The sequence below is a fragment of the Microcaecilia unicolor genome, chromosome 7 (assembly GCF_901765095.1).
Source record: "Microcaecilia unicolor chromosome 7, aMicUni1.1, whole genome shotgun sequence".
Classification (NCBI taxonomy): domain Eukaryota; kingdom Metazoa; phylum Chordata; class Amphibia; order Gymnophiona; family Siphonopidae; genus Microcaecilia; species Microcaecilia unicolor.
In genome coordinates this window covers 213,266,200-214,386,128 of record NC_044037.1, presented here as the reverse complement: position 1 = coordinate 214,386,128, position 1,119,929 = coordinate 213,266,200, and the positions used below count along the sequence as shown (strand labels likewise).

Here is a 1,119,929-nt window from a genome sequence, read left to right as displayed (position 1 = left end):
CCCGCTAGCATTTATATGTGTTAAGTGTACACTTACCTGTGAAAGTTTTAGATTCTGTAAATTTATGTGGGCCCAGTGATAGAATTACCCTTTACATGGATAGTTTATGCATTGTGTTTAGGACTACTTGAAGGCAAACCTAAACTGGCAGTGTTGGTCAGTGGAGGATACGTATCTTCAGTACCAGTAAATACATCTATTTAAATACTGCGACCAGCTGGGCTGCCGAGAGACTAGGCCAGGCCCGGGGCAAGGCTGCCCCGCCTCTGCCCCCCTGCCGCTGCTGCTCCCCATCGCTGCCGCCCCTGTTGCTCCCCCTGCCGCTGCAGTCCGCGGTCTCACCTGCCTGCCTTCACGGCTCTGGGCCCCCTGCATTCGAAGCGGCAGTCGCAGATCACCTCTCTTCTGGCCTTCCCTCCCTGTGTCCCGCCCTCGTCTGATGTAACTTCTGGTTTCCGCGAGGGCGGGACACAGGGTGGGAAGGCCCGAAGGGAGGCGATCTGTGACTGCCGCTTCGAATGCATGGGGCCCGGAGCTGATGAGGCAGGCAGGTGAGACGGGGACTGCAGCACCAGCGGCCTGACCCCGGTGCTGGGCCCCCTTGGAGGCCCGGGAAATTTTGCCCCCCCCCCCATTCGGCGGCCCTAGCGACCATGGTTTAAATATGCTGACCACCATCGCCGAAGATTACTCAGTATCTGTTCCAGTAGCCACATTCGTATGGTCAACTTTGCAATAAATTATAGGTGGAATCATGTAAGCAGTCTGTACATATGAAAACCCATAAACAAAAAGGGTAGAAGGCTTTGATTTTACTTACTAATGTGTAGATCACCGGGGAGGGGGGGGGACTAATTGCTTCACAGAAAGGCAGAGGTAATACATTGTGTTATCCTTTAGCATGGTTCTTAACTATGGATTTTCCTATGCTAATCTTACTCCTGATTTAATACGGGTTTTAGCAGAGAAACGTTTACAGTAAAGCTACTGCAGTAAAGGGTAGCAAGATCGGCATGCAAATCAGATGAATCAGAAATTGCTGCCAATGAAAAAAAATGCATGCAAATTTTGTCGCTTCTTTTTTAAAACTTTCCCTTTAGCCATGAATCTTTAATACAATCTTGCGCAAAAAGATCTTCTCAGATGACCCTGGTTGGAAAAGATCCTTGAACCAACTGGGCTTCCCAAAGCCACCTCACACCAATATATATATGTGTGTGTGTGTATATATATATATATACATATACACACATGAGTAATTATGCAACTATAATATCCTTAGAAAAGATTGCCAATGGCAGCAGAATTAGGCTATAACCACAGGTCTTGTTGTAACCAATCAGTTGAAGGCAAAGACCAGAGCTAACTTAACCCTGAGCCATAAGAAAAAAAGCCTGAATGTCACCCTTGAGGTTCCATAGGTTCAGAGTCCAAAGGAGCGATGAATTAATTCCTCCTGTTCAGGCTCCAGCAGATTTCCTGTGAACCCCTATAGATCAGGTGTTTGTCTAAAGTATTCTGTGCAGCTAGTTACTCAGTCTCTGGGGAAGCCACCAGCCTGTAGCTGAACTTGACCTTGTCAACTGTCAGCACAAGGAATCACAGTTCACAGGTGTTTGACAAATTAGTCCCTAGCTCCTCTGAGAGAGATCCATACATCATGCAATCTTCTCTTCTCCCCAAAACTCTTTTTCTCTCTCATGCCCAGCATTGGCATTCCTCTGGATCAGGTGACACATATAGACCAATCACCAACCGTGTATCACTGCCCAGCAGATTATTCACGGTCAAGGCAATGAGGCGTTGAGCTTCCAGCAAGAATATTTTATCAGTCACAAGCCTGATGGTAGCAAACTTCCCTCCATGGTTCACAGATGTACCGGAGACTCTGTCTCTGTGAAAACTGCTCTGTGCCTCCCAGGAGATAAGGGGATGGCTAGTGCACATAAACACATGTCCTTGGATGAAGCCAGGAGCACAATTATGCCAAGAAGTATTTTTCCTTGAAGAAAGATGGTTTCTGTTTTATTCAGGCCTGGAGTGGAGGAGTGGCCTAGTGGTTAGGGTGGTGGACTTTGGTCCTGAGGAACTGAGTTTGATTCCCGGCACAGGCAGCTCCTTGTGACTCTGGGCAAGTCACTTAACCCTCCATTGCCTGCCGCATTGAGCCTGCCATGAGTGGGAAAAAGCACAGGGTACAAATGTAACAAATAAAATATTAGATCAGGAAAAGATGGTTCATGCCTAACCAGCAAAGGTGGGACAGCAGGAAAAGACCCCTACAGCACTAAAGCTCAGTGCGCAATTGTAACTCACAGCTGCTTATACTGGCCCCAGTGTTCACTCTTCTCAGTCTTATGCTGCCTATGTCACTAATTCTAGTGCCACAGATTTTGCCAGTATAACTTATAGGGTCAATATTCAGCTGGTGATGGTGAGCATTTTTCAGCTGCCACTGGCATTATGCCCGGATATTTGATGCTGGGCACCATATCAGCATACAACGGAGAGGGTCAAGGTACACTACAGGACCAACAAAAAAGAACAGCACAAAGGGCTCTCAAAATTGAAACAAGTGGGCTTTATTAATGACCTGACAGGCCATATTTCGGCATTACAGCACCTGTGTCAGGAGTCAGTCTACAACACAAACAAAAAAATATATATACAGTCGGGGCTTTGTGCCAGTACAGCATACCAGCACCTTTTTTTCCTTGCCCACTCATCCCCCATCTCCAGCTTTTCTCCCACAGCTGTTGCTGCTTGTGCCAATGAGCAGCAGCGGCGGCGGGCAAAGCAAGGAGTAGCAGGTATGGGGCCTCAGTGCTCAGCTGCACGCTGTCAGCTCTGCTGGTACCCTGCCCCAGAACAGGAAGTTGATGTCAGAGGGGCTGGGGATCGGCAGCGCCATCAGTGCGCGTCTGAGCACTGTGGCCCTGGCCTGCTTCTCCATGATTTGCCCTGCTGTTGCTTGTTGAGAGAAATAGCAGCAGCTGCGGGAGAGAATGGAAGGGGGGGGGGAGAAATGATTGACAGAAGAATGCTGGATAAAAAGATGAGGAGAGGGGGGAGATGAAGGGGGAGAGAAAGAGGGAAGATTGGCTGGAAGGAGGGAGAGAGAAAGGGGGAGACAAAAGGAGGCACTAGAAGGATGGGGACAGAAAAAGGGGAGATGCTGGATGAAAGTTTAGAGGAGATAGATGGCAAATGCTGAATGGAAGTGAGGAGGAGAGGGACAGATGATGGAAGTGGGGAGGAGAGAGGAGCAGACGATGGAAGGGGAAGGAGAGAGAGCGGAAATGCTGGATGGAAGTGGGGAGGAGAGAGGGCCAAGCTGTAGGTAGACAGTCAAAAGAGGGAAATTCAAGATTGGATAGTAAGAAAGAATTAAATGTGGATAGAGGCAGAAAGGAAAAGGAGGCGATAAAAATGACAAATGAACAGGAAATCCTGGCAGTATATTACATTACATTGTAATATTGTATCCCGCGATACCCAACAAGTTCAGTGAGAATAACAGCCAAGACATTTGAAGAATTCTCCAGAGAATTTACAAATCAGCAGCTATATCTCACAATGGAACCCTATAAAACCTTATAAGTGACAATCATTGATTAGTAGTTCAAGAGGTATTTCCTGAAAAGAGAAGTCTTCAATAAATTTCTAAACTGATAATTCCCTAGTTGTCTAAGGGAAAAGGATAAAAGATTCCAATTAGATGCTGCTTGATATGACAGATGCTTTAAATAAATGTAAAGCCTCAATACTTCGCACAGAGGGAAATCCTAACAAATACAAATTTCTAGTGGATCTAAAATGACACCATTCCAAAAAGAAAATTGATCAATCAAATAATCTGGTAATGCATGGTTCGGGATAAGGTATCTTTCAAAGATATCACCAAAACAGGGAAGAGACCGTAGTAAATCAGGTGTCCTTACATAAAAATAAAAATCAGACAAAAGATTGCAAATTAATACTGTCAATTACTAAGCATCATGTAAATAGGAACAACAAACATACTTTGAAATGTCTATATGCGAATGCCAGGAGGCTAAGAAATAAGATGGGAGAGTTAGACTATATTGCACTAAATGAAAAATTAGATATAATAGGCATCTCTGAGACCTGGTGGAAGGAGGATAACCAGTGGGACACTGTCATACCGGGGGTACAAATTATATCGTAGTGATAGGGTGGATCGAATTGGTGGAAGGGTAGCATTGTATATTAACGAGAGCCTTGATCAAATAGATTGAAACTTCTGCAGGAAACAAAACACTTCTTGGAATCACTGTGGATTGAAATTCCATGTGTAAAGGGGAAAAGGATAGTGATAGGAGTGTACTACCATCCGCATGGCCAGGATGAACAGACGGATTGAGAAATGTTAAAGGAAATTAGGGATGCAAACAAACTGGGCAACACGATAATAATGGGTGATTTCAATTACCCCGATATTGACTGGGTAAATATAACATCGGGGCATGCTAGGGAGGTAAAATTCCTTGATGAAATCAAGGACAGCTTTATGGAGCAGCTGGTACAGGAGCCGACGAGAGAAGGAAAAATTCTAGACCTAGTCCTTAGTGGAGCGCATGATCTGGTGCATGAGGTAATGGTGCTGGGGCCACTTGATAACAGTGATCATAATATGATCGGATTTGATATTAGCTTTGAAGTAAGTATACATAGGAAATCAAATGCGTTAGCGTTTAACTTTAAAAAAGGAGACTATGATAAAATGAGAAGAACGGTGGAAAAAAAAACTTTAGAGGAGCGACTACGGGGGTCAAAAATTTACATCAGGCATGGATGCTGTTAAAAAACACCATCCTGGAAGCCCAGGCCAAATATATTCCGCGTATTAAAAAAAGGAGGATGGAAGACCAAACAACAGCCGGCGTGGTTAAAAAGTGAGGTGAAGGAAGCTATTAGAGCTAAACGAAAATCCTTCAGAAAATGGAAGAAGGAACCGACTGAAAATAATAAGAAACGGCATAAGGAATGTCAAGTCAAATGCAAAGCGCTGAAGGCTAAGAGGGACTTCGAAAAAAAGATTGTGTTGGAGGCAAGATTTGGGTGGGATACTGGTGCCGGAAATGGTATTTGAAGCTGATGGGTTGGAGAAACTTAATGAATTCTCTGTAAACCTGGAGGATGTAATGGGGCAGTTCTACAAACTGAAGAGTAGCAAATCTCCTGGACCAGATGGTATTCATCCCAGAGTACTGATAGAACTGAAAAATGAGCTTGCGGAGCTATTGTTAGAAATATGTAGTTTATCCTTAAAATCGAGCGTGGTACCGGAAGATTTGAGGGTGGCCAATGTAACGCTGATTTTTTTAAAAAGGTTCCAGAGGAGATCCGGGAAATTATAGACCGGTGAGTCTGACGTCGGTGCCGGGCAAAATGGTAGAGACTATTGTTAAGAACAAAATTACAGAGCATATTCAAAAGCATGGATTAATGAGACAACGTCTACATGGATTTAGTGAAGGGAAATCTTGCCTCACCAATCTACTACATTTCTTTGAAGGGGTGAACAAACTTGTGGATAAAGGTGAGCTGGTTGATATTGTGTATCTGGATTTTCAGAAGGCGATTGACGAAGTACCTCATGAAAGACTCCAGAGGAAATTGGAGAGTCATGGGATAGGAGGTAGTGTTCTATTGTGGATTAAAAACTGGTTAAAGATAGCAAACAGAGAGTAGAGTTAAATGGTCAGTATTCTCAATGGAGAAGGGTAGTTAGTGGGGTTCCCCAGGGGTCTGTGCTGGGACTGCTGCTTTTTAACATATTTATAAATGATCTAGAGATGGGAGTAGCTAATGAGGTAATTAAATTTGCTGATGACACAAAGTTATTCAAAGTCGTTAAATCACGACAGGATTGTGAAAAATTACAAGAGGACCTTACAAGACTGGGAGACTGGGCGTCTAAATGGCAGATGACGTTTAATGTGAGCAAGTGCAAAGTGATGCATGTGGGAAAGAGGAACCCGAGTTATAGCTACGTCATGCAAGGTTCCACGTTAGGAGTCACGGACCAAGAAAGGGATCTAGGTGTTGTCATTGATGATACGTTGAAACCTTCTGCTCAGTGTGCTGCTGCGACTAAGAAAGCAAATAGAATGTTAGATATTATTAGGAAAGGAATGGAAAACAAAAATGAGGATGTTATAATGCCTTTGTATCGCTCCATGGTGCGACCGCACCTTGAATATTGTGTTCAATTCTGGTCACCGCATCTCAAAAAAGATAGTGGAATTAGAAAAGGTGCAGATAAGGTCAATGAAAATGAAAAGGGGATGGGACGACTTCCCTATGAGGAAAGGCTAAAGCGGCTAGGGCTCTTCAGCTTGGAGAAAAGGCAGCTGAGGGGAGATATGATAGAGGTCTATAAAATAATGAGTGGAGCTGAACGGGTATATGTGAAACGTCTGTTTACGCTTTCTAAAAATACTAGGACTAGAGGGCATGCGATGAAGCTACAATGTAGTAAATTTAAAAAGAATCAGAGAAAATTTTTCTTCATTCTATGTGTAATTAAACTCTGGAATTCGTTGCCAGAGAATGTGTTAAAGGCGGTTAGCTTAGCGGAGTTTTAAAAAGGTTTGGACGGTTCCTAAAGGAAAAGTCCATAGACCATGATTAGATGGACTTGGGGAAAATTCACTATTTCAATGTTTTGTACTTTTTTGGGATCTTGCCAGGTATTTGTGACCTGGATTGGCCACTGTTGGAAACAGGATGCTGGGTTTGATGGACCTTTGGTCTTTCACAGTATGGCAATACTTATGTACTTATGAAGATGGCGGCAGATAAAGACCGGTACAGTCCATCCATTTTGCCCAACAAGATAAACTCATTACATATGGTATGAAGTGATAAATCATATGTATACCTGATCTTGTTTTATCCTTGCCTTTTTTATGGGCATAGATCATAGAAGTCTGGCCTTGTTCTAAATAAGCTGGAATGTCTCCATGAAGGGCCTTAAAAAACCAATATGGATACTTTAATTTGTAACCTAGCCTCTAGCAGTAAACAATAGGGCCTGATATTTTCTGTTTATTTTTGGAAAATACATGGTAAGGGATTCATGCACTGACAACCCAGTCCATAAATCTCTTTGGTTGTTACCTAAATAATGCAGTACATTGTCCTTGAATTAACAGTATTTAGTGTATAGCACTTGACCCATGAGACAGATGTTCTGCCATCTATCCACCCTGGTTTGTCCCTCAAACATGCATTCAATTCAAGGAAATATGAAAGCTTTTTATGAGGATAATTTTCTAACCAACTGCATAAGTGGATATGGGTGGTATATGCAGGAATAGTAACGGTTTTACAAAAGGAAAGTACAGTAGAGTCTCACTTATCCAAACTTTTCTTGTCTGAAGTTCTGGATTATTCGACATATCTCAGTGATGTCACAGCATTGAGATGCGCACAGGTTTCTCTTTCTAAGAACATAAGAACATAAGTGTTGCCGTACTGGGACAGAACGAAGGTCTGTCAAGCCCAGCATTCTGTTTCCAACAGTGGCCAATCCAGGTTACAAGTACCTGGCAAGATCCCAAGATGCTGCTTATCCAAGAAATAAACAGTAGATTTTCCCCAAGTCCATCTTTATAATGACTTATGGACTTTTCTTTTAGGAAGTTAACCACATCTTTTTTAAACCCCGCTAAGCTAACTGCTTTTACCACGGTCTCTGGCAACGAATTCCAGAGTTTAATTACATGTTGAGTGAAGAAATATCAGTGTTAAAAGGCAGCAGTGCTAATTAAGATTCTTGGGTATATGAAGTTTAAAATTCGTTTTTACTGTTTCCTCTTTTGAAACATGCATTAAAAATACTTTTATTTTATCCCTCATCCACTTTTTCTGTATTACCTGACCTGTTGATTATCCAACAACCTGCCAGTCCTGTTTACGTCAGATAATCAAGACTACTACTATATACATATGCATGTCTTGATGAAAATCACTGCTTGTACATGCAATCAGTGGCAAAAGCAAAACACATATTTGCAGGCACAAATTTTCACATTGATGTCTGCTGGTTATACAAGTATACTTTTGCAATTTTTAAAGTGTACATGTAAAATCAGCTCCAGAGAAGGCCCACTTTAAATATGCATAAAACTGGCGTATGATAGCTCCTGTGAGGGGCATAATCGAACGTGAATGCCCATCTCCATGGACATCTATCTCCAAGAACGTGAAGGGGCAGGACAGACCGTATTTTCGAAAAAGATGGGCGTCCATCTTTTTTTGGGATATTACGGTTTGTGCCGGGCATATGCATCAGATTTGTGCGGATTTGAGCTGGGCAATATCGTTTTTCAGCGATAATGGAAACCGGAGGCATCCAGCTCAAAAACGACCAAATCCAAGGCATTTGGTCGTGGGAGGGGCCAGGAATCATAGTGCACTGGTCCCCCTCACATGCCAGGACACCAACCGGGCATCCTAGGGGGCACTTGTAACAATTAAAAAAAATTAAAATACCTTCCAAGTCCATAGCTCCCTTCCCTTGTGTGCTGAGCCCCCCAAAACCCACTGCCCACAACTCTACACCATTACCATAGCACTTATGGCTGAAGGGGGGCACCTAGATGTGGGTACAGTGGGTTTTGGGGTGGTTTGGAGGGCTCCCATTTACCAGCACAAGTGTAACAGGTAGGGGGGATGGGCCTGGGTCCACCTGCCTGAAGTCCACTGCACCCACTAACAACTGCTCCAGGGACCTACATACTGCTGTGATGGAGCTGGGTATGACATTTGAGGCTGGCATACAGGCTGGAAAAAAAAGTTTTTAAGGGTCTTTTGTTTCGTGGGAGTGGGTTAGTGACCACTGGGGGAGTCAGGGGAGGTTATCCCCGATTCCCTCCGGTGGTCATCTGGTCATTTAGGGCACTTTTTTGAGACTTTGTGAAAAAAAGGGTCCAAAAAAAGTGACCTAAAGTCGCGCTAAAAATGCCCATTTTTTTTGATTATCAGCCGAAGGCGCCCATCTCTCCTCGGCCGATAACCACGCCCCAGTCTCGCCTTCACCACACCTCCGACACGCCCCGTCAACTTTGGCTGTTTCCACAACGGATTACAGTTGAAGGCGCCCAAAATCGGCTTTCGATTATACCGATTTTGGCGCCTTTGCGAGATGGGTGCCCATCCCCCGATTTGGGTCAAAATATGGGCGCCCATCACTTTCGAAAATAAGCTTTTGTGTGGACTTGTATATTATGTGTGTATGGCAGCAAATTATATGGAACTACATGATTTTTCATGTAGAAATCCTTGATAAAACGACCTTATAAGGCAATAGCTGAGCATGAACCTCATCTTAATGAAATGTTGGTGTGGGGATATGTATATTTGTAAATAACTGCATGCTCGTTATCATCATCCCTAACCAAAGTGTAAAAGAAGAGTAAGTACTGGTTTCTCTTACAAGTCTCATGAGGCTTATTCAACAGAGTTCAGTCTCTGGAGCCCAGCTTGCTGCAACGCTAATGCATTAGTCACTGGGAAGTACTGCATGGTAACACTGAGCAGCCACATTAGGATAAAGGCAAGATCATCCACCGTCATCAACAATCTTGCTGGACAATAGGTCTATCATAGCCCCTCCTGCTGTTAGACTGGGAATCATTTCTGACCCTGGATATATTATGAGACAGTGCTTTATATGGAAATCACTGAACCAGATTCAATAGTTGAATTCATATATAGAAAGAAACTTGATCTGATCGATAGAGTAAAGCTAGGAATAGAACTGAATTCATTTTCCTCCTTTAATAATTGATTAAGGAACTTGTCGTCATAATGCACTGCTTCGTGTTGTCTTCTTTGCTCACAAACTATCATGGGTCTGGGGAAAGGGGGGAAGCAACACACATGTAATAGCAAGGTGATAACGGTTTGGTAGGTAAGGAAATTAAATTATTCAAACCCTCCCCCCCCACACACACACATACACACACACATACAATGTTGAGCTTTTCCTGATTTGTGACCATCAATAATTAATGGCCCATCAGCAATACTCAGAGGGCGCTTGCATTGCACTTTTGAGCGGCCGGTTAGTAATGTACAAGATAGATCCTCTTTTTTTCAAATCCCAGGGCACCAGGCCATTCCAGGCTAGCAGTGCATTTTCAATTAGCCTCTGAGTGAATGCTTGGCATGTGTAGAAGTGAACTGGTACACAATTAGGTTATTGTTCCTTTCAGCTTTGCGTGGACAGGATCTGAAGGCCAGCAAGAGGCATTGTTGTGGATGTAGGATAAGGGAGGCGCTCAGGGTGTACAGCTTCACTTGCTAACCTACAGATTACAGGCGTTTGCAAGCAGTGCTCAGTGTGGCTTTACAGAGAAGGCTAGAGGATATTTGCAGAAACTATACTTCAGTTCCAACCATCCCAGGCTCTTTCTTGCTCTGATTACCATCATCGTTGTTATGGAGCCCAACAGTCCTAAAAAAATCCAGTTTGCTGTGCCATTGTTTCAGAGTCAGCTAGATCCTGAGGCATCGGAACAGGTAAGGCGATCAAGATTCTTAAAAGCCTGACATGATGCTTACAATCAGAGAGAGCTCCCAATCCAAAACTGGGAAGGTTGGTTGACAGCGAAGCGGCTCATAGCTGACTGCCTACATTTCTGTATGGATATGGTGGGTAGAATGAGTAGATCATCACTAAATACATTTCCACCACATGTTAAGAACCTTTTGAAAAGCATGTCACTTGGTGAAAAAGAAGTCTTACGTTGTTCTTAAAAATCAGAGATGCCATCAAACTTCCCAGTGTTATCAAAATCAGGCTGGAATAAAAAAAAATATTTACAAAACAACACTATAGCGTATTTTCATTCAGTGTCATTCAAGTTATACTGCATAGTTTATTCTCACAATTTGAAATTTTACTTCACTATAGTATATTTCTAGTTGCTACTCTGACTATTTTAAACCTCTGTTTATCTGATAGATACCAGCGGAATTAATGCTCTTCAGAGCAAGAAGAGGTGATGGAAATGGTCTGAAATATTTAAAATTCATAGGGAGAGGGTGTTATTTATACCTGTTTGATTAGAATTGTGTGTTCATTTATTTTTAGCTGCCCTGTTATGATATAGGTATAGTCATAAACAAATAAGGTCTGAGAAAACAATGGATCTTCATAGACGTGGAATCTATTTCTATTTGCTTCCTACCCTGACGCCAGCACAAGATGATCAAATTAACATAGTCCTTGTGTTTACGGGAAAGGCAAAAAAAAAAAAAAAAAATCTCTCTTCAAGTTTTGGCTAAAGGGAGTCAGGATGCAGGCATGCTCTGAACAAATCAGCTAAATAAATTTGATGTCCTTCCATTTGTTTTATTAGAAACATTATAAGAAATATACACAGCATGAAAATGTCGTTTGTTAACATTTACAGGCCTAGCTGGCCTTGTATTTGCTATCTGTGAATATACTATAGCTGTCTAGTAAATGAATGAAAATGACACAGCAAAAAGAGGGAACAGACCTTGTGAAGTGTCACTTTCACACGTTGGGGGGGGGGGGGGGGGGGGGGGGAGGTGTAGAATTATCCTCTAATAAAACTGTCTTTAAACCTTTTTCAGAAACTTTTGGTATGGGTACAATTTGATGCTACTGCACCTGCAAAAAAAATATAAAACTGCTGGGTCAGTTTTCAACATCCCACTGATTTGCTTAGGTCTACATTATCATTCATTTGAGTTTGCAAGTCTAGATTTGCAGCGTGCTTTAGTTGTTAGTGGCATCTGTCTGTCAGGAGACAGCGGGGCACACATGCATGTGTTAATTCACATGAACACTGAATCATTGGCCTCTTTGCCACATGGACTCCAAAGGCAGCACAGATTGGTGAGGTGTGGATGTGCATGTCAGTGTGCATCTGCCCCCCCCCCCCCCCAGGCCCCACCACACATAAATGCTTCTATTGGAGAGAGCTAGTTGAATCAAGCTTAGTGGAGGGCAACTGCTGAGCCTCCAGGGAATAGGCACAAGTGTCAACTAGTATATTATGAGCCTCATTTTACATAGAACATAGAGATAAGAATTGAATGTGCTTAATTCCGGTGCTATTTTAGAAATGGATCTGCCAGTACAGAGCCTTTTCTATAACACTTGCAGGAGTGCATGTGTATTCACCAGCCTATGTAATGGGAGCAGCCATTTTGCAAATCTACATGTTGAAAAAACGAACGGCATGGGCCCTGCAGCTTCTACATGGAGGTGTTGATTTCACAATGTCCACAAGCAAGTGGCTCCACTTCCACATGTAGCCACCACGTTTTACAAGACAACATGTGGAAATGTCACCAATTAAGGGGTGAGGCCACAGTTTTAACTTGTATTTTTTGTTTTGAATGTAGAAATAAACTACATGGAATTAAGAAGAATGACTCCCGTAATCCCTTGTTTAAAGACCTGGCCAAAATGAGAAATTTTGTACAACCTATACAACCTTTAAGCTGGTGTAAAATATGATGTGGATATTTTTCCCCATACGTGTATTTTCCTGTTATAAAAGGAACATTTTGCTATTCTTATGAGGGATGAGTATACAGAGGAATATGTATGTATTGTTATATTTGGATTCCATAATGTTTATATTTGGATGACTCCATAACAAAAGCTATCACAAATATGACCCTTGACGTAGGCGTTTAGCTGAAACACGGGCTATGTCAGGTCCTTCAATAAACTTTGCTTCTTCTGGTTTGAGGCTCCGCTGTCCTTCTTATCCCATCTGGGCTCACTACACTATATTCTTGTTTACCACCCTATGCCCAAACCATGCCCCCTTGAAATCTCTGCATATAAATACTGGCTTTCCGAAATTGGTATTTACATATGCATGCAATATGTCCATGTAAACAATGGCATTTACATATGAATATGTTTCTAAAATAATGGGCTATATCATTGCAATAGCACCAAAAACAGGAGCATTCAGCCTAGATGATGCTAGTATCCTCAGCTCTTCACAAATGATCACACAAACATAATAAAATAAGAAGTTAAAGAAAGTAGTATCTCTAGTATTGCTCCACAGAAAGGGTGGTGGGTGCATGGAACATCCTCCCAGTAGAGGTGATGGAGATGATGACTGAATTCAGGAAAGCATGAGAAAAGTACCGAGGATTTCTAAGGGACAGGAAGGGACTGAAGAGCTGAGCAGTTGCTATGGATGGGCAAACCGGACAGGCCGTAAGGTCTTTATCTGCCATCATTTTCTAAGCTTCTATGTTTAGAATTCACACATAGGATGCTCATTTCTACCAATTTATAATGTGACAGAAGGGAATATATGCACTAGCCTGACACATCTCCCTTGGATCAATAGTACCTCTGAGGCTAGCAGGATCCAGGAATTGACTGATATTTGTTATACAACTAGCAGTCAGAATAGCAATTTAGTTGATTTTGACATAATTTTTAGAACAGATATTGCAAGATTGAACATTTCTGCTGTCTGTGACAATGAGTTTGAGATATGTTTGAGTGAGGGACGGTTTTATTGATGATTGCCTGTCTTGGACTTTTTGCTCCCAGATCCGGAAGAGGAGGCCTACACCAGCATCGTTAGTTATCTTGAATGACCACTCATCTCCAGGTCAGTCTAACAATATATCTACCAAAATGGCAGGAACTGAGGGCCAGAGTTACTAAGATGCATTAATGGAACAATACCTGTTATTTGTCAAATAATACATCTTAATTGATAAAAACATATATTATTTGCTCGTAACAAGTGATTTTTCACCATAATGCAGGTTAATTAATATTGAGATGTAAAGCATGCAAATATATGCAAAGTCACTTATTATACTATATGAAAAATGCAGCCTATATGGAATCTCAGAAATGGTTTTATTCATGGAAAGAAAATACCACCTTAGGTGGTGGTGTTATCTTTCCTCCTTTAGGTGGGGGAGGAAGGGGAACCATTGACCCACTAATGTGCAGGCTTTTGCTCCCAGAGGACAATTCAGAGGGACCACAGCTGTAAAGATCTCCCACACCCAATCACCATGTGAAAGAACCTCCTACCCCTTACATCTCCAAGTATCTATTAGAGGTGTCCACTTTGAGTAGTGGTGGAAGGCCAGAAGCCAATGGAGTAAAAGCATCTGAGGAATGCTCCTCCCCCCACCCCACTATCTTTACATTGCTGTGTCTACAATATTTCTGGATGAAACAACATTAAAAAATATTTACCATGGGATTTATGGGTTTATGAATCTTGCAGTGCACAGATTAGGGATTCCTATGGTACATTTTCATCTACTAAAGGAGCAAATTTTACCACACCTTAGAAGGGCTGTAGTTAGCTTTGTTTCTGCGGCCAGTATGACTGCACAGGGTATAAAGGAGGTGGGAGTGTTAAAAATGCACCCCATCCATTGGCCTCTCGTGTTTGGCCGTGATGCCGTGGGCAGGATGGGAATGCCTATGTGTGCCCTACACAAGGTGCATTTCTGGGTCGCTATGTTCCTGCACTTTAGTAACTCTGGGCCTGAGTGGCTTAGGCCAAATTATTCATCATGACTTAGAAAACGTGCAATGCTGGCCACCATAGCGTGTCAAATTCTCATGGGTATTTGTATTGTTAGGCAGGCACAAGAAGCTCCTCCACTTGAAGGTTGCTCATACCACCTCCAGACTCTGTACATAGTTTCTTAATAATGTGCAACTAGAAAATATGGCAGTTGATAGTTTTTCTAAAGTATCAAATGTGCTGAAAGTCTTATCTATATGGCCTACCACTGAAGGCAAGTTAGAGCATGCAATAGGATTTTATTTCCATTATAGGATGAATTACCTGCTTGTCTGCGTTGAGCATGGTCTAATGTTAATTAAAATGATTGAATGATATTAAATCAGTTCTCCTTGCCTAGGGTTGCTGTCCTGGGGTTGTTTTGCTATGCTTAAATGTGTAGGCTTTATAGGTCCTATATTCAGTCTCCGGCATTAAACCTGAAAATTCATTGCCAGACCATGTCTGGGCACTGGCATTGAATTTCCGGGTTTCCAGAGCCAGCTGACATATATTCAGCACTTAATCGGCTATGGATTACCACATAAAGATAGGACTGACTTTTATGTGATCCTATTTATGTGGTTAACCTGGCTGGTTAAGTATTGAATATTGGTAGGGTTACCATATGTCCGGTTTTACCCAGACATGTGCTCTTTTTGAGGACATGGCCGGGCAATGAGGTGGGTTTTGCCATCCTGCCCATTTGTCCAGATTTCTGGACAAACGGGCAGGCTGGTGGGTGGGTGGGCCTAGTGGTGTCCTATCCTCTGCTCCCCTTACCTTACTATACTGCCCTGGTGGTCTAGTGACCTCTTTGGGGCAGAATGCCTGCATACTACTTCCTTGCTGATGGTCCCGGCACCAATTCAAAATGGCCACCGAGAGTTGAAGTCTCGTTAGGCCGCTTCAACTCTTGGCAGCCATTTTGGATCGGCTCCAGGACTGGAGTCAACAAGAAGCAGTATGCAGGCATTCCGGGCAGGAAAGAGGGGGCTTTTTCCTGCCCTGAAGAGGTCATTAGACCACCAGGGCAGTATAGTAAGGTAAGGGGAGGGGAGGATAGGACACCCTTAGGGGTGTGTGACGGGGGGGGTGTGGTGTGAAAGGGGTGGGGCAGTATGTGATAGGGGGCGGGGTGGAGGCATGGTGGGGGGCAGGGCATGTGTCCTCTTTTTGGGGGGAGCAAATATGATAACCCTAAATATTGGCACTTAACCAGCCTGTCCCCGCAACACCCCCAAAATAGATGGTTTTCAGTTCAGTGCTAACCAGTGATTTTCAGTGGCACTAACTGGTTACATGCCACTGAAAATTAACAATTTGCCCTGAACAGGCAATTTAACCGGTGAGAAGTGGTTTGTAGCCAGTTAAATGATGCTAAGGGACTGCAGGTATAGTACAGTGGTTAGGGCAACTCTTTCTGACCTCACCAACCTGGGTTTAGTTCCCCCTGGTGCTCTTTGTGTGTAATGACAACTCAGGTAACCCTGCTCTTGCTCAGTTTCCAATCATCAATATGTGTTGGTTTGGTTTACAAGACAGATGTAGATAGGCTGGAGTGAGCTTTGACAGCAACTCTGTTAGGAGGAACATAAGGACAGAAACAGGAAAGAAAGACTCATGATAAAGTATATAATATCACATTCATTGTTGATTTAATCATAAATTGATAAAGAGTATGACTGTTGGGCAGACTGGATGGACCATTCAGGTCTTTATCTGCCATCATTTATTATGTTACTAGTAAGAAAGGCCCGTTTCTGTTTTAAAGGAAACGGGCGCTAGCAAGGTTTTCCTCGGAGTGTGTATGTTTGAGAGAGTGTGTGTGTGAGAGTGACTGTGTGAGAGAGAGAGTGAATGTGCGAGTGTGTGTGTGTGTGTGTGTGACAGAGAGTGAGAGAGACTGGGTGCGAGTGTGTGTGTGAGAATGAGAGTATGTGCCAGGGTCCCCCCTCCCTCCAAGTTCAAGGGCCCCCCCCCAGGTCTGTCTCCCAATTGCAGGGGTTCCCCCCTCCCTCCCTTTTTCCCAGTTGCAGGGTCCCCCCTCCCTCCCAGTTGCTATCCAGTTGAAACAGCTTTAGACTTGTTTCAGATGGAACAATTTAAAAACGACAATGTGAAGCAGCAGTTCCTAGGTGTGTTTGTTTTTGAGTGTATACCAATGACGGCTGCGTAGGGGAGTGGAAACAGAGATTAACCAATGGGTTTTCTTGCTTACCGTAGAGTTGCTTTGCTCACTTCCACTCCTGTCTATGAAACGTCCTGCAGCATCTCATAGGTGTGCTTGCTTTGTTTTTATTTAACGGGGATGACGGCTGCGCTGGATTCGGACCCGCTGCTCTTTCCCTCCCCCCTCTTCCCAGTCGCCAGTGGACCCCGACCCCCGCCCTGAGCCCTCAGTCGCCTCCTCCACATTGGACACTCGCCATCTCGCCACCCTCCCTCTTCGTCCTCTCTGACAGTCCGAATCTGGACTTGGAGAGGGAGGGCAGCGGGGTTTTTTGAGGCTGGTTAGTGTTCGCAGGTGGATCGGGAGGTTGGCAGCCAGTGTCAAGCGATTCCTAGGCATGGGGGGGAGGAGTAGGGAAATACGCTCCGCGTGTTTCCGTACTCCTCCCCCTGCCTGGGTTGCTGTTTGCTGCTGGCTGGGTCATGGTGTGTTGCTTGGCGTCGGGCTGGTGACATAGGCAGGGGGAGGAGTATCCCTACTTCTCCCCATGCCTGGATCACTGTTTGCTGTTGGCTGGGTCGCGGTTGGTTGCTGTGCATCAGACTGGTGACGTCAATTTTATCTACTCCATGAACCAGACCACCTCCAAGGAAGCCACGGTTCCAGGCAGCCTCAGAACATTGGAGGTGAGAATTATTATATAGGATGTTATGTTATGTCACGTCACAGTGGTCTTTCAGTTTCATAGGCGGTGATCCAAGGTGAACTGTAACAAACTCTTGATACTCATTCTAATTTAATTCAATAACGATTTTTTCTATAAGTATATGGAAGGTAATTTTATAACAAGTCACTTATGTGTGAAGCTCAAGTAGGTACCTATTTTGAAGCTATTTAACAAAGACAACATATGGACCTATGTATCTTTGTAAAATAGCCTGACAAAACCTGCAGAAATCACTTCTAAAATGAATCTAAGTGCTCAGGAGTAGATGTAAATGTATAAATGTCAAGTATATGTGAATGCATGTATTGTATAACCTACATATACATTGTAACTTTGCTTTTGTTTCACCCAAATTACTCACCTGGAACATATGCACATGGGTCTCCTAAAAGCATGTAACTTCTTGTTATCACTTATACTTTAATGCTTGTGACTCACTGGGTAATTTTAGATTAGGTCTTTATAAATAAATTATCCTCATAATGGGGAAAAGTCCTTCATAAACAGAGCCCCATGGGAAGGCAAGCTAGCAAGATTTAAGGCCTTATTTACAAAGGCTTTCCCCAAGCTGTGTTTACAGAAAGCTTTATTGAATAAGACCATATGCTTTTTTAAATTATTTATTTACAGCTTGTCTGCCCTGATATTTTTTGTATATTGGCCTCTTGATATTTTATATTGCTTTTTTTTTTTTTTTTTTTTTTTACTATGAGAGACAAATGAAGTTGTTTTTTTTATCATTACTGAGAGGTAAAATATTTTAGCAGATCAGTAGATGTTTGTTTTTCAGTTTTTACACCCATGTATTTCATTTAACTTTAGGCTTTATTTATATATCCTCATGAGTAAATGTCCAAATGACATTGCTTCATAAAATATATGACCAATATATTTAGATCAAGGAGAGCATGGGAGGTCTTTTCAAACAGGCCGGTGGCTTCTGTGAACAAGTTTTGATGGCCACATTGCCGCAGGTATATTCCAGAATATAACTTTTTGCAATTATGGAACAGCCACTTTCCATACTCCAGAGAAAGAAGGGGACATATGGAGGGGCATTTTTGAAAGGACCTCCAAGTCAGTATAGTGACGTCCAAGTCAGAACATCCCAAATGGACGTCATCCATCTCACATGTATTTTTGTACAGGAAATAAGTCAAGATTTTCTGTTAGAAAATACATGAGATGAATATCCATACTCTGTGAATGTCCAGCATGAACATCAGTTTTACAAACTGGAGGGGGTGGGGGGTGGGGAATGGAACATGGACATCTGTATGGCAGCATTCTTTGAAAATGGTAACACAGACATCCGTGCGGAGCAGAGGGTCAACCTAGTGGTTAGTGCAGTGGACTTTGAACCAAGGGATCCAACTCCTTTTTTTTTTTTTTAAATTGTGAGCCCTTCCAGTACCTGAATGTACACCACTTCAATAGCCTTCAGGCTTGCAGGTATCTTATGTACTTAGGCACAGTATGTATTTTTCTGTTTCTGGAGGGCTCACGTTTAAAAAAAGAAAGGGAATTTTAACTTGGGTTACTTGGTTTCAAGTCCACTGCATTAACCATAAGGATACTGCTCAGATCTGTTTCTTATTCTGTTAAGAATACTCGTAATACCTGAATCTGTCATAGAACCTGGCATCCCCTTCTAGTTTCATTTTCAGGGGAGAGGGAGGGGGACAGCAACCAATGGAGGATTAAGGAGGTGCCATGCCTTAATCCCTTCAGTGGACAGCTGCTCAATCATAGCACCTTTCTGTAACTTGGACGTTCCTGAAACAGGTCTAAATAAGGGTATATTTTTAGATATAGACATTTCTTCCCCTTCTGTAATCACTGTTGCATGTCCCAATTTCAGACCATCCCTAGTCCCGCACAAAGCACGCCCCCTTGCTATTTGGACATACTGCAGGGTTGAATGACCCTATTCTGCCTTTGCAAAAATGAGATTTGGATATTTCAAACACATGGACATTCACTTCAGCCTTTTGAAATGTCCATATGTTTTGAAAATGAAATTATTATATATATATCTGTAAATAAAAATTATGAGGCCGATATTCAAAGCAATTAAATTCCTGCCTGCTAAAATAGCTTTCCGCTGCCTAACCAGGGATATTCAGCGGCACTTAACCAGACAGTGCTGTTGAATATCCCCTGAGACCACCAAACAAACAGTGAGCAGGTCAGGGGTGGCACTGGGGCAGCACTGGGGAGCAGCCCCTGGTTATGCGAGTGCCAGCATTATTCAGTGCCGGCACCTGCATAGCTAAGCAGTTTCATTTAAGACAGCTCAAGAGCTGTCCTAAATAAGCCGCTTAGCTATGCAGGTGCTGGCTCTGACTATCGGGCCAGCACCCACATAACTTAAAATTTGTTAAAATTTCTTTTTATTTCTCTAACTAAAGCCCCCTAGCCCCCTTAAGCCTCCTGCCAATGTTCTCTTTTTTCCCTCCTCCCTCCCAGCCCACATCAAGATCCCTTGCCTCCGGAGGACCCCTGTTCCCTCAGCCATGCAGGTAGTACCTCCCTCTGGGCCTATCTGTATCCCTGGTGGTCTAATAGGGTCATTGGGGCCTTAAGCACAGCCGCCTCACTCCTGCTCCTTGCGGTGCCAGTCTAAAATGGCTGCCGTGACCTCTCAAGGCAGCTTGCAGTACTTTGGTACCATGAGAACTTGTAGCAGCTATTTTAGACTGGTGCTGCAAGAGGTAGGAGCAAAAGGGATGTGGGCTGAGAGGGGGGAGGGAAAGAAGGGAACATTGGCAGGGGGGCTTGAGGAGAGGTTTAGTTAAAAAAAAAGATTTAAAAAAATGTATGTGGGCCAGCCCAATATTCAGCCAGGGCCGAATAACTTTTATGTGGCCCTGGATGAATATCGGCTGAGCCCGCATAAGTGCTGGGCGCTCAAAATAATCCCCGATATTCAGTGTCGTTGCCCAGCCATGGCCTGGCACTGAATAGCGGGGAATAAGTTAGCTGGTGATGATCAGCATTTTAAAAAACACTGACTGCCACCTGCTGAATATCGGGGAGAATGATTTTAGAACACGTTTAGATAGTATTGTACCATGTGTGATTTGGACATTACAAAATGATGAACTATGAGGAGAAAAGTTTGAAGGGAAAGGAAGGTCTGCTTTAAAACTTTGTATTTTTAATTATGCTACATCTCTGAAATGTTGGGCTGATGTATGTTAACGAAATGCTGCATTATTTGTCCTTCCCTGGAATTAATCAGGTTTACTAATGGATATCAACCTGAGTTCAGTTTGATACTGTGAACTACCTACATCTTGCACCCTTGCTGTGAGACTAGTTATGTTCATCAAGTATTACTGTAATGTATTATTACAATATTTTAAATGAAATGTATGGCAATGTTTTTATAAAATATTATTTATTTTAGTCTTGATTTACTTAGAACATAAGAATAGCCGTACTGGGTCAGACCAATGGTCCATTTAGCCCAGCATCCTGCTTCCAACAGTAGCCAATCCAGGTCAAAAGTACCTTGCAGAAACTCAATTAGTAACAAAATCCCATGCTACCAATTCCAGGGCAAGCAGTGGCTTCCCATGTCTATCTCAATAGCAGACTATGGACTTTTCCTCTAGGAAATTGTCCAAACCTTTTTTAAAACCCAGATAAACTAACTGCTGTTACTACATCCTCCGACAACAATCCTTTTTTAATTCATATTTGTTTAAATAAAGATTGTTTGGAAAATCATGCAAAATAGTAGCCTTCTTATACTTGATGTGGGGATGGGAAGGAAGGTTAGGTCAAGGTTTGTTGGCTATAAGATTATTATGGAAGAAGGCAGAGATACTCTTTGATTTAGCTAGTTCCCAAAGGGTCTTCACAACTATAGAAGTAAGATTAATATGAAAACATGCAAATGTGCGCACTTTGAGATCCTGCTCATATATTTTTCCATTTTTGTGATATGAACATATTCTACAACAATTCAGTGTCATTTAGTTGAATGGTAATTCCTAGTTTGAATGCATTTGAAAGAGTACATTTGCTCTTAGTGTATGTTAATGGACCTCAGGAAGAGAGCATTACACCTCATATCCTAATATAGAACAGAATCTATATCATAATCTAGTCCAGGGATGGGCAACCGTGGTCCTTGAGGGCCAAAACCCAGTTGGGTTTTCAAGATTTCCACAGGCATGACATTGATTTTCATGTACTGCTTCCGTTGTATGCATATTCATTGTGGAAATCTTGAAAACCTGACTGGGTTGTGGCCCTTGAAGATCATGATTGTCCACTTCTGGACTAAACCATAGAAACCAGCTCTATGGGCACCAGTGTGTAAAGCATCCCCACTTCTGAGCAAGTTCCTTCATTGTGTCCAGGGAGGGCGGGTAATTTGTAATGTGTTCAACATCCTAATCATTTTAAGTTATACTATCAGATCTCTACTCAGCATTTAGAATAATAGATGATGCCAAAATAGTTATCCAGAAATATTTAATAACACTGGAGATGCTTAGCACTCTACCAATCAAAGTAAGTAAAATCTTTCTTCCTTTGCTTATTTGATTATTTTATGTAGGGGCTGTGAAGGCCCATTTTATATAGAACGTAGAGATCAGAATTGAGACATCCAGGTCAGGACATGCGGTATTTTAGAAAAAAAAACTCTACCAAGGAAGAGCCCGTTCTAAAATACCGGCAAGAGGCCATGTGTATTTACCAGCATGCACAGCGGAAGCACCCATTTTAGAAGCATACAAGGCAATGAAATGAGCAGCATGAGTCTGGCAACTTCTACGTGTGAGTTGTACTGTTTCTCTATGTAGTTGTTCCATTTTTCACACCTCCCAGTTATAGAGTGAAGCCACAGTTATAAGTTGATTTCATTTTGGATGTGGAAATAAACAACATGGGATTAAGGTGAATGATTCCCTTAATCCCTTGTGTAAAGCCCTGGCCAAAACATTTTTTAAAAACCTGTGTGTGACTGTGAGCTGATGTAAAACTTGATGGGAATATTTTTCCCCATAGACATGATGTATTCCCTTTATGAAATGGCAATACATGTGTAGATTTTTGCCCTGCCCGCAGTGCATAGTGTGGATCTTCTCTTATAAATAGCGGCCTTCTGAAATCACCATTTATACATGAATTCTATCTACTTGTATAAGTGCCACAATTTATATATGGAAATGTTTCTAAAATAAGGGCCTTAATCTTAATTGGTGGGTAAATAATAATGTCCTCAGAGAGTGAAGTAGCAAGACAGTAACTGCCACCCCCTCCTCATATTGTGCAGGATCTCAGTCTCTCTGAAAGGTCTAGGAAGTGCAGGGTTGGTGCAACCCGGTAAGCATGGTAAGCATAGCAGGAGGGCACTGACCTCTGGAGGGCACCACAAGCCATGTTTACCGACAGCTCACAGTTCCAGCTCCAGCCACAGCCCTCAATCCCCACCTGCCCACCCTCAGCTCCTGCAACAGCCCCCTTTTTGTTCCTGCCGCCCTGCGTTTAAATCTCTTACCTTAAAGTGGCAGCGGGAGTGAAAGAAGCATGCTGCCTCAGGCCATCCCTCACTGTGTCGCACCCTCCTCTGATGTAATTTCCTGTTTCCGAGAGGGTGGAACACAGTGAGGGAAAGCCCAAGGTCAGCCTGCTTCTTTCATTGATGCTACAGTGTTGTGGTAAAAAATGCAGGGCGACAAGAACAAAAAGGGGCTGTTGCAGGAGCTGAGGGTGGGCAGGTGGGGGCTGGAACTGGAACTAGCAGCAGCAGCAGCTGAGAAGGGAGCTAAGGCTGGAACTCAGGGGCTGAAAAGGAGGGCAGGTAGGGGGCTGGGGCTAGAACTAGCAGTAGCAGCAGCAGCAGCTGAGAAGGGGGCTAAGGCTGGAACTTGGGAGCTGAAAAGAGGAGGAGGTGCGAGAAAGGGGTTGGGGCTGAAAATGGGGCAGATTAGAGAAGGGGGCTGGGGCAGGAACTGGAGCTGAAAAGAGGGGAGCAGATGTCTGGTAATGGAGGAGTTTGTGTTGCTCTCACTGAGGGAAGGGTGAGAGTGTTGGATGGGGAGGGGAGGGGTTGGGAGGAGAAAGGAGAAAGAGGAAATGCTGGATGGGTAGGGGGCACCAACTAATAGGCTGCAGGGGAAATGACCAGTACATGGCTCAGACATTAAAGCTAATCAAATAAACAAGTGGGAATTGGCATGGGGGATTGTGGGTTTTATGATTCCTCTCTGATCATTTTGGAAACATTTCTTCATGGGCCTCAAGGATTTGCATAGAGATTTCCATTTTATAAGCAGGAAGGACGTAGAACAGTTACCATCTACATATATCCATGAATTTCTTTTCTGATGTTACTACAAACTCTGATCTGCAAGAGCTAGAGCTTGGCATTTCTTATGAGACACAGCTCATTCAAAACAGCACCTAGCTTTTACTTACTCTTGGCATTGACCTCTGCAGTAACACTATTATTTTTCTCTCCTGTCTCCTCTTTTTACTATTACTTCCCTTTCCTATTGTAATTGGCATTCATTTCCCTCTTCCTTGTAAACTAATTTGTTTTAATTGTGCACCACCTTATCTCTCAGAGCAAAGGCTGTATATTATATTAAATTAAATAAACTATAAACTATCCAGGCAGAGGGACACTTCCTCTTCAGATCATGGAACCACGCTTTGTGCTGTAACGAGACCTTCTCATGATGGCAATGACACTGCTCTAGATAGAAACAGATGCCATTCTGCTAAGGATACCATCTTACCCCCAAGAAGGATAGTTTGATTGGAAATAAACATTCTCAACCCCTTACCCCAATACAAGAACATATCATCTTAGAGTAGAAAGTTGCATGTGGACAGAAATCTCACCCATCCCTGCCCATCCCCAATGGAATCTAACGGATACCCAACCATACCACTAAGATCCATTCTATCCCCACCCATTCCCACAATTAATCTCCTCCATCCTCACCCGCACCCGCAGCAGTCGATGCTATTATTTACTTGCTCACAGCCCTCTGTTTCTTCCCAACCCCAATAGCACCCTGTGATTTTTTAGATGGTGTTCACTATTCAACCAATGAGTGTTCTAAGTCTCAGTCTGGTCTTCCAGTTGCCACTTCGTATTCCAAGCCTCATTCTGTTGCTTCAACTGCCTCTTTCCATACATTCCAAGCCTTATTCTGGTGCTCCAATTGCCTCTTTCAGTGCAAATCCAAACCTCATTCTGGAGACTCCAGAGATTTTGACTACATTCCCATAGGGGAAATGGGACTTGGATATACTGCCTTTCTGTGGTTTTTGCAACTGCATTCAAAGTGGTTTACATGGTATATGCAGGTATTATTTGTACCTGGGGCAATGGAGGGTTCAGTGACTTGCTCAGAGTCACAAGGAGCTGCAGTGGGAATTGAACCCAGTTCCCCAGGATCAAAGTCCGCTGCACTAACCACAAGGCTACTCCTCCTTCTTCCATATCTGCAGGAATCCCATGAGTTCTGTGGGATTCCTGCAGTTCCTATTTCTGTGCAACTCTCTGTCTTAGAGCAGGGGTTCTCAACCCAGTCTTCAGGGCACACCAAGCCAGACTGGTTTTCAAGATATCCACAATGTACCTGTAATAGAGATTGTAAACCGCATAGTCGCCTCAGGGATCACTTGCGGTATATCAAGTGCTGAAATAAGTAAATAAGTAAGTAATATGCATGAGATTAATTTAAATGCACTCCCTCCATTGTATATCTCAGGCATATTCGTTATGGGCAGCCTGAAAACCTGACTGGCTTGGTGTCTCCCAAAGACTGTGCTGAGAACCCTAGTCTCATAGTTTACAAAGAATTGCTTAGTATCAGGATATTAGGTTTTGGGAGTAATTTCACCTGAGGATAGATGCTCAGAAATCATATGACCTGGGGATATACACACATAAATATAGACATTTAGGTGTTGATATTCAAAGTGATTTAAATGGCCAAGTGAGGCTTAAGCCGAAACTGATTATTTTGTAGATGGTCTGGGTGCAGAGTCGGCATGTATTTTATAATTTGTTTATTTATTAGGATTTATTTACTGCCTTTTTGAAGGAATTCAATCAAGGTGGTGTACAGCAAGAATAAGTCACACATAAGCAATAGAGAATTACAACAGTAAAAATATTCAAACAACAGTACAAAGTATGGCATAGTATGCTACATTACCACGTCAACACAATACACAATAAAACATTTTAATAGACAGCATAGGGTGTAAGTAAAGATGGAACATATAGAAAGGTAAGATAGAGTAACAGGAGTAAGAAAATAAGGGACTAGTTTAAAGAAGTTGCTTGAACATTATATTAGCTAATCGCTCCACTGCCTTACCTATCCCTATCCTTTTTCTCATACCTCTTCTATCCCATTTACTCCTTGTTCATTTGTCCTATCACATACCCTTTGTGATTTGTTACAATTGATTGTATTCTCTTGTTACTATGGTAAGCCGCATTGAGCCTGTGATGAGGGGAAAGCGCGGGGTACAAATGTAATAAATAAATAACATGTTCTGCTATAGTATGTTGAGCCGGTGTATTTCTTGCGTGTGTGTGTGACTAGCAAGTTAGTTACTTCTTCCATTAAAGGCTTGGTTGAAGAGTCAAGCTTTCACCTGCTTCCTGAAGTAGAAGATAGTCTTGTGTTAAGCAAAGCCTTTTAGGGAGTGCATTCCAGAGTGTGGGTGCTACTCCGAGAAGGCTTGCTTGCGGGTATCACATTGTGTGATGTCCTTTGGAGAGGGTGTTTTAGGGAAACTCCTTGGGAGGACCTTAGTGACCTTGAAGGTATCGTTGAGGGAGATCCTGTTCTTCAAGTATTCTGGGCAGTTAAATGCCAATATTCAGCACTTATCCATATTAGATGCCACATAAATAGAGCCATATAAAATAGAGTCCTACCTTTACGCAGTTCAACTTACATGGTTTAATGCTGAATATAGCACTTAACCATATATTGTGTTAACCAGCCACATATGCCGGATACTCAATGCTGGTGCCTGGACATGGCCCCAGACATTCAATATCTATGGATAAAACAGGCAGTGGCCAAAAAATGCTGACCACCTCTGGCTATATATTACCCTTAGGAAACAGATTGACCATTTTTCAACGGAGTTTATACAATACTGGTCACAATAAATGTATCATATAATTTCAATAATCCCCTTCTCAAATTATTGGTTTAACAGTTGACTTCAAACCACATCTTTCATATGTAACAATCCTTCAACAAAGGAAATTGGAGGAAAAGCCTCCAAAGAGCCCCCACTAATTGTGGCACAGCCTCCTTATCAGGGAGCATTCACTCTCATCATTGGCAAAAAAAACCTCCATCCTCCTTATAATTTTTCTATAATTTCTCTATACAAAAGTGTTTTTAATATATCAAAAGATAATTATTCTTTTTTCAAGCTGAGCTTTTTAGCTAAACTTATCTGTATGTGATGCCCAGTGTTATTCAAACACCACAGCCGACTACAGCCAGAGTTTTGAACCTTCTTCAGGGTCAGTGGCGGGTCTCATTCACTGTTCTGACGTCCGGCGTACTCCTGCAGCTCTCTAGTCCATAGAAGGAGGCACCGGATGCCAGAACAATGGTTGAGTCACCTATATCCTGAGATTCTGCTTTCAAAGTAAATAATGGGCAAAGACTTCACATGTAAATAAAAACAACAATCATCAGTAAAACCGACAACTTACATTCTATCGCCCTGCTTCACACACCCAAGATGGTCCTATCCACCCCAGTGGCGTAGCCACAGGTGGGCTTGGGTGGGCCAGGGCCCATCCATTTATGGCTCAGGCCCACCCAACAGTAGCACATGTTTAGTGGTAATTGGTGGGAATCCCAAGCTCCACCAGCTGAAGATTTTCCCCTGATGGTAACGAAAACGCTACTATCCATGACACCGGCACCTGTGCATGCCTGCTGCCAAGGAGGAGAAAGAAGTGTTAGTTCCCACCAGCTGAGATCATTTTTTTTTTTGGGGGGGGGGGGGGGGGGGAGAACACTTGGTGCCCACCCAATTCTTGCCTAGGCCACCCAAAATCTATTTTGGCTACGCCCCTGATCCACCCTAACTGCAACAGTCAGAGGCTCTAAAGCCAAAATTAAGCAGCAGCTGAGACAAGAGGGAAGGCTTCTGACAGGACCTGTTAACAAGCACCCGAGCATGTGGGGAGCTATACATAAGTCCCCCATGCAAAACCACACCAAAACTTAAAAATAAGGTCCACTTCTATCTGATCAAAGGCTTTCTCCAACATCCAATGACATGCACTACTAGCTCAGGCTGACTTGGGGCAAAAGAAAGAACATTCCAAAAAGTTTGCAAATAATCCATAGGGTACCTACCCTAGATAAAGCCACTATGATCCCGATGCACAGAACAGGACATATACCTATAGATCCTCATCTGCAAGATTTTGCATAAACCTTACAATCTGCATTGATTAGGGAAATGGGCCTATAATTCTCCACCCTAGAATGATCATGCCTTGGCTTGGGGAATACCACAATCCGCAACTCCCCAAAAGGTCTCCGCATCCCCAACCCCAGACAACCAAAGCCTGGGTAATACTGTCCCAATAAGGGACTAGCAAGTCTTAGAAGGCCAAATAAAACTGGAGGGCTTCCTGAATCTCATTCTCCCTGATAGGTGCCTGAAACTCTCCCCTCTGCTGCGCTGTGAGCACTGGATACATCAGCTGATTCAAAAATGAATCTACAGCCTCACCAGAAAAAGCAACTTCTGAGGCAACAACATCTCATAAAAGGCCCAAAGCTCAGAAAAAATATATCCACTTCACTAATATGCACCACCCCTCACTCATCCACCACCCAAGACACCCACACTTTACACCTCTGCCCCTTCAGATACTGTGCCCCACCTTTACTTAACTAGGTGCTAGGCCTATAAGCATATTTAGCCTTGTGCAGCTGAGCTTATGTGTCTTAGAAGATTTCACCACTTTATGCACAGTTTACATTATTTTCTTAAAAGGTGGCTGCTAGTAATGTTCTCTGTAAAAATATATATTAATCCAGTAAATTCTCTCTGCTAGAGAACAGTATATGAAGAACAGATGTTTCAAATGATCCATTACAAGCCAGTCAACCTTTTATGGCAAATGTTTACAATGATCATGTCTTGTAACAAACCTATGGTGTGGCTTAATATTTAGGCATGTAGCTTCATTTTGCTGTAAATAATCAGTGCTGAGATAGACATGGTGCCAGTGTTAACGTTAAGCTGGATGACATGAACCAAAGCTGTACTGTTGTGTGTTTAGCAATTTGACACAGAATAAATCTGTTTGAAAAGCTTTGGGTCTTGGCTCTTTTGATCATGCAGATTATTTTAAAAGCTGCTGTGGTAGAAGCAAATATCAGCTGTTTTCAATTGTAAAAGAGAGCTTCTAACTTGGAGGAGTAGTCTAGTGGTTAGAGCTGCAGGCTAAGCCCTAGGAAAAGAAACGAAATACTGGGAGTAACTCAATTCAAACTACTATACCTCCCCCTATTAAATTAACTATCCCTGGTACAGTTTGCCAATTATATACCTCTAATACTGATAAATAAATGATTAAATTACGTGAGAAATGTGCTCAGTTCATGCAAATACAACCACCACACTAGAGGCTGAACTAGAGGAACTGTGATCACGGCACGTTCTATGTTTCAATCTATATTCCAAACACAGCATCTAAAATGCTGTGAGAAAATCAAAGCTCTATTATAAGACACAACCTACCATTATCTCTCTATATAATAATTGGTCAATCTGCATCCCTGGATGGCTGGCTGGCTGGGTTCATAACCGTATGCTAATGAGCTTACATCAGCTCACCTCCAGCGTTCCCTTCCCTCTCAGTGTCCCGCCCTCGTGGAAAAACGAGGATCGCTGGACATGGATGAGATGGGATGGGAGGGCAGAGGAAGGGAGGGGAGAATCACTGGACATGGAGGGGAGGGGAGAGCAGGGGAGAATCGCTGGACAGGGAGGGGAGGGCAGGGGCGAGAGATGAGAAAACGCTTAGACAACAGCCTTCCAAGGGCCCTTTTCATTTGTTCCGAAACGGGCGTTTTTGCTTGTCAATAATAATTGCTGTACTTCTACTACTTATGTAACTGTATTAATGTTCTTTAAATCTTGCCCCATACAGGCTCCAAAGTACTTGTCTTGCAAATTGTCCTTGAAAGGGGAAAAATAACAGAAGTGGAGGTCCATTATAGTTGAAGATCTTATATGCATTCCAGTCCAGCAGCCATAAATTGTCTATATATGAAACCTGTGCGATAAAATCACACAATCCAAATACTTCCTTATTATTATTGATAATGGTGGGTTGTGCCTTATAATAGAGCTTTGATTTTCTCACAGTATTTTAGATGTTGGGTTTGGAATACAGAGTGAAACATAGAATGTGCCATGATGGTTCCTCCAGTTCAGCCTCTAGTGTGGTGGTTGTTATTTCGTGAACTGAACACATTTCTCACATAATTTAATTATTTATGAATATTAGATGTATCAATTGGCAAACCCTAGCAAAAACCAGAGTTTAGATCCCATTGATGCTCTACATGGTTTTGGACAAGTCCCTTCTTTGCTTCAGGTAGAACCTTAGAGGTCCTATTATTAAGGCACACTAAATCTGTTAGCGTACCTTAGTAAAAGGACCCCTTGGGAGGCTGTATTCAGTCAGCATTGGTCAGTGTTCCTATCTGTACACCAGCACTGAATATCCAGGTCTTTGCTAGCACCAGGAAGCTACCTGGATATGGCTGATATTCAGTGCCAAACCCACATATCTAATCAGGCATAGTCAGGACTATTTTTTATGATGATGATGATGGATACTTGTAGCCCCCTACTCTCCCGTAATCTAGGTTCAGAGTGGGTAAACAATATATTCAGTAAAACAACAGATATCAATAGCATACAATAGAATAATTCTTACATCAAAATCTAATATCAGAACAAAAATTCAGAGAACAAGTAAAATGTCAACTGTTTCCGGAAATGAGAATAAGATGAAAATATTCATATCTGTTGGAAGTGTATTTCAAAGTTTCACGATTTGAAATATCACAGACCATTCTTGAATACTTTTAAACTCTCTAAAAGAGGGAGCTTGCAACATAAGTATAATTAACTATGTTGCACTCTTCCTGATCCTAACAGAATAACAGTTGGAGTCAACTCCGATGGACAATAACCCTCTAATATTTTAAAAACGAAGCAACACACTATAAAAATTATTCTTGCTGTCAAAAGGAGCCAATGCAACTCAATCAGTAGTGGAGACACATGATCGTACTTAGATTTATGTGGTCCCAACATTTTCAATTAGCTATGCGGGCACCAGTACTGAGTAATATCGGTGCCCACATAACTCAGCTCTGCCACGACTCAATCTCCAGACTTCCTTGGCACTAATTGAAGAATGCTGTGGTGATCAGAGTGGATATTCAGTGTCACTGTCCAGTTAGGTGCCCCTGAATACCTGCTATTTATGGTTAAATTGCTTTGAATACTGACCCCTTAAGCCCTCTGGGAACTGGCAAATATTTCTATATTTGCATGTAACTTGCATTGAGAAAGCACTGAAGAAGCATGATCTTAATCCAAAAAGAAAACCAGTATTTTATTAGCAACAGCCATCTTATCCTTTTTGTTGTGGTGGGAGTTGCATATGTTCTTTTATTTTTCACTTTGATGTAACCATGCCATTCTGTTTGCATTTAGCTTTATTTTAAATACATATGCCATAGCTTATGCAGATGTCCAGACTTTCACAGAGCTGCTGATGTTTCAAGTAAGATGTAATAAAATGAGATTTTTTTTTTTGCCTTCCTACTAGCCTTGAAAGGATCTAAAGCCTCAGCTCTGCAATGAAAAGAAAAGTCAGAGAGTTAGTCAAAGCTGTTGGCACTACCCTTTTGCAAAGTTAGTAAAGGCAAAATACTGTAGGGTCCATTGTGGAGGGTGTTTTCACTCCAAAATCATTTTGTTGGAGGGAATAAAAAGGATTGGTTGTTTCAGATCATTCTGAAGGCCATAGTAATGCACATTAATATGAGTGTGGCAGTGTGACTTGCGGAAATACACTTCATGAGGCTGGCTCCTAGGCAGGCCCAAACACTGTGGTAACAAATGCTGTCTCAGGTCCCTTCTGAGTATATCCCAAACTTATAAACTTTAGAAATACACTGCAAGGTTCTCTCCTACCTTGGCAGTCTTCTATCCATGTATCATTAACTCTTGGAGGCTGACTTGACTGCTTACAGTTTCCGACCCCAGAGAAACAATTAACTCTGGCTACTTCTCTTCCCTGGCACTCTCCTCAGGTACTGTAGCCTCTTCCTAGAAACCTCTTCACTTGAGGCCTCTGTGAACTGTTCTGCTTTAGGGGATTTAACCTCCTCTCTGCCTGAGCTCCGCCCCTCTGATTCAGCCAGTTAGCACCAGCTGCCCGTAAGGTGGTTCAGCTTTCTGCCTTGGTAAGGGAATGATCCTATGGAAACCTAGCGAACAAACAGTGGGAAGTAGACCTTGCAATCCACCAGTTGTCTCTTCCATCTCCGGAGTACAAGGTCTACTTCCTTCTATTTGTTGCTTTGTACTTTATTTGTTTATTTCAGTGTTCCTCCGCTCTGGTGGGTTTTCACTGACCTATGGAAACCTAGCCATGTACCACCCACTCCCTCACAGTGAGTTAGGGGCATGTTTACTAAAGAGCATTAGGGTTTTGCACTTAATGTGAGTTAACAAGGAAAAGCAAAGTACTTTAACTGCAAAGGCTCTGCGACAACTGTTGGAGGTGTGTTCAGCAATCCCCTGCAGTTTCTGCACAGACAGTACTCTAAAGTGCCTTACTTTCAGACACTATGAGCATGGATGCACCTAACGCCACCTAATGAGGTAGCATTAGGTGAAGCTGTGTTAACTGCACATTTGACAGCTAGTGTGTGCTACCTACCATGTGCTGACTGCAACGTGCAGTTCACGCCCACTCTGAGTCCCTTATTCTTCCCACATTAAGCACTTAGCACCAGACTTTCAGCACATTGGCTGTTTTGAATGTTAGTGCAGGTTCACGCTAACAGTTAGCACGTGCTAAAACATGCACTAATTGCTTAGTGCACCTTAGTAAACATGTCCCTTAATTAGTAAATAGGCCCCACTGAGAATAAAGCAATGCTGCTCAGCAGTAAGAGGTGTTTTCTGTAGATAGCAGGATTGATAAGGCATACAAGTGGTTACGGTTGGATGATGTCACTCACTTGTGTGCCTGACTCAATCCTGCCTGTCAGTGGAAAATGGAGCATGTATTAAATAACATCCATTAAATCATAATATGCACGATGTGCATTGAGATTACTAAGTGAGGCCTTGAGTTTGATATATAACTGTCCTAAGTTAAAGAAAGTGAACTCAGATCTGAGAGGGTATACCTATGCCTGGCTTTCTGGACAGTCATAAATTAGTGCATGTAAATCTCTTGCATATTCATACCGCTGCTTTGCCATGCACAGATCCGGCACTACTGCCGAGCTATTGCAGGAGCCCGTCAGTAGTGCCTGTCCCAATGCGTACCATTTTCTGTGCTGAAAAAATGGTTTTATTTTATTTAGCATCAGGGGCTTACCCAGTGATAATCGGGCAGCCCAGCACAGTGCCCAATTACCGCCGGATTACTAAATAGAAGGCAGTAAGGGTTCCCCAAGGAAATAGCCATGCAGCAAGTGTTACACTTACCAGCAGGGGCGTAGCTACGGGGGGCACGGGGGCCTGGACCCCTGAAAATTTCATCTGGGCCCCTGGTATGGCTGGTGGGGTGAGGCGGTGGGGGGGGCGAGGAGGCGAAGCAAGGTAAGGCGGTGGGGGGTGAGGCAAGGCATGGCGGTGCCCCCAACCTTGGGCTCTGGCCCCATGAAACAAGCACCTTTTAAAATATTGTATTTGCTTCAGGGCAGGCACAGAATCCTATGGGGAAATCTGTATAAATACATGTGTGTTCTCGTTGTAAAATAGGAAATACAAGTATAGATTGTAGGACTGCCCAAAACACATGCAAAACATGTGCCCTTAAAATCTCTGCATTCCAGCCATCTCCACATGTAAATAGGTGTATTCAACCTACACCTGTAAATACTGCTGTGTACATGTGGAGATGCTTCTAACATGATCTCCAAAGTATGCTCAGCATATGTATAAGACGTTTAGTACAAAGTGTTCTAAAGCTCAGTGACATGATGGAGAAATGAAAACTCACCATTCAAAATGACCCTACACTTCCAACAGTAGAACTGGGAGACCAAAGAAGGAAAGATGTGAAAAAGGGAAAGGGGCATGGAAAAAAACAGAATGGAGGAGCCCTGTCTCGTCTGTGTTCAGTTCCAGGAAATTAGGTCACGTCAATGCACTAGCAACAGGGAAACAGATGAAGCCAAGTAAGGATACAGTCAGAAAAAGAAGGGAATGTTCAAAATCAAAGTGCTAACATCTCAACAATAGACATTATAGAATTTAATCGAATTGCAAAGTTGCACAGTGAAAACAAAGGAAAACTCCCCCAAATGGGAAAAGGGCTGAACCGCTCTTCATTTTAAAAAGTGTCCTTAACAGTGTCTGCTACAGTACCAGGAACCCTTTCCATTTACATGGAAACAAGGATATTGATTTCTGAAAATGAACCTTGTATTTTTTTTACTGTCTGACCCTAGTGAAGCTTTTCACAGAAGTCTGAGATAAAAACAACTGTGATTACAAGGGAAATAATTTGATGTCATTAGTTGTTATAAATTACCTTATATTACAGCTTCCCAGCTGCTTTATTATTTTGTGTCTAAGACAGATACATGAACAGACATTTTATTTCTGCTATTATCTAGGTGCTTATTAACTAGCAAAATGGAATTAACACTGAGCGTACAATAGATGCTGACAGAAATTGTTCCTTGAGGCAGTGGTGGCCCTAAGAGGGCTTTGCCTTATTATTCTCACTGTCTTTTAATCCAAAACACTCAACAGATACCTCATGCAATCTTCTATTCAAAAATGCAGCTACTACCAGATTCAGGACCCTGATTTACTAAGTTTCTACCCTTACAGACACACAGGGCATAATTTTATAAAGATTTTCCATGCATAAAGTCTATCTTATGCACGGAAAAGGTGTTTTATAAAATAACATGATAACATCTGCACGTTTAGGCATGCATGCCAATAAGATAAGGTGTACGCATTGTGAGCAGGTGTTTTTAGAGGTCTAGTTTAGGTAGAGCAAGGGCAGGGTTTTGTTGTACCTATGTATTTTTATAAAATATGTGAATGTACATGTAGAATATCTGTGTTCCCAAGTTGGTCCTGGAGTACCCCCTTGCCAGTTGGCATTTCAGGATATCCGGTTTTCAGGATATCCATAATGAATATGCATGAAAGAAATTTGTACACAATAGAGGCAGTGTATGCAAATCAACCTCATACATATTCATTGTGGATATCCTGAAAGCCTGACTGGTAAGGGGGTTCTCCACGACCGACTTGGGAAATACTGGAATATCTATATCTATATGGCATTGCTGGAACAGGTTTTTGAACATTTGTAAGTGCATTATCGTTTGTCTGTGTATGATGATCAGGATTTTTTTTTCCTATTATGGACTGGGGGGATGGGTTATCGGAACATCTGACACAACGCATGAGTGATGTGAGTGATTCGATGTGAGATAACAGGCTTGCACTGAATTAATTAAAGACTGAAATTATGATTGTGGGTAAACATGGGAATGTACTCTGGCCTGAAATTGTGTCGGCTAGAGATGCAGTTCTTCAGGTGAAGTTGTTAGGGGTGATGCTTCGTTCTCACCTCACTATGCAGAATTAAATAATTCAGCTGGTAAGATCCTCTTTCTTTCATCTCTGACTGTTAAGTAAATTGAAACCGATGTTATTGGAAGTTATTTTAAAAGTGCGGTGCAAAGTTTGGTACTATCAAGGGCAGGTTATTGCAGTCCCTTACATCTTTGTATTACGGCCTCAAGATATAAAGCATTGCAAGTCATTCAAATGCAAAAGCCAAGGTTGATAATGGGAGTTTCAAAATATGCACACAATACTCCAGTGTTAAAACACTGCTTGTGGGATTTCAGGGGCAATATAAAGTTTTGTCTTTAATTTATCAATAATTTATTCAATAACCCCCTGCTATTTATCTCAGGTCTTGGCAGTATATTGGCCAGGAAGGTGATTGTGATCAGAGGCAGCAATGCATTTGACAATTCACTCCATATGCTGAAACTTGAGTTGCTGTTTTTTTGGTTGCTGGAATCCATAACCAGGAGCACTGTGATTATGTAGTGATACAGCACAATTAAAAAAAAAAAATTTTAGGGCCAATTTGCTATGTGCCAAGCTGGCAATAGTCCTACCATACTTTAGTGAAAGGGTCCCTATGTATTTTTGTTTTATTGTTTTAAATATTATACTCTACCTAGGCACATTGCTGATATCTAATATTCCAATAAAATAAAATAAATATTAAATAGTTTTCTTCTTTTTAAATAAAATAAGGTCCAAAATGGAGGAAAACTTTCATAAATAAGGTTCTTACCATTCTATGCTCAAAATATTTTTAGTAAATTCTGGAAAACTTTTAACTGTACATGATAAAGCCATTAACAGCCTATGCAATAAGGGATCTGTATACTAAACTACTTTAAAGCATTTCAGTTAACATGCACTAACAGGAAACTTCTGCGAGAAGTCAAAAAGGTGCTTATTTTAAGCCTATTTTATCAAGAAAACACCTATGGGACTTCATAAAATGAACTCATAGATCCTACTGCAATAACACACAAATGACTGTGCTGTTCTGATGTAAATGTAAACTATGCAAATTACAGGAATATTTTAAAGATTGCAATTATTTATTGTTTACTGATACAAGTGAGTCAACAATGTGTATCTGGGTTTTACCTCATCAAAGACTTCTGAGGAAATTAGAAAGTCATGGGATGGGAGGTAATGTTCTATTGTGGATTAAAATTGGTTAAAAAGAAAACAGAGAGTAGGTTTAAATGGTCAGTAGTCTCAATGGAGCAGGGGTCTGTGCTGGGACTGCTGTTTTGTAACATATTTATAAATGATCTAGAGATGGAAATAAGGTAATTACATTTGATGACACAGAGTTATTCAAAGTTATTAAATTGCAAAAGGATTGTGAAAAATTAAAAGAGGACCTTACGAGACTGGAAGACTGAGCATTCAAATGGCAGATCACATTGAGGGCCCTTTTTACTAAGGTGCGCTAGTGTTTTTAGAATGTGCTAAAATTAGCATACGTTAAACATTAGAGACACCCATATATTCCTATGGGTACCTCTGGTGTTAGCGTGTGCTAAAAACGTTAGCGTGTCTGTAGCACGGCTTAGTAAACAGGGCACTTAATGTGAGCAAGTGCAAAGTGATGCATGTGTGAAAGAGGAACCTGAACATAGCTATGTGATGCAAGGTTCCACATTAGGAGTCACTGCCCAGGAAAAGAATCTAGGTGTCATCATTGATAATATGTTGAAACCCTCTGCTAAGTATGCAACAGTAGCTAAGAAAGCAAATAGAATGTTAGGAATTATTAGGAAAGGAATGGAAAACAAAAATGAGAATGTTATAATGCCTTCACTCCATGGTATGATTGCACCTCAAATACTGCGTGCAATTCTGATCACCACATCTCAAAAAATATATATATAAAAGAATTAGAAAAGGTACAGAGAAGGGGGATGGGATGACTTCCCTATGAGGAAAGGCTAAAGTGGCTAGGGCTCTTCAGCTTGGAGAAGAGATGGTGGAGGGAAGATATGATAGAGGTCTATAAAATACTAAATGGAGTGGAATGGGTAGACGTGAATCACTTGCTTACTCTTTCCAAAAATACTAGGACTAGGGGGCACACAATGAAACTGCTAAGTAGTACATTTAAATCAAACTGAAGAAAATATTTCTTCACTCCACATGCAATTAAACTCCAGAATTCATTGCCAGAGAATGTGGTAAAAGCAGATAATGTAGCAGGGATTAAAAAAGGTTTGGATAATTTCCTAAAAGAAAAATCCATAAATCATTATTAAGATGGACTAGGGAAAATCCACTGCTTATTTCTAGGATAAGCAGCATAAGATCTGTTTTACTGTTCTGGGATCTTGCCAGGTACTTATGACCTGGATTGGCCACTGTTGGAAATAGAATAGTGGGCTTGATGTACCTTCAGTCGACCCCAGTATGGCAACACCTATGTTTTTAAGGATCTAGTTCTGCTTGGTTCCGTTCTGCAATCAGAACCATGGGATTCCAACTGCATAAGAAGAAGAAATGGCAGCTCAGTGTGGTTCACTGACTCCCCATATTGGCTGGAGGAGATTGTGCACGTCAAAGAATGTTTGGGGAGGAAATAAGAAAAATTTCCAGTGGCAACAGTTTATGCTTAGTGATGAATTTCAGCTGCAGGTTTGGTCTTGGTCACCCTTTATATGCTGGCATTCAAATCTTTTACATACATATTTGGCATGGAAATGTTGGTGCCTACTTAATAAAATAACCCTCCATTGCTTCAGGTACAAACTTAGGGGTTCTTTTATCAAGCTGCTATAAAAGTTGACAGCGCGCCCTTACACAGGGTTTTCCCATGTGCTAAGACCATTTTCCCCACAGCCAGAAAATGGTCAATTTTCTATTTTCTCAATTAATAGCCATATGCTAATATTGCCATTAGTGTGCAGCCATTAAGAAAAATTAGCGCATGAACACTTACTGCTATCCATTTTGTAAAGTGGTAAGGGCTCACACGCTAATCCTGCATTAATCAGGGGGCACTGCAGTGGACTTCACATAAAAGCTCACAGGTACATATTTCACCATTACCTCCTTATATTGTATGGGGAGCCCTCCCAAACCCACCAAAAACATACTGTACCTAAATATACACCACTACAATAGCCCTTATATCTGCACGTGTCACCAATACAACAAAACTCTTCCTCTCTACGATTCCCAATTGTGTCTGTAACACATGAACCTTATTCTATCATAACATCACTTTCAGGCTCATTTTCGAAAGGGATCGCCGGCGATCTTCCGACACAAATCGATACAGCGCCAGCCAACCTTCAAGGGGGCGTTTTGGTAGGGTAGTGAAGGTAGGACGAGGAGCGGAGCTGGGGCGTGGGTTCGAGATGGCCAGTTTCACCTTATAATGGAAAAAAAGAGGCCGGCTTGAAAGAGCATTTCGCCGGCCAGACTTGGTCCATTTATTTTTAGGACCAGGTTTGGAAAAAGTGCCCCAACTGACCAGATGACCACTGGAGGGAAGCGGGGATCACCTCCCCTTACTCCCCCAGTGGTCACCAACCCCCTCCAACCCCCCCAAAAAACTAAAACTTTTTTTTGCCTCAGATGTCATACCCAGCTCCTTGACAGCAGTATACAGGTCCCTGGAGCAGTTTTTAGTGGGTACAGTGCACTTCAGGCAGGTGGACCCAGGCCCATCCCCCCTACCTGTTCCACTTGTGGTGGTTAATGTAGAGCCCTCCAAAAAAAACCAAAAACCCACTGTACCAACATGTAGGTGCCCCCCATTCACCCCTTAGGGCTATGGTAATGGTGTAGAGTTGTGGTGAGTGGTTTTTGGGGGGATTTGGGGGGGCACAGCACACAAGGTAAGGGTGCTATGCACCTGGAAGCTATTTTGGGTTGTTGTTTTTTTTTTAAGTGCCCCTTAGGATACACAGTTGGTGTCCTGGCATGTGAGGGGGGCCAGTGTACTATAAATGCTGGCTCCTCCCACACCCAAATGTCTTGCATTTCACCGGGTTTGAGATGGCAGGGCCCGGTTTCCATTATGGCTGAAAAACGAAGCCGGCCATCTCATATAAACCTGGTGATCCTTCTCTAAACCCAGCAAGTGATTTGGCCAGTGCCTTCTTACGGCGACGGCCCCGAAGATGGCCGGCCATCAATTTGGCCGGCGCCGTTCGATTATGCCCCTCTTTGCATTTGTTCTTTACCGGAATTGGCATATGCCTTACAGTACTATGTAGGCCACATTGAGCCTGCAAATAGGTGGGAAAATGTGGGATACAAATGTAACAAATAAATAAATATGTGGTACAGTAGATTTTGGTTGGTTTTTGGGGAAGTGACAATTTCTACCACAAGTGGAATTCCAGTTAGAGTGGATTATTGGCCTGGGCCCTCTTCTCTACAATGGACTGTTCTGACCACTAGGCTACTCCAGGGACCTGCTTGCTGCTCTAATAGGACTGACATAACATCTGAAGTTGTCACAGAGGCTGGTATGTACTGTTTCTTTCACTTCTTTCGGTGGTGGGAGGTGATCAGTGACATCTGGGGAAGTAAGGGGGAGTCATGCCTTAATCCCTCCAGTGGTCATTTAGGGCACCTTTCTATAACTTATTTGTGACTGAGGAAAACACAAGGAAGTAGGATGTATGATGGTCCTTCCAACCACAAAAAAAAAAAAAAAAACAGGAGGCGAGTGCAAAGCAAGGAGATTATTGTAGTAATTGCACCACTAAGACTCGACACTGTACCCTGTTTTGGCATTTCCGCCTGCGTCAGGAGACTGTGAACGTGCAGCCTAATAAAACAAGAGGCAATCAGAAACGTTTTTCCTTCGACAAAATGCATTCCTTGTGTTAAGGTATAAACATTGCCTTTACCTCTGAAGAGAATATTGATTTCCTATTGTTTTATTAGGCTGCACATTCACAGACTCCTGACGCAGGCGGAAATGCCGAAACAGGGCACAGTGTCGAGTGTTAGTGGTGCAACTGCTACAATAAACTACTTGTTTTGGACTCAAGCCTCCTGATTTCATGGTTGGAAGGGCCATCATACATCCCGCTTCTTTGTGTTTTCCTGTGACTGTCCATAGGGGTGTTCTTGTTCCTCCACCTTTGGGTGGTTCTTCCTCCCCTTAGTCATGATTGAAACAGCTCCAGACCAAAATGTCCAACATTTAGCCCTGGACATTTCTGCTTTGTTCCATCATGACAGAAAAACATCCAAGTTGTGGGAACACCCAAATTTTGCCGCCAAAATGAATGGGCTGTGGCGCATTTGCCGCATCAGGAATCACTAGCAAGGTTTAGTAAAAGAGGCCCTTAATTTGGATCTACATTCTCTATCCATGCAGTATATAAGAACTGCTCCTGGAATCAAGAATGCCTTTTGACATTATTTTGCTTTAGCTACTTCTGATTCCTTTGAAGCAGTTGGTACTGTGTATGTATGCTGTATACTTGTAAGGCTATCATTAACTATGTTGCAATTGCACTCAAGTTATTTTTCCCAAAGGGGAAATAGTTGGTAATTAAACAGTGCTATATACCTACAGCAGAGTAAAGAAAACAAATGATGAAATCTGCAGCCATCACATTCATTGAAATGTTCCAGAAAACATGGAATTTTCCTTTAAAAAAAAAATACTTAGGGGTCCTTTATAAAGCTGTGGTAAAAAGGGCCCTATGATAGCAGCAGGGGCCATTTTTGCTTCATGCTGGGGCCCTTTTTACTGCAGCGAGTAACAAGGCTGAAAAAAAGAGATGGCCACTCTTACCATGTGGCCATGTGGGGGGAGCCCTTACCACTACCCATTGAAGTGGCGGTATGGGCTCCCACGCTAATCGGCGTTACATTGGCCACCCTCCAATCTTTCGGTACCACGCTCGATTTTAAAGATAAATTACATATTACTAACAATAGCTTTGCAAGTTCATTTTTCAGTTCTATCAGTACTCTGGGATGAATACCATCCAGTCTAGGAGATTTGCTACTGTTCAGTTTGTAGAACTGTCCCATTACATCCTCCAGGTTTACAGAGAATTCATTAAGTTTCTCCGACTCGTCAGCTTTGAATACCATTTCTGGCACCGGTATTCCACCCAAATCTTCCTCGATGAAGACTGAAGCAAAGAATTCATTTAATCTCTCCGCTATGGCTTTGTCTTCCCTGATTGCCCCTTTTACTCCTTGGTCATCTAGCGGTCCAACCGATTCTTTTGCTGGCTTCCTGTTTTTAATATACCTAAAAAAAAATTTTACTATGTGTTTTGGCTTCCAACGCAATCTTTTTTTCAAACTCCATCTTAGCCTTCCTTATCAGCGCTTTGCATTTGACTTGACATTCCTTATGCTGTTTCTTATTATTTTCAGTCGATTCCTTCTTCCATTTTCTGAAGGATTTTCTTTTAGCTCTAAAAGCTTCCTTCACCTCACTTTTTAACCATGCCGGCTGTCGTTTGGTCTTCCAACCTCCTTTTTTAATACGCGGAATATATTTGGCCTGAGCTTCCAGGATGGTGTTTTTTAACAGCATCCACGCCTGATGTAAATTTTTGACCCTCGCAGCCACTCCTCTAAGTTTTTTTCACCATTCTTCTTATTTTATCATAGTCTCCTTTTTTAAAGTTAAACGCTAATGCATTTGATCTCCTATGTATACTTACTTCAAAGCTAATATCAAATCCGATCATATTATGATCACTTGTATCAAGTGGCCCCAGCACCATTACCTCCCGCACCAGATCATGCGCTCCACTAAGGACTAGGTCTAGAATTTTTCCTTCTCTCGTTGGCTCCTGTACCAGCTGCTCCATAAAGCAGTCCTTGATTTCATCAAGGAATTTTATGTCCCTAGCATAGGCGTAGACTGGGGGGGGGCGAGGGGGGGCAGTGCCCCCCAAACGACGCGAGGCGCTGCCGCGCCATTAGTTAAAAAAAAAAAAAAAAGTTAAAAAAAAAAAAAAAACACATGCAGGCACGTGCTCCTCTCCGTCCGATTGGCTTCCCTGCCCTCTCTATCTGCGTCCCGCCTTCCTCTGACGTCATTTCCTTTCGGGCGGGACGCAGACAGAGAGGGCAGGGAAGCCAAGCGGACGGAGAGGAGCGTCTCCGTCTACTCCTCTCTCTTCCTCCCTCCCTCCGGCGCAGGCAGCAGTCTTTTCCAGCGTTCCTGGCAGCGGTAGCATTGTACACGCTGCCTTTGGCTCTGCCCCGAAGCCTTCTCTTCAAGTTCCTGTTCCCGCATAGGTGGGAACAGGAACTTGAAGAGAAGGCTTCCGGGGCAGACCGAAGGCAGCGTGTATATCGCTACAGCTGCCAGGAACGCTGGAAAAGACTGCTGCCTGCGCCGGAGGGAGGGAGGGAGGGAGGGAGGAAGAGAGGGGGTAAACGGAGTCACCATCTTGGACCTCGCGCGGGGGGGAGGGGTGGGGAGATGGATAGTACTGGGAGGGGTGGGGAGCAGAGGGAAGGAGCAGGAGATGGATGGGACTGGGAGGGTGGGAAGCAGTGGGAAGGAGCAGGAGATGGATGGGACTGGGAGGGTGGGAAGCAGTGGGAAGGAGCAGGAGATGGATGGGACTGGGAGGGGTGGGAAGGAGCAAGAGATGGATGGGACTGGGAGGGGTGGGTGGGGAGCAGAGGGAAGGACCAGGAATTGGATTGGACTGGGAAAGGAGGTGAGCAGAGGGAAGGAGCAGGAGATGGATGGGACTGGGAGGGGTGGGGAGCAGCGGGAAGGAGCAAGAGATGGTTGGGACTGGGAGGGGTGGGGAGCAGAGGGAAGGAGCAAGAGATGGATGGGACTGCGAGGGGTGGGGAGCAGAGGGATGGACCAGGAGATGGATGGGATTTGGAGAGGTCAGGCACAGCAGAGGGAAGGAGCAAGAGATGGATGGGACGGAGGGATGGTGAGCAGAGGGAAGGAACAGAAGATGGATGGGACTGGGAAGGGTGGGGAGCAGAGGGAAGGAGCAAGAGATGGATGGGACTGGGAAGGGTGGGGAGCAGAGGGAAGCCTACTGGAAAGAAGACACTGCATAAAACAGAAGACACTGGGATCAAAGCGAATAGAAAAACTACATGATCAGACAACAAAGGTAAATAATAGTTTATTTTATTCATAATTTATTAATTGAAATGTCAGCTTTTTGAAATGTGCATCTGTGATATTTTGCCTGTAAATTTCATTTCCTTCCTCCATATTAGCATATTCATTTGCATATGTATATATGCAAATGATATGCTAATATGCTCCGCCCATTTTTTGCCCCCCCAAATGAAACAGTCAAACTACGCCTATGGTCCCTAGCGTGCTCTGTTGTTACATTTACTCGGTCCATATCGGGGTAATTGAAATCACCCATTATTATTGTGTTGCCCAGTTTGTTTGCATCCCTAATTTCCTTTAACATTTCTACATCTGTCTGTTCATCCTGGCCAGGCAAATGGTAGTACACTCCTATCACAATCCTTTTCCCCTTTACACATGGAGTTTGAATCCACAGTGATTCCAAGAAGTGTTTTGTTTCCTGCACAATTTTTAATCTATTTGATTCAAGGCTCTCTTTAATATACAGTGCTACCCCTCCACCAATTCGATCCAACTTATCACTACGATATAATTTGTACCCCAGTATGACAGTGTCCCACTGGTTATCCTCCCTCCACCAGGTCTCAGAGATGCCTATTATTATCTAATTTTTCATTTAGTGTAATATATTCTAACTCTCCCATCTTATTTCTTAGGCTCCTGGCATTCGCATATAGACATTTCAAACTATGTTTGTTCCTGTTTACATCATGCTCAGTACTTGACAGTATTAATTTGCAATCTTTTGTCTGTTTTATATTTTTATTTAAGGACACCTGATCTACTATGGTCTCTTTTGCAACCTCACTAACAGGATACCCTATCTTCCCTGTTTTGGTGATATCTTTGAAAGATACCTTATCCCGAACCATGCACTTTTGAGGTCCCCTTGTTTGTTAAGACCTTTTTAGACAATCTGACTTATGAAAAAATTTCTAGTGGATTAACTATCATGGTTGCAGTCTCTGGATATTGGGCGGCATAGTCAAGGATGACACGAATATACCACTTGACTCTGGTAGTGCTCTGAAAATATCCTACAAAATCCATACCAGCTCTCTCAAAGGGGAACTCCATGAAGGACATTAGCACTAAGGGGGCAGGTCAGAATTTATCATGCTTAATTAACTGGCACATAGGGCAGTGGAGGCAAAGCAATATGGCTGCCACACGAGAGCTGTAATAGGTGCGCTTTCTTCTGTTGCAGCAATGGAGGTGGTGAGTCCTATGGATAATTTTGTGCACCAAGATCAAGATCCAGCTGTTTCCTGAATTGGTTGGATGCTGGGAGACTTACAGCAGTCTAGAGAGGTGGAGTCTCCCTTGGCCCTAGAAACAGGGCATTGATCTTGCAGATTGAGGATGGTGAGGAAGGCAGAGGTGAGCATGACACCACCATGATCAGTTCATTACACCCTGTCTCTGTTCCTGAATTGGCTACAAGAGAGATTTCTGAAGGACAATATCGAGGAACAGGTCATATATCTGGGTGGAGGAGTGGCCTAGTGGTTAGGGTGGTGGACTTTGGTCCTGAGGAACTGAGTTCAATTCCCACTTCGGGCACAGGCAGCTCCTTGTGACTCTGAGCAAGTCACTTAACCCTCCATTGCCCCATGTAAGCCACATTGAGCCTGCCATGAGTGGGAAAGCACAGGGTACAAATGTAACAAAATAAAAATATATTCACTGGATACTTTATGTTGAGTGATTATTTTGAAGCTACTGGGCAAGTATTGCCAATACAGAAACTTCAGGTTGTGGCTTTAGAATTCATTTGATAACATGAGTAATCTTTTATCCATTGTTGTATAGTAACTAAGTAAATGTAACCAATTACTGTACTTAAGTAAAGGTTTTGTTACTTTTAATTATAAAGAAGTATAGGAAAGATTTGTTACTTTTACTTTTACTGAAGTAATAATTTCACCAACTTTTACTACTTTTACTCAGTTAATTGTTATGCTTGCAGTTAAAAGTAAAAAGTAAAAGCAGAAGTGAGACATAAATGATGATTCCTCAGTAAACCAAATGAAACAGCAAACCCTGCAACAGGATTTTGCTATTGTAAGCATCATCATGCAAACAGTTGATCATCTTATATTAAATCCTGCTGTTCAGAGAATACAGCCTACGAGAGCAGTGGAGTTGCCTGTGTTTGTTGAGCTGGCTACTGGTCTCCAGCCAAACAGATCAATGATGAGTTGGGTCACTTTGAAGTAGAGATGAAGCTGAAGCTGGTTGCAATTTGTGGTGAACAGACATATATCTCTACCACAACAGACTGCAGGATATCCCATGGAACGTTTTACATTGGGGTGACTGTCCACTGGATTGATACAGTCTTTAAAGAGAAAGTCTCTTGTCTAGCCTTATGAAGATTGAAAGGTTCCCACATATTTGGCATTTTTGCATCAGTTCTCAAAGATATTCAAACAGACTTTGCCATTAAATGGAACATTTTTAGAATAAGAACAGGCGATGATTCTAACTTTGTGAAAGACTACTTTGTAATTGGACAGCCTAATGATGATAACGAAGATGAAGATGCAAGTGATGAATTAGATGGAACTACTTTTAATGCAGATGATAATGTCAATGATGATGGCAAAGCATTCTTTGCTATAAGCCAGTCAAGTGTTTCAGAGATTCCCTTGATCTATACCTGCAGACCCAGTCAGAAGGTATCAGTAATATTGCAGCCTGGCCTGAATTGAAGGAACTCTTTATCATACTGAACACTCCACCTTCTGCTAGGGCAATTGTTGAAAACCTTTTCAGTTGTGCTGGAATTAATTATTCACAAGCAAATCTGCATGGGTTACAGCCATTTTCAAAATTTAGTTTTACTAGAAGCAAAGCAGATTGAATTGTAGAACAATAAAGTTGTTGGGATAAAAATGTTAACAATAGTTGCATTCATTGTAGTTGAGGTACTTTTACTTTCTACTCAAAAAGTATTATATTAGGCAATAACTTCTACTTTTACTTAAGTAAAATTTTTAATGTGTTCTTTACTCTGCAACACGTTTGTTCCAATAGAAAAATGCAAAGGAAACTTAGAAGGATCAAAGAAACTTAACAAGAGGAACTTGCTTTTCTTTCTGGATTTAATTTGAGTCTATGGTTTAAAATCCAGTCCTCAATAACCTGTACACAAATTCCCAACTCTTTCAGTGTGCTGCACCAATCCCCTGTTACGGGTAAAAGCAAGATGATATCATCTGTATAAACAAAAAATGGTATGTTTAGCCTTTCTAACACCAAACCCAGAGGCTGGAGCAGCACATTGAAAAGTGAAGGGGACAGCGGGGACCCCTGATGAACCCTGCAGTCTGGAATCCAACCCACAGATGTTACCTGGTTTTTGCATTCTGTAACTATGAGTAGTAAGAAATCCTCTGAACCAATACATTCTCACCTATCCCTATGCCACTCAACCTGGATAACAAGATATTATGGTTTGCCAGGCCGAATGCAGCGGACAGGTTGCATTTTGACCACGGCTCAGCAGTGCGTTACCGTTGGCAACAATGGAAGCTATCACTGTTTCCGTACTGTAATTCTTGCAAACATCTGACAGAGACAGATGTAAAATGCTGCTTTTATCCAAATATATATCTAACATTTTTGACACACATCCCTCCATTATCTTTACAAACAGTGGTATCAAGGCAATTGAGCGAATCTCCGCTAGGATTTTTCGGAATTGGTGTAAGTGCAATCTCCCTTCATTACGAAGGAAATTTACCATTTGAAAGACAGTCATTAACCCAGAATGTCAATGCCAATAGAAAGATATCATTTGTAGAATTCATTAAAAATGCTGCACATGGGTCTAGACTATAATTAGAGAACCCATGTAACAGCTGCTCTATCGACAGAGATTGGATTGGAAATTATTCCATATGCGATCTGCTGGAATGTTAACTTGCCAATCTTGTGTGATCCACTTGCTGCCTGTTGATTCTAGGGTCCTTGAATGACCTTTTCTTTCATAGCTTGGGATTCTTGAGCAATGTCTTCAAATGTGTTAATTTTGTACTTACCATGATAGTAATGAACCTTACTCCTAAACCATATTCAGTACAGCACCCGCATAGCTAAATGACCAAAGTTAAGACTGCTATTTATGTGGTCCTATTTGGCACCAGCACAGAATTGTGATGGCACTTGCATTGCTACCAGTTCCTCCCCAACCCTGCGTCTGGAATACCCCTCTCTGACTTACAAATCAGCCGGTCAGAGCTGATATTCAGCAGTACTGGCAGTTAAGTGGCCGGCCCACACAGTGTGATTATAAGTGACCAGGAGCATCTCCTGCCTGCTTAAATTACTTTGAATATCAACCGCTATGTCTTTATCTTCATTTAGGGATGAAGTTATCAAGCTGCGTTAGGACAATAACCCATGCTATTTGCTCCTTAACATGACTTAAAGGGCACTAACTCTGGTTGTTTTCCCTAATGCAGCATTATTTAAGTCAATGCTGGGTGTGTGGTAATCAGTTCCAAAACATGCCAAATGCATGTAAAGTGACTCATTACTAAGTAAATACTGTACTGCAGCTTGTGGTGTGCACCGGATGCTGCAGTATATCAGACAAAATAACTTCAGCTAAAAGCTGGGGTTATTTTACCATCTGGGAGCATCGGGCCACCAAATCACATGCAGAAGTGATGCCCTTATACAAAAACATGACCCCCTAATGGTAGTACTTTGGGACTACCTCTAGGGGTCAATAGTGTAATTTTGGATTATGGTGCAGGTAAGGGCAGGCATGACTGGGTATTACTTCTATCCAGGACATGAGACACCAGGATTAAATTATGGTAGGCCTGGGGAGGAGGGGGGACTCAGGAAGATAGTGGAGGGGTGTGGATGTTTCATGCCTTGGAGGTTTCCTGATGGGGAAGGGCACTTCCTGGTGAGTACCACTACTAAGGGGGAAGTCAGATTCAGAGGGGTTACTTTGGGGGAGGTGGCCTTTATGCTTTGGGGTGCCCTTTGACCACTTTTGTTTAGTCCAGACCAGATCCTTTACAATAATGCTCAGGAGAATCGGGCCATTGCATGGTAGCCTGATGCTCTTAGGTTAATGGACTAATGCTGCTTGTGAGGTGGCTTGGAGACAGTGTTATTCCTTTACCACAGGAGTCCGCAGATTGCAGTTCTGATATACCACAGGTTGATGACTCTCATGATATATCAAAGGGGCCCTTTTACTAAAGAATGTTAAGCCCATAATATGCAATTAGGGTGTCTTTTACTAAGCCTCGGTAGATTTTTAGCTCACCGTAGAAATCAGCTGACGGTAAATGCTGAGATGCCCATGGGTGTCTCAGTATTTACAGCCAGCTGATTTCTACTGCGAGCTAAAAACTCTACCGAGTCTTAGTAAAAGACCCCCTTAGAGCGCAAAAACAGGCTACCGCACAAACACATTAAAGCATTTTGCGGTATTTTTTCTGTTGCTGCAAGCTAAACCGTGTATTATTTAATTGTTAAAAATTTTTCTCTAAGGCATGTGCTAGACTAGCACGTTATGATTAGCTCCTGCTAACTGGCTAAGGTTGATTTAAATCAAGAGCACTTATCACCTCCTAAATAGGAGGCGGTAAGTGCTCCCTCCTTAATTTTCTGCAAGTGCTTCACGGGAACATTAGCACATGACCTGCATATAAACAAAAAGAAAAAGCCTTCAAAAAGTGCATAGCGTGCCGTAAAGTCCCACATTATAATGTGCTAAGCCCATATTTTACTGCAATTTAGCGGAAAGGCACACCTTGATAACTGGCATTCAAATACAGATTAAAATATGTCTTTTTTTATTAGCATTCAAAATCTCTTTTAAATGTTAGTGCCAACAACCAGGTTCTGCCCTGGTTAGGGTGGAGCCCATCATGTCTGAATAAGCTCCTCCTTTCTCAGAATGCTCCGCAGTTCCTAATAAATCTAAAGCACAAGTGGTGAGGTAAAGAAAAAAAAAATCCTTCCAAGCTATTTTGACACATACCTAGGTTTGTTTCTAGAACAGAAATCTCCTTCCATGTAATGGTAAGAAACAGTGAATTCTGCTGACAAGAATTTGTTGCAATAAAATCTCATGCCTAGGCATATATTTTCTGCAAGTCCAAACATGTCCCTTTCCAAAAAAAATTAACTCCTGCTAAAAGAACATTGTGTTCTGCTGTCTTAGATTAAGAGACAGAAATACACTGAACCTCATAATTGTGCCTGGAAAGCTTGTAGAAGCAGCCCAAGGGTGCAATGGAACAGTAAGTAGGAGAAAGAGGGTCTGGTTCAGAGATTACAATTTGTTGGCACCTGCCAGAGTCTGTGATGTGTACTGCTGATTGAATTCTGAGTTGTTTTGTAAAGCAGGCCTCAGTGTGACTTATTTCTTGAAGTAGAGACTAATAAACAGCCTTTTCAGTTGCCCTGCCTTACAGAGCACGCAAACCAGACCACAACTGACTCCCCTAACCAGTAACCACCAGAGGCACTCTGACCTTGAAGAAATCATTAGATTTCTCTATGCTTCAATTTAGACTGACAGAGGCTGTTCAAACCTGTTTTATATAATGCTAATTATAATAATAATAATAATTATTATTATTAATAGCATTTGTATAGCACTACCAGACGCACGAGTATTATTAGTTAGTTAATTTTAAAATTCCTTAATAAAATATTGCCAAAGTGTCCAGGATTTGAAGCTCAGTATGTAAGCCTGTTTGATGGCTCTGTATGAATGTACATTACACAAGCAGAATGACAAGTGTTACCTATTTGTTTTGATGTACAAAGTCACATTAACGTGAGAATGACCTTTCAGTGCATGTACTCTTAATATTCCGCTATTTAGCTGGCAGCGATCAGAGGTTTTTTAAGCGCTAAACATCGCTAGCTAAATTAGACTCAGATATTCAATTCCAGGCCAAGTCCGAGCACCATCATTGAATATCTAGCTTTCACCGGACATGTGCTAGCCTCCGGAACTTATGCGGGTCCTGGCTGATATTCAGTCAGGACTTGTAAAGTTACTTATATGAGTACTGGCTGAATATCAGGGGATCAGTAATCCCCCCCCCCCCCACCCACCGATTTGGATCCTCTATGATCCCACCCCAAAACAGATCCTGGCATGCCCCATCCCACCAAGGACTGACCCTCCTCCAAAAATAGTTCCCCCTCTCTGCACCTCTTGTGAAAATAGACCCCCCCCCTAACCCCCACCTGTAGTCAATCCCCTTATGCTCCTTGTTGGCCTAGTGGCGTGGGCCCATCAGGAGCAATCCTCACTCACTCCTACTGGATTGTATAACTGTTTACCATCATAAATGTAATTAGCATTATATAAAACAGGTTTGAACAGCACCTGTAAAATGGTTACCTGTGAAGTCAGAAGTCACCTATTTAGGGGTCACTGTGGATTCCAGTCTTACATGAAATTCTCATAATCCTAAACTGGTATATTCCTAACACTACTAACTGCAACTCCTTGGCAGATGAAAGTTTTTCATACAGTAGGACGGTTTTAGACCAATCATTTATTTATTTATTTTATTTGTTACATTTGTACCCCACATTTTCCCACCTATTTGCAGGCTCAATGTGGCTTACATAATACTGTAAGGCGTTAGTCGCCTTCAATGAAAAACAGATACAAAGTGATATTGTTATCAAAGAGGATCATGTGTTACAGATACATTAGGAGAATCGAAGAGAAGAAGAGTTATATAGTGTTCATTTTTGCATAGTTATTGCTTATTTAGATTACTGCAACACAATGTATCTGGGTCTCCCTGCCTTCTCTGTGAAAGGTGAAGGAGTGGAGTAAAGGGTCATGGATTTGATATACTACTTTTCTGTAGTACATTTATTATATGTAGGTACTTTCTATGTCCCTAGTGGACTCACCATCTAAGGCTTCTTCTTTTTTTTTTTGTACCTCAGGCAACAGAGGGTAGATGATAGAGAATTCTGCAGCTAGTATAGTTTTCAGTTTAAAAACATTTGACTGTATTTCACCTATTCTAGCTTTGTTGAATTGGTTGTCAACCTTATGTTTCAGTTTAAATCAGACATTGATTTTTAAAGCTGAGAATTTATCGCTACCATTCCCTACAAAGTAGATGTCTTTTTTATTTTCCTTCCTTGTAGCTTATAATCTCATTTTAACTTGTCTATGCATTCTTTTAATATTGCCCATAAAGCACATACTCATAACTGTATGCTATCTATAGCTGGTACTCACCTCTAGAATATCTAGCCAGTTGAAATTAAGATGGCATGTGGTTTAGGGGAGTAGCCTGATCAACAAGACACTTCCAAGCAAAACCAAGCAGACGAGAAATGGCAAAATATTCTTTAATAGTGAATAAGACTCGACACTGCACTGTGTTTCGGCGAACACCGCCTGCCTCAGGAGTCTACAGGTTCAAATCAAACACGTGATTACAAATACATAAAATAGTGTGAGGACAGAAAATATACCAGTAAATACATAAGAATCATAAGAATGCATAGATACAAAACATGAGAACAAGGTGTAAAAACCAGTATAAAAGAAAAAAAATCTGTGATAAAATCAATTGAAAAGAGAAAAATTTAAAGACATGTATATCCATCCAATAGCGAGTAAGGCACAACATATTGCTAACCTGTAGATGGTGATCAATTGTAGATGCAGCCAAATGGAGCAAGCATACCCAATCTGGATTTGGGTAGGCTGGAATGGGCTTTAATGGCAACTCTAGTAGGTAGAACATAAGGAAAGAGCCAGGAGGACTTCTACTGTCTATGTCCCAGAAACACCAAAGAAAGACTCATGATAAGCCATATAATATCACATTCATTGTTGATGTAATCAAGAATTGAAAATGAGTGTGACTGTTAGGCAGACTGGATGGACCGTTTAAGTCTATCTGCTATCACTTACTACGTTATTATGTTATTCTTTGGTTACTATACATCAATAACGTACTCTTGTTCAATATTCCCAATTCTTTTATTTAATAGAACATATCCCTGTCATTCATTCACATTTAAACCCATAATTCCTACTAAGAAACTCCCTCTTTCACACCTTTCACCTCGCCACAGAGCCATTTGATTTTTCGCTCATATCACCTTTATGTTTTAAACATTCATTCTTACTTGCAACAGTATCTTTTCCATGTTTTAAACATCATACAAATCAGTCTTTTACATAGTTCCACTTCTCAGCCTCCAAAACACTGACTGTACAGTCGGTGTTTTGGAGGCTGAGAAGTGGAGCTATGTAAAAGACTGATTTGTATCATGTTTAAAACATGGAAAAGATACTGTTGCAAGTAAGAATGAATGTTTAAAACATAAAGGTGATAAGAGCAAAAATCTATCGGCTCTGTGGCGAGGTGAAAGGTGTGAAAGAGGGAGTTCCTTAGTAGGAATTATGGGTTTAAGTGTGAATGAATGACAAGGATATGTTCTATTAAATAAAAGAATTGGAAATATTGAACAAGAGTACGTTATTGACGTATGATACAAGATAGTAGTCTAAGATATTGTAGTTTTCCCCTTTAGTAAATAGTATTCTTTGGTTACTACCATGAAATTTCAAGTTTCAAAGTTGTATTAAGATTTACTATCCTGCTCATCAGAATATGCCATTTGGGCAACTTACAATCTTAAAGCTAGAGAAGACATAGCAATCAAACAACAACAGGCAATAGGGATATGAGGTGGAAATACAATCATTGATAGGACAGAAGGTGGGGGAGAGAAACACAAAAGGCTAACATTCATGTATTCCATAGCCCTACAACTAGCTCTGTGCAGTCACTAGGGAGAAAAAAAAAAGAAATGAAAAACTTTAGGAGTAAGGATCCCGAAATACAAAGGTGTTAAGGTCAGCCTTGAACTGAGCTAAATATGTTTGCTGTCGTAAATGCTGAGGTAAAGAATTCCAAATTTCTGGGCCCTGTACCAAATAATGCAATGTCTAGTGTGTTTGTGAATAATTTCCCTGTTACTTGGTACATTGAGACGATTTTAATGAACAGATCTGTGAGACAGTGAAGAAAGATATGGTGCTATGTGACACACAAGATAGGCTGGTTCTTCACGGGTGTAGATCTTGAAAACCAGGAGTAGTGTCCTGTAAGTGATTTGGTGCTAAATGGGTAACCAGCAGGCGTTTCTAAGATGAGGCATGACATAGTCATATTTTTTGAGACGGTTGATAACTTTAATTGCTGTGTTTTGTATTATCTGCAGCCTATGAAGGTCTTTGATCCAGAGGCCCATGTATCAGGAATTACAGTAATCCAACTTGCTAATCACAAGGAAATGTATCAGAATGTTAAGTGCGGGAAGGTGTCATAGGGATCGGATAGATCTGATCAAAGTTTATAAAAAGAGAGTTGTATAACCAGAGATATTTGGTTTTGTGGTGTGAGTTTGTATCTAAGATAACACTTAGGAGATGTGTGGTTTGTATCTGTGTGACAGGGATATCATAGAGGAGAATAGAAGAAGTGAAAACTACTTGATCTTGGTCAGTGAAAAGAAGAGCCTTAGATTTGTTAGGATTCAAAACATGTTTGTTGTCTCAAAGCCAAGATGTGATAGATATTAGTTTTCTGTTGATGGAAGAGATATCCTGTTGGTCAGAGGGGTTTAATGGACAGAGAATCTGGATGTCATCAGCATACATGAACATAGTAAGGTCGAGGGACTGGGCTTTAGTGAGGAAGGGGCAAGAAAAACGTTAAGCAGTATTGTGGAAAGTATTGAACCTTGGGGTACTCCGGAAGCAAGCATGTATGAAGCAGATGATTGCTGTTGGAGTGAACTACATATTTCCTATCTGCCAAATATGATGAGAACCAATTATGCATATTATCGGTCAAGCCAATGTCGTATAAACGGTTAAGGAGAACTGTGTGGTTCCACAAGGCTGTGTCATCCTCGGTGATTACTAATCTCTACTTACCTTAATCCAGAGCTTTGGAACTGAATATTTTTGCATGTGAAAAATATATAGCTGGAATCAAATTATGGTAAAGATGCGGCTGCTGGTATGAGAAATCAAACGTAGAAAATTAAATTTGCTTAATTACAAGTTTCATTTGATAAATGTTATAATATTGCTTTTCACTATTTTCTTGGAAAACAGCATGCCTAGTCTCATAAGCTTATCTATCTATTGATGTACTTAATACAATCTTAATACAACTTTGAAACTTGAAATTTCATGGTAGTAACCAAAGAATACTATTTACTAAAGGGGAAAACTACAATATCTTAGACTAATATCTTGTATCATACATCAATAACGTACTCTTGTTCAATATTTCCAATTCCTTTATTTAATAGAACATATCCCTGTCATTCATTCACACTTAAACCCATAATTCCTACTAAGGAACTCCCTCTTTCACACCTTTCACCTCGCCACAGAGCCGATAGATTTTGCTAGCAGAAGTAGTCAAGGTACATTTTCATAGTTGGGTTGAAAAAAGGGTTATACAAGTTTCTGGAGGGAAAAAAATCCCCAAATAATTATCAGTCAGGTAGACTTGGAAAATTCACTGTTTAATCCTGGGAGTGAGCAACAAGAAACGGATCAGTTCTTTGGGATCCTGTCTCATATTTGTGACCTGGTTTATCCACTGACAAACACAGGGTGCTGGGCTGGTCTGTCTCACTATTGTACATACTTAGTTTCACTGACTGACAGATTTGCATGACCATCTTTTGGTCAAATAGAAGCAAGGTGGTTTACACTTCCAACATTGCAAGAGTGGAGGAGAGGGAGGGAAAGAAAGACCAGTTTGGCTACTGAGTGCACTTATGCTGGTATAACATTGACTATGGTAAGTTTAATTTCATCATTTTCTTTCCTTTTATGTCATACTTTCTTACTGTAGAACCAACAACAGCAAAATGGGATACTTTTCCTCTTTCATAAATCCCACCAGTATCCATGGTTCCATGACAGAGATCTATAAAAATGCAGACTGAGTGTAGCGAAAATTGAGTTGGGCCGGCAATGTAACAATTATCTAATTTTCTGTTCCAAACAATGGTTAGTGAAATAGAAAGGAAAAAAAAATCAATTTCAAAGCTCTTTGAGCCAGTGTGTCTACAGCCACAGGCATGTTTAGAGAATATTAACAAAGGATGGAACACAACTGGAATATTTTCTGCTTCCTCTTTTTCTAACTTTGTTCTTTTTTTTTCTCATACAGAAATAGATGAGAAGATAGTGATCAGCTCACAAGGAGAGGTACGTTACTGGGGATTCCCTTTTTTTTTTTTTTCTGGTGATCTTAAGAAGTTTCTCGCCTGCTCTGAAATGTAATGAAAATAAAATCCCTGCATCTACCCATGCTCAATTTCTTGGACAAAGCTTTCTGACTTGAATAAGCTCTACTGAAAAAGAACAGTAAGATGGATGCCTACCTTATTCAGTTATTTTCCTTTTTTAATCTGTTCAGCCTGTCCATCTCTATAGCATTCTTGGCTAAAGAATGCAAACAGCCCTCCTTGATATAGGTGAGGCTGTGTGTTGGAAAATTCTTTGCAAATGTAATGCCAGTATGAAGTTGAAAGCAAATACAACAATTTAAGGGGCCCTTTTACTAAACTGCGTAAGCATCTACACGCGCCAAACATGCACCAAAATGGAGCTACCACATGGCTCTTGTGGTAATTTCATTTTTAGTGTGTGTCCAAAAAAATGTTTTATTTTCTGCCGCGCATATCAGACGCGCGCCAAATGGCATTTGGCGTGCATAGGCCATTACCGCCCAGTTACTACATAACACTTTACCGCTAGGTCAATGGCTGGCGGTACGATCTCAGACCCAAAATGGATGCCCGGCAATTTTCATTTTGCCGCACATCCATTTTTGGCAAAAATAAAAAAAGGCCTTTTTTAAAGGTGCGCTGAAAATGATTCTGTGTGCACCCAAAACCCACGCCTACACTACCGCAGTCCATTTTTCAGTGCACCTTAATAAAAGGACCCCTAAATCTTTTCTCCTTCTTTGTTCCCCTAGATGTACATCTACATATTACTCTTTTGGTTAAGGCAATACCTGTTGCTATAAATATTCATGCATTGATTAATTTGGGCTGGGTTGTTTTCCAGAACTTACAGGTTAACATAGGCAGTTTTTGCCCAACTGCCCCACTCCTACCCTAAATCACACAAAACCAGATTGGGTTGGAGAATATGATCTGCAGGTTGCACATGAACTCAAATCTATCACTTCTTTTCATCATGATAATAAATCAGACATTACTATCAACATCCAGAAACAGAAAATTCCTAAATGGGACTGAGTCAGAATGTTTCAGCCCTTGATTGACATTTACTGGAATTGTACTAATATGCATGTCTGCTGGTGTTTATTATTGCTCTCATGAGGAGCTCATCCTGATGTGCAGGACTCAACCAGCTTTTATGAACCACTTGATGTGGCCAAGAATATTGATGATAGCCCAGGCGTGACTGATGCTTCCCATCTACCTTCTGTGGTCATAAAACTCATTTTTGCTTTGAGCTATTATAATTTTTTCATAGTGCTACCAGGTATATGATTGTAGCACTATAAAATAATTCTAGGGATGCACCACCCAACAAATTTCAGTTCCTGATATGCTGCCTTTTTGTGGTACAACCACAGCATTCAGTTTACTCAGTTTCAGATCACCATACCTTGATTTATTTGGATTCATTAATGTTCATGAAATAAGCAGTTCTCACCAGGCAGTTGCCAAGGCATTAATTATGAGTTGACTGGATGACAATTTGTATCAGCCTGTCTGGAGGCACTGAAGAAATGTATTCATGGTCTGCAGTTAGTGCAAAATTGTACAGATTATGCTTGATTCATAACGCATTGAACGATGATGCACCATTAATGCTGGCAATCTATCTTTGCTTCCACAGACTTTCCCACAGCTTATGCTTAACTGTTACTTAATATATCATCCTTTTTGTGATACTCTCAGGCTTATTTTCAAAAGAGAAAAACGTCCAAAAAGTGACATGTCTGCATTTGGACATTTATCTCACAAAAACATCCAAATCAGTATTTTCAAAACCTCTTTTTAGATGTTTTTCTCTGAAGTCCATCAGAAGGACATCTAAATCAAGGGGGCGTGATCAAGGAAGGACTTGGGCATTCCTAAGACTTGGACGTCTTTCAGCAATAATGGAACAAAACAAAGATGTCCAAGACTAAAACTTAGACATTTTTGAGATAGACCTGTTTTTATAACAAATAGCTGCAGTGGGATTTGAACTCACTTCCCCAGGATCAAGGTCTGCTGCACTAGCCACTAGGCTACTCCTCACAAGAGGTGCCCCAAATGACCAGATGACCCCTGGAGGGAATCGAGGATCACCTCCCCTTACTCCCCCAGTGGTCATAAGTACATATAAGTACATAAGTATTGCCATATTGGGACAGACCAAAGGTCCATCGAGCCCAGCATCCTGCTTCCAACAGTGGCCAATCCAGGTCACAAATACCTGGCAAGATCCCCAAAAAATACAAAACATTTTATAGTGCTTATCCCAGAAATAGTGGATTTTTCCCAAGTCCAATTTAATAATGGTCTATGGACTTTTCCTTTAGGAAGCCGTCCAAACCTTTTTAAAACTCTGCTAAGCTAACCGCCTTTACCACATTCTTTGGCAATGAATTACAGAGTTTAATTACACGTTGAGTGAAGAAAAATTTTCTCCAATTCGTTTTAAATTTATTACTTTGTAGCTTCATCGCATGCCCCTTAGTCCTAGTATTTTTGAACGCATAAACAGACGCTTCACATCTACCCATTCAACTCCACTCATTATTTTATAGACCTCTATCATATCTCCCCTCAGCCACCCTTTCTCCAAGCTGAAGAGCCCTAGCTGCTTTAGCCTTTCCTCATAGGGAAGTCGTCCCATCCCCTTTATCATTTTTGTCACCCTTCTCTGCACCTTTACTAATTCCACTAGATCTTTTTTGAGGTGCGGCGACCAGAATTGAACACAATATTCGAGGTGCAGTCGCACCATGGAGCGATACAAAGGCATTATAACATCCTCATTTTTGGTTTCCATTCCTTTCCTAATAATACCTAACATTCTATTTGCTTTCTTAGTCGCAGCAGCACACTGAGCAGAAGGTTTCAACGTATCATCAACGGCGACACCTAGATCCCTTTCTTGGTCCGTGACTCCTAACGTGGAACCTTGCATGACGTAGCTATAATTCGGGTTCCTCTTTCCCACATGCATCACTTTTCACTTGCTCACATTAAATGTCATCTGCCATTTTGACACCCAGTCTCAGAAGGTCCTCTTGTAATTCTTCACAATCCTCCCGCAATTTAACGACTTTGAATAACTTTGTATCATCAGTAAATTTATTACTTGACTAGTTACTCCCATCTCTAGGTCATTTATAAATATGTTGAAAAGCAGCGATCCAAGCACAGACCCCTGGGGAACCCCACTAATTACCCTTCTCCATTGAGAATACTGACCATTTAGCCCTACTCTCTGTTTTCTGTCTTTTAACCAGTTTTTAATCCACAATAGAACATTACCCCCCTCCAAGCCCCCAAAAATGTGATTAAAAATATTACTTGCCAGCCTCTATGCCAGCATCAGATGTTATACTCAGGTCAATTAGAATAGCATGCAGGTCCCTGGAGTAGTGTAGTAGTGGTGCAGTGCATTGCAGACAGGTGGACCCAGGCTTCTACCTCCCCGTTACTTGTTATAGCATTTTTGGAACACAAAAGAAAGACGTCTGTCTTTTTTGAAAATGGCCTTCTTTCCTGTTCAGAATTTGGATGTTTTTGTAAAATGTCCAAATTCTGATTTAGACGTTCTATAAAAAATGCCCCTCTATATGTTGAAGGAGCTGTGGAACACATTACCTTTTGATTTATGGACTATCCCAGTGTTATCACACTTGGAAACAATTGAAGATTTTTTTATTTACTCATTCTTTTGCAACATGATGTATACATTTTGGACTTGAAGTTTAAATCTGTCAAGAATATCATCAGCACTTGTCATTTTTAGACAATATAGGGTAACAGTCCTTTTATTTTAAATATCTATTGATTTATTTAGTTAGTATTGTTTATTTTATTGTGCATGTTTTCATTTTGTACCCTGCCTAGAATGGTTGGATAGTGTGAGACTGTGAGTAATAAGTATTTAAATAAATAAATGACAATCGTATCTATATTCTACTAGATCATGGTAGCCAGTGTTGCTCAATTAACAATGGAGTCACATGGTCAAAACAATTGGTGTTGTAAATCAACCTTACCACAGTATTCTGGAGTAGTGGTAAATGTCTCAAAGTGTATTAAGATAAACCAGTCAGGACAGAATTGAAATAGTCCAAATGGTTTAAAACCAAAACATGCATCAATGTGTTAAGAGCTGCATTGTCCAGGAATTATTTAATAGATCTGATCTGCTGAATTGCATAGAAAACTTCTAGTTCAAGAAATGAATAATGAGGAACAAAAGGCAAAGAGCTGTCAAAGATGACACTTTTGGGCTCATTTTTGAAAGAGAAGGACGCCCATCTTTCGACACAAATCGGAAGATGAGCGTCCTTCTCAAAGGGTTGTCCAAATCGGTATAATTGAAAGCCAATTTCGGACGTCCCCAACTGCTTTCCGTTGCAGGGACGGCCAAAGTTCAAGGGGGCGTATCGGAGGTGTAGTGAAGGTGGGACTTGGGCGTGCCTAACACATGGAGGTCCTCGACCCATAATGGAAAAATAAGGGTGTCCCTGACAAGCACTTGGATGACTTTACCTGGTCGTGTTTTTCTTACGACCAAGGCACAAAAAGGTGCCCAAAATGACCAGATGACCACCGGAGAGAATTGAGGATGACCTCCCTTTACTCCCCCAGTGGTCACTAACCCCCTCCCACCCTCAAAAAATATCTTTCAAAATATTGATTGCCAGCCTCTACGCCAGCCTCAGATGTCATACTCAGGTCCATGACAGCAGTATACAGGTCCCTGGAGCAGTTTTAGTGGGTGCAGTGCAATTCAGACAGGTGGACCCAGGCCCATCCCCCCCACCTGTTAAGTCTGTGGAGGAAACAGCGAGACCTCCAAAACCCACCACAAACTCACTGTACCCACATCTAGGTGCCCCCTTTCACCTGTAAGGGCTATGGTAGTGGTGTACAGTTGTGGATAGTGGGTTTTGGGGGGGTGGGGGGCTCAGCACACAAGGAAAGGGAGCTATGTTCCTGGGAGCAATTTATGAAGTCCACTGCAGTGCCCCCTAGGGTGCCCAGTTGGTGTCCTGGCATGTCAGGGGGACCAGTGCACTATACATGCTGGCTCCTCCTATGACCAAAGGGCTTGCATTTGGTTGTTTTTGAGATGGGCGTCCTTGGTTTCCAGTATAGCCGAAAATCAGAAACGACCAAGTCTAGGGACGACCATATCTAAGGATGACCAAAATTTCAAGATTTGGGCGTCCCCAACCGTATTATCAAAACGAAAGATGGACGTCTATCTTTTTCAAAAATACGGGTTTCCCCGCCCCTCCATCATTTTGCGAGGACGTCCTCAACAAAACTTGGGCGTCCCTTTTGATTATGCCCCTCTTTATGATCTAACTGTATTACAGAAGTTGATTAGAGTTAGATTTATTGATGGATGAAAACATGGTGAAGAATTGTTTTTAGGAAGTGATCTGGATGTCATGGAAGAGGAGGTAATGAAAGAGGCTTTTCCCTTTAAATGGGCTTGTATATATTTGGGACTGGATTATCCAACAATCTTTACAGGATCATTTGGATTACAATAGCATATATCTATCTTCAAAAAATTACCTGACAAAATTGTTACACTTGTCTTGGTTGGGCAGGGTTGCTGCAGTCAAGATGACTTTATTGCCCAGACTCTTATAATTATTTCTGACTCTGCCGGTTATGGTGCCTCTACATTCTTTAAGTTATTTTGGAAAGACATTTTTGATTACATCTGGCAGAGAAGACCTCCTATGGTATCAAGAGCAGCATTATTTCTTAGCAAAGAGCAAGGAGGATTAGCGGTATTTAATTTATGGCAATACTTTACAGTGCATTATGTTAGAGTGGTTGATTGGAAAGCAAGGATGTCTATGAAAATGTGGGTGTGATTTAAATAGGAATCTTTGAGGGACACACCACTATGGGAATATGTTGGCTTCCAAAGGATTTAAGATGGGAGGGCAAGACTATAAATCCTTGTATGTCCTAAACTCTATGGATCTGGAAAGGTGTAGGGAATATTTTATTCCAAGAGAAACAATATTTATGACTCATGCCTATTAGAGACAATAAGAAATACATTCCTGGGATTGAGGGACTATCTTATAAGAATTGGGAAAGCAAGCATCTGGGTAGATTAGGACAATTCATATGGACTGATGGTACCTTATACATTTTACAGATCTCAATGTTGAAGCCCATAGGAATTTTGAAGAATTATTTACCTATCTTCAATTAAAAATTCTATCATGAGGGAGAGAATATATTCAAAGCTTAAGGTACAGAGATCACAGTTTGAAGAGTTCTTTTTCAGTTTAAGAGTACTAGGAGAGTCTGTTCAATAATTTTTTCATTCTTTTTAGTGTGACCATCTGGAAAGGCAGCATATATGGCAGGGTGGGCGCAAAATCTTGGCAGAGTTATTACAGAGGAAGAATGGGGGAAGAGGCTTGATTTTTTTTTTTTTGGATTTGGGGAGTAGGGGTAGGGGTGCATTTTTCTACAAGAGTTTATGTTTGCTTGTGATGAAGTTGTAAACTTGTTCCTGTATAACAATGTAAAATGTTATTGGCAGGGCCTCGGAAGAGCAAATGAGACTCAGTCTTCTTTAATTTTATAAATAAGGAATTTCTTTAAAAAAGGAAGTTGATCACAAGTAAGAACTTTATATGTTAAAAATGTTTGTATGCCCAAGTGCAGACACAAACAGGTAGTAGGCCACTAAGACCAGTTGCCTTTTTTCAGGTATCTTTGAATCACAGTAATGATGTAGTATACTATCACACAAAGGAGCAATAAGTGATCTCTCAAACGTATCATGCTGCCTCTGACACTGAATAAAGTCCTTTTTTTTTCATTCACTGGATACAGAGTGTTATGCTACTGCATGGATGCAATCTCTCTTTCTCTAGTCTGTACCTTTGCTGTAACTATTAGTGCAGGTGTTTTCCTACTCTCAGTAGCAAAGCCAGGTCGTAGTTATTAGCACAATGTAAACTTGAGTGTCAAAGCAGAACACTTTCTCTCATACATTTACTAACTAGTAATGTTTAACTTTCCTATCATACTTGTGAATCTCTGTCTACTTTCTCTGAGACATAGCAAGAAAGGAATCTTGCTGAAAGTGCTTTTTCTTTCACTTTCAGCAAATTCCCTCCCTCCCTCCCCTCAATCCCAGATAACCATTGTGCCACCTCATCTGGCTTTGCTTCCCTCATCCACTTTAATGGGGCTGAGAAAACCATTATGCAAAATAAACAAGTGCTTAGGGCACCAAGGGAAGGGGGCAGCCACAGAGTATTTCCCCCAGCTTTCATGTCCTTAACTCTCTCACTGCCATCTGCCATCCATTATCCAACATGAATTTCAGTGTTTTTCTAATCATTATTAAATAGATATGATGTGTTGATTTGTACGATAATGATATTTTTCAGCACTTGAGTCTTTCTCCCGTGTTTACAAAGCCACGCTAATGCTGACACAGCCCATTCACTAGCACGGCTTTGTAAACAGGGGGGTTAATGTCTTGTTAGAGAAAAAATGGAAGGGCTGAGGGACACCATTTTTGGTGAGAGACAAGAAGGACAATCTTATGCTTAAGTGGATTTATTTATTTATTGGTCCTTTTCCCACTTTCTCCTTCGTCACATCATTTCATGTATGCCAAGTCTTAGGTATTATCTTCAGAGCTGCTAAGGGCCCAGATCTTTCAGAGGGAGATTATAAGCCATGTCCTCAACCCTACCCCATTTCACCCACCCAGTCATGCCCCAGCTCTACCCAGTTACACTCCCAGACCCTTCCATTCTACCTCCTGGCTCCACCCCCTAGCAGACCTCAGCCGTGGCACCAACAAGCTGCCTCTCTCTCAGGCAGCAGGAGATTCTTTAATAAAACATCACCTCCTGCCTTGGGACAGTCTCAAGATAAGAGCTGTGATACTTTGCAACTCTTTTCATGAGACTGGCCCTGTGGGAGCAGGAGATGGCATCTTCTTAATGCATCTCCTTCTGTCGATGGAAGGGGAGGCTGCTTAACGACAGCGGGCATGTGGGAGATGACTCATGAAAGTGGGAGTCTCCAGATGAATGCAGGAGACTTGGCAGGTCTGTATCGAACACAGTTGGAAGTTCTGTGACTCTGCTCTGAAAGTAAAAACTAAGAAAAAAATTCAGCTACGGAGATCAATAGGAATAAATCTGAAAACAGTCCATATTTATATTAATAGTATAGTGTGTATGTGTCTTTCTTCCTTCCTGTCCTTGGATGTGTGTGTGCATTTCCTTTGGGTATCTATTTCCCCTCCATCCTTACATATGAGATTCTGAATTGTGCATTTAATTTTATTGTGCTATTTCCCATTCCACTTTTGTAGGTAATGGTTATCCCATTGTTCTCTAACTTACATATGGTTCAAACCAGCTAAAAAGAAGTTACTGAAATCCTTCAGGAAATAATTGGAAAGAATAGAAAAGGAGTGCACATTCTATACGGAGGAACTTAGAGGCACATAAATTATTTATTTTAAGTAGAATTTTTGTTCTAGAATATAGTTCAACCTTAAAAACATACAGTTTTAATAGCAACAATCATTATATGAAGAGGATCATTTACAGAATAGTCACAGTCACATGCATGACACATATAAGGTCAATTAGAGATTATTATCCACAAGATCAAATTCTGCTGGATCTGCAGCAGAGAAACTGAAAGTTCACAAGTTATAAAATACTGGGTTATTGAGAAAAAGATAAAATACAAATCAAAATCCTCTCAGAAAACAATTATCCTCAGGTAGTTGTCTGACAAGGGGGATGGACATAGGGGAAACAACTGCTTGCCCCAGGAGTGGAGGGGTAGCCTAACGGTTAGTGCAGCAGACTTTGATCTTGACAACCTGGATTCAATTCCCACTGCAGCTCCTTGTGACCTTGGGCAAGTCACTTAGGGGCCTTTTACTAAGCTGCGTAAGTGTCTACATGCGCCAAAATGGAGTTACTGCTCTTGTGGTAATTTCATCTTTGGCACGCGTTTGAAATTTTTTTTTACTTTTGGACGCGCGTAACAGATGCACGCCAAGTGGCATTTGTCGATGTAGGTCATTACCACCTGGTTACCGTGTGAGTCTTTACCGCTAGGTCAATGGCTGGCAGTAAGGTCTCCGACCCTAAATGGACGCGTGGCAATTTTCATTTTGCTGCACATCGATTTTTGGCAAAAGAAAAAAAGGCCTTCATACAGAAGCGCTAAAAAACCCGTGCCTACACTACCGCAAGCCATTTTTCAGCGCACCTTTGTAAAAGGACCCCTAACCAGTGGCGTAGCAAGGGGGGGCGGGGGCGGTCCGCCCCAGGTGTCAGCTCAAGGGGGTGCTCCCTGCCAGCTCCCCCATGGGTGCAGCACGATGACACCCCCCCCTCGGCGCAATCAACACCCCCAGACCCAGTGCCTACCCTCAGCTCTGTCTAACCAGCTCCCGCACACCTACCTTTAAAGAAATCTCAGAAGCCTTGGCGAGGCAAGGCGCAGTGTCTCGCACCTGCATGTAAAAGAAGTGTGGATCGTCTCATCGAGCCTTCCCTCACTCTGTCCCACCCTCTGCTGACGCAACTTCCTATTTACACAAGGGCGGGACAGACAGAGTGAGGGAAGGCCCGATGAGACGACCCACACTTCTTTACATGCAGACGCGAGGTGTTTTTGCGCCTCGCCTCGCCACGGCTTTCTGAGATTTCTTTAAAGGTAGGGTGCGGGAGCTGGTTGGACGGAGTGAGGAGGGTAGGCACTGGGTCGGGGGGTGTTGATGTGCCGAAGGGGGAGATGTCATCGTGCTGCACCCAGGGGGGGGGGGGGTTCAACGGCGAACCGCCCTGGGTGGCAGCCCTCCTTGCTACACCACTGCCCCTAACCCTCCATTGCCCTAGGTACAAAAAAACTTAGATTGTGAGTCCCCTAGGGACAGAGAAAGAACCTGTATATAATGTGTACAGCACTGTGGAAGTCTAGTATGAACTACAGAAATGATCATTAGCAGTAGTAGTAGTGGATTGGTAGCATGGAATGTTGATACTAATTGGGTTTTTGCCAGGTACTTGTGACCAGGATTGGCCAGTGCTGGATTGGAAGTACTGGGCTAGATGGACCATTGGTCTGATCCAGTATGGCTATTCTTATGTTCTTACATATTGCAGTGTAAACCAACAGTGTTTGTTTAAGCATAATTCCTTTTTATTATTCTTAGTCACAGAATGCATCTCCTAAGCAAAGGAAGCAGAGTGTGTACACACCACCCTCCATGAAAGGTACTGTTCAGGTACTGTCTTATTCTGCTCAATTAATGCATGTCTCTGTCTCAACTAACTCTGTGCTCTCTTTAAAGACCAGCCTACAAGCGTAAATTGTGAATTGAACATGTTTGCTAATAGATAACAAACAAATTGCTAGAGTGTCTTTGGTTTGTTGGAATTCTCACCTCAAGCTTTTATTTAATTGAGAGCAAAACGCCCTTGAAATATCTTCTCGTATGAAGTGACCTGTAATTTCCCGATCTGCTCGGGTTGTATTTGTGGTAACAGACGATTCTGTTTTCACTTCAGAACATTGTTTTCTTCACTGCTTGCTTTGTGATAACACAAAGCCTTTGGCAAGATAGTTTTGTAGACAGAGCTACGGCACTAATTTTCAAAGCATGCTGAAGTTTTTCAACCGTTGGGATTTTCATTTTTAAAGAAAACAAACAATAAAAATAATACTTATTTCTCTGCTTTTCTCTCCTTGCAATACACAAAATTTTACTGTAAACTTAATCAACAATTATTATATAATGGCAGATGTGGTATGACATAAGTTTTTAATGTATTTAGGCTCAATACATGGAGCCCCATTTTACTTAGGGTCAGGACATTCTCAATTCCAGTGGTATTTTGGAAAAGAATCAGTTGACACAGAGTCTTTTCTAAAACACCTGCAGGAATGCATGTATATTTGCCAGCTTGTGCAGTGGAAGCAGCCATTTTCAAAGATACTAAAAAGAATGGTATGAACCCAGCTGTTCCACCTGGAGGCATTGGCATTTAGACATGGAAGAGATGCTTTTGCAACTTCCATATGTAAGTAGTGTCACTTTCATGTGTAACTGCTCCATTTTACAAACCTACATGTTTAAAGGGGGATGTTCTCACGGTGTGGTAAGAGATGGACTTTCACCTGCACATTGATTTTTCATAAGAATCACCAAACTGCAGTATCTCAGTACTGCGAGATTGCTCACTCATATGGTAAATGAATAATGCTGCTTGTAAGCCAGTTCACAAACAGTGTTGTTGATCATCCTGAGAGCATCAGGCAGCCAACCATGGCCTGATGCTCCCAGGCAGCATGTTAAAGGGGCAAGCACCATTAAGTGAAAGCAGTAGCCATAGAACCCAAACCAATTCTAACAACCCTTCCAAATCAAGTCCATCCCCATAGTATTGCACCATCCAGACACCTCCTAGCGTCTAATCCCCACCCTGAAACTTCCCTTCCTCCATGAGAAGACCCCCCACCCCCAAGACTTTCTCAACACCTTTCAGAAGGCCTCTAGTGTCTAGTGGACTGGACAGGAGTGATACTCAGATCCTCCTGCCCTTTCTGGTGCTACTCAAGATGGTTCCATCAGCTCGTAGTTGTAGTGTCTTTATATTATGATAGAGGTAATGCTTCCATATAAGGGCATTTTGGATGATGACACCTGCAAGGACAGAGTGACTGGGGAATCACTACTGCCCAGACCTCTAGATACCAAGGATTTGACTAAGGTAGGTCTGGAGGAAGGGGGCCTTTGAGAGGGTGGAAGGAAGGCCTTGGGGGTGGAGAATGCCTGGGGCAGGTCTTCTGGTGGGGACGGGGGAGCTTTAAGGTTGGGGCTGGTTGCTAGGGGGACCCTTCAGGTTGGAGGGATCACACTGGGCACTGCTTTTACTTAATGGTGTCAGCCACATTAATGTGCAGCCCTGGAGTATTGGACCACAGCTTGGACACGATGTATTTGGCAGTAAACTAACCTCAGCTTTTAGCAAGGGTTATTTTACCAGCTATAACCCGGTTTGCAGTGTGCATCCGGTGCACACCACAAACTGCATTATGGTATTCACATAGTCTTTAATTGCTTTACATGCATTTGCTTGTTTTCCATTTCATTACTATATAATATGGAATGACATAAACAATGTCAAATTAGAACACTGTGATAGAGCCCTTTAACACATGTTAAGGGGCAAATAACATGGGTTAGTGCCCTTATGATGCTTGATAACTACCCCTCATAAGTGCCAGTAATTATGTAGTAAGGCCACAATTTTCACTTGGTTTCATTTTAGATTTGAAACAGTGCAGAGAGGGTTCAAAGTACAAAACAAGGTTCAAAATTCAACAAAAAGCGCCAAGAGCCTTCAGAAATGGGACACAGTTCCTTTAATTGTCAAAATCAATATTCCAGTATAGACTCGACACGGGCCATGTTTCGGTGCACAGCGCCTGCGTCAGGGGTCAAGTATGATATATTATAAAGTGAATATTGTGACCAAACTTCTTTATGAAAATAAAATTCTGTCAGTAGAACTGTGTCCAAACCAGGTTGTAAGACATCCACTATCCCTCAACGATTCAATCACAAGGCCACTTTTGTTTCCACAGATTTCTCTCCTCCAGTATCCGTGAGCATTTTGACTGCTTTTAAACAGTCTCTAATATCTTCCAAAATAAGTCCTTGCAGCAGTCCTGTTATATAATCAAACTTAGAGAGCACTCATCCCTCCTGGTATTGGACAAAAGGCAAAAGACAGATACAGCGGGATCCTTGGGGTTTATTCAGTCCAGCACAGCTTCTTTCAGCAGAAGGGAAAACCTTTGCATTTCCTGTTTCTTGCTGGATCTAAAACACTAACCACTTTATACTGTCACAGTTCAAGTAACAAGGCTTCACACAGCTTTTGAACCTGCTTGAGTCAAATAAACTTCCAGCACAAGCCCCCATTGCATCCCCTCCCCTTCAGGGAACAAGTAGCTTGGATTTGTGTGAAGTCTAGCAAGACCCAAGGATTCAGTGAAGGTCCAGAGTGGTACAGATCAGGAAGAAGCAGAGAGGAGCAGAGAGAGTGGACTGAGAATGTTCCAGGGTTTTATAATTTCTTGTTGGACCATAGGTTGAAGTCAGGTGGGGTGTATTTGGTCCATTGAAAACTCAGGGGTAGGTTCCCTTTTGGTTTTTGAAAATAGAGCAGGGTAGCTGGTCACATATTTAATGATATCATAAGAGTTCCTGGCTGGCCATCTGCTGGTAGATACACACTCAGAGGGTATTTGACAGGATTAAAAGAGTTGTTGTCTGGAGTAGATGGACATTCTTTTGTTAGATTAGGTAGGTAGATAGGCTTTTCATTCTCTGAGTCATTGTCTGTGAGTTTCATCCAACTTTTTTGATTACTGTCAATATGCAGATTTTTGTTCTTTGGAAGTCTGGTGATTGACTTTTTAAGTATCCAGCCAGCTAGCCTTTGTTACAGACCAGTTTTTCTGATACTACTCCAAGATGTTTTTGCAATATATATATTTTATATATATATATATATTTGCATCTGATTCTAGCAAAATCAATAACTCTGAAAATTTCTCATATCATGCTACACCAGGTACTTGTGACCAGGACTGATCACTGTCAGAAATAGGTTGCTGGGATCTCTGGACTGACCTCGTATGGCATATTTGTTTTCAAGTTCAACTTCTTTATTGAATTTTATATAAAAATACAAACGTTTTATTTCAATACAAGCTGTATTTTCTATATAACAAATATTTGACTATTCAAGGAAAAAAACATAAAACATTTCTAGCAACTAAATTATCTATAGATGTCCAGATGTTAATGTATTTAGACAATGTTCCTTTCTTCTCAGCTGCAACCCTTTCATATTTCTGAGTAAAACAAACAATGTTCCACCACAAAGTTCATATTCAACTTTGTACTGTCTTTCCAATCCTTAAGTATTAATTAATTAATTTATTTATTTGTAACATTTGTATCCCACATTTTCCCACCCATTAGCAGGCTCAATGTGGCTTACATAATACCGTACAGGCGATCGCCAGATCCAGTAGATGTTAAACAAATACAGTATAAAATAAGGGTCAGGTAAGGTTAGGGTATACAAGTACAATAAGGGTCAAGGAAATAAGGAATATATAATGTCCAATACGATGTAAGGTTTTGATACATTGCAGAGTTGAGGCATTTAAGTTGGGTCAGTAGGGTAGACCTTGCAAAACAGATAGGTCCTTAATGATCGCCTGAAGTTTAGATGGTCATGGATTGTTTTCACACTCTTTGGTAGTGCATTCCACATGTCCAAATTTAAAACTAAGGATTACAATATACAATATTGGTTTAAGATGTTCCTTAGGTAAATCTATCTGCAGAGCAAGAGATTTCCAAATTACAATCCTATGCATTATTGTCTCTATTATATTCAGACTGGTACAAATCTGTCTCCTTATCAAGAACCAAAATGACTGTAAAAACACAGAATAAAAAACATATGGGAGAAAGTTCCATCAGCTTCTTTACAAGTACATTTCTTATCTCCATTTCTATCTAAAGGCCTTGTTTACTAAGGCACGCTAGCATTTTTAGCACGCGCAAAAATTAGCGTGCGCTAAATGCTAGAGACACCCATATATTCCTATGGATGTCTTTAGCGTTTAGCGCACGCTAAAAATGCTAGCATGCCCTTAGCATAGCTTAGTAAGCAGGGCCCTTACTTTGTTCTGTCCTGATAGGCTCTCTCTACTCAGGAGATTAGCATGCAGTTAACCAGAGTATAGAACATCACTGTGAAGAGTGAGAACTCTTGAACCAAAATCTTCTTTAATACAAATTCAAACAAAAGGAAATAACTTACAATTCTGGAGACAAGAGTCTCTTCCCTGCAGATTTCAGTCTGTCTCTACCAGCTCTCTCTCTCTCTCACTGCAGAGATAAACTGGGAGCTTTCAGCACTGGCTGAGGAGTGGATGTTGTAAATACTTTTAAACTGGTAAAAACTTAGTTATTTTACAGTAACTTGAAGGCAGAGTATGCAATAAGGCACAACAAGTCAGCTTACAAGTCTTAGAAAAGCTGCAGCAGGCACACTTTCAACCCCAATGGAGAGAGAAGGGGTGGGCTATGGCCCAGCGTACACAGGGACATGGGCCAGCCAATAGGAAAAATCTCATAAGGTAGAGGGAACTGGGACATGTGTTCAGGAAAAAGCCTATTACAGAGCACTGTTAGAAGACTAAGCTTTGTAGTCCAAGGCACTTCCTGCCTTTCTTAAGGGCACAAGCACTGTAAACTGCTACAGGCATTGCAATCTGATATAAAAACAATGTCCAATATATGGAGCCAGAACAAAATTTATTTATTTCAGAGGCATCTAGATTGCTGTATGCACAATGAAATAGGATGGCTGAATGACTGATGTAGACAGGGAAGACGATTTTTTTTCCAGAGCTTTTCCCACAATGCCTCTGGAATCTCATAATTTGAAAAATGTCTTCTTTGACAGAAGAGCCTGGACTAGAAGGTGCACCTAAATATCTAGGAGCAGAAGAAGATGTAATACTACAGAACAAATCATGAGAGATGCAGCAATGACTATTACAGAAAACTTAAACTGATATAACAGACCAGAATAAGATGCAAGCTATTAATCAACTGAGAATAAGTATAAGCTATCAATCTGTTTTTATCCTCATGGTCCCATACAGCATTGAATAATAGACTGGCTTCCTAAGAATGGATGTAAGAAAAGAAAACTCCCCCCTGCTCCATGGAAAGTTGTTAAAACATGGACAGGTTGTAAAGTGATGCAGGAAGACCTTGTGAGACTTGGAGACTGATTATCTAAACAATAGATTAAATATTATGTTAAGAGATGTACACAGGGGAAAATAATACTAACTAGAGTACACAATGCTGGATTTGCATATTGGGAACCATCATCCAAGGAAAGACCCTGGGAAACATTGTGGACCAATACTTCGAAATTCTGAGCTCAGATGCCTCATTGGTCAAAACAAGTAATTAGAATATTAATGGAGAATAATATGGAGAATATCATCGCTCTATGGTGCAGCTCTGATTGCCCCATCTAAAAAAAAAGATAGAATGGAGCTAAGGTATAGAGGAGAGTAACAAAATGATAAAGTGAAGGCTCCCCTATGAAGGAAACCAAACAGGTTAATACTCTTCAGCATGGGGAATTGTTGACTGAAAGGGGATATGATAGAGGTCCATAAAATCATATGTGGTGTGAAACAGGTATATAAAAATAGTTTACTTGTGAAACAAACATTGCAGTTTAAAAGAAATCAGGGAGTGGCCTAGTGGTTAGAGTGGTGGACTTTGGTCCTGGGGAACTGGGTTTCAATTCCCACTGCAGGCACAGGCAGCTCCCTTGTGATGCTGGGCAAGTCACTTAATCCTCCATTGCCCCAGGTACAAAATAAGTACCTAAGCTGCTTGAGCCTGCCAGAGTGGGGAAAAACGCGGGGTACAAATTAAAAAAAAAAATACACCAACTGAGTTATGGAATGTGTCAGTGGAGGGGGGGTGAAGCTAGTTAGTTTAGATGAGTAAAAAGAGGGTTAGACCAGCTCCTGGAGGAAACATCCAAAAAGCATTATGAGCCAGGTAGACTTGGAGAAAAGGCTACCCTGAGACTGAGGAATGGATCTACTCTATAGGATCAAGCCAGGTAGTATTGAACCGAATTAGCCACCTTTGGTCTAATCTTGAATGACATGTCTCATTTTCTTACATTCATTTTCCTTTGTGTGCCATATGTTTCAAAACATACTAAATAGAGACTGAATATGTCCCTATATAAAAGTAGATATTCAGGAAAACTACATAATTTCTTGCTATTCATTTTTTATTGTTAAGAAAATATAAATAGTACCTTTGGATAGTAACAATCCATAATAGAGGTTGTGGCTAAGTGAAAGGAGATTTAAAAAAAAAATCCAAACACATATTTCTTTAAGAAATAAAATTAACACAAAAATAAATAGAGGATCATAATAGTTTTGTTTCTTCAAACTGCTCTGTCAACTATTTAGTAATGTTTCTGGTGGTTAAACAGAAAACCAAAAAACTGTGGAATCTGAAAGTAGATATTTAACCTGTCCATTCACACCAACTACTTATATTCTATAGTCCCTTCCCCTGTCCTAGAGGTTCTTGAAATCATTCACTGTCCTCATTTCCACTGCCTCCACTCTTTCTATAAATAAATATACTCAATTTCTTCCGCCTGCTTTAAAATTTAAATGAAAATTGAAAAAAAAAAAACCACTTACAAAAGCATGTTTCAAGAGCCTATTATTTAAATATTGTTGGCTCTCCACTTTTCAGATATTTAATTTTGTTTTGTTACACCTCTCCTTCCACCATGTGAAATGTGAGTTCCCATTGGTTTAGTGGCAAACACAAAGAAGAAGTCCCGGGGATATTGAAATATACTGGATAAAATCAGGGGAAGAAGCAGGAGGTGACCAGAAAGAGAAAAATGATCTAAAATGAAATAAAAAAAAAAGTAGGAAAGAAAATAAATGCAAATTCTTCAAAGGATAAGGAAGACATTTAGCAGAGTAGTTATCAAGTTGCAATACAGCAATAAAGTATGTTATTTATTTTTCTTACATTTGTACCCCGCGCTTTCCCACCAGGGGCGTAGCCACGGGCGGGGCTGGATGGGCCTAGGCCCAGCCAGTTTCCCTCCAGGCCCGCCCAGCCAACGTCCGCCCCTGGTGTCAGCAGGTGGGGGGGGGGGGGGGGGGGTGCTCTGCTGGCACTGCAGTCCCCACCTGCCTACCAGCTCCATGATCGACGAGCAGACGACCCTCATCTTCCATCCAGCACCGAGCCTTTAAAAATAAACGGAGAAACGCCTCGCGTCTGCTGTGCGCTGCTGTAAAGCAAGCAGCAAATCGCTTCGTTGCGTCCGCCCTTCCTTCACTGTGTCCAACCCTCGCGAAAATAGGAAGTTACATCAGAGGGCGGGATACAGTGAAGGAAGGGCCGACGCAATGAAGCAATTTGCTGCTTGCTTTACAGCAGCACACAGCAGACATGAGGAGTTTCTCCGTTTTTTTTTTTTTAAAGGCTCGGTGCCAGGTGGAAGAAGAGGGTTGTCTGCTCGTCGATTATGGGAGCTGGTAGGCAGGTGGGGACTGGGTCTTGCAGGGGGGCTCAGATGGGATGTCGGGGGGGGGGGTGGAGAAGGGAAGAGGAAATGCATGCCCACCCAACCTACCCACTGAACCACCCAAAAATTACATTCTGGCTATGCCACTGTTTCCCACTCATAGCAGGGTCAATGCAGTTTACATATTATATACAGTTACTTATTTGTACCTGGGGCAATGGAGGGTTAAGTGACTTGCCCAGAGTCACAAGGAGCTGCCCGTGCCTGCAGTGGGAATTGAACCCAGTTCCCCAGGACCAAAGTCCACCACTGTAACCACTAGGCCACTCCTCCATTTGCCCCTTAACACACTTTAAAGGGCTCAACACAGGTTTTGTTGCCAAAACACAGGGATATGTACAGTAGGTTACCATAAGATGCATAGTAATGAGAAGCAAAGCAGGCAAATGCTTACAAAACACCTCATTCTTGCAGTGAACATTGCAAACCATATTACTATGCCGTCCCAGGAACACTTGGGCCACAAAGCTAAGGCCTGATGCTTCCAGGCTTCATCTTAAAGGGGCCACTGAAAGACAATGATGCCACATGAGGCCCACAGCCACCAACTGGAGTTCCTGAACCCCCTCTTCCGGTTTGTTTTCGGAGTAAACAAGTTTTCCTATATACCTGTTTCACATCACATATAATTTGATAGACCTCTAGCATATCCTCTTTCAGTCAACAATTTCCCAAGCTGAAGAGTTTTAACCTGTTTGGGTTTCCTTCATAGAGGAGGCTTCCCTTTATCATTCTGTTACTTTTTTTGTACCATTAGCTGTGTTTTATATATTTATATTTGTTTATTTATTTTTGAGAGTGAATTGAGAGGGTTTCAATACCAATCCCCTGAGGCAGGTAAAGTGGCCAAAACTGCACCATGGATCAGTGATATCCTCCATGTTATTCTCCATACATATTCTACTTGCTTTTTTTGTTTTTTTAAATCACTGCGGCAAACTGAGCTGAGCCTTTCAAAGTATTGTCCACAATGATTCACAGATCCATTCCTTAGTTCATGACTCCTAGCAGGGAGTCCAGCATTGTGTACTTTAGTTAGGATTACTTTTCCCTGTGTACATCTCTTAACATTAAGGGCCCTGTTTACTAAGGTGTGATAGCATTTTTAGCTAAGCTAAATGTTAGAGAAATCATATATTCCTATGGGTGTCTCTAGCATTAGCATGTGCTAATTTTTAGCGCACACTAAAAATGCTAGCATGCTGTGAAGAAACAGTGTGTTTTAAGTCTGTAAAATGTATTAGGTATTTTCCAGTTTTAATTATATCCTGAAGTGTATTTCTCCTATTTGGCCATCAGATGGTGTTTCTTTGTTGCAAAACTGTTATAGGGGACTGAGGAGGTCCTTTTACTAAGGTGCGCTAAAAAATGGGCTGCAGTAGTTGTAGGCATGTGCCAGTGTTGTGGACTCACACGGATCCTTTTTTCAGTGCACCTGTAAAAAAAGGCCTTTTTAAAATTGTTGCCAAAATTGGCGTGTGTCCATTTTGGGTCTGGGACCTTACCGCCAGCCATTGACATAGCAGTAAGGTCTCTCGCATTAACCTTGTGGTAATCACCTACGCACACCAAGTCGGAGTTACTACCCGATTTTCACTATGCGACTGAAAATAAAATATATTTTGTGGCGCACATAGCAGACGCGCATCAAAAATGAAATTACCGCATGGGCCACACGGTAGCTGGGCACTAACTCCAAATTGATGCATGTAGGGTGCGCATAGGCGCCTACGCGGCTTAGTAAAAGGGTCCCTGAATATTCTTTTTCTTTAACACAAACAGGAAGCAAGCAGCAGTATACATTTAAAACTTGTTGACTAGGCTCTGATTAGCCTGGAGTTTGAAAAATTAACCAGTAGTACTGGCTGTTGCTTCAGTCTTAGCCTGGGAGGAAAGAGAGACAGATTTCTTTGCTGAGGCTCGGTAAATTATATGTCCTGACTTTCCCAGGTACTGTTTAGACAGTATATAGATGTTTAGTTAGTGTTATAATTAATCCATATTTCAGTTACCTGTTATTGTTTGCTGATTGCTCATTTTTTGTTCATTGTTCCAGTGTGACAGCAAACCTGTATAGTTTGTTGACTCTGCTGTCTGGACTGATAAAGAATCCTGGTTGTTTGTGTGTTGGGTCTGTGAGTGCTTTCTGGGAACTGTGGGGCCACTGGGAGTGTGGCCCCAGTAACCTAGAAATCACGGGATAATTTGAGAGCAGGAGACTAGTCCAGTGGCGTTTGTGATCCAGTCAGTGGGAGGAGAGTACTAGTGTAGAGCACAAGTGGCAGGTGCAGGCTGACCTGAGCTGTGCTGGGGATAGACCCTCTAAGTGGCCGCGGGTTAACCCCAGGCAGGTGACTAGGCATTTCGTTACACATGCCTATAGTGTGGCTTAGTAAACAGGGCTCTAAATTTCATCTGTTATTTAGATGTCCAGTCCCAGTCTCACAAGGACTGCCTGCATTTCCTCACAATCTGCCCATATTTTAACAACTTTGAATAATTTAGGCCTATCTGCAAATCTGATCATCACACTCATTTCTCCATTTCTCTAATTACTTAAAAATATGTTGAGCATCATAGAACTCATTATAGACCACTGAGGTACCAGCCAAACACTGCACTCTAGAATGCCTACATGTGGCATGTATATAAGCATGTGCCAACATATTTCTATAAATATACTGCAGTACAATTTTGTAAAAAACCTTTTCTGCATATGAAACAGACTCTAAACATCGAAAAAACTTTTTAAAATTACCTTCTGCATGGCTAACTTATCTACGTAAAGTTATACCTGCTGTTTATGCAGTTCACTTAACCTCACAGAACTTATAGGGGCTGATATTCAGACCATGGGAGGGAGCCCGGCTAACTCCCATGGTCAGCCCGTATATTCAATGCCAGGCTGTTTCCGGTGAACAGCATTGAATATCCAGTTTATTTTTAAGCCGGGTTAAAGTTAACCAGCTAAATTAATAGTCAAAGACAGCCAGTTAACTTTAAACCAGCTAAACATATACCAGCTATCTGAGCAGTCTGATTTGGGGGCGGGGGGGGGGGGGGGGGGGGGGATAGAGAATAGCTAAATTTCACAATTCTCCATATAACATTTTAAGCTGCCCCAGCCCAACCCAAATCTCTCCCTCCCCCAATTTTAACCCCATTGTTTGGCTGCTTAATAACTCATATAGGTCAAATGTTATGTAATTCCTTGAGCTGGGGTTCTAAAAAAATGCCCCTGTGTGACCAGCATGTGATCCTTTCTGATATTGGCCCCATCATTTTTAACTTTACAGGAAGGGAAGGAATTTTGGATTTAACTCACACTTTTTTCAGTTGAATCTCAAAGTGAGTTTCATTCAGGTACAGTAGGCTTAATTTTCTGTACCAAGACGGTTTACAATCTAAGGGGCCATTTTACTAAAGAGCGTTAAGCCTTAATGCGCAGATAGTGTGCAAAAAAAGGTATATTATTTACATGTTATTTATTTATTTTTAAGATTTTTTGGAAGGGGGCATGCCATGGGTGTGGAAGAATTATTCAGATAATTTGCTACAAGTCCCATGTGGTAAAATAAAGATTAGTGCAGGACCTGCAAAAACAATTATTTAAAATGCCCAAAATACTACCACAGAAAATCTGGGCTTAATGTATGGGAAAGTCCCACATTAAAATGTATTAAACCCAGATCTTAAAGCATTTTAGTAAAAGGGCCCCTAAGATTGCCTCAGGTATAATAGAGGATTGTGAATTGCCCAAAATCACAAAGAATGACTGTAAGATATGAACCTGGTTTCCCTAGTTCTTAATCCACTGCTCAACCATTAATCTATGCTGCTAGTGATGGAATTCATTTCCAATGTTTTATTTCCAACCCGGTCTTGTAATGCTTCTATACAGTTGAACGCAATGCTGCCCCTGCACATGGGTTATATTTAGAGCTAAAGTGTTTTTGAAAATGATTATTTCAAAGAATTTATGGGTAAAAATCAAGAGATACTGATATGGTTATCATCCACAGAGAAATCAGAAGCCAATTGGATTAGAAAAGGACTTGCTTTTGGACATAATTTGAAAGAATAGTGTATTTGTAAACTGTACTTCAGTTTTGAGAGCCACACCATTCTACCAGCAATATAAAGGCTCTTATGAATTTCATTTAATGTAATTTTCATAAGCATGCCAAATATTTTCCTTAAACATCAGTACTTCCAGTTTTATTCTGTACTCATTTCTTCCACTACCAAAGAACTAATGCAATTTAATTATAGTGCAAAGGACAGTAAGCAACATTGGACTGCTTCTGTTTTCTGTTTTCTGCTTCTGTTGACATAGTAAATTTTAGCAATAGGTACAGGATATTACTTGCAAACTGGTTGTGATATTACACTATTATTAGCCATAGGGCAAACTGACTTGATATATTATGCTATGGATAAAGCTACCTAGCCTAGAAAGAAAAACATATTTTAAAAGGTCATGTTCATCCTTTCAGTTTGGAAGAATTAACTTTGTTCTTCAATTAGCAATTTGCTAAAGGCTACACACCGCTCATGAATGCTACTTTCCCAAGGCCTTTATTTATTAAAGTAAGCAAAATTTCTGCAGCTAACTTAAGAATGTTAAGGTGCATTAGGTGCAAAATCTATGTGGCAACTGTTGGGGGTATTCCCAGTACTTCTAGAGAGCTTCAGTTCAGATTAAAGCTGGTTATCCCATGTTAACTGCATGGCAGATAATACAGAACACAATTAACTACACCTCTAGAGGTGAAGCTAACTGCCTCATGTTTCTATCTTTATAGAAGATCACGTGTGCTAGTAACATTCATGATAACTGCAATTCGCAGTTTTCACCCATTCACTCCCTAAAATTGAGATTTTCATCTTAGTAGTTAAAAGTGGCAATTAGCTGTTAATGCAGTGCCATGCTGTTAGTGCATGACAATTCCCGTTTTAATTAGCTAACACAACTTAGCATAAAGAGACCTTAAGGGATTTTCAGGGGACGTAGACTTACAAAGTTATAGGGGCTCATTTTCAAAAGAGAAAAATGTTTTAAAAGTGGCATAAAGCAGCATTTGGACATTTTGCTTGCCAAAACATTCAAATCGCTATTTTCAAAACCTATTTTGCAGACATTTTATCTATGCAGTTCATCTGCAGTGCATCCAAATCAATAGGAGGTGTATCAAGAGTGTGTTGGGAGAGGGATTAGGGTGTTTCTAACACTTGGAAGTTTTTCCTGCCATAATGAAACAAAACCAAAATGTCCAGGACTAAAACTAAAATGTTTGAGCTAGACCTGTTTTAATAATGACCAAGCCACAAAATAGTGCCCCAAATGACCACTGGAGGAATAAAAGAATGGCCCTTCCTTACTCTCTTAGTGGTCACTGAACCCTCCCACCCACCCACCCACCCACCCCCAAAGACGTGAAAGAAACAGTCTACATGACAGCCTATATGACAACTTCAGATGTTAAGGCCAGTCCTATTAGAGCAGCAAGCAGGTCCCTGGAACAGCCTAGTGGTCGGTTCACTGCACTGTGAAGAAGAGAACCCAGGCCCATAATCTACTCTAACGGTTGCACTTGTGGTGGAATATGTCAGCCCCCACAAAACCCACCAAAAACCTACTGTACCCACATATACATGACACCTGCAGATATAAGGGCTATTCTAATGGTGTTGGGTACAGTAGATTTTTGTTGGGTTTTAGAGGACTTACCATACTATATAAGGGGGTGATGATGAGATGTGTACCTGGGATTTTTTATTTGAAGTCCAGTGCAGTGCCCCACTGCTCTGCTGGGATGTCTGTGTGGCCAGTCTACTATGAATGCTGGTTCCTCCTACATCCAAATAGATTGATTTTGTGTGTTTTTCACTTAGATGGCTTTTTTTTCAAAAATGGACCAAAAAGATAAACACATAGAGCACAAAAACATCTAGTAAGTGGTCATTTTTGAAAAAAACATTAGAGGTTTTTTTTGTTTTGAATATCGCTATATTCGCCATTTGGGTTATGGACATTTTGAGCAAACGTCCAAAGTTGGATTAGATTGTCATATTGAAAATGCCCCTCATAGTTACCCATGAACTCTGTAAGTTATGTGCTTAAAAATGAGCCTCTAAAGGAACTATCTGGTTTTCTAGAATGCTTCACAAATGTGTTACATTTTAGACTATATGAAATCTCTTCATGAATTCTCTAGCTGTATATCTAAAGTTTAGGAACTTTATGATTTAAATTTATTATTATATAGTTTTGCTGTGGCAACTTTAACCATATTTGTTAAATGGCAAATCAAATAAAAATGAAATTGGAACATTGTCCATATAGATCTAGAGCATAACTTGTTTTATTATTTTTTTTAACGCTGACTTACGTATTCATGGAATGGAAATGTATTTCCTTACTTGTGTACCTACACATACAATAATGCAGACATATTATGCTGCTTTTTGGTCCATAGTCAGGTTCTATTTTCTAGGTTTGATATTTTTGTTTTAAGCAGCAAAATCAAAATCTACCATTTTGAAATGATCTCTGTGACAGACACAATGAAGGGGGAGGGGGGTGTCAGATAAGACTTTCATTAGTAAGGCCAAGAAACTGACAATCACGTAAAGGACTTTGTCAAGTAGGAAATTGTTGGATCATTATTCAAAATGATTCATCTGCATGCCTTGAACTGTTAAATGGATAAATATGTTCCTTTCAAAATTTGGGGCTGCTGAACAGGTAACTTTTGGCCAGACATCCAGATAAGTGGAGGATGGTTAGAAGGCGTTTTGGGAGCATGATTAAAAGTTAACTAAACATACAGTAGCCAACATTTTTTTTCAATTAAAACATATTAAGTTTTAAATAATAATTACAAGAAAAAGTCTTGCACGGAAAATAAGGTAAAAGTTCATATCAGAATTGCAAAAACTGAAAGAAACATACACACACAAAATAGGAAAGGAGAGAAAAAAAAGATGACTTGAACCCTCTACCAAGCCTATGATATGAAGAGGAAGGAATGCTAAAGAAAAAATAAGGGAAGTTACATTAAGAAAAGAAAAACAAAAAAAGAAAGAAAGAAAATAAAGGCCAGATTCACTCATCTCCCAACCACATAGGCGTAGACTGGGGGGGGGGCGAGGGGGGGCAATGCCCCCCCAAACGACGATGAGGCGCCGCCGCGCCATTAGTTTAAAAAAAAAAAAAAAACACATGCACGCACGCGCTCCTCTCCGTCCGCTTCGCTTCCCTGCTCTCTGTCTGCGTCCCGCCTTCCTCTGACGTCAGAGGAAGGCGGGACGCAGACAGAGAGGGCAGGGAAGCCAAGCGGAGTAGCGGACGGAGAGGAGTGTGTCCGTCTACCCCTCTCTCTTCCTCCCTCCCTCCCTCCGCCGCAGGCAGCAGTCTTTTCCAGCGTTCCTGGCAGTGGTAGCGTTGTACACGCTGCCTTCGGTCTGCCCTGAAGCCTTCTCTTCAAGTTCCTGTTCCCGCATAGGTGGGAACAGGAACTTGAAGAGAAGACTTCTGGGGCAGACCGGAAGGCAGCGTGTACATCGCTACCGCTGCCAGGAACGCTGAAAAAGCTGAAGACTGTTGCCTGCACCGGAGGGAGGGAGGGAGGAAGAGAGGGGGTAAACGGAGTCACCATCTTGGACCTCGCGGGGGGGGGGGGGGGGAGCAGAGGGAAGATGGATGGGGACTGGGAGGAGTGGGGAGCAGAGGGAAGGAGCAACAGATGGATGGGACTGGGAGGGGTGGGACGCAGAGGGAAGGAGCAGGAGATGGATGGGGACTGGGAGGGGTGGGAAGCAGAGGGAAGGTGCAGGAGATGGATGGGACTGCGAGGGGTGGGGAGCAGAAGGAGGAGCAGAGATGGATGGGACTGCGAGGGGTGGGGAGCAGAGGGAAGCCTACTGGAAAGAAGACACTGAATAAAACAGAAGACACTGGGACCAAAGCGAATAGAAAAACTAAATGATCAGACAACAAAGGTAGATAAAAGTATTTTATTCATAATTTATTAATTGAAATGTGTCAGCTTTTGAAATGTGATCTGTGATATTTTGCCTGTAAATTCAATTCCTTCCTCCACATTAGCATATTCATTTGCATATGTATATATGCAAATGATATGCTAATATGCTCCGCCCATTCTTTGCCCCCCCAAATTAAACAGTCAAACTACGCCTATGCCCAACCATTCCATTATGAAGTAGCTACAGTCTTTCCAGTACCAGCCATTGCAACAGATTGTCCAGCAAATTTATTAAGCAGAAAGACTTTCAAGTGTTATGGGTCATTGCAAATATATCTCACATTTTCAATTTTAGTTAAACATTTAGAAGGTTATGTCAGAAAAAAACCCTCACCCGCAGAGCGATCTGCTGCTGCCTGCAGCGCTTTCACACGGAGGTGAGAGGCGCTGTCAGGTCAGTGCAGGGGGCCCGCCACGGAGGGGGGAGGGAGAGGCGGCGAGGAGGGTAGCTGGAAATCTCGCCCGTTTTAACAGGCTTAACGGCTAGTTCTCTATAAATTCCAACTTGCACAAAATTCACATGGTCTCTTCCAACTCTGGATGGAACCAGAGTAAAAAAAAAAAGGGTTTTTTGCCTATGATGAAAATATTTACATACATACAAACTCCACCCTTGTTATTAACCTATAACGATTGGGTTGGAGGTTGGGCTTGAATCAGAGGCTTTTTCCCTTACCCTTTCAAACAATACGAATGCACCTCACAGAGTTATAGTTGTGGTGCTCTTTTGAGAGTTTTCTTTGCCAATTACTTTGAGAGTTATATTTGTATGACTGGACTTTGGTACTCCTCTTCCCTTTCATTGGTGATCTCATTCAACTCTGAACATTTTAGACCAGTTGCTACTATTCCAAAATTTTAGAATTTGTTGTAAACTTCCAATTTGCCTCATTCTAGAAGAATTCTACATATTTACATTTCTGTCAGCATGGATTTTGTGCTATACACACTACTGAAACAATGCTTACAGTATTAACAACTGAGATAAAATGCTACTTGTCCAAGGGTGCAGATGTACTACTCTTACAATTCGATATATCAGTGACGTTTGATTCTGTTGATCATAAGTTATTGCTTTTCAGGACTGAGTGAAATGGGAATTGGAAGGTTGTACTTAAATGGTTTTCGTCTTTTTGAGTGCCATATATTATAGTGTCTGGAAGAATGGGAGATAATCTGATAGTTGGAAATTGGGTTGTGGAGTTCCTCAAGGATCTCCACTTCTTTTTAATGTTTATAGAGTCAATTGGGATGTTTTCACAGTCAGTGAATATTTTTTTGTCATATGCTAATGGTATTTTTGTTCTTATGTCCAGTTCTGAAACTTGGGAAAGTACTTCTCGCTGTTAAAACAATATAGAAAATTAGTAGATGACAGGGCCTAAATTTCCTTAAGCTTAATACACAGAAGACTAGATTAGTGTGGTTTGGAGACTCCAAAAGTTTCCTCTGAAATAATAAATCTGTCTTCAGATATTTCCTTAAAGATCAAGTCTAATCTAAAATACTTGGTATAATTCTGGACTCTAGACTTACTTATGAATATCAAATTAATGCACTTGTGAGAGAATTTTTCTTTCATGTTGTGATATCCCCCTTCTTACTCAGGGTGACCTGGTTCTCAATATGCAGATTATATGCAAATTAGTGTGCTACCCATTCTCGCTCAGGGTGACCTGGTTCCCACTAAGCAAATTAAACAGGTCTCACCACCTGCATCTTTCTCAGGTAACTCTTTATTCCAGCCCCTGGGCACACTTCTTCTAGCTTAATACTTAGGCTTTCATAGATCTTCACACTGAGCCTCCCCACACAGTACATGGGCTCAGTACTACACCAATACTTTGGGGACTCTCAACCCCAGGCTTTTGCAGCCGCCTCGCTCAGTACTTTGGACACACAGTCCTTTCTTCTTTGGCCACACAGTCCGGGACACACAGTCCCCTCTTTGAACCACACAGTTCTGGACCACACAGTCCATTCTTCTTTGGACACACAGTCCTGGACAACACAGTCCTTCCTTCTTTGGACACACAGTCCTTTCACTGAAACACACAGTTCCTATAAGTACTGACACACCAGTCAAACACTAATGCTTTAGGACTTCTTACCCCAGGATTTCCAGCCTGCTGATCTCCTTTGGACACACAGTCCACCACAAGTCCATAGGGTTAGCCAGTTCCTTCCAGGGGAATCTTCTTTCTTCTGCTGCTAGCTCACTTCTCTTCCTTTTACACTCGGTGGGGTATAAAGTGGTTAATTAGCTACACAGGACCCAGCCCATAACCTCCTACACCTGTAGCCACCCCCAGGACTCTCCTCGGTCCTACCAACCTCTTACTTCTCACAATATACACAAACTTTGAACAATTAAATCATCTCTGAGTTCATCTGGATTCCGAATAATTGTGCAAGCTACTTTAATTCCACTACTCGATTATTGTAATTCATTGTATTGTAATATTAACAAACATCAATTGTGCCCATCTTCAGCTTTTGCAAAATATTGCTGCTCGATTGATTTATGGTCTGGGAAAATTTAGCGGTTAGTCCTGTTTTGGAAAATTTATATTGGTTAAGAGTGGAATTTCATATTCAATTTAAAACTGCTTGGCATGAATTTGATAACGGTAGGGCATCTGATACCATCTTCAGCTTTAAGAGGACATTTGAGAAGTTCAAAAAATCTGACACTTGATATTCCGTCTACAAGGAAAATGAAATTGAAATCCATTTGGGAAGATTCTTTTTCATTCCAAGGTGCAAAAATATGGAATAGTATACCAGTATCTATTAGAGACTGATATCCAATTATGATCTCTTTTGTAAGGTCTTAAAATCTTATCTATATTTATTTATTTATGCACTCTTGTATCCCACTGTTTTCCAAAAACAAGTTGTGGTTCAAAGTTGCTTACAATTTACAGTTAGGTGAAGTTATAGTAATGTTGTCCAGTTAGAAAGTGATGTGGAGGGGCATAATCGAATGCGAACGCCTATCTCCATGGGCGTCTATGTCCGAAAACGGGTATGTGAAGAGGCGGGACAGACCGTATTTTCGAAAAAATGGACGTTTTTCAGCTGGGCGATTGGTTTTTTTTTAGTGATTATGGAAACTAAAAACGCCCAGATCAAAAACATCCTAATCTGAGCCATTTGGTCATGGGAGGGGCCAGGATTCATAGTACATTGGCCCCCCTGATATGCCAGGACACCAACTGGGCACCCTAGAGGTCAGTGCGGTGGACTTCAGAAAAAGTTCCCACATTTTATTTTCAAAATTTTGTTACATTTGTACCTCGCGCTTTCCCACTCATGGCAGGCTCAATGCGGCTTACATGGGGCAATGGAGGGTTAAGTGACTTGCGCAGAATCACAAGGAGCTGCCTGTGCCTGAAGTGGGAATCAAACTCAGTTCCTCAGTTCCCCAGGACCAAAGTCCACCACCCTAACCACTAGGTCACTCCTCCACTCAACACATGCATAGCTCCCTTACCACGGGTGCTGAACACCAAACCCCCTCCCCCAAAACCCACTACCCACAAATGTACAACACTACCATAGCTCTTAGGGGTGAAGGGGGCACCTACATGTGGGTACAGTGGGTTTTGGAGACCTCCCATTTACCAGCACAAATGTTATAGGTAGGGGGGATGGGCCTGGGTCCACCTGGCTGAAGTGGACTGCGGTACCCACTAAAAGTGCTCCAGGGACCTGCATACACGCAGGCCTCTAGGACTTGTTGCTGCTATATAACATTGGCACACCAGTTGACACCTGAAGACTCACAGTTAACTGCAGATCAGAGGTTGTGCCCCACTGGCAACGAGTCTCCCTGGTACTGAGATGAGCAGTAGGTCAGAGCTGGCAGGATGCTGTACAATGCCCTCTTTCAGCCACATTCAAGGGAAGAACTAAGTTCTGTAACGTGGCTAACACGTGAAAGGGATCTAAAACTGGCTTACAAAAATGGCCACTACCTCATGGACACCGGAAACAAAACAGGGCACACTCTGACCCAGTAAGCAGGGGGAAAAGCACCATGGGAGTAGAGCCTACCAACTACCAACATCGTGAGCATTTGCCACAAGCTAGTGGAATCACGGAGCCCAATACCCTACACCCACATAACAGAAAAGGTGTCACACTCACCCGAGAGCCACATCAGAACCAGGGAAAGGGTGTCACAGGATAGAATACATTCTGCTGTCATAGAGGTGGGTCCGGCATTTGAGGCTGGCATAGAGGCTGGAAAAAAAAGTTTTTTAAGTGTTTTTTTTGTGGGAGTGGGTTATTGACCACTGGGGGAGTCCGAGGAGGTCATCCCCAAATTCCCTCGCAGGGTGGTCATCTGGGCAGTTGGGGCACTTTTTTGGAGCCTGTTCATGAAAAAAAGGGTCCAAAAAAGTGACCCAAAATTGCGGTAAAACGCCTTTTTTCGCATTATCGCTAAAGATGCCCATCTCTCCTCGTCCGATAACCGCCCCAGTTCCGCCTTCACCAGCCGCCTCCGACACACCCCATCAACTATAGCGCGTTTCCGCGATGGATTGCAGTTGGAACGCCCAAAATTGCTTTCGATTATACTGATTTGGGTGCCCACAGGAGAAAGACGCCCATCTTCTGATTTGGGTCGCAAAATATAGGCGTTTTTCTCTTTCGATTATAAGCAGGATAGTATACTTTGTAGGCTTATTTTCTCAGAAATTTAAATTTGATTGAAAGCTATCAATCATATTTGATTGACATATTTATTCTTGTTGTAAACCGCTTTAAAATATATGGTAAATGCGGTATAAAAGCATTGGAATAGAATAGAATAGACACTGTGCCTTACCTGTTAGTGCAGAGGTAGTTAACATGCATTAACTGTTAACATGGCAGATAGCGTGCAGCAATGGTAAAGAGATTTCCTCTGCATTAACTGTTTGGGAAGATGCTGGGAACACCCCTAACAATTAATGCAATGCTTTATTGTTACTCTGCATTAATTTGGGCAATTAATGCACAGTAACAGCAGAACCTCATTACACTTTAGTAAACATAGCCCATAATACAAAAATAGAAAATCAAAATGTCTACAATAATAGGAAAATTATATATTACATATATTATTATTATTATTATTAGCATTTGTATAGCGCTACCAGTCGCACGCAGCACTGAACACCTGATATAAAGAGACAGTCCCTTCTCAAAAGAGCTTACAATCTAAATAATACAGACAGACAAGACAGTTACGGGTGAGGGAAGTAATGGGTGAGAAGGGAGGAAGGGACAAGGGGAGGACAATTGTGGCTAGAGCTAAAAGCAGCAGTGAAAAAGTGGGTTTTCAGCATAGATTTGAAAACAGGTAGAGATGGAGCTAGATGTACAGGGCCCAGGGAAGTCTATTCCAGGCATAAGGTGCCGCGAGAGAAAAGGAGCAAAGCCTGGAGTTAACAGTGGAGGAGAAGGAGGACCTATAGTCAACAATAAAGGATGAGTTTCATCGCAGAGGGCAGCTCGAGTGATTCTGTGATTATAAATTGTAAGGAATGAATAAATAAATAAATATGTCAGAGAATCAGATATAAAGGTAAATCAGAAATAAACAAGTTACTTGACAACAGACCTAGTCTTTATCAACATAACTCTGAGCCAGACATGCTCCAGGAGGATGTATGACAGCTCTACTGTCACTGGGGAATTTACATTGAAGAAATGGTTTCAGATCTCTTGGGTTAGTTAAGATAAATGTGCCTCCTTGATATTTAGTGATACAAATAAATGGGAATTTCAAGGAGGAAATACAGAAGGAATTTGCCAGAAAGGTGCATAGGAAAAATGTCTCTCTCATAGCATGAGTAGTTGGAGTTCAATTTAGAAAAACTGTTATTCTATGACCATATAACAAATAAGTACTATTTCTGTAAAAAAAAAAAAAAGCTGTAACACCAGAACTCTGTATGAAAAGTGGCCCTATTGACAGTCTCATCTTGGCATCTGCAGGTGCATTTGCTATGGGATTTGCATCAACTGAAAAAAACAAAAAACACAAAACAAAACAAAATCAAATCAAACCTATGTAGGCCATTGCTTTCATTTTTGTGCCTAGAAAACATTGCACACCTCCTCCTTCTATAATCTCGAATGAAAATTTATATGCCTTGAGCATGCATTTGCGTGCGCCAATTATAGAATTTTAGCAGCTACGCATGTAAGTTAATTAATTAGGTGTGTATTGGCACTAACAACCAATAATTGGCAACAATAGGAATTAATTGGCACAACTTAACACCAACTTGCAGTTATTTGTGTAGCTGCTCTTAGGTACTGTTCGACAATGCTATCACTTAAATTCTAGGGCATATAACTGTGAAGGAGTGTAGATGTGTAAGGAGCATGGGTGGGCACTTACCATGTACCATGATCTAGTTTGCATGTATAGGGTTGTACAACCTTGATCCTCGAGGGCCGTAATCCAGTCGGTTTTCAGGATTTCCTCAATTAATGTGCATGAGATCTATTTGCATGTGCTGTCTCCATTGTATGCAAATAATCTCATGCATATTCATTGGGAAAATCCTGAAAACCAGACCTGGCTTTAGTAAAAGGGGCCTAAAGTAAATCTGAGCAAACCAAACTATTCAAGTACATTACGGGCACTAATTTTCCTATCAATCACTTCATGAAGGTATCTGGTAATCTAAGCGTTTGATGAGAAAGACCTTTTTTTAACCACACTACCTCCTTAGAAAAGCAATGTTAGACCCATTGCAACAGTGACTACTGAATCTTATTTTCTGGAAGGCACCTGATGTTTCAACACTGGTTAACATTTAACATATCACAGTTGGCTGAAAGAAAGGGAAGAAAAGGGTATGATCCTGTCCCTATAACTCTGATGAGGCCCCTCTTGGTCAACTGTCCCACATATCCCTCATCCAACTAATTCTGAATGCATATTCCTTCCATTATTCTATGTAGGGATCTTATGAAGACCTCTACATTTTTGTACCATATTGTCCTTCATCCAGTTAATTTTGAAAACATCTGTCCAGGCTTTACTAAACACTATCAGTATATTGCTTTTAAAATATTGTATTGAACTTTTAACCTAAAACATCTCCAACACATCAAAAGTATTGATCTTTGAATCTATATAGCCATCAGTAGGGTATGGTATTGAGGATGAGCATGGAGGATCAGGTTAAAGATGTATGTTCATTATTCAGATCTCCTTATTATAGTATTGTAGGGTAGAATATGTGTGGGTATTAAGATAGTTTTATCATTTTCACAGTATGCCTCCACTAGTTCATTACAATTTTAACATATAATTTAGTAATATCTACTACTCTGCAATATAACCTTTTCTTTTGATAACTATTGTAGGGGCTTTTTTGTGCTTTGCTTCATTTTGATGTTTAACACTTTAGTTCTATTTTTCTGAAGGTAGATTTGCCAAATGACTATGTTACCTGGAGAGGCTCAGACGCTGCCAATTGTATCCCATTGCACTTACGGATATTTTACTAAGAAAATCAGGACTGCATGCTATTTATGCAGTTAGGCATTACCAAAATTCAGGCTGTCCGGATCAGTTGGTAAATCTGTTCAGCAGGTGATCATTTTGGGGACAATTCTATTTCTAAGTGCCAATATTTATGTGTGTGCTAACAAGCGTAAATTTTTAGAGTACTGGCATTTATGTGCACAGTTGTGCATGTATATGCTAGCATGCTGCCTATGCACCAATCTGCAAATATCCCCTTAATTTCTATAGTATGTATTTGCAAGGGAGCATACAAAGAGGTGGAGCATGGGCGGGGCAGAGGTAGGCCCCCCCACTTACATACAAAACTTACAGAGTGCTATAAGTTGTGTATGTCCCTGCATCAATTAGGTGCTAACACTAGGAGCATAGCCAGACCTGCCATTTTGGGTGGACCCTGAGTTAACCTGGGAGGATCCTTCCCACTCCCACACCTGTATGTACATACAGTTTTTAAAAAATTTTCCTTATGCCCCTGCTATTGTCATCTTTCTCCCCCTCCCCCCCCACCCCAACCCGGCATCTGCTGCTATCTCCCTCCCCATTCTACCTCCAAATTGTCACTGGCAGCGATTCCAATAAGCAACCTGCACCAGCCCTTCAGTTTCCTCTATTGCATCCCCACCTTTGATTAAACAGAAAGTGATGTTATCGATGGTGGGATGCAGTAGAGAGAAGCCTGCAGGACTGGTGCATATTGCTTACAGGAATCACTGCCTTAGACAGCTCAAAGTAGATGGGGACGGGGGGAGGGTTTCAGAGAGAGGCAGGCAGCTGCCATGAGAGAGAGGGACAGTTAGAGGAGTAAGGCACCACCAATGAGGTGCTTTGGGGGCCCCTAGATTGGGTGGGCCTGTGCTCTCCTAGGCCCACCCATAGCTATGCCACAAGCTAGCACACCAGCTCTATGGCTGGTGTAGTGTGCACATCTACATGCCAGGTACACATATAGAAACAGATTCAGTAAATGGGGCTCAAACACATGGTAGTGAAAAAAAAGAGATCCCCAGTATAAAGTAATACAGTGCACATCTTTAGTGAATGCCCTGACCTGCCCATGTCCCTCTTGTAGCCACACCACTGTAAGATTTGTGCATGGATCTTTATAGAATAGTGCTTAGCAAGATACGTATTCAGATCCAAAATGTTTCCAGTTAACACCAATAATTGATTATTATTACCCAATTACTGGCACTAATTGGCTCAAGATAGTGCCAATTTTGTGTGTGGAAATGTGGGCTCCATTTATAGAATCCGCCTCATACTGGGTTTATGCTAATATTCTCTAATGCAGGGGTACTCAATCCAGTCCTTGGGATACACCTAGCCAGTCAGGCTTTCAGAATACCCACAATGAATATGTATGAGATAGATTTGCATACAATGGAGGTAGTGCATGCAAATTTAACTCATGCATATTTATTGGTGATATCTTGAAAACATGACTGGCAAGGTGTGTCCCAAGGACTGGGTTGCGTACCCCTGCTGTAATGGAACTTAAATACCCAGGTTCCTTTATAGAATATGGCTCCTACTGTACAACTTTGAGGTGCCCAGTTATAGAATTACCCCCAAAATAAGAAATTCTTTTTCTTTCTAGATAAAAAAAAGTGTATTAGTTTATTTTCTTTGTTTTACTTTGTTACATCTACAGGCAGTGGACAGACAATTTCTATTAAATATAATGCTAATCAGCAGTCCTCAAGCACCATACAGCAGCAGACAGTAACAGAGGCAGATGATATGCCTAAGAAACCAAGGAGAAAAGACACTCCATTTCAGCACCAGGCTCCATTTGTTCCAGGTAGGGGACCCTTTAAGGCACATAGGAGGTGTCAGACCTTCAGATTCTATTCAGCTGGAATCATTTCTTCATGAGTAGGGTAGTAATGATATGAAGATGATGAAAATGAATTCACCGATGTACCTCATGTTGGGAATCACTTACTAACAGCGTGCCTCAGTTCTTTTAATGCACATTATTTGATTCTAGGCCCATGGCATACTTGAATTGATTGTTTACTCTTTCAAAAACCTAATGATGCAAATTCTAAGGACCTAAATAATTTATCTTCATGGAATTTTTTAAGACCGGACACAAAATCTTCCCACATTAAAGGTCTCCTATTAGACCTATTTGCCTTTAGATTTATCCATCCTAGCAATCACACAGTTAATAATCACCTGTGGTCCAAAATCCCATGGTCAGACCACTGTAAATTGACCTTCACCCTTAATTGGCGTGAAGTGAATACAATGACAAGAGTCTCAAACCCTCCCATCTTGTACAGAACAAGAGACAAAGTAGACACAGAGCTGTTCTGGTCCCAGTCACTAACAAAACATGCCATGTAATCCTGCAGATTTTATCACTTAATAGGACACCTAAGTAGACAAATTCTTGATGACATAGCACCTGAGAAAATTAAAACAAAATCCATAAAAAGGGTATCTCCCTGGTTTAACTTGAGCATCCAAATGGTGTAAAGACAGCAATGAGGTCAATAAGTAGGTTTGGAGAAAAGCTATAAATTAGCAATAAAAAAAGGCAAAGATCAAACATCATGAGTCATTCATAGGCAGTGGCCATACATCTTTAAAAAGGCTACATGATCTTGTCAATAACATGCAGTAATTTCAGATCACTATTTATTAGATTTGCTCATACCTTTTTCAGTAGTAGCTCAGGTGAGTTACATTCAACTACTACTACTACTATTTAGCATTTCTTAGTGCTACAAAGCGTATGCAGCGCTGCACAAACATAGAAGAAAGACAGTCCCTGCTCAAAAAGCTTACAATCTAGTAGACAAAAAAATAAAGCAAACAAATCAATGTGTAGAGGAAAGAGGAGAGGAGGGTAGGTGGAGGCGAGTGGATACAAGTGGTTACGAGTCAAAAGCAATGATAAACAGGTGGGCTTTCAATCTAGATTTAAAGATGGTCAAGGATGGGGCAAGACATAGGGGCTCAGGAAGTCTATTCCAAGCATAGGGCGCAGCAAGACAGAAGGAGCAAAGTCTGGAGTTGGCAGTAGCGGAGAAGGGAACAGATAAGAAGGATTTATCCAGGGAACGGAGTGCACGGGAAGGGGTGTAGGGAAGGATGAGTGTGCAGAGATACTGGGGAGCAGTAGAGTGAGTACATTTATAGGTTAGTAGAAGAAGTTTGAACAGGATGCGAAAACGGATAGGGAGCCAGTGAAGCGACTTGAGGAGAGGGGTAGTATGAGTAAAGCGACCCTGGCGAAAGATGAGACGGGCAGCAGAGTTTTGAAACTGACTGGACAGGGGAGAGGTGACTAAGTGGGAGGCCAGCAAGAAGCAGATTGCAGTAGTCCAAACAAGAGGTGACAAGGGTGTGGATGAGGGTTTTGGTAGAGTGCTCAGAAAGAAAGGGGCGGATTTTACGGATGTTGTAAAGAAAGAAACGACAGGTCTTGGCGATCTGCTGGATATGAGCAGAGAAGGAGAGAGAAGAGTCAAAGATAACCCCAAGGTTTCGAGCTGAGGAGACAGGGAGAATGAGAGAGCCATCAGCAGAAATAGAAAACGGGGGGGTGGGGGGGAGTGGGAAGGTGGGTTTGGGGGGGAAATGAGAAGCTGGTTTTGGGGCATATTTAATTTCAGGTGGTCATTGAGACATCCAGAACAGCAATGTCAGACAAGCACGCTGAAACTTTGGTTTGGATGCAAGGTGAGATATCAGGGGTAGAAAAGGTAGAGTTGGGAGTCATCAGCATAGAGATGGTAGGAAAAGCCATGGGATGAGATTAATGAACCAAGGGAAGAAGTGTAGATAGAAAAGAGGAGGGGACCAAGAACAGAACCCTGAGGTACACTGACAGACAGAGGGATAGAAGTAGAAGAGGATCCACCAGAGTGAACACTAAAGGTGTGGAGGGAGAGGTAGGAAGAGAACCAGGAAAGGACAGAGCATCGAGAAGTATGCTGTGATCGTCAGTGTCAAAAGCAGCGGAAAGATCAGAAGAATGAGGATGGAATAGAGACCTCTGGATTTAGCCAGTAATAGGTCATTGGAGACTTAGTAAGCACAGTTTCGGGTTGAGTGGAGAGGGCGAAAACCAGATTGTAGTGGGGTCAAGAATAGCATGTGAGGAGAGAAAATCAGGCAGCGGCGGTGAACAGCACGCTCAAGTAATTTGGAGAGAAAGGGAAGGAGGGAGATGGGTTGGTAATTAGAGGGACAAGTAGGGTCCAGTGAAGGCTTCTTAAGGAGAGGTGTGACTACAGCATGTTTAAAGGCAGCAGGGACAGTCGCAGTGGAAAGTGAGAGGTTGAGAATGTGACAGATAAAAGGAATAAGAGCAGGAGAGATGGCATTACGAAGGTGGGTGGGAATGGGTTCAGAGGAACAGGTGGTACATTTTGAGGAAGATAGGAGAAGTGTAGTTTCCTCAATAGTAACTTCAGGAAAGGAGGAAAAGGAATGAGGGGAAGGAGAGAGAGGGGAACGGACTAGTGGAGGGAGAGGTGGCGAGGTAGAGAATGCAAGGTTTATCTTTTGAACCTTGTTGTGAAAGAATTCAGCAAGGGTCTGAGGAGATAATGAAGGGGGAGTTGGGGGAGGGGGCACCTTGAGGAGAGAGTTCAATGTGGTGAAGAGAAGTCGAGGGTTAGAGCCAAGAGAGTTAGTCAGTTGGATATAATAATCCTGTTTGGCGCGTAAAAGAGCAGATTGGAAGGAGGTCAGCATGAACTTAAAGTGTAAGAAATCAGCAAGGGCCCGAGATTTCCACCAGAGGCATTCGGCGGAGCGGGTACAGAACATAGGTAGCGGATATTAGAAGTCAGCCAAGGTTGGGGTTTTGTACGCCTTATAGGGCGGGTTGTCAAAGGTGCAAGAGTGTCTAAGGCAGATGATAGAATATTGTTGTAAGACGAAACAGCCTCGTTGACAGACGTGGATGGTGCCACAGTCGAGAGGAGGTTTGAAACTTGGGAGGATAGAGATGAAGGGTCAATACCATGAATATTCCTAGAGGACGGGACTTGGAGTGAGGAGATTTAAGTGTGAAAGTTATAAGATGGTGATCAGAGAGGGGAAGATCAGAGGCAAGGAAACTAGAGGGTGAACAGTTGGAGGAGAAGATAAGATCAAGACAGTGACCATTTTGATGAATGGGGGAGGTGGAGCATAGTTGGAGCCAGGCATCAAAGTCACTGAGAAAGGATGAAAGGGACTTATCAGGGGCATGATAAATTACCGCTATTCAAAGAGGCAGAGGAGAGAAAAGGCGGAGAGAGTGGACTTCAAAGGAGGAAAAACAGTGAGATTGAGGTGGAAGAAGGGGTTGAAATCTGGAAGAGGGAGAGAGAAGTAATCCAACACCGCCCCCGCAGCCAGCAGGGCGAGGAGTATGTGAAAAAAGATAACCAACATTGCAGAAGGCTGCGACTGAAGCAGAGTCATCAGGACAGAGCCAGGTTTCTGTTATGGCGAGCAGATGGAGGTGACGTGAGATAAAGAGGTCATGAACATAGGGGAGTTTGTTGCAGATAGAGCGGGCATTCCAAAAGGCACATGAGAAGAGCAGAGAAGAGAAGGGGAGTAGAGGAATAGTGATGAGGTTAGAGAGGCCACGGTGAGATCTGTAGAGTTGGGATAATAGTTGGTGAGGAAGGCCAGGATTGGGATTGATGTCACCGGCTGAGAGTAAGAGAAGGAGTAAAAGAGAGCGGAGGAGAGTAGGAGAGGTGTGACCATCAAGGTGTTGAAGGCGAGAGGTATTTAGGTGGAATGGGGAAGGCAAAATGGAAGGAAGAAAGAGATGAAGATTAAAAGCTAAGAGGGAGGAAGAGGGTAGGAGAGAAGGTGAGGTGATGAAGTCGATGGATGGGCAGTGAGTTCCTGTAGTGGAGAGAAGTAGGGGGTGAGGGAAAAGATTAGGAAGGGACAGGGCAAGGAAGAGAATGTGTATGGGGCTATAGCGTGATTCAGAATTAGGTATAATTGGGTGAGGTCAGTAGTGACTGGGAGAAAATAGATGTAAAGAGAAAAATGCCCCATGCGCCGTTAGGCGTGCGGCACCAAGAGCGGAGGCCCTGAGCGGATCAGAATGGACCTGGGAGTCACCCCGGAGAAGGCTGTAAAGAATATGCAGATGAGCTGCAAGTCCTCCACAGCACCTGAAAAGCAGCCGGTGGTAGAGCTGGGCACCTCAGCTGAGGAAGGCTTACCAGGGGTTAGGCCGAAGCCAGCATTCCTCCCCCTGAGGGTCGCCTGAGAGACTAGGCCGGCCCCGGGGCAAGGCCACCCTACCTCCGCCGACGCTCCCCTGTCACTGCAGTCCGTGGTCTCACCTGCCTGCCTCCACGGCTCCGGGCCCCCTGCATTCAAGGCGGCAGTCGCAGATTGCTCTCTTCTGGCCTTCCCTCCTTGTGTCCCGCCCTCATCTGATGTAACTTCCGGTTTCCGTGAGGGCGGGACACAGGGAGGGAAGGCCCGAAGGGAGACGATCTGTGACTGCCACTTTGAATGCAGGGGGCCCTGAGCCAAGGAGGCAGGCAGGTGAGACCGGAAACTGCAGCGCCGGCGGCCTGACTCCGGCGCTGGGCCCCCCTTGGAGGCCCGGGCCCGGGGAATTTTGTCCCCCCTGCCCCCCTTCTCGGCAGCCCTGGTTACATTCATGTACACTGGAGTATTCTGTCCCTGGAAGGCAATGGAGGGTTAAGTGACTTGTGCAAGATCACAAGGGAGCAGCAGTGGGATTTGAAACAGCCACCTCAGGATGTCAAGACCAGTGCTCTAACCACTAGGCCACTCTTCCACTCTGAATAGTTCCATCTGTGGAGAATTTAGCAAAATCTTTCAAACAAAAGATTGCTAATATCAGAAGGGGACCCAGGCCCATATTCCACTCTATCTGGCACACTTGTGGTGGAAAGTGTGAGTCATCCAATATCCACCAAAAGTTTTACTATACCTACATATAGGTGACACCTGCAGGCATAAGGACTATTGTAGTGGTGTACAGTTGGGTACAGTAGGTTTTTCGTGGGTTTTGGAGAGCTCACCATACAATATAAAGGGATAACGGTGATATGTGTACCTGGGACCTTTATTGTGAAGTCCACTGCAGTGCCCCCTAGGGTGCCCTACTGCTCTGGTGGGATTTCTGTGCAGCCAGTCTACTAAAAATGCTGGCCACTCATAAATCCCAATGGCTTGTTTTTGTGAGTTTTTCCCTTGGACATTTTTTTTAAAAGGCCTTAAAAATAGATACACTGAGCACAAAAAACATCTAGGAAATTACCTTGTTTTTCTAGTTTGAAAATGGCCATGTTCACTACTGAATTTTTTGAAGTTTTTTGCAAAATGTCCAAAATTAGATTTAGACATATCAAAAATATCCCTCATAGCAAGGAACAGACACATACACTCATTCTGCAGCATTGCAGGATTATCCATTTGAGAAGTCACATAATAAGTTTTGCTATTTGAGAATATGAATAGACTGCACATGGAAGAACGGTATACAGTAATTGTTCTGCACCCCTGGCAGCCTTACACTAGTTTATAGTGTAGTCCTAAAATGTGTTTAATGCCTTTACTGTTATTCTCACTTCTAATGATTTTCACTGCTGCAGTCATAGTATAAATAAATAGTATATATACAAGCAATTGTGAAAGAAGCGCTTACACATTGGTCCCAATTCTACTTGTCTTTTTGGGGTCAACTGGATGACATTAAAATGATGCTAGTTTCAATGATTAAGTAAGTACTTAGTGTGTTGCTGATCTTGCGTCCTGTGGCAGTCTACAGGGGCCTTGAATGCCAACTTTCTTTTATTTATCTGGTGGAATGAACCACCCCATATTTCTCTAATGAAACTAAAGAGGGATGTGTGGGTTGGGGGCATCGGTTTTCCTGACCACTAGATAACACATTGCTTTTCCATTACACCAAGTGGGGTTGTGGTTTTGAGATGTAGTGGGGAGTGTTGTAACATAGTAGCATACTAACATAGTAAATGATGGCAGATAAAGACCTGTATGGTCCATTCAGTCTGCCCAACAATATAAACTCATTTTACATGTTATGCGATACTTTATATGTATACCTGAGTTTGATTTGTCCTTGCCATTCTCAGGGCGTAGACCGTAGAAATCTGCCCAGCACTCTTCTTGTACTAAAAGTTCTGAAGCTAATACTGAAGCCCCTTAAAATTTACACTCCAGGCCATCCTTATCTATTCAGTCACGATCAGGGCACAGACTGTAGAAGTCTGCCCGGCATTGGTTTTGCTTCTCAATTACCGGTGTTGCCACCCAATCTCCACTAAGATTCCGTGGATCCATGTCTTCTACACAGGATTCCTTTGTGTTTATCCCACAAATGTTTGAATCCCATTACCATTTTCATCTCCACCACCTTCTGTCGGAGGGCATTCCATGTATCCACCACCCTTTCCGTGAAAAAATACTTCCTGACATTACTCCTGAGTCTGCCCCAATTCAAACTCAATTCATGTCCTCTAGTTCTACCACCTTCTTGTCTCCGGAAAAGGTTTATTTGCAGATTAATACCTTTCAAATATTTGAACGACTGTTTCATGTCACCCCTGTTTCAACTTTCATCCAAGGTTGTACCACCTTAGCTGCAATTGGAAGAGTCCATGATTGCTCCTATGCTTCTTAATTTGTCTGGCATGCAGTTAGGAAAAAGAAGCACTGGAAGGTTCATGATGCAATGCAATCAGCTATTAATACTCTTTCCAGTAGGATGGATGGTTTGCTTGTATTCTTTAAGCGAATGTCTTTTCGATATAATGCTAAGATTTGTATTACAGATAAACCAATATTTGGCTCCTTTGGTTTTGTAGAGGTATTTGGGCTTTGGTCAAGTTGGGAGAGTTAAGACTTTTTATGAATTGTAGTCAGATTTTGGCCTGCCAGCTTCACAGCTTTTCAGGTGGTTTCAATTGAAACATTCTCTTCTTAGGAACAGTCTTTCCTTAGAGGATTAAGAGGACAAGTGGGATTTAGTAGTAATGATGCAGACAATAGTAACTCATCCTAATACTGGGGCAATGTTCTATAAAGTTCTTAGCCCAATTATCATCAGGATATGGGAGTCCAAATGTTGTGCATGGAAGAGTTTTTTTTCCCACCTTTACCCCAAAACAATGGTAGAAATATTGGACAAAAATGGTCCTAAGCTCCCTGTCTGCTTCACTGATGCAGTCTCTCTATATTTTTTTTTATATTTTTTTTACTCACAGGACCTACTTGATGCTGGTTGTTATGGCTAAATTTTCCAAAGCAGCGAGTATTTTGTGTTGGTCATTTACTGCAGGTATTGTAACCTTTCGCATGTGATATATTATCGTCCACTGGTTAATCATATTGGGCAAGGGTATAGGGCAGATTATCACAACTTTTATGACTGATGGATCAGATTTGTTATCGAATTGTTTGGAAATCCTTAGCCCTTAGTGCATTAGCTAAAGAAGATGCCCCTTACTATACTTCATGTTGACAATAACGTTTAAGTTGTTGATAAATCATCGGAAATGTTCTTCTGTGCTTGATGTAAACATCTGGTGGAATATGTTGTTCCTGTATAGGAAATATGAAGGGGTTGCTGCTCTAAAATGTGAGACATTATCTAAGAGAGTGGTGATCAAGGATTGATGATTGAAACCTCTGCCCGTTATAGCACAGACTGAGTGAGCAGCAATGTTTTCAGTTGCTGGACCCTGTCTCTGGAATGCACTCCCACCTAATCTGCTTAAGTTACGCTCTCATATGGAATTTAAGAAAGATCTCAAAACCCTCTTTTTCAGCAAATTTATGGATCTGTTTTTGATCCCTAGGTCTTAGTGGCCTCTTTTGTCATTCAGTTATGGAGCAACTTACATTTGATGCAGTGTCTGTTTGTTTGTTCCTTGTTTTGTTTTCTCTCCTACCTTTCTATTTCTGTCCTCTCAATTATTGTAGTTCTTTTATCACAGAGACTCTCGTTATTTATATTGTACACTGTTATGACGATACTCTCCTTAGCGGTATATCAAATAAAGGTAACCTGAAACCTGATAACACCAATGCATGAAGAACTGTCAATAAAGCTTTCCTGTCTAAATATGCAATCTCTGCAACTAATTTAGGGGCCCTTTTACTAAGGCATGCCCAAATGTGGCCTGCACTGGTGAAGGCATGTGTTTTGGACGTATGCAGGTCCATTTCCTGAGTGCACGTGGAAAAAAGGGAATTTTTTTATTGTGCCGCAAAATGGATATGTGGCAAAATGAAAACCAGCACGTGTCCATTTTCAGCCTGAGACCTTAATCCCATCCGTTGACAGTAAGGTCTCACACACTAACCGGGCAGTAAGTGTCCAGCATGCACCAACTGCCGATTACCGCCGGATAAGCGCCCTGTGGTAGAAAAATAGAAAATATTTTCTACCGCGTGTTTTGGACGTGCGCCAAAAATGGAATTACTGCCCAGGGCATGTGGTAGTGCCAATTTAACGCACATTGGATACATGTAGGCCCTACATGCCTTAGTAAAAGGGCCACATAATGCTAAAAAAATATCTACCATCTCTGTTCATAGATTGGAATACCATAACATTTACTGTCCTGGATTCTAAGACATCTTCCAGGTGAATAGTTTCTTCTTGGTATACTGAAAAGGTACAAGAACAAAAAAAAAAGTGAATGTCACAGACTAGAATTATCTTGGAGTAAATCATGTGACTTATCAATAAAAATTGAATGGAAGAACTTAATGAAATTGTACAAACAAGAGGTAGCTGATGCTGAGAGACTGTACTTTTCAGATCTGATTGGAACTTCCCAGCTGGATCAGAAAGTGCTATCTCAGATTGTATAAAGCCTTACTACAACATCTTACTCTTGTATTTCTTCTCAGGTTAAGCAACCAACAGCAAATGTACTTACTACTTTCTTTTCCAAAAAAGTAATGTTAATAATTCAGTCTTTATCCAAGTCATAACATTTTCCTCAGTTGTCTCAGATTCCATCTGTTGATACTGCAAATGAAGTCTACAGTGGTGGAAATAAGTATTTGATCCCTTGCTGATTTTGTAAGTTTGCCCACTGACAAAGACATGAGCAGCCCATAATTGAAGGGTAGGTTATTGGTAACAGTGAGAGATAGCACATCACAAATTAAATCCGGAAAATCACATTGTGGAAAGTATATGAATTTATTTGCATTCTGCAGAGGGAAATAAGTATTTAATCCCTCTGGCAAACAAGACCTAATACTTGGTGGCAAAACCCTTGTTGGCAAGCACAGCGGTCAGACGTCTTCTGTAGTTGATGATGAGGTTTGCACACATGTCAGGAGGAATTTTGGTCTACTCCTCTTTGCAGATCATCTCTAAATCATTAAGAGTTCTGGGCTGTCGCTTGGCAACTCGCAGCTTCAGCTCCCTCCATAAGTTTTCAATAGGATTAAGGTCTGGTGACTGGCTAGGCCACTCCATGACCCTAATGTGCTTCTTCCTGAGCCACTCCTTTGTTGCCTTGGCTGTATGTTTTGGGTCATTGTCGTGCTGGAAGACCCAGCCACGACCCATTTTTAAGGCCCTGGCGGAGGGAAGGAGGTTGTCACTCAGAATTGTACGGTACATGGCCCCATCCATTCTCCCATTGATGCGGTGAAGTAGTCCTGTGCCCTTAGCAGAGAAACACCCCCAAAACATAACATTTCCACCTCCATGCTTGACAGTGGGGATGGTGTTCTTTGGGTCATAGGCAGCATTTCTCTTCCTCCAAACACGGCGAGTTGAGTTCATGCCAAAGAGCTCAATTTTTGTCTCATCTGACCACAGCACCTTCTCCCAATCACTCTCGGCATCATCCAGGTGTTCACTGGCAAACTTCAGACGGGCCGTCACATGTGCCTTCCGGAGCAGGGGGACCTTGCGGGCACTGCAGGATTGCAATCCGTTATGTCGTAATGTGTTACCAATGGTTTTCGTGGTGACAGTGGTCCCAGCTGCCTTGAGATCATTGACAAGTTCCCCCCTTGTAGTTGTAGGCTGATTTCTAACCTTCCTCATGATCAAGGATACCCCACGAGGTGAGATTTTGCGTGGAGCCCCAGATCTTTGTCGATTGACAGTCATTTTGTACTTCTTCCATTTTCTTACTATGGCACCAACAGTTGTCTCCTTCTCGCCCAGCGTCTTACTGATGGTTTTGTAGCCCATTCCAGCCTTGTGCAGGTGTATGATCTTGTCCCTGACATCCTTAGACAGCTCCTTGCTCTTGGCCATTTTGTAGAGGTTAGAGTCTGACTGATTCACTGAGTCTGTGGACAGGTGTCTTTCATACAGATGACCATTGCCGACAGCTGTCTGTCATGCAGGTAACGAGTTGATTTGGAGCATCTACCTGGTCTGTAGGGGCCAGATCTCTTACTGGTTGGTGGGGGATCAAATACTTATTTCCCTCTGCAGAATGCAAATAAATTCATATACTTTCCACAATGTGATTTTCCGGATTTAATTTGTGATGTGCTATCTCTCACTGTTACCAATAACCTACCCTTCAATTATGGGCTGCTCATGTCTTTGTCAGTGGGCAAACTTACAAAATCAGCAAGGGATCAAATACTTATTTCCACCACTGTATGTTGATAAATTTTGGTCCATCATTTCTTGGGTTGAAAAGCAGGATATAACACCTCTTTTGCATAGGTGTTCTTCCTGTTAGACTCTCCTTAGGGATATGCCAAGATTTCCTTCTGTTACTAATGGGAGAAATTATTTTAGATTCTAAAGTCTGAAAGCATACATTTAACTAAAGCCATGAAGTTTATAGGCTAATAAACAATATTTCTTTCTTTACTAAGTTTATGGAGTCTCTGGAGGGGGTACAGTTCTCCAGATTGGGTTTAGGTGTTTACACAGTACAGCAGCTCTACTTATTACTTTGGTGGCAAATGTCAAAAACGTATTGTCAAGTATATAAAATTCTACATGGTTTATCCTCTGAATATTTAGCACATTTAATTGACTTGCTGCTTTCTATTCACATTTCTCATTTTGTTGATTGCTGATTACCAAAGGGTCCTTTTATTAAGTTGTGGTAAGTGCTAGCATGAGCTTACCATAGCTTAAACTTGCTTACTATGGGAACTTGGAGGAGAGGGAGGGAGGGGGGCCTTGAACTCAGAGGGAGGGGGCCTTGAACTCGGAGGAAGGTAGGCCTGGAACTCGGAGGAAGGGAGGGGGGCCTGGAGCTCAGAAGAAGGGAGGGGGCCTGGAACTCGAAGGAAGGGGGGCCTGGAACTCGGAGGAGAGGGAGAGGAGCCTGGAACTTAGAGGAGAGGGAGGGGGCCTGGAACTCAGAGGAGGGGGGGCTGAAAAGGGGCAGGTGGTGTTTCGGGCGAGTTACTGGACATGGAGGGGAAGGGAGGGAGGAGAAATCATTGGGCATGGAAGAGAAGGCAGGGGAGAGATGAGACTTGGACATGGATGGAGGGAGGGGAGGGCAGGGGAGAGAGGAGAATTCGCTGGACATGGATGAGAGGGGAGGGTAGGGGAGAGAGAGGAGAATTACTGGATATGAATGGAGGAGAGGGCAGGGGAGAGAGGAGGAGGGGAGAGGAGGGAGGGGGAGATGAGGGGGAGGAGTGGAGAGGGAATGCACCACCTGTAAAAAAAAATGTTCAGCACCCCAAATAATTTTGAAAAGTTGGCTCCTATGAGCCTTGGTTATTGGTACAGTCCTGCTTCCACCTTGCTGTGTGTGTTTTATTAACTTCTCTACTACAACCCATCCTTTCTCTACTTCCTAAATCCACCCTCTCTGTTTCCCATTTCTCACAGCTACACTTTTCCCTCCAATTCACCAACAATCTGTTCAATTTTCTGCTGAAATTGGAAATCAAGCATAATTAAAAAAACAAAGTTGTGTTTACATTTGTTGTAAAGGACTGTGCATGCTAATGGTTAAAAAAAATGTTACAGGTTGCCTAATGCTCTGGAGGAATAATGAAAACTGTTCAATAAGATTTTGAGCTATTGAAATCTCAATTACATAAGACACATGGGTTCTGGAGAATTTTGCACATTTGACTATACATTCCTAAAACCAATGAGGTTTCTTGGACACCAGTTTTTATTTGCACTTCTTTTTCTACTTCCTTTTCAAATCCATGTCTGGAGTGTTGAAGTTATCATTTCCTCTCTTGTTATAAAGGGTCTATTCAAAGCTTATCAGTCCTTGCAACTATTTATTTTCAGAATGGAAACTTAATCTTACAAATTATGGTTATTTATGAACTGAAAAGCATTTGGTTGACCCTTTTAAAATTTTATTAACAAAAAAATTCATGCTGTTGACTTTTAGAAATGAACCCTGACTTTGATGAATGTGACTTTAAATCTGGTCTCTGTCTTTTCAGGGGTTAAGCATCTGAGAAGTCAGAATGATTCAGCATTCCCAGAGGAAGAGGAGGAAGAAGAAATAATTGAAAGAGAAGAAGAGTGTGACCATTAGAAGTCACCAAGCTCCTGTGGGGAAGGTTATTTTGAATAAGAGAACTGCTGACCTTTCTGTAGATACTGAGGAAGTCCATAGCTTGACATTCTGAACCATTCTACATCTAGGCACTAAAAATACACCATAGGACAATTTCTGGGCGTACCCCTTGAATGGATGTTAGAGTAACTAAGAAACCTTTTCTGTATAATAACCAAAGAGTAAAGATTTATTTTACAATAATATTTTTTTTCTTTCTTAATAATTTGGAAGGAAAACTTGCAGTCACAATAGTGATCTCATTTTAATACTGCCGAAGCTTGAAAACTAAATACATTCTGTGATCTGCCTTCTCAGATCAATTGTAAATAGTTCAGATTTAAAGGCTAATAAAAACAAACTACATTTAGAGAAGACAGTGTGTCTTTACTGTGTCTGATTCTAATTTGTAAAATATGGTTGTCATCTAAAGGAATGCTTACTATAGAATTAAAGATCAGTCAACATTAGAGTGCAGGAAATAGTTTTGTTTCAGAAATGCAGAAGGCAATGCAATCATGATGGGTCAAATATCCATGCTTTTTTTTCATAATCTGCCGTCAGTTTGGTCAGCTTTCATAAAACATATCTAAATCGTATGCGAGTCAACATGAACTTCTGAATGATTACAACTACCAACTTCTCTAGCTATTCTTTCTGGCATGTGCAAAGCGAATGCTAGGCTGTTGGTTCTGAAAGCAGAACAGTACATTCACTTTCCCGAGTTAGATGACAGATCACAAGAAAAAATAAAAAAAATAAAAAAGAGAAAATTTGAAACCAAGTATTCTGCTCAGTCTGCAACACTACTGCTTTCCATTCTATTTTTTTTTTTTTTGTAATTGAAGTTTAACTTCGTATTACATCCAATAATACTGGATAAGAAAAGCAATTAACAGCAAGAAAAAAAATTACACATCAAGAAGAACATTCAGAATTACATGAAGGAGAAACAAAGATAGGAAAAAAAATAAACTAAATTTCACAAATCATCATCAAGCACCTTGCAGGATAATTCAAATAAACTGGAACCCGATATAACAGTTCTATACTCCAGCTTTAACCTTGATTTCTAACATCGGTTTATTAAACAAAAAAGTCTCCAGTTGAACAGGATCAAATAAAACATAATGGTTGTCCTTGGAGTCTACCAGGCACTAACAAGGAAATTTTAGGAAAAAGGAGGCTCCTATGACCAAAACCTTTGGTTTCAGCCGCAGGAAAGCCTTCCTAAGAAGTTGAGTAGGTCTGGAGGCATCAGGGAACAACTGAATCGCTTGACCACAAAAAACTAAATTCTTTGTAGAAAACTAAGCTTTAAGAATTTGTAACTTAAATTCCTCAGACTTTAAAACTGTTAACAACATCGCTCATTTGTTTATGGTATCCTGTGAAGACTCCAAAAACTTAGATAAGTCCAGACTGTCTGGGGAATTAATCAAATGTAACATACCTTCTTCGTTTGTCTCTTTGGAAACCCTAGGCAAATAATACATATTAACTATCTATACTGAATCACAATTTGGAAACTGCAAAACATCACACAAGTACATTTTAAAAAGTTCCAATGCTAATAGATAGTGTGTAGCTGGAACATTAAGCAATCTCAAATTACAGTCATTCTATTTAAAAACCTATTGACATCCCTTACTGTAATATACAAAGAAGGTCATATACTAACAGCGATTGAACACTGGGTATATAATTACTACTACTTAACATTTCTAGAGCGCTACTAGGGTTACGCAGCGCTGTACAATTTAACAAAGAGAGACAGTCCCTGCTCAAAGAGCTTACAATCTAATAGACAAGTGAACGTTTGGTCCGATAGGGGCAGTCAAATTGGGGCAGTCTGGATTCACTGAACGGTAAGGGTTAGGTGCCGAACGCAGCATTGAAGAGGTGGGCTTTAACTCATTTATACATATAATTCAGCTCTTTTATAGATAAAATCAGGCCATTTAACTCATTAAACTGCCAATTTTTATATGTATTAAAAAAAAGGCAGAGCCAGTGCTTATACATTTAGGGCTAGATCCTATATATGGTGACTGAAAATTCAGTGTGGAAAAAAATTATGCTTGGGTGTATTCTCTAAAGTACACCTAAATTTTATAGAATAGGCTTAAATTTCTACACAATATAAAGAATGTGCCGTGCACCTGTCCACGTCACCACCACTTACACTATGTTTTACTCGGCATGAATCCTAATGCCTAAATTAGACGCACAGCGGGTGCATTCTATAATAATGCATGTAGATTGTAGAAACACCCATGCCCAGCCCTAGGCCACACCCCCCCTTTTCAACTATGTGACTTAGAATTTAGGTGCACCACATTACAGAATATGTTTATGTGCGAATAAATCTTAATTAATGCCAATTAGTGCTGATAATTGCTTGCTAACATCCAATTGACAGTGCTGATTAGCTAATCAATTAAGTTATGCACATGCGGAAATTAAGGCACAATATATAGGGGTTAGGGGGGAATTCTATAAATTGCACTCTAAAATGGGCACCTAAAAAATTAACGCTAAGCGCCATTCTATAAAGGGCATGCGCTCTTTATAGCATAACACATACTGCTGATACTTGCACTTTACTTTGGGTGCCAGACTTTTACGCCTGCTAAAACCTGGTATGAATGTTGGCACCCAAGATAGGTACACTTACTCACTATTCTACAACTATGAGTGTAACTTTTCGGCAAGCTTCTGACACACCCATGCTCCATCCATGAACACGCCCCCTTTTGGATAAGCACTGTGGGAGTTAGGCTGCGCACTTATAGATTAGTGCACAGCCACATGAGCACACAAATTTTAATGAGTGCCATTTAACCTCAATAATTGGTTGTTGGCACCCAATTATTGATGGTTAAGAGCTCATTAACCAATTAATTTGCACTCACATCTTGGCACCACACCCAAATTTGGGTGCCATATATAGAATCCAGAGAACAGTGGAAATAATCCAGCTGTGAAGGGGTTATTCTATAAATAAGATGCAAACATTTACATGCACATAAACAATTAGAATACTGCCAAATACATATGTACAGGGTGTGTGCACATATAGGCATAATTGTCAAAAATCCAGCTAAGTGCTATCCTGTAAATATGCAGTATTCATATTATCCCAAACACTGTAGATCAAATTACTTTTACATTTAATCAATACTCTCACAGTGTGTCCATTAATAACTCTATCATATTGCGTGAACGGGGATCTTCAGAATTTATAACCGCATAAACCATCCAAAGAAACATTTTTCAGTTTTAGTGATGGTGCTGTTCACCTCGTCATAGATCAACCCACTTTCTCCCAATTTTTTTCTATTTTTTCTTTTTTTCAATATTTTCTTAATATATGGTCCCTTTAAATTAGACTATCCTGTAAATATGTGCATATCTTATATAGCATGTATTTTACAGGTAGGCATGCACATGAGTGTAGTCAGATGGTGTGTGGGCAGAAAGCACAGTTGTGTGTGTAAATGATAGAATACTATAATTTACATGCATATCTCCAGCGTTTAGAAGAGAGCATTTGTTCTAACTCTATTGCTGGAATTAATGTTTGCATCTAAATTATAGGCGCATGTGTTATCAGTTACATTATCTACTTTCCTTTATAGAATAGTCACTACATAGGCAGCCTGATAACACAAGATAGGAGCTGTCACGTAATGCCAGAGTGCTACCCCTAGCACCCACCTGGGGTAACCTGGTGGCCACCTTGAGGGTCCTACCCAGCACTGCCCAGGTCCACCTGCTCATTAGCACATGCGCCTATACTGGTATACTGGGTCCCGCTTGCCTCTGGGCGAGTCTCCTACCCGTTAGTTATTTCCCTGGTGGTGTTCTAGGGACACTAGGAGCTGCAATCCTGGGGCCCCACAGTTCCTAGAAAAACACTCACAGACTGAGAACACAAACTGCCAGGATTCTTAGTCAGTCCAAGATAACAGAGCTAACAAACTAATAGATTTATTATTGAAAAAAAAAAGTAGAATAGTGAATGGTAAAAGTTTTAAAGCAGCAAAGAGGAACAGGTAAAATAACAAGGATTTAATGTTAAATCTAACTAAACACTTGTCACTACCTAAGTAGTACCTGGGGAGGTCAGGAAAAGAAACTGCACACAGGGATTAAACAGGGTCTCAGTGCAGAGGTCTACTCCCTCCACACTTCCAACTGAGAGTGGGGAATACTAGCACATTCTGAGCTTCACATTCAGGGCCAATCAGGGCACAGATCATTAGCACCTAGGTTGTTAGGCCAATGGCACTGCAGGTTACTTTTCTCCTCAGGGATTTTCCTCTTTTCTTTAGGGAAAGTAAGCTATAAAGAAATCAGACCTCTGCTACAGCTGTAATGCATTGCAGAGGTCAGACACCACCTGCTGACCAATCAAAGGAAATACACTGAAACGAAGAAAAGTGTCATAGGGCAGCATTGCAAATCACAAAGCATGAAAGTCCCCAGTTTTGCCACACCTCCACCTTTCAAGAGAGACCCTATATTGCATCCCGTTTGGACTGCTGGTCGGTTCTTAACAGTCTAGTGTCAGGGCAGTCCTGGCTTTTCCTTCCTGGAGAGTCCATCAGCATTGCCATGTTCACTGCCCTTCCGGTGCTGTATGGTGAAGTTATACATCTGTAGGGAACAAACTCCTCCAAAGTAGCTTCCCATTCTCTCCTGAGACTCTTTTAAGCCAGACCAATGGATTGTGATCTGTGATGACAGTAAAGTTTTGCCCCTACAGATATAATTGCAGTTTATTAAGGGTCCACACTACAGCCAGGCATTCCTTCTCAATAGTGGCATATGCTACCTCTCTGTCCAGGAGCCTGGGGCTCAGATACACAATGTGGTGCTCTTCTCTTTTGCTATTCACTTAACTGAGCACAACCCCAATGCCATATGTTGAGGCATCAGTCTGTACCACAAATCTTTGCTGGTAGTCTGGCACAGCTAGCACTGAAGCAGTAGCTAATGCAGTATTAATGTTTGGAAGGTCTCTTTGTTATGGTACTATAGTGAAGTATAAACTTTCTGTAATACCCTGCTGTCCCGAGGAAGGCCAATACTTGTTTTTTGGTTTGGGGGGTGGGACAATTTTGTATAGCTTCTACCTCAGATGGCTCAGGCTTTAACTGTATAGGTGTTTAACATGTTTACATGAAAGGTATGCTGCTTTCTGTCTTGAGAGTCCATAGAGATAACATAGTTTGTGTCATTTAGGTACTGTATGACCTTGTAAGGTCTCATGCAGTTAGCCTGAAGTTTATTCTGACACACTGGAACTAAAACAAGAACCTGCTGGCCCTCAAAAAAACTCTCTGTTTTGAGATTTATGGTCATACCAGATATTTTTGCTTAGTCTGGGCTGCCTGCAAGTTAGCTCTAACAAAGCCCATGGGATCTTCTAATCAGTGCCACATATTGACCAATTATTCAATTACAGGGGGTCAGAGGTGTTAACCTTCCCTTCCCAATGTTCTCTTATTAGGTCAAAGGGTCCTCTCACCCTCTGGCCATAAAGCAGCTCGAATGGAGAGTATCCGGTAGACTCCTGGGATACTTCTCTATACGCAAACAGTATGTAGGGCAAATACCTTTCCCAGTACTGGTCTCCCAGCTCCACAAAAGTCTTTAGCATATGCTTTAATGTCCCATTAAGTCTCTCCACCAACCCATTAGTTTTGGGGTGATATGGGGTGGTATGGACAGTACTCCACAGTGTGTCCAAAGATTTTGGACCAGTTCAGACATAAACTCCGCCCCTTGATCTGAGAGTATTTCTCGTGGATATCCTACCTGGGAGAATATTTCTAGCAGAGCAATATCCTGCCAGTGGAATGTCATGTGCAATCTGCATGAATTGTCTCTATGCTTTTGGCACTATAAGCTGTCTATCTGCTGTCCAAGTCTGTTAGGGTCAATGGGATCAGTCTTTCTGTACAGCAAGCCCCCTTTCCATAGGATGTAATCTTTATGGGTCTCATCGGTTGGTTGTCCAGCCTTCTGCCGCAGGGCTTCCAAGTTAGGGTCCGAATGTGCTTCTTGGAAAACATGGTTCTGTCCTATATCAGCATCTTTAGCTGGAATGGACTCTGCTGGTAACTCTATCAAATCAGGGTCAAAAGTCTGATCATTATCCTGCTTATTTTCGAAAGAGAAAAACGCCTATAGTGCGACCTAAATCGGGAGATAGACGTTTATCTCGCAAAGGCACCCAAATCGGTATAATCGAAAGCCGATTTTGGCCGTTTCCAACTGCACTCCGTTGCGGAAACGAATAAAGTTGATGGGGGCGTGTCAGAGGCGTGGTGGAGGCAGAACTGGGGCATGGTTATCAGCCGAGGAGAGATGGGCGTCTTTAGCTGATAATCGGAAAAAAAAGGCGTTTTTACCGCGATTTTGGGTCACTTTTTTTGGACCCTTTTTTTTCACGAACAAGTCCCAAAAAAGTGCCCCAACTGCCCAGATGACCACTGGAGGGAATCGGGGATGACCTCCCCGGACTCCCCCAGTGGTCACTAACCCCCTCCCACCAAAAAAAACCCACTTTACAAATTTTTTTTCCAGCCTGTATGCCAGCTTCAAATGCCGTACCCACCTCCATGACAGCAGAATGTGTTTGATCCTCTCACAGCCTTTCCCTGGGTCAGATGTGGCTCTCGGGTGCAGTACAGGGTCATGGGCGTAGACTGGGGGGGGCGAGGGGGGGGCAATGCCCCCCCAAACGCAGGGCCGGCACCAGGCAGCTCTTCTTTCGCCCCGCCCTCTCCCCGTTCCTTCTCCTCCCTCCCTCCGGATCCGTCCCTCACTGACCTGATCTTCGAATCCTTTGTCTGCCCGGCACGCTAGCGCTCTCTCCCCTGCTGGTTCGCGCTTTAAAAATGGCCGCCGAGACTTCCAGAGGCGGCCTCGCGAGACTTAGTCTCGGCGGCCATTTTGAAGCGCGAACCGGCAGGGGAGAGTCAGCGCTAGCGGGCAGGCGAAGAATTCGAAGATCAAGTTGGTGAGGGATGGATCCGGAGGGAGGGAGGAGAACTGGCTCGCTGCGGGGGGGGGGGGGGGAGGGGGGGAGAAGGAACAGGGAGAGGGTGGGATGAAGAGAGGGCAGGGGAGAGGAGGGTCACTGCTGGACTGGGTGGATAGAGGGAAGGGGAAAGGAGGGCCACTGGGACTGGGTATGGGGACAGGGGAGAGGAGGGTCACTGCTGGACTAAGTGGATGGAGGGTAGGGGAAAGGAGGGCCACTGGGTATGGGGGCAGGGGAGAGGAGGGTCACTGCTGGACTGGGTGGATGGAGGGCAGGGGAAAGGAGGGCCACTGGGCATGGGGGCAGGGGAGAGGAGGGTCACTACTGGACTAAGTGGATGGAGGGTAGGGGAAAGGAGGGCCACTGGGCATGGGGGCAGGGGAGAGGAGGGTCACTGCTGGACTGAGTGGATGGAGGGCAGGGGAAAGGAGGGTCACTGCTGGACTGGGTGGATGGAGGGCAGGGGAAAGGAGGGCCACTGGGCATGGGTGCTTTCAGGGCAAAGGGAGAGAAGGGTCGCTGGACATGGGTGGATGGAGGGCAGGGGAGAGAAAAGAAATGCTGGACATGGATGGAGGGGAGGAAAGAGTGAGGAAGGAGATGAGGGGAAAGGAAGAGAGGAGAAAAACTGCACATGGATGAAGAAAATAGGCAGAAGCTGAGGACCAGAAATGAAGAAGAAAGGAGGAAAGGAAAGAAATAAATGGAAAGGAAGCACTGGAAACTGAGTTAAGAGGACAGATAGCAGAATCAGATACTGGACCAGCATGATCAGAAAAACAGTCACCAGACAACAAAGGTAGAAAAAAATTATTTTATTTTCATTATAGTGTTTGGAATATGTTCACTTTGAGAATCAGGTGCTCAACATTAAAAGTTTATATTTACTTATTTATACCCCCCCCCCCAGGCTCTCTCCCCGGCTAAAGCCAGCTCTGCAATTTGGGGGGGGGGGGGGGGGCGCAGAGGGGGACCGGGGGGGAGAGTCTGTTGTTAAACATTTACCAGCGCACCAATGCCTGCCACCAAACCCGCTGCCTCTCCGATTCAGTGGCTATCCATCGTCAAACGAACACTGGTTATTCCCAAAAAAGCCAGCTCTTGCTCCCTTCCTTCCTCCATATTAGCATAATTTGCATATACATATATGCAAATGAATATGCTAATATGCCCCGCCCCTTCCTTTGCCCCCCCAAATGAAACAGTCAAACTACGCCTATGTACAGGGTCACATTAGCATTGCATTGTGGTGGGTGTAGGGTATTGGGCTCCGTGATTTCATTAGCTTGTGTTACAGTCTCACGATGTTGGTAGTTGGTAGGCTCTTCTCCCATGGTGCTTTTCCCCCTAACTACTGGGTCAGAGTGTGCCCTGTTGTGTTTCCTGTTGTAGTCCATGCGGTAGTGGCCATTTTTGTAAGCCAGTTTTAGTTCCCTTTCCTGTGTTAGCCACGTTACAGAACTTAGTTCTTCCCTTGAATGTGGCTGAAAGAGGGCATTGTACAGCATTCTGCCAGCTCTGACCTACTGCTCATCTCAGTACCAGGGAGACTCGTTGCCAGTGGGGCACAACCTCTGATCTGCAGTTAACTGTGAGTGTGAGTAAAGGCGGTTATTCCAATAAAGGACGTTTTCGGAGAGATTAGTCTTCAGGTGTCAACTGTTATACAGCAGCAACAAGTCCTAGAGGCCTGCGTGTATGCAGGTCCCTGGAGCACTTTTAGTGGGTACCGCAGTGCACTTCAGCCAGGTGGCCCCAGGCCCATCCCCCCCACTTGTAACACTTGTGCTGGTAAATGGGAGGCCTCCAAAACCCACTGTACCCACATGTAGGTGCCCCCTTCACCCGTAAGAGCTATGGTAGTGTTGTACATTTGTGGGTAGTGGGTTTTGGGGGAGGGGGTTAGGAGCTCAGCACCCGTGGTAAGGGAGCTATGCATGTGGGAGCTTTTTCTGAAGTCCACCGCACTGACCTAGGGTGCCCAGTTGGTGTCCTGGCATATCAGGGGGGCCAGTGTACTACCAATCCTGGCCCCTCCCACGACCAAATGGCTCGGATTAGGACGTTTTTGAGCTGGGCGTTTTTAGTTTCCATTATCGCTAAAAAAAACAAACGCCCAGCTCAAAAATGTCCATTTTTTCGAAAATACGGTTCAGCCCGCCCCTTCACGGACCCATTCTCGGAGATAAACGCCCATGGAGATAGGCATTTCCATTCGATTATGCCCCTCCAAGTGTATCAAATAAGTCAGGCTGTCCCATACTCATGGTCCTGGTCTCCTCAGGAACTGGTTCTGCTGGAAGCACTAGAGCACTTCCTTCTGTTGCTTGGCCAGTTGGTTCCACCTGGACAGGCTCAGGATCTGGAACTGGAGAAGTGGTCTCTTCTGGTTCCGTTTGTTGGTCCGCCCATGTCTGACTTTGGGTCACCATGGTGGAAATGCTGACTCCGCTCTTAAGGGTAATGTTTGTTGGACCCACGTTGGTTTCATACAGCATTGGTACCAGCATGTCCTTAATTATTCTTACTTCTCTGTATCCAGGCTCAGTACCCCAATCCAGGTATACTTGAGCAATGGGTACAGTCTCTCTGGATCCATGGCTAACACTACATCTGCAGTGTGCCCTGAAAGAAAAGCATCTTCTAGTACCGTCTTTCGGTGTCTGATGACTGCTGTTAGTCACCGTCAGCACACAGCTAATCTCCCAACACTACTCAAAAAACTGGATAGGGAATGGGTCCCTGTTGCCATTGCACTCATTCACTGTGCTCTGTGTCTGGAGGTTGTAGGTAAACAAAACCTCTAATCCACTCAGTGGATGATGACTCTCGCCCCACGCACTGAGCCTGACAATCCCACCATGCTGTCACCAGAAAAGGGGGTCTGTCATGTAACACCTGAGCGCTACCCCTAGCACCCACACTTAATATTCTGAACATTTTACATTTGTAACACACACAGAAATGTTGTTGCCTAGGTTACAGAATTGCACCCTGCATAGGGGATAATTTTATAACTGTGTGCCTGGAGGATGTGTACATGGACCTATTTTGAAAAGGAAAGCAGATGCCTAATTATCTTTACAGATTACTAGCATAACTGGGTCTATGTGCATATGTGCTCAGGTATGAGCCCTTATGCCAGCTATACATCTGGAGTAAGTGTGCACTTTTAAATGCTAAAGATAAATGCACAACTTAGATTTAATGTTAACAAATGCAGGGTCATGCACTTGGGTTACAAAAATCCAAGGGAATGGTATAGTATAGGGAGCTAAGTACTTCTGTGTATGAAAGAAGAGCGGGACTTGGGGGTGATTTTGTCTGATGATCTTAAGGTAGACAAGGTGACCAGCAGGAAAAAAGAGGTGATAGTGCCCTTGTATAAATCTCTGACGAGGCCCCATGTTGAGTACGGTGTGCAATTCTGGAGACTGCAGCTATAGAAAGATATAAACAGGATGGAGTCGGTCCAGAGGGTGGCTACAAAATCGGTAAGCAGTCTCCATCATAAAACATATAGGGACAGGCTTATGAATGTCAACATGAATACACTGAAAGAGAAGCGGGAGAGAGGGGATATGATAGAGACATTTAAATAAATACCTGAGTGGCGTTAATGTACAGCAGGTGAACCTTTTTCAAATGAAGGAAAACTCTGCAATGAGAGGGCATAGGATGGAGCTAAAAGGAAATAGGCTTAGGAGGAATCTAAGAAAATACTCTTACACAGAAAGGGCTGCGGAGGTCATGGAGAAAAGGACTGTGTCAGAATTTAAGAAAGTGTAGGACAAGCACATGGGATATCTTAGGGAAATGAGGAGTTAGTGGTTACTAAGGATGGGTAGATTGGATGGGCCATTTGGCCCTTATCTGCTGTCATTTTTCTCTGTTTCTACAACTTATATTGTATGAAATACATGTATAAATGTGGGTTCTTCCCCCCCCCCCCCCACTCCTCAGTGAGAAGTGCGGATATCCCACCCCCTCTTAATATTGCAGGTTAAACTTATCTGGATATCTAATCCAGATCTTTGCAGTTCAGATACCTGAATAAAGTTATGTGCACAACAACTGAATATTGTTGCTATCCAGATGACCTTTTGCACAGCTACAGATCTCCCTTTGTCTCTTCTTTATTTATGTGGATAACTTTTTGCATGCTCACAGACCACTCTGTATGGATAATTGGGATAAGAAAAGCAGACTGGATAAAAATAATGAAGTTTAATGAAACAAAACCAGTGGTAAGTAAAACAATACCCGATGTGGCCACGTTTTGCCCTCAGGCTGCATCAGGGGTAAAACTAAAAACTAAAATACAATAGAATAAAAACATGAACATAAAAACATCATATACGAATCATATACATTTACATTAAAATGACCAAAAATTCAAAGCATAGTAATATCATCCTTAAAATAACTCAAGATAAAACATATGAATAAATAGTAGTCAAAATAATACTAATAAAAACAATAAATTCCAAAATCAATAAATTTAAATGCCATTAGAAGTGAAAAAATTGAAACAGAGAAATGTGGATCCATATAGAATAAGACTAACAGTAGAGATCAAAACATATAGAGGTGGATATCTTATAAATCAATTTATCAATTTTGCTGATCTCTACTGTTAGTCTTATTCTGTATGAATCCTCATTTCTCTGTTTCAGTTTTTTCACTTTTAATGGCATTTAAATGTATTGATTTTGGAATTTATTGTTTTTATTAGTATTATTTTGACTACTATTTATTCATATGTTTTATCTTGAGTTATTTTAAGGATGATATTACTATGCTTTGAATTTTTGGTCATTTTTAATGTAAATGTATTTGATTCGTATATGATGTTTTTATTTTCATGTTTTTATTCTATTGTATTTTATTTTTTAGTTTTACCCCTGACGCAGCCTGAGAAGGAAGACTAAGAAGAAGAGGTGGTGGACCTGGGAGGGAGGCAGAGATGGTGGACCCAGGGATGAAGAATGGAGGAGGCAGAGATGGTGGACCTGGGAGGGAGGCAGAAATGGTGAACCCAGGAGAGGAAGAGAAGGAAAGAAGGGAGATAGAGATGATTGACCCAGGAAGGAGGCAGAGATAGTGGTCTCAAGGGAAGGGAGGGAGGGAGGGAGAAAGAGATGTTGCATATGGGAGGATGAAGGGTGAGAAAGATGTTGGATTGGGAAGAGGGAGATGGAGAAGCATGTTGGCTCCAGGGGAGGATAGAGGGAGAAAGGGAGCAATATGGTACCTGGGGGAGGGGGAGGGATGGGGAGTGATGTGGGACCTAGGGGCAGAAAGAAGGGAGAGAAAAGGGGGAAATGTGGGACCCAGGGGTGGGGGAGAGAGAATGGGAGAGACGTGGGACCCAGGGGCAGAGGAGAGGGAGAGAGAAGGGGAAAGATGTGGGACCCAAGGCAGAGGGGATGGAGAGAGAAGGGGATGATGTTGGACCCAGGAGTGGCTGGGAGGGAAAGAGAGGGAGAGACAGAGAGAAGGGAGAGATGTGGGACCGACATGTGGGTGGGAGGGAAAGAGATGGGGAGAGATGTAGGACCCAGTGATGTATGGGATGGATAGAGAAGGAAAAGATGTGGGACCCAGAGGCAGAGGGAAGGGGGAGATAGAGAGCGAGAGAGAGAGAAGGGGGAGATGTGGGATCCAGGGCTGGATAGGATGGAGAGAGAAGGGGAAATATGTGGGACTCAGGGCAGAGAGTAAGGAGAGAGAGAGCGAGAGGAGAGAGGAGAGAGGAGAGAGAGAGAGAGAGAGAGAGAGAGAGAGACATGCTGGATCAAGGGAGAAACAGGAGAGAAGAAAGATGGGACAAGTGTGAAGCAGAAGGAATAGGAAGGTATCAGGTTAAAAGGCTGAGGGAGGAGAGATGAGGGAAAGAAGAAGGGGATGCTGTACTATAAGGGTGGAGGTAGGCAGAAGAAGGGGAGATAATGGGAATGGTGGAACCACAGGGAGTTCTCAAATTGATGAATGAGAGAAAGATACTGAGTATAGAGGGCAGAAATGTGGTAATAGTGTTGTTGAAAGACAGAGGGGAATAGGAGGCTGGGAAAGATATACAGTAAGGTGAGACATGGGAGAGCTAGATTGTGAGAGAAAATGGAAAGTTAATAGGTAGGTGAGAAGTAAAAAGGAGATGGAGAATTGCAAGGTGAGAAAGAGAGTAAAGTTTGAATGGACAGAGAAGCAGAAAAGAAAAAAAAGGGAAGAAAGAGCTAAAAGGAAATGTGTGTAAGAGGCAGATGTTGTGAAAGAATAGAATAAGATGGGAGGTGGGAGGAGAAATGACAAACCGACAATAGCCAATGGAAAAAGAGAAGACAGATAGGAAAGCAGAAAAGAGAAACTGGGACAGAATGATGGGAAAATAAAATGTCCAGACCAGGGGCGTATCTGCGTGGGGCCTCAGGGGCCTGGGCCCCCGCAGATTTCGCCCTGGACCCCCCTACCGCTGCCAACCCTCCCCCTCCGTTGCTCGCCTACCTTCGCTGGCGGGGGACCCCAACCCCCGCCAGCCGAGGTCCGCGTCCTCCTGCCGCTGCCGGCTGCCTTTGGTCCTTTAATTCTTCCATTGAAGCTGGCGCCGACGAAAGTTTCTTTTGAGTCTGACGTCGCTGCACGTTGTACGTGCAGGACGTCAGACTCAGAAATTGTTTCTGAGTCTGACGTCCTGCACGTACAACGTGCAACGTGCAGCGACGTCAGATTCAAAAGAAACTTTTTCGTCGGCGCCAGCTTCAATGGAAGAATGAAAGGACCAAAGGCAGCCGGCAGCGGCAGGAGGACGCGGACCTCGGCTGGCGGGGGTTGGGGTCCCCCGCCAGCGAAGGTAGGCGAGCAGCGGAGGGGGAGGGTTAGCAATGGCAGCGGCTGGGGGGAGGGGGATCGGCAATGGCGGCGGCGGCGGCGGCGGGGGGGGGGGGGGCTATAATGTGCCCCCCCTCTCTGGCCCTGGCCCCCCCTACCGCCGCAGTTCAGATACGCCCCTGGTCCAGACAACAAAGGTAGAAAAATAGTGTTTTATTTAAAATTTATTAGCTGAAATATGTTAACTTTGGGAAATGTGCATTGCAAATGGCTTTATATTATGTTCAGTATAAGAGGAAATATACATCTCTGTTTTCATTTCTTTGCTGTTGCAGTACACGCCAAGTTTGACTTCTTGGGGTTCCCAGTTCAATTTTTGTCTTCGTTTTTCTATTTCTGTTTTCTGATCACTTGTTCTGAATTTGGTGAGAGTGTGTCTGTGTTTCATATATTAGATTCAATCACACTTTTATTTTAATTTACAATAAGTGATCAGCAATACAAGACAAGTTCTGTCCTAATTTCCTAAATTTAAACTAGAAACTGTAGAGAGATTTATGTTGCTATTGCTCAGATGACAAGAGAATCAGAATATATATATATTTTTGTATGGTGACTTCCATGGAGAAATATCCTAGTTGTGATCTGCATCTGTTGTTGGGGGGAGTTTTGATTTGTGTGGATACAGAGCATGTTTACATATAATTCATAAGAATTGCTATGCTGTGTCAGTCCAAAGGACTGTGAGGGTCATGTACGCAGTGTGTCACTTGCGTAAGCATTGTCCATCAGGTGTGTCCCAACTGAAAAAAAAGGCTGAGAACAACTGCCCCAGAGCCTCAGGAGCATTTAGAAAGCACAACAACATGCAGATAATTCTAAATAAACGCCCCAGAAGCATTTCTAGATTTGATGACTTTGGGCCAATATTGAGACCACGGTACTGCAGGGGCGTAGCCAGACACCCAATTCTGGGTGGGCCTGGGCCCAAGATGGGTGGGCAGAAGAACCCCACCCCATCCCATAGGTGATTTGGTCTCTCCTCTCGCCTGCATGCCATATGGTCTCTCAAATATTCCTCCTCTCCTGCACACCTTTTAAATTTCAGATATTCAGTAAGGAGCAACTAATACACACTACTCATGTAAGCCCCACATCCTTCCCACTGATGTAGCTTCCTGTTTCCACATAGGCAGGAATACATCAGAGGGAAGGCTGTGGGGCCGGTGTAAACGGTATGTATCAGTCGCTGCTTCCTGCAGGCGAAGATCTGCTATTTATAAGGTATGCAGGAGGGACGGTTGTTGGGAGTTTTCAGCTTGGGAATCTCTGCCGGCCACATCATAGATGTGCTGCTACTTGTGGGCCTGAGTTCAAAGTGGGTGGGCCTGGGCCCACCCAAGCCCACACTTGGCTACTCCACTGGCCCCACCTAACTACACCACTGCTCCTCAGGTGCTGGTGCTTCCTCCATGTGCTCCTCCTCTTCGGGGATTGTGATCTCAGCAGTAGCTTGAGACAGTCGCTGATCAGTCCACTCCATGTCTGTCTCTGCATTTCCTGCTTCCTCCTTCATATTACCCTATGGAGACCCCTCCCCCTCCCAGCTGCTACCTATATCCAAATTATATTGCTTAGTCAGTCAGTCAGGGGGCCTGGGCTAAATCCTTATCCTGGTCTGTCTTTAGGGATTTTCCCTCATTGTTCACGGAAACTGTTTGTCTAGGATCTCCCTCCTTTTCTGGCCAGGCCAGGCTTTCCCTCTCGCCTGAAAACCTATGTTGTGGCCAGGAACAATACATATGGGAGCTTTCTTTACCACACCTGCCAGCTTTAGGTAAAACCCTCAAGTCATTACAATGCATATATGTGTGTACATGTGTGCATATATGCAATTATTCTAATGGCACATGTGTGTAATCAGCATTCGACTGCTCATACATGCTTTATAGAATTACCCTGTAGGTCTCTTGCACGAGTCAGAAGGTCCAGGTACATGAGTTTTAATATACTATTGTTATAGCAGCAAGATATCTATTAGAACCCTTTATAATAAGATAAAATAAAGTGGCACAAAACATGTTTAAAGAGTTTTTGTTCTCAAACCAGAAAAATACAGTCATTCTAACCACAGATGTATATAGTGTTTGTACTTTTAATGCCAATTAAAATAGACACATTTTCCATTTTCAAAAGTGTGACAATAAGTTCCAAAAAGAGGGATGAGACAGTAAACAGAAAAAAAGTCTTGATAAATAACAAACATCATGTGCATTGGAAAGTAAAATTTGTAAATAATCTGAACGCTGGGGTGTTGAATGTGGTTGTTTTTATCCCGCATTATTATCCCATTCACAGATATAAATCAACATGTTATAGTCACACTTGCCCAGTTTGCAGGTGTAAAAAAAAAGTCTGCCAAGAAGTGGAGAGGATGGATGCATGTTTTATCATCTGGCCACTCTTAAAACACCAGCAGATTAAATACATCCTCTTCCTTGTGGTGTTCAGCACGGTGCATCCTTCGCCTCTTGTAACTGGCCATGACAAAGCCTACTTGAATTCTTTAGTGAAAGACACAGTTTGGCGGTCGGTAGTGCCCGTACATCATAGAGCATTGCTGCTTAGACCCCCTCCCATGCTGTCTTCATTTTAGTGATGGGAGGATCTAGTTTTCCGCTCTGTAAAGAAAATCAAGTGACAGGTATGAGTTTGAGCTTTCCACAATGCACTGTTCACAGTTACGCACAATATAGATCATTCAGATCTGCTTGAATGTATGATAAAAACAATCTGTCTTCTCTTTTTTACCCATTTACAAGAACGTGAAAGGCTTGTTACATTTGAGCAGACCATAAGGAGCACAGGGCATTTTAGTCAGTATTTATTAGAAATAGATGTCTCCCTGGCTTTCAGGAAATAAAGCCTCACATTTAGATGACTTTCTTTGTTTTGAATGCCAGACGTAAGGACTTCAGCCACCTGGGTGTTGAATATGGAGCAATGGAGACATCCAGTGGCAACAAGGCATGGGAATAATTCTTGCTAGGTAGATTTAGCCCTAGAGGGAGAATCATTTTCCTATTTTCATACATCTTCATTTTTTTCATCTCCGTGTTAGGTATCTTGGCATCTGATATATATTAGATTTCCCTGTTAAATCACCAATGTATTAATTATTGGCTCCATAAAAGCATTTTACACGTAAATACTTCCCTTTTTAATTAATTACTAAATTCATTATATATTACATGGGAATCTTGTTTATTAAGTTCGACTTGGATTTTCTGTGAAATAGCAGTAAAAAAATTACCTTAGCTGCACTTATGCATAAATTAGTTATATGTTATATTTATATGTTAAATTGTACTTTTGTATTTAATTTTTAGACTATGCATTTTTAACTCAGAGATGTTCAATGTTTAATAAAACTTTCTATATACTGCCTTTTCTGATGAACAGGGTAAAGCAGTTTTCAATAGAAATAAAGGGGGAGATATTCAACCGGCGACAGTGAGCGCTTTTTTAGCCACTGCCAATCCTTATTCCCGGATATCCAATGCTGGCCCATGTCCAGGCACTGGCACAGAATATCCCGATTTATGCGTCCGGCTATCTCTTATGCAGTTAAGTGCAATAATCAGCCGGCTACCTCTTATGCAGTTAAGTGCATAAGTGGCACTGCATAAAGATAGGACTGACTTTTACGCAGTCCATTTTAACCGCTAAACTTAGGTGGTTAAAGGGCCCTTTTACTAAAGGGTTGCCAGGGGGCAACACAGAACTACTGCCAGCCCAACACAGGTGCCGGTGGTAATTCCACCTCAGCGCATGCCATTTCTGGCGCTAGCGGGTTACTCGGTGGTAATTGGGCAGCATCTGCCAGGTTAGCGTGGGAACCCTTACCGCCACCTCAATGGGTGCAAATTTACCGCAAGGCCATTTCTTTTTTTTGGCCCTAAGTGCTGACTCCACCTCCGGACCAACCTCAAAAGAGCCGGCTTTGAGTTTAACAGTGAGTTAAGTGCTGCTGAAAATTAGCGGATAGCCCGAAACAAGTGATTTAACTGGTCAGGAGCTGTTTCTGGCCAGTTAAATCGCTTTGAATATCAACCTCAAAATTTTTAATAAAAGAAAAAAAGTCCTATTATAAAAAGGGCACAGCTCTTTGGGGTAAAACTGGCTATCTCCAAGCTGACCTAAAAATCTTTTATTTCGTATGAGAAAAAAAGACACCAACTGAATATTGCTAGACCATTTGACATGTACGTGGCTCAGAAATTCTGCAGAATAGAGGGTTTTATACACTTCTGAGCCATTTATGTGAGTTTAGCTAGATAGGGTTCACTTCCCCAAATGCAGTACATTGTCCAGAAAATTATTCACTTACTTTGGAAACTAAAAATAATTGCATGGCATGTTTTCAATCATGAGACTCTTCTGGGTCATGTGTACCTTGTAAAACTTGAAAAAAAAATCCTTTTTAAATGGGTTTTCAGGCTGACCCTAGCTTAGAAACTTTTGCATTGAGCTGGTAAAGGTATTTGTAAAATATAAGAAAGATGTATTGTAACTCCAAAGTCTCATTATTCACTCTGGGGGTCTTTACAAAGGCAAGCTAGTGTTTTTAGCGCACACTAATGATTAGCACATGTTAAACGCTAGCGATGCCCATAAGAATATATGTCCATCTCTAGCGTTTTGGGCATGCTTATTTTTAATGCTAGCGCGTCTTTGTAAAAGGACCCCTCTATCCCTACTAGATTAGCATTAACTGATATCTAACCCGCAGGATTCAAAACACAATATTCAAACAGTGTCAGGGAACAAAAACATGGAAAAGATGTGGACATTTGGCTAGGAAGCTACAGCAATCCTTTAGTTAACAACTCATTGAGAAGCCCTTTGCACTTCTTGGCTGTCATGGACACAAAAGGCCTACCATCTCAACAAAAAGAAAGGAAAAATGTCAGTTGTAAAATTGTCCATCCTAGGAATGAAAATGGTCAAACATACATAGTAGAAGCAGCATCAGTATACAATAGCATTGCACATATAAATTGTTTTAATGCAATAGCTCACCCAGCATTTGATATGTAAAGATCTGAACTGATGATCAAACTAGAATTTGTATTAGAAAAAAAGCTCTGAAAGTACAGTAGAACCATTGTTGCTAAAATGCATTTTATTCTGTGGCATTGTGTTTTCTTTGGAGTACTTTTCAATAAATTACTATTCATGTCATACATATCTCAGTGTAAATGAGAAAAACAAATTGTTAAGGAAGGTCAGATATTCAAAAATCTAGTTTACTGGAGTGGGGCTTAAACTTTTAACACAAATAGGAGAAAATATTTTTTTCACTCAATTAATACTTAACCTCTGGAACTCGTTTCTGTAGGATGTGATAACAACAGTTAGTGTACCTGGGTGTTAAAAAAGGTTTGGACAAGCTCTTGGAGTAAAAGTTATTAAGCTGCTATTGAGGTAGACATGGAGAAAGCCACTGTTTATCCCTGGGGTTCGGTGACAACCAGGTCCACTCCGATCCACTCAGGGCCTCCGCTCTAGGGGCATTTTTCTCTTTATATCTAATCTTTTTCAGTTGCTAAAGTACCTCAATCGTTTATGGCCCTATTCACATTCTCTTCCTAGCTCTGTCCCTTCCTAATCTTTTCCCTCACCCCCTACCTCTCTCCGCTACAGGAACTCACTGCCCATCCATTGACTTCATCACCTCACCTTCTCTCCTACCCTCTTTCTCCCTCTTGGCTTTTAATCTCCGTCTCTTTCTTCCTTCCATTTTGCCTTCCCCATTCCACCTAAATGCCTCTCGCCTTCGACGCCTTCGTGGCCACACCTCTCCTACTCTCCTCCGCTCTCTTTTACTCCTTCTCTTACTCTCAGCTGGTGACATCAATCCCAATCCTGGCCCTCCTCACCAACTATTATCCCAACTCTACAGATCTCACCGTGACCTCTCTAACCTCATCTCTATTCTCTACTCCCCTCCTCTTCTCTGCCCTTCTCTTGCGCCCTATGGAATGCCCGCTCTATCTGTAACAAACTCCCCTATATCCAGGACCTCTTTATCTCGCGTCACCTCCATCTGCTTGCCATAACAGAAACCTGGCTCTGCCCTGATGACTCTGCTTCAGTCGCAGCCCTCTGCCATGGCGGTTATATTTTTTCACATACTCCTCGCCCTGCTGGTCACGGGGGCGGTGTTGGACTACTTCTCTCTCCCTCCTCCAGATTTCAACCCCTTCTTCCACCTCAGTCTCACTGTTTTTCCTTCTTTGAAGTCCACTCTATCCGCCTTTTCTCTCCTCTGCCTCTTCGAATAGCGGTCATTTATCGTCCCCCTGATAAGTCCCTTTCATCCTTTCTCAGTGACTTTGATGCCTGGCTTGCCTTCTTCCATGATCCTTCCTCCCCCTCTCTCATCCTTGGTGACTTTAATATTCCTGCTAATGATCCTTCAAACTCTTATATTTCCAAGTTACTCGCTTTAACATCCTCCTTTAATCTCCAACTATGCTCCACCTCCCCCACTCATCAAAATGGTCATTGTCTTGATCTCATCTTCTCCTCCAACTGTTCACCCTCTAGTTTCCTTGCCTCTGATCTTCCCCTCTCTGATCACCAACTTATAACTTTCACACTTAAATCTCCTCCCTCCCAGTCCCATCCTATCTTATCTAAATTATCTAGGAATCTTCACGATACTGACCCTTCATCTCTATCCTCCCATGTTTCAAACCTCCTCTCTACTGTGGCACCATCCACGTCTGTCAACGAAGCTGTTTCTTCTTACAACAATACTCTATCCTCTGCCTTAGACACTCTTGCACCTTTGATGACCCGCCCTATAAGGCGTACAAAACCCCAGCCTTGGCTGACTTCTAATATCTGCTACCTACGTTCCTGTACCCGCTCCGCCGAATGCCTCTGGCGGAAATCTCGGGCCCTTGCTGATTTCTTACACTTTAAGTTCATGCTGACCTCCTTCCAATCTGCTCTTTTATGCGCCAAACAGGATTATTATATCCAACTGACCAGCTCTCTTGGCTCCAACCCTCGACTTCTCTTCACCACATTGAACTCTCTCCTCAAGGTGCCCCCTCCCCCAACTCCCCCTTCATTATCTCCTCAGACCCTTGCTGAATTCTTTCCCGACAAGGTTCAAAAGCCTTCACTTGACCCTACTTGTCCCTCTAATTACCGACCCATCTCCCTCCTTCCCTTTCTCTCCAAATTACTTGAGCATGCTGTACACCGCTGCTGCCTTGATTTTCTGTCCTCACATGCTATTCTTGACCCACTACAATCTGGTTTTCGCCCTCCCCATGTAAGCCGCATTGAGCCATGAGTGGGAAAGCGCGGGGTACAAATGTAACAAAAAAAATAGCCACTGGGAGTTTATTCCAATTGAACAGGGACAAGAGAGAAGAGGCATGTGTGACTTGGGTGTCATTAAGTCCCTGTCCTCAGGATGAATTGGCATTGGGCAATTAAAAATCACCAGAACTATGGGCAACACTAAAAGGAGGGCATTTCTAGGAGAGGATTCTCTGACTCCTGCCACCCAAGACAGACTGAGCTCTAAACAGAAGAAAGCTACAGATCCTGTGAGGGTAGGACCTTTTGAGCCACAGAGGTAAAGGGACAAGGTACATAAGGGTTACCTTGAGCACTTTTAGGGCAGAAGAAGAAGGGGAGAGGGTCTGGACCCAAGATTTCAAAGCACTGGGAGAAACAGGATTCCCTTCTTCAGGACGGGAAATCCTGTTACCCAGTTTCTAGTGCGGAGTCCAGTTATGGGACTGGAACCAAACTGGAGGGTAGAACCAATGTGGAGTTAATGCAGCTCAGTAGAGAGGTGTCCTACAAAGTTGCTGAATAGATTTATTCTGTGTAGAAGTAAAGAGAGTGAACCATGGAACTAAACAAGCATAGAGGTGATTTGATAGCAACACCAGTAATTAAGAAGCAAAGCCAGTGCCGGACAAACTTCTACAGTCTGTGCCTCGATCATGGTTGGAGAGATTTGGATGGGCTGGAGTGGGCTTCAATGACAGCTTCAGTAGTTGGAGAACAAGGCCAGTGCCAAGCAGACTTTTACAGTCTGTGCCCTGAAAATGGCAAGGACAAATCAAGATCAACTATGCATATGTAGTATCACATCATACCTTATGCTTTGAGTTTATCATGTTGGGCAGACTGGATGAACCGTTCAGGTCCTTATCTACCGTCATCTACTATGTTACTTTGAGTGTTCTGTGTGAATGTGAAATGGAGCTGTGTATTTAAATTATCATTGCCTGAAGTGTCTTCCAAGAAGACATTACAATTAATTTGCCCTGAGATTTATTAGTAGAGCTGGAATTGCAGCTATACTTCATTGAATGCTGTGGACTTCTTAACCATTGCTTAATTAGTAGGGGAGTGATTGTGAAACATGGACAGTGAGCGGGTAGTCATGTAAAGCTTTGAGGGTGAGTCTCCCACCCCTACCCCATGCTTTCTGGACCCATCAAATATAATAATTGTATATGTACCCCCAGAATCTGCATCACCCAAAGAGAATTCGTAGGAGCCTGCCTTAAATCGCAAACCATCACATTCCCTCTTCTTGTTAGACTGACAATATCTTAAGAGTTTGATCATGTGTATGATGTTTAACTTTTGAATCAATAAAGATAGTTATTTAAAAAAAAGAAACAAACAAACAAAATGCAGGGTGCCTCCTGCAAATAGCTTAGGCCAGGTGTGAACAAAACTGTAACTGAGATTCCAAATGACCCCTTTTGCATGAAGCAGAGATGTAACAGGACTCCTTATCAATTAAAGACTTGTGTCCATGTAAACTTAGCAAATTCAAATGGCTTGCAGATGGTAACCCATCTCCTTAATAATAAAAAAAAAAAAAACAGCATTAAGCTATACTGAAGGCTTGTTAATGCCTGAGTCTGCTGAAGATTTGCAGTTTTTTTTAGGGCTCTTATGTTGATGTGCTGGTTTCCTATTACACTTTCCCTGCAGCATAAAGTCTGTTGATGCACTTCCTCAATGATGCTAATTGCATTGCCATATGTTCTTTTTTTTTTCTTTTATCCTAATGGGAGAAATATTTCTCTTATGAATATGTCATTTGTTTATTACATTTGTCAAGAGCTTTAATGCCACATACGCTAGGCCTTTTAATTGCTTTTTAAAGGGACCTAAGATTGTATTTGAAAACTCACCTGTGCGTTTCTTGTAAGAAGGGGTCACAAATCTGTGTTTTCTGATTCTCAGCCAGCAATAGTAAACTCACTTAAAGCTTAATTTAGTAAGTTCCCCCCCCCCCCCCCCCCCCCCCCCGTTGTCTGGCTGCTGTAATAAGAGCAGTCTTAATAATAATTGGAGCTGAGGATTAATACACATTTTAAATTTGTATGCTGAAAATGAATTTTACAATTGATGTAGTAAGCTAATAAGATGCATAGTTTATTGTACTTAAAATATGCCCTAAAAATCAAAAGTGCATTAAAAGCAGTAATAAAGTAAAAAAAAAACCCTCATTAAAACGGTAACTACAAAACTGCTTTGCAAAGGTAGTAAATAGTGCCACCTACAGGTAAAGTACTGAATTACCTAGTATTGGTTACACAGGAGTCTCATCCAGTCCATTTGTCTATGATTTGTCAGGTCTTTGGTGGAAGTGTTAGTACAACTGTCCTCTCAAGCACTGTTCCCTCTGAGTGGGAATTCTCCACCTACAGTCCTGCCAGTGGGGGGGCACTGTTTCACTATTACAATTTCAATAGTGAGGGGCAGGCAAGCTCTGTAGGATTCCAGGGAACCTGCCTGTCTCTAGCAATTGAAGACACAATAGAGTGGCGTAGGAAGGGCAGGGCAGTGGGGGCGGTCCACCCCGGGTGCACGCTGCTGGAGGGTGCAGAGAGCAGCCGCGCGCCTGTTGGCTCCGCTGGTTCTCTGCTCCCTCTGCCCCGGAACAGGTTACTTCCTGTTCCGGGGCAGAGGGAGTAGGAAGCCAGTGGAGCCGAGAGGCACGTGGCTGCTCTCTGCACCCTCCAGCAGCCAAGAATGCACCCCAGGGGGGAGGCTTGATGCGCCGGGGAGGGGGTGTCATTGTGCCAGGGGGAGCTTGATGCACCATGGAGGGGGTGTTGTACTGCACCCTGGGCGGACGGATGCCCCTGCACCCGGGGGGGGGGGGGGGGGGGGGGCACAGCGGCGATCCGCCCTGGGAGGCAGCCGACCTAGGATCACCACTGACACAATATTGAAGCTACTTCCTCCGCTGGCAGCAATGCAATTGGAGGACTCCTGCTCAACTTAGAGGGAACAGTGGTCTCAGGTCACTATGGAATGCACTACATAGAGACCTGAAAACAATCAATGAAACAACAAATCCCTCAAGACATATTTCTTCAACAAGCCTACAATGAAAACCCAGAACCTCACTAATCCACTTCTGAAAACCCACCGTCTACTATATCTAATAAATTCCTTCCTTCTTCTCTCTACTTTCTTCCCTTAATTAATCTCTGCACAACAATAATTGTACCTGACATCCAGGATTAACTGTGTTAACAAAACTATGTAAGCCACTTTGAGCCTGCAAATAGGTGGAAAAATGTGGGATACAAATGCAATAAATAAATAATAATCACTGACAAGGAATGGGACCTGCTTACTAAAGTGCCTTAAACAGTTAGGGTCTGAAAAACTGGGCACTATTCTAGTATTCTATAACAGCAGAGCAGGGGCAGACTGACCATTCGGGCAACTAGGCAGTGCCTGAGGACCCAGAGGCTCTAGGGGGCACAGAGGCTCTTGCTGTAGCTGCTGCCACACACTACAGCCTCCAGAGTCTCAGTGGGCTCTCCTCGTTCCTAACTTGAAGGACCCTGGTGGTCTAGTGGCTTCTGTAAGGGCAGGAAAGAACAACAACACTCTTTCCGGCCCACTGTCGCTATCCTGCCTGGTGCCACCATGTCTTAAAAATGGCTGCCGAAACTGCCTGCGGCAGCTCGCACAACTGTTGGGACCTGTGAGACTACTGTGGGAAGCCTCGGCACCCATTTTGCAATCATGGCAGCACCAGGCAGAATAGTGGTAGTGAGTAGGAATGAGTGGGATTCTTTTTTGTCCCCGAAGAAGCCACTAGACCACCAGGGCCCTTCAAGGTAGGACTGGGAAGGTCCCACTGTAGTGTGCTGGAGTGGGTGGCTGCTGCGGCAGTAGGGGGGGGGGCTGTAGTATGTTGGAGGAGGGTGGCAGCAGTACGGCGGTGGGGGGTGGGGGGCAGTGGCTGGGGGTGCCCAATGACCTTTACTGCCCAGAGGCCCCAATGACCTTTACTGCCCGGGGACCCAGTTCACTGTCAGTCCACCCCTGCAGCAGACCTATGCACCAAATCTGTTGCAGAATGCTAGTGTAAGTGAGAATCATGAAGGGGCCTGCAGTTAGGCGCCTCTTTGCACGTGTATATGTACAAAAAGGTAGTACTAACATGTGTTAGTGCCCTAAGGAGGGACTTCATCAAGTAGCATTATGATCTTAACGCACATTAAAGGAATTAGTGCATGCTATGGCCTTTTAGCATTTAGCACATGCTAATTCCCTTAATGTGCGTTAAGGTGCATTAAGGTCACAACGCTGCCTGATGAATTCCCCCCCTAAGCACTATTCTATAAGGGCAGAAGTATTATAGTGCCAAATGCAATGGGGCATATACTTGGGTAGAGCATAGGAGGGACATAGACATGTCTTCCACTTCTGTGCATAACTTCCATACACTTTTGCTAAGTAGCACCAGGTCTATGACTGATATAACTCTGAGAGACTAAATCTAAGGCCTGCCGATGCTGGGTTATGCTTGGCTTTTGTAACAGAAGCTACGTGCTCAGATGCCATTATAGAACAGGCTTTTATCACGCGGCATCAGAGCACCTAAAAGAAGACAGTCACTTATATCATTTCCACCCTACAGATTACTGACAGAGAACTATGGGCTCCAGATGGCCTTCAATCTGAAGTTGGAAAATTGGGCATGTTAAGGCAATACCTCCATAAAAATAACAGGCAGAGTTCTTGCTCAGGAAGGCAGCTTTTGAGGTCATAGTGATGTGGCTTCTCCATTACCCACCTGAACCAAAAAGGCAATGGCTGAAGAGGCAAAGAAAAGATCCCTTTATAAACAGCATAACATGCCCAGAAAGGTGGCACTTTATGTTTCAGTTCTATTCATCTCCTATTACTGCCCCACTAGCACTTTCTTCATATAATCACACTTTCCTTGCCGCTGTGTCTTGTCTTACCCACCAGCCTCTTGTTTTTAGGCCTTGTTTTCTCCTTGCACCTTTTCTATGGTACCAGTTTCTGCAGGACATACAGGGTGTTTGGTAACTTCAGCTTTTCAAGGCTAAATTAAAAATATTACTTATTCCATTTGGCTTTTTATTTCTCCGTCTGGACTTGAATTTTCATTTCATTTATATAGGCATCATAATTTACAGTTACTATTTAAATAGCACCAAGGAGCCAATTCTATAACAGGACACCATTTGGGTGCCATGGAGGGACATTTTCGAAAGGGACGTCCAAGTTGCAATTTGGACGTCCTTGCAAAACGGCAAAATCCAGGGGCGGGGAAACCCGTATTTTCAAAACAAGATGGATGCCCATCTTTCATTCCGAAAATACCGTCAGGGACGTCCAAATCCTTAAATTTGGACGTCCCTAGATTTGGTCGCCCCTAGACATGGATGTTTCTGACTTTCAGGAGGACTAATGCTCATTATGGGGTAGAGGACTGAAGGGTACATTATCAGACCTGCACAATGGAAAGTGGTTGTCAGTAAGGTGTGATAGGTCAGCTGTTATCACACATTACTGGCACTTTGTTTGCATTCAGGAGCAAGTTTAAATCCTAATGTTTTCCTGTCAGGATATATCCAGATGTCTCCTATATTAAATGAGGAACACATGTGTAGATGATATTCCTGTCCTAGTGTCATTCATTGAATGCTCACACCACACCTCCAGGCTATATACCCGTACATAGGATATATATACATGTATGAACAGATCTTTTTTAAATCGGCATTTGCCTCTATTCATCTGTTGACGTCCATGTCAAAAACGGCCAAATGCAAGCCATTTGGTTGTGGGAGGGTCATGAGCCCAATAGTGAGCCTATTCCAAAAATACATTTATGCATTAAAGAGTTGTATTGAAAAGTGTTTAGGAAAAACAATCGCCAAACCTAGACAGACATTTACCCAGCATAGCAATTCTCAGGATTCATGTGTCTAGGGAATGGTACTACAGAACACCAAACAGGTTTTGTTTCACACTGGGAGTACCCAGTGAAGAAATATGCCAAAGTTCTCCTCTCAATCAGAATCAGCTCTCCCTATCACAACCCCCTTGATCAGCAATTCCCCCCCCCCACACACACACATACATATACCATAATCAAAATCCTTTAGGCAACAGCTCCCTCCAATCTACCCTCAGACCTGAGCTGCAAATGCCTTCTCCAAGACCCTCTTCCATGTAGTAATATCTACCCCCTTCCACCCTCAGTACACCCTCCCCCTGAAGCCTGAGCCACCCTGGGACCTACATTGGCTGTTATCTGGTGGTTCAGTGGCCTCTCCACTCCTGCCCTGTCTGGCACTGAGTTTGAAAGTGGTGTCACTGATCCCTAGCATTAGTTTCATGCTAGTACAGCTAAGGGTCAACCTTCCATGTGAGGGCTTTATCTCGTTATATGGCAGGCTAAAGCCTAGCAGTTGTAGCACAAGGCTACAGGTAGGGGTCAGTGATAGAGGCTGACCAAATTTCAGTTTTGGTTAGGGTGCTGGTTTCAATTTCAACTGAAAGGTATTTTAATTTTCAGCCATGTTTTTGGTTTCAGGCGAAATTGACCATGTGTTTTCAGTTGAAGCTGAAAATTGGATTTTGATCCATTTGTCTCCTTCTCCCCCTGAACAGGAGCTGCCAATCCTTCTACACACCCCACCCTCAAGTGCCTTCCCCAAATCTGTAGGTCCCCCAGGCCTATCATACAATCCCTGGTGGTCTATGGGTGAAGTTAGGGTAGGAGTGATCCTGAGTTACTGCTACCCATTCCAGCTCTGCTGTCAAAATGGCTGCTAGAGCTGGGGTATTACTTAGTGGCTACCCTTTGTATTTTTTTATACTACATTTGCAAGTAATGCAGTTGTGATCTTACACAAAGTTGATATGGCAAATAGAGTACTCCAAATATACTACTACTACTACTATTTAACATTTTTAAAGCGCTAATAGGGTTACACAACGCTGTACAATTTAACATAGAGGGACAGACAAATATATGCTTTGGTTCACATTTGCACAACCTAACCTGAGTTTTTGGTTTTGGTTTCGGCAAAACCAGGTGATGAGTTACAGCTGCAGTTTCAGTTCTGGCCACAGAAATAGGTAACCAAGCATATAATATTGTATTTTTCATCCCAGTCTCCCAAGTAAAATATTTTTGCATCTAACCACTGAAGAATGTCGAGTCATTCTCTAATTCACAGCAAGTATTTTCTCAGAAGTGTGGTGATCCCCCAGCACATACCCAGTTGTAACCCTGAAACACAAGACAGAATCAGACTGGTGCTACTCTGCCACTAAGTTATGGATCCAGAGAATACTGTACATCCAAAGAAGAGGCTCTGAATCCAAGCTATCTGATCCAAGGTGATGCTGAAAGATAAAAGCTACAGAGCTAAGCTAGGAGAAAAGAAAAATGACTTCATGTAGGTTCCCTGCTGATACAAGCTAACATCAAAGAAACTGTAAGAATATTAAAACATAATTAACTGACTCAGGAACTTGGCTTCCAGTACAAACCTCAGAGCAATTTTAAGTAAATTAATGCAAGAAATTACAAGATATAGAGAGGAATTTTTGATATGATGTTAAAATGGTGACATAAATGTTTATCAGAAAATGTCCATAATGGAAGAAAAAACGACCCCCCCCCCCCTGTTTACAAAGCCATGCTAGCGGCTGCCAGTGCGCTAATGAGGACACAGTCCATTCACTGTGTGGCAGCTCAAGCACGACTTTATAAACAGCGGGGTAAATGTTTTCTGATATTCAAAAATACAAACACAAAAGAAAATTTTGAAAGAAGATATACTGAAAACGTCAAATTCATTAAGAGATAAATGTTTCCGCCAATCAGGGTCCATCTCTGCACATAAATGAACATTCCTCAGTGTGCGCAGCTGCGTCACTGCGCAGGGAGCCCAATTTCTCCTTGCAGGAGTCAGAGCTCCTGGTCCTCCTGTGCTAGACAAATCATGAAGCACCACCATTACCTGCCCCCACATAATGTCTTCATGAGGGCATAGAGATCAATAAGGAGCAGCTTGGAAAGGTGAGTGTGAAACATTGCCCCCCACCCCCCAGGATCACAGCACCACTCATGTGCAAGCACCATACATAGGCAGGTCACATACACTGAGGTCCCTTTGCTGTTACAAAACATGCTATTGCTTTTTCATGAGAAAGAAAAAAAAGCATAGATGAAATCAGAATGTACAGAATGACAATCAATTATGAGCACCCCCCTCTAACCATGCAATGCTAAAATGAGGAGCTGCACATATCTGGACCCCTCTTCTCCACCCCCCATATCCTGGCCCATGCCTACATGCTTGCTGGGAACGTTGGCAGCAGCTTACTAAAGTACATTAAGCCACTCAAAGATAAACGTGCTTTACCCCCCACCTTCCAGCAACAGTGCACATGCTCTACAGAAAGGTCACCATTCCACCCTCTGTTCCATGGCCAGTTCAGCTCTCACAGCACCTGTGCCTGTGTAATGCATACCCACCCCCCGAGCCCCCACCCCCCACACCCAATCTGTCTGTTGCCATCTGTCACAAGCTATGTGAGGAGCATTGCACAACATGTTGTGCAAAATAGTAATGTATGTGATGCCAAGATGGTCTATCATCTGAACCCTGTCTCCACCAACGTGTGTTTTGCAGACACTTCGGGATGCACCGGGACCTCGAGTTGCTCCAGTGCTAGTACAGGCATGTCCTGGGAGAAGAGCATGCTCTAATCTGGCGCATGAAGGACCGCCTCAGGGCCCAACATAAGTACCACAGACAGCACCCCTATAACAGCTCTGCCCCTGATCATAACCTGAGTATGCAGCTACTCTCATTACAGTTCCTCAGTGTGCGCAGCTGTGTCACTGCGCAGGGAGCCCAATTTCTCCATGCAGGAGTCATTACAGTGTGCCCACAACCCCCATATCTACTAGAATGTGTTGCAACAAACCCTCAACCTATGACAACCAGCATGGTTAAAAAAGTGAAGGAAGCTATTAGAGCTAAAAAAAAAAAAAAAAAATCCTTGAGAAAATGGAAGAAGGATCCGACTAAAAGCAATAGGAAATAGCATAGGGAATGGCAAGTCAAATGCAAAGCACTGATAAGAAGGCAAAAAGAGACTTTGAAAAGAAGCTTACATTGGAGGCAAAAATATAGTCAAAACATTTTTAGGTATTAGAGGTAAGAAACTTATAAAAGAATCAGTTGAATCGCTAGATGACTGAGGGATAAAGGAGGCACTCAGGGAAGATGAGGCCATAGCAGAGAGATTAAATGAATTCTTTGTTTGGTCTTCACCAAGGAAGATGTGGGGGGGGGGGGGGAGAAATGCCAGTGCCAGAAATGGTATTCAGTGCTGATCAGTCAGAGAAACTGAAACAAAGCTCTGTAATCCTGGAAGATGTAATGGGGCAATTTAATTAATTGAAGCGTAGCGAATCACCGGGACCAGATGGTACACATCCGGAAGTACTGATAAAACTGACAAATGAACTTGCAGATCTATTGTTAGCAATATATAATTTATCTTTAAAATCAAGCATGGTATCAGAAGATTGGAGGGTGGCCAATGTAACAGCAATTTTTTAAAACAGTTCCAGAGGAGATCCAGGAAATTATAGACTGGTGAGCCTGATGTTGGTGCAAAATAAAATGGTAGAGACTATTATACAGAACAAAATTACAAAGCATATACAAAGGTACAGATTAATGAGATCACCAAGAGACAGAGTTGGGCCTGGGGTAGTGCCGCCGCTGCAGCTGCTGCATCCTCCCCCCCTCTCGGGCCACAGCTGCCACCCTGTCCACTTGGGCTGCTGCCATCATCTCCCCACATGGGCTGCTGGAATGTTCTGACCCACCATTCCCCTTCTCTGTCCCCCTGGTGTACCGGGAATTTTATTTCTGCTTATATCTCACTCACACACACACACACACACACACACACACACACACACACACACACACACACACACACATCCCTCTCCAATTTCAAATCATTTATTCTATTTGGTTTTCACTCAATGCACAATTAAGCTCTGAAATTCACTGACAGAAGATTTGGTAAAAGCAAGGGTGGTCCAAGGGTATATGACTCAGTCTGTAGGCAAAGTTACAGCTATTTGCCACCCCAAGGCAGCTCAAGGCCCGACTCTCCAGCATCTCCCCTTCCCCTCCCTCTCCTCCCCCCAAGTATCCAGCTTTCCCCTCCCTTCTACTTCCTCTCTTTCCCCCTCCCTTCCCCTCCAGGTGACTAGAATCCTTTCCTTCCTCACTGTAGGGGTAAAAGTCCCTGCCACAAGATACCTAGTGTATTAAAAAACTTATGGGGTCCTTTTACAAAGCTGTGGCAAAAGGGGGCCTATGCTGGCATTAGTGCATGTTTTTGACATGCCCTGAGGCCCCCTTTAACCCAGCGGGTAAAAGGCAGGTCTTTGTTTTTTTTTTCCAAACCTCAAGAGTGATGCCAAAAAGACATTCCCATGTTTTTTCAACCCATAACATAAAGGACTCAGCCAATTACCTTCTGTCATTCTATCAGATCATTGGAGACACTGCTGCTATTAAAATGATAAGGCCATATGCAATGTAAAGAGATTAACATCACATCTCAGCTCAGCTCATTGACACATCTGCTGATCACCGTTGGAACACTTCCAAACGTCGAACCACCAGCAATAGCTGAAAGTTGAGCTAGCATTGCCTGTGTTGACCACCTGCAATTTCAGCTGTCCCCAAGGAGGAAGACATTGGCGTCGCTGACCAGGTCGTATAAGTCAAGCTCTATAATCTCTACTGGTTAGCAAACAGGTGGCACTAATTTTCTTTTGTCATGGAATGTGTGTTTATTCCAATACCTGATCAGTATTCATTATTGCATTTAAAATACTGTTTTTCTAATCTTATTCTGTCACTTTTTAAACATTTGTAAATAACTTTTATTTCCGTCTCCATTCCTGTAAGTACATTAATTTGCTATTATTATTCTTTTTGTAAATAAACTCTTGGTTATTGCTATTAGTTATGTGTTTGTAGTTGAGTAATATAAACAAATCTCAGAAGGAGTTTGAGCTTGGCATAGCTAATTGAGAAGCATGCTTTTAAATATACTGAGTTCTTTGTTTCATACATGTCTACAAAGTTATGATGAAATCCTTATAAAAACAGCCATAAAATATATCAAATATATATATATTTAATGACACCAGTTTCTATAAAATAAAATATTTACAAATCATGATGACATGGAACACATATATGCTCTAATGATGTCACACTCGTACAACTAATCAATTTCTTTTAAAATTGGACAATGCCAAATCATAACAAATCCTTCTAAAATTTGTCATAAACTTATTCAAACAAAAGGACTAAGAATCAAAGTTAAGGAAAGCCATATTTCCACAAAAAATACTGGTATCGGGGTTCCAAAATCAATATTAAATTAAAGGCTAAAATAATTACACAGACCTAATTACTAAATACATATCTAAAAAGGGCATATAAACATATTAAGGCTAAAACCATAAAAATAATTACATACTAAGGGGTATGTTTACTAAGGTGCGCTATAGGCACGTTAGCATTTTTAACGCATGTAAATGGTTGATGCACATTAAACACTAATGCACACATAGGAAATATATAGGCACATTAGTGTTTAGCGTGCCTTAACTTTAAAGGCGCGTTAAAAACGCTAACGCCTTAGTAAACATACCCCTAAATTTATAGCATACCATAAAATTCACATTGAAAGTAATAATAATATTACCACTAAGCTAAAACATACACACAAATCACGTCACTAATATAACATCAAAAATTAGATAATCATAATGTCAATCAACTCTGTGTTTTAAAAAAAATATTAAGGGCCCCTTTTACCAAGCTGAGGTAAAAGGGGTCCTGCGGTAGCATCGGCATGTGGATTTGCCATGCGCTGAGGCCCCTTTTACCATAGCGGGTAAAAGGCAAAAAAAAATGGAAATGGCCCTGTAGAAAGTGCACACTTGCCATGTGGCCTTTTCCTGGGCAGCTCTTACTGCCACTTATTTAGGAGGTAGTAAGTGCTTCCGCGCTAACCCGCAGTAACCAAGCAGTGATTACCACCAGGTGAGCCCCAGCATTAAAAAAAATTATGTCCTGTCATGCAGGAAATGGCACGTACTGGGGTGGCACTATGGCTGGCTCCTGTGGTAGGACAGTGGTAGTGTCCAGGGCCGTAGCCAGACTTCGGTGGGAGGGGGGTGTAGAGCCCGAGGTGAGGGGTCACATTTTAGCCCCCCCCCGGTGCCGGCACCCCTCCCCCATCCCTTTCGACCCCCTCCTCCTTCTGCTGCCAACTCTCCCCCGCCACCGCCAGGTACCTTTGCTGGCGAGGGTCCCGACCCCAACCCCCGCCAGCCGAAGTCCCCTTCAGCGCCGGTCTCCGAGTCCGGCGCATTTGCTAATCTGGATTCTGTTTCTTTGAGTCCTGACGTCCTGCACGTTCCTATTGCAGGACGTCAGGACTCACAGAAACAGAATCCAGATCAGCAACGCGCTGGAGACCGGCGCTGAAGAGGACTTCGGCTGGCGGGGATTGGGGACCCCCACCAGCAAAGGCACCTGACGGGGGCAGCGGGAGAAGGTTGGCAGCGGCAGGAGGGGGGGGGGTCGAATATGGCGGGGGAGGGTCGGCAGCAGGGGACCAGGGCTAAATCTGTGAGGGTCCATGCCCCCGTGGCCCCACCTAGCTACGGCCCTGGTAGTGCCAGATCGGCATGTGACAACACTGCGGTAGCTCTACTGCAGCATTGAAAAAGGGCACCTATATGAATTAATTAACTTACTTTCTCACAACATACAGAAATAAATAGAAATAAAAGTAGTAATAATGTTTTGTTTATAATACACAGTGAGTCCCTGATTAATATGACTAGGATGATTATAAACAGGCTACCGAGTCCAGTTCTTTATTAAGTCCATTAGGATACACAGTTCAAAGTTCAAAAATCAACTGTTGTTCAATCTTGATTAAAAGATTATTAATATCATGCCCTCTCCAGGGGAGCCTTGGTTTCTGTTTCACAAAAAAATCTAGGGGCCCTTTTACTAAGCCATGTAGATGCCTACACGCGCCTAATGCATGCCAAATTGAAGTTACCACCAAGTTACTGTGTGACACTTGCGGTAATTTCAATTTTGGTACGCGTCCGCTACTTGCGTCTGAAAATTATTTTTTATTTTCTGATGCACGGTAGGCGGTAGCTACATGCATCAAGTGGAATTTGGTGCACGTAGACCATTACCTCCCGTTACTGCGTGAGACCTTAGCGCTAGGTCAATGACTTGTGGTAAGGTCTCAGAACCAAAATGGACACGCGTCAATTTTCCTTTTGACGCACGTCCATTTTTGGCAAAAAAGGCATTTTTTGTAGGTGAACCAAAAAAATAAATCTGCGCGTGCCCAAAACACGCATCTAATATAATAATTTGCACCTCCAACATTCTGAAGCTGACTCCGTGGCAGTGTGGCAGTGAAGCCATGTAGTGTTTGTAGGGTTCGTAATCACCCCGCCCTCGAGGGAACTCTGTATAGTTGCCAGGGAAAGAAACCTGATGTCAGGAGGAGAAGGGACCAACCACAGGCCTTGCACTCGCTCTCAGTGCCCCGCCCTTGGAGGGAAGGGAAGGCTGCATATAATAATCAACCACCGGAAGTCCGTTTCCTCCCTCCGAGTTCCAGGGTCATCGTCCTTCCCCCCTCCCTCCCAGTTCCAGCGTCTCCCCTCCCTCCATCCCAATTCCAGGGTCCCCCCTCCCTCCCAGTTCCAGGGTCGTCGTCCCTCCCTCCCTCCCTCCCTTCTAGTTCCAGGCCCCCTCCCTCCAAATTTTAAAAGTCATTCTGACTTACCTCGCGTGGTAAAACGCATGCAGACTCGGCACTTACTTCAGTTTTCCCTTCTCTGTCTCTGAGCTCTGGTCCCGCCCTTGCGGAAACAGGAAATGAGGGCGGGACCAGAGCTGAGAGACAGAGAAGGGAAAACTGAAGTGAGTGCCGAGCCTGCATGCTTTTTACCGCTGCTGCCGGCCGCCGTAACCCCTACGAGGTAAGTCAGGATTACTTTTAAAATTCGGAGGGAGGGGGCCTGGAACTGGAAGGGAGAGAGGGAGGGACGATGACCCTGGAACTGGGAAGAAGGGAGGGGGGACCCTGGAACAGAGGGAGTGGGACCCTGGAATTGGGAGGGAGGGGGGATGCTGGAACTTCCCTTAAAAACAATAATGGCAGAAGGTGATTACCTTGCTAGCACCGGTTCATTTCAATGAGAAACGGGATTTTTTTTACTAGTATTCTATATATCACGCAGAAATTTAAGCTTATTCTATAAAGTATATCTAAATTAAGGTGTACTGTATAGAATGCGCTTAGGCAAATTTCATTTTGGTGCCAAATTTGTAAACGTGATATATAGAATGTAGGGGCCCTTTTACTAAGCTGCATCGGCGCCTACGCGCACCCAACATGGGCCAATTTGGAACTACTGCCCGGCTACCATGTGGCCTGGACAGTAATTTCATTTTTTACGTGCATCCACTAAGTGTGCCAGAAAATTTCCGGTGCACGGCGCTAACCAGGCAGTGATCGGCAGTGTACGTGTGCTGATGATTACCATCTGGTTAACATGTGAGACTTTACTGCTAAGTCAATGGGTGACGGTAAGGTCTCAGGCCAAAAACGGATGCGCTCCAATTTTTATTTTGCTGCATGTCCACTTTTGGCAAAAAAAGGCCTTTTTTACAGGTGTGCTGAAAAATGGACCTGCGTGCGTCCAATACATGCATCTACACCAGCGCAGGCCATTTTTTGGCGCGCCTTAGTAAAAGGACCCTCTAGTCTGTGGTGCCACTGAGTATCTGCTCTGACTACTGTGGTACTATATGGTTACTGCTATCAGAATCATGGAGGGGGGGGGGGGGGGTCCACCAAACTTATTCAGGCAGTAGCAATATTCAGTGCTGGTATCCAGATAGGGACTGGTACTGAAAACTGGGGCATATATCAGCCTGTGGCAGTCAGCATTTATGAAATCACTGACTTCTACAGGCTGAATAAGAAAGGATATGTAAAGTCTGTAGCATTAAGGTAGTCGAAAAACACTGGAATTGTGATCCTTACAGAATTACATAGAATGAAGAAGTAAATGTTTCCCCTCATAACTCCAAACAATAGGAAATGGGGTAGTAGTGAAGTGCCAAACAATCAATACAATAGTAATACCACAACTTGGCAATAGAAAATATATCTAAAAATAGGAGGAAAAGCCTCAGAACACCCAGGTATGCAACCTGTTATGGTGCTTACCAATAATACCAGCAGAAAACAGGAAAATGGGAGATCACCGTAAAATCACAATAAACAAAAAAAATCTCCCAATTCAATACAAAGAAAGTGTCCAAATTTATTCAATACGTTTCCACATGCTTATAGACAGAAAACTTTTTACAGGTTTTCTTCCTTGTCACAATCATTTAACGATTCAAAATCAGTTCTTAAAGCGCCTGTAATGTGGATATATTCAATAACATCAACAGAAATTGTCTGCTGCATAAAAAACCAACAGGACCCGTTTCACCGAAAAATGGCTTCTTCAGAGTCTTAAACAGTACAGACAACCAATTTTGCAGTTACTGTGTGTAGGGCAAAGACAATCTCACGCTTCCCGGCCTAGATGTGAGTTTGTCTTTTGTTATACACACAGCAACTGCAAAATTGGTTGTCTGTACTGTTTAAGACACTGAAGAAGCCATTCGGTGAAATGGGTCCAGTTGTTTTTTTATGCAGCAGACAATTTTTGTTGATGTTATTGAATATATCCACATTACAGGCGCTTTAAGAACTGATTTTGAATCGTTAAATGCTTACCAATAATAGTCATAAAAACCTCCAAAAACTCTATTTATTTCCTTTACAATAGTGTCCAAGTGAATTCAAAAATACTTATCTCAAATAGAAGGACCTGACATCCAAGCCCAACATCGGTCAGCATTTTGCTAATCTGCTTCAGGGACTTAGGAAACTCTGAAAACACTTGGGGCTAGATTCTATATATGGCAACTAAGAAACGGCGCTGAAATCAGTGCCAACTAAGGGGCCCTTTTATAAAGGTGTGCCAAAAAGTGGCCTGTGGTAGTGTGGGCACATGTATTGGATGCGCACTGGTCCTAAGAAACAAGATGGCAAGCGATCCGCAAAATCCAACATGGAGACAAACAAAGCAGATCAATCAGTGATATGGTTCAAAACTTTATTTTCAGAGATTCGCCCGACACAGACTGTGTTTCGCCCACAAGGGCTGCGTCAGGGGCTAATAGTCCAAGCAGGACATGAGATTGAAACGTAAAAAACCAGCAGGGTGCGTTCCTCAATCAAGATGAGGACATCAGCTCAATGCACAGGGAAAGTCTCTGGTCGCATCTCCAGTCTGTGTCGGGCGAATCTCTGAAAATAAAGTTTTGAACCATATCACTGATTGATCTGCTTTGTTTGTCTCCACGTTGGATGCGCACTGGACCATTTTTTCACCGCAACTTGAAAAAAAAGGGGGTGGTCGGGCTGGGAAATGGACGTGTAGCAAAATTAAAACCAATGCGTGCCTATTTACGGCCTGAGCCCTTAACGCCACCCATTGACTTAGCGGTAAGAGCTCATGCATTACCCACAGCGGTAAGCATCCAGCATGTGCCAACTGCCAATTACCACACAGAATGCCCCCGTGGTAGAAAATAGAAAATTAAAAGGGCCCCTAAGTGCATGCTATAATTGGCTACCCTACCTGGTTGTTGGATTACATACAATTAACTGCATAACTTATCTGGTTAACTTAGATGAGTATACTCGGTTGCCTGATTTAAATGGATAAAAGGGAAGACTATATTAGGGATGTGCATTCGTATGAAATGATACAGGAAACGTCAATGTATCCTACATTGTTTCAAATTGTTTTAGAATGAAACGATAGGTATGTCTTCAATGCTACATACTAATTTTATTTTATTAAAGATTTCAAAATTTACATTTCAGAATGTAGTCAAGCAAAGGGAATAATATGAAAGCAAGCAAACATGCTGGGGGAGGGAGGAGAGAAGCAGATTTCTGTTATTTCAGGGGTGCCAGAGAGAGATAGAAAAGGGACTAGAGCAGCACCCCTGAATGTGGAGCAGATTCTTGGTTCAAGAACCCATTCATGCAAAACATTGCTCTTTTTAGTGCAGAGAGTTCAATAGGGAGATACAAGCGAAACAGCTCATTATCCTCTATTTCCAAATGTTAAATACGTGACTGGGTTTATTTTGAATGCTCTCATGATCTAAAGTTGAAGGCAAATTTTCTGCGTAGACTAAAACACATCTGGTTGTTAACACTGGGGCAGTTCAGGGAATCAGGCCACTAATCTGTTGCAGGTCACATCTGAGGGAAAAGAAAGGCTGTATCTCTAAGTTTATATCATTTTTTTTCTATAATGAGTTTATTGTACATAGAGGGACATTTTCGAAAGAAACGTCTAAATCAGAATTTGGACGTTTTACATAGGCAGTCGGTGGCCCAACTGTTTGGGGAGGCTAAAGGGGGCGGGGTTAGGGGTGGGGCCAGGGGTGGAGCTTAAATCCATAATTGTCTGATAACACACAGAAAAAATAAATAAATAAAAATAAAAGTCACAATTAATATCTTTTATTAAATTTAGATATTAGATATGTATCATATGTCAAAGAATAAAGTGGTTGCTCAAAGCATATTCTAACCAAAGTCAATCAACTGCAAAACACTATGCACAACTTTGTGCAAAAACACACTCAGAACCTTACTGTACCATAAATATTACACTGGGCAGAACCTAATACACCAACATACCATGACCCATACGGAAAATGCAGACCGTCAACAATATGAAACAAGGGATCATAATATCACAATTCTCATGTAGAACCACAAAACATCCTAATTCATGTTTAATGTGGGATAAAATGCAATACATAAGTAAATAAATATAAACTTTTAATGTTGAGCACCTGATTCTCAAAGTGGACATATTCCAAACACCATAATGAAAATAAAATGATCTTTCAAATACTTTTAAAACTTATTTTTAGCACTTTTAAAATTTCAGGGGTCCGTGCAACTCTCTTTGGTATGAAGTGCTCATGTACAGGAATTCAGCCTAGTTAAATATTTCCATGGCAACCCAGGACAAGTCCAGCCAACCCCCCCTGCTCTGCTCTCCCAGCAGGTAATCAAATTACAACTGGTTACAAAAGGCTACAGACGGCTTTCACTGCAGCTGCTGCTATTTAAGATTGGACTCACCGGAGAACTACTACTACTACTACTACTATTTAGGATTTCTATAGAAACAGCTGATCCATCCTGCTGTGGCTGGGGAGGCGTAGCCTCCCCAAACCTCTTATACCGGGCGCCCATGACGTTTTACAAAGACGTCTAAATTCTGAACAGGAAAGAAGGTCATTTTCAAAAAAGATGGACGTCTATCTTTTGTGTTCGAAAATACTACGGATGTCCTGTGATTTGGATGTCTTTGTTTTTTGGCCATTTTCTGAAAAAAAAACCCATAACGTCCAAGTGTAAGATGTCCAAAATCAAGTCATTGGGACGTAGGAAGAGCCAGCATTTTTAGTAGACTGGTCCCCCTGATATCCCAGGACAGCAATAGGGTACCCTAGGGGGCACTGCAGTGGACTTCATAAAATGCTCCCAGGTACACATCTGACCATTGCTCCCTTACCTTGTGTGCTGAGCCCCCCAAAACCCACTACCCCCAACTGTACACCACTACCATAGCCCTTATGGGTGAAGGGGGCACCTATATGTGGGTACGGTAGGTTTCCGGTGAGTTTTGGAGGGCTTACAGTTTCCTCCACAAGTGAACAGATAGTGGGGGTATGGGCCTGGGTCCATCTGTCTGAAGTACACTGCACCTACTATTAAACTATTCCAGGGACCTGCATGCTGCTGTAATGGACCTGAGTATGACATCTGAGGCTGGCAAGTAATGTTCTTCAACACACTTTTTTGGGGTGAGATAGTGACCACTGGGGGAGTAAGGGGAGGCCATCCCTGATTCCCTCCAGTGGTCATCTGGTCATTTGGGGCAACTTTTTGTGTCTTATTCGTAATAAAAACAAGTCTAGTTCAAAACATCTAAGTTTTAGTGCTGGACATTTTTGCTTTGTTCCATTATGGCTGAAAGATGTCCAAGTCTTAGGAATGCCCAAGTCCCATCTTAAACACACTCCTGATACGCCCCCTTGAGATTTGGACATCCTTCTGACGGACTTCAGAGAAAGACGTCGAAAATTAGGTTTCAATCATACCGATTTGCACATTTCTGTGAGATAGATGTCCAAATGCCGACTTATATCACCTTTTGGACGTCTATCTCTTTTGAAAACAAGCCTGATAGTAGCCTAATATGACAAAAGAAGAAAAAGTACACAAACTTGGAATTGTGCTAAAGTTGCTGTTAACCTTGATCCCTGCAACCTTAAAGATGTCAAAGCAATCACAAAGCTATGATTGTAGCAATCCAGCGGCTCTACACCACAGCCTAATTGGGCTATAGCAGTTGATTAATGAATTGTTCTTAAAATTATTTGATTATCTGAATCTCTATTTAGAGAAGCACAGAAAAAATATCCAGCCTCAAATATCCTGAGTTTAAAAGCTTCTACAGTGGGTTTGACTCAGTTTTACCATGAGATAGCAATGCAGAAAGAGATTCTGTGCTGTTAACTCATGCGGAAACCCTTACTGCAATTGTATTTAAATGCTTGCTAATGCATTGCATTTGCTATCCTGTGGCATGCAAAATGTTTAAAAAAATCTTTGCCTACACAGTTACTATGGGAAAAATAACACCAAGGTCTGGGGTAGCATAAAAGGATTAGTCGAGAAGTGTGGGTGTCAACTTTCACCCCATCTCTCATCCCAACCTGACCACCCTGCCCCCGGATGCCTATATCAGTCCTCCTTATGGTCTAGCAGCCCCCCTCCTCAATAACCTGATTTGAACTGACCCCCCTCCCCCCCCCCCCGCACATTTCAAAAGATTTCCCTGGTAGTCTAGTAGCCTACACACTCACCCACATACACTTACATTTTCCTAGTAGTCTAGTGACCCACCCCCTCCCCCCGGGACCCAAACCCCTTTCCTCCAATTAAAAAAAAAAGTTAAATCCCTGGTGTCTAGTGGCACCCTCATACCCCTGATCCCTGTGAGGTATGTCTGGCAGGATCAGGTGGGCTGCGAGAGGGATCAGGGGTAGTAGGTGCCACTAGACACCACGGTTTTAATTTTCTTATTAAAGGTAAAGAGTTTAAGTCCTGGGGAGAGAGGGGGCGGGCCATTACACTACCTGGGAAATATTTTAATCATGGGTAGGGGGTCTCTACAAAGGGTTCAGGAGGGAGGGAGGGAGACACTGGCCTGTTTTTTTTTTTATGTCACCCTTCCTGTCAGTGCATGAGCCAATCAACCTCTCAGGCACTGACAGGAAAGGTGACATTAATCAATGAATTGCCCATTACTGCTATGAATTTAATGTAGCAGTAATTTACATACTCATTGATTATAGCATGCTGCAATATTTTTTGTGCGGCATTTTGTAGTAGAGTGTGGCAGTACCGTGAGGCTTATTGCATCTCCTCCTTAGTATAAGAAAAAAATGTAACCGTGTTGGATATCTCCAGGTGTTTTTCCATTCATGCAGATCAGGAATTCTGAAGAATTGAAGGCTATGTGAGAAGGGTTGCCACCACACCTCAGATCAACTGACCTGGTTGATGTAGCCTTAATTTTGCCACATTGAGTGCATGGATTTGTACCTCTGTTTTTCCTATTGATTTTTTCTAAGAAAAATCAGAACTCAAATCTGTGCATGCAGTGGGACAATCAGCCTGTCTGGTTGAGCAGGGGTGAGGTGGCAACACTACAGATGGGAAAAATGATAATTTCAGTGCACATAGACAGAAGTCACATTGGGTCCTGAAAGAAGATTACTGAAGACCAGGGATTCTCAACTCAGTCCTCCATATTGATGATATTAGTCTCAATCTTAGCCAAAAGACTGAGAAGCGTGGACTCACAACCAGTCAGGTTTTCAGGATATCCACAATGAATATTGTGATAAGTAAGAGGGTGTCCTATCCGGGGTAGGCCACTAGAGGGCACTGGTAGGAGAATAGGTGGAGGTCGCTAGGACCGGGGGGGGGGAGCCCTGGGATGTCCACAGGTGTAGGAGGTTATGGGCTGGGTCCTGTGGAGCTAATTAACCACTTTATACCCCACCTGAGTTGTGAAAGGAAGAGAAGTGAGCTAGCAGCAGAAGAAGAGAGATCCCCCTGGAAGATACTGGCTAACCCTATGGACTTGTGGTGGACTGTGTGTCCAAAGGAGATCAGCAAGCTGAAAATCCTGGGGTAAGAAGTCCCTAAAGCATTAGTGTTTGACTGTGTGTCCTCAGTACTTATAGGAACTGTGTGTTCAGTGAAAGGACTGTGTGTCCAAAGAAGAAAGGACTGTGTGTCCAGAACTGTGTGTCCAAAGAAGGAAGGACTGTGTGTCCAAAGAAGGGGGGGCTGTGTGTCCCAGTACTGAGAGAAGCAGGCTGCAAAGCCTGGGGTTAGAAGTCCCCAAAGTATTGAAGCTAGTACTGAGCCCATGTATCTGTGTGGGGAGGCTCAGTGTGAAGATCTATGAAAGCATAAAGTATTGAAGCTAGAAGTGTGCCCAGGGGCTGGAATAAAGAGTTGCCTGAGAAATATGCAGTTGGTGAGACCTGTTTAATTTGCTTAGTGGGAACCAGGTCACCCTGAGCATGAAGGGGTAGCCCACTAATTTGCATAGGATCTGCATATTGAGAACCAGGTCACCCTGAGTAAGAAGAGGGATATCACAATATGCATGAGATAAATGTTCATGCATCACATCTATTGTATGCAAATCTATCTCATGCATATTCATTGTGGGTATCCTAAAAACCTAGAAAAGGAAAAGTGGGAACTAAGACCATGGGTTCCAGAGATTGGAGCACACAATGTCTTGAATTAAAACAAGATTTTACTGAAAATCAAAAGCGACAACACAACGTTGTGTTTTGGCCATTTAGCACTGTTAAAAAAACAGCGGCCTTTCTAAAGACCATCTCTGTTTTCACTACGGCTCTCATGATTTTAATTGCCTGATGTTTTGACTCTGTTCTGCACGCAGACTCCTGATGCAGGCCCTCTGGCCGAAACACAACGTTGTGTTGAGTCGCTTTTGATTTTCATTTCAATAAAATCTTGTTTTAATTCAAGACATTGTGTGCTCCAATCTCTGGAACCCGTGGTCTTAGTTCCCACTTTTCCTTCTCCTTGAGACACTCTGTGGGATCTTTTGAGTTCTCCACATATGTGGATATCCCAAAAACCTGACTGACTAGGTGTATCCCAAGGACTGAATTGAGAACCCCTGCTGTAGATCAGTGCTTCTCAATCCATTCCTAGAGGTGCACTTAGCTGGGCTGTCCTATTATGTAACTGTATCTCATACATATTCACTGAATATGACCGCCTAGGTGAGCCTCCTGGAGAGGGTTGAGAAGCACTGCTAGAGACTCTGGCTGGCACCTATTGATAAATAATGCTGTGGCCAGTGATATTTTTGTATTGATATTTGCTAGACAACTCTTGAGACTCAGTGATAAGTCACAAACATCCCACCTATCTATTTCTTTCTGTTCTTTTCTTACCACGTATCTATTTCTAACATGGTTCTGGAACTACAGTAGGTAGAGATACAAAATATGAGTCTGAAATTGAATGGTACAAAAAGTTTTAATATTCAAACAGGAAAACAATGATGTTTGTATTACCTCTCATTCATAAAACACTGGAAGCCTTTAAGAGTAATCAGTTCTAATGGTCTATCACAGCATTCTTTTGTTCAGTAGTTTTATTTATATCTTCAGATTTCTTACAGAGTTCAGGCTCACCTGAAGAAAACAAAAATGGACACATCTTTGAATAAGTAAATTATGATGTAAAGCAGGTCAAGTAACAATATTTAGTCAGTAGTGCACAGTTAATGAGGACATGCATAATTAGCTAGAGCAACATATCAACTAGATGTGACGCTTCCCGCTAGTAAATTCTTCAACATGTCCAATTTTAGTAGGAAATATTGACTACAGTCACACACTGACAGAAGCATCCTGAGCTGGAAATGTGTCCTGTGTGACACACCCCCTAGTGCTCCTACCCTGCCTACTGTGTCATGGCCAAGCAGAGAAGGCAATGGTTGGGGCACAATTTTGGTGTCCCTGCCTCCCTTGCACTCCGTGTGACCATACAGCTCACACATAGTTCGCTATAGCCCTGTACATTGATAGAGTTCATATTAGTAATCAACCAGTTTATCACTTACTACAGAGGATTCCAGAAAGCATAAGGAAAAAATGCACATTGGGAGTCTGAGTGTTAATGTTAGTAAATAGGGTTGGGAAGAGGCTGGGCAAAGGAGGAGCTGTTTGTATTATACTAGATTTGGTTACATGTTCAGGGAGGGGAAAAAGGCATGTTTGTTAAACACTTTTCTGTCTATTGACATTTTTTGAACAAAAAACAGTTCAAACATAAATATATTTACAGAGTCATTATGATACCCGCATTGAACTAATATTTAACAAACTGAAGATAGAGACTGAATGGTGAGCTGACACCAAGGGTGTCATAGAACTTCTCAGTTCTTCTTTTTGGGGGGAGGGGAGAACGGGGCGATGATGAGGGTAAAGGGCATCAATGGTTCTCTCTAGGCCTTATGGGCATCAGTGGTCCTCTATAGGCCTTAAAGAGCCAGCTGTACAGGAACTAAGTTCTTTTATTGTTATGACAACAGCAGAGGATGTGGCAGCAGCAGCATGACTCCCATCTCCTCCTATCCTACAGTCCTGAAGTACCAGAGTGTATGAAAGTGGCAGCAATTCTTTTTGCAAGTCCCCACCAAAACAAGTGGATAAAAGCAAAAGTCAAGTCTTAGTACAGGAACAAGCAGTCTCACTGAGTGTTATGTACAGAAACAGCACCTGAAAAACGTTTTACACTCAGTAAAATCCTGGCAGTTCAATACTGCACTCAATAACACCTGGGATGACAAATTGGAAAACTTTGCTACTTGCCATAGGAGGGCTGGAAGTTAAAAGTGGAGAAGTCATTTGACAAGACTGAATATAATCATAGAACAACCTCTGATCCCATACACTCAAGTGGAGAGGGCACAATGAATTATTGTAATGAAAAGCATAAAATAAACAAAGAATGTTTCAGAAGCTGAAAACGATTGTGTTCGCTGTAAATTCTTTGCAATAGTGGATCAATATGGTCAAAGCAAGGTCTAACCTGGTGGCTCAGTGGCAGTGTTCAGCATTGCCACTTGGTGAGACTTTGGTTTAATCCCAAGGTCAGAACCTCTGCTCCCTGGGTTGGCTGTGGCTAGGGATGCCATAGAGCAGTGGTTCCCAAACCTGGTCCTGGAGGCACCCCTGTCAGTCACGTTTTCAAGATATCCACAATGAATATTCATGAGAGAGATTTGCATTGTGGATATCCTGAAAACCTGACACGCCTCCAACATGCCCCCGGGAACTTTGGTTGTCCCCGCGACGGAAAGCAGTTGGGGATGCCCAAATTGGCTTTCGATTATGCCGATTTGGGTGACCCTGAGAGAAGGACACCCATCTCCCGATTTGTGTCGAAAGATGGGCGCCCTTCTCTTTTAAAAATAAGCCTGATATTTATCAATTAGTCTATATATGAGCTTCCCAAAACTGCACTGGGGAACACTCCAAGAATGTCCAGATTGTGTGGGACATAAATAATGTAATAATAATAATAATCATCATCATCATCATAACCCATAGCCAATTGGGTTTTCAGCATATCCACACTGCATATGCATGAGATCGTATGTCCTGAAAACCCAACTAGCCATAAGGTCCGAAGAACAGTTCTGAGAAGCCCTGGTCTATAAGGTACTGCACATGGTCCTCAGTCTCATAGGGTCTTACATTCAATTGCTCAAAAATTCACTAAGAAGTTAAAGAAGAAAACATGGTAAAGAAAAGAGTTAGTAGGCAGTGTGAAGTGCGTGATGTAAATTCAGCAGTTCAATAAACAGCAAAGACAACCACAACTAGGGTATTATCCTCAGATAAAAGAAAAAAATAATTAGAATTGAACTTATAACTCCAAAAGTGTGTGACAACATTGACTACTAGACCCTTGGTACATTGAGAAGTGGTGGGTTGTAATACAGCTGGTCCCACAGCTCATTACAGCTTCCTCAAATGATGCTGTGAAATGTACTTCAGGCCTTTAATGAAGTGAATGTCTTTGCTGTGTGAAATTTTTTTTTTTAATTAAAGAATTCCCCTTCCTTTCTCCACTTGGAATACACCAGATGCTTGTATAGCTCTGTATGGCCATTAAAAAGAGCAGTCACTCTAATTCGGTGGATAATTTGCTGCAAAGAAGTGCACTTGGAGATAAAAATCAAGAGTTAAGCAGCAGAGAGAAGTGGCAGGCAGCACGGTGTGGTATCATTCATGGGCAAGCATCTTTATGGTCTATCAGGAAGTATTCAAAGCCGCAAAAACTACCTGAATGAAGAAGAGTCTTGCTGCAAATTTGTGGCATGGGTCCATGCTTTCCATGGACTGGGTAGAAAGCGCCCTTTGAATCTCATGGGACAGGTTGTTTCTCTTCTGGTCTCATTTCTGTCAAGGAACTAATGAATTCCTGCAACAGATTGTATCACAACCTCCCTAAACACATGAAGGCTAATAAAAGAATTGATGCTGATTGGATAACAGATACAGGCAGATTTTAGGTAGGAAGTGGAGAGGGGAATTCACACATCCAGATCCGGATGTAGAGAATTCCCACATTATTTCACAAAACACTAACACAGAGCATCTTGTAAAGCAGGTACAGGACTGTACATGGATGTCTCTGTGTGTTTAGAGAGAGCATGGATTTTTAAAAGCTGCACATTGTGAAACAAAAAAATATAAAACTAGCCCACGTGAGCTTGGGAACAGATTTTTTAAATTGCTGCTTCCTATCTGCCCACACAGCTCTATTCTGCAGACTCAGTCTCCCCCTCCCCCTTCCCCTCCCACACACACTGCCTGGCATTCTCCATAACTCTGTCATGCCAGCATGTTCCACTTAACCCTCTCTCCCCACTGCATCATCTGATCCAACCTTGGTAATGTAACCCCCCTTCACTATGATCTGCCTCAAGAACCCTCCCATGTAATGCCCCCTGGCTTAAGAAAAGTCCCCACCCCCTCACCCTTACCTTTGCTAGGGGTCCCTGGTATGTAGGGTGAGCAGAAGCAATCCACAGTTGAAGCTGCTGTGCATGGTCTGGGACCAAACTGATGACCATGATCCTTAACTATAATCTTGCAGTATCACCACTAGAGATCAGGCTGCAAAATAAGGGCACAATGCCTTGTGTAATACTGAGGGATTACAGCTAGAGATTATGGCTGCCATTTTAAAACTGGGACCATGACGAGCAGGATCGAACAGAGATTGCTCCTGTTCACTCTACACAACAGGGACCCCTGATAACACTGGGGTTTGGGAGGCTTATGGGGTGTCTTCTGGAGTGAGTAGGCATCAGGTGGGAGTGTTTTTGAGGGAGGATCAGAGTGAAGGATTTCCTTGTCAAGGGAATTGGATTGAATAGGGGGGGAGGGGATTTGCCATGTTGGGGGAAGAGGATCAGATAATGTGGATAATGCAGTGAAGTGGTTCAAAGGGGATCTGATATGGTGGGGAGACTGGGGAGGGAGAATGATGGTGGATGATAGGGAGGGGGACCAGACCTCAAACTTTATACCTGCTTCTTCAGGCAGGCTGATATTCATGCCTGGGATCTGATGTAAATACTGATGTCCAGATTTTACCCCATTGTAAGATGGGGAATCAACGTTGATGTGTTAGTCTGGTGCAAACCACTCCCTCTCCCTGCCCTTACCATGCCTCCCTGCAACTAAACATGGCAAGCATCGCCACCTATAAATAGCCTTGTTTTAAAATAGTATTTACAGGTGTATGGCATTCATGTAAATGCTGCTATTTATACATTGGGATACTTCTAAAATATGAGCAGTAGCAAATCTTCACAGATCATGCATGCCCAAAAACATATGAAACTATTCTATGTGAAGCACAGGGACAGACAGTTACTTTTTTCATGATGTAGATTACACAGATGTAAAAATAACAACAAAACAGCTGTAGAAAATTCAACTCGATGATATTATATTTAATGGCAAATGCTTGCTTAGTTGGGGAGAGAGAGTCTAGTATTTGATGAATGCAGAATTATTCTATGACACCTACTGATGATAGCATGACCTAAATTAAAACTAATATTTTCTTTATGTTTAGTGATTACGTGGACAGAATATTTTTATAGACCACCTTGACATTATCTGGATGGAGTCAGGGTAGTGCGGGGGCAGAGCTGGGACGAAGACCAGAGTTACTGGGAATTCTACATACTTGTTCCAAGCTTTCTTGAATTCAGAAAAAGTTGTCATAGAAACAAAGGAGAAAAAAAGACCTCTGAATATTGAACTATATAAAAAAAGTACATTCTGATCCTAAAGTGGTTTTTAAAAGATCGAAATTGAGAAAACAGTCAATATTTTATTTATCTAAAATAGGCCCTGATGCAGAAAACTCAAGCTAAGCTTTAGTAAAAGACATATCACTTTCAAAATCTGCACGACTGTTCACAAAATTATCTACAGCGAGGCACCGGGATACATGACAGACCTCATAGACTTGCCAACTAGAAACACCACAAAATCTGCATGATCATACCTAAATCTCCACTACCCAAGCAACAAAGGACTCAAATACAAATCCACCTATGCATCCAGTTTTTCATACTTAAGCGCACAACTGTGGAACATACTGTCAAAAACAGTAAAAACTACACTCGACCACCTAAATTTCCAGAAAGCACTAAAGACAGAACTGTTCAAAAGAGCACACCCCACCGACCCAACATAAAATACCTGGACACCTGCGACACAATGTAACCAAAGATCGTAATGGATATTACCTGACTCTTCCTCCTCTCTCCCTATCTAAGTTCCCCCTAACTGTACCTACCATATATGTACCTCGTTCTACCACAATATCGCTTTGAATTAATCCAAACCATGTATTTGTTCAGACCGGAATCGGCTAATGCCGTTTACGGTAATATGTAAGCCACATTGAGCCTGCAAAATGGTGGGAAAATGTGGGATACAAATGCAACAAATAATAATAATTAATTTACAAACAGTGGGAAAACCTAACATAGGGACCTTTTAATTAAGCCGCAGTAGGGCTACTGCATGGGTAGCATGTGCAAAATCGGCTCTACCACCGGGGTAGTGCGGGCACCTGGCAGTAATTCCAAAGTTTGAGTGTGCTGTTTCCTATGGTAGAAAATCATTTTCTATTTTCTACCACAGGGGGTGTTCCTGGTGATAATCAGCAGTGCAACCACATTGCCACACACTGCCTGATTACCACATGAGTAGCGCATGGGCCCTTGCCACCAAGTAAATAGGTGGTGTTAAGGGCTAAGGCAGTCTATAGCACTGCCCCATTAAAAAATGCCTTTTTCTCAGCCACAGTAAAAAATGGCCCAGCATGGGCCAATTTCACGTGCTCACATTAGCGCAGGTCATTTTTTACTGCAACTTAGTAAAAGGGCCCTATAAAGATTCCTAGTAGATTTATTATGATTTCTATTAAAGAAAACAAAATGTTCAGTTAGGTAACCTGGAGGGGCATAATCGAATGGGGATGACCATCTCTAAGGGTGCCCATCTGTAAGGACGTCCCGGCGAAGGGATGGGGAAACCGCTATTATCGAAATAAGATGGGCGTCTATCTTTTGTTTCGATAATACGGTCATGGACGCCCAAATCTCAATATTTAGGTCGACCTTAGAGATGGTCGACCTAAATGTTGAGATGGTCATCCCCGGTTTTCGGCGATAATGGAAACTGAGGACGCCAATCTCAAAAATGGCTAAATTCAAGCCATTTGGTCATGGGAGGAGCCAGCATTTGTAATGCACTGGTCCCCCTCACATGCCAGGACATCAACCGGGCACCCTAGGGGGCACTGTAGTGGCCTTCACAAATTGCTCCCAGGTACATAGCTCCCTTACCTTGGGTGCTGAGCCCCCCACAACCCACTCCCCACAACTGTACACCACTAGCATAGCCCTAAGGGGTGAAGGGGGGCACCTACATTTGGGTACAGTGGATTTCGGATGGGTTTTGAAGGGCTCACATTTACCAGCACAAGTGTAACAGGTAGGGGGGGATGGGCCTGGGTCTGCCTGCCTGAAGTGCACTGCAGTACCCACTAAAACTGCTCCAGGGACCTGCATACTGCTGTCAGGGAGCTGGATATTACATTTGAGGCTGGCAAATTTTTTTTTACATTTCTTTAGGGTGGGAGGGGGTTGATGACCACTGGAGGAGTAAGGGGAGGTCATCCCCGATTCCCTCTGGTGGTTATCTTGTCAGTTTGGGCACCTTTTTGAGGCTTGGTTATGAAAAAAAATGGACCAAGTAAAGTCAACCAAATGCTCGTCAGGGATGCCTTTCTTTTTTCCATTATCGGCCAAGGATGCCCATCTCTTAAGCACGCCCCAGTCCCGCCTTCGCTACACTTCCAACACGCCCCCGTGAACTTTGGTCATCCCCGCGATGGACTGCAGTTGAGGACACCCAAAATCAGCTTTCGATTATGCCGATTTGGGTGACCCTGAGAGAAGGGCACCCTTCTCTTTCGAAAATGACCCTGCTGGGGAGCCACTGTGAAAAGCTTTGTAAGTTAAGACCAATACTTTAAACTGCATCCTAGCATCTATGGGCAACCAATGCAACTGTAACATAAGAGGGAAAATAGAATCATATTTATTTGCCGCATATATTATTCTAACTGTGGCATTTTGTACTCTCTGCAGCTTTACTTTTAAAGATTCCGAACAAACTATATAGATAGGTTATAAATACCTGCACACAACTTTATGCATGAGAATTGGCTATGTTCTTTAAAGAGCATTCATCCCAGAGCACTCTTTATAGAAGAGTGCCTAGTACTGATTTTTTTTTTTTCCGGCAGCAATTGTCAAGCACAATTTACAGAATTCCCCCTATGTGCAAAGAGGGTGCAGTCTTAGTAAAAAGTATACACTATCTGCTGGAGTCTGTATAGGTCGCTCACAGTAGGGTGTGCAATTTGGGGTGCACATCACAGATCTGCGCATAAACTAATTAGCTAATTAGATAATCAATTATTGGAGTTAACAAGAACTGAATTGGAAGTAATTAGGAGTTATGCATGGATCTGCCCTATGCCTTATTCTATAACATGTGTGCTTAAATTTTACACAGCGCAACTCCAAAGGAGGGGGGGGGGGTTGGCCATGAGAGGGGCACAGGTGGGTCAGGAGCGTTCCCAGAAATTAGGCATGGTGTTATAGAATACTTGCCCACTTAACTACCATCAGTTAAGTGTGAGTATCTACACCAGTCTCTGGTAGATATAAATGTTCACGCCCAAAGTTAGGCGCAGATCCCAGGGATTCTATATATCGCGCCTAGTGTTCCACACTGTAATCCAAATGTATTCTATAAAACGCATGTAACTTAAAAGCAGCATTTTTAACAGCACTTAACAAGCCATAATGAGCACTAATTGGTAATAATTAGAGTTTACGTGCATAACTCACTAAGCGTATTTTGTAATGCAGAGCGTCTAAATTTTAATGCACAGAGCCAAAAGGGGCGTGGTTATGGGCGGAGAAATGTTCATTCCAAAATTTACACACGCTGTTATATAATATGCCCCTCTATGCCTAAATCTACGCGCCCGTATTTATGCCACGTTTCCCTTGGTGTAAATGGATGCACGTAGTTCTAGGTGTTGGTATATCAACTAAGTGTATTCTGTATACCGCACCCACATCTAGACACTTCTTTTCAGAATAGGCATAGGCATAAATTTATTCCGAGCAGATTTTTCGGGCGCCATTTATAGAATCTAGTCCAAAATGCACACTAAGCTAGTATTCTGTAAAGGTCGTGTGAGCATAATTTCGGTGCCTATCTTTGGGCATCATTTACAAAATACAGCCTTATATGTAAGCATTATCAGGGCCATAGTTTGAGCAGAGTGGAGAAAGGGTAGCAGTATACACATATATGGAAAACGTGTAGAATATGTCCATACATTTAAAACAGGTGTTAAAATGAGTGTCAGTATTTGTATGGTATTGAGGCTATTTCTAGGACCGTATTTTTATAATGGTACATTGGCGCCTATGTTGACTTTATAAAGTCAACTTAAATGAGGTGCCCTTTTGCTACCTAAACATAGGGATCCTTTTATAAAGTTATCTGAATATATTGACTTTGTTTCTGTTATCAAGGCTTGTTATGTTCATCAACTCTCTGCATGAGCTATAATTGGTGCTTCTGTTCAAAATTCTTACAAACATCTTTCACCAAAACAATTGGTCTGAATATATTCCTGAAAAAGTAAGAACTGATTGTCACTTGCATATTCAACCAATGAACAAAGGTTAGTACAATGTATTAGAATGGAAGCAGACAAGATTAATATTTCTGTTTTTCCCTATGGTTATGTTAAATTATTTACAAGACTATGCAGAAACTATATTTGAGGTCTTCTTTACTTATTTGTGTTCAGTCTATCTTTGACCTATTTATTGTATAGAAGCCCCTGGAGAAGACAATGGGTGCCTTTCATCAAATGAAGGTCAAAGGTGATAAAGAAAGGTCACCATGATGGACAAGGTTATTCTGTTAATGGCAGAGATGAAATGATAACTTTAATGGGGTCATCCGAGTCAGATCATTCAGAAGGATCTTGAAACTGAAGACCACCTGGCTTAAAATACCATACAAGTACTGGAAACCAACCATTTGATAATAGAAGCTTATTTCTCAGTAATATTTATCGTTATCATTGCCTCTATGGTGGTATATAATTTTTCTTTTAGAGTTCTCATTTATTACAATTTTTGAGTGTCTAAAGAATACCTAACTCTGTCTTATTCTTTGAGACCCTGTGGCTTTCTCAAGGTCCTTTAGGCCTCCATCTCAATTGAAACAAGAGCTGGAAACTGGCACAATGTGACTCAGCAACTACCTAGGGATTTTTCCCTTATTTGATAGCATCTCTCACTTCATCTTTCAGTCATCACTTTCTTGATAGTCCTTGTCCAGGGCTATATATTAGGGCTCCTTCCAGAGCCCTGCAGCATGAGTTCTAACTCCAGTCACCAGAGGACTTTTCTATAAAGGGCCACCAACATTTAGGCTCCTAGAGGCCCCTATTAAAACTAGGTGCCTACTTTCTCTCATAGAATACAAGCATAGCTAGGTATATATATACCAGTATGTGTTTACGCATGAGCACTTATACCAGCCATAGAGCTGATGTAAATGGCTGGGCCTAGTTTCAGGAGTATTCTATAAGTTATGTGCATTAGTGTGAATCCTGCCTTTTGCTTCACTCAGATTCCTCCCATGTCGAGAATCACCTGCAAATCATGCACTATTGAAGATACCAAAGATTACAGAATAGAGTGAAGCCAAATTATTGCTATTTACATCAGTATGTGTGCACATTCATGTGTAAATCACTAGATCAGTAGCTCTCAAACTTGTCCTGGGGGACCACCAGCCAGTTGGGGTTTCAGGATATTCATAATAAAATGCATGATTCAGATTTACATATTCATTAGGGCAGGGCCAGTCTTAGCAAGTGTGGGGCCCTGTGCAGACCAATTTGATGGGGCCCCATCCTAGCCCTGCCCCCACCCTAGCTACAGGGCTGGCCACCTCTCCCTCTGAGCTCCAGGGCGGCCACCCCTTCCTCTGAACTCCCTCCAAGCTCCCAGGCCATCCACTTCGAGCTCCAGGACCATCCCCCTCCCTCTGAGGCCCCCCTCCCTCCCAGCTCCAGGGCCTGTTCCCCCTCCAAGCTCCAGGGCCCCTCCCTCCTTCCCAGCTCCAAGGCCCTCCCTCCCAGCTCTAAGGTCCCCCTCCCTCTCTCCCAGCTCCAAGGCCCCCCTCCTTCCGAGGCCTCCCTCCCTCCGAGCTCCAGTCCCCCTCCCTCTGAATTTTAAAAGCTACCTCGTCAGGTTACAGGCAGCGGCAGGTAGCAGCAGTGAAAAGCGAGCTTGGCGCTTCAGGAGCCTTCCCTTCTCTCTCTCAGCTCTGGTCCCGCCCTCATGGAAACAGGAAATGAGGGCGGGACCAGAGCTGAGAGAGAGAAGGGAAGGCTCCTGAAGCGCCAATCAGCTTGCACGCTTTTCCCTGCTGCTGCCTGCCGCTGCCTGTAACCCGACGAGATAACTTTTAAAATTCAGAGGGAGGGGGACTGGAACTCGGGCGGTCGGGGCAGAGGCGCGCTGCGCGGGGCCCCCTTGAGCGCGAGGCCTCGCCCTAAGACCAGCCCTACATTAGGGATATCCTGGAAACCTGAGGCCTCGATGCTCAGAAGCCAACATGGGTGCTAGAGGGCATTAGCAACTTATATCAGCTCCTTATCTCTTGTGTAACTATACAAAGAATGTGCCTTGAGTTTAACTAACCATCAAATTATCCCAATTGATTCTGTACTACACATCTTGTTCCCCATCATATATCTGCTCTTGGTCCCTCAGCTATATGGTAAGCCATATTGTAGAAAATCTTTAGCATCATATTTGTGTTAGTTGAAAGTTCTAATGTATGCTTATTAGGTGTATCATTAGCATTATGCTAACATTGTATTATCTCTCTGGTATTTGAATTTCAGTGCTGTTAAATGTGTATATTTTTGATACTGTTTCACGCTAGTTCTATTCTTAAGTTTCAATTTACAGTTTTCAAGTTTACCTTATTTATTGTATTTATGTTTATTCTTGGTTATCTTACTACTGTTATGCTGTTAACAAAACTGTAAGTTTTATGTTAAACTGTACCTGCTGTACACCGCCTTGGGTAAATCTCTTCATAAAGGCGGTTAATAATTCCCAATAAATAAATAAATAGTGCAGGACTAGTGCCCACATTAGTGAGCATAGAATGCTCAGAGGCTTTAATGCGGGAAACGAGTGTGCCAAAGATGAGTGCAAATAGCATGCTAATGTAGTCAAATGGATGTTAATGCAGTTATTTTCTATTCCCTCCCAATGCTCAGAGAACAGCGCACAAAACAAACCTACCCTTACTGTTGAAAACAATAACACCAGCTCAGAGCAGGCATTAGGGTGTTGAAGAGAGGATTTCTCACAATTCTCTCTTTAAAATCTGAGTTTGCTTTAATTTTAAAGCAAAATGAAGCTTGTGCAAGCCCCTAAGCACCAGTAGTGCGAAACAAATGTGCGCAAGTCTACTACTAACTACTACTATTTAGCATTTCTATAGCACTACAAGGCATACGCAGCACTGCACAAACATAGAAGAAAGACAGTCCCTGCTCAAAAAGCTTACAATCTAATAGACAAAAAATAAAGTAAGCAAATCAAATCAATTAATGTGTACAGGAAGGAGGAAAGGAGGGTAGGTGGAGGCGAGTGGTTACGAGTCAAAAGCAATGTTAAAGAGGTGGGCTTTCAGTCTAGATTTAAAGGTGGCCAAGGATGGGGCAAGACGTAGGGGCTCAGGAAGTTTATTCCAGGCGTAGGGTGCAGCGAGACAGAAGGCGCGAAGTCTGGAGTTGGCAGTAGTGGAAAAGGGAACAGATAAGAAGAATTTATCCATGGAGCGGAGTGCACGGGAAGGGGTGTAGGGAAGGATGAGTGTGGAGACATACTGGGGAGTAGCAGAGTGAGTACATTTATAGGTTAGTAGAAGAAGTTTGAACAGGATACGAAAACGGATAGGGAGCCAGTGAAGCGACTTGAGGAGAGGGGTAGTATGAGTAAAGCGACCCTGGCAGAAGACGAGACGGGCAGCAGAGTTTTGAACCGATTGGAGAGGGGAGAGGTGACTAAGTGGGAAGCCAGCAAGAAGCAGATTGCAGTAGTCTAAACGAGAGGTGACAAGGGTGTAGATGAGAGTTTTGGTAGAGTGCTCAGAAAGAAAGGGGCGGATTTTACGGATGTTGTAAAGAAAGAAACGACGGGTTTTGGCGATCTGCTGGATATGATCAGAGAAGGAGAGAGAAGAGTCAAAGATGATCCCAAGGTTTTGAGCTGAGGAGACAGGGACAATGAGAAAGCCATCAACAGAAATAGAAAATGAGGGGAGCGGGGAGGTGGGTTTGGGGGGAAAAATGAGAAGCTCGGTTTTGGTCATGTTTAATTTCAGGTGGCGTTGAGACATCCAGACAGCAATGTCAGACAAGCACGCTGAAACTTTGGTTTGGATGCAAGGTGAGATATCAGGGGTAGAAAGGTAGATTTGGGAGTCATCAGCATAGAGATGGTAGGAAAAGCCATGGGATGAGATTAATGAACCAAGGGAAGAAGTGTAGATAGAAAAGAGGAGGGGACCAAGAACAGAACCCTGAGGTACACCGACAGGCAGAGGGATAGAAGTAGAAGAGGATCCACCAGAGTGAAAACTGAAGGTGCGGAGGGAGAGGTAGGAAGAGAACCAGGAAAGGACAGAGCCCTGGAATCCAAGTGAGGACAGGGTATCAAGGAGTATGCTGTGATCGACAGTGTCAAAAGCAGTGTAAAGATCAAGAAGAATGAGGATGGTATAGAGACCTCTGGATTTAGCCAGTAATAGGTCATTGGAGACTTTAGTAAGCACAGTTTCGGTTGAGTGGAGAAGGCGAAAACCAGATTGTAGTGGGTCAAGAATAGCATGTGAGGACAGAAAATCAAGGCAGCGGCAGTGAACAGCACGCTCAAGTAATTTGGAGAGAAAGGGAAGGAGGGAGATGGGTTGGTAATTAGAGGGACAAGTAGGGTCGAGTGAAGGCTTCTTAAGGAGAGGTGTGACCACAGCATGTTTAAAGGCAGCAGGGACAGTCGTAGTGGAAAGTGAGAGGTTGAGAATGTGACAGATAAAAGGAATAAGAGCAGGAGAGATGGCATTAAGAAGGTGGGTGGGAATGGGTTCAGAGGAACAGGTGGTACATTTTGAGGAAGATAGGAGAAGTGTAGTTTCCTCAATAGTAACTTCAGGAAAGGAGGAAAAGGAATGAGGGGAAGGAGAGAGAGGGGAACGGACTAGTGGAGGGAGAGGTGGCGAGGTAGAGAATGCAAGGTTTATCTTTTGAACTTTGTCGTGAAAGAATTCAGTAAGGGTCTGAGGAGATAATGAAGGGGGAGTTGGGGGAGGGGCACCTTGAGGAGAGAGTTCAATGTGGTGAAGAGTAGTCAAGGGTTAGAGCCAAGAGAGTTGGTCAGTTGGATATAATAATTCTGTTTGGCGCGTAAAAGAGCAGATTGGAAGGAGGTCAGCATGAACTTAAAGTGTAAGAAATCAGCAAGGGCCCGAGATTTCCGCCAGAGGCGTTCGGCGGAGCGGGTACAGGAACGTAGGTAGCAGATATTAGAAGTCAGCCAAGGCTGGGGTTTTGTACGCCTTATAGGGCGGGTCATCAAAGGTGCAAGAGTGTCTAAGGCAGAGGATAGAGTATTGTTGTAAGAAGAAACAGCCTCGTTGACAGACGTGGATGGTGCCACAGTAGAGAGGAGGTTTGAAACATGGGAGGATAGAGATGAAGGGTCAATATCGTGAAGATTCCTAGATAAATTAGATAAGATAGGACAGGACTGGGAGGGAGGAGATTTAAGTGTGAAAGTTATAAGATGGTGATCAGAGAGGGGAAGATCAGAGGCAAGGAAACTAGAGGGTGAACAGTTGGAGGAGAAGATGAGATCAAGACAGTGACCATTTTGATGAGTGGGGGAGGTGGAGCATAGTTGGAGATTAAAGGAGGATGTTAAAGCGAGTCCAAGCAAAACCGAAAGCACACATTGGCACTTTTTTCCTGTATTTAAATATAAGCCTTTCAAGTTAAAAAAAATATGAAATGCTTATATTTAAAGGCACAGACACCGATATATGTTTCACGTTCGGGTTTGCCTGATGCATGCACACGGGAGCTGGGCTTACCGTGAAACTCTTCTGCGCATGCACCAAGCACACCCCCCTCCTTGCTTTCACTTTAACACCGTGCATATAATTTGCATACCATTTCCTCTGAGCATTGGCGAGCTAATTTTCTGCGCTGTTCCAGCTGTATAGTTTCAGCGCTGTCGGCATACTGCAGGAGTTCTGAGCATTGGGGCCTGACTGGCTGGTTTTCCCCTAGGAGAGTAATTAGAACCACTGGACTGCATGCCACCTAACTTTAGGCAATGCCTTAATGAAGTACTTTCTAGGTGTCACAAATGTGTAATGATTATGACTCTGCCAACCTGAGGAGCTCTTACAGCTCTAATAAAATACAGTTTCTATCCAGTATTTTATATTACCTAATAATATGAAAAACTGAGACAAGGCCTCACTAAAAAATACCAATCACTGTTGAATATGTCTTAAAGTATTTTGTTTCCTGTTAGTATAACATTTTTAGTTTGCTTCCTTGGAATTGCTACATTTTTTCACTTTGTTTTTCTAAATATAAAGGTATTTTTCTCAGCAGGATACAGTGGCAGAACGTCCAAAGAATGTGATGAAATACCATTGCAAGAAACAAAGCATCACAGTCAATAAATAATCTTATATAACTGACTCATTTTGTAGAAATGCTTTAATGCTATCTTTCAGCATTAGCATAGAACCATTATTCTGACTTGATCCACAGGGCAGAATTACCACTATGGCCAAATCAGAAATTCTACTGGCACTTCCGATACTAGAATGACAAAATAATACATAATAATGACATAATAGGGTCCTCGTATCCCTGCTAGATGATCTTCACAGAAACCGAGACAAGGGATTTGCCTCGATGTTAGTACTGCGAGATTTCTCAGCAGCTTTTGACACTGTGTATCATGATATCTTGCTAGCACGACTGACAGAAACAGGTATCAATGGAACAGTACTTGCCTGGTTCAGATCCTATCAGACAGGCAACAATCCATAATGTTTGGCAACAACTCATCACCACCATGGACACTGACATGCGGGGTACCACAAGGATCGATACTGTCACCTATTCTGTTCAATATCTACCTCAAGCCACTAGCTGAACTGATTTGGTCAATGGACACTCAGTTCTACATCTATGCGGATGATGTGCAGCTACTCATACCCATTGAACCTGACTTACCTACAGCCTTGAATAAACTGATTACCTGTCTAACATCAATTCAAGAATGGGCTAAACTCAACAAAAACTTTGCCTGAACCCAAGTAAAACCGAGCTTCTCTGGGTCCATAACACAAGTGGATACATACCTGGCATCAAAATCCCTTTTGGGAAGTATGAACTCCCCCTCAAATCACAAGTCAGCAACCTTGGAATACAGCTAGATTCAACATTTACTCTGATTCCCCAAGCAACCTTCAAGAGCTGCTTCAACTATTTGCGACAGCTACGCTGCCTCTCTCCTTACATCGAGAAGGTAAATCTTATCCTAGTTGTGCATTCTATGGTATAATCAAGACTGGATTACTGCAATGCACTATACAATGGTCTGACTACAAAGGACCTGCACCAGCTCCAGTTCCAGTTGATTCAGAATGCAGCAGCAAGACTCATAGAAGGTTGCAAGCAAAGTGACCACATCACACCATTTTGCAAAAACTTCATTGGCTACCAGTACAATACAGGGCTAAATTTTAAACTCTATGTCTGATCTTCAAGTCCCTGAAAGAAAATGGCTCCGAGTATCTAAAGAATAGGATGATCCTCCACACACCGCCAAGGACACTAAGGTCCTCCCAAGGACTTTCACTAACTACACCCTCTCCAAAAGACATTACACCACGTGATACCCGCAAGCGAGCCTTCTCCAGAGTAGCCCCCACACTCTGGAATGCATTGCCTGAAAGGCTCCGCTTAACACAAGACTATCTCTACTTCAGGAAGCAGGTGAAAGCTTGGCTCTTCAACCAAGCCTTTAATGGAAGAAGTAACTAATTTGTTAGTCTCACTTACACACACAAGAAGTGACTCGGGCTGCACATACTGCAGCGGGACATGTTTATCCACTCCTCCATGTGTAACTTTCTTCAAATCAGTCACCTTACTTTCTAATTCTTCCTACTTTCTTACCCATCTATATGTTACAACTTTGCCTTACCCTTTACTACCAATTATAATGTTCTATTACGTATTGTGTTGACATTGCTAGTATACCATCAGGCTTATTTTCAAAAGAGAAGGGCGCCCATCTTCCGACACAAATCGGGAGATGGGCATCCTTCTCTCAGGGTCACCCAAATCGGCATAATTGAAAGCTGATTTTGGGCGCCCTCAACTGCTTTCCATTGCGGGATGACCAAAATTCACGGGGGGGGGGGGGGGGGGTGTCAGCAGCGTGGCAAAGCTGGGACTGGGGTGTGCTTAAGAGACGGGCATCCTCGGCCGATAATGGAAAAAAGAAGGGCGTCCCTGACGAGCATTTGGCCGACTTTACTTGGTCCATTTTTTTCTTGCGGCCAAGCCTCAAAAGGGTGCCTGAACTGACCAGATGACCACCAGAGGGAATCAGGGATGACCTCCCCTTACTCCCCCAGTGGTCTCCAACTTCCCCCCACCCTAAAAAATGTATTTTTTTTTTGTCAGCCTCAAATGTCATACCCAGCTCCATGACAGCAGTATGCAGGTCCCTGGAGCAGTTTTAGTGGGTGCAGTGCACTTCAGGCAGGCAGACCCAGGCCCACCCCCCTACCTGTTACACTTGTGGTGGTAAATGTGAGCCCTTCAAAACCCTCCAGAAACCCATAGTACCCACATGTAGGTGCCCCCCTTCACCCCTTAGGGCTATGGTACTGGTGTACAGTTGTGGGGAGTGGGTTCGGGGGGGTTGGGGGGCTCAGCACCCAAGGTAAGGGAGCTATGCACTTGGGAGCAATTTCTGAGGTCCACTACAGTGCCCCCTAGGGTGCCTGGTTGGTGTCCTGGCATATGATGGGGCCCAGTGCACTATGAATGCTGGCTCCTCCCACGACCAAATGTCTTGGATTTGGTTGCTTCTGAGATGGCCGTCCTCGGTTTCCATTATCACCGAAAACCGGGGACAACCATCTCTAAGGACGACCATCTCTAAGGTCGACCTAAATGTTGAGATTTGGGCGTCCCCGACTGTATTACCGAAACAAAAGATGGACGCCCATCTTGTTTCAATAATACGGGTTTCCCCGCCCCTTCACGGAGCCGTCTTGTGAGGATGACCCCAGGAAAACTTGGGCGCCCCATTGATTATGCCCCTCCACATCATACTTTGTATTGTTTTCAAATATTTTTACTGCTGTAATTGCCTATTGCTCATGTTTGATCTATTCTTACTGTACACCGCCTTGAGTGAACTCCTTCAAAAAGGCGGTAAATAAATCCTAATAAATAAATAATATTTGCAAGCAAATACTAAGAGAATTTTGACAGACATACTAATGTTTTCTGTTTTAACTAATGATAAACATAATTGATTGCAAGAAACGATCACAAAATGGCAGAAATCAGTATAGAGGCAAGAAGAATGATTTAAAAATGTCTAATAGTAAGTGACAGGAGTTCTGTGAATTATTTAGTAAACTGAGCAAATGTATGCTGCATTTTGCCATGGATCAATAATTTGAACAGAAAAAGAAACAAGGTTTGATGTTTAGAACTGAAATCCTAGAAATACTGCACAGAGGGGGTGTAATTTTCAAATTGGGTAAAGAAGTGCTCTCTCCCTGGAAATGGGTGTTTATAAAGTTACTCACCTTTTGCACAGGTAAAATCATGCATACACAGGCTATATGCACATAACTTTAGATCCCGTTTACACATGCATATGCAGGACAAATGGCCCAAAGAAGGACGCAGTAAAGCGTTTTGCATTAGTTTTGCCATTTGTGCATACAAAGGACTAGGTTCCTTTGTGCTCAAAATTCAGCACCCAAAAACACTGGCTTTAAGCGTAAGTCTTTAACGGGTGCGTGCACTTTATGGAATCGTACTTAGTGCCAATTCCATGCTGAACTTCTAGGTGTAAATGCAGGCACCGAACTTACTCACATTCAGGCCATATTCTGTAAATCTGCGTGTAAACGCCCTGATCATGCTCATTTTCAGATACATGCTATGAGAGGCGCCAAGCCTTATAGAATAACACACAGTCATATGTGCATGCCAATCCTTAATTGGAGCCAAGTAACTGCAATAATTGGTTGTTAGCACAGTTCCTTCTAAGCTGAGTGGGAGTCTTCCACCTGCAGTCCTGCCAGTGGGTGGTGCTGTTTCACTATTACATTTTCAATAGTGAGGGACAGGCAAGCTCTACAGGACTTCAGGGAACCTGCCTGTCCCTAGCAATTGAAAGCACAATAGTGATGTACCATCCCCCACTAGCAGCAATGTAGTTGGAAGACTCCCGCTCAGCTTAGAGGGACCAGTGGTTAATAGTGCCAATTATTGCTAATTAAGGGCTTGATACTCAATTAAGTCGGGCACACAACTTGGGGTGCCTTAGAATCTGAGGGTAACTGTGTGGTATTTTTTTGGAAGGGGCATTTCAGAGGCAAAGAATGGATGTGAAAGCACTTTTCAGTTAGGGTCCCTTTTACAAAGCAGCAGTAAGCCCAACACAGGCTTACCACTCGCTAAAAAGGAAGTACCGCTGGGCTACCACAGCAAGCCAGCAGTACTTAGATTGTAAGCTCTTTGAGCAGGGACTGTCCTTCTATGTTAAGATGTACAGCGCTGCATAACCCTAGTAGCGCTTTAGAAATGTTAAATAGTAATAGTAGTAGTAGTACTTCCCACCCCAGCGTGCCATCATATCCAGCGCTACAAAAATTATATTTATTTTTGTAGCACCGGTGTGTACCCGGCGGTAAGCGGCTCTGCCTGGTTACTACCAGGTTAGCGCTGGAGCCCTTACCGCCACCTCAATGGGTGGCAGTAAGGGCTTCCCCTAGAAATGGTCACGCGGCAAGTGCTTCACTTGCCACATGGCCATTTCTTAAAAAAAAAGAAAGTCCTACCTTTTACCAGCTGCGGTAAAAGGGGGCCTCAGCGCACGTCAAAAACACTCGCCGACGCCAGTGCAGGCCCCCTTTTGCTGCAGCTTTGTAAAAGGGGCCCTTAGTGCACAGACATTAGTACATACTAACTGAATAATGCTAACTTAACAGGGAACCATTAGCACCTCCAAAATAGGAGGTGGAAAGTGTACCCGAGTAAATTTTTTTTAGTGGTTGCCACTAATGCTAACATTAGCATATGGCCAGAAAAAGATATAATTGAAAAAAAGGCTGAAATTATGGCTGCACCTGAAATGGGCTTAGTGTGGAAAAGTCCTGCGTTAGGGCATGCTAAGCTCATTTACTAGCGCAGCTTACTAAAAGGGCCGCTTTATTTGTAAGTTGTGCAGATGTTCCCAGTGGTGGTTTTGAGCAGAGTTTGCTTTTTCACACGCACTTTTGAATTCTCAAACATAAATGCATAATCTACTTTAGAAGAACTCTGTACACCAAACAGCAGTAGAAATGTGGACACATAAGGCTTGATATTTTTTTAAAACTGATCTCTTAAACTTAAGCTTCTATATTTGGTTCCAAACTATGCCTAAAGTTAGATGTAGTTTACAGAGTATGTGCACATGCATATCTTGCGACTAAAATTAGGTGCAGATTGGGTATATTCCATAACAGTGTGCATAAGGTTTTTGAAATGCTCACAATCAGCCCATTCCATGCCCATGGCCATGCCCCCCTTTTCTACTGTTCGCATTAGAATTTACTCACACATTGCGTTATAGAATATACCTAGAAAGTTGTGCATGTAAATTCTAATTAAAGCCAAATAGTGCCACCAATTGATTGTTAAGTACCAATTATCAGAACTGATCGGCTTGTTAAATAAGTTGTACTTTCAATCTTGCCATGTAGCCAAATTAGAGCGCACAACTTAAGGCGCCATTTATAGAATTTGGGGGTCTGTAGATAGGCATTCCTGGGGTTGTAGTCTGGGTGGAACTCAGGCTGAATTACTATGTCCGAGATTATTTTATACAAAATGCATTGTAGGCACATATTTACACATTCTTCAGAGCAGGTGTAAATTTGTGCAGGAACATCTAGGTGCTACTTGGAGTCATTGTCCATGTCTAATTTATGGCACATAGGCACCTGTGTTGCCTCCATAAAATACCAAAAGGAACCAGCCTGTTTTCCAATGAATACCTTAAACTGTCACCATGCTTTTACTCTTTTAGAATGGCTGTAGAAGAGTAAGGCCCACTGCTCTTGACTGGAAGCACACTGAATTGTTATGGAGTTAAGTTCCCCTGTGGCAGAGCATTTGGCATTTGAAATACAATTGTGTCGCATAAAAGTGTACACCAATTGATTTTTTTAGTGGACTTTGAAGACAATTTTGAAGACATAGCACTGTTTGAAAATATGTTTATAAGTACATGTGTTGCCATACTGGGACAGACTGAAGGTCCATCAAGCCCAGAATCCTGTTTCCAACAGTGGCCAATCCAGGTTACAAGTACCTGGCAAGATCCCCAAACAGTACAATACATTTTATGCTGCTTATCTTAGAAATAAGAAGTGGATTTTCCTCAAGTCCATCTTAATAATGGCTGATGGACTTTTCTTTTTGGAAGCTAGCTAAGCCTTTTTGAAACCCCGGTAAGCTAACTGCTTTTATCACATTCTCTGGCAATGAATTCCAGAGTTTAGTTACATGTTAAGTGAAGAAATATTTTCTCCAATTTATTTTACATTTACTACTTTGTAGCTTCATTGTGTGCCCCCTAGTCTAGTATTTTTGGAAAGAGTAAACAAGTAATTCACATCTACTTTTTAGGAGTTCTGGACTGATGGTGAAAATACAGCAAAAGCTTGTGGTTGATTGATACTGTCAAAGATTTGCTTAAATTTAATGTTCCATATTCTCTTTGCAAAAGTTTCCTTTTTTGTTTATGGTATTTATTGGAAGTAGGTGGATTCCTTTTGGTATTTTGCACAGTATAGCTATCTTTCTGAAACCATTTTTGATTTGATATTGCCTTCATAAAACAAGCAGGTTTGGACGGCTTCCTAAAGGAAAAGTCCATAGACTTGGGGAAAATCCACTATTTCTGGGATAAGCACTATAAAATGTTTTGTACATTTTTGGGATCTTGCTGGGTATTTGTGACCTGGATTGGCCACTGTTGGAAACAGGATGCTGGGCTCGATGGACCTTTGGTCTTTCCCAGTATGGCAATACTTATGCACTTATGTAAGTTTGGACTTTTCATATAGGCAGTGCTTTTTTTGTAGGAAAAAAGGTGCCGGTACTCATTATGGGCGGGGTCACCACATATGGCTCCACCCCTATGATAGCCACACCCCCTATACCAGCCATGGCGCATATAAACAGACATCATTGAAAATATTACAGTACTATAGGAGAAAAAAATGTGATTTTTTTCATTATAAATAATCTCTGTAAGCTCTTACAGCTCCAGTATACCCAGTGCAAAATAAGACAGCCAATGTAAATTCTCAAATTGGACATATTACAAACACTAAAATGAAAATAAAATGATTTTTTTCTACCTTTGTTGTCTGGTGACTGTTTTTCTTTCCATATTGGTACCAGTCTGTGATTCTCCTTTCCTTTGTTTTCGCTTAACTCTTCTGTGCCATTTGTCATTTTTGTCTCCTTTTTCTTTGCTTTTTTCAATATTTTTCAGGCTCGCTCTCTGTCCAGATTTAATTCATTCTTACTATCCATTCTTTAATTTCCTTCATCTACCTGTGGCTTTTCATCTTTTCCTCACCCTTGTTCTCCCCATGCCCCTTCCTCTTATTCTCCAGTCTTTCTCTATTCCCCTTTTCCATCCAGCAGCTCTGCTTTCTCTCCCCATCCTTCCAGTGTCTCCCCTATTTCTTTCTGCATTCTTCCATCCAGCGTCTTCCCTCTTTCTCTCCCTATCCTTCCGTTTTCCCTCTCTCTCTCCCCATCCTTTCATCTGTTTTCCCTCTCTCTTTCCCCAATCCTTCCATCTGTGTTTTTCCCTCTCTCTCCCCATCCTTCCATCTGTTTTTCCCCTCTCTCCCCAATCCTTCCATCTGTTTTCCCCTCTCTCCCCAATCCTTCCATCTGTTTTTCCCTCTCTCTCCCCATCCTTCCATCTGTTTTCCCTCTCTCTCCCCAATCCTTCCATCTGTTTTCCCCTCTCTCTCCCCAATCCTTCCCTCTGTTGTTTTCCCTCTTTCTCTCTCTCCCCAATCCTTCCCTCTGTTGTTTTCCCTCTTTCTCCCCATCCTTCCATCTGTTTTCCCCTCTCTCTCCCCAATCCTTCCCTCTGTTGGTTTCCCTCTTTCTCTCTCTCCCCAATCCTTCCCTCTGTTGTTTTCCCTCTTTCTCTCTCTCCCCAATCCTTCCCTCTGTTGGTTTCCCTCTTTCTCTTTCTCCCCAATCCTTCCCTCTGTTGGTTTCCCTCTTTCTCTCTCTCCCTAATCCTTTCCTCTGTTGGTTTCCCTCTCCCTGCCAAGTTTCCTGCGAACGGCGTCAAGTCGCGACGCACGCGGCACCAGCCCCTATTTCCGGCCGCTGCTGCTTCTCCTGTTGAGCAGCAGCGGCCGCTACACAAAGAAAAAGAAGATTAAAAAAAAAATTGAAACCTGGCTGAAACGCGGCACCCCGGCACTGTAGACAGCCATTAGGCATTGGCTGTTGCCCCGCAGCCGCTCCTCCTCTTGCCTCTACGTCACTGCCCCTGGAGGAAGACCCCGGAGGAGCGTAGTGACGTAGAGGCAAGAGGAGGAGCGGCTGCGGGGCAACAGCCAATGCCTAATGGCTGTCTACAGTGCCGGGGTGCCGCGTTTCAGCCAGGTTTGAAGTTTTTTTTTTTTTAAATCTTTTTCTTTGTGTAGCACTAGCGGCCGCTGCTGCTCAACAGGAGAAGCAGCAGCGGCCGGAAATGGGGGCTGGCACTGCATGCGGGACATGGACTCACGGGGCGGGGGGAGCAAAAAAAAAAAGGTGCCGGTACGCCGTACCGTTGCGTACCGGCACAAAAAAAGCACTGCATATAGGTGCCCTGTTATAAGGTTAGCCATTATGAGGTAATTCTATTACAGGGCACCTCGGATAAGAGGTTGAGCAGGTGTGTATTTCAAGTCTATTCTATTAAGAAAAGTGGACATATATTTTTCTTTATAGAATACTAGTACAAGTGGCAGAAAATCTGCTTTTACATTTATGGATGATCACTTACACCAGCTGTATAGCTGCTGTAAAGCCTGTACCTAGATCAGCCATTCCCAACCACTGTTTCCTCTAAACTGAATAGGAGTCCTCCAACTGCATGCTGCCAGTGGGTGGTAGAGCTTCAATATTGTGTTTTCAATCACTAGGGACAGGCAGGTTCCCTGAAGTCATGCAGGCTTTGCCTGCCCTTTATTACTGAAAATGTGATAGTGAAACAACTCCCTCCCCCCTTCCCCCCCCCCCACTGGCAGGACTGTAGGTAAAGGACTCCCACTCAGCTTAGCTTAGAGGGAACAGAGTACCCCACCCAATCCTCAGGGCACACTTAGTCCCATTTGGCTATCAGGATATCCACAATGAATATGAATGAGTTAGATTTGCATGCAACTGAGGCAGTGCATGCAAATCTATCGCACGTATATCCATTGTGGATATCCTGAAAACTGGATGGGACTAGGTGTGCCCCAAAGATTGGATTGGGAATGGCTGACCTAGATAGTAAAATACAATAATTTACAAGTGTATTTGTGTGCACCACCCATTCTCTGGCCAACCTCTGTCCATGTGCACAACCTCTGAGAAAGTACGCACCATCAAAACAGAGCACATACTTTTTTTTCCCTTAGTTGGTATTCTATAAGAAGCCACTTATATAAATAAATGTGCTCCTGTAACCTAAAACTAGGTGGCTCCTTTTAGAATTACTCTCCATGTGTCTGTGTGGCTATTATGCATGTGTGTAGGCCCTGGGCCGTTTTATAAGAACCCATCTGAGCATATCAAATGCTGTTGTATGTGCTCAAGCTCTTTAAAATATTACCTCCTAAGACAGTGCTTCTCAAACTTCTATCCAATAGGTCCCTATTTTAATAACAGAAAATTCATGTGACCCCAGATGATGAGGAAAACAACAGAGCAGGTCTCCACTCTCCCTCTCCTCTCTCACCCACTCCCCCCCCCCCCCCCCATCCAAAACAGGAAAGTAGAAGCACTGGTGGCAACAGTGATAGCAGTCATCCGTGAGTCTGTGTGCGCTCACAGATCCCAACATACTGCCTACCAAGGAGGGGGCAGGGCCTTAAACATCCAATTGACTCACAGGTTCCACACTAATTGTCATAGGTCACAGTGAAGGGGGAGCAGTCCTGTTTCTGCGACCCCCGTCCACTCATGATGTGAGTGATCCCCATCTAGATCCTGACACACAGTTTGAGAACCACTGCCATAACAGGTTTTTCTAATACTTTTGAACTTAGTTAGAGGCCCTTTTGCAAAGGCACGCTGAAAAATGGCCTGCAGTAGTATAGACACGTGTTTTGGACGGGCGCAGAATCATTTTTCAGCTCACTAATATAGGCCTTTTTAAAAAAATTTCCGAAAATGGACATGCAGCAAAATGAAAATTGCCGCACATCCATTTTGGGTCTGAGATCTTACCGCCAGCCATTGACCTAGCAGTAAAGTGTCACATGGTAACCGGGTGGTAATTACCCACGTCAAATGCCTTTGGGCGCACATCCAATATGCGCGTTGAAAATAGTTTTTCAGACACGCATATTGGAAGTGCACCAAAAATGAAATTAGCGCAAGAGCCACGCAGTAGCCAGACAGTAACTCCATTTTGATGTGCGTTAGGCGCGAGTAGACGCTTATGCATCTTAGCAAAAGGGCCCTTTAACGAGGAGTGTATTGTTCGATTTCATGGATTTGAATATGCAAAATAAGTGAAAAATGTTCTAAATGAAAATCAAATTGCACCTATTACTGTTGACATGTTTTATTTTGGGTGAAATCCTTATGCAAAGGATAGCCTTCCTATGGTTTCTTCTCATTACCTCAGAACTCAGTTAGACAACTTGTACAAGCTCAGCCCTATTAGTGATGTAAAAGCCAGTAACATAGCTCCCCCTCGAGTCATTATGCTTAAATCTGATGCAGAAAGTACTGATGAATGGGTGGCTACAGAGATTAGCGACTGGTAAGTCTCAGTTGGCTCTATTATCTGTCTTGTGTTCTCTATCCTGTTGAATTCTTCTTGGTATGAAAGAGATGGTAAAGAGTTAATGTCTTTCTGATAAGGTAAGTCACTAAAAGAAGGTTGAGGGTTGGAAGCCTGGGAGAGTTCTATAGGCTGATTGCTTCCAGGACTAGATATCTTACACCATAAGGAGTTATCAACTTCCTTACAGCTAATACTGTTTGTCATTGGCAAACTTTCCTCTCCCTTTGCATCCCTGACTTGCCATCTTTTGATTATTTTCTCTTCACTTTCCTGATCACTGTCACTGTCCTGATCACTTTCAGTGTTCATTCGTTGTTCTGTGAAAAGGGAATAAAATGTTAATTAAACTTATACATGTGTTAGAATTTGATTCAAGTTTTGTGACTTGAAAAGCTTAAGAAGCAGATCTTTTTAAAAAAAATTTTTTTTAAATTTACATTTAGAATATATATCAATACAAATGTGACAAAAGAAAAAAGTCGAACTCACAAAGATTTAAGTACCTAAGTGAGGAGTTAATCCTAAATGAAGATTCCTTCTCCCTCCTCTGAATATTGCTAAATATCAGTGGTAACCGGATAACTTCCAGCTGCCACCTCATATCTACTTCAGTGGAATTCAGTTTTCTCTATTTCAAGCAGCACAATAATTGACCACCAATCTGACTTTCAAACTTTAGAATTCTAAGTGTAAGAGATTCCCACACATTCTCAGATAATGGTGCTTCAAAGTTTAGTCATTCATTTGCCTTTGGAAAACTCAGAGGGGCATAATCGAACGCGAATGCCCATCTCCATGGGCGTCTATCTCCGAGAACAGGTACATGAAGGGGCGGGCCAGACCGTATTTTCGAAAAAGATGGGTGTCCATCTTTTCTTTCGATAATACGGTTTGTGCTGGGCAAATGCATCAGATTTGGGTGGATTTGAGCTGGGTGTTATCGTTTTTCAGCGATAATGGAAACCGAAGGCGCTCAGTTCAAAAACGAACAAATCTGAGGCATTTGGTTGTGGAAGGGGCCAGGATTCATAGTGCACTGGTCCCCCTCACATGCCAGGACACCAACCGGGCACCCTAGGGGGCACTTGTAACAATTAAAAACATTTTTTAAATACCTCCCAAATCCATAGCTCCCTTCCCTTGGGTGCTGAGCCCCCTAAATCCCCCCCCCAAACTCACTGCCCACAACTCTACACCATTACCATAGCACTTATGGCTGAAGCGGGGCACCTAGATGTGGGTACAATGGGTTTTGGGGGCGGTTTGGAGGGCTCCCATTTACCAGCACAAGTGTAACAGGTAGGGGGATATGGGCCTGGGTCCACCTGGCTGAAGTCCACTGCACCCACTAACAACTGCTCCAGGGACCTGCATACTGCTGTGAAGAAGCTGGGTATGACATTTGAGGCTGGCATACAGGCTCAAAAAACCCCCGTTTTTTAAGTTTTTTTTTTTTGGGTGGGAGACGGTTAGTGACTACTGGGTGAGTGAGGGGCGGTCATCCCCGATTCCCTCCGGTGGTCATCTGGGCAGTTGGGGCAGTTTTTGGGGACTTGTTCGTGAGAAAAGGGTCCAGAAAAAGTGACCCAAATTCTCGCTTCTGGTGCCCTTCTTTTTTCCATTATTGGCTGATAAACACGCCCCAGTCCCGCCTTCACCACGCCTCCGACATGCCCCCGTCAACTTTGCCCGTTCCCGCGACAGATTGCAATTGGAGACGCCCAAAATCAGCTTTCGATTATACCGATTTGGGCGCTCACGGGAGAAAGGCGCCCATCTCCCGATTTGGGTTGAAATATGGGCATCTTTCTCTTTCGAAAATAAGCTGGTCAGGCTATTAAGATGCCTGAAGAGCTCTATTGGAGCTGAGGATTTTAGGACAGTCTTACAATCACTGGCACTTTTCTCAATTCATTTTTGCAGTGCGGTATTGGTGGATCTCCCTGCATTTCAGGGCCTTAAAAGCAATTCAGGACTTGGTTGCGATACTAGTGTTGGGTTGTAAACTTTAGGAGCATATTTTGTCCCATTTGAATTGTTTACTTTGGCTACCTGTGGCTTTTGCAGGTGAAATGTAAGGTGCTGATCTGGGTTTATAAGGCACTGCAGGGTGATGCCCCCTCCGCCATATCTGAAATTGGAATTTACAGCTTATATGATGAAGAGATGGTTAATGTCAGCTGCAGCAGCTTCACTCAAGATCACTAGAGAAAAGTTTTGTTGACTCAAACATGAAACAAGGCAGCCTCCTTTGCTGGGACAATGCTTTGGAATTTCCTCTCATTTGAGATATGGAAGGTTGACAGACTGATGGAATGCAGGAAGAGACAAAGCATATGATTTTGAGCAAGTTTTAGGACTTAATCTGCCCAATATTTAGCCCATGGCAGTATGCAGCGTCTGAGCCACTCACTGTTGCAGGCTGAACTGACCATGGCTTTTCAATGTCAGGGCACGTGCAGCTCCTGGCATTGAATATCCAGGTCTCAGTGATCACCCAGAAGTTAACCAGGCACCTACTGATATTCAGACCAGTTAACTAGTTAACTCTTATCACAAAAAGTTAGGATAGCCTTTTTGCTGCTAACCGGCTAAGAAGTTGCTCCACTCCCAACTTGCCCCTAACCTAGGGGCCCTTTTACTAAGCGCATAGGCGCCTACGCGCACCCAATGCATGCCAATTCGGAGTTACCGCCCGGCTACCATGTGTCCCATGCGGTAATTTCATTTTTTACGCGGGCTAGAAAATATATTTTATTTTCTGGTGCACAGCGAAAATCGGACGGTAACTCCGACTTGATGTACGTAGACGATTACCACACATTTAACGTGAGAGACCTTACCACTAACTCAATTGCTGGTGGTAAGGTCTCAGACCCAAAATGGACATGCAGCAATTTTTATTTTGCCGCATGTCCGTTTTTAGCAAAAAATTTTTAAAAAGACATTTTTTTTGCAGGTGTGATGAAAAATGGATCTGCGCATGCCCAAAACCTGCGCCTACACTACCACAGGACATATTTCAGTGCACCTTAGTAAAAGGACCCCCTTACCGGTTAGGAGATGGCCAGTTAGCAGTTAAGTACCACTGAATATCGTGTGCTGGATTGCTCAGTGGCTTTTAACTGGACAGGAGCCTCTCCTGACTGGTTAAACCTTTTTGAATATCGAGCGGAGTGTTTTAGGTGGATTGGACTGAAGATATTAAGATTTATGACAGTGGTGTTAGTGGTGGGCTTATTGCATATTAGAAGATATAGCTGATTCATTTTTATGATTTTATGTCCTGTATTTTAAATGGGTACCTATTAGAACAGGATAGGATGAGTCATTTAGCAATGTTTTAAGTAAAATAAATAAATAAAACAATTTTGATTATTGGCTAAAATTACCATTCCATTCTTCAGTGTCTTCCATAGTTTCATCTCTCGATTCAATATTATATACTATTGCTTCCAAAAGAGAAAAGGAAACATGTACATGTTTATTTTCATTATCAGCTGCCTGATCAGTAGAAGACGGAGTATGAGAATTGTGTGGTACTTTCAAGATGCTAACCAATGAATTGCTACAGAGGGTTCCAGGAGGGGATTTGATGTCACATATTTCACCATTGTCATTAGACGTCAGACTTTCATGTGGCAAATCATGCTGTGTTTCTTCTGAACTGTGAGCATCTTTATCTTCAGTCCAATACGTTTTTCTGCTTAATACTTCTGTAGAAATTAAAGTGAATATAAGAAGTAAATACAATACATCCTTTTTCATATTGATCTCATTTTGATCTTGTGGAAAGAACTATACATTCTATTCTGCAATAGAAGTGTGCAAAACCTTAAGAACATTTCAGATGTCTTAGGTACACTTTGCATCTATAAGGAGTGATTTTATTTCTATAAAGCAGTACTCAAAGGGGTCCACAGGCCAGTCGAGTTTTCAGGATGTCTCTAATAAATGTGCATCTTTCCTTCTTAATGAGTAAATTGATTTCACTCTAGTTACATGAATTAATACCTTCCCAAAAAAGTAACTGCATAAACTATTTTCTTATTCAACTTTATTTACTTTCAAACTATTTTTGAAAAATTCTCTAAGTGATGGATCAAATTATACTTCCCCTTGCTAATTATATCATATAAACTCATACACACTCACACTAACCATTCACTCTCCATACTAATACTAAAGTAATATCTCACTCGTTCTCCTGAAGTGATGATATATATACAAATGCAAGCTGCATTCAGTATATCCCTGAAAGATTTTCTTCTGCAACTCCACACCTTATCTTCTACTTTTCATATATAAACACCATTTATAAACCATCCACAATTGGCATAAATATGAATTACTAGATATAATAGCAAACAACATAGACATTGATGGTGACTGGCTTGTCCATATAAGAGTCCAGTAATCATCAGTAGTTGAGTGATATACTTATATCCATAAATTTGTGTCCATTGCTGTCATAATCCGACATTGAGCACTCTTTTTGGCTTCTGTTTTGAGTCTATCATTGATTAAAGCTGGAGTCAAACCCAACGCAGGCGCTGCGTTTCACCAAGTGCGTCATCAGGGGTTTAACTCATTGAAGATTCTAACATTATTTTGACTTCATAAGCAAAGCGGGACGCAAACTGGTACCAGGAACAATGGTGCTCTGCTCTCTATATCACACCTCAATTTCCGCGTGGAAATCGAAGTGTATTCTATAACAATGCATGTAACTTAGTTGGTTAACTAGCTAATCAGTGCTGTCAATTGGATGTTAACAAGCAATTATCAGTACTAATTGGCATTAAGATTTATGCACCCAACATGCTAAGCATATTCTGTCACATGGTACACTTAAACTCTAAGCCACATAGTTGAAAAGGGGGCATGGCTACGGGCGAAATGTGGGCATTTCTAAAATCTATGAGCGTTGTTATAGAATACACCCACTCTGCGCCTAATTTAGGCGTCGGGATTTATACCAAGTAAAACATGGCATAAATGACCGAGACTAAATTTGGTTGTGTGGAGAGGCGCATAGCATATTCTATATACTGTGCGGAATCTTAAGACTATTCTATAAAATTCTGGTGTACTTTAGAGAATACGCCTAGGTATAATTTTTTTCTGCGTGGAAGTTTTAGGCACCATATATAGGATCTAGCCCTATGTGTGGTGACAATAAGGAGAGTACTTTTACATGCTCCTTGTGTAGGCAATTTGAGTGTAGTTGGGTGGGGCATCTACATGACTCCACTCATGCCCCACCCAAGAGGAGTCATGAAGTATTTGTGTAGTTTATGAAATATACACCTGAAGAGGTACTTCATATATTTACAGAAGATGAAAGAATATAAGGTAAGTTCAAAAAGGCACCCTGTCAAAAGAAACCGGTCAAAAGAAACCAGACAAAAAAGTTCCAAACAAAAATAGTTTCCGACATAAAAGTCCCTGACAAAATAGACTCCTGACAAAACGGCCTGATGGAGGAGTGGCCTAGTGGTTAGGGTGGTGGACTTTGGTCCTGGGGAACTGAGTTCAATTCCCACTTCAGGCACAGGCAGCTCCTTGTAACTCTGGGCAAGTCACTTAACCCTCCATTGCCCCATGTAAGCCGCATTGAGCCTGCCATGAAGTGGGAAAGCGTGGGGTACAAATGTAACAAAAAAAATAGATTTACTGAGAAAGTCCATGGCTTGTCACTTGAAAGGTCCTGACACCTGCCTACGGCTTGACTTCACTATCCACACTTGGTATCTAGTGAGAATCATAAATCTGCTTGACAAGATAATCCAGCTCGATTAAGGAGGTTTCCCTGCCCTGTTTTGTGTAGAGTCCATTTTGTCTTGGGGTTTTTTTGGGAGGGTTTTTTGTGTCATGGTCTGTTTTGGTTTTACTCTGTTTTGTTGGGGTTTTTTGTCATGGTCTATTATGTCGGGGTTCCGTTCAAAAATGTAAAAATGTATTGCATTCACAAGTGTAATCATACTATGGAGTACAAGGCTTGTAGATGCCAAAGATTATCAATTAGTCTAAACATAACCCACTAAATTAATAAAGAAAGAATCTTACAGAAAAATCTTATTTTTATTTTTGCTAATAAGAAAAGTCCATTACAAATGTTCTCTAAATTGTTCGAAGTATTCAATGATATTTCGCTGTAGATAATCAAAAGATTAACCTAATGAAATAGAATCGCCAACATATTTAAATTAATATTTGGCTGATTAAGTCAAACTATATCTTATATATATCTCAGCAGTCTGATAATAATTCCAGCTTACCTTATAACACCTACTTGGGCCATGTTTCACCTGTGAAGGATTTATCATAGAGGACAGTCATACAATAAGGAGGGGGAAGTTATCAAGGTACAGCAGAAGGGAAGCTTTTACCACAACTTGATTTGCCATGGGAATCACCAACCTGAGGTATCTCAGTATTGCAGGCTGCTGACTACCACAGTGTATGAATAATGCTGGTTGCAAGCCACCTTGCAAACAGCATTATTTCAGCAGCCCAGAGCATCATGCCTCTTAAGGGGGCCATGGTGCTGTCTCACCACCCCTGATCAGCACCCCCACTCCATGATCAAGCCCCCACCCCCAATCACATCCTCAAACACCTCTCCTCATGTAAGGAAACATGACACCCCAGTGATAGTACCATGAGACTGCTGCTAGGGTTGCCATACTGGCAGATGGTCCCTGCAAAAACAGCGGCAACTCCTGCCCTGGGATCCACTAAACCATCAGATACATGCCAGTGTGTGGGGAAGCCTTTGGGGGTAGGGATTCAGATTAGGATGTGAGGGTCATGATCAGGGGTGGAGATGTGATTAGGGGGAGTGAAGATGTGATTGGGGTGGGCATTGTGGCCCCTTTAAGATACGGTCTAAGAGCATCGGGCCATATGAGTAACAATGATCCCAGGATACTAAAATAACCCCAGATTTTAGCTGGGCTTATTTGAGTTCTTCAGAGCAAAAGGGGGCCATGTCCACTTATTGCATTATTTCAGGTATACACTGATTCATACCCTCGAAGGCCTAAAGACTTAGAAGAAATATTGGGCCATGTCCATACCTAACCGCATTCTGCCATCTAGCAAGTTACTTTTTATCCATGTGCTACTTCCTTCACAGTCTTTGGAACAAGAATGGGCCATGTCCATGTGTTTATGTCTTACAGAGTTGAGATAGCACATGTGTGTATATTGCTGACAGATTAAAGCGAGTTCAGGCAATTCTTGTTCTTTTTACTGAAATTTTGTCATCGAGTGTTAAAAATATCTTGTGATTTTTCTAAAATAAAGATAAAGCTCTGCTTAGAAACGCAAAAAGCGGACATGGCCTGCGTTTGCTCTGAATGGCTCACTTTTCCACCTATAATGCGACTTGCGGTGTCCACTGCAAGTTGCATTATAGAATTTACATCGTAATAAGCTGCTTTATATATATACTAGCCGTTAAGCCCGTAAGAACGGGCTAGTTTTTTTGTTATCCTATGGCCTCCCCCCCCCCAACCCTGCTCTCTCCTCTGCCCTCCCCCCAGCGTCTGTTTCCCTCAGTTCCGCCCCCTCCTTCCCTCCCTGCTCCCTCCTCCTCCGATTTCCACCCCCATGTCCAAGCCCTCCTCCCTATTGGGCTGTACTGCTGGTGGAGGCGGGGCTTGGACTTCTACCCTCTCAGCGTTCCAACTCTTCTGCGCATTTGCAGGTGAGTCGGTCACTTGCCGTTTATATGTTTGATTTGAATGTTTTTCATCTCATTACTATGATCCCTGCAGTGACTTGGTTACTGTTGAATTACCGTAATCTAACTCATGCTAGTGCCATTTAACACAAGGGGCAAATATTGCAACTTAGAGTTCTAAATCAGCTTGATAGCTTCTCCCCTGACTCAATATTCTTGCAGAAAAAGCTCGACATCACCTTACTATCATAGAATGCAATGGCAGACAACTTCTGAGTCCACAGAAGTCATCTATGCTATTTTTTGTCCTTGCTATTTAATTGTTATTGAACAAATGCAACACAAAATCAGTATGAAATTTGATGAACATCTGAGTGCTTTTGGGACTAAACAATTTGAATTGTCTCTCATGGAACATTGGCTGAATCTGGGTCATGTTTTATTAGATTTGCAGTATGTAGTGTTGGAAACAGTATTATTGTGATATTATCAATGGCCCTTTTTTCAGAAGCTCTAATCAGGTCCCACCTGATTCCCATGGTAGTTTATTAACATGGCCCATTGCTTTTGACTTGTAACCACTTGTATCTCTCGCTTCTACCTACCCTCCTCTCCTCTTTCCTCTACACATTAATTGATTTGCTTACTTTATTATTTTTGTCTATTAGATTGTAAGCTCTTTGAGCAGGGACTGTCTTTCTTCTATGTTTGTGCAGTGCTGCGTACGCTTTGTAGCACTATATAAATGCTAAATAGTAGTAGTAGTAGTAGTAGTTTTTGATGTCTGAAAATTGACATTTAGACATCCATGTGGCATGGATGTCCAAATCCCAATTTTATAAAACCAGGATATGGACGACTAAAACTGTTGTTTGTCCTTATGGCAAGGGGCATACTCTGGTCGTGTTTTGGACAGGACTAGGGATGTGCTAAAATATGGATGTCCAACTCCGATTCCAGAAAGGGAAGGGACGTTCAAGTCAAAAAAGACCTGGTACTTGGCACATTCAGGTTATAGAAAGGTGCTCCGATTTAGCAGTTCTCTGCTGGAGGGAGTAAGGGAAGTCATAGTAGGTATTTTTCAGTCCCTGGAGAGTTCACAATTTAAAAATTAAAAAAAAAAAGAAAATTACAAACAGTTACAATGGAATTTGAACCTGCAGCCTCCAGATCTCTGCTCAGGTTTTCCGCTGGCTGCTCTAACCCTTAGGCTACTCCTCCAAATGAAGATGTGTGTGGTCATTTTAAAATATAGATGCCACACAGATATCCATGTCCCTTGTTCTGAAAAATGAATGTTCATGCTGGATTTAGCCAGCAGTTGGACATCCACTCCTCATGTATTTTAGAACAGGCTGTATGTCAGCAGATCCTGCTCTAATTTACATGAGAAACGGACGTCCGTATCTGATGCTTAGACTTGGACATCCTTTCTAAACTTCTGATCAGTGTCTCTCACATATTACTCAAGAAGGAATAACAGTTTATCAGTGGAATATTGTTCAACCTTTTAGAGTGTATCGTGAACTTGATTTGTTAGCCTGCATCAGGTGCCTACTGGTGTGTCGAAAGTAGCCAATTAGATGTGTCTCAATATATCTTGTGCTGGTGTACCTTTTTTTTTTTTGTTACTCCAGCAGATTATTGAGAGCAAATTGTGACTTTGAAAAATGTGTGGTAATGATAGTAAGGTAAATGCTAAACTAGATGGATATCTTGTGCCGAGTCCTAATTGGGCACTGGAACAGTATATCTGGGTCTTTGGCAGTGCATAGAAGTTAAGTGGATAAACACAATATTCAGTGCTGTATCTGTATAGCGAAATGGGCAAAGTTGGGAATGTCTTTCATGCAGTCTTACATGTCCAGTGAGCTATTCTGCTTCAGGCACTGAATATCATCAGAGCCCACACGAATCCTGGCTCCTCCTCGCTCCACCCCAGAACATCTTGGTACTAATTGGCGAGAGCTGCAGCAGTCAGAAGAAATTTTCAGTGTTATTATCCTGTTAAAGTGCCACTAAATATCAGCTCCTGGGCCAACCGGTGCGATTTAACGAGGCAGGGGCCTCTCCTGCCTGATTAAATTACATTGAATATTGACCCCTAATTTTGTAAGCATCATTTCACATGCATATACTTTCATATATACATGAAAATGCCATTATGAAGTTTCCTCCACAGTATGGAGGTGCCTGGAAGTATTGTTCAGAATCAAGAGGAGCAAACAGGATGCTAGCAATTATTAGGAAAGGGATGGTAGGTAGAAAAGACGAAGAATATTATAATGCCTCTGTATTGTTCTATGGTGCAACATCATCTTGAGTACTGTATGCAATTCTGGTCGCTGAATCTCAGAAAAGATATAGCAAAATTAGAAAAGGTTCAAAGAAGAGTGACCAAAATGATAAAGGGGATGGAACTCCTCTCATTATGGGGAAGGGCTAAAGAGATTATGGCTCTTCAGCTTGGAAAAGAGACAGCCGGTGTGTGTGTGGGGGGGGGGGGGGGGGGGGGGGGGGGGGAGGGTGGATATTAGAGGTCTGTAAAATCCTGAGTGGTGTAGAATGGATAAAAGTGAATCAAATTTTTACTCTTCACAAAGTACAAAAGCTAAGAGACACTCAATGAAATGACATGGTAATACTTTTAAAAGAAATAGGAGAAAATATGTTTTCATTCAGGGGCCCTTTTACTAAGCTGTGTAGGCGCCTATGCGCACCCAACACATGCCAATTTACAGTTACTGCCCGGCTACTGCGTGGCCCAGGCGGTAATTTCATTTTTGACGCATGCCTGCTATGTGCGTCCGAAAAATAATTTTTATTTTCTGACACGTGTCAGCTATGCGTGTCAATCGGCATTCTATGTGTGTAGGTCATTACTGCCCGGTTAACGCATGAGAACTTACCGCTAAGTCAATGACTGGCAGTAAGGTCTCAGACCCCAAATGAACGAGCGCCAATTTTTATTTTGCCACACGTCCATTTTCGGCAAAAATTTAAAAAGGCCTTTTTACAGGTGCGCTGTAAAATGGATCAGCATGCACCCAAAACCCGTGCCTACACTACCATAGGTCATTTTTCAGTGTACCTTAGTAAAAGGACCCCTCAAATAGTTAAACTCTAGGACGTGCCTTAGGGTGCTTGCCCTACTGACCGCTTTTGGATCAAATTCAATCGCCTGATACCCGACAAAGTAACTGCTGCTCTACGTAAATTCACAAATAAAAGTTGCAGATTAGATGTATGTCCGACTCATCTCCTAAAAGTCGCACCAAAATGTTACATTGAGGAACTGACTTGTTACCTTAACTATATGTTAAGCGCAGGATTTTTCCCGTCAGGTCATGGAAACATCCTTCTCACCCCAATCCCAAAAAATTTAAAGATCAAGCCAGATGTCATCTCTAACTATCGCCCAGTGGCTTCGATACCTCTAGTTATCAAGCTGATGGAGAGTCTGGTCAATGTTCAGCTCAATGACTTTTTGACTAATTTTGATATCCTCCATCATTCGCAATCAGGTTTTCGAGTTCATTACAGCACGGAGACTGTCCTGGTTACCCTCTTATCCAACTTTCGACAAGAATTATCTGTAGGACGGAAGATTCTCCTGCTACAATTTGACATGTCTAGTGCTTTTGACATGGTGGATCATGAACTCCTGCTCCATCTACTGGATTCTTTTGGTATAGGAGGGCCAGTTTTGCATTGGTTCAAGGGTTTCTTGACATCAAGGTCTTACCAGGTCATGGTGAATTCCCACACTTCTGAACCGTGGAATGCTTCCTGTGGGGTCCCTCAGGGCTCTCCCCTCTCACCTACCCTATTCAACATAATGATGATGCCTCTAGCCACAGCACTTGCAAATCTGGACCTCAACCCTTTCATCTACGCGGATGATATTACAGTCTACATCCCTTTTCAATCCACAGTATCAGAAGTTGCCAACCTCATAGATGCCTGTTTCTCCACTTTAGAACAATGGGCCAGGGTGTTCCGCTTCAGGCTGAACAGGGAAAAAACACATTGTCTCATCCTCTCGTCCACGCACGCTCACGTAACTGATACAATGCTTCCAGTCCTGGGCTCTGCCCTCCCGATTGCAAACAGCCTGAGACTTTTAGGAGTGCATTTGGATTCACATCTCCAGCTGGTTGATCATGTACACTTGGTCTCCAAAAAAATGTTCCAGGCCATGTGGAGGATTCGACGCATCAGATACCTCCTTCCCAGAGACTTGTTTCGTACCCTTGTCCATTGGCTCGTCCTATCCCACCTGGATTATTGTAGTGGTATTTATGTGGGCTGCCAGGCCTCCTTATTGAAAACTTTCCAAACGGCTCAGAACACTGCGGCGAGGCTCATCCTAAACGAAAGGAGATTCGCACACGCCGACCCCCTGCGATTTAAACTTCATTGGCTGCCTGTACAGGAGCGCATTGCTTTTAAGATCTGCTCCCTAACACATAAAATCGTCTATGGGGCTGCTCCGGAATACATGCTTCCCTTGATCGATCTTCCGCCTAGAAATGCCAACCCTGCTGCTCGGTCCTATCTCCACCTCCATTTTCCGAATTGTAAGGGAGTTAAGTATAAGAAAATCTTCGCCTCGTCTTTCCGTTATTGGAGTCCCAAATACTGGAACACGTTACCTCGTCACCTTAAAACTCAAGTGGACCATGCCCTTTTTAAGAAGTTGTTAAAGACATTCCTCTTTGCTAAGACTTACCCCTCAATTTACCATGTTGATTAAAGCATCCCTTGTTCCTTACCCTATCTAGTTCACTTTGTTAGTTTCTTCCCTCCTACTCACTTCTTTATGCTTGCCTAAACTGTTAAGTTTGTACTCTTATTTAATTCTCTGTAAGCCACATTGCGCCTGCATGTGTGGGAAAATGTGGGATATAAGTCACAAATAAATAAATAAATAAATAAAATTCATTGCCAAAGGATGCGGTTACAGTGGATAGCATTTAAGGCTTTAAAAAAGGTTTGGACAAGTTCCTGGGGGAAAAGTCCATAATCCTCTATTAAGATAGACATGGGGGAAGCCACTGCTTGCCTTGGGGTTGGCAGCATGGAATGTTGCTACTATTTGGATTTCTGCCTGGTACTTGTGACTTGGATTGGCCACTGTTGGAAGCAGGATACTGGGTAGATGGACCATTGGTCTGACCCAGTATGGCTATTCACATGTTCTTATGACAAATGACTTGCACAACTCACTTAGGCGGTCTGTTACTAAAGCTTAGCTCGAGTTATCTGCAGCAGGGCCCATAGGAATAAAATGGGCCCTGCTGCAGATAACTCAATCTAAGCTTTAGTAAAAGACCTCATTAGCGAGTAAGTGCAAGGGGGCATTCACAGGGGATGAGCATAGGCAAAGCCAACAATTTACTTGTGCAGCTTACAAAGTACTGTAAGTTACATGCTAAAGTGCCACATTTAGATACACACATTTATATCTGCTATTGACATGAGGTAAATGGGAGCACAGATGCCACTATAGAATTAGTGTAGGGGTAGGTGCCTAACTATAGGCACAGTGTTATAGAATTGCCCTTCACATGCCAGCCATTCATGAACTAACAGAGATACCCAAAAGGGGCTCCTGTCAAGTCATGCTCATATTCAGGGATGCCCGCCAGAAGTGCTACATAAAATATTTGGCTAGACAAACTTTTAGGTCCATCCTTATTAAATCAGGAATCTACAAAGTTATTTTCTTGAGTACAGGAACAGGTATCTACATGGCAGAGCTGGAGATCCCTTGAACTAGCCTGAGACCAATCTCCTTTGCTTGCTTTGCTTATTCAATCTCATTTTAAATGTATAATAGAATTCCTTCTTTAAGCTTAATTGTAAATTCTAATTAGTATTACTTTATTTTGAACATTTATTTTAAAACTAGCACTTTACCATTCTGTCAGCCAAGGTTATTAGGTCAGATACATATTTTACATTTCATTATGTCTCCTCAATTTTGGCTCGTGATGCGTAAAAACTTCATAAGCCATAAGTAATGGCAACATTTTATGTTCTAGTACTGTGCTAATTAGCATTGGCATCTGGAAACAATATTTTCAACAATTTTTTATTCCTGACTTTATGGTGTCCTGGCATGTGAGTGGGACCAGTGCACTACGAATGCTGGTTCCTCCCACGACCAAAGGGCTTGGATTTGCTCGTTTCTGAGATGGGCATCCTTGGGTTCCACTATCGCCGAAAAATCGGGGACGACCATCTCTAGTGACGACCATCTCTAAGGTCAACCTAAATGTGGAGATTTGGGCGTCCCCAACTGTATTATCGAAACGAAAGATGGCCACCCATCTTGTTTTGATAATACGGGTTTCCCTGTTCCTTCGCTGGGATGTCCTGCAAGGATGCCCTCAGGAAAACTTGGGCACCCCGTTCGATTATGCCCCTCTATGTGTCTTTTAAAGCACGAGCACAAATCCTGCATTAATTTGTAGCTATTATGAAGCTACAGACATCCTCAGCTACTTGGAAGCAGGAGTAAATAATCACAAGTACATGGAAACATGAATATTTTGCAAAGCACGTGTAAACTGTGGCTGCAACTGCTCCACCCAAAACCTTCTCTCAAACATATCTACACGCAGGTCATATACAAGTGTGTGAATTCTAGCCATCACATGTAGTTTTACGCATGTGTAAGGCATCTACCATCTCTGCACTGTCAGCTGCTGGCTCTTTTCTTGAGTAATCTCCTTGAAACAGGCAGTTACTCAAACTAAAAAAGAAGGTAGTCTTTTATACAAAAATAAAATAACAATATAAAAATTGTCCTTGAAGTAATCCAATGACCTTCAATAAATCCCACTCAGTTCTGAAGGGAGTCCCGAGATCTAAGGCTAGGTCTTCTCTTGATGACTTGAAAACTTCAAATTCCTTTTCACACAGTCACAGTTCAGGTTAAGAATAGTCCAAACCAGAGATTCCCTTTGAAATCTTCACGTTTTGGGATCCTTTTTTTAAGCAGCGGTAAGCACGAGTGCTTACCATGGGACACGCTGAGGCATCTCGTGGTAATTCTGCAATGTGTATGTGCAAACCACATGCTAAAAATAATTTTTTTTTCCACAGAGGGGGACGTGTCTGGTGGAACGGACAGTGGACGTTTCTACATTAATCATTTAGTACAACTACATTACCATGTGCTAACCGGTTAACACAGGTTAGCACATGAGTCCTTACAACTACAAAATAGGTGTCAGTAAGTGCTTACATGCTAATTTTTGTTAATGCCTGCGTGCTCAAGACAACATAAGCACATGGCTGTAATTATGAAAAATGGAAAACCGATCATTTTCCAGTTGCAGTAAAAAGACTTTAGTGTGCAGGAAAGACTTGCGCAAGGGCGCGCTAAGGCCACTTTTCCCCACAGCTTAGTAGGAGACGTGGAGGGGCATAATCAAACGGGTCGCCTACGTTTTCCTGAGGGCTTCCTCGCAGGACGTCCCTGCAAAGGGGGTGGGAAACCCGTATTATCGAAACAAGATAGGCGGTCATATTTTGTTTCGATAATACGGTCAGGGACGCCCAAATCTCCACATTTAGGTCGACCTTAGAGATGGTCATCCCCAGAGATGGTCATCCCCAATATTCAGCAATAATGGAACCCAAGGATGCCCATCTCAGAAATGAGCAAATCCAAGCCCTTTGGTTGTGGGAGGAGCCAGCATTCGTAGTGCACTGGTCCCCCTGACATGCCAGGACACCAACTGGGCACCCTAGGGAGCACTGCAGTGGACTTCAGAATAACCTCCCAGGTGCATAGCTCCCTTACCTTGTGTGCTGAGCCCCCCAAAACCCACTCCCCACAACTGTACACCACTTCCATAGCCCTTAGGGATGAAGGGGGGCACCTAGATGTGGGTACAGTGGGTTTGTGGTAGATTTTGGAGGGCTCACATTTACCACCACAAATTTAACAGTAGGGGGGGATGGGCATGGGTCTGCCTGCCTAAAGTGCCCTGCAGTACCCACTAACACTGCTCCAGGGACCTGCATACTGCTGTGATGGAACTGGGTATGATATTTGAGGCTGGCATAGAGGCTGGAAAAAGTAATTTAACATTTTTTTAGGGTGGGAGGGGGTTAGTGACCACTGGGGGAGTAGGGGGAGGTCATCCCCGATTCCCTCCAGTGGTCATCTGGTAATTTAGGGCACATTTTTGTGACTTGGTCGTAAAAAAAGGACCAAGTAAAGTCGGCCAAGTGTTCGTCAGGGACACCCTTCTTTTTTCCATTATCAGCCATGGACACCCATGTGTTAAGAGCGCCCCAGTCCCACCTTCGCTATGCTTCTGACACCCCCCCCCCCCAGGAACTTTGGTCATCCCAGCGATGGAAGCAGTTGAGGGCACCCAAAATCGGCTTTCGATTATGCCGATTTGGGCGACCCTGGGAGAAGGACGCCCATCTCCCGATTTGTGTCGAAAGATGGGCACCCTTCACTTTCAAAAATGACCCATTAGTAAACAATGTAAAATACACTAAATAAATTTAGGGTCAGACCATAAAGTGGCTTGCCCACCTGCCACTGGACTTGTAGCTTCAAACACCAGTCACCTCCTCCCACTGCAGGTAGACTACATGCAGGTCCAAAAGAAATAAAAAACACAAAAGTCAATATTCAAAGTGATTTAACTAGCCAGAAATGACTGCTGTTATTTTCAGGAGCATTTAACTGGTTAGTACTGCTGAAAATGTCCAGTTAGTGGCTAACTTAAAACCGGCTATTTGGGGGGGTGTTCTGAAGTGGAGTCAGCACTTAACTGGCCAAGGTCACTGCATAAATAGGACCGCCTAAATGTCAGTCCTATCCTTGGGGCCCTAAGCTGAGGTAGGGTAACGCTCAGGTAGTGTGTGCCAAATCGGCATTATTGCCAGGGTAGCAAGGGCAACCAGTGGTAATTCTGAGGTTGGTGCACACCATTTCCTGCGGTAGAAAATAATTTTCTATATTTTACCACGGGGAGTTTTTCCCAGTGATAATCAGCAGCACAGCCACATTGGCACGACGCATGATTACCACATGAGTAGCACGTGACCCCTTACCTCTAGGTCAATGGGTGGCAGTAAGGACTCAGGCAGTAGATAGCCACACGCTACTTTTAATTTTAGTGCATGGCTATTTACAGCCTCTATTTTTAAAAAAAAGCCATTTTTTCCCAGCCACTGTAAAAAAAAAATGGCCCAGTGTGCGCAAATTTCACACATCCACACTACTACAGGCCACTTTTTACCGCAGCTTAGTAAAAGGGCCCCTTAATGCGGTGCCCCATAGCCGGTTAAGTGCAATATTCTGCACTTAACTGGCTTACACAGAAAACAATTAAGTACAACTGAGTACAGATTTGAAGTGAAGACAGTGAAATACAACTAACAGATGATCTTTAACCATTATCTCGTGAACAGAATATTGCACTTAACCAGCTATGCATTAGCTGGCCCTGCAAACCCCTAATTCAATGCTGAAGCCCAAACATGGCCCAGCATTGAATTTCTGGGCATAATGCTGGCAGCGATCAGCAAAATGTTGAGCGTCGTCAGCTGAATATCAGGCCCATAGTCTTTTACCATGAACAGGTCTTAGTTCGGTCTGGTTTGCAGCTCTGCTCTCATCAGCCTCCCAGAGAGGAAGACCCAGCTGTGCTCTGGCTCCCCTCTTTTATAGTGATATAGACTCCTCCCCTGGGTCCTACTCCTGATCCTGGTTGGATGATCCTAATTGTCTGTCTAGCTGCTCAGCCCTTTCAAAATCTCTTGTCTTTCTTTCCAGGGATTGATTTTATGGCTAAGGTTTTCTCCTCTAGCTGCCCTTTAACTTTCTTCTCAGGGGCTGATTCTGTTTCTTCTTCTTACTGTTGCCTTTTCTGCAGCTGATTTCCAATACCCTGGTGATGGAACATGCAATCCTTCCCAGTGGGGTAATTTTACAAGTGCCATTTTACACATAAAAATGTCTTTATAAAATGATCTTATATACTAAAATTTGAATAATCCACAAAATTCAATGTATGAACACAAATCATCCACTGTGGAACTGTTGTAGAGTCAACATGCAACCATTTCAAACAACTAAAATAATGGAGGAAAAGACCTCAGAAGCACTTATTTTATAATGAAGATCCCAACGAGGACTGGTTTCACCCATGGCTTCATCAGGAGATCAATTAGTGTTTCAATTCTATCTGGTACTCCTTTTTCTGTGTTACAACCCCGCTAGCAAAAATAAGTGTTTACTTTCTCCTGCTCAAGATATAAAATTACATTGGATTATAGAAGATTATTTTTTGACTTTGTCACATTTTGCACAAACATTGCATGTGGAGGTTTGTGGCCAGTGATTGGTTTTGGTCTATGGAAGAGTGGCCTAGTGGTTAGAGCACTGGTCTTGCAATCCAGAGGTGGCCCGTTCAAATCCCACTGCTGCTCCTTGTGATCTTGAGCAAGTCACTTAATCCTCCGTTGCCTCAGGTACAAACTTAGATTGTGAGCTCTCCTGGGACAGAGAAATATCCAGTGTACCTGAATGTAACTCACCTTGAGCTACTACTGAAAAAGGTGTGAGCAAAATCTAAATAATAAAATACATAAATCCACCAAATAACTGGAAATTAAGTCATTGAGCCACAGGCTTCTGAGGTCTTCTCCTCCATTATTTTATTTGTTTGAAACAGCTGAATGTTGAGTCTCCAACAGTTTCACAGTAGATAGTTTGTGTTTATAAAATTACCCCCATGGTATTCATTACTTAGGGGCCCTTTTACTAAGCTGCATTAAAAAGGGGGCCTGTTCTAGTGTCTGCATGTGTTTTTGATGCACGCTGAGGCCCCCTTTTACCGCAGCAGGTAAAAGGCTGGCCATTTTGGGGGAAAAGAAATGGCTGTGCAGTAAGTGAACCACTTATTGTACGGCCGGTTCACTTACTACACAGCCATGTCGGTGGGCAGCCCTTACCACCACCCAAGAAATGGCGGTAAGGGCACCCATGCTAAGCCGGCGGTAACCGGGAAGTGTGCGGTGCTGCCCGATTACCGTTGGTCAAGTTCCGATGCTAGAAAAATCTAAAAAATTACAGTAGCGCTGGAAATGGTGCACACTGGGTGTGGGAAATACTGGTGGCAGTTCCGGATTGGCGCACGGCAAGCCCTTGCTGCGCACCAACCCTTTAGTAAAAGGGCCCCCCCTTAGTGAACTGGCAGCACAGAAAATAACTGGGCCAGTGACATTAATGCATGTCTTGCTAATATTAATGCAGGTTATTGTGTCTTATAGTTATTAATTTCTTTCTCAAAAAATTAATGTCAGGTAGTATTTTTTCACGGAGAGGGTGGTGGATATGTGGAATGCCCTCCCGCGGGAGGCGGTGGAGATGAAAACAGTAATGGAATTCAAACATGCGTGGGATAAACACAAAGGAATCCTGTTTAGAAGGAATGGTTCAGCGGAATCTTAGTGGAGATTGGATGGCGACGCCGGTAATTGGGAAACAAAATGGGAGCTGGGCAGACTTCTCCGGTCTATGCCCTGATTGTGACTGAATAGATAGGGATGGGCTGGAGTGTAAATTTTAAGGGGCTTCGATGTTAGCTCCAGAACTTAGTACAAGAACAGCACTCGGCAGACTTCTCCGGTCTATGCCCTGATCCTGACTGGATAGGGGTGGGCTGGAGTGTAAATTTTAAGGGGCTTCAACGTTAGCTCCAGAACTTAGTACATGAACAGTACTGGGCAGACTTCTACGGTCTGTGCCCTGCGAAAGGCAAGGACAAATTGAACTCGGGTATACATATAAAGCATCACATACCATATAAATGAGACTGGATGGACCGTAGAGGTCTTTATCTGCCGTCATTTACTATGTTACTATGTCTTACATGTTTTTTGGGCAGTATTAATTAAGTACTCCCCGTCTAAATAAACTATTCTAAATCTATGCTAATCTTGTCTCCATGTGTCAGTTGGCCTAGCATGGCAACTGTACTACTTTACTCAATATGTTAAGAAACTGAATTGTCTCAGCTCAACTTAAAATTGTTGTACTGCTGCAGCCATCTGGCCTAGATCTCAATTGATCTGTTAACAGCAATCAAACCTTGCTCACCATTTAACAGGACAGTATTGTAGCTGCTGATCTATGGGCAAAATGGAACAGCCCATATGAGCACTAAGTTGATCTGAACAAAGACAGTCAGGGCTCCATATTATTAATTAAGCATCATGACTCTGAAATTAGAGTCCCAGATGTTGATCATTATGGTAATACCCTGTTAAGTGCATTCCCCAAAGGCCATGGAACCTTCCCACTAATCCTTCAGTGATGAAAGGTTGCAGGTCTTTAGGCTATAAAACAATGAGCTTCTGTGTCATCAACTATACAGGATAGCCTTTTTAGTAATATCTTCTCATTCCTTGTGCTGATGCTGAGCCTTCTACTATGTAGAGTCTTGAACAGCTGTCTTAAGTGTGTTGTACGTAAACATTAGATATGCTAACATAGTGCCCTTATAAGAAAAAAATATTTTCCTGCCCATATAGTTTATTCAGAACACTTTCAATAATAAATTCAGTTAATAGTTGAAAGTGACTAAACTCGTAAGAAAGATGAGAGCAGGTTGCTCGTCTTATTTATTGAGATTTTATTTTAGAACTTGCTTGCACAGTTCTGTTTATATCGTAGCAACAGAAAAGGCAGTTTCCTTACACTTGGATTGCATGCACTAGTGTTATTTATAAGATATTGATATATACTGAATATCATTTCATAGGGATTGTAGGCACCATTTTGAACCTGTGACTCTGACAGAGCAGGAGTGACTAGGGATCGCTCCTGCTCCACATTGGACATTATGGAACCCTGGTAAGAGCTGGGGGTGGGATCAAGGGGTGGGTGGAGGGAGGGTCCAGAAAGGGGTATGTGACACTTATGGGAGGTTGTTGGGTTGGGTATGTGATACTGGGGGGGGGGGGGGTATCAGGAATGAATATGTGATGCCAAAGGAGGGAGGTGTTGGGTGCCTCAGGGTGGGTGTAAATGCTGACTTCTATAATTTTAATACCCACATATATTCCCCTTGTGAAATGAGGAATACATGCTGATAATTTTGGCTCACCCAAATCATTCCCTCTCCACGCCCTACCCATACTTCCTTGCAATTTCTGCATGGTGTGGATCACCACGTGTAAATAGCAGTTTTCGAAAAGTGCCATTGGCATGTGTAGGTAATCAACATACTTAAAAGCCACTGTTTATGCATGGGATGCTTCTAAAGTTGTGAGAAATCATTTTGGAAGGGATTTTTGTGCAAATGAGAACATAATCAGCAACATGCTGTGTGTGTATCCTACTGGATAAAATGGAGGATCATTTTCAGGTCATCGGCAGTGCTGGTAGACTCGAGAGTACTTTGAATAATGGCTGGCCAGTACTGCAGGTGCAATGTGTGCAAAGATAAATTAGATTTTTAAAGGGAGCTCCTGCTGTGAGTTTCACTTTACCAGGCAATATTTATCCTGCACTGGGCAGAGGTTTTTTTTAAATGCTGGACATTGAGGGCTGCTCTAGACCCAGAAATTCAGTGCCACCATATCTGGCTACTGGCACTGAATATTCAAGTCTTGGATGGCCACCAAAAGTTATCCGGGTACTGCCAATACTCAGATTGTGCTACTTGCCCAGATAGTTATCTGGTTACTGGTACTGAATATTGTCAGTGCAGAGATAATTTTTGGCTCCGCCTAGTCAGACATGTTATTAAATGGCATTATCCAGTTAGGTGTTGAATATCATATTGGGATCCAGTCGGCGGCAGTTAACCAGGCAAGAGCCACTCCTTCCCAGTTAACTCTCATTGAATATTGACCCCATAAAAATCAGTGAGCCAATTTCCAAACCAACTTATGCAATTGGAATCAGGTATAGACTGCCATAAGATTTTGTGCTGAAAATAAAATCCTGGTTAATGGCTAATATATGAGGAGAGTGGTTCTAGCCACCACTCTCCTATCATCACCGGTCTTCCTAGAATTTACTTTTTTGTTCTATTTTTGTTGTATTTTTTAATTGTACTTTTGTTAATTTTTCATTTTGTTGAACATTTCCAATATTCTTTATCTATAGATAAATAGCAGACGTGGAGGGGCATAATCGAACGTGAACACCCATCTCTTCGGGCGTCTATGTCCGAGAACGGGTACGTGAAGGGGTGGGACCAGGGGCGTATCTGCGTGGGGCCTGGGCCCCCACAGATTTCGCGCTGGCCCCCCTACCGCCGTCAACCCTCCCCTCCGTCGCTTACTTTTGCTGGCGGGGGGCCCCAACCCCCGCCAGCCGAGATCGCTTCCTCCTCCGAGTCCTACCTTTAAAAATATTTCTTCAGCTGGCGGGGGACTCCAATCCCCGCCAGCCGACCCGAGATCTTCTTTAACTTTCTTCTATCTTCGTCCTCTGCGTGGCCGACGTGTTGCTGCTGTTGTGCAAAGCTGAAATCCAGTTTCGGAGTCTGACGTCGCAGCACATTAGGATGTCAGTCAGACTCCGAAACTGGATTTCAGCTTTGCACAACAGCAGCAACACGTTGGCCATGCGAAGGACGAAGATAGAAGAAAGTTAAAGAAGATCTCGGGTCGGCTGGCGGGGGTTGGAGTCCCCCGCCAGCTGAAGAAATATTTTTTAAGTTAGGAATCGGAGGAGGAAGCGTATCTCGGCTGGCGGGGGTTGGGGTCCCCCCGCCAGCAAAAGTAAGCGACGGCGGGGAGCGAGGGTTGGCAGCGGGAAGGGAGGGGGGTGTCCGGCAATGGCGGGGAGGGGGCGGCGGGGGGGGGGGGGGGGCTAAAATGTGCCCCTTCCCTCTGGCCTTGGCCCCCCCTACTGCCGGAGTCCAGATACGCCCTTGGGTGGAACAGACCGTATTTTCGAAAAAAATGGGCGTCCATCTTTTTTTTCGATAATACGGTTTGTACCGGCAAAATGCATCGGATTTGGGCGGATTTGAGCTGGGCGGTTTCGTTTTTCAGCGATAATGGAAACCGAAGGCACCCAGCTCAAAAACAAACAAATCCAAGGCATTGGGTCGTGGGAGGGGCCAGGATTCATAGTGCACTGGACCCCCTCACATGCTAGGACACCAACTGGGCACCCTAGGGGGCACTTGTAACAATTAAAAAAACCAGTAAAATACCTCCCAAGTCCATAGCTCCCTTCCTTTGGGTGCCGAGCCCCTCAAATCCCCCCCCCCCCCAAACCCACTGCCCACAACTCTACACCATTACCATAGCCCTTATGGCTGAAGGGGGGCACCTAGATGTGGGTACAGTGGGTTTTGGGGGCGGTTTGGAGGTCTCCCATTTACCACCACGTGTAACAGGTAGGGGGGGGGATGGGCCTGGGTCCACCTGGGTGAAGTCCACTGCACCCACTAACAACTGCTCCAGGGACCTGCATACTGCTGTGATGGAGCTGGGTATGACATTTGAGGCTGGCATACAGGCTGGTAAAAAAGTTTTTAAAGTTTTTTTTTTTTGGTGGGAGGGGGTTAGTGACAACTGGGGGAGTCAGGGAAGGTCATCCCAATTCCCTTCAGTGGTCATCTGGGCAGTTGGGGCACTTTTTGGGGACTTGTTCATGAGAAAAAAGGGTCCAGAAAAAGTGACCCAACTTCTCGCTAAAAACGCTTTTCTTTTTTCCATTATCGGCCGAGGGCGCCCATCTCTGCTCGGCCGATAAACAAGTCCCAGTCCCAACTTCACCACGCCTCCAACACGCCCCCTTCAACTTTGTCCGTTCCCGCGACAGATTGCAGTTGGAGGCGCCCAAAATCGGCTTTTGATTATACCAATTTGGGCACCCACCGGAGAAAGACGCCCATCTCTCGATTTGGGTCGAAATATGGGCGTCTTTCTCTTTTGAAAATAAGCTGGTTAGCTTAAATATATTGCTTCCGAGGGGAATTTGCTGTCTGACATGACATCATATTTCACTGCTCGGCTGTTTCAAGGATATTGCCCCATATTGGCAGCGTATGGTTCTTGTACTGTCAGGTTCTCAGGTTCAGAGCCCGCGGGGCCGGGCTCTGGAGCAAACGTGAGCCCTTGGGCTGCTGACGAGGAGCGACAGCAGCAGGCAAAACCCACCAACCAACGCTGGGCAAGCACACCGGCAGGGACTGCAGGCACCGCCCAGCGAGCCGGAACACATGGACTGGAATCCCCCGGACTGGAGGACACAGGACTGGAACACTGGACTGGAGCACACCGGACTGGTCCACACAGCTTCACCTGCACTTAGCTACTAAGCCCCCCAGAAGTTGAGCTCCTGGGTTCGAGTAGCCGACAGGACTTACTGGATACCGGATGACATAGGGACCAGAACTGGAAACAGAAGTGCTCCTAAACCTAAACTGATCTACGTGCTCCCAAGCCCTAAACCAGCAGGAGTGTTCCTAACAGTAAACTGACAAAAGGACTTCCTAAGCCCTATACTAAACAGGAGCTCCTAAGCCCTGCTCAACAAAGGGACTTCCTAAGCCCTAAACTAACAGAGCAGGGAACTAAACACAAAGCTAACACAGGTGCCAAGCTACAAGCAGAGCTTTACACTAATAAGCTAAACACAGAACTAACCAGCTACCTAAGCACTGCTCTAGCAAGCTAGATACAACTAACAAGGTGCTTCCTAAGCACTACTCTGGCAAGCAACCAGAAGAGCTCCTAGCACTAAAAGGGAAGACAGGGGAGCCACAAGGAAAAAGCAGTGAAGCTAACACATAAGCCAAAAGTGCTTCTAAAACACCAAACACCAACAGCAAAGACTGCAATGCTCCCAATAGCACAAACCCAGAAGTACTTCTAACAGCAAACTCTGCAGTGTTCCTAACAACACCAAACCCTGAAGTACTTATATCAGCAACAGAGCTTCCAAAGCCCTACACATAGCAATGCTTCCAACACCAAGAGGGAACAGCAGGGGAACCAAAAGGGAAAACAGGGAAGTCAAATACACAAGACACAAGTGCACACTGACTGCACTAAACTAACCTGGACCTAAAGCAAGTAGCCAGAAGCAAACGTTGCGAAGGCCCTGAAGGAAAGAACCCACTTCCTTATCAAGCAGGGTTGCCAGGTGGAAAATTTTTTTCCCACCCAATCCCGCACAAGAAACAGCCCAAAACCCGCCCAAACACAAACCCCGCCCCTGACACCCCCACCCCCGCGTCATCACCCCCGCCCCCGCCGTCATCAACCCCGCCTCCCCCGTCACCGCCCCGCCTCCTCCGTCACCGGCCCCGCCTCCCACGTCATCGGCCCCGCCTCCCACGTCATCGGCCCCGCCCAAAACGTCACTAACCCCGCCCCCCGCGGCCGAAAAAAAACCCGCCCTGAAGCCCAAAAACCAGCCCAAAAAACCGCAACCCGCCGCGGGCAAAAATTTCCCGCGGCGGGTCGCGGAAAACCGCCCAATTGGGCGGTAAAACCGCCCACCTGGCAACACTGTTATCAAGGCCCTCCCTGATGATGTCACACTCCCTAGACCCAGGCAACAGCACACTGACCCAGAGAGCACACTGAAAACCATAGAGGCCCAACCCACACCAATGCAACACCGTGAAACACTTGAAGCCAGTACACCCAAAGAGAGTTAGAGCAACTCAGACTACACCCACAGCTGCAGTGAAATGAGACAATTAGCCCCATGCTGGCAGCAGCCGGCACAGAGAGAGAGAGAGCGCTAGCTCAAACAGGACAGAAAAACAGAACAGAAGCCAGCTAAAAAGCTGACCCCCAGGCAAAAGGTAAGTTTGAGAGGGGTTCTGACCCCAATCATAACATGTACACTGCTGATATGGGGAAATATCCTTAAAACAGCCGAGCAGTGAAACATGTCATCATGTCGGACAGCAAATTCCCCTTGGAAACAATATATTTAAGTGTGCTATTAGTTTATCTATAGATAAAAAATATTGGAAACGTTCAACAAAATGAAAAATTAACAAAAGTACAATGTAAAAATACAACAAATATAGAACAAAAAGGAAAATTCTAGGAAGACCGGTGATGATAGGAGAGTGGTGGCTAGAATCACAGTGTGCCCCACAACGCCGATGGACTGAGGTCTTCTAAACCAAAAAAATTAATAACTAGCACAAGCCTCATTGTTAGTTTTATGAATAATTGGTTTTGGTTTATGCAGATTATTGGAGTCTGGTGAACAGCTGTTTTAAAATATGAGGAGGTCATTTTAGAAGACATTTGCATCATTTTTATGTGTAAACAGAAGATTTGCAAATGTAAATGGCCTAACATTTCTAAGTAGCGATTTTAGTAAAGTCACTATTTACACTCACAGCATCCAATATTCAAAGCGATTTAACCTGCTAAGAGAGAATCATGCCCGGTTAAATCACCTGTGGTTGCCTAAGCTGCACTTAACCAGACAGTGCCACTGAATATCACCACAGACTGCCCCTGCATTGTCAAGTTAATGCTGACCCCAGCATTAACTCCATGTGTGGAGCTTGGGTGGAGCCTCAGAGGAGCCAGGACTTAACCAATTGGCAGCCATATTCAGACCCTTAACTGGTTAAGTAAGTGGCTAAAGTTAGGACAACAAAAAAGCTGTTGTTACTAATTTATAGAATGGCCACCTAAATGACTGGGATCTATTGTTTTGGCAGTGGCATACTGAGGGTGGGGCGGTGGGGGCGGTCCGCCCTGTGTGCATGCTGCAGGGAGGTGCAGGGAGCAGTTACGCAGTTGTCGGCTCCACCAGTTCCTTGCTCCCTCTGATGTTACTTCCTGTTCCGGGACAGGGAACCGGCGGAGCTGACAGCCAAGCGGCTGCTCCCAGCACCCCCAGGAGGTAAGAGCAATGCACGGGGGAAGGGGGCTTGGAGGTGATGCGCCGAGGGGGGAGACTGCAATCCACCCCGGGTGGCAGCCGACCAAGGAACACCACTGTGTTCTGGCATTAATAAAAGAGTGACATGATTAAAAAAAACATCTCTCCTCACTAATCACCTTAAGTGTTATGTTAAGTTGTAAATGTTTAAAGGTTGGAAATAGCAAATCATTGAGCAGGGTATTGGAGTAACTGAGTTTAGTAATGACTAGAGTGTGCAGAAGGAGCACCACATCAGACGTCAATACAGTTTCATTGTCCAAATTCAATAGCGTGCTGTGTTGGAGGAGCAAACCACTGCTGAAATCTGGTTCCTAAAGGAAAGGAAGATTCAAAAAGAACCCAATTCATGTAGGGATGACATTTACAAAAACAAAAGAGTTACAGTGGGATTCAAACCTGTGTCCCTTGGTTTATAGTCCAGTTCACTAACTAGTGGGCTACTCTTCTGCTCTGCAAGGATGTCTGTGTGGCTATTTTAATAAGAATGCTGCCAGACAGATGTTCCTGTGCCTTGTTTTCTCTGTTTATAATTTAATCCTTCCAGTTTGTAAAATGGTTGTTCTGGATGGATGTCTCCAGCGTAAGGATGTCCTTCTTGTGTCTTTTTGAACAGGAAATCTATACGTCTGTAGGAGATAATTTACGAAAAAATAATGCATGCAAATACTGGTTTTGTGTGCTATCGGCTATATAAATGACCCATAGGAATAAAATAAGTCCTGTGGCATGATAATGATTTTAGTGCTCGCTAACCAGTAGTAAACAACCTCCACGATAAAACAGATTTGCACATCTAGAATGAAGGGTCATTCTAAAATGGGAAAGGCTTACATATTTCTTGGAGTTTTTGTGTATTGAGGTAGTGTCATAATGCTCAAACAAGTTTGATTTCAGATACTAAGGAAGACCGAGTTCGAATTAATTAATAATCTGATAAGAGAGGACTCAGGTGAATACAAACTCAAGAAAGCAAAAGCATATCTTAAAATAAGCTTTAGGTTATGACATCCATATACAACAGTTTGACTTCTAACAGTTATACCATGAGAATACCAGTAGGGGTCACCACCACCATTATGAATTTAGGGGATCTTTTACAAAGGCGCGCTAGCGGTTTTAGTGCACGCTAATGATTAGCATGCGGTAAATGCTAGAGATGCCCATAGAAATATATGGGTGTCTCTAATGTTTAGCAAGTGCTTATTTTTAGCTTGCGCTAAAAACGCTAGCGTGCCTTTCTAAAAGGACCCCTTAGTGTCTTGTTTATTTTCTCTTCATTTTTTAAAATTGCAAACAAAATTGCATAGTTTGCTTTATACCCTCAGTTGTCTTGCTCAAGGTCTGTTTCTTGTCATTCATTGAGGGAGGGGTTTGGCCTGGCAGTTCTTCTTTTCTCCTTTATCAACTAGTTCACTTAGAATCAGTGCTGGAACCCTGGTATAATGAGCCTTCATTCAGAATTGTTCCTCTGTTTAAATAGCCTAACCCTCCTACTGTTCCTAGTCTGGTCATTGCAGCAAAAGTCATCAGGCTGGGACCCATGCACCAGAACTCTTACTAGAAATCTGTATCATGGGCTTTAAATCTGGTCAACAGGTGTCACTCTTAACAATGACCATAAATCCCTCAGTCTCCACATCCACAGACAGCCTAAATTGGAAGACCAGACTCTAGGGTTGAACCAGAAACCTTACCAGACTCTGAAACAGCCCAGAAATCCACAATTTAGTTGCCAGAATTAATCAGGTAGTGAGCCTACTGTAAAACGGCACTTACACATGTAATTGCTGTTATGGAATACTAGAATAAGTCAGCATCATATCTTCATTTAGGTGTTAATATTTATGACAGGTCTATGGGTCGTGTAATTGTTAGCACCTAGAGGTGACATTTATCTGCATAATTTACAGTATTCTGTAAGTTGTGCATAAATGTCAGAGTCACTTTTGCCCTGTCAATTCCCCTGTGAATGTCCCCTGACAAGTATGCGCTAAGTCATTTTATCATGTAATTAAAGAATTCCAGTTAGGTGCATTACTGCCATTTATGCATGTAGTACACAATTACCTGCATGAGCTGCAGTATTCAATCTGGCTGATATTCAGCAGGAGGCAGTCAGCATTTTTAAAATGCAATTTATCCTTAAAATCGAGCGTGGTACCGGAAGATTGGAGGGTGGCCAATGTAACGCCAATTTTTAAAAAAGGTTCCAGGGGAGATCTAGGAAATTATAGACCGGTGAGTCTGACGTCGGTGCCGGGCTATTATTAAAAACAAAATTACAAAGCACATCCGAGGACATGGATTACTAAGACCAAGCCAGCACGGCTTTTGTGTGGGGAAATCTTGCCTGACCAATTTACTTAAATTCTTTGAAGGAGTAAACAAACATGTGGACAAAGGGGAGCCGGTTGATATTGCGTATCTGGATTTTCAAAAGGCGTTTGACAAGGTACCTCATGAAAGGCTACAGAGGAAATTGGAAGGTCATGGGATTGGAGGAAAAGTCCTATTGTGGATTAAAAACTGGTTGAAGGATAGGAAACAGAGAGTGGGGTTAAATGGGCAGTATTCACAATGGAGAAGGGTAGTTAGTGGGGTTCCTCAGGGGTCTGTGCTAGGACCACTGCTTTTTAATATATTTATAAATGATTTAGAGATGGAGTAACTAGCGAGGTAATTAAATTTGCTGATGACACAAAGTTATTCAAAGTCGTTAACTCACGACAGGATTGTGAAAAATTACATAAGGACCTTACGAGACTGGGAGACTGGGCGGCTAAATGGCAGATGACGTTTAATGTGAGCAAGTGCAAGGTGATGCATGTGGGAAAAAAGAACCCGAATTATAGCTACGTCATGCAAGGTTCCACGTTAGGAGTTACAGACCAAGAAAGGGATCTGGGTGTCGTCGTCGATAATACACTGAAACCTTCTGCTCAGTGTGCTGCTGCGGGCTCGGAAAGCGAATAGAATGTTGGGTATTATTAGGAAAGGTATGGAAAACAGGTGTGAGGATGTTATAATGCCATTATATTGCTCCATGGTGCGACCGCACCTTGAGTATTGTGTCCAATTCTGGTCGCCGCATCTCAAGAAAGATATAGTAGAATTGGAAAAGGTGCAGCGAAGGGCGACTAAAATGATAGCGGGGATGGGACGACTTCCCTATGAAGAAAGACTAAGGAGGCTAGGGCTTTTCAGCTTGGAGAAGAGACGGTTGAGGGGAGACATGATAGAGGTATATAAAATAATGAGTGGAGTGGAGCAGGTGGATGTGAAGCGTCTGTTCATGCTTTCCAAAAATACTAGGACTAGGGGGCATGCGATGAAACTACAGTGTAGTAAATTTAAAACAAATCGGAGAAAATATTTCTTCACCTAACGCATAATTAAACTCTGGAATTCGTTGCCGGAGAACGTGGTGAAGGCGGTTAGCTTGGCAGAGTTTAAAAAGGGGTTAGACGGTTTCCTAAAGGTCAAGTCCATAAACCGCTACTAAATGGATTTGGGAAAAATCCACAATTCCATGAATAACATGTATAGAATGTTTATACGTTTTGGAAGCTTGCCAGGTGCCCTTGGCCTGGATTGGCCGCTGTCGTGGACAGGATGCTGGGCTCGATGGACCCTTGGTCTTTTCCCAGTGTGGCATTACTTATGTGCTTAAGTAATAAGGAACTGGTACTGAATATTAAGGCCTAAATGAAAGGTTCTGGCCACTGATGTTTATGCGGGTCCCGGTCAATATTCAGCTAGGGTCAGCATAAGACAGTTATGCAAGTCCTGGCTGAATATCAGCCAGGACCCACATAATTTTTTTTTTTTTTTTGGGGGGGGGGGGAGTATTTTTCCCCTCTGAGCCCCAAGCATGGAACAGTACAAATCCCCCTCCCTCCTTCTGAGCTGCCCTAGTTTGGCTGGGTTAGCTTTTCGACTCCCGAGACTAAATATTGCTGGTACCCCATAACCACTGGTTCCTCCCCAGTGCTGCCCCTTGTACTTCCCCAGAGCTGCCCACTTTTAACAAGGGCAGTTTGAGACGATATTCAGCGGCACTGCTCAGTTTAGTGTCGCAGAATATAAGCAGTTGAGCAGCTCACCGTTATTTAAGCAGGCCAGATTCTCTTCGGCCCACTTAAATCCCTTTGAATATCGGGCCCAATTAAGTTTAACCATGCAAAAGGCACTTAAAACTTACATAACCTGCTACGGAATGAGGGGATAATGCCCCATTTTATTTAGGGGCACTTTTACTAAGCCACATAGGCACCTATGTGTGCCCAACGCGTGTCAATTTGGAGTTACCGCCCGGCTACCACGTGGCCCTTGCAGTAATTTCATTTTTGACGTGTGTCCGCTACACGCGCCAGAAAATAATTTTTATTTTCTGGCGCATGGCAGAAACCGGGTGGTAATCGTCATTCTACGCACCTAGGTGATTACTGCACTGTTAACACGTGAGACCTTACTGCTAAGTCAATGGCTGGTGGCAAGGTCTCAGACCTAAAATGGACACGCGCCAATTTTGATTTTTGCCGTACGTCCATTTTCGGCAAAAAATTTAAAAAAAGGTCTTTTTTACAGGCGCCCTGAAAAAATGGATCTGCGTGCACACAAAACTTGCGCCTACACTAAAGCAGCCCATTTTTTGACACACCATAGTAAAAGGACCCCTTAGAGCCTCACAGATGGGCACAGTTAAGGAAGACAGAATGCCCAGAAACAAAATTCAAACAAACATTGGTCCTCTGAAGAAGAAGCACTACCAAGTTACTTATTTCAAATGTGACAACTGGCCCAGTTTCGTGCCATGTATTACCTTTAGTTAAACACACAAGTTTCATAAAAACTAGGGCTGAACCGAATATTCGTAATCAATTCAATTCGGCCTCAAATACATTATTCATATTCAGCTGAATAGTGATTTAAATTCAAATACGAATAATCTGGGGCTCTACTGTGCCAAATTCTACTGAAATAAACACTGGATCTCTGATTTCACATTTCTTCTTTTATTATTATTTATGTTAAAGCTCAATGCCCATTATTCATATTTGGTATTCGTATTCAGCCAAATAATATTTTTCATTATTTGTATTTGGTTGGATAGTAAAAAATGCTATTCAGCACAGCTCTAGTAAAAACAATGTAAAACATTAAGGGAGTCTTAAGGGGTGAAAGCATTTTTAGTGCGTGCTAATGATTAGTACGCATTAAGTGCTAGAGATGCCCATAGGAATATATGTCAATAATTTTCAAATCATCCCAAACACTAAACAATTATTATAAATGATCTTCTTGCAGTATATTCCTTATAAACTATTTCATATAGGAATATATGGGCATCTCTAGTGTTTAGCGCAAACTTATTTTTAGCTCGCGCTAAGAACCTTTGTAAAAAGACCCCCCAATGCATTAATTTGTAAGCACTATTTCAAAACCACTTGGGGGCAAGTAATGTAAGTCACATCAGATATATACACATTAAGAACATCAGAATATTCAAGAGACAACTACTTTGGTGTAAAAAAAATATCTTCATATTCAGTAATAACCCTGAAGTGGACACTTGAGTCCTGAAAGCAAAGATGGACAGATGGTGAGTGGAATTGATGGCATGACCCTTGTGCTACATAGAGAACTTTCAAAATAAAAGGCTGCTCAGGCTGAAAACAGTGTAAACTCAAAGTCTATTAATTCTCATACCCAGAGGCCCTAAAGTTAAGAGGTAGAAAAGAGAAAAATGTGATGAAACAGATACCAAAACTTGTCTGAAAACTGCCTTAGAGGAAGTGCAAATTGCTAACTACTAAATGCATTCAGAGCACTATATGGTGACATCTGTGCTACAAGGCCATCTGTGTAATAAACTGTGATAATATTAATCGATAGATTATTTTCCTGTAATTGATAAACAGAAATGAATTATTAATAGCTGTTCTGGTCAATGACACTACTTTGAAAATGAAGAAATGCTATGGCCACATTTAGAAGTGTTCACATTCTTCTGGAAGCTCATAACATTTTTTTCTGAAACAAAAACATTCTCCCACTACATTGCTTTTATGTTCTTCTTTTCTTTTGTCAGTTTTCACACAGTTTAAGAAGTAAAACTTGTCTCCTGTAATTTGGTGGGTTTAAGCAGTAATTTGGCCTCCAGGACAATAAAAGATTTAGGGGCCCTTTTTAGGCACCTACGCGTGCCCAACGTATGTCAATTTTGAGTTACCAACCAGCTACCGCGTCGCCCTTGTGGTAATTTCATTTTTGATGCACGTCGGCTACGCGCGCCGGAAAATAATTTTTATTTTCTGGCACGCAGCAGAAACCGGCCGGTAATTGTCATGCTATTCACGTAGACGATTACTGCATGGTTAACACGTGAGACCTTGACGCTAAATCAATGGCTAGCGGTAAGGTCTCAGACCCAACATGGATGCGTGCCAATTTTTATTTTGCTCAGCTCTTAAATTTTAAAGAGCAACAATGGATTTTTAGGTTAAATGCTTTAGCCCCGACCGGGCTGAATTCAGAGATTGACTGGTGGTCAATGATGTAATTGTATGAGCTGATATGTGATTGGTGGTTTAGTTGGGAGTTAGGATCCAATCAGAGAGAGCGTTTTGCGATCAGCTGTAGCGTATGTAAGGGCAGGGTTCGCGCTGAAATGCCGCGGCCATCTTTTGATACACAGGAGTAAAGCAGGATGTTAAGGTATGGACAGATATTTAAATAATTTGTTATATTAATATTGAGAAATTTGTTGGGGGTTGTGTTAATAAGAATATATATATGGTCTTTTGTTACAGAGAGCCTCTTCCTTGAAAAAGCGCTATGCGAAACCTGGCCATGTCGGCGGGGGTTCCCTGTTACTGCTAGATTGCCGTTTCACAGATAAGTGAATGATTGTAAAAACTATATGTGATGCTCTGGGCATACTTACACAGCCTTTGGGAGTGAAATATATATATATGCACAATCTTTAAGAACAAAATTTTGTATAAAAAATATGGATTGATGGGAGATATATGAGGATTTGCTACACACCATTTCGCCTGAGCGAAAGAATAAGACTATTCATATGGTTGTGATATGCAGCTAATCTGATTTTCCCAATAAAAAGAAAAAATTGTTGAGTTGTCCATATTTTACATCTGATATGAAATGTTTGGGACATAGATGAACATTGATAACTTTTTGGTCCCCACATTATATGAATAGGGTGAGTTATTCTTAAGAGTTTCTATTGATATTCACCAGAACTACAGCTTTAAACATGACTACAACAGGATTGGACATGTTTGGATACTCGGAGGAACAAATGTCTAAATTGGTTCAACGGGCTAACATAATAGGAAGTGACCCGTCTGTCCCTGGGGGAAACACTTGGTTTGATCTTGAATCATTGAATAAACGCCTTATACAGGCGGAATTGCATGGAGATACGATGGCGCAATATATTAAATGCCATATGATCCCAAGAGGTCTGAGAATGCAAAAAGCACCATCTCTTTTTACTTATGATGAAGGATTTGTTAAAAAGTGGAATGCTATTTTAAATAAATGCAGCAGAGATTTAATGCTACTAATTGTTGAGACGACAGCTACGGTAGAACAAGAACTTAAGCTTAAAGTAGCTACAATGACAGATCAACTTCAACAAATTACTCCGGTAGAGGAATATTCTAAATCTATGCTAGATTTAACTGCAAAATTAAAATTGGCCCGGGAATCTATTCGTCAATTTAAAATAAAAAAATTTAAAAGAGATGAAAGAGATTTTGCTTCGAATCAAGTATACTTCTGGATGTATAAGGATCGGCCTCTAAGAACTACGGCAGAAACAGTATTTACAGGGAACATTACTGATAGTGATTCGAGTGGAGACGATAGAAGACCTGGTCAGTCGGGGAGAAATGAAGGACCTATTGATAATCATCGCCCTTTTTACAGGGGGCGTCGAGGTCGACAGACACGTTTTCAAACGCAAGGAACTCAAGGGGACATTCAGGGCCCGGGCAGATTTTATCAAACCCGTGCTTGGACCAATCAAAATCAGTAGTTATTAATATTTCTTCCTTTGAGCTATCCAGAGTTCAAGATCAATTGATAAATTTGGGGTTGGGATTTGTCCCCACAACCAGATATGACCCATTTGCGATGCGGGTCTCTTTGTTTAGATTTTTTAGGAAGTTACATCTAAAAAAATTTTTTTTGGTAAATCCACCATTACCAGATAATTCTTTGGTTCGTCCGAAATCAACTTGGATGCCATTTGAAAATTTAGATCCATCTGTGATAGCGTTTCAGAAATGTATATTACATGATTTAGAACTAATGGAGAAACAACAAGATGACAGTTTTCAAACATGGAATCTTTCCAAGCAACAACATGAAGCATTGGTTCAATTACGTAAACAACAGGAAGTGTTGATTATAAGAGCAGATAAAGGAGGAGCAGTGGCTCTATGGGACATTAATAAATATATACAGGAAAGTCATAGGCAATTGGATGATGAACTGACCTATAAAAAACTGGTGGGCGACCCAGTCAAGGATCTTCAGAAATGTATTAAAGAAATGATTGAAGAAGGTATCTTAAGGGGGATATTGACCTCACGAGAGGCTAAATTTTTATATGTTGAACATCCTAAGACACCGTGGATTTATTTTCTCCCTAAAGTACATAAAGATATATTGAAACCACCGGGTCGTCCCATTGTGTCACTATGTAATACTGTATTGGAACCTTTATCAATTTTTCTAGATATTTTTTTAAAACCAGCTGCTCAACAGGTTAGATCATATTTAAAAGACACGACGGATTTTTTATGTGGTTTGCAAGATATCACACTTAAGGAAAGTTCTATATTTGTAACTGTGGATGTTTCATCCTTATATACGGTGATTCCACAGGATGAGGCTTTAAAGATTGTTAAGGATACTCTGGATCAAAGATTAGGCTCTCCCCGTATACCTACGGAGTTCCTCATGAAACTGGCTCACATAGTGATTGGAAGTAACTATTTTGTGTTCCAACAACAGTTTTATGAACAAAAAATAGGGATAGCTATGGGTGCAGCTTTAGCCCCTTCAGTTGCAACGCTATATTTGGCCAAATTTGAGGAACATTTAGTATACAATCTGGAGGAGTTTAAGAATATCTCCTATTGGAAGAGATATTTGGATGATATATTCCTGATATGGGAGGGCTCAGAGAATTCCCTTTTACAATTTATGTATAAATTAAATTCTCTTCAACATAATCTGAAATTTACTTTTCATTATCACTATCACAGTTTGGAATTTCTAGATGTATGGGTGTTTAGAACTTTGAATGGCATAAATACGACCTTATACCAGAAACCCACATCTAGAAACACTTTGTTGCATTTTTCGAGTTTTCACCCTTACCATCTCAAGAAGAGTTTACCTATCAGTCAATTTTTAAGAATTAGGAGAATCTGTTCTGATATAGATAGGTTTGAGGAGCAAGCCAAAAAGCTGACAATGAAATTTATGGAAAGAGGGTACCCAAGATCAGTGGTTAGAAAGGCATATTTAAGAGCGAAGTTTGCTAATAGGGAGTTGTTGTTACAGTATCAACCTCAGGAGCAAGAGGATAGATTGGTGGCTGTGCTTCCGTACTCATCTTTAAGTTCAAGGGTAATGACTAGTATTCATCAACATTGGCATGTTCTTCAAATTTTTGAATGCTTTCTTCAACATCCTATTGGAGCATATACCCGAGGTAAAACCTTGGGGGAACTCTTATCATATAGAAATATAGGGGGCAATATTGATAACATGGCTCTTACTGGCCACACAAAATGTGGATCATGCCAATGGTGTGAAACAACCGTTGAAGGAGTTACTTGGAGACATTCAGATAGATCTAAACCTTTATATGCTCAATCCAATACTAATTGCCTTTCGCAGAATGTGGTATATATTATAATCTGTCCCTGTAATAAAGTATATGTTGGTAGATCTAGTAGATCTATTAAGATACGATTAAATGAACATAAATCTCGTATCAAAAATGCAGTTTTGGCAGCGCCCTTGGTACAACATTGGTTAGAGAATGGGCATTTGCTTTCTGATGTCAGATGGAGAGTTATTGATCAAATAAGTATGGGATGGGAGGGTGGTAATATTGCTCAGCTCTTAAATTTTAAAGAGCAACAATGGATTTTTAGGTTAAATGCTTTAGCCCCGACCGGGCTGAATTCAGAGATTGACTGGTGGTCAATGATGTAATTGTATGAGCTGATATGTGATTGGTGGTTTAGTTGGGAGTTAGGATCCAATCAGAGAGAGCGTTTTGCGATCAGCTGTAGCGTATGTAAGGGCAGGGTTCGCGCTGAAATGCTGCGGCCATCTTTTGGTACACAGGAGTAAAGCAGGATGTTAAGGTATGGACAGATATTTAAATAATTTGTTATATTAATATTGAGAAATTTGTTGGGGGTTGTGTTAATAAGAATATATATATGGTCTTTTGTTACAGAGAGCCTCTTCCTTGAAAAAGCGCTATGCGAAACCTGGCCATGTCGGCGGGGGTTCCCTGTTACTGCTAGATTGCCGTTTCACAGATAAGTGAATGATTGTAAAAACTATATGTGATGCTCTGGGCATACTTACACAGCCTTTGGGAGTGAAATATATATATATGCACAATCTTTAAGAACAAAATTTTGTATAAAAAATATGGATTGATGGGAGATATATGAGGATTTGCTACACACCATTTCGCCTGAGCGAAAGAATAAGACTATTCATATGGTTGTGATATGCAGCTAATCTGATTTTCCCAATAAAAAGAAAAAATTGTTGAGTTGTCCATATTTTACATCTGATATGAAATGTTTGGGACATAGATGAACATTGAGAATTTTTATTTTGCTGCATATCCATTTTCAGCAACAATTTTTAAAAAGGCCTTTTCTACAGGCATGCTGAAAAATGGATCTGCGCGCGCCCAAAACACGCACCTACACTAGCGCAGCCCCTTTTTCGGTGCACCTTAGTAAAAGAGCCCCTTTGGGAATAAATGACCTGCTTCCGTGTATAGTCCCCAAGCAGATTGCATTTGCAGGCCTTGTAATTTTTAGAATGAAACATTGCTATGGTTGCTAAATACCTGCACATTTTTGCACCCATTTTCTTTTATGTACAGCTACAAATTTCAATGAAAAATATCACTTTAGATGTGAACAAATCTAGATGAATTATTTTCTGATCTTGCTCAAAACATGTCAGTCCTTCCCAGGACACCTCCCCTTAATCTAGTTAAAAGTATGTGAGTTATGGCACTGCATACCCATTCTTAAAGGGGCCCTTTTACTAAAGGATTGCCACACTGCAACCTGGAACTACTGTGGCCCAATGCAGGTGCCAGCAGTAGTTCCACCCATAGCGCTAGCCATTTCTGTCACTAGTGGAAATATTAAATATTTCTGCAGGGGACTGGCGGTGCCTGTTTACTGCCGGGTTATAGCACGGGAGCCCTTACCTCTACCTCAATGGGTGGCAGTAAGTGCCCCCTCCCAAAATAGCCACCCCTAGCACCCCTTTTACTGCAGCTTAGTAAAAAGGCCCCATAGATAGGAGAGAGGAGTGGCCTAATGGTTAGTGCAGCAGGCTTTAATCCTGGCATCCAGGGTTCAATTCCCACTGCAGCTCCTTGTGACCTTGGGCAAGTCACTTAACCCTCTATTGCCCTTAGATTGTGAGCCCTCTAGGGACAGAGAAAGTACCTGCATACAATGTGTACAGCACCACATACATCTAGTAGCACTATATAAATGATTAGTAGCAGTAGTAGGCTCTCATCATGCAGCATCAGGACACTTATAACGAAGTGTCCACTTACAGAATCACTCCATAGGTATAATTTTCTAAAGAGGACGTCAACATTTAGGGGTCCTTTTACTAAAAAGTGCTAATGGATTTAGCGTGCACTAATGATTAGCAAGTGCTAAATGATATGTCCATTATATTCCCATGGGCATCTTATCATTTAGCGCACGCTAAATCTGTTAGTGCACCTTAGTAAAAGGACCCCTTAGGAACCAAAAACATGTGTAAATGACCATAGCACTGGTATATACACATAAATGCCAATATTCCAGTGGAGGAGTGGCCTAGTGGTTAGAGCACCGGTCCTGCAATCCAGAGGTGGCCGGTTCAAATCCCACTGCTGCTCCTTGTGATCTTGGGCAAGTCACTTAACCCTCCATTGTCTCAGGTACAAACTTAGATTGTGAGCCCTCCTGGGACAGAGAAATATCCAGAGTACCTGAATGTAACTCACCTTGAGCTACTACTGAAAAAGGTGTGAGCAAAATGCAAACAAAATACTATTCTATACAATGGTACCTAATTACGTAGTTTGAAGGTGGGAGTGCATATGGGTGGACTTTGGGCAGACCAAACAAACCCCCCTGTTTACAAAGCTGTGTTAGCAGCTGCCGCACAGCATTGCCAACACAGCCCATTCAAAGTGGCTTTGTAAGCAGGGGCCAAAAAGTAGGAATAAAGGAGGCCTTCCACACCAGGGATGTTCCAAAGCAAAAATCCAAATTAATTTATTTATTTAGTGTTTTGGAAATAAATTTGGACTTTTACTTTGGAACATCCCTGGTGTGGAAGGCCTCCCTTATCCCTACTTTTTGTTTGGGCCTTTTTGGTTTAGGTAGGGATTTTTATTTGGTTTTTTTTCTCTGCTTGTTTCTTTTTTCATAGTCTGGGCAATGCACAGTTAAGTTTATAAATAATAGAATACTATAATTAACACATTGCTTTTTTAGTAGTTAGGCACAGACCTTTACAGCGATTCTATGGCTGGTGTAAGGGGTCAAGTCTTAATTATACATGTGTATTTGTGCTGCTATGCTAGTATTCTGTAACAGACAGTAGGTATTCTTTTCCTTTATAGAACAGGCACCCCTTCGTAGAACTGTTCTCATAGAAGGCAATTCTAAATGAGGCATTAACACTAATGCACTGAATACATGCATAAATAATTAGATTACTGCCATATATGCACTGTCACCAGGGAGAGCACTCCCGGTACAATCAAGAAACAAATGTCCACCAGCAACTTCAATCTTAAGGCTTTTATTCCATGCAGGTTTCTAGTAAACCTGATACACAGTTCCAACAGCAGCATTCACCTTCAATCTTAAGCACATGTAAGCCACCTGAAAGTGTGTGGCACATAGTCCCCTTTAAGCAGCAGGCTATCAGCACATATCAGGATTCAATAAAGGCTCACAGTCAGCTCCAGTCTGGGCTCTTTATCCAATGCACAATAAACAGTAGTTCAATTCCAAATAGAAGCAGTTCTTTCAGTTCATCATCACAGTTAAATCACAAAGCACCAGTTTCTACCTTCTACTCTCTTTACCTTCAGGAGAGTTCAATACTTTAGGGACTCCTCATACCCAAGGGATTTCACCCTGCATCAGCTTCACTGGTAAATTCAATACTTTAGAGACCTCCCTTACCCAAGGATTTTCAGCCTGCAAATACTTTTGGGACTTCCTCACACCCAAGGGATTTCAGCCTGCTTCAGTATTTTAGGGACCTCTCTTACCCAAGGGTTTTCAGCCTGCAACTGCTTCTCTCCCCTAGGACTCATTCCCACCTGCCTAATCAATCCCTGGCTTCTGCTCTCACAACCAATCATTCTCCTTCCATTAGCTTCCCCCACACCCATACCAGCTGAGTTAAGCATTAGACTAATGATGAGCTCCTGCACACAGGGTTTGCTAACTCTCTTTCCCCCTAATGGCAGCCCATCTACACGTCCTGCCAGCTTACACCCATGGGAGAAGACAGGAGTCCAGTCCGGGTTCCTCATCTCACCCCCTGGCTCCTTGCCTGCAATGCCTTCTGAGACTTATATTTCAGACTGAAACTGCCTTAACCCAACTATCCTGGATGTGACTTTATCACAGCATGAATGTAAACCGCTCAGATCTGCAGGCCAGAATAAGCAGTACAATAAGTCCTAATAAACATAAACATTGAAATGTTTAAATGCCTCAAATCCGTTTAAGTGCGCAGAACATCATCATCCCTGTCGCCACCAGCATAAGACTCCTTGGGGTCATTCTGGACCCTCACCTGACTCTTGAGCTCCAAGTTTTGGCCGTCATGAAGCGCATGTTCCTTTCCATGAGATCCCTTAAGCGTATCAAGCAGTACCTTCCTTTTGAACTGTTCAGGACACTAATCCACTCCCTCGTCTTAATTTATACTGGTTGCAAAGAGCACGTCCTTAAAAAAACTTCAAACTGCACAGAACATGGTGGTGCGACTACTATTTGGCAAATCTCGATTTGAGGCAGCGAAGCCCCTCCGTGAAAAGCTCCACTGGCTCCCAATCAAAGAACGAATTGAATTCAAAGTCTGTGTTCTCGTTCACAAGATTGTCTACGGGGAGGCCCAGCTTATATGTTTAGCCTTATCGACCTCCCGCACCTATCTGACTCTCCACTTTCCTAACTGCAGGAACTTACGGTATAAGCTGCTCTTTGCCTCGTTGTTCAGCTACACATGCCCCCGTTTCTGGAACGCCCTACCATCAACGTTAAAAGAGACAGCCGAACACAGTCTGTTCAAGAAATCTCTAAAGACTTACCTGTGTGATCGTTCTTACTCCACTCCTACTCGATCCCCTACACTTCCTCATTCCTCTCCCCTGTTGACCCCCTCTCTTCCTCTCCTCTACTCTCTACTTCATCTTGCATATGTATTATTATATTGTGCTCTTCCTACAATGTTGTAAGCCACATAGAGCCTGCCTTGGTGGGATTATATGGGATATAAATGTTCACAATAAATAAATAAATAAATAAATAAATGTATATACGCTTCTCTTACATAGCACATATTTAACAGGTGGGAATACCTATGGGTGGGACTGCCATGTATGAAGCTTTTAGAATACTATAAATCACATTCATGTCTCTAGCATTTAGGTGCAAGAATTTACACCAGCTCTATGGTTGATGTAATATAGTAACATAGTAGATAATGGCAGAAAAAGACCTGCCCGGTCCATCCAGTCTGCCCAACAAGATAAACTCATATGTGCTACTTTATGTGTATACCTGACCTTGATTTATTTCTGCCATTTTCAGGGCACAGACCGTAGAAGTCTACCCAGCACTAGGCCCACCTCCCAACCACCAGCCCTGCCTCCCCCCAATCTCGGCTATGCTTCTGAGGATCCATTCCTTCTGAACAAGATTCCTTTATGTTTATCCCACGCATTTTAATTCCATTACTGTTTTCATCTCCACCACCTCCCACAGGACGGCATTCCAAGTATCCACCACTCTCTCTGTGAAAAAATACTTCCTGACATTTTTCTTGAGTCTGCCCCCCTTCAATCTCATTTCATGTCCTCTAGTTCTACCGCCTTCCCATCTACAGAAAAGGTTTGTTTGCGGATTAATACCTTTCAAATATTTGAATGTCTGTATCATATCACCCCTGTTTCTCCTTTCCTCCAGGGTATACATGTTTAGGTCAGCAAGTCTCTCCTCATACGTCTTGTAACGCAAATCCCATACCATTCTCGTAGCTTTTCTTTGCACCGCTTCAATTCTTTTTACATCCTTAGCAAGATACGGCCTCTAAAACTGAACACAATACTCCAGGTGGGGCCTCACCAATGACTTATACAGGGGCATCAAAACCTCTTTTCTTCTGCTGGTCACACCTCTCTCTATACAGCCTAGCAACCTTCTAGCTACGGCCACCGCCTTGTCACACTGTTTCATCGCCTTCTGATCCTCAGCTACTATTACCCCAAGATCTGTCTCCCCATCCGTACATATCAGACTCTCCCCGCTTAACACATACTTCTCCCATGGATTTCTACACCTAAGTGCATCACTTTGCATTTCTTCGCATTGAATTTTAATTGCCAAACTCATGCCTACCCAAATAGGCACGATAGACGATTCTATAAAGGAACTTAGGTTCCTCCTTTCTATTGTAGAATAGGTTCCCAATTATTCCCAATTCCCACTGTTAGAGAATTGCCCCAGTAGTGAATGATAACGCCTAAGCTGATGATGGGAAGGAGACAAATGAAAGATTATCAACCTAGAGAATTACTGGACAACATATAAAGTATTAAGGGATGGAAATAAGATGCAAGTCAATTATAATAGATAATAGGATATCCTTTGGTTCAAGCACTAAGAGAGAGAGAGGGAGAGAGAGAGAGAGAGAGAGAGAGAGAGAGACCATTCAGAAAAGAGGGACTAAGAGATCTCTTCAGAAATATTATATTCTTGGTCAATGATACGCTATTTCAAAATTGTACAAACACCCTCATTTGTTTTCTTTCCTTGTTTTTTAATCAGACCTTAAATTTTTCTTTAGGCCTTTTATAAGAACACTAGTAAAAGAGGCCCATTTCGGACAGAAATGAAACAGGCGCTAGCAAGGTTCCACGCCCCCCTACCTACCTCCCTCCCTCTGTCTCCAGCCCCGCTCCCTTCCTAGTTCCATGCCCCTCCCCTCCCAGTTCCAGCACCCCCTCCCCTCCCAGTTCCAGGACTCCTCCCCATCAAGTTCCACGCCCCCACTCCTCCGAGTTCCAGATCCCCGCGCCTCCCTCTCTCGCTCTCTCTCCCCTCCGAGTGCAAGCACGACCTGTCCTCCGGCAGCCCCTCGCCTTCCTAAGTGCCGGCAGTAATTGAAAAATTCTTACCTCGGGGTCCGGCGTCAGCAGTGAAGGCGCACGGCGCTTCAGACTGCCTTCCCATCTGTCTCAGCTCTGCTTCTGGTCCCGCCCTCATTTCCTGTTTCCAGAAGGGCGGGACCAGAGGCAGAGCTGAGACAGATGGGAAGGCAGTGTGAAGCGCTGCTTGCCTTCACTGCTGATGCCGGACTCCGAGGTAAGAATTTTTAAATTACAGCCGGCACGCGGGAAGGTGAGGGGCTGCAGAGGACAGGTCATGCTTGCACTCGGAGGGGAGAGAGCGAGAGAGAGGGAGGGAGGCACAGGGGCGTGGAACTCGGAGGGAGGGATGGGGCTGCAACTAAAGGGGAGGGGGCGTCCTGCAACTGGAAGGGGAGGGGTGTCTGTAACTCGAACGGGAGGAGAGGGAGGGAGGGAGGTAGGGGGGCATGGAACTCGGAGGGGAGGGGGCTGGAACTCGGAGGGAGGACAGGGGGGAGGGGGGCGATTCTCTACTCACCTCCAATGTTCTGTGGCTGGCTGGTGCTGGCTTCCTTTCCCTCTCATTGATCCACCCTCTGACGTCACTGCCAGGTTGGACCAATGGGAAGTGTGTTACGAACCCAGGCATCCAGACAGAGGTGCAAATTATTATATAGGATAACGTAAGCCATTATGAGTTAGACCATTGATCCCAGTAACCTGTCTACAATAGTGGTCAAAGTTACAAATATCCAGCAAAAAGTAGGTTTATGTCTTATAACTCGTTTCTGGAGATAAATGATGGCTTTCCCAAATCTTCCTGGCTAATAATTGTTTATGAACTATTCCTCCAGGAACTTGCCCAAACCTTTTTTTGAACCCAACCATGAGGGTCTTTTACTAAAGTGCACTAGTGTTTTTAACTTGTGCTAAAAATCATCTGGCACTAAATGCTGAGATGCCCCATGGACGTCGATTTTTAGTGCAAGCTAAAAACTGTAGCGCTCCTTAGTAAAAGACCTTCTGAATTTGTCTGACCTTGTTCACCATATTCTTTCTGTAAGTCATATCTATATCAGGTATTTTAAATCCACGTGATTTTAATTGTATTTCTTTAAATAATGATAACAGCCCTATGTAGTGAGTAAATAACAGTTACTAAGTTATATTGTATACTTTATTCATTGAGATACAGCGGTCTATTAGTATTTACTGACACATATGAACTGCTAGCGCTGAAAGGATATAAGAAAATTGAAACTCAGATTTTCAATTGTAATAAATCTTTCAGCAGATCTGTACCAGCAAACAGCAGACAACTGAATAAATTCAAGGTTACCTGAGATAAAATCAATTATTTTGATATTTATCATAACATGGTAATGGAAAAGCTACGGATCCGAGTTCTCCACATTTACCAAATGACCTGTTGTCATACCTTGTAAAGCCAGCTCTTTCCACCTCTCTTTGTTCTGCTGAATGACATCCATCAAATTGAACTTGAACCTCTTCAGATCTACAGATGCTAAAGAACATTCTGGAGCATTCCCTCCATCAAATGCAGAACTTCTAACACAGGACCTTCTGTGGGAATCGATTGCACTGCCTACTTCCATAGAACCTTGGCTAGGGAGGGAACAACAGTATATAATTAGGAACCAGTATGACCAAGTGAATCAGTATATGTAAGGGCAAGCAGAACAAGAAAAATCTGACTGGGCCATGAGAGCTAAAAAACATGACTGATACCAAATCACATTATAAAACACTTAAAAAATGAAGACCATAATTAATTATAGCAAATATTCATGCATATATAAATTATAATTGTTTTCCAGTCTTTGAATTATTAGTAGTTTTTTCATTGTTCTTATTGTATTTGTATTTTACTTTAACATTTTTAGCTTGCATTTTAGATTTGATTCTCTCTCTCTCACTTTCTGGGTTCCCACAGTATTTTGATGTTGCTTCACTTTCTTTTCATCTCGAGTCATGTGTGTTCTTTTCTTGCTTAGGTTCGTCTGGTGCAGCTATATTTCATTCTCTGTTACACTAACTTATTTCACTACTATCTGTCACAATATGCGCCCTCTCCCCAAGGAAAGTGTTGCACGGGGACAGAAATTTCACCCATCCCTGCCTGTCTCCACTAGAATCTATCCCATTCCCATCCTTACCCGCTAAGATCCATTCCATCCCCACCCATACCTGCAGGTAATTCCAGCACTAAGAATGCAAAAAATAAAGCGATGGAGAATTTATTTTTAGAGCAGATTCAATTCTTCTTAAAGGCTCAAACCATTTCAGGTTAATCTTTTGGCATTGACAACTTGACAAGACCGCTTACAGCAAACCTGTGTATATTGGACCTGCAGAAGGGCAAAGCCTTGATTTCAAAGCAGCAGTGGAGCCAGTGCTCCAATAGTCTCTCTTAGTATCTTCCAAGCCTCATTTTGGGGCTCCATAACCTTCTCTAGTGTATTCCAGTCCTCATTCAGGTGCTCCAATAGCTTTTTTCAGTGCGTTCTGAGTCTCATTCTGGTGTCACCAGAGATTTGGTGTTCCGTTCTGCAGGAAACCCATGGCAACTTCTTCCATCCCCATAGGAAACCTGCAGTGACCTCTCCCATCGCCGCAGGATTCCTGTGGACCCAGAAAGAATACCCTGTTCCTGTGCAGCTCTCCATCCCTAAGTCTTTCTCTGTTGCAACACTTTTCCTCTCATTCCACTTCCTCGTGCTCTCATACTCTTCTCTCATTTGACCTTAACTCACACTCCTCTCTCTCTCCCTATCCATTCATTAAGTTTCACATGCTTCCCTTTTTTCTATTCTCATTTCCGGACCCTTTTGTCTTCCTGTTGATATATAATCAAGGTACTGCAACAGTGTTTTCCAAGGTAAAGTCAAGCTCTGGGAACTGCAGTACTGCCATAGCGCTGTCCAAGGCCGCTGAAAGGGGGGCGGGGGGGGGGCAAGATTCCCCTGGGCCTGGCCTCCAAGGGGAGCCAGGCGCTGCTGCTGTCTCTTTCCTGCTCCTGATGGGACTCAGGTGACCACATCTTGACAGGAGCAGGAGAGAGAAAACTCTGGTACTGAGCCACTTTTAGGGGCTGGAGAGGAGCAGGCACAGGTTTTCGGGGCCTCTGGTTTGACTGGCGGTGGTTCCCAATCCCCTCCAGCAAAAGCCTTCCTCCAGTGCTGTTCTCCACTGCTTTGACTGCCCTGCGGCTGCTTTTCCCCTCATTTGGGATCCGGCTCCCCCCTAATTTTTATAGTTTGGCTACATGGCTGTCTGGGGGGGGGGAGGGGTGGCAGCGGCGGCCCTGCCCCTTGCCTGGCTCAGTATCTTGGTGGCCCTGGTTCCATCTCCTCTGTAGCAGCTCCTGGCTCTCAGAATTGCTTTCTCCTTGCATTTATTATCAGGACATGAAAAACTGTAATGATGCCAAAAATGCTTTCACTTCAGTCGGTTTCAACTTTAGGTTGAAGTAGACAGATGTTAACAAGAAGCTTTGTGTATCCTGAATAACTGTTTGTCTGAGCTACCTGTCTGGTTTAAGTGGATAGAATTAATATTAAATTTGGAGGCACTTTTTATATGTGTTTTTTTCAAAATCAAAGTATGCTATCAGTAAAACCAATACTGAACGGAATCTGTATCACTGAAAAAAGGTTGATAAAGAATTTAAGAGTTTGGATGTATAATAAATTGGAGTTCAGGGATCAAATTACTTCAGTAGTTCAGGCTTGCTTTGCTAATCTAAGATTAATCAGATAACTAAAATCTTAATTAGATCAAAAGTATTTGGCAGTCTTGATTCATGCCTTTGTTACATCCAGATTAAGTTATTGTAATGGACTTTTTAGATTATTGAAATCACATTAAAAGACTGCAGTTAGTACAAACCACAACAGCAAATCTGCTAACGAATAAGTCTTTTGATCATGAGAGATTTAAATTGGTTCTCCATCGATTTTTGAGTGCATTTTAAACTCTTATGTCTGGTGTCCTGCGCCTTAGTCTTACAAGGTCCAACATATTTTAAAAGGTTGTTGACATTTTATGTACCATCTAGATTGTTACATTTTGCTTGTATTTTTGGATAGATGAGTCCTAAACTGTGGGATGAAATTCCTACAGATTTGAGACAAATTCAATGCTATTCTTCTTTTAAGAAACATTTGAAGACCTGGTATTTTCAAAAATGTTTTGTCGTCCAATATTCAAAAGTATTTAACCAGCAGGGAATGGCAGCTGGCCAGTTAAATACAATCAAGCTGGCTATCCACAGATATTCAGTGGGAAATAACTGGCTATCTCCTGCAGAATATCACGGTCAGCCGCTAGCCCGGTCACCGGCTATGTCATATGACATAGCCAGTTACTGCTGATTTTCGCTGGCTGACCGTTAGGTTAGGTTTAGTGGCCAGACAGACCCATGTAAATAGCAGGTCTATCTTTGGCCACTAGAACCTAGCCAGTCAGCTGATAAATATCAGCTTAACTGGCTATGTTTGTGGCACCAAAAACCCCTCTGGAAATTCAGGGGCCCTTTTACAGAGCGACAGTAAGCTCAACATGGGCTTACCGTATGCTAATCTGGAACTACTGCCGGCCAAACATGGGCACTGGTGGTAGTTCCAGCCCTGGTGCATGCCATTTGCTGTGCTGTGGAAAATTGTTAGATATTTTCCAGTGCAGCGCTAACCTAGAAGTAATCGTGCAGCACCGCAGGCTACCCAGTTACCGCTGGGTTAGCGTGGGAGCCCTTAATGCCACATCAATGGGTGGTTTTGTACTCTCCCCCTCCCCCACCCCCACATAGTCATGCAGTAAGTGAAATCTTATCGCATGGCCATGCTGTTTTTATTGCCTTTTTACCCACAGAGGTAAAAAGGGTAGCAGTGTGTGGCAAAAGGGGCCCCTGCTGCTAGCGTAGGGCCCTTTTTACTGCAGCTTGGTAAAAGGACCCCTCGATGCTGGTGGCTGGCATTGAATTTCCGGGTTTGCTGGTGACAAAGGGTGTTAGTCGGTCTAACTCCCGCTGTCTCAACATCAGGGACCTGGTGCTTAAGAGTACTGGAGGTTTTATTTAGGGGGCGGCGAGAATGTGTAAGTAAAGTTTATTTACTGTAATTTGTATCTTTGTTTTTATTATTATTCGACCCAATATTTAAAGGATTTATGCTCCTAACTTTGAGAGTTATGCTCATAAATTGGCCTATTTGAAAATTTACTAGGACTCAGTGCACAAATTTTTACTCAAAATTTCACTAAACAGAAATTTAGGAGAATAAAAAGTAGGTGGTAATGGGGGAGGGGGTATTTAGAATAGGGGCAAACGTTAGGAGCTTAGCACTGCTTTTCAGCACTAGGACCCAGATTCTACATATGGCGACTAAAGTTGCGTGAACAAATTTGGCAGTGCGACCAAATTACGCATGCAACTTAATCATTTAACAAGTCAATCAGCGCCGATAATTGGCCAATAACAAGCAATTATCAGCACTAATTGGCACTAATTAGAATTTACACGTGCAACTTTCTAAACGGAGCATCTTTCAGAAAATTAATTCTGTATAACAAGCAATGTGGGCCTCATGGTTCCATATGAAAGCAAAACCCTTATTCTCCTACATGGATAAACTGGGGAGAGAGTAAGGTTACAAGTAGGTATTCAAATAGTTGCTGCCAAAAGCATTAATATAACAGTGCAACACGTGCATTAAATAAATCGGAAGCAGCAACTATATGATATTACCACTAGAGGGCAATGTTGACTAGTCATTGCTACTTTCTCAGCACCTTAATTAAACTTGCTGATAAAGAAATAAAACTGGAGGAAAAACAAACTTTGAGGGAAAATGACAAACCTGGACTGGCCAAATGCTGTATTTTCAGATTTTGTAGCTTCCTCTATAAGAGGAGTAACTATTTTCTCCATAGAGTCCGTTAGAAGAGAAAATGTGGGCTCTACTATAAAATCAATGAAGCCTGAAAAGCAGAAAATAGGAGTTCTTAGTTTCAGAAGACAAAGCACCTAATTTCATATAATATATCTACAAAACATTCTTGGAGGTGCAGAATGGTTGGAGTGGGCACAGGATTGACACTGATGTTCCAATGCTTACTAGCACATGTATGACAAATTTCACCTACCTTGGAGCAGGCTAACTTTCAGGGAAGCTATTTTATATAGGTATGTGGAGGGGCATTTTCGAACGGGGGCGCCCATTTCTAAGGGCGTCCCCGAGAAGGGGCGGGGCATCCCATATTATCGAAACAAGATGGACGTCCATCTTTCGTTTCGATAATACGGTCGGGGACGCCCAAATGTCAACATTTAGGTCGACCTAAGAGATGGTCGACCTTAGAGATGGATGACCTCGGCTTTCGCCGATAATGGAAACCGAGGACGCCCATCTCAAAAATGACCAAATGCAAGCCCTTTAGTCGTGGGAGGAACCATCATTCGTAGTGCACTGGTCCCACTCACATGCCAGGACACCAACCGGGCACCCTAGGGGGCACTGCAGTGGACTTCACAAATTGCTCGCAGGTGCATAGCTCCCTTATCTTTGGTGCTGAGCCCCCCAACCCCCCAACCCAAAACCCACTCCCCACAACTGTACACCACTAACATATCCCTAAGAGGTGAAGGGGGGGCACCTACATGTGGGTACAGTGGGTTTCGGAGGGCTCACATTTACCACCAAAAGTGTAACAGGTAGGGGGGAATGGGCCTGGGTCCGCCTGCCTGAAGTGCACTTCACCCACTAAAAACTGCTCCAGGGACCTGCATACTGCTGTGATGGAGCTGGGTATGACATTTGAGGCTGGAAGAGAGGCTGGAAAAATGTTTTTTAATTTATTTTTTGGGTGGGAGGGGGTTGGTGACCACTGGGGGAGTAAGGGGAGGTCATCCCCCATTCCCTCCGGTGGTCATCTGGTCAGTTTGGGCACCTTTTCGAGGTTTGGTCGTGAAAAAATTGGACCAAGTAAAGTCGGTCAAATGCTCATCAGGGACGCCCGTCTTTTTTCCATTATCGGCCGAGGACGCCCATCTCTTAAGCATGCCCCTGTCCCGCCTTCTGTAAATTGCCGACACGCCCCCGTAAACTTTGGTTGTCCCCACGACGGAAAGCAGTTGAGGATGTCCAAAATCGGCTTTCGATTATGCCGATTTGGGCAACCCTGAGAGAAGGACGTGCATGTCCCGATTTGTGTCAAAAGATGGGCGTCCTCTTTCGATTATGCCGCTGATAGGGCGCTTTTACTAAGCCACGTAAGCTTCTACGTGTGCCCACCATGTGCGTGGCTCTTGTTGTAATTTCATTTTTGATGCATGTCCGATATGCGCGTCTGAAAAATATTTTTTAGGCATTTGACGCGCGTAGGTCATTACCGCCTGGATTCTTTACTGCTAGGTCAATGGCTGGCGGTAAGGTCTCAGACCCAAAATGGACGCGTGACAATTATGATTTTGCCGCACATCCATTTTTGGCAAAAAAAGGCCTTTTTTACATGCATGCTAAAAAATGGGTCGGCGCGCACCCAAAACCCTTGCCTACACTACCGCAAGCCATTTTTCAGCGCGCCTTTGTAAAAGGACCCCATAAGTACATAGTAGCCTTTTTATTAAAGGGTTGGTGCGTGGCAACAGGCTTGCCGCTCATCAATCCGGAACTATTGCCGAGCTACCTCAAGAGCCTGGCGATATTTGCCCCCCACCAGCGTGTGCCATTTCCAGCACCACAAAAATATTTTATGTCATTACCGCTGGATTAGCGCAGGAGACCTTACTGCCATCTCAATGGGTGGCGGTAAGTGCTCCCCTCCGAAATGGCCACGCAACAAATGGTTCACTTACCGCAAAACCATTTCTTTTACGAAAAAAAAGACAACCTTTTACCCACTGTGGTAAAAGGGGGCCTCAGCGCACGTCAAAAACACGTGCTGACACAAGCGCAGGCCCCCTTTTACCGCAGCTTAGTAAAAGGACCCCATTGTTTGCAAAATAAAATAGAAGCAACATATGCCCCAAGTGCTTTTTCTGCCTGCTTGCCCTGTTACAAAATTATCCTTATGGTTATTTTCAACATATGCATCACTTTCCATTTGTCCACATTAAATTTCATCCGCAATTTAGATGATCTGTCCCCTGGTCAAACAAAGTCCTTCTTCAGCTTCTCACAATCTGCTTGTGTTGTAATAACTGTCGGGCCTTTGTACTAAAGCTTAAGGGTGCCAACGGTTGGACATTAGTGCATGCGAAATGCTGCATGTCCTTTTTTATACCTATGAGCCAAGTGGCACTTAGCACAGGCTAAAAAGATGTCCTCAATGAGCAGATGACCACTGAAGGGATGGAAGTATGATCCCCTCTTACTCCCCCAGTGGTCACTGACACCCTCCCCCCACTCCCAAAGATGTGAAAGAAACCGTACATACCAGCCTCTATGACAGCGTCAAATGTTATGGTCAGTCCCATTAGGGCAGCAAACAGGTCCCTGGAGTAACATGCTGGTCAGTGCAGTGCACTATAGAGAAGGGGACCCAGGTCCATATCCCATTCTAACTGTTACACTTGTGGTGGAAAGTATGAGCCCTCCAAACCCCACCAAAAACCTACTGTACCCACATATAGGTGACTCCTGCAGTCATAAGGACTATTGCAGTGGAGTACAGTTGGTTTTTGGAGGGGTTTGGAGGGTTTGCCATATAATATAAGGGGGTAATGGTGAAATGTGTACCTGGGACTTTTTTATGTGAAGCCTACTGCAGTGTCCCCTAAAGTGCCACACTGCTCTGGGATGTCTGTGTGGCAAGTCTACTAAGAGTGCTGCCCTCCCCCCCCCCCCCCCCCCCCCCCCCCCCCCCAAGTCCCAATGGGTTGTTTTTGTGCATTTTTCTCTTGGACACTTGTTTTTTTGTTTGTTTGTTTTTTTAAATGGCCACATGGTCACAAAAGAAAAATGTGCTGAGCACAAAACATCTAAAAACATCTAGGAAATGGCCATTTTCGAAACAAAAAAGTAGACATTTTTCTGGTTCGAAAATCGCTATGTTCGCCACTTGAGTTTTGGACATTTTCAGCAAAATGTCCAAAATCAAATATGCCCTTTTTAGTGTACGCTAACAGAATTAGCATGCGCTAAATGCTAAGAATCCCACAAACACAAAATGGGCTTCTTAGCATTTAGTGTGCTCTAATTCCATTAACGCACACTAAGCTTTAGTAAAAGGGTCCCTGAATTATTTTGTCTCATCTGCAAATTGGATCGCCTCACTGTGTTTCCTATCTTCTAGTCAATTACCAGGCTACAGTAGGACTTTGCCTCCTATCCTATTACTTTTTATTTTCCTGAACCACTTCTCATGAAGGACATTATGAAAATTGTTTTCTGAAATTGCAGATATGCTGTATTGACCAGCTCACCCTTATCCATTTGCTTATCTACATCTTTTCAAAAAAAATCCTATTGATTGGTCAGGCTGAACGTCCTTTTGCTAAATCCATGTTGGTTCATCCCCATTAATCTATATCTATCCATAAGACCAGTAGTTCTGCTTTAAGAATAGTGCAGGGGCGGACTGAGAGTAATCTGGACTCTCGGGCAATGAGGACAATTGGGCCCCCCCTCTGGTCCTGCAGCCCCCTCCTCCGATCCTGCTGCCTCCCTCTCCCCTGCCACTGACCTTTTCCTTTGGTCCTGCAGCTAAATTGGCCATCTGCCGCAGCCTGCGCTTGTGGAAAAAGGAAGTGACGTCGGAAGAGGGAAGGCCGTGACAGACGAAAGTTCCAGCATCAGCAGCAGATGGCCAATTTAGCTTCTGTTGCCATCGCCTGCGAAGGAAGGGGGGGGGGAGTTGGGGACAGGAGCGCAGGAGGAGAAGGAGACGGGGCATCCTGGTTCCGTTTCTGGAGAGAGAAGGACGTTGCACTTTGGGCACGTGGGAGGGAAACACTAGCTCCCCCCTCCCACAGCCCTGGGCCCTCAGGCACTGCTTAGTTGCCCATATAGTCAGTCCACCCCTGGAATAGTGTCTACCTTTTTGCCTGGCACAGACATCAGGCTCACTGGTTTGTAGTACAGAGGATCACCCCTGGAACCCTTTTTAAAAATTTGTATTACATTGGCCTATAAGTCAACAGTTAACCTTGAAAGAGCAAAGTAAATGAAAGGCTCATAAAAAAGAAAAAAATGCCATAGCATTCTGTCTGGATCCTGCATGTTCATTCTTTCAAAATGCTGTTTATTAATGTGTAGATGTTAAGAGGTCCCCCCCCCCCCCAAGTGCGTGGGAGTAGTCAGTCAAGTGAGAGATGAAAACAGACATATCTCTCAGAGAAAGCTTCAGCCCAGCTTTGAGCCAGCACTGTTGAATAATGTTTCTAACATGTTAAAGTGCTCCTCAAGGTGTGCAGTAGCACAACGTGAGATAAACACATTACCCTCTACTTTGCATTGCTGATTTGAGACATAAATGAAATACAATGTAGAATTCTATCAGTTTTGACAATAACACGGAAGCTAATGTATATCAGGCTGTATAACTTGTGTTGTAAGTGTGCGCATATGTTACACTGATTCTCTAAGTGAACATTTATGCATACTTCCCCTTATCCACACATATTTACTAGGGAAGGGCTGTCATCTGCAACACCGTGGGAAATGTTGTTGCATGTCATTAATAAATGAAAGCCAGCAGAAAAAAAACACATTTTGTATTTTTCGTTCACTGATAATAGTGTGCACACTCTATCCTGATAGTGTACACATGCACGGTCCATAGTGCATCCTTTTCGAAACTAGTGCACGCTCTTTGCAAAGAAGGAGCACTATTTTTTTATGAGAGTGCACACTCTTAATGATATTGCTCCAAAACAAAAATGAAGGCTAAAAAAAATAAAAGTCAAAGCCAAGAAGCTGGGGTGGACCAAGAAGTCTCATCAGCCAAGGATTGATTGTAGTCACTTTATTTGCACAAAATACAAGTATGTGACCCGACACGGGACCGTGTTTCAACAGTTCTACCATCTGCCTCAGGGGTCAAAATACCACATGCAATTGTTCTATATGTGGGGGTTTCAGTATCCTGACCTATTGGTTACTGTTTAAAAAATTTTTTTTTAATAATTTTAAAAAATGCTGCAAACACACAGGAAATGAAACAAAATGAACATTTTTGGGCTACCTATCCCTAATATTTACATCTGCTGTTTAATGCACACTAATTTCTCTCTGGCTGATATTCAAAGTGATTTAACCAGCAGGAAATAGCTTGTTTGCGGCTATGCCGTGTGGGAAACAGACATGACTTGCATTCCTGCGGTGAGAACAAAAGAAGCGCAGACAGCCTCCAGGAACAAAACTGACTCACTACCCACCAAAATATAACATGAGGAACATTTCCCGGTCATCCTGCATCTCTTGATTAGAATCAGAGACACCTGACAAAAAGCACACTTAACTACAGATAAGCATCGTGTGCCACAGCAAGAAAAGTTTTTAATTGCTTCAGCTGGCACCACCATTAATACAGCTGTAAGGATAGACAAGAGTCACAAGAGGCCCCCAGGAAACTAGGTTAGCACCCTGAAGGAAATGGCTGTAGCCAGAGAGAAAGGCACAAACCCTGCTCTACTCATGTTCTCCCTCCCACACAGGTTTTACTTGACTAGCAGACATAGATTTTTTTTTTCAGCAGCACACAACTAGTAGGTAGCTCAGGAGGAGAGATGACCAGAGTAGGGGTAGGGGAAGAGGAGAATCCCAGAACACCAGGCATCTCTACATGAAGCAATGAGAACTGTTCAGAACTCCTAAGCTCAACTGGAGACTGGCCACAGACCGGACCAAGAGAGATCCTCAAGCCAAACCCAACTGGAGCTACACAGCAACTATCCACCACCTGCTGGAGATAGAAAAATACTGGATTGTGAGAGCTGCGTAATGTCCTTATGAGCTCAGCACAATTCTGTATTTTCTATCTCCACCTGCTGGTTGGTGGTCATAACTCACTCATTAAGGCTGATCTGGTAGTGATGAAAAAGAAGTGCCAACTAAGACACCACTTACACATGCAAGGCACATGTAATTCTATTCCCTATATTTATAAACCCACTATTATCCCTCTGGATAATAACAAATAATAACATTTGATATCAAACTTAAGATTTCTCAAATAATTCAGTTTTCAGAACCTTCCTGAATGATGCATAATCCATAATTGCACATAGTTGTAAAGAAAGCGAATTTCATATTTTAGCTGATAGATAAATGAACTATCAAAACAGTGTTTAAGTCGAGTCTTACTAACTGCAGAAAGAGCCAAGTTTAATGCATAATATTTATGTGTAGACCATAATGGATTAGGAAAAGAGATCAGAAAGACATGATCCGCTGGGCAACAACCGTATAAAATCTTATGGACCATGCAAATCAGCTTATAATGAACTCTTGTGTTCATCAATAACCAATGCAACTCCCTAAGCAGTGGTGTTATATGATCATACTTTTTTTTTAAACAAACATCAGTCTAGCTGCACAGGTTTGTAACATTTGAAGCCATAACTATGCATGTGCATAGTTATGGAATTGTCTTTAGAATCTATATAAGCCTCTATCTGTAACTCATCAGAATATAAGCATCCTCCCTCTGTGTCCTTATCCCTCACCTGGTGTCCAACAACTTTTCTCTGTGTCCCTGTCCCTCCCCTTGTCCAGGTTCTTCCCTTTTTCCTTCCTCCTGCATCTCCCAACCCGTGGGCCAGCAACTCTCTCTCCATTCCTCTATTGGTCTCTCCTCCTCTCTCTGGTCTAGTCCAGCCCATCTTTCTTTCTCTCTCTATTCCCCAGGCTTCCCCTTGCCCTCCCCCCCTGTCCAGCCCCCTCTCTCTATCCCCTCTTCATTTCTCCAGGTTTGTCTCTCTCTTCCCTCTGTTTCTCCCTGTCCAGGTCCAGCACCTCTTCCCATCTTTTCCCCTTCCCTCAGGATCTCTCTCTCTCTCTCTCTTTCATCTGCTTCTATTCCTCTTAATTCCGGGTCTCTCTCTCTCCTCTGCTTTGTCCCTCTTTCTCACAGCATCTCTCCACCATTTCTGCTATCCCCACCCCCTGCATGGGCTGGCATCTATCCAGCACTGCTTCCCCTCCTATGATCATCAGACGTGTGGTAGGCCATGGCAGAGGCAGCTGTGTTGCAGCCCGCCTCTCTAATACAACTTCCTGTAGACGAGCCACAGCACAGGAAAGGTTTCAGTGAGGCCAACCGGTAGGCAACCTATTTTCACAGCTGCCTCTGATGGGAACCGCTGCATATCTGGGGATTGCAGAATGGGTAGTGCTGGAGAGGCATTGGACCTGCACAAGGGGGAGGTACAGAGGAAGAGAGGGATGCTGGACTCATGTGGGGAGTGGGTAGAGGAATGGAGGGTCCGGAAGCTGGATTTGGAGGGTTCAGTTCCAGGTGGCCCCACCCACTGAGCAATCCTGGGCATTTTGCTGGTAGCTACACCTCTAGTTTTGAATCATAATAGCCGGGGGGGGGGGGGGGGGGGGGGCAAGGAACAAACTGAAAAAAATAGGCACAATAATAGATTCTTGTGGCACTCCACATTTCAAGTGAACCTGATAGTACAAAGTGTCACAAAATGTACAAAACTAATCCATTTGGAGACATTGAAATTTAGCCTGCCCGAAATCTAGATTGTCTTGAGTGCAAGGCATTTGCCTTTTCTGTATGTGCACGAGTTTAGGCACATATAATCCTTGAAATTTTACAAAACAATTTTTTCACATGTAAAACACATTGTTTTACCATGGAAATCCCTTTTAAAATAGCACCTTAAATTCCCAGTTACCTGGAGGTAAGCAGAGCTGTTTTACCCTACTGACTGAAGCCTGAAAATCTGAGCACTGTATGTTTTGGAGGAAGAGACATTACAGGGCACAGGAGCACTAGTATTACCAGTGAAAACATCACAGTTACAATGCGGCTGCAACAATTTATATCTCTTTCAGGCTCATTTTCGAAAGAGAAGGACGCCCATCTTTCGACACAAATCGGAAGATGGGTGTCCTTCTCACAGGGTCGCCCAAATCGGTATAATCGAAAGCCGATTTTAGGCGTCCCCAACTGCTTTCCGTTGTGGGGATGACCAGAGTTCATGGGGGCATGTCGGCGGCGTAGCGAAGGCGGGACTTGGGCGTGCCTAACACATGGATGTCCTCGACCCATAATGGAAAAAAAGGGCATCCCTGATGAGCACTTGGACGACTTTACCTGGTTCTGTTTTTCCTACGACCAAGGCACAAAAAGGTGCCAAAACTGACCAGATGACCACTGGAGAGAATCGGGATGACCTCCCCTTACACCCTATGTTTTCAAAAATACTCTCTCATATATTTAGCTGAAGTACTTAGACCAGCTTCAGAACAACTTGTGGAGTACAAAAAATTTTGAAATGGAAAACGCTTCGGTGCCCTCACCTCCACCAGTTCCAAAAAGCTTAGAAGGTGAAAAGGATTTTAACAAGGGTAAACACTTATCATAGGCATAAAAAAACCTTTCAAAAGAATTGTTTGAAACTCAACTTCTATACAATTTCTGGATCTGCAAACTTAAACGTGACAAAAGGAAGAAAAGTCTAGTGACAACTTTCAAAAGGCAGAAATTGGATTAAAGGCCAAACGCTAATTTTCCTATTAGCACATGGCCATTATTATGTGAGCGCCTACCCCCATCTATTTTGTAGGTCATAAGGGCATATGGGCTAACCACGTGCTAATCGGTTAGAATGCGGTGATGTAGCTGAGCTAACCTATTAGCACAGTGCACGCTCACTCTCCACCACCTGACCTAGCGCTAAAAATTAAAATCTTTTTTTTAGTGTATGGGAAGCGCGTACAGATGCCAAAATTACCATGGGTGCCTGAGCGCATTTTGCGGTAAGGCACTTTAAGCTGTGGTAAGCATGCATTAGTGCTTACCACAGCTTAGTAAAAGGACCTCATAGTTTTTGCTTGGAAAACTGCCCCCCCCCCCTCCAGGTGCAACTCTGTGCAAGTACTTATTGTGAGCAATGATCAAGAAGCAACACATTTGTACATTTTTTCTCGATTATCAGGGCACATCCCAAGGGAGAATAATACCCATGGGATTTGCTGAAATGGAAAGTTTATTTAAACCTTTGATACAATACTACATGGTACAAACAGGAACCATTTAACACTGTACATTAAAACTGAAAGAAAAATAATTACCTATTTGGGACTGAGCTACCATGGTAGCCTTCCGATCACAAAGCGGGGAAAAGGGAAGCCCTAATTCAACCTCCTTGTCACCCTACAAAGAAATTAGAAAAATCATAAGAACAGATGTGTCGGGTACATCTCCTTAGCAGCAATTATAAAAGTACGGTACAGTTCTGTTAGTGCTACGTTACTTCATTTGAATATGTAGAAATAAGGGTCAATGAAAAAGTAGTAGGTGATATTATTTTATCCAACTAAGTCAAAATATTGGTGACTAGCTTTTGAGAGCTGCCTTCACCAAGTTAAGGAGGAAATACTGCAATTACACCTGGGATTAAGCAATACAGAATTAGGCATGAAGTTCCTGCAAGGGAAAGTAGCCACTATAATTGTAATTACTTAGAAACTGCCAGGGATGGTCTGACATTACCCGAGGACCCAGAGGCTCTCTTCTTCTACCCTGCAAACTTCAGCTCCCCCCAGGTCCCCCCTTAAAGGGCCATGGTGGTCTAGTGACCTCTTCAGGGGTAAGAGAGATCCCCACTCTTTCCTGCCTGATGTCGCTATTCTGCCCAGCGCCACTGCATTTTTAAAATGGCTGCTGAGACTTCCCTGAGGCAGTCTCATGAAACTGCAGAGACTCTCGAGGCTACCGCTGGAAGTCTTGACAGCCATTTTTAAAACATGGTGTCGTCAGGCAGAACAGCAGTAGTGGGCAGGCAATAATGGGGATCTTTCCTGCCCCTGAAGAGGCCTTTAGACCACCAGGGTCCTTCAAGGTAGGGCTGGGGAGGGCACACTAGTGTGTGTGTGGGGGGGGGGGCAGTGTGTGTGTGGGGGGGGGCAGTGTGTGGATGGGGGGGGTGCACAGGCAGTGTGACCCTTACTGCCCAGGGGCCTAGAGTCTGCCCCTGTCACCTGCTGTAGATAAGTTCAAACAATTCAAGGTCATGCTAGAGCTAGGTGGATTTTGACTGGTTTGAGTTCAATGGGAAATACCAATGTCCCCTAATCCACTGGTAGCCTGAAAAATTTGCTTCAACTGTTCAGTAAAACCTGAAACAAATTTGGTCAGTTCAGCCATATGGATAAAATCCACTTAATTTTTTTCTCTAAAGAATCCAAATCAGATTTTCACTTCTGCTGTCGATTTTGTGCATTTCACTCGAAAGGACGTGTTGAATCAGCTTGATAAAGCAGCAGATTATAAATGGGTTATTCACACCGAGTAGCAAACCTTTTAACTCTGTTTGCAACTTTCAGGACTAAACAACAGGGAAGAATTTCTTCCCTTAAATGAGGAACTTCTGACAGGGATGCTTTAGCAGGGCACAGGGATTTTTATATTGATTTTTTCTGTTTAATAAATTGTACATTCAGCAAGTGGCTAGTGGTGCAGTCATCACTCCAAACAACAAGTTTGCTTGATTTACCCTCTATAACTTGACTGACCATGAATCTACCAGTGTTATAAAATAATTTTATGCAGGACTCCTTTGAAATCTGCACACTTTCGGGTTGCTTACATGCGAGTTTGGAGCCAAAGCAGTGTCGCTTGGATGTTATCAGCGAAATTGTACATGACATTTCCGATTTCACAAGTCCTCCATAGGATATTACACTCTATAATTACTTTCACAGATATATTTTGGATTCCTGATGTAGGCCATTAGGCCGAAACACGGCCCATGTCGTGTCCTTTGTCATTTTAAGTACAATTTTTAAAACTTCGATTGCACACTTCTTGGTTTGGACTTTGCGCCTATTCTCCACTTTGGATTTCGTTTGGACTCTTTCTGTGGAGATTTCATCTTCCTCCTTTGCTTGTGCACTCATCAGTCCAACAGCAAGTTTGTTTGATTTACTCTCTATAACTTGAGAGACTGTGAGACTCCCAGTGTTATGGAATAATTTTATGCAGGACTCCTTTGAAATACTGCCCCCTTTAGGGTACCCTAAATAGTGCTTCTCCTATGTACAATAAACAGAACCATTAGGTCATAGTGTGAAGCTCACTACAAAATTACAATTTATTTTTAAATTCATATCCACCCTCCTTCTTATTTACATATGCTATTAAGGGGGCCCATTTCAGTTTAAACATGACTAAGAAAGCTTTCTGTCACACGTGATCAAAGATGATCATAGGGCTGAATGAAGTACTAGGAATGCTTTGTGTGCTTCTGTAAGATGAAGGCACAAACTTCTAATCTTCGAATGAACAGGGGAACTTTATCATACTTCACTCATCTGGAAGTCAATGTATTAATCTGTGAAAATTTTTTGAAAGCAGGGCTTCGTGTGGAAAAGAGTATGCAAATGTCTGAAAATGAATAACCATGTCAAACTGGGGAAGTTTACCCATTTTCTGAATTAAGCACTGCTTATAAGAAAAATTTCAGCTTCTTAATGAACGATCCATTAGCACAAAACTTTACTTAAATTCTAATAAATTAAGGGGTCCTTTTACTAAGGTGCGCTGAAAAATGTCCAGCGGTAGTGTAGATGTGTGTTTTGGGTGCGCGCAGAATTATCTTTCAGTGCGCCTACAAAAAAATGCCTTTTTACAATTTTTGCCAAAAATGGACATGTGGCAAAATGAAAATTGCCACGTGTCCATTTTGGGTCTGAGACCTTACCGCAAGCCATTGACCTAGCGATAAAGTCTCACACGGTAACCGGGTGGTAATGACCTACACATGTCAAATAAACATTATTTTTCGGATGCGCAAATCAGACGCATGCTAAAAATGAAATTACTACAAGAGCCACGCAGTAGCTGGGTGGTAACTCCATTTTGGTGCATGTTGAACACGTGTAGGCGCTTAAGCGGCTTAGTAAAAGGGCCCCTAAATTTCTAATTAATGATCTGCTGCAATGCAAAAGTATGCAAACCAGTTAATTAATTTTGAATTTCACAAAAAAACTGTGTGGAAAAACGATGTGCAAGGTTTTGCAAAACGATGATTGTATCTCAGTAAGGTGACATTATCTTTTTAAGACCATTAAAGGTGTATGTGTGCAAACCAGGCCACTAACCCATTAGAAATCCCACGGGACGTAGTCTGCTTCCTTGTGTGCTACGAATTCTTATTTATCACTGTGGGCAGTGCTGTTTACTACAAATGGACAGCCAAAAAAATGTGTTATCTTTTTCTCTCTTTTTTCATTCTAGAATGAATGTTATTAAAGAGTGTGCACTATGGGGGAAATTCAGTAAGTGGCATCCAATGTTAGGGACCAGGAAGATTTGAAAAATACTAGCTTAGGGCTTCTTTTATCAAACTGCCTATTATCTTCTGGTGCAGTAATGCCAACAAAGCCCATTCACTTGAATGGGCTCCGTCGGCATGGCCGCATGGGAACCGCTAACGCGGCTTAATAAAAAAGGCACTTAGGTTGGATCTCATGCCTATTTTTGGGTACAAAGATTTACACCTGCTAAAACTTGATATAAATGCTGGCACACAACTAATGGCGGTTGGGCACGCAAATGACACTATTCTACAACATCACACCTAAATTCCAGGAACACCCCCATACCTGCTCATGCCCTTCCCATGGCCACACTCCCTTTTGACTTGTTACCATTAAATTTAGGCATGCATGTTATAGACTAGGCCAGGGCAGATCCGCCCATGATTTCAAATGAGTGCAATTAACACTAATTATTGATTTTTAATGACTAACTAATTAGTTTGCACATATTCATATTAGCGCACCCAACTTTGGGTGACCTATATAGAATCCAGGGATAAGTGCAAAGAAGGTGAACTCTTATTAAAAAGTATACACTATCCACTGCATTCTGTATAGGTCACCAAAGTTGGGCATGCAATTTGGGCATGGATCACAGATCCTCGCATAAACTAAATAACTATTAGGCAATACAATCAATTATTGGTGTTAACAAGCACTTAATTGACAGTAATTAGGACTTTCGTGTGGATCTGCCCTACACTCTATTTTATAACATGACTGCCTAAATTTCATAGCGTGCAATTCCAAAGGGGGGGGGGGTGGCCAGGAGAGGGGTATAGGTTGGTCAGGGACATTCCAGAATTTAGGTATGATGTTCTAGAATACCTGTGTGCAATTCTGGTCACCGCATCTCCAAGCGGCTAGGGCTCTTCAGCTTGGAGAAGAGACAGTTGAGGGGAGATATGATAAAGGTCTATAAAAGAATGAGTGAAATGGAATCGGTGGGCATGAATTGCTTGTTTACTCTTTCCAAAAGCACTAGGACTAGGGGACACGCAATGAATTTACAAAGTAATACATTTTAAACAAATCGGAGAAAATATTACTTCACTCAACGTGTAATTAAACTCTGGAATTTGTTGCCAGAGAATGTGGTAAAAGAAGTTAGCTTAGCAGAGTTTATAAAAGTTTTGGATAACTTCCTATAAGAAAAGTTCATAAGCCATTATTAAGATGGACTTGATGAAAATCCACTGCATATTTCTAAGATAAGCAGCATAAAAATCTATTTTACTGCTTTGGGATCTTGCCAGGTACTTGTAACCTGGATTGGCTACTATTGGAAACAAGGATACTGGGCTTGATGGACCTTTGGTCTGTCTCAGTGGCAACCAGCCTTTGGCAGGCGTAAATGCTTGTGCATAAAGTTATGCACTAAAAATGCACTAATCTAGTATTCTGTAAAGATCATTCTGTGCAGTCAGCCCTTTACAGAACACTAGCTTAGTACGGATCATCCCAGCGCCTAACTTTGGGCATCATTTATTGAATTTCTCCATGTGCAAAGAGTGAGCATTCTTTACTGATAGTGCACACATGCACAAACCACCACATATGTGTGAACAATTGTGCATGTGTGTTCATGCACACCCTATCAAAAAAGGGTACAACCTCTTTGCATATAGTGCACACTCTTTAAGAAGAGTGCACACAATTATCTCTGAATGACAGTTTGTTGCAAATGACAGCCCATCCTTACTTTCTACATCGTTGCATTGTAGCACATGCAAAGATATTTAAATGATGATATATCAAGTTCAATAGGGGGAATCAAATTATTAGACATTCCAGGCATAAACATTTTGGTACTTGTTATCAATAGTGATCTGTTAAGAAGGGCTGGCTCAAAACAAGAGCCAGGTCAGGCACTGACTCAAGAGGTTGAAGTTCTAAGGTGCCAAAAGCCTTTCTCACCGACTCAGCCTTCATAGTGGTAAGGGTGTGCTTTGCTCTCCTCAATGTGCTGCTTTATCTGCACAGCCAGCACCACTGTACATTTATACAAGAGAACAGCAGTCAAGTATTGAGAGGGGCACAGTGGTAACAGCAAAGCAACATATGTTTGCCACTGTAAATGAGCAACAAGAGTCAATGCTCCTAGGGGGGAGGGGGCATGGAGGGGCAGGTGCCAATGCAGTCAGGAGAGCACCAATGCATTGGGGGAATGGGCACCTAAGCAAATGAGGTGGGAGGAAACCAGAGCAAATTGGTCTCATGGTGCTACAACCCCTTGAGCCAAAACCTTTGTTAACTTACAAGGCCTGTGGTCTATTGTTCTAGCTAAAACAAAGAACTGACACAGCTCCAGCAATTATCTGTTCAGCCTAAGTAATGTATTTTGAAATTAGCACCTGTCGAAAAAACTCCTCCATCAATGCCATAGTCCAGCGGTGATGCAGGTCCCAGGATTTTGCTGGATGACTGATGTCTGCGGCATGTAGAATCAGAGACATGGCTTTTGCTTTGTCTATCCTGTCAAAGCAAGCATATGGAGAAATTAGGACTTACCAGATAATTTTCTTTTCTTTAGTCAGCGACACTGTTCTGCACAAATGGGTGTTATTCCTTCTTACCAGAAGGTGGAGGTAAAGAAAACTGAATTCTGCTAGTGACATCAGCAGCATAAGGGAAGATGCTCCTTGGAAAAATCTAGTATGCATCAACACAAGCGGCAGAAGGTCCCTTTGTAACGTACCCATGCCCATCAACCACAGCAGCTGCAATGATAATCAAGTGAGCAAAACACCACAGAATGGTACTCGCTACTATGCATATACCAGGATATATCCATATCACGGGAACCCTGTGTGGCTGCCAATCACAAAATTAATTTCTTTTTTTTTTTTCTTATTTCTTTTTGAAGCACTGAAAAGGAAGCACAGAGCACACCTAGAATCCCAGGCTGAGGTCTTCCAAGGGCTTGACTGCAGAACGGTGTCACTGACTAAAGAAAAGAAAATTATCCAGTAAGACATAATTTCTCATTTCTTAGTGTCAGCTTCATGTACTGCACAAATGGGATGTACCAAAGACGTCTATTGAGGGGGGTGGGGGGAGACAAGGCTCCCTCCAAATGATGGCTCTGCCAAAGTCCAAGAAGACTCTAGCCAACACATCCAACCTGTAGTACTTAGCAAAGGACTAGAGTGATGGACAAGTCACCAACCTGCAAATGTCCTCAGGGAGCAATGCCTGAGCCCTAGTAGAGTGGACCATTAGCCTTTGACACATCAGATGATTCTTGTCGATGTAGGCGGACTCAATAGGTGCCTTGATCCATCTCACAATGGAGGCCTAGAGGTTGCATGACCCTTCCAAGGGCCATGGAAAGCACAAAGAAGTGGACAGAGATGAAATTCATTTATCTCCCTCAGGTACCGGAGCAACATCCTCTGGACAGCTAGCTCATAGAGCTACTGATCCCCAGGAGTTGAACCTTCTGCAAAAAGGAGAGCAAGCAGACCACCTGATTAATATGGAATGCAGACACCAATTTCAGCAGAGAGGAAGGGACCGTAAACAGGGATCCCGAGTCCTCTGTGAAGGAAAGATGCGGGTCTTGGAAATATAGTGCCTGCAGCTTGGAGATTCTACAAGCAGAGGTGATAACGATCAGAAACACTGCCCTGATAGTAAGGTCCTTGGTGGAAACTGAGAACAGATGCTCAAATGGGGTCTTGGACATCACCCAAAGCATCATATCGAGGTTTCACAATGGGAAGGAAGGGCATGGTGGAGGGTATAGAGGAGCCACCTGTTTCAGGGACTGAGCCACCTCTATATGCAAAGCCAGAGAAATACCCTTCACCTTTCCATGCCTTCCCATGAAACCTGACTACAGCCATCACCTGGACCCTCAGGGAGCTCAGAGCCAGCCCCTGATCCAGACCTTGCAGCAAACCCCCTAAAATATTGGGAATCTGAGCCCTCCAGGGAGACAGGAAGTACTCTCCATACCAGGATTCAAGAACTCACAGATCCTGATTTAAACCAGGCTCCTAAAGGCCTTCCTGGAGTGTAGCAGCAAAGGGACCACTGTGAGGGAGACCCCACACATCTCTAAACGTTTCCACCCAATGGCCAAACCATAAGCCAGAAAGAATCTGAGGCGACCAGCCGGGGAGTCCCACTCCACCATCATCATGGGAAATGAGGGCCTTATGGAGTGGGAAATGCTTTGTGGCCCCAAAAGGCCTGCTGCAGGAGGCTTAAGCATAGCCAAGGCCCCTGTGACAAAAGAGCTAGAAAGCAACGGGACCGCTCTTTTACAGCCTCCTGACAGGAAAGGTCCTCGGGGGTGGAATCCATAGGGGATTGGGAACCCAAGAGGATCTCTGAGTCCTCCTTCACTCCCTCCAAAGAACCCAGATCTTCCAGAATGACAAGATCCATTCTATGGCACTGAGACCCCAAAATGGGGCCCCTGCCAATCCCTTTGGGGCCCCCACCATGAGGATGAGGGTTAGGTTTAGGGCTAGGACTAGGTTTAAGTTTGAAGAGGGGACCTGTGTAGGGCTTGCTTAACCATCTGGGTCAAGCTGTGGAGTCATAAAAACACTGGGACCTCTAGGGACCCGTACAGAGGGACCCAAGATGGGCAGGATTGAAAAAGCCCGTTACACAACCTGGGATTTGTTCTCCCTGTGTGTGAATTGAGAGAAAAGGGAGGATTCTAACTGCCAATGTGCCTTGGCAGGAACACTGTCAGAGGACAGTATCCATTTCAGCTTAAGGGGGTAGGGGAAGAGCACATGTAAAATGCTCACAGAGATAAGGCTGAATGAGTCACATTTACACACTATAAAATTAATCCATTATTCCTGCTCAACTGATGGCTCTGCAGACCATGCAGCTTGTGTTGGCCTGCATGCCTCACCACGTGGCAAACACACAAGGGCTTGCCTGGCTGCTTCAGCCTATCTCAGTCTGGGGTTCCAGCATGTTGTCCCCAGTTCTCTCTGGCTGCGCCTAGAGGAAAATTCCCTACTTAGTTCTTTACAATAGCACTAGCCCCTGACAAAGGGCATAAAGCTAACCAGACCAAATGATTTTTTTTTTTTTTTTTTGTACACGTGCTGCTGATGTGAGCACTTTTGGAAAGCCTGGAAGTTGCAGGGGGAGCCCATGGGGAGCACACCCAAACAGAGTGAACGGGCAAGAGGGGTGGGCAATGAGGACCCGCACCCCTAGGGTCGAGTCAAAGCCTCACACAATGGCACTATGAAGTACGACTGGGGCTGCGGAGCCAAGGTACTAGTTCAACTAGGTACAGTCCTGAGACTGTGACCTTGGAGCGGACATTAGGCTCAACCATGCTGCGCGGGGAGAGTGGGGAGAGTGGGGAGCTAGGCCAGGGACAGGAGCACTGTCAACATCATCTACCACCTGCTGAAAGCAGATAAAAATACTGGATTGTTCCAGGGAGTACCTCTGTTTATTCTGATGATGTCACTGGTACAATTTAATTTTCTCCACCACCACATGCTGGTAGGAAGGTGTCATGAAATGCCTAGCCACCCGCCTGGGGCTACCCTGTAGTCAATTAGAGGGTTTATTCCCAGCACAGCTCAGGTCCACCTGCACCTGCCACTTGTGCTCTACACTAGCACCCTCCTCCCACCAACTGGGTCACAATCACTTCTGGACGAGTCTCCCCCTCTCAAATTATCCCCAGTGATTTCTAGATTACTGGGACCACACTCCCAGTGGTCCCCCAGTTCCCAGAAAGCACTCACAGACCCAAAACACAAACCACCAGGATTCTTTATCAGTCCAGACAGGCAGAGTCAACAAACTAAACAGGTTTATTGTCACACTGGAACAATGAACAAAAAATGCACACTCAGCAAACAGTAACAGGTAGCTGAATTATGGATCAATTATAATGCTAACTAAACATCTGCATACTACCTAAACAAAACCTGGGAAGATCAGCACATATAATTCATCGGACCTCAGCAAAGAGATCTGTCTCTCTTTCCTCTCGGGCTAAGCCAGTACTACTGGGTAATTTTCAAACTCCAGGCCAATCAAAGCCTAGCCAACAAGTTTTAAAATTATACTACTGCTTGCTACCTGCTTGTGTTAAAAAAAAGAACATTCAATTCCTTATAACAGCTTTACAGGAAAGAACCACCACCTGCTGGCCAAATAGGAGCAATACAATTCAGGACATAATTAAAACAGGAAAATATCTAATACATTTTATAGGCTTAAAACACACTGTTTTTTTCACAGAAGGGATAACACCCATTTGTGCAGAATGGTGGAGCTGATACTAAGAAAGTTCTTATTATTGCAAAACAATAGGCAGCTCTTACAGACTTTCCTGAGAAGTGCTTCATTGAAAAAATAGCTTTGCATTGTTCAATAAAGGGCAGGATGGAGAATAACTCACCCCTCTGGCTGCTGCAAAATGCCTCGCATTGTTTTGATTTGCTGGAAGTGACATGACATGTCAGTAGACAAGACCATCTCAATGACCAGCGCGCGGAGATCCCTGCAAGCAAATCACCATTACTGTGCAAGAGAACATTGTGTTCAAATTACTCTGAATTTATATTTTAGGGGGCACTTCAAATATCTCTACAAACTGAATTTTCAATTGGCCCAGACAGGCTTCTGTAGCAGGACACGCTTCACAAACCAGCCCTGCAATTACTGTTTCAGAGCATGAGTCACGCTTGTTCACAATTCCGTTTCCCTGGCTCATAAACTGTAATTAAGAGCAATTTTAGCACTTGGTGCAGCTCTAACATTTATGTCTTCATTACTGTCAAGCCTGAAATGTTATTGTGATCACCAGTTTAAGATTCCAATTCACTATTGTCCCTCTCTCTTTCGCCTGGGCACCAGTCTATCAGATGTTCTGGTGGGGTACGATAGCAACAGCAAAGTGTTAGAGCACTTGTTATGTGGAATACACACACACTGGGACTAATTTGAACCTTTGAGATGACAAAGTAAAAACTGAATGTTTAATAGCACAAGTTAAGGCTGCTCCTTTGGTTAGTTGGGGAGTGATTGCAAGGTCATATATTTCCATTTACAAAGGCAAACTAACCAACGGTTCTGGAAAAAAAGGAGTGAAATATTTTGCAGTAATTGTGGAAACAGGAGTGCAAGAAGCATCACATGCATGATAGATGCTATAATTCTGTAAGGAAGGTGCCAATTTTTAAGTACCAAGAAGGCATGTAAATGACCAGAATAGCAACATATACATATGTATAGGCACATTCAAATGACAAAGATGCTATTCTGTAAAATGGTGCCTAAATATGATGGCACATAGTTAGAAGCTGGATGTACTTGTGACCAGTGATTGGGTGGGGTGCTCAGCTATGCAGGTGAAATACAGAAAACTATAATGTTTTTTTTTAACTTTCTAGTCACATGCATTTATTCCAGCTCTATGGCTACTGTAAATGGCCACATATAAATGAGACATGTATTTTCACCACTATTCTAATATTCTATAAAGGAAATTAGGCATGTATGAGGAGTTCCCAAGAAATTATAATTACTATTCCTACTTGTACCTGTTACTTCAAATGTAAGAAACAAAACAAAAACAAAAAAAAACCCCACCAAAATAAAAACAGTTCAGGGAATTAAAGAAGACCTGAATACAACCTCACAATGACTATTCTTCACATCTAGTTTTCTGTTAAAGCCTACCTGTGCCTCTTTGTCCTGTCCTGTTTGGTTGTCTTTTTCTCCCACCCTATGTCCAATATGTGACTTTACACCCCCCCACACAGAATTCCTGAGAGATTGTTACAAGTTATTTTGTTATGACACTTATACAGAGCTAGCGTGCCTCTGCCTATTTGCCCTACCTGTGAGGGGATATTTCCTCCCAACCCCACTATGCTCAGCGTATGGCTCTAGATCCACACCCAGACAGACAGCCTGAGTGATTTTCACAAGAATCTGTTGTGACAAAGAAACAACTTGCTGCTACTGACTCCCTGTTTCTTAAAAAGTTTATCTGTGCTATTATGATGCTTTCTCTATTTTTCAAGGTTTTGACTTGAACTGTTTTTCACGCTAGCGTCTTTTCTTCAAAAATGGTGCTGTGTTTTGCTTTTCTTTCACTTTATTAGTTAGGCTTCATTTTATTAGTCAGGTTTTGATAACATCACAAACCATGAGATTTATGAGAAGAGAAACAGGACTAGACTTGTTTGGCTACTAGTCAAAAAGTTTGAATATGATTTGTTAAATGCCTCATGCTTCCACTTTATTCTCCTCCTCTCAAAGTGGTTCCATTTTGTCTGATGAATGGATGAATGAGGATTTGGCTCAAATCAGCCCCTGACCTATTTGGTTTGTTAAAGTTACAGTATACAAAGCAAAAATGCCCTCATCTGTAGGATTTTACCATTCATCTAAAAATAAATGCACACCCCTAATAGCTTAGTCTTGTATTACCAGCTTTCTACCTAGGATCATTTGTATGTTCAGCAATAGAGATGGGATAGATAATTTTAAGAAACATTAAATAAGCGGTGAGCCATCATAGGGTAAATGGAAATTAAAGTCTTGTATTTGATCTTAATTCAATTTATGTATAAGACTGTAGAGATACAAGACTTACCTCCAATCGTCTTTGGACAAATTGACAAAAATGTTGGATTCTTCCTCTTGCATAATTCGATAAGCAGCACTCACATGATGATTTTCAAGAACAGAACGATCATTGTACAAAATTGCAACCTCAGACCTAGATTTAACAAAATAAATATCATCACCGAAATGTACACATAAATCAGTCACTCAGAATCATGCTTTTCCAGTGGCAGGAACCAGAATCTGAAATTCCTTTTCAGCCACAATCTGCCTGAAGACTGATATGTTGAAGTTCCACAAAAATGTGAACTCATTTTCATTTATCAGTTGTGTATCATGTCAGGACGGAGCTAGAAGAAAGCCTCTGAGAGTGACTGACAGTCAATGCTTTTATATGGCCTGATAGGTAGAATTTATGCATTTAATTTCATATATGTGATTTGCTTACATTCATGTAATGTTTATCTGAACAATTTATATGTTTATTGCAATCCACCGAGAACTGGTAGTAATCAGCAATATACATATATAACACATAACAGAAACTGTACATATAAATGTCCAAGTATTTTAAGCACACAGAAAAACTAATACTAAGGGGTCCTTTTACTGCAGCATAGCAAATGGAATTAGCGCATGCTAAATGCTAAGTAGCCCATTTTATACCTATGGGCTTTTTAGCAATTAGCCCGCGTTAAACTTTAGTTACAGGGCCCATATTCAGCTAGTGGCAGTTGGTGTTTTTTTTTTAAAACACTGACTGTTGCAGGCTAAAGAAGACCACGATATTTAGTGCTGGCATCTGTGTGGGTACTGGCACTGAATATCCAGGCTCTGACCAGGTTCTGGCCATATCCAGAACCTGGTCATAGCATCCAGGAGCTGTGTTTTGAATTCTTTGAATCTTCCACAAAAGGCCTGACAACAGATATTGAGCCTGCTATCCAGTTAGCTAATTGGATAGTGGGCTGAATATCAGGTATTCTTTTTCTGGTGGTGCTCCTCCCAAACCACCCCCAGATCATTCTCTTCCCTCCTGAGTACCCCACAAGAGCATTGCTCCCCTTTCGAACCCCCCCTCCCGAATAGTAGCTCCACCAAGATCAGACCCTCCAACATCTGCCTACTTATGGAACCCCCTCTGAAGGGCATTCCCCTACCTGAAACCCCTAGGAAGAACCCCTCCCAGGCCCCCGAATGTGCTTTAGGATCCTTGGTAGTTTAGAGGTACAGTATGGGCTAGGCAGGAGTGAACTCCAGTTGCTCCTGCCCATGCCAGCTTTGAGTGGAAAATAGCCATTTTGCTTCTAGATTTGGCATGGGCAGTAGCAACTACTGGAGTTCACTCTTGCCTGGCCACCTACACCCCTAAACCACCAGGAATACTAAGAGAGGCCAAGGGGCCTACAAGTTGTGGAAATTCAAGTGTGTGTGGGGCCTAAGAAGGGGTATGCTCCCAGGGGGGGATCAGGAAGTGGGCAGATCTTGGAGGGGCTAATTTCAGGACTGCTGGGGGGAGAGGGATTCTAAGGTTAAGGGGATTAGTGAGCAGGAATGCTGTTCAGGAAGTCAACAGGAAGAGAGAGCAAAAAACAATGTAAGCAGCTACCTGGGAGTTATGCAGATGCTAGCTGATATTCAGTGCGGGGCTTTGCACAACTAAATGAATAAAGTTAAGACACCATTTTATGTGGTACTATCTGGCACATAGTTATGCGGGCAGTGGCACTGAATATTTCTGGTACCAGCGTAACTCCTGACTCTGACCTCAGAACGCCCTTCCACTACCCGGATTTCACCTGAGTGAACAGACTCAGTATTTAGAGGCGCTGCCTGGTTAAGTACTGCCAGCTCAGTGAGACTGAACTGGGCAGGAACCTCTTCCTTCTTAACTCTTTTGAATATCGGGCCCTAAATCCTTAAGTTAAAGTCATGGGTTTCCCAAATACCAAAATAGCCGGTATCAGTTGACACAAAAATGTACATCCCTAATAAAATTTAGATCATATATCATTTTGTTTCACTATGCAATAATGTGTTTTATTTCATTTACTGCAAGCATAATGGCACGTACTTTTACTAGATAGCACACACTGGAGTTCATTTTCAAAACAGAAAAATGGCAAAAAAAATGGCAAAAAGCAGCAGATGAACATTTCTTTTCACAAAAACATCCAAATCACTATTTTCAAAGCTCATTTTAAGATGTTTTTCTATGTAGGTCATCTAAATCTGAAGGGGGGCATGTTGGAGGTGTGTTTTGGGTGGGACTAGGGTGGGCTTATGATGTGGACATTTTTCTGCAATAATGAAACATTCTAAAAATGTCCTGGCAAAAATAGGACATTTTTGACTGTACCTGTTTCAATAATAACTAAGAGCAAAAGAAGGTGCCCAAACTGACCAGACCAGCTCTATGATAGCTGCAATATAATGGCCATTCCTCTTAGAGTAGCAAGCAGGTCTCTGGAGCAGCCTATTGGTCGGTGCAATGGACGGTAGAGAAAGGAACCCAGGCCCATAATCTCATTCTAATTAGTACATTTGTGGTGGAAAGTGTGAGCACCCCAAAAACCATATAATACCTAATGAACCCACATATAGGTGACACCATCAGACATAAGGGCTATTGTGGTGGTGTACAGATGGGTACAGTACATTTTTTGCTATTCCTGGAGGGCTCACCATACGTCAGGGGTATATGATGTGATATGTACCTGGAACCTTTTGTGAAGTACTGCGGTGCCCCCTAGGCTGCCCCACTGCTCTGCTGGAATGTCTGTGTGGCCAGTCTAGCAAGACTGCTGATCCCAGACATCCCAATGGCTTGTTTTTGAGTGTGTTTCCCTTGGAAGGTTTTTGAATGAAAATGGCCCTCAAAGAAAGACGCACTGAGCACAAAAATGTCTAAAATAGGGTGATTTTCGAACCAAAAAGATAAAATATTTTTCTGATTTGAAAATGATCATTGCATTACATTACTTATATTCTGTATCTATCCACAGAGTTCAGTGCGGATCACAACAAGAAGCAAACAGGCAAACCCTGTGAATTAACAACAATCAATTAATTCATATAAATAAAGTTAACATAAATTAATTATAAACTTCTTAAAAAGGAAAGTTTTTAAAGTTTCCCTAAAAACAGAAAAGCTCTGAAGGGCTCTTTTATTAAGCCGTGTAGGTGCCTACACATGCACAATGAACATCAATCTGGAACTACCGCCCGGCTACTGCATGGCCCGAGCTGTAATTCCAATTTTTACGCGCATCCGCTACGTGTGTCCAAAAATATTTTTTATTTTTGAACATGTGGCGCTAACCGGGTGGTAATCAGCAGTGTATGTCTGTTGACAATTACCACCCGGTTAACGTGTGAGACCTTACCACTAAGTGAATGGGTGGTGTTAAGGTCTCAGACCCAAAATGGACGTGCGCCAATTTTTATTTTGCTGCACATCCATTTTCGGCAAAAAAAAGGCCTTTTTTACAGGCACGCTAAAAAATGGATCTGCAGACATCCAAAACAAGCGCCTACATTAGCACAGGCAATTTTTCAGTGCAGCTTTGTAAAAGGACCCATGAATTTTTTTCAATTGTGTAGGAAGAGAGTTCCATAACAAAGGGGCCTGATACATAAGGCTAGCAGAACAAATAGTCTTATTTTTCAATTTGCTAGGACTGAGATAGTGAAGTAGTAAGTTATCTTGGAGGCCTCTGTCTTTTTTTTGCCAGTTATACCCAAACACGCAAATATTCAGGAGTGTTTATCCCCAGGAATAAGGAGTGGATTTTCCCAAATTTACCTTGATAATGGTGTATGCATTTTTCCTGTGCACTGAGTAAAAAAAACAACAAATATTTTCTGATTTATTTTGTACTAATAAGTAATGTCACTGCATGCCTACTACTCTCTAGTACTTGTGTTTACCTGTTATACTCCATTCCTTGCTTTTTTTCCAGAGTAAATCAGATTTTAGTTGACAGGACACTAGTCGATCAAAAGTCAGCAGAGTGCACCAGAGGTAAGATAGGAAGCAGGTTATCTGCTTGTACACTAGCAATTTAGCTTATGCTCAGCTTTGTTCATGTTTCTTTTGCTGACAAGTTCTTAATCCCCCTCTGTTCTAAGATGGTGTTAGATTCCTTCTTTCTCTTTTTCTCTCCCACGTCTCCATCTTGCACTGTTTCCCAAGATAGTGACTGTGTATCCTAATGAGACATTTAGCATACTTGGACATTATCCAAGCTTCCTACAAACCAGAATAGCAGCAGCCCTCTCCTCTCTCTCACTTAGCTTTTCTACAACTTTTGTCAGGATAACAATGTAAAATGGTTGTTATGGCAATCATGTAATCAAAACGGTTTTAGAGTACACAAGTTAATGCTAAGAAGATTGTAGAACATTCTCAGATCCTAAGACAAACTGTCATGGTGACCAAAAACATCTCGGAACCAGAGCAAATTGTTTAGACTTTCTTGGCCTCAATTGAAGGCTTTTGGCCATTAGCATGATTTTGCTCTGGCCCATTCCATTTCTGCTTTTTCAATACTTTTCAGTTAAACTCAGTCAATCCTGCACAGGTTATGTGCCTGGGTTACCACAACTAGAAGGCAATGCCCTGTGATACCTCTTTTAGGAAAGTTATTTCAATTAATTGTCAGATAGCGAAGATACTTACCTGTAGCAGGTATTCTCCAAGGACAGCAGGTTGATTGTTCTCACATGTGGGTCGATGTCCGCGTCAGCCCAGGAATTGGATGGCATTTTGCAAGCAAAATATAAAAAAAAGTTTTGTCAGAGTCTTCTGGCGCACGTGCAGCGCGCACCGTGCATACGTGGACTGATTTCCCGCCCGTTGCGTGAACGCGTTCCCTCAGTTAAATTAAAAAGCATAAAAGGAAGCAAATAACAACTCCAAAGGGGAGGTGGGAGGATTTGTGAGAACAATCAGCCTGCTGTCCTTGGAGAATACCTGCTACATGTAAGTATCTTTGCTTTCTCCAAGGACAAGCAGGCTGCTTTTTCTCACATGTGGGGTATCCCTAGCAACCAGGCTCACTCAAAACAATGAACATTGGTCAATTGGGCCTCACAATGGTGAGAACATAACATAGATTGACCTGAAACCATAAACAATTAACTGAGAGTGCAGCCTGGAACAGAACAAAAATGGGTCTAGGGGGTGGAGTTGGATTCTAAACCCCGAACAGATTCTGCATCACTGACTGCTCAAACCTACTGTCTCGTCGGGTATCCTGCTGAAGGCAGTAGTGAGGTGTGAATGTGTGGACTGATGACCACGTTGCAGCCTTGCAAATCTCTTCAATGGAGGCTTTTAAGTGAGCCACTGATGCAGCCATGGCTCTAACATTATGAGCCGTGACATGGCCCTCTAGAGTCAGCCCAGCTTGGGCATAAGTGAAGGACATGCAATCTGCTAGCCAATTGGAGATTGTGCGTTTTCCGATGATGACTCCTCTCCTGTTGGGATTGAAAGAAACAAACAACTGGGTGGACTGTCTGAAGGGCTTTGTCCGCTGTCTTGCAGTCCAAGGAATGCAAACTGCTTTCGCCAGGGTGGGTATGAGGATGGGGAAAGAATGCTGGCAAGACAATTGACTGGAACAGATGGAACTTCAACACCACCTTTGGCAGGAACTTAGGGTGCGTGCGGAGGACTACTCTGTTGTGATGAAATTTGATATAAGGTGCATGTACTACCAAGGCCTGAAGCTCACTGACCCTATGAGCTGAAGTAACAGCCACCAAGAAAAGGTGGCTGTCAAGTACTTCAGATGGCAGGTATTCAGTGGCACAAAAGGAGCTTTCATCAGCTGAGTAAAAACAACGTTGCGATCCCATGACACTGGTGGATGTTGGAAAGGGGGCTTTGCCAAAAGAAAACCTCTCATGAAGTGAACAACTAAAGGCTGTCCAGATATGGGCTTACCCTCTACACGGCGATGAAAAGCACTAATCGCATAAAGGTGAACTCTTACTGAGTTGACCTTGAGACCAGACTCTGACAAGCATAGAAGATATTCAAGCAGGGTCTGTGTAGGACAAGAAAGAGGATCTAGGGCCTTGCTGTCACACCAGATGGCAAACTTCCTCCATTTGAAAGAGTAACACCTCTTGGTGGAATCGTTTCTGGAAGCAAACAAGACTCGGGAAACACCCTCTGAAAGACCCTTAGAGGTGAATTCTAAGCTCTCAACATCCAAGCCATGAAAGCCAGAGACTGGAGGTTGGGATGTAGAAGCGATTCCTTGTTCTGAGTGATGAGGGTTGAAAAACACTCCAATCTCCACGGTTCTTTGGAGGACAACTCCAGATGAAGAGGAAACCAAATCTGACGCGACCAGAAGGGTGCAATCAGGATCATTGTTCCGTGGTCTTGCTTGAGTTTCAGTAAAGTCTTCCCTACTAAATGTATGGGAGGATACGCATATAGAAGATCTGTCCCCCAATGTAGAAGAAAGGCATCTGATGCTAGTCTGTCATGGGCCTGAAGCCTGGAACAGAAATGAGGGACCTTGTGATTCATCTGAGTGGCAAAAAGATCCACCGAGGGGGTGCCCCATGCTCGGAAGATCTTGCGGACTATGCCCATGTTCAGTGACCACTCGTGAGGTTGCAATATCCTGCTCAACCTGTTGGCCAGACTGTTGTTTATGCCTGCCAGGTAAGTGGCTTGGAGAAATATGCAGTGATGGCAAGCCCAAAGCCACATCTGAACGGCTTCCTGACACAGAGGGTGAGATCCGGTGCCCCCCTGCTTGTTGGTGTAAAACATGGCAACCTGATTGTCTGTCTGAACTAAGATTGGATAGCCAATCTCTGAAAGCCTTTAGAGCATTCCAGATTGCTCTTAATTCCAGGAGGCTGATCTGCAGACTGTTTTCCTGAAAGGACCAGACTCCCTGAGTGTGGAGCCCATCTATATGAGCCCCCCACCCCAGGAGAGATGCATCTGTCGTCAGCACTTTTCGTGGCTGAGGAACTTGGAATGGTCACCCCAAAGTCAAATTGGATCGAATTGTCCACCACTGAAGAGAGTTCCGAAAGTCGGTGGACAGTTGGCTTACATCCTTCTAGACCCTCCGCAGCTTGAAACCACTGGAAAGCTAGAGTCCATTTAGCTGATCTCATATGTAGACGTGCCATGGGCGTTACATGAACTGTGGAGGCCATGTGCCCCAGAAGTCTCAACATCTGCCAAGCCGTGACCTGCTGAGAAGCTCGAACCATGGACACCAGGGACAGAAGGTTGTCCACCCTTGCCTCAGGGAGATAAGCTCGAGCTGTCTGAGTGTTCAGCAGAGCTCCAATGAATTCCAATTTTTGGACTGGAGTGAGATGGGACTTGGGATAATTTATGATGAACCCCAGTAGCTCCAGCACCTGAATAGTCATTCACATGGACTCCAGAGCACCCTCCTTCAAGGTGCTCTTCACCAGCCAATCGTCGCGATAAGGAAACACATGCAGTCCCAGTCTGCGTAGCGACGCTGCGACTACAGCTAGGCATTTTGTAAACACTCTGGGCACAAACACCAGGCCAAAAGGCAGTACACATTACTGAAAGTGCTGTGTTCCCAGCTGAAATCGAAGATACTTCCTGTGAGCTGGAAGTATCAAGATGTGTGTGTAAGCATCCTTTAAGTCCAGAGAGCATAGCCAATCATTTTCCTGAATCATGGGAAGAAGGGTGCCTAAGGAAACCATCCTGAACGTTTCTTGGATAAGAAATTTGTTCAGGGCTCTTAGGTCTAGGATGGGACGCATCCCTGTTTTCTTTTACACAAGGAAGTACCTGAAATAGAATCCCAGCCCTTCTTCCCCTGGTGGAACGGGTTCGACCGCTTGGGCCTGTAGAAGGGCGAAGAGTTCCTCTGCAAGTACCTGCTTGTGCTGGGAGCTGTAGGACTGAGCCTACGGTGGGCAATTTGGAGGCTTGGATTCCAGATTGAGGGTGTATCCAAACTGGACAATTTGAAGAACCCACTGGTCGGAGGTTATAAAAGGTCACCTTTGGTGAAAAAACATTAACCTCCCTCCAACCGACAAGTCGTCCAGTACGTCAAAAGCCCATCCCTTGTTTTTCATGGGGAGCCGCAGTGGCCTTAGGCGCACGCTGTTGATGAGAACGAGCGCACTGGGACTGAGCCTGGGCAGGCTGCAGAGAAGCAGGAGTGTACCTATGCCTAGCATAGGAATAGGGAACACTCCTCTTCCCTCCAAAAACAACTCTTAGATGAGGAGGTAGTATAAGATACCCGGCGGGAGAGAGAATCCATAGCATCATTGTGCTTTTTGAGTTGGTCAACCAGATCCTCTACTTTCTCACCAGAGGGAAGGACCAGTTTCGCATAAGGACTTCCTTCAGTACATTATGCAAAGGAGCCATTGCAGCCTCTCTAGGCGGAGAAGGATAATCCAGGACCTCGAGCATCTCAGGCCTGGGTTCATCCTCAACCTCCATAGGGAAGGGAATAGCCACAGCCATTTCCTGTACAAAGGAGGTAAAGGATAGACTCTCTGGAGGAGAAAGTCTCCTTTCTGGTGGAGGTGAAGGTTCAGAGGGAATCCTATAGGTCTCATCAGAAGAAAAGTACCTGGGATCTTCCTCTTTCTCCCATGGACGCTCATCTTCAGTATCGGACAAAACATCCCTCAGAGCAGTCCGAAGCTGAGCCTGCCTCGACGCCGAAGAACGACATCCTTGATGGCGGTGCCGAGAAGTCGACGCCCGCCTGGACACCGGTGAAGCTTCCTCCACTGATGTCGAAGGGGAGTTGACCAGGGTGACAGCAGACACCAATGCCATAGGTGGCACCGAGGTCGGAGACCTCACCACAGGCGAAGGGCCAGATGCTGCTGCAGCAGATGGTGCGTAAGGTGCAAGCACCCCCAACACTGAAGCAGACTGGCGCAGCAATCCTTCCAGAAGCTCTGGAAGCAGGGCCTTGATGCACTCGTCGAGAGCCACCATTGGACAAGGCTGCGGGGCCGGTAAAGGAGCCGGTGGCAGAATCTGTCGAGACTCGGGAGCAGGTACCAGGCTGCTAGACCGATGCATTGGCACATCCTGAATAGAGGGAGAGCGATCCTCTTGGCACCGACGCTTCTCGGGTGCCGAATCCCTCAACGCCCTGGAGCTCCCAGCACCATGTGTCGAAGGAGAATGATGACGGTGCTTCTTCGCCTTCACTCGACGCCCGTCATCGAGACTCCTCGGTACCGATGAGGACGTGAAATCCTCATGCCTCCTAGGGACCGGGTCCGACGAAGGTAGGTTCCGGGGGGCCCGCATAGCAGGAGGCCTCGAGGCAGGTGGAAACCCACTTGCCTCACTGCTCCCAGTGCGAATTGGTCTTTCAGCAGCCATTACCTCCGCTCCCGACGTCGATGCTTCCTTCGATGTCGATGTCGAAGGACCGGACCAAGCCCCAAAAAGCTTTTCTCATTGGGCTTCTCGAGACGCTCGGGTCCGTTTCTTCATACGAAGATACAGACTACAAGCGGCTGGGCTATGGTCGGGCCCAAGGCACTGGATACACCAGGCGTGGGTATTGGTACCTGAGATGGTCCGGTTGCACCGAGTACAACGTTTCAAGCCGCTGGGAGTCTTCGATGACATGGAAGGAAAAACAGCTTCGGCGAAATCAAAAGACGCAATTGTGCCTGTTAAAAGAAAAAGGCACAAAAATAAGGGAAAAAAAAGCCGGCCACGTCAAAAAAGAAAGGAAACTTCAAAAGGGAGAAAAACTAAGAAAAGTAAAGGAACTCTCTACTTTTTTTTTTTAGTTTTAGAAACAATACTAAAAGAAAAAAATCGAAAACAAAAAACGAAGACTCTCTCCTGGGCCTGTGAGGAACAGCGAAAACAACGCCGCACCTCAACGCGGAGAAAATCAACTGAGGGAACACGTTCACGTGATGGGCGGGAAAGTCCGCGCATGCACGGTGCACGCTGCATGCACACCAGAAAACTTTTTTTTTACGTTTTGCTTGCAAAATGCCGTCCAATTCCTGTGCTGACACGGACATCAACCCACATGTGAGAACAAGCAGCCTGCGTGTCCTCGGAGAAATCATAGTACTATCTTCCTTAAATTCATTTTCTTGTAATAGACTTATGAAATAAAAGAAAACAGACTACATTATCTGAAAAGTGAATTATTACTCATAAAAGGTCTTCGGCTGACAATCCTGATAACTGACATTATCCATTATAAATAAATGAAGTACTGAAGAGGCAGAAAGAGAGCTGTATTGTCCACATTTCCTCTCATGAGATGCCTAGAACTCATTCCACAAGAATTGCTTCTCTGCATGAAAGGACAATCGCTCTTACCAGGACCATTATATGCTTGGCCCTGTAGCTGAGACTGCCAAAGTACACTGTCAATTAATGTCAGTTATGCTGTTATATTTTAGGTAACAGTGCACTTTAATGCATAATGTGGTCACCTACTGCCATAAACAAATATTGTAAAACAAACACATATGAAAAGAAAGCTAGCACAGTATGTTGTCTTCGTTCCGGTACAATGTCTTTCAAAAATCGATGACTTTTTTTTCTCATGAATTAACTCTTTCATTAGAGTTCATAAAAACAGCCCTGCAGCTAATTCATCTACATTATTTTCAGAAAGCGAAAATTGGTTCTCTTGAGTTATATCTATCTTTCACAAAACTACAACCACCATTATCCACAGACAAAGTAGGCTCAAGTCATTGTAGTGCCCTCAACCAACTTTTCCTTCTGTGCCCCCATCTTGAGGTCAGTCTTGTAGTACGAACTGTTCACTTGTTAGGGCTCATGCCATGAGAATGGCCCAACATTACAAGGTACCTGTATTGTCTGATTAATTTATTTTTCTAATTGGTTTGGTCTTGGTTTCTGTTTACCATTTCCTCTTGTTGGTTTTCTCCTAAGAACCTTTACAGGATCTCATTTCCATTTTAACATAACATAAAAATGTATATTCCGCTAATACTGCAAAGTTCTAAGCACATCACTGTAAATTTAGGAATTAACAAACATATACATTTAATCTAAAAGCATTTCATGAAACAGAAAAGTTTTAACTAATCTTCAACAGCTTAGATAATCCAAAGTTAATTCTATATCTCTAGGGAGTTCTTGCCAAAAAATTCCATTACTGTTTCTTTGTGCTCCCTGTCTTCTTCCCTTCATCCTTTACATCCATCTCTGACATTAATTATTTTGTTTTTATCTTTTTTCTCTATTTCTCTCATTGGCGGTTTTATCTACCTTTAGCTAGATTTCATATCTCTTTGTCCCCCTTCCAGTCTTTTGTATCTCTCTTTTTATCTGTCACCTACTTAACAGCTTTCCATTTGCTACTTTTACTTCTAGTCTTCCCATTCACCAACTCTCTTTTTTTTATTCCATTCTCAGCCTCCTATTCCCACTTAAGGTTTACGGTTTGTTTGTTTATGTAATATATCACCTTTCCTCAAGGATAACAAACCAGTGTTCAATAAAAATTATGACATTAAATAATGGGAAAGGGCAGAAAGAATGAGTAGAGTGAAGGAACAGTAAAAGAAAAACAGAAACTGCAGGAGTTAGTGAACCCTTGGGCAGCTGGCATCAAGGTGTAAGCCAAAGGCTTTCTCAAATATATGTCTTCAGAGATGTTCTGAATTTTGGGTAGGAGAAGCTTGAGACAAAGAGAAGAGGGGAAGCAATTCCAGAAAGAAGGGGCAAGCCAAAAGGAGGCACAATTCCTTGACAATCATAGAGAGCTGACGTTATGGCAAGTATTTGAAGGTGCTAGTCATTGAGAAATCGAAGAACTCTAGGAGACGTGTAGAGGATGCAAGAGAAGAGAGATAGGGTAGGGTACCAGAGTGGAGTACTTACATAAGAACAAAAGAATATAAGAGTAGCCATACTGGGTCAGACCAATGGTCCATCTAGCCCAGTATCCTGTTTTCCAAAAAGTGACCAAGTCAGGTCACAAGTACCTAGCAGATAATCAATAGAAATCAAACAAAATAAAATATGGAAAAGAAAATAAGATGATACCTTTTTTATTGGACATAACTTAATACATTTCTTGATTAGCTTTCGAAGGTTGCCCTTCTTCTTCAGATCGGAAATAAGCAAATGTGGAAAATGACAGAATATATAAGGGAAACATCCAAGCATTTCATTGACAGTCTAACAGGGTGGGGGTGGGTAGGAGGTATGCATGGGAACATCAAAGCATTTCATTGATACTCTAACAGGATGGGTGTGGATAGATGAGGGAAGAGGGAGATAAACAGAGAAATACAACTTTATGGTTTATACTGGGCTAGAAAACCTAGCAGAAATCCAAGTCGTAGCAACACTTTATTGGTTAGGGTTAATAGTTTGTGCTGGATCCAAAAAATAACTGAAAGTAAATGACAGTGATTGAATAGAGGAGTAATATGATCAAACCTGGAAGCACGAGATAAGATTCGAATAGCTGTGTTCTGGATGGTCTGTAAAAGGGAGCTAAGTTTTTGCAGAAGACCAATAATCTAAGTGTAATATTACTAGTGTGTAAAACAGCTTCATCTGAGAATGTTCATCTAAGTAAGCCTTAACAGCTCTAAATTGGTGAAAAGAAAAAAAAAACCAGATCTTAATTAAAGAGGAGATTTGATGGACAAAGGAAAGTTCTTGATCTGGAATAACGCCAAGGTATCTAAAGTGGGAGACTAATCTAATAGGGGCACCAGAGAGCTTTGTGGCCAAAGGTGGTACAGAGGGGGTACCTATGATCTAGAATGCCGTGGTTTTGGCAGAATTAAGAATGAGATGATTAGTAGAATGCCAAGATGAAACTTTTATAAAGGAATAGCAGTAGTACGTACAGAAGTAAGCTGAGTTGCCTAATCCAAGATCTTGGCATCCAAGCTTTCTACTGTGTCACTGATATCATGCTTCATTACCATACTAATCTGTTCTATCCTAACCTATCAAAACTTGATACTGCTCTTATGGACGTCAGCTTACTTCTGTACGTACTACTGCTATTCCTTTATAAAAGTTTCATCTTGGCATTCTACTAATCATCCATTTTCGTCAAAAATATAATAAAGACATTTTTTACGGGTGCGCTGAAAAATGATTCTGTGCGCGCCCAAAACACGCATCTACACTACCGCAGGTAATTTTTCAGGGCACCTTAGTAAAAAGGCCCCTTACAAGCTCATTTTCAAAGCACTTAGCCTCCCAAAGTTCCATAGAAACCTATGGAACTTAGCCTCCCAAAGTGCTTTGAAAATATGCCTCTAGTCTCTCACAGGCAGCTGATCAAAAGCCTCCCGCTGCTCCAAACAGCGCTCTAAAATAGCGCTAGAACAGTGTGAGGCTTTACTGCACCAATGATCAGAGATAATTGCATGCAAATTAGAGATAATTGCACGCAAATTTCAGCATGGAATTATCTCTGATCATGGGGTAGAAGTATGGGAGAATTGTGCCTGAGCATTCACTCAGCACAATCCTCCTACACTTGTTTGACAGGTCTGGGCTGTCAAAAGCCCAAACCTGTCAAATACAGGGGCTAGAGGTCCATGGGACCACCAGGCCCCAACTACCCCTGCCCCAAGCAACGGGAGCTGGAGGTCCGGCGGACCTCCGGTCCCCCCCCCCAATGATCCCCCCCCCAGATTCAGGGAGGGCTGGAGATCTGGTGGGTCTACAGCCCCCCCTAATTCCCCTCAACAAACAGTCCCTTGTGGCCTAATGGGCGACCAACCAACCCCCCCTTCCAGCTACAGGGGGGCTGGAGGTCTGCTGGACCGCCGATCCCCCCTCCAGGTTCAGGGAGGGCTGGAAATCTGGTGGGTCTCCAGCCCCCCGTAGTCCCCCAGAGAAGGGTCCCTTCTGGTTCAGTCCCCCCTACCCCCTACCTTGTGGGTTGGAGGAGGGAGGGTAGCCTGCCTCCCTCCTCTTCCTGTGACACCGCAAAATGGCGGCACCCAGCCCTGCCCAGTGTATCCTGGGATGCTCTGGGCGGGGCTATACACCATATAAGGGAGAAACTCTTGGGGTAGGTTACAGACTTACCCAATTTACACAGATACAAGTGTAACTGCTGCCAATTAAGTACTGAGGCTGCCTCACTAACATAGAGGTGGACAAAATCTACATGGCCAAAACAAGCACTTTTTAAAACGTATACATGAGTCATTGAGTAGGTATAAAAGCTGACATGGAACTTTCCCCCCATAAATATGCATTCCCTTTGTGAAATGGGAAATATAAGGGCCCTTTTACAAAGAAGCGGTAAACTCAACGTGGGCTTACCACTTGCTCTTCTGGGACTACAGCCGGTCCAACGTGCCATTTCCAGGGGAAAAAGAAAACCCCTGGAAATGGTTTGAACGGTGATATCCTGGTGGTAATCAGGCAATGGGTGGTGGTAAGGGCTCCACGCTGCATGGCCATTCAGTAAGAGTTATCTCATCGCGAGGCCATTTTTTTTTTGGCCTTTACCAGCTGCGGAAAAAACAGCCCTGGCGTGGGAAAAACGGCCCCCACTGCTAACGCAGGGCCATTTTTCCTGCAGCTTGGTAAAATGACCCCTGAGTGTAGATTTTAGTCCTGTCCAAACCATGCCCCCATCACACACCCTCTAAAATCTTCATGTATCCTGGATCTCCACAGATAAATTGTGACTTTCTGAAACAGTTTGCAATATACATTTGTAAATGCTGGTATTTCCATGTGAAAATCACAACTAAGGTTTCTAAACTACACCGCCCTCCCAAAGTGTTTAAGGAATTTTTTAATGTTACTTGAATATACGCACTGACTCATTTAGATCATGCTTTCCTAGTGTTTTATATTTGAACAGGATCACAATATTGCGTACTGTGCTTCTTACCTTGTCTGAATATGAAAGTTGTTTGTGGTTCCTGTGTGCTCATAGTCATGGATTGCAGCTGCAAAGACCATCGCTAAAATTTCCAGTTCTGAAAGCCAGTGCTAATAAATAAAATGTGATCATTTGTTAATAATAATAATAATCTATATAAATAAAATCCCCCCTCAAACGTTCTGAAGCTCAAATCCCCCCTCAAACGTTCTGAACCTCGCTCCCTGACAGTGAAGCACTGAACTCCTGTACTGTTTGTAGGCTAGGCTATCACCCTCACTCATAGACCCGCCCTCAGCCACGCCCCATCTGCACATAAAAAGCAACCTCAACGTTCTAAGGCTCACTTTGTGGCTTCAGGGTTCGTAAGTTCGAAGCTCTGTAACCACTTTTAGTAACCATCTATCTGTGCCCCGCCCTCACATCACAACGTTATGACGTCGAGGGCAGGTCATAATGAACACAAGCTCTTTCCACTCCCCAACGCAGCCGTCATTCCCATACAGTACCTACGCGTCGCCCCCCCTCCAAAATCCAACCCCCCGTCTTACTCTCACAGATGCCCCTGCACGTCACCCCCCCTCCAAAAACGACAAACCACTCCCATCTGTCTCTCAGCCATCCCTCCACCCCCGCAACGGCACTCCCCTCCCCGACATAGGCCCCGCCCATCCCCCTTACGTGCACGGTCGCCCTCCCTCCAAAATCACTAGCCCCCATCTGCTACCCTCCCTTCCTCTTACCGGGGTCCCGGCGCAAGAACTGAGGGGCAAGGTAGCTCGCAAATTCTGCTGCCTTCCGTTGTCTTCGCTATGAGCTCTGTGCCCTGACTCTCTGGTCCCGCCCAACAGGAAATGAGGGCGGGACCAGACAGTCAGGACACAGAGCTCATAGCGAACACAACGGAAGGCAGCAGAATCTCCGAACTACCTTGCCCTTCAGTTCTGCCACTGTGGCTGGGACCCCGGTAAGAGGAGGGGAGGGTAGTAGGGGGGGGGGGGTTGCCGATTTTGGAATGGGGCCGCCGTGCACGTCCACGGGATGGGCGGGGCCTATGCCGGCCATCAGAGGACCTTGCTAGCGCCAGTTTCATTCCTGCCAGAAATGGGCCTTCATTACTAGTAATAATTAAAAAATAAGAAAACACACAATGAAACAAGGATGATAATGGTCAATAACCCTCTCATTCTATAATGTAAGCCCCTAAACGTAAACACTATTTGCATATTCAGATAGAATACTAGCGTTTATGTGCATGAATGTAACAGATCTGCATGCCTGTGCTAGTTAGGTGTTAACTCTTAAGCAGTATTTTATAATCTTAGAGCCAAATGCTATAAATGGCACCTTAAAAATCGGTGCCGAAAAATCACGCCTAAAGTTAGGAATAGTTTACAGAATATGCTTAGTGGTCATTCTTGTCAGTCACAAACAGAAGGCAAGTTGCTGTACTGAAGGAAAAATGCCAAGCATACAAAAGTAGAGCAAACGAACCTCTCACAGATGGAACTTTTTAATAAAGACTTTTCTGAACACCATCTGTAAGAGGTTCCTTTGCTCTACTTTTGTTTGCATAGTGCCCATTCTTGACGTTCAAATTTAGGTGCACCCATTTAGGTCACCTAAAACCAGGCCTAAATTCCTGCATCTAACTTAGGCGCAGATCAGGTGTATTCTATAATAGGGTGCATAGTTTTTTTGAAATGCCCATGACCCGCCTATTCCATGTCATGGACATGTTCCCTTTTCAGCTGCATGCATTATAATTTACATACACCACATCATAGAATAAGCATAGAAAGTTGTGCGCATAAATTCTAATTGAAGCCAATTAGTGCCGCTAATCATAGGAGCCGATTCTGTGGGTGATTGAGCACCCCTAATACTGAGAAAATTCCTTGTATGTGTCCAGGGATGGGTTATTTCCATTGTGCTAAGCACCCCCAATAATTTTGAAAAGTTGGCTCCTATGCCGCTAATTGGTAGTTAAGTACCAATAGTTGGCACTGATTGACTCGTTAATCAATTAGTTGTGCATGCAATTTGGCCGGGTGGCCAAATTAGCACACACAACTTAAGGCACCATTTATAGAATTTGGGTGTTAGTGCACTAATTGAATAGTGGGCATTTGTGTAGGTGGGACGTGGGTGGGCCATTGATGTCTCCCACAATTACACATACATGTTGAAGAACAGTCTCATTGATGTGCTAAAATGTCACATTTAGGCACGTGCATTTACGCCTGCTATAGACACGGCATAAGTGGGTGTGCCTAAATATTGGTGCATAATTTCTGACTTTATGCTAGTTTTCTAGGTGCCCAGATTTTGTTATAGAACTCACACTTAGCAACTGGCATTTTGGTGCCTACCTTTTGGTACACTTAACAATTGCCCACTAAATGCCATATGTTAGAATATACTATTGGGATGACAAGGCTCAAGAACTCCGTTCCTCCGTGGCATCCTTGAAGGACTGTAGAACTTCTATGACCTGAGTCATACTTGTCCAATTCTGATGCTCCAGGGAACTTTTGATAACAGTCTCAATGTAGAGAGACAACTAATAGAGGGCTACCCATTTCTCCTCTTAACAACTCTAGCATCAGATAAGTGAAATTCTAGAGATGCTGTTTCCTGCATGATTTGCACAGTATTATACGACAGGAGATCCATGTCTAATTTATGCACAAAGATTTAAACCTGGTTTCAGTTGGTGTAAATCATTTGGGTGTGGATCCTGACGCTGTTCTAGAAACGGCACCCAACTCGGCACACTGTTTATAGAACAGCACTCATTTTTTGGACGTCATTTAATGAATGTAGTGTCCCCTTTTACTAAGCCGCGTAGGTGCTTACGAATGTCCAACGCATGCCAAATTGGAGTTACTGCCCGGTTACCGCATGGCCCTTGTGGTAATTTCAATTTTGGCGCGCGACTGGCACCTGATGTGCGTAGGTCAGTACCGCCCAAATTCTTTACCGCTAGGTCTATGGCTAGCAGTAAGACACAAAATGGATGCACAGTCATTTTGATTTTGCCGCACACCCATTTTCGGCAAAAAAGTGGCATTTTTTAAGGCACACTGAAAAATGGATCTGGGCACACCCAAAACCCACGCCTACACTACTGCGAGCCATTTTTCAGCACTTTTGTAAAAGGACCCCTTAGTCCTTTGAGAGTAGGTGCACACATGTGTGCTTAGATGCAACATTCACACTATTCTGTTAAATGGTGCTCAAATGCGATGGCGTGTAGTTTGGAGGTGAGTGTCCATATGAATGGAGTTTGCATGGGCAGAGAGAAATTGATGCCTGTAGATTATAGAACTCTATAATCTATGCTCATTCATCAGTGATCTAGCTGTGATCATTTTTTACACCTGCTCAATGGCTGATGTAAGTGACTGCACCTAGAATATACTTGTGTTCTTGGCATTTTATGCTAGCTATCTAGAAAGAAAGTTAGGGGTCGACTTCTTTTTACAGAATAGGCTCCAAGTTGGTGTGTTGTAGGTGCCTAATTGTAGATGCTCCTTTATAAAAATTGTCCTATTATAGGCGTATTTATTAAGCTGTATTAGGTTCTTAATATGGGCTTTGATATGCACTGTCAACAGAAGGTAACCACTCCACTGAAGTTCAAACGCCAAGAGAAAAAAATGGAGCCAGAAAACCTCTCTCAGATGGTGTCCACAACAAAGACTTTATTCAAATCGGTAAAATCAGCAACCCGACACAAGTCGTGTTTCGGCCCTATCGGCCTGCCTCAACTAACTTTCCTGGCTGTAGCTGACTCCACGCCTTCCACTGATTGGTCACAATCAGTGGAAGGCGTGGAGTCAGCTACAGCCAAGAAAGTTAATTGACGATAACAAGATACGGGATGATGTCAAGATGTTGGAAGCCATTTTAAAACTATATGAGATAGGAATATATACTGTCTAACAATTTCTTTGATATGCACTAACATTTAGGGGTCCTTTTACTAAGGCGTGCTGATAAATGCCATGCGCTGGTGTAGGTGTGTGTAATAGTCCATTTTACAGCACACCTGGAAAAAAGGCCTTTTTTTGGTGGCCGAAAACGGATCTGTGGCAAAATTAAAACCAGCGCACGTCCAGTTTTGGCCTGAGACCTTACCCATTGACTTATCAGTAAGGTATCACGCATTAACTGGGTGGTAATCATCAGCATGTGTACACTGCAGATTACCGCCGGGTAAGTGCCACGCGGTAAAAAATAGAAAATAATTTCTACTGCGTGTTTTGGACGCATGTCAAAAATGGAATTACCACCCAGAGCACATGGTAGCCAGGTGGTAGTTCCAATTTGACTTGTGTTGGAGGTGCGTAGGCACCTATACACTTTAGTAAAAGGGCCCCTTAGTGCTTTGCTGCACATTAGATGTCATGAACACTAAACATTAGCTGTCTGAGTCAGGAATGTAGCGTTAAGGCCTTACCATGAATATGCAGGACTCAGGTGTACTACGATTATGCTTTATTTACAAGTTTAAATAGTGAGCTCCTCCATAGACTTTTTACTGTCTATTCCAGCTTGTATGCCTGACAAAGCACCAGGAAAAGTTTCCACTCACTATTGGTTTCCTTTCCACAACAAATACACTGTCCGCTCCACTGTCACTACTCCAGAACACTGACAGTTTCTGTATATCTTAAATATAAACGAGGAACAATATTCCAGTTCTTGCCTTATTTCAAGTTCTGACCAGTAAGCCTCAAGCATTTCCAACCTAATAGCTTCCTTCCTAAAACCATCCTTTTGGCTGGCTGGCTATCTTTCTTGAGCTCCTTTAGCCTGAAGTCTTCTCTGCTCATGTCCTGCCTGTCTGCAAATAGTCTGGCTTTTTATTGTAGCCACCCTTGGCCTGATCATTTGGGTACAGTTGCTTGATAACCTTCATTTATAGTCTGAGTCACTATTACTTTGTAACAACAGTTCCCAGACCGCTTGTCTCTGAGAGATTCTTTTCTTACAGAGTTCTATCCTATGTTCTTGAGTGCTCTCTAACATACCACCAGTGTAAACAGAGTGATGGGCTAGCTAGCGCTTACAATACCTAATCCAGAAATTCATATTGGGGGCACAGAATGATGAGAATGGGCAGGAAAGTGATTTTTCCAATGGCGTAGGGGGGGGCGGTGGGGCGGTCCGCCCCGGGTGCACACCGCTGGGGGGTGTCGGCGCCTCGCTGGTTCCTTGCTCTCTCTGCCCCATACATCTATGAGAACTGGCCCATAGAGGTCATTTTATCACGATTGTGTGGCATAGATAAATAGCAGGCATTTACCTGTGTAAAAAGCAAGCAAGTGTAAATGCCAGTTTTCAATACCACTGCTTACACATGTTGATGCTATGGGATGCATAGGAAACATGTTCTGGGCATGGTTTGGGCAGTCCAAAAAATATGTGTACATTTTAAAACATTTTTCCAATCAGTTTTTCCACTTCCTTCAATGCAAATTTCCATGTGCAAAACTGTGCACTATCCTGAAATGCACGTGCAACTAAATTGGCTAACAAACCAGTTAGTGCCAATAATTGGGTGCTAACAATTATTGGCATTAATTGGCAATGATTTGGATTTGCACGTGCATCTTGCTATGCACTATTCTATACAGATCCATGTGCAAATCTTATAGCTCACAACTCAAAAGGAGCATGGCCATGAGAAGGTCATGGGCGGGTCAGGGGTATTCACTAAAGATGTATGTAGTTATCGCATTCTCGAGGGCCTTTGCATTCTGTCAGGTCCTCGAGGAAGAACTGGGAATCGTGAGCCCTTGGACCCCTGCCGAGGAGCGGCAGAGGCAGGCAAGACCACCCTGGAACTGGACATATGGAAGGACAGGACTGGAACTCTGGATTGGAAGTAGGCAACTGGAACCGGCAGAACAGGAACTGCTTCACCTGCACTTAGCCACCGTTCCGCTGGAGTTGAGCTCCAGCGTGCGGGTGGCTGGCAGGGCTTGCAGGACAAGGCCGGAACTGGAGATCCAGAGGACCCACCCTGGGTCTAGGAAACACGAGGAGGCAATACTAAATGCTAGACTGCACTGAGCGCTGCTCGCAGCCGCTAAGCCAGAAACACAAGACAGACTATGAAGACAAGACATACAAAAGCTTAGGAGGAGTGAGGACTAGGGCATACATGCAAGCTAGGCAGAACGGGGATCCAGGAATACCCACAGGTAAACCCACTAGCTAGGTAGAGGCAGGATACAGGATAACCCCCAGGAAATACACACTAGCTAGACAGAGACAGGATTCAGGATATACTACTACTACTACTTAGCATTTCTATAGCGCTGCCAGGGTTACGCAGCGCTGTACAAGTTTAACACGGGGAAGGACCGTCCCTGCTCAAAAGAGCTTACAATCTATACGCTCAGGATATACAAGCAGGGTTCAGGATATACACTCAGGATATACGTTAGCTAGGCAGAGCAGGAAACCGGATAACACTAGCTAGGCAGAAACAGGATTCAGGATATACACTCAGGATATACAAGCAGTGTTCAGGATATACACTCAGGATATATGCTAGCTAGGCAGAGCGGGAAACCGGATAACACTAGCTAAGCAGAAACAGGCTTCAGGATAGACACTCAGGATATATGCTAGCTAGGCAGAGCAGGAAACCGGATAACACTAGCTAAGCAGAAACAGGCTTCAGGATAGACACTCAGGATATATGCTAGCTAGGCAGAGCAGGAAACCGGATAACACTAACTAAGCAGAAACAGGCTTAAGGGTTGACACACAAGCTGGGCAAAGCAGGGCTCAGGGTAAACACAGAAGCTGGGCAAAGCAGGGCTCAGGGAAAACATAGAAGCTGGGCAAAGCAGGGCTCAGGGTTAACATAGAAGCTGGGCAAAGCAGGGCTCAGGGTTAACATAAAAGCTGGGCAAAGCAGGGCTCAGGGTAAGAGAGAAAACCAGGAATAACAGGCCAAGGGTCTTGGGCTAAAGCTACAGCAGCTCCACACCCAGCCAGAGAAATAACCTCAGGCTGTAGCGGAGTATCTCCAAACCCAGGCTGAGAACAAACAAAGACTAAGGCTACAAACATTGAGGAAAGCACTAGAAAGACTAGCAGTCCCCAGACACACAAAAGAGAGGCAGAGCCCACCCAGAAGGACTAGCAGTCCACAGGTAAAGAAAGCAGATGGGTAGGAACCCAGAGACAGGCTTAGTAGCAGCGCAACAGAACTCTCACTAACCTGACCTTTAGGCATGACACCATGCAAAGGCCCTGAATGCACAGCACTTCCTTCTGAAGGCTCTCACTGATGAGTCACCACCAGCAGGACAGAAGCAGGAAGTACAATGACCCCAAAGAGAGGCTTGACACACATAGGAAGTGAGCCCACAGGAAAGACAAGCAAGAGCCATCTTGGAAGCTGGCATAGAGCCGGTGGCAGCCATCTTAGCTGCTGGCTCCCTAGATAGGCAGAGCCCACACAGGTGAGGTCTAGTGGAGCAATCAGCACACAAAGCCAGAGCCACACTAACACAAAGAGACAGTGTTGCCAGGTGGGCGGTTTTACCGCCCAATTGGGCGGTTTTCCGCGACCCGCCGCAGGAAATTTTTGCCCGCGGCGGGTTGCGGTTTTTTGGGCGGTTTTTTGGCCGGCTTTTCGGCCGCGGTGGGCGGGGTTAGTGACGTGGGAGGCGGGGTTAGTGACGTTGGGAGGCGGGGTTAGTGACGTGGGAGGCGGGGTTAGTGACGTGGGAGGCGGGGTTAGTGACGGGGGAGGCGGGGCCGATGACGGGGGAGGCGGGGCCGATGACGGGGGAGGCGGGGCCGATGACGGCGGGGGCGGGGTTGATGACGGCGGGGGCGGGGGTGATGACGCGGGGGCGGGGGTGTCAGGGGCGGGGTTTGAGTTTGGGCGGGTTTTGGGCTGGATTTTGGGCTCCTTTAGGCTGGAAAAAAATTTTCCACCTGGCAACCCTGCAAAGAGAGACAGAAGCCAGCAGAGCTGCTGACCCCCAGAAAGAAGGTAAGGCTGAGGGTGGTCATGGCCCCAGACGTGACAGTAGTATTACATACATTATGCACCAGGACTTATAAGAGGTTTCAGTTGATGTAAATTCTCACATCAAAGTTTGGCGTAGAAATCAGCTCTAAGCGCCATTTATAGAATAGCACTCCGCATGGATTTTTTCAGCACCATTTTTGAGCACCATTTACTGAATGTAATCTTTATTGCTTACTAATGACCTCCATGTTCATTGCAAGACATGGTCCTCACCATTCCCTGAATATATCACAGCCCTTAATAGGAACTTCCATATGTGAAGGGCAAGTCTATAAACTTGGCACTCACATTTATGTACCCATTGCACGTAAATGTTTAGAATACTAGGATATATGTGCACAGGGGCACACATAAGTGCGAATATACCAGTATGCTGCCTAAACTTTATGCTGCAAATACACAACTATTTTGCATATAGGGGTGAATTCTATATATGGTGTCGAAAAAAGCTCTATTCTATAAGCCACACTTAAAGTTAGGTGCGGTTTATAGAATACCATTTATGCCCAGGACTCATGTCTAACTTTAGGTGTAGCTATTTGCACCAACTGAAACCTGGTGCAATATACCCCGTATTCTATAACAATGTGTGTAAATACTAGGAATGCCCCATTTTGCCCATGACCCTCCCATTTCTGTGCCCCTTTTTTTTTACTTGCACATAAAATTTAAGTGCAGATCCTACACCTAAATGTACATGCATAAATTCCAATTAAATCTAGTTAGTGCTAATAATTGCCAATTATTGGCGCTATTTAGCTCATCATTCAATTAAATTGCATCCACCCAAATTTGTGCACACAGCTTTTGATGATTTTTATAGAAATAGGGAGACAACGTATTTGTGAAGGGGTTGTGCATATCGGTGGAGTATGAGTGGGATAAAGGCAGAAGCCCCCACTAATGTGTGTAACTTACACAATACTGTAAGTTGACCCCCCCAAAATTCTATAAATGGCGCCCAAAGTTAGGCACTGATTAGGTGTCCAACTTCCATCATAGAACCACATCCCAATGGATGCAAGGCACCGAAATTGGACTGAAATGGCAGATCACAAATGCACTGATGCATCCAGTTATAGGATAGCGCCTGTGTGTTCGCATGTAACTGCAAAGGGGGCATGGGCGGGTTGGGGTGTTCCAGAAAATTGCATACAGTGTTACAGAATACCATGAATGCGCGCCTAGCTTGCACGCCAGGATTTACACCAGATTTCAGCTGGTGTAAGTCCTCATGCCCAAAGTTGGGGGCAAAATTCGGCACCCAATGCTATTCCATAAAGAGTGCTCATCCCATGGCATAGTGAAAGTCTGTGCCATGAAATTTACATACTACTACTTATCATTTCTATAGTGCTACTAGACGTACGCAGTGCTGTACACTTGAACATGAAGAGACAGTCCCTGCTCGACAGAGCTTACAATCTAATTAGGACAGACAAACAGAACAAACAAGAGATAAGGGAATATTAAAGTGAGGATGACAAAATAAGGGTTCTGAACAAGTGAATAAGGGTTAGGAGTTAAAAGCAGCATCAAAAAGGTGGGCTTTTAGCCTAGATTTGAAGACGGCCAGAGATGGAGCTTGACGTACTGTCTCAGGAAGTCTGTTCCGGGCATATGGTGCAGCAAGATAAAAGGAATGGAGTCTGGAGTTAGCAGTGGAGGAGAAGGGTGCAGATAAGAGAGATTTATCCAGTGAATGGAGGAATGTAGGGAGAGAAGAGAGTGGAGAGCTACTGAGGAGCATTTTAGAAGGCATTTTATAAGATGGGATTCTCAACCCAGTCCTTATTGCACACCCAGCCGTCAGGTTTGCAGGATATCCACAATGAATATGCATGAGAAAGATTTGCATGCACTGCCTCCTTGGTATACAAATCTATCTCATGCATATTCATTATGGGTATCCCGAAGACCTGACTGGTTGGATGTGCCCCGAGGACAGGGTTGAGAAGCACTTCTATAAGAAGTCATTCACGTGCGTACTTGGCCATTTATATATATATATAAATGATTATAATACTGGTATTTACATGTGTTCCTGGCACCTAAACCTAGATGGCTCCTTATAAAAATTACCCCCTGAATGCTCTGCATTAACCTTTACCACAGTACTGTGCACTAAAAGCTATGGGGTCAATATTCAAAGCAAATTATATGGCTAGGAGAGGCTCCTGGCCATTTAAATTGTCTATCCGATCAGTGCCATTGAATATCCGTGGTTAGTGCCTAACCTTATACCAGCTAATTTGTGGATGGTTCAGGAGCAGAATCATCACTTATTTATGGTAACCACATAAACAGGATGGTAGAAAATGCAGTCCTGTCTTGAAGTGGTTCACCTTATGTGGTTAAGGGCTAAATACCGCATTTAACCACATAAGCACTAGCTGGCCAAGTATGCCCGAATATTCAATGCCAGTGCCCGGACATTAACCTGCATAGAATATCTGGGGATAACACTGGTGGCAGTCAAAAATCACTGGCCACCACCGAACGTTTACCCCTATGTTAAACACTTAGGGATCCTTTTACTAAGCTGCGTAAGCACTTCCGTGTGCCCAATGCGCATCAATTCCAAGTTACTGCCAGGCTACCATGTGGCCCGGGCAGTAATTTCATTTTTGACGCACGCCCACTACACGCGTCAGAAAATATTTTTATTTTCTGGCACACGAGCGGCAATCGAAATTTGAATGTGCATTGACCATTACTGCCCGGTTAATGTACGAGACCTTACCGCTAAGTCAATGGATTAATCGGTTAGCAAGTGGCAATGTAGCTGTGCTAACTGATTACCATAGAACACATTTACTCTCCGCTCCCAGACATGCCCCCAGCACTAAAAAAATTAATTCTATTTTTTAGCGCATGGAGTGTTCGCACATCAAAAAATTACTGTGAGATGCCTGAGGGCATCCTGCGGTAAGCCCTTTTTTGCTGCAGTAAGCACACGTTAAAGCTCACTGTATCTTAGTATAAAGACCCCCTGGTGAAGAAAATAGTATTGCCACTCTACTTTCACCTTCTCCCATCTAATGTCCAACATATTCTTAAGTTCTATTACAGAGATTTGAATTGGTCTTATAATTTAGACATATAAAATTAACATATAACCAATGAGACTAATACTTTTAAAAAAGACTTCCCAGAGTGAACTTTAATTAAATTGATTTCAATGTAATTTGCTGAGTATGAACACTGATAAACTTCAAATTAAATCTACACTAATAATGCTGTTGCAGTGTTGACTTGGATAGATTAAAATAATTGTCAATAAAGATGGTACTTTCCTTAATATCTTTGTGATTACCATTTTATGCCTTATTCATCAGGTCAGTACAAAATGAGATGCCCCAGTATAAGTACATTACAATTACGTTACAAAGCCAGTGTGATGGTGATAGTTTTCAAATCTGTGAAGTATTTTAAATTGAAAAGATAGAAAGGAAGTGATGAGCTGATGTGTTTTCAGATAAGTGAGAAAATTCAAAAAGGGGGGTATCAATTTTTTTTGGCTTTTACAAATTAAGGGGTCCTTTTACCAAGCTGTGGGAAAAAGGGCCCTGCGCTAGCGGTGGGGGCTGTTTTTCCCACATACAAGGGCCCTTTTTAAAAGCCCCCAGACAAACATGGCCATGCGGTAAGAGAACCTTTACTACGTGGTCATGTGGTGGGGAGCCCTTACTGCCACCCATTGAGGTGGCGATAAGGGCTCCCACAGCAACCGGGCAGCATATGGCGATGCCTGATTACATCTGGGTTACCACCTCACAAGCCATTTCTGGGGGTTTTCTTTTTATCCCCAGAAATGGCACGCGCTTGGGGCAGAGCTACCGCCAGCAGCCACGTTGGGACAGCGGTTGTCTCGATTTAGCATTCAGTAAGCCTGTGCTGGTCTTAACGACGGTTTGTAAAAGACCCTCTAAATTTAAAATGTAAAATAAAATCCCATCTTGGAATGAATTACTGCCTAAAGTCTCAGAAGAAAAAAAAATATCTTGCAATCTTATTTCTCTGAAATGTCTAACCCACACAAATTGCTAAGCTCAAATTCTTCAGCATTTCTTACCATGATACCTGTATGAAGCAATATGTAGTGTACAGTCTGCGTAACATCTGCTGCATGGACCAGATTGTGATATGGATTTTTGTACTTGCTGTAACCGACTTCCAAAGATTCCACAAATGAAACAAGACAGGAAACTGGGATCTGAGGAGTATCAGAGTACAGAAAAAAGGTTTATTTTTGAGAGTGTTGTCTCCAGTATGTTTCTTTTTTTAAATGTAACTATGTAAATCGCTTTGGTACCTTTTGGTGTAAGGCGGTATATAAAGTAAATAAATCAAATCAAATCAGTAGTTGCTGATTATTTTTTTTAGTTTACACACCTAGGTAGAAGGAGAAAAATAAAGAGAATAAAGAATGAAAGATTAAAAATGGAAAGCAAGAAAATATTAAAAGGGAAAGAAAAATGAAAAAGGAAAGGCAGGCAAAGATAAATAGAAACAAAACAGTAAAAAATTGGCACCAAAATGAAATACTCCTAAGCATATTCTATAAAGTACACCTTAATTTAGATGTACTTTATAGAATAAGTCTAAATTTCCACGTGATGTACAGAATGGGCCGAGCCCTTTTACATGGAAGTACCACCGGCATAATGTTGGGTTACCGCGGAAGCCCTTACTGCCACCACAGTGGGTAGAGGTAAGTGATTCCCCCTGCATGGCCATGAGGTAAGAACAATCTTACTGTATGGCTATTGAGCTTATTTTCGAAAGAGATCGCTGGCCATCTTCCGACACAAATCGGGAGATGGCCGGCGATCTCCTGATCCCGGCCAAATCGGTATAATCGAAAGCCGATTTTAGCCGGCCCCAACTGCTTTTCGTCGCGGAGCCAGCCAACCTTCAAGGGAGGGTACAGAAGGCGGGAAGGGGGGCAGGGTGGGGGCGGGACAGGGGCGTGGTACGAGATGGCTGGCTTCACCCGATAATGGAAAAAAGAAAGCTGGCCTTGACAAGCATTTCACCGGCTTCACTTGGTCCCTTTTTTTTTCCAGGACCAAGCCTCAAAAAGGTGCCTAAACTGACCAAATGACCACCGGAGGGAATCGGGGATGATCTCCCCTTACTCCCCCAGTGGTCACCAACCTCCTCCCACCCAAAAAAAAAAAAAAAAAGAAAAATATTTTTTTGCCAGCCTCTGCCAGCCTGAAATGTCATACCCAGCTCCCTGACAGCAGTATGCAGGTCCCTGGAGCAGTACTTAGTGGGTGCAGTGCACTTCAGGCAGGTGGACCCAGGCCCATCCCCCCCCACCTGTTCCACTTATGGAGGCTAATGTTGAGCCCTCCAAAAAACCCCAAAACCCACTGTACCCACATGTAGGTGCCCCACTTCACCCCTTAGGGCTATGGTAATGGTGTACAGTTGTGGGGAGTGGGATTTGGCGGGGATTTGGGGGGCTCAGTAAGGGAACTATGCACCTGGGAGCTTTTTTTTTTTTTTTAAATTTCTAGAAGTGCCCCCTAGGGTGCCCGGTTGGTATCCTGGCATGTGAGGGGGGCCAGTGCACTACAAATGCTGGCTCCTCCCATGACCAAATGCCTTGCATTTCGCTGGGTTTGGGATGGCCGGGCCCGGTTTCCATTATGGCTGAAAAACGAAGCCGGCCATCTCCTCTAAACCCGGCGATTGATTTAGCTGGCCCCAACCCTATTTCGAAAATACGGTTGGCTCCGCCCCTTGCAGAGCCGGCCCCAAAATGGCCGGCCATCTATTTGGCCGGCACCATTCGATTATGCCCGTCTATGTCTCTTTTAGGAGCTTTTTACCCGCTGAGGCAAAAATGGCCCCTGCCACTACACAGGGCCCTTTTTACCGCAGTATAGTAAATGGACCCCATAGAGCACAACTGCAGGGGGGGGGGGGCATTACTATGAGGTGGAGCATGGGTATGCCAGGGGTGTGTCACCAAGTGATGCGTGCAACTTATAGAATACTATCATTTGCGCACGCCATTTGGGCACTAGGCACACCAACTTACATCAGCCATTGACATGATGTAAGATGGTGTGACTAATTTTTGGCATGCCAAAGTGGCTTTGCGCTAGTATTCTATAATAGTTTAGGCATGCTTTTCAGCCATTATAGAATTGGTGTTAAGCGCACCCTTTCATGGCACCTATAATGAGGCACCAATTTATAGAGTTCTCCCCTTTGTGTCTTACCTTGAATCTCTATAGGATGTGATCAATTTTATTGGATGAAGAAAAAAGACATTATAGTAGATAATGTTTTTAGACTCTGCAGATACCTTTTTCTGATTTACTACCTAGGTGACCTCACAGGTTTATATAATGCACATCCTTTTTCTTCATCCAATAACAAGAATCACTATGAAGATTATAGTTTTCTCTGGATCAGTAGGACTACCTGAATTCCATAATCTTCATATTTCCTTTGTAAGCATATTGTTCAAGCCCAAGGTACCTTGTAGTCCATCTGGACTGCATACAAAACCATTTCTCATATCATAAACACAATTAAGCCATTATTATTTAATAAGGAAATCTGCAGACAGTTCATGCTGCTTTATTCCTATTGGCCTACAAACCCATTTTCAAAGGCTGCTTGAGCAAATAGGGTGTCATTCTCAACATGAACATTTGCACTTGCATAGAAGGAAGCAGAAATGTACCCAGAGGAACATATACATGTGGCTTTCAAAATGGAATCCCCTAACTTATCCCTTTCCCTTTCAAGTCACAGGTAAATGTGCCTCATTGTACCCATCATTCCCACATTGAAGGGGGATGCACAATTTTTAGTGGGTCTTTAACTTCTGGTAAACAGGTTTAGGAAAGCGAATAGAATGTTGGGTATTATTAGGAAAGGTATGGAAAACAGGTGTGAGGATGTTATAATGCCATGCGACTGCACCTTGAGTACTGTGTTCAATTCTGGTCGCCGCATCTCAAGAAAGATATAATAGAATTGGACAAGGTGCAGCAAAGGGCGACTAAAATGAAAGCGGGGATGGGACGACTTCCCTATGAAGAATGACTAAGGAGGCTAGGGCTTTTCAGCTTGGAGAAGAGATGGCTGAGGGGAGACATGATAGAGATATATAAAATAATGAGTGGAGTGGAACAGGTGGATGTGAAGCATCTGTTCACGCTTTCCAAAAATACTAGGACTAGGGAGCATGCGATGAAACTACAGTGTAGTAAATTTAAAACAAATCAGAGAAAAGTTTTCTTCACCCAACACGTAATTAAACTCTGGAATTCGTTGCCGGAGAACGTGGTGAAGGCGGTTAGCTTGGCAGAGTTTAAAAAGGGGTTAGACGGTTTCCTAAAGGACAAGTCCATAAACCACTACTAAATGGACTTGGGAAAAATCCACAATTCCAGGAATAACTTGTATAGAATGTTTGTACGTTTGGGAAGCTTGCCAGGTGCCCTTGACCTGGATTGGCCGCTGTCATGGACAGGATGCTGGGCTCGATGGACCCTTGGTCTTTTCCCAGTGTAGCATTACTTAAGTACTTATGTACTTACATTGTTTAAGTTTATTACATTTGCTATAACACTTTTCAACATAAGCAGCACGCTGGTTTACAAAAGAGTATAAATTATAGCTAGAAATATGAACAAAAATTTATTAGGACAAGAAAGGAGAAAACATAGTAACAAGGACAAAACAATCACACAATCCAGACAAGACATTAGGCCACTGTTATCAACTGCTACTTCTCCCACCCGCCATGGCTAGAGGGCTCCAAAGAATAATCAACTCCAAAAGCCAAAGTCAAGGTATGTTTTCAGATGGGTTGTAGACATTTTGAAGGAGGACTCTTTCCAAAGCAATACTGTAGGAGAGCTCTAGAAAGGTGGTGCAAGGAAGAAAAAAGCTGAATTTCAAAGTGAATGAAGATGAGCATGATAGACAGATGGGATAAGAGGTAGATTTTCAGACTGGGGTGGAGTAGGGTTACCATATGGCTCCAGAAAAAGGAGGACGGATTGAGCCAGCCGGGTTTTACTTCCATTGCTTTCAATGGAAGTAATTGTGCCAGCCGGGTTTTACTTCCATTGCTTTCAATGGAAAGCAATGGAAGTAAAACCCGGCTGGCTCAATCCGTCCTCCTTTTTCTGGAGCCATATGGTAACCCTAGGGTGGAGGCATGTGAGTGGGAGCATTGAGAATGAGAAGGATAGACAGATATAATAGCATGCCAATACAATAAGTCCTATGGGTAACTAATAGGATCATAAACTGTATACAATAAAAGACAGGGAGCCAATGATTTTTGATATGTAAATGTGTTACATGACCAAACGTGTGGACATGAGACAGGAACTTAATCGCAGGATTCTGGACAGTCTGAAGATGCTTAAGGTCAGTATTCCTAATACAAGCATAATAAGTTATATTGTAGTAGTGCAGGTGCAAAGGGGTAAATACAAGAAAGGTCACCTAAACTTAGGTACCGGAATGATCATTACAGAATACTAGCTTAGTCTGCATTCCCTGCCTAACTTTGGATGCAAGCATTTATGCCTGCCAAAGGCTGGTGTACATGCTTGCATCCAATTGATGACAGTTAGGTGCATAAATGCAGGTATTCTATAACATCATGCCTAATTTCTGGGAATGCCTCTGACCCACCCATGCCCCTTCCATGGCCTTGCCCCCTTTGGAGTTGTGCACTATTAAATTAGCTGTGCATGTTTGTTTATTTATTGGGATTTATTAACCACTTTTATGAAGAGACTCACCCAAAGCGGTGTACAGTAGGTATAATTTCACATAAAATTTATAATTTTGTTAACAGCATAACAATAGTAAAATAACTAAGAATAAACATAAATACAATAAATTAGGTAAACATGAAAACAGTAAATTGAAACCTAAAAATAGAACTACTGTGAAACAGTATCAAAACTATACACATTTAACAGCATTGGAATTCAAAAACCAGAGATATAATACAATGATAGCATAATACTAATGATATACCTAATAAGCGTGCAGTAGAATGTTTTAGAATAGGGCAGATCCATGTGTAACTCCTAATTACTGCCAAGTGCTTGTTAACCCCAATAACTAATTGTTATCACCTAATTAAGGGCTCCTTTTACCAAGCTGCAGCAAAAGGGGATCTGAGCTGGCGTTGGCGTGTGTTTTTTGATACGCACTGAGGTCCCCTTTTACCGCAGTGGGTAAAAGGTAGGTCTTGCTTTTCTGCAGGAAATGGCTATGTGGCAAGTAAAGCACTTGCTGCGTGGCCATTTTGGGGGGGAGCCCTTACCACCATCAATTGAGGCGGCGGTAATGGCTCCCGCGCTAACCCAGTGGTAACTGGGCAGCGCGCAGCACTGCCCGATTATTTTCAGGTACACACCAGCACTACAAAAATTAAAATATTTTTGTAGCACTGGATATGTTGGGCTTACTGTCACTTTGTAAAAGGGGCCCTAACTAATTAATTTATGCACGGATCTATGCCCAACTTTAGGCGACCTATATAATATCTAGTAGAAAGTGATTAAATGCATGGATCAGGGCCTGCAAGGCTGAGAGTTCCAGGCAATGCCTGACAGAGCAAATGGTTTATGGTTTATTTGAACTTTCTATACTGCCTTCACTGTCAAGCAGGTCAATGCGGTATACACACTTATGGAAAAGAATGCCAAAATTTCAATAAGACAGATCACACATTCAAAAAGCACACAGGAGTAAGAAATCTAAAATAGTCCATAACAATAACAATAGCTACAATCTTAAAAAAAAAAAAAAAGTTCCAAATCTACTAAAAGGGTAAATAGGATTTCTTTTGACTCTTAGGTGTGCTACCCAACTGCCTCTCCAAATGCCAATCTAAAAAGAAAAGATTTTTTTCTTTATTAAATTATATTTATTACTGTATGCATTTTATTTAATATCCTTTATTGCTATATTGCATGTTTGATTACAATTAATAAAAAAGAAAAAGAAGTCTTCAGGATCATTTTCAATTTAGGGAAAGAAAATTCAGCTTGAATAGAATAGGGAAGGGCATTTCATGTTGATGGTGCACAAAGGAAAAACACACAGTTTCGGGAGATTCAGGAAGAAGTAAGACAGGCCTAGGGACAACTAGCCAGAGGTCACTGAAAGAATGGAGTAGATGAGAAGAAGAGCAAGGGATGATTAAATTATTGAGCTAGGATGATACACCCACTGGCAGAACTCTGAAAGTGAGAACTGCTATCTTAAATTGTATCCTGAACTGAATAGGAAGCCAATGATGTCACCAGAGAAGGGGAGTCAGAGATCAAACCTCTAAGCATTTCACAAAAGATGAATAGCAATGTTTTGTAAAGTTTGCCTCAAAGAATAAAATGAGGACCTAATTATAGCTGACATTTGTTCTTCAAAGGTCAATTGAAATTCAAGGATTACTCCTACATATTTAAGAGTCAACCAGCAACACAGAGGACCTGAGGAGAACAGGAGTGGTGATTTAACAACAAGGCCTTTCTGTGATCCAGGAAGCTAGATTTTTACTAGGTTAAGATTTAAGGAATGATCCACAAGTCACAAACCCCCTCATTCTATAACATGGCACCTAAATTTATGTGCCAATTGTATAAATTAATGCCACATAAGTATTTAAATAGCTCTATCATATCTCCTCTCTCCTGCCTTTCCTCCAAAATATAGATATTGAGATCTTTAAGTCTGTCCCCATATCCTTTATGACGAAGATCACTGACTATTTTAGTAGCCACCCTCTGGACTGACTCCATCCTGTTTATATATATTTGAAGATGTGATCTTCAGAATTGTAAACAGTATTCTAAATTAGATCCCACCAGAGTCTTATACAGGGGCATAATCACCTTTTTGTTTCTACTGGCTATTCCTCTCCTTATGCACCAAAGCATCTTTCTAGCTTTCGTTGTCAACTTTTCTACCTGTTTAGCCACATTAAGAATATTAGCATAATAAGCACATGTGCGGGTTTGTGTTTAGGCACAGTCACTTACACCAGCCATAGAACTGGTGAAAATAATGATGCATAAGTGCTGGAGATGGGTACATATCTTAAAGTATTCTATAAGGTACATGCATAAATGTGGGACCCTCCTAGACTCTGCCCACATGTCTATGCCCACCTGTCAACTAAACATGATGCAAGATACATGCATAGTTACAGAAGAGAGCTTAGGAATTCTGGCATATGCATGAAAATAAGTTAGCATTCTAAACATTTACATGTGTAAGCCACGTTTAAACAACCCAGGAATGCCTACCCATAGATCAGCTAAAAGTAGATGCAATCTTGAAATGTGCCTACTTTTTTCAGGTGTGTACCCCTACACAGTTTTATAAGAGCCATTTGCCATGCATAAAACTTGCTTTAAAACATTACTCTCTAATGCAGTGGTTCCCAAACCCGGTTCCATTTTTAATGTCATTTATTATAGCGATTTCTGCTTCCAGTTCACTCAGGGGCCCTTTTACAAAGGCGGGTAAAGGCCTACGCATGAGCAGCACATGTACTGCCTCCACTGCATGCAAATCTGTCTCATGATTATTCATTGTGGATATCCTGAAAATCTGACTGGCTGGGGTGCCTCCAGGACCGGGTTTGGGAACCACTGCATTAGGGAGTAATGTTTTAAAGCAAGTTTTATGCATGGCAAATGGCTCTTATAAAACTGTGTAGGGGTACACACCTGAAAAAAGTAGGCACATTTCAAGATTGCATCTACTTTTAGCTGATCTATGGGTAGGATTCCTGGGTTGTTGCAATGCACATGTATATTTCATAAAATATATGGTACAGGAATAAAATAGGCACACATATTTACAGCTTCTTCGGGGTAGGCATATATTTTGTTTTTATTTTTGTTACATTTGTACCCCGCGCTTTCCCACTCATGGCAGGCTCAATGCGGCTTAAATGGGGCAATGGAGGGTTAAGTGACTTGCCCAGAGTCACAAGGAGCTGCCTGTGCCTGAAGTGGGAAACAAACTCAGTTCCACAGTTCTCCAGGACCAAAGTCCATCACCCTAACCACTAGGCCACTCCTCCACTCCACTCCATGTGTCTAAGAGCACTTGGGCATTAATGGTGATCCTTGTAGGAACCTGTTCTATAAAGCCATATTTTTATACAGCTAAATTTTGTAACCGGTTGCCTAGATGGGGGGGGGGGGGGGAGAGAAAACAACACAGAGAACAAAAGAACAGGAATCCTTGCAATCACAAAGATGCATCCAACACAGCGAAGGTGACAAACAGGATGGAAACTAGATGATGACCACAATATTAAAGGTTTATTAAAGGCTAGTACGTTTAGGGGGTCTTTTACAAAGGCACGCTAGCAGTTTTAATACACGCTAATGATTAGTGCACGCTAAACGCTATAGACGCCCATAGAAATATATGGGCATCTCTAACATTTAGTGCGTGCTTATTTTTAGCGCACGCTAGAAATGCTAGCATGCCTTTGTAAGAGGACCCCTTAGTGACATACCAGAGAAGACTCCTGAGGCATTCCCTTGTGGCCGAAACATGACTCATGTTGAGTCTTTGAATGTTTTAATAAACTTTTAATATTTTGGACATCATCTAGCTTCCATCCTGTTTGTCACTCTCACTGGGAGTGGGGGAGGGGAAAAGTCAGCAAATATATTATGAAGACACAAAGGTGCTTATGTGTATTTATAAAATTGTCCTAGAAAAGCTGCAGAAATCATGACTGAAATAAAGCAGCTCTACCCTAAACTCACAATCAAATAGCCTATACCTGAATCACATAGAAGAATACACATTCTTGTCATCACAAATACTTTTACATGAAGATAATTTTAGAAATGACATTTTATAGAAACAGAGAAAATTATGGCAGACAAAGACTATACACCAAACCAAAATGAGGATAGAGGTTTAAACATCCAATAATATCCAAATACCACTGTAATAATATGACAGGTATTATGATCTTCTTGACTGATCACAAATTCCTACCGTCCCTAAAGTATAACTTAATTAGGGTAGGAAAAAGCCTCAGAGAAAATGAGAAGCTTTTAACATCATAACGTGTTTTCTTGCTCTTTTCTTTTAAATCATTGGCTCAGAAACGCCTCCTTTTTATTTATCAAAAAACAACAACAATCTTTCATGCATAAAAAAAATTGTTCTAATGCCTATCACAGTCTATGGACATAAAATTTCATATCCAGCAAACTCAGAAATGCAGCTCAAAGCAATCAATTATCTTTTGAAATTCCATCGTTTCAAGTATCTTTCTTCTCTGATAGAATTATATAGCACACAAGATGTCCAAGAAAACATATCCGAAGCTGCCAGTGTTTCGCAGCTCTCCTACCACTGCTTCAGGGATTCTTCACACATGCTGCTAATGAGCTTTATAGCTCTAAACTCTCTTCATTCTTTCAAAGAAATGCTATATCCAGTCCTATCAGTCTGACTATCCATTCTAACTAAAAAAAACCCTCTACAATCCCTTCCTCTCCCTTAGAGATCTTCTGTGCTTGTCCCATGCATTCTTGAATTCAGTCTTTGTCTCTACCACCTCCACAGGGGGACCATCCCACAAATCTATCACCTTTTCCATGAAAAAATATTTCTTAGCGTCGCCTTGAGTCTGTCCTCTTTCACCTTTATTCTATGCCCCATTGTTCCAGAGCCCTGTCTCCTCTGCGTTTGTGCCACCGAGGCATTTAAATGTCTCTATCATATAACATGTATTGATTGATTGATGATTGATTGATTGTAGTTATTTATTAGAATTTATTAACCACCTTTATGAAGACATTCACCCAAGGCGGTATACATCAGGTATAGTCTAACATAAAACTTAAAATTTTCAAAAGCATAACAATAGTAAAATAACCAAATATAAGCATTAATATGATCAATGAAGTAAACTTGGAAATGGCAAATTGAATCACAGTAATAGGACTAACATGCTACAGTATCAGAAATACATACATTTAACAAGGCTGTAAAATAATTATATAATAATTATATAATAAATATTATATAATAAATATAATAAATGTCAGCAGAATACAAATGACACTATAATGGGTAGTATAGAAAAACATTCATATAACATAGATATCATAGAGGGGCATAATCGAATGGCGCCAGCCAAATAACTGGTCGGCCATCTCTGGGGTCGGCGCCTTAAGTGGGCGGAGCCAACCTTATTTTCAAAAAAGATGGCCGGCCATCTTCTTTTTCGCTAATATGGTTGGGCCCGGCCAAATGTCAGAGTTCGCCGGATTTGAGATGGCCAGCATCGGTTTTCGGCCATAATGGAAAATAATGCCAGCGATCTCAAACCCGGCCAAACCCAAGGCATTTGGTCATGGTAGGAGCCAGCATTTGTAGTGCACTGGTCCCCCTGACATGCCAGGACACCAACCGGGCACCCTAGGGGGCACTTCTAAAAATTAAAAAAATAAATAAATAAAAATAGGTTCCAGGTGCATAGTTCCCTTACCTCGGGTGCTGAGCCCCCCAAATCCCCCCAAAACCCACTCCCCACAACTCTACACCATTACCATAGCCCTTATGGATGAAGGGGGGCACTTACATATAGGTACAGTGGGTTTGGGGGTTTTTGGAGGGCTCCCACTTACCACCACAAGTGTAACAGGTAGGGGGGGATGGGCCTGGGTCCTCCTGTCTGAAGTGCACTGCACCCACTAAAAACTGCTCCAGGGACTTGCATACTGCTATCAGGGAGCTGAGTATGACATTTGAGGCTGGCATAGAGGCTGGCAAAAAAGTTTTTTTTTGGGTAGGAGGGGGTTGGTGATCACTGGGGGAGTAAGGGGAGGTCATCCCCGATTCCCTCCGGTAGTCATTTGGTGAGTTGGGGCTCCTTTTTGATGCTTGGTCGGAAAAAAAAGGGACCAAGTACAGCCGGCGAAATGCTCTACAAGCCTGCCTTTTTTTTCATTATTGGGCGAAGCCGGCATCTCGTGAGCATGCCCTTGTTCCTCCCCCGCTCCCCCATCCCGCCTTCACTACCCTACCGACACACCTCCTTGATATTTCGCCGGCTCCGCGATGGAAAGCAGTTGAACCCGGCCAAAATCGCCTTTCGATTACACCGATTTGGCCGGGTTTAGGAGATTGCCGGAAATCTCCCGATTTATGTCAAAGATGGCTGGCGATCATTTTCAAAAATGAGCTGGATAGTCACAATGGCCTTCTTTTACAAAGCCGCACTAGCGATTCCCGCACGGCAAATAAGAGGAAGCCCACAGGAATTGAATGAGCTTCCTCTCATTTGCCACACCGAGAATCGTTAGCATATCTTTGTAGAGGCCCGATGTCAGCACAATACAAATGAAACACTTACAGGCACGTGAGGGGGCAAGTGTAGTCAAGACATATAGACAGGACAACATGGTTAATACAAAGGCATTGGGATAAATAGATGGGTGACTAAACTGAAGTCAAATCATATGTACAGTTGAATAAGATATGAGGGACTGGTCTAAGTTATTTATTTATTATATTTGTATCCCACACTTTCTCACTAAAAGCAGGCTCAATGCGGCTTACATAGTAATAGGCCAGCTAGTCCAGATGCAAAACAAGTGGATAGTCAGTCACCACATGGGAGAAGAGCTAGACTTTCACATTCCTCCTGAAGTAGAGGTAGTCTTGTCACGTATGCATGAAAATGCCTATATAAAGCTACTTACAAGTGTGTAGCTAAAATCATCTTTAACGTATTTCATTGATAAGTAAAAAAAAAACAAAACATTTCTATATTAAATGAATTACATTTAAAATCCATCATTTTGGCAGTGGAAATGTTATTGCCCATCTTATTCTTTCGGTGTACACATTAATGAGACAATCTGAAAATGTAAAATAAAAGTTCATCCAAAGATGGCGGATATCTAACGGGCTAGCGAACCGTTAGCTCCTGATACCATCTTGGGGCTCACCGTCGTTCAGCTGCCTGTTGACTGTATGATGGCCCGATCTTGTTCATGCCGGTTCTCCTTGTTGCTGCGGCGTCTTGATTTCATCCTTTTTTGCCAGTTTCGGAGAACAAAATCATGGGGGAGCTTTGGCCAGCATAGCTTACTTCCAGCGGGTCGGTGGGCCGGCAGTCAGCCCGATCATGCCATCCCCCTGCCCTTGAGGCCTGTCCCGCTGTTCACGTGATCTCTCGGGTGATCCGTCGGCGCTTGTCCATTGATCACCTCCTCCTCGCCGGGCTTGAGCCTGTTTTAGCCTGGGGCACCGTAGTTCACTGCTTGTCTGCTGTGACTGCCTCTCCCTCGTTCTTCCTCCTTCCTGTTGGGAAGTCTGCTGCCTTCGTAGCCTTGGCCCAGGTGATCTTCAGGCAGGTGTGTTGGAGTCGCTCCCCTGCTGATATTGCCGGCTCTTCCTCTCCTGCCGGTCTGTTGGAGGAGCAGTGGCGGAGAACCTTGTCTAGGAGGACCCTGACGGTTGGTGCGGCACAGGAGGTCCATTTGAACCGCCACTTTGGATCCTGCCCATTATCTCTGGTGATCATTGCCGCAAGCTACTGCTGTCTCTTCAGTGCCTTGTCTGTGCTACCTGGACATCGCTGCAGTTCCCGTTTGGATCGCTTTGCTGGACCTGATCGAGCCACTCTGTTTCACCTGGTTCTTCATCATCCCTCTTGGCTCACCTGGATTTCTGCCATCCATCTTAGTTCCTTTCCTTTCTTACCCTGTTCCTTTGCTCTTCCTACTGTATTGTAACTGTACCTGACTTAACTATGCACTGTATTGTATTTATTTAATAGTTCATTGTAAGCCGCTTTGGGGCTGCAAAACTGTGGCAAAAGGTGGGGTATAAATGGCCTAAATAAATATGTAGAAATGGCTCTCTCTAAAATTGCCCAACATATATGCACTTAAATTTAAGAGCACAAAACTTGTATATGCATAAGTTTACCAGACCTGGGCAGAGGCATTCCCAGAGGCAGGGTAGGGGCAGGGTCTGAACTTGTTCAAATACCTTATAAAATATACAGATATGCATGCAAAATAAAATGGAAAGTTTCTGCAAGCTAAAGCCAGATACAAGGGTATACAGGTATTTCTGTGGGGTAATTTTCACAATGTAAAATATTTACATACTTTCCCTTTGAAAACTGGTACAATTTCCCCTGGATTCTGTATAGTGCGCCTAGAGATCCACCCTGTATTCCAGGCATATTCTACAACAATTGGCTTAACAATCTAATTAGCATTGATAACAGCTCTTAACAAGCAATGATGAGCACTAATTGGCAACAATTAGAATTTACACGAATAACTCGCTAAGCCCATTCTGTAATGCAAAGTGCCTAATTTCTAATGTGGACAGGCAAAAAGGGGCATAGTTATAGGTGGGGAAATGGCCGTTTTGTGGTCGTTCTGAAATTTACACATGTAGTTATACAATATGGACCAGTGCACCAAAATCCATGTGCTGGGTTTTATGACACATTTTCATTGGTGTAAATGGAGACATGTAGTTTTAGACCCAGAGATATCAACTAAGCATATTCTATATACTGTGCCTAAATCTAGGCGCTGCTTATAGAATACCTTAGTCAACATTCATTTCGACGGCAAATTTTTAGGTGCTATATAAAGAATCTCCCCCTTTATGTGCATACCTGTAGCACAAGTGAGGCAGCCTGTTATAAAATACCGGTAACCCTGTAGCAGCCTAAATAGTCAGCAGATTTCCTCTAATATATTCTGCAAATATTCGAAGTACTGACTTATACTAGAACACGTATTCTGCATTGCAGTTTTTGTGTAAATATCTGACCTTGAAGCGGTTGATAAGGTCATAACGGGTGAAGAGGTCATACACCATGAATTTCAGCGCATGCTCTCCACTTGCATCATTTAGGGCAAACACATCAAAGGACCATTTGTCGGCATCCTGTAGGGAGAAAATGAGAAGTAACAAAGGTGTCATATTTATGCAGGGTTCACCAATTAGTGTATTTTCACATGGATTCACCCTTGGTTGATCTTAATTGTTATATCTGATGCTTATTATTAAGTATGGTACTTTTAGTATTATTGTTATATTTTATTTGTATAGTTTATTTTACCACGGTGCTTATTTTCAAAGCATATGGATGTCCCAAAATGCTGAACTGCTGATTGGGCAATCCTTTTGGTTACATGTGCTTTCATGAACTCTAGGTTAGAAGGGTACTTTACAAATTGAAGAAATACATTTGTACATGGAATACTTTGTAATGGCTTTAACTTTATCATTCATGATACCAAACATAGCACAATCTATTTGAGTTGCATCAATTTTAGAACCAGTTGCGAAGTAGTTATAACCAAGATACGTGGAGAAAGGTAAAACACACATTCACTTTCTCTTCTAAAATCACCACCTATACTTGGAACCAACAGTGATAGGCACTGTGATAATTCTTATCTTTGAAAATAAATATTTTTCCTGATATGTCAAGGGATACTCAAAGGAAGAGAAAGGCGTTTCTCTTCCTTAGACCTGGAGTAGTGAAGTTGGGATCTTTATTTTTTTTTAATTGCTATGTAAACGTATCATTGAATATCAATCTGTGAAATATTTTCTTTGAGCCATTGCATTTGACTACTTTGTTGTCAACTAAATGTTTATGCTTGCTCTGGGGAAGTGGTATGCTGGTAGATTTTTAACAACAGGCTCTCTCCCCAGGTATAGCCAGCCCTGCAATTTGGGGGGGGGGGGGGCACGCAGAGGTGTACTGGGGGCCCCAGTCCAACTCTGCACCCCCCCCCCAAATTGCAGGGCTGAGAACCTGGTGGAGGCAATGCATTACTCTCTCCAGGAAAAACAAAAAAATATTTTACATGCTCCCAGGTTCCAATCTAATTCATGTTTAATGTGGGATAAAATGCCATAAATAAGTAAATAAATAGATACATAGAAACTCTGAATGTTGAACACCTGATTCTCATAACATGATATCTGTTTTAGTGGCCCTTTACCAAGAGAAAAAAAATCTCTCTATAAATATAACACATGCTGGGGTGTCCCTATAACCAGCCCCTCCAAATGACACACTGATTACGAAGTTCTTGAAGTTCTCTCAAAAATTAGCACTTTCAAAATCCTTCCTATTTTTCATATATAAGTATGGAGTATGTAAGACTGAACACAGTGTTTATAGTGAAGTATTACTGTTATTGGAGTCTGGAACATTAGGCCTACTTGAGCAGCGTCTGTAAGCAGGTTCAATGGTCGCTTCTTCAGGACTTGAAACTATCCTATGCCTGGAATTAAGACTTTCACCGCCGCAACCACTATGGGCCTTATTCTATAAAGGTTATGCTCCTAAATTTACGCTCATAAAATTAGGAGTGTCATTGAATATCAATCTGTGAAATGTTTTCTTTGATCCATTGCATTTGACTACTTTGTTGTCAACTAAATTGCCGATTAGTACTATTTCCCCTCCTAGTGGGGTACCTCGAGGGGGGGGGGGAGTTGTCTTAAATATTGGTAAGGATATCTATATTGCTTAGAATGAGCACATTTTGTCCTTTGTATTGTTAATGTAAGTTGTATTTAGTAATTTCTATCTCTCCTCCCCGCTATTACTGAGGACTTGAATGGAAGCAAATAAGTATTATTTTCCTAATAATTTATTTGGTGAATTAACCTGTAATTTTCTTTTTGCTTTTTGTTTGCTTCCTATTTCAGTACAAGAATTTTTATTGAATTGTAATCTTTAAGGATCCCTTTTATTAAGCTGCCTAAAAGTGGCCTGGGGTTTCAGTAGCACAGGGCTTTCTCATGCTCTGAGACCACTTTTAATGCAGCTGTAAAATGGCCGTCCAATTTTCTGTATTAATGGTCACATGCTAATTTCCCAATTAGTACATGGCCATTAGCATAGGAGCCCTTACTGAAACCTATTTTACGAGGCAGTAAGGGCTCTCACTCTAACCAGTTAGTGCACAGTGATGCAGCTGCACAAACCAATTAGCAAAGGGCATACCAACTCTCCGCCCCCAAACCCACCCACACAGTTAAAAAATATATTCTATTTTTTAGCACATGGGTAGTGTGCACCGAATACAAAACTAATGTGGGGCGCGAAATGGATTTTAACCTGCGGTAAAAATGCTATATAGTGCTTAGTGCAGATTAGTAAAAGGGCCCCTTAATTTGCTATAAATAAATACAAATTTAGCATAATTGCCCCCTGAATCATTGGTGGAGACTCCAGGTCCAAATGTTCATGCAGCTGGCACTTGTATGTGACTTGGAGCAGGTGCAAAACCCACCACATATGTTTTAAAATATATGTTAATTTTCATTTAAAATGGTGGAGTATGGTAGCTGTGTTAGTCCACTCTTAAGGTTATCAATAGAAATCAAACAAAATAAAACATGGAAAAGAAAATAAGATGATACCTTTTTTATTGGACATAACTTAATACATTTCTTGATTGAAGCAACTATTGCCAATGATTTCCGATCTGACGAAGAAGGGCAACCTTCGAAAACTAATCAAGAAATGTATTAAGTTATGTCCAATAAAAAAGGTATCATCTTATTTTCTTTTCCATGTTTTATTTTGTTTGATTTCTATTGATAACTTTTAAAATGGGAAATAAATATGCAATTTTTTGGCCTGCCCAAACCATACATCCTGGGGCATCTCTGTGTTTAAATAACTGCTTTTTGAAATCACCATTTGCAAGCTTATGTCATCTACCCATGTAAATGCTGCTCTTTCCAGGTGTAGATGCTTCAAAAGTGATGTCCTAAATTAGATTAAAGAGATGTGGCTGTGAAATCACAAAGTTGTAAATCATTGCTAAAAAAGAAAGGTTTGCAATAGTTGCTTGAATCAAATTTGTAGCCTTGTACAATTCTGAAAGCCCCTATCTCACGGATTCTATAATACCATGTGTAACTTAATTGGCTTAACAAGCTAATGAGTACTGATATCAGCAAGCAATAATGAGCACTAATTGACACTGATTAGAATTTTGGTACACAATTCGCTAAACATATTCTGTAATGATGTGCGCTAAATTTCTAGCGTGCGCAGGCATAAAGGGGCATGGTTTTGGATGGGGAAATGGACATTTAACGGGCATTCTGAAATTTAGATGCCTAGTTATAGAATATGGCCCAGTGCACCTAAATCTACACACCTGGATTTACACCATGTTTTAGTTGGTGTAAATGGATGCACGCAGATTTAGGAGCTGAAATATCAACTAAGCAATTGGCACCTAAATCTAGGTGACGATTATAGAATACTCTTAGGGGCCCTTTTACTAAGCCACGTAGGCACCTACGCATGCCCAACCCACACCAATTTTGAGTTACTGCCCGGCTACCATGTGGTCCTTGTGGTAATTTCATTTTTGACGCGCATCCACTACGGGTGCTAGAAAATATTTTTATTTTCTGGTGCACGGGTGGTAATCGGGCAGTAATCAGTATTTTACATGCGTAGACCATTACTGCCCAGTTACTGCGTGAAACCTTACTGCTAGGCCAATGGCTGGAGGTAAGGTCTCAGACTCAAAATGGACATGCGGCAATTTTCATTTTGCCACACCTTCATTTTTGGCAAAAAATTTTAAAACGGCATTTTTTTTACAGCTACACTGAAAAATGATTCTGCATGCGCCAAAAACACGTGTCTACATTACCACAGACCATTTTTAGCGTATCATTGTAAAAGGAACCCTCAGCACTGATTTCAGCGCCGATTTTTTTAGGCACCATATATAGAATCCCATCCTATATCCATTATTCTCTAGTTGTGGTCAGTGCTCTTCTAGAGTCCTCAATGGAAAGCCAGAGGAACTTGGAGATTCCAACTGCTGTAAGGAAATCCTGGTATCAATGAAAAAACGTACGTCCATGAGATAACATGAAAGTCTCAAATGCATCTTACTATGATCTTTGATATTTTCATAACTATTTCTCAAAAATGGCAAGATTTTGATAGGTAAAAACTAATGAGGCCTTATGGTAATTTTAGGTAGGATTGCATATCAAAGTATGTATCTATTTAATTTAGCCAAATGTTTAAACCACCTCGTGGCTTAGAAAAAAATATTTATAACTAAATATAACTGCAAATAAAGTTTAGATGAAAGCAATCACAAGATGTTGATGTGACAAAATTTAATCAAAAATATGGTGCCCATGTAAATAAATGAATGAAGCAGCAAAGACCAGCTGCTACCAAAATCACTGTCACCAAAAGCAGCATACAACAACCCTTCGGTGCATAACCTGTGAGTTTTTAATTATTGCATATTGTAATGAAATCTGGGAGCCCGGATTTTACAGAGCGGCTCTAATCCCAGCATGGGCTTACCGCTCGCTCTTCCATGACTACTGCCGATCCAATGTGGCCGCTGGCGGTAGTCCCACTCCATGCCTGGTTACTGCCAGGCATGGAGTGGGAGTACCGCCAGCGGCCACATTGGTTACCTCAATGGTTGGCGGTAAGGGCTCCCTACTGCATGGCTACTGGCTGCGGAAAAAAGGCCCCGGTGCAAGGGAAAAACGGCAAGTGCCACTACAACAGAGCCCTTTTTCATGCAGCTCGGTAAAAGGACCCCAAAGTTAACAACATCAAGAGTGCACAAGATCAGAAAGGATAATAATATCCTAAAATGTATAATAACAACAACTAACCAGTTCAGATATTAACCCAACTGCTTTAACACAATGGAATGCAGCAGTAGGACATACTCCTCTGTCATATTTCCCTGCCAGTATGATAATGATAATTAAAAAGCCCAACCTTATTCACACAGGAAACCATGATAACATTTATCAGAACCATGTTAATATTATTTATTGTGTTTTAATAGACATCCCCCAATTTGTGCATGTAATTTAATTGAATGAGCTAATTAGCACCAATAATTGTCTTTTTAAAAGGCAACTGAAGAAAATCAAGACCCATCTTTTCGCTCTGACTTTTAATATGTGTTAGTTCTGGTGAAGCTTTCAGCAACAGCAGTTAGCTATAGTTTTTATTTGTTAAGTTTTAGTCACCTCTGCTTTCCTCTGAAGTTTTCTAAAGTTAGTTTTGGGTGTGTCTGTTTTCTGGTGTACCTGGGATCCGTCCTGTCAATGGCGTTCTGTTTTCTTTTTATATATTTGTGAAATTTTGTAAATCAGGGCTTCTTTTGCAAAACTGCACCACTGATTCCCAGTGCAGCAAATGAGAGGAAGCCCATTCAATTCCTATGGGCTTCCTCTCATTTTCCGCGCAGGAATCACTAACGCGGCTTTGTATAAGAAGCCCTTAGATATGGGATTTCCTAGGATTTGGTGATTCATCAAATCATTAATAAACATAAACAATTATTGGCATTAATTAGATTTAGTTGACATTTACACGTGTAAATTTAGACGTGGGATCTACACCTAAAACTTACATGCAATCCCAAAAAGGGGCATGGAAATGATAGGGTCATGGGCGTAATGGGGGTGTTTCTAAAATTAACATGTATTGTTATAGAATAACAGGTATACGTGCCTAACGTAGGTGAGTATATTTGCACCACATTTCAGTTGGTGCAAATGGCTGTGCCTAAAGTTAGATTTGATTCCTGGGTGTAAGTGCTATTCTGTAAGCATTGCCTAATTTTAAGTGCTGCTTATAGAATAGTGCTTATCTCTGGAATCACATATTACTACTAATCTTTTCTATAGTGCTACTAGATGTATGCAGCGCTGTAAACATTAAAGAGGAGATTCTATATATGGTGCCTAAAAATTGGTGCTGAAATCAGTGCTGACTAAGCTTATTCTATAATTGGCGTCTAGATTTAGGTGCCAATTATAGGGGCCCTTTTAACTAAGCTGCGTAAGCGTCTACATGTGCCCAATGCATGCCAAAATGGAGTAATCGCCTGGCTACCACGTGGCTCTTGCTGGAATTTCATTTTTGGCACACGTCCGAGACGCGCGTCCGAAAAATAATTTTTATTTTTGGACATGCATATAGGGCACATGCCAAGTGGCATTTGATGCGCGTAGGTCATTACCGCCCGTTTACCATGTGAGACTTTACCACTAGGTCAATGGCTGGCGGTAAGGACTCAGATCCAACATGGATGCGCAGCGATTTTCATTTTGCCGCACATCCATTTTCAGCAAAAAATTTTAAAAAAGCAATTTTTGCAGGTGCGCTGAAAAATGATTCTATGCGCATCCAAGACACGCTATTTTTCAGCACACCTTAGTAAAAGGACCCATAGAATATGCTTAGTTGATATCTCAGCACCTAAAACTACACACATCCATTTACACCAACAAAAATATGGCATAAATCCCTGCACATAGATTTATGTGCACTGGCCATATTCTATAACTCAGTGTATAAATTTTGAAACATCCACAAAGTGCCCATTTCCCTGCCCCATTTTGCCTACATGTGTTAAGAAGTTCAGTGCACTTTGTTACAGAATATGCTTAGGGGGTCTTTACTAAAGTTTAGCACGAGTTATCTGCAGCAGGGCCCAGAGGAATAAAATGGGTCCTGCTGCAGATAACTCCAGCTAAGCTTTAGTAAACAACCCCCTTAGTGAGTTGTGTGCGTAAATTCTAATTAGTGCCAATTATTGCTTGTTAAGATCTGTTATCAATGCTTATTAAGTTAAGCCAACTAAGTTATATGCTTTGCTATAGAATCATACAGATCTGTAGGTGTGATATATAGATCTGGTATATGCAGGTACTTTCTCTGTCCCTAGAGGGCTCACCACCTAAATTTTTGTATCTAGGGCAATGGAGAGTTAAATGACCTCCCAAGGTCACAAAGAGCTGCAGTGGGAATTGAACCCACGTCCCCAGAACCAAAGCCTGCTGTGCTAATCATTAGGCTGCTCCTCCAATCTAGTTCTTTAGGCACTCGTTAAGGTGCCTATTTCAAGCCTATTCTATAAAGAAAAATAGGCAACTAGGTATACTAGCACAAGTCACCCAAAATGTTCTTATACGGCATGATCATTTACAGCAGCCTAGAGCTGATGTAAATACCCACACCTAGATGTATGAATGAATGCATACAAATTATATTCTATAACTTGCATGAATACATCAATTTGAGTGAATTCCTTAAAAAAGGCAGTAACTAAATACTAATAAATAAATAAAATGTGCACTTTGCCCACCTTCTGGCCACAGTCTGCCTATGCGCATACCCACTGACAAAGTGCATACCATCAAAAAATTGTGAATAATTTTCTGCCACTTTGTACTCAATGATTGGTTAATTACTTGTGTAAGTATACACTTACACAGAGAAATACTAAAATATCAGTATTTATGTTCCTTTCTACCAGCGAAAACTAGGTGAAGCCTTAAAGAATTACTCCCTAAATCACAATTACAGAGTATCAGATAACAGTATGTGGTAAACAACAATACTATTTGAAAATCTTTATTACAATTTAGCACATCTAACTGCTCTAACCGGAGCTACTATAAGTTTGGCAGGATTAGCACTTTTTGGGGGCCCTAGGCAAACATACATTTATGGGCTTCCCTACCATGGACTCCCCAATTTACTTATTTTCTCACCACTACCCCTGTTCCCTGAGATCTTTATTCATGGCCTCCCCTCATTATATAATTTTTTTTTACATCTCCAGAGAGAACAGGTACAAGTGCAGAGCCTAGCTGTGGGCATGTTGGCAATAATAGTTTGTGAATGAGGATGGGGAGTAGGCAAGTACACACTATGAATGGACTGGCTTATTAGCTGGAGCTAGAGAGTTGCCAAGTTACCCTATTCCAGGATGATTTAAGCTAGTCCTTAATTTTTGACAACCCTATCCTGGTGTATTATGGGACCAGGGCCGCCGAGATGGGGGGCAAAATTTCCTGGGCTCGGCCTACAAGGAGCACCTGGAGCCAGGCTTTCGGAGGGTGCCAACAATCACCACAGATACAGGAACAAAACGTTTCACTGCCCTGCAGAAACAGTAAAAAGTTTTGTTCCCGCAATAAAATCTCTCTCCCTCCTCTCAGGTTTCACCTACAGGATCCTGCAGCCAGCAGCAATTCAGTCAGGGGTCATCTCCGTGGTCTTCCTTCTGCTGCATCCCGCCCTTTTTACTGCAACTTCCTGTTTAGCCTCAAAACAGGAAGTTGCAGTAGAGAGGGTGGGATGCGGGAGAAGGAAGGCCACAGAGATGGCCTTTGACTGTAAATTGCTGCTGGCTGCAGGAAGCTGTAGGTAAGACCAGCGGGGAGGAGGAAGGGAGGGGAAAAAAGCAGCAGTGGCCAGGGGACAGCAGCGGTGGTGGTTTTAGCGATTGGGGGGGGGGGGGTAATAGCGATGGGGGGCAGCAGCAGTGGAGGGGCAGCAGGAGGCCCTGAAGATTTTTTGCCCCAGGTCCAGCTTTGCCTGTCAGCAACCCTGTGTGGAACTTGAAGTGCTAATTTCAATGGGTAGAATCAGGGACTACAAATAGCACACTGTAAAGGGTAGTTATCAAGGTGCAGTAAATGTTGGGCTTTTAAAGCACCTTCAATTACTTTGGGAGTCAGTACAGTAGGTTAGTAACTTCTGCAGTACATGAGTGGGCACTCTGTACCTTTGGAGGGGAGGGTCACACTATTTTATTTAGCTGCTATCATGGAGTCATGGCCATAAAAAGATTGACAAGCAATGCTTTAAGATACCACATGGAATAATGGGAGTGTAGGACTGAAAAATACTGTCAGCTTTTTGCTGGCAGTATTTTTCCAAGAATAAGGCTGCTTGTGGTGTTCATAATAAGCTGCATTATTAAATTTAGATAGCAATGAAAGATGAGAGTAAGTAGTAATGGAAGACTGTCCTTTTCTATCTGCTTATCTGCTCATTCAATCAGTACCACCTTCTGACAACTCTGCTAATCTAATCTAATTATTAATGAAATATTTATCAAACAGGTAAGTTTTTAAACATTTTCAGAATGAGAAGATGGTAGATTATTCCAAAAAAATACTGCTTGGTATGAAAAAGTCCCTCTAATAATTTCTTAAAGTGATCTCCTTTGAATGAAGGGAAGCCTAACTCTTTTTCTTGTAAATTAAATTTCAGAATAACATACCAAGCAAATTAATACTTGTACAGCAAAGTGATGAGAAATAAACAATAACAGCTTAAAGTATTACATAAAACAAAAGAATGCATCACTCAAGTCGATCCAAGATTTATACAAGGAGAATACAAGATAATAAATCAAAGTAAATATGGCAAAACTGACACAACCAGGAAGCTATACATTTCAATGAGAGCTAACACCAGACGGAAGGAAATCTAGCTCCCCAGATATATGCTTAGCGGCCCAAAAAGTTGCCAGATATGATGGATCAAAGAATACATCTTTAACTTACTGGTATCTGACAATAAATTTAAAGGGAAATCTGAAGAAGAAAGTTGCCCCAATCTGAAGGACCCCTGGTTTCATTAACAAAAATTGCTTGTGACGTCATTGTGTTTCCCTTGAAACATCTGGGAATAACTATATCTGAAATCCCATAAATGTCTTTGCTTTGTTCTTAAAAAAACAATCTCATCAACCAATCTTTACCTGGGGTTAAGACCACTGTGGCCTACAAAGTGGCTGCAGTAGCAGAGTCAGAGTCTGAAGATTCCAATATTGCAGAAATATCTAAATTAGGTGCATTAGATTCAATATCACGGTTTGCTTGCAGAGATTTAGATGGCAAATAAGACTTGTGAAAAAGGCGGTAAGCTAACAGAGAAGCCTAACTCTAGTTAAACCATTACTCGATTAGTTCTAGACCTAGATAGTATATGAATTAATTGAGTAATGTGGATAGAAGTTAGACCATGTAAGATATTAGGAACTCAAAAAGATCATCACGCACATTCCTCAATCTCCACTATCCTAACTGTAAAGGGCTAAAATATAAATCCACATGCGCGACCAGTTTCTCATACATCTGCACGCAGCTATGGAATGCACTACCGAAGGCCATAAAAACAACGCAAGACCTAACCATCTTCCGAAGGTTACCGAAAACAGATCTTTACAAGAAGGCATACCACAAACATCCATCTTAAATACTAAATAATAACATTATACACGAGCTATATAAAACCAAACTCTTATCACATGACTGACTTATCCTCTTTGCTATGAATGATCAAGCACTATCATTAGATGACCAAATGTACGTTACAATCCAATTATTACACAGTAACCTTCATGCAATACCTTAATGAACTCTTCCATATCATGTATGTATGCACATGGTATATATATATATATATTGTGATAAACACAGTGTCTGCCCTTACATGAGGAGACCGCCAGATGGCGCTCGCCTACCGAAAACCGGGAAAATGCCCATTCTGGCCAGTAGAGGGAGCTCCAGAGAGATAGCTGGAAGAGTGAGAAGAGTCTTCTAGGCCAGATCTTTCTGGAACCAGAGGGGCGAGGTCTAAAGAGGTGGGGAAGTTAATTGGACACCTCATAAATAGCTTCCTATCAGCAGAGGAAGGAGTTTTGCCCGAGGGAGAGAAGATGGGAGCCTGGAGGCCGGAAGCCTGGGCTGGGTGATCCCGGTGCTGAGGAGGAAGGACTGTGTGTCCAGGACTGTGTGTCTGACAAGGTAAAGCAGGCTGCAAAGCCTGGGGTTAGAAGTCCCCAAAATATTGTGGTTGGAACTGTGAAGGGTTTAAAAAGAACAAACAGCCGTGGGGTGGAGGATAGGACCATAAGGTTAAGGTGAATAAAGTGTGTCCTATCCAGGGGAGGTGGCTGTTATACCCTGAGACCCAGATGTCCCCAGTAAATGGTCTCAGGGGGGTGAATCGCAGTCAAAGAAGAGTTGGAAAGCCAGTTTTCCCAAAAGACTGTAACCAAGCTCTAATAAACTGAATTTACATGCAACCAGCTAATTTGCATATTTTTGCAAGCAGAGGAAGCTGTGCTATCTTCCAGAGAAGGGTGACCCAGGGGCCCACCAGAAGAACTGGTAAGGTGGGTTGGTTACCAGGAGATACAGCGGGGGGAGGCCGGGCCAGGACTGCAGGTTAATGAAGAGGTCACCCTGAGGGAAAGGGGAGGACCAAACCTAGAGGCCCGAGTCAACGCAGTCACAGAGAAGTCTGGTTTCAAGGTGGTCCCCTGAGGCAAAGGGCTGGTGAGGCTGGGCAGGAGCCACTAGACGGCCACTGCACACCAGAGAGCACCCCTGTGGGCTTACAATAGATATAGATATAGATACCATGAACTGTTCCATATATGCTATGTTCCATGTATGTTACCATGTATGTATGCACCTGAACACAATACCATTTCTAATTCTGTTAACCGGAAATGGCAATTGCCATTACGTCAAATGTAAGCCACATTGAGCCTGCAAATTGGTGGGGAAAATGTGGGATACAAATGCTACAAATAAAATAAATAAATAATAAAACAAGAAGATTCAAATAAAATGTGAGCTTTAAATGGTACCAATGAAGTTTTAACATTAAGGGCTCCGTTTAGTAAGCCGTGCTGTAGGTGGGCTAACTTTTTAGCATGCGCTAACGGTAGAGACACCCATTATATTCCTATGGGTATCTCTAGTGTTAGCGCACGCTAATGTTTTGCACACGCTAAAACGTTTGTGCGCCTACAGCGTGGCTTAGTAAACAGGGCCCTAAGGGTGATACATGGTCAAATTTATTTGATTTGAAAATTAAGCAAGGGGTCGTACTTTGTAGCAATTGAAATCTATTCTGTAGTTTTACTGAAATACCAAGATACAAAATATTGCAATAATCCAACTGAGATAAAATTAAGCTCAGAACAAACATGGAGAAATGACTCTCATGAAAATATGAATGGGCAGTCCTGAGTTATTTAAGTGTAAAGTAAACTTTTTTAAACAAATTATTTATGTGTAATTACAAGCACAGTGAAGAATCTAAGGGCTCCTTTTACTATAGTGTGCTAAAAGGAGCCCTAAAATTATACCAAGTACATTGGTTGAATTCTCCACTGTCAACTTATCACTTCCGCCTAATGAGATTATTTTTCGCAAAGATTCACAGAGGAGTCCTTTTACCAAACTGCAGGAAAAAGAGCTCTGCACTAGTGGCGGGGGCCGTTTTTCCCATGCACCTGAGCCCTTTTTACCGAAGCGGGTAAAAAAGTCCCCATCACACATGGCTATGTGGTAAGAGAACTATTAATGCATGGCCAAGCGGTGGGCAGCCCTTACCACCACCCACTCAGGTGATAAGGGCTTCCACGCTAACCAGGCGGTAACTTGGTAGCACGTGGTGATGCCCAATTACTGCTGGGTTATCACCGCGCAAGTCATTTCTGGGGCTTTTATTTTCCCCAGGATATGGCGCGCGCTTGGGGCAGGACTACCACCAGTGGAAGAGCCCGCTTTGGGGTTACCACCACTCTGTAAAAGGGCTCCACTGTTTGCTAAACCAGAATTCTTCAGTTTTACCTATGTTTAATTTTAACAAATGGGATAATGCGCAATCCTTGAGTTTAGTAATACAAGTAACTATTTTGGAAATGGAATATTCAAAATCTGATGAGACAGGAACTAAAATAAAAATGTCACCTGCTTAAGAAAGATTTCATCTGCTACTAAAGAAATAGAGTTAAGCGAGCTCATGAAAACATTGAATAGAAATGGTGATAGAGGCAACTCTGAGGGACTCCACATACACGTTTACAAGCATGAGAAAAAGCTCCCTTCATTTTAACCATATATTTTCTATTAACCAAGAATTTTCTGAACTAATTTAGGAGAAGACATGAAATTCCTATTGCTTCTATAAAGTTTGTTGCCAGTTCGTTTTCTCAGCATGCAGCAGACCCCGGGCCCTCACACCGTCCCTCATTCCTCTTAAATTCTTACTCTTCAACAAACGTTCCTTCCCCCCAGGACACATACAGGTTTCACTGGCTCTCTGCAAGGTCCAATGTAGAAGTTAGTCCCCAGAACAGCACTTATAGCTTAGCCCCTCTTTTTTATGACTAGAGCCACCTTCTCATTGGCTGTATCCTACCTATTACAGTCTCTGCAGTGGTAAGGAAAGACTGGAGAGCTATAGAAAGCTAAACCCTGAAAAACATCCCGAACTTTTGACCATCCTTCTGGCTTTGAGAGTTAATTTACAAATCTGTAGAATCCTAAAAAAAAAGCCAGACAGTTGGCAATCCTAACATCCTGATTCCAGAGCACATCTGATAGGTCTCCTCCCCTCCCCCCCTAAACTTTGGGACCTAGGCATGCCTTAACCCAGCTCTGGCTATATGTTCAAATGTGTTTTGCTTTTATTTTAAAACAAATGGAAGAATTTTTTTTTTTATCTCATGAATAGTTACTTGTGACTGGATTGGCCACTGTTGAAAGCAAGACGGCTATTCTTATGTTCCTCATTTTTTAAAACAGCGAATACAAGCATGTTTATCAGTCAAGTCAAAGTAACATGTCCTCCCTTTGAGGACTAACATGCTATGCTCCAACCAAATTATTCAGAATCTAACAAAACATATCTATTAATTTAAAAAAATAAATGTAAAATCTATTAAAAGTACTGACTTTGCAATTCCAGTAAACCAGTAGCTAATTAATGAGTTCCATGCTTGTTTATTGCTTCTCTATAAAATGGCTAGAGAGCATGTTTCTAATTAATGTTTCATTTCAGGTAACTGCAATAAAATGTGCAACTAATTCATGTTTGTCATAAAATATCACTTAGGGGTCCTTTTACATTTTTAGTGCTTGCTAATGATTAGTGGAACAGGTGGATGTGAAGCGTCTGTTCACACTTTCCAAAAATACTAGGACTAGGGGGCATGCGATGAAACTACAGTATAGTACATTTAAAACAAAATCAGAGAAAATTTTTCTTCACCCAATGCATAATTAAACTCTGGAATTTGTTGCCAGAGAACATGGTGAAGGCGGTTAGCTTAGAAGAGTTTAAAAAGGGGTTGGACGGTTTCCTAAGGGACAAGTCCAAAGACCGCTACTAATTGGACTTAGGAAAAATCCACAATTCCAGGAATAACATGTATAGAATGTTTGTACGTTTGGGAAGCTTGCCAGGTGCCCTTGGCCTGGATTGGCCGCTGTCGTGGACAGGATGCTGGGCTCGATGGACCCTTGGTCTTTTCCCAGTGTGGCATTACGTATGTACTTATGTACTTATATGCGTGCTAAATGCTAGATACCCCCATAGAAATATATGGGCATCTCTATCGTTAACCACATGCTTATTTTTAGGATGCACTAAAACACTACCACGCTTTTATAAAAGGACCCCTTAGATACTTGTGTCTCCAGTACTCTGTAAATCTGAAATAAAGGACAGCAACCCCTCATAGGCATTTTACTAAGGTGTGCTGAAAAATGGCCTACACTGTAGATGTGTGTATTGTGCCTGCAAAAAAGTCTTTTTTGCTGAAAATTGAATTGCGGCAAACTAAAAATCAGCGTGCATCCATTTTGGGGGTCTGAGACCTTACTGCCACCCATTGACTTAGCGGTAATGTCTCACATGTTAACCGGGCTGTATTCATCAGCGTGCGTACACTGCCGATTACCGCCCGGTTAGTGCCACACAGTAGAAAATAGAAATTATTTTCTGCTGTGCGTTTTGGAAGCATGTCAAAATTAGAATTACCGTCCAGGGCACGCGGTAGCCAGGTGGTAGTTCTAATTTGACGCGCACTGTACGTGCGTAGGTGCCTACATGTCTTAGTAAAAAGGCCCCTTACTGAGGAGGGTCAATTAAAAAAAAAACAGCAAAGACCAAATAATTAAAAATGATTGGGGGGGGGGGGGCGGGTAAATGGGGAGGGAGCACAGGAGCTGTCTGCCAAATGGGGAAAGAACAAGGCACACCCATTTAGGGGGGCCGCCCACAACCGGGCTGAAGGTCAGCCAAGACAGGAGGGGAGGGGAAAGGGGAGGAGGAAGAGAGGAGGAGTGAGAAGTGAGGGAGACAGGAGAGAGGCATTCCAAATCAGGAGACAGGAGAAGAGCAGAGTTGACTAGCAGCTCCTGAGCTGTCTGCCAAATGGGGAAAGGGGGGGGGGGGGGGGAACTGCTGTTAAAGCAGGGAATTGCAATCCACCCACTCCCCATCTCCTCAAGAGCAGAGGGGATAAAGAGAAAGGTGCAGATGCAGAGGATGAGATACAGTAGGTGCTAGGTGAGAGGGCTTTATTCCAAGGTTTTTTTTTTCATGTTTAAGATTCATCTTTCCATATGCTAGAAGGAAGTATAGCAAAAACATACAGCAGCACACAATGAACAACTGTTTGGAATAAAATTACATTCTGCACCTGCTAACATCTCTGCAGGTTTTTAAAGTCAATCCATTAAAAGGAGACTTGAAGTACTCTAGTGCAGCGGTAACACTTGCATAAAATACCAAAGCTAAGTACTTTTTATTCAACAATAGCAGCTATCTATCAACTTGACAGAGCTTAAAGAAAGCACCTGTCATTAACTCTGACATCTGTGTTTTCATAGTGAGGGTACTGAGCGGTAATCAAACTTTCCTATACTGGGGCAAACTCCATGGGGAATAATGAAAGGCAAATGATGTGGGTAATTATTCTTTGATTATTATTCCTGGATAAAGTATCCACAGATATTTGTACCTGCTGTTTCTATGGGTACTTTTTGTAGCCAAAACAATGTGCACAGATTTGAAAATCCTAAACTGTGGAGGCTTTTACTAAACATAGAGAAGAATAACCCATATTATAGCTACACATTGCTAGGATCCATATTACTAGTCACCATGCAGGGAAAGGATCTAGATAAGCATCACTGTGGACCATGAGTTGAACTGTGCTCAGTGTGCAGTGGTGGCCAATAAAATGAACAGAATATTGGGAATTATTATGAAAGGAATGTAGAAAAAGACAATAAAGAAATCATATTGCCTCTGCATTGCTCCTTGGCAGTCGCGTTCCTAGGCTGCCTGACACCCGGGACGGATCGCCGATGTGCCCCCCCCCCCCCCGGGTGCAGCGCAGCCCCCCCCCCCCATCGAAATTACACCCTCCCCCGGGTGCATTTTTACCTGCTGGGGGGTGCCGCGCGCCTGTTGGCCGAGTCCGCTCGTTCCCTCCCTGCTGCTCCCTCTGCCCCGGAACAGGAAGTAACCTGTTCCATGCAGAGGGAGCAGCAGGGAGGGAATGAGCGGACTCAGCCAACAGGCGCGCGGCACCCCCCCAGCGGCATGCACCCGGGGCGGACCCCCCTTGGTATGCCACTGCTCCTTGGTGTAACTACACTTTGAGTGTTGTCTGCAATTCTGGCAGCCACATCAACAAGATGTGGAACAAAATTTTAGAAAGGACATCCAACTCAGAATATGGATGTCCAACTCTGTACATCCCACATAAACATCTATTTCTCATGTATTTTAGAACAGGATTTGCGGACATACAGGCTTTTCTAAAATACATGCGAAATGGACATCCAAACACTGGCTACGTCCAGGATGCACATCCATTTTACAAAATGAAACGTCCAAACTATGATTCTAAGTGGTTTAAAACCGCACAAGAAATATTACAATCAAATATACATCTTTTACATATAAGGTACAAATCATACTATAGCATACTAGTAACGGGTCCTTCTACTAAAATGTACTAAAATTTGCAGTTACTGTGGCTTTAACATGGGATTGTACCATGAAATAACTGCAAATTTTTCACAAAACCTTTTGGAAGTGCTCCTAAAATATTTTACCAGCACAACACTCAATATTTGGCAAGAATTCTTAAATTTAGACTGGTCCAAAATCAAATATTTCACAAAAATTCCTGAAACCAGTCAATATCTTCCCACATTTCTTCTCAATGGATATATAAACTTCTATATTATCTCGACCAGTCCTTCAGCAGATTCATAGGTATAAAACATTCATACGCTCTTATGCCAAAGTGACCTCAGTGATGTTCACCACCCACCACCCTTGCAGGCTTTACTTGGCGATATGTACAAACATCAGCCTCTTCATAGGTACACTGTTGCTTTTATAGAAATTTTTATAAATTTTTAAAGATTTTAAACAAATCACTTATCTTGCTTAGTCTGTTGGACTCGGGGGTATTACTGTCCGACATGCATGTTTCGCTCGAACAAGCGAGCTATCTCAAGGACCTACCCCCCCCCCCCCCCCCCCCGTAGTCTTATTAGCGCCAGCTCTACCAAATGTTTCTTTACATATCATATCAAGTACACATCATTAAGATCTTTCTAAAATCTCTCCATTGTTATTGATATACTTATGACTTAATTTAGAAACATCTCTGAATGTAAATAGTGCATATATGTGTAAATGGCGATTTCAGAAAGCCACATGTTCATATGGTGATCTACACTATGCAGAGATTCAAGGAGGCATGGTTTGGGTATTGCTAGGAAAGGGCAAAAATCAACACATTTATGGAAAAAAAAAGTTACTGTTGAGTTTTGTATCTGCTCTTCAGCACTGCAATTTTTTTAAAATGTTTTTGTTTCAGCCTGGATTTTAGTACTGGGACAGAAACAGTGCTGCTTCCCTCCCTCCCTCCCTCTCTCTCACACACACACACTTTCTCTGAGCCCTATCTTAATCTCTGGATGATTTCTTTATGTTTAGACTTTTAGACTTTATCAAAATAATTTCCTGAAGTCACCAATATTTCTGCTACATTCTATTTGAATGCACGCGAGAAAGTGGTCCTAGATAGCTAGCGCTTGTTTCTCAGTTTCCTGCTCTACTAATGACATCATTAGCAATAGGTTTTTGGAGAAGTAAAGCAGGAGTAGGTTTGTCTGGCTGCTTCTCACAAGGTTTCAACATGATTGGTGAATTATTATGTGCTTCTTAGTTTTCCCCTTTGCGATTTGACTCCACTGTTTTTAGCCCTATCATTTATAACTGCAAATGAATTCCATGAATATGGATTTGGGTCATTCTCAGGCCTCAACTGTTTGGTTCGTGAAAGGAATATGAACCAAAAATAGCATTATCTGTTGCATTTTATCATTAGTTTTAAAATTAATTCACATCCCTAGTACTAGGGTCAACAGGATATAAGCACTAGACATTCTTAAGAGCATAACAGCTAGTAGTCTGGGTCAATCCCAAGGTCCATCAATTCCATTATCCTGTTTCCAACAGTCATCAATCCAGGTCATAAATACCAGGTAGGATTCTATAAAAGAGGTTCCATGTCACTTACACGTAGGGATAAGTAACATGCCTGCTTGGTCAATACTTGTTTATGGATTTTTAACTACAAGATCATCTCCAAACCCTTTTTAAAGCCCTATCTACACTAAGTTTCTTTACCCCATCCTCTGACAATGCCTTCCAGAGTTTAATTTAGATTTAAATTACTTGCCTTTTCCAAATCTGAGCTTATGGCACACGACAAGCAGGTACATAAGTTACTTCCTTGTCAGTTGGACTTTCAATGAAAGCAATGAAGGATGAAGTGACTTGGCCAAGGTCACAAGGGCCATCAATGAAAGATGCAAGATTTGAATCCTGGCTTTGTTGGTTTTCAGCATGGCGCTCTAACCACTGGACTACTTCTTCACTCAAGGAGAGGGAAAACATATTTTCTCTAATTTGTTTCAAATGTGCTACTTAGTAACTTCATTGGAATGACTCATACTCTGTGCTTTTTGAAATAATAAACAACTGATTCATGTTTACCCATTGTACTCTACCATTGACTTTTGTAGACCTTTTATCCTATCTCCTTTCAGCCATCTTTTATTCAAGCTGACAACCCCAATCTCTATAGCCTTTCCTTATAGGGAAGACATTCCATCCACCCACTAGAAGTATGGTACACAAACACCTTTTGTACTTTTTCTGTAGGCATTGTCAAGGATGCCCTCTGGGCAGAACATGGATGGATTAAAGAATATATAATCTATGAGCATACTTACAAACTCTGGGTCCCTTTTACAAAACGGTGGTAAGCCCAACGCAGGCTTAGCACTCGCTAAAAAGGAAGTACCGCCGAGCTAACGCAGCAGCCTGGTGGCACTTCCCATCCCCTGCGCACCATCATATCTGGCACTACAAAAATATATTTTTTTGTAGTGCCGGTGTGTGACTGGCAGTAATCAGGCAGTGCCACGTGCTGCCCAGTTACCACTGAGTTAGTGCTGGTGCCCTTACAGTCACCTCAATGGGTGGCGGTAAGAGCTTTCCCCTGAAATGACTGCATTGCAAATGCTTCCCTTGCCACATGGCCATTTCTTTAAAAAAAAAAAAGAAAGAAAAGAAAGACCTACCTTTTAGCAGCTGCTTGAAAAAGGGACCTCGCCGCGCATCAAAAACACGTGCCAACGCCATCACAGGCCCCCTTTTGCCGCAGCTTGGTAAAAGGGATCCTCTATCAGCTAACATTCGCACATGCTCTTGAAATGTAAATAAAGGGATATAATCTGCAAATGAGACTTTACTTTTTTGATTACAAATAATGTTCCTTTTATTGATCAGATATCCAAAATGACCATATTTTGCCCAGCCAAGAAGCTGCTCTAAGGCACTGCATCGTACTACTAATTTGAGTTCATCCTAAGGATCTTAGGCGGTATGCATCATCGACTGGCATGTGCCCAGCATTGTAAGTGAGATAGTTTGAGCATGTGTTGGGAAAGATATGGATGTTTTAGTTATTGAAATATTTGGACCTTGCTCACAACTTTTTCAGTAGTAGCTCAAGGTGAGCTATACTCACGTACACTGGGATATTTCCCTATCCCTAGATGGCTCACAGTCTAATTTTTTACCTGAGACAATAAAAGGTTGAGTGACTTGCCCAAGATCACACACAGCAGCAGCGGGAACTGAAGCAGGTACCTCCGGATGTCAAGACTGGTGCTGTAACCACTAGACTACTCTTCCACTCCACTGTTTACTGTGATGCAGGTGCTCACCAAAACACAACTGTGTTGGGTATCAAATCAATAAAAGTGTTTGTGTACCATACTGTTTACGGTTAGGTTTACTCATTGTCCAGTTTTTCTGCCTACTGCTCACTACAGTACTGTTGGACTATACCTTTACGTACTCTTCTTTTGCTGACCAAAATTTTATCATACAATGAAACAGAGACATGATACTCTCCATTTTATTCTCCATTCCTTTCCTAATAATTGCTAATATTCTAGTTTAAATTTTTGACTGCCGCCACCTGCTGAATTAAGGATTTCAACACATGGTCCTGTATTACGGTGCTGTAGTTTTATTTTTCCTTATGTGCTTCACAGTGTACTTGTTCATATTAAATTTCAAACCCATTTGTATGCTGAAAGGGAAACATGTACAATAGCAGAGTTACTTAAAGATGACAGCTATTCTCTTTCTCACTTCCCAGCTCTGGATTATTAAGTCAAAAATAAAATAAAAATAAAAAGACATAAAAAATGCAGGGCAAAGCAGAAAGAGTATAAGACCATCAGACTCCATAGTCCAAGTTTCAGTGATATATATTACATTCAACTAGTAGTCTGTAATTGAATCTTGATTAACTGTCTGATTTCATATTATTGATCCTGCATTTACCAAATCCATATTCTATTTCAAATGGTTACTTCAAGATGTAATCAATAAACGATAGGCTGTCTTCCTCTGTTTAGTGACTTTTCTCAATAGCAGCACCAATAGCATCCTCTTCTCCTAATTAGTAGTATCAGCTTTCCTTCCTAATAGTGTGAGCAAGATAATAGACCAGGTACATCTTAATGTGACAAGAGAAAAGAAAAGAGGTTCATGGCCCAGTCTCACACGTTTCAATTTTTATGGTTCCCTTATGGCAATCTGAATATTACAAAAACAATAAGTAGATCTCTTGTTCAGATCCTGCATAATTAAGAAAGAAACTACATTGAAAGCAAGATTGGGTTGCAACCCTTGAAGACTGGCGTTTGACCCCTTTGGCTTATCTATTCCCTACTGGGTGTTGTCTTGAATTGTGGAATATTTTTTTAGCATGCATTACTGTTTTGCTGTTTGTTTCCTTGCCTTTAGAGAAGTGTACAACTTGTAGGCTTTCACCAGTTAATTAATAGTTAGCTAAAATAGTCCAAGGGTCAAGACAAAGCTGAATGTATTTATTATATCCAGGCAGACATCAGCTTCCTAATTAAAGTCATACATAGCAGGCATTAATTCTAATTTTAAACCTCAGCCATTTTGCTACTTAAGTATTAACTTGCATGACCTCTTTCTGAATCACTAACTGCAGAAAAGGTATTTTAGAAGTTTTTGTGCTTATGCTAAGTCAAATAACTTTAAAAACGCTTGCTATTCAAAACCATTTAACCAGAAAGGAATGGCACCTGGCCAGTTTAAATGACACTGCACTGGCTATCTGGCAGTATTCAGCGGGTGATAGCCGGTTATCCCCTGCTGAATATTCCTAGTTAGCACCTATATATCGCATGATATAGCCGACTATCCTCAAATACTCAATCCATATCCAGCTATTGTAAGCGGACACATTGGGCCACTTAAATAGCTGGTATATTTTTAGCTGGTTTAAAGTTAACCAGTTATCTTTGAATATCAATGTAGCCGGTTAACTTTAAACTGGCTAAAAATAAACCAGATATTCAATGCCAGTCACCAGAAACAGCCCGACATTGAATATCTGGGCTGATCACCGACCGAGGGAGTTAGCCGGGCTCCCTCCCAAGGTCTGAATATTGACTCCTTTCTATAAAGGAATATATAGACAGACAGATAGATATAGGTATAGACAGATATCTGGAAATATTTGTCAGGATAACTGTTGTGAAAACCAGCATAATTTTAGTATTGCAGAGGCATGTGTGGAGAGGAAAGGGAGAGACTTAGAATCACCTTTTTCACTATCCCCACCTTAAGTAAGATCTAATATCTTCTGGCCACTACATATAATTCTGACTATGCAGAAAAACTCTGCAAACATACTAGTCAGAAACTGAGATATGAACTTATACAACAGCTCTACAAAAAGAAGGGGATGATAAAAACCCTGAGAGAAGAAACCATAAGAACTATGCAGAAACAAAATCCCTACCTTAGGAACCAACTGAAGAAAGAACAAATCCAAGTGGAAAAACAACACATTGCTATCTGAAAGAAGAAAAAGAAGCTGGATTCTCTCCACCTCAATCACAGAGAAAGCAACATCTCATCCCAGATGACCAGAATAACATCTGATGGAGCCAGTCTAAACAACCTGAACATACTTTTCAAGCCATCTAAGGAATATGAAAATCAAAATTCAAACACACAAGAGTCAGCAGGTCCCTGCAGGCAAATTTCCACTGACCTCACTGATGGAAGTGCAAATCAAATGGGGATAAAAATCCTCTCTAAATACCAATTAACACAGCATGAGATCTCAATACTATCTAAGCAAGTCTTTTCAACCCAGTCTTCAGTGCACAACGAGTCCCATTGGGTTTTCAGGATATCCACAATGAATATGCATGAGTTGGATTTGAATACCAAAGAGGAAGTGCATGCTGTATATTTGAAAGGCATTAATATAGAAACAAATATTTCCACAGAAGGAAAAATGGTAAAACTAGAATATATGAATTGAGGTTGTGGGGTGGTAGACTCAGGAGAGTAATGTCAGGATATTTTTTTCTTGGAGAGGGTGGTTGATGCATGGAATGTCCTCCCATGGAAGATGGTGGAGAAAATATGGTGATGGAATTTACAAAAGGTGTGGGATGAACATAGAGGATCTCTAATTAGAAAATGAATGGTATAAAACAAAAACCATAAATGGTTATATGTGTGTTTGCATGTTGAGTGGCACTTAGATGGCAATTCTGGCTGTGAAGAACTAAGGCCGGTGCTAGGCAAGCTTGTTTGGTCTGGGTCCTGTATATGGCAATCCGGTTTAGGATGGGCTGGAGGAGGCTTTGCTGGAAACTGCAGTAATTTGTACCATAAGAGCAGTGCTGGGCAAATTTTTATGGTCTGAGTCCTGCAAATTACAAGGTGGATTTGGATAGGCTGGAGTTGGCTTCGATGGCAACTTCAGTAGTTGGAACCAAAGGACAGGGCTGGCCGGACTTCTGCAGTCTATGTCCCAGAAATGCCAAAGATAAACAATGATCAAGTGTTACAGTGCTTTTTTTGTGCCGGTACGCAACGGTATGGCGTACCGGCACCTTTTTATGGCCGCCCCCCTCCCCCCCCCCCGGGCGAGTCCTGCACTTAGTTGTTTTTTTTTTAAGACTCAGAACGCGCGAACGATGCAGCCGGCAGCGATTGAAAGAGGCTGTCTGGGCTGGCGTCTGCATTGGAGCTTCCCTCACCCTCTGCGAGTCCCGCCTTCGTTGTTACAACTTCCTGTTTCGCGTGACTCGCAGAGGGTGAGGGAAGCTCCAATGCAGACGCCAGCCCAGACAGCCTCTTTCAATCGCTGCCGGCTGCATCGTTCGCACGTTCTGAGTCTTAAAAAAAAAACTAAGTGCAGGACTTGCCCGGAGTGTCGCGGGGGGGGGGGGGGGGAAAGGATTGGGGACAGAAAGGGGGAAACCAACAGAGGGAAGGATTGGGGAGAGAGGGAAAGAGGGAAACCAACAGAGGGAAGGATTGGGGAAAGAGGGAAACCAACAGAGGGAAGGATTGGGGAGAGAGGGAAAGAGGGAAACCAACAGAGGGAAGGATTGGGGAGAGAGAGAAAGAGGGAAACCAACAGAGGGAAGCATTGGGGAGAGAGGGAAAGAGGGACACCAACAGAGGGAAGGATTGGGGAGAGAGAGAAAGAGGGAAACCAACAGAGGGAAGGATTGGGGAGAGAGGGAAAGAGGGAAACCAACAGAGGGAAGGATTGGGGAGAGAGGGAAAGAGGGAAACCAACAGAGGGAAGGATTGGGGAGAGAGAGAAAGAGGGAAACCAACAGAGGGAAGGATTGGGGAGAGAGGGAAAGAGGGAAACCAACAGAGGGAAGCATTGGGGAGAGAGGGAAAGAGGGAAACCAACAGAGGGAAGCATTGGGGAGAGAGGGAAAGAGGGAAACCAACAGAGGGAAGGATTGGGGAGAGAGGGAAAGAGGGAAACCAACAGAGGGAAGGATTGGGGAGAGAGGGAAACCAACAGAGGGAAGGATTGGGGAGAGAGGGAAAGAGGGAAACCAACAGAGGGAAGGATTGGGGAGAGACAGAAAGAGGGAAACCAACAGAGGGAAGGATTGGGGAGAGAGGGAAACCAACAGAGGGAAGGATTGGGGAGAGAGGGAAACCAATAGAGGGAAGGATGGGGAGAGAGAGGGAAAAACAGATGGAAGCATTGGGGAGAGAGGGGAAAAACAGATGGAAGGATTGGGGAGAGGGGAAAACAGATGGAAGGATGGGGAGAGAGGGGAAAACAGATGGAAGGATGGGGAGAGAGAGGGAAAACACAGATGGAAGGATTGGGGAGAGAGGGAAAAACAGATGGAAGGATGGGGAGAGAGAGGGGGGAAAACAGATGGAAGGATGGGGAGAGAGAGGGGGGAAAACAGATGGAAGGATGGGGAGGGAGAGGGGGGAAAAGATGGAAGGATGGGGAGAGAGAGGGGGAAAAACAGATGGACGGATGGGGAGAGAGAGAGGGAAAACGGAAGGATGGGGAGAGAAAGAGGGAAGACGCTGGATGGAAGAATGCAGAAAGAAATAGGGGAGACACTGGAAGGATGTGGAGAGAAAGCAGAGCTGCTGGATGGAAAAGGGGAATAGAGAAAGACTGGAGAATAAGAGGAAGGGGCATGGGGAGAACAAGGGTGGGGAAAAGATGAAAAGCCACAGGTAGATGAAGGAAATTAATGAATGGATAGTAAGAATGAATTAAATCTGGACAGAGAGAGAGCCTGAAAAATATTGAAGAAAGCAATGAAAAAGGAGACAAAAATGACAAATGGCACAGAAGAGTTAAGCGAAAACAAAGGAAAGGAGAATCACAGACTGGGACCAATATGGAAAGAAAAACAGTCACCAGACAACAAAGGTAGAAAAAAATCATTTTATTTTCATTTTAGTGTTTGTAATATGTCCAATTTGAGAATTTACATTGGCTGTCTTATTTTGAACTGGGTATACTGGAGCTGTAAGAGCTTACAGAGATTATTTATCATGAAAAAAAATCACGTTATTTTTTTCTCCTATAGTACTGTAATATTTTCAATGATGTCTGTTTATATGCGCCATGGCTGGTATAGGGGGTGTGGTTAATGTGGGTGTGGCTATCATAGGGGTGGAGCCATATGTGGTGACCCCGCCCATAATGAGTACCGGCACCTTTTTTTCAACAAAAAAAGCACTGAGTATTTATATCACATTCATTGTTGGTTTAATTATGGCTTGATAATGAGTGTGACTGTTGGGCGGACTTGAAGGATCGTTTAGGTCTTTATCTGCCTTCATTTATACTATGTTACAATCTACCTCACACATATTCATGGTGGATATCCAGAAAACCCAATGAGACTTGGTATGCCCTGAGGACTGGGCTAAGAAGGCCTAAAGGACTCTCATTTTGCCCTTTCAGTAAACTAAACAAAATTCAACTATATTCAGATCTAGAAGAAATTTGCTTTAGGAAATTCCACCTGTAAGTACATTTCTACAAAACAGAGACCTTCAACAGACTGGAATACAATTTTAAGCAAAATAACACATATTTCATCATACAAGATAGAAAAAACAATAAATTAGACAACTACATAGAAAGTTTCAGACATAGAGTGAAATCACAACTTTCCAGCAAATGAATGAAAATTTTGTACAATCTCTTTCCACTAGAAAGAGTGGCCATAAAAAGCCTACAAAATAACCAAAACATTATCATCAAACCTGCTGTCAAAGGAGGCTCTATAGTGATTATGGACATACAAAAGTACAGACAGGTCACAAACAGTACATTCTAGGGATGTGCAGTGAAGAAATTTTGGTTTCCTTAGTTTCCTGTGCAGTGGGCTTCAATCCTGGTGACCTGGGATTGATCCCCACTGCAGCTCCTTGTGACCGTGGGCAAGTCACTTAAACCTCTATTGCCCCAGGTACAAAAACATATCCCCCTGTTTACTAAGCCGCATTAGCAGCTGCCGTGCAGCAATGCTGATGCAGCCCTTTCAAAGTGAAGTCTGTGTCGGCTGAGTGCACGGCAACTGCTAGGGCAGCTTAGTAAACAGGGGGCTGGATTGCAAGCCCCCTAGGGACAGACAAAATATCTGTCTATAATATGTACAGTGCTGCATACATTTAGTAGCACTATAAAAATGATTAATATAGATAGATAGACAGACAGACAGACATGATATACATGGTGTCTGGAAAAAACAGGACCCCCAAACATTTTTCCAAATAACCACAAAACAAATGCTCTATTATTAAAAAAATTATTACTGCAAGATGCAGTAAAAATTGAAAGATCCCTAATTTCAAAATGACATAATTTAGGAAGTGACCATTAAGATCCATTTTAGAAAAATGTTGAAGTTGTGATTAAATGTTTTGCAACAAAATATGGCATACGGCGCAAAGCATTTACTAAGGGAGTTTCCTAATAAAGGTTGGACTAATGTATTTTCAAAGTATTGGACAAGAAACACTGAAGCAACAGGGAACAAGTCCAGAGTTTGGGCAGAGGGCAGATATGCTCAAACCTATCCTGAGCTGGCTCCTGCTGGGCCAATCAGGAAACAGGAACTACGATTACCAGAACTACAAGACACAACTGGCTAGAGCAGCCTTTTGAAGCACAATAGCTCCTCCTGGAAGGTGGCTATCTATTAACCTCAAAAGCAAAGATTAAAGGCTGGCTGGTGTCTGACAGATATTAGCACTGGTGGGGAAAAAAGGCTGAAATTTAATGACAATAGAAACAAACCAGTCATTTTTGGGGGTGGGGGGATCCTGTCATTTCATTAGAAACCATATGAAATGAAAACCAAAATGTTTATATTTTCCATGTTCTTTCAAAAAAATTGCACATCCCTTTTACATATATAGGAGACTGATGGAGGGATCCGGACATGATTATGCAAAACAATTGAAAAATCTTATCAAGACATTTCCAAAGAATTTGCAGCTCCATGTAAAGAAAATACCCCTTCCCCCCCCCCCCCCCCCCCCCAAAAAAAAGCCTCATACCAAACCATCCCTTTCTGGGCACATTGTACATGCTACCTAAGACCCATCAATCTAGCAACCCTGGCAGACCAATCTTATCTGATTTTGCCATGCTCACAGAGGAAATCACTGGACTTATAGAGGGAATCCTTAAACTTTTAGTACACAAGCTTATACAAGACACTACAGACTTTCTGAACAAATTAAAAATCATCAGACAGCTATCACCTGCCACTCTCCTGGTTATAATTAATGTAGAATCACTACACAACAATATTCCCCACCAGCTGGCACAGCTGCATGTGATGAATTCCTAAAAACATCTTCCCTTGGCCACCAATACACATTGGAAACTATTAAAAATTACTCAAATTCATCCAAACCCACAATTATTTCTGCTTCAATAATTACATCTATCTACAAATCATGAATACTCATCAGATGAAACTCTTTAAATATTACTAGTATATTGATGAAATTATGATTTGCACTGAGGGAGACAATACTGAAACAATTTTGCAATTCTTTTAATTATTCTTGCTTTTCTGAACTAGGCTGTGAAAACTATAAGGCTGTTTATAGCTAGTCTGCATGATGTTTTAGATTCTTTAATTTGTAATTTTTCAATTTGTATTTTGTACTTCTTATTTTTTCATTACTTTTTATTCTTTAATTTTTTAGGGCTGCATTTCGATTAAAATTTGTAATCGCGACTAATTAATCAATTAAAGGTCTATTGTAGCTCCTTGTGACTCTGGGCAATGGAGGATTAAGTGACTTGCCCAAAGTCACATGGAACTGCAGTGGGGAACAGAAATAACATGCCTTTAATTGCATGATTAATCACAATTAAAATTTTAATCAAAATGGAGCTCTATTTTTAATGCATACCATCCTTCAGATTCCAAAAATGACTACTGCACAGAAAAAGTTAATTTGCTAGACAATACAATTTCTATCAAGGGTAGCTATATGCAACATTTATATATAAGAAACCAATTTACAGATGCAGCTACCTCCACAACTCTAGCTTTCACTCTTCACAAACAAAAAGATCCATTATACACAGTCATGTCACATGATACCATTATGTATGCTCTGACCCATGAGACAGCGATAAATATCTCAAAATCCTGTCTGAATTCTTTAAACAGAAAGGCTACAACCCCCAAATAATCTCCAGGAAGATTGCTTCTTCAATTAAAACACCCAGGTCCCAATGATTAAAGGCAAACGCAGGCGCTAGAGGCCATCAGCATCGGATGAGCGCCCAGGTTTGCCTGCGCCCTAGGATCAGAGCCGGTGGGCATATGTAACAATGAGCTCACTGGCTCTGAATGCTAATAGCATGGAAACGCATGCTAAACAGGGCCATTAACATTCCTCCCCAATGCTCAGTGGGCAGCGCGCCAAAGGGCACTGCTCCCATGACAAACCCTATGCCAACCCGGAGCTGGCATTAGGGTTTGTCAGGGTATTAAGAAGGAATGGGCCTGGAGGTTTGGGTTTTTTTGCCGCACCTTGTGTATTACTGGTTAGGAGTGAATGGGTTCCATACTGCTGTAGGCCCTCAGGCACTGACCTATTGAAATTCAATCCATCCCTAATTGTATATAACATAGGGGCTCATTTTCAAAAGAGAAAAACATCTAAAAAGTGGCATAAAGCAGCATTTAGACATTTTTCTCACAAAAACGTCCAAATTAGTATTTTCAAAACCTATTTTCAGAAGTTTTTCTATGCTGTTCATCCAGATCTCAAGGGGTGTATTAAGGGAGGGATTTGGGCATTCCTAAGACTTGGGCGTTGTTCAGCCATAATGAAACAAAACAAAACTGTCCAGGACTAAAACTAAGATGTTTTGAGCAACACCTGTTTTTAAGAACAAATAAGGCACAAAAAGGTGTCCTAACTGACCAGATGAGAACTAGAAGGAATCAGGGATGACTTCCCATTACTCCCTAAGTGGTCACTGACCCCCTCCCACTTACCCCCTCCCCACAAAAAATGAGATTAAAAACATTACTTACCAGTCTCTATGTCAGCCTCGGATGTTATACGCAGGTCAATTAGAGCAGCAGCCTGTGGAGTAGTCTAGTGGTGGATGCAGTGCACTGCAAACAGGTGGACCCAGGCCCATACCTCCCCCTACCTGTTCCACTTGTGGTGGAAACTGTGAACCCTCCAGAACTCACCAGGAACCCACTGTACCCACATATAGGTGCTCTCTTTACCAATAAGGGTTATTGTAGTGGTGTAAATTTGGGGGTAATTGGTTTTGGGTGGGTTTAGGGGGGCTCAGTTGACAAGTTAATGATGCATCGGTGAGATATATACCTAGGAGCATTTATTTGAAGCCCACTGCAGTGCCCCCGAGGGTGCCCCACTGTTCTCCTGGGATGTCTGTGTGGCCAGTCTACTAAAAGTTCTGGCTCCTCTTGCACCCCAATGGCTTGATTTTGAGTGTTTTTTACTTGGATTTTTTTTTTTCAAAAATGGACCAAACAGATAAATGTACGGGGCGCAAAAACATCTAGCAGATAGCCATTTTTGGGGGGGAAAAACCTCTTTTTTTTTGTTTTGAAAATGGTTATTTTCCACATTTGAATTTTGGGCATTTTTAGCAAAATGTTCAAAGTTGGACTTAGATGTCATATCAAAAATGCTCCTCATAATAATACAGTAGATGATGGCATATAAAGATCTGTATGGTCCATCGATTAAAACACCCAGAGAAAACCTACTGCAGTACAAAGAAAAGAAAACCTCAGAGTGTCCCTCCTACAGCGACATACAATCCAGAGCTGGAAAAACTGAATGCAGAAAAAGTGAAGAAGGGTGTAAGTGCACCACATATGTACGTAGATACTTGCTTATGCTAGCATTCTATAAAGGAAAGTAGGCACCTACTTTCCTTTATAAAGTATGCTCCTATCTGGGCCTATATATAGGCACACTATTATAGAATGACCCTCTCTATATATATAAACACTGGCACATAGTAATATAGTAATGACGGCAGTTAAAGACCTGTGTGGTCCATTCAGACTGCTCAACAAGATTATAAGGTATGATGTATATACTTGATCTTGATTTGTCCTTGCCATTTTCAGGGCACAGACCGTAGAAGTCTGCAAGGCACTGGCCTTGTTCTCCAGTTATGGAAGCTGAAACTGCCAAGTGATTCCAATCTTTTTTTAGGTAATCAATAGCAATAAAACATGGAAAAGAAAATAAGATGACACCTTTTTTATTGGACATAACTTAATACATTTCTTGATTAGCTTTCTTTTCCATGTTAGTCGAGATCGGGTGGCAGAGCCGGTGGTGGTAGGCGGGGCTGGTAGTTGGGAGGCAGGGATAGTGCTGGGCAAACTTATACGGTCTATGCCACAGCCGGTGGTGGGAGACGGGACTGGTGGTTGGGAGGTGGGGATAGTGCTGGGCAGACTTATACGGTCTGTGCCAGAGCCGGTGGTTGGGAGGCGGGGCTGGTGGTTGGGAGGTGGGGATAGTGCTGGGCAGACTTATACGGTCTGTGCCCCGAAGAGCACAGGTACAAATCAAAGTAGGGTATACACAAAAAATAGCACATATGAGTTATCTTGTTGGGCAGACTGGATGGACCGTGCAGGTCTTTTTCTGCCGTCATCTACTATGTTACTATCCTGCTTATAATCGAAAGAGAAAAACGCCTATATTCCGACCTAAATCGGGACATGGACATCTTTCTCATGCGGGTGCCCAAATCGGTATAATCGAAAGCCGATTTTGGGCGTTTCCAACTGCACTCCGTTGCGGGAACGAATAAAGTTGATGGGGTTGTGTTGGAGGTGTGGTGAAAGCGGGACTGAGGCGTGGTTATCAGCTGAGCAGAGATGTGCGTGCTCGGCCGATAATGGAAAAAAGAAAGGCGTTTTTAGAGAGAATTTAGGTCACTTTTGTTGGACCCGTTTTTTTCACGAACAGGTCCCAAAAAAGTGCCCTAAATGACCAGATGACCACCGGAGGGAACCGGGGATGACCTCCCCTGACTCCCCCAGTGGTCACTAACCCCCTCCCACCAAAAAAAAACGAACGTTAAACACTTTTTTTCCAACTTGTAAGCCAGCCTCAAATGTCACCCCCAGCTCCCGATGTCAGCTAAACGAGCTGTGATTGGCTGACAGAAACTTGGAGGGACTTAATGGAAAGGGAAGGACTTCTAAGCAACTGAATAATGTGATGCAGTGGCTAGAGCACTGAGCTTGTAATCAGAAGGTTGCTGGTTCAATTCTCCCTTTTACTATCGGTTTAATTTGGACGTCCCTGACTGCACTTGCTTGCTTGTTTTTTTTTTTTCTTCCGATTTTTCCTCTCTGCATGGGTCCCGCGCAGCACCAACTAAACTAAAATTACTCTGGGGACCTGCATACTGCTGTCATGGAGCTAGGTATGATATTTGAGCCTGGCATAGAGGCATCTCAGGGGGACCAGTGCACTACGAATGCTGGCCCCTCCCACGACCAAATGCCTTGGATTTGGTCGTTTTTGAGCTGGGCCGCTTCGGTTTCGATTATCGCTAAAAAACGAAACTGCCCAGCTCAAAAAAACGCCCTAATCCAATGTATTTTCGAAAAAAAAGATGGACGTCCATTTTTTTCGAAAATACAGTTCGGCCCGCCCCTTCACAGACCCGTTCTCAGAGATGGACATTCTTACACATAGGCGTTCACTTTTGATTATGCCCTTCTATGTTTTTTTAAAAAGTGGACTAACACGGCTACCACACCTCTCTACTCAATCTTTTTTAAAAATTAGTTAGTATTTTTACCAAATCGCTGCTCACGCTGTGTGCACCATCCCCTTTCTATGTATTTTAGCAAAGGCTACATGTTTGGCAGAGCTTTTGTAAAATACTCACAAAATGTGATTGTCCTGATCTTGGCATCCCATTTCTCATGTAGAGCCCCTAGGCAAAATGGGGATTTGAGGGCCCTGTTTACTAAGCAGTGTTATAGGCGCATTGACCATGTACATGCCTACAATATCCCCATAGGCACCTACATGGTTAGCGCGCTCACTAAGTGTAGGCACATTAAAAATACTAATGCACCTTAGTAAACAAGGCCCTTTGTGTTCTATGTTGTGGCTAATGCCAGATTTTATTGTAGAGGTTAAGGGGGAAGGTTATCAATGTGGACTACCATTAAGATGGATTATTTTATCAAAAGTCGTGCTATTTTAGCAGAGGGTCTCATTACATAAAATGGAACTGTGCTTAAATAGCATGACATGTGGTAAAATAACTTGTCTTAACGGTAGCCTACATTGATAACTTCCCCCTAACATTGTAAATGCATGCACATTCACTTTTTCTTAATGAAGGTAATGTCATTAGACAAAAATATTTGGCTAGACCAGTACAAAGTTAATATCTGCAGCCTGTTTGCTGGCTTACTTCTAGTCAAACATCGGCATTCACACTCCCCCCTCTCCCTTATCACATTGACAACCATTTTATCAAAATAAAAACTCCTGCATTTGGCAAAACAATGGCCACAGCTTTATTTAACATCAAAGAACACTCTACATACCACCCCAGCATTCCCCACATCCAAAACATCATGTCAAATTTATTTCCAAACATTATAACATACCATATTAAATTCCCTAAAAATTACCAGTTAGTCGGTACTAAACTAACTGCACTTTACAATACTGAAAACTCAAAATGGCAAGGTTTGCGGTAATGCTAAACCTTGCTGTTGTCCCCAAATAGCTCATGACGGTACCACACATGAACCCACTATTTTCCCCACAGATCCCCAATTCCAAAAATACTCCAAAATTCCCAAAATTATCGCACACACACATGAAATATCAGAAAATGACTGCTGTGATTAAAATAACCTCCCAAACCCATATCCCCAAGCAATGCAACCCATCCCCTATGTGATAGGGGAGAGGGAGGGTTGAAGTGGTCATACTCTCCGGCTCCTGAACCCAATTCCCTCAAAGCCCGCCATATCCTTAGATCAAAGTCCCTAACAGTCACCATCTAATTGGTGCAGGGATCTCAGCTCATGCACCAATCACCCCTTAGCTGTTACTTGTCTCTCTCAAGCTCATTTTCAAAAGAGATAGACGTCCAAAAAGTGACATAAGTCAGCATTTTGACGTTTATCTCCCAGAAACGTCCAAATTAGTATTATCAAAACCTCTTTTTGGACGTCTTTCTCTGAAGTCTGTCAGAAGGATGTCCAAATCTCAAGGGGGCGTGTTCAAGGTGGGACTTGGGTGTTCCTAAGACAAGGAAGTCTTTCAGCAATAATGAAAGAAAACAAAGACGTCCAAGACTAAAAATTAGATGTTTTGAGCTAGACCTGTTTTTATTATGAATAGCTGCAGTGGGACTTGAACCCATTTCCCCAGGATCAAAGTCTGCTGCACTAACCACTAGGCTACTCCTCTACTCCACACAAGAGGTGCCCCAAATGACCAGATGACCACTAGAGGGAATCGAGGATCATCTCCCCTTACTCCCCCAAATCACAAAACATTTTTCTGAACAGCATTTTCAAAAGGAAAAGATAGACTTTTTTTTGTAGAAAATGACCTTTCCTGTTCTGATTTTGGACGTTTTACAAAAAACGTCCAAATTCAGACTTAGACGTCATATCCAAAAATGCCCCTTGTGCAATTGACTTGCCCAAAGTCTCAAGGAGCAGCAGTGGAAATTGAACCCATGTTGCCAGGATAAAAGCCCACTGCACTAACCATTAAGCCACTCCTCCTCTGTTTTGGATGTCTTGGACGTTTTTTTTGTTCGAAAATGGACCAAAAAAAAGGACTTCCAAATCACAGGACGTCCTTGGGATTTTTGAAAGGAAGGATAGACGTCCATCTCTTTTCAAAAATGACCTTCTCCCCACCTCTGAATTTGGATGTCTTTGTAAAACGTCCAAACTCCGACAGACATTTCTTTTGAAAATACCACTCTTTGTTTCCTACTTTCCACCTACCTACCACCCCTCTTCCCTCCCCACTCCCACTATACCAACTGTGCTCCCAAGAATGATTAGGAAAAAGAGGGAGGGGTGAAAAAGGAGATGGGTTGGTTCTGTCATTTTATAAAACCCTCCCTTATTGAAAGGCTGCCAGCTTAATGGCAATATAGTGATAACATGACTTACTTTCATTGGCTATGGCATTTTATTTAATAAATGACTGTCTTCTACAATCTTGCTCATTATCTTAGAACCTCAGACTACTTTTAACAGTGGGAAGTTTCCAGAATAATGATTATAACTATCAGAAAGGGGATCAAGCATTTTGTTCTATATACTATCTAGCAAGACATATAGAGGGGCATAATCGAACGGGGTGCCCAAGTTTTCCTGAGGGCATCCTTAGAGATGGTTGTGCCCGGTTTTCAGCGATAATGGAAACTAATGGCGGCTATCTCAAACCCGGCCAAATCCAAGGCATTTGGTCGTGGGAGGAGCCAGCATTTGTAGTGCACTGGTCCCCCTCACATGCCAGGACACCAACCCGGGCACCCTAGAGGGCACTGCAGTGGACTTCATAAATTGCTCCCAGGTGCATAGTTCCCTTACCTTGTGTGCTGAGCCCCCCCAAGCCCACTCCCCATAACTGTACAACACTACCATAGCCCTAAGGGGTGTAGGGGGGCACCTAGATGTAGGTACAGTGGGTTTGTGGTGGGTTTTGAAGGGCTCACATTTACCACCACAAGTGTAACAGGTAGGGGGGATGGGCCTGGATCCGCCTGCCTTAAGTGCACTGCATTACCCACTAAAACTGCTCCAGGAGCAGCTGGCATAGAGGCTGGCAAAAAATATTTTAAAAGTTTTTTTTAGGATGGGAGGGGGTTGGTGACCACTGGGGAAGTAAGGGGAGGTGACCCCCGATTCCCTCCGGTGGTCATCTGGTCAGTTTGGGCACCTTTTTGAGGCTTGGTCGCAAGAAAAAATGGCCCAAGTAAAGTCGGCCAAGTGTTTGTCAGGGATGCCCTTCTTTTTTCCATTATCAGCCAAGGACGCCCATGTGTTAAGCATGCCTCAGTCCCGCCTTCGCTACGCTTCCGACATGCCACCGGGAACTTTGGTCATCCCCGTAATGGAAAGCAGTTGGAGACACCCAAAATCGGCTTTCAATTATGCCGATTTGGGTGACCCTGTGAGAAGGATGCCCATCTTCCGATTTGTGTTGAAAGATGGGCGTCCTTCTCTTTCAAAAATAAGCCTAATAGATAAACACAACTTAATGGGAATGAAATAGCAAGGGTTTAGCAATGGCAAATCTTGCCTTACCAATTTATTAGATATTTTAAAGGTATTAACAAAAAGGTCTAAAATATTAAGAGTCAAAACATGCACATAAACATTTTGGGCCCTGTTTACTAAGCCGCGCTAGCATTTTTAGAGCGCACTAAATGCTAGAGTCGCTCATATGTTCCCATGGGCAACCTAGCATTTAGTGCGTGCTAATCATTAGTGCACGCTATAAATGCTAACATGCCCTTAGCACTGCGTAGTAAACAGGCCCTTTATATTTTGGCATAAATATCTATATTCCAAAATACTAACATACACATTTATGTGGTTGAACATAAGTGTTTATATCAGCTATTTTAGAAATATATACATTTAAATTTCCCAACACTGCCACACAGTCTAATATCCTGTGGCAGTTTCATATTCATGGGCGACATCAACTACTGTGGGATTAAGGGGGAGACATCCTGTAATCCCTCCAGTGGAGCGCTGCTCCCTACAAGCACTTTTCTAAAACCAAGATGTCCCATATAGCAGAATTAAGTTAAAAAATTAATCTTTTTGAACATAGATATATGTTCCCCTTCTAAAATGGTAAAATACATGTTTCCCATCCAAAGCACATCCAGATCATGGTCCCTTGTCATCTGCATGTTTTTCAATTTTAGATATGTATATCCCAGCTTTATAAAATTGGGATTTAGACATCTATGCAATGCAAATATCTAAATGTCGGTTTCTGTACACAGGGCCGGTCTTAGCAAGTGCGGGGCCCTATGCAGACCAATTTGGTGGGGCCCCATCCTAACTCCGCCCCCACCACCCTAGCTCCGCCCCCACCCTAGCTCCACCTCATTGAAAAGATTATTCCATTTTTAGAAAATTTTATTTATGAAATTTCAAATAAAGACAAATGAAGCTAAACTTGCCTTTTCTGGTCTCTAGAGCACTCGAGACCTTTATCCATGCGTGATTTTAAACCACTTAGAGCCCTCTAGGGACAGAGAAAGTACCTGCTTATAATGTGTGATTGTCCTTTGCCTTGAACTTGATGGTTAAGCAGATTATAAATGCCAACATTAAATTAAATTACTGTAACTGTTTCAGATGGTGTTCCGCTTTATGTTTTAAGATGTATTCAACTGTTACAGAATACTGAGGTCAGATCATGCTACCCTTTTACTTACTGAACAGCACTGGTTCCTGATGACCAGTACGATTAAATTCAACATTTTTATGTTGGCCCTTCAACATTTTTATGTTGGCCCATCAGACCTCCTACACTTATCAGCCTCTTTACTTTCACGTATTACTTATTCCCTACTGTCGTCAATGTTTTTAAAGGAAAAGGGGACTTGATATACCGCCTTTCTGAGGTTTTTTTTAAACTACATTCAAAGCGGTTTGCATATATTCAGGTACTTATTTTGTACCGGGGCAAAGATCATTTCATACTAACATTGTGGTTGTTCCTTCTGCAAACTGAAAGAGCATGGACTGGACTTGTGGTGCTGTTTTTAATTGCCTTGTCTTTCCAATATTGATGTGGTTCTACTCATTCCCCACCCTTCTCTTTCTTGTATCATACATGCAATTTCTAGTTATGATTCTGTTATGCGTTTGTAGTTTGTTACTGTCCTTCTCTGTTCTGATGCTATAAATTGTTATGTCAATTGTTCTCAAATGTCAGTATATCAGTTGTTTTTATGAAATTTAGGGTTAGAATTACCAATACCAAAATGCATTATAGCATCAGCAAACACTAACACACATTTATTTACCAGAAGTTCTACATTATGCAATGGGCCCTATTTACTTTGGGGCACATTAGTAAATCTATCCCTTAGCTAATGCTGTTTAATTTTTAAAGTATTGGCAAATAGTTTAATTTATTTGCTTTGATCACCTTTCAGTTCAAAACAGCAAGGCAATGTACAAAAATTGCCTGGATTCACAGAGAACTGAAGGGTACAGGACAAGAAAATGTATATTCAGAGATAGGGCTAAGGGCCACAAATTCTCGATCACTACAAATTTGATTTGTATCCCCACCAATCCAAGAACACACACAATTCCTTGGTCACCCCCTGACCCATATAAGTTATATTGATACTGCATTCAGAAGCAACAGGAAAAATAAGACATTTTCTCTCTTGCACTAGAGTTGGACCCACTTAGGAGAGTTCAATATTAAAGAAATGCTACACTTCATGTTAGGAGCAAACTAGGCCAGGAAAATAGATAAATCAGAAAACAGTTCATCAGGTTACAATAAAAGAGTTTAAAATGGAATCTGAATCAATGACATCAAATTTGAACCACCATAGAGAAACTACATCGATGAGAAAGCACAGTTATTAAGAAGAATTCTTAGGGGCCTGTTTATTAAGAAAATTAGCTATTTAATATAGAGTTTAGCACACTAACTGCATAACATGCTATCTGTTAGCATACGCTAATTACTACATTACGCAGCTAATGTGGAAAATGCCATTTTGGGGCAGCCAGGAATGGATGGGGGACTTGCCTTACAGTTAATGCAATTGTCATTTTCTGTGTTAATAGCACCTCAGGAGGTGAAGCTAAGTGCATCACATATTAGCAGCTATTTTTTCTCTCTCTCTCTCTCTCTCTGAATTAATTGCACCACAACCCCTCGCAAAAAAAGCTGGGAACTCCTCCAAGTAACAGAGAGATTTTGATGTTACCACAGGATAATAGCAAAAGCTTAATACACTTTAGTAAACACAGCCCCTAAGGTAAAATTATGTATCATACCTGATAATTTTCTTTCCATTAATCATAGCTGATCAATCCATAGACTGGTGGGTCGTGTCCATCTACCAGCAGGTGGAGATAGAGAGCAATCCTTTTGCCTCCCTATATGTGGTCATGTGCTGCCGGAAACTCCTCAGTATGTCGATATCCAAGCTCCATCCGCAGGACTCAGCACTTAGAGAATTACACCCTCAAAGGGACACTCTGCCCAGCTCACCACTGCCGAAACGGGGGAGGGGAATTAACCCAGCTCATCCCCACACAATTGGGGGAGGGGAATCCGTCCAGCTCATCCCCGCGGAGCGGGGGAGGGACACCACACCCGCCGATGCGGGGGGATCTGGCTTATCCTGCAACCGCAATCGCGGGAGGAGCTGACTGACCCTAACACCGCCGAAGCGGGAGGGGTACAAAGCTGCCCTACAGCTGCATGAAGCGGGAGGGAGCGCCGGCAGAATTTATGTCTCAATCCAGCCCCGTAAAACGGAGGGGAGAGGAATGCAGCAGCTCACTGTAACACAAACTCGTCTCAACTCTTGAAGAATCCAATTGAAAAAACTTGAACACGAAGTCCTCCTGAACAGGAACTGAAGACTAAACTTGAACCTGAAATGCAACCAGAATATAAACAGTACAGATATCCGGGAGGGGCTATGGATTGATCAGCTATGATTAATGGAAAGAAAATTATCAGGTATGATACATAATTTTACCTTCCATATCATCATGCTGATCAATCCATAGACTGGTGGGATGTACCGAAGCAGTACTCACCCAGGGCGGGACATTGAAATCCCTGACCGCAACACTGAAGCTCCAAACCGGGCCTCCGCCCGAGCAGCCACAGTCAAGCGGTAATGCCTGGAGAAGGTATGGGCCGATGCCCAAGTTGCCGCCTTGCATATCTCTTCCAAGGAGACGGACCCGGCCTCTGCCATCGAGGCCGCCTGAGCTCTAGTGGAGTGAGCCTTCAGCTGAATAGGCGGCACCTTCCCCGCGGCAACATAAGCCGCTGCAATGGCTTCCTTGACCCATCTTGCCACTGTAGGCTTAGCAGCCTGCAGACCCTTACGAGGACCTGCAAACAGGACAAACAGATGATCCGACTTCCGGAAATCATTGGTCACTTCCAAGTATCTGATGATGACTCGTCTCACATCCAGATATTTGAGAGCAGAGTATTCCTCTGGGTAGTCCTCCCTACGAAAGGAAGGGAGACAGAGCTGCTGATTCACATGGAAGCGAGAAACAATCTTGGGCAGGAAGGAAGGCACTGTGCGAATAGTCACTCCTGCCTCAGTGAACTGCAGAAAAGGCTCTCGACATGAGAGTGCCTGGAGCTCGGAAACTCTTCTGGCTGAAGTGATAGCCACCAAAAAGACTGCTTTCAACGTCAGGTCTTTCAGAGATGCCCTCGACAAGGGTTCAAAAGGCGGCTTCTGCAAGGCTCTTAGCACCAGGTTGAGATTCCACACAGGCCCCACTGAGTGCAGAGGAGGGCGCAGGTGATTAACTCCCTTGAGAAAACGTACCACATCTGGCTGCGAAGCCAGGGAAGCACCCTTCAGGCAGCCCCTGAAGCAAGCCAGAGCTGCTACCTGGACTTTAAGGGAACTGAGCGACAGGCCTTTCTCCAGACCTTCTTGCAGGAACGCCAGCACTGAAGAAATTGGAGCAGTGAAGGGAGAAAGTGAGCCTGCTTCACACCACGCTGCAAAGGTACGCCAAACCCTGGCGTAAGCAGTAGAAGTAGAGCGCTTCCTCGCTCTCAGCATAGTGGCGATGACCTTGTCTGAGAAGCCCTTCTTCCTCAGACGCTGCCGCTCAATAGCCAGGCCGTAAGACCAAAGGGGGAGGGATCCTCCATCACCACGGGACCCTGATGCAACAGGCCCTGCTCCACTGGCAGCCGCAGAGGGTCGTCCACTGAGAGCCTGATCAAGTCCGCATACCAGGGACGTCTGGGCCAGTCCGGATCCACCAGGATTATCCGGCCCGGATGCTTTGCCACCCGGTCTAGTACCCTGCCCAACATGGGCCAGGGCGGGAACACATAGAGAAGCTCCTGTGTCGGCCACTGTTGGAGAAGAGCATCTACTCCCAGAGATCGAGGGTCCCGTCCTCTGCTGAAAAAAGCGCGGCACTTGGCAATTGGCCGATGACGCCATCAGATCTAGGCTCGGCTGGCCCCAGCGCTTCGTGATGTCCAAGAACGCCTGAGCCGATAACTGCCACTCTCCGGGATCCAAGGTATGGCGACTGAGAAAGTCCGCCTTGACATTCATGACTCCGGCAATGTGGGCCGCTGACAGCTGCTCCAGGCTCGCTTCCGCCCACTGGCATAGATTCATGGCCTCCTTGGCTAGAGGGGCGCTCTTGGTACCTCCCTGGCGGTTGACATAGGCCACAGCCGTGGCATTGTCCGACAGGACCCATACTGGCTTCAACGCCAGTAACGGGAGGAACTGCAATAGCGCCAACCGAATGGCTCTGAGTTCCAGGAGGTTGATAGACCACTTTGCCTCTGCAGGAGACCAGAGCCCCTGCGCTGTCCTTCCCAAACAGTGGGCTCCCCAGCCCGTCAAAGAGGCGTCCGTCGTGACGACAATCCACTCTGGGGTCACAAGAGGCATCCCTGCAGACAACTTGTCTGTCTTCAGCCACCAGCTCAGCGCCTTGCGCACTGCTGGGTCCAAGGGAAGGCGCACAGCATAATCCTCCGACACCGGAGTCCAGCGCTGCAGCAGAGAGTGTTGAAGTGGTCTCATATGAGCCCTGGCCCAGGGCACTACTTCCATCATGGCCGTCATAGAGCCCAACAGCTGCACATAGTCCCAAGCCCAAAGCGGAGAGGCTACTAGGAACTGGTCCACCTCAGCCTGACGTTTGACAATCCGATTGTCCGGCAGGAACACTCTGCCCACTTGGGTGGCGAATCGAACTCCCAGATACTCCAGGGACTGAGTCGGGCGCAGCTGGCTTTTCTCCCAGTTGATGATCCACCCCAGGGAGCTCAAAAGAGCAATCACCCAGTCCACAGCTTTGCCGCACTCTGCATAAGAGGGGGCTCGGATCAACCAGTCATCCAGATAAGGATGGACTTGTACTCCTTCCTTTCGCAGGAAGGCCGCGATGACCACCATTACTTTGGAGAAGGTCCGCGGAGCAGTAGCCAACCCGAACGGGAGGGCTCTGAACTGGAAGTGTCGGCCCAGGACTGCAAAACACAGAAAGTGTTAATGAGGAGGCCAGATGGGAATATGCAAGTACGCTTCCTTGATGTCCAAGGATGCCAGGAACTCCCCTTCCTTCACTGCCGCTATAACAGAGCGGAGAGTCTCCATGCGAAAGTGCCGAACTTTCAAGGCCCGATTGACCCCTTTGAGGTCGAGGATAGGCCGTACAGAACCTCCTTTCTTTGGTACCACAAAGTAAATGGAGTAACGTCCCTTGCCAAGCTGATTTTCTGGCACCAAAACGACCGCACCCAGGCGGATCAGATTGTCCAAGGTCTGCTGCACTGCCACAGCTTTGACCAGAGACTTGCAGGGAGAGAGTACAAACCCGTCTCTTAAGGGTCGGCAGAACTGTAGCTTGTAGCCGTCTCTGATGACTTCCAGCACCCAAGCGTCTGAAGTTACCCTGGTCCACTCGCCCAGAAACGAGGACAGGCGTCCTCCAATCTGCACTGGGCCATGGACCAGGACCCCGTCATTGGGTACGAGACCCTGGGGGAGGACCGGAGGGCGCACCTCCGGGACGGCGGTCTCTGCGAAAGGAATGCTGCTTGGGGGAGAAGTTCCTCTTGAAGGAAGAGGGGGCAGAGGAGCCTGACTTGCCCGGGCGGGTACTGACGGGCTTCCTGAAACCGTCCTCTGGAGTTACCGGGGCGAGCACTGGCCCGAGCCCTGACCTCTGGTAACCTCTTGCCCTTAGACGTGCCGAGATCGGTCACAATTTTGTCCAGCTCGACCCCAAAGAGCAGCTTGCCTTTAAAAGGCAACTTAGGCAGGCGGGACTTAGAGGCGTGGTCAGCAGACCAATGTTTCAGCCAAAGCCACCGCCGCGCAGAGACTGTCTGAGCCATACCTTTAGCCGAGGCTCTCAAGACATCATACAGTAAGTCTGCCAAATAAGCCAAGCCCGATTCCAGGGCCGGCCAATCAGCCCTCAAGGAAGGATCCGAGGGGGAAGCCCGCTGCACAATCGTCAGGCACGCCCTGGCCACATAGGAGCCGCAAACTGAGGCCTGCAAACTTAAGGCAGCCGCCTCGAAGGACGACCTTAAGGCCGCCTCCAATCTTCTGTCTTGGGTGTCCTTTAGGGCCATGCCACCTTCCACCGGCAACGCCGTTTTCTTAGTCACCGCAGTGATTAAAGAATCCACGGTAGGCCAAAGAAAGGCCTCACGTTCACTTTCAGGCAAAGGATAGAGGCGGGACATAGCCCTAGCCACTTTGAGGCTCGCTTCCGGGACATCCCATTGAGCCGAAATTAAGGTGTGCATGGCATCATGCACGTGGAAGGTTCTAGGCGGGCGCTTCGTCCCCAGCATAATGGCGGAGCCAACAGGGGCTGAAGGAGAGACGTCCTCTGGAGAGGAAATCTTCAAAATGCTCATGGCCTGCACTAACAGGTTGGGCAAATCCTCTGAGCAAAAGATCCGCGCTGCAGAGGGGTCATCCGCTCCATCCGAGCGGGAATCCGTCTCCTCCAAGGAATCCGCAAAGGACCGTTGGGAGAACTCAGATACGCTGCCCTCATCTACATCAGAGGAGACAAAGTCCTCTAAGGCCTGGGAATCCACCCGAGGGCGTTTACTTCCGGGGGCCTCAACCCCTTTATCGGACAAGGGAGAAGGGGCAGCGTTTTGCATAAGGAAGGCCTGATGCAGCAGCAAAATAAACTCGGGGGAGAAACCCCCCAGACTGTGCACTTCAGCAGCCTGGGCCACAGCCCTAGACGCACCCTCAACCGGCGCTCGCAAGAGCGGGGGAGAAACATGCTGCGCATCCAAGATGGCGTCCGGCGCGACACTCCGCGAAGGAGCCGCGCGGGAAGAACGGCGCTTAACTTTAGCCGCTTTTTTGCCGTCGCCCAAATCAAGGGCGGCCATGGCATTAACGTCTCCCAGCTCAAGGGCGGCCCAAGAAGAAGCCGTCCGAGCAGAGTGGCCGGCCAAGATGGCGGAGGCGAGCAGCGGGGGATGGGCGTTTATGGCGGGAAAAACCGCCGCACCGGAGGAAGACCCGGGACACTGACCGGCCTCCAAACTGACACCCAACAAGGGCGAAACAGACTTTAAGACCCCGCATCCCTGCTAGAGGCGCACACGCGGTCCGGGGAGCGATTCTTCGCGCCCTCGCCCTCCGACGCCATAGGCCAAGTGGAGATCGATCGGGGAATCCCCTGCCCGCTATGAAAAGGTAAAAATTACCTGCTTCTCGCTCCGAGCTGTAACGAACTGGTGTCTCAGTGAGTAACTGCAATAAACGTTTAAATAAACGTTGAAATAAACGTTGAAATAAACGCCCTTAAGGATGTCCAAATTTTTTTTTTTTTTAACGGAGCCAGCGGGAGGGGGGAGAAAAGGAGGGACCTGGCGCCACCAGGTTTGCACTTGCTCAAGAAGAGCCCTCAACCCCAGGTACTCAACAAAACCTAAAAATTAGGCTTGGAGACCTAGCCAGAGCTGCTGCTGTGTGTGACCACCACCTGCTGAGATAGAGAACATACTGAGGAGTTTCCGGCAGCACATGACCACATATAGGGAGGCAAAAGGATTGCTCTCTATCTCCACCTGCTGGTAGATGGACACAACCCACCAGTCTATGGATTGATCAGCATGATGATATGGAATGCCCTTTAGCCTGAACCCCCCTGGCAAGCAGAAAAAAAAAAATCAGTCTTCATCTGTTCATCATGTATAAAAAACCCTGACACAAGCCATAAATAACTTCGCAGTCAGCTCTTCAAAAGGAACTAAAAAGGTGGCAGCAGCATAAAGCAATCTCTCCAGGGAATTAATAATAATAACAAAATAGCAGACCGCAAATTGGACATCAACACAGATTTCTTTTTGCATAGGTTTAAGCCTCTTTCATGATACTGCCAGTGGGATGCTGAATAATAGAATACCAACTTCTATATTTAACAGCACCCTGTTCAAAGGTTAAAAAAAAAAATACCATTCTGACCCATAACTCAAATCCAAATATTGGTGCCCCATTTCATCTTAATTTAGCCAAAAGACCAACAAATTTCTTACGAAACTTTCTTCCACTTGTAGTCACCCCTTCCACCTTATAGAAAAAAAGCTAATAATCGTCATACCTGGCTGGCTTGCCTTTGAATGGCAGTGCAGGAGGCGTACAAACTTGCTCCAGCTGATCAGCTCCGTTCCACTTCACTTTATTTGAAGTTGACTCACTCGCACCAGGATGGCGATAGCTCACCTCCAGCCAGGCTCCATTTTTTCCCTTCCCGCTCAGGAAATACGTCATCAGAAGGAAGGCGGGACATTGAGCGGGAAGGGAAAAGCTGGGTGGCTGAGCCGTCGCTGCCTGCAACTCTGACTGTCGGGGGCCGGGGCCCGGGGCCGTCGCTCGCTGCAAGCCTGTAACTGTCTGTCGGGGTCCGGGGAGAGGCGGGAGCTGATGGCGGGCTCAGTGGTGGGTGGGCACCAGACTGCCTGACTGGTGGCAGAAGTGGAGCGGCCGAGCGGGAGCGGAATCAAATCATGATGCGGCGATGCGGTCCGAGCGGCGGGGGTCGGTCTGAGAGGCAGATCAGGCGCGCCGTGCGGGGCCCCCTTAAGCGCGGGGCCCTATGCGGCCGCCTCGGTCGCCTCTCCCTAAGGACCGGCCCTGTCTGTACATATTTTAAGGGGGCAGGGAAAAGTTGGACCAAAAGAATACGGGAACAGGGGCTCAATCAGGCAGGAGGTTACAGAAAGAGAAAGTTTCAGTATCATGTTCCCAGTACACCGAGGGTTCGCCCCCTAGTGGCTGAGAGACCAGCCCAAGTATTGAAGAGGGGGAGGAACTACCAGTCCCAGGAACCCTCTCTTCCTAAGCAAGTCACACAGGAGCTGGGAGGCGGGGATTGGGAAATGATTTCTGATGAAAGTGATGAGGAACAGATGGGAGAGCTAGGGAAGGAGGGGACTAGGGATTATGATAGAATGGAGGTAGCTGAGGAGCAAGGTATGGAGATTGCAGCTCTGGCTCAAACTAAGGAGAATGCAGTGAGAGGTTTCCTGGCGGCCACGCTGAGCCAATTGTGGAAGACTGGAGAAAGAAGGTTGAGGCAATGGGGAAAAACCCTATGGGAAAGATATGCCAGGTAATTTGCCTCAGAGAATAGAAAGGGGTGTTGCAGAGATTAAGCACCTGGAGTAGAAGAAATGAAAGAGATTTGTTTGTTTGATGAACTGTGACCATGGGGAGGAATATACTGATGTTGTAAAGGTGTAGAAGCACATTAACTGCTGAGAGTTTGAAAACAGTGTCTGAAAAGTAAAGGCACAGTAAAGCTTCCTCCAGCTGTGTGCAGGACTGAGGTGAGAAAGAAGTTCCACTGTGACGCTGTAAGCAGTACTGCTATGGTTTGCTCAAATAAACTTTCATTTATAAGAAGTCTTGCTGTTGGTGTGCATTTGTGGATAGAAAGAGCAGCAATACTGGCAGTAAGGACTGAAGCTGCATAAAGAGTTAAGACCAGAGCATGGTGGACCCGTCCAGTTGGCAGTGCATCTGAGGAAGCTAAGCAGGGCCAACCTAGGCTGGGCTGTGGATGAGGGACCGGCTGACAATATAAAACACAAATAGCCCTTATAAAATAAGCACATTTATGTATTTGGATTTTCAGAAGGCATTTGACAAAGTCCTTTATGTGAGACTCCTCAAGAAAATTAAAAAAAGTTATGGAATAAAAGCAATGTCCTATTTTGGATTGGAAACTGGCTAAAAGAGGAAGGAGAGATTTGGACTACATGATTAGTTTTCTAGATGGAAAAAGGTCAATAATGGAGTGCCCCAAGAGTCTCTACTCAGACCTGTGTTTAACATATTTGTACATGATCTTGAGAAAGGAGAATGAAGTGATTACATTTGCAAATGGCAAGAAATTATTCAGTCGTTGAAATGGCAGAAGATTATGAGGAATTGCAGAATGATTTTGTGTGACTAGAAGTCTGAGCACGTAAATTAAATATAATGTGGTTAAGTGCAATTGATGCCGATAGGGGAGAATAATCCCATACTACAAATACAAAATGTTGGGTTCTGAGTTAGGTGCCCCCAACTAAGAAAATGGTCTTGCTGTTACTGTAGACAGTTTGTTGAATTTTCAGCCCAGTGTGTCATCGGTGTCAGTACTTTGGTTTTTGAAGCAGCTGATTCAGTTTTATAAATCACCAAAACAAATGAGATCAGATATTGAAAGTAAGGTACTTGTGCCAGATGTGAATAAAATGCTTCATGTACTGACATCAACAAGCTCATTCTCTAATGCTGGACCACTTTTGTAGGGAATAGTTTGTCTGGATTTGTCAGTTTTTGCACTTCATTACAACAATGTAAGAAGGCACTAAAGACTTATCTCCCCCCCCCCCCCCCCCCCCACACACAATATTCAGTCAACATCAGGCTGCACAGTGACTGCTCCACGCAGGCGGTAAGACCGAATATTCAATTCCGGAACCATATCCGGTTACTGGCATTGAATATCCTATTTCATTTTTGACCACAGCAACTTAACTAGTTAAGCCGATATTCAGTTCTGACCGGTAAAGTCAGTTGCTCTCAAACCTGGTCCTAGAGGCACCCCAGCCAGTCAGGTTTTCAGGATACCCACAAAGAATATTCACGAGAGAGATTTGCATGCACTGCCTCCACTGCATACAAATCTATCTCATGAATATTCATTGTAGATGTCCTGAAAACCTGACTAGCTGGGGTGCCTCCAGGACCAGGTTTGGGAATCACTGGGTTAAGTGCTTAGCAGTTAAAGATAGACCTGCTATTTATGTGACCTATTTTAACCACTAAACATAGCTGGTTTGGTGCTGAATATCTGTGACTACCCTGCTATGTCATGCAATATAACTGGTTAGCAGCTAACTGCGAATATTCATCGAGAGATAACTAGTTATCTTCCACTGAATATCCCCAGTTCAGTGCTAAAACATTATTTAACCGGTCAGGAGCCACTCCTGGCTGGTTAAATAGTTTTGAATGTCGGCCAATTATTTATTTTTTTGTACAGGCATTCTCTGATATGCAATCTTCAGGCTTTGACAGGTAGATTGTACAGGCGCGCTCATATCTACAGCCTGATTTTCAGACTGCAGGTGATTGCCGGGCTGTCTCCTGTGGACCGCACTGAACCCGGATATTCAATGCTGGGCTGTGACCGGTGCCAGTGACCGGCATTGAATATCCAGTTTAGCTTTGGCTGATCCGACTTTAACCAGCCAAGCTGATATTTAGCGCTGGCCGCTTAAAGTCAGATCGGCCAAAGTTATTCCACTTATTGTGTCGGTCAAATATGGCAGCCAAACTTGGTCAGTTTGACTTTTAAAATTGGTGGATAGCCGGTTATATCACGCGATATAACCAGCTATTTTTAAGCCGCTTTGGGCTAGACTCTATATATGGCGCCTGAAAATTCCGCACGGAAAAAAAATACTCCTAGGTGTATTCTCTAAGTCTACATATTATAGAATAGGCTTAAATTTCCTTGTGGTATATAGAATACGCTGAGCGCCTTTCCATGTGATCAAATATAGTCACGGCCATTTACACCATTTTACTTGGCATAAATCCTGACGCCTAAATTAGGTGTAGCGCGGGTATATTCTATAACAACGTGCATAGATTTTAGAAATGCCCATGTCCATGGCCACACCCTCTTTTCAACTATGCAACTTAGAATTTAAGCACACCACATGACAGAATATGCTTAGCGAGTCGAACGTGTAAATCTTAATTAATGCCAATTAGTGCTGATAATTGCTTGTTAATATCCAATTAACAGCGCCAATCAGGTAACTAATTAAGTTACGTGCATTGTTATAGAATAGGCTTCGATTTCTGTGCAGAAATTAAGGTGCGACATATAGAATCTGGCAGTAACTGGTGATATTCAGTGCTGGAGAGTCACCTAAGTGCCGTTTTAGTGGCCATATCCTTCTTAATATCGACCTCGTAATCTTTAGGTTTTGACAATTAGATTACTAACAGTTTTGACAAGTAGATTATTCTGGGCAGTTTTTTTGTTAGAGATAAGGTTATATGATAATTTTTCTTCTTTGTATTATTTTGTATGTTTTATTGTAAGCTGCTTGGTTTCAGGAGGGGTATTAGGAGCTCTTTTACAAAGCGTTGCGCGTGGCAATCCAGAACTATCGCTGGTCCAATGCGGGTACCAGCAGTAGTTCCACCCCCAGCGTGCACCATTTCTGGCGCTAGGGGAAATATTGAAAAAATATTTCTGCAGGGGGTTATCCGGCGGGGGATTACTCAGCGGTAATTGGGCAGCACTGTCCAGTTACCACCAAGTTAGCACGGGTGCCCTTACCACCACCTCAATGGGTGCTGGCAAGTGTTCCCCCCGAAGGCCGCTTGGCAAGTGTGAACTTACCACATGGCCATTTCATTTTTGGCTATTTTCACCCGCTACTGTAAAAGGGGCCCTGGCACACAGCAAAAATGGCCGCTGCCCCTAGCACAGGGCCCCTTTTACCACAGGGTCCTTCAGTGTTTTAAATAAATAAAGCAAATGGAAAGCTAGGGATTATAAAACGGAGAAGAAAACTGAGAATATCATTATGCTTTTGTATAGGTCCACTGTACAACCACATCTTGAATATTGTATGCAGATCTAGTCCCCTGTTTCTCACTGTTTTCTATTACATATTATACAAGTGAATGACTTCATTCACTTACATACATACAAAAGGCTGTTTACTTGTCTTACTTATCCCATTCTTCTGGTAATCAGAACTGAAATTTGTCAGTCTTATGCTTTCAGACAATAAGTTGAATAGAAATGTTCAGTACCCAAGCAGTGTGCAGTCTTGCTGGAAATTATAGGAATGATACTACTCACTGGAATCTCAGCTGCTCTGAAGGATCTTGGTCTAAGGTTTTTTTTTTTTAAACTAAAGCTTAGCTCGAGTTATCTGCAGCAAGTCCCATTCCTATGAGCCTTGCTGCAGATAACTCGAGCTAAAGTCCCACCCATGTTAGTCCCAGCTACACTACAGGAAAGAAAAAACAAACGCGATCCTGTTTTTTAAATATGATTTTATTCATTTTTTTCTTCTTTTTAGATACTGTTTGAATGCTGTGATTTGTCTGTTTGGAGACACATGAATGTGTGAAGTGTACTGTCCTTTTGTTCACTTGCTTTATTTCATTACTAGTAAAAAAGGCCCATTTGTGACTGAAATGAAACGGGCGCTACCAAGTGTGTATGTTTGAGAGAGTGTTTGTAAGATTGACTGTGTGAGAGAGAGTGAATGTGCGAGTGTGTGTGTGAGAGAGAGAGTGAGACTGGGTGTGAGTGTGTGAGAATCAGAGTGTGTGCCAGGGGCCCCTCCCTCCTCCCTCCCAGTTCCAGGGTCCCCCCTCCATCCCTCCCTCCGAGTTCCAGGGTCATCCCCCCTCCCTCCGAGTTCCAGGGTCCCTTCCAGTTTCAGGATCCCCCCACCCTCCCAGTTCCAGGGTCACCTTCCCTCCCTCCCAGTTGCATAGTCCCCCTCCCGGTTGCATAGTCCCCCTACCAGTTCAAGGGTCCCTCCCCCTCCTTCTCAGTTCCACGGTCCTGTCCCCTCCCTGCTTGGTGGGGGGGGGGGGGGGGTTGCTATTTGCTGTCAACCTAAGGAGATACTGCTTCTGGCGCCCAGCAGCTTAGTCCTGTCGTGACAAACAGGCAGCTAGAACTCCCTCATACTCTTTCAGTGACACACATTAACAGGCAACGGCAGGGCTGACGCAGCCACGGGCACTTACCTGGATAAACTTTGTATTGTTGACAAATGTTTTGAAAATACAGAGTTTAAAATTGCTGTTTCTACCAGGTAGAATAATTTTTAAAGCTGTTTTAGTGATATTTAATTTAAATTTCATGATATTCATATATACAGATAGGTAACATAGTAGATGACGGCAGAAAAAGACCTGCACGGTCCACCCAGTCTGCCCAACAAGATAAACTCACATGTGCCATTTTTTGTGTATACCTTACCTTGATTTGTACCTGTCTTTTTCAGGGCACAGACCATATAAGTCTGCCCAGCACTATCCCCACCTCCCAACCACCAGCCCTGCCTCCCCAACACCGGCTAAGCTTCTGGGGATCCCTTCCTTCAGAGGAGAATTCCTTTATATTTATCCCATGCATGTTTGAATTCCGTTACCGTTTTCCTCTCCACCACCTCCCGCGGGAGGGCATTCCAAGCATCCACCACTCTCTCCGTGAAAAAATACTTCCTGACATTTTTCTTGTCTGCCCCCCCTTCAATCTCATTTCATGTCCTCTAGTTCTACCGCCTTCCCCTCTCCGGAAAAGGTAGCTTTAGTTTCAAATAAATTAAAAAGGTGTGCAGTAAGAAAACAAAACCAAAAACCTTTTGTCTTTTACCTGTTAAGGCGCAGTTTATCCAGGAGAAACAGCTTTAGACGTGTTTCATATGGAAGAAGGGGAAAAAAGCGACAATGTGGATCAGCAGCTCCTAGTTGTGCTTGGTTTTGAGTGTATGTGAATGACGGCCGTGTTGGGGAGTGGAAACAGAGATTAACCAATGGGCTTCCTTGCTTACATTGTAGTTGATTGGGTCACTTCCGCTCGTATGTACTAATCGTCCTGCGGCATGGCCAGAGTCTTAGAGGAGAGGGGGTGCGGCGGAATGTTGAGTAAGCCGCTGCAGGAGGGTGGGTGAGGGGGACTGTGGGCGGGGGGACGGGGTGCAGCGGTGATTTTGTTTGGTTTTGAGTGTACGGGAATGACGGCTGTGTTGTGGAATGGAAACAGAGATTAACCAATGGGCTTCCTTGATTCGTTGAGTGTCAGTGCTCCGCCCTCGACGTCATCATGTTCTGACGTGAGGGCGGGGCAGACACTCATGGGCAAAAGCGATCTACAGAGCTTCAACTTCCGGCTTCATTAGAACGTTGGAGGTGCATTTTATATACAAAGATATTTTGAATATATCTGCAGGATCGTCAAAGATTTGTGTTTTATTATTTAGTCTTCTCCCTGGAAGATTTGCCAGCCGGGTGGGGGTGGTGATGAATGCTATGCAGTATTGTAAAATTTTCTGCTAAGTTAGTTGGGTGGTCAGTAAAATCAGCTGGGTGTGCGCCCATTCAAAAACTGTCATTGAATGTCACACACATTTGTGCTGGAAATGTAAGGCCTAAGCAAGCATTCATCTTCTTTAAAGGTTTTCTTAAAGAAGTGCTTCCTTTTCATGATCATTCTCCTGCACAAGTCCAGGAAAATCATTATGGTTTACCCGTTGTATTGAAGGGGGGCCCGAAGTTCAGTCTTTTGTAAAATCTTTGTGACTTGTGGGTACCTCAGTACACATAAGTACAACAGATGGATATTTGATTCTCTGCACTAGACAAAATGGCTTTCAATGTACTTTGCCAATTTCAAATGGTCTTTTGAATTGGAGATTTAGCAGCTTGGGTAAAACGTTTCCATAAACTTCCACATCATATCTTGGCCTTCTGCACCCTCCTGCAGGCTGAGAATCTGTAGTCTGTTCCTTCTGTTAACAGTTGCTCCAGGCCCGACACCTCTGTACCTCTGAAATGGCACATTTTTGTAGTTTCTACTTTAACTTCTAAGTTATAAGTGCAAATCTGGACTGCTGCTCTTTAATGTCACAACTCTTCCAGCTCTTCCTTGATCTCCGTGAGTACCTCTTCATTTTCATTAAGTAGTTCTTTTATTTGTTGGATTTTGTTCATCAGGGCCTTCAGAGTGATATTCTTGTCTTTTTTTCCACTGTTTTCTGGGACAAGGGGAGATCTTTTTGCTCCCTGTGTAGCAGGTACTCCAAAGTTCAGCTTACCAATTTTATGTGCGGCCATTATCTATCTGGCAGTTTAAAAATCATTTCCATCTTGCATATGTTGAAGGCTATCTTTTAGATTTTAAGTTAGATGTCTCAGGAGCACAAACACCTCATCTGACCATCTCCAACCTTGCTCACCAGTGCCCTTCCTGGCCCCTATCTCACAAAGGAAAAAGCGGAACTTGGAAAGGTTCAGAAAAGGGTGACATAAACTGAAACACCTCCTTTTCTGAAAAAGGGAGAAACAAGTTAGAGCCCTTCAACTTGGAAATGAGACAACAAGGGGACATGACAGAAGTTTATACCAACATGAGTGGGGTAGAACAGCTAGACTATGCCGAGTTGTTTAATATTTCAAACAATACTACCACAGACACCCCATAAAATTAACAAGTAGCAGATTGCACACAATTCATAGAAAGTGTTTTTTTTTTTTCATGCAGTGCATAATTCAACCATGGATTCTGTTCTTGAGGACATGGTCAAGATGAATAACATGGATGCCAATGTAATAAGCTATGGGTTAGAGTGGTATGCTCAGTTTCAGTGCACTTCTTTCTAATATATGTCCTAAAAATCAATGACACACAAATTACTGACAGAATAAAAGGCTCACACTGCAGGGGTATTCTGGTACAGAATGCTGCATCAGGTATAAGTATCTGCCTTCCTGCCAGTGCGGTGATAACAAGGGAGACATTTACAATTTTTTTAAGAAACTGAGACTCTCTGATTGCTACCCTATACACTTACCTTAAAAAAAATTTCCTGGTGCTGTATTGGGACCTAGACCCCTCAACTCCTACCCCACAAACATTCATTTGTGGCTCGATGGGCCCAGCTCACTCAACCTCACCTTGAAAAAGATTCCCTGGTGGCTCAGAGGGCTCTGAACCCCTCAAATTTCTGGCCCCTCCACCTCCCTAAGGCTATGTGGTCCTTGGCATCCTAGGCCAAGAAACACCTGGGACACTGGTCTCCAATACTCTGGAATCCAGCATTCAGCATAGGGAGACCCTTGATCAGAGAGCTGATCCAGGGAGATGTCCAGTGGCATCCTTCTCTTCCCAAAAAAAGAATATATATCCCTAGTACCACACGTACAAGTAAAACAAAAAAGATACGGGAGGACCAATCTATACCAACACCTGTTCATATAAAAATTAATTTATTAAAAAAAATAAATTAAACAGACCTGACGCAGATCTGTGTTACGGCGTACAGGCACCTATCTCAGGAGTAAATGATATCCTTATAGATGGCCTTAAAATAGCAAAATCTTAAATGTCATATATAAAAACAACAAAATTATACAGTATATCTTAAAACTTAGTCAATATTTTCCTCAAAAGGTATGTAAAATGAAACATCTGACACTGCAACTGAGCTGAAATGAAGATTCTGCACTAGAGGAGAAATTTTTTAAAAGGCTTCAAAATGCAATTTTTTTTTACATCGGACAATTCCCAATTTGGTGGGTTTGCATGTGATTTGCATAATAACCATACTACCCTATAGCAAAATGGCTTTACTGTAGATTTTTCCTCATTAAAACCCTTACAACACCGAGATTATGGTTAATGCAGGAAAATCAAATGTAAACTGCTGTCAGCAATAAGGCAGCTTATTACAACAGCCCCATAGAGGGTTTCAAAAGATATTTGATGAGTTCCTGCAGTAAAACTTGATAAAAGGTAGACTTAGGAAAACCATCACTCATTCTGTGAGCAATTTTGATCCATTTTTTGGGACCCAGACTAGTCACTGTTGGAGACAATGCTGGGCTAGATTGGCCTTGGTTTCCTCAGTATGGCCTAGCTTACATTCTTATTATTATGTCCTTAATAAATAGTTATGATGATTCAAAATACTAGGGTCAGTACTTCTAAGACTGATGGCACAGCTGTGTTTGCCACTGTTAAGAATCATCTGCCAATCCAAATACAAATAACTAAAAATTGAAAATGAATTACCAAATATCCACTTTTAAATTTTTCTCAACGTTATTTGCTTTCTTCTCATTCAAAATGATGACAGTAGTGTGTTACTAGAAAGGTACCTTTATATCGACCAAGGAAAATGATTTATAAGCACAAAAAGGTTCAGTGACTAGAATGTTAAGTGCATTTCACCTTTAAGGATGTTATCACAGCAGATGGATAGATCAACCCGACCATATTAGCAGACTTTCGGTACATCCTAGGCAAAGAAACAAAATATTATTGATTTAACTTGTTCACATGAATGTTTCAGAAAACTCCAATTCAAATATTTATTTTTACTTCCAAAAACCATGTAAAATATCCATCCAAAATAAGGGGCCCTATTACTACGCTGGGCTAAAAAAGTGGCCTGCCCTTGATCTAGAAATTGGCATGTGGCGCATTTCCCATGTGCTGAGGACATTTTTAATGTGGCTGTAAAATGACTGCTTTTTCCATTTCCTCAATTCATGGCCATGTCCTAATTTCCCAATTAGTGTGTGGCCATTACCGCAGGAGCCCTTACCGACACCTATTTTCTAGGCAGTAAGGGCTCCCGCACTAACCACATGCTAATATGCAGTGATGTAGCTGCACTAACCAATTAGCACTGGGCATGCCCAGTGGCGATCCTTGGTCAGCTGCCACCTGGGGCAGATCGCCACTGCACCCCCCCCCCCCCACTGGGTGCAGTGGCATCCGTCTCTCTCCCCCCCCCCCCCCCAGGTGCATTCTTAACTGCTGGGAGCAGCCGATCGGCCGTCGGTTCCGCTGGTTCCCTGCTTCCTCTGCCCCGGAACAGGAAGTAACCTGTTCCGGGGCAGAGGGAGCAAGGAACCAGTGGAGCCGAGAGCCGCACGGCTGCTTTGTGCACCCCTCCAGCGGCATGCACCCAGGGCAGACCACCCCCACCGCCCCGCCCTCGGTACGCCACTGGGCACGACTACTCTCAGCATTATAAATGAAAATGATTTTTTAGTGCATGGGAAGCATGTGCCAATCCAAAAACTACCATGGGACGCCCGAGCGCACCGCGTGGTAGTGGATTTTAATGCAATAATGCTTACCGCAGGTTAGTACAAGGGCACCTAAAAGTGGTAACTTACTTCCAAATTCTTTTAAATTCTTTTACTATTATTTTGACTAGCAAATGCATGGGAAGTAGTTTAAAAATGGAATGCTTGGATTTATTTATGACTTTTAAAATATTTTGATATTTAAAACAGATTTCCTAATTATGATGCAGTTTATTATAAGTTCTGAAAGCAATGTCAGAGGGAAGTAACTTGATAAATTGCTCACTCCCATCTTACAAAGGAAGCTGGACCACTAATGATAACCATGCACTCATTCTTTTGGAGTTTGTACTTAAAACAAAAAAAGGATAGAAAAAAACTTGCCTTTAACAAAATATATGCCAGTCCCATGGCATAACAATATCAGCAAATGGATATGGGTGATATAATCAGGACCATCTTCAATGTTTCAGAAAAAGTTGGGCAAAAAGCCTGCATGCCAATTTTCAGAATTTTGAGAGGTGGCCAGACCAGCTCTGCAGCTGTTGAGATGAACATGGCACCAAGCCCATCACTTTGATGGTTTAATCTGGGTCCCATTGGATAGTGAGGGGGAACTGGATATCACATCTTTCAAGCAAGGATCAAAACACGCTGATTGGAAATTCTGGCACCCAATTAGTTAGGTAACACACACAGGAATGTTAAGTATATTCAGCAGGAAACAGAAATAAAAGGAGAACACGAATCGATAATCCTTTCTTTATGTCCCCATGGTTTTGGTAGCCCTCCCATCCACTCTCCTCTTTTTTTGATTGTCATATACTTTGTTTAATTTTCATTGTTTCTTGTATGTTATAGGCAAATTACTTGAACCATTGAGCTGGGTATTTCAATAGTGGTTAGATAGTACAAGAGAACACTCAGACCTATAAGGCCCTTTTGCTGATGCTTAGTATGATGTGGTGCAGGGGAGAGCAGTCACAGTGCAACCCTTCCACTTCTCCCCACTTTAGGCTATATAAAGCAGCCTTTGGTGGGATTTAGAGCTCAGGAGGGGACGAAACCCAGAGTGGAATCCCAAGGATTGACAGAGGTTTTGGTGTTCCCTAGGAAAGAGGGAAACCACCTAATGGGAGAAGCTTCACAGTTTCCCTAAACTCCTATCTGCCAATCAAGGGAAATAGGGACTCCAAACAGAGGAGGTTTGAGAAATCCTGCAGTAGAAAGAAGGGAGCTAAGAGGCAGAGAGAGAGAGAGAGAGAGAGAGAGAGGAGGAACCAGGGGGGAAAAGCCCCAGGGAGTGAAAGGAGCTCTGTCACAGATGGCCAGAAGGAGTAAATGGGCTACCCAACCCAGGCAAAGAGGACCCCCAAAGTTAATGGTGGACCCTGAAACCGAGGAAAGAAGTTATAGATGAAGACTCATAAATGGAACATGAGTTCTTTACTGTTTTATTTGATAACTTTTTTGTAACACTGTGAGGGAGGTGGCTGCCCAGCCTGTATGGCTAAGAACTAAAAAATAGCCATGGTTGTGTTTTCTTTTTGTTTGAACTGTACTGAGTTGAAGAAAATAGTGGACTGAACAGAGTGTTATGTTTGATGTTTGGAAAACTGCAGAGGAAATATATCTGCCAAAGCTAAGACTGTGGTTGATGTTTTAGAAACTATAATAAAGCGCTGTATGATTTAGAAAAAAAATGGCATACTCCCAAAAATTGCTCCTTTTTTGCACATGTCTGGTGGGGAGAAACAGAGGGAAAGGGAGCTAATCCATGCCAGATTCACCCTGCCCATGACGGTGCACAAATGGAATTAGCACATGCTGAATGCTAAGAAGTCCACTTTATATATATGGGCTTTTTAGCATTCAGTGTATGCTAATTCTGTTACCCCGTGCTAAGCTTTAATAAAAGGGCCCTTATGTTTGATGTTGATACGAATCGAGGACTGTTATACCAGAAGACAGTTGGGTGAGTGTGAAGAAGGACTGAGCATTCATACCTGCTGAAGGCCAAAGCTAGGCCATGGTGGAATCCTGCTTTGTGGCAGCAGTCCACCAAATTTGAAGCTGCTTATCAACTATCTGGTGCTTCTCTTGGATATAATTTTAAATATGAAACTCTCTCCTACTGCTTCCAGTAACAATTTAAGGGGCCCTTTTATAAAGTAAGTTACGTTTTCAGCTAATGCACTATAACACAAGATTTTAACGCACAGCAAGCCCAAAACTAATACGACATCACATTTAGGCTTTAATATTGCCATTAATGCATAGGACCAATACACTGTTAACACCTCCTATTTAGAAGCTGGTTAATGGCCCACATTAACTGTGCATTAGCCAGTTAGTGCACAGTAAGTGTAATGCACTATCTTGCTAAGGCTCCCATGCCCACTTTGCTCATGCCATGCCTTATCCTCTGAAAGACATGGTTTAATGCACAGAAACAGACAAAACTACAAAACACAGTTATGTGGTAGCCTGTTTGTGCATGTTAAGCACGCATTAAGTGCATAGCGTACTTAGTAGGGCTTCTAAGAGGCTCATTTTCAAAGCACTTAGCCTCCCAAAGTTCCATAGAAACCTATGGAACTTAGCCTCCCAAAGTGCTTTGAAAATATGCCTCCTAAGTTTCCTAATTATATCCTAAACCCACAAAAGTAACATGAACCCAGCTCTCTGCAGCCTTCAGCTACAGACCATTAGCACAAAAATAATTTGCTTCTAATTGCCAACAATTAGTACAAAGCATTAGAACTAATAGCAGGATTTCTAAATCTACCAGCTCCAAATTGTGAAATATCATGCCAGTATGGATAGCTTGACTTGGGCCAAAGTAGTTGTCAGACCTGTGAATTCTTGTACCAAGTAGAGCACTGCCGAGCCTGGTACTTGGACCAGGTTCTGCTTGGCAGCCGGACAACCCCAGGTTTCACCTTCGCTGACCGCCGTTCCCCAGAGGTTCAGCCCCTAGGTGCGGGTGGCCTGCAGGGCTTTTGAGATGGAGCAGAAGCGGGGTGATGAACGTGACGGCCAGACAGGCAGCAGACACAAGAGTAATCCAGGTACAGGCAAGGTCAGTAGGCAATCAGCAGACACAAGAGTAATCCAGATACAGGCAAGGTCAGTAGGCAGGCAGCAGACACAAGAGTAATCCAGGTACAGGCAAGGTCAGTAGGCAGGCAGCAGACACAAGAGTAATCCAGGTACAGGCAAGGTCAGTAGGCAGGCAGCAGACACAAGAGTAATCCAGGTGTAATCCAGGTACAGGCAGAGTCAACAACGAAGAACAAAGTAGAGGAGAAGCACACTACTGAGCAAGTAACACCTACCAAAGTAGAAGCTGAAGCAAGGAGTCTAGGGAGAGCTCAGCTGATAAAGTGCTAGCGTCTGACATCAGCAGGGAGAAGGGGCACAGCCATAGGACAAGAGCAGGGGAAGGAGGAACTGGAAGACCAATGGGAGAGAAGCAAGGGAAGCCAGGCAGAGGAAGAGCAGACCCAAGTGGGTGGAAGCAAAGCAATCAAGGAGCCTGGAAGCCAGGCAGAGAGAGAGCAGATCCAGGTACATGGAAGCAAAGCAATCAAGGAGCCTGCAGCCAGAGAAGAACTACACACACATGGCTCAGGGCTGTGCCAGTCAAGTGTGCGTGTCAACGGGACCCTGCGCAGCCCGAGGACGCCGCTTGTGTTGAGGTAGGGGACATGATAGCAGTCAACTTCAGAATAACATGTAGTCCATCATAAGTCTTCCACAAGTTTCATTTAATGTCTTAAAATGAGCTCGCGACAGACCATCTCCAAAATCAGCTTTATTAAAAAGCTTCTGCATCACAGAAGATCAGGGAAGTCTAGGCCATAGCAAAAATGGCAAACATCGGTGTGCTCATGTGGAAAATGGATCAAGAAAAAGGGGATTGAATGTAAGTCTTCTGTGTTTTCATACATGTGGCATTTATCAGGCCAGGAATTCCTAAAATATTGGGGCCCTTTTACCAAGCGGTGGTAAAAAGTGGCCTGCAATAGTGCTGGTACATGGAATTGCTGTGCATCGAGGCCACTTTTTACGATGGCGGGAAAAAGGTATTTTTGGTTTTGGCATCATTAATGGCCATGGGCTAATATCAAAATTAGTGTGTGGCCATTTACTGCCTTGAGCCCTTACCGCCACCTATTTAGCAGGTGGTAAGGGCCCACATGCTAACCCAGCGGTAATCGGGCAGCACATGGCAATGTGCCCAAGCTGCTCAATTACCGGCAGGAATGCCTACTCCCCACTCCCTGCGCTAGAAAATAACAAGCTCGGGAAATGGCACACTGCAAATTCAGAATTACTACCGGGCGCCTGTGCTCACCCAGCGGTAATGCTGTTTTGCCACGAACTACCAACGCAGTAGCCCTACCTCCGCTTGGTAAAAAGGCCCCACTGATTTGATGCTTTTAAACAGTAGAAATGCAATAGTGGATAATTTATGAAAATACTCTGAAAAATAGGGTATTGCCTGTATAGTGACAGCACCCTTTTGAAACATTACCTAAACATCTTTAATATGAAATACATACTATAATTTTTAATACGATATTCTAGAAATGGCGACAATTTTTTGAATAAACGCCATCCTTACCATTGAGCATAAATGAGCAAAAACATGCTGTTCTGATTTAATTGTATTACTCTCCTTTTTCAAAACAATGCAAGAAATGATAAAAGAAAACTTAATATTACCCACCTTTCTACAAAAATTCCAGCTTGTACTGCATGTACAATGCTTCGGAATTTTGGTTTTTCTTCAGGCCTCCTTCTCATCATTCCCATTTTCCGTGTAAATGTAGAAGCCAACCAATCTCGCACTTCTGAAGGAACAGAGTCTGACTGGATATCACTGAGCTCATCTTCAGTATCCAGTAGCCGTCTACATAATAGGAAGATAAAAGAAAAGGGAGTGCTGTAGAGAGCAAGCCAAAAGCCTCATTTACTGACATGTTTATTTGATCCAATGCATAAACGCAAGCCCAGATATAACTTAGTGTGGTCTATGTACTAACTATGCTCTTAACTCAACTTAATGCACATTGCTATGCATTAACACAGGTTGACTCATTAACATACATTTAGTAAACGAGGCCATAAGCTTGTCCACTAAATTTTCCATTAGAAACAAAGAAATTGTGAGCAGACATGGACTACTTGGTCCTTGAGGATTGCCTATTTTTCAGTTCTTAGTTCATGCGTTGCTGGTTCCACAATGAAAACTGTATTCAGCATTACCTGTTACTAGGCACTCATTACTGAAAGCTCCTGTTTTGTTATTTATCTTTGATCCTAATGCCCTAGAAAGTTTTCTCCATTTTCTGTCTATGCAGGAAAAATATTAGTACATCTGATCCAAATTCCTTAAGTTATGGTTTAGTTGGACATTTCTAGACAATTTTTATCCTCCAGAGGGGTTTTAGATAACTTACAATCTAAAAACAATACTATAACATATATTTCACTAATACAATAAGGGGCTCGTTTTCGAAACAGAAAAAGGTCCAAAAAACGGACACAAAGTGGCAGATGGACTTTTTTTGACAAAATGTTCAAATAGCTATTTTCGAAACACATGTTTAAGATGGTTTTCTATGCAGTTCATATACAATGCTTTCAAATCACGATGGGATATGTTGGGGGCAGGATTTGGGTATGCCCCAAACTTGGATGTTTTTCTGCCATAATGGAACAAAGCAAAAATAACCAGATCTAAAAGTTCGACAGTTTGATCTAGACCTGTTTCAATCACAACTAAGTCACAAAAAGGTGCCCTAAATGATGAGATGACCACTGGAGGGATTAAGGCATGACCCTCGCTTACTTTTTACTTTTTTCCTTGGAAAAGATATGTTTCTTGTGTATTAGTGCTTTTAAACTATTTAAAGGACCTTAAAGCCTTTTATTCTATCCAGTTTATTTCTGGTGCATGCCTCAAACCCAAGCTGAGCTCTGGCATACTGTGCCTATGGGAAAAAAAAATCTACAACACAGGAAGGTCATGCTCAACATTGCCCTGTTGATTATATTTCTTAAATGAGCATCTTCAGAAAGCTGGCGCTTATTTATAGAAATACAATCTGAACTCATTTAAAGTGCTCCTTGATTACAGAGCCAACATTGGTAATGTCTAATCAGTTGCAACGTAAGCCCCTTGCAATGCATATATACTTGTAGAAAAAATAAATAAACTGAACAAGTTGTTTTTGCTTATTGATTGGAAGAGGTACAGGATGATCTAGATTCTGTCCTGACTTTGTGTATCCATGCCTGGAAAAACCCTAATAATCCCAAGAGACTGTATTTTTGAACATCTGTTAGATTTCAGAAGATATAATCCCTTTACCATTAGTTTATTGGTCCCCTTCTTTTTTTTTTTTTGTTACATTTGTATCCCGCGTTTTCCCACTCATAGCAGGTTCAATGCGGCTTACATCTTATATAAAGGCACTTATTTGTACCTGGGGCAATGGAGGGTTAAGTGACTTGCCCAGAGTCACAAGGAGCTGCCTGTGCCTGCAGTGGGAATCGAACCCAGTTCCCCAGGACCAAAGTCCACCACGCTAACCACTAGGCCACTTTTAAGTAATTTTATAAATGTTTCATATTTCAGGGTTTGGTACTCAAAATGGTAGTACTCCAGCAATATGATATTGCAAAAATAACCCCAAATCATAAGGGAAAGAAATCATAAAATACATTGTCAAAAAAAGCCCTCTGTGGTTGCCAGGTACCCTGATGGCCAGTAAACCATGTTTATATACATTTTTATTATATTTAGATATATGGCCGAGTAGACAGAACAATACTTATAAAGGTAAATATAGAAAATAATTACATAATTTATCTGACATCCTTGATCCCATCATGTTCTTCCAATGCCTCCACTTAAATATAATAAAGTCACAATTCTACACAGTGTTAAAAATAAATAAAAACTGTAGAAAACTTGTTTTCTGCATAATTCTGTCAACACTTAAACAATTTCAATAAAATTTGGGATATATCATCATCAGTAAGGGGTATGGTTACTAAGGTGCATTAGCGTTTTTAACGTGCCTGTATATTTAAGGTGCATTAAACGCTAACACACCTATACATTTCTATGGGTGCGTTAGCGTTTAATGCACATACACCATTTACGTGCGTTAAAAATGTAAATGCGCACATAGCGCCGCTTAGTAAACATAACCCTAAATTTGCAATAAGCCTACACCCACACTGTCCACCTCACCTCAACAGCATCACTTTACTACCTGTTTTGATGTTTTCTTCAGTGCAAACTGATCGGGCCTTGCCGCTTCCTGACTGGCGATCAGTCAAGCCCATTTCTTGCAATTACTTCAAAACTCTTGCATCAGTCTATGAGAACCATAACGTTTCTCCAGATACAAATTTTTAATAAGGAACAGATCCTCCTGATGGAAAACCATGGTAACTGTTTATGTTTATAGCAAAATAGCATCTGCACGTATCATGATGATAATCGCTAGGTGGTGGCAACATCATTTAGGTGAAATGGCCAGCATGAGTGTAGGATGATATAGCCCAAATTTTATTAAAACTGGTCAAATTTTGAAAGTCATGCATGAAAAAAAACTTTGTATAGTTGTTTTTGAAACAGTGTATGTTTACAAAGATATTTGTAACTATCCTATGGTATACCGCCAGCCAGAACAATATCGAACTATAGTTATAACCTTTGCAAACTTCCCACTGGTGCCCAAACACTTCTTTACCACCAATGAGAGGAGAATTTGGGGTCCCTTCTATATATTGCCCCTTCATATTTATGTCCTGTGCGCAGGGGTGTGCTAGTAAATTTTTAACAACAGGTTCTTTCTCCGGACGTAGCCAGCTCTGCAGGGTGGCGGGGGAAGGGGTGGAGCAACACTTGCCTCTCTCTCCTCCCCCCCTTCGTGCGGGCACGCTAGGCATACCTTTGCTGGCAGTCAATAAATGGACTGCCTCCACTCCCAACGTCTTGCTCTGAGCAGCATGCTGGAACTTCTCTCACATGCTCAGAAGTCCCAGCCTGCTGCCCAGAGCTGGAAACAAGGAGCAGGGAGCAGCAGTAGTCTATTTACTTGGTTGGCAGGGCTCAGCATCCCCACCAGCAAAGTAAAAGAGAATTCAGCAGGGGGCCCAAGCACACATTTTGGAAGCCAGTTGTTAAAGTAGCCATGGAGGGCCCTACTTTAACAACCAGCTCCCAAAATTCTTAAAAACTTAACAACCGGCTCTTGCGAGCCTGTGAGAACCTGCTCCAGCACACCACTGCCTGTGCGCCATACTGCTCATACAGCTCTTAGTAGGTGCTGCCTCCAATCAAACATACATACATTAGTGCCATATCACTGCAAAATCTGAAGGCCCAGATAGGTTCAGCAAGTATTCCATTTGGAGCTAGCAAAACACCATTTCACACTGAGAATTATGGACAGGAAACCCCCTCCCCCCCCATACCCATACACCCAAAAGTAAGAAGGAAGGGTGATTAATCCATTATAGAAGGCAAAAGTAGAGACTAATAGACGATTCACCACTGGAGACGTGAGTCCAACAGTCTTTATTATATCAGAGATAGCGACCCGACACAGGCCGTGTTTTGACGCTAAAAAGCGTCTGCATCAGGGGTCAATAAATACACCAAGTAATGAATGCAAAACGAATGCTCTGATAGTTTGTATCCAGCATATTCTGTTTGGTGCTACGTGATCAGTGAGTTGACAACACATATACAAGTAGGACTCTTCGTTTTGCATTCATTACTTGGTGTATTTATTGACCCCTGATGCAGACGCTTTTTAGCGTTGAAACACGGCCTGTGTCGGGTCGCTATCTCTGATATAATAAAGACTGTTGGACTCACGTCTCCAGTGGTGAATCGTCTATTAGTCTCTACTTTTGCCTTCTGTGATTCGTCATCGTAGAGAACTTTTCCTGTTCTATATTTTGATTAATCCATTATAACAGGGCTTCCCATCTTGTTCTAGGGACCCCAGCTACTTGGGTTTTCTGCATATTCATGTGATAAATTTGCATGTTGGTTTCCAGTGCATGCAGATTATCACATGCATATTCATTTTAGAAATCCCAAAGAACCAATTGGTGGCTGTGTGTCCTAGACAGATTTAAGAAAACTAGTATTAGAGAGCAGAAGGTCCTTTATGTGAAAAGTTTGAAAATCACAGAAACCATCACTAGCTCTAGTCATGTTATTAAACACTTTTTAAATTAAGTCTGATGAGCTCCTCCATGATAATGACGTTGCTGTGTAATCAAATTGAATGAAACAATAATTGCTAAGTACTGTAATAGTCTTCTTGGAGTCAGTTCTTGCTTTTGCGCTTTCCCTTTTGCTAACTCTATGCTCCCTGACATTCAGGACTGCAAAACATCGGCCCCTTCAAATTGGGATTGCCTTACTTGGGTTCACTTTACTGCTGCTATATACTACCTAGAAGGCTTTCTTGTAGTATATTCTTTTTCTCCTTGTAAGAAATTACAATAGGTGCCCAATAAATATTGTAACTACATATTGGAGAGAGGTTTTTTTGTTTGTTTATTTTAACCTGGAATACAACTGGCATTCAAGAAATATTAAAAATTAAAAAAGAAAAAAAGAAAGTGATAAAAGATTACTAAAAAAACTTCCAAGATCAATTATCTGGAGATTTTTAGACCGGTGAGGAAGTTGGACCGGCAGTTCTGTGGAACTAACCACAATAATAAGCCGAGCATCTGAGGTCTTCTCCTCCTTTGATAAAATCACTTAAGGCTTCTTTTATTAAGCCGCGCAAGCAATTCTTAAGCGGCAAATAAGGGAAGCCTATAGGAATTGAATAGGCTTCCTCTCATTTACCGCACAGGAATCGCTAGCGCGGCTTTGTAAAAGAGGCCCTTAATGAAGTAAAATCAGGTATACTTGCTATTATGTTCATTTATATATTGAAACAAAATCTGGGGTCAATACACCAAGCATGCACACTAAATAATGGCAAAAATCAAAAAACAATTTAGGGCTCCACGCAAGAAGAAGTATTTTGTGCAAGCGTGCAAAAAATTAAAGGTTGACTGCAAAAAACCCCAAAACATGCTATGCAAATAGCTTTCATAGCACTAAGGCTGATGTTGTAGAAGCTACAGCTAGTGATGGATTAATTGTGGCTGTTAAAGAGGTGCTGTGGCATCAGCTTAGGAGCAGGAAATTGAAATATTTCAGAGTCTGAATTGGATGTCTCACCGCTTGCCAAGGTTTCTTGTATAATTATTTTTATAGAGAATATTATTATGTTTTAATTTCTGTCTGGCAGGTCATAAAAAATTTATGTAAACAATTAGTAGGGATGCGTAAGCTCTAAAGGGTTAAAGGTAAAGTTCAGAGTATGCACTAAAAGCTTGGGACAACACGTTACTGTTTGATGTCTTGTTACTTTTAATATCGAGAGAGCTACGAATTTAGTTCTTATAAGGTCATGGTGACCAAAGACAGTTTAGTTTAATTGCTATTAGAAGAATAAAGACTCTTCAGAACTAGACACATCACCGAAAGATCAAAGTGGTTAATCTGCCATTTGAAACAGAGGTTGTTAATCAAAAGTACTTATGTGGTTGGCAGCGGCATTGGCCACACAAATGGTTTCTAAAAATATCTTAGTGGTTGAACATAGCTGTGGCCAGTTTAGTCACAAAATGGCCAAAGTAATCTATTGTGTAAGGGGTGTGGCTTTGGATACAGCGCAGTAGGTGAAAAAATTACATGTTCAAGTGTAAAATTCAGCTGTTGAATATGTAACTTATACGTCCAAGCAGGGATCTGTAAATAGCAGGCTATTTTAACCATTTCTTTTGAATGTTTAAAATTATACGTAGATTTTGAAAGTCAGCATGGAAGAGGTTGGGAACTACAGGCTGGTTAGTCTGACTTCTGTGGTAAATAAATTAATGGAAATGCTTTAAAAACAGAAAACAATAAAACTTTTGGAATGCAATGGATTACAGGACCCAAAGAGGGGCATAATTGAACGGGGTGCCCGGCGAAGGGGTGGGGAAACCCTGCATTATCGAAACAAGATGGACGTCCAACTTTCGTTTCGATAATATGGTCGGAGACGCCCAAATCTCAACATTTAGGTCGACCTTAGAGATGGTCGTTTCTGGTTTTCGGTGATAATGGAAACCGAGAACGCTCATCTCAGAAACGACCAAATCCAAGTCCTTTGGTCGTGGGAGGAGCCAGCATTCATAGTGCACTGGTCCCCCTGACATGCCAGGACACAACCGGGCACCCTAGGGGGCATTGCAATGGACTTCAAAAATTGCTCCAAGGTGCATAGCTCCCTTAACTTGGGTGCTGAGTTCCCCAACCCCCCCCAAAATAAAACCCACTCCCCACAACTGTATAATACTACCATAGCCCTAAGGGGTGAAGGGGGCACCTACATGTGGGTACAGTGGGTTTCTGGTGGGTTTTGAAGGGCTCACATTTACCACCACAAGTGTAACAGGTAGGGGGGGATGGGCCAGGGTCCGCCTGCCTGAAGTGCACTGCACCCACTAAAACTGCTCCAGGGACCTGCATACTGCTGTCAGGGAGCTGGGTATGACATTTGAGGCTGGCAAAAAATATTTTTAAAGTTGTTTTTTAGGGTGGGAGGGGGGTTAGTGAGCACTGGGGGAGTAAGGGGAGGTGATCCACAATTCCCTCAGGTGGTCATCTGGTCAGTTCGGGCACCTTTTTGAGGCTTGGTCACACGCAAAAATGGACCAAGTAAAGTCGGCCAAGTGCTGATCAGGGATGCCCTTCTTTTTTCCATTATCTGCCCAGGACTCTTCTGACATGCCCCTGGGAACTTTGATTGTCCCCGCGACGGAAAGCAGTTGAGGGCGCCCAAAATTGGCTTTCGATTATGCCAATTTGGGCGACCCTGGGAGAAGGACGCCCATCTCCCGATTTGTGTCAAAAGATGGGCGCCCTTCTCTTTCGAAAATGAGCCTAATAGTGACATGTTTTCACTAGAGGCAGGTCTTGTCAGACAAATCTGATTAATTTCTTTGACAGGGTGACCAGAGAGTTGAATCGAGGGTAAGTGCTAGATATGGTGTATTTAGATTTTAGAAAAGCCTTTGATATGGTTCCTTATAGATAACTAATAAATAAACTGAGTGCCCTCAGTATGGGCTCTAAAGTGACTTACTGAGTTAGGAACTGGTTGAGTGGAAGGCAACAGAGGGAGTTCATTCTAAGGAAAAGGATATTACCAGTGGTGTGCCTCAAGGCTCAGTTCTTGGCCCGGTTCTTTATAACATTTTTGTAAACGATATTGCTGAAGGGCTATCTGGTAAGGTTTGCCTCTTTGTGGATGATACCAAAATCTGGAATAGGGTAGACATCCCTCTGATGGTGTAGATAACATGAGGGAGGACTTACTGAAGTTAGAAGCATGGTCTGGAATTTGGTAGCTTAGATTTAATGCTAAAAAATACAGGGTCATGCATTTGGGCTGCAAAACCCGAGGGAATGGTACAGTTTAGGGAGTGAAGAACATTTGTGCATGAAAGAGGAGAAGGACTTGAGTTTGATCGTATGTGATGAACTTAAGGTGGCCAAATAGGTATAAAAGGTGACGGCGAAAGTCAGAAGAATGCTTGGGTGTATAGGGAGAGGAATGGCCAGTAGGAAAAAGGAGGTGAGACCTCATTTAGAATATTGTCTACAGTTCTGGAAACCACACCTTCTAAAAGATACAAACAGGATGGGATCGATCCAGAGTGTGGCTACCAAAATGGTCAGTGGTCTTTGTCATGAAGCATATGGGGAGAGACTTAAAGATCTCAATATGTATAATTTGGAAGAAAGTCAGGGAGGGGAGATATGATAGAGACATTTCAATAACTATGCAGCATAAATGCACAGGAGGCGAGTCTCTTTCAATCAAAAGGAGGCTGTGGAATGAGGGGACATAGGATGAAGGTGAAAGGGGATAGAAACAGAAGTAACCGAAGGAAATACTTCTTCACAGAAAGGGTGGTGAGCTCATTGAACGGCCTTCTGGTGAAAGTGGTGGAGGCGAAAACAGTTTCTGCATTCAAGACAGCTTGGGACAAGAACATAGGATCTCTAAGGGAGTGATAGGAAGAGTAGATGACATGAATGGGCAGACTGGATAGGCTATATGGTTTTTATCTGCTTACATTTTTCTCTATTTCTGTGAATGGAAGACTACAAAAGTGTCAACTACAGCAAAAGAGCAAAATTAAACTGATGAGAACTTTCTTCAGCTCCTGGGTTTGGGCAGCCACTGGTAAAGTACTATCTTGTTATTATCTTACTCAACATTGCCAAAAGCCAAACATTCTAAGTGGAAAATTGCAGAGATTGTCCAAAATGCAAATAATATGGCTCTTGATTGATGGAGATATGCTGCTGTAAAGTTACAAGAAATGATGTGAAAAATGGAATTTCAGAGTTCTTGTCATCCTCACCATGAAGCAAGCATAGATGCAGACTTATCTGAACACCCTGGCCCTATGAAATGCAAGAAGCAATTTAGTCAACTGCTAGTAAGTATTACTTGCAAGGATATTTGGCAGAACCTTATTTTCTATTTGCAATTTCCTCCTGAGATCCTGAGATTGCAAATATCAACATTTCTGTAAAAAATATATGCTATAATCTGTTTTTTTTTAAATAAATTTTTGTCCTTGCATGCTTAAGCATTTTATTTGCCCTTTGGTTGAAATCCAATATTATTATTTCTGCCATACCCAAGAGCTGGAATCGATTATGCTTTAGAAATAAATGGCAAAGGAAACCTTCAGCCTTTCATCTTATCTGAAGTAATTGGGATTTCTCCCTAGGCCTCCAGTCTGGAATATTTAAGGAGTGGGTGACAAAGGCATTTATCATTTGTCTGATTTAAAATCTGAAAGCACAGGTTATGGATTCATTCTAAAACCCAAAACAGAAGTTTAGTTTACCCATTAAGGGTCTTCCACTTATCTACAAATATAATATTATCGAGTCAGTATTCAATGGCACTGGACACTTCCTTTTTTTATATGCCAGCCACAATATAATGTCTCGCATAACTCCTCATAATGTAATCCATAACTGAGTTGTAACAAATTGTATTTCCAGCTTTCATAACGTATTGTAAGCCACACTGAACCCGCAAAAAGTGGCCGACTCTAGACAGAGCTAGGTGAAGCACACATTAGCACATGTAACTTACAGAATTCTATAAGTTAATGGGGGAATTCTATAAATACATAGTAACATAGAGGGGCATAATCGAACAGGGCCGGCCATCTATATGGCCGGCCCCTTAAAGTGGCATCCCGACCGTATTATCGAAATAAGATAGCCGGCCATCTTTCGTTTCGATAATATGGTCGGAGTCGGCCAAATCTCAACATTTGGGCTGGCTTTAGAGATCGCCGGCATTGGTTGTCAGCGGTAATGGAACCTAATGGCGGCTATCTCAAACCCGGCCAAATCCAAGGCATTGGGAGGAGCCAGCATTTGTAGTGCACTGGTCCCCCTCACATGCCAGGACACCAACCGGGCACCCTAGGGGGCAATGCAGTGGACTTCAAAAATTGCTTCCAGGTACATATCTCCCTTACCTTGTGTGCTGAGCCCCCCAAATCCCCCCCAAAACCCACTCCCCACAACTGTACACCATTACCATAGCCCTTACGGATGAAGGGGGGCACCTACATGTGGGTACAGTGGGTTTTGGGGGGGGGGTTGGAGGGCTCACTGTTTCCTCCACAGATGTAACAGGTATATGGGCCTGGGTCCACCTGCTTGAAGTGCACTGCAACCACTAAATCTGCTCCAGGGACCTGCATACTGCTGTCATGGAGCTGGGTATGACATTTGAGGCTGGCATAGAGGCTGGCAAAAAAATGATTTTTATTTTTTGGGGGGTGGGAGGGGGTTGGTGACCACTGGGGGAGTAAGGGGAGGTGATCCCCGATTCTCTCTGGTGGTCATCTGGTCAGTTGGGGCACTTTTTGGAGGCTTGGTCCTAAAAATAAATGGACCAAGTGAAGCCGGCCAAGTGCTCGTCAGAGCCGGCCTTCTTTTTTCCATTATCGGCCAAAGCCGGTCATATCGTAACCACGCCCCCGTCCCGCCTTCCGCACCCTGCCGACAAGCCCCCTTTAACTTTGGCCGGCCCTGCGATGGAAAGTAGTTGAAGCCAGCCAAAATTGGCTTTCGATTATACCGATTTGGCCGGGTTTAGGAGATGGCCGGCCATGTCCCGATTTGTGTCGGAAGATGGCCGGCCATCTCCTTCGAAAATAAGCAGGCTAGTAACATAGTAGATGACGGCAGAAAAAGACCTGCACGGTCCATCCAGTCCGCCCAACAAGATAAACTCATATGTGTTACTTTTTGTGTATACCTGACCTTGATTTGTATCTGCCATTTTCAGGGCACACACCGTAGAAGTCTGTCCAGCACTAGCCCCGCCTCCCAACCACCAGCTCTGCCACCCAATCTTGGCTAAGCTTCTGAGGATCCATTCCTTCTGAACAGGATTCCTTTATGTTTATCCCACGCTTGTTTGAACTCCGTTACCGTTTTCATCTCTACCACCTCCCTCGGGAGGGCATTCCAAGTATCAACCACTCTCTCCGTGAAAAAATACTTCCTGACATTTTTCTTGAGTATGCCCCCTTCAATATCATTTCATGTCCTCTAGTTCTACCACCTTCCCACCTACGGAAAAGGTTCTTTTGCGGATTAATACCTTTCAAATATTTGAACGTCTGTATCATATCACCCCTGTTTCTCCTTTCCTCCAGGGTATACATGTTGAGGTCAGCAAGTCTCTCCTCATACGTCTTGTAACGCAAATCCCATACCATTTTCTTAGCTTTTCTTTGCACCGCTTCAATTCTTTTTACATCCTTAGAAAGATACGGCCTCCAAAACTGAACACAATACTCCAGGTGGGGCCTCACCAACGACTTATACAGGGGCATTTGTCAAGTATTGAAACAAAATTTTACATCTCTGAAAACTACTGCTGAGAATTCAGTGCTGAAGGAATTACAATTTACTTTGCTAAGTCTAGAGCCAAGCTCTTTAACTATTCCCTTCTTGTTTTGTGGAACAACTTGCTATGGTTTTTGTGTGTTTTGGATAATCTTATGGGATTTAGGCATGAATTAAGCTTGTTTGTTTCCTGCAGTCAATTGGAGGGCTTGAATATTTTTGTGGGGGAGGTTGGACTATATTGATTTTTTTTTTTTTGCTGCTTCATTATGCTGTTATTTGACCCTGGGCATTTTTGTAAGCAGAAGTAAAAATATCAAATAAATTAAATGAAATAAAATATAAATTTCTTTCGTGAATGTATATCCACAATCGATAGGTGTATAAATTAAGAATGACTGCTTCTGATAACTGTTGAAATGTAATATGGCAAGCTTGTACTTCATACACCTCTTCTGGTCCTGCTCAATTAAATGATGGATGTCGGCAAAGGTTTTCTTATATATGAGCAAAGCAGTCCAGTGTTTGCTAGTCATTTCAGCAGAACTTTGCTTGATTGGTGTTTCCCTGACCTCCCCTGAATAATTCTACATGGAGAATGTTGTATCATGAAGCATTCCTTTTAGTTAAAAAAAATAAATTTTAACATGTTGGATGTCTGATTTATGATTCACATTTATCCAATAGAGAAATATGTTACCTGATTAAACAGAAATGGAACAGGCTTTGGTTCAGCTATACTTTGACAAATTTTTGGCACTGTGGATTCTTATATGGAGTCCTTGCCAGTGAGACTAGAAGTATTTTTCTTAATGTTTAAATACCACTAGCAGTACCTCCTTGAGTCTAGATGTGATTTCAATTGTTTTATCTATGAAGTGTTGACTATGCAGATAAATGGCGGAATTGAATTTATTTGCTAATTATGTTGACTGAAGGAAAGGGAGGAGGTAGAGTGAAAGAGAAAAAAAGAAAACAAATAGTAGAAAATGATATGATATGCTGTCTGATGGAATCTGTATGTTCTAAGCACAAATGTGTTTTGTTAGTATTGAAAGCTAAACTTTAATAAAATATTATACTGTTCAGGTGGCTTTCTGATTTCCAATAATTATTTGGTTTTATTTGCCAGTATTATTTCTCATACTAACAAAAACAGAAAACCAAGTACTCCCACAAAAGTCAAAAATGAAAAGAAAAAAGGGGTGGGAATGACTAATGCGATGAGTCTGAATAAAATGAAAAGAGTCCTTTATTCATATGTACACCAGTGTTTGCTTAAAGATAGCATATAAAAGAAGAACATCTCTGTGGTTAAGTGACATTTTATTCTGTGCTTGGTAACTTAAAGATTAGGGTTCAAAAGAGGAATTATAGGATATTGATAACACAAAATTTAAAAAAAAGCAAGCAAACTTTATTAGCTGGTCTCCATACTCTTTTCCCATAGTTTTTAAAACTTGAATTTTCTGCTACAGCATTAACAGATAGTCTCTAGAAGGCACAGTAGGGCCCAGTTTAGTCATAGAAAACAAATGTAAGAGAGAGAGAAGCAAGCATTATTAACTAGTTTCCATGTTGTGCAATCCCTTTTCCCTATAGTTTTAAACTGAATCTTTCTCTGGAGGTAGAAATTTAACAGCAAGGCTTAAACTGTCCTAAATTAAAGTTATTTTAAAAAGAGGAATTGTACGACATTGATAGACACAGAATTAATGTTCTGCCACAGTATTAACAGATAGTCTCTAGAAGGCACAGTAGGGCCAAGTTCAGTCTTAGAAAACAAAAAAATAAGAGAGAGAGAAGCAAGCATTATTAACTAGTTTCCATGTTGTGCAATCCCTTTTCCCTATAGTTTTAAACTGAATCTTTCTCTGGAGGTAGAAATTTAACAGCAAGGCTTAAACTGTCCTAAATGAAAGTTATTTTAAAAAGAGGACTTGTAGGAAATTGATAAACACAGAATTAATTTTCTGCCACAGTATTAACAGATAGTCTCTAGAAGGCACAAAAGGGCCCAGTTCAGTCCTCATTCCCATCCAACCTCCCCAACTCCCACACACCCCTAGCTCAACTCTTCATTTATAGTCAATTATTCTAAGGACAACAAGAGGGGAGTTTTCATTAGAGTTTTAAATACATTTAATTAGTTTCTAAGATGCAACCCTAAATAAATTACACCAACCTTAAGGCTTATTATATTCATCTGATATCCCTAGTACCTCAAGAAGTTCTAATTAAACAACTCTATAATACTAAGAGACAGGCAGTATTCCAGTAGTGAGAGGGGTGCTATCTAGTCTTTTGCATTGAGTGTCATATGTATGATTATCTCCCAGTTGGTGAGATGTCATATGTGTATGCCCGAATCCATTCTCTTGAGGCTAGAGTAGCAGACTTGGAGGAGCTGAGGGAGACAGAGAGGTACATAGAGGAGGCATACAGGAACATTGTAGAGAAGTACCACCTCCAATCTGGCAGCCCCTGTACTGCCTTGGAGGAGGGAGGCCTTATAAAAGGAGATCACCACCCTGGTGCAGCTGTAAGTAATCTTGTAGACAGGACCAGCACACCAGGGAATGCGATATCCTCTCAAACCGAGGATATGTCTCCAGGAGCTAATACACAGATTGGAAAGGTTAGGATGGCTGTTGTAGTTGGTGGTTCGATTATTTGGCATGTAGATAACTGGGTGGCTGGTGGACGTGAGGATCGCCTGGTCACTTGCCTGGTACAAAGGTGGTGAACCTCACGCATCACTTAGATAGGATTTTAGATAGTGCTGGGGAGGAGCCGGCTGTCTTGGTGCATGTAGGTACCAATGACATAGGAAAATGTGGGAGATAGGTCCTGGAAGCCAAATTTAGGGTCTTAGGTAGAAAGCTTAAATCCAGAACCTCTAGGGTAGCATTTTCTGAAGTGCTACCCATTCCATGCACAGGGCCCAAGAGATAGGCAGAGCTCTGGAGTCTCATTGCGTGGCTGAGGCAGTGGTGCAGGGAGGAGGGTTTTAGATTTGAAAGGAACATGGGTGCACCAGTACTTTCTGTCACTGTAGGTAATGCGGTGTTGTGTTGTAAATGTCTGCTCTGAGTAGTAAATGCAGGGCAAATAGTGGCCTTACCCCCTGCATTTACCACATAGCCTTTGCATTTACCATGCATTTATGTTTGCTGTTAATATGTAGTAAGTGCAAAAAATTACTGCACTTTAGTAAAAGATCCCTTTAGTAAATATGATCCATAAACATTAAAAACCAAACATAAAAGCAACTCACAAAGCCCAGAAATAACATAATTAGACCACAATGCAAAGACAAAAGGTTAATTTCAAATTGGAACTCAGTGGGCCATGAATTCTACAAGTACATCCTGGCACTAGCTACTGTAAAGGCATGACAGCATAGCAAGACTTTCCAGCAGGTTTCTCTAATTTTGGAAAGGTTTAGTGAGGAGTCAGCTGACCTCAGTAGACCCTTAGTTACATCAAGAGGGGAGACAGGGTTCTCCAGCCAGCAATTCCTCTTTGGGCCAGCTGGGGTGGTAGGGCCCAGGGGTGAATCTTGCTGCTATAGGGGGGGGGGGGGGGGGGGGGGGGGAATCAGAAGTGGGGCCATTTTTTCAAGTTTCAAGGGTCAGAGAGGTAAGAGGAAACCCACAACCATAGATCCAGAAGCCTACATTCAAAGAGTGAGATGGGAGGATAAAAAGGTCAAGTTGCTGAGGGATCAGAGAGTCTGGGGAATTATTTTTAATAGAGGATATAGCTGGTTAGTGCCTTCTACATTGAACCAGTGACTTGGCCTAGTTATCTATATAAAAAGTACTAACTATTTTTCTATAAAAGTATTTGTTTTTAATTCAAATGTTTTATTACTTTTCTCAGGGCTTTTTTTGAGGGGGTACTTGGGGGAACTGAGTACCGGCACCTTTTCCATTGTCTGTTAAAATTGACCCATGGAACCAAAGTTTTAATGAAAGAGCTCAGGCACTACCCACCAATTCTACCTTGTCATAGATTCTGTGACTGGTTGCAGGGGACCTGGCTATTGTGGGGTGGGTCACTCAGTGATCACCCCACTCCTGAAGAGTGGCCTAGCATTTGAGTACCGGCACCTCTTTTGGTAGAATAAACGCACTGACTTTTCTTCTACCAGACATCATGCCTTGGAGTTGAATATAAAAAAATAAACAGTTGACAAAGTTCATAAATACAAAAGTTATTGAAAGTCACTACGGCTAAGAATGCAAAATCTATTAAATTTTATTCTTGCTTTTGCATTTAAAAGGATAATTAATAATGGCAAAAAGGGCAACTTTAATTTTTATGCCTTATTGTTTTATTTTTCCAATAAAGGATTTGTTGAACTATCAAGAATCTCTTCAAATGTTTTGCCATATATGAGCAAAATAGTGCAATGTGATGTAATTAAATTATAGGGAAAGGAACATAAGAGCATTATCTTCCACAGACAAGAATTTTCAGTAATTTGTCTAAATTCCATTGCAACAAAGACATCTTAAAAACGTGAACCTATGATGTACAAAGAAATACTGACTGGTTAAGAAAAATAACACTTTTCATCAATTCATAAAATTACAATTCCAAAACAGTTCAGAAATGATATTGAAAAGGCTTTATATGACCAGTATCCTATACTGGTGGCACAAGGAATTAAAAAAAAACAACAACACACAAATACCAGCATGGAGAATGCATAATGGCCTACCCTAACAATCAAACTAACTAAAGCATGCACACACGACTTTTACCAACGATTGTTATATATTGACCATGTTTTTCATAATCCTTATTGCTATCCCTAATCTTTTCCTCTCCATATATTCCTCTTCATCTTCCTATGCCTACCTCCCTATGCCCATTCCCTCTTACACCTAATTCCTCCATATTCAATGTAATTGTACACCCAATTCCTCCTTTGTTCAATTTACTTATTTGCTAACCCCATTATTATTACGTTTACTACAAATTGTATATTACATTTACTACTAATGTATATAATTCATATGACTTGTAAATTTTTTATTGTTGTTATGTAAGCCGCATTGAGCCTGCCATGTGTGGGAAAGCGCGGGGTACAAATGTAATAAATAAATAAATATAAACAAAAAGAAGAAGGGGTAGACCAATGTAGTTCCAACATGTGTAGTTTATTAATGGTTATAGAACTAGTGTAACTGCAACAATGACTCAACACAATCCTGCTTTTCAGTGACACATGCGCCTGCTTCAGGAGTCAAACCATGTTATCAATACATAGTTAATGAATAGAATTGATGATAATACCTGGTGGAAACAAATAACCAGAAAAACAGCATCAAAGTGTAATCTGGAAAGCCTCACTATGTGAAGGTTAATTTGCAAGTCTTGGTGGACAGGCAAGGTAAAAAATGCATGTGACAGACACGCATTCAAAACAGTATGTTTTAAACCTGTAAATTTGCCTTTATTAACTCTTGAATTGCATTTCTCTAGTGTGGCCAGCAGGTGGTGAATGTTTTATGTTAAAGATATTATAGAAAAGTGCATGCCCTCTTTTAGTTTCACTTAGTGAAGAAGTGAATCTACATTACTGTGAGCAGTATACTTTTAAAACTTGTTGATTGGGCTCTGATTGGCCTGGAGTTTGAAATTTACCCAGCAGTTCTTGCTGACTGTTGCTTCAGTCTTAGCCCAAGAGAAACGAGAGACAGATCTCTTTGCTGAGGCTTGGTGAATTATATGCCCTGGTCTTCCCAGGTACTGTTTAGATAGTATGCAAAAGTTTAGTTAGTGTAATAATTGATCTTTATTTCAGATATCTGTTATTGTTTGCTGATTGTATTTTGTTTGTTCCACTGTTCAATTTTTAAGACAGTAAACAATATTTAGTTTATCGCCTCTCTGTCTGGACTGATAAAGAATCCTGATGGTTTGTGTGTTGGGTCTGTGAGTGCTTTCTGGGAGCTGTGGAACCACTGGGAGTGTGGCTCCAGTAAACTAGAAATCACTGGGGATAATTGGAGAGCAGGAGATTCGCCCAGAGATGGTTGTGACTCAGTCAGTGGGAGGCGGGTGCTAGTGTAGAGCACAAGCGACAGGTGCAGGTAGACCTGAGCTGTGCTGGGGATAGTGTCACAACTGTCAGGAATGGCCTGGGAACAGGAGTGGGAGGCGACAGCAGTAGCAATTGAGGGGTGGGGGCGGAGCGCAGCAATCTTGGGGGGGGGGGGGCATGGCCTTGCCCCGGACCTGGCTCAGTCTCTCGGCGGCCCTGGTATCCATTACTGGTTACTAAAGATTTTGGAATACTTAACAGCACTTCCTTGAAACCTGTGGTCTTTGAACTTGTGGTACTGGTGACTTCCATCCCTTTTTGCTTTTGCTTGCTGATTCTTCGTGGAAGATTTTGGATTCTTCTTTTGCTTGTATGTATCACTTGGCAACACATGCCCATGCTCCAGCCACATTTATATCCCCATAACAGTTCCATAATAACCCCTGGATTCTATATATGGGGTCCAGAGTTGTGCACGTGCCCAAGATGTGTGCGCAATTTAATTGAGTAGCAATCCCTTAACTATCAATGATTGGGTGCTAACATCCAATTACTGACACTGATTGCTGCTCATTAAAATCTGCATGTGCATCTGGCTGTGCGCTATTCTATAAGGCATGGCATCTAGATCTACAGATGCATTACTCAAAAGGAGGTGTGGCCATGGCCGTATCAGGGGCATTCTGAAAAGTTGCACATATAATTATAGAATATGGCCTCAGTGCATCTAACTTCAGAGCCAGCATTTACAGCAGGTGCAATTTTGGCACCGAGAGCCCCTTTTACTAAGTGGCATTAAGCCCAATGCGGGCTTACCAGTCACTAAACAGGAAGTACCGCAAGGTTACCGCAGCAGCCTGGCAATATTTCCCATCCCTAGCGCACCATCATATCCGGCGCTGCAAAAATATATTTATTTTTGTAGCGCCAGAGTGTACAGTAACCTGCTGCCCGGTTACTGCCAGGTTAGCGTGGGAGCCCTTACCACCACCTTACCACGGCCATTCCTGCAGGAAAGAGAGACTTGGGTAAAAGGGGGCCTCGGCGCACGTGAAAAACATACGCTGATGCAAGTGAAGGCCCCCTTTTGTCTCAGTTTGGTAAAAGGGGTCCCTGGTTAGGTACGAGAATTGGCACTTTGCACGATTCTATAAAGGGTGCACACCCTTTTCTGGCACCAAATTTTGAGTGTCATCTATAGAATTCCCTCCTAAGTGATTTAGGTACTATTTGTAGTATAGCTCTTAGCACTTATGCGCATAACTAACTGCCAATGTATTGGTGCCAATTACTCATATAAGCGCTACCATTTCTATAAACTTATTGGTGCCTAACTTTATCACCAGCTTATAGAATTACCTTTTATATGTATTATTTCTGCCAATGGGAAAGTTACAAACACAATTTTTTTTACATGTTCAGATGAAAAATAATATAGATAGACAATTTGTCAGGTACATGAAGCATTCCTACAGATACTGTAATGCTTGAAAAGGCACACTATACCAGACAATCACCAAGAGATCAGTGTGTTAAGACATGTAAGACTTACATGATATTATTAGATAACAGTTTCTTTAAAGTTTTGTGGAAACTTCCTTTTGACTTTGCTTTCCTGCTTGCTTTATGAATGCCAGTTGTCTCTCCAGTCGTCTGTTGATGAGACATTACTTTTCTGGTCTAGTGTATTATTTAAACCAGTATCAATGTGGTACATCATGTGTGAACTTCAGTGGAACAGCCAAGGCCTTTGTTGAGTGCTTCATTGCTCTCAACTTGGACCACCTCTGATCAGAACACAGAAGAACTGAAATCTCCAGACTGAGAATGCAAATCCATTGTTATGTCATGTTGATGCAATCACTAATCTTTCATAGAAATTGTTTACATGAAAAGTGCAATTGTAAAACCAAAAGCTTCACATAGAAACACTTTTTTTCTCTCTAACAATATGTTAGTACCTGTGCGATTCTGAAATTCTCCTTGCTACAGAACATTGATTAACTGCCAAGCCATGTATGGATTCTCAGACCTCAACCCAGTCAGCCTAGAATTTGGTAAATTATTTTAGTGTGCACAGTTTGGAGTCTCTACTAATCCTTCTACCACTAATAATGACATTGGTGAATTATCAAATACAGGGATGGCTTCACTGGTATTTAAATACATGTCTTTGCGTGGAATCAATTTGAGCTAACTAGTGTCGATCAGACCATAGCCCTTATGGGTGAAGGGGGGCACCTAGATGTGGGTACAGTGGGTTTGTGGTGGGTTTTGGAGGGCTTACATTTACCACCACAAGTGTAACAGGTAGGGGGGGTGGGCCTGGGTCCACCTGCCTGAAGTGCACTGCACCCACTAAAACTGCTCCGGGGACCTGCATACTGCTGTGATGGACCCGAGTATGACATTTGAGGCTGGCATAGAGACTGGCACAAATATTTTTAAAGATTTTTTATGAGGGTGGGAAGGAGTTAGTGACCACTGGGGGAGTAAGGGGAGGTCATCCCCGATTCTCTCTGGTGGTCATCTGGTCAATTCTGGCACTTTTTTGTGCCTTGGTCGTAAGAAAAACAGGACCAGGTAAAGTCGTCCAAGTGCTCGTTAGGGACGCCCTTTTTTCCATTATGGATCGAGGACGTCCATGTGTTCGGCACGCCCAAGTCCTGCCTTCGCAAACACCTCCGACATGCCCCTGTGAACTTTGGCTGTCCCTGCTACAGAAAGCAGTTGGGGACGTCCAAAATCGGCTTTCGATCATACCGATTTGGACGACACTTTGAGAAGGACGCCCATCTTCCGATTTGTGTCAAATGTGTATTTAAACTCCAGAAGTTGTTGCCAGAGAATGTAATAAAAGCAGTTAGCTTAGCAGGGTTTAAAAAAGATTTGGATAAATTTCTAAAAAAAAGTCCATAAGTCATTATTACAATGGACTTGGGAAAATCGCTTGTTTCTAGGATAAGCAGCATAAAATCTGATTTGCTCCTTTAGGATCTTGCCAAATATTTGTGACCTGAATTGACTACTGTTGTAAACAGGATACTGGGTTTTATGAACCTTTGGTCTGTCCCAATAGGGCAACACCTACGTTCTTATGTTCTAGGGACATGTGTAATTTACAGTATTCTTCAAGTTATGCAAATAACTGGGAGCCCTGCTCTTGTCCCATCCATGCTCCATGTACAGTGGGGGAAATAAGTATTTGATCCCTTGCTGATTTTGTAAATTTGCCCACTGACAAAGACATGAGCAGCCCATAATTGAAGGGTAGGTTATTGGTAACAGTGAGAGATAGCACATCACAAATTAAATCCGGAAAATCACATTGAGGAAAGTATATGAATTTATTTGCATTCTGCAGAGGGAAATAAGTATTTGATCCCCCACCAACCAGTAAGAGATCTGGCCCCTACAGACCAGGTAGATGCTCCAAATCAACTCGTTACCTGCATGACAGACAGCTGTCGGCAATGGTCACCTGTATGAAAGACACCTGTCCACAGACTCAGTGAATCAGTCAGACTCTAACCTCTACAAAATGGCCAAGAGCAAGGAGCTGTCTAAGGATGTCAGGGACAAGATCATACACCTGCACAAGGCTGGAATGGGCTACAAAACCATCAGTAAGACGCTGGGCGAGAAGGAGACAACTGTTGGTGCCATAGTAAGAAAATGGAAGAAGTACAAAATGACTGTCAATCGACAAAGATCTGGGGCTCCACGCAAAATCTCACCTCGTGGGGTATCCTTGATCATGAGGAAGGTTAGAAATCAGCCTACAACTACAAGGGGGGAACTTGTCAATGATCTCAAGGCAGCTGGGACCACTGTCACCACGAAAACCATTGGTAACACATTACGACATAACGGATTGCAATCCTGCAGTGCCCGCAAGGTCCCCCTGCTCCGGAAGGCACATGTGACGGCCCGTCTGAAGTTTGCCAGTGAACACCTGGATGATGCCGAGAGTGATTGGGAGAAGGTGCTGTGGTCAGATGAGACAAAAATTGAGCTCTTTGGCATGAACTCAACTCGCCGTGTTTGGAGGAAGAGAAATGCTGCCTATGACCCAAAGAACACCGTCCCCACTGTCAAGCATGGAGGTGGAAATGTTATGTTTTGGGGGTGTTTCTCTGCTAAGGGCACAGGACTACTTCACACCGCATCAATGGGAGAATGGATGGGGCCATGTACCGTACAATTCTGAGTGACAACCTCCTTCCCTCCGCCAGGGCCTTAAAAATGGGTCGTGGCTGGGTCTTCCAGCACAACAATGACCCAAAACATACAGCCAAGGCAACAAAGGAGTGGCTCAGGAAGAAGCACATTAGGGTCATGGAGTGGCCTAGCCAGTCACCAGACCTTAATCCCATTGAAAACTTATGGAGGGAGCTGAAGCTGCGAGTTGCCAAGCGACAGCCCAGAACTCTTAATGATTTAGAGATGATCTGCAAAGAGGAGTGGACCAAAATTCCTCCTGACATGTGTGCAAACCTCATCATCAACTACAGAAGACGTCTGACCGCTGTGCTTGCCAACAAGGGTTTTGCCACCAAGTATTAGGTCTTGTTTGCCAGAGGGATTAAATACTTATTTCCCTCTGCAGAATGCAAATAAATTCATATACTTTCCACAATGTGATTTTCCGGATTTAATTTGTGATGTGCTATCTCTCACTGTTACCAATAACCTACCCTTCAATTATGGGCTGCTCATGTCTTTGTCAGTGGGCAAACTTACAAAATCAGCAAGGGATCAAATACTTATTTCCCCCACTGTATATGCACCTTGCATTTATGCACTATGGGCTCATTTTTGAAACAGAATAACGTCTAAAAAAAACAGCACAAAGCAGCAGAATTACTTTTTTTTTTGCTAATATGTCCAAATTGCTATTTTTTAAAACACATTTTAAGATGTTTTTCTATGCAGTTCACCTGCAGTGTGTCCAAATCAGGAGTGTGTTGGGGTATATTGGAGGTGGGATTTGAGCGTCCCCACGTTTTTCTGCCATAATGGAACAAAGCAAAAATGTCCAGGGCTGAAAGATGGATGTTTTGGCCTGAATCTATTTCAATAATGACTAAATCATTAAAAGTTGCCCTAAATGACAAGATGACCACTGGAGGGATTAAGGCATAACCCCCTTTCCCTCAGTGGTCACTGACCCCCCTCTCACCCCCCCCCCCCCCCCAAAGAGGTGAAAGAAACAGTACATATCAGCCTCTATGACAGCTTCAGATGTTGTGGCCAGTCCTAATAGAGCAGTAAACAGTGGAGAAGCCTAGTGTTCGATACAGTGTACTGTAGAAAAGGAAACCCAGGCCCATATCCCACTCTAACTGTTACACTTCTGGTGGAAAGTGTGAGCTGTCCAAAACCCAGTAAAAACCTACTGTACCCACATTTAATTCCTCTTACTCTTTCTTATACCCTACACTGTCTATCAAAGTGTTTTATTATGTATTGTGTTGACATTATAAGTAGTATACTATGCCATACTTTGTATTGTTATTTGAATATTTTTACTGCTGTAATTGTCTATTGCTTATGTTTGATTTATTTTTACTGTATACTGCCTTGAGTGAATTCTTTCAAAAAGGTGGTAAATAAATCCTAATAAATAAATAAATATAGGTGACACCTGCAGACATAAGGACTATTGTAGTGGTGTACAGTTGGGTGTAGTAACTTTTTGGTGGGCTTTTGAGGACTCCCCATACAATATAAGGAGGTAATGATGAGATATGTATTTGGGACCTTCTATGTGAAGTCTACTGGATCGCCTTTAGGGTGCACTGGTGCTCTGCTGGGATGTTTATGGTGCCAGTCTACTAAGAATGCCGGCACCCCCCCCCCCCCCCCCCCCCCCCCCCGATGTCCCAATGGCTTGTTGTTGTGCGTTTTTTTACTTGGATTTTTTTTTTTTTCAAAAGTGGTCACAAAAGAAAAATGCACTGAGCACAAAATGTCTAAAAACATCTGGAAAATGGCCAGTTTAAAAACAAAAACATATTTTTTCAGGTTCAAAAATGGCCATGTTCACCACTTGATTTTTGGACATTTTCAGCAAAACGTCCAAAGTTGGATTTAGACTCATATCGAAAATACCCCTTTTAGCCACTTAGGTGCACCATTACAGAAGTGCTTATGCAGAATATTGACAGTTATGCACATATATGCCTAATTTAAGCATCAATGTAAGTATTCTGAAGATTTACACATCTAATATACACCTAGCACACACCTAAATGTATGTACTCTAATGGTTACTGTAGCAGGCATTGACCCTGGCAACCTGGGTTTGATTCCCACTCCAGCTCCTTGTGACCTTGGGCAAGTCACTTAATCCTCCATTGCCCCAGGTACAAAAACTTAGATTCTGAACCCTCTAGGGATAAGGTACCTACATATAATGTATACAGTGCTGTGTATATGTAGTAGTGCTATAGAAATGATTAGTACTAGAATAGCCCTTTAACACACTTTTAGCACACTTTAGTAGACTTATTGAGTACATGTGAATACCAAACCAACCATATGCTGATACATTTAATATTTAAATAAAAGGAAATGAAGATTAGTACATATATGATCAAACACAGAGTATTACCTAATAATCTGTTATACAACTTTTGTTTCCAAGTATCACCTCGAAACTTCTGAGATATACATATTTCAAAATTGGAGAGAAATGACATGAAAATTGTCCTAACCTTCATTTACCAGAATGAGCAACAACACACTCTACAAGAAAATTATTATTCTTTCAGTTCACTGATGAAGCACTTGAACAGTTTCTTCTATATAACAAGCTATTAATAGTCATGACTCCCCATAGAAGTCATTCAAGAAACAAAGGGTTTGGGTGTGTGGTTCTGAAACTCAATTGAACTGGGAGCTGAGTAGAATTTAGGTTGGTAATTCCAAATCTACCAGCCATCAGATACAAGAATTCAGACTTGTTTGGCCATGATGCAGTGAAAATTTGGAAGTCAATGTTCAGTCAAACTGGCAAGTATCCAGCTGATTATTCAGCTGGTGGCAGACAGCATTTTTTTTGTCTGCTGCTGGAACAAAAACCAGAAATTCATTACTGGGCTCTGTGCTAAGTATTAATATTCAGATTTAACTGGCCATGGGTAAGCACATAAAGACAGAGCAGCTATTTATGCATCCTATTTCTGCACTAAACCTGGCCAGTTAGGTCTGAATAGCGGGACCTAACTGGCTATTCAGAATGCCCCAGGACATTGCCAATATAGTCAGCTTTAAGTTTGGTGCTAACCAGTCATTTTCAGCAAGGATGCCCGATTAAGTACCACTGAAAATGACTGGATAGCCATGACCAAGCACGTTAACTGGTTGGTAGCCGTTTCTGGCTGGTTAGCTTGCTTTGAATATTGGCTGATATATTTTTAAAATGCTGGCCAGGGACAGTCAAGGGCTGAATTGATCCCAGATATTCAATTTCAGGTCATGTGCAACTCCCGACATTGAATATTCGGGTATCAGTGGTCACCCAGAAGTTAACCAGACACCGGCCAATATTCAGTGTGGTGCCTGGTTAACTTTAATTTTAGCACAGAAAGTTAGGACAGCCTTTTGCTGTTCTAACTTTATGCGGTTACTTAGCCAGTTAGCAGACTGAAAATCGCCACTAACAGGCTAGTAGATGCTCTACACACACTCTGCCCCTGGCCTGCCGATAACCTAATGGGTTAGGAGATGCCTGGTTCGCTGCGATATTCAGTGGCACTAACCGGTTAAGTGCTGCTGAATTTCAGGTGCTGGGTTGCTCAGCATGGTTAACTGGGCAGGAGACTCTCCTACCTGGTTAAACCCTGTTACATATTGGGCGGAACTATATTCATATTTAGTGGCACTGAATATGTGTGGAGAGCAGTGTTTACCAAGGGCTGTGAGAGAGGTGCAACTGCACATGGTGTAAATATGGGGCATAAACATTACCAGCCTACCATATTGTTTCAATTGGACTCTTATAATTCTATTTATGCAGGTATTCTGGATATACTTGAGAAAAAGCTTAGGAAGTTGCAAAATATATCAGCTAGATTAATCTAGAGTGTTGCACGGGGACAGAAATGTCACCCATCCCTGCCTATCCCCAATGGAATAGAACCTATGCCCTTATATATCTGCTAATATCCATTCTATCCCCACCCATCTACACAATTAACCTCCTCCATCCCTGCCTGTACCTGCAGGAGTCAAAGTTATTATTTACTTGCTCACAGCCCTCTGTATCCTCCCAACCCCAACAGCCTACAGTGGTTTTTTGGATGGCATTCACTATTCAACCAATGAGTGTTCAACACCTCAGTCTGGTGTTATGGCTGTCTCTCTGGGCATTCCAAGCCTTATTCTGGCACTCCAACTGCCTCTCTCCGTATGTTCCATCCAAGCCTAATTCTGGAGTCACCATGGATTTTGACTACACTCCCACTGAAATCCCACAGCAACTTCTTCCATCCCTGTGGAAATCCCACAGTAACTTCTTCCATCTCCACAGGAATCCTGTGGAACTTCTTCTATACTCGTGGGAATTCCATGGGTTCCATGGGATTCCTGCAACCCCCATTCCTATGCAGCTCTCTAGACTAATCGTGAAAAGGAAAAAAGTTTGATCATGTATCCTCATTATTGACTGATCTTAAAACTTTATTGTCTAAGTCATAAACAGTCTAGATCCTGAATATTTGTCTTCTTTGATTTTTTTTTTCCTTGTAGTACACCTACTTTTAGATTAAGATGCTGCCAGTCCCTGAAGTGTACTTCTTTTAAATTGGTCTGTTATAGGAAAAAGTGAGAGTTCATCTTTTTCCTGCCAGGCAGTTCAGGTTTGGAACAATTTATCGCTATTGATTAATCAGTCCTGCTTTTATGAAATATTTCAAAGGTACCTAAAAATGAATTTGTTTCAAAAATCTTGATTAATTTTGGTAATTACTGAAATTACGACTCCTTACTGTTGATTCTATTTTAATTTTATTACTGTAAACTGCTTTGGGCTCTAGTTGCAGGGGAGAAGGCAGTCTATGAATGCTGAGATAAGATTAGATTAGTGGTAGTGAAACAGGCAGGGCAGAGATGTCAGTGGCAAGTCACACAGGGTGCAACCACAACTTACAGCCCTGGTAGTGAACACTCATCCCTAATGGTTACGGGCTTCATATTCAAAGTGATTTTACCAAACAGGGGAGACTCCTACCCAGTTAAATCATGCTGGGTGGCCCAACTTCTAATATTCAGTGGCACCTAATCAGGCAGTGCCACTGAATATTAGCACTGACTGCCACGTCACTATTCATTCAGTGCCAGGTCAGTATGGGAGACAGAGTTGGGGTAGACCTGGAAGCTATCCAGGTTTTGTATAGATGCAATTCCAGATAGCTAACTAATATAATAGCTAATATAGATAGATAGCTAATATAATGCAGTCCTAACTATGCTCAATTAACTGTCTGGGTATGACACTGAACATTGGTCGTACCCAGAAAACCTCTGGACACTGCTAAACACTTGGATATGCAGAGATAATACTCAGACAAGTTTTGGCACTGAAAATCAGGGCCTAACTCTGTCCATGTCAGTCAGTGCTGTCAAAAACACTGAGAGCCATGAGCTGAATACTTGGGGGGGGGGGGGGGGGGGAATACATATACAGTGGCAATATTAAAAATATAGAAATGTGGAGATACTACTTGTACTCAATAATGAAGTAAACACTGTGTAATAACAATGACCAAAGTATACTGTGGGGCTCATTTTCTTTCAAAGCAATTGGACTTACAAAGTTCCAGAGGTTTCTATGCAAGTTTGTAAGTCTAAGGGCCCTGTTTACTAAGGTGCGCTAGTGTTTTTAGTAGGTGCTGAAGCTAGAGACATCCGTAGGAATATATGGGTGTCTCTAGCGTTAGTGTGTGCTAATTTTTAGCGCATGCTAAAAACACTAGCGTGCCTACAGTATGGCTTAGTACATAGGGCTCTAAGTGCTTTGAAAATACACCTCTAAATAAGTGTAAATTTATATTATGTGTCTTTACTGGGGTTATGAATTATATTTTTTAAAAAACCTTGTTTAAATATAATCATCATATGTAATTATAATTTTTCAATTTCTTTTGCTCATAAACACCATTAAAAACTGCAACTGAGTTCATACAACATATCAAATTCAAATAATGAAAAGAAACACTTAACTTTCACCAAACAGTGGCACAGCCATTTCTCTTTGGTGGCTTCATCCACTTTGGTGGCATCATTAAGGGTTGTGTTTCAAAAAACAATTGTTGCACTGTTGAATGCAAAAAGCCTCTTAACTCATAGAGACATTATCTGCAATGTTGTTATTCACTCTTCAGGAATAACAAAGAATTATGACATGTGTATGTTATAAAACTTGTGCGTACATTGTGACTGCCTGCACTCTGCCCAAACTCCCTTGAGCGACAAACAGGTAATAAACAAAGTGCAGACCAGATGAGTTCAATGCACAGTTTATTTATAAAACCAAAGACGTTCTGTTGTTTTATAAATAAACTCTGTATTGGACTCATGTGGTTTACACTTTGTTTTTTTCCTGTTGTCGCTCTGGATTTTGTAGACCAATTGCCTTTTTGTTTCTTAGGACCAAACTCCCTTGAGTACACGTACACCAAAGTCATGTAAAAGTAAAAAAGCGTTTTTGTTATCATGCATAATTTATATGCCTGTGGTACTATTATAAGGACTTTTATGTATGGATGCATCAATGTTGCACACCTGTAACAAATGTTAAGAGTGCAGGATTGATGAACCACCCAAGTGAGTGACATCATCCAACAGTGATGGGCTTAGCTCTAGATCTCAAGACCTAGTGAAAGGTTCAGAGCATTTGCAGTCCAGCACCTCATTAGTATCAAAGCTTAATGCAAAACACTCTTGGGGAGGTGGAAAGGATTGTGTGCCATATTAATCTTGTTGTCTATGGAAAACACCTCTAACAAATGAGGAACATTGTTTTTTTCCATCATCAAGCAGGACTGAGACAAGCTTAGGGCTGCTCAAGATTAATATTGTCCTAGTCTTTAGAACAGTTCACATATATGACTGTGAGATCTGTTAGTTCATAGGAACAAACTGGCCAGCAACGCTTGACCAAATGTACTGTCCTGTGCTGAACCTGGTCCAAACAATGATGCATTGTAGAAGTTTGAAACAAGAACCATGTAGCTACTTTTCAGATGGTATTAAATGAGGCAACCTTTAAGAGGACCACCATCGCTACAGCACCTCTAATTTGATGACACTTGAGCTTGACGTTGAGAGGAACATCTGCTTTATCTCTGCAGAAATGAATATATGAAGTCAGCCTGTTTGCTAAAGACCTTTTCCAAAATGGTATGCCAGGTCTGTTTAGACTGAAGGAGATGGATAGATTTTCTAAGTGATTTAGATATTTTCAAGTAGCATGAAGAGCTAGTTTACAGTCTAGAGTATGGAGGTCAACAAGTCTCTCCTGATACATCTTGTGATGCAAACCCCATATCATTTTTGATGCTTTTCTCTGAACTGCTTCAAGTCTTTTTATGTCCTTAGCAAGATACGGCTTCCAAAACTGATCACAAAACTCCAAGTGGGGCCTCACCAATGACTTGTACAGGGGCATCAACCTCTCCTTTCTTCTGCTGGTTATTCCCCTCTCTATGCAGCCTAGCATCCTTCTGGCCATGGCCACCACCTTGTTCTGTCACCATGAGATCCTCGGACACCATCATCATAAGGTCCCTCCCCTGAGTTGTGCTTATCAGTCTCTCTCCTCTTATCTGGTATATCTCATTTGGATTTCTGCACCCCACGTGCATCACTGTGCACTTCTTGGCATTAAAATAACGGAAAGGAAAAAACTTATTGAAATGAAGATGAGAAAGATCAAAGCTACTGCACAATGTTAGATTCCCATCTTGAAAAAACATAAATATCATACAAAAACTATTGAATAATCTCATTCCCCCTTATACTTATAAATTTGTGTATAAGGACGTGCTCATATGTTTTCTTAGGATGATCACAGATGTCAAGATCTCCAAAAGTTGTCCAGACATTTAATCACATCTGCATTTCTGTTAAAAGTCTAAGGGACATTTTCACATGATTTAATGTTCCAAAGCTTTAGTGGCGGGTGTCTTGAAACAGCCTTGGCAAAACATAGCCCATGTCGAGACCCGTTATTGAACTGCAAAAGCTAAGTGAAAGCAATACATATTACTTTTTTGCACAGAAGCAACACTATAAAGGGTGGCACTTGGAGGCATCACTTTATATTCATAGAGATGAATATAAAGTGTCTGGACAACTTTTGGAGATCTTGACATCTCTGATTGTCCTATGAAAACATATGAGCATGTCCTTATACACAAATGTATAAGTATAAGGGGGAATGAGATTATTCATTAGTTTTTGTATGATATCATTTATGTTTTTTCAAGATGGGAATCTAACATTGTGCATTAAATTTTAACTGCCAGACATTTGACCATTCTTCTAATTTTTGGAGATCTCTTCTCATAGTTTCTACTCCCTCTGGGGTAGCCACTCAATTGGCTATCTTCGTGTCATCTGCAAAAAGGCAAACTTTTCCTTCTAATCCTTCAGCAATGTCTCTCACAAGTATATTAAACAGAATCAGCCCCAGTAGTGACCCCTGAGGTACTCCACTGTTCACTTTCCTTTCTTCTGAGCAGATTCCATTTACAACCACCCTCTGTCGCCTGTTGGTCAACCAGTTTCCAATCCAGTTTTCCACTTTGGATCCTAAGTTCAGTCCTCTCAGCTTATTCATGAGTCTTCTGTGAGGAACCATGTCAAAAGCTTTGCTGAATTACAAGTAGATTACATCTAGCACATGTCCTTTATTCCATTCTTTGGTCACACAGTTGAAGAAATCAATCAGATTTGTTTGGCAGGATTTTCTTTTGGTAAAGCCATGTTGCCTCGAATCCCGCAACCCTTTGGCTTCTAGAAAGTTAACTATCTTTTTCTTCAGCAGCAACTCCATTATTTTTCCTACCACCAACATGAGGCTTATTGGCCTGTAGTTTCCCACTTCTTTCCTGTCCCCGCTTTTGTGAAGAGAGACCACATCAGCTCGTCTCCAATCCTGCAGATCCTCTCTCATCTCTAAAGATCTATTAAAAGTAACAATAAACCAGTTATGATATATGAATGTCAAAAGTCAATCCAGCATCTAAAGGAACTCTCAAACTATGTAGTTGATTCTTTGCCACTATACTGGAACCTTCCCATAGCAAAGATGGATGGGGAAATGAACAACTACCTCTACAAATCCACAGGAATTCAGTCTTGTAACTTAAGAGATACAACTTCCAGATGTTCAAAAGTAGACTTCACAAGTGACATGAGTACCAAATGTAGGTCCCATGGAACAGGGAGCTTTTGCATTAGAGCCTTTACATTAAGCAGATCTTTCTAGAAATGAGCAACATTATCCACTGGATGACATGATAACATAAGAGGTATGTATGAAGACCAAAATGATATAAGTGTATAGATACTATGATAGTAGGAAGATATGTGATAGGGTTGTGTCTGTTTGTAGTGAAATCAGATTGAATATCTCTTCTTCTTGAAAGCATACGTATGTCACGGCTGTGGTTGTGCCCCCACTTTCAGACTCACCTTGTATTCTGGTGGTCAGCCTCAAAGATGGCTCCAGACTGTTTTTTTTCCCTGAATTGTTGCCTCTGCTACTACTTCTTCTGTTTCAAGCCTCACTCTGGTGTTCAGTATGTTTCAAGCCTCTTTTCTGAAGTCATTACATCATCATTGAAGGCTCTCATAAGGAACGTGAGAACATTCAAACTTGGCTTTTGAAACTTCAAAGGTCTCCAGGTTTTCCTGTGTTCTTGTTTAGCACTTCTGCCTTGTTCCTTGCTTTTGTGCTTTGTAGCACTTCTGCCTTGGTTCTTGTTTGTCAGTGTGCTTTGTAGCACTTCTGCCTTGGTTCTTGTTTGTTTGCTAGTGTGAGATCGGAGTTTGTGTGGGTTCCAGTGCAGCCTTGCTGCTTATGTGTGTTCTGCCTTCTTGTGTTTGTTCTTTTCTTTTTAGGCCTCTGCTGTGTGTACATGCCTTCACTTTTGCCTGCTGCCATTGTGCTTGGGTTCCAGTTCAGCCTTGTGACCCACATGAGAGGGCTCTGGTATGCATTCATTCCAGTTCGGCATTGCGGCCCGTTTGAGTGTCTTTCTTCTAGCTTTACTTGGCTCTATTACTGTGTACCCTGTTACTGCCTAGCTAATCTCTGCTCCTGTGTATCTTGTTCCTGCCTAGCCAAGTGCTGTTTCTTTGTACTTGCCTGTGTGCATTTGCACTTCTGGTCTGTTCCAGTCCAGTTTTCCAGTTCCAGTCCTTGTTTGGGTGATTCACCAGCTGCTGCATTCACTGGCAGCAGCCAAAGGGCTCACATTTCCCTGAGTTCATGACAACTTACATCTAGTGAAAGGTTTTCAAGCAGCTATAGACTGTGAAACACAGAGCAGAAACTAGATCAATTTCCAGGCTGTGAGTGCTAGAGACTAGATGAAGTCTAGATAAAGAATGCCACCAGTTTAGGGAACTGGAGCAGCTTGGGAGGAAGTAGAACTGTAGGGTTTTCGAGAGGACAGGATCAGTTCTATCAAGGCAAGTAAAGCACCATGAGAATCATGGGTGCTTTTGCTTTGTTTAATCTTGTGTAGTGCTGTCAGTATTTATTTATTTAAAACATTTCTTGTCACATATCCACAGTTCTTAGGGTACAATAAAAACATAAGTAAAAATAAAACATACACTAATAATAACCATGCACTCTCTTTAAAGTACTCACACACAGTTAGGTACCGAATGTTAGAGAAAACAAAATCTTTATTGCCTGTTTTCTGAAAGCGAGAAAATTCATCAGAGTCCTGACTACAGATAGCAAATCATTCCATTCAAATGGACTAAAAAGACTAAATGTCGTGTTCCTTGTCTCTGCCAAATGATATGAATTAGCAGCAGGTAACTGCAACATCTTTATGACACCTGATTGTAAAGTTCTAAGTGGTGTATAAAAACTAAGGGAGGCTGTGAAATTATAAGGTGCTTCATCCACAAAAACGTTATAGACAACTTAAATTTAACCCATCAAAGCACTGGCAATCAATGAAGGGTCACAAAAGCAGGGGTAATATGTTTGCAACAACAACAAAAAAATAGTTAACATTTGTGCAGCAGAGTTCTGGATTGCATGAAGAACTTAAATATAGAAGATGGTAGCCCCAATAACAAGGAATTACAATAATCTAGTGTTGTCAGGACCAAAGACTGAAGAACTGTACAAAAATCATTCGGGGACAAAATGAGTTTCAACTTTCAGTATAATCTAAGTATGAGAGGAATTGGAGGGTATGCATAGAGGAATGATCAAGTCTAAGAAGTTGCCAGGGCACCCAAAGGACCACAGTGAGTAAGGAAGAATAAACAATAGAAAAGATTTGCCATCTCTATTTGAGGAGTTCCACAATCCTGAAAGAGGGAACTCAGAAAAGCTGAATCTAGGAACAACTCGTAGGAAGAAAGCACTCTGCTGAGTTTGTTGACTATCTGATTTTGTAGACTGAAGGTGCAGGAAAACCAGTATCTGGATGTGATGGGCTACAGCAAAGTTCCAGATTATGGTTGCTTCTCAGCTAAGGTGCAGAGATCTTTGTGCCCTCTTGTTTGAATCAGTACAGAGACGTCATGAAGGCTGGGAAAAGAAAACTCATGGGGCATAAGAGATTGCTTGGAGTTCTGAATGCTCAGTATTAAGAGTGGTTTCAAATCTTGCCTGTATTCCCTGTGATTGTTGATTGTCAAGATGAGCTCCCTACCCTTAGTTTGAGGCATGCTTTCTTAGGACTAGTTGATACTGCCATGGTGCTAAGGGTATACCAACTGCTAGGATGGGTTTGTGAGTTTACCACGGTAACATAAGGTGCGGCTGAGTAGATACAGTATGGAGGAAAGAGGTTGGGAGTGCTAATCTGTAGGGAGGTGTGCAGTGCCCGGGAAAGATTTTACGCTTGCCCCAATCTCAGGTCCACACTATTCGCTGGCAATAAGAAGGCTGAAATGAAAATTTCATGCAAGCAATGATCTATTGTTGAAATAGTAAGGCAGCAAACAAAACATAAACTAGGAATGTTCCTTTGTAATAGTTTTGTATAAAAAAAATAGTTGCTTAACATTTTTTAAAACATTAAAACAAGAGGATGCTCCATAAAACTAACTGCCAGCAGATTGAAAACAAAAAAAAATTAAGCATAATTAAGTTGTGGAATTTGTTGCAAGAAGATGTGGTCAAGGTTTAAAAGAGATCTGGGCAAATTCCTAGAGGAAATGTCCATGACAAGTTATTAGCTAAGTAGACGTTGGAAAGCCATCATTAATTTCATGTAATAAACTATAAGAAACTGAAACTACTTTTGGGATCTGCTGGGTAATTGTGACTCAGACTGGCCACTGTCATAGCCAGGATGCTGAGCTTGATGAAAGTAGTAGTAGTAGTAGTAGTAGTTGATGAACCTTGGTAGTAGTTGATGAACCTTAGTCTGACTCTGCATGTTTAACTCATTTAGGGCCCTGTTTACTAAGCCGTGCTGTAGGTGAGTATCTCTAGCTTTAGTGTGCTAATTTTTAGCACGTTCTCAAAATGCTAGCGCACCTTAGTAAACAGGGCCCTTAAAGTTAAATGATGACTGTACTGCATATGGTGAATTTGAAGGGAAATATTGTTGTATTTGAATGCAATACATTATTCATTCAGGAAAATAAAATCATTAATTATCTGTGTCTGTTTTTCCAAATTAAGGGAGAGGAAATAGTCTTTAATTGAATATATTTTTGTTTAGTTCCTGAAATGAATATCTAAAGGTCAGAATTTCTAGAATCTGATAATTCATACTAATGTTCTAGTGTAACTTAAGATCATTCAGAAATTTCTTATATCTTTTGAGCATCTCAAGAAAAACATTTAGTCCTTAGCATAGAAGCATATAATATACCTTAAAATAAAGAACATAGAGCATAAAGGTTTATGTTTTGTTTTCTGTCTGGCTATTTCTACAGTAGATCATTACTTACATGAAATGTTCCTTTTAGCCTTCTTATTGCCAGCGAATAGTGCGGACCTGAGATTGGGGCAGGTGTAAACATTTCCTGGGCACTGAACACTTCCCTACAGATCAGTGCTCCCAACGTCTTTCCTCCATACTTTACCCAATTAGCTGCACCTTATATTAACAGTGGTAGACTCCTCAAGACCAGTGTGTATGGCTCAAAAATCAGTCAAAAAACACTTGTTTCAATGGAAACATTGTGCCCCTGATGCAGGCAGTCCACTTCCAAATCCACTTCAAATCCCACTGCTGCTCCTTGTGATCTTGGGCAAGTCATAACCGTCCATTGCCTCAGGTACAAACTTAGATTGTGAGCCCTCCTGGGACAGAGAAATATCCAGAGTACCTGAATGTAACTCACCTTGAGCTACCACTGAAAAAAAGTGTGAGCAAAATATAAATAAATAAAAAAAATGAGAACAGCCACCACATGTATTTGAAGTATTTCAAAGAGAACATCCATTGGGCCACATATACTAAAGCTTAGTGTACCTTGAGTACTTTATGGCCCGGCCCACAGGAATAAAATGGGCTGCACAGCACTTCGTATTCACTAAGCTTTAGCCCATTGTCACTAGTGGGAATGTGCAAACTTCACCAAAATTTGTGTGAAACTGGCAAAGAGTTGCAGATGACCCAGAAGCTTATCTGCATCCCTTAGTTATCTAGGAAAAATGTGTGGGTGCTTTTACTCACAAAGGAATAAAATAATTTTCAGCTCTCAACTTTACTTCTGTAGATCTAGCCCACAACAACTTTACTGTCAATGTAAAAATTAACAGTGTCTATTTGAATGCCCATTTATTGAGTATCATTTCTGCTATCTCTACTGCTAACACTGCTCTACATAATTCTAAACATGGAACAGAATGATTGGGTTGTGGAGCTAACTTGGCTTTGCCAAAGATGAAACCCACATGAGATTGCCCATCTGTGTCAGTAGCTCTCAAGTTGGCCACTGCTGTTATGGCCTTTTCAGAAAGGTCTGAGAAGATGCAGTGCAGAGTGCAGCAGGGATATAAGTGTGTGGGATGTGCAGTTGTTCAGTAGTCTTTAGAGAATCTTTCCACTTCTCCCTTCTTATTGCATTTCATCTGACAATGGAACATCCCACTCATTAGTACTTTGAGAAAGTTCCCTCAGTAGAATTCTTCCTTGAATGGTGACTGGAGCCACAAACCCCAGTGCATCATACAAACTGATGACTGTGGACAAGAAACCTCTGCTTGTATACTGTTTCTCTTGAGTGGAGATGTGAAAGGTAAAAATGTCTCTTTTTAGGTCCCTATCTGCCTTATTTTCGAAAGTGATGGGCGCACAGATTTTGACCCAAATTGGGAGATGGGCGCCTTTCTCCCGTGGGCGCCCAAATCGGTATAATCGAAAGCCGATTTTGGGCGTCTTCAACTGCAGTCTGTCATGGAAATGGGCAAAGTTGACGGGGGCATGTCGGAGGCGTGGTGAAGGTGGGACTGGGGCGTGGTTATCGGCTGAGGAGAGATGGACGCCCTCGGCTGATGATCAAAAAAAGAAAGGCGTTTTTACCGCGAATTTGGGTCATTTTTGGACCCTTTGTTTTCACAAACAAGTACCCTAAATGACCACATGACCACCGGAGGGAATCGGGGATGATCACCCCTGACTCCCCCAGTGGTCACTAACCCCTTCCCACCATAAAATAAACTTTAAGAACTTTTTTCCAGCCTGTATGGCACCCTCAAATGCCATACCCAGCTCTATCACAGCAGTATGCAGGTCCCTGGAGCAGTTGTTAAGTACATAAGTAATGCCATACTGGGAAAAGACCAAGGGTCCATCAAGCCCAGCATCCTGTCCACGACAGCGGCCAATCCAGGCCAAGGGCACCTGGCAAGCTTCCCAAACGTACAAACATTCTATACATGTTATTCCTGGAATTTTGGATTTTTCCAAGTCCGTTTAGTAGCGGTTTATGGACTTGTCCTTTAGGAAACCGTCCAACCCCTTTTTAAACTCTGCTAAGCTAACCGCCTTCACCACTTTCTCCGGCAACGAATTCCAGAGTTTAATTACACGTTGGGTGAAGAAACATTTTCTCCGATTTGTTTTAAATTTACTACACTGTAGTTTCATCGCATGCCCCCTAGTCCTAGTATTTTTGGAAAGCGTGAACAGAAGCTTCACATCCACCTGTTCCACTCCACTCATTATTTTATATACCTCTATCATGTCTCCCCTCAGCCGTCTCTTCTCCAAGCTGTATAGCCCTAGCCTCCTTAGTCTTTCTTCATAGGGAAGTCGTCCCATCCCCGCTATCATTTTAGTCGCCCTTCGCTGCACCTTTTCCAATTCTACTATATCTTTCTTGAGATGCGGCGACCAGAATTGAACACAATACTCAAGGTGCGGTCGCACCATGGAGCGATACAACGGCATTAGTGGGTGCAGTGCACTTCAGGCAGGTGGACCCAGGCCCATCCCCCCTTACCTGTTACACTTGTGCTGGTAAATGGAAGCCCTCCAAACCGCCCCAAAACCCACTGTACCCACATGTAACATAGTAACATAGTAGATGACGGCAGAAAAAGACCTGCACGGTCCATCCAGTCTGCCCAACAAGATAACTCATATGTGCTATTTTTTGTGTATACCCTACTTTGATTTGTACCTGTGCTCTTCAGGGTACAGACCATATAAGTCTGCCCAGCACTATCCCTGCCTAGGTGCCCCCCTTCAGCCATAAGGGCTATGGTAATGGTGTAGAGTTGTGGGCAGTGGGTTTTGTGGGGGATTTGAGGTGCTCAGCACCCAAGGGGTGGGAGCTATGGACTTGGGAAGTATTTAATTTTTTTTTTTAACTTTTTACAAGTGCCCCCTAGGGTGCCCAGTTGGTGTCCAGGCATGTGAGGGGGACCAGTGCACTACGAATCCTGGCCCCTCCCATGATCCAATGCCTTGGATTTGTTTGTTTTTGAGCTGGGCGCCTTCGGTTTCCATTATCGCTGGAAAACGAAACTGCCCAGCTCAAATCCGCACAAATCCGATGCATTTGCCGGCACAAACCGTATTATCGAAAAAAAAGATGGACACCCATTTTTTTTCGAAAATACGGTCTGTCCCGCCCCTTCACGTACCCATTCTCGGACATAGACGCCCATGGAGATAGGCGTTCGCGTTCGATTATGCCCCTCAATGTAACCCAAGGCTTCTCTGAAGTGGAGCGGTGTCTACTCTTAGATCTAAATCCTTTAAATCTTTGTCATAATCCTTTGCAGGAAATGCCCTCATTACTTCTGGACAATTGGAGGTGATTTTATGAAGTCTCTGACTGGCATCTGCCAATATTGCTTGTGTTCTCTTTAGCAAGTCAATAGCTTCACCTACAGTAGGTAAGAACTTCAAATCATCATCAACATAAAAATCTCTTTCTTTGAAGCATCTGACATCTTGGGCTGTCCTTCTAAGCTCTTAGGTTGCTTCTGCAGGTGATAGACTGTTCCCAAAGATGTGAACTTTCTTCCTATATTTTACAATATCCTTCTTGATGTCATTGTCACGGTACCACAGGAATCTCAAGTAATTTCTGTAGTCTGGTGTACAACAAAGCAATAGAACATTTTTTGGATATCGCTGTTATTGCAATGGGTTCCTTTCTGAAGCGAATCAAGACTGTTGATCATGTTGGGCCCAGAAAGCAGCAAATTGTTGATTGAGATTCTTTGAAACTGAGCATTGGAATCAAACACAATCCTTATCTGGCCTGTTTTTTGTGGGTGATACACCCCAAAGGTAGGTAAGTACCAATATTCTTCTTTGTCTTTTAATGGTGGAGCTGGCTCTGCATGGCCATAATCCAGCATGTTCTGCACCAATGTTATAAAGTGCTATTTTGTCTCTGGTTTCCTTTTTAGAGTCTTTTGCAATGAATTAAGTTGAGAGAAGGCTTACTCTCTGTTTATTTTAGGATACCAATATTTGTGTTTGCCTCTGAATTTTGTCTCCACTGTGTAGTGGTATGTTTGATCTTAGAATGTATGCTTCCTTTCCTGTTTTGTTTAGCTAAAGTTCCTTGCTTATTTTATGTTATGAATTTTATTTTGTAAACCACTGCAACCTTCCTGAGATGGCAGTATATCTAATTTACCAACAAACATAAACATATTAGGTAATCATGTTCTGAGTATCTGGAATAGTAACATAGTAGATGACGGCAGAAAAAGACCTGCAAGGTCCACCCAGTCTGCCCAACAAGATAAATTCACGTGTCATTTTTTGTGTATACCTTACCTTGATTTGTACCTGTCTTTTTCAGGGTACAGACTGTATAAGTCTGCCCAGCACTATCCCCACCGCCGGCTAAGCTTCTGGGGATCCCTTCCTTCTGAGGAGGATTCCTTTATGTTTATCCCACGCATGTTTGAATTCCGTTACCATTTTCCTCTCCACCACCTCCCGCGGGAGGGCATTCCAAGCATCTACCACTCTCTCCGTGAAAAAATACTTCCTGACATTTTTCTTGAGTCTGCCCCCCTTCAATCTCATTTCATGTCCTCTCGTTCTACCGCCTTCCCCTCTATGGAAAAGGTTTGTTTGCAGATTAATACCTTTCAAATATTTGAACGTCTGTATCATACCACCCGTTTCTCCTTTCCTCCAGGGTATACATGTTCAGGTCCGCAAGTCTCTCCTCATACGTCTTGTAATGCAAATCCCATACCATTCTCGTAGCTTTTCTTTGCACCCCTTCCATTTTTTTCACATCCTTCACAAGATACGGCCTCCAAAACTGAACACAATACTCCAGGTGGGGCCTCACCAATGTCTTATACAGGGGTATTAAAACCTCTTTTCTTCTGCTGGTCACATCTCTCTCTCTATACAGCCTAGCAATCTTCTAGCTACGGCCACCGCCTTGTCACACTGTTTCGTCGCCTTCAGGTCCTCAGATACTATCACCCCAAGATCCCTCTCCCCGTCTGTACCTATCAGACTCTCCCCACCTAACACATACGTCTCCCGTGGATTTCTACTCCCTAAGTGAATCACTTTGCATTTCTTCGCATTGAATTTTAATTGCCAAACGTTAGACCATTCTTCTATCTTCCGCAGATCTTTTTTCATGCTTTCCACTCCCTCTGGGTTGTCCACTCTGTTGCAAATCTTAGTGTCATCCGCAAAAAGGCAAACTTTACCTTCTAACCCTTCGGCAATATCACTCACAAATATATTGAATAGAATCAGCCCCAGCACCGATCCCTGAGGCACTCCACTACTCACCTTTCTCTCCTCCGAGCGAACTCCATTTACCACCACCCTCTGGCGTCTGCCCGTCAACCAGTTCCTAATCCAGTTCACCAGTTCGAGTCCTTCCTTCAGCCCTTCTAGTTTATTCAAGAGCCTCCTGTGGGAAACTGTGTCAAAAGCTTTGCTGAAATCTAAGTAGATTACGTCCATAGCACGTCCTTCATTTAATTCTCCGGTCACCCAGTCAAAAAATTCAATGAGATTCGTTTGGCACGATTTCCCTTTGGTAAAACCATGTTGTCTCGGATCTTGCAACTTATTTGCTTCCTGGAAATTCACTATCCTTTCCTTCAGCATGGCTTCCATTACTTTTCCAATAATCGAAGTGAGGCTTACCAGCCTGTAGTTTCCAGCTTCTTCCCTATCACCACTTTTGTGAAGAGGGTCCACCTCTGCCGTTCTCCAATCCCATGGAACCTGACACCGAGCTGTTTGACTCATTTTTGTAGAATTCCTTATCCAAGATTCTCAAGAACACTCTGTCTTCTACTGAAAGAGCTGGTTTGTCTTAACTTTAATTCCCCAGATGTTCTCCTAAATCTGGTGGAGAGATGTTCTGACAGATGGTTGAACTGGGGTCTGGTTCTTCCTAGCTGTAAACTTCCTTCACATGCAAATGGTTATGACAAGGCTTGAACAAGGTGGTGTGCACCTTCTCCAAGATATGTCTTCATTTGGTCTCCCTGGATGTCAAATAGGTCAAAGAATTCCATCCTTGCCAGGAACTGGTTACTCTGCTTATCTATGATGACCTACATCTTTACTGCCTTTTTCAGTTGCTCTTTTGGATATACTTTAGCTACCCAAATCTTAGTGCATGACCATTCACTGTGGCCTCCTCCGTGCACTTGTTACTCCACAGTTTACAGTAACGCTTGGTGGTGACGCTTGCTCTACCTCACTCTCCCCACTGTGGCTTCACTCTGAGGCTGAGGTTCCTGTAGAAGTAGGTTCACTCCTGTCAGGATTTAAGGTGCAGATATGCTGGTCACTATTGCACCTTACACACTTGATGGCTGCTTTACATTCTTTACCCTTGTGCTTGTATAGCAGCTTCTGTACCTTTTCAACAGATCTTTATGTTCTTTCAAGGGTTTCTCCCTAAACATGTCTTGATAAGATGAGGTTTCTTACATATAGGACACTGGCAGTCTGGATCCACCACTTTCCCTGTAGTACGGGGATGATCAGATGTTGGAGTTGCCATGGATGACACATCTGTCATCTGTACAGCTACAGGTTTCCTGCTGTTGCCATACTTTTTGACCGGCCTTTCATCCAAGAAGTAGCCTGCCTTGACTGCAAGTATATCATACTTGAAGCTGGGATCATTTCTCCTCTTTACCAAATCCTGGATAAACTTTACAAAGACTGTGAAAGGAGGAAACGTCTCTTGATGGTCCTCATTGTACTTGGCGTCTACTAATGACCATTTTTCTCTTATATTATATGGCAGCTTTGATATAATTTCATTTATGGCCCAAGCTGTATCCAATTAGTGCAGAGAACAGTATCATAAAGGAGGCTTTGCAGGTCTGCAGCAAACAGCAAGAAGTAGAACACAAAGCAGATCAAGAGTCCAAGAAATTCATTATTAAAAAAGACCCCACGTGGCCACGTGTCACCAAGATGGCTACATCAGGGGTTTGACATAAAACTAATAAATAAACATACAAACCAAAATGAGTAAAACTCAAATAAAATATTAAAAATATCATCAAATTTAAAATGGACATGCAGAAAACTTAAAAAATGACACCATACATATATGCAAACAAAATTTGAAGACACATAGTCCTGAGGTCCCAATCATATAATTATATAGAAACCAAAGAGTACAAGCAAGTGCAGTGACTGGACAACATAATGCAAAGTGGATGAAATAATATGTTTCACAAACAAATGTGAAAAACAGCATGCACATACGGTGTTTAAAGCATGGCATAATATGAGTGATAGAATGAAACAGGCAGTCTTCAAGACACATAGTTCCAAGAATTTAAAACCAGTCCAAAAGATGAGAGAAGAGTGCAGCCAAGGCAGTTAGATTGAGACAAGACACAGAATGACTTCAAAAAGCTGAAGCCAAGGAGGTTAGTCTCCCCTTCCCTCTTCCCTGCGCAGCTATCAATCTTATACACCCAAAACAAAGCAGAAAAACCTATGAGATGATGCATTCACGTTGTCATTCTTTATTGTTGGTAGCATTTTTATTTGACCTTACTTATATTTTCAAAAATGCCGACTTGTGCAGCATATGGATGTACACAGAGGAAGTATCGGTTTCAACAGTTTGAGTAGTAATTAGTTCTACATCATAATCATTAGTTTTCTTGAACAATCTCTTTGGTACTTGCTCTTACAATATACTACCACATAAACGCTAATGGGAGCAAGTTCTTACTCTATTCTAACAACTGCAATGCTATAACTGCAGCTGTTAGAATAGAGTAAGAACTTGCTCCCATTAGCGTTTATGTGGTATCATAATCATTAGGTAATTTGGAAGGGCTGGTTATAGGGACGCCCTATTTTCATGCAGAGATATTTTCACCTAGTATAGAGCTAGCAAAACAGACATACTATGGGAATCAGTTTATCATATACAGAGTGACCACTTTGACACTGGACAATGAAGAACCAGTTAAGGGGTAGTAAGCTACAGAAGGGTGATGCTGCTGGAAAAACTCAGCTCACTGACAAAGAGGTCATAACAAAAAGGAACTTTTGCACCTGGGGCTAGATGACCTGTTTTTCTGAAATATGAGATGTGACATTTGACAGTTGAGATGCCGAGGTGATAGAACAGTGTAATGGGTACAAGTATATAATAGAAGAGAGCATCCAATGGAAAATGTGAAGATAATATAGGTCTGATGGAAAAAATGGCTGGAGGTAGCAGTTAGGGGAACTCCAGAATAATGGTTGAACACCTGAACAGAAGTCATGTAAACACGTATTTCAGCCAGTCCCTAGCCTATATAAATATAACTTCAGCAGAAAAGGGGGGAGGGGGGCAAATTTCACTAACTGGTGAACCAGGTAGCGCAGGATCCCCCTCACCTGGCTTAGCTTTTTGGTTTCTAACCTGTTTTATTTCTTGCTCCAATCATAATAAACCAAGTAATTGCTTATCCCAGCTCTGTAGTATTTACTTTTTATTTCTAAGTTACTAAGTAATTTTGGTATAGTAATTTATAACTAAAATAGGTTTTAGCGTGTGAAGGAAAGAATTAGTGTACAGGCAATTGGGGGGATGCTTGAGGGAACGTATGAGAGAGTTGTGTGCTTGTTTTGAATGAGTGCTGGAAGTGTCTGTTGTGCTCTAAGATTTTGTTAGTTTTGTAAAATTGAAAAAGTTTCAATGGCCAGGTGTGGATGTAAAGTTTGCATCTGTTGCTGTTACCCATTGTCTGCCGGGGATTGTAGTGGATTTATGATACTACTGTTCCAGATCCTGTTCCATGTCTCTTGGGTTGTACTACCTTACTTCTTATGTTGTTACCACATCTGTTCATTGCAGTAAAATACATACTAATTAAAAAAAAAAAAAGAATAAACTTGGATTTTTTTTTTTACTCACCCCGAGTGTGAATGAACAGTAAAAGAGGAGCCTCCAAGCATCAAGCCTTGATTATTCAAGTTCCTCTATGGCTAAGGCCTGGAGAAGAGTCTCTTAAGTGCTACAATCTCCTTGTTCATGAGAGATCCTTCAGTGTGATAATATCTAAGCAAATGTATGCCCAACTTGCACATTCACAAACAAAACAGATTAACATACAAACCAGAGAACCACCCACATAAGTAGTCTGTATGTATAAAACACAGGCAAAACAGATATATGCACGCTCTGATTGTAAATTTGTTACCTGTAACATTCTCATCATATTGGATAGCACCCACTTAATCAATTTTTTACAAGTAGTTTTCTATACAGTTTACCATTGATATTATTTAAATATATATAAAATATCATATTAGAAAGGGTGTATAAATCAGAATTGAAATATCCAGGTTTGGAGGTCTCCAGTTACACTAGTATTTTAGAGCAGGATTCATCAACATAGAGCCTGCTTTAAAATGCTAGCAAATAAACATCCATTTCTCACTGTAAGTGCTGCAGAAGCATCCATTTTGAAAACATAAGCATCTAAAATATCAACCGGCACGTAAATGTTTATGTCAGCCATTGTAGAATTATAATCATATATTTTCCCAAAGCAGTCACAGAATTTAGTATCCCCTCCCAGTTTTCCTTTCTGGGGTGGGGGGCATCAATCACTGGGGGATTAAGGAGACGTTCTTCCCTAATCCCTCCTATAGAGTGCTGCTTAATAGAAGCACTGTTCTGAAACCTAAACCTCACAGGTAGCAGGTATACATCCCAAAATCAATCTTTAGGTACACAGTTGTGCATTTCCCTTCTGAAATGGCCCTGGCCCAACCACATCCCATTACCAGATGCATGCGCTTCACTTCAGATGTGTATATTCCAGCTTTGTAAAATCTGGAATTAGACATTTATGCAATATAAATATCTAAGGGGGAAGTTATCAACATGGGCAACCATTAAGGTGTGCTATTTTACTATTAAGCCCAGTTATTTGTAATTGGGTCTCACAGCATAAAATGGAACCTTTATTAAAATAGCACGAGTTAGTGGTAAAATAACACATCTTAATAGTAACCCACATTGATAATAACACCCTTATATGCTGATTTATGCATGTCTAAAACCTGAATAGCGCTTCTACAATATGCACCTTAATATATAATACAGTAAGCAAGATGGTCATAATGGAAGTAAGTGAATGCTACTAAACAATTCTCTTTAGTTTCCTTGTTTTGTAGCTTGTTGTACAGCACTGATGGCCACTGACCACCAACAAACAAACACAATCTGTTCATAAAACATTCCAAACCTATTTTAGTCTTGACTGCCAAAATTGCTGTAAAACAGATGCAGGATAATGAAACTCTAAATCTATTGCTTAATTTCTAATCACTGATACAAGGAATACTGTCCAAAAGTTTCATTTGAGCGGTGATGTATACAAGAAAGAAGTGACATATTTATTCAAGGTGCATGTGTTGCATATGCACCCCCTGTCAGACCTGCCCCCCCTACCCGTACCTTAACATAATCTCCGCTCCCACCAGGGTAGCAGCAGTAGCACTCATAGACTACCTGTGGCCTGCACTGGGACTTTCTTTTTTGAGTTGTCCCACCCCTTCATGTGCAACTTCCTGTGAAGGGCTGGATGGTTCAGAAAGAAAGCCCCGGTGCAGGCCGCAGGCAGCCTATGAATGCTGCTGCCGCTGCAAAGACTAGAGTGGAGATGATTTTAAGGCACCAAGGAAATGGGGGAGCACAGGGGATGCACCCCCTGTTAAAAAAATCCTGGCTATACCACTGCAAGATAAACATATTTGCATGCAACTGGTAGAAAATGTATTTTGCCTTCGGTCTAAATTACAATGCAGCAAAACATATATGGGTCAATTCAAGAAAGGTCACCTAAAGTTAGGCGTCTAAATTTTGTGACCTAAGCATGAATTCTATAACAGCAATTATGTGCATGATTGCATTATAAAATACTAGTGTGAGTCAGCATTTATGGCACAACCATTTATGTCATATCTATGGCAGTTGTCAATGAATGTGCCTAAATGCTGTACCTTGCGCACATAACTGATAATATTCTATAAAATGGCACTGGAATAGCAGAATGCTTTAAACTGCACAAACAAATTTGGGCATGGGTCCAATTTGCACAAGCATTTAATTGAATGAGCCAATTAGCACTGATAATTGGAATTTTAACAAATTATTACTGCTAATTGGCTTTAATTGAAATTTACGCATGTAAATTTAGGCATGGAATCTGCAAGTAAATTTTATGTGTGGGTCCAAAAAGGGAGCATGGTGATGGGAGGGTCAGGAGTGGATCAGGGTATGCCTTTAATTTAGGCATGTTATAGAATTTGCAGGATCTGCACCTAATTTAGGTGTGGAGATTTACACCAGGGTTTCATTGGTGTAAATGACCATGCTTAAAAGTAGTCACGGTTCCTGGCACTAAGCGCTATTCCATAAGCGGCACCTAACTTTGAATGCCATTTATAGAACAGAATTTAGTGCTTTTCTTGGCACTGATTTTGTTTAGGTGCCATTTATAGAATTTAGTTCTATATAATTTACATGTGCACTTGGTAATCTCTCATAAATCACATGCATAAATGCAAATTAGTGCCAATCAAATCTAGTTAAGGCCAGTTATTGATAGTTATTGCCACATAAGCACCAATCAAGGGCTTATTAAGCATTTAGTAATGTGCATAAGTGATACCATTCTATAACTGTGTGTATAATTGCGCGCCTAGCTGTACACGCCATTTATAGAATTAGATGGTTATCACTTATAGAATCCAAATGAAGCTCTACAACCACAATATTTATTAAATGATATCACAGGATTGCTCAATTGCCTGGATTTCCTAGACTAACAAAACATCAGCTTCCATTATCACAAAAAAATCTAACCAACTACAGCTGATGTATCATCAATAGGATACATAGGATCAGATCTAATTCATTCCCTCGTTCCTTTCAGCACAAAGCAATCAGAAACCATGGGGATCGATATTCAGCCAGCAGCACTTAGCATTTTGCTGCCCGCCACCAGCATTATGCCTTGAAATTCAATGCCAACCATGTCCGGGCTTTGGCACTGAATTTCCAGGTTTCTAGAGACGGCTATATCATCGCTGGTTGTGTAATATTCTTGTATTGCATATTATTGTAACTCTCTAACAATCAGTGACGTATCAAGAGGGGGCGGTGGGGGTGGTCCGCCCTGGGTGCACGCCGCTGGGGGGGTGCCACGCGCGCCTGTCCTTCGTTCGTTCCATGCTCCCTCTGCTCCGGAACAGGTTACTTCCTGTTCCGGGACAGAGGGAGAATGGAACGAACAAAGGACAGGCGTGCGCGCCCCCCCCCCCCTGCGGCGTGCACCCGGGGGGGTGTCCTTTCGCCGGGGGGGGGGGGGGTCGCACTGCACCTGGGGGGTGGGGCGCATCAGCGATCCGCCCCGGGTGTCAGCCCCCCCTAGGAACGCCACTGCTAACAATGAATCATGTAAACCACATTGAATCTCCTAAGGTCTTAGACTGGCTCAATACTCCCACGAGAAACCTCTACAGACTCTCGCTGTCTCTATCGAACTGTTACTCTCACTCGCTGTCTCTACCAAACTGTTAACCCCACTCTATACCTTGTAACCGCCCCCATTGTTCCATGTAAGCCACATTGAACCTACCAATAGGTAGGAAAATGTGGGATACAAATGCAATAAATAAAATAACAAATAAATAAACACTTAACTGGCTATGGAGAACCACATAGAGATAGGACTGGCTTTTATCTGGCCTATTTATGAAGTTACCTTGGCTGGTTAAGTGCTTAATATTGGCATTTTAACTGGCCAAGTGATGATTCCACCACTGGAACATCCCCCAAAATAGCCAGTTTTGCTTTAAGGAGTTAAGTGCCACTGAAAATGACTGATTAGCCCCAAACAGGCTATTTAACCACCCAGGAGCCATTTCTGGTCAGTTAAATTGCTTTGAATACCGACCCCTTCATCTTTAAGAGCTTCTTAGAAATGCTTGTCTCTCCAGAGAGAAAAGGAATGAGTTGGTTTGGCAAGTATCATTTGATTCCAGCTCATTCAGATGATAAATACTTTAGGTGGAACTGAACACAACTGACAATGAAGTATTTGCATAACATCACATTTGGATTCTCTTCAGAATGGCTCTGGTATTAGAAGTCACTATAACACACCACCAGTATAAAAAGCTGAAGATTCTTGTAATAGATGACAGCTTCAAACAATAGGATAACATTGTTTAACAATATCTCTGGAAGCATTCATTCAGATTGTCACAGTCCTTTATTATGCAGTAACTTAACATTTAAAAAAGGGAATTTTAAAACTTATGAACTGCACGACACAGACCACTCACATAAGGGAGGCCTATTTTATCAGAATCTACGTAAGTAAATAGTGGCTGCCTCCTGCTATGAGATCATTGACCTTTTGAGTTTCAGTAAGGCTGTAAAAACTTGTTTGATCTAATTTGAAAGCTGATGGACTGAACAAAGCTGGCATGATGTTTTAATTATTTTATTATGCTATATTGTATTATGTTACTTTATTATGAATGTAAGTGTGTAACCCGCTCTGGGCTATGTCAGGAGCATGGGCTATAAAACTGAATAAATACATTTTAGAAAGCTACTATTGACATATGTAGATTTCAAGGGGTTTTGGATTTGGTGGACCAAAAATATAAATGTGTGTTTCCCATTTTACAATGGGAATAGATGTATATTTAAACAATTTTAGTCATCGGATTTTGTACCAGCTCTCAGGGATAAATAGGTTTTAGAAAAGTGCTCCTTTCAGACCAGGATGTAAATGAAGAATTTAGGAACTAATTGTTTTTTAATCTCCTGTTTTTTTATTTCCACTTAAAATGTTTAAAAAAAATTTTTTTTGGGTAGCCTCACTAGTTGTTAATTGCTGCCACTTCTATGTACAGTTTTGTGAAATCGGGCAGCTCTGTGAATAAATGTTGGTACACACGCATAGAAATTGTGAAACTCACTTCTATATATAAGTGCTGACACTTCTACCTGCAAGCTGTCAAATGATGCTGCTCTCATTTTCTAAGCAGAGTCTTGCAAAATCACTTCTCCCGCTGTATATGCCAGTAAATACATATGTATTTGATGGCATCCTTACGTGTATTTTATAAAAGCCTTTGTATTTGCTAGTCTTTGTAAAATATCAGAGAAATGCGAACTTCCTGGCCTGTATTTTACATTTCCTACAATGAGCCCCTGTTCAAAATGGGACTTCACATGCATTAACTTTGATTACGACAATGGCATTAAAATTCCAAAAAATGATATTAACAATGTAGTCAAGCATAACAATAGCACACCATCATTCACTATCTAGCAAATGTTATCACTTTACCAGCTATGCAGAAAAAGAGAGGTTTTGAATTTAAAACATGTTGAGCCCAATATTCAAAAGGGCTCAATGGGGAGAGGCTCCTGCTCGGATAAACCTCACTGACCTAGTCATCTGCCTACATTCAGTTGCTCTTAAGCAGGTAGTGCCGCTGAATATTGCCTCTGACCAATGTGGCACAGTCCAGTTGGGGCTGGGGCGGTCCAGAGGCAAAGCCTAGGCAGAGCCAGCACTTAATCGGTTAGGCTGTCCTAACTTAATACCAGCCACAGGTCAAAATATTGGACGCTACCTGGTTAACTTCTGAGTGCCACACTTATCCTAATATTCAGTTCTGGAGCCAGAATTTGGCCCAGTTTTGAATATCCTAGCTTAATTCAGCCCACAGCTGTCAATGGCTTAAAAACCACAGGCTGAATATCAGGCACTTTGATTTCCAGTTCTAGAAGGATTTCTACTCTAAAATAATCACCAAAATGTCTTGAAAATAAGGCCACCCATATTTCCATAAACAGGCTCCCAGAAAACTTCAGCTTTAACTTACCTGGTTTCATCAATATAAACTGCTTCCAATACTGACGCAGCATACTCGATATTCTTTTTTAGGTCTGCTACGTTAACATCACCTCTCTCCAACTGCTTTACCAAACATCTTAGTCTAGAAAAAATAGAGCGAGACAACATGTTATACTCATTGAATGGAATAACTCCTGATTATACAGTATAGGCCCAATAATCAAAATAATTTAACCGGGCATATATATGTAGGCTCATGATATCTGCAGTTTGACCACTTATTTTCATGTATTATATAAGTTTTATGTACGTTTTATTGTAACCTGCTTAGATTGTGTGGATAATGCAAGATATAAATTTGGTAAATAAATAAATAAATCATTATATTCCTTATATGAGGCTGTATTCTTGCAATGACTTAACTTCAGAAATTAAATTCCAAACTGCTTTTGCAAACTTATAGTCTGTCTTTCGGATTATTATTTGTTTCTAAGATGCTATCAATTGTATTTCATTTTGAATGTTAAAATGTATTCAAAGTTATCTCTAATGTTATGCTTAATAAGCAACTTATACAATATATTCAAATGTACCAATGTACTAGTTGTTATTTCTACTTTTTATGGAAATGGTTCACATCTAATTAGTGAGAAACTTGGGGCCCTGTTTACTAAGCCATGTTGTAGGCGTGTAAACTTTTTAGCGCAGTGTGCTAACAGTAGAGACATCCATAGGAATATAATTTTTTGCATTCCTACAGTGTAGCTTAGTAAACAGGGTCCTTGGTTTTATAAAATATAGATATCAGTTTTGGGGGTAGATCCTGAAATCCTTGTAAGATCATATAATAGCTTAAGATCCTCAGTGCAGACAATTTTAAATAAACAAGTTTTACTTTGAGCAATAGTACACTTTCAGCAAATTAATTCTGCATGCCTGAATCTCATGTAAAAAAAAAAAAAAGAAATAATAACATTTTTTCCTACTGACAAAGAAAGACACTGAGCTAAATATTTAAAAGATACTTTCAACCAAAATCCTCTTTATTTGGAGAACAATCATAGCAATTAAATCCTTTGAGAAAATGATTTATTCATCACATCTTCTGTTATTCCACCAAAGCTGGTTAATCCATATATATCTATAAAGAGATTCAACCTAAAGGTCAAACAGCAACTGGGTGGACAGAAACATGGAAACAGAGAATCTAATGAAAGATGGTGCTATTAGAATAGTAGAAGAAATTTAACAGAAACATAGAGGATTCTTATGTATGTATCCTGTTATAAAATTACCACCAAACTATGTATTTGAGAATTTCAAGGCCATGGCATCAGTTTCATAAACTATAGACCACAGCTCGTGCCTGCCTCTATTGATTACTGTAATGTTATATTTAGGACATTCATCCTCTACCACAAACAGCCCTGCAACTGATTCCTTTTAACTAGTGATAGATGACAAGAACACACTTATCTATCACTAATCACATTTCATTAGCTTGCTGTGACAGTACAAGCAAAATGTTGCTTTGCTTTAAAAGCTCATTTAAGCTGCCATAGCTACATAAGAGCTAGTTGAATTAAGCAAATGCTGAGTTTTTTTTCTCCACTATGGTCCTGTTAAGTATATTGATAATCAAAGTGCAGTTTTTACCTCATTGGCTACTATAACAGAAACAATTTGTATTTATTGATTTTCTTTAATATATAGATGTTTCATACAGTCCAAGTTATTCAGATGTTTAAAATAAAAAGTATTTATGCAATCCACTCTGCCACCAACTGCATATATCCTCTTTGGAGTGATTTTTATATTTGTTTTACTGTACACTCATCCTACTCTCAATTTAAGAAAAATGTGAAAATCCACCTTTTTAACAGATTTGTTTAAATTTATATCAATGTCAGTTATTTGGGTATGTATTATTCTTACCAAATATTGTCTTCATTTTTTTTTTTTTTTTTTACTTATTGTAAACTGCTACTAAGCCAAGTGGTATCAGTGGCAAGACCTTTTTTGCTGCAATAAGCATGCATTAGTGCTTACTGTAGCTTAGAAAAAGGACCCTACAGCAGTGGCGTAGCCAGACCTCCCCGCCGCTGCTGCTGCCTCTTCATATACCTTGGCTAGCGGGGTCCCCAACCTCTGCCAGCCACACCAGGGGACCCAGAGCCAATTTGTGGGGCCCAGGTCCCTGTAGCCCCGGTAGCTATGCCACTGCCCTGTAGTACATATTTGCAAAAGAGAAGGGGGTGCATATGGGTTGAGCCTGAGCAGGGCTCGCACTTAACATGCATACCTTACAGAATACTGTAAGTTACATATGTGTCTCTAACACTTTTTTAAAGAATTGATGTCTTTGCTTTTGTTGTTTGTTTAAGAACAAGTGATCTTTTTAATTTCTTCTATTTCTACACTAGTCACATAAAGCTAATTTTTTTCATCTTGTGCAAAGCTTCCTTGGTTCTAGTCTACTTTCTATTCCTTCTCTTCCTGACCCACTCCTACTTTCTTCAAACAAAAGCCATAATATTACACACGCATCTTAGCAACCCCCCTTAACAACAAGACACATGCTGCTGGAAATATTAAGCTGCTTAGTGACAGTAAAATCTTCCAGGAGCAGAGAATAATTCTGAATTACATGGACAACATGTGTAAAGTTGAAAAAAAACCCTGCTTAGAATAATAAATTAACTATAATATTGCATGAAATGTAACTTTAGTGATTTTTTTTACCTAATGATTTTCACACATATTTTTAGGCATAAACATTGAAAAACCCTTATGCCATTATACAACAACTTAACCTCTAGTGATAGAATGACAAGATTACCTCTAATGGTCACCATCACCATTGTGAAACCAGTGTCAGCAGGGGCAGGAGCCACTGGGGATCACTCCTGGCCCAAAACAGGTAGGCCCAGGGGGGAGGGCCACAGGAGGGTTGGGTCTTTGGGGGGGGGGGTTACATGTGGTTGGGGTCTCTTTGAGAGGGAGTATGTGGTTGGGAGCTTCAGGAGGGGGGGCTTGTGTTTGGGGTCTCTTGAGGAAAAGGGAGAACAGATCCTTTGCCTACAATGGCCCCTTTAAGATGTGGTCCAGGAGCAGTGGAATGCATGCAGGTTAGAGGCCTGATACTCTCAGGCACTATGGATAACATATCTTGCAAGGTTGATTGCAAGCTACATTATTCATGTACCATAGGAGTCGCTAAAGTGCCATAATGAAATAGCACAGACTAGTGACTCCTGCACTTTAATAAACTACCCCTCTAATTTATGTTCCATCCACCCTGTTGGCTGTTTTTCCATAATTGTGTCAGATTAACTTCGGCTGCATTTGAAAAAGCCCTGGTTGACCAACAATTTTGAATCATGATCTGCCTGGAAGGGACATTCACCAGTGAGTACGGGCACTGCCAACACCACTTATCTTACAACAACAATGAAATAGTGTTATGTAGGGTTTTGAATGTCACTACCAAACTGTGGGTTTTCCCAAATAGGCAATCAATGCAACATCTGTAAGGTAGGGCGCACAGTCTCCTGTTAATCTCTGTCAAAAATCTAGCCATTATATTATATAACACTTGCAGCTTTCTAATGGCAAAATGTGGCCCACAGATCAAATATAGCCTGTATGACTATGTGTTGTGGCCCACTTGAGATTTTTAGCCATTTTTACCTTAATAGCTAGTACACATGATTTGGAAGCAAAGAATGCAGGATGGGTCATTAAAGGGTGATGTTATCAATACAGGCTTCCGTTAATATGGGTTATTTTACCACAAATAATGCTATTTTACCACAGATGGCATTTTATACAATGAAAACTAGTTACTAATAGCCCTGGTTAACAGTAAAATAAAATAAAAGTAACACTTGTAGACACACAGATGAATTAGTCACAACAAGGGTGACAAAAGAAAGTGCAGCAGACGATGTACAAACTAACGCCTTACAAAGGCCTTTTTAAAGACCACAACATTCTTTATTAAAGGACTCAATTTCAAAGAATCTTTTTGGACTCTTTCACCAAGATGTAGAATATCACCAGTATCATATTAAGCTCAGTCTAATATCAGCACACATCCACACAAAGACCCTTGTGGGCCAAAACACAACTCGTGTCAAGTCCTCGATGTCTTAATAAAGGCGTTAGTTTGTACATCGTCTGCTGTACTTTCTTTTGTCTCCCTTGATTTGACTGATTCGTTTAACAGTAAAATAACCCATCATAATGGTAGCCCTCATTGATAACTTCCCCCCTAAGTGTTACAGAAGGCCTTCTCCTTGTAGGACCTCCCTTGTAGGAAATGAAATTTGCTCCTCCTTATAGAGAGAGGCTACAGGGGAATTTGCTCCTCCTTATAGAGAGAGGCTACAGGTGGGTTTCTGGGGCTTCCCACCCACTCTATGATAAGCATATGTGATTTCCCACTCATCCTATGATTTGTTTCTAGGCAAAAATTAAATTACTAAAAGATACACCAATTAAAGTAAAATGATGAATCCTTATAGCTCCACTCAATTACTACTACTAATAGTTATCATTTCTATAGCGCTACAAGACGTATGCAGCGCTGTACACTTGAACATGAAGAGACAGTCCCTGCTTGACAGAGCTTACAATCTAATTAGGACAGACAAACAAGAGATAGGGGAATATTAAAGTGAGGATGATAAAATTAAAACTACCCCTTTCTCCCCACCTTGATGGTGTGTTTTCTGGAGTTCATGGGTGATGAGGTGGGGGGGGGCATGAATGCTATGGCACCCCCCAAACCTTTGCTAACCTTCCTCTTTCCCCATGAGGTCTTTCTTCTCTTACCTTGTATCTTGCATACTCAAGGCTGCCCGCTGGCCAGCCGGCTTCCGTCCCCTTCGAATAAGGGAAATCTGGAGGGGGTGGGAGCCAGTAGGCATTGTGAGAGTGGAGGAGTAGCCCAGTGGTTAGTGTAGCAGACCTTGATCTTGGGGAACTGGGTTTAATTCCCACTACAGCTCCTGTGACTCTGGGCAAGTTACTTACTCCTCCATTGCCCCAGGTACAAGTAAGTATCTGTATATAATATAAACTGCTTTGAATGTAGTGGCAAAAACCACAGAAAGGCAATATATCAAGCCCCATTCCCTTTCTTTAAGAATGGCCCTACAGAAAGATCTGTAAACTTCATCTGCATATATTGTTTTCCCCTTCTACCCTACACATAGTTTGGGAATACCTCTCTACAAACTGGCTAAAAGCACATATTCTAGGAAACCTTGAATCTATGTACTTTTAGATGGACTGAGTAAAAGCAATTTTCAAACATATTAACCTAGGTAAATGGCTTTGAAAATCTTGCTTCTGATACATTATATTGAAGCACAAGAATACATCAGTATAAAACAGATTATTCAGACCTCATTGCCTAACACTTGTGGTTTGATATAAAATTATAAAAGCAAGAGCTCTAATTATTCTGAACCTATCAATTGCAAATGGATTTCATTACACAGATTATAGACACATCATTTTTATTTTCTCATAGATACAAAATCACAATCTGTTTTCCCTTTTCTACTTGTGACTTTATCACATAAAATGCACATGCTTTATTATTAGTATATGTGGGTGGCTTAAGTATTTTCTGTAATATAGATGCTAAATTTGGCCTTTAAAGAAAAAAAATCCTAAGCATTTTGCCCCTAAAAGATGTATTGTACTTTGGGAATGGATATAATAGCTGAATCTAAGTGTAGTTAACCACTTTGCTTTTTAATGGTCTGAAGATAATTCTCTTCCATCTGTAATCACTGGAGCTCAAATAAGAGAAAAACAAAGATGTTTCCAAAAAGCAATTTTATCTTTTTAAAATTGATTAATTATCAGTCTGCCCCTTTGCACTCATTCAAGCAAGAATAATTAGCAATCTTAGCATAAACAACTATTTTGGTACAAGGAAAATTACTAAATGACTTCAAGGCTTTTTCATTGAAGTGTGATACCAAGAGGTAAATGCAAAGCCTCTGCGGTAACTGCTGGAGGTGTACCCAGTATCCGCCCAATGCATTAATAGATAGAACTTACCACCTCTTATTACGTTGACAATATACAGTACCGTCCCCCAAGCGCTCTGAAAGCAACTAGCATGCAAATGAATGCAAAACAGGGCTCTTAGCACAAGTAGCACGCAAATGCATGCTAAACTTATTCCTCCACAATGATCAGCAACCAGGGCACCAAATATTAGCCCGCTGGCCACAGCAAACCTTATGCCAGCTCAGAGCTTGCATTAGGGTTTGCAGACGATTGGGAAGGAATGGTGAACCCTGTCCAGCTTGCATTTGCATGCTAGCAGGCCCCCCATTCCTCCCAATGTAGCAGTCAGTCCCCCTGACACCCCATCACAGGTTTAGGGGGTACTGGAGATCCGGTGGGTCTCCGGCCCCACTAACCCCTCCTGGCATCCTCTCGCATGAATGGAGCCATGGTGGCCCAGTGGGCCACGAGTCGATCCCCTCCCCACCCCACCCCTGGTGGTCTTAGTGGCCCTTCCCCACCTCCTACCTTCAGTGAAGGAGGGAGGTGGCCTCCCTCCTCTTCCATTGGCACCGCCTCGAAAATGGCAGTGCCTGGATCGGTGCATCCTGGGATGTGCTGGGCAGGGCTTCACACCATATAATGGAGCTCACTTGACTCGGGGTGGAGGTACTTGGGGGTCCGGTGGTCCCATGGACATCCAGCCCCTGTGTTTTACAGGTCTGGGCTTTTGACAGCCTAGATCTGTCAAACAAGTATGGGAGGATTGTGCCCGAGTGCATGCTCAGGCAATATCCTCCCACACTTTTACCCTATGATCAGAGTGAAAAGCGTGATTAAATTTGCATGCTATTATCTCTGATCATAGGGGCAGTAAAGCCCCACACTGTTTCAGTGCTATGAAGTCTAATCCCAAAAGTAAACACCTCTCTGAAAGCAACCAGAAAAGCACTGGTATAATGGCTCATCAACAAAAACATTCATGAATGTTTGAAAATATCCCCAAACACCATCCACAATAAACACGTACCACAGACTGACATAGACATCATCAAATAGTCATGTCCGCCAATCGAAAATAACCCTTGGAAAATGTCTACGTGCGGAAGTGGTCCCATGCTGAGAAAAAGTTGTTTGCCAACATCAGGACGTCCCCTTCATCTATACCATGTCTATACTGGGTTCTGCATGTGGAAGCACATTTCCATACTGCCTCTACCATGTCCTTGAGAAGAGATCCAAACTTCTTGATGAGTCTCAGCTCCTGATGTACAGGAGGGAAATTATGAAGAGGCATCATCACCTGCCACCACAAAATGTTACCATGAGGGCCTGGAGGCTACTTAGGAGGATTCTGGCATGGTGAATTTTCTGCAGTGCTGCTAGGAACTCAGCATCAGCCACATGCAAGCACCACACTTTGCTAGGATCACATGCACCATGTTGGTGGGAAAGCCATCAGCCCCCCTCCCCTGCCCCACAACTCAGAAATGTGAAAATGCCAGAACATGTTCCACATGTCTAGAGCCCCCCTCCCAATCCAAGTCTGTAATAAGGGTCTGCACATCTCAGATATTCTCCCGCCTATGCAGAGATGCCAAGTTACCCAGTTCCAGGCTGAAGATTTTGGGCCAGTCCTAGATTTATCACCACCCCATCCTGGTGCATTATGGGACTTTTAGCACTGATTTCAAAGGGCAGGATCAGGCACTACAAATCTCACTCTGCTTTGGAATGTAAGTTCAGAACCATGGCTAGTTAAAAACTCTCCAGCCTGCAACTGGGTAATATTCCATCTCTGCCTATGCTCCAATCTGCCGGTCCATGCCTACAAACATATATGCTCAGTGGCAGCAGCTCACCAATGCACATCCTGGAACCCTAGGTCACATCTGCCATAGCTAACTGCCCATTACCACCTCTCTGCCCAAGTGCAGTTGTCCCCAAATCATCCACTATTCCCCTACCCACCTAACACCACACAGGACCTCTGGTTGTGCAGGGGTTACATACCCCTTATCAAGCCCCCAATCTGGCTCCCCTCAATTGTCACAGGCTATCTGAAGGGGCATATCAAAACATGTGCAACTACCAAAAGCCACCACCTGAACCCTATCTCCACTAACTGATGTTTTGTAGGTGATTGGGTATCCTCTGTGACTTGGAGGCACTCCAGCACCGGTACCTGCGGATCCGAAGGGAAGACAAGGTGCTGATTGGCACATGAGGGAGCACCTCAGAGCCCAACATGATTACCAACAACATAGCATCTTCATAGCAGTCATCTCCTCCAGCAAGGCCAGAGTATCCAACAGTCTACATAAAACCCCACATTCCCAACAAGTTGTTGCAGGCAACACCCCCCAAAATACCTGACATATCAAGGTGAGGAGAGGGGATAGGCAGTGCCACAACATCCCGCTGTGAGCCTGGCTGAAGTGCACTGCACCCACTAAAACTGCTCCAGGGACCTGCATACTGCTGTCATGGAGTTGGGTATGACATATGAGGCTGGCAAAAAAAAATTTTTAAGTCATTTTTTTTTTAGGGTGTGAGGGGGTTGGTGACCACTGGTGGTCATCTGGTCAGTTCGGGCACCTTTTTGATGCTTGGTCGCAAGAAAAATGGACCAAGTAAAGTCAGCCAAGTGCCAGGGATGCCCTTCTTTTTTCCATTATCAGTCGAGGACGCCCATCTCTTAATCATGCCCCAGTCCCGCCTTTGCTACGGTGCAGACACGCCCCCGTGAACTTTGGTCTTCCCTGTGACGGAAAGCAGATTATGCCGATTTGGACGACCTTAGGAGAAGGACGCCCATCTCCCAATTTGTGTCGGAAGATGGGCGCCCTTCTCTTTCGAAAATAAGCCTGTTTGGGAACTACCTGATCAACTTCTGACTTAATCTATACATTATGCTATTCTCATTTATACTCATGATGAGATGGCACGTTTGAAATATAATTTATCCTTTGGTGCTCTGTTGGTGTTACAGCAATATTTAATCTAGTATGGTAATGTCTAGCACTAACAATACAACCCTCAGAATGCAAATTCTTTTGCACGATTCAGAATGGTCTCTCAGGCTAGAATACAGCACTGTATATTGTTCTTTTGACCCCTTTTTTTTTTCAAGCCTGATATTTGATACCTGATTAGCAATCTCAACTCATAATGCTTCTTTTTGTCTATTTTTTTAGCACGTTCTGACTTGATACAATTTAGGACATTGTAATATATAGACATCTAAGACAAGGAGAAGGATTAACACCTTTGTGGGCTCATTTTTGAAAGAGGACGCCCATCTTTCGACATAAATCGGAAGATGGACGTCCTTCTTCCAGGGTCGTCCAAATTGGTGTAATCGAAAGTCGATTTTGGACATCCCCAACTGCTTTCCGTCGCAGGACCGGCCAAAGTTCAAGGGGGCGTGCCGGAGGCGGGACTTGGGCGTGCCTAACACTTGGACATCCTTGACCCATAATCGAAAGAAACAAGGACGTCCCTGATGAACACTTGGACGCTTTACCTGATCATATTTTTCTTACGACCAAGGCACAATAAAGGTGCCCGAAATGACCAGATGACCACCGGAGAGAATTGGGATGACCTCCTCTTACTCCTCCAGTGGTCCCTAACCCCCTCCCACCCTCAAAAAATATCTTTCAAAATATTGATTGCCAGCCTCTATGACAGCCTCAGATGTCATACTCAGGTCCATGACAGCAGTATGCAGGTCCCTGGAGCAGTTTTAGTTGGTGAAGTGCACTTCAGGCAGGCGTACCCAGGCCCATCTCCCCTTACCTGTTACATTTATGGAGGGAACAGTGAGCCCTCCAAAACCCACCAGAAACCCACTGTACCCACATCTAGGTTCCCCCCTTCACCCGTAAGGGCTATGGTAGTGGTGTACTGTTGTGTGTATGGGTTTTGGGGGGCTCAGTACACAAGGTAAGGGAGCTATGTACCTGGGAACAATTTATGAAGTCCACTGCAGTGCCCCTTAGGGTGCCCGGTTGGTGTCCTGGCATGTCAGGGGGATCAGTGCACTACAAATGCTGGATCCTCCCATGACCAAATGGCTTGCATTTGGTCATTTCTGAGATGGACGTCCTTGGTTTCGATTATCACCAAAAATCAGAAACGTCCATGTCTAGGGACGACCAAATCTAGGGATGACAAAATTTAAGGATTTGGACACCCCTGATGGTATTTTCGATATGAAAGATGGACGTTAATTAAAAATCAAGGGGTTAGACTGGGGAGGATGAAGACTTGTAAAGCAGTAATCCAAGAGAGTGAAAAATTGTCATGGTGGTAAAGGATATAATACCGCATACAAATCACCAGAAGCTGCTCATGGGATAGGAAAGGCTGATTGATACAACTATGTCTTAAGAGCCTTTTTAAATTTAGAGTGTGATATTTCAGCACATAAGTACTTTAGACTGGAAGGAAATTTCAAAGATAGAAGAAGACAGAAAAGGGAGTGTAAGAAGACCAAACTGAGAAGAATGGAGGCAGCAACAAAGTACATAAGGTATTAGAAATGATTAAAAGTAAGCTGGAACCTGGGTGTAATAAGACTTATGTACTATGATCAGTATCTTGAATTTCAAATGCATGGAGATGGGGAGTCAGTGTTCCTTTGGTAAGACATGGTCATACTAGTGAGTGTTATGAATAAGTTTCAGTGCTACAGACAGGATTTGACTGCATTGTTAAAATTTAAGAGGAAGACCATTGTATAAGGCATTGCAGCAATCCAAGCTTTTTAACTTGGTGTGGTCAGTAGGTGTGATCTGAAGTCAGTAGGTGTAATCTGAAGGTACCTCACTTTTGCACTGCTATTAGACTGGGTAAAAGGTATGTAGCAGTTTCCATTCCGCTCTGCCTCTTTTTCTTTCTCTCTTTCTCCATCTGTAGGTCTCTCACTATTTATTTTGTCAGCTAATGAGCTGGTATGTCATACAGAGGATGCCTAAAGTGATTAGCTGGGGTGACAGCAAACCAGCCTAGATACCAGATTGACGGAAAGATATTCAGGAAGCACAATTAACAAAATGACTGTGCCTTGAATCGAGCAGGAACAACTTAACTAATGAAAGGTGGGGGAGGGGGGGAGAAAGAACGTATAATCCTTGCACTGTAATCAAGCAATGGAAATCTGTTCTTCATTCAAAATATTGTTAGAAAGAATCTGATAAGACCGAGATAAGGTGTATCACAGTTAACATGAAATGTATTTATTAATAAAAATAAAAGAAGATACTACTTAGTTTCTGGCAAAGGTTTCATCAAATGAATTTTAAGTTTCCAAATTCATAAGTAGTAAGGCGGCAATTCTATAAATTGGTGCCTCATTTTAGGCAATGCAAAGGGGTGCGCTTAGTGCCAATTGTATAAGGGTTGAAGGGTGCGTCTAAGCCATTATAGAATAACTGTATAAAGCCACACTGACACACCAAAAATTACGCATGCCTACTTATAACAGTCAATGGCTGCTGTAGGTGGGCCCCTACCCACGAAGTATTTGCAACTGACAATATTCTTTACCTGTTGCTTATTGACACACTCATGACATGCCCATGCTCCTCCCACATCTACGTCCCCTGACAGTTGCACGCTAAGTGATTTAGGTACACTGGAGGAAATTCTATAAATGGCTCTCAAAAATGGGTACAAAAAATAGGTGTTAAACACTATTCTATAAAGGGTTCACACCTCTTACAGAATAGCACTTAGCACTGATTCCCATGCCTAACTGTAGACACCAGACTTACGCATTTTGAAATCTAGTGTAAATGCTGGCAACAGTATTCTGTAACTGCGTGTGCAACTTTTCAGAATATTCCTGACATGCCTCTGGACCGCCCTTTTTTTTTTTTTAGTTACGTGCTAGTAGACTTAGGTGCCATGCTTTATAGATGAAGGTGCAGCCATATGCATGTGCAAATTCTAATCAATGCTAATTAACTTCAATAATTGGTTGTTAGCACCCAATTATTGTTACTTAAGAACATCCTATATAATAATTCTCACCTCCAACGTTCTGACTTGCCTGGGACCGTGGCTCATTCTGAGTTGGTCTGCTAGGCTCCATAGATCAGGCTGACATCACCGTAGCCATTATGATGTCAACTTCAGAACCCGGGGGGAAAGAAAAACATGCCTCACAGCTGAACCATGTCCAGAGGAGGGTCGCTGGACATGGGTGGCTGGAGGGGGGGCAGGGGAGAGAGGAGGGTCACTGGACATGGGTGGCTGGAGGGGGGCAAGGGAGAGAGGAGGGTCGCTGGACATGGGTGGCTGGAGGGGGGGCAGGGGAGAGAGGAGGGTCGCTGGACATGGGTGGCCTGCAGGGGGGGGGGGGCAGGGGGGTCGCTGGAAATGGGTGGCTGCAGGGGAGAGAGGAGGGTCGCTGGACATGGGTGGCTGCAGGGGGGGCAGGGGAGAGAGGAGGTTCGCTGGACATGGGTGGCTGCAGTGGGTGCAGGGAGAGAGGAGGGTCGCTGGACATGGGTGGCTGCAGAGGAGCCGAAGAAAACCTTGCTAGCGCCCATTTCATTTGTGTCAGAAATGGGCCTTTTTTACTAGTAAAAACATAAGAATAGCCTTACTGGGTCAGACCAATGGTCCATCTAGCCCAGTATCCTGCTTCCAACAGTGGCCAATCCAGGACACAAGTACCTGGCAATCAACAGACATAAAACAAAATAAAACATGGAAATGATGATACCTTTTTTATTAGACATAACAGTGCATTTTTTGATTAGCTTTCGAAGGTAGCCCTTCTTCGTCAGATTGGAAACAAGCAAATGTTGGTAGATGACAGTATATACAAGTGAAACATCAAAGCATTTCAGTGACAGAAACCCAAATAGTAGCGACATTCCATGCTACCAATCCCAGGGCAAGCAGTAACTCCCCCATGCCCATCTCAATAACAGACTATGTAATTTTCCTCCAGGAACTTGTACAAACATATTTTAAATTCAGATATGCTAACCAGCTGTTACCATATCCTCTGGCAATGAGTTCCAGAGCTTAACTATTCTTTGAGTGAAAAAAAAAATGTCCTATTCATTTTAAAAGTATTTCTATGTAATTTCATTGCGTGTCCCCGATCTTTGTACTTTCTTAAAGAGTGAAAAAACAATTCACTTTTACCTGTTCTATGCCACTCAGGATTTTGTAGACCTCAATCATATCCCCCTCCCCCCAGCCATCTGTTTTCCAAGCTGAAGAGCCCTAACCTCTTTAGCCATTCCTCATGTGAGGGGAGTTCCATTCCCTTTATCATTTTGGTTGCTCCTGTTTGAACCTTTTCTAATTCTGCTATATCTTTTTTAAGATATGGTGACAAGTATTGAGCGCAATACTCAAGGTGAGATTGCATCATGGAGCGATACAGAGGCACTGTAATATTCTTTGTCTTATTTTGCAATCCTTTCCTAATAATTCCTAGCATTCTGTTTGCTTTTTTTGGCTGCTGTTGCAAAAGATTTCAGTTTCTACCACACCAAAAGAGAGGGGTGATAAACTTAGGAGTAATGTCAGAAAATTCTTTTTCATGGAGAGGGTGGTTGATGCCTGGAATGCCCTCCCGAGGGAGGTGGTGGAGAAGAGAACTGTGGCCGAATTCAAGGTGGTGTGGGATGAACATAGGGGATCTCTAATTAGAAAATGAGTGGTATAAAAAACAAAGCTTAAAGGTTTGCATACATGTTTGCATGTCAAGCAGTGCTTAAATGGCAACTCTGGCTATACCAACTAAGGTCGGTCCTGGGCTGGCTTGCACGACTTAAGATGGGCTGTAGAGAGTTTCTACAGAAGCTCCAGTAATTTGGAATGTGAGGACAGTGCTGGGCAGACTTTTATGGTCTGTGTCCCGCAAATGACAAGATGAATTCTTATAGGCTTTGATGGCAATTCCTGTATTTGGAACATAAGGATAGAGCCGTGAGGACTTCTATGGTCTATGTCCCTAAAACAACAAAAAAAAGACCATGATCAAGAACATAATATCATGTCCATTGTTGATTCAGTCTAGAATTGAGAATGAATGGACTGTTCATGTCTTTATCTGCCGTCACTTACTATGTTACTATGGAGTTCATTTTCAAAAGAGAAAAATGTCCAAAAAGTGGCATTAATCTGCATTTGGACATTTTTCTCACAAAAATGTCCAAATTAGTAATTTTCAAAACCAATTTTTAGACATTTTTCTATGAAGTCCATCAGAAGTGCATTCAAATTACAAGCCATGTAAGGGGCGTGCTAAGGGTTGGGATCTGGGTGTTCCTAATATTTGGACATTTTTCAGCCATAATGAACAAAACAAAACCGTCCAGGTCTAAAACTAATATGTTTTGAGCTAGACCTGTTTTTATAACAAATAAGACACAAAAAGGTGCCCTAAATAACCAGATGGCCACTGGAAGGAATCAGGGATGACCTCGCCTTACTCCCTCAATGATCACTAACCTCCTGCCACTCCAAAATAATGTGTTTTAAATCATAACTTGCCAGCCTCTATGCCAGCCTCAGATGTTATACTCGGGTCCATTAGATCAGCATGCAGGTCCCTGGAGTAGTTTAGTGGTGGATTCAGTGCACTGGAGACAGGTGGATACAGGCCCATACCTACTCCTACCTGTTACACTTGTGGAGGAAACTGAGTCCTCCAAAACTCACCAGAAACCCACTGTACCCACATATAGGTGCCCCCCTTCACCCGTAAGAGTTATCTTAGTGGTGTACAGTTGGGGGTAGTGGGTTTTAAGGGGGTAGGGGGCTGAACAGACAAGATAAGGGAGCAATGGTGAGATGTGTACCTGGGAAATTTTTATGAAGTCCACTGCAGTGCCCTCTAGGATGTCCTATTGCTTTCCTGGGATGTTTAGGGGATTAGTCTACAAAATGCTGGATCCTCCTACATCCCAATGGCTTGATTTTGTGCGTTTTGGACTTGAACATTTTTTTTTCAAAAATGGACCAAAAAACAAAACATCCAAATCACAAAACTTTGTTCAAAGCAGTATTTTCGAAAAAGAAAATAGGTGTTTTTCTTTTTTGAGAATGACCTTCTTTCCTATTCAGATTTTGGAGTCACATTTAGATGTCATATCGAAAATGCCTCTCCACGACATCTTGAGTGCTGATTCTTAAGTTGGATCCTAGCATCAGGTAACTATGATAAGGGCTCGTTGCTCAATGAACTTGTATGTGCATCTTTGGTGTGCACCCAAATTTGGGTGAGCAAATCTGGAAGTCATTTATAGAATCTGGGGGACTGCTTATAGAATGGTGCCTAGCTCTTACATGAGTAACTACTGTTCTACAGACTAGGCACACTATTGGTGCTTAAATCTAGGCCCCAGCTTTTCATATTAGGAACAAATATTGAGATTCTTGAAACCCTTGTATCAAGGGTCCTCTCAATCTAGCTGCTAATTCTCTCTGTACAAACAGTTTCCCCATATGGATGTGCATGTATTTGAAATGACATGGCAAATATCAAAATCTACCAATAATACCAAAACTGAGAGAATCCTCAGACACCAACCACACACTCTCAATATATTATAAGATCTCAATTAATATACATTTTTTTTTTTAGACATGGACCATCAGTACTGCTCAGAAATCTCTTCGTCTAATCATCAATTCTTTCAAAAGACCATTTCCTCTGTCATTTCAAGTCATTTTTAACCCCAAACGAGAAGGGAAACATGACATTTTATTTTTCTCCTGTGTCATTTACAGTACATACTATTAATGGCATTGCCTCCCGTCCTTAAAAAAAGGAATAAAATGAAATATCTTGTAAATGTCAAGAGAAACTAAGCAAAATGAACATTTTGGTTTGCATGCTTTTAGTTCCTCTGTAGTATACCAAAACCCAGAATTAAAACCATACAACTCAAGAAGCCAGGTTTCCAAAACAGAACAAATTTATCTACACAAGTCACTTTTCACAGGATCTATAAATGGCACAATTTCCCAGTTCAAGTGCAGCTCTGATGCTTAGGTTTTACAAGGGAGAAAGGATTTTGGATCTGGGCTTCATGTGTTCTAACATGGGACTTTCCCACACGCCTAGCCCAGATTTAGTGCAGCTCTTTTAAGAGCTTTTTATTTTTATTTTATTTGCAGGTCATTCGCTAATCTCAGCACACGAGACCTGCAAAAAATTAACTCGGGAGAACTTACTGCCTCCTATTTAGGAGGCACTAAGTGCTCCCACGTTGAAATTAAAACTGGCAAGGGATACAGCTTCAGGAACTATGGGTTTGTTTGTTTTTTTTTTACTAAGGAACGCTAACAGGTTTAGCGCATGCTAAATAATATAGATGCCTATAAGCATATAATGGGCTTTTTATCATTTATTTATTTGTTACATTTGTATCCCACATTTTCCCACCTATTTGCAGGCTCAATGTGGCTTACATAGTACCGTAAAGGCAGTCGCCAATTCCGGTATGAACAAATACAAAGTGATTCCCACTTCAGGCACAGACTACTCCTTGTGTCTCTGGGCAAGTCACTTAACCCTCCATTGCCCCATGTAAGCCGCATTGAGCCTGCCATGAGTGGGAAAGCGCGGGGTACAAATGTAACAAAAAAAATGTTGTGGTAATAAAAAGTTCATGTGGAACAGTCAACGGAAGAGTTGTGTTATGTCTATTACGTGCTATACTTTTGTTGTGTTGCAGGGATCAGGCATTTGGGTTCGGTCGGTGAGGTATGCCTTTTCAAACAGGTTAGTCTTTAGTAATTTCTGGAAGTTTAGGTGGTCGTACATTGTTTTCAAGGTTTTTGGTAATGCGCTCCACAGTTGCGTGCTTATGTAGGAAAAGCTGGATGCCTATGTTGATTTGTATTTAAGACCTTTGCAGCTTGGGTAGTGCAGATTTAGATATGTTCATGTTGATTTAGGTTGGTAGGTCAATAAGGTCTGTCATGTATCTACTCATGTATTTAGCGCATGCCAGAAGCATAGCCACAGGGCTGGTCTTAGGCAGAGGCGACCAAGGCAGCCGCATAGGGCCCCACGCCTAAGGGGGCCCCGCTCTGCCTCCGCTCTGACCTCCGCTCGCCTCATTCTTGATGATCCCGCGGCTCGGCCACTCCACTTCTGGGGAGGGGAGGTTTCATGATAGCATTGTGCTTATTATTTCAATCAGTTTTTTTTATACAAGTTTAGCTTCATTTGTCTTTATTTGAAATTTCATAAATAAAAAAAATTTCTAAAAATGGAATAATCTTATCAATGGGGTGGAGCTAGGGTGGGGGTGGAGCTAGGGCAGGGCTAGGATGGGGCCCCACCTAATTGGTCTGCACAGGGCCCCGCACTTGCTAAGACCGGCCCTGCATAGCCAGGTTGAAGACGCAGGGGGAGTGGAGAGCAAACTGCCACTAGCGCCGGCACATGTTTTAAACATGACAGATCACATAAAAAATATATACCACAAGAAGCCCATTTCGGGGTGTGGCTGTTCCCCTGGCACTCCCCCTAGCTATGCTGCTGGCACATGCTAATTATTAGCGTGTGTTAAATCCATAAGCACACCTTAGTAAAAGAACCCCTATGGATGTTCATGATACTATTTTTTTCAATTTCTTAAATACCACCTGCAAGTCTGAAGGCTATTGAAGCAGTGTACATAACAGGTAAAGTAGGTATTTTTCTGTTCCTGGAGGGCTCACAAAAAAAATTTACAATGAGATTTGAACTGAGGCTTCCTGCTTTCAGCCTCCTGTTCCAAACATTACTCCTCCATTCCACATGGATGTCTATGTTGCCATTTTATAACATGGATGCTCCTATACTGCCACAATGATTTCCATGTGAGGGGAAGGGATTTCCCCCTACAAGTTAACTTTCAGTTTGGGTGAGAGATGCTTCATGAGGGATTGGATCCAGGTGATTGGATTGAGTGAGAGGGGTTTGGTTTGGGAAGATCCAATCAGGTGGGGGATTCTAAGGAAGAATTGGCTCAGGTGGTGGGTTCATATTGGGAAGGGGGGGATCAGATCAGGTAGGGGAGTTCAAAAGAGGGATTAGGGTTTAAAGAGAGGATTGAATCAGTGGGGATTGTATTGGAGAGGTGGCTCGCCACACAGTATTTTCAGGATATCCACAATGAATATGTATGATATAGATTTGCATGCATTGGCTGCATCATATACAAGCTCTCTAAGGCATATTCATTGTAAGTATCCTCTGGCCTGTGGCCTGAGATCAGATGTGGTGGTATATAAAAATATAACAATCAATAAATGATAAACGATCCTGAAAACTCAACTAGCTGAGTATGTCCCAAGGAATGAGTTGAGAACCTCTGCATTATAAGTTACTTCTAGTCAGTTGACAAGTAATGTATCTGATGAATATCTATTAAATCATTTACATGCCCTGACCGAGTTCTATAGCTATCATTTTTATACCTGACTCTTATATTATACGGTAATGAACACACCCTAATAATACAGGAAATAATTGTCTATGCAAATTGAGCATCTATGACAGTGTTTTCCATGGTATATATATGCACATTAAAGTAGATATACAAAAATCATAGAAGCTACTTTTAAGTGTTATACCTGTAAACATTCTCTTGAACACCTCTGTTTATCCTGTACTTTTGAATGCTAGTGCATAACCAGTTCTCTTTTGTATAAAATAAATGTTCAAAATCACCCTATTAGATACAAAAAAGGAAGCCAATGTGACTATCTCTCAGGAGAGTCGGGGAATATATTAATAGGTATTCTGAGCTGGGAGACCATTAACAAAGTATGTACGCACCAAACACTTTCATAACTATGGAATACTGTACAGTATCTTTCTTATAATATACTGTACATGGGGCTGATTGGGGGCAATTGTATAACCAGGTATCTACATTAGGCACTTGGGACTAAATTCTATAAATGGCACTGAAAAATTGGAGCCCCCCAAAAATAGTGCTTAGTAATATTCTATAAATGGCGCTCAAAGTTAGGCACTGTTTATAGAAAAGCACTTATGGCTGGGATCTCTGACTATCTTTAGGTGCAAGCATTTACATCAACTGAATCCTGGTGTAAATTCTCACACCTAAATTAGGTGCAGATGCGCTTTATTCTCTAACAGTGTGCATAAATTGTGGGAACGCCCCTAATCTGCCCATTACCCTCCCATGGCCATGCCCCTTTTTAGATCTGCATGTAAACTTTATGCACAGATCCTTGATTCTTTGCTGATGTTGCATACTGGTAGAGTTAGAAAGTCTGCCACATAACCAGGGACTAGACCAAAAATAATTTTGTATGCTAGTGTACAAAGCTTGAAAGTTATTCGTGCTTTCACTGGAAGCCAATGTAAGGAATGGAGCAATGGGGTGGCTCTGTCAAAGTGAGATTTTCCATGAATCAATCGTGCGGCAGTGTTTTGTGCCATTTGTAGTTTTTTCAGGACCTTATCTTTTCTTGGGAAGCATCCTCTAATGTAATGTGTCTAAGTTTCCATATCGTTCAAAAAAGTTTTGTGACTACATTTGTTGTTTGTTGTTCGAAGGATAGGCTAGGCTTTGATCTAGTGTAATCTCTAGGACTTTCAAGCTGTCAGATATTAAGTGAGTAAACCCATTTAGAGTAATTCTGGAGAAGGTGTCCTTGCAGTAGATGGATGTGAGGATTAGAAATTGAGTTTTTTCTCTTTAATTTTAATTTGAATGCAGATGTCCAGAATTCTAGAATATTCACTCCTTGGTTTTGATTTCTTTCATGTCCTTGTCAAAGTAGATGTAGATGGATAAATCATCCTCGTAGATAAATGGATTGAAACCATTTCTTGATAGTGTGATGGCTAGTGGGGTCATGATCATGCTGAAGAGTATAGGGGAGCTTGATGATCCTTGCAGGATCCCAGGAGGGAGAGTGTGGTGCCTATTTTTACTTGGTAGGATCGAGAAGTTAAGAATCCTTTGAACCAATACCGATTTTGTCCATAAGTCTTATCAGAATCATGTGATTGACCATGTCAAAGGCGCTTGATAAGTCGATTTGTAGCAGTAAGATCTTCCTGCCTGTGCTCATCTTTCTTTTAAAGTTGGCTAGTAGTGCTATTAGTATTGTTTCTGGGTTGTGGTTTGGCCTGAATTCTGATTGAGATTCGTGGAGTATGGAGAACTTATTTAGGTATTCCATGATCTTGGTCATTAGCGGTGTGAATGCAACCAGTCTGCAGTTTTCAGTTTTACTTTTTTGCATATTCTTTGGGATTGGAGTTAGAACTATATTGGTCTTTTTTGTAGGAAATAAGACATTGAAAACCATGTATGATGTGTAAGACCGGATTTGGTCTATGAAATGTGCAAAGGCTTCTTTCATCAGGTAGTTAGGGCACTCGTCTAGCACACAGAATACCATTGAGAATTTTTTAATAGTTTGATTAATGATGTTGAATGTAGGAGGAGTGAATGATGTCCAGATTCTGTCCACTAATAGCCCCTTCATGTTGCATTACCATTTCCTCCATGTATGTGTCTAGGCTTCCATTATCTCATGTCAGCTCTTTTCTTAGGTCTGCGATTTTATTTTGAAGTATTTTGCTAGATTTTGGTCAGATAGGGTCATTTCATTCTGCAGTGTCATGGGATTTGTGTCAAGTAGGTTATGTACTATTTTGTATAGGTTCTTTGTGTTTCTATAGTCTGTTCCTAATTGTTTACTGTAATGGTTCCACTTAGCATGTTTTATGTTCATTTTGTAGGTTCTTTTTGCTTTCTAACATTCCAGCTTTGTTGTGTCAGTTTTGTGTTTGAGCCATATTTGTTCTAGTTTTCTGCAGTGACTTTTGAGTTTTTTTAAATCCTCATGGGGATGATTTAGGGCTGCATTTCATAGGCGCCCGGTATAAGAGGCTTGGCAGGCTAAGCCTCCCCTGCTGTGCTCTGAGGGGTTTAAATTGTTGATTTACCTCCATCCTCACAGCAGGAGCTGCAGTGAAAGCCCTCTAGCCTTGTGTGTAATCAGTTGTAGAAATTGGTTTATGGTTTGTTTACCTTACTGCTGGGAGAGTGGGGGAGGGGGGTTGGCTGGAGGTGTTCTGGGTTGCCAGGGAGATATTTAAGGAGGATGACTTCCTGACCTGCACTGAGGACAGATAGCAGCAGATACTGGGCCAGCATGATCAGAAAAAGTCACCAAACAAAGGTAGAAAAGATCATTTTATTTTCATTATAGTGTTTGGAATATGTCCACTTTGAGAATTTTAAAGTGTGCACTTACATTTAACCAGCATTGAACAATGGGGTATATGCACTAACAGCATGCCTACATTTTTGGAACTTCAAATTATGTGTATAGGGGGCTGATATTTAGACCGCAGGAGTTTGTCCAGCTAACGCCCACAGTTGGCGCTAATGCCGGGCCATTTCCGGTGATTGATATTGAATATTCAGTTTATTTTTGGTCAGTTTGAACTTAACCAGCCAAGCTGATATTCAGCACTGACCAGTGAAGTTCAAACTGGCCAAAGATATTCCAGTTATACACACGGCCAAAAATGACTGCCAAACCCACGCTACAAATTGGCAAATAGCTGGTTATATTGTGCAATATATCCGGCTAGTCGCTAACCAGTTATCTGCCACTGAATATTTTATTTATTTGTTGCATTTGTATCCCACATTTTCCCACCTATTTGCAGGCTCAGTGTGGCTTACAATGCTCTATCATGGCATTTGCCATTCCAGAGTAAAAGATACAATTGGTAATACATAAAGACATGGATGATATAATAGAATTAAACAATCAGGTATAGAGAGAAAACATATAGAATATCTGATGAGTGGTGATGTGATACAGTTTTTAATTATGGATCATTGTGGTATGCCTTGTTGAAGAAATAAGTCTTAAGTGATTTACGGAAGTTGAATAGGTCATATATTGTTTTCAGGTCCAGTGGCAATGCGTTCCACAGCTGTGTGCTCATGTAGGAAAAGCTGAACGCATGTGTTATTCTGTATTTTAGACCTTTACAGCTGGGGAAGTGAAGATTTAGGAATGTGCATGCTGATCTTTTAGCATTTCTGGGTGGCAAGTCAATAAGGTCTAGCATGTAGGCCGGGGCATCTCCATGAATGATTTTATGAACCAAAGTGCAGACCTTGAACGTGATACGTTCTTTAAGTGGAAGCCAGTGTAGCTTTTCTCTAAGAGGTTTGGCACTTTCTCCGGATAGCCATCTAAGTACCATTTAACTGGTGCTGTTCCTGGCCAGTTAAATGATTATGAATTTCGGGGGGGGGGGGGGGGGAATACTTTCCAAATCTATCCAGCAAACTCCTGCCAGGATAACGTTTTGTTTCATGAAACTAAAACATGTAACTGAAAATTCACTATTGCATAATCAGCTACCATAACACCACTTATTGCATGCACAGATCTTAACTAAGATTTTGAAAATATATCTTGTCAAATAACAAGGTAAAACGAGATATGTGAGAACATGTCATAACAAAACTATGTAAGCCACATTGAGCCTGCAAATAGGTGGGAAAATGTGGGATACAAATGCAATAAATAATAATAATAATAATATATGATCTCTTCACCAACTAGGAGGCATCTTTTAGTCTGTAGATGTTTTTTGCCCTCAGAAAAGTTTCTACCAGTAGAGGCCAAATAAGGTGCTCCTTATTTGGTAATCAGGTCTGTAGCAGTAATACTGTGAGGATCAGCTACAGCTCAACTCCTGCCTCATTCTCCCTGAAAGCCCTTGGAGTGAATTATGGTGCCAGAGGTGTATCAGAGGGATACGTCTGCCCCTTATATTGGGAGAGATACAGGGAGGGGTGATTTATGTTTTAACCACACAAAAGTACTGGGGGTAGGGAATATCAGGCTCATTGAGTTATCAGGAAACTATCGCCCCCTTGGGGGAAGGGGTCCAGGTGCCATGCAAAGAGAGGCATTTTTTTCCAGCTCTAGCAAAACTAACAGGCAGCCAAAAAGAGCACAAGGAGCCTTCAAAGGGTGGGGAGGGGGGGGGGGCATCACACCAGTACTTTATTGATAAAACCAGACACAGTCCATGTTTTGGTGAAACTGTCTACATCAGGGGTTTAGTAGAATTCTCACTTCTAGTGTATCAGTCAATCAACTGAGAGATACAGTCTTGCAAAATCTCAAAAACACACATAGACACCAACCATTGAGCGGGAACACAGTGCTGTTCCAAAAACGCTTTCCCGCACAAGTCTAGACTGCCATGGAGTGTGAACTGGCAGGGTAATACTCTTTTTGGCTGCTTGCTTTTGCTTGTGTGCTTCTCAGACTCCCTCTATTACGGACCCTGTCTAGCAAATATAACTCCAGCTCTTGAGCTGTAGGTAGCTTTTCTCTGAAAATAGATCTGTGAGGTCTTTTTCGCACTCTTGTTTTCACTTATACGCTGCTTTGCATGATTTTGCATTGCAGCAGCTCATTCATGCAAAATTTACATAAACTTTCATGCTAAGTATGCTTTGTGCAAAAGTTTAGTACCATGTAGTATACTTTTGTAAAGTTACTTCACAAAAGTGTACTTTGCATGAAAAGTAGCACAAAAAAACTGCACTTTGGCAGTCTTGTGTGTTTTCAGGTGTTTTACACTATTTTTTTGTGCAAAGTGCACTTTTGCAAATGATTTCATACTTTAGTACATAGGGCCATTGTTTCACTTATCTCTGATCAGGAGAGCCTTTGTTCTGCTACAAAGAACATAGCGAAGACTGCAAGAGGAACATTCATCAAGAAAAATGATTAGATGAAAAGAGAATTGAGAAGTTTAGCAAATGTAACAGTATTATTGTGTTTATCATACAGTGGAGCAGAACAGTTCTTTAAGTTGACTTTATTATCTCAATAGATTTGGAAGCAAAATTGGCAAAACTCTCGACAAACATTATTTCACCCTCTGTTAATCCTTCCACCATAATGAAGCTTGCTTTTCTACTTGTAACACACCAATGACTAAGGAAAAAAAGCCTGTATATTTGAAATCATTTTTCCTCATTTGGACTTTTGGCCTTTTCAGTGAAACCTATGAACCCACAGCTTTCACTGGGTACCTGATTCAAAGAAGTATATTCTTCCTTCCTGGAACCATTTGTGGAAAGGGAAAATAGAAAAGAATGTCTTTTTTTTTTAATCTGTCTTACATTTTCGGTTGCATCACTCAACTCTCTCTATCTCAAATAGAAATCATATCAAGTGAAATTGTTGTTCTTTTAAAGAAGGAATACCATTGCACAGGGCATGAACAAAGCAGGAATACTAAACAGGGTTGTTGGGTTTTATTTTTCTGTATCAGAATTCTCTGGCAAGATCACTAGCAATAGAAAAGTCAATAGGGGAAGTATTCTTTATTCTTTGAAGGAAATTTGCATAGTGAAGATAGTATGGGAATACATTTTAATAGTCAATAGAGAGACAGCAGCAGAAGCAGATATGATTCATCCTAACACACAAGGGAGACACAAAGATGCCATTGATATTTGAGGAATCAGTTGAAATGTGGCAGAAAATCAATGCATGGTAGATGTATCCATAATACAGTCTAAAGGCTGATAAACAGAGACCAGTGTGATTAACTCCTGCTCCAGCATGGATCCTAAAGCCAGCTACAAATGAACACAATCAGTCATCTAGATCAACAGGTTACAATCAATGGAAACCTGCAGGTTTTCAGTAGAAGTAAACAAACCAGCTTAGATTTAATCTAAATCATATCAGGATATGGGATAAGAGAAGAGCGTTCACTCTAGCTTGGAGGAAAATACAGGCACCTGTACCAGCTTCATTGTCCCTATTTATTTATTACACATTTTTCTATCTAGAGCAGGGGTTCCCAACCCAGTCCTCAGGACAGACCTAGCCAGTCAGGTTTCTGGGATATCCATAATGAATATGCATGAGTTAAATCTGCATGCACTACCATTCTATGCAAATCTATCTCATGCATATTCATTATGGGTATCTTGAAAACCTGACTGGTTAAGTGTGTCCTGAGGACTAGGTTGAGAACCCCTGACTTAGAGAGCTCACAGAATTAAAACAAATCCCCTTAATATGTAATACTTGGTAGCAATAATGAAACAGTGATTGAATATTCACATAGCAAGCAGCCTGAGCCAATAGATCTGTGAATGAACTTGGATGCTAATAGTGTGCTGAACTGGACAATGTTGGCACGTTTAGACTGACTCTGGACAGTTATGCATGAAGGAAACGCAGTAGCCGGGCAGTAACTCCAAATTGATATGCGTAGGACACGTGTATGCACCAACATGGCTTAGTAAAAGGGCCCCTTAATCTAAATATATATAGGCCAAAGATAACCACTTATATGTATAGATGGAAGATACACATATCCAATAATATGTTGGTTGGTCTGCTGAATATCAGAGCCAGTATGTTCAAAATGTTTAACACTGAGTACACTTTCCTTTTTTTATCTCTAACAGATTAAAATGCTGAATTTTCTCAATCTGCCTGTAACACATCATACAGCATAAATGTAAATGTATAACACATTGCCTGATTTATGAGGGCAAATAAGAACCTACTTAAATGCTATTTTGAAAATACACTTCATAACATACTAGCATAAATAAAGTGCTAGTGCCTACCTTGCAGTTGTGGACTGTTACACCTATGAAGCTTGTGTAAATGTCCACTCCTAGGGACCCTTTTACTAAGCTGCGTAGGCACCTATGCATGTCCTAGGTGCATCAATTTTGAACTACCGTCCAGCTACCACGTGGCCTGGGAGGTAATTTCATTTTTTACACGCATTCACTAAGCGAGCCAGAAATTTTCCAGCATATGGCAATAACCGGGCAGTAATCAGCATTGTATGTGCATAGACCATTACTGCCCGGTTAATGCGTGAGATTTACCACTAGGTCAATGGGTGATGGTAAGGTCTCAGGCCCAAAATGGACACGCACCAATTTCTATTTTCCCGCTCATCCATTTTCGTACAAAAATCAAAGCCTTTTTTGCAGGTGCGCTGAAAATTGGACCAGCACGCGTCCAATACACATATCTACACCAGTGCAGGCCATTTTTTAACGCACTTTAAAAGTCCCCCTAGATTTTATATGTGTATATTGTCTTTTATAATCTATAATATATAATTTTTTTTTAATTTTATTTTATTTAAACTATATACAAGTTGTAATAACATACTTGTGAAACACAGAGATCATATTACAAAAAGTAAAAATCCCTAAACCCTCAGGCTCATCACATAGTAATATAACAATCATATCTCTTCCTCAGACCACAAACACTTAGCAAAGGAGAAGGTGGTGAAAATCATATAGAAGAAATTACAAAAAAGAAACATTATCTATTAGTTAGTGGCTTTACTTCTGATGTTTCCTCGTCTAATTCTTTTTAATTATTCTCTATTCAAGCTTTTCCTATCAACAAAAATCTGTAGCTGTTCTGGATCATAAAAAATATACTTGTTATTCAAATATTTGACAATACATTTACAGGGATAAGCAAGCAGAAATGAAGCCCCCATCTCTCTCACTTTCTCCCTCAGTAACAGAACCTTTCTCCATCTTTCCTGAGTTATTCTAGTAACATCAGGATAGATCCATACTCTTTGACCATAAAATGGTTTCTGAAGATTCTTAAAGTATAATCTCATCAATGAGCTTAAGTCTTGCTCAAATATTAAGGAAACAATTAGCGTACCATGAGTTGTCACTTCAGTTATTGATTCTTCCAACATAGCCGTCAAATTCTGAAGATCTATTTCATTACCCTCCTGTCCAGGTGCGTTTTTCTTTGAAGGCATTTTTAAATAATAGATTTTATTACAAGGAGGAATGGCTTGAGATGGTAGATTCAGATTCTCAGTTAAGTATTTTTTGAATAAGTAATTTGAAGATATCCCAGATACTATAGAAAAATTTATTACCCTAAGAGTTAATCTTCGATTATAATTTTCTAACTGTTCCATTTTTCTATGCACCATCAATTTATCTTTTATCAATGAGTCTGCCGTAATCTTTATAGTTTTTATTTCCTCATAGTTCTGAGATATTTTTTCCATTGTTTCTGAATGTACCTTATCCAAGGATTCTGTTAGCAAAGTCATTTTGGTCCCAATTGAAGTAGTTTCTCGAACAGACTTGAAAACAACTTGTTTTAAATCCTGAAGAGCTTTCTGTATTTCTGTAGAAGCTGCTTCTTCCACGCTTTCTTCCGTTACAAATTCAGGAGAGGCACTGCCTGGCTGAGTGGTTCCGTCAACTCCTTCCATTGCTTCAAGCACTCCTTGCTCTATCCTTTGTGTAGCCGGGCATGGAGGTGGAATAATCCCCGGGGGCGATAAAAAGATGTCTAAACCCTGAGACGCCGGCGCTCCTACGTCGGCGTCTACAGCGGGTCTCGCCTCACCGGCTTCGTGAGGTTGATTCACTACGAAGCGCTCCAACGTTTGCTGCATCGGGGACGAAGTCCTGACTGCCGGCAGCTGGCCCTTGGTTGTCCCCTTTCTTTTGGTGTGTGGCATCGTGAGAAACCGTAAGTTTTAAGAAACCAAATTCAAAGGCAGCGGGAGCGTTTCGTCTGTGTGTTAGATCGCCATCTTGCCACCGGAAGTTCCCCCTATAATCTATAATTTTATCATCTATGTGGGTACCTGCAAACTCCACTCATGCTCCATACAAACTCTGCCCCTCCAGATACCTCCCAACAAAGAAGGTGCCATTATGTCACGCATGGATTCTCTGTTGTACCGCTAAGCCTTACAAGTTTTTTTGAAACATTAATTCATGTCGGGAGAGGTGGCTAAAATCAAGTTTGCTTTAAGGGAAGGTTTTGGTGAACTGACCTTTCGCATACATTTGTACATGTTTGATTTCAACTGTACAGAGTGACCACTGAGTGACAATTATAAGATTGGACAAAGAAGAACCAGCCTGGGGTTGTAAGCTACTATAGACAATATGAGAAGATTAACCCCCCTGATTACTAAGCCACACAGCAATGCCGACACAGCCCATTCAAAGTGAATGGGCTGTGTCAGTATTAGCGCATGGCAGCTGCTAGCGCAGCTTAGTAAACAGGAAGGTAAGAGACGAATTGAATTGAAACATAATTTTGTCATAAAAAGAAAGAAAAAATTGTCTGGATCAATAAGGAATCTGAGGATTCATTTGTGTTAAAATAAATATAGCTGAGGGGGCATTGTTTTATACTCATGAATGTGGCTGCGTACTCATAAAAATGACTTTATTAAATTATGTTTATATTTGTTTTTATTATTTATAGCCTGCCTTTATCCAAGGTGGGTAACAAATCAACATACACAGCAAAAAATACATTTAACAAACAACTGAGTGAACGCAAACGTACAGGAAGCAATAATGCCATTACCTCCCATATGCTGTGGATCTTTGCATACAATTTAGCTCTCTGAAGACATTTACTATTTGTATGTGAGAATGCAAAATATCTTATTGTTTTTTAAAACGTGTAAGTTAGAGTAGAAGACATATGTGTTTCTCATATTTTAAGACAGCTTGAATTAAATTTTAATTTAAAATATATATTTAAACAACACTAGCTGCTTAATGATAGGCCCTATGCAGGGTCTAGAGGTTGAAAGATGCATTAGAATCATGGACAGCACAGAAGGGTGAGAATCCACACTGTCAGCAACGATTGGAGCCATGGTGTCCTACCCTTTCAAAGGAAACCTGACAAAAGATCACTAAGGATTATGCTCACAAATCGATGATCTCACTACTATGCACCAAAAACAAAAGTCCCTCTCTCTGGACTCTAATCCTTCCATGATATCAAATATGACATAAAACACTGTTAATAGCAATTGGATTTTGCCCTAAAATTCCCAGTGAGGAAATAACTGTCAGATTGTTCAGAAATGTTGCAGCTGTACAGCAGATAAGGGCTGAAGCTTGGCTCCACTGAAAAATTCAACTGCACTTTAATTCCACACACACACACACACACACACACACACAAAAACAACAACTCCCAAACAGTATTGTCACTTGAGAGAATATACTATGGCCCTTATTTTAGAAGCTCTGTTCATGTTTTGGACATCTGAAAACGGGCATTTTGACGTCTATATTGCGTGAATGTCAAAATTCTGATTTTATAAAGCCAGGATATGGACATCTAAAACTGCAGTATGTCCATATGACAAGAAGTCATGGTCTGGGCGTGTTTTGGCTGGGACTAGGGAAGGGCCAAAATATGGACATCCACCTCTGATTTCAGAAGGGAAAGAGATGTATATGTCCAAAAAGATAGATGTTTATTTATTTATTTATGCGTTCACACTTTATACAGTGTCCAAATGCATCAGGTGCCACTAGGAGAGTTATAATACAGTACAAATGGGCCCTTTTACTAAGCTGCATAGGTGCCTATGGGCGCCCAATGCATGCCAAATTGGAATTACTGCCCGGTTACCATATGGCCTTTGCGGTAATTTAAATTTTGGCATACGTCCGCTATGCGCATCTGAAAAATATTTTTTTATTTTCTGGCGTGAGGCATTTGACACATGTAGACCACTACAGCATTACCGCCTGGTTACTGCATGAGACCTTACCGCTAGGTCAATAGCTTGTGGTAAGGTTTCAGACCAAAAATGGACGTGCGGCAATTTTCATTTTGCCTCACGTCCATTTTCGCCAAAAGAAAAAAGGCATTTTTTGTAGGTGCACACGCCCAAAACATGCGTCTACACTACAGCTGGCAATTTTTCAGCGCACCTTAGTAAAAGGACCCCAAAGCTAGAAAGAATATACTCTAAGGCAGCTTCAGGAACTATGAATGTTCATGGTACCAACATCTTTTTAAAATTAACTTCTTATAAACCTCTATCCAGAGTTGAGTAGTTGGTTAGTGCATTGGGCTGTGATCACAGGGTCAAAACTCACTTCAGCTCTTTGTGAAATTTTTTTTTAATTGGGAGCCCTTCAGAGAAAGAGCAATACTTATTATACCTGAATGTATAACAAACCTGCAAGCCTGAAGGCTATTGAACTACTATACATTCAGGTACACTATTTTTCTATCCCTTGAGGGCTCACTGTTAAAAAAAATCAAACAACTGGAGTGGGATTTCCTACGCTGTCACAAAGAGGCCCATATCCTTTGTTTTAGCCTATTCAAAATGTGACCATTTCAGGGGGGTCTTTTACAAAGCAGCGGTATGCCTAACGCGGGCTTACCACACACTAAAACGAAAACTACCGCTGGTCCAACATGGCCATTGGCAGTAGTTCCAGCTGGAGCATGCACCATTTCCGGCACGCCAGGAAATTTTTTTTCCATAGCATGGTGCTAACCTGGCAGTAATTGGGCATCGCTGCAAACTGTCTGGTTACCACTGGGTTATCGTAAGAGCCCTTACCGCCACCTCAATGGGCTGTGGTAAAAAGGGCTCTGGCGTGTGGGAAAAATGGCCCCCACTGCTATTGAGGGATCCTTTTACCCCCTTAGTAAAAGTCCCCTCAGTTTATAAAATGGATGTTCAACAGCACATGGATGTCCATTTCTCATGTATTTTAGAACAGGCTTTGTCATCAGATCCTGTTCTAAAATACATGAGAAATGGACAACAACGTAAAACACAAAGAGCCACTGATCTGCCAACAATCAATAAGAAAAGCATACAACGCAGATCAATTATCTACTCCTTTTATTTTCATTGAACGCCTTTCTATGCTCATCCATGTTTAACGTACAGACTTGGATGTCCATATTCTGAGTTGGATGTCCTTTCTAAAATGCCACTTAACATGTCAAGCAATATTCATACATCTTTTCATTATAGTTTTAAGATATTGTCACTAATATTTTCAATGGATGGTAAAAACTGAGGTGGTGCTGCTAGGTTAATTATACAAATGATTACATTTAGGATTGCTAAGGGGCCTTTTTACTAAGCTGCGCTAAAAAGTGACCTGCGCTAGTGTGGGCAGTGAAATTGGCACGCACTGGGACATTTTTTTACCATGGTGGGTAAAAAGGCCTCTTTTTAAATGGGGCAGTAAATGGCCGTGTGCCATTATTAAAAGTAGCATGAAGCTATCTACTGCCTGAGCCCTTACCGCTACCTATTTACTTGGCGGTAAGGGCTTACGCGCTACTTGTGCGTTAATAGGCAGAGCACGGCAATGTGGTCACACTGCTGATTACTGCCAGGAATGCCCTACCAGGGGAATTGTGCTGGCCAACTTCAGAATTAATGCCGGGCGCCTGCGCTACCCCAGCAGTAGGGTCGATTTAGCACACACTACCCACATGGTAGCACTACTGCGGTTTAGTAAAAGAGCCTCTAAGAGCTAATTGTTGACCAATTATTTTCAAGAATTCATACAGTGTATCTCCTTTAGCATAAAATCTGATGTTCCACAGATTCGCACTGCAAAATGTTGAGTCAGGCAAAATATTTCCACATCATTGCTATATTAAGAAGCAATTTTCATCCTTTTTTCCCCTTTGACAGGCATTTAACTAATATAAATCTCGGGCTAGAAATTCAGTGGTGATATACAGATGTCTGTTTGCAAAGGTATCTGATTGGCTGAATAATGCCTTTTAGCTAACTACAGAAAGGTCTTTGAAAATCCTCTCCTGCTGAGCTACCTAAGGGGCCCGTTTCTAAGCTGCATTATGCTCTAACACATACCTAATACAGCAAAAACTGGACTACTGTGGGGCACACTACAGCATCACGCAGTAGTTTTGGAAAGAGCATACCCAAACCGTGTACCAAGAAGCTTTCTTTTTCTTTTCAGGGAGTGTGGCAAAGGCGGAGAGTGGACGTTCTTACGCTACCCAGTTAGCACATCTACATTACCACTCCCTAACTGCATGGATAACACAGAAGCCCTTACCGCCTACATAATAAGACGAGGTACATGCTCCTGCAATCATTTTTTAAATGGCTGCATGCTAATGGCAACATTAGCACAGGGCCATTAGTGCAAAAAAACAGAAAATCAGCCATTTTACGGCTGCGGTAAAAATGGCCTCAGTGCGCAGGAAAGACCCTAAATTTATTTTATCTATAACAGCATTTATACCCCACATTTCCCAGAGTAAGTTGGTTCGATGTGGCTTACAAGGTTAGAATGGAAGAATTAACATATTGTTGATCATGGTTTATTTCTTTATTTAGAAGTTCTGATACTGGTTCTACTTTGAAAAATGATTTGGATATCAGGGCTACGCCTCCCCCTTTTTTCTTGTTTCTTGTCATATGCAAAACTTTATATCCTGGGGAACATATTTTGTTTAGGATGCGATCCTTTTTGAATCGTAATCATGTTTCAGTTATAAACAGGAACTCCTAATTTTTCTTCCTTCATCTACATTCTGGGCTGGTCTGGTCTAGGGCATGGCTAGGTCAGGGGCAGAAAGTTAGCACTGATTTTCAGTGCTACCACCTGAATTGGATGGTCAAATTAAGGGCCTGCCATATCTATTTTCCATTCTGCTAAATTTAAAACGTTGAGCTGGAGGGACTGGCATGGACACCAGCCATCTTCCTCCTTCCTGCTAATTTTAAAATGAAGATATAGTAGCAGATTGAGAGGTGCCCTACTTCTTCCTCCCTCTCAGCCATAGGCGTAGACTGGGGGGGGCGAGGGGGGGCAGTGCCCCCCCAAACGACGCGAGGCGCTGCCGCGCCATTAGTTAAAAAAAAAAAAAAGTTAAAAAAAAAAAAAAAACACATGCAGGCACGCGCTCCTCTCCGTCCGATTGGCTTCCCTGCCCTCTCTATTTGCGTCCCGCCTTCCTCTGACGTCATTTCCTTTCGGGCGGGACGCAGACAGAGGGGGCAGGGAAGCCAAGCGGACGGAGAGGAGCGTCTCCGTCTACTCCTCTCTCTTCCTCCCTCCCTCCGGCGCAGGCAGCAGTCTTTTCCAGCGTTCCTGGCAGCGGTAGCGTTGTACACGCTGCCTTTGGCTCTGCCCCGAAGCCTTCTCTTCAAGTTCCTGTTCCCGCATAGGTGGGAACAGGAACTTGAAGAGAAGGCTTCCGGGGCAGACCGAAGGCAGCGTGTATATCGCTACAGCTGCCAGGAACGCTGGAAAAGACTGCTGCCTGCGCCGGAGGGAGGGAGGGAGGAAGAGAGGGGGTAAACGAGTCACCATCTTGGACCTCGCGCGGGGGGGGGGAGGGGTGGGGAGCAGAGGGAAGATGGATAGTACTGGGAGGGGTGGGGAGCAGAGGGAAGGAGCAGGAGATGGATGGGACTGGGAGGGTGGGAAGCAGTGGGAAGGAGCAGGAGATGGATGGGACTGGGAGTGTGGGAAGCAGTGGGAAGGAGCAGGAGATGGATGGGACTGGGAGGGGTGGGAAGGAGCAAGAGATGGATGGGACTGGGAGGGGTGGGTGGGGAGCAGAGGGAAGGACCAGGAATTGGATTGGACTGGGAAAGGAGGTGAGCAGAGGGAAGGAGCAGGAGATGGATGGGACTGGGAGGGGTGGGGAGCAGCGGGAAGGAGCAAGAGATGGTTGGGACTGGGAGGGGTGGGGAGCAGAGGGAAGGAGCAAGAGATGGATGGGACTGCGAGGGGTGGGGAGCAGAGGGATGGACCAGGAGATGGATGGGATTTGGAGAGGTCAGGCACAGCAGAGGGAAGGAGCAAGAGATGGATGGGACGGAGGGATGGTGAGCAGAGGGAAGGAGCAAGAGATGGATGGGACTGGGAGGGTGGGGAGCAGAGGGAAGCCTACTGGAAAGAAGACACTGCATAAAACAGAAGACACTGGGATCAAAGCGAATAGAAAAACTACATGATCAGACAACAAAGGTAAATAAAAGTTTATTTTATTCATAATTTATTAATTGAAATGTCAGCTTTTTGAAATGTGCATCTGTGATATTTTGCCTGTAAATTTCATTTCCTTCCTCCATATTAGCATATTCATTTGCATATGTATATATGCAAATGATATGCTAATATGCTCCGCCCATTTTTTTGCCCCCCCAAATGAAACAGTCAAACTACGCCTATGCTCTCAGCCAAGACACAAGTCCATTAGGGAATTTGCTAGCATATGCCAAGCTTGTATGAGGAAATAAGGAGTATTCTGATTGTTTCTGACTGAGATACTGAGTTGTGTTGATGGGGGGGGGGGGGGAGTTGTAAGGAATGCAGGTGAAGAGAAATGGAGGCACATTTCCCATATGGGGAGAAAGAAGGGGATTTTAGAAAGAGGCCAATGGCTTCTCCATGGTGTTGTGCCTTCAGAGGGAATGAAGAGTTGCTGGGGTTATCTTTAGCTGCACTAAACCCACTGACTACTGATTTCATGAAGCTGACAATTTCTTCACATTTTGTCTTTTGGTGGTGTTATCATTCACACATTTCTTGACTGTAATGCTTGGGAAGATGATTAAGATTATAAGTCTGTAGCTGTCTGTGTGAGACAAGCTATGTATATCTGAAAATACAAACTTTATAAAGGGTGGCTTTGTTAGTCTGCTGTGACAAAATTGATTGACGTTGGCTCAGACCCATGAGGCCATGTACATATAGTACACTGGCATTTTTAAATAAGAGTTCCACCTTGGTTTGAAAATATTATTGGATCACTGACTGACATTAATATCCTCTGGAAGGATGATGGTTGTTAATTTTTTAAACAGGGCACTTAAACAAGAGGCGCCTTAATATTTATTCAACACCATGATTTATGTTATAGTAAAATTCTTTTCTTTGTGCGAGACCTTGCCACTGTGTTAGCATCAAGAAAATAAATGACACAGAGAGATATCTCCATTTCTGAATGCTTCATACATTTATTTCTAACCAATAATAGATATTTCTATTGTTTTAATAGCTTAAGTACTTTTGACTAATTATGAAGACAATTTCCAAAACAATTTGCCTAGGTTAGGTTTATGTACCAAGGTAAAATGAATTGGTTGAAAATTGCATTGTCTGTCACCAAATTTTGGCCAGGATAAAAATAAGCATTCATAGGGTGTTAGGTCAAAGAAGTAAAACTATACATGTAGGACCTGGTAGTCAAAAGATTTATGCTCCTAACTTTAATATTTATGCTCCTAAATTGGTCTCCTTGAAATTTTACCAGGGTTTAGGGGGAGATTCTATATATGGCGACTGGAAAATCCATGTAGAAATCATTTTCACCCAAGCGCATTCTATAAGATTTAATCACAGTATAGAATAAGCTTAGTTGATAGCTCAGCACCTAAAACTATGTGCATCCATTTACACCCATGATAACATGGCGTTAAATCCCTGCACGTAGATTTACACAGACTGGGCCATAATCTATAACAACACATGTAAATTTGGGAACACCCATAAAACGCCCATTTCCCAACCCATAACCACATCCCTTTTGGGATGTGCATATTAGAATTTAGGAGCAGTGAGTTACAGCATACGCTTAGCGAGTTATATGCGTAAATTTTAATTATTGCCAATTGGTGCTTATTATTGCTTGTTAAGTGCTGTTAATAACGCTGATTGGTTGGTTAAGCTGATTAAGTTACACACATTGTTATGGAATACGCTTAGATTTAGGCGCAGAACGCTAGGCACAATATATTGAATCCGGCAGCGAGTGTCTAAATTTGTGCTCATAAGTTTACAAAACTCCTAAACTTAGTAACATTAAAATGGGTGGCAACAGGTGCAGATTTAGGACAGGGGAAAAATCAGAAGCCTAGCATTGAATTTAAGCACTAGGCTGATATTTGGCTATCGGGCCTTTAACTTTTAAGCTTCTAAGTTAAGATGAATTATGTTCCAAAATTTGGTTGATAATAGGAAATAATTAGGAGCCCGAATTTTAAATATGCACAAAATTTTCCCCCTCTTGGCCATCCACACAAATAGTATGAATGATTTTAGTGTGTTTACTTTGATTCAGAATGCTGCAGCAAGACTAATAGAAGGTTGTAAGCGACGTAACCACATCAAACCAGTTTTGCAAAAACTTCACTGGCTACCAGTACAACACAGGACCAAATTTAAATCTAACATTTAACCAAATTTAAATCTCTGTGTTTGATCTTCAAGGCCGTACAGGAAATGGCCCAGAATACTTGAAGAATAGGATCTTCTTCTACACTCCTCCAAGGTCACCAGGGTCCTCCCAAGGACTATCTCTAACCACACCCTCTCCAAAGGACAAACCCACAAGTTAGCCTTCTCCAGAGTAGCCTATACATTCTGAAATGTACTCCCCAAAAGCTTTGCTTAACATAAAAGATTATCTCTTCTTCAGGAAGCAGGTGAAAGCTTGGCTCTTCAACCAGGCCTGCTCCCGAGCAAGTATAAATGTTAGTGCCCACAAGCTAAGCAATATTGTCACAAGAATCTGCAGTCTCCTGTGTGCCATTATAAAACCAGGTACTACATCAATTAATATTAAAGTGTTAATATTGCATATAGACTAACCTTACTGTTGAAATTCACAAAATATGGATGCAGAATAGTACAGTTGATGATCAATAAGCCTGGAGAGGACACAGAAAAGAAACTATTATGTGAACAAAAACTATAAGGGATGACAAAAATGGGAGATAGTGATTAAAGTCAAACTTGAACATTGCGAAAAATACTATTTTCTGAGAATATTTCATACATATGGAACACAACTCAAATTTAACTCACAAGAGTCAGAATACTCTTGTGCAATACAATGATCTCGAAGAACATGATGGATAAACAAAAAATGTCAAAACTCTTTAGAGAAAACAATCATGTACAACAAATTGCATAATGAAATCATTAGTAACTGTAGAACAAGGGGAACAAAAAAGGACTGCTCAGCACACATGGATCAAAAGGAGAGAAAAGTGACAAAAAATGAAAAGAAAAATAAAATTACTGTAATGACATCTGTGTGAAGCACTAAGAATATGTATATCAAAAAAGTGAAAAAAGTAAAAATGTGAATAAATATGTCTAATGCACGCAAACTTCCAAAAGTACAAAAGATCCTTAGCGATCATTGTATTCCACAAGTATTCTGACTCTTGTGAGTTAAATTTGAGTTGTGTTTCCTGTCTATGTACAAAATTTAGTCTCTTTCACAACGTTCAAGTTTGACTTTGATCACTATCCCCCATTTTTGGCATCCCTAATAGTTGTTGCTCACATATTAGTTTCTTTTCTGTTGTCTCTCCAGGCTTATTGATCATCAACTGTACTATTCTACACCCATATTTTATGATTTTCAACAGCAAGGTTAGTCTGTATGCAATATTAACACTTTAATATTAATTGATGTAGTACCTGGTTTTATAATGATACACAGGAGACTGCAGATTCTTGTGACAATATTGCTTAGCTTGTGGGCACTAACATTTATATTTGCTTGGGAGCAGGCCTATATGTTAGCACGTAAATTACGCACATTAGTGCATACTGTAAAAACTTCGCATATGAATCATGAATCTGCCCAAGCTTCTCTCTAAAGTACACCTATTCCAGAGGAGACCCAGGAAATTATAGACCGGTGAGTCTGATGTCGGCGCCGAGCAAAATGGTAGAGACTATAATCAAGAACAAAATTACAGAGCACGTTCAAAAGCATGGACTAATGGGACAAAGTCAACATGGATTTAGTGAAGGGAAGTCTTGCCTCACCAATCTGCTGCATTTCTTTGAATGGGTAAACAAACATGTGAACAAAGGTGAGCCAGTTGATATTGTGTATCTAGATTTTCAGAAGGCATTTGATAAGGTCCCTCATGAAAGACTATAGAGGAAATTAGAGGGATAGGGGATCGGAGATAGTGTCTTACTGTGGATTAAAAACTGGTTGAAAGATAGGAAACAGAGAGTAGGATTAAAAGTTAAATATTCGCAATGGAGAAGGGTGGTTAGCGGGGTCCCTCAGGGATCGGTGCTGGGACCTCTGCTTTTTAACATACTCATAAATGACCTAGAGATGGGGGTAACTAGTGAGGTAATCAAATTTGCCGATGACACAAAATTATTCAAAGTAGTCAAATTGCGGGAAGATTGTGAAAAACTACAAGAGGACCTTATGAGGCTGGGAGACTAGGCATATAAATGGCAGATGACGTTTAATGTGAACAAGTGCAAAGTGATGCATGTGGGAAAGAGGAACCCAAACTATAACTACGTCATGCAAGGTTCAGTGTTGGGAGTCATGGACCAAGAAAGGGATCTAGGTGTCCTCATTGATGAAACATTGAAAACTTCTGCTCAATGTGCTGCTGCGGCTAGGAAAGCAAATAGAATGTTGGATATCATTAGGAAAGGGATGGAAAACAAAAAATAAGGATATTATTCTGCTGTTGTATCGCTCCATGGTGCGACCGCACCTCGAGTATTGTGTTCAATTCTGGTCGCCGCACCTCAAAAAAGACATAGTGAAATTGGAAAAGGTGTAGAAAGGGCGACAAAGATGATACAGGGGATGGGATGGCTTCCCTATCAGGATAGGCTGAAGAGGCTGGGGCTCTTCAGCTTGGAGAATAGGCGGCTGAAGGGAGATATGATAGAGGACTATAAGATAATGAGTGGAATGGAACGGGTCGATGTGGAGCGTCTGTTTACGCTTTCCAAAAATACTAGGACAAGGGGGCATGCGATGAAGCTGCAGTGTGGTAAATTTAAAATGAATCGTAGATAATGTTTCTTCACTCAATGCGTAGTTAAACTCTGGAATTCGCTGCCGGAAAAGGTGGTTAAGGTGGTTAACTTAGCGGACTTCAAAAAAGGGTTGGATGGCTTCCTGGAGGAAAAGGCCATAGAATGTTATTGAATGGATGAGGGAATACAGTATTTCTAGGATGGGCGGGACAAATTGCTTGTTCTTTTGGCCGCTGTTGGTGACAGGGTGCTGGGCTCGATGGACCCTTGGTCTGTCCCAGCATGGCGATGCTTATGTACTTATGTACATGCTGGCTTGCATCATACATACTTTTAGGTGAGACCTGTTTTTATAATAAGTGTTTTATGCAGAATAAAGTTTATATGACTTACCCTTCACTACTCAATCCTATTGCATTTCTCTTAAAAAAAAAAAAGACAATAACAAAAAAGCCTGTTGTTTGTTTGTTCATTTTTTTTTTTGTTTTTTGTCTGGGTAAAACATTATTGTCCAGCATTCATAATGTAGACCAGTATTTCCCAAGTCCTGTCCTGGAGTACCCCCTTGCTTGTAGGGTTTTCAGGATATCCCCAATGACTATGCATGAACTTGATTTGTATACAGTCTCCATTATATGCAAATCTCTTTCATGCATAGTCATTGGGGATATCCTGAAAACATGACTGGCAAGGGGTACTCCAGGACCGGACTTGGGAAACACTGATGTAAGCTATCTTGGTTGAACCACAAAAAAGTGGTATATCAAATGCGTGCCCCACAGGTGGATTAAAAAAAAAAAACAAGTTGAAAATTTACTTGGTAATGACGAACATCAACTACAATTACAGTGATGTGAATGGCAGTGCTTTTGTTATGATTGTGGTCAGAACCCCTCTCAAACTTACCTTTTTCCTGGGGGTCAGCTTCTTGCTGTCTTCTGTTTCTTTTGTATGTTCTCTCTGAGCTAGCTCTCTCTTTCTGTGCTGGCACCTTCCAGCAGCATGTCTCTAATTGTTTCACTTTACCACAGCTGTGTGGGTGGATTGAGTTAGCTCTACCTCTCTTTGGGTGTACTGGCCTCAAGTGCTTCACGGTGCTGCATTGGTGTAGGTTGGGTCTCTCTGGGTCAGTGTGCTGTTGCCTGGGGCTAGGGAGTGTGACACCATCAGGGAGGGCCTTGATAAGGAAGTGGTGTTCTTTCCTTCAGAGTCTTTGCAACGGTGGTGTTTGCTTTAGGTAGGGTGGTGCAGTGTGCACTTCTGACTTGTGTCTAGTTTCCCTGCTTGCTTTTGCTAAGGTCCAGGTTAGTGTTAGTGCAGTGTGCACTGGTGTCTGAGTGTTTAGCTTTCCTGCTTTTCCCTTGTGGTTCCCCTGCTTTTCCCTCTTGGTTTTGGAAGCATTGCTGTGTGTAGGGCTTTGGAAGCTCTGTTACTGTTAGAAGTACTTCAGGGTTTGGTGTTGTTAGGAACAATACAGATTTTGCTGTTAGAAATACTTCTGGTGTTTGTGCTATTGGGAGCATTGCAGTCTTTGCTGTTTGGTTTTGGTGCTGTAGGAAGCACCTTGTTAGTTTGGTATCTAGCTTGCCAGAGTAGTGCTTAGGAAGCACCTTGTTAGTTTTGTGTCTAGCTTGCTAGGGTAGTGCTTAGGGAACTCCTTGTTAGTTTTGTATCTAGCTTGCTAGAGCAGTGCTTAGGAAGCTTGTTAGTTTTGTGTTTAGCTTGTTAGTATAGGGCTTAGGAAGTCCTTTTGTTAGTGTAGACCTAGGAGTGCCCTGGTTAGTCCAGTTCCTTGGTGCACTGCTGTCTGTTCTGTTTCCAGTCCTGGTCCCTGTGTCATCCGGTATCCGGTAAGTCCTGCCGGCCACTCGAACCCAAGGGCTCAACCCTTGGGGGGGGGGGGTAGTGGCCAAGCGCAGGTGAAGCTGTACTGACCAGTCCTGTGTGCTCCAGTCCAGTGTGTTCCGGTCCGGTGTGTGTTCCAGTCTGGTGCGCTCCAGTCCAGTGTGTGCCGGTCCGGTGTGTGTTCCAGTCCTGTATCCTCCAGTCCGGGGGATTGCAGTCCAGTGTTCCAGTCCTGTGTCCTCCAGTCCGGGGAATTCCAGTCCGTGTGTTCCGGCTTGCTGGGCAGTGCCTGCCGGTGCCGGTGCCGGTGTGTTTGCCCAGCATTGGTTGGTGGGTTTTGCCTGCTGCTGTCGCTCCTCGTCAGCAGCCCAAGGGCTCACGTTTGCTCCAGAGACCGGCCCCGTGGGCTCTGAACCTGAGAACCTGACAGCTTTCACTTGGTATTCAAAATAGCATACTCCTATATAGAGATCCTTGCTTAGAAACTTGTTAAAAGATAAGGGTGATCAAATTCCTAGGAACAGCTAAGTAATGCTGTATGTCACTCACACAGAGATGATATTGTCGACAGTGCAAACGTTTAATGTCACAATGATATATCTGCAAACCTCTGGAGTATGTTGTATTGTGCACAAGTCCTATGTCTGCTTTTATTCTTGATATATTCTAAATCACGGCAGTTATGATAAAAAGAAATATATATTTCTGAACGTACGCATCATTCAATATTATATCTACCTTGTGTTACTAAATACTAATGACCAGATCCCTGTGCTGATCTAAAAGAATCCATACCCATTAGCCAGCTGTATCTTTGAGAAAAATATATCTGCTTTCTATAACCTCACAGTTTACTCCAGAAACAAAAACTGAGCCAAAGAGTGGGAGAGAGTAACTTTCCTTCAGCTTTTCTCTTTTGCATTTATTCCTCAATAAAACTTACAAAGGTTTAAAAGATTAAACGAGTGTGACGCCTTCTTCCCAGTACAAAAAAATAATAGTACTATATTTGTCTCTGCTTTGGAGAAATTGCCACAAGTTTAATTTATGAGGTTGGAAACGGCTGCTGCCATGGTTTCAAAAGATGGAATGTTTTTGGCAGGAACTTTTCAAATCCAGTTTCAGCCACAAGGACATATTTAGTTTTTAAAAATAAATTAAATATAGGACTTTAGCCTGATGTCTCATTTGAAACACTGCACACTGCAAAGTGGGAAGCAGGTTCAAGACAAAAGTTGGTTTCTCCTTCTACAACGGGCTATAGCTGGTAGCAGTGTAGAGGCAGGAGCTTTGCATTCATTTTATTTAGTTTCTTGTGCTGTTTATAAGATTTTTCATTTGTTTTGTTTTTGAAAATTTTGATTTGTTTCATTCTGTTCTCATAAGTTTTTACTTACCCCAGAAGCTATTCCTCCTTTAAACAGAATTTATCATGTGCCAAAAGCCACTACAATTTCAGCAGATAAACAAGGGGAGCAACTGAATTTATCCAGATGAAATTAAGTCAACCCAAGAAAGTAGAAAAGATTTCTTGGCCATGAGGCAAGAGACTAAAAATATTGGAGCATCTTACCCGTGTAAATGTTTAGTTAAATTTGGTGGAAAAGAGTATGTGTTTTTTTTTTAGTCTTATCAGTTGAGGACTTCTTGATATAAAGCAGTTTCTAGAAAGGAAGATATAAGTTGGGAAGTTATAAGGTTAGCTGGTGTTAATTCACGCTCGGCCTTTGGTATAAATGAATGTTTACTAAATTTTAATATAGAATATTCTTGTCTTTCCTCCACTCCCCCCAATCTTTGGTGGACTAAGGAGGATTCAAATGTTTTCTTAAGTTTTGCTTCTTATTTTCTTGCCTAATGTTGCCTTGTTATATAAGAATGATGCTGGAGATCTTATAGTTGTTACTTTCCATTTCACTTAAACAAGTGGATACTTATGTAATCAATTTGTCTTGAAATAATAAATTTCAAATTTAAATCATTTTTAGGGCACAGCTGAACAAGAACAACAGGAAACAAACCCAAAGGTGGGGTAAAAATGCTCATGCCTGCCCTGAGCTGGATCCTACTGGACCAATCAGGAGAGAAGAAATAAGATTACCCCGAAATACAAACCACAGTTAGGTAAGGACTGGTTATAGAAGCTTCACAAAAGGCAGGATAGTTCTTCATAGAAAGTCACAGGTTCAAGACTGGCTTGTGCTTGTCAATTATTAAAACAGAAACAAATGCTGAAATTTAACACCACTGGGAAGAAACCTGTCATTTTTTCCTCTCCCTTTGGGTTAGTCTCAAATGTGCTAACATATTAATTTAAAGGATTGAGTCAATCTTCAGTACATTTAGGAGGTCTTTTACTAAAGATTAGCTTGAGTTATCTGCAGCAGGACCCATAGGAATAAATTGGGACCTGCTGCAGATAACTCGAGCCAAACTTTAGTAAAAGATCCCCTTACTTTGGCTGATTAATTCTGTCACAGAGAACCTAGCAGAACTCCTGAGGCTTGAATACTAGACTATAACAAGACAAGAACTAGGATTGCTCAAGGTATCATATTTCTTCTTGTTTCAGCCTAGTATTCATGCCTCAGGAGTATAATACTGAAGCAACAAGAAATGAGTCAAAGAAACTGAATGAAATCTCTATAAACTTGGAAGATGTAATGGCGCAAATTGACAAATTGAAGAGTAGAAAATCACCTGGAATGGATGGTATTAATCCCAGAGTACTGATAGAATTGATAAATGAACTTGCAGAATGGAACTGGAATATTAGAGGGTGGTCAATGTAATGCCGATTTTTAAAAAAAGGTTCCAGAGGTGATTCAGGAAATTATAGTCCAGTAAGCCGACATCGGTGCCGGGCAAAATGGTACAGACTATTATAAAGAACAAAATTACAGAGCATATTCAAAAGCATGAATTACTGAGACAAAGCCAATATGATTTAGTAAAGGAAAATCTTGCCTCACAAATCTATTACATTTGTTTGAAGGGGTGAACAAACATTTGGATAAAGGTGAACCGGTCGATTTTGTGTATCTGGATTTTCAAAAGGCATTTGACAAAGTACCTCATGAAAGACTCCAGAGGAAATTGGAGAGTCATGGGATAGGAGGTAGTGTTCTTGTGGATTAAAAACTGGTTAAAAGATAGAAAACAGAGAGTAGGGTTAAATGGTCAGTATTCTTAATGGAGAAGAGTAGATAGTGGGATTCCCCAGGGGCCTGTGCTGGGACTGTTGCTTTTAACATATTTATAAATGATCTAGAGATGGAAGTAACTAGTGAAGTAATTAAATTTGCTGACAACACAGAGTTATTCAGAGTTGTTAAATCGCAAGAGAATTGTAAAAAATTACAAGAGGACCTTACAAGACTGGGAGACTGGGCATCCAAATGGCAGAAGATATTTAATGTAAGCGAGTGCAAAGTGATACATGTGGGAAAGAGGAAACTGAACTATAGCTTTGTAATACAAGGTTCCACATTAGGAGCTACTGACCAGAAAAGGGATCTAGGTGTCATCATTGATGTTACATTGAAACCCTTTGCTCAATGTGTGGCAGCAGCTACAAAAGCAAATAGAATGTTAGGTATTATTAAAAAAGGAATGGAAAACAAAATAAGGACATTATAATACCTATGTATCACTCCATGGTGCGACCAGACCTCAACTATTGTGTACAATTTTGGTCACTGCATCTCAAACAATATATAGTAGAATTAGAAAAGGTACAGAGAAGGGCAATGAAAATGATAAAGGGAATGGGATGATTTCCCTATGAGGAAAGACTAAAATGGCTAGGGCTCTTCAGCTTGGAGAAAAGACAGCTGAGGGGAAATATGATAGAGATCTCTAAAATAATGAGTGGAGTAGAACGGGTAGACATGAATCGGTTGTTTACTCTTTCCAAAAATACTAGGACTAGGGGGCACACAATGAAGCTACAAAGTAGTAAATTTTAAATGAATCAGAGAAAATATTTCTTCACTCAACGTGTAATTAAACTCTGGAATTCTTTGCCAGAGAATGTAGTAAAAGCAGTTAGCTTAGCGGGGTTTTAAAAACGATTGGATGGCTTCCTAAAAGAAAAGTCTATAAGCCATTATTAAAATGGACTTGGGGAAAATCCACTGCTTATTTCTAGAATAAGCAGCATAAAATGTATTGTACTATTTTGGGATCTTGCCAGGTACTTGTAACCTGGATTGGCCACTGTTGGAAACAGGATGCTGGGCTTGATGAACCTTCAGTCTGTCCCAGTATGGCAATACTTATGTTCTTAAGCCAGAAACAGGGCAGAAATGTTTAAACCTGCCCTGATCTGGTTCTTGCTGAGCCAGTCAGTAAACAAGAACTAAGATTACCAGAAATAGACAGCTAAAAATGAGCTGGCTATAGCAAGCTTTCATAAGCCAAAGTAACTTCTCTTGGAGGGCAACTGTTCCCTAAACCAAGGGTCACAGGTTCAAGACCTGCTTGTATGTGATAGGTATTAAGAAAAAATGCTGAAATTTAATTGTCACTGGAATAAAACCTGACATTTTGGCTTTTTTCCTGTCCATTCAGGTTAGACTCAAATTTAGTTGAGTTCTTCTACCAACTTCCTTATTTAAGTCACTACGTCAACCTTTCACCACCATTGCTTTGGCTGATTCATTCTACCACAGATTCCCTAACAGTGACTCCTAAGATCTGAATACTAGACTACAAGAAGACTGGGACTAGGATTTTTCAAGGTAAGTCTTAATGTCATTATACTTCCAAGAAGTGCATCCAGCACAAAAGTGCACATAAGTATTACTGAAAGCAAAGAGCCAATCATAAAAGAGGAACTTAGGGCCCTGTTTACTAAGCCGTGCTAGTGTTTTTAGTGTGCACTAAAATTAGTGCATGCTAAACGCTAGAATTGCCCATATGTTCCTATGGACAACTTGGCATTTACATGTGCTAATCATTAGCGAGTGCTAAAAACGCTAATGCGCCCTTAGCGCTGCTTAGTAAACAGGGCCCTTAGAGTCCAATTAATGCATGGCCATTAGCACATGAGCCCCCTACCACAATTTATTTTGTAGGCTTGTGGCTACATTCTAAACCTGTACTAATCAGTTAGCGCATGGCAATAAATACTTGCAAATCGATTAGCACAGAACACGTCCACCCTCTGCCCCAGACCTGCCCCAGGACTATAAAATACATTTTATTTTTTAGCATATGGGTAGTGCACAGATCCCAAAATTAATATGGGACGCCTCAGCGCACCCTGCAGTAAGACATTTTTTGCTGCAGAAAGCATGCATTAGTACTTACCGCAGTTTTTAAAAAGGGCCCCTAAGCAAGTAGCACTTAGCACATGGCTGCCATTCACACATACATGACAGCATTCTATAAATGTAGGAATGCTAATGGTGACCTGTTTTAGAATAAGGGGTTAAAGTTCACCGCTAGCAGATTGGAGTTGTCAGATCTCAGGCTATTAGTTCAGACTTATATTCTTGTACTTAGTAAAATATTATTGAGCTGTTAGAGGAAAATTCACAGATGATAAAAAATATATATTATTCTCAATGGTACCAAACTCTTGAATTTCCTTCTCCAATTAATTCCTGCCTTTCTTTTCCAAAGGTCCAAAACTGTTAGCTGGAAAAAAGTTTTGACTCAAACTGACAAATGAGCACATTGCAGAATTACTTCTACATCAAAGACAAATATAATCACATAGATTCATGTTTTTTCAAAATTTCAACAGAATTGAAGCAAGGGACTTGCTATACCCAAATTGAGATAGATGATTTCCAGCTATAAGAATAGTCCTTTATAGGAGTGTTTCTATAGGCCAATACCTGATCTTGAATAATGTATTGCCAATTTCATTCTGATGTACATGATCATCGTGATCTTTTTTTTTCTCTTGGATATACTAAGGGGGTTGTTTACTAAAGCTTAGCTTGAGTTATCTGCAGCAGGGCCGATAGGAATAAAATGGACTCTGCTGCAGATAACTCAAGTTAAGTTTTAGTAAACAGGGGGATAACTATGTTATGTCATTGACATTTTAAGTTGGATTGAAGCATGCAGAGCTCACCTGTGCCATGACAGCTAAAAAAAAAAAAAAAGTTTCACACCAAAATAATTTACTGACACTTTATTCACTAGACTTCCTGTTATAGTGTACATTTGGTCAAAATATTTATATGGCCCAGTTCCATAAACATCAATGGAGAAAAGGAAGGAAAAAATGAAAATCAGGAATTACCTATCTTAATCCGAAGAAAGTGACAGAAAAATATTAAACGTGAATTAGGGAAGGCTAACACACGTGGAAATCAAAAAATATAAATAAAGGGGCCCCTTTACTAAACCATGCTAAGCACTTAGGACTAGATTCAGTAAATAGCACCCAAATTTGGGCACTGAAAAAAAATGAGCGCTGAGCATTATTCTATAAATGGCCCTGCCAGTTGGACATTGTTTATAGAATAACGCTTAGCGCCGGATCTGTGCCCAATTTGGGGCATGAGGATTTATACCAACTGAACCCTGGTGTAAATCCCTGTGCCTAAATTATACACAGATCTACTGGATTCCATAATACTGTGCGCATCTACAGTGAACGCCCCTGACCCACTCATACCCCCTTTTCTGTTGTGCACTAAAAAATTTACATGCGCATATTTATTGACTACCACCTAGCATGATACATGTGTAAATTCAAATTGTCGCCAATTAGTGCCATTAATTGATTAGCGGATAATTATTGGTATTAATTGGCTCGTTATTCAGTTACATTTCATGTGCAATTAGGCATGTGCCCCGATTAGTGTACCTCATAAAAACCAAAAAGTGTGCCTAAAATGCTATATATTATCTCCCTAATAACCTATATGTCCTCTAGTTAAACGAAATAAAGCCAATAACACAACTTTACATTTATACTCTAATGTGTTCATAGGTGCTCAGAACCTGTGCTTCTGTTTCAGCCGCAGGCTGAATGCAAAGATCTCAATCATCACACCAGTCCACTGACACTCTGTAGCATATAAGTTTTCTTTCCAAGTTTAAGTCAGTGGTTGCCAAACCTGGTCCTGAAGGCACCCCAGTCAGTTTTTCAGGATACCCACAATGGATATTCATGAGAGAGATTTGCATCACTACCTCCACTGCATGCAAATCTCTCTCATGAATATTCATTGTGGGTATCCTGCAAACCTGACTGGCTGGGGTGCCTCCAGGAACAGGTTTGGGAAGCACTGGTTTAAGTAATTTACTTCCACTTATCTGAAATCACTGGAACAACTGAAGTCACTGAAACCAGGTATGTTCCACTGGCATATCCAACAGGTTTGTGCCAAAACAGATATGTATCCATATTATTCCAATAGTGCTGATAAACAGGGTCTTTTGGAATAACACGGATGCATATCTGTTTCAGTGCAATGCTGTTGGATATGCCAGTAGAATGTACCTGGTTTCAGTGACTTCAGTGGTTCCAGTGATTTCAGATACGTGGAAGTTAATTATTTAAACTTTTCCTTGTTTTTAAGATTACAAATACTGGATCACGTCTATTTCTGTCACATCTTCTGACACCTTAAAGCCCTGCTCGTGCTCTTCGCTCCTCACAGCAACACCTATTGGTTATACCTTCATTTCAGCATATCAGATACAACACTACGCGGCACACTGTTTTCTCTCTTGTTGTGGGTCCTACTTTATGGAATGCCTTGCCCGTATATCTCAGGTCACAAACTTCCCTGGCAAAATATAAATCAGAAATGGGGGGAAGGCCGACAGTCGCTCAAAAGCGCATGGTTCGGGAAAAGGTATCTTGCAAAGATACCTCACAAACAGGGAAGATAGGGTTTCTGGATAGTGGTGCCCTTAAATACAACTAAAAATCAGACAAAAGATGTCAAATCAATAGTGTCAGGTACTAAGCATCATGCAAATAAGAACAACAAACATACTCTGAAATGTCTATATGCAAATGCTAGGAGTCTAAGAAATAAGATGGGAGAGTTGGAATATATTGCACTAAATGAAAAATTGGATATAATAGGCATTTCTGAGACCTGGTGGAAGGAGGATAACCAGTGGGACACTGTCATACCGGGGTACAAAGTATATCGTAATGATAGGGTAGACCGGACTGGTGGAGGGGTAGCATTGTATATTAAAGAAAGCCTTGACTCAGATAGATTACAAATTCAGCAGGACACAAATCACACCTTTGAATCACTGTGGGTTGAAATTCCATGTATAAAAGGGAAAAAAACGGTGATAGGAGTGTACTACCGTCCACCTCGCCAGGATGAGCAGGTAGACACAGAAATGATAAAAGAAATCAGAAACGCGAACAAAATGGGCAATGTGATAATAATGGGTGACTTCAATTATACAAATATAGACTGGGTAAATGTAACATCGGGACACGCTACAGAGATACAATTCCTTGATGAAATCAAGGACAGCTTTATGGAGCAACTGGTGCAGGAGCCGACGAGAGAAGGAAAAATTCTAGACTTGGTCCTTAGTGGAGCGCATGATCTGGTGAGGGACGTTATGCTACTGGGGCCGCTTGATAACAGTGATCATAATATGATCAGTTTTGACATCAACCTTGAAGTAACTGTACACAGAAAGTCAAATACATTAGCGTTTAACTTTAAAAAGGAGACTATGATAAAATGAGAAGAACGGTAAAAAAAACTTAGGGGGGCAACTGAGAGAATAAAACTGTACAACAGGCGTGGACGCTGTTCAAAAATACCATCCTGGAGGCCCAGGCATACATATTCTGCGAATTAGAAAAGAAAGATGGAAGTCCAAAAGACACCCGGCCTGGTTGAAAAGTGAGGTGAAAGAAGCTATTAGGGCTAAAAGAAACGCCTTCAGAAAATGGAAGAAGGAACCGTCTGAAAATAACAAGAAACAGCATAAGGAGTGTCAAAGCAAATGCAAGGCGCAGATTAAGAAAGGCCAAGAGGGAGTATGAAAAAAAGATAGCATTAGAGGCAAAAAAACATAGTAAAAATTTTTTTCGGTATATTAAAAGCAGGAAGCCGGCAAAAGAATCGGTTGGGCTGCTGGATGACCGAGGGGTAAAAGGGGCGATCAAGGAAGACAAAGACGTAGCGGAGAGACTGAATAAATTCTTTGCTTCGGTCTTCACCGAGGAAGATTTGGGTGGGATACCAGTGTCGGAAATGGTATTTCAAGCGGACGAGTTGGAGAAACTTACTGACTTCACGATAAACCTGGAGGACGTAATGGGGCAGTTCGGCAAACTGAAGAGTAGCAAATCTCCTGGACCAGATGGTATTCATCCTAGAGTACTGATAGAACTGAAAAACAGGCTTGCGGAGCTACTGCTAGTGATATGCAACTTATCCTTAAAATCGAGCGTGGTACCGGAAGATTGGAGGATGGCCAATGTAACGCCCATTTTTTAAAAAGGCTCCAGGGGAGATCCAGGAAATTATAGACCGGTGAGTCTGACGTCGGTGCCGAGGAAAATGGTAGAGGCTATTATCAAAAACAAAATTACAGAGCACATCCGAGGACATGGATTACTGAGTCAGCATGGCTTTTGTGTGGGGAAATCTTGCCTGACCAATTTACTTCAATTCTTTGAAGGAGTGAACAAACATGTGGACAAAGGGGAGTCGGTTGATATTGTGTATCTGGATTTTCAAAAGGCGTTTGACAAGGTACCTCATGAAAGGCTACAGAGGAAATTGGAGGGTCATGGGATAGGAGGAAATGTCCTATTGTGGATTAAAACTGGTTGAAGGATAGGAAACAGAGAGTGGGGTTAAATGGGCAGTATTCACAATGGAGAAGGGTAGTTAGTGGGGTTCCTCAGGGGTCCGTGCTAGGACCGCTGCTTTTTAATATATTTATAAATGATTTAGAGATGGGAGTAACTAGCGAGGTAATTAAATTTGCTGATGACACAAAGTTATTCAAAGTCGTTAAATCGCGACAGGATTGTGAAAAATTACAAGAGGACCTTACGAGACTGGGAGACTGGGCGGCTAAATGGCAGATGATGTTTAATGTGAGCAAGTGCAAGGTGATGCATGTGGGTAAAAGGACCCGAATTATAGCTACGTCATGCAAGGTTCCACGTTAGGAGTTACGGACCAAGAAAGGGATCTGGGTGTCGTCGTCAATAACATACTGAAACCTTCTGCTCAGTGTGCTGCTGCGGCTAAGAAAGCGAATAGAATGTTGGGTATTATCAGGAAAGGTATGGAAAACAGGTGTGAGGATGTTATAATGCCGTTGTATCGCTCCATGGTGCGACCGCACCTTGAGTATTTTGTTCAATTCTGGTCGCCGCATCTCAAGAAAGATATAGTAGAATTGGAAAAGGTGCAGCGAAGGGCGACAAATGATAGCGGGGATGGGACGACTTCCCTATGAAGAAAGACTAAGGAGGCTAGGGCTATACAGCTTGGAGAAGAGACGGCTGAGGGGAGACATGATAGAGGTATATAAAATAACGAGTGGAGTGGAACAGGTAGATGTGAAGCGTCTGTTCACGCTTTCCAAAAATACTAGGACTAGGGGGCATGCGATGAAACTACAGTGTAGTAAATTTAAAACAAATCGGAGAAATTTTTCTTCACCCAACGTGTAATTAAACTCTGGAATTCGTTGCCGGAGAAAGTGGTGAAGGCGGTTAGCTTAGCAGAGTTTAAAAAGGGGTTGGACGGTTTCCTAAAGGACAAGTCCATAAACCGCTACTAAACGGACTTGGAAAACTCCAAAATTCCAGGAATAACATGTATAGAATGTTTGTACGTTTGGGAATCTTGCCAGGTGCCCTTGGCATGGATTGGCCGCTGTCGTGGACAGGATGCTGGGCTCGATGGACCCTTGGTCTTTTCCCAGTATGGCATTACTTATGTACTTATGTACTTATGAAAACATTCCTTTTTGATGATGCTATTCTACACTCCTAAATTGCCCTTGGTATTGAACCCGCTGATCAGTTCTGCGATGCTTCCTTCCTTCTCTATCCCAGCTGTACACCATCTTTCCTGTCAATTAATGTAATTCTATTTCTCCCCTTTCTCTACTGCTTTACCCTGGCTTATGTTCCTTTTCTCTTCTTTTTTTTCTCCTCCTCTAATTTAGAATTGTAAGCTGCGCAGATATATATTGCTATGTGTGGGATAGCAAATCCTCAATAAACTTGGAAAGAAAAATTGTATGCTAAAGACTGTCACTGAACTGGTGTGATGATTGAAATCTTTGCACTCAGTCCGTGGCTGAAACAGAAGCACATGTTCTGAAGCACCTATAAACACAAAACTACATTGGCTCCCGATCAAACAACGGATTGCCTTCAAAATCTGTACTCTAGTGCATAAAATCATCTATGATAAGACCCTGGGATACATGACAGACCTCATTGACCTTCCAGCCAGAAACACCACAAGATCAACATGCACATACCTAAACCTACACCACCCAAGCTGCAAAAGAATTAAATACAAATAAAACTATGCAACCAGCTTCTCCTTTATAAGCATGCAACTATGGAACGCACTACCAAACACCTTGAAAACAACACACGACCTATCAAACATTCAGAAATCACTAAAAACTTACTTATTCAAAAAGGCATACCCTGATGACCCAACTTAAATACCTCGATCCCACAACACAACGAAACTAAGACTCGAATTGATCACAACTCAACCCTTCCTCCTTATTCCCTGATGTGTTTATCCTACACAAACCTTCTACATTGTCACTCTGTATCTGCTATACCGGAACTGGCAATCGCCATCACAGATACTATGTAAGCCACATTGAGCCTGCAAATAGGTGGGAAAATGTGGGATACAAATGCAATAAATAAATACATGTAATGTTGTTATTGGCTTTATCTCCTTTAAGCAGAAGACAAATTTGCGTCCACAATCTTGAGCCATGTATAGAATTTGGGGGTTAACACACAGTTTACTGAGTGGTAATTGCTAGTGCGTAATCGCATTAAGGGGTTTTGAGGTGGCTTTATAGTTACTGAGGGCAAACCACACATTTTGTGTTAGGTGCAAGTCATGAGCAGAGAACAGGTCTGGAAGGAAGTCTGTGTTTAGTGTACTGCAATCACTGAGCACTAATCAGCCCTTTTGCAGTTAGCATGGGACCACATACCACTTCCTAAATATGAGGTGCTAAGTGCTTCGCTTTAACTGCAAAGTATTGACCAGTAACTTTGAGAGTTATGCTCCTACGTTGACCTCTTTGAAAAGTTACCAGGGCTGAGGGTCAGATTCTATATATGGAGCCTAAAAAATCTGCACGGAAAACATTTCCACCTAAGCGTATTCTATAAGCGGCGCCCAGATTTTGGCGTGGTGTACAGAATACGCTGAGTTGATATCCTAGCGCCTATAAATACACGCCTCCATTTACACCAAGGAAAATGTGGCATCATTCCCAGCACGTAGATTTAGGCGCAGAGGGCCATATTCTACAACAGTGTGTGTAAATTTTGGCACGCCTATGAAACGTCCATTTCCCCTCCCATAACCATGCCGCTTTTTGCCCACGCGCATTAAAATTTAGATGTAGTGCATTACAGAATACGTTTAGCGAGCTGTGCATGTAAATTCTAATTATTGACAATTAGTGCTCATTATTGTATATAAGTGCTGTTAATGACGTTGATTAACTTGTTAAGCTAATTAATTTACACGCATTGTTATAGAATATACTTGAATTCTGGCATGGAATGCAAGGTGTGCTATATAGAATCTGGGGATGAATGCATGGGTTCATGTTCAAAATTTGACTAATGGGTGGTAACAGGGGCAGATTTAGGGTGAAGATAAAAAGTTAGGAGTTTAGCGCTATTTTAGCACTAGCCCCCTAATTCTATATAGTGTGCCAGAGGTTAGGAGTCAATTTGGCGCATAACGTTTGGAACTCAAATGAAAGTTAAGCACCAAAATGGAAGTAGACAGCAGCTAGATGTGTAACTGCACTTAGGCAATATTCTATAAGGTAGTGCCTAAGTGCTTTAGCACATAACTGACTGGAGGAGTGGCCTATTGGTCAGAGAACCCATCTTGCTATCCTGAGGTGTCTGGTTCAAATCCCACTGCTGTTCCTTGTGATCTTGAGCAAGTCACTTAACTCTCCATTGCCTCAGGTATAAATTTAGATTATGAGCCATAATAGAGAAATACCCAATATACCTCACCTTGAGCTACTACTGAAAAGATGTGAGCAAAATCCACATAAATAAATAAGCTGCAAGGGGGCATGCATGTAGGAGGGGCATGATCAGGTAGCACACTTATATGCAAAACTTATAGAATACTGTAAGACTGTCACTGAACTGAAAAGTGTTAACATTTATATCTGTCTTTTACATACATGGTTGCCTAGTTATATCTTTAAGAAGAGATTAAAGACAATGTTATTCTATAAATATGTGAAAAGGAAATAAGGGGTCCTTTTACTAAGGTACGCTGAAAAATGGCTTGCGGTAGTGTAGGCACATGTTTTGGGCGCACACAGAATCATTTTTCAGCGGACCTGCAAAATTGACTTTTTAAAATTTTGCCAAAAATGGACGTGCGGCAAAATGAAAATTTTTGCGCATCCACTTTGGGTCTGAGAGTCCTGATTACCAGCTATTGACCTAGCGGTAAAGTCTCATGCAGTAACTGTGCGGTAATTACCTACGCGTGTCAAATTCCACTCGGTGAGTGTCCGACACGTGCATCCAAAAATAAAAATTATTTGTTGGACGCACGTATCGGATGCATGCCAAAAATGAAATTACCGCAAGAGCCACACGGTAGCCGGGCGGTAACTATTTTGGCGCACGATGGGCACATGTAGACACTTACGTGGCTAACTTCGTAAAAGGACCCTTAATATACTGTAGTTATTTTAATGAAGATGGGTTCATGCAATGATTATTGATGATTGAGATACCAATATTTATGGCAACCTTAAATTAGTTTTGTTACATCCTAGATTTATTTTGACCTAGTATCTTAGTTGTAACCCAGTATGAACTATGTTATGGGTATTAGCGGACTACAAATGAACTGTAACTGTGTAAGAGACAGCGCCTAAATATTGGCATACAAATGCCAACTTATTCTTTATCCTATAACAAAATCTGGTAACCCAAATGCCATTATAGAATAGAATCCTAGCACACAGAGTTTTGGTGCCTAACTTTTAGAACCCTTTTGTAAACTTGTCCTCTAGGCACATAAAATTGGACTCATAAAGCTACGCAAATGAATGGCAGGCCTACGTTTCTAATGAAAGAAAATACAAAAGCACCAAGGGCCATTCAAGCATGGGATAGTCAAGAGTCCTTTATTAGTAGAACTAACACTGGCCATGTTTTGGCGTCAAGCACTCGTGTCAGAGGTCAATAAAATCAGTGTGTTAAAATAATAAAATAAGAGCTCATATACTCAGCAAACCGAGACTGATTCAAAGTAAGTCAACAACAAAGAGTAGAAAGTACATAATCGCACATTGGCATCCTCGAGTTGGAGTCAAATTTATAAGAATATTTTGAGCTCCTAAATTAAGAATTTTCTACTGAAAAAATTAGGCTGTTAAGGTTGGGTGAAAATAGGGCACCCATGGTAACCTGGTGGTAACTGAGCAGTGGGCAGCAATGCCTGATTACTGCCAGGTTGCTGCCGCACTAACATTTCCATGGGGTTCCCCCCCCCCCCCCCCCCGGAAATAGTGTGCGCTTGACCCGGAGCTACCACTGGTGGCTGCGATGAGCTGGTGGTAGTCCCAGAATAGTGAGCGGTAAGCCTGCTTTGGGTTTACCGCTGCTCTGTAAAAGGACCCCTAACTTAAAAGCCTACATTTAACTGCTCAGCTTTTTTTGACTATTGGTCCCCAAACTTTTAAATATTTGAGTTAATGTTTAAACTTCATTAGCCAGTATTTCTTTCCCATTGCAACCATGACATTTAAAGATATAGGTCTGGATTCTATAAATAGAATTCTAAATTAGGCACTGGAAAAAAATCAGTGCTAAGCACTATTCTGTAAAGGGTATGTGCCCTTTATAGAATAGCACTTAAAAGTGGATCTCGCACCTAGCTTTGGACACTGGACTTATGTCTTCTGAAACTTGGTGTAAATGCTGGCATCCAAGATAGCCATGCTTACGCAATATTCGGAACACCGCTGACACGCTCATGCACCACCCATGGCCATATTCCTTTTCAAGATTCACGCTATGGTAGTTAGGCACACTGCCTTTTAGAATAGCGCACAGCGAGATGCATGTGCAAATATTAACGAGTGCCACTTAACATCAATAATTGGTTGCTAGCGCCCAATTATTGTCATTAACCTTATTAAACAATTAATTTGCACAAGCATCTTGGGCATGTGAACAAATTTGGGAGTGCAAATCTGAGTGCCATATATAGAATCTGGGGAATACTGGATATTCAGCACCAGCTGAAATCTGGATATCAGCACCAAACATCTGGGTATTCCTTCAACCACCTCCATTTTCTGGAAGACAATAATATTCAGTGCCGGTATCCAGCATCTGGCTAGTTATCCTTAATTCCATCTCTGGTATATGTGTAGTGCTGTTGCATAGTAAATGTGTACATACTTTTGGGTCAAACAATCCTAATCCACAAAAGTGAATATTATGATTTTTTGTTTTGAAGTTTTTTAAACCCCGAGCTAAGTATGTTTATGAGTCAGACTTTTGTGGGTTTGAATTCTCGCACTGTTTTTTGGAATACTAATTTTGTTTTTGGCTGCAGACGCATGATGCAGTGAGGTCTCCAGAACAAGCCTGAAGTGAAATGGGTCCCCATTGGGATCACACTGTCTAGTCGATCAACACTACAGGATATTATGCTGCTGCATTCAACAACCTCATTACAGATTGTGGGACATCACGTTGTTTTTCACAATAAGGTAAATGTCATTATTGTAGCATGTTTCAATAGCATGAGGACAATTTGGGATTGCAATTTTTGAAGATTTTAGTTCTGGACACGTTTCACAATATGGATGTTTTTTTTTACCTATGATTACTTTTTTTTAACTGTGAGCATGATTGATCACTGATACAGTGATTTATTATATCAATTAAGATATATGCCACAGTTTTATGAGGTCTTTTCCTCCTTTAATTTTAATTTTTTATATTGAAGGTGTTTGAGGGTTTAAAAACTTTTTTAAAAATCATAATATTCACTTTTGTGGTTTAGGATTGTTTGACCTATATTTTTGAGTAAATTAGATTCTATTTTGTGCTTTATTACTACATACTTTTTGGGCCATCCAAAACATACCCAGAACGTGCCCCTTTCAAATCTGTGTATGATACGGGTATATACACACAAGCAGCTTTCTAAAATTGCTACCTACATGTGTAGGGACATTTACATGTGTAAATCCATTATTTACTCATGCAAATGCCAAAGCAATCCTTCTGGAATGATCTCTGTAGTTTCGTTTCTTTTTTTTTTTTAATTCCATGAACAGAGATACTATGGAATGACGTTTGCCTTAAATAAATATTCAGCTTGTCATATTATTTATAGTTGGCAAAACTGCTATAAAAAAAACCACAGGACCGTTTTTTTTTCCAGCCAGATATAGCTTCCGCCATAGGCGCCCGGTATAAGAGGCTTGGGGAGGCTAAGCCTCCCCAGCCAGCAGGAAAGGTTTGGGCGTCTGGGGGGGGTGGGGGTTTGGACAGGCGAGTGGCGCCGTGAGTGTCCCCGTCCCTCCCTTTCCATTAATTACTATCTGCCCCGCGCCATCTTTAATTTACCTCCGCACCATCCCCAGCGTCAACTCGGCGGCATCATTTCAAAGCCCGCCCTGCTGCCCGTCTCTATTCTCCCCTCGCTCCCTTCGCGATGTGATTCATTCTGCAAACAGAGTCCCGCCCTCAAGGAAATGATGTCAGAAGGCGGGACTCTGTCTGCGGAACGAATCACGTCGCGAAGGAAGCGAGGGGAGAATAGAGACGGGCAGCAGGGCGGGCTTTGAAATGATGCAGCCGTGTTGACGCTGGGGACGGAGCGGAGGTAAATTAAAGATGGCGCGGGGCAGATAGTAAGCAAGGTGAGGGAAAGGGGAGACTCAGGGCGCCGCTGGCCCAGATGGATGGAGGCAGGGGAGAGGAGAATCGGGCTAGGTATGGATGGAGGGGGGCAGGGGACAGAAGGGAATTGCTGGATGTGCATGGAGGGCAGGGGAGAGGAGGGTTGCTGGAATGGTGGATAGAGGGGATGGCAGGGGAGAGAGGAGGGTTGCTGGACGTGGGTGGATGGAGGGCAGGGGAGAGAACAGGGTTGCTGGACATGGGTGGGTGGCTAGAGGGGAGAGGAGGGTTGCTGGACATGGGTGGATGGAGGGGGGGCAGGGGAGAGAGAGGAGGGTTGCTGGACATGGGTGGCTAAAGGGGAGAAGAGGGTTGGTGGACATGGATGGATGGATGGACAGGGGAGAGAGGAGGGTTGCTGGACATGGATGGAGGGAAGGGAAGGCAGGAAGGAGATGCACATGAATGAAGGGGAGAAATTCTGGACATGCATGGAGAGGAGGGAAGACAGGAAGGAGATGCACATGGATGGAGGGGAAGAGAGAGAGAAAAAATGCTGGGCATGGATGGAGGGAGGGAAGAGAGAGGACGGAGATGAGGGAAAAGGGAGAAAACCTGCACATCCATGGAGAAAATAGGCAGAAGCTGGATCCACTGGACAGTCAAGTCTACAGAGGACCCAGCTTTTACTTACGGATGTAAGGCAAGAAATGAAGAAGAAAGGCGGAAAGTAAAGACATAAATGGAAAGGAAGCCCTGGAAATGGAGTTAAGAGGACAGATAGCAGCAGAATTGGATACTTGGCCAGCATGATCAGAAAAACAGTCACCAGACAACAAAGGTAGAAAAGTTCATTTTATTTTCATTATAGTGTTTGGAATATGTCCACTTTGAGAATCAGGTGCTCAACATTAAAACTTTATATTTATGTACTTATTTCTGGCATTTTATCTCACATTAAACATGAATTAGGGTGTTTTGTGGCTCTACATGAGAATTGTGATATTATGATCCCTTGTTTCATATTGTTGACGGTCTGCATTTTCCGTATGGGTGGTATATTGGTGTATTAGGTTCTGCCCAGTGTAACATTTATGGTACAGTAAGGTTCTGAGTGTGTTTTTGCACAAAGTTGTGCATAGTGTTTTGCAGTTGAGCAATTGTGGTTAGTATATGCTTTGAGCAACCACTTTATTCTTTGACATATGATACATAGCTAATATCTAAATTTAATAAAAAGTATTAATTGCGACTTTTTATTTATTTTTTTTTCTGTGTGTTATCACACAATTATGGATTTAAGCTACACCCCTAGCCCCACCCCCTAACCACGCCCCCTTTAGCCTCCCCAAACAGTTGGGCCACCGACCGCCTATGGCTTCCGCATACAGTTCAAGCTTCTCCTACTAACCTACAAATGCACTTGATCTACAGCCCCTCCTTACCTCTCTACCTTCATCTCCCCTTACGTTCCTACCCGTAACCTCCGCTCTCAAGACAAATCCCTCCTTTCAGTACCCTTCTCCACCACCGCCAACTCTAGGCTCTGCCCTTTCTGCCTCACCTCATCCCATGCTTGGAATAAACTCCCTGAGCCCATACGCCAGGCCCTCTCCTTGCCCATCTTCAAATCCTTACTCAAAGCCCACCTCTTCAATGTCGCCTTTGGCACCAAACCACTATACCTCTCATCAGGAAATCTAGACTGCCCCAACTTGACATTTCGTCCTTTAGATTGTAAGCTCCTTTGAGCAGGGACTGTCCTTCTTTGTTAAACTATACAGCACTGCGTAACCCTAGTAGCGCTCTAGAAATGTTAAGTAGTAGTAGCTGTATACCACTTTAATGTTCTAGGAAGAAGCCAGCAATTTGTCACATTGGCCTATCCATTAGTTATAGTTAGCTATTATACAAAATACTCATAAGCACAACCATCAAGCTCTAATATCTTTTCTAGTTTGTACTTTTAGAGGGGAATAGTTTTTTTGAGCGCTTAATAGTCAAACTCTGAGAAATTACATTTTATTTATAAATCATTTTCCTAGTCCAATTCTTTATATACTATTACAAATATAACATCATCCACAGTGCACAATATCTTAGATAAATGCATAACATCTCTTTATATGTAATACTAGCCACATTTCTTTGTTGGTCAGTCTATCTTAGGCTATAGAAAAACATATTTATGTCACATTTTCAGAAGATTTCGTGATTTTGTGTTTTTTTGTTTTGCTTTGTTTTCTTGTTTTTGTTTATATATATGTAGGGGCAGGGCCATGCCTAGTGTCTCTGGCGCCCCCCTGCAGACTATCAGTTGACACCCCCCCCATCTAGCATAAAATACCATAAATAAGTAAATAAATATAAACTTTTAACGTTGAGCACCTGATTATCAAAGTGGACATATTCCAAACACTATAATGAAAATAAAATGATTTTTTCTACCTTTGTTGTCTGGTGACTTTGTTTTTCTGATCATGCTGGCCCAGTACCTAATTCTGCTGCTATTTACAGTTTGTTGTCTCTGGTTTCTGCTTTCCTCATCTTTTCACTGTCTTCCTTCCATCCAGCATCTCTTTGTTCTCTCTCTGCCATCCAGTGTCTGCCCTCTCTGCTGTCCCCTCCATCCAATGTCTGCCCTCTCTCCCTGCCCCTTCCATCTACATCTGCCCTCTATCTTGCTAAGGATGTAAAAAGAATTGAAGCGGTGCAAAGAAAAGCTACGAGAATGGTACGGGATTTGCGTTACAAGACGTATGAGGAGAGACTTGCTGACCTGAACATGTATACCCTGGAGGAAAGGAGAAACAGGGGTGATATGATAGAGACGTTCAAATATCTGAAAGGTATTAATCCGCAAACAAACCTTTTCCGGGAAGGCGGTAGAACTAGAGGGCACTATACGAGACTGAAGGGGGGCAGACTCAAGAAAAATGTCAGGAAGTATTTTTTCACGGAGAGAGTGGTGGATGCTTGGAATGCTCTCCCACGGGAGGTGGTGGAGAGGAAAACGGTAACGGAATTCAAACATGCATGGAACATACATAAAGGAATCCTGTTCCGAGGGAATGGTTCCTCAGAAGCTTAGCTGAGATTAGGTGGCAGAGCCGGTGGTGGGAGGCAGGGCTGGTGGTTGGGAGGCGAGGATATTGCTGGGCAGACTTATACGTCTGTCCCAGAGCAGGTGGTTGGGAGGCAGGGATAGTGCTGGGCAGACTTATACGGTCTGTGCCCTGAAAATAGATACAAATCAAGGTAAGGTATACACAAAAAGTAGCACATATGAGTTTATCTTGTTGGGCAGACTGGATGGACCATGCAGGTCTTTTTCTGCCGTCATCTACTATGTTACTATCTCTGTCCCTTCCATCCACCATCTGCCCCTGTCTGCCCTCTCTCTCTCCCCCTTCCATTCATTGTCTGCCCTTTCTATCCCTTCCATCCACTGTCTGCCCTTTCTCTCTGCCCCTTCAATCCACCATTTGCCCTCCCTCTCCCATCCATCCAGGATCTGTCCCCTTTCTCTACCCCTTTTTTTTTTTCAGCCCCCAGTTCCAGTCCCACTATCCCACCAGTCCCCAGTTTCAGCCCCAGCCCTTTTCTCCCACCAGTCCCGAGCTTCAGCCCCCAGCCACTTCTCCCTGTCTCCTTTTCAGCCCCCAGTCCCCACAGTTTCATCCCCCAGTCCCAGTACTAGCCCCCTTATCCCACCTACCCTCCTTTTCAGCCCCCAGTTCCAACCCCCTTCATCCACATGCCTTGCATTAGGGCCCCCCTTTTCAGCCCAACCCATTCTCCCACCTGACCCAGGCATGCCCCATTTTCCCTCATGACCTTCTCAGACCCCAGTTCCAGCCCCCTTCTCCCATTTGAGAGCCCCCTCCCCACCCCCTTTCTCCCATCTGAGAACCCCCTCCCCACCCCAGTCCCCTGCTCCCATCTGAAACCCCCTCCCCATCTGAGAACCCCCCCCACAACACCCCTCTCCCATCTGAAAATCCCCCCTTCTCCCATCTGAGAACCCCTTCCACTCCCCATATGAGAACCCCCACAATATACTGCTGCTGAAAAGACTTAAGAATAAACCAGGGAATGGACCACCTTGTCTGTGTGAGTAATGAAAAAATATACAAACATTTTGGGGCTCCAAAAGAGTTATATTTCAATGCCAAAGAACATCTATTTATGTTGTACGAGGACGTATTTACAGCATTTGTTGACAAGCAGACTGAAGAAAAAAGGTTTAAGGGTATTGTGTTTAATGTCATCTCCGTCCCAGTTCTGTTTTTGAATTCCCAAACCAGTTTTCATCCCCACCCCCCATCTCATTCATATCAACTGCCTTCTCCCCCATGTCATCCTACGGGGGAGAAGGCAGTTGACTATCTCCTAGCGTTATTATTTCTGCTTTTCATTCTGTTACTCAGCAAAGATACCAAGAGACACGCACTCTGCTGCCCTCACATTCCGCGCACCCCTCCTCACACGCATTCAGGGACCAGTCTCCCCCCTCCCCTTAGTCTGCTTCCGCTCTCTTCCTGCGACCTGGCACCTTTCCCAACATTCTACTACCGTCAAACTCATACCTGAGGTCGCCTCGCGTCTGCCCTGCTTGTAAAACAAGTAAATCTCTTCTCCTCATCATCATCGGGCCTCACTGTGTCCCGCCCTCGTGGAAATAGGAAGTTACCTCAGAGGAGGGCGGGACACAGTGAGGCCCGACGATGACGAGGAGAAGAGATTTACTTGTTTTACAAGCAGCCGGGCAGACGCGAGGCGCTGCCTGCAACTTGGCTTCACAACATTTTTTTAAAGGTAGGTGGGAGGCGGGGCAGCACCACAGCAGCGCCCTTGAAGGCAGGCACCCCCCTGCGGTGCTTACCCCGCTTACCGTGTTGGCACGGCCCTGTGTAGGGGGGGCTCTCTACTCTTGATATTCTACCATAAATTGTCCTTTAACAACCATAATTAAACATAAGACAATGAAAATGATTTTCACATGGTATAAGTGTACCATGGCCAGCTCTAGTGGTGGGGTGGATGCACCTAGCTTGCTCATGATCACTTTCTTTCAGCATCCCTGTTGGATACTAATTCATTGTTTTCATGTGCAATTTCTGGTGGTAGTCCATTGGGATGCAGTTTTGCACAGCTCATGGGGGCTACAGATGTTTAAGGTCTGGGCCTCTCTCAAGGCCACATATGTAGAGACAACTCACCACTAGTTTATCTCCTCTCACTTCTCACCAACCGCTTTCATAAAAGACAATGCACTCCAGTAAAGGAGACCAGAGACTGTAGGGGCTGGGAGGGAGGATCAGAGACTGAGAAGTGTCAGGAAGGGGAATGAAGCCTGTGGGGGGGGGGGGGGGGTCTGGGGGAAGTTGAACAGGGGAGGAGACTGTTGGTGGGGTGTGCTGTAATGGCAGCTCTTTTCTTCTCTGTGGGCCTATTAGATATAAATGTTTTGCGTTATCTGCTACTGCAATTGCCATGTACTAGTTTCTCAAACTAACACACAATGGTGCTCATTTTTAAAATTCATAGACTTATAAAGTTAAATAGAAGGGCATTTTCGATATGATGTTTAAAACATCCAAAATTCAAGTGGGGAATATAGCCATTTTCAAAACAGAAAAACAGCTACCTTTTTTTTTTTTTTTTCCGAAAATGGCTATTTGCTAGATGTCTTTGTGCCTGTGCATTTATCTTTTTGGTCCATTTTTGAAAAAAAAAGAAAAAGGTCCAAGTGAAAAATGCACAAAATCAAGCCATTGGGATGTATGAGGAGCCAGCATTTTTAGTAGCCTGGCCACACAGACATCTCAGGAGAACAAATGGGCACCCTAGGGGGCACTGCTGTGAACTTCAAATAAATGCTCACAGGTACACATCTCACTGTTGCTCCCTTACCTTGTCTGCAGAGCCTCCCAAAACCCACCGAAAACCCACTACCCCCATCTTTACACCACTACAGTAGCCCTCATGGGTGAAGGGGGCACCTGTATGTGGGTACAGTAGGTTTCTGTACCCACTGTACAAACTGTGAGTTTTGGAGGGCTCACAGTTTTCACCATAAGTGGAACAGGTAGGGGGAGGTATGGGCCAGGGTCCACCTGTTCGCAGTGCACTGCACCCACCACTAGACTACTCCACATACCTGCATGCTGCTCTATTGGACCTGAGTATAAATTCTGAGACTGACATAGAGGCTGGTAAGTAATGTTTTTAATTATATTTTTTTGTGGGTAGGAGGGCATTAGTGACCACTGGGAGAGTAAGGGGAGGTCATCCCTGATTCTCTCCAGTAGTCATCTGGTCAGTTAGGGCACCTTTTTGTGTCTCATTCGTTCTAAAAACAGATCTATCTTAAACATCTTAGTTTTAGTCCTGGATGGTTTTGTTATGTTTCATTATGGCTGAAAAATATCTGAGTCTTAGGAATGCCCAAATCCCGCCCTTAACATGCCCCTTGAGATTTGGATGCACTGCATATGAACAGCATAGAAAAATGTCTGAAAAATAGGTATCAAAAAAATGATTTGGACGTTTTTGTGAGAAAAATGTCCAAATGCTGCTTTATGCCACTTTTTAGATATTTTTCACTTTCGAAAAGGAGCCCCATAATAACCTATGTAAATTTGCAAGTCTAAGTGTTTTGAAAATGAGCCCCGTGGAGGGGCATTTTCAAAACAAATGTCAATGTTGGAGTTTGGACGTCTTTGTAAAATGCCCAAATTCGTAGGAGGGGAAAAGCTCTTTTTCGATAAAAGATGGACGTCCACCTTTCGTTTTGAACATATCAAAGATGTCTTTGGATTTGGACGTCTTTGATTTTCGGCAACTTTCAAAACCAAAGACATCCATGTTAAAATGTCCAAATGCAAGCCATTTGGAAGTGGGAGTAGCCAGCATTTTTAGTAGACTGGCCCCCCTGACATGCCAGGACAGCAATCGGGCACCCTAGGGGGCACTGCAGTGGACTTCATAAAATTCTTTCAGGTACACAGCTTCCTTACCTTGTGTGCTGAGCCCCCCCCCAACCTCCCCCCAAAACCCACTACCCCCAACTGTACACCACTACCACAGCCCTTTCGGGTGAAGGGGGCACCTAGATGTGGGTATAGAAGGTTTCTGGTGGGTTTTGGAGGGCTCGCTGTGTCCTCCACAAATGTAACAGGTAGGGGGGGTATGGGCCTGGGTCCACCTGTCTGAAGTACACTGCACCCACTAAAACTGCTCCAGGAACCTGCATGTGCTGTCATGGACTCAAGTATGACATCTGAGGCTGGCATAGAGGCTGGCAAGTAATATTTTTAATAATGTTTTTTGAGGGTGGGAGGGGGTTAGTGACCACTGGGGGGGGGTAAGGGGAGGTCATCACCGATTCCCTCCAGTAGACATCTGGTCATTCTGGGCACCTTTTTGTGCCTTATTCATAATAAAAACAGGTCCGGGTGAAAATGTCCAAGTTGTAGTAATGGACGTCTCTGCTTTTTTCAATTATGGCTCAAAGACATACAAGTCTTAGGAATGCTCAAGTCCCGCCTTCACCACACCTCCGATAAGCCCCCTTGAGATCTGGACGTCCTTGCGACGGACTTCCACTACAGACTTCCAAAATCGGGTTTCGATTATACCGATTTGGACATCTCTGAGAGATGGATGTCCAAGTGCCGATTTATGTCAAAAGGTGGACATCCATCTCTTCCGAATGAGCCTGATAGTAACCTATGGAACTTTGTAAGTCCCAGTGCTTTGAACATGAGTCTCTATAGGAACAAAACCTTATCACATTTGTGTAAAAGGGCCCTAAATTCATACAGACACAATAATGAAAAAGAAGTTCTAGCTCCAAAAATACAAATATATAAAATTCAGAAGATAAATTTCATCCTAAGCTTAATTTATCTTTTAAAAAACAGCTATATACCAACAGAAAACGTTCTATTTTGCATAAGACATCTAAGTCTGAATTGGAATGTCCAGGTCAGCACAATAACAATTCTGTGAGTATTTTACAAAAGGCTTTGTTGAATATAGAGTTTTCTGTAAAATACATAGAAGGGCACAAACTAGCACACATACACTGTCTGACAAGGACAGCAAAAGCCTTGATGCCACAATGAAATACCTCTATGTGTAACTACCAATCTAGCAATATACATGTGCATTTACTGCCACTTACACATGTAACCACCAGATTTTATAAACCTACATGTACAAGAGGAGCCAATGAAGGAGATGAGTAGAATAAATATTTTGCCTAGGTGGTGTTAGATACCACAGAAGTAAGCATAATTGCCCCCTCGATCATCCCTCTATTCTGGCACTAAGGACTTTTGAATATTAGGACCTAAATATTTTTATTCATCAAGTCTGAATGAATAACCTCAGTCTCCTTCCTGATTTTAAAACTGGTCATCCACTTAGCAAATGTAACATCCATTCTCTGTATAATTTCATTGACACTGATATGACAAACTACTGACCAATTCAAAATGCATCTTTTCTATGGACTGTTCAGCTGGGCAACTTCAGAATTTTCCATTTTATAAAACCCCATCATACAGAGATATATGTGCATAGAACACAATATGTGAAGAAGGTCTTTATAAACTCTTTTCTGGGGCTAGTGCCAGATAATACCATTCTGCCCCATCTAACCTCACTCTCAATTCACTGCAGGCCACAAACTGATACAACTGTGATTACACAGCAAACACTGACTCATCAAACGCTATTGTAATGCATAACCAGAAAGAGGATTTTTCCATTGAAGGAATACATTACTTCACTCTGGGCTCCAGCTCTGCTTTATTTACAGCTCTGGACACGTTTGACTTCATTAGATAAATGACTTCAAGCTGGCAGTTTCAGACTGCATTTCTGTCTGCTGCAAAACACACTGTAAATCATTCCTATGTCTCTTATGTTCAGTCTGCTCAAGGTCTATCTATGATATGAGAGTTTCTTTCACTCATTTAGGGCCCCTTTTACTAAGCGGCGGTAAGCCCAATGCGTCATATCTGGCGCTACATAAATATATTTATTTTTGCAGCGCCGGAGTGTACCCGGCAGGTAATCGGGCAGTGCTGCATGCTGCCCAGTTACCGCTGGGTTAGCGCGAAAGCCCTTACCGCCACATCAATGGATGTCGGTAAGGGCTCCCCCCCCCCCCCCCCCCCGAAATGGCCATGTGGCAAGTGCTTTACTTGCCACACGGCCATTTCCTGCAGGACAGAGAGACTTCCCTTTTACCCACTGCGGTAAAAGGGGGCCTTGGTGTCCATGAAAAACATACACCGATGCCAGTGCAGGCCCCCTTTTGCCGCAGTTTGGTAAAAGGAGCCCTTAGTGCACTTTAAAAATACATATATTATACCCTAAAAAAAAAAAAGACAGCTTGTGAGTGATTTGTGAGTGAAAGGGTTTTTCCTATTTTGTATTTATCAGAAAATTATGCAGTACATAGGCTCCTGTGCTGCAGAAAAAGCTTTATTAATTTAACCTTTCAGGAGATGGATAGAGATAATTTTCATACAGATAGAATGAACATGAATCATTTTTTGTTTGCTTTAGAATCTGGCATGCTCATAGAATAAACTCAAATTATTTGCTTGTATGGACAATAAACTTACTTTTCATTCATGTGGTACACATTGATACATACGGAGGGGCATTTTCAATATGAAGTCTAAGTCCAACTTCGGATGTTTTGCTAAAAATATTCAAAATTTCAAGTGGGGAATATAGCCATTTTCAAAACAGAAAAACGTCTTTTTTTCAAAAATGGCTATTTGCTAGATGTATTTATCTGTGTATTTATCTTTTTGGTCCGTTTTTGAAAAAAAAAAAAGTTCATGGGAAAAATCCACAAAATCAAGCCATTGGGATGTAGGAGGAGCCAGCATTTGTAGTAGACTGGCTGCACAGACATCCCAGGAGAACAATGGGGCACTCTAGGGGGCATTGCTGTGGACTTTGAATAAATGCTCACAGGTAAACATCTCACTGTTGCTTCTTAATCTTGTCTGCTGAGCCCCCAGAATCCACTCAAAACCCACTACCTCCAAATGTATACCACTACAATGGCCCTTTTGGGTGAAGGGGGCACCTATATGTCAGTATGGTGACTTTCTGGTAAGTTTTGGAGGGCTCAAAGTTTCCACCAAAAGTGTAACAGGTAGGGGGGAGGTATAGGACTGGGTTCACCTGTCTGCAGTGCACTGAGCTCACCTCTAGACTACTTCAGAGACCTGAGTATAACATTTGGTCAGGGGTCAGCATGGAAGGAAGACAGAGGCTGTGTTCACATCAGCCTCCTACAAGTCAGGCTGAATATTATACTAATTGCCTATTTACTGCTCAAATTTTACATACTTCTGCTCAGTCTATGTTGAGGTACCAGTCTTGAGCTCTATTTTGAGTTTCCTTCCTTCACTTAGTTAATCTCATTTGTTCTGTTTGGATAAAAGCAACTTTTTGCCTCCCTGCACATTTCAAGTAAGCATTCTTTCTCTTTGCTTGTGATATTAGCTGGATCTACAACTAAACAAAAGCCTCCAGGGATCTCCATCAATTGGATCAAAGGACATCAGGATCAGAAACTGCAACTTGAAACCATCACTACAATTTGTGAGTTGAAGTTTCATATCTTTAATTTATATTATCTCTAAATTTCTGATTTCTTGCTGAATCATCTTCTGCTTTTAAATTTCCAAATAATTTCACAGGAGTGAAATACAGCCATCTGTTGTATGTATCTCGTGAACAGAAGTGCCTGTTAGATATTAGATACTGGACTTTAAAAACTATTTTACCTCGTTTCAAGATTTAAAAGCACGAAATATAGGTATAATTAGCTGACTGCATATCTCATTTTAAACAAGAAGTCTTTATTGAAGCAAACAACAGAGCTCTTCTTCCTAGGAAGCTGATACTTCAAAGAAACTCAGACCCTCATGGAGCACAGTCTGCCTAATTATACTCCTCTGTTAAATACATAAATATTGCCATACTGGGACAAACCGAAGATCCATCAAGCACAGCATCCTGTTTCCAACAGTGGCCAATGCAGGTCACAAGTACGTAGCAAGATCCCAAAACAGTACAATACATTTTATGTTGCTTATTCTAGAAATAAGCACTGGATTTTCCCCAAGTCCATTTTAATAATGGCTTATGGACTCTTCCTTTAGGAAGCTAGCCAAACCTTTTTTAACCCCCCACTAAGCTAACTGCTTTTACTACATTCTCTGGCAACAAATTCCAGAGTTTAATTACACATTGAGTGAAGAAATATTTTCTCTGATTTATTTTAAATTTACTTCTTTTGTAGCTTCATTGCGTGTCCTCTAGTCCTAGTATTTTTGGCAAGAGTAAACAATTGATTCACATCTACCCATTCCATTCCACTCATTATTTTATAGGACTCTATCATATCTCCCCTCAATCGTCTGTTTTCCAAGCTGAAAAGACCTAGCCGTTTTAGTCTTTTCTCATCCCGTTTATCATTTCCGTCGCCCTTCTCTATATCATTTCTAATTCTACCATATCTTTTTTGAGATTCAGAGACCAGAACTACACACAATATTTGAGGTGCGGACTCACCATGGAGCGATACAAAGGCATTATAAAGTCCTCATGTTTGTTTTCCATTCCTTTCCTAACAATACCTAACATTCTACTTGCTTTCTTAGCCAGTGTCGCACACTGAGCAGAGGGTTTCTACGTATCATCAATGATGACGCCTAGATCCCTTTCCTAGTCAGTGACTCCAGTGGCGTAGCTAGGGTAGTTGACCCCTGGGCCCCGTCATTTTTTAACACCCCCCTCCAAAATCCAGTACTAGGCATGCCGAGAATACAAAACACTCAGGACCTATAGAGCAATTCTACCATACCATAAGCAGTCATTTGTACGAGTCACACAAAGAAAAAGAAAGCATCTTAAACACTATGGTGAGCACTAGAACATCAATTCACCTATTGTAAAACGAAACCAGACAGAATAGTACAGATCGTCAATCCTGCACAGTCAATGCCAACTGAAAGTCATGTCTTTTTCACAAACACAGATACACCCTAATCCACTATAGAATAAGTAATAATAAACTTTCTATTTAGACAAAAATTAAACTGAACCCCCCAAGATGCCAGACTCTGCATACAATACAACACCACAGAAACAGAAAATGTCCCCTAGTACTGTGCAAAATATAAAGACAGCAGATGTAAATTTGAAAAAAACTAACAAGAACCAATCACCACTTTACAAATTAACAAATAGAAATAAAGTAAATATAGAAAATAAAATAATACCATTTTATTGGACTAATACATTTAGCTTTCAGAGGCCAAAACATCCTTCCTCAGGTCAATACAGTATAGTGCTGTTACAGTATCCTATCTTGACCTGAGAAAGGGGGTTTTGTTCTCCGAAAGTTAGCCAAAATGTATTAAAATTAGTCCAATAAAAAGATTACCTTGTTCTATTATAAACACATCTACAATACTACTTTATCCTAAAGCAAAAAAATAAAAATATATATTTTATTTACAGTTCTCTGTTTTTTGCTTTCTTCATCTTCTTTTCACTGTCTTCCACCCAGCATCTGTCTTTGTTCTCTCTCTGCCATCCAGTGTCTGCCCTCACTCCCTGCCCCTTTCATCTACATCTACCCTCTATCTCTGCCCCTTTCATCCACCATCTGCCCCTGTCTGCCCTCTCTCTCTCTCCCCCTTCCATTCACTGTCTGCCCTTTCTATCCCTTCCATCCAATGTCAGCCCTTTCTCTCTGCCCCTTCAATTCACCATTTGCCCTCCCTCTCCCATCCATCCAGGGTCTGCCCTCCCTCTCACTCCCCCTTCCATCCAGGATCTGTCCCCTCTCTATGCCCCTTTTTTTCAGCCCCCAGTTCCAGCCCCACTATCCCGCCAGTCCCCAGTTTCAGCCCCAGCCCTTTTCTCCCACCAGTCCTGAGCTTCAGTCCCCAGCCACTTCTCACTGTCCCCTTTTCAGTCCCCAGTTTCAACCCCAGCCATTTTCTCTCACCAGTCCCGAGCATCAGCCCCAGCCACTTCTCCCTGTCTCCTTTTCAGCCCCCAGTCCCCCCAGTTTCAGACCCTGCCCCTTTCATCCACATGCCTTGCATTAGGGCCCCCCCTTTTCAGCCCCAGACCCATTCTCCCACCTGACCCAGGCATGCCCCATTTTCCCACCAGCCCCAGGCATGGCCCCTTCTCAGACCCCAGTTCCAGCCCCCTTCTCCCATCTGAGAACCCCACCCCACTCAGTCCCCTTCTCCCATCTGGGAACCCCTTCTCCCATCCCCATCCCCCTCTCCCATCTGGGCTCCACTTTTCCCATCTGGGTTCCCCACCCCATCCCCTTCTCCCATCTGGGCTCCCCATCCCCTTCTCCCATCTGGGCACCCCATCCTCATCCCCCATCTGGGCCCCCCGACCTGACCCGCCTCGCCTACCAGCTCCGTCAAGACGACAGCCCTCTTCTCCTGCCACTACCCTGCCTTTAAAAAAAAAAATCTGTAAAGCGGCGTGGCAAGCAGTGCCTCGTGTCTGCCCTGCTTATAAAAGAAGTAGATCTCCTCGTCATCGTCGGGCCTTCCCTCACTGTGTCCCGCCCTCGCAGAAATAGGAAGTTACCTCAGAGGAGGGCGGGACACAGTGAGGGAAGGCCCGACGATGATGAGGAGATCTATTTCTTTTACAAGCAGGGCAGATGCAAGGCACTGCCTGCCACGCCGTTTCATTGACTTTTTATTAAAGGTAGGGTGGGAGCAGCGGGAGCGGAGCACCCCCCACCCGCTGACACCCGGGGCGGACTGCCCCCACCCTTGGTATGCCACTGAGTGATTCCTAATGTGCAACCTTGCATTATGTAGCTATAGTTTGGGTTCCTCTTTCCCACATGCATCACTGTACACTTGCTCACATTAAACATCATCTGTCATTTGGATGCTCAATCTCCCAGTCTTCTAAGATCCTCTTGTAATTTTTCACAATCCTCTTGCAATTTAACATCTTTGAATAACTATGTGTCGTTAGTAAATTTAATTACCTCACTAGTTATTCCCATCTCTAGATCATTTATAAATATGTTAAAAAGAAACAGACCCAGCACAGACCCCTGGGGAACCCACTATCAACCCTTCTCCATTGAGAATACTAATTAATCCTACTTTCTGTTTTCTCTCTTTTAACCAGTTTTTAATCCATAATAGTACACTACCTCCTATCCCATGCCAGTTTCCTCTGGAGTCTTTCATGAGGTACTTTGTCAAATACCTTTTGAAAATCCAGATATACAATATCGACTGGCTCACCTTTATCCACATGTTTGTTCACCCCTTCAAACAAATGTAATAGATTTGTGAGGCAAGATTTGCCTTCACTAAATCCATGTTGGTTTTTGTCTCATTAATTCATGCTTTTGAATATGCTCTGTAATTTTGTTCTTTATAATAGTCTCTACCATTTTGCCCAGCAGAGACGTCAGGCTCACCGGTCTATAATTTCCCGGATCACCTCTAGACCCTTTTTAAACAAATTGGCATTACATTGGCCACCCTCCAATCTTCCGGTACCATGCTTGATTTTAAAGATAAATTACATATTACTAACAGTAGTTCTGTAAGTTCATTTTTCAATTCTATCAGAACTCTGGATGAAACCATCCAGTGCAGGCAATAAACTGTTTTTTTGTTATACTGAATAGCTAGAGAGCTCTGTAATCTTAATTTATACAAGAATGTGCTTTGGTCTAGTAAACCAAAAATTTTCAGACATCCCAGTAATCTAAGGAAGAAGAAACAATAGATTCCCCCATCTGCCTAGAAGACACAAACCCAAGAGGCAAAACTCTTATCTAGCTACACCCATATGAATACCTGCCTATCACCATCAAGTGACCCTTTTAACTACAACTACGACCACAAACACACCAGTACTTGGAAACTTGGGCCTAGTATATGCCAAATCAGCCAATAAAATATTTCATATGATCCATGATGTCATCAATGAATACCACTTAGACATCTTTGTAATAACTGAGACCTGGCTGGATGAAAGCGGAGGAGTACCATTGGCTGAACTATGCTCCACAAGGTTCACTATCCTGCACCAACCAAGACAAGGGAAGAGGGGTGGAGGGGTAGCAATCATGATCTGACAGACATTCAAACTGCAAAGAGTCTCTATCCAAAACCTATCTGAGTCAGAATGCCTGCTAATCCAGCTGGCAGACAAGGAACCAATGTGGCTGCTCGTGGTCTACAGAACACCTCACAACATCACATTATCTGTGCAAGAACTGCTGAATTTGGTGACTGAGGTAAATTTGAGCTACCTTAAGTTACTGATCATGGGAGACTTTAACCTATACATGGAAACTCCAGACACCACTACTGCTGCCTTCCTTGATAGAATGGCAGCTCTAGGATTCATTCAGTTGATCAAATCTCTAACCAATGAAAAGAGCCATATGCTAGACTTGGTGTTCTGCAAAGGGGTCAGCATCTTGGAACACAAGGTTGGTGGCATAGAGTTAACACCCCTATCATGGACTGATCATTTTCTAATCAAATTTTCTATTAAGGACTACATAAAACAGATGGGCCCAATCAAAGCTTGGAAGGAATTCCGGGACATGAGAAATCTGACTGCTGAAAACTTCCTAGAGGCCTTGTCCTACCCCCATGTGGATGAAAAGACGATGACTGTGTCAGAACAGGTTAATATCTGGAATGTATGCTTAGCAATGGCATTAGAAAAAAACAGACCCTCTAAAGAAGGTCCAATGCTCCACAAAAAAATGTTCCCCGTCGTTCTCCCCAGAACTGTGGTCCTTAAACTTTAAGGTCATCAACTTGGAAGAAAATGGAGAAAATCTCATCTAGATGAAGATAGGCTCAAGACAGGCAATGTACCACCAGGCCGTAACAACAGCCAAAAAACAATATTTTTCTCAACACATAGAACAAGCTGCAAATTCAACCAAGCAGCTATTTAAAATAGTAAACAGCCTACTGCAAACCCCACAACAGAACCAGCCTTCTAAGTCACAACTAACCAGCTGTTATGTTTGGTAGTGAGCTCCTAGACAAAGGCCATGGCCTAGGTCATACAGAACCCACGCTAGCAAATGGAAACTAAAAGGCTACAAGGCCCAGCACACACAAAGAGACCAGAAAGCTTGACACTGGAGGAAAAGGCAAAACACTCATACGGGGCCGCAAAGCTGAACTGGAACCCATTGTAACAGAATACAGGCACACAGGCCACAATGCCAAACTAGAACCCAAACAATAAGGAAGAAAAGGAAAAAGAGTACAAGAAGTGGTCAGAAGCAAGCTCTATGCTAAAGGCAAGCACACACAGAGCCAGGCAGCAACATGCTGCATAGGCTCACTGACAAGGCACAAAACAAAGGGCATACCCACACAAACTCAACCAGCCACATACTGCCTAGGAATACTCAGTGAACACAAGGGTAATGGCGAACCCACACTGACACAAGCAGCACACGCTGTGCTGATAACTCACAAAAAGTCAAGAAGCAATGATTTTGTCACTTACTTTGCCAACAAAATTAAAGGTCTCCATCAGGACCTACAGACAATCCCATCAAAGCTCCTACCAACTAATGAAGAGAACACTCCCTCTTCCCCACTATGCACAGCCATCTGGCATTCATTCAACCAGGTCACAGAGGAAGCTCTTGAAGATATCCTGAACAGTCTATGGCCTACAACCTGCCCTCTTGATCTCTGCCCAGCAAAAACTGTACAACGAGTGAGCACATTGTTACCTCCTCTCTTTTGGAAGGGCAGATGCCAACAACACTAAAAAAAAAAGTTGTGGTGTACTCCCTACTGTAAAAGAGCTCACTGGACCAGGACAAGCTCGAAAATTACTGACCAGTTTCTAACATTCCTTTCCTACAGTCTGCAGTCAACTCAATGACTGGCTAACTGAAAGTAATTGGCTAGACAGGGGATCTTTCTCGATACTAGTGTTGCTCGATTTCTTGGCAGCCTTCAACACCGTGGATCATATCATCATGCTTACAAGACTGGCAGAAATAGGTATCAGTGGCACAGTATTTACTTGGTTCAAATATTATCTGTCAGATAGACAACAATCAGTTCTGTTTAGCAACAGCTCATCATTACATTGGGCACTGGACTGTGGGGTGCTACAGGGATCCATACTGTCTTCCCATTTTATTTAATATGTACCCTCAAGGCTCTGGATAAGCTGCTTCGGTCAATGGACACAAAATTCTACATCTATGCTGATGATGATGTGCAACTTCTGATACCTATTGAACCAGATCTATCCACAGCTCTTAGTAAACTGACTGCCTGCCTAACCGCAACTCAGAAATGGGTAAACAACAACAAACTTTGCCTGAACCCAAATAGAAAAGAGATTCTTTGGGTACCAAACAAAAGTGCACAAATACCCAACTTCAAAATACCTTTTGGGAAGTATGAACTCCCCTTAAAATCACAGTCAGGAATCTTGGGATACTGCTAGACTCATCACTCATTCTGATCCCACAAATTCAAACAACCTTCAAAAATGGTCTCTACCACCTACTGCTGCTACAAAATCTCTCTCTATATATTGAAAAGACAAGTCTGACCACGGTGGTCCATGCCATGATAACATCACAACTAGACTACTGTAAAGCCCGGTACACTGGCCAAACCAAAAAGAGTTTGTATCTGCTCCAATTAATTCAGAATACTGCAGCACAATTGATAGAAGACTGCAAGTGGCGTGACCACATCACACCCTTCCTGCAAAAGCTATACTGACTACCAGTACCTTACAGGGCTAAATTTAAAACTCTGTGTTTGATTTTCAAGGCCCTCGGACAGATGGGCCAGAGTACTTAAAGAATAAGTTAACTTTTTACACATCTTTAAGACCTCTAAGGTCCGCTCAAGAATCATCACTATCTGTACCCTCATCAAAAGAAATTGTACAATGTGATACCTGCCAGCGAGCCTTCTCAGGAGTAGCACTCACACACTGGAATTTACTCCCAGAGGGGCTACATAAAACTCAAGACTACCTCTACTTCAGGAAGCAAATGAAACTTGGCTCTTCTCCCATGCCTTTAATACGTAGGGTGACTGACTATACGTTCATTCTGCACTCGGACTAGCTTTCAACACATACTGTAACTCAGATCAGTTCCTTTTCTGTTGCTTAACTATACAAATAACTTGCCTTGATTATAGCTAACCATCAAATTATCCCAACTGACTCTGTACCATGCATCTTGTTCCCATCACATATCTGCTTTTGGTCCCTCAGATATATGGTAAGCCCTATTGTAGAAATTATTTAGCATCATATCTATGTTAGTTGAACGCTCTACTGCATGCTTAGTAGGTGTATCATTAGTATTATGCTGACATTGTATTATATCTCTCATATTTGAACTCCAGTGCTGATAAATGTGTATATTTTTTATACCGTTTCATGGTAGTTCTATTATTAGGTTTCAATTTACTGTTTTCAAGTTTATCTCATTTACTGTATTTATGTTTATTCTTGGTTATTTTACTATTGCTAAGCTATTAACAAAATTGTAAGTTTTATGTTAAACTGTACTTGCTGTACCCTACCTTGGGTGAATCTCTTCATAAAGGCGGTAATAAATCCCAATAAATAAATCTGAAGCTAGCATAGAGGCTGGTAAGTAATGTTTTTAATCAAATTTGTTTTTGGGGGGGGGGGGGTGGGAGGGAGTTAGTGACCACTGGGGGAGTAAGAGGAGGTCATCCCTGATTCCTTCCACTGGTCATCTGGTCATTTAGGGCACTTTTTATGACTTATTCATTAATAAAACAGATCTAGACCAAAATGTTCAACTTATAGCCCTGGATGTTTTTGTTTTGTTCCATTATGGCAGAAAAACATTCAATTGTTAGGAACGCCCAGATCCCATCCTTAACGTGCCCCTGACTCACCCCCTTGTGATTTGAACGCACTTCTGATGGACTTCATAGAAAAACATCTAAAAATTGGTTTTGAAAATATCAATTTGGACAATTTTGTGAGAAAAACATCCAAATGCAGATTTATGCCACTTTTTGGTCATTTTTCTCTGTTGAAAATGAGCCCCTTAGAATCCAGTTTTACATAGAATGTAGAGACTGGAATTGAGATATCTGGGTGAAGAGGTGCTCAGTTCCAGTGGTAATTTAGAAAAGAATCTGCTTGCACAGAGCCCTTTCTAAAATATCTACAGAAATGAGGAATCTGCAGCGAGAGTGGTCATTTTACAAAGATAGGCATTGAAAATGGAATAGCATAAACTTGGCAACATCCACATAGAGATCTCAGCATTTCACAGCTTCTACATGTAAGTGGTGCCACTTCCATGTGTAGCTGCCTTATTTTACAATCTGATACATTAAATGCCATTAATTAAGTAGTGAGGCCTTTTACCAAGCTGTGGGGAAAGGGCCATGTGCTAGCTTCGGGGGCCATTTTACTGGGTAAAAGTGGGTAAAAAAGCCCCCATCACACATGGCCATGAGGTAAGAGAATTCTTACTGCATGGCCATGCAGCAGGGAGCCCTTACCACTACCCACTGAGGTGGCAATAAGGGTTCCCACGCTAACCCGGCGGTAACCAGGCAGCACATGGCGATGCCCGATTACCGCCGGGTTATCGCCATGCAAGCCGTTTCCAGGGGTTTTCTTTTTCCCCCAGAAATGGCGTGCACTTAGGGTGGGACTACCATTGCAACGTGGAAATTTTCCCCCATACATGTGTATTTCCTTTGTAAAAAGAGAAATAGTGTGCAACTTTTGGTCTACCACAAACCATGGTCCCTTGAAATCTCTACGTTGTCTGGATCTCCATGTCTAAATAGCAATTTTCTGAAATTGGTATTTACACTTGTATGAAACATAAATGTGTAAATGTCGCTATTCTCATATGGATATGTTTCTAAACTAATGGTTTTAAATTATTTATTTACTAGGATTTATATGCCATGTTTTTGAAAAAAAATTCCCCAAGGTGGTATACAGCGAAGAATAAGTTGAACATAGGCAACACACAATTGAAGCAGTAAAAGTATTCAAATACATACTTTACAAAATGGTTGAGGAAAAGACAAGACATCAAATTGTCAGCCTCATGTGATTATCAAATGAATTAGTTTAATACACTATTAACCTCAGAAAGCACTAATTAATAGCAATAGTTTAACAATCATTTATGACATCCGGTTATGGTTATGGTTTATTTATATTTCCCTCATTCCAAATCAGATTACAAAACTGCATACATAATCAATTTCAAGCAAGCAATATGAAGACTGACAATAAGTCAGACTGCCAAACAATTAAAATAACTCATACCTATAAGAATATGATTAAAAATAATACAGGATTCAACATATCAAGTTTAAATAAGTCCATAAGCCAGACAAAACAAATGACTTTTCAACAGCCTCTTAAAACAAGATGCATCGATCTAAGTTAAGACGGCAGTCGATTCTATTCCCCGGGTCCTGCAATTGAGAAAGTACTGTTCCTGGTATTTTTTATAATGTACTGTTCTTAAAGAAGGAATGGAAAGAATGTTCCATCAGACTGCAGTGATCTGTTAGGATGATAAATCTTAAGAACAGAAGATAGATAAGAAGCGGCGTTATTCTGCAGTACTTTATGAAGTTAATTTCTAAACTTGATTCTTGATTATGCAGGCAATCAATGTAACTGAATGAGCCTAAGAGTAAGGTGTTGAAAACGAGGGGAGCCAATAAGAAGACTGGTATCCCGCTTTGTACAACCTGCAATAATAAACACAGTCCACTGAACCCTATAAGAGTGTAAAAGCTTTTTTTCATCTCTTAAAGGAAAATTTATGGATTTTTTTGGTCACTGGGGGAAGGGCCCAAGAGTCAGATTAGGTGATAAATTTCCCTTATCCTGTAGCTTTCCTGCTGTCTGGGTCCTGTGAATGGCAAGGTCAAATCAAGATCTAGACTATAGCAGAATTCGACAGCAACTCCAGTAGTTGGGAAGTAGAACCAGTGCAGGACTGTCTTCCACAGTCTGTGCCCCAAAATGGGGATATGTGGAGGGGCATTTTCGATCGTGGACACCCATCTCTAAGGGTGCCCATCTCCGAGGATGACGCCATGAAGGGGCGGGGCCAACCATATTTTTGAAACGAGATGGCCGGCCATCTTTCGTTTCAATAATACGGTTGGGGCCACCCAAATGTCAGAGATGGCCGGGTTTGAGATGGCCGGCATCGGGTTTTGCCCATAATGGAAACCGAGGCTGGCGATCTCAAACCTGGCCAAATCCAAGGCATTTGGTAGTGGGAGGAGCCAGCATTTGTAGTGCACTGGTTCCCCTGACATGCCAGGACACCAACCGGGCACCCTAGGGGGCACTTCTAAAAATTAAAAATAAAAATAGCTCCCAGGTGCATAGCTCCTTTACCTTGGGTGCTGAGCCCCCCAAATCCCATTCCCCACAACTATACACCATTACCATAGCCCTTATGGGTGAAGGGGGCACCTACATGTGGGTACAGTGGGTTTTTGGGGGGTTTGGAGGGCTCCCATTTACCACCACAAGTGTAACAGGTAGGGGGGGATGGCCTGGGTCTGCCTGCCTGAAGTCCACTGCACCAACTAAAACTGCTCCAGGGACCTGTATACTGCTGCGATTGGCCTGAGTATGATATTTGAAGGCTGGCATAGAGGCTGGCAAAAAAAGTTTTTAAAGTTGTTTTTTTGAGGGTTGGAAGGGGTTAGTGACCACTGGGGGAGTCAGGGGAGGTGATCCCCGATTCCCTCCAGTGGTCATCTGGTCACTTCGGGCACTTTTTTGGGACTTGAACCTGAAAAAAAGGGACCAAATAAAGTGGACCAAATTTTCGCCAGGGATGCCCTTCTTTTTTCCATTAGCGACCGAGGGCACCATCTCTTATGCACGCCCCTGTGTCGCCTTCACTACCCTTCCGACACGCCCCCGGGAACTTTGACCGGCTCTGCGATGGAAAGCAGTTGGAGCTGGCCAAAATCGGCTTTCGATTATACCGATTTGGCCGGCTTCAGGAGATGGCCGGCCATCCCCCAATTTGTGTCATTAGATGGCCGGCGATCTCCTTCGAAAATAAGCTGGATGATATACACATACTTAATCTTTCAGATTCAAAACATAGCCTATGATTGCAGGTGCTGTATTTCTATGAGGGTGGGGGGTAGAATCATAAAGTTGATATCAGTGAATAAATGATATTAGAGAGAGATTGGGGAGGGAGAGGCATTCTTATGGTTGAAAGTAACAGCATCGTGTATTATGCTCCAAGATTGCATCATATAACTGCCTATGTGAGGTTGACAAGGCAAGTCACCGTCTGCCCTGTTTATGGGCAGACTGTATGGACTGTGCGGGTCTATATCTGCTGACATTTACTTTGTTGCTATGTTATCAGATATTGTTTTCACAAATGGTACCACAGTACAACATTTTCCTCTACTGATGGCTTTCATGCTGATCCTCCATACCATTTTGTTTTTGTGGGTCTCTTCTCTGAATAATTCAGTGCTGTTGGGCTGGGGTAAAGGATTCATCGGCAGCCTAAAGACAGTGGTATCAGTCACAATCCTCTGAACTACCTGCATCAGCTAGTGGGCATTCTTGGTCTCAGCAGTATCAGTCATTACCTCTATGGCTGTTCATCGGTCATCAAGCTATTAACTGGCTTCTCCAAACCCTCCCCGGTTACCAGATTTTTAATAGGTTCCTGCTCTGAATCTTCAAATCCTTCAAGGCCCTTGAAGGAAATGTGCCAGAGTACTTGAAGAACAGGATCTCCCGCTACACAATTCCAAGGTCACTAAGGTCTTCCCAAGGAGTATCCCTAATCACACCCTCCGCAAAGGACATGACAAGATTTGAAACTCGTCAGTGAGCCTTCTCTGAAGTTCCCCCCCCCCCCCCCCCCCACACACTCTGGAATGCACTCTCTGAAAGGCTTCATTTAACTCAAGAGTGTCTCTACTTCAGGAAGCAGGTGAAAGCTTGGCTCTTCTCCCAGCCTTTAATGGAAGAAGTGAATAACTAGCTAGTCACACAGACAAGGACTGACACTGGCTCCATATACTGTAGCAGGACTTTCTTGTCCACTACAACTCTAGCTGAGATTCATTTATGCACCTTTCTGATTCCACATGCAACTTTCTTTAAATTAGTCCCCTCATTTTCTAACTCCTACTATTCCACCGTATTTGTCTCTGTGTTATGTCTATTCAAATGTTTTATTGCATATTGTGTTGACAAATTAAGTAGAATGCTATGCTATACTATGTATTATTGTTTGAATATTTTTAATGCTGGAATTGCCTGTTGCCTGTGCTCAACTTATTGTTGATGTACACTGCTTTGGATGATTTTTTTTCAAAAAGGTGGTATTATAAAATCCTACCTCTGAATCAGTAGATTCCTGAAAGATCTGCTGTAGACATTACTCAGGACAAGAAAGGGAACACTGTGTTACTTTCAATGACTGTCACCCTTAGTATGCAGCCTTCAGGCTCTGCACCATAACAACAGTGGATGTGGCGGAGTAGCCTAATGGTTAGTGCAGTGGGCTTTGATCCCCACTGCAGCTACTTGTGACCTTGGGCAAGTCACTTAACCCTCCATTGCCCCAGATACAAAAAAAACGTAGATTGTGAGTCCCCTAGGGACAGAGAAAGTACCTGTATATAATGTGTACAGCACTGCATACGTCTAGTAGCGCTATAGAAATAATTAGTAGTTGGAGGTAGGCTGATTTGCCTGCCTTTTAGTGAACCCTGCATGTTCAGCTGCTGGTGTTCAGTTCTTAACATTATCATGTTTCATTGCAGCAGGGCTACTACTGTTAATCCAATGGTTATCTTCAGCTTTGCTATTATTGTTAACACCAGCCATCTCAACACTTGCTGGCAGTGTCTTCCTTTCTGCTGGCATCCGTGCGCTCCCATTTCTACATATCCCTCTTCTAAAATAAACAGATCACCAGTGGGTGAGTGCCAAGTTTACATTGTAATGAAACATACACATGGTATAGTCAGTGAACATTACAGCATTAGTAGGTATTCACTGACTACTAGGTCAGGGCACTCTGAGTTTCTACTGCTCTGCTATTCTGTGTACCACAGTACCACCTTTACAGAGAGAGAGAGAGAACATGCTGTCATACTGCACATCAAAAACACAGATACAGTCTGTCAGTCTGCATACTCTTCCAAAAGATACACGCTCATAAAGTCTGTCTGGGCTTCTACCTGCCATCAGCAGTCTTACTGATACATTATGTTAGCCTAAACTAACAATGCTGCAAGCTAAGCTTAGAGCTCAAGGCTTACAGTTACTGGTAGTACTGCTCACTAATCAGTAGCAGCAACATAACAGTGCACTGAAACAGTGACAGAGTAATTTCCCAGATGCTTTATTTAAAATTTTGTCTCTCTCTTGAATCTCTAAGCACAAGAAATTCTCAACCCGCGTATTCATACAAAATGGTGGCTATGGTAGTTTCTGTTTTATTTGACACAAGTTGGGATTGGCTAGCTAGGTACCTGCTTGCATGGAATTGGTCCAGCTCTTCTCCATCCCCCTGAAGACTGCTCCCAAACATAATTCCCCTGAAGCCCCCCCCCCCAAAAAAAAAACACTTCCCTCCCTTCCAAAGGCCCCGATCACAACCCTCTTCCCAAAGGGTTCACAATGGTGCTGCCAACCCCCAGCAGCAGTCTCACAGTACTACCACTAACGGGCAAACTGCCTTACAAGGCACATATAAGACAACCCAACCTCTAGCAGTAGTGCTGCAAGGCTACTGTCAAGCATTGCCAGTTCCAATTTGAACCCAGATCCAGCAGAGGAAGGAGTACTTGGGGATCACTTCTGCCCCGGAATGCCTAGACACCAAAGATTTGAATAAATAGGCCTAGAGGGCCTAAGGAAAGGTGATGAGTCTTTGGGGGGGAAAGGAGGGCTCTTTGGGAAGAGGAGCTGTGATGTGGAGAAGGATCTTCAGCAGGGGGATGTGTTGGGTGGAGGGGGGGCTTTGGGAGGATGGTTGTATTCAGAGTGGACTTTGGAGGGAAGGGGAAGAATATTCTTTTAATGTCCAGCCCTTTTAAGATGAAGCCTGGGAGCACTGGGCTGCAGATTAGAGGCCCAACATTCCCTGGGCAGGAAAAATGTTAGATTTGAGCTGGAATTATTTTTCCCAAGAATAGGGCAGCTTGTGGTATTCACAACAAGCTGTACAACTCAATTTACATAATAATAATTATATGTTTTGCATGCACTGTATCTCACTATCATGTATTCCACAGTAACATTAATTAGCGTGTGTTACTGTGATAAAATGCACATTATTGCCATTTAGGGCTAGACTCAAATGGAATCCAAAGTTAGGGGCTAGGATGATCCGCACTAACATTGTTTTGCCGCTGGTACATGGATTTCGCTAGAGCCTGGAAAACAGACAGGGTGTCCACACACAAACAGTGGCTAAATAAATTATGGTATGTCTGTGGTGTGCTTATTGGCACACCGCAAGAAAGTTCTACACAAGTGAGAAAATATCTGGGGTCCTTTAGTTAAGTTGCAATCTAACTGATGTGTTATTCTTTGTGTTTTATTTTGTTTTTTTCTTTTTTGGCTATGATCCTGTTCTTGTGGTTTTGAGATTTTATTCCACTTCATTAGATGCATGTGCTACAGGAGAAAGGGAGGAGATTTGGAGGGGTAGCAAGGGGTTTTATTCCTTTTTTAACGGGTTATAAAATTCCTATTAAAATCAAAGTTGAAGATTTCTGTACTTAGCTTTAAAGATAGATTGTGGACTTTATTGTTTCACGCAACTTGTTTGCTTTGTTATCTGTTTGCTTTTCCTTGTACTCTTTTTGGTTTTAGTAAAATACTTTCATAAGTAAAAAAAAAAAACTAGTAGTCTGCAAAGGGCTCGTTCCTGGCTGCAACAGTATAGTGATAGTGGCCCAAAGTTGATCTTGCTATATTTTAAAGGAGCCTATGGGGTAGGAAGCTACCTCCATATCCCTTGTACACCCCACAGCAACTGCTGATCCTGCCATACAAGAACCTCCTACATCTGATCCCCCCCCAAGCAGGAATCACTCCCAAATATTAATCCTTCCATTCCCTGATTCCCCCTTCCCCCAACAAAAGCCAACCAATCAGGAATTTTACCAGCCCCAGATCCCCCTGACATCTACCAAGGGGTTTTGTGGTGGCTAGATGGAGCAGGAGGGACTCATGATTACTCATGCCCCATTGGCACCTGGGTTCAAAAAAAAAATGCTGACTAGCAGTATTCTTGCAGTGCTACCACAAGAGATCAAGCTGCTACAGGTTTCCTCTGTGATTAACAAGTCCTTTAAATCCCTTCTTTCCTTCTGATATCTTCAGGATACTAGTACAATCTCTAGTCCTAATTCAGTTTGATTATTGTAAAGGTATATATGTTGAATGTAAGGAGAGTGCCCTTAAAAGATTACAAATGGCCCAGAATACAGTGACTAGATTGATCCTTCAACTTTCACGCTTTGAAAGGGCTACTTCATTATTGTGTAAACTGCATGGGCTCCCTATTAAAGCTGGGGTAATCTTCAAGTTGTGTGCCCTAACTTTCCAAATAATATATGGCGTAATGCAAGATTATATGAAATTTTCTCCAACTTCATCTCCCTAGTTACAGGAAAAATCACTTATAAATTGGTTATTTCTGCTGATTTCTCTTCAAGGTACCAAATGGTGGAACTCTCTACCGAAAGCCATCAAATATCAAGACAATTATTTACTATTACGCAAATTGTTGAAGTCATTCCTCTTTAGGAAATTTTTTTCTTCAAGGAAACTTCACCAGGCTTAGTTTAGGATTATAGCTCCACACAAATTTGTTTCATCTTGTTTCCCTTATATGCTTGTTTTTTGTGCTTTCTAAGCCACATTGAACCTGAAGTTGCTTGGGATAATGTGGGGTATAAAATGTCATAAATAAATAATAATAAATAACAAAATGTTCTCTTACATGGCATCTCGACCCCTAGCAGTAGTACCATAAAAAACACTACTCAGTTTTGGGTGTCATTTCAAATCCAGGCACTAACAGGGTAAATAGGGTAGGAGTGATGGGAGATCGCACCTGCCCCATTCCACTAGCTAGCAAGGAAACTCCAGTAGATACCAAAGTGATCAGAGGGCTAGAAGGGTTCATGTTGGGGGAGAATTTCCTCTAGGAGGGAATGAGGAGGCTCCTTGAGGAGATGGTCAGGAGTGAGAAGGTTCATATTTTGGGAAGATCAGTAGGTATATGATGATAGAGGTAATCATGAGGAGGTAGAAGGGTTGTGTCTTGCTTTAGCAACCCAGGGGAAGAAAGATAGCACCGGCTCAAGGCTGGCATCATTGTTCCATGATAACGATGTGTGAGGTTAAACACAGCTTGTGTTATTTATTATGCATAAATAAGCTATTTGCATGTATTTACAAGTTTTGCATTTTATTATTACTTAACCTGCATTTTTCAAAAAAATGGGCAACTAACGTGATTTTATTTAATATGTGATATTGGGCAAAACCGTATACTATTCCCTCAACACATGTTAACCATCTCTCAAAGGGGGAAGGTTATCAATGTTACTACTAACTCATGCTATTTTAGCACAGGTCCCATTTTATGCAATGAGACCTAGGGCCTGTTTACTAAGGCACGTTAGCATTTTTAACATGCCTACAATTAACACGTGTGCTAACTGTATAGGTGCCTATAGGGATATTGTAGGTGCATACACGTTTAACGCGTGTACATGGTTAATGCGCGTTAAAAACACTAACATGCCTATAATACAGCTTAGTAAACAGGGCCCCTAGTTACTACTAATTTGGATTCACAGTAAAATAACACATCTTAACGGTAGCCCACATTGATAAACTTCCCTCCCTAGATGGTCATTAACTACTAAAATGATTAATACCAAGGATATTTTTTAACTGTTTATGCAGTAATTCTTTATTTAAGTCGTTGATTATTTATTTATTACCTTTTTTTTCCATGTGGAACTAGATATCTCCTTACAGATAAAGACCAATTTCCAGCACTCAGTTCATATTACTGAGAAACTATGATATAATACAATGTGATCTCCTGCCATAAAGTATCCTTTTTGCAATTCTTCAGTTATTATAAACGCCAGCAAGTACATGTATATTCACGTCATGTGAAATTTGTTTCATTGAGCTTTAAATTGAAATGTACTGTATTTGACTGCTCAGAACACTATAAAACTCTAGCTAACTTGAAATAGAGAATGCAATAATAAAAGGCATTTCCATTGGATAAAGCATTTTACGCATAGAAACGGGCTCTTTGGTTATTGCCAAACCTGAGTGCAATTAAAAAGTATTTCTGAACTTTCACCCATTGACTGTAGTAGTTCCAGGGCTGATATTGGATAATCACAACCACAAATATTGTTTCCAGGGGAAAACTTATGAGCAGAAAAAGAAGGCAGGCACTATCTCTGTGAATTATCTGCCTGATATTCAAAGCGATTTAATTGGGTAGGAGAGGATCCTGCCCGGTTAAATTGTTTGTGTCCACTCAAGTACTGATATTCAGTGACACTTAACCAGACATTACTGCTGAATATCACAACTAATTTCCCTGCACTGTCTGGTTCGTGTCGGGGAGGTTCATGGGCATAGCTTGGATAGAGACTGGGAGGAGCCAGTACTTAACTGGTTAGCAGCGATAGTCACACTGCTAACCAGTTAAATAAATGGTTAAAGTTAGAACAGCAAAAAGGCTGTCCTATTTTTAGCCATGGAGGTAATGGAGCACTGGTCTTAATAGAGGCCTGTGCCTGGTTAACCTCCCGACAGTGCCACAGGGATTCCAGCTGCCCGCCCATCCCAATTCCCCCTCCTCCTCTTCTGAAGCAATCATTAGTCCTGGGCTGATCCCCCGCCCCCATCTCTGTAAACCTACCTTGAAGCTCCCTAGTGGTCTAGGGGGGATATGGGATGGAATGATACCCACTTTCTCCTGCTCAGCAAGGTTGCCTCTTCAAAATGGCTGTCATGACCTCTAGGATTAAAAAAAAATGTTTCATAGGCCCTATGTAGTTTACAAAAATTGATTAGGCCTACGCTACATATTGGAATCGTTTACAGCATTATTACCCCCTGGTGTGATGACAGTCTCAACCATCATTCAGTGACACCTGGATTTAGAGTCCAGGTCAACTAAGTTCTGGAGGAGCTGCAGTTTGTGGCCACTAGACAAGTACTATTATTGCACTGGGAAGAGGATATATAAATTGAGAAGAGAGGTGTGGTAGCCATGTTAGTCCACTTTTAAAGGTAATCAATAGAAATAAAACAAAATAAAACACAGAAAGAAAATAAGATGATACCTTTTTTATTGGACATAACTTAATACATTTTTTGATCAGCTTTCGAAGGTTGCCCTTCTTCGTCAGATCGGAAATAAGCAAATGTTGGTAAATGACAGTATATATAACAATACAGAAAAAACACACTGTCTCATCCTCTCTTCCCAATACAATACGAACACACCCACAAACATAATCACCCCAGATTACACCCTCCCTATCTCAGATAACCTAAAAATCCTCGGTGTCAAAATCGACAGGAACCTTACTCTCAAGAACCAAATTAACTCTACAATCAAGAAAACGTTCCACTCAATGTGGAAACTTAAACGTGTGAAACTATTCTTACCGAGGGCAACATTCCGCAACCTGATACAATCAATGGTACTAAGCCATGCCGACTATTGCAACGGAATTTATGTGGGATGCAAAGAGCAACTCATAAAGAAGCTACAGACCGCTCAAAACACAGCAGCCAGGCTTATATTTGGAAAATCGCGATTCGAAAGCACCAAACCCCTGTGAGAAAAACTACATTGCCTCCCAATCAAAGAACATATTACTTTCAAAATCTGCACCCCGGTCCACAAAATTATCTATGGCGACGTCCCTGGATATATGATTGACCTCATAGACCCGCCAACCAGAAACTCAACCAAATCATCACGAACATACTCAAATCTTCACCACCCTTGCTGCAAAGGTCTCAAGTACAAATCAATTTATGGATCCAACTTCTCCTATATAAGCACGCAGCTCTGGAATGCACTACCAAAAGCCATAAAAACAACGTACGACCACCTCAACGTCCGGAAATCACTAAAGAACAACCTGTTCGAAATGGCATACCCTACTGACCCAACTTAAATACCTGAACCCAACAACACAAGGAAACCAAAACTTATAATGAACACTATGATCAGTATAAAACTCCCTTCTCTACGATTCCCTAATTTGTCTGTAACACATTTATCTTATTGGCAATTACATCACTTTGTATTTGTTTCATAACCGGAGGTGGCTAACGCCTCACGGTACTAAGTAAGCCACATTGAGCCTGCAAATAGGTGGAAAAATGTGGGGTACAAATGTAACAAATATTTATATATATATATATATATATATATATATATATATATATATATATATAATCACTATACAGCAACATTCCCCATGCGGATGGCATAGCTGCATGTGAGAAACTCCTAAAAACATCCACAATGGACCATCAATACTCACCAGAAACCATTACAAAACTAATCAAATTTATTTTAACTCACAACTATTTCCGCTTTAACAATGATATCTGTCTACAAATAATGGGCACTGCGATGGGCACCAGGACAGCACCCCAATATGCCAACCTCTTTATGGCTGAGCTGGAAGAGACAATTCTGAATACATACCAGACCAAACCCCTAAAATACAACCAGTACATCCCCCTCCCTGTCCGTCTTCAAGTCTTTGCTTAAAGCCCACCTCGTCAATGCTGCGTTCGGCACCTAACCCTTACCGTTCAGTGAATCCAGACTGCCCCAATTTGACTGCCCCTATCGGACCGACCGTTCACTTGTCTATTAGATTGTAAGCTCTTTGAGCAGGGACTGTCTCTCTTTGTTAAATTGTACAGTGCTGCGTAACCCTAGTAGCGCTCTAGAAATGTTAAGTAGTAGTAGTACATCAATGACATTTTTATGATTTGGACTGAGGGAGAAGAAACTCTAAAACAACTTTATAATTCCTTCGATACATACCATCCTACAATCAGATTCAAAATTGACTACTCCCCAGAAAAAGTCAATTTTTTGGACACCACAGTCTCAATCAGCGATGGATATATACAAACATCCATGTACAAGAAACCCATAGACAGATGCAGCTACCTCCACAACTCCAGCTTCCACCCTTCACATACAAAAAGATCTATTATTTACAGCCAAGCCACAAGATACCACCGTATCAGCTCTGACCCAGGGAACAGAGACAGACACCTTGAAACCTTGACTGCATCCTTCGAACAGAAAGGCTACAACCCCAAAATAATCTCCAAGAAAATTGCCTCCTCCCTCAAAACACCCAGGGAAAATCTGCTACAGTACAAAGAAAAAAAAGCCACAGACAGAATCCCCCTTATAGTGACATACAACCCAGAGCTGGAAACATTAAGAAAAATCATAAAAGATCTGCAGCCTCTACTCCAGGAGGATGAATTACTGAAAGAGATATTCCCAACCCCACCAATACTGGCCTTCCGACAGCCACCCAACTTAAAACACAAACTAGTTAGAAGTAAGCTCCCAACACAGACTCAAAAAGAAAAGAATGGCACACATCCTTGCAATATATCCAGCTGCAAACTATGCCAAAACATTTCACAGAACCCCACAGTCATTCACAAAGGAAAAATATTCAACATAAAGGAATCTTTCATGTGCTCATCTTCCAATGTGGTATAAATCATTCAGTGTAAAAAATGCAACGAAGGCTGCTACATTGGAGAAACCAGTCAGATGCTAAAGAAGAGATTTAATTTACATAGACACCATATGAAAAATGCCAGTACTAATAAAGATGTCATGCCTGTGGGGCAGCACACTTCAAAACCAGAACACTGTACCAGTGATTTCATGGTAAGAATCTTAAAAGGGAACTTTAAAACAATACAGGAACGTAAGACCTTTGAAGTCAGAATGATTAAATATTTTGACACCCACCAGACAGGACTTAACAAAGATCTGGGTTTTCTAGCCCATTATAAACCATAAAATTGTACTGCTTTGTCACCCTCCTGTCTCCATACATATCTCACCTGTCCCTCTTCCTGTCTCTCACCTATCCACCCCTATCCTGTTAGACTGTCACTGGAATGCTTTGATGTTTCACTTATATATACTGTCATTTACCAACATTTGCTTATTTCCGATCTGACGAAAAAGGACAACCTCCGAAAGCTAATCAAGAAATGTATTAAGTTATGTTCAATAAAAAAGGTATCATCTTATTTTCTTTTCCATGTTTTATTTTGTTTTATTTCTATAAATTGAGAAAAAAGCTCAGGTAATTGTCAGTTAAGATTCATGGTGCAATAGAGAATGGATCTGGTTAAGATGAAAAACCCAAAGGAGTAGGATGAATTGTCATACAGAAAATGAAAAATTCTCATAAAAATGTTGAATATTTTTTATGGATAGCTTCATGTAGTAATTGTATTGTATGCTTTCATGGGAATTGTTGCTAACTTTTAATATTATATTCAATAGATTCAGTATAGAACATTTGAATCTACATATTTTGTTATTTATCATGAGTATTAGAGACAAGTTAAAAATGAACTAAATATCAAAAATCAAATTGTATAGGCATGCTAACAGATTATTACTCGTTCCATATGTGACAGAAAATGAACAATATATTTCCTTAAAACAGTGTGACTAACCTGGTATAGCCTCTTTGCAAGCAGCAATGATCTACGTTTTTATGCTTGGTACAGAATGCATTTTATTTGGAAGCCAATAAGAAAAACATGTTTGTAAATAGAGTATTAAAAAGCAAATAAAAGGTAAATGGATTAATACAGGTGTGTTCCTAAGACATTGTGGGGGTAGTTTTCAAAGGGATTTTCACAAATAAACAGATATTTAAAAATCCCCTCCCACTATACAAGGACACATTGCAGAGCTGGGGTACAGCTAGGATGGCGGAAGCACTTGCTAGTTTTTGTTGTTGAAATTCTAGTTGTTGTTTTTTTTTAAATATTTATTCGATTTTCATTCTTACACAGGTAACAACTGTTACAGAAAAGAAAATCCAAAGAAAGTGACAACATCAGAAGGGGAAAAAGAAAGAAAAAAAAATGTTAAATATTCTATAATATCTCTGGTCTTCACTAGTCTTCAATACAGAGGGGGTACCAATACACTAATCAAAAAACAATAATTATGAAGAATGGATGGAATGCATTGACTATAAGTCCTACTACTAGCGGTTTATCAAGTCATCCTAAAGAGGAGAGCTTGTCACAGGAGTGGCACAAGTTTAAGGTGCCACAAACAGAGAGACTGAGGCCTACATTTCAAGATCTTAGCACTAATGAAAATAGCTAATTGATGCATATCATACAAAATATTAACGAGTGCCTTGAAATTTAATTAATCGCTCACAGGGGAATATCAGAAAGAATAGCCCTTCTAATTTCATAACAGCTGGCTTTAGAAGAAGAATTTGCTTTTTCCTGTGTGTCTTTGGCAACATCAGGAAACATACACATTTTAGAGTTCATAAAGTGTACTTTCCTGAAAACAAATCATCTTTAGGAGCCAGTCTCTATCTGGATCCAATGCACAGGTTATTAACATGGTGGTCATCACCAGTTTAGAGTCTGATCTCTGTAATAATTCAGTTAATTCCAAACTGTCCATTTCTACAGAAGAAAATTAACCATTAGTAGTGTTCTTTTTTGTCTGGGGAAGATAATAGGCTCTAGCCAGAGATGGTACTGATTCAGATGGTATTTTAAGTATAAAACTTATCTCCAAAGCTGAAACAGATGGTATGCAGCAGAAATTCAGAAGCCTCAAGTTACACTACCTATTTGCATTTTCTAAAGATTCAATTTTCTGATGTACATAATGTCAGTTTTTTTCTTTGAGATTCCTGAAGAGCATTCTCAGACTCTTGAACTTGTTTTTTTTTTTTTAATTTCCAAAGTTTCAGCCTGCATCATAGTCTGATGTTGAACTAGTTCCTCTATCTTCCCCATAAGAGTATGGATTTTCCTAGACAGTGATTGTTCCAAACACACAATTGCTTCCCAAAGACTTTCCAATGTTTATCAAAGGCATAATGGGAGTAGTTTTTGTTGAAGCCAATGGTGCCACAAATATCTTCTGAGGGAGTTTTTTCATAGATTCAATCTCTGGCTAAACTGCCTCTCCTAACTGTGAGGCCTGTATTTGCTGCTACTTAATCTTCTTCGATTCCTCCACCCCACAAAGCAGGGTGTGTGGTTCAGCCCTTTCCGCTGTTCTCCCCTATCCAGCTGTTCTTGGTCCTACCCACTGCTAAGGGCTCAAAGTAATTTCAACTCTGAGGGCATCACAAAGCTTCCTTCCACATGTGAACCCCCAAGCAAGCCATCCTGAGTTTATGAAGTCATTGCAGTGGTTCGGGAGTTGAAGTTGTCCATTGGACCAAGTTAGGAATTGCTGTCATCCTCGGCTCTTTTTACCCAGCAAGGTAGGTAATAATTTGAAGAAGACAGGCAGCTTATCAGCAGCTGCGTTTAAGAATCCGCCATTTGCAACCCTGCTTCTCCTAGTGGCAATAAGTGGTCCCACATTAACTCCTCTAGGGCCCCTTTTACCAAGCTGTGTTTTTGACATGCGCCGGGGTCCCCATTTACTGCAGCAGGTAAAAGGTAGGTCTTTCTTTTTTGAGGAAATGGCAGCGCGGCAAGTGAAGCACTTGCCATGCGGCCATTTTAAGAGGGAGCCCTCATCACCACCTATTGAGGTGGTGGTAAGGGCTCATTTGTTCACACAGTGGTAACCGAGCAGCACGCAGCACTGCCCGATTACCAACGGGTACACACCGGCGCTACAAAACTAAATATAGCCCAATATATTTTTGTAGTGCCAGATATGACGGCGCGCTGAGGATGGGAACCACTGCCAGGCTGCTGTGGTAGCCTGGAGGTACTTCCTTTTCAGTGAGCATTAAGCCCACGTTGGGCTTACCGCCACTTTGTAAAAGAGACCCTTAGTGTGTTCTTTATCAAATATCCTTGCACCTGCAAATTATGTAAGATAAGAGATCTCCATGGCTCTAGCTGCCCAGTGAATTTTGGAAGAGAAATTTGGAAGAGGGTTTGTTTGTCTTTTTAAATGTAGATAGGATAACTTTCAAAAGCTAGTCACAACTGTATTAAGTTAGTCCACTATCAACATATTGATGACAAGCTTATAAATTGGCACTAAGATTTAGGCATGGCAATGCTGTATGCTTAACAACAATTCTATATCTGCTTCTTGGTGTGAAGATTCCATTATAGAATACAAGCATAAGTTGGTATTGGTGCACCTAAAGTTAGGTGCTAACACTTATGCCAAGTCAATGCCAGCTGTAACTGTTGGCATCTAATTGTGCCTTGAAATGCGTGTAACTTCTACTATTCAAGAAGTTATGCACATATTCCAGAGACATACCCAAGATTCCATTATAGAATACAAACGTAAGTTGGCATCAGCACATCTGAAGTTTTGTGCCCAACAGTTATGCCAAGTCAATGGCAGCTGTAACTGTTGGCATCTGTGCCCTGAAGTGTGTAACTTCTAATATTCTAGAAGTTATGTGCAAATCCCAGAGACACACCCATGACCCACTCATACACCCCCTTCGCACTTAAGTGTTAAGCGATGTTGGCACATATGTTATAGAATAACGACCAACACTTATGTGTGGTGCCAATCACATGCATAAGTGCTATTATTCCATAACTTATATACATAACTGGTGTCTATCTTTAGGGGTCAATTTCTGGAATTGCCCTTATTGACTTACTTCTACACATCCATGTGGATTCACATGAAAATCATAATTCTTTGCTCATTAATGTTGAAAAATACTTAAAAAGCTATGATGAAAATTGGCATAATGAAAGCATCAGAGATGGCAGATCCTATTTTTACTGAATTATTTTTCTCATATAGAAAGCGAGCAAAGCTTCACAGAACAATTTCCAAATTACCAGTAAGAACAATAATTTACTAGCAGGAATTATATGTAAATAAATCCACTAGAAAATTAGTGCTTACGACTTTGAAACATATTTATATTTTTTGCTAAAACTAGGCTATCAATCAAGCTTTGCAAGTGGTTTTCCTGTTTTTATAGTTAATGAGTTGTTCTCAATGGTTTTGTACAGCAACTCAGCAACTACTAATATAAATACAATTTTGCATGAGTAAAACTACAATGTTAATCTTTGTGAAGGAAAATTTTGCAAACACTACTTTGCAAAATTTTCCCTCACAAAGATTAACGTTGTAGTTTTACTCATGCAAAATTGTATTTATATTAGTTCAAAATTACACTACTTCAAAATCAAGGGGACAATTTTACAAATAACTGTTTGTGTATACAGGCCCTTTTGTAAGCATAAAAGGGCATTTTCAAATTACCTCAGGGATTACACGTACAAAAGGGTGTGCAATGGTAAGAAAACATGTACTTTTACACAATGTGTATATAAGTGTACTCAGGGGCAGAGTCTGAACAGAGTGCAGGCATAGTTGGAATTAAATGTATTATATATAATAAATATGTAGAAGGCTGAATCCTAACAGTAGTACTCTGAGACTACCTCATGGAGTCATGGCGGCCATTTTAAAACCTGGAAGTGGACAGGGTAGGAGCGGAGGAATACCATTCCTACTCCAGTCCACTATACCACCAGTGATCACCTCTGGGTATGTCCCAGGGGTGATGGGGGGGGGGGACCATGGAGTGGAAAGAGGGTTGGGATGTGCATATATGGGTAGGGCTTTGCTTTGGAAGAAGGTCCTATCACCTGTACCTGTTCTGAGGGATTGGGGGTCACTAATATCTACTGTATGGTATAGTAAACTAACTGCTCACAATAGGCTAGAAATAAGTGCTTACTTCACCTCAAACATAAATAACCTGTTGTAATGTTACCTTCATAATGCCAAATAGTTCAGTGCCTCAAACCTCATGTCTCAATAAATTAGTCTATAACAATATTTCTCAATCTAGTCTTTAAGGCACTCACAAGCAGTCAAGTCTTTGGAATATCCACAATGAACATGCATAAAATTGATTTGCATACACTGCCACCTTGGTTTGCAAATTATATCATGCATATTCATTGCAGATCTCCTGAAACTCTACATAAGTACATAAGTATTACCATACTTGTAAAGACCAAAGGTCCATCAAGCCCAGCATCCTGTTTCCAAAGTGGCCAATCCAGGTCACACATACCTGGCAAGATCCCAAAAAAGTACAAAACATTCTATACTGCTTATCCCAGAAATAGTGGATTTTCCCCAAGTCCATTTAATAACGTTCTATGGACTTTTTCTTTAGGAAGCCGTCTAAACATTTTTAAAACTCCGCTAAGCTAACCGCACTTACCACATTCTCTGGCAACGAATTCCAGAGTGGAACTACATGTTGAGTGAAGAAAACTTTTCTCCGATTCATTTTAAATTTACTACATTGCAGCTTCATCACATGCCCCCTAGTCCTAGTATTTTTGGAAAGCATAAACAGATGCTTCACATCTACCCGTTCCACTCCACTCATTATTTTATAGACCTCTATCATATCTAAACTCAGCCGCCTTTTCTCCAATCTGAAGAACCCTAGCTGCTTTAGCCTTTCCTCATAGGGAAGTCATCCCATCCCCTTTATACTTTTTGTCGCCCTTCTCTGCACTTTTTCTAATTCCACTACATCTTTTTTTGAGATACGGCGACCAGAATTGAACACACTATTCGAGGTGCAGTCACACAATGGTGCGATACAAAGGCATTACAACATCCTCATTTTTGTTTTCCGTTCCTTTCCTAATAATATCTAACATTCTATTTGCTTTCTTAGCCACAGCAGCACACTGAGCAGAAGGTTTCAACATATCATCAATGACAACATCTAGATCCCTTTCTTGGTCCGTGACTCCTAACGTGGAACCTTGCATGACGTACAGTGGGGGAAATAAGTATTTGATCCCTTGCTGATTTTGTAAGTTTGCCCACTGACAAAGACATGAGCAGCCCATAATTGAAGGGTAGGTTATTGGTAACAGTGAGAGAAAGCACATCACAAATTAAATCCGGAAAATCACATTGTGGAAAGTATATGAATTTATTTGCATTCTGCAGAGGGAAATAAGTATTTGATCCCCCACCAACCAGTAAGAGATCTGGCCCCTACAGACCAGGTAGATGCTCCAAATCAACTCGTTACCTGCATGACAGACAGCTGTCGGCAATGGTCACCTGTATGAAAGACACCTGTCCACAGACTCAGTGAATCAGTCAGACTCTAACCTCTACAAAATGGCCAAGAGCAAGGAGCTGTCTAAGGATGTCAGGGACAAGATCATACACCTGCACAAGGCTGGAATGGGCTACAAAACCATCAGTAAGACGCTGGGCGAGAAGGAGACAACTGTTGGTGCCATAGTAAGAAAATGGAAGAAGTACAAAATGACTGTCAATCGACAAAGATCTGGGGCTCCACGCAAAATCTCACCTCGTGGGGTATCCTTGATCATGAGGAAGGTTAGAAATCAGCCTACAACTACAAGGGGGGAACTTCTCAATGATCTCAAGGCAGCTGGGACCACTGTCACCACGAAAACCATTGGTAACACATTACGACATAACGGATTGCAATCCTGCAGTGCCCGCAAGGTCCCCCTGCTCCGGAAGGCACATGTGACGGCCCGTCTGAAGTTTGCCAGTGAACACCTGGATGATGCCGAGAGTGATTGGGAGAAGGTGCTGTGGTCAGATGAGACAAAAATTGAGCTCTTTGGCATGAACTCAACTCGCCGTGTTTGGAGGAAGAGAAATGCTGCCTATGACCCAAAGAACACCGTCCCCACTGTCAAGCATGGAGGTGGAAATGTTATGTTTTGGGGGTGTTTCTCTGCTAAGGGCACAGGACTACTTCACCGCATCAATGGGAGAATGGATGGGGCCATGTACCGTACAATTCTGAGTGACAACCTCCTTCCCTCCGCCAGGGCCTTAAAAATGGGTCGTGGCTGGGTCTTCCAGCACGACAATGACCCAAAACATACAGCCAAGGCAACAAAGGAGTGGCTCAGGAAGAAGCACATTAGGGTCATGGAGTGGCCTAGCCAGTCACCAGACCTTAATCCCATTGAAAACTTATGGAGGGAGCTGAAGCTGCGAGTTGCCAAGCGACAGCCCAGAACTCTTAATGATTTAGAGATGATCTGCAAAGAGGAGTGGACCAAAATTCCTCCTGACATGTGTGCAAACCTCATCATCAACTACAGAAGACGTCTGACCGCTGTGCTTGCCAACAAGGGTTTTGCCACCAAGTATTAGGTCTTGTTTGCCAGAGGGATTAAATACTTATTTCCCTCTGCAGAATGCAAATAAATTCATATACTTTCCACAATGTGATTTTCCGGATTTAATTTGTGATGTGCTATCTCTCACTGTTACCAATAACCTACCCTTCAATTATGGGCTGCTCATGTCTTTGTCAGTGGGCAAACTTACAAAATCAGCAAGGGATCAAATACTTATTTCCCCCACTGTAGCTATAATTCGGGTTCTTCTTTCCCACATGCATCAGTTTGCACTTGTTCACATTAAACGTCATCTGCCATTTAGACGACCAGTCTCCCAGTCTCATAAGGTCCTCTTGTAATTTTTCACAATCCTCCCGCGATTTAACAACTTTGAATAATTTTGTGTTATCAGCAAATTAAATTACCTCACTAGTTACTCACATCTCTAGGTCATTTATAAATATGTTAAAAAGCAGCGATCCCAGCACAGACCCCTGGGGAACCCCACTATCTACCCTTCTCCATTGAGAATACTGACCATTTAACCCTACTCTCTGTTTTCTATCTTTTAACTAGTTTTTAATCCACAATAGAACACTACCTCCTATCCCATGACTCTCCAATTTACTCTGGAGTCTTTCATGAGGTACTTTGTCAAACACTTTCTGAAAATCCAGATACACAATATCAACCGGCTCACTCCTTCAAACAAATGTAGTAGATTGGTGAGGCAAGATTTGCCTTCACTAAATCCCATGTTGACTTTGTCTCATTAATCCATGCTTTTGAATATGCTCTGTAATTTTGTTCTTAATAATATTCTCTACCATTTTGCCCAGCACCGACGTCAGACTCACCGGTCTATAACTTCCCGGATCTCCTCTGGAACCTTTTTTAAAAAATCGGTATTACATTGGCCACCCTCCAATCTTCTGGTACCACGCTCGATTTTAAGGATAAATTACATATTACTAACAATAACTCCGCAAGTTCATTTTTCGGTTCTATCACTACTCTGGGATGATAACCATCCGGTCCAGGAGATTTGCTACTCTTCAGTTTGTAGAACTGCCCCATTACATTCTCCAGGTTTACAGAGAATTCATTAAGTTTCTCCGACTCGTCAGCTTCAAATACCATTTCCGGCACCGGTATTCCACCCAAATCTTCCTCGGTGAAGACCGAAGCAAAGAATTCATTTAATCTCTCCGCTACGGCTTTGTCTTCCCTGATCGCCCCCTTTACTCCTTGGTCATCTAGCGGTCCAACCGATTCTTTTGCCGGCTTCCTACTTTTAATATACCTAAAAAAAATTTTACTATGTGTTTTGGCCTCCAATGCAATTTTTCTTTCAAAGTCCCTCTTAGCCTTCCTTATCAGCACTTTGCATTTGACTTGACATTCCTTATGCTGTTTCTTATTATTTTCAGTCGGTTCTTTCTTCCATTTCCTGAAGGATTTTCTTTTAGCACTAATAGATTCCTTCACCTCACTTTTTAACCATGCCGGCTGTCGCTTGGTCTTCCGTCCTCCTTTTTTAACTTGGCCTGGGCTTCTAGGATGGTGTTTTTGAACAGCATCCACGCCTGATGTAAATTTTGACCCTCGCAGCTGCTCCTCTAAGTTTTTTTTCACTGTTCTTCTCATTTTATCATACTCTGACGTATTTGATTTCCAATGTATACTTACTTCAAAGCTAATATCAAATCCGATCATATTATGATCACTGTTATCAAGCGGCCCCGGCACCATTACCTCCCGCACCAGATCATGCGCTCCACTAAGGACTAGGTCTAGAATTTTTCCTCCTTTTATCGGCTCCTGTACCAGCTGCTTCATAAATCAGTCCTTGATTTCATCAAGGAATTTTACCACCCTAGCATGCCCTGATGTTACATTTACCCAGTCAATAGCGGGGTAATTGAAATAACCCATTATTATTGTGTTGCCCAGTTTGTTTACGTTTCTAATTTCCTTTAACATTTCTGCATCTGTCTGTTCATCCTGGCCAGACGGACGGTAGTACACTCCTATCACTATCCTTTTTCCCTTTACTCATGAAATTTCAATCCATAGTGATTCTGTTTATTTCCTGCAGAATTTTCAATCTATTTGATTCAAAGCTCTCGTTAATATACAGTGCTACCCCTCCACCAATTCGATCCACCCTATCGCTATGATATAATTTGTACCCAGGTATGACAGTGTCCCACTGGTTATCCTCCTTTCACCAGGTCTCAGAGATGCCTATTATATCTAATTTTTCATTTAGCGCAATATATTCTAACACTCCCATCTTATTTCTTAGGCTCCTGGCATTCGCATATAGACGTTTCAAACTATGTTTGTTTTTCCTATTTACATCATGCTCAGTACTTGACAGTATTAATTTGCAATCTTTTGTCTGTTTTTTTTTAAATTTTATTTAAGGACACCATCTACTATGGTCTCTTTTGGAATCTCACTATCAGGATACCCTATCTTCCCTGTTTTGGTGATATCTTTGAAAGATACCTTATCCCAAATCATACGCTTTTGAGCGACTGTCAGCCTTCCCCCCCCCCCCCCCCCCCCCCCCCCATTTCTAGTTTAAAAGCTGCTCTATCTCCCGTTTAAATACCGATGCCAGCAGCCTGGTCCCACCCTGGTTAAGGTGGAGCCCATCCTTTTGGAATAGGCTCCCCCTTCCCCAGAATGTTGCCCAGTTCCTAACAAATCTAAAACCCTCCTCCCTGCACCATCGTCTCATCCACCATCGTCTCATCCGGAGCTCTGCCTGTCTCTTGGGCCCTGTGCGTGGAACGGGTAGCATAGAGGTTCTGAACCTCTCTCCCATATTTTTCCTATGTCATTAGTACCCACATGTACCAAGACAGCCAACTCCTCACTAGCACTATCTAAAATCCTATCTAGGTGACTGGCTGAGTGTGCTGCAAGGACTGGGTTGAGATGCACCAGTCTGTGCCACCTGCCTCGGTCATTAAAGCAGTTGAACAGAATAATTTAACATGATTTTTCAATAACAGTAAAGTTTAAACAAATATGCACAAAGTATTGAAATTGTACTTGCCATTATACTGTTTTGAATTCTTTCTTCCCAGACCATTAATTTGGCGATCTTTTCTGCTGGTAGTTCAGTACAGTTCTGATTAATCTTCACACCCTTGTAATAATGTAGTACAAATTGACTGCACAGGTTTGTATTATATGCAATGACAAAGACGTATTTTCTGTACACTATGCACCACATTAACCATAACATTAACTTTTTTAAAATGCTTTTTTGTTTAAGAAAACCATAAGGAGCTCACAGCCAGCCAGTAAAGGCTGCACAAAAGAGAAACAGAACAATGCAAACAACTCCTGACAATGAAGATACGTGACTTTGAAACAAAGAATCTGTTAGGACACAAGGGTCCAACTGGGCTGCTATGAATAATGCTGTGAGCCCTACACCTAGCTGAAAAAGGTTAATATATTCTTTAATACATTGCTAAGGGGCCCTTTTACTAAGCTGCTTAGGCACTTATGGGCGCCCAATGTGCGTCAAATTGGAGTTACCGCCCAGTTACCGAGTAACCCTTGTGGTAATTTCAATTTTTGACACACGTCCTCTATGCGCATCCGAAAAAATATTTTTTATTTTCTGATGTGCGGCAGCTATGCGCGTCAAGTGGCTTTTGATACGCGTAGACCATTACCGCCCGATTACCACGCGAGACCTTACTGCTAGGTCAATGGCTTGTGGTAAGGTCTCAGACCCAAAATGGACGCGCAGCAATTTTCAATTTGCTGCATGTCCATTTTCAGCAAAAATGTTAAAAAGGCATTCTTTGTAGGTGCACTAAAATATAATTCTGTGCACACCCAAAGCACGTCTACACTATCACAGGCCATTCTTCAGCACAACTTAGTAAAAGGATTCCTAAGTTTTCTAGCACAGTCAAGTTATAGATCTAGCACTTCAAAGTGTCTAACTTGGGATCATCTTTTGAACTGGGTATAAGTCTTGCAGCAAAGATTAAGGGAAAAGTTATCAAGGTGCGGTAAAAGGTGAGTATCTCAGTACCACTGTTTGCTGACTCCCATGGCAAATGAATAATGCTGATTGTAAGCCACCTCGCAAGTCATGTTATTTCATGGGTCCAGGAGAATCGGTCCTCAAAGCCAAAGGCCGATGCTGCCAGGCTGCATTTTAGAGGGGCCAGTACCCTTTAATCAAAGCAGTGAGCAGAACATCCCCTTCCCAAAGCAAAATTCCCTCTTGGGCCTCTCCCAATTAAGCCTCTTCCTATAGTGCCAGCCGGATCATATTCCTCCCCAACCTGAAGACCCCCCTAGTGCTGCCCCCCACACCTGTGGCCTCCCATCTCAAAGGTTCCCCCCCCCCCCACCCACCTTGGGGCCTTCTTTTAGCTGAAATCCATGGGGATCTAGTGGCCTGGGAGGACTGATCCTCAGTAGCTACTGTCCTTTTGGCACCTTCCCCTAAAATGGCACTGGCAACCCCTAGCAGTAGTCTTGACCGGTAGGGGTCACGCTTCCATATAAGAGCATTAAAGTTACCTACAGGTTGATTTTTAAAAGGTTGAGATTTTTAGTGATCACCCTATTCTAGGTATTAACTGAACACACATTTCCTTCATACAACTAATGGCAGGGTCAATAACCAGAGAAATAAAGGTGTCAATATTTTTATTCATTTAAATAATTATTTCATTTCTTATATACTACCTGCAAGCCCAAAAGCTATTGAAGCGGTATACATTCAGGTGCAGTAAGTATTCTTCTGTACCTGGAGAGCTCACAATTTGCACTTGCTTTAGTTGAGATTTAACCAGCTAAAGTGTTAGTGCTGAACATTTTGGACCTGTGAATAGATAACTTTTGCCTGGACATCTTGATGTCTGGTCAGAAGGTATCCATTTAAAAATAAGGTGAGTTGGAGTCATGGAAAGGATGGATATGAACTTTAGCCAGACAGCAGCAACATTCACTCATTATCTACTCAAAGTTAATTGGGCAAAATACTTGGTTAAAGAAATCCAGATCTCTTTTAACTGTCTATGTCCAGTGGCACCAGCTTACCTGGTTAACTCACTGAATATCTGATTAAAGTTAACTTTAAGAAGAAAGGTTGCCACTGAATATTGCCCCAAAAGGTTTTATATATACAAAGAAAATATACGCGGCCTTGATAGGCATTCTACCATCTACTCAAGAAAATGGTTTCCCAAGGCAGCATGAATGTCGTGAGATGTTTTAACCTATTCATAACTCAAGAAGAACTCAAGAGCACAGCACCAAATCCAATATGGGGGTAATTTAATATACTTGTTCTGTACATAATATCCTGTTTTTGCACGTAAAAGGGCTTTTATGAAACTACATCAGGGGTTATGTATGTACTGAGGTGCCAAGAAGGCATGTCCTTTCATGTGATCTATGTGTTAGCATGTTCTGGAGCAGTGTATGTGCAGAGTGTGGGCAACGTTACAATTTATGAGCAGGTGTAAATGTATATGGCTACAATCTTCTGCCAGTTTACCGCACACTGCATTGGGATGCCAACATCTAAGTGCCACTTTATAGAATTGCAATCTTAGATTGTAAGTCCTTTGGCAGACTGGCCCATCTACTAGGCAGACTAGGCAATTTCCCTAAGGTTGTAGCACTGGCATTTGTTCTGAATTTCTCCTCCATCTCCTCCCTCCACCATGGTCTCCAGCATCCATTTCCTTCCTTCCCACACCCGGGAGGTATTCAGTGTTTTACCTCCTTTCTGCTGGAGAAGCAACGTGGTAGTCAGCATCTATAGAAGATGCACTGTGGCCAACTTGGGGACTTGAGCATCTGCACATATACCCCAAAACAGGAAGTTCAGAGGGTACAGGAGAAAGCAGAGTCCATGAGCATGGGCAGATGCTCAAGGACCCATACTAGCCACGACACATTTTCTATAGATATTGCCTGCCACATTGTAAACCTCACAGTGCAGGCAGCAGGTGGAGGGACGGAAGGGATGAAGACTAAGGGGGAAGAGAAGTGGGGGAAAGAAAAAGATGTTGGATACTGCAGGGGGAGGGTAAGGATATGAAGGATAGAGATGCTGGATACTGGTGGTGGGGGAGAAGAAGACAGATGCTAGACACCATAGGGAATAGGGAAAGGAAGGGGAAATATGCTGGATACTGCAGGAAGGGAGGGAAGGAAAGGGAAGGAGAAAGATACTGACCGGACACTACGGAAGGATGGGAGGGCCTTGAGCCGAAAGTCACCCCTTGGTTGGGGTATATACAACTAAAGGTTCTCCTAGGGTATCAGATACTCTTGGGCCATCCCTACCCTTTGGGGACAAGGAAATGCTTAATATACCTGAATATAACTCATTTTGAGCTACTACTAAAAAAGCATGAGCTAAATCCAAATAAGAAAAACATAAAATGAAAGGCTGGCCCAATGGCTGTGACATACAGAGGACCTAGGTCTTCTAATCCTTAGGAAAAAGCAACAGTTCAAAACCAGGCTAACATGTATACTGATACAATTAAACATCCCCAGCAAGTTGTTTAAACACAACTGAAATAAATAACAGAAAGAGTATATCACTTTTGGATTCTCAGCTTTATCTTCAGCCAATCTAGCTATGGACCTTGTTTGCATTGTTTTGTTATTATTGGCTATGTAGATGGAAGTTCTTTTTTAATATGGAATTTTTTTAGGGAGTATGTGGCATTGGCCAAAAAGCATTCAGGATGCTAGGATTTATTAGGAATGGATGCAAAATAAGACCAAGAATATTACAAAGCCTCTGAGTGTTGCATTCAATTCTGGTCACCATATCTCAAAAAAGATATAGCGGAATTAGAAAAGGTTCAAAAAAGAGCAGCCAAAATGATAAAGGGGATGAAACTCCTCCCATATGAGGAAAGGCTAAAGAGGTTAGGGCTCTTCAGTTAGGAAAAGAGATGGTTGAGGGGGGGATATGATTGAGGTCTATAAAATCCTGAGTGGTGTAGAATGGGTAAAAGTGAATCGATTTTTCATTCTTTGAAAAAGTACAAAGTTCAGCGGACATTCAATTAAATTACGTTGAAATACTTTTAAAACAAATAGGAGGAAATAGTTTTTCACTCAAAGAATAGTTAAGCTCTGGAACTCATTGCCAGAGGATGTGATAACAGTGGATAGCATATCTGTGTTTAAAAAAGGTTTGGACAAGTTCCTGGAGGAAAAATCTATAGTCTGTTATTGAGATAGACATGGGGGAAGCCACTGCTTGCCCCAGGGTTTGTAGCATGGAATGTTGCTACCAATTGAGTTTCTGCCAAGTACTTGTGACCTGGATTGGCCACTGTTGGAAGCAAGATACTGGGCTAGATGGACCACTGGTCTGACCCAGTATGGCTATAAAGTTTAATTTGGGGCTGCAGTAAGCACTAACGTGTGCCTACCACAGGTAAAAAAAAACACTACCGTGAGATGTGCCCAGTTGTCTCACGATAAATATGAGCTCAGTGCATGCTTCCCACATGCTAAAAAATAGAATTAATTTTTTAGTGGAGGTGGAGAGTAGGCATTTTCTACGCTAATTGTTTAGAAAATAGGTGTCGGTAAGTGCTTATTCTCTAACAGGGAAATTAGCACGTGGTCATTAATGGGAATACAGGAAAATGGGACCATTTTATAACTGTGCCAAAAGTGGCCTCAGAGCACAGGAAAGACCCATGATGGCGATAGCGCTGGTCACTTTTAAGCACAACTTAGTAAAAGGGACCCTATGTTTTAGAACCCGATCTATATTACACTAGACCAGTCGATCTCAACCCAGTCCGGTTTTCAGGATATTTACAATGATATACATAAGATAGTGCATGCAAATCTATCTCCATTCTATACAAATCTATCTCATGCATATTTGATGTGGACGTCCTGAAAACCTGACTGGCTAGGTGTGTCCCAAGAACTGGGTTGAGAACAGAGGCGTAGCCAGATTTTGATCTCAGGGGGAGCAGATTTTTACAAAATAGGCACCGGTTGGTGTTAGCTAGACAGCAGCGTCTGTGTTGTTGCTCAGGGGCTGTGGCGGGCAATGATTAATACAGGCTGTCTCTGTTGCGTCCTGCCTACAAGGAAACAGTAAGTTACATCAGTAGGCAGAAAGCAGAAGAGGTTCCTGAACTGGCCAGAGCAGGCAACCTGTCTTCTCAACTTCAAATAAAAATATTCAAATCATGACCATCATCTCAGGAATAGCACACCCAGTCCTTCCACTGCTAGACACCTTGTTTAAATCAGATGGGCTTTTGTTTGTGTGATGGCTCTATAGGATACGAAGAACACTAGTCTTGAGCAGTTTTATCTTGGGTGACCTTTGGTGGCCCTTGCCCCAGAGCCTACTTTCAAATAGGGCTAGACACTTTGTGAAATAACACAAACCCCTGCAAAAAGACACCCACAACCTATACTGAAAACTTACCACACCCAAACAGCCCTAACCCACCTATGAAAAGACAATGCTATAAATATTACGTGGGACCTAGAGAACTGATTCCCTAGGTGGTCCTGGATTACCCCCTTGCCATTCAGGTTTTCAGGCTATCCACAATGAATCTGCATGAAAAAGATTTGCATGTAATGGAGGCAGTATATGCAAATCAATGTCATGCATATTTATTGTGGATATCCTGAAAACCTGTCTGGCAAGGGGGTACTCCAGGACTGCCCTAGAACACAAAACTTACCACACCATAACAGCCCTAAACCACCTATCAGAAGACAGTGCTATATATATTACACTGGGCTCTGGAGCACCAATATACCTACTATTGGGAAACTGGAACAAGCTGCACTGTTACACATTCCTACCCAGATACTACATGCTGGCAGAATCCTTCACCTCAGTCACACATGCAGAACATGGACAGACCCTCATCTATATAAGAGTAGCCATACTGGGTCAGACCATTGGTCCATCTAGCCCAGTATCCTGTTTCCAATGTGGCCAACTCAGGTCACAAGCACCTGGCAGAAACCCAAATTGTGACAACATTCCATGCTACCAATCTAATGCAAAATAGGGAGCCACAACCCCGCCCCCCCCCCCAAAAAAAAAAAAAAAAAACCAATTGAAATAGAGACCCCCTGCCCAAGGAAGCCAGACTCTAAACAGTGCTATACTGGTAAAAAGAAAAAAAAGAGAAAGAAATGCATTTTCTCCTGTACTTTGCAAAATAAAAATATATAAAAATGTACATTTTACAAAGCAGGTACATCTCAGTGCTTACAAAGTATTAAATAAAAATAATTTTTTTCTACCTTTGTTGTCTGGGAATAGTCTTTTTTTTCCATGTTCCATGAGTCAGCCTTACAAATTCTTTTCCAGGTTGACCTTTCCATTTCTTCTCTCGCCTCTTTCTTCTTCCGTTCCTTCTCTACATCTGTCTCCAAGTGCACCATCATTTTTTCCTCTGCACCACTATTTGTCCTGTCCAGCATCTCCCTTCTGTGTCCCTTGTCCCTATCTTGCCCCCAAGTTCAGCATCTGCCCCTTTCTAGCATCTGCCGTCCTGGTGTCCCCACCTCTCACTTTTTCTAACATTGTCCTGTGTCCCCATCTTCCCCCTTTTCCAGCATTACCTCTTTGTCCCCATCTCACACCTTTTTTCACCATTGACCCCATATCCCCCTTCCAGTTGTGCTCCTCTGTGTCCCTATCTCCCCCTCCCCTTTTCAGTAGTGTCCCTATCTCCTCCCCTTTCCAGTAGTGCCTTCTCTGTGTCCCTATCTACTCCCCCCTTTCCAGTAGTGCCCCTCTGTGTCCCTATCTCCTTCCCCTTTCCAGTCACTACTGTGTCCCTATCTCTCCTCCCCTTTCCAGTAGTGCCCTCTTTGTGTCCCTATCTACTCCAACTCTATCCAATAGTGCCCCTGTGTCCCTAATCTCCTCCTCCCTCTTTCCAGTAGTGCCCTCTTTGTATCCCTATCTACTCCCCCCTTTCCAGTACTGCCCCTGTGTCCCTATCTCCTCCTCCCCTTTCCAGTAGTGCCCCTGTGTCCCTATCTCCTCCTCCCCTCTCCAGTAGTGCCCCTCTGTGTCCCTATCTCCTTCCCCTTTCCAGTAGTGCCCCTGTGTCCCTATCTCCTCCTCCCCTCTCCAGTAGTGCCCCTCTGTGTCCCTATCTCCTTCCCCTTTCCAGTAGTGCCCCTGTGTCCCTATCTCCTCCTCCCCTTTCCAGTAGTGCCCTCTTTGTGTCCCTATCTACTCCCCCCTTTCCAGTAGTGTCCCTCTGTGTCCCTATCTCCTTCCCCTTTCCAGTAGTGCCTTCTCTGTGTCCCTATCTCCTCCTCCCCTTTCCAGTAGTGCCCTCTTTGTGTCCCTATGTACTCCCCCCTTTCCAGTAGTGCCCCTGTGTCCCTATCTCCTCCTCCCCTTTCCAGTAGTGCCTTCTCTGTGTCCTTATCTACTCCCCCCTTTCCAGTAGTGCCTTCTCTGTGTCCTTATCTACTCCCCCCTTTCCAGTAGTGCCCCTCTGTGTCCCTATCTCCTTCCCCTTTCCAGTAGTGCCTTCTCTGTGTCCCTATCTCCTCCTCCCCTTTCCAGTAGTGCCTTCTCTGTGTCCCTATCTACTCCCCCCTTTCCAGTAGTGCCCCTCTGTGTCCCTATCTCCTTCCCCTTTCCAGTAGTACCCCTGTGTAGCTCCTCTTCCCTTTCCATTAATGCCCTCTTTGTGTCCCTATGTACTCCCCTTTTCCAGAGGTGCCCCCTATCTCCTTCCCCTTTCCAGTAGTGCCTTCTCTGTGTCCCTATCTCCTCCTCCCCTTTCCAGTAGTGCCCTCTCTGTGTCCCTATCTCCTCCTCCCCTTTCCAGTAATGCCCTCTTTGTGTCCCTATGTACTCCCCTCTTTCCAGTAGTGCCCCTGTGTCCCTACTGGAAACAGGCGGGGATGGCAGAGGCGGGGCTGGTGGTTGGGAGGCGGGGTTAGTGCTGGGCAGACTTATTTTATTTTTTTTATTTTTGTTACATTTGTACCCCACGCTTTCCCACTCATGGCAGGCTCAATGCGGCTTACATGGGGCAATGGAGGGTTAAGTGACTTGCCCAGAGTCACAAGGAGCTGCCTTTGCCTGAAGTGGGAATCGAACTCAGTTCCTCAGTTCCCCAGGAACAAAGTCCACCATCCCAACCACTAGGCCACTCCGCCACTCTTATACGGTCTGTGACCTGAAAAAGACAGATACAAATCAAGGAGCTGGTGGTTGGAAGGTGGGGCTAGTGCTGGGCAGACTTATACGGTCTGTGTCCTGAAAATGACAGATACAAATCAAGGGGCTGGTGGTTGGGAGGCGGGGCTAGTGCTGGGCAGACTTATACGGTCTGTGCCCTGAAAAAGACAGATACAAATCAAGGTAAGGTATACACAAAAAGTAGCATATATGAGTTATCTTGTTGGGCAGACTGAATGGACCGTGCAGGTCTTTTTCTGCCGTCATCTACTATGTTACTATCTCCTCCTCCCCTTTTCAGTAGTGCCTTCTCTGTGTCCCTATCTACTCCCCCCTTTCCAGTAGTGCCCCTCTGTGTCCCTATCTCCTTCCCCTTTCCAGTAATGCCTTCTCTGTGTCCCTATCTCCTCCTCCCCTTTCCAGTAGTGCCCTCTTTTGTGTCCCTATCTACTCCCCCCTTTCCAGTAGTGCCCATGTGTCCCTATCTCCTCCTCCTTGCTTGTTTTGAACCGAACAGTGCGCGGGGGGGGGGGGAGATTATGCAAATTGGCTTCACCCTCTCTTCTGCCTGTCTCTCCCATCCACATGGTCATTTTTTACTTCCTGAAGTGTTCTCCCTCCGGCACCGGCGATTCACAGTCAGCCTGCCAGCGTCGTTGCTTCTTCTCCTCAGGCGCGTCCCGCCTACTCTAAGCAACTTCCTGTTTTCCGCAGAGGTGGGACTCGCCTGAGGAGGAGGAGCCCCGACGCTGGCAGGCTGACTGTGAATCACCGGTGCCGGAGGGAGAACGCTTCGGGAAGTAAAAGTGACCTCGCGGACAGGAGAGCACAGGCAGAAGAGATAGGAAAGGATTACAGACTCGGGAGGGAGCAGAAAAATAAAATATTTATTGGGTTGAGGCACATAGGCGCCATTTTTTCTCAACAGCTGTTTAGGGGAGCGACCAATCCCCTGGCTACGCTTCTGGTTGAGAACCCCTGCACTAGACCAACATTTTGAACACCAGCCATAATGTTTGTACTACATTTTCATAACAGAAAATTCCAAATACTGGTTTGGAATGGAGTAGAAGTAAGATTCTTTTCATGGTTACTCCTTGTTATGCCCAGTTGATAGAACTGCATTACTACAACTTACAAAAATGTCCTAATTTGTAGATATATTTACAAAACAATGAGCAATGCCAAAAATGGGAAATGTATTCAGTCTGTTCATACTTTACTCAGTGTGAAGGCAGCAGGATATAAACAAAGTCTCCATAAGGAAAAGGGTGGGACTAAGGGTGTTTTCTACTGAGCAAGATTACTCCTCAGGCATGTAATTCTTTTATACTGCTGATCTGTAAAATGTAGAAATGTGCAAACAATCATGCAAACATGCAACTTTCCACAGGATGGAGATGATTGTTTGGGATGGCCCAAACATTCTTTCTGGCAGTATGAGAAAATATACCACGGGTTGAATATTTCCAGATATTTGGTCCTTTGTACAGTTTAGGTATAAAAAGAACTGAGACTCATGCCTACAGTTTAAACCTTGATTTTATTCATCCCCTTTCCTCATGTCTATACAGCCAAGAATTAAGAAGCCCTGTTAGTCAAAGCAGCTGTTGATCAGCATGACTAGAATTTACTCAGAACATTTTTAGCACCCATTTTGGAAAACCAACTCTCCGAGAAGAGAAACAAAAGAAAACACACATTTTCACATACAAAAAGATCCATTATTTACAGCCAAGCCACAAGATACCACTGTATCTGCTCTGACCCAAGGGACAGAGACAGACACCTTGAAATCCTGACTGCATCCTTCAAACAGAAAGGCTACAACCCCAAAATAATTGCCAAGAACGTTGCCTCCTTCCTCAAAACACCCAGGGAAAATCTGCTACAGTACAAAGAAAAAAAAAGCCACAGACAGAATCCCCCTTATAGTGACATACAACCCAGAGCTGGAAAAATTAAGAAAAATCATAAAAGATCTTCAGCCTCTACTCCAGGAGGATGAATTACTGAAAGACTCGAGATATTCCCATCCCCACCAGTGCTGACTTTCTGACAGCCACCCAACATAAAACACAAGCTAATCAGAAGTAAACTCCCAACACAGACTCAAAAAGAAGAGAATGGCACACATCCTTGCAATATATCCAGCTGCAAGCTATGTCAAAACATTTCAGAGGACCCCACAGTCATTCACAAAGGAAAAATATTCAACATAAAGGAATCCTTTACATGCTCATCTTCCAATGTGGTATACATCATTCAGTGTAAAAAATGTGACGAAGGATGCTTTATTGGAGAAACAAGTCAGATGCTAAAGATAAGATTTAATTTACATAGACATCACATGAAAAATGCTAGTGCCAGCCAGGATGCCACGCCTATGGGGCAGCACTTTACAAAACCAGAACACTGTACCAGTGATTTCATAGTAAGAATCCTAAAAGGTAACTTTAAAACAATACATGAATGTAAGACCTTTGAAGTCAGAATGATTAAATATTTTGACACCCACCAGATAGGGCTTAACAAAGATCTGGGTTTTCTAGCCCATTATAGACCATAAAGTTGTACTGCTCTGTTTGTCACCCTCCTGTCTCCATGCATATCTCACCTATCCACCCCCATCCTGTTAGACTGTCACTGAAATGCTTTGATGTTTCACTTATATATACTGTCATCTACCAACATTTGCTTATTTCCGATCTGACGAAGAAGGGCAATAAAATGTCCAATAAAAAAGGTATCATCTTATTTTCTTTTCCATGTTTTATTTTGTTTCTATTGATTACCTTTAAAAGTGGACTAACACGGCTACCACACCTCTCTACTCACTATTTTCTAAAATCATTTTTCAGGGTTAGTGCATGTAAAGAGCAACTGGAACCTTTCAAATCCCAGAAATGACAGTTTGCAGGTAATAATATAAATCTGAAAGTTTACAGATCACTAATGCTTCTCTTTTCTTTGAAACTGATGAGCCACAATTAGAATTACAAAATGAAATTGCAGATTCCAGTGCCTTTTCTGAAAATGAAGTTTGACATTTTCTTTTAAGGGTTAATCAGAGGCTTTGCTAGGTATATAAGGGGGTCTTTTACTAAAGCTAAGCTTGAGTTATCTGCAGTAGGGCTCATTTTATTCCTTTAGGCCCTGCTGCAGATAACTCAAGCTAAACTTAGTAAAAGACCCCTTAAAAGACTTAAAGTGTGGGTCTACAGTGTGCAGGTCAATATGGTTTCTCCTGTCCCAGTTCCCCCCGCCCCCACACATACACAGACTCAATCTAAGAATGATCTCGTAAAAACACAAGTATTACAGAGGTACTATTAATCTTAAGAGGACAATTTTCTCAAAATCAGAGTGGAGCAGCAAATATGGGAGTCCCAAAAGGTTATGTCATAGTGGTTGATTCTTACACAATCAGTGATGTGCTACCGATTTATTATCGAGGGCTCTCACTAGCTCTGTTTCACTTTCTGAGTAACTCCTTGTTTTCACAAAATTATTTAATCCTTCCCCACTCAATCATTATAAAATAAATTATATATAGACCATACAAAAATACTACAAATTGCATTCCATTTATGCGATTCTTAGTAGATCAGTATACAGCAGCGCTTCAGAAACATTTATCCAATACGACCCCATTTTAACATTTAAAAATTCAAGGGACTCCAGATGATGATAGAAACAAAAAGAGCAGATCCACACTCCTTTCCCTATTTCATTCTCTTCCCCCTCCTCTGACTCCTAGGTCCCAAGTTGACTGCCACTACAGGGCAGAGGTCACAGTGAAGGTCAAGAGGGAATGGAGCAGCCATGTTTTTCACTGTGACCCCGTCTACTAATGATGTGACCCCTCCTGGAAACGAGTAACTTGGAAGCTCTGGAACCTAGCTGTCATGAGGAGGTGAACATGAATACCTTGACATTGGAAATGGACCGATTCTGCCTTGTCATATTTGGTCTTGTTATATGGAAGTGCATCTGTTTTCATGCCCTGCAAAAATGTATAGTTTAGGCTTATATCCATGAAGGTAAAAACAGCGTGTGCATTTTTGTTAATCCTGCTGTCTTAAATGTTGTGTTAAACCAGCAAGAGAACTGTGGTCTTGGCACTTAGGTTAGGAACCTGACAGTATGGAGATTTTTTGGCAGTCATTGGAAGGTATGTTGCTATCTTGATCAGCTAGAGATTATGAGGTGATGCTCAGTGATAAATGTGGAGCAGTGTGGGAACCTCACCATTCAGAGTAGTAAAAGACATAAACAGAATATACTCAAAAAGTTACACTTTCCATTTCTCTTTGCCAAAAAATTAGGCTGCCAGCAAGCGTAAATAATTGAACTATTCAGGACAGCCTTAAAAAGTCTGAAATCAAAAATGACAGCAGAATTTTTTCTATATGGAAAAGGAAAAAATTCATTATTTTTTTGCTCTATTGTTGTCATCCTCGGACATCCCCAGGTGGATGGCTCTATTATTTTAAAAGGATTGATTAAGAGTTGAAAACAAAAGGTCTGGGAACTCCAAATTGTCAGACTTTTAGCAAGAGCATGTGGATTTCTTTAATGTCATTTCAGTATGTACAAAATAAATCATTGCTAAATAATACTACGTACTTGGTTTTTCTCCTTTAGCAAACTAAACCATGGAGCTGATGCACCGAACTGGTGCCACATCTCATAGTTGCTCTGAGTTATTCAAGGACTTATTTTTGTTATTTTTATTTATTTATTTTTGGTTACCTAATTACATCACTAGTGTCAAGGTAATGTGCAAGTGGTCAAAATGGATAAAATGATTTGATAGCAGGAACTCAAAACAGAGCCGTCAACATTTAGGAGGAAGTTAAAAAACTGGATATCTTTTTACTATGCTGTGGTAAATGGAGGCCTGCGCTAGCGTCAGCACATGCCTTTGACGTGCACTAATGCTCCCTTTTACAGCAGCGGGTAAAAGGCTGTCTTTTTTTCTTGACAAGTGAACCACTTACTGCGCAGCCATTTTGGGGGCAGCACTTACCGCCACTCACTGAGGTGGCCATAAGGGCTCCCATGCTAACCCGGCGGTAACCAGGCAGCATAATCACCAGTGCTACAAAAATAGAAAATATTTTTGTAGCACCATAAATGGCATATCCTAGAGGTGGGAACTACTGCTAGACTCCCAGCCCAGTGGTAGTTCCGGATTGGCGTGCGGCAAGCCCATTGCCGTGTGCCAACCCTTTAGTAAAAGGGCCCTGTGTTAGGGCACTAACCCATGTTACTTGCCCATCAATACATGTTAAGTTCTAACAATGGCTGTGGTGCCCTAATGCAGGAATAAATAGATGATCCTGTGATACATAGTAATGAGATGCAAAAAAATGCAAATGCATGTAAAGCAGCTCATTACTATGTAAATACTACAGCATGATTATTTAGTGGTCTTGTAATGTTTCATTTGCTCCTTCATCTCTTACTGTTTGATTGAATTAAGTTAATCATTTCCTTTCTACTTAACCTAAATAAAAATTTACAATGGATTACATCAGGGTTCTAACGAGTCTCCTCCCACTTTCTACAAAACCTCACACTCCGGTCCCTTGTTTTTCACGAGAGTTTGTATCAATTAATTTCTATTTGTAGGTCATTGGGGGGAATTCTATAAATGGCGCTCAAAATTTGGTGCTGGAAAAAATCAGCGCTAAGCATGATTGTATAAATAGAATCTCACTTAGGTGCATTAGCATTGTTAATGTGTATTAACCATGTACGTGCCTACAATATCCCTATGGGCACCTAAATGGTTAGCACACGTGCTGTGTAGGCGCGCTAAAAACACTAACGCACCTTAGTAAACAGGGCCTTAAAAGCCTTAACTATTTCTCCAGTCTTCATTTGGCAGTTTGCTGTTCCTACCATTGCAGATGCTTGACTCCATTTTAATCCCATATTTGATCATCTCTTCGAAAAGATGACTAAAATCACCAGGAAACAAAAATGAGGTTTCAATGAATTCTGTTACAGCAAACAATTTGTAATATAACAGTCCAAACCCCATCTTATTATGTGAAAACATTTTTAATGTAACTTTTTCAGATTGACATGAAAATGTAGCCATTTCTCAGTATTTTGGATCCGCTACTTTAGTCATATTTTCTCGGAGACGGTCACACATGTCTGCACATGTAGGTGTATATACCAATATTCTGCCTAAGCACTATTTGTAAAAACCCACGTATCTTGCATAGCACATATTTGCACAGAGGGCATAGACAGGAATGGAGCCTGGGCAGGGGCTCACACTGAAGTACCTCCATTCCTTCATAGAATAGGCTCCTGCCAGCCAGGGGTCCTCCAAATGCTGTAAGTGCCCTGTTATTGTGCATACTACAAAAAAAGTACAATAGTATGAATATTAGCACATAAAACTGTAGCTTCTCTGAGATCATAGTATCTGTGAAATGTTGTATGCACATAAACTTCAGCAAGTGCAGGTTTCGTCTCATAGATTAGGCCTCTTGCTTCAAACCCATATATCAGCAAGATTGGCAGATGAGTTGGGGTGCTCAGGCCAGACACCAGAAAACATCTGGACTCCAGGAGAGGATGTGAAAAATAAAGAAGAAATGTGAAAGGAAAACCCAGATCAAAAGCACATGCTTTACATGTCTGCTGAGGAGAAGAAATACTGGCAGTCAGCCCTGGTCCATTCAGTTGGAAACTGGGAAGAAAATCTGCCAGTCCTCAGTCAAGCAGATGCTAACATCTGATTATCACTGTCTATGAGAATCAATGCCACATTGTCACACTGTTCAATCTGAAGGCTTAGACCAGGGGTTCTCAACCTATTCCTTGGGGCACGCCCAGCGAATCAGGTTTTTAGGATTTCCACAATTAATAGGTATGATATTGATTTACGTACATTGAAGGCAGAGCATGTAGATTTCTCTCATGCATATTCATTGTGGATATCCTGAAAATCTGACTGGCCGGGTGTATTCCAAGGACTGAGCTGAGAACCCCTGCCTTCAACTAACCATAGCTAATACAGAAAGTCATTGCCATATGGCCAGCAAAAAAAGTTCATGTGACTGACATCATCACTATTCAGCTCATTTTCGAAAGAGATCGCCGGCCATCTTCCGACACAAATCGGTAAATGGCCGGCAATCTCCTGAACCCAGCCAAATCGGTATAATCGAAAGCCGATTTTGGCTGGCGCCAACTGCTTTCCGTCACGGAGCCGGCAAAACTTCAAGAGGGCGTGTCGGTAGGGCAGTGAAGGCGGGACGGGGGTGTGGTACGAGATGGCCAGCTTCGCCCGATAATGGAAAAAAGAAAGCCGGCCTTGACGAGCATTTCGCCGGCTTCACTTGGTCCCTTTTTTTTCAGGAACAAGCCTCAAAAGGTGCCCCAACTGACCAAATGACCACCGGAGGGAATCGGGGATGACCTCCCCTTACTCCCCCAGTGGTCACCAACCCCCTCCCACCAGAAAAAAATAAAAATAAAAATATTTTTTGCCAGCCTCTATGCCAGCCTGAAATGTCATACCCTGCTCCATCACAGCAGTATGCAGGTCCCTGGAGCAGTTTTTTGTGGGAGCAGTGCTCTTTAGGCAGGTGGACCCAGGCCCATCCCCACTACCTGTTACACTTGTGGTGGTAAATGGGAGCCCTCCAACGTCCCCCCCCAAAACCCACTGTACCCACATGTAGGTACCCCCTTCACCCATAAGGGCTATGGTAGTGGTGTAGAGTTGTGGGTAGTGAGTTTTGGGGGGCTCAGCACACAAGGTAAAGGAGGTATGTACCTGGGAGCAATTTTAGAAGTCCACTGCAGTGCCCCCTAGGGTGCCCGGTTGGTGTCCTGGCATGTCAGGGGGACCAGTGCACTACAAATGCTGGCTCCTCCCACGACCAAATGCCTTGGATTTGGCCGGGGTTGAGATCGTCAGCATTAGTTTCCATTATCGGCAAAAACCGATGTCGGCCATCTCAAACCCAGCCATCTCTGACATTTGGCCAGCCCCAACCGTATTATCGAAATGAAAGATGGCTGGCCACCTTTTTTGATAATATTTATTTATTTGTTTATTGCATTTGTATCCCACATTTTCCCACCTCTTTGCAGGCTCAATGTGGCTTACAATACATCAAGAATAGTGGAAATATATTAGAAAATAGACATTTAGTATTACAGAAGGATCTTGGGCAACATGATAATGATAAAACAAGATAATACGGTTCGGGACTGCTCTTTGCGGTGCCGCCAAATAGATGGCCGGCCATCTATTTGGCCGTCGCCATTCGATTATGCTCCTCCACGTGGTCCATCACTGAAAACTGGTCCCTTCCCACTTTTATTTATTTATTTGTTACATTTGTATCCCACATTTCACCACCTATTTCCAGGCTCAATGTGGCTTACATATTACCATAAGGCGTTCGCCAGTCCGGTAGAGAAACAAATACAAGGTGATGTTATGGTCGGGTGAGGTTCATGTGTTTCTGACACAATAGGGATAGAAGAGGAGGTGTTTCAGTTACAAAGGGATTGAAGAGGGAGGGTTATGTAGTGTCCATTGCGAGCTTTGCTTTGTTGTGTTGCAGGGTTCAGGCACTTATGTTGGGTCGGTGGGGTATGCCCTTTCAAACTCCTGTATGGCTTCCACTCCATCCAGGCCATACAGGAGCCATTGAGTCTGAGGCACCCATGGTTATCTAATGTACACGTTTCTGTAAAATGGAGATCTATATCTTGCAATTTATTATCCTAGAAAGCAGCTCCCAAGACTTGAGGGTAATTGATAGCAGTGCAACATTATCGCTGTGCAAACTGACTGATGTCGGTGGCTCTAGGGCAACCTATGAGGTGAAACCACATTTAGGTTCTCCCATAGAAAAAGGACAATAGTCCAAGGTGGAGCAAAGTACCAATTTGCCAGTTTATAAGCTGACCTCTGGATACTGGGCTGACCTGTAACAAAATTTCCAACCATCCTTTCAAACACTAAGGAGAATCAAAGGGAACAGATGCATGACTAAAAGGCTGGCAAAGTACAATAATACAAAGTCACAACTGTGAACATTTCTTCACCTCCTCTGACTATGAGTTGGTAAGAATGATTGAGGACATCCATTCAGTAGCATCAGTATTGGAGTCAGGGGCTTAGCCAGAAAACAGATTTTGGGTGGGCCTAGGCAAGAACTGGGTGGGCACCAAGTGTCCCCCCCCCCCCCCCCCACCAAAAAATATCTCAGCTGATGAGAAAACGCTTCTTTCCACCTTGGCAGTCTGCAGCAGGCATGCGCTGAAAACTGAGCATGTACAGATGCCGGTATCGTGGAGAGTAGTGTTTTTGTTACCATCAGGGGGAAGTCTTCAGCTGGTAAAGCTTGGGATCTCCACCAGCTACCACTAAATGTGTGCTACTGTTGGGTGGGCCTGAACCCTAAGTGGGTGGGCCCTGGCCCACCCAGGCCCACCTGTGGCTACGCCACTGATTGGAGTAACTCTCTGTGTATACTTTTTACCCACAGACTTGACACCAATTTTCAAAGAGAAAGCAGTATTTCAAATGGAAGTGCCTCCAGGGTCTTCACTGAGATGTGTGATGTTTAATATGTTTATCAATGACCTTGAGAAAGGAGCAAAGGGGGGGCGTGTCAAGATGGCGGTGTGACCGGACGGTTTGTGAGACGCTGCTACTCAGCTGGAATTAAAGAGTAATCCTTTACCTCTTAAAACTATGCCTCATACCAAACGGAAAGGGATGGTGAGGTTAGTGCCCCCGCCTTCCTCAACCTCGTCCCCGATCCAGTTGAGTTTGGAGCGCTTCTTCGCTGGGACCTCCCAGGTATTGAGGGGAGCGGATCCCATAGTAAGGAAATCTGGAGAAGCGGAGCCCTTACGGGGAGATGAGACATCCCTCTCCCCTCCTTTGACGTCGCAGATCCCTCCGTGCCCAGCGTTAGCAGCTTCACTAGAGGGAACCCGGAACGCCACCGGAAGTGTGAAGGAGGTGGAACCCAGCGGAGGACTAGCGTTGCTACAGAAATCGCTGAGGTCTGAGGCCCAAGAATCGCTTGGAGCGGCAGAGAAATTTCCGGAGGTTAATCTAGAAAGGATTTGGCTGATGTTAATCAAAATGGACTCAACCTTGCAGAATTCTTCAGGTGAAGTAAATGCTCTTTATACTAAATTTGAAGATTTAAAAAAATACAGTGGACTCAGTTAAAGAGGAATTAGCCATGCGAGTTACACAGCTGCAAAAAGATGTTGAACAGTTTCAAGAATTTAAAGCTACTATAGATAGCTAAGGATAATCTGGATATTCGTAGAAAAATTGAGCAGATAGAAATAAGGGACGCAGAAAATGTGAACTTTGATGTGAATAATATATCTGCAATACTGGAACAGTCTTTGGAAAATGTAACAGAGAGGGCTACACTCTTAGTTTCCTTTATTTTTGAACAGGATCTTAATTCTGTCCTGAGACTTTATTTTAAGAACACCAATTCTCAATTTGGAGGTGGGAAAATATGGATATACCCTGACGTAACAAAGTTGACCCAACAGAAGAGGAAAGCCTTTTTGGCTATGAAACTGAGGACGGTGGAAGTGGGGGGATCCTTTTTTCTCGCCTACCCTTGTAAATGTATTGTGCGGTTGGGTCAGATGAAATATGTTTTCTTTTCCCCTGATCAACTGAAATCCTTTCTAGATTTAGAACAACTAAAATAACGTCTGTTTAAATTGTGACGGAGGACTGCACGTAGCCTTAATTAAGTTATAATTATTTTTCTTTGTAATCTTCTCTAATTCATTAACACCCTCACTCAGTGTGTGGTCTAAGAAAGCGGAATAATTGTGGTTTAAAAGTGAACTAATATTCTTTGATTTTTTTTCTTGTGTACTCATCTTCATTTTACTTTTCTTATATCTTAATATTACCTTGCTGTATTTCAGTTGACAAGTGTACTCTTGTTAAAAGAATTTAAAATCAATAAATATAAAATAAAAAAAAGAGAGAGAAAGGAGCAACGAGTGAAATGATCCAATTTGCATACACAAAATCATAAAAAACTGCAGAGGATTGTGAGGAATTGCACAAGGATCTTGTGAGATAAAAAGACTGGGCATCTAAATGGCAGATATCATTTAATGTGGACTGATGTAAAGTGATGAATCAATGTAGGCAAATGTTGAAATTTTCAGCCCAGCGTGTCATGGCTGCTAATAAGGCAAATAGAATGTTAGTGATTATTGGAAAAGAAATGGACAACAAATCAGAATATTTTGCCTTTGTATAGTTACAGTTACAGGTTTTGTATTCCGCTTTTACCAAGTTTAGTTGTAAACAGATTACATACATCTAGGATCATGCAAGAGTACATTAGTTTTTAACAATACCCAAAACATATTTTTGAAATAAATGAGTTTGTATTGCTTTCTTGAAAAGGTCAAAACTAAAGATCTAATCATGACCAGAAATGATGACCAAAGGACAACTGCTCGATAGGAAAATACTGTCTGAAAAGTTTTCCAATACCGCATATCCTTAAGACTTGGAAAACTTAACATGTTAAAATGATGTATAAGATGAGATCTCTTAAATGTAGGCCTACATATCAATGATGATATATAACCTGGGATATCACCATGTAATATCTTTAACAATAAGCTACCAAGCTTGAACATAATACAAGCTTCAACTGGTAACCAATGAGTAATTTTGTAAAATGGTGCAATATGAGTAGAGATCGTTAAAGAGAAAATTAAATGGATTGCAGTATTTTGTATTGTTTGTAACCACTTCAAAAGGCTCTTTTACTATGATACAATAATTCAATTTGCTTAGAACTAATGACTGAACAACTAATTAGAACTGTTCCTATTCAAGATAGTATCTCATTCTACTTAGCTTTTGCATTACCCAGAAACATCCCTTTGTTAAATGATTTATCTGTTTCTCTATGGTTAGCCTACAGTCAATAGTAATATTTAATATTTTGATCGAACTTTCTAAAGTGTAGATTATATTATCAATTATGAATGTAGGCTTATCGTCAACTATAACATTCTTGCCAATCAGCAAGAATTTTGTCTTCTCTTTATTAAGGTGGAGAAAATTCTTCACCTAAGCTCTGAAAAGACATACACCGAGATACTTCTGGGAGAATATCCACTAAAGTATATTTAACTGAACATAAAATCATAATGTCATCACATCAAACATATAAATGGCGAGTAACCGTACTCACCCGCAAATGCGCAGTAGACACTTCCCTCTCTGTCCTGCCCCCGCGTCAATACGTGATGATGGGGGCAGGAGAGAGAGGGAAACTGCGCGAAGGGGAGGGAGGGAACCGCTGATGTCGCTACCGCTCCCCCCACCCGGAGTCACCGCCGCCCCCCTACCCGGCCCAAGCACTCTCTTCAGTATTGAACTTACATCGCCGACACGCAGCAGGCAGATCAGATGAGCTCCCATCAGCCTTCCTTCCCTGCCTGTGTCCAGCCCTCGCCGACGTTATGTCACATGAGGGCGGGACACAGGCAGAGAAGGAAGGCCGATGGGAGCTCTGCTGATCCTCGTGCTGCGTTTCGGCGACATAAGTTCAATAGCGAAGAGAGGGCATGGGCCGGGTGGAGGGGGGACCGGCAGTGGCGAGGGGAGGGGGCCTTGGAAAAACCCCATGCTAGCCCGTTTTAACGGGCTCAACGGCTAGTATATATATATAGGCCTGATGTCCAATTTTTTCAAGTGAATATCCAGGGATGATAGCAACACATTAAATAGGGGCGGTGATAGTGGGGAGCCCAGAGGGACCCCATAACCAGACGACTTTCTGAAATCACACCTTGCATCTTAACCAAATACGATCTATAAGAAAGAAAACCTTTGAACCAGTTCAATATCTTGCTGGATATTTCAATACTATCTAATTTTGTAGAAGCACATCATAACGAACCAAATCAAATGCACTTGACGGGTCTAATTGCATTATTAGAACATGATCACCATAGCTAATAATTTGTTTAACTTGTGTGATCAGTTTACAGAATAAGGTTTCCAAGCTATGTAAAGCATGAAAGCCTGACTAAGAAATATGCAAAATATTAAATTGGTCCAAATAATTGTCTAAATACTTAATAACTAGTCCTTCCATGATTTTAACAAAATATGATATGGAAGCGATTAGCCTGTAGTTGGTTACATCTGACGGTGAGATGGCTAAATTGTTCCTTTTAGGAGTAAGAACAATTTTACTAAAATCACTGGGGAATTCACCAGCTGCAAAATAAAATTGAAGCCACACTAATAAGCTATTCTTAAAGTCCCTTAGCTCAAATTTCATTAAATGCGTAGGACAAGTGTCCAATATACAGCGAGAGTTAGAGAATTTATGAACTAGTTTGTCAAGATCTTTATAACACCATTTTGGAACCACTGTCAAAATGTTTGGATGTTTTTTTAAAACCAGTGGCGACTCAAGTACCGTCGTATCTACAGGACACGACGGATTTCCTACGGTATTTACAGAATACAACTGTGTCGGAGACATCTATTTTTGTAACGGTAGACGTTATGTCCCTGTACACTGTAATTCCACAGTCAGAAGCCCTGCAAATAATAGCGATGACATTAGAGAGACGTCCTCCATCATAACGTATCCCGAATCATTTTTTGAAGCAGTTGGCACATTTGGTTATTGAAAAGAAATATTTCTTTTTTCAAAATGAATTTTTTGAACAAATTCAGGGGGTAGCGATGAGGGCTTCTTTAGCACCCTCCATTGCGACTTTATATTTAGCGAGATTTGAAGAGGTATTTGTGTATACATCAGTTGATTTTCAATATGTCACGTTATGGAAACGGTTCCTAAATGACATTTTTTTTCATCTGGAATGGAACAGCTCATCAATTAGAAAAATTTATGCTAAAATTAAATTCTTTTCAAGCAAATCTTAGATTTACTTCACATCAAAGTAAGCAGGAGATTGAATTTCTAGATGTATGGATATATAAAGCTGATGGACATGTACAAACCACACTGTTTCAGAAACCAACCACATGTAATACTTTATTGACAAGGCTCATTCATTAAAGAACTGCGTTCCATTTTTAAAGGCCCGTGGTGCTGTTTTTTTTTGTTTGGACTTTAGTTTGTACTTCGTTCTCTCTCTTTTGTTATATTACAGTATAAGCAACATCAGAATGAAGAGAAATTAATGGTAGTTCTACCTTACTCTTTTCTAAGTACTATGATTAATAACATTATGCACTGTAACTGGAAAATGCTGCAGATTCATGCTTGCTTTTATGACCATCCAATTTGTGCATTTAAACGTGGTAAAACTATAGGGGAATTGCTGACCTATAAACGTGCAGATTATACTACAGAAATTTCTGATAGGGTAGGCCATGAGAAATGTGCTGCCTGTCAATGGTGTATACACACGATAGAAGGAAGAAATTGGACACTGCCGAAATCTCCACGGTTGATTTCTTTGCGGTCCTCTACTAACTGTAATACCTGCAATGTAGTATATGTGATTGTCTGCCCGTGTCAATTGATATACATTGGGCGATCTAGTCGTCCCATTAAATATCATTTAAATGAGCATAAATCTAGGATCAAAAATCGCATACTTACTGCCCCACTAGTACAATGTTGGGTGGATTGTCAGCACCAACTGAAAGACATCAAATGGCGAATTATTGACCATGTTCAGCTAGGATGGGAGGGTGGGAATGCGGGATGTTTATTAAATTACAAAGAACAAAGATGGATTTTTCATTTGCAGACTTTACATCCGGGTGGTTTGAACTCAGAAATTGATTGGTGGTCGCTGATTTGATTGATGGTAGCTAAGGATATGCTGCCCTATCAGAAAAGAGAGCTCTGATCAGCTGTGAGATATTTAATTGAGATGTGCCACGTCAGATGCCGCAGCCATTTTTTCATAGATGCAGGAGCAAACTAGGAGACGGTATTTCACAGTCTACACAACAATTAGATAAACAAGTTATTTATGGAGATGTGAGCAGTTTATTAATGTTGTTTTTTCCCCAGTGAACCTCTTCCCTGAAGAAGGAATACGAAACCTGGCCATGTCAGCGGAGGTTTGACATGGGTGGAAAATCGCTGCCAAAGTTACAGTAAGTATGACTCATATGCATCTCAAAAGTTTAAAATACTCTTTTTTTATATAATAAGATTGATGAAGATTGAAAAAAAGAATTTAAAAAAATCGGGTGATCAATGAAGATGTGCACAGCGTCATAAGTATATGGGACGCTGTTCCCAAATGGGATATGCTGTTGATTACTCTGATGATCTCCGTTCCAAAAAAAACTCTTTATGGTAATTTAAAGATAAGAACTGTATGAATTAGGACTGTGTAGAACAAACGACTTGAAAGTGTTTGGGACAAATTGATTGGATATTTGAAATAGGTCCCCACACTTATACTGTGAGGTCTTCTTAATTTGATTTATAAATTTAGGATGGCATGCACAGACCTAAATTTATGACCCTAATATATGAGGCTGGTGCTGAAAATCAATGTTAAGGTCCTAATTTTGTTTTTGCTTACAATTAGCACGAGCTAAATGATGACACCCATGGGAATATAATGGGAATCCTAGCATTAAGCACGTGCTAAATCCATTAGCACACCTTAGTAAAAGGACCCCTAAATCTGCCTCTGTTGCCACACACTTTTTATGCTCCTAAATTTAGGAGTTGAGTGAAATTTTGAATATAAAGTTACATTTTAATAAAGGCAAATTTATGATTTTAACTCTCAATAGGGCCCTTTTACTGTGTCCTTGCCCAATAATTACTTGGTCTTAATTTACCAATTTGCAGTCTGAACAAAACTTTGACCCAGTTTTCTGTTCAGGGGAAAGGATCCCTGAACAAACTAACCACATCTGGATGGGCTGACTCCAATCCAGAGGAATAAAATCTAAATAGGTGTAAAATGTATAAAGGAGAATCAGGTCCGATGTTCCAAAAAATATTCAAATAAGCATCAGTTAAAGTGAAAAAAATTAAGCTAATTTATTTAATAAAAAGCATTTAAATAAAATCATTAAAAAAATTTCTAACTTGTATAGAGTGACAAAATCTTAGATTAAAATTTACTAAAACCTAACTGGATCCAGTGTTCTTGACAATACTAATCCCTAACCCATAGGCACCCCGTATAAGAGGCTTTAGCCCAATCGTGGACTTCCGTTTGCGATGCAGCCCGCCCCCCACCCCGCGCGTTTTGACCTTTTATTTCCGTGGCAGCGATGTCAATGAAGAAAAAGACTACAGGCTCTCCGCCAGCTTCACCCTTCTCTCTGCACACAGTGTCCTGCCTTCTGCAGTGATGCATTTCCTGTTTCCGCGAGGGCGGGACACTGTGTGCAGAGAGAAGGGAGAAGCTGGCGGCGAGCCTGTAGTGTCTTTTTCTTCATTGACGTCGCTGCCACGGAGCGTATGGAGGTAAGCTCCACCCCCTTTAGCCTCCCCAAACAGTTGGGCTACCGACCGTCTATGCCCTAACCTTTCTTTACAGATTTATAAATTTTCAAAATCTGTTTGAACGTTCACTATGTGATAGCAATCAGGTAAGTATTCTCAAGGGTCCTTTTACTAAGGTGTGCTGAAACATGGCCTGCAGTAGTATAGGTGCGGGTTTTGGGCGTGCACAGAATCATTTTTCAGTGCACCTGTAAAAAAGGCATTTTAAACATTTTGCCGAAAATGGACGGGCAGCAAAATCAAAATTGCCGCGCATCCATTTTGGGTCTGAGACGTTATCACCACCCATTGATCTAGCTATAAAGTCTCACACAGTAACCGGGCGGTAATGACCTACATGCACCAAATACCACTCGGTGTGTGTCTGATATGCGTGGCAGAAAATAAAAATTTTTCAGAAACGCGTATTGAATGTGCACCAAAAATGAAATTAACGCAAGAGCCATACAGTAGCCGTGTGGTAACTCCATTCTGGTGCACGTTGGGCACACGTAGACGCTTACCGCAGCTTAATAAAGGGCCCCTCAATTTTCTTTTTCTGCCAAATACAATTAGCCTTAAGAATACAAATTTGACTCTTTGGGCCCTGTTTACTGAGCTGTGCTGAAGGCACGCTAGCTTTTTTAGTGTGCACTAAAGACTAGAGACACCCGTATATTCCTATGGATGTCTCTAGCATTAGCGTGCGCTAATTTTTAGTGTGCACTAAAAACGCTAGCGCTCCTTAGTAAACAAGGCCCTTTGTGTAATGTGTTCTCTTTCTTTTCACAGGTACTCATGATTCAATTGGAATTACAAGTAAGTTTTATGTATGCTTGTTTCAATTTAAATTGTCTCGGTCCTAAATTCTTTTTTCTTCTTTCTTTACTTATCTGTGTTCAAACTCTCCTGTTTCATTGCTTCATCTGTATTGGTTTTCTTCTTGTTCATCTCCCTGTTATTTCTAACCTTAAATAAAAATAAATCTGCCTCCCTGTGTGTGGGTATTCTATTATGTTCCTGCCAGACAGGAATCCTTCAGCACTGTGGTTGCTTAAATATAAAAACTCAACAGAAATAAATTTCCCTGCATTATAAATCGTTTCTAAACTTATTTACTTAAACTCCCTATCCTGGCTAAATTGGAGATATATATATTTTTTCAGGATGCCTTTCACCTCTGCTTCTGTTCCAACAGGCTGTCTCACACAAGCACTCACAATATTCTGAGAAGAATTATTCTTTTAAAACTGAACTCCTGTTTTCCCACTATTTATATTCAGGAAAATGTATTATAAAAAATTCAGGGGTCCTTTTACAATGGTGCACTGAAAATGGCCTGCGTCGTGTAGGCGCGGGTTTGGGCACGCAAAGAATTATTTTTTAGCGCGCCTGTAAAAAAGGCCCTTTTGCCGAAAATAGACGTGCAGCAAAATCAAAATTGTCGCACAATCCATTTTCCGGTCTGATACCTTACCGCCAGCCATAGACCCTAGCGGTAAAGAATTTGGGTGGTAATGACCTACACACATCAGATGCATGCAGCAGACGCACGCCAAAAATGAAATTACCACAAGAGCCACGCGGTAGTCAGGAGGTAACTCCATTTTGGTGTGCGTTGGGCACGCATAGGCACCTATGCGGCTTAGTAAAAGGGGCCCTCAAACAGTTGCTTTTAACAAGAACCTAACTCCTAAATACAGAATTATGTTGATATTTTGTTTTTGCTTTCCTGTCTTTGGAGCCCTTTTAATAAGCTGCAGTAAAAAAAAACTCTGTGTTAGCAGCGGGGGCTGTTTTTACCGCATGCTGAGGCATTTTTTACCGTATCAGGTAAAAAGGTAAAAAAAAAGACATGGCTATGTGGTAAGATTGCTCTTACCATGTGGCCATGCAGGATGGGAGCACTTACCGCCACCCATTGAGGTGGTGGTTAGGGCTCCCGCACTAACCTAGTGGTAGCCAGGTAGCATGCCGTGCTGCCCGAGTAACCCCCTGCAGAAATATTTTTTGAATATTTCTGCTAGCACCAGAAATGTCATACGCTGGGGGTGGAATTATCACCAGTGCCCACGTTGGGCCAGCGGTAGCTCCAGATTGGTTAAAATTATAGAAAACAGCTGAACATATATCTATCACTTACACAGTACAGTTTAGGAGATGAAGAACTTTTGTGCATGAAAGCGGAGTGGGACTTGGGTGTGATCGTATGCAAAGATCTTAAGGTGTCCAAACACATAGAAAAGGCAATAGCGAAAGCTAGAGGAATGCTTGGGTGCACAGGGAGAGGAATAGCCAATAGGAAAAAAGAGGTGATGATGCCCCTTGTATAAGACTCTGGTGAAACCTCATTTATGGGTATGTTTACTATGGTGCATTAACAGTTTTAACGTGCCTGTAGATTTAAGACACGTTAAAGGCTAACGTGCCTATATATTTCTATGGGCGCATTAGCGTTTAACACACATAAACCATTTACGCACGTGGAAATTGCTAACATGCCCATAGCTCTGCTTAGTAAACATAGCCCCTAGCCCTTAGAATATTGTGTACAATTCTGGAAATCACTCATTCAAAAAGATATAAACAGGATGGAGTCTGCCCAGAGAGCAGCTACTAAATTGGTCAGTGGTCTTCTTCATAAAGCTTATGGGACAGACAAAGATCTCAATATGTATACTTTGGAAGAAAGGCAGGAAAGGGGAGATATAATGGAGACATTTAAATACCTACGTAGAACAAAAAGATGAATGCACAGAGCACAAAAACATCTGATACCCCTTTAGCATCCCCTCAACATCCAATCTTCTGCCATAAAGATCCCTTGATGGCCTCCAAGCAGACTCCCTACCCCCTACCCTGAACAAAAGAATTGCCACACTGGGTCAGACCAATAGTCCATCTAGCCGAGGGGCCCTTTTACTAAGCTGCGTAAGCATCTACACGCACCCAACGTGCACCAAAGTGGAGTCACCACCTGGCTACCGCGTGGCTCTTGCGGTAATTTGATTTTGCAGACCCAAAATGGATTCACGGCAATTTTGATTTTGCCACACATCCATTTTTGGCAAAAAATTCAAAAAGGCCTTTTTTATAGGCACACTGAAGAATGGATCAGAATGCACCCAAAACCCGCGCCTACACTACTACAGGCCATTTTTCAGCGCACCTTAGTAAAAGGACCCCCTAGTATCCTGCTTCCAACAGTAGCCAATCTAGGTTACAGGTACCTGGCAGAATCCCCTACTGGGGTTCCATGAACTCTCTAGTTTAGTTTGAGCAGGAGCAATGCCCATTCTCTCTTGCTTCTCCATGTCCTGGGTTTAAAAGGGCACCTGTGCCCCTTAACCCTAATGTTGTACTATTGCTACAGATCAGACTGCCAAATAAGAGCAAAATGCTCGTTTTATGTGAGAATCTAGCAGGTCTTAGTGTTGGAGATTGCAAGAAAGACATGCAGCGGCCCAGGGCAAAAACTGGGGATAGAGCCTCAAACCTCGTTTGCAGGCTGTGCCTCCCTCAACTTAAGGCAGACTTGGGGGTCACCTGTGGAATTGGAGCCCAGGGCAAGTGCTCTGTTTTCCAACCCCTAATATCAGCCCTGAGTGTTTTGTAGAGTCTCTGTTAACTACAGGGTAATCAATAGAAATAGAATAAAATAAAACATAGAAAAGAAAATAAGATGATATCCTTTTTATTGGACTAACAATACATTTTTTGATTAGTTAATCCAATAAAACAGGTATCATCTTATTTTCTTTTCCATGTTTTATTTTAATCTATTTCTATTGATTACCTTTAAAAGTGGACTAACAAAGCTACCACATCTCTCTGCTCAAGATAAAATGCAAGGGAAACTGTGCTCACCTCAACATAGATTTTTCAATTCCCATCTCCGTAAGCTTTCTAAAATCGGGCTCAATGTGTAGATTGCTCATATATTAACTTAAACATCCAACAAAAAGAGGAGAGGCAACCCTACATGTGAAGGCCAAATGGGGAAAGTAGGGATGCACAAAAAGCCTCCAATCCGAACACAGAGATGCAGATTATGCTGAATCAGTTTATTGATGATATCAATAACATGCAAGCAGACTCAACACAGACCCATGTTTTTTTTTTGTTACATTTGTACCCCACACTTTCCCACTCGTGGCAGGCTCAATGCGGCTTACATATTGTATACAGGTACTTATTTGTACCTGGGCAATGTGGGTTAAGTTGACTTGCCCAGAGTCACAAGGAGCTAGCTGCCTGTGTCTGAAGTGGGAATTGAACTCAGTTCTTCAGTTCCCCAGGACCAAAGTCCATCACCCTAACCACTAGGCCACTCCTCCCATGCAATTCAATGTTGTTCACATCAGTGGTCAGTTGCCAAGTCCATGACAGGACATTCTTGCTGCTGTTGCACCCTTGTGGTGCTTGTTTTAACAAATTTCAATACAGCAATTTTGGCACAAGATATATGACTCCTGAAGCAGGCAATGAGCTCTGAAACATGGGTCTATGTCGAGTCTGCTTTTATGTTTAGTGATTTCATCAATAAAACAGTTTCAGCCTAATCTATGTCTCTACGTTTGGACTGGAAGGCTTTTTGTGCATCCCTACTTTCCTCATTTTAACTTAAACATCATATGAACATAAGAATAGCCATACTAGAGTAGACCAATAGTCCATCTAGCCCAGAATCCTGTTTCCAACAGTGGCCAATCCAGGTCACAAGTACCTGGCAGAAACCCAAATAGTAGCAACATTCCATGCTACCAATCACAGGGCAAGCACTGGCTTCTCTTTGTCTGTCTCAATAGCAGACTACGGGCTTTTCCTCCAGGAACTTGTCCAAACCTTTTTTTTAAATCCAGATATGCTATCCACTACTACTACATCCTCTGGCAAAGAGTTCCAGAGCTTAACTATTCGTTCAGTGAAAAAGTATTTCTATGTAACTTCATGGAGTGCCCCTAGTATTTGTTCTTTTTTAAAGAGTATAAAATTGATTTGCTCCTACTCATTCTGCACCACTCAAGATTTTGTAGTATTCAATCATATCTCCCCTCAGCCATCTCTTTTCCTAGCTGAGCAAGCCCTAACCTCTTTAGCCTTTCCTCATACGAGAGCAGTTACATCCCCTTTATCGTTTTGGTCACTCTTCTTTGAACCTTTTCTAATTCTGCTATATTTTTCTTGTGATACAGCAACCAGAACTGAACGCAATACTCAAGGGGAGGTTCCACCATGGAATGATACAGAGGCATTATAGTGTTCTTGGTCTTATTTACCATCCCTTTCCTAATAATTCCTAGCATTCTGTTTGCTTTACACTGGTCAGAAGATTTCACTGTATTGTCTACAATGACAACTAGATCTTTTTCTTGGGTGCCGACCCCCAAATGTGGACCCTAGCATCAGGTAACTATGATTTTGATTGTTTTTCCTAATGTGCATCACTTTGCACTTGCTCACATTAAATTTCATCTACTATTTGGATGCCCAGTCTTCCAATTTCCCATGGTCTTCCTGCAATTTTTCACAGTTCACATGTGTTTTAACAACTTTGAATAGTTTTGTGTTGTCTGCAAATGTAATCTCCTCGCTTGTCATTCTGATTTCCAGATCATTCATAAATATGTTAAATAGCACAAGTCCCAGTACAGATCCCCACAGCACTCCGCTATTTACCCTCCTCCATTAAGAAAAATGGCCATGGAATCCTACCCTCTGTTTTCTGTCAAATAACCAGTTCCTAATCCAGAACAGACATTGCCGCCTATCCCATGACTTTAATTTTCTCAGGAGTCTCTCATGAGAAACTTTGCAAAAGCTTTCTGAAAATCTAGATACACTACATCAACTTGCTCACCTTTATCAACATGTTTATTCACGCCTTCAAAGAACTGAAACAAATTGGTAAGGCAAGATTTTCCTTGGCTGAAACCATGTTAACTCTGTCCCCTTAAACCATGTTTATCTGTGTGTTCTGTAATTTTATTCTTTATAATAGTTTCCACTATTTTACCTGGCATTGATGTCAGGATTACTGGTCTGTAATTTCCTAGATCACCCCGGAACGTTTTTAAAAATCAGCATTACATTTGCCACTCTCCAGTCTTCAGGTACTATGGATGATTTTAAAGACAGGTTACAGATGCCGGTCAGTATTCAACTTCGAGCCTTTGGGGGGTTCTGTAACAGGAGTGAAGGTCCAATATTGTTCTCTTCTCGGTAATAAGCATCTATCCCCTTCACAGTCCACAATATGATCTAAAGCAAAGCATTGTGGAGTGGAGGAGTGGCCTAGTGGTTAGAGCACTAGTCTTGCAATCCAGAGATGGCTGGTTCAAATCCCACTGCTGCTCCTTGTGATCTTGGGCAAGTCACTTAACCCTCCATTACCTCAGGTACAAACTTAGATTGTGAGCCCTCCTGGGACAGAGAAATATCCAGAGTACCTGAATGTAACTCACCTTGAGCTACTACTGAAAAAGGTGTGAGCAAAATCTAAATAAATAAATAACAGCAGATCAGCAAAGACATGCCATCTGGAAGAATTAAAGTCAGGAGGCAGATCATAAGCATCTATCCCCTTAATAAAGTAAAATGCTCCCAGGTAAATATTCGCCTGGCATAGCCATGTTTCGCCAACAGTACAGGCTGTGTCAGGGGAATGTGAACTAAAAATATATAAATTACTTTAAAAAACATCTCAGCTCAAAAAGGAATAAATACATAAATATGAACAGTGGCTTCTAAAAAACAGTATAAAACACGGAGGAATACAAAGCTGCATGTGTAAAAACCACAGCTACTAAAAACCATCTTAAAATAGAAAGAAAGAGCTCCAAAACTTGTCTAGCACTTTTTTGTTAGAAATTTTAATGTTTTATTTCTGTTTTATCCAGAACCTCTTAATTTTTTTGAAACAGATCACTTTTAAGATATTGGCACATTTTACATTTCCCACTTGGTTTTTAAGGTTTCTCACCTGGATTTTTGGCTTTTAAGGTTTTTAAAGCTTCTTTTTATTTATTGATTTACAGTAATTATGCATGCATGGCATCCACAATGTACATAAGCTAGGTTGTCATAGCAAGTTTGTTTTACACTGAATTACAAGCCTCCAGGTTCAAGAAACTGTATGGTTACCTCCTTTTGGAGCACTTTCTTTCTATTTTAAGATGGTTTATAATAGCTATGGCTTTTATACATGCAGCTTTGTTCACTTTGGGGCTCTTTTACTAAGCTGCGTAGGTGCCTATGTGCGCCCAACGCATGTCAATTTGGAGTTACCGCGAGGTCCGGATGGTAATTTCATTTTTTATGCGCATCTGCTATGCATGTCGGAAAATAATTTTTATTTTCCTGCATGCGGTGGAAACCGGGTGGTAATCATCATTCTACACGCATAGATGATTACTGCACAGTTACCGTGTGAGACCTTACCGCTAACTCAAGGGCTGGCGGTAAGGTCTCAGACCCAAAATGGACGTGCGCCAATTTTTATTTTGCCGCACATCCATTTTAAGCAAACATTTTAAAAAATACCTCTTTTACAGGCCCGCTGAAAAATGGATCTGCGCATGCCCAAAACACACGCCTACATTAGTGCAGCCTATCTTTCGGACCCCATTGTTTTTAACAGTGGCTATATCAATTTTAAGCAGGACCAGACTGGTGAAGTGTGCTATGTATACCAGATGGGTAAGCCTCTCTGATCCCCCTCCCCCATCCTCTTCACTCTTAGGAGATGGTTTTTATGTTCATTTTATAAAGATGGTTTGGTGTTTTAAACAATTTTAAACTAATAGATGCTTTTAGATGTATTCCTCCGTTTCACACTGTTTTTTTTAGACACCACTGTTCATATTTATGTATTTATTTCTTCTTGAGCAGAGATATTCTTTGTAAGTCATTTATATATTTATATGTTTTTAGTTCACATTGCCACTGATGCAGCCAGTACTGTTGTCGAAACATGGCCATGTCAGGCACAGATGACTATTGACCTGGGCGCATTTTACTTTATTAAAGACAACCGTTTTATATGATCTGCCTCCTGGTTTTAATTCTTCCACATTGGATTTGGCAGATTCTTTGTCTTGTTGTTTTCTGATGCATGCCATCAGGTCCAAGTGACTTACTATTCTTTAATTTGTTGATTTAGCTCAGTAGGTCTTTCAGGTTCACTGAGATTTCTTTCAGTTCCTCCACATCATCATCCTTGAAAACCATTTCTGGTACAGGTAGATCTCTTATATCTTCTTCCGTAAACACCAAAGCAAATAATTTATTCAGTTTCTCCACTATGGCCTTGTCCTCCCTGTCATCATCATCAATACCTAAAACTTGATCCAGAAACTCACTGGCAGCCAGTTTAACTCCATTAATCTAGGTGTAATGTATTTCTATCAAAATTTCTCTAGTATAACCTTGGAATCAATATTCTCAGAAAGTAGCAGTACATTTAAAGTAGAAGCTAATAACCCAGAAAACAATAACACTGCAAAAGTCAAAACATAGGGAAATTAATGACTGGAACACTGTACAAATTTTAGCCTGTGCCAACAATGACCGCACATGTCATAAAAGTTGCATCTTATAAAAACCATCTGAACTACCTTTTGTATATGCTTTTGAAAAGTCAGCTGTAAATCTAATGTAACTCCTAGATATCTGACCTCAGATTTTATTGAAATAACAAAATCATTCAACTGAATTGTAGAAAACCGAGTACCAATTACATCATGTGAAACCACCAAAGCCTCAACTTTCTTTAAATTAATGGCTAATCCATTTTGTGCCAACCACATAATCACCACTTGAAAATATGATGCAAATAAAGTACTGTCAATGCCAGCAAAAATGGAAAAAGTCACATAAATCAAGATATCATTGGCATAAAAATAATAAAAGACATCAACACAATTCTTGATATCATATAAAAGCTGCATGTATAAATTTAATGAAGCTGACAAGGCTGACCCTGTATTTAATCTCACTCCAGGCCAATGCTTGTGATCCCAATCTTATCCATTTAAAATTATGAGGATTTTTAGCAGTACTGTCCATCTAAGTAGCAATGCTGAAAATCCATATATTTTTCTTTTGATTCTATGATATATGGATTTAATCACTTTTCCGTATAAGCAGGTATTGCTTGGTTAATTATGTTTGTATTCATAATTATATAGCAATAAAAAAAATCCATGCATCATTTTAAAAGATTATTTATTGGTTTCAAGATATACCTGCTATTTTTGTGGTGCCACTTGGATGCATAAGTTAACCATTTAAGATCTGATATTCAAGCTGGTGGTGGGCAATGGGTTTGCTGTCCACCACAAGCGTTAAACCTGGATATTCAAGAATACCAGGCTGCTTCCGGTGACCGGCATTGAATATCCAGGTTTATTTTGGCCACTAAAAAGTTAACCGGCTATGCCGATATTCAGCGCTAACCAGTGAACGTTTTAACAAAGATAGGACTGCTATTGAAGCACCCTATTTTGATCACTCAACATAGCCGGTTTGATGCTGAATATCCATTCCTAACCAGTTATGTCGCTCAATATAGTTGGTTTAACAGCTAGCAGCTAACCAGGATATTCAGCGGGAGATAACCAGTTATCTCCCGCTGAATATCCGTGGTAAGGTGCTTAAATGCTATTTAACCAGCCAGGAGTCATTCCTAGCTGGTTAAATAGTTTTGAATATATAGGGGTTAGATCATCATGTTAGGGAGAAAGTATACGTGAGATGTTCATGTCTGTATGTGGAAACTGGAGTCATCATTTTGCAAAAGCAGCAGTCAACATGGGAACCAATCTTCTCCCTCCAACAATGATGTGGAAAACAAAACTCAAAGCAACATCATCTACTTGTACATATTTCAAAATTGTCAACACACACATATATGGTGCCCATGTTTAATAGGGAGATAGCACGTACAAACTGTTAGAAGATCAGCATACACAAGGATAGTGGCAGAGGACTAATTTGCATGTGGAAACGAAACCAAGGGTCTATAGTGGCATTCACATGCAAGTGGTGGTATTTTCTAATGGGTCCCTCTGCAGGTTACACATGGAAGTAGAACTGAGCCACCACTTGCACATGTCCTCTGCACTCCCCATGTGTATAGCCCGGCTTGCCCTGCTAAGCCATGATGACGTATTTCCTATCCTGCATTATACAGCAGCCTCTAGTGGGCCTTCATTAGAGAGCACCAACATGGCAGCTGGGAGGAAGATAAACTTCTCTGAGGCACAGAGCTACCTCCTAGCATGCCTGGTGTTTTCTAACAAAGGTCCAGTGTTCTGCCCAGGTGGAGAGAGACCAGACCGCAGAAGGTCTAGGAATCAATCCAGATGGCCCTTGCAAGGCAAGCAGAAATCATGTTCCCCATGCACCTACACAAAAAACCTACTAGTCTAGATATCCATATAAGAGAGGGATGCCACCTGTGAGAGTGGCACTTAAGCACTTAACAGCCAGAGATGCTCTGCCACCCTGCATTGGAGTGGAGGAGTGGCCTAATGGTTAGTCCAGCGGGCTTTGTCTCAGATACAAAAACCAAAATTGTAACTCCTCTAGGGACAGAGAAAGTACCTACTTATAATGTGTGATTGTTCTCAGCCTTGAACTTGATGGTTAAGTAGATTATAAATGCCAGAATTAAATTAAATTAAAATTAGATCCCACCACTAAAATTCAGTGCCATGATGTCTCTGGGTATTTAACACCTCAGGGTGCCCACACTTTATATGACACCTTATGGTTAATTAACAATATAAAAGGTACAAATACAATACAAAAGGTACAGTGGGATGCAAAATCCACACTGATGAATTCATCTGTCATGGCCCCCAAGGAAGGCAAGGCAGGCAAATAGAACACTCTCCCCCCCCCCCAATAAAATATTAAATCACACATGCCACAGTCAATCATGAACACACTGCTCAGCATTATATAATGTTAAACACGGGGACAATATATACCACATCTATATAGCCAATCATAAAATAAAGGCCTGACCATTTTCCCCACCAAATATTTCTTTTTAGTTGCTAGTGATATGATCAAGATTTGAACCATGGGTGTCAACATGCCACTGTTCTCATTTTACCAACTGCACCAACACCTGCCCTGTAAATGACTTTGCTTTAGCAAATAATGACTAAACCTGTTCTGAGCATGGCAGGGGTCAGTGAAGGTGAGGCAGACATTCACCTAACTTATATATTTTTCTCTTCTGGTCCAGAAGTTTCAAAGTCTGAGAGATCATGCAGCCCCTTAATACATGATTCTGGGCCAGGAGGATCCAGCCTGACCTGTGATAGTGTCTTGGGCAGGATCTGGCAGCTGAAGAAGAGATGTAGCAGCCTTAAATGTATCAGTCCTAGATAGTGATTGCCTCAGGTTTCAGCAATGGCAGCAAAGTGTTAAGACCTGTACTGGGCAGGACATTAGATGCATGCTCACATCATGCAGCTCGGACACTGAACCTTTATAAGGTGTACACACAGCCACAACCTTGCCTGTGGTTTTGATTCTTCCTTCCCTGGGCCTCTTTAACCTCAGTCTGGCCCTGCCTTTTATACTTCCTGGCTCCGACTCCACCTTTCCCAGCTCACTTCCTCCAGGGGTGGGACTAGTGTTCTTAAGGTGGCTCAGATTATCTGAGGGACTATTCTTATGGGTTAGGGGCAGTTAGGGGCGCTAATCGGGCGGTAATTGGCAGAAATCAGCAGTGTACGCGTGCTGATGATTACCAACCTGTTAACACATGAGACTTTACTGCTACGTTAATGGGTGGCGGTAAGGTCTCAAGGCCAAGATGGACGTACACCAATTTTTATTTTGCCACACGTCCATTTTCGGCCCAAAAAAAGGCCATTTTTGAAGGTGAACTGAAAAATGGACTTGTGCGCATCCAATACACATGCCTACACCAGCATAGGCCATTTTTCAGCACACCTTAGTTACTCAACCAACCAATTAATCAAATTTAATTGATATTTAAATTCAGGTGATTGAAAACAGCCAAGCTTGAATGCACTGATTTGGACGTCTCTGAGAGATGGACGTCCAAGTACCGATTTATGTCGGAAGATGGACGTCCATCTCTTTCGAAAATGAGCCTAATAGTAATATAGTAGTTGACGGCAGATAAAGGCTTGTATGGTCCATCCAGTCTGCTCAACAACATAAACTCATAGGATAAGGTATGATGCAATACTACATATGCATACTTGATCTTGATCTATCCTTGCCATCTTCAGGGCACAGACCATAGAAGTCTGCCCAGCATTGGTCTTGTTCCACAACTACTGAAGCTGCCATCAAAGCCCCACTCTAGCCCATCCAAATCTGTCCAGCCGTGATCTGAGCACAGACCATAAAGGTCTGCCTGGCACTGGCTGTTCTTCCCAATTACTGTTACTACTTCTCATTTCTATAGCACTACTAGACGTATGCAATCCCTGCTCGATAGAGCTTACAATCTAATCAAGACAGATAAACAGGACAAATAAGAGAATGATAAAACTGACATGGGTACAGAACAAATGAATAGGAGTTAGGAGTTAAAAGCAGCTCAAAATGGTGGGCTTTTAGCATAGAACTGAATACGGCCAGAGACAGAGCTTGATGGACTGAATCAGGAAGTCTATTCGACAGTATTTTTTTTTTTAATGGCCGCATGGTCATTAATACAAAATAAAGGCCATTTTTATCACTGCAATAAAAATGGCCTTAGCGTGTGAGAAAAACTGTGAAAGGGCACGCTAAGGATACTTTTTGCCTCAGCTTATTAAAGGGTCCCTATGTCCCTATAAAACTGGTGTGCAACTTGCATAATGTGTAACTGAAATTGGGCCAAACTGGTGGAGGGAGCATAGACATGTCGCCATGCGACACATACACTTACAGAAGAATACTGTTCTTCTGTAAGTGTATGTGTCGCATGGCGACATGTCTATGCTCCCTCCACCAGTTTGGCCCAATTTCAGTTACACATTATGCAAGTTGCACACCAGTTAGGTGTGCGCATCAGGAATGGCGACTTAAGTCAGCCATTCACCTGGCATAAGTGGTAGTGACTACATTTTGGCATTCCAAAGTTGCTATGGTCCAGATTCTATATATGGCGCCTAGAAAATCCATGCAGAAAACATTTCTGCCTAAATGGCACCTAGATTTAGGCTTGGTATATAGGACACACTTAGCTGAAATCACAGTGCCTAAAAGCTATGCACCTCCATTTACTCCAACAAAATCCCAACACGTAGATTTAGGTGCAGAGGGCCATGTTCTATAGCAACGCACCCATAAAATGCCCATTTCCCCACCCTTTTTGCCTGCATGCATTAAAACTTAGGCACAGTGTGTCACAGAATACGCTTAAGGATTTGTGCGTGTAAATTCTAATTATTGTCAAATAGTGCTCATTATTGCTTGTTAAGTGCTGTTAACAACACTGATTGGCTTAAGCCAATTAATTTACACACATCATTACAGAATACGCTTGGATTTTGGCACGGATCTCTAGGATCGCTATATAGAACCCAGGGGTTTGCATTTGTATTCTGAAGCAGGTTAGGCATGTCCAGAATCCAAGGAACTCACATAGATTGGGTTATCTTGGTGATTGTCTGCGGTCTCTTTTCCATATTTTTACATGCTGAAAGATGCATTTATATAGGCCTAATAATTTTTATAATATGCCTATTTTCTCCTGACTCACTAAAACAGCATCCTTTCATTTGCTCCATCCCTATCTTTCCTCAACCAAATGGAGTTCCTCCCCTAGTCTGCTGTTGTCTATATGCACACTCTATTATCTTTCGCTTTTTTTATTTTGAAATTGTAAGCCACCTAGATGGAATTCTAATCGGCAGATTAGTAAATCCTAATAAACATGAATCTTGATAGAGACTGTACAAAAGGATAGTGAGTGACAGAGCGTTGATGTTTTGAGTTTTCACTGGTGAATATACTCTTCCTTCTTTTTAATACTGAATATGCAAATAAGTCTCATAGCAATATATAATTGCAAAACAATATAGTACATGTTGCTGAGGCTGGGAACTTGTATGTTCTTAGCCATGGAAATTCATGTTCAAGAAAAAAATACTGACTCCCTTCTTGCTGCAGCAGCATGAAGAAAACTAAATAATTCAGGTTTGTTTGCTTTTTTTTTTTTAATGCACAGCAACCTTTTTCTAAAATAGATAATTGCAAGGAAACCCCCTCACTGAGATTATTGTTATTAACCAAAGTGTTTTCCACTTGATCCAAATGGTTTCCTGGGAGACTTCTTTAAATACTTAGTCTTCAGGCCAGGGTCTCTACTGCTTTCTATTAGTGTGCTGGAATGAGGCCAAGATTTGTTCCTTCCTCTACAAGTTTCCATGATGAGATGTGAGTGAACTTAACCCCGGGCAAATGGTAAATTTTAAGTTTCTGTTTAGATAATGTTAACTCCATAAAAATAGGTACTACTGTTAAAAAAAAGTATTCAATTTAATAAGTTAAGACAGCTAAATTGAAGCTTTTTCTCTACTTTCTGTACCTTAGACTCTTCCAGATAGATAGATAGATAGATAGATAGATAGATAGATTTTTTTTTCAGAATATCCAGGATTTGTGGTGTAGTCTTTTGATATATAACTTGTGTCATCTGTATATTGGTCACATTATCCAGCATGTTTAAAACTGCATCTTTGAGGGAAGCACAGTTGGGACTCCCACCAAGATGGCTGCATAGCACCTTTGGGCCTACCAAATGTAGCTAAAATTCCCCTGGTACTTTGTTAGTTTGTGAATTCCAGATTTATATTTACTACTTGCTAGATGCCCATGAGTAAAACCAACAAACTGAAACCGTGTTCATGGTAGTAACTGGCACTAAAAAGGGGAAAACAAGACCTGCTGACTCCTATTAAAATGGTGACCACTAAGGAACTCCACAAAGCAGTGAACCTATCTTGCAGGACTTATCTCCTATCAATTGTAGACAATTTACAAGAACTGAAAGTCGAGATAACAAACCTTGCTACACAGTTTAACACATTTCAAGAGGAGTGCATTTTGAATATAGAAAGTGTCATGCAGCAAACAAATCATGACAGGAAGGGCCTGACTGAATTACAAGCAGCATTTGAAAAGGTCAATAATAGTAATCAGCAAAATAAATTCTGGATCTGGGTTCTATTGGAAGGAATGAAGACAGCTTAGCCAATATCATTCATCAAAGATAGTCTGTCAAAATTATTAGGGATACAGTTCCATCAACATTTTGAGCTAGAGAGAGTAGACCTTGTGTGTTCAGTCACCACAAACCCAGATGCACAACATTCAGGCCATTTATCATAACAATTCTCCATTCCTTTCCTAGCAATTCCTACCATTTTGATTGCTTGTATAGATGCTGCCTCCACACATTACATTATTTCAACATATTGTCTAAATCATTTTCCATGGTGGTTACTCCTAGGGCCAAATTCAGTAAATGGCATACAAAGTTACGCCATTAAGATCCTCGCTAAGTGCCAGGGTGCTGATATTCAGACCACAGGAGCGAGCCCGGCTAACTCCCATGATCAGCCTGGATATTCAATGCTGTGTCATTTCCGGTAACCAGCATTGAATATCTGGTTTATTTTAGCCAGTTTAAAGTTAACCGGCTAAGTCAGTATTTGAAGATAGTTGGTTAACTTTAAAGTGAATAAAGATATACCAGCTATTTAATGCGGCTCAATGTGGCTTACAATAGTTGGATATGGATTGAATATTTGGAATAGCCATCTTTATTGAGCATATAGCCAGTTATCTCCTAGCGCTAACCATGAATATTCAGCGGGGATAACCAGCTATCCCCTGCTGAATATCCCAGATAGCCGTTAAGTGCCATTTAATTGCCAGGTGACATTTCTGGCCAGTTAAATGGTTTGGATATCGGGGGGGGGGGGGGGGAGGCAAGTCTATAAAGGTCACTTAGCTCTCAGCAACCATTATAGAATAGCATTTAGAATGGATTTCCGTGCCCAACTTTGGGTGTGAGGATTTATGCCTGCTGAAACGTGGTGTAAATCCTGGTGTCCAACTGAGTTGGGCATGGAAACCCAAGTAGAACATCATGCCAAACTTCTGGGAACATTCCAAATTTAACCATGCCCCTCCCGTGGCCATGCCCCCTGTTGAGTTGCATGCTATGAAAGTTAGGCACCCATGTCATAGAATAGGGCATAGGGCATATATGAATGTAACTCAAAAATATTGCTAATTAACTCCAATAATTGCTTGTTAACACCAATGTTCCCCCTCAGCTGAGCGTAGTCCTTCAACTGCATGGCTGCCAGTGAGGATTGGTACTCAATATTATGTTTTCAGTTGTTATGAACAGGCAGGTTCCCTGGAGTCCTATAGAACTTGCCTGTCTCTCACTATTGAAAATGTGATAGTGAAACAGCACCCCCCACTGGCAGGACTGTAGGTGGAGTTAGGACAGGTTGGGTCCAATGAAGGATTTTTGAGGAGTGCTGTAACTATGGCATGTTTTGAAGGCATCAGGAACAGTTGAAAGTCTAAAGTGAAAGATTGAGGTCTATGACAGATAGAAGGGATGACAGTAGGAGAGATAGTGCTAATAGATGCGTAAGAATAGGATCAGAGGAACAGGTAGTCAGTTTGGAGGAGGAAAGAAAATGTGTAATTTCCTATTCAGTGATTTCAGAAAAGGAAGAAAAGGAGGCAGAGGTTGAAGGGCAAGTTGAGAGAATGGACTGAGGGAAGGAGAGGTGGAGGTGACTTGGTTGAGAATTCCAGGTTAATCTTGTGAACCTTATCATGAAAGTGCTCAGCCAGAGTCTAGGGAGAAAGTGAAGGGGGAGCTGGAGGTGAAGGCACTTTGAGGAGAGAGTTCAGTGTGGCAAAGAGATGCTGAGAGTTTGAGCCAAGAGACTTTGTAAACTGGATAAGTACATAAGTACATAAGTAATGCCACACTGGGAAAAGACCAAGGGTTCATCGAGCCCAGCATTCTGTCCACGACAGTGGCCAATCCAGGCCAAGGGCACCTGGCAAGCTTCCCAAACGTATAAACATTCTATACATGTTATTCCCGGAATTGTGGATTTTTCCCAAGTCCATTTAGTAGCGGTTTATGGACTTGTCCTTTAGGAAACCGTCTAACCCCTTTTAAAATTCTGCCAAGCTAACCGCCTTCACCACGTTCTCCGGCAACGAATTCCAGAGTTTAATTACGCGTTGGGTGAAGAAATATTTTCTCCGATTTGTTTTAAGTTTACTACACTGTAGTTTCATCACATGCCCCCTAGTCCTAGTATTTTTGGAAAGCGTGAACAGACGCTTCACATCCACCTGTTCCACTTCACTCATTATTTTATATACCTCTATCATGTCTCAACTCATCCGTCTCTTCTCCAAGCTGATGTAGTAGTCCTATTTGGCAAGTGAAAGAGCAGACTGGAAGGAGGTCAGCAAGAATTTGAAATGAATGAAGACAGCATGGGCACGAGATTCAGCCAAAGGTTTCAGCAGGATCAGGCTCAGGAACGTTAGGTATGTGGATTCTAGAGGTCAACCAAGGCTGGGGTTTGCTACACCTTACAGAACAGGGAATTGGAGGAGTGACAGTATCCAGAGCAGAGTAGAGAATAGTATTATAGGAAGAGACAGCCTCATTGGCAGACTTGGATAACATGGAGGGGCATAATCGAAAGGCGCAGGCCAAATATCTGGCCAGCCATCTCCGACGCCGCAAGGGGGCAGAGCCAACCGTATTTTCGAAAAAGATGGCCGGCCATATTTTTCTTCGCTAATACGGTTGGGCCCAGCCAAATGTCAGAGTTCACGGGGGTTGAGATGGCCGGCCTCGGTTTTCGGCCATAATGGAAAATAATGTCGGCGATCTCAAACCCGGCGAAATCCAAGGCATTTGGTCATGGGAGGAGCCAGCATTTGTAGTGCACTGGCACCCCTCACCAACCGGGCATCCTAGGAGGCACTTCTAAAAATTAAAAAAAAAAAGCTCCCAGGTGCATAGTTCCCTTCCCTTGGTTCTTTAGCCCCCCCCCCAAAACCCACTCCCCACAACTCCACACCATTACCATAGACCTAAGGGGTGAAGGGGGCACCTAGATGTGGGTACAGTGGGTTTTGGAGGGCTCCCATTTACAACCACAAGGTAGGGGGGATGGGCCTGGGTCCACCTGTCTGAAGTGCACTGCACCCACTAAAATCTGCTCCAGGGACTTGCATACTGCTGTCAGGGAGCTGGGTATGACATTTGAGGCTGGCATAAAGGCTGGCAAAAAGTTTTGTTTTTGTTTTTTTTTGGGGGGGGGGGGGGGGGGGGTTGGTGACCACTGGGGGAGTAAGGGGAGGTCATCCCCGATTCCCTCCGATAGTCATTTGGTCAGTTGGGGCCCCTTTTTGAAGCTTGGTCGTGAAAAAAAAGGGACCAAGTAAAGCTGGCGAAATGCTCGTCACACCTGGCTTTTTTTTCCATTATTAGGCAAAGCCGGCCATCTCATGAGCATGCCCCCGTCCCGCCTTCACTACCCTACCGACGCGCCCCCTTGATGTTTCACCGGCTCCGCGACGGAAAGCAGTTGAACCCGGCCAAAATCGGCTTTTGATTATACCTATTTACCGGGTTCAGGAGATTGCCGGCCATCTCCCGATTTGTGTCGGAAGATGGCCGGTGATCACTTTCGAAAATGTAGTGGTTGACAAGAGGTTTGAAACACTGGAGGGCAGAGTAGAAGAGTCAATAGCCTGAAGATTCCTAAATGTGTTGGTGGAGATTGTACGGAACTGAGGTGGGGGTAGGGAGAAAGTGTAAAAGTTTTATCAAATGATGGTCAGAGAGGGGAAGAGTTGAGGTGCAGAAACTGGAGCATGAGCAGTTGGAGAAGAAGATAAGATCAAGACAGTGGCCACTCTGGTGAGTAGGGGTAGTGGAGCACTGTTGAAGATTGAAAGAACATGTTAAAGTGAGAAACTGAGAGGCAAAATAGTCAGAGGGATCATTAGCATGAATGTTAAAATCCCCAGGAATGAGGGAAGGAGATGAAGATTCAAGAAAAAAGGAAAGCCAGGAGTTAAAGTCAGTGAGAAAGGAAGAAAAGGATTTATCAGTGGGTCGATAAATGACATCTACTTCAGATATTTCCTTAAAAGACATTTGGCCTGTTGCCACCTGAATAAAGGAATTTTTTAAGTCTACTGCTCCTGAATTATGTACCTTTACATCTGAAATGGCTACTAAGTTCAAATCTCTTGATACTACTATTTCTTCTATTGGTACTCAGGATTGGTCTCTGGAGTCAAACATTTCCTCTGCAGAATACTTTGGTTTATGCTATAAAAGACTCCATGGTTTTGCACCATAAGATTGAATCCTTAGAAAATTCTCTTTTAGCTAGGAATCTACATTTTCTTAATTTTACTATTATTCATTATTTGTCTCCAAAGATAGTTCTGAGGAAATACTTTAAGGAGATTCTTGGTTTACCAAATAGTGAACACTTATCTTTGGTTAAATGTTACTATGCTCTCCTTATGTTTTATTTATGGTCATCAGGTTTTGAGACTTCTACATTCCTCAGATGCATTCTGTTCCTCTATACTGAAGACGCTGTGCATCTGATGCCCACTTGATAATGTCTGATTGGCTCTGCTAACATTGCTGAGCTGCAATCCAGCTAATCAGAGTCTGTTTCCAGAGTTCAGATAGATGCCTCTACACAGCACTGATAAAAGAACTATTAATTTGTAAGCAGAGAAAAAGATTGAGCTTTTTGCCTCACTTGACTTCCATGCCACTTTGTTTTTTTTTTACATTTTGCCTTCCTTGATATTTTGTCTCCCACGTTTGCCCAAGACATTAAAGGCAAGAATATCTTGTGCTGCCTTCCTAGGCAACACCAACAAAATTCACAGACTTGCCAGACACAAGACTTTTGCTTACCTATCCCTTGGATGCTGCATATATTTCTCACCATCTGAAAAGTGGCTAAAACTGCCATAAGAAGAATTGTGTCAGCTGCACTCTGCAGAAACCTTTCTGGGATGATTTCATCTGCCACAAAAAGTTGTATGACTTTTTAATATATTCTTCTTAGGGTAGATCAGGTAGATAAATTATTCTGTATTGAAAATGTGAGTCACAGTAAATGATATTTCAGTCTTTGTATCATTAGCAATTATAAGTTTTTTATAATAAGCTGTAGAATTTAGGAATGAAACTGCTGATAAGAGAACATTTCTGGATTTGTGTAATTAACTGTCTGCCAACTCTGTAATACATTTTTACTAGCAATACATTTTTCCTGTCAGTGTGCCTACTGCCAGCCTATCAGAGAGTGAATTCAGGACCTGGGATCTGTGTACTGCAGACTCTTGTTTTATCTCTGGGATAGAACCTTTCCCTATAAAATGGGCACCAACATTTAGACACAAAGCACACATGTAAATGACTAGAACTGTGACATGTACACTTGATGTTTTCTCTGAATAGCTGCACCACTCTTTGTCATTTACAAATAAGCTGGTTCATCTTTAGAGATCTTAAAAGAGCTTAGATGTTTTAGCTCCTCTCTGTTCACATTTTCCCGATGATTTTTTAAACACTTTCATTAGTCAAGTTATACATTGGAATCATAAGCTGAACTTTGCTTTGGTTACCCTAGCTCCTTTTTGCACAAGTAAGCATGTTCATCCACGATATCAGAGTAGGCTTTGCTGTGAGGCAAGAAAGGCTGAGAGAGTCTGGCAGAAATATAAGTCTGCCAATGTACTTGTTCATTGCAGGGAGCATGATTATCATTATATTATGAGTGCCAAGTATTTATTTTTTATTTATTTATTTGTTACATTTGTATCCCACATTTTCCCACCTATTTGCAGGCTCAATGTGGCTTACACGGTATCGCATCGGCTTTTCTGATTCCGGTATGAACAAATACAAGGTGATATTGTGGTAGAATAAGGTTCATGTGTGATAGACACATTGGGCATCTTAGAGAGGAAGAGTTAATTATCTCCTTTGCATTCTTTGGTTTTGTTGTGTTGCAGGTATTCAGGCTTTTATGTTGGGTCGGTGGGGTATGCTTTTTTGAACAGGTATGTTTTTAATGATTTCTGGAAGTTTAGGTGATCTTACATTGTTTTTACGGCTTTTGGCAGAATCTTCCATAGTTGTGCGCTTCGATAGGAGAAGCTGGATGCATACGTTGATTTGTATTTGAGTCCTTTGCAGTTTGGGTAGTGGAGATTTAGGTATGTTCGTGCTGATCTTGTTGTGTTTCTGGTTGGCAGGTCTATGAGGTTTGTCATGTATCCCAGGGCTTCGCCATAAATAATTTTGTGAACCAGGGTGCAGATTTTGAACGCAATACGTTCTTTGATTGGGAGCCAGTGCAGTTTTTCTCGGAGGGGTTTAGCACTTTCAAAACGCGTTTTTTCCAAATATAAGCCTGGCTGCTGTATTTTGAGCGGTCTGAAGTAGGCTTAAGAAGTCTTATTTCACTCATCTGATCTTTAGTAATTGAAATCATCCCAGGAAATTGTTTTCTATATTTTCTGAACTTACTTCTCAGAAACAGACTGTTACCACTGGTGTCAATATCCAGACCATCAACAGATCAATTTGCAAATTATATTGTGTCAAAGGTCTCTGATCTCTGAGTACCCTGCTGCTTTGGGGATCATTGATGGATCCTCTCTTTTCTGTTGCTGGTTCCCACACTCAGATAATATTTATTAGTTTCTACCTTTCAGTTAACCAAAGTGCTTACTACAGCAAGGCCTACTACTTGCATGCTTGATCCCATCCTTTTGAGATAGATCAGAGAACCTGTTCTTGACCTGCTTCTAATATATATGATTTCTAATTGTTCATGCTGCTATAAATTCTGAGAGCAACAACTACCACATATTGTAATGAGCTCTGGGAACCTATTACAGGCAACTATGTGTGGTTTTGTGTATTCCTTAAGGTGGGTTGTGTGCTTCGCATTCAGATCAACACATTGTCTAAATGCCCTTGACCCAGACACGGAGATGTCAAAACATGTTGGGCCACTGAATGGACATTAGGAGAGACTGAACGTCTGTGAAGTTAGTTGCTGTAACTTATAGTTTATTGAATAAATGTTTGTGACTATTGGTTTGTTGTCTGCTGCTTTTTAGTAGTAGCTATTTCCAATCTTAATAGTTATTAACCGTAGTTTATTCACTGTGTCTGTTTCTGAATTGCGGAAACAGGTTCAAGCTCATGGATACATTGCCAATCGGTAACCTCCTCAGTAGTTTAAAAATCGGTTTAAAGAAACAGAAAAAGTAAGGAATTACTAAAAAGTTACAAAAGCATTGAGGAAGAAATAGTACTAATAGAAAAAGTTATAAATTCATAGCTTCCCTTGGTGCCAGCTGTTCCCCTGCCACATCTGTGCAACTGTAAATGGTTAAAGAGGAGGAACGTCTTAGGTATCAAATGTCTGATGAAATAGGTATCTTTTGAAATTTCTTTTTAAAGCATGTGGATGAAGTATCTTGCCTAATGTATAATGGCAGAGGATTCCATAGTATAGGTCTAACTATACTAAAAATGGCCTGACACATTATATCCATTCTAACAATTCTAAAGGAAGATATTACTAGTAGGTTTTGATTAAGTGAGCAGAAGTTCCTCATTGGAATATGTTGGAGTTTTTAAAAAAATGTGCTAAGGAACATAGTTGCTCAGTGCAATAGGCCTCACAAACCAAACTGTATTTTAAATTTGATCCTGGCTGATATGGGTAGCCAGCACTGGCATAGCTAGAGGGGGGCACCAGGGGAGCGGCCGCTCCCCCAAATGGAGTTCTGCTGGCGCCGGCACCTATTTTTTTTCTCAATGTGTTGCATTGAAAATGTGCGCCTGCGGAAGTCCGCTCTCGAGCTGCTCTCGCTCTCCCCGCACCATCAACCTGGCTCCACTTCTGGTAGCCAGTGCTCACTACAAAGAAGTGAGGTGACATGATCAAATTATTTTGCATAGGTGATCATTTTAACTGCAATGTCACATCTCTTTAACCTGAAGTTTGCGAGATAACATTTTGCAATAATTTAAATGTGCGAGGATCAAAGCTATAGCTAGAATTCTATGTCCCCTGTGTAAATAAACCACAAATAGGTGAATCAATTTAGGTTTAAAGAAGCATTTTAGAACCATAGAAGTCAGATATGATGAAATGTTAACTCTGAACTTAAGATGACACCTAGTATCTGGATTGAAGGTACTAGTGGTTTATATATCAATCATAACAAAGGCATAGACTAATGTTGTGGATTCCTTATTATTGCTAGAGCAAAATATAGCTTTTGATTTGTCTGGATTAAGTTGTTATTTGTGTGATAGAATCAGTTAGATATAATTGTCAGTCTTTTATTTATGGTGTGTATATTTTGAAATGAGCTATTGTTCATTCATTTCTAAAGAAATATAATTTAGCCTCTTCGACATTATCTATCATTTAGTTTCTAACCTTCCTTTTTCTTCAAAACATATAGAAAATGTGGTGCTCTAGCAGCTAAGAGATTTTGCCCATAAATCTAATATTCTCCATCATCACCATTCAGGGTTTAGACCAGGACACAGCAAAGAAACTCTACTGACTGCCTTTCTCAGTGAGATCCACAGATTACTGGATGCAAGTAAGGTTGCCCTCATAGTCTCACTTGATCTTTCATCTGCATATGATTTCATTGATCACCTTCTTTGGCTATCTATCTTGCCAATATTTTTCTTGGGGGCCTGATCTACAGTGTTTTTCTCTTATCTTTCAGGGCATTCTTCATGTTTCCTCTGACTCTTCAATTTCAGTATCTCTCTTCTAAACTTATGGAGTACCGCAGGGATCAGTCCCTGCTTCCCTTCTTTTTAACAGTTTCCTTTCTCCACTCGCCAGTTTGGTCCAAGCTCTGGGAATAAGTGGCTATTATTACATTGACTATCGATTTTTAGTTGCTTACAGTATACTGAATTTTGTTCTCTTGGTCTAGGTACTATGAATACCTGCCTCAAATATGTGTTGAATTGGTTTTGAAATAATCGCTTGGTTCTTAATCCTGCTAAATCAGTACCAGTATGGCTTACTGGAAGACATTACCATCACTCAATGGCATGCATCCTATTTTATTATCAGATATATTTAAATATCTGGAAGTCATCATCGATTGCCAACTGAAGCTCAGGCATCTGCATCGGTGACGTGTTCTATTTGTGCTTTCTATCAGCTCCACTTCACAAAATCTTATCTAGATGCTCCAGCTTTACATTCCCTGTTTTTTTTTTAAACATCTTTATTAAGATCCAAGAACAGCACACTTCAAGGAGAACTGCTGCTTGCCATTACACTCAGAAGTTTCATAATTCCATAGCTTTAAACAGCGAACATCACATACGTCTGAGTCATTGATTAATCAGTTGCTAAACATACAAGATATTTTCTCAGAAGCCAAAACCAATGAAGCTAATATCCTGGCTTCCTTTTTCATCCAACTACAACCTAAAAGAACCTCCTCCCCTCACCCCATGCTTTAATTATTTCGCAGATTCATTATTGTAACTTCGTATATTCTAGGATTTCGGTACAGAACATAGCTATTAGGTTTCTTTGCAATTTCTCAAAATTTGATCATTTTACAGCCCTTCTTTTAGGCAATCACTAGTTGCCTGTTTCTTTTTGTATTCAGTTCAAGGTTCTTCTTTTGGTACATGGGGCATTTTATACCAGCAACTGTCTATTTATCTAGTCTCCTTACCCCTTATTCCCCTCCTCCTCTCTTCATTCTTACAATGATAATCTCCTTTGCCTACTTTCAACTGCAAGGAGTAGTTGGTTCTACTAGACAGTCTGCATTCTTTTGTTTAGGACCATCGTTTTGGAATTCTCTACCTAATTTTCTTCAGGAGTCTTGATATAAGAAACTTAGGGCCCCTTTTACTAAGCTGCGTAAGCGTCTACACATGCCCAATGTGCGCCAAAATGGACTTACCACCCGACTACTGCATGGCTCTTGCAGTAATATCATTTTGGTGCGTGTCCACTACTCTCACCTGAAAAATATTTTTTATTTTCTTGCGCGTGTAGCAGACGCGTGCCAAGTGGCATCTGACGCGCATAGGTCATTTACCGCACAAATTCTTTACCATTACTACTACTACTACTATTTAGCATTTCTATAGCGCTACAAGGCATACGCAGCGCTGCACAAACATAGAAGAAAGACAGTCCCTGCTCAAAGAGCTTACAATCTAATAGACAAAAAATAAATAAAGTAAGCAAATCAAATCAATTAATGTGAACGGGAAGGAAGAGAGGAGGGTAGGTGGAGGCGAGTGGTTACAAGTGGTTACTAGTCAAAAGCAATGTTAAAGAGGTGGGCTTTCAGTCTAGATTTAAAGGTGGCCAAGGATGGGGCAAGACGTAGGGGCTCAGGAAGTTTATTCCAGGCGTAGGGTGCAGCGAGACAGAAGGCGCGAAGTCTGGAGTTGGCAGTAGTGGAGAAGGGAACAGATAAGAAGGATTTATCCATGGAGCGGAGTGCACGGGAAGGGGTGTAGGGAAGGACGAGTGTGGAGAGATACTGGGGAGCAGCAGAGTGAATACATTTATAGGTTAGTAGAAGAAGTTTGAACAGGATGCGAAAACGGATAGGGAGACAGTGAAGGGTCTTGAGGAGAGGGGTAGTATGAGTAAAGCGACCCTGGCGGAAGATGAGACGGGCAGCAGAGTTTTGAACCGACTGGAGAGGGGAGAGGTGACTAAGTGGGAGGCCAGCAAGAAGCAGATTGCAGTAGTCTAAACGAGAGGTGACAAGGGTGTGGATGAGGGTTTTGGTAGAGTGCTCGGAAAGAAAGGGGCGGATTTTACGGATGTTGTAAAGAAAGAAACGACAGGTCTTGGCGGTCTGCTGGATATGAGCAGAGAAGGAGAGAGAAGAGTCAAAGATGACCCCAAGGTTTCGAGCTGAGGAGACAGGGAGAATGAGAGAGCCATCAACAGAAATAGAAAACGGGGGGAGCGGGGAGGTGGGTTTGGAGGGGAAAATGAGAAGCTCGGTTTTGGTCATATTTAATTTCAGGTGGCGTTGATACATCCAGACAGCAATGTCAGACAAGCACGCTGAAACTTTGGTTTGGATGCAAGGTGAGATATCAGGGGTAGAAAGGTAGATTTGGGAGTCATCAGCATAGAGATGGTAGGAAAAGCCATGGGATGAGATTAATGAACCAAGGGAAGAAGTGTAGATAGAAAAGAGGAGGGGACCAAGAACAGAACCCTGAGGTACGCCGACAGGCAGAGGGATAGAAGTAGAAGAGGATCCACCAGAGTGAACACTAAAGGTGCGGAGGGAGAGGTAGGAAGAGAACCAGGAAAGGACAGAGCCCTGGAATCCAAGTGAGGACAGGGTATCGAGAAGTATGCTGTGATCGACAGTGTCAAAAGCAGCGGAAAGATCAAGAAGAATGAGGATGGAATATTGACCTCTGGATATAGCCAGTAATAGGTCATTGGAGACTTTAGTAAGCGCAGTTTCGGTTGAGTGGAGAGGGCGAAAACCAGATTGTAATGGGTCAAGAATAGCATGTGAGGAGAGAAAATCAAGGCAGCGGCGGTGAACAGCACGCTCAAGTAATTTGGAGAGAAAAGGAAGGAGGGAGATGGGTCGGTAATTAGAGGGACAAGTAGGGTCAAGTGAAGGCTTCTTAAGAAGAGGTGTGACCACAGCATGTTTAAAGGCAGCAGGGACAGTTGCAGTGGAAAGTGAGAGGTTGAGAATGTGACAGATAAAAGGAATAAGAGTAGGAGAGATGGCATTAAGAAGGTGGGTAGGAATGGGATCAGAGGAACAGGTGGTACATTTTGAGGAAGAAAGGAGAAGTGTAGTTTCCTCAATAGTAACTTCAGGAAAGGAGGAAAGGGAATGAGGGGAAGGAGAGAGAGGGGGACGGACTAGTGGAGGGAGAGGTGGTGAGGTAGAGAAAGCAAGGTTTATCTTTTGAACCTTGTTGTGAAAGAATTCAGCAAGGGTCTGAGGAGATAATGAAGGGGGAGTTGGGGGAGGGGGCACCTTGAGGAGAGAGTTCAATGTGGTGAAGAGAAGTCGAGGATTAGAGCCAAGAGAGTTGGTCAGTTGGATATAATAATCCTGTTTGGCACGTAAAAGAGCAGATTGGAAGGAGGTCAGCATGAACTTAAAGTGTAAGAAATCAGCAAGGGCCCGAGATTTCCGCCAGAGGCGTTCGGCAGAGCAGGTACAGGAACGTAGGTAGCGGATATTAGAAGTCAGCCAAGGTTGGGGTTTTGTACACCTTACAGGGCGGGTCATCAAAGGTGCAAGAGTGTCTAAGGCAGAGGATAGAGTATTGTTGTAAGAAGAAACAGCCTCGTTGACAGACGTGGATGGTGCCACAGTAGAGAGGAGGTTAGAAACATGGGAGGATAGAGATGAAGGGTCAATATCATGAAGATTCCTAGATAAATTAGATAGGATAGGACGGAACTGGGAGGGGGGAGATTTAAGTGTGAAAGTTATAAGATGGTGATCAGAGGAGGGATGATCAGAGGCAAGGAAACTAGAAGGTGAACAGTTGGAGGAGAAGATGAGATCAAGACAGTGACCATTTTGATGAGTGGGGGAGGTGGAGCATAGTTGGAGATTAAAGGACGACGTTAAAGCGAGTAACTTGGAAATAGAAGAGTTGGAAGGATCATTAGCAGGAATATTAAAGTCACCAAGGATGAGAGAGGGGGAGGAAGGATCATGGAAGAAGGCAAGCCAGGCGTCAAAGTCACTGAGAAAGGATGAAAGGGACTTACCAGGGGGACGATAAATGACCGCTATTCGAAGAGGCAGAGGAGAGAAAAGGCGGATAGAGTGGACTTCAAAGGAGGAAAAACAGTGAGATTGAGGTGGAAGAAGGGGTTGAAATCTGGAGGAGGGAGAGAGAAGTAGTCCAACACCGCCCCCACGGCCAGCAGGGCGAGGAGTATGTGAAAATAGATAGGTCTATGGCTGGTGGTAAGGTCTGAGACCCAAAATGTATGCGCGGTAATTTTGATTTTGCCGCATGTCCATTTTCGGGGGGGGGGGGGGGGGGGGGGGGAAGAGGCCTTTTTTACAGGCACGCTGAAAATAATTCTGCGCACCCAGAACCCACACCTACACTACTGCATGCCACTTTTTACTGCGGCTTAGTAAAAGGACCCCTTAGAGCAGCCCGTAAGACACATTTCTTTGATCAGGATTTCTCTCATTAGTTGAAGCACAAGATCTTTGGACGTCATTGATGGGGGGGGAGGGGGGAAGAGAATGCGACTGATTCCAGTCTTTAGTTCTAGCTCTATTTTAGTTTATTTTCTTCACAGCATTCTGTTCTATACTATGAATTTTACAGTAAACCATTTTGTGGTATAGTAAAAGGCTGAATAAACAAAACCATAAAATGCTGTTCTACATGTGTTAATTGCTTATATTATACTCATGGGGATCTACTGCATGTGCTAAAGGCCATTATGAATGCAAGCAATACTTAGCATACTCACAAAATAGGGTGTATGCTAAACATATACCAAAAGACTGGTTCATGCACACTTAAGCTTATGTGTAAATGAAGGAACTTTCCATTTGTATTATGATTCATAGGAAATATTGTGGCATTCTGTGTTCTACCTACTATTAAAAACATGCTCACTAAGGCCTTGAACTTAGTGCTTTAGACCATGTGTTTTCTGCACTCACACTATTAAAAGGGCTTAGCTATTTTATTTATTTATTTTATTTGTTACATTTGTATCCACATTTTCCCACCTATTTGCAGCTCAATGTGGCTTACATAGTACCGGAGAGGCGTTTGCAAACTCCGTGTGAACAAATAACAATGTGATGTTGTGGTAAGATAAAGTTAATGTAGCATTGCCATATTAAGGAATTGTGCAATGGTAGAGTTGAGTATGTTCATACATACTTTAGTTTTGTTGTGGTTGCACTGTAGTTAAAAGATAAAGGAAATGGTGAAAGATGACATTATAAAAGTTTGCCCACAGGCTCTTCAGCTAGAATATATCTTCCCACACTTTTCTTTGGAAAAGATAAATACGCCAACAAAAACATCTACACACAGCCAGGAATCATAGTTATGAATGCAAAAAAGTTTAGGGATAGGATAAATCTCTACTTAATAGAGAATTATTTGGAAAGCTGCAAGAGTTTACAAAAGAGATCCATCAAACATTAGAAAGATTATTTTAAAGATTTCTCAAAAAATCAGTTTCAGCCTACTAAACTTTTAAACTTGGATTCAGCAAGTTCAATACAGTTTCCAGAAAAGTACTTTACCATAGTAAGTGCAGTTACATTTAGGAGATGGTAAGTGTATCCATACTATTTAACAGGTGCAATCAACACCCATTCCCCATCGTAACCTGTCCTTTTCATGCCCCACAACAAGCCATACAGTTAGAGCCAAATTCTATAAATGGTGCCTTAAAAATTGGTGCTGAAATGCACGATTCTATAAACTATGCCTAAATTTAGGCATAGTTTATAGAATATGCTTAGCAGCTGTGCTTGCGACTGCAATTTAAGCGAACCCATTTAGGCCACCTAAAACCAGGCCTAAAGGTCTGTGCCTAACTTAGGTGCAGATCGGGTGTATTCTATAACAGTGCACATAGATTTTGAAATGTCCACGACCTGCCCATTCCATGCCCATGCCCCCTTTTCAGCTACATGCATTAGAATTTACGCACACCATATTACAGAATACAACTAGAAAGTTGTACCTGTAAATTCTAATTAAAGCCAAATAGTGCCGGTAATTGGTTAAGTACCAATTATCAGCGCTGATTGGCTTGTTAATCAATTAAGTTGTGTGCGCAATTTGACTTTGTGGCCAAATTAGCGCACACAACTTAAGATACCATTTATAGAATTTGGAGGTTATCTTGTGAATTAGCACATGCTAACCATTATGCCAGCACAGTACATTAACTGCAGCCATGTGATAAGAAACATGCTCATTCACGCATAGTGGCACTTTAATAACAGGGCTCCTAAGATCAATAAAATTTACAAGTCTCTATGGGTTAAATACCTCCTAGAAGTGGTCTGGAAACTAATATTGTGAACAGTGTCACTGATGTATTTGATAGGAAATGAATTATCAGGTTTTTGTCAGATAGACTCTCCAGAATGAAGAGATGGTTTCAATTGTTAAAAGTGAACAAAAAGATTTGAATATCTCTTTAATGCTCCTTGACTTTCAGATCAGTTATGATGGATTTTTTTTTTTTGTTCTTGGATATTTTTGTTCTGTTTGTTTTAGGAGAGTATCAGCTTCAGAGCTCAGTAATGCTTATACCTCTACATATTTAGTATTATGTGGGCTAGATCTGATCCCTTTACTACTGTTTTATTGAAAATGCTATTCTTAACTTTGTATTTCAAATTACTATGTAAGCCGCATTGAGCCTGCATTGTGTGGAAAAGCGCGGGGTACAAAATGTAATAAATAATAATAATAATCTATAAGAAATTTGTATTAATGATCTAACTCCTTGTTTAGTTAAGATTGTTAATATGTTATTTTTCACTAAGATATATTTCTACAGTACTAAAGAAACAATTGTCATGCCTGGTTTGAGCAAAGATGTCTTGCTGCCATTCTTGGGGAAATTTAAATTTAAAAATTGGTTCATTGTTAGTTAAATGTTTTCTATCAGGGCCTGATGCTCAAAAGTCCCCACTATAAATCGCATGTGTTTAGATCCTTGGAAAAACTTACCGATTTGAAAATAGTGAGTGATGCTCAAAGAAAATTGCATGCAAATGAGCAGCACACAATTTCAGCAAGCAGCTTGGTAGGGAAAGTGCCTAGCACATGCACAGAACAGTCTCCCAGTAAGTGTACTTGTTCTGCACATGTGCCAGGGCTGGTGTACTCTTTCCTTTCTTCTGCAATACTTGCTGACTCCACTATCCCCTGTCTCCTTTCCCTTGCAGTGGTCTGGTGCTGGTTCCACCTTCCTCCTGCAGCTTACTTGTCTTCCCTCTGCCTCCCCCCCCCCCCCCCCCCCCAATGATTTTGCTTAGGAATCTCCTCCTTGCTGAAAACACCCCCCCCCCCCCCCCCAGAGGACATCATAGGGGGTTTCCCAAGCCGATTGGCTGTCTGCTTGTTTCTCTGGCCCCCCCCCCCCCCCCCAGCTGACATCATAGTTGACATTACAGTGGCTTTCCCCTGCCAATTGGCTGTCTTCTTTCCTATTCAGAGTTTGGATGATTTTTGCAAAACGAATATGCCCCACCATGTCACCTAAATGTGCACTTACAGAACATCTTTTAGATGCCCTGCTAGCACTTCCACATGGATGTGCTAGTATTCTGTAAATATACACATGCAAGGGGTGTGTGAAGGTAGATGCTCAGTTATGGAATTGTCTTTTGCAAGCATAAATTACATTTCCATCCGCAGTCCACTAGAACCTGCGTACATGTGGCTGCACAAAAACAGGTGCCATCCTGGCAAGGGTATGATACATACCTGTAGCAGTTGTTCTCCGAGGACAGCAGGCTGATTGTCTCACGACTGGGTGACGTCCGCGGCAGCCCCCACCAACCGGAAAGAAGCTTCGCGGGACGGTCGGCACGCAGGGCACGCCCACCGCGCATGCGCCGGCCGTCTTCCCGCCCGTGCGCGACCGCTCCCTGCCAGTTGAATGACTAGCAAAAGATGAAACACACAACTCCAAAGGGGAGGAGGGAGGGTAGGTGAGAACAATCAGCCTGCTGTCCTCGGAGAACAACTGCTACAGGTATGTATCATACCCTTTCTCCGAGGACAAGCAGGCTGCTTGTTCTCACGACTGGGGTATCCCTAGCTCTCAGGCTCACTCAAAACAAGAACCCAGGTCAATGAACCTCGCACGGCGAGGGTACAACAGAAATTGACCTACGAAGAACAACATAGTGAGAGTGCAGCCTGACCAGAATAAATTCGGGTCCTGGAGGGTGTGAGTTGGATTTACACCCCAAACAGATCCTGCAGCACCGACTGCCCGAACCGACTGTAAGCGTCGGGTATCCTGTCTGGAGGCAGTACTGAGATGTGAATGTGTGGACAGATGACCCACGTCGCAGCCTTGCAAATCTCTTCAATAGTGGCTGACTTCAAGTGGGCCACTGACGCTGCCATGGCTCTGACACTATGAGCCGTGACATGACCCTCAAGAGCCAGCCCAGCCTGGGCGTAAGTGAAGGAAATGCAATCTGCTAGCCAATTGGAGATGGTGCGTTTCCCGACAGCGACCCCTAGCCTGTTAGGGTCGAAAGAAATAAACAATTGGGCGGACTGTCTGTGGGGCTGTGTCCGCTCCAAGTAGAAGGCCAATGCTCTCTTGCAGTCCAATGTGTGCAACTGACGTTCAGCAGGGCGGGTATGCGGCCTGGGGAAGAATGTTGGCAAGACAATTGACTGGTTAAGATGGAACTCCGACACCACCTTCGGCAGGAACTTTGGGTGGGTGCGGAGCACTACTCTGTTGTGATGAAATTTGGTATATGGAGCATGAGCTACCAGGGCCTGAAGCTCACTGACCCTACGAGCTGAAGTAACTGCCACCAAGAAAATGACCTTCCAGGTCAAAGTACTTCAGATGGCAGGTATTCAGTGGCTCAAAAGGAGGTTTCATCAGCTGGGTGAGGACGATGTTGAGATCCCATGACACAGTAGGAGGCTTGATAGGGGGCTTTGACCAAAAGCAAACCTCTCATGATCGAACGACTAAGGCTCTCCAGAGATGGCTTTACCTTCCACACGATAATGGTAAGCACTAATCGCACTAAGGTGATTCCCTTACTGAGTTGGTCTTGAGGCCAGACTCTGATAAGTGCAGAAGGTATTCAAGCAGGTTCTGTGCAGGGCAAGAACGAGGTTCTAGGGCCTTGCTCTCACACCAAACGACAAACCTCCTCCACTTGAAAAAGTAACTCTTTTTAGTGGAATCCTTCCTAGAAGCAAGCAAGACCCGGGGGACACCCTCAGACAGACCCAACGCAGCGAAGTCTACGCCCTCAACATCCAGGCCGTGAGAGCCAGGGATTGAAGGTTGGGGTGCAGCAACGCTCCGTCGTTCTGCGAAATGAGAGTCGGAAACCACTCCAATCTCCACGGTTCTTCTGAGGACAACTCCAGAAGAAGAGGGAACCAGATCTGACGGGGCCAAAAGGGCGCTATCAGAATCATGGTGCCGCGGTCTTGCTTGAGCTTCAGTAAGGTCTTCCCCCACCAAAGGTATGGGAGGATAAGCATACAGGAGGCCGGTCCCCAATGAAGGAGAAAGGTGTCCGACGCTAGCCTGCCGTGTGCCTGAAGTCTGGAACAGAACAGAGGCAGCTTGTGGTTGGTCTGAGAGGCGAAAAGGTCCACCGAGGGGGTGCCCCACGCTCGGAAGATCTTGCGTACCACTCTGGCATGGAGAGACCACTCGTGCGGTTGCAATACTCTGCTCAGTCTGTCGGCCAGACTGTTGTTTACACCTGCCAGGTACGTGGCTTGGAGGAGCATGCCGAAGTGACACGCCCAGCGCCCATCCCGACGGCCTCCTGACACAGGGGGCGAGATCCGGTGCCCCCCTGCTTGTTGACGTAATACATTGCAACCTGATTGTCTGTCCGAATTTGGATAATTTGGCAGGACAGCCGATCTCTGAAAGCCTTCAGTGCGTTCCAGATCGCTCGGAGCCTCCAGGAGGTTGATCTGCAGATCCTTTTCCTGGAGGGACCACAGACCCTGGGTGTGAAGCCCATCGACGTGAGCTCCCCACCCCAGGCGAGATGCATCCGTCCGTCAGCACTTTCGAGGGCTGCGGAATTTTGGACATGGACGTCCCAGGGTCAAATTGGTCCGGATGGTCCACCAGAGCAGTGAAGTGCGGCAACTGGTGGAGAGGCGGATGACATCTTCTAGATTCCCGGTGGCTTGGAACCACTGGGAAGCTAGGGTCCATTGAGCAGATCTCATGTGAAGACGAGCCATGGGAGTCACATGAACTGTGGAGGCCATATGACCCAGAAGTCTCAACATCTGCCGAGCTGTGACCTGCTGAGACGCTCTGGTCCGCGAAGCCAGGGCCAGGAGAGTGGTGGCCCGCGCTTCGGGAAGGTAGGCCTGAGCCGTCTGGGTATTCAGCAGCGCTCCTATGAATTCCAGAGACTGGGATGGCTGGAGATGGGACTTTGGGTAATTTATCACAAACCCCAGCAGCTCCAGAAGTTGAATAGTGCACTGCATGGACCGGAGGGCTCCTGCCTCTGAGGTGTTCTTGACCAGCCAATCGTCGAGATATGGGAACACGTGCACTCCCAGCTTGCGTAGGTAGGCCGCTACCACCACGAGGCACTTGGTAAACACTCGTGGGGCAGAGGCGAGCCCAAAGGGCAGCACACAATACTGAAAGTGCCGTGTGCCCAGGCGGAATCTGAGATACTGTCTGTGAGCTGGCAGTATCGGTATGTGAGTATATGCGTCCTTTAAATCCAGGGAACATAGCCAATCGTTTTTCTGAATCATTGGCAGAAGGGTGCCCAAGGAAAGCATCCTGAACTTTTCTTTGACCAGGAATTTGTTCAGGCCTCTCAGGTCTAGGATGGGGCGCATCCCCCTGTTTTCTTTCCACAAGGAAGTACTGGAATAGAATCCCTGCCCTTCCTGCCCGGGTGGTACGGGCTCGACCGCATTGGCGCTGAGAAGGGCGGAGAGTTCCTCTGCAAGTACCTGCTTGTGATGGGAGCTGAAAGACTGAGCTCCCGGGGACCAATTTGGAGGCAGGGGAGGCCCAAATCAGGGCGTATCCGCACCGCACTATTTGGAGAACCCACTGGTCGGAGGTTATGAGAGGCCACCTTTGGTGAAAGAATTTTAACCTCCCTCCGACAAGCAGATCGTCCGGTACGGACACTTGTAGGGCGGCTATGTTCCCGTGGATCCAGTCAAAAGCCCGTCCCCGGCTTTTGCTGTGGAGGCGCAGGGGGCTGCTTAGGCGCACGCTGTTGACGAGAACGAGCGCGCTGGGCTGTCCCCTGTGCCTGACGAGGCCTTCGGGCCGGCTGGTTGTACCTACGCTTCGCAAAAGAATAGGGTGCAGCCTGCCGGGCCCGGGAAAAACGTCCCACCTGTGGAGGTGGATGCTGAAGGCGCCCGGTGGGAGAGCTTGTCGAGAGCGGTTTCCCGCTGATGCAGTTGGTCCACCATCTGCTCGACCTTCTCACCGAAAATGTTATCCCCCCGGCAAGGGACGTCAGCCAGTCTCTGCTGGGTGCGGTTGTCCAGGTCAGAGGCACGCAGCCATGAGAGCCTGCGCATCACTATACCTTGGGCCGCAGCACGAGATGCCACGTCACAGGTGTCAAAAATACCCCTGGACAGGAACTTTCTGCACGCCTTCAGCTGCCTGACCACCTCCTGATAAGGCCTGGACTGCTCCGGCGGGAGCTTCTCGACCAGGTCCGCCAGTTGTTGCACATAGGTCCGCATGTGAATGCTCTTATAGAGCAGGTATGACTGGATGCGGGTCACGAGCATGGAGGATTGGTAGGCCTTCCTCCCAAACGAGTCCAGAGTGCGAGACTCCCGCCCCGGGGGCGCCGAGGCGGTATCCCTCGAACTCCGTGCCCTCTTGAGAGCAGAATCCACGACCGCCGAGTCATGGGGCAATTGGGGCCGCATGAGCTCTGGGTCAGAGTGGATCCTGTACTGGGACTCTGCTATCTTGGGAATGGTGGGGTTAGTTAATGGTCGCACCCAGTTCCGAAGCAGTGTCTCCTTCAGGACATTGTGCAGCGGCACCGTGGAGGACTCTCTAGGTGGTGATGGATAGTCGAGGACCTCGAGCATCTCGGCCCTCGGCTCTTCCACAGAGACCACGGGGAAGGGAATGCTGATAGACATATCCCGCACAAAAGAGGCAAAGGAGAGACTCTCAGGAGGTGAGAGCTTCCTCTCCGGTGAAGGCGTGGGGTCCGAGGGAAGGCCCGTAGACTCCTCTGAGGAGAAATATCTAGGGTCCTCCTCTTCCCCCCACGAGTCCTCATCCTCGGTATCGGACATTAGCTCATGTAGCTGAGTCCTGTACCGGGCCCGGCTCGACGTCGAGGCACCGAGGTCTCGGTGTCGTCGAGCGGTGGACTCCCGCGCCGGCGGGGACGGAGCTCCCTCCATCGACGTCGACGGGGACTCCACCTGCGTGGCAGTCGAGACCGGCACCGCAAGCGGCGGCGGTGTCGACAGCCCCGGCGCCGGGCTAGAGCTCGCCGGCGCCACAGTCATCGGCGCCAAGGGCGCAAGCACCCCCGGCGCCGGCACAGCCTGGCGCATCAGCCCTTCCAGGATCCCCGGAAGGATGGCTCTGAGGCACTCGTCCAGGCCTGCTGCCGGGAAAGGCGGTGGGGCCGGTAAGGGTGTCGGTGCCGGAAGCTGCTGGGAGCCAGGAGACGGCACCGAGGTGCCGGAACCCCGACGCGTCGGTACCTCCACAACCGACGGAGACCTCTCCTCTCGACGATGACGCTTCGGCGTCGACTCCTCTTCGGGATGCACCGAGGGCGTCCGGTGACGACGCTTCTTATCCTTTTTTCGATGCACGTCACCGGCGCCGGAGGGCATGGAGGAGGAGGAGGTCGATCCCCCTCGGTCTCGAGGCACCGGGTCAGACAGGGGTCGGTCCCGTGGCTCACGAGCTGAGGGAGTGACCGGGGCCGACTGCCCACGCGGCCTCTCAACCCCACTCTCACCGGCGGACCGGCGGACCAACGGGACCTGTTCTCCTGGGGTCGCTGCCATCGGTGCCGATGTCTCGGGCATCGATACCGGTACCGAAGAACCGGCCTTCGATACCGATGCCGTCGAGGTCGACGTCGAGGGGCCGGCGCAAGTTCCAAAAAGACGGTCCCGCAGAACTTGCCTCGCAACCTGAGTCCGTTTCCGGAGACCGAGACACAAAGCACACGACTTGAGATTGTGCTCCGGCCCGAGGCACTGGAGGCACCAAGCGTGGGTGTCGGTCTGCGAGATCGGCCGGCCGCAGCGACCACACTTTTTAAATCCACTCGGGACCTTCGAGGACATCGACGGAAAAATCGCGTCGGCGAAGTCAAAGTCGTCAATGGTGGCTAAAATCACACCACGAAAAGATAAACGACCGAGCGACCACTAGGCCGCAATGTGGCGTCCCCGCTGGAAGCGAGGGAAAAGGGGAGCGCGTGCTCCACACGCGCAGAGATTTTTTTTTTTTTTTTTTTTTAAACAAACAAGAAAAAGGAAAACCGAACGGTAATCCGAGCGAAGCGACGATCCGCGTAAACGCGGTCGAAAAATCCGGCGGCTGAAACAGAGAGAGTGGCAGAAGCACAACTCTCTCCAGTCACGGAAAAAAAGGAACTGGCGGGAGCGGTCGCGCACGGGCGGGAAGACGGCCGCGCATGCGCGGTGGGCGTGCCCTGCGTGCCGACCGTCCCGCGAAGCTTCTTTCCGGTTGGTGGGGGCTGCCGCGGACGTCACCCAGTCGTGAGAACAAGCAGCCTGCTTGTCCTCGGAGAACCATGCATAATCCATGGGGTGATTTTATAAAATATGTTTTAAAACAGAGTATCTTTTTAGCGCAGGCCTCAAAAAGTCTACAGAATTACACTTCTCAAATTAAGTAGGATCAGAATTATTCACCTTCTAAGTCCTAGGATTGTGGTGTTCCACAAGGATTAATTTTGTCACCACATCTCTATATTCATCCCCTGGTGGCCATGACACAGCATCATAATATTGATTTGTCATCTACTTGCAGATAACATTCAGTTGACAATCTGGGTCAATGAGGCACAAGCCACTGAAAGACTGATAATAGTTTGGTTGAGGTTACAGGTGCATAAACTCAAGCAATATCCAGAAAAGTCTGAATGTCAACCACTGAATGGACACCCAGAATCCAAATAGTAGGGCTAATCTATTGAATTGTCTACCCAAGGAAAATGTAAAAGCGAATGATCTCCATAACTCACACAGAAATTCAAACTTTTGTGGATATTGCTTGAGTTAAAACTTGTTTCTATTGTCTGTATCAGATAAAACAGCTACACCCATGCTTGCCTCCCAAAACAATTGCATATGTTACTGCTGGTAACTGCTTGTTAATGGTAGTTAGTAATCAATCCTATTATCATGAGATTTCAGAATATATATTACCTAGGCTGCAAACTGTACAGAACCACCAAATTAATTGATTGTGGGATCGAAAGCATTTGATCATGCTTACTTACTTTAAAGGAAGGGCAAGGGAAAAGAAAGGAGGATGAGATTTGATACACTGCCTTTCTGTGCTTATACTCAAAGCAGTTTACATATTACATACAGGTAATTATTTTGTATCCCGGGTAATGGAGGGTTAAGTCACTTGCCCAGAGTTTTAGGGTGCTACAGTGGGAACTGAACCTGGTTCCCCTGATCTTAGGCCACTGCACTAACCATTAGGCTACTCCTCCCTTCCAAAAGATCTATATTGGCTTATAGTAGAATATCATGTTCAGGTTAAGGTTTTAACTTTAGTTTTTAGCTATTTACAACAGTTAGTCCCTGTATATTAAATGAATGCATTGAACCAATATACTACTATGCATAGATACAGCAGAGTTATTTAGTGATTCTTTCACTAAGGGATGCTAAATTATCTTCCACTAAAGGTCAAATTTCAGCTGTTTTGTAAACTTATTATAGAATCTTCTGCAACTATGCCAATTTTTAAGTGGCATAGTATTTTCTTCCTTTTCTTAATTTTATTGGTTCTAGGTCAGTTCCCACTGCACAGCTCCCACCCACCCACCACTTCTCTCCTAGGACAATTCCCACTGAACCAATCCCCACCGCACCAGAGAGGACAATTCCCACCCATAACCCAAAAAATACAAAGCACACAAAGCAAGTAATCTTCCTCCCTTTTCTCTTCCAGATCGTATCCCCTCATACCCCCCCCCCCCCCCCAACGTTATCTTTTACACATCACTTTCCCCTTCTCCTTTGTGTACATCCATATGCTGTTCTAACTTCCTTGTTCAGACCCAATACAAGAAAGAAGATTATGGTCGGTAGAAAAAAAAGGCTAGAGAGGGTGGGAATTGACCAGGGATGAAAGTTCTTGGTGGAAATTGTCCCCCTTAAGTGGTAATTATCCCAGGGGGAATTGTCCTAGGTGGGAATTGGTGGGTGGGAACTGTCCAGGTGGGAACTCTCTTTTTATTGTTGTAACTACAGGATTATGTTCTTTTCTATAGATCTTAGATATTTTATTGTATATTCTTTGGAATTCTCTCTCAAATAAATATTTATTTACACCATAAAAATATCTTTGGGAATAAATGGTTAATAGATTTGTTGTATATTCCATGATGTATAAAGTATAAAGTTCTGTCTCTAAAGCTTCTAGAGCCATATAGAATAACAGAATTAAGATGATCATTCCAGTTCTTAATAAGGTTAGTCAGTCCAAAATCCACTGCAGGAGTTTCATGGCCAGCTTACCCATTAGGGGGCACTCCACAGATCACTAATGAGAGATTTACAACCACTCTGTACCTTCCTTTTCCAGATGACTTTTATTGGTCTGAAAGTTGAAACGTCTCCCAGTATTTTCAGACTTCCAACACAGGAACCCTAACCTGCTGATATTCAGCCTGCAGCATTCAATGTTTGTTTGTTTTTTAAACATTGACCACTGCGGGCACCAGCATTGAATATCTTGGGCTAATAATGCCAAGTCTTGCTGCCAAAGCTTATGGATGTCCCAGCTGATATTCAGGCAGGACCTGCTTAAGCTAGGACCCGCATAAGACACTTATGCCACTTATGCCATTTACACATGGGGGTGCTTCTAAAATAAGAACCTTAATGTCTACCTTTTAGATTTATTTACGGTGGACTCTTTTTGTTCTCGGATATTTTCCTACACTCTACCTTAACGGTTGATGTAAGACACCATCGTGAGATTGTCCAAAAGAACGTGGACTGGCTTCCCATCCAGAAGAAACTGAAATGCAGAAGGATCCTACGAACTGCCCTCAGTTCCAGATGGTTTATAGGCAAAAGCGCTTCTGTCGCTTTTCAGCAACCCTGAGCCAACTGATGGAGAAAGTGAGCTCCCTATCCAGAAAATCTTGTGTTGGTTACTACCACCACTCAGGAAGGCACAGATGAAGATGATCCAGATGCAGCCACCAAGCATGCTGTACCTGGTCTGCTGGGTCCAAGATTTGTGAGAGTGAGCGGAAGCAGGATGGAAAAGCAAAGGGACAATGAATCACATGTTTTTGAGAAGGTAGTATGCAAGCAAGCAACCTGAGAGTCCAGTGAGCTCGCAGGTGAGATGGGAGGGAGTTGAAAAGAAAAAGGTGACAATGTGGACAGGTCAAGGTGATGATGGTAGGGTCTTCAGCAGAAACTGGCTTTAGAGACAGTGGGAACACCAGATGACAAAGTGATAGCAAAAGCTACTAAGAAATGGTCAGACCAAGAGAGGGGAAGAAAACAGTGAGTGGAAATGTCAACCAAGGGGTCAAGTTCTACCGCCTGCTGAGTCCAGCTGAGGAAAGCCCTAGCCACATTTATTTATTTGTAACATTTATATCCCACATTATCCAAAACAAGTTTGAATTTAATGTGGCTTACAATAAAAAAATATAGGATATATAACAAAGAATAATGCATAAGAAAGTAATTTGTTGTAAGAATCCAATTTTATAATACAGTATCACAAGCATACTAGGATAGCTATGGAAAAATCTATTATGAATGAGAAATTGTACATGAAGTAAAGAGAAAGGTAATGGAAAACAGAGTAATAACCAACTCAGGTAATAATTAATTGTTTGAGATATGGTTGTTCTTTGTGAGGGTTTGTTTGAATAGGAACGATTTGAGAATTGTGCGGAATCTAGTATATTCCTGTATATTTCTTATTTTGGTTGGTAAGGAGTTCCACCATTTGGTTCCTAGGTATAAAAACTGCAGATTGCTGCCTGCAGAGAAAGCATTAAGATCTTGAAGTACAGCTTCAAGGAAGATTCCAGCTTCCTATCCTGGACGTCCTTAAGAGCTATTTCACCCTCCACTGGCAGAGTAGTTTCTTTGGAACAAAAAAACAGCAGAAGTGCCCCCCTAATGACAGTCCACACCACAGACACAAAACCAAAGGAGGGGGCAGACCAATGTGATTACAAAACAAGTGGTTTAGTGAAGGATGACAATTAAAATGACTCAACACAGTCCTGCTTTTCGGCTCCACTCACACCTGCTTCAGGAATCAAACAATTTTGTTCAGCCACAGATGACAAATTGCAAATGTAAGGGTAAAAACATCCAATAATTCAAAACCCAAAGAGCTTATAGGCAAAATGACAAGACAAAAAGCCCCTCCTGTTGTTTTATTTTGGTGTAGGGTAATTTTCTTTGTCAACATGGCCACTAAGGTGTCCACATTAGGCAACCTGAAGCAGTCCTCCTCTGAGACAGGATACAGGTATGCCATAGCTCTCGCCACTCTCAGGCTGGTATCTGGAGTGGCTCACTGTGCTGAGATCAGCTCCTGCATGGTCTCATGCACTGGAAAAGCCTTTGGAGGCCTCTGTGCTAGCCTTCTTAGGATTAGATGCCGCCAGCAGCTACGAGTCAGGAGCCAAGGTATTCAGGACTGCAAGAGTTTTAGAGATGAATGAGAGCAACTCCTCCATATGAAAGACCTGGACTGCAGTGGGGTCATCAGACTAATCAGGCAACAACTCCCCCTCCTCCAGTTCCTCAGGAAAACCAGGAATCACAGATTCAGCCCCAGGTTCCCCTTCAGAAGGAGCAGGAGAAGAGGGAGACCTTGCCTCCAACTCCGAGACAGTGCCCACCCGTTTCCTTTTACATGACAAATCTGGTTGCTGATGCTGAGAAAGAAGAGGAGACTCTATGACTGGAAGAGACCTCTTCAGCAGAAATGCCTGATGAATCAGCAATCAAACTCAAGTGAAAAGGGCATCTGAGGAGCTGCCTGAGACCCAGTGGCAAGGGAAGCTGCTGTTAAAGTAAGCCTGCACCATGAAGAGCCCCATGAGCCTCCTGAGAGACATTTTCACCTGCAGAAACAGTGTCGCAGGGATCTGAAATGGCTGTGGGTGATAACAAAGATGAAGAACCTGAGGGTGCTGCCAGCGCTGTTTGCACCAACCCCCCCCCATGCGGGAACCCGATGACCCCTCATCTGGATTGGATTGAATTGGATTTAATAATGCAATATACCACCAAATATACTGGTTAACAATAAGATCACTGAAACTGGAAGCTCTGACACTGCTAGGCAAGTGTCACACTGCCCTGATGCTGCTCTGCACTTCCCACAGCACGAGCAGCGCATAGCAGCCTCTGCTGCCATCAGTCTCCCGGGAGAAACCCAAACCGTGATGTCGCTAATAACAATTTAAAAGCATACTCACAGTAAACCGAAGGTTGAACTAAACTGCTAGTTTCTCTGCCTTGAGGCTGCCCGCAGTGCCCAAAACATGTTCCTCCTGATACAGCCGCACTGCCAAGGTTCAGTTGTCCTCCCCAGAGACCACAGCCACTGAACTGCGGGTTTCTCTCCCTTTTTTGTTTTTTTTTCTTTTTAATGTGAGGAAGGAGAGGGGAATAAAAAACACAACAAGAGGGAGGACAAGGAGAGGGGATCTGGCACTACCAGGTGTACCCCTACAGAAGGCACTCCAAAAGCCTAATCACCCCCCAGCTCAACTGAACCAGCCTTGCCAGAAAAGGAGCAATGGCCCAGGATGATACCAGGAGCTTGTAAGAGACCGTCCACCATCTGCAGGAGATAGAGATATACTGAAGAACATACCATCCTATATGACAGAGTTCAGTGCTCTCTATCTCATCCTGCTGGTAGATGGTCATAACCCACATGTCACTGGATTCATCCACTGCTGATGAAAGAAAATAAATATTTATTTACGGAAAGGATGGTGGATGTATGGAGCAGCCTCTCCACAGAGGTGGTGGAGATAAAGATGGTATATGAACTCAAAAAAGCATGAGACTAGCACCGAGGATCTCTGAGGGAGAGGAAAACATTGTGTAGATTACTAGCTGGTGTGGATGGGTAGACTTGATAGTATATGATCTTTATCTACTGTCATTTTTGTTTTTGTGTTTAGACTGGTCCCTAAACCTTCAGGGCTTTAAAGGTTAAAAACAACACTTTCAATTTAGCTTGAAAAACAACAGGAATCCAGTTCAAGTTCTTCAAGACAGGATTAAAATGATCCTTAGGTAATAACCAGCAATAGAATGACAGATGAACTAGCAGGATCTTGTAAATGCTCCTTGTTGGTAAACCAGTATACACAGAATTGCAATATTCCTTCCTAGAAAACTTTAATGAACAGTAAAACACATCTGATGTCTGCAACATAGAAAAATGGCTTTAGCTGTCAAATCATACACAGCCTTAAAAAAAATCATTTCCAGCCACTATTTCTTACCCAAAGCAAATACATTTCCAAGCAAAAGTTAAAGGACAATATTTTGTTTTAATGTGATTCTACACAGCACAATTTATACAGTATGTTTTCATGGATTAAAGTAAACGGCCATCCCACAGCTAATTAGTCATTGCCATGATTGTGTAAAAATGTTTCCCTGCATGAGTTGATTGCCCTGCAGGGTCTCAGATGGTTATTGCAAGTCTAAAAAATAGCTGTTACAGTGTAAACAAGACTGAGACAGATGAGGAATAAATACCTCAGAGAAGGCATCAATGGGAAAATACGAGGAATGGAAAAGAGGCAACCTTATCTTAACAAAGCTTGGATAGCCCTCTTCAGCCTTTTTCACTTGTTCAGGACTCACCTGAGATGGCCATTCCTGTGAATCATGGAAAAATGGATGCAACTTATACAGACTCCTTCAGAAGTAGAAGTAATAGACAGAGATTTAATTGAAGATGTTCAGAAAACTGCTGGATGTTGATTGGAACATCCTGGCTGAGGTGTCATCCAAAAGTAAAGATATCCTGGATTATACATATGAAGAACTGTTTGGCTGCTGGTAATGGAATACACAAATGGAAAGAGCTTATCTGATTATCATGGGATCACCAGTATTAGAGCACAAGCAGTGATAGTTCGTTCAATAAATGGATACTAGGCTTCAGAAAACACTGAGGGCATCTTTTACTAAGGTGCGCTCACGTTTTTAGCGCACGCTAAAATTGTGGGTGCGCTAAACGCCCATAGGAATTCATTGGCATCTCTAATGTTTAGCGCGCCTACAATTTTTGGCTTGCCAAAAACACGAGCGTGCCTTAGCAAAAGACCCCCTTAACTTTTTAAGGGGTGAAACACATAATAGTGCTGTCAATTGGCTGATCTATCTTTGTTGCTGTTATTGCTATGGGTAGTCGGTCCATAAACATCTGCAGTCATTTAGAGGCTTCAGCATAACAGTTGCCATTGCTACCTCAACATTACAGGGTCCATATAGTTAGGGGGGGAGTGGAAATACTGACAGTGTTCTCTTGACTCAGGGCTGGCAGATTTCTCTCTTTAATGCCAATTAAAGTATTCCCAGGGGTTGAGGAGGTTTGACTTAATGAATGTACACCACTTTCTTCCTATCATTTTGACGGGCCCTCAATACTACTGTTCTAAAGAATCATATTATTAAAAGGGAAAGAAAATCTCAAAAATGCTAATAGCTGTAAACCACTTCATAAAAATACAATTATGATTTTGAGAGCATATTGGTTATGGGGCCAGGTACTTAGCACCAATTTCTTTTGACATGAAAATCAATTTTATGATCCAAAGTCTCAACATGGTGGCTGAAGCCAGTTACTGAATTACCATGTTGTGATAGTCTACCACTCTTCCAGCCTTGTTAATGGATTAGAAACCCTGAAATGTGAATTGCAGAAACTATGATTCACCCAGTGGTCAAGAAGCTTACCCTACTTTGGTTGTTTCAATAAAATACAAATTTTATTTTAAATGAAAAGACAGACCCACATGTTTATCAATCTGCTTATTATTCATTTCAGACAAGTAAAAGGTACAATTTTTTTTCTTGTGAAGCATAACTGGTATAATTTTGTGATGTATTTCAGAATATGTAATTACACGCTGAGGAAAAGATGATAATAACCACTGACTTCAAAGTGATGGACTATGGTTGACCTGAAGTGTGCAAATCTAGTGATGATGCTCTGACTCAGAGTGGACATCTCCTAGGAAAGTATCAACCCCTCCTACTGTATCAGCAAAGTGATATGACAGCTCAAATCTATACAGTGTAATTATTTTCACCCACAGATATTACTAAATGCCAACTTATGAATCCCGGTATGTGGGATATAAATAACATTGGTAATCCATGTTCTCTCTCTCTTTCTGTAATACAGAACGATAGCATATGCAAACTTTATCCAGTCCAAAATAGCGATAAAATTATCAAGAAAATCAACAGGGAAAAGGTTAGCAAATGCCATTTTCCCATGAGCTTGTTCCCTGAATTTTATAAACCTTCCCCTTCTGAGAAATCTCTCATATGGTCACATCCTAGCAAAATTACACAGTGAAATGGGGAATGGGTAATACCGTAACTCTGACAAGCACTGGCATGTTTACATAGGCCTGTACCCTGAGGACTGCAAAATTTAGCACAGCTCTACAGGCTGCTACAGCTCACAAAAAAAAAAAAAAAAAAAAAGTAAACTCTTCAAAGTCAACCCTTGTGAATATTAACCCTTTCAATACAGTTTTGATTTCCAGATTTCCATATGAGAAGTAGGCAGCATTTTGTTGAGATAATTTGTCCTTTACAGAATTCTTTCACTCATAGCGGAGAGCAGATATTGCACCCCTGCCTTTTCAAAATGCCACTATTATTATCATAACTTGAAGAGGTGAAAAAGCTCTTAGGTCTGAATTCAATAAAGAGCGTGCATCCCATGAGCTGCTAATAACCAATTATTGATGTTAATTGGCATTAAATAGGATTTACGCCTAGATCTGCCTGTGTGTTATTCTATAACACTGTGCACCTAAATTGTCTCGCATTCAACTCAAAAAGTGGCTTGGCCAGGAGAAGGGCATGGGTGGCTTAAGGGTGTTCCCAAAATTTAGGCACAGTGTTACAGAATAGGGTCATTTATGCATCCAACTGCCATTAGTTGTGTTCCAGAATTTAAGCGTAACCCCCTAGTGTTATAAAAGTTGCCAAAAATTGCGAGTGCAATTTAATTGAATAATGAGCCAATTAGGGCTGTGGCTTTTTAACAAGCAATTATTGACGCTAGTTAGATTTAATTGGATGGGATCTGCGCCTAAATTTTATGTGCAAGTTTTAAAAAAGGTTGCGGAAATGGGAGGGTTATGGGCAGAATGGGGGCATTCCTGGCATTTACGCTGATGTGGATACGCGCCTGCACCACATTTTAATTGGTACAAATGGCTACGCCTAAAGTTAGGTGCATGTCCTAGGTTTAAGCACTATTTTATAAACCACACCTAACTTTAATCATATGTTATACAATAACCTTTTGCAGCGCCATTTTTTAGGCGCCATACATAGAATCTAGCCCTAAGCAATCTTTATAGAACTGGCACTTGGCGCAGATCTTTCCTAGGTTCAAGTGCTAGTCTATAATCTGCGCCTAACTTTAAGCTTAGTTTATAGAATAGCGTTTTTTCAGTTCCATTTTTTTAAGTGCCATATACAGAATCTAGCCCTAAGTGACCTTTATAGAACTGGCACTTGGCGTAGATCTTAACAGTGCCTAACTTTGGGCACATTTACTGAATCCAGCCAATAGTGCCCATTATTTAAGAATAGAAATGTGCTTTTGTTTATTTTCTGGACCATCTGAAAAGACGTGTGCTTTGTATTTTAATGAAGAATTAAGCAGCAAACTGAAATGCAAAATCATTTATATTAAAGCCTTCTTCATACTGCCTTTCCACATTTGTTACTTATCACTGTTATTTGAAATTTATAATTACATTCTGTTTTGTGTTTTTGCTTTAACCAAAGCTTGCAATACACAACAAAGGAAAACAGGAAAATGCAGTCAAAGCTCCCCAAAGCCTTGTGATCAAATCAAAATAATATATAAGCATGAACCTCAAAGTACGAGATCAATAGAAGAATAGGAGAGGTAAGTAAGCTGTGATAGAATAATACATTTTACCACAGAGATACATATCAAAGAGCTTGACAGCAGATAAAGATCTACATGGTTCATTTAGTCTGCCCAACAAGATAAACTCGTGGCATATGAAATGTGAGATAACATATGCATATTGCAGGTTGGTGACTCCCACAGTAAATAAAAAGTGTGTGCTGCAGCTGGTACATTGTGTGTTTTTTGTGTGCACATGGCTTGGGCAGGAAAACAATCTACATATATATTCCCCAGTATACAAAGATAATACTTGTATATGGGAGAAAATATCCAAGTTGGGTTTTACAACAGCTTAAAAGCATGCATAAGTTTTAAAAAGGGCTCGTTTGAGCTAAGGCTTTGCATGAGGGATTGAGGGAGTCATTTTCCATAATCCAATGTAGATCATGTCTACCTATATAAAAAAAATCAAGTTAAAATTGCGACGTCACTAATTGGCACCACTTAGCATGTAGGTTTGAAAAAAATGGGGCAACTACAGGTAGATATGGTGCCACTTTATGGAAGTTCTGAAATCAATTGTTTCCATGTGTCAGTGCTACCACCTCCATGTGAAAGCTACTGGGTCTGTGCCATTCATTTTTTTCAATGTGTACATTTGTAAAATAGATGCTGCCACTGTATGTGCCAGAATATACTGGTGCACTCCTGCAGGCATTTTTGAGACAGCAGAACCTTTTCTAAAATACTACCGGAATTGTGCAGGCCCTGACCTGGATGTCTCAATACCGATCTCTATGTCCTGCATAACATGGGACTCCACATCTGTTTAATTTTATTTATCTGGCATATTGAAAGACACCTCTGCTTTTCAACAAATCACATCTTGTTAGCATAATGAGCAGATGACAGGGGCTACTTATTACAAGTCTTTTCCCATGTTGTATCTATAGGCAAAATATTTAGGGGCCCTTTTACTAAGCCGCGTAGGTGCCTACACGTGCACAACGCACTTCAATCTGGAACTACCACCTGGCTACCACATGGGTAATTCCAATCTTTATGCATGTCTGCTACGCGCGTCCAAAAATATTTTTTATTTTTGAACACGTAGCACTAACTGGGCGGTAATCAGCAGTGTTCGCTCGTTGATGATTACCACCCGAATAACATGTGAGACCTTACCGCTAAGTGAGTGGGTGGTGGCAATGTCTCAGACCCACAATGGACAAGCACCAATTTTTATTTTGCCGTACATCCATTTTCGGCCAAAAACAAAAAGGCTTTTTTTACAGGTGCGCTGAAAAATGGATCTGTGCATGTCCAAAACACACGTCTACATTAGCGCAGGCCATTTTTCAGCACACCTTTGTAAAAGGACCCCTTAGTCCACAGGCTCACAGGTCCCTTATTAGAGAGAGGCATAATCGAAAGGGACGTCCAAGTTTTGATGAGGACGTCCTCACAAAACGTCCCCATCCAGGGTCGGAGAAACCCATATTTTCCAATTTGATGAGGACGTCCATCTTTCGTTTCGATGATTCGATCAGGGACGCCAAAATCTTGAAATTTGGTCGTCCTTAGAGATGGTCGTCCCTAGATTTGGTCATTTCTGAATTTCGGCGATAATGGAAACCATGGACGTCCATCTCAGAACGACCAAATGCAAGCCATTTGGTCGTGGGAGGAGCCAGCATGCACTGGTCCCCCTGACATGCCAGGATACCAACCGGGCACCCTAGGGGGCACTGCAGTGGACTTCATTAATTGCTCCCAGGTATATAGCTCCCTTACCTTGTGTTCTGAGCCCCCCCCCCCCCCAAACCCACTACCCACAACTGTACACCACTACCATAGCCCTTACAGGTGAGGGGGCACCTAGATGTGGGTACAGTGGGTTTGTGGTGGGTTTTAGAGGGCTCGCTGTTTCCTCCACAAACGTAACAGGTAGGGGGGATGGGCCTGGGTCCGCCTGCCTGAAGTGCACTGCACCCACTAAAACTGCTCCAGGGACCTGCATACTGCTGTCATGGACCTGAGTATGACATCTGAGGCTGGCATGGAGGCTGGCAATCAGTATTTTTAAACATGTTTTTTGAGGATGGGAGGGGGCTAGTGACCACTGAGGGAGTAAGGGGAGGTCATCCCCGATTCTCTCCAATGGTCAACTGGTCATTTCGTGTACTTTTTTGTGCCTTGGTTATAAGAAAAACACGACCAGGTAAAGTCATCCAAGTGTTCGTCAGGGACGTCCTTGTTTCTTTCGATTATGGGTCGAGGATATCCTAGTGTTAGGTACGCCCAAGTTCCACCTTCGCTACGCCTCCAATACGCCCCCTTGAACTTTGGCCATCCCTGCGACAGAGTGCAGTTGGGGACGTCCAAAATTGACTTTTGATTATACCGATTTGGACGACCCTATGAGAAGAAATCCCATCTTCCAATTTATGTCAAAAGATGGGCGTCCTTCTCTTTCGAAAATGAGCCCATAAACCTGTTATTTTAAAATTCCATGGTTTACATGGCTTCAACTATAATCATTTTTTCTTTTCTAGTTATCATCAAAGATGAATAAAGACAGACTACTTTTAGCTCTAAGTTTTCTACTTTGAAAAGAAAAAAAAATGTATATATATAGTGCATTTCATTTACACATAGCTATGAATGAAGAAAAACCAGGTCTGGCTCAGTTTACATTCCCAAGACAGCAAAAACATTATCCGGTTGACATTTGGCCGGTGGTGGTCACCGTTTTTTAAACACTGGGCACTGCGGGCAGAATTAGGCCCCGCTATTCAGTGACAGACCATGTCCGGGCACCGGCATTAAGTATCATTGTCTGGCTAGATGGAGTCAGGCTGCCAGCTCTTCTGCCGGTCCTGGCTGCATATCAGCTGAGACCTGCATTAGTAGGATGTGCATGTCCCCCACTGACAATTGCCAGCGCCTCCATAACTCCCAGCTCCTCCCTGGCTCCACCTCCTGTAATGCCCCTGGCCTGCCCACTTGTGACATGGCCGGTGACTGCCAATATTCAGTGGTATTGTCCAGTTAAGTGCCACTTAATATCAGCAACTGGGCAGGCAGAAGCGATTTAAAAGGTTAGGAGAATATCCTGCTCTGTTAAATCACTTTGAATATGGACCCTTAAGTATTTTAGCAAGATTAGTGTTTCTATGCACCTAATCCCCTGGCTGGTGTTGATATTGAGGCTTGCAGTACAGTAGGCGTGGGTTTGGGGCAAGCCGATCCATTTTTCAGCGCGCCTTTAAAAAAATGGTTTTTTTTTATTTTTGCCAAAAATGGACATGCGGCAAAATGAAAATTGCCACGTGTCCATTTTGGGTCTGAGACCTTAACGCCAGCCATTGACTTAGTGGTAAAGACTCACGCAGTAACCAGGCAGCAATGACCTATGCATGCCAAAAGCCACTTGCTGCACATCCATTCCGCTCATCCGAAAATAAATAATATTTTTTAGATTCACATATTGGACATGAGCCAAAAATGAAATTACCACAAGAGCCACGCGGTTGCTGTGCAATAAACCCATTTTGGCGCACGTTGGGCGCGTAGATGCTTATGTGGCTTAGTATAAGGGCCCCTGAGTGACTAGTTGACTGGTAGCCAGAGATCTCATTGCAACAGATGGAATACTTATGGAAGACATATGGTTTAATTTTGCAGGTCTGCGATCAGAGTAGGGAATCCTCTCTACTCATGTTTTCATCTCCTTAACTGAAAACTCCATTTGTCTCAACCTCCTGGCAAAAACTGACAGAACAGCCAAAAATGCTTCTTTGTGCTTCCTCATCTCTTTCTAGCTCTTTCTTCCTCTATATAGTGCTAAGAAGCTACTGAAGCAAAGTGTCATTATGCAACAGAGTTCCCATGCAGACAGCTGTAACCTAGCCATTATATAAACATGGCAGTAACCAGAGGAGAAGCAATTACAACCACAGTACAATTGAAAATCCTATTTAGCTTTCCAAATTAGTAACAATAGTCTCACAAAAATACTTTAATGCCATTTTCTAGTATTATTGAACAGAATTCATTCTACCTTGTTCGAAGGATTGCTTTTGTGTTCCATTCTGTCTAAGATTTTACATAACAACCAAACTATTCTCGCTGGATTGTAATCTCAGTTCAAGCCTTTCTAGGATATTCACCAAGTAAAGTATTTCTCATAGGGGCCGATGCTCAATGCTTACCGGGCTTGTAGCATTCCATTTTGACCAGTTTCAGCCAGTTTTACGTGTACATTATTATGCGCCTAATGCTCAAAGGGTTTTTACACTGCTTTTACCTTTCATGAAAGCAGTGTCTGAAAACTAGATGCAAATGCAATAAAATGAACTAATTAGTATTAAAACGAGATTTCCATGAGATGCACAGGCATTTCCTGCAGTGCACAGAAGGGAGCGCCTACCTGTAATGTTCAAAATTTTCAAGCAGGTCCAAGGTTGTGTTGCATGTGAAAGGGCAGCTTCTCACTGGTCTGCATTTTTTAATAGTATCTGCACTTTTCATGTACGTGTATCATATGCATGTGTGTTCTGCCTGGAACAGTAGTGTAACCTTAAAAGAAAAGTGTTCTGGTTGCCATACACAAAATACAATAATTAAAAAAATAATAATAATAAAAAGACAACCAAAAAGAAAGTAACCAACAAGAATTGTCCATGAACATGCTCATATGATACATGCTCTTACGACAGGGTCCAAAGAGCAGTTGCTTCTATTTTTCAAGACAGGTTCTGTTTTTATTTTGTCTTGTTTTGTATTCTTCCCGTTTCTTTGGCCTGGGCATGCGCAGAACATCTAGCTTACCGTGAGACTATTCTGCGCAAGTGCCGGGTGCTCTCCCTACTGATCTTCATGCAGACTTGCAGTACATCTCATTTGCATGCAATTTCCTTTGAGCATCGATCACTATGCCTAGTTTGGTAAGTTCAGCTGCGGCTCTAAGCACGTTTAATGACGACTTTTGAGCATCGGCCCCATAGTTCTTTATAGTGTGCTCATCCCACTTTCTCACTGCCCAATTCAGGGCTGGCTCTGGATATTGCATATTTTATTACACTGATAAAAAAAACTGAGCTGCTTTTTTTTACAGCCAAAGGACTCTACTGCTAAGACAGCACAAAGGAAAATGATTAGAGGCATTGCAGCTGTACGGGAGAAGGTTCTGTCGTGTTCAAATCCTCATCTTAATTTGCCAACATAATACCCGTGTTTGCATAGACCCATGAAAAGTACTGGATACTGTCAAACTTTCAAAATAAAATGACCTGCATTCTTCACTTTGAATTTTATACACCCGGATTCTATATAGCGCAGCTAGAGATCTGCGCCAAAATTGGCGCAGATTCTATAACAATGCACAGAACTTAACAAGCTAATGAGTGCTGATGCCAGCACGTAACGAACAATTATGAGCACTAATTGGCACTGATTAGAATTTACCACACAACTTGCTAAGCATATTCTGTAATGAAGTGTGCCGAACTTCTAACATGCGCAGGCAAAAAGGGGCATGGTTATGGGTGGGGAAATGGGCGTTTCATGAAATTTATGCTCGTAGTTATAGAATATGTCCCAGTGAGCATGAATCAATGCACCGGGATTTACGCCACGTTTTTATTGGTGTAAATGGATCCACATAGGTTTAGGTGCTGGGATATCCACAATCTATATTATATATACCATGCCTAAATCTAGGCATGGTACACGTAATTATGGAATATACTTAGTCGGCACTGATTTCAGCTCCGATGTTTTGGGTGCCATATATAGAATCTCCCCTATAATTTACACTTCCTCTTTGGCACATACACATTTCCCAAGTTAATTTAAGTGCATACATGTGTGTGTGTTAATATTATAGTTTATAGGGTTTTTTTTTTAAATGTAATATACCGTTTATCCATAAAAGCAACCACAGAAGTTTACAATAATTAAAATTAAAAAGGAAAAAAAGGAAAAGAACATTAATTAAATAGGATAGCACAATCACACCAGACCATTCAATCTCACCTTAAAACTCATATTAAAAAGTTAAAACACAGAAGATTAAAAAAAACAAACACCTAAGCTATCTCCTCTGGAAGAGCAGCCTTCTCAACTCACCCTCTTAGAACACCTCCTCTCTGTCTAAATAAGCTTATGCAGATACATATTGCATGCAGGTAAGTTTACTGACACATTAAGTGGATAATATTACAAAATCTTGCTTCTGCACAATACACACTTTTTAAACTGAAGAAAATAGCTTTTAACAATTCTTGTCAAGAGAACAAATATGAAAGCAACCAACGCTGTCTGGACTGAGACTGAGGGTGAATTAGGATTTTTTTCTTTGGGCACAGAATGAGGAAAAGTTCCTTTTCCAATAAGGCCTAGACGCTAATACTGTTTTTCACATGCAGTCATTTCTGTTCTTAGGTTATTTCCATATTCATATCTTGATTAGTTAATCTGGTTTTGCTCCCAGACTAATTTAGTAGAAAATGATAGAAGGTCAGGAGTTGTGTTTTCCTAAGTGCCCACTGACCCCAAATATACGTATTTAGGAGATATTTTATTCTTTTCAGACATCTGCTCCCTAATTCTAGAAAGTTATTGACTAGGGGCCCTGTTTACTAATCCATGTTATAGGCTTGTTAGTGTCTTTAATGTGCATTAACCATGTATGCGTGTTAACCATGTATACACCTACAGTATCCCTATAGGTGCCTACTCAGTTAGTATGTGTGCTAATTGTAGGCATGTTAAAAACGCTAATGCACCTTAGTAAGCAGAGCCCTATAATTGGTGTTAATTAGCCTTAATTGGCACTAATTGGCAATTACATGCGTAATTGCTCTTAGTTGGTATTTGATACGTATTGTGTTTAAATTCTAGAGCATGCAACTTCAAAGGATACATGGACCTGAGAGGGGCATGGGCAGATCAGAGGTGTGTCAGGCAGTTACACGCACGGGTTATAGAATACTAGTATTTACACGCCTACCCCCCCCCCCCCCCGGATTCTATATAGTGCACCTAGAGATCCGAGCCAAAATCCAAGCATATTCTAACACAACATAAATAACAATTGGCTTAACACGCTAATCAGCGTTGATAATAGCTCTTAAGAAGCAATAATGAGCACTAATTGGCAATAATTAGAATTTACACACATAACTCACTAAGCATATTCTATAATGCAGTGCACCTAACTTCTAATGTGCTCAGGCAAGAAGAGCATGGTTATGGGCAGGGAAATGGGCATTTTCAGAGCGTTCCAAAAGGTATGCACGTAGTTATAGAATATGGCCCAATGCACCTAAATCTACGTGCCAGGATTTACGCGACATTTTCCATTGGTGTAAATGGAGTAGCGTAGTTTTAAGCCCTGAGATATCAACTAAGCATATTTTATATACCGCTCCTAAATCTAGGTGCCGCTTATAGAATACACTTAGTCAGCAGTTATTTCAATGCTGATTTTGTAGGCGTCATATATAGAATCTCCCCCTAATACTTACAGTTAGGCATGAGCATTTAAACCAGCCAATGAGCTAGCAGAAATGCTTGCATCTAAAGTTAAACAATAAACAGAGAGACTCTTCAGATCCACACCAAAAATGGATGCAAAAACAGAGCAAGTCCAGAAGTTATTCCCAATATAAATATTTTTATTATAAAGTCACCTGACATGGTCCACATTTTGCCCACACCTGGGCTGCTTCAGGTATACAGTACAGCTAAGGACAGTGTAAGAACTTAAGAACATAAGAGTAGCCATACTGGATCAGATCAAAGGTCCATCTAGTCCAGCATTCCGTTTTCCAAACAGTGTCCAAGTCAGGTTACAAGTACTGGCAAAACCCAAATTGTGGCAACACTCCATACTACAAATCCCAGATCAAGCAGTTGCTTTCCATGTCTGTCTCAATAGCAGACCATGGACTTTTCCTCCAGAAATTTGACCAAACCTTTTTTAAACCCAGATACTACTGGTAACCGCTGTTACCACTTCCTCCAGCACAGAGTTCCAGAGCTTAACTATTCCTCCTATATGTCCTCCTATTTGTTTTAAAAGTATTTCCATGTAATTTCCTCACATCCTCTAATCTTTGAAGAACTCTACTAGTAAGACAAATTTTGAAGCCTACTACTACTATTATTTAGCATTTCTATAGCGCTACAAGGCGTACGCAGCGCTGCACAAACATAGAAGAAAGACAGTCCCTGCTCAAAGAGCTTACAATCTAATAGACAAAAAATAAAGTAAGCAAATCAAATCAATTAATGTGAACGGGAAGGAAGAGAGGAGGGTAGGTGGAGGCGAGTGGTTACAAGTGGTTACGAGTCAAAAGCAATGTTAATGAGGTGGGCTTTCAGTCTAGATTTAAAGGTGGCCAAGGATGGGGCAAGACGTAGGGGCTCAGGAAGTTTATTCCAGGCATAGGGTGCAGCGAGACAGAAGGCGCGAAGTCTGAAGTTGGCAGTAGTGGAGAAGGGAACAGATAAGAAGGATTTATCCATGGAGCGGAGTGCACGGGAAGGGGTGTAGGGAAGGACGAGTGTGCAGAGATACTGGGGAGCAGCAGAGTGAGTACATTTATAGGTTAGTAGAAGAAGTTTGAACAGGATGCGAAAACGGATAGGGAGCCAGAGAAGGGTCTTGAGGAGAGGGGTAGTATGAGTAAAGCGACCCTGGCGGAAGAAGAGATGGGCAGCAGAGTTTTGAACCGACTGGAGAGGGGAGAGGTGACTAAGTGGGAGGCTAGCAAGAAGCAGATTGCAGTAGTCTAAACGAGAGGTGACAAGGGTGTGGATGAGGGTTTTGGTAGAGTGCTCGGAAAGAAAGGGGCGGATTTTACGGATGTTGTAAAGAAAGAAACGACAAGTCTTGGCAATCTGCTGGATATGAGCAGAGAAGGAGAGAGAAGAGTCAAAGATGACCCCAAGGTTCCGAGCTGAGGAGACAGGGAGAATGAGAGAGCCAAATAGAAAACGGGGGTGAGCGGGGAGGTGGGTTTGGGGGGGGGGGGAATGAGAAGCTCGGTTTTGGTCATATTTAATTTCAGGTGGCGTTGAGACATCCAGACAGCAATGTCAGACAAGCACGCTGAAACTTTGGTTTGGATGCAAAGTGAGATATCAGGGGTAGAAAGGTAGATTTGGGAGTCATCAGCATAGAGATGGTATGAAAAGCCATGGGATGAGATTAATGAACCAAGGGAAGAAGTGTAGATAGAAAAGAGGAGGGGACCAAGAACAGAACCCTGAGGTACGCCGACAGGCAGAGGGATAGAAGTAGAAGAGGATCCACCAGAGTGACCACTAAAGGTGCGGAGGGAGAGGTAGGAAGAGAACCAGGAAAGGACAGAGCCCTGGAATCCAAGTGAGGACAGGGTATCGAGAAGTATGCTGTGATCGACAGTGTCAAAAGCAGCAGAAAGATCAAGAAGAATGAGGATAGAATATTGACCTCTGGATTTAGCCAGTAATAGGTCATTGGAGACTTTAGTAAGCGCAGTTTCGGTTGAGTGGAGAGGGCGAAAACCAGATTGTAGTGGGTCAAGAATAGCATGTGAGGAGAGAAAATCAAGGCAGCGGCGGTGAACAGCACGCTCAAGTAATTTGGAGAGAAAAGGAAGGAGGGAGATGGGTCGGTAATTAGAGGGACAAGTAGGGTCGAGTGAAGGCTTTTTAAGGAGAGGTGTGACCACAGCATGTTTAAAGGCAGCAGGGACAGTCGCAGTGGAAAGTGAGAGGTTGAGAATGTGACAGATAAAAGGAATAAGAGCAGGAGAGATGGCATTAAGAAGGTGGGTGGGGAATGGGATCAGAGGAACAGGTGGTACATTTTGAGGAAGAAAGGAGAAGTGTAGTTTCCTCAATAGTAACTTCAGGAAAGGAGGAAAGGAATGAGGGGAAGCAGAGAGAGGGGAATGGACTAGTGGAGGGAGAGGTGGTGAGGTAGAGAAAGCAAGGTTTATCTTTTGAACCTTGTTGTGAAAGAATTCAGCAAGGGTCTGAGGAGATAATGAAGGGAGAGTTGGGGGAGGGGGCACCTTGAGGAGAGAGTTCAATGTGGTGAAGAGAAGTCGAGGGTTACAGCAAAGAGAGTTGGTCAGTTGGATATAATAATCCTGTTTGGCGCGTAAATGAGCAGATTGGAAGGAGGTCAGCATGAACTTAAAGTGTAAGAAATCAGCAAGGGCCCGAGATTTCCGCCAGAGGCGTTCAGCGGAGCGGGTACAGGAACGTAGGTAGCGGATATTAGAAGTCAGCCAAGGTTGGGGTTTTGTATGCCTTACAGGGCGGGTCATCAAAGGTGCAAGAGTGTCTAAGGCAGAGGATAGAGTATTGTTGTAAGAAGAAACAGCCTCCTTGACTGACGTGGGTGGTGCCACAGTACAGAGGAGGTTTGAAACATGGGAGGATAGAGATGAAGGGTCAATATCGTGAAGATTCCTAGATAAATTAGATAAGATAGGACGGGACTGGGAGGGAGGAGATTTAAGTGTGAAAGTTATAAGATGGTGATCAGAGGAGGGAAGATCAGAGGCAAGGAAACTAGAGGGTGAACAGTTGGAGGAGAAGATGAGATCAAGACAGTGACCATTTTGATGAGTGAGGGAGGTGGAGCATAGTTGAAGATTAAAGGAGGACATTAAAGCGAGTAACTTGGAAATATAAGAGTTGGAAGGATCATTAGCAGGAATATTAAAGTCACCAAGGATGAGAGAGGGGGAGGAAGGATCATGGAAGAAGGCAAGCCAGGCGTCAAAGTCACTGAGAAAGGATGAAAGGGACTTATCAGGGGGACGATAAATGACCGCTATTCGAAGAGGCAGAGGAGAGAAAAGGCGGATAGAGTGGACTTCAAAGGAGGAAAAACAGTGAGACTGAGGTGGAAGAAGGGGTTGAAATCTGGAGGAGGGAGAGAGAAGTAGTCCAACACCGCCCCCAAGGCCAGCAGGGCGAGGAGTATGTGAAAATAGATAACCGCCATGGCACAGGGCTGCGACTGAAGCAGAGTCATCAGGGCAGAGCCAGGTTTCTGTTATGGCGAGCAGATGGAGGTGACGCGAGATAAAGAGGTCCTGGATATAGGCGAGTTTGTTACAGATAGAGCGGGCATTCCATAGGGCGCAAGAGAAGGGCAGAGAAGAGGAGGGGAGTAGAGAAATAGAGATGAGGTTAGAGAGGTCGCGGTGAGATCTGTAGAGTTGGGATAATAGTTGGTGAGGGGGGCCAGGATTGGGATTGATGTCACCGGCTGAGAGTAAGAGAAGGAGTAAAAGAGAGCGGAGGAGAGTAGGAGAGGTGTGGCCACGAAGGCGTCGAAGGCGAGAGGTATTTAGGTGGAATGGGGAAGGCAAAATGGATGGAAGAAAGAGGCGGAGATTAAAAGCCAAGAGGGAGGAAGAGGGTAGGAGAGAAGGTGAGGTGATGAAGTCGATGGATGGGCAGTGAGTTCCTGTAGCGGAGAGAGGTAGGGGGTGAGGGAAAAGATTAGGAAGGGACAGGGCTAGGAAGAGAATGTGAATAGGGGCCATAAATGACTGAGGTACTTTAGCAACTGGGAAGAAGATTAGATGTAAAGAGAAAAATGCCTGCACCTAGAGCGGAGGCCCTGAGTGGATCGGAGTGGACCTGGGTGTCACCCCGGAGAAGGTTGTAAGGATATGCAGATGAGCTGCAAGTCCTCCACAGCACCTGAAAGGCAGCCGGTGGTAGAGCTGGGCACCTCTCAGCTGAGGAAAGGCTTACCAGGGGTTATGCCGAAGCCAGCATTCCTCCCCCTGAGGGTCGCCTGATCCTAGCCAAAAAGCACCTGGAAACTCTGTGCACTTGGAGCGAGGGCCCTGGGAAGATCGGGGTGGAACTGGAGTCACCCCGGATACAGCTGTGAGGAAATGCAGAAGGGCTGCAAGTCCTCCACAGCACATGGTGGGAGCGCTGGGCACCTAGAGCGGAGGCCCTGAGTGGATCGGAGTGGACCTGGGTGTCACCCCGGAGAAGGCTGTAAGGATATGCAGCCCCATAGTCAGCAGGATTTGAACCTGTGCGACCGCACCTGGAGTATTGTGTTCAGTACTGGTCTCCGTATCTCAAAAAAGATATAGTAGAATTGGAAAAGGTACAGCGAAGGGCGACGAAAATGATAGTGGGGATGGGACGACTTTCCTATGAAGAGAGGCTGAGAAGGCTAGGGCTTTTCAGCTTGGAGAAGAGACGGCTGAGGGGAGATATGATAGAAGTGTATAAAATAATGAGTGGAATGGATCGGGTGGATGTGAAGCGACTGTTCACGCTATCCAAAAATACTAGGACTAGAGGGCATGAGTTGAAGCTACAGTGTGGTAAATTTAAAACGAATCGGAGAAAAGTTTTCTTCACCCAACGTGTAATTAGACTCTGGAATTCGTTGCCGGAGAACGTGGTACGGGCGGTTAGCTTGACGGAGTTTAAAAAGGGGTTAGATAGACCGCTATTAAATGGACTTGGAAAAATTCCGCATTTTTAGGTATAACTTGTCTGGAATGTTTTTACGTTTGGGGAGCGTGCCAGGTGCCCTTGACCTGGATTGGCCACTGTCGGTGACAGGATGCTGGGCTAGATGGACCTTTGGTCTTTCCCAGTATGGCACTACTTATGTACTTATGTACTTATGACCTCAATAGATGTCTAGTCCATCGCCTTAACCACTCGGCCATGACTACCACTACAGTCCTTGTTAAAAACGGGGGGGAAAAGAAACTCTTCAGCACAGCATGGGAACTCCACCACACAAACTGTCTCAGCAATGGCGTTCTAAGTACTAGTCATGCAAATGTAGATGTAGTATTCTATACCGGCAGTTGCATGCAATATTGACATTACAGAATTCACGCTTAGTGCACATCATCCCAGCATGTAACTTTAGCTGAACTACAGAGAATTATACCCCCCCTCCCCCCAGTGCCTAAGCAACCTCCATTCTACAGCTTCACTCTCATGGATCCATTTTGCGTCTTTTAGAGACTAAAGAAATTTTAGCTTGCTTTTAATAATCCCTGATTACCTTTTTCTATGGGGGTGAGTTTTTATGTATGCTTTTTGTGTCATTTGAAAGTATTTAAGAAAAGACGAAAACCCAAACACTTCCACATAGTGCACCGCTGTAATTTGGAATTGTATACCTGTTACTTTTTTTATCTGAATAAAACTTTTTATTGACATCTGGTGTACAAATAAGTGGGAAACGGAGGAAGGCTAGACAAACCTCAGGATCAATTAGATTAAAATTTTGTTGCTGTGATATGTGAAACAATGCATAATAAAATAAAATCAAGTCTCAACACTCGACACGGCACCGTGTTTCGGCACAAAACATGCCTGCCTCGGGAGTCTGATGATATGGAGATAAAGGATAAGATTGTGCTGCTGGGTGAAAATGATGTAGTGGTCTTTAAAAAGACCAAGCATACATAAAACGATGCATTATACAAAAAGAATTGTAGCAAAACAAGGCCAGATACTCCATTAGAGTACAAAGTTATGGTAAAGCGTCGGGACTAGTCTCCTTTGCTCAGAGAAAAACATATCGGTACCAGCCATCATTTAAAGTAGCGTTCAGAGCGCAGGAAAAAATTGTGCATGCTTATCGGGCAGGTGGCTTTTCTATCCTGGAACAGTATTTTTGGTCACCCCCACCCTTTTTTTAACTCATCATTTAAAAGTGTGTGCCTTTCATATGGTTCTAGTAGTGGATTTGCTAGTGGTTACTCTCTTACTCTATGTTCTATATAGAATCTAATTGGAGATATATTTTTAATTAGATTGTAAAACCATTTGAGCAGATTCTAAGAAAACCTTGTTAAAAACTGAAATAAATATGTCACAGAGCAGGAGGTATCTTTCACTGCTGTCCTCTGAAACTCCCTTGGCCTTCCTCCACTTACCGCTATACTGTCTCTCTTCGGTTCCATTTATTTTAGACATGTTTTTTTACTGACCAGCACTGTTTCATATGCAAGCTCTGGTTGTGAATAGCCATGTGTTCTCTGTTTCACTAAAGAGTTCTAGCAGCAAGTGAAGAGGCCATCTTATTTTAAACAATGTGTTGTGCATGGAGCAATGCTGGGAGAGCCAGAGGAACTGAAGAGAGGTAGTATAGCGGTAAGTGGAGGAAAGTCAAGGGAGCTACAAAGGACAGCAGTTCCTGCTCTGTGACATACTTATTTCAGTTTTTACCAAAGAAGCTAAGTAGCAGAAGGAAAGCTGAAGGGAAAAGCCAGCAGTCGGGCCTGTTCCCATAAGTAAAGAGTTGAAAGAGGGGTTGAAGTGTGAAAACTGAACCCAGGGCACAACACCTTAAGGAGGAGAAAGGAGGGATCATCAGGGAGATCTAGTCCTACCATCAAAGAGAAGAGATGAGAAAAGCTAAAACCAGTTCCACATCCAAGTTCGAGAAAGGATTGGTTGGAACCTAGAAGCAGTGTGAGTGCATGCTAGAAGGACTGGTGCATCCTGTTTGCCCAAGCCAGAGGTTGAGCATAGGGAGGAAGTGATAAGGAATAAGGAGAGTGGCATCCCCAACAGGAGAAAAGGTACCTACCTAAGCAGTGGAAAGGAATGTGAGTGTCTGTAAGGAGTGAGAGAGACTGAGACCTGAGTATGTCCTATGCCCTAACAGCTGACAACATCTGAGCATATCTGGAAAGAGAAGATCGAGACAACAAAGATCCTGAAAGTTGAAAGGCACTTACAAAGTAGGAGGGAGGGTTCAAAGCCCATCTTCCAGTGAATGAGGCCAGAGAATAGATGAGAGAGCACACACAAATGAGAAACATATATGAAGATAAAATTGAAATAGAAAACCCAAGACACTCTGGGGGACTTTTACTAAGCCGCGGTAGTGTGGTTAGCGCGAGAAAAATGCTAGAGACACTCATACAAATATATGGGTTTCCCTAGCGTTTAGTGCATGCCTATTTTTAGCGTGCGCCAAAAAAAATCACTGTGGCTTAGTAAAAGGCCCTATCTATGAGCAATGGAGCAGTGAGCAGAAAGAAAAAGAAGTCCTTTTCCTCCTGTACTGAAAAATAGAAGAAATCCATATTTTCAAAGCTAATATATTTCATTCTCTAAATACTGAAAATAACTTTTGGTACATTTGTTGTTTGATCATTTCATTTTCCCAGTTGAGTTGGTCTTGATCTTGCTTTATCACTTTGTCTTGTTAGTTTTCTATTGAATCCATTTCAAGGTCTCCTTTCTATTTTCTGTTTCTTTACTCTCCCTGTCTTCTTCTCTTCCTCACTCTCCCTGTCTTCTTCTCTTCCTCTTTTAAATCTCTCTCTGATGTTGGAACTTCTATTTCATTTTTTTCTACATTTCTCCATTTATCTGACTATTGATAGATTTTATGCTTTATGTTTATATTTATGCTTATTTAGACTTGATATACCGCCTTTCACAACAAATCAAAGCGGTGTACAATAACAAAACACCAATAAGAAAAGTGCCAATTTTTAATAGGACAGAAGGGCACACTTCCCTGTAATTTATCCAGTTGCAAACTATGCCAAAACATTTCACAGGACCCCACAGTCATCCACAAAGGAAAGATATTCAACATAAAGGAATCTTTCACTTGCTCATCTTCCAATGTGGTATATATCATTCAGTGTAAAAAATGTAACGAAGGATGCTATATTGGAGAAACAGGCCAGATGCTTAAGACAAGATTCAATTTACATAGACATCACATGAACAATACTGGTGCCAGTAGGGCTCCCACCCCTGTTGGTCAGCATTTTACAGGACCAGGACACTGTACCAATGACTTCACAGTGAGAATCCTGAAAGGTAACTTTAAAACCATACAAGAACGTAAGACCTTTGAAGTCAGAATGATTGAATATTTTAACACCCAACAGAAAGGACTTAACAAAGATCTGAGGTTCCTAGCCCATTATAAACCATAAAGTTGTATTTCTCTGTTGATCACCCCACCCCTCACCTATCCACACCCATCCTGTTAGACTATCAATGATATGCTTCGAAGTCCCCATGCAGGCAAGGAGCCAGAGAGGGAGATGAAGAACCCGGACTGGACTCCTAGCTGCAATCGGGGAAGACATGGGTGTAAGCTGGCAGGTTGTGTAGAGTGGCTGCCACTAGGTGGAAAGAGAGTTGGGAAACCCTGTGTGCAGGAGCTCCTCATTAGGCTCATGCTCAACTCAGCTGGTATGGGTGTGGGGAAGCTAATGGAAGGAGAATGATTGGTTGTGGTAGCTGAAGCCAGGGATTGATTAGGCAGGTGGGAAGGAGTCCCAGCAGTTGAGTTCAGTTCAGGAGAGAGAAGCAGAAGGAAAGAAGTATTTGCAGGCTGAAAATCCTTGGGCAGGGAGGTCCCTTAAGTACAGAAGCAGGCTGAAATTCCTTGGGTGAGAGGAAGTCCCAAAAGTATTGAATTCACTGTGAAGCTGGTGCAGGGGAAAACCCTTGGATAGAAGGAGTCCCTAAAATATTGAACTCTCCTGAAGGTAAAGAGGATAGAAGGTAGAAAATGCTGCTTGGTGACTGAACTGTGATGATGAACTGAAAGAACTGTTTGTCTTGGGAATTGAATTACTGTTTATTGTGCACTGGATAAAGAGCCCAGACTGGAACCTGTAAGCCTGTATTGAATCCTGGTATGTGCTATGCTGCTGTTGGAACTGTGTACTAGAAACCTGCATGGAATAAAAGTCCTTAAGATTGAAGTTACTGGTGGACATCTATTTCTTCCTTGTACCGGGAGCCTGTGGCTGGAGGAGATTGTTCTATCCTTGGCTGCATAAGAGAGGTACCTGGTTACAACATGGATGGAGGGGAGGCGAGAGAGAAGAAATACTGAACATGGATGGGGAGGGCGGAGAAATACTGGACATGGATGAAGGGGAGGGAAGAGATAGGAAGGAGATGTACATGGAGGGGGGAATTACTGGACAAGGATGCAAAAGATGGGAGAGAGGAGAAATGCTAGACACGGATAGAGGGGATGGAAGACAAAAGAAGATGCACATGGATGATGAGGGAAAACGCATATGGATGGAGAAAGTAGGCAAAAGCTGGATCCACTCTATACCTCCTCCAGTCAAGTTCTCAGGGGACCCAGCTTTTACTTATGGATGTAGTGCAATAAATAAAGAAGAAAGGAGGAAAGTAAAGAAATAAATGGACAGGAAGCCCTGGAAAAAGAGTTAAGAGAACAGGTAGACAGCAGCAGAATCAAAGACAGGGACCAATATGATCAGAAAAACAAAGTCACCAGACAATGAAGGTAGAAAAAAAAACATTTTATTTTTATTCTAGTGTTTGGAATATGTCCAGTTTGATAATTTACATCTGCTGTCTCATTTTGCACTGTATAAGAAGAAACATGTTTCTTTCTGTTTTCAAAAAAAAGGAGAGAGTAATCCACCTAAGTGGATGAACACTAACTCCCACATAAATATAACAACACAGAGAGAGTGGGAAGTGGACCAATGACTCCAGGAGAACGGGAGATAAGATTTCAAAGAACCACTTTATTCAATGAATAAAGTGGTTCTTTGAAATCTTATCTCCCGTTCACTTCCCACTCTTTCTGTTTTCCTCATATTGTGCTGCATGCAGAGTCTAGCTTCTTAGGATTTCAGGTTAATTTTTGCCTGTAGAGGGGCTATCTCTGTTCTGCATGTGTGACTGCAAGGCCAAGTGTCTGAATAGGGATCTGTTTGTTAGGTTCTGAGATTTTGATAACATATTGTGTTTCAGATTTGGCAAGACTGTTCTCCCAATTCCTGGTCTGTATGTTAAATTGGTTTGTGTCATTTTGGGTATACTGGAGCTGTAACATCTTACAGAAATTATTTATAATGAAAAAAAAAATCACAAGTTATTTTTCTTCTCCTATACTGGTGTAATATTTTCAATGATGCCCGTTTATATGCGCCATGGCTGGTAAAAGGGAATGTGGTTAATGTGGGTGTGGCTAACAGGGGAGGAGCCATAGATAGTGACCCCCACCCCTATGGTTACCCATAATGAGTACCAGCACCTTTTCTCCTGTTAGAAAAAAGTACTGCTTAGAAGCCTTTTAGTGCAGTGTGTTAAGAAGTTTACACATGAATTGGCATTCATTTTACCACACAAGCACAGTAATTTTCTGTGGTGGCATGACAGCAGATGCTAATTCAAGCACTATTTATATGCTGTGTTAGAGACTGGGCTAGCCAGGTTACGGGCAGAAAATGGGTGTGAACTATACACTACAGATAATTTAGTTTATTTAGTTTAGTTTATTTAAATTTGATATTCCATCCTTCAGTACAATCAGAGCGGTGTACAATAAATCAGTAAAATAAGAAATACAGAAAGGAACTCCATAGCACAATAAAAGACAAGGAAGAAATGAGGGATCCAGGACAGTCAAGAGAACAGAATGTGTTCCAGGACAAACAACTCAGTCGAGAGAACAGAATGTGTTCCAGGACAAACAACTCCAACAACTCATCAAGGAGTAGAAAAAGAGGGGAAAGAGAACTGAAACAAGGGAAGGACTGTTCAGATTGAAAGCTTATAGGGAGGGTGTTCCAAAGGGAGGGGGCACCACATAAAATGCAGAATGATGGGTTAATTCTAAATGGAAGAACTGCAGAGGGGCGGGGCCAAGTGAGATGAAAGGCCAGAACTAAGGACCCTAGTGGGAGTGCATGGGGAAATAAAAGCTGAGAGATATGAAGGGATACATGAGTGAAGGACTTTATGTGCTAAGACTTTTGAACTGGATGCAGTGAGAGAGTGAGAGTCAATGATGGGCAGCAAACAGAGGGGTAACATGATCTGACTGGTGAGCATGTCAAAATGAACAGTTTGGAGACACTTAAGGGAAACCTTAGGGGGCACAGAATAGAGGACATTAAATAATCCAAGTGAGAGGACATTAAGGAGCAAAGGAGAGTCATACAGGAAGAGGTAGGTACAAATGGAGAAAATAAACTCGAGGAAAAAATTAGTGCAGGATACTTACTATACATTGTCATTTTTCCAGTTATCATGTTGCATTTACCACTTCTTCATGAGGAGCTGTAAGTGCATCCAGGCTCATTACAAACACATGTAAGAAACATTTTACTGCAGTAACTGCAGAGGATATGCTGGGTAACCCCCACCCTTACCATAAAACCTTTGCACTTACCATGCATTAAATTTGCTGTTAAAGTACAAACCTTACAACACTTTAGAAAAGAGCCCAATGACTAGAATAAGGAGAAATGTTGAATATTATAAAAGTTTTAATTCAGTCTATGTTAATATATTTCATTAAGTTTTATAGAATAATTGCTTCAATTGTTTTATGGTAATTTAATTCATATGCATATTAAATAGAAATTGGCAATTTAATTTATATGCATATAAATAGAAATCTACTGGAAAATACTCAGTGCATTTATTTTGTATGTGTTAGCATAACATTATAGCACTCAGACGTGAAGATAGGATGAAATGATTTCATACTACAGTAGCTGTGAGATCCACATTTTTAAAAATAATCATTATTTTTCACAACTATACACTCATATATATGGTACATGTGTAATACACTGTTATATTTGAGCCCTGTGTGGAAGGGATCCAGCATAGAGAGCATCATGAGTCCATCACACACTGGAGAATCTCCTGATTCATGGAGTACCAGTGTGGATTGGAGCTGATGAATTGCTATTTAAGGGAGGACAGTGCTTTGTAAACTTGTCCTTGGTTGCCTGTATCTAAGAAGTTCATTACCCTCACCAAGAGACCCGCTGGCGCTGAAGAGGGGTACCTGCCAAGAACCTTGAGAAAGGAGCAGGATTTAAGCTTTGCTGTTAATCGCTTGAGAAGTCAACCTGCGGGCTGGAGATTGGGGAGTCTCACCGCAACTCAGGCTTAAGGGTAGGATGCTGTCTGCCCGCAGCTGATGATTCCTTCCAAAGTGAAGCCCTGAAAGGCTTGGACAGTGAAAGTTGGATCCAGGTCTCCACTGATGGTGACTTATAGCTTGGGAAATTGATTATGGAATACCAATCGGTTTCAGGTCAGGCAAAAGGGGTTGTGTATGAGTGTATAGCCCAATAAGGAAAAACTAAGTGCTCTTGTGATTTTATAAGATCAGAGTTGAGTACCATCTGAGTTGTGTGCTGTGGATTTCCATAACCTTTGTTACAGAGTTCTTGTTCAATATAGTTCTGTTGTTTTCTTTGACTCTCCTGACTACTGTGTGGTTCCTGCGTGTGATCTGGAGGGACCCTGGTATAAGTAGTGCATCACTCAGTCTCCTCAACCCCAGGCTTCGCTCACAGAGTCCACTTCATGAGTGTGAAAACCTGCTTCTGAGTGAGAGGAGCGGGTTACACATGCAGGGCACTACATGGATCGACACTTTTGCCTATTCTGTTGATTCGGTCAATGGATACTAAGTTCTACATCTACATGGATGACATGCAGCTACTCTTACCCATCAAACCAGACTTACCTGCAGCCCTGAATAAACTGACTACCTGATTAACAGCAATTCAAAAATGGACTAAAAACAGCAAACTTTGCCTGAACACAAATAAAAGTGAGGTCCTGTGGGTCCGTAACAAAAACTGTTACCTGACATCAAAATCCCTTTTGGGAACGCCTCCTTAAATCATAGGTCAGGAACCTTAAGGTACAGCTTGACTGAACACTTATGCTGATTCCCCCAAATTCAAACTTTCAGGAGTTGCCTCTATCATCTGTGACAACTACACTGTGTCTTTCCATACATCAAGAAGGCAAATCTTGTCACAGTGGTTCATGCCATGATAACATCATGGATTACTGTAATGCACTCTAAAGGGTGCAAACCCTTTGTAGTAATTGTTACTACAAAGGGTTTACACCAGCTCCAATTAATACAGAATGCTGTAGCATAACCGAAAGAAGGTTGTAAGTGATGTGATCACATCACACTATTTCTTCAAAAACTTCACTGGTACCAGTACAATACAAGGCTAAATTTAATGTGCTCTGTCTGATATTCAAGGCCCTTAAAAGAAATGTGTCATAGTACTTGAAGAACAGACTCTCCCTCTACAGACCTCCAAGGCCAGTAAGATCCTACTAAGTAGTATCCCTAATTGCACCCTCTCCAAAGGACATCATATTATATGACACCCATCAATAAGCCTTCTCGAGAGTAGCCCCCTCAACGAAACGCTTCGCTCAAATCAAGATTATCTCTACTTCAGGAAACAGGTGAAAGCTTGCAAGCCTTTAATGGAAGAAGCAACTAACTAGTTAATCATGCACAATACGACTAACACTGGCTGCACATACCGTAGCAGGATTTGTTATCCATTCTAACTCAAGTTATGATCATTTTCTTGCACCTTTTCTCACTTCATGTGCCAGTTTCTCTCTCTTCTTTTCTGTATGACTTCAGTAATTCTATCTTTTTTTATGTACCTCTGCTGCTTACACCCTATGGGGCTTGTTTTCCAAAAACGACTAAAAAGTGGCATAAAGCAGCATTTAGACGTTTTTCTTACAAAAACTTCCAAATCAGTACTTTCAAAACCTGTTTTGCAGACATTTATCTATGCAATTCGTCTGTGGTTCATCCAAATCACAAGGGGGCATGTCAGGGGCGAGATTAGGCGTTCCTAACACTTGGACATTTTACAGCCCTAATGGAACAAAACAAAAATGTCTAGGGCCGAAACGTCAATGTTTTGGTCTAGATCTGTTTTTAGATCAAATAACGTACATAAAGGTGCACTACTCCCCCAGCGGTCACTGACCCCCCTCCTACACTCCCAAAAGTGTGAATAAAAATATGACTCACCAGCCTCTATGACAGCTTCAGATATTATGGACAGGTCTATTAGAGCAGCAAGCAGATCCCTGGAGTAGTCTAGTGATCGGTGCAGTTCACTGTAAGGTGGACCCAAGCCCATACCACCCCCTACCTGTTACACTTTGTGGTGGAAATCGTAAGCCCTCCCAAACTCACCAGAAACCAACTGTACTCACATATAGGTGACCCTTCACCAAAAGGGATATTGTAGTGGTGTACAGTTGAGGCATTGGGTTTTGGGGGGCTCAGCGGGCAAGATAAGAGAGCAATGGTGAGATGTGTACTTGGGAGCATTTACCACTATGCCGCCTAGGGTGCTCCATTGCTCTCCTGGGATGTCTGGGGGACCAGTCTACTAAAACTTCTGGCCCTTCCTATATTTATTTATTTATAGCATTTCTATCCCACATTTTCCCACCACGGGCAGGCCCAATGTGGCTTACATCAGTCTGAAAAGGCATACATCAATCCAGCACAAACAATCAAGTACATGGAAGTAGGAGAGATCAGTGAGTAATTACAGAGAAGGGGAAGGAGTAATAGAGTTGATGATGTTGTTAAGATAGTTATATCCCAATGGCTTGATTTTCTATGTTTTTCAGTTAGATTTTTTTTTTTTCAAAAATGGACCAAAAATATAAATGTTTTGAGCACAAAACATCTAGAAAAATGGCTATATTCCCCACTAGAGTTTTGGACATTTTGAGCAAAAGTTCAAAGTTGGACTTAGATGCCATATTGAAAATGCCTCTCCACATTGTCTCTTAAGCTGTTTCAAAGCAGATTGTTTTGAGATTGTAGACAACATACTGTGGCATACTATATAGTGACAATTGAATATTTTTACTGCTATAATTAGCAATATCTGGCTTATTCTTAATGTACTGTGGCTTAATTTTAATGTACTCTGGCTTGGGTGAACATTTTTTTCTCCTAAAGATGGTATAAAAACATAATTAATAGATATATAATTTTTTTGTAAAATGCAGCATATAAATATATATATAAGCTGTCACTGTTCAATGGCATGCCTGCTTTCCAGCTTTACGCTTCCAACTTACACAATTAAGAGGTAATTCTATAACTGTGCACCCAGAGGGCCCCTGGTAGGACCTTATTTTATAAAAGAACATAAATGCTTACTTAGGAGTGGAGGAGTAACCTAATGATTAAAGCAGTGAGCTGAAAACCTGGGAAAGTGGGGTCAATTCCTGCTACCTGGTTACCACCAGGTTAGCGCGGGAGCCCGTATCACCACCTCAATGGGTGGCAGTATGGGCTCCCCCATCGCATGGCCATGTGGTAAGAGTTCTCTTACTGCATGACCATGTGTGCTGGGGGCTTTTTTCCCCGCTGCGGTAAAAAGGGCCCTGGCACATGGGAAAAAGGGCCCCCACTGCCAGGACAAGGCCCTTTTTCCCACAGCTTGATAAAAGGCCTCTAAATTGCTTTGAATATTGAACCCATAATGTCTTATCATTAGGACCTTGCCTGTTCTGAACTGCATCATTATTTTCAATGCTGTTTCTAGCATGGACATTGCAAACAATTTGAGTTCAAACCTAAACCTGGCAGATCTCAGTCTTTTCCCAAACTCTGGTAGACAATCCATGCAAGTATTGCATACCAGATCCAACCATTTCCATTAACATTCTTAAAGATCGCAAGTGAATTTCTTTGGATCAGTCAATTCATGAGATTCACTTTGGGATTTTAAAGATGAAATATTATTGAACCAGCTTTGTAGTTTGCAAAGTTTTAAAAAAATAAGTTGGGTAGATACTGAAAGGGGTTTAAACAGGCAGGAGAGACTCCTGCCCTCTTAAACCTTAATTAGTGGGTCATCCATGAATAGTCAGTGGTATTTAATTTCACAGTACTGCTGAATATTCCCTCTGTGGCCTTACGTGATTAGTGCTGGGGCAGTCCATGAGTAGAGATGGGAAAAGTTGGCAGTTATATGGCACTGGACATGTTAAGTGCCAGTGCCACCAGCTAACCGGGAAAATAGGACTGTACAAAAGACAGTTCTGTCTTTGCCCAGTTAGCTATGTGGTTATCGGCACTTATATTGGTGGGCACCCACATAACTTCTGGTCTGCAGCTGACTGAATATTCAATGCCAGTGTCTGGACATAGCCCCAGTATTGAACATTTGGGTTAGATTCAGTTCACTGTGGCTCTAAAACCACTGTCTGCTGAATATTGAGGGGGGAGGTATTCCTTTTTCCCATTAACCCACTGAGCCCTTTTAAGATCCAGGGCATCAATCCTGTTTCAAAAGAGATTTTTACAACTGTATTTGGGAATCCAAAAGGCAAACATCTGTGAAATGTAACAGATTTTATAGTATGTAAATGTGATCCTGGGTCTTCACTATATCATTATCTACTGTATAGGAAGAATCAAGGCAGTGTCTTCTATCCATAAATTATTCAGGGTGAAACATCAATTTCAAATTCGACTTTCCAAGAGAGCTTATTTTGATTTTGAAGCAAAACTTGGTTAGTATTAATCCAATAATATGACAAATGCTAATTCAGGCAAATGCACGAAATGATTTGTTTCCAGATCCCTGCTTTTAGCACCATTTAAACCATATCTTTTCATAAACTGATATAGTGTAACCCATTCATAAACCTGTTGATGTTTCTGAATATATTTACAGTTCTATAAGAGATTTCCAAACTAAAAGGTATTAAAGATAAAATGACATACTGGATAAAAGTGCTGTTTAGGGATTAGGCTGGGAATTGAGAATCGGTAATTTTTATGTGAAGGATATTACTTATTGCTCTCCTGCTCTATAAACTTCTGCAAGTCACTGTGATTTCTTACGTTTCTCCTGGTGCAATATACTGTAATTGTGAAGGATATTGTGAAAAATGTCATATATTTTAAGAGACTGCCTCTGTCATATGTCTATGGGAATTCTCTGGAAACTGAACCCTGACATTTAAAATTGAAATGTGCATGTTTATTTATTTTGATTACTAATATTAGTACCAGTTGCACAGTGGATGAGCCACTCTCTGCGAGTCACAGGGCTGCCAATCAAATGCCAGGAAAGGAGGCAAAAATTCAGTAGAAGTCAAGAAGCTTGGTATTAATGGGCTACAATTTTTCAGAAGCCAACTGAGCTAATGCCAGCAGATCAGTGGTAGCCAGATACCATCCAACAGTATCATGGGTCCAAACTAACTTGGGGGTTCTTTTACTAAGGTGTGCTAACAATTTCTGCACGCTAAATACCATGCAGCCCATTGTATTCCTATGGGCTGCATGCCACTTAACGCATACTACACAACATGGCAAGGAAGCAAAAAGAAAGGCAAAGAAAACCAGGGGCGTAGCCAGACTTCGGCGGGAGGGGGGTCCAGAGCCCGAGGTGAGGGGGCACATTTTAGCCCCCCCACGTCACCATTGCCGATACCCCCTCCCACCGCCAGCACCACCACCACCAACTTTGACCCCCCCCCCCGCCGCCGACCCTCTCGACCCCCCCCCCCACCCGCTCGCCCGCTGACGCCTAACTTTGCTGGCGGGGGACCCCAACCCCTGCCAGCTGAAGACTTTTTCCTTCCTTTGGTTTCTGAGTCTGACGTCCTGCACTCACAGAAACAGAACAAAGCCATGTGATCTGCAGGACTTCGCTCTGTTTCTGTGAGTTTGACATCCTGCACGTTGTACGTGCAGGATGTCAGACTCAGAAACCAAATGAAGGAAGAAGACTTCGGCTAGCGGGGGTTGGGGTCCCCCGCCAGCAAAGGTAGCAGACAGTGACGGCGGGTTGGCGGCGGGAGGGGGGATTGAGAGGGTCATCGGCAGGTGGGTCCAGGGCGAAATCTACGGGGGCCCAGGCCCCCGTGGCCCCATAGTAGCTACGCTCCTGAAGAAAACTACCTTAGGTAAAACAATATCCTAGAAGCCATTCCCACCGATTTTGTCTTTACTAATGTATAGGGTTGGCGTTAGTAGTTGCGAGGTCCCGTGTGGACCAGTTTGATAGGGCCCCACCCCACCCAGGATTGACAACCTGCCTCATCGTGATACCCCCTCCCCATGATGGATCCCCCCAGCTGATACTCAGTTTTCATAAAACTGAGCATACATAGAGGATTTCTGCACTCCCACTCATGCTCAGTTTTTCACACAGGTGCGAAAACTAAGCATGTGCGGGTGGTGGGACTGGGACAGTGGCAGCAGCTCATGGGAAGCGCCACTGAACACCAGGCTGCAGATGCAGAAACACTTCCACAGGCAGGGTGCAGGGCCCCTTGGCCATGTGCAGCCACCCCATTGCCTCTTCTTAAGGCCAGCTCTGCTAATATAGACATGAATAATTAGGAAGATTGAATTAATTGGTCTTTTTTTGCCATCATCTACTACTCTATTACCATGCAAGGACTTTTTACTAAGCAACACTAAAAAGTGGCCAGTGCTATCCCCAGCATGGGTCTTTCCTGCCCGCTGAGGCCACTTTTAGCATGGCAGCAAAATGACCCCATTTTACAATTTTCCTATTAATGGCCACACACTAATTTCCCCATTAGCTCATGGCCATTAGCACAAGAGCCCTTACTGCCACTTATTTTGTAGGTGGTAAGGGCTCACACGCTAACCAAATGCTAATTGGTTAGCACACAACGATGTAGCTGCACTTACTGATTAACATGGAACATACCTATTCTCTACCCCAGACATGCCTCAGTGCATAAAAAATAAATCCTATTTTTTTAGTGCACACGCCAATCCCCAAACTACCATGGGATGCCTGAGCATTCTGTGCAGTAGTGCTTTTTAACCTGCGGTAAGCACACACTAGTGCTTACTGCAGCTTAGTAAAACGACCCCGTAGCGTGATAGCAGAACAAAGTGAAAGCTGCTCAGTGAAAAAGAGGAATGAGGAAATATATTTTTTCAGTTGTTAAATGAGAGGCTAATACTCAAACGCATATATGTTTTCAGTGGTGGCTCAGCAACCACATAAATTATTATTTTTTAAAATCTCTGAAAATACTGATGGAAAGTGTGACTCTTATACTGAGCTTGAATCTGACCTATTCCTAAGTAGACCACTGAAAAAATTCAAACCAAGTAAATACGTAGATTGTAGTAGAAGCATAACTGACCTGGATGTATCAATTTGTGGCTTGTTCCAGATAATATTCAACTTATCCAAACCCATCCTTGGGTTCTATAAAACATCTAGCTCTTCTTTTTCACAACAGAACAATCCCTCCTTAAGCACTACCATAACAATCTCAATGTATGATTCACTATCCAAACATTTCCAAGTTGATTTACATAACATGAGGAAATAATTGCACAAAAGATCAAGACCACGAAATACAAGTCTCTTTTACATATTACAGATCAACAGAACAAGTGTTTTCTGCCTTCAACAGCTTTGGGCAAGATATTCTACATCGTGGTGGTTAATGATTTAAGAACACTTGTTTAGCACAGAAATTTCATCTTTGTCTTTTGCCAAGAAATCAATCCTCGTAAAGGGCAGAACACAGGCAGGCCAGAATGTGCGCACATAAACCTTAAAATGTATTATTACCTATGGGAGGAGGGCATTTTTATGACTGGTCAGTTTACTGAAAGGTATACATGTATATTCATTTTGAAAATTATCCCAGGACAATTACGTGTGCACATTTACATTTGCTATTTGGTGAACATAATTTTTTCTCTTTATTTTTTTTCCATTTGCATTTTCAAATTTATTACATCAAAGAACACTTGAATTGAATAAAGAGTCATACAATAATTGTATCATAAAAAATAAAAATGAGATAAGAAAGAAAAATACAGACTATTATAGTCCACATTAGAAGGGGCAAGAATTCCACAATACCTAAGAATGAAGATCAAACAAGATTACAAAAGAAACCAGCAAACTAGCACCGGTGTCAGCTAAACGCGTTGTGATTGGCGGAGAGAGACCTGGAGGGGGGCATACATCAAAAGGGGCGTCCAGATAGTTTTTTTATTTGGACGTCCTCGCACATCCCGATGCCAGTGGTGGTAATTTGGTGCAACTCTCACCCCTCATCGCCCCAGAGCCGTGCGTTCCCAGGGAGAAGGGTCTACACAGTCAGCCGCAATCCACCTCCTTTCCAAGGAGTGGGGCGGGCAGGGATCACCGGCTGTACCAGCGGCTGCCAGCTTGCGCTCCAGCCTGCGGCTCTGACAAGTGCTCATCAGGGACATCCTTTGTTGACATCTTTGGCATGTGCAGACCAGCCAGCATAACACTTGGCTGCTCTGCGGCATGCTCGACTGGCCCGACTGGTTTCCGAGGGAATAGAGAATGCAAGTGATCTACAACGAGCAGCTCATTGCATTCTATTTCCTTGATGCATGGCCATTCCCTACCCGATTCGCTATGGAATCGGTAAGGGAACGGCACTTCCGAGGACTTTAGTTGCATCTAGCTCCGAGTGACAACCAATCAAATTGGCACAGCTTAATGGGTAACTAATTCTCCATTACCAGCAGAATCTTTGCCTTCTAAGAAAAACTGCAATTGAGAAGACTCAGAGAAAATATACATATGATTATCAAACAAACAACACATTTACAAGGATATCTAAATTGAAATTTAACTCCCAGATTGATGACTCGTTGAAGGCTGAGGAATTGTTTCCTCCAGGACTGCATAGTTATAAACCAAATCAGGAAATGTAGAACACTTTCGCACCAAGAAAATTCAGATCTTTCGTTTTAAAATAAAGTCTCATTAAAGCATCTTTGTCAAGGTGAAATACAAAAGTCACTAATAAGGTAATCCTTACAGTCACCTGTTCTGTAGATTTTTCAAGGATACCAGTCAGGCCCAGACCAACCGAAGAGACATTGTTTCCTCGGACTGGGAATATAATAAATCCTATGCAATGGAGGGAAACCTTCTTCAGTATATTTAGATACCTCTTCTAAGTATATAAAAAATAATTCTTTCATTTATTTATGAATTTAAATCCCACATTAGCCCGAGTAAAACTCAGGGTCAATATGGCTTACATAACAATTAAAAAAGCATGAACATGTTCAAAATATATTAACAGAAAGTAAAACATATCATATAATGTTAAACCAGTAAAACTTGAGTTAGGAACAGATGTAATTAAATACTATGGGACCCTTTTACAAAGATGCGTAAGGGCCTACCGCCTGGCTAGTGCATGCACCTGGAAGTAATTCTGAGTTTGATGTGCACCAAAACATGCGGTAGAAAATAATTTTCTATTTTCTACTGTGGGGGTGTTCCCGGTGGTAATTGGCAGTTGGCACAATGCTGAATGGTTACCAGCGCATGTAATGCGGGAGCCCTTACCGCTAAGACAATGGGTGGCGTTAAGGGCTCAGGCCTAAATAGATGTGCACTGGTTTTCATTTTGCCACATGTCCATTTCCCGGCCCATAAAACACCCCTTTTTTTCCAGAAGAGCTGGAGAAATGATCCAGCGCGCATCCAATACACACACCCACACTACCGCAGGCCACTTTTTGGTGTGACTTTGTAAAAGGGGCCCCTTTAGTGATTTAAGCCAGATAATTGAGATATGGCGGAAAAAGGGTAAGGGCTAGGATTAGCTGGGATAGACAGGAATAGTGGGAGGTGGAATGAGGTAAAATATTAATGCCATGATTTTATTTGAGAAGAGTGCTTATTTCCTTAAAGGCTAGACTGAAGAAATAAGTTTTCAATTATCGGTGCATTTGATGCTTTTAGGAAAGGATTTCCAAATTTTAGTGTTTTGATATGAAAAGTTCAGGAAATGTAGGATAATATATTCTCTAGATGATTCAGAGGCATTACATAACGATAATTCAATTAGGTTGTTCATGTATATTGAGGCGAACCATATAAAATTTTGTGAATGAAGGTACACAGCTTGAATGATATTCTATCTTTTATTGGCAGCCAATGCAAATCGTACAGAAGGAGGGTTGCTTTAGCGAAGTGTGGTAGTCTGAATTGAGACATGCGGTAGGGTTTTGAGTGGTTTGTAGTTTTTTGAGGAGATTCACTTTGGGTGTTGATGTCAATAACTGAGGAAAAATTAACAGAGGTTCAACTGGTTAGTACAGTTCACAAAGTTTTCTTTCTTTGAAAAAGAATTTTATCTTTGTGTAAGGTATTGTTTTGGTCTCCTCCACTGTTTTTGTGCTTATTTAATATTTTACATGTTGATTTTTTTAATTGCAAACTTGTTATTATATAACAGAATATGCTAAAAAAAAAGGAATATAATCAATAAGAACACAAAAATTGACAACATACTAGCCCACATTATGGAGAACCAAAGGCTAAACAAAAAGTCTCAATTATAAACCCCTTTATACATTAGCAGGCCTGTGAAAAAACAAAACTATAATCCTTATTAACCTGGAAAGAAAACAATTACCAAATAATCGAAAAACAAAACAAAAAAAATCCCTTATTTCCTTTCTTTTTCTTACAAGAAATTTTCCAATGAGTAGGCTCCACAAAGGTATATGAGTTAGTCCCTGATGTTACCAGACATTTGTAGAGAAATTTCAGAAAGAAAAAGGCTCCCACAGCTAAAACACAAGGTTTAAGTTGCTAGAAAGCTTTTTGATGCAACTGGGTAGGTCGAGCAACATCAGGGAACTTCATAATATTCTGTCCAAGCCTTTAGAGTAGATATTTTACAATCTTCTGTATGCAAAGGTACCAATAAAGTTGCTCTCTTAGAAATGGGTTCTTGTGAAGAGTCTAGAAATTTAGATATATCCAGTCTGATCAGTGAATTTAGAACATCACAAGCGCCTTCCTTTTCACTGAGCTTTTCAGATCATTAAGTAAATAAAGTTAGCCACTGTTGAATCTTCATAAACAAGTTGCAATACAGCCTTCACATACATTTTAAAGAGTTCTAATGGTGAAAGGAAATGTGTCACAGGAAAATTTAGAAGCCCCAGGTTCCGAGCTCTCAATGTGTTTTCAAGAAATTCCAGTTGAAGGTGCATAGATAATCTATCCTTAACCATAGCAGCAATTACAGAATTACTTAAGCTTGTCTGTACCTCAACTTTCCCATGCCATTGATCTAAGTTAACATTCTAGTCTCTTGATCACGAAGCTTAGTTACAGATTCCTCCATAAATTTATTAAAATTATTTAAAATATCTTTCAAAGATTTTTCAAGTCTATTAATAGCCATCAAAACATCCTTTAAAAAGACTTCTTGCAGGATATCTGAAACTGGAGAAACAGGTTGCTGAAAATGAAAGAGAGACAGGAGATGGCATCTTTACTACATTGTCAATAAATCTCTCAACTGGAATAGAAGAACTGGAGAGGGAATGCCTGCTGGGATAACTCCCACAGGCTATGTTTGTCGGTAGCAGGCAGTGAGGAGGACACCTTGGAGCATTGTCATCCAGAGAAAGGCCCCCTGGGTTATAACTTGGCATCTTTGCCACAACTTTCTGAGATCCATCAGGCTACATTTGTAGGTAGCAGACAGTGAGGAGAATGCCTTGGAACATCATCATCTGGAGAGAGGCACCTGGGATATAACCTGGAGTCCCTGACACAGCCCATGGCCCATGGCATATGCCCGTGGTCACATGCCTGAAGGGATAAGACCCAAAGGGCAGGCCTCATTTCTTTGGCGAACTGGGGAGTGAGGAGTGTGTCCCTCTGGTCCTCAGAGGGAAGTGTAAAGGAATGAAGAGGAAAACTGCACAGCTTGCTAGTATCAGGGGACTTATGGATTTTCACCTGCAGCAGGCTATGGCACTTCAACCTTCAACGACTATGAGTACACCACCTTCTTCAGAGCTTCTCGCTCTTCCAGGGGTCCTACCCCTCCTTCCACAATTTGGGTTGCTATTATTTTCCATGTTGTAAGTTAATGTAAATAATAGACATTCCTTCTATGTTTCAAGCTTTATAGTAAAATACTTATGGAGTACAGAAATGTAAGATCCTGAACTTAAATCCTCTTTCTTTCTTTGCTAGCAATGTTAAATTTGAACTGCTTTTGAGTACAGCAGAATCATTTCACCAGGATATTACCAATGAACAAAAGACCTCATTGCTTTAATTCCATTTTTTTTTTTTTGCATAATAGCAGCTTCAAGCAGAAAATTGTAGGCTTATGTTGATTTTCAGTGACAAAATATAAAGAAAGGCATCTCTTTAATATGCACTAATCCTGCAACAAAAAGGTCATGGCAGTGAGTTTGTGTTAAATGTTATACTTGTCTATCAATCAAATTACTTAGATTCCACAATGTTCAATTCAAATACCCTTCTTATCTTACCCACAGGAAAGTATTAATGCCCTTTATTTCATAAAGAGTAGCCTTGCTAGTTGTTTCCAGATATTTCAAGCTCATTTTGTTGGAGATGGGTATGTTCGATGTCCTCAGGTTACACATTCTACAAAAGCCTGAAGTGCAAATTATCTGTAAAATGAACTATTTAATACACTAAGGATTCTTCTTAGTTTTCTTGACAGATCAGTTTTATGGCTATTGAAAATATCATTTTAAAGAAACGTATATTAAGACATCCCTATATAAAATGTTTTCAATATGTATCTGTAGGACCATCAGAATGTAGGCTTAGATTGTCCTTGTATATTTATGTATCATAACATAAATAGGCTTCCATACCTATTTTCCTCATCAGTCCAATTTTACTTTTATTCTTTTGTGAATTTTTCAATGTCCAACAATCACAATTATTTCAGTGTCTAACTCAAAAATATCTTCAATATATCCCACAATTTGACAAGTACTTATCATCAAAAGCCTGTTAAAATAAATTGGACAACAATAACTTACAAAGATTCTCCCACTAGTCCAATATAATGCCACGTTTCGCCATTCCAGCTGCATCAGGGACTTTCTAATACTGTGGTAAAAATAATAAATTCAAAAATTCTACAAGGTAACTTTATACCATATATAACTGATCCTATATTCCCATACTTAAAGTATCTCTTCAGCAAATTTCTTCACAGTTCGCTACCATTACAAAATGGTGGTGGCGTTCAAAGCAAGCAGTGAAATATCAGCTGTTTCATAATCAACCAATCAGGCTAGCGAGAACTGATCCAGTTCTTCATTTAATTCATTCAGTATGACAGATTGCAGATCTTAAATCCATCTCTGTTCCTTATTATTCAAAATTCTCTCCAAATTGCCACCCTTCCCTCCTTCATCGGTAATCATATCTAAAATCCACCATTTCAAATCTTGAACAGTTTGCTTCATTAAAAGCCAATGACTTATGATCAGAGCAGTTAATTGCTTTGTCAAAATTCTTGACTTATGTTCATTAAGACAAATCTTTATTTTTCTGCTTGTCCTACCTATATATATTTTATCACAGAGACATTGCAACACATAGACCGCCTGACTAGAGTTGCAAGAAAATTACTTTGAGCTCGGATACTCCATTGAGAGCCCAGCAGTGACCAGGCTTGTCCCTCTATCATAGAGGAGCACCACTGACAGGAACCACAGGCCCTATGCTGAAACTGTTTGTCCTTATACTATTGAGTGTTTGAAGCCTTCAGAAGTTCCCCAATAGTTCTCCCTCTATGTAAGGCCATCACCAGGGGTTCCACTGTAGTTAATAATGAAATAATAATGTACCATAGTTTATGGATAAGACTCGCAATCCCTGATGAGTCTGGAATATGGCAGCATACCAGTGACGTAGCCACAGGTGGGCTCGGGACCACCCATTTCCATCCAAGGCCCACCCAAAAATAGTGGATCTTCTTTTCCATCCCTCACCCCTGCCGTGAAGTGTCTAGGTTAAATTAAGGGTGCCGGCCAGCAGCGATTCACAGAGAACCACTCTGGAGCTTTTCTTCTGCAATGATCCGCCCTCTCGGAAACAGGAAGCTGCATCAGAGAGAGCGGATCATGGCAGAGGGAAGCTCCCGGAGCAGGCCTCTGTGAATCACTGCCGGTTGGTGCCCTTAATTTAAACTAGAAACAGCACAGCGATAGTGAGGGAAGAAAAAGAACCGAATAATGCTGATCCATGGGGCAGGCTGGAAGTGAGTGGCTGTACCTGCAGGGTGGGAGAGGGGTGGCTGGGAGACAGTGGCTACTAGACGTACGCAGCGCTGTGGAAAGGCTGGAAGGAAGGGAGAGAGGTGCTGGACCTGTGGGGGGGGGGGGGCTAGAGGCTGGAGGGAAGGGCTGCAAGGGAGGCTCGAGGGAAGGGAGAGAGGTGCTGTACCAGGGGGAGAGATTAGAGGGAAGGGAGAGAGATGCCAGATCAAGGGGATGAAGGAAGAGTGGAGACAAATGTTTAACCCACAGTGGGATAAAGAGCCAAAATCTGGAAGAGAGAAGGAGAGAAGCTGGATAGGTGGGATCGGAGAGGAGAGAGAGACATTGGTGTGGGTGAAGGAGAAAGGGGAGATACAGAAACAGACGTGAGATGCTGTATGGGGATGGCATATGAACTCAGAGGGGCAATGCCTGACAGAAAGGGGGTGAATATGAGAATAGAGAGGCTATGTTGGAAACTGGGAGGGAGGGGTATATGGACACAGGGGAGAAATACTAGACATAGGGGAGAATAAAAACTCAGAAGGAAAATACCAAACATGGGAGGGCATAGGGACACAAAGGATAATGCTAGACACCAGGGTAGGGGATAGAAGGGTGATGATGGATGGAAAAATTTGAACATAGTGGAGGTACTGGACAAGGAACTATAGGGACACAGAGAAGGGAGATGGATGGTGGACATGGAGAGAGAACCCCTGGTAAGCCTTTCCTCAGCTGAGAGGTGCCCACCTCTACCACCGGCTGCCTTTCAGGTGCTGTGGAGGACTTGCAGCTCATCTGCATATCCTTACAGCCTTCTCCGGGGTGACACCCAGGTCCACCCCGATCCACTCAGGGCCTCCGCTCTAGGTGCGGGCATTTTTCTCTTTACATCTAATCTTTTTCCAGTTGCTAAAGTACCTTAATCATTTATGGCCCCTATTCACATTCTCTTCCTAGCTCTGTCCCTTCCTAATCTTTTCCCTCACCCCCTACCTCTCTCCGCTACAGGAACTCACTTCCCATCCATTGACTTCATCACCTCACCTTCTCTCCTACCCTCTTCCTCCCTCTTGGCTTTTAATCTCCGTCTCTTTCTTCCCTCCATTTTGCCTTCCCCATTCCACCTAAATACCTCTCGCCTTCGACGCCTTCGTGGCCACACCTCTCCTACTCTCCTCCGCTCTCTTTTACTCCTTCTCTTACTCTCAGCTGGTGACATCAATCCCAATCCTGGCCCTCCTCACCAACTATTATCCAAACTCTACAGATCTCACCGTGACCTCTCTAACCTCATCTCTATTCCTCTACTCCCCTCCTCTTCTCTGCCCTTCTCTTGCGCCCTATGGAATGCCCGCTCTATCTGTAACAAACTCGCCTATATCCAGGACCTCTTTATCTCGCGTCACCTCCATCTGCTCGCCATAACAGAACCTGGCTCTGCCCTGATGACTCTGCTTCAGTCGCAGCCCTGTGCCATGGCGGTTATCTATTTTCACATACTCCTCGCCCTGCTGGCCGTGGGGGCGGTGTTGGACTACTTCTCTCTCCCTCCTCCAGATTTCAACCCCTTCTTCCACCTCAATCTCACTGTTTTTCCTCCTTTGAAGTCCACTCTATCCGCCTTTTCTCTCCTCTGCCTCTTCGTATAGCGGTCATTTATCGTCCCCCTAATAAGTCCCTTTCATCCTTTCTCAGTGACTTTGACGCCTGGCTTGCCTTCTTCCATGATCCTTCCTCCCCCTCTCTCATCCTTGGTGACTTTAATATTCCTGCTAATGATCCTTCCAACTCTTATATTTCCAAGTTACTCACTTTAACGTCGTCCTTTAATCTCCAACTATGCTCCACCTCCCCCACTCATCAAAATGGTCACTGTCTTGATCTCATCTTCTCCTCCAACTGTTCACCTTCTAGTTTCCTTGCCTCTGATCATCCCTCCTCTGATCACCATCTTATAACTTTCACACTTAAATCTCCTCCCTCCTAGTCCCGTCCTATCCTATCTAATTTATCTAGGAATCTTCACGATATTGACCCTTCATCTCTATCCTCCCATGTTTCAAACCTCCTCTCTACTGTGGCACCATCCACGTCTGTCAAGACTGTTTCTTCTTACAACAATACTCTATCCTCTGCCTTAGACACTCTTGCACCTTTGATGACCCGCCCTGTAAGGCGTACAAAACCCCAACCTTGGCTGACTTCTAATATCCGCGACCTACGTTCCTGTACCCGCTCCGCCGAACGCCTCTGGCGGAAATCTCGGGCCCTTGCTGATTTCTTACACTTTAAGTTCATGCTGACCTCCTTCCAATCTGCTCTTTTACGTGCCAAACAGGATTATTATATCCAACTGACCAACTCTCTTGGCTCTAATCCTCGACTTCTCTTCACCACATTGAACTCTCTCCTCAAGGTGCCCCCTCCCCCAACTCACCCTTCATTATCTCCTCAGACCCTTGCTGAATTCTTTCACAACAAGGTTCAAAAGATAAACCTTGAATTCTCTACCTCGCCACCTCTCTCCCTCCACTAGTCCGTTCCCCTCTCTCTCCTTCCCCTCATTCCCTTTCCTCCTTTCCTGAAGTTACTATTGAGGAAACTACACTTCTCCTTTCTTCCTCAAATGTACCACCTGTTCCTCTGATCCCATTCCCACCCACCTTCTTAATGCCATCTCTCCTACTCTTATTCCTTTTATCTGTCACATTCTCAACCTCTCACTTTCCACTGCGACTGTCCCTGCTGCCTTTAAACATGCTGTGGTCACACCTCTCCTTAAGAAGCCTTCACTTGACCCTACTTGTCCCTCTAATTACCGACCCATCTCCCTCCTTCCTTTTCTCTCCAAATTACTTGAGCGTGCTGTTCACCGCCGCTGCCTTGATTTTCTCTCCTCACATGCTATTCTTGACCCATTACAATCTGGTTTTCGCCCTCTCCACTCAACCGAAACTGCGCTTACTAAAGTCTCCAATGACCTATTACTGGCTAAATCCAGAGGTCAATATTCCATCCTCATTCTTCTTGATCTTTCCGCTGCTTTTGACACTGTCGATCACAGCATACTTCTCGATACCCTGTCCTCACTTGGATTCCAGGGCTCTGTCCTTTCCTGGTTCTCTTCCTACCTCTCCCTCCGCACCTTTAGTGTTCACTCTGGTGGATCCTCTTCTACTTCTATCCCTCTGCCTGTCGGCGTACCTCAGGGTTCTGTTCTTGGTCCCCTCCTCTTTTCTATCTACACTTCTTCCCTTGGTTCATTAATCTCATCCCATGGCTTTTCCTACCATCTCTATGCTGATGACTCCCAAATCTACCTTTCTACCCCTGATATCTCACCTTGCATCCAAACCAAAGTTTCAGCGTGCTTGTCTGACATTGCTGCCTGGATGTCTCAACGCCACCTGAAATTAAATATGACCAAAACCGAGCTTCTCATTTTCCCCCCCAAACCCACCTCCCCGCTCCCCCCGTTTTCTATTTCTGTTGATGGCTCTCTCATTCTCCCTGTCTCCTCAGCTCGAAACCTTGGGGTCATCTTTGACTCTTCTCTCTCCTTCTCTGCTCATATCCAGCAGACCACCAAAACCTGTCGTTTCTTTCTTTACAACATCCGTAAAATCCGCCCCTTTCTTTCCGAGCACTCTACCAAAACCCTCATCCACACCCTTGTCACCTCTCGTTTAGAGTACTGCAATCAGAATCTTGCTGGCCTCCCACTTAGTCACCTCTCCCCTCTCCAGTCGGTTCAAAACTCTGCTGCCCGTCTCATCTTCTGCCAGGGTCGCTTTACTCATACTACCCCTCTCCTCAAGACCCTTCACTGGCTCCCTATCCATTTTCGCATCCTGTTCAAACTTCTTCTACTAACCTATAAATGTATTCACTCTGCTGCTCCCCAGTATCTCTCCACACTCGTCCTTCCCTACACCCCTTCCCGTGCACTCCGCTCCATGGATAAATCCTTCTTATCTGTTCCCTTCTCCACTACTGCCAACTCCAGACTTCGCGCCTTCTGTCTCGCTGCACCCTACGCCTGGAATAAACTTCCTGAGCCCCTACGTCTTGCCCCTTCCTTGGCCACCTTTAAATCTAGACTGAAAGCCCACCTCTTTAACATTGCTTTTGACTCGTAACCACTTGTAACCACTCGCCTCCACCTACCCTCCTCTCTTCCTTCCCGTTCACATTAATTGATTTGCTTACTTTATTTATTTTTTGTCTATTAGATTGTAAGCTCTTTGAGCAGGGCCTGTCTTTCTTCTATGTTTGTGCAGTGCTGCGTATGCCTTGTAGTGCTATAGAGATGCTAAATAGTAGTAGTAGTAGTAGTAGAGAAGAAATGACAAATAGAGAAGAGAACCTGGTGTGTGAATTAAGAGAAGACATAGGACAACAGACACCAGAGACTAGGACCAAGCTGATTTGAAAAATAAAATAGCCAGACAACACAAGGTAGAAAAATAATTTTCTATTTTGTGATTAGAATATGTCAGATTTGGAATGCACATCTTGCCAGCGCTGGTGTTAGACATGGCTGGAGCCCAGGCCATAAATTTGGGAGGGAACCCCAAAGCCCATCACCATGCTGCACTGCCTTCATCTTCCATCATGCTTGTGGCTCTCTCTGGCCAGGGGACCAAGAGCAATTGCTCTAGTTGCACTCCTCTAACACCATCCCTGGCACGTACTATCTTTATATTTTGCACAGAAGGAAATGCATTTCTTTCTGTTTCTCTGGTATTGTATTACATGTAAGGTCTGGCTTCTTGGGGTTTTGGTTATATTTATGTTTATAATTTGTAGTCAATTATTCTATATTTGGCCTTTTTGTTCTGTGTGTGGGACCAAGGTATTTTGTTAGCATGAATTTTCTATGTAGCCTTTTGTAGTAATTTTGGTTTATTCAGTTTTCCCAGTAGATGTATTGATATTTTAGGGCCCCACTTTAATATGTAGGGCAATGCCTTTTTCATAGATAGGATCCTTGTTTTGGAAGTTAGTGCTGACATCATATATATTTGCTCTAGGTTCTGAGTGACATTTTGTTTTAAAGATTTTTTTATTTACTATATAGTGGCTGTTGAGATTTTGGTGAGTTTTATGGGGAAATGTCCTAACTCTGCTCTGCACCCATTGGGGGAGGGCCAGGGGCATAGGCGTAGTTTGACTGTTTCATTTGGGGGGGCAAAGAATGGGCGGAGCATATTAGCATATCATTTGCATATATACATATGCAAATGAATATGCTAATGTGGAGGAAGGAATTGAAATTTACAGGCAAAATATCACAGATGCACATTTCAAAAAGCTGACACATTTCAATTAATAAATTATGAATAAAATACTTTTATCTACCTTTGTTGTCTGATCATTTAGTTTTTCTATTCGCTTTGGTCCCAGTGTCTTCTGTTTTATGCAGTGTCTTCTTTCCAGTAGGCTTCCCTCTGCTCCCCACCCTCCCAGTCCCATCCATCTCTTGCTCCTTCCCTCTGCTGTGCCTGACCTCTCCCAATCCCATCCATCTCCTGGTCCATCCCTCTGCTCCCCATTCCTCGCAGTCCCATCCATCTCTTGCTCCTTCCCTCTGCTCCCCACCCCTCGCAGTCCCATCCATCTCTTGCTCCTTCCTTCTGCTCCCCACCCCTCCCAGTCCCATCCATCTCTTGCTCCTTCCTTCTGCTCCCCACCCCTCCCAGTCCCATCCATCTCTTGCTCCTTCCCTCTGCTGTGCCTGACCTCTCCCAATCCCATCCATCTCCTGGTCCATCCCTCTGCTCCCCACCCCTCTCAGTCCCATCCATCTCTTGCTCCTTCCTTCTGCTCCCCACCCCTCCCAGTCCCATCCATCTTCTGTTCCTTCCCTCTGCTCACCATCCCTTGGTCCCATCCATCTTCTGCTCCTTCCCTCTGCTGTGCCTGACCTCTCCCAATCCCATCCATCTCCTGGTCCATCCCTCTGCTCCCCACCCCTCACAGTCCCATCCATCTCTTGCTCCTTCCCTCTGCTCCCCACCCCTCCCAGTCCCATCCATCTCTTGCTCCTTCCCTCTGCTCCCCACCCCTCCCAGTACCATCCATCTTCCCTCTGCTCCCCCCCCCCCCGCGAGGTCCAAGATGGTGACTCCGTTTACCCCCTCTCTTTCTCCCTCCCTCCGGCGCAGGCAACAGTCTTCAGCTTTTTCAGCGTTCCTGGCAGTGGTAGCGATGTACATGCTGCCTTCGGTCTGCCCCGGAAGCCTTCTCTTCAAGTTCCTGTTCCCCACCTATGCGAGAACAGGAACTTGAAGAGAAGGCTTCAGGGCAGAGCCGAAGGCAGCGTGTACAACGCTACCGCTGCCAGGAACGCTGGAAAAGACTGCTGCCTGCGGTGGAGGGAGGGAGGGAGGAAGAGAGAGGGGTAAACGGACACGCTCCTCTCCGTCCGCTACTCCGCTTGGCTTCCCTGCCCTCTCTGTCTGCGTCCCGCCTTCCTCTGACGTCAGAGGAAGGCAGGACGCAGACAGAGAGAGCAGGGAAGCCAAGCGGATGGAGAGGAGCGCGTGCGTGCATGTGTTTTTGTTTTTTTTTTAACTAATGGCGCGGCGGCGCCTCGTCGTCATAGGGGGGGGCATTGCCCCCCCCATGCCCCCCCCCCCAGTCTACGCCTATGGCCAGGGGGTTCTGTGGATGCAGAATTTATTTGCCTTTAATACTAGACTATACTTTCTAGGATCATTTCTATAGCGTGTAACTGGAGAGATGTGTTGAAAAGTGTTTGGTGTTGCTATATAGGCTACGTATGTGTGTTAGGGGACAGAGGCTCAATGGAGGTTGAAGAGTGGGAATTCTTTGAGGATTAGGCTGAATCTCCAAAGTCTCCTGTATAATCTGCAAAGCTCCATCTTGAGGGACTTTAATATAACAGGGAAACAACATCTATCGTCACCAACCAATATTCTGGCAATACATTTTCAATTTCCTGGATCACATGCAGAAGTGTCTTGTAGATATGATTTAACTTTCTGAGCTTCTGGTTTCAAAAAAACATCTAAAAACGTTGACAATGGTTCTAAAATTGATTGTTTAGTACATACAATGGGGTGTCCTATGGGTGCTGTCAAGCTTTTATGAATTTTCAGAAGAAAATAAATGTAAAGACGTTCCTTAGATATCAAAAATCCTTGAAATCCAAAATATCAGAGACCAAACACATAAGAGTGCCAGTCGGATCCATCTCCATCTCCTCTGCTCACCCATGTCACGCTCAAATCCCATCACACATTAAGCAACTAACAGAGGTTTTGTACCATGCTGGCTGCTGTAATAGTGCAGAAGACATTAGCGTGGGTCTGTGCAGTAAAACCCATGTTAACTGCAGCTTAGTTATAGAGCCCCTAAGAATTTCTATACTATTTTATTTATTTTTGTTACATTTGTACCCCGCGCTTTCCCACTCATGGCAGGCTCAATGTGGCTTACATGGGGCAATGGAGGTTAAGTGACTTGCCCAGGGTCATAAAGAGCTGCCTGTGCCTGAAGTGGGAATTGAACTCAGTTCCTCAGGACCAAAGTCCACCACCCTAACCACTAGGCCACTCCTCCACTAAAATGGTTTATAAAGTCAGACTGAGTTGGTTTGAACTTTGATGGTTCTACCTTAAGCAGCTATCAAATACACAGAAACCTGAACCTTGATAAAGCAGTCAAAGTTTCTAAAATGTCCTCTAACTGTAATAAAACAAGTACCTCCAAAAGCTTTGTCAACAGTGGTATATTTCAAAGGGCCTAAAACTTGTTGGTAGAGCCAGGGCTAGATTACTTGCTTTCAGAACTGGGGGGGGGGGGGGGGGGGGGGAATTATATCTTCCAAAGAACAAGGACATGTACCTGGCCTAAATGCACAATTCAATAACATAGTAATCCACTGCATAACTTCAATAGAGGGATTAACCAACAATGAAGAGTGACAACTATCTAAAATACAATAATAGGAGGAAAATTTATGCAGTGAAGAAGAAAATTTAGATTATGAAGGGTATGTCACTGCAGGCAGTTGATGTTGGTAGTCCAAGCCAGGAGAAGGGTTCTTACTCTGACCTGTGCAATGCCTAAATTTATTGTCTGTAATTAAGGTAAGAAACCCTTCATATTTCCTGTTCTACAAAAGGAATTGTGCTTGGGGTTGCTTGTAATTGTTCATGAGGAAAATCCATTTCAGTTATCAACATTTTGTTTGTGCCAGCTACATATCCTACAATGCATTCATTCGCAAACTTTAGCCATTGCAGAGAATAGAGCAAGAACCCTCCTCCTGGCTTGGACATTGTTTTCATTGTGAAAATTCTTAGGGTTTATTTAGTTGACTCATTATCTTTAAACACCAGACTGGCCCTGCTTAGGATGGATGACCACAAGCTGGTGTTGGCTAAGGGGCACACTCACAAGACTAACCCAAAAGATAGTTGAGCACGTATATAAATGGGCATACACAAGGATACTAGCAAGAAATAGGTTAAGGAAAGGGGTTGGGGGATAGGTAATAGTAGGGAAGGTGCACAGGAGGGTGGAAAAAGAGGAACATGGGCTGCTGACCTTACCAAGACCTCATCTGCTGAGGTGGTGGGGCAGTCTCTGGAGAAATCACTGGGGTAGGCTGAAAGAGGAGGGAGGCACTTGACTGGGCTAGCACCATTTTGCTCCCTCTCAGCCCACCTTTGTGTCCTCCACAATCAAAGACCAGGATCTCTTCTTCCAGCATCAGGTGGGACCGAAGAGCACACAGCCATGATGTATATGATACATGTAGGAGATCAAGATATTAGGGGACTTTTCTCCTGTACATATTGCACTGTTGTGGAGGGAAGGCATGCCTATGTTTATTTATCCTATTTATTTATTTAAAATTTTCTATGCCGTCCACAACTAGGTGGCTCACAATAAAACATACACAATTAAATCACGCACAAAACCACAAAAATCTAAGAATGGGGGACCAAAACTCATTTACAACTGAAATTTCGGAAACTATAGACTACCCAACTTTGATTGAAAAGGTCAGAAGTATGACAGTTAAAGACAGTGAGAAGATCAACCATTGTGGAGTGGTGCTTTGATGGCAACTCCCAGTTTGAGCGCAAGTAAAAGGTTATCCTTTATTTTTATGCTCTGTATTAAATATACGCTTGTTATCTGACTCATATATATTGTGTTTGGAACTGTGGGACTCTAAGGCAGGTTGGATTTTCAGGATTGCCACAATGAATATTCATGAGATTTTAGATTGTGAGCCCACTAGGGACAGAGAAAGTACCTGCACACATAATATGTAAACCACTTTGGTTGTGCCAGAGAAGGCGGTATATCAATGGGCTCTTTTACTAAGGCATGCTGAAAAATGGCCTGCGGTAGACGCGTGTTTTGGGTGCACACAGAATCATTTTTCAGTGCACCTGTGAAAAATGGCTTTTTAAAATTTTTGCTGAAAATGGACATGTGGCAAAATAAAAATTGCCACGCGTCCATTTTGAGTCTGAGACCTTACCACCAGCCATTGACCTAGCAGTAAGGTATCACATGGTAACCACGCAATAATGGTCTACGGATGTAAAATGCCAATTACCGCCCACATGCCAGAATATAAAAATATTTTCTGGTGTATGTAGTGGGAATACGTAAAAAATGAAATTACCACAGAAGCCATGTGATATCCGGATGGTAACTCAGAATTACCACACATTGGGCACATGTAGGCGCTTACGCGGCTTAGTAAAAGGACCCCTTAAATGCTTTAATCTTACCTTTCTTTTAACCTTACCCGTACAGATTATAATGGGGTATATTACACTGTTGTCTTATTGTACTATGAAATTGTGTGGATTTTTATGGGAATGAACTGGAGAAGAGAGTTGCTTGAGATCAGCACATTACATCAATTACTGCTAAAATTGTTTTGACAGATTTGCCATGAGTTTCACTTGGAGGATTTACAGTGGTAGACTATTGTAATATCCTCTTTGTAGATTGCCACACAATTGTATGAAGAAGCTCTAGCATATCCAGAATGCAGTCAGATGATTAGTGATGGACTTGGACTATTGGGATCATGTCACTCCATTATTTAAACATATGCCTTGGTTTTCAGCAGAATACTGAAGCCAATTCAAAATGCTTCTTCTGGCTTTTATAGCTAAATTTGGAGTTGGCACCATTACATATTCAAGAACAGCTGCAGCCTTACATGCCCTTTTGAAATCTGAATTCATTGCAGGAGGGTTTATTGCATGTGTCATCCTTTACTTCTGTTTGCTTTTTGATAACAAGCAATCAAGCTTTTTCAATTGCATTTCCACCTTTGTGGAATTTGCTATCAGTTGACATAAGGCAAGAATTAGACTTGAGATTTTGAAAGGCTATAAAGACTTGGATTTTCAAGTGTGATTTCGGTAGACATTAAATTGTCTATTAATTGCTTTATATTTTAGAATTATATTTATTGTTTTGAATATTTTATTAACTGCTGCATTTTGTGCTATATTTGATTGATTGCCATATACCACTTCTAAATTAGAAAAAGTATGTATAAATACAATGAGATTGTCATAATATCTACTCAGTGTAATTTTGGGAATGAAGGAAAGCAGAGAAATTGCATTGGGCCCAGCATTACAAGGGGCCCCCTTGGCAAAGCTGAGTGATATCAGAGCTTCAGTGTACATGGCACTAGCTGGTTCCATTTTTCAGTTTCTTCTCTTGGCCCCAATGTGTCTAATGTTGGCTTAATACCTACTTTAGAATAAAGTTTTAAAAGACTGGTAGTGAACACTGGCTCCCTATTTCATCCCACCTAAAATTTAAAATTCATTGTTTCTTCTTTAAAGGTTTTTCACTACATTCCTCCAGTTATTTGGATGTTCTCCTTCTTCACAATCAGCACCCCTTCCTCTACCTCTTCCTCTATCTTCCCATCTTCAACTTGATATTTACAAGGACACTGTGTTCTGTTACCATGGTCCTCATTTACAGAAATCCCTTCTCCTTGCTATTCAAATGGAACCCTCCTTTTCCAAATTCAGGAAATCAGTTAAGACCCGGCTCTTCCACCTTACTTTTGGTTGACCACTTCTGTCTTGCTTGTTTCAGCACTGTGCTCGTGGCAATTCCCTCTCCCCTCTACTTGCCTCCACCTCTCGTCCCCCTCATTCCCTGCCTCTTTCCACCTCCCTTCAGTGCATTCTCCTCTTTCCCCCCCTCTTTTCCATCTTTTCAGTGTATTGTCTTTTTCTTTCTTTTCTTATACTTTTTATTATTATTATTATTATTGATTGTAAACCACCTAGAAACACCCTAGTGTGATTGGTGGAATATTAAGCATTTGACACCCCCCTCCCCACACACAAAAGTAGGGGTGTTTGAGAAACAGAAGGAAAGGAAGAAATCTATGGTTGAAATGATGTTGGAAGACTTATTCTCTCTGTCAGAGGTAAATTACTTGAGAGAGAAGGAGAGCTTTATAACTGACATTTTATGCTCTGGCAAGCAGTCTGAACACAAGAATAGACATATTGGGTCAGACCAGTGGTCCATCTAGCCAAGTATCCTGTTTCTAGCAATGGCCATTTCAGGTCATAAGTACCTGACAGAATTCCCAAATAGTAACAAGATTCATGCTACTGATCCTAGGGACAAGCAATAGCTTTCCCATGTCTATCTCAATAGCAGTCTATAGACTTTTCCTACAGGAACTTGTCCAAACCTTTTTTAAACCCAGATACACTAAACACTGATATCACATCCTCTGGCAATGAGTTCCACAGCTGAACTATTCAGTGAGTGAAAAAAATATTTCCTCCTGCTAGTTTTAAAAGTAGTACCATGTAACTTCCATGAGTGTCCCCTAATCGTTATACTTTTTGAAAGAGTAAAGATCTATTTACGTTTGCCCGTTCTACAACATTATGAATTGTGTAGACCTCTATCATATCCCCCTCAGCCATCTCTTTTCCAAGTCAAAGACCCCTAACCTCTTAAGCCTTTCTTCATACTTGAGGAGTTCCATCCCCTTAATCATTTTGGTTACACTTTTTTGAACCTTTCCTAATTTTGCAATATCTTTTTTAAGATACGGCGACCAGAATCACACACAATAGTCAAGGTGTGGTTGCAACATGGAATGATTCAAAGGCATTATAATATTCTTTGTCTTATTTTCCATCCCTTTCCTAATAATTCCTAGCATTCTCTTTGCTTTTGTGGCCACTGCCACATACTGACCAGAGGTTTTCAGCATATTGTCTACGATGACACCTAAATCTTTTTCTTGGGTGCTGACTCCTAAGGTGGATCTTAGCATCAAATAGTTATGATTTGGATTATCCTTCCCAATGTGCATTATTTTGCATTTGTCCACATCAAATTTCATCCGTCATTCGGATGCCCAGTCTTCCAACTTCCTAAAGTCTTCCTGCAATTTTTCACAATCCCAATGTGTTCTAACAGCTCTGAATAGTTTTGTGTCATCTGAAAATTTAAGCACCTTACTCATCGTTCCCATTTCCAGATCATTAATAAGTATATTTAATAGCACCAGTCCCACTCCACTATTCACACTCCTCCAGAGGCATAAGCAGGTTCTGATCTCAGGGGGAGCAGACTTTTATAAAATAGGTGCTGGTTGGCATCAGCTAGACAGCAGTGTCTGTTTTATTGCTCAGGTGCTATGGTGGGCAATGATTAATACAGGCTGTCTCTGTTGCGTCCAGCCTACAAGGAAACAGTAAGTTACATCAGGAGGCAGGACGCAGAAGAGGTCTCTGGACTGGCCAGAGCAGGCAACCTGTCTTAACTACAAAGTAAAAAAGTTCAAGAATAGCACACACATTCCTTCCACTGCTAGACACCTTGATTAAATCAGATGGGCTTTTGTTTGAGTGGTGACTGGTAAGAGGGTACTCCAGGACTGCCCTAGAACACAAAACGTATCACACCATAACAGCCCTAACCCACCTATCAGAAGAAAGTGCTATATACAATACACTGGACTGTGGAGCACCAATATACCTACTATTGGGAAACTGGAACAAATTGCACTGTTACACATTCCTACACAGAGACTACATGCTAGTAGAATCCTTCACCTCAGTCACACATGCAGAACATGGACAGACCCTCATCTATATAAACATAAGATTAGCCAAACTGAGTCAGACAAATGGTCCATCTAGCCCAGTATTCTGTGTCCAACAGTGGCCAACCCAGGTCACAAGCACCTGGCAGAAACCCAAACTGTGACAACATTCCATTCTACCGATCTAATACAGAATAGGGAGCCACAAAAAAACAACAAAATTGAAATAGACACCCCCACTCTCTGTCCAAGGAAGCCAGACTCTATAAACAGTGCAATACTGGTAAAAAAAAAAAAAAAAAAGAGACAGAAATGCATTTTCTCCTGTACATTTTTACAAAGCAGGTACATCTCAGTCCTTACAAAGTATTAAATAAAAATTTCTACCTTTGTTGTCTGGGAATTTGGCTGGTCCCAGTCTTTTTTTCCATATTCCATGAGTCAGTCTTACAAATTCTTTTCCAGGTTGGCCTTTCCATTTCTTCTCTCTCTCTTCGCCTTCTTCCTTTCCTTCTCTAATCTGTTTGGCACTGATCTTGCATTTTACGTCCCCACTATCAATTAGCTGTGTATAGATCTGCCACGTGATCCAGTTCCAGAAGGGAGATTTTTCAACCAGTCCTAGTGTGAACTCACATCCCAAATTCATATGGGATTTGCAATCCCTGATTCTACCCATCAAAATCTGTGCTGCAATACATCCAAAATGACTTAAGAAAATGCTCTCGGACCCCTCTACTGTTTGAACAATTTTCTCATTTGCTTTGGTCCCGCTGTCTCTTTTCTGTTTTTCTCCATTTCTTCTGCCTTTACAGGGTCTTTTGCCCATCTGACATTTCTTCTGTCTCCAAGTGCACCATCCTTCTTTCCTCTGCACCATTATTTGTTCTGTCCAGCATCTCCCTTCTGTGTCCCTTGTCCCTACCCTACCCCCAAGTTCAGCATCTGCCATTTGTGTGTCCCCATCTCCCCCCCTTTTTTTTCAACACAAGCCTACCTGGTCTCCTCATCTCCCCCTTTTCTAGCATCTGCCATCCAGGTGTCCCCATCTCTCCCTTTTTCCAGCACTACCATCTTCTCCCTTTTCCAGCATTACCTCTTTGTCCCCATCTCACCTCTTTTTCACCATTGTCCCCATATCGCCATTCCCCCTTCCAGTGGTGCCCCTCTGTGTCCCTATCTCCTCCTCCCCTTTTCAGTAATGCCCATTTATGCCCCATCCCCCTCATTTTCAGTAGAGACCCTATCTCCCCCCCCTTTCAGTAGTGCCCCTGTGTCCCCATTTCTTCATTTTCCAGCACTGCCTCTTTGCGTTCCAATGCCCCTCTCCTCTCCCTGTCCAGTATTGATTCTGTGTCCTTCTCCCTCCCTGTCCAGCATTTACCCTTCTCTCTCCCCATGTTAACCTTCTTCCCCGTCTCTTTCAGCGCTCCCCATTCTCCTTGGGGCCACATATTTCCCTGGCCTGCTCTCAAGGTCCATCCTCTGGCAGCTCCAAGGAGGTTTAATAGACAGGAGACCAAGTGGCATCAAAATGTTGAAACCAATTAGGCCAATCTCACTTTCCCCTTCCCCACACAGCTGTCATTGCTGTACTTTCAAAACAAAGCAAGCAAACCTATGAGCTGCTGCATCCACGTTGTCAGTCTTTATTGTTAAAAATAAAATCCTTTATCCTCCACCTTTTAAGACACTACCTATCCTGCTGGACAGTGATGGCACAAGGAAAGCAAGTTTAGTCCAGTGAAGACTAACTCAAAATAATCTGTTTCTTAGCTTGGCCCTAGTATTACCATATTAAAAATGCAACCATACCATGCCTCTGTGGCTATGTTCCACTAATGTTAAACAATTAACTGGATTTCTTGAAAGGAATATATAAACGTAGGATGCATGACGACAAGGAGCACAAACATACACTTATTTATTCAATATCACAATTCCTCATGTAGAGCCACAAAACAACTTTTCAGGGCAGATAGTGTTTCTTTGATTATTGACCAGAGAGACAGAGAGAGAGAAAAGAGTTTTCAGTTTTGGCACAATATAAGTCATCATCACAAGAACAAAATATAAGAAAACCAGTGGACTGAATTAGGGGCTTATAGCCCATTTATGTTTAAACAAAAGAGATCTGCATGAAACAAAATATTTATTTTTATTTTGACTTATAAAACTACTTGCCCCTGAAACACGTTCAAAACACAATAATCCCTTTGTGTATCTAAAATGTAAACGTCTACAAAACAGATGAAGATGTGATTCCATGTGCCCCAATGAAAGGAGAGTTTAATTCTACTTCCATTTAATTTCAGTATATTCTATCATCTTTATAACACCAGGCTTCCAAAGGCAGATTACAACTACAGTTAAGATGAACCCATCAGGAAACAGGATAGCCTCACTGAAATCTGGACATCTATATATAAGAAGTGAAGAAAAATGAGCACAAACTACAGAGTTTATAATTGCAATTTCTACCAGCTACAATAATTTTAGAAGCTGTTTTAGTGATATTCAATTGTTATTTCTTTTCTCCTCCACCTTTTAAGATGGACCAACAATAAAGAATGACAAGGTGGATGCAGCATCTCATAAGTTTGCTCGCTTTGTTTTGCGTGAACTGAAATGACGGCTGTGTGGTGGAGGAGGGGGGTGGAAAGTGGAAACAGATTAACCAAATTGGCTTCTTTGCTTACAGTGGAGTGCTAGTAGATAGGCTCACTTCCACTCTGGTCTTCGGCAGCGCTTTCTCCCTTCTCCATCTCTCCCCCCCCCCCCCCCCCCGACTTTTACCTCCCTGAGGCGTTCTCCCTTCGGCATCGGCGATTCACAGTCAGCCTTCTGCCACCATCGAGGCCTCTCCTCAGGCACGTACCACCTCTGCACAAAATAGGAAATTGCATTAGAGTAGGCGGGACACACCTGAGAGGCCCCAACGCTGGCAGAAGGCTGACTGTGAATCGCCGGTGCCGGAGGGAGAACGGTGCTTCAGGGCAGTAAAAGTGACTGACCATGCGGACGGAGAGAGCAGGCAGAGGAAAAGATTGGAGACTCGGGAGGGAGGGGACAAAACAAAATATTGGCAAGAGACGCATAGGTGCCATTTTTTCTAGAAACCTGTTTGGGGGAGCGACCGCTCCCCCTGCGCCCCCCTAGCTAAGCCACTGCCCTCCTCCACTGAGAGAATTGGCTATTTAACCCTACCCTCTGTTCTCTATCCATCAACCAATTCCTAATCCACAACAGAACATTGCCTCCTATCTCATGAATCTCATGACTCTCTAATTTTCTTAGGAGTCTCACATGGGGGACTTTATTTGTCAAACACTTTCTGAAATCTAGATGTACTATGTTGACCGGCTCACCTTTATCCACACGTTTATTCATGCATTCAAAGAAATGAAGCAAATTCGTGAGGCAAGACTTCCCTTGGCTGAATCCATGTTGACTCTCTCATTAAACCATGAGTGAAATATAAGTATCTGAAGATTTTTACATCACTGAGCTACAGGAGAGGTGAACAGCACAGTGGGCTGGATATGTAAATTACTCACTATAAGGAAAGGCAGTCTAATAATCAATATTTACACAATTTGGGGATGATTATCTATAAAGTGGGTGAATAAAATTGGGGTTAATAAAGCACACACACTAAGTAAATGTTAGGGATCAGGGAAAAGTCCTCACCTGAATATAATTGGGAAGACTAGTTATAACCTCTCTGGAATTCTGAACCTTCAGTCAATATCTTAAATATGCAAATATTCTGTCCAGGATTTCTGGTCTCTTGGTCTTTTGGCTGAGGGGAGAGGCTTCCTTCGAGAACACTGAACACTAAAGGGTTAAGGAAAACCTGGAACTGCAGGCCACAGGCTCTAAATAGCTCAATCAGCGAGCTAGGCTCACAAAAGAGCCAAGAGCTGTAGACCTAACAGGAAGGGACCCCTGGAGGCTTCTCCTGAAGAAAGTGAACTGGCCCACAATGAAGAAGTGGGGACTCAGTGGCAAAGCACCCCTTGGGAGCAAGCTCAGAGCAGGGAAGCCCATGGGAGCAAGCTCAGGGCAAGGCATAATTTTGGGAGGAGTGCAATTTGGTATCCGAGGCTCACTGGCAGAAAGGCTCTTGAAAGCGCAACTGGAGCTCGGAGTCCAGGTAGGTGGAGGTTCCTGGGAGGGCAACTGGTACTTAGATCCCAGTAGAGACTCCTGGGAGTACAATCATTGCTTGGAAACTGGCAGCAGTGACTGGCTAAGCCTGACTGCCTCACCCCCTCATTGGATGTCCAGGAGCCACCAGTCCAGAGCCCTCCAGCAGGAGGGTGAGATATGGGGGATATAGTAGGAATAGACAGGAGAAAAGACTCTTTAAGGAGCAAGAGCATATAGGTAATACTACCACTCTAATAAAATGTCTAATGAAGGTACAGGGGGATAGGTTTACAGTTGCCAAATTGGTAGAAAGACTGACTGGTTCCAAGAGCACTTTTAAAGGTTGTTTAGTAGATTGCTTATTGAACACCATTCACTCAGAAGACTTGTACATAGGTTAATAAACTCTAACAGCTCAGCCAGCCTTGTACACAGGGGTATTTTTTGAGTTTCTTGTGGGGAAATCTCACCCATCAACACCTTTCCTCCCCAGATGGAGGCACCAGGTGCCAATCATTCCAGGACCTGACAGAGCCTGCCCATGGGAGACTCCTGTCAGGTCGGTCCTGGACCCAGGGATGCTCACAAGAAGGCATTACACATATGTAAATAAATACATTAAAATAAAATGGTTGTTAGAAATCATTAATTAGAATCACCGGGGCCAATCTACTTCCTCAGAGGCTTGGTTATTGATCTAAGCGTTAGAATAAGTCCTCCCCTGTAGTGAGGATTTGGCCCAAGGACAGAAGTGTAATCAGTCCCCTTGAGCATGGAATACATAGAATATCATGGGATAATCTACAAAATGAGGTACCATTATTAACATTTTTTAAAAAATTTCAAGAACATGATCATACTATATATCTCAAAACAAGGATTGTTACCCTTAACTTGTACTATTTTAGCAGAGGTCCCATTTTATGCAATAAGACCTAGTTATTAATAACCCGGGTTAACAGTAAAATAGCCCTTCTTAACAGTAGTCCATGTTGATAACTTCCCCCCTAAATCTGATCTGTGCACATATGTTTTTCAGTCTAAAAAAATCAATGCAACTAGGCAAATTCAAATATCACTCTGGATTCAATAACTTTTATAACCTCTGGAGCATTTCACTAACTTGTCAAAGACAAAATCAAAAATTTTTTCATCAGCCAGACTTGAACACAAACAGAAAACCTATATTTCCTTGTTTTCTAAAAGTTATATAATGCCAGCCGCATGCAAGATTAGTATTCTTCTTGACCTCAGAGTATTTATAGAATGTGAGCATAAGACAAAACATCTGAAAAAAAAAAAAAGTAAATTACATCTGTTCTTTAGAAAATAATCCAAAGAAAGACATTCAGAGAATGATGGCATAATTAATCTTTGGTGTTAGGTGTCTGAAGTGAAATGTTCAAATTACAATCTGCCTCTCTTGTCAAAATCCAAGTATATATTTTAAGATAAAGTATATGGATTATTGATTCTATTACATGCATTTCAGTCTAGTAACTCTATTCATGATAATTTTGGGTTTTGAGTATGAATGTAAGTGCTAGGAATTGTACACTGAAAAACTGTTTGTTATTTTTGGGTGGGTGGGTGTTTTTTGTTTCATTTATTTTAAATTAAGAATGAAAACATGGGGTCTTCCACTCATCCACCCAACCTATGACTGTAAATTCACTTGGCCTTTCAAACCTTTCTAGGGATAGCTCCTACCTTGGTCCCTGTGGTGTTGCTATGGAGTAAGGTGTAGGCAGTGAAAGATGCAGGTAAGCTTGGAATGGGGAGGGTTTTATCTTTAAGTTCTGAGGCAGTAGCAGGATGGAGGCAAGGGATGCTGGACAAGGACCACATCAATGCGAAAGGGAAGAGTATTTTCACGTTGTCCTAGGCTCAGCAAAAAGAAAAGTGATTTGGGGTAGCCACTGGTGAGAGAGGTGTTGCCCTGGGTTGGAACCAGATTGAGACTGACCCACAGAGCCAGGAAGCCTGCATGCGCAAGGGAGCTGGAATTCCACAGTTGGATTCAGGAGAGGACACTATGGAGGACAGTATCTGTAGAGGTGCTAGTGGAAAAGAGTAAAGGAGCTAAGATAGTGTCAAGGCATCTGATCCCTAACAGAAAAAGAAGTAAGACATCCCCTCGTTATGGAGTGTATAGGAAACTGCTGGACCCCCCTTAAGCATATCTTTAGCTGTAGAGTGCTCAGCAGGGAGGCCATAATTCAGCCAGGAAAGAGAACACCACGAGCAGTGACAAGCCAGAAAGGCCCACAGCAGGAAGAAGCAGACCTCCAGAATAGTCCTATAAAACATATATTTGAAGGACCGGAGGGTAGCAGTGGAAAGTAGGAAAAGCCTTGTGATACTTGAAACTCAGGTTATCACAACCCCCCCCCCCCCCCTGAACTGAGCGCCAGAGAGACTGAAAAGGAACTTATCCATTCCATATTCCAATAGGAGGGGTAGTTACAGAGAAGAGGAAAGAGGATTTCTGAAGGAGAGTCCAGATCAACCTGAGAAATCAGCAGGAAGGTTTTTAATCAATACCATGAGAATCCTGAAAGGAATTAGGCAACTTTTAGTTTTCCAGGCTCTCTTACTGACAATGAATCAACAGTTGAACTTTGGAGAAGTGAAGTGAGGAAACATTGGAAAAATAAGAGAAAGGAAGCAGAACTGATGAGAGAAGTCAGAGAGAGGAGGTATGAAACACCAAAAAGTAATAGAGTGACGAGATGGATTTCAGCATAAGACAGGGCAATGCTGGAGAGTGTGCCAAGGTTAGAAGGACAGAAAAGGAGCTGGAAATTTATGTCTACAGGAGAGAGATGACGCTAGAATTCTGCACTGTCTGAGGCACACAACTGTAATAAGTGTTGAATGATTAGAAATACATGTACTATTACTCACCCTGGTTCTCTTTAGTTAACACGACTTCTATAAATACAACATCCTAGATTTTTCTTTTACTTTTCCGTGTTAAAATATTTAGACAAACAAAATTATATTTAGAACTCTAAGAACACTTTGAGGCATATTTTCAAAGCACTTTGGGAGGCTAAGTTCCATAGGTTTCTATGGAACTTTGGGAGGCTAAGTGCTTTGAAAATAAGCCTCTAAAGGGCCTATCTGCTATGCTGTATTTGCTATGTAATGAGGGAACTAACACATGCTAACAGTCGAACTCTATGTTAACAGTTGAGACAGCAGTTAAGTGGTAGAAAAACCGCACTATTCCCTCTAAACTGAGTGGGAGTCCTCTACCTACAGTCCTGCCAGTGGGGGGTGCTGTTTCACTATCACATTTTCAAAAGTGAGGGACGGCAAGCTCTTCTGAACGCCAGGGTACCTGCCTGTGTTTAGTGATAGGAAACACAATACTGAAGCACCAGCCCCCCCACCACCACCACACGCAGCAATTCAGTTGAAGACCCCCACTCACCTTAGGGAACAGAGTTAAACAGCTAACATGGAACTCACCATTAGGGGACATAAAATGGATGGGGAATGTGCAGGGTCTATGCTTTACAGTTAATGCAGAATGCAGCCAGGGGCTCTTTTACTAAGTCATGGTAGCATGACTCTTATAGTAGAAATCATCTGTCAGTAAATGCTGAAACACCCATAGGAATATAATGGGTGTCTCAGCATTTACCGCCAACTGATTTCTACCATGATCTAAAAATGCTACTGCAACCTAGTAAAAGGCCCCTTCAATGTGGTATAGCTAACTAAATTGTAAGGGGAGGGGGTTGGGACTCTTATACGGATCCTGGCTGATAGTCACATGCCAGTGCCCGAGCATGGTTCAGCATTGAATATCTGGGTCAAATTCTGCCTGCAGTAACGCTACCATGGCCTGCATATTGACTGGTATATGGGGGAAAATTCTATATATGATGCTCAAAAATCATCACCAAAAAATATGCTATTCTATAATGGGCACTCATTATAGAACAGCACTGAGCGCCAATTTAGTACCCAAATTTAGGCACCAGGACTTATGTCAGCTGAAACCAGGTGTAATTCCAGGCACCCAATCTGGGCACACATTCCATGTATTCTAGAACACTGTATGGAAATTTTAGGAACACCCCTGACCTACCCATGCAACTCCCATGGCCACAGCCCCTTTTGTGTTGCACGCTATGAGATTTAGATGCACATTGTCATAGAATATTGCACAGCAAAATATGTACCCAATTCCAAATTGGTGCTGATTAGTACCAATTAGTACCCAATTTTTGGGACTAATTGGCTCCTTAACCTATTAAATTGGACACACATCTTGGATCGGCACCATATATAGAATATGAGAGATGGAGTATAGATAGATAAATATAGATATAGATATTCAACTCTCTGGGTCTGTCAAACTGCCATAAGAACATAAGTACATAAGTGTTGCCATACTGGGACAGACCAAAAGTCCATTAAGCCCAGTATCCTGTTTCTAATAGTGCCCAATGCAGGTCACAAGTACCTGGCAAGATCCCAGAACAGTAAAGCAGATTTTATGCTGCTTATCCTAGGAATAAGCAGTGGATTTTCCCCAAGTCCACCCTAATAATGTTTTAAACCCTGCTAAGCTAACTGCTTTTTACCACATTCTCTGGCAACTAATTCCAGAGTTTAATTACACATTGAGTGAAGAAATATTTTCTCTGGTTTGTTTTAAATTTACTACTTAGTAGCTTCATTGCATTCCTCCTAGTCCTAGTATTTTTGGAAAGAGTAAAGAAGCAATTTAGGTCTACCTGTTCCATTCCACTCAGTAATGTATAGACCTCTATCACATCTCCCCTCAGCTGTCTCTTCTTCAAACTGAAGAGTCCGAGCTGATTTAGCCTTTCTTCATAAGGAAGCCATCCCATCCCCTTTATCATTTTCATTGCCCTTCTCTGTACCTTTTCTAATTCCTCTGTGTCTTTTTTGAGATACGGTGACCACAATTGCCTTCCTTCTTCCTTTTTTAATACATAGAATGTATGTAGTCTGGACGTCCAGGATGTTATTTTTGAACAGCATCCACACCTGATGTTGTGACCTTGTGAGGTCATTAGTCCCATTAGTTTTATTTCCTCACCTAGTTCCCATACTGTCCCTTGCAATCACCCTTTCCTCTTACTCTAGCATAAAACTGAAATAATAGTATCTACGTAATGCCTTTTTTTTTGCTCCACAATTTAATTTGAGCAAATTAAATTACATGTCAAGTTTCCAGTGCATGTGTATGAATTCTGTGTTCACATTAAGGCCTTATGTATATGCGAAATCAGTCAAGTGGCACGGACTTTGCTGCCATCAGTATGCTAATGATACACACAGAATGGGTACAGCTGGTTCAAGCTTGATACCAACATGAAGCGAGCACTGTCTGTAGACTACTACAGCAGTGTATTAAGTGACTAAAAGCAAATGCTGCAACTGTGATACACTATGATATATCATATAATATGAAAGAAACTCAGGGGATCTGATTTTCAAGAGTTGCACCATACATACAGAACATGAATAACATGTTAAGACCATATTACAGTAAGCTCAATAAAAAGCTGCCATTTGCTGTTATTGCATAATAAATCCTTACCTAATCTTTAGCAACAAGTTATTTTGCAAGGAAAATATGTGATAAAGCATAAGACATTGTGACATTCACAGAAAACCTGAGAATGCGCCACTTTACTATAGTTGTAAAGAAGATAGCATTATTTTCCATTTTTTAGTAGAGAAGGTCCAGTTTGAGATCAGGTGACTGGGATTTAAGGAGAGAAAAGAAGCAAAACTGCTCTTGGGTAATATTTCCCAAGAAATGCGGGTCAACATCACATCGAGTACTTGATTAGATTAGCCTGATTTTTTCTAGTTTGGAAAAGCAAGTATAAATTGTGATTCTAAAAAGCTCACATCTTAGGGAATACTTGGAGGGGGATCTGTTGGGGTCATATCATAGACAGCTGGAAGAGGATCTTGGGGCTCTTTAAACTGTTTTATGAAAATAAAGAAAATCTCACCAGTTGATGGAGAGGTGGTGAGTTCTTCTTGCTAAGAAATTAAGGGCACATAATTTTGTTTCTCTTTCTGGATTGCTGTTTCCATGATACAAAAATGTTGACTCCATGTATAACTTGAAATGGATATCCTTTCTGTTTAAGGTTATGCCCTTCTATTAGACCAACTCAGCTTTGACAGATAAATTACCTAGAAGATGAGCATCACTACTTAAATGGATAACTTTTGGGCACCAACACTGTCTTTGAATAAATGTCCTAATTTTGTCAGTATATCCCCTCATTCTACAATAGATTGAACACTTAGGGCCCTGTTTACTAAGGTACATTAGTGTTTTTAGAACGCCTACACTTAGCGCACGCACTAACCATGTAGGCGCATATAGGAATATTGTAGGCACGTACATGATTAACGTGCATACATGGTTAATGTGCGTTAAAAACATTAATGCTGCTGCTTAGTAAACAGGGTCCTTAAATTTATAGAATACTGCAAGTTACACAAGTACATATTACATTTAGGTGCTATCATTTACATGAGCCATAGACCTGTGGTAAATATTCACGATAAAATTTTGTTGTGTGATGCGGCTTTATGCTAGTATTCTATAAAGATACATACAATAGATCACTACCTGTAGTACTATCCTGCTTATTTTCGAAGGAGAAGGGCAGCCATCTTCCGACACAAATCGGGAGATGGCCGGCCTTCTCCTAAGGCCAGCCAAATCGGTATAATTGAAAGCCGATTTTGGCCGGCTTCAACTGCTTTCCGTCGCAGGGCCGGCCTAAGTTCAAGGGGGCGTGCCGGCAGTGTACTGAAGGCGGGACGGGGGCGTGGTTAAGAGATGGCCGTCCTCGGCCGATAATGGAAAAAAGAAGGCCAGCCCTGACGAGCATTTAGCCGACTTTACTTGGTCCCTTTTTGTTCACAACCAAGCCTTGAAAAGGTGCCCGAACTGACCAGATAACCACCGGAGGGAATCGGAGATCACCTCCCCTTACTCCATCAGTGGTCACCAACCCCCTCCCACCCCAAAAAAAAAAATTAAAAAACATTTATTTGCCAGCCTCTATGCCAGACTCAAATGTCATACCCAGCTCCATCACAGCACTATGCAGGTCCCTGGAGCAGTTTTTAGTGGGTACTGCAGTGTACTTCAGGCAGACAGACCCAGGCCCATCCCCCCCCCTACCTGTTACACTTATGGTGGTAAATGGGAGCCCTCCAAAACCCACCTGAAACCCACTGTACCCACATCTAGGTGCCCCCCTTACCCTTTAAGGGCTATGGTAATGTTGTACAGTTGTGGGTAGTGGGGTTTGGGGGGGTTGGGGGGCTCAGCACACAAGGTAAGGGAACTATGCACCTGGGATCAATTTGTGAAGTCCACTGCAGTGCCCCCCTAGGGTGCCCAAATGGTGTCCTGGCATGTGAGGGGGACCAGTGCACTACAAATGATGGCTCCTCCCTTGACCCAATGGCTTGGATTTGGCCGGTTTTGAGATTGCCGGTCATTAGTTTCCATTATCGGTGAAAACCAATGGCGGCCTAAATGTAAAGATTTGGCTGGCCCGACCGTATTATCGAAACGAAAGATGGCCGCCCATCTTGTTTTGATAATATGGTCAGTTACGCCGCTTTACAGGGCCGTCATTAGAGATGGGCACCCCCGTTCAATTATGCCCCTCTATGCTACCTAATGGTGGCTCTCTGTTATAGAATTGCCTCCATGTAGCCATTCCTAGGTAGGGATGAGCTGTCATTTGCAACAACAATAATAGTATGTACTCTTTGGATCTAGTGCACAATATACAGAAATAATGCTCAGTTAGTAGAAATAGTGAAATCACCACTCATGCATAAACCATTGTGCATGCACAAGCATGAAAAAAGTGTGTGCTCTCTTTCCACATAGCTATACGTGCTTTTGAATATTGGGCTGCTCGTGTCTCTATATATATGAGCAGTAATGCAAGAGAAGGCCTCAGGTGGCTACAGTATATATCCTCATCCACTCTTAGGTAAGTATTTTATGAAATTTATTGAGAGAAAATGATGGCTACTTGTGAGATGGTGGAGCTTTCATGCTATTAATATGCAAATTAGTTTGGCACTTCCCCCTTCCTCATGTATCTCCCTCCCCCACTTTACTGCCAATCATTGTATTTCAACCCTTTTCCCCTCTCTGTCCTGCTTATGACCTTCTATTTGTCTCTCTCTTTTATTTCTCTCCTTGCTCGCATTATGTAAGCCGCCTAGACAACATGTTTGATGGGCAGGGTAGAAACCCTGAATAAACTTGGTAATATTTGTGGTATCACAAAATTGGAAATCAAGGCTGTGACTGCCATAGTTGTAATAAATAATATTTGAAAGACTGAAAAAAAAGTCAATATTTACTCACTACTCCTACTTTCATGGAAATTATTTAACATGGATAAAATATATTCCCTTTGTCAGTCATCTTTACTGTACAAAAATTATTTATAAAACAAAGGATGGTTAGACGCTTTGAAGAAAATGGAGCATCTGAGCAGGGAGAAGTGAAAAAGTATGGAAAGGATGTGCTAAGTAAAAGGCTCATCTTCTAGGCTTCATATTTTTATAACCAATAAAACCCCAGTTTTGATGGCATTCATTATCATGTTTGATTGAGAAAAACCAGTGGAGGTAGAGGAGATAGGCAATATTGCAGAAAGTCACAGGATGGCTGATTTGGTCATTATTCACCATCATATTCCATGTTTCTATATTCTAACAAAGCACTGTAAATAGAGAAGATACCTTCATAAGGATAACAAATATAACTGGCATAACTACTCAGATTGGTTCCTCAGATAATGAACCAGAAAGGCAACTAAGTTCCTTTTAGTATTTTTCAAAAACAAGTTTACGGCAGGAACAATTTATTTGTACGGTATTAGTTGATAGAACACGATAGTTTACCTACTATCTTCTAATTTGTCCAGGGGTGAACTATTCTGGGTCCCCGGGCACTGAGGGTACTCTAGGCCCCGCTGCCATGCTAGCTAGTGCCACCCCCACCCCGTTATGCTGCTGCTGTCCCCCCCCCCCACCATGCTGCTGCTGCTGTCACCAGTACCCCCACCCCTGCCGTGCTGCCTCCTTCCATGTTGCAGCTGTCCCCCCCTACCTTGAAGGGCACTGGGGTCTAATGGCTGTGACTTCTTCCTGGACAGGAAATAAATCCCCTCTTTTCTGCCCACCCGCTGCCTCTACTCTGCCCAGTGCAGCACCATGTTTACAAAATAGCTGCCTAGACTTCCAATGGTAGCCACTCGCGAGACTACCCTGAGAGTCTTGGCAGCCATTTTGTAAACACAGCGGTGCCATGCAACCAGGGAGAATAGTGGCAGCAGCCACTAGACCATCAGGGTCCTGTGGGGGCAGTAGAGTGTGACGGTGGGCAACCGGGCAGAGCCTCTGGCCTCCCTAGAACCTCTGGGCCCTCAGGCACTGCCTGGTTACCCGAATGGTCAGTCCACCCCTGAATTTGTCAAACTTGTTTATGTCAAGCCCATTATCTCCCTAATTCTATAAATGCGGAAGACAATTTTGCGACTTGTGCACACAATTGCTCACGTAAATTATAAAATAATGCCTAACTTACCTCCCTTTTACAAAGCCACATGACAATGCCGACACAGCCCATTCACTTTGAATGGGTTATGTCAGCATTACCGCACCGGAAGCCACTAGCACGGCTTTGTAAAAGGGGGAGTTAATTTTTTAAGTGGGTGGCACATTTGTTCCTATGGGCTCCCCCTTTCTAATCCTCCCTCTCCCCTCAAAAAAACTATCAGGAAGCCCGAGCCCCCCCCTCCCCCGGACCTACCTTTGCTGGTCCCTGGAGGTCCAGGGGGAAACAGGAAGAAGCAACGCACACTCACTCCTGTTTGCCACTGGCTGCTCTTCAAAATGGCTACTGCAACCTCTATTGGCAGCCTCATGGTACTTCATGAGCATGATAACTGTTACTGTGCTTGTATGACAGTGCAGAGTAATTCATGCACAATGGGAGTAACTCTATAAAACAGGTGGCAACATTTATGCACTTGTTACATGTGTAAATATTTAGGATAGAAGCCATGGGTGTAGATTGGGGGGGGCGAGGGGGGGCATTGCCCCCCCAAATGATGACGACTTAATGTTCTTGCCCGTAGCGGTAAACTGGTGGGCGGGGCACCACTCCAGTAGTAAAAGCTGCAAGCAGCCAGGCTCGACTCCGTCCTTCGCTTCCTGCCCTGTCAGCGCCCCTCCCACCCGAAAGAAAATGACATCAGAGGAAGGTGGGATGCTGAGAGGGCAGGAAGTGAAGGACGGAGTGAAGCCTGGGTGCTTGCTGCTTTTACGCCCACCCACCCACCGCTGCAACTTCGGGAGTGGAGTGGAAGTGAGCCAGCCTATCTAGTCCACTGTAAGGAAGGAATCCATTTGGTAAATCTGTTTCCACTCCCCCGCGCAACCGTCGCCGTTCACTCAAAACACAGCAAGCAAACCTGTGAGCTGCTGCATCTATGTTGTCGTTCTTTATTGAGAGAGAGAGAGAGAGGGGAGGTGCTGCGAAGGGGGAGAGAGGGGGGAGGTGCTGGATAGAATGGGGAATGGGATGGAAAGAAACAGGATGGGTAGAGGAGAGAGGAGAATTGCTGGACAACAGGGATTGAAGGAGGGACAAGGGAGAGAGGAAATTTGCTGGAGATGGATGGAGGAGAAGGCACTAGGCAGGGGAGAATGGAGAGTTGCTGGACATGGAGTGGAGGGCAGGGTACGGAGGAGAATTTCTGGACATGGATGGATGGAGGGGAAAGGGGAGAGAGGAAATTTGCTGGATATGGATGGATGGTGGAGAGGGCAGGGGAGAATGGAGAGTTGCTGGAAATGGAGCGGAGGGCAGGGGAAGGAGGGGAATTGCTGGACATGGATGGATGGAGGGGAAAGGGGAGAGAGGAAATTTGCTGGATATGGATGGATGGAGGAGAGGGCAGGGGAGAATGGAGAGTTGTTGGACATGGATGGATGGAGAGGGCAGGAGAGAGAGGAGAATTGCTGGACGGATGGATGGAGGGAGGGGAGAGAAGTCAGGGAGGAGATGCACATGGATGAAGGGGAGGGAAGAGAGGAGAAATGCTGGACATGGATGGAGTAGACGGCATGGAAGAGAGGAGAAATGTTGGACAAGGATGGAGGGAAGGAAAGACAAAGGAAGGAGATGCACATGGATGGAGGGGAAAGGAGAGAGGAGAAATGCTGGACATGGATGGAGGGGAGGGAAGACAGAGGAAGTAGATGCACATGGATGGTGGAGAGTGAGGAGAAATGCTGGATATGGATGGAGGGGGAAACTGCTGAGTTTAAGGGCTGGTTTGGAACACGTTGAGGGCAGATACTGAAACTTGAGGAAGGTTAGAGACAGGGCTACAGATGGTAGACAGGACGCATAAGGACACAGGAGGATGGTGGACATGGTGAGAGAAAAAATATCAAATGGAAAGAAGACACTGCATAAAACAGAAGACACTGGGATCAAAGTATAGAAAAACTAAATGATCAGACAACAAAGGTAGAAAAAAGTATTTTATTCAGAATTTATTAATTGGAATATGTCAGCTTTTGGAAATGTGCATCTGTGATATTTTGCATGCAAGTTTCAATTTTTCTGGTATTGCTGCATGCAGAGTCTCTGACTTCTTGAGTTAACTTTCCAGTTCAATATTTTGCTTTCATATTTTTTGATTTCTAGTTCCTTGTGTCATGTCTGTTGTGTCATGTGTTTTTCATGTGTGATCAAGGTGCAGTATTCTGCTAGCATGTAGTATTTGCAGCCCTTTTTGTTTTGCTTTTTTTTCACAAGGTAGTGTATTGGTGTTTTAGAGCCTGGTGTAATTACAGTTCTGCCTTTTCACGCATAAGGTTGTAGCTCGTCCTGTCGTTGGAATTAGTGCTGTTATGGTTTAGTAAGGATATCAGTGTGTTTTTGCACAAGTTTGTGTATAGCGTTTTGCAGTGGAGAGATTGTGTGTTGGCCTTACTGAAGTGGTACCAAAACATCAGAAAGGGTGTAGAGCCTAAATCATGACACACATTACCTCTTGAAGGATCTACATATAGAGCCTATACATTTCTAAGGTCAACACTGGCATGGTATGGGAAAGGGGGTGGGGAAATACTACTGGAGAGGAAGAGGGAGTGCTGGGTAAGGAGGAAAGGATGAAGGAAGGGAGAAAGAGCTGGCTTGATATCTCATACATATTCATTATGGTTATTCCCAAAAAAAAGCCAGCTCTTTTTCCCTTCGTTCCTTCCTTCCTCCATATTAGCATATTCATTTGTATATATATATATATATATGCAAATGAATATGCTAATATGCTCCGCCCCATCCTTTGCCCCCCCCCCCCCAAATGAAACAGTCAAACTACGCCCATGGATAGAAGCAAATACACACATATGGAGGCAACTGCCGCTTACATTCACTGCTGCCAAGAAAAATTGGTAGTTAGGTACATAACTATGCTAAGCGCCATTCTATAATCAAAACTGCTTCAGTGTCCTAAGTGTTAGGAGGCATGCCAATGGATGGAGCATGGGTAAAGCACCAACTGATGAACAAACCTTACGGAATTCTGTAAATGATGGGTGCCCTTATCACACTAATGCATCAACAGTTACACCCTGACTATGGCAGGCATGACTAATGGCACATTACAGTTTTGGCGCACCAATGGTGGCTTGTGGTAGTATTCTATAATGGAATCTTGGCACCAAGATCCTGGTGTAGATTGGGCCCTCAGTGTGCACCAATGGAGTATCAAAATTGGTGCACAAATTTATAGAATTACTCCCATATATGTGCAACAACCATATACATACCAGATATGCGTCTAAGTGTAGCTTGCAGGTGGATATACACAAGGGTGGGGCACAAAGTTATACACATAACTGATAGAATATGCACATATCTACATATGTATCTCTGTAACATAGTATACACACTTAACGCCACCTCCATGGCTGGTAAGTACTTGTGCATCTACCTAGTTATACTAGTAATATATAAAGGATTAGGGGTCCTTTTACTAAAGGGTTGCTGCGCAGCAGCCTGGAACTATCGCCAACCCAATGCGGCCTCCAGCGGTAGTTCTGCCTCGAACATGTACCATTTCCGTCACAACGAAAAATATTTTTGCAGTTTTTACCGTGGCACTAACTCAGCGGTAATTACCAGCAAGCAGGGCCGCTGAGAGGGAGGGCAGAGGGGCAAAATTCCCCGGGCCTGGGTCTCCAAGGGGGCCTGGCGCTGGGGTCAGGCCTCCGGCGCTGCAGTCCCCAGTCTCACCTGCCTGCCTCCTCAGCTCCGGGCCCCCCTGCATTCAAAGCAGCAGTCACAGATCACGTCTCTTCTGGCCTTCCCTGTGTCCCGCCCTCGCAGAAACCGGAAGATACATCAGATGAGGGCGGGACACAGGGAGGGCAGGCCAGAAGTGACGTGATCTGCGACTGCCGCTTTGAATGAAGGGGGCCCAGAGCCGTGGAGGCAAGCAGGTGAGACCACGGACTGCAGCGGCGGGGGGAGCGACGGGAGGCAGCAGCAGCGGGTGGGGGGGGCGGAGGTGGGGCTGCCTTGCCCCGGACCCGGCCTTGTCTCTCAGCGGCCCTGCCAGCGAGTTACCACAGGAGCCCTTACCGTGGCGGTATGTGCTTCCCACCACATGGCCATGCAGTAAGAGTAAACCCATGGCAGAAAAAAGGGCGCTGGTGCGCAGGAAAAATGGCCCCTGCTGCTACCACAGGACCCTTTTTACCACAGCTTGCTAAAAGGACTCCTAGATGCCTACTTTTCTTTATAGAGTGAGCTCAATAAGATTTCTCTGAGTGCCTTTATATAACATGTTATGGGGCAGGTTATGAGTGGGCAACGGGCATGGACTGTGTGGTAAGTACATTTGCACAGTCTGTGAATACCCTTAACTCACATTTTGCAGTAACTGTATCGGAACATGCTAGGAATGTAGATGCACAGGTTTTGCACTTACTGTGGTTACATTTTTGCATTTAGGGCTTCTTTTACTAAGGCACAATAGCGTTTTTAGCTCATGCTAATATTTAGTGCGCTAAACATTAGCAAATATTAGCGCATGCTAAAAACACTAGCGCGCCTTAGTAAGATAAATAAATAAATAAAAGACCCCTGAGTGGAGGAGTAGCCTAGTGGTTAGTGCTGCAGACTTTGATCCTGGGGAACTGGGTTCAATTCCCACTGCAGCCCACTGTGACTCTGGGCAAGTCACTTAACCCTCCATTGCCCCAGGTACAAATATGTTATCTTGATATACTATGTAAACCACTTTGAATGTAGTTGCAAAAACCACAGAAAGGTGGTATATCAAGTCCCATTCCCTTTAATGTGCAGTACAGGCCCAATTTTAGTAAACAGGCCCCTTAAGTTTTTTGCTTATCTTGGAATTTTCACAACTGTTGCCCTAACAGAAGAGACTGCAGCATTTTGATTCCCAGCCATAAACCATTACTAATGTTAAAGAATGCCATCTAACCTGATGCCTAAAACCACAAACCGGTAAGAGGAGATGTATCAGTGTAAATAATGTAAACAGTTTTGTGCACATACACAGATACAGCGGAGTACTTTAATTTTGCAACCAGAATAAAAGATGATAAAATCAGAAATCATTTTTGTATGAGAACGTAAAACTATTTCCAAGTTATGCTGAAAATGTGACCTAAGGAAACTTGACAAAGTTCTCTTCCCATGCCTTATTTTCATCAGGCAAACACTTTAGAGCTATTTAACTGCCATCATAAAACCTGAAAATTAACCAAATCAAGCCTTTAGTAGCATGAGTTTGATAGTGCCTACATCGTCTGTATCCAAAATTATTTTTCAGGCCCCAATATTCAAGGATTTACGCCTCTTTGAAAATTTATGAGGGTCATGTGCCTAACTTTATAGTCAAAGGGCCCGATATTCAGCCAATGGTAATCAGTGTTTTGCTGACCACTGTCAGTGTTAAACCCAGAAATTCAATGCCAGGCCAATATTCAAGAATTCATGCTCCTAACTTTGGCCTCTTTGAAAATTTATGAGGGCCAAGTGCCGAACTAAAAACGTTAGCACACCTTAGTAAAAGACCTCCTTTATAGTCAAAGGGACTGATATTCAGTCGGCGATGATCAGTGTTTTGCTGACCACTATCAGCATTAAACCCAGAAATTCAATGCCAGGCCATTTCCAGACACTAGCATTGAATTTCTGGGTTTCTGGAGCTGGCAAACGCATAGCCAGTTAAGTGTGATATGGGTTACTGCATAAAGATAGGGCTAACTTTTATGTGGCCCTGTTTATATGGGTAACCTGGCTGGTTGAGTGCTGAATATCAGCTCTTAACCAGACAACTGCTGACTTCATCCCCAGAACACCCTCCCCCCCCCCCCCCCAAAAAAAAGCTGGTTTTCAGTGCGGCGCTAATCGGACATTTTCAGCAGCACTACCCAGTTGGGGGGGGGGCGGGCTTTTACAAAGGCATGCTAGCATTTTTAGCATGTGCTAAATGCTAGAGATGCCCATAGAAATATATGTGCATGCTTATTTTTAGCACACGTTAAAAACGCAAGTGAAAGAACCCCTAAGTGCTGCTGAAAATTAGCAATTACCCCTGAGCAGACAATTTATCCAGCCAGGAACTGTTTCTGGTTGGTTAAATCACTTTGCTACTGACCCCAAAATTTCACTAAATTTAGAAGCATAAAAAGTGAGAGGATTTAGGGTGGAGAAAGAAAGATAGAAGCTTAGCTCTGATTTTCAGCACTAGCCTCATAAATTAACTCATAATTCTAAGAAAACGAAGGCCACAGGTTGAAATTTGTAAGCACAACTTAAAGCTCCTAAAGTAAGATGTGTTTTCTGCAACTGGGCCTTGCAATATCAATAAAGATATGTCCCCCAATATACAAAACTATTTAACCAGTCAGGAACGGCTCCTAGCCGGTTAAATAAGGTTTAAGCGCTTAAATGCAGATATTCAGCAGGCGATAACCAGTTATCGCCTGCTGAATATTCCAGTTAGCAGCTAGACGCTAACTAGCTATATCGTGCGACATAGACAGACACAGATATTCAGTGCCAAACCAGTTATATTAAGCAGTCAAAATAGGCTGTTTAAATATGAGGCCTATCTTTGACCGCTAAAAAGTTAACCAGTTAGCACTGAATATCAGCATAGCCGGTTAACTTTTTAGCAGACACAATAAACCGAGATATTCAATGCCGGTCTCCAGATACGGACTGGCATTGAATATCTGGGTTTAAAAGCAAATGAGCTGCATGCTGCCAACTGAATATTGAGCCCATAGGTTTTATTAAAATTTATTTTGTCAGAAAATAGGGCACAAATTTATGAGCATAATTTATGAACATAAATGTAAGAGCTCTGCTTTTTTTGGGGTATCAGGCCCTTAGAATTTATACATTGATTTTACTTATTTAAACAAGATAAAATATGACATCGTTCTTGACTTTAGGCATGCTTCTTGAAATATCTCTGCAGTAACTGTATTTCCCATGCCAGAAAAGCTATTAAAAGACAATGAACTGTTTAGTTTAAGCTGTACCAACGTGGAGTGTTAACTTCATCTTTCTGTGTGTTTCCAATGCATTAGGTTTCTTTTGTGTTTGGATTTTTTTTATTTCTGTCTTGGAGCTGCCAGGAACTGCAATTCACTAATGTGCTCTTCAAGCATGTTTATTTATCACAACAGCCTCACAGATCTGAAACACTGCAGATGTCATCAAATGTTGTCCAAAGAGAAACTGTATTGCGGCTTAATTATCCCCTTGCCATAAACAGAACTGGGGTTTTACTTTGCACATACAGAATCCTTGTTATCAGCGGTACAAATTAATCATTTGCATATGAGCACAATAACTAATTTATAAAAGTATTGATAGTAATTGCAGGACAATGGGAGTTATCCCCCTTTTCATATGCAAAGAAATAAATACATATTAGAGGTGAAGGTGTCCATGGTCATGCATATAAGATTTTACACATGCCATTTTGACAATAAAAAAGCAGTCCATAAATGACTATAAGGTCCTTTTACTGACCTTAGCACACCCTTGCACAGGTTTTTCCACACGCAAAGTCCATTTTTGCTGCAGCCAATTTTCAATTTTTTGTATTCATGGCCATGTGCCCTTTTTGCATATAGGACTAGATTATATAAATGGCACCTGAAATAATGGCTTAGCACTATTCTATTACTCATGCTTACAGTTAGGCATGGTTTATAGAATAGCACTGGAAACTGCGACTACATTTAAGTATTTTATTTATTTACTGCATTTATACCCCACATTTTCCCACCTATTTGCAGGCTCAATGTGGCTTACATAGTACCGTCAAAGGCGTTTGCCCAGTCGGTGGATAACAAATACAAAGTTGTATAGTGATTGTATGAGGTATAAGTGCAGGGTCGGAATGGATGAAGATTGCGTGATGTCCTGTTCGATCATAGTCATGCTGTGTTGGTAGGTGAAGATGGTTATGTGCGGTCATTGACCATTTACATCAATGAAAACCTAAATTAGGCGCGGATTCCGCTAATTCTATAACACGTATACATTTTCAGAATGCCCTCAGCCCGCCCATGTTCCTCCCAAGGCCACATCCCCTCTTTAGATCTGCACACTAGAATTTATGCACCTCATTATAGAATACGTCTAAAAAGATGCGGTGTAAATTCTAATTATTACCAATAGTGCCAATAATTGCTTATTACCCAATTATCGGCACTGATTGCTTCGTTACTCAATTAAGCTGCGCACACAAATTGGATGCAGTCCAGATTTGCATGTACAACTCAAAGCATCATATACAGAATTCGGGGGATAGGGGGAAATTCAATAAAGGGTGCTAAATGTTAGGTGCCCAAAATTTGTGCACTACGATAGTATTCTGCAATAACATCTGGGTGCTCAGATTTTGGTATAAAATAAAGGTAAGTTGGCATTTGGGCATGAACATTTAGGAGCCCTTTTACAACCGTGGGCTTACTGCATGGCAATTCGGAACTACCGCCGGCCCAACATGGACACCAGCAGTAGTTCTACCCCTAGCACGTAGCATTTCCAGCACTAGCAGAAATATCTGAAAATATTTCCACAGGGGGTTACCCTGCAGTAAATCGGGCAGTGTCACACGCTGGTCAGTTACCACCAGATTAGCTCAGGAGCCCTTACCGCCATCTCAACGGGTGGCGGTCAGTGCTCCCCCCCCCCCCCTGCATGGCCACGCAGTAAGAGCAATCTTACCACATGACCATTTCTTCTTTCAGCCTTTTTACCCAGTGCAGTAAAAAGCGCCTCAGCTCACAGCAAAAACAGCTGCCGCTGCTAGTGCAGGACCTCTTTAACCGCAGCTTAGTAAAAGGTACCAGCACTCAAACCACGTAAAAGGCAGGTGTAAAAATGTTAGCGCCTAAATGTTGGCACCTAGCATGCAACTTACAACATTCTGTGACCCGCCCACGTGCGCACCTCCTGTGCAATTAGGCACTAAAGCACTTAGATGCGCTCTTACAGAATAGCACCTAAATGCAATTAGATGGCTACCTGCCATTTACTCCCTGTTTGAGCACCTAACTTTCATTTGCTGTTATCAGTGAACAAAAACCCACAAATTTCTAAAAGTCACTAAAAATTGTGTGTGTAAATTTGGGTACATGTCCAACATGCAATTTAATTAAACAACAAACTAAGAACCAATTATAGGCTTGTTAACAAGCAATTATTGCACTAATTCATTTTAATTGGAATATACAGTACATGCATAAATTTAGGCGCAGATCTTATGCACGAGTTCAAAATGGGGTGCGGAAATGGAAGGGTCATGGGCAGAATGGGAACATTCCTAAAGTTAGAATATGTTATAGAATAAGGGAGAAATGTGCATAATTTAGGCACAAAGATTTGCACCGCATTTCAGTTGGTGCAAATGCATGCGCCTAAAGTTAGGCACGATTCCTGGGCAGAAGTGATATTCTATAAATTGCGCCTAACTTTAAGCACAGCTTATGGAATAGTACTTTTTTCAGTGCTGATTTTTTCCAGCACCATATATAGAATTCACCCTAAATGTACTTTTTCTGCACGATCTCATTTGACAATGACATGGGACATGTCGTTGCAAATGACCACCCATCCTTATATTTTAGCATGTAAATCACATCTCATAGACTGTGCAGAGATAGTGTTGTAAAAAGGAATGAAGATCCAAACATTAAAAAGTCCAGCTCCCTAATATAGCCATTGTAGTGAATAAGAGCAACATACAACTATATGTTTAAAGATGGTCTTCATAATTATAGACCACAATGATGGCATGCAGAACTTTTCTATGTGCAAGTCCTGCAGGGCAAATCTGACAGAGTAATCCAATTCAAACGGACAGAGAGCAGACAAATTTTGAAGAAGACCCTTCATTGAACTGGTGAAGAAAATAAACTAAAAAGAAGAGGTGGGGGGGGGGGGTAGCTTTTATGCAAAAAACTTTTCTCAGGCAATCTAATAGAGCTGTTAAAAGCAGACCATTTCTGAATGGCAGTCCATCTAAAAGCATTGTCTTTTGTCCGAATAAAATTGGACAGCTGATCATGTTTCATAAAAAAGCTTTTCATGCATCCAATAAAAAAAGAAAAGAAAGAAAAGAAAAGGGAAAATCCCATCCCCACAGCATGCATCTCACTTAATTTTCTGCATACTATGCCAACAAAGTTTAGAAAACTTAGAAGAAAAGGAAAATCCTTTCTTTGTTAAGTGACTAAAGGCTTCAGGGAATGTTTTATAGAAATTGTTAATGCAAATATGATATTTTGCTGACAGGAAGTTAACTTTAAACTAGATGCATTCCATTTCAATGATCTGTTACCTTTCTTCACATGAGGAAATATGACAATTTACAGCCAAACCTAAAACTGTGTTACTTACCTGAAGATAGGTCTCTGAAGGTGCTTTCTCTTAACTGTTATACAGTCACCCATTTAAAATGGGGAGAAAGTTTACTTTATCCGGGAAACGGCTCTTGAAGTGTCCCTGAGTGCAATCTGGAAACGTGTCCTTTGCTACTGTACTATGAAGAGCACAGAGGTTGTATTTCTGTGTTGCCGAAGGTTCCCGCTATTTGACAGCTGGGCAAAAAAAAAAAAAAAAAAGGGCCATAGAGGCCACATAAGACACACAGGTCTGTGCAACACCAAGCGGCACTGGCCGTGCTAAAGCATCACAACCAGACTGACTGAGTCAGAAGTCGAGTACAAGACTCCCATAAACTCCACAAGGAAAAAGTGAAACTTTGCCAAGTGGAACTCAGGTAAAAAAAAAAAAAAAAAGCATTAGCTCCTTAAAGCCACAGGAACACTACTTGAGCATACTGACCGAACTCCTAAGTGAATCATTACAAAGGATCCTAAATCCCCCAACTTTTTACTTTTTCAAAATAAAAGTTGTGCAGCTGTTTAAGCATTCCCGTGTGAGAGGCTTCAGAAAGCTTGGGCTGTTAAAAGAACTGTATACGAATTAATGAAGATAGATGAATCGAGTCTGTGTGCTGGCTGCACTTCAAGAGATTGTAATTATTTTACAATCTGGCTTTTATTCACTGTGCATGATGTGTAGATGTAACTATGCAAATTAAAACACTACGCATCATTGTTGGCATTCATAACCTATTAACCTACAGTTTGTGTAGCCAGAGCATATTTGTAACTGGTGGAAACTATACCAACATTAAGCAGACCAAAGTTGTAAAGTTAGAAAAATAAGTATTGTCTAATTTGAAAAATTATTTAATGAATTACATTAAAACTGGGTATTAAGGCCTAGTTATAATGTGGGTTACTCTCCCACGTATTTGTGCAGTGCTGCGTACGCCTTGTAGCACTACAGAAATGCTAAATAGTAGTAGTAGTAGTAGTGAAGGGCCCTTTTACTAAGCTGTGCTAAGAAATGGACTTAGTGTGTCCTTATTCGGGCCTTTCATCATTCTAAGCCCATTTCTAGTATGTCTGTCAGTACCAGCAGGGATAAGGCTCTCTCTGTATAAGAACCCACTGGAGAGGGGAGAACTGCATAAAATAGTTCAATATCAGGCTTGTTTTCGAAAGAGAAGGGTGCCCATCTTTCGACACAAATTGGGAGATGGGCGTCCTTCTCTCAGGGTCACCCAAATCGGAATAATTGAAAGCCGATTTTGGCCGTCCCCAACTGCTTTCTGTCGCGGAGATGACCAAAGGTCCCAGGGGCGTGTCGGAGACATAGCAAAGGCGGGACTGGAGCATGCCTAACGGATGGGCGTCCTCGAGCGATAATGGAAAAAAGAAGGGCAACTTTAGTTGGTCCATTTTTTTCTTACGACCAAGCTTCAAAAAGTTGCCCGAACTGACCAGATGACCACTGGAGGGAATCGGGGATGACCTCCCCTGACTCCCCCAGTGGTCACTAACCCCCTCCCACCCTTTTTTTGCCAGCCTGAAATGTCATACTCAGGTCCATTGCAGCAGTGTGCAGGTCCCTGGGGGGGGGGGGGGCAGGTATGTGTGTGTAAGCGGAGGCATAGCGAAGGCGTGGACGTCCTTCTTTCAAACATTTTGGACATCCTGAACTCCCCCCTTCCCCTACAGGGATGGCCAAATTTCAAGGGAGTGGAGTGGAGGAGTGGCCTAGTGGTTAGAGCACTGGTCTTGCAATCCAGAGGTGGCTGGTTCAAATCCCACTGCTGCCATTTGTGATCCAAAATCCAAATAAATAAAGGGAGTGTCAGAGGCATAGCAAAGGCATGGACGTCCTTCTCACAGAAATATCCACATTTTGGACGTCCTCAACTGCCGTCGCAGGGACGGAGGCATAGCGAAGGACGTCCTTCACCCATATTCTAAAAAAAAAAAAAGACGTCCCTGACGAGCACCTGGACTTGTATTTTTCTAAGGTTGTACATGGCAATTTATTTAAGGTTGTAGACGGCTATTATACAGCTTGTCTGCATGTATGAAGCCGTCTTTGGCATGCACTGGCTTCCCCTTCTTAGGAAGGAAATCGTGTGCAAATGAGTTAAGTGAGCAGCTCATTTGCATGCGATTTCCTTCATGCATGCCCATTCCTTTCCGAATCGCTAAGGGATCGGTAAGGGAAGGGCTTTTTCTGTTCAGTTAGTCCACTGCAGTGCCCCCTAGGGTGCCCAATTGGTGTCCTGGCATGTCAGGAGGACCAGTGCACTATGAATGCTGGCTCCTCCCATGACCAAATGAGTTGGATTTGGTCATCTTTGAGATGGGCGTCCTCGGTTTCCATTATCGCCGAAAACCGGGGACGAGCATCCCAACATTTATGTTGACCATTTCTAAAGTCAACCTAAATGTTGAGATTTGGGCGTCCCCAACCGTATTATCAAAACGAAAGATGGCCATCCATCTTGTTTCGATAATACAGGTTTCCCCACCCCTTCGCAGAGACGTCCTGCGAGGACGCCCTCAGGAAAACTTGGGCGCCCCGTTCGATTATGCTCCTCCACGGGACCCATTTACTACCGGTAAGCTGTGGTAAGCCCACTGCAGGCTTACTGTGCGCCAAACAGGAACTATCGCCTGAGCTATTGCAACAGCCAGGTGTTAGTTCCCACCCCCAGCACAAGCCATTTCCACCATTTTCTATTTTTCTAGTGCCAGTGTTTACCTAGCGGTAACTGGGCAGTGCTGTGTGCTGCCCGATTACCACCGGGTTAGCGCAGGAGTCCTTACTGCCAACTCAATGGGTGGCGGTAAGTGCTCTCCCCTGAAATGGCCGCACAGTAAGTGGTTCACTTACCGCACAGCCATTTCTTCTAAAAAAAAAAAAAAAAAAAAGAGAGACAGCCTTTTACCCATTGTGGTAAAAGGCGGTAAAAGGGGGCCTCAGTGTGCATCAAAAACACACGCTGATGCTAGCGCAGGCCCCCTTTTACCTCAGCTTAGTATATGGACCGTTATATTCTTTTTTATGTCCTTTGTGTGTTGAAATTGTCAGTTGTTTTAATTGCACTATTTGGCCATTTCAAGAAAAAAATTAACCCCAGAGCACTTACTGCCTCTTATTTAGAAGGCAGTAAAGGCTCAGCATTATGGATGCACTAACCAGTTAATATGGCGATAAAGTCAGTGCACTAGATGATTAATGCATCCATACTCATTCTCCAATTTTGACAAGGCCCCTCCCAAAAAATACAAAAAATAAATAAATACCGCAAGCTTAGCATGTACAGATGGCACAACTAATGTAGAACGCATTAGTGTGGCCTGCGTTAAACCAATTTTGCTGCATTAGGCATGCATTAGCACCCACCACAGCTTAGTAAAAGGACCCCTGAGATACTGCAGTTTAGTGCATATCACAACTGTTCGTTTCCCTAAACAGGAGTACACAAATGTTACCACCAGCAGTAATGTTCAAGCATTTCAGCCCATGGGAACAAGCAATCTCACCAGCTTCCCCCACTAATGCTTAAAGAAGCATGAAGACCTCACTTTCAGTACTCCCTTCCCAGCATGCTCCCATGAAGTGTAAAATTATAAAGCCTCCTCCCACACAAAATCTGGCCTCGTTGTGCTGCCAGCTGCCCCAAGGGTGCTTGGACCCTTCCTCCCATCCCAGGGTTAATGGTGCAGCAGCTATTCTCAGTTGTCCTGTTGGTGCTCTAGTCCAACAAGACAACAGCTGACCCATGGTTCCCCTTTGTCCCTCAGGTGAAAGGGGATATTCTGGTTGGCTTGGTAAATGGAAACCATAGTTGCTTATTCTGTACTATCACAGCTGGCAAATATTTATCGTTTGGCCAAAAGCCTATACTACATTTCCATTTATTCGAAAAATAAGGATAACTTTTATTAACAAACCAATTTAGATTACTCATAATATTTTTAGGACAATTTCCTTGAGTAAGTAGGTATGCTTGTAGATAGTCTGCCCTGCTGGTGAATTATTCTCTTCCCCCTCCCCCTTCTAATGGGTAAAAGTATGTATAGGGACTCTTTGGCCCTACCATAGAGTAAAATTACCATAGCAAGTACTAAGCACGTTCCCTTGAATATAGAATATTGCAGTACCCTGCAAATGTTTTGTGTTTCACCAATAGAGGGAGCAAAGACAAGTTTACAAGGAATAAAATTGCCAACTGCCTATATATAGAGAGGAGCAAATTTGGGAAGCTCTCTCCTAGAAAAGGGGAATATGAGAAATGAGTTTGGAATCTGTCCTGGAAAAAGAAAACTGATGTGAATTCTTCAGAGGAAAGAAAGGGGTGAAAAGACCCACAGAGGTGGGGGGAGGGGGGGGGAGTATCCCATGAAGTAGTATGTAGTGGAGACCAGAGTTAGAGCTTATTTATTTCGATATTATTCATAAACAGAAAAGCAGTTTCAGTCTGATTGTTCCCCTGGTTTAGGAGGGAAACTAAACCTGAAGAGAAAATCCTTGTAGATTGGATCTTCCAGAGGACAAAAAAAAGTAAAACCCATGACGGATGAAGTTGTGTATCAGTTTTTAAGCCTACATAGATCTCTTTAGATGTGAATAAAGGACCTATTCCCTTTATTACAACCTATTCCAAACTTGAAGCTCTTTCTGAAAGTTGTGGGGAAGTTTTTATACTCTGATGTATGCATTTGTTGCTTCTTGCATTTTCAATGAAACCTAAGAAAATCCTAACAAACACTGAAAAGTTCTGCTAACTTGCAACCCCTACCCTTATATGAGAACACTAAGGCCACCACTTTAACATTACCTTCAACAATATAAATAGCAGAATCATTGCTAAAGTGTAATAACTCCATCAAATAAGCTACACAGCTAGTGTTAGTGCCTACGCACTAATTCTGTGCACACACAACAAACTCTAGTGCACCTTAGTAATCATGGGCCCTTAATGTAATTACCCTTGAGTAACAACTTATAGAATTCCCTTTCATAACACCTCCAAGTTAGAAAATTCTTATATTGCCTTCCATACTGCATTGAAGACTAATTTGTTCGAAACTACTTTTGCTACTATCTAACCCTCAACTTAGGGTAGGGAGAAGGACGGTGAGTCCACAGTCTCTGAGTGTCTGAATAGATTAATGTATTTTATGTACCTCTCAGTCAATTGTCCTTTTCCTATCATACTATGGAGTTCTGCTTTTTTAAAATGTCCTTTTTACTGATTTTACTGTATACCGCTCTGACTTGTCCTTCAATAAGAGCAGTATATTAAATTCAATAAATGACAAACTGAAAAAGGCATGAGACAAATCCAACTCCAAATAAATAAAAAAATACAAGTATATTGAATCTCCCTTCTTCTACTAAGACATCATCCTATTTTTTTCTAAACAAGCTGTAAGTCACCTGATATATTCCCTGATCCCTAATTAATCCATGTTATACACTGTACAACCATTTTTATTGTACATTATAGTTACTTCATATATGTAAATATATTTACTGTTCTATTATGCACCATTATGGTTGTGGTTAACATATGTGCTGTAATGAAACACAGTGGCAAACTCTGTGTGTCTGAATAAAAAGTATGCTTAAGTCCCTTTCCCAAGGTCTGAAGGAGCCACAGTGGAGTTTGAACTGGGCTTCCCTGGTTCTCAGCCTGCTGAACTAACCATTAGGCTGTAAAGAAAGACATGACTCTGGGATCTATTATGTTATTTCAGTTTGGGGATACATACGTCAAACCTAGTTGGTATGTGTTGGTTTTAGGCCAGTACAGTATTGTTATTGGCTGCCGTGCAGAGAATTATTATGTACACTGTAATTCATCATAATTGTTTTGCCATGTGTTTTCTCAGTACATACATAATTGACTGAATGGTAGGACACAGTCTTTTTTTGTGTGTGTATGATGAACAATCAAATCTTATATTTATGATTTTAATAGGGCCACCCAACTTCAAAAGGAAAGCTACCATGTGACTGGCAGAATATTGGCATTTATGCATACATGGGTAAACATACATGTGCATATGTCATTATTCTGGCCATTTATATATGTTCCTGACTCCTAAATATTGGTGCTTTCCTTATTGAATTGTTTTCCCCCTCCCACCCCATCTCCCAGTGCTGCCTGCAGCAGCAATATATATGCAGATGGCCTTGCAACCAATCAGTGGCCATAGTTAGAGGCAGCCTGAAGATCCAGTCTCCTGGTTGGACACATCCTTGCAGTTGTTGGATTTGAGTACAGAGGAAAACAGAAACTAATGTAACGCAAAACAGTAGAATGGCAAAACTTAAAAAAGAGGTTTTAGCATGGTCCAAAATTTGAAACAAGCTTTCCTATCTTTAAAACAAGCTGTCTGTCACAAAGCTGTTTTTCTGAGCCGGCTTCATTACATTCTGAAAGTAATGACAGCCTCAACTATATGACATTTTTTCCCTTATTAGGGAGGAATCTAGAGACTGTTGGTGAAGATTTATTGATATTTTTAAAAATCAAAATATTAATTTACATCTGTGTGGTGGCTTAAGGGATGAGGAATATGTTTAGAGCAAAACTATACTTATTCTTTAAGAAGGGGAAATGGTCAATTCTCTAAGTCATAAGCAACATAAATTATCTAGCAGAGTCTTTCTGAAAGGAAAAGGAAGTTTAAATATTTGGGTATTCAAAAATGATTTCAGGACTCTCGCAATGAATATTCTGTTTACTTCAGAGCTTCTTACTAGTGGGAAAATATAACACAGAGGCAGAAAGAATGCTAGGCTTAAAGCAGACAAACTTGTGTTTCACATGCCCTGAATTCTGTGGGTCTCCCGTGAGATTTGTAATTCTAAAAGGGATTATAGCCTCTCCTTCCACTGTGAACTGTAATAAAAATTGAAACTTTGCTTCCATTCCTAAAAACTTGACCCTAAGATTTGTATTTTTCCTACCAAATTAAGCAAACACTGTTTTTGAGAATGTAAACATTTTTATTTACTTGCCTTAGGAATTACATTTAAGAGATAATTCTATAGAATAGGCACAAAAATTTATGTGCAGATTACTTGCATAAATGTTTAGATCAAGGGTTCTCAACCCAGTACTCGAGGCACTCCTAGCCAGTCAGGTTTTCAGGATACCCACAATGAATATGCATGAGATAGATTTCCATGCAATGGAAGCAGTGCATGCAAATCTATTTCATGCATTTTCAGTATGGACATCTTGAAAACCAGAATGGCTACTAGATGTGTCCCGAAGACTGGGATGAGAACCCCTAGTTTAGAATAATGGCATTTGCAACTGCACACAGTTCTGCCAAAATGCTATTCTGTAAATGCCCATTTAACTTTCATACTGTGCATTAGCAAGGGGGTGTACATGTGGGTGGGGGGATCAAACTCTGAAACACTGAATGCTGTAAATTAAGTACACAGTAAATGTTAAAAGAGCAATTCAATAACTGGGCATCTGAATTTACACACCACTTGCATGCATAAATGTACAGAATAGTAGTACTTTCACAGATAAGGTACACTTATGTGCATAAGTGGAAGCAAAACAGCTAAGCATCATTCGGTAAGGGCGCTGTTCTGACCTCTGCAAAGCATTCCTTGCAATGTATATTCAGATAGTTAAACCCAGTATTTTCTTATTACCAGAGAGAAGGCTCCAATTCTTAATCCAAATTCTTCCTTTAATGCAGTTGTGATGTGCTTCCTTAAGAATCCTGTCCCTTACAGAATTCAATTAGCCCCTCTCTCTGGGAGGATGAACTGGCATAGGCTGGTAATACACAAATACTTATCAGGTGAAAAACACCATGGATTCCTGAGGGCCTGAGAGGCAGGGCCAGTCAAACCCGGTAAGCGGGGTAAGCGCCGCAGGGGGGCGCCTGCCTTCAAGGGTGCCGCTGCGGCACCATACCACGCTGCCCTTGGTGCTTTAAATCTTTAATTTACCTCCGTTCCAGCAGCCGCGTCATTTAAAAGCCTTGCCCTGTCTCTAGCCTTCCCTCCCTTCGTGAGTTCATTCCGCAGTCCCGCCTTCTGACATCATTTCCTCGAGGGCGGGACTGCAGAACGAACTCATGAAGGGATGGAAGGCTAGAGACGGGGCAAGGCTTTCAAATGACGCGGCTGCTGGAACGGAGGTAAAGCACCAAGGGAGGCAGGGGATGGGGGCAAAGGAGAATCACTGGACAGGGGCAGGGTGGGAGAAGACAGAAAGGAGATGCTGGGGGGGGGGGGTTGCACGGGTGCCGGAGGGGGGGGGGCACGTGGGCACCAACTGATAGTCTGCAGGGGGGCACCAGAGACCCTAGGACCAGCCCTGCTGAGAGGACAAGCAGCAGTAGCACTGCCTCAGCATGCAGAGCTTTACAAGCATCTCAACACACTGCCTCTCTCACTCAAGGGCAGCTCTTGCAGCATGCTATCTTCTTTTTCTTTCACAGTCAGGCAGGCATTCAGAAGGCGGGGGAACCTGCTCCTCTCAGCAGGCATAGGGCCTGTGAAGCTAACAAGAAAGAAGAACCCACAAGGCACTGGGAATAGAGCTCAGATGCTCAGAAAGGGCTCATAATGTAAGGACTACAAAACTATAGGAACTTGTAGTTATATATATATATAGTAAGCCACATTGAGCCTGCAAATAAGTGGGAAAATGTGGGATACAAATGCAACAAATAAATATATATATATATATATATATATATATATATATATATATATATATATATATATATATACAGTGCAATCCGCTTAAGTGCAAGGGTCTGGGACCAAAGAAATACATGCAGTTAACCAGTGCGTGCACTTAACCATTGTGACCCAAAAAAGCTTGACATCTGATCAGTGGTGTGCTGGAGCCGGCTCGCAAGAGCCGCTTGTTAAATTTTGACAGCTCTTGCGAGCCGGTTGTTGTTGGGGGCGAGCCGGCTCCATTGCAGGAGGTAAGCATGGCAGGAGGGTGCCATCACAGGCCATGCTTACCTCCCCTGCCGCTTCGAAACATGTCCAAAGATGTCCTTCGCTCCCACCCTCCCCTCCCGCTCCCCTCCGTCTTTTTTTAATTACCTCCGTCGAAACTCGCGCGCCATTTAAAGCCCTGCTGCGTGCTGGCCGTCTCCAGGCTTCCCCTGCTTGATTCGGATAATGTTCATGCCTTAGTCCCGCCTTCATTCTGACATATTTTCCTTTTTTCGCGAAGGTGGGACTAAGGCACGAACATCATCCGAATCAAGCAGGGGAAGCCTGGAGACGGCCAGCACGCAACATGGCTTTAAATGGCGCGCGCTTCGACGGAGGTAATTAAAAAAAGACGGAGGGGAGCGGGAGGGGAGGGTGGGAGCGAAGGACATCTTTGGACATGCTTTGGAGCGGCAGGGGAGGGAGGAGAATCGCTGGATGGGTAGAGGGGGGCAGGGGAGAGACTTGCTGAGCATGGGTGGGTAGGGGGGGCAGGGAAGAGACCTGCTGGGCATGGGTGGGTAGAGGGGGGGCAGGGGAGAGACCTGCTGGGCATGGGTGGGCAGAGGGAGGCAGGGGAGAGACTTGCTGGGCATGGGTGGGCAGAGGGAGGCAGGGGAGAGACTTGCTGGCCATGGATGGGCAGAGGGAAGCAGGGGAGAGATTTGCTGGCCATGGACGGGCAGAGGGGGCAGGGGAGATAATTGCTGGGCATGGATGGGCAGAGGGGGGCAGGGGAGAGAATTGCTGGGCACGGATGGGCAGGGGAGAGAATTGCTGGGCATGGATGGGCAGAGGGGGGCAGGGGAGAGATTTGCTGGGCATGGATGGGCAGAGGGAAGCAGGGGAGAGATTTGCTGGCCATGGATGGGCAGAGGGAAGCAGGGGAGAGGATTGCTGGGCATGGATGGGCAGAGGAGAGAATTGCTGGGCAGAGGGGGCAGGGGAGAGAAGAGAATTGCTGGGTATGGATGGATAGAGAGGGGCAGGGGAGAGAGGAGAGTTTCAGGACATGGATGGCGAGAAGAGCAAGAGAAATTCTGGACATGGATGGAGGGCAGGGAAGGGAGAGAGAAGAAATGCTGGACATGGAGGGAAGATAGAGGAAGGAGATTAGATGAGGGAAAAGGAAGTGAGGAGAGAAATTGCACATGGATGGAGAAAATAGGCAGAAGCTGGATCCACTGTACAGTCAAGTATGCGGAGGACCAGAAATGAAGAAGAAAGGAGGAAAGAAAAGAAATAAATGGAAAGGAAGCCCTGGAAACGGAGTCAAGGGAACAGATAGAGAGCAGCAGAATCAGATACTGGACCAGCATGATCAGAGAAACAAAGTCACCAGACAACAAAGGTAGAAAAAAAATAATTTTATTTTCATTATAGTGTTTGGAATATGTCCACTTTGAGAATCAGGTGCTGAACGTTAAAAGTTTATGTTTATTTACTTATTTATGGCATTTTATCCCATATTAACATGAATTAGATTGGAACCTGGGATCATTTAATTTTTTTTTCCTGGAGAGAGTAATGTGTTGGCCGCTGTCCCCCCCCCCCCCCCCCCCCCCAGGTATAGCCAGCTCTGCAATTTTTTTTGGCGGGGGGGAGCGCAGAGGTGGGTGGGGGGCGCCGAGGTGGACGGGGGGGGGGGCCTGTTGTTAAAAATTTACCAGCACACCACTGCATCTGATATAAACATATGCACAGTACTGTTTATTATACGTAAAGTATAAAGTCTCCGTTAACTGATGTTAGGCTTACTTGAAGTAATCAGTCATAGTCCTCTGTACACTCTTATGTCTGTGAGTTCCATAGACTATGTCTGCCAGATGGTAAAAACTGTCGTAGCACTGACATCCAGTGGCCTCCAGATAGGCCCGCACGGTGTTGAAACTCTCCAGCGCTCTTGCAAAAGTGACAGGAGGTTGTTGAATTTCGTCAGCATGTGCCTCGCTGCTCATGTCATCATCTGTTTCATCATCAGCCGTTGCCTGCATGTAGGCGCATATCTCTACATCAGTGCTGTCGTCAGCTGTTTGTAGATCGTAATCAACAGCTACGTAGTGATGAAACTCCTCTTTAGTAACACCAGCTGGGATGTCAAAAGCCTGTTCATCTGACACATTTGCAACAGCTGCATCTGTTTCGATCCTCTCCACATCCTTAATAAAGCCTGTGTAACATGATTCCAGGCTTCTTTCTGCATATGTAGGGAATCCAACAGTGATAGGTTATGAGCCAGTTCAACAGCACGTTTATCCTTGTCAGTCTGGTCATCCATAACGCTCATCAGACGACGTAGCACAAGAGCCCGATAATGTTTTTTGAAATTGGCTATTATGCCCTGATCCATAGGTTGGATCAGAGAGGTAGAGTTTGGTGGCAGGAAGACCACCTTGACGTTAGACAGCCTGACATCATCACTGTCTGCAGTACAATTATCACAGAGCAACAAAATCTGATGCTTTTGTGCCCGCATTCTAGTGTCTAACTTTTTTAGCCACTGCTTCCAAATTTCCCCAGTCATCCATGAATTTGTGTTAGCCTCCTATGACACAGGAAGTCGCTTAACATTCTTGAAGCAACGGGGCTGTTTGCTCTTTCCAATGACAAGTGGTTCCAACTTCTCACTCCCATCCATATTGCAGCAAAGGAGGATCGTCAGTCGGTCCTTCGACAATTTACTTCCTGTAGTTTCGGCTTGTTTGAATGCAAGTGTTCCATCAGGAATCGCTAGCCAGTAGAGATAGTTTTCATCAGCATTGAAAATGTCACGATGGTAGGAAGATGGTAGGAAGAACTGAAACAACTCAATTTTCAGTACCAAAGTCATCAGCGTCTTGTTTCTCACCATGCTGTTTCTTTAATTTTATGTTGTTCCTCTCCTTCCATTTTCCCAACCATCCAACAGTGGCTTTGAATTCAGTTAGTCCAAGACTTTCAGCTAGCTGATTAGCTTTCTCCATAAGCAGTGGACCACTGACAGGAAACTGTCTGCTCCTGACTTGAGAAAACCACCGAAGAAGAGCATCTTCTACATCCTCAGCTTTTCCCGCCCGTTTTAGTTTCCTGTGTGGATTTGTATCGTTTTGCCAGTCTTCCAGAAGCTGATCTTTCTGCTTCAAGATACGTGAAATTTGACTGGGATTGACACCATATTCTTTAGCAATAGATGCTTGACTGTTTTCTAATTTTTTAAGAACTTCTATTCGTTCAGCCAGTGTTAAAGTCTTACAGTTGCATGATGACAACGATGACTCCTGTGTACACTCTAACAACTTTCTTTCGCTTATTCTGCCTGTGGCAGTTAACCAACAAGATTTCAAATTTACCGCCCCTTTGTCACGTGCCAATCGGCTTCCATATTCTGTGCGTGCGCTTATGCAGAGTCTTTCCTGCAGAGGAGCGATCTTAAACCATGCATATAAGCAAATCTTGCACTTATCAGTGGTGCGCTAAACCGAAGTTTGTCCCCATAGAAACTGATGGCGCCAAAAACGGGACCGAAGTATGGCATGCAGTTAAACAGAGCATGCGCTTATCTGACATGCACTTAAATGGAGTGCACTGTATATATATAAGGAGGTCCAGGGAGGGAAACCATGAATGCCCACTGTATGCTGCTGAAGCGCCCTTTCCATAATCGTGACCTGGCTGAGGTAAGCCATTGTTTCTATTGAACTGAACTGTGCAAGTTTTGCTTTGAGGTCTGGCTGGAGTCAGACCTGGATCTCGGAGGTTGTGTTTGGGGCGTGGCAACCCCATCAGCTGTGGACTGTTTGGCCTGCTGCCAGACATCTGCCTAAGACCATGGATGCTGAACCACAGAGGGCTTTTCACCCCATTTCTCAGGACCTGTGAACAAACAGACCTGAGAACCTCTTTAAATAAAATACTTATTTTGTGTTTCCTCCTTTTGCCAACAGTATTATTTGACCAGCCACAGCCAACCCCCACTCAGGGTATCACATGTTGTGACAGTGATGGAATCCTGAGCTTGTTCTACCTAAGGCAGCTGGATCCATGACCTCCGGGCCTATTGAAAAGACAACACGGGGACATTGATCAAATGGGGTTAGCCCTGCCCTGGTTAAGGGGGGGGGGGGGGGGACATATAGCTGGTGCCTGACAGGCAGTCTTTTTTTTTTCTGATGTACTGAGCAATCTTAATTGCTGGCAGTAAAACATGGGAAGGTTACTACAAGCCTTAGTAGGGGGCCAGCAGCAACAGCAGGAGATCCTGCAAAAGCAGCAACAGCAACAATTTATGAAGGCACATTTCGAGCAGTGGTAGTAGCAACAGCAGCAAGTGTTATAGAAGCACATAAAGCTACAACAGGGTTCTCAGGCTCCAGTAGGGATAGCTGCCCAGGCACCCAGCCTGTCAACGACCCCTCCAGTTTCAGTGTTAAAGAAAATGGTGCCGGAAGATAACCCCAACTATTTTATGGCCAATTTTGAGAAGACCGTCTGTTTTGCTGGTTGGCCAGAGACTGCTGGTTGGCCTGAGGCAAGTAAGATATTAGGGAGGTTTATTTTTTAGCAAGGGAAAGGATAAAAACAAAATGTGTTCTACATCCAGTCAGTAGGTGTCACTGTTGACAATTGAGACCCCCCCACCACCATCCACAGGGACTGTGGCCTCTGATTCCATGGAATCCCCAGTCCCAAGCCAGCTTGTGAATCAAAAAATGATCCAGGGAGTTGAACCCAAGCCTCCTGTAGGGCTATATGAAGCACTTTCACTGAACTTCCAGGCCAGCCCAAAACGCTTTCAACTCTTAACTACCAACTACATGTATTAAGGAAACTTGCATGTATTTATTCTCAGATTTACTTTCCAAAGATTTATTTTCTACGTCTGGTAATACTTTTAGAAATGTCAGTTGATATGACAGTAGATTTGTTGTTACCCATGCAGAGTAGTGAGTTGATGGATAGCAAAATGCATGCTGATGGATCATTTAAGTAGACATCACCATGATGTCCCTGATTATACGAATAACCTTATTGTCTGTCAATTTCCGCAGAACGTGAACTGCATGTAAAACTAAATGATACCCATCCATTTGTGTAACCATTGCAACAGATTCATTTAATCTATCAGTATCAGTGAGGAAAAAATGAAAATAAAATTTTGTAATTAATAGAATGATTGACAGTATAATTCATAGCCACTGGGATTTTTTTTAAATAGAACACTCACAAAAATATGCATTAACACACAAATTTATTGGTACCATTTTTCTTTATTCCAAGGAAGTATAAAAATAACAAATAAAAATATAGGATTCCTTTTACAAAGTGGTGCTACTGATTAGTGAGTGCTGAATGCGAAGAAACTAATGGGATTTGAATGGGCTTCACATTGAGGACACACTAATCGGTAGCAACACTTTGTAAAAGGAGCCCATAGTGAGACAACCCAACCTCAAAGGGCAAATCTATCAGGAATCTTCCTTTTTATGCTTTACTGTCTCCAACAATTTCATAATAAATGTTTACGCCAATGTGTCTCCCCCAGGGAATAATTTAATTAACAATCTCAAATACTGTCAATACCGATGATACTGCTTTCATCAGGGCATGAGGTGCTGTTTTGATTTATATTTGGTCTGCTTTATCTATCTTTCACTCAATTCCTGTGTTGTCATAATACCTTAAAGTGAGAGAGCATCGATGATTTGGGAGCCACAACAGTAACTGTAAAACTGAAAACACAATTATGTATATTCAGTGCTGCTATACATTTGGGAGGAATTCTATAAGTCGAGCTCAAAATTCAGCACCATAAAAAATCAGTGATAAGTACAATTCTATAAAGGGCATGCACACAGGGGTTTTTCAAGCCTGTGAACTGTATTAACATTTTCATGTTGTGTATTTCTCTTGTTTGACCAGCAGGTGGTGTTTGTTTTCTGTTTTAAAGCTGTTGCAGAGAAAACTTCTTTTCTTTTCAGTTTAGCCCTGTGGAAAGGCAACCTGCAGTGCCATTGGCCAGATACTTTCAAAATTGGTGCTCTGGGCTCTGGTTGGGCCCTGGAGTTCAAATCCAGCCAGGAGATACTGGATTTTCCCCAGACTCAGATAGGGAGTGCAGAGGGTAAACATCTCTGCCCTGAAACCCTGTTCAAGAACTGTAAGTAGTTATTTTCCTGAAACTCCCCAGGTACTGACAAAGTGTTTAGATAGTATTAATATTGATCCTTATTCAGTTACCTGTTATTGCTTGTTGTGTTTTCACCTGTTTTATATAATTCACTGTTCTATTTCTGTGATGATAAACTCCTTAGTTTATTAGCTCTGATGTCTCGGACTAAGAATCCTGGTGGTTTGTGTTTTGGGTCCCTGAGTGCTTTGTAGGAACTGTGGGACCCCATACAGAAGCTGAAATTCACCATTGTGAGGGCAGTTGTTTAACAGGGCACTTGGTAGGAGTGGCCTAGTGGTTAGGGTGGTGGACTTTGGTCCTGGGGAACTGAGGAACTGAGTTCGATTCCCACTTCAGTCACAGGCAGCTCCTTGTGACTCTGGGCAAGTCACTTAACCCTCCATTGCCCCATGTAAGCCACATTGAGCCTGCCATGAGTGGGAAAGCGCGGGGTACAAATGTAACAAAAAAAAACTATTTTATAAAGGAGCCCAGGCATCTACATTCCTTTATAAAACACTACCCTAACTAGGTATATCTGCACTTAATATTTAGGCTCAAATTTTTATGCCAGCCATACAGCTGGTGTAGGTTTTAGCACTTAAGGGGGGGCATTATCAACATGGGCTATAGTTAAGATGTTTTAGGGGGGAATTCAGTAACTAGTGCCCAAATTTAGTCATGTTGTGACTGGAGGAATGTGAGCCCTTGTGCCCCGACTGAGCACAGCTAGGATGGAGTGACACCACACTCGGTCAGGCAGCCAGACAACCCCTGGCTTCACCTGGGGAGCGACCGCCGTTCCCTGGGAGTTGAGCCCCAGGTTCGGGCAGCCACCAGGAGTTCTGGAATTGGCGGGGTTGCACGACCAGACAGGCAGGCAAACAGACACAGTCCAAAAGCCAGGTAAATCCGTAGAGCAAAGAGTAGTCAAAAACAGTCCAAGGTCAAGGCAGGCAGCAAAACAAGCGAAGTCCGGGAAACAAGCCGAGGTCTGGAACACTGGAACTGAAGATAAGGAGCACCGGAGTGGACCTCAAACACAATTGAGGCCGAAGCAACGAAGGACTGGAGGCAGGGCTTTAAATAGTGTTGAAATCACTCTCAAACATGTGTAGCTGATTCAAGATGGCTGCCCCCATCAGCAGAGATGCCTACGTCCAGAAATAGGAAACAGAACAGACCCTCCTGCCTTCCTTAAGCTAACCAGCACTAAGATGGCCGGCTATCTTCGCCGGACCACGACTCGCCGGCGAATCGGCCGCAACAGGCCTGGCACCAGGTGAGGAATGTAACAAATCATCGGGAAGACCCATGCTAAACTAGTGTTTTGCAAAAGGCACTCTGTGCCCAGAATATTAGCTTAGCATGGATCTTGGATCTTACTATGGGGGTCTTTTACAATGGCGCACTAGTGTTTTTAGCGCACCCTAAATGCTAGAGATGCCCATACAAACATATGTCACCAACATACCCAGCTCCCTACATACTACTCATTCATAATAGTAGCAGAAGATTGTTCTTGGATCTGTCAGAATCGCATGCTGCCACCACATTGGCATTATACTTAGGCCACATCACTGATCTGGGTGGGCATGTAATCGTCATCAATCCAATTTTGCAGTTTTATATATATTTTTTTTGTATAAAATTTTTGCGTGACGAAGAGAACTTATGTGGTGACGGACCTTGATACAGCCCTCCGCAAAACATGAATTTGGCAAGACAAGACAACTCTCCATGTTAATTGGATAAGAAAAGATTCCCAATGGATTGTAGATTATCAAATGGAACACGGGGGTGAAAAAAGATAACCTATATGGAGGTAAGTATTTTTGTTTCTCCATATATGGAATCAAGCACATATATATGGAAAATTTTATACAAAAAAATATATATAAAACTACGATTACATGCCCACCCAGATCAGTGATTTGGCCTAAGTATAATGCCAATGTGGTGGCAGCATGCGATTCTGGCAGATCTAACAACAATCTTCTGCTACTATTACAAACAAGTAGTACATAGGGAGCTGGGTATGTTGGTGTGATATATATTTACCCTCTCCTGTTTGAATTTATTAGGATGCTGAAAATATTGACATAGAAATATATGGGCATCTCTAACATTTAGGGTACGCTTATTTTTAGCATGCGCTAAAAAAACGCTAGCGAGCCTTTGTAAAAACAAGCAGAAACAAGAGAAGGAGATCCGATTTCCTCACAACTATGCAACAGCAAACCAAAGAAAGCGAAGCAACAAAAAATGAGGCTTCCAAAGATGTAGTATAGCATCTTTCATAACAAATCCAATTTACTACTGTGTCAGACTTGACACAGCCATGTTTTGGCGTGTGTGCTTGCGTCAGGAGTTGAAAAAGTCTGTCACATCCAGTGATGCAGAAATGTGTAAAACATATGCAGTAGGAGATATAAAGCATCCAGGGGGTCTTTTACAAAGGCGCGCTAGCATTTTTAGTGCATGCTAAAAATAAGCGTGCCCTAAATGTTAGGAATATATGGGCATCTCTAGCATATGCATATTTAACGTACATGCTAAAAACACTAGCACGTCTTTGTAAAAAGACCCCTCTGTGCTTAAAAAAAGCTTGTACAGAAAACCAGTGGGGTGCCGCATGCAAAATAAAACTGACTAGGCAATTAGATTTGTTATTTTTTTCTTTGCCTCACTTTCTGTGGTTTGCTGTTTTACGAAAGCAACCAAAAGGTGTAAAATAGCACGTGCATTTTTGAAAATGTGATGTACACTTGTTAGTTTCCTACCCTAACCTAAACACTCCTCCAAGAATACCAGAAGACCACATGCACATACTGTTCATTGAGACAGTGAAGGGCAACTTTTCAGAGAGGACAATGTTGGAATATTAATTCACTTTTACATAAAGGGGCGTTTTCAAAAGAAACATCTAAGTCAGAATTTGGACATTTTACAAAGACGTCCAAATTCCGTAGCGGGGAGAAAGTAATTTTCGAAAAACATGGACGTCCATCTTTTGTGTTTGAAAATACCATGGATGTCCTTGGATTTGGACGTTTTGCGATTTGGACGTCTTTGATTTTCGGCCATTTTCAAAAAAAAAAAAAAAAAGAAAATCCAAGTCTAAAACGTCCAAAATCAAGCCATTTGGACATGGGAGGAGCCAGCATTTTTAGCAGACTGGTCCCCCTGACATGCCAGGACAGCAACCGGATGCCCTGGGGGGGGGGGGGGGGGGCACTGCAGTGGACTTCATAAAATGCTCCCAGGTACACAGCTCCCTTACCTTGTGTGCTGAGCCCCCCAAACCCCCCTAAAACCCGCTACCCACAACTGTACACCACTACCATAGCCCTTACAGGTAAAGGGGCACCTATATATGGGTACAGTGGGTTTCTGGTAGGATTTGGAGGGCTCACAGTTTCCTGCACAAGTGTAACAGGTAGTGGGGGTATGGGCCTAGGTCCACCTGTCTGAAGTACACTGAACTACTCCAGGGACCTGCATGCTGCTGTCTTGGACCTGAGTATGACATCTGAGGCTGGTATAGAGGCTGCCAAGTAATGTTCTTCAACACACTTTTGGGGGGTGGGAGGGGGTTACTGATCACTGGGGGAGTAAGGGGAGGTCATCCCTGATTGCCTCCAGTGGTCATCTGGTCATTTGGGGCACCTTTTTGTGCCTTATTCATAACAAAAACAGGTCTAGCTCAAAACATCCAAGTTTTAGTGCTGGACGTTTTTGCTTTGTTCCACTATGGCTCAAAGACATCCAAGTCTTAGGAACGCCCAAGTCCTGCCTTGAACACGCCTCCGATACGCCCCCTTGAGATTTGAACGTCCATTCCTTTCCTTTCTGAGAAAGACGTCCAAAATGCAGTTTTGATTATACCGATTTGGACGTTTCTGTGAGATGGACGTCCAAATGCCGATTTATGTCACTTCTTGGACGTCCATCTTTTTCGAAAATGAGCCTGATAGTCACATTGCTTCAAAACTTATCCTCCAGAGATATAGTAATGATTAAGAAGCAAACAATATCTATGGGAAAGGAAGTTCTAGAATAATTTGCTCATAACTCCTACCCTAGCTGAGATAATATTTAACCATTTCTCTCACCTCGTGTGCAACTTTCTTTAAATCAGCCACCTTACTTTCTAACTTTTCTTACTCTCTTACCTGTCTATATGTTACATCTTTGCTTTACCCCTCACTATCAATTAAAATGTTCTATTATGTAGTGTGTTGTCATTGCAAGTAGTATACTATGCCATACTTTGCATTGTTATTTGAATATTTTTACTGCTGTAATTGCCTATTGCTCATGTTTGTTCTATTCTTTTTGTACACCGCCTTCAGTTAATTCCTTCAAAAAGGCAGTAAATAAATCCTAATTAATAAATAACTGGATGGTAAAATAGGATAGACTCCAAAGTAATTCTTCAGAGAAAGGACAGTGGTTATTTGGAAGACTACCCTCACTGAATAGGCAAAACAACAGAATGCAAGGCAAGTATGGATTGGATCCAAGGAAGTATGGGTTAAGCCTTGGACTGGGTATGATCTGCAGTGTTGCATCAGAAATAGGCAGATTGGCTGTGTTTTGCGGTCTTTATAACTCACTGTTTTCTCTGTTGGTTTGCTTAATAGAAAGAAAATCAAGGCTGTGGCATTTGTAATCCATTTTTCACTCAATTATTCCTATTGCAAATCAACTAAAATGTCAAGAATGGCATGTCAAGTCTACCTCTGTGTGAAATAACATAGCGCAACGTCAATGAAATGAAAAGCCAACATCAAATGTATTGTCATAATAAGTGGAACAAGGAGAGATTCAAGGGCATAACTATAATAATTCAGTTTCAGAAAGTGAAAGAACATGTCAAGAATTTTATCACCACATACATTTTCTATTCAGGGCTTGATTACTGCAATATAGTCTATGCTGTCTTCCTCAATACATAATAAAAAGGCTTCAAACTATACAAAATACAGCCATAAGACTTATCTCTAATGCAAATGGTCATGATCACATTAACCTTCTTTTGAAAAAAGATCACTGACTTCCTGTACCCTTTCGTGTCCGCTGTAAGATTCTCACATTGACATATAAGGAACCTGATTCTATATATGGTGCTGAAAAAAATGTGCTTAGCGCTATTCTATATATCTCACCTTAAGTTAGGTGCAGTTTATGGAATAAATGTAGTGCCAATTCCCACAGCTAAAATTTAGGTGCAACCATTTACATCAACTAAAACCTGGTATAAATGCCTGTGCTTAATGGATTGGGCATATTCTATAACAGTGTGCAAAGTTTTTAGGAATGCCCAAGACCTGTCCATGCCCCTCCCATAGCCACACCGCCTTTTGAGATCCATGCATTAGAATTTACGTGCACCACTTTACAGAATAAGCTTAGAAAGTTGAACATGTAAATTCTAATTAGTGCCAATAATTGCTTGCTAGTAGCCAATTATCTGTGCTAATTAGTTTGTTAAATAATTAAGTTGCATGTGCAACTTTAGTCACCATATATAGAATCCAGGGGAAGGTGCTTCACAATGGCACTGCTTATCTGGCCTCTCCTGTCACTCTTCATACTCAGCCTAGGACATTACGTAATCTTTATGATGGTCGATTTCATATCCTTCCTGTTTGCCTTGCCTACCTACAGTCTATATGTCAATGCACCTTCTTCTTTGTTGCTCCAACGCTCTGGAATGCCTTGCCCCTGTGCAGAAGCTTCATTTCTAAAATTCAAAACTGCCCTAAAAGACTTGCTTATTTATGCAGGCCATTGCTACTTAGATTTGGCACAGCAGAAGATTTTATTTATTTGTAGTATTTGTATCCCACATTTTCCCACCAGTTTGCAGGCTCAATGTGGCTTACATTTGCCATAATGGCGGTTGCCATTTCCAGGTAACAGAATTACAAATGGTATTACGTTAAGGTGCATACATACATGGTAACATACATGGAACATAGCATATATGGAACAGATCATGGTGTGTGTGTGTATATATATATATATATATATATATATATATATACACACACCATGTGTATACATACATGGTAGAGGAGAATACATTTTGGTAATGCATAAAGGTTTCTCTGGTTATCAGAAGGGCCATGGGATGGGAAGAATGGTCTTTCTACTGTTTCTCTGGCTGTCCTATTTGATATGGTATTTTTTTCTTATTTCCTAATATACTGTATTTTAATTTTTGTAAATCATTGTATTATGTCCTCATAAAGAGTGGTATATTAAGCCAAATAAACCATAAACAGTACAATAAAAGAATCATTTCAGAACCACTCTATTTAGTTATATTTTAAGTCCAGTTGTTATAAAATTCCCTCCACAATCAACAGTACATAGAAACAGCCGAAATAAAGGTTCTCACATTCACTTCTTGTTGCAGGATAACAGACTCTTCTTGAATTTTCATTTTATTTTCCTTTCCCTACCTCTCAGGATTTGTCCCATCCTGTCAAATCTCAGCAGTGTTGTAGGTTTTGTAGGTTTCCACCATCTCCATTGAGATACTGTGCCATGCATCTAGCACCCATATTTCTTTATGTTCCTCCCGAGTCTATTTGCTTTCTGCCTAAGACAAATATTCCTTGTTCTAGAGCATTGTAGAACTTTTCCCACCATTCCTTCTACATTGGAAATGTGAAACTTGACACTTGTTCTCTCCTTTTTCTGATATGGCCTCCTGAATACGATTCAGTATTGCAGGTGAACTTTGTCACCTCTTTATTAGATGGATCTTTGCTTTTAAGACCCTTCGCTCTATGGGGTTAAACTCTGAGCTAGAATGATGGTCATTGATCTGATTGGATAACTCAGGTTTAGTTAGACAACATATCAGAATGGGTCTTTTGACAGTCAGCTGAGCTGTATTTAATCGTGTTGCAGCTAGAAATGTAAGTTGCTATTTATCAGAAGGGTTTCTGTAGTAAAGAGTTTTAATGCTGCATTGTATATTGTAAGGGACTACTCCTTAACTGGTTATGCTTACTTGCAAAGAAACCAAAATTATTAGCAGAGAGACCAAAATGGAGCACTGACTCTACAAATGTCATACATTAAAATGTGTTATAAGATATCACAAAAAAAAATCACCAATTGATGCCCTTATTCAATCCATTGTGTTTTCTCTGTTAATAATTTTGAGACGCAGTGACCAGAATTGTACTCAGTATTTGAGATGCAGTCGCACCATGGAGCAATACAAAGGCATTGTAACATTCTCATTTTCCATTCCTTTCCTAATAATTCCTAACATTGTATTTGTTTTCTTAGCTGCCATTGCACACTGAGCAGAGGGTTTCAACATATCATAAACGATGACACCTAGATCCTTTTCCTGAGCGGTGACTACTAATGTGGAACCTTGCATCACGTAGCTATAGTTTGGGTTCCTCTTTCCCACACGCATCACTTTGCAGTTGCTCACATTAAACGTCATTTGCTATTGGTCTGACCTAACATAGCACTTCTTTACTGTCAAAAATTTCAAAAACCTTCCCTGCCAAAAGTGGAAGAATCTTTGGGACCTTGTTACTAAAGCTTAGTGTGCACTAATGGACATTGCTAATTTTCTGCATGTCCTATTTTATACCAATGGGCAACGTGGCACTTAGCTCACGTTAATGTCCGTTAGCACCTGCTAAGCTTTAGAAAACAAGGCCCCTTTATGAGAAAACAGATATTAAAATCAGACTGCAAACAGTACCATTAACATCTATAAACCTGCATTCAACATTAGTCAAAATATGTAGATGCATAAAATGGCTAAAATAAACAAAACTGTAAAATGACTTGTTCTAAAACTGCAACAGATCATCAGATATCTAAATGCATACTGTTCTTTTAATTTTCTTTCAGTGCATCTGTTGGTAAACCCAATAAGCCTTTGCATTTTCTCTTAAGATGTACTACGGCTGTTAGGTATTACTGTACTTCATCATAATAAGGCATTCTCCTATAAACATCATAATTTGCACTAAGTGAAGGCATTATATCAAATCCTAGAAAATCAGGTTTTATGCACAGATACTTTCAATTTGTTAACTGGAACAAATTTGTGGCTTTCAAAGTTAGTTAACTCACGTCTATATCTAAACAGACCTCTCAATTGGTGGGTTCAATGAATAGCGATCATTTTGTTAAGTGCCTTATGTTCTGATCCTCTGTGTTGCTGCCTATAGGGAGGAATTCTATATACAGTACCTAAAAAATCAGCACCGAAAAAAAGCACTATTCTATAAGCCACATTTAAAGTTAGGCGCAACTTATAGGTGTTATGATCCTGTTGTGACTTGGGCAGTGAGCTCTTGTGCCCCGACTGAGCACGGTGTGTAGAGTCGCACAGCGCTTGGTCAGGCAGCCGGACAACCCCTAGCTTCACCTGGGAAGCGACCACAGTTCCCCAAGTGTTGAGCCCCCAGGTGCAGGTGGCCACCAGGACTTCGGGAACCGGACGGGGTTGGGCCGCCCAGACCAGGCTAGAAGCAAGGCAGGCGAAAACTCACAGGGAGAGCCAATACAGTCCAGGGATCAGGGCAGGCAGCAAGCAACAAGTATCAGATCCAGTCCAAGGGTCAGGGCAGGCAGCAAAAAAAGAAGTATCAGGTCTAATCCAAGGGTCAGGTAACGATAGGCAAGTCAAGCAATGGAGCGCACGAGATGAGAACCAAACCTCTATAAGCATAGAAGCCAAAGCAAGGTATGCAAGGAACTGCTGGCCTTAAGTAGTCCTTGCATCAGCAGTAACCACGGACAGCTGCCGCGAACGCTCCAGATTGGTGCCTGAAAGGGAAAGGGTGGATCCTCGAGAAAGGCACCCAATCCCGTGCAACCAGGCCATGCAAGCTACCCGCACCGGAAACTGGCGTGGCTTCTGGAACACTGCCAAACCACGTGGCCAGCCTGGCCGGCCAACGCACGATGGCCGTCCAATCAGCTGGACCAACGCCCACAGCCGAAGCTATTCTTATGACATTTGTTGGGTCAAATTATTGAAATTGTGACTAAAATTTTAATTGTGATTAATCACATGATTAAGGGTATGTTATCCCCCCTCCCCCCACTGCAGGTCCTTGTGACTATGGGCAAGTTATTTTAATCCTCCATTGCCCAGTCCCAAGGAGCTGCAGTGCAAAGAAAAATACATAAATAACATATCTTTAATCATGCGATTAATCACAATTACAAATTTTAGTCAAAATGTAGCCCTAAGAAATTAGAGAATAAAAGCAATGAAAAGACACAAAATACAAATTGAAACATAACAAATTAAGGGCCATGTTTACTAAGGTGCGCTAACGTTTTTAGTACATGCTAACAGTAGAGGCACCCATAGATATATATGTGTGTGTCTCTAGCATTAGCATTCACTAGTTTTTAACGCACACTAAAAACGCTAGCGCTCCTACAGCGTGGCTTAGTAAACAGGGCCCTAAACATTCTAAAACAGCCTGCAGAATAGCTATAAACAGCTTTACAGTTTTCACAGCCTACTTCAGAAAAGCAAGCCTAGCAAGAAATGATTTGAACTTTTCATAATAAAACACATAAGTTTGAGGAAGGCCAGCATCGACCACTTTGAGGCCAGGATTGAGTATGCAACTACCATTTCCACTTCATCCCTTTACACCGATACTTGTATTCTGCTACAACCTTACAGTTCAGTGCGGATCACATATAACAAGAGTTCAGACAAAATCTGAAGAATCAGTAAAACAATTCAAAAAAGGATACCTTATTAACTTCACATAATTGTATGAAAAATATTCTAAACAGATAAAAGGTATTTCTTAAAAAGATACATTTTTAAAACATTTTTTTCTAAAAATCAAATAATCTGAAATAGTACAGCAGAAGCGTTGCCAGGTTGATGGCGCAGGGGGAGCGAGCGTGTACTTCCGCCGGCGCACATTTTCAGTGCTACAGAACGAAAAAATAGGCACCGGCGCCAGAAGAACTCTGTTTGGGGGAGCGGCCGCTCCCCTGGCGCCCCACCTAGCTAAGCCACTGTAGTACAGATCTCAACTGGAAGAGAAAAAGAGTATTGTAACCATAGAAGTAGAATGTGGATCTCATGTCAGCCTGCCCTTCTGTTGGAGAGACAGGCAGATATGGAGTCATAACAAAGATATGTGTAGCAAGAGAATACTGTAATGTAAGAGGGAAAATTTGCTGTTGACCATGGAAGCAGATAATGAAGGAGACATAACTTTAGTTGCTGGGAAGATGGTTTTTGCAAAGTAGGATAACCTTACTGACCTTACTTATTATAAACAAATATGTTATGAAGAACTTTGCTTCTGTAAAGATAGAATTTGCTAGAATGGGCTGGAATATGTGAGAAATGCTGATTTTGTACTTCCAATACTAGCCTATGAGAGAAAAGAGTATAAAAGGAGAATTATGGAGAGAGGCAACCAGAGAGCTAATGTCAGAGGTCATATTTGTGTCCCGGTTGCTGTCTCATATGAGAATTAATTAATTATATTACATAGTCTAATTGTATTCCTGATTGGTAAGTGTAATAAACAAATTACTGATTATTCTCATATTACAATAGCCTTCTGTGTCTTTCTGTCTCTCCACCTGGTGGTGTTAGGACCATATTCCCTGAAGTTACAGGTAACTAGTACCTTTATACCTGGGAGAGCACAGAAAGATAAACACTGGGTTACTATATATTGAAAAGTAGTAGAACAAAAGCTGCTGATAACACATTCCTTGTGGTCTAGGAGTATTCTTTAAATTCCTTTGGCCAATACTGTATCCCAGGTCATGCATTTCCATTGTCACTAGCATACATTTAGGGACCCTTTTACTAAGCTGCGCAGGCACCTACATGCACCCAACGCACGTCAATTTTGAATTACCGCCAGGCTACCATGTGGCACATGCGGTAATTTCATTTTTTACATGTGTCCACTATGCGCATTGGAAAATAATTTTTATTTTCCAGCACGCAGCGCTAACCGGGCGGTAAAAGGCATTCTACATGCATTGACCATTACTGCCTGGTTAACACGCGAGACCTTACCGGTAAGTGAATGGGTAGTGGTAAGGTCTCAGACCCAAAATGGACACGCACCAATTTTCAGTTTGCCACACGTCCATTTTTGCCCCCCCCCCCCCCCCCCAAGAAAAGGCATTTTTTACAGGTGCACTGAAAAATGGATCTGCACACATCTAAAACATGCGCCTACACTAGCGCAAGCCATTTTTTTAGTGTACCTTAGTAAAAGGACCCCTTAGCTAGACCGACCATGAACTCAGCTTTCAAAAGTAACTAGAGAATGTTTCCTAGGTTCCACATGTTTGTATTCCAGTCTTTGTTGTATACAACAAGATCTTCCAAACACAACATTGTATACTGTTGGTGTTACCCTGTATATGACAATATTCTATAAACTGAAGCACTCAAAAGTCATTTAAATTTAGTCAACCTCTCACAGAGTGAGGGGGATAATGTGTAATTCTATAACTGAGCGCCGGCATTTATGCAGCACTTGTGATCGTAAATGTACAGAATCCTAGCATTTTCGCAGTTTATCCCCCTAATTCTCTAAAGGTCACCAAAAACTGCATCCTCAATTTAATTGAATAACGAGCCAAATAGTGGCAATAATTGTCTTTTTAACAAGCAATTATTGGCGCTACTTAAAATCAATATGTACATGCGCAAATTTAAGCGCATAAGCCATGCCTAAATTTTACACGTGTCAGAAAAGGGGGCACAGAAGTGGGTATTTCAGGGCAGAGCGTAGGTGTGGATTTCAGTTATAAAATAAAGATGTTCCACACATAAATTTAGGTGGGGGCATTTGCACCACATTTTTGTTGGTGCGAATGGACATACCTAAATTTACATGTGACTCCTGCACTTAAGCGCTATTCTGTAAACCGCACCTAACTTTAGGCACAGCTCATAGAATAGCACTTGTGTGGGAGTTCTTGGCGCTTATTTTTTTAGGTGCAATTTATAGAATTCACCCCTAAGTGTACACTAACACATGTAAGCGGCAGCAAAGTGACTAGGCACTATTCATTAAGGGTGCTCAAAGTACCATAGCATGTAAATGCAAGGGGGGAGGGGGGATTCACATGGGTGGAGCATGAGCAGTGCTGCAACTTCTGTAGGCAATTTACAGACCATTGTAAGTCAGGCATCCTCTTGCCATATTTCAGCGCCCACTAATTTAAATATGGGTGCATAAATGGATGGTGTGGAGATACCGGTCTACCTAAGCACGCTGTAGTGTAATCCAGGTGCCTAGATTCCATATTAGAATAAGTTCTCACATGCCTTTCATTTTATGTAATTAGACCTTTAAAGACACTGAACTAAATTCCTAAATGCCTAATCAGGAAAAATGCAGGTAAAGATGATGTTTATGCAACTTGAATGGCTGCATATTCCTAACTGGATTTTCTGCCCTTAAAATTACACTTGTGATCTTATAACATGTGTACTTTTGCCAAAATAAAAAGAAGTTGAAGCAACTCCAGGAAAGTAACACTTTTTTGGAAAAATCTGACTCAGATTATTGAGCATCACTATCCTGCTCCATCAGACCGTCAATCTACAGTCTCAAGTTTCGGTAGTTTATGCCAATCCCTTAGGGGTCCAAAATCTGCATTTAAAACCGTACAAACTCATGCAACTGTCAAAACCTAATATATGTTCTGGCCTTACCTCCACTTGGGAAAATGAATTAAATGTCTCGCTGTCCAGTAAGGAGTGGGATCTTTTTTGGACAAAAACTATGCGTTCCTCTCTTTCAGCTGCCCTCCTACAGTCTACCTATTACATTGTTCATAAATCCTACTGGACGCCTGTAAAGCTTGCTAAAGTATACCCAAGTGTTTCAAATCTATGTTGGTCTTGTCAGTCTGGTGTGGGTACCCTAGAACATTTGCTTCTCTCTTGTTGTAACCTACAGTCATACTGGAGTTCGGTTTGGGACACTACCCAGAAAATATTTACAATCCAAGACTATCTGACTTTTAAAATATTAATCCTTAAGGCTTTGACTCCTGGCTTGTCCATTCCTCAAAAATATGCCAAACTGTTTAACTTAATGATTTCTCTCGCTCTTCATCTGATTGCATTGCATTGGAAAAATAATCAGCTTGTTTCCTTTCATGAATGGTGGAATCTGCTGTGTTCCTATAGGCGATATGAGGAACTGGCTGCCATGAGATTAGGTCACTTCTCATCTTTCCACAAAGCATGGTCGGTGCTAGACGACTATGTATCTTGTGAAAAGGAATTAATTCTCTAAAGTATGTTGCATATACTGTTCTGTTTTACTCATATCAGCCCACTGACTTTTTTTTAAATTTTATTCTATTCCATATTATATGTTGCTGTATGTTTTCATAAATATTATGTTGTTTTAAAATTAATAAAGTTTAAAAGAAAAAACAATAATTTCTCACCATGCAGCATCAGACCACCTGAAAGGATGTGCTCACTTAGGGGTCCTTTGTTAAGCTGCAGTAACCACTAGCCTGCACTTACCGCGGGATGTCCTGCCATAAGTCTGAGAGGGGGCGTGTTTGGGGGGGGGGGGAGTGGGAGTGCCAGCATTGATCAATTAGCACACTGCGTGCTAACTGATTAGTGCATGATTAACATGCGAGTCCTTACCACCTACAAAACAGTTGTCGCCAAGTGCTCCCACGCTAATTTGTTTTAATGGCCATGCATTAAGTGGCCATTAATTTTAAAAAATGAGAAATCTTCCATTTTACTGTTGTGGTAGAAAGTGGCCTTATCAGCTGGGGCAAGGCAACGCTAAGACTACTTTTTCCTGCACCTTTGAACATAAGTACATAAGTATTGCCGTTCTGGGAAAGACCAAAGGTCCATCGAGCCCAGAATCCTGTTTCTAACAGTGGCCAATCCAGGTCACAAATACCCAGCAAGATCCCAAAAATGTACAAAACATTTTATACTGCTTATCCCAGAGCCCTTATAGAATTGCCCCCAAAGAAGCTGATCATGGCCATATGTAGAGCTACCAGTAGTCACTGTTATACCCTTATATTAGTATTGTTGACTACACATATAATGGCACTGAACATATGTATTTGTTTGTAAACATTCGGCCGGATTCGATATACGATACTTAAGAAATATACAGGGAAAACATTTCTGCCTAAGCGTATTCTGTAAGAGTTAGGCGTGGTATAGAATATGCCTAGCTGATATTCCAGCGCCTAAAGCTACATGCCTCCATTTACACCAACAAAAATGTGGTGTAAATCCCTGCACGTAGATTTACAAACACTGGGCCATAATCAATAAAGATGCGCGTAAATTTGGGAATGCCCATGAAACGCCCATTTCTCCACCCATGACCACACCCCTTTTGAACTACATACATTAGAATTTAGGTGCAGTTCATTCCAGAATCAGCTTAGCGAGTTATGCATGTAAATTCTAATTATTGCCAATACGTTCTCATTATTGCTTGTTAGGTGCTGTTATCAATGCTGATTAGCTTGTTAAGCCAATTAAGTTACACACGTTGCTATGGAATACACTTAGATTTCAGCGCAGAACACTAGGCACGCTATATAGAATCCGACAGATTGCACCTGACATTTAAAAAAAGAAAAATGCTGATCACTGAGTCTCAGTATTGACCTATCCATATTTATGCTTTGAATGCTAACAGCACACACTTAATGCTATATCTACTTTTACAGAACATGCTGAGCAAAACCATTAAGCACAACTTTAATCCTTTAAATCTATTTTATATTTCTGCATCAGAATTTCTACTAATGGAATGACTCCTTTTTGTTATGCAAATTAATTTTTGAAAGTAATTCCAGAAAATTATCAATGCATGCTCTTATTAAAATTACCTTTTCACATGCCTTTCATTTTATGTAATTAGACCTTTAAAGACACTGAACTAAATTCCTAAATGCCTAATCAGGAAAAAATGCAGGTAAAGATGATGTTTATGCAACTTGAATGGCTGCATATTCCTAACTGGATTTTCTGCCCTTAAAATTACACTTGTGATCTTATAACATGTGTACTTTTGCCAAAATAAAAAGATGAGGCAACTCCAGGAAAATAAGTTAGGAGAAAATGACACGCATTCTTGAAGTTTCAAAAATGTATAGATGTAGCAGACACTCATACTTAATAATATCTTTTCAAACTACTCAGAGTTGGGATATGCGTGTGTTAGTGCTGAGGCAAGATATTCAGCACAGAGGCCAATTGAATTTTGGTTTCAGCACCGAAACCAGCCCGAAATCTGTTTTTGGCCTTGTTTCAGTTTCAGCTGAAAATGCTAGTGCCACGACTGAGAGAATAAATCAGGTGGGTTATAAGGAGGATTAGTTAAAGAAGGGAAGTTTTAATTAAATAACACTTTTTAAGAATCTGTATATACTGAGAGAACCCAATGACTTCTAGATTACTTAACACTTAAAGCTGGCTTAATGCACTTCTCAACAATTCCAAGCAATTTACCAGAGACAAGAGAACAAAGGATAAGATATGAAGGCTCAATAGTGAGTTAATTTGTGAGATTTAATGGAGGGCAGGGAGCACTGCAATAGGACAAACTGGAAGTGTTTTGGTCATTTGGTCATTTGGTCATAAGTTCATCTACAACACAAAAACAAAACAAGAAACAGAATATGAGCTGGCTAGTTGAGGGATAGCTGGGAGGGATTACAAGTAGGGGCGCTCTGACCCTATGATTCTGCCTCCACCATGTAGCCATTTTTAAACCAAGTTAAATATTTCCCCAGCACAGTAAGCAATGGACTTCCTTTAAAAATCCAATGGGCCGATGATCAGTAGCAAATGCAGGCGTTAGAGGCTGTTAACGCCATACTAGCGCCTGCGTTTGCTACCGCTCCATGAGGCTTCTTCCTTTGGACTTACAGGTGATAAAGCTCTGCCCCTAAAGAGAAATGCCCATCCTCCACCGTGCCCCACCTCCTTTTCACAGAATGCTAATCTCTTAATGATCATGACGTATATGAACATAAAAATAGCCATACTGGCTCAGACCAATGGGCCACCTAGTCCAGTATCCTGTTTCCAAAAGTGGCCAATTCAGAGTACCCGGCAGAAACCCAAATAGTAGCAACATTCCATGCTTCAACATGCTTTATGAAGAATATAATAAAAATGTAGAATGGTTCAAAAAGGAAGTTAAGCACAGTAAATATGAGAAACTTAGACGGGATGAATTAGATTATAAGAATGGAACAGTTTATCCATGGCATAAAAATGGATTTATCAGATGCAACAGGTCCCCTTTAACAATAAGGATAGATCAAAAAGATAGTTTAGTAAAGATAGAATTCAGAGAAAGGATGATCATTCAAATTACCTAGATAGGATTTTAGATAGTGCTGGGGAGGAGCCGGCTGTCTTGGTACATGTGGGTACCAATGACATAGGAAAATGTGGGACAGAGGTTCTGGAAGCCAAATTTAGGCTCTTATGTAGAAAGCTCAAATCCAGAACCTCAAGGGTAGCATTTTCCAAAGTGCTACCTGTTCCACGCGCAGGACCCAAGGGACAGGCAAAGCTCCAGAGTCTCAATGCATGAATGAGGCGATGGAGCTGGTAGGAGGGTTTTAGATTTGTAAGGAACTGGGCAACATTCTGGGGTAGTGGAGCCCATCCTTCTGGAATAGGCTCCACATTAACCAGGGTGGGACCAGGCTGCTGGCATCAGCATTTAATAAGGAGATAGAACCTGGGGAAAGGACGACAGTCATTCAAAAACGCATGGTTTGGAACAAGGTATCTTTCAAAGATATCACCAAAACAGGGAAGATAGGGTATCCCGATAGCGAGGTTGCAAAAGAGACCATAATAGGTCAGGTGTCATTAAATAAAAATCAGACAAAAGATTGCAAATTAACACTGTCAACTACTGAGCAAGATGTAAATAGGAACAACAAAAGTAGTTTGAAATGTCTATATGTGAATGCCAGAAGCCTAAGAAATAAGATGGGATAGTTAGAATATATTGTACTAAATGAAAAATTAGATATAATAGGCATCTCTGAGACCTGGTGAAAGGACGATAACCAGTGGGATACTGCCATACCAGGGTACAAATTACTTCGTAGTGATAGGGTGGATCAAATTGGTGTAGGGGTAGCATTTTATGTTAAGGAGGGCCAGCATTTTATGTTAAGGAGGGCCTTGAATCAAATAGATTGAAAATTCTGCATGAAACAAACACATCTTGGAATCCCTATGGAATGAAATTCCATGTGTAAAGGGAAAAAGGATAGCGATAGGAGTGTACTACCGTGCACCTGGCCAGGATGAACAGACGGGTGTATAAATGTAATCAGAAATTAGGGAGGCTAACAAACTGGGCAACACAATAATAATGGGTGATTTCAATTACCCCAATATTGACTAGGTAAATGTAACATCAGGGCATGCTAGAGAGGTAAAGTTCCTTGACAAAACCAAGAACTGCTTTATGGAGCAGCTGGTACAGAAGCCAACAAGAGAAGGAAAAATTCTAGACCTAGTCCTTAGTGGAGTGAATGATCTGGTGCAGGAGGTAATGGTGCTGGGGCCGTTTGATAACAGTGATCATAATATGATCAGATTTGATATCAGCTTTGGAGTAAGTACACATAGGAAATCCAATACGTTAGCAAACGACAGCTGGTATGGTTAAAATGTGAGGTGAAGGAAGCTATTAGAGCTAAAAGAAAATCCTTCAGAAATGGAAGGATCTGACTGAAAATAATAGAAAACAGCATAACGAACGCCAAGTCAAATGCAAAGCGCTGATAAGGAAGGCAAAGAGGGACTTTAAAAAAAAAAAAGATTGTGTTGTTGGCAAAAACACAGAGTAAAAATATTTTAGGTATATTAAAATCAAGAAGCTGGCAAAATAATCAGTTGGACCGCTACATGGGTTAAAAGGGGCACTTAGGAAAGACAAAGCCATAATGGAGAGATTAAATTAATTCTTTTCTTTGGTCTTCAGCGAAGAAAATTTGGAAGAGAGATACCAGTGCCAGAAATGGCATTTAAAGCTGGCAAGTCTGAGAAACTGAATAAATCTCTATAAACCTGGAGGATGTAATGGTGCAATTTGACAAATTGAAGAATAGCAAATCTCCTGGACTGGATAGTACTCATCCTAGAATACTGATTGAACTGAAAAATGAACTTGCAGAACTATTGTTAGTAATATGTAATTTATCTTTAAAATCAAGCATGGTACTGGAAGATTGGAGGGTGGCCAATGTAACGCCGATTTTTTAAAAAGGTTCCAAAGGAGAACTTGGAAAATATAGACTGGCATTTGACAAAGTACCTCATGAAAGACTCCAGAGGAAATTGGAGAGTAATGGAATAGGAGGTAGTGTCCTATTGTGGATTAAAAACTGGTTAAAAGATAGAAAACAGAGAGTAGGGTTAAATGGTCAGTATTCTCAATGGAGAAGGGTAGATAGTGGGGTTCCCCAGGGGTCCCCTGCTAGGACTGCTGCTTTTAAACTTATTTATAAATGATCTAGAGATGGAAGTAACTAGTGAAGTAATTAAATTTGCAGACGACACCAAGTTATTCAAAGTTGTTAAATCGCAAGAGGATTGTGAAAAATTACAAGAGGACCTTACAAGACTGGGAGACTGGGCATCTAAATGGCAGATGATGTTTAATATGAACAAGTGCAAAGGGATGCATGTGAGAAAGAGGAACCCAAATTATAGCTACATAATGCAAGGTTTCACATTAGGAGTCACCGACCAGGAAAGAGATCTAGGTGTCATCGTGGATGATATGTTGAAACCCTCTGTTCAGAGTGAGGTGACTAAGAAAGAAATAGAATGTTAGGTTTTATTAAGAGAGGAATGGAAAACAAAAATGAGGATGTTATAATGCCTTTGTATTGCTCCATGGTGTGACCACACTTCAAATATTGTGTTCAATTCTGGTCATGGCATCTCAAAAAAGATGATAGTGAAATTAGAAAATGTACAGAGAAGGGCAGTGAAAATGATAAAAAGGATGAGACAACTTCTCTATGAGGAAAGGCGAAAGCGGCTAGAGCTCTTCAGCTTGGAGAAAAGATGGCTGAGGGGAGATATGATAGAGGTCTACAAAATAATGAGTGGAGTGGAATGGATAGACATGAATCGCTTGTTTACTCTTTCCAAAAATAGTAGGACTAGGGGGCACGCAATGGAGCTACAAAGTAGTACATTTTAAAATGAATTGGAGAAAATATTTCTTCACTCAACGTGTAATTAAACTCTGGAATTCTTTGCTAGAGAATGTAGTAAAAGCAGTTAGCTTAGCAGGGTTTAAAAAAAAGGTTTGGATAGCTTCCTAAAAGAAAAGTCCATAGACCATTATTAAAATAGACTTAGGGAAAATCCACTGCTTATTTCTAGGATACACAACTAAATGGTGGATGGGGCTTAATCAGCTGTGTGTCTCATACAGTCACTGAAGCACCATTATAGTGTGCTATATCAAAGCATATGCTTATGTGACATTTTCTAATCATAGCCAACCTCCAACCTCCGATAGTGCAAACAATTGCTTAATCAGTGTCCTCAAAAACTTAATCCAAATAAAAAACCGATTAAGTAATTGTTTGCACTATCGGAGGTTGGAGGTTGTCTATGATTAGAAAATGTCACATAAGCATATGCTTTGATATAGCACACTATAATGGTGCTTCAGTGACTGTATGAGACACACAGCTGATTAAGCCCCATCCACCATTTAGTTGTGTATCCTAGAAATAAGCAGTGGATTTTCCCTAAGTCTATTTTAATAATGGTCTATGGACTTTTCTTTTAGGAAGCTATCCAAACCTTTTTTTTAAACCCTGCTAAGCTAACTGCTTTTACTACATTCTCTAGCAAAGAATTCCAGAGTTTAATTACACGTTGAGTGAAGAAATATTTTCTCACCACTATAATGGTGCTTCAGTGACTGTATGAGACACTTCCTTCTAATTTTATAATGATACATACAGCTGATTAAGCCCCCTCCACCATTTAGTTGTGTATGTTTCAATAGAATTTGGCTGGTGCGGTGCCATTTCTTTATACTTTTGATATTTCTAGGATAAGCAGCATAAAATGTACAGTACTATTTTGGGATCTTGCCAGGTACTTGTGACCTGGATTAGCCACTGTTGGGAAAAGAATGCTGGGCTTGATGGACCTTCAGTCTGTCCCAGTATGGCAATACTTATGTACTTATGTTCCACAAAGATAACATTAATTCAGAACATGAAAAAAAGAAGCAGGGGTGATTCTGATGAGGCCTTTGATCCATCTCTCTCTTTACATACTACACCTCCAAAGACCAATGTTGCACAACAGATTTTTAAGATAAACCATCTCTGGAGAAAAAAAATTGATAACAGACAGCATCCATAATATACCAAGAAACATGACATACTAGTTTTCACAGAGAGGGAGAGGAAGGGAATGAGGCAGAACAGTGTCAAACAGTTTTCATAACAGATATCAAGTACTAGAACCCGCAGACTTCTAGATAAGTTTTGCAACTTATCAGAGAAATAAACAAAAGAAATGTCTGTCCTTAATAAAGGACTATCATTTGTTTCTACTGCTAAATATAATGCCCTCAACACTAGAATTGATCTTTTCAGATTCATTAGAAAACTATTTTGCCAGTGACACCACACGTTCAACAGACACCTCCATTGTCAAGAGAGATAGCAGATGGCAACCACCTGGTGACATCGGTCCATGTATTCAAGCTTATGAGAATTTGGTCTTACATGACATCATTGCTCTTGAACAGAAAAACAAGAAACCTTATTACACTCTCAGTAAGAAGAAATAATTAGCAATACAATCCTTCCATAATGACACATCTATAGTAATTAAAGAGGCGGACAAAGGAGGAGATGTGTCGAGGGGCAATTTCGATATGTCCGTGCTTAAATCCATGCTAAACTAATATCTTTGTTATCTTGAGATAACAGAGATATGTTTGTTTAGCACAGATTTAAGAACAGACTACACGGGATTTTGCCTATGGGATGCCAGCAACACTCTCACACCGGATACCTACCTACCTAAAGATAAGTGGTTTGCAATCAGTGACATATTGCCTAAAATCTGTATGACTTTTGAACTCGTATACAAAGTGAACATCACTTCTTATAATTGGATAATATAGATAGGGTAGGGACCCGGTGCTATGATGGTATGAACTGGAAGAGTTATAGTCTGGCACCGAGGCAAGCGGTAAAATATTACTTCCTATACACTGAGCACCAAAAAAAGTTTATAATAAATTGTAATCACTACTGTGCAATAGTACAAACTGGTATTAATGGAAGAACTTGATAGAAAGATTTAAGGCCATAGATTACCTAAATACAACTGGTTAAACTCATTATTACCAACTGGTTACACTCATTATTACATTTTAACAATCTTTGATTCTCCACAGAAAGGGTGGTAAATTCATAGAATGGCCTTCCAGTGGAAGTGGTGCAGACAAAAACAGTATCTGAATTCAAGAGAGCTTGGGACAAGTACGTAGAATCTCTAAGGAAGTGATAGGGAGAGTAGATGCATGAATGGACAGACTGGATAGGCCATATGTTCATTATCTGTCTACATTTTTCTCTGTTTCTATATGATAGCACCATTTTGCAGATGGGATCAAACAGCCAACTGAACAAAGTGCCAAATTAAGCTAAACGTTGTGCTTACCTGCTAAGATTAGGCAAATGCAAATAGTGGAGGTCTTGGCAGCCATTTTATTTATTTGTTACATATGTACCCCACATTTCCCCACCTATTTGCAGGCTCAATGTGGCTTACATAGTATCGTGAGGCGTTAGCCACCTCCAGTGATGAAACAAATACAGAGTGGTGTTATTGTCAATGAGATAAATGTTAGGGGACACATTATAGGATCATAGACACATTAGGGGATCATAGAGGAGTTATATAGTGTTCATAGTGTTCATTTCAAGTATTGGTTTCTTAGTGTTGCTGGGTTCAGGCATTAAGTTGGGTTAGTAGGGTATGCCTTTTCAAACAGGTTGGTCTTTAGTGATTTCCTGAAGTTGAGGTGGTCATACGTTGTTTTTATGGCTTTTGGTAGTGCATTCCAGAGTTGCATGCTTATATAGGAGAAGTTGGATCCATAAATTGATAAATCCATAATTGTACTTGAGACCTTTGCAGCTAGGGTGGTGAAGATTTAGGTATGTTCGTGATGATCTGGTTGAGTTTCTGGTTGGCAGGTCTATGAGGTCAGTCATATATCCCGGGGCATTGCCATAGATCATTTTGTGGACCAGGGTGCAGATTTTGAAAGTAATACATTCCTTGATTGGGAGCCAATGTAGTTTTTCTCAAAGGGGTTTGGCGCTTTCGAATCGCAATTTTCCAAATATAAGCCTGGCTGCCGTGTTCCAAGCTGTCTGTAGCTTCTTTATGCGTTGTTCTTTGCATCCCGCATAAATTCTGTTTCAGTAGTCAGCATGGCTTAGTACCATTGACTGTATCAGGTTGCAAAATTTTGAGATTGAAGGCTAGTATGGGCAGGGGCAACTGCAAATCACTCCTGCCCAACTAGGCCACTAGACTACCAGAGCTTCTGAGATAGGCCCGAGATTGGCTTATGGGTGGTTGGAGGATGGCACTTATGGTCAAGGGGGAACAGAGAGTGGTTGCCGCTTTTGGTTGCGGGAGGCCATGCCATACCAGTTTTAATTTCAGCTTTGGTTGTGGCTGAACTATGTAGCAAATTTTGGCAGCAGATTTGGTTTTGGCCAAAACTAAAAAACTCAGTTTTGATTGCCCTCTACTCCTCCAGACCCAATTCATGCCATGATGCTGCATCTGCTACCACAAAGCTGGAAATTCTGACCCCTCTCCCCCAATTCTTAGACAGCCCAGTATATCCATTCACCCCATCAAGTTAACTTTTTTTTTTTCATTTAACCCCTAGGTTTATATGTGTAAAGGCTTTTAGTATACTTTGAGCCTGCTGAATGTGTAGACTGATGGTCCTTTTCATTCTACAGTAGTGGGCTTATTCCTAAATCTGTACCTGGGGGTTTAGATCTTCCTGAAACTTGTGTGTATTGTAGGGCTGTACCAAATATCCGTATTTGATTTAATTCGGCACCAAATTCATTATTTGTATTCAGCTGAATAGTAATTTAAATTTGAATATGAATAATCCAGGGCTGTACTGTGCTAAATCCTACTGAAACAAACACTTGATCTCTGATTTCACGTTGCTTATTTTATTACTTGTTATGTTAAAACTGAAAGCCTATTATTTGTATTCGGCTGAATAATATTATTCATTATTCATATTTGGCTGAATAGCAAAATATGGTATTCAATACAGCTCTAAGTAATGTGCAGAAACGAAACAGCTATTCTCAAACTGGGAAGTATGGAGCTTGAAGTAAGCAGTCCCCAAAGGAATGTCCAGGGAGACCAGGAAAACAAACACCAGGCAGAGATAAAGACATATATTCTTGTTTTCTGGCTATATCGTACACCTCAATCAAGTAGAAAAGCAAAAAAGTATCACATACTTCTATCAATCAAAGTTCATGAGGTACTATCAAAAATTCAAAAATTATAGTTGTGAACAATAGCTTGGAGTACAAATTGCCTGCACAACTAAGTGGCTTGAAACTCATGAATTTCTCATTCAGAACCAGCTACTGTTTCTTGAAATTTTGATTTTTTTTTTTTTGTGCACAACCAGTGAACACAAAAATAGTTGGTTTATTCCTAAATCTGGGCCTGGTTGCCTGGATCTTGTGTGTATTATGCAAAGTAAAATAAAAGAGCTAAAATATTGGACAATAATACTATTTATTAAAAGAAATGATCTTATGAGGTGCATATTTATTTGAATATCCTAGTATTCCTCCTTTTAATCATCAGATGCAGCTTTACATGTGTCCATAAAGAGGGTAAATTTCTAACAGAGCACTCAACTTGTGCACATAAATGCCCTTGTATATATATATGCATATATATATACTATGTATTATTTATTTATTGCATTTGTATCCCACATTTTCCCACCTATTTGCAGGCTCAGTGTGGCATAAATAATAACCGTGATGGTGATCGCCAGTTCCGGTACTGCAGATACAGAGTGACAATGTAGAAGTTTTGTGATAAACACATCAGGAAACAAGGAGGAAGGGTTGAGTTGTGATCAACTGGAGTCTTAGTTTCGTTGTGTTGTGGGATCGAGATATTTAAGTTGGGTCATCAGGGTATGCCTTTTTGAATAAGTAAGTTTTTAGTGATTTACGAAAGTTTGATAGGTCGTGCGTTGTTTTCAAGGTGTTGGGTAGTGCATTCCATAGTTGCGTGCTTATAAAGGAGAAGCTGGATGCATAGGTTGATTTGTATTTAGTTCTTTTGCAGCTTGGGTGGTGTAGGTTTAGGTATGTGTGTGTTGATCTTGTGGTGTTTCTGGCTGGAAGGTCAATGAGGTCTGCAATGTATCCCGGGGTCTCGCCATAGATGATTTTATGCACTAGCGTACAGATTTTGAAGGCAATCCGTTCTTTGATTGGGAGCCAATGTAGTTTTTCGCGTAGGGGTTTGGCGCTTTTGTATTTCGTTTTTCCAAAAATCAGTCTGGCTGCGGTGTTTTGCGCGGTTTGGAATTTCTTTATGATTTGTTCTTTACATCCCGCGTAGATTGCATTACAATACTGATTGTACCAAGTTGCGGAATATTGCCCTGTAGTCTGGGGTGTTAATATTGTTGGGTTTGTTGGTATTGTATTGGGATGTAACTAAGGATGATACAGTGTGTTTTCTCTGCGTTTAGTTTCAGTTGGAATGCATCTGCTCATATGTTCATGATTTGCAGGCTGAGTTTGGTTTTGTTGATGATTTCTATTGGGTCATGTTTAAAGGGGATGTATATCATGACATCATCTGCGTTATATATGATATGATATATATATATATATATATATATGCATTTATCAAATAACCCTTCATAAAAGAGGAACTCACACCAGCTCTCAAGCTAACTCAAATATGTAAGTCCTTATTTCACTCAGACTCCACCCCAGAGAACACTTATGTTAATTCTGACTAAAAGTATAGACATCTTTTAGGGAATGTGCCCTGGGAAACTAAACCACGGTAAAATTTGTAGTTACTGTGGCTTAAAGCAGGACTATATGGCATGTTAGTTACAAATTTTACATAGCACCCAGTAGGCGTGGAACCAGCCTTTTCTATTGCTGGTCCCTGATTAGAGTGGCAATTAGCTTTAATGCTGGAGAACATATCACCTTATTTAGGAGGTAATGCACAGTTTAATGAATGGAAATAGGCAAACTACTGCAACACCCTTTAACAAGATACCGTTGTAACCTGTTTCTGCACATTAACCACATGTTGAGTGCTTAACACACTTTAGTAAAAGAGCCCCTTAGTTAGTTCTCAATGTATTTAAAATTATCTGTATCCTGCTTATCTAATGTTCTCAGCAGGTTCCATTAAAATATAAATACTTGCGAAATACACATAACAAATATAAATAATCTAATAATAAACATAACAAATTATTGCAGACGTCAGGATCATATAAGTACCAAATAAATCTAAACAAACATAAACATAAGCCAATGATATAAAATATAGGTCATGCATATTGTATAATAACTAGCAGGTCCACTAAGTTCATTAAGTTCAAAGCTGCCTTCAAAAAGAAAGATTTAACCTCCTTCCTAAATTCCAGAAGATCTTTCAGCCTCCAAAACGTGGCAGGGAAAGAATTCCCCATCATAGGACCAGCAAAAAAAAAATAAAGTTCTACTACATGCCAATGCCTTCTGAGCCCAGGCCAAGGGGACAGTTATAAAAGCTAGTGGTCCTGGGATCTGAATGACCTAGTAGACTGATACACTGTCAAAACATAAATCAATATCAGAGGGAACCCAACTGAATCTTCAATAAACCGCCCAGATGGCTCTAAGCTTTATGCCATGAGAGGTCAGCTAATGCTATCCATCTCAAATTAGCTTCCTGTCACTGGTTTCCAAAGAATTATACTCTGTAAAAAAATAGTAAAGAAAAACTCCCTACAAAAAAAAAACCCAAGGAAGAAAAGATTGCTTCCAAGAAAACGAGCATAACAAAAAATACTTAATGGCTCAAACATCAAAGTTCTCTCAATTAACAATCTCAATAAAAAAAGAGCATTAAACTGTGCACAGCTAAAATAAAAACGGGACACTTTATCTGAGCATAGATTCACTTCATTACTCTTCCTGTAATACAAAGTCAAAATTCAAGAATATAATATGTCCAAGTCGTAGTCCTTGTTGCTGTAGCCACATCAAAAAAATCCTTGACAAGTAATAAGGATTCCCCTTGTTTCGCTTCACTGCATCAGGAGGATAAATCATCTCACATATAACCTGGTCCAAGATGGTGCACATCTTCATAAAGATGCCAAAAAATTAAGGGTCCCTTTTACTAAGCGGTGGTAAGCCCAAGGCGGGCTTACCGCTCACTAAACAGGAAGAACCGCCGGGCTACCACAGCAGCCTGGCAGTACTTCCCACCCCCAGAACGCCATCATATCTGGCATTACTAAAAGATATTTACTTTTGTAGCACCAAGGTGTTACTGCCAGGCTAGTGCGGTGGCCCTTAGTGCCCCCTCAATGGGTGGCGGTAAAGGCTCCCCCTGAAATGGCAGCGTGGCAAGTGCTTTGCTTGCTGCTTGGCCATTTTCTGAAGGAAAGACTTCCCTTTTACCAGCTGCAGTAAAAGGGGGCCTCAACGCACGTGAAAAACACGCACTGACACCAGCGCAGGCCCCCTTTTGCTGCAACTTGGTAAAAGGGGCCTTCAATCCCTCCCATTCAGGATAACAAATCACTAAAGCTAATAAAACACCTCCCACTCAATCGGGCCATTAAGGCCTAGGGGCTCACAGTAGATAGAATATATCCACCTTTCTTCCTGTTGATGAAGGAGTTTGGAAAGATCACCTCGCCTACCATTGTCCCTAATGTGGTCGATAACCTTACATTTAAATTCATAAAATTTATGTCAAACAACAGGAGCTTCAGTTTTCGCAGCAGTGATACAATGCTTGTACTCTGTAAGTCTTGTTTTCAACATCCTCTTGGTCTGTCGATTTATATCAAATTACAGGGATTTAAGATCATACAAACCACTGCATTAGAGACACAAGAGGTAGAACATTTCAGAAAAATCATACGTTGTGTTGTACTCCAAAAATGAGTATCTTCAATCATGATAGAACACATAATACATTTACCACAATATATGTAGCCCCTAATATCAGAAATTTGTACTGTCCAAATATATATATTGTCCTATATTAGTGCACAACTGTGGAATGGTCTACCTAAATTTGTGAAAGTCATCCCTGATCATCCAACCTTCAAAAGTTACGTTAAGACCTACTTATTCAGAAAGGCTTACGCTCTTGACCCGCCCCGCACCGCTACCTATTGAATTCTATTTTCTATCCATATTTTCCCACTCCTGCTATTACTCACTTGTCCCTTTCCCTACAATGCCGTTCACTGTTTGTTGAAGATTTGAGGTATGCTTTTGTAAATTACTGTAAGCCACATTGGGCCTCCCCATGGGTGGGAAAATGTGGGATATAAATGCTGTAAAATAAATAAATAAATAAATCATAATGACATAAAATGTCAGCCAAATTTGTATTACAAGAATATGACATCATAAAGTGAGATTTTTCAAAAATATCATGTACTACAAGAATGCTTCAATGCTTCCTAATAATTTTGGCAATTTTAGTGGATAAAACAGTGAGGAGTCCTTTTACTAAACTGGGAGGGAAAAGGCCCTGTGCTAGCGGCAGGAGCCTTTCTGCCCCACACGTCAGGGCCCTTTTTCCCGCAGCTGGTAAAAGCCACCCAAACAAAATGGCCGCACAGTGAGATAACTTTTACCACATGTTCATGCAGCAGGGAGCCCTTACTGCCACCTACTGAATTGGCAATAAGGGCTCCCATGCTAACCCAGTGGTAACCAGGCAGTGCGCCAATAACTGCTGGGTTAGCACCACTTATGCCATTTCCGGGATTTTCTCTTTCCCCAAAAAATGGCGCTCACTCGGGGAGGGACTACTGCCGGCGACCATGTTGGGTCGGCAGTAGTCCCGAAAGATCAAACGGTAAGCCCACATTGGACTTACCACCGCTCTGTACAAGTGCCCCTATATTTCAAAATATGAGACATTAGAATTTTGACTCTCTTTTTGTCTCTTGTAGTAACAAGTCCCGATTATTATAGAAGGCACATTTGTATGCCTGCTTCATAGTTTTCTCTGGATACCCTCTATCATAGAGTATGTCCTTCAACCGAACGGATGTCTATTTATATATCTGTGTCAAGTCACAAATGCGCCTGTAATGAAGAAATTGCGCAAAAGGAAGTTTTCTTAATATGATACAAATGCCAATAAAGTGTTATGATGTTTAGAAAAAACACTAGTTGTAATTTTTCCTTCCTTTATTTTAATCTTTACAACCAAAAAACACATTTCAGAATGATGATGAGTACATTGAAACTTCACAGTAGGATGGCATCTGTTCAGTTCCAACACAGAAGACTGCAAAGCAGATTCTCACTCTTGCCATATAACAAAAATGTCATAAATATATCGCCATCAGCACATAGCATCTCAGAATGCCTCCAAAGTATACATTTTTTCTGCCAGACATGCCATAAATAAATCAGCCACTGAAGAGGTAAACGAAGCTCCCATGGCAATGCCTGAACGTTGTAAAAAAAATGTCCCCATTAAAGAGAAAATGATTGTTAGTTAAGGCCAAATATGTCAATTTCATAATAAAATCTGTAGGGTCCTGTTGAGGTATAACCGTATACAGGGATTGCACATCCAAAGTGACCAATAATGCTCCCTTCGGTAAACTTTGTAACTCTTGTAATTTATTCAAAGACTGAATCATGTGTTTCAAATAAGAAGGAATCAAAAGAACTAAGGAGCCAAGAAAGAGTCAACATACTTACAAGCCCGCTCTAGTATAGAATCACAGGCCGATACCGTGGGGCACCCAAGCGAGCATACCAAAGTTTTGTGAATTTTAGGTAATGTAAAAAATATAGGTTACTTTAGTCTTCTCAATGTTCTTAATTTGTTAGATGCAGTTTTTATGACCCATTTAACATGAGTTTTGAATCTAAGCTTAGATAAAACTCTTAAGTAACTGCTTCTTGTGGAACATAAATTCATTATCCAGCTATGTCCACCTGATCAGGAATGTTAATTGTCAGATTCCTGTGGACTATCAACAGAACTATATATTTTCTCTAAATTCAGGTTTAAGTAACTGTTTTGGACAGCCAGGAGCAGATTTTCATGATAACAGTCCCCATACTGCTGATAATCACATTCCAATCTAATTTAACAGGGAATATATCATAATATTACCTGCATGTACTCTATAGTATATTCAATACCTAGAGATGTGAAAACATCACAAAACTTAAACAATATTGCAGATAAGGCGAACCGTGTGGAATGCCCTTTGTCATCACCAGAAATCTTGAATTCTGGGTCACCCTCTTAGTGTATTGTTTTCTATCACTCAGTTAAGAAGTACACCATGTCAAAACTATTAATGTATAATTTCCAGCAAAATATTGCCATGAAGTGGAAACTCTATTAATGTCCATCAGCATGGGTTGATTTTGTTGGAGGTGATGGGCTTTAGGAGGCTATGCGGCATGCCACTTCATGTTTGTTTGCTAAATCCTAAAATGCATATGATGATATCTCATTTATTTATTTTATTTAGATTTTGCTCACACCTTTTTCAGTAGTAGCTCAAGGTGAGTTACATTCAGGTACTCTGGATATTTCTGTGTCCCGGGAGGGCTCACAATCTAAGTTTGTACCTGAGACAATGGAGGGTTAAGTGACTTGCCCAAGATCACAAGGAGCAACAGTGGGATTTGAACTGGCAACCTCTGGATTGCAACACAGGTGTTCTAACCACTAGGCCACTCCTCCATGCCATTTAAAAGTGAACAGAAGGGGAACTGGCTTAACAAGCCTTAAAGGCAATTCTAGAAATGGTGCCGAGTAGGTACTTTCAAAATGCGCATGTAAGAAAGTGCCTATATTGGTAGCTTTGCATGCTAATGCTCTTTGCACTGTTTTATAAGATAGCAGATCAGTTCCTTAATGAGCACCTACAAAATAGACATACACATGCAAGCGTTGAGTGGTGCATATAGGTGCACCCACTTATGCCTACCATTGACTTGGTGTAAACAGGTATAACTTCCTTTTGGGTGCATTGATGGGAAGTGTTAGGAAGTGCAGAGGTTAGATAAGGATGTTTTGGGAATGCGAGTGTGACAATGAGTTGGGTCAGGCAGTACGGGGGTGACACTTCTGCTTATTTTCGAAGGAGATCACCGGCCATCTTCTGACACAAATCGGGAGATGGCCGGCCATCTCCTTAACCTGGCCAAATCGGTATAATCGAAAGCCAATTTTGGCCGGCTCCAACTGCTTTCCGTTGCAGAGCTGGCCAAAGTTAAAAGGGGCGTTTCCACAGGGTATGGAAAGCGGGACGGGGGCGTGGTTATGAGATGGCCAGCTTCAGCCGATAATGGAAAAAAGAAGGCTGGCTCTGACGAGCATTTCGCCGGCTTCACTTGGTCCATTTATTTTTAGGACCAAGCCTCAAAAAAGTGCCCCAACTGAGCAGATGACCACCGGAGGGAATCGGGGATGACCTCCCCTTACTCCCCCAGTGGTCACCAACCTCCTCCCACCCAAAAATAAAAATTAAAAATCATTTTTTGCCAGCCTCTATGCCAGCCTGAAATGTCATACCCAGCTCCATGACAGCAGTATGCAGGTCCCTGGAGCAATTTTTAGTGGGTGCACTTCAGGCAGGTGGACCCAGGCCATCCCCCCCCTACCTGTTACACTTGTGGTGGTAAATGGGAGCCCTCCAACCCCCCCCCCCAAACCCACTGTACCCACATGTAGGTGCCCCTCCTTCACCCCTTAGGGCTACGGTAGTGTTGTACAGTTGTGGTGAGTGTGTTTTGGGGGGGGATTTGGGGGGCTCAGCACACAAGGTAAGGGAGGTATGCACCTGGGAGCAATTTTTGAAGTCCACTGCAGTGCCTCCTAGGGTGCCGGCCCCAACCGTATTATCGAAACGAAAGATGGCCGGCCATCTTTTTCGATAATACGGTTCGGGACCGCTGTTTGCGGTTATGCCCCTCACTGACACCATCTCATCCCGACGAGGACGAACTGAGAAGTGCTGACATTAGAATGCTTTATCTGCCTCCCAATGTCACATCATTGTGTTAGGCAATGGACCAGGGTGTACTAGAAGCCTTAAAGAAAAATTATTACTATAAGCTTCTCACAACGCTTGTTTGTGCACTAGATAAAGGAAAGGAATGAATGAAATTTTAAAGAAAGTGAACATCAAAGATGTTATCTACTGAATCGCTCAGTCATGGGATGAAATTGAACCTCCAACCCTTGAAAAATCATGGAGGATGTTAATTCCTGAGAATGAAAATGAACAAGGACATGACACTGAACACAGAATAACAAGAAAAGCCAGGATGAGAGAATGCTTGTGGGGATGACATACAAGAATGGATGCAGACAGACAAGCAAGAAGAGTTAACTGACAATGAAATGATTGCTCTGATTATCACCATCATCTTCATTCCCATTCAAGATGCTTCAAGTGAGGCTGAATCGAGAATTGTAAAAGTCAGTCATAAAGAAGGCATCAAGGCAATTGAGGTTGCATTGGCATATGTGGAACAACAAGAGGAAGTGACAGCTGATATAATGTTATTGAGACACTGGAGTGACCTTGCAGCAAGGAAGAAAAGTCAAATGGGAAAACAAACATTAATCACAAAATTTTACAATTGTATAATTTATGTTTACCAGTTGCGTTGCTACAAGGTATACAGTACAGTACTGTACTCTTTATGATTGTATTTTTACAGTTCTGTATTGCTCTTACAGTGATTACAGTATGTTTTAGCACTCCAATCATGCTGCATAATGTGCTACAGTACTGTTAATAAACAATTCTTGAAAATCAGGAACTCTATGCCTTTATGTATTGCAGGGGCATAGCCAGACTTCGGCGGAAGAGGGGTCCAGAGCCCGAGGTGAGGGGGCACATTTTAGTCCCCCCCGGCGCCGATGACCCCCACCATTGCCGACCCCCCCGCCACCGCCACCAACTTTGACCCCCTTCTGCCTACGACCCTCTTGACCCCCCTCCCGCCGATGACCGGCCACCGCCGTCGCCTACCTTTGCTGGCGGGGGACCCCAACCCCCACCAGCCAAGGTTCTCTTCTTCCGGCGCAAGGCTTCGTTCTGTTTCTGTGAGTCTGACGTCTCACAGCAACAGAACAAAGCCTTGCAGATCAGCCAGAAATGCGGCCGTTGGCTGATCTGCAAGGCTTCATTCTGTTTCTGTGATTCTGACGTCCTGCACGTTGTACATGCAGGACGTCAGACTCACAGAAACAGAATGAAGCCTTGCGCCAGAAGAAGAGGACCTCGGCTTGTGGGGGTTGGGGTCCCCCACCTGCAAAGGTAGGCGACGGCAGTGGGGGTTGGCGGCGGGAGGGGAGGGGTCGAGAGGGTCATCAGCAGGGGGGTCCAGGGCCAAATCTATGGGGGCCCAGGCCCCCGTGGCCCCACTTAGCTTCGCCACTGATGTATTGTCTGAGGGGTTACCATTGTTTTCCATATTATCTGGCTTTTCACTTATCCGACAACAGGTCAGTCCTGTTTATGTTGGATAAGGACTGTACTGTATTTCTAAATCTGAATTACGGAGACTTCAAACATATAGAGTACAGCAGCTAGAGTGTTTTGCTATGCCAAATGTAGAGACCATGTCACCCCACTGCGTAAGAAGCTACATTGGTTGCCAGTAGAGTATAGAATTTGATTTAAGATCCTCTCACTAACATATAAAAAACACTCCACATTGGAACTCCAGACTACCTAGCCTCCTTGACGATCCCAAATGTTCCAGTTTGTCAGCTTCGATCACTAAGGGGCCCTTTTACAAAGCTGCAGTAAGCCCAATGCGGGCTTCCCGCATGCTAATCTGGAGCTACGGTGGGCCCAACGAGGGCACCCGCAGTAGTTCCAGCTCCAGCGCGTACCATTTCCTGTACTAGGAAAAATTGGCCCGCATTTTTTAGTACGGTCCTAACCCGGCAGTAATTGGATAGCGGTGTGCGCTACCCGGTTACCGTCGGGTTAGTTTGGGAGCCCTTACCACCACTTCAGTGGGTGGTGGTAAGTGCTCCCCCCTGCATGGCCACACAGTAAGAGCAATCTTACCGCATGGTCATGGCTATTTTCATCTTTTTATACCCGCTATGGTAAAAAGGTCCATAGCTCCAGGGCTTTTTTTATTTAATTTATTTATTTTGCTGCATTTATATCCCACATTTTCCCATCTATTTGCAGGCTCAATATGGCTTACAATATAATACAACTACAATCACATTGATGGAATAGAAAATCAGAGTAAATATAACAGATAAGGTGTACAGGAATATTATGGCAGTCATATTAACAGAAAAGAATTTCAGAATTGTTGCTATTCAGGGGGTACTTGGGGGTACTGAATACCGGCACCTTTTCCATTGTTGCTAAATTTGACCCCTGGTCTCCAAGTTTTAATGAAAAACCTCAGGCTCTACACACCAATTCTGCCTTGTCATAGATTCTGTAAGTGGTTGCAGGGGGCCTGGCTATTGTGGGGAGGGTACCTCAGTGATCACCCCACCCCTGAAGGGTAGCCTGGCATTTGAGTACCGGCACCTTTCTCGCTAGATAAAATGCACTGCAGAGTTCATGGCTAAAACAGCCCCCCACTGCAAGCGCAGGGCCCTTTTTACCAAAGCTTGGTAAAAGGACTCCTAAATGACCGTCGTCTTGCTCTTCCTAGTCCTTCATTTGCTTACTGGGAGTCAATCAGAAGAAGAGCTCTTTTTTTTTTGGCCCCTTTTCTTTGGCATGCCCTGCCCCTTTCTCTGCATTCGGAACATCTTTTAAAAATTTAAGTTTGGTCTAAAAACATTGTTCTTCGATCAAGCCTTCAATGCTTTTTAGAGTCCCCGTCAGTGTTACTTGGTTATTTGAATGTTGTCTCTGTATGCTTGAGTTTCTTTCCTTTTGTAATGGAATTCCTTTTTTTCACTTTTCTCTTTTGGTCTGCTTGTACATTGCCTAGATTTGCTTTTGTTAAAAAGGCAGTTTTTTGCAAATACAAATAAACATAAGCATAAACAAACTATTGCCATTTTACAAGGGACTGAAAATTGCTTCCTATATCATTAAATTCTTTATATCAGGAGAGAATATTTTCCCACTAGATTGTGTCATCAGCATTACAGAGATACTGTATAGTATCATACACAATAAAATAATAATCTGTATCCATTCCATTATATGTAGCTTTTTATAATATAATCAAAATTACCCTTGGAAAAGAGATTAAGTGGAAATTAAAAATGTATCCAAAGAACCTGTGGCACCAAATGCCCCTTCTCCTTCCACATAATTGGAATTTTATTACCCAGTCCTCATGGACACACCTAGCCAGTCACGTTTTCAGGATACCCACAATGCATTTGCAAGTACTACTTCCACTGTATGCAAATTTATCTCATGCATATTCATTGTGGGTATCCTGAAAACCTGACTGGCTATTTGTGTCCCAAGGAATGGGTTGAGAACCCCTGCTCTGAACCAAGGGTAGGTAACTCCAGTCCTTGAATACCAGTCCATTATATATGAAAGTTCATTTCATGCATGTTACTTGTGTAACTCTAAATCTAGACAAACACCACTGACTTGTGGCACTTCATAACAAGGATTGCCTACCACTGCGCTAAACTGCGAGGACAGTGGCTAAATTTCAGAAAATGTTTATTCTATTAGGAAGGTCATTATAACAGAGTTCCAGACTTACTTCTGCAGCAGAAACATTTTATTCAGAAGCTCAAAATCATGATTATTATCCCTGCAAATGTTTTCACTAACATTCATATTTTATGAGCAGCCTGATGTGTTGGTCATTTACCTACTGATTCAAGAAAAGACTTGTAAAGCAATTATGGCAACAGAAAAGGTTAACCCAGGAAGAGCAGAGTATCACAATGAGATATAACAATTACTGATTTATGGGAAGTATAGCCGCATGTGGTGTAGACAACACTGTAATTATGTTTTGCTAATTAATCCGCGTGCAGTAATCCTCCACTGTAAATGCATGACAAAAAGATCAATAATTAAATAAGCATGCAAAGAAAGCAAAATGTAAACAGATAGAATTATTGCAATTCTAAGACAAAAGACTAAGAATATGAATACATTTTGGGGCCCTTTTACTAAAACGCGTTAAGGCACAGTGAGTGCAAAATTTAACTTGAAAAACAATGGGGTCCTTTTATTAAGGTGCTCTGAAAAATGGCCTGCACTTTTGTAGGTGCGTGTATTGGACATGCACAGGTCCATTTTTCAGTGTGCCTGCAAAAAAGGCCATTCTTTGACCAAAAATGGATGTGCAGCAAAATAAAAATTGTCATGCATCTATTTTGGGCCTGAGACCTTACCGCCATCCATTGACTTAGCATTAACAGGGCAGTAATCATCAGTGCGCATACACTGCCAATTACCACCCGGTTAACGCCATACAGTAGAAAATAAAAATTATTTTTGGACGTGCAAAATGGAATTACCACTCGGGTCACCCAGTAGCCAGGCGGTAGTTCCAAATTGATGCATGCTGGACGCACGTAGGCGCCTACACGCCTTAATAAAAAAGCCTTAATGTGTGGTAAGAGCAAAGGCAGAGGTGCAGCTTGGGGAAGTATCCTGCAGGTCCTCTGCCATTCCTACACAGAAATGTTCATTAGCGCATGTTAACTCTGGCCATAATTAGTGCAGATGTACTTAAAACCTCCTATTAAGGAGGCACTGAGAAGCCAATGCACAAAGCTTACCAAGCTTGCAACATTTGCTTTAAACCGACTGTAGCCAGTATACAGCAAACATTATTTAGTACCTAATGCACAAAGAGGTTCTTTGTCCCGTTTACTATTCGTTGAAACAGCTACCGATAGCTCTATGCAAATGTATTATAACAAGCTCATCAGTATTAAAACGAGCATTCCATGTGATGCACAAAGAGCAGCACCTACCTTTAATATGCTAGATTATATGGCAGGTCAGGAGCTGTCAGAGAGGAGCCCTCCTCTTCTATGTTGGCAAATCCGGGGCTGACCTGCTGTCCAGTTCCCTTTTTCCTTCAGATTCTGCCTCCCGATCTCACCCTGGCTTGGTACAGGGAGCCCTCCCCTCCTTCCGGTGCTCTGTTGACCTTGTTCAGCTTCAGCTTCATGCACCCAAGTCCCTGTCACCATCTTTACAAAGTGGCTAGGCACAGGGCCGCTGAGGGCTGTTCTTCCTGGCTGTTCCTGATGCTCCTGTCCTAGTCGTCGCTGCCCTGAAGTGATTAAATCTAAAAGCAAGCTAGAATCTCCTGGAATCCTGACTTCCCAAGCTGGACATCACATCCACCTGAAAGAAACGGCTTCAAGCAGGGCCGTGCCTAGAGTCTCCGGTGCCCCCCTGCAGACGATCAGTTGGCGCCCCCCCCCCCCCCCCATGTGACACAAGATGCTAAGGAAATAGGAGCTGAAAGATGGAGTGCATCTTTGTGGGATTGCTGAACAAATAGAGGGTTTACAACCACTTAGCTTTTCGTGCTTTCATGTTAACGAAATTAGTAATTAAATCTTTGATGTCTAACTGGGCACATATATCATTCTCAATAGCAATCATGGCAAGGCTTACAAGCCTTTCTTGCAAAATACTTGATCGCAAATAATCCTATATAATAATTCTCACCTCCAACAGGATGTGCCTGGGACCGTGCCTCCCTCGGAGGTGGTCTGCTAGGCAGGCACGCACTGACATCAGTGACGTCAGTGACAGCTGATACCAAAGCAAGGGGAGGAGTAGGGAAACACGACCCAGTCGACCCCCCTTCTCGGCGAAAACCATCCCCCGCCGCCGTCCAGTACCTGTGCTGATGGGGGACCCCAACCCCCATCAGCCGAAGTCCTGTGCTGGCCTTCACGCCGTTGCATCTTCAGTGATCTTCGGTTCAAGCTGCTCTGCGTGCGTCTGATGCCAGATGCACGCAGAGCAACTTGGACACAAAATCATTGAAGAAGCAACGCCTTGAAGGCCAGCACAGGTCTTCTGCTGACGGGGGTTGGGGTCCCCCGTCAGCACAGATACTGGATGGCGGCGGGGGATGGTTTTCGCCAAGAAGGGGGGTCGACTGGGTCGCGGAAAGGGGGGGTGAAAACAGAGGGACGGCAGAGTCTGGAACAGCGAGGGAGGGAGGGTGGGGGTGGCCTTGCTAGCGCCCGTTTCCTTCCCTTTTGAAATGGGCATTTTTTTACTAGTTTTTTATGATTTTTAACCGTGAAAATGATCGCTCACCACTTGCCACATTGACAGGAATTGTCAGCAATATTCTTAGAAACAAATTACTATACATTGCAAAATAAGATAGCAGATGTAAATTCTCAAAGTGGACATATTCCAAACACTAAAATGAAAATAAAATGATTTTTCTCTACCTTTGTTGTCTGGTGACTTTCTTTTTCTGATCATTGATAAGTCTCTGACTCTAAAGTTTAGCAATTTCATTAAAGCAAAATATATTTCACATATCACAGACTCTTCCTATCCAAGGAGAATCTTTTATATAAAAACAAACACCAAAAAAAAAAACAATCAGATTTTCACTTACCAGCTCTTCTACACTACACGTCAACTAAAAGCTTCCTCTGAAATTACTGTTGGAACCATCAGCCAATGAAATGGCTTTTAGCTGTAGCTATCAGTTACCTATAATTATGCAAACATCATTGCAGTCATGCCCTCCTCTGGTGTACAAGCTCAGAGAAAAAAAAACAAAAACTTTGACCCACTTACAGATTTTAACAATTACACTATTTAGTTTTTATTTCTCTCCAGTCTCACTTGCACACTTCCCTCCAAACCTGGCTGTTCTCTTTAATTTGAATGTTGTTCAAGCTCACCGTGAATGAGGTGTTCGTCCCACACCAAAGACATAAATAGCACTGGTTGTATTCTTTCAAACAACTTCAGCAGAGTCTGCCTGCCTCAGTGAGCACTGTGGTTGAAGAGGGGAGGACAGGGGAGAGAGGAGAATCACAGCTTCAGGTAAAACATTTTGCAAGTGAGCTGACCTCAGGAAACGGTAGGCGCCCTCCAGAGGTTGACGCCCCCCTGCGTTGCTTACCCCTCTTATTGTGTTGGCACGGCCCTGGCTTCAAGCTCCATCAGACAGCAAATCTACAAAGAAACTTCCTGTTTTAGCAAGGATCTCCTACATCACTCTCCATAGCAGCCTCCATCAATGTGAGTTATCCAGCTTCATTTACAATCAAACCTGTTATTTTGTAGCATACTTCCATTGGTAAAAGATCCTCTCTAAAATTGCCTCTCTATTGTAAAAAAAAAAAAAGAAATAAACATTTTCTTTTATTGGGAAAAGCACATGTCCTCACATGTGCAAGCTCCAAATGCTTTAAGCACATGTTCCTAAACGTACAATGCAGGTTAATGTAATTAATTCAAATTTAGTGTATTTACTTCCCCTTTTCCTTACATATGCTTATCTTATTACCTTATAGGTAATTGGGGGATAATAAAACAGAATAGAATCAAAATATATCTTAAAACTTAGAAATACAGCACATGTTGCGACCACATGCTCTGAGCGATCCCCTCTATTCTTAAATATCATTTTGGAACTGTAACATTTCCTATAACATGGGAGGGCAGGGGGGACAAAATTCCCCAGGCCTCCAAGGGGGACCCGGCACCACAGTCCCACCCGCCCGCAGCTCCGTCGACCATCCGCCACCTGGCCGGGCCCCCTCCATTTAAATCACAGCACCTCACCACCTTGCTCCGTGTGAAAGCGCAGCAGCGGCATTCTGCAGATCACCTCCCTTCGGGCCTTCCCTCCCTGTGTCCCGTCCTCATGGAAGTTACGTCAGACGAGGGCGGGACACAGGGAGGGAATGGCTAACACAGGAGTTTACCGTGGCTATCCTTCTCGACAGGATCGGTTGGCTCAGATGTTTTTATCAATCCATTCTCAGAGGCATTGGACATTTATACATTTTGTATAATTTACAACCAAATTCTGACCCCTGAGGCAGGTGTTAATGCTGAAACATGACCCGTGTCAGGTCATTTTTCAATAAAATACTCCTGTTGACCCAGCCTTGAAGGCCGTGTTGCTTTTTTTGTTTGTATACTTTCTATGTATGCTGTATACCTTCTGTTTGTTTTAAACAAAATGTATGCAAATTTAAATAAAATTCTAGCTTCTATTGGCAACCAGTGCAATTGTAAATAGAACTAAGTACATGATCATGTTTTCTTAAAGAGAAAATTAGTCTCACTACTGTATTTTGTACAGATTACAATCTACGCAATTGACATATCAGAGCCCCCAACAGCAGAAGATTGCAATAATCCAGCTTAGATAAAACTAAACACTGCACCAGCAACCTAAATTGAGAAATCTCAAAAAATCTCCTAAGGTGTCTCAATTTCTATAATATACAAAAAGAACTCTTTAATAAAAACAAAATTTGAAAATCCAATGTTAATGCCTGATCAACATACCAGCTTATTTTTGAAAGTGATCGCCGGCCATTTCCCAACATAAATCGGGAGATGGCCGGTGATTTCGGAAAAGCAGCGAAATCGGTATAATGGAAAGAGGCATTTTTAACAGCATCGCCACTTTCCCGTTGCTTCGCCGGCGAAAGTTCAAGGGGGTGTGTCAGTAGATAAGCGAAGGCGGGGCTTGGGCGGGCATGGGCGTGGCTACCAGATGGCCTGGAAAAAAAAAAGCAGCATTAAGCAGTATTTCGCCGGCTTTACTTGGTCCTTTTATTTTCACGACCAAGCCTCAAAAGGTGCCCCAACTGACCAAATGACCACTGGAGGGAATCGGGGATGACCTCCCCATACTCCCCCAGTGGTCACCAACCCCCTTCCAAACTAAAAAAAATAAAACTAAAAACCTTTTTTGCCAGCCTCAAATGCCGTACCCACCTCCATGACAGCAGAATGTGTTGTATCCTCCGACAGCCTTTCCCTGGTTGCGATGTGGCTCTTGGGTGAGTATGACACCTTTTCTGTTAGGTGCCCTGCAGAGTCATATTACCAATGCATTGTGTTGGGTGTAGGGTACTGGGCTCTACTCCCATGGTGCGTTTCCCCCCTGCCAACCAGGTCAGAGTGTGCCCTGTTTTGTTTCCTGTTGTAGTCCATGCGGTAGTGGCCATTTTTGTAAGCCAGTTTTAGTTCCCTTTCCTGTGTTACCCACGTTAGAGAATGTAGTTCTTACCTTGCATGGTGCTGAAAGAGGGCATTGTACACCATTGTGCCAGCTCTGACCTACTGCTAATCTTAGTACCAGGGGACTCTTTGCCAGTGGAGCATAACCTCTGATCTGCAGTTAACTGTGAGTAAACTTGCTTATTTCAAGAAAGGACTTTTTCAGAGAGATTAGTCTTCAGGTGTGAACTGGTGTGCCAAAGTTATACAGCAGCAATAAGTCCTAGAGGCTGTATGCAGGTCCCTGGAGCAATTTTAGTGTGTGCAGTACATTTGTGGGTAGTGGGGTTGGGGGGGGGTTGGGGGGGCTCAGCTCCCAAAGTAAGGGAGCAATGCACGAGGGAGCTTTTCTGAAGTCCACCACAGTGACCCCTAGGCTGGTTGGTGTCCTGGCATGTCAGGGGGGCCAGTGCACTAAAAATGCTGGCTCCTCCCACGGCCAAATGCCTTGGATTTGGCCGGGGTTTGAGATGGCCGACATAACTTTCCATTATCGCTAAAAAATGAAGCCGGCCATCTCAAACCCCGGCCAAATCCAAGGCATTTGGCTGGCAGCAACCGTATTGTCAAAACAAAAGATGGCCGGCCATCTTTTTTGAAAATACAGGTCTGGCCAGTTGTTTACGGCGCCGCCAAAATACATCGCCAGCCATGTATTTCGCCGGCACCGTTCGATTATGCCCCTCATAGACACCTAGGGACCTGTTTGCTTAGTCGTGCTAGAGGTGCGTTAGCATTTTCAGCATGTGCTAACCGTGTAGATTCCCATAATATTCCTATGGGCATCTACATGGTTAGCATGCATAAATTTTTAGCATGTGCTAAAAACGCTAGTGCACCTTAGTAAACAGGGCCCCTAATAATTTAATAGGGGATACAAAGTACCTCCAACCACCACATGGGTCTCCATAGGATCAGGTTTATAATCCAATAATATAAATGTGGTCTTCTCTGCATTGTTTAAGCTTATACCTCTTCATCCGGGCTCCAATAACCTCTAAACAATTATTAACCATTATTGACACCTGTTGTAAGGAAGAGTTACACTATAATATGGAGCAGATATAGTAAATGGTGCTCAAAAATCAGCACCAGAAAAAAAAACTTAATTAAACAAGCTAATTGACGCCAATAATCGGCTTTTAGCAAGTATTAGCAGTAATTAAATTTAATTGAACTTTACATGCGTAAATTTAGGCATGAGATCCGCACCTAAAATTTACACACAATTTGAAAAGGGGGCACAGAAATGGGAGGCTCATGGGTGGAATGAAGGTGTTTCCGCTGGTACAAATGGCCGCACCTAAAGTTAAGCATGATTCCCGGGCATAAGCACTATTCTACAAACTGTGCCTTATTTTAAGTGTGGTTTATAGAATAGCGCTTTTTCTGCACTGATTATTTTGGTGCTTCTTATCATTTAGCACATGCTAATCATTAGTGCATGCTAAATCCATTTAGTGCACCTTAGTAAAAGGACCCCTTACAAATCATTGAAGCCAATGCATTAAAGTTTGCTGAATTTCATGCAAATTTAGCACTCTTTTGCTGTAGTCAAATAAACCACTAGCAGAACAGCTAACTTGCTCGTAGAATCTTAATATGCACCTCACTGAATTATAGGGCTTCTTTTTTTTGTTTGTTTTAGAAATCATGTTTGCAAAGTGGTTTCTGCACATGATTTATCCATATACTCATAGTTAATCAGCTGCTTTGATAAGTTTGCATCACAGTCATTTTTCAGCAATAAAATTGCACTAAAATTGCAGATAAAAGAAAAACTGTTAGAAAATAAGCTATTTCCGTGGCAAGATGGCGACGGAGAGGAAGTTCTGAGGGACGCTCCAGACCACGTACCTTACAAATTCCAAAACAAAAACGAGTTTCCTCTATACTTTATTATGCCTAAAAGGAGGGGAAGACAGAGAACCAGACTCGCGGTTTCTGCCTCGCCGGTACCTGGTGCTTTGGATCGTTTCCTGGTTCCGGGAGTGATGTCGGGAGCGGCAGCTCTGCAGATGGGGAGTGCGGAGAGAGGAGAACAGCATCCCCGCCAAGAGTTGGACACCACGTTAAGCCCCGAACGGAGGATGCCTCCTCCCATGCCGGCAGACACGCCGAGAAGGGACCGGGAAACCCCAAGTTCCCAAGCGGCGATAGGGTCTCCCGGAACGGGACCCAACCCGGAAGTAAATCTGCCGATGGAAACTGCACAGTTTGTGCAGGAGTTGGTTGAAGGAGATGCCTTGACCGAGGATCAACGGACGAGGAAAGCAGGAGGGAAATTCTCAAGTGGATTTACCAAGTAAGTCTGCATTAGGAGAAAAGCCAGATAATATTACTTTAGAAATTATATGGGAAGCTCTGAAGAGCCTGGAGCATTCTTTATCCCACAGAATTTCTTCTATGTATGAACAATCTCAGATCTCTTTAAATAAAATACCAGTATTGGAAACAAAAATCCAAACTTTGGAAACTTTAACGGAAAACATCTCAAAGGAAACACAAACTATCCAACAAATTCAAGCTAACCTGATAAAAGAAAATTCATATTTCCAGATTAAGATAGAAAATTTGGAAAACGCTCAGCGAGCTAATACGCTAAGACTGATAAATTTTCCAAAGCAACCTATGATTGCACCTGCAATAACTTTTAAAAAATATATGATTGAAATTTTGGAAATACCAGAAAAAGCATACCCTCCAATATCTAAAATTTATTATTTACTACCTTATAAGAAAAGAGAACAAGTACAAGTGGAGGGTCAAAGACCTGAAACATCTTTTGATGTTCTGGATTTGAATTTAACACAAACGCTGGAAGATGATAATATAGGCTTAGTACCAATGACTTTAATTGTTTCCTTTGTGTTACAACCGGATAGAGATTGGATCCTTAAACAGTTTTTTCCTCGTCGAGATCACCTTTTCATGAACTATAAGATAAGAATGTTTCCGGATGTTTCTAAGGCAACCCAAAGAAGGCGTAAAGAATTTCTTAAGTTATGTTCCAAGGCTTCTCAACTAGGTGCACTTTATTGGTTAAATTTCCCATGTAAATGTGTGCTAAAATTGAATACCATTAAATATGTTTTCTTTGATCCAACACAACTTAACTCTTTTTTGGACTCAAAAATAGCCTTGTTGCCCTCAGTCCAGTCAAGACCAAAAATAACATCTACTCCGTGAAGTAATTAGAAACTCCTGGAACTTCCTCTCTTGTCCCTATTTCAAGTTCAATTTTCTTTTCAAATATAATGTTTATTATAATTAAATGTTGAGACAGGCCCCCACTGTAGTGGACTATAGATGGTTAAATGTAGAATTTCTTTACGTTCTATACTGTAAAATTGAAATATTAATCTTGATTTCCTTATTGACATATAGATAACAATGTAGGATTTAAATTGTGATGTTAAGTTTTTTTTTTAACTTTTGGAAATCATCTTTTCTCTGTCAAGATGTATCTTGAAATTATTGTAAAAATTAAAAAATAAAATAAAATTAAAAAAAAAAAAAAGAAAATAAGCTATTTCCAGTAAAATAGTAAGATTAGAGGCAAAGGGCTGATTACACATGCTATTTTCCTTTTATTTTTTATTTTCGTTTGAAATCATATTTTGTGAAACATAATGAACTTCAGTACATTGGCCTCTAGATGTCATACTATTGCCTAGCAACACCAGGCCATGCATCTTTCTCCTCTCTATGGTGACTATACAGTATACAATAAACTAACCATGTCTAAGAAAAATATATCATGTGCCTCTTTCATAATCAACACATTGCACAGCTCACTTGCATCAACACTGCACTATTAGCCTACACTGTTTTATATCGAATAAGCACACAAATATCAAACAAAATTTCCCTAAACCCGAACAATTCAATTTTAAAAAAAAGAAGTTCAAGCTTTTTACAGTGGAGAGAAAAAGAGAAACTTTTGTGCTAGGACATAAATATATTCAACCTTTCAGAAAGGAGAGACATAAATAATATGTCTCAGTGGAAAGATCTGGAACAAGAAGTAATGGTTTGAGACTCAAAGAGGGTAAACTCAGGAGTAATATTAGATAATATATCTTCAAAGAAAGAGTGGTGAAATGATGGAATGGCCTCCTATGGAAGTGACAGAAGCAACACAGAGAATTCAAGAAAACACAGGCTAAACACAGAGGATCTCTATTTGGAAGGACGCAAAGGGAAAAACAAAGAACAGGGATCTCTGATATGCACTGGGGAGACTACCTGAGCTTTACAGTCCTTATATGTTGTCGTGTTCTTTATTTTTATATTACAAAAACACAGTGAAATTCTCAAAATTCAAACAATATTGTAACCAATGAGGATAATTTTCCATGGGATTTATCCAGGGAACTAAGAAGTTACCTATCGTCCATTTAAAATAACATGCGGGATTTCACAACTATCGCACATTTAACCAGATTAAAATTAAATATTCCCAGGGGCAGTGTTAACTTGACAATCAATGCACATAGATTTGGATATTTCTAAGTATATGATGGCTTTTGCCCCATTCCACTGAAACTATCTGAGCCACCTTTGTGCTCGAGTATAAGAGAAACTTATCTGAGCTTTCTTTTGCAAACTGACAACAAGGTCTGTAGGTACAAAAGGACTCATACAATTCACATCAATGGCTGCAACTAAAAATTGTTTCAGTGTCTAAGAGACCTGGAAATCAGCAGTTAAAATGAAAATGTGAATTTCCCCCAAATTTTTATCTTGTAGAATTCTTGGGCTCACTGGAATGCTGACAAGAACCACTGGCTTGTTTTTATATCACAAAATCAAGAGATGTTCATTTGCTCAGACATTAAAATCCTGGTCCTCATTAGAGTCACTAATCTAAACATGAAAAACTACTACACATTTACATCCCAGCAGGAATCCTCTGAACCATCCAGCCTTGCTTCTTTTCCCTTCCCACAACAATAAACATGCCAAGCTTTTTGATAGCTAAATTATTGTCAACTTACCTTTCTGATGTTGTTCTGTACTTTTGCCTAAAAATAGCAGGAAACATAAGTCAAATAATGCATAGATAAACATTTCAGCAAGTACATACTGACAAGAACTTTGCATCAGTAAATATAGAAATTATGCTTATGATTACTGAGTTACTTGCATTACTCTTCATAAAATAACAACACAGTAGTTTACAATAAATGAAATAACATTAAAAAACAAAATAGGATACCTAGGAGTTAACACAGATTTTAGCATGTGTTAACTGCAAATCTAACGCATTTCCTTTTGAGGGTATGTTTTATGCAGCTTGTGCACTAAGGGCCCCTTTTACAAAGGTACACTAGCATTTTCAGCGTGCACTAAAAATTAGTGGCCACTAACTGTGTAGATGCTCATAGTGATATTATGGGCGTCTACATGTTTAGCACGTGCTAATTTTTAGTGTGAGCTAAAAATGCTAGTGCACCTTTGTAAAACACCTCCTAATATACTCATTAATGTGCAGTAATCACTAAAGGGTCCTTTTTCTAAGCTGCGGTAAAAAGCGGCCATAGTGTGTGCTTACGCGTGTCATTCCCAATTTTTCTATTTCCAGCATTAATGGCCACGCGCTAATTTTCCCATTATTTTGTAGGGGGCAAGGGCTTATTATGTGGGAAAAAACTGCTAAATGACCATCAAGCACTAAAATCTTGTTGATCTCAGTACTGATGACCTTCAGGGTTATTTTTTAGAAGATCAGATGCAATGTATATCTTTTTGGATCTAAACACCAGGGGTAGGCAACTAAGGTCATTGAGGGCAGTTCATAATGCAGTCGGATTTTCAGGATTTCCCAATGCATACTCACAAGATCTACTTGCACTGCCTTCATTGTGTACAAATAGATCTCATGTTTATTCATTGGGGAAATCCTGAAAACCCAACTGGGCTGCAGCCCTCGAGAACCAAGGTTGGCACTCCTGATCTAAACATTGCATTCAATATAATAGAACAGTCATTCTTTCAAAAGTTGTGATAAGACCTCTTGATTGGTTTTTAACCAATAGAACAGAGAGGGACCTGTTCTGCCCCCACATGAGTATATGAATGTTCACATTCTCTTTATATTTGTAGTTTCAGCATGTACTCAGGACGGGAAAATTAGGTTCTTACCGTGATAATTTTCTTTCCTTTAGTCATAGCAGATGCAGCCATTACAGATGGGTTGTGTCCATCAACCAGCAGAGGGAGATAGACAGCACACTTTTTTCAGTGCCTCATACCAGCTTGCTCCACTGCCTCTCCTCAGTATTTGAAGCTTCCAAAGCAGTATGGCAAACCGCTATGGGAATAACATGAGCTTTCCTCACAGCGAACGATGGCCCTACAACAAAGGGCATTAACTCAGAATGGAGGGAATGAAACATCCTCCCGGAGGGCATAAACTCATCCTCCACTGAGACATAACTGGAGGGAATAAACTCATCCTCCACTGAGACATAACTGGAGGGAATAAACTTATCCTCCCGGAGGGAATAAACTCATCCTCCAAAACATGAAACTGGAGGGAATTAAGTCATCCTCCTTTAATTGAACAAGAATCCTGAAGACTGTTTTCCGACTTTCTCCCAAGGACGGAATCTCCAGGAAACACGAACAGAACCTGAAATAGATTTACAGCACATAGCATCAGACAGGGAGGGATCATGGCTGCATCTGCTATGACTAAAGGAAAGAAAATTATCACGGTAAGAACCTAATTTTCCCTTCCTTGTCATCAAGCAGATGCAGCCATTACAGATGGGATGTATCAAAGCAATCCCTAGATAGGGTGGGAACAAGCCACACCACGCGCCAGCACTTGCGCTCCAAAATGTGCGTCCCTCCTGGCAGCCACATCCAGCCTGTAATGTCGGGCAAAAAAGAGCTTAGAAGCCCATGTTGCTGCACTACAAATCTCTTGAAGAGAGAGTGCTCCAGTTTCAGCCCAAGAAGAGGAAATTCCTCTAGTGGAATGCACCTTAAAGGCATCAGGCGGAGGCCGGCCGGCAAGCAAATAAGCTGAAAAGATAGATTCTTTAAGCCAGCGGGCAATAGAGGCTTTAGGTGCTGGAGACCCTCTGCGAGGACCTGATAGCAAAACAAACAGATGATCAGCGGTCCTGAAAGAGTTAGTAACTCGCAGATACTGCAGCAGAGTCCTGCGCACGTCCAACAGGTGCAATTGCCCAAAAGATTCTGGAAACTCCTCCTCGACAAAGGAGGGCAAGAAAATAGGTTGGTTTAGGTGAAACGCTGAAACCACCTTAGGCAAGAAGGAAGGCACGGTCCGAAACGTGACCCCGGACTCTGAAAACTGCCGAAAAGGGTCTCTACAGGACAGCGCCTGGAGCTCTGACATCCGTCTTGCCGAAGTAATGGCCACTAACAAGACGGCCTTCAGTGTCAAATCTTTCTCTGAAGCACGCCGAAGCGGTTCAAAGGGAGCACCCTGAAGGGCCTTCAGCACTAGCCCCAGGTTCCAAGCTGGACAAGGTGCACGCACGGGAGGACGGAGCCGAAGCACCTCTCTAAGAAACCGTGCCACATCCGGATGAGCAGCTAAAGACACACCTTCAACCTTGCCACGCAGGGAGGCCAACGTTGCCACTTGCACCCGCAGGGAATTATAGGCCAAGCCTTTTTGTACACCACCCTGCAAAAAGTCCAGAATCGGCGAGACAGGAGGGGTGTGATCTCTCTGGAAGCACACCAGACTTCAAACTGGCGCCAAATCCTGGCATAAGCCATGGAAGTGGCGCTTGCGGGCTTGCAGGAGAGTGGTAATTACTTTATTGGAATAGCCTCTGCCTCTCAATTGCGCCCTCTCAATCACCAGGCCATAAGACCAAATCGTCCGGCATCCTCCATGGTCACAGGACCCTGTGACAACAGGTTGGGAACCAGAGGTAACTGAAGGGGATCCTCTACGAGCATCTGTCGGAGGTCCGCATACCAAAGCCTCCTGGGCCAATCTGGGGCGACGAGAACCACTTCTCCTGGATGCAGCCGAATCCGCAGGAGCACTCGCCCTATCAAGGGCCACGGAGGGAACACATATAGTAGGCCCGGAGGCCAGGATTGAGCCAAGGCATCCAACCCCGCCGCGCGAGGATCTCTCCGTCTGCTGAAGAAGCACGGGACTTTGGCATTGGAGCTTGTCACCATTAGATCAAATCACGGGCTTGCCCCACTTGGCACATATCTGCAGGAACACTTCGTCTGCAAGTTCCCACTCCGCTGGATCGATCTGATGCCTGCTTAGATAATCGGCTTGCACGTTGCTCTGACCTGCAATGTGAGCTGCCGACAGAAACTGTAGATGTAGCTCGGCCCAGTGGCAAATTTGTTCAGCCTGCGCGGCTAGAGCTCTGCACTGAGTACCGCCTTGTCGATTTATGTAGGCCACTGCTGTCGTGTTGTCCGACATCACTCTGACAGCCAATTACAGGGTCACTTGAAAGGCCAGAAGCGCCTGAAACATCACTTTCAACTCTAGGCGGTTGATGGACCACTCTGACTCCTCGGGTGTCCATAGACCCTGGGCATGCTTCCCCTTGCAATGTGCGCCCCAGCCTTTCAGACTGGCATCTGTCACCACTAGGCACCAATCGGGGAGCGCCAGCGGCATTCCTCGCCGCAGCATGCTGTCTGAGAGCCACCACTCCATGCTGAGTCAGGCCGCAGGGAGCCAAGAGAGTCTGCATTGGTAATCCTGAGATACTGGAGACCATCTTTGGAGTAGAGCATACTGTAGAGGTCTCAGGTGCGCTCTCGCCCAGGGCACCAGTTCCATGTTGGCCGTCATCGATCCAAGCAGCTGGACAATGTCCCAAGCTCGCGGGCGGGACATCCTCAGGAGCAGACGGACCTGATTCTGAAGCTTGCACCGCCTTTGCTCGGGTAGGTACATATACCCCGAGGCTGTGTCGAACCTGGCCCCCAAATATTCTAGAGACTGCGAGGGGGTCAGGTGACTTTGGCCAAATTGACGACCCAGCCCAGAGATTGAAGTACTGAGACCACTCTGGCTGTTACATGCTGACTCTCTGCAGCAGAGTTTGCTCGAATGAGCCAGTCGTCCAGGTACGGGTGAGCCCGAATACCCTCTCGCCTTAGAAAGGCAGCTACTACCACCATAACCTTCGAAAAGGTGCGGGGAGCTGTGGTGAGGCCAAAAGGCAAGGCCCAGAACTGGAAATGCTTTCCCATCACCGCAAACCTCAGAAACTTCTGGTGCGGGGGCCAAATTGGAATGTGCAAGTAAGCTTCTTTCAGGTCCAGAGACGTGAGAAACTCTCCTGGCTGTACCGCCGCAATGACGGAGTGCAGGGTTTCCATGTGAAAATGCTGCACTCTCAGGGACTTGTTTAATTCTTTTAAGTCCAGAATAGGGCGAAAAGACCCTCCTTTTCGCGGCACCACAAAGTAGATGGAGTAGCGGCCGCAGCCGTGTTCGGCAGGAGGTACCGGGGACACGGCCCCTATCTGAATCAGACCTTGTAAAGTCTCCTCTACCGCCGCCCATTTGGCGGCAGAACCGCATCAGGACTCCACAAACACATCTCTTACAGGGGCATTGAATTCTATTCTGTAACCGTCTCTGATCAGGTCCAAGACCCACTGATCTGAAGAAATGTTGGCCCACTCCTCGGCAAAGAGGGAAAGACGTCCTCCGATGACAGGACTCGAGGAGAGGGCCGGTGCACCATCATTGAGAGGGTCGCCCCTGAACTCCAGGCCTTGAGCCAGTGGCTGTGGAACGTTTGTCCGAGCGAAAGGAGTTCCTCTGCTGAAAACAGACACGAGAAGTGAACCCAGCAGAATGCCCCGGGCGGTACCTTCGAGCTTCACGGAAGCGAGGTCTGTAAGAGGAGTGGACTGCCGCACCCTTAGAGGAAGGCTGAGGCCTATCTTCGGGCAAGCGCTGGGGTTTAGCCTCACCAGGCCCTTCACAATTTTCTCCAACTCCTCACCAAACAGGAGAAGGCCTTGAAAAGCCAACTTCACCAACCTTTGCTTAGAGGCCATGTCTGCCGCCCAATGCCGTAGCCAAAGACGACGGCGAGCCGCCACTGCTACTGCCATGTGTTTTGCCGAAGCTCTGACAATATCATAAAGGGCGTCAGCAAGAAAGGACAAGGCCAACTCCATCCGCGGAGCCACATCTGAAAAGGGCTCCGCTCCATCACCAGGCTGTTCCACTGCCTGTTGCAACCAAGCCAGGCAGGCTCTAGCAGCATAACAACTGCATGCAGACGCCCGAATAGTGAGACCTGCAATTTCAAATGACCGTTTAAGTGCTGATTCCAGTCTACGGTCTTGAATATCCTTCAGGGCAACACCTCCTTCAACAGGGAGGGTAGTTCTCTTTGTCACAGCTGTGACTAGGGCATCCACTTTAGGCATAGCAAAGCGAGCCATATGCTCCTCACTCAGAGGGTATAATTGCCCCATAGCCCTGGAAACTTTCAAAGGTCCCTCGGGGTCAGCCCATTGAGCCAAAATAAGCTCTTGGATGGAGTCATGCAAAGGAAAGGCTCGAGCAGGCTTTTTGGTACTAGCCATCCTAGGATTCACAGAGGAGGCCGTGCCACTGGCAGGGTCCTCAATACAGAGAGCCTGCAGGGCATCAGAAATAAGTGCTGGCAGCTCATCACGGTGGAAAATCCTCACCACGGAGGGATCGTCCAGATCCTGAGTCACTTCTGCACCAGACTCTGGCTCCTCAGACCATGAAGGCCTGCCAGAGTCCTCCGAATCCTCGCAGCCCGACCACGGGGGGGAAAATGGAGGTGCAGCACTCTCTAAAGGGGAATGAGCCCTTCTGCGCTTCATATTCTGCCAATTATCAGGGAATAACGCCTCAGAGGGCATACCCAGGCTAGAATCCACCGGGGGGGCATTAGAAGAGGCCCATCCCGGGCTTTGTGGGAGAGCTCTTTTAAGCATGTATGCTTTATGCATTAATAAGACAAAATCAGGGGAGAAAAACTCACCCTGGGCACCCGGATCTCTGCCGGGGCTAGTAGCTCCCATATCAGCCTCACTCCGAGGCCTCCCCCCGGGCTCAGGACTCTCCGTCTCAGCGGAGGTCGCGCCATGCAGTAAATTCAAAATGGCGCCTGCTGCCAGCTCAGAGTGCGAAGAATCGTCGCTTGCCATGCTCGGGCCGGCTCTAAAGTCTGTACAGCACGATTTACAGAGCCCTGCTGCTGATCTGCGCTTGCCACACTTGGAACAGCGCTTTACTGTCTCCGCAGCCATCGCCGAAAACGGCGGTAAAATTCAAAATCGCCCCAATCGCGGGCCCACCCCGGAGGAGTCAGAAAACACTCTTACCTCACTGGACCGAGTATCACAGCTCTGGTCCCTCAGAAAAAGGCAAGGAAAAACCTCTGTTCCAGCGTCTAAGCGCTTTTTTTTTTTTTTTTTTTAACGCTGTGAGGAAAGCAGAGGTAAATAGAACTCCGGAGGCTCAGGTGAGTGGGAAAGGCAGGGAAAGGGCGAACCTATGTGCCTACATCCACTGTTGGTGGGGAAGGACAGGGAAAGCTAAGCAATGTGTCCATATCCACGGAGGTATGGGTAAGGCAGGGAAAGGGCGAACCTATGTGCCTTTAAAGTGAAGCTGCTATAGCCTCCAACACCCCTGCTAACAACTGGCAAAAGCACAGGAGCAACCTCCAGGCAGATTTTAGACGGAGCTCAAAGAAGCTGCAGCCACTGTGCTAGGGGAGATAGAGAATACTGAAGAGAGGCAGTGGAGCAAGCTGGTATGAGACACTGAAAAAAAAGTGTGGTCTCTATCTCCCTCTGCTGGTTGATGGACACAACCCATCTGTAATGGCTGCATCTGCTTGATGACAAGGAATGCAATGATTTCCTGCTTGGGTTGCAACCTTCTGTCTCATAGGTCAGCTCCCTGCATGTGAGCAAAGTCCATGACAGATACGTTTACCTTTAGGCTCTTGTACTGACCCTATTGGTCTGTTCTACAGCCCCCTAGCTGTGTGGGTGGTTTCTTGTCTCTCCTCCCCGTAAGTCTCTATTTTGGCTAGAGCATGCTGCTCTACCCCTCTCCTCCAGGACAACAGACTCTCTTTTCACACTGTAGTAGCCTGGCGCCTTGAAAAACGCAGCCATACAGAGGTTTAAAAGTGAAATAAACCACTTTAAGACCAGAAAAATGAGTAACCCAGTTCCTCTCATAGGTCAGAAGAAAATAAACACACCAAAAAAAAAAAAAAGTAGTTCTTTTGTTCAAAAAGTACTCTTCCATGGCCAGCTCCTGCAGGACCATGGCATGCTCTAATATGTCTCTCACAAGGCAGCACAAACAGCTTGCTTACAGCCTGGAGTCTCCGAGTTATACTTCTGTCTTTCAAAAATGCAGTACAATTGGCCAGGCTTGGCGCTCGATTCAAAAGTTACAATTTCAGCAGGGTTCCAAGGTAAACTTGGCCTACCTGAGTAGAGAATCTACAGTTTACACTTCTTTGGAGGCATAGGTTGAAGGCTTTTCTTCTCTCCTCAGGCCTCTCTGATTGATCTATGCTGAGGGTTTTTATCCTGCCTTGACCACACCCTACCTGCTCTGCACTTGCTGAGTCATCTCTTCCCTGCCTAATAAAGTGGTTCTATAACTGTGAGGGAATGCTGTTAAGAGGGAGAGATAATTTCCTATAGACTCCCTCACACACACCCTTTTTAAGTCCAACATCTTCTTTTACGCCCCAGCTTCTCAACTTCCTCATTTTATTCTCTACATCATCCCATCTCTGCAATAAATTAACCCATTCTTAGCATTCCATACATCCACATCTCAGCAGTTTCCAGCTGGTCAGCAACTGTTCACCACCCAGTTCAAAGACTCATGCCCTGAAGCAGAACTTTCAGATTTCAGCTTCTGCATCTAGTAAACAAATTGTTGTGCACCAGCAATTAAAATGGTGCTTTAACAGAACATGGCAATTTCCATGTTAAACAACTATACTATCAAGAAAAAGGACATAGAAGGCTAAATTCAATAAATGGCACCCAAAGTTAGGCACCAGGATGATCTGTGCTAAGTTAATATTTTGTAAAGGGCGATCTGGGCAAAGCATACTTTATTGAATACTAGGCAAAAAAGGTCCGTTTCGCAAAAAAAATGAAACAGGCGCTAGCAAGACTATCATGTGAACCGTGATTCTCCCTCACCTCCCATCCATAACCACCGATTCTCGCGATTGTTCCCTCACCTCCCATCCCATCGATATCCAGCGATTTGCTTGTACCCTGCTCTCCCATCCCATCCATGTGCAGCGATTCTCCTGTGCCCTGCCCTCCCATCCCATCCATGTCCAGCAATTGATGTACAGTACGTTGGAGTGTCCCTCTGGTTCTCCTCTCTCCTCTGCCCTCCCCTCCATGTACAGCGATTCTTCCCTCCCCTCCCATTCCTTCCCATCCCATCTTTGTCCAGTGATTCTCCGCTGCCCTTCCCTCCCCTCCGTGTCACGCGATTTTGGGCTCCCCTCCATGTCCAGCGATTCTTCCCTCTCCTCCCCTCCCATCCATATCCAGCGATTCTCCTCTGCCCTGCCCTGCCCTCCCCTCCGTGTCCAGTGATTTTAGCCTCCCCTCCATGTCCAGTGATTCTCCTCTGCCCTGCCCTGCCCTCCCATCCCGTGTCCCGTGATTGTCCCCTTGCCTCCCATTCCATCGATATCCAGCAATTCACTTCTGCCCTGCCCGCCAATCCCATCCACGTGCAGCGATTGTGCTGTGCCCTACCCCTCCCATCCCATCCATATCCAGTGATTCTCCCCTCCCTTCCCATCCCCTCCCATCCCATCTATGTCCAGCGATTCTCCTCTGCCCTGCCCTCCGTGTCCCGTGATTTTGGCCTCCCCTCCATGTCCAGTGATTCCCCTCTGCCCTGCCCTCCCCTTCCATCCGTGTCCCGCGATTGTCCCCATGCCTCCCATCCCATCGATATCCAGCGATTTGCTTCTGCCCTGCCCTCCCATCCCATTCCATCCATGTGCAGCGATTGTCCTGTGCCCTGCCCTGCCCTCCCATCCATGTCCAGCGATTCTCCCCTCCCCTCCATGGTCAGTGACTCTGTCCTTCCTGCCACCGTGCCTGTAAGCCGTCCATCTTACCTCAGGTCGGAGCGGCGGCAGGCAGGCTGGGCTTGCGTCACCTCCAGCGTTCCCTTGCCTTCCTTCTCAGTGTCCCGCCCTCCTCTGACATCATTTCATATTTACGCGAGGGCGGGACAGTGAGAGGGAAGGGAATGCAGGAGGTGAGCTGACGTCAGCATGTTACAAACGCAGACAGCCAGACAGTCAGAGAACCTTGAGGTACAAATTATTATATAGATTAGCTTAGTGCTCATTTTCCTGTGATTCTATATATCGCACCTTAATTTCAACATGGAATCGAAGCATATTCTATAACAGTGTATGTAACTTAATTGGTTAACTAGATAATCAGCACTGTCAATTGGGTGTTAACAAGCAATTATCAATAACTGGCATTAAGATTTACATGCACAACTCGCTAAGGGGTCCTTTTACTAAGCTGCGGTAAAAAGGGCCCTACGGTAGTGGCAGGAGCCGGTTTTGCCATGTGGCAGGGCCCCTTTAACCGCAGTGGATAAAAAACTCCTAAAAAAAGACATGGCCATACGATGAGATTGACACATCTGCTCCCATGGCCATGCCCACTTTTCAGCTACACGCTTTGAAATTTACATACGCCTCTTTTTAGAATACGTCTAAAAAGATGTGCATGTAAATTCCAATTATTGCCAATTAGTGATAATTGGTTATCCAATTATCATGACTAATTTGCTTGTTACTCGGTTGAGTAGCATGTGTAAATTGGCCCTGCGCAGAATTTAATGCGCATTACTGACCTCGCTCTATATAGAATCTGGCCCTCACTACTAACATGGCAAATAATGTGGAACTGTTAATGCAACTTCAAGAGGTATCATGTTATCTGCAAGCAGTTAACCCATGGTAAAGACATTTTCTCTGCATTACCCGAATAGGAAAATGTTGGCAAAACCCCCAAACAGTTAACACAGAGATTTTGTAGTTACTGACTGTTGATTTTGCAAAATTAACTGCAAAACCTTACCGCATTTTACTAAACTGGCCCCAAGGTATGTGCTTTGGATGAGTAAGATCTATCTAGTACTATTTGGAGTCATTCAGGGGTCCCTCCTTTTATTGTTCAGTTTTTACCTATAGCTGTGGATAAAGTTGATTTAGAGATCTGGGGTATTTCTTTTCTAATGCTGATGACTTTCAGCTTTATGTACCACTAGTAAAAAAGGCCCGTTTCTGACACAAATGAAACGGGCGCTAGCAAGGTTTTCCTCGGAGTGTGTATGTTTGGGAGAGTGTATGTGAGAGTGACTGTTTGAGAGTCAGAGTGAAAGTGTGAGTGTGTGAGAGAGAGAGTGAGTCTGGGTGTGAGTGTGTTTGTGAGAATGAGAGTGTGTGCAAGTGTGTATGTGAGACACAGTGTGAGAGAGAGTGTGTGTGTGTGGGCGAGAGAGAGAGTGTGTGTGAGACACAGATTCTCTGTGAGAGTGAGTGTATGAGACCAAGCGAGTGTATGAGTGACTGTGTGGCACATAGAGAGTGAATGTGATACAGTGTGAGACAGAGAGTGTGAGAGTGAGAGTCAGAAAGACATTGTATATGAGAGAGAGAGTGTGAGCCCTGCCCTCCCAATCCATGCCCATCTGTCCCCTGCCCCCTCCATTCATCCTTTTCCAGCATTCCCCTCTCTCCCTGAGCCCTGCCCTCCCAATCCATGCCCATCCATGCTCCTTTGTCACCTGTCCCCTCCATTCATCCCTATCCAGCAAATTCCCCTCTCTCCCTGAGGCCTGCCCTGCAATCCATATCCATCCATGCCCATCTGTCCCCTCCATTCATCCCTATCCAGCAATTCCCCTCTCATCCCTGAGCCCTGCCCTCCAATCCATGCCCATCCATGCTCATTCTGTCCCCTGCCCCCTCCCTTCATCCCTATCCAGCCATTCCCCTCTCTCCCTGAGCCCTGCCCTCCCAATCCATGCCCATCCATGCTCCTCTGTCCCCTGCCCCCTCCATTCATCCCTATCCAGCATTCCCCTCTCTCCCTGAGGCCTGCCCTGCAATCCATATCCATCCATGCCCATCTGTCCCCTCCATTCATCCTATCCAGCAATTCCCCTCTCCCTGAGCCCTGCCCTCCCAATCCATGCCCATCCATGCTCCTCTGTCCTCTGCCCCCTCCATTCATTCCCTTTCCAGCAATTCCCCTCTCTCCCTGAGCCCTGCCCTCCCCAATCCATGCCCATCCATGTTCCTCTGTCACCTGCCCCCTCCATTCATCCCTATCCAGCAATTCCCCTCTCTCCCTGAGCCCTGCCCTGCAATCCATATCCATCCATGCCCATCTGTCCCCCTCCATTCCTCCCTATCCAGCAATTCCCCTCTCCCTGAGCCCTGCCCTCCCAATCCATGCCCATCCATGGTCCTCTGTCATCTGGCCCCTCCATTCATCCCTATCCAGCAATTCCCTCTCTCCCTGAGCCCTGCCCTGCAATCCATATCCATCCATGCCCATCTGTCCCCTCCATTCATCCTATCCAGCAATTCCCCTCTCCCTGAGCCCTGCCCTCCCAATCCATGCCATCCATGCTCCTCTGTCCCCTGCCACCTCCATTCATCCTATCCAGCAATTCCCCTCTCTCCCTGAGCCCTGCCCTCCCAATCCATGCCCATCCATGCTCCTCTGTCCCCTGCCGCCTCCATTCATTCTTTTCCAGCAAGTCCCCTCTCTCCCTTCCATGACCCCCCCTCGCATTCCAGGCTCCTCTCTCTCCCATGTCCCAGCCTGGCCCCCCTTTTCTCCCCCCCCCCCCCCCTTCGCATCCATGCTGTCGTTTCTCCCCTGCCCTCCCGCTCCCATTGTTCTATTTTACTGGCCACCCTCTTCTCTCCCCCCAACATCCCTTTTTGTTTTTTTTTCTTCTTTTTAAATTTACCTCCGTGGCGGTTCCGGCAGTGAAGCGTCAGGGAAGGAGGCGGTGCTCCCGACGCTAGCTTTCCCTTCGCTGTGTTCCGCCTTCTTTTGACGTCATCCTTGACGTCAGAAGAAGGCGGAACACAGCGAAGGGAAGGCTAGACATCGGGAGCGCCGGCCTCCTTCCCTGATGCTTCGCTACCGGATTTGTTTGTTTGTTTTTTTCCGCCCTCAACGTCATGACGTTTGACGCGAGGGCGGGGCAGAGACGGCTGGCTGGCTGGCTTGAAGGCTTCACACCACGAATCCACGAACCCTTCAGCCTGGGAGTGATGTCAGGTGGCTTCAGAACGTTGTCCTCAGAACGTTGAGGGTGCGTTTTATTATATTAGATTAGGTAAATATCAGGTTATATGGCTAGAGAGGCTAGGTAAGTGTCAAGATGCAATGGGAAGGTGGATGAATAGTAATTATTTATATTCCAGCCCCCTTGGTAATAGAAGGCTGCAATATAAATAATTAGTTTTTAAAGATTGTGTAATTAGTCTAGGAGTGATAATGGACTGACAATGGAAATGCAAGCAGCTTAAGTAGTCAAAAGCTGCCATTTTCAGTAAAGATTGTGCTATCAGGAATTAATTTCCACATTCTCTTATTTCAAAAACTGACCAAGAAATTATTAGACTACAAGTAGCCCAAAATATAGCAGCTCAGATAACTGGATAGAGATTTGGGGAACTTATTTCCCCTGCATATTTTGAGTGGTCTCCATTAGTTAAGAAAGGAAGAAAGAAAGCATTTAGAACAGAATTTAATGAGATATGAACCAAAGAGGAATTTATCCTCCCAGGATGCTGTTATTTTGGAACTCCTGAGGTGACGATTATGAAGATGTCAGAGGTGAAACATATTTTTTTCATTAATCATGTCAACTGTTTGGAATGCAGCCCTTAACCATATCCAGAAAATGGAATGCTTCCTGGGGTTCAGACAATCAATAAAGGGGAAACTGTTAGAAGAGAATTGCCTTGACTAAGTGCTGGAGAATAAGTAATGTTTTACATTGTAGACTGGTTTTAATTGGGAAAATGGGCAAAGGCAGCTAGAGAGGGAGTATATTTCAGTTTTAAATTGTGTTTTTGAATGTTGTAAACCACTTTTGTCATTTATTTGAAAAGCAGCATGTAATTGCTGAAAAATAAATAAATGGTTGCACATCCTCAGGGAATATGAACTGCGGTTATAATGGCCCCTATTCCAACAGTGGCCAGTCCAGGTCACAGCTGGTAGAGTCCCAAAAAGTAGCACGATTAAAGGCTACTAAATCCCAGGGATAAGCAGTGGCTTTCCCCAGGTCTGCCTTAATAATTATTGATGAACGTTTCCACCAGGAATTTTGTCCAAACCTTTTTTAAACTCAGCTACATTAACTGCTTTTACCAGTTGCTCCAGCAATGAGTTCCAGAGATTAATGGTACACTGAATGAAAAATATATTTTCTCCTATTGGTTTTAAATGTGTTACTATACAACTTCATTGGAGTGTCCCCTAGTCTTTGTACTTTTTGAAAGAGTAAACAATCAATTAAGGAATTTAAAAACCTCTCTCCTATCTCTCAGCTGTCTCTTCTCCAGGCTGAAGAGACCTAACTTCTTCAGCCTTTTCTCATGTATAAGAGTCTTTCCACCCCTTACTCATTTGGTTGCTCTTCTCTGTACCTTTTCCAGTTCCACTATATCTTTTTGAGATATGGAGAGCAGAATTGCACACAATAATCAAGGAGAAGGTCTCGCCATGGAGTGATTGATATTTTGTTAAATCTCTCTTCCTTTCCTAGTAATTCCTAGCATTTGTTTGCTTTTTAGCCTCTATTGCAAACTGAACAGAAGATTTGAACATACTGTCCACGGTGATCCCTAAATCCTTTCTTCTGTGGCGACTCCTAATATGGAACCTAGAATCATGTAGCTATAATTTGGGTTATTTTTTCCAATGCACATCACTTTGCACTTCACATTAAATTTCATCTGCCATTTGGATGCCCAGTCTTTTATCTTTCTAAGGTCTTCCTGCAATTTTACACAGTCTGATGCAATTGAACAACTCTGAATAGTTTTGTTTCATCTGCAAATTTGATCACTTCACTCATCATTCCCATTTCCAGATCATGTTATAAATATGTTTTTTAAAAAAACACCATTCCCAGGGCACATCCTGAATTGGCCTTTTAGGCCCTACTGTCTGTTTCTATCTTTTAACCAGATCACAATCCACAAAAGAACACTGACATGAGAGACTCCTGAGAAAATTCAAAAGCCATGGGATATGAGGCAAACACTTTCTGAGACTCTACAAACACTACATCAACTGACTCAACTTTATCCACATGCTTATTCACATCTTTAAAAAAATACAGAAAAATAGTGAGCAAGATTTCCCTTGGCTGAATCCATGTTGACTCTGTCCCATTAAACCATATTTGTCTATGTATTCAGTAATTTTGCTCTTTATAATAGTTTCCACCATTTTGCCCACCACAGACATAAATCTGTAGTTTCCCAGATCACTTTTGGAAACCTTTTTAAAAATTGGCATTATGTTGGCCACCTGCCAATCTTCAAGTACTATGGACAATTTTAAGTCCAAATTACAGAGATAGATCTGCAGTTTCATTTTTGAGTTCTTTAAGTACCCTGGGGTATATATACCTTCAGGTCTAGGTGATTTGCTGTTCTTTAACTTGTTGATCTGGCTTTTTACATCTTCCAGATCCTCTGAGATTTATTTCAGTTCCTCCATATCCTCATCCTTAAATACCATTTCTCATACAGGTTGCATACATAATCCTCCTTAGTAAAGACCAAAGCAAAGAATTAATTTAGAATCCCCACTACGGTCTTGTCCTCCCCGATGACTTCTTTACTCCTTGAGGATCTAACAGTTCAACTGACTCCTAAGTTCCACTGATCAAACAGTTCAACTGAATTCTAAGTTTCTAATGTACCTGAAGAATTTTGTTATGAGTTTTGTCTGTACCACAAGCTTTTCAAATTCTCTTTTTAGTCTTCTTTATCTAATTTGCCAGTGCAGGCTTCCTGTTTTCTTCATTCAGATCCTACTCCTAATTTTTGAATGATGTTTTTGGCTCTAATAGCCTCTTTCTTCTCACCTTTTAACCATGCTAGCTCTCATTTGGCCTTCTTGCCACCTTTTAGGATAAATAGAATACATCTGGTTTGGGCTTCCAAGACGGTATTTTTAAGCAATGTCTATGACTGATTTAGGGAGGAAGTTATCAATGTGGGCCACTGTTAAGACATGTTGCTTTAACCCAGTTATTATAACTAGGTGTCACTGCATAAAATGGTACCTGTGCTAAAATGGCAGGAATCAGTGGTAAGATAATACATCTTAATGGTAGCCCAAGGTGATAACTACACCCCTTAAATTCAAGCTTTGCAGCTGCTCCTTCTAGCTTTTTTAAACCGTTTTCCTCATTTTATCATAATTGCCCTTTTGAAAGTTAAATGCTGTTTCAGAAGATTTCCTTACTCCCCTTCCCCCCATTTACAAAAACTGTGCTAGCAGCTGCTGGTGCGATAATGCCAACACAACCCATTCAGGGCATATCTGCATGGGGCCATGGGGGCCTGGGCCCCCGCAGATTTCGCCCTGGACCCCCTGCCGCCACACCTACCTTTGCTGGGGGGGGGGGACCCCAACCCCCACCAGCTGAGGTCCCTTCCTCCTGCCGCTGCCTTTAAAAATATTCCTTCGGCTGGCAGGGGATCCCAACCCCCCCCCCCCCCCCCCCCCGCCAGCCGAGCCAAGTTCTGTTCGTCCTCCGGAGTCCGTGCTGTTTCAAAGCTGCTCCTTTCGGAGTCTGATGTCCGCTGCACGTTGTACGCGCCAGCTGAAGGAATATTTTTAAAGGCAGCGGCAGGAGGAAGCGGACCCTCGGGCTGGCAGGGGTTGGGGTCCCCCGCCGGCAAAGGTAGTGACAGCGGTGGACGGCGATGAACGGCGGCGGGGGGCGGGCTATAATGTGCCCCCTCACTCTGGCCTTGGCCCCCCCTACCGCCCGCATTTCAGATACGCCTCTGAACCCATTGAAAATGAATGGGCTGTGTAGGCATTACCATATGTCTCTGTAAAAGGGGGGGGGGGTTAGTATCTTCATTCCAGTTATTATCTCAAATTTGATCATGTTAGGGGTGACCATTGCCAAGCAGCCCCAAAATCATTTCCTCTCATTATTATTATTATATAGAACTTATAGCCCGCAAATACCAAGAGAGTTCAATGTGGGTTACAATAGTATAAAAGAGTGAACACAATGTTCAGATAATACACTTTTAGCAAAAACAGCTATACAAACTAATATCCTCTAAATAAATACAAATACTGAATCAATAGTCTGAATTAAGAGCAGGTACTACATATTTCCTAAATAAAAAGGTCTTAAGCGACCTCCTAAAAATTTTCATAATTGCTAATTACTAATCATTCTAAGTTCTAAAGGCATATTGGAAACATGAGGGGGGGGGGGGGGACAAACTGACAAACCTTCTTATCTGGGTCCTGACTGATATTCAGCCAAGTCCTGGATAAGTCTCTTATTCAGGTCCTGGCTAAATATTGGCCTGGACCAGCATAAGTTCTGGTACTCACTTCCTAGCTAGTCATGCCTAAAGTTTCAGTGCTGGTGCAGGCAACGATGTTAAAAAGAAAATTCACCACCACTGGCTGAATACTGTCCGGTTTGTTTTGAGAAGTGCTAATTCTGGGCATTCTTTTCACTATTAGCATGCTCCACTCTGCTTAAGACAGGGTCTTCTTCCATTGTGAATGCTATGTAAGAATAGTGTGCACTATTGAAAATAACAACATCCCTGGAATTTGGGGGGGGGGGGAGGGGGTTCTAGTCTATTCTAAAAACTACATGAAATCATACAGGATATGGCACTGACATTTCCTATATCATTTTAAATGACCAAACAGCCCTATTAAGTGCTGTATGAAAAACTCAATTTCCAATTTATTATGAGAGCAATTTTGAAACTTTAGGTTCAAAGTCTGTACTGTGGAACACATGGAGGGATATCAAAATGAAATCCCTGTGTGTTCCTTGTTGGGCCCAACCTTCCTCCACCCCCACCACTTTGCTGTGCAAAAGAGGGAGAAATTTTTAGCCTACAATTTTACCTGGATATCTGTTCATTCTTTTTCTTCTATATTCCTTAATAATTGACATACAAAGAAACAAAGGGAAAAAAGTCTAACCTAAAGACCATTTTGATATGTGTGGAGCACTTCAACCTCATACGGGCATTTGGCTAGGTCAAACTGTTCTCCAGTATTATATAATATTAATACATTGTGTTACATACCCTCGTCTCCAGAAAATCACATTTTTTATGTAATGCTATTTGCTCTGTAATTTGAAGTTTATGGGTATCTATAAAGCTCAAGATTTCTTTTCAGCATATCCTTTTACGATTATTGATTTCCTTCATTTCTTGTGCTAGACGTGGTGTATTTACAATTGTACAATTGTATGTAAACTGCCTCAACTAATACTCAAAAGAGGCAATATATCAAAATTAATAAATGATAAACGATTATACTAAAATCTAAGTATTTCAAAACTCAAATTGAAAAAAAAACTATCCAATAGTTCTTTAATCTAATTCCATCCCAAATAGACTCAGATGAAGGGTAGTGAAGAGCAGCCATTAAAAAGCAAGCATTATGAAACTATGAGGTTTATGTGTTTACCCCAGGATTCTATATATGGTGACTAAATTTGTACACACAAATCAGCATGCATTGACAATTTGTGCGTGCAAATTAATTGAATAATGAGCAATCAGAACCAATAATTGGCTAACAACCAATTATTGGCATTAATTGGCCTTAATTGGGATTTACACTGCATCATATTCTATAACAATGTGCACAGAAATCCTACTGCTGATAAATTCAAAGGGGCATGGCCAGGACATTCCAGAAGGGCGTTCCCAGAATTTATGTGCATTGTTATAGAATAGATTCAATCGGCGAATAACTTAAGGCAGTGACATTTGCACCTGCTTTCTGCAGACATAATTGTTGGTGACTTAAGCTAGGCATTGTTTATGCACTTAGCCACTATTCAGCAATTGATAAATTGGAAGTTGTCCCTAGAAAAAGCAAATACAACCTTACTTCCTCAGAAATGAAAGTGATTTCTTCTTTACGTTCGGATTCCTCTATAGTTATCTGCCATGCGGATAAAGGTGGAGCCATAGTTAAACATGAGGATGCATGAGGAAGCTAACCATCAACTGTCTGTTGTTACTTTTTATAAAGAAATATCTATAGATCCCATGCCATATTTAAAAGACTATATACAGCAAACATTATTGGAGGCACTGGAATCTCATGTCATCACAGATAAAGAGCTTCAATTTTTGTTTCAATTACACTCGGTTATCTACTTTGTTCTCAAGATTCACAAATCTCTTCAGACACCTCCGGGGTACCTGATTGTATCGGGAATAGGTTCAGTATTGGAGCCATTGTCCAATTTCATTGATTTTACATTATAAACAGAAATCTCAAAAAGTAGATCATATGTATAAAATACTACCGATATGATTACGTATTTACAATCATGTGCCTTGGTGCAAGAAGAAGCACTCCTGGCTACTCTGGATATTACAGCTTTGTATACTAATATCCCCCAAGAGGAGGCAGTGCAGACTATTTGTGAGCATCTACAGAAATTGTCCATATCTGATGCTTTGGAGCAGTTTTTGATGGCCATTGCATTTATAGCCCTAAGTAGGAATTATTTCAAATTTAGAGAGTATTTCTATATGCAAGGTAGAGGCACAGCCATGAGAGCTACAATGCCCCCCCCCCCCCCCCCCCCCCCCACACACACACACACAGTGGCCTGTCTGTATGTTTCACAGTTTGAAGAGTTACATCTTTTTCCTTCTGACATGTTTAGGAATGCATGGACATGGAAATGTTACATAGATGATATTTTTATGGTGTGGACCAATACAATGAGTGACTTTGATGACTTTCATCAGTGATTGAATTCATGTAGTTTAAACCTTTAGTTTTCAGCAGTTACGAATAATCATGAATTACCTTTTTTGGACATTTTGAATAAGGTTCAGCAGTCATCTTTTGTCACTACACTTTATAGGAAGGACACTGATTGGAATACTTTGCACTATTCAAGCCACCGACCTAAACATCTGAGAGATAATCTACCAATGGAGCAATTCCTTAGATTAAAGCGCTTATGCACAAACATTAATGATTTTAATGAGAAAGCAGGAGGTTTAACAAAAAGATTTTTGGATCGTGGATATCCTTCTAAGGTTATCCGTAATGCTTACACACAGGCTTTGTATGATAAAAGAGATTTATTGTTGCAACTGTCACCAAAGACCCTAGATTCAAGTTTGGTATGTGTTCTTCCATATTCAGAATTGACATTTGATATCAAATATATTATTAAAGAAAACTGGCATATTTTACATTGCCATGCAGCATTTCAAGAGTGTCTTTGATTTGCATTTTCTCAAGAATAACATTTGAAGGACCATTTGATCAGCTCCTTATTTGTATCTCCTGAAGAATGGAACATCTCCTCTCAACGGGGCCACACTAATTGTGGCCACTGCATTGTATATAAGTTCCCATCACAATTTACAAAGTACAACATCCAACCCATGATTTGAAAAAGACATTGAAAAAGCAATACGGATTGCTCCTCTAAGGGAGCTGTTTATATGATCCGTTACCTGTGTTCAAGACTTTACATTGGGCATGCTATGAGATCTATTTGGGTATGTATTACTGAACATGTGAGCCAGATTAAAAATGCAGTGGTTGCGCTTAAACCACCTAGAAGCTCCTAGGTTGGCAAGAAGAGGAGATTTGAAGAAGGTTTTATAGAAAAGAGAGCAGAAGTAGATTTTTGAATGGAACACTAAGGAACCTGAAGAGCTGAATCATGAGGTTGAATGGAGGGTGTTTTGGCATTGATAGCAATTTGAATTTTTCAGTCTCCAATAGTGTGGCTGCTGATTTGTCACATGCCCTGGTGAGATGATAAAATTGGGACCATGCTACTTCTGGTTTGCCTGGCGTTTGTGCAAGTTTGAAGAGTGCGCTGTGAGATATTATCCTGCTATGATTCCCACTAGAAGTAGATATCAAGATTAATAATATTTGTTCTATAGTGTTTGATGCAGTTTTGACACTAATGAAGATTTTATTTAGGAAAACTGCACAGCCAGAGCAAATGTAATTAGGTTCTTTGAGACAGCAACAACGCAAAATATGGTCCAAGTCAGGACCCAAGAAGATGTGCAAGTTATGGGAGTCTTTTACTGAAGTTTAGCTCGAGTTATCTACAGCAGGTCCCATTTTATTCCTATAGGCACTACTGCAGATAACTCGAGCTAATCTTTAGTAAAAGACCCCCTAAGTGATTTTGCACTTTACATTTTATACACTGCTGGTGATAAATGTTGAAAACTTTAAGAGACAAAAATAGTTAAAAGTGTTTTTCTAAAAAAAAATATGTGTGACGATTGGAAAAATAGACAGAGATCTGTCATAGTCCTTCATTGAAGTTTATGAGCACATAACAAAAACATTTTCAGGGAATATAAAGGTCTAATTATTCTGTGTGATTTCTCGTTGTGTTACCTATTCTACAAGGGGCACGGATCCTTTATAGAATAGAGCTCAGTGCGTAAATATTTTATGCCAATTTCTCAGCACCATTTATAGAATCTAGTCCTTAATAACTGTGAAGTTTCTCATCTTCTATTTTGCCTTTATTATTATAAATCTATGCCCCCTCATTCTAGAGCTTCCTTTCAATTGAAAAAGACTCACCTCTTGTGCACTTATGCCACATTGGTATTTAAATGTCTCTCTCAGCTTTTATCCAAACAGTGGCATAGCTATGTGTGGACATGGGAGCCTTCAGCACAATCTGTGCTGCCGCTACCTCATCAGGAGGTTGGTGACACCCTCCTGCGGTCTCTGTGTTCCAGCCATTTCTGTAAGGCACCCCCCCCCCCCCCCCCCCCCCCCCCCCCCCCACTGTCTGATCCTGAAGCAATGGCCGGACATGGCAGTTTATGTGGCATCAGGGGTGACAATGATGTTTCAAGCACAAGAGAAGCAAGCATTCCCATGCCTGTTTCTGCAGCCAGGTGTCCTTCCCAGAATATTCCAGATAGTCTAGCTGTGAAGTGGTCTATCCTCTGTTTTCCAGGACAGATCACTTGGGCTCCAGAGTAAGCTGCCTTTGCGGAACACTTCCAATTGGTGTGAGGCATATCAAAGTAGGCAAAAGATCAATCAGGATAGAACAACTTGCTCACTGCTCCTCTGCTTCATACACACTATTTTATAAGGGCACGTATTTGCCTGTTTGTCTTTCATAAAATACTAGCGTATCTTGCACAGAACTCACCTTGAATATAGACATAATCACTTATACATGCTTGAGAGATACATCAAGGGATATACTGTACTGAAATAGAAGCAAAAATATTAAAAACACTCATGCATAAGAACCACATATATAAATTAATTCATGAATTGTAGACTTATACTGTATATCTGATGCAAAGGAACATAGAATATACCACAACAGCACATAAACTGCAATATGGAATTGATCAATTAGAATTCATGTATTTGGCTATCGAAATCTCATCAAGCAAGTTTCAATGGTCTAAAACAAAATTGTCAATTTCCATATGGTTTATAATGGGAAACAGAAAACACCATTTCCAGATATTTAGGAACTTCAAGATAAATCAACTGTTTTACTTGTGTCAGAAATCTGCACCCACAGCTCAAAGTCCATGCACAAAAAAACTTTAATGTTTTAAACCAATGAAACTTGCTTGTAGAAAAGACAGAATTTGTAATGGTAAAATGATTGCTTTAGTTTAAAAGTTGAAGATGTAGGGTGGTGTCATTAGAACAGGGAGCAATAGTGCTTTGATTTATTAATGAAATTTTAAATTTAATTATAAAAGATGTGTGTTGTAATATTTTCTATATCCCTTTGAATAAGGTATGTAATTCACTTCTGCACATAAGTGTTTTTAATATTATTATTTTTATTTCAGAAAAGTATATCCCCTGATGTAGACTGGCTGGGTGCGTCCCAAGGACTGATTTGAGAATCACTGTTCTAAAATATTTGATTTACTAGATTTACTAGATTATAAGGAAGATACCAATGTTAACTTTCATGCAAAAATTATTCAGTCCATTACACCATAGTTTTTTTCCACAATCTTCCAAAAGGAGAAACTATGCAAACTTCAGTTTTCAAATAAATCTGCTAGTTAAAATAGCATGCAGGAGAACAATTATTTCATGCTCAGCCAGTTTACTTTCTGGCAGGAGGGAAAACAGCAGGAGGTGTCAATAACATTTCAATAAGTGACACAACATTCGCAGATGACATTTTTAAAGGGGACGTACTCATCAGCATTGATGCAGATTCATTGTAGCAGTCAAGCACAACTTTGTAAATAGTGTATTCTATTTCAAATTGCTTTCAACTGTGCAGTGTTCTATGAAATACTCAGTAGATCAACACACTTACCGTAAGTGATGCTCAGTGTTTTAATAATATGAAAATGTATGTATATATGCATCAGCAGCATGCATTTCTATAGGTACTATGTATTGTGGAATTACAAGCTAATTTTGAAAGGGAAGTTCTGACAGACATTGCTCCTGGTTAACTGCAAATCCAAAGGATATACCTAGTTAATAGCTGGGTTATAAGCAGGGGCATAGCCAGACACCCAATTTTGGGTGGGCCTGTACCTAAGATGGGTGGGCAGAAGAACCCCGTCCCATCCCACAGGTGATTTGGTCTTTCCTTCTCTCGCCTGCATGCCATATGGTCTCTCAAACTTCCTCCCTCTCCCGCATACCTTTTAAATAGCAGATTTTCACCGGCAGCAAGCAACAACTAATACACACTGGTCATGTTGGCCCCACAGCCTTCCCTCTGATGCATCTTCCTGTTTCCGCATAGGTGGGAATACATCAGAAGGAAGGCTGTGGGGCGGGTGCGAGCACTATGTATCAGTTGCTGCAAGATCTGCTATTTACAAGGTATGCAGGAGGGACAGTTGTTGAGAGTTTTCAGCTGGTGGGGCTTGGGAATCCCTGCCAGCCACATCATAGGTGTGCTGCTACTAGGTGGGCCTGAGCCCAAAGTGGGTGGGCCTGGGCCCACCCTTGGCTACGCCACTGTTTATAAGTGCTGGAATAAATGATATATAATGGAATTAGAAAAGGTACAGAGAAAGGTGACAAAAATGATAAAGGGGATGGGACGACTTCCCTATGAGGAAAGGCTGAAATGGCTTGGGCTCTTCAGCTTGGAGAAAAGGTGGCTTGGGGGAGATATGAAAGAGGTATATAAAATACTGAGTGGAGTGGAGTGGGAAGACGTGAATCGCTAGTTTACTCTTTCCAAAAATAGTAGGACTAGGGGGCACGCAATGAAACTACAAAGTAGTAAATTTAAAATATTACTTCACTCAGCGTGTAATTAAACTTTGGAATTTGTTGCCAGAGAATGCGGTAAAAGCAGTTAGCTTAGCGGGGGTTTTAAAAAGGTTGGCTATCTTCCTAAAAGAAAAATCCATAAGCCATTATTAAAATGGACTTGAGAAAATCCACTGCTTATTTCTGGGATAAGAAGCATAAAATGTATTGTACTGTTTTGGGATCTTGCCAGGTACTTGTGACCTGGATTGGCCACTGTTGGAAACAGGATACTGGGCTTTATGGATCTTTGGTCTGTCCTAGTATGGCAACACTTATGTACTTATGCGACGGGGAGCCCTTACTGCCACCCATTGAAGTGGCGATAAGGGCTCCCATGCTAACCTGGCAGTAACTGGGCAGCACATGGCGATTCCCTGGAAATCGGGCTTTTCTTTTTCCCCAGAAATGGCACACGCTCAGGGCGAGGCTACCACCGGCAGCCACGTTGGGCTGGTGGTAGTCTGGGAAGAGCGAGCGGTAAGCTCGCATTGGGCTTAACATCGCACTATAAAAGGGCCCCTCAACGCCAATGCCTGGATATGGTCCAGTATTGAATTTCCAAGTTTAATGCTGGCAGTGGTCAGCAAAATGCTGATCACCACTGGGTGAATATCGAGTCCTATGAATTTAGTAAAATTTTGAGTATAAGTTTAGGCACTCAGCCACAGTAAATTTAGGAGGATTACTTTCAAAGTTAGGAACAAATAGCCTTTGAATATTGGGCTCTATCTCCCAGATTCTATATATGACGCCTGAAAATCCATGTGGAAACTAAAGCATATTCTATAACAATGCGCATAACTTCATTGGTTAACTAGCTAGTCAGTGCTGTTAATTGGATGTTAACAAGCAATTATCAGCATTGTCATTGAGATTTCCGCAAACAACTCGCTAAGTGTACTCAATAATATGGTACATCTAAATTCTAAGCCGCGTAATTAAAAGGGGGGCATGACCATGGCAGGCGTGGGCGTTTCTAAAATCTATGCGCACTATTATAGAATACACCCAATCTGTATCTAATTTAGGCGCTGGGATTTACACCAAGTAAAATGTGACCTAAATGGACTCGACCAAATTTGGTCTTGTGGGGAGCTGCTCAGTGTATTCTATATACGATGTGGAAATTTAAGTCTGTTCTATAAAATGTAGGCGTACTTTAGAGAATATGCCTAGGCGTAATTTTTTTCCATCCAGATTTTTCATGCACTATATATAGAATCAGCCCTATGTGCCTGATATTGAAAGCAATTTAAGCGGGCAAGAGAGGCTCCTGCCTGGTTAAATAGCACTCAGAGGACTGGCTGTCAATATTCAGCAGCACTTAACCAGGCAAATCTGAACAGAAGGTGAAGTGCATTCTGGATGGAGTAGGGGAGCCAGGAGTTATGCAGATGCCTGCAATATTCAGACTACTGCTAAAAGTGCTGTCATTTTTAGACCTGGAACCAACTGGGCAGGAATGGAAAGGGGAATTGCTCCAGCCCCGTATCATTAGACACCAGGGAGCTTCCCTGGGTAAATCCTGGGAGTGAAGAGGAGTTCTTTGGATGTCCAGAAGGCGGGGAGGAGTGGATCTTCAATCTGTAGAGGGGATTCTGATTTAAAGACAATTGGGGGAAGGTGATCAGGGATCAGAGGAGGGGGTCATGGTAAAGGGATGGGTGGGATCTGACTGGCACTGATTTTCAGCCAGGACCCCCATAAAATTCCTATATGGATCCTGGCTGTATATCGGCCGGGACCTGCATAAGTTAGGGCAGCACATTCTTGGCTGTTCATGCCCCAATATTCAGTGCCTGTGCCTAGACATGACCCATCACTTAATATCAGGGTCTAATTCTGTCCGCGGAAGTTAGCATGTAAAAACACGCTGACTGCCACTGGCTAAATACTGACCATTCGAATCATCCATTTTGAGTGCCTACAACATATAGAAGTGATATGAATATGTCCCCAGATACATTTCCAGTCATCCAAAAACACTGGTTTCTTTTTTATTGTTATTATAATTATGTTTAATTATTCAAGTGTAAATATTACAAACAAGAAAACACTTGCTAATATCCTGAACTGGGTGTGTTTTCGGATAGTCTATCTGCCACTCTGGCTCAAGGTTCATACTTGGGACATTTCTATCTACAGAGAGAGAACAAGGAGGTTGATATTCAAAGCAAATTACCAGCCAGAAATGGCTCCTGGCCAGTTAAATCGTTTATTCAGGACTAACTAGTCATATTCAGTGGCACTGAAAAGGATAGTGCTCCTGAAAATATCTGGTTAGCACCCAATGCAAAACTGGCTGCTTTGGGGGCATTCAAGGCAATGGCGTACCAAGGGGGGGGCGGTGGGGGCGGTCCGCCCCAAGTGCACGCCGCTGGGGGGGTGCCGTGGCGCGCGCCTGGCTCCAAGTTCGCTATCTTTGCTCGTTTGCTGCAGCTCCCTCTGCCCCGGAACAGGTTACTTCCTGTTCCAGGGCAGAGGGAGCTGCAGCAAACGAGCGAAGTTAGCAAACTTTTCGGAGCCGACAGGCACGCACCGCGGCACCCCCCCCCCCCCCAGCGGCGTGCACCCGGGAGGTGTCATTTCGCCGGGGGGGCGCGCTGCACCCAGGGGGGGTGCATCGGCGATCTGCCCCGGGTGCCATCCTGGCTAGGAACGCCACTGATTCTACGGGAGGAGTCGGCACTTGACCGGCCAAGATAACTTCATAAATAGGACAGCATAAAAGTCAGTCCTACCTTTGTGTGGTGCGCCATAGCTGGTTAAGTGCTTGATTGCACTTTGGGACCCTTTTTCTAAGCGGCGGTAAGCGCAACGTGGACTTACCGCTCGGCAATCCGGATCTACTACCGGCCCAATGCAGGCACCAGCAGTAGCTCCAATCCCAATGTGCAGCACTTCCGGCAACTAGCAGAAATATTTGAAAAATATTTCCACAGGGGGTTACCACCAGGTGGTTAGCGTGGGAGCCCTTACCACCACCTCAATGGGTGACGGTAAGTGCTCTCCACATGTGGTCACACGGTTACTACATACCCAATATTTTGTTTTCCACCCCTTCTTTTTGATTTTTTTTTTTGGGGGGGGGGTGATTTTTGGTTTTGGTCCTACAAGTATTTTTGAGGGACCTCATTTTATTTTGTTCCCTTTCCTACTTTTTTCAGGTTCACCATACACACTTTAAGAAATGTCAACATTTGTAAACCACAGGTAATGTAAATAAGACACATATTTTTTTAGTAGTGTTCTCAAAGTACCTTGGTTCTAGACCTTTTTCTACTGTAGACATTTATTCACCCATTACATTTATGATTATTTCCATATTTGGTTTTTGTTGCTTTTTACCACTACATCACACTTCATTAAAAGGTTGCCCATATGTATATGTGTACTCCCAGTTTTGGAACTGAAGATATTCATGCAAAGGCCATCTATTGTTTCTGATATATCCTTAAAGTGAGCTTATGTTTATCAGATTTTTGTTTTTCTTTATAAATGCACTATGTAGATAATCATACTCCTTTATTTCTCTCCCTATTTAAAGCTTATATTATGTTTCTCATACTTATATATCCACATGAATTTGTTTTTAAATGCTTTTATATGATTATGATTGTTTTTATATGATTAAGCTTATCCTTTTGTTTTTAAATGTTTATATTATTCACATATAATTTGTTTTTATATGATTATGATTGGTTTTATATGATTAATTTTATGCACATTTTATAACTGTTATCAATTGTTTTGTTACCTTTTGACTTATGTTGATTTATTGATAGTTATTTATTTGATTATATATTTGCATTGTTTAGGGACTCTTGAGGCAGGCCTCTGTGGCTGTAACATGATTCGTGTCAAGTCTAGTACTTATTGTGGAATAAACTTCTGATGTAAACTCTTAAAGTCCGTTGGTTGTTTTCCATCACCTTTTGTGTCTCCTTCGCTGTTTTGCCTGCTTGCATCTTCATCATATCCAAGCCAGAATATATATAATAATCTAAATAATGAAAGACTATATTTTACCTCCAAGCAAAATAGCCTCTGCACACATGGACCTCAGCTAATGAAAACCAAAACAAAAAACCACAGTTCTTTTACAATGGCTGACTTTGTGCCACATTTGGAGTGACAGCTGATGTCATATCGCCACAGACAGGCTAATTCCTAAGGAGCTTATCATCCCAAATTTACGGATTTAAATTCCTGCTACATTTTTGTATCAAAAGCATTTATTTGGAACACTCTATTTACCATATAAACTACTATCAAGACCATAACTGCATTACTTGCAATTGCAATACACATAAAAAAAATCTCCCCCCACACTTGCGGTCTAGTGGTATAGTCAGGACAGGAGTAATCCCCATGTCAGCTGTACTCTCAAAATGGCTGCCGTGACTTCTTGCAGAAGTCTTATGAGATTGCTACTAAAGGTAATGGTAGTCATTTTGAGAACAGAGCCAGCATGGCAAAAGCACCTGGGGAATCACTCCTGTCCCAACTACACCACTAGACTACCAGGGATTGTAAGATAGGCCTGAGAGGACACCCACAGGCAGACAGGGAGGAAAGGCAACTCCTGTTCGGAAGCGACAGGAACGAAGGGAGACAGTCAGGACAAAGCACAAATTTTCAGCCACCAAAAACACACGGTCAGTTTCAGCCAAAATCAAAATCATGGCCATAGCCTTTTGACCGAAACCAAGCAGAAAAAGGATTTTAGGCCCCATAACCAAAGCTGAAACCGAAATTTGCTCGGGCTCTACTTTATACCCTCCCCCATCCTCCCCTCCCCTCTCCTTTCCCCCTCCTTAAATCCCTCCTAATCCAATATGCTGTATAGGTTCCACAGGGGAAAATTATATATTTAGATTGTTAAAAACCCTGCCCTGCACTCTAGAAGACAAGCTCTGAATATATTCTTCCCAGGTGGGCCAGAAGCAGAAAAACTTTGTCAACTAAATTAAAAGAAGCAATGGTGCCAGAAAAAGGGATGAGACACCCCCCCCCCCCCAAAAAAAAAAAAAAGGAGGGAGTAAACCCAGTCGAAGCCAAGGCCCAAAAACGGCCTTATGATGAAGAAAAATCAAGAAAATGCAGATGGTGAAAAAAAGTACACCCTCTCCTCACTGCAGTGAAAAAGCAACTGAGGCAACCGCATTCGCTCGGCAAGGCACTCGCTCATGCACGACTGAACACATCCCGCGCTCCACAAAGCTCCCCCCACACCGGTCACAAGAACCAGACCGGGCAACGCAGCCACGCCACGTACCCATGAGAACAGTACTTCTTCTATTTTGCTGTCAATCTCGTTTCTCTAGCCTCCAATTCCATAAGAGAGAGAAAAGCATTTTTCCAATGCCAATAGGATAGGGCAGTGCTTTGTATCCAACACTGCAAAAGGCTGTAAAATTTAGGCACACATTTTATTGATAGGGTGCAGGGCAGATCCATGCATAAACCCAAATGACTAGCAATTAACACCAATTATTGATTGTTAGCAGCTTGTTAACTAATCACTTTAAGTGCAGATCTGGAATCTGTACACCTAACTTTGGGTGACCTATATAGAACTCGGAGGAAAGCATCTGTGTCCCTACTTTATTCCCCTGTTGGTCTCCAGCATCTCCCTCTACTATGTGTATGTTGATTTATAGGTTAACATGCATTGAAATAATTTTGTGCAGTATATTTTTTTTCTATTTTTATTTATACGATTTTAACGAAACACAATCCAAGAGCACCTTGTACAGAAACAGAGCAATCAAAAAGAAAAGAAATTTCCACAAAAGAAAAATTATACAAATAAACCCTTCAAAATAATATACATACTAACATAGGTCATCCCAAAAATATAGGGCCTCTTACCAAACCACACTGATTCCCACACAGCAATGCCAACGAAGCCTATTCAAAGTGAATGAGATTCGTCAGCATTGCCGCATGGGAATTGCTAGCGAGGTTTGGTAAAAGAGGCCCATACTGGACAGCTCAAGAAAAAAACAAAAAGTTATCTAAATAAAACAACAACAAAATAGGAAAAATAGCCTAACAAGCTGCATCCCAAAGACCAGCATCATACCATATGACTCTGTTGCATATGTTCTCCAAAACATTTTTCAATAAACATACAGAAAACAAGAAAAACAAGGTTAATTACTATGGACTACGGATAAGGATCACTCACATCCCTCAGCCAACCTCTTGACAGTAAGAAAAGCAGAAAGCTGTAAAGAAGCAAAGAAAACATATTTCTGAGAGGAATATTTAACCATGCATGGAAATTAAAGAAAAAACAAAGCTTCCAACTGTAGAATTCCCAGTCTCAATAGCAGAAACTGCCCACGCTTCCTTTGAGTCTCTTTTGAAATGTCTAATAAAACCCAGACTTTCATATTCAAAAACAACTTCTGGCAATGACAAAAGTAAGCTTTCAATACAAAATCTCTTTCTGCTACAGACAAAAAAAATTAGCAATAATGAGGCAGGCACAATAGAATCTATAACCAAGCTTTCATCGTTCTTCAAAGTAGGTCCTCGGGCTACCATTCCATCAGTTGCAACCTCCACCAAAGAGTCAGACTGCTGTCATGCAGATAACAAGTAGTATGCTTTAATCTAAATAGGTGTCTTCTCAGCTGGCATTTCTAATTTCTCAATCATATATTTACATAACATTGCATTCATATTCACTGCTGTAGCCTTGGGGGATTTCAGAAAATGCAAATTTCCACACCAAAAATTGTTCTTCAAAATTTCCACCGAAGCATGTAGATTACTCAGATCTTTAACCATAGTATCATGAAGTTGTTTAGATGATTCAAAACTTATCTCCAGATTTCTACATGAGCCACAATCTGCTGAAGTTGTCCATGAAATCTCCATGAAATATAGAAAATATAGAAAATTCTTTAGCTAAATCATTCACATAAGGAACCTTTACTTTTGTTAAGTCTATATTGCTTGCCAAATTGTCTCCAAGTTATTCACAAGTGGCACTGTCAGGGTAACTGAAGCCCCTTCAATGGGAGCCATATATATCCCAGCTAAAAGTTCTCCCCACAGACAAGGGCACCTGTGTGGTGCCTAGGCCACCTCCATGTCTCACGGTCGCAACGGAGGTCTTGAGAAATGACATCATGCCCTATGGAAATTGAAGGGTTTTACACGTCCTGACTCATTTCAGGTGGGGACTCCACAGATCTATCTTGTTGCTGTATCACAGCATGAACCACAAAGGTATCAATATGCCCTGAGATTGGAGTGCCACTCAACCGGGAGCTGTGCACCTGGTGTTTTCCCTTCCTCATTAAGGGGTCCTTTTACAAAGTGGTGGTAAACCCAAAGTGGTCTTACCACATGCCAATTTAGAGCAATTGTCAGTCCAACCAGTGGTAATTCGAACTCCAGCACACCCCATTTCCCGACTTGGGGAAAATAGGGCTCAATTTTTTTGTGTGGCAGTTACCCAGTGGTAATCAGGCAGTGCCGCACACTAAATTTAGTACTCCACCCCCCCCCCCCCCCCCCCCCCCCCACATGGCTACATGGTAAGAGTAATCTTACTGTATGGCCATGTATTTTTGCAGCCTTGTTGCCTACTGTAGTAAAAAGGGCCTCAGAACACGGCAACAGCAGCCACTGCTGCTACCTCAGGGCCCTTTTTACTGCAGCTTGGTAAAAGGGCCCTTAAACAATATTAAGGCAAAAAGAAAGAAAAAACATGTTGTTTGCAGCCGCCATCTTGGAATCTGTGCATTACATTATTTAAGATGCACTAAAAACTTAATGCATATCCTCTCTTAAGAAGGTGTAAATGGGTGCATGTATTATATGCATGTATACGTATACTGTGTAAAATACATGCATACATCTAGCTTTTGCCTAGCCATACCCAAACTATGGCCCCTGAAAGCCTGAATGCAGATCAAGTAAGAGCATGCATGCTCTTCTAAGCACACATTACATAAGTAATGCCACACTGGGAAAAGACCAAGGGTCCATCGAGCCCAGCATCCTGTCCACAACAGCGGCCAATCCAGACCAAGGGCACCTGGCAAGCTTCCCAAACATACAAAAATTCTATACATGTTATTCCTGGAATTGTGGATTTTTCCCAAGTCCATTTAGTAGCGGTTTATGGACTTGTCCTTTAGGAAACCGTCTAACCCCTTTTTAAACTCTGCCAAGCTAACCGTCTTCACCACGTTCTCCGGCAACAAATTCCAGAGTTTAATTACGCGTTGGGTGAAGAAACATTTTCTCCGATTTGTTTTAAATTTACTACACTGTAGTTTCATCGCATGCCCCTTAGTCCTAGTATTTTTGGAAAGCGTGAACAGACGTTTCACATCCACCTGTTCCACTCCACTCATTATTTTATATACCTCTATCATGTCTCCCCTCAGCCGTCTCTTCTCCAAGCTGAAAAGCCCTAGCCTCCTTAGTCTTTCTTCATAGGGAAGTCGTCCCATTCCCGCTATCATTTTAGTCGCCCTTCGCTGCACCTTTTCCAATTCCAGTATATCTTTCTTGAGATGTGGCAACCAGAATTGAACACAATACTCAAGGTGTGGTCGCACCATGGAGTGATATAACGGCATTATAACATCCTCACACCTGTTTTCCATACCTTTCCTAATAATACCCAACATTCTATTCGCTTTCCTAGTCGCAGCAGCACACTGAGCAGGTTTCAGCGTATTATCGACGACGACATCCAGATCCCTTTCTTGGTCCGTAACTCCTAACATGGAACCTTGCATGACGTAGCTATAATTCGGGTTCTTTTTTCCCACATGCATCACCTTGCACTTGCTCACATTAAACGTCATCTGCCATTTAGCAGCCCAGTCTCCCAGTCTCATAAGGTCCTTCTGTAATTTTTCACAATCCTGTCGCGAGTTAACGACTTTGAATAACTTTGTGTCATCAGCAAATTTAATTACCTCGCTAGTTACTCCCATCTCTAAATCATTTATAAATATATTAAAAAGCAGCGGTCCTAGCACAGACCCCTGAGGAACCCCACTAACTACCCTTTCTCCATTGTGAATACTGCCCATTTAACCCCACTCTCTGTTTCCTATCCTTCAACCAGTTTTTAATCCACAATAGGACTTTTCCTCCTATCCCATGACCCTCCAATTTCCTCTGTAGCCTTTCATGAGGTACCTTGTCAAACGCCTTTTGAAAATCCAGATACACAATATCAACCGGCTCCCCGTTGTCCACATGTTATGCATGTATACCCACATGCAATTTTATAATAACTATTTATGCATTTTTTATTATTATTTTTTATTTATAACCGTATTTATATCCCACATTTTACAAACAAGTTTGGTTCAATGTGGGTTACAAATCTAGTTAGTACAGATAGAGAATTAGATTTTAGTAGAATGGAAGGGAGAGTGTAGGGACAAGAGCATGATTTTCATATGGAATATGCATTATAAAATTATCCCAAAGAGTAAGGCAAAATTAATAAAAATGGTAAGTTGAACCAAAATGGCAGTAATCCTCTGACTAGGCTCCACATTATCTCCACATCCTGAGTTTGTTTTTGCCTTTGATTCTTTCATCATGGTCTAAAGGGGAAATACAGGGTTTTTGCTCAGAGGCCCTACCTTCTGGTCAGACTTCTATTCTTTAGTATGCTTGTCCCTCCAGGGTGCCTATAAAGTTGGGGAACATCCTCATTGTTAGAGCAGAAAGGGGAAATTTGCCTCATCTGGAGGAGGAAGCATCTTTAAAACCCACTATTCTTACACCTCCACAGGCTCTTGAAGTTGGCACCTCAGTCATGTCTCTGGGAATGCTTCAGGGCCTGGATATGGCGTTTTTACATATAGTCAAATAGTGTATTTGGAAAGTCAGTCAGAAACATCCCTTTTGGACAGGAACTGGGGGGATCTATATAGTGGTGACTCCAGCAACTATAACTACTTCCCCAGATGGACTTCAGAAGATTAGCTAAACTCAGCATACTGGTTATTCTGCAATTGCAAGTTAGATATTGCAGAGAAGCCTGACATTGGACTCTGTCAGGCAATAGTTCACCTGGAAGTAATTGTAGCAAGATGTGTTGAAGAGGATTTCTTGGAGAAGTTAAGACATATAACTAATGTGGAGCGTAAAGTGAGGGACCACACTGGCAAAAAAGAGAAGCACTGGAGAATAAGTGGGACTCCCTGCAGATATCTAGCTCCAAAATATTGTAAACTAGAGCATACAAAGAACTGCCTGAGACACTTTGACATTAGAGTGCTCAACTTTTTCCAAAGTTCCCTCCATAGGCCCAAGACAGCTGTTTAAGAAACATCTGCTTGAGATGTTTAAGACCCATGGAGGGGCATAATCAAATGGGCGCCCAAGGTTTCATGAGGACGGCCCTGCAAAGGGGCAGGGAAACCCGTATTATCGAAACAAGATGGGCGTCCATCTTTCGTTTCAATAATACGGTCAGGGACGCCCAAATCTTAACATTTGGGTTGACCTTAGAGATGGTCGACCTAAATGTTGAGATAGTCGACCATAGAGATGGTCGTCCCCGGTTTTCAGCAATAATGGAAACCGAGGACGCCCAGCTCAAAAACGAGCAAATCCAAGCCCTTTGGTCATGGGAGGAGCCAGAATTCGTGTTGCACTGGTCCCCCTCACATACCAGGACACCAACCGGGCACCCTAGGAGGCACTGCAGTGGACTTCACAAATTGCTCCCAGGTGCATAGCTCCCTTACCTTGGGTGCTCATCCCCCACCCCCCCAAAAAAAAACCCACTCCCCACAACTGTACACAACTACCATAGCCCTAAGGGGTGAAGGGGGGCACCTAGATGTGGGTACAGTGGGTTTTGGGTGGGTTTTGAGGGCTCACATTTACCACCATAAGGGTAACAGGTAGGGGGGGATGGGCCTGGGTCCACCTGCCTGAAGTGCACTGCACCCACTAAAACTGCTCCAGGGACCTGCATACTGCTGTCATGGAGCTGGGTATGACATTTGAGGCTAGCATAGTCCACTTTGCTTTTAGTAAAACTAAATTTTAAAAATAACTGTCACTCGTGTGGCTGTGCTTGTCAGTCATTAATCCAGCACAGCTAAAAAGGTGTTTAACAGCTGCACTGGCAGGAAGTGGATTGTTCAATCTGATTAAAAAAAAACATTCCTTCAAATCAGGTCAGGCTGCAGTACTACCTATGTGTTCTGACTAAAGGTCTGCATGTACTGATTAAAGGAATTTCTATCTGAAACCCTTGATGTCCTTATAGAAAAAAATGTTTTTATTATCATCATTGTCATTATCATCTGCATTAGAAGTAATGCTGTCTAAACCATCAGTTGCATCTTCATTATGATGTCCAATTACAGAGATGACTTTCACAAAGTTGGAGTCACTGTCTGTTGTTGCTCTAACAAATTTTGGGTCTGATGGCAGATTCCCTATGAATGTTAAGAACTGATGAAGAGTGTCAAATGTGTGCAAACCCTTCAATCTTCTTCAGGACAGACAAGGAGACTTCTTGTCGAAGGACTATCCAGTGGACAGTCACCCTCAATGTAAAATTTTCTATGGGATAACTATTAGTCTGTTATGGCAGAGAACTGTGTCTGTGCATCAAGAATTGCCACCAGCTTCAGCTTCCTCTCTGCTTCAAAGTGACCAAACTCATCAGTGTACTGTTTGGCTGGAAGTAACCAGCTCACCACACACAGACAATTCCACTGTTGTCCGTGAACAGCAAAATTTAAGATGAGACGATTCAGTGTTTGCGTGACAAGGCTTGCATTAGCAAAATCCTGTTCCACTTTTTACTACGAAAAATAAAAAAGGTGGGAATATAAGCCAGGCTATCCAAAGAATGGAACCAAATTATCTTTAAAAAAACAAAATTTAATAATTTTCAAACAAATAATAATATAACAATCACACATTAAAAATGACTCGACACAACGTTGTGTTTTGGCCGGATAGGCCTACATCAGGAGTCTTATTAATCAAGGTGAAATTGAATATAACACATCAAAGGAATCTCAAAATGCAGATAAAAGATTCCAAGGATAAAAGATCTGCAGTTAAGATAAAAAATGGTCTTTCCCCAGGCGGGCGATCAGACTCAGCCACTTTCAGTTGAGTCCCTTTCCTCCTTTCCCTACCACTCTTGGGTGCCTTGTGCTAAAAGGTGGCTTCCAAAAGTTTTCTTGTGGATTCTCTTTAGACTATACCACTTTTTACTACTTCATTTGGGGGCCCTTTTAAAAAAAGCACGCTGAAAAATGGCCTGCGGAAGTATGAACACATGTTTTGGGCACGCACAGAATCATTTTTCAGTGCACCTGTAAAAAAGGCCTTTTTTTATTTTTGCCAAAAATGGGCATGCGGCAAAATAAAAATTGTTGCGCGTCCATTTTGGGTCTGAGTCCTTACCACCAGCCATTGGCCAAGCAGTAAAGACTCACACGGGAACTGGGCAGTAATGACCTATGCACGTCCAATGCCATTTGGCGCACGCCCAATACGCGCGTTAGAAAATAATAACATCTAAAAAAAAATGGCATAAAGCAGCACCAAAATGTCCAAATTGGTATTTTTGAAACCTCTCCCACCCCCCAAAAAACGTAAAAGAAACAGTACATATCAGCCTCTATGACAGCCTCAGATATTATAATCATTCCTATTAGAGCAGCAAGCAGGTCCTTGGAGTAGCCTTGTGGTCAGTACAGTGCACTATAGAGAAGGGGACTCAGGCCCATAATCCACTTTGTTACACTTGTGGTGAAAAGTGTAAGCCATCCAAAACCCATCAAAAACCTACTGTACCAACATATAGGTGACACCTGCAGCCATAGGGACAATTGTAGTGGTGTACAGTTGGGCACAGTAGGTGTTTGGTGGGTTTTGGAGGGCTCACTATATAAGGGAGCAACGGTGAGATATGTATTTGGGAGCTTTTACATAAAATCACTGCAGTGCCCCCTAGGATGCCCCACTGCTCTGTTGCGATGTCTGTGTGGCCAGTCTACTAAGAATTCTGGCTCCTCCTACATCCCAATGGCTTGATTTTGTATGTTTTTGACTTTGGCATTTTTATTTTTGAAAATGAAACAAAAAGATAAAAATGTACGGAGCACAAATACATCTAGCAAGTGACCATTTTCAAAAAAAAAAAAAAAAAAAAGATGGACGTTTTGTTGTTTCAAAAATGGCTATATTTGCTATTCGGATTCTGAATGTTTTGAGCAAAACGTCCAAAGTTGGGCTTAGATGAAATATCGAAAATGCCCCTCAAGGTCTCCATAAATCGTCAAAAGAAACAAAACAGTGGAAAACAAAACAAAACACACAGTGAAGTGTGTTTTCAAAACAATCTTTTATTAAAAAAAAAAAAAATGAAGGACCCGACATGGGCTGTATTTTGGGTCCTTAGTCTTTTTTTTTTAATGAAAAGATTGTTTTGATTGCACACTTCACTGTGGAGGTGACAGTAATAACAGATCTTCATTATCTACAGTAACTACTAACTTCTCTTAGAAGTTTGAGAAAAAACATAACTGACTTCATTCTGTTCTCTCTCTTGATGTACCTTTCTGAAGGCTATGATCCACTATGTCCTTGACTACGTCCAGTGTCCCTGTACCGTACAGGAGAAGCAGGCGATCCAAAGGAGCTTCTATGAATTAACAGATTTTTCCTAATGTGATATGAGTTAACTCTATGGTACTTGCATGGGTTTAATGCCTCCAAGAAGCCAAGAATCCATCTAACAAAACTTTAACCATTATTACAGTCTAACCACTAAGATATTATAGGAACTTCAGTGTCTGCTGATGGATGTAATAGCAACATTTCCTGGATCCTGTCATAGTTCCACTATATTAAGGCAGATGTTTTATGTCTTGGCATGGAAGTTGTGAGCAGATAAGGTATAATTTTACATTATCCCGAACTTTATGGTGGGTTTGGCCTCAATTAAATCTTTTTGAGTTTTCTGAATAGTCTAACACTGTGAAAGTTGAATGCTGCTTTTTTAGTGTAAGAGAAAGTGGTATTTTGCTTTCTCAGCTGCAAGTAATTTACCTTTATGGGCAAGAGGAGAGTTAATTAATTAGGAAGACAGATGACATGGATAACGTAGAATATTTTTTGCCTTTGGCTACATGCTTCCACAACTACAGTTCAGTATGCATTTCCCCACTGGTTTTGATGGAGCTGTGTTGCTTTAATATTTCTGAAGACATTATATTCAACATTAAACTATGCCTGGACATGCATTTTTTTACTTTTTTCTCTTAGACCACACCAATATCACCCTGTAAACATGCTCACTGAATTTCTTGTCCCTAGTATCAAATGTTGCTGGCATCATTACAGAGAAAGTCCTTGTATGATAAGGAATAATGAGCCTCATGTATATAATCTAACCAGAGATAGTAGTGTACGCTTCTAACTATATCCTTCATCATGACAGGATACCACTCATGCTTTTCCTCTAATTCAGTATACAGTATTCAATACAGACAATGTGAAGAAGGATGCTACATTGGTGAAACATATAAGCACATAATCATTGCCATATTGAGACAAACCGAAGGTCCATCAAGTCCAGTATTGTGATTCCAACAATGGCCAATCTAGGTCACAAGTACCTGGCAAGATCCCAAAACAGTAAAACAGAGTTTATGCTGCTTATCCTAGAATTAAGCAGTGGATTCCCCCAAGTCCATTTTAATAATGGCTTACAAACTTTGAACTTTTCTTTTAGGAAGATATCCAAACCTTTTTAAAACCCTGCTAAGTGAACTGCTTTTCCCACATTCTGTGGCAATGAATTCCAGAGTTTAATTACATGTTGAGTGAAGAAAGATTTTCTATGATTCGTTTTAAATTTACTACTTTGTAGCTTCATTGCATGCCCCCTAGTCCTAGTATTTTTGGAAAAACCAAACAAACGATTCGCATCTACCTATTCCACTCCACTCATTATTTTATATACCTCTATCATATCTCCCCTCGGCCGTCTTTTCTCCAAGCTGAAGAGTCCTAGCCACTTCAGCCTTTCCTTATAGGGAAGTCGTCCTATCCCCTTTAGCATTTTTGTCACCCTTCTCTGTACCTTTTCTAATTCAGCACAGCAGACAACTCCAGAGATATGTGGGCTAAGACCATATACCAGCAGGTGCAGATAGAGAGCACTGAATGGAACTCTGTCTTATTGAATGGTTAGCTCCTGGGACATTCAGTATTTCTCATAATAAAGCACAGGAGTCAAAAGTGAGAACATATCTCCTTCCCCACAGACCCCCCCAAACATTCATGCAAACAGTAGTCTTTAAATTACCAAAGAAAACTAGCACAATCAACCAAACAAACCGCAGCAAAAAACCTCTGCACATATCAGACTCCACCAATGAACAACCTCATTAGACTCAGGGTGGGACTCTGGATTCATCTGCTACAACTAAAGGAAAAAAAATTAACAGGTAAGAAAATTGCTTTGTTCCTTAGCATTATCAGCAGATGAATCCAGACACATGTGGGATGTAACAAAGCAGTATCTAAATAGGGTAGGGAGCTGAAACCCCTGCAGCAATCACTGATGCTCCAAACACCGCATACACACAAGCCACCACATCTACATCATAATGTTTGACGAAAGTGTGCGCAGAAGCCCAAGTTGCCGCCCTACATATCTCTTCAAGACTAACAAGCTGAGATTTCACCCAGGACGACACCATCTTCTGTGTAGAATGCACACAAAGATACACCGGTGCGTGCAATCCGCCAGGAGATAAGCCAAGGAGATAGTCTCCTTAACCCAATGTGCAACTGTCACCTTGGAAGCTGCTTCACCCTTGCAGAGACCCACAAAAAGGTGATCCAAATGATGGAAATCATTTCTAGCCGCCAAATATCACATGAGGACGCGCCGCACATCCAGCAAGTGCAAACGAGGGAAGTCCTCCGGATACTGGTTTCTCTGAAAGGATGGAAAAAACAATGGCTGGTGCAGATGAAAAGCCGAGACCACCCTAGGAATCGGGCCAGACTGGTTTCCACCTCCAGAAATTCCGATGAGGACTAAACCCCCACTTCCAACAAAGAGTCCACAGCCTGCTGCACCCAGGACAGACAAGCCCAGGCTGCATAAGAGCTGCACACAACTGCTCCCAAAGCTAGGGCCTAGATCTCAAATGAAATCTTCAAGGCAGACTCCAGCTTGTGGTCTTGTACATCCTTGAGCGCCACGCCTCCCTCAAGTGGCAACGTAGTCTTTTTCATGATCGTCGCCACCAAGGAATCGATCTTAGGCAGCGCAAAATGATCCAGCTCTTCCTGAGCCACAGGTTAGAGATGGGACATTGCCTTAGCTAAATGGAGGCTGGCATCCGGAGTAGTCTACTGAGTCGAAATAAGTTTCTGCATAGCCTCATGCACCGGGATAACCATCAGAGGTCTCCAGGTGCTAGTCACCTTGGGATTAAAAACCGCCGAAGCAGGCACCTCAGGGACCGAAATATTTAACACCTGCAAGGCTTTAGAAATAAAGGCCGGCAGCTCCTCCTTATGGAAAACCTGGACTGCCATGGGATCATCTGACTCCTAAGCCAGAACCTCCCCCTCCTCCAGGTCTTACAACCTGTGTGATCACAGAGAGGGAGCAGCCAATTCTCCCTCAGAGGGGACATAGGGGCAGGAGATCCCAAATCCAACCCCGAACCCAAATGCTGCTGTTTGCTCCCAAAAGCAGGCTGGAGTGGCTGAACCCCTGAAGAGGGACCAGGAAATCCCAATTCAGACTCTGCACTCTCTTCAACAAATAAGCCCTATGCAACAGCAAAACAAATTTGGGGAAGAATGGTTCTGCTGTCTTCCCCCTCCCACTGCATCCCCCTGGAGATGCACTACACACACACCCTGAAGCTGAGGACCGTCCTGCCTCCACTGCTGAAAGTGGTAAAAGACTCCCCGACACTGCAGTTGTCAAAACTGCCCTGGCCTGAGGGGAAGAAGGACATGCATCCTGAACGTGGGAATCTATGTCAAAATCAGGGGCCACTGCACTCACAGGCTCAGGGCCCAAACAGCCTCCCGGAAATGTTCCCGATGCTGCTCTCTGCTTCCCACAGCAGGATCTTCGCTTGACTAATTCAGCCGCCATGCACCCGCACTCGCAATGCATATGCTACAGGAGCCTGACACAGCAGGGAAAATTTAAAGTAATACTCACCCTTAGCTGAACAGAGAAACAATGTCCAGGGAAGGCAGTGCTGCGTGTAGGCCAAGTCCCACCTCAGTCTCCCACATGGAGTCCTCCAGAACAAAAAGTGCAATTGCCTGATTTTTGTTTTGGTAGGATCTGTGAGGAAGGAGATGGTGGCAATGGGCTGGAGAGGAACCCAGGGGGGAGGAGGGACCTGGCATCACCAGGTGTACCCCCTAAAGCTGGCACCGCTTAGCCAAAGCACCCCCAAGCTACACTGAACCAGAAAACTGGAACAGCAGCTGCATTCAGAAAAACCCAGGAGCTGGGAGAAGACCGTCCATCTGCCTGCTGGAGACAGAGAATACTGAATGTCCCAGGAGCAACCCATCCAATAAGACAGAGTTCGATTCAGTACTCTCTATCTCCACCTGCTGGTAGATGGTCACAACCCACATGTCTCTGGATTCATTTGCTGCTGACGCTAAGGAACCTTTATTCCTCATGTGTATTGTAATGTAGCCAATAATGTATTACATGCCAGAGAATGGTGGCAGGCCTATAAACCAGGGTAAAGGATGTTTATTCAGGATTGCTGAGATGCACTATCTCAGGCATTGAATAAATATTTGCAGAGGTGAATAGAGAGGAGAGAAACCACTAAACTGAATCTTAGTAAAACAGCAAATTTAAATAACTGATTCCAGGAAAAGCAGCTTTAGGGAACAGAGTAGTATGTTTTCTGCAAGCTGCTTCAAGACTGACAGTGTAGAACAGAGCTGTGAACTTTGAAAGTTCAGCTTGATTTCCCAATCTGCCACTTACTGTATGTCCCAGAGAAAGTCACGTCTCCTTCTTGTGTTTAAATTTAGATTGTAAGCCTCTGGAGATAGGAATTTATAATCCTGTGAATTATCTTGTTGTTGTACAGACAGGTATTGATGTATAAATAGGAAACATCATTTTGTTTGCAGAACTTATCTCTCTGGGCTCACCTGAAATGGTCCATTTTCAGCACCTCTAAAATTCACATCCTGGCATGTTTCATATAACAGCAGGATTTCTTGAAGAACATAAAGTTCTTCCAAGTCAAAAATCATCTTAAATAACCCTTAGGATAAAAATCAGTTACCTATATTATATTTATAATATAAATTTTATAATATAACTAATATATTTTATAACTGGGGCAACTTTCTGTATAAACAAATCAATACCTACAACAAATATATCAAGTAATTGTTTATCATTTTCAGTCTTGGTATTTTCTTTAATATGCAACACTGAGACACTCATTGGAGTACCAATCCGTTTAGAATAGAACTTCAGAGCAGTTCATGGGGTTTATGCAGGAAGGAGAAAAAGGGTAGGACCTTTGGCTAGAATTAAGTTTTACAAGAAAAAATGTAAACTAGATGAATTCATTATTCAAATCAGTAACATAGCCCCGTAGGCATGACATTCAGAAATGTTCTAAAGAGCTCTTATTAAGATAGTGAACCACACAGCGCTGCTTCTGGGCTTCTTGTATTTTGCTGCTCGTCACTCTCCCACCAAGTCAATTCCTATGTTGCTACAAACTGTCTAAGCCACAAAATCCCATTTTGGTCGGGCTGTTGGGTTTGAGCTCTATGTTTCTCATTTGTTTTTATTCCCTATCTCATTTTTCTCCTCATTCCCTTCTCTGTCTTTTTTTTTTTTTTAACTTTATCTTCATTTTCATCTTCTGCTCATTCCCATTTTTAACCCAGGGATCAGCTTTGAGGTGGAATCAGATGGGAAGTAAGGGAGGGAGATTGGATAGAGATAACTTTATGGAGTGGGATCAGATGCAGCAGGGCAGGGGGTAAGCTCATTGAGGGATTGGACAATTAAGCTATTTGAAAGGTATCATAAAGGGATGGTTGGGTGGGTGTGCCATCATGGGCCTTCATTTTGATTTCTTTCCTTCGGTGTGATATACATGCTTTGACAGACAAAGAAGGTGCTCCCATGCTCTCTCCCTCAAACCAAGTAATGCTGTGCCTGTGCAGTAAAGGGCAAATTCTACAACAGGGCACCTCCATTTAAACACCCGATAATGCTGGGTGAGAGCCTATTCTGCATCTACACAAAGGCCCTAATTTACATCTGCCATAGAGCTGGCATAAATGGAGGCACCTAGGCACCTTCTCTCCTTCAGACAGCTCTCTGAATTCCCTCCAAAGTTATAAGGATCTTCCTCACTGTTCATTGGGGGGGGGGGGAGTTATCAACGTGGGCTACCCTTAAGACAGCTTATTTTACTGTTAAACCAGGTTATTAGTAACTCATTGAATAAAATGGAGCCTGTACTAAAATAACTAATTTTAATGGTAGCCCATGTTGATAAATTCTCCCCTAAGCTAGGTATAAGGGGGTTTCTGAGTTATACTGTAGGAAATGTTCTGCCCCAACAGCTATGTGGCCAACAAAAAGGCAAATCGATGGTGCAAAGAAGGGTCCAAGTTTAGTCACCATGTTTAAAAAAAAAAAGCATAAATAAATAAAAGCCCAACATGGCCATGTTTTGCTCTTTCCAAGGGCTTCATCAGAGGCTATAAAAACCAAGAGGTGTTTCTTCAAAGTATCATCTAATGGTAAAATCTTCACTCCAAAGTAGCAGCAAGTCAGGGTAAAACATGGCCATGTCAAGCTTTTAATTATTTATTTATGTTTTAACATGGTGAAAAAACTTGGACCTTTCTTTGCATCATCGATCTGCTGTTTTGTTGTCCACCTTGGATTTTGTGGATCGCTTGCCCATCTGTTTTCTGGGACCCACAGCAATGTGTGCATGTTTATATAAGCTTGTATTGTACTGACAGCCTATAGCTAATAAAAGATACTTCTTACTTGATACTCTAACCACGTCTAACTAGGTCAAATGTTGAATGTGACCCCTTCTCTCCAGTCTCCTTGAGATCTGCTTTGTTCATACCTCATCCAGGTGTACCATTTGACCCTTTTGGTCAATTCTAAAGCCCCTGGCACCTTGGATAGTCCTCTGTATCCCTTCCCCTGGGAAGAAAAACTCCATCTTGGTTCTAGTATGGCAATTCACGGTCTTACAAGCCTCCCCCCTCTCTTCCCCTTTGTAAATTCATCATCTTTTCACCAGTTGGCCATTCATCAGCTGCAGCATTTATTTCCATCCATTCCTACAGAGGACATTCAATCTTAATTAGCAGCCCATCCTGTCAGTATGGCTGCAGAACTGAAACAATTAATTCGGACTGATTCTGCCTCACTCTAGTTTCCACAGTCTTCATGCAACAAGTTTCTTGTTTTTACTTATCTGTATTAAACAGTTGGAAACTAAGGGCCCTGTTTAATAAGCCGCATTTTAGGTACATTAGCGTCTTTAACGCACGTTAAACATGTACACGCATTAACCGTGTAGGCACCTACAATATCCCTATAAGTGCCTATATGAGTAATGCGCATGCTAATTGTAGGCACGTTAAAAATGCTAATGCACCTTAGTAAACAGGGCCCTACGAGTTTGAGTCTTCTCTATGAATGCTACACTGGTTTAGCTGTTTAATATTGCACTGGAAAAATGCAGTATAAAAAGAAAAAAAAGGAAAAATAAGAGACCATAGGAAATACCCATACATATGGTTTTAGAATCTTATTCATATATGGTTTATGTCACGAGAAAAATATATGAAGGGTCATAAGACTCTTTGACAAAACTAGTTCTCATGAGTAAACCTCAAATTTACAAGTATTAAGAAAGATATGACAAAATAGCAGTATTTATGAAACTAGAGTAAAAGATAATCCATCTGATAGCCTATGGTGGTCATCAGTTCTAAAGCTGATTACCACCGTGGGCTGAATCGAACCCAGATATTCCAAGCTGAGACCACGTTCGATCAACGGTATGGAATATCAGATCAGCTACTGAACCGGAAAGTATGTGGCAACTGGCTAATATTCAGTCCAGCCTCTGCATAGCTAAGCAAGCAAAAATAGGACCTTGTATGAAAGCTGTAAGTAGTTTTTTTATTTCAAGCTTTTGATCTGCCACAGCTGGGGGGAGGGGGAAAGATTTTCCACAATCCCTCACACCACAGAGCTCCGACTTCCTTTCGCTGACTTTGTTCATGGGATCTGCCTCCCGATCCCGATGACCCCAGAAAGCTGCTTTCTATGACTCCAGCAAAGAACTGTTACTGCAGTGGGAGAAGGGTTAAAATAGTGAAAGAAACTAGGGTAGTTGCAAATGAAAGCTCAAAGTGTTGCAGCCCCAGCAGAGGCCAGCTCTGACGTGCCACAATAATGTCCTTGAAAGTTTGCAAGCATAAAGCAACTCCTGAACCCACCATAGCACAGATCTGAAGTGACTGCACAGGCTGCTCCAACGGCTGTTCTAGACTTCCTGTAAATTTTCTATCAATAAAGGTAGGCATTCCTTTAAGTGCATCGCTTGGAAACAGCTGTGCATCCCTCAGAATGCACATTTGAATACAGATAAGCCCATTTAAATAAATTCCACTTGTAACCAAATCCCATATATCACTCAATTATCCATATGTTTTAGCTTAAAATTATAAATAATTGCTTTATTTATATATTTTTATGTGCTCATAAAGTGCTCTTAAGGACTGCCAAAGGCCAAACTATGTCTATAATATGTCCACAAGCTGTTGATCATCACACATAATCTTTTCCTTATATCACTTATGCTTTCCTTTAAATCAACACTATTTTTAGATCAAATTATGGCACATAACTATATGGGTCCTGAGTCCTGACATGGACATGTTTCACTGTAATGCTGTCTCAATAGACCCAATTTTAATAATCTCTCTATGGTTATGGCTGTCCCTGTAAGCGTTTTCACAAACTGACAAACAGACGTCATGGCACTGAAGTCAGGCTTACCGGTCTGTAATTTCCCAGATCACCTCTGGAACCCTTTTTAAAAATCAGTATTACATTGGCCACACTCCAATCTTCAGGTTCTACAGACAATTTTAACGATAGGTTACAGATCACTAACATCAGCAATTTCAAGTTTGAGTTTCTTTCAGTACCCTAGGGTGCATGACATCCAGTCCAGGTGATTTACTACTCTTTAGTTTGTCAGTTTGGCTCAGTATGTCTTATAGGATCACCAAGATTTCTTCAGTTCCTCCGTACTGTCACCCTTGAAAATCATTTCTGGTACAGTTAGATCTCTTACATCTTATTCCATAAAGACCGAAGCAGTCTCTCCGCTATGTCCGTGTCCTCCCTAAGTGCCCCTTTTGCTCCTTGTGATCTAACAGTCCAAGGATTCCCTCATAGGTTTTCTTCTTCTGATGTACCTGAAAAAGTTATTACTATGAGTTTTTGCCTCTGCAGGAAGTTTCTCTTCATATTCTCGTTTAGCCTTCTTTATTAATGCTTTGCATCTAACTTACCAGTGCTTATGCTGCTTCTTATTTTCTTCATTCAGGTCCTTTTTCCATTCTTTGAAGGATGTTGTTTTGGCTCTAATAGCCTCTTTCACTTCACCTTTTAATCATATTGATGTTTGCTCTTCTTTCCAAAAATGCTAATCCGGAGGATCTGGATTTCATCTTTCTATCTAAAAGCCTAAATTTGGATTCCAGTATGTCCCTCCCACATTTTCCTATGTCATTACTACCCACATGTACCAAGACAGCTGGATCCTCCCCAAATCCTAGCTTGGTGATGCGCGAGGTCCACCATCTTTGCACTAGGCAAGCAAGTAACCAGGTGATCCTCATATCCATCATGCACCCAGCTATCTACATGCCTAATGATCGAATCACCAACTACAACAGCTAAACCTTCCCTCCTGGGCGGAAGCTCCTGGAGACACATCCTTGGTGCGAGAGGATATTGCATCCCCTGGTGGGCAGGTTCTGGCTACAGGATTGCTCCCTATTTCACCAGGGATGCTCTCATTTTAGGAGACCTCCCTCCTCCAAGGCAGCACAGAGACTGCCAGACTGGAGGTGTGACTTCTCAACAATGACCCTGTAGGTTTCTTTTATGTACTTTTCTGTCTCCCTCAACTCCTCCAAGTCTGCTACTCTAACCTCATGGGAACGGACTTGTTCTTGGACAGCTAGGAGCGCTTTGCATCAAGCACACACACATAACCTCCCACCACCTGGGAGATAATCATACATGTTGTGAGAATCAGAGAAGCCACAGAGCTCAGAATGCAGGGGGGAAGAGAGAAAAGCCAGAGTGGAAAAACTACAGATCCCAGAATGCATTGCGGGAGGGGAGGAGGCAGGAGCATAGAGAACACAGATTTCAGACTGCCTGGAAGAATAGGAGAGAGGAGGACAAACGAGTACCTGAGCCACAGGAGAGGAAAGGAGAGCTGGCTGATTGGGAGATGGAATCAGCTGAGGAGAGGGTGGAACACCTGAGGGAGGGGGTGGAGAATGAGGGGATGGAATGGGAGGAGTTGGAGCAGGTAGGAGGAGAAGGTGTGGAAGAGGAAATGGAGGTGGGAGAGGAAGTGGCTGGGGAAGAAGAGTGACTTCTAGAGGAGCCCAAAAGTATCAGAGAAGAATAATAGTCAGGAGAGATCCGGCGGGTGGTTGTCAAGAGGTAAAGTGTTGACAAGTGAGGGTGGTGGATCTTTAAAAGCCTGGCTAAGCTGTGCTGGGGAAAAAAGCCTAGCTAAGTTGAACTGTATTTAAAGCCTGACTAGCTGAACTTTGTTGGAAGGCCGGGCTAGCCGAACTGTGTTTGAAGCCTGGCTAGCAGAACTGGGTTTAAAGTCTGACTAGCTGAACTTTGTTGGAAGGCCGGGCTAGCCGAACTGTGTTTGAAGTCTGGCTAGCAGAACTGTGTTTAATGTCTAACTAGCTGAACTTTGTTTAAAAGACTGGCAAGCTGAACTGTGTTGCACCGCCTTGCTAGCAGAACTGTGTGGCAGTGAGAGCGAACTGCACGGACGAGTGTGGAGTCGGAAGCGGACAGCACGGATAAGTGAGAGAGACAATTACGCGGCCGGGAGGAGCGGCTGACAATGTGACACTCAATGCAAAATACTGGATAGCATCCCTCTCACTGCTGGGTAGCTGTCTTTCATCTTATTATTATTGAGTTGTTTAATTAATTAAAACTTGTTAAGATACTAGGGATTTTAGACTAATATAAAGATCCTTAAGATTATATGCTATATTGTGTGATTAATTTAGTATTTGCTTCTCAGAGAGTAATTTAATGTTATTAAAACTCTTTAATGAAAACTCATCTTTTGTTATCCTAATTATAATAATTTATTATAAATTAAGACAATATATGAAAAGATGTGCTGGGGTGGATGGGAGCTGGGGAGGGTGGGCAGGTATGAAGACTGAACTAGGCACTGCTGTGCCTCCTAGAGGCTGTTAATGCTGTAGGCTGTGACAGTTAAGTTTTTACCTCTGGCAGAAAATAGTTAAGTATGGAGCACCATGTCAGGTCTACTTAACAGTCCTGCTTTGGTTTACTATGGTTTGTTAAATAGGCTGCCACCTGGATCTTACTATGTTTCAGGACAAGTTGTGGGAAACAGTGTTTGTAGTCATGGCCAACTCAGGAACCCAACTCTGACCATGAGTAGAGCAGTACAAATTACTAGCCCTTTGAGGAAATTAAACTAGATTTCAGGATTTTTCTTTAAAAAGACTAGTCACACATAAAGATAACAGTTCTTTTGTTCAGAAATTCAGATGTAATTGTGTGCAACCCATTTCAATTCTTAACAATGGTGGTAAGTTTGTATCTATCTTTTCGGCAAACAGTGACAACAACACAATAAAGCCACAGAAAGTTAACTCAGCAATGCTACTAAGGGAGGTAGAATCAGATAAGTATTAGTGTACCCTTTGAATCCACTTCCTATGAAGAAAGACTAAGGAGGCTAGGGCTTTTCAGCTTGGAGAAGAGACGGCTGAGGGGAGACATGATAGAGGTATATAAAATAATGAGTGGAGTGGAACAGGTGGCTGTGAAGCGTCTGTTCACGCTTTCCAAAAATACTAGGACTAGGGGGCATGCGATGAAACTACAGTGTAGTAAATTTAAAACAAAATCTGAGAAAATTTTTCTTCACCCAACGCGTAATTAAACTCTGGAATTTGTTGCCGGAGAACGTGGTGAAGGCGGTTAGTTCGGCAGAGTTTAAAAAGGGGCTAGACGGTTTCTTAAAGGACAAGTCCATAAACCACTACTAAATGGACTTGGGAAAAATCCACAATTCCAGGAATAACGTGTATAGAACGTCTGTACGTTTGGGAAGCTTGCCAGGTGCCCTTGGCCTGGATTGGCCGCTGTCATGGATAGGATGCTGGGCTCGATGGACCCTTGGTCTTTTCCCAGTGTGGCATTTCTTATGGACTTAACTATGTTTCCATCTTCCACCCTTCCCAAAGAATTGATTCTTTGCGTTACTCTTATTTTACATGTACCCCCCCCCCCCCCCCCCCCAGATTCAGAAGAAACTTCAGGATACTCAGGTAAGTGTTCATCCCCAGTATACCCGTTCCTCTTTCTTTCCCCTTTTTAGTCCCCTACTAAGAATCTCTTTATCCAATTAGCTCTGCAGTGGCGGCTTCTCCTTGATTGGCTGAATTTTGGTCTTGCTTGAACAGTGGGGCCTCGCAGCAACTCCAGCGAGTTCAGTGACACAACGTCCGCAGCCTCCAGGAAAATGCTACCTCCCTAACCTTAAAACTCAAAAAAAGCAAGACCTGACTACCTCAAGTCTCAGGATTAACTATTTTAGCTGGGACTTAAATTACTAGACTCTGTGGACCTTCTAACTACATTAGAGGAAAGGCTAATTGAATTTCCTATCTACTTAGGACTATTCTGTATACTGGCCCTACACTAGAGAGCTGTTTGTGCAAGCGCAACAACTATCCCAGCATAGCATTCACATAAACCTTTGTAGCTACTTAAGCCAGATTTTCAATTAGAGCTCTGTCACATTCACCACCGCTGTCAATGTTTCCAAGTTTCATCTTACCCTTTCACAATCAAGTCCAGGGTCACACAGTACTCAGGCTCAACCATCTAAGGCCTGGAGCTTTGACACAGGTTTTTTTTTTAAGGAGAACTTCTCGCAGCACACACTAAAGTGTTAAAATTCTCCCACAGTAGGCTGTCTTTTAACACCTCATGCATGTTCCACCATCAAACTGTTTCAGTTTAAAGGAAAAATTAGTTTTTTCCTCAAAATTTACTCTGCACCTGTTGGGCTAGTCACTCTCACTCAGCAGTGACACAGTGACTATCACAATATTACATTTTTTGAGGGAAATTCTTTGTCATCACACAGACACACACAATGTGGAATGCTCACCTGCAGGAGGTGGTGGAGATGAAAACAGTAATGGAATTCAAACATGCGTGGGATAAACACAAAGGAATCCTGTTTAGAAGGAATGGTTCCGCGGAATCTTAGCAGAGATTGGGTGGCGACACCGGTAATTGGGAAACAAAACAGGAGCTGGGCAGACTTCTACAGTCTATGCCTTAATCGTGACTGAATAGATAGGGATGGGCTGGAGTGTAAATTTTAAGGGGCTTCGATGTTAGCTTCAGAACTTAGTACAAGAACAGTTCTGGGCAGACTTCTATGGTCTGTGCCCTGAGAAAGGCAAGGAGAAATCAAACTCAGGTATACATATAAAGTATCACATACCATGTCAAATGAGTTTATCTTGTTGGGCAGACTGGATAGACCATACAGGTCTTTATCTGCCGTCATTTACTATGTCATCTGTGCTTCCTTACTCTCTCAGGGTCACAGCTCTTCTGAGCAACTGCCACCCAAGCCATTGCCAGGGTGACAGTAACTCTGATGACATCAAAGTGCCCACCCAAGGCCTCAGACACCAATCAGAAGCATGCATTCAAATACATTCTAAACCTTTTGCATGCAAACAGTTTCATTCTGCAACCTCAATCTCCAATTTGAAAGTGTAAACTCCCACTGAAATGAATAGGAAAATAAACTTTTAAGTGAAATACCACAAAAAATAATTGCCTATTTTAATAAAAACTGTATCAACGTCTCCAAATTGGCACAGGTGTTTCTGAGCCTTTGGGGAAATCTTCAGCTGATGGGGGCTTGGGGATCCCCACCAATTTAAGCACTTTTAATTTTTTTTTAAGCTTTGAGTCTGGAGTCTGGGAGTGCCTTGAGGTGATCGGGGCAGGGGTGGGAGTGCAGGTGGAGAGCACATTTATTATCCACCCATTTTCCCCTTAGACCCACCCCAAATCCACTCTGGCTACACTACTGGAATGCACACTCAATGACTTTGCCCTCAAAATGAAAAAAAAATGGACTACAAGAATGATCAAAACAAATATTCCTGGAATATTGGACATGACACGAAACAAAAATGTTCTGGCTGCTCATCCCTGTTTATCTCTTCCCCAGCAGTCTTTAAATCTTAGCTCTCCTCCTATGGAATTAATTTCTATGCTATCTCTGTTTCAAAAACTCAGTAGCAAAACTTAAAGCTGGTCTGTTTTTTTTCTCAGGCCTCCGACTCAGTGGCGTTCCTAGCCTGGATGGCACCCGGGGCGGATCGCTGATGCGCCCCTCCCCCCCCCCCCCCGGGTGCAGCACACACCCCCCTGGCGAAATGACACCCCCCCGGGTGCACGCTGCTGGGGGGGGGGAGGTGCCGCGGCGCGCGCCTGTGGGCTCCGATTTTGCTAACTTCGCTCGTTCACTGCAGCTCCCTCTGCCCCGGAACAGGAAGTAACCTGTTCCAGGGCAGAGGGAGCTGCAGCAAACGAGCGAAGTTAGCAAAGTCGGAGCCCACAGGCGCGCGCCAAGGCACCCCCCAGCAGCGTGCACCCGGGGCGGACTGCCCCCCCCCCCTTGGTACACCACTGCTCCTATAACAGATGTGTTTCAGCACCTGGAGTGGCTCTGCATACAGCTTTCCACTTTACTCCTGTCTTCTCCCTATGCTATTAAAGGGTCTTGCCATTCCTGTTTTCTTATTCTTTCCCTGAACATTTTTTAATATGTTCATTACTATATAATCTACTCTGACGTCCCTGCAATACATTTTTAACTTGCATTAGAACTTCATATAGTAATTCTTGTTAATCGATTGCACATGAGCTAGTTCATAGACTGATGTATATTAAATATATTTACCATATATTTAGGGGGCAATTCTACAAGAGGAATCCTGTTTAGAAGGAATGGATCCACGGAATCTTAACGGAGATTGGGCAGCAACACCGGGAACTGGGAAGCAAAGCCAGTGCTGGGCAGACTTCTACGGTCTGTGCCCTGAAAATGGCAAGGATATATCAAGACAAATATACATATGAAATATCACATCCCATATGTACTACTACTATTTAGCATTTCTATAGCGCTACAAGGCGTACGCAGCGCTGCACAAACAGAAGAAAGACAGTCCCTGCTCAAAGAGCTTACAATCTAATAGACAAAAAATAAAGTAAGCAAATCAAATCAATTAATGTGTACAGGAAGGAGGAGAGGAGGGTAGGTGGAGGCGAGTGGTTACAAGTGGTTACGATTACGAGTCAAAAGCAATGTTGGACAGACTGGATGGACCACACAGGTCTTTATCTGCATTCATAGACTATGTTACTATATACATGTTAGGATGCCAACAATTAGGCACCCAGAGGGTGTGCAACAGGCACCTACTTTCCTTTATAGAATACCAACGTAACCGGGTAAATAAATGGTTAACATTTAGGCACAAGCACATAGGTCAGCCTAAGTGCAGCACATATCCGCATAACTTACATTATTCTGTATGTTATGTGTATAAGTGGGAATCACTCCTTTGTGTATGCCACCTTGCAAATACTCACTATGTAAGTTTAGGATCAGATTCTATAAATGACACCTAAAAGAATCTGTACGGCAAACATTTCTGCCTAAGCGTATTCTACAATAGTATGAGACAGTTTGTTGATTAGAAATTATATAGACACAAGTTGGGTTTTTAAAAATATTTCTAGGTAATAGTTTGTGCTAAATTCCCAAATGTCCGAAACTGTTCTGACAGAAAATTATACACCAACTTTGGTGAGTAAAAGTATGCAAATCCTCAGAAGAACCGTCAGTCTCAGGAAAAAAGAAATAAATGCTGATCCACTGATTCAATTTGGGGTTATATAATATATTATCAGCATCATTAAAATATGCATAGCCCTCACCCTTTTCCTGCTATGTGGATTTGAAGAAATGTTAGCATCAGCATCTGGTAACATGTGCTTTCAATATAAGATGCCAAAGTCTAATGTCCAGATTGTGCATGACATCTAAGAGACAGACCACGGCAATCAGTTGACATTTCAGCAAGGCAAGCTTTCATGGCCCCAACAGAAATTTCTGAATACTTGTCCTTGGGCATGACTAATTGAATAGCATTAGCATAAATATAGCTGTAAAGGAGAGGGGGGAGAGTGAAGCTCCCTGCAGTGTTCACTCCTCAGTTCTCCTAGTGGCTAACAAAACTTCATTTCTCCCCACTGAAAAGATTCTGTCAGTCAAGAAGGTAGAAATCAATTTAATAACTGTATGCACCAAGCTAATTGCCTAATATTTCTTCAAAAGTACTGGATGACTTACTATGTCAAAAGCACAGAATAATATAGTGTGACAGCATGGACTATGATATCTGGCCTGGCATTCATCTGCACTCTTCTAGTCCTTCAAAAATGCCTTGGTCTGTGAAGTCACTGTCCTTTCAATTACTTTAACAAAAAAAGAAATGTTAGCATTGAGCTAATACATGGAGGCACAGGACCAAGTCTAAGGTGTACTTTTTTTGGAAGGGGGGGAATAAGCCACCTGATATTCAAAGGGATTCAAGCTGCTACCCACTTACATCACATTCAGTGGGCTGGGCACTGATATCCAGCAGCACTTAACCAGGCAGTGCTGCTGAATATTGGGTCTGAACGGCCATGTGTTAGGTAGGCCAGAGAGGAGCCATCCTGTGGCAGAGATGAGGAGTAGCTGGAAGCTATGTGATTGCCAGCACCCACATAGCTAAGCAACCACATAGGCCCGCATAAAAAGCACTGTTAAACTTTGGTCATTTAGCTTTGCGGGTGCTGACACTGAATATCGGCTAGCACCCACATAGCTATCAATGGTGTCTTGCCTGCCACAAAATGCCTCCCTCACTCCCCCACAACGTGACTGGCCCACCCTCCAAACCCTGCCATCATTATAAATGCCCTCCCTAATACTGCACCCCCCTCGATTCTAATCCCTCCCGATACCCAGACCCACTCCCCATGTGGCAGTAGGGCCCCCCCTCCAGGCCTAACGTTACCTCCCTGGTGACTGAGTGGGTCTTCAGGGCAGGAGTGAACCCCACTCGCTCCTACCCCTAGCAGCAGCTTTAAAACAGTAGGTAGTTTTGCGATACTACTGCTAGAGGTCAGCCTTCAAAACGGGAGAGGGCTTGATATCAGTGGGATCAGAATCAGGGAAGGGGATCAGTACTTGGTAGAGTGAAAGGGGGAGAAGGGCTGAGAGGAAGACTGATCAGCACATGGCCATTACCACGTGGGCCCTTACTGCCACCCATAGGAGCCAGCTCTGTGGGTGCTGTGGGTGCTTGAGCACCCCAATATTGAGAAAATTCCTTGTATGTGTTCAGGAAGGAGTTATTTCCATTGGGCTTAGCACCCCCAATAATTTTGAAAAGTTGGCTCCTAGGCTGCCACCCATTTTGAGGGGTAGGGGCTCACTCACTAAGCATGTGTGAATCAGCGCTTGGCAATGTGGCTGCACTAACTAATTAATACAGACAGTCTCACTCTCCACCCCTAGACATGGCCCCTGTGGGAAAAAATACATTTTCATTTTTAGTGAGCCGGTAGTGCATGCATGTCTCAAGTGCCATGGGAACCATTTTAAGCTGCGATACTAATGGGCCCTTATACCAAACTGTGGTAAACACTAACATGTGCTTACTGCTGTAAAAAATGGCATACTGTGAGGTGCGCTGAGGTGTCCCATGGCAATTTCAAGATGTGCGCACAATACCCATGCACTAAAAAATAAAATTAATTTTTTCACGGTAGGGGCATATTGGAATGGAGAGTGGACGTGATCTGTGCTAATTGGTTAGTGCAGCTACATTGCCGATTAGAGCATGAACCCTTACTGCCTATAAAAATGGGTGGTGGTAAGGGTTCACGTGCTAATCTATTTTAATGGCCACTAATTAATACAAAAAATAGGAAATTCTGCCATTGTACCACAGTGGTAAAAATGAACAGCATGTGGGGAAGACCTGCATAAGGACAAGTAAAGGCCACTTTTTACTGCCATTGAGTAAAAGAGCCCTTAAGAAAATGAGTAACCACCCTAAAAAGCTATTTAGTTATTACTGTCTCTCTCTCTCTCCCTCTCTCCAGTTTTATTTCTAAAAACAGTTTTGGTTTTTATGCTTAAAGAACAATATTTATTGGCCACGGTCTTCCAATTTGTGGCAAGTTGCCAGCTGCCCTGTTTGCAATGCCAGTATTTAATCAGGAAGGACTAACTGCATGGAATGGCAAGTGTGGCTCTTGCCACCTTGTTGGGCAGATTGGATGGACCATGCAGTGGCACTCAGGACCCTTGACTGACTCCTCGCCCCTCTCCCCCATGGTCCAGTGAGTAACAGTGACTTTGTAAACCCTCTGCTGAAACATCATCGAGGACTCTCTCTCTTTGATTGGAGGGTTGGCAAGGGAGAGGGCAGAGCTACTCTTATAGCAAGGAACTGGCTCAAACAGGCCACATGGCTAGAGTTATTCCTTCTTTCTGTCCTACACCCAAGATTGCTCCCCCCCACCCCGAATTTTTTTACATTTTTTATTTATAAGCATTTAACATAAATTACATAAGCATCCACTTGTTACCAGAAATACAGATAAGAAAAAAGCAAGGAAACAAAATAACCGAAGAGGGAAAAATACAATATTCTCCTTAGATCACAATAATGAGGGGAGTGAACGGCTACAATTAGATCAAAAGGAAAACTTAATTAATCCCAACATTATTACTAAACTTAGCTCACATCTAAGTCTTTTTTTCTTTTTTAGTTCCAGGAAAGATCTCAGTTGTCCTGGGGTGAAAAAAAAAACATATTTAGATCCACCAAACGTAACCATACAGTTCATGGGAAGGCCAAAAGAAAAGTTGTTCCAAGAGTTAAATGTCTCCTATAGCAAAGCAAGAAAGGTCTTCCTTCTTTCTTGAGTGTTCTTTGTTACATCAAGATAAATCTATACTCTTTGACCATGGAACAAAACTTACATATTACAATAATACATTATCATGATTGCATTAACATCCTGTTCAAAAACAAGGTTCACAATCAGTGTTTATCCACTCCTACCTTAGCTGAGATAATATTTAACCACCTCTCTGACCTCATGTGCAACTTTCTTTAAATTAGTCACCTTATATATATATATATATATATATATATATATATATATATATATATATATATATATTCCATCTTTACTTATACCCTTCACTATCAATTAAAATGTTCTATTAAATATTGTGTTGACATTGTAAGTAGTATACTATGCCATACTTTGTATTGTTATTTGAATATTTTTACTACTGTAATTGCCTATTTCTCATGTTTGATCTAGTCTTACTGTACACCACCTTGAGTGAATTTCTTCAAAAAGGCAGTAAATAAATCCTAATAAATAAACAAATGTTGTTCTCTGAGGTTCAGATATGGATTTCTCTAAAATCACAGAAAGATTTTGTACATCAATGCAATTATGCTGATCCCTTTCAAAACACAGGCTCCTGGGTAATCTTTGATGGAATTGGTCTATAAAATATCTTCTTAATAGGAGGAATATTAGTCATGGAAAATTTAAGTATGTCAGTTAGATATTGTTTCAATAAATCTAGAGGGGTAATACCCAGGGCCTCAGAGAAATCAATATACAGAGGTTAAACCACCTGTTGAAAATTTCCAGCAGTTAAATCTTTCTAAGAAGCAACATCTTGTCATTAACAACTTCATGCTTAAAACTCTGGAGCGATTCCACCTCACCTTGCAGTTGCTGGGACGTAGTTGATGAATCATTCTTCACTCAGTCCAGCATCTTAGCCAAATCTTTCACTTTACTCATCAGAGAAATGACTTGCTCTGTAGATTTGTGGACATTAGAGTTCAAGTCCTGAAGCACTTTCCAAACTAAATCAAATCACTGCTGGAGTAGATAGCGAAACTGCTTCTGTTCCACATTGTTCACCAAGGTCAGAGACTTCCAGTGTGTCACCCCAACTAGCAGCAGCTAACGCCATGTCTTCCAGTTTCCACTGCTCCACCGACTTTACCACTGCTTCAGTGATGGGCTGATCTCCGGAGATAAGGTGGTTTTCACACTCAAAGGGACTAGTGCTCCTCCATCTAGCCCTATTGCCAGGCCACACTCTCTGGATTTCTGAATGAGAACTCGGCATAACGGTCTATTCGCTGATGCACAGGGGAGGATGCACAGGCCAGTGAGGGAACGGCCCTTACCACCCCTTTCCTCTTTACATGAGACATTAGAAAAAGAGGTAAAAATTTGGGATAAAGGGCACAGCAAAGAAGGAGCAATCACTTCAGCTCAGCAGAGTAGGGTTGCCATCTTGGCCACTCCCCTGCACCCCCTCCCTCCCAATAACTGTTATTGCTTTATGTTTCCCAAACTGTTATGCGCACTGAGGCCATATTCTATCATTCCACATGCAATGTTTCAGAACACCCTTGCCACACCCATGGCAATGCCCCCTTTTGAATTACACGCTAGTAGAGTTAGGCATCAAGCCATATAGAATAGCACACAACCAGATGTATGAAAATTTTAATGAATGCCATTAAATCATCAATTGGTTGATAGCACCCAATTATTGATATTTGGCTCGTTAAATTCCATACACATCTTGGGCAAATTATGTGCTAAGCCTTAAGTGATGCCTCTCTTCTACAAAATAGTAGGGAATGTTTGAATGCATGGGTTTAGGCGCACCATGCATAGTTATCCTTATCATCTGACTGACATCTCAGAGGGAATACACTGGTACTTCTTAACTCCTCTTACACTACAGGTTAAGGATGGGCACCCAGGAAATTTTCATGTCATTTTCATTTGGAATTATTTTTGTTTCCAATGAACGTCATTAATACTGCATTTCTTCTTAAAGAGAATGCACACTGTCCCTCTGATTCTACGTAAGTCGCCCAAAGTTGGGCACCCAAATTTGGGTGCAGAGCCCAGATGAGCGTGTAAGCTAATTACTCAATTGGGTGCTAACAACCAATTATTGGTGATAACTGGATTTAATTGGCACTTAAATTAGCTCTAATTTGCAGTTAAGTGCGTATCTGCCTACTCACTATTCTATAAGGGAAAATAACTTGAGAATGATAAATTTACCTATATTATCCTATATATTAGCTATTGAATTCTTGAAGAAATATTGCTCTGATACTTTGCTAATACCTTTTGATAGCCACCTTTTGGTGACTAAAATTATATTTCCTTTAAAATCTTCTTTCAGAGAAAAGAGATGTGTTGAACTGGCATTTTGGAAAATTCAGAAGTTATAGATAGAGTTATATTATTAGTGACTTTCGTCTTTGATTAAATAGGAACAACGTTTTGAAATTGTATTTCCGATATATGGTTGATAGTTTTTTGGGTTTAAAGATGAATATATTTCCTGACACATCAAGGGAATCGCAGACTGGGAGGTGTGAAGTCTAGGCTTTTCAGCCAGGAATCATTGCCCCAGGTGGGGCCTTCCTAGCAAGATTCCCTTGTAAGTGTTTTATTTTCTTTAGTACTTATTTGTTTGAACCTAAGAAATTATAGAGTTTGTGGAAACAGATGAAGAATATTCTGCAGCAACTTCCTTCAGTTACCACTGTACCAGCTGCAATAACCGATTAACCTTCCTCCCTCAGAAAATGTGAAGTGTAAGATTAACCATTTTGAGTTTTTCTTATTTTCTTTAAGATTGTTTTCCTGATCTTGGATCTTCCAATTGTGGACAATTATGTAAACATATATTGTTGAGAGAATGTTTTCCTTTTTATATTAATTTCTGTATTTCCTTACATTTATGTGATAAATGTGAATGTAATTAAGTAAAATGATAAATAAAATAATAATAAAAAAAATCTCTCACATGCAACCCAAAAGGGGGCATGGCCATGGGAAGGTCAGGGGTGTTCCAAACATTAAGGCACAGTGTTATAGATACTGGGGTTACACACCCAACTTGTGCACCAGGATTTACACCAGGTTTTAGCAAGGTTAGTCCTTGCACTCAAAGTTTGGCACCCAATGGCTGGTGTAAGTCAGTGCACACAAGACTACCCTGTCCATGGCCCACCAATACTCCACCCACATAAATGCCCCCTTGCAGTTATGTCTATAAACAGTGCCCAAAGTTACTTCTGTGTAGAGTACCTCATTCTCCAAAGGGTACTCTGCACAGAATGCAGAATACTGGCTTAACGCAGGTCTTGTGCCTAACGTTGGACATGGCACTTGCGCCTACTGAAACTTGGTATAAATGCTGGGAATGCACTGGATCCACCTATGCCCCTCCCATGCCATGCTCCCTTTTGAGTTGCACGCTATAAATTTTAGGCTCACATTTTATAGACTATGGCCAGGGCAGCTCTGTGTGTAAACCCAAATGATTTGCAATTATTGAGTGTTAATTTCTCATTAACTAATTAGGGGGTCCTTTTACAAAGGCGTGCTGAAAAATGGCTTGCAGTAGTGTAGGCATGTGTTTGGGCACATGCCGATTCATTTTTTAGCGCACCTGTAAAAAATGTCTTTTTAAAATTTTTGCCGAAAATTGCCACGCATCCATTTTGGGTCCAAGACGTTGCCACCAGCCATTGACCTAGAGGTAAAGACTCACGCAATAACCAGGCGATAATGACCTACACGTGCCAAATGCCACTTGGCGCACATCTGTTCCGCGTGTCCGAAAATAAAAAATATTTTTCAGACACGTGTATTAGACTTGCACCAAAAATGAAATTACCACAACAGCCATGCAGTAGCCGTGCAGTAACTGCATTCTGGCGCACAATGGACGCACGTAGACGCTTTTGCGGCTTAGTAAAAGGGCCCCTAGTTTACACGTAGATCTGAGATCTGTGCCCGCACACCCAAGTTTGTGTGGCATGGAGGAGTAGCCTAGTGGTTAGAGCACCAGTCTTGACATCCCAAGGTGGTCAGTTCAAATCCTGCTGCTGCTCCTTGTGATCTTAGGCAAGTCACTTAACCCTCCCTTCTTTCAGGTACAAAATTAGATTGGGAGTCCTCCAGGTACAGGGAAATAACCAGTGTACCTGAATGTAACTTATGTTGCTAATTAGCACCAATAATCGATTCCTAGTGCTCAGTTATTGGCACTAATTTGCTCGTCACTCAATTAGATGTACAAATTGGGCGTGCACCCATATTTGTGCATACAATTTTGATCGCCATTTATAGAATTTAGGGTATGTATATAACTGGGAGACACGTCCAACAATAAACAGACAACCAAAGAGTCCCACAAAAGTTGAGATGGGGCATGGGAATGACCAATGCGATAAGTCAAGATAAAATTGCAAATCCTTTATTCTTATATGCACCAACATTTTGCTTGAAGACAGCACATTACAAGAGAACAATAAACGCCATCTAAGATCGACTTATCACAGTCCATGTTTTGGTCTAAGCCTTCATCAGGAGTCCTTGAGAACATAACAACAAATATAATTGAGAAAAAAGAAGAAAAATATGAGCAAATAAAATATCAGGACAACTATTCCTAAACTGACAAATGTTTCTTTAAAAAAAAAAGGGGGGGGGAGCAAAAAACAAGACAACCAATATAAAGAATGTGGAATATGCAAAGTGACATAAAAGTGAAAAAGCAACTCTACTAAAAAAGCTTCTACTCGAAAGTACTGTGCTAAAAAGATATAAAAACGTGTTTGCATGAAAATGTGTGTAAAAAGAATATGAAGACACGCCTGTGTAAAATATACTGCAAGTACATGAATGACACACGTACTAAAAACTAGTGAAATCTAAATATGAAATATAAAATGTGATCCCACAACCAAGATTCCAATTAAGATGAGTACAAAATTAGTGCTGCAAAGCAACAAAGTGGCACTAGGGTCCTAATAAATAAATAATGTATGAATAAAAATCTGAATAAGATGTCACTTATCATAAACAGATATACTTTTTAATACTTTCTAAGAGCATGAAAACTATGTATATGTGTATGACGCTGCATTTTAAAACCCATCGGAGTGCTTACATAGTAGCGCTTTACAAATATTCTCTTTAGTTGAATGGTTTTACTATGTTTATTTTGGTTGACACAGATATTATACACATATTTTTGGTTATGAACTATTGAATATACCAGTGATGGCCATACCGTATAGTTCAATTTTCCCAAGATTATTTTCAGCTCCATACATATATTTTAATTACACATCAAGTAAGGATATTTATATCTTTTCATATGTGTAGATCCCTATTTATACACTGCCTTTTAAATGCCGGTTCTTCAAATCAGTGATGCAATTTATAGTTGCGTTTTAAGGTGAGCCTCAATATAAGCTGAAACGAGGATTGTAATAGAATACCCTGTGAGTCCTCTTATGGTTTTATTATATTTCAATCATTTTTATATATTTTTATTGTTAATGATTTTATGTACCATAGATGAATTGCCATTGGGGTCTCTTATAAGCTTTTATTTATCGCTGACAAATGGCAAGGCTTATGATGGGATTTTCAATAAAGTATCATTTGGTTTGATATAATAGTCCATTGACTTTATATTTTGATGCTCCTCACACTCATCAAGAAGGTATTAAAAAGTATAATTGTTTATGATAAATGACATCTTATTCAGATTTTATTCATACATTATTTATTAGGGCCTTAGCATCGCTTGTTTCTTTTCAGCACTATTTTTGTACTCATCTTAATTGTTGGTGATAATTGGAGTTAAGTGGCATTTTATTGGCACTACTTTGCAGTTAGGTGTGCATCTGCCTAGTCGCTATTCTATAACACTGCATGCTCAAATGTTTTGCATGCAATCCAAAAGGGGGCGTGACCATCAGAGGGGCATGGGCAGGTCAGGGGCATTCCAAACATTAAGCGGCAGTGTTATAGAACTTGAGATTACACACCCAACTTGTATGCTAGGATTTACATGGGGATTCAGCGTCCTTGACCCAGGGGCATAGCCAGACAACATATTTTGGGTGGGCCTAGGCAAGAAGTGGGTGGGCACCAAGTGTTCTCCCCTCCCCCCCTGCACCACCACCAAAAAAAAAAAAAAAAATATATATATATATATATATATATATATATATATCTCAGCTGGCGAAAAAACGCTTCTTTCCACCTTGGCAGTCTGCAGCAGGCATGCGCTGAAGACTAAGCATGCGCAGGTGCCAGTATCAAGGAGAGTAGCGTTTTCATTACCATCAGGAGGAGGTCTTCAGCTGGTGGAGCTAGGGATCCCCACCAGCTACCACTAAACGTGTGCTACTGTTAGGTGGGCCTGAACCCTAAGTGGGTGGGCCCTGGCCCACCCAGGCCCACCTGTGGCTACGCCACTGCCTTGACCCCAAAGTTAGACGCAGGAACCTGCTCTAAGGGGGTCTTCTACAAAGGTGCCCTAGCATTTTTAGCGCATGCTAAAAATTAGCGCACGCTAACCGTGTAGATGCTCATAATATTCCTAAGGACATTTTCATGGTTAGTGCATGCTAAAAATTAGCATGCACTAAAAATGCTAGTGCACCTTTGTAAAAGGGGCCCTAAGTGCTATTCTATAAAGGGACTTCCCTCTATAGCAGAGTGCTTAGTGCCAATTTTTCCTGGTGCTTACATTTGAGCACCATTTATAGAATTTACCCCTATGTGCACATACCCCAAATTTTATAAATGATGCATACTAATTTGGCTGCACAGCGAATCAGTGACGATAATTGGTACTTAACATTAATTGGCTTTAATTAGAATTTACGTGCACATCTTTCTAGGTGTATTCAATAGCACAGTGCATGTAAATTCTAATGTGTGTAGCCATGGGTGTGGAATGGGTGGTTCGTGGGCGTTTCAAAAAAACTATGCGCACTATTATGGAATGCACCCAATCTGCGCCTAAGTTAGATGCAGACCTTTAGGCCTAAATGGATGCACCTAAATTTTAGTCACAAGAATGGCCACTAAGCATATTCTATAAATTAAGCCTAACTTTAGGCGTCGTTTATAGAATCACGCTAAGCACTTGGTTTGTTGGTAACAATTTTTAAGGTACCATTTATAGAATTTGGCTCATAGTGAACCCTCTTTGTATATAGTGCACACTTTTTCGGAGAAAGGGTGTATGTTATATGCAAAGAGGGCACACTATGGACCAGATTCTATATATCACGCTGAGATTTCCACAGGGAAATCGAAGCTTATGTTGTAAAGTATGCTCTAATTTAGGTGTACTTTATAAAATACACCGAGTGCTGGTCCACACAAATAATTTTAGTCACGGTCAATTACGCCAACTAAAACCTGGTGTAAATCCCGACACCTAAATTAGGCATGGAGTGGCTGTGTTCTATAACAACATGCATAGATTTTAGAAATGCCCACAACTCTCCCATTTCATGCCCATAACTATGCCCACTGATGCAACTTAGAATTCAAGCGCACCATGTTACAGAATATGCTTAGCAAGAAGTGCGTGTAAATTCAAATTAATGGCAATTAATGCTAATTGCTTCTTAACATCTACTTATCAGCCATGATTAGCTTGTTAACTAAGTTATGCGCATTGTTATAAAATATGCTTTGATGTTTGCACAAAAATCTCAACGCAAATATAGAATCCCGGGGTACATGCACATTCAGGCTGATTGTATAGGTTGCCAAATGTTATGCATCAAAATTTGGGGTGCAGGGCAATTGCACGTATAAATTAATTAGTTAACAGGGCATTAATCAATAATTGGAGTCAACTGGCAACAATTTGGATTTGCATATGCATCTGCCCTACTCGCTATTCTATAACAACCACAGCTAAATTTCCTAGTGTGTAACTCAAATGGGACAAGGCTATGGGAGGAACACAGGCAGGGCGGGGTGTTCCCAGCAGTTGGATGCAATGTTATAGAATACTATCACTTGCACTCCCAATTGTCAGAAATTAGATGCCATCATTTACACCAGGTTTTAGCAGGTGTAAATGCTGGCACCCAAAGTTAGTCACGATAGTCGCAGTAAACTAGTATTCTATTAAGGGTGTTCAGCATGGAGCACCCTTTGCTTGTTTAGCGTGGATCTTTCCAGCGCTTATCTTTGGGAGGCATTTGTAGAATTCAACCCATAGTGCACAAACAGTAAGAAGAAAGCACACTATTAACGGCAGATTGTAATCATTCGAATGACAGCCCATTCCTACAGCAGGGATTACTGGGTTAGAAAGCTTTTCATCTAATATGGAAGCAATATTTTAGGATACAAAGAGATGATAAATGCCAAGTTCATCTTCCATTTCCATCAGTCAGTAACCAAACAGCTATGAAATGTCTGTTTTTACAAAAGCACTCATTTGTGTTTTTTCTGTCACGTTACAGACATAGGCGCCCCGTATAAGAGGCTTGGGGAGGCTAAGCCTCCGCAGCCCAGCTGTGGCCTTCCCTGCCTTTCTCCTCCAATGTGGCCCCGCCGATACAGCCAAGAACAAATTGTATCTTCCGCCTCCTCCCCCCACCCCCACGACTGAGCCTGCCCTCAACTCCGACATGCCTTCCATTTCGTTCCCGACGCAGCCGCTCTGCGTTTAAACCTGTTATTTTAAGTCACAGCGGCAGCTCGAGTCCAGTCTTTCCCTTCCCGCTCAGTGTCCCGCCTTCCTCTGATGAGGTATTTCCTGTTGCCGCGAGGGCGGGACATTGAGCGCGAAGGGAAAGGCTGGAGGCGAGCTGCCACTGCGACTTAAAATAGGTTTAAATGCAGGGCGGCTGCATCAGGAACAGAATGATGGACTGTCGGGGAGCTGAGGACAGGCAGGTGGGGCTGGGCTACACCTCGAACTGGGGGGCTGTAAAAGAGGGCTGGGGCAAGTCACCAGACATGGATGGGAGGGGAGGACAGGGCAGGGGCAGAGGAGAATCGCTGGACAAGGGAGAGAGAAGAAATCACTGGACATGGAGGGGAGGACAGGGGCAAAGGAGAATGGCTAGATATGGATGGACGGAGGAGCCAGGGGAGAGAGAAGAGTTGCTGGACATGGATGGATGAATGGAGGGGGACAGGGGAGAAAGGAGAGTTGCTGGGCATGGGTGGATGGAGGGGAGAGAAGAGAGGAAGGAGATGCACATGGATGGAGGGGAGGAAAGAGAGAAGAAATCTGGGTATGGATGGAGTGGAGGGCAGAGAAGAGAGGAGAAATGCTGGACATGGAAGGAGGGGAGGGAAGACAGAGGAAGTAAATGTACATGAATGGAGGGGAGGGGAGTGAGGAGAAATGCTGAATATGGATGGAGGGGAAACTGCTGAATTTAAGGACTGGATCAGAACACTTTGAGGGCAGATGCTGCAACTGAAGGAAGGATAGGGACAGGGCTACAGATGGTAGACAGAACGCATAAGGACACAGGAGGATGGTGGACATGGAGGCATATTTTCAAAGCACTTAGCCTCCCAAAGTTCCATAGAAACCTATGGAACTTAGCCTCCCAAAGTGCTTTGAAAATATGCCTCATGGTGAGTGAAAAAATATCAAATGGAAAGAAGACAGTGCATAAAACAGAAGACACTGGGACCAAAGCGAATAGAAAAAAACAAATGATCAGACAACAAAGGTAGAAAAAAGTATTTTATTCAGAATGTATTAATTGGAATATGTCAGCTTTTGGAAATGTGCATCTGTGATATTTTGCATGTAAGTTTCAATTTTTCTAGTATTGCTGCATGCCGAGTCTGACTTCTTGAGGTATCTTTCCAGTTCAGTATTTTGCCTTCATATCTTTTGATTTCTAGTTCCTTGTGTCATATCTGTTGTCATGTGTTTTTCATGTGTGATCAAGGTGCAGTATTCTGCTAGCGTGTACTATTTGCAGCCCTTTTGGTTTTGTTTCTTTCACTAGGTAGTGTATTGGTGTTTTAGAGCCTGGTGTAATTACAGTGCTGCCTTCTCATGCATAAGGTTGTAGCTCGTCCTGTCCTTGGAATTAGTGCTGTTATGGTTTGGTAAGGTTCTGAGTGTGTTCTTGCACAAGTTTGTGTATAGTGTTTTGCAGTTAAAGGTATTAATTGTGACTATTTTACTTTTATTTATTTTTCTGTGTGTTGTCAGACAATTATGGATGTAAGCCCCACCCCTGGCACCACCCATAACCCCGCCCCATTTAACCTCCCCAAACAGTTGGGCCACCGACCACCTATGCTTACAGAGGACAAACAGAATTTGGGTGCATCATGCTTCCAATTTCCCTCAAGTAAGAAGAGTAAAAGCAGGGGTGGGTGGGAGTACAGGCAGCTGTATGGGATGGGCCAGAGGGTCCAGGTCCCAACCAATATTTTGCCCAATGTCAGTAGCCAGAGATTACTTTGCTTGGCTCTTCCAACCAAAAAGATGTCCCGCTTCCCCTGTGTCACTTTTGTGAAAAAAGATGGCATCACTTTACCAAGAGGAAGAATAAAAAGTTGTAATCTAAGAATGGCAATCTAGGACTATAAATAGAGAAAAGAGCTCAAAAATGGGCAAACTGATATTCAGAGGCACAGACTAGATGGCATTGCTGTTTTAAGAAAACAGGTTACCCCAGCAACCTACCCTTCCATATCTAAGCTATCTGAGTCACTTTGTTAACATAACAGGAGCTGTAAAACACTACAATTTACTTTGATTTCTGATTCCTGGAACTACATTTGATGTAAAATGCTGCTAATAAATAGTACGACAAGTAGCCAGATGATAAATGTGTGGTTTTTAATATGCTCTGATAGATAGATAGATAGATAGATAGATAGATAGATAGATAGATAGATAGATAACAGAATCACCTGCTGCACTGGACCACAGAGATAATAAAGTGCCACGAAAGAGTTTCCATTAGCTTAATGGGGAGATAATGATACGGTGCAAATTATAGACCGTAACTGTGCAATTGCAGAATATTTTGTGGAGGGGAGAGAGTTAGATCACTGATAAGGGGGTAATTTTATAAAGCTTTTTCCATGCGTAAAGCCTGTTTTATCGGCACAAAAGAGCTTTTCTAAAATTGTGTGACAGCATATATGCAGAAAAATCATATGCCTACTGTTATACAGTCTGTAAGTCATTCCTGGGGCAGATTGGTGATGTATACGCGTATTTTATAGAATATGAATTAGTTTAGTTTATTATTTATAACCCACCTATATCTATAGGAGGAGTACAAAAAAACACTGAAAAATCTAATTTAAAAGAAATAAAAGCACACAATCTGAGAATCCATCAATACAAATTAATACTAACCAATCTTCAAACATATACATCTCATCCCATCCCCAAACAAAAACACATCATTCCACAAACTATTACATAAAAATTATGTAAAGTGAACACGCACATTTCTTTTTTGGAGCAGGTGTGAATTTGTGCTTGAGGCTTGGTGTACTGATGGGGCTGGATCTGGGAGTCTTTTTCATAAAGACCCACAAACATCTGTGTAGCCTTATAAATAAGCTTAAAATAAGTACCTTCTTGGACTCCTCTAATAAAATCAGGTCCTTAAGAGGGTAGTTTTCTAAAGCCGCACATATTTCATGTGCGTTTTCATGTATCTATTTTACACCTATTTTATAAAGTTAAGTACATGCCTACTTGACTGGGGCTCATTTAGAAGATGGTCATTTTTCTTCCAAAAAATTCAAATTGCTTTTTCAAAACACATTTTAAATACATTTTTCTATCCAGTACATCTGCAGTGCATCCAAATCACAAGGGGGCATGTCAGGGCGTGCTGAGAGCAAGATTTGGGAGTTCCCACCAGGGCCAGTCCTAGGGTCTCTGGTGCCCCCTTGCAGACTATGAGTTGGTGCCCCCCCCCAGCATCTCCTTTCTCTCTTATCCCACCCTGCCCCTGTCCAGTGATTCTCCTTCGCACCATCCTCCTCCCATTTATGGCCACCTGCCCGCCCTCTTCTCCCCCCCAACATCCCCCTTTTTCTTCTTGCCACCCTGTGTGGTTTAAGTCTTTTAATGTACCTCCGTCCCAGCGGCCGCGTCATTTCAAAGCCCTGCCCATCTCTAGCCTTCCCTCCCTTCATGAGTTCGTCCCCTCAGAGTCCTGCCCTCGAGGAAATGATATCAGAAGGCGGGACTCTACGGAACAAACTCACAAAGGGAGGGAAGGCTAGAGATGGGCAGGGCTTTGAAATGACAAGGCTGCTGGGATAGAGGTAAATTAAAGAATTAAACCCCCAAGGGTGGCGCGGTATGGCGGCCCTGGTTCCCACAATGTGGACATTTATTTTTTTTCAAAAATGGTCACAAAAGAAAAACACACTGAGCACAAAACATCTGAAAATGTCTAGGAAACATTTTTTCAGTTTCAAGAAAATGGCAACAGTCACCATTTGATTTTTGGATGTTTTCAGCAAAACATCCAAAGTAGGCTTTAGACATCATATCGAAAATGCCCCTCTTTATAAAACTACTGGCACAAGTGCAAAGGAACACACATATTTCTAGATGTTAGCACTCAAGAGCTACTGTAAAAGTTGACACACTCATGTACACGCATTTTATACTTTGCATGCATAAGTGCAGACTCCACCTGTGCGCCATCCAAACATGCCCAAGTAAAAGTACATGCCATGAAATTTAGGAGATCGTTTATGAGCATTCTTAACTCCTAAAACTAGGCACTTCCTTATAAAACTAACCCCAAAAGGGCTCATTTCTATTCAAAAAAGTTGGTAAGCATTTGATGAATTAAACCTCTTTCATTAAACATCTACAGGAAAAGAGTTTCCAACATAAACTAAATATAGCTATCTCATAATAAGTGCCATCTTCTTCCTGCAGTGTTGCAAAGGCATATGATTTATATATTCTACAATATGTCTGTAGTGTGCCACAGAATACATCTTTCTCTGGGACTGACTATTTTACTTATCTCTTGTAGCCTCTAGGACACATGGTGGTAAATTTATCCCTTTAAGATGCTCATACACTTGAAAACCCAGGGGAGTTTGGAATAAATGTAAGAATGTCAATTATCCTTCCTTGAGGCATTTTAGCCAACCTAAATAGGGAAGTTTGTGGTTTCAAATACAACAAACAGGCATACTTAACATTTAGCTATCTACATAATTGTTTTATCAATGGCATCTTTTCTTTTGCAGAACTAAAATTACCTAGGCTTTGTTGTCATCTAAACAAATGGCTAATGTAAGGAAGATACAAATACTGTGGATTTCTCTTCAAAGATGTGTTGTTCCTCTATGTAAATGCTTGCCAAACCCGGTATCACGAAGAATGAATTCCTTATAAATAAGTATATATAAACATTCAAGAGAAAATTCCTGAATAGACCAGCATACAGATGCTTTTGCAGCACTGCAAAATTTCAGTTTACTTTTGCTTTAAGATCATCTCCAGAAGTATCACTTTCCAGACACGGCATAGCGCCTTACTCCCAGGAAAGAGATTACAACCGAGGGTGAAAAGAGTTAGGAAGACAATCGATCTACTGATAAAGCAAGTATTTTAATGTCTGCACCTTGCCAGCGCAAAGTGTCATCTTCAGGAAGTTATGGCCACTGGCATTTATAAAACAACATTTTGGGACTAGAAACTCTCATTTTGAAACTATGGGCACCTGTCATACATCATGCTCTGCATTCACAGGTCGTTGTAGTCATCAAAATGTCTTTGGTACGAAAGAGCAAGCAAATAAGGAGAGGCTACTTACATTCCTTTCAACCGCTGCCACATTTTTTCCGTTTGTTCTCCTTTTAGATACTTTAAAGAGGTATTTTCACATTCCTCGTTTTCGGGAGCTGTAGACCCCATGGTAATTCTCCTACGGCAATACAGTTAGAACCAGGATCAAACAGCACACAGAGCATTCCCCAGTCCTCTAGAAACCTGAGCTGATCGACACATTAAACAGCAGCTGTCATCTACCCCAAAACACCTCAGATTTACAAAGCGGAGAGAAAAAGAAAACAAAAAAAAAGCGTTTGCTACAATTGCCAGTTACTTAAATGGGCGAGCCCTGCAGTTCCCCCCACCCCCACCTCAGCTTAAAGAAGAGATGCTCTGACTGACCTACGGTAACAAGCCTGATTCCCACATGTGAGGCAGCTGCTGTACTACCGCCCGCCTGAACGCTCAAGCTCTTCCCACTTGCAGCTCATTCTCTTTAGTTGTTGTTGTGTTCCGTGACTGCAGCACTGAAGCGCTCTTGCAATCTCCCGGAATTCACTGCCGTGTAAACTGAGGGCGAATCACTTTGAGCGCACTCCCTGATTTGTGCTAGGCAATTTGCAGGCGCAGGACTGAAATATCAGCAGATAGAAATATCACTGCTCTTAGTCTCTCTAACTGGTCTACACTAAAGCCTTAAAAAAAAATAAACAAAAAAAAAAAGCAATGTTTTATTTGATTGAAAGGCCCGAGAGCTTGTCTCGACGGGCCCAGTTAAACGAGGGCTGGGCCCGTTCGAGAAGGCTCTGAGGGCAGTGGGGTGAAGAGCATGTGGTTATGGGGGGGGTGGGGGGTCGTGTTCGGCTGGTGAGCACGTGGGCAGCTGGGATTGGTCAGATCAACAGAAGCTGACAGCACAGAAGCAACACAGGCAGCTGATTGGAGGATAGGTTGCTGGGGGGGCGGGGCTGTGGGAAGGGAAGAGGGGATCTGCTTCCTCCGAGGCTCAGGGCGTTGTCTGATCCTCGGAGGCAGTTTTGCAAAGGAGCTGTGCAGCAGTGTTGCCAGGTGGGCGGTTTTACCGCCCAATTGGGCGGTTTTCCGCGACCCGCCGCGAGAAATTTTTGCCCGCGGCGGGTTGCGGTTTTTTGGGCGGTTTTTAGGGCTTCCGGGCGGCTTTTTGGGCGGCTTTTTGATTTTTTTCGGCCGCGGGGGGCGGGGTTAGTGACGTTTTTGGGCGGGGTTAGTGACGTTTTGGGCGGGGCCGATGACGTGGGAGGCGGGGCCGATGACGTGGGAGGCGGGGCCGATGATGGGGAGGCGGGGCTGATGACGGGGAGGCGGGCCCGATGACGTGGGAGGCGGGGCCGGTGACGGCGGGGGCGGGGCCGGTGATGGCGGGGGCGGGGCCGGTGACGCGGGGGTGGGGGTGTCAGGGGCGGGGTTTGTGTTTGGGCGGGTTTTGGGCTGGTTTCTGGCCTGGATTGGGCTGGAAAAAAAATTTCTACCTGGCAACCCTGCTGTGCAGCTTTTCAAGAATGATTGAGGCTTTAAGAGATAGAAAACTTACAGACTAACAGCTGCAGTGGCTTGGAGGAAAGGTTCCTGCCTTCACAGAGAGATTAGAAACTTTGTGGGATCGAGTTCAGCTTCAGGAGGTCAAAAGGACAAAGTTCCCAGGCAGGCAGGAAGGAACTGGGGAGACCTGCACCATGGTGTTGGGAGCAGGCAGAGGAGAATCAAGGTGTGGAGCTCATTTTGCTCCAGTGACTCCAGGCAGCCCAGCACATGTGAGTACGGGGGGGGGGGGGGAGGCAGATCTAAGGAGCTCGGCGGGGGTCACAGAAAAAGGGGCAGGGGAGTTGCTAGTGGAGGCATCGACCTTCACTAATAGGCTGGAGCTGGCGGTGAGTGAGAAAGGGTCAGAGTAGGGGGGCTGGTGCAGGGAATCAGTGAGAGATTCCTACCCCCTCTCTGCTGCTTGCATGGCAGAGGTGGCAACGGCTGGGGTTTTAAGGGAGCACACATGGCCTGGGCAGAGTGCCTTTGGAGGGGGGGTCTGCTGCCTGCGGGTAGACGGCGGGTGGAGAGAGCAGCGGCGGTTGGTGGGCACGCACAGCCTTCTGGTCCTGTATCGAGGAGCTATGGGGGAGGGTTTCCTACAAACATAGGCGACTCTTCGACAGGCTGGGGTCCATACCCATGGGTTTTGGGTCTCCCTGCTCTATGCCCCTATGGGCAGCGGCCATGGCTCTTCCCCAGGTGGTCACATGGGCTGGGATACCTCCGAGGGCGGATATGCATTGGGCATTTCCGGGGTTCCATGGGGTCTTGCCGGAAGGGTCCTGGGGGGGGGGGCTGGGGCAAGTGTGGGAGTCCGAGGGGGCTGGTTTTGCTGCCGCTTCCTTTTGTCATTACAGGTGCAGAGTGCAACGGAGGGAGTGGAGCCGGCGACTGGCGGGTCCAGCCAGATCGAGCAGGGGACGGCGGAACGCCCTTCTACAGTGCAGCAGGAGGAACCAGTGGTGAGACAGAGACAGGGCAGGAGAGGACCCCGTTCATCCAGGACACGGCAGAGCAGCTGGACTGGGCGTCAGGACACAGCCCTGCTGCAGTCTCGGGATCGTCCATGGCAGGTGCTGGAGCTTCTGGATCGGGTAATGGGTCGTCCTCTAAGCGAGCACAGGGGGGAGTGGGTGACGAAAAGGGAGGGGCAGGGGAGAAGCGGATTAGGGCTTCCTCTTATTCCTCTTCCGCATCCTCCTCTTCTTCTTCTCGGTCAGTGGGCGTCTCCAGGGCGGCAGAATTGGCAAAGGGTGCTGGAGAGAGGACGAGGGGCCCGCCTGCCAGGGTAGCCCTGTCTGGGAGTGGGTCCTGCGCTCGTTACGTAGGAAGATCAGGCGGAGAAAGTGCATAGCTATATTTTAGTAGCGGGAGGCTGGGGGGCGCCGGAAGGTTGCGAAGGAGAAGACATAGGCAGAGGGTACGAGGGAGCGTAAGAGCGCCAAACCGGTGGTAATTCGGTTCGGTCTTGTCTGCGCATGACAGTGAATGGGGGCGTTGCCGACACAGGATCAATTTATGGTGGTTCACATGGCTCCCAGGGCAGCACTGGTAGAGGTTGGGGGATGGGTAAATGGGGGTTGGCCCGGGCGGCTCTGGGTCGGTCCTTCGGGACATGATTGCGGGTGGGGGGGCGGTGTCCCGGGAGCCGGATCTGGGTCATACTCCGAGGTCTATTGGTGGTTCAGTAGAGCTTCCTGTCCATTTATGGACTGCAAGTTGCGACGCATCCGTTCCGCCTGCGGCCAGAGGCATGTAGCGGCAGAATGTCAGGAAGGGACCGGGGGGACCGTCCGCAGCGAAGCCATAATTGATTAGCCGTGCCCTTACACCGGTGAGGGTCGATGCGATGCTGCCATGGCTCCATCGATATCCGGTCAGGGACGCTGCAGAGGCATTAGGGTGGGATCTCGTGGAGGGGGTTGTCATTCCGTTTCAAGGTCAGCTGGGCAGTAATTGGGGGCAGAACTTGGGTCCACCGAGTGGCTGCGGGAGGTGGTGAGGAATAAGTTGACGGAGGGGATTGCGTTCGGCAGGATTGCCGGTCCATTTCCGTCCTTTGCGATATCTCCTGGTGCGGTTATACCTATAAGACAGCGCTGGGGTAATTCCAGCTCAGGCGCAACGTCTCGGACCCAGTGGGTGGGTACGTAAATGAGAGCATTCCCAGAGACTTCTGCTCAGTGCAGTACACGTCATTTGACGGTGTGGTACGGTTGACATGCCCGGGGGGGTAGGGGCGCAGATGGCTGCGGTCGATATTGAGGCGGCGTTCAGGCTGTTACCTGTTCACCCTTCTGCGTTTCTGTTGCTGGGCTTCCACTTTGAAGGGTCTTTTTTACGGGGGCTGGAATGCCGATGGGTGGTTCAGTCGCCTGTACGTACGGGGAACAGTCAGCTCATACGTACACTGGGTGATGGGCAGGGGGCCAGGCTCGAAAGTATAGTGCGCTATTTAGACAATTTCTCTCTATTGGGGCAGTTGAGGTCGGGGACCGTGGGCATATGCTGAGAGTCTTTAGGGCGGTTGCGGAGGACTTTGGCATCCCCTGGGCTACCGACAAAATGGAGGGCCCAGCCGCGGTCATCACAGACCTCGGCACTGAAATTGACACAATACGGACAGTTTACCCGTTTGCTGCGGGAGAAGGTGATTCAGTCGGAAGAGCAGATTTTGGCAGTGTTACAGGCCCGTAAGGCTACATTGTGTACCATTTCAGTCCCGGGTGCGGAGCCTTAATTTGGCATGTCACGTCATCCCGACGGCTCGGGCCTTGTCTTGGCGGTTGGCATTTGCGACGTCAGGGGTCACGGAGCCTTTTCATCATGTGTGCTTGTCAGCGGGAGTTCGTTGCGATGTGGTTGGAGTTTTGTGTGCGTGTAAAGGTGCATTAGCGTGGCAGAGCACGGTGGTGTCTAATGCGGATCTCGACTTCTGTACGGATGCAGCAGAGGGCTTGGGTTCAGGGTGTACTGTGAGGGCGCGTGGTGCACTGAACCGTGGCCGGACAGCTGGATAGCGGCGGGAGTTACAAAGACCTTTACCTTCAGGGAGCTGTTCCCATTTGTAGGGGCATGCGAGGGGCAGCCAGGGAAGTGGCAAAGTACAAGCATCCTGGTGTGGTGCGACAATCCGGGGGTGGTAGAGGTGGTGAATAAGGAGGTTGCACGTGCTTGCTGGTGAGCTCCGTGATCAGGGAATTGGTCCTGCGCTGTGTGCAACTAAATGTGCACGTACGGGCTAGGCACATGCCGGGGAATGTCCAATCGTATGGATGATGCACTTTCTCGTTTCAATTTCAGACTTTCCGGGCTTTGGCACAGGCGGCAGAGCAGGGGCATAGCCAGACACCCAGTTTTGGGTGGGCCTGGGCCCAAGATGGGTGGGCAGAAGAACCTCGTCCCGTCCCACACGTGATTTGGTCTCTCCTTCTCTCGCCTGCATGCCATATGGTCTCTCAAACATCCCCCCTCTCCCGTATACCTTTTAAATAGCAGATTTTCACCAGCAGCGAGGAGCAACTAATACACACTGCTCATGTTGGCCCCACACCCTTCCCTCTGATGCAACTTCCTGTTTCTGCCTAGGCAGAAATACATCAGAGGGAACGCTGTGGGGCCGGTGCAAGCAGTATGTATGTCACTGCTCACTGCAGGCAAAGATCTGCTACTTACAAGGTATGCAGGAGGGACACTTGTTGGGAGTTTTTGGCTGGTGGGGCTTGGGGATCCCTGCCAGCCACATCATAGGTATGCTGCTACTGGGTGGGCCTGAACCCAAAGTGGGTGGGCCTGGGCCCACCCAAGCCCACCCTTGGCTACGCCACTGCGGCAGAGGCGGAAGGGCAGCCAATGCCAGGGCATTTTTGGCGGCTAGGAGGCCTGAGGTGTGGGAGCGGCCGAGAATCTCGATTGCACCTGCCACACGGTCAGCGTATACCTGTGGATAGGACAGAGTGACTAGTTAGTTTCGGGACTAAGGCTGGACAGCGAGTCGGGCATCAGGTGAGCTGTTAGCAGCCTACATTGTTCTCACACAGGCATGGGGTATTTCTCTAAATGCAGCCGCGCATCATCTGGCTGGGTTCTCCTTTTCCAGCAACGTGCGTGGGTGAGGCCTGCCGAGCTTTAGTTTTTGGGTGAGCAGTGCCTTGAATGGTCAGAGCCGCTCATCTTCCTTGGTGCTGGACGCGCGCTGGAGGATTACTGACGACTTTGGGTGTGCTTTTTGCGGGCTGTTGAGTGTGCGACTTATCCAACATTCAAGATACGCCTCTTCCGAGTGGCCTCCGCATTGGCATCTTATGGGACCTTTTGGGTAGGCGAGCTTGTAGCGAGCCGCAGGTCGGTTGCTGTGTTATTTGGGTTGTTACGGGAGACTGTTGGTATCCGACTGGAGTATGGCGCAGTAAGATCTTGCGCACAAAAAACGGAGTTCCGGGCAGGATCTCATACCCAGTGTCCTTGTTGGAGGCCTACCTGGGTGGTCCGCCCACATGGCCCTCTTTCCTTATTAGTACTTGCGAATGGCGCCAGCAGGTGGTCTTCCGGGGCGTACCGTGGGTATATTAGGCTCTCCTGAGGGAGCCTAGTACAGGGCCGGTACATAATGGTGGGGTGTGCTCTGTCGTGGTTATTTCTATGCTTTAGCCGGTGGCCTGATATGCCAGCGGTTTAGTTTATTGAAGGGGCTGCCGATGTGGGTGCTCGCTTTCCCCGTGTGTGGTTGCCCCTTCCCCTTTGAAATGCTGTTGGTTCGATCTACTCAGTCTGGATGGGTAGACACGCCTTCATTCATTGGGCTGGTAGCAGAGCAGCGAGACATCCTGGGGGGATTCACCGGGGATTGGCGCGGCGCGGGGCCTAGATAGCCTGGCTAGGAGAGTGGGGCATGCTGAGGAGTCAACGAGGGCCACTGTTGTATCGGCTGCGCAACAGACCGCGACACCTTCAGGGGTTACTGGTTCGGGGTGGGGGAACGAGGTGGATGGTTGGACGGGTAAGAGACTCAGTGACACTAAAAAGGGGGAGACTCACGATTGGTATTGGCCTGGTTTCCTGGTACAAAATTGGTGGTCGGATATTATACCCAGACCTGCCCGCCTACTGGTGCGCAAGGGGCACAGGGGTTGCGCAAGGTCAATCGGCAGGTCACAGTATGGGTAAGAACGATGGGAGGTTTCCAACTTCAACACAACTGGGTGGCTGCTCAGTGAGCGGGGCTTTTGCACGGGTCAAGGTACACCTGTCTGATGGGGGTCTGGATCTATTCTAAAATGATGTGCAGGTATTCTTGGAGCAGCATGGTATTGCGGGGTCTCAGTAGGCCGCAGCTTGCTTTGGGGGGGGGTGGGAGGGGCCTTTGCAGGTGCATGGACCCCTCCCCCCCTGTGGCAAAAAACCCGAGCTACAGAAGCAATGGCTCATGGGGGGGCTGAGCCAGGTCATTAAGATGGGTCAGGTGACCCGGAATAATGTGTGGAGGTCCACACGGGCCAGGCCTCTTGCTGTGAAGGCGGAGTCGAAAGGGTGAAGAGTTGCGGTGACAGCCGGAAGTGGAAGTTGCTGCTTTGCTATCATGGCGAGCGGCGGAGGGGGCAACTGTGGGTGCTTTTGTTATGACAACTGTAGCTCGGGGGTGGGGGTTATCCTATACGGATGTTAATTGGAAGTTTAAATGTTAATAAATCAAGCTGCGGCCTATGGTTATTCCACAATTGTGTGCAGAGAGTTATTGAGTGAAAGCGTATGGGGGGGGGGGGGGGGGATGTGGGGACATGCCTGGTAGAACGGGTCCCAGCTCCAAGATTTAAAACTAACGAGAAACCCCGAGGCGGCCCTTAAAAGGGTATAGAAATCCCTGCCGATGAGAGAGATTTTAGAGCTCTACAGGTTGTTGAAGAAAGAGAAGCCTCGGCTGATCTGCTGTGGTCATGATTATTCACCTTCTCCTAGCAACTCCACACTGTAGGAAACTGCCAATTTAACCAGTGGAAAATTCAGATGCACCACAGGCTTCCTCCTCCCGATTCCTTAGGAGCTTGTGTGTATCAGAATCTGAAAATGAACTGTCAGGGCATTGTAGTTTAAAACAAAAAACGTGTACAGGCGGAAATTAATCTGAACTAGGTGGTCTATTAGCTGGGTCTTACAGGCACAGAGTCAGGCATCGGGTTACACCTACAAGCAGGAAATTCTGTTCAGTGGTAGTGCAGCAGGTAGCCCCTTGCATAATCAGTGGTGTATGTGGATTTTAAAATAATTTAAACATCAGCCCAGCTTCTTACTGTACCTTTGGTTCCTGGTTGAGTGGTGCAGAAAACAAAAAAGATATTTCACTGAGAGATCCATTCAGATACCAGGAAAGCTTCTGTGCTTTCATGCACTTTTTTGTATACCTATTCCAAACTCTTTAACAGTACGTTGACAAATGCTTGTCCTACGCAGGTAGCACAAATTCTAGAGGCCCTTTTACTAAGCTGCGTAAGCGCGTACGCGTGTCCTACGTGTGTCAATTTGGAGTTACCGTCCGGCTACCGCGTGGCCCGGGCGGTAATTTCATTTTTTACATGTGTCCGCTACATGTGGCGGAAAATAATTTTTATTTTCCTGTACGCAGCAGAAACCGGGCAGTAATCGTCATTCCACGGGCCCGGGTAATTTTGTCTGCGGCCCTGCTCCTCCCCCTCAAATTTGCCATTCCACAAGTGCCTCCAACCTCAGCTTCTTGCTCCACAGACATGACACATGCCCAGCACACACACAACACAAAACATACAGATAGACAGATACAGATATTTGCCTTCCCCTCTCCTGATCACAGATACATATTGCCTGATATTCGTAGAGTTTTAAATGTGCAGGAGAGGTTACTTCCCACTTAAATTACTTGGAGCCGCCCAACCACCGACATTCAGTGGCACTTAGTTGGGCAGTGCCCCTCAATATTGACTCTGACCTCTCATGTAGAAGGTGGGCAGGTCAGGGGCAGTATTGTGGAGGAGCCGGAAGTCAAGCCTATCAAGCGGAAGTAGTAGGGATCACCTCTCCAGTTCCAGATCATGAGCCAGTCCAGGTGGAACCAGCTGACCAAGCGACAGGAGGAGGTGCTCTAGTGCTTCCAGCAGCACCAATTCCAGAGATGACCGGGGCCGTGAGTATAGAACAATCTGATTTAACTGACACACTTATTGATCAGACTGTTGACCCTGATTTGTCAGAGTCACCAGTGGAAACCCTTCCAGATATGGATACTGATATAGGACAGAGACATGCTTTTCAGGACGCACAGCGCTCTGACCCTGACCTGGAAACCCTGAGGCAGAAGGCTGGTCAATCAATCAGTGAGACTTGTAAAGATTGTATCCAATGGAAAGGGGGCTTGTTGTACAGAGAGACTGATCCTGATGGTCCTTATAGGCCCTGGACGGCAGGCAAGCAGCTTACAGTGCCCAGGGCATACAGGGAACAACTCCTACAGATTGCACTTGATATTCCACTAGCAGGACATCAGGGGGTTACACGCACATGCACTAGATTGACCCAGAACTTCTATTGGCCGGGAGTATCTTGGACCATAGCTGACTATTGTCGAACCTGTGATGTGTGCCAAAGAGTGGGTAAGACCCAAGATCACCCCCGAGCTCCCCTGAAATCTTTATCCATTATCAGTAAGCCCTTTGAGAGGATAGCTGTGGATATAGTGGGACCTCTAGCTGTCCCTAGCTGGACTGGGAAAAGGTTTATATTGACAGTGGTAGACTTTGCTACCAGATATCCTGAAGCGATAGCCTTATCCTCCATAGAATCAGAGAAAATTGTCACTGCCCTGCTAGAAATATTTTCCCAGGTAGGATATCCACGAGAAATACTCTCAGACCAAGAGACACAGTTTATGTCTGAGTTAATCTAGAATCTATAGGCACACTGTGGAGTGAAATCTGTACGTACCACTTCATATCATCCTGAAACTAATGGGTTGGTGGAGAGATTTAATGGGACATTAAAGCATATGTTAAAGACTTTCGTGGAAACAGGAGACCAGGACTGGGAAAATATGCTACCTACTGTTTGCATACAGAGAAGTACCTCAGGAGTCTACAGGGTTCTCCCCATTTGAGCTGCTTTATGGATGGAGTGTTAGAGGCCCCCTTGACCTAATAAGAGAACATTGGGAGTGGAAAGTTGATACCTCTGACACCCCTGTACTTGAATATGTAGTTAATTTGCAGCAGAGATTAGAAGAACTTGTGGGCTTTGTCAGAGACAACTTGCAGGCAGCCCAAACTAAACAAAAGATTTGATATGATCATAAGGCCCAAAATAGAGAGTTTTATGAGGGCCAGCAGGTACTTGATTTAGTCATAGTTCATCAGAATAAACTTTGGTGTGACGTTAAAAGTTCATAAGGTGCCTGAATGATACAAACTATGTTATATCTATCCACTCTCAAGATAGAAAGCAGAATACCTTTCAAGTAATATGTTAAAGGCCTATGCAAACCGCACAGCCATGGTACTAGCATTGTGTAGCCCACCAGAAGAGTGTCAGGATAGTGAACCCATTCCTGACCTCCTAGCAGAGACATTACCAGAAGGATCTAACACTGAAGGGAGACTATTTTAATGTACAGACTGTGAAAATCCCTTCAGTCAAAAGGGAAAACTAGAACAGGAAACATGTAAAAGAGACACATTTTACATACTAAAGAGAAAGATTTCAGTATGAAAAAAGAGCTAATGCAGTACCTAAAAAATAATAAAGAAACTGGAATATGTACAAGTAGAGAATATGGGGAAAGCTGTATCAATAAAGCAAACATTACAGAATGTCAGAAAAACACCGATAGTAGAATATCTTCATGTCCTGGTTATGACAGTAACTTCAACCAGGAAGAAAGCTCCACAAGAAATGCAAACTTTTACCCAGGAGAAAGACCATTTTCAAGTACGGAATGTAAGAAAATTTCATTTGAAGGAAATTATTGTCGAAGCAGCATAGAATCTATTCAGGAATGAAACCGTTTACATGCACTGAATGTAGGAAAAGCTTATTCATAAATCAAAACTAGCAAAGCAGCAGAGAATCCACACAGGGGTAAAACCATTCAAATGTTCTGAGTGTGGTAAAAGCTTCTCTCAGAAGATACTTCTCACTATTCACAAAATGAAACAACCAGGATTAAAACTGTTAGCATGTACTGAGTATGGTAAAAGCGTCAGTTATAAGCACCAGAAAGGCAGTGAACATGGTAACACTGATGGCCTCTCCAGAAAGGAAGAGCCAGAACTATCCTGACACTGGACTATTGAGACCCAATCAGTAGTCTGCAGAGGCCGCAGCCCGGGGTCTCTCCCTTGAGGAGGGAGGTGTGACAGAACAGTGTTTTTAAAGCCAATACGGCTGTCTTAATTATTCCCTGAAGTATATTTCTTTTAGTGGCCAGCAGGTGGTGCATGTTTTATGTTAAAGCTGTTATAGAGAAATGAATGCTGCCTGTTTAGTTTCGCTCGGTAAGGAAGTGATCTACAGTACCGTGAGCAGTATACTTTTAAAACTTGTTGTTCTGGACTCTGATTGGCCCAGGAGCTCAATTTCATTTGGATTTTACTAGCTTTTTCCCCAAGTCTTAGCCAGGAAGAAAAGAGAGTAGGATTTATTTGCTGTGACTCGGTGAACAGTTATATGTCCTGATCTTCCCCAGTACTTTTTAGAAAGTAAATAAATGTTTAGTTAGTTTTATAATTGATCCATATATTTCAGTTACCTGTTATTGTTTGCTGATTGCACTTTTTCTGTTCCACTGTTCAATATTTTTTATGAGAACAAAAATAATTGTTTCTTTGCCCTGCTTGTCTGGACTGATTAAGAATCCTGGTGGTTTGTGTGTTGGGCCTGTGGGTGCTTTCTGGGAACTGTGGGACCACTGAGAGTGTGGTCTCCAGTAACCTAGAAATCACTGGGGATAATTTGAGAGCAGGAGACTTGCCCAGAGGTGGTTGTGACCCAGTGATTGGGAGGAGGGTGCTATTGTACAGCACAAGCATCAGGTGCAGGCAGACCTGAGCTGTGCTGAGGATAGATCCTTTAAGTGGCTGCGGAGTAGCCCCAGGTGGGTGGCTAGGCATTTCATGACACCCACTTTTGGTACCTTTTCACTCAGCAAAAGACATATTTGAACTGCAAAAGGTTTCTGACATACAAAACACTGCAATTAGTACCAAAAAAGGTTCTGGAATGCCAGCAGAGCTTATGCAAAACCTAACCTCGAATAAACAACCTTGACTGGACAACAATTTCAACAAGACAGGACAAGATCCGGTCCCAGCTGACTATCATTGGTATATAAAAAGCAGAATAGACCAAAAGAATGCTCAATTTGACAAAAGGGTTTCAGAAAGATATTAAAAAAAATAAATAAATAAGGCAGAGCACTGTGATGACAACTCAAAGTTGCACTTAACCCAGAAAGTCCTGTCAGCTAGAAATAAACTGATTCAATCTATTATCATTATTTTATTTATTACTTGTTACATTTGTATCCCATATTTTCCCACCAATTTGCAGGCTCAATGTGGCTTACATTATGCCTTAGTTGCGATCTCCATTTCCGGATAGAAAATTACAAATGGTATTGCATTAAGGCATATAAATAGTAAAGTAGAATACAAAGTGGTATTGCAATGAAGTTCCTGAATGATAGAGTGAATTATAGAATAAGTTAGATAGTCAACTATAGAAAGTTCATTTCCGACATGAGAAATAAAGTGACAGTGCGTATTGCGTAGCTTTCATTCGTGGCAGCGAAGGTTATCAGTCTAGTGTAAAGAGTTTGGTTGTATAGTTGTCTAGTATTTAGGATGGATCATTATGGTATGCCTTCTTGAACAGGTTGGTTTTCAGTAGTTTTCGGAAGATTGTTAGGTTGTGCATTGTTTTTATGGCCTTTGGTAGTGTGTTCCATAGTTGCGCGCTTATGTAAGAGAAGCTGGATGCATATGTGGATTTATATTTAAGTCCTTTGCAGCTGGGGTAGTGGAGATTCAAGAATGTGTGTGCTGATCTTTTTGTGTTTCTACTTGGCAGGTCTATGAGGTCTGACATATAGATCGGGGCTTCACCGTAAACAATTTTGTGGGCCAGGGTGCAAACTTTGAACGCAATTCATTCTTTTAGTGGGAGCCAGTGTAGTTTTTCTCTTAGGGATTTGGCGCTTTCATATTTCGTTTTTCCAAATATTAGTCTGGCTGCTGTGTTTTGAGCAGTTTGGAGTTTCTTAATGATTTGTTCTTTGCATCCGGCATAGATGGCATTGCAGTAATCTAGGTGGCTTAGCACCATTGATTGTACCAGGCTGCGGAATATTTCCCTTGGGAAGAAAGGTTTAAAATTCTTTTGAGTTTCCACATTGAGTAGAACATTTTCTTTGCTGTATTTTTCGCATGGCTTTCGAGTGTGAGATTTCGGTCAATTGTAACTCCAAGAATTTTCAGACTGTCTGAAACAGGAAGTATGTAGTCTGGGGTGTTTATGGTGGTGGGTTTGTTCATGTCATATTGTGAGGAGAGAATGAGACATTGTGTCTTTTCTGCGTTGAGCTTTAGTTGGAATTCATCTACCCATGAATTCATTATTTGGAGGCTATGTTTGATTTCATTTGTGATTTCAGTTAGATCGCGTTTGAAGTGAACGGGATGTAGATCGTGACATCGTCTGCGTAGATGTAAGGGTTAAGTCATTGGTTGGATAGCAATCAAGCCAAGTTGACGGCACCTAGATAATGTAATATCACATAGAACCAAATCAAAAATACTTCATAGAACCAGTGTTACAAACAGGAATACACTATCCACACAGGAATACACTTTCCCCCTAATTCTGTAAAAGTCACCAAAAATTACACACATAAATTTGGGCACATGCCTAATTTGCATGCACAACTTAATTAACTAACATAGTAGATGACGGCAGAAAAAGACCTGCACGGTCCACCCAGTCTGCCCAACAAGACAAACTCACATGTGCCATTTTTTGTGTATACCTTACCTTGATTTGTACCTGTCCTTTCCAGGGCACAGACCGTATAAGTCTGCCCAGCACTATCCCCGCCTCCCAACCACCAGCCACGCCTCCCACCACCGGCTCTGGCACAGACCGTACAGGTCTGCCCAGCACTATCCCCACCTCCCAACCACCAGCCCTGCCTCCCACCACCGGCTAAGCCTCTGGGGATCCCTTCCCTCTGAGCAGGATTCCTTTATGTTTATCCCACGCATGTTTGAATTCCGTTACCGTTTTCCTCTCTACCACCTCCCGCGGGAGGGCATTCCAAGCATCCACCACTCTCTCCGTGAAAAAAATACTTCCTGACATTTTTCTTGAGTCTGCCCCCCTTCAACCTCATTTCATGTCCTCTCGTTCTACCGCCTTCCCAACAAGCTAATTAGTGCAAATAATTAGTGCAAATAATTGGCTTTTAACAATTAGCACTAATAAAATTTAATTGAACTTTATCCTCTGGATTCTATATAGCACACCTAGTGATCCGAGCTGAAACCTAAGTGTATTCTGTAACAATACACGTAACTTAATTAGCTTAACATGCCAATTAATATTGTTAACAGCACTTAACAAGCATTAATGAGCACTAATTGGCATTAATTAGATTTTACATGCACAACTCCCTAAGCATATTCTATAATGCACTGCACCTAAATTTTAATGCGCACAGGCAAAAGGGGTGTGGTTATAGGCAGGGAAATGGGTGTTTCAAAATTTATGCATGTTGTTATAGAACATAACCCTCTGCTCCTAAATCTATGTGCCAAAATTTATGCCACATTTTCACTGGTGTAAATGGAGGCGCGTAGCTTTAGGCACTGTGATATCAACTAAGTGTTTTCTATATACCACACCTAAATCTAGGCACCGCTTAGAGAATACACTTAAGTGGAAATATTTTCTGCACAGATTTTCTAGGTGCCATTTATAGAATCTGGCCCTATATGTGTAAATTTAGGCATAGAACCCATGCCTAAAATTTACACATAATCTGAAAAAGGGGGCATGGAAATGGGAGGTTCATGGGCATAATGGGGAGCTTTCCTACCATTAACACACGTTCTTATAGAATAATGGGGATATGCACCTAATGTAGGCACGATCATTTGCACCACATTTCAGTTGGTGCAAATGACCACCCTAAAGTTAGGATCAGTTCCCGGGCATGAGTCTATTCTATAAACCATGCCTAACTTTAAGCACTGCTTATAGAACAGCATTTTTTTCAGTGCCTTTTGGCACCATATATAAAATCTAGCCCTATGGGTGTAATTCTTGAAAAAGCTGTCTAGTTATAGGCAGCAAGAGCATGAATAAATGGTGATATTCTAGTCATTTAGGTGTGTAAGTGGGTACTTATGCAAGTAAAATGAGGACGTTATAATGCCCTTGTATTGCTCCATGGTGCGACCGCACCTCGAATATTGTGTTCAGTTCTGGTTGCCATATCTCAAAAAAGATATAGTGGAATTAGAAAAGGTGCAGAGAAGGGCGACGAAAATGATAAAGAGGATGGGATGACTTCCCTATGAGGAAAGGCTAAAGCGGCTAGGGCTCTTCAGCTTGGAGAAAAGGCGACTCAGGGGAGATATGATAGAGGTCTATAAAATAATGAGTGGAGCTGAATGGGTAGATGTGAAGCATCTGTTTACGCTTTCCAAAAATACTAGGACTAGGGGGCGTACGATTTTAAAATGAATCAGAGAAAACGTTTCTTCACGCAACATGTAATTAAACTCTGGAATTCGTTGCCATAGAATGTGGTAAAGGTGGTTAGCTTAGCAGAGTTTTAAAAAGGTTTGGATGGCTTCCTAAAGGAAAAGTCCATAGACCGTTATTAAATTGGACTTCTGAGAAATCCACTATTTCTGGGATAAGCAGTATAAAATATTTTATACTTTTTGGGGATCTTGCCAGGTATTTGTGACCTGGATTGGCCACTGTTGGAAACAGGATGCTGGGCTTGATGGACCTTTGGTCTGTCCCAGTATGACAATACTTATGTACTTATGTAAATGGCCTCTTAGAGACTACTGAAAAAATATGCACCATGCCATTAATTAAATTAATTATTTAATTAATGTCATGCACTTTGCCAGTGGGCTTGCACATGGGCAGAGTTTGAGTGTGGCATGGATGGAACAGACATTATAGAATACTTTCTGTCACTCACCTTGAGCTACAACTGGAAAAGCATGAGCCAGATCCAAATAACTGAACATAATTTACATATGTTTATGCATACAACTGTGTGCAGGCATTTATACCAGTTACAGGGCTGGTGTAAATGGTTGTGCCTAGATGTACAAGATCAATGTGTAACATGCCATGACTGGACTATGGAACCTTTAGGTAATCTTTAATCATCATATTTACCCCCCTCCCCCCTTCCATCAGAGCATCTATCGCAAATAAAAGATCCCTGGGTGATCAGTCAACTGGAATATACCCACAGTACTAAGCATAGTTTGAAATACTTTTTCTCCCTTTCAACACTTTTTCAAACTTTCTTTTACAATTCTCATAACCACAAAACACTTAAAACCACACTCCTGCATAAAATTTAATTCCATCAAACCATCAATATATCATTCAGTGTAAAAAATGCAACTAAGGCTGCTACATTGGAGAAACAAGTCAGATGCTAAAGAAGAGATTTAATTTACATAGACACCATATGAAAAATGCTAGTACCAATAAGGATGTCACCTCTGTGGGGCAGCACTTTACAAAACCAGAACACTGTACCAGTGATTTCATGGTAAGAATCCTGAAAGGGAACTTTAAAACAATGCAGGAACGTAAGACCTTTGAAGTCAGAATGATTAAATATTTTGACACCCACCAGACAGGACTTAATAAAGATCTGGGTTTTCTGGTCCATTATAAACTATAAAATTGTACTGTTTTGTCACCCTCCTATCTACATGCATATCTCCCTGTCCCTCATCCACCCGACTCTTCCTGTCTCTCACCTATCCACCCCCATCCTGTTAGACTGTCACTGAAATGCTTTGATGGTTCACCTATATATACTGTCATCTACCAACATTTGCTTATTTCCGATCTGACGAAGAAGGGCAACCTTCGAAAGCTAATAAAGAAATGTATTAAGTTATGTCCAATAAAAAAGGTATCATCTTATTTTCTTTTCCATGTTTTATTTTGTTTTATTTCTATTGATTACCTTTAAAAGTGGACTAACACGGCTACCACACCTCTCTAATCAAACCATCCCAAATTTCTATTTGTAGTGCAGGGGGAGTATAGACCAATAGGATTTCAATTCAATATAACAAGCAGACAACAAGCTTCTCGGCTTTCTAACTGCAATTGCATAATAGAAGGTCTCAGATTAAAAACCACAACCACAACCTTTGTTCCCTAGCAACACAAAGACACGGATATACTGCAGGGTATAATTGCATTACTATGGGGTCCTCTGACACAGTATCAAATAGACTAACAAGCTTATGATGCACAATCAAATTATGAAGAATGAGCTGTTTGGTACAGACTGACCAGGCTTTTGTCAGAAAACAAGACAAAACTTCTGTGATTTCCAAATAAACAGAGTAAAGTGGTGTGGTAGTCATGTTAGTCCATGTTAGGGGGAAAAATTGAAAATAAAATAAGATAATACCCTTTTTATCGGACTAACTTAATACATTTTTGATTAGCTTTTGAAGGTAACCCTTCTTCTTCAGATCAGAAATGAGCAAATGTTGACAAATATCAGAATATATAAGTGAAACACAAAAGCACTTTGTCACTCTCTTATCACTCACCTAGCTCTACCTGTTTCTCACCTAAGCCACCCCACCCCACCCTCTTCCTGTGAGACTGTGATTGGAATGCTTTTGTGTTTCACATATATTCTGATATTTGTCAACATTTGCTCATTTCTGATCTGAAGAACTGTTACCTTCAAAAGCTAATCAAAAATGTATTGTTAGTCCAATAAAAATGGTATCTTTTATTTTATTTTCTATGTTTTGTTTTATTTCTATTTATTACCAAATGAATTCCTGAACATTAGGAGTCACTGACCAGGAAAGGAATCTAGGCATCCTCATTGATAATGCGTTGAAACCCTCTGATCAGTGTGCAGCGGCAGCTAAGAAAGCAAATAGAATATTAGGTATTAACTGGAAAGGAATGGAAAACAAAAATTAGGACATTATAATGCCCAGGGCTGTGCCAACACGGTAAGCGAGGTAAACATGGCAGGAGGGCGCCATCCTCTGGGGGACGCCCCGCCGCACCATGCTTACATCACCCTCTTCTCCCCAGATCCTTTTCCTTTTTTTTTTGTTTAAATTTACCTCTGTCCGGTGGCAGCGTAGCGTTAGTGAGGAGGCGGTGCTCCCCCGCCCCGACGTGTCAGTCTTCCCTTCGCTCAGTTTCGCCTTCTTCTGACATCAGAAATGATGTCAGAAGAAGGCGGGACACTGAGCGAAGGGAAGACTGACACGTCGGGGCGGGGGAGCGCCGCCTCCTTCTCACTAACGCTACGCTGCCGCCGGACAGAGGTAAATTTAAACAAAAAAAAAAAGGAAATATGGATTGTCACGCACCCAAAACCCGCACCTACACTACCGCAAGCCATTTTTCAGCGCACCTTTGTAAAAGGACCCCTAAATCTCTTATTAGGCAAGAGGAAAAAAAGGGCAATGTATAACCACTGTGCAAACATAAAATGCCACACAGCATAAGAATATGATTTTCTTGAAGAAGAAGCAAGAAAATAAAACTAAATATAATCTGTATTGATTATAGAGCAAAGGGTTTTTCCTTCCAGTGCCCGGAAGCCTCAGCATTTATCATCAAAAAAGTAGGCTATAATTTTTCCCCTTGTTTCTCTCTTTCATTTCCCACTAACTTTAATTAAGCTCTCCTAAGACTCAATAGTTCTTAGCAAAATAGGCTTAAAAAATCTCTCATCAGTTCCTTTTCAAGGTGTAAGTAGTAATCTATTTAAAGGCAAAATTATAATGAATCTTCTATAATTTACTGCAAAGTGGATGCATATAGGACAAAGATGACTGAAGGCATGAAAAATGCTGAAAAGAGAACATTTAACAATATTCTTATACACTGGAGAAAGCAAATTTTTAAGGAGAAAAAAAAGGCTGAAATTCAAAAGTTCTAGGCTCCAGACTTAGGGGTCCTTTTACTAAGCAGCGGTAAAAAGTGACCTGCGGTAATGTGGACGCATGACATTGGCATGCGCTAGGCCACTTTTTACCACGGCTGGAGGGTGTGGATAGCTTGAGAAAGGATCTGACGAAGCTTGAAGAATGGTCCAAAAATTGACAACTAAGATTTAATGCTAAGAAATGCAGGTTCATGCACTTGGGTCACAAAAACCCAAGGGAATGGTACAGTATAGGGGGTGAAGAGCTTCTGTGTATGAAAGAAGAGCAGGACTTGGGGGGTGATTGTGTCTGATGACCTTAAGGTGGCCAAACAGGTAGAAAAAGCAACACTCAAAGCTAGAAGGATGCTTGGGTGCATAAGGAGATGGATGACCAGTAGGAAAAAAAGAGGTGATAGTGCCCTTGTACAAGTCTCTGGTGAGGCCCCATTTAGAATACTGTGTGCAATTCTGGAGGCCGCACTTACAGAAAGATATAAACAGGATGGAGTCGGTCCACAGGGCAGCTACAAACTTGGTCAGCGGTCTTGGTCATAAAACATATAAGGACAGGCTCATGAACTTCAACATGTATATGCTGGAAGAAAGGCGGGAGAGAGAGGATATGATAAAGACGTTTAAATACCTCAGTGGCATTAATGTACAGGAGGAAAGCCTTTTTCAAATGAAGGAAACCTCTAGAATGAGAGGGTATAAGATGAAGTTAAGAGGAAATACTCTTTCACGGAAAGGGTGGTGGATGCATGGAATGGCCTCCCGGTCGAAGTCTTGGAGATGAAGACTGTGTCAGAGTTTAAGAAGGCGTGGGACAGACATGTGGGATCTCTTAGGAAAAGGAGGAGTTAGTGGTTACTGAGGATGGACAGACTGGATGGGCCACATGGCCCTTGTTGCTGTAAATGGACGCATGTAGTTTTAGGCACTGGGATATCAACTGTGTATTCTATATACCATGCCTAAATCTAGGCGCCGCTTATAGAATACGCTTAGGTGGAAAAGTTTTTCATGTGGATTTTTTTAGGTGCCATATATAGAATCTCCCCCTTTGTGCAAATAGTATGCTCTCTTTAGGAACAGCGTACACTATGTGCATATACCCTTGGATTGTATATATGGCACCCAAATTTGTACATGTGCCCAAGATGCATATGCAAGTTAATTTATTTGTTACATTTGTATCCCACATTTTCCCACCTATTTGCATGCTCAATGTGGCTTACATAGTACCGTAAAGGCATTTGCCGAGTCCGGTAGAGGAACAAATACAATGTGATGTTAGGGTCGAATAAGGTAGGTATGTTTCAGGCACATTAGGGGTCGAAGGTAGGGAAGAGCTAGCTAGAAGGGGTGCTGGTATATCTAGAGTAAAATAATAAGCTGTTTGTCCAGTTAACAATTCACAGCCAACTGCTCAAAAACATCAGGTCTAGTTTTAACAATGAGGCTGCCTAGGGAGCTGCCTAGAGTGGCATCTTCTAAAGGGCAGCAAAGAGCTGCCACAGTCAAGGCAGAACCCTAGGTCATGACCTCTACATAAACTTGATCTTTTAGCTGCAGGGAGGGTGAGCACTTTTCAAATGCCTTTTAGAAATTGGCCTTATGTATGTATCTCTGGAAGAAAAGTTTAATATTAAAAGTATGATTTCCAATTATGTGCTTTTACAGGATTGTTGTGTAAAGCAGTGGGTTTTAAACCTGTCCCGAGGAACCACCAGTCAGTCCGGCCTCCAGGCCATCCCCAATCAACATGCATGAGACAGATTTGCGTGCCAGTCATCTCAATTGTATGCAAATCTTCCATGCATATCCACTAGGGATAATTGAGTAACAACCCCTTAAATATCAATAATCAGGGTGCTAACAATCAAATATTGACGTTAATTGGCACCCATTAAAGTTTGTGCATGAATCTGGCTGCACACTATTCTATAAGGTATAGTGCCTAACTGTACTAGCACGTAACTACAAATTTCTTAAATAAAAAAGTTTTCAACATTTTACGAAAGCTATTGAAATTCCTTGGTAACCTTATTTGTGGTGGAAGAGAATTCCACTTTGTCGCTAAATATGCAGAGCTGGAAGTATAAATGGATTTATATATCACAAGATGGAAAATGCAACATTAAGAAATCAGTCAAGCTCCTCACAGAACTTGGTGATAAACCATACAAAAAATGATATGTTTGTTGGATTATTTGTAGTAAATAATTAGCAGATTTTAGTACACACAGCTTCAGCTTTAGAAATGTTAATTTCTTTCTTCATCTCTCTCTCATTCACCCCTGAATAATTCACTGCTGAGTCACTTTAAAGTTGAAGTAACAAAACATCTGTTTACTCACAGTTTGTAGTTAGATTATAATCAGACAGGCTTATATATACATATTACTATACATTTGTATTATCAGCTCCTTCCATGTGCTTAGATGGTAATGGATGCTCACACCACCATAGATCCTCTCAGGTTAGGAGAGATCATGAGCTCCATGTGCTCCATGTGCTGTGTCTGCTGCATCTAACCCCCAACAGGAAGTTGCATAGCTGTGTGACCTCTCTAAGTAATTCACATCAGAGGTCACAGAGTAATCACAGAGAAATAATAGGTGACAGGCAATGCATGTAAAAATACAATTACATTCCAACAAACCCCTTCTCATGCATAACTGTCATGCAATTATTTATTCATACAAAGTCCAAGCTTTATACGCAGATTCACAAAATGTTCTCTGGGTAACGGTTTGGTCATGATGTCAGCTGTCATCTCACTGGTGTGACAATAGTGTAGACTGATGACCCCTTCTTTCGCCAACTCTCGCACGTTGTGGTATTTCGTTGCGATGTGCTTGGTGCGTGACTGAACCTTGTCATTCTGTGACAGTCGGATGCAGCTCTGATTATCTTCCATTATCTGGATTGGTCTCTTTTCAGCTATTCCGAAATCCAGCATAAGTTTTTCAATCCACATCAGTTCTCTGCACGCTTCCGATACAGCCACGTATTCAGCTTCTGTAGAAGACAGACTCACAATACTTTGTTTATGACTGGCCCATGAAATTTGTACATTTCCATACATAAACACATATCCACTTGTGGATTTATAATCAGAATGATCCCCTGCCCAATCTGAATCACAGTAACATATTAGTTTTGGATTACTATTGGCTGAAATCTTTAATTTACAATCAATGGTACCCTTTAAATACCTTACCATCCTTTTAACTGCAGTCCAATCTGATTTGGTAGGTGAGCTGACCCTTCTGCTCAAAATTCCTACTGCATTTGCTATATCAGCCCTGTATGTGGTAGCTAGATATAAAAGCTTACCTATGGCTGATCTATATTGGATGTTATCTGGTAAAGGTTCTCTTACTGTTTCATCCTTCAGAAAATCAGTGATCATGGGAGTGCTTACAACTTGGGCATCTTGCATACCTAAACTTTCAATAAGCTCATTTATTTTCTGCTTCTGGCTTAGAAGATAAGAACCATCATTTTGTTTCTCAATTTCTATACCAAGATAGTATGACACATTACCAAGTTCTTTTATCTCAACATTGTGGTTTAAACACTTTACAATGCCCTTGTACTCTTGCTCACTTTTGCTTGCAATGAGCAGATCATCAACAAAAGCTAAAATGTATGCATATTGTCCATTTGTGCACCTAGTGTACAAGCATTTATCTGCTTCACCTTGCTTAAATCCTAAATTTGTCAATATTTCATGCAATTTATCATTCCAACATTTTGCACTTTGCTTTAATCCATAAAGACCTTTGTTTAATTTACACACTAGCTGTCTTTGTTTTGTATTTATGAAACCTGTTGGCTGTTCCATGTACAAGTCTTCAGTTATATCTCCGTGAAGAAACGCTGTTTTCACATCAATGTGGTTGACTTGCATGCCTTTTGAGACTGCAATGCTCAGAAGTGTTCTGATTGTCGTGTGTTTCACTACAGGTGCAAACACTTCATCAAAATCTTCTCCATATTTTTGAAGATATCCCTTTGCGACTAATCTGGCTTTATACCTTTCCACTTTTCCTTGTGCATTCCTTTTTAACTTGAATACCCATTTGCATCCTATAGCTTTCTTGCCAGGAGGTAATTTTGTAAGAATCCAAGTATTATTTTTATCCAATGCATCAATTTCTTCCTGTGCAGCTTTATGCCATTCAGCAGCTTCTTCTGCTGACATTTTCTCAATCTCATCCCATGTTAAGGGCTCTTGAGCTTCTGCTGACTTTGTTAAGTAAGACAGTCTTGGGGGTGGAACACCTTTGTTTTCCCTGGATGAGCGTCTGACAACAGGTTGGTCTGACCTTTCCGCATCCTCTAAATCTGAGAGTCCTTCTCCAATTGATTCCCCTTCTCCAACTGTACTGTCTTCTTCAATGATCCTTTCTGTGTCTGCTTCCTCTGCCTGTTCCTCGTTAGATACAGATGAGTTGCTTTCAGACATCTGTCTTGGTATGGCATTTATATACACTGGCATGTCTATTATGGTTCTAGTTTCATATTCTGGATGATAAGGCTCATCTGGGATAATCCAGCCTTTATCAACCCTTTTGTTTTCATCAAAATATGTAACATGTCTTATGCCAACAATGCCAGTTTTCAGATTCAAAATTCTATATCCTTTGTGTCCTGGAGTATAGCCAACTAAAATGCCCCTTTCTGTTGTGGAATCCAGCTTATGCCTTCTTTGCTTTGGTACATGAGCATATGCTGTACTTCCAAATGTTCTTATGTGTGACAGGTTTGGCTTCCTACCATGCCATGTCTCATGTGGTGTGCGCTCAGCGCCTTTAGTTGGCATTCTGTTTTGTAGGTACACTGCTGTGAGAATTGCTTCCCCCCATAGTCTTTTAGGGAGATTGCTATCTGACAGCATACATCTGGTCATTTCCACAAGTGACCTAAATTTTCTCTCTGCAACAGAATTTTGCTCTGGTGTATAAGCTACTGTTGTGATATGCTGAATGCCTTCTTGTTCTAGAAATGTGCGCATGCTTTGTGAAGTGAACTCACCACCATTGTCGGTCTGAAGAACCTTTGGTTTTCTTTCAAATTTATTTCTCACCATGGCTACGTATTTCTTCAGCATGTCTGTGACTTGACTTTTCTCTTTCAGCAAATAGGCCACACAATATCTAGAGAAATCATCCAAGAATATTAGCACAAATCTGTTATTTCCCAATGATGGGATATTAAACGGTCCACATAAGTCACTGTGTATTAAGTCCAGCACTTTATTACTCCTATTTCCTGTGTATGCAGGAAATGAGGGTCTCACACCTTTTTGAGTAACACAGTCTATGCATTTCTCCATATTACCAGCATCTGCACTTATCTGAATGCCGGTGGCCAGTTGCTTACTGTAAAGATCCTGGATCACCTTAGAATCACGATGTCCCAGGCGGCGGTGCCAGATTTCCAGACTACATTTACCATCATTCTTCCTTACTTGCACCATATGTGAGGCTTCACCTGAAATGCTCAGTTTATAAACATCATTATGCATAAAAGCTTCAGCATACACTTCATCATTTTTAGAGATTGTGCACTTACTGTTTTCAAAATGAATCACAAATCCCTTCTTATCTAATGTAGATACACTAAGCATATTGCAAACTGCTTGGGGAATATACAAGACATCACTTACAGGAATTTCTTTAACTTCATTAGACACTTTGCATTTTAAGAATCCAATACCTTTTGCTTGGATCTTAGCAGTCCCTGCGTTTGCAGTTTTAAGAATACCTTCCTCTGGACACATTTCCTGAAAGAAATCCTTACAATTGGTTAAATGGCATGTGCTCCCCGAATCCAAAATCCAAGTACTTTCATTTGAATTATTATTTACCATAGTCAAAGATTTTTCTGCCATTAGAAAGCCCTTGTGTTTATCTTTGTCCTTCATACATTTCCTGGTTTGAAAATTCTTTAGTTCCATTGGCTTAGGTGAGCTAGAGGGAGTGTTTTGTGTTTCCTTACACCATTTAGATACATGTCCCTCCTTTCCACATGAGTAGCAAATCAGCTTGCCCTTGGGTGGAGTTTTCCCATAGCTCCGCCTTCCTCTGTTCTTTGCCAAGAAATTTGTTTCATTTCTCTCTGACTGACTTTGAGAACACATCTCCTCAGAATCATTTATTATGCATTCCTGCCTTAGTTTTGATGTTGCCTGTTCAAAAGATTGCCCTTCAATGGCCTCATTTACAGACCTAAAAACATCAAACTTCTTTGATAGTGAGGTAAAAAGAAATGCTCTTTTCAATGCATCACACATGGGAATTCCAGAAAGTTCTAACTTTTGAAATGAAGACATAAGATGCATAATGTGATCATTACATTTACTTTTATCCCTTAATTTGGTTTCATTCAACTCTGCCAGCCAAATTGGTTGCTGCTTTGCATATGTAGTTGCATACATAGTTCTCAGTTTATATAAAATGTCCTTTGGTGTATCTTTTCCCTCCACTAATATGGCTTGTTTCTCTGAGAGAGCTTCCAAAAGCATGCACTTCACATAATAGTTTGCATTGTCCCATTCAGCCATATTTTCAGCTGTTCTGTCTTGATCTAAGCATATATTTAATCTTTTTGCTCGAAGGAGACATATGAATCTTAATTCCCACTGCCGATAATTAAACTCAGTTAATTTAGGCACCTTGAGAGAATAGAACAATGGTGAATTTCTTCCCTCAGCCATTTTCTTAGCCTTCTGTCTGCTGTGTGGGGGGAGAGAGAGACAGACTGAATCTTTCCTTTAAAACTTAAGAGAAAAATGTGGCCTTTTTTTTCTGCCTGGTAATATTTCTCTTCTTTTTCAATTCCTGGACCCTGGGCCCATAACCCTTTTGTTGGATTATTTGTAGTAAATAATTAGCAGATTTTAGTACACACAGCTTCAGCTTTAGAAATGTTAATTTCTTTCTTCATCTCTCTCTCATTCACCCCTGAATAATTCACTGCTGAGTCACTTTAAAGTTGAAGTAACAAAACATCTGTTTACTCACAGTTTGTAGTTAGATTATAATCAGACAGGCTTATATATACATATTACTATACATTTGTATTATCAGCTCCTTCCATGTGCTTAGATGGTAATGGATGCTCACACCACCATAGATCCTCTCAGGTTAGGAGAGATCATGAGCTCCATGTGCTCCATGTGCTGTGTCTGCTGCATCTAACCCCCAACAGGAAGTTGCATAGCTGTGTGACCTCTCTAAGTAATTCACATCAGAGGTCACAGAGTAATCACAGAGAAATAATAGGTGACAGGCAATGCATGTAAAAATACAATTACATTCCAACAATGTTAACACACATAACTTAAAAATAGAACAGGGTGCTACCGGTAACCAGTGAAGTCTCAATAAAATTGGAGTTACATGCTCATATTTAGATATCACAAGTGGGCCGCAGTATTCTGGGCTGATTGAAAATGACGTAACACTTCTGATTTACAACCAACATAGACAATATTACAATAGTCTTTATAAAACAGAATCAGTGTTTGAACCACCAAATGAAATGTCTCAGGGGCAAAATCATCACGAATCCTACGCAGTCTCTACATAGTTTTTAAAACCTTAGCTATAACAAATCAAATAAATCAAACATGGGCTCCAGCATTTACACCAGGTTTCAGCAAGCATAAGTCTGGCACCCAAAGTTAGGCATGGAAATTTGCGCTAACCCCAATTCTATAAAGGGTGCACACCCTTCATAGAATCGTGCTTCATGCTGATTTTTTTCCTGCGCCTAATTTTGAACTTACCCCCATAGTGTGCACTCTTACCAAAAAATGATAGTTGTTTAAAGCAACAGCCCATACCTAATAGGATTAGGGTAATAAGTATCTTTTCTTTCTAGTATTCTAATTTGTATGAGCTTTACTTTTGAAGAGACTGTCCTGGGCTTTTTGCTGTACCTCACCGTGTCTAGTATTGTGGTCAGAGATTGCACATGATGATTTCTTTTGTGATATGTTTTTCTTTTCTATTGTTATTATGGTTTTCATCTTCAAGTGTTGTACTTAATAGATGATTAAATGCAAATAAATAACAAGAGTTATGTGGGTAAGAAGAAGGGGAAATGGGTAGAGAGGACAGAGTGAGGGGCAGAGGCCACCAGCAAACACACATAACTGGAGGTGAAGATTTTTTTTTTAATATTTTTATTAACAAGAGAAATATTTTTAGTAACTTTTATCTGCCCAAGTTACCTGCTGTCCCAAATAATGTGCCTCTTGTATTTAGAGTTCTAGTATATGTCTTTTTTGGTCTTTTCTCAATAAACATAGTTTGGGGTAGGTATGGAGGAAACAAATATTGCAGATGTTAATACTGAATTTGTCCCCCTACCTCTTCTGTCAATATTCCCCACTCCATGAAAGTAAGCAGGCAAAATACACTGACACTTTTCTTCTTTTCAGCCTTTCATCTTCAATCCCTCATCCCTCTTCACATGGCATCACCAGGTGGCTAGTGTAGCCCTTATGAGCTCAGGATTAGTGCACTGGCTCTCCTCAGTGCTGCTCATTGGCCAACAGGGCTGAAACAATACTGGCAGGGCTCCTCCCTCCCCAGCCCTAGATGTACCACCACTGCAGAAAATCTAAGACTGACCTGACAAGATAGGTAATCTGAATCTGAATTCACCACACATATCCACCAGCTGTTCCGACATATTTTTATACTACTTACTTATTTATAGCCCTATGCTATCAGGTTTCTCAATTGTTTGTGGAGTCTGACATTGTTATTATAAGTGATTACCCTGGAGAAGTATGCTGGAAATGTTGTCTATGCTATGCATTTGTAGTCATGTAATCAGATGTCTAATACCGTATTTCCTTGATTCTAAGAAGCACTTTTTTGCTGCTTTCGATGTGTGTGGAAAGTAGGTGCAGCTTACATTCGATGTCGTCTTAGAATTGCATGGCATAATTCTTTATTCTCTCCATATAGCCACCAGCAGCTTTGAGGAACTCCCCCCCCCCCCCCCCCAAAAAAAAAAAAAAAAAAAATCGGTATGTTGAAGGGCTGGCAGGGAACAGAACTGCGCAGTACACTTTTCACATTCGGACTCATGCTGCCACACGCGTTTCTGGCTGATCCAGAGCCCTTGCCTTTCCCCTCTTTCTTTTTTTGCCCACCATGCCTCTCTGGTCTTGCTATGCCTTCCCTGGGGTATGTGGTCTTCATGCGACATCCCAGTACTGCCCCAGCAAAGAAGTTTGCGGCCTCCATCCCAGCCCAACAACACTGGCACTTCTTGCCCATGCTCAATTCACGCATGAACTGAGTATGCATGAGGAGCGCTAGCATGGACTGCTGGGAAAGAGGTCACCAGCCTCCCCACTGAGGTAGCACTGGTATTCAACCACTCGAAGACCACATACTCCAGGGCATTCTTTCCAACAACAGTAAAATTACCAGTATTAATAGGGTTGACGGGAGAGGGGAGTAGAGAGAAAAGCATTACCTACTCCTGGGCCTTCCCAGAAGTGAATCCTGACTACGCCCCTGCCTACAGGGCTTCTGTTTTCCTGGAGTACCAGTGACTGCTGGTAAGCATCACCAGTGATCAAAGAAGTTGCAAGGTATACATTTTGCTGGGCATTTTAAGAATACTGGTAGAAACAGATGTAAAGAAGGCTTGTCCCATTACATATGGTAATGCTGTACTTTGAACCTTGAACTGCGAACATTTGCTAAACCCACAAAGACCTTTAAAATATCTGCAAGAAGAGTGCATTATGATGCAGCAATAAAAAGAAAGGTACTTTTATATGCTGAGCAGAATGGGAATAGGGCTGTGGAGAAAAAATTTGGTATTAGTGAAGCAAATATTCGCCAATGGCGAAAATCTGAAAATTTCATTTTTGCATTTAAAGCTGCAACAAAATGCCTTACAACCCAAAAAAAGGGAAGACATCCCAAAATTGATGAAGTAGATTTACAGTTCGTAACTGATGCATGATCCAAAGGTCAGTCACGCGCCAAATTATTCATCTTAAGGCAATGGAAGCCACAAATTCACTTGGAATATTAAAGCTTCAAGAAGCTGGTGTGATTGATTTATACCTAGGGAAGGATTTGCATTAAGGCGACGAACAACAATCTGCCAAAACTTCATGCAGGTTTTGTAGAAAAACTTACAAGCTTTCAGAGTTACATTATCCCATTACAAACAAAAGAAAGATACAAATTCAGTCAAATAGATAGTGCTGATGAAACTGCTGTGTTTTTTGATGTGCCACGTCATTATACCATTAATCCAAGAGGTTCTAAAGAAGTCAAAATAAAAACTACAGGTTACTAAAAACAGCATATCACTGTTATGTATAACAATTGATGTCCGAAAGCTTCCTCCTTATTTGATTCTTAACAGTTCCAAAAACTGAAAATTTCCCAACAGATTTAATTGTACATGCACAAAAAAAATGCTTGGATGCCAGCTGAAATGATTGAAGATAGAGTGAATGTTGTCTGGAATAGGTGGCCAAGGGCTCTTCACACCACATAGCATGCCTGTTGTGAATGCATTCAGAGGACACCTGTCTGAAAGAATAAAGAACAGCCTGAGACAAAACAATTGTGATTTAGTAATTATTCCAAGTGGTATGACAAGCCAGGTTCAGCCACTTGATGTTTCAGTGAACAAGTCATTTAAAGACTTTTTAAGAGAAGAATATGAGACCTGATTATTTTCTGACAACCTTCCTTTGACGTCTTCCGGGAACATCAAGAGAGCACCTTCTTCAAACAAATTGCAAAGTAGGTGTCAGCTGCATGGAAAAAAATTCCAGAAAATATAGTGCAACACTCATTTAAGAAGTGTTGTATAACAAACACACTTGATGGTGCAAAAGATGATCTGATAGGGGAAGACACTGACTTTGTGATTCCAAGAGTAATGAGTCACCAAGCTCTGATAGTGATGATTCAACTTGTGAGGAATCGGTTGGTCCTAATGATAGTGATTAGAAGGATATACAGTGAACTGTTTTTAAAGATTTAATTTAGATAAATGAAAAAAGAGGGAGGAAAAGAATCAGGATTCAACCCGGGACCCACTTGTCCTCACAGTTCCAAACTAGTCCTCTCATAAGCATAAAAACTTCCCTAATCTTCACTACAGTTTAAAGCTTTGCTTTAAAAGTATAAACAGTATATTAAATTAAAAGATTAGGGAGGTTGTTTAGGTGCAAGTATTTACACCAGGTTTTCAGTGGCCGGTTAAATAGCACTTAGTTTGCTAACCACTAATATTCAGCACAATATAGACGGTTATCTCCACTGAATATTAGTGCTTAGTGGGTCCCAGGTTGAGTACTGAGGCTTTTCCTCCCTCTTTTTTCATTTTTCTAAATTAAATCTTCAACACTTTATTACATATTGATATTTGAATGACATGCTGTATATGTTCTGTCATTCCAGACTCACTGAAATAATCGTTTAAGTCTAGTATATTTCTTAGATGTTTTTCATGTCTTATTATTGACTTTTGGCACTAGTGGATTTCTTAGAGTGTCTCAAGTGACCTCAGCTTCTTAATTCTCTCCAGTAGTGTTTCCCAATCAGTGAATACATACAATGTTGCAGACCAAGGATATCCAAACTATGCATCCCAATGGTTTACTTGTCAGTAAAGCAGATTATAAATGTCAAATTAAATTAAATTAAAATGCAGAAATTGTCCACTCACAATCTCTCTTCCTCTGTAATACACAACTATTGTTAAAAAGAGAAGGAAAAGACCTCAGCCGTCCAGATATGGGCAGACTAGAATGCAGTCTCAATTCAAGACATAAAGTATTAGCCCCTTCCATAATTGGAAGTACAATTGAAAGTTGAGCACATTAACACTCCTGAAGAAGCCAAGAGGTGAAACAGCAGCCCCATTGAGTTTTATGATAAGCGTTTACAGTCTTGAAATCACTGGTGCCAATTAGGTTGGCTTATGATTTGTATTAAAAATTTCAAAAGTGAAAGAATACTTAATAAATAAAGCAATTTTTGAGGAGGTTTTTGGCCAATAACATTTTGACAAGGATGATTGCACACTAGTATCCCTTCAAACCTGATCAAGCGTGTCATGGAAAATGTCACAACTAGGGGTGTGAAGTCTGAAAAATTTCCTTCTGTGTCATTTCATTTCCTATGTCATTTATGACAATTTTAGTTTTATTGGGGGGGGGGGGTTATTTGTTTTATTACAGGAGCAATATAATTAAAATTGTGTGCTCTGTTGAAAAAAATGTGTAGTCTTTCAAAAGTGTGTGCACTTTTTGCAAATAGTATGCACTATTTTCAAAGAGGGTGCACTCTTTCAGAAAGAATGTGCACTCTTTTCTTATAGTACATGCATGCATGTATAATTTGCACATGTGAAATGGTTTATGCATGCACACACTATTAGGAAAAAGAATTAATTCTTTACAAATAGTGTGCACACTTCACAAATACGGCTAGATTCTATATTTTGCACTAAGAAAATCAGCGCCAAAAAGTGCTATTCTATAAACTGTGCTTAAAGTTAAGCACAGTTTATAGAATAGCGTTTATGCCCAGGGTTGCACATAAATTTAGGCACCGCCATTTACACCAATGAAAATGCCTAAATTTTCGCACGGAACCCCATATTCTATAATTACATTCATAACTCATAACCATGCCCCCATTCTGCCCTGAAACACCCATGACCCTCCCAATTCTGAATCCCCTTTTTGGGGCCACACATAAAATTCTGACATGGATCCTGTGCCTAAAATTATGTGCGCAAGTTCTAATTAAATCTAATTAGTGCCAATCATTGCTTATTAAATAGCCAATTATTGGTACTAATTGGCTCATTATGTAATTAAATTGCACACACAAATTTGGCATGTGCCCAAATTTGTATGTGCAATTTTTATAGAAGTCAGGGCATAGTGTGTACTCTGCAAAACTGTGTACTATTAATGGCACATGAAAAACCCCAAAATTGGGGGGAATCCTGTCATTTCAGAAAAAAATAACAACTCAGAGGGGAGGGAGAGCTTTCTTCCTAGCTTTCCTTTTAACCATATCAGTCCTCTCTAATGTCTAGATTGCCTGTTCCATTGAATTTGTATGTTCTGAAAGAAACTGAACTAATTAAATCTGTCCAAATAAAACAAGACACACAATCCCAAAAGAGCACAAGAGCAAAACAACAGTTTGCTGTTCTCTGATAGCTGCATTGCTGCACGTTTTTGTCAGCTATCGTTGTCTAGGGTTGGTCCCGGGGTCCACTTCACAGAGGCAGTGGGTTCCCAAAGAATACGCAATCCACACAGATTTGGATATATAAAGTATATTCTATTTGCATATATGTATTGGCTCACAGCACTTAGTACAAGAAAAAGGGTACAAGCTGTCTTGGGGTGTGTATTTAGAGGGAGGGAGAAAGAAAGGATAGGGTGTTTGTTCATAGGAAGAAAGAAACCTTGGACTAGGGCTTGTCTGAGAAGGGGGGGAGCAGAGCCAGGTGCTCTGGTGGCTAAAGATGGAGGTGTGCAGAGAAAGAAGAAGAAACAAAGACAGCCCAGCAGAGTCCCGTGCCCTCTGCTGCAGGGAGAAAGAAAGAGGGAGACCTAGTGCCCTGGACACAGAGAAGTACCCGGGGACAGAGAGAGGGGGGGCAGTAGACCCCAAGCTGAGCTCTGTGCTCTGCTGCACCGAGAAAGACAGAGCTCCAGAGAGCCCTAGTGAGCTCTGCTTTATACCTAATAAGAACTGAGAGGGAACAGGAGCAGAGAGAGATCAAAAACTTATCTTTCCCAGTTATTTCCTTTACAGAACTCCAGATACTTTCTGAAGTCAGGAAAGGTGACAACTTTGACAGGTTGTCCTGGAGCCACACTGTCTAGCTTTGGTTGCTCTGAAGCCCTGCTCCCCCATGGAACAAAAGGTATGTTAATCAAGAGTAATTGAGAAACCAAAGGGCTATCAGGCCTCTCTGAGCACCATTTGGCCCATTTCATCCTCAATGGTTCCTGCAGGAGAGGGGGGAGAGTTTATCAGAGGTCAGAAGGTGGTTTAATATTGTCAAACTGATTTCATATTAATATAAGTATGTCCAGCAATAATTTTGACCTCCTGCAATCCTGACATCTCCACACCTCTTTTTTCTTTCTTTCTTTCTTTTTTTTTTTTTTTGGGAGGCAAGATGGAAGCAAACCTGGGTACCTGATCTGTCACTGTAGTGACAGACTATTCCTGTTCTCATACCTCCAGTTATATTTGTTCCTGCTCATTCATATCTCCACAGCAGTGAGATGTTTAAATCCCAATATGAGTCCAAACCTCATGTCTTAGGTTGGGCAGTCCTTAATATGCCACCTTACCCGTCTTAGAGCAGAATGGACAGTGCATAAGGGATGCAGGCATTTGGGAGGTTAAGGCCTACTGGTACCAGGATGCCCGGTATACAAAGCTCAAATTAACCTGCCAGACTAGAGTGGCTCCAAAGTAGATGATGGGACTGTTAAAAAAGAAAACCAAATTACCATGCCAGATTAAAAATGTAAATGCTGGGAAGGAAGTAGTTTAAAAAAAAAATCAGATGGGAAGGAAAGTAGTGTATATGTGTGTTTGTGTGTGTATAGCTGCCTTATAGGGGTGAGGGTATTTTATAGGTTAAACTTTGCTCAGAGTTGTACATATGTCTAAGTTTACAACACATGAAAATCATAACAATGCATAGCAATACTTGTACACTAGTTAAAATAATGATAGGGTGAATTAAAACATTAAAGACATGATCAGCAGTAGGTGAATATCCAAATAATAGTTCCCATACTGAGACATGGGAGTCTTGTACCAAATTTTGAACAGTTTGTCTAATTTGCCCATTCTCATAAGTGATGGTATGATTCACTTCTGTGGAGGTTGTTTTCAAATGGTCCATATAGGCATGGAGTTCAGTAAAGTTCAGTATTTTGTGGAAAGTCTCTTCTCCCTTGCCCAGAGGGAGTGGATGTACAGCGTATGGAATAAAATCTGGAATGTCAATAGAGTCATTGGTAACCAGAGGTGCAGAATATGTTGTCTCATTAATGGTGATGGACACCAGGGGTGTATGACTGCACCAAGTATTGTTCTGTAAATAGTTCGAACTGTACAGCACAGTGTTCTTAGGGAGGCGGATGTCATGTACTTGGGGAGCAATGGAAAAAGAAATATTTTGAGGAAAGAACAGATTAAAACAAAAGTGTCCAGCTCCAAGGTAGTACACCCTATGTGAGACAGTGGGTGAATACAAAAGTTCAGCAGTCAGAGTACAGGAGGATGAATTGTTCCAGCAGGAGCTGTCACTCTCTTTAAACTGATGAGGTTCACACTGGAAATGAAAGGGTGTCCGCTGGCACAGGCTAGGGTCCATTGGTCTGAATGATGTCCAGTCATTGCCCAGGGGCTGCACCCATGCGAGATGGTCCAGAGGATACATTATCACATTATTAATCTGCACACCAATATTAACTACCGGGTAAATAACTGTATGTTGTCCTGACCATGGGACCAAAGTACAGATAGAGCATCCTTGTTGTGAACAGATTGGAACACTAACCGTCCACCAATCAAGGTGAGCTATAGCAAATTCTGGTAATTTGGTGCTAGCCATCTGAACAAGAGATGGTGGCCAGTGGCCTAACTTAGACGTGATTAGAATTTCCTTTAAGATAGTAATAAGCTCGATCTGTATTTGATCACAGGCCATAGCCCATGAAATATTCTTTCCCAACCTGTATTCTTCATGTGCTAGAGTCACAATTTTCTGTTCTATAATGGGTGATATAAGAGCAAATGTATCTACAATTACATTAGATAGTTTAGCTGAAGCCTCATTAATAATATGTTGTGATGTAAACCCTTCAGAAGCATGTTGTGCTGTGGATCCCCTCTGATTCCGGAGCACTTCCATATCAATTGTATTAAGGGCTCCCAGTACAGTTCCTGTGCCCCCTAAAATAGTGTCCAATAATTCCCGCTTGTATCTAGAGGGATTGACTGGGGGTGTGGCTGACTGCATATCCAACCATGTATTAAGCATATGTATGTGGTTGGCAACAAATTGAGAGCAGTTTGGATATTTGGTAGTGACTAGAAATACTTTAGGATACAGATGCCAAGTAAGAAAGTGGTATTCTACATCATATAAAACATCATGGGGTGCATTGTATTTAATCTGAAATGGTTTCCCCTCCTGGAACAAATTAATATCTGAGAGGTACAGAATAGGAGGAACTGGAGTGGTAGGGGAGGTGGGGGGAGGAGTGGTAGGTAAACAAAGTACATCAAAAAAGAAAGAAGTCTCAGTAATGTGCTGTTGATTACTTTGAATCCACATATAAGTGATCTGCCAAGTCCCTTTATCCTGACAGGAGATATTGTATAGAATCAAGGCAGGAGGACCTAGAAAGTATTTATCTGGGGGTGCAATCAATTCTTGTGTTCTGTCTAGGGAAGTAGAAATTGGTGGAGTCCACTTCGCGTGCGTGATGTTCAGGGAATAGTAGACTGGTCTGTCTTGCACCGAGCAGAAACTCAGGATAACCAGGTCTTTTCCTTCAGGGAATGGTGGGGGTATTTCTTGATAGCGATATACCCCATCTGTGCAATTGGTCCAACCAATTGTGCATATTCGGACGATAGTTCCTGTAATGAGACTTGGGTAAAGGAGAACACATACCACACTAAACAGAAAATGGGCCCTACTAGAAGCACACTGATTATTAAAGTATACTAACTAACTTACTTACTTATGTTTACTAATGTTTACTAAGTATTATTATCACTATTGAATGCTTGTATATACTATACATTATGAGTGGCTATTATAGTTACCACTCTTCAAACATCTTTTGTTCAGAGGGCAGCGACTGTGCTGTTTTCAGGAGTCAGTCATCTGTGCTGTTTTCAGGAATCAGTCGTCTGTGCTGTTTTCAGGAATCAGTCGTCTGTGCTGTTTTCAGGTGGAATCTGAGAACAAAACTGGTAACCCCTAATTATCCATAAGGTTTCAACTGAGTGATGTGTTTCCAACATCGCTGGTTGTCTGGCCTTAGGATCTGATATAAGCTTGGGCCTAGTGCATCTGTAACCAAGTATGGTCCATCCCACTTTGCTGTGCCAAAGGGGAGGTTTGGTCTAGGGTTTAGGAGCATGACCTTACTCCCCACTTTGAGTGGTCGCAAATCAGAATCTTTGGCATGCCCCTCCTGCAGATAATCCCTAGACTTTTCTGTGTTTGCCAGCACAGTGGTCTGGATTTCTTTTAGGTGTTCTTGCAGGGATTTCATCCACTCATTTGCAAGAACTACAGTCTGATCCTCCGGGAGAAAAGGGTGTAACAGGTTTTCCCATCGAGGCATTGGCCTTCCCATTAAGGCTTCATATGGGGCAAAACCTGTGGACTTACAGACATTGGCTCTGATACGCATAAGGACCAAAGGGAGGGCCTGATCCCAATTTTTCCCTGTCAGATTCAGCATAGGGCTGAGATGTGATTTGATTGTTTGATTCATACGTTCTACCTGCCCCGCTGCTTGGGGATGGTATGAAATGTGCAATTGCTGTTCTATGCCTAGAAAATCAAACAATTCCTTGACTAGCTGAGAAACAAAAGCAGGACCATTATCAGATTCAATAGTCTTAGGAATTCCCCAACGTGTAAAAAATTGCATAGTTAGTACCTCAGCTGTGGTTCTAGCAGTTTGATCTGATACAGGAAAAGCTTCTACCCAGTGGGAAAAGGAGTCCACTACTGTTAGTAAAAATCTGTTTTTCCTAGCTGTTAAAGGGAGAGGGCCCACATGATCTATCTGTAGTCTCTCAAATGGTCCCCGTGGTGGCGCTCTCATCAGCTGTCCCCTTTTCTTTTTAGGTTGTCTCCCAAATGAAGCACAAATCACATAGGAGGCCACATGATCCTGTATATCATGTTTCATTTCTGGCCACCAGACCAACATATTTAGAGTTGCCAACATCTCTTCAGTTTTAGGGTGCCCCATGGGACCTGCTCCATGAACCCAATGCATCCAATCTTTCCCTTGCGCTCTGGGGATAGCTATAACCAATCCTTCCTCCTTCTTCACACACAGCATGTCTTTCTGTATAGTGAGTGTGAGAAAGGGTGTATGCTGGTAAGTGTTATCTGGGGTTTGTTGCACTAGCTGCTTCAGATTGGAAAGCTCTGCGTCATTCTCCTGCAGTGTACTGAAATAATCTGGTGGTACCACCTGATCATAATCAGTGGACCGTGTGGCCGTGGCTACCATCCGTGTCTGTTCATACCAGGGCCATATAGGGCCTACATGACATGCTTCCTTCGCTAGTGAATCCGCTAGAGTGTTTCCTTTCACTAAAGGGCCTTTCTTTCTGTGTGCTTTCACCTTCACTAAATGAACTTTCTGAAATTTTTCACTGAGTTCTTGTGCCATAGCCCATAGTGTTGAATGTTTTACCATGGACCCATCTGTGGATTTAAAGTTGTGGCTTAACCACCATGGCAGCAATGCAATGGCACTTCTGAATACATAATCTGAATCTAAGATTATCTGTATTTCAGGGTGAGAGTCTTGATAATGCTGCAAACAGGCCACAAAGGCAGCCAGTTCACAGTATTGTGCTGAGGCTGACCCACAGGAGTACTGCCTTTGCAGGATTACTTTGTTATCTGGGCCCAGTTGTACAATTGCAAACCCTGCTAATCTCCTTCCTCCCTCACATTGGCTACTGCCATCAATATATACTGTAGGAAGAAAAGGGGATATTCTATCCAGTACTAGTTCTTTAAATATCAAATGATTGGGGGTACTGGGTGAAGACTGACAGTCATGAGGCTGTCCCTCCAGTAAGATCCCTGCAACCTGCACCTTAGGCTCTTTCAGTAATTCAAATTTCACATTCTGTGCCTGCAACATCAGGGTCCAATGGACTATTCTCTCTGTCCTAATTCTACTACAAGCCAACTTGCCCTCCACAATTAATTTAAGGGGGGTGTGGTGGCTACATATGTAAGTAGTTTGAGCTCCAATAATGTATGTAAACTTTTGCATAGCAGCATATGCAGCCAGAACATGTTTTTCACAGGTTCCCATTTTAAGTTCTGGAGAAGTGAGAACTCTGGAAAAGAAAGCAATTGGCCTGTCTGTCCCTCCTAAGCGCTGTGTTAGGGCAGCTCCTATACTGTTCTCACCAACCACTGGGTATAGGAAAAAATTTTGCTTGTGATCTGGGGGAGCAAGGACAGGAGCAGAAGTCAAAGTCTGCTTGAGTTTAGTCACTGCCTCTGTGTGTTCTGCCTCCCAAACATATTCTTTACGTTTAAGCAGGGAGTATAGTGGAGCAGCCACTTCAGCATAGTTGTGCATAAAATCCCGGCAGAACCCTGTAAGCCCTAGAAATGATTGGAGGGATTTCTGGTCTGTAGGCAAAGGTAATTTCTGTATGAGATCTATTCTCTGAGAATCTATGGATTTCCCTTCCTGGCCAATAGTGACTCCTAGAAAGGAAACCTGTGGTTTACACAGCTGAGCTTTGGCCGGATTTACTTTAAGTCCAGCTTTCAAAAGAGCTTTTAAAATCTCTCTTACATGGGCCCAGTGGTCAGATTCAGTTTCAGATTGAATTAAAATGTCATCAACATATTGGATTATATTGTCTCTACAAGACACCTGAGCTAGGGCTTCCTGCATGTATTTGTGGAAAATGGATGGAGAATCCTTATAACCCTGGGGTAACACAGTCCATGCGTACTGTTTATTTAGCCACTGGAATGCTGTTTTGTACTGGCATTCTGGGGCCAGGGGCAGGCTCCAAAACCCATTTGAAATGTCTAGGACAGAAAAAAATTTACAGTTGGGGTTTAATTTAGAGATCATTTCCGGGTATGAGGCTACAACCGGTACCACAGATTTTGATACTTGATTTAGGGCGCGGAAATCTATGGTCAGTCTAAAGGAGCCTCCTGGTTTAACTATTGGCCATGCTGGAGAGTTGCATGTAGAAGAGATCGGTCTAATTATGCCCCTCTCTTCCAGTACCTGTATAATCTTAGCTACGGGGTCTATTGCCTGATGAGGTACTGGATATTGCTTTGTGGCGGAGGATCCTCCCCTTCTAACAGGATTTCTGTGGACATTCTGCCACATTCTAGTTTGTCTTGGGCCCAGACAGGGATGTCTATAACCTCTGTGGGAATTACACTCAGATCATACTGTTGGTCAGCTTTTGTGCATTGTGTGGCCAAATGCATGGGAATTGCTTCGTGCACCAAAACTGTAGACATTTTTGGAGATCCAATACATTGCCACAAGGTAAGATTAGCCATATCCACTACCAAATTTAACTGGTTGAGGACATCAATTCCAATTATTTCCTTTTCTGTGCTTACTATAGTGACTGCATTGGTTTCTAAAATTTCATCATCATGTTCCCTCTGCATCTGCACCGGGATACCCCATTTAACTGGGATAGCCACACAGTTGGTAACTGTGTCATTGACCCCTTGGATTTTATATGTTTGCACATTTTCCTGGTCTGAAGTGGGAGAAACCCTGCTTGTAAAACTGATTCCAGCCCCTGTGTCAATCAACGCTAATTTATCCTGACCCCCTATCCTGCTGTTCACATTGGGGCATCCACACGTGTCCAAAATCAAGGGTGCCACAAACTTTAATTTATATTCTGAATCTGTCTCCTTTCCCCTCTCCTGAGGTGCTGGAAGTGCATGCTCAGGTAAGTGAAAGGAGTCAGGCTGGGCACAAAATACTTCAGATTGTTTGATATTTGGACACTGGAGATCAGGACATCCCTATTCCTTTTTTTCTTGCTTATCCTGGGCAGCTATTAATTCACTTTTTATTCTGTCTAATTCTAGCTGCATGGTATATTTATCTTGTTCCCATTTAATTTGTTGCTGTTTCAACTGGTCTGTCTGTGCTTTAAGTTCATGAAATGGGATGTAGCCTGAGGAATTTCTAAAATTACCTCTGCTCTGCCCTCTCCATGGGGCCTGTCCTGAGTTTCCTGACCTATTGCTGTGGGAGGGCCTTTCTGCTTGCCATTTCTTTGCTTCTGACACAGTAATTACCTGGGATGGCTGAGTTTTCCATACAGATGCAATCCTAAGCATTAGTGTGTCAAAAGGAGTTTCTTTGGGGTCCTCAGCAAACAATCTGAGATGTTTAGTAATCTCGGGGGATAGGATTTCCAACAAAAATTCTTTATGATGTGTCTGACCATAATCTTCTATTTTGGGCCAACCCTCCTGGTCTCGAAATGCTGCTTCCAGCACCCACAATCTGTGCGCAAATTCTTCTAGTGTGTCATTTGGCAGGGGTGTAAGTGTTCTAAATGCTTGCATTTGAGTACAGCGAAATAATTGCTCAAGACCCTTTTTCAACAACTGGAATGGGTGGGTGAGAGAGCCTACTTTAAAATAGTGGGGTCCTAAAGCTACGTGCATAAGTCTGTCAAAGTCAGACGTTTTCCTCTTATACTTTCCTAGGCCCCAGTGAATCAGAATATCAGTGGCCCATTTGCACCATTCATTCATATTAAAAGGCATAGGGCCGACCTTCTGTGTTATCCTTTCAATGTCACTATCTTTTAATGAGTCATACAGTACCAAGTTTACTGGTGTTCTGGGGTGTGTACTGGACTCAGTTTCTGTGTCTGCAGAATCCTCCCTGTCCCTCAGGTTAGTGCTTGTGCCTGGGGTTTCCTCATCTAAGCATGTTTGAGTGCTTAAGTCAGTGTTTTCAGTCTTAGATTTGCCCCCACTTCTCAAATCCACTACACACACTTCTGTGTGCTTTTGTGGTTCTATGAATTGAAAACCTGGCTTGTAGGGTGTTTCATAGGCTGGCGGTGCTGAGGGAGAAATACTTGGGGTCTGCCAGTGCACAGAGTTAATCTGGTCCTTTGAGGCACATTTACTTTTTAAATGTTTTAATTCTGTTTTAGCCTCGTCCAATTGTTCATTTACATGTAAGAAGGAATTTGTTGCTTGCACAACTTGTGCTCGTTGCATCGAGATGCATGCCTGCGCATCCTCAAGGTCCCTGGTTAACTGAGTGCACTGAGTGGTCAGATCTGCCTTTTGCTGTTTCAAAGTAATTAGTCCCCTACACAGGCCTTGCATAAAAAGTCATTTCCGTTTATTAGTTTTCTTTTTGAACTCTTGGGAATGGTGTACCATTTGTTTTTGAATATCATACCAGGAATCCTCTGGGAATTCTCCTTCAAATGGGCCTCCCTTTTTGTTACAATAAGTCTGTACCATAACTTTTAGTTCTTTAAGATCAAAAGCGTCCATGGTTGAGGCTGCTGAAAAATACTTAAATTGGTACCGGGACCTGGCTAGTTTCTTAATAGATATACATATATGGAACTAGCTCTGTGTAGCTCTTGAATTTGGAAAGGCCCTCTTTATGAAGTAGAGGGGCTGGAGGGATAGTTTAGAATGAATATAGATTAAGCAAGGCAGGTGTTAAATTAGATATGCCAACTGTCAGTTCCCTGTCAGGCAGAGCTGACTTTTCACCAAGACAGAGACTGGCTGGTAGAGAAATAGTTCAAAGTGACAGGAAATTAAGTGATTACCAAAGACAGATATATAGTGTTTACAAATGTGGGACTGTTTCACTTGGTACCCCTTCCAATAAAGTTGGAAGATCTATCAGTTTTTCTGAGCAGCCCCAAACACAGCATTAAATTACTTCAACTTTCCATCCCCCTTAACAAGCCTAGAAGTACATATGCAAACATGCAGAAAGCAAAACAATGTCTTACTTACCCAGCTGGAGATCCTCTTTTTGAAACCGAGACGAGCTCCCCAGATGTCAGCTATCGTTGTCTAGGGTTGGTCCCGGGGTCCACTTCACAGAGGCAGTGGGTTCCCAAAGAATACGCAATCCACACAGATTTGGATATATAAAGTATATTCTATTTGCATATATGTATTGGCTCACAGCACTTAGTACAAGAAAAAGGGTACAAGCTTTCTTGGGGTGTGTATTTAGAGGGAGGGAGAAAGAAAGGATAGGGTGTTTGTTCATAGGAAGAAAGAAACCTTGGACTAGGGCTTGTCTGAGAAGGGGGGGAGCAGAGCCAGGTGCTCTGGTGGCTAAAGATGGAGGTGTGCAGAGAAAGAAGAAGAAACAAAGACAGCCCAGCAGAGTCCCGTGCCCTCTGCTGCAGGGAGAAAGAAAGAGGGAGACCTAGTGCCCTGGACACAGAGAAGTACCCGGGGACAGAGAGAGGGGGGGCAGTAGACCCCAAGCTGAGCTCTGTGCTCTGCTGCACCGAGAAAGACAGAGCTCCAGAGAGCCCTAGTGAGCTCTGCTTTATACCTAATAAGAACTGAGAGGGAACAGGAGCAGAGAGAGATCAAAAACTTATCTTTCCCAGTTATTTCCTTTACAGAACTCCAGATACTTTCTGAAGTCAGGAAAGGTGACAACTTTGACAGGTTGTCCTGGAGCCACACTGTCTAGCTTTGGTTGCTCTGAAGCCCTGCTCCCCCATGGAACAAAAGGTATGTTAATCAAGAGTAATTGAGAAACCAAAGGGCTATCAGGCCTCTCTGAGCACCATTTGGCCCATTTCATCCTCAATGGTTCCTGCAGGAGAGGGGGGAGAGTTTATCAGAGGTCAGAAGGTGGTTTAATATTGTCAAACTGATTTCATATTAATATAAGTATGTCCAGCAATAATTTTAACCTCCTGCAATCCTGACAGTTTTCAAGCTTGATGTTGTTACACTGATTTTTGTGCTCCCATAAATTTTGGATTCTTCTTCTTCAGGGATGCAGTGCTTTAACTGTCGCCAAGGAATAAAAATGGCAACAGTCAGTTAAAGCACTGCATCCCTGAAGAAGCCTGAGGGTGAAACGGGCCCTGTTGGGAACAGATAAGTGTGCTGCATGCCACACATAATGTTTATGTTGAAGATTTTGAATAGGTTTATATGATCACATGTTAAAATAATAATAATAAAAATTGTTGAAAATGTTTTTTGGCCAATGATTGATCAAGGTCCAGTGGATACAGCCTATGCTGAGCTCTAATTGAGCACTATGTGAGCGTTCCACGGGCCGGTCTGTAGGTTGTTGTATTATCACGGACTTCTGAGGCCTTTTCCATTTCTTTGATAAAGTAATATAATTCGTGGTTCGGTATTAGTTTTAATATCCACTTTGGTTTGTGGTTTGATCTTATATAAAGGGAGGACGAAGAGGACAAACAGTTCACTATATATCATCAGGTGTTGCTGTTTGAGAGTGATAAGCTATATGTGTGCCTCCTTTCTATCTTCTTGCTGTCACTAGGGAACCTATTAACTCAACTCTGCCTTGCCTCACCTCAATTAAATTAAGCCATCCATGACAGAATCAGCCAGACATTGTGACGGTTATAAAGCCTTTCTTGCAGAGAGACAGAACAAAGAATATTTGCAGAGATGGATATATTAAGAACAGATAAGCTGCTCTGGATCATTCTGAACCCTCTTCTAACTGGAGGGCTTGGGTCAAATTATGTGAGCAACTAATCCTGATCTGGCATTACTCTGAGCATCTGCAAGATATGGTTCCCCAAAACGGGATTCAATGCTGATTTGCTTTGCTTCCCACTTCGCAGACCACTCATTGAATCAGGAGGATAACTCATATTTCAATGCTTGCTAGATGTCTACATAGTAACATAGTAAATGATGGCAGATAAAGACCTGAATGGTCCATCCAATCTGCCCAAGTTACATTCATTACCAATTCATGATTAAACTATTTTACTAGCTGAATTCAACTATTCAACTTTAAAATGCCCCCCCCCCCCCCCCCACGCACACACATTCATAGTTTATGATGGAGCTCATTTTTGAAACAAAACGTCCAAATCACAAAAACTTGTTCAAAACAATATTTTCGAGAATAAAAATAGACGTTTTTCTTTTTTGAAAATGACCATCTTTTCTATTCAGATTTTGGACATTTTTTGCAAAACATCCAAAGTTGGACTTAGACGTCATATCGAAAATTTCCCTCCACATAAATTAGAAAAAGAAATAACGTGGAAAGATAGCATCACATGGAATAATGCTCTATTAATGAAAATAATATAAATATATTTTTTGAAAAGTATCAGTGTTAAATCATTAATTAATAAGCAAGGGTTATAAGGCTGTAGCACCAACAGCCCCCACAAACTGCTCAAACTTCAATATAACACCATCAAGTGCTTTTCATTTGTGTTAATATTAAGAGGTCCTTTTACTAAGGTGTGCTAACAGATTTAGAGGAGCATTTCCAATATGACACCTAAGTCCAACTTTGGACGTTTTGCTCAAAACATCCAAAATTCAAGTGGGGAGTACAGCCATTTTCAAAACAGAAAAACATCTATCTTTTTTTCTGAAAATGGCTGTTTTCTAGATGTTTTATGCTGAAAACATTTATCTTTTTGGTCTGTTACTGGGGAAAAAAAAGTCCAAGTGAAAAACACAGAAAATTAATCCATTGGGACAAAGGAGGAGCCAACTTTCTTAGTAGACTGGGCATAAAGGCATCCCAGCAGAGCAGTGGGCACCCTAGGAGACACTGCAGTGGACTTCACATAAAAGGTCCTAGGTACACATCTCACCATTACTCCCTTATAATGTATGGTGAGCTCTTCAAAACCCAAGAAAAACCTACTGTATCCAACTATACACCACTACAATAGCCCTTATGGCTACAGGTGTCACCTATATGTGGGTACAATAGGTTTTTTTTGGGGGGGGGGTTGGGGGCTGACACATTCCACCACAAGTATAATAGAGTGGATTGGTCACCTTCTGTACAGTGCACTGCACTGACCACTAGGCTATTCCAGGAACCTGCTTGCTGCTCTAATAGGACTGGGCAAAATATCTGAAGCTGTTATAGAGGCTGGTATGTACTGTTTCATTTACATCTTTGAGGGGTGGGAGGGAGCCAGTGACTACTGAAGGAGTACGGGGGTGTCATTCCTTTATTCCTACAGTGGTCGTCTGGTCATTCTTTTTGTGGCTTATTTGTTAAAAAAAAAACAGGTCAAGACCAAAACTTCCAACTTATAGCCCTGAATGTTTTTGTTTTGTTCCATTATGGCAGAAAAACATCCAAGTAAGGAATGCCCAGATCCCGCCCTTGCCCTGACATGCCCCTTGTGATTTGAATGCACTTCTGACTGACTTCATAGAAAAACATCTAACTATTGGTTTTGAAAATACAAATTTGGACATTTTTGTGAGAAAAACATCCAAATGCTGATTTATGCTACTTTTTGGATGTTTTTCTTTTTTGAAAATGAGCCCCTTAGCGCACACTAAATGATAAGATGCCTATAAGAATATAATGGGCATCTTATCATTTAGTGCCCGTCTGCGCAAATAAAGTCATGGGCAGTTACGCCAAGTAAAACTTGGTGTAAATTCTGACGTCTAACTTATGCACGGACCAGTTGTAATCTATAGTGTGGCGCATAGATTTTAGAAATGCCCACAACCAGCCCTTTCCACGCCCATGGCCATGCCCCCTTTTCAACTATGCAACTTAGAATTTACATACAACATAATATAGAATATGCTTATAGACAGTTGTGCGCATAAATTCTGATTTATTTATTTATTGCATTTATATCCCACATTTTCCCACCTATTGGTAGTTTCAATGTGGTTTATAGTTGAATTAGTAGAAAACAGGTTACATATTAGAACCATTGTGGTGTGATCAGAATAGTTCAGTCGGGGTAGTCCATGCAAAATCACAGGTTAAATATTAGAAGCAGTGTGGTGTGATCCAAATAGCTCAGTCAGAATAGTCCATGTAAGATCAGTTCAAGTACGTGTGTAAGGAGAGATGGTCTGTTTACTGTTAGGCTAACGTGTTGCATGTAGGAGAAGTGTTTTGAAGAGGTGTGCTTTCAGGTGTCTTCTGAATTGTAGGTAGTTGTTTACAGATTTTAGGTTTTTCGGTAAGGAGTTCCAGATTTTGGTGCAGACGTAATAGAACTTTGTTGTGTATGTGGTTTTGTATTTCAGGCCTTGATATTTGGGGAAGTGGAGGGTTAAGTAGGATCTCATGCTGTTGGTTGTGTTGCGTAGTGGTAAGGTAATTAAGTCAGACATGTAGGCTAGTGTATGGCCAAAGATTATTCTGTAGGCCAAGGTACAGATCTTGAAGGATATGCGTGATTTAATAGGTAACCAGTATAGGTTTTGGAGCAGAGGTCTTGGCTTTCAAATTGATTTTTGCCATAGATAAGTCTTGCTGCGGGATTTAAAATTATGCTATTTCCTGATGTCTCGAAAGAGACAAGACGACGGAGGAAACAATTTTTGCTCCTCAAGCCCGAAGTTTTACACTTGGGGGGTACCTTTTTTCTTAGATACCCCTGCAAGTGCATAATAAGGCTGGGGAGCAAGAAGTATATGTTTACTGAACCTGCTCATGTATCATCGCTTTTAGCCTCAGTTAAATTGGAGAGGCAACACTAGAAGGTGCACAATTTCTTAGCAGAGAATAATTTCCTTAATTATTTCCTTTGTTATATTTCTCCCCTAGATTTCCTAAAATCTGGGATCTCCATTTATGGACTTGAGTGTCTTAGAATTTTGAAAGTGTAATGATGTAATTGCTCTTTTTTTTCTTTATTTTCCTGTGTAAAAGATTTCTATTTGATTGACACTTTCCTAAGCAAGATGTTTCTTGTAAATTTTGATTAAATGAATAAATAATAAATAAATAAATAAATAAAGATAAATCTTGCTGCACTACTGCAGTATTTTGTGCAGTTTGTAACTTCTTTAAAATCTGTTCCTTTCATCCTGTGTAGATTCCATTACAGTAGTCTGCATGTGCAAGGCCCATAGTTTGGATGAGGGAGTAAAAGATGTCTCGTGGAAAATAGTTTTTTATATATTTGAGTTTCAACATTGTCTGAAACATTTTCTTTGTATTGTTTGTGACCTCTTTGTAGAATGATAGTTCATGATCTATGGTGATTCCTAGGATCTTCAGATCTTCTGCTATGGGAATAGTTGTTCCCATAGCATTGATGGTTATAAAGTGCTCGGTATTGTATGGTGATGTAAGTATCAAGCAGAGATTTTTTTTCCCTATTTAGTTTCAATTTGAAAGTTGATGCCCAAAGTTCCATGAGATTTATGCTGTCTGTGATTTTGGTAGTAATATTGAATATGTCTTTTATGAAGGGGATAAAGATGGAAACATTGTCTGTGTATATGAAGGGGTTAAACCCTTCATTGGACAGGAATCTTGCAAGGCAATCATCATTAGGTTGAATAATAATGGAAAGAGTGGTGAACCCTGAGGTATTCTGCATTCCACTTTCCAAGGGTTGGAGATCGTGTTTACTTTCACTTGGTAGGATCGGGTAGTCAGGAATCCATTGAACCATTGAAGTACTTTCCCTCCTATTCATATTTTGCCAAGGATTCTTTGTAGGATGGTGTGATCAACCATGTCAAATGCACTGGACATGTCGAATTGTAGTAAGAGGATATTGTTCCCAGTTGCATGGACCAGTTGCAATTTAAGTTTGAATTTTGCTAAAAGTGTGATTAGTACCGTTTCTCTGCTGTGGTGGGTCCTGAAGCCTGATTGGGATTCATGTAGAAAAGAAAATTTTTTTGAGATATTCAGTTAACTGCTTGGCTATGATGCCTTCCATTATTTTAGTCGTTAAAGGTATGGATGCTACTGGTCTGTAGTTTGAGGTATCATTGATATTTTTTCTGGTGTCCTTTGGGATTGGCAAGAGAAGTATGTTGCCCTTTTCCTTTGGGAACTGGCCTTCTGGGAACATGAAGTTTAGATAGGTTAGTTGGTCAGTTGGAGAGGCATTCATAATATAGTTGGGGCAGGTATCAAGTGTGCAGTGTGTGGTCAAGGATTTTCTTATCGCTTGTATTATTATCTCACTAGTAAAAAAGGCCCGTTTCCGAAACCAATGAAACGGGCGCTAGCATGTGGTTTTTTTTATGTGTGTGTGTATGTGTCACAGAGTTATTTTTTGTGTGTGTGAGGGTGCGGTGTGTGTGCAGGTTGTTGATGATGGAGGTGGTGCGTCGGTGTGTGGTTGTTTTGTTAGATTGGCAGCCAGTCTCTAGCGATTCCTAGGCAGGGAAGGAGTACTCCTCCCCTTCCTTGGTCGCTGTTTGCTGCTGGCTGGGTCGCGGGTAATCGTTCCAGCTGGGCTGCAGCTTGTCCTGTTCGCCCAAGTCCCAGATGGTGACGGGCATGTTGTTTTCCGGCTCCTCTGACTCCATGTCAAGCGATCCCAAATATAGTCTGTGCTATAGGCCCTCTGGCACTCTTCAGTACTGGCATTAGGCATTTAAAAATTTCTCCCCCCCCCCCCCCCTCCCCTGGTCTATTTTTGCACATACCCACAGCAGGAATATTCTTCTCTCGTTCCAGCGGTGGTTCTGTGCTCTCCATGCTGCACAGATAATGAGCCATTCTGCTGGGGAATGCTCCTCCCTTATTGTCACGTAGTTTCCTCTGATTGGTCCGTCTTACGTTGCCTAGTGTTGCCTGGGAATGGTGTTGTGATGGTCCTTTGTGTTTCAGAATGTTGAGGGTGTTTTTTCTGATTGGTCCGTCATGCGAGGGCGGGGCAGAGAAACATGGTCAGTGTTCACCACCATGAATCCATGAACCCTTCAGTGAGTGACTGAGTGACTTCAGAACGTTGTCTTCAGAACGTTGAGGGTGAGTTTTATTATAGCAGATTGGTTAGTTAGGTGAAGGTCATCCAAGTTCTGTCTGCTGGTGATTCCTCTGGAGGGTAGTCGAGTTCATCTATTAGTTTTGCGAGATTGGTGTTAGTCTGTGGAAGACTCTTCTTTAGGTTGATGATTTTCTCTTCAAAATATTTGGCCATTTCATGTGCTGATGGTGGGTCAACTTTCCCTGTAATAAGAGGTTTAGTATGTAATAGATTGTTTACAAGTTTATAGAGTTTCTTCGTATCTTTGGTAGAGGAGTGTGGTAGCCGTGTTAGTCCACTCTTAAGGTTATCAATAGAAATCAAACAAAATAAAACATGGAAAAGAAAATAAGATGATACCTTTTTTATTGGACATAACTTAATACATTTCTTGATTAGCTTTCGAAGGTTGCCCTTCTTCGTCAGATCGGAAATAAGCAAATGTGCTAGCTGACAGTGTATATAAGTGAAAACATTCAAGCATTACTATGACAGTCTGACAGGGTGGGAGGATGGGGGTGGGTAGGAGGTATGCATGGGGACATCAAAGCATATCATTGATATTCTAACAGGATGGGTGTGGATAGGTGAGGGGTGGGGTGATCAACAGAGACATACAGCTTTATGGTTTATAATGGGCTAGGAACCCCAGATCCTTGTTAAGTCCTTTCTGTTTGGTGTTAAAATATTCAATCATTCTGACTTCAAAGGTCTTACGTTCTTGTATGGTTTTAAAGTTACCTTTCAGGATTCTCACTGTGAAGTCACTGGTACAGTGTCCTGGTCCTGTAAAATGCTGACCAACAGGTGTGGGAACCCTACTGGCACCAGTATTGTTCATGTGATGTCTATGTAAATTGAATCTTGTCTTAAGCATCTGGCCTGTTTCTCCAATATAGCATCCTTCGTTACATTTTTTACACTGAATGATATATACCACATTAGAAGATGAGCAAGTGAAAGATCCCTTTATGTTGAATATCTTTCCTTTGTGGATGACTTTGGGGTCCTGTGAAATATTTTGGCATAGTTTGCAACTGGATAAATTACAGGGAAGTGTGCCCTTCTGTTCCTTTTCAGTCTGTGATGGAAGTTTACTTCTGATTAGCTTGTGTTTTAAGTTGGGTGGCTGTCGGAAGGCCAGTACTGGTGGGGATGGGAATATCTCTTTCAGTAATTCATCCTGCTGGAGTATAGGTTGTAGATCTCTTATGATTTTCCTCAGTTTTTCCAGCTCTGGATTGTATGTCACTACAAGGGGGATTCTGTCTGTGGATTTTTTTCTCGTACTGTAGCAGGTTCTCCCTGGGTGTTTTGAGGGAGGAGGCAATATTCTTGGAGATTATTTTGGGGTTATAGCCTTTCTGTTTGAAGGATGCAGTCAGGCTTTTAAGGTGTCTGTCTCTGTCCCCTGGGTCAGAGCAGATACGGTGGTATCTTGTGGCTTGGCTGTAAATGATGGATCTTTGTAATCTGAGCCTACTTGTTCTTTATAGGATTTCCTCTTAGCCTGTCTGATTCAATTCTTGCACCTTTTTCATGACTCCCTCCAGGCTGTAATGATGTATTCATTTTTTGTTTTCTTCCAGGTTCATTCTTGTCTTCTGCATTGGATTTTTAACTCTTTCAGTGTATCGTCATACCATGGAACCAGTTTTCTTTCCCATATGCTTTCGGATTTCATGGGAGCTATCTCATTTAGTACGGTGGTACATCTTTTGTCCCAAACTGTTATGAAATCCGTGGAGCCCGTTTGAGGTGACCAGTGATCATCGTAGATGGTGGACCAGAATTTAGTTGCATCAACATTTCCTCGTGTGTTATAAATGGTTAGTGCTTGTGTTGGGGTGATCCCTATTTCTTTCCAATACAGGGTCCAGTTTAGTTTGAAATGGTCAAACCATGGAATTTCTAGTTTTGGTTTTGTATGGTAAAGTCCTTGGTAGGTGAGAACCTGTATGCTATTAGGTCTAACACATGTCCTTTGGTATGCATGGAGGGTACTGGTGACCATTGGAAGTGCAGTCCCTAGTGCTTTCAGTATTCTGATTTTCTAAGTGTAGGTTAATGTCTCCTATTATCAGTACATCGTAACTGGTTGTGCAGATGTTAGAGATAAAGTCCAAAAAGTTTGTTTGGGCTGTTTTCCAGTTTCCCGGAGGCCTGTAGAAAAGTACGCAACTTAGGTGGTTGTGTAAGGCTTTCTCTTATTCTGAGGCAACTTCTAGTTGTGGTGTTATGGATTCTGTAGGGGGGTCCACTGTGAAGAAGAATCTGTAGGTGAGTGCTATGCCCCCCCCCCTTTTTCCCAGTTCCAGTCCAATTCAAAATTTTCTATCCAGGAGGGCATAGGGCTAGGATTATGGGGTCATGTTTATCGTGAATCTACGTTTCATTTAGGAAGATTAGTCCCAGGTCTTTGTCCAGTATCCAGTCTTTGATTGTTTTGGTTTTGTTGACCGCTGATCTAGTTTTGATGTAACCCACTGGTATTGGGAGATAATTGTCTTTGGTTAGCATGACTTTAAAGATTTTCACTAATTGATGTCTGATTGGGTTTCGAGTTTAGTTAGTTTCCTTTTTGGTCAGTTGTTGTGTTTGGGATGCTATAGGGTGTGTCTCTTCTGTTGTTTGTGTGGTTGTGGCTTTCTAAATGTTAAAGTGAGGTCTACCTTGATGGAAGGTGGAGTAGCTAGTGGGGTGATTCCAGCTATGGAGTATTGGTATTATGTTGTCATCCTGTGTGATGGCTACTAATGGTGGATAGTAGCGTAAGGATGGATATGCTTAGTAGAAATGTTGTGACATTCATTTTGCCTTTGTCTGTGTTGCTAGGAGCTGGAAATTTTAATTTGGTTCTGGGGGGGGGGGGGGGTAGGACACAGTGTTGTGCTGTTGTGTTTCTAGTTTTTGCCTAATTGAGTGTATACCAGATAGGCTTACACTACGGGTTGAATAGTTATGGATTAGCTAGGTATAACAGTGGGATGGGTTACCTAGTAGAGTGACCATGTGATTGTTGGAACATTGACTCCCTCATCTTCACCTGTGGGGCAGCTCTCCCCCTCGTTTCCTCCCTGCAATCATTAAGGTTTTGTCCATTGGGTGGGTGTTGTTCTCTGATGTCGTCTCGGTATATCTATACCAGAGGACAGGAGAAGTGATAGTATGTGCTGTTTCTGTCGGTGCAAGGTTGTCTTTCACCCAGTGAGGTGCTGTCAGGGAGCAAGGAGGAGTAGCAGGGTGAGATTGCTCCTTCAAGATAAAAGGCTGGGGGATAAGGGCGCTGGCAGGGTGAAGTTCCGGGCAAGTCTCATTCTCCCTCTGTGCATGTGGTGCCTTTCAGATGCCTCACGGAATGAACCACTTCTGTTGATGCAGTGTTATCTTTCTCCCGGTGAGGTGCAATCAGAGAATGGGGGGGGGGGGGAAATAGTGAGGTTAACTCACTTCTTGCCCATATAGGGCTGTGGGATAAGGGCGCCAGCAGGGTGAACTGTCTGCAATCCTCAGCAGCAGGATGTCTGCTCTCTCTCTCTCTGTGCATGGCATCCTTCAGTCTCCGCATGGGACCTACCAATTCACCCTCTCCATTTGAGTCAGATCCACTGTTGTCCTGCAGGAAAACTCACCAGCCTCCATCGGCCCGCTGGAAGGCTGATCCTCCCTGCCTTCTCCTTTCCATGAGCTCAGCCCCATTGTAACCCAGGCGGCTGTGCCCACCCCATTCACTTCTCCTCATCACACTGAGACTCGGGTTGAGAGGGCCATCGGTCAAAGGCAGAGTGTCTTAGCAACAGACCACCTTCATGTTGCAGTGGCCAAGAATTTCCCAGGGTGCTGATGTAGAATTCATTCTGCGGTGTAGTGAGTCATCCTGAGTTTCACATGGGAACCCGGTGGTTTTCTGTCTCATTCAGCTGCGGTGCACTTGAAGAGCCGGCCTCACCAATATTTCAGCTCCATCGGTCCAGAGGACAGGGAGTCGCAGCTCCAGCAGCGGTCATGCTGGCAGGCACCAAGAATTTCCTCAAGTGCTGCTATAGGATTCCTCCTGAGTTGTGGTCAGTTGTTCTGTGGGTTTCACTTGAATGCCCAGAGGATTCTGCCTCATTCAGTTGCTGATCACTCCAGGAGCCAGCCTCACCAGTGCTTTGGCTCCGTTGGTCTGGAGGATGGGAGAGGCGTAGTTCCAGCAGCGGTCGTGCTGGCAGGCACCAAGAATTTCCTCAAGTGCTGCTACAGGATTCCTCCTGTGATGTGGTGATCACAACTGGTGGAGTAAATAATCAGTTCTCACTTTGGGCACAGAAGTGGAAAATTCTAAACAAATTCAACACAAATTACATGAAATCATAAATCATATAAACCAAAACAAAAAAGCTATAACAATATACATTTATTCAAAATATAACCCCCCAAAAACTACAATAAAAGCAACTCACATGGTCAAGATTTTATGTTTTAGTTTACAGCTCAAACATTTTTATTGAGATAGGTGCAATGCAAAATAAATAAATAAAGTTTCCTCCAAAATAGTCAAAACGGAGCAGTGCATGCAAATTAATATAATATCAAGATAAATGGTGCATAACAATCCACACTTGATACCTTTGATCCCAGTAACTACAGGCCTATTTCTCATGTCCCTTTCCTTTTGAAGATTTTAGAAAGGATTGTTCTTAGGCAACTAACGGATCATACTGAATCATCTAATATGTGGTCGTGCTGGTGGGCACCAAGAATTTCCTCGAGTGCTGCTACAGGATTCCTCCTGAGTTGTGGTGAGTTGTTCTGTGGGTTTCACTTGGGTATCCAGAGGATTCTGCCTCATTCAGTCACTGATCACTCCAGGAGCCGGCCTCAGCAGTGCTTCAGCTCCGTTGGTCTGGAGAACGGGGGAGGCGCATTTCCAGCAATGGTCATGCTGGCAGGCTGCTTAGTGCTACAGTTAGGGTTACCATTTTGTGTCCTCTGAAAAAGAGGACACATGTCACGCCCCCTACCCCGCCCCCGCCACGCCTCATACCCCGCCCCCGCCACGCCCCCTTCGGGTCCTCGTTCCGCCCCTCTATTCCCCGCCCCCCGTCACATGGTTCCCCCCCTCACTTACTATCTAGCCCTGGTGGTCTAGTAGGGTCTTCTCTTCGGGGCAGGAAAGAGCCCCCTCTTTCCTGCCCGGAGCGCTGCCTGTCCTTGCCTGCTGCATCCTCCTCGGTCTGGCTGGAGATTCAAAATGGCCACCGAGAGTTGAAGTGGCCTCGCGAGAGTTCAACTCTCGGCGGCCATTTTGAATCCCCAGCCAGACCGAGGAGGATGATAGACAGGGGAGGCAGCGCTCCAGGCAGGAAAGAGGGGGCTCTTTCCTGCCTCGAAGACGTCACTAGACCACCAGGGAACATGGTAAGGAAGGGGAGGGGACGGGAGTAGGGTTACCACGGCGCCGATCGCCCGCCCACACGCACGCGCCTGCCCGCACCCGCACCGACGTTTGTCCAGAAATCCGGACAAACGTGGGTGCAGGCAAAATCCGCCAGACGCCCCGGACATGCCCTCAAAAAGAGGACATGTCCGGGGAAATCCGGACGAATGGTAACCCTAGCTACAGTCCTTGGCTTTGCAGGGTCCCTGCACCTTGGCTGCAGTCCTATTCCGAGGTTTAGGTCTGGATAGATGCGGTCGCCTGGGAGCACCTTACAGAAGCTCCCGTTTGGTGGCCATCTTAGGAGCAGAGACAGAGTGCTTATAATTGCCAATTAGTGTCGATTGGCAATTATCAGCACTGTTTAGCTTGTTAACTAAGTTGTGCATGCAAATACAGAATATGACTGGATTTGCGCATGCAACTTAAGTCACCATATATAGAATCCTGGGGTTAATGCGAGGCTTACTGAGCAGTAACTGCTAGCACACAACTGCAATAAGGGGCTTAGCAATATTTTTGCAGTTATGGAGAATGGGAAGGTAACGGGCAAGGAAGGCATCTGATTGACACATTTGCAATTAGCACAGGATCATTTAGCACCTCCTAAATAAGAGGTGCTAAGTGCTTCCACACTAATTCCAAGTGGTAGCTACAAATTTAATATGGCATGAATCAATTGTTTATTTTTTCAAAAAGTAATAAGACTAGGGGACACTCAATGAAAATACATAGTACTATTTTTATAACAAATAAGAGGACATTTTTTTCACTCAACAGTTAGTTAAGCTGTGGAACTCCTTACCAGAGGATATGGTAACAGCGGTTAGCATATGTGAGTTTAAACAATGTTTGGACAAGTTTCTGGAGGAAAAGTCCATAGTCTGTTATTACGGTAGAAATGTGGAAAACCACTTATGTCCCTGAGATCAGTAGCATGGTATCTTGTTACTATTTGGTATTCTACCAGGTACTTGTGACCTAGATTACTCACTGTTAGAAGTAGGATGCTGGACTAGATAGACTATTGGTCTGCCCTGGTATGGCTATTCTTATCTTCTGAGTGGAGGAGTAGCCTAATAGTTAGTGCAGTGGACTCTGATCCTGGGGAACTGAGTTTAATTCCCAATGCAGCTCCTTGTAACTCTGTGCAAGTCACCTAACCCTCCATTGCCCCTGGTTCAAAAATAAGTACCTGAATATATGTAAACTGCTTTGAATGTATTTTATTTATTTATTTGTTGCATTTATATTCCACATTTTCCCACCTATTTGCAGGCTCAATGTGGCTTACAGTGTTCCGTTACGGCATTCGCCATTCCAGAGTGAAAGATAACAATTGGTTTTACATAGAGAACATGGATGATATAATAGAATTAGGCAGACAGAAAAAGGAAGAAACAATTCAGAATATAAGGTACAGTGGTGATGTATTACATTTACAGTAATCGATCGTTGTGGTATGCCTTGTTGAAGAGATAGGTTTTCAGAGATTTACGAAAGCTGGTTAGTTCGTAAGTTGTTTTTAGGTTGGTGGTAGTGCATTCCAGAACTGCTTGCTCATATAGGAAAAGCTGGATGCATGTGTTTGTTTGTATTTTAATCCTTTACAGCTGGGGAAGTGAAGATTAAGGAATGTGCGGGATGATCTTTTAGCGTTCCTGGCTGGCAAGTCAACCAGGTCTATCATGTAGGCCGGGGCATCTCCGTGAATGATTTTATGAACTAGTGTGCATACTTTGAACGTGATGCGTTCTTTAAGTGGAAGCCAGTGTAGCTTTTCTCTTAGGGTTTTGCACTTTCATAGTTTGTTGTTCTGGCTGCAGTGTTCTGGGCTGTTTGAAGTTTCTTGATGATTTGTTCCTTACAACCAGCGAAGAGTGCATTGCAATAATCTAGGTGACTCAGCACCATTGATTGTACTAGGTTGCGGAAGATGTACTTTGGGAAGAAAGGTTTTACTCTTTTAAGTTTCCACATTGCATGGAACATCTTCTTAGTTGTGTTCTTCACATGGCTTTCAAGTGTAAGATTTCTGTCAATGGTGACTCCAAGAATTTTCAGGGTGTCTGAAACGGAGAGGGAAAAGTTTGGTGTGGTTATGGTGGTGAATTTTCTTGTGTTATGTTGTGAAGTAAGTATAAGACATTGAGTTTTTTCTGCATTAAGTTTCAGCTGAAATGCATCCGCCTATGAATGCATGATTTGGAAGCATTGGTTGATGTCATTGGTAATTTCCTTTAAATCATGTTTGAACGGGATGTAGATTGTGATGTCATCTGCGTATATGTATGGATTGAGGTTTTGATTGGATAGTAATCTGGCTAATGGTGTCAACATTAGGTTGAATAGGGTCGGCGAGAGAGAAGATCCTTGAGGGACTCCACATTCAGGTATCCAAGGGGTTGATGTACTGTATTTGAGTTAGCTATCACTTGGTATGATCTTGAGGTCAGGAAGCCTCTAAACCAGTTAAGAACGTTACCTGCAACTCCGAAGTATTCCAGGATGTGTAGTAATATTCCATGGTCGACCATGTCGAAGGCACTGGACATGTCGAATTGTAGAAGTATGTTGTCGCCGGTTGCAATAGCTTGTTTAAATTTAGTCAGGAGAGTGACTAGTACTGTTTCGGTGCTGTGGTTAGACTGAAATCCTGATTGGGAGTCGTGAAGTATTGAAAATGTATTTAAGTAGTTAGTGAACTGCTTGGTCACCATACCTTCCATTAGTTTGGTTATCAGAGGGATAGGTGCTACTGGGCGATAGTTGGTTACGTCACTTGTGCTCTTCTTTGCGTCTTTAGGTATAGGGGTGAGTAGAATATTTCCTTTGTCCTTTGGGAAGAGTCCATTTTGTAGCATATAGTTTAGGTGCTTCGTGAGGTCTGATATGAGTTGTATAGGGGCGAATTTTATAAGGTTATTAGGGCATATGTCTAGATTGCATTGGGATTTGGCATATTTTTTGAGTGCTTGGGAAATGGTATCCTCAGAGAGTGTGTTGAAGTTAGTCCAGGTTCTGTCAGCTGGGTATTCACCAGGGATTGGGTCTAGACAGTCGAGGAGTTTTACGTGATCGATGGTATTGACAGGTATTGTGAGGCGTAGTTTTATAATTTTCTCTTTGAAGTATTTCGCAAGATTGTCTGCTGTTGGTGAGTCTGTGCTGTTAGAAGTAACCGGTGTGGTATTTAGTAATTTGTTCACGAGTTGGAAAAGTTTGTAAGTATCCATGTAATTTGTAGTTGTAAAAACCTCAGAAAGGCGGTATATCAAGTCCCATTTCCCTTTCCCTTTCTAACACCAAATACTGGGAATGCCCCCAATAGTTACAGCCCTAAATTTGTTGCCACTGTGTGGTAAAGTTCTGTGTTAAGCCAAGGTAACTGCAAATTTTACTGCAGTTTAGTAAAAGAGTCTCTAAATTGGACAATCAGTAAATAAGAGGTAACAGCAACAGACCTTTCTTTTAAAATGTTGTAAAGTAATAATTCATATATAAATCAATATACACAGAAAGAAGTTCTTTTTTTCCAGTTTCCTTCAGACTCACGTTCTTCTTCCTGTGTTGCAAGGGAGCTGTCTTCAATCATTCAGACTGGAGAGAAACATTGTGAGCCATTCGGGAGCACAGAAAGCTTCGGTGCTGAAGGCAGTGAGAATACTATACATGATATTCACAGTTGGGTTCTACCACTTTATTGCCAGCTTGATTGTTTTATTTGCACTTCATCACAAATCAGTAGACAAATCCCACATGCAATGTCAAAAGTATCACAAATCAGTAGACAAATCCCACATGCATTGTCAAAAGTATAACAGACTATATAATCTGGAAAATAAAAGACTGAAAGCATTCAATCTCTTCTGTCTTAAAAGATTTATCTGGTTTATTTTAAAAATAAATGTTACGAGCAAGATTACATCTGTTTTAAGTTCCTACCATCTGACAAAATAGCAATAGCAAGACATATAGGAGGAAAAGTGGAAGAACATAAGAGTTGCCCTACTGGGTCAGCCCAATAATGTTTCCAAGAGTGGCCAATCCAGATCACAAGTACCTGGCAGTGACAGTTCATGTTTATGATTACTTGCTATTCCACCTTTAGTAGTAAAACATGAAAGTGGTTTACAAAAGTACAATTACAAAGTAAACAACACAACACAAAGGAACTCCAAGTAAAAGGAAGCAGAGTGATAGAACAGCAATTACTCAAATTCTAGTACAGAGATAAAAAAAGACCACTATCAAGCCTGTGAGCAATGACCAGAAAGGCTCAGTCCAAACATGCCACTAATGTCCAGTTCAAAGAAGTGTCTTCAGAGCAGTTTTAAATTTCTTATAGGAGACTCACTGTGGATGAAGATAGGCAATGAGTTCCACAAAGAAAGAACCACATTAAAAAAAAAAAAAGGCTGAACAGTGGGTACTATAAAATCTAATCTGGAACTGGAAACTGGTGAAGTAAATAATCAGTTCTCACTTTGGGCACAAAAGTGGAAAATTCTAAATAATTCAACAAAAATTATATGAAATCATAAATCATACAAACCAAAATAATAAAGCTATGACAATATACATTTCTTCAAAATACAAACCCCAAAAAACTAAGATTAAAAGCAACTCACATGGTCATGATTTTGTGTTTTAGTTTACAGCTCAAACATTTTTATTGAGATAGGTGCAAAGCAAAAAAAAATAAAGTTTCCTCCAAAATAGTGAAAACAGAGCAGTGTATGCAAATTAATATAATATCAAGATAATTGGTGCCTAACAATCCACACTTGATGCCCTTTATCCCAGTAACTACAGGCCTATTTAGCATTTCCCTTTCCTTTTGAAGATTTTAGAAAGGATTGTTCTTAGGCAACTAACGGATCATACTGAATCGTCTAATATGCTACATCCTATGCAATTGGGCTTCCGGGCTGGACATTCTACTGAAACTATCTTGACTTCCCTCCTTAATGATATTCACACAGCTTTTGATAATAGTAAAATTGTTTTCTTGATATCACTTGACCTCACTGCAGCCTTTGATCTGGTTAACCACAATTTGCTACTACCGTGTTTCCCCGAAAATAAGACACTGTCTTATATTAAATTTTGCTCCCCAAGACCTGCTAGGTCTTATTTTCAGGGGAGGCCTTATTTTTCGGGGAAACATCGGGGTCACCCCCCCACCCGAGATCGCCGGCTCCCCCCCTCGATCGCCGGCTCCCCCTGCCCTCAGTCGCTCCCGGAACTAACCTCTTAAATGCTTCCTTTCACCATTCATCTTCGCACTCGCCGCAAGCAGCAGGGCAGGCCACTCCTTCATTCCGTGTCCCGCCCTCGCCTGACGTAACGTAACGTCAGGCGAGGGCGGGACACGGAAGGAAGGAGTGGCCAAACCTGCTGCTTGCGGCGAGTGCGAAGGTGAAAGGAAGCGGTTAAGAGGTTAGTTCCGGGAGCGACTGAGGGCGGGGGGAGCCGCTGATCGAGGGGGGGAGCCGGCGATCTCAGGTGGGGGGGGGTGACCCCGATGTTTCCCCGAAAAATAAGGCCTCCCCTGCTAGGTCTTATTTTCGGGGGAGGCCTTATATTTTCAAATTTCAGCAAGACCTCTACTAGGTCTTACTTTCGGAGGATGTCCTATTTTCGGGGAAACACGGTACTACTTAACATTTCTAAAGCACTATTAGGGTTACGCAGCGCTATACAGTTTAACATAGAAGGACAGTCCCTGCTCAAGGAGCTTACAATCTAAAGGACAAATATACAGTCAGTCAAATAGGGCAGTCAAATTGGGGCAGTCTAGATTTCCTGAATAGATATAAAGGTTAGGTGCCGAAGGCAACATTGAAGAGGTGGGCTTTGAGCAAGGATTTGAAGATGGGTAGGGAGGGGGCTTGGCACAAAGGCTCAGGAAGTTTATTCCAAGCATAGGGTGAGACGAGGCAGAAAGGGTGGAGCCTGGAGTTGGCGGTGGTGGAGAAGGGTACTGAGAGGAGGGATTTGTCCTGTGAGCGGAGGTTTTGGGTGGGAACGTAAGGGGAGATGAGGGTAGAGAGGTAATGAGGGGCTGCAGACTGAGTGCATTTGTAGGTAAGAAGGAGAAGCTTGAACTGTATGCAGTATCTGATCGGAAGCCAGTGAAGTGACTTGAGGAGAGGGGTGATATGAGCATATCAGTCCAGGAGGAATATAAGATGTGCAGCAGAGTTCTGAACGAATTGAAGGGGGATAGATGGTTAAGTGGGAGGCCAGTGAGGAGTAGGTTGCAGTAGTCAAGGCAAGAGGTAATGAGAGAGTGGATGAGAGTTCGGGTGGTGTGCTCAGAGAGGAAAGGGCGAATTTTGCTGATGTTAAAGAGAAAGAAGCGACAGGTCTTGGCTATCTGCTGGATATGCGCAGAGAAGGAGAGGGAGGAGTCAAAGATGACACCGAGGTTGCAGGCAGATGAGACGGGGAGGATGAGGGTGTTATCAACTGAGATAGAGAGTGGGGGAAGAGGAGAAGTGGGTTTAGGTGGAAAGACGATAAGTTCGGTCTTGGCCATGTTCAGTTTCAGGTGGCGGTTGGACATCCAGGCAGCAATGTTAGATAAGCAGGCCGATACTTTGGCCTGGGTTTCCACAGTGATGTCTGGTGTGGAGAGATAAAGCTGGGTGTCATCAGCATAAAGATGATATTGGAAACCATGAGATGAGAGCAGCGAGTCCAGGGAAGAGGTATAGATTGAAAAAAGAAGGGGTCCAAGGTCAGATCCCTGGGGAACTACAACAGAGAGCAGGATGGGGGTGGAGGAAGATCCATGAGAATGTACTCTGAAGGTACAGTGGGAGAGATAAGAGGAGAACCAGGAGAGGACAGAGCCCTGAAACCCAAATGAGGACAGTGTGGCAAGAAGTATATCATGATTAACAGTGTCAAAAGCGGCGGATAGGTCGAGGAGGATGAGGATGAAGTAATGACCTTTGGATTTGGCAAGGAACAGGTCATTACAGACTTTAGAGAGCGCCGTTTCTGTCGAGTGTAGAGGGCGAAAACCAGATTGAAGCGGATCAAGGATGGCATGAGAGGAGAGAAAATCAAGGTAGCAGCTGTGAATGGCGGCGCGCTCAAGTATCTTGGAGAGGAAGGGTAGGAGGGAGATGGGGCGGTAGTTGGAGGGACAGGTAGGGTCTAGTGATGGTTTTTTGAGGAATGGTGTGACTATGGCGTGCTTGAAGATGTCAGGGACAGTTGCAGTGGAGAGAGAGAGGTTGAGGATATGACAGATGGCGGGGTGACAGTAGGAGAGATGGTGTTAAGTAAGTTTGTGGGGATGGGATCAGAGGAACAAGTGGTGCATTTCGAGGAGGAAAGAAGGTGGGTGGTTTCCTCTTCAGTGATATCAGGAAAAGAGGAGAAGGAGGCCTGGGTTGGTTGGTTGAGGGAGTGGGTTGAAGGGTGAAGAGGAGGAGGTTGCTTGGTAGTGAACTCAAGGTTGATCTTTTGCACCTTGTCACGGAAGTAGTCAACCAGTGATTGAGGAGAGAGTGAGGGGGTGGGAGCGGAGGGCACTTTGAGGAGGGAGTTAAGGGTGGCGAAGAGACGATGAGGGTTAGAGCTGAGAGAATTAGTCAATTGGGTGTAATAGTCCTGTTTGGCAAGGAATAGGGAGGACTGGAAGGAGGATAGCATGAATTTGTAATGAAGGAAATCAGTATGGGTGCGAGATTTCCTCCAGAGCTCGTTCAGTAGATCGGGCACAGGAGCGAAGGTATCGGATGCAAGGGGTCAGCCAGGGCTGGGGATTAGTATGTCTTGTGGGACGGGGGATGGATGGTGCGAGGGTGTCCAGAGCAGAGGAGAGAGTGGCATTGTAAGCGGAGACAGCCTTGTCGACAGACTCGGAGGACATGATGGAGGGGAGGAGATTCGAAATACTGATACTGTTCTCTCCTGGTTTTCATCTTTTCTTGCTGGTCATAAGTACATTGTTCCATTATCTCAGGATTCTACTGCTCACTCTTTGTTGTGGGGTTCCTCATGGTTCTATACTTTCCCCCATCTGTTTAATATCTTTCTATCCCCACTAGTACTTCTTATTCAAAATGCAGGTATAAGGTTCTACATATATGCGGACAATATACTCTTGGTTTCAACTCATAATCCAACTTCGCCCGATCTTCAGTACCTACAGTCCTGTCTTGATATTGATCTTTGGCTCACTACCAATCAATTAGTTCTTAACCCTTCTAAAACCACAGCTCTTTGGATAACTGGTATGGCTCTATGGCCTTCTGCTACACTTTCTATCAGTAATTTTCCACTCCAAGTAGTTGATTCTCTTAAGTATCTAGGTATTATTCTGGATCCTTAGTTTTCTTTCTCACCTCAAATCACTGCAGTAATGGTCTTGGGGGCGTGTCAAAATGGCGGCCGTGAGTGTTTGCTAACGGTCCAATTTTAGCTGCTGGTGTTTCTTTATCGTTTTCCTAATGCCACATACTAAAAGAAAGGGACTGGTGAAAGTCCGACTGCCATCGGACAGAACCTCCTCCCCGGTCCAGCAGACGCTGGACCGATATGCAACACCCCGTTCTCTTACCAGAGTGGAGATCCCCGCTGAAGGGTCCGAAAAAGGAGACTCGGCCCTCCTGGGGAATGAAACATCTTTGTCTCCTCCGACTCCCAACCCTCCACCACGTCCCGCCTACTCAGGAGGCGAGGCGGGAAGCATAACAGATTCGGACGTCGATGCTGTTTTAGCTTCCGCTGGCAGGGCCTCTAATCCAAACATGGAGGAGAAGAAAATGGAAGCAAAGATTGCTCCCGTGGTGATCACTTTGGAATCCATTTGAGGAGCTTTGCAACGTTTAACTACTGTGACTACTTCTACTGCTCAAGATATGACTCAACTGGTTAACAAGGTAGATATTCTGACGGCTTCAATAGATGAAATAAAAAAAGGAAACAACGCAGCAAGTGGCACAAATACAACTTGAGGTAAAGACTTTAAATTCCTCTACCAATGCTATCATATCAGATGTGACTTTGATTCGTAGAAGGTTGGAGCAAATTGAAAATTACAATCATCTTTAAATCTTAGAATTTTAAATTTCTCGATGGTTCCTGCTCTTAACCCGATGGAGCTCTTTAAAAAATATCTAATGGAGATATTATGTTTTCCTGAGGCTGCAGTTCCCCCTTTGAATAAAAATTTACTACTTGCCTTTACCTAAGCGAAATCGAGAAGAACAGGGGACCCCCGGGCATATGATACAAACTCAACAAGATGATCAGACTTTAAATGATATCTCTGCCTTGCTAGAAGATTCGTTAAATGAAGTTACTTTGAGAAGAACATTAATGGCTTCCTTTGCAGGGGCGTAGCCATGGGTGGGCCTGGATGGGCCTAGGCCCACCCAGTTTGGGTTCAGGCCCACCCAGAAGCGGAGCGGAGGGAGCAGGCAGCACTGATCCTGCAACTGCCTCCTCTCTGACGGCAGCGCTTTCCAGACGCTGCCTACCGCCGCCACGATCTACTTCCTCCCTCTGTCTCACTCTCAGTCTCAACAGCAGCGGTAGCATCGCGATTCAAACATGCTGCCTCCTGCTTCTAACCTGGAAGTGTCTCCTCTTCCGGGTTAGAAGCAGGAGGCAGCGTGTTTGAATCGCTACCGCTGCTGTTGAGAGTGAGACAGAGGGAGGACTCGGAGGTAGATCGTGGCGGCAGTAGGCAGCGTCTGGGAAGCACTGCCGTCAGAGAGAGGGCGGGCAGGTGGAATGGGAGGGAAGGATGCATGGGGGTGAAGGAGAATCGCTGGACACATGGATGGGAGAGAGGAGAGTCACGGGATGGAGGTGGGAGTCAGGGGAGAGAGGAGAATTGCTGGGGATGATGGATGGATGGATGGAGGTGGGGGGCAGGGGAGAGAGGAGAATTGCTGGGGATGATGGATGGAGGTGGGGGGCAAGGGAGAGAGGAGAATTGCTGGGGATGATGGATGGAGGTGGGGGCAAGGGAGAGAGGAGAATTTCTGAGGATGGATGGATGGATGGATGGATGGAGGTGGAGGTCAGGAGATAGAGGAGAATTGCTGGGGATGATGGATGGATGGATGGATGGAGGTGGGGGTCAGGGGAGAGAGGAGAATTGCTGGCGATGGATGGATGGATGGAGGTGGGGGCAGGGGAGAGAGGAGAATTGCTGGGGATGGATGGATGGAGTGGGGCAGGGGAGAGAGGAGAATTGCTGGGGATGGATGGATGGAGTGGGGGGCAGGGGAGAGAGGAGAATTGCTGGGGATGATGGATGGATGGAGGTGGGGGGCAGGGGAGAGAGGAGAATTTCTGGGGATGGATGGATGGATGGAGGTGGGGGGCAGGGGAGAGGAGAATTGCTGGGAATGGATGGAGGGAACAGGAGAAGAACAGAATTGCTGAGGATGGATGGATAGTGGCAGGGGAGAAAAGAGAATTGCTGGGGATGGATGGAGGGGAGAGGAGAGTTGCTGGACATGGGTGGATGGAGGGGAGGGAAGAGGAGAGATGAAGGTTGCTGGACATGGGTGGATGGAGGGGAGGGCAGGGGGCAGAGGAGGGTTGCTGGACATGGATGGATGGAGGGAAGGGCAGGAGAGAGGAGGCTGCTGGATATGGATGGAGGATAGGGAAGGGAGAGAGAAGGAATGCTGGACATGGATGGAGGGAAGGGAAGAGTGAGGAAGGAGATGAGATGAGGGAAAAGGAAGAGAGGAGAAAATTGCACATGGATGAAGAAAATAGGCAGAAGCTGGATCCACTGGACAGTCAAGTCTGCGGAGGACCCAGAGCAAGAAATGAAGAAGAAAGGCGGAAAGTAAAGAAATAAATGGAAAGGAAGCCCTGGAAACGGAGTAAAGAGGACAGATAGCAGCAGAATCAGATACTGGGCCAGTATGATCAGAAAAACAAAGTCACCAGACAGCAAAGGTAGAAAAAAAATCATTTTATTTTCATTATAATGATTGGAACATGTCCACTTTGAGAATCAGGTGCTCAACATTAAAAGTTTATATTTATTTATTTACTTATTTATGGCATTTTATCCCACATTAAACATGAATGAGATTGGAACCTGGGATCATTTAATGTTTTTTTTCCTGGAGAGAGTAATGCATTGCCTCCCCCACCCCCCAGGCTCTCTCCCCGGCTATAGCCAGCTCTGCAATTTTGAGGGGAGGTGCACAGGTGGACGGGGGGGGGGGGGGGGCGCAGAGGTGGTCCAGGGAGAGAGCCTGTTGTTAAACATTTACCAGCACACCACTGTCTAGTGCCCACCCATCCAACCTGTTGGCCCACCCAAAAATTGACTTCTGGCTACGCCACTGTTCCTTTGTATTTGAGCAGGACTTAAATTCTGTATTAAAGTTGTACTTTAAAAACTGTACTAAAACTTTTTGTGGACACAGAATTTGGATCTATCCAGATGTCATAAAATCTACTCAGGACAGAAGGAGGAAATTTCTGGCTCTTCGAGAAGAAACAAATTCGATAGGAGCGAAGTTTCTATTAACATTTCCTTGTAAATGTATAATAAGATATCTGGATAATAAATATATTTTTTGGGAGCCGGAACAACTTAAAGCTTTCTTAGATTCAAAAAGTATACCCAGTGGACCTAAGAAGTGAGAGAAGTTGGAAAATATAAATGAGAGAATTAAATGGTCAGGCCAGTTTCTGATAATTAGTTATTTGTGATAGGTTCTCCTTAACCTTTTTGGAATACGCTCCCTATGTTTCTCCCTTAGATTTATGGTTCTAATCAAGAGATGTAAAAATTTTGTTGTATTGATATTCATTTGATACTTTTTCCTCTCTGTGTTTCAATTTTGCAAGTGAATTTTGTGTAACTTGTAAAGCATAAATAAAGAAAAAATAAATTAAAAAAAAAATCACTGCAGTAATACAATCTTGTTTCTGTTCACTTTATTGTATTCGAGCTATTTGCCGTTTCCTTGACCTGGATGCTTGCTCTATACTGTATATAATTCTGCGTGTTCCCCCACCTATTCTGACCTCATCCTCCCCCAGACTGCTCTTACACAGTCCAGGAATTAACAAACTCCATAATCAGAAGGACTCACTGGGATATAAGAAGATAGTTTATTTCAATCTTACCAATAGCAATACAGGCACATCAGGTATTCGTTTGGTTTTTGAACAGCAGTTCACGGCATGTCTGTCACCCTCCTTCTCTTGTAGCCTTCCTTCTGTTGTCTCCTCTAATACCCTTCTGACTCCCATTTTTATACTATTCTCACCCTATTCATTTCAATGGACCCTAGCTTTGTCACCAGGGTTCTTGGACCTTATCAGTTGATCGAAATGACTTCACATACTATCAAGCTCTAAGTATAAACAAGATATGCTCAGAGTGCATCTTATTAGATGACTTTGCAGTTTCCCCAAACTCTCCCTTAGCCCCCTCCTTTGGATGTTCTCACCTGGGGTGCAGCTGACCCAGTACTATCTCTACATAACCATGGCAATCTTGCTCATGACGTCTTGTAGATTCCAGTATCAGGGAGCAAAGCCCCCCTCCCTTGCCAGTTCAGCACTTGCTACAGTGAAATGTAACTGTGTCAAAGGTGATCACTGATTTTTACAAGTTAGCTCTCTTTTGTATCAGAGGTGATTTTGATTTTAAGAAGCCTAGCTCTTATTATGAGCTATTGGCCTGTATTTTACTGAGAGCAAGGGCTAGCATAACTCTTCAATACTTCTTCATGCCCTAGTAATATCTAATTTAGACTACTGCAACACTTCTTATGCTGGTCTCTTTTCTGCTCTCCTTAAAAAAACTTCAGAACACTATGATTCATCTTTTAGCAGGGACACATCACTTCGACCACATTACACCCTTTCTCAAACAGTTTAATTGGTTACCCATTTCATTTTGCATCCAATATAAGATTCTGTCTCTGACTCATAAGGTTCTTTTTTCTCAGATTCCATTGTATTTGTCTACTTTGATTGTCCCTTGTACCCCTTTGTGTATTTTGCATTCTTCCAGTAGTTATCAACTGGCTATCCCCACACTTGCTCATTCCAGACTTCAGTCAACCCGTCATTCTGCCTTCATTTATCTTAGCCCCTCTCTTTGGAACTCTCTCCGTTTACATTCCATTTTGAGCATTCTTACCAACATTTTAAGAGGGACCTGAAAACTCTCCTGTTTATTAAGGCCTTTTCTGATATTTCTTAGTGGCATGGGCATCCTGTTTTCAACCCAGTGTAGTTGGATCTCCACAGCTGTCCCTTTACTCCTCTTTAGTTCCTTCCTTTTCTATCTTTCTCTTTCCTTATTGGTTGTAGTTCCTTTCCAGTTAAGTTATGTTATTATTGCACTAGGAATGTTATAATGCCTTTCTATACCTCCATGGTGTGACCGCACCTCGAATACTGTGTGCAGTTCTGGTCACCGCATCTGAAAAAAAGATATAGTGGAATTATAAAAGGTACAGAGAAGGGCAATGAAAATGATAAAGGGGATGGGATGATTTCCCTATGAAAAAAAAAGACTAAAGTGGCTAGGGATCTTCAGCTTGGAGAAGAGATGGCTGAGGGAAGATATGACAGAGGTTTATAAAATACTGAGTGGAACAGGTAGATGTGAATCTCTTGTTTACTCTTTTCAAAAATACTAGGATAGGGGGCACACAATGAAGCTACTAAGTAGTACATTTAAAATGAATCAGAGAAAATATTTCATCAATCAATGAATAATTAATTTCTGGAATTCGTTGCTACAGAATGTGGTAAAAGCAGTTAGTTTGGCAGGGTTTAAAAAAGGTTTGGAAATGACCTAAAAGAAAAATTTAAGCCATTATTAAGATGCACTTGGGAAAATTCACTGCATATTCTAGGATAAGATGCTTAATGCCGCATAAAATCTGTTTTGATTTTCTGGGATCTTGCCAGGTACTTGTGACCTGGATTGGCCACTGTTGTAAACAGGATACTGGGCATGATGGACCTTCGGTCTGTCCCAGTATGGCAATGCATATGTTCTTATGTTCACCTTGTCTATTGTAAAGGCGGTATATTAAATTTTAATAAACTAAAATAAAATGATAAAGTTTTTATTGGTGCCCAGATCGATATATATATATATATAGGTTAAGCGCAATTCTTTTTCAGGTAAAATTGACTCATACTTGGATGAGACAAAATTCAACCCCGGAAAAGTCAGCACTAAGCATTATTCTATAAAGAGCATGCACTTATTATAGAATTGTGCTTCGCATTGATTCCTGCGCCTATCTTTAGGCGACAACATTTGCGCCTGCTGATAACTCATAGAAATGCTGGCACCCAAGTTGGGCACATTATTCTGTAACTATGTGTGCAACTTTTTGGAATGCCCCTGACATGCCCATGGCCACACCCCTTTTTCAGTTAAGCACTAGTAGAGTTATAGAACAGAACGCAGCCAATTGACTTCAATAATTGGTTATTAGCACCCAATTATTGATAGTTAAGTGTTTATTACTCAATTAATTTGTGCATGCATCTTGGGCGCTCATCCAAATTTGGGTGCAAAAATCTGGGTGCCATATATAGATTCTGGGTGATACGTTAGATGAAAAGTAGCTGAACTTTTGCATTTCTCCTTTTAAATTTTAACTCACAGGGTCTCTTTTTGATGCTTTAGCTCTCTGCATCAGGGCTGAGGAGGGAGGCTGCATGCACCAGGACACAAAGGCCCCTGGGGGCACTGGAAAGTTTCTAATTTGGCCCAGAAGGGCCCTTTAAATAGCAGCAACCATTAAGCAAAGTGCTACTTTTTTATTCTAGCAGCTCTAAAAACAATTGCTACACCTGTAAAAGTAGCTAACTTTTTGCAATCATGGACCCACAGAGCTGTTTGATGCACTTGTTTTGATTTTTGGCATTAATGAGCCACTTTGCACAATTTTGCATTACAGCAAATCACCACTGGCAAATTCTAAATAAACTTTCAGGCGAAGTGGACATTGCATGAAGAAATAGCCATCATGTGAAAAATAACAAGAAACACCTCAAATTTGGCTTTTTTGGGGGTTTTCAGTCATTTTGAGTTATTTTCACATGACTTATATAGCTAGTGTTATCCCTATAAGGGGGGAAGTTATCAACATGGGCTATTGTAAAGTCAGGTTACTTTAGGTTTATGTTTTTTTTTTAATCTTGATATGTCACCTGGGCCGATGAGCAGATCACAGCAGTGTACAAAATAAAAGATAATATATAAAAGAATAATAGAAAGGAACTACAATGTTAATAGGAAAGATCCATTCAGAACAATAAAGAATAATGAGAGCTGCACACTGCAAGTCCAGCACCCACTGGATACCCTATGACCCCATCAGATTGCTATAGGCCATGATGAAAAAATTAGTTTTCATTAGGGCTTTAAATCTCTTAAACGATGACTCCATGCAAATTGTAGGTGGTAGCTCATTCCAAAGTTGTGAGGCAAGAAAAACGAAGGCTGCGTAATGGGTAGACTCATAATGAGTTTATTTCCACAAGTCAGGTTGTTTTACCACAAGTTGTGTAAAATGGGGCCTTGTTTTAAAAAACCCCAGCCTAACTTCCCCAACTTACCCTGGGATTTTATATATCACACCTCGATTTCCGCATGGAAATCGAAGCGAATTCCATAACAATGCGCATAACTAAATTAGTTAACAAGCTAATCAGCACTGATAACTGGATGTTAAATAGCAATTAGCACTAATTGGCATTAATTAGAATTTATGCACACTACTTGCTAAACGTATTCTGTAACGTGGTGCATGTAAATTCTAAGGGGCCCTTTTACTGAAGGGTTGCTACATGGCAACGGGCTTGCCGTGCAGCAACCCAGAACTACCGCTAGCCGAACTTGGGTGCCGAAGGTAGTTCCACCCCCAGAGAGCACCATTTCCAGCGCTATAAAAAATCAGACCTGATATTCTAGTTCTGGGGCTACCTAGTGGTAATCGGGCAGTGCCATGCGCTGCCCGGTTACCGCCGGGCTATTGCAGGAGCCCTTACCATCACCTCAATGGGTAAGTGCTCCCACAGCAAGTGTGAACGTACTGCATGGCCATTTCTTTTTTTGGCCTTTTTACCTGCTGAGGTAAAAGGGGCCCTGTCATGTGGCAAAAATGACTGTTGCCACTAGTGCAGGGCTCCTTTAACCGCAGCGTAGTAAAAGGGTCCCTAAGTCGCATAGTTGAAAAGTAGTCATGGTTATATATGTGGAAAGGGTGGGTTGTGGACATTTCTAAAATCTATGCACATTGTTATGGAATACACCCACTCCTCGCATAATTTAGGCATCGGGATTTAAACCAGGTTTTAGTTGGTCAATTTACCAGGTGTAATTGACCGCGACTAAATTTAGTCACGCAGAGCAGCACTCAGCACATTCTATAAATTATGCCTAAATTAAAGTGTCATTTATAGAATACGCTTTGATTTCCACACAGAAATTGAGTTGCGATATATAGAATCTAGTCCTGCGTGCAAGAGATTTTCTTTTTAAAGTACCTATGTTTTTAGCACCTCTTGCTGACCACATAATACCTTAGGAATATCATGCTCTGTGTTTTTGAAAAACAAATTACCAAACCTTTTGAGTAATGTGAAGCAATGTGATCAAAATGCTCACCAGATGTTCATTAAGGGATCCTTTTACTAAGCTGGAGTAAATAGTGACCTTGGCATACCCTTACACAGATTTTCCAGTATGCTAAGGCCATCTTAACTGTAGCAGTAAAATAGTTGATTTTCCAATTGTTTTATTACTGGCCATGCACTATGTTCCTATTAGCACACAGCCATTAAAAAAAATAATTAGCACATGTGCACTTACCAATACCTGTTTCATAGGTGGTAAGGGCTCACGTGCTAATCCTGCACTAACCAGTTAGCTGCACTGAGTCGCGTAGGAATGCCCCCTCTCCGTCCCCAGATGTGCCCCCTTCTACAAATATTAGATATTTTCTAGCACATGGTTAACGTGCACCAATTTGTAACTTACTGTGGGATGCCTGAATGTGTCCTTCGGTAAGCCATTTTAAGATGCAGTAAGCATGCGCTAGTGCGTATTGCAGCTTAGTAAAAGGACCCCTAAGAAGAAAGGGACATGGCACCCATGTTGAATTATATAAGAACTAGTAAAACAGGCCCGTTTCTGACACAAATGAAATGGGCGCTAGCAAGGTTTTCCTCGGAGTGTATATGTTTGAGAGAGTATGTGTGAGATTGACTGTGTGTGAGAGACAGAGAGTGAATGTGCGAGTGTGTGTGTGTGACACAGAGAGAGTGAGACTGCTGGGTGCGAGTGTGTCTCCTCTGTCCCCCCTCCAGCCACTCAGCGATTCTCCTCTCTCCCCTGCTCCCCCTCCAGCCACCCAGCGATTCTACTTTTTCCCTTGCCCCCCTCCAGCTACCCACCAATGCTGTCTCCTCTGTTCCCTGCCCCCCTCCAGCCACCCAGCGATTCTCCTCTCTCCCCTGCCCCCCCTCCAGCCACCCAGCGATTGTCCTATCTCCCCTGCCCCCCCTCCAGCCACTCCTCCACTTTAATCAGCATATATTAAATTCCCCCCATGTGCTACAAAGCACCGAGCACATCCTATATAATAAAACGCACCTACAACGTTCTGAAGCCGAGAAAGTGAAGCCTTCAAGCCTTGAAGCATTCGTGCGCTCTGTAAAGCTCCATCTCCTCAAATGACGACATGTAGTTCCGGAACGTTGCAGGAATGCTTCAAGGCTTGAAGGCTTCACTTTCTCGGCTTCAGAACGTTGGAGGTGTGTTTTATTATATACTGTAGGATACAATTTCAATATTAATTCTAAAAAGATTTTTAAAATGAAAACATTCTCATAGATAAAAAAAAGTGCTGTATAAACAAGAACAGTGTAGTGGGATCACAAATCCCTTAATGATAAGCTTTAAGCATGATGTTTTTGTAGTCTCTCTCTTCCATGGATTTTAACATAAGTTACTTGTGAACATAAACCCCTAATCCAGGCACGATGCCGAAAATGACCATGTCAGGTATTTTTTAATTGTATGTTTTTGCGTTTGTACTTGCAAATTTGCATTTTCATGATTTTTTTTCAGTTTATATATAATTTCTTATTTGTTATATTTTTGAATTTCTATTTAATATTTTGTCCTTATGCATAACTTTCTTCTTTAATCTATCATCTGGCATCATTCCTGGGCATTGATTCAGTCTGGAAATTTAATTTTAATCAGTCTGTAGTTCAAGTAATGTCTTCAGAAGCATTCCACTGCCATTAACCACAGACAACAATAAAATGTAGCTTATTCAGATAGGTTATTAAATGTAATTTGCTTTTCTCTGCAGCTGTGCTTACATTCCATGCAATATAAATTTGTATGGTAATTAAAACAGATTTATTAAATTTCTTCCAGCACATTTCCTGCAATTTTATACCAAGTTACCTTACGCCCTTCCTAATGAGGATGGAAGAACATGTTTCAAATTCCAGTATATCCAGACTGTCTAAAATTATTCCATGTGAAAAGGGTATACCATGTGGATATCAGGAAATTCAGATTTATAAGGATTACTAAATTCTTTTAAGACTGAAATCAGCTCCTCGGGCTGCTTTTAGAATGGATGGCATTTATTTTGGGCTAAACAAATGTTAGGAATTTGATCTACATCATATTAAGAGCTTAGTGCATGAGTATTTTCTCTATTCCTTCATAGCAAAGAGAAGATCTTCATGGAGAAGCAACATATTTACAGCCTTATTCAAAAATAACTTTTTTTTCTCATTCTGTTTCTATGGAAACCATTTTTATTGAATAGGGTCCTTACGCTGACACAGGTGAATTCCACCATTCTAATCAGAGGACAAGTTTTTTCAACTCTTGTCCTTGAAAACTACAAGCGGGTGTGGTTTTCAGGGCAGTCAAACACTGCAAATTAGACTTGGTTAGTTCCTTTGTGTTCATATAAACCCAATGACTATTTGTGGTGAGTGTAAGACCTGTTTGTAGCCATTGCTGAGAACATTTGTCAGCATATCATCGCTCGTTCATATGCATTAGATTGAGTAATATGGAATTAAATTCTGCTAGAATACTGGTATTCACCGGTACAACAATTTTCTCTCTTCTTTAAACACAAAAGTCAGAAAGAAAACATATTCCAACAAACCTCCCTTGAGGGGTTGTTCCTGGATAAATGCACTGCAGATCTACACTCTGAAGGAAAAAGGTGAAAAAAAAATCTGTAAATCCCGAAAATAAATTGTACTTTCAAAAATGTATCCCAAGAGATAACTGTCCTTGCCAGTCGTTAATTAGGCAAAATAAAAATAACTTTTATAGCACCCACTAATGTCAAAGTCAAAACAGAGGGGTGGTGGAAACCCTAGGTCGGGGGTAGGCAACTCCGGTCCTCGAGAGCCGCAGGCAGGTCAGGTTTTCAGGATATCCACAATGAATATGCAGGAGATAGATTTGCAAGCACTGCCTCCAAGGTATGCAAATCTATCTCATGCATATTCATTGTGGATATCCTGAAAACCTGACCTGCCTGCGGCTCTCGACGACCGGAGTTGCCTACCCCTGCCCTAGGTGAACTAGTGAGCTACAGGGAGCACTATTTCTTGGAAGCAGTCATGTCAGGACCAGCTTCTTCCACCAGATGCGGCATATGTAGTGTCCCTAGGATGGAGTATAGATACCAGATAAATAATTATGGGGCCCATTGACTAAACTGTGTAAGTGTCTACACGTGCCCAACGCATGCCAAAATGCAGTTACTGCACGGCTACTGCATGGCTTTTGTGGTAATTTCATTTTTGGAGCGTGTCCACTACGCGCACCCAAAAACTATTTTTTATTTTCTGGTGTGCGTCAGCTAAGCGCGCCAAGTGGCATTTGGCACACGTAGGTCATTACCACCCAGTTACCACGTGAGACTTTACCGCTAGATCAGTGGCTGGCGGTAAGGTCTCAGACCCAAAATGGACGTGCAGCAATTTTCATTTTGCCGCATGTCCATTTTTGGCAAAAATAAAAAAGAGCTTTTTTACAGGTGTGCTGAAAAATGGATTGGCGCCTACACTACCGCAAGCCATTTTTCAGCGCACTTAGTAAAAGGACCCCTATGTTTCATGAGCTGGGATGATGAGAGGACCTGAGGCTTGGTAAGGGGAAGAGAAAGATAAAGGAATGTTCCTGAGACTGGATGGAGAAAGAAAGAGAGAGAAGAATGTTCCAGGAGCTGGGTAGGAAGAAAGAGAGGGGAATCCACTTGGGACCAGAGTACTGCATCAATGACTTTATGGTCAGAATACTAACTAGAAAATGAAAAACAATCCAGGAATGTGAAACCTTTAAAGTTAAAATGTTGAAATAATATGACACTCACCAGACAGGAAGAAGTTACAATTGTTGCTTATTTTTAAGCTAGGAAAATTCTATAAGGCTACTATGCTCCTGAATAAATTACACTGGCTTAAGATAAGTCCCACTTTTATTTTAAAGTAGTGTATTGACTATAAACGTTTTTATGGTTTAAGTCCAAAAATAGTAGGACAGTTTTTTGACACTTCCAGTAAACAGGTCCAACTTGAGAAGTGGGAAAAGATTAACTTTGGACTTCCCTTCCATGAAAAACATGTCAAAAATTGCTGTGGAAATGATCTTTTGTTTATCAAAGTGTAAAAATCTGGAATGAAATTCCTGTTCAGCTTTTTCTATTTACTTTATGTCTTCTTTTCCAAAAGGCACTTAAGACAAATGTTTTTAAACCAAAGATCGTAGTCTATTGGATCTGTTTAACTTAAAGTTTTGTATTTTAGACAATATGTTAGATATGGTAATACTATTGTAAATTCCTTCTAATGTGAAGTTATCTCTTATATGTAATCCATCTTGCATCCTTTTGGTTAAAGACGGAATAAAAGCCACACAATACAATACTTAACAAGGATCTGGGTTTCCTATCATATTATAAACCAGCTCTGATTACCCATCTCTCGTTCCCTGTTTCTCAGCCTTCGCCCCCACCCCTCCACCACCACAAACATACATATAAGTACATAAGTAATGCCATACTGGGAAAAGACCAAGGGTCCATCGAGCCCAGCATCCTGTCCACGACAGCGGCCAATCCAGGCCAAGGGCACCTGGCAAGCTTCCCAAACGTACAAACATTCTATACATGTTATTCCTGGAATTTTGGAGTTTTCCAAGTCCATTTAGTAGCGGTTTATGGACTTGTCCTTTAGGAAACCGTCCAACCCCTTTTTAAACTCTGCTAAGCTAACCGCCTTCACCACTTTCTCCGGCAACGAATTCCAGAGTTTAATTACACGTTGGGCGAAGAAAACTTTTCTCCGATTTGTTTTAAATTTACTACACTGTAGTTTCATCGCATGCCCCCTAGTCCTAGTATTTTTGGAAAGCGTGAACAGACGCTTCACATCCACCTGTTCCACTCCACTCATTATTTTATATACCTCTATCATGTCCTCTATCGGCTCCTCAGCCGTCTCTTCTCCAAGCTGTATAGCCCTAGCCTCCTTAGTCTTTCTTCATAGGGAAGTCGTCCCATCCCCGCTATCATTTTAGTCGCCCTTCACTGCACCTTTTCCAATTCTACTATATCTTTCTTGAGATGCGGCGACCAGAATTGAACTCAATACTCAAGGTGCGGTCGCACCATGGAGCGATACAACGGCATTATAACATCCTCACACCTGTTTTCCATACCTTTCCTGATAATACCCAACATTATATTCGCTTTCTTAGCCGCAGCAGCACACTGAGCAGAAGGTTTCAGTGTGTTATCGACGACGACACCCAGATCCCTTTCTTGGTTCGTAACTCCTAACGTGGAACCTTGCATGACGTAGCTATAATTCGGGTTCTTTTTTCCCACATGCATCACCTTGCACTTGCTCACATTAAACATCATCTGCCATTTAGCCACCCAGTCTCCCAGTCTCGTAAGGTCCTCTTGTAATTTTTCACAATCCTGTCGTGATTTAACGACTTTGAATAACTTTGTGTCATCAGCAAATTTAATTACCTCGCTAGTTTCTCCCATCTCTAAATCATTTATAAATATATTAAAAAGCAGCGGTCCTAGCACGGACCCCTGAGGAACCCCACTAACTACCCTTCTCCATTGTGAATACTGCCCATTTAACCCCACTCTCTGTTTCCTATCCTTCAACCAGTTTTTAATCCACAATAGGACATTTCCTCCTATCCCATGACCCTCCAATTTCCTCTGTAGCCTTTCATGAGGTACCTTGTCAAATGCCTTTTGAAAATCCAGATACACAATATCAACCGACTCCCCTTTGTCCACGTTTGTTCACTCCTTCTAAGAATTGAAGTAAATTGGTCAGGCAAGATTTCCCCACACAAAAGCCATGCTGACTTGGTCTCAGTAATCCATGTCCTCGGATGTGCTCTGTAATTTTGTTTTTGATAATACACCTTCCTTTCCCTGTGAGACCGGCATTGGGTTGTTTTTATGTTTCGCTTATATATATTCTGATATTTGTAATCTTTTGCTCATCGCTGACCTGAAGAAGAAGGAATTGCCTTTGAAAGCTAGTCAAAAATAGTATTGTTAGTCTAATAAAAATGGCATTATTTCTTACCTTAATTTCTAATTTATTGCCTAGGAATAAAGAAAACTCTGAAAAAGTCTAAAACTGAATGCAACATTTCTTAAACACATACCTACTTGATAGTCTTTGGGTTTCATAAGTTATTGTCTAGTTCCCTGAATGCCTCCTTACGCTTTCCTCCTCCAATTTTCCTCCTGCATAGCCCAAAACTTCAAAAGCTCACAACCACTTTGAAATATCTAATTTAGGACAGGGTATACCTGCACCTTAAACTGTTCCACACCTTCCTAATTAAGATATAATGTATAAAGATTTTCAATCCTATTAAAACTAGAAGCCACACTTTTAATAGGAGCTAGCAATGGTTAACCTCTTTAAATTCTAGCTTTGAAATTCAACAACAGAACCCTTTATTTATTTTTTTTTTTTACATTTGTACCCTGCACTTTCCCACTCATGGTAGGCTCAATGCGGCTTACATGGGGCAATGGAGAGTTAAGTGACTTGCCCAGAGTCACAAGGAGCTGCTTGTGCTGGGAATTGAACTCAGTTCCTCAGGACCAAAGTCCACCACCCTAACCACTAGGCCACTCCTCCACTCCTTTTATAAATATAGATTGATCAAATGATTGAACATAGTAGAAGTGAAAATTTAAGCAGCTTTACATTTCATGATACCCCAGCTAGTACCTTTCTCTATAAATCAGGGTTTCCCAAACTGTGACTCATGAAACCCCATTTGGGGTTGTGACCTAAGCAGGTTGTCCAAGCAATAACCCAGACTCACATGTTTTCTGTAGCCACAATAATTGAGTCTTGGCCACAGAAAGTTCAATAAGTGCTGTTCTACAAGATCTCACTCTACTCTTAACAGCAGCTCCTCTCTATATAAAAATTTTTACGATTCATAATGGAATCAAAATTACCCTAGACAACTTGGAAGAGGACAGTTAGCAGTGTTAGCAACAGAACTGCTAACAAAAGTATGAGATCTGTTTTAGTGTGCTAAGAGAAAACAACAGGGTCGTACAGAGGGAAAATCATACCATTTTACTGATTGTAATTTCAGTTGGTTTTGGTGTTCACAATTTCATGTTAGCACAAAACAAAATCACATCACTAGAAAGAAAAAGTGATTGATACGTTGCTAGAAGGCCTTGTAACAATGCAGTCCTCCTGATCTTGAAGTTTCTGCCCAACGTTAAATTTATGCCTGGTTTGAAGCATTCAATTCTTAGCCTTATGCAACACAAGGAAATTAGAATTTGTTTTTTGTTGCTCCCGCAGTTAAACCCCTGGGCAGCTCAAGAACCCCGCCAGTCCTAAGAGATAGATAGAAGTCTCCTCTGAAACTGTTCCTTAGCATAATTCTACGCCTGAATCTGCTGCACTGGATTGCATGGCACTATGGCCCAAGGCATGGAACTGGCTCTAGAAATTACACTTTTGGTTTCTCTTTCTTTTTCCCTTCCTTCCTTTCTAAATAGTGTTTGGGATGGAAATTTTCTGAATATTCACACACACACACACATGCACACACAAAACAAGCATACAGTACCAGCACTAGTTTGTTTGTTTCTTTGCTTTTGAATCTCAAGAAAAAAAAATAGAGTCAAAGTATATTTTTTAAGAACTGGGTCTAATATAACTTCATAATCATTTTACATTCAATCTATATGATGTGATAAAATCACCATAAATTTAACAAAGGTATTAGTCTTAAAATGTATGCTTAGAGAGACCATGAGAAATATTTTTCACAACCTTGCCAATCCAGATTGTTTTGGGATCATGCCTTTCAAATTTAATCAGGTCCACAAAGCAACCACATTAAAAGAGTACTTTTCACGTTTTCCATTCCCCTCCTAGCCTGTTCCTATTTCACTTATCAGATCTGGACAGCCATGTTAATTGCCTTTTAGTCACCTCCATGGGGTTTTCCTTTTTTCTGTTACCACCTCTGCTTCACCATGGTGATTACCAATTACCCAACAAAAAGCAGTCTTTTGTACGTGGTTTTTTTTTTTTTTTGCATCATTATAAAAGGATTAACTCATCCTCTGTAAGGTGCAACTAAAATAACCTGCCATTGATATCGACCAAATAAAGGGGCCCTTTTACTAAGCTGCGGTAAGCACTAATTACTGCAGGCTAAAATCCACTACAGTGGGGTGCGCTCAGACACCCCACGGTAGTTTTGGATCAGCGCACACTTCCCACATGCTAAAAATACTCTTTATTTTTTAGCATGGGGGAATATCTGGGGGCAGAGAGTAGGCATACCCAGCACTAATCAGATAGCGCAGTTATATTGGCACGCACCAACCAATTAGTTCAGCAGACCTTACCACCTAGAAAATGGGTGATGGCTCCTATGCTAATAGTCACGCACTAATTGGAAAATTAGCCCATAGCCATTAATGGGAAAAATAGGAAATGCAGCTCGGAGCTGGCATTAGGTGACTGGTACCTGACAACAGCAAACCAGCAGCTGTCTCAGCAGCAACACCCCCTCCTTTTTAAAATAAAGACAATAATAATACTATAGAGATCTTAGAAGGAGCTAATCTTGCACTCCAACAACGTCTGTTTATTTGAAGAAATGTAAATGTGACAGCGGAGATGGGGAGGGGGAAAGAGAGGCAAGAAAGGCTGCATGAGGCGAGAAGGCTGTGAGGCAGCAAGAAAAGCAGGAGAGGTTGCCCAGGGGATGTTTGGTGGATTCACCTCCCCCCCCCCCCCTCAGGACCCCCTTTCCCTGCACCCTCTTCCTCTTGCTCTGCCATCCTCACTCCCCTTCCACAATATAAAGTCTCCTCCAATCATAAACCCTATCTCTGCCTGTAGCCAATCATCTGCGCAGTACGGAGGAAGAGGGTGCACATGAAAAGAATTTGCTCTGGTCCTGTGCACATGCCCAGCAGAGAGAGTTCTTGTGTGCATGCACCACATACAATCCTCCCCTTTACCTTCCTAATGCTCAACGCTAACAGCGTGTCTATATTTGCATACCATTAGCATTGAGCATTAGGAAGTTGTTTTGCTGCGCTGTTCCGGCACTATTTTTCCAGTGCTATTTTGTACAGCACTGGAGTTTTGAGCATTGGGGCCTCAGTCCCTCAAATCAGGGGGTTTTAACCCAGTCTTTGAGACACACTCAGCTACTCAGGTTGTCAGGAGACCCACAATGAATATCTATGAAGTAGGTTTCCATACAATGGAGGCAGTGCATGCAAATTAGCTCATGTACATGCATTGTGGATATCTTGAAAACAGACCTAGATTTTTAAAATCCTTCTTTTTCGACTTGGATGTTTCTTCCCTTTCTGTTATCGCTAAAAGATGTCCTAATTTTGGGCCCACCTTAGTCCTGCCCAAAACACACCTCCAACATGCCCTCTTGCTATTTGGATGCCCTGCAGTGTAAAACATCCAAATTCTGTCTTTTTTTCCAAAATGGGAATGAGAGGGGTGTGGATTTCCCCAGTGGATTACTAAACTTAGTGAAGAGAACTCTCCAGATTCACTGGGGGGAGGGACAGTGTGAGTGGGAGGGTGAAGAACCCAAGGAGGTTTGATGAACAGGAGATGGCGTGACTTCACAAAGCTGCAGCTGGTCCACCCAAGGAGGTTTTACTTCTCTATAATGCAGCCATCGATTTTCTGGTACACCCAAAACAATGTAATTGATAGGGTAGCAAGCTCCACCTACTGGCTTCAACCCAGATAATAGGCCAAGCACGCTTTTGCAATCTCCTGTTCATCAAACCTCCTTGGAAGAACCCAGCCCAGAGGGAGGTTTTGGGAGATAAGTGACAAGGGATGTCATCTGAGGGCTGGAGTTAAATGTTATAAAAGTTGTTGAGAACACAGGGTCTTTGGTTGCTTTTACCATTTCCAGGACCCGTGAGGAGAGGGGGGGTGGGATCCTGATCAGGTCCAATAAACTAAGGCTGAACCAAGTAGTAGTTTCTGCTAACAAGAGCAGTAACTGTGAGGAGAGCTCTAGGTGGATAGAAAGGGCTAATCCCCCGGGAACAGAGCGCACAACTCCCTTGCTCATCCAAAGGCAATGATTAAAAGAAAGTGTCACTGTTTATCCAACACGGGTCCAGGTTTCAAACTCAAAGTTCTACTTTGGGGACTTTCATTACTCCTTACAAAGACACATACATGAGTTTCCAGTCCCCTGTATGTCCCCATAATAAGGTAAACATTTTTACAATATACCAGAATGGGGCATAAAGCACTAGTAAATTAGGTCTTTAAACACTCACTTAGAGGCCTAAATATTAGGGGGTAATATTCAGCCGGTGCAGGAACTTTATAAAATGCTGCCTGCCACTGGCAGACTTTGACCCACAAAATTCTCCACTCTGCTTGCCCTTCTTACCTTGCATTCATTATCACTTTGTATGTACCTAAACAAGCCCTCCGTTCTTCCTTGCAACATCGCCTTATCGTGCCCTCTATTTATTGCTCAAGTCTTGAATCTGTCATTCGACATTTTTCTGTATTGCTCCTCACCTATGGTATTCCCTAGCTGAAGATATTCATTCCAAGCAGTCATACATGAGATTTAGATTGTCTTTGAAGACCTACCTTTTCACTAGAGCCTTTTTGGAAGGATAACAGTGTGGCGCGGTCCATGGACTGATGTGGCCCACTCTCAGAACAGCAACAGCTTTGAACTTGCCTCTTTGTCTCACCCTATGCTTGGAACAACCTTCCCGAGGCCTTATGCCAAGTCCCCTCCCTGCTCATCTTCAAGTCTTTGCTTAAAGCCCACCTCTTCAATGCTGCGTTCGGCACCTAACTCTTACCTTTCAGGAAATCCAGACTGCCTCAATTTGACTGCCCCTATCTGACTGACTGTTCACGTGTCCTTTAGATTGTAAGCTCTTTGAGCAGGGACTGTCCTTCTATGTTAAATTGTACAGCACTTTAGAAATGTTAAATAGTAGTAGTAGTAGTAGTAGTTGTCTCGTTCTCCTGTTTTTAACTAGTGTGTAGCTCTTTTCTAATTTCTGTAATTTTTATGTTTTTTATTGTAAACCGCTTTGATGTTAATTGGAAAGGCAGTATATCAAGCCATAATAAACATAAACAAACTGATTATCCAGGCACAAGGTGGCTGCCAGGATTTACCCAAGTACCACCAATATTCAATGATACTACCAGGATATCTACCCAATTAATTTAAAACAGTCTTTTTGCTGTCTTAATGTTATCCCTGTGCTGCTGCTAAATATCGATGATACCCAGGAAACTCCCAGCCCTCTCAGATTCCACCCCCAGACTGCCAAGGTCACTAACTGGATAGTGCCTCTAACAACTGCCCAGATGTTCAGCAGCATTATCAGGTTATGTGCCACTGAAAATCATGGTACAACCCCGTCAGAGCCTCACCTATCCAGTTAATTAGAGCTGTATACTGGGCCCTAGATGCCTACATTTAGGAAATTTTCGGCTGAAAAATTTGAGTTGCTCAAGTTCAACTGGAAATTTCCTAAATATAGATTCCTAAGTCTAGGAACAAAATAAAGCACTATTTTTTTTGAATAATGACCCAATTGTGTGCTTTAAGCTGATTAGATCTTTTACGTGTTGTGCATGAAGAAGAAAATACTGTATCCTTTCCTATACAATGCAATGATCTTATGTTAAACTTAAGGATGTTCTAATTGTTCCTGCCATGATTAGTAAAGGCAAAAAAACATTTTTTTTTGCACTAAGGTCTTACGAATAGACCTATTTCCTAGTTATTTTTACTTAGTTGTCATGGATGCAAAGAAGACATATATACACTTAAACTGCAGTAACTCCTTCTGTTCCTTCCTATCCATATTACCAAGGTTTTGTTAGGCTGTGCAATATTAACACTGTCAGTACCTGCATCTTACCAGTGGTAATGTTGACTTACAGTATTGTTCTAACTTCAAAAAAGTATGGTATTAGTTACTGACCTTTATATAAGGGTGCAGTTTAATGATATTGCCTCTTTAAAGTAGATCCAATTTTCAAAAAATATTTCCTATAGAAAGCATTTGGAAGATTGACTTTTGCGTGTTTGCTTCAGCAATTTTTGCGCTGATGCTACTTCCAAAAGGAACATAGCCTTAGAATGAGCTAATCACTAGTGAAATTTATATACTGTGCTTAGAAAAGGTTTGTGAACCTTCTATGATGGTTTGTTTTTTTTAGCACAATTTATACTTAAATTATGATTAGCTCTTAATCCAAACCCTGAGAAGAAAAAAGAATAACCCCTGAGAATGAACAACTAGACAAAACAATATATTTTGATAAATTATTCAACATAGAAATTCAATAATTTTTCAACGTGCTTCAATTATTGGAATGCAGATTGAGGAATTCAACTATCCATATTCTATTTATGTACTTGATATTCAATTTATGAGAGTTTTCTCAACAGGTGTGAGGACAGAAAAATGTTTTGTTTGAATATCTGGATGACTCATTCGTTAAAGGCTGATCCAGAAAAAAACAAACTTCCATGGTCAGGGGGTAAAAGAAGGAAATTTCTGGAGGAAACAGCTATGCTGATTGGGTTTTAGTTCCAATCTCAACTAAAACAAACTCTGGGGTAATTCTGTATTCAGCATTACCTATTAGTGGTGTGCAGTCCAAAAATGTCTGTTTTATTTATTTTCCCCCTTCCTTCTTATGCACCTCTCATCACACCTACCCCTTGCAATGTTTCCCTTATCATAACCCCCCCCCCCCTCCACCTACTCTCCCTTTCCAAAAAAGATTTGTACTTTCCCATAGACCTTTCCCACAGGCCTACCTTGAGAAATCCCCAGAGTCAATGGAGCTATGAGGCAGGAGCAACCTTCAGTTCCTCCTACCGCTGCTGGCACCAGGTTCAAAATGACACCAGCAACTCCTAGTGGTAGTCCTGCAAAACGTATACACAAGATTGTAAGCTCTTTGAGCAGGGACTGTCTTTTTGTGTATTGTGTACAGCGCTGTGTATGTCTTGTAATGCTATAGAAATGATAAGTAGTAGTAGGAAGAGATTCGGTCTCCAAAAGTTTTGTAACAGTCCTATGTTTCCCCAACTTTGTGTTTCTATCTGCAAGTGGCTACCTCTCTGTGTCTCCCTCCTTCCGTCTCTGTCTGGCTGTTGTTTCAGCTGTGTGACTTTCAAACTCTGTGTCCCTGTCTATGTCTTTCTCCCTCTGTATGTGTGGTTTTTTTTCTCTATCTCTGTGTATGTCTGTCTATCCTTTTATCTGTGTGTGCATGTGTCTGTGTTTCTCTCTGCCTGTGTCAATCTCTGATTGTGAGCTCCTCCCCAACATCTATGTCTATATTTGCCTGTGTCTCTTCATCTGTTATCTCCTGTATCTTATGTCTCCTGTATCTGTATGGGTATCTCTCTCTTTCAATCTATTCTCTGTGTGTCTCTCCCCTTCCTATTAGTTGAAATTCCTTTGAAAAGTGCCTCATATTGCTTCCACTCTCCTTTCCTAGGTGACAAAGGAAGCTAAATATCATTTTGTGTTGTGTCTTTCATTTGGAAAGCAACATGACACCAAAGTATATATCTTTCTAGATTCATACAGTACCTGAAAAAAATCTCATTCTTTGAGTTGGTCTAACTAGAGACTGGAGTGCCAGACCGTGGTTTTGTTCTAGCCAGGATTAGAGGGAGGTTTGTGGTATAAGTCAGAACTGATTTCAATCAGTGTAGGAGGCAGCATTAGGGTGTCAGCCAGAATTTTTATGCAGAGGAAGAGGAGGCATTAAGAAAGGAAATTTGGGGTGGTTGATAGGCTTGCTTTTAAGCAAGATGGAATGGAGGATAATGCACCAGATAATTTTGAGGGATTTTTTTTTTTTTTAATGTTCAGAGGGAGGGTGGTCAGGTAGATTTAGATCAGCTGTTCCAATGCTAGATTTGCTTGGCCAAGTTCATTGGAAAGCACTGAAAATCAGTCTTTCCTACCTACCTTTGCACCTTACTGAATTAATCCCAGCTAGGGAGTGCTATTTTTTTTTGAACCAGCTAAATATTTTCTTTAGAGATTTATGGGGATAGTTATTAAGGTGCATTATGGCTATCATGCATGTTATTTGACCCTTAATGCATAATAAGTGGCAATAACGTCCTTCTTCAGCTCAACTCTCCGTCCTCCCTTTGGTGCCTTAGAAAAGTATTTCTAAGCTCAACTACCCAATTCCCACCCCTCCAAGCTAATTGGTTCCAGAGCCACCAAGAAGGGGGGAGGGCTGGGGGGGGGGCAAGATTCCCTGGGCTCGGCTTCCAAGGAGGGCCCGTCACCAGCGGTCAAAAGAGACTGCTCTGCCAGCCACAGGTCCTTCTTCCTGCTGTGTCCTGTCTATGCGGAAACAGGAAGTTACTTCACAGGAGGCAGGACATGGCAGGAAGGACCTAAAGCCAGCAAAGCACTCTCATTCACTGCTGTAGAAGGGAGGCGGCAGTGGCGGCGGGGGAAGCAACGGGGGAGCGGCAGTGGAGGTGGGGGTGTGGTGGCAGGGCCCTGAAGATTGTTTGCCATGGGCCCAACATGTCTCATAGGCCCTGATTGGTTCACAAGAGCTGAGTGAACCATTGAGCTACTGGAAGCAGAAGATAAACTGAAGTATGCTCAGATTTATTCCTTCTGGTGGAATCACCTGATCTTTCTCTTCATAGACTTTTGTCTCATCATAGCAATGATCAGGTTCAGTATACCAGCACTGAGTCACCAATGCACAAGAGAAGGGACTCACTACATGAGAAAGTGAAGTAGCCTTCAATTAGGGCTGCCAACTGTGTGGTTTTCAGCTAGCCTAGCCGGTATTTCAACAGCCAGGCTGGCTGTCGGCAGACCTTCAAAGCTGGCAATAGAAAAGCTGTTTTTTTGTCCATGTCCCAGAACTGTCAGCATCTCTCCCTCTACCTCCATTCCTCGGGTCCATTTGGTGTCTCATCTGCTGCCTCCCCCTCACTTTCCCGGGTCTATCCAGCATCTCTGCCTTTCCCTCCCCCTTCCTCCCATGCTGACTAGCTCCAGGACTATCCTTTCCCTCAGCAGCATTCTGCCTCCTATCATATAACTTCCTGTTGCCACGCAGGCAAGGACACAGCCAAGGGAAGAAAAGCTCTAGAGTCATCAGATGCCGCCTACTTGAATCACTGCAGCTGCTGAATGTAAGGCATTGTTTCAGGGTAAGGGAGGGAAGAGGCAGAGATGCTGGATGAACCCAAGGGAGTGAGAGAGAGAGAGAGAGAGAGAGAGAGAGAGAGAGGCAGGCAGGCAGCAGGAGAGATAGATGGAGAGAGAGAGGGGCTTAAGAAACTCTTGTATGGGTGGGGAGGAGAGAAGAGGATGGAGAGAGAGAGAAAAAAATGCTGGATCAACCTAGGGAGAAGAACAAATGCTGGATCTTCCCAAATGGAGGGAGAAGGAAAGATGTTGGATCTGCTGGGGGGGGGGGGGGGGGAAGAAGCAGAGATGCTGGATGGATTGAGCAAAGTGAAAGAGAGGCAGTGGGAGCTGGATTGACCTGGGGGAGTGAGAGAAAGAGGCAGCAGGAAAGAAGTTGGATGGACCTGGGAGACGGAGGGGCTTAAGAAACTCAGGGGTGGGGTGGGGGAATAGGGAGAGAGAGAGAAATGTTGGAAAGGGTGAAACAGTAGGTGTTGCAAGAGACTTAGGGTGGAGCAAGAGTGGGGCAAAGGGAGAGGCATGAGGTGGGGCAGGTGTCGGGTTTTTCTGTTAAAAAGTTGGCAACCCCAACCTTCAACTGTGTGTGAATCATGCTTATTTGAGTCAGATTTGGCATCTTTGAGATCTCTGTTGCTCCCCCTCTGCACCCCCAGACCTGGAGTCCATGCTATGCCTTTTTTTCCTCTTATTTTTTCTCTGCACCTTCATGGAATAGGTTTGTTGGTGGTGAATGTACCAAGAGGCAGATGCAGCAACCAAACGTAAAAAAATCTAAATCGTTAAAGTCCCTAACGATTTTAAAATAACGAAAAATGCACCAAAAAAAAAAGTCACACATGCTGAGATCGGTATTGAAACGTACAATGTATCAAAGAATCACAATACACATCGTTAATCGGCCCCCAAATCATGCGCAGAGCAGCCAAGCGTTATGTTAGCTGCTCTGCGCATGTCACAAACAGTCAAAACACAGTCAAATCACAAGCACATGGCTCCCAAATCAAAACAAAAATTTTAAAAAAGGGTCGGGAGGGGGCAAGGGCACTCATCAGAAGCGTCCTGTACAGACGGCCTTGCCCCCCCCCCCCGCTGCTCCCCACTTTCCGCCGCTCCCCCCACCCCGAAAAAGCAAAATTCTAGCAGCCCCTGCCCCCCTCCCTTCCTCACTACTCTCTCACCTCAGCTCCGCCTCCCGACATCCTCCGCCCTGTGCCCCGCCCCCTTTTGGGGTCGTCGCAGCCATTCCCCTCCTCCATCGGGCCCCCCTCCCTCTTACCGGGCCCGTGCAGCGCCTCTCTCCTCTGTCCGAAGGCGCTGCACGGGCAAGAAGAAAGCTGATGCCTGCCTTCGCCCAGCTTCTGTCGCGCATCTCTCTCCTCCTGGGCCCGCCCCTGTCTGACGTCGGTAACCTACGTAGGTTACTGACGTCAGACAGGGGCGGGCGCAGCAGGAGAAAGACGCGCGACAGAAGCTGGGCGAAGGCAGGCATCAGCTTTCTTCTTGCCCATGCAGCGCCTTCGGACAGAGGAGAGAGGCGCTGCACGGGCCCGGTAAGAGGGAGGGGGGCCCGATGGAGGAGGGGAATGGCTGCGACGACCCCAAAAGGGGGTGGGGCACAGGGCGGAGGATGTCGGGAGGCGGAGCTGAGGTGAGAGAGTAGTGAGGAAGGGAGGGGGGCAGGGGCTGCTCGAATTTTGCTTTTTTGGGGTGGGGGAGCGGCGGAAAGTGGGGAGCAGCGGGGGGGGGGCAAGGCCATCCGTACAGGACGCTCCTGATGAGCGCCCTTGCCTCCTCCCGATCCTTTTTTTATTTTTATTTTTTTATGTGTTTTCTGACGTCCTTTGGACCAATCACAGCGCTTTTAGCTCTGCTAATGCGCTGGGATTGGCTCAAAGTTTGTTTATTTTTTCACTTAATGATTTTTCCTGGCACAGAGCTGTCCTAACGAGAGGTCCAGACCTCTCGTTAGATTTCCTGCCTTTTTCCTGCGTAAAGGCAATCGGAAAAGGTTAGTGCATGTCGTTTCAATGGGGTTTTCACACTAATTGCTCATCTCCATTCCGTTTTCGTTAGCTGCTGGCTTCCTCGGTAAAAGCCCTTTGATGCATGCAACGGATCAAATTTTCCTCGTTGGAGAGTCATTAACGGCTCATTTAGCTTTAGTGCATCTGCCTCCAAGTCAGAATAATCTTTGTAACACAGCAGGTCATAACAAGTAAGTTCTTGCTGCATAGATAAAACCAAAACATAAACATCAACTCTTGAAACAGATATTAACAGAGAATCCCATTTACATTTTTTTACTACAGGGAGACTAGAAGGGAAAGAGATATGACCACATGGACAACGGCTATAAGAAGACCACAAGGAAAGAGGATGGGACAGTGGCATAGCCAGACCTGACATTTTGGGTGGGCCCAGAACTAATATGGGTGGGCACTAGGTGTGAGTAGTGTTTCTTGGGATACTCCTTAATAATGCCTTAGAGTGCACTTGATGATAGATTTCTAAGTAAACAGTCTGTGCAACTGCTCTCCTGCATTAACACAAACCAGAAACCTGGTTCATGGAACACCGACGTTTTTTAATATAGTGATTTTATCCTATATCTTAAACTTGACCAAATATGACTGCTATAAGGCAAACATGTCAATGGCACATATCCTTCAAACTTTGCTTTGTAACAAATGCAAATGCCTGATTAAGCTGTATTCATAAAAGAGGTAAATTCTGAAACTAACATTCCCATTTAAAAAGCCAGAGAAGTCAGACTCATATAGATCCCCACACGAACGACATGCACACAGAATCTTTTACATCATCGGTCACATGCAGAACACAGACCACTCCTTACCAACTGCAGAATAAAACACAAAAAATTAGAAATCATAGAGATGGCAAATTACCCAGTTCCAGGCTTTTGTGCAGTCCTGATTTAGACTTTGAAACAAGCTCATTTTCAAAGCACTTAGCCTCCCAAAGTTCCATAGAAACCTATGGAACTTAGCCTCCCAAAGTGCTTTGAAAATATGCCTCATCATAACCCAAATCAGTGTGGGATTTGCAGTGCCTGATTCTGCCTATGGAAATCAGTGCTGCAAGTCCTATAACAATGGGGTGGTCAGAAATGCAGGACTGTCCCAAAATCTCCAGCCTGGAACTGTAGCCCGGCATCAACCCTGCCCTTCCCCCTCCCCCACAGTTTGTCATCAGCCGCGGGAGAAAAGGCAGCATAAGCGATCAAAGCAGTGGCGTACCTAGGGTAGTTGACACCCAGGGCTGGTAATTTTTTAACACCCCCTTCCAAAATCCAGTACTAGGCATACCGAAAATACAAAACACTCAGGACCTATAGAGCAATTCTAGCATACCATAAGCAGTAATTTCTACAAGTCACACAAGGAAAAGGAAAGCATCTTAAACACTACAGTGAGCACTAGAACATTTATTTATTTATTGCATTTGTATCCCACATTCCCCCACCTATTTGCAGGCTCAATGTGGCTTACACAGATTTGTTAATATTGTCATTTCAGGATATCAGATACAGTTAATAATGTGTAGCTATTAAAGAAGGGAAAAAGAAGAAGGAAGAGATTGGTTAGGGTCAGGGCCGTGCTGATGCAGTAAGCAAGGTAAGCGCCGCAGGGGGGCGCTTGCCTTCGAGGGGCGCCATAGGCGCCCCGTATAAGAGGCTTGGGGAGGCTAAGCCTCCCCAGCCCAGCTCTGACCTTCCCCGCGGCCCTGCCGAGACTCCTGACAAAATCTTCTGCTCCTGCTGCCGCCGCTTCTATTGAGCAGCGCAGCGGCAGCCAGGAACGACATCTATGCAGCTGAACCGCTGCCGCCGCTTCTCTCGGAGCCAGCATAAGAAGAAAAAGAAGCGCGGGACCGCAGCAGCATTCAGACATGCGCTGTCGGCTCTGCCGGTCTCTGCCCCGTGACGTCAATTTCCCGTTCCGGGGGCAGAGGACCGGCAGAGGACCGGCAGAGCCAACAGCGCATGTCTGAACGCTGCTGCGGTCCCGCGCTTCTTTTTCTTCTTCTGTCAGCTAAAGAGGCCCGGGCCGGAGGGAAAGAAGGGAACGTGGCCACTGGCTGGAAAAGGTAGGCGGAGAGAGAAGAAAAGCAGGGGAGAGCCAGGGGATATGGCCAGCGCAGTGGAGAGCCAGAGAGCAATAGGGAGAGAAAGAGGGGACATGGAAAAAAGCAGGGGAGAGCCAGGGACATGGAAAAAAAGCAGGGGAGAGCCAGAAAGAGATGGGGAGAGGAAGAGGGGCCATAGAAAAGAGCAGATGAGAGCCAGGGACATGGAAAAAAAGCAGGGGAGAGCCAGAAAGAGATGGGGAGAGAAAGAGGGGCCATAGAAAAGAGCAGAGGAGAGCCAGGGATATGGAAAAAAAAAGCAGGGGAGAGCCAGAAAGAGATGGGGAGAGAAAGAAGGGCCATAGAAAAGAGCAGAGGAGAGCCAGGGACATGGAAAAAAAGCAGGGGAGAGCCAGAACGAGATGGGGAGAGAAAGAGGGGCCATAGAAAAGAGCAGAGGAGAGCCAGGGACATGGAAAAAAAGCAGGGGAGAGCCAGAACGAGATGGGGAGAGAAAGAGGGGCCATAGAAAAGAGCAGAGGAGAGCCAGGGACATGGAAAAAAAGCAGGGGAGAGCCAGAAAGAGATGGGGAGAGAAAGAGGGGCCATGGAAAAGAGCAGGGGAGAGCCAGGGACATGGAAAAAAGCAGGGGAGAGCCAGAAAGAGATGGAGAGAGAAAGAGGGGACATGGGCAGGAGAGAGAGAGAGAGAGAGAAGCTGCTGGGGAGAAACTGGGGGAGACCCTAGCTGTCAGACTGAAAAATGCTGCCTGGATGAAAGGAGGGAGAAAGAGGAAAAATGCTGGAAGGAGGGAAGAAACTGGTAGGGAGGGAAAGAGGAAAGACACTGGAAGGATGGGGTGAGAGAGGACATGCTGAATGGAAGAGAGATAACTGTCTAGAAGGAAGGGGAGATAGAGGAAGACAATGGACAGAAGGATTGGGAGAGGATAATGGGTGGAAGGATGGAGAGAGAAAGAAAGAGGGATGACACTGGATCGAATGGTAGGAGAGAAAGAGGGAAGGTGCTGGACATGGATGGAGGGGAGGAAAGTATATGCACATGGATGGAGGAGAGTGAGGAGAAATGCTGGATATGGATGGAGGGAAAACTGTTGAATTAAAGAGCTGGATCGGGATACTGAAGGATAGGGACAGGGCTACAGATGGTAGACAGGAGGCATAAGGACACAGGAGGATGGTGGACATGGTGAGAGAAAAAAATATCAAATGGAAAGAAGACACTGCATAAAATAGAAGACACTGGGACCAAAGCAAATAGAAAAACCAAATGATCAGACAACAAAGGTAGAAAAAAGTATTTTATTCAGAATTTATTAATTGGAATATGTCAGCTTTTGGAAATGTGCATCTGTGATATTTTGCATGTAAGTTTCAATTTTTCTAGTATTGCTGCATGCTGACTCTGACTTCTTGAGGTAACTTTCCAGTTCAGTATTTTGCCTTCGTATCTGTTGTCATGTGTTTTTCATGCGTGATCAAGGTGCAGTATCCTGCTAGCGTGTAGCATTTCCAGCCCTTTTTGTCTTGTTTTTTTTATGAGGTAAAAATAAGTTTTAAAAGTATTTGCCTTAAATCTAATTGCAGAATTCAGGTGCTGGGAGTCTGTACTTGGTTGTCATATGCTCAGATTTGTTTAAATCATATGCAAATTAGTCCGGTGTTTTTCACTAAACATTCCCATGAGTGTCTGTATTTTAATCTGCATTCAAATAGAGCTCTCTGATTGGATGATCAGCTTCTGTTAAGAAATCTGCCCGGGAAGTGAACAGAGTGAGAGCTGTCCTTTGCCAAGAGAGACATCCAGCTGTGACTTCCTGTGTTTGTTGACTAAAGTTATAAAAGAGTGCCTGATTGTGGTAAATGAGAAAATATAAGTGAAAAGAGATTGGTGGCGATTGAAGTTTCTCTAGTGAGAAAAGGATCTGAATATTTCAGGATTACTTGAAGTTTATGAAGAATAGAAAAGGGTGAATTTCAGTTTAAGAGTGTTTAAATCCTATAAGCTATATAAAGGCTAGGTAGATTTAAGTGACTGTAAGCAAGGAAACCTTAATATTTGATCTGAAATAAATATTTTATCTGAGATAATTGATCAGAGATAAATGTTTGATCTGAATTATATCCTTTGGTGCAAAGGAGATTAGAATGCAATAGAGTATTTCTTTCTGTTTACCAGTACAGTCAAATAATTCCATTCCACTTAAATAATTTTTTGTTATATATATGAGGGAGTAGTATCTGGATTTATTGTAAATCAAATTGATTCCATTCACAGGAATTCATATTCACCTTCATGCATTCATCCGATATTATCTTTTAAGGATGAAGTTTTATTTTATGTTCACTCTGTCTCTTGTGAGCTGAGCACAGTTAGTTTCCTCGGCTGGCACAACTACATATTAGAGGTATTTTGATACTGTGTGAAGTTTTACCACAGACGGGTGACATATATAAAACATTCTCCTTGGATAGGATGTGATATGTGAAAATACATTTTGCTTTAATGAAATTGCTAAACTTTAGAGTCAGAGACTTATCAATGAGGGATACATACAATACAGTGCTATTTTTTCCTGAGGTCCGGCTTACTTGCCTGCTCCCTTCTGTTCCTGCTCTGCTGGACAGGGGGGGGGGGCGCCAACCGATAGTCTGCAGGGGGGCACCAGAGACCCTAGGCACGGCCCTGGTTAGGGTAGATATAGGGGTTGGTTGTTCATAATTGAGTGGGTTGGCGAGGTGACTTAGTGAGGCTGTAGGTTCTCATTGTAAAATGAAACCAGACCGAATAGTACAGATCGTCGATCCTGCATAGTCAATGCCAACTGAAAGCCATGTCTTTTTCAAAAACACAGATACACCCTAATCCACTATAGAATAAGTAATCATAAACTTTCTATTTAGACAAAAATTAAACTGAACCCCCGATGCCAGACTCTGCATACAATGCAACACCACAGAAACCGAAAATGTCCCCTAGTACTGTAGATGTAAATTTGAAAAAAAACTAACAAATACCAATCACCACTTTACAAATTAACAAATAGAAATAAAACAAATATAGAAAATAAAATAATACCATTTTATTGGACTAATACATTTAGCTTTCTGAGGCCAAAACCTCCGTCCTCAGGTCAATACAGTATAGTGCTGTTACAGTATCCTATCCTGATCTGAGGAAGGGGGTTTTGTTCTCCGAAAATTAGTCAAAATGTATTAAAATTAGTCCAATAAAAAGATTACCTTATTTACATGTTCTATTTATAAACATTTATTAACACATCTACAATACTACTTTATCCTAAAGCAAAAAAATAAAAATATATATTTTATGTACAGTTTGTTGTCTATGGTTCCTGCTTTCCTCATCTTCTTTTCACAGTCTTCCTTCCATCCAGCATTTGTCTTCGCTCTCTCTCTGCCATCCAGTGTCTACCCTCTCTGCCGTCCCTTCCATCCACTGTCTGCCCTTTCTTTCTGCCCCTTCAATCCACCATTTGCCCTCCCTCTCCCATCCATCCAGGGTCTGCCCTCTCTCTCGCTGCCCCTTCTTTTCTGCCCCCAGTTCCAGTCCCATTATCCCACCTGCCCCTAGTTCCAGCCCCAGCACACATCTCCCACCTGCCGCTCCTTTTCAGCCCCCAGTTTCAGCCCCACTATCCCACCAGTCCCCAGTTTCAGCCCCAGCTCTTTTCTCCCACCATTCCGTTGCTTTAGCCCCCAGCCACTTCTCCCTGTCCCCTTTTCAGCCCCCAGTTCCCAGTTTCAACCCAGCCCTTTTCTCCCACCAGTCCTGAGCTTCAGCCCCAGCCACTTCTCCCTGTCCCCTTTTCAGCCCCCAGTCCACACAGTTTCAGCCCCTGCCCCTTTTCAGCCCCCAGTTCCAGTACTAGCCCCCTTATCACACCTACCCTCCTTTTCAGCCCCCAGTTCCCTTCATCCACATGCCTTGCATGAGGGCTCCCCTTTTCAGCCCCAGACCTATTCTCCCACCTGCCCTAGGCATGGACTCATTCTCCCGCCTGCCCCCTTCTCAGACCCCAGACCCGTCCCCTTCTCCCATCTGAGCTCCTCCCCTCCCCACCCAGATCCCGTCCCCTTCTCCCATCTGAGCCTCTCCCCACCCAGACCCCATCCCCTTCTCCCATCTGAGCCGCACCCCACCCAGATCCTGTCCCCGTCCCCTTCTCCCATCTGAGTCCGTCCCTTCCCCTCCCCTCCCAGACCCAGTTCCCGTACCCTTCAACCATCTGAGTCCCTCCTCTCTCCTCTCTCCTCCCCACCCCACCCCCTTCTCCCATCTGAGCCCCCCTCCCCGACCCAGTCCCCACCTGCCTACCAGCTCCGTCGACGGACGGAGAGATGACCCTCTTCTGCCACCCGGAACTCAGCCTTAAAAAAGAAAACCGAAGAAGCGCCTTGCGTCTGCTCTGCTCTGCTAAGGCAAGCAAATCGCCTCGTTGCGTCGGCCCTTCAATCACTGTGTCCCACCCTCGCGTAAATAGGAAGTTACATCAGAGGGCGGGACACAGTGATTGAAGGTACTGTGGCGCCAGCGGCGCACCCCCCCCCCCCCCCCCCACACCTGCTGATACCCGGGGCGGGGCGGACGTTGGTTGGGCGAGCCTGGAGGGAAAGTGGATGGGCCTGGGCCCATCCAGGCCCGCCCGTGGCTACGCTCCTGGGATGGGAGAGTTGACCTGCAGAGAATATTTTTTTTTAATATTTGTGATAATGGGAGGGAATCTCAGCAGGACCTGGTGATTTGCTTTTATATTAGTGTACATGAAACAATGTATATACTTTTTACCAACATTCAGGACACAATTTTTTTAAAAACATTAAAACTATACTTCTCATGCCTTGAGTAGACATTATGATACTGTATAGCTCGTGAGTTATAATTGAATTCTTTTTCACTATCATCATATGTCTTCTTATTTTGATTTAAGTAAACCTTAGAGCATGATGTTTCATGGAGATGCTATTTACATTTATTCAGTGTGTTTTTTCCAGCGAAAAAGGTGCCGCTACTCAAATGCCAGGCCACCTTTCAAGGGTGGGGTGATCAATGAGGGACCCACCCCACAATAGCCAGGACCCCTAGAACCAGTCACAGAATCTATGACAAAGCAGGATTTGTGTGTAGAGCCTGAGATCTTTCATTAAAACTCGGGGACCATGGATCAATTTTAGCAGACAATGGAAAAGGTGCCGGTACTAAGTATCCCCAAGTACCCCCTCAAAAAAAGCCTTGCATTTATTCAGAACCATTTGTGCTGTACTTATAGATCACAGCTATTCAATTCCAGTCCTCGAGGTCCACAGGCAGGCCAGGTTTTCAGGATATCCACAATGAATATGCATGAGAGAGATTTGCATGCTCTGCCTTCTTAGTATGCAAATCTCTCTCATGCATATTCATTGTGGATATCCTGAAAACCTGACCTGCCTGTGGCTCTTGAGGACCGGAATTGAGTAGCCTTGTTGTAGATGAATTAAATTAATGATGTTTTCACTGTGATGACTATTTTCACAGTGATAACTAATAAACTGATATTTTAATACTTTGTACCTCTGATTGAATGTTTTCCCGTCTTTCTTGCTCTCTTAGGGGTATCATTTTTGATCACATACTTCATATAGTCATTGGAAACAGTACCATATTCTCTCATCTATTGGCATATGATGTGACAGATTGTTTTATGCTGTACTGGACATTGAAACTCTGCTGTGTAAATGGCCAAATGAATGGTAATACCTTAACATCTCAGTTTGATCCTATTATGATCAACCAGGCATTCATATTCAGAAAATTAAAAACAGCATGCAATCTTAAAGTATGCCCATTTAAAACAAAATACAATACCTAATTTAATCCATTAGAATTCTATTTCTTTATGTAATAACATCCAATTTATTCATGATATCTATCCTATCCCTTAAGAAAGAATTCAAACCACTATCATTCTAAATTGATAATCTAAAATTGTGATATTTTATATGTTCATAAATTAATATAAACTATCTCTGGATATTACTTTTGTTCTAATGTAGTTTTAGTAATAATTAAATTGTTGGTAATTTTTGATTCAATGCTAGTTAAACACTCACTGTCACTCAATAGCCCTTTTCTGCAGAAAAAAGAAAAAAAAATAGCCAGTAGTGTATTATTTTCTATGCTCTCCACTGTGTTTCTAATATCATTGTCTCATTATATCACCACTTTATTCTGATTTTTCTGTTTGATAATTATTACTGAAGGGATATTTCTATCTGTTACATATCAATGGCACATTTTCATTATACAATAGTGAGGATCTTTTTAATTATGCATAGGGTTTGCAGTCCCATGGGCTTATGATACCTAGGGCCTTCAAGCACATTTTCAAAGACAAACTCCCTGTTTATTTATTTATTTATTTACATATTTTTATTAATTTATTTATTTGTTGCATTTGTATCCCACATTTTCCCACCTATTTGCAGGCTCAATATTCAGACTTAGCTCAAATCTTTTTATATAGTAGCTCAAGATGAGTTATATTCAGGTACACTAGGTATTTTCCTGTCCTCAGAGGGCATACAATCTAATTTTGCCTAGCTCTACTTGGAAGGTGGCTGCCTCTGCATCTGAGAGTCCCAGGTTCAAGTCTAGCTGGACCACAAATGGAAAGCAAACTGAACCCAAACATTTGATGGTTGTATTTTTATATGGAAATACTTTTAAAATAAATAGGAGGAAATATTTTTTCACTCAACGAATAGTTAAGTTCTGGAACTCATTGCCAGAGGATGTGGTAACAGTGGTTATTGTATCTGGGTGTAAAAAAGGTTTGGACAAGTACCTGGTGGAAAAGTCCATAGTCTGCTACTGAGATTGACATGGGGAAGCTACTGCTTGCCCTGAGATTGGTAGCATGGAATATTATTACTATTTGAGTTTCTGCCAGGTACTTGTAACCTGGATTGGCCACTGTTGGAAGCAGGATACTGGGCTAGATGAGCCATTGGTCTGACCTAGTATGGCTATTCTTAAGCAAGCGGACAGTTATGAGGACAATTCTATAAGTGGGTTCCTCCTATTTAGGTGCCCTGATGCTGCCTGATGAGATCTTATTCTGTTATAGAAGACTACCGTAACCTGGCATTAGTGCACCTTACAAGTACGTGTCCACAGATATACCAGCTCAGTTGCAGGTACCTAAATGTGGTAAGAGTGTGTGCAACTTAGAGTATTCTATAAGTTATGTGCATAAGTGGCAGCACTGCCTATGCCCCTCCCATGCTCCATCCATGGGAACCCCTGTCCCCCTTTGCATTTATGCATACCCTAACAGAATAGTGCTTAGTCACTAATTGCAAAAGTGCTGGGACTCAGTACATTTACTTGTGCATGTGGTATATAAATGCAGGTGCCCAGTTCTAAAACTGCCCTTCACACTAACTTGCCCAAGATCACAAGGAGCAGCAGTGGGATTTGAACTAGGCTTCTGGTTGTCAGCCCAGGGATGTAAACATTAGACTAGGGTAGGTGGGGTTGAGAGGTGCAGGAACCATGGTGGATCTGAAAGCTTCGAGGGACCGAAGCAGTCCATGTCAAGTCCTTAACTAACAAAAAGACCCCAGAGTGTTGTCCTGGTCTCTTGAGCCAGTGGTCCACTTGCCACTTCCTTTTCGCATATCACCTGTTCTGAGATACTAACACAAACACTTTTACATAAAAACATAAGCATTGCCATACTGGGACAGATCGAAGGTCCATCAAGCCCATCCAGTATCCTGTTTCCAACAGTGGCCAATCCAGGTCATAAGTAGTACCTGGCAAGATCCCAGAACACCAAAATACATTTTATGCTGCTTACCCTAGAAATAAGCAGTGGATTTTCCCAAGTCCATTTTAATATTTCACAAAGCAGTTTGGACACCATGCAAACTGGCCAAAGTTGGGAGAGACACTAGTGCTAAAATGTGTTGGTTTTCTGATATTGAAACTGGAATGTTATCACATATGTTATGCCATTGTCCAAGTTTACTAGGGAAAAGTTTGGGACACTACTTATACATTACTTGGCATTAATGAACCACTGTCTTAAGGTGTTATCATTTTGAGATCTCTAATTATCACATAGTCTATACTGAAACATAATTCCTATTTATTATATACAATAGTAGCATTAGTAGTAAAAGTAATACTGTTGAATTGGAAAACTATCTCACAGACAGAGCATAATAGCTGGTGGAATGTAGTCTGCCTAATGGCTATGTTCAAACATGTAGTGCTGGAGAAACATAATAGTCTAAGAACCTTTGAAAAAAATATATGAATCCCTTAATATTCAAGCATGATGTATGGTAAATATTTTGGTTATTGCAGACTTTGTATAACGTAAGAATGAATTTTCCTGAACATTGGAAGTTTTGTATTGATATCTATTTTTATATGTTGATTTGTTTATTAATCAATAAAGAGATTTGAACAAAAAATAAATAAAATTTCATGCTTTCATTGTTATAACACAGATGTGATCAGATCAGCTAGCACAGTGGCATCTACACAATTTCAAACAAGCTTTTTCATTATTACTTTTTTTCATTATTTGTTAATTTTTGCTGTATACATTCCGTAGATACAGAACTGACTTTGTTCCTGTTACCATAGATACACTGTACGTCTGATTATTAATTAGTGATACTATAACCTCTACCCTACAAAGGAAGTCATATAGCACTTATCCTTCTTTACAACCTATTCCCATTTTCATTCTTTCTGCAACTGGGAATTAGTTTTCCTTAAACAAAGGCCAATTCAGTAAGAGAATTTTTTAAACTTTAGGCTTAGTCAAGGTTAACATTCTTTAAAGATAATGAAAAGCTGCCATTGGTGCCTAATGTACACTAAAATGTAAACAGGATGTTACATTGTACATGTTAACACTACAGCATTTAATCTTGATAAGTGGGTAGCAATCGAATTGGTCTTAGATGACTGTCAGGCTTATTTTCGAAAGTGATCGCCGGCCATCTTCCGACATAAATCGGGAGATGGCCGGCGAGCTCGCAAAAGCGGCGAAATTGATATAATCGAAAGTGGCATTTTTGACACCATTGCTGCTTTCCCATCGCCGTGCCGACGAAAGTTCAAGGGGGCGTGTCGGTGGCAAAGTGAAGGCAGGACATGGACGGGCATGGGAGTGGCTACCAGATGGCCAGCTTTCGCGGATAATGGAAAAAAAAGCAGCGTTAAGCAGTATTTCGCTGGGTTTACTTGGTCCTTTTATTTTCATGACCAAGCCTCAAAAAGGTGCCCCAATTGACCAGATGACCACCAGAGGGAATGGGGGATGACCTCCCCATACTCCCCCAGTGGCCACCAACACCCTCCCACACTAAAAAAATTAAAATAAAACACTTTTTTGCCAGCCTCTATGTCAGCCTATGCAAGTCCCTGGAGCAGTTTTTAATGGGTGCAGTGCACTTCAGGCAGGCAGACCCAGGTCCATCCCCCCCCTACCTGTTACACATGTGGTGCTAAGTGTTGAGCCCTCCAAACCCCCCCCCCCAAAAACCCACTGTACCCACATGTAGGTGCCCCCCTTCACCCATAAAGGCTATGGTAATGGTGTTGAGTTGTGGGGAGTGGGTTTGGGGGGGATTTGGGGGGCTCAGCACCTAAGGTAAGGGAGCTATGCACCTGGGAGCTATTTGTGTATTTTTTAAACATTTTTAGAAGTGCCCCCTAGGGTGCCCGGTTGGTGTCCTGGCATGTCAGGGGGACCAGTGCACTACAAATGCTGGCTCCTCCCATGACCAAATACCTTGGATTTCACCAGGTTTGAGATAGCCGGCAGTTTTTTCCATTATCGCTGAAAAACAAAACCGGCGATCTCAAACCCGGCGAACTCTGGCATTAAGCCGGGCTAAACCGTATTATCGAAAAAAAAGATGGCTGGCCATCTTTTTCGAAAATATGGTTCCGGCCAGCTGTTGCGCCACCGCCAAAATAGATCGCCGGCGACCTATTTCGCCGGCGACGTTCGATTATGCCCCTCTGTGTCATTTTGAAATAGTTTCTGATCAAGTGGTTTGAATCTGAAGAGACAGACTATTTTTCAGCCAGTAGGGTGAACAGCTACTTGTTTAGTATGTAAAAGTGTTTGCAAAAAAGACAACAGATAAACCCTCTTGTAAAAACAATGACTCTTGACTGTGGCCACTGAAGAGGAGTGGGGCTACGGGAGGGCAGAGGAGAGACCCAGCCAGGGAGCAGAGCCAGGGAGTGTCCATCCCGAGACCAGGGTGAATCCAAAATGGGGGGTCACCGTTGGAGGGAGGTCAGGCCACAGGGGGTCTGGACTTGTGAAACTGAAAGGAGCACAGCTTTTGGGACACTATTCTCTGGGATAGGCATGGACAGGAATCTGTAAAAAGTGTACATAGTCCTGCTGGAAAGTATCTGTATTTTCACAGGAAGAGAGTATAGGAGTTCCCTTGGGGAATACCAGAAGGACTGTGTTTTAAAAAACTTGCATTCAATGTTGGAGAGTTGAAATGAATTGATGTTCCTGCTTTTGCTCAGTTGAAGAATAAACAGTTTGAATTTTTCATAAGATGCTGACTCCAGCATGACCTTTGAACTCCTGAACCCACAGAGCACCATCCTGAAGCTCGAACACCCACCCCAGCCCAACCTGTGGGATTTGATGGCCAGTCTTGTTCACAGCAGTTTCCCTTTGTATTTGGGTTTCTTTGGGGTTTCCTGGGGGAGAAAAGGGTAATCCCAGCACTGTCAGATTATATTTACCGGCTCAGAGACATACAAGTATATTGTTGAATATTTTCATAAAGCTATCTGAATAACTTATCCAGATATCTTTAAGCAGATGCGGGCCCACTAAGTATTGAGCCCTCTACTTTAAATATTTCAGGGTATATCATAGGATATTTAAGGGCTGTGATAGAGGTGGTTTTCTATGGATTCATACATATGTGCTGATCGCAGATGCGCTTATGTACACGCTTGCTGGAAAGTTTGGGGAGGATCTTCTTGTTTCAAATATTACTTAATGGGACTCTAACAAAGTAGATGGGCAGCTGTGATACTTTAATAAATATACATGCTTAAATATTTGAGCTTTTAAGAACTACTAATGCTCCTTCTTCAAGCAGCATCACAGTAAACTCAGAGATAAATAATACAGAGAAGTTAAATATCTTTATATCTGGAAAAAAAAGCTTGGAGGAACAGGCAGAAGCCTGTTCTTTGAGCTTTTGTGATTTGTATTAAGTTAGGGCATTTTCAGAGGACAGATGTTTCTATAGTAACCTAGTACAATAGAAATGCTGGTGTTTAAGTTGTTAGGCAACACAATACTATTGACTCACAATTTTGCTTATGTGCATTGAAAGGAATTATATTACAACCTGCTTTGGGTTTCCAAATAGATATTTGAACAAACACTTGCCCTTGTGAAAAAAAAAAAACAATAAAGTAACAATAAAACTTGAAGGAGAGACCAAATGATGATTGTAAACAGATGAACAGCAAGGAACAAATCTGTATCTATGTAATTTCAGATTATCAGCAACAAAAGCATGAAAACTGTAATTATTTGCATCTACTATCATCAATAAAATAAATATTTATAGAAAGAGAAAAGATTGAAAAAAAATGAGATTTCCAATAGTTAATAAAAATTGTTGAATAGTTTTTACCAATAATGAAAGTTCACAATCCTATTGTAGCTTGAAAAATGAATGTGATTAAATAATAGTACTGAACTGAGGAGGTGGGGACCATGGTTCCCAGGCAGTGAATAAAGGGGGGTTGCCATCACACAGAAGCTTGGGAAAAAATTGAGAAGTAGCTGGGACAGGAAAGACATCACTCTGGAGCATTGTCGCTGCTGGCACGATTGCTACCAAACATGTTCAAAGCTTGTATTTCTGGACTTCCATTATGCTTATTGCAGTTCTCTGGGTCTTGCTGCATCGGAGTAAGTGGAACTGACATTTCAGCCATCATTCTCTGGCTTTCTCCAGAGTATGCTGTGAGGTCTGCAGTTTGTTTTTATGTAGTGGGTTCTCAAACCTGATTGGTTGGGGTTTGAGCTTTGTGGCTTCCTCATGAAGGCAAGGGACTTTGGTGGGAAATTAAGGCAGGAAAGTCCATTGGTTACAAATTTGAATTTTGTCAGGAAAGTTCGTTGGTCACAACTTTTAGATTTTGGCAGGAAGATAATGTTGGAAATCCATTGGAACAGCTCTGACTGTGGAGGGGGAAATTCTAAGGCCACATTCTGAAACTTGAGGGGGAGGAGAGATGTTCATCCTCAGTGCTAGTTCTTTTTCCACTCTTCTTTTAAATAAGCAGTTGTCATGCTTTGTGTAAGATGATCCCTTTGTCTCCATTAAGGTTACACAGGTGTCTTGCTGTCTCCACTGCCTGTTTGATTCTTCTTGGCTACAGGTATCACATCATGTAATACCTTTTAGAGAGGGTGTGATTAGTGAAAGTCCTTGAGAGGACCTTACTGTCCTTGGAGGTGTGTAGATGATCATCCTATTCTTCAGGAACTATTTCTTTAAGGGCCTTGAAGATCAGGTATAGAGTTTAAAATTTAGCCCTATATTGTAGTGGTAGCCAGTGAAGTTTTTGCAAAAATGGTGTGATGTGGTCACGTCACTTGCAACCTTCTGTGAGTCTTGCTGCTGCATTCTGAATCAACTGGCGCTGGTGCAGGCCCTTTGTAGTCAGACCATTGTAGAGTGCATTACAGTAATCCAGTCTTGATGTTAACATTCAAATAACAAAGATATGATGCTAATGCTTTTCTACAATACAGCTTACCATGTAGCCGAGGGGCCAAATGGAGATATATAGATGGAGGCTGTTCTGTCCTTGCAAAGTATTCCTAACACTATGCGTGACATTCACTTTAAATCAGAGTAAAGAACATCACTATTAGAAGACTCAGAACTCTTGAACCAAAATCTTCTTTAATGCAGTAATAAAACAAGGAAAATAACTTATCTCCCCTTTACCGAAGCCGTGCTAGCAGCTGCCTCACAGCAATGCCAACATAGCCCATTCACTTTGAATGGGCTGTGTCAGCAGTACTGCACTGGCAGCCACAAGTGCAGCTTTGTGAAAGGGGAGTTACAGTTCATATGTGCAGGACAAGAGTCTGGGAGATTTTCAGCAACACGCTGAGTAGAAATGCTGTTTATACTCTATATTGGTGAAATCTTGATAGAGTCACAGTATCTTGAAGGGATCAAACAACAGAATACTACATAAGGAGATTCAGTTCACATTGGAAACATGCTGCAGATTGACTTTTGCACACCTGATGGAGAGAGAAACTTGCACAGCATGCACAGAGAACAAGGCAAGCCAATAGAAAGGGTCCCCTCAGACACAGGGAATTGGACATGTGCTCTGAAAGAGTCTATTACAGGGAACTACAGGATTACAAGGATTTGTGGTTCAAGGGCACAACCCAATTCCCTGCTTCCATGCAAATGGGGGGGGGGGGAGGCAGGCAGAACAGGGACAAGATGGGTGACACAGAATCAGTTGGGATAAATAGATGAGTGGCTAAACTCAAGGCAAGTCCTTTGTACAGTTAAACAAAATGTATGGAACTGGTCTAAGTTGCAGTGTGTAGAGCTAGCTAGTCCAGGTACAGAATGAGTGTATAGTCAGTCACCATCTCCCAGATTCTATATATAATGCTTTGAGCTGCATATGCAAATTTGGACATGTGTCCAATTTGTGCACCCAACTTGATTAATGAGCCAATCAGCACCAATAACTGGGCAATAACAAGCAATTATGGGTACTAATTGGCAATAGTTAGAATTTAGGTGTGCATCTTTTTAGGCATATACTATAAAGAGGTGCATGTACATTCTAGTGTGTGGATCCAAAAATGGGACATGGCCATGGGAGGGGCACAGGTGTGTCAGGGCATTCCTAAAATTTATCGTGGGTATTTACACCAGGTTTTCAAAATGGCACTGTTATTCTATAAACCAATCCTAACTGTAAACGTGGTTTATAGAATAGTGCTGATTTTTTTTTAGGCACTATTTATAGAAATCTAGTCCCATATGTACTAAAGGCTTAGGAGAAAAGCCAAACTTTCACCTGCTTCCTGACGTAGATGTAATCTTGAGTTAGATGTAGCTCCTCTGGAAGTAAATTCCAGAGCATGGCGGCTACTTCTGAGAGGTTCGCTGGTGGGTATCACATTGTACAATTTCTTTTGATGAAGGTACAGAGATTGATGATACTTGAGAGGATCTTAGAGATCGCAAAGGTGTGTAAAGGGCTAACTTATTCTTTAAGTACTCTGGCCCATTTTGTCTGAGGACCTTGAAAATCAGAGTCTTAAATTTAGCCCTGTAAGGTACTGGTAGCCAGTGCAGCTTTTGCAGGAAGGGTGTGATGTGGTCATGCCTCTTGCAGCCTTCTAACAGTTGTGCTTTAGCAGTCTGAATTAGTTGGAGCTGATGCAAATTCTTTTTGGTTTGACCACTGTACAAGGTATTACAGTAGTCTAGTCGTAATGTTATCATGGCATTGACCACTGTGGTCAAGCTTGTATTTCAATATATGGAGAGAGATTTCATAGCTGCTGCAGGTGATAGAGACAATTTTTAAAGGTTGTTTGAATTTGCAAGATCAGAGTGAGTGATGAGTCTAGCAGTATCCCAAGATTCCCGACCTGTGATTTTAGGGGGACTTCATACTCCCCAAAAGATATTTTGAAGTCAGGTATTTGTCCACTTGTGTTAAGTACCCAAAGAATCTCTGTTTTGCGAGGGTTCAGGCAGAGTTTGTTGTTTCAAAATATGCAGTGACTCTAGGAAGCAAAGCTTCAAAATAATGTGCTTAGAAGTGGAGAAAACCCTCAGAAACCTGGGACAGACAGTCGCAGGTTTAGAGCGAGGTTACTAATATCAAAAGTAACACCCGCCCAGATTCTATCATTGGGTGTAAAAACTCCACTGTTTGCTTATTAGAATTTTTTCAAGATTTTATCAAACATTTTGACTCTATCTAAAGGTATGATTCTTAATTGCTGAACTATTAAACTTCCAGCATTACTTCGCTTAATAACAAAAGTAAAGCACTCTTATCTTTATGTTCGACGGGGGCCACCTCCGTTTCACCCCAACATCAAGGCTTCATCAGGAACAGAGCGCTAGATCATGATGCTGAAAATCTACAAAAATAATCAAATTAAAAATTAAACTTAAGCAGAAAAGAATCAAAAAATACAAAAAGTGCACACTGGCACAGTCACACTTGGATCCGCTTACAGCTTAACGGAGCACCATGCATTTCAAAATGGCGTCTCAGCGTCATCTATGGGTCATCTGATAATTATAGAGTTCTAAATTGACTTGCAATCATAATTGACTGATGAGCTAATAAAAAACATGCCAGTCAATAGAACTGTTGAGGCCATTAGGTTCTAATGAATCTAAATCAAAGATCCACCGAGCCTCTCGTCTCTGCAATTTTAACTTACGATCACCACCTCTATTTGATGCATCAATTCTATCAATTACATAGCATTGAAGATCTTCAAATTTATGGTTTTTCTCAATGCAATGTTCTACCATGGGCTCTTTTACAGCTTGTCTACGAATGTTTGATCGATGTTCCAGTATTCTAACTTTTAGCATTCTAGTAGTCATTCCCACATACGATTTCTCACAGGGACAACTGATTACATAGACGACGTAATCTGACAAGCAGTTAGTAAAATGGCGCAGGGCATGATGTTTTTTTGTCTTTGGATTATATATTCGTTTGACTTGCTTGGTAATGGAACAAATTTGACAAAGGCCACATTTAAAGTGACCATACAGTTGTTTTGCATCTTGTTTTCTCACAGTTCTAAGGTCTGCCGGACTAATCATCTCTTTCATATTATTACACCTTGCATATGCAATGGACCTTAACTATAGCAATTATTGTATTGCTGTATCACAACATTTTCACTGCTCCTGTTTTCAATATTGATAAATAATGAATTATTTTATCAGTGAATTTCAACAAACAAGGTGAAAAATTCCAAACCTTAAAAATATGCTTGTATAATTTCAAAAAGATCATAGTATCCTATGCCACTTTCAAAAACAAAACAGCAAAAGCAATTCCTGCAAGAAACTTTTCTCTTCAAAATTACATGCCAAAATGCTATCAAATACTGAAGCTTCGTGCCATATTGTGTTTGTCTTCTCACTTCTATTTTTTCACATATGATCTCTGAGGAGCTTGATGATATTTCTTCTTCCAAATGGCAATCAATCCAAAATCTGAGACACCAGCTGAAAAGTCCAAGATGATTATACTGTAGGTAACTTACAAATTACTAATACAAAGAAACTAATCTATATCAAAGCTACCTACACAGGACTGGCAGACTTGCTTTATGAGGTGCTGCACCAATACAAACCACACTTTTTGAGCTTTATATTCAAGCACAAGATTCCTTTGACCTATCTCATGCCGTTCTGAATGCTGAAACAGTTTTTGCTCCTATAAACCTTCACCAATTCCATGCAAACAATACTCTTCCTATGCAGAAATTATCCCACATATTATGCTAGAAGTCTTCCACCCCAACGTATGACTCTCTGTTTATTCTAAAACTTTCATTTAAAAAAAACCCAAAACATTGTTTCCCTCGTGTGTACTGCCTATATTGTTGCAGTTTGAATAGCTTCATTACATTCCCTTGTTTCTACTGAGAGATATATATTTGGGTCCTTATTTCTCCTTTGATAGAACATATGGGACAGACTGAACCATTTTGAAGCTTTCCTTTTAATTTCTTCTACTCTACATCCCTCAATTTGATTGTTTCAACTGTAGCCTGTTTTATCATACAAAACACTGTTGAAGTGGATAACATCAAGTTCACAGTAAGGGGCCCCTCTTACTAAAGTGCAATAAAGTTTTAAATACAAACGTGAGATTCCGCTGTTATGAGAAGAACATTGGTTGCCTATATCACACAGAATTCCTCTTAAGTTCCTGACTTTGGTGCACAAAGAGGGGCATAATCGAACATTGCCAGCCAAATAGATCGGCGGCAATCTATGTTGGCGGCGGCGCTACAGCTGGCCGGAACCATATTATCGAAAAAGATGGCTGGCCATCTTTTTTTTCGATAATACGGTTTAGCCCGGCCAAACGCCTTGGAGTTCGCCGGGTTTGAGATGGCCGGGTTTGTTTTTCAGCAATAATGGAAAAAACTGCCAGTCATCTCCAACCCGTCGAAATCCAAGGCATTAGGTCATGGGAGGAGCCAGCATTTGTAGCGCACTGGTCCCCCTGACATGCCCGGACACCAGCTGGGCACCCTAGGGGTCAGTGCGGTGGACTTCAGAAAAAGCTCCCACATGCATAGCTCCCTTACTTTGGGTGCTGAGCCCCCCAACCCCCCCAATCCCCCCCCCAAACCCACTACCCACAAATGTACAACACTACCAAAACTCTTAGCGGTGAAGGGGGCAACTACATGTGGGTACAGTGGGTTTTGGAGGGCTTCCATTACCAGCACAAGTGTTACAGGTAGGGGAGGATGGGCCTGGGTCCGCCTGCCTTAAGTGCACTGCGGTACCCACTAAAAGTGCTCCAGGAACCTGCATACATGCAGGCCTCTAGGACTTGTTGCTGCTGTATAACCTTGGCACACCAGTTGACACCTGAAGACTAATCTCTTTGAAAAAGCCCTTTATTTGAATAAGCACGTTTACTCACAGTTAACTGCAGATCAGAGGTTGTGCCCCACTGGCAAAGAGTCTCCCTGGTACTGAGATTAGCAGTAGGTCAGAGCTGGCAGAATGGTGTACAATGCCTTCTTTCAGCCACATTCAAGGTAATAAGGTTCTCTAACTTGGGTGACACATGAAAAGGATCTAAAACTGGCTTACAAAAATGGCCACTACCTCATGGACTACCGGAAACAAAACAGGGCACACTCTGAACCCAGTTAGCAGGGGGGAAAAGCACCATGGGAGTAGATCCCACTACCCTACACCCACCACAATGCATTGCTGATGTGACTCTGTAGGGCACCTAACAGAAAAGCCACATTGCAACCAGGGAAAGGCTGTCGGAGGATACAACACATTCTGCTGTCATGGAGGTGGGTACGGCATTTGAGGCTGGCATACAGGCTGGCAAAAAAGGTTTTTAGTTTTATTTGTTTAGTATGGGAGGGGGTTGGTGACCACTGGGGGAGTATGGGCAGGTCATCCCCCATTCCCTCCAGTGGTCATCTAGTGCACCTTTTTGAGGCTTGGTCATGAACATAAAAGGACCAAGTAAACCCGGTGATATACTGCTTATCGCCGGGGTTTTTTTCCATTATCACCGAAAGCCAGCCATCTGGTAGCCACACCCATGCCCGCCCATGTCCTGCCTTTGCTTTGCCGCCGACACGCCCCTTTGAACTTTGGCTGGCGACGCGACGGGAAAGTGGCGATGTTGCCAAAAAAGCGGCTTTCGATTACCCCGATTTGGCCGCTTTTCCAAGATCGCTGGCCATCTCCCGATTTATGTCGGAAAATGTCCGGCGATCACTTTCGAAAATGAGCTAGAAAGTCTACTACTCTGTTTTCTTTCCCTTATCTTTCTCGGTTTTTCATACTAAGCATTCCATTTATGACTCTTAGGTTATCACAACATAATTGTCTCACAATTCCCTCCCTCAGACAGATCTGTTTTGACTAGACTAGACACAGAATTTTCAGTGTCATCACCCCACCTTTATGGAATGCGCTCCCCCTTCATCTTCACTTGAAACAAAATTTCAATAGATTTAAAGCAGGATTAAAAACATTTCTTTGTATAGGTGGATTCCTGATTAGATTTCCAAACCTTGCTACTCTAAGGCTGTCAAACTGGATTAAGGATGGTGAACTGCGCACTGTTTCTGCTCTGCAATGTCCACTCTGCTGTTGTCCTATCCAGAAATGGATTTCTCTCTTCTCTTCTCCTGATTATTTGATTATTTTAACTTTTGTTGTAAACCGCTCAGAAAGGATCCCCCCATATGTGGTATACCAAATTTTAATTGAGCTTGGAAACTTAAAGAAATTTTTGCATTTACTATGTGGTGAGTGACCAAATTAACATGAGGTAAGTGAATACTTTATTTTCGAACAATGGTCAATGTGAACATCAAAAAATAATATAGCTGAACAAGGTACAACTATACTGTGAATCAAATGCCAGTTAATACAGTGATAACAAGGGTTCTCATGAAACATCCAGAGCTCGTGTGGCACAGATCCCCCAAATCTGACCATTGAAACAATTTTTATATTTTACCCCATCACTCAGTCTACTAACAATCACACCAAACAGTCCATGCACACTCCCCCCCAAACCATACCATACACCCAGACCCCCATCCCTGCATAGCATCCCCCCAATCCATTCATGCAGCTAAGTAGACAAAAGACAGACTTACGAGTTTGTAAGGAATGTATCTAAAAATAATTTCCACACGGCTACGTGGAGGGGCATAATCGAACGGGACACCCAAGTTTTCCTAAGGGTGTCCTCACAGGATGTCCTCGCGAAGGGGCGGGGAAACCACTATTATCGAAACAAGATGGGCGTCCATCTTTTGTTTCGATAATACGGTCGGGGATGCCCAAATCTCAACATTTAGGTCAATCTTAGAGATGGTCATCCTTAGAGATGCTCGTCCCCGTTTTTCAGCGATAATGGAAAATCTAGGACGCCCATCTCAGAAACGACCAAATCCAAGTCATTTGGTCATGGGAGGAGCCAGCATTCGTAGTGCACTGGTCCCCCTCACATGCCAGGACACCAACCGGGCACCCTAGGAGGCACTGCAGTGGATTTCACAAATTGCTCCCAGGTGCATAGCTCCCTTACCTTCAGTGCTGAGCCCCCCCAACTCCCCCCAAAACCAACTCCCCACTACTGTACAACACTACCATAGCCTTAAGGGGTGAAGGGGGCACATACATGTGGGTACAGTGGGTTTCGGGTGCGTTTTGAAGGGCTCACATTTACCAGCACAAGTGTAACAATTAGGGGGGGATGGGCCTGGGTCCGCCTGCCTGAAGTGCACTGCACCCACTAAAACTGCTCCATGGACCTGCATACTGCTGTCATGGAGCTGGGTATGACATTTGAAGCTGGCATAGAGGCTGGCAAAAAAATTAAAAAAACATTTTTTTAGGGTGGAAGGGGGTTGGTGACCACTAGAGGAGAAAGGGGAGGTCATCCCCGATTCCCTCCAATGGTCATCTGGTCAGTTTATGCACCTTTTTGAGGCTTGGTTGTGAAAAAAAATGGACCAAGTAAAGTCAACCAAATGCTGGTCAGGGACGCCCTTCTTTTTTCAATTATCGGCTGAGGGCACCCATCTCTTAAGCACGCCCCAGTCCTGCCTTCGCTATGCCTCTGACATGCCCCCGTGAACTTTGGTCGCCCCCGCGACAGACTGCAGTTGAGGGTGCCCAAAATCGGCTTTTGATTATGCCGATTTGGGCGACCCTGAGAGAAGGACGCCCATCTCCCGATTTGTGTCGGAAGATGGGCACCCTTCTCTTTCAAAAATGCCCCTGATAGTGTACAGGGCATGCACCCACCACAGAAAAGATCCTTGTAAACCACAGCGCTCCAGGACCCAAAATAGATATCCCATGATATACTGTCAAATGTTTTTTCCATATCTAATCCAGCAATAGTTGATGTGCCACCCTTCTCCTTATGATCATGAATGGCTGTTAAAACCTTTATAAGACTCATAGAGGCATACCATCCTGGTAGAAAACCCACCTGGTCAGGGTGAATGATAGTTGGCAAAAATGTGTTAAGACATCTTGCTAGAGTGGATGCCAGGATCTTCATGTCTTGGTTTAAGAGCAAGATGGGTCTATAAGAGGCTACCAGCATCTCATCCTTCCCTGGCTTGGGAAGCAGGACCACATGAGTCACATTATTTCTAACTTGACCATTATCTGTGGCGATTGCATTGCTCTTATCCCCCAGTAGACCAACCACCAGATCCTGCAAAATATGGTACTATTTAGGGCTGAATCCATCTGGCCCCGGCGCTTTAGTTAATTTAAGATGTTTAATGTAATATGCATGCTCAGCCTTGGTCAATGGACCATTCAGAATGCTCAACTGCTCATTGGTAAAACTTGGTAAGTTGAGCCCTCTAAAGAAGTGTTCCAGCATGCTTCGATCTAGGTCCCACTTCTCAGAAAAGGTCCTATAAAACAGAACAAACTGTTCTACAATCTGCTGCTCATGGGTATAAAAGGTCCCCCCAGCATCTTTTATAGAACGGATTACCTGTCTCTTTTTTGGGGTCCTCACCAGGTTAGCCAATAGTTTCCCCGCCTTACCTCCCCAACGGTGGAGCCTATACCGCTGGTAATACAATGTTTGTTCTGCCCATTTGTGGAAGATTACACCTTCCACCATATCTTTCCTACCACTATATACCTTCTGGTTCAATGCAGATCACAATAAAAAGACTTGTCATTTCCAGGAAATACATAAACGATTGATACAAAACAGACCTATTAAACCTTAATAAATCAAGGATGACTCAATACAAATTTCTTAAACAAGTAGGTTTTTCTCTGTTTTCGAAATTGTCTATAATTAATCATGGAAGATAATATGCTTTGGACAGATTTGTCTAAACAAGTTGCCTGATAGGAAAAGAAAGTATTTAAAAGTTTAGTCCTTTTCTTTAAATATTGTATTGATAAGCAAATAAAGCTAATGATCTAGTAACCCAAGATTTCTGCAACAAAACAAAATGATGCATAAGATATGAAGGCGCAAGACCGTATAAAATCTTGTACAGTAAACAGTAAAATTTAAATCTCAATCTGGCCTGTAAAGGGAGCCAGTGCAATTTTCTATAGTACTGAGAAACTGAGTTATATTTTGATAGTGAATAAATGAGGTGCAACACCACATTTTGAACAGCCTGTAATTTCTTCAAACTTTGTTTAGATGTTCCTAAATAAATGATGTTGCAATAATCTAAGGAGCTCAAAATCAAAGATTATATTATAAGCTGAAAGTGTTTTTGATCAAAATATTTTCTTACACGTCGTAAATTTCACATCAACAAAAATGTTCTTTGTATTAGTTTAGAAATCGGCGAATCTAATGACAACCTATTATACAGCTGAACTCCCAGAATTCATATAGAAGAAAAATGTTTTCCTGAAAATGGACGTGCGGCAAAATCAAAATTGCCACGCATCCATTTTGGGTCTCTGACCTTACCACCAGCCATAGACCTGGCAGTAAACAATTTGGGCAGTAAGGACCTACGCGCATCAGATGCACTTGGCATGCATCCGCTACACGCATCTGAAAATAGAAATTATTTTTCAGACACGCGTAGCGGACTCGCACCAAAAATGAAATTACCACAAGAGCCACGCGGTAGTCCGGTGGTAAGTCCAATTTGACGTGTGTTGGGCGCGCATAGGCACCTACGCAGCTTTGTAAAAGGGGCCCTAAATTTGCAAGATGCCAATTTCATAACATATGGTGGACAAAAATCTAAGCTGCAAAATGTTGATATATATATTTTGAAAATAAAGTCTCTACCATATCCCAAGATACAGCAGAAAAATCTTTCCATATTTTATCCACTGGGGAGAAGTTCAATTCAGAAACCGAGAAGTCTTGTATTGGATAGCTGTTATCAAAAAGATTTCTTATTGTGCTGATCTTATCTCTAAAATATTCTGCCAATCGGACAGCTGGTGGTTTATTATCTACTGTTAAAGTAGTATAAGTTTCAGTATTGGTAAGACTATGAAGAATATTAAAGACCTTAGAATCTACTGGATGTCCTGTAATCAATTTTGAATAATAATCTTTCCTTTTTAGTTTCAGCTTTTTCTTATATTCCTTATTGTCTATTCTCCACAGCATCTTATTATCCTTTGAAGGAGATTTGTGCCATCTTCTTTCTAATTTTCTACTTTTATGCTTCAAGTTCTATAAGCTCAAAATCAAACCATCTATCTGAAGGTCTAACTAGTTTTACCTTAGTTTTCAATGGAGCTAAAATATCTAATAATTACTTACTGAATCTATGCCATTCTGAAGCAAAATTAAAAGGTTCTGAAGATAAATAATTATCATCAAATTTTGTCCAGAAAATAGTAGGATCAATGGTTCCCCTTGATACCTTTGATGATTTCATAACCTTAGACCTTTTTTTCGAGCTGTTTCTAATAGATGTTAAATTGAAATAATAAATGGTCAGATCAAGGGACTTCTTTCCAAAAAACCTCCTGAACAGTAAGTATCCTCACCAGCTGTAAAACCTGGAGATGCAACTGGATCCAGTTGATGCCCTTTAATATGAGTAGTTCTAGGGGTTAAAATATAGTAATTCAAAGCTCTTAGAGAGAAACTCTAAAATATTTTATTGAGTATATCTGCCTCTTCCAAATTCAAATTCACATCCCCTATCAGCAAGTTATACTTAGAATTTAGGGGCCGTTTTACTAAGCCATGTAGGTGCCTACGTGCGTCCTACACATGTCAGTTTTGAACTACCGTCCGCTACCGCGTGGCCCCAGCATTAATTTCATTTTTGACACACGTCCACTACGCGCACCAGAAAATATTTTTTATTTGCTGGCATGTGGCGCTAACCGGGTGTAATCAGCATTGTAAGCGCCCTAATGATTACTGTCTGGTTAATGCGAGAGACCTTACTGCTAAGTCAATGGGTGGCAGTAAGGTGTCAGGCCCAAAATGGACACGCGCCAATTTTCATTTTTCCACAGGTCTATTTTCGGCCCCCAAAAAAGGCCTTTTTTTTTCAGGCACGCTAAAAAATGGACATATGTGTCTACACCAGTGCAGGTCATTTTGTGGCGCACCTTAGTAAAAGGACCCCTTAATGAATTCTTATAAACAAAATTATTGAATAAGTCACTGACCTTTGATCATTTACCTGGTGCTATTATAACATAACTACTAAAAAAGGCCCGTTTCTGACACAAATGAAACGGGCGCTAGCAAGGTTTTCCTTGGAGTGTGTATGTTTGGGAGAGTGTATGTGAGAGTGACTGTTTGAGAGTCAGAGTGAAAGTGTGAGTGTGTGAGAGAGAGAGTGAGTCTGGGTGTGAGTGTGTTTGTGAGAGAGTGTGTGTGTGAGAATGAGAGTGTGTGCAAGTGTGTATGTGAGACACAGTGTGAGAGAGAGTGTGTGTATGAGACCAAGCGAGTGTGTGAGTGACTGTGTGGCACATAGAGAGTTAATGTGATACAGTGTGAGACAGAGTGTGTGTATGAGACCAAGCGAGTGTGTGAGTGACTGTGTGGCACATAGAGAGTTAATGTGATACGGGGTCCCGCAGGGGTCTGTGCTGGGTCCGTTGCTTTTTAATGTATTTATAAATGACCTAGAGATGGGAATAACTAGTGAGGTAATTAAATTCGCCGATGACACAAAATTATTCAGGGTCGTCAAGTCGCAGGAGGAATGTGAACGATTACAGGAGGACCTTGCGAGACTGGGAGAATGGGCGTGCAAGTGGCAGATGAAGTTCAATGTTGACAAGTGCAAAGTGATGCATGTGGGTAAGAGGAACCCGAATTATAGCTACGTCTTGCAAGGTTCCGCGTTAGGAGTTACGGATCAAGAAAGGGATCTGGGTGTCGTCGTCGATGATACGCTGAAACCTTCTGCTCAGTGTGCTGCTCGGCTAGGAAAGCGAATAGAATGTTGGGTGTTATTAGGAAGGGTATGGAGTCCAGGTGTGCGGATGTTATAATGCCGTTGTATCGCTCCATGGTGCGACCGCACCTGGAGTATTGTGTTCAGTACTGGTCTCCGTATCTCAAAAAAGATATAGTAGAATTGGAAAAGGTACAGCGAAGGGCGACGAAAATGATAGTGGGGATGGGACGACTTTCCTATGAAGAGAGGCTGAGAAGGCTAGGGCTTTTCAGCTTGGAGAAGAGACGGCTAAGGGGAGATATGATAGAAGTGTATAAAATAATGAGTGGAATGGATCGGGTGGATGTGAAGCGACTGTTCACGCTGTCCAAAAATACTAGGACTAGAGGGCATGAGTTGAAGCTACAGTGTGGTAAATTTAAAATGAATCGGAGAAAATTTTTCTTCACCCAACGTGTAATTAGACTCTGGAATTCGTTGCCGGAGAACGTGGTACGGGCGGTTAGCTTGACGGAGTTTAAAAAGGGGTTAGATAGATTCCTAAAGGACAAGTCCATAGACCGCTATTAAATGGACTTGGAAAAATTCCGCATTTTTAGGTATAACTTGTCTGGAATGTTTTTACGTTTGGGGAGCGTGCCAGGTGCCCTTGACCTGGATTGGCCACTGTCGGTGACAGGATGCTGGGCTAGATGGACCTTTGGTCTTTCCCAGTATGGCACTACTTATGTACTTATGTACTTATGTAGAGTGTGTGAGAGTGAGAGTCAGAAAGACATTGTATATGAGAGAGAGAGTGTGAGCCGTGCCCTCCCAATCCATGGCCATCTGTCCCCTGCCCCCTCCATTCATCCTTTTCCAGCAATTCCCCTCTCTCCCTGAGCCCTGCCCTCCCAATCCATGGCCATAAATGTTTCTCTGTCACCTGCCCCCTCCATTCATTCCTATCCAGCATTTCCCCTCTCTGCCTGAGGCCTGCCCTGCAATCCATATCCATCCATGCCCATCTGTCCCCTCCATTCATCCCTATCCAGCAATTCCCCTCTCCCTGAGTCCTGCTCTTCCAATCCATGCCCATCCATGCTCCTCTGTCACCTGGCCCCTCCATTTTTCCCTATCCAGCATTCCCCTCTCTGCCTGAGGCCTGCCCTGCAATCCATATCCATCCATGCCCATCTGTCCCCTCCATTCATCCCTATCCAGCAATTCCCCTCTCCCTGAGTCCTGCCCTTCCAATCCATGCTCCTCTGTCACCTGGCCCCTCCATTTTTCCCTATCCAGCATTTCCCCTCTCTGCCTGAGGCCTGTCCTGCAATCCATATCCATCCATGCCCATCTGTCCCTTCCATTCATCCCTATCCAGCAATTCCCCTCTCCCTGAGTCCTGCCCTTCCAATCCATGCCCATCCATGCTCCTGTCACCTGGCCCCTCCATTTTTCCCTATCCAGCATTTCTCCTCTCTGCCTGAGGCCTGCCCTGCAATCCATATCCATCCATGCCCATCTGTCCCCTCCATTCATCCCTATCCAGCAATTTCCCTCTCCCTGAGTCCTGCCCTTCCAATCCATGCTCATCTGTCACCTGGCCCCTCCATTTTTCCCTATCCAGCAATTGCCCTCTCTACCTGAGGCCTGCCCTGCAATCCATATCCATCCATGCCCATCTGTCCCCTCTATTCATCCCTATCCAGCAAATTCCCTCTCTCCCTTAGTCCTGCCCTCCCAATCCATGCCCATCCATGCTCCTCTGTCCCCTGCCCCCTCCATTCATCCATTTCCAGTAATTCCCCTCTCTCCCTGAGCCCTGCCCTCCCAATCCATGCCCATCCATGCTCCTCTGTCCCCTGCCGCCTCCATTCATCCTTTTCCAGCAAGTCCCCTCTCTCCCTTCCATGACCCCCCCCTCGCATCCATGCTCCTCTCTCTCCCATGTCCCAGCCTGGCCCGCCCTCTTCTTCCCCCCCCTTCGCATCCATGCCCCCCCCCCCCCCCGTTCGCATCCATGCCCCCCCCCCCCGTTCGCATCCATGCATCCCTTTTTTTTTTTCTTCTTTGTTTTAACTTTACCTCCGTGGCGGTTCGTGCAGCGAAGCGTCAGGGAAGGAGGCGGCGCTCCCGACGTCTAGCTTTCCCTTCGCTGTGTTCCGCCTTCTTTTGAAGGCGGAACACAGCGAAGGGAAGGCTAGACGTCGGGAGCGCTGCCTCCTTCCCTGACGCTTCGCTTCCAGATTTGTTTGGTTTGAGGCGAGGGCGGGGCAGAGACGGTTGGCTGGCTTGAAGGCTTCACACCACGAATCTACGAACCCTTCAGCCTGGGAGTGACGTCAGATGGCTTCAAGGCTTCAAGGCTTCAGGGCTTCACGGCTTCAGGGCTTCACAGAACGTTGTCCTCAGAACGTTGAGGGTGCGTTTTATTATATTAGATATACTGGTGAGGGTATTTTTCAAAGAATTATCCTTCGCCTGATAGGCTACCATTTCTAGATCTGAGGTAACAGAAGAATCCAAAGTATGTACTTCTAGAAAATCCTTTAAAATGAAAGCAGTACCTCCTCCTCTCTTCTTTTCTCTACATGTTATCTTAATAGTATACCCTGGAGGGTAAATTTCTTTAATTAAAGGATCCACTGCAGATGTTAACCAAGCCTCTGTCAACATGCTGTTCAACAATCAGTTCTTTGATTATATGTGCCTTATTACCTACAGATCTCATATTAATATATGCACAAGAAAGAGGTACGCATGCCGGAGTATGATTGTACCATGTATCTGGTTTCAAACTAGACAAGGTTCTCTGCAGGGTGTTAACATATCTATTATTCCAATAGAACGTTCATTGCCCTATTTGACTAATATAAATTAGAATTGGAGTTCATTGTACAGTTGTTCTTTCTGCTGTGATCTACTAATATACTCTCATGAAACCTCATTTCACATCAGTTGGTGCTGCCGGCTGCGTGTGCAGTTTGCACAGAGGAAACGTGCTTCGTTTGGTCCATTGCATATTACATCCCTAGAGAACGCTGATGCTACTCTTTGTGATTTGTTAAATTATTCAGACCTGTCTCTGAAAGACAAAAGTTCATGACTTATTACTATCCTTGAAGCTTTTCAATTATATAAAACACATCATGTGCCAGTTTGAGTCAGGCTTACACATTTTCCTGTCAATTAAAATCAAAGTGATGTCATGGCAAAACACCGTCATAGTTGCTTGCTGGCCAACTATACTTAAATTATTTTCCTTGCAGCAGTATCTGCTGTGTTTTAAGTTAGTGTGATCTCATTTAAGAGAGTTAACCACACATTGCTCAATATTGAAATAAGAAGTTTATTGAGCAAATGCTGCTTTCAAGGAATCCTGCACTATTTATAATATTCTATATTAGATTGGTGCAGCAGGGAAAAAAATCTGTAGCAAGTCAAGGCCAGCAGAGGGCTCCACTTTTCATGCCAGCAACACAAAAGGAAAGGAAACAAATTCAGGGGTCCTTTTACTAAGATGCGCTGAAAGGTGACCTGCGCTAGTGTAGGCACGTGTTTTGGACGTGCACAGATCCATTTTTAGCGCACCTGTAAAAAAAATGGTTTTGGAGGGGGGCCGAAAATGGACGTGTGGCAAAATGAAAATTGGTGAGCGTCCATTTTGGGTCTGATACCTTACTGCCACCCATTCACTTAGCGGTAAGGTCTCATGCGTTAACTGAGCAGTAATGGCCAACGCGCATTCAAATGCCGATTACCACCTGCGTGCCAGAAAATAAATTTATTTTCCGGAGCGCATAGTGGACAAGCGTAAAAAATGAAATTACTGCCCGGGACACACAGTAGCCAGGTGGTAATTCCAAATTGATGCGCATTGTGCGTGCATAGGTGCTTATGCAGCTTAGTAAAAGGGCTCTAGGTTGATGAGAAAGGTTGCAGGTTGGTGATCTGGAATGGCCTAGTATCCCCCCATCCCACCACACTAGGAAAAATCATTACAAGGAATATTTACTAATGGCATACACTAGTGCTTTTTACACACATTATTTAGCACAGGGCCTATTTTATTCAATGAGTCTTGCAGTAAATAACATGCATTAGCTCATTAACTGTTGGTAACTCACTGACTAAATGCAATAAAGGATAAAACTAAAATGGAGATACAGAGGACCTGATGAATATATAACAGAAACAAAAGTACAGAAAGCATCTCTGTACATCAATGATGCTTTTAAACACCTATTTAAGCCCATTAGCTACCCTCATTCAATCATTTAACATTAAGGGTTTTTTTTAATGCTGATATTTTACTTATGTCATAAAATGAGTAGCCACTCGCCTGGGGCTATCCCATGGCCACTTAGAGGGTCTATCCCCAGCACAACTCAGGTCCGCCTGCACCTGCCGCTTGTGCTCTACACTAGCACCCCACCGACTGGGTCACAACTTCCTCTGGGTGAGTCTCCAGCTCTCAAATTTTCCCCAGTGATTTCTAGGTTACTGGAGGCCACACTCCCAGTGGTCCCACTGTTCCCAGAAAGCACTCACAGACCCAACACACAAACCACCAGGATTCTTAGTCAGTCCAGACAAGCAGAAGCAATAAACTGAAAAATGCTTATTGTCATGCAAACAATTAGAACAATGAACAGAAAAGGTGCAATCAGCATGATAGCAAAATGCATCATTATGATAGCGAAAAAAGAAGTACTGTGGTAGAACCAGGGGCAATGAAAATAGCACAACCCCAGAAACATCCCCCAACTAATGACAGAATTGTGAAAAGCAGAAAATCATTACTGCTTGAAGTTTCCATTATCAGAGGCATTAACTTAGGAGCACATGTCTTCCAGGATCTTCAGCTACAAGATGTACAGACCAAATACTGAAAGTGATCCGAGAAGAGTGTGAGGCGTCTAACGCTGATGTTGTAATTCTCCTGGGGACAAATGACCTGGCCAACAATAGCAAGTTTACTGCACAGAGAGCGTTCCAGAAGTTTGGGGAGGGATTGAAATCTTTGGTTCGGACTGTGGCTTTTTCTGAAGTAATTCCTACATTGGGGAGGGGAGAGGAAAGACTATGCAAAACAGAGGAATTCAATAAGTGGCTTGAGCCTTGGTGTAAAGAAGAAGGTTTTAGATACATAGGAGAATGGGGTAATATGTGGAAAAATAACAGGCTTTACTGTAATGATGGGCTACATCTTTCTGTGATGGGAAAAAGGATCCATGGGGAGAAATTCTGACAGTATGTTTCTAGACATTTAAACTAGAGAGTGGGGGTGACAAAAGGAAACAGGGGATTTCGGAAAGTCACCCACAGAATAAACATGATGACAGAGGGAAAGGTCATGTAAATATAAAAAACAACCCAAACTCACTAAGCACATGGAAAGCTATGTGCACAAATGCTCGTAGTCTAAGTAAAAAGGTTCAAGACTTGCAAGCCCTGATGTTTGAAGAAAACTTGGATATTGTTGCTATTACGGAGACATGGTTCAGCGATTCTCGTGAATGGGATGTGACCGTACCGGGCTATAATCTTTTTAGGAAAGATAGAGAGGGCCGAAGAGGTGGAGGAGTGGCTCTGTATGTGAGAGAGAATATCAGAGCGGCTGAAATGCAGGGAACCTGGGTAAAAGAAGAAGCTTTACGGATCGCCCTGGAAAGAGAAGACGGAACTGTATCCACACGGGAGTTATCTACAGACCTCCTGCGCAAACGGAGAAGTTAAACAAGGATCTGATAGAAGATATTCAAAAGATTGGTATGAAAGAGGAGGTGCCTTTGTTGGGAGATTTCAATTTGTCTGATGTGGATTGGAACGTCCCGTCTGCGGAATCGGAAAGAAGTAGGGAGATTGTGGATGCCTGTCAAAGTGCCTTGCTCAGACAAATGGTGACGGAACCCACAAGGGAAGGGTTGATGCTGGATCTAGTGCTCACTAATGGAGGCAGTGTTTCCGATATCCAGGTGGGTGCCCACCTATGTAGTAGTGATCATCACACCGTATGGTTTGATATAAGGGAAAAGGTGGAGTACGGATGCACAAAACTCAAAGTACTGGATTTCAGATGTACTGATTTTGATAAAATGGGGGAATACCTGAAGAAGGAGCTGTTGGCGTGGGAAGGCATAGGAGAAGTGGAAAAACAGTGGTCCAAGCTAAAGGCTGCTATAAATATGGCGATTGATCTTTTTGTGAGGAAAGTAAACAAAAACAAGGGAAGCAGGAAGCCTATATGGTTCTCCAAACAAGTAGCTGAAAAAATCAGAGCAAAAGAGGCTTTGCTCAAGAAATACAAAAGAACGCAATGAGAGGATCATGAGAGTGAGGAGCAGTAAGACCAGGAATGTTATGTCACCCAGACATCCTTTGAGTAGCTGAGAACGAAATGGCGAGTATTGCCGGATGAGTTTGGGAGGCAAATCCCATACAATAGTCTGAGGAAGGGAAAGCGGGGAATGAGCTGCAATTAAGCACCACACCTCTGGCATCCATCCTTTACACCTGGTGGAATATTTCACCGAGAATGATCAGTGACAGCCTGTGTTGTGTTCTAGATCCCCACCCCCCTTAAACAATACTAAGAGGTTTGCTAAACGTAAACATTGATTTTGTGGATCCCTGTAATTTTAACATTCCCAGTGCTTGGAAACAGCAATCCTCACCGTTCCCTAAGGTGAAAAGTGGCGCAACCCAGTCCAGGAGACACACTTAAGCCGGTCAGGTTGTCTGGATAATCACGATGACTGTGCATGAGAGACTTGTGCAGACACTGCATCTCAAAAGTCAACAGATATATCTCGTACATATTTCAATGCATAGTTTGAAACGCAGCTCAATTAGAAAACATTGCAATGCACATCAACACTCGTATTCATGAGCAGCGAACACGAAAGCCATACGTACACATTCATTTCATTCTAAGTAACTGTCAGCTCTGCCTGTGCTTTTTAACTCCATCACAGGGGTCATTTAATAACTGTGGAGCACTTTTACTTAAGGGTATCAAGCCCTAATGTACACTTAGCTCGTGAAAATCAGGTTACTGCGAAATGGGTCTTAAATATTTTGCAGTATTTTGCCTGTTAAGTTCACACTAACTCACTCATTAGCTATTTTCTAAAAATATTTTTTGGAGGGGGTGTGTCATGCGGATAGAAGCATTAACTAGCTGGCGCGTTGCGCATGCTAACTGGCTAATGATGGCTTAGCGTCCCCCTAAATCGGCACCTAACCACTACACCTCTATTCAGGAAATCTTGACTGCCCCAACTTGACATTTCGTCCTTTAGATTGTAAGCTCTTTCGAGCAGGGACTGTCCTTCTTTGTTAAACTGTACAGCGCTGCGTAACCCTAGTAGCGCTCTAGAAATGTTAAGTAGTAGTAGTAGTAGGATCATGGAAAAGATCATTGGATTAAACTGAAAGAAGCGAAGAGGGAAATACGGCTAGCGAAAGCGCGAGTGGAAGAAAAAATGGCTAAAGATGTAAACAGAGATGACAAGACTTTTTTCAGATATATTGGAGAAAGGAGAATTGCGAGACTGAAAGATAATGAGAATGGCTATGTGGAGAGTGATGAAGATAAAGTGAACGTGCTAAACAATTATTTCTCTTCGGTGTTCACGGAGGAAAATCCTGGAGAAGGACCGCGGTTGGTTGCCGAGGGAACATCTGGGAATGGAGCGGATATTGCGCCGTTTACGGAAGAAAGAGTTTATAAACAGCTGGAGACTATGAAGATGAACAAAGCTATGGGGCTGGATGGGATACATCCCAGGATACTGAAGGAGCTCAGAGAGGTCCTGGCGGGACCTCTTAAAGATTTATTTAATAGATCTATAGAGACGGGAGAGGTTCTGCGAGATTGGAGATGAGCGGATGTGGTCCCTCTTCACAAAAGTGGAAACAGGGAAGAAGTGGGAAACTACAGACCAGTAAGTCTCACGTCGGTGGTAGGAAAAATAATGGCGTCGCTGCTGAAAGAAAAGATAGTTAACTTTCTAGAAACCGATGGGTTACAGGACCCGAGGCAACATGGCTTTACCAAAGGAAAATCCTGCCAAACGAATCTTATTGACTTTTTTGATTGGGTGACCAAAGAACTGGATGAGGGACATATGCTAGATGTAATCTACTTGGACTTCAGCAAAGCCTTTGATACGGTCCCCCACGGAAGACTCATGAATAAGCTGAAAGGGTTGAACTTAGGATCGAAAGTGGTAAACTGGATAAGAAACTGGTTGACCGACAGGTGGCAGAGGGTGGTGGTAAATGGAATCCGCTTGTAGGAAAGGAAGTTGAGCAGTGGAGTTCCTCAGGGGTCGGTGCTGGAGCCTATTCTGTTTAATATATTTGTGGGAGATATTTGTGGGGGAAGGGTTGGAAGGAAAGGTGTGCCTTTTTGCGGATGACACGAAAATAGCCAATAGAGTGGATACCTTGGAGGGAGTAGAAACGATGAGAAGGGATCTCCGAACGTTAGAAGAATGGTTGAGGGTCTGGCAGTTAAAATTTAATCAAATACACTCCTCCGGGGTGACTAAATACTGTCCGGTTTCTACCAGCTTGTTCCTAAGACCTATATCAAGAAACCTCTTAGCACTAAACCTGACTATACCTTATACCAGTGCACTGTGAATAACTAATTTTTTATTTTTTAATATGCTGTGCTCAGTGGAGGGGGTGTTGTCCACAGGACTTGCATGCAGTATTTACTTCTTTAACCCCTTGTTGAACATCACTGCACACCTCCTTCCTACCCTACTCTCTTGCTGTCTATAATGTACAACATGTAATTAATGTAGCTAAGACATCCAACGCATATATAGTTTTATAGGATAGATGTTACTACTTAGCTTGATCCGGAGCAATCGCTGCTCAGATCTGTTGATGTCCTGTGGGGATCCCCATCCTTGGCGAAGTTAAAATCAAAATCATAGTTCACTACTCCCTTAGTGCGGGACTCTCTCTCAAAACCGATGTTCCTGGTTCCCTATATGCGCGGCATGTTTCGCATTCCGGGTCCTCAGGGGAACACCACAGGTTCGACAGTTGGTTTGTAAAGTGGCTAGGTACCACCACAGCTCATATGGTGTTCCCCTGAGGACGCAGAATGCGAAAAATGCCGAGCGTATAGGGAACCAGGAACATCGGCTTTGAGAGAGAGTCCCGTACTAAGGGAGTAGTGAACTATGATTTTGATTTTAACTTCACCAAGGATGCGGATCATTTAAGAGGTTTAAAGTCTTGCTTAAAACACAGTTTTTTGACAGAGCTGTTTGTGCCTGAGTACTGGGCTCAGTTCGTTTGACCAGACATCGATTATCCTGATTGCAAGTTTTGCATGTTTTGTGTGGCTGTGTGCATTTCTTTCATATTTTACTTTGACATTCTTTTCTCAAATTGCTTATTTTAGACTGTACACTGCTTAGACCTGTTCGTCAGATTAGGTGGTATAGCAATTTCGAAACAAACCATAAACCATCTTTAGGTTCTTATTAAGTCCTATAAAAACCTTTGACAAACAAAACTTATTTTATTGTTTTACCATAAAATAATGGTTACTGCTAGGAGAGGAGGAGTAGCCTAGTGGTTAGAACATCGGTCTTGACATCTAGAGGTACCCAGTTTAAATACAACTGTTGCTCCTTGTGATCAGTGGCGTACCAAGGGGGGGGCGGTGGAGGCGGTCCGCCCCGGGTGCACTCCGCTGGGGGGTGCCACGGCACGCGCCTGTCGGCTCCGAGTTCGCTAACTTCGCTCGTTCGCTGCAGCTCCCTCCGCCCCGGCACCCCCCCTCCAGCGGCGTGCATCCGGGGGGGTGTCATTTCGCCAGGGGGAAGGTGTCATTTCACAGGGGGGGGCGCGCTGCAAACGGGGGTGGGGGCGCATCGGCGATCCGCCCCGGGTGTCATCCAGGCTAGGAACGCCACTGCTTGTGATCTTGGACAAGTCACTCCAGGGACAGGGAAATACCCCAGTATACCTGAATATAACTCACCTTGAGCTACTACTGAAAAACGTGTGAGCAAAATCAAAATAAATAAATTACTTTCTTGGATGGCAAACAATGAAACTGGCACAAGCCTTGGTCAGCTGGCACCATTCTAGAATAGGTACCAGAGGGGTAGGTGTAACTGTAGATGGTACCTGCCCCTGTTTCAAGCACAGATTAAGACGACTCTGGAGAAAGGTGGGGAGCAATGGACAGAAGGCCCAGGGGATAGTTTTGATTTTGATGAAGGATGTTCTAGTTTATTTTGCATTTTTTTTTTTAAATATCATTATCTCATTTGAAAAACCCTGGTATATTTCTCTGTCTTTTGTTTGTTTATGTGAGAATATCCCTCTATTCTACACTTCTGGGTTTAACTGGTCACAATTAGTGCAAAAGGCAAGTTCAGTGTGATATATGTTATGTTAGCAGATAGGTGACACACGTTAACTACTTAGTGTCACCCTCGTTAGACAGTGTTAAACATCTCTGGGCAATTATGCATTACAGCTCACCCTGATGTTAATGTATTCTGACACACGTAATTTCAGTCTAGCAGCTCTAAACATGTTTTACTTTTAACAGTTTAAATGAGTTTAAGCAGCAGCTAGTTTGATACATTATTGCTTGGAATTTTCCTCTTATTATGTAACCAATAAGCACACACTGGGATGTGTATTGAAGCAACTCCACAAACTCCCTGGGCACAATATGAAACACAATGCTAAGGGCACAGTGCCTTCGAAACCCACAAAGTCCATCAAGTTCCTTTCGTGCACCCCCTGCTGCTATTGCATTTACAAAACGTTCTCTAAACAAAGAACGTGATTTTGGGTATTAAAATAAAAAGACAACTTTTACTCCATTTTTACTTTTACAAAAATGTTAGACAATTGGACCCTCCCACTCCCCCTACCCCCACAGGAGGGTCCAACTGCCTGTTAACATTTTTTGTAAGGAGCCTGAAGTGCTGTTACACAAAACATATTGTAATGTTTTATGCTTTATCTTTCTGTTCCATTGTTTTTACTCACAGAGCACTTCAGTGTATGTTGGCCACATTCTTCTTGCTTCTGCAAGTCAGAAGCAAAGCATTAATAAAGAAAGCTAAAAGAGAATATGAAGAGAAACTTGTCACAGAGGCTAAAACTCATAGTAACAACTTTTTCAGGTACATCAGGAGCAGAAAGCCTGTTAGTGAATCTGTGGAACTGTTAGATCATAAAGGAGCAAAAGGGGTGCTCAGGGAGGACAAGACCATAGAGAAGAAACTGAATAAATTCTTTGCTTCTGTCTTTGGAAGAAGATGTAAGAGACCTGCCTGCACCGGAAATGGTTTTCAAAGATGATGAAGAGGAACTGCAAGAAATCTCGGTGAACCTGTAAGATGTACTGAGCCAATTTGACAAATTAAAGAGTAGTAAATCACCTGGATTGGATGGCATACATCCAAGGGTACTCAAAGAACTCAAGCATGAAATTGCTGATTAGTAATATGTAACATGTCGTTAAAATCGTCCATAGTACCTGAAGATTGGAATGTGGCCAATGTGACGCCGATTTCTAAAAAGGGTTCTAGGGGTGATCTGGGAAATTATAGACTGGTAAGCCTGACATAAGTGCCAGGAATAACAGTGGAAACTTTTATAAAGAATAAAATTACAGAACACATTGACAAACATGGCTTAATGGGACAGAGTCAGTATGGTTCAGCTGAGAGAAGTCTTGCATCACCAATTTGTTCATTTCTTTGAATGCGTGAATAAACATGTGGATAAAGGTGAGCCGGTTGATGTAGTGTGTCTAGATTTTCGTTATGAGAAACTCCTGAGAAAATTAAAGAGTCATGGGATAGGAGGCAAGGTTCTGGTGTGGATTAGGAATTGGTTATTGGACAGAAAACAGAGAGCAGGGTTAATTGGTCATTTCTCTCAATGGAGGAGGGTGAACAGTGGAGTGCCACAGGGATCTGTATTGGGACCAGTACTATTTAACATATTTATAAATGATATTGAAATCAGAACAGCGAGTGAGGTGATTAAATTTGCAGATGATAAAAACTATTCAAGGTTGTTAAAACACGTGCGGACTGTGAAATATTGTAGGAAGACCTTAGGAAATTGGAAGACTGGGCATCCAAATGGCAGATGAAATTTAATGTGGACAAATGCAAGGTGATGCACATTGGAAAGAATAATCCAAATCATAGTTTCCTGATGCTAGGGTCTATCTTGGGGGGTCAGCACTCAAGAAAAAGATCTAGGTGTTGTTGTAGATAATACGCTGAAATCTTATGCTCAGTGTGCGGCAGCAGCCAAAAAAGCAAACAGGATGCTAAGAATTATTAGGAAAGGAATGGTGAATAAGACTGAAAATACTATAATACCTTTGTATCGTCTTGAGTATTGCATTGAATTCTGGTCACCCTATCTCAAAAAGGATATAGCGGAATTAGAAAAGGTTCAAAGAAGAGTAACCAGAATGATAAAGAGGATGGAACTCCTCTCGTATGAAGAAAAGCTAAAGAGGTTAGTGCTCTTCAGCTTGGAAAAGAGATGGATGAGGGGAGATATGATTGAGGTCTACAAAATCCTGAGTGGTGTAGTAGAAGTAAATCGATTTTTTTTACTTGTTAAAAAAGTACAAAGACTAGGGGACACTCGAAGAATTTACATGAAAATACTTTAAAAACAAATAGAAGGAAATATTTTTTCACTCAACAAATAGTTAAGCTCTGGAACTCTTTGTCAGAAGATGTAGGAACAGCGGTTAGACTATCTAGGTGGATTAGTAGCATGGAATGTTGCTGCTAATTGGGTTTCTGCCAGGTATTTGTGACCTGGCTTGGCCACTGTTAGGAAAACAGGATATTAGGCTAGATGGACCATTGGTCTGACCCAGTATGGCTACTCTTATGTTCAAAAAATTGCTGCTATGCATGATTTTGTGCACATAATTTTCTTACTATATAATTGCTAATGAGCTGATCTGCATGATTTTTCAGTTGATTTGCAATTTTGTGAAAGTTTATGAATAGCTTAATTAATTCAAAATTACACATGGAAACTTGGATACTAGCTGACAAATCTGTTCCTTATTTTTATTACTGAAAATTCAATAAAAAATCATTAAAAAAATTTTTTTCAATTATTTTTTATTGAATTTTCAGTAATAAAAATTTGCCAACACAAATGTGTCGTTTTTTCTCCACATACTTGCATTTGCAAAGCCTATCACACACATTAGTACTTCAGTTTCTATAGATCTGCCATCTATGTGCAAACTCAGGGTGTCCAAGTTTTTTAAACAGTGGGCTGCATGATCAGAAGTCCATGTGTGTTCATGGAGTGAAGGAATAGCCTATTAGAACAGTGAGCTGGGAACCAGGGAAACCCAGTTCAAATCCCACTGTGGCTCCTATCTTAACTTCACTTGCAAAAGAGAAAACTGCAGAGGCAGTAGTGTTGTGGTAGACTATTCTTCAAGACTGCAACTCATTCAGTCCCATTCCCAACCACCTTTAGAATCTTTACACTTCAGACTTAATACTTTGTCTCTCCAACTTCCTTCTTGTGTATCACCTGCCCCCTCTCTCTCTTTACATTCCTTTCAACTCCTTATGGATCTGTTAATTGACTACTGCATTAATTCTTCACATCCGATTACACTAGGTGATTTCAACATACATCTAGACCAGGTCAGGTTTTCAAGGGCAAAAGCCAAGAAAATATCAAAACATTATTATAATACCAAATAAATCATAGAAAAGAGGCACTAGGGACCCAATAAGTTTAGTCACATGACATGAGAGTCCACAGAGAGGCAAAAACAATTTTTTAAAAACTCAGAAAATTGATACAATACACCTGGTACTTTTAATCTTATCTATTTTCAACAGTTTGCTTTTTAAAAATGACCTCCAATAAACCCAACAAATCAGAACAGCAATTTGCTGTGTCATCAGGTTTAAAACAGTACAAAACAGATCTGCCAACCCCTGAAAAGATGGTGGCTTGGAGCCATCCTTCTCCATCAGACCCACTGCTGTGGAATTCAAGCCATCCAAGACCTAACAGTCTCTCAACTAGAGACCACAAAGCAAATTCAAACCTACCTTGAAAATTTCTAGGCTCAACTTTTGGCCTTTTAGAATCATCTTGAAGTCCTGGAAGAGCAAACGAAATGTGTATAACAAAAGGTTCCCCCTGATCCAAAGTCTATATGGGATAGATCTTGTTTTCCCTTGTGCTTAGGCATAATTGGAAATAAAAAAGAAAGAACCAAGCAAAAATGCAAAGGAAAAGTTGCACAGCTCAATACAAATCAACACATAACTGCCATCTTTGCTTCTCTCCCAAAGTCACCTTTAATCTGCATTTTTAAAACACAAGGATATTTGCATTCTTGCTTCAGGTGTGTTTAAATATTTGCAAATATATATATTTATTTATTTATTACATTTGTACCCCGAGCTTTCCCACTCAAAGCAGGTTCAATGCGGCTTACATAGTAATTGGGATTACAAAGTATTGGTGGAGAGAAATAAGTTGAGTATTATTGGAGTATTAAAAGAAATAGGAATGTAGAAATGCAGGGATGAGGGGAGGAGAAGTATGAGCAAGGGTAAGTGAGCAATTGGAGGGTAGATGAGACGGAGGGGAATGCTTTATTTGTGGTACTAATATGACTTTAAGAAGTGAACCAAGTGAAGAATGCATAATATTTTGTACTTAGAATTAGGTATGGGCGTAACTGGAAATGGGAGATGGACCTGCCACCTGGTTCTATGTCTCTACATTAAAATGAATTGGGGCACAGTGCTTTGCTTCCATAATGGAGCAGACTATTTACAGTTGAAATAACACAGCCCTAAGAATAGCCATAGTGGGTCAGACCAGTAGTCTATCTAGCCCAGTATCCTGCTTCCAACAGTGGCCAATCCAGGTCACAAGTACCCATATAATACACACCCCTCTCTCCATCTCCCCCAATCCCAACATCGGTCCTTCTATCTCCCTCACTCACCGCAAACTGATTTCCCCTTTTCCTTCCAGACCTGCAGGAGCAAGGAAAAGTACCTGGCCCAGCACCAGCAGTTAACTTCTGCATGTGGGTCATCAAGATACCTCAGCACTGTAGTCCCCTCTATTTCCTTTCCCTCCATCCACTTGCCGCAGTTCTCTTCTTTCTTTTCTCTTCCTCACCATCCGTGTGCCACAGTTCCCCTCTCTCTCTTCCCTATTATTCATGTGCTTCACCCTCTTCTCTTCCTCACTCTCGCAGCTCTCCCTCACATCCAATATCATCCCTCTATCTCCCTCTCCCCTGATGCCAACATCACCTCTCTCCTTTGATCACCGTAAGCAGATCTCTCCTCTCCCCTCCGGTCCTGCGGGACTGAAAAAGGCACCAGACCGTGCCCAGCACCAATGATTAAGTTCAGTACAGAGGAGCCTTGGGGTCCTCATTCGCAAAGGCCCTGTTGGTCCTGTTGGAATGTAATTGTATTTTTACATGCATTGCCTGTCACCTATTATTTCTCTGTGATTACTCTGTGACCTCTGATGTGAATTACTTAGAGAGGTCACACAGCTATGCAACTTCCAGTGGGGGTTAGATGCAGCAGATGCAGCACATGGAGCACATGGAGATCATGATCTCTCCTAACCTGAGAGGATCTATGGTGGTGTGAGCATCCATTACCATCTAAGCACATGGAAGGAGCTGATAATACAAATGTATAATAATATGTATATATAAGCCTGTCTGATTATAATCTAACTACAAACTGTGAGTAAACAGATGTTTTGTTACTTCAACTTTAAAGTGACTCAGCAGTGAATTATTCAGGGGTGAATGAGAGAGAGATGAAGAAAGAAATTAACATTTCTAAAGCTGAAGCTGTGTGTACTAAAATCTGCTAATTATTTACTACAAATAATCCAACAAAAGGGTTATGGGCCCAGGGCTCAGGAATTGAAAAAGAAGAGAAATATTACCAGGCAGAAAAAAAAGGCCACATTTTTCTCTTAAGTTTTAAAGGAAAGATTCAGTCTGTCTCTCTCTCCCCCCACACAGCAGACAGAAGGCTAAGAAAATGGCTGAGGGAAGAAATTCACCATTTTTCTATTCTCTCAAGGTGCCTAGATTAACTGAGTTTAATTATCGGCAGTGGGAACTAAGATTCATATGTCTCCTTCGAGCAAAAAGATTAAATATATGCTTAGACCAAGACAGAACAGCTGAAAATATGGCTGAATGGGACAATGCAAACTATTATGTGAAGTGCATGCTTTTGGAAGCTCTCTCAGAGAAACAAGCCATATTAGTGGAGGGAAAAGATACACTAAAGGACATTTTATATAAACTGAGAACTATGTATGCAACTACATATGCAAAGCAGCAACCAATTTGGCTGGCAGAGTTGAATGAAACCAAATTAAGGGATAAAAGTAAATGTAATGATCACATTATGCATCTTATGTCTTCATTTCAAAAGTTAGAACTTTCTGGAATTCCCATGTGTGATGCATTGAAAAGAGCATTTCTTTTTACCTCACTATCAAAGAAGTTTGATGTTTTTAGGTCTGTAAATGAGGCCATTGAAGGGCAATCTTTTGAACAGGCAACATCAAAACTAAGGCAGGAATGCATAATAAATGATTCTGAGGAGATGTGTTCTCAAAGTCAGTCAGAGAGAAATGAAACAAATTTCTTGGCAAAGAACAGAGGAAGGCGGAGCTATGGGAAAACTCCACCCAAGGGCAAGCTGATTTGCTACTCATGTGGAAAGGAGGGACATGTATCTAAATGGTGTAAGGAAACACAAAACACTCCCTCTAGCTCACCTAAGCCAATGGAACTAAAGAATTTTCAAACCAGGAAATGTATGAAGGACAAAGATAAACACAAGGGCTTTCTAATGGCAGAAAAATCTTTGACTATGGTAAATAATAATTCAAATGAAAGTACTTGGATTTTGGATTCAGGGAGTACATGCCATTTAACCAATTGTAAGGATTTCTTTCAGGAAATGTGTCCAGAGGAAGGTATTCTTAAAACTGCAAACGCAGGGACTGCTAAGATCCAAGCAAAAGGGATTGGATTCTTAAAATGCAAGGTGTCTAATGAAGTTAAAGAAATTCCTGTAAGTGATGTCTTGTATATTCCCCAAGCAGTTTGCAATATGCTTAGTGTATCTACATTAGATAAGAAGGGATTTGTGATTCATTTTGAAAACAGTAAGTGCACAATCTCTAAAAATGATGAAGTGTATGCTGAAGCTTTTATGCATAATGATGTTTATAAACTGAGCATTTCAGGTGAAGCCTCACATCTGGCGCAAGTAAGGAAGAATGATGGTAAATGTAGTCTGGAAATCTGGCACCGCCGCCTGGGACATCGTGATTCTAAGGTGATCCAGGATCTTTACAGTAAGCAACTGGCCACCGGCATTCAGATAAGTGCAGATGCTGGTAAAATGGAGAAATGCATAGACTGTGTTACTCAAAAGGTGTGAGACCCTCATTTCCTGCATACACAGGAAATAGGAGTAATAAAGTGCTGGACTTAATACACAGTGACTTATGTGGACCGTTTAATATCCCATCATTGGGAAATAACAGATTTGTGCTAATATTCTTGGATGATTTCTCTAGATATTGTGTGGCCTATTTGCTGAAAGAAAAAAGTCAAGTCACAGACATGCTGAAGAAATACGTAGCCATGGTGAACAATAAATTTGAAAGAAAACCAAAGGTTCTTCAGACCGACAATGGTGGTGAGTTCATTTCACAAAGCATGCGCACATTTCTAGAACAAGAAGGCATTCAGCATATCACAACAGTAGCTTATACACCAGAGCAAAATTCTGTTGCAGAGAGAAAATTTAGGTCAATTGTGGAAATGACCAGATGTATGCTGTCAGATAGCAATCTCCCTAAAAGACTATGGGGGGAAGCCATTCTCACAGCAGTGTACCTACAAAACAGAATGCCAACTAAAGGCGCTGAGCGCACACCACATGAGACATGGCATGGTAGGAAGCCAAACCTGTCACACATAAGAACATTTGGAAGTACAGCATATGCTCATGTACCAAAGCAAAGAAGGCATAAGCTGGATTCCACAACAGAAAGGGGCATTTTAGTTGGCTATGCTCCAGGACACAAAGGATATAGAATTTTGAATCTGAAAACTGGCATTGTTGGCATAAGACATGTTACATATTTTGATGAAAACAAAAGGGTTGATAAAGGCTGGATTATCCCAGATGAGCCTTATCATCCAGAATATGAAACTAGAACCATAATAGACATGCCAGTGTATATAAATGCCATACCAAGGCAGATGTCTGAAAGCAACTCATCTGTATCTAACGAGGAACAGGCAGAGGAAGCAGACACAGAAAGGATCATTGAAGAAGACAGTACAGTTGGAGAAGGGGAATCAATTGGAGAAGAACTCTCAGATTTAGAGGATGCGGAAAGGTCAGACCAACCTGTTGTCAGACGCTCATCCAGGGAAAACAAAGGTGTTCCACCCCCAAGACTGTCTTACCTAACAAAGTCAGCAGAAGCTCAAGAGCCCTTAACATGGGATGAGATTGAGAAAATGCCAGCAGAAGAAGCTGCTGAATGGCATAAAGCTGCACAAGAAGAAATTGATGCATTGGATAAAAATAATACTTGGATTCTTACAAAATTACCTCCTGGCAAGAAAGCTATAGGATGCAAATGGGTATTCAAGTTAAAAAGGAATGCACAAGGAAAAGTGAAAAGGTATAAAGCCAGATTAGTGGCAAAGGGATATCTTCAAAAATATGGAGAAGATTTTGATGAAGTGTTTGCACCTGTAGTGAAACACACGACAATTAGAACACTTCTGAGCATTGCAGTCTCAAAAGGCATGCAAGTCAACCACATTGATGTGAAAACAGCGTTTCTTCACGGAGATATAACTGAAGACTTGTACATGGAACAGCCAACAGGTTTCATAAATACAAAACAAAGACAGCTAGTGTGTAAATTAAACAAAGGTCTTTATGGATTAAAGCAAAGTGCAAAATGTTGGAATGATAAATTGCATGAAATATTGACAAATTTAGGATTTAAGCAAGGTGAAGCAGATAAATGTTTGTACACTAGGTGCAGAAATGGACAATATGCATACATTTTAGCTTTTGTTGATGATCTGCTCATTGCAAGCAAAAGTGAGCAAGAGTACAAGGACATTGTAAAGTGTTTAAACCTCAATGTTGAGATAAAAGAACTTGGTAATGTGTCATACTATCTTGGTATAGAAATTGAGAAACAAAATGATGGTTCTTATCTTCTAAGCCAGAAGCAGAAAATAAATGAGCTTATTGAAAGTTTAGGTATGCAAGATGCCCAAGTTGTAAGCACTCCCATGATCACTGATTTTCTGAAGGATGAAACAGTAAGAGAACCTTTACCAGATAACATCCAATATAGATCAGCCATAGGTAAGCTTTTATATCTAGCTACCACATACAGGGCTGATATAGCAAATGCAGTAGGAATTTTGAGCAGAAGGGTCAGCTCACCTACCAAATCAGATTGGACTGCAGTTAAAAGGATGGTAAGGTATTTAAAGGGTACCATTGATTGTAAATTAAAGGTTTCAGCCAATAGTAATCCAAAACTAATATGTTACTGTGATTCAGATTGGGCAGGGGATCATTCTGACTATAAATCCACAAGTGGATATGTGTTTATGTATGGAAATGTACACATTTCATGGGCCAGTCATAAACAAAGTATTGTGAGTTTGTCTTCTACAGAAGCTGAATACGTGGCCGTATCGGAAGCGTGCAGAGAACTGATGTGGATTGAAAAACTTTTGCTGGATTTCGGAATAGCTGAAAAGAGACCAATCCAGATAATGGAAGATAATCAGAGCTGCATCCGACTGTCACAGAATGACAAGGTTCAGTCACGCACCAAGCACATCGCAACGAAATACCACAACGTGCGAGAGTTGGCGAAAGAAGGGGTCATCAGTCTACACTATTGTCACACCAGTGAGATGACAGCTGACATCATGACCAAACCGTTACCCAGAGAACATTTTGTGAATCTGCGTATAAAGCTTGGACTTTGTATGAATAAATAATTGCATGACAGTTATGCATGAGAAGGGGTTTGTTGGAATGTAATTGTATTTTTACATGCATTGCCTGTCACCTATTATTTCTCTGTGATTACTCTGTGACCTCTGATGTGAATTACTTAGAGAGGTCACACAGCTATGCAACTTCCAGTGGGGGTTAGATGCAGCAGATGCAGCACATGGAGCACATGGAGATCATGATCTCTCCTAACCTGAGAGGATCTATGGTGGTGTGAGCATCCATTACCATCTAAGCACATGGAAGGAGCTGATAATACAAATGTATAATAATATGTATATATAAGCCTGTCTGATTATAATCTAACTACAAACTGTGAGTAAACAGATGTTTTGTTACTTCAACTTTAAAGTGACTCAGCAGTGAATTATTCAGGGGTGAATGAGAGAGAGATGAAGAAAGAAATTAACATTTCTAAAGCTGAAGCTGTGTGTACTAAAATCTGCTAATTATTTACTACAAATAATCCAACAGGTCCCACCCCCACTAATGCATAAGTAACTTGTATGCAACACATTGCGTGAAGGCCCTGCTGGTCCCGCCCACTTATGTGGGTGCCAAGGCTTCTCCGCACCAAAGTCACATGTAGCATTTGAAGCAAGGCTATGCTATACTATACATATACCCCTGGATTCTATATAGAGCATCTGGAGTTGCGCACGCAACTTAATTATCTTAACAAGCCAATCAGCGCTGATAATTGCCACATCACTGCGCATAAATTCTAAGACAGAACCGAAAAGGGGGAATGGCCATGGGTGTTTCTAAAATCTATGGGGCCCTTTTCAATTTGGAGCTATCGTCCGGCTATCACGTGGCCCGTGTGGTAATTTCATTTTTTACGTGCGCCAGAAAATATATTTTATTTTCTGATGCGCGGTGAAAATCGGGCAGTAACTCCAACTTGACGCACGTAGGTGATTATCGTATGGTTAACATGAGAGACCTTACCGCTAAGTCAATGGCTGGTGGTAAGGTCTCAGACCAAAAATGGACACGCGCCAATTTTTATTTAGTTGCATGTCCATTTTCAGCTAAAATTTTTTAAAGCCTTTTTTACAGACGCGCTGAAAATGGATCATGCGCCCAAAACACGCGCCTACACTAGCGCAGCCCATTTTTCAGTAAAAGGACACCTATATGCACTGATATAGAATGCACCAACTGTGCACCTCAGTCACCGGCATTTACACCAAGTTTTACTTGGCGTAAATATGTGTGACTAAATTTAGTCACATGGACGGACACTAGGCGCATTCTATAAACCACACCTAACTTTAGGTGTAGTTTATAGAATACTTCTAGGTGTATTTTTTCAGTGCTAGGTATTGAATCTAGACCGTAGACCGTAAGTGTAAACTAATTGCTGCAAAAATACTTCACCGTGTATTATGCTTGTGCATTTTAAGCTGCCCACTGCAAAGTGTTTGTGTTGCAGTAATTTTGGTACTGCAGCTGTCACTATTATTGAGTACCATGTAAATGACTCTAATTGCTAATAAAGTTCTATCTCACGTTTTAAAAAATCTGCTAACCTTTTCTAATTAGAGTCCTCCTGTTTTTTGGGGTTTATTTTTCACTTTCTAATCAAAGGATTACAGTAAGGGAAGAACGCCAAAATTAATGTTGATTGAGCAAGACGGAGCATATTCTGTACCACAGCTGTGGGAAGTTGAAATCTTGCTTTTGACTTGAATGCAAGGTGCATGTATGTATTTTATTTGAGAGGTGATTCATGCTTTAATTAACAAGGAGTCTAAATTATTCACAATGATGTGAGGCACCTCCAGGGAGAATACAAATATTGGTGAATAATGCAATAAGCCTAGGTAACCTAACCTTAAACATCATACAGCAATAAATTGCATCCCTACTCACAAAGGAAATAATTTCTAGCCAGGTTATTCAAAACCATTCAATCTGTTCAGATGATGACAGAAGAGACAGACATTTCATTTCATTCTAGAGTGTCTTCATTCAGCAGGAAGGTCAGATACTGTCCACACCATTATGATACCATATTACCATGTTAGTCTAGAGTATTGAAATGTTTTATTCAAGTTGCCATATACAACATGGAAGCAATTAGGGGTGATTGGGTCACACATGTCAACCTGGGATGAAGACACTGGTGCTCATTTCCAAAGCACATAGACTTACAAAGTTCCATAATATGTAACTTTGTAAGTCTATGTGCTTTGAAAATGAGCTCCACTGCAAGTTAAGGAGATCCTGAATATCACAGGGAGGTGTTTGTTGGTGGTACTTGTTTTAACTACATTTTGATTTTAGTTGTGTTTAGATTGTGGGGTCCTTTTTACAAAGGCACGCTGAAAAATGGCTTGCGGTAGTGTAGGTGCGGGTTTTGGGCACGCGACGATCCATTTTTTTAGCACCCCTGTAAAAAAGGCCTTTTCTGCTGAAAATGGACGTGCAGCAAAAAGAAAATTGCTGCACATCCATTTTGGGTCTGACACCTTACCACCAGCCATTCACCTAGTGGTAAAGACTCATGCGGTAACCGGGCAGTAATGACCTACGTGTGCCAAATGCCACTTGGCGTGCGTCTGTTACACACACCAGAAAATAAAAAATATTTTTCAGATGCGCTTAGTGGATGCATGCCAAAAATGAAATTACTGCAAGAGCCATGCTGTAGTCAGGTGGTAACTCCATTATGGCACGCGTTGGGCATGCGTAGATGCATACGCGGCTTAGTAAAAGGACCCCTGTATTTGTTGTAATTAAAAAATGTTTGTTGTTAGAATTGGTAAATCAGTTGAGACTCTTCTTTTTTGAGAGTACAGCATGAGTCTTAGTAGGATGTTGGGCCCCTATTAATGCTTTGTATGATTTTGCTATTATGACCTGTTTTGAATTGTTTTCATGGTTTGTATTTGGGGTGCAATTCAGTAAATGGCACCCAAAGTTAGATGCCGGAAAGATCTGTGCTAACATAGTATTTGGCAAAGGGCACTCCAAGCAGAGCTTAGTGCAGACCTCGTACCTAACTTTGGGTGCTGCACTTACACCTGCTGAAACCTGGTGTAATGCTGACTCACAACTAATAGCAACTGGATGCATAAATGACATTATTCCAGGGCTTTTTTTGAAAGGGTACTTGGGGGTACTGAGTACCGGCACCTTTTCCATTGTCTGCTAAAATTGAGCCATGGTCCCCAAGTTTTAATGAAAGAGCTCAGGCTCTACACACCAATTCTGCCTTGTCATAGATTCTGTGACTGGTTGCAGGGGGCCTGGCTATTGTGGGGTGGGTCCCTCAGTGATCACCCCACCCCTGAAGGGTGGCCTGGCATTTGAGTACCGGCACCTTTTTTGCTAGAAAAAACACACTGCATTATTCTATAACATCGTGCCTAATTTCTGGGAATGCTCCAACCCGCAAATGCCCCTCCTATGGCCACGCCCCCTTTTGAGTTGTACGCTATGAAATTTAATCACACCGTCATAGAACTAGGCATGGAGATCTACACGCAACTCCTAATTTTTGCCAATTCACTGCTTGTTAACTCTACTTATTGATTTCTAACGCCTAATTAACTGGGATCTGGGACCCACGTCCAAATTTGGGCAACCTATGTAGCATTCAGGGTGAATGTATATTTATGAATTGTATTTTAATTGTGATAGTCACATCCAGGATAGTTGGGTTAAGGCAGTTTCAGTTTGAAATACAAGTCCCAGAAAGCATTACAGGCAAGGAGCCAGGGGGTGAGATGAAGAACCCGGACTGGACTCCTAGCTGCAATCGAGGAAGACATGGGTGTAAGCTGGCAGGATGTGTAGAGTGGCTGCCACTAGGGGGAAAGAGAGATAGGAAACCCTGTGTGCAGGAGCTCATCATTAGTCTAATGCTTAACTCAGCTGGTATGGGTGTGGGGGAAGCTAGTGGAAGAAGAATGATTGGTTGTGGTAGCAGAAGCCAGGGATTGATTAGGCAGGTGGGAAGGAGTCTCAGGAGTTCAGTTCAGGAGGAGAGAAGAAGTGAGAGAGAAGCAGTTGCAGTGAAAATCCCTTGGGTGTGAGAAGTCCCTAAAGTATTGAAACCTCCTGAAGGTAAAGGCTGCTTTGTGATTTAACTGGGATGATGAACTGAATGAACTGTTTGTCTTGGGAATTGAACTACTGTTTACTGTACACTGGATAAAGAGCCCAGACTGGAGCTGACTGAGCCTGTATTGAATCCTGATATGTGCTGATAGCCTACTGCTTAAAGGGGACCATTTGCCACCCACTTTCAGGTGGCTTATATGTGCTTAAGATTGAAGGTGAATGCGAACTGTGTATCAGGTCTACTAGAAACCTGCATGGAATAAAAGCCTTAAGATTGAAGTTGCTGGTGGACATTTGTTTCTTGATGATACCAGGAGCGCTCTCCCTGGTGACATAATATATTGCATTAATTTGTTATGAATATGTATATTCAATGTGTTGTAAGCTGCTTTGAATAGTCCTATGACTCCAATAAAAAATAGAATAGTAAATAAAGAAATGGATAATAGAAACAAAAAAGAACAGCAGATAAAGATCACATGGCCTATTTAATCTGCCTATCCACCATAATTACTAAACCCTACGATCCCTTATCTAGTCCATCCCTTCTTCTGTGCTTTTCTTATGCCTTGTCTTCACCATCTCCACTAGGAGGCTGTTCCATGTATCCTCCACTCTTTCTGTAGACACATTTCCTTAAATTATTCCGGAGTCTACCAATTTTCATCCTCATCTTATGACTTCTCGTTCCAGAATGTTCTTTCCATTGAAAGAGGTCCACTTCCTGTACATTTATACCTTGGAGATATTTCAATGTCTCTATCATATCTCAACTGTCACATCTTTCTTTCAAAGTATGTATATATATTTAGATCTTTAAGTGTATCATCATATAATTCATGATGAAGATATGCGAAGTAAATAACCACAGAAAACTTATTTCAGAATGGAAAGAAAAAACCCCCAAAATGGTCGTTTATTACAAACATTATCAAGAATCTACAGCCTAAGCCTATTTCAACTGAAATATAGAAAAGTGTGTTTTTGTTTTATTCATTTATGTAGTTTCCCACATTGTGCAGAGAGGAGTAGCCTAATGGTTACTGCAGCAGGCTCTGATCCTGGCAACCTGGGTTCAATTCCAACTGCAGCTCCTTGTGACCTTAAGCAGGTCACGTAGGGGTCCTTTTACAAAAGCACACTAGTGATTTTAGTGCGAGCTAATGATTAGCGCATGCTAATATTTTAGTGCCCACTAAAAACACTAGTGCACCTTTTAAAAAGGACCCCTTAACCCTCCATTGCCCCAGGTACAAAAACTAAGGGTCCTTTTACAAAGCCGCTGTAAGAAGTGGCCTGCGGTAGTGTGGGCGCATCTTTTAGGCGCACGCTGGCCACTTTTAACGCCAACTGGGGAAAAGGCATTTTTTTATGGGCCTGCACTTATATTACAACTAGAGTGTGCCTATTTATGGCGGTAAGGGTTCACACACTACCCACGTGGTAACCATGCAGCACATGCCAACATGGGCGCGCTACCAGTTACCGACGGAAACGCCCCCATGGTGGAAAATAGAAAATTATTTTCTACCATAGGATTCGGCATGCACAAAAATTGGAATTATCAACGGGCACAAGCGCTACCCCAGCGGTAGTGCCGATTGGGCACATGCTACCCATGTGATAGCCCTTTGTAAAAGGGTCCCTTAGATTGTGAACCCTGTAGGGACAGAGAAAGTACCTATATATAGGACTAGATTCTATATATGGAACCTAGAAAATCAACATCAAAAATATTTCCGCCTAGGCGTATTCTGTAAACCACATGGCACGATTTATAGAATATGGCTAGCCAGTTTATAGAATACGCCTAGCAGCCATGCCTGTGCCAGGCTACAGGCAGTGCAAATGAAGACGTGTAAGTGTACTTGCATGGGGATACCTCACATTTTTTTCTCATGGCGCCTACATGTGGAACCTGCTGTCCAGTTTCTATGTGCACGTGCTTTTCTCTGGCAGAATAAATATTGTACTATCCGTATTTCCCTTTTATTTCTCTGTAATTTAGGGCTCCTTTTACAAAGCTGCAGTAATGATTACGCACACTGAATGCAACTATGCCCATAGGAATTGAATGGGCTTTGTTGCATGTGGCATACCGCTAATCGCTAGCGCGGCTTTGTAAAAGGAGCCCTTAATGTCATAGGTAGAACATTGCCTTGCTATACGCTTCCTCTCCTTCCTGTTTCCATCGAGCATTTTTATTATTATTACTATTTTAATATGTTTGTAGTTTGCACTTTGTCATTTGAATTTTGTCTATTTGTTTTGATTTATATTTTATATTGTAAACCACACTGATATGTCTAATGGAATGTCTAATGTTTTTGTGAGTCTGACATCCTGCACGTTGTACGTGCAGGACGTCAGACTGAGAAACCAAACGAAGGAAGAAGACTTCGGCTGGCGGGGGTTGGGGTCTCCCGCCAGCAAAGGTAGGTGACGGTGGGCGGGGGGGTCGAGAGGGTCGTCGGCAGGGGGGGGGGTCAAAGTTGTTGGAGGTGTCGGCAATAGCGGAGGGGGTGTTGGCAATGGCGGCGGGGGGGCTAAAATGTACCCCCTCACCTCGGCTCTGGACCCCCCTACCGCTGAAGTCTGGCTACACCCCTGATTTTTAGGTGTACACATACACCCAGATTCTATATATAGTGCCCAGATCTGAGCACCCAAATTTGTGCACATGCCCGAGATGCACACACAATTTAATTGCTTAGGGGTCCTTTTACCAAGCAGCAGTAAAAAGGGCCCTGTGGTAGCATCAGCACTTGGATTTGCCATGCCGAGGCCCCCTTTTAACACAGTGAGTAAAAGCCTTTTTTTCTTTTAAAAAGGGAAATGACCATGCGGTAAGTTAAACACTTGCCATGTAGCCATTTTCTAGGGGAGTCTAAGTCTGGCGCCCAAAGTTAGGCATGGGAATTGGTGCTACGTGCTATTCTATAGCGGGTAAGCACTCTATAGAATACCGCTTAGCACCAATTTTTTTCAGCACCCATTTTTGAGTGCCATTTATAGGATTTCCCCCTAAATACATATCTCTGGTTCTATGGTGGGCATTAACTCCCAATTCTATAAAAGTCGCTAAAAATTGCGTGCACAAATTTGAGCATACAATTTAATTCAATGAGCTAATTCGTGCAGATAACTGGCTCTTGACACTAGATTTAATTAAAATATATCTGCATAAATTTAGGCATAGGATCTGCACCTAAATTTTATGTGTGGGTTCAAAAAGGGGGCAAGGAAATGGGAGGATCATGGGCAGAATGGGGGCATTCCTAAAATTTAGATTTGCACCACGTTTCAGTTGGTGCAAATGGATGTGTCTAAAATTAGATGCAATTTTCGGGCATAAGTGCCACTCTACAAACTGCGTCTAACCTTAAAGCGGTTTAAACTTTTTCCACGTCAATGTATTTGGCATCATATATAGAATTTACCCCTTTCCTTTTCTTGATGTTTTGTAGTCTGCCCGTCAGTAATAGCTGTACTAATGTACAACCTAATGTACTTCCACCTGTTTTTCAGCATAATCCATGGACTTTTTTACTATCTTTTTTTTATCAGTTGTTGTGTTATATGATACCAATATGCTAATAACCTACTACTACAATGTTTAATTATACTTTCTGAACCGTAGCATACCCTGCGGTTTTGTGTAAGCCACATTGAGCCTGCAACTGGTGGGAAAATGTGGGGTATAAATGTATTAAATAAATAAATAATAAACTATAAGTTGTCATGCCTTAATACTACATGCATATATAACTAGTTAGGGTAGTATTCTAGAAAGGAAAGTAGGTGCCTACTTTCCTTTACAAAATAGGCTCTTGCCAGGTGCCCTCTGGGCACTGAATTGTAGGCACTATATTATAGAATTGCACTGTCAGTGTGTTTCTATAGGCTAAATTACACATGAATAATTACAAAGCTTTATTTTTACCAATTTTTCCCATTCTTTGTCAATAAGAAAGCCTTTTCTATATAAATTATAAAAGCTTTTCTCAGCAAATATTAGCAGGAAGCATAGCACGTCAAAGTTTCTAGATTTACTGTGATGATAATATGTTGTTCTCTTGCTCAAGTACAAAAAGGCCCTAGGTGACTTTACAGCAACCATTGCAATTTCTTTGTGTAAAAATAATACTGAAAACAAGCGCATGTAATTTGTCTTCATAATAAGAGATGAAATGCAAAAAAGCATTGTAATGTGGTTAATTAAATTGACATTTTTTTTTCTTTTTCATTATTGGTAATGATTAAATATTTTTCATTTTTTGTAAATGTGAGTTTTCTTTAACATAAGAACATAACATCAGAACTTAAGTGTTGCCATACTGGGGCAGACCAAAGATCCATCAAACACAGTATCCTGTTTCCAACAAAACAAAAGAAATCCTTGATAATTAAACCTGAGTTCATAAATCATACCCCATCTGAACCTATTCAAAACCAGGCTTAAGGGCCATCTTTTTGAGCCTGTTTAATGCCCATGTTGTTTTAATCATTCCCATAATAAATGAAACTCCCCAATCCCTTATTTGTCCTGTTTGTGTCTTGAATAGATTATAAGCTTTGTTGAGCAGGAACTATCTCATGTGTTTGTGTACAGCATTGCAAATGTCTAGTAGTGCTAGGGCCACCAAGATACACAGCTGAGCCCAGGGCAGGGCAGGACTAGGCCGCTGCATGCTGCCCTCCCCAGGGACACCACCGCCTACGCCTGTACCCATACCTTCCTGTTTCGTCACTGCTGTGCTGATCCCTCGCTCTGCCCCTCCTGCTTCAGTGCTCCTGTGTGCCAGGAGTCAGGACCCGGATGATTGCAGTAACGCAATATCGTGTGCAGGTCCTGGGCAGCACGCAGGAGCAGGAGAAGACAGACCCAGATACAGGCAGGAAGAAGCTTGCTGGTGCCAGGCCTGAGCTCGGAGGTCAGGCCAGGGAAATATTGACCCCCCCCCACACCCCCCTCTCGGCAGTCCTGAGTAGTGCTACAGAAATGATAGTTTTAGTAGTTGTAGAATGCCTGTTCTGCAATCTAAGATATTCTTGCATAAATACAGATGAAGTATCACTGTTGAGAATACATAGGTGAAGAGCAGATTGATTTAGAATTTCTAGTGAAAATTATAGATGACTTTCATCGATTTCAACCTGAATCAGCTGGAAAGTAGAAAAATCTGTTGTCTTCAGTTTTTGCCTTTTTAAATTATCATATGAGCTCCTTTTGACACAGGTCTGCCAAGCTGGTGCAAAGTATAGGTTTCTCAGCATAGCACTGATGTTGAAAAGTCACCCGAGACCATCTGAAATTAATTTCTAATTATTTCCGAGATTGGCCCTGTCCAAGCACAATGCCATTAAACTACTTTTCAAAAGATGCAAGGAACTAGCACTCCATTAAAGTGTTTCGGGATTAGACTGATATACATTTACTGGATCTCAGAGATAAGTGAAAGCTTTATCTTACTTCACTAATAGAAAAATTAGCTTTTTTGATCATTTCCATTGATCCTCTCTTCTTTGCCCTTTGCACATGAATAATTGGTCTGTTAATTTGCTTTTTGTTTTAGTACAGATTATCATCAGTCGACACTTAATAGTTAAGCAAAATTATTTATTCAATGCTCAAATGACAAATCTCTATGCATTAAAATATCATGAGAGACTGTGGCAATCTCTGTCTCTCCCTCCATTATTTCTGCCATCTCTTCAGTCTCCAAAACTGTTATAATCCCTCGGATTCTATATATTGTGACAAGGCTACATCCCCGATGTATAGAGTGAAGCAGCAAAACCATGAACTACATATCCCAGAGTGCATTTCCAGTCCTAGCAGTGAGATCCCAGGGATAGGCAAGCTGGCCATATACCGTCTCTGACCACAAGAGGGAGGGTGAATGAAGGAGCCAGTTCCCGGGACCAGCAATCAGTATATCATGGTGCCCACCTGTAATAGGGAGGTGTGGGCTGAGAAGCAGGAGGAGGATTGGATGGAAGAGGGAATTAATCAGCCTGAGCAGGGGAAGAAAGCAGAATGGAATGGGAGCTGAGGAAGACCGCCCCTGAAGGTTTGGAAACCTACATGGTTTTGGAATTTATTTTGGTTTAAACCCTGCTTAAGTAGAGAAGCCTGTTTTTCTTTTGGTGAAACCTGATTATTTTGAGAATCTCTGAAGTTGGAAGGCTTGTTTATGAAAGAGGGCTGTCTGGTGGGAAGAGGGGTTCAGTTCAGGAGGAGAGGAGCAGTGCAGGCTGAAATACCTTGGGTTGAGGAAGTCCCAAAAGTATTGCACCTCCTGGAAGTAAAGGCTGCTTGGTGATTACCTGTCTTGAGGGGAAATCCTGCTTGTGGGACAAGTACTATTTGTTTGTTACTGGCTGGGACAAAAAAGCAGGGATTTCCAAAGGGCTCTTGCAGTCCCCTCAGGGAAGGGGGCAAAGGCTTTGTGTAATTGGCTGATGTACTAAGCAAGGCAGAACAGCCCTGCCTGAGAAGCAAGTCTCTACTCTGGAGTGAAGTTTTGTTTATGAATCTGGAAAATAAAGGAATGTTTTTGAAGTATTTCCTGGTGGCAGTTTTGTGAAGTTCTGGCTATTCATGGGAGGCAGCTTCCTCCCCCATACTGGAGCAGCGGGCCCGTTTACAATATGGCACCCAAAGTTGCATGCGCAATAAAGGGGGTCCTTTTACTAAGCTGTGTAAGAACCTAAACATGCCCAATGTGCGTCATTTCAGAGTTACTGCCCTGATACTGCGTGGCCCCAGCGGTAATTTCAGTTTTTTACATGCATCCTCTACGTGTGTCAGAAAATATATTTTTTATTTTCCAGCGTGTTGCAAAAAAAATGGGTGGTAATTGGCATGGTAAGCACATTGATGTCTACCACATGGTTAATGTGTGAGACCTTACCGCTAAGAGAATGGGTGGCGCTAAGGTCTCAGACCCAAAATGGACGAGCACCAATTTTCGGTCCCCTCCCCCCCCAAAGCCATTTTTTAAAGGCGTGCTGAAAAATGGATCTGAGTTCATCCAAAACATGCACCTACAATAGCACAGCTCATTTTTCAGCGCATTTTAGTAAAAGGACCCCTTATTTATTTATTTTAAAACTTTGTACACACCTACCTCCTAGGCTGTTTCCAAGTCAACATACATAATAAAAACAATAAAATTACAAACAGCAAAAATACATTCACATTTAAAATAAATCAAAACTGCTCCTTTTTCCCCAGATCTAAAGTCATTCAACATTAAAAAGAAAAAAAATGCTGTTACAAAAAGCTGTCTCTTCTATAGCTAGGATAATGAGCTCTGAACGATCAATAATTGGATGCTAACAACCAATTACTGATGTTAAGTAGGACTCATTAAAATTTGTGCATGCATCTGGATACACGCTATTCTGTAAGGTACGGTGCCTAACTCCCACGGTGTATATCTCAGAAAAGGACATGGCAGTGGGCATGTTGGTGGTTTTCAAAAAAGTGGAGCGTAGAATTACAGAATACTGCCTAACCACGCCTAACTTGGGCAATCGGCATTTCCACCAGGTAGTTGTGTCCAAAAGTTAGGCACGTGCTATTCTATATAAGGTGCATGCCCTTTATATAATACCATTTAGGGCCCAATTATATATATGGTGCCTAAAATTAATGCATGAGCATATTCTAAATACTGTGCATAAATCTACACATGGTATTTAGAATATGCTTAGGCGTAGTTAATGCAACTGAATCTGTGTTCATCCATTTACACCAATGAAAAGCTGGTGTAAATCCCTGCACATAGATTTACGCGCACTGGCCCATATTTTATAACAACACGCGTAGATTTTGGAATGCCCACTTACTGCCTGATAATAGGAGGCGTTAGTGCATATGTGCTAACAGCAAATACAGTTACCATACGTTAATAACCTTTTTATGTGGTAATATGGTAACATGCTGGGAATTCTCCAAAACCACACAGGCTTTATGTTAATTTTGCATCTAGTATGCAGTAAGTGCTAAATAGGGGGGAAGAAAGGGAAGGGAATGGGATTTGATATACCACCTTTCTGTGGTTACTAAGTGGATTTTTTTATATATTATATATAAATACTCATTTTTTATCTGGGACAATAGAGGGTTAAGAGCCCTGTTTACTAAGCAGCATTACAGGCGCATTAACGTTTTTACATGTTAACCATGTACGTGCCTACAATATCCCTATAGGCGACTATATGGTTAGCGCGCGTGCTAAGTGAAGGTGCGCTAAAAACACTAACGCACCTTAGTAAACAGGGCCCTAAGGGGGTATTTTATTTAGGTGCACTGGTGTTTTTAGTACACACTAAAAATAGGCATGCGCTAAATGCTAAACACACCCATAGGAATCCATTGGCATCTTTAGCATTTAACGTGCGCTAAAAATGCCAGCATGTCTAAGTAAAAGACCCCCTAAATGACTTACCCAGAGTCAGAGGGAGTTGAATTGGGAATTGAACCCAGTTCCCCAGGTTGTCAGGCCACTGCACTAAGCATTAGACTACTTCTCCAGTCCAATTTAATACATCAACCTTTTAATACATCCACACTTTCTTATTATTTATTTACTACACTTTTATCCCACCTTTATCCAAGGCGGATAACAATATCCACACAGTCTTGAACACATAACAATCAACAAGCATATTAGCAACATCCACATACATAGTCTTGAATGTGTAACAGTCGCTAGGTTTAAACGTAATCAGTAACCTGGTCTTAACATACAAACAAACAAAAAGCAAAGAAAGAAAAAAAAATCCTGTAAGAGTCAATTAGATCAGTCTTTTTGTAGCCAAAAAGGCTTTGACAAACAGATGCGTTTTTAGCAGCCGCTTGAATTGATGAATGTCTTCACATGATCTCAGGTATTTGGGTAGGGCATTCCACAAAGATGGGGCAGTGATAGAGAAGGTTCACAGTTTTGTCTCTACTTAATTATATGATTTACGGAAGGTAAACAGAGCTGATGAGATGTCTCAGATCTTTGTGCTCATTTTGGCTTGTATGAGTGCAGGATATTTTGAAAATAGGTTGGAACCCAAATATATGTTGATGAGTCAAAACAAGGGTCTTGAATTGAACTCTATGTCACAGGAAGCCAGTGCAATTTTTTTTATGTGATAGTAATGTGTTCCGACCTTGTGATTCCAGTGATCAGTCGTTCAGCTGCATTTTGGATGACCTGCAGAGCTTGGATTCAGGATGATATTCCCAGAAATAAGAAGTTGCAATAATTAATCTTTCTCCATATCAAGTTCTGTACAATTGACCGAAAATCATATGGTGTTACCATACCTTTCAGCTTGCTCAACACGTGAAGTTAAAAGAAAGAGGCAGAAATCACATGGTCTATATGTTTTTGCATTGTCAGACTGGTATCTAGGAAACTCCCTAAACTATAGATAAAGAGCTTCATAATCACTTTTTCACCCTGATATTCAAACATTGCTGGTAAAGATGAGTCCAGAGTTTTACCTGTCTTTGCAACATTTAATGACATTTCAGCCTGTCCCATCCACTCAACAATTTTGTCAAACACATTCTTTAGTTACATAAGTACATAAGTATTGCCATACTGGGAAAGACCAAAGGTCCATCAAGGCCAGCATCCTGTTTCCAACAGTGGACAATCCAGGTCACAAATACCTGGCAAGATCCCAAAAGTCTGCCTCTCTCTGACCTCCTTCTCCCCCCCCCCCCCCCCCCCACACTCTCTGACTCCCATGTTGTACCTTATATGGTATCCAAGAGAAAACAAAAAGGAGGAAACCCTCACGTGCAGCAAAGGCAATAAAATAAAAAAGTGAGGACAGCTGAAGGAAGATGTCAGGAAGGCTTTAATAAAACAGCTAAAAAAACGACCCAACACGGCCGTGTTTTGGCTCCAAGGCCTGCATCAAGGGTCTATGAAATGTTGTACAGATAGATCCTGGTCCTGTTTATTAACAGGGATAATGAATTGTACATCATCTGCGTATATTCTATACAATATGTGTAGATCTTGGAAAACATCACCTGGGGATGCCATAAATAAGTTAAACAGTATTGCTGAGAGGGCTGAACTTTGCGGTACACCACACGCGATTGAAAAGCTAGTGGAAACTGTGTCTTGTATTTTAACATGGAACCTTCTTCTCTGTAATTACGAGAGAAACCAGGATAGGACTTGCATACCAATGCCAAAGTCTGACAATTTGTTGAGCAGGAGTTGATGGTCAATAATGTCAAGTGCTGATGCAATATCAAGTGTGATAACGAAGAAATTGGTGTTCTGGTCCATTCCAATCCTTAATCCATCCAGCATTGATAGCAGCAAAGGTTCCATACTATGGTTCAGTCTAACGCCATATTGAAAGTCATTTAACAAACGATATTACTTCAACAAACTCCATTAGTTGGTGCAATACACTTTTCTCGATAATTTTGCTAGGAACGGTATAATGAGATTGGTCTCTAGTTATTCATTATACCTCCATTAAGTGATGATTTTTTTTAGTAATGGTTCAACAGTTACTTCTTTAAGCAAGTCTACCAGTACACCTTCCTGCAGCAATTTATTCACTAGATGTTTTAAGAAAGGAGCAATTATCTCTGGCATTGATCTAAATATTATCAAGAGCAGGAGTCTACCTGAGCTCTGGTGGGCTATAGGCTCGTCACCAATTTTTGTATCTTGTTGTTATCTACCATGTGAGATGAATTCCAAGCATTATCCGCTACTTCTTTCCTTGATGTGGGCAGAACTAGAGCAACAGATTCTGAGGTTGAATTTTTCGTGTTAAGTTTCTGATATAGCCAAATTGCATAATCCTGAGGATCAACATATTGTGCTGACTCTTCTTTCCTTCCCTCAATTAAGTAGTTCACTATCAGGGACATTTTTGAAAGAGAAGGGTGCCCATCTTTAGACACAAATCAGGAGATGGGCATCCTTTTCTCAGGGTCGCCCAAATCGGCATAATCGAAAGCCAATTTTGGGCATCCTCAACTGCTTTCCATCACGGGGATGACCAAAGTTCCCGGGGGCATGTCGGCAGTGTACCAAAGGCGGGACGGGGGCATGCTTAAGAGATGGGCGTCCTCGGCCGATAATGGAAAAAAGAAGGGCATCCCTGACGAGCATTTGTCCGACTTTACTTGGTCCCTTTTTTTCATGACCAAGCCTCGAAAAGGTGCCCAAACTGACTAGATGACCACCGGAGGGAATCGGGGATGACCTCACCTTACTCCCCCAGTGGTCACTAACCCTCTCCCACCCCCCCAAAAAAATTAAAAAACATTTTTTCCAACCTCTATGCCAGCCTCAAATGTCATACCCAGCTCCATCACAGCAGTATGCAGGTCCCTGGAGCAGTTTTTAGTGGGTGCAGTGCACTTCGGGCAGGCAGACCCAGGCCCATCCCCCCCCCCCACCTGTTACACTTGTGGTGGTAAATGTGAGCCCACTAAAACCCACCCGAAACCCACTGTACCCACATGTAGGTGCCCCCTTCACCCATAAGGACTTTGGTAGTGTTGTACAGTTGTGGGGAGTGGGTTTTGGGGGGCTCAGCACCCAAGGTAAGGGAGCTATGCACCTGGGAGCAATTTGTGAAGTCCACTGCAGTGCCCCCTAGGGTGCCCAGTTGGTGTCCTGGCATGTGAGGGGGACCAGTGCACTACAAATGCTGGCTCCTCCTATGACCAAATGGCTTGGATTTGGTCATTTTTGAGATGGGCATCCTCGGTTTCCATTATTGGTGAAAACCGAGGTCGCCCATCTCTATGGTCAACCATCTCAACATTTAGGTCGACCATCTCTTAGGTCGACCTAAATGTTGAGATTTGGGCGTCCCCGACCGTATTATCGAAACGAAAGATGGACGCCCATCTTGTTTCGATAATATGGGATGCCCCGCCCCTTCACGGGGACGTCCTCAGAGATGGGCGCCCTTAGAGATGGTCGTCCCTGTTCGGTTATCCCCCTCCATGTGAGGAATAGTTCTCTGGATTTATTTAGGGAAGCTTTAATCTTAACCTTTAAGTATGTATTCCTTTCTTCTTCCTATGATCGTTTATATTAAGCCATTTTAAACATATATCTCCAAGTTATCGTTGGTCTTTGGGTTTTTTTTTTTCCATATTCTCTCTACAGCTCTTAGATCTTTTTTTTCATTGTTTTACTGCAGGTGTAAGCCAACACCAGGTCTCTCCTGAGCTCTTCAGTTTTACTGTCTTTTTTGGTGCTACCTGATCTAAGGCATCTGTTACTGATTTAGTCCAGTGACCAACCATATCATTTTAACTCTTGTCCATATTGACTGAGATTTTATCTGCTAGATAAGCTTTTAGATCTGCCAGATCAAATTTGGACCTTGTTCTTGCTAACAGACTAGGGTAGCGTCAACAGACTAAATGCAAATTTATATATGACCTCAACAGCGTATTATATTTTAGAGAAAATTATTATCAATTTTTTTTTAACTTTGATAAAGATTTTTTCCATAGGCATGGAAGACAGAAAATTCATTTCTGAAATGGAGATCAAATGATCAGTTTTTGTGCAAGGAAAAGAAGGACGGATTTTGGATGGCTGAAACTGGTGTCAAGTGAATTATAAACACTAAAAATCATATGAATTTCAACACAAGATAGTCTAGCACATTAATCAGTTAATTATGCATGATTGATAATGCTGACTGTAAATTAGTAACCTTATGTAATGCAGATGACATACACATTAGCTCTGAAGCTGTATATTTAGCAGCAGAGACATTATTGATTTTCTTTTTCACTTCAGCAGAGTGAACTCTTCCTTTACAAAGTAGCAGTACTACAAATGCATTTGAGATCATTTAGAAATTGATTCCACAAATGTATTCTTGGCTTCTGGAGGCTGATAATCAGAAAAAGAAGTACAAAAGCAGCTTTGTGAACAGGAGTTACTATGCTGAAAAATATATTGAGAGCAGTTCAGATATATTCAGGTCATATACAGGGAGTTTTGCAGCTGGATCAAATGAGAAGCTGAGTCGTTCTCTCTCTATATATTTTTTATTTTTCTATAAGTTTGCATTATTTTGTTGTTTACATATATGAATGAGCATGACATGATTTTTTGAGCACAAAAAAGAATAAAAATATATTTTAGGAGGTTTTTGGCCAATGATGAGATAATGGCCCGTGGAGTACTGAGAATACGTCAATGATAAGTTCACTTGAGCACCTGAGTCTTTTGAGGTCTTTTCCTCCTTTTGTTTTTAGTAGAATCTATGAGCAATGTATATCATATTCTACAGTGCTTTGGTTGAACATATACAGGGTCAGCCCTGGTAGGGGGTGACAAGGGTGGCCACACTTAACCGACTCAGCATCTCTGTTTCTCGCTCCTCTGCCCAGGGTCCATTTTCTTACCCTTCTCTCAACCCCTCCCACTCATGGTCCAGAGTCTGCCTCGCTCTGACCTCCTTCCCCCCCTCTCTGACCCCCATGTTGTACCTTATATGGTATCCAAGAGAAAACAAAAAGAAGGAGGAAACCCTCACATGCAGCAAAGCCAATAAAACAACAGCTGAAGGAGGATGTCAGGAAGTCTTTAATAAAACGGCTAAAAATATGACCTGACATGGTCGTATTTTGGCTCCAAGGCCTGCATCAGGGGGTCTATGAAATCTACATAAAAAACAAAGTAAATACTAATTACATAAAAATTAATTCAATTAAATAAAAATGACATATATAAAAGACATGTAAAATCAACTTGCACAATAGTCACATTCATATATATATATATATATATATATATATATATATACACACACACACACAAAAATAGAAAGATGAATTTCAGAGTAAAAAAATTGAGTCATGGCTTGTACATTATGTATTACATAGGTCAGAAGTAATAAAGTGATAACCAACCAAATAGCTTTAAAGTTAGTTGGATAAACTTATCTTTTTTTCAAATTGATGCATTGACAGTTCACATGTGATACATTCAATGACATTAGATACGTGACATATACGCATCATCATACTACTACGCTCACCAGCAAAACACTCACAAACTCAGCCTTTACAATAGATGCATTTTACATTTCTTTTATATATGTCACTTTTATTTAATTGAATTAATATTTATGTAATTAGTTATTTACTTTGTTTATTATGTAGATTTCATAGACCCCTGATGCAGGCCTTGGAGCTGAAACACGGCCGTGTCGGGTTATTTTTTTTAATGTTTTATTAAAGACTTCCTGACATCCTCCTACAGCTGTCCTCACTTTTATGTTTTAGTACAGCTTTCTGGCAGCGACAGCTATCTACTTGCACTGCCGAGAGCCTTCCCTGTGCAGTATCCCGCCCCCCTGATATATAACTTCCTGTTTCTGAAGGGGTGATAACCCCCCAGAGGGAATCACTGCACCATTGGGGCACTGTAGACTCAGAGAAAGAGACACCATTTAAGGTACACTGTGGGGGGAGACGAGAAGGAGGGCCTTGAAATTTATCTTCTCAGCGGGAAATGTTTCGCAAAAATATACATTTTCTATAAAGATTTCACAAAATGAAAATGTCTAGGGCTTGATTTATAGCAGCCGCCGCCACCAGATGAAGTAAAGGGCACGTTATTCATATATTCAGTTGCTGGAATATGGTCACCTGCTTTTTGGGTGGCTTAACTTTTGTGTAAAAGTTATATGCAAAGTGGCTGAATTTTAAATATTCAACTGGCAGCGGTGAACATTTTTTTTTTTTTTAGCTACCACCAGCTTTAAGCCAAAATATTCAATGCCAGGCCATGTCTGGGCACCAGCAATGAATATCTGAGTATATGCGACTGGTAAGCACTCATCTGATGAAGGCTAATATTCAGCCCTTAAATGGAAAGCTGAAACTGGGCAAAGGACTGTATTTTATTCAGTCTGATTTGCCAATGACCTTATGTGGTTAAGTGCTGATTCCTCCATGACTCAGCTCCCAGACTACCCACAATATAACTGGTTTCAGATTAGGCGGTTAAGTGTGCTGGATAGCCCCACACAGGTGATTTGACTGGGAGTCTCTCCTACCCAGTTAAGTCACTTTAAATATTGACCCGTGTATGTATTACTTTACTACCCACTCAGCCTGACCCAAAGCTCACCTCCCAGTCCACAAATAAGTTTTATGTGCATAGAACAAGGGCAAATTGTGGTCAGTACTGAAGTCAACCACATAATTGTCTTTAAATAGCAGGCCACGCATTGCTACGAATGTTTTTCCACACCTATGCTTAACCAAGATGTGAGTAAAATAAAATATGAAAGGTTAAGGTCTTTCCTAAGAAGCAGTCATATTACAATTTGAGAAATAATGACATAGTTGCAGAGACCTCTAATGTTCTGCTTTGTGAGGATACCAGAGACCTCTAGTGGCTCTACTAGAACAGTGTTTCCCAAGTCAATACTGGAGTAACCCCTTCAGGATATACAAAATGAATATGAAGGAAGTTGATTTGCATACACTGTCTCCATTATATGCAAACAAATCTCTTTCATGCAAATTCATTGTGGATTTCCTGAAAACCTGACTGGCAAGGGGGTACTCCAGAACCGAATTGGGAAACACTATACTAGAGTACATAAGAATGTACGTGTTTTTGTTGTTACATTTGTACCCTACGCTTTCCCACTCATGGCAGGCTCAATGTGGCTTACATGGGGCAATGGAGGGTTAAGTGACTTGCCCAGAGTCACAAAGAGCTGCCTGTGCCTGAGGTGGGATTTGAACTCAGTTTCTCAGTTCCCCAGGACCAAAGTCCACCACCCTAACCACTAGGCCACTCCTCCACTCCCCTGATGTCAGACGCACGCAGAGGAACTTGAACAGAAGAGCACTGAAGAAGCAACGCTGTGAAGGCCAGCACACGACTTCGGCTGACGGGGGTTGGGGTCCCCCGTCACCACAGGTACTCCATGGCAGCGGTGGACGGTTTTCGCCGAGAATGGGGGGTCGAAATCGGAGGGCCGGCGGATTGTGGATCTGGGTGGGAGGTGCGTGAGGGGAGATGGGGTGGTCATACTTGTCGGGTGGGGGGGGGGGGGGTTGGTGATGGGGCAAGGGGGGGTCTGTGTTGCCCCGCTCTCTGCCACTTGCTCCGAAGTGGCAGGGAGCGGCGCACTGACAGCTGATTCCCAGGCAGGTGGAGGAGTAGTGAAACACGCTTCGTGTGATTTCCTACTCTTCCCCTTGCTTTGGAATCAGCTGTCACTGATGTCAATGCGTGCCTGCCTAGCAGACCACCTCCGAGGGAGCCACAGTCCCAGGCACATTAGAACGTTGGAGGTGAGAATTATTATATAGGATTACAGGATCAACTGATCCCATCGTTTGTCTCTATGTGTGATGACTTACAGGATTCACAAGCTATGGGGCCCTCAATGAATCATGTTCATATTATGGTCCTCACCAAACCAGGAAAGGACGCAGGACTGGTGGGCTCTTATCGTCCAATTTCTCTTTTGAACCAGGATGTCGAGATTATGGCAGCAGTACTGGCAGCCAGGCTGAGCGTGCTGGTTCCCCAACTTATTCACTGTGATCAAGTAGGTTTTTTGCCGGGGCGGTTCACCTCAGCTAATATTCTGAAAGTGAACCGTGCCCTACTTGAGGGGAGCCGACAGGCGGGGGGCAAGATATTGGCCAGCTTAGACGAGGAGAAAGCCTTTGATAAAGTAGTGTGGGAATACCTGTTTTGGGTGTTACAGTACTTTGGTATTGAGGGGAGGTTTTTAGAGTGGATTTGGGTGCTCAACAGTAACCCCACGGCCCAGATTATTATTAATGACTCTAATGGAGGTGCTCTCACTGGGAGGTGGTACTAGGCAGGGGTGCCCCTTGTCCCCTTTCATTCATCCTTACACTGGAGCCCTCAGCAGCTAGAATCCGGCAAGACCCATCTTTGAAGGGAATTGTTGTCGGGGGGGGGGGGGGGCAGGAGTACCAAATAAACTTATTTGCGGATGTTGTTACTGCTTGATAATGCAACTTCGAACATACCCTTGGTGATAAATATTATCCAAGAATTTGGCGCCTTTTCAGGCCTTTGTATAAATTTTGGGAAATCGGAGGCCTTACCTATTAGCAATCCTTGTGTCAGCACTACAATGCCCAACTTTCCTCTATCCTAGGCTAGGACTGGTATCAAATATTTGGGGGTATATCTTAGTGCGGATCAAGCATGGGTTTATAGGAAAAATGTGTTAGATAGGCTGGAGGAAATAAGACGACTCTGCCATCGGTGGAGGGACCTCCCAGTGAGCTTTATGGGAAGGACTGAACTTGTAAATATGGTATTGCTTCCAAAACTCTTATATCCCCTGCAGATGCTCCCCTTCTGGGTGCGCAAACTTGAGGATAATCTATATCACAATATAATCAGCTTATTTGGCATGCTAAACGCCCAAGAATATCTTTTGCTAAATTGACACTGGACAGGGCTCAGGGGGGACTTCGCCTACCTGATCTGTGGGCTTACAATGTTGCTGCGCTTATGCACTGGATCAATGAGGCTTACTCGGGGGCCAGTTTCTTCTCCCCTGTCGATTTTTGGGCAAGTTGGTGCGCACCTTATGACCCATTTATTGTACTAGAATCTCGGCATCCCCAGAGGCTGGGGGAGCTGTGGGGAATCCTTTTCTGGCTGCGGCGTGCCTGGAAGTGGTGGAGAGAGCATTGCGGAGCGATGAGAGGGTTGGGACCCTTTCTAACACTGACGGGCAACCTTGACTTCCCCGCAAGTATGGAGGCCTCTGTGTTTAGACAGTGGATGAGAGACGGGTGTCGGTACTTGGGACACTAAGACAGTTGGGAGATGAGACCTTTCCCTCATTCGAGCAAGCTAGGCGTGCATGGCAAATCCCCAATTCACAATTTTTTGCTTTCCTTCAGGTGAGAGACTACATTTTGGTAGCTGACGTAAGCAAAAAGAGCAGGCGACCTTTACGCAATTGGATTATTTATTTTTACTAATTCTCCCTGGCTTAAACAAACTGTCACAATGGTACCAGCTGATTTGTACCACCAGGAAGCCCCCTTACCTGGCGCAGATGGCTGAGACTTGGAGCAAGGACATAGTAGATCCTGTGTCAGAGGACATGTTGGAGGGGCAACATTCGAGGGGCAACATTCGAGAGTTTTCACACCGTGACACCTAATGCGACACTCCAGGACATCCAATATCGCATCATGCATAGAGTACACATCACCAAACAAAAAGGGAGAGTCATGGGGTTATGGGCAGATGATACTTGTGTCAAATGCAAGGCGCATGTGGGCACTTTTATACACTCTTTTATGGAATGCGGCACTTTGACACCGCTTTGGTCGGGTGCTCTGGGGACTATTAAGAATACCCTGCAATGCACGCCCGAGTGGTCATATTTGGCAATACTATTGGGCTGCACGGCTCCCCTCAGAGATCAGGGGTTGGGAGAGGCACAATGTAAGTTTATTCTTGTAGCCACCTTACTTGTTAAAAAATGCATTCTACAGGCCTGGGCATTCATCACACCCTCTTCAATAGTTGCTTGGTACGGCCTCATGCGCAAAATGGCCAGTTGGTTAGTTATTTCCCTTAGGTTTTCTACCTCAATGGGGCAACACCAGTATCGTGATTTGTGGAGCACAGTCTCTTCTTTGCTTATGGCAGAGCATCAAGCTGAAGATGCTACTCTCTGATAGTCATCCTAGTCACGTGGGTGAGGGTTGAAAGGGGGTGATCCCGATTCCGTCAGATACTAATGAGTAGGGGCTGCTTCCTAAAGATGTGGTAGACGGATAGTGGGAGGAGGGGGTACATTTTAGTTCAAAATTGAGTCAGAGATGGTAAAATTATGTATCATACTTGATAATTCTCTTTCCATTAATCATAGCAGATCAATCTATAGACTGGTGGGTTGTGTCCATCTACCAGCAGGTGGAGATAGGGAGCAATCTTTTGCCTCTCTATATGTGGTCATGTGCTACCAGGAAATCCTCAGTATAGTCGATATCAAAGCTCCATCCGCAGGAATCACCAAACATAGAGAATTACACCCACAAAGGGACACTCCGCCACCCAACCACCGTCGAAGCGGGGGGGGGGGGGCACTGGCATGTCCTGCTACTGCAACCGCGGGAGGAGCTGGCTTAACCCATCACCGCCAAAGCGAGAGGGAAACAAAGCTACCCTACTACCGCACGAAGCGGGAGGGAGCACTAGCATAATTTAGTTATGAATCCAACCACCGTCGAAACGGGGGGAAAGAAGCAGCAGCTTACTGTAACACAAAGTCGTTCCAACTCCAGGGAAATCCAAGTGAAAGAACTTGAACTCGAAGTCCTCCTGAACAGGAACTGAAGTCTAAACTTGAACCTGAAATATAACTGAACTAGTACAGATATCTGGGAGGGACTATGAATTGATCTGCTATGATTAATGGAAAGAAAATGATCAGGTATGATACATAATTTTATCTTCCATATCATCAAGCAGGTCAATCCATAGACTGGTGGGATGTACCCAAGCAGTACTCACCCAGGGCGGGACATGGAAATCCCAGAACGCAACACTGAAACTCCAAACTGGGCCTCAGCCCGTGCTGCCACATCCAAGCGATAATGCCGTGAGAAGGTATGAGCCGACGCCCAAGTCGCCGATCTGCAAATCTCCTCCAATGAAACGGACCTCGACTCTGCCATCGAAGCCGCCTGTGCTCTAGTAGAATGAGCCTTTAGCTGGATAAGCGGCACCTTCCCTGCGGCCACATAAGCCGCCGCAATCGTTTCCTTGACCCAACGTGCCATGGTAGGTTTAGATGCCTGCAGACCCCTACGGGGACCCGTGAACAGCACAAACTGGTGATCTGACTTCCGGAAATCGTTGGTCACTTCCAAGTATCTGATGATAACTCGTCTAACATCCAGGCATCTGAGAGCACGATACTCCTCTGGATAATCTTCCCTACGGAAGGAGGGTAGACAAAGCTGCTGATTCACATGGAAGCGAGAAACAATCTTGGGCAGGAAGGAAGGCACTGGGCAAATAGACACTCCTGCCTCCGTGAACAACAGGAACGGCTCTCTACACGAGAGCGCCTGGAGCTAGGAAAACCTCCTGGCTGAAGCGATTGCCACCAAAAAGACTGCTTTCAATGTCAGGTCCTTCAGAGAGAGCCGCGATAATGGCTCAAAGGGCAGCTTCTGCAAGGCCCGCAGCACCAGATTGAGATTCCATGTAGGCGCTATCGAGTGCAGAGGAGGGCTTAGGTGATTAACCCCTTTGAGAAAACGCACCACATCTGGCTGAGAAGCCAGGGAAGCACCCTTCAGGCGACTCCTGAAGCAAGCTAGAGCTGCTACCTGGACCTTAAGAGAGATGAGCGACAGGCCTTTCTCCAGACCTTCTTGCAGGAACACCAACACTGAAGCAATTGGTGCCATGAAGGGTGACAGGGATCCTGCCTCGCACCATGATACAAAGGTACGCCATACCCCGGCGTACATAGTAGAAGTACAGCGCTTCCATGCTCTCAGCATAGTGGTGATGACCTTGTCCGAGAAGCCCTTCTTCTTCAGCTGCTTCCGCTCAAGAGCCAGGCCGTAAGACCAAAGGGGGAGAGATCCTCCATCACCGCGGGACCCTGATGTAAGAGGCCCCGCTCCGCTGGAAGCCACAGAGGACTGTCTACGGAAAGCCAGATCAGGTCCGCATACCAAGGGCGTCTGGGCCAGTGTGGACCCACCAGGACCATCCGGCCTGGGTGTTTCGCCACCCGGCTGAGAATTCTGCCCAGCATAGGCCAAGGCGGGAACATGTAGAGAAGCTCCTGTACCGGCCACTGCTGGAGACGAGCATCAACCCCCACAGATCGAGGGTCCCGTCCTCTGCTGAAGAACCACGGCACTTGGCAATTAGCTGAGGACACCATCAGATTCAAGGTCGGCATGCCCCAGCGCTTTGTGATCTCCAAGAACACCCGAGCAGACAGTTGCCACTCTCCGGGATCCAAGGTATGGCGACTGAGAAAGTCCGCCTCGACATTCAGGACTCCCACAATGTGAGCCGCCAACAGCTGGCCCAGATTCGCCTCTGCCCACTGGCATAACTTCATGGCCTCCCTGGCTAGGGGGGCGCTCCTGGTACCTCCCTGGCGATTGACATAGGCCACGGCCGTGGCATTGTCTGACAAGATTCGAACTGGCCTCAGTATCAGTACCTGAAGAAACGCTTGAAGTGCCAACCGAATGGCCCAAAGTTCCAAGAGGTTGATGGACCACTTCGCCTCCGCCGGTGACCATATCCCCTGTGCTGTCCTTTCCAGGCAGTGGACTCCCCAGCCCGTCAAGCAGGCGTCCGTCATAACTACAAGACACTCCGGGGACGTGAGAGGTATACCGGCTGACAACTTGTCTGACATCAGCCTCCAACTTAGCGCCCTTCTCACCGCCGGGTCCAGGGGAAGGCAAACTGCGTAATCCTCCGAAACCAGAGTCCAGCGTCACAGAAGAGAGTGCTGTAGTGGCCTCATATGGGCCCTTGCCCAGAGCACTACCTACATCGTGGCCGTCATGGAGCCCAACAGTTGCACATAATCCCAAGCCCGAGGAGCTGAGGAGGCTAGGAACCGGCCCACCTGGGTCTGAAGCTTGAGGCTCCGGTTGTCCAGCAGGAACACTCTGCCCACTTGGGTGTCGAACCGAACACCCAGATACACCAGGGACTGAGTCAGGCGCAGCTGACTTTTCTCCCGGTTGATGATCCATCCCAGGGAGCTCAGAAGAGCAATGACCCTGTCCGTCGCTCTCCCACACTCCGCAAAGGAGAGAGCTCGAATCAGCCAGTCGTCCAGGTAGGGATGGACTTGCACTCCTTCCTTGTGGAGATAAGCAGCAATGACCACCATCACTTTGGAGAAGGTCCGCGGAGCCGTAGCCAACCCGAACGGGAGGGCTCTGAACTAGAAGTGCCGGCCCAGCACTGCAAAGCGCAGGAAGCGCTGATGAGGCGGCCAGATGGGAATGTGCAGATAAGCTTCCTTGATGTCCAAGGATGCCAGGAATTCTCCTTCTTGTACCGCAGCAATCACAGAGCGGAGAGTCTCCATATGGAAATGCCGTATTCGCAAGGCCCGATTGACTCCCTTGAGGTCGAGATTAGGCTGAGAAGAGCCTCCTTTCTTTGGCACCACAAAGTAAATGGAGTAACGTCCTGTGCCACGCTGCTCTACGGGCACTGGGACCACCGCCCCAAGGTGGAGCAAGTTGTCCAGAGTCTGCTGAACTGCTGCCACTTTGAGGGGAGACTTGCAGGGAGAGTTCACGAACCCGTCTCTCAGGGGCCGGCAGAACTACAACTTGTAGCCGTCTCTGATGACTTCTAGAACCCAAGCGTCTGAAGTTACCCTGGTCCACTGGCCCAGAAAAGAGGACAGCCTTCCTCCTATCTGCTCTGGGCCATGGACCAGGGCCCTGTCATTGGGTACGAGACCCCAGGGGAGGACCGGAGGAAGAACCTCCTGAGCGGCGGTCTCTGCGAAAGGAATGCTGCTTCGGGGAGAACCTCTGCTTGAAGGAGGAGGAGGAAGAGCCCGACTTGCCCGGGCGATACCGACGGGCTTCTTGAAAACGGCCCTTAGAGGAACCAGGGCGAGCACTGCTGGCCTTTGCCTTGACCTCCGGCAACCTCTTGCCTTTAGAACTGCTGAGATCCGTCACAATCTTGTCCAGCTCATCCCCGAAGAGCAGCTTGCCCTTAAAAGGCAACTTGGCTAAGCGGGATTTGGAGGCATGGTCAGCTGACCAATGCTTAAGCCATAGCCATCGACGGGCAGAGACTGAGACATACCTTTAGCCGAGGCTCTCAAAACATCATACAGCAAGTCTGCCAAGTAAGCCAAGCCCGACTCCAGGACCAGCCAATCCACCCTCAAGGAAGGATCCGAGGGGGAGGCCCGCTGCACCACCGTCAGGCATGCCCTGGCCACATAGGAGCCGCAAACCGAGGCCTGCAAACTCAAGGCGGCCGCTTCAAAGGCTAACTTTAAGGCCTCTTCCAATTTCCTGTAATGTGAATCCTTAAGGGCAGAGCCACCTTCCACCGGCAAAGCCGTCTTTTTTGTCACAGCAGTGATTAGAGAGTCCAGTGCCGGCCAGCGCAAGGCATCCTGTTCACCCTCTGGCAGAGGGTACAGACAAGTCATGGACCTGGCTACCTTAAGGCTCGCCTCAGGAGAATCCCATTGAGCCGAAATTAGAGTTTTCATGGCTTCATGGATGTGGAAGGTCCTGGAAGGGTGCTTGGTTCCCAACATAATAGCAGAACCCGCCGAGGCTGAAGGAGGGCCTTCCTCCGGAGAGGAAATACTCAAGATGCTCATAGCCTAAACTAACAGGTTAGGCAATTCCTCTGAGCGAAAAAGCCGTGCTGCAGAGGGGTCATCTCCCCCATCAGGGCGAGGATCAGCCTCCTCCAAAGAATCCCCAAGGGACCTTTGGGAGAACTCAGAAACGCTGCCCTCATCTACATCAGAGGAGACAGAGTCCCCCAAGACCTGAAGATCCACCTGAGGGCGCTTGATCAGGGAAGCCTCTTCTCCCATATCTGACAGGGGAGCAGGAGCAGCGTTTTGCAGTTGAAAGGCCTGATGCAGCAACAAAATAAACTCGGGAGAGAAACCCCCGTTTGTGCACCTCTGCAACCTGGGCCACAGCCCTAGAGGAACTCTCAACCTCCACTCCATAGAGCGGGGCAGAGGCGTCCAGCGCGTCACTCCGCGGGAAGCATGGCGCTTAAACTTCACCATCTTCTTACCACCGCCCAACTCAAAGGCGGCCATACCAGAGGCCATCCGAGCTGCATGGGCGGCCAACGTCGGAAGGGCGGACATCGGAGGATGGGCGCCTAAGGCGGGAAAGGCCGCCGACGCCCCAGCGGAGGAAAAACCGGCTAAATCAGCAAAGTCCGGAAGGGCGCCCAAAAAGGGCTTCTCTGCCTCCGATCCCCGCGCCTCCCCACTAGCCGCACGATCGCGGTCCGGGGAGCGCTTTTTCACGCCCTTACCATCCGATGCCATGATCCACGAGGGAAACGTTTGGGGAACCCCCTGCCCACTAGGAAAAGGTAAAATTACCTGCTTCTTGCTCCGAGCTGCAACGAATTGTGTCTCAGTGAGCAGCTGCAAGTAAAATCTTTTCTGCTTCAAGATTGTTATGTTTTGTTTTGGGGTTTTTTTAACGGAGCCAGCGGGAGGGGGGAGAAAAGGAGGGACCTGACACCACCAGGTTTGCACTTGCACACGAAGAGCCATCAACCCCAGGTACTCAACAAAGCCTAAGTAAATAGGCGTGGAGACCAAGCCAGAGCTGCTGCGTGTGACCACAAACCTGCTAGATAGAGAGAATACTGGGGATTTCCTGGTAGCACATGACCACATATAGAGAGGCAAAAGATTGCTCTCTATCTCCACCTGCTGGTAGATGGACACAACCCACCAGTCTATGGACTGATCTGCTTGATGATATGGAAGAGTCTTTTATGTTCTGTCTCCTTCTGAATAGTGTGTTTTACACTTAGGCTAAGCAATTATTTGTAAACGAAAATCTTTTGTATTGGCAGCAATGTGTTCTTACGGTTTACCTTTTATGAATGTCATTGCTGTGCTTTGACTTAATAAAGACATTTCCAAAAAGAAAAGAGAAAACAGTGGTGTTCCCAACTAGGGGTAAACCAACTCTGAAAGTGTAGAGGAGTGAAAGAAATAAAGAGCACATGGCACACTGGACTGAAAATGTCATTGTGCTATCCACAGTGGGGTTTAAACAGTCAGGAGAGGCTCTTGCCTGGTTAAACTCAACTGAGATGGCCATTCCTGCAGAGTACTGAAGGAACAAATAAGTAACTAAGTGTTGTAAGTGTTGTCATCCTTGTGATGTTATCCCTTTTGCTTAAAAACTAATTTTTTGATTAAGAATCCTAATCCTGGCCTGGACAGAGTTATTGAGTGTCAGTGGAGTGTAAAGAGTGTGGATTATTTTACAAATGGCACCCCAGTGATTATTGGTCTCAACCTGAACAACCAAAAAAATATACTTTAATAAAGTAGCCCACCTAAGACTGTTCCAGGCAGGGACTACTTCGTTCAGTTGTTCCCAAAACTGGCCTTGGAGGCACCCCACTCAGTCAGGTTTCACAATATCCACAATGAATATTCATGAGAGAAATTTGCATGCATTGCCCCTACTGCATGTAAATCTCTCTCGTGAATATTCATTGTGAATACTGTGAAAACCTGAGTGACAAGGGCGCCTCCAAGACCAGGTTTGGGAACTTCTGACAGTCATTTGCAAGCAGATTTTCAAGAAAGTGCACCAAAATTTAGGTAAAAAACCCAAATCCATTATAGAATAGAGCAACCATTCCCAACCCAGTCCTTGGAGCACACTTACTGCCATCAGGTTTTCAGGATATCCACAATAAATATTCATGAGATAGATTTGCATGCAATTGAGGCAGTGCATGCAAATCAATCTTATGAATATTCATTGTGGTTATATCCTGAAAACTGGATGAGACTATCGCCTATGTTTACTAAGCGGCGCTATGGGTGCATTAGCGTTTTTAATTTGCGTAAATGGTTTACGCACATTAAACGCTAATGCGCTCATAGAAATGTATAGGCACATTAGCATTTAACGCGCCTTAAATTTAAAGGTGCATTAGAAACGCTAACGCACCTTAATAAACATACCTCTAAGTGTGCCCAGAGTAATGGGTTGGGAATGGCTGGAACAGAGCGTAAGCCAGCATGCGTGCCTAACTTTAGGCCTGAGCACTTATGCCATGTCAAAGGCTGGTGTAAATGGTTGCATCTAAGGTAGGCAGTTGCGCGCATAAGTGATAGTATTCTATATCTTACGTGTAACTGCAAGATACACCCTTGATCATCCATGAGCGAGCCCCCTTTGTAGTTGCATGCTATAGCATTAAGTTTATTGAATAATGCCTAAGTGCAGTTATGAGTGTAACTACAAATTTGTGCCAATTAGCACCAATTAACACCACTCCAAAGACTATCATTGGTACGTAAGCCCAATTGATGCCTAATTTAACTATTATATTAGGCATGCAACTGGCACGATTCTATTATTTGTATGCCCAAACTTGCGTGCTAGTCAAAAATTTGGATGTGCAATTTTATAGAATCTGGTCTTTTGACAATTCTATAAATTGGTACCTCAGACTAGGAGCTCCAATTTCATGTGCTTAGCGCCAATTCTATAATGGAATCTTGGCACCAAGATGCCATTATAGAATAATGCTGAAAGGTTGGCATTGGTGTTCCCATGTTTAGGCATGCCCTTTTGTGCCATGTAAATGACAGGCATGTGACTGGGAGGCATGCCTATGGCACCTGCCCATGCTCCACCCACATGTATGCCCTCTTGCAGTTAGACACTATGGCACTTAGGCGCTACCTTAGAAAATTGCGGAGAATGGCACCTAGTGCACATAGCACCTGTCAATTAATAGCTCCTTTGAGGCACCTAAGTTGCTACTGTCTCTAAATGCCACTTAGTTTGACATCTCAGGCCTTTGGGCCTAAATAGGTACTTGAGATAACACTGGTTTAAGAACATCATCTAGGCCTCAGTACAGCTCTAAAAAGTGTAACCCTCTGCAGGGGTGCATAGTACATCACCTTTCTCCTTTAGAAATAAAGTAGTGAAGTCAGGCTGAACAGTGGCCATCCTTCAAATTAAAATCTATCAGGTCAATATTCAAAGCTGTTATCCAGATAAATGGCTTAGCCAGCAATGGCCATAGAACTTGAGTGCTCTATCCAGATAGTAACAACCTGGTGCCTGAACACAGGAATCGCAGGGGGAAAACAACAGAAGACCAAACAGCAGGAAACAGAAGGAGGCTCAGCAAACAATGGGACTAAAAGTATAAAACAGTACCTTTTTAATCGTATACCATATAAAACAGCTCCTTTGTTGCTACTGTATTAAAAAAAAAAAATCTTTTTTTTTGACACTGCTATATAAAAGACTCAACAAGTGCCTGCCTCAGGAGTCTCAAAATTGTTTGACCAGTCAATGGAACAAAAACAGCTACATATGTTGCCAAAAGGTCTTTTAAAAGACAGAAATCAAAAACTGATATACTCTCCAGCAAATCTCTAAGAAAATCATAGAAAAATGAAGGATGAAAAAAAAATATACCCTTCTGCAGTCTATCTGACATGCCAGACATGTTTTATATGATATACGAATAAAAGTACTGTTTTATATTTTTAGTCCCATTGTTTGCTGAGACTTCTGTTTCCTGCTTTTTGGTCTTCTATCCAGATAGTGCCAGGAGGTGCACAGGCAGAGCTGATATTTATCTAGGCCAGGGGTGGGCAAACTCAGTCCTTGAGAGTTGAAACCCAGTCAGGTTTTCAGGATTTCCACAATCAATATGCATGAATCTATTTGTATACAATAGGGGCAGTGCATGCAAATAGATCTCATGCATATTCAATGGAGAAATCCTGAAAACCCAACTGAGTTGCAGCCCTCAAGGACCGAGGTTGTTCACTCCTGTTCTAGACAGCAGCGATATTTGGACTGCTATCCAGATACTACCTGAATAAATTTAGAACAGAAAAAATTGCTGTTAGCTGTGTGATTAGCAGTTTGAATATTACTGCTATCTGGATAGTACTGGCACTAACTGCAGTGCACAGATATTCAGTGCCTGCTGCAATCCAGGTACCACTGCTGCATATCTGTGTTTTATTTAGCCAGTGTTTATAAACAATACTAACCACAGTGGCTGAATATTGATCCATACATATTTTTCTGTACTATTCTATTTGCTTATTCATATCCACAGGATGTAAAAATATATCTGTTTACAAATCCTGAATTTTATTTATTGCTTATAAAAGTAAGTAAAGACAGCAATTCAACATATTTGTCTCCTTGAATGACGGTTTTTCACAAGCACTACTGTCAGATCTGAATTAATAAAGTGCAGAAAGTTAGTTTGCGGAACTGCTGCAGCTTTGCAATAAATGTACTATTCCCCTTCCCCCACTCCATCCTACCTCCACATGTAGAACTTGGATGCCACCTCATGGAAGATCTCGATATAACAAGGGATCAACTAAATGTAAAAACATTCCGCCCAATACTGAAACGCATTTAACCGGCCAGGAACAGCACCTGGCTGGTTAAATACCTTCAAGCTAGCTATCCGCCGATATTCAGCGGAAGATAACCAGCTATCTCCCACTGAATATCCTGGTCAGCGGCTAGCCCGGTCACCGGCTATGTCATGTGACATAGCTGGTAACCGCTGATTTTCAGCAGCTGACCGGTTTAGTGTCCAGATAGACCCGAATAGAAGGTTCATCTCTGGCCACTAGAACCTAGTTGTTCAGCTGATGAATATCGTATTAATCAGCTATGTTTGCAGCGCCACCCCGCCCCTCCCCAAAATTCAATGCTGGTGGCTGTCCTCCAGAAATCTGTCCAAAACTGTTTTATAAAACCAGGAAGACTGCTAGCCTTGACCACATCTTTTTGAAATAAAATTCTAGTTTAATATATGTTGACCGAAAAACAATTGCTCAGTGTAACACATGTGGGCACCTACTTGGTGTCCCTGGGTCTATTGGCACAGTTTGTAGTGTCTGCTAGGGGGCAGGAGTTTTTTTTTTTGTATGCCTTAATTCAGGGGTCCTCAAAATCCTAGGCCTCGAGATCCACAACCCAGTCTGGTTTTCAGGATTTCCACAATGATCTATTTACATTCAATGGAAGAAGTAAATGCAAATAGATCTCGTACACATTTATTGTGGAAATCCTGAAAACAAACAGACTGGGTTGTGGACCTCAAGGACTGGATTTGAGGACCCCTGCCCATTCACAACCCATGTACACTGCAAATAGAACAGGAGCAACCAAATGGCTCCAGGGACTGAAGCATAGTTGCATAGCTGGAAGGAGACAGAGGCAGCAGCAGCATGCATAGGGTGGAGAAAGTCACTGTGGGGGGTGAATTAGCCCACAAGGGTCACATCAGGGATATTCGGCAGCAGTATGAGAGGTAGGATGAAGGAAAATGAGAGATAATGCTGCAGTCTGGTGGTTGGGAGCAGAGAGGAGTGCAGGAGTGAAGCTGGGAAAGAGGATCAGTTTGGGGATTTTAACTGATTTATTCATATTTGATATTCCACCACATTTCCAATAGCAACACGGCAGATCACAAATAATACTATAAAATAATACATACTATTAAACCTACCAATAAAATAACAAAAATCATAGGGATCAATATTCAGCATGGTTTAAGCAGGCAGGTGTCTCTAACTATTCCCTATTTAACCGTTCCACCCCACTTATAAACTTCTATCATATCCCTTCTCTCTTGTCTTATTTCCAAGTTGAAAAGCCATAACTTGTATTGCCTCTCCTCACAAGTGAGGTGTTTGTTTCACCCCCTTTATCATTTTTGTTTGCCTTCTCTGAACCCTTTACAGTTGCTCTATAGCCTTTTTGAGATGGGGCCACCAGAACTGCACACAATACTCAAGATGCAGATGAACCAAGGACCTACATATAAAAAAGAATAACGTTATTCTCAGCTTTGTTCTCCATCCCTTTTCAGATAATCCCTATTTAACCGTTCCACCCCACTTATAGCTTTATAAACTTCTATCATATCCCCTCTCACTTCTCTTATTTCCAAGTTGAAAAGCCATAACTTGTATTGCCTCTCCTCACAAGTGAGGTGCTCTATATCCTTTTTGAGATGGGACAACCAGAACTGCACACAATACTCAAGATGCAGATGAACCAAGGACCTACATATAAAAAAGAATAATGTTATTCTCAGCTTTGTTCTCCATCCCTTTTCAGATAATCCCTAAAATTCTATTTGCTGTTTTAGCAGCTATACAGCCCTGGATTAACCATTAAGCAAAATAAGCACGCTTAGGGCACCAAAGGAATAAAGCACCACAGAGGTTTTTTTTTTCCCTAGCTATCTTGCCCATAACTCTTTCTTTCCAAACAAAAGGAAAGACAAGCAATCCCACAAAAGTCAGCATAAGCAAGCCAATGGATGGGAATGACCAAGGCGAACAATCAAGAAGTTGTTTAATAAGCCTTTATTATATATTCACTTGGGAGTCAGCACAAACAAAAAGAGGACAAGCATTCACTGGAGCGTGGACTCTACATGGTCCATGTTTCAGCCTACTGCCTTCTTCAGGGGTCCTTAACAAGCAAAAATACATAAATCAATAAATAATTAAATAAATATGTGCAACTTTCTAAAAACTGACAACAAACAAAAGACAGATGCCTAAAACTTTTTTGCGTTAACACCAACTCTTTTCAGAACCAGAGGATTTTGATTGCCAGGCCACAGTCCTTTTAGCGATACTTAACCACAGAAGCTACCCTTAACTCTGCACTGAGGGGGGGCTCGAAAAAAAGCCAAAGAGCATTGTAGAGGGGATCTCTTAAAAACAGGATGCAAAGAAGTGAAAGCACCAGACGTAGTGTGCACTCTTAACTTCTTGCATCTAGCTTATGACATTAAGAAAATTATCACAAAACATTGGCATATTTTACAAAATCAGGACTGTTTCAAAACACAATGCCCCACTACTGCGTATACCCACGAAAAGAACCTAAGAGACAAGCTTGTTCCTTCAGCTCTTCCTCCACTTATGCAGGAGAATATGACACACACTGGACATACTCCCTGTGAGCACTCATTGGCGTTCTCTGTTTTCACTCAACGTTCTACAGGCAGAACTTATGGAGAAATTAGGTCTTACCTGATAATTTTCTTTCTTTTAACCATAGCAGATGAATCCAGAGACTTGTGTGTTGTGACCATCTACCAGCAGATGGAGACAGACAACACTGAACTTTGTCTTATAGGATGGTATGCTCCTTGGTTAGCCAGTATTTCTCATAACAAAGCAGAAGAAATAAAAAGTCATACTAGATCCCCTTTCTCACAGAGCAGCAGCATGAACAGTAGAACAGCAAAAACTTTAACACCAAAATGAGCCATTATCTTAAACAGAGAAACGAATAAACCATGAGAATAGAGCACTGAAGAAGGATGGGGTTCTGGATTCATCTGTTGCAGTTAAAGGAAAGAAAATTATCAGATAAGACAATTTCTCCTTCCTTAGTACCTGTAGATGAATCCAGTCTTGCGGGATGTAGCAAAGCAGTCCTTATACAGGGTGGGAATCCGAAACTCCCATAGAGAGCACCAAACGGCCGAAAGAGCCTGCTCGAGCCACAACATCCAGATGATAATGCTATGAAAAAGGATGCAATGAGGACCAAGTAACTGCTTTACATATGCCTTCAAGGGAAAAACCTTGTGATTCCACCCAAGAATTCGCTAGAGCCCTAGCAGAACGCTCTCAAAGAGAAACTGGCAGTCAATTGGCAGAAAGATGGTACATAGAGGCAATAGCCTCCTTAATCCAGTGAGAAATAGTCACCTTTGATGTTGCAAGATCCCGATTCAGGCCTGAAAAAAAGGACAAAAACATGATTGGACTGCCCGAGAACATTGGTAGTTTACAAATACCGGAGAAGCAATGGAACAAGTGAAAATCCATCTTGCAATCTCTATCTTTAAAAGAGGACAAAAAGAGGGCTAAGATGAAAAACCAAAACCACCCCAGAAAGACAAGAAGGAAAAAGGTATGAATAGTCACTCCTGAATCCAACAACGTAAGGAACGGTTATCTGCTCGACCACGCCTGTAACTCAAACTCCATGAACCGAGGAAACAGCTACTAGAAGGAGAGATGTGAGAGGAAGATCTTTCAGAAGTTTCAAAGCAGCCTGCTTCAGAGGTACAAAGGGAGCCTTTATTTTTTTTCTTTTAAGAGCCCACAGAAATATGCTAAGATTCCACTTGGGACAAGGACAACTAAGAGGAAGCCTAACACAATAAGTCCATTTCAAGAAATGAACCAGTGAAACAGAAGGTGCACTTCTGTTGACAGACGAAGGCAACGGTACCTCCCTGCCTGTTGATGGAATCCTATGCCATCATGTTGATTGAGAGAACCCAAGCCGGTTTGCCCTCAAGAATAGATTGAAAGGCTTGAACAGTGTTGTGCACCGCTCTGAACCCATGCCAACTGGACTGCCACAGTGCCACCATGTGGCTCCATAGACCTCAAGCAGTGTGTTGAAGGCAGTGGTATCCCCAACCTGTCAGGCTGGTATCTGTGACTACAGCCATCCAAAAAGGAGATGCCAGAGATGCCCCTTGAAGGAGCTTGTTCAGTCACCCCAACGTATTGTGCTTCACAGAGGTCCCCACATGAGACGCTAATAGTAGCCCTGAGAAACCAGTGACCACAGAGGCAAGAAAGACTGCTGGAGTGGATGCATGTGAGCTTCAGCCCACGACACCACCTCCAAGGGCACCACCATAGCACTCGGCACCTAAACATAATCTCAAGCTTGGGGATTCGGAATTTACAACAAGCTACAAATTTGCTCTTGAAGCTTTTGTCTTCTCCATTTTGGTAAAGACATCTGACCCCGGGTCACATTGAATCGTACTCCCAGATATTCCAAAGTCTGTGTTGGGACCAGATGACTGTTGTACAGATTGACAACCCAATCCTAAGACTGAAAAAGTGTCATGACCCGGGTAGTCACTTGACAACTCGCCTGCTCTGATGAGGCCCTGGGTAGTCAGTCGTTCAAACAGGGATGCACTCTGATTCCCTCTTTTCTCAAGAAGGCGGCTACCACCACCACAACCTTAAAAAAAGGTTCTAGGCACTGTAGCTAACTGAAAAAGATGTTCTAGACTTGCAAAGCGAAGAACACACCAGAGCGGAAACGAGAGAGGCAAGTAGGCCTCCTTGAGGTCCAGAATCGCCGGATGCACATTTCCTGTTAGGGCGGGACCAGAGTTTGAGAGACGGAAGGCTGAAGGCACGCCGAACCAGCAGCACGCTTTCACTGCTACTGCTAATGCGGCTTTAACAGCGACAAGGGAAGACTTAAATTTTCTGCTCGGAGGGAGGGAGGCTGGGCTGGTGCCAGGTGGGAGGGACGAAGGAATGCTTGACGCTGGGTGGGTGGGAGGGTGGTCTGGTGCCTGCTGCCGGGTGGGTGGGTCGGCCTGGTGCCTGGTGGGTGGGAGGGAGGTCGGCCTGGTGATCCAAGTCCGGAATTTACAAATTTAAAATAACACATCCTCTCGGGCAGGTAGGTGCTCTGTCCCATTCTAGCTGGCTACACATAGCCTGTGTCACTCACACCAGCAACAGCAAACTACAAAAGCTTCCTACAAGCCAGTAAAGCTGAACGGTGAGTGGCTGTAGCCGGAGAACCAGCGTGTCCTTGATTAGTCGCCTTACTGTACTGGTGACAGATGTGCCATGTGAATCTGTAACTTGGTAGGAGATTTTGTACAAGCTGAATATCCTTTAACATTGTCAAAACCATTGTCCAATTCCATGGAAATGTATAGTCAAATACAAAACTCCAGCCAAATTTATTAATAGTAAGAAAGAGCTTTGAGTGTTTAAGATTTCTGTGTGTTGCAGATCTAAATGCTCCTGGAACACAGGGCTATTTTGCTGTTTGTTTGTTTTATTGCAGACTTATTTATTTCTTCTCAATTACCTGACCTGGTCTTCCTCCTAGTGTGGGCTTGATAGATACTATCAACATGTTTTTTCATTATATGTAATTTCATTTATAATAGTTTGTATTTTTAACATTTTTCTGTACAAGCGTATAATGTAATATGTAAACTACAAAAAAAACTATCCATCTCTGACTGCATTGGCATCTGTATTAGATATTTATGCCAGCTCACTTCTTTTACAAAGTTGATCTTTTCACCAAGTTTTCCCCCACCTTTTGCGGTCATATCTGCTGTTCTTGCTCATTGGTCAAGTTCACATTGGCCATGAGTACATTCCTTGGGTAGTGTGGACCATCACCTGAGAAAGGCCAACAATTTTTTTTAATTGTTGTAAAACTCCAGGGATATCTGCCCTGGTCTATCACTTCCATCTTCTACAGTGCATCCTAGAAAAGAAAAGAAAATGAATATTAAATCAGACAGCAAAAATATAATAGAAATATATCCTAGTATAAACATTGCTGGATTTCTAGTTAACTACACAAGTGACTTAATTCAGCTTCCTTCTAAATGTTTGACTTATGAATTTAAGCCAGTCATTATAGCTTGTTTATGTAAAGGCTGAAAAGCACTTCTGCTAGATTTTGACAAATGCTGAACACATGTTGCATGAAAAAGAATCCTCATCTAAGTGATGTGCTTCCATGGCCCTTTTCAATTTCTATTAGTTTACATTATGTTTTGGGTTTACTTAATGAGCATGTTTGCAGATGAAGTGTTAAGTTATGGAACCCATTATGTTTGCACAGATGGGAAACTATGTACCTTGAAGTCTCCCATAGCTTCTCTTAGTGCAGTCAAGTTCATCGGATGACATTCTCACATAAGGGAAAGAGAAATGGGACTTGATATACCGCCTTTCTGTTGTTTTTGCAACTACATTCAAAGCAGTTTACATAGTATATTCAGGTACTTATTTGTACCAGGGGCAATGGAGGGTTAAGTAAATTCAAAGTCAAAATCCATGCCTTCTGTTCCCACTGTTCCAATGGAATAGGTCCCTTCCTTCTTGTAATGTAATGTCCCAATGCTCTGGAGAAGAAGGATGTGGGGAGGGGGGTGGGGGTGAAGCAAAGTCAGCACTCAATCTGGTGACTTTCCACTGATACCTCCAGCCCTTCTGACAATTCATCTTGATATTGTGTAAGAAACTCAAAAGATATTAAAATAAAAAAAACTGATTCTGAGGGGTTCCACAGTGTTTTACAGCATAGATGGGGTGGGGAATCTGGAGAGGGTTGGGTCTTGGAGAGGGCATCTATATTTTGGTTTGAGGATATAAGGAGTACAATCCTTGAACCTATTGCTCTTTGTCTTTGGTGGTTCTTTCAGCGGGTGGGTAGATACAGGGAATCTACATTACTGTTCAAACAAAAGTTCTTTGATACTGTTTGGTTTTGTATGAATTTTATGTTCTTCAATAAAAAAAAAATGATTTATTTTTAAAATAAAAAAACTGAATTCAGTTGCTTTTCATAAGCAAGGATGAAAAATTGGCACCTATCTCTACCATGATGCCTGAAAAGCTAATATAGTAACATTCTTGGGAAATTCTTACATTGGTCTAATAAGAGATATTTCACTGCCTACAAAGAACTGAACAGCAGCAAATTTAAGAACACAACAATAAGGCAAATCAGCCAAGAGAGATTTAAGGCCTGACCACAATCCCAAAATTAGGAAAAAAAAAAAAGCTTTAGTAAACCAAACTAATAATCAAGCTAAGAGTAAAACGAATGGTGAAATTTATTCATACCTGTTAATTTTCTTTCCTTGAGTCCTACTAGACCAGTCCATACCAATGGGTTAGTTAAGTCCTTTCATGACCAGCAGATAGAGGTAGAGAAAACTGAACTTTTCCAGTAATATCACTAGTGTAAGGGCTGGTGCTTGCCAGAATTCTTCAGTATGTGTTTTGATCAAGTAGTATAGAATCCAGACCCAAAAAACTTTCACTGAGGGGATAACACCTGCAGAACATATATTCCCTGCTTCAACAGAATGAAAACCCTGAACAATCCCTAATACAGCAGTCTTCCAGGATGGGTCCCAGACTGTCTAATAAGACTCAAGGAAAGGAAATTAACAGGTACGAATATAAATGTCACCTTCCTTATTGCCCCATTAAGACCAGTCCATATCAAGGAAATATACAAGAGGTGTCCCTTAGCAGTAGGGGGTAAAACAAAGCCCCCTGAATGAGTGTCCTGCTCAACGCTGCATCTCATTTGGCCAAGATGACTATCTTGTAATGCTTTATGAAGGAACACAGATTGTCACTTGGCAGATACCTTCTTGTGGAACAGCCTGAGCCTTCACCCAGGATGCTGCCTAGGCTCAGGACAAGTGAGTTGCAGCCCCACAACCTCAACCTTGAATCTCACTATGTGGGCTACCTCAATGACCAGTTTAATCCAGCACCCTATGGAGACCTTGAATGCTGCTTCCCCCTTGTGCAGCCCCTGAAACAGGACAAAGAGAGTATCAAACTTTTGAAAGGGATTAGTCACTTTGTCTGCACATCTAGCTTTTGGACCCTGTTGAAGGAGTCAGAACCATTGTCCTTCTCAAAGGCTGGCAGAACAACTGCCCAATTGAGATGAAAAGGAGAGAGCACCTTGAGTAAAAAGGATGGAATAGTTTATATCAAAAGAGCACTCTCAGAAAGACAGGTAGGAATCCTTACAGAAGACCAATCTGGCTGAACACAGTGCCACTAATAACACCATCTTCAGAGTAAGGTCCTTCAGTGTAGCATGGTTCAAAGTGAATGTGTGTATGTGTGTGGGGGGGGGGGGGGGGGGAGTCCACGCAGGACACTGAGGATAAAATAGGTCTCACTGAGAAAGAACAGCTCTCAAAGGAGGGCTGAGATGTTTGACCCCCTGCAAGAATCTCACCACGTCAGGACAAGCCCTGGACATTGCCCTAGAAGCAAGACAACCACCTAGACAAGGAGTTAGGGGCCAACCTACAATTAGTCTTCTGTAACATGCCATTAATATCATCTGTGGTACCTGAAGACTGATTGGTGGCCAATATAACGTCAATTTTTTAAAAGGGTTCCAGGGGTGATCCAGGAAATTACAAACCAGTATTGATGTCAGTACCAGGCAAAATGATAGAAACTATTATAAAGAATAAAATTAGTAAAACACATAGACAAACATGGTTTAATGGAACAGAGTCAACATGGATTGAGCCAAGGCAAGTCTTGCCTCACCAATTTGCTACATTTATTTGAAGGCGTGAACAAACATGTGAGTAAAGGTGAGCTAGTTGATGTAATGTACTACTACTACTACTACTACTTAACATTTCTAGAGCGCTACTAGGGTTATGCAGCGCTGTACAATTAACAAAGAGAGACAGTCCCTGCTCAAAGAGCTTACAATCTAATAGACAAGTGAACGGTCGGTCCGATAGGGCAGTCAAATTGGGGCTTTCAAAAAGCTTTTGACAAAGTCTTTCATGAGGACTCCTGAGAAAATTAAAAAGCGATGGAATAGGAGGCAATTTTCTACTGTGAATCAGGAACTGGCTAAAAAGATAGAAAACAGAGTAGAGTTAAAAGGCCATTTCTTTTAATGGAGGAAGGTGAACAGTGGAATACCCCAGGATCTGTACTTGGACTGGTGTTTTTATACATATTTATAAATGCCCTGGAAACAGGAATAATGACTGAGATGATCAAATTTGCTGATGACACAGTTATTCATAGTTAAATAACTAGAAGGCTGTGAGAAACAGCAAGACCTTACAAAATTGGGTATCCAAATGGTAGATGAAATTTAATGTGGATAAATGCAAAGTGATGCACATTGGGAAGAATAATCCAAGTCATAGTTACTTGATGCTAGGTTCCACATTAGGAATCGCCACCCAAAATAAAAGATCTAGGTGTCTTTGTGCATAATACATTGAAATCTTCTGCTCAGTGTGTGGCGGTGGCCAGGAAAGCAAATAGAATGCTTGGAATTATTAGCAAAGGGATAAAAAGACAAAGATTATGATAATACCTTTGTATTGCTCCACAGTGTGACCTCACCTTGAGCACTGTGTGCATTTGTGGTCGCCATATCTCAAAGAAGATATAGCGGAAATAAAAAAGGTTCAAAGAAGGGTAACCAAAGTGATTAAGGGGTTGGAACTCCTCTCAACGAGAAAAGGCTCAAGAGGTTAGGGCTCTTCAACATGGAGAGGAGATGGCTGAGGGGAAACATATAATAAAAGGTCCACATAATCCTTAGTGTGGTAGAACACGTAAAAATTAATTGATTGCTTAACTTTCAAAAAGTTAAGACAAGAGGACACTCCATGTCATTACATGGTTAATACTTTTAAACAAAATAAGAGAAAATATTTTTGCACTCAATGAATAGTTAAGCTCTGGAACTCATTACTGGATGATGTGGTAAAAGCAACTAGCTTATCTGCATTTAAACAGGTTTTGGACAAGGTTTTGGAGGAAAAGTCGATAAACTGCTATTAAGGTAGACATGGGGAAAGCTACTATTTATCACATGGGGAACAGTAGCATGGGATCTTGCTACTCTAGGATTCTGCCAGATACTTGTGACCAAGTCTGGCCACTATTGGAAGCAGGATAGTGGGCTAAATAGACTATTTGTCTGACTTAGAATGGCAATTCTTATGTTCTTCAGGGCTAAACCATGCTCCAAATCCTACTGTAGGAAGGCCAAACTAGCGGGCATGGTGCTTTCCACAGTGAAGAACGCCTCTCAGAGCATCAGCTCTCAGTCTCCACATGGGAGCATAAGCCACGGAGGTGGTGAAGGGACTGTAACAAGGTCTCAATAACTAACCTTTATTCTTCAGTTGATGCCATTCAAGGGCAAACCCATAAGCAAAAAGGGAGATGGAACCTCCATTAAGATGGGACCCTGCCAGCGAATCTCTGCGATCCTTCTTAAAGGAAGAAGGGGGCCCTCCAGATGGAACTAGAAGTTCATGTACCACGGGCATTATGGCCAATCCCATGCCACTAAAATCACCAACAACCCACTTATTTAAAAAAGTTTATTCAACTCAATAGTTCTCTTCTTTAAACATTCATTCACTTAACAGACAATTACCTTTGATGTCCCCTTTATCCTTTACCATTTGATCTCTTCCACACCATTTCCCTACTTTTCTTTTCCCTCTCTTCTTCCCTACACCCTTACCCACTCCCCCTCCCTTCTTCCCCCTTTTCCATGCTTCTCTCCCCTCTTCTTCCCTGCCTCACTCTCTCTCCTCTCCTTACAACCTACCTTAGTCTAATTATGTTTTATTGTTATATTTTACTTTAAATCATTGTTAACTTCATGATTTTGTGATTTGTTACTATGTAAGCTGCATAGAGCTTGCGATGAGCGGGAATTGTGCGGGATACAAATGTAATAAATAAATAAAACAAGGGATGCTTTACCACCCTCCTTAGCACTCTGCCGATCAGATGCCAAGGGGAGGAAGAGACACAAGTGGGCTCGCTGTGGGGCCACAGTTGTACCAGCGTATCTATGCCCACAGCTACAACCTCCCTCAAGGCCATCAGATCTCAACAAGGGAACCCCCAGTAATCCACAATGAGACCAAACCCTTCTGAAACCAGTTCCCACTTTATTAATTTGGAAATATTAATTGGGAAGAATACATACTTTGTAAATGGGTCTATAACAGATCCTCTAATATATTTTGTATATGTAAGGGTTCCATCTAATTCTCCCTGAAGAATAATGTTGCATTACTTTGTTTGAACCACATACTTAATTTGTGTTCACTCTAATTGATTATTTTTCACTACATCAAAATTTAGAAGTCTTCATGCAAGCAAGGCAGATCACATATAAAAAGAAAGAAAATTTAAAAAGAGAAAAGTGGAAGAAACTTTTAGTCATTGCATAGTACAACTGCTTAAAAACATGCCTGAACCAGAATGAACCACAAGAGAACTAAATCCTTAATCCTACAGGTAATGAATAGAAATAAAACAAAACGGAGAATAGAAAATAAGATATCTTTTTTTAATAGGACTAACAATACATTTTTTTTATTAACTTTCAAAGTTAACCCTTCTCCTTCAGATCAGAAATAAGCAAATGTTGATAAATAACAGTGTATATATAAGTGAAACATCAAAGCACTTCAAGAGGGTGGGGTGGGTAAGGTGTGAAACATGGGAGCTGGGTGGATGAGAGACAGGGAGAGATGCATGGTAGACAACAGGGTGACAAAGCAGCAGAATTTTATCCTATATAATAAAACGCACCTCCAACAATCTGAAGCTGACTGCATGGCTGAAGCTGACTGCATGGCTGAGGCATTCCTGCTCTCTGTATCCATCTCCTGAATTGACATCACGTACTTCCGGGTTCGTCACAAGCAGAAGTGACCAGCCACACGAGGTTTCTCGGCTTCAGAATGTTGGAGGTGCATTCTATTAAATAGGATTGATCAGTTCCTTGAAGCACAGCCAGAGCTCAGCGTCCTGCACAGTAACGCTCAGACACTAGAGAGAGAGAGGGGGGCCTGACACCAGAGAGAGGGAGGGAGGGAGGGGGGCATCTCTGTTACACACACACTTTCTCTCTCTCACAGTCAATGTCTTTCTCTCTCACTCTCACACAGTCTCTCACACACTCGATATCTCACACTGTATCACATTCACTCTCTATGTGTCACACAGTCACTCACACACTCTCTTGGTCTCATACACTCAGTCTCACAGAGAGTCTGTGTCTCACACACACACTCTCTCACTGTATCTGTGTGAAACACACTCTCTCTCTCACACTGTGTCTCACATACGCACTTGCACACACTCTCATTCTCACACACACACACACACTCTCTCTCACAGACACACTCGCACCCAGGCTCTCTCTCACACACACACTCGCACATTCACTCTCTCTCTCACATAGTCACTCTCACATACACTCTCTCAAACATACACACTCCGAGGAAAACCTTGCTAGCGCCCGTTTCATTTGTGTCAGAAACAGGCCTTTTTTACTAGTGTTTTTATAATGGACTAGAAAACCTGTTAAGTCCTGTCTGGTGAGTATCAAAATATTTAATCATTCTGACTTCAACGGTCTTAGGTTCCTGGATTGTCTTAAAGTTTCCTTTTAATATTCTCACCATAAAATCATTGATACAGTGTTCTGGTTTTGTAAAGTGCTGTCCCACAGACGTGACATCCTGGTTGACACTGGCATTTTTCATATGATGTGCATGAAAATTAAATCTCTTCTTTAGCATCTGGCTTGTTTCTCCAGTATTGCACCCTTCTTCACACTTTTTACACTAAATGATATATACCACATTGGAAGATGAGCATGTGGATTCCTTCATGTTGCATATTGACTGTGAATGTCTGTGGGCTCCTGTGAAATGTGATGGCACAGTTTGCAGCTGGATATATATTTCCAAAAATACTGACACTCTCTTCTTATTTTGAGTTTTTATCAGAAGCTTGCTTTTCACTAGTCAGTGCCTTTTAGCAGTTTAAGCTGTTTAAGGTATGTAAATTGACCCACCACTATTCCAGTGGATGGATCCCAAGCAGGGACACATATTAACTTACAGGTAAAGCACGTCCTTGCTCAGCCAGTCATAGATTTTTAAACCTAGCTGGTATTTTTACAGCCTGAGTCCTAAAATCTGGCCTTCCACACTTCCGGTGGGCATCCAGTGAGGGCCTCTTGCTGTAGTATAATTATACATTCCCCACTTGTCATCCCCTCTGGAGAGGGGTGACACAAAGCTCGTCAAGCTCGTCATCATCCATTCCAGAAGGTGGCAAGCTATCAAACGAGAGGGGGAGTTTTGGTCTTACAAATTGTTAGAAGGTATGGTGCAAGATAGGAAACTTCATCCTCAGGTGATATATTATTTGGGCATATGGAATTCCCTTTATATTACCCAACCCCTTGGGCCTTAATCTTGATGTTACCCCTCTTGAGGTAATAGCAATTTCAGGTGGATCATACTAATAAACACTTTCAGGTCTGTCTATGGCTTCTATTATATCTGTCGCATAGCGCATGGGGAGATAATCTAATGTATCTATCTCAGTAGTCCTCGGAAGGAATAGTGGTTTTGATTAAGCATTGTTATGGTGGCTCAGAAGGAATAGTGGTTTTGATTAAGCATTGTTATGGTGGCTCAACAAATATATGGTTAGTACTCAGATTGCAGGCTGTTTTAGGTTGTAGGTATTCAGAATCCTTAAACAGGTCGGAATGCCTAGACCTTACTATTACTCATCATTAGCATCCAATCATGAGCACTAAAAAGTGGATAACAAAGGTCATGCACGGATCTTGACATATGCATAATGACCTGGAAGTATGGGAAGCATTTTATATATCCGTTACCCCACTTGCAGCTTAGTCAAACCTACAGAAAGACATGCAGCTTAAGTAAGCCTACACCAAAGTTAAACAATTGCATGACTGGTTGATACTAACAGGGTTTACACCTACATTATGATATCATAGCCAGTATTAGGGTTTGATGTTACCCTTGTATCTGAGCAATATCAACTTCAATTTCAATTACATAAACAGAAATAACGGGAAAACTGTTAGAAAAGCAATTAGAACAATAAAGGAAATAATAGGAAAATAAAAATAAAACCTTTTCAATATCTAGACAGGATTGCTGCTAAACTGAAAATAAAACAAAATATGAATCTATAATGTCCATAAACAGCAACAGTAATTCTCAAATTAAGTATCAGTTCTAAAGTCTCTTTCATCGATCATGGTTGAGGCGGTGGAAGCGCTGAAGAATCTGGACGGAGATCTGGGTTTTCAGAATCTGGACGGAGATCTGGGTTTTCAGGCTGGCCTACTGAAGGAAGTGGCTGGTCTTGAGATGGGTAGGCTGGTAACATCTGGTTCTACGGCTGAGTAAACCCGTATATCTTTCACATGGACCCAAAACTTGTGATCCAGTAGTTTGCAAGGTGTAAAGATTATTGCCACAACCTTGGGGGATCTAACATCATTTGGGCCTGGATAGATCTTGAAGACTTACTTGTGGTGTACAGACTTGGATCTTTCCAAGTCTTTATTCTAGGCATGCACAATCATAATTAGTCTATCAAGAGTCAGAGTTTGGCAAAGGAATAAGCAAAATGACTGTATGCCTGAATGATACATTGCTTTATCTTGGTGGGCATAATCAGCAAAAATAATATATAGATGTCAAGAGACATGAAAGACAATGTAAACATGGAGAAAACAGTGCTAATTAAGTGCTAAGGGAAACCATAACGGTCCGATAATGAAAAGCCAATTTACATAAATAGCAATAGTATATATGAAATAATATCTCCTGATTGGTAGGGGTCAGAGCTTCAACTTAAACCCTCTTAATACTAGGAATTGGGATTTGCATAATATATCCCCACTTCTGGCTTGCATAATGTGCAAGACAGATTGGTAATTATTACGAAGACATGATCAAATAACAATGGTGAAGTATATGGAACAAAAGAAAAGAGTACAAAAAAACTAACAATAAAAATTGATTGTTCGAGTTATTGATGTATGGAGGGTCAAAAATATGGTGAACAAAAATAGTATAAAGGCACGGATAATGCGTTGCAATCTATGGCCAGTAGGTATGGAATCTTCACCTGTGTTGACTACCATTCACCAAGGGTTGAGCCCTCAGCTGCAGGAGGCCAGCAGGACTTACGAGTTAGATGATTCAGAATGAAGGGTAGAGGCCAAAGCTTCTTGCAACTCCAGTAAGTGGAGAGCCTGTCTTTTTCGCTCAGGGACCAATTGATGCATCTGTTGAAACTCATGCTCAATAATGTCTCGTATCTCACACCGGGTAATGTTGGGGTCTGTGCATCTGTCCTTTAATTTAGCGATTCTTTGCTGCAACATAGCCTTCAGATCAGATATATTATAGGGTAGCTCTTCTTTGCTAGCAGTCGTCTCCTCGGTGAGGGACGTCAACGGAATTCCTGTATCCATCTGGGGAAAGGCAAAACTTAAACAGACCAGTAATGCAATTTATGTGGTTAATTTATTGGAAGAAGTCATAATGCTAGCGGGAGTCTTGAAGAACCATTGCGTAAATACAAGATGTAGAAAACGAACCCATTTCAGACAAGGGGTTAGGAGGCAGGTCGTGGGTATAAATGTGGGCCAGGAAGGAGGATATGAGGGAAAATCGGAAGGAGGAAAATAAATAAATTATGTAAGAGGAGAGCATCAGGGAAGAAAATAAAAAGGTGCAAGAGTCGGCAGAGCATCAGAGAAGAGGGCCGTGAGGTGTATCCCAAGTATGGTGCGTCCCAAAACAAAAAAGCATCGAAAATGAAAAATTAAAAAAAAAAAACATCCTGAGGGGTGTAAGATAAAAATAGGATAAAAAGAAATAAAAATAAAACAAAATATTATACATCTGAATTGCAGCAAGACATATTCAGATGGCAATGCAAGAAAAAGGTTCCTTGAAAAAGATAAATTGAAGAAAAAAAAACTTTCAAAAGTGCAGCCACCCTTGATTGACCTTCACATAGAGTTTAAGTAACCCTTTTCAATCAATCAAAAAAGTAGGAAGAAGCATATCGCTTCAAGACAAAAGCACTACGTGGCAAGAGTTAGTTGAAGCAAGGTGTTAGTTAAATACAGAAAGCATAAATTCCAGGACCGTTGCACACAAATAATCTACACCAGTTTTTTTTCACTAGCACTCGCAGTTAAAGACAGAGGGATAAAAAGTGCAATAGTTGGCATTCCAGGGGTTATTGTGATAACCTGTTTTAAATACAAAGGAATTAAAAAGTGGAGTGCATAATTTTTATTATTTATGTCTGAAAGCTTCACCAATTCTCCGTACAAGAATACTACAAATTCTATGATCAGCGCAAAATGCTCCCCCAAATGGCCAGTTCAAGGGAATATTTCTCGCATTTATTCCATATAACAGATAATGGTTATTAAATATTGCTTCTTTCTTAGACAAGGAAATAATGAAAAGCTTTCAGATATCACACACATCATAAAGAGATTTCAAAAATGAAGACTTTATATTCATGGAAAAAAACTAAAGAAATGAATGTCACATCTATTTAAACAGCGTAACAGTTGAAGCAGAAAACATGTTAACTATGAGCAATACACAGCTTTTATTAAAAAGGGATTCCGTATAAAGTAAAATGGCATAAATAAGTCAGTTAATGGTATATATATAAAAAAAACATAAAATGAATATCCTCTGGGGATCGCTCATCCCTGCAGTTGACAAGAACTCCCCAGGGAAGGTATGCATAAAAGCAAATAAAGAACTTGCTGACTTAGTTAGGTCATTTGTGTGGTACCATAAATATACACTTGCAATTAAACCTACAAAAATATAAAATAAAAACATGTCACCTGTAATAGAAACAGAAACATCACACCAACACATATACAGATAAATGGTTTCTGGATATTAAATAAGGAGCTGTGTTTTCTAGGTACGCGTAGTCGCGGTCGTGAACAGACGGCTGCGTAATAGCCGCATTGCCCGAACTTGAGCTCGGGGCAGATGATGTGGTGGTTGAGAACACTGGATTTTGCCCTGCCTGTGTCAATTAAAAAGGGAACGGGAACATCACAGATGAGCAAGGTGATCATAGGATCGTCCAATCCTGCTGCAGTGCGGACTACGCCTAGTCACTGTGGACGGCGTTGAGCTGGGTTGCACAAAGGGAATGACTGGAGTTCTGGAGGATTTTGGCGGAGCTGTCTTATAACTCTATGGGGCGGAGGCTGAGGACACTGTGCCGCATAATGACCAAATTGTTGGCAGCGGTAACACTGAATATCTGGATAGCGGTCCGGACTAGGGCCAGAATGGTAGTCTCTGGGTCGTATATTAGTGATGAGTGGGCCTTTTTTTGGTTGAGACTGGCGGCCACGATTACCAGGGTAATCATTCCTACAGTCTTGGCGATGTGAGTTATCTAGCGAGGGGAGGTAATTCGGTCGCCTGTGGTCTCTCTGTGGCTGTCGTATCTGCATCCAGGAGACACGTAGCGATGGGGAGTCTGAAGGAGGTTGACGGTATTGACTATGAGTAAGATGCCGGCATGGACATTCCATGGCGTAATGTCCCAATTGGAAACAACGGTTGCACTGTACTTCAGCTCGGTGGCTGGGAGTAGGCTGAGAGCGATAGTCCCGGCACTGATTGTTAGCACTAGGAGCATTGGATTTATGTGGAATGAGTGAATGTGCTCTTACAGGGGGCCGTCTACTAGGCCGCGGATTAAGATTGCCTTCACCAGGTATCAATAACGATGTCAGATCGACAGTGTCTGGGATCACATAATCTGTGATAGTCGATACCCATCTACTGAGGATCTGATAATGGAGATGACGGGTGGAATCGGGTGTGTATGTGTAAATAAAGTCTAATAACCTTTGCAGGTTTTTGGTTTTAAAGGTGCCTTTACGGGGCCACGAGAGTCCAGGCTGAAACTTATTCCAGGAATGCCATATTTGGCAAAACTTTATAAGATTTATGCGGTCTCCTGGGAAGTGATTTATCACTCTTTCAAGAGGCAGCATAATGAATTGGGTACCAGAACTCTGGTATGGTAGAACACCGATATCTGGGTTGTGTCAAATTGTACTGGCAAATCTAGTCTTATACAACACCTATATCACTACTATCTGTTACTATTATCTCCACAAGAAATCCGAATATAAAATTGCCAATAGAAATCCGACTATGAATCCAACTAAAAATCACCAACTCCATAGGTCATCACAGCTAACGTGACAATAAACTACAGGTCCACGGAGGAAATCCGAAAGGTCACACCAACGTCTCGCTGGGGATACCTTAACGGCACACCCCCACTACTGTGTTACCCTGCGCCGGGTAGACAGATAGATATAAGGCGGGGGACACCGCACCGTGCAAAATCTATGCTAAAGGACTCAAATGTCTGTTTCGTCATTCCCTAACTACTCTAACCATGCTCGCTAAATTCCCTAATTTATGACGAAATCTGGGTTAGTACCTAAGCTATATCCAAGTATTTACATGTCCCTAAAACTATGTTTGTGTTAGTACCCTAGCTGTATCTAAACCTCTAACAATCCCTAACTAGGCACTGTCACCTACCATAGGGACAACACAAGAATTTGCCCCTCAGCAAGTGGAAGCTTCGCAGAGCATCAGTCCCTGAACTCTATCTAACTGTTTCTACACTATATCAAACATCTTATGTATCTTCTGTAATAACTCCAAAAAAAACTCTTATGTATCTTCAGTAATAAATCCAATAACTCTTACGTATCTTTCAGTGTTTAAGTTGGGTGGCTGTCAGAAGGCCAGCAGTTCAATCTCATTGAGTAATGGCTGTAGATCTTTTATGATTCTTCTCAATTTTTGTAGCTCTGGTTTGTATGTCACAATCCTACAGGAAACTGGAGGGCCAGAAGCTAAGGTAATAACCTATTTTCAATCCTGCTACCAGGCAAGAACTATAATCTGAGCAGCAACAATAACTACCAGGCACAGAGCCTGGCACTGTCTACTATTATTATTATTTTATGTTATTTCTTTCTGTGGCACTAGCTCTTATCTTTATGTTATTCAGTGGTTCCATTCATTTAGATTGCTACACTCATTATACATGGATAAAATGGTGTGACTGCCTGTTAAGTCTATTTTAAAGCATGGAAACAGACATAAAAAAAATAAAATACAAACAAAAAGAATAAAATGATACCTTTTTATTAACCTAACAATCCATATAAGCGGTAACTTTGTCACCATTCATGAATATAAGGTAGACTTTTCACTTAGTTGGTATAAAGTTATATTCACAGCAGCTTAATTTCAGGCTCTACCTATAACCAATGCTGCCCCCCCCCCCTCCCAGTCTGCCCACTACGCGCCTCAAACTCTGTGTATACGTTTTATGCATAAAACTATTTGTAGAACCCAGGGGCGTAGCTACGGGTGGGCCTGGGTGGGCCCAGGCCCACCCAATTTCAGCCCACGCCCGCCCAGCGCCAGCGCCCCATTGCCGGCCACTGCTGCTTTTCCTGTTGAGCAGCAGGGCCGGCGCTACAAAAAAGAAGAAGCGCTAACGGCGCTAAGGACGAGAAATGTTAAAAAAAAAAAAAGCGCGGCACCGGCAGGCACTGTCTCGGCAGCCTTAAGGCATTGGCTGCTGAGGCATTGGCTGCTGGCTCCTCCCGCAGACGGGAGGAGCCTGCGAGCCAGCAGCCAATGCCTCAAGGCTGCCGAGACAGTGCCTGCCGGTGCCGCGCTTTTTTTTAAAAAACATTTCTCGTCCTTAGCGCCGTTAGCGCTTCTTCTTTTTTGTAGCGCCGGCCCTGCTGCTCAACAGGAAAAGCAGCAGTGGCCGGCAATGGGGGCTGGCGCTGGCATGCAGGGCGGGCCTCGTCGAAGAAAAGAGGGAAAACATGGAAGGATGGGGAGAAAAAGAGGGAAAACAGATGGAAGGATGGCAGAGAATGAGGGAAAACATGGAAGGATGGGGAGAAAGAGGGAAAACTTGGAAGGATGGGGAGAAAAGAGGGAAAACAGATGGAAGGATGGCAGAGAATGAGGGAAAACATGGAAGGATGGGGAGAAAGAGGGAAAACATGGAAGGATGGGGAGAAAAGATAGAAGACAGATGGAAGGATGGGGAGAGAAAGAGGGAAAAAGGATGGATGGGGAGAGAGACTCTGGATGGAAGGATGGGGAGAGAAAGGGGAGAGACTGGAAGGATGCAGAGAAAGGTGAGAGACTGGAAGGATGTGGAGAGAGAAGGGACACTGAACAGAAAAAGGTAGAGTGATACAGAGACACTGGTTAGAAAGAGGGAGAGAGACATTAGATGAAAGGATCAGGAGAGAGGATAGATGGATGGAAGGATGGGGAGAGAAAGAGGGAAGACGCTGGATGGAAGGGTAGGGAGAAAGAGGCGACACTGGACGGAAGGATGCAGAAAGAAAGAGGGGAGACTACTGGAAGGATGGGGAGAGAGAGGGGAGACTGGAAGGATGGGGAGAGAAAGAAGAGAGCTGCTGGATGGAAAAGGAGAGTAGTGAAAGACTGGAGAATAAGAGGAAGGGGCATGGGGAGAACAAGGGTGAGAAAAAGATGAAAAGCCATAAGTAGATGAAGGAAATTAAAGAATGGATAGTAAGAATGAATTAAATCAGGACAGAGAGAGAAAGGCAGAAAAATATTGAAGAAAGCAAAGAAAAAGGAGAGAAAAATGAGAAATGGCCAGGAAACCGTGGCAGAAGAGTTAAGCGAAAACGAAGGAAAGCAGAATCTAGAGACTGGGAGCGACACAATGAGAAAAAGTAAATGGCCATACAAGAAAGGTAAAGAAAATAATTTTATTTTTAATTTAGGATAAAGTAATATGGTACCTGTGTTAATGAAGTTTCACAGACCAATACTTCCTTCCTTAGGTCAGGCGAGGATACCGTAACAGCATTATACTGACCTGAGCCAGGAGGTTTGGGCCTCTGAAAGCTCATTGAAAAGGGTATTAGGCTATTAAATAAATTTTCTGAAATCTGATGCACTGAAAAGCAGCACTTTACCCTGTGTGACAAATGCATCTGATTAGCGTGACTAAATTTTGCTGGGGGAGGGGGGTAGAGAGAAAATTTTGTGCCCACCCACTTTGGGTTCAGGCCCATCCAAAATTGGCAGTCTGGCTACGCCACTGGTAGAACCGTTGTGAATTAAAACAAAAAAAAGATAAAAATTACGCCCAGTGCATTGACTAGCAAACATAGCACTGTGCAAGAAGTCTTACCAGTCCTCGCTTCAATCATTCAGCACAAACACACTTACTCTCGCCACCCGGGTTGATGAAGCGAGGCTCACACTGACATGCACAGGCCGCCGCCACGATATGAGAAATCATCATCACCTTGCCTAATCTACAGGAGAGTAGGTGTGGCGGGCGACTTCCACGTGTATCGATCCGGCTCAAAGAATCTAACTTCCTTGTCAAAGAACCTCCTTCATCTGGCTGCACGTGGAGAACGACAATCATACGCATGCGCCACTAGATCAGGTAATTACTGATGCTGCTGGCCCGTGGACGTACGTGTCAGTAAGAGCTTCACTGTATCAACCAAGGATGGACTTTTCATCCAACCTCCTTGGCATCAGCCCTTCACCTCACTGAGCTGACAGTGACAGTCAGTTCAGACAGAAAATAAATGCGCCTGCGCTGAATTATTGAACTGAGGAGGAGGCGGTACCAACATCTCTCCCCGCAAACCCTGTTGTCCCGCGTTCCGCTCTCCTCTGACGTAACTTCTTGTTTCCGGCAAAGGCGGGATGCAGATGCTGCCTCAGAGAAAGAGAAGTTGTACAAAGGGACGGACACCGGAGAAAGAAAGCTGTGGTGGGGATTGTTGGTTCGTGTTCTCAGGTATGAGTTTGTCGGAGGTGAGGGGATGTATGAAGGAGAGGAGCTGGATCTCGGACAAAGAGGAGAGTGGAAGACAGAGAGGGAGAGATGATAGACCACGGGGAGGAGAGACCGGTGCCCCAATCCCCGAATGCAGTGAAAGTAGCCGAATGCGTATGACTTGGTATTGATTAGTATTCTGTGTTAGCATCTGGTAAAATTTGAGGCTATTGTCGAATTTCTGACAGCGCTATCCTAATCTGCATTATGGGACCTGTTGTACTGATTTTAGTGACCAGGATTAGGGATTACAATTACCGCACTGCTTTACATGTAAATTAAAAACTAGGATTATCCAAGAAATCTCACTCCCGAAACTAAGTAATTTGGCAGCTCTATCGGTCTAGCAAGCCCAGTATCCTGTTTCCAGAGCAGCCAGTTCAGGTCACGAAGAGGATGGTTCTGTGCTGCTTATCCCCAGGAACAAGCAATGGCTTTCCTTAAGGCTTCTTAGGTAAAAGAACCTTAAAGAAAACTATCTGGTTTTAATTGAGAAGGGTAGTTTGTGGGTGAGGTTCCCCAGGGGTCTGTGCTGGGACTGCTGCTTTTTAACATATTTATAAATGACCTAGAGATGAGAGTAACTAGTGAGGTAATTAAATTTGCTGATGACATAAAGTTATTCAAAGTTGTTAAATTGCGGGAGAATTGTGAAAAGTTACAAGAGGACCTTACGGGACTGGGAGACTGGGCATCTAAATGGCAGATTGTAAGCTCTTTCGAGCAGGGACTGTCCTTCGTTAAACTTGTACAGCGCTGCGTAACCCTGGCAGCGCTATAGAAATGCTAAGTAGTAGTAGATGACGTTTAATGTGAGCAAGTGCAAAGTGATGCATGTGGGAAAGAGGAACCCAGCTCGTTTCAGTCCTCCTGATCCCAGCCTGTTCCAGTCCGCCGTTCTAGCCCATCGGCTCCAGTGTGGTCCAGTCCGCCTGATCCAGACTCTCCAATCCATCTGCTCCAGCGTGTTCCAGTCCTCCTGTTCCCGGCTTGCTCCAGTCCGCCGATCCAGCTTACCCCCTGCTTGTTCCAGTCCACCTGCTCCAGTGTGTTTCAGCCTGCTCCAGTCCGTCTATTCCAACTTGTTCCAGTTCATCTGCTCCAACCTTCCCCAGCATGTTCCAACTTGTTGTTCCAGCTTGTTCCAGCCTGCCCCAGCTTGTTCCAGTCCGTCCATCCCAGCTTGTTCCATCCGTTCCTGCATGACCCGCTTGTACCAGTCCGTCTGTTCCAGCGTGTTCCAATCCATCCATCTCAGCGTATTCTGTTACTCTGTCGTCTTCTGGTCCTGCTCGTCACAGTCCATCTGTTCCTGTCCGTCTGCTCATCCTGACACAGTCCATCTGTTCCTGCTTGTTCCAGCTTGTTCCGGCTTGTTCCAGCTTGCTAGGACTTGTTCCAACTTGTTCCAATTTGCTCCTGTCCATCTACCCCAGCTTGTTCCTGACTGCCTGTTCCAGCTGCTACCCGCCTGCCTGTTAACACATCGAGTAGCCTGCCTGCTTGCGAGCCTCTCAGCCATTGACTCACCTACCTGCCTGCTAGCTTGTCAGCCATTGACTTACCTACTCGCCAGTCCAAAACCCAGCTTTCCAGCTCTATCTGCTTATCACCTCAGTCACTACATAGTCGCCTGCCACACCTCAGTCACTACTTATGGCCCCTGTCCACGTTCTCTTCCTTGCCCTGTCCCTTCCTAATCTTCTTTCCCCCCTCCCACTCCCACTGTCTACCACTAGAACTCGCTGCCCTGCCCGCCACGGCAATACCCCATTCACCCTCATCCCCCTCCACCTCACCATCCCTCCTGTCCCCCGCCTCCTTCCTAGCTCTTAACCTTCACCACTTCCTTCCTGCCATTAACCCATCCCCATTCCTCCTAAGTACACCACGTCTTCGTCGCCTTCGCCACCCGATCTCCCCCACCTTCCTCCGCATTCTCCTGCTCCTCCTCCTGCTATCCGCGGGAGACATTAACCCTAATCCAGGTCCCTCTCACCTGTCCCCGTCCTATCCATGCAAACGATTCCGAGATGTCTCCAATCTCGTCTCTATTCCCCTCCTCCCCCCCCCCTCCTCCCTCCCCTTCTCATGCGCCTTGTGGAATGCCCACTCAGTCTGTAACAAATTGCCCTTCACCCACGATCTCTTCATCTCTCGCTCCCTTCAACTGCTCGCCCTAACCGAAACCTGGATCTCCCCGGAAGACTCGGCCTCAGTCGCGGCCCTCTGCCATGGAGGTTATCTCTTCTCCCACAGTCCCCGCCCAGCTGGCCGCGGTGGAGGCGTTGGGCTACTACTCTCGCCCTCCTGTAGTTTCCAACCCCTCCCCCTACCGCAGTCTCACTGCTTCTCATCCTTTGAAGCCCACTCCATCCGGCTATTCTACCCGCTGCCACTCAGAGTCGCAGTCATCTACCGCCCCCCTGATAAGTCCGTCTCTTCCTCTCTGACTTTGATGCCTGGCTGTCCGTCTTTCTTGAACCCTCATCTCCGTCCCTCATTCTCGGAGACACGTTGATGACCCATCCGACCCTAACGCCTCTTAAGTTCCTCACCCTAACATCCTCCTTCAACCTCCAGCTGTGCTCCACCACCCCCACTCACCGTGACGGCCACTGTCTTGACCTAGTCCTCTCCTCCTCCGGCTCACCCTCCAACTTCCACGCTTCTGCTCTCCCTCTCTCCGATCATCACCTGATCACATTCACACTTCTTCACCCCCCGCCCTGCCCCGTCCAACTTTAACCACCTCCTTCAGGATTCTCCAGGCTATTGACCCCCCCCCCCCCCCACTTTATCCTCTAGTATCTCTAATCTCCTCCCCTCCATCATGTCCTCCGAGACTGTAGACAAAGCGGTCTCCGCTTACAATGCCGTTCTCTCCTCTGCTTTGGACACCCTCGCTCCATCCACCTCCCGTCCCACAAAGCGTACTAATCCCCAGCTCTGGCTGACCCCTTGCATCCATTACCTTCGCTCCTGCACCTGATCCGCTGAACGCCTCTGGAGGAAATCTCGTACCCATTCAGACTTCCTTCACTACAAATTCATGCTATCCTCCTTCCATTCCTCCCTATTCCTTGCAAAACAGGACTATTACACCCAATTGACCAACTCTCTCAGCTCCAACCCTCGTCATCTCTTCACCACCCTTAACTCCCTCCTCAAAGTGCCCCCGCTCCCACTCCCCCTTCACTCTCTCCTCAATCGCTGGCTGACTACTTCTGTGACAAGGTACAAAAGATCAACCTTGAGTTCACTACCAAGTTACCACCTCCTCTTCAGCCTGTAGCCCTATCCAATAACCAACCAACCATGGCCTCATTCTCGACCTTTCCTGAGATCACCGAGTATGAAACCTCCCACCTTCTTTCCTCCTCGAAATGCACCACCTGTTCCTCCGATCCCATCCCCACCAACCTACTTAACACCATCTCCCATACTGTTACCCCCTCCATCTGTCGCATCCTTAACCTTTCCCTCTCCACTGCAACTGTCCCTGACACCTTCAAGCACGCCGTAGTCACACCTCTCCTAAAAAACCATCACTTGACCCTACCTGCCCCTCCAACTACCGCCCCATCTCTCTCCTCCCCATCCTCTCCAAAATACTTGAGCACGCCGTTCACAGTCGCTGCCTTGATTTTCTCTCCTCTCATGCCATCCTAGATCACTTCAATCTGGTTTTCGCCCTCTACACTCGACAGAAACAGCACTCTCTAAAGTCTGCAACGACCTGCTCCTCGCCAAATCCAGAGGCCACTATTCTATCCTCATCCTCGATCTATCCGCTGCATTTGACACTGTCAATCATGATTTACTTCTTGCCACACTGTCCTCTTTTGGATTCCAAGGCTCTGTCCTTTCCTGGTTCTCCTCTTATCTCTCCCACCGCACCTTTAGAGTACACTCTCATGGATCTTCCTCCACTCCCATCCCACTATCTGTTGGAGTTCCCCAGGGATCTGTCCTTGGACCCCTTCTCTTCTCAATCTACACCTCTTCCCTAGGCTCACTGATCTCATCTCATGGTTTTCAGTATCATCTTTATGCTGATGACACCCAGCTATATCACCGCGGAGACCCAGGCCAAGGTTTTGGCATGCTTATCCGACATTGCTGCCTGGATGTCCAACCGCCACCTGAAGCTGAACATGTCCAAAACCGAGCTCCTCGTCTTTCCACCTAAACCCACCTCTCCTCTTCCTCCACTCTCTATCTCAGTTGATAACACCCTCATCCACCCCGTCCCATCTGCCCGCAACCTCGGAGTCATCTTCGATTCCTCCCTCTCCTTCTCCGCGCATATCCAACAGACTGCCAAGACCTGTCGCTTCTTCCTCTTTAAATGCATATTTTAGATATAAAATGTCATTTTAAAGCCACCATTATACATATAATATGTGACTTTATGTTTTTATATTGTTTTTACTATGTTATATTATACACGTTGTATCTTTGTTTTAGACCCCTGAGGAAGGCCTTTTTGGCCGAAACACGGACCGTGTTGGGTCATAATAAATGACTTTTGTTCCAATATCTGTGGCTCCAGTCTGGTCTTTCTGGACAGCTTCCGCTCATTTTTTGTTGTGACTTTGTCTTTTTGCGGGAGATTTTGGACTCTCTTTGTTGTTGCTTCTTCCTCTTCAACATCAGCAAAATTCGCCCTTTCCTATCTGAGCACACCACACGAACTCTCGTCCACGCTCTCATTACCTCTCGCCTTGACTACTGCAACTTACTCCTCACCGGCCTCCCACTTAGCCATCTATCCCCCCTTCAATCCGTTCAGAACGCTGCCGCACGTCTTATATTCCGCCAGAACCGATATACTCATATCACCCCTCTCCTCAAGTCACTTCACTGGCTTCCGATCAGATACCGCATACAATTCAAGATTCTCCTCCTTACCTACAAATGCACCCGGTCTGCGGCTCCTCACTACCTCTCTACCCTCATCTCCCCCTATGTTCCCGCCCGCAACCTCCGCTCACAGGACAAATCCCTCCTTTCAGTTCCCTTCTCCACCACTGCCAGCTCCAGGCTTCGCTCATCCTGCCTTGCCTCACCCTATGCTTAGAACAATCTTCCTCAACCTCTACGCCAAGCCCCCTCCCTACCCATTTTCAAATCTCTGCTTAAAACTCACCTCTTCAATGCTGCTTTCAGCACCTAACCTTTCGTGAAATATAGTATGCCCTATCAGACGGACTCTACACTTGTCTTTAGATTGTACACCTGTCTTTTAGATTGTAAGCTCCTTGAGCAGGGACTGGCCTTCCATGTTAAATTGTACAGCGCTGCGTAACCCTAGTAGTGCTTTAGAAATGTTAAGTAGTAGTAGTAGTAGTAGCTACGTCATGCAAGGTACCACGTTAGGAGTCACGGACCACGAAAGGGATCTAGGTGTCATCGATGATACGTTGAAACCTTCTGCTCAGTGTGCTGTTGCGGCTAAGAAAGCAAATAGAATGTTAAGTATTATTAGGAAAGGAATGGAAAACAAAAATGAGGATGTTATAATGCCTTTGTATTGCTCCATGGTGCAACCGCACCTCAAATATTGTGTTCAATTCTGGTCGCTGCATCTCAAAAAAAGATATAGTGGAATTAGAAAAGGTGCAGAGAAGGGTGACGAAAATGATAAAGGGGATGGACAACTTCCTTATGAGGAAAGGCTAAAGCGGCTAGGGCTCTTCAGGTTGGAGAAAAGACGGCTGAGGGGAGATATGATAGAGGTCTATAAAATAATGAGTGGAGTTGAACGGGTAGATGTGAAGCGTCTGTTTACGCTTTCCAAAAATACTAGGACTAGGGGGTATGCAATGAAGCTACAATGTAATAAATTTAAAACAACTCGGAGAAAGTTTTTCTTCACTCAATGTGTAATTAAACTCTGGAATTCGTTGCCAGAGAATGCGGTAAAGGCGGTTTGTTTAGTGGAGTTTAAAAAAGGTTTGGACGGCTTCCTGAAGGAAAAGTCCATAGACCATTATTAAATGGACTATGGGGAAAATCCACTATTTCTGGGATAAGCAGTCTAAAATGTTTTGTACTTTTTTGGGAGCTTGCCAGGTATTTGTGACCTGGATTGGCCACTATTCAAAACAGGATGCTGGGCTTGATGGACCTTTGGTCTTTCCCTGTATGGCAATACTTAAGTAATTAAATGATTTGTGAAATGTATCTTTTTTTTCTAAAGGAAAAGGAATTTGCTTTACTATAATAAGTACTCTTTGATTCTGTTTGAATATTATGAAAAATTATCCCTTTTCTGTGACTTAATGTAGTGATACTTAGCTTCTTTTATGGTAATGATGATCTGAGTCGTTTACACTAGTGTTTATACTTTTCCCCTGATGCTTTTGTTGAAATTCAGTTTGTTTTGAAAAATTTTTTTTTTAATTCAAACCTAAAACTTGTGATGGTGGAATATATATACCCTTAACTTTACTACAAGGAATGCTTACTAGGTTACATTCTGCACCTGATAGGTTGTTTTACTGGAGGAGAAGGATATGTTAAGAGATTTCTAGGGAACAAATTGGAATAACCTGCATAATTTGCAGTATTTACTGAAGTTTTACTCTGAATAAAAGTTCAGTGAACACTGCAAATTATACAGGGTATTCCAATTTATCACCTAGATTTGCACCTAGTTCTCAAGTTTTTAAATAAAAGCTGAACATATTGTTTCCCATTGAAGAAAATTAATGCAAATTATGGGTCACTTTTACAAAATTACGCTATCGATTCCCATGGGGCAAATGAAAGGAGCCCATTTAATTCTTATGGTCTTCTTCTCATTTGCTGCACTGGGAATTGCTAGCACTATGTACACCAAAACTGTGTATCATGCAGTACTGGAACCTACAGTCTAATTCTGAAGCTGTACATGAATTGGTCTTAGGAGGTGCTTCATAATTAGACTAGAGATCCTAGTATTTAGGGGTAGCTGGGCCAGTTTTGGTCTTTGTACCAGATTCAATAAAAACAGAAACAATAGTTTTTACTTCCCTGGTTTTCTCATGTATTGCTACACTTGGTGGCAATGGTAGCATATATTTAACAGGCTTATCTGACCCAGTAAAATTGCTAGTGAAAAATGCAAAAAAAATTTTTTTGTTACTATTGATTAGTATAACTACCTACTTTTATGAAATTCTTTGGGGTTTTTTTTTCTCATCCTGTTTTTGTAATGTCAAGATTAACTGAGCGTGGGTCAACCCGGTGGCTCACTGGCAAGCATAGGAGCCAACTTCTCAAAATGATGAGGGAATGCTAAATGCAATGGAAATTACACCTCCCTGGACACAGTCACACAGTCAGTTTGCTCAATATTGGGGATGCTCAAACACAGATGGCTCCTGTGGTGGCAAGTGCTGTGTATTGCCTTGCAGAGGACCTGGATTCAGTTCCTGGTCCAGTACTTGTTCTTGAGTTTGATTGGGAATGCTGTAAAGGCAGTGATCACAAGCCTGGTGAGGGGGGGGGGGGGGGGGGATGAGAAGTAGCAACTTTTCAAAGGCAAGCAGTCAGACTTTAGTTGTCCCCAGTCCCAGGAGTGTCTCTGTGGTAAATAAGCTGAGTTGGGTGTGTAGGTGGATGATATAAAAATATAGGAAGATTCATCAAGTAGATGCAGATGACGGCTTGTGGTCCCATAGCCCAATAAAGAGCAAGTTCCAATTAAACTGGAAGCCCAAAGGAGTAATACTGTTGGACCAAAGAAAAGATTCATGAAACATGAAAACAAAAAAATAGCATGGTAGATATCTGGGAAGCAAACATTTGTTCTAAATAAATGCAACTGAACACAAATTCACAGGCTAAGTTTTACCTATTCCTGGCATACTTCAGTGACATTTCTGAGAATTTTTCAGTGTTATTGCAGATTGCATGTGATAAAACCTGCCCTCTTAACTCTTGCTGTTTTTCTTTCTTGACAGGTTATGATTTTAGCAAGACAGATTGATGAAACATTAAGTTGCAGCTCACAACACCGAAAAGGCGATAGAAGAACTATGAACTGACTGTATTCAATGTGCCCAAATCCTGTGGCCGCATAAAACTGTTTGCTACTCTTCCTTAAAAGTATTTGAATTTTAACCTGTGGACATTTAAAAAATGAAGCACTGTCTACCCAAAGGAGCTTGTCAAAGAAATTTATTTTTCTTAATTTTAGTATGTCTCAATGTTTTAGTTTATACTGATCAGGACTACTATAATTTACTTGGTGTGTCCAAAGAAGCAAGCAATAGGGAGATAAGACAGGCCTTTAAAAAGCTGGCGCTAAAGATGCATCCTGATAAAAATCCAGTAAGTAAAAGCAAAAGTCTCAGTGGAAAGTGATGTTCAAGCATGTGTTGTGACTAGCTTTGAAATATACGTTGACCAGCACCCATTTTTTTCTTTGCGTTATTTGTTGAGACCTGATGATGAACACCTGGTGTTATGTACAGTTGTCACTTTTTAAAATACATTTATGGTCATATTGTACCATTCCATTACTTTCATTCCCACTATTCCAGGACGAGTGGGTAGTTATGTCCATCGACCAGCAGGTGGAGATAGAAAATACAGAACTGAGCACCACTACATAGCTCCCTGCTAGCAGCTCAGCTCCTCAGTATCTTCTATCTCCAGCAAGTGGATGGACAGACTTCCTCTGTCTCTGGTTATGAGGCCTTGGTCCTGGTCCAGTTGGTCAACTGGTTCCCAGTTGAGCAGACATACTTGGTAGTGCTGGGTCCCTGTCATGCCTTCCCCCTGGGATGTTCTGCACCTTTTCCTTGTTTTTTCCTCTGTGTGAGAGCCAGAAGAAGAGGAGTCGCAGGCAACACAGTGAGTCTGGCAGGCTGGTGCTGCTGCTGCCGTGCCCTGCTGTGGCGGAGGGGTGACTGTGTCCCCAGGTAGCATGGACCCAGGGTGGTGGGTCCTTTTTGCTGTACTTCAGGCCTTGGGACATCGATGGGAGCACTGTGTGTCGGTGCTACAAAAAAAAATGGAGGAAGTGGAGGAGCAGTTTTAGTGATTGGATCAGTGGAGTGAGAACCAGGGGAGCCTGGTGCAAATCTCACTACTGCTCCTTGAGGTCTTTGGCCGATACAATCAGACTGTGATTCCTCCTAAGACAGAAACTGCCTAATCTCCTGATTCTATAAAATAAAGTGGGTGGGTAGCGCGGTGCGCCACATGCATCGGCAGTCCCTGACCATGGCAGCCCCCGCTTAGAGTACGAACTGTTGCCCGTCATCGGGCTGCTAGGAGCAGTGGGCGGTGTTCCTCCTCGGACAGCTGCACGGTGTGCAGTCCGGTTTCCAAGTGAAGAAGCTGATTCAGGGCTCACACTTACAGGGCACGCTCGGTCACAGCAGCGCTTTTCTTTCGACTCCAGTCCCCGATGCAGGGCCTCAGCGCTTCGCCTCAGAAGGAGGCTGAAATGGCGGCCGTTTTGTTTTTCGGCAGAAGTGAAGCCCCCGCGCAGCCGGCTGTGTCTGTGGGGGGTCCCTTCGAGGGGGGGGGGCCCTGGGTCAGGGCCATCCCTTCATCTGCTCCACCAAGCCTTGGGCTGGGGCTAGGAGCCTCTTTTTCAGCGGGCCTGGCAGCTCCGGTGAGAGAGAGAGAGGAGATGGGGATCTCCCTGCCTGTTCCCAGGAGATTGCAACTGCTGCCCCGTGGAGACTTAGTCTCGGATTTCGCTACAGATGGGCTGCTAGGAGGCAGCTCCCCTGATTTCAGAGGCAATTGCTGCGCTCCCTTGGGGAGTTTTCAGAAGCTAATCAGGCGGCTAGCCTTATGAAGGGCCTCGGGCCCGTTCAGGGTGTTTCCCCCATTCACCTGGGCATTCGAGTTCTGCTTGCCTCAGTGTGAGTACGTCTGACACGGGCCTACTGTTTGGGAGGACCGTGGTTCGTTCTTTTTTTTTTCTCTGGTGCCAGAAGGAGGAGATGTTCCCTTACCTAAGTTGGGCTTTGTGTCTGCAGTCACCTACAGTACTTCCCTCCTGGTGGTTGGCGGCCTTGCCTTGAAGGATCTGCTATATAGGAAGCTGAAACGGGCTTTGCAGTGCACCTTGAGGCGACGGTTTTGGAGCTGCAGGCTTCTATTTTTGGCCATTTGGTGGCACAGGCCTGTTTACAGTAGCATCAGCAGTCCCCGGGCTGCCTGGATGGATGCGGGTTTAGCCTGTCTGATGACCACTGTGTATGTCATTCTTAGTGGTTCAGCCACAGGCATGTTATTTACGCTCTCCGTGAGGCATCAGTTTTGGCTGTGGACGTGGGTGGCGGTTGCCGCTTCCAAGGCCTGCGTGATCGGGTTACCCCTTTGAGGCACATTTCTCTTTGGGAATGGCCTCAGCAATTTGGTTCAGGAGTGAACGGGCCCCAGCATCTTCCAGAAGATGCTCCTTGTCCCTCTGATCGCCTTGCGGACTCAGCAGGGGCCCTGTTTCGTCATGGCTCCATGTGTAGGTCTGGTCGTCAGACCTTTGACCGGAGGGCTCAGTCTCTGGCCCAGCAATCTTTCTGCCGGGGGACGGAGAGTCGGCAGGGCAATCAGAGTGCATGGCTGCTGTCTCCCGGCAATCCCAATGTAGCCAGGCCGGCTGGTCCGTCCGGGCCTACAGGGGGCCGGTTCAGGTCTTTCAGGACTTGTGGTCTACCTTTTATGCAGCTCTGGTGGTGGTTATTCTGGGTATTGCCTTCCAGTTGGAGTTCTCCCAGCCGGTAGCTCCTGTCTTCTTACAGTCTTCTTGTTGGGGGGGGGGGGGGGGGGGTGCCTTTGGCAGCTCAGGGCAGAAGCTCAGTTGAGGTGCTTCTGGCCCTTCGGGCTATTGTTTCCGTCCCTCCTGCCGAGTGTGGTCTGGTCGGTTCCGCTCCTATTTTGGAGTTCCCAGGAAGATAGGAGCAGTGCAATCCAATCTGGATCTCAAGGGGTCCACCGGTGTCTGTTTTCGGATGGTGACCCTGAGGTCTGTGCTCCCGTCCGTTCGGAGCGAGAGTTCTTTCTGCTTTTGAGACGAGGGAGTCATATTTACCTTCCCCTCTGCGGGCTGCTTCTGCAGTTTTTTCAGTTCCGGTCCTGGCCATTTGGCCTCCCCTCGGGCCCGAGGACCGTTTTCCTAGGTTGTGCACGTAGCAGTCTTTCTGCGGAGACGGAGGTTTTGTTTCCTCTTGCACTTGGACAGCTGGCTAATTCAGGCCTCCTCTTGTCAAGCCTGTGTGGAGGCCCCTTCAACAATGGTTCGCCTCCTGTTTTGTTTTTCTTTCTGGTTTAGGTGTTCTTTTGGTTTCCCTGTAAGTTTGTTTCTCACAGAGGGCGGCACTTTGTTACCGCATCAGATTCTTTGCTCCTGCTTCGTTGCCAGCTTCCAGCCTGAGATTTCACGCAGGTCCTCAGTTCTATGGCAGCGGCCCTGGAAGTGGTACCTTACACTCTGATGCGGCCAATTCATAGGGCCCTGCTCAGCCACTGGTCTCCGTTTGCAGAGGGTTATAGCTTCCGGCTTCTTTTCCCCTGGCAGTCAGAGCTGAGGCGGTTGCAGCTTCCTCAGTCGTTGACCCTAGGGAGGCGCTCCCCGCTCCTGCCTTGGGAAGTGGGGTCTACGGAGGACAGTTTCTTGGGCTGGGGGCACTTTGCTGGAGTCCCCTGGCATAAGACCTTTGGTCTCCAGTAGAGGCACATTAGCCCCTTTCCTCTGGAGCTGTGAGTGGTGCGCTAAGCTCTGCAGGCTTTTGCCCCGTTGTTGGGAATGCTTTGGTGTGGGCCTTTTTGGTCATTGCTATGGCTCTGGCCTCTTCTACTAGCTAAGGGGGGGGGGGGGGGGGGGGACTCCTAGCAGTCAGCTAGCTCGGGAGCCCAGTTGGTTTTTGACCAGGGCAGAGACACTTGTTGTGCCTTTCAGCTGTTTGAGGGGTTCCTCACATGGGGACCGACCTTCTTAGCAGGCATGCTCTGACTTTCAGTGAGTGGGAGATGTCAGTCAAGCTGTTACAGCTGGTGATTTGTTGATGGGGCTTAGTTCTCTTGGCCTATTCCTATGTCACGGTTCCTTGGTTCTTCGGCCGTCACAGAGAAGAGGACCCTCGGGGTCTAGACGCCCTGCTGCGTTTGTGTCTTAGCGAGGGACTCCCGTACGCCTTCCCCCGTGCCGAAGTTAGGCCGGGAGTGGGGGAGAGTGGCAGTCCTTCGGGATACAGTGCTCCTGTTCTCCAGCCTGGACATGGCTCCAGTGCTATGCAGATCTCGTGAAGCTCCTAGTTGGGGAGTTACTGCGATTCCCTCAGTTTCGAGGTTTCTTCTGTCAGGGCCTGGTGGTCATGGAGGAGTCTTCTCCCTTTGGTCTTTCGGCCTGGCCCTTGAGAGGGCTCGGCTGAGGAAGAAGGATTAGTGGATTCAGTCATGGCTTCTCTGCTGCAGGCTCTTCTTCCTCGGCGCCGGCCAATTATTTGCTTCCTCCCTGGGCCATTTCCTGGCATTTTTGCGGGAGGGAGTATCGAGGGCTGGCGCTGGGATCCTTGTGTGTTCCAGTGGCAGCCCTGGCTTGCTTTCAGGGTCGTTGGCAGACCTCTTCATTAGTGGCTCATCCAGTTGTGATTCGTTTTCAGAGAGGTATTGGTCGCTTACCCTGCCCTTCGAGTGCCTTTTCCAAATGGGATTTTATGCTGGTCCTTCGGGTGCTGTAGCACTCTCCGTTTGTGCCCCGTCACTAGGTGATCCTGACAGTTCTCGCGTAGAACTCGGTGCTATTGGGGCGCTTGAGGCAGGGGTCTTGTTTCGGGCAGTTTTGTCCTTGCCAGAGTGCTTGTTGGTTTTTATGTAGTCAGCTATATGCCTTTCGCAGGGCTCTCTTGCGTTTTTTCGAGGTTCTCAATGTATTCCGCCTTTCGTATAGACCTTTTGGGCAGTTAGGTAAACAGCAGTTGGGTCTCTTGGCATCCAAGACTTCCTTTGCCCAGTGGGTGAAGGTGGCCATGGTCTCGGCCTGTATTCTGGGAGGCTATTCTCCTCTTCGGGTTGGAAGGCACACTGTCCTGGGTGTGTGTCCACGTCTTGGGCAGAGGCTTCGTTGTATTCTCTGATGGATTTTTGTAGGGCAGAGGCGTGGGCTTCTCTGCTTGCCTTCAGTAAGCATGATGGTATAGCGGGGGCCACTCAGGCAGCGGCTGCATTTGGGGCGTCAGTTCTGCTTGTGGCAGGTTCGCTTTCCCACCCTTGTAGGGATAGCTTTTGAACATCCCACTCATCCTGGAATAGTGGGAATGAACGTAATGGAAAGAGAAATTAGGACTTACCTGATAATTTTCTTTCCATTAGTTCTTCACACTATTCCAGGAGCCCTCCCGTGGTTGGCGCTCTCATTGGTGGCTCTATGCACTGTCTTGTATCCTGTTTTCCTGGGGCCTTGTCTTCGAATGCTTCTTGGGGCTGGATGTGTTGGTTGCTGACCATGCTCCTGATTGGGCGTTCTTCTTCCTTGCTTGAGGACTGATACTGAGGAGCTGAGCTGCTAGCAGGGAGCTATGTAGGGGTGCTTAGTTCTGTATTTTCTATCTCCACCTGCTGGTCGATGGACATAACTACCCACTCGTCCTGGAATAGTGTGAAGAACTAAGGGGAAAAAAATGTATCAGGTAAGTCCTAATTTCTCCTTTTACAGTAAAGACCATGTGTGTGAGTGTCTTTAGTAGCGCATGCATGCCAGTTGGCACTTGCCACCTCTTCATACAAAGAAACTCCCAAAGCCTGTTGGACCAGGATTTGAAAAGGACCAACTCAGTTGCTCCTTAGTCTGGGTTCAGTTAGTCCTTTTGGCTCTAGAGGACTTATATGCATGTTAGTTTATGCTTAACTAGCCAGGTCACCAGTTGAAAAACTCTTTAACTTGATATTTAATAGAAGGTCCTATTTGCATTTTTTTCCATGTTTTCAGTGTCTTGGCATCAATATGAAAATCAGAACCTTCACAGTCTGCCCTCAATCACTATGAAGCAGCTTGAAAATGTTATTTTTATGTTGTAATATCCATTATGGTAAAATGACAATTATTGGCCAGGAGCCAAAAAAATTGGTGCCTAGCACCTGCTTCTGGGTCAGGCCAGAAGACCACTACTACTATTTAGCATTTCTATAGCGCTACAAGGCGTACGCAGCGCTGCACAAACATAGAAGAAAGACAGTCCCTGCTCAAAGAGCTTACAATGAGACGAAAAATAAAGTAATCAAATCAATTAATGTGTACAGGAAGGAGGAGAGGAGGGTAGGTGGAGGTGAGTGGTTACGAGTCAAAAGCAATGTTAAAGAGGTGGGCTTTCAATCTAGATTTAAAGGTTGCCAAGGATGGGGCAAGACGTAGGGGCTCAGGAAGTTTATTCCAGGCGTAGGGTGCAGCGAGACAGAAGGCGCAAAGTCTGGAGTTGGCAGTAGTGGATAAGGGAACAGATAAGAAGGATTTATCCATGGAGCAGAGTGCACGGGGAGGGGTGTAGGGAAGGACAAGTGTGGAGAGATACTGGGGAGCAGCAGAGTGAGTACATTTATATGTTAGTAGAAGAAGTTTGAACAGGATGCGAAAACGGATAGGGAGCTAGTGAAGCGACTTGAGGAGAGGGGTAGTATGAGTAAAGCGACCCTGACGGAAGACGAGACGGGCAGCAGAATTTTGAACCGATTGGAGAGGGGAGAGGTGACTAAGTGGGAGGCCAGCAAGAAGCAGATTGCAGTAGTCTAAACGAGAGGTGACAAGGGTGTGGATGAGGGTTTTGGTAGAGTGCTCAGAAAGAAAGGGGCGGATTTTACGGATGTTGTAAAGAAAGAAACGACAGGTCTTGGCGATCTGCTGGATATGAGCAGAGAAGGAGAGAGAAGAGTCAAAGATGACCCCAAGGTTTCGAGCTGAGGAGACAGGGAGAATGAGAGAGCCATCAACAGAAATAGAAAACGGGGGGAATGGGGAGGTGGGTTTGGGGGGAAAAATGAGAAGCTCGGTTTTGGTCATGTTTAATTTCAGGTGGCGTTGAGACATCCAGACAGCAATGTCAGACAAGCACGCTGAAACTTTGGTTTGGATGCAAGGTGAGATATCAGGGGTAGAAAGGTAGATTTGGGAGTCATCAGCGTAGAGATGGTAGGAAAAGCCATGGGATGAGATTAATGAACCAAGGGAAGAAGTGTAGATAGAAAAGAGGAGGTGACCAAGAACAGAACCCTGAGGTACGCCGACAGACAGAGGGATAGAAGTAGAAGAGGATCCACCAGAGTGAACACTGAAGGTGCGGAGGGAGAGGTAGGAAGAGAATCAGGAAAGGACAGAGCCCTGGAATCCAAGTGAGGACAGGGTATCGAGGAGTATGCTGTGATCGACAGTGTCAAAAGCAGCGGAAAGATCAAGAAGAATGAGGATGAAATAGAGACCTCTGGATTTAGCCAGTAATAGGTCATTGGAGACTTTAGTAAGCGCAGTTTCGGTTGAGTGGAGAGGGCGAAAACCAGATTGTAGTGGGTGAAGAATAGCATGTGAGGAGAGAAAATCAAGGCAGCGGTGGTGAACAGCACGCTCAAGTAATTTGGAGAGAAAAGGAAGGAGGGAGATGGGTCGGTAATTAGATGGACAAGTAGGGTCGAGTGAAGGCTTCTTAAGGAGAGGTGTGACCACAGCATGTTTAAAGGCAGTAGGGACAGTTGTAGTGGAAAGTGAGAGGTTGAGAATGTGACAGATAAAAGGAATAAGAGCAGGAGAGATGGCATTAAGAAGGTGGGTGGGAATGGGATCAGAGGAACAGGTGGTACATTTTGAGGAAGAAAGGAGAAGTGTAGTTTCCTCTATAGTAACTTCAGGAAAGGAGGAAAAGGAATGAGGGGAAGGAGAGAGAGGGGAACGGACTAGTGGAGGGAGAGGTGGCGAGGTAGAGAATTTAAGGTTTATCTTTTGAACCTTGTCGTGAAAGAATTCAGCAAGGGTCTGAGGAGATAATGAAGGGGGAGTTGGGGGAGGGGGCACCTTGAGGAGAGAGTTCAATGTGGTGAAGGGAAGTCGAGGGTTAGAGCCAAGAGAGTTGGTCAGTTGGATATAATAATCCTGTTTGGCGCGTAAAAGAGCAGATTGGAAGGAGGTCAGCATGAACTTAAAGTGTAAGAAATCAGCAAGGGCCCGAGATTTCCGCCAGAGGCATTCGGCGGAGCGGGTACAGGAACGTAGGTAGCGGATATTAGAAGTCAGCCAAGGTTGCGGTTTTGTACACCTTATAGGGCGGGTCATCAAAGGTGCAAGAGTGTCTAAGGCGGAGGATAGAGTATTGTAAGAAGAAACAGTCTCGACAGACGTGGATGGTGCCACAGTAGAGAGGAGGTTTGAAACATGGGAGGAGAGAGATGAAGGGTTAATATCGTGAAGATTCTTAGATAAATTAGATATAATAGGACGGGACTGGGAGGGAGGAGATTTAAGTGTGAAAGTTATAAGATGGTGATCAGAGAGGGGAAGATCAGAGGTAAGGAAACTAGAGGGTGAACAGTTGGAGGAGAAGATGAGATCAAGACAGTGACGATTTTGATGAGTGGGGGAGGTGGAGCATAGTTGGAGATTAAAGGAGGATGTTAAAGCGAGTAACTTGGAAATATAAGAGCTGGAAGGATCATTAGCAGGAATATTAAAGTCACCAAGGATGAGAGGGGGAGGAAGGATCATGGAAGAAGGCAAGCCAGGCATCAAAGTCACTGAGAAAGGATGAAAGGGACTTATCAGGGGGACGATAAATGACCGCTATTTGAAGAGGCAGAGGAGAGAAAAGGTGGATAGAGTGGACTTCAAAGGAGGAAAAACAGTGAGATTGAGGTGGAAGAAGGGGTTGAAATCTGGAGGAGGGAGAGAGAAGTAGTCCAACACCGCCCCTGCAACCAGCAGGGCGAGGAGTATGTGAAAAAAGATAACCGCCATGGCAGAGGGCTGCAACTGAAGCAGAGTCATCAGGGCAGAGCCAGATTTCTGTTATGGCGAGCAGATGGAGGTGACGCGAGATAAAGAGGTCCTGGATCTAGGGGAGTTTGTTACAGATAGAGCGGGCATTCCATAGGGCGCAAGAGAAGGGCAGAGAAGAGGAGGGGAGTAGAGGAATAGAGATGAGGTTAGAGAGGTCGCGGTGAGATCTTTAGAGTTGGGATAATAGTTGGTGAGGAGGACCAGGATTGGGATTGATGTCACTGGCTGAGAGTAAGAGAAGGAGTAAAAGAGAGCGGAGGAGAGTAGGAGAGGTGTGGCGTCGAAGGCGAGAGGTATTTAGGTGGAATGGCGAAGGCAAAATGGAGGGAAGAAAGAGACGGAGATTAAAAGCCAAGAGGGAGGAAGAGGGTAGGAGAGAAAGTGAGGTGATGAAGTCGATGGATGGGCAGTGAGTTCCTGTAGTGGAGAGAGGTAGGGGGTGAGGGAAAAGATTAGGAAGGGACAGGGCTAGGAAGAGAATGTGAATAGGGGCCATAAACGACTGAGGTACTTTAGCAACTGGGAAGAAGATTAGATGTAAAGAGAAAAATGCCCACACCTAGAGCGGAGGCCCTGAGTGTATCGTAGTGGACCTGGGTATCACCCCGGAGAAGGCTGTAAGGATATGCAGATGAGCTGCAAGTCCTCCACAGGCCACAGCACCTGAAAGGCAGCCGGTGATAGAGCTGGGCACCTCTCAGCTGAGGAAAGGCTTACCAGGGGTTAGGCCGAAGCCAGCATTCCTCCCCCTGAGGGTCGCCTGATCCATGGACTGCTTGCTGACAGCTAAAAAGAACAGCAGGCATTCAGACAGACTGAGCAAAAATCTTAACAAAGCTAGCAAAATCGATACAGAGAGACAATAAACCAAAAGAAAGGACCTGAGTAAAAGTAAATAGAAATCTATAATATATACAAAACAAGGAAAATAGCAAAAACAGACTTTTGGATCAGAAAAAAAATCACAAACAAAAAAAAATAATGATTTTTGTCTGGCACCCGAATGTTAAGTATTTTCTACTTCCTGATCGTGCCAAAATCTGCACAATGTTGGCTATACATAGGGACCCTTTAACTAAGCTGTGTTAAGCAGCTAAAACGGGTTTACTGTGTGGTAGACAGCACAGACCCCCCCCCCCCCCCCATTACTATATCCTGCATTAGAAAGGCAACCATTGCGGTGAAAATCCCATTAATAGCTGCCTAATGCAGGAATGGACAGGATCTAGATGAGAAATGGATGGGCAGAGGTGTGGCAAGCTGTGACAGCTAGTGTGTGGTTCAGTACTGCACACTAGCTGTCATGATCACTTAAGGTGATGGTAAATGCAGCCGCTCTATTGGTAGTTCAGTATCTCAGTTGCCACGTACCGCAGTGTTGTAGTTCACCCCCATGTCAGTTCCCTTCCACACTGATCCCCAACACAAGCACCCCAACCCCCTTCCTTCATAGAAGCCCAGCCCCTCCCCGGGACATGGTCTGTATTGCTTTGGTTCTCATCTCTTCTGCTTTTCTTTTTTTTTTTTTCTTGACTCCAGGGTTTTTGTCCTTTTTGACATTTTCTTCTCTGTGTCCACCATTCATTTTTTCTGTGCCCCCATTCATCCTGTTTAGTATCTCCCCTATGTCTCTCTCCCTCTCCCTCACTATCTTTCTCCCATGTTCAGTATCTCTTCGTTGTCCCTGTCCCTATCTTAATCTGTCCAGAATCCCCCTCTGTGTCCCTGTCTCTGTTCTCTCCATGGTTAGCATCTCTTGTGTCCCTGTTTCAAAGTCCAGCTTTTCTCTTCCCTCCATCATGGTCCAGCATCAACCCTTCTCGTCTCTTTGCTCTTCCCCCTCCCCCCATCATTTAGGTATCTCTTGATTGGGGTTAGGGTGTTTGACAGGGGAGGCACTAGTGCTTGGTTCGGGGCTTTAGGGGGGGGGGGTGAAATTGTAAGGTTGTTTGCTGTAACTTGGTTCGTTCATATTTATTTGGAGTTCAGTCCTTCACCACGTTACATGATATTCTCCGAGGACAAGCAGGCTGCTTGTTCTCACGACTGGGTGACGTCCGCGGCAGCCCCCACCAACCGGAAGAAGCTTCGCGGGTGGTCCGCACGCAGGGCACGCCCACCGCGCATGCGCGGCCGTCTTCCCGCCCGTGCGCGACCGTTCCCGCCAGTCTTGTTTTTTCCACGCTGGAGAGAGTCATGCGTCGCCGCTCTCTCTTGTCAGCCCCGAAAAACCGTCGCGTTTTCGCGAATTTCTTATTTTTTGTTGTTTGTTTCTGGTTCCCGCGCGTTACGGACCCCTTTTTCTTTTTCTTGTTAAAAAAAAAAAAAAAAAAAAGTGAACGCGCTTGTTTTCCCTCATTTTCGAGCGGGGGCGTCGCGGGCGCGGTCGATTATTTTTCGAGGTGTGATTTACCGCCACCATCGACGACTTTAATTTCGCCGACGCGATTTTTCCGTCGATGTCCTCGAAGGTCCCGAGTGGATTTAAGAAGTGTGGTCGGTGCGGCTGGCCTATCTCGCAGACCGACACCCACGCTTGGTGCCTCGGGCCAGAGCACAATATCAAGTCGTGCTCTTTGTGTCTTGGTTTCCGGAAACGGACTCAGGTTGCGAGGCAAGTTCTACGGGACCGTCTTTTTGGAACTTGCGCCGGCCCCTCGACATCGACCTCGACGGCATCAGTATCGACGGCCGGTTCTTCGGTACCGGTATCGATGTCCGCGAAATCGGCACCGATGGCATCGACCCCAGGAGCACAGGTCCCGTCGGCCCGCCGGTCCTCCGGTGAGGGTAGGGGTGAGAGGCCGCGTGGGCAATCGGCCCCGGTCACTCCCTCTGCCCATGGCCCTCGGGACCGAACCCTGTCTGACCCGGTTCCTCGAGACCGAGGGGGATCGACCTCCTCCTCCTCCTCCTCCATTCCACCTGGCGCCGATGACGGGCACCGCAAAAAATCAAAGAAGCACCGTCATCGGTCGCCTTCGATGCATCCAGCTATCGGTGCCGGCGAGGAGTCGACGCCGAAGCGTCAGCGTCGAGAGGAGAGGTCCCCTTCGGTAGTGGAGGTACCGACGCGTCAGGGTCCCAGCACTTCGGTGCAGTCTCCTGGACCCGAGCAGCTTCCGGCACCGACACCTCTACCGGCCCCCCCGTCTTTCCCGACAGCGGGCCTGGACGAGTGCCTCCGAGCCATCCTTCCGGGGATCCTGGAAGGGCTGATGCGCCAGGTTGTGCCGGCGCCGGGGGTGCTTGCGGCGCCGGTCTCGACCACCACGCAGGTGGAGTCGATGGAGGGAGCTTCGTCCCCGCCGGCGCGGGAGTCCACCGCTCGACGACACCGAGGCCTCGGTGCCTCGACGTCGAGCCGGGCCCGGTTAAGGACTCGGCTACATGAGCTTATGTCCGATACCGAGGAAGAGGCCTCGTGGGGGGAAGAGGAGGACCCCAGATATTTCTCCTCAGAGGAGTCTGCGGGCCTCCCCTCTGACCCCACGCCTTCACCAGAGAGGAAGCTCTCGCCTCCTGAGAGCCTCTCCTTTGCCTCCTTTGTAAGGGACATGTCCATTTGCATTCCCTTCCCCATGGTCTCTGTGGATGAGCCGAGGGCTGAGATGCTCGAGGTTCTCGACTATCCATCACCACCTAGAGAGTCCTCCACGGTGCCGTTGCACAATGTCCTCAAAGAGACACTGCTTCGGAACTGGATGAGACCATTATCTAATCCCACCATTCCCAAGAAAGCAGAGTCCCAGTACAGAATCCACTCGGACCCAGAGTTAATGCGGCCCCAATTGCCCCATGACTCGGCGGTCGTGGATTCTGCTCTCAAGAGGGCACGGAGTTCGAGGGATACCGCCTCGGCGCCCCCGGGGCGGGAGTCTCGCACTCTGGACTCGTTTGGGAGGAAGGCCTACCAATCTTCCATGCTCGTGACCCGCATCCAATCTTACCAGCTCTATACGAGCATCCACATGCGGAACACTGTGAAGCAACTGGCGGACCTGGTTGATAAGCTCCCGCCGGAGCAGTCCAGGCCTTATCAGGAGGTGGTCAGGCAGCTGAAGGCGTGCAGAAAGTTCCTGTCCAGGGGTATCTATGACACCTGTGACGTGGCATCTCGTGCTGCGGCCCAAGGTATAGTGATGCGCAGGCTCTCATGGCTGCGTGCCTCTGACCTGGACAACCGCACCCAGCAGAGACTGGCCGACGTCCCTTGCCGGGGGGATAATATTTTTGGCGAGAAGGTCGAGCAGCTGGTGGACCAACTGCATCAGCGGGAAACCACCCTCGACAAGCTCTCCCACCGGGCGCCTTCAGCATCCACCTCAGCAGGTGGACGTTTTTCCCGGGCCCGGCAGGCTGCGCCCTATGCTTTTGCCAAGCGTAGGTACACCCAGCCGGCCCGAAGGCCTCGACAGGCACAGGGACAGCCCCAGCGCGCTCGTTCTCGTCAACAGCGTGCGCCTAAGCAGCCCCCTGCGCCTCCACAGCAAAAGCCGGGGACGGGCTTTTGACTGGATCCACGGGAACATAGCCGCCCTCAAAGTGTCCGTGCCGGACGATCTGCCGGTCGGAGGGAGGTTAAAATTTTTTCACCAAAGGTGGCCTCTCATAACCTCCGACCAGTGGGTTCTCCAAATAGTGCGGTGCGGATACGCCCTAAATTTGGCCTCCCTTCCACCAAATTGTCCTCCGGGAGCTCAATCCAGCTCCCATCACAAGCAGGTACTTGCAGAGGAACTCTCCGCCCTTCTCAGCGCCAATGCGGTCGAGCCCGTACCACCCGGGCAGGAAGGGCAGGGATTCTATTCCAGGTACTTCCTTGTGGAAAAGAAAACAGGGGGGATGCGCCCCATCCTAGACCTGAGAGGCCTGAACAAATTCCTGGTCAAAGAAAAGTTCAGGATGCTTTCCTTGGGCACCCTTCTGCCAATGATTCAGAAAAACGATTGGCTATGTTCCCTGGATTTAAAGGACGCATACACTCACATCCCGATACTGCCAGCTCACAGACAGTATCTCAGATTCCACCTGGGCGCACGACACTTTCAGTATTGTGTGCTGCCCTTTGGGCTCGCCTCTGCCCCACGGGTGTTTACAAAGTGCCTCGTGGTGGTGGCGGCGTATCTACGCAAGCTGGGAGTGCACGTGTTCCCATATCTCGACGATTGGCTGGTCAAGAACACCTCGGAGGCAGGAGCCCTCCGGTCCATGTAGTGCACTATTCAACTCCTGGAGCTGCTGGGGTTTGTGATAAATTACCCAAAGTCCCATCTCCAGCCAACCCAGTCTCTGGAATTCATAGGAGCTCTGCTGAATACCCAGACGGCTCAGGCCTTCCTTCCCGAAGTGAGGGCCAACAACCTCCTGTCCCTGGCTTCGCAGACCAGAGCGTCTCAGCAGGTCACAGCTCGGCAGATGTTGAGACTTCTGGGTCATATGGCCTCCACAGTCCATGTGACTCCCATGGTTCGTCTTCACATGAGAACTGCTCAATGGACCCTAGCTTCCCAGTGGTTCCAAGCCACCGGGAATCTAGAGGATGTCATCCGCCTCTCCACCAGTTGCCGCGCTTCACTGCTCTGGTGGACCATTCGGACCAATTTGACCCTGGGACGTCCATTCCAAATTCCACAGCCCACGAAAGTGCTGACGACGGATGCATCTCGCCTGGGGTGGGGAGCTCATGTCGATGGACTCCACACCCAGGGTCTGTGGTCCCTCCAGGAAAAGGATCTGCAGATCAACCTCCTGGAGCTCCGAGCGATCTGGAACGCACTGAAGGCATTCAGAGATCGGCTGTCCTGCCAAATTATCCAAATTCGGACAGACAATCAGGTTGCAATGTATTACGTCAACAAGCAGGGGGGCACCGGATCTCGCCCCCTGTGTCAGGAAGCCGTCGGGATGTGGCGTTGGGCTTGCCAGTTTGGCATGCTCCTCCAAGCCACATACCTGGCAGGCGTAAACAACAGTCTGGCCGACAGACTGAGCAGAGTCATGCAAATGCACGAGTGGTCGCTCCATTCCAGAGTGGTACGCAAGATCTTCCGAGAGTGGGGCACCCCCTCGGTGGACCTTTTCGCCTCTCAGACCAACCACAAGCTGCCTCTGTTCTGTTCCAGACTTCAGACACACGGCAGACTAGCGTCGGACGCCTTTCTCCTTCATTGGGGGACCGGCCTCCTGTATGCTTATCCTCCCATACCTTTGGTGGGGAAGACCTTACTGAAGCTCAAGCAGGACCGCGGCACCATGAATTCTGATAGCGCCTTTTTGGCCCCGTCAGATCTGGTTCCCTCTTCTTCTGGAGTTGTCCTCAGAAGAACCGTGGAGATTGGAGTGTTTTCCGACTCTCATTTCGCAGAACGACGGAGCGTTGCTGCACCCCAACCTTCAGTCCCTGGCTCTCACGGCCTGGATGTTGAGGGCGTAGACTTCACTGCGTTGGGTCTGTCTGAGGGTGTCTCCCGTGTCTTGCTTGCCTCTAGGAAGGATTCCACTAAAAAGAGTTACTTTTTCAAGTGGAGGAGGTTTGTCGTTTGGTGTGAGAGCAAGGCCCTAGAACCTCGTTCTTGCCCTGCGCAGAACCTGCTTGAATACCTTCTGCACTTATCAGAGTCTGGCCTCAAGACCAACTCCGTAAGGAATCACCTTAGTGCGATTAGTGCTTACCATTATCGTGTAGAGGGTAAAGCCATCTCTGGAGAGCCTTTAGTCGTTCGATTCATGAGAGGCTTGCTTTTGTCAAAGCCCCCTATCAAGCCTCCTGCAGTGTCATGGGATCTCCATGTCGTCCTCACCCAGCTGATGAAACCTCCTTTCGAGCCACTGAATACCTGCCATCTGAAGTACTTGACCTGGAAGGTCATTTTCTTGGTGGCAGTTACTTCAGCTCGTAGGGTCAGTGAGCTTCAAGCCCTAGTAGCTCATGCTCCATATACCAAATTTCATCACAACAGAGTAGTGCTCCGCACCCACCCAAAGTTCCTGCCGAAGGTGGTGTCGGAGTTCCATCTTAACCAGTCAATTGTCTTGCCAACATTCTTCCCCAGGCCGCATACCCGCCCTGCTGAACGTCAGTTGCACACATTGGACTGCAAGAGAGCATTGGCCTTCTACTTGGAGCGGACACAGCCCCACAGACAGTTTGCCCAATTGTTTGTTTCTTTCGACCCTAACAGGCTAGGGGTCGCTGTCGGGAAACGCACCATCTCCAATTGGCTAGCAGATTGCATTTCCTTCACTTACGCCCAGGCTGGGCTGGCTCTTGAGGGTCATGTCACGGCTCATAGTGTTAGAGCCATGGCAGCGTCAGTGGCCCACTTGAAGTCAGCCACTATTGAAGAGATCTGCAAGGCTGCGACGTGGTCATCTGTCCACACATTCACATCACATTACTGCCTCCAGCAGGATACCCGATGCGACAGTCGGTTCGGGCAGTCGGTGCTGCAGAATCTGTTTGGGGTGTAAATCCAACTCCACCCTCCAGGACCCGCATTTATTCTGATCAGGCTGCACTCTGTTAGTTGTTCTTTGTAGGTCAATTTTCTGTTGTTCCCTCGCCGTTGCGAGGTTCAATTGACCTGGGTTCTTGTTTTGAGTGAGCCTGAGAGCTAGGGATACCCCAGTCGTGAGAACAAGCAGCCTGCTTGTCCTCGGAGAAAGTGAATGATACATACCTGTAGCAGGTGTTCTCCGAGGACAGCAGGCTGATTATTCTCACCTACCCTCCCTCCTCCCCTTTGGAGTTGCGTTTTCATCATTTTTGCTTGTCATTCAACTGGCGGGAACGGTCGCGCACAGGCGGGAAGACAGCCGCGCATGCGCGGTTTGTCGTGCCCTGCGTGCGGACCGCCCGCAAAGCTTCTTCCGGTTGGTGGGGGCTGCCGCGGACGTCACCCAGTCGTGAGAACAATCAGCCTGCTGTCCTCGGAGAACACCTGCTACAGGTATGTATCATTCACTGTACAGATGCTCCCATGCTGTCTGGCACCACATGTAACATGCTGCTTGGGCTGTGGCAGATGCTTGTCATGGTCCCCTGCATTTACTGCACAGGCTTTGTGCTTACTGCATATTATATATTGTGTTAAATGTCCAGTGAGTGCAAAAGTTACTGCACTTTAGTAAAAGGGGCCCATAGTATGCTCCTAAGATTTACTTCTGATGGAGCCCTACCTTTTTGTATTGTGAAGATGATTTTCAGAGCAGAGTGATATACACTCCTGAATTGATTGCCTGAAGAATTACCCTTATTCAGCATGACTAAAATTCACATATATGCATTAAGAGGAGGCATTCACGGGGGATACATTTTGGTTGAAGGAGAAAAATATTGCATGTAAGGTTGAAAATGCTACGAGAAAAAGTACCCCCAGAAAAATCAGGTGTAAATATCTGCTGTTATTTTGTATCCCTGATGTATTCAGAGCAAAAATATCTGTTTTAACTGGAGCAAAGTCCTTGTGTAAAAAGTGCCCACAAACCTTGTCTCCAACTATGTAGTCTGACAGTTTTTTAATATAGTTTTATTTTAAAAACTCTTTTTGTACTTTTTTTTTTTTTAATGTAATAACACGTTAGTCTATCCAAAGGAATTTCAACATGCTCCCTTGCAGGCTTATGGTCAGAACCTAATGCCGGCGCTAAGCTGTGCACAATGCTCAGAGGGCTGTCGCGCCAGAATCAATCTGCCAAATAAAAATGAGCGCAAATAATATTTAAATGTATGCAAATAGATATTAAAGAGGGTCATCAGGTATTCCCTGTCATGCTCAGAGAACAGCACAGAAAAGAACATTGCCCTTAATGCTGGAAACCTGCTTGAGGGGAGGGTTTTCATTCTAAAATCTGCAGGTTTTACCCATACAGGCCTCTAAGCACCGGACAAGCCAGGAGGGGCAAAGCCTGAAGCCTGTCTGGGCAACAACCAAAATCCTGCTGTTGGGAAAATTCACAGAATCTTTACAGGGGAGGGAGCAAATTTAAAAGCGCAGTAATAATAAGTGTTGTATCTCACAATGCTCAGCACGGGCTCCCTGTTCCCTAGTTTGACTAGGCATGCTTACTGTACAGCTCTTGTGCATTTACGCCAGGCATGTTCCTCCCCCTGACATGGTTCACATATGGTTTGCTTAGCATTAGAGCTGTGCATTGGGGAGCTGTTTTTCTGCGCTGTTCAGCACAATGCTCTGAGAATCGGCCCATTGTTGCTTAGAAACCTCCTGGGAGGTAGAGAGAGCACTGAATTTGTATACTTACAAAGTTGTTATACTTTTGGCACTGTACCAGTATACTTCTATCAGTTCTGTGTTGTCTATAGTGTACTGGTTTTTCTTTTTTTTTTTTTTTTTTTTTTTTTTTTAATTGATAAAGGTTTATTAAATTATTACCAGAACTTCCTTCTGGGAATCTTTCTTACTGTTCATGAAGCAGCCATCGGTGTATTTTAATGCACCTTGACCTTTTCACTAACAATGCATTATTTTTGCTTCTGCTTTGGAAAAAAAGTGTTGAAGCGCAAATGCACCTTTTTCTGAAGGACTAATTGTTATGGGAAGAATACATGTAACACAAATCTTGATGTGTCAGGTTGCTAAGTACTAGCCTACTTACTGAGCTGTAGCTTTTAGTAGATACAGCAAGTGTGTTCAGCAAACAGTTTAGTATAAATAAGAGGCACTCGTTGATATGGAGCACTGTAAAGTTGTATTTTCAAGTTAGTATTCTGTTTTTCTCTATTAATAGAATGATCTGGAAGCACATGAGAAGTTTTTAAAAATAAACAGAGCATACGAGGTATTAAAAGATGAAGACCTTCGGAAGAAGTATGATAAATATGGAGAAAAGGGACTTGATGACCAGCAGCAGGGTGGCCGATATGAAAGCTGGAACTACTATCGTTATGATTTTGGTAAGATAATTCTTTTTTAATGATCATTTGCAGTTAAAAACTACTACAACAACAAAAGATAGTGGAGTGGAGGAGTGGCCTAGTGGTTAGGGTGGTGGACTTTGGTCCTGAGGAACTGAGTTCGATTCCCGGCCCAGGCAGCTCCTTGTGACTTTGGGCAAGTCACTTAACTCTCCATTGCCTGCCGCATTGAGCCTGCCATGAGTGGGAAAAAGTGCGGGGTACAAAAAAAAAAAAAAAAAGATGGTTTTGTGGATCCTCATATGGAAAGACAGTTGTTGTTTTTGTCTTTATCATTTTCAAAGTTTCAGTTCAAGAAATAAAGCAAAACATTAGGGACAAAATAAGCAATAAATGAAATATCTTGAAAAACAAATTAGGAAAGCAGAAGTACACATTGTACCCAATTCGAAGTCAATGTTTGTGAAAGGTGGAAGAAGAAAAATAAAACTTTTTAAATAGAATATTGAGAAAATTTAGAGGGAGAAATGACCCCTACCTCCACCACCACATACACCCATACCCGCATATTGCCGAGAGAGGGAGAGGGAGAGAGGGGGAGGGAGGGAGATGTATTTTCAAAGCACTTAGATGTACAAAGCTACATAGGAACCTCAGGAACTTAAGTCTAAATGCTTTGAAAACGAACCCCAAAGTCTATTTACCAAATACCCAAACAGAAATCACTAACCCCAGTAGCTACTTGGATTCCTTCTGGAGCAAAACCTTCCTCCTGCTGAACTGGATCCAGAAGAACTTATTTGTCAGCTTCAAGGGAGACTGTGAGGGTTTGCAGTTTGTTGCATAAGAGCAGTTCTATAGCAGGTTTCCCCCATTTACCTGCCACTTGAATGTGCAAGTGGCAGCAAAAAAACACCTAAGCGCTATTCTGTAAGGGCGTTCTTAAATACAAGGGGACATTCACATGGGTAGGGCGTGAGTGGAGCTGCTACTTACTCACACATCTTACAGAACACATTGTTACACGTTCCCTTGCCATAGTTAGTCACTGAATAATAGTGGGATACAAGAATGCATAAATAAATAAATACATGTAAGGCATGCCAATACCAGGTTATGCTACTGTTCTGTAAAAGAATCTGGGCAAGAGAAAGGCACAGCGAAGGTGACAAGGTGGATGATGTCGATAAAACTACTACTGGATTCGAAAAATGTTCACAGCAAGAGTTTATTGATAAAGACTGGACTCGACACGAATCGTGTTTCGTCCACTCTGGCCTGCCTCAGGAGTCCCTGTGTATTGATGTTCAGTTGGTTCCTGAAGAGAGAATCTGAAATATTTATTAAAGCCGAAGTTTGCTCTGATGAAGTAACTTCACTGTAGCATATAAGTACGAGTGCCGGCTTTACTAAATATTTCAGATTCTCTCTTCAGGAACCAACTAAACATCTTCAGGTCTCGGTCTCTGGTGCCCTTCAAATTTACTTCTTCCCGCCCTTTACCTCTCCCCTGTTTCCTGTGGAGCTCACCTTTTCCAGCACAACAATCTTAAAGAAAAAAGAAAGAGAGAAGGAAAGAGGTTTACTGGAGAGCGTAGGGCAGAGTATCAGTCCTGAGCCTTTCTCATCAGGATTAAGACTTGTGGAGCCTGTGATCTTGGGAGAGCAGTGTTAATTGCAATTCAAGTTTGACTTGGAACCACTTGGATGGCTGCAAGTTCTGTTTGGTGGGAGGGATCCGGACTCACAGCTTAGGACTGTGTTGTGCTGAGCTTGTGATGGAGTGAATGGCTACATTTTGTAGCGCTGGACCGTCACTTCCAATTAGGGCTTTGCCCTTTGGTCTCGCCAGGGCACAAAGAACATTTACCAAGGGTAAGGTGGTGGTAGTGGCTTTTTTCGGTGCTAGGGAATCAGTTCACCTGTATCTTGACGACTGGCTCATTCGTACGTCATCCTGTTGAAAAGTGTGCTGCAGCAGACAAAGTTGTCAGTCGTCTGCGGTCATTGGGTCGGGTGATCAATTTCAAGAAGTGCAAACTAACGCCATTGCAGACGCTGTAGTATCTGGGCATTGTATTCGACACAACAAGGGAAAGTATCTGCCTCATGGAACGTAGGAGGTAGAAGCTGGTTCAGCAGATTTGTCTTCTCATGCAAGACATGCCCAGGTTCTGGGGTCAATGACAGCAGCGTGACCAAGGGTTCATATGCAGCCACTGGTCTCCTATGTCACAGAAGTACGACCTTCATCTTCCTTGGATGCTCATTGCCATATGGAGTATGCAGTTGTGGTTGTTGCCCAGGAATTTGACCGTCGATGCTCCCTTTCTGATAACACAATGGGAAGTGATGACAGATGCCAGAAAGTCAGGTTGGGGAGCTCATTACAAGTTCCATCTGGCACAGGGCACCTGGATGGAGCAGGATTCTCGGTGGTCGATAAATCACTTGGCGCTCAGGGCAGTGCAGAATGCCTTACACGACTCGCTCCCTTTCTGACGAGGGTACCAGTCCAAATTTTCTCTGACAGTGCAACAGCGGTGGCTTGTATGAACAAGCAAGGCGGGACCAGCAGTGGTGGAGGCGGCCTCATGAGTTGGGCAGAGAAAAAAAATTTCTCATTATTTTTGGCATCTCACGACGGGATCCTGGCATGTAGAGGCAGACTTTCTCAGCAGGCACTCCTTGGACCCAGGAAAATGGGAACTATCCAGCCAGGGTTTTTCAACTGATAGTGAACCAATGGAGTTCTTCACTTCTGGACTTGATGTCAATGAAAAGGAATGCCAAAGTGCCCAAGTTCCCCATTGAGCCCAGTTCTTTCCAACGGCTGAAAATTGATGCCCTACTTCATCCCTGACCAGAGACACATCTACTGGAGTGGAAGAATGGCCTAGTGGTTAGAGTACTGGTCTTGACATCCAGAGGTGCCCAGTTCAAATCCCACTGCTGCTCCTTGTGATCTTGAGCAAGTCACTTAACCCTCCATTGCCTCAGGTACAGACTTAGATTGTGAGCCCTCCAGGGACAGGGAAATATCCAATTTACCTGAATGTAACTCACCTTAAGCTACAACTGAAAAAGGTGTGAGCAAAATCCACATAAATAAAATAAATACTGTATGTCTTCCTCCTTGGCCCACGGTAGGCCACATATTGAAAAGGATCGCGTTGCACCAGGATCAAATAATTCTTGTGGTCCCAGATTGGCTGTGGAGGCAGTGGTACACAGACCCGATTCAACTGCTGAAAGGGGATCCTCTCTTTCTCCAGCAAGGTCCAGTGCTCATGGAGGATCTGTGCCCCTTTGGCCTTACAGTTTGGCCAATGAAAGTGCTCGGTTGAAACGAAAAGGTTATTCTGATTTGGTCACAAGTACATAAGTATTACATACCGTGTTTCCCCGAAAATAAGACACTGTCTTATATTAATTTTTGCTCCCCAAGACCCGCTAGGTCTTATTTTCAGGGGAGGCCTTATTTTTCGGGGAAACATCGGGGTCAGCCCCCCACCCAAGATCGCCGGCTCCCCCCGCCCTCAGTCGCTCCCGGAACTAACCTCTTAAATGCTTCCTTTCACCATTCATCTTCACACTCGCCGCAAGCAGCAGGGCAGGCCACTCCTTCCTTCCGTGTCCCGCCCTCACCTGACGTAACATAATGTCAGGCGAGGGCGGGACACGGAAGGAAGGAGTGGCCTGCCCGGCAGCGGCTGAGGGCGGGGGGAGCCGCCGATCAAGGGGGGAGCCGCCGATCTCGGGTGGGGGGCTGACCCCGAGGTTTCCCGAAAAATAAGGCCTCCCCTGCTAAGTCTTATTTTCGGGGGAGGCCTTATATTTTCAAATTGCAGCAAGACCTCTACTAGGTCTTATTTTCGGAGGATGTCCTATTTTCGGGGAAACACGGTACCAAAGATCCATCAAGCCCAGCATCCTGTTTCCAACAGTGGCCAATCCAGGTCACAAATATCTGGCAAGATCCCCCAAAAAGTACAAAACATTTTATGCTGCTTATCCCAGAAATATTTTCTCCAAGTTCAATTTAATAATGGTCTATGGACTTTTCCTTTAGGAAGCCGTCCAAACCTTTTTTTAAACTCTGCTAAGCTAACTGCCTTTACCACATTTTCTTGCAACAAATTCCAGAGTTTAATTACACATTTAGTGAAGAAATTCCCATCCTCTTCTCACATTAAAAACGAAACAAAAACCCATCCATCCTGAAAGGAACCACCGTCACCTCTAAACGGGTCCTTCACTACAGTCAACCTACTTAGTACCCCTTGCCAGGCTTAAGTGAATGTTCTGAAGATCAAACTTGCAAGTGGCTGTGGAGCAGTGGTTTTCAGTGTTGTCACTAAAAATTTGTTTACAGTCAGTATGCCTGTGCTTTCCTTAACCATCCATACCTATGAAACGGTGGAGAGCAGATATTCTGGAAGTGTTGCAGATCTGCTGTTTATAGATTTGGTTTGTTACTCATTGCTACCTTGCTTCAGGCTCTGAAACGCGCTACATCCATAGCATATGCAAGGGCTGATGTTCTGAGTTCAGACTTGATCCCTTCTCTGCTCAGATCGTGCACATCATAGCGTTTTTTTTTTTTTTCAGGCAGGTCTTAAGAAAGAATTGTTGTTGGGTTCTCTAAAAGTTCAGGTTGCAGCTTTGGATATCGTTCAATTCTTGCGGGGAACGGGCCTCTCGCAGCTTCCCTTTTGTATGCTGTGTCCAGAGTAGAAACTTAATATTTAGTCCTTTTGGCTCTTAAGAAGCCTCCTTTTGAGTCACTGAAGAAGATCTTGTTCTAAAGACAGTATTCTTGAGTTTCAGAGCTTCAGACTGTCTTGTCAGGATCCCTTTCTCCGCTTTTCAGGGGTAGAGGTCTCTGCGCAAGGTTCCTTCCTTCCGAAAGTGGTATCTAATGCAATCATATGGAGCTTCCGTCCTTTTGCATAGAGGTCAAGGAATCTCGGTATTCTTCCTTGAAGCATCTCGATGTGGGTAGAGTCCTCAGCTATCTGGAAGTCACAAATGAGTTTCGCAAATCGGACACTGTGCTTTTTGGTAAACAGAGGCTTGGTCTCATGGCTGCCAAACCCACAATTGCTAGATGGCTGAAGGAGACTATTGCATCAACTTTATTTGCTTGCAGGGATGCAGGCTTCTCAGGCCTTGCGGGCTCATTCTAAAAGGTGTACAGCAACATCCTGGGTGGAAATCACCTTACTGTCTCTGGCGGGTATTTTCAAGGCAGCAACATGGTCAATGCTGCATACCTTTGCTAACCACTACAGGGTGGACATTGCGGCATACATTGAAGCCAATTTTGGGGCTTCAGTCCTCAGGGTAGTGGCACCAGGATCCCACCCACTCTAGGGATTGCTTTTAAACATTCCTCAGTTTCCGGAATAGTGGGAAGCTACATAATTGAAGTAGAACTTAGGTCTTACCTGATAATTTTCTTTCCATTAGTTCCTGCCCACTGTTCCAGAGATCCGCCCGTGGTTTTTGAGATGTTTAGTTGGTGCGAATTAATGGGTCAAATAATGACTGTCGTGATGCTTCTCTATCTCTTCTTCTCTAAGTTGTCCAGAGATGAGAGGTCTACACATGTTTGCTCATTTGTTACTCTTAGGTTGTTGTGTTTTATTCTGAGTTTCTCCTTATTGCTGGTCAAAGATAAATACTGAGGAGTTAAACTGGATGCCAAGAGAGAGATGTCTCAGCTTGGTTTTCAGTTCTTCATCTCCACCTGCCGGTTGATGGATACAGCTATCCCACAGGTTCTGGAATAGTGGGAAAGACTAATGGAAAGAAAGTTTATCTAATTTCTCTTTACCTATAAAACTCCAGGTATACAAAGCATGAAACAAAGACTCAAAACACGTTTCATCAAGGAAAGAAAGCCTCAGACTCCTTCCAATGATTGTTAAACACTGACGTGGAGAATATTCACTTCACGGGCTTTAAAAAAAACAAACAAAAAAAAAACATTCCAAATTCAATTTTAATAAATATCAGACTATTACATGTGAAGTGAAAACTGTGAAAAACAACACTTAGCTTCAAAAACTTGTTGAAGTAATTGTCATGGTCCCAGCGATGATGGCCAGCATTTCCCAACTTGCGGCTTCAGAGATTCGGGACTGCCACATCTATAAATGGTTGCAAAACAGAAGTTACTTTACAGAAAAACTTTAAAGAAAGATTGCTGAGCATACTCGCTTTAAGCACAACACACCATGGTATCTCTTAAGCTTGAATTATATTAGAACGTAAGAACATCTATATTGAGTCAGACCAATGGTCCCTCTAGCCCAGTATCTGCGTCCAGTAATGGCCAATCCAGGTCACAAGTACCTGACCAGAAGCCAAAATAGCAAGGAGGAAGGGCCCACAGCGCAAAATTGGAAGTGGGGAATTATAATGATGGAAGAGCTGACGGACAAAAGATGGGGGAGGTACAATTCCGAAGTAGCAGAATGGGTGCACTTAGACTGGGTACTGGGGAAAGACCTGAATGGGGAGGGGGGAGAGGGGATGGTGAACGGGAAATGATTGGGATAAGGGGTAAAGGGGTTTCAAGGGGGGGAGGGGAAGGGAAAGAGGGAGGGGGGGAATAAGGGGAGAAAAAGGGAGTGGAAACAGGTTATGAGATTTTCATGATTATATGTGTGTATTCTAAGGTTAGGTTTTGGGAAAGTTGGATGTTAATGCAGAGGGGGATGTGGAATTGTAATGTTTTTCTCTCTCTGGACTGTTTAATAAACTTTACAAATTAAAAAAATGTTCAATTTTTGCTTATGGTTATAATAGCAGAGCAGTTAATGATTTTGTGTTATGCTTAATTAGGTATTTACGACGATGATCTGGAAATCATAACTTTGGACAGAGGAGAATTTGGTAAGTTGTTTTTTTTTTTTTTAATGGCCCTCTTATCTGCTCTTACAAGATCTTTAGCTATCATGCCATTCCATATCTTATATAGTCTTATATAGACCGTTGAGGATAAAGCACATTGGAGTAATGGTATGTTTGATAGTTTACTCACATTTAGTCCTGTGTTAAAGATGGGATATAAACTAAATACTTTAAAAAGGAAACAATTTGGGTTTTGAAAAAAAAAATTGTCATCAAAATGGTCAGTCTGACTCTTCCATCTAGTAAAGTGTTCTGTATGTAGCATCTTGATTTCTAATAGCTAATTAGATAATTGTATGACTATATGGTGAGAGATTTTTATGCACTAATTGAAGAAAGATGTCTTTCTGCCTTCACCCAATTTTCAGAATCTTGTGAATTTTTTTTTGTTTTTGTTTACAAAAGCACAGAATAAGTAGATTAGTTTACATGGTCATGTATTAAAATAAATAATCTCAAACTCTTAAATGAAAAGTGCCATATTCACAAAAGCGTTGCAACAGACAACTTCTTTAGCAATTATTGTATGCTTTGACACTCTTGAATTTGTGAATGCAACATAAAACTGCCATTTGGAAGTCCCATGTACTGGCAGTGCTCTTAACACCTACGGTTATAGCTTCTGTATTTGCTGTATTCACTTCAGACTAAATCAAGAAACACACCGATACCATCTCTTCTCTCTCCCGTCGGGCGCCTTCTGCATCAACCTCCTTATCTAGGAGGGGTTTTGGCAAGCCATGGAGCGTTCCGTACTACTATTCTAGGCGTAGATACGCTCCGTTAGCTCGTCAACCTATTCAACCCCAGCGCACTCGTTCCTGTCAACAGCTTGCGCCTAAGGCCCTTGTGGCTCCCCAGTCAAAGCAAGGGATAAGCTTTTGACTGGCTCCAGCAGAGCATAGCCGCAGTAAAAGTGTCCATCCCGAACGACTTGCCGGTCGGGGGGAGGTTAAAATGTTTTTTTACCAAAGGTGGTCTCTTATAACCTCTGACAGGTGGGTTCTTTAAATATTACTCTCAGGTATGCCCTTAATTGGCTTTCCAAACCTCCAAATTGCCCACCGAGAGCTCATTCATTCAGCTCTTAGCACAGGCAGGTACTTGCAGAGGAACTCACCGCCCTTCTCAGCGCCAATGCGGTCGAACCCGTCCCACCAGGGGAAGAAGGGCAAGGATTCTATTCCAGGTACTTCCTTGTGCAGAAAAAGACAGGGGGCTGCGTCCCATCCTAGACCTGAGGGCACTGAACAAATTTCTAATCCAAAAAAAGTTCAGGATGGTTTCCCTGGGCACCCTTCTTTCAATGATTCAGAAAAACGATTGGCTATGCTCTGTGGACTTAAAGGATGCATGTACTCGCAATCCCGATACTTCCAGCCCACCGGAAGTGTCTTCGATTTCGACAGGGAACACATCACTTTCAGTATCATGTGTTGCCTTTTGGCCTTGCATCAGCTCCCAGGGACTTCACCAAGTGTCTAGCGGTAGTTGCAGCATTGCTATGCAGACTGGGAGTCCATATGTTCCCATACCTCAATGATTGGCTAGTGAAGAGCACCTGAGAGGACGGTGCTCGGGAGTCCATGCGGATGACTATTCGGGTGCTCGAGCTACTAGGGTTCGTTTTAAACTACCGCAAGTTCCATCTTTGCCCTGTTAAGTGACTGGAGTTTATAGGAGCCCTGCTTGACACACAGAAGGTTCGAGCTTACCTCCCAGAGACGCTAGCAATCTTGTCTCACTAGCTTCCAGGGTTTGTGCCTCTCAGCAGATCACGGCTCGGCAGATGTTGAGATTGCTGGGCCACATGGCTTCCAGTGTACATTACACCCATGACATGTCTTCACATGAGATCAGCTCAATGGACCCTGGCTTCTCAGTGGTTTCAAGCCATGGGCAGTCTAGAATATGTCATCCAAATGTCCCCCAAACTGGGCAGACTTCTACGGTATATGCCCCGAAAATGGCAAGGATAAATCAAGGTCAGGTATACATATAAAGTAGCACATATTAGTTTATCTTGTTGGGCAGACTGGATGGAACGTACAGGTTTTTATCTGTCGTCATCTACTACATTACTGTGTTCAGTGGTGGACAATTCGATCCAGTTTGTCTCTGGGACTTCCATTCCAAATTCCTCAGCTTCAAAAAGTGCTGATGACTGATGTATCTCTCCTGGGTTGGGGAGCTCGTGTAGATGGGCTTCACACTCAAGGTGTTTGGTCCTCCCAGCAAACGAATCTTCAGATCAACCTCCTAGAGTTTTGAGCGATCTGGAACACTCTAAAGGCTTTCAGAGATTGGCTGTCTGATCAGATTATTCTAGTTCAAACAGACAATCAGGTTGCAATGTATTACACCAGCAAGCAGGGGTGCACTGGATCACACCCTCTGTGTCAGGAGGCCGTCTGGATGTGGCACTGGGTTCGCCAGCACGGCATATTCCTTCAAGTCACTTATCTGATGGGGGCAAACAACACCCTGGCCAACAGGCTGAGCAGCATAATGCAACCACACGAGTGGTCTCTCCACATGGGCATAGCCCGTAAGATCTTATGAGCGTGGGGCACCCCTTTGGATCTTTTGGCCACTCAATCACAAGGTCCCTCAGTTCTGTTCCAGGCTTTAGGCCCACGACAAACTAGCATCAGATGCCTTCCTCCTCATTTGGGGGACAGTTCTTCTGTTCGCGTATCCTCCAATATAGGGTTACCATATGGCTCCAGAAAAAGGAGGACGGATTGAGCCAGCCGGGTTTTACTTCCATTGCTTCAATGGAAGTAAAACCCGACTGGCTCAATCCGTCCTCCTTTTTCTGGAGCCATATGGTAACCCTACTCCAATACCTCTAATAGGAAAAGCTTTGTTGAAACTCAAGCAAGACCGCAGAACCATAATTCTGATCGTGCAGTACTGGCTACGGCAAATTTGTTTTCCTCTTCTTCTGGAGTTATCCTCCGAAGAACTGTGGCTATTGGAGTCTTTTCTGATCCTCGTTACTCATAACAAGGGGTCACTTCTACATCCCAACCTCCAGTCTCTGTCTTTCACAACTTGGATATTGAGATCCTAGAATTTGCTTCCTTAGGTCTCTCGGAGGGTGTCTCCTGTGTCTTGCTGACTTCCAGGAAAGATTCCACTAAGAGGTGTTACTCTTTTAAATAGAGGAGGTTTGTCGTCTGGTGTGAGAACAAGGCCTTACTTACCCTACACTGACCCTGCTTGAACACTTTCTACACTTATCAGAGTCTGGTCTCAAGACCAACTCCGTAAGGGTTCACCTTAGTGCTTATCATCAACGTGTAGAAGATAAGCCCATCTCTGGACAGCTTTTTGTTGTTCGCTTCATGAGAGATTTGCTTTTGTCAACCCCCCCTATCAAACCTTCACCAGTGTTATGGAATCTGAACGTCATTCTCACCCAGCTTCAGGCCTTAGTAGTGGATGCACCTTATACTGTTTCATCACAACAGAGTAGTCCTCTGCACGCACCCTAAGTTCCTGCCGAAGGTGGTGTTGGAATTCCATCTGAACCAGTCGATTGTCTTGCCAACATTCTTTCCTCAACCTCATGCCCATCCTGGCGAAAGCAGCTTGCACACCTTGGAATTCAAGAGAGCATTGGCCTACTACTTGGAGCAGATAAGGTCCCAGAGACAGTCCGCCCAGCTTTTTGTTCCTTTTGATCCCAACAAGATGGGGTTGCCATTGGGAAACGCACCATTTCAATTTGGCTACAGATTGCATTTCCTTCACTTATGGCTGGGCTGGTCTTGGAGGGTCATGTCACAGCTCATAATGTCAGATCCATGGCTGCGTCATTAGCCCACTTGAGGTCATCCTCCATTGAAGAAATTGCAAGGCTGCGACATGGTCTTCAGGCCACACATTCACATCACACTACTGCCTTGAGCAGGATACCTGATGCAAGAGTCGGTTTGGGCAGTTAGTGTTGCAGAATCTGGGGTCTAGAATCCAACTCCACCCTCCTAGGCCCGTCTTATTCAGTTCCAGGCTGCACTCTCACTCAGGTTGTATATAGTTTCAGGTTAATCTGGGTTATGTCCTCACTGTTGCGAGGCCCAATTAACCACTGTTTGCTGTTTTTGGGTGAGCCCGGATGCTAGGGATTCCCCACCTGTGAGAATATTGGAGCCTGCTTGTCCTCTGAGAAAGCGAAGATACCCTTACCTATAGCAGATATTCTCTGAGGAGAGCAGGCTTCGTAGTCTCACAATCCCGCCCACCTCCCCTTGGATTTGTCTCCTTGGTTATTTTATGCTTTATTTTTAAACTGAGGAGACTGTGCGACGGGTGAGAAGGCACTCGTGCATGCTGACGCTCCACAAAGCTGTACTTTTTACTTTGGCAAAATGCCGGACTGGGCAACACGGATCGGTGTCACCCACTTGTGAGAATATGAAGCCTGCTGTCCTCGGAGAATACCTGCTACAGGTAAGTATCTTCGCGTTACATGTATTTGTATATAATAGGATGATAATTAGCAAAGTTGGCAAACAAGAATACAAAAATAAATGCTACGAAGATCTAGCTAAATATTATACAAAAATAGATCTCTGCATATATTCTGTTACACTACTAATTATTCCTGAAGAGGCTATAAAGGCAACAAATATATTTAGGCTCAGACCTAGGCTCCTGAGCGCTAACACAACCCTTTGCAGACTGAAACAAAGGCTAAATCTCGACCATAGAGAGACCCAGTTCTCACCATATGTTTGACTGATTGCATCCTTCAGAGCATCGTCCGCTTGGTGATGGATAGGTTCCTTCTACAGCTCGAGCCAGATTCCCAGCAGGCTACTCCAACGTGTAGCTGAAGGATGTCAGGAGTTTATCTGGAAGTCACTGCCTGGCAGGTAACTGGCTTCTCTGTATGGCTTGGAGAGGTGCAGTTCTTAGGAGGGATGGAAAAGACAGCCACTTTTCTCAGAGAGCTATCTTATTTTCCTCTGTACTCCTCCTGTGCCAAAACTCTTTTCTTTTATTCTTCACAAAGCCTGGTCTCTGCTTTGCCACACTGATCCTCAGGTGCCTTTTCTGGACCAGTCAGCCGATGAAATGCAGGCCCTGAATAATGGGGCCCGTGGTTCTTTCAGAAATACTTCTCATCTGAGCTGGCACCTATGAAGGCTTATCTCATTCTTGTATCGGTGTAAATATGTCTTCTCACCATTTTCCCGCCAGAAACAAAACACAGATGTTTAGCATGTCCTAGAGAGATGGCAGTCAGGCTAGTGGCAGGAAGTCTTTGTTAGCCATGGTAGTATGGTTCATAAAAGATGGATCCCCATCCTAGTCAGGCCTCAATTCTCCAAAAGGTGAGAGACTGGACACTTTAAGGGTATATTCAGGAGATCAAACTCCTAATATATATCCAGAGGTACTTAGCTGACAGAACACTACTAAATAGCAATTATTCTGGACTCGTTTCTAGGGGAAACGTACCTTTTTGGCTCTATGGCTAGCTAGCTGTGCTGGAAAAAGGAACAATGCCACATATGGAATATATTATGATTTATTAGGTAGAAAAATAATATAGCAAATGCAAAGCAATTACAAAAATAGCTTGTATCAAAATAAATTATCACCAAAACATATACAAAGATATATGATTATCCAAACGGACTATCTAAATGAGTGATTACACAACCAATCACAATACTGATATCCTAATGATTATTATGAGAACTTACACCACACGTCTTATGCAAAATACACAGCAGCTAAATTCACAGACCACCAGTCCTGACATAAATCCAATCTGTCACAGACAAAAGCCAAGGACTATCTGTCCCCGTGACCATAGGTAGTATATCCAGTTATCTTACTTTGCCATCTGTTATGGCGGACTTCCAATGGTAAAGAAGCGGATTCCTCCTCAGACTGAAGCTGAAGCCTCAACGAGCCTCTCAGTCCAGGAATAAAGTCCAAGGTTGGTATTCTGGATATAGGTGGCACAATCTTTAGGTAAGGCCGTATATTGTAGCTGTGCTAACCTTGTTAGTTTATTAAAAGGTCTGCAGTTCACTGGTGTTTTAGGAAATCAATCTCTTGCTCTCTCTCTGAGCCTTCTATCCTCCAGCAAGTCTTCCGGTCTTCTCTCTTCTGTTCTCCTTCAGACCCACATTGGCATCCAAGGGTCAGATGATACCTGTGGACCAATCCTTTATTATAGCAAAGAACCTGTTATCAGATGGCATGCAAACCTCCCTGTCGGATCCCATACTCCTGGAGCCATCTATGTCTCTCCTCCATTCTTCCCGGGAGATAACTGGGCTAGTTTGCAACAAATAATATGGCCTTGGCTGAAGTCATCTTAGTATGGACGGCAGTAATTTTCCTGTGTAGAAAAGCTGGTTTCTGATGGTTACAGATGTATTCAGGCCACAGGTTGTAAAATCCATATTGTTATAACAGAATTATTCAGGCTAGTATAGGCCCCAGACCAGCAAAGGTGAGATCGCAGGTAAATACTTCTACAGCACCCTACATAGTAATCTGAGGAAATGCTTCTTTATGGAAAGGGTGATAGATGTGTGTAATGACCTCTTTCTGGAAGTGGTATCTGAATTTAAGAGGAAGGGATAGAAGAGATTAGTGGATGGCATGGATGGGCAGACTGGGTAGAACATAGAATTTTTTAACTGCCATCATTTTTGACTGTATGTTACAGCCGTTGGAGTTCATAGCAGTTAATGACTTGTCCAGTTTGGACCAAATATTTGTTGCATTGTTTGTCTCTAAGTAGCATTTAATCAAAAGAAAACTTAATGTTAAATTATATTTGGTATAAAGCCATGATTCTGTATAAATATTCACCTCTCTAGCTATATGTTGGCATGACAATCTTCCACAAGAATTGCATTATGCAACATGGTATGAATCATTTTCACAGATTTTCTAATTATAATGTGCATTGAGAAACACGTTTGACAGTATGTTTATTTAAATTTGGAGCTGTGATTATAATTAGAGGTTATGTTGGAGTATGTCTCTGAAATTAGCCTTGTGTTGATTCTCTATAAATCATTATCGCATTATTTTTTTTATGCTTTGTATTTTTGTTATGCAATATACTTTTCATACGCATTGAGCTAGATTTATTATAAGCGTTATCCACATTAACTCCATTATATATCACAGGTCCCATTTCGTAAAATGGGATTTATTGTCTGTTGTGTGTGCAAGTGTGTTTTGGGGTTTTTTTTGTTTGGTTTTTCATAACTCATTTTAGTGCAGGCATTCTTAGTACAAAAGTGAAGCAGAAATGTAAATTTTTTTATGCTTTGGGCAGTTTAGTAGAATGTCAGTTTGGTTTTTGCTTAGGATGTTTGAGATAGGGACATCCAAATTAGTACATTCACAATTCCTGAAGTGTATTATGCATTCAGAAGCCTTTGTTAAAATACATGTACAGACACTGGCAAATATGTATTTGCTGGCATGTGTAATAGGAACATTGATTTTTATGAAACTACATGCCTTAGTGCCTTACACATGTAAAAGCTAATAATTTGACAACCTACACATTTGCTAACAAAGCACATGTGTAAGTTCTAGATTTCAGAAGCCTGTGTACAAGAGGAGCCAATGGGCCAAGTAACTTTGTTTTTTAATTTATTTTTGAGGTGGTAGTAAACACCACAGAAGCAAGCACATTTGTCCCTTCAATCACTGGAGGAGACCCCAGGTCCAAACAAGCAGGTAGTTGACATGGTTGCATTGTAGCAGGTGTAAGTGCCAGTGAAAAAATATTTTACAATAAATGTGTATTGCCATTGTGAAATCCTGGGGAAGTAAGGTTGGAGCCAGAAAAGCACAGCTTTTGATGACAGTATGTTGGTGCTGGCTGGATTTGTCCAAGGTCTTGGGGATTTAAAAAGCTGGATGTTTCGGCAGCAGTAACCTAATGGTTAGAACAACAAGCTGAAAGTAGGGAATCCTAGTTCAAATCCTACTGCAATTCCTTGTGACTTTGGATAAGTCACTCACTGTATCCCTCCATTGCTTCAGATACAAACTTAGGGTCTTTTTTACCAAACCACTCTAGCAACTCGCAGCATGGCAATGCCAATAAAGCGGTTTGGTAAAAGAGGCCCTTAAATGTAATCCTTCTGGAACAGGAAAATAGCTACCTGAATGTAACTCGCCTTGAGCTTCAACTGAGAAAAGTGTGAGCTAAATCCAGATCCCCAGCTGCTTTGCTAATTTTGTAGCTGAGATTCACACCTAATGAGATATGAGGGCAAGGTGTTAGGTGAGCACACAAGACCTCATACTTAATCTGCCTGAGATGATAGAGAACCAGAAGTGAAGCAAAAATACTGACTTGTAAGGCGTGATATCCTACAGGGGCTTAACTTTCTATGTTTGGCAACTGAGAGCTATCCTAGCAGTGTGGACTGGAATTGCTGGGCCAGTTGATTTTTATCTGCCTTCATGTACTTGGGTTACCGTGAAAAACAAGATTTGAATGTCATGAAATACAGCAGCTTTCCAGTAGTAAAATAGATAATGTTGGTTGCCACTTCAAACTGATTTGCTTAAGTCATCCTGTTCTCACCTATTATTTCTGTTTGAAAAAAATATATATCTGGCCCTAATTATCTCGCACTTCTCTTGCCAAATAAACTCCATGTTAATTAGCTAATGTGTTAGTTTGTACATGTGTAGATATGGAGAGCCTTACCCAATTCCCTTTTAATAAAATTGTGGTTGTGTAATTTTGTTTTACTTTTAATTATTGTTTTAATTATTTTCCTTTCACTTCTTGCAGATGCCGCTGTTAACTCAGGGGAACTCTGGTTTGTTAATTTTTATTCTCCGCACTGTTCACACTGCCACGATTTGGCACCAACGGTATGTAGAATAAGTAAGCTGTGCTGGTATTCCTTTTGTTTTTTTCCTTAAATTTTAATTAAAAATCTCAAGTCCACAAACTTATTAATTGCTGTATGGCAAACATCCTTTATTGTTTTTGAAAATCTAGTTGATCTTTCTAAGAGCCAAGAATCTGCCAGTCCTTCAGCTGTAAAGTTTGGTGCGTTTTGCTGAGCACATTTTTTGTCCCTCTTTTCCAGTGGAGAGAATTTGCAAAGGAAATGGATGGGCTGATACGCATTGGAGCTGTGAACTGTGGGGATGACCGAATGCTGTGCCGAAGCAAAGGCATAAATAGCTATCCAAGTCTCTATGTTTTCAAAGCTGGGATGGTAAGTAAAGGAACATTCAGATTGTATGTGGAAGGGCTAGAATTGTTCAGAAATAGGAGGACCTATAGATTTGTCAGTGAAACTGTTACACATTGACCTTCAGGAGTTTAAAATGTCATGGATCTTATTTATTAAGATGTGATGTAACTGCAGAATTGTCACATGTTAACATAATGCAGTTTGCTACACTTATTGAGGCACAATTATCAGCTTAGTTAATAGGTATTCTCCGAGGACAAGCAGGCTGTTTGTTCTCACGACTGGGTTGACGTCCACGGCAGCCCCCACCAACCGGAACAAAACTTCGCGGGCGGTCCCGCACACAGGGCACGCCCACCGCACATGCGCGGCCGTCTTACCGCCCGTGCGCGACCGTTCCCGCTCAGTCTTTTCTTTTCCGCGCTGGAGAGAGCCGCGTTCGTCTCTCTCTCTGTCAGCCCCGGAAACCGGATCGCGCTTTCGCCGCGAACTTTTTACTTTTTGTTCTCCGTTTTCTCCTTTCTTTTGTTTAAAAAAAAAACAAAACGCTGAACTTTGGTTTTTCCCTCGTCTTTTAGCGGGGGCGTCTCGTTGTGGCCGCGCGGTCGATTTATTTTCGAGGTGTGATTTTTTACCGCCACCATCGACGACTTTGACTTCGCCGACGCGATTTTTCCGTCGATGTCCTCTAAGGTCCCGAGTGGATTTAAGAGGTGTGGTCGGTGCGGCCGGCATATCTCGCAGACCGACACTCACGCTTGGTGCCTCCAGTGCCTCGGGCCGGAGCACGATACCAAGATGTGCACCTTGTGTCTCGGTCTCTGGAAACGGACACAAGTAGCGAGGCAAGTTCTTCGGGACCGTCTTTTTGGAACTTGTGCTGGCCCCTCGACTTCGACGGCATCGGTATCGACGGCCGGATCTTCGGTACTGGTATCGATGTCTACGAAATCGGCACCGACAGCATTGACCCCAGGAGTACAGGTCCCGTCGGCCCACCGGCTCTCCGGAGACGGCAGGGGTGAGAGGCCGCGTGGGCAATCGGCCCCGGTCACTCCCTCTACCCAGGGCCCTCGGGACCGAACCCTGTCGGACCCAATTCCTCGAGGCCGAGGGGGATCCACCTCCTCCTCCTCTTCTGTCCCACCGAGCGCCGATGACGGGCATCGTAAAAAAGCGAAAAAACACCGTCATTGGTCGCCCACGACGCATCCGGCTCCTGGCGCCAGGGATGAGTCGACGCCGAGGAAGCGGCAGCGTCGAGAGGAGAGGTCCCCCTCTGTCGTAGAGGTATCAGCACGTCAGGGTGCCAGCACTTCGGTGCAGTCTCCTGGACCCGAGCAGCTTCCGGCACCGACACCTCTACCGGCCCCCTCGTCTTTCCCGACAGCGGGCCTGGACGAGTGCCTCCGAGCCATCCTTCCAGGGATCCTGGAAGGGCTGATGCGCCAGACTGTGCCGGCGCCGTTGATGGAGGCGCCGGCGTGCTCTAGCCCGGTGCCGAGGCCTTCGACGCCGACGCCGCTTGCGGCGCCGGTCTCGACCGCCACGCAGCTGGAGTAGACGTCGATGGAGCTTCATCCCCGCCGGCGCGGGAGTCCACCGCTTGACGACGCCACCGAGGTCTCGGTGCCTCGACATCGAGTCGGACCCGGTTGAGGACCGAGCTGCAGGAGCTCATGTCTGACACCGAGGAAGAGGCCTCGTGGGGGGGGGGGAGGAGGAGGAGGACCCCAGATATTTCTCCTCAGAGGAGTCTGTGGGCCTTCCCTCCGACCCCACTCCTTCACCTGAGAGAAAGCTCTCGCCACCTGAGAGCCTCTCCTTTGCCTCCTTCGTCAGGGATATGTCTATTTGCATTCCCTTCCCCGTGGTCTCTGGATGAGCTGAGGGCTGAGATGCTCGAGGTCCTCGACTATCCATCACCACCTAGAGAGTCCTCCACAGTGCCGTTGCACAATGTCCTCAAGGAGACACTGCTTCAGAACTGGTTGAGACCGCTATCTAACCCCACCATCCCCAAGAAAGCGGAGTCCCAATACAGGATCCACTCGGACCCAGAGTTAATGCGGCCCCAATTGCCTCATGACTCGGTGGTCGTGGACTCTGCTCTCAAGAGGGCACGGAGTTCGAGGGATACCGCCTCGGCGCCCCCGGGGCGGGAGTCTCGCACTCTGGACTCGTTTGGGAGGAAGGCCTACCAATCTTCCATGCTCGTGACCCGCATCCAGTCTTACCAGCTCTACACGAGCACCCACATGCGGAATAATGTGAAGCAACTGGCGGACCTGGTCGACAAGCTCCCTCTGGAGCAGTCCAGGCCTTTTCAGGAGGTGGTCAGGCAGCTGAAGGCGTGCAGAAAGTTCCTGTCCAGGGGTATATATGACACCTGTGACGTGGCATCTCGTGCTGCGGCCCAAGGTATAGTGATGCGCAGGCTCTCATGGCTGCGTGCCTCTGACCTGGACAACCGCACCCAGCGGAGACTGGCCGACGTCCCTTGCCGGGGGGATAATATTTTTGGTGAGAAGGTCGAGCAGTTGGTGGACCAACTACATCAGCGGGAAACCGCCCTCGACAAGCTCTCCCACCGGGCGCCTTCAGCATCCACCTCAGCAGGTGGACGTTTTTCCCGGGCCAGGCAGGCTGCGCCCTACGCCTACAACAAGCGTAGGTACTCCCAGCCGGCCCGAAGGCCTCATCAGGCACAGGGACAGTCCCAGCGCGCTCATTCCCGTCAACAGCGTGCGCCTAAGTAGCCCCCTGCGCCTCCACAGCAAAAGCCGGGGACGGGCTTCTGACTGGATCCATGGGAACATAGCCGCCATCAAAGTGTCCGTACCGGACGATCTGCCAGTCGGAGGGAGGTTAAAACTTTTTCGCCAAAGGTGGCCTCTTATAACCTCCGATCAGTGGGTTCTCCAAATAGTGCGGTGTGGATACGCCCTGAATTTGGCCTCCCCTCCACCAAATTGTCCTCCGGGAGCTCAATCCTTCAGCTCCCAGCACAAGCAAGTACTTGCAGAGAAACTCGCCGCCCTTCTCAGCGCCAATGCGGTCGAGCCCGTGCCACCCGGGCAGGAAGGGCAGGGATTCTATTCCAGGTACTTCCTTGTGGAAAAGAAAACAGGGGGATGCGCCCCATCCTAGACCTGAGAGGCCTGAACAAATTCCTGGTCAAAGAAAAGTTCAGGATGCTTTCCTTGGGCACCCTTCTGCCAATGATTCAGAAAAACGATTGGCTATGTTCCCTGGATTTAAAGGACGCATATACTCACATCCCGATACTGCCAGCTCACAGACAGTATCTCAGATTCCGCCTGGGCACACGGCACTTTCAGTATTGTGTGCTGCCCTTTGGGCTCGCCTCTGCCCCATGGGTGTTCACCAAGTGCCTCGTGGTGGTTGTGGCGTATCTACGCAAGCTGGGAGTGCACGTGTTCCCATATCTCGACGATTGGCTGGTCAAGAACACCTCGGAGGCAGGAGCTCTCCGGTCCATGCAGTGCACTATTCACCTCCTGGAGCTGCTGGGGTTTGTGATAAATTACCCAAAGTCCCATCTCCAGCCAGTCCAATCTCTGGAATTCATAGGAGCTCTGCTGAATTCTCAGACCGCTCAGGCCTTCCTTCCCGAAGCGAGGGCCAACAACCTCCTCTCCCTGGGTTCCCAGACCAGAGCGTCTCAGCAGATCACAGCTTGGCAGATGTTGAGACTCCTAGGTCATATGGCCTCCACAGTTCATGTGACTCCCATGGCTCGTCTTCACATGAGATCTGCTCAATGGACCCTAGCTTCCCAGTGGTGCCAAGCCACAGGGAATCTAGAAGATGTCATCCGCCTGTCCATCAGTTTCCGAAATTCGCTGCGCTGGTGGACCATTCGGACCAATTTGACCTTGGGACGCCCATTCCAAATTCCACAGCCCACGAAAGTGCTGACGACGGATGCGTCTCTCCTGGGGTGGGGAGCTCATGTCGATGGGCTTCACACCCAAGAACTGTGGTCCCTCCAGGAAAAGGATCTTCAGATCAACCTCCTGGAGCTCCGAGCGGTCTGAAACGCACTGAAGGCTTTCAGAGATCGGCTGTCCTGTCAAATTATCCAAATTCGGACAGACAATCAGGTTGCAATGTATTACATCAACAAGCAGGGGGGCACCGGATCTCGCCCCCTGTGTCAGGAAGCCGTCGGGATGTGGCGTTGGGCTTGCCAGTTCAGCATGCTCCTCCAAGCCCCACGTACCTGGCAGTCGTAAACAGTCTGGCCGACAGACTGAGTAGAGTCATGCAACCGCACGAGTGGTCGCTCCATTCCAGAGTGGTACGCAAGATCTTCCGAGAGTGGGGCACCCCCTCGGTGGACCTTTTCGCCTCTCAGACCAACTACAAGCTGCCTCTGTTCTGTTCCAGACTACAGGCACACGGCAGACTAGCGTCGGATGCCTTTCTCCTCCATTGGGGGACCGGCCTCCTGTATGCTTATCCTCCCATACCTTTGGTGGGGAAGACCTTACTGAAGCTCAAGCAAGACCACGGCACCATGATTCTGATAGCGCCTTTTTGGCCCCGTCAGATCTGGTTCCCTCTTCTTCTGGAGTTGTCCTCCGAAGAACCGTGGAGATTGGAGTGTTTTCCGACTCTCATCTCACAGAACGACGGAGCGCTGCTGCACCCCAACCTTCAGTCTCTGGCTCTCACGGCCTGGATGTTGAGGGCGTAGACTTCGCTTCGTTGGGTCTGTCTGAGGGTGTCTCCCGTGTCTTGCTTGCCTCTAGGAAGGATTCCACTAAAAAGAGTTACTTTTTCAAGTGGAGGAGGTTTGTCGTTTGGTGTGAGAGCAAGGCCCTAGAACCTCGTTCTTGCCCTGCACAGAACCTGCTTGAATACCTTCTGCACTTATCAGAGTCTGGCCTCAAGACCAACTCAGTAAGGAATCACCTTAGTGCGATTAGTGCTTACCATTTTCGTGTGGAGGGTAAAGCCATCTCTGGAGAGCCTTTAGTCGTTCGATTCATGAGAGGCTTGCTTTTGTTAAAGCCCTCTATCAAGCCTCCTGCAGTGTCATGGGATCTCCATGTCGTCCTCACCCAGCTGATGAAACCTCCTTTTGAGCCACTGAATTCATGCCATCTGAAGTACTTGACCTGGAAGGTCATTTTCTTGGTGGCAGTTACTTCAGCTCGTAGGGTCAGTGAGCTTCAAGCCCTAGTAGCTCATGCTCCGTATACTAAATTTCATCACAACAGAGTAGTCCTCCGCACTCACCCTAAGTTCCTGCCAAAGGTGGTGTCGGAGTTCCATCTTAACCAGTCAATTGTCTTGCCAACATTCTTTCCCAGACCGCATACCCGCCCTGCTGAACGTCAGTTGCACACATTGGACTGCAAAAGAGCATTGGCCTTCTACTTGGAGCGGACACAGCCCCACAGACAGTCTGCCCAATTGTTTGTTTCTTTCGACCCCAATAGGAAAGGGGTCGCTATCGGGAAACGCACCATCTCCAATTGGCTAGCAGATTGCATTTCCTTCACTTACGCCCAGGCTGGGCTGACTCTTGAGGGTCATGTCACGGCTCATAGTGTCAGAGCCATGGCAGCGTCGGTGGCCCACTTGAAGTCAGCCACTATTGAAGAGATTTGCAAATCTGCGACGTGGTCATCTGTCCACACATTCACATCACATTACTGCCTCCAGCAGGATACCCGACGTGACAGTCGGTTCGGGCAGTCGGTGCTGCAGAATCTGTTTGGGGTTTAAATCCAACTCCACCCTCCAGGACCCGAATTTATTCTGGTCAGGCTGCACTCTGTTAGTTGTTCTTCGTAGGTCAATTCTGTTATACCCTCGCCGTTGCGAGGTTCAATTGACCTGGGTTCTTGTTTTGAGTGAGCCTGAGAGCTAGGGATACCCCAGTCGTGAGAACAAGCAGCCTGCTTGTCCTCGGAGAAAGCGAATGATACATACCTGTAGCAGGTGTTCTCCGAGGACAGCAGGCTGATTGTTCTCACCTACCCTCCCTCCTCTCCTTTGGAGTTTCGTTTTTACTCATTTTTGCTTGTCATTCAACTGAGCGGGAACGGTCGCGCACGGGCGGGAAGACGGCCGCGCATGCGCGGTGGGTGTGCCCTGCGTGCGGGACCGCCCGCGAAGTTTTGTTCCGGTTGTTGGGGGCTGCCGTGGACGTCAACCCAGTCGTGAGAACAATCAGCCTGCTGTCCTCGGAGAACACCTGCTACAGGTATGTATCATTCGCTATATGCGGTAACTACCTCCGTGTTCACTGTAAAGCACATTCCCTGCTCATTCTCCCCACTGTTTTGTGTTTTCTTGATAAGAGAGTGCATGATAACTGCTGGTGCACGTTTAACTACTGCAATAATCACTACAGTGTCTCAGATAGGACCCTTTCTTTAATGTCTTCAGACCAGTCCAGAGCCTGTGCGTAGTGTCTGTCAACCAGCTGATGGAGACAGAAAAGCAAAGTAGTTCTTTTTGATTTGCCTCTTAAGGACCTCTCCTTTTCTCCATCTATACTTCCTCCCTTGGTGCTCTGATCTCATCACACGGCTTTCAGTATCACCTTTACGCTGATGACTCCCAAATCTACCTCTCCATACCAGTAATCTCGGCAGAAATCCAGTCCAAGGTATCTGCCTGCCTCTCTGACATTGCTACCTGGATGTTTCACCGCCACCTGAAACTCAATATGTCCAAAACTGAGCTCCTTATCTTTCCTCCTAAACCAACCTCTCCCCTTCCCCCATTCTCTATTTCTGTCGACAACACGCTCATTCTTCCTGTCTCTTCTGCTAGCAACCTTGGGTTCATCTTCGACTCCTCCCTCTCCTTCTCTCCCTATATTCAACAGATTGCTAAAACCTGTCGTTTCTTCCTTTATGTTTCAACATTTTTTATTAAAGTTAACAGTGCAAACAACATATGACATGTATTAAGTTCAAGCATGAATAAAAGACTGGTTTACACCGAGCGAATGCCTTTTAATAGAAAACGTAAATTTTTTAGTTTTTTCCCCCCCTCCCCCCCTTTGTTGTTGCTTGCATGATAAGTATTCCCGTGCCCTCTCCTCAGTCCTTCCCCCCATCCTTTACTAATATCGATGTTCAGAAGTGACTATGCCTAGAGATGATACCAACAGCCCACTTGCATATAAATGCCAAGATAAGCGAGTACTCCGTGAGCCATTTATAGCCCTCTAGTCTCAACCTGTCGCAAATTCCTTCCCAGCTCCCCCTCTTTGTACTCTTTCAATGTTTAATGAACAGGGTAACACTGTCCCACATTGTAAATTGTACCTATATAAGATGCAGGAGCAAATACGAGGTCAGTGCACCTCTACTAAATACCTACCATCAACACGATAATTATGACTTGTGTGTTGTTCCCACTCTCCAATTCCCCCCCCCCCCCCCATCAGCCTACCCATTATCTCTCCCCCTACTCCCCCCCCCCCAAAAAAAAAAAAACACACTATAAGCCATTTAATATTGAGCTGCGCGCGCTTGGAGACAGCGACTGAACATAAGGGCCCCAGACTTCCAGGAAGCGGGTTCTTTTCTTTGGGGAGGGTCCCACCGCCCTTCGCTCATGCAGTAATAGATCATGAAACCTATTCCTCCAGTGCCAAAAATCTGGCGGGTCCGCTCCCACCCACCCATTCATGATCACTTTTTTCCCCATCAGGCAGGCCTTGCGGATCAACTGTCGCGGGCCCCCCCCTTGATAGGCAAAAAGCTCGTACTTATCAAATATAACCCCCAAGGGAGTGCAGCTAATGCGAGCCTGTAATAAGCCCTCCAAATACCTCAGAATCTTGTCCCAATACCGATTTATGAAGGGGCACTCCCATAGACAATGGTAGAGTGTACCTTCACTCTGTTGACATTTGGAGCACATGGGATCTGGCGCCCCTCCCATCTTAAACACCTGTGGTTTAGCCATATAGGCTCTGTATAAAATTCGAAATTGACATTCCCGCAAACTTGCATTTACAGACATCCCCGGTATGCGGGAGACCAGCTTTGTATAATCTAACACCAAATCAGGTTTCTGCATGTCCCGTGCCCAGCGTTTGGTAATTGTTGTTGTGTCTTTTTGCGGACATCTAGCCCATAGTAGCTTATGTAGAGTCGATATGGAGAGTCGTTCCCCAGGTATTGCCTTAAAAAATTCTCTCATTTTCCTCCCATGCCCCTCATTCAGATGTGCCATGTCAAGCGACCGAACATAATGTGCCAGTTGCTGGTAAGCAAACTCATGGCTTGCACTAATGCCTACTCCTAATGCACCCAGGTTCAACAGGCCTCCTCTTAACCCCATTACATGTTCCAATCTTGTGATGCCTAGACATGCCCATCTTTGGAACACCCTATTGTCTGAGCCCGGCGAGAACATAGGATTACCTTGCAGCGGCATGATATCTGATATGTCTGTTGCCACGCCCCATAATCTAGTTAGATCTTTCCAAACTGCCCGCATGGGGCCTAAGAGTAAACTGCTCTTAAATTGATTTGGCACCGAGGTTCGCGTCGTTTCTTCCTTTATAACATCACCAGAATTCACCCTTTCCTTTCTGAACACGCTATCAGAACCCTCATCCACACTCGTCACCTCTCGCTTAGACTACTGCAACTTGCTTATCACAGGTCTTCCACTCAGCCATCTCTTTCCTCTTCAATCTGTTCAAAACTCTGCCGCAAGACTAATATTTCGCCAAAGTCGTTATGCCCATATCACCCCTCTCCGAAATCACTTCACTGGCTCCCTATCCGTTTCCGTATACAATTCAAGCCCCTCTTGTTGACCTATAAGTGCATTCACTCTGCAGCCCCTCACTACCTCTCCACCCTCATTTCTTCCTACACTCCTTCCCTAAAACTCCGTTCACTGGGCAAATCTTTCCTAATTGCACCCTTCTCCTGAAGAAGCTGGTGAAGGGAGAGTGGGAGTCTCAGAATTCTCCTTTACACATAGGTACGGCAATGGCATGGCTTTACTAGCTCCCTTTGGCAGATTTAGAATCTTTTCATGTTCGTAAGATAGATTCTCTGGTGACAGCAGTTACCAAGAAGACGGCTATTCCTGTATAAAGGGGGGGGCACTCTCAAGAATCCTCAAGATCAGCATATGGAGGTGCTCCTGAAGCGTTCTTTTGAGGTTTCGGCCTTGGCCTTGCAGGTGGCTACTACTACTACTACTACTACTAACTAGCATTTCTAAAGCGCTACTAGGGCTACTAGTGCTGGCTATATGGCTCAAGCCTTTTTTTGATGGGTCGAGTGGTTGCCTGATTCTCTCCAGCGTCGTCTTCCTCGCAGTCATCATTGGACATGGTTAATTTGGAGTTGGGTACTGCCTTTCTTGCTGATGCCTTGTATGACTTAGTCTGCACTAAGATTAAGGCACCAAGATAATTAACCCAGGAGGGTAGTTCAGGTGGGGCAAGGGTGACAAAACAATGTGGTTATAATGTACATTGCATGAGTTGCCCCAATTGGGAACCCCCCCTTGGGCCTTATACCAATTTCTCATGTTTTTAGATCTGACGGAAGCATACCTGCATATTCCGATTCTCCCAGAACATCAGAAATACCTTCGCTTTGCAGTTTTGAGAGAGCATTACCAGTTTCAGGCAATGCCCTTTGGCCTGGCCATGCGCCAAGAACATTTTCCAAGATAGGAGGGCATTCTAGTGTATCCGTACTTGAACGACTGGCTCATTCGCGAGGGGTCCATAGAGGAGAGCAACGGCTCAGGTTGTTCTGCTACTTCAACATCTGGAGTGGATAGTCAATGTAGCCAAGAGTTCTCTAGTCCCCAGCCAGACACTGGAATATCTAGGGGTACGTTTTGACATCTGGAATGGGATGATGTATCTTCTGGTGGCCAGCATGCAGAAGTTACAGGCTTAGATTTGCCATCTCCTTGCTTTTCAGGCTGCAGCTGTCTTGGATGTTCTGCAGATTCTAGGTTCCATGGCGGCAACCATTGAAGTCCTGCCATGGGCGACAGCGTACATGAGACCTCTTCAAGCGGTGCTGCAGTGGTCGCCTCTATTGGAGGTTCTCTCTTGCCAAGTTTGGCTTCACCGTGCAGTGCGTCTCGGTCTTCAGTGGTGGCTAGACCAGCACCATCTGAGTCGGGACATGCTTCTGGACTCGTCGGATTGGATGCTAGTGGGAGCCTGTCCAGATGGGAAGCTCATTGTCTTGGACAAGTGGCTCAGGGAAGCTGGTTGAAGGATTCCAGGTGGTCCATCAATCACCTGGAGACTCAGGAGATACATTTTGTCCTGTTGGCCTTTTCAATGCCTATTACACTGCCAGGACGTGCGAGTCCTGTTGGACAATACGGCGGCAGTAGCCTATGTCAATCGACGGGGGGGTATGAAGAACCCTTGGTTGGCACAAGAATCAGCCATTCTCATGGCCTGGGCGGAACAGAACCTGCAATTGCTGTCCGTGGCACTTGTGGCAGGGGTCAACAATCAGGAGACTGATTTCCTCATCAACATCATCTTGATCTTGGAGAGTGGAATCTGGTTCCCGTGGCTTTCCAGCTCATAATCGACTGGTGGGGTCCTCTGTCAGCAACTTACTTCTCAGTCTAAAGATATAGCACCTTTGGCATGAGACCTTTGCATCTTATCATTTTTAGGAATGTGCATTTGAGATCCCTTGGCAGCAATCGAGCTGTATTTCTTCTCCCTCCAGTAGGGGAGTGAGCTCTAAATGTAGAGGTGTTTCTGTGACACTGGCCTAATAGAACATTATTCTGTGTGTAATAGCCCTGTTGCGTTCTACAGAAGGACACATTTTTCCCATGGTTTATTACCTTTGGTACGGGACTGATGGAGTAATGATTGGAAGTAAATAGCCATGCTAACTTTAGCACAATCAGCATGAAATTGCACATTAACGAATTGTATATGGCATTACGTCCAATGCAGCAAACTGTTATAATGGTGAGTACAATTGTATTTATTTCCCACTTAGCACTGAACCTTTACTTCACCTCTGGTGTATCTTCAAGTTCCCATGAAGTTAAATCAGCATGGACTGCCCGAGTTGGTTACTCTTAACATATTAATATAGCTGCATTGCCACCATTTTCCAAGATAGTGAAGGTTCAAGAGGAGGACAGATGGTACTTCCCCAGTACCAGTTGTTAAGTATTTGCTGTTGGTCCGTCAGGGAGGGGGGGGGGGTCTCTGGTTGCTGCTTTTTTTTCTGTTTTAACACAGATTTTTTTGCCAGGTCCTAAACTTGCACACTATGAAGCAACTAGATGTTCAGCATTTTATTATTTAACCTCAAAATAGTGGAATGATCTTCCGCCATGCATTCACTCTGAGCAGTCCCTTCCAGCCTTTAAGAAGGCTCTAAAGACTCGCTTTTTTACTTTGGCCTTTGATACGGTCTGCTGATTTCAGAGGACTAGAGTGTGTTGATCTATGATTGATTGGCATCTTCTTTGTTCTTGGTAAAAGCGATTGTCCTTTTCCTATCAATTTTTTAACATTCCAGGGTACCTGAATGTAACTCATCTTGAGCTACTACTGAAAAAGGTGTGAGCAAAATCTAAATTTAAAAAAATGTTATTTAAATTGCTCTTGTTGTAAACTGCCTAGACCCGCCTGTTTGAATAGACAGTATAACAAGTTCCTAATAATATAATTATATCAAGAAGTAAAGTCAACTATTTAGTCGAAAAAAGAGAAGGAAACCTGCATAAAAATCTAATGTTGATATGTGCGAGGCTGTGAGTTTGTACCTGAGATGATGTTGAATGAAGCAATTTGCCCTAGCAAAATTTGAACCTTGGCTTTCCTAGTTCTCAGCCTGTTGCTTGGTCCACTAAACTACTGTTCTACTCATTTGCTAAGGCAATGGTTCCCAAACCTGGTCTTGGAAGCACCCCAACCACTCAGGTTTTCAGGATGTCCACAATGACTATTCATGACAGATGTTTGCATGCATTACTTCCACTGCATGCAAATCTCTCTAATGAATATTTATTTTGGGTATCTTGAAAACCTGTCTGGCTGGGGTGCCTATAGGACCAGGTTTGGGAACTACTGTGCTAAGGTATCGCTCCACTATCTTACATTTTCTAATTTTTAATTTAGTAAACCTTACGGTGTAAAATAAAACTGCAGGAAAGTTGATATGAAGTTGATAAAGTACAGTGTCACAGAGAAGACATTTTACCCTGAAAATCACCTTTAAATTCTTTTCCTCTGTTTTCTGTAGAATCCAATTAAATACTTTGGAGATAGATCAAAGGAGAGCTTGATTGATTTTATCATGCAGTATGTCACCAGCACAGTGACAGAGTTGTGGGCAGGTATGTGTCTGCATATGCAATAGGAAGAGAGAATGTAGCTTGTTAAATTTGAGACAAACATTGGAGTGTTCATTTTATCATCCCTAATCTTGGTGGGTTCCTGTTTAATTGTGATGTAGCTTCCTCATATTACCAGTCTTCTGTAGCTGTAAATCATGCTATCTGTCTAGGTCTCTTTTTTTTTTTCTCTTTCTCCTGTAGTGCTTTTACTTTGCTAAGTTTAATAGCTGTCAAAACAAGCAACACTTTATAAGGGAAAATCATGTTTCTTACCTATTAATTTTCTTTCCTTTAGTCTTAACTCATTCACCCTGGACTGGTCTGGTTATGTCCATCTACCAACAGATGGAGACAAGGAAATAGTTCCAAGTTCCAACAAATAGTTAAGCTCTGGAACTTGCTGCCAGAGGATGTGGTAAAAGCGGTTAGCGTATCTGGGTTTAAAAAAGGTTTGGATAAATTCTTGGAGGAAAACTCCATCGTTGGCTGTTGAGGCAGGCATGGGAAGCAACTGGTTTCTCTGGGATTTGTAGTATGGAATATTGCCATGATTTGGGCTTTTGCCAGGTACTTGTGAGCTGGCTTGGCCACTATTTGGAAAACAGGATACTGGGCTAGATGGACCATTGGTCTGACCCAGTATGACTACTTATGTTTTTATGTAAGTGAATCACCCTTAAGGTTATTGTGCATCCTGAAATGTTCAGTGTTTTGAATAGCCAAGCAATGGTACTTATAAGTCCTTCAGCGGACCATAGTGAAAGATATCAGTAACTCATCATTCAGTGGGTAGCCCCAACACGAGTGAGGCTAGCACTCAACTGACCTACAGCTAATTCACTGAGTCAGGAGATGTGCAGTATGCAAGATAGCCAGATGAATAAACCACACAGATGAACTCTCCCTAAGTATAAAACGAGAAAATAGACAGGGAGGGTTCCTAGACTGGTCTATTAAGACTAAAGGAAAGAAAATTAGCAACTAAGAAACATAATTTTCCCTTCCTTTTCGTCTATACCGGGCCAGTCCAGCGTAAAGCAATGTCCTCATGAGGGCGGGAATAGAAACACAGAAAATAAGGACGAAGGCAGGCGCAAAACCTTGCCCAAAAGGCAACCCAAAGACAGAAATCCAACCTCTGAAGCAAGCACTGCATATAGGAGTAACAGAGGAAAATGCTGAAGCAAATAAATGCAAAGTCTCAAAAGAAATGGAAGGGGGAACTGAGACTAGCCCTTGACCAGAGATGGAAGAACAGTTGGAACTGGCAACAGGGCGAAGTACCAATATGACACTGCACCATAGAAGGAGAGCTGGAGCTGCTGTAGACAAGCAGAAGCAAGCTTTCCATTATTAGAGAGATCTCCGCGCTCATCCTTCAGAGAGAGAGCAGCACTCCCTTCTCAGAGATGGTATCACACACAAGAAGGCGCTGTGCCATTCATACAGGTAGGATTTGCACTCCATACTCGGAGACAGATCTGCAATCCATCTCCGGAAAAGGTGCTGGATCCCATAGGCAGAATAGGAGCTAGAATCTTCAGCTAGAGATGGAACTGAGCTCCCCAGTCAGATATAGCACGGTGATCCACAGCCAGAAATGGAGTGGAACCTCCCAGCCATTGAGGAAGCAGGGCTGTGCCAGCAGAGAAGTAGCAGGCATCCCAGCCCGATATGGAGCCTAATCCCACGTTTAGAGAGAGAACTGTGCTCTACAACCAGTCGGTGTTGTGCCTCACAGCCAGAGACGTAGCCGAGCTCTGTAGCCAGAGGCCAAGCGAAGCCCTACCACCAGAGATGGAGTTGAGGAGTGGTCTAATGGTTAGTGTAGTGGGTTGTGGACCTGCACTCCCTGTGTTCGATTTCCACTTCTGCCTAATGGTAGGCAGTGAATTGAGATCCTGAGGAACCAGGTTCCTCTCTGCGTCTCTGTGTGACCCTGGGCAAGTCACTTAATCCTCGGTTGCCCTAGATATAACAGTAGTACAATCTACTGCTTAGGCTGTGAGCCCACTAAGGACAGACCCAGTACCTGTAAAATGAAACTATGCTCGATACCCAGAGAGGGATTTGAGCCCCCCCCCCCCCCCCCCCCCCCATATAGAAACGTAACTGTTCTCCACATGTATAGCCGGAGCAGTGCCCCACGTTCAGACAGACCGATTCTCTACGTTCAGCTGTCCTCTGTGCTGAGAGATGGAGCTATTCAGCATGTTCAACGCTGAATATCCAAAGAGGAAATGGGGGTCTACATGCAGAGACATAGACGTGCTCAATAACTAGAGATGGAACTGCCAGCTATGCTCACTGACGGAGCCGCACCTCAGAGCTGTACTCTATGGTCAAGGAAAGAGGTTTGCTCCAGCAGAACAGCGCCATAAAAGATCTATGGTGGAGCCCTCCACCTGCAGGAATGGTGACATACTGCTCTGCAGAAGGAGGATGTGGTTCACCACAGAAGAATGGACAGAATTGCGGAAATAGGCAAAGCTGGAAAAACGAGACATTAGGGTCCTTGGTACAGACGTCGAAACCAGGTGCAACTAAAGGGCACAGGCACAGACGTAGACAGCAAAACTACCAATAGTTTAACCTCACCTGTCCATAGCACTGCTAGTCCAGACGGCTACCAGTGGTCCTGGGCCACAATAATGTGTCCCTACCAGGAGGAGCCCCTACCAGGCAGAGCCCCAGGTCTTTGGGAACCATCCCCAAGGACTGAGTACCCAGTAGAAGAGGCAGCATGACACTAGGAGCCCTAAAATCACTACTCCTAATCCAAAGAAACCCCTATTCTCAGCACCTACTAGGGTTTCCCAGGTGGCTTATTGTAGAGCAGGAGTGATCGTCAGACACTGGGAACCCTAGTGGTTGCAGGGCTTAATTTGTAGACAAAAAGGAAGTAAAAGTGTGGAGTTGGGAGAAGGTCAGGTGGGCCAAGGGCTGGAATTAAGGAGTTGAGCAACTGTTTTCTCTTTTGCTCCAGTCTCAGCCTCTCTTCTTCCCTGGAAGGGAAGGTTTGGAGTAGAACACTCCTACTTTTCTGGTCTAAAAAGAAATGGCAGAATGGTGTTCCAGCCTGTTGCCCCAGAAAATAAGTTGTAGTCTTGCCGTACCGCCGTTCGGGCATCAAGCTGCCAAATATGGAAAAAAAAAAAAAGTCAGGAAAATAAAAACATCAATTATCAGTTGAGAGGGAGTACGTGTCTTCTCACCAGCCGGGGTTTTTTTTTTTAATTTTTTTTATTTTTTGTTTTTTTAAATAAAATTAATGATTTATATTCCCACTGCTTTCTTTGCTTGATTGAGTTGGATATGGATTTTAGATTTAATTGCACATCATCTTTTCAAATCTAACGCTCCAGGCGAGCTGAAAATTTAGGAACATTTGGTAGGTCATTATCTCTCATAGGATTGGGATCTGTCTGAACCCGATCCAGTGGATGGTGACATGACTTGCCCAAGGTCATGAGGAATATCAGTGGGAGAAGTGGGATGTGAACCCCTTGCTTTCTTGGTTCTATTGCTCTTATCAGTGTTCCACTTGATACTACAGGAGGTCGTGAGCACACCATAGAATGCATGAATAAATAAATAATGGGGTCTATATTTAAAGCATATGCTACCCGGATAACCAGAGCTCACCAGGCCCAGACAGTATTTAGTGACCTTATTCGGGTTCCACCAGTACCCACATAACCATCTTGTTAGGACAGCTGTTGGTGTGAGTTTAACTTACCCAGATAGCTATCTGGGTACTGGCACTAAATATCAGCAGAACCAGATAACTTCCAGCAGCCACTGAATACTCAAGTATTCAGCACTGGTACCAGGTAAGACCTGACACTGAAATATCTGGGTATAGAAAACCCAATGTGGCCAGAGTTAAAAAAAAAAAAAAAAAAAACCTCCATGGGCTAAATATGTTACCCAGAATATATTTTAAAAGGCAGCATGACTTTCTGTAAAGTGCTCTGCACATCTGTAAGGGCTGTACAGATGGTAATAGTAATCATAATTTTCAGAAATGTCAGTGTAGCTCTAATTAACCACTAGATTCCCAATAAGGATCAATGCGGTGTACAATAAAATATAAAGAATTCCATCATAAGAAAAATATTTAATATAGAAAAATTATCTTTACTGACATACAAACAGGCTTATTTTCAAAGCACTTTGGGAGGCTAAGTTCCATAGGTTTCTATGGAACTTTGGGAGGCTAAGTGCTTTGAAAATATGCCTCAATGTGTTTTACTTTTCATATGTGATCAAACAAGTTTTAACCCTCTTCCAAAACCAATAAATAGTTCCATTGTTCTCTTATATTTAAAGGAAGTGAGTTCCAAAATTATATCCCCATAACAGAGAACACAGTATTGGCTATTTTATAAAATGAATATTTTAGAAAAAAGGGGGATGAAGTATCAATTCATTACTTAAACGGAAAGAGAATCTAGGCAAAGACACAAACACTTTCTGCCAACAGTTCAGAGGTACACCCATTCAATATTTGAAAAAGCAATCAAGTTGTCTTAAATACAATTTGTTCCTTGACTGAAACCATTGTAACTTAGTAATACAACAAGAGACGCTGGTGAATCTACTAAGCCCAAAAATCAGTCTCACTGAATTGTCCTGTATCACTTGTAATTTCCTTATTGATGTAGAACTTAAGCCAAGATAAAGGGCATACCAATAGTCTAAGCATGTAGAATAGACATTTGAACTAGTACGGAGAAGGCTGCTTTATCAAAATATGCCCTTGAGTCGTAATTGCCTTAGCTTAAATAAAAGTATTTCTCCAGAACTGATTTATTTGGGCACAATTAGTCAGTGATGAATCAAGTGTAACGCCCAATACTCTTGATTCTGACTGTACAGGCAGAATCTGACCCTTTTGACAAAGTGATTGATAAGGGTACATTTGATGCTTGAATTTTTAAACCATAATAACTTTTTTCTGTAATTTTAATTTGTTTTTTCTTACTAGAGCCCATTCTTGCATTCTCTGCATGCCTCATGAAACATGATTGGCAAAATCCAAACTTCAGTTGAAATTGGTAATAACAGAATAAATTGGTCATAAACATATGAGAGGAGTAATTTGACTTGGTTTTCTGAGGTAAGGAAGATGTACATTCAGGATGCACACTCTCTACTGTGGTACTTTTCACAATAAGGTGGCAAAAAAAGTGAAACATATGAAGTTGGTGGATTATCTTATACTCTGGCCATGGCCTCATTGAAAATTTGTGAGCAAGATCTCCAACTTATCCCACCAAATACTTTGGACACACAATGATGGACTTGTAGAAAGTAATTTTTACAAGTCTCTCTTTTTAAGTGTATGCATGTAAAATGGCTCTTATAGCAGCAGGCATAGCTGTATGTACAATGGCAACAGAGTGTACTTTTTTTTTTACTATAGGCATTACGGGGGGGGGGGTGCAGGTTGGGGCAGAGCATGGGCAGAGTTTTAGTATGCAGGTTGATTATAAAATATGCTAATCTATATGATGAGAAAAGTGATGGAAATGTTCTAAACGTTTTCATAATTTCTAATAACTTACTGGTTTTCTTTTTTGTTTTTACTTTATTTGTGATCTTGCTGTGTTAGCGTTGCAGTAGGATTGTGTGCATCTTGAATGTGACATCTTGCTTCCTTTATTTCGTTGAGTTGGAAACCTTTTCACCCTTTATGCATGTACTCTGTTTTCTGAGAGATTGTGTAGTTTCACCAATAAGGTATTTTGGTCAGGAAGGTATTGTAGAGGGAAAAGGGTTAAGGGTTAATATAATACCTTCATATTAGGGCCAATTTCTCTACAGTTTATTGGACAGTGAACAATTCAAACTGAATTTTATCTGGTAAAATTGTACGGTGAGAGCAAATTGTTGAAACCTTTATACTATCCACTTATGGCTAATTCAGTTTGTCAGTTTTTCTTTCCTTGCTACTGTTTTTTGGATTTCTTTATTTTATCTAAGTCTTCTCACAAAATAGGAATTCTCCGAGGACAAGCAGGCTGCTTGTTCTCACTGATGGGTGACGTCCACGGCAGCCCCTCCAATCGGAATCTTCACTAGCAAAGGCCTTTGCTAGCCCTCGCGCGCAGATGCGCACCGCGCATGCGCGGCCGTCTTTCCGCCCGAAACCGGCTTGTGCCGGCCAGTCTTCTTTTCTCCGCGCTCGGTACGGTTGTGTTTTACCGTTCGTGCCCCGAAAAGTCGACCTCGCGTGTCGTTTTCGACATTTTTCTGTGAGAAATTCCAGAAATCTTTTGGATTAGCCACTTTCGGTTTTTCCTTCCTCTACTTCGAGTTTTTTCGCCCCGTTAAGTTTTCTTTCGTCGTCGGGGTAGGCCTTACTTAGGCCCCGGTCGAAATTTCCCTTTTTTTCTGTGCCAAATTTCGCCATTTCGTCTTTCGATTTCGCCGGCGTGATTTTTCCGCCCATGACATCGAAGCCTTCCAGCGGCTTCAAGAAGTGCACCCAGTGCGCCCGGGTAATCTCGCTCACTGACAGGCACGCGTCGTGTCTTCAGTGTCTGGGGGCTGGGCACCGCCCTCAGGCCTGTAGTCTGTGTTCCCTTTTGCAAAGGCGGACTCAGGTAGCGAGGTTAGCCCAGTGGAACATTTTGTTCTCGGGCTCTTCGTCGGCATCGGCACCGGGGGTATCGAGTGCATCGACGTCTTCAGCGTCCAGACCTTCAACCTCGGCGGCCAGTGCATCGAGTGCATCGAGGCATCGGCCCTCTGCATCGGCGCCGAGACATCGGATAGCTGCATCGACGTCGGTGGTACCGGGACCTCGTCTGCTGATGTCGTCGGACGGTGGTGCTTCGTCTGGAGTGCAGGTGAGGGCTGTCCATTCCCCTGCTGGTGACGGTGAGCCTTCGGGTTTGTCTCCCCCTACCCTGAGGGCTCCTGCGGTACAGCCCCCCCGAGACCGACCCTCTTCGGTCTCGGCCCCGAGGAAGCGACGGCTGGATTCTACGTCCTCCTCGTCGGTACCGGGAAGCTCCGGTGACATGCTTCGTCCCAAGAAGTCGAAGAAGCATCGTCACCGGTCCCCTTCCCATGTCGGTACCGAGAGCTCTGGGTCGCCGAAGGAGTCGGCACCCAGCAGGCATCGACGCCGAGAGGACCGCTCACCCTCTGTTCAGGAGGTGTCGATGCGCTCCACTCTGGACAGCCCGGAACAGCCTCCACGCCCGGAACAGGTTCTGACGTCGACGCCTGCATCGACCTCCATGCCTTTCTCTGCAGCCGCTCTGAACGAGAGCCTCCGGGCCGTTCTCCCAGATATTCTGGGAGAGCTGTTGCGCCCTACCCCTCCGGTACCGGCAGTGCTTGCGCCACCGGTACCGTCGAGCGTGGCGCCGGCTGGCCCATCGCCCGAGGTGAGGTCTCCGGCGTCGGTGCCGCGTGCGGCGCCAGCTGCCGTCGCCTCCCAGGAAGGCTCCCCGACTACGTCGGCGGAGGGAGCTTCGCTGATGCGGGCGAGGGAGTCTACCTCTCAACGCCCCCATCGTGGACATGGCTCCACGGAGTCGAGTCGGGCACTGTTGCAGACACAGGTCCGTGAACTTGTGTCTGACACCAAGGGTGAGGCCTCGTGGGAAGAGGAAGAAGACCCCAGATATTTCTCTGACGAGGAGTCTGAGGGTCTTCCTTCCGATCCCACTCCCTCTCCTGAAAGACAGCTTTCTCCTCCTGAGAGTCTGTCTTTTGCTTCCTTTGTCCGGGAGATGTCTACGGCCATCCCCTTCCCGGTGGTTGTGGAGGACGAGCCCAGGGCTGAAATGTTTGAGCTCCTGGACTATCCTTCTCCACCTAAGGAAGCGTCCACTGTTCCCTTGCACCATGTCCTAAAAAAGACATTGCTTGCGAACTGGACCAAACCTTTAACTAATCCCCACATCCCCAAGAAGATCGAGTCCCAGTACCGGATCCATGGGGACCCAGATCTGATGCGCACTCAGTTGCCTCATGATTCTGGAGTTGTGGATCTGGCCCTAAAGAAGGCTAAGAGTTCTAGGGAGCATGCTTCGGCGCCCCCGGGCAAGGACTCTAGAACCTTAGACTCCTTTGGGAGGAAGGCCTACCATTCTTCTATGCTCGTGGCCAAAATTCAGTCTTACCAGCTCTACACGAGCATACACATGCGGAACAATGTGCGGCAGTTGGCGGGCTTGGTTGATGCACTCCCCCCTGAGCAAGCCAAGCCATTTCAGGAGGTGGTCAGGCAGCTGAAGGCGTGCAGAAAATTCCTGGCCAGAGGGGTGTATGACACCTTTGATGTTGCGTCCAGGGCCGCTGCTTAAGGTGTGGTGATGCGCAGGCTCTCATTGCTGCGTGCCTCCGACCTGGAGAATATAATCCAGCAGCGGATTGCGGACTCGCCTTGCCGTGCGGATAACATTTTTGGAGAGAAAGTCGAACAGGTGGTAGAGCAGCTCCACCAGCGGGACACCGCATTCGACAAGTTCTCCCGCCGGCAGCCTTCAGCCTCTACCTCTACAGGTAGAAGATTTTTTGGGGGAAGGAAGACTGTTCCCTACTCTTCTGGCAAGCGTAGGTACAATCCTCCTTCTCGACAGCCTGCGGCCCAGGCTAAGCCCCAGCGCGCTTGCTCTCGTCAGCAGCGTGCGACTCAGCAAGGCCCCTCGGCTCCCCAGCAAAAGCAAGGGATGAGCTTTTGACTGGCTCCAGCAGAGCATAGCCGACATCCAAGTGTCAGTGCCGGGCGACCTGCCAGTCGGAGGGAGGTTGAAAGCTTTTCACCAAAGGTGGCCTCTCATAACCTCCGATCAGTGGGTTCTCCAAATAGTCCGGCAAGGATACACCCTCAATTTGACCTCGAAACCTCCAAATTGTCCACCGGGAGCTCAGTCTTACAGCTTCCAGCACAAGCAGGTACTTGCAGAGGAACTCTCCGCCCTTCTCAGCGCCAATGCGGTCGAGCCCGTGCCATCCGGGCAAGAAGGACTGGGATTCTATTCCAGGTACTTCCTTGTGGAAAAGAAAACAGGGGGGATGCGTCCCATCCTAGACCTAAGGGCCCTGAACAAATATCTGGTCAAAGAAAAGTTCAGGATGCTTTCCCTGGGCACCCTACTTCCCATGATTCAGGAAAACGATTGGCTATGCTCTCTGGACTTGAAGGATGCCTACACACACATCCCGATACTGCCAGCTCACAGACAGTATTTGCGATTTCAGCTGGGCACACGTCACTTCCAGTACTGTGTGCTACCCTTTGGGCTCGCCTCTGCGCCCAGGGTGTTCACAAAGTGCTTGGCTGTAGTAGCAGCAGCACTTCGCAGGCTGGGGGTGCACGTGTTCCCATATCTCGACGATTGGCTGGTGAAGAACACGTCCGAGGCAGGAGCCCTGCAGTCCATGCAGATGACTATTCGCCTCCTGGAGCTACTGGGGTTTGTGATAAATTACCCAAAGTCCCATCTTCTCCCGGCGCAGAGACTCGAGTTCATAGGAGCTCTGCTGGATTCTCGGACGTCTCGCGCCTATCTCCCAGAGGCGAGAGCCAACAACTTGTTGTCCCTCGTCTCGCGGGTGCGAGCGTCCCAGCAGATCACAGCTTGGCAGATGTTGAGATTGCTGGGCCACATGGCCTCCACAGTTCATGTGACTCCCATGGCCCGCCTTCACATGAGATCTGCTCAATGGACCCTAGCTTCCCAGTGGTTTCAGGCTGCTGGGGATCTAGAAGACGTGATCCACCTGTCCACGAGTTTTCTCGAATCCCTGTATTGGTGGACGATTTGGTCCAATTTGACTCTGGGACGTCCTTTCCAAATTCCTCAGCCGCAAAAAGTGCTGACCACGGATGCGTCTCTCCTGGGATGGGGAGCTCATGTCGATGGGCTTCACACCCAAGGAAGCTGGTCCCTCCAGGAACGCGATCTACAGATCAATCTTCTGGAGTTGCGAGCGATCTGGAACGCTCTGAAGGCTTTCAGAGATCGGCTGTCCCACCAAATTATCCAAATTCAGACAGACAACCAGGTTGCCATGTACTACGTCAACAAGCAGGGGGGCACCGGATCTCGCCCCCTGTGTCAGGAAGCCGTCAGCATGTGGCTCTGGGCTCGCCGTCACGGCATGGTGCTCCAAGCCACATATCTGGCAGGCGTAAACAACAGTCTGGCCGACAGATTGAGCAGGATTATGCAACCTCACGAGTGGTCGCTCAACTCCCGAGTGGTGCGCCAGATCTTCCAAGCGTGGGGCACCCCCTTGGTGGATCTCTTCGCATCTCGAGCCAACCACAAAGTCCCTCAGTTCTGTTCCAGGCTTCAGGCCCACGGCAGACTGGCATCGGATGCCTTCCTCCTGGGTTGGGGGGAGGGTCTGCTGTATGCTTATCCTCCCATACCTCTGGTGGGGAAGACTTTGTTGAAACTCAAGCAAGACCGAGGCACCATGATTCTGATTGCTCCTTTTTGGCCGCGTCAGATCTGGTTCCCTCTTCTTCTGGAGTTGTCCTCCGAAGAACCGTGGAGATTGGAGTGTTTTCCGACCCTCATCACACAGGACGAAGGGGCGCTTCTGCATCCCAACCTCCGGTCCCTGGCTCTCACGGCCTGGATGTTGAGAGCGTAGACTTTGCCTCTTTGGGTCTGTCGGAGGGTGTCTCCCGCATCTTGCTTGCTTCCAGGAAAGATTCCACTAAGAGGAGTTACTTCTTTCTATGGAGGAGGTTTGCCGTCTGGTGTGACAGCAAGGCCCTAGATCCTCGCTCTTGTCCTACACAGACCCTGCTTGAGTACCTTCTGCACTTGTCTGAGTCTGGTCTCAAGACCAACTCTGTAAGAGTTCACCTTAGTGCAATCAGTGCATACCATTACCATGTGGAAGGTAAGCCGATCTCAGGACAGCCTTTAGTTGTTCGCTTCATGAGAGGTTTGCTTTTGTCAAAGCCCCCTGTCAAGCCTCCTACAGTGTCATGGGATCTCAATGTCGTTCTCACCCAGCTGATGAAACCTCCTTTTGAGCCACTGGACTCCTGCCATCTGAAGTACTTGACCTGGAAGGTCATTTTCTTGGTGGCAGTTACTTCAGCTCGTAGAGTCAGTGAGCTTCAGGCCCTGGTAGCCCAGGCCCCTTACACCAAATTTCATCATAACAGAGTAGTCCTCCGCACTCACCCTAAGTTCTTGCCAAAGGTCGTGTCGGAGTTCCATCTGAACCAGTCAATTGTCTTGCCAACATTCTTTCCCCGTCCTCATTCCTGCCCTGCTGAACGTCAGCTGCACACATTGGACTGCAAGAGAGCATTGGCCTTCTACCTGGAGCGGACACAGCCCAACAGACAGTCCGCCCAATTGTTTGTTTCTTTTGATCCCAATAGGAGGGGAGTGGCTGTGGGGAAACGCACCATATCCAATTGGCTAGCAGATTGCATTTCCTTCACTTATGCCCAGGCTGGGCTGACTCTTGAGGGTCATGTCACGGCTCATAATGTTAGAGCCATGGCAGCGTCGGTAGCCCACTTGAAGTCAGCCTCTATTGAAGAAATTTGCAAAGCTGCGACGTGGTCATCTGTCCACACATTCACATCTTATTACTGCCTGCAGCAGGATACCCGACGCGACAGTCGGTTCGGGCAGTCTGTTCTTCAGAACCTGTTTGGGCTTTAGGATCCAACTCCACCCCCCGAGGGCCCTGTTTGTTCTGTTCCAGGCTGTACTCTCAGTTAGTTGGTAAATTTTTTAGGTCAATCTCAGTTATGTCCTCGCCGTTGCGAGGCCCAATTGACCATGGTTGTTGTTTTGAGTGAGCCTGGGGGCTAGGGATACCCCATCAGTGAGAACAAGCAGCCTGCTTGTCCTCGGAGAAAGCGAATGCTACATACCTGTAGAAGGTATTCTCCGAGGACAGCAGGCTGATTGTTTTCACAAACCCGCCCGCCTCCCCTTTGGAGTTGTGTCTTCCCTTGTCTTTGTCTTGCTACATATGAGACTGGCCGGCACAAGCCGGTTTCGGGCGGGAAGACGGCCGCGCATGCGCGGTGCGCATAGGCGCGCGAGGGCTAGCAAAGGCCTTTGCTAGTGAAGATTCCGATTGGAGGGGCTGCCGTGGACGTCACCCATCAGTGAGAACAATCAGCCTGCTGTCCTCGGAGAATACCTTCTACAGGTATGTAGCATTCGCTTTATCTTGCTATTCTTCCTTTCTTTAATGGAAATTTAATTGTGGTAAATCCGTCATCAGAAAAAAATTATCAAGTTGTGAATTTCCATACCTGTTTATTACTTCATAGTCTGGTAGTTCAAGGTGGGAAAATTGGCTAGTAATTTTACCTTTTATGTGAACATTTATTTTCAGGAAATTACATCAGTGCCATTGAATCGTCCTTCTCCTCTGGTGTTGGCTGGCTGATCACATTCTGCGCTGAGACTGGAGGTAAAAACATTGTCCAAAAAAACAATCTTCTGGTGCTGCAGAAATAATCTAGAGTTTATCTTATCTGTTAACACTTCTCACCGACTGTGTTTCCTGGGAATGAGGCAGAGGCCACCATAAAAAAAAACTAGCACACAAGTCAAGTAGAATTCAAAATTTGTATTACATAGTTGGTTAGGTTGAAAGAAGACCAAATCTCCACTGAGTTCAGCCCTCTACATCTGGAGCTAATTCAACTGTGTGAATTCTGGCTCCTAAATCTGGCGATTAAATCAGAATTGCTGGATTAGCATTCTTCCCTAGAGTGTAGAGATATCAACATACATTCCAGTACTACTTCCTCTAAACATTATCCAGTTTGTTTGCTGTCACTGTAACTCTAACAAAATATTCCATAATTTAACTGCTGTTTAAATCTTTCTTTGAGGATGATAGAATCTTTTATTTCTTAAGATTTGTTTCTCTGACACTGAGTTTCTAGTTCAGTTGGAAACTGGCCTCTAGTATTTCTAAATTGGGGAATAATTTTTAAAGCCAATTACTTGCATAAAAGTATTGTTCATGTACAAAAAATGGCTTGTAATAAAATTCCCGGGAATTCACAGCGTTTTCTGAAAGTCTTTATATTCTTGTGCATTTTTCATATTCTGCTGTCTTTAAAACAAAAAAACTTTCAAAATATATTAAAAGACTAATTATAGAAATATTCAGAAAGTAATTAAAGATTAAGTAACCAAAGAAATATTCACGGCATATGTCGTCCCACCTCTTTGCTCAATACTTGGTGGAAGCCCATTTTGCAGCACTAAGACCCATATGTTTAGAATAAATGGCTACCAACTATGCAACTTTTTTTTGTTCTTGGCAGGCTAGTTCAAACTCTTTCAGGTTGACAGAGTATCATCTGTGGATTGCAGTTTTCGAGTTACTGAACATTTTTATTTTATTTTTTTAATTGGTTGTAGGTCTGTGCTTTGACTGGGCAACTCAAATACTATCTTTTTTCTGAGCTGCTCCATTATTGCCCTTTGCTTTGTTTAAAATAATTGTGCTGCTGAAAGATGATTCTTTACCCCAGTCCACCAGGTCTATAGCAGACTGGAAAGGGTTTCCCTCTTGGATCTATCTAGATGTTGCATCATCCATCTTAACCATGTCTTCAATGCACCCCCACAAAATAACACTACCACCAGAATGCTATAGGGATAGTGTTAGCAGGGTGATGTGCTGTGTTTTTCACCTCACAAACTGCTTAGCATTGAGACCAAAAATTTCCACTTAGGTCTCACCAGACCACAAAACTTCTCAGTTGCATACAGAGTACCCTAAGCATTTTCTTTGCAAACAGTATGGCACTTGTTTTGGAAACAATATTTGTGTTTTAGATATGTGTATTACATATATATCTAGATCTCAATTTTATGAAGCTGGGATACACGTCTAATGTGCAAAAGGCATCCCTTGTGGCCCCAGTGTTGACTGCCACCCAAGCCAGCATGCCCTCGATGTTGGTGTATTTTGTCCCTCACACTGTTCTCAAGGACATGATTCCTCAGCATTGAGGCAGGTTCGGTTTCGGCATTCCCATAGGGACTGCTCAAGTATAATTTCTCTAGAGAAAAGAAGCAAGTGGTCCATTGCTTTGTCATTCAAAATACTGAGGATCTAAACCTGCACAGTGCACTTATGGGCACAGTACACAATTTTTGTCTCCATCCGTTGGTTGTTGGGCATAACCTACAGGTTCTGGAGTAGTTGGGGGGTGGGGGGAGAGGAAACAAAAGGAAAGAAAATTAGTAGGTAAGCCCTAATTTCTCTTTATACCTGTTCTAAAAAGAGCGTATATGTGACCGTTACATCCAGTATGTAAATATGCATGTACATTGCAACTCCACTCCTGCTACACCCAAATTATACCTCCAGGAATGCAAGTCTATGGGGTACATTTAAATACAATCGTTTTGCTATGTAGTTTTAAAAAGGTCCTTTTCTCCATGTAAAACAGGCTTTACATGTGGAAAAACCTTTCTCCGAGGACAAGCAGGTTGCTTGTTCTCACTGATGGGTGACGTCCACGGCAGCCCCTCCAATCGGAAACTTCACTAGCAAAGGCCTTTGCTAGCTCTTCCCGCCCGAACCGGCTCATGTTCATCAGTCTTCTTTTGTCCGCGCTCGGGACGGTCGTGTTTTGCTGCCGTTTCGCGCCCCTCAAGTTGACCCTCGCTAAAAAAAAAAAAAGAGAGACCTTGGTCTTTGTCCCTTCCCGTGTGTCCAGTTTGTTTCCCCGGCGTAAGTTTCCTTTCGCTTTCGGGGTAGGCCTTTTTTGTAGCCTCGATACGGTTTTTTTCTCTCTCCCTTATTTTTGGTGCCCTTCGTCAGCATCGCGAATTTTGATTTCGCCGGCGTGATTTTTCCGCCCATGTCATCGAAGTCTCCCAGCGGCTTCAAGAAGTGCACCCAGTTCGCCCGGGTAATCTCGCTCACTGATAGGCACGCGTCGTGTCTTCAGTGTCTGGGGGCTGGGCACCGCCCGCAGGCCTGCAGTCTTTGTGCTCTTTTACAGAAGAGGACTCAGGTAGCGAGATTGGCCCAGTGGAACGTGTTGTTCTCGGGCTCTTCGTCGACAACAGCACCGGAGGCATCGAGTGCATCGACGTCGACAGCATCAAAGTCTTCGACCTCGGCATCGAGGTTTCGACCCTCTGCATCGTTGGTACCGAGACATCGGAAGTCGGTGTCGGTGGTACCGGGACCTCCGCTGTTGCTGATGTCGTCGGACAGTGGTGCTTCGACTGGAGTGCAGGTGAGGGCTTTCCATTCCCCTGCTGGGACGAGCTTTTGACTGGCTCCAGCAGAGCATAGCCGACATCAACATATCCGTGCCGGGCGATCTACCGGTCGGGGGGAGGTTGAAAGTTTTTCACCAAAGGTGGCCTCTTATAACCTCCGACCGTTGGGTTCTTCAAATAGTCCGGCAAGGATACACCCTCAATTTGGCCTTGAAGCCTCCAAATTGCCCACCGGGAGCTCAGTCCTACAGCTTCCAGCACAAGCAGGTACTTGCAGAGGAACTCTCCGCCTTTCTCAGCGCCAATGCGGTCGAGCCCGTGCCATCCGGGCAAGAAGGGCTGGGATTCTATTCCAGGTACTTCCTTGTGGAAAAGAAAACGGGGGTATGCATTCCATCCTAGACCTAAGGGCCCTGAACAAATATCTGGTCAAGGAAAAGTTCAGGATGCTTTCCCTGGGCACCCTTCTTCCCATGATTCAGGAAAACGATTGGCTATGCTCTCTGGACTTGAAGGATGCCTACACGCACATCCCGATACTGCCAGCTCAGAGGCAGTATCTGCGATTTCAGCTGGGCACATGTCACTTCCAGTACTGTGTGCTACCCTTTGGGCTCGCCTCTGCGCCCAGAGTGTTCACGAAGTGCCTGGCTGTAGTAGCAGCGGCGCTTCGCAGGCTGGGAGTGCACGTGTTCCCCTATCTCGACGATTGGCTGGTGAAGAACACATCCGAGGCAGGAGCTCTACAGTCCATGCAGATGACTATTCGCCTCCTGGAGCTACTGGGGTTTGTGATAAATTATCCAAAGTCCCACCTTCTCCCAGTACAAAGACTCAAATTCATAGGAGCCTCTGCTGGATTCTCGGACGGCTCGTGCCTATCTCCCAGAGACGAGAGCCAACAACTTGTTGTCCCTTGTCTCTCGGGTGGGAGTGTCCCAGCAGATCACAGCTCGGCAGATGTTGAGATTGCTGGGCCACATGGCCTCCACAGTTCATGTGACTCCCATGGCCTGTCTTCACATGCGATCTGATCAATGGACCCTAGCTTCCCAGTGGTTTCAGGCTGTTGGGGATCTAGAGGACGTGATCCACCTGTCCACGAGTTTTCTCAAATCCCTGTACTGGTGGACGATTTGGTCCAATTTGACTCTGGGACGCCCTTTCCAAATTCCTCAGCCAGAAAAAGTGCTGACTACGGATGCATCTCTCCTGGGGTGGGGAGCTCATGTCGATGGGCTTCACACCCAGGGAAGCTGGTCCCTCCAGGAACGCGATCTGCAGATCAATCTCCTGGAGTTACGAGCGGTCTGGAATGCTCTGAAGGCTTTCAGAGATCGGGTGTCCCATCAAATTATCCAAATTCAGACAGACAACCAGGTTGCCATGTACTACATCAACAAGCAGGGGGGCACCGGATCTCGCCCCCTGTGTCAGGAAGCCGTCAGCATGTGGCTGTGGGCTCGCCGTTACGGCATGTTGCTCCAAGCCACATACCTGGCAGGCGTAAACAGTCTGGCTGACAGGTTGAGCAGGATTATGCAACCTCACGAGTGGTCGCTCAACTCCAGTGTGGTGCGCCAGATCTTCCAAGTGTGGGGCACCCCCTTGGTAGATCTCTTCGCATCTCGAGCCAACCACAAGGTCCCTCAGTTCTGTTCCAGGCTTCAGGCCCACGGTCGACTGGCATCGGATGCCTTCCTCCTGGACTGGGGGGAAGGTCTGCTGTATGCTTATCCTCCCATACCTCTGGTGGGGAAGACTTTGTTGAAACTCAAGCAAGACCGGGGCACCATGATTCTGATTGCTCCCTTTTGGCCGCGTCAGATCTGGTTCCCTCTTCTTCTGGAGTTGTCCTCCGAAGAACCCTGGAGATTGGAGTGTTTTCCGACCCTCATCACACAGGACGAAGGGGTGCTTCTGCATCCCAACCTCCAGTCTCTGGCTCTCACGGCCTGGATGTTGAGAGCGTAGACATTGCCTCTTTGGGTCTGTCAGAGAGTGTCTCCCGTGTCTTGCTTGCTTCCAGGAAAGATTCCACTAAGAGGAGTTACTTCTTTTTATGGAGGAGGTTTGCCGTCTGGTGTGACAGCAAGGCCTTAGATCCTCGCTCTTGTCCTACACAGACCCTGCTTGAGTACCTTCTGCACTTGTCTGAGTCTGGTCTCAAGACCAACTCTGTAAGGGTTCACCTTAGCGCAATCAGTGCATACCATTATCGTGTGGAAAGTAAGCCGATGTCAGGACAGCCTTTAGTTGTTCGCTTCATGAGAGGTTTGCTTTTGTCAAAGCCCCCCGTCAAACCTCCTACAGTGTCATGGGATCTCAATGTCGTTCTCACCCAGCTGATGAAACCTCTTTTTGAGCCACTGAACTCCTGCCATCTGAAGTACTTGACCTGGAAGGTCATTTTCTTGGTGGCAGTTACTTCAGCTTGTAGAGTCAGTGAGCTTCAGGCCCTGGTAGCCCAGGCCCCTTACACCAAGTTTCATCATAATAGAGTAGTCCTCCACACTCACCCTAAGTTCTTGCCGAAGGTAGTGTCGGAGTTCCATCTGAACCAGTCAATTGTCTTGCCAACATTCTTTCCCCGTCCTCATTGCTGCCCTGCTGAACGTCAGCTGCACACATTGGACTGCAAAAGAGCATTGACCTTCTATCTGGAGCGGACACAGCCCAACAGACAGTCCGCCCAATTGTTTGTTTCTTTTGATCCCAACAGGAGGGGAGTGGCTGTGGGGAAACGCACCATATCCAATTGGCTAGCAGATTGCATTTCCTTCACTTACGCCCAGGCTGGGCTGGCTCTTGAGGGTCATGTCACAGCTCACAATGTCAGAGCCATGGCTGCGTCAGTGGCCCACTTGAAGTCAGCCACTATTGAAGAGATCTGCAAAGCTGCGACGTGGTCATCTGTCCACACATTCACATCTCATTACTGCCTGCAGCAGGATACCCGACGCGACAGTCGGTTCGGGCAGTCAGTGCTTCAGAATCTGTTCGGGGTTTAGAATCCAACTCCACCCCCCTAGGCCCATGTTTTATTCTGTTCCAGGCTACACTCTCTGTTAGTTGGATAAGTTGTTAGGTCAATCTCAGTTATGTCTTCCCCACCAGAGGTATGGGAGGATACGCATACAGAAGACCCTCCCCCCAATTGAGGAGAAAGGCATCTGAAGCTAGTCTGTTGTGGACCTGAAGTCTGGAACAGAACCAGGGCATTTTTGTTCTGTTCCAGGCTGCACTCTCAGTTAGTTGTTTTCTTCGAAGGTCAATTCTTGTTATGTCCTCACCGTTGTGAGGCCCAATTCACCTTTCTTTGTTGTTTTGAGTGAGCCTTGGGGCTAGGGATACCCCATCAGTGAGAACAAGCAGCCTGCTTGTCCTCTGAGAAAGCGAATGATCATACCTGTAGCAGGTATTCTCCGAGGACAGCAGGCTGATTGTTCTCACAAACCCGCCCGCCTCCCCTTTGGAGTTCTTCCTTCTTTTCATCTTTGCTTTTTGATCTAACTGATGGCCGCGCGGTGCGCGTGCGTGACCGAAGGCTCTAGAAAACTTTGTTGCTAGGAAGATATCCGGACCTCAGGGCTGCCGTGGGCATCACCCATCAGTGAGAACAATCAGCCTGCTGTCCTCAGAGAATACTACTACTTAGCATTTCTATAGCGCTGCCAGGGTTACGCAGTGCTGTACAAGTTTAAACATGGGGAAGGACATGCTATAGGTATGTATCATTCGCTATCTTATATGTTAAGGATTAATAAGAGCTCCAGACCCAGATCAATTTGGTGTTACGGCCTGGCTCTTGAGAGGTCTTTGCTACCATGTTGCATTCGTTGTTAGAGTATGGTGCATATTTGAGGCGTGGTGTGAGGTTTACCGGGTGGATCCTTTAATTTTTTTTTTTTAATTACATTTGTACCCTGCGCTTTCCCACTCATGGCAGGCTCAATGCGGCTTACATGGGGCAATGGAGGGTGAAGTGACTTGCCCAGAGTCACAAGGAGCTGCCTGTGCCTGAAGTGGGAATCGAACTCAGTTCCTCAGTTCCCCAGGAACAAAGTCCACCACCCTAACCACTAGGCCACTCCTCCACCTAATGTTCTTAGGTGGCAGAGATTTTGAAGTTCTTGAAGAATGAGGTTAAAGGACTGGCTCTCTCTTCTTTCAAAGTTCAAGTGTTGGTGTTAGTGTGTTTTTGAGGAACATCTCTGATGTTGCATTCAGTCGTGGTATGGTTTCTTATAGGAGTTAAACTCATAAGGCCTCTGCGATATCCGGTGATCCCTCTTTGGGATCGTAATCTTGTCTTGACAGCCCTGGTGAAGCCTCCGTTTGAACTGCTAGTAGGCTGCACGGTTAAAGATCTTACCTTGAAGCCAGTGTTTTTGGTCACTATAATATCAGCCAAGTGTATTTTGAAGTTGCAGACCTCGTTGTGTTGTGCATGGAGCTCTTAGTGTTCTCCAGGTAGATGATAGTTCTCTTATACCGCAGAGCATTCAGAGAGAAAATTGGAGTAGCAGTTCTCTGCTTCGTTAATGTAATACTGGCTTTCTGGGGGTCCGTTCAACACAGTTTCAGGATCAATCGGTAATCAGTAGCTCTGTTTCCACCTGCTGGTAGGAGTGCATAACCCATCAGTCTGGGCTGGAGGGACTAAAGGAAAATAAATTAGCAGGTAAGATCTAATTTCTCCTTACTTCTTGTTGCAAACCTTGCATAAGCATTTGGTATCCTGGAGGAAAGGTGACACCACCCCCTCCCCTCAAATACCTGGTATGAAGTAACTCAAATCTTAGACTTCTCTGATTCATCTCTCATCAGAATATCATCTCCTTTTCAGATTGCCTGACCCCACAGACACGCCTTAAGCTGGCTGGTATGCTGGTAAGCAGTGATGCTTTTAAATATAGCACAGAAATTGTTATCTAAACAAAAATTCTTGTTGTCAGAAAATATATATAGCACGGAAATGTAGTCAAGAGCCCGGTTTCTGCAGCAGATCAGAGATAAGCTCTACAGAAAGAGTTAAATTCTGTATCAAGTTGTCGGGTTTTTTTTTTGTTTGTTTTTTTTGTTTTTTAAGTTCTGTGGAAGGCAGTCTATTGGGTAAAACTCCCAATGTAGGTAAAAGTGTATACGCTGTTCCATTTTTGTTATTCCTGGAGCAAAATTTGGCAATGTTTCAGAAGTAGCTTAAGTCTTGGGGTGGTGGTGTTTTTGGTGGTGTTTTTTTTTTTTTGGGGGGGGGGGGGGGCTATTTTGTTTTTACAAGTCTTTTCAGGACTTTGCCATTGACTAATTAGAGTCACTGGTGGTTATTATTTTGTTTTAAAGACTAGTTCTGGGTTTTTGTTTTGTTGCTCTATAATTTTTTTTTTTTTTAATGTAACTTGTTTATGTACTCTGCTGGCAGCAAAGACAGTGGCATATTGTCCTAATTTAAAATCACATAACAATATGGATAATGGCTGAATATTACTGGCTATCTATAGAGTTAGGCAGAATATCCTCACTCCATATTGATACTATCTGGGAAGTGCTAGGAAAGTCAGTAAGAAGTTTCAGTGGCACTATCCATATAACACCACTGAACATTCACTGATAGAGGACTGACCCATATGGGATGGATATTCCAACCTTAATTTTCCCAGAACTCTTGGTTAGAATCTCTGTACTGGTCACAAAAGAAAGAAGAGGTGCAAACTTTCAATTGTATGGGCAGCATGAAAGTTGTCCCCTTATGACAATATATTTCTGTATTTATCCTAGTTTTCTGTTTTTCTTCCTTTTTTTGTTATTCCATTTTCTTTCCTTCACTTGCCTTCTTTCCTCCTGCTCCTCCTCCTACTAATTTCTATAATGCTACTACACAAGCAAGTAAGGGGACAGTCCCTGCTCAACAGAGCTTATGATGCATTCAAGACACAGGATAAATAAGGGATTAGAGAGTTTTATTTACTATGGGAATGATTGTAACAACATGGATATTGATCTAGTGAATATGGGGTTATGAGTTAAAAACACCCTCAAAAAGTGGGGTTTTGGCCTAGATTCCTGCCTCATTCTCCCTTATTACAGTCCACTTCTTCATGTCCAGAGAATCCTTTTTTTCCGCTCATTCCAATCCCACAATGTGTTCTTTTTAGCTTTTTCTTCCCCTCTTAACTTCCATTCTTTTATCCTCCTTTCCCATTTCTTTTCCTGAATCTCCCGCTCATGAGCTTCTACTGCCCCTTCCAGTTTTCCTTCACCCTCCTCTCTCCACTCTCTTGCTACCCTTTCACATTCTTGAACCTGCTATCCAGTTGTCATTTTCTTCCTCTCCTCCACCATGCCAAATCTAAATTTCTTCTCTCTTCCTTACACCTTGTAGACACTGGTCCCTGTTAATTGTGATTCTTGCCACTGCTACTCTTCATTTCCTTTAGTACTATGTAACTTGGTTTATTATGAATTGCATGGTGCCATTCAAAATCTTCTGAGATTGAGGAATTTGAAGGTCACCACATGTCAGAGTGAACAGTCACGCAGCATGACGACGATTCCTGTAGCACCAAAATTGCAGTTTGAAAGCCAGCAGGAGAAAGAGCAGATATACGGGAGGGAGATTGGTGTCTGGGAAGGGTGGAAGAGGCAATGAGCAGACCCAGGTGGGAGGAGAGTGGAATTCGACTAGAAAGCTTTGTTTAATCTGTCTCTAATATTTAGCGTCACTATGTTTCTAAAAATTCACTTTCTCTTGAATTTTATAACTTCTTCAACCTCCCAGTTTTTAATTTCATGTCATACTTATATTTCGCTTAGCCAGCTAACTAGTCTAATATGGATTACAATAGCAGCATCAATAAAATTAATACAGAAATGCAATCTTCATGAACACTAAGATAATAGAATAGCATAGAATAAAAGTAACATAATTAATATTACTTATAATCCAAACATAAAACAAAATTACCATACAAAACAAATTATCTATTACATGCTTAAAAGTCATATGCTTTTAATAATTTTTTTCTCTGTTTGTTGTAGGAAGGTCTTGTTAATGTTGGCTGGATGGACTGTATAACCCAAAGCAACCTTTGTGATAATTTAGATATCGCCTCAAGTACCACTGCATTCCTCCCGCCTGGTGCAACCTTAAAGAATGAGAAAGGGGGTGTTGTGGTATGTATAACTGAATAGACTTATGTATAGTCACACATTGGTCTTTTGCCAGTAAGGCTAAAGTAGGATGGATTGCGATATTGACCTCAGCCTGTCTAATTTGTTTAAATGGTGATGTTGGTAACCTTTTGCAATCTATTCAGTGAGATTTGAGCTGGTTTTAAAGTGCATGCATAAATGATTTTGTGCAGGTGCATCATCCACAGAGCAGATCTTCCACATGCAGGGAAGTTTTTTTTATAACAGTTTGCTTAAGTCAGGAGATCAAATAGGCACCTATTTTATAAAGACATGTAAGCACCTATAGCAGCACAAAACCTGTCAAAAAATCATGGCTAGAGATAAACTCTACAGAAAGAGTTAAATTCTATATCAAGTTGTCGGGTTTTTTTTTTTTTTTTTAAAGTTCTGTGGAAGGCAATTATTAAAGCTAGTCTATTGGGTACAACTCCCAATGTAGGTAAAAGTGCATACGCTGTTCCATTTTTGTTATTCCTGGTGCAAAATTTGGCAATGTTTCAGAAGTAGCTTAAGTCTTGTGGTGGTGGGGTGCCCACACTTGACCCAGATTCCTCCCCCAAACACTTCTATAGCTACAGTATATCACATCCATGTTTGTGCTTGCTTGTAATATTATAAAGGGTCATAGATTTGATATACTGTGGAGGAGTGGCCTAGTGGTTAGGGTGGTGGACTTTGGTCCTGAGGAACTGAGTTCAATTCCCAGCACAGGCAGCTCTTTGTGACTCTGGGCAAGTCACTTAACCCTCCATTGCCTGCCACATTGAGCCTGCCATGAGTGGGAAAGTGTGGGGTACAAATGTAACAAAATCATATACTGCTTTTCTGTAATACAATCAAAGCAGTTTACATTTATTATATACAGTGCTTGTAAAAGCATGTATGTGCAAAAAAAACTTTATGAAATTAGCCCTTGAGTTGTGCATGCAAATCCAGGCGTATTCTGAATTTGTGTGCACAACTTAATTAGCGTAACAAGCCAATCAGCTCTAATAACTGAACTTATCAATTAACACTAATTGGCATTAATTAGAATTTACGCGCACAAATTCCTAAGCGTATTCTATACTGCGGTGCACTTAAATTCTAAGACATGGATCTAAAAAGGGGACATGGAATGGATGGGTCATGGGCGTTCCTAGAATTTATGCGTAGTGTTATAGACTATACCCTTTCCGGGCGTAATTTAGGCGTCGGCATTTACACCAGGTTTTCGTTGACGTAAATGGCTGCAACTGAATATAGTAGAAAACAGTTGTTGGGTGTATTCTTTAGGTGCAGTTTATAAAATATGCCTAGGCATATTTTTTTTTTCAGCGCCAATTTTTTAAGCATGATATATGGAATCTAGCATGTTTATGCCACATGAGATTAAGGGTCACATTTTCAAAAGAGGAAAAAAGTCTCAAAAACCACTTAGTGACATTTGGATGTTTTTCTCAAAAAAATGTCCAAATGGTGGTTTTCAAAACTCAGATTTGAAATGTTTTCTCTGCAGTGTGTCCAAATCACAAGGGAGCATGTTGAGGGTGGGATTTGGGTGTTTCCAAACTTAGATATTTTTCTGCTGTAGTGCAACAGAACAAAAAATGTCCAGGGCTAAAAGTTAGATGTTTTGGTCTAGACCTGTTTGAACCGCCTAAGTCACAAAAAGGTGCCCTAAATTTTGAGATGACCTCTGGAGGGATTAAGGTGTACCCCCTCCCTTACTCCCTGAGTGACCACTGAACCACTGCCACCCCCCCCCCCCCCCAAAGATGTGAAAGAAACGTACCAGCCTCTATGACAGCTTTGGATGTTATGGTCAGTCCTATTAGAACAGCAAGCAGGTCCCTGGAGTAACCTAGTGGTCATGCAGTGAACTGTAGAGAAGGGGTCCCAAGCCCATATCCCACTCTGATAAGTGTGGTGAATGGTATGAGCCCTCCAAAAACCTACTTTTACCTACATATAGGTGACACCTGAAGGCAATAAGGGCAATTGTGTTGTACAGTTGGATGCAGAAGGTTTTTGGTGGGCTTTCAAAGGCTCACCATACGATATTAGGGGGTAACAGATGTGTACCTGGAACCTCTTATGTGACGTCCACTGCAGTGCCCCCTTTGGTGCCCTACTGCTCTGCTGGGGATGTCTGTGTGGCCAGTCTACTAAGAATGCTGGCTCCCATACATCCCAATGTGTTTTGTTTTTTATGCATTTTTCCTTTGGATGTTTGTTTTTTTTTTAATTGTCCTAAAGGATAGACGCACTGAGCAGAAAAAGCCTACCAAATGGTCATTTTTGAAACAAAAAGTTGGATGTAGTTCTGGTTTGAAAATGGCCATGTTTGCTACTGGATTTTTGGACATTTCACAAAACGTCCAAAAGCGGATTTAGACGACGTATCGAAAATTCCCCTCCACACGTTACCAGATTAAGAAAATAAAACGTGTTATACTATATAATTTATGTAATTTTCTTTTCTTTCAAGTTTCTTAACACCTTAGAAGCAAAAGAGATTTATCTAGAAGTAATGAAACATCTTCCAGATTTAGAACTGCTCTCTGGTGCATCATTAAAGGTAAGATGATGGATTTCTTCATGTGACTTCATCTTCTTCCTTCCTAGAATTTTAGCATTCCATTCATGACGTTGTCATAAAATAAAATTGTGCTCCATCAACAGCAGCAGAGGGACTACAGCTGCAAGATTGGGTGATGTCATCCTGGCAACTCCTATGTGGGCTCTCTGCTATAGCCCAAGAAAGCTTTTGAGCATGCACAGGCATTTCCACACTACACAGCTTCCCTCCTCCTTTCGCCTCAGTCTGTTTTGTCCACTGTACAAATGATAGCTCTCTTACACAGCCATTCCTCCTGCAGCCTTTCTTTCACCCATATGGCCTTTATCTGCCATCATTTTCTATGCTTTTTTGCTGGAGATCTCCGAAAATGTGGCTTTCCTGCATCGGAGCATTCAGGAGACATTAAACAATGTTCTTCCCAAGCTGTGCGGTATTCTCCTATCACTACAGCAGCTGTGAAATTGTCAGACCACACACTTCCCCTCCTCTTCCTCACTGAAACAGCTATATCATAGACCACTGGTTCTCAACCGGTGTGTCGCAAGGCCAGTACACAGACAAGTTTTTTTTTGTTTTTTTTTAAAGGTTGCAACATGGTTTCTCTTTTTCCTTTCCTTTCCCTTCCCGCCCCTCCTGCCATGGACCCAGCCCCTCTCTCTCTCTCATCTTCCTCCAGCATGGTCCCCCTGGATTCAGCATTTTCCCCTCCTTCTCCAGCTTCCCACCCTGGTCCGACAAACCCAGGGCTGGATTAACACTATATTGGGCAAACATATATATTTGCGGGCCCTCCTATCCCCATCATTTCACCTCTCCAGAAGTAGCAAGGAAACATGCCCTATCCTAGCTGTGGGTATGATAGCATAATAATTTATGAGTGAGCATGGGGACTATGCAAGCCCATGCTTTGAGTGGAGAGGCATCATGGTTAGAGTTGATAAGCTAAGTTTTCGGTTCCAGGAGGGAAATTCTAAGTCAGTCCTGGATTTCTGCATCCCTATCCTGTTACATTATGGAGCCTCAAGTCCCAATTTCAATTGGTAGTATCATATCAGGGACTATAAATAGGGATATAAGTTATTTAAAAAAAAAAAAAAAAGGACTGGCCAAGAAGTCTCCCTCCTGGAGATGGGTAACTTGGCAGCTCTACAGCAGAGGGCTGAGAACAGGGAAGCTGGGCAAGTCATTTTCACTTACCATTTCCTCAGGTACAAATTAGAGATTCCAAGGGCAAACTGCCTAAAAGAGTGAGATTTAAGGACCATATGTCCAAGACATACATTTACAAAGTTTTACTTGTGAAAAAGGTTCACAAATGGAAAATGCAAAATAAAATATTTTGCTTGTTTTGATGCTTCTGAAAGGAGATATAGGCAGAATGGAGGCAATATTAGGACAGTGTTCACAGAAATTTGCCCAAGTAAATTACTTGGGCTGAAAACTTCCCTTCACTTGATATGTGCAGAGTTATATTTGTACCAGTGAATTTCTCCATTCCAGTCCAGATTTTCAAAGGGAAGCTTTATTTATGTGGCTATCCTCACCAGAAACACAGAAACATACACAAATACATGCATGCACTCTCTAGCTAGCTCTCTTTTCTAGTGCTGTCCTGGTTCTCATGTGCTTATCCCGGCAGTGCCCCCACTCCCCACCAGATCTGCCCACCATCATATAAAGCTCTGGCATTTGTTGAGAGTTCTTTTCCTCAGCTGACAGCAGAACCTTCAGACTTCCCTCTATTCTTCAGTCCTACTTCTTTTCAAAAGTATTTCCCTCAGCCCCAGAACACACTGATTCCACTGGTTCTCTCCAAACACCCTTTGCAAAGCTCAGATAAAACTTTCCTCCACAGCACTTGCAGCTCAGCCCCTCCGTCCTGTGACTAGAAGCCTTCCTATTGGTGAGATCCTACCACAACCTATACACTGGAAGGGAGGGGAATGGAGAGCTGTAGTGGGCTAAACTTTTTTTTTTTTTTTTTAATCCACACACTAAGCCATCCTTCTGGCTTTGAGACCGGTAATGTACAACTTTGTAGAATCCTGAAAAAATCGAGGTAGTTGGCAATCCTAGCTTCCTGAATCCTGAGCACATCTGATTTGTCCCCCTTAAACTTTTGGGCCAGAGGCACGTGCCTAGTTTGCCTATGCCTTAATCCTGCTGTGGACAAACCCCTTATAAGGTATGAAGCCCTGCCCAGAGCATCCCAGGGCTCTGGACAAAGGGGAGCCGGTTGATATTGTGTATCTGGATTTTCAAAAGGCTTTTGACAAGGTACCTCGTGAAATCCTACAGAGGAAATTGGAGGCTCATGGGATAGGAGGAAAAGTCCTATTGTGGATTAAAAACTGGTTGAAGGATAGGAAACAGAGAGTGGGGTTAAATGGGCAGTATTCACAATGGAGAAGGGTAGTTAGTGGGGTTCCTCAGGGGTCTGTGCTAGGACTGCTGCTTTTTAATATATTTATAAATGATTTAGAGATGGGAGTAACTAGCGAGGTAATTAAATTTGCTGATGACACAAAGTTTTCAAAGTCATTAACTCGCGACAGGATTGTGAAAAATTACAGACGGACCTTACGAGACTGGGAGACTGGGTGGCTAAATGGCAGATGACGTTTAATTTGAGCAAGTGCAAGGTGATGCATGTGGGAAAAAAGAACCCGAATTGTAGCCGCTTCATGCAAGGTTCCACGTTAGTAGTTACGGACCAAGAAAAGGATCTGGGTGTCGTCGTCGATAATACACTGAAACCTTCTGCTCTGTGTGCTGCTGCGGCTAGGAAAGCGAATAGAATGTTGGGTATTATTAGGAAAGGTATGGAAAACAGGTGTGAGGATGTCATAATGCCGTTGTATCGCTCCATGATGTGACCGCACCTTGAGTATTGTGTTCAATTCTGGTCGCCGCATCTCAAGAAAGATATAGTGGAATTGGAAAAGGTGCAGCGAAGGGCGACAAAAATGATAGCGGGGATGGGACGACTTCCCTATGAAGAAAGACTAAGGAGGCTAGGGCTTTTCAGCTTGGAGAAGAGACGGCTGAGGGGAGACATGATAGAGGTATATAAAATAATGAGTGGAGTGGAACAGGTGGATGTGAAGCGTCTGTTCACGGTTTCCAAAAAATACTAGGACTAGGGGGCATGCAATGAAACTACAGTGTAGTAAATTTAAAACAAATCGGAAAAAATATTTCTTCACCCAACGCATAATTAAACTCTGGAATTCGTTGCTGGAGAACGTGGTGAAGGCTGTTAGCTTGGCAGAGTTTAAAAAGGGGTTAGACGGTTTCCTAAAGGACAAGTCCATAAACCACTACTAAATGGACTTGGGAAAAATCCACAGTTCCAGGAATAACATGTATAGAATGTTTGTAAGTTTGGGAAGCTTGCCAGGTGCCCTTGGCCTGGATTGGCCACTGTCATGGACAGGATGCTGGGCTCGATGGACCCTTGGTCTTTTCCCAATATGGCATTACTTATGAACTTATGTATACTGGACAGGGCTGGGCGCCACCATTTTGTAGGCAGCGCCGAAGGAAGAGAAGGGAGGCCACCTCCCTCCTCCAACTTAAGGCAGGGGAGTTGGGAATGGCTGCTAGACCACCAGGTGGGGGGGGGGGGGGGAATCATCCGTGGCCCACTGGGCCACCAGCGACATCCGAGGGATGTTAGGGGAGCTGGAGACCCGCCGGACCTCCAGCCCTCTGTTGCTGGAGGAAGGGGGGGGGGGTCCGCTCAGCTCGGGGTTCATTCCGGGGCTGCTGAACCTGTGTTGGGGGAACAGGGGGTCCACCGGACCTCCAGCCCCTGTTTCACTTAGCTCGGGTGGGGGTAGTTGGGGTCTGGTGGTGCCATGGATCTCCAGCCCCTGTGTTTGACAGGTCAGGGCTTTTGACAGCCCAGACCTGTCAAACAAGTGCGGGAGGTTTCAGGCACAATCCTCCTGCACTTCCACCCCATGATCAGAGAGAATTGCATGCTTAAATTTGCATGCAATTATCTCTGATCATAGGTCCGGTAAAGCCCAGCGCTGTTCCAGCGCTGTTTTTAGAGTGCTGTTTGGAACAGCGTGGGGCTTTATTTTTTTTATTTTTATTTTTGTTACATTTGTACCCCGCGCTTTCCCACTCATGGCAGGCTCAATGCAGCAGGCAATGGAGGGTTAAGTGACTTGCCCAGAGTCACAAGGAGCTGCCTGTGCCGGGAATCGAACTCAGTTCCTCAGTTCCCCAGGACCAAAGTCCACCACCCTAACCACTAGACCACTCCTCCACTAACAAAGTGCTTTTGATCCTCTGCCTATTAGTGACTACAGAGGACACCTGCGATTCAAAGGATAAGTGCCAATCAACAACCCCCAATATTTTGAGAGTGGTTTCTATGGGATAAGTAATGCAGTCAGTGCTAAAATTGCTGCATGGATCATGATCAAATGGATTGGTTAATACCAAAAATGTAGTCTTATCCAGATTTAATTTAGGCCTAAATTCAGAGGCTCAGGAATCCATTAAGTCAAGGCCTAATTTAATTCTGTGGAGAATTCCATGGATGCCACCATGTGATCCCTTTTTCTGTATTTGGTGAGGGGTTTGTCTGTGTTTTGAGTCTTAAGTTGTAATATTCTGTTTGCATATAGTTTCTGTGTTGAACTCCGTTGTGATCTCACTTCTTCTGTTTACCAGTATTAAGTGTATTGGTGTTCTAGGGCCCTGTGTAATATTTCTAGTGCTGCCTGTTCCGAGGCAGGGGTTTTGTCTGAATCATAGGAATTAGTGCTACTGTTGTATGGTAGGTTTGCTACATGTATTTTCGAGTTAAGATTTTTTTTTTCAGGTTTTGTATTTCAGAATGTTCCTGGTACTGGATAGATTTAAGTTGTTATTACTGAAATCATTCAATCAACAAAGTTGTCTTAGCAACTAAAGTTATTTTTGTGGACCATAAGATGGTGGGCATCTTTTGAATAATACTTTCCTGTACTAACACCAAAAATCCTCATTGGTCCCTTTTTTTTAAATCTATAAAATTCTGTAATCGTGTAACTGTGTTATCACTCTTCAATATATAGATCAATTTTCAACTATAAACTGTTCTTTTCCTTCTATTTTCAAAAGTACTTGAATTTCTGAATACTTAACTGAAAAATTTCTTTGTCATGCAACCTCCTTAACTCAAGATTTTTTCATCGTGCAACGTGAAGTGATAACACGGTAATGCAGTTATAGAATTTTATAGATTAGAAAAGGGAGGATTGTTGGTGTTGCCAACTCTGTCAGTTGAGGTTCTAAGCGGGATAACAAAAACAGAACTGATATAGTCTATCAGAATTGACAGGAAAAAAAACCCCAAAGCATAACCTAATTCTTAAAGGACTTAAACAGTTAGGTCTTTCACCATTTTATGAAAAGAGGAATAATTTAAAAACAAATCTCAATAGGGATTGTTCCGTAATTGCACAGCAGAAAATATAAAAGAATGAGAAAACATATCTTTAAATCTCATGTATCTAATTGTTTGAAAAGCCAAAAGCAAAAGATTACAACTCCTGGTCACAGTAGTCGAAATTAGCAATTTCACCAGTTGAGTTAAACCCTCTGAGTAGTGGCCTTCTAAGATCTTAAATACCAAACAAACCACCTTAAAGCAGACCTGGGCCCACAGCAGCAACCAATTCAAATCCCTCAGCAGAGGTGTAACATGTTCAACTCTTGATCTACAAAATATCAATCTAGCAGCTGAATGCTGGATCATCTGACACTTGTTGGACAATTTTGTAGTAATAAGCAAATATAAAGAACTTATATAATCCAGTAATGCTAGATTGATAACTGAACAATAATTCTAAAATGATCTTGTAAAACCTATGGACACGGCATACATAGTTTTTTAAGCTTAAAATACTCTTTTTGAAATAAATTGTTCACCTGGGGCTCCATAGTCAGTGAGGGAATCCAAGAGCATTCCCAAAACTTAAGTACATAAGTATTGCCATACTGGGACAGACCAAAGGTCCATCATGCCCAGCATCCTTCTTCCAAACAATGGCCAATCCAGGTCACAAGTACCTGGCAAGGTACCAAAACAGTACAATACATTTTATGCTGCTTATTCTAGAAATAAGAAGTGGATTTTCCCCAAGTCCATTTTAATAATGGTCTATGGACATTTCCTTTAGGAAGCCATCCAAACCTTTTTAAAACCCCACTAAGCTAACCACTTTTACTACATTCTCTGGCAACAAATTCCAGAGTTTAATTACACGTTGAGTGAAGAAATGCAGGGCTGTGCCTAGGGTATCCGGCGCCCCCCTGCAGTTGGCCCCGCCCCCCGAAAACGATCGCTACACTACCCGCCCTCTTCTCCCCAGATCCTTTTCCTTTTTTTTTTTGTTTAAATTTACCTCTGTCCGGCGGCAGCGTAGCGTTAGTGAGAAGGAGGCGGCGCTCCCCCGCCCCAACGTGTCAGTCTTCCCTTCACTCAGTGGCCCACCTTCTTCTGACATCATTTCTGATGTCAGAAGAAGGCGGAACTGAGCGAAGGGAAGACTGACACGTCGGGGCGGGGGAGCACCACCTCCTCACTAACGCTACGCTGCCGCCGGACAGAGGTAAATTTAAACAAAAAAAAAAAGGAAAAGGATCTGGGGAGAAGAGGGTGAGGTAAGCATGGTGCGGCGGGGCGCCCCCCAGAGGATGGCGCCCTCCTGCCATGCTTACCTCGCTTACCATGTTGGCACGGCCCTGAAGAAATGTTTTCTCCAATTCATTTTAAAATTACTATTCTAGCTTCATTGCGTGCCCCCTAAGCCTAGCATTTTTGGAAAAAGTAAACAAGTGATTCACGTCTACCCATTCCACTCCACTCATTATTTTATAGATCTCTATCATATCTCTCCTCAGCCGTCTTTTCTCCAAGCTGAAGACCCCTAGCCGCTTTAGCCTTTCCTCATAGGGAAGTTGTCCCATCCCCTTTATCATTTTCGTTTCCCTTATCTGTACCTTTTCTAATTCCACTATATCTTTCTTGAGATGCGGTGACCAGAATTGAACACAATATTCGAGGTGTGGTCGCACCATGGAGCGATACAAAGGCATTATAACGTCCTCGGTTTTTTTTTTATAATCCTTTCTTAATACCTAACATTCTGTTTAGCGGCCGCCGCACACTGAGCAGAGGGTTTCAACGTATCATCAATGGTGACGCCTAGATCCCTTTCCTGATTGGTGACTCCTAATGTGGAACCTTGCATTACATAACTATAATTCAGGTTCCTCTTTCCCACATGCATCACTTTGCACTTGCTCACATTAAATGTCATCTGCCATTTAGATTCCCAGTCTCATAAGGTCCTCTTGTAATTTTTCACAATCTTCTTGCGATTTAACAACTTTGAATAACTTTGTGTCGTCAGCAAATTTAATTACCTCAGTAGTACCAAGAGAAGTGGGTGTAATCTGGGACAGCACAATGAAAAAGGCAAGTTTTATGACTAATGTTCTGTGTAAGGTGTGTCGGAGTCCACCACTCAATATTTCTATATCATGGTGGTGAGCAATGTCCTCCCGATGTCACATTGGGCGGGCAACTTCAGCAAGATTCTCAAGAGACCTGACTGCCATGTATGATTGAAACAGCGATATTGCCACACCATCCCCGATGGTGACAAACATGGAGCTGGATTCTAGCACATTTTAAAGGGAATGTCAGTTGGAGTTTGTAAGACATTAAATAGTTTAGAAGATGCTGTTAAGCTTTCAGGTTTGCTTCACTATTAGTTTTCTGTTTATTCTACAGAATCTGACATTAAGTCTGTTTTAACTTTTGCCTATTTCAGGACAGAGTTGCCCATCACCGGTGGCTTCTTTTCTTTACATTTGGTGAGGAGGAAAAGTCAGATGTGCTGGAGTACAAAAAGTTAAAAGTTGTACTTAGAAATGAACATATAGAGGTAAGCATGCATTCGTATTCTAGATTTCTGAAGGGCAGATTTTCCTGGTAATGTCTTCCTTCATGGATTGTAGGGATCTTTTGCAGGACAACATAGAGAGCTGTCTTTTTATGCCACACTTTAAATTGTAAAGTCTTAAGTGCTTTCGGGTTTAGATGGGTGAGTCCATTTTTTAGAATTTTGGAAAAGAAAAGCATAAGTTTGGCCTGTTAGTTGGTGTAAGCAGAATGCATACTGTTTCTTTGCTCTTGTGCGGATCCAAATTAAAATGGATTACAGTGGTTCAGTGAATTTTTATTGTTTCCAACCCAATGGAAGTTGGAAAGAATTATATAAAAGAGATTGAGAATGTCTTTTGGGGATCAAATATAATTCTCTGAAAATTTGACGGAATGGAATGAAACTTGGCATGTGGGAAAAACCAATACAGATCAAGGGCTCCAAAGAAATGAGCCCCCCCCCCCCCAAAAAAAAAAAAAATTCCCAGTGCATTTCTGTGGGAAAAGGAGTTCCAGCTGCTGTAGCATGTCCAATTAGATGGAGTGAAATGTAGCAGTTAGAGAACAGAGGCTGTTTTAAAAGGTGAAATTCCAAACTCACAAACTTTCCCTACTACCTCAAAATTACTCCACCTCGCAACTGTTCCTACACCCAAAAAATATTGTCTGCAACTACCACACCACCCCTCAAACTGCCCCTACCTCCTAAAACCACCCCAGAAAACTGTCTCATGTCCCCTCAAACTGCCCCAAACCCAGTCATCAAGCACCTTCTCTGCCCAATTGTAAAATTGTAATTCCATATCATCAAGCTGATCAATCCATAGACTGGTGGGTTGTGTCCATCTACCAGCAGGTGGAGATAGAGAGCAAACTTTTGCCTCCCTATATGTGGTCATGTGCTGCCGGAAACTCCCCAGTATGTTCTCTATCTCAGCAGGTGGTGGTCACACACAGCAGCAGCTCTGGCTAGGCCTCCAAGCCTAATTTTTAGGTTTTGTTGAGTGCCTGGGGTTGAGGGCTCTTTTGAGCAAGTGCAAACCTGGTGGTGCCAGGTCCCTCCTTTTCTCCCCCCTCCCGCTGGCTCCGTTAAAAAAAAAAAAAAAAAAAAAAAAATTTTGAACGTCCTTAAAGGCGTTTATTTCGACGTTTATTTAAACGTTCATTGCAGCTACTCACTGGGACACCAGGTCGTTACAGCTCGGAGCGGCAAGCAGGTAATTTTTACCTTTTTATAGCGGGCAGGGGGTTCCCCGATTCTTCTCCTCGTGGCATATGGCGTCGGCGGGCGAGGGCGCAAAGGGTCGCTCCCCGGATCGCTTGAGCGCTTCTAGAGGGGATGCGGGGGTCTTAAAGCCTGATTCGCCCTTGTTGGGTGACAGTTTCGTGACCGATGAATGTCCCGGTCCTTCCTCCGGCGTGGCGGTTTTTCCCGCCATAAACGCCCATCCCCCGCTCCTCGCCTCCGCCATCTTGGCAGGCCACGCGGCTCGGACGGCTTCTTCGTGGGCCGCCCTTGAGGTTGGAGACATTAATGCCATGAACGCCCTTAATTTGGGCGACGGCACAAAAGCGGCTAAAGTTAAGCGCCGTTCTTCCCGCGCGGCTCCTTCGCGGAGTGTCGCGCCGGACGCCATTTTGGATGCGCAGCATGTCTCTCCCCCGCTCTTGCGAGCGCCGGTTGAGGGTGCGTCTAGGGCTGTGGCCCAGGCTGCGGAAGTGCACAGTCTGGGGGGTTTCTCCCCCGAGTTTGTTTTGCTGCTGCATCAGGCCTTCCTCATGCAAAACACTGCCCCTTCTCCCTCGTCTGGTAAAGAGGTTGAGGTTCCCAGAGGTAAACGCCCTCGGGTTGATTCCCAGGCCTTGGAGGACTTTGTCTCCTCCGATGTAGATGAGGGCAGCGTGTCTGAGGTCTCCCAACGGTCCTTTGCGGATTCCTTGGAGGAGACGGATCCCCGCTCGGATGGAGCGGATGACCCCTCTGCAGCGCGGCTTTTTAGCCCAGAGGATTTGCCCAACCTGTTGATACAGGCCATGGACACTTTGAAGATTTCCTCTTCGGAGGACGTCTCTCCCTCAGCCCCTGTTGGCTCTGCCATTATGCTGGGGACGAAGCGCCCGCCTAGAACCTTCCACGTGCATGATGCCATGCACACCTTAATTTCGGCTCAATGGGATGTCCCGGAAGCGAGCCTTAAAGTGGCTAGGGCTATGTCCCGCCTCTATCCTTTGGCTGTGAGTGAACGTGAGGCCTATCTGTGGCCTACCGTGGATTCTTTAATCACTGCGGTGACTAAGAAAACGGCGTTGCCGGTGGAAGGTGGCACGGCCCTAAAGGACGCCCAAGACAGAAGATTGGAGGCGGCCTTAAGGTCGTCCTTCGAGGCGGCTGCCTTAGGTTTGCAGGCCTCAGTTTGCGGCTCCTATGTGGCCAGGGCGTGCCTGACTATGGTGCAGCGGGCTTCCCCCTCGGATCATTCCTTGAGGGCTGATTGGCCGGCCCTAGAATCGGGCTTAGCCTATTTGGCAGACTTGCTGTATGATGTCTTGAGGGCCTCAGCCAAAGGCATGGCTCAGACAATCTCTGCGCGGCGGTGGCTTTGGCTGAAACATTGGTCTGCTGACCACGCCTCTAAATCCCGCCTGGCTAGATTGCCTTTTAAAGGCAAGCTGCTCTTTGGGGTCGAGCTGGACAAAATCGTGACCGATCTCGGCACGTCTAAGGGCAAGAAATTACCAGAGGTCAGGGCTCGGGCTAGTACTCGTCCCGGTACCTCCAGAGGACGGTTGCAGGAAGCCCGTCGGTACCGCCCGGGCAAGTCGGGTTCCTCTGCCCCCTCATCCTTCAAGAGGAATTTCTCCCCCAAGCAGCATTCCTTTCGCAGAGACCGCCGTCCCGGAGGTGCTCCCTCCGGTCCTCCCCCAGGGTCTCGTACCCAATGACGGGGCCTTGGTCCACGCCCCAGTGCAGATTGGAGGACGGCTGTCCTCGTTTCTGGGCGAGTGGACCACAATAACTTCAGACGCGTGGGTGCTGGAAGTCATCAGAGACGGCTACAAGCTAGAGTTCTGCCGAGCCTTAAGAGACGGGTTTGTACTCTCTCCCTGCAAGTCTCCGGTCAAAGCTGTGGCAGTGCAGCAGACCTTGGACAATCTGATCCGCCTGGGCGCGGTCGTTCCGGTGCCAGAAAGTCAGCTTGGCAAGGGACGTTACTCCATTTACTTTGTGGTACCAAAGAAAGGAGGTTCTGTCCGGCCTATCCTCGACCTCAAAGGGGTCAATCGGGCCTTGAAAGTGAGGCACTTTCGCATGGAGACTCTCCGCTCTGTTATAGCGGCAGTGAAGGCAGGAGAGTTCTTGGCCTCCTTGGACATCAAGGAAGCGTACCTGCATATTCCCATCTGGCCTCCTCATCAACGCTTTCTGCGTTTTGCAGTCCTGGGACGACACTTCCAGTTCAGAGCCCTCCCATTCGAGTTGGCTACTGCTCCGCGGACCTTTTCCAAAGTAATGGTGGTCATCGCGGCCTTCCTACGAAAGGAAGGGGTACAAGTCCATCCTTATCTGGACGACTGGTTGATCCGAGCCCCCTCTTATGCAGAGTGCGGCAAAGCTGTGGACCGGGTAGTTGCTCTTTTGAGCTCCCTGGGATGGATCATCAACTGGGAGAAGAGCCAGCTGCGCCCGACTCAGTCCCTGGAGTACCTGGGAGTTCGATTCGACACCCAAGTGGGCAGAGTGTTCCTGCCAGACAATCGGATTGTCAAACTTCAGGCTCAGGTGGACCAGTTCCTAGTAGCCTCTCCTCTTCGGGCTTGGGACTATGTGCAGCTGTTGGGATCTATGACGGCCACAATGGAAGTAGTGCCCTGGGCCAGGGCTCATATGAGACCACTTCAACACTCTTTGCTACAGCGCTGGACTCCGATGTCGGAGGATTATGCTGTGCGCCTTCCCTTGGACCCAGCAGTGCGCAAGGCGCTGAGCTGGTGGATGCAGACAGACAAGTTGTCTGCGGGAATGCCTCTGGTGACCCCAGAGTGGATTGTCGTCACGACGGACGCCTCTTTGTCGGGCTGGGGAGCCCACTGCTTGGGAAGGACAGCGCAGGGGCTCTGGTCTCCTGCAGAGGCAAAGTGGTCTATCAACCTCCTGGAACTCAGAGCCATTCGGTTGGCGCTTTTGGAGTTCATCCCGGTACTGGTGTTGAAGCCTGTACGGGTTCTGTCGGACAATGCCACGGCTGTGGCCTATGTCAACCGCCAGGGAGGTACCAAGAGCGCCCCTCTAGCCAAGGAGGCTATGAATCTTTGCCAGTGGGCGGAAGCGAACCTGGAGCAGCTTTCAGCGGCCCACATTGCCGGAGTCATGAATGTCAAGGCGGACTTTCTCAGTCGCCATACCTTGGAGCCCGGAGAGTGGCAGCTATCTGCTCAGGCGTTCTTTGACATCACGAAGCGCTGGGGCCAGCCGAGCCTAGATCTGATGGCGTCATCGGCCAATTGCCAAGTGCCGTGCTTTTTCAGCAGAGGACGGGACCCTCGATCCCTGGGAGTAGATGCTCTTCTCCAACAGTGGCCGACACAAGAGCTCCTCTATGTGTTCCCGCCCTGGCCCATGTTGGGCAGGGTGCTAGACCGGGTGGCAAAGCATCCCGGCAGGGTAATCCTGGTGGGTCCGGATTGGCCCAGACGTCCCTGATATGCGGACTTGATCAGGCTCTCAGTCGACGATCCTCTGCGGCTGCCAGTGGAGCAGGGCCTGTTACATCAGGGTCCCGTGGTGATGGAGGATCCCTCCCCCTTTGGTCTTACGGCCTGGCTATTGAGCGGCAGCATCTGAGGAAGAAGGGCTTCTCAGACAAGGTCATCGCCACTATGCTGAGAGCGAGGAAGCGCTCTACTTCTACTGCTTACGCCAGGGTTTGGCGTATCTTTGCAGCGTGGTGTGAAGCAGGCTCACTTTCTCCCTTCACTGCTCCAATTTCTTCAGTGTTGGCGTTCCTGCAAGAAGGTCTGGAGAAAGGCCTGTCGCTCAGTTCCCTTAAAGTCCAGGTAGCGGCTCTGGCTTGCTTCAGGGGCCGCCTGAAGGGTGCTTCCCTGGCTTTGCAGCCAGATGTGGTGCGCTTTCTCAAGGGAGTTAATCACCTGCGCCCTCCTCTGCACTCAGTGGTGCCTGCGTGGAATCTCAACCTGGTGCTAAGAGCATTGCAGAAGCCGCCTTTTGAACCCTTGTCGAGGGCATCTCTAAAAGACCTGACGTTGAAAGCAGTCTTTTTGGTGTCTATCACTTCAGCCAGAAGAGTTTCCGAGCTCCAGGCGCTCTCATGTCGAGAGCCTTTTCTGCAGTTCACTGAGGCAGGAGTGACTATTCGCACAGTGCCTTCCTTTCTGCCCAAGATTGTTTCTCGCTTCCATGTGAATCAGCAGCTCTGTCTCCCTTCCTTTCGTAGGGAGGACTACCCAGAGGAGTACTCTGCTCTTAAATATCTGGATGTGAGACGAGTCATCATCAGATACTTGGAAGTGACCAATGATTTCCGGAAATCGGATCATCTGTTTGTCCTGTTTGCAGGTCCTCGTAAGGGTCTGCAGGCTGCTAAGCCTACAGTGGCAAGATGGGTCAAGGAAGCCATTGCAGCGGCTTATGTGGCTGCGGGGAAGGTGCCGCCTATCCAGCTGAAGGCTCACTCCACGAGAGCTCAGGCGGCCTCGATGGCAGAGGCCGGATCCGTCTCCTTGGAAGAGATATGCAAGGCGGCAACTTGGGCTTCGGCTCATACATTCTCCAAGCATTACCGTTTGGCTGTGGCTGCACGGGCGGAGGCCCGGTTTGGAGCTTCAGTGTTGAGGTCAGGGATTTCAGTGTCCCGCCCTGGGTGAGTACTGCTTCGGTACATCCCACCAGTCTATGGATTGATCAGCTTGATGATATGGAAGGTAAAATTATGTATCATACCTGATAATTTTCTTTCCATTAATCATAGCTGATCAATCCATAGCCCCTCCCAGATATCTGTACTGTTTTTATTCTGGTTGCATTTCAGGTTCAAGTTTAGTCTTCAGTTACTTCAGTAAGACTTCGTGTTCAAGTTTTTTCACTTGGATTCTTCAAGAGTTGAGACGAGTTTGTGTTACAGTGAGCTGCTGCATTCTTCTCCCCTCCGTTTTACGGGGCTGGATTGAGACTTAAAATTCTGCCGGCACTCCCTCCCGCTTCGTGCGGTTGTAGGGCAGCTTTGTACCCCTCCCGCTTCGGCGGTGTTAGGGTCAGTCAGCTCCTCCCGCGGTTGCGGTTGCAGGATAAGCCAGATCCCCCCGCATCGGCGGGTGTGGTGTCCCTCCCCCGTTCCGCGGGGATGAGCTGGACGGATTCCCCTCCCCCACTTGTGTGGGGATGAGCTGGGTTAATTCCCCTCCCCCGTTTCGGCGGTGGTGAGCTGGGCAGAGTGTCCCTTCGTGGGTGTAATTCTCTAAGTGCTGAGTCCTGCGGATGGAGCTTTGATATCGACATACTGAAGAGTTTCCGGCAGCACATGACCACATATAGGGAGGCAAAAGTTTGCTCTCTATCTCCACCTGCTGGTAGATGGACACAACCCACCAGTCTATGGATTGATCAGCTATGATTAATGGAAAGAAAATTATCAGGTATGATACATAATTTTACCTTCTTGAGTGAAGAATTTTAACACTGATCAGCCTCTTAGGTACTCATTCTTACTGCTGACCCCTAAGTACTGATGCCTGAGCGTAATTAAAGCAGCTCAAATAATGCCAGACCAGAAAACTGTTCAGTCAGTTTTTAAGAGGGCCATTCTAATGATGATTCTGAAATGTAGGTTATCTTTTATATAGTGCTGGCACTTTTAAAAATCAGGTTATCATGAGTGTTTCTCTTTTTTTTCTTTTTTGGAGAATTAAACTGCAGCTGTCCATTTCCTAGGTTGGAAAATTTGATTGCCATTCTGCACGAGACACCTGCAGCAATTTGTATGTTTACCAACCATGTGCAGCCGTCTTTAAGGGAAAAGGGATTGAAGATTATGAAATTCATCACGGTAAACAGAACCCAGACAAATATCTCTGCTTGAACTGTATGTGTTTTTATTGTGCTTTTTAGCAGTTATGAAGTGGTTCAATTTGTCCAGAGGCTCAGTAACATTTTATTAACATAGACCAGTTGGGTACAGATTTCATGTGAAAGCCAACCGTGGTCCTAGTATTTACGCTGCTAGAATTTATTAGAACCCATTCAGTGGTTGTCAGCGCATACACAGATTTTCACCGAAAGAACTTCTTATTAACACCTTTTCCTGCTTGTGCTTATATATAAAAACGAAAAAAAAAGTTGAAAAGCACTATAAAATTCTTGGCTGCCTTGTTTTTCTACATGCTTTGTAATTGCTTTCATGTTTCTTTTTATCATGTTTCATCATTTCTTACTAAACTCTTCTTTCATTATTTCCAATTTTCTAATATAGTGTTGCTTTTCAAGGAATGTTTTAAAATTTTGCTGGTTTTGGATATGAAAACAAAGGGCCCAATATTCAGACTCCTGCGATCGCCGGTCAGGCCAGATATTCAACTCAGGTCTGTTTCCGGTGACCGGCAACAACTATCCAGTTTATTTTTGACCACTAAGAGCATAGCCATCAAATCAATATTAAGTGCTGGCCAGCTGTGTTCATAGCGGCCAAAGATATACCAGCTCTTCATGTAGCCACATTTGGCCGCTTAACTAGCGCTGAATATTCCCGGCTAGCAGGCTATATCAAGTGATATAACCAGCTAGTCACTTTCTACTGCTGATTATCGATGGATAGCCGGTTAAGTAATATTTAACTGGCCAGGAGCTGTTCTTGGCCAGTTAAATGGTTTTGAATATCATCTGGAAAATTCCTGTTGATTTTGTTGAACCAAGATGATATCAGGAGATATTTTAAGAAAAGAATGTCCCTTGTTATGTAGCAATGTGCCGGACAAACAAGGAAGCAAACTATTTCGAAACCAATTACATCTGGAAAGTATATTCCTAAAAGAAAAGTCCACAAGCCATTATTAAGATGGACTTGGGAAAATCCACTGCTTATTTCTAAGATAAACAGCATAAAATCTGTTTTAGGATCTTTCCGGGTACTTGTGACCTGAATTGGCCACTATTGAAAACAGGATACTGAGCTTGATGGACCTTCAGTCTATCCCACTATTGCAACGCTTATGTTCTTACAAAAAAATTGTGATATTATCTAAGTGGATAAGTTTCGTATATACTGATTCATGTAACTGTTGAATGGGTTGGGTTTTTTTTACATTGGCCTGCACTCACAGGTGGCAACTCTGTGGCTTCAGTAGGTTCTTGAGCACCCCCAGTACTGAGCAAACTGCCTTTTTCATCTAGGGAAGAGTAATTTTTGTGCTGTTTAATACCACAGTTGTTTTGAGAAGTTAGCTTCTATGCCTGTTTTTGAGCCCCTAAGAGAATTACAACACATAGACATGGCCCATTCTTGTTCCAAGACTGTGAAGAAAGTAGCCCATGCAGAAAATGTTAGTCACCAGATGTCAGAACTGGTTAGTTATGAGCATGGCTCGATTTGTTTGCTCTTAAGTCTTTAGGCCGTAGAAGCTATGAATCCATGCATAGCTGAAATAATTCAAAAAGTCAACATGGCCCACTTTTGCTCCAAAGTGTTTATTTTATAATGGGACACACAAACATTTTCTAAAAACACTCTCATGCCCATTTTTTAAAGGCAATCTTAAACACTTCTAACAAAATATGTTAACCCCTTCTTTCATTTTTATTAATATACAAATCAGTTGTCAAAGTTTAAAAATAATGGACCATCATACATATGAGTTCCAGCACACTATTCAGCACTTAATATATTTTCAATCTGTTGTAATCATAGGTCCAGAATTCTATGTATATATATCTGTTTTTTTGCTTTATATTCACAATGAGCCCAAATAAAATATCATATCTTCAATCAGTTGTTGGACTGGGGGACAATAGTGCACGGTTGATACAGAATAGTAAAAGCCAAGTACAATGAATTATTGAAAATATGGTATTTGGGTTTGTGGTTTATTTTTATTTATATACCATAAGAATAGCCATACGGGGTCAGATCAATGGTCCATCTAGCCCAATATCCTGTTTCCAACAGTGGCCAATCCAAGTCACAAGTAGCTGGCAGAAACCCAAATAGTAGCAACATTCCATGCTACCAATCCCAGGGCAAGCAGTGGCTTCCCCATGTCTATCTCAATAGCAGACTATGGACTTTCCTCCAGGAACTTTTCCAAACCTTTTTTTAAACCCAGATACACTGTAACCACATCCTCCAGTAACAAATTCTAGAATTTAACTATTCACTTAGTGAAAAAATATTTACTCCTATTTGTTTAAAAGTATTTCCATGTAACTTAATTGAATGTCTCCTAGTCTTTGTACTTTTTGAAAGAGTAAAAAATCGATTCACTTCTACTCATTCTACACCACTCAGGATTTTGTAGACCTCGATCATATCGCCCCTCAGTCACCTCTTTTATAAGCTGAAGATCCCTAATCTCTTTAGCCTTTCCTCATATGAGAGGAACTCCATCCCCTTTATCATTTTGGTTATTACTTTTTGAACCTTTTCTAATTCTGCTATATCTCTTTTGAGATACGGCGACCAGAATTGAATGCAATACTCAAGGTGAAGTCGCACATGGAGCAATACAGAGGCATTATAGTATTCCTGGTCTTATTTATCATCCCTTTCCTAATAATTCCTAGCATCCTGTTTGCTTTTTTGGCTGATGCCTCACACTGGACAGAAGATTTCAGTGTATTGTCTACAGTGACACCTAGATCTTTTTCTTGAGTGCTGACTCCCAAGGTAACTATGATTCGGATTACTCTTCCCAATGTTCCTCACTATGCATTTGTCCACATTCAATTTCATCTGCCATTTGGATGCCCAGTCTTCCAAATTCGTAAGGTCGCCCTGCAATTCCTCAGCAACCCTCCAGACCGGTCAAGACGCTTGGGTTATGCATGCCTACCAGCAGAGGGAGACTGAGAACACTAACTTCAAACTGAGTACATATAACCTGTGCTAGCCCTCTATCTCCAGTATTTTCTCAGTCTCAGCAGAGGGTAGACATGCAGCCTGTGCAGCTTGTCCGGTCTGGTAGGATTTAGGTTCCGTTTTGTGAGACTAGTTAATTTTCAGTTATTTTCTGGGGATAAGTTGGTGAAAGAACAGTTAATCCCTGTGCCTGGAACTCTGTGGTGTGCAAGGGGTTGGTAGGTCCGGTGGGGCCTGCCATTGTCCCCTCTGGGGTGTCACACCCGGGTGGCCGGGTCCCTCCCCCTGACTGGCTCTCCCGTTTTGGGCAGCGTTGTGCCTCGGCTGCAGTGTTAATCCTGCAGCCTTGAGTGCCATTCAGATTATAGCAGCAGGGCTCAAATAAAGTTTAAAAAAAAAAAAAAAAAGCACACCTCGTGTGGAGAGCTGCAGGAGCTGCACTCTGGTGTTTCCGGAGTTGTTCAGCCGGTCTGGGAGAGCTGAGCCAGTAATTAAGCGCCGGTGAGTGTTGTTTCTTTTCTTTTGTTTTCGCCGGTTGTTGTAATCAGCTGTTTCTGAGGCGCGAGTATGTCGGGGAAGTTGCTTCGTTGCCGGCTGTGCGCGCGTCGGGGTGTTGACGCGGCTGGCGGTCCCTGCCGGTTTTGTGGAGAGCCCAAGGCCCTATCCCTCGCGCCACCGGTGTTAGCAGCGGAGGTTCCTTCTGCCGGATCGCAGGAGGTTTGTGCGGCTCAGTTTGGCGCTTCAGCGGCGGTTCCGATTTTGGCGGGAACCGCCGCCATCTTGGATTCGGGTCTTTTGGGCGCTGAGACGGTCGTGGGGCCGCAGTCTCTCCCGATTTCGAGTCCCGCTGGGGGGGGAGGCCTCGGGCAGCATGGGGTTCCCTCCAGAGTTTGTTTGGAGTTTGTTTCAGGCTTGGAAGGCGGGCCCATCGGGTGCGGAGTCCCTTAGTCCAAGGTTGGGGGGGGCTACCGCTAAAAGACCACGAGTGGAGTGCTCTGAAGATGTAGAGGTCTTTTCTCCTCCGGATTCTGAGGGCGATTTTAGCCCCCTGGAAGAGGAGGAGGGGTCGGTTGCAGGGCAGGATGGGGACCTGTCTTTGCCTGGGGAAGACCCCTCGGTGGTTAGGATTTTTCACAGGGATGAATTATCTGAACTCATTGAGCAGGTGTCTGCCACTTTAAGGTTTGATCCTGCGGCAGCTCCCATTGGGGATGGGAAGCAGGTGGATCCTTTGGTTAAGGGGATCAGGCGGGTCTCTCGCTCTTTCCCTATGAATGCGGACTTGAGAGATATGATCATGCAGGAGTGGCATTCGCCGGAGGCTCAGTGTAAGGTGGCTCGGGCTATGACCAAGCTCTATCCTCTTCCTCAGGAGGACAGAGAGTCTCTCAGGCCCCCGACGGTGGATGCCGTGGTGACGGCAGTGACTAAGGCTTCTGCTATTCCAGTGGATGGGGGGGGCCGCGTTGTGGGACCCTCAGGATAGGAAATTGGAGACCTTCCTAAAGCGGAGTTTTGATCTGTCTGCCTTGGCGCTGCAAGCGTCTGTTTGTGGAGGTCTGGTGGCTCGGGCTTGTTTTCGCTGGGCTGAGAGGCTCCTGGATAGCCCGCAGGCTGATAGGGCTTCTCTTGTTCAAGATCTGGCCAAGTTGGAGATGGGGTCGTCGTTCTTGGCGGATGCGCTGTACGATTTGTTGAGGGCCTCTGCTAAGAACATGACCTTTGCGGTGGCGGCTCGGCGGGCCCTGTGGTTGCGGGGCTGGGTGGCCGATGCCGCCTCCAAGACTAAACTTTGTTCCCTTCCTTTTAGAGGCTCTTTGCTTTTCGGGGAGGAATTGGATAAGTTGGTGAAGGGTCTTGGTGATGCTAAGGCCCCTCGGCTTCCTGAGCTTCGTCCCAAGGTGTCTAAGGGGGCAGCAGGGCGGGGGCGTTTTCAGGAGGCTCGGCGGTATCGGCTCGGTAGGTCTTCTGGGGGGACTAGGGGTCGGTTTTTCCAGAGAACCCAGTCCTTTTGAGGTGGCCGTCGCGGGGGGCGAGGCTCCTCTTCGGGAGCGTCCGGTACGTCCCGTGTGTCTCAATGATGGTTTGGGGACCCAGCCTCTGGTTCGCGTGGGGGCTCGCTTACGCTTGTTTTACCAGAGGTGGGTCCAGATCACGTCAGACCAGTGGGTACTGCAGATATTGCGAGACGGGTACGCCCTAGAATTCGACAGTCCCCTCTCCGATTTCTTTCTCGTGTCTCCCTGTCATTCAAGATGCAAGGCAAGAGCAGTACGGGCCACTCTGTCGCGTCTAATCGGTTTAGGGGCGGTGGTACCTGTTCCCATGTTAGAAAGAGGTACAGGCTGTTACTCCATTTACTTCGTGGTGCCCAAGAAGGAAGAGGGTGCCTTCCGGCCCATTTTAGACCTCAAGAAGGTCAATGCAGCCCTAAAGGTTCCCTCCTTTCGGATGGAGACATTACGCTCAGTTATTGTAGCGGTGCAAGAAGGAGAGTTTCTGACTTCTCTAGACCTGACAGAGGCTTACTTACACATTCCCATTCTAGAGGCGCACCAGCGTTTTCTTCGCTTTGTGGTCTTAGGGAGACATTTTCAGTTTTGTGCGCTTCCATTCGGCCTGGCGACTGCGCCTCGCACCTTCTCCAAGGTGATGGTGGTGGTGGCGGCGGCGCTGCGCTTGCAGGGCATTTTGGTTCATCCGTATCTGGACGACTGGTTGATTCGGGCCAAATCAAGGTCAGAGAGCGAGGAGGCCACCGGCCGTGTGGTGACCTTCTTGCAGTCGCTCAGTTGGGTGGTCAATCTGGCAAAGTGTCACCTGGTGCCTTCCCAGTCCCTGGAGTATCTGGGAGTTCGCTTCGACACGAAGAAGGGCCGGGTGTTTTTGACAGCTCCTCGCATTTCCAAGCTGCAGGGACAGATCCGTCGGCAGAGAGCGCCTTCGGCTCGGGCGTATCTTCAGGTGTTGGGTCTGATGGCAGCAACAATAGAGGTGGTTCCTTGGCCCAGGGCCCATATGAGAGAATTACAGAGAGCTTTGGTGTCTCGTTGGTCCCCTCAGTCTCAGGACCTGGAGGAGAGTTTCCCTCTGTCGGGGGTTGCCCTTCGCAGCCTTCGCTGGTGGCTCTACTCTCCGAATCTAGCGAAAGGGCATGCCGCTGGACACTCCCAATTGGACGGTGCTGACCACGGATGCGAGTCTCTCGGGCTGGGGAGCGCATTGCCTGGGTCAGGTAGCCCAAGGACGTTGGAGGAAGCATCTTGGTCCATCAATCGCCTGGAGACTCGAGCAATTCGGTTGGCTCTTCGGTCCTTTCACAGCCTGTTAGAAGGCAAGGCAGTCAGGGTTCTTTCCGACAATGCCACGGCCGTCGCATATGTAAATCGGCAGGGGGGAACGAAGAGCCAAGCGTTAGCTGTGGAGGCGGCGGAGTTAATGTTGTGGGCAGAAGCTCATCTTCAGGGTCTCTCGGCGGGCCACGTGGCAGGGGTGGACAACGTGAGCGCGGATTTTCTAAGCAGGCACACGTTAGACCCCGGGGAGTGGTCCCTCCATCCCTCAGTGTTCAATCGACTGGTGTTGGAATGGGGTCGGCCGGTGCTGGATCTCATGGCATCAGCCGACAACGCTCAGGTCTCTCGCTTCTTCAGTCGTCGAAGAGATCCTCGGGCCGAGGGCATCGACACGTTAGTGCTCCCGTGGCCGACTCAACAGTTGCTCTATGTATTTCCGCCGTGGCCGCTGGTGGGCCGCGTGGTGCAGCGGATCGGGCGCCATGCAGGTCTAGTGGTTCTGATTGCGCCCAATTGGCCTCGACGTCCGTGGTACGAAGACCTGGTTCGGTTATTAGTGCAGGCTCCGATTCCGTTGGGGCCCAGGGTGAGATTGGTTCAGGGGCCGATCGAGATGGCCGACCCTGCTCCATTCTCGCTTATGGCTTGGCTCTTGAGAGGCTCAGATTAAGGAAGAAAGGTTTTTCAGCCAGGGTAATTGATACCATGTTGCGTTCTCGTAAGAGGTCTACTTCTTTGGCTTATGTGCGGGTGTGGCGCATTTTTGAGAACTGGTGTCAAGAGCGGGATTATGTTCCTCTACGTGTTTCGATCACGGAAGTTTTGGAGTTCCTGCAGGACGGTCTTGACAGGGGGCTCTCGCTCTCTTCCCTGAAAGTGCAGGTTTCAGCGTTGTCTTGTTTCCGTGGAAAGATTCAGGGGATTTCCTTGGCGGCTTCGCCGGACGTGGGGCGGTTCTTGAAAGCTGTCAAGTTGCTTCGTCCGCCTCGTCGGCCGACGGTTCCGCCTTGGGATTTGAATTTGGTCTTGGAGGCTCTGGTAGGCCCTCCGTTTGAACCGTTGGCTTCCATCTCGTGTAAAGATCTTACTTTAAAGACAGTGTTTCTGGTGGCCATTACTTCGGCGCGTAGAATTTCGGAGCTACAGGCTTTGTCTTGTAGAGAGCCTTTTCTCTCCTTGGCTAAGGAGAAAGTGACTTTGCGGACAGTTCCTTCGTTTGTTCCTAAGGTGGTATCCTCCTTTCATGTAAATCAGGTGATTTCGTTACCAGTGTTGGGGGATAGGTCTGGTGACCTCTCTCAACGTCGTTTGGCTAAGTTGGATGTTCGACGCATTTTGCGGTCGTATTTGAGCAGAACGCAGGACTTCCGAGCGTCGGATCATTTGTTCATTTTGTTTGGAGGTCCCAGAAAGGGGGAAGCGGCTTCCAAGGCTACTCTGGCTAGATGGTTGAAGGAGACTATTGCCTCGGCATATTTGTTGAAGCGTCGGGCAGTTCCCTCGGTACTGAAGGCACACTCTACTCGGGGGGTAGCCGCCTCTTCGGCGGAAAGTAGTTTTATTCCTCCGCAGGACATTTGTAAGGCGGCGGCGTGGTCGTCCATTCATTCTTTTGTAAAGCATTATAGAATTGATGTGCAGGCAAAAGAGAATGCTCGGTTTGGAGCGGCTGTGTTGTCTTCTGCTTTTCGTGGGTCCCACCCTTAATGTGTCTACTGCTTTGGTACTTCCCAAGCGTCTTGACCGGTCTGGAGGGTTGCTGAGGAAGGTGAAATTAGGCCTTACCTGTTAATTTTCTTTCCTCTAGACCCTCCAGACCGGTCAAGAGCCCGCCCTGTCTCTTATCAGAAGTATTTTTCAGCCGTGTCAATTATCAGAAGTATTTTGAGCCGTGTTCTGCTATGTCTGTTCATTTTATATTCAGTATGGTCGGAGAACTTTCTTTGACTCTAATATTCTGCAGAGTGGGACGCCTGGGCATTTCATCTGTTTAAGCACACTGTTGGTGTTTAACTAATAGTTTTCCAGGTACAGGGGTTCTATTAGTTTCAGAGTTACTGTTCCAGGGATTTGTTTCTCTGCTTTGCTAAGTGTATACTGGAGATAGAGGGCTAGCACAGGTTATATGTACTCATTTTGAAGTTAGTGTTCTCAGTCTCCCTCTGCTGGTAGGCATGCATAACCCAAGCGTCTTGACCGATCTGGAGGGTCTAGAGGAAAGAAAATTAGCAGGTAAGGCCTAATTTCACCTTTTTCACAGTCTTCATGTGTTTTAATAACTTTGAATAATTTTGTGTTATCTGCAAATTTAATCACCTCACTTGTTCTAAATTCCAGATAATTTATAAATATGTTAAACAGCACCGGTCCAAGTACAGATCCCTGTGGCACTCCACTATTCACCTTTCTCCATTTGAGAGAAATGGCCATTTAATCCTTCCCCCCCCCCCCCCCCCCCCCCCCCCCCCCCGTTTTCTGCCCAATTACCAATTCCTAATCCACAACAGAACATTGCCTGCTATCCCATGACTCTTTATTTTTCTCAGGAGTCTCTTATGAGGAACTTTGTCAAAAGCTTTCTAAAAGTCTAGATACGCTACCTCAACCAGCTCACCTTTATCGACATATTTATTCACGCCTTCAAAGAAATGAAGCAAATTGGTGAGGCAAGAATTCTCGTGGATGAATCCATGCTGGCTTTGTCCCATTATAAACCATGTTTATCTATGTGTTCTGTAATCTTATTCTTTATAATTTTTTTTTTTTTTTTTTTAAATAAAACACTTTTACATTGGCCGTCCTCCAATCTTCAAGTACTACGAGTGACTTTAATGACAGGTTACAGATCACTAACAGCAGATCAGCAATTTCATTTTTAGTTCTTTTAGTACCCTAGGGTGCATTCCATCTGGTCCAGGTGATTTACTATTCTTTAGTTTGTTGATTTGACTTAGTACATCTTCCAGGTTCACTGAGATTTCTATCGGTTCCTCCGCATCATCACCCTTGAAAACCATTTCTGGTACAGGTATATCTCTAACATCTTCTGTAAAGACCAAAGCAAAGAATATCTAATTTAACTTCAGCAAAAGTAGTTAAATTTCCATCTGTCTGTGAGCCCTTCTGGAATACCTTAACTGCATTTGCTAGAAGTAGAATACTCAATTGTTGATAACTCAGAAATTTGTTTCAACTAATATCGTGAAATTCCATTGTAGAGAAATATAGAACATGATGGCAGATGATGACCAAATGGCCCATCCAGTCTCCCCATCCTCAGTAACCACTAACTCTTCCTTTCCTGAGGATCCCAAATAGGTGAGGGTGAGAGAGACTGGATGAGGTAGAGAAAATTAAGTATTTAAAGTGATGGGAAATACTCATCTGCTCATAATAGTGTATATGTTCTTGTCTTGAATCACTTTCATTACCTTTTCCTGGAAAGTAGCAGAGCAGTTCATATAGCAATTTACAAAACAAAGGAAAGGAATGGCAACTGAGAAAGACAGGAGGAGAAAGAGAGATGGAGAGCAGAACTAAGAGTTCAATATAAAATCCCACACAGAGTTCACTGTGGATGTAGAGGGAGTTCTATAAATGGTGCTATGCTAAAAGTTAGATGGCAAAGAACTGGGCGTTAGCAAGTATTCTATAATGGTAGAGTCATGTGCCAAATCTGTTATAGAATACTAGCATAAATCCGCAGTTATGTGCCAAACTTTAGGAGTGACTGTTCGTACAATGTTTATGCCTGACATAAATGCTGGCACCTAAAAGCAGCAGTGGTGTGTGTAAATGCAATTATCCTTTAAAGTGCGCACAGAAATAGAACACCCTGACACGCCCACATTAATGCTCCCTTTGCAGTTGCACATGAGAGACGTTAGGCGCTTGGTTTACAGAATAGGCGCATAAGCCAGTTACATGCTCAGCTGCTAATTAGTGCCAATTAATGTTTGATGCCAGTTATTGGTACTTAACTCCAATTAAGTGCCAATTTAGCTCCAATTAGCTAGTTATGCTACATGTGTAATTTAACCTAGTCTACAACTTTAGGCGCCATTTATACAATTTGGAGGATAAAGTATAGAGTAAATATGCACCAGTATTCGCTGGTGGGTGCTTTGCAGGTGGGCATTCACATGAACAGAGTTCAAGTGTGGGGGTACATTAACACGCATACTTCATAAAATACTGTAAATTACATTCTTAAACAGATTAGGTTTGAGCATTTACAGCAGCTCTATGGCTGCTGTAATTGATTGCACTTTAGTCTATAAATAAAGTAGATGCCTATTTTCCTTATAGAATTTGGATCCCCCCCATTATAAAATTACTCTCACAGTGATTCTACAATGTGTAAATGAACAGCAGATTTCTTTGCTATGATCGTCCATTTTTATGCGATAAAATATCATCTTAAAACAGCTAGGTACAACTTTCTGTGGGTTTTTGTTTGTTTTTTTCATTACCCAGAGTTTGCCACAGTTAATCAAATGATTCATATTAAAGTAGTTGAACTTGTGATGTCATCTTAATGAATCTGTATACGAAATGAACTTTTCTTAATTTTCAAAGGCAAGCAAATACTATATGACATAGTTGCATTTGCTAAAGAAAGTGTGAATTCCCATGTTATTACACTTGGACCTCAGAACTTTCCTGGGAAGGAGAAGGAACCATGGCTTGTTGACTTTTTTGCACCTGTAAGTGTTTTATTCTCTTTACCTTTCCTCAGTAAAGCTTGTTAAATACTCAGGCACTAGAGCCTACTGTTCCCAACTGTGCTTGGCATTAGGCAAGTCATTTTTACTTCTCTTTGCCTTAGTTCATCCAACTGCAATTGTGTAATAATAATTAAATTCTCCTTTTAAAAGCAGCCTGTCAGTATGTAAGTCATTGTAATTGACTATCTATTATGGAAGTTGCCAAACATCTACTTGAGTTGCCATGACAAAATGTATTGTGCTTGGCTGAAAGGTGATTTATAGAACCAAATTATCATGTTTCTGTATCTGTTGAAACAGTACAACGCTACTTATTTTCCAGGTAACACAGTGACCTATGTTTAACACATAAAATGTAGAAACATGTTCCTTGATCTTTATTGAACAGGGCAGTCCGGGATATTGCTTAGGAAGTGAAGGCAATGGCACGTCTATGTGTGCCAATTTAAAGATGGTAATTAATATCAGAATGTGCATCTATACACAGAAAATATTTGCATTTTCCAAAGGGTTTATATAACCTGTGTTCTATTACATTTATTACTTGCCTTTGTGATCCCTAAGGATTGCCTTAAGTGGCTTACAATTGGAAAACATAATCCATAAAGATATGTCATAAAAACAACAAAGTTAGACATAATAAACAATAATATAGAACAATTCATCTGGAACAAAGGAACAGCAGCGTTATTTCAATAGGATAAGAAGCACATTGTGTCCTCTGACCTTTAACCCCTTCGTTCTATAACTAGTCACCTAAATTTAGCCATTTGTGCACCTACATTTATAGAATACTGTCATTTGCGTAAGTGTACGTTTATGTGTAAATGGCAGCCGCACACTCGGCGCTATTCTATAATGTAGGCCAGTGTTCTTCAATGCAAGGCTGGTAGGTCAGTGGCAACCCATGGAGACCTCTGGGGTGGCCCTCATTGTCTTTGGGGGGGGGGGTTGCTACTCTGTCTTTTTATCCAGGCTCAGGACAGAGAGAGGAAAATGGATAGGGGAAGAGCCGCATACTTGAAGGTCAAAGCATTACTCAATAGACTCGGTAGACAAAAGAGAATGCATTTAGATATGCCCACAACCTTAAGGGTATCCCCCAATGAAGTTTGAAGGTGGGCTGGTAGGGTGGATGTCATTGGCACACACTGGTCAGCAGTGTTGTGGCCCTGCATGGGAAGATATTTGGTGGCTCACCAACTCTTTGAAATCCAAATTGGGCCCGGCTGAAAAATTAATGAAGACCACTGATGTAGGCACTCAACTTACTTAGTGCAATAATGTAAGGGGGGCATTCATGGGGGGAAGGAATGGGCAAACTTTAAGAATGTCTAATAGTTACAAGGGCAACTTACAGAGTACTGTAAGTGATGTATAACAGCCGCATTCAAACACGTCCATTTACACCTGCCATGCCTAAATATAGGTGCACCAACACTAACTTAAGCTAATATTCTATATCAGCATCTTGGCACAGAGATGCCATTATAGAACTGGTGCTCAGCACACCTAAATTGTGTTGCCCAGTTATAAAACTGCCACCTGTGTGTTTCTCTCTGGATGTTTCTGCATCTTGTTGTGGGCCGTGGGAGAGGCTATGAATCCTTCAGATACCTGTGATGTTGAGTCTTGTTGGAAGTAAGATTCCCAACTCATCCAAGGACTGTTGGAATCCTAGTGAAAATAAAATCACTGTCTGACATGAAGCAGTGAGGTTGTTGATTTTAAATTACATATTTTTCTTCTTAAAGTGGTGTCCTCCTTGCCGTGCCTTACTACCAGAGTTAAGAAAAGCATCCAAGCATCTGAGTGGTCAGCTAAAGTTTGGCACACTAGACTGTACAATTCATGAAGGGCTCTGCAACATGGTAAGCTTACAAGATTGATATTTTCTTTTATATAGAAGAGAAAAGTTTTTTATGGTGTCGGATATGTAGCTATACTCTGTTTACAGAAACATGGCCTCATTGTGTTATTTTTACTTAACATTAGATAGAAAGTAAATTATTAACAGCGGTTTGTATGAGACATTTTTCTAGGTATTATCTGTTGGTTATTTCCACCCTTCCTGCTTTGTGACATCATACTACAACCACTCTTTTTATATTTGTTTGTCTTCTTACAGGTTAACGAGGGAGAGTGGGGGGGGGGGGGCTAGAGTCAATTCATGAGTTCTAGGACCTATAACTTGCTTATGGAGAAAGCTTTTTTATATAAATCCATTTTGTGGACTCGGGAGACATACATGCTGAGGCAAAAAAAAAAAACCCCTAGAGGTTTTTTGTGGGTTTTTTTTGCCGTTTTCTCAGCAAACTACTTTGAATTTCAACAAGAAATTTTACATACTTATTTAGTCATCATGCTTACGATTGCTGTTAATCAACATTGAATTATTTTAAGCTATGTTACTGACATTTTAGCATTATTACTTAACAATTTGTGCACACAGTAAAATAACATCATTCAAACAATACAATTAACAATGTGTCAGAATTTCACATTCACTGTAATGCTCAGTGTCCACCCCCAGCTTTAACACAGGCCTTCAGTTGCTTTTGGAAGTTCTTAACAGCCTTGTCGATCGGTCCCTCAGAGGCTGCCTCAGATCATCTGCAGCACTTCCTTGAGTTCGGCGATTTTTTGTGGCTTTGGGTGGAGCTGACAGAAGTATATGGTGAGAGATCCCAGTTTACTGATCAGTTTATTGTGAAGGGATTTATGTTTGGAGAATTGATGTGCCCAACATTACTTACGCAGACAAAAGTCTACATCACTGTGTCATTAAAGAAAGCTGGTACCCTGTTTTTTTTGTTTGGTTTGTTTTGTTTCAAATAATGGTTGTGTTACAGTGCTAATATTTTGGAACGTGCGAAAATCGCTGGGTGGTCATGCTAAAAAGTTGGTAATTTGCTGTGTTTAAAGATAATTTCATTCCACTTCACATAGTAACAGTAAATAAAGCTGTAAAATTTCATGTTGAAATTCCAAGTAGGTGCTGAGAAAACAGCAAAAAAAAAAAACCTCAAGGGAGTTACATTTTTTGCCTCATCCTGTATATGAGAAGTCAAAAAATGCGTTTGTTTTAAGTATTTTAGAAAGGCAAGATAGGCACCTACAGTTGTGGAAATAAGTATTTGATCCCTTGCTGATTTTGTAAGTTTGCCCACTGACAAAGACATGAGCAGCCCATAATTGAAGGGTAGGTTATTAGTAACAGTGAGAGATAGCACATCACAAATTAAATCCGGAAAATCACATTGTGGAAAGTATATGAATTTATTTGCATTCTGCAGAGGGAAATAAGTATTTAATCCCTCTGGCAAACAAAACCTAATACTTGGTGGCAAAACCCTTGTTGGCAAGCACAGCGGTCAGACGTCTTCTGTAGTTGATGATGAGGTTTGCACACATGTCAGGAGGAATTTTGGTCCACTCCTCTTTGCAGATCATCTCTAAATCATTAAGAGTTCTGGGCTGTCGCTTGGCAACTCGCAGCTTCAGCTCCCTCCATAAGTTTTCAATGGGATTAAGGTCTGGTGACTGGCTAGGCCACTCCATGACCCTAATGTGCTTCTTCCTGAGCCACTCCTTTGTTGCCTTGGCTGTATGTTTTGGGTCATTGTCGTGCTGGAAGACCCAGCCACGACCCATTTTTAAGGCCCTGGCGGAGGGAAGGAGGTTGTCACTCAGAATTGTACGGTACATGGCCCCATCCATTCTCCCATTGATGCGGTGAAGTAGTCCTGTGCCCTTAGCAGAGAAACACCCCCAAAACATAACATTTCCACCTCCATGCTTGACAGTGGGGACGGTGTTCTTTGGGTCATAGGCAGCATTTCTCTTCCTCCAAACACGGCGAGTTGAGTTCATGCCAAAGAGCTCAATTTTTGTCTCATCTGACCACAGCACCTTCTCCCAATCACTCTCGGCATCATCCAGGTGTTCACTGGCAAACTTCAGACGGGCCGTCACATGTGCCTTCCGGAGCAGGGGGACCTTGCGGGCACTGCAGGATTGCAATCCGTTATGTCGTAATGTGTTACCAATGGTTTTCGTGGTGACAGTGGTCCCAGCTGCCTTGAGATCATTGACAAGTTCCCCCCTTGTAGTTGTAGGCTGATTTCTAACCTTCCTCATGATCAAAGATACCCCACGAGGTGAGATTTTGCGTGGAGCCCCAGATCTTTGTCGATTGACAGTCATTTTGTACTTCTTCCATTTTCTTACTATGGCACCAACAGTTGTCTCCTTCTCGCCCAGCGTCTTACTGATGGTTTTGTAGCCCATTCCAGCCTTGTGCAGGTGTATGATCTTGTCCCTGACATCCTTAGACAGCTCCTTGCTCTTGGCCATTTTGTAGAGGTTAGAGTCTGACTGATTCACTGAGTCTATGGACAGGTGTCTTTCATACAGGTGACCATTGCCGACAGCTGTCTGTCATGCAGGTAACGAGTTGATTTGGAGCATCTACCTGGTCTGTAGGGGCCAGATCTCTTACTGGTTGGTGGGGGATCAAATACTTATTTCCCTCTGCAGAATGCAAATAAATTCATATACTTTCCACAATGTGATTTTCCGGATTTAATTTGTGATGTGCTATCTCTCACTGTTACCAATAACCTACCCTTCAATTATGGGCTGCTCATGTCTTTGTCAGTGGGCAAACTTACAAAATCAGCAAGGGATCAAATACTTATTTCCACCACTGTATGTACCTTTTGTAAAATAGTTTCCCAGATCCAGCCACAGTTGCACCCAAATGCGGATACACATATTTACGTTTGCTGTGATGCAGGTATAAATATTTATTTTATTTATTAGGATTTATTTACCGCCTTTTTTGAAGGAATTCACTCAAGGCGGTGTACAGTAAGAATAGATCAAACATGAACAATAGGCAATTACAGCAGTAAAAATACTCAACTAAGAATACAAAGTATGGCATGGTATATACTACTTGCAATGTCAACACAATACGTAATAGAACATTATAATCGATAGTGAAGAGTAAGGCAAAGTTGTAACATATAGATGGGTAAGAAAGTAGGAAGAATTAGAAAGTAAGGTGACTGATTTGAAGAAAGGTTCAGTTGAGCTCAGAGAGATGGTTAAATATTATCTCAGCTAGGGTAGGAGTGGATAAACATGTCCTGCTGCAGTATGTGCAGCCTGAGTCAATCCTTGTATTAGTGAGACTAACAAGTTAGTTACTTCTTCCATTAAAGGCTTGGTTGAAGAGCCAAGCTTTCACCTGCTTCCTGAAGTAGAGATAGTCTTAAGCGGAGCCTTTCAGGCAATGCATTCCACAGTGTGGGGCCTACTCCGGAGAAGGCTCGCTTACGGGTATCACAGTCTTTTGGAGAGGGTGTAGTTAGTGAAATTCCTTGGGAGGACCTTAGTGTCCTTGGTGGTGTGTGGAGGATCATCCTATTCTTCAGATACTCAGGGCCATTTCCTTTCAGGGCCTTGAAGATCAGACATTAAGTTTAGCCCTGCATTGTACTGGTAGCCAATGAAGTTTTTGCAAAAATGGCGTGATGTGGTCACGTCGCTTGCAACCTTCTTTGAGTCTTGCTGCTGCATTCGGAATCAACTGGAGCTGGTGCAGGCCCTTTGTAGTCAGACCATTGTATAGTGCATTCTCCGAGGACAAGCAGGCTGCTTGTTCTCACTGATGGGTGACGTCCACGGCAGCCCCTCCAATCGGAAACTTCACTAGCAAAGGCCTTTGCTAGTCCTCGCGCGCCCATGCGCACCGCGCATGCGCGGCCGTCTTCCCGCCCGAACCGGCTCGTGTTCGTCAGTCTTCTTTTGTCCGCGCTCGGTACGGTCGTGTTTTCCCCGTGTCGGGCCCCGCAAAGTCGACCTCGCGCGTTCGTCGTGTTTCAAAAAAAAAAAATAAATAAAAAACCATTCTGTGTGAAAAAAGACTCTTTGGTCTTTTTTCCCCCCGCTATTTTCAGCTTTTTCGCCCCGGTAAGTTTTCTTTCGTTGTCGGGGTAGGCCGCTTTTAGGCCTCGGGTCGAAGTTTTCTTCCCCTTGTTTTTCGGGTGCCTTTTCCGCCATTTCGACTTTTGATCTCGCCGGCGTGATTTTTCCGCCCATGACATCGAAGTCTCCCAGCGGCTTCAAGAAGTGCACCCAGTGCGCCCGGGTCATCTCGCTCACTGACAGGCACGCGTCGTGTCTTCAGTGCTTGGGGGCTGGGCACCGCCCGCAGGCCTGTAGTCTGTGTTCCCTTTTGCAAAAGCGGACTCAGGTAGCGAGATTGGCCCAGTGGAACGTTTTCTTCTCGGGCTCTTCATCGGCATCGGCACCGGGGGGTATCGAGTGCATCGACGTCTTCAGCGTCCAGAACTTCATCCTCGGCCGCCAGTGCATCGAGTGCATCGGCCCTCTGCATCGGCGCTGAGACATCGGACAGCTGCATCGACGTCGGTGGTACCGGGACCTCGTCGGCTGATGTCGTCGGACGGTGGTGCTTCGTCTGGAGTGCAGGTGAGGGCTGTCCATTCCCCTGCTGGTGGCGGTGAGCCTTCGGGTGGGTCTCCCCCCTACCCTGAGGGCTCCTGCGGTACAGCCCCCCCGAGACCGACCTCCTTCGGCCTCGGCCCCGAGGAAGCGACGGCTGGATTCTACGTCCTCCTCGTCGGTGCCGGGAAGCTCCGGTGACATGCTTCGTTACAAGAAGTCGAAGAAGCATCGTCATCGGTCTCCTTCCCGTGTCGGCACCGAGAGCTCTGGGTCACCGAGGGAGTCGGCACCCAGCAGGCATCGGCACCGAGAGGACCGCTCACCCTCTGTTCAGGAGGTGTCGATGCGCTCCACTCTGGACAGCCCGGAACAGCCTCCACGCCCGGAACAGGTTCTGACGTCGACGCCTGCATCGACCTCCATGCCTTTCTCTGCAGCCGCTCTGAACGAGAGCCTCCGGGCCGTTCTCCCAGAGATTCTGGGAGAGCTGTTGCACTCTAACCCTCCGGTACCGGCGGTGCTTGCGCCACCGGTACCGTCGAGCGTGGCGCCGGCTGGCCCATCGCCCGAGGTGAGGTCTCCGGCGTCGGTGCCGCGTGCGGTACCGACTGCCGTCGCTTCCCAGGAGGGCTCCCCGACTACGTCGGCGGAGGGAGCTTCGCCGATGCGGGCGAGGGAGTCTACCTCTCGACGCCCCCATCGTGGACGTGGCTCCACAGAGTCGAGTTGGGCACGGTTGCAGACACAGGTCCGTGAACTTGTGTCTAACACCGAGGGTGAGGCCTCGTGGGAAGAGGAGGAAGACCCCAGATATTTCTCTGAAGAGGAGTCTGAAGGTCTTCCCTCCGATCCCAATCCCTCTCCTGAGAGACAGCTTTCTCCCCCCGAGAGTCTGTCTTTTGCTTCCTTTGTCCGGGAGATGTCTACGGCCATCCCCTTCCCGGTGGTTGTGGAGGACGAGCCCAGGGCTGAAATGTTTGAGCTCCTGGACTATCCTTCTCCACCTAAGGAAGCGTCCACTGTACCCATGCACCATGTCCTAAAAAAGACATTGCTGGCGAACTGGACCAAGCCTTTAACTAATCCCCACATCCCCAAGAAGATCGAGTCCCAGTACCGGATCCATGGGGACCCAGAACTGATGCGCACTCAGTTGCCTCATGATTCTGGAGTTGTGGATCTGGCCCTAAAGAAGGCTAAGAGTTCTAGGGAGCATGCTTCGGCGCCCCCGGGCAAGGACTCTAGAACCTTAGACTCCTTTGGGAGGAAGGCCTACCATTCTTCTATGCTCGTGGCCAAAATTCAGTCCTACCAGCTCTACACGAGCATACACATGCGGAACAATGTGCGGCAGTTGGCGGGCTTGGTTGATGCGCTCCCCCCTGAGCAAGCCAAGCCTTTTCAGGAGGTGGTCAGGCAGCTGAAGGCGTGCAGAAAATTCCTGGCCAGAGGGGTGTATGACACCTTTGATGTTGCGTCCAGGGCCGCTGCTCAAGGTGTGGTGATGCGCAGACTCTCATGGCTGTGTGCCTCCGACCTGGAGAATAGAATCCAGCAGCAGATTGCGGACTCGCCTTGCCGTGCGGATAATATTTTTGGAGAAAAAGTCGAACAGGTGGTAGAGCAGCTCCACCAGCGGGACACCGCATTCGACAAGTTCTCCCGCCGGCAGCCTTCAGCCTCTACCTCTACAGGTAGAAGATTTTTTGGGGGAAGGAAGATTGTTCCCTACTCTTCTGGTAAGCGTAGGTACAATCCTCCTTCTCGACAGCCTGCGGCCCAGGCTAAGCCCCAGCGCGCTCGCTCTCGTCAGCAGCGTGCGCCTCAGCCAGGCCCCTCAGCTCCCCAGCAAAAGCAAGGGACGAGCTTTTGACTGGCTCCAGCAGAGCATAGCCGACATCCAAGTGTCATTGCCGGGCGACCTGCCAGTCGGAGGGAGGTTGAAAGCTTTTCACCAAAGGTGGCCTCTCATAACCTCCGATCAGTGGGTTCTTCAAATAGTCCGGCAAGGATACACCCTCAATTTGGCCTCAAAACCTCCAAATTGTCCACCGGGAGCTCAGTCTTACAGCTTCCAGCACAAGCAGGTACTTGCGGAGGAACTCTCCGCCCTTCTCAGCGCCAATGCGGTCGAGCCCGTGCCATCCGGGCAGGAAGGGCTGGGATTCTATTCCAGGTACTTCCTTGTGGAAAAGAAAACAGGGGGGATGCGTCCCATCCTAGACCTAAGGGTCCTGAACAAATATCTGGTCAAAGAAAAGTTCAGGATGCTTTCCCTGGGCACCCTTCTTCCCATGATTCAGGAAAACGATTGGCTATGCTCTCTGGACTTGAAGGATGCCTACACACACAACCCGATACTGCCAGCTCACAGTCAGTATCTGCGATTTCAGCTGGGCACACGTCACTTCCAGTACTGTGTGCTACCCTTTGGGCTCGCCTCTGCGCCCAGGGTGTTCACAAAATGCTTGGCTGTAGTAGCAGCAGCACTTCGCAGGCTGGGGGTGCATGTGTTCTCATATCTCGACGATTGGCTGGTGAAGAACACTTCCGAGGCAGGAGCCCTGCAGTCCATGCAGATGACTATTCGCCTCCTGGAGCTACTGGGGTTTGTGATAAATTATCCAAAGTCCCATCTTCTCCCAGTGCAGAAACTCAAATTCATAGGAGCTCTGCTGGATTCCCGGACGGCTCGCGCCTATCTCCCAGAGGCGAGAGCCAACAACTTGTTGTCCCTCGTCTCGCGGGTGCGAGCGTCACAGCAGATCACAGCTCGGCAGATGTTGAGATTGCTGGGCCACATGGCCTCCACAGTTCATGTGACTCCCATGGCCCGCCTTCACATGAGATCTGCCCAATGGACCCTAGCTTCCCAGTGGTTTCAGGCTGCTGGGGATCTAGAAGACGTGATCCACCTGTCCACGAGTTTTCTCAAATCCCTGTATTGGTGGACGATTTGGTCCAATTTGACTCTGGGACGTCCTTTCCAAATTCCTCAGCCACAAAAAGTGCTGACCACGGATGCGTCTCTACTGGGATGGGGAGCTCATGTCGATGGGCTTCACACCCAAGGAAGTTGGTCCCTCCAGGAACGTGATCTGCAGATCAATCTTCTGGAGTTGCGAGCGATCTGGAACGCTCTGAAGGCTTTCAGAGATCGGCTGTCCCACCAAATTATCCAAATTCAGACAGACAACCAGGTTGCCATGTACTACGTCAACAAGCAGTGGGGCACCGGATCTCGCCCCCTGTGTCAGGAAGCCGTCAGCATGTGGCTCTGGGCTCGCCGTCACGGCATGGTGCTCCAAGCCACATATCTGGCAGGCGTAAACAACAGTCTGGCCGACAGGTTGAGCAGGATTATGCAACCTCACGAGTGGTCGCTCAATTCCCGTGTAGTGCGACAGATCTTCCAGGTGTGGGGCACCCCCTTGGTAGACCTCTTCGCATCTCGAGCCAACCACAAAGTCCCTCAGTTCTGTTCCAGGCTTCAGGCCCACGGCAGACTGGCATCGGATGCCTTCCTCCTGGATTGGGGGGAGGGTCTGCTGTATGCTTATCCTCCCATACCTCTGGTGGGGAATACTTTGTTGAAACTCAAGCAAGACCGAGGCACCATGATTCTGATTGCTCCTTTTTGGCCGCGTCAGATCTGGTTCCCTCTTCTTCTGGAGTTGTCCTCCGAAGAACCGTGGAGATTGGAGTGTTTTCCGACCCTCATCACACAGGACGAAGGGGCGCTTCTGCATCCCAACCTCCGGTCCCTGGCTCTCATGGCCTGGATGTTGAGAGCGTAGACTTTGCCTCTTTGGGTCTGTCAGAGGGTGTCTCCCGTATCTTGCTTGCTTCCAGGAAAGATTCCACTAAGAGGAGTTACTTCTTTCTATGGAGGAGGTTTGCCGTCTGGTGTGACAGCAAGGCCCTAGATCCTCGCTCTTGTCCTACACAGACCCTGCTTGAATACCTTCTGCACTTGTCTGAGTCTGGTCTCAAGACCAACTCTGTAAGGGTTCACCTTAGTGCAATCAGTGCATACCATTACCGTGTGGAAGGTAAGCCGATCTCAGGACAGCCTTTAGTTGTTTGCTTTTGTCAAAGCCCCCTGTCAAGTCTCCTACAGTGTCATGGGATCTCAATGTCGTTCTCACCCAGCTGATGAAACCTCCTTTTGAGCCACTGAATTCCTGCCATCTGAAGTACTTGACCTGGAAGGTCATTTTCTTGGTGGCAGTTACTTCAGCTCGTAGAGTCAGTGAGCTTCAGGCCCTGGTAGCCCAGGCCCCTTACACCAAATTTCATCATAACAGAGTAGTCCTCCGCACTCACCCTAAGTTCTTGCCAAAGGTTGTGTCGGAGTTCCATCTGAACCAGTCAATTGTCTTGCCAACATTCTTTCCCCGTCCTCATTCCTGCCCTGCTGAACGTCAGCTGCACACATTGGACTGCAAGAGGGCATTGGCCTTCTACCTGGAGCGGACACAGCCCAACAGACAGTCCGCCCAATTGTTTGTTTCTTTTGATCCCAATAGGAGGGGAGTGGCTGTGGGGAAACGCACCATATCCAATTGGCTAGCAGATTGCATTTCCTTCACTTACGCCCAGGCTGGGCTGGCTCTTGAGGGTCATGTCACGGCTCATAATGTTAGAGCCATGGCAGCGTCGGTAGCCCACTTGAAGTCAGCCTCTATTGAAGAAATTTGCAAAGCTGCGACGTGGTCATATGTCCACACATTCACATCTCATTACTGCCTGCAGCAGGATACCCGACGCAACAGTCTGTTCGGGCAGTCAGTTCTTCAGAACCTGTTTGGGCTTTAGGATCCAACTCCACCCCCCGAGGGCCCTGTTTGTTCTGTTCCAGGCTGCACTCTCAGTTAGTTGGTAAATTTTTTAGGTCAATCTCAGTTATGTCCTCGCCGTTGCGAGGCCCAATTGACCATGGTTGTTGTTTTGAGTGAGCCTGGGGGCTAGGGATACCCCATCAGTGAGAACAAGCAGCCTGCTTGTCCTCGGAGAAAGCGAATGCTACATACCTGTAGAAGGTATTCTCCGAGGACAGCAGGCTGATTGTTCTCACAAACCCGCCCGCCTCCCCTTTGGAGTTGTGTCTTCCCTTGTCTTTGTCTTGCTACATACGGGACTGACGAACACGAGCCGGTTCGGGCGGGAAGACGGCCGCGCATGCGCGGTGCGCATGGGCGTGCGAGGACTAGCAAAGGCCTTTGCTAGTGAAATTTCCGATTGGAGGGGCTGCCGTGGATGTCACCCATCAGTGAGAACAATCAGCCTGCTGTCCTCGGAGAATACCTTCTACAGGTATGTAGCATTCGCTTTGCAGTAATCCAGTCTTGATGTTACCATGACATGCACAACTGGGATAAAATTTACCTTCTCGATGTAAGGAAGAGAGGCAGCGAATGTACTCAGGGAATTTTATAAAATATCTGCGGTCATCACAGCTATGCCCTGGGATCGCCTATGCATACTTATATATATGCATGTACTGCTGTGCACTTAAAAAAATACCCTTTCCATGTGTTGTAAAAGGCTTTACAAGGTAGTAAAATTGTTACAAAATTACCTCATGTATGGGAAGTATGTAACAGAGACCAGGCTTTGAATCTGTCAAAGTGAAAGTCAGTACCCTCAATTTTTCATTTTTGGAATGAGGGGGTATAGGATAAAAGTGAAAGGGGATAGATTCAGAAGTAACCTAAGGAAATACTTCTTCATGGAAAGGGAGGTGAATTCATGGAATGGCATCCCAGTGGAAGTGGTAGAGACTAAAATTGTAACTGAATTCAAGAAAGCTTGGAACAAATAGGATCTCTAAGGGAATGAAAAGGAGAGTAGATGGCATGGATGGGCAGACTTGATAGGCCATATGGCCTTTAGTTGCTTTCATTTTTCTAAGTTTCTTCTGTTTGAGTGGTGGTTACAGTATCCTACTCTGGCAAAAAAAGGGGGAGCCAGGAGCACTTTCCACTCCTAATGGAAGTGCTTCAGGTCACAGAAGTATATGGTGAGATATCCTATCAGTGTGTTGTGAAGGGATTTATGTTTTGAGGATTGATGTGCCCAGATTTCTGTTATGAATATTCCTGTATTGGGAGACATCTTGAGGCTCATTTTCAAAGCACAAAGAGGCCAGTATTCAAACCATGGAAGGGAGCCCGGCTAACTCCACAGTCAGCCCAGATATTTTATGCTGGGCCGTTTCAAGAGACCAGCATTGAATATACAGTTTAAAGTTAACCAGTGAAGTCCATATTCAAAGATAGCCACTTAACTATAAACCGGCTAAATATATACCAGCTATTTAAGTGGCCCAGTGTGGTTACTTAAAATAGCTGGATATGAATTGAATGTTTCGGGATAGCCAGCTATATCGTGCGATATCTGGTTATCTCCTAGGTGCTAACCAGGAATATGCAGCAGGGAATAACAGACTATCACCCTCTGAATATTTCTGGATAGCCAGTTATGTGCCATTTAACCAGCCAGGTGCCGTTCCTGGCTGGTTAAATGGTTTTGAATATCAGGAGGATAGACTTACAAAGTTATATAGGTTACTTTTTAACTTTGTAAGTCTGTTCTTTGAAAATAAGCACCTTTATCTCTTTAGCACTTTATATTTGCCGAATGTATTAGTGCTTTAGCAGTAACAGTCCAAAATTATAGCTCTCTAATTGCGAAAGAATTAGAAATAAATGAATATTGTAAAGACACATTCTGGAGATGAGGTAATATCATCCATGTTCATGGAAGAAGTATGGATCAAGAGAGAGAGATGAAGTTTCGAAGGACTTAGATGCAAATTGTAAAACTTCTTATCTTTCTGTTCACTTTCTCCTTGTTCTTATGGTTCTTCAATAGCATAATATTCGAGCCTACCCAACAACTTTAGTATTCAACCAGTCTAGTGTTCATGAATACGAAGGCCATCACACTGCAGAACAGATCTTGGAGTTTGTGCAGGTATGTATTTACCCTTACAAACACAAAAATATAGCCAAACTAAGGTTTGCAAGAATAGATGCTTACTAAAAGCAGTAACCGTTTTCTGCCTTAGTTAGCTATACTTGGATAAAGAAAATGTTTAATTTTTTTTAGCAGTCCAGACATGTTGAAATAAACTGAAATGTGTGCTGCCTCGTAGGATGAACTGTTTCATATAAATGCCTGAGGATCATGACATTTGGTATGAAATAGCACCCCTTTTACCTGAACTTCAGATGGTCTGTTAACTGGGTACTTGCCACGGGTAGTTTCTAAACCTCTAAAGGTATCGTAGAACTCATGCATTGATATTTTTTCCTGTTTTGGCAGGATCTTATGAATCCATCAGTAGTTAGTCTAACACCGGAGACCTTCAGTGAACTAGTTAACCGAAGAAAGCGTGATGAAATCTGGGTGGTTGATTTCTATGCTCCATGGTGTGGACCATGCCAGGCATTAATGCCAGAGTGGAAGAGGATGGCCAGGGTAAGTTGAAATTTTAGCCTACTACTATTCTACTATTCTTACAGGAAGACAAAATTTAAAAGATCATAGCAGCTACCTGAAGTAAACAGTATTTAATAATAGGTGTACTGCCTGGGGCCTTCGATAGAAGAGCAAATCCTGAACAATATTTTGCTGTCTAATGTATGTCACTGTAGGCAGATGACTGACTGTGCCCTGATAAGTCTTGTGTTTATTTGTCTTTATTCTCAGATGCAGCTACTAAGGGTGTCATTTTTTATTACAGTGTACCTAGACAGATAAAGCACATATGTTGCATCTATTTTACATATGCAACACATGTACCTGTATACCTTTTGTAAAATAGCCTCCATGAAAGCTCCTACGCAAAGTTACACCTGCTTAAAGGCAGGGATAAGTTTGTACGTGTATATACCATAGTGTTGGATCATGATCCAGAAACCTGCCTACCTTTTAAGAAATTACTTTTAGTTAGAACTGTGCTTATGACACAGTAACCTGCATAAAATCAGGGGGAAAATCTATATTGCAGATTTCAATCTACTAAACTTTCTCTTTTGAGTAACCTGGGTGATGAGTTAATATTTGTATTGTGACCTCGGATGGCTGTTTTCTAATCCATATGTGTGTTACTCCTCAGAGTCTGAGGCACATACTGTTTCATGTTTTCGATTAGTGTAGATTGGCAACGCCGGTAATTGGGAAGCAAAACCAGTGCTGGGCAGACTGATCGTGACTGAATAGATATGGATGGGCTTGAGTGTAAATTTTAAGGGGCTTCGACATTAGCTTCAGATCTTTTAGTACAAGAAGAGTGCTGGGCAGGCTTCTACGGTCTTTGCCCTGAGAATGGCAAGGACAAATCAAACTCTGGTTTACATAAAGTATCACATACCATGTAAAATGAGTTTATCTTGTTGGGCAGACTGGATGGACCGTACAGGTCTTTATCTGCCGTCATTTACTATGTTAGTATGTTTGCTTTCTTTACTGACCTTGTCCAAAGTATTTTATAGATTTTCCAAAATAACCTGCTAATGATTTAGGTAAACCACAGACAGATTTTGGCATACTATTATCCTAAAATTTCTTTCTTCTTAGTTTCTAAATGGATTGATCAATGTTGGTAGTGTGGATTGTCAAAAGTATTATTCCCTATGCCAACAAGAAAATGTACAGGCGTATCCTGAAATTCGACTTTACCCTCAGAAGTTGAGCTCAGCTCAACAGTATTAGTGAGTATTACAAGCTTCTTATGTTTTAGTTGAAACATTCTTTGTGATTAAGACTGCATTACTGAAGAACACCAGGTAGTCGAAGCTAGGGAATATGGGATTGGCCTTTTAGTCCAGGTAAATTGATTGTTGCTTCTTTGAAGAAACAGGGAGCTTGAAATGCCGTATTCTGGTATTTAATAAGTGATTATGCACTCTCCTCTGAATTCTATATATCGCGCCGAGCATTCTGTGCTGAAATCCAAGCATATTCTATAACAATGCATGTAACTTAATTGGCTTAACAAGCTAATCTGCGTTTATAACAGCACTTAAGCAATAATGAGCACTAATTGGCAATAATTAGAATTTATGTGCATAACTTGCTAAGCGTATTCTATAATGATCTGCGGCTAAATTCTAATACTCGCAATTCAAAAGGAGCATAGCTATGGGCAGGGAAATGGGCGTTTCATGTGCATTCCAAAATTTACGCGTGCAAGTATAGAATATGGCCCAGTGCGTATAAATCTACACGCAAGGATTTACACAATGTTTTCATTGGTATAAATGGAGACGCGTAGTGTTAGGCGCTGGCATATCAACTAAGCGTATTCTATATACCACAACTAAATCTCAGCACTGCTTATAAAATATGCTTAGTTGGAATGGTTTGCCTTGCATATCTTTTAGGCGCCATATATAGAATCTAGCTCTCTATGGCCTTCCTATGAATACTAGCTCTGAGAAGGCCCCAGTGCACATACATATAACCGGACCCTTGAAGTGAACCATCCCTCAAGAAGAAGAAGCAAAGTCCTTCAATAAAACACCCATTCCATCTTATGGTATTGGACTATCTAGGAGACAAGTAGAACATAAATTGAAACACTTGACTAATGCATAAACAACGCATTTGATTGGAACTAGAAACTGTTAGTTGGAAAGTACATATATTAAATACCATGAAAGTAAATGGAGACCCTTATTACAGAGCGAGCATTTACAGCTTTTCTTGCAGCCAATATATAGGCAATGATTTATTATCAGTTTATGAGGTTTGTCTTTCCTCTCTGCTGGATAGTGGCTTCTACACTCTTTTTTTAACTAAACAAAAAGTATTACAGTAGGACATAGCCATAAAGAACTGCATGGGATTGGAGACGTTGAGAATCCCACGGGTATGGCTTCTGGGTTTGCAGAATTCCCACAGTGATGGAAGAAGCTGTTGCGGGTTTCCTGTGGGAGTGTAGTCAAAAGGCTTTGAATGCACTGAGGTTATTGAAGCACCAGAATGAGGCTTGGAATGCCTGGATATCCAGAACACCAGACTGAGGCTTGGAACACTCATCGTTTCTTCACAAATTGAAGAAATAACTACTTTCAGTTAAGGAATTACCTGCAGTTACGGGTGAGAATGGAGGAGATTAATTTAGAGGATGGGTAGGGCTGGAATGGATCTTAGCTGATATGGGTGGGTATGGGTTAGATTCCAGTGGAGATGGGTTAAATTTCCGTCCCTGTGCAACTCTCTACACGGCAAGCCAATTTGATTTTTGTGCTATCCATAATGAATTTGCATGCAGTATATGTAGTTCTTTCTTGTGTGTATTCGTTGTGGATAACCCTGAAAACCAGATTAGATGTGTGTTTCAAGAACTGGTTGAGAACCACTGCTATAGGGAAATTTAGGAAAGGTTGTCACATAATTAAGTGGAGCTTGATAGCAGGTAAATAACTAGAATTCAAATCTACAGCTAGTGGAATCTAAGCTTTCTGACCCTTGGTGCTTTGAATACCCATTGGTAGCTCATACCACTATCAAACTTTGCTGCTCTATCACGTTTTTTAATTGGGGGGGTTTAAATTATTTGTATTGATCCATAACCACAAAGTTGTTGTTTCAGTTTTTGCTAATGTTTAACAAATGAACAAAACCACATTACCAGTTTGCTTATTGCTGTAGATCAGTCCAGTCCTTGGGGTTTGTGAGGTGGTGCATACAAATTAGCTCATGCATATTCATTGTGGCTAACCTGAAAAACTGACTAGCTGGGTATATCTTGAGGACTGAGTCGAGAACCCCTGCTGTAGATAAAACACAGAACTGTAATTGTTACTGAAGGTCTGAGAACATTTTTCAGTTCTGTAGTTACCAGAATCCTCTGAATTACTACTCTGGAAACACAAAATGCGGGAGAATCAATAGGAAGCAAGTTGTACCTATTTTGTTCTTATATATATATATTTTTTTTTTCTTTTTAAAGTAAATATAGTGGCTGGCTTCGAGATTCTAATTCATTAAGGACCTGGGCTTTGGGGTGAGTTATTTTATTTCTAAATATTTGCAAGTCTGCCTAATGGCTCAGAGATAATTGTTACCGCTACACCCTTGCTTTGAAACAGAGAGCCTGGAGATGACGCAAAACTGACTCCATGTGCATATAAGAGTCGTCAACATTTGTCTTTCTCATTCCTATAGCATGCAGTTTTGGGATAGTCTTTGTGGCCGCTGTCAAATTAGTTGTTGCCTCTCAACCAATCAGAAAATCCATCAGCATTCTACAATAAGAGAGTACTATTAATGTTGATGTATGATAAAGACAAGCACTTCCTTCCTTCAGGTACAGCATTCATTATGTGTTCGGCTCTGGGAAGAAAGACACAAAGACTAGATTGTGTGACCTTTTAAGGTTCACTAATGTCATAGGTTCTCCTTCAAAGAAAGGGAAGTTAATTCTATGAAATGTGCACTTGCCAAAGTGATTTATTTCTTTAGATTTAACTCACACCTTTTTTGGTAGTAACGCAAGATCTGGTACACTTGGTAAGTTTATACCTGAGGCATTAGAGGGTTACAGTGGGTGACTTGTCCAAGATCATAAGGAGCAGCAGCAAGATTTGAACCAGGGTTCTCCTATTGTCAGCCCAGTGCTCTAACTATTAGGGTACTTCTAAGGGAGTTCTGGTTACTGTAGCATTCAGGGCATGAAATATTTGGGGATAATATGTAAAATGCTTATTTTTTTTTTCTCCACAGATTTTTACCCCAAGTATCTGTAGATCTGACACCAGAAAGTTTCAGTGAGAAAGTATTGAATGGAAAGAGCCATTGGGTCATTGATTTCTATGCGCCGTGGTGCGGCCCTTGCAGAAACTTTGCTCCAGAATTTGAACACACAGCTAGAGTGAGTATTGTGGAGCTTCTCCTATAAATGCAAATTGAGTCCCAATGATTTGAAACAGAGGTAAGTGCACTAACCTTTTACATGTATTTTCACTGAATTCCTTTAGCTTTCTTTGTCTAGAAGTAGGATTGAATTGGGCACACTAGTAGCATGATGTCATCTGGTGCCAGAATAGAACAGCTCTGCTAAATCTCAGATCTAGTATAATAATTTCTGAGCATGCATCTCTTCGTCTTAGTTTTGAGGGGGAGTGTTTTTTTACTTTTGGGGTTTTTTTTTGCTCTGCCAGATGCTAAAACAAAGCTCTCCCAACCAGTTTTAAGGAATCTGCTCATGTCTTATTGACACTGTTTTGTCATTTTTTTCTTTATTTTTTTTATTCTTAATTTCTAAAAGGAAAATATAATTATTTCTGATTTGATGATGCAGGACTGTGGCACGGGTATAACCAGGCTTTCAGGCCTTGCCCCACTTGTGAAAGAAAAATAGTTAATGATGCCCTCAAATTCTGTCATATGCTTGGGATACCTATTTACAGTCAAAAGGACTGTTATGCGTAGTGGCTGATGTCCCCAAGGGTCCAGAAGAATTGATTCATAGCTTCTTCAGTAGTGTGAGGCAGAATCTTCAATACAGAAGCTGGGCTGGCTCTGCACAGTCTTTTCTGCACCAGAAAGTTCAAAAGTACTACTTTCTAGTAAGAAGCTGCATTCCAGGTTTTTTGTTACTGTGGCAGATAAGTCATCTTCAGTTTCCTTGCCTCTACCAAAACTGCCCTAGTCATTTTTCCAAATAATGTTCAGTGACTTTGTTAATGGCTGCTGCAAAAATATTCCAGGTATGGGGTATCAAGATCCATGTTCTACTGCACTATAATCTGCAGGAGTCATCCAGTACAAAGAAAGCCACCATCATCTCCAGATCTAGTAGTTTCTCCTCTATTTCTGTTGAATTCCAAGTTGCAGGTGAACCATTATACCTCCTTCATCTTCCGTCTTGGAATATTCACAGACTGTTCTGGAAGACTCTAAAGATCCACAGTTAAATCTGTTTCATTCTGCCTCTGAACTAGAGGGCGTGTTCACAAGAATTGCTTCAGCTTTGTTCCCATTTTCTACAAAAAACTCAGCAGCTTATGAGGCTATCTATCCTAAATTTGCACAAAAGATAGCGAGAGAAGATCTTTCCTACTCCAACAGGAGGCTAAACAGAGATTCAGTGTCTTTGGATTAAAATTTATAGAAGCTCCAAAAGCTACAGTGGCATTTTTGGTCTATGGTTTACTACAAGAACAGCTGGTGTTCCTGCAGCAGAATCTACTATCTGTACATTCAGTTTCAGTGAAGAAAGTTTTAAAAAAAAAAAAAAAAAGGCAGGGATTATTCCAGTACTCTTACTGGGAAAACATCCACAGTTTCTAGACCATGTAGAAGAAAGAATCTTTCAAGGAGCTATGCCTTCTGCATAAATTGCTTCTCATGAAAAGGTCCAAGGATCTTTAGCTAACCTTTCTGCACATTGTTAGTCTGAACTTGCTTCTCTCATATCTGAAAATGATGAATGTGGTACTCAGCTAATTTGTTCAGCTTATGAGATTTTCAGCACCTCAACAGGATAAAGAAGTTTTTCATTTCAGAAAAGGAGCTTCCTGTTGTTTCACAGAAGATAACAGAGGCACAAAGAGCCAGCAAACGGCAATCGGCACACAAATGGAACAGACCAGCAGGGTCAGGAGTATGAAGTTTATTAAGCACAAGTACTCGATGTGGGCACGTTTCACCTTTAAAAAGGGTGCATCAGGTAAAACTATCAATTCAGGTATGTACAACAAATTAAAAGAAAAACTAATACAAAACTCAAATCAATGTACATAATCTTTCAGATTTTGATGTTCTTATGTGAGATTTTATGGTTTTCACTGTTTTAACATGAATCTGCGTGGATATCTGATGGTTCCTATTGCTTGTAGTGTTTCCCGGTTCTGATGACGTCATTCATGTCATTAGAACTCATACAAAATGGTCACTGATACGCATAAGATTGTTTTACTTTTATAGTGTTTTTTCCCACCCAAACCCACTTCTCCTCTCCCTCCACTCTCTATCTCAGTTGATAACATCCTCATCCTCCCCGTCTCATCTACCCGCAACCTTGGAGTCATCTTCGACTCCTCCCTCTCCTTCTCTGCGCATATCCAGCAGATAGCCAAGACCTGTCACTTCTTTCTCTATAACATTAGCAAAATTCGCCCTTTCTGAGCACACCACCCGAACTCTCATCCACTCTCTCATTTCCTCTCGCCTTGACTAATGCAACCTACTCCTCACTGGCCTCCCACTTAGCCATCTATCCCCCCTTCAGTCTGTTCAGAACTCTGCTGCACGTCTTATCTTCCGCCTGGACCGATATACTCATATCACCCCTCTCCTCAAGTCACTTCACTGGCTTCCAATTAGGTACCGCATACAGTTCAAGCTTCTACTAAACTACAAATGCACTCGATTTGCAGCCCCTCCTTACCTCTCTACCCTCATCTCCCCTTACGTTCCTACCCGTAACCTCCGCTCTCAAGACAAATCCCTCCTTTCAGTACCCTGCTCCGCCCTTTCTGCCTCGCCTCACCCCATGCTTGGAACAAACTCCCTGAGCCCATACGCCAGGCCCCCTCCCTGCCCATCTACAAATTCTTGCTCAAAGCCCACCTCTTCAATGTTGCCTTCGGCACCTAACCACTATACCTCTATTCAGGAAATCTAGACTGCCCAAACGTGACATTTCATTCTTTAGATTGTAAGCTCCTTTGAGCAGGGACTATCCTTCTTTGTTAAACTGTACAGCGCTGCGTAACCCTGGTAGCGCTCTAGAAATGTTAAGTAGTAGTAGTAGTATAGTGTTTTTTTCAGTGATCTTAGCAGCATTTTTGCATAAAAATTAGTGATTCCAGATCAGCAGACACTGCTGTATTGAAATCCTCCATAGGGTTTGATTTTTAAAAAATTTTTGAATAACCTGTTTTTAATCAAAACCGCAGGAAAATGATAACTTTAAACATCTGGTGCTCGTGAGATTCTGATTTTTACTTTTTATGAGGTCATTTCACTTATTTGTGGTTTTGATAATGTAAACAAGGTTTTAGTAGTGACTTATGGGTTTCTGCCAGGTACTTGTTACCTGGATTGGCCACTGTTGGAAACGGGTTACTGGGCTAGATCGTGGACCATTGGTCTAACCCAGTATGGATATTCTTGTGTTCTTATGACCCTCTTATCATATATGCTTGACAAAACAGTATAGTTCATTTCTTACTGGCTTGTTGAGAAGAAGTATTGCTCTGGATGCAGAGTGCAACAACTGTGAGTAGTTTTACTTTAAAACCATGCTTTTAAGATTGTTATATTGAAATCCCTTTGAAAAGAATTATGCTTCTCTTTTTTTTTTTTTTTTTTTTTTTTTTTTTTTTAACAAAACCTTTTTTTAAAGAAACAAGTGTTTTATCATTTTTAGGTATGTGGATTGATTAAGCACACCTTCCCTTTGTAGTGTTAGAATGCCCTGTAAGTATATGTCCTTCTTAGTCAACTTTTTCACCCTCTAATGCAATTGGGAAACTATGTATGTATGTTTGTTCTTATTTTTGTGCCTGTTCCGTTACACTTTCCAATGTGAGTTTACACTAGTTCATTTTGATGTCTTAATAGACCACACCACACAATAGCTGCACTTGTATACGTAGTTTTCTCCGAGGACAAGCAGGCTGCTTGTTCTCACGACTGGGTTGACGTCCACGGCAGCCCCTCAAACCGGAGTAAAAATCTCACGGGAGGTCCCGCACGCAGGGCACGCCCACCGCGCATGCACGGCCGTTTTCCCGCCCGTGCACGACCGTTCCCGCTCAGTTTTTTGCTTTCTGCGCTGGAGAGAGACGCGTATTCGTCCCTCTCCGTGTCAGCCCTGGAAAACCGGGTTGCGGCCTAGTCCGCGCTTTATTTTCTTGTTGTTGTGCGTTCGCACCCCTTTCGTTTTTAAAAAAAGAAAAAGAGGTTTCTTTTTTCCTTCCCCTCTTCGTGTTTAGTCGCGGGGTTGCCTCATCGCGGCCTTGTGGCCGCGCGGTCGTTTCTATTTTTTCTTTTCTGGTGTGCTTTTCACCGCCACCATCGACGATTTTGATTTCGCCGACGCGATTTTTCCGTCGATGTCCTCGAAGGTCCCGAGCGGATTCAAAAAGTGTGGTCGGTGCGGCCGGCAGATCTCGCAGACTGATCCTCACGCTTGGTGCCTCGGCCCGGAGCATAATTCCAAGGCGTGCGCCTTGTGTCTCGGCTTACGGAAGCGGACGCAGGTGGCGAGGCAAGTTCTTTGGGACCGTCTTTTTGGAACTTGTGCTGGCCCTTCGACGTCGACCTCGACGGCATCGGTGTCGACGGCCGGGTCTTCGGTACCGATGTGGACGACTTCAGTGCCGACTATGGCATCAACCCCAGGAGCACAGGTTCCCTTGGCCCGACGACCTGCCAGCGACGGCGGTGGTGAGCGGCCGCGTGGGCAGTCCGCTCCGGCCACTCCTGCTGCTCAGGGCCATCGGGACCGAACCCTGTCGGATCCGATACCTCGAGGCCGTGGAGACTCCACCTCCTCGTCTATGCCGCGGAGCGCCGATGACGGGCATCGGAAGAAATCTGCCAAGAAACACCGTCATCGGTTGCCCACTGCGCATGGGACTGGCAGCTCCGGGACGTCGAGAGAAGACTCGACCTCCAGGAAGCGGCAGTGCCGGGAGGAGCGCTCCCCCTCTGTCAAAGAGGTGTCGATGCGCAGGTCGTCAGGTACCTTGGTACCGTCTCCTGGACCCGGGCAGCTTCCAGCACAGACGCCCGCACCGGCCCCCCTGCCTTTCCCGACAGCAGGCCTAGACGAGTGCCTCCGAGCCATCCTTCTGGGGATCCTGGAAGGGCTGATGCACCAGGCCTTGCCGGCACCGGGGGTGCTTGCGCCCTCGGTGACGTTGATGGAGGTGTCGGTGGGCTCTGGTCCGGTGATGAGGTCTTCGACGCCGGCACCGGTGTCGATTGCCACTCGGGTGGAATCGATGTCGATGGAGGGAGCTTCGTCCCCGCCAGCGCGGGTGTCCACCTCTCAACGCCATCATCGAGGACGTGGTTCCTCGCAGTCGAGACGGGCCCGGTTGCGGTCTGAGCTGAGAGAGCTCATGTCTGACACTGAGGAGGAGGCCTCATGGGGGGAGGAGGAGGACCTCAGATATTTCTCCTCCGAGGAGTCTGTGGGCCTTCCCTCCGACTCCACACCTTCACCGGAGAGGAAGCTCTCGCCCCCTGAGAGCCTCTCCTTTGCCTCTTTAGTTCGGGACATGTCTATCAGCATTCCCTTCCCAGTGGTTACTGTGGATGAGCAGAGGGCGGAGATACTCGAAGTCCTCGACTATCCATCACCACCTAGAGAGTCTTCCACGGTACCGTTGCACAATGTCCTCAAAGAGACACTGCTTCGGAACTGGTTGAAGCCATTATCTAATCCCACCATTCCCAAGAAAGCGGAGTCCCAATACAGAATCCACTCAGACCCGGAGTTGATGCGGCCTCAACTGCCTCATGACTCAGCGGTCATGGACTCTGCTCTCAAGAGAGCACGGAGTTCGAGGGATACAGCCTTGGCGCCCCCTGGCGGGAGTCTCGCACTCTGGACTCGTTTGGGAGAAAGGCCTACCAATCTTCCATGCTCGTGACCAGAATACAATCATACCAGCTCTACATGAGCATCCACATGCGGAACAATGTGCGGCAACTGGCGGACCTGGTTGACAAGCTCCACCCGGAGCAGTCCAGGCCTTTTCAAGAGGTGGTCAGGCAGCTGAAGGTGTGCAGAAAATTCCTGTCCAGAGGTATCTATGACACCTGTGATGTGGCATCCAGAGCTGCGGCCCAAGGTATAGTGATGCGCAGACTCTCCTGGCTGAGTGCCTCTGACCTGGACAACCGCACCCAGCAGCGGCTGGCGGATGTCCCTTGCCGAGGGGGATAACATTTTTGTCGAGAAGGTCGAGCAGTTGGTGGACCAACTACACCAGCGGGAAACCGCTCTCGACAAGCTCTCCCACCGGGCGCCTTCAGCATCCACTTCCGCAGGTGGACATTTTTCCCGGGCTCGGCAGGCTGCACCCTACGCCTACAGCAAGCGTAGGTACACCCAGCCGGCCCGAAGGCCTCCTCAGGCACAGGTACAGTCCCAGCGCGCTCGTTCCCATCAACAGCGTGTGCCTAAACAGCCCCCTGCGCCTCCACAGCAAAAGCAGGGGACAAGCTTTTGACTGGATCCATGGGAACATAGCCGCCATCAAAGTAGCCGTGCTGGACGGCCTGCCGGTCGGGGGGAGGTTGACAGTTTTTCACCAAAGGTGGCCTCTCATAACCTCGGACCAGTGGGTTCTCCAAATAGTGCAGTGCGGATACACCCTGAATTTGGTCTCCACCCCACCAAATTGTCCACCGGGAGCTCAATCCTTCAGCTCCCATCACAGGCAGGTACTTGCAGAGGAACTCTCCGCCCTTCTCAGCGCCAATGCGGTCGAGTCCATGCCACCTGGGCAGGAAGGGCAGGGATTCTATTCCAGGTACTTCCTTGTGGAAAAGAAAACGGGGGGGGATGCATCCCATCCTAGACCTGAGAGGCCTGAACAAGTATCTGGTCCGAGAAAAGTTCAGGATGCTTTCCTTGGGCACCCTTCTACCCATGATTCAGAAAGACGATTGGCTATGTTCCCTGGATTTAAAGGATGCTTATACTCACATCCCGATACTGCCAGCTCACAGACAGTATCTCCGATTCCGTCTGGGGACACGTCACTTTCAGTATTGTGTGCTGCCCTTTGGGCTCGCCTCTGCACCACGGGTGTTCACGAAGTGTCTCGTGGTGGTTGCGGTGGTACCTACGCAAGCTGGGGGTGCACGTGTTCCCATATCTCGACAATTGGCTGGTGAAGAGCACCTCAGAGGCAGGAGCTCTTCGGTCCAAGCAGTGCACTATTCAACCTCTGGAGCTGCTAGGGTTTGTGATAAATTACCCGAAGTCCCATCTCCAGCCAGTCCAATCTCTGGAATTCATAGGAACTCTGCTGAATTCACAGACGGCTCAGGCCTATCTTCCCGAGGCGAGAGCTCAGAATCTCCTGTCCCTCGCTTCCCAGACAAGAGCGTCTCAGCAGATCACAGCTCGGCAGATGTTGAGACTCCTGGGCCATATGGCCTCTACAGTCCATGTGACTCCCATGGCTCGTCTTCTCATGAGATCAGCTCAATGGACCCTAGCTTCCCAGTGGTGCCAAGCCACCGGGAATCTAGAAGATGTCATCCGCCTGTCCATCAGTTGCCGAAATTCGCTGCGCTGGTGGACTATTTGGACCAATTTGACCCTGGGACGCCGATTCCAAATTCCGCAGCCCACAAAAGTGCTGACGACGAATGCATCTCGCCTAGGATGGGGAGCTCATGTCGATGGGTTCCACACCCAAGGGGTGTGGTCCCCCCCAGGAACAAGATCTTCAGATCAACCTCCTGGAGCTCCGAGCGGTCTGGAACGCACTGAAGGCCTTCAGGGATCGGCTGTCCTACCAAATTATCCAAATTTGGACAGACAATCAGGTTGCAATGTATTACATCAACAAGCAGGGGGGCACCGGATCTCGCCCTCTGTGTCAGGAAGCCGTCAGGATGTGGCGTTGGGCTTGCCAGTTTGGCATGCTTCTCCAAGCCACATACCTGGCAGGCGTAAACAACAGTCTAGCTGACAGGCTGAGCAGATTCATGCAACCGCACGAGTGGTCGCTCCATTCCACAGTGGTACGCAAGATCTTCCGAGAGTGGGGCACTCCCTCGGTAGACCTTTTCGCCTCCCAGACCAATCACAAGCTGCCTCAGTTCTGTTCCAGACTTCAGACACACGGCAGACTGGCGTCAGATGCCTTTCTCCTCCATTGGGGGACGGGCCTCCTGTACGCTTATCCTCCCATACCTTTGGTGGGGAAGACCTTACTGAAGCTCAAGCAAGACCGCGGCACCATGATTCTGATCGCACCCTTTTGGCCCCATCAGATCTGGTTCCCTCTTCTTCTGGAGTTGTCCTCCGAAGAACCGTGGAGATTGGAGTGTTTTCCGACTCTCATTTCGCAGAACGACGGAGCGCTTCTGCACCCTAACCTTCAGTCTCTGGCTCTCACGGCCTGGATGTTGAGGGCGTAGATTTTGCTACATTGGGTCTGTCTGAGGGAGTCTCCTGTGTCTTGCTTGCCTCTAGTAAGGATTCCACTAAAAAGAGTTACTTTTTCAAGTGGAGGAGGTTTGTCTTTTGGTGTGAGAGCAAGGCCCTAGAACCTCGTTCTTGTCCTGCACAGAACCTGCTTGAATACCTTCTACACTTATCAGAGTCTGGTCTCAAGACCAACTCAGTAAGGAATTACCTTAGTGCGATTAGTGCTTACCATTATCGTGTAGAGGGTAAAGCCATCTCTGGAGAGCCTTTAGTCGTTCGATTCATGAGAGGCTTGCTATTGTCAAAGCCCCCTGTCAAGCCTCCTGCAGTGTCATGGGATTTCAACGTCGTGCTCACCCAGCTGATGAAACCTCCTTTTGAGCCACTGAGTTCATGTCATTTGAAGTACTTGACCTGGACGGTCATTTTCTTGGTGGCAGTTACTTCAGCTCGTAGAGTCAGTGAGCTTCAAGCCATAGTAGCTCATGCTCCGTATACTAAATTTCATCACAACAGAGTAGTCCTCCGCACTCACCCTAAGTTCCTGCCAAAGGTGGTGTCGGAGTTCCATCTTAACCAGTCAATTGTCTTGCCAGCATTCTTTCCCAGATCGCATACCCGCCCTGCTGAACGTCAGTTGCACACATTGGACTGCAAGCGAGCGTTGGCCTTCTATCTGGAGCGGACACAGCCCCACAGACTGTCCGCCCAATTGTTTGTTTCTTTCGACCCCAATAGGAAGGGGGTCGCTGTCGGGAAACGCACCATCTCCAATTGGCTAGCAGATTGCATTTCCTTCACTTACACCCAGGCTGGGCGGGCTCTTGAGGGTCATGTCACGGCTCATAGTGTTAGAGCCATGGCAGCGTCGGTGGCCCACTTGAAGTCAGCCACTATTGAAGAGATTTGCAAGGCTGCGACGTGGTCATCGGTCCACACATTCACATCACATTACTGCCTCCAGCAGGATACCCGACGCGACAGTCGGCTCGGGCAGTTGGTGCTGCAGAATCTGTTTGGGGTTTGAATCCAACTCCACCCTCCAGGACCCGATTTCATTCTGTTCAGGTTGCACTCTCAGTTAGTTGTTCTTCGTAGGTCAATTTCTGTTATGCCCTCGCCGTTGCGAGGTTCAATTGACCTGGGTTCTTGTTTTGAGTGAGCCTGAGAGCTAGGGATACCCCAGTCGTGAGAACAAGAAGCCTGCTTGTCCTCTGAGAAAGCGAATGATACATACCTGTAGCAGGTGTTCTCCGAGGACAGCAGGCTGATTGTTCTCACCTACCCTCCCTCCTCCCCTTTGGAGTTGCATTTTTTCCTCAATTCTTTGCTTGTCATTCAACTCAGCGGGAACGGTCGCGCACGGGCGGGAAGACGGCCGCGCATGCGCAGTGGTCGTGCCCTGCGTGCGTGACCTCCCGCGAGATTTTTACTCCGGTTTGAGGGGCTGCCGTGGACGTCAACCCAGTCATGAGAACAATCAGCCTGCTGTCCTCGGAGAACATCTGCTACAGGTATGTATCATTCGCTTAATGATTTTATTTATATGATTGTTTACTTTGTGTGTGTACATTATTATTTTTTAAATATTTTCATTTTTATGATTTTTTCATGATTTGATTATGTTTATAACCAAAACAAATTTTATATACATTAATTTGAGTTGAGTTTTGTATTGTATTAGTTTTTCTTTTAATTTGTTGTAATATGTCTGACTTGACAGGCTTACCTTTTAAGAAATTACTTTTAGTTAGAACTGTGCTCATGACACAGTAATCTGCATAAAATCAGGGGGGAAATCTATATTAGATTTTGATCTACTAAACCTTCTCTTTCGAGTACCTGGGTGATGAGTATGTGCGTTACTCCTCAGAGTCTGAGGCACATACTGTTTCATGTTTTCAATTAGTGTAGATTGAGTGGCAACGCCGGTAATTGGGAAGCAAAACCAGTGCTGGGCAGACTTCTACGGTCTACGCCCTGATCGTGACTGAATTGATATGGATGGGCTTGAGTGTAAATTTTAAGGGGCTTCGACATTAGCTTCAGAACTTTTAATAGAAGAAGAGTGCTGGGCAGACTTCTACGGTCTTTGCCCTGAGAATGGCAAGGACAAATCAAATTCAGTATCACGTATCGTGTAAAATGAGTTTATCTTGTTGGGCAGACTGGATGGACCGTACAGGTCTTTATCTGCCATCATTTACTATGTTACTATGTGCTTTACTGTGTGGTATTTTCTACAGGCAACATAGGCACCCAGAACTCCCTTGCTGTGAAGTTAGTTTAAATGTCTGTGTGAACCTCTGTACTTTATAAAATACTAGTAAATAATGCCCGTTTCCGACACAAATGAAACGGGCGCTAGCAAGGTTTTCCTCGGAGTGTGTATGTTTGAGAGAGTGTGTGTGTGAGAGTGACTTTGTGAGAGAGACAGATTGAATGTGTGTGGCTGCAAGTGTGTCTGTTAGAGAGTGTGTGTGTGAGATTGACAGTGTGTTTGAATGGGTATGTGAGCGAGAGCGAGAGTGTATGAGAGTGATAGAGTGTTTGACAGTGACTGTGTGACACATAGAGAGTGAATGTGATCGAGTGTGAGACATAGCGTGTGTTGTAGACAGTGTTAGAGAGTGAGAGAGACAGTGTGTGAGAGAGAGAGAGAGAGTGTGTGTGAGAGATAGTGTGTGTGACGGAGATACATCCCCCCCCTCCCTATGTTGGCTGGAAGGACCCCCCTCCGTCTGCGTCTGCCACTGTGTTGTCGCAGGACCCCTCATCTCCCTGTCTGGTCAGTCTCCCCCCCTCCTTTCAGGTCTCCCTACAGCCCTTCTCTCAGGACTGTGGGTCGCCCCTCCCCCCTTCACCTGTGCTGTCAGGACCCCCTCCTCCGCCTCCATCTGTGGTCTGTGTACCTGTTCTGGCCCTCATCCTCCCCTCCTTGTGCCTGAACTGTTGCTTAGCCTGTGGCAACAGTGGAGAGAGCTGTGCAGGACCTCCTGTTCCAACCCCCTTGTCATGTTTGTAGAGAAAGAAAAGAGGGAAAAAGAGGAAAAGTGGCATAATGTTTGTAAAAAGGAAGAGAGGCACGGCAGGCAGCGACCAGCTATCAGCTGTGCAAGTGTAAACAAAAGAAAACAAAAAGGAGTTTTGTGCTGCCTGTTCAGTCCCAGCTCGTATTCTCTCGTATTCGCTGCTTGAAAGGACAGGAGGGGAGGGTGCACAGCAGAAGCTGACTTACTTTGCCAGATGCGAAGCAAAAGCTCCTGCCCTTGTTAAACAAAACAAAAAGGAGTTTTGTGCTGCCTGTTCAGTCCCAGCTCGTATTCTCTCGTATTCGCTGCTTGAAAGGACAGGAGGGGAGGGTGCACAGCAGAAGCTGACTTACTTTGCCAGATGCGAAGCAAAAGCTCCTGCCCTCGTTAGTTCTACATTCAGCTGCCAAGGCCACTGGAGAAAACAGAGGGAGGAGAAACGGGTGCAGAACTCCTCCAGCACATGTGCACAGCAAAGCGAGTGACGCTCCTCCCGAGTGACCCCTTCGCCTCTGACGCTCCTCCCTTCTTCTATTTGACTTCCCTGATAGGTCCCTCATTGGTGTGATGCTCTTCCCTTTTCCTGTTTCAGTTCCCTTTGATAGGTCAGAGCGGTGCAGCTGTGACGCCTCCCTTCTCTGATAGGTCAGGGCAGGGCAGAGATGTACTCTGATAGGTCAGGGCGGGGCAGATTCAGATCATGGCGGCGCACAGATGGACTGTGGTTAAAAGTGGTTACAGAGCTTCGAACATACGAACTTTTGAAGCCTCAAAGTGTGGTTCAGAACGTTCATGGTGCTTTTTATGTCCAGTTGGGGCGTGGCGTAGGTCGCAGATGGGGCGTGGCTGAGGGCGGTGGTGAGTAGTCCGAATAGCCAGGAGGACTACAGCAGTTCAGGACTTCACTGCCACAGTTGGAGGGAGCTTCAGAACGTTCAAGGTGGGATTTATTTATATAGATGTGCATACATCACAACTTCTTCCTTTCCAATCAAGCTAATCCCCTTTGAACACAGTCTTTTAGGCAAGCATATAAATAGTCGCAGAACTTTATAAAAGATTTTATATTTGATTGTTCCTCATCTTAAGCATTTTGCAACGAAAAGTGAATTATAAATTACGGTAATAAATAGTTGAAATAGTGAATCACATCTTGGTCACTCTTCTAAACCTACAGCTGTTCTATTTATCTTTCTTGAAAACTTTACATTGATGTTGGCTTGATCCTGAAACTTAAGTCTTCACTGCTCAGCTTTGTAACATGTTTCGTTTCTTTCAGTCTGTGAAAGGAAAAATAAAAGCTGGTAAAGTGGATTGTCAAGCTTATGGTCACACCTGTCAAACTGCTGGGATTAGAGCCTACCCCACAGTTAAATTTTACCCCTACCTTGGAGAAAAAAAGGTAATTCTCTATTAACGCAACTAAAAGGGAGAGCATGTTTTTCTCTGTTTTTGTTAACCCCATAGCAATGAAATCATGTTTTAATTCTGAAAGTAAGAAGTGCGCCAGCAAACCTAACGACCCAGAAATGACAGATTGTGTTTGATGGGTGAAATAACCGTTTGAATGGATGAGAACTAATGCCAAGAATCGAGCTAGTGCATCAGCTGTGCCACATCTTTTTCTATAACAGTAGTAGGGAATGTTCTTAAAGTGGAATCATGACATCAGTTTTGTCTTTTTTTTTTTCTCAATAGTTTGTAAATAATAGTTGGGAAAATCAAGAAATTGGAATAAAATAAAGGATATGTGAGGTCTGAATACCAGTTTCATTTAATTATCCCATAAAAAGAAGCTGATACCCCACATATTTTACATTTATACTGTCCTATGCATTTGTTCTTCTCAATTTCTTGTGTTTTGTTTGAGTAATTTGTATGTGACAAGTTTAACATGAATCATGGGTGTTTGTTTAGACTCTCTGTGAACCTTGAAATAGATTAATTTGGATACAGTGTGGAAAACTCTAAAGGGAGTAGATGTATCGATGATTCACTCTTGTCACCGAGTTTTCACCCAATAAAACAGGCTCACTGTATTGTGATGTGTAACATGTTGCCATCCACTGCTCACTGCTGTCTACAGTGCACATCTACCCCTCTGTTTCGGTCTTGCAGCACACCAGAAAACCTTGATCATAGATTTAGTAAATTTTGATAATGTATAATTTTACTATCTAAAGTAGAATAGAGAGAGACTTGCTCAAACATGATCAATATTTTTCTTTTCTCATTCGCATCTAAAAATCCAAATGTTAAAAGTGAGTCCTTTCTAAACTGTTGTGCCTTCTGTTTTTTTTTTTGTTTGTTTTTGATTTTTTGCTTTAAGAAAAGTGCCCTTGGTGAAACAATAGAAAGCAGAGATGCAAAAGAAATAGCTGATATATTGATGGAAAAACTGGGAAGCATTAAAAGTCAAAACAAGAAACACAAATCTTCTAAAGCCAAGGTAGGAAATAGCATTATTTTTTCTCTTGCTGCCACCAGCAATTTAGAGAGGAGGCTGTGAGTTCTGTTCTGCCAGACTTTGGCATGCCCTAACAAGTGATTGGTTTGGTTGCAACAACAAAGGGTTCATGGTTTCCTCAGTGGCTGCCATAGACATTCTACTTGCTGCTGAAGATGTTTATTACGGAAAAGTGTTATTTATTTTAAAAACTTACACCATGCTTAACGCTAAGCAGCTTAAAGACATATATATATAATTCAAAAGAAAAACACCACACATTCAAATTACAAAAATACAAGACAGAAAGTCTGAAATAGGGACCCTTAAACTGTTAAACACAATATTCTAAATATTAAAGAATGCCTGTAAAAACAAATGAGCTTTCAAAACCACCTTGACCTGTTGAATTGTAGGACAAAATTGAATGTGATCAGGGAGCTTATCCCATAACAATGGACCTGCCATTGTTCTTTATTTTGTAGTCTGTCTTCAACGGTCATTGAAATAGTCAGTTCACTTGTGCATGCACTGGTACCAATGGTATGCCTTAGCATAGGCATTGGAATGGGATGGCCACAAGTGCTATGGCACCCCCAAAAGTTTCCTTCTCTCCACCTCACACGCCCCAGTGAGGAGGTTCTTTCCTTACCTCCTTTCCCTGGAGCGACAATGTTCCAACCAGCATAACACCTCAAGTATTGGGGCCGGCAGATGTGGGTCTTTGAGCATGACCAGCAGATGTGGGCCTTGAGCATCTGTGCATGTTCAAGGCCTGCCAGGCTCCCACCCCCCTGAACTTCTTGTTTTAGAAGACGTGGGAGCCGGCAGGCTTTGAGCATACTCAGATGATTATTACCCGGGGGAGGGGTGTTGAAGAAGGATAGAAATGCTGGACACCAAGGGTTGGAGGATTGAGGGGGGTTTGAGAGGAAGGAAAGGAGAGAGATGCTGGGTGCAATGGGGATGGCCTTTGGATGGTAGATAAGAAAAGGGGTAATGCTGGAGTTGGGGGCAGAGTTTGGGGCCCTCCCCAAACAAAAAGGCATTCCACTGCCCCTGTGCTTTAGTTGGTTTTATTTTGCCACTTGATCAATGCCTTCGCTAATTTGACTCAAAAAAAAAATACCCCTAAAGATTTCTGTATTGGCTTTTGCTACTGGTGTAAAGGACCTATTCCTTTTCCTACTAGACCAATCGAGACATATGTTGGCCGATATTCAGCTGGCTGCAGTCAGTGTTTACATTTGCTGGCTGAAAGAGCCACCAATATTCAGTTCTGGGCCATGTCCAGGCACCGGCTCTAAATACTGGGGCTAAATGTGGGCGGGCAGGCTGCCGGAGCTTATTCAGACCTGGCCGATATTCAGGTAGGGCCCTCATAAGACACTTGCGTGGGCCCCAGCTGAATATCAGGCTGGCACCCGCATAACTTTTGTAAACAAATTTAAACCCTCCACAACAAAGCCCACTACTTTCTCCCCCTTCCCCTAGCCCATGGCTTGAAAGCAGTCCCCCCTCCTTGGAAGCCCCAACCCCCAGCCGTTCATGTAACCCTCCACTCCCTCCCCCCCCCCACACCCCACCAGGTCTACCTCTATCCCTGGTGGTCCAGTGGGGGTCTTCGGGGGCAGGAGAGCAGCACCCTCACTCTTGCCCCTTGTAGCTGCCTGGCAAAATGACTGCCACGACTTCTCGCAGAAGCTCGCAGTACTGCATAAGAACCAAGAATCCAAGGTGGTAAAGGTAATAGCACCTTCGTTTGCATGGAGTGTATCCTAGTTGAAGAATACAACCACAGTATAAGATGTGTAAGGGATTATCTACACAAACTAAATCACATCAAACCTCCTCTAAATCTAAAGTAGTGACTCATCAATTCACTGGAAAACCTTTTGGAAGGAAAAAGCCTCAGAATCTGTTGTGGCACTTTAATAATGCACAATAATGTTTAATCATTGGCAAAAAAAAAAAAAAAAACTTCCAACATGCTTGTCTAATTCAAGTCTCAATTATTGCCACAAAACATTTACATATTTTTTTTGTCAGCAACTGCTATGATCCTCTCTGAAGTTCCCAAATTGAAAGCAGCAGCTGCTGCCCTGCCATGGAGAACGGGAGGAAGCCATTGGGGAGGTCCTGGAGTCACTGATGGGGAACATACTGAGAAGGAAAGTGCTGGAGAAGGAGAATGAGAAAAGCTACCTGCAAAGGGGCTTGAGAAAACAAAAATGTGACTCCTGAAGGCGTGATGTGGGGAGTGAAAGAAGGAGATTGTTGAGATGGATTAAGAAAGGGAGACTGCTGGGGATAGGGTGGGTAGGGGGTGAAAATAAGAGAGACCAGGTAAGGGCAAAGTTAGAAATGTGGGAAGTAGTTATTTCTGAGGATGATGAGGGAGACAGGCTTATTTTCGAAAGAGAAGGGCGCCCATCTTTCGACACAAATCGCAAGATGGGCATCCTTCTCACAGGGTCGCCCAAATCGGCATAATCGAAAGCCGATTTTGGGCGTCCTCAACTGCTTTCCGTCGCACGGACGACCAAAGTTCACGGGAGCGTGTCGAAGGCGTAGCGAAGGCAGGACTTGGGCGTGCCTAACACCGATAATGGAAAAAAAAGAAGGGCGTCCCTGACGAACACTTGGACGACTTTACCTGGTCCTTTCTTCTTACGACCAAGCCACAAAAATGTGCCCTAAATGGCCAGATGACCACCGGAGGGAATCGGGGATGACCTCCTCTTATTCCCCCAGTGGTCACTAACCCCCTCCCACCCTCAAAAAAAATTTTTTAAAATATTTTTTCCAGCCTCAAATATCATACCCAGCTCCATGACAGCAGTATGCAGGTCCCTGGAGCAGTTTTAGTGGGTGCAGTGCACTTCAGGCAGACGGACCCAGGCCCATCCCCCCTTACCTGTTACACTTGTGGTGGTAAATGTGAGCCCTTCAAAACCCACCACAAACCCCCTGTACCCATATGTAGGTGCCCCCCTTCAGCCATAAGGGCTATGGTAGTGGTGTACAGTTGTGGGAAGTGGGTTTTGGGGGGCTCAGCACACAAGGTATGGGAGGTGTGCACCTGGGAGCAATTTCTGAAGTCCACTGCAGTGCCCTCTAGGGTGCCCGGCTGGTGTCTTGGCATGTCAAGGGGACCAGTGCACAACACCTCTGCTTAACCCAGATGAACGTATGCATGTAGGGGACAGTTCTGTAAGTGGGTGCCTTCATTTAGGTGTCCCAATGCTGCACGATGAAAGCCTATTCTATAATGGCAGTTGGGCACCCAGATTCCTTTATAGTATACTAGCATAACCCAGTGTTGATGTGCCTAACATTTACTAATCCGTAGTTGCACCAGTCTTAGACATTCATTGGGAAGTTCGACCTGGGGCCACTGACTCAGGGCCGGAGTCCTCATTCCTTCTGTGGACCCCTGGGTTCTCTGAAAGAAGTGACTATGCTGACCAGCATCTGCTCTGCTAGGCATATAACAACGTGCCTCCTGAAAACAGCCTCTATTAGAATAACTTCTACTTACCGACTTTGGCTTATCTTCCAATAATCTGATTTCTCCAAGACTAAACTAAAAGGATCGGCTGCTAAGGTTAGAACACTAAATCAGGTGTGGATGTTATTCAAAAATACCACCTTGGAAGCCCAGTCCACATGCATTCCACGTATTTGCAAAGGTGGAAAGAAGAGAAAACGACAGCCAGCAAGGTTAAAAGGTGAAGTAAAAGAGGCTATTACAGCCAAAAGATTGTCCTTCAAAAAATGGAAAAAGGATCCAAAAGAAGAAAATAAGAAGCAACTAAGGACTGGCAAGCCAGATGCAAAGCATTAATAAGGGTAAAAGAGAATATGAAGAGAAACTTGCCGCAGAGGCTAAAACTCAGTAACAACTTTTTTCAAGTACATTGGAAGCAGAAGGCCTATGAGGGAATCTGTGGGACCGTTAGGTCACGAAGGAACAAAAGCGGCGCTCAGGGAGGACAAGGCTATAGCGGAGAAACTGAATTAATTCTTTGCTTCTGTCTTTACGGAAGAAGATGTAAGAGATCTGCCTGTACCATAAATGGTTTTCAAGGGTAGTGATGTGGAGGAACTGAAAGAAATCTCGGTGAAACTGGAAGATGTATTGAGCCAAATTGATAAATTAAAGAATAATAAATCACCTGGACCAGATGGCATACGTCCAAGGGTACTCAAAGAACTCAAGCATGAAATTGCTGATCTGCTGTTAGTAGTATGTAACCTGTCGTTAAAATTGTCCTTTATCCATAGTACCTGAAGATTGGAGGGTGGCCAATGTGATGCCAGTTTTTAAAAAGGGTTCTAGGGGTGATCCAGGAAATTACAGACTGGTAAGCCTGATGTTGGTGTTGGGCAAAATAATGGAAACTATTATAAAGAATAAAATTACAGAACAAGACTAACATGGTTTATTGGGACAGAGTCAGCATGAGTTCAACCAAGGGAAGCCTTGCCTCACCAATTTGCTTCATTTTCTTTAAAGGCGTGAATAAACATGTGGATAAAGGTGAGCCGGTTGATGTAGTATATCTAGATTTTCAGAAAGCTTCTGATAAAGTTCCTCATAAAAGACTCCTGATAAAATTAGAGTAATGAGATAGGAGGCAAGGTTCTGTTATGTATTAGGAATTTGTTATTGGACAGAAAACAGAGGTTAAGGTTAAATGGTAATTTCTGTCAATGGAGGAGGGTGAATAGAGGAGTGCCACGGGGATCTGTATTGGAACCGGTGCTATTTAACATATTTATAAATGACATGGAAATCAGAACAGTGAGTGAGGTGATTAAATTTTCAGATAATACAAAACTATTCAAGGTTATTAAAACACGAGCGGACTGTGAAATATTGCAGGAAGACCTTAGGAAATTGGAAGACTGGACGTTCAGTTGGCAGGTGAAATTTGACAAATGCTAGGTGATGCATATTGGAAAGAATAATCCGAATAATAGTTACCTGATACTAGGTTCCAACTTGTGCATCAGCACTCAAGAAAAAGATCTAGGTGCTGTTGTAGATAATACGCTGAATTCTTCTGGTCAGTGTGTGGTGGCAGCCAAAAAAACAAACTGGATGCTAGGAATTATTAGGAAAGGAATGCTGAATAAGACCAAAAACACTATAATGTCTTTGTGTCGCTCCACGATGTGACTGTACCTTGAGTATTGTGTTCACTTCTGGTCACCGTATCTGAAAAGATATAGCAGAATTAGAAAAGGTTCAAAGAAGAGCGACCAAAATGATAAAGGGGATGGAATGTCTGTCATATGAGGAAAGGCTAAAGAGGTTAGGGCTCATCAGCTTGGAAAAGAGATGGATGAGGGGAGATATGATTGAGGTCTACAAAATGCTGAGTAGAATGAGTAGAAGTCAATCGATTTGGGGGTTTTTTTGGGGGGTGGGGGTTGTTGTTTTTTTACTCATTCCAAAAGTACAAAGACTAGGGGACACTTGAGGAAGTTACATGAAAATACTTTTAAAACAGAAATATTTTTTTCACTCAATGAATAGTTAAGCTCTGGAACTCTTTGCCGGAGGATTAGTAACAGCGGTTAGCATATCAGGGTTTAAAAAAGGTTTGGACAAATTCCTGGAGGAAAAGTCCATAGTCTGCTATTGAGACAGACATGGGAAAGCAACTGCTTGCCCTGGGATTGGTAGCATGGAATGTTGCTGCTAATTGGGTTTCTGCCAGGTACTTGTGACCTGGCTTGGCCACTGTTTGGGAAACAGGATGCTGGGCTAGATGGACCATTGGTCTGACCCAGTATGGCTACTCTTATGTTAAGACAGATTTATCAAGCTCCTCACAAAAAACAAGGACCTCTGAAAGTGAAACTTACTGAGTTTGGATTTAGATGCTGCATCAGCCTCAAGGACCTTCTGGCTGCCATACTGGACACTGAATTTGGATGAAACAAACCGGACATTGCATCCAAAAGAAAAGAAGAACCCTTGGAATTTTTGCAGGTCTTGGTCCACCATGGCCCAGTCATCTGAAACTCTATGCAAAACGTGCTCAGCCCAGCGACCACCAGACCTCTGCAAATAGCCACCTGAACTGACAAAGCCGCCATATTGAAACTGTGCTTCAGCAGTCTATTCTGTGATCCTGAGAGTTCTTAAGAGCTGTGCCCCTCTCCATTAGCACTGTATTCTTAGTATCTGTGAAAACCACCGGCAGTTGCAAGTTCTCTTGCTCCTTTTCAGGGATGGGATAGAGACGCACCATGGACCTGGCAAGCCTAAATGGCATATCCGGGGAGTTCCATTGCATCTGCACCACATCTTTGATGTTCTGATGAATAGGGAAGGATCTTGCACATAAGTGGGAGTCCTGCTCATGTATATGCCCCCTTGCATTTACACACTATTGCCAGTTACATGTACCCTTCCAGAATAGCACAGGGGTGGGCAACTACGGTTCTCGAGGGCCACAACTGTGAGGTTTTTAATATTTCCACAGTGATTATGCATGAGGTCTATTTGATTTGCATGTACTGCTTCCACTGTATATAATCTCATGCATATTCAGTGTGATTACCCATCACTGGAATAGTGCCTAGGTGTCCTGCTGGCACTTCCAGGGGCAAGTGTACATTTGTGTGAGGTGCTAGCATTTTGTACATTTACATGTTCGTGTAGCATGTAAATGTGGACACCCATTATAGAATTGCCCTTATAGAGGGCAATTGTAATTACAGGGCACCTCGTGACTTATTTTATAAAGAAACACGTAGGCATCAACTTGCCTTTATAGAATACTAACCTAACTAGGTATATACATGCTTAATATTTAAGTGCAAACACTTAAGCTAGCCATAGAGCTGGTGTAAATGTTAGCACATAACATTTTTCACCTGCATTTGGAAGCTGAAGCTAAGTTTAAAATCTTTTCACTTCTTTTTTTGGATCCTTAGTTCTGTGAGGTTTTAGCATTTTTGCATGATAGAATTTAAAGGTTTTTTTAATGCCATTGATGATAAGGAACCCATTGACTTTCTCCAACCTTTGTTATTAAAGACAATTATTCGGGTTGGAGGTTGGGTCGGTTTCAAAGGCTTTTTCCCTTATCTATCGTTTAGAGCTTAATGCACTTCACAGAACTTTAGCTTTTCTAAAGTACTAGTTTACCATTGTAATCGAGAGTTTGTTGCACAAATTTATACCTGCTCCAAGATAGGTGCAAATGTGTATGCATACTCTTTGTTGCCTTTATAAAATAATCGTAAAATAGGCCTTTTTATGAAATTGAAAGTGCACTAATATAGTACCCATATACCCCCGGATTCTGTATATGGTGGCCAAATTTGGATGCACCTCTCAGATGCGTGCATAATTTAAGGGCTTATTTTCAAAGCACTTCGACTTACAAAGTTTCATAGGTTACTGTGGAATTTTGTATTTCTAAGTGCTTTGAAAATACACCTAGTTTGCTAACAAGCAATATTTGGATGCTAACAACCAGTTGTTGGCATTAATTGGAACCAATTGGTATTTGCGCATGCATCTGGCTGCATACTATTCTTTAATGCTGGGTGCCTAAATCCTACAACGTACAAACCAAAAGGGGGTGTGGTCATGAGAGGGACAAGGCAGGTCAGGGACGTTCCAAAAAGGTGTATGCGCAATGTTATAAAATAATCAGTCTCTGTGCCCAGTTTGGGTGCCTGGATTTACACCAGGTTTCAGCAGGCATAAGTCTGGCAGCCAGAGATGGGTGCAGGAATTGGTGCTAAGTGCTGTTCTATAAAAGGTGTGTGTCCTTTACACAATTGCCCACTTTCGAACACTATTTATAGAATCTCCCCCATAATGTGCAGTTGAAAATTACATTTTTGTTTTCATTTTTACAGTACACTTAATCTTTCTTTTGATTTTATTAGGATGAACTCTGAATGGAACCAAAGATGTTCAAACAGAATTGGTGAAAGCATCCTTTTAAAATGGTGAAAATGCTGAAAACCAGATCATCAAGCTTAAAAAAAAAAAAATCAAAATGAAGAAAAATGGATTTATTTTGTTGGGGTTTTTTTTTTTGATTGTGTATTTATGGGCATATCTGTTTTACATCAGTTTTCTTTCCCCATATCTTAAACCATATCTCCAGCGAAGGGCTGTTGGCTTTTTTGGCCCATTCTTTCTTGTTTTCTTCTTGACAATGACTAAATATTTCTCAGTTTAAATTTGGGCTAATCAGAAAACTTTCACTGACTTTTTACCCACCACTGTAGGCCTCCTGCCTCATATAACACTATAATCTTTCCATCCTTACCCTAGGATCTGTGCTCTTAACCCATATGTGAGTGATTGAAGCTGACTGATCACTCCCTTTGAGGATGTAGGGACAAAATGTCTCAGCTGCTTTGATACTGTATATTTTAGAGGTTCTGTGTACTGTTTTTAAGCCATGTCTCCTGTGTGGCATGTTGAGAAGCTAAAGAACTGGCCCTTGTCCAAAAAAAAAAAAACACCATCTATTGCGTTTGTAATAGAAATACTGTTAACTTGGTGTTTTATAACTTTTGTTTAAACCAGAATATCACCACATATAAAATCCTCGTATAAAAGATTGTAAGAAGTGTAATCCATTCGCTTTATACATGAGATTCTCAGTTTGAAAAATTACATTAGGACATTAGAGCAGAAGCAAAAAGTACAAGCCATGTCTCCTTTTCTCATTTTTCCCCTCACCATTTGTATGTTTTAGGGAGGAGGAGGGTGGCAGAAGTATGACAAGTGCATTTCTTCCCTAGAGAATGCACACATCCTTGCCCCACTCCTACACAGCCATCTTCTGTTCCTCGCTCCACTCAACTGTCCTCTCTTTCTTTCCTCCCACCTCACAGCCCTCTCTGTTCCAACTCATGCCACCTAGATAGACTTTTCTGCTGTTGTGGTCCCCAGTTGGTGAGCTCAAGACCCAAAATACCCCTGCTGCTCCTGTCCTTTCAACAGAGGTTCCTGATACTGCACTTCTTACTCCTTGTCAGCTGTGGAAATTGGAATCTGTTACAGTCCAGCTCCCTTGCATTTCCCTGCTCATCCACTGAAATAAGAGTGTTTCCTACAGCTTTGTTGCATCATGCTGTTTCCCTGTCATTGGCAGGAATGTACTGTATAGCTCCCCAGGGTTGTTCTCCTTCTGTCAGTGCCAGGGGTGTTCCCATGGTTCCGCCCATTGCTGCTTCCTGTTTGCAGCAAGGATGTTCCCTGCTGCTATGTTCACTGTATTGATGCTTTTCCCTGTCCTGTTGCTCTTTAGCAGGAGCATGGTGTTTTGCATGTTTGCTTGCTGTTTGCTTGATTCTCAGGATCTCACTGGTAATTTTAAAAAAAATTGGCTCACCTGAAGCAATTTTTTAAACCCTGCCCATAATAAAGTAGTTGTGTGAGCATAGTTTTGAGAGTGAAAGTTCTACTTGGTAGGGGGTTGCACTATATATTAGGAAAAATTATCTGACAGTATATGACTGATTAGTCCCCACAGCAGGAAAAAGATTTGCTTTAAAAGATCTCTTGCTTTATTAGCAGGCAACCAGGGATGAGGGAACATATTAAGCTGCTCTATAAACACACAGGGAATCAGAAAGACTTTTTTTTTTCAGTTTCATGTTTTGCAGTTTTAAAGGTGTTTCTTTGTTTACAACTGTAATGCAAATTGGATTTTCCCATCCTATTGAGAGTATTCCCCATTGAGCTGTGCTGAGTTTTGTTAATTCTATTTGCATTTATGTGGCCACTGTCAACAGAATTAGGCCATTGCAACATGGTACAGTGCAGCCATGTAGCTTCAAAATTTTAATAGATTTTAAAAAGTGCAGAAAAAATGCATGACTTTGCTCAGTAGGAAACATTACATAACAGGTTAAATGTCTCCTTTTAATGGGTTTGAAACTCCCTTTTTTTTCAACCTTGAGAGTATTTCCTAATAGAGTAAGTAGCAACTGTTGCTAAACAAATGCATGTTGTAAGAATCTTTTTTGAGAAACTCTACACTAAGGAAAATCTTTAGCATACTAGTTTTTTTTTTTTAAATTGTATCTGAGAAGAATTCATTACTCTAGGTCATTTCTGAAAAAATGTCTACAATTAAAATTGTAGATCCCTTTCTGTCCAGAAAGTACCATAGATCTGTGTTTATGGTAAGAAAATAAATATACTGTAGCATTTTAACTTTTAAGTTCTGTGCAGATTTTTGCCTGGGTTGGAACTAGGCAACCTTGTGTGTAAAAGGTTAAAAACTGGAAGAAGAGGCATTGGGTAAAAAGGTTAAGTCTAAATCTGAACAGTTTGGTGTTTTTCTGTAGCGGAAAGTAGAACTATGGTAAAAGGTTCATTGTTTCATGCCTGTGGCATAGTAAAATTTGAAGGTTGCTTTTAGTTCCACATCAGTGTTTTTCTTGCACTTGTTTACAAAGGAGGTCATCTCTTGGTATTGTGCCTCTATGAATGTAGATTCTTCCTGGAAAATGAACGATGTTACTTTTTCTGCATAAGCACTGTTCTGAAATATATATGAAGATTGTCTAACAATTACAGTTGAAGGTGAGATTTTTCCTTTCTTTGGAAAAGAAGTTCTTTGTTTTTTAAATTCTTGTACTGTTTTTTCCAATCTGTGTGTTAAATATACAAATTTGTAATAAAATCATAAACTTCTGAACATTATCTGTTCACATGTCAGGAGTACTTGTTGCAGTATTGATTGGCATTGTCTGGTTTCATATACGGTACTATTTTTTTTTCTTCCGTACCAGAGTTACTCTAGATGACTTCTCTTTCCATATATTGGTCTCCTTGCTGATTATATACCATGAAAAGCATCCTCTCTGAGGACAGGCAGCTAAGTCGCTCGCTGGTGTCTTATGAAACACAGAGCCCCCATTTTACATAGAATGTAGTGATCGGAATTAAGATGACCCAGTCAGCACATGCTCAGTTCCAGTGATTATTTTAGAAAAGGATCTTCCAGTACAGAGCCTTTTTTTTTAATATCTGTAGGAGTGCATGTATATTTGCCAGCACATACAGCTGGAACAGCCACGTTACAAATATACATGTTCAAAAAATGAATGGTATGAACTCGGCAGCTTTCAAATGGAGGTGTCTGCGCTTACACTTGGAAGCAGCGCTACATCTACATGAATCTGTTGTACAATGGGGAGGGAGTACAAGATATTAGTCCTTCCTAAACCCTTCCCCCTTGAAATCTCTGCATAGTGGGAATCTCCACATGTAAATTGGCAGCTTTCTAAAATCAGTAGTTATATGTGTGTGATATACCAATGTAAATGGTACTGTTTACATGTGGATATGTTTCTAATTAGTCCTTGTCCATGAAACATTTGCTATTAAGTTATTGTGGATGTTGTATGGCTAAAATGTATGTTTAGATACATCCAATCCTAGGGAAAATAGTTAGGATAAACCAAAACACAAAATAATACTCTACCAATGAATTTTCAAAAATTAAATAAAAACATAGCCCTATCTAGTAAGGAGAAAGCCTCAGCGAGCCTGCACAATTCACATGTGCTTCACTATCAATCACTGGCGTAAAAAAAAAACTTTATTCCCAAAACAGAGAGATTTTTAAAAAAATTTTATGAAACAGTTTGCTTAGCTTGTGAACAGTATGCAAAAACTGGTCTGAAAATTCCTCCAATTTTGCTTCTGAACAGTGGCCAGTCCAGTTATATTAGTACAGTGCTGCCTCAGGGATTTTTGTTATCCAGAGTGGATTCTCACACACAGAAAAATGTATATGAATGACTCAAAAGCTGTCAGACAAGTGTATGTTTGCCATTTCAGGATGACCGTATATGATGCATATATGTATATGGCAGTAGCACTGTTAGTCAAATCCCATTCACTAAAATTTTGTCAGATCAAATATTCAGCCAGCAGCAATCATTTCTTTAAATACTGACTGCCACTGGCTAAAACAGACTTGGATATTCATTGTTGGGTCCCTTATGGGCACTGGCACTGAATATCCAGGTCTTTGGCAGTGTCAGTGGGTACAGCCAGTATTCAGTGCCTGATTGGCTAAGTTCCCTCATCTACTCTTCTTAGCAACAGCCCAACTATTACCACTCAGGAATAGCTCTGTGCTGCTAACACAGCAGAATGGACAGCTCTAGCACCCAACGCCCTTGACCCTTACTGTAAGACCAATCAAAACTGCTGTTTTCAGCTGAAACTGAAATTCCAAACTCTGTTGTGTGAATGTGAACCAGTGAGGGCCACTGGGGATTGTCAGAGCTTGCATTCTGCATCCCTCTGCTTAAACCCACAGTATCCAAGCCAAAATATATAATAATTTAAATAATGAAAGACCGTATTTTACCTCCAAGCAAAATAATCTCCACACCAGAGGACTGCAGCTAATTAAAATTATAAACCATGGTGCTTTTACAGTGGCTGACGTGCCCCACTCAGTGTGACAGCTGTTGTCGATAACTCCACAGAGAGGCTAATTCCTAAGAAGCTTATCATCCCAAATTTACAGACTTAAATTTCTGCTAAAATTTTATATCAAAAGCATTTATTTGGAGCACTCTATTTACCATATAAGCTATTGTGCAAGATGGAGTAGCCCTCCCCCCCCCCCCCCCCCCCCCCCCAGTACCTTACAGTCTCTAGTGGTATAGTCAGGGCATGAGCGATGGCCCAGTTGTGGCAGCCATTTTGAGAGCAGAGACAGGATGGACAGGAGTAACTAGGGACCACTCCTACTCTGACTATACCCCTAGATCACCAGAGATTTTAAAATAGGCCCAGGGAAGCCTATGGATTGGGTGGGGGGGGGAAGGCAAATGGAACAAAGTACACATTTTTGGCTGAAACCAAAAACATAGCTGAAAATTAAAATAGCCTTCCAAAACTGGGCAGAAAAAGGATTTTAGAATGGCTTTGGTGCCATAACCAAAACTGAACTTTAGTCAGCCTCTGGACTGTCTGCCTCTAAGCAGTATGGTAGAATTTTCCAGTATCTCAAGAAGTATAAGATATTCTTGATTACAGAAGACCTTGCACCAGAAAATCCTAACAACACAGGTGAATCAGAGTTGCACAATGGAGTGCCAAAAATCACTATGATCCTATCACCTGCCCTCTTCCACAAGTGCTGGCCTACCTTCTTGATCTTTGTCAGGCCTAAAGACTACCTCAGTAAGGCTATACCTGTTGTGTTCAATTTGATATTAAATCAAATTTCAAGTTTGTTAAATTTTTCTATCCCGTACATAGGGACTCCATCTAGGCGGTGTACAATCTAAAATGAAAAGGGGTAGACAACTTCCAGACAAAAGCCTATTGTACACATTAGGAAAGGAGAGAGAATGCCATTTTGTGAGCAGTCTGAATGCTAAATCATCTGCAAGCCCCAGTGCTGCCATGTAATCTGAATATTGAACTAAGTGGGCTCATAGACCTTTTGAACCACTGGCAGAAGTGCATCTCAAATACCTTAAGCGGAAGACACTGTTTCTAGTAACTAGCAATTAATGTGGCCAAAGAGTCAGCAAAATCCATGCTTTGGTTCATTATGCACTATATACTTGTTTTTTCCTCTTTAAAGTAATTCTGTGCACTCACTTAAAATTCCTCCATAGTCATCTCAGACATTAACCAACCCATTTATCCTCACCACCCCAGTGCAGCAGAAAAAAAAGACTCCATTCTGTCAATTGCAGAAGAGTCCTTAAACTACTCTACAATTTCCATGCCACGAAGAACTTCTGCCATTGTTAGTGTTAGACATGTTGGGGCCCAAGAGAGAAATTGAGGGCCCCCTGATCTCTCCTCCCTGTACCTCCCCGATCTCCCTACAAACCATTACTACCACACACAAAACAACCATAAATGACCTATTCACAGGCATAAAGCTAAACCTATAATAAACACAGACAAACCGTCACCAAATAAAGAACGAGATCACAAACTGGAAATAGAAACAAAGATAAAAATTGAACTGGGAACTCCAAGAAGTTAAACTTAACGTACTGGAACACTAGAGAAAAAAAAAAGAGAAATGCATTTCCTTTTGTATTGAACACAATAGGTATCTGTGATATGCATTTCCTAAAGCTAATATAGTCCAGTTAAGTGGTTCCCAAACCTGGTCCTGTAGGCACCCCAGCCAGTCAGGTTTTCAGGATATCCAGCTTGTGAATATTCATTGTGGATATCCTGGAAATCTGACTGGCAGGGCCGCCGAGAGGGGGGGGCAGGAGGGACAAAATTCCCCGTGCCCGGGCCTCCAAGGGGGACCCGGCACCGCAGTCCCCTCCACCCGCCCCCCTCCATCCACCACCGGGGCGGGCCCCCCTGAATTCAAATCATAGTGCCTCGACCTTGCTCTGTGTGAAAGAACAGCAGAGGCAGTCTGCAGATTGCCTCCCTTCGGGCCTTCCCTGTGTCCCGCCCTTGTCTGATGTAACTTGCGCGAGGGTGGGACACAGAGGGAAGGCCCGAAGGGAGGCGATCTGCAGACTGGCGCTGCTGTGCTTCTTTCACATGGAGCGAAGTCGAGGTGAGGTGGACAGAGGGGGGTGGAGGCGATAACAACAACCTTGGGGGCGGAGCCCCAGGGTGGCCCGGGCCTGGCCCAGTCTCTTGGCAGCCCTGCTGACTGGTTGAGGTGCCTTCCGGACCAGGTTTGGGAACCACTGGTCCAGTTAATAAAATCAAAACACTTTTTTCTACCTTTGGACATTTTATTTTTCCACTATGTTTGTCCCAGTTTCTCTCTTCAGCTTTCCCATCTGTCTTGTGCTAATTCTCTTTCCTGTGGCTGTGATCTATTTGCCTTTTCTCCTGTCTTATTCCATTCCCTTACTGGCATACTATCTCTTCCTTTTAGCTCTTTCCTCTCTTTTTCTTTTCTGTCTTTTATCCACTCAAAGTTTACCCTATTTATCACCCTTCTCCTTTTTACTTTTCATCTACTTAGTAACTTTCCTTCTCCTCTCACTCCCTAGCTCTCCCGTTTCCTGTCTCTATCCTTCCCTAGTCTCCTTCCCATTTCCATATTTCTACCCTCCGTTCTAACTATCCTCCTCTCATTCATCTAATCATCACTCTTCCCCCTAGGCCTCTCCCACATGGTTCCTCCATTCCCAAAATCACACTTCTTCCTCCCCCTAACCCCGTAGCCTAACATTTCCCTGTCCCTTCCCCTCCATGGTCCAGCATCTTTCCTCTCCATCTGTGACCCTATGGTCCACATATCTCCTGTGTTCCTTCCTTCCTCTCTTCTGCCCCCGGGTCCAACATCACTCCTTCTATCCTGACATCCAGCTCGACATGTTTTCTTTGATTCCCTCCACCCTTGGGTCCAATATATCTTCTTGTGTCTTCCCTTCCTGCCTCCTGTTGTCTACCATCTCTCCCCTTCTCCCCCCCCCCCCCCCAAAAAAAAAAATCTTTTTTAGGTCAGTGACAGTATAATTTATATATGCTGCCTGTAGCTGGCCCCAAATCTCTCTCTCCTGCATCCCACCCCTTCTGACACAATTTCCTGTTCAAACAGAAGAAAAACATGACAGAGGGGAAGGCTCGAGGGCTGGCTGGAGACAGTGTATGTAAATTGTTGTTGGCAACCCCTATAAAGAAATATAAGTTTTAAGGTAGCCCTGGGGCAGTTTGAGGGAGGGAGGGTGTTGCCACACTACAGGGGCCCAATGTAGCCAGTGGTCCCAAAGCAGCTGGCCTATATTTCCCCCTCCGCCTTTTCCTTTAACACCAGCAGTGACTTCTGCAAAGTTCACAACTGTTTACATATAACCCAGGAATGCCTGAATCAAAATGTGCACTCTACCTGGATCTCTGACTGCAGCATTCTGCTACTGCAAGGCCAACATATAGTCTGTGGGCATGAACTGAGCATGCAGGAGGAGTCCTGGCATCGGTGGCTGGAGGCTTGCTGCCAACTTTCTGTTTCCTGCAAGCAGCAAGAGGAGGAGTGGAGTGGCTTGTCAGCAAATGTCTTTGGCTGCTGGGCTTTGGCATCACTACCAGCCATTTAATGAGTGCTTCAGGTATGAATGGCACCTGAGCCTAGTTGCTTGTAGTGTAGCCAGACAGCCAATTTTGGGTGGATCTCAGCCCAAAGTGGGTGGGCACAACATTTTATCTCCACTCCTTCCTGTCCAGTACCTCCCAACTCAAAATATAAATACTTCAGCTGGTGAGAAGGCCCACCAGAAGAAGACCTCTTCAAAGGCGGTAAGAGCTCCCTTTTTACCAATCTTAGCAGTTGGCAACAACATTCCTGAGCCACAAACACTGGTACCTCATATATGCTCAGTTGGTATCGGCAACTCACAGACACGGTCACTGACTGCCAAGCTTGATAGAAGAGAGTTCTAGCCACCTTCAGAGGAGGTCCTTAGCGAAGCTTTGCATCCCCACCAGCTACAGCAAGGGTCAGGGCTGGAGTTAAACATGCTGGGGCCCAGGGCAGAAAACAAGGTGGGGACCTTCCCCTCTCCCCACCTGCCATTACGACACACAAACAAACCCTCAATACAGAACAGGTTTACAAATTAGAAATAAAAATATGGGAGCTCCAAGAAGTAAAACTGCTTAATCTACAAATGGTTCCCTAAAAGACTCAGCAATATTAGGCACTGATTTCTGAAGGAGTGATAGAGACAGTTACCTCAACCCATACCAGCAAGAGTTTACAGATCTCAGAAGGTTAGCAAGAATTTTCATGAGGTTGCAGGAATACTTGTTCAGTAGAGTCTGAATCTCATCCCAGAAGATAGCAGGACAGAGTCGTAGCCTTCATTGCATTTCTGCTTTAATATCTTAAGTTGTGGTGTGCAGGACAAAAGATACTCCACCTAGGAGTCCTGAAAACTGTCATGACACCCTCCTACTCAGTCTATGCAGAGCTCGGGTACATCCTGCTTGTCCAGAATGCTCTGGCATGGGTAACTAAGATGGCATTTACACTTACCTATTAATTTCCTTTTCCTTAACCCTGATGATCCAGTCCAGAACCTACCCAGGGAAGCCATGGCAGTTCATGGCTCTCAGTCTGACAGGTTCAAAAAACCAATAATGAGTGCATTTTGATTAAGGATATTATCTTTTCCCTAGACAGAATTTTGGCTGCACCCAGTTTGGAATTGTTGGTGTTTTTAAAGCCTAAAACAAAACATTTTTGTTGTCTTCAATTAGTTTTAGATACAATAAAAAAAACACCAAGAGCCTTCAGAAATGGAACACAGTACCTTTTATTATAAAAAATCAAGTTTCCAATGTGGACCTGACATAGGCCATGTTTCGGCGCACAGCTCCTGCGTCAGAAGTCAAATATGATCTAATATGAAATGAATACTGTGTGCAGCAACCAAATTTCTTCCTTATGAAAAAAAAAAGAATTCCAGCTGGTGCAAATCTAAACACTCCACCAACTTGGATCACTAAACAAACTTGGTAGCACTTCTTCAATACCATTCTGTCACATTCAAGAGATCTGTCCTGATGTCATAAACGCGGAAGTCACACAGGGCGTAAGACTTGCCTCCATGGCAATGGAACCACTTCCGGGCCCAAGCGAGCTACAGTCAAGAGTAAGGTGCCTTCCCGGCCTTATAATTGTGAACACTTGCCTCCCCCTTTGCTCCTTCTCAGATCTGTGAAGTCAACTCTGAACTTTTTCCTCTACCTGCATCGGCTGGCAGGGAGCCATACCTCATTTGTTTGGACTAGTCTGTCAGAACTAATGGAAAGGAAATTAACAGGTACGTTTAAATTCTAGTGATTTAAATGCTAGTAAATTATCATGCGAATGTTAGACCTTTGTGCACATAGCATGATTTCTTTATTTTGATTTAATCCAAAGAAGAAGTACAAGTGGGTTCTCAAGAAATGGTATAAGGTGAGTAAATTCATGTATGGTAAGCATTTCTCTATCCCCAAAGGTCTTAAAATTTATTTGTACTGGTGGCAAAAGAGGATGAAGTGATTTGCCCAAGGTCACCAGGCGCATTAGCAGGATACGAGCCCTGTTTTCCCTATTTCTTAGTCTGTTTCTCTAGCCAGGAAGTTACATCTCTGCTTCAGGCCACAGCATAAGGGATATGAAGACAGTATTTCCACAGGTCCAACAAGAAGATGATTTGTGATGTGACCAAAACCGAAAATGGATATAAATATAGACTTTTACTGTTTCTGTGATGAACATGAGGTCTGGTTGAACTGTTTTGAAGCAGTATTAGTATCTGTTTTATTTCCAGTAGGTGGAGCTGTTTATTTGTAGATATTGGTGAAACCAGCAGAAAAAGTAGAATGGTTCATATTTGTTAACAAATGCAAACTGGGAATTTCAAGATTAAATCATTCAGAAACTGGATTAAAATGTTTGCTGCTCTACTTGTCCTAGATGTTGCAGGCTCTTTTATTGTCCAATAGTCTAAACAACATGCAACCCTATACACCAAAACCTAATAAGGGGAAAGCATCGTTACATATTCAATGTCTGTTTTCTTACAATATAAATAAAATATTTCTGCATAAAGAACTTCAAAATATCATCAAAATATAATTTTAAAAAGGCCACGTGGTAGAAAAGAAAATATTAGAACAAGAAAGAAGAACATAAGCCTTGCTATACCGGTACAGTCCAGTGGTCCATCAAGGCCAGTAGCCTGTTTCCAACAGTAGCCAAGCTCACTAGTATCTGACAATATACCATGAGAGTAAAACAATTTATGCTGCTCATCCTGAAAAAAAATAGTGGATTTTCCCAAGTCCTTCTTAATAATTGCTTGTGCACTTTTAGGAAATTATCCAAACCTTTTTAAACTCTGCTAAGCTAACTGCTTTTACCATATTTTCTTGTAACGACTTCCAGGGTTTAATTACATATTGAGTGAAGAAATATTTTCTCTGATTTGTTCTAAATTTACTGCTTAGTGGCTTCATTGTGTGCCCCCTAGTCCTTGTATTTTTGGAAAGAGCAAACCAACTATACACATCTACCATTTCCACTCCACTCAGTATTTTATAGCCTTCTATCATATCTTCCCTCAGCTATCTCTTCTACAAGCTGAAGAGCCCTAGCCTCTTTAACCTTTTTTCATAGAGAAATATTCTCATCCCCTTTATCTTTTTCATCGCTCGTCTCTGTACCTTTTCTAATTCTGCTATATCTTTTTTTTGAATTGCAGTGACCAGGGAAGATCCATAGTTTGCTAATGAGACAAACAAGGGGAAGCAGCTGGTTGCCCAAGAATTGGTAACATGGAATGTTGCTAATAATTGGATTTCTGCTTGGCCACTGTTTGCAAATGGGATACTGGGCTAGATGGACTATTGGTCTGACCCAGTATGGCTACTCTTATGTTCTTATGACCATAATTGCACACAATATTTAAGGTGCGTTTACACCATGGAGTTTTGTTCTCCATTCCTTTCCTAATAATTCCTAACATTCTATTATGATAGACTGTGAGAGGGTAGAAACAAAAGCTGTGTGCTGAAGTCAAAAGCTGTGCTTTACTCAAGAGAAAGATTAAAGCACTGCCAGCTGTACTCAGCATTTTTGTGCTGGAATCTCAGTGCACTGTTTGTTACCTTGTCTCTGACTGTCTCAGCTTATTCCATCTCCTTGGGGGTATGGGAGCTTTGTCCACCCTGTGTGCTGAAGTCAGAAGCTGTTCTTTACTCAAGAGAGAGATCTTAAAGCACTACCAGCTCTATTCAACATTTCTATGCTGGAATCTTTGTACTCCTCATCCTTCTGTTTTTTCACAGGAGAGCCCTGCTGGTCACACTACTCCTTTCTTACTACAATTTTTTTTTTATTATTACATCAAACACTATGGATGCTTTCGGGCTCCATCTGTATTTATTGGTATACTTTCTGGGATGGAACTCTTTTGCAAGATCTTAACTGTAAACTACCCAAATTGTTCCTTATCGCATCCAGAGTATAATATTTGCCTAGAAAGGTTTTCAGCCTAGTCCCTCCAACTGAATATTCAAACCTTCATTTTAGACCAACAGAGGTTATCTCAAATTCAGAATATTAAAGTGAAGTATAAACATCAAACTAGAAATAATATGAAATATATTAAGCCTACTGAACAAATTGATAGGGATAATATTGTCGTTCCTTGCTATTACATAAATGCCTGTTTGCTTTGTAATAAGACAAATTTAGTGAAAGATTGGTTGGAGGAATCTCAGCCTGGCTGTTTGTTTATAATTGAGACATGGTTACATTCTCCATCTGACACAATTTTAACTGATGTATGCCCTGTGGGTTATAAGGTAGTCTCATTAGCTTGGTATGGGAAACGGGAAGGAGGCGTTGGTTTGATATTTTGAGATGTATTTACAGTTACTTTAATGGAGTCATTTATATCAGCTGATTTGGAAATCTTAGCATGTCATTTTAAAGATGATACTTTAAAAGATGATTTTATAGCTATTTTATTTTATTGCCCTCCAAGCCATTGGCAAAAGGCTAAGGATATTTTTTATGAGTTTGTTCTTAGAAAATCGATTCACTCCCAGTATAATGTATTGCTTGGAGATATTAATATTCATTTGAAGAATATAATGGATTCTAAGGTGGTTGAATTGGTTTCTTTTTTTTACCATCCGTAAACTATTCTTTTTCATATTCCCAAGTGGCACATGATAGAGGACATCATTTGGAATTATTAGCTTATACTGTTACTGATGCATTTCTCTCACCTATACAATCAGCTCAAATTTCTTAGTGTCCTATTTGGTCAGATCATTATATGCTTAAGTTTATAACCAATTGGGAGCAGAGCAGACAACAGGAAATATAAGCCAAGGCAGAAATATCTGTCCAGAGGGTAAATTGATTCAACTAAATTCTGGTCTGTTTCATCCATTTTCAATAGCCAATTCTCCTGTGAATTTTGATGTTAGCTGGAAGGAATTCTGTGTGAAGTTTTTAGTTGAAATCACACCAATGCTTTCAAAGACTAAGATTATTTGCAAGAGTAACAAATGGTTTGACTCAGAACTGTTTGGGATAATACAGATTTATTTATATGTTACATTTGTACCCCACATTTTCCCACCTATTTACAGGCTCAATGTGGCTTACTTAGTACCGTAGAGGCGTTTGCCAATTCGGTTGATAACAGATACAAAGTTATATTGTGGTCAGATGAGGTAAGTGTGGATCAGGCATCAAGGGTCGAAGGAAGTGAAGATTATAAACTGTCCAGTACGATCATTAGTTATGCTGGGTGCTGGGATTTATGTTGGATCAGTAGGATAGGCCGGACACTGGAGAGGAAGTGGCAGAAATCATTGGATCAAGAAAAGAGTGGAAAGTCAAGCACTATTTACAAAACTGCTTTCATTACTAAAAGAAAGTTGTGGTATTCTTGATACTGATGTATCTAATTTAAAGCTCTTTTCCAATTAGTCACTAGATTATCTGATACTTCCCATCTCACTCAGGGATTCTTTTACAAAGGTGCACTAGTGGTTTTAGTGCATGCTAATCAGCACGTGCTAAATGCTAGAGACACCCATAGAAATATATGGGTGACTAAGGTTTAGCGCATGCTTATTTTTAGTGTGCACGAAAAACACTAGCGCGCCTTTGTAAAAGGACCCCCTCAATTAAATGGTGCTGTAACTCCTACAGCTGTTGAACTGGCAGCTTATTTTCAGGATAAACTCTTAAAAGCTAGAGCCTTATTCTCATAATGAATGCAGAACTGAATGATATGAGGTTACAACTAGTTCTTTTGAAATAGTGGCAGATAGGAATTGGACGGATTTTCTTCCTATTGATTGGACATTATTTAAATCACTGTTCCATAAATATTCTAAATCACACTGTATATTGAACCCTTTTTTGCCTTCTTTGATGAATACACCTCCTTTTGAGTTTCTGATTGTTGTTTCATTGAATTCAGTATTTACTTATGTCAGGACTCTTTCCAGAAAGATTAGGAGAAATTACAACATCCATTATGAAGGATTTGAAAGAGTCTAATGGTTCAATTTCTAAAGACAGACAAGTCGCATCAATACCTTTTTTTGTTAACTTAATGATTGCTTAGTTTGTAATCTGCTTAATTCATATTTGATGCAACATGATGTTCTCCACTTTACCCAATCAGGCTTTCAAACATGGCATAGTACAGAAACAGTTTTTGTGTCTATGACACTGTTCGATGCACACGTCAAAATGGTAAGGGTTTAATCCTACAGTTCAATCTATCATCAGCATTTGACCTGGTGGATTATAATATTATGCTTGCCAAATATAATCATGTAGGTGTTGATGGTAATGTACAGAAGTGGTTTAGAGGATTTTTGGTTTCTAGGTCATGTAAAGTAAAACAGAAAGTTATTGGATAATTGGAGAAATCCTTGTGGAGTCCTGCAGGGATCTCCTTTGTCAACTACACTGTTTAATATCTTCTTATGTTCTTTGGGTTTGGAACTTACTAGAGAGGGTTACATCACTTAGTTATGCCGATTATATTACAATATTCTGATTTACTCAGCTATAAATTCAATATCAGTTGTTCAAAGATGTTTAACACTACTACTACTACTTATCATTTCTAAAGCACAACTAGACGTACGTACAGCGCTGTACACTTGAACATGAAGAGACAGTCCCTGCTTGACAGGGCTTACAATCTAATTAGGACAGACAGACAGAACAAACAGATAAGGGAATATTAAAGTGAGGATGATAAAATAAGGGTTCTGAACAAAGTGAATAAGGGTTAGGAGTTAAAAGCAGTGTTAGGAGTTAACACTGATTAGGTCCTTGATGTTACGCAATCAATTCAAGTTAAACATTGATAAGACCACAGTTTTACTTTTGATAGCAATCCTGACCCTTTAGTGGACCATATAATGGTGGATCAAACTAGATATTCACTTTCTTCTGTTATAAAGATACTGTGGATTTATGTTGACCAGAATTTATCCCTTGACTCTCAACTCAATGCTCTTTTGAGGAGTTTAAGACACACAAAGTATTTTGAAATTGAGCAAGTTGGACTTTTGTAACCTTATCTATTTGGGTGCACCTAGATAAATTATACAATGATTGCAAACAATCTAGAACACTGCAATCCGATTAATTTTTTTCGCTACAGAAGCAGGATGAAATTTCTTCATATTTGTTGAATTACATTGGTTGTCTATAGAGGTGAGAATTATGTTCAAATTCATTTGCTTTCTATAAAAGATTCTAAATAGTGAATGCCCAATTTATATAATGGATCACATGGCATTTATTTCCAATAATAAGGACAGAAGATCATTTCACAATTCACTTTTTGTCCTTCCATCTATTAAGGGAGTAAAAAGATTTAAAATGTTTGATAGACTTAGTTCAAGCATCGAGTTCCTGAAGTGATTCTAAT

The 1,119,929-nt window shown here is 43.1% G+C and overlaps 3 protein-coding genes and 1 pseudogene across 5 annotated transcripts; 3 read left to right on the top strand and 1 right to left on the bottom strand.

The window, feature by feature from the left end:
- The first annotated feature begins 10,353 nt into the window (after positions 1-10,353).
- PPP1R1C (protein phosphatase 1 regulatory inhibitor subunit 1C) lies at positions 10,354-104,532 on the top strand. Its single transcript, XM_030209869.1, has 6 exons — positions 10,354-10,554; positions 13,598-13,658; positions 55,706-55,743; positions 66,001-66,061; positions 91,287-91,436; positions 104,042-104,532. Exons 1-6 carry the CDS (start codon positions 10,474-10,476, stop codon positions 104,134-104,136), a joined length of 486 nt encoding a protein of 161 aa, XP_030065729.1. The 5' UTR covers positions 10,354-10,473; the 3' UTR covers positions 104,137-104,532.
- Positions 104,533-173,703: 69,171 nt separating this feature from the next.
- PDE1A (phosphodiesterase 1A) lies at positions 173,704-769,342 on the bottom strand. 2 transcript variants are annotated; one of them, XM_030209839.1, is made up of 17 exons: positions 769,253-769,342; positions 768,894-769,004; positions 699,005-699,031; positions 394,832-394,945; positions 345,383-345,565; positions 339,782-339,848; positions 285,170-285,286; positions 271,389-271,529; positions 259,255-259,355; positions 244,377-244,502; positions 242,172-242,273; positions 238,126-238,246; positions 232,523-232,604; positions 223,127-223,247; positions 218,689-218,876; positions 177,323-177,646; positions 173,704-174,247 (listed from the first exon to the last, which is right to left on the bottom strand). In XM_030209839.1, the coding sequence occupies exons 2-17, from the start codon at positions 768,992-768,994 to the stop codon at positions 173,772-173,774; spliced, it is 2,391 nt and encodes a 796-aa protein (XP_030065699.1). In that variant the 5' UTR covers positions 768,995-769,004; positions 769,253-769,342; the 3' UTR covers positions 173,704-173,771. The 2 variants fall into 2 exon arrangements, with proteins under 2 accessions (XP_030065699.1, XP_030065700.1); XM_030209840.1 differs by lacking the exons at positions 699,005-699,031; positions 768,894-769,004; positions 769,253-769,342 and adding an exon at positions 638,271-638,556.
- LOC115475216 lies at positions 607,671-607,829 on the top strand (annotated as a pseudogene).
- Positions 769,343-957,634: 188,292 nt separating the features above from the next.
- On the top strand, positions 957,635-1,107,179 carry DNAJC10 (DnaJ heat shock protein family (Hsp40) member C10). 2 transcript variants are annotated; one of them, XM_030209466.1, is made up of 23 exons: positions 957,635-957,947; positions 965,939-966,308; positions 984,721-984,886; positions 991,700-991,750; positions 1,000,572-1,000,654; positions 1,000,876-1,001,007; positions 1,013,259-1,013,352; positions 1,025,707-1,025,784; positions 1,033,423-1,033,466; positions 1,035,612-1,035,746; positions 1,038,238-1,038,327; positions 1,046,172-1,046,285; positions 1,053,231-1,053,345; positions 1,064,241-1,064,368; positions 1,066,144-1,066,260; positions 1,077,743-1,077,844; positions 1,078,196-1,078,351; positions 1,079,453-1,079,586; positions 1,081,833-1,081,886; positions 1,082,606-1,082,753; positions 1,095,324-1,095,446; positions 1,096,374-1,096,493; positions 1,104,411-1,107,179. In XM_030209466.1, exons 2-23 carry the CDS (start codon positions 966,117-966,119, stop codon positions 1,104,420-1,104,422), a joined length of 2,388 nt encoding a protein of 795 aa, XP_030065326.1. In that variant the 5' UTR covers positions 957,635-957,947; positions 965,939-966,116; the 3' UTR covers positions 1,104,423-1,107,179. The 2 variants fall into 2 exon arrangements, with proteins under 2 accessions (XP_030065326.1, XP_030065325.1); XM_030209465.1 differs by having other exon boundaries at positions 1,053,231-1,053,381.
- The last annotated feature ends 12,750 nt before the right edge of the window (positions 1,107,180-1,119,929 follow it).

What these genes read in the sequence shown, in the direction of transcription:
- DNAJC10 (XM_030209465.1), top strand. Translation starts at nt 966,117, where the DNA reads ATGAAGCACTGTCTACCCAAAGGAGCTTGTCAAAGAAATTTATTTTTC. An exon ending in GCCACGATTTGGCACCAACG is followed by an intron (nt 1,000,655 to 1,000,875) that starts GTATGTAGAATA and finishes CCTCTTTTCCAG; the next exon opens with TGGAGAGAATTTGCAAAGGA. An exon ending in CAAATATCTCTGCTTGAACT is followed by an intron (nt 1,053,382 to 1,064,240) that starts GTATGTGTTTTT and finishes TAATTTTCAAAG; the next exon opens with GCAAGCAAATACTATATGAC.
- PDE1A (XM_030209839.1), bottom strand. Translation starts at nt 768,994, where the DNA reads ATGGGGTCTACAGCTCCCGAAAACGAGGAATGTGAAAATACCTCTTTA. An exon ending in AACTTTCATATTCAGACAAG is followed by an intron (nt 244,503 to 259,254) that starts GTAAGAAGCACA and finishes TGTTAAATCTAG; the next exon opens with GTCTGAGGTTGCAATTTTGT. An exon ending in AGACACTGAAGAATGGAATG is followed by an intron (nt 174,248 to 177,322) that starts GTAATTTTAGCC and finishes CCCTTTTCACAG; the next exon opens with AACAACGAATGAACACTGAA.
- PPP1R1C (XM_030209869.1), top strand. Translation starts at nt 10,474, where the DNA reads ATGGAGCCCAACAGTCCTAAAAAAATCCAGTTTGCTGTGCCATTGTTT. An exon ending in TGATCAGCTCACAAGGAGAG is followed by an intron (nt 55,744 to 66,000) that starts GTACGTTACTGG and finishes TATTATTCTTAG; the next exon opens with TCACAGAATGCATCTCCTAA. An exon ending in CACACCACCCTCCATGAAAG is followed by an intron (nt 66,062 to 91,286) that starts GTACTGTTCAGG and finishes TTACATCTACAG; the next exon opens with GCAGTGGACAGACAATTTCT.